General features: G+C 38.1%; 2 protein-coding genes and 1 pseudogene across 3 annotated transcripts; 2 read left to right on the top strand and 1 right to left on the bottom strand.

The window, feature by feature from the left end:
- Positions 1 to 14,262: 14,262 nt before the first annotated feature.
- Positions 14,263 to 272,696, bottom strand: SUCLG2 (succinate-CoA ligase GDP-forming subunit beta). The gene is made up of 11 exons (XM_055344382.1): positions 272,591 to 272,696; positions 219,797 to 219,938; positions 144,571 to 144,670; positions 143,631 to 143,721; positions 138,903 to 139,055; positions 137,049 to 137,138; positions 129,532 to 129,628; positions 117,422 to 117,583; positions 115,055 to 115,197; positions 34,063 to 34,183; positions 14,263 to 15,338 (listed from the first exon to the last, which is right to left on the bottom strand). Exons 1-11 carry the CDS (start codon positions 272,672 to 272,674, stop codon positions 15,223 to 15,225), a joined length of 1,299 nt encoding a protein of 432 aa, XP_055200357.1. The 5' UTR covers positions 272,675 to 272,696; the 3' UTR covers positions 14,263 to 15,222.
- A 123,564-nt stretch (positions 272,697 to 396,260) lies between these two features.
- On the top strand, positions 396,261 to 397,213 carry LOC129521325 (heterogeneous nuclear ribonucleoprotein A1-like; annotated as a pseudogene).
- A 168,604-nt stretch (positions 397,214 to 565,817) lies between these two features.
- On the top strand, positions 565,818 to 1,058,175 carry TAFA1 (TAFA chemokine like family member 1). Of its 2 annotated transcripts, none has more exons than XM_055344118.1 (5): positions 565,818 to 566,073; positions 568,020 to 568,140; positions 941,500 to 941,640; positions 1,049,562 to 1,049,686; positions 1,055,238 to 1,058,175. In XM_055344118.1, the coding sequence occupies exons 2-5, from the start codon at positions 568,023 to 568,025 to the stop codon at positions 1,055,253 to 1,055,255; spliced, it is 402 nt and encodes a 133-aa protein (XP_055200093.1). In that variant the 5' UTR covers positions 565,818 to 566,073; positions 568,020 to 568,022; the 3' UTR covers positions 1,055,256 to 1,058,175. The 2 variants fall into 2 exon arrangements, with proteins under 2 accessions (XP_055200093.1, XP_055200094.1); XM_055344119.1 differs by lacking the exon at positions 565,818 to 566,073 and adding an exon at positions 567,668 to 567,760.
- The last annotated feature ends 95,258 nt before the right edge of the window (positions 1,058,176 to 1,153,433 follow it).

Genomic DNA, 1,153,433 nt, shown 5'->3' with positions numbered 1-1,153,433 from the left:
ATCTTTGCATCACAGTTCCTTCTCTACCTGGATTGGCCTCCTGTGCTTCTCTCTCTAGTCCTTTACCTTAGTCAGTTGCTTAGTTGAGTATATTTATTCATCATTTCTTTTTTTTTTTTTTTTTAATTTTATTTTTATTTTTTTATGATAGTCACAGAGAGAGAGAGAGAGGTAGAGACACAGGCAGAGGGAGAAGCAGGCTCCATGCACCGGGAGCCCGACGTGGGACTCGATCCCGGGTCTCCAGGATCGCGCCCTGGGCCAAAGGCAGGCGCCAAACCGCTGCGCCACCCAGGGATCCCTATTTATTCATCATTTCTAAGCTCAAAAGCCTTTCCTTCTATCCTGGGGTAAGTAAAGTTTCTTTACAGTATATTCACGTTGCTTTATACTGCAGCACTTTCTACTGGTATGTCTCCTGCTAATCATTACATTCTAATTTTTGTGATATTGATGAGTCTGTCACCTACACAAGATTGCAAAGTCCATGAGTTTACCTGGTTCTCCAATGTACACTAATGCAGTGGACAATACCAAATATAGTGACTTGCACTAGTTTTTATTGAATAAAGACAGAAGTAGCAGATGCATCTATCCTCACCTTCTGTGGGTGGTGACAGTTAACAACTTACATCTATATCCTTCCCTAGAGGCATGGCCTTATGTGACAGTTGGTTCACTCAGACAAACCTTAGAGATTACCCAAACTAGACTTCTCCCCCAAGGGAAGCCAGTAACCAATGACTGGCTAATGCAGGTATTGAATAGTCCAGCCTGCTCCCTTCTGGGTAAGACAAACTCTGTGGTATAATTCATGCTCTAGAGCTCCCATGGAACCTTGCTGAGCTAAAACCTCTCCTGAAATCATCTTTGTCTAGTCCGTTCCTTTGTACTACGCCATTCTTCTCAGCCCCTTATGCTTCTCTAGAAAACCTGACCTCAATAAATCACTTGCAAAAGAATCTTTGTGTCAAGTTCTGTTGCCAATGAAACTCAATCAAAGACATGAGTTCAAATTGAACATTTCTTGCTCAGCCAAGAAGGCAAACTAAGTTAGAACTCTGAAATATCATCCACTGGGATAAATCTTTGGATTGAACCAAGTAAGAGCTCATTTTTCTCAAAGGGTCTAGAAATTCACCGATATCTAATTAACGTTAGGGTACACTGGAGTCTCCATTGTCATTAATACTCATTCCTTCAAATACAAGATTTTATTGAGTAATTAAATGTGGGAGCATATATAAAGCTTTCTCCTTCCTGGAAATGTGTATTCCCATTACTGTGCCATTATATAATAATACATTTCTCAACAGACCAGGTAGAGAGCATGCTGCATATCTGACTAATAGTATTTTTGATTTCACTTCTATTATGTGGGTTGCTAGTTTCAAAAGATAATTACAAGAGAGATGCTGGTGGCTACAAAAATGCCTGTGATACAGTGTTAAAAGAAAAATGGGGGCACCTGGGTGGCTCAGTGGTTGAGTGTCTGCCTTTGGCTCAGGCCATTATCCTGGGGCACTGGAATGGAGTCCCACATCAGACTCCTTGCAGGGAGCCTGCTTCTTCTTCTGCCTATCTTTCTGCCTTTCTCACTCCGTGTCTCTCATGAATAAATAAAATCTTAAAAAAAAGGAAAAATGATACAAAACTATGCATAGTAAAATCCTAAACAGTACAACAAATCTGTCTCTCTGTAGGCATTGAAAAATGAAGGAAAGGAAGCATACCAAGATTTGAATATTAGCAGTAATGAAAGACTTTAATTTTTTAAGAAGATTTGTTTATTTTGGGGGCAGGGAAGGGACAGAGAGAATCTTCAGGGAGACTCACTGTTGAACGTGAGTCCCAACACAGGGCTCCATCTCACAAGCCCTGAGATCATGATCTTGTGCTGAAACCAAGAGTCAGACGCTTAACTGACTAAGCCACCCAGGAGTCCCTAAAATATTTAAATTTTTATTTTTTTTACCTTTTCTTAAATGTCTATTTTTTAAAAAGATTTTATTTATTTATTCATGAGAGACACACGGAGAGATAGAGGTAGAGACACAAGCAGAGGGAGAAGCAGAGGGAGCCCGACATGGGACTCCATCCTGGGACTCCAGGATCACGCCCTGGGCCGAAGGCAGGCGCTAAACCACTGAGCCATCCAGGGATCCCCTTAAATGTCTAATTTTTAACACAAAGCACGACTGAAATTTATTTTAGTGGTTAAAAATAATAAGTAACTTAGCAAAAAATAGAGAACTAGGCCATTTTTTTTCTTCCCCTAAATGAACTCAGTTGAAATGGTTAAGAAATGGTTTCCCATCTTCCACTGATGGGAAAATGGAGTAGATAGATGCACTTTTCTCTTTTTCTCCCAGTAATTACAACTATAAATCTTGCACATTATGTATTAAACAAACATAAGATGACTCTTACAGGTGAAGAAGAAAAAGAAACAAAGAAGAAAAAGCAATGAGTTTCCTGTTTTTTTTTTTGTTTGTTTGTTTTTGTGTTTTTTTTACCCCACATATTCCAGACTTGGAGCTGGCAAAGCCAGCAATGTGGAAAAGCCTCAACAGAAGCCTGTTCTTTCTAGACAAAGGACAAGAACAAGAATAGCCTATTAAGTCAGAAAACACTCAGACTGACACTTCTCTACTTTGGCCAAACACTGCAGAAATAACCTGTGGCCCACCCCTAGCCAAGTCAGCAAATGATGAGCAGGGAGTCTAAAATGAATTCCACCTTCACTAGGCTGTAAGGAAGCATCTCACCCTCCTGTGTCCAGGCCAAAGTGCCTAGCTATTATTACAGCTGCAGCTAACCCAGGAAGACTCAGAGTTATGCAGAGAAACGTTTAAGACACTCAAATGTTCAATACATTTGTGTGAAATATGGCGTTTTGTGCACTATTATGTGTAAGAAATGTTAAGGTGAACAGGTTAGCATCATGTTTCCAATCTAACACGTGTGAGTCAACGCTTGATAAAGACAAGATTTTAAATTGAAAACTTACTAAGTACACAAACCATATCAGTACGTTTAAGATAATTTAAGAATGACTATTTTTAACTGTATTCAATTTATGGAAATTACTTAAGTGCTTGGGATGGCCTGTCATAAAATGGAGAATGCTCAAAACTAAAATAGAATTTATTAAATTTGTACAGTTTGAATGTTTAAAAGAATCTCACTAAGTTTAAAAACAGATTGAAGCATGAATCAAAGGCCCATTAAAAGTGATTTGTTAAACTGGATGGATTTATAAATAGAATAAGAAGATCTATAACTTTAGGAAGTAGGCTTTAAAATTTATAACTCGATCAATTATTAACTTTCATATCAATTTAAATCTTTAAAAAATCTTTTGAATCCATGAAATCTTCCCCTAAAGACATAAAATCCCTCACATTGACATAAACATTACAAGAACACGTGGTATACTTATCATCTACAGGAAATTCTTGCCAGGTTTTTCTAGTGTTTCATTTTCCAGCATGTTCTAAAAATCCTGTCAAGTTCCAGGGAGTAGTTCTAAGGACATCTGGATTATCCACTCCTTCAGTAGAGGGTCCCTCTTTATTAATTCTGTCTTCCCCAGCAACTGCCATCTTGCCAGGGAAGAACAGATGTTAGATAAACATTTGTCTGAATTAAATTTAATTAGCTACATTTTTCAAGCTCTATTTTAAAATGGTGTATGCTGGGACAGTGATCCTGAAGAGGTTTCGTGTTCATGGCACACTTTCAAGTACTAGAATTTTAGATTCAGGATGAAAAGCCTCAGAAGAACCTGAAACCCACCAGCCATATTTACAACGAGAACACCAGGGATGACAACGTTGAGCAGCATTTGGTCCCATCCAGCACTCTGTTGCAGTTTGGGAAGAATTGTGATGGCCTTGAACATGCTTCTTTATACACACAGGAGGCAAAGGTCTACCCTGTTTTTTAACAAGTCATATTTCTGAGGTCCTGGCTGGTCCTTATATTACTTTTGTTGATAGTCATAAATTACATCTTAACAGAGGCAAGTACGGTTGACCCCGAACAACACAGGCATTAGGGACAGTGCTTTATTAATAAAAAAATCCAAGAGGGATGAAAAGGGAACCCAAGCAGTTCAAACTCATGTTGTTCAAGGGTCAATTATCCAGTTGTACGTATCAAAATATAATCACTCATTTCTCCACGAATGAACACAAATGCTGAATAACTTCTTACAATCAAGTCAATATGTTTTAAAAGATGCAATTTAGGCCTTAGTCGATTGTTTAGGAGCTGGTCATTCTTAAAGACTGAAGAAATCTGCTTTACACCAGATAACCTCTCATTTAATGAAGGTGACTAGGTATTTTATAATAGAATAAGCTCTTTCTCCTGAGTTCTCATTTTAACTTGGGAAGAATGCTGAATTATTTTCCCCATACCATCTCTCTCAACATTTTTATCCTGAGAGCCCATGTTAAAAATCATCTTTGTGAAGGAATCCTCACACAAGGTGCTTGCAGGTCATGAAGACTCTAAGAAACAGATTAAAATCTCATTCAGGCTTGTCACATTTAGGTTCTGCTTCTTCCTAAACAGCAAGGTTTAGCCCGACTAAATGCCTTGACATAGGTCCATGTACTGCTTGGCATTCATTGACAGAACACTATGTGGCATAATTTCAAATATTAGAATTTTAGACACCACACTTCAAAGATTTAAGGGGTTTCAAACAACATGCAATACATACTGTTAATACATCATGACTCATACTGTAGCAAAAAACAATTTGTGTATTGAACAAAGTTGGGGGGCATATCCATGAAACACGTACTCGTTGAGAATCACTAATTATTCCAATCCCTATTGGAATATTCTAATCCAGGCCTATAACTAAAATCAGCATTTATTCTGAAACACTACAACATAAAGTTAATGAAGAGACTTTTAAATGTTATTTAAATAGACCATTTTCGAAACCAATTTTTACTTACAGTCTGTATTGACCATATTTTCTTTTCTTTCATAATGTAATATATATGCTCCCTGAAGAGAAAGTTATTTAAAAGAACAGTATAACTTACATAAGTTTGCACTCTTATAGAAGATTTGCATTGCAAATTAATCCAAGATCCCTAACTAGAGACTGAATAAATTAATTTATATCCTTTCAGTTGAATACATTCATCTACTAAGCAAACTCTTCTCCATTTGCACTTTAGGTAGTAATTTTCTCTTGGCAACTTCATTTTTATTATACCAGTAACCCATATTTACTACAATAAATTCATAAATACAATTAAATCAGCATTTCTCAATCTTAGCATTATTGATTTTGGGCTGAATACGTTTTTTGTTGTGGAGGGCTGTCCTGTGAGGCTGTTTTGCTGCATTCTTCATGCTATTGGAAGTGACTGGCATTCTCCCAGTGTAACAGACAAAAATGTCTTCAGATATTGCCAGATGTCTTGAGGGGGAGGAGGAGCAAAACTGCCCCCGGCTGAGAACCATTAAGTTAAATTAAAAAAAAAAACCCACAAAAAAACAAGACACCTATTTTTCTAGCAAACGTAGTTTATATCCTTATGATCAGCTTTATATATAAATATATATATTTATATTAACTTTATATATATGTATACACACACACACACACACAGAGAGAGAGAGAGAGAGAGAGAGAGAGAGAGAGAGAGGTACATGGATAATGGATAAATTGTTAAAAAATGATCATATATGATGTTTTGTTACTGTTCCTCTGCAGCATAAACTATGAACACTTTTCCACAAACAAGCCTGTCTACTTCATCATTCTTAATGGCTACATAGCATTCCATTGTTTAGATAGAATATAATTTATTTGTTCAATTCACTACTTTCAGATACTGAAGTTATACCCCAGTCTTTCTCTCACAGACAATAATATGATGAAAGTGCTTATTTCGCTGGTTTAGATATTCTTGGGTAACACTTTCTTTCCCTAAGAATTTTAAAGGTTTTTGTGTTTCACTGTCTTCTGATACTAAAAGAAGCTGGAGAGAAATATAAGTCCAATATGCTTTCCTTTTGTATTTTCTTCTTTGTGCGATCAGATGGGAAGGATTCTCCTTTTATCCTCAAATTGGGAATTTCTGTCTTTAAAATATCAATTTTTGTTATTGATGCTTGCTGAAAAACAGTGGTCTTTTTCAGTATTTAGGCACAATTCCACACTCTTTCCAATAAGATTTTCTCCTATTGTATTTTTAACATGACTCATTTTCAGTTGTGGGTTTTCAGTTGTAGGGCTATCCAAGAGACCTGGATCATCCTTATGTTGGATTATCCCTAACAGTTTCTCATAGTAGCTTTTATTTCTTCATTCCTCCCTGCATTCATTGTGAATCATACAATCTTTCATTTTACGTGTTTCAGTTTGTTTTTCAATTTGGTACCTTCTTTTTTATTGTTTTGATATTTTCATTTTTGTTACACCAATAATCCACTCTTACTATGGTATATTAACAAATGCAGTTAAATCAGGTTTTTCAGCCTTGACATTATTGACATTTGGGGCTGGAAAATTCTTCCCTATAGGGGTAGGGGTCTCCTGTGCATTGCAAGATATTTAAAATTCATTGACCCTTGTGATTTATTAGTTCTTGAATATTGTGCTGGTCCTCAATTGGTTTTTCTCAGCTGTCTTTTCTTCCTCTAAGTCAATCTGAGCATATTTGTGTTTATTAACTGAATTAATATTCTTCTCACATTCTTCTACACCATGAAGGTCTTCCAGGGATTTTTTTTTTCTATTTCTTGAATATACACTTTTCCAAAAAAAAAAAAAAAAGATTATTTGTATGTGTGGTGCTCTTGTCCCTCTATCCCTGTTCCTCTCTCCCTCCTTTACCATGTGGCAAAGACATCCTGCTTTCTTTTAATCTTGCTCAGGATTAACAAAAATCACTACATCTCTCTACTCTTTGTTCTGAAGTTGCAGGTGCAAATTCTCTTTGATTCTCAGCCCACCTTATCAGAGAGCAGTTGTCTACCATTCTGAGGGCTGGGAAGTGATGTTCCAACTCCTTTCCTAAGTCTATGTGCCAGTGGTAGGAATGCTGGGGATGGGTGGTGATGTGTGTACCATAACCAGGCCTATCTGCAGTCTTGGTTAGAAGAATTACAGCATGCTCTCTCCTCTGTGACTTTGTTACGCATCCCAGGACACGGTTACCTTGAGCTAGTTGGGAGTGTATGCTGTCATCACAATGGTGGTTAGGAGAGAGACCCTTTCGTGTAAGATCATTTCTGCTTTCAACACAGAGATTCTAGCTTGTGCTTCAGTGAGACAGATCAGTGCAGGTGTTCTCTCTTCCTGTTTCACCTGATGCCATCCAGCAGAGGTGCAACTATGAACATTTTTAAGTCTGTTAATCTGTACCAAAACTTTGCCCTCCAGAAAAGTTTTACCAATTCCTTAGCGATTGCCAAACTAAAGAGAAATATCTATTCCCCTATGTTCTTGCCAATCTTGCTTATTAGAATGCTTATTGATAACACAACTGGTTTTTTTATAAAAATTAAAAAATAAAACTATGGAAAGATATAGTTTAATGCATTTCAATGCATTCAAATATCTTTAAAAATGTTTTTTTGAAATCCACATGAAATATTCTGAAAGTTTATAAATATCAATGTGTTCACACAAACTGTGTAACACTGTAAACCACAGAAAGCTAGAGTTCTTTCTTAATGTGTATGCCTATGAAAGGCATCTTTCAAAGGCAATCTTTAAAGCAAATATATAAAGCTAGGGATTATTTAAAAAAGAACAATTAAATGAAATATTCCAAGACTTAGTTTCTTAGGTGGGAAATAATGACTTTTTTATAGACAGAGGTTCCGATAATTTTCAAAAGTAATAGATTTTTCATTGAAACCCAGAAAGGAAGGTTACTGCTAGTCTTTCCATGAGCACATATAAAAAAAAAATGAGCACCAACTGGTAGAGTCATCTGACTATAATCATGAGATAACAGATACCAAGAGCTGGAAACAAAACCGAACCTATGCTTTTATTAACACATGAAATCCTAATACAAAGTCTTCCATCTATCCATCCATCATCTATCTAAAATGATTAGAGACATAGTTCATATACTGTAAAATTCACCCTTTAAAAGTATATAGTTCAGTGGTATTTAGGATGGATATTCAAAAAGTTTTGCAACCATCACCGCCATCTAATTTCACCCCAAAAGAGAACCCTAAACCCCTCAGCAGTCACTCCTCACTCTCCTCTCCCCTCCAGTCCTGGAAACTACAATCTACACACTGTCTCTATAGATTGATTTATTACCAGCATTTCCTGCAATGAAATCATACGGTATGTAGCCTTTGTGACAGGATTCCTTCATTTAGGAATGCTTTCAAATTTCACTCATACTGTACCATTTCTGCACCTCATTCCTTTTAATGGCTGAATAGTATTCCCCTGTATGGATATACCCCATTTTATTTATCCACTTATCAGTTGGTAGACATCTGGATTATTTCCACTTTCTGGAAGAGTTTTCTGCAATTTAAAAAGATTTCAATGAAGTACAATTTAGTCTTTGTTGTAATATGTGCTTTTAATACAAGGTCTTTAAAAAACTCATCCCCCCCCCACTCTTTTTTCTTGCTCAGGGCAAATAATTATAAGGATTTGGAGCACACAAATATCCAGCACTAAAAGAAAATGGAAAACAAACTCCAAGTAAGAATCTTCAAAACTTTCTATTTGTCCTGAGCTCAGAATAGATCTCTTGATTGCTACATTAATGACTTGACTTCATTTCTTTCTCCCTGAGCTATAAGAAGAGTTAGATAAAGGAGCTCCCAGTTAAAACATCATGTCTCCATGTACTCCCTCTGCATATATAAGGGAGGAACAAGAAAAAAAAAGACTATTTTTTCCACAGTTGGCATATGAAATCTAATTAATTTTGGACTTATTAAGTTTGACATAAGGTGCCTAAGAATTGCAACTGGCCTATTTCAAATGTCAAAATATGAGACAAGATTTCTGGACCTAATGTTCTCCAGAAGAAAGGTGATATCGCTAACTAAATTTCCTATTGCTGTGATAATACTGTCTCCAGCCTTCATCTCTTCTGCCTTTTGTCTTATTGGGCGATCATGGTTTTGTATATTGGCGGAGGCAATGAATTAATGAAAAGGGACTTGAACTAGTTCCCTAGAAAATAGCTCTTGCCTTATGTACTGTGTGAAACCTGGAAGGTGCCATTCCCATTGTAGTCCATACAACTTGTCCAATTGCATAAGATATCTTTGAGTTTTTAAATTTTGTTTTTCAAAATATGGGGTACACTAAGAAGAAAACTGATTCAAGAACCTAGTTTGCTCAATGTCTTTGCCTCAAACATTCTTTCAAATTATCTGTGATTATAAGCAGCACAACTATTCTGAACTGGGGTCCTTATGGGTTTAAAACCAAGAGCAGTGGTTTTGGATTCAGAAGATCAGAATTTCAATCCTGATCAGTCACATACCACTTGTATGGTCTCGGTCATGTTCTTACCTTCCCTGGGAGACAATGTTCTCATCTGTAAAAGAAGAATGCTAGACTCACAGTGTTGCTAAGGGGATTAATGAAGGCAGCACAGGTAAAGTTCCTGGCAGACAGTCAGCACTGAATCAGCGTGAGGTTCTCTGATGTGAAAGTGATGCGTTCTAAAACTCATTAGATTTAGATTGTAAAGCTGTGCTGTCCAATATAGTAGCTACCGACAACATGTGGCCATGAATTAACTGAAATTAAGACTTCAACAAAATTCAGTGTTCAAAAGTATCATGTGGCTACAGCTACATATTGGCCAGCACCAATACTTATTATTGCCATCACTGAAGAAAGTTCTATTGGGCAGTAATGCCAAAGAAGTGATAGGATCACCAGAATTCCAGAAGCCTGAATTTTTACCACTATGTAACTTTAGCAGAACAACTTTTATCTGATTATGTTACTATTTCCTCACTGGTGAAATGGAATTAATGCCTCTGCAGCAGCTGTGGGCATCAGGTGCACCGAAATCACTTTCTCTCGCTTTCTTATCATCCCAGGACCTCAAGATTAAATTATGCACAATAGTCTCTAGCAAGGATCACTTTGAGGATGACTCAAGAGGTAAACTCTTTGGGAGTTCAATATTCATAGCCATGATTTGATATTATTCCAACACACCTGTAAGTAATTAAGAATAGCATATGTTCAATAGCACACCAAGCTACCTGCAGGCAATTTTGGTGGCGATGAAAAGGCACAAATTAACATAATGGAGTAAGTTTTCATTGGTAAATGGCCTTTTGTACACTGCTAAGTTCTTCCAAGGTTTAAAATGGAAAGATTGGAGATCCTATTTCCTACTTACTCACTGGTTTCTTTTTTTTATAAATTAATTTTTATTGGTGTTCAATTTACCAACATACAGAATAACACCCAGTGCTCATCCCGTCAAGTGTCCCCCTCCGTGCCCGTCACCCATTCACCCCCACCCCCCGCCCTCCTCCCCTTCCACCACCCCTAGTTCATTTCCCAGAGTTAGAAGTCTTTATGTTCTGTGTCCCTTTCTGATATCTCCCACACATTTCTTCTCCCTTCCCTTATATTCCCCTTCACTATTATTCATATTTACTCACTGGTTTCACTTTAATGTCTAAATCTGTCTTTCCCTGGCTTGGAAGTAGTAATGCGTTGCTGTCATTTTTGGAGTAATACTGTATTTTTAAAATTTACCTAGATAGATAGAATTTATCTGTATTTTTCTTTTTTTTATTTTATTTTATTTTTTTTTATTTATTTATGATAGTCACACGGAATGAGAGAGAGAGAGGCAGAGACACAGGCAGAAGGAGAAGCAGGCTCCATGCACCGGGAGCCCGACGTGGAATTCGATCCCGGGTCCCCAGGATCGCGCCCTGGGTCAAAGGCAGGCGCTAAACTGCTGCGCCACCCAGGGATCCCTATCTGTATTTTTCTATAAAAAAACAAGTAATAAGTATTTTAGGGTCATAAAGTCTCTATCACAACCAGTTAACTTCTGCTGTTGCAGCATGAAAGCAGCCATTGACAACAGGAGCATAAATAGGCATGGTTGTGCTCCCAATAAAACTTTATTTACTAAAATAGCCCCTCAGGTCTTAACTTGCCAACTCCAGATCTAGAAGAATATGTAAGAACATATTCTTCCCTGCTTTTCCCCACACTTTTTTTTTAAACAATTACTACATGTTTTTCATTTATTTTAATTTTTTGAACATAGATTGCATCCTACAAATGATTACAGGCTTTTACATGTTTAATTTAGAAATGCTAAAACATAATTTTTCTTCTCAGTTTTATTAAGACCTTGAATAAAAAACCAATATAATTCTTTAGGATAATATCCTCCCCTCAGACAGCAAATTGAGAGAGATGTATATAGTATATAAATCACAAAAGAACTAATTAAAAATGATTCACAGATCTAGTCAGATCCTTTAAAGTTTCCTGGTTATTTTACTAATGTATGGATTGAATTAAAACTTAAATACAAAACCAAAATTGAGCTAAGTGCCATAATGTTATTTCTTATATGGACATTACTGTTCAACTTAGATTAAATATTTAGATGACTCAAGTAACATCTATACAAAAAAACCTAGAAACTTGTATGCCTAGGTAAAAATGTACTTCAAAGAACCAGTAAGAACTTAATAAAATAGAACCATGAAATTCTAGAGTTGGAAGCATCTTTATGGAGTAATTTTTTCAGCCTCATTGCTTCATGGTTGATGAATGTGGTTGTCATCTCTTATTTTTCCTTCCCTGAAAATATTGTACTTATACATCTCCAGTTTTCCTTATGGAACTACTCCTCCTTCCCTCACACTCAGCTCTGGTAGTTTGGTTCAGGGTGGTCTCAAGTCCCAGGCAAAATCTCTGAACACAACTTCATCAGAGCCCTATGAACTCCTGGCCAGAAAGACTGATTCAGGGACTGTTTCCTGGCCAAAAATAGTCGGTCTTCTTAATCCTGCTATGTTCCTTACAATTACCAGGAGAGAGTAGATTCCCTCCTTCATTCCTCTTCCCTCCCTTTTTTCTTTTCTTTGCTATTTCTCTTTTCTTTTTCTTTCTTTCTCTTTCTTTCTTCTTTCTTCTTTCTTTTTTTCTTTTCTTTCTTTCTTTTCTTTCTTTCTTTCTTTCTTCCTTCCTTCCTTTCTTCTTCTTCTTCTTCTTCTTCTTCTTCTTCTTCTTCTTCTTCTTCCTTCCTTCCTTCCTTCCTTCCTTCCTTCCTTCTTTCCTTTCCTTTCCTTTCCTTCCTTTCCTTTCCTTTCCTTTCCTTTCCTTTCCTTTCCTTTCCTTTCCTTTCCTTTCCTTTCCTTTCCTTTCTTTTTTCTTTTCTTTCTCATCCCCTCTCTCTTTTTCTTTCAGGGATGCTAAACTTGAAAAATATATACCAGGGCATGAACAGCTGCCATTTTGTCAGCTTGTGGAAATGGGCTGAGAATGAAGCCAACATCAGACAAGCTGCTCTGAAATGCTAAGTCCAAGTTCTGAGGTTTTGAGTCTCTGGATCCAGCCTTAACTGTAACCAGAACCTCCGTCTTTTATAATCACAAGAGCAAAACAGTTCTCCCCCATTTTTCTTAAGCCTGAGTTAGGTTTTTGTCATTACAAGAGTCTAGACGAATATCATAGGTTAATCAATTCAAAAGAAGTGAATGTTGGTTAAGTGGGAGGGTCAGGACTTTCATCTCTAAATCTGATGCTTGTTTCAGGAGAATGATGCATAGACTAGCAAATCATTAAAATCTCATGTGCAAAGCAGTCCAAGTCAAAAGTGTATACTACTCTGTAAGCTTCTTGCATACTAAGTACTATGTTTAGACTGTCACCTCCTTTCATGGATATTCTTGCTTAGAACAGGGCCAAGTTTAAAAAATACTGATCTGATTTAAAGGAAATTACTGTTCATACTTATATACAGTACAGGAAACAGACTTAAAGGGGATCTGGAAGGTCAGAAATATAGGGAATGCTGGTACAGGGAACATATGGAGGACTTCAGATCCACCAACTCCAATTGTCCCCAATTCTATCCCGTGTCATCAGTCATAATTTTTGGGTCAACACACATATATCAGTGATTCATTCTACAAATACTTATGGAAACTATGCTGTTGCTCAGCACCAAGATACCATGTGAGCAACATAAACTCAGACACTTGGATCTTCCAAGAGATGAAAAAAAAAACAAAACCCACCTCAATTCTGACAAATAACCATGCATTTGGAAATAAAGGGCTGTTTGCTTGTTATTAACCCTTTATTTTATTTTCTTAAGATTTTACTTATTTATTCATGAGAGACACAGAGAGAGCCAGAGACATAGGCAAGGAGAGAAGCAGGTTCCCCTTGGGGAGCCCAATGTGGGACTCGATCTCAGGACTCCATGGTCTCGACTGGAGCCAAAAGCAGATGCTCAACCAATGAGCCACCCAGGTGCCTGTATTAACCCTTTTAGAAAATAATCACATGGGTGACTTGATTCCTTTACCTACTCCTCCTAAGTGGATTCATTAGACAACAGTGTAAATAGCTATGTGAACATAGGCTTTTACAAAGGGCCTGATTTTTGTCTAATTGACAATGTATGTGTTATTTCTTTTACCATACTAATTGGTTATCAAGTGATCAAGAACCAAATAACATCTAAAAAGACACTGTTAATATTTTTCATTCATTGCATAACGATTAAAAAAGGACATACGACTGATCTATCCAATGTTTTTTTTCTCCACAGCAAATATGAAGCTAGAAAAAATGACTTCTTAACTGTTGTCCATAAGTGAAATTTATGAGAACAGTGTAAACTGATAACAACAACAACAAAAACAACAAATAGAAAAGTCTGGTCTGCTAAACATTTGTACACTAGGAGAAAAACCTTTAATGCTGGCAGATGAGCCTCACTAAATAGGATGAGTTTAGGCATATGCATTTCCTTTAGCATTGCACAGACTGAAGTCACATTTTAACCTGTTAGACATCTGTGACACTTACCTGGATTTCTGGTTTACATAAAAATTTTATTCTTTCATTGCATAATCTGCTAACAGAAATGGCTGTTGATAAAGTTAAGTGGAACTAAAATAATCCCAGAATAACTCAAAATCTCCAATTTTGGAGTCATGCCTAAGAGTAAAAGAGAAATTGTCTGAGGAATGAAATTGACCAAAATGAGAAATACACAAACCTTAGAGCTTACAAAACACAGGATTTTATTTAAATTTGTGTACAGATAAAAATTTACCCAAATTTAAACATAGACATAATTCAAATTCTTTCCCACCACAAAAATGGATATTATGAGAAAAAGACACATTTTTCCCAGCTGGTAGATTCTGGAGGCAACAGGGAGGGGAAGAAAAGATACTGATACAACATAATTTGATCTTCAGCACTGTTTCATCTTGAAATGACTTAATTATGGAGATTTCCATAAGAATCAGCATTCTTTGGTTTTGACTTTGAAATAGAATCTTCTCTGACAAAATCACAAATAAGGCTTCTGGCTTTATTTTTAGTGTGAGGTAAACAGTATATTCAATATTAAGGCAAATGGTAGAATGCATGTGTGGGATATTAATGTGCGTTTTCCACTATAAAATAATATGTTTTGGAACATTCATGGATTTTCTAAGCGTGCTGGAATTAGAACTTGTAAAAGCTGTTGCAGTGTGCAACAGTTTTGAATGTCTTAGCTGTGCCTTTTTGATAATCTGCTAAACGTATTTTTTTGAGTTTTTTACAGTATATGATTCTTTTAAGATTAAAAATTATTGTAAAATCGTTGTAAATGAACCAGGGTCTGATCTCAAATTCCATATATACACACTCTGTTTGGCCAAAGAGACTGCTCCCCTAAAGTTGGCAAAACAATGCCTAAGAGCAGGCTTACCATGATGGAAAAGTATGAGAACAGATATTAATAAAGACTCTAATATGTGAAATCAGATTATTTAGGCTGTCTAGCTGTCTTATTCAAGAAAATGCAGATTTAAGATCTTTCATACAGTGATTCATCCCCTGGCTCATCCCCTATCCCTTTTTTCCCAATGGGATAACCATTTCCTTCACACTTCACAGTGATGAGAGAAACATTCCTTTTTTATGGCAAAATGGACTTCTTCCTCTAAGGTGTCAGGACAAAGCTGTCATTTCTTAGCCACGCTGGCCACAGACTTCTTGGCTGCGTCCTCCAGGTCGACGGCTGAAGTAATGGGGAGTCTGCTGTTACTGAGAATGTTCCGGGCCTCGTGGACATTGGTTCCTAGAGGGTGGGGATGGGGTGAGGATGGACAGTCACTGAAAATGAAAGTGGAGGTGGTGCCCTGGGTGGGAAGTTTCATATGATCTGCAATGTCCAGGTCTCATAAACACAATTTAATTACAACTCAGTTTCAGCTTTTTATCTGGATTTGGATAATTAGATATATTTAGATGACAAATTCACTTTCTTTTTCTTTTTTTCACCTCAAATGTCTGGCATTATAAAGATGCTACCTATATTTTTTCTGGCACTTCAAAAATGCAAACAACAGTGTTCTTATAAGACTCTGAACAAAGAAAGATTAGCAACTACTTGGCCAACTGGTTTGATAGAGGAAAATCCTCTGAAATGCTTAAATAATCTGAATACAGAATCTAAAGAAAAAACTATGTATAAAACATGTGCCAGAGAATGACAAATTGTTGTGATGTGATGGTATAGAATACTGACAGTAACACATGGAGATGCACAGACTAACTAATCTCTAGCTTTTCACCAGGAAATGAATTAAATATAAGTTTTAATCAATGTCATTGACAGGGAAGATTATGTGGCAAGATTTCTATCAAGTGGTGGTCTGACTAGAAACCAAGATGAAAGATAGGAATTGGCTGAGACTAAAAGACATTTTATTTTTTAACTGATAAAAGCTGAAATTTCTCCTGACAATCCACAGTCAAGTGGATTTCATGTGGTTCTGGCCCATGCCAGAAGTCATTCATCTTAAAGACTTCTTGAAACTAAGGGTCTGAGTTGTGTCCTAAAGTTCTGTGAACCTGCCTGCCTATGGCCACAAATCCACTGCTTTGGAAACACTGATAGTATTCTACACGTCTGTTTTTGCTTCCTCCCCACTCTGTATGACAGAAAGGGCAGAGGACCTGAAAAGAGCACTGCAGCCTCTGAGGGTACGTCTTGGTGTCCTACTCCTGCTGGATTTACAGCATTTGATGGCCAAGCTACCCCACCCAAAGGTGTGCTTCTGCAACTGACTGCTCAGCATGCAAACTGCTTTTCTGTTCTTTCAGAGCGAACAAGCCTGTAGGAGAAATGTGATAAAATTTAAGAGTCTAATGAAATATCTCATCTTACATCATTTCCTGTGCTTCTATCTAGTTAGCAAGACAGAGCCTATTTATAAACAAAGACCTTGAAATATAGGCCTTGGAGGACTTATGAGTACAAATATAAAGGAGGCACTCAGTCAGCAGGTTTCATACAAAAAGGCAAAGGTAGAATTAAAGAGGAACAGCTGTGCTAACAAGGTGACGCAGCGTTGATTCTCCTGGGACCCTGGAGCCATCACACTGGTGGGGAAGGGGACATTTGGCACGGTGTCTTTAGTTCAGGGTTTACTCACTGCTGTTTTCCATAGCAATCTGCAGAATGGCCTCTGTAAAGCAACTTAAAAGGGAGGGAAGTTGTTACCTAAAATCCCCAGCTTCCTCATCCTGGCTCTCATGTATTAGTTGGATAGTTTGGGGTAAATCATTTAACATATTTTAGCCTCAACTTCTTTATCTTCAGACATGACATGATGATTATCTGCCTCATACCTAATACTCCGTAAGCACTTACATATGCCAGATGTAATGCTAAGTGACTTACAAGCAGCATATGAAATCTTTATGACGACAATGCCTAGATCTTACTGTCCCCATCTCACAGATGAGACAACAGAGGCATGGAGAGCTTAAATCACTTTTCCATAGTCACAGATTGTAAGCGGCAGACAGGAACTTGAACTATGTTCTAATTATACAACCCTAAGTGTTCCCAAGATATGCCAATCTGTTACCCTGTCTATAAAATGAGAATAAGGGGGTGCCTGGGTGGCTCAGCTGTCTAAGGGTTCAACTCTTGATTTCAGCTCAGGTCATGATATCAGGGTTGTGAAATCAAGTCCTGCGTCAGGCTTTGTGCTGGGCATGGAGCCTACTTAGGATCTTAAGATTCTCTCTTTCCCGTTCCCTCTGCCCCCTTGCCTTGCTTCTCCTCCTCTTTAATATGAGAATAATAATGCTGATAGCATAAGCTATGATGAAAAGTAAATGAAATAATGCATGTAAAAGGATTTAATAAATGTCTGCACATCTGTGGCAGACCTGGCTGGCTGTCCACCAAGGATTCATGCTTCTTTTCTACAGGGGACAGCTGTTGTCGGGAGGTAGCTGCCCAACCAGGAACTACATTTCCCAAGGACCCTTGCATCTATGTGGTGTCATGTTACGGAATTCTGTCCAAAGGCCTGTGCGTGGACATGAAACACAGGCCCATAAAAATTGCCAATGTGAGCCTCCAGTCACTTAGATTTCCCTGTCTGCCTTCTGGAACATTGCCAGCCAAGACAACTCTGTAAGTTATCTTTGTGCAGATGGCAATGACTCCTTCAGCATGGATACTAGCATAATTCTGTAGAATAGAGCAGCCCACTCACTCACCCTTTATATGAATGAGGAAGGACCATCTATTACATTAAGGCTCACATTTTAGGATTTATCTGTTGTCACAGGAGCTAGCATTACTTTAACTGACATGTTACTTCCTAAGTGTGGTGGGCTGCTTCCAAAATGGCTCTCAGATGATCAATCCCCACTTCTGGGGTTCATGCCCCTGTGTAATCCCTTTGGCTGTGGGGTAGAGCCATCTACTTGCTTCTAATGAATAATAGGGAAAACATGATGGAATGTCATTCTAAGACTAAGTTACAAAAGCCAATGACTTCTTTCTTGCTTCTTCTGACTCTCTGTTCACTGATGAAGCAAACTGCCATACTGCCCTACAGAGAAGCCCACAAGGCAAGGAACTCAGGGCTGCCTCCAGTCAAAAGCCAAGGAGTAATTGAGGCCTTTAGTCTGACAACCCATGAGGAACTGCATCCTGCCAACAACAATGTGAGTGTGTACGGAAATACCACTTCCTCAGTAGAATCTTGACATGACCTTAGCCCTGGCTGACACTCTGAATGCAGCCTTGAGACCGTAAGCCAAAGGACCCAGCTAAGCCACACCTAGATTCCCTACCAGAGAAACTGAGATCAACAATGTTCCTGGTGTTAAGTTGTTAAATTTTAGGGCAATTTGTTACACGTTGGCTACTTAACTAATGTAGATATAAAGATTTATTATTTCATTAATACAACCTCAGTGTTCATTTTGATTTATTTGGTAAAGTTTCAGACAAAGTCCCAGAGGTTGAAAAGTAGGACAGAGGATCAGACTGTGGCAGGTATTAAATACTGGGCTAAGAATTCTGACACTAATCTGTATGTAGAACCTTCATAGAATCATGACACAATGTGAAGCAAAGTCCTGACTGACACAGAATGGAATTGGTCTTTAGACCAGAAGGTCAATGGAAGTTAAATATGTAAATTTCTATCTCCTTCAACAGAGACATGGACTAGAGTTCTTTGCCAGGGAAGAAATGTGAGGATACAAAAGGTTCTTTTCTCTCTCTTTCCTTTCACTTCAGAGCACCTCCAATCTCAACAGACAGCCCCCAAGAACCCCATGTAACAAGAAGAAGCAGATTCATCTGCCTGAACATTCCTCATCTCTGACTCTGCCTTTCTTTGGTGAGAGTCCTTCCTCCTATGGACACAGATCTTACCCAAGCCTGTCAAGCTCTGTGTAACTGGACTGATGTAAGAATAAGCAGTGCCAGTAGGAGTGATAACAGTAACAAAAGCAATAATAGCAGCTATCACTTAGCAGGTGTCATACATTGTTCCAGGGTCCTAAGCATATTAGTTCATTTGCTCCTCAATGGCAACCCTGAGATAGCTACTATTACTATCTTCCTTTTACAGAAGGGATGACTGAAGCACAAGTTAAACATAAAAGTCTAGCTGACATAGCTAGTAATAGCTAGGAAATAGTGGAATAAACACTGAACTTGATCTTTCACTGGCTTGAATGATTGGCTGAACCATGGATGATCCCTTCTTAACAGGTTTTATAAATACATGATATCATTATCATCATAATCATACTGATAATAATAAAAAAAATCTCTGTTTTTCAGACATCCCACAATACTTTGAGCCTACGAACTTGTGAGTTTGGTGTTTCTAAAAGACCTTGTGAGTTGAGTTTTTGTAAATAAGTTCTTTTTATTCATTTATTTATTTTTTTGGCCAAGAGCACTGAGGCTTAATGATTGGCAGGATTTAGCCTCAAAATCCTTTGTTCTTCCCACTCAGTTGTGATTTCCCAGTGACTCTTGTATGACATTTAAAATCTGTAGCACTTTCCCACGCATGAGATCATCGAAACTTCAACGATGCTATAAATTATTTAAGGGCGAGGATCAGGTACAATTAGGGTGTCTGCTTTTTCCAACCTCCCTGTCTAGCTATACCTATTCTACCCAGTGTCTTCTGCTGGAGGAAGGACCACATTGTGATCTTTGCTCAGAGGCAGATATGGACTGTTTACAAGGCACGACTACACCTGGTCCAAGAGTGATCCAAATACAGACGATGGTCATCAGCTCTTAGCTTCTCTCCTGAGAATCTGAATGGGTAGTATATATGATATAGAACAGAGTAGCATGAATAGGATTTAAATAGCCCTAGGTAAGCAGACAAAGGCAGCACACACATGCAGCGAGGAGTGTTGTCAAGTGCACTGGCTGCTGGAGTCATGCGCTGGAGGATGGCCTCCACGCTCCATCTTCCTCTTCCTGAGGGCCAGCTTCATTCTGGCTTCTGTTCATCTGAGCACTGCTTTCGTTTTTAAAAACTGTATTTATTTATTCATGAGAAACACAAAGAGAGAGGGAGAGACATAGGCAAAAGGAGAAGTAGGCACCCTGCGGGGAGCCTGATGCAGGTACTATCCCAGTACCCCAGGATCATGAGCTGAGCCAAAGGCAGATGCTCAACCACTGAGCCACCCAGGTGTCCCTGATTCTGAGAACTGTTAATGCAGTTTAACTGCATTCCTTTCCATGGGTATAGATGAAATAAGCTCTTAACCATTTTAGGTCCTAGAGACTACTTGTACGAGTCACTCTTTTTTGCAGCTAAGAAGCTTAAATAAATCAGTTCCTTCTTCAGGAACTGACACCTTCTTCAGGACTCAACTTAGCACCAAGTATTCTCCAATGGGGAAAAATGACTGATTTAGATATCTATGAACCTGCAGAAATGCTGGGCCTTTGGCACTGAGTCCTCCCCCAAGAACTCTTGCCTTTTCTCTGCTAGATTGACACGCAAACATTCCGAGATAACTGTTTAAATGGCATTTCTTCAGGGATGCCTTCCTTGTCACCACTCCCCCAACCCCCAAGCTAGAGCAGTGGCTTCTAAATGAGCTTCTAGAGTACCTTGTACTTCCAGAATCATAGCACTACTGGGATTGCTCACTGACATTTCTCTTGTCCCCACCAAACATAAGCTTCCTGAGGGGTGAAATTGTCAGGCCGGCCCACCAGGATCTCTCCAGACTTAGTGTAGTATCTATTATGTAGTATGTACTTGTTTGTGGACTAAATGACGATGGATGCACTCATACATAGCAAGTGTGCTTGAGGAGGTGAGATGTGGGAGGGTGCTTTTCTGATCACTTTGCTGGCCCCACATCCCCAAATAACCCATTTTTTTTTTTTTATAGCATTAAAAGAGAAGTCCCAAACAACCTGAACATAAGGAGTTCCTGAGTTTACTTGGAGTCTTCAGGGGCTTTTCTAGTGGCCTCTTTCTCTAAGAAGGGCCGAACAGCAGCTGGCTGTGTACAGTGCCCCAAGGACTCCAAGCTGCTGCCACTCCTTTGGCCCAGCAGCTCTGCTTGCCACCCTGCCCCAATGCCTTGCTCAAGGTTAACAACTAAGAGGGCGGGGCTGGGAGGGAGAGGGTGGAACAGCCCTCAAGAAAACCGGCCCTTTTCTCCTTCCAGCTGTTCCTGCAGGGCCATATCAAAATGCCTAATTGCTTCACAATTCCAGGATCCATTAAAGTGAATTTTAATTATGCTTGCAGTTACAGTTTAATTACAGCCTTAATTATTAAGCACAGGCTAGGCATACTCAGAACCCCAGGATGAGGGAGGGAGGGAGGGAGGGAGAGAGAAAGGAAGAGAAGGAGAAAAAGGAGAGAGGAGGGGGAGGATGAAAGAGGGGAGAATAAAAAGGAGTTGGGGGGGGGAGAAGAGAGAGAGAGACAGACAGACAGACATGAGGAATAACCCAGAGGGACAGACACATGAAAAGAAAGAGGTATAGACAAGAGTCAAATACAGATAGTGAGGGCAAAAAGTGAGCCTGTCAATTCCCACTGCATCAGCCTCTGCCCTGATCCTGCCAGCACTCTGTGCTGGCATCCAAGGCATCCAAACTGGTTTCTCCCTGGACTGTTCTTCTGTGGACAGACCCTACTTCCTCGTTCCTGTGGAGAGAGAAGCTCCAAGGGAAGTGGGAACACTCAGGGAAGAGGGTCAGAAAGAAAACTAGTAGCCCTGAAAGGAGGTCACTGGAAAAGAAAAGAGAGACAGGGGAAGCCTTGGGCAAATGCTCGCTGGTGTGTGGGTTCCTTTCATTAACCCTACTCTTCGAATATTCAAGGTTGGTTTCTTCTTGATCCAGCAGGTGGCTGACACCTGCTCCCATCCCCTTCCTTGCCTTTATTTCTAAATAGAAACCATCATAGCTGCTTTAAACTCCGACATGGAATTAAGAGTTCCAAAGACAGTGTTTATGCCTGTGTGCTCAATTACAAAGGAAATTGATCTCTTCCCCACATTTAAATAGTGTTGCTGACACGTTATAATATTTATTAAATGCTGCATTGCTGTTTAATGAGGCTGCAGGACAACAGTTTTAATAACCACCTGTATAGATAACTGATTGACTCACGCTGGTTCAACTTCGAGCACTTCTTAATGTCGGCTTGCTGAAAAGCTACTAAGCTAAATGCTTATCTACCCCGATGCATGCCACAAAAATGGCAATGCATAGAGAATCAAAGGGGAATGGTTTGATAATGAAATCTTGCTCTACTGGTAGAGAATATTATAGAAAGAGTAATTACTAAATTTTTAAAGGTCTCCTAAGGTGCCTGTTTTACCAACTGACTTCCTGCCACCAGGTGGAGTGAGAGAGCTGTAAACAGAGATGCAAAGCTAATTTATCAAAATCTGTTTGCTTTCAATACCTGCTAGAGAAGGCAACCGTAGTGGACAGAAATTACTGGGTTTTGTTCAGAAAGTGTGGCCCCTTCCCCCCACCCACTCAGGCCACCCTTGTATCACTCAGGCTGTGAAGAAAATTACTCTCCAGTCTGTGGGAGTATATGGGAGCTGGGCTTTTTTTTTTTTTTTTAAAGGATTATTTTAATAGGAATTCAGGGTTTGTTTTTTTTTTAATGAATGCAATAAATTGGCACTTATTAAATATATACTAGTTGCAATTAATGTCTGTTGGGTACATGAGTTAAGGGGTTCACAATTACAGTATCACTTCAACCTTCATAGCAACCCTAAAGAAGACATAATTTTTATTCCCATTTTACAGATGAGATAATTGAGGAACTGGGGAAGCTTAGGAACTTGCCCAATGTCCCCCAACAAGTCAAAGGCTAAGCCAGGATTAAGAATCCAGGTTTGTCTGACTGCAAAGCCATATGACAACCACACAGCCTGGCCTTTTAGTACTAGAAGGAATCCTAGCAATCTTTTAGGATATGTCTGTTTTCACTAGAGGAAACTGAGGCTCAAAAGTATTAGATGATTTGCTCAGATCAAATAACCAGTGAACCATAACAGGTCTGATTCTCAGTCTGGTGTTCTAAGTCAGAGCTGTTCCAAATCAGCTAAGAATAGTTCTTACATTTTTAAATAGTTGGAGAAAAAAATCAAACGGATAATATTTTGTGATACATGAAAATTACATGAAATTCAAATTTCCGTGTCCATAAATAAAGTTTCACTGGAATACAGCCAAAGTGATTCATTTACAGGTTGTCAAAGGCTGCTTTTGTGCCACAAAGGCAGAGCTATTGTGACAGTCAGTATGGCCCATAAATTCTCAAATACCTTGACCCCTGCTCTAAGAAATGGACTCTCTCCCCCCTCCCCCTGAGGAGAAAGGAGGTCAGTGGAAACAAACTAAATTCTACAAAGCAGCAGATTCCTCCTAAAATGTTCACTGTCCTTTTGCCCTTGATCCTCTTTCATTATTCTCCTTTCAAGTGACAACCAGATAGAAGAGGTCCATTTTCTTGGTGACATGTAAATTTAGATAACTTATCACATCTCTTTTGTCTTGTTATCTTACTGTTAAAATGGAATAATTTATTGAGAATCGGAGGTAAAAGTCCTGCTGCATCAGCAGTCCTCACTTGTTTGAGGCGATATGCATCCAAAACCTCACACCTTGCTCAGCAGGTTGTTGCCAGCCCCCAGAGGCCCCAGGTCAGTGGAGTTAGGAATGAGAGCTCAGGTAATAATGGTAGGTAACATTTACTGAGCCAGGGACCATCCAGGTTATTTTAAAACTCATCTGCTCCTACAACAAACCCATGAGACTGTCATATTTTTATTCCCATTTCACAGATGAGAAAACTGAGCCTTTTCAATAACTGAAGTTATTGTACTTGGAGGAATATCTTACAGAAATGCATTGTACCTCACAGTTTAGAAAAATTAAAAATGACATAAAATATCCTATAGGGTTATATCCTGTGCACACATATTTTCCTCCATAATTTCTTCTCCCATGGTAAGAAGAAACCACTGCTGAGGATGTGAGCATGACAGGTATTCATAAGATGCCAGCTGGAGCCACCACCTGAAGCTGATGGCTAGGATGTTGTGCATGGACTTAGGATCATGCCAGCAAGGCTGAGGACGAAATCTAACACATATCCATTGAGGGATTATGTGAGTTGCTTACACTTTTGCTTTTAACCCTCAAAAAAAGCATCATACATATTATGTTAAACTGGGATGGAATGAATCCTCTGGAATGCAAGACTGTCCTACAATTCTGCACCCACTAGGAATAGGGCTAGTCTTGTAAAGAAAGGATGCTTTATACGCCTAAACATCTGCATAGACTTCATTTTCATGCCTTCCTTCAGTCTATCTCACGGCTTTCAATGTGTGTGTTTTCTAACACATGGGTGATTTCAGGAATTTTTTCAAAGGTAATTTTGGTGATGTGAGACTTTTGTCTGGAATCCTGACTCTGGAACTCTCCTGCTGCCTGAAAAGGGACATCACTGCATCGCTGCTCATGATTCTATACTTCTGTGGGGGATGACTGAGAGATCTCACTGCTAATCTGTTCCTTGAGAAGTTAGACTCTCAGAGCTTAATGTCACCCAAATCTTTTTTGACTTTTATAAAACCTTTTAGAGCTGAGGATTTAGACTCAAATTCCATGGGGAGTTTCCAGAATTCTAGGTCTCTTGCTGCTAGCCCCTTCTCTACTCACACTAGGCTGCAAATTATGCCCCACTGTCTCTCTTTGGAACGAAGATGTATCATGGCACGGCCATGCCCATTCCTTTCTCTATTGTCTATACTGCTTCTGTGCCACAGTGGCACAGGTGAGTGATTACAACAGGGAATACATAGCCCACAAAGCCTAAAATTTGGCCATTTATAGAAAAAGTCTGCAGACCTTTGCTCTATACAATTCACAATTTTGGCCCTGTGGCTGTGGGAGGGTAAGAACTCAACTTCATCTAATGCTTTTTCGGCTTGCAGCCTCCACTTCCTGCTTCTTATACAGCAAGCAGCTGTATTTCCAGGATAACAGTGGCCAGTACTTGGCTCAAGTGCCCCCACTCTCCTTTCCCACATCTGTGGAACACAATGACCACAGAGCTCTTTTCCACTGAGCAGGGATATAGTCTCAACATCTTTCTTAGCACAGCACTGCAGGCAGCCACTGCCAATAAATAGAAGGTGGTAGGAGATGAAAGCTATTTGTCCTGCCCATTCTTGTGGGATCTTTCCTCCTAGTTAGCTCTGTCTTTGGACAGCCTCAAGATGGCACTCTTTGGGAAAGTCTTTTTTTTTTTAAAGATTTTATTTATTTATTTATTCACTCATTCACTTCCCACAGGGAGCCTGATGTGGTACTCCATCCCAGGACCCCGGGGATCACAACCTGAGCCAAAAGCAGATGCTCAACTGCTGAACCACCCAGGTGTCCCTGGGAGAGTCTTATTAACAGGACACAATGGCCACATATAAAGCAGGACAGAGAATCTACCAGTGTGTCCCTTTCCTGATAGCAATGTGTTCTCTTTCTCTTTGGTGGCTGATCAGATAGGACTTCCAAGTGTTATATATGGAAACCGAGACATGAAGAAATGAACTAACTGACCATTCAGAAAACACTCACAAAGCAGACAGTAGTGATGTGATATACCGAACTTATGATATACCAGCCCCAGACTGGCCATGCCCTAAAATGCCTTCCTTATTACAAGTGCCCCAAGGAAACAACTTCAGGCTCCCAGTTTTGAAGAAAGACCACTGCCTAGACTGAGGTGACCACCTGACCAAAAGGCAGCCCATGCCCAGGGCAGACTCATTACAGGGATATGCATCAAGGGGTATTTCCTTCCACACAGAGCAAAACACTCCCAGTCTCACCTTTGACTACCATTGGCTCTATGTGGACAGTGGAGACACTTCACTGACTGGGATGTTTGAAAGAGAAAGATGGCAGGTGTAGCACTGCCCCTTTGGCTGCCTTCCCTTTGGACTGTGCTCTCACAGGGAGCCCCTACTGGCCCTCTGGGTCCCTGGGGACCTGTGACTGGGTGTGTCTGGGGTTCAGAGTAAGAAAGATCACTGCCAGTATATGATCAGGTGTATCCTTCATCTTCTTCATCAGTAGTGCAAGTGATCTTTTGGTCTCTTAGACCTTTGTGCTATTTCTCACCAGATTCCCTGCATGGGGAAGGATCTGCTGGATCCCCTGAAAGACCTCAGCAACATGGACTGGTTAAATGAGTACTTCCCTAAGGTGTGCTGAGTAGCTTTTTCTTTTTCTTCTCTGAGTAGCAGTGGATGTCCATAATGGGAAAAATTTCAGTTACTCACATGAACCATCTAGGAGTAAAATGAAAATTCAAAGTGCCAAATATAGTGGATTATTTGTCTGGAAACTTAAATATTCAACCTAAAAAAGCTTTCACTACCCTAACACTTTAGGTTAGGTCCTGTGAGACATGGGGTAAAGCTTAAGTGCAGCAAAGTTTAAGCATTCAGAAGTGTGTATATCAATTTAGGCAATGAGAAGATTTAAGGGTTGATGACAGAGCAGGATTGTCTCCAGCATGTCCCCTGGTTTAATGTGGGGAGGATGAATTAAACACTAAGGAGGGTCCTCAAGGAGAAGATGCCAGTGATGGAAAGGAGGAGAGGTGACAGACATCAAAGGGAAGTGAAATCAGTCCCAGGAAAGGAGCATCCATGGGCGACAGAGAAGGAAGAAGGAGTAGAAGAGAGGCGAGGGGGCATTCATGAGGCAGAAAGCAAGGGGAGTAGAGGGGTGTGCAGACAGTGGGGGCCAGTAGAATGGGGACAGAAAGGATGATGAGGACCAGGCACCAAGAGGAAAAGAGACTTGCACCGGCACAGAATGTGTGACTCCTCCTCCTGGAGCCACATTTCCAGTGACTGCAAAACAAACTGAGAAGTGGAGAGCGGGGAGAGGAGTGCTCCGAGAGCCCAGGGGTGGAGGTGGCAAATAGGTCCACCTTGTCTTAAAAGGCAACAGGGACTGAGCAAGGAAGAGCTGATGAAAAACGGTACAGAGCAAACGTTGGAAAATGTGCAAAGAGACCAGGGGATGTTAAAGGACACAGAGCCAATCCCCCCCGGTGCCACTGCGCATCCACCTTCACTCCACCCAGGATCACGCCTGCACTCAGCCAGGGGGTCCCTCATTCTCTGTTGACTCCGGGGGTTATCAGTAAACCTGGGGTTCAAATATCCTGAACGAAAGCTTTTTCCAGCCAATCAACCACAATCAGTCTGCCAAGGCTGCCTTTTTGACGGGAGTCAGAGGAGTAACTGCTGCCTTCCTCTTAGTTTCACACCCTCACACAATGGAGGACTCATGGGGCCACCAAGTGTGTGGAGACACAGCTGAAAATTCTGTGGCTGCCTGTGAACACTTTAATCCTCCAGGTTTCTTTTCCCCTTGAGCCGACCAAAGGATCACGTAGCAACTTACTGTGTCTGTGCTAAGAAGGATACTTGATGTGCACTTCTCTGGCTGTGGCTCCGATTCCTCAGTATTGCCGAGAGCAAGAAAAAGGACCTGTCCACACAGAAGAGGCACTAGTGCCTTGGTCAAGACAGTGAGAGAGACAGGATACAATGTTTCTGACTTAGAGACATTTATGTTCTCATCAACTGAAATGAGACTTAAGGGCACATGTTGAGGGATTGACAAGGATAAGGAAGGGAATCGCAGGGATTCTTGTTTTGAAAGATATTTGCCAAAAGAGAAGCAAATGTTTATGTTCCTGAAACAAACCTTTTGGTACAGAAAAATCAAACTGAAAAGATTTGGCTAAGAGAGAAAGGATCAAATCTACCAATCACATAGGCTCAGTGTTATTTATAGCTTAATTTGGAATCACAATGAACACCTGAGAGAAAAGCAAATTCTTTTTTAGACTTGAGATACAGAAGTTTGCTGCAGATTTAAATGGGACAATAAAGAAAAATGAATTCATTTTTAAAAAGCTCTTTCAAGATATTGGCAGGCCCTGATCCAGAGCAGTAAAACTGACCATACAAAACTCGAAGCTTTAGATAAAACATCTTTGCACACTGAATACACAAAGGTGTTAATAAATATCTGTACATTTCTCAACAATTCATGGGTCGAACTTAATTAACCACCTAGGGGACTTTTGTGCCAGGTATGTATACATGTCAAAGAGGAAAAAAAATAAACATCTCAGATAATTTGTTCTTTATTCACACTAGAAACAACTATGTACAAAAACTAAACTCCCTCACCAAAATGCAATTTCCTTGATTTACCTAGGAGTCTTCTAAATAAAAACAATCCTGTGTCTCAGCTAGTGAGTTCTGCTGTGGTAAGGCAAATTAAATGCATTTAATACATTAAATACATTAAAGTTAACCATTTTCAAAGAGGCGAGTAATCCTTTTCTTACCCACTGGTAAAACAGCTAGTACTTATTGTACAGCTGACAACAAAGATTTGTCCACAAATCCTACTAGATCAAGCCTGATTTGATTAAAACTTTCCTCATCAAAATATTTCTAATACACTGTCTATGGCAATGGAGGCTTGAAAATGTGGGTCGCAAATTAGTGAGAATTATGGCATGGATCTTGGATCTTCCAAATGGCCACTTAACAAGCAAGAGAGACTAACTTCTTTATTTATAGGAAGTAGATACTACTAACAAAACCTGTTATTGGCTTTTGAAATGCCTGTTATCTTGGTCATTAAAATCTGACATTTGTTTAGACTATACAGCCCTGTGTCAGAGATCTGAAACTTAGCAAGTTAACAAATGATAGCAATAATAATTATTTATTATTGTAAATCAGACTCCAGTAAAATTTTTCTACCACACTTTGTTTTTACATGTCACTAAGCTTTATCACAGATGCTGGGATGATGGACACCTTTTCCTATCTTCCTTTCACTAGCTGGAAGATGGGGCACATTCTGGGAACATAAATCAGTTTTAATATGAATAAATATAATTTTAAAATTCATCAATTAAAACAGACAGTATATGTTGAATCAAGTTAAATAGTAACTACCACTCAAATTATCCAAAATGTTCCTGCCTCTTCATTCCAATTTGTCTTTCTTTGTCAGCACAGATGAAGAGTTGCTAGTTTAGGAAAAAAAAGGAGCATTTTTAGAAAAAAAGAAGCATTTTGTTCATGCTCTCTGGTTGGATAAAATATGACTGGATGCACAGAGATTTGTGGGAGGAGCAGAATTTGTGTTCTAAACCAGAGAAAGCTAATGAAAGTTAATATTGAGTACAAGAGAAATTCCATAAAAGGTCCTGGTAGTTAGCAACTGTTCCCCATCCGAAGCACTGAGAACCAGACTTTCTGTGACAGGAGATTTTTAGTTTTCATTGGTTTCTCCTTTTAACTGAGCTGTACTGTAAGCAAACAATTTCAAAGGCAGCAAGACCTGAGTGTGGTTTACTGGGGGACTACAAAATGGGCTGACTTACCCATTTTTCTATCACATTACTCCTCGGATCATTTCCTATATTCCTTCATCTCTACCTCCACACGTGTTCTGATGTTAGAGGTTCGTCTCAACCAAGGATGAGTGTTCTCCAATGTAATACTCTCCCATTCTCTCTAGCTAGTTCCCACTGCTGACTTTTTGAAGTCTGCCAACCATGCCATCATTCATTCTCCTGGTCATTAGATTTAAAACCCAGTTTCCCTCTTTTTTCTCTCATTCCTTTCCTATTTCTGCTGTTGTCTACTCTACTTTTACCTCTATGTGGTAATCCTGCCTAGGTTTCTAAAGTCTACCTAATGTTGTAGACTCTGCAGACTGACATGATTTTCCCACTTAGTTTTTTAGCCATAATATGTCGCTGCAAAGCCATTACTCTTTCCATGACAGCCTTCTGATCTACCACAGTCCTAGATTTCAGGTTTTACCATTATTACGGTGCCAGTTCCAACTGCCAAGTATGGAACAGATCTGATGACTTTTTTCTGATCCTTTACCAAATTCCCTCCCCCTTCCTTTCCAATGATTCAAATCTTACATATTTCCATGCTCAACTTGGAAACTCTCCTTTTATAATATTCCTCTGCTAACTCACATCTCTAAATGTACTATAATTATAGTAGTCAATGTTGAGTAAGCTTAAAAAGCAGACTATGCCAAAGAAAGTGGGCTGAGCTACATGGAATTCTGCTTAAGGGACAAATACTTTATAGGAGTCTGCATTCCCTTAGCATAAAGAGCCCTGGCTTGGTTTTTATGTAGTTCCTTTTACAGGGCCTTTATGGGTAATAGCATCACGGATTTTTTTTTTTCATTTTGTTATATAGGATTAGTGCCAAGAGCAGAGTTAAAGCAGAATTCTTCACCCTTCTCTTGTTTATTATGTAGTACCAACACAACACGGGACAGCCCTGATTTGGTGTGGGGCTGCTGCTTCCTAGAAATCACATATGGCTATTAGTATCCTTGGTACAAAACATGTGAGGTAAGACACATTTTTCACACAAGAGACTAATTTCCTACAAGAGCAAGAAAACACTAGCTAGGATCCCAGAAATGTCAAAAAGCTTTCCTGCTTTTTCCTCTCGATAAAAGGCCCTCAATGCTTATTATAGGATAGGAACTATTCCAGTGAAGGTTAAGAGTGGCAAAGAGGTCATCATGGATATTTTTAGTCTACATAAATTTGGGGTACATATCCTTTTTGAGTTCATCTTGAGTCATCACATTCAATTCTCTATGGTACAGTGGACATTGCGAGGTATCCATATTTGGAAAGATTCCATAAGCCATGCTGATGCCTCAATGCCTACTGCTACTAAGACAGAAGCAGAGTCTATCAGGGCAAACACTTGTTAACATTTTGTATATATTATTTTGTATTGTGAATTTTCCTTTTTCTTTTTGTTGTATTTCCCCATTTATCTAGTAACTGACATAGCTTTTTATTTTTCTATACATCCTACTTAATATCTAAAGCTCAAGGACCTGCACATAGTATTTATTATTTTAACTAGTGAATTAAAAAAACCCACAAGCATCTATTTTGGAAGTGCATTAACTTAAAAGATGCAAATCTGATGATCTAACAAACTGAGAAATTCCAAATCTTCTTCCTTGTAGCTCAGGTAGACCTCTGATGCAGCCAACAGAAATTATTATGGGAGAAGACATCAGACATGGTATTTCACATAGTTTAGCATGTGTATTATCCAGATACACATGATAAGGATAAATGAGAGGGATCATTTAACACTTCTGGAACACTAAGTGCAGTGTGAAAACAAGAGAAGTGCTACTTAAAAAAAAAGTGAAGTAAAGAAGTAAAGTGGGTAACTCTCTTTTCCTATGCACGTACTCACAACTAATAATTATGGGCCTCTGCTGACCACTCGGGCACACTGGGATTCACTAGAAACAATGAGCCCTCCATAGTAGACACTCATTTCTAGTCATTTCTAAGGAACAGACATGAGTCTAATCTGCTTATAGAGACTTGCTCCCAATTAAGAACACAAGCAGAGCTGACTTTTAAAACCTGAGGGCCACTGGTCATTTGGGCTCTGAAAATACTGTGACATCCACATTTTAATCAGAATTATACGTATACTGATGAACCCACTAACTTCTTGATCAGTTTTCTTTTCATTGCAGACCTGCCAGTAATTTTCCTTTTATTGAAATTATTTTTATAGGGATCAACTATGTCTCATTTGCATTTTTAAGAAGATTTATTCATTCATAGGTTTTAATGTCCACTTTAACTTTGCCAAGTGCTGCTCCAGCTATTTCCATTTTTCTTTGTGATTATATTTCTTTCAATACGATTTCTTTCAATTTCTGTCCATATGGTGCAGATCTACATTTGTGAGGCAGAGAGTCTCAGGAAGAAAAGACAGTGTCAGAGAGTGAAAGAAAAAAGAAATAGAAAGAGGCAAAGAGAAGAAAAAACAAACAAAGAAAAAAAACAGGCTGCGGCTATTCTGGAATCTTGACCTCAAAGGACAAGGATACACAGCAGAGTCAAAATATCCCTGGACTTTATCTTGAGGAGAAGAAGGTAATTATGGCACCAGCACAGAAGTTGGGGAAATCAAGCTGTCCCAAGAATAGTATGCAGAAATCTAATCATGGGGCTGCTTGGTCACTGTAATCTGAATTTGTGGATCATATGGATGGGCCTTTTGCACAGGTTCTCACACTGAAGTGCCTGTTTTTGCTTCTCTACTAGAGTGGTTTTCAAAGTGTGGTTCACCGAACTCTGGGGGAAGTCCCTGATGTAAAAACTATTTTTATAATAATAACAACAACAAAAACAATAATACTCTGTTGGCATTTGCACTGATGAAGCAAAAATAAGAGTGAATAAAATGACTGACTTGTTACCATAGAATCAAAGCCCTGATCCCAAGCTGTACTAATGGCCACTGTAGTTTCACCACCACACACTTATAATAAAAAGTTGTCACTTGCATGTAAGAATGTCCTTGATGAACAGTAAAAGAATATTAATTTTATTAAATGTCAACCCTTGAGCATATGTTTTTTTAATCCTCTGTGTGACCAAGCGGCAAGTATACATAAAACAAGTCTGCTGCATCCTGAACTGTGATGGTTGTTCTAAAAAAATGTGCTTGTGCAATTGTTTGAGGAGCGAGTTAAACCACCCACTTTTTCATGAAACATTGTATTTTCTTGGAAGAATGATGGACACACTATGGTTACCCTGACTTAGTAACGTGGTACACATTTTCTCTAAAATGAGTGAAGTGAGGCTGTCCTGCCAGCCACTTCACGGAAAACATCTGATCACTGTGTGGCTGATGATAAAATTTATACTTTAAAGTGAAAATTAGATTTCTGGAAAAGTTGCATCTACTACCTTGACAGCATCCCAGTATTTAAACATTTTTCTGATGAGAATGCTGTGATTTGAACAAATGTGAACTTTTTAGTATTGTGTGTTGAAATGTGGCAATCTTTTGAAGATCTGCATAATCCAGTATTTTCCATATGGATCAATGCGTGGCACTGCGAACCATAAATGTATAAAATCCATTTAATGTGCAAGACAGATCAATGGATTTTAATATAACAGTATGAAAAGCCCATTGAAATAGTTTCAGATTTCACATGATACTAATCTTTAAAAAGAAACTACTACTCATTAACTTTAGTGTAGTACAAAGAAAATTTGCAATTATATGAAATGGTTATTAAAAACTCCTCCCTTTTTCAAATAGAGATGTCTATGTGGCCATATTTTCTTCACACATTTCAACCAAAACAGCATATTGCAACACATATAATACAGAAGCAAATATTAAGCTCGATAGTAAAGGGATTTGCAAAAATGTAAAACAGTGCTGCTATTCTTATTAAAATTTTTAAAAGACAGTTCATTTTCATAAAATATACAGCATGTGTATTTATGTGTAAAATATACAACATAAAAATTATTGTTGAAAAGGTATGTTAAAAGTCCCAAGTAGTTATACCTCTTATCAAATTTCATTAATTAATTATGTTATCAATTAATACAGTGATAACTCAAAATAAACCCAAGCTCTTTAGGGTACTCAATTTTATTTTTTTTTATTTTTTATTTTTCTGGTGGGTACTCAATTTTAACAAGTAAAGGAGTCCTAAGACCAAAAGGTTGGACAAGCATTGCTCCCCCCATGATGAATAAATCTTGGAGTAACATTTCTCAGTGTTTTAATAAACTCATCTCACAAAGTGATTCATAATCAAAAGGATCCACTCTGGAATGAGTGTGAAAAATATGGAGAATCATAACAAAGGCCATTCTTAGAGAGTGGTAGTACTTATCAGCCTGTTAGGGACTCAGAGAGGTATTGCTATAGAGCATCTGTTTCATCTTATTTAAAGCCAGTGTTTCTTTATGTTGTCTTAGGAAGTTTGTATGTGCAAAACACGTTGGGCACCTGATCTTAGAGGAGGGGTACTGGCACCGTGGAAATCTATCATAACTCACCTTCCAGCCGGACCACCAGAGGCACCTTGAGTTCCAGCTCTTGACAGGCTTTGGTGATCCCATTGGCAATAATGGCACAGTTGACAATTCCAGCAAAAATATTGACAAGGATGGCTTCCACCTGAAATAAAAAATAGGAAGGTGCCCATCAAAACGCTGTTAGCCGACATTCTCAAAAATAACTGCCTAAGTAATAGAGATGATTAGAATAAGACTCCTTGTTGTTATTGTTTTTAACACAGCATATGAATTACAAAAGGCCCACAAAATGTCAAAAAAGTTAAAATTTAGTACTGAATTACTAAATAGCAATATAAAGCCTTACCATATTAACTCATATTCTCCCATCACTCACTTCTGGGAACTCAAAATGAAATCAATCACTACTCATTTATTACATATTCTATTCTGGCTTTTTATATATAATTGTCTAGAATTGTTCCTCTATGAGTAGTGTCATTTAAAATTTTATGCACTTATTTCTTTCCCTCCCTCATGCTTTACACTGAAATTTTTATCTGTCATAAGTGCCTTATGGAATGTTTCAAAAGTAGGAACTTAGTGAAGTGATTCTTTGTTGTTTTACATTAGTAGTAAAGATTCAAGCTTTTCCATCCTTCCTTAATACCTCTTTGATATGCTAGAGGTAGATTCTCAAAATCCAGAAATAGTTTAATTATCTTAGATAACAACCTTTTTTGATTAAAAAAAAACGAGCCCCAAAAGAATGATATACATGATATACAAGCTCATACCACAAGTAAGGATCTGAGGAAAGTCAAGTCAGTGACTGGAATTTTTCAGAAATGTAAATTTAAACCCATCATCTGAACCTGTTTATATGCATTCCATATTCAAAGGCATGTGGACAAAAAAAAAAAAAAGATTCATCCTGACTTGATAAATGGGTATAAGAAAATCCTGTATAATTAACATGAAGAACAAGATAATGAAGAGAATTCATTACCTAGATTAATTGATAACACCCCCAGAAAATGGCTATTCATCAAGCTAGAGTTATCAAAATTCTAACGATGGCATCACAATTATATTAGGGTACACTAAAGCATGTATGTGTGTGCTGCATGCCATTTTAAAATCCTGTTATTTCACTATGCTAAATGAAATACACAAAACATATGAGGAGGGACACCTGGGTGGATCAGCCAGTTAAGTATCCAACTTTTTGGTTGTTTCAGCTCAGGTTGTGATCTCATGGGTCGTGAGATTGAGCCTTGCATTGGGCTCCATACTCAGTGTGGAGTCTGCTTAGAGAGTCTCTCTGTCTGCTTCTTCCTCTACTCTCTCTCTCAATTAATCTTTAAAAAAATATGAGAAAAGAATGCCTTATATTGTTCTGCACTTCACTGTTTCAGAAAGTACCCATTGCATGAACCCTTATTTTAAATTTTGATTTTTGCCTGAACTCCATTGAGGAAGCACAGTAAAGATTAGCTTTCTGTAGCTGAAACACCTACACAGAGAATTCACATGATGTGCTCTGAGGTTACATAGCTAACATGTTTCAGTGAGGTTCAAAGTCAGTTCTTTAGTCTGCCTGCTGATTCTTCATTCATGTCAGATACTAGCATGGGCATCCTGGGCAAATTATATACCCTGTTCCAAACATGGTTTCCTCATCTAAAAAACAGAGTAACAGGATCTAGTCCATAAAGGTTGCTGAAAGGCCTAAATGAGATAATACACGTGAAATGCTTGTAAAATACTTAATGGTAATTTTATATATGTGTTTATTTCAACAAGCAATGATGAAAGAGGAGAGGTTACCTAGACAGCATGTTAGAAGTAAGAAAACCTCTTTACTACAGCTATATTGAATTAGAACAGAATAGAGGCACAAACTTAGCAAAGCTCAATAGAAAGGTAATGTCTTAAGAATAAAATAAATGAGCAATATTTTTCAAGCCAATTAAAGATTGGGGCCACTCCCCAAACAGAAACCTCCCATTACTATTCACAGCAGGCTGACTGGTAAGCAGAAGCTTGCTTTCTAATGACAGCTATTAAATGCTGTTAGCACTGAGGCTTCGTACAGCAGCAGTTTCCAAATAGCTGTGGGATGGAGAGGAATTTGCCAAAACAATGGAATAAAAAACACTCAAGAGCAATAATGACTCCACGGTGTCCAAGAGAAAAACTCAGGAACTGCTGAGGCTCACTTGGGTTTGTGCAGAGAGCTAAGCTTTTCTGGTAAAGTACACACTGGCACCTGTACACCTTGCCACATTTCAACCTGCACATTCTTTAAGGAAGAATTCAGATGTCAACAATTTCTTGCCTCATCAAGTTAGGGTGAATTGCTTGGTTTCATCTATCTTAAGGTAGTTATATCACACAAAGAAACTTATGTGAATTCACCCAAAAAGGCAGGAGTAAGGGAGCAGGAAGAAGGGAAGATCCCCACGACCCCATGACTCAATCCTGTTTACTGGGTGCCTGCCCTGCAGTGAGTGTCAAATGTGAGCTCTGGATTTGGCAGTACTTAGTTCCCATGAGGCTCTCATATGTCAGTATCTCATACTGTTGAATGAACATCTGGCATTAAAAATACTCTTCATTTAACAACTTGTACCTAAAAGTAAGCCAACCACATGCACGGGTGCAGAACCCAAGGAAAAGCCTTTTTATCCAACAGTGGAGGAATGATTAGTTAGTTGCCTTTGTTAGACTCACTGAGAAATGGACTACTGTTCTTCTATGGAGTTTATTCACCTCTCATCCTGTATCCCCAGCCCCAGTATACAACTCCCCTGTGGGGATCGCTTCTGTGCTCCTCCAAAATAGGGCCATGTAGTTTTTCCATATGCAGCTAGCACAATCCATGACATGGCATAATCATCTAATAAATAGTGGTTTCAAGAGTAAATGAATCAAATTAATTTCAATAGATGCTTAATGACCATCTTCCTTATAGCAGGTACAGACTTAAGAGCTTAGGATATGGAGATGAATAAGATATCACCACTATCCTCAAGGAATTCAAAGACCAGTTTGAAAGCCAGACGAGTAAGCTGGTGGTGACAATTCAAAGTGTACAGATGCCTCACAGAACTAACACCAGGGCAGGACCATCGATGTAGACTGCTATCATGTGAGAGGCTTTTTGGAAGAGGTGATGTTTTAGGTCAACAAAGAAAGGGAAAGAGCAGGAAGTCAGGTAGCAGAGAGCAGCCAGGATGCAGGTAGAGCAGTCACCCAACTTAGTTCATTTGAGACCTACAAACTAAATGTGAAGTAACCCAAGATGGTACGGGTTACAGAGTTGCAGGTGCCAGAAGCCAGGGATGGGACCTTGGCTCTTTTTGCTTATTCCTCCCCTTTCCAGAGCTGGGTAAAGGCAAGTGTTGAAAGCAGCCTCCCTCGGCATGGGCTAGAGGAACAGTAACGGAAGATGCCAGGAGGGACAGAGAAGATGAAGAGGGAGCACTTGAGCAAATGTGAGCTGAGAAATACAGCCCATATGAGAGCATAGAGAGGGAGGGAGGGAGAGAGAAAGTGGGGGAGAATGCAAAAGGGAGAGAAAGAGAAGAAAGAGAGTTTAACCAATACTAACAATACAGTTAGGACTTTTATAACAACAAGGCACATGGGTACTCATAGGCTGCTTAGCTCAGGGAGAGGGGATTGTTTAGAAGCCATGCTGTGCCACAGCGCACTGAGAGGAAAATTACCACCGGGCTGGAAGGCAGACCCCACTCCATCAGAGATGATGCCACACTCTTCCACTATAAAGTAATTTGCTGCAGTCATGCACTTTAGTGGAAATCTGATTTAAGGTTTCACTCTGGGCCAATTTCTATAATTAACAACTGTAATCTGCGATCTCAAACTGAGAATGAAATTAAGATGGTCTGAAAATGAAAGCCTCGTGACATCATTATTATTATTTGGCATTTATAAAGCATGTCCAATTTTCAATGTGTGCCTCACGTGTCCATTTGTTATTACAATCACTAATTGTTGTTTCATGACAATGCCAATAGCAACTTTAAGTAGCCTTCTTGTTTTGTTTGGTTTTCCTGGCAAAAAGAATGTTAAAAAAAAAAAAAAAGTTAGTGGTTAGGTCTATTTAAGTACCAAGAGACTTTCCCGGAAGATTCCTAAGTGCTTTTACGAACAGGCTTTTCCAAATTCTCAGGTGAGAATTGCAAGGGTTGCTATTTACAGTTTCAGAAAAGTTAAAGATCATCTAGTGAGGCAGATCCGGTGCCAGATACACTGCACAGGTCCCCAGGCCCCAGACGGCGACTCCCACGGCGAGGTCTGCGGCGGCTCTTGGCAGCCATACAGGTCGTCGGGCAGGCCAAATGCAGGTTTCTCAAGTGTCTGTGTGTATTTTGCTTTGCAAAATATACTCTGGCTGCAGATTTTAGCCCACAATTAAAAGTAAAGAGTGAAATTCAAAAGAAGAAAAGCTATATAGCCTTTGATATTTATCAAGCTCCTTTCGACCCCAAATAAATCAACCAACAGAATCAGTACTAAAACCCTTTTTGGCAAAATAATCTTTTTGAGTGTCTGAAGAACATAAGGGAAGCCCAGACAGATAAACTCACACACACAATTATATTTTTGGATAATTTTAGGTAAGTCCTACAACCAAACTCTTCTTTGGGATTTGGTCCCAAAGGCAGCTAATGGTAAAGGATAACATATAGCCTATGTCTGTACAGTGAAGAGTAGGAGTTTCAGGGGAATTGTGAGTTCTTTGCAACTATTTACAATATACTGTTTGAAAGTGTATTGAATGTGTACTTTTCTGGGAAAAGTGTCCATAAGAAATTGAGAGTAATAATTACAAACAATAGCTAATGTTTACCAGGCATTCAGTAGATAGGAGATGGGATTCTAATTATTTTACATATTTCAACACGTTTAACAAATGACTAGTATATGAGGTGGGCATAATTATTTTTCCCAGATAAGGACACTGAAGGTACTAAAGATTTGGAGAATCACTGGAGCTATGACTTTATCTACTATCAAGGATCTTTCAGAGCTAGCAAACCTATAGAGGGGCTACAATATACCATGTTTACTATTTCACCCATTCATTGCCACAGCTGACTTCACCACAAGCATGGGAAGTAAGGACTACCTACCCCATTTACAGATAAGAAAAGGCTGGTTCAGAGAGATAAAACAACTTGTATCAATGATGCAGCCAGCATGTCATCAGGATCAAAAGCTCAGTGTTCTTCAACATTATCCTGACTTCTAACAAAATGCAAATATTGCCAGACTGCTCAACGAAAAGTGAGGCATTTATTCAAAATATATTTTTGAGGGTCTACTCTTAGCTGGGCACTCATTCTAATCATTCAGTGGAGCCACTAACTAAGCTGGCAAAAGATATTTAAAAAAATGAAAATGTTCTATATTTATATCTAAAATTGCAAACTGTAGTAGCAGTTATCAAGGGGAGGGAAATAGGGGGTACTCTGAGATCACAGAACAGCATCCATGTTACACTGAGTAGTCAGGTAAGCCCTTCACAGGCAGTGACATTTAACTTCAAATCTGAAGAACAGTCAGGAGGAGACTATGGAAATTGAGAGGGACAAAGAATAAGTATCTCCAGACAAGAGGTTATCATAGGCAAAGATAGCTGGGTGGAAAAGAACTTGATAGATTTGAAGAACTGAATAGAACCCACAATATCATGTGCTTGTAGCTTGAGAAGTGGAGTGGTGGGAAATGAGACAGACTGCTCTGGCTGGGGCCAAATGATGCAGAGTGTTCACTTTGTGAGAAGAAGTTTGAAAAGTCTTTTGGTTTAAAAACACTTGCACAGCCTTCAGGGATACTGGAAGGGAATGATCATTCATTCATATTTATATTAAGTTTGTAAGATAGGTTTAATGAACTTAATTTTATGAATTAACTGATGGAAGCTCACATATATTTAGGGTCTCCTAGCTGTTAAGAAGTCACAGTTCAAACCAAGGTCTGTAATAATAGGTGGGCAATCTTAGGGGTGCCACTGTCATATACCACACATACAGGGCTGGCAAACATTCTCTTAAGGAAACATCAGTAAGTATTTTAGGTTTTGTGGACCAGTCTGTGTCCCAAATACTCAACTGTGCCATTGTGGCATGAAAGTTGTAAATGAATAGGTGTGGCTGTGTTCCAATAAAACTTTTTTTTACAAAAACAACAAATGGGCCAGATTTGGTCCTTAAGCCATAGTTTGCCACCTCCTGATATAGGCATGATTTGATTCATGGCTAGCATCTAGTTCACTGCAACCACCACCCCTTCTTTGCAACATTTGACATCTCTTTCATATAACTTTTCATATTTTAAGTTCTCTTCCTTTGTTGTACCATGTTCTTGGCCATCACTGTAGTAGTGGCTGAATAAATGAATATGTCTATGACAACTTTAATATCATCTCTCTGAATCAAAGTCTGTACCTTTAACAAGTTCATAAGATGTCTTAAATGCCTTTTCTTTATTTTCTTTCTCTCCTTAATGTTGGCTGGAAGCAAACAAATAAGACTTCAACAACAAGCAAGACATTTTATAATGGTTATTGCAAATAGTTAAGGACTGTACTGAGTTTATTTTTTTTTAATTTTTATTTTATGATAGTTACACACACACAGAGAGAGAGAGAGAGGCAGAGACATAGGCAGAGGGAGAAGCAGGCTCCATGCACCGGGAGCCCGACGTGGGATTCGATCTGGAGTCTCCAGATCGTGCCCTGGGCCAAAGGCAGGTGCCAAACCGCTGCGCCACCCAGGGATCCCTGTACTGAGTTTAAAACATAGTGTAGTATATACATTAAGCACAGTCAGTACAACTACTGGTTTTTGCCTCTGCTTATTCTAATTCAGCATGCTAACTTGTCCCATTCCAGGAGGCAATGCTCATAAAAATCAAGCAAGCATGTTTATATTAGGCAAGATAAGGACATTTTTTTAAATCACAAGTTATTTTAATTCTGGATGTTGTTGTTCTTGGTTAAGCATTTGTTTTTGTTAAACTGCTTTTCTCTTTTTTGTTGTTTTTATTTTCCTGTTGAATTCTAATCATGTCTTCTAATCCATTGGCAGCCAACGAAGGAAAATAAATGGTGAAGGAAATTAGATGCAGCTTGGATAATTGATGTTTGTATGCCTGGCTTTAATAAAAATACTCTGCTAAATGAGAGGGGAGTCTAAATGGATTCAGTCAATAAGGAAGTGACTCAGGTGAGGAATTCAATCTTGGGTTTTGTTGTAAACTTACAAATAAGCCAACAGCTCAGTTCAACTGGGATGAGCTGCTCTGGCTTGCTTTTTCTACTTGTGGTTTGTTTTTGAAATTTGAAATTATTTTCTTTTGTGTGAATTCAAGCTCTAGGATTCACTAGGTTAAAGCAAATGACACATCCTCCAAATCGCTAGGAATGACATGAGAACAAGAGTATTTCTTGATAAACCTCACCCTCTCACTCTGCCCTCTTAATTTCTTAGTGAGTTCACAGAATTCAGTCTGAACAATCTCAGAATCAAAATAAGTATCTTAAACATCACCCTTCATATCAAACAATATTTTGGCATTTTAAATTACTCAATCAAAATAAACCCAATCATTTTATTCCAGCTCTGCAATCAGTTATTACAAAACTGATAGCATGGAAATAGCATGTGTGGATGAACAATATTTGGATGGATGGAGAGCCAAGTTTCCACGAGGCATGACCTTTGAAAACAGCCAAAATGAGCTGAGGGAAATGTGTCTAATTTTTTCATTATCTACTTTCTTTTTTCTGAATTCCTTCTCTAGTTATATCCTGCAATCTTTTCCTCACTAAAATAAGTAAAATGGTATTGAGAATCAACATGTAGTGCATGCTAATTTTCCTAGGTGCTAGTAGTTATGTACTACAACTTCTAGTAAGTAACCTGATGCTCAAACAACTTCAGATAACTTATTCTAGGGCACAGAGCTCAGAAGCCAATGGAGCCATGATTTGGACCAAGCTAGTCTGACTTCAAAGGCCATGGTTTTTCTCCTCCATTGACTTTCATGATTAGTCAAAAGCCCCAGCTCTACTTTGTTTCTATTCTAAGTTTCAAGGGCACATTTCTGAGTCCTATATTCTGGTGCCCACATATTTCTTGCTTTCAAATCTCAGTGCCTCATTAAATGGATCTGAGGTAACATACCTTTTATGGTTTTGTGGACCAATGGGTTTCGGGTCTGTAGAACCCCATGTTTCCTGTTTACTGATAAAAGATTTGTCCAGAGCTTGTGGTATGCAATCCCTACTTAGGTTGTAGAGTAGTGATGATGATGGTGTATGAGTGGATCATGACCCTCAAAACCTAGAGCCTGTCCTGAAATAGATGTCTCTGTAAGACTCCTCTCTGCAGACTGATAAGCCCTCTTGCTCATTTCTGACATGTTGAAACTTATCCCTTTGCCACTATTATTATAATAAATATTAATTATTTTTAATCATGATCAGTAAAATTCTAAAGGAGAATTATGTCATTTGAGACATCGTTGTTAATACAGATTTTAAGTATTAGGTGATGGAATGGTCACTGGCAGGAATAGTAACTCTGTGGGGCTATTTGGAGTATGGTGTTGAGAATAAGGTTAGGGCCATGAGGGAGGGATTCAGTGGGAGGGATCTGCCACCTATAAACAACGCCTGCCTTGGTAGTGGAGGAGAGAGTTAAATCAAAGAGTTATAGGTTTGTCTAACTTTGGAGTCATATAATACAAATTTTGATAATTGGAATTGAAAGATTTATCAACATTGCCATTCCTTTACAGAGAAAATATTGGACAGTAATGAAATCTAATTTACACCCAGCATAATCCTAGAATTTCATTAATTATGTATGTTTAAATGTATGAAAACCAAAAAAAAAAAAATGAGCATCAGCTCTCAGCACTAGATAGGACAAAGGTAACTTTCATTACAAAATCTGGTTAATTTAATTTAATTTAATTTAATATTTATTTGAGGCAGAGAGAGAACCTTAAGCAGACTCCATGCCCAGCACAGAGCCTGATGTGGGACTCCATCTCACAACCCTGAAATCATGACCTGAGCCGAAATCAAGAGTCAGACAATTGACTGAGCCACCCAGGTGCCCTGGTTATTTTAACAGGCTAAAAAAATACTATAAATACTGCACCATGGAAATTATAAAAGCTATACTTTCTCCCCAGATGAGTGGCTATTAGAAGGTGAAAGCTTTCCAATGTATGTCCTGAGAAGCTCGAGGCTTACGTAATTTTATGAAAAAACTCATATGATCAGACAGTATGGGTTGTAGCCCATGAGAGCTTTAGCAAACAACCTGTGTTCTAACTTGTAACGTTCTATTTTAGTCGTTTTTTGAAAAAGACAAAGGGATGGAAATTTGATCGCCAGTGAATTCAGGAGCTGGTGCATTGAGTGTTTGGATGGCATGGGGATCTAGGGTCCTTATCCCCAAAGATACCAATCATGTCAGTATTTGGATCATTTTTATAAGTAAGTGTCTGCAAAACTTGAAGGCTTTTGTAATCAAGAACATCAACCATGAATGCCAAGGCCAGTCCAAGGATGAGATACAAATGTTTCCCTACAAACACTGGCTGGAGTGAAATGAGCTATTGACAGGAAGCAGGAAAAAGAAAAAAAAATATCTAAAGATGGAAATACTGGTTGTCATTATAAGCAGGCACAGGAGACAAGAAGTTAAAAGAACTGAAGAACACAGATATTTGAGGGAACAGTCTAGACATGTTTTTTATTCTTTGCGGAGACATTTCCCACATCCTTTTGAACTGAGAAACAGAACCATTGTTAAGATTACAAAAACCACTTGGACACCTAGAATGGCAAATGTAAGGTTCTTTTGAGTGTCATGTGTTCAAAATAGCTCTTGCAAAAACTTCTATGATGTGTAATTTCGCCACAGAATTATCTGAAACTAAGAGAAAAAATAAAAATTAACGAGATTTTGGTTTTACCTGTTCACCAGGAAGCATCAAAAAGCTTAAAAAAAAAAAAAGAAGAGGCATAAAATTCTCACTTAAAAGATCAGCTATTAGAATTGACTGTTAAGAAATATTTTGGTTACAAAACTGCTTTCCAAGCTTAACAGATAATTGCTTTCAAGGTAGGATACTTATTGCTCATAATGTAATATCTATATATTATTTGTAATGGAAGTTACATTGGTGCAGATTAAGAATATTTATTGGCACATTCTTTCTTAGTAGTATTTTGTCCAATCATCTCAGACTAATGTAATGTTGATGAATGTGAATATGTGTACTCCATCATCATTCATTAGAGAGTTAATATAGAGACTACCCATAAAATTGGCAACTTGGTGAAAGACTCATTTATTAATCTATAAACAGGATGTCTATCTATCTATTGTTGCCACAAAAAGTCTTCACAGGGTAGCTCTTCCTACAGGAAAAGGGGAAAATGTTTCCATGGGTGATTTCTTTGCCTGTATTCATGACTGACATCAATTAAAAAAAAATTAGCTAAGCAGACAGAGCCCAAACTTAGGACCACAAAGATTCACACTTCACACCATAGAGAAATGAAGATAAATTTAGTTAATAGCAAAACCCACTGTTTCTGTAAATAACAAGTCTAGTGTAAGATGAAGGTGGCATATAATGATTCTGTGACACTTCATACATCTGTTCAGATAAACCTATTTGATTATTTAGTTTTCTGGAGAAACAAAGGATTGACAAAAATTTATATCAAAACCCCTAATGGATAAAAATGTAACTGGGAAGTCAAAATATAAGCTTCTAACTAAGATCTTAATAAGTTACAAGCTATTTACTATGTACTAAAATTTACATTAAAATTTTTTATAAAAATTGTTAACATTTTTAAGTAAAATAAAACACATTTTAAAAACACATACATATGTTTCTTCTTATAACAGATCTTTCCAATATATTTGTGAAAATAAGTTTACTGCCAAAAATTTTGTCTGCAAGTACATGCTTCCAGTTTATGCTAAATTCTTACCTTTTGTTCAGCCCAGTAAAATGACCTCAACCCCAAACTTCACACCCAGAATCTTAAACACAAAAAAGTCATTGAAGATAATATTTCTTTGCATCAAAAGTTTAAATTCAGGTAAATTACGCAAAACAAAATGAAACAAAAAAATCTCCAAGAAAGTTACCCATTAAAACACCTGTGATTATAAAATCAGCATCCCTTTTGAATTAGGGTTCCTTTAAATTGCCTGGGCAGACCTCGTGCCTTGTAATATTTAATATCAGGAGGAGGGGAATCTACAGAAATCATTCTCCATTTCCTAACAGCATCCGATATCATTGCCACCAAAAAACATCCTGAGCTATAGACAATATTCTAAGATTACTGATATCACTGTCTGACCTTGCTGTAATCTGTTGTGTGGAAGTCTGATTCATTTATTTAGCAGTTCAGCAAATGTCAGAATACCATGTCTGGAGCAGATTATTTCCCACAGCCTGCTAGAAATTAAATTTAACAAAACTCTTTCAACTCAAAGTGGTCTAAATCATTGGTTGGCCACACCCTCTCCCACCTACAGTTAACCTTTTGTGGACTTCAAGGAGTTCTCCAGTTCTTAGACTTTCTTTACTAAAGAAGTCCCAAATATTCTATTCCTTAAGGGGCATGTTTAACCAACTATCAAAAAGATGTTATTTGGGACCTGTGTTACAGATTCCTGTGTCTCTCCTGACCCTGTGTCCACCCCACCCTTTTCCACCTTGCTCCTCTAGGTCCTAGAAGCCTGATTCTAGGCACCACAGGAATGGGCTCCTTTCTCTGTCTGGCATCTGGGAAGCCTCTTCAGGTGCAGGAGGACCTACAGACAGCATATTTACATTCCTCCAGTTCACTCCCAGTGAGGTTGTCTTGAGTGGGTGTATCCTTCCAAAAAAGTCTGTGATCATCATGAGAAAGCCTTCATTACAGACTTTTTATTCTACTTAAGTAAGTAACCACTCCCTTCTCTCTTCTTTTTGTTGTAGGGATCTAAAAGGTCCCAGGCTGCTAGCCCCCAGTCTCTGTACTTTCTCTTATGGTTCTTACTCTGTTCCCATAGCTTCACTATCTATCCCTTTGCAAATAAATTCTCCTTCATATACCATGAGTTGAGTGAATCATCATTTCCTAGTGAAATTGATACCAACATCCTATTTTGACCAATCCAGCTTGAATTTGAGAAAGGTTCATCAGAACCTTCTAGAACTGGAAGGTTGTTTGTCTAGTTTCCCTTTCTCTATAACATATCCATGGTCTTGAGTTAAATAATGAAATAAAAGTAAAAACCAAAATTGTGAACACTCTCAGCTCAAGCCATTTTAATGAGTATTATCAAATACTTCTTTCTCTGGTTCTTTTTGGGAGATGGCTAACACCTAAGAATCTGAAATTATTGCTCATTAACTGTCTGGATCTACACCCAAGGTAAAGGGATAAAAAGGAAAACAAGCCAAATGCTTTATTATCTTGGGTCCTGTCCATTATAAATGACAAATGATAGCTTGTTAGGTGAAAACGACCTTCTCAGCACTGAAATGGCTTCATTTGGTTTATTAGCTACAAACGAAAACTAAGGAAGGACCATCTAGAAAGTGGCTTGCAAACCTTATTTTCAGCATAATGAAAGATAGGCTCAATAAGCCTGAATCCCCATGTGGCCTCCCAGTCTGTCTAAAAGAAGAACGCAAGTAACATGAAGACAAACCTGAAAAGATGGTTAGTAAGTAAAAATGTAGGTCTGCAGCCTTGGAAAAAGATGATGTTTAACTTGCATGAAACTACACTGACCCAGTTGTAAGCAGTGGCCTCACATTTATCTCAAAAGTCACATTATTCTGCTTTATCATGTAAATAAACTGTGTCACTGAACTATTAATAGTCAACAATAAAATGTACCCCAAGGGCATATGTACTGGGTTGCTTAACAACCAAGAAAAAATGTAGGCAAGGAAAGAGAAACTCTCCAACTATGTAATATGTAAGATCTATATAGCTTTGCTGGGAAGTGAGCATCACCTAGTAGGGCCAGACATGCATATCTACTACTGGAATCCATATAATTCAAACAAGTGCTTATTTTCTTGGCAGATTAGAGCTTCCTTTTCTCTTCCCTATACATGTACCTGCCTTTTATACCCTGAAGCATCTGGACAAAAATAAAAAACCCTTTGTTTGCAGAAGCCCATCCTTCCCCCTATATCCCTCAGCATGGACTTATTTCATGAATGTATATTTTCTTATGTGCTAAATCTAAAAGGTAGTCTTGTATCTATTTAAAGTCTGTTCACGTCCTACTAAAGTAGAAACTCCTTGGATTCACAGATGCATTTTTGTAAATGCCTTTAAGTGACTTCTTTTTGCTTCTTTTTAAGAACATCCTGAACATCATGCCAAAGTTTTCACTCTAGAAACCTTGCAATAGTCTTCTAAGTTGCTCAAGACTAGCTCAGGTCAACTCCCATTTCCTGCTAGCCTTGACTAGGTGACAGCTCCCATAATGTCCACTCCTGCCACACATGTGACCTGTCAAGTTTCCTTTCACACCATGCCATCTAGCTACCCTCCAAAGTTCTCATCAGCTAGTTGGTAAGGCAATCTCTGCCCAGTCAGGTCTATCAACAGGAATTCCTGCTTGGTTTCATGCTGTAGTTCTCAATGACCATCTTTATAGTTGGATTGGGTATCATGAAGGTGGAGATCCCTCTTAAGAAGATTATACTGTGTGAATAAACTGGAGAATGCCAGACTTTACCTGGAGAGAGGGGTTGCAAATTCAATGCCCTCCAGGGCCATGGAGGTGAAGAAATGAGTCAGGAGGGCCTGGGTTAAGACAAGACTTATTGGAGAAGACAAGCTTTTTCTAAAGGGGCTGTTGCGACATAATCCATTTGATGCTGCCATGGGAATGTAGGCCTGGTATGCTCAGATCTTTGCAGTTTCAAATGACAGGGATTTGGATTTTTGAAAGACATTGAGCTTACTAGACAAAATGAATGTGAGATTTGCATCTGGCCCCAGCACTTCACCACTGGAGCTGCCTCAGTAGCCAGTCAGTCCAATGTTCTGGAAAGTCCTCCCCACACCATCATGCTTTCTTCCTGCTGTCACAGCCACCCTCTTTGAAGCTTTCTGAGTCTTCCTCTCTCCCAAATGATTTTCACATTTCTGCATGCTAAGAAATATTCTGGGGGACAACTGCTGCTTGTGTGAATGGAGGGATGTAGAATACAGCTATAAAGGGAGAAAAAAATTAAGCAAGTTTGAAGATGAGATCCCAGCAGGATTTCTTTTCTTTTTTAAAAATATTTTATTTATTTATTCATGAGACACACACACACACACACACACACACACAGAGAGAGAGAGAGAGAGAGAGAGAGAGAGAGAGAGAGAGAGAGAGAGACATAGGCAGAGACAGAAGCAGGCTCCATGCAGGGAGCCCAATGTGAGACTTGATCCTGGGACTCCAGGAGCATGCCCTAAGCTGAAGGTAGATGCTCAACTGCTGAGCCACCCAAGTGTCCCCCCACTGCAGGATTTCTTAGACTAACAAAGAGCAGAAAGAAGAGTTACAGTGTGAATCCACATATAGTAACAATACTGCTAATGCCAGAAGCAGTGGCCAATAATTACTGATCACTTTTTAAGATGCCACATGGTTTTCTAAGTGTTTTAATGGGCTAACTTCTATCTTCCTACGATCCTATGAGGGAAGTGATGGTTTTCCTCTTTTACAGATGCTACCTCAGCACAGAGATGTTAGGATCCTCCCCAAAGATCATACATCTGAAGAGTGGCAGGCAGCAGCATGGCTCCAAAGCTACTATGCCATATTCCCTGCCTTACACTCTTTCCTCACAGTACCTCTGTCACCCCACTGCAAAGTCTTGGCTCAAGTGTTTGAACCAAGTGTTTCAAAGCCTGAAACACCTTTTCTACATATACCAATCCAACCCAAAGGGCCAAATCCTCCCATGAAGATTATCTTCTGTGGTGGCTTTAAAATGTGTCCCTAAATTCCTTAATATCCTCCCTTCAACATGTAGAGCTTTACCTCCTCCTGACTGAGAGCTAGCCTAAGTGATTCACTTCAAATAAGAGAATATGGTGGAAAAAGCAGCTTCTGAGATCAGGTTATAAAAAGCACTGGGGTTTCTTTCTCTTTGCTCTCTCTCTTTCCCTCCCTCTTTTTTCTTTTCTTCCTTCCTCTCTCTTTCTTTCCCCCTCCAGCCCTTCCCCCCTCATTTTTTCTTTCTTTGTTTCTTTCCTTCTTTTTTCTTTCGTTCTCCTTGGTTGCTCACTCTGGGGAAAGCCAATGGCCATGTCATAAGGACACTCGAGCAGTCCAATGGAGGGTTCTATATAGGAAGACTCAGGACTCCCTCCTGTCAATGGCCACGTGAGAGTCACAGTGGATCCCTCTGCCTAAATTAATCAAGTGTTCAGATGACAGTAAACTCAGCTTACTTTTTTATTACAATCTCATGAGAGATCCTGAGGCAGAACCACTCTATAAATAAAATTATTTATCAAATAATCACAGGTTTGATTGTTAGTTAGCTCATAGGCAATCAAGGGTAGACTTCAGTAATGGTTTAAGCAGTTTTAAAAAAATATTATGAAACTGAGTTGTTTCGACAGAAAATATTTAACATTTTAATTTATGGCTGATCCCCAAATAAATATGGATGTAATTTTACCACTTACTAACAGTATATTAGAGTGAAGATAGTCATCCTCTGTCATATTGAGATATACTTGCTGATATGCAAGTCTGAGGAAATTACATGGGTTTATATTCAGTAAGAGGATGATTTTCTTAAATTTTATTTGAGGAAAAACTCCACTGTGATGATATTGTTTTAGAATGTATCAGCTATTTTTTGTATTATGGATATAAGATAATTTGATATACCATTAATAACTTATTTATCTGAAAAGAGTATTTGGGTTGTTTTCTAAAAAGCTGTTACAAATGTCTTAAGTACAATGTGTGTTAAATGAGAAGTACTATGGAATTAATATCACAATTCCATCTTAACAAAATTCCAGTAAATCATCTAGATTTGTTAAGAACATTGACAAGTATAGGACTATCCACATAAAGTTTAATCAATTGCATGATGAAATCTACTTTAAAACACTGATAATTCTGATTGTGCTTAGTATAGATTCTCAAAAATGATTAAAATATGTAGTATAGTGTTACATAAGTGAAGTAAGGCAAGATCAGTATGAAACATAATTATGACAGGTATCCACTAGAGGCCAGTATAATTCAGCACAGAGAAGGAATTTATAATCAATCCCTATGGAAAAACTAACATTATTTCTTCCACTTTAAAGTGGAGCTCTTGTGAATTGGAGGAAAAAAATGATGAAGAAAGCTTTTCTGATTCTCTGAAGAGGAAGTTTCAAAGGATAAGAAAGATGAGTTGAGAAAGGATGAGTCATGAAAAATTGGGGAAAAGAGAATTCTTGTCTCAAAAAAAAAAAAACACCAACAAAACAAAACAAAACAGTACTACCATAAAATTTTGATGTTTCACCAATGTAAGCATAAATTTTCAACATACCTGGTTTAACTGTAAACCTTTCCATAAGTGTTTCATTTGGCAATGATTTTAGAAATAATTAAAGACCTAAAATATCTATAAAGTGCCACAGTCATCTTATTTTCAGAGCAACAACCCTTGCTAGCCCCAGACAACGTCAAGAGTTTTGAAGAGGGGTGGAAAAACTATACATTTGCAATTCCTTTCCCTTAAACAATTTTATTCAGAACAAGTACCTCCTCAAACATGGACTTCACATAAATTCATCTAGCACTACATTCATACTATGTAATACTTAGTACTACATCATGCTTATAATACTTTTTAACAAGAAAGTGAACCAGCGTCTCAAAACTAAGAATGGGAGTAGAAATGAAAATGTGCTTCTTTAGTAAAGCTTAGACAATAATAGTGGTAGGGTCTCACGTAGGAGATTTAACTTTAAGACTGAACCATTTAACATATAACCCACAGACATGTTCTCTTCCCCCTCTCCTCCAGCAGAGGAAGGCGTCTTATATATTGTGGACATGCTGAGGAGATTAATGAACCATAAATGAGCCACTAGAGCTGGACTGGACCTGAGAGGTCAGCCAGCGACAGCCTGAACACTTTCAAAGACAAGGAGTTTCTTCCTTTGCATGGTGGCCCATTATACTGTCAAGGCTATAACTGATTCAAAATTATTCTTTGATCCTTATATTGGGGGACCTCACTCAATTTACAAAATGATATTTTGGTTCCTGAGGTTTAAAAGAGGGAGAAGACACAAAGATACATAACACATAATCCTGACTTTGAGGAGATATAAAATTATACTCATGAGAATCTGATTTGGACCTCTAACCCTTAAGCACTGGTCCTACCAGTTATTAGCTGTGTGAATTAGTTAACTTCTGTGGGCCTCACTTTCTTCATCTGTAAATGGGGATTACAATAGTACCTATCTCATATGGTTGGTGGCAGGATTAAATGTGGTAACTCAAGTAAAACATTAAGCTTAGTACCTGGTAAGGTAAGTACTCAGTAATTGTTATAAGCTATTATTGCTAGACACTATTAATAAATAAATTATTTGATCTTTACCAGACTCCTACGATGTATTTGTTACACTATTTTTAGAGACAGGAGAGTTGATTCGTGAAGTGCCCTGCAAGGATCAGCAGCTAGTCAATGGTCACACCAGGGTTTCAACACAGGTCTGTCCCACTAAAAAAAGCTTTATTCTGCTACAAAAGCTTTTAAACTGAGTTGCTTCAATGAAAAGTGAGGTGAACTCCTGTTCTATATGACAGTCCATATTACCCCTTTCTGATCTAAATACAGTTAATGCCAACAGCTAACCACAAGACCCCTACATTCCTATCCACAGTATAGCAAGGGGTCCTGGAATTGGAGATAGTGGCAGACTTTGAAATGTGAAGCCCCCAAGTGGAAACCCCCATCTATCAGTGGACTATCTCTTCTGCTCTCAGACCTCTCTTCCTGGAGTCCCAATTCCCAGTTAATTGCTGCCTCTGTAGAGGCAGGGCATCCCTGTGCCTTCAACTGTACCATAGGGGAAGCCTCAAAGGTCTGCTACAGTGCTACAACATGACCTAGATACACGCTAAAGGGTTCTTTTTATATTTCCAAAAACAACCCTCCTTTAGGCAGGATGATGTAGTAAAAACCAAACAACCACAGAAATAGCCACACATACACACACACAGGCCTGTTGTGTGTTCCAACTGGAGATTAATAAGAATCAAGGCTATTACTGCTTCCTGTTCCACTGCAGTAAGCCATTTTTTATCTTCAGACACCTATGGGTTTGTCAATAACCATAACTGAGATAAACATGTAAGTCAACTTTCTGTTAAAGGCATGATGCTGTGCCGGGTATTACACTGAGCACATCATAGGTATCAGGTCCTTTCATTCTCAGCACAGTTCAGCTGTTGACATTAGAGGGCCTAGAGGTCACTACCTTGCCCAAAGTCCTATGGCTGCTTGACATCTGAGAGTTTCAACCCAGGCCTATGTGACCATAAGGCCCCAACTCTTACTCAACATGGCACACGGCCTATATCCAGAGCCCCACTATTCTTCCACCTTGAGGGTACATGAGACTTCACTACTATAGTACAATGTGACCCCAAACCCATGCTAAAAAAAGGCCTTTTATATTTCCCAAAACAATCCACCTGCAGTAAAAAAAAAAAAAAAAAAAAAAAAAAAAAAAAAAGCAAAGAAATAAGCACATAAAACATTTCACTGGTAGTCAGGAGGCAGACTTGGGTCTTGACTCTGCCCCAAATTAGATATGGGACCTTGGAAATGTCTCTTCATCTGTCATGGCCTCAACTGCGTCATCTGTTTTGGAAACCCTAGAGAAACGTTCTTGCATAGAAGCACTAAATGTATACTTGGGTAACACATGCTAGTCATGGTGGTCACCACCAGCTCCAGGCTTTTGTTCCACTGTGACCTGTTCCTGTAAACTTTGTAGTGTTGCAACAAGGAGAGATGATAGAGCTACATGGAAAAGAATGGGGATTAGAAAGCCAATATTTGGTCATCCACCTCTATGTCAAATTTGGCTTGCATGGATAAATGAAGACTGAGAAAAAGAGTTGCACACTGAAAGAATTTCACTAGGGTAGAGAGACACTGTCAGAACAGAATTGCAACTTTTGGCACAAATAGGACTGAAAAATAATTAAAATTGGCTTTTAAAAAAAGCCTCTTTGGGTTATGTTTAGGGGCTGAATATTTCAGTAAGAAACATTTCCAATTCCTAGAATTAAAGCAGTGAAGATTTGCACATTAATCAGCTTAAATGTATGTACATTTCTCCAAGGTAAGAAGAAAAGTTTACTCAAATGAGGCAAGTATGTGCAAAACAGGAGGGTCTATCAGCTCCACCTGACTCTCTCAGACTAATCTTCAAAACTTTTTTTTTTTTAAATTTTAAATAGTCTTGAGAATAAAGCATGCCAGGGATATCTGAGGAAAGAACATGTGACAGAAATTCACAAAGATCCTACAATGTGTCTAGCACTGGGTTGAGATGTGGGGATAGAGCAGGTTGGTAGCCAGAAAGTCACGCTCTGCTGTTACTCATTTTGTAACCAGTGGTGAACTTGATCTAGAGAATGAGAAAAAGACTTCAAAGGTATAGCTCAACTAAGAATATCTCCTTATAAATGCTAAAAATCCCCATTTAACAGCTACTTCCCCACCGATTTAGAATGATATTTACAGAATGACCATGTACTTTTTATTGTCTGTGCACCTTATTAAAAGGGAGAGTAGCTAACACATAAAGCATCTGCAGTGTTTACAATGAAGAAGCTTCTTCATCTATACTAAGAGGGATGGTCAAAAGTCAGAAGTTCATGAGGACACCCGTGACATCAAGCAGAAGCCTCTAGAACTGAAAACAAGAGATAGGGCAATGTGGCCGTTACCTTTGGAGACAGACTGATTAGGCTGAAGGTAGGTTTCCTTGCACTGGGCTGCCAAGGCTCACTGGGTCTTATTTAAGGATGGTTAACAGGTGTACCCTGAAGAAAGATTTCATATAGTCTCCTTTAAAGGTCAGGCTGAACTGGTAAGGATACCCAAGTCCACACACTAGAATTCTACTAACTTCATCTGGGCCCTTCCTACGCCTGTCCTTTGATTGTCTCTCCTTCACCTCTTGAAGTCCAAATACCCACAAAATAAACTGCCTTTGTCAATATGTCCCTTTACAAGATTTTGTAAAGACTGAGGTGGAACTTCCTTCTTATTTCCTCCACTGTAAGATAGACTCCTTTAGATATTTTAACATCTCTGACATTGGAATCCATCTTGGAGGGGATATCCTCATGTAGTAAAGGTGTTTTGTTCCTGAAACACTGCTATTAAAACAGTACTAACATCTTGCAATAGTTGAGATTCTACAACAGATGAAATGCTGCATTTCTGTCATTTAGGTCTTGACCAACAGCAGGACTAATACTAATACTAACCATATACTAGCACTTCTTTCTCTTCTCCAAATTCTTAAAGACTCTGAAGGATCACTTGTGTTTGGCTCACAATTGAAAGATATCATTTTTTTTTCTCTGTATGCAATCTTCAAGGAATGCTTGAGTGGAATATAAAAGCAAATACTGTCTCATTCAAAAAAGACCATTGAATATCTCTTAGGAACTCTTTTGCCACTGGTAAACACAGTCCCACCTTGGGATAATTTGGGATAATCGTGTAACTTGCCAAAACATTTCTACACAATTCCCCAATCTTTATAATATATAATGGTGAGGGAACTCAGACCACTGGGACCAAAGAAGAAGCAAAGTCGGGTTGAAGGCCAAATTTATCACTTTTTCTCACAAACTTGATTATCTTCTTGATTTCTCTTTTCTCTTCAACAGGGAATTCAGGGATTCATCCCAATTACCCTTCTTTGGATGGACTTACTAAAATGTAGGATGCTGTCTCTGAGTTGCCACTATACAGATATTTATTGGTCAGTGGGATATAGGGAAATATTTAAAAGTATGGCCAATGTGTTAAATTGCCTGGGTTCAAATTCTGGTTTTATAACACACTAGCTCTGTGGTCTTGGGTAAATTATGAACCTCCTCTAAGCCTTCTTTCCTTGGTTGTGAAATGGATTATAAGAACAATGCCTACATGTAAAATAGCCCACAAGAAATGCAAGAGGCTGGCATATAATAAAAGCTCAAATAACTGTTGGGCATTGTTAATATCACCATCCCACCACCTCAGCTCTATCATTGCTCTTGCTGCTTAGTAAAAAAAATTCCAAATAAACCTCACTTCAGTGCAAGAGCAGGTATGAAGGTGATTGGAGTTTTCCTTAGCTTCTTCTTAACTAGATGATCTTAGTTATCACTCTCCTTTTTTCCAATCTGAACAATTTCTTTACCCACTTTTTGCTGGATCATTCAGGCTAAAAGGCCTTTATTCCCTTTCTTCTACCTTTCCCACACTTTCCCTGCCTCCAAGAATATGCTCATTATGCCTATCCAGTCACCTCTCTTTCCTCCTCACTTTTCGTCAGATAATCATTTCACATCTGATTAAGTGCTCGGTTAGTTTTAAATTCAATGCCATATAAGATTACTATGATCTATGGCTTCCTAATTGACTCATGAATTTAACTTGTCTTTCTAATTACCCAGTAAAGAGTTTCCTACTCTTATTTGGTATTGCCTTCTTGCACTGAGCAACATTGTGGGAATCCAGAATAAGTGACTGTCACTGGACTGACTCACACCTATTGCTTAACTGTATTAATTATCCCTAGAATTACTATCAGGAATCTTGAAATGAAGTAAGTCTCCACCATACAGCAGGCCACTACTTGACATTAGGGCTACCATGGGGTTTCATACAGCCTAAAAAAGAACTTTAGTCTCAAAATGAAACCTGTAAAATGGAAATATGTAAGCTCAAATGGAGTTGGATGTATCATCAGAGAGGAATTCTAGTTCAGGAAGACCCTGCCTTCCTGTAATCTAGAACACATCACCTTTACTAACTGACTTACTTAAAATAAGTGACATAGAGCTGCTATGTGAAAAATTTTCAACTATAGGATAGTAGAGAATGTTAAGGAGGTAGACTCCAGAGGGATGGACAAGAATGTAAGACTGCCAGATTAGTATTTAAGCATACATTTTCCCAAGCTAATAAACAAATAACCAAAACAAGCAAGGAAACAAACATTAAAACCCCATCATCACTGATTTCACATGTAAAACCTAGTACCATGTTAGGTACTGATCATCACCTATGATCATTAAGGTTGGTATATATATATATATATAAAGGTTGAATGGAGTGCCAGGGTGGCTCAGTCTAAGTGTCCAACTTTTGGTTTCAGCTCAAGTCATGATCTCAGGATCCCAGATGGGCCCGACAACCAGCATCCTCACTCAGGAGGGAGTCTTCTTCCCTTCCCTCTCCTTTTTCCTCGCCCCTGCCCCTCCCCCTGCTCTCTCACTCTCTCTCTTTCCCTAAAATAAAATCTTAAAAAAAATGTTGACAGCAAATAGACACATAAGAAAGGACGTGTTGGCTGACAGACTGCTGTTGTTATTATTCACAATGCTAATAAAATCTCTGCACACAAACAGCTAAAAGTCATGTCAAACACCATTTGTTCAAAATGTAGATGTGGACTTATCTGAAATTTACTTTTGCATTAACTAAGAAAAAGAATTTGCTAAGTAAAGAAATATTGAAGTAAGATTACAAAGAACATAGTTCATATACTTAGGGAAACAAATTTTTTTCTAGCATCAAAATATCTCATTTATAAATACTTGACTCCTTAATAATAGGACATTCCTTAATGTTAATTATATTGATTGATTGATTGGTTGACTGCTGTTTGGGATGCTTTATTTCACTGCAAAAGATAAACAAAATAGGCTATTAAAGGGAGCATTAGAGATCATTTGTAATAAAAAGGGTTATTAAATCTGACATTGAGAAACACTGTTATAGACAATAAATGCTTTATAATTAGAACTTATTATAGTATAATCAACATATAACATTATATTAGTTTCAGGTGTACATATAATTCAGTATTTTTATATATTACAAAATAATCACCAAAATAAGGTTAGTTAACATTGTCACCATACATAGTGCCCCAATTTTTTTTCTTGTGATGAGAACTTTTAAGATCTATTCACTTAGCAACTTTCCAATATACAATACAGTGTTATTAACTATAGTCACCATGCTGTACATTACATCCCCATGATTTATTTTAACCAGAAATTTGTACCTTGTGACTCAATTTAACCACCCCACCTAGCCAGTTCCAACCTCTGGCAATTACCAATCTGTTCTCTGTATCTACATGCTTAGAATTTTGGTTTTTTGTATTTGTTTTCATTTTTAGATTCTACATATAAGCAAGGTTATGTGGTATTTGTCTTTCTCTGTCTGATTTATTGCATTTAGCATAATACTCTCAAGATCCATCCATGTTGTCACAAATGGCAGGATTTCATTCATTTTTTGGCTGAGTTATATTCCATTGCATATATACACCACAGTTTCTTTACCCATTCATCCACTGATGGACACTTAGGTTGTTTCCATATTTTGGTGAATGTAAACATGTTACAAAGAACACACAAATGCATTTATTTTTTTTGAATTGGTGTTTTTGTCTTCATATAAATACCCAGAAGTGGAATTATGAATCTTATGATAGTTTTATTTTTAATTTTGGAGGGACTCCTCATTACTTTTCCCCAGTGACTGCACCAATTTACAGTGCCACCAACAGCACAAAGGTTCCCTTTTTTCCACATCCTTGCCAGTATTTGTTATTTCTTGTCTTTTTATAAGACCCATTGTAATAGGTGTGAGGTGATATCTCACAATGTTTTTCATCTGCATTTCCCTCATGACTAGTAATGTTGAGCATCTTTTCATGTACCTGTTGGGCATCTGTATATTTTCTTTGGAAAATATCTATTTTGATCCTCTGCCAATTTTTCTAATTGGATTGTTTGGGAGTGTTTCTGCAAATGAGTTGTATGAGTACTTTAAATAATCTCAATATTAACCCCTTATCAGATATATGATTTGCAAACATTTTCTCCCATTAAGTAGGTTGCCTTTTCGTTTTTTTTTTTTTTAAGGTTTCCTTTGTTTTACAGAAGCTTTTTATTTTGACATAGGCCTACTTGTTTATTTTTGTTTTTGGTGTCAGATTACAAAAAAATCATCACCAAGTCCTGCATTAAGGAGCTTAAGACCTATGGTTTCTTCTAGGAAGTTTGTAGTTTCATGTCTTATGTTCAATCTTTAATCCATTTGAGTTCATTGGGTGGAGGGCGGGGTGGACATATGTGTGAAGTGGTTCAAAAGGTAAAAATATATACGTAAATAAATAAAATAAATTTTCCTCTCTATAGTAAGTCAAGACCCAGGATTCTCAGATTACTGCAATCACTCATTTGAACAACAGAAATTGAATATACACTAAATGCTGGTGCTGGTATATATACCAGGATCCCTGTTTACCAGTAGAGATCAGACATTGAGTAAATATATATACAAGTATTGTGTTACTAAGAAAAAGGGTAGGGCACTAAAAGTGTTCATGGGATGGTAATTTATAATTTAGATTGGGCTGGTCAGAGAAGGCAGTGGCAGTGTTTGAGCTCAGTAACAAGTGGGGGAAAATTAGACAAAAATGCATGAATAAATAAATAATAAAATAAATAAAATAAAATAAAATAAAATAAAATAAAATAAAATAAAATAAAATCAGTAGCAGAAGAGTTCTACTTGACCAAAGATCATCTGCCTACCCTAAATAATAAAAAAATAATAGAATGACATTTGGTATGTAATTCACAATAGGATCTCTTCCTGCTTACTGATTTTATTTTATTATTTTATATTATTTTATTTTTAATTTTTTTAAAGATTTTTATTTATTCATGAGAGACACAGAGAAAGAGGCAGAGACACAGGCAGAGGGAGAAGCAGGCTCCATGCAGGGAACCCGACGTGGGACTCGATCCGGATCCCCAGGATCATGCCCTGGGCTGAAGGCGGCGCTAAACCATTAAGCCACTGGGGCTGCCCGCTTACTGATTTTATTATAGTAAGATTGAACAAAAAAGTTTTGTCTTTTATCAGAGAAGACAGGATTATTTTTCTCTAAATAATACTTTGATGACTAGTAAGAGTTGCAGTCACCTAAATCATAGATATGTATTTTATGTTTTTAGTACTCTTCTCTTTCTAGCAAAAATTATTTTCCCTTGGAAGGAGCCTACCAATTCACATGTGAAACTAAATCTATTGCTGTGAGATCAGATTTTAAAATAACTTCAAGGAGGAGAAGCCCTTAACAGGAGAGTTAACAATAGAAACGAGGTCACCAACTTAAGACCTAGACTTTTCTTTATTGTTCATGGACACAAATGCTTGGTTTCCGAAGTGCATTGTTATCAAGGAAGCAACTGGACAGAACTATTTCTTTGGGAAAATTATATCCCTGACACTAATGTAGTCAGTTCAACTTTCAAACTGAAATTACTATAAACAAGTAATAATCACTTAGGGGTCAGCAACTGGCGGCTCGGTTGGGCAGTGGAGACCAAGTCTGCTCTCCCTGGGCGGTATGTTGAGGGCAAGTGACCTTAAGAATAGCAGAAAGGGATGATGGATGGTCAGCTCAGACTCCCTTTGTCCCAATAGCATTTTTCAGCTGTCAAAAAGCGATCTAGCAGGGCCCAGAGTTAACAATGGGAGACCACCTGGGGGGCTAACTACCTATTCAACTATATCCTTTGCAGATGACAGCAGCATCTTTATTTTTATATCTGGCAATACTGAGTTGCTAGTCATTGTTCTGTTAGTTTATTAAACTTTTTAAAATAAACAAGCAGCAAGTAATTGGCTACGTGGTAGAGGAGGCTGAGAATTCCTTATGGACAACAAATGATCTTAATAAATGCTAAATCCCAGGTGCTTGGGTCAGTGCTATAGGTGATAATGCTCATTTTATGATCACCAAAACCTACCCTTAGAGAAAAACTTCTACACTGTGGTAAAACTATGGGCAAACAGTTGTGAAGGGAACTTTCTGTGGTCAGTTGTGAATGTTTAGCTACACAAATGATTTATCTATTCCAAATCCATCTAAGGGCAGAAATAGAACCGTGGTTATTTCTGTAACCCTTCCACCTTGAAGCCCCTTCCCATAATACCAAAGTCAGAGTTTGAAAAGGAATGGTATCTTGATATGCATTTATTGAACTGAATTAACTTACAAGGGATGTCAAATATCTCCTGAGTTTGCTTCATAAATTTTCAAATGGGTAAGAAATAAAATTGAAGTGGTACCTTGTCATGTTGGGCAGTTGTGCTCTGAAGAAGAAGACAGTCTGTGTGTACTGTCTGTCCATTTCACTGTATTTCTAGGGGGAAATTGCTGGTAGCCATTTCCTCAAATAAAGGTTCAGAATAGCATTTCCATAAAAGCCAACCACTTTATAAAATACTGCTCTATAATCATATTAAAAATCCTAAAGTTGACCTCCAAGAAAAGCCACTTCATACCGCTTCCCCAAACCCTTGCTTAATGAGTTCATAAAAATATTTAGCTGAAATGTTACTTGAAGTTTATTTTCTTATTCCACTGACCAGGATGAAAATAACAAATTTCATTCAGTTAAAAGGAATTTTGGATGGAAGGTATGATGCTCAACGATGAAAGGTTGGGGAAGTAGAGGACAGGTGCCAATGGTGAAAATATTTTCTAGGTATAGAAGAGAGGAGAGAATGACCTGAGATGAAGTTATCGAGTGACTTTCTATGTTTAGCCACCGTGTGGGGAAGAAAGACTATTTCTTCCCGAAGAACTGGTAAGTGAGATAGAAACTGAGTAGGGAGGTGAACTGAACTTAACATGTAAGCTGATTAAGCAAACTGCATGAACACCCAGAAGAACAGACAGTTCTTCAGGGAATTAATAATAAATGCAGAGATTGGATAAATTAAATTTAAGGTCTAAAGACTAAAGTAGGGTCTTATTAGCCAGGGATTGTAAGGTACAGGATTTATCGAAAAGGGAACTAATTTGCAGTGAGATGCTGTTAAGTCCAGCTCTATAGAAAACATCTATAACACACACCTTTTTAACTATCTACTTGCTGGTTTCATAATTAGTTTGACCTCTATTCATAAAAAAAAAAAATTGTCATTAAGAAAGCTTTCTAGGGGCACCTGACTGGCTCAGTCAGTAAAGCATCCAACTCTTGGTTTCAACTCAAGTCATGATTCAGGGTCATGGGACTGAGCCCCAAGGTGGGCTCCCCGCTCAGTGGGGAGTCTGCTTGAGACTCTCTTCTCTTTCTCTCTGTTCCTGTCCACATGCATGCATTCTCTGTCTCTAAAATACATAAGTAAACAAATCTTTAAAAAAAAAGAGAAAAAAGCTTTCTATACCTATGGGAAGTCTGTCTAATTGAGCAATAAGAACAAATCCACAAATGCCATTACAGACCCAGAGACTGACAATGTACATGGGAAGACACAGGTCTCAGGAGTGCTGATTTCACATCCTCAAATCATTAAAGAACAAATAATTGCTACACATGCAAATTGGTCACATGAAACAATCAGTTTAAAAATGTCTTTGAAAGGTGACAAAGTACACGCACATACACACGTGTGAAAGATGATCGTAACTGTTGAATTACAGAATCATGAAACTAAAATAAGTTCAATACTGAATACAGGGTACCAAATAAGGAGATATCCAAATTATTTTTGAACACTTGGGTAGGCAGGAGAAAACCAGCAGTGAAATTTTATAATGGTTGGGGAGATGGGTGATGGTGGTGAAATGTGAATACAAAGCAAATACTTCAATTTAAAAAATGCATTTCCTTCTTTACTTATTATTTTTTGCATATATGGGCATATATGCCATGTGTCAGGATGAATGAAATGCAGAGGTTTCCTTTCTTTCCTCTTTCCATTCCAAATAAATGGGTAAGAGAACTATATTCAGGAAGGGCTGGGTCAAGTCCAAGGTCATACATTATATTGTTCTCAAACATGCATTCTTCATGTGTCCCATTCATTGTGGGTCCATCATAACTAACTGATAATAGTTAAATATATAAATGTATGAATAATTCACTTGTGTTTCTAAAATGAAGTACAAAAGATTCAAGGTCAACCCTATAATGGCTATCTTTTCTGTCATTTACCTATAAATTTGCTTGAATGGGGAACTACAATAACCTCTCTCCTCCACTGGGTGGTGTACCTACAGCTAATGCAGGTTGGAGGACCAGCTTCCCTATGATTCTTAGCAAATCACAAGTGTACTTGAATTAGCACAGTTTGCTACCTTGTAATATTGACGTCGACCCAAACAACGTACTTTCAGGAACTTTTAACAATTATTTTCCTTTTGTGCAAAACATTGAGAGAATAAGCTTAAAAGACTATATATACATATATCCTTCAATCCTTTACTTCAAATGCAGGTTGCACTGGGATGAAGCAGAAAATATGTATTATTAACATCAGCAGTTGTTAATGGTAGTAATGATAATACGTTATCTCTATCACACAGCGATAATGGGTTTTTTATTATTAAAGTAAGTTTCAGCCTTTATTTATAGACATCAGTTAAGTGAGAGAAAATGAAAATGCAAAATTACTACACAGCTCAAATTGAAGCAGCTCTTAAGACTCAGTGGGGAAAATGTATATGCATCATCATACAGATTAAAAAGAATACACAGTATTTTAGCCCATTATAATGTCCACACATATGGGCTCTAAGGGTATAGGAATAGAAAGCCTAGTCAAAATAAAGGAAACAGTATTTTATGAGGTGACTTTTTAAAAAGGAAAATGGATTCTAAAAGCAATTGGTTTTTTTAAACTAAGTACAGACAAGAGAATACTATATGCTATTTTCAATTAAATAACTTCACTTCGAAACAAATATGCACATGGCCAAATAGGATTTACACTGACCATTTAATATAGTTTAATATTCTCTTCCTCTTGAATCCTAGAAGCAAAGCTCTACTAATATTGTCTGAAACACGAGTGTATGAAAAATGGTACCCTCCAAAAGTGGCATTTGAAATTGTATTTGCTGTCAGAAAGATGCATATGCTCTACTACAGATGTATTTTTGAAAACTTGGAGTGCTAGTAAATTTGGTACTCTGAAGATTATTCCATTTGGTTTGACCAATTTGGAAAATAAAATAAAATGCAAAGAGTGAAGGTTAGTTTTAAGCATCACAGAAACACATGTAAGTAAACTCCTATCTTAGCAAAGAGTTTCAGGTAAATTTTAAGAACAAAAGGCTCAAAGGTGGGGATTAATCCCTATTTTTCCAAACACAACGCCACTGCTAATAACAAATGAACATGAGAAAAGCAAAACAAAATTAAACCCCAAATCTTGCTTTGTTGTAGTTCTTATAGGAGAAAATGTGTACAGTTCTAACTAGCCTGAAGCAATTTAATGTCTCTGCTCAACAGCCCTTGTCTAGACACCCACACTACAGTGACCAGGAGCAGAGGCCAAAAGAGAGCCTCATAGGAGATAGTATCGACCACCATGGAAGGCATCAACATACTACAGACACGACCAGAAGAGAGAAGGTAAACTGACAGTGAGAAGACAAGACAGCAAAGCAACACTGACTGCATTTATAAAAATCTTATCACCAAATAAGACCAACAACTCAAGTCTTCACTAGTTGAAGTTTAGATCTGGGGGAAATGAACTAGCAGATATATCCTAGTAAAGTCTGTTGCCTAAGTTACAGGACCCATATTAAATTGTTACTAAATTGTCATCAATAATATTACTATGGATTAACATCGTACTTTGCCCCTGCAAGTACCAGGTAAAAATTTATCAGTTTTTATTTTGTTATAATGATATACAATCACTATACAAATTCTAAATATGACATAATTTTAAATCAGATTATTATTTTCCTTGGAAGTTTTTAATTACACACACACTCACAAGTTTTTCTCCTTAAATAAACACTTCTCAAATGCTACGTGTATTTAAACACCTACATATACTTTGTCCTTTTCCTTTGTTTTTTATTTCTCTTGCTCTTTCTACTGGTTTCTCCATTATAAAAAAATACAGAATATCAGCAGGAAATAGAAAAACACATAAAAGTAGACCAAATCATACATACTCCTAACACTCAAAGACAAAGAGTGTCATTATTTTGAATATTTAAAGAGAAGACTGATGTCAGGTGTAGTTAAAATCATACTTACTGTGTGTTAAAAAAAAAAAAAAAAAGAAAGAGAGGGAAAGAATGAGAGTCACCAAGACAGAAGCCATAGCCTTTTCATAACCGAATCTTTCATTTCTCTTTGGTAGAAATGAATCACTGGGTTCAAGGAGGGTATTGCACAAGAGCATGAATATCAGAAGATGGGATCAGTCATTAGAAGCCATCTTGGAGGCTGTCAAAAGCAACACTATCTTGTGCTAAACATCTTTAAAAAAAATTAACTTATTTGTTTTAGAGAGAGAGAGAGAGTGCATGAGTGAATGTGAGTAGGGGGGAGGGGCAGAGGGAGAGAATCTTCAAGCAGATTCCCTGCTGACCCAACGTGGGGCTTGATCTCAGGACCATGAGTTCACAACCTTAGCTGAAACCAAGTTGGACACTCAATTGACTGAGCGACCCAGGTACCCCAACATATTTTTGCATCAAAAATTGGGCACTATTTCTTAAGACCAAATTGTAGAGATGGGTTATGGGGCCAAATGGCATAATAATTTTTAAGGTACTTAACGGAGTCACCATCCTTCTGTGTTAGAGGGATACACTCTACCTGGTAATACAACTTATTCTTTTAACCGTTGTTGAATAGTATTCAATAATAAGTTATTATAGATGTTCTTATCCATAATAATAATGGTATCAGTCTACAACTTCTTTGTATTAAGTCTGGTTTTATATCAGGTGTAGATCCTTCATTCAAAAAAGGAGGGGGATTTTACAAAACGTGACAGTTTGTAAAATACAGATTTGAGCAAGGAAAATTTTACACGTCTGATACTTTGGTTGGGTATAAAGTTTTTAAGGAAGGATGATGATGACATTCAATTATGATTATCATAACTTAATCACTACCATTATTGAGCTCCCAATGAATCCTACTTTTCCATTTTATGGATGAAGAAATGATGCTAATATAGTATGATCATTTTAAGGATATGTCCCAAACTTCTCTGATATTCCCTTGGGGAGATGAAACTTACTTAAGATTGGGCTGGACTTTGTGACTCACTTCCAGTAAGCATAAATGTCCCTTCTGAGATTAGATTATTAAAAAAAAAACAAAAAACTGTGGCCTCTATCCTCTGTGTGCTCTCTTGCCATGTCACAAGCAGCCCTATGGAGAGGGCTGGGAAGGCAAGGAATTAAAGCATCCCACAAATATCCAGATGAGCTTGAAAGTATATGTTCCAAATACTTCAGGGCCTATAATCTCATAAGAGACCCTGAGTTAGAACCATTCGGCTAATTTACTTCCATTTTCCAGCCTGTAGAAAATATAAGTCATAATAAGTGTTATTTTAAGCTGCTAAATTTGTATTGTCACAAAGCAATAAAAAGTAACACATAATGGGATATGCCTAAGGTGACACAGCTGAAAGTGGTAGAGTTCAAGCTCTCAACCACTTGGATACACTTGCTGTTAGGGAAGCTGGACAGAGCATTAAAGGAGTTAAGAGAAGCTTTTAGGAGTCTTCCCCTTGCTCTGAATGAAAAGAAGAGAAATAGAGTGGCAGCCACTGGCATTTTATTACTTAATTGTATCTTGGTCTGAAATATCTGAAATATTTGTCAAACGGAAGTGTCTTTAAAGGTTTGGATACCAAAAAAACAAAAACCATTAGAGATCAATCAAGTTTTTTTTTGTTTTGTTTTGTTTTGTTTTGTTTCAGTTGTCTTCTTTCAAATCCCAACAGAATCTCCTGGTCCAGTGGTTCCCAAAGCATGGTCCTTGGACCAGCAGCCTGAGTATAGGCCTGGTTCTCCTTTGAAAGGCCCCAGAGCAGGCCACTGAACTGGAATTTCCTGAAGGTGGGCTCAAGAATCTGAGTTTTAAACAGGCTTTCCAGGAGATTTTTATGCACCCAGCAGTTTGAGAAGCACCACTCTAGATTTAAGATTTGTGAAAATGGCAATGGCTCCCCTACAGCTTTATGCCTGTTATGGCTCAAAGCATTTTCAAGATGAGAGCAAAGGCTTTGGATGGCCTTCAGCCTAATTAAAATGTTTAAAGAGATTTAATTACTAAATGCCAACCCATACAAATGTAAAGAACTGTCCTACGGAGACTGTATGATGAATTGAATACATTTTTTAATCAAGTGCTTGGCAAGCAGTATGGGTTTTATTTGTAAACAGCTATACTAATGCTAAACATATTTATTCACAACTTGACAAGAAATATTGCCCTGTAATTAATCATTTCCCAGTCCTAATTCAGACTAAATAAAAATACAAATCCAAAATGTGTATCCCCTTCTCAATAGAAGAATCACATACATAAATAATAATTAGATGTATCTGGTATATACATATGTGCAGGTCTTTTTAGGCAAAACAATGTCAGATACTGAAAGCACATTGGTCATGAAAAGGACATTTTGCTTTTTTATAAAAATATATGTAGCTAAGAAAATTACTATTCATTTTAACTATTTTTAGTTGTAAGTTCTTTTTTTTTAAGATATTATTTAAGAGAGAGGGAGGGAGGGAGGGAGGGAGGGAGGGAGGGAGGGAGGGAGGGAGGGAGAGAAAGAGTGCTCACAAGCTGGGGGGAGGGATAGAGGAAGAAGGAGAAACAAACACCCTAAGCAGGGAGCCCTACAGGTGAGTGCCGGGGCCTGAAGGCAGAATCTAACCAACTGAGCCATCTTGGTACCCCTTCAATTGTAAGTTTTTAAAACCCAGATTATCTATTAATTACAGACTTCCATTAGTGGTTTTTTAGTAAGAGGCAAAATTTTAAAGAATCACCTATGTTTGATTAAAGCTAAAGATTAACATTAGTTCTTCAAACAAGTTTTAAAAATCATCATTAGCAATTAGCTACTGAAAATACATTGTACTTTGGTTCACTAGTTTTATTTAATGTATATTCTCAAGATACACATGTTCACAGGAATCGCTCTCAACTGGATAGCATGCTAAAATTCAAGGTCTATAAAACTGAGTTAATTCTTAAAAAATTATTTTACTTACTCCCTTCTAAGGATTTCTACCTCATTTCCCAAGTACAATAATACTAGAAGTACCATAATCACTGCAATTAAATACAAGATGCACCAGAAAACTGAACACCAGCAATGAGGAGAAATGTTATCAAGAAAAACAATTGTTTGAATATAAAAAATAGTATGATTTGGGGGCATCTGGATAGCTCAGTCAGTTAAACGTCTGACTCTTGATTTTGACTCAGGTAATGATCTCAGGGTCCTGGGATCCAGGCCAACATCTGGCTCCTCATTCAGCGGGGAGTCTGCTTAAGATTCTCTCTCTCCCTGCTTACACAGGCTCTCTCTCTCTCTCTCTGTCAGGTAAATAAATAAATCCTTAAAAAAAATTGTATGATTTTGTAAGTATGTATGACTGGGGCTTTCCCCACAATCTTTTCAATAATCACTGAACAGCAAGTATTAATGGCAAGCACTAGGACAGATAGAGTCCACTACAGAAGTAAATAAACTTCTGTTTTGAATGTAGGGGTGGGAGGGTAGTGTGAAGGAATGTGTGTGGGCTGGGAAGGAATACTGACAAAGACAAGCAAAAATAAGCAAGATAGTTGAAGAGGAAATCTGAACTCCCACCACTGGAATATTAGGCCACTAATGGACTATATTACAAATTAACATATTTGCCAATACAGAAGAAAATTCATAAAAACTTGAGACAGTTTGTTTTAAAAAGTAGCTAAAGTTAAAATATTCATATATTCTTTTAGTAATTTTACTTCTAACAACTTGTCAAAAATATATAAATTCATAAAGATGTAAAGTTAGTGATGTTCGCTGGAAAAAGAAACTATGGAAAACTTAATATCCATCAAGATAGGGCTTTGTAATAAATTATCAGATATTCATTTTACGGAATGAAAAAATGCAGGCATAGAAAAGAATGAAGTTGTTTCACATATATTAACATAAAAATATCTCTATTATTAGGTAAAAATGTAAGTCACAGAAGAATATATTTAGGATGGGCCACTTGAGAAGATGTACAACTAAATTCTGCCTATAACTGGTTCAGGGAAACAACATACTTTTAAATTGTTTAAATGGCACATGAGAATACCACATTCCTGCATATGTGTAAAAAAAGTTTCCTCTTTTAGTGGGTAAGCTACAGTCATTCTTATTGCTTGTCTTCGTTCCTGTAGATTCTGGTGGTGAAAAAAACCTCAAATTCTATTGAGCTAGTAATGAACATAAAATCCTCCAATAGACAGATGGAAGTAATATAAAAACACTGTCTAACTTGTTGAATATTTCTTGCTTTTTGTTTTCACAGAAACACATTATTGTATATTTACTTTATAGAAGTGATGTACTTTATAATATATTCCAAATTCTATTAAGAAAATAAAATTCAATGAAGAAAAAGTGACTGTGACAAACAGATTAAAATCTAATCCACAGCTAGGCCTAGGTTGGTGTTATCACTCTATTATGTAGCCCCCTCTTATTTCAGGAAAATATATACATAAGTAGATATAAACATATACATACATATACTTTTCTCCCTCAAGAACTATGTCAGTGTTTTCTGAAAGCAAGTAAAGTGTGCCATATCTTAAGCACTAGATGACCAAAAAGCTCTACCTGAGAAGTTAGCTTTCATAGGCTTTTGAAGAAAATCTGAATGTGGGAGAGGCATATGTGGAAGTTCAATAGTGGCCACAGGAAGCCACAAACTATGTTCATTCTGTGGCCAAAGAGCAGAAGATGAATAATATAATTTCTAGAAAATTAGTTCGGACGCTTAAAATTCTTCACTAACCAACCTTTTCCTAGAGCAGCTCCATGTATAGTACCCCTACAATTTTTTTTTTCTAACATCAGTGCACCATCTGTCTACTCTTTACTCTTTATTGAATATTTTAAAATCTAAATACATTACTCAAAAAGCGAATGGTATCACTATCAATAATTAAAAAGTTGTATGAATTACCATGAATTAAAATAATAAAAGAAATGGAAAAAATACAGTATTTTTGTTAAATTCTAGCCAGATATAACCTGCCACTGGCTCTGAGCCAAAGCAAAGTGTTAGAACCATAGTAGCACAGGAGACCTTCTTGAAATTTTCAAGAATTGAAAGGGAAATAAAGAGTGAATAAACTTTCTCATTTGTTCCAATACAGTACTATGAACATTTTCAAGCATTTAGAGAGGTTGAAAAAGTTGAAAAGAGAACACGCATGTCCCTATCACACCAGAGACCACCAATTGGCATTTGCTCCATTTCCTTTATCATCTGTCTTCTACCCAGGACTTGTGATTATTTAACACTGTTATTTAACCACCCAGATTTTCTCAAGAATCACCACAGGTCCCCACCTACAATTAGGGAAATTCTGGACCATTCCTTAACTCCTTTGCCTACCCAGACAGGCTTGTATCATATATCCAGATGCTTCTTCAGCTTCCTCCCAGTCTCTAACTACTCCCGAACACACAAGTGCACAACTGAACTGAACAAAGGATTGCAGTTGCCAATATTTATAGGCCTTTGTCTGCTAACCAGCATGATAAAAGGTCAATGGTGGCCTGGCTCTAATGCACCCTTTTGGCCTCAGGGTAACTCCAGAAGCTGGATTTTTGAGTACTACTTATATGCTAGGTGTTGTCCCAAGGAACTTCCCTTGCCTATCTCCCTATTTCCCCAAAACAGCTCCAGGAGGAAGGACTTCATATTACTCTCAGTTTATGAGCAAGCAAATGGTAGCAGAGAGAAATTTCTCACGTTCTTTCACTGAACCATTCTACTCTCTGTCTCAGTATGCCAGCAGCCTTGATGAAGCACATGTATGTTTCTTCCAACACCTTTCATGATTGCATGCTTTGCAATCTGTGGTTTCTGCTGCTTTAATACATTCCCTATACCTCTTTTATCCAAGCCTTACTCATTTGTTGAAATACAACTCAATGTCACCTCCTCAGTGACAAGTGCTCAAATATTTTAATAAGTGAGTTAAATAAATGAGTCAATACTTACAAGGTCAAGATTTCTATTTGATAAACTAAGTAAAATGCTAAATCTTTTGGCAAGCATGTCTTTAAACTGCCAAGATGAAAATATTTCTAACATCCAATTTTAGAAAGGAATGATAAAACAAAAATTCAGCAGATTCTAAATAATCTATAAGGGAGTACCTTCAAAAATGTTAAGCTAGGTACTAGCACCTTCATATCATGTTTCCCTCATGGGCAACCCCTTGCTGGTATCCTTGAATTCTGTAGGTTCTTGACACAACAACACAAAGATACTCTATTAAAATGACTCCTCTAATAGATACAAAGTTTTATTCTTTTCCTTATAGTTTTTATTTCTGGGGACAATTATATCATGGAATTAATTTAAAATGGTGGTGAAACCTCTCAGAATGTCTATGATATAAGACTACTTTTTAAGTAATGGATCATAGATTCATAGAGTGTCTGAAAAGACTTTAAAGATAGTATAGTTTGTGGTGTGCTAGTAAACTGGCTCTCTGGAGGGGTGGCAGTAGTAAGCCCTGATATGTAGTGCCTGCCAATTTCCATGGTATAAATAAGCCCATCAGGGCCAATTTCAGGTTACTAATAGTTTAACAATCTGTTCACAAAACTCCTAAATACTTAACACTACTCTTATACTCCAACTCTGTTACTGAAAGGGTGAGGAATCTAAGGAATAAAGAGGAGGGTAACTAAATGAATTGTTCAAGGTCACAGGAAAAAAATGTCAGTTGTCTAGTTTAGAAGCCAGATTAACTGACTCTTGGTCTAGTCTAGTTATTCTCAACTCATTAGAATTATCTTGGAACTTTGGAAAGATACTTTGTTCTGTCTTACTCCAGAACAATAAAAAGAATCTCTAGAGGCCCCTTCTCCTCCATAAAAACCAAAACCTCTCCAGGTGCTTCTGATATAAACAAGTTCAAGAACCCCTATAGTTCATTCCCCTACTTTATGTTGCCTAGGAGGAGATCTCCATTCCTTCCTATGAACTTGGGGAATGATCAAAGTATACATCGATAAATAGCACAAATTATTGTAATACTTTTATTTTTTATATATTTTAATATAATATTTTTAAGCACTGTAAGTTTCAAACCTACACCATATATGACCATGAATTATACCTGCTTGGACATTTTCGAAACTTTTAGGCCTGCTTTCACAAAGATGAGACTGATATGTAACTAATGCATTGATTTTTTAAATTTTTTTATTTTAAAGATTTTATTTATTTATTCATGAGAGAGAGAGAGAGAGAGAGAGAGGAGAGAGAAAGAGGCAGAGACACAGGCAGAGGGAGAAGCAGGCTCCATGCAGGGAGCCTGACATGGAACTTGATCCCGGGTCTCCAGGATCACAACCTGGGATGAAGGCAGCACTAAACCGCTGAGCTACTTGGGCTGCCCCTAATGCATTGATTTTATGTAAATAAGTGCTTCTATGTTGATTAACGGATAGGCAAAAATTAATTCTCTTAACAGATAAAAAATACTTTTTCTTTTGTCAGTTCATGAAACCCTTTCTTACAGGTAGAAAAGAGGTAACCTTCAGTTAGTCATCTAAATTATCACAAGTTCCTTATCAAGCTTCCTAAATAATTCCATATCCAACTGAGTTCCCCCTCCTTCCTTCTTTTCATCCCTTCCCACTATATTCAAATACTTATAGTCTACCAAGTAGAGACTAATACATCCCACCCAAGACATTCCTGTGTATCAGACATAACATCTAATGAATTCATCTAATTGTCATTCAGCAGCTGAAATTCTATTCCAGTCTGTGTTTTTAAATTATAGTTCAATTAGTAGCTTTGTTTACAAGTCATGAACACCATTTTAATTTTGCAGATCTCATGGATATGCTTAAGAGTCTCCTAGCCAAATCTGTGGCAGTTTACAACTGTGTGATCTCATGTTTTAAAGGAAGCATCTGGTATCATTTCCTTTTCAAATGCAAGCAGAGATCAAGGTGTATAGTAGCCCTCCTTTTCCCTTTCCTTTAAGTTCCTTAAACCTATGACAACCTAGAAATCCATCATTTTCTTTCTTCTGTATTGCCCTTCATCCTCACTATGTTTTTTTAGTTACTTCTCAGCTTATCAGCAAGGACTGCAACACTGGATTTCAAATGTTACAATGTTTGAGTTATGTGAGCATTTTCTTCTTCAAAGGAATAATGGGAAGAAAATGTTGAATGTGACAATGTTTGTTTGTTTGTTTTTTTTTCCTTTCTGGTCAGCTGGCTACAAATTAGAAAGCAAGGGAAAAAGAAAAAAAAAACAATCTTTCAACACTGTTATCCTCAGGTAGTGGGAAACTCCTAATATTCTTTGATAGAGGACGTGTATCAACCACTTGCCTCCTCAAAAGGCTCTGCCTATCAAAAATTTGTGTTTGCTGGTCACATGTACATTGGTTACAAATGGTACTTCCCAGTTCAAACACAATTCGTGCTGTGAATGTGAGAAATATGTCTAGACACACCCAGAATGCTGTAATGTACTTAGGCAAACTCCCAGGGTTGTCATGGTTACACTTTTATGTTCAAACATGGTAAGCATGTCCATAACTGCATATTGTTCTTACACAAAACTTATTAAAAAAATAAGATCTTACAGGGCTGACAGCAGCCTTAGAATCAATACACATTGCTTAAACAAAAACCTTAGGCTTAAGCAGATGCAAATTTTTATTTTCATTTCCAAGATTTTATAAGAATTGGCTGAGAACTGAATAAAAATAGCAAAAGAAACATACCATATTATGAGCTCGTGAAGTAAGGAGATAATATCTTACTCACTTACATATCTTTAGCACTTGGAATGGTACCTGGCACATGTAGCAGATAACTTGAAGCCGAGTTTTGTGGATTAAGAGAAAAAAAGGACACTGCAGAAATCTCTGGCTCATCCTTTGAGTAGCCAGAGATCATTTGGTCCATTCCCCTGCCAGTCAGGCACTACTGTGCTTTTGATATATACTTAGGATTTGGGGTATAAATCATTATAAGCATCTTGCATGTCTGCCTAATCAACCTAATTTAAACCCACTGACTAAAAAGGCAGCTTACTTTCCAGAATCAGATTGGAGGAAAAGAGAACATTTTTTATTTCTTCCTGCTCCTAAAAATGGAAAAATACTGTAAGGTGATGTATACTAATAATGTGAAATACTTTGGTGGGGAGAGTTCGAAGAAATTACCTTACCAACGTGAACAATTTCAATGTTATGATTCTCAATGTTAGGATAAGCACTGTAATCAAAATACACTATAATGAGTTCCAGGTATAGGGTGAAGAAAACCACAGATAGGGGAGAGGTCTTGTTATGGAATGTGGCAGGAAAAGCATAGAAAATGAGGATTAAAGATTTCAAATATGGGTATCTGAAAGGGTGGAACTTCCCATTTTTGTTCCAATCCGACTGGAACTTCACAACATTCTAGGACTTCACCATACATCCTTCCCTCTGCCCTGGGCATATATGGGCTACACAGCACAGTTTTGTCCAGTGCTCTTCAAATTTAAGGGGCCATTACCACTGTTAACAGTTTTAGCTATACTTCTATCATTGAAAGTGATAAGACTTCAATCAGGGATGATGATTCACTACCAAGACATCAGTTGGTACGTGGTAGAGCTACTGCAATACCAAGTAGTAATTCCTTGTTTCTTCTTTTGTAGCAGAATCTCAACAGGATCTCAATTTTATGATGTTTTCCACCCTACTTTTCAAGTTGGATTCATGTGACTGCTTTCTGGCCAGTGAGATGTGGGCAATTGTATACTAAGTATGGAGAGGGGCTTCTGGTATCCCTTTGCCCACAGTGTCACTCTTCCCCAATATCTGAGCATAAAACTCATGCTGTGTTACCAATCAAGCAACAATTCAATGGGTCCAAAAATGTATGGCCCATTATATGCAAATGCCATAATACGGGCAGATTTTTAAAGAGGGAATAACAGAACCACAGGAAAACAGGTTCATCTATAGATGAAATCAATGCTCCTCAAATATTACTGAACAAGTATGTGCCTACTCAGTCCCAGCATAAACTCTCATTCAAAGGTCTTTTCTGGAACACTGGATTGTACATGGATAGTAGGGCAAGATAGAGCTGGTAACAGGAACAGGGCTGCGGTGCTGTCCATGGTATGTGAGGGCACAGGAAAAACACTCAACTCAAACAAGAGTATGGTAATTTCAGGCTTCATTAGAAGCACAGGGAGGTGAAATCAATGCAAGCCAGACAGGAAAGAATCAAAATTGGTATGGAAAGAAAATTTAATTTCAAGCTTCTAAGGAGAGACTATAAATAATGCAAAGTTTAAAACATATTAGCAAAAATAGATCATGGTATCTTTCTCTCTCAAGCAAAACAGCTAAACTTAAAAGTTGCTTGAAGACTTTAAGTTGTGAATATTTAAAAGCAAATGCACATATTTGCCAGGGAGGAAAAAGTGTCTGGAGAGAAAATATTAAAAGGAAAAGTCTGTGATGATAGACACCAATATATTAATGCTGACATGAATGGCTACAGGTGATTTTTTTCTTACTTCTTTATACCTCTATGTATTCCTTGAAAATTTAAAATCATGAATATAGAACTTTTAGAATTAGAAAGACAAAGAGCCTTTACAAAAAGAAAAATATTCAACCAATGATACAATAATACTATATAAACCCTGGACATGGAAGGCTCATCAAACTCAAACATTTCCCAAATATCCTCCACAAAACCATCTAATAATTTGCTCTTAATTAAGGATGGTGCCTCCCAGTGAAAACTATTTTTGGAAATTGCTATTGAGACCAGGGCCTCTGAGTTGTAGACTCCAGCCTGGCTTCTCAGAGTGTAGCTCTCTAGATCAGCAGCATGAAGATCACTTGAATACAGGTGAGGACTCACAAAGGAAGAAAAGAGATTTTTAATTTCTTGCTGGACTTAAAAATATAATGTTCTAAAGTGATATACATGGGAACTGTAAAGTACTTTTAGTGGAGAGAATATGCAGAAATAACCTTTTAACTTGAACAATTTCAATTTCATAATTCTCAATGTCATAATGATTAGAAATACAGACTCTCTAGCTCCAACCCAGTCCTTCCTAAATGAGAGGATTAAGGAATTTCCTGGAGAAATACTGAATTAGGGGCATTTCTTCTATGCCCTACTGAAAAAAAAAATGTTTCCAGCTGTTAGCAGATATCCCAGAAGTTGTACATAGTGAGGTCTTTAAACTAAGATATCTAGAAATAAAATTATTTAAACGTTCATAACTTCTATATGAAATATTTTCCATCCATGCCTACTTAGTACAATAACAAGAGAACAATAAAAATTCTTAGAACTACTACTATAACAAAAGAGAGCAGATAACATTCATTGAGCTTTTATGGTGCACTAGGCACAATGGGAGATGTGTGTCTTACTCTGCTATACTGATGTCCCACATTGAACCACATCACCATTTCCTTTTTTTTTTTTTTTTCACATCACCATTTCCTAATGGCCTACTATAGTCCCTCGAGTTCTGGTTGAGTTTGTAACCTGCACAAGAATGTGGTAGAAGAGATGCTACACCAAAGTCCTGGCAGTCTCTGATTTTTCCTTCTTGGATGCCTTGAGGTGTCATGTAATAAGTCAGGGTTTCTCTGTTGGAAAGGCCATAAGAGGAGACCAGTGGAGAGACCACGTGAAGAGGTAGTGGCCCTTAGACAACATGATATAAGCAAGAGTATAGGGGCCCCAGCAATCACAGCTGAATCGAGCCACCAATCAACCTGCTAGCTAAACTACAGTCACAGAGTAAACATCGAGACTAGAAAAAAAATGTTCACCTGATCACAGCTCAAATTGTTGAATTATAAGGAAACAAAAATAGTTACAGTTTTAAGACATTAAGTATTAGGGTGGTTTGTTACACAGCCATAATAACTTAAACAGTGGTTTATAGATACTCATTTCATTTCGATCTCAAAACAACCCTACAAATGAGCTATTAACAATATCCTCCTGTTTATCCTCTAAACAGAAGGGTTTATCTAATGTGAACAAAGCATTTCAACAGTAATTGCAGAAACAGAGGTAGGGCTTCCATGTATAAGAACAATTCTATATATTATGCAACACCCAGCAGCACAGTTTCTGATCTGAGGACAGATTATGATCAGACTCTGACTAGCAGTGTGTCTTCTCACCTGGAAAGTAAGCAAACTCAGTGGATGTCTAAGGTCCTTTTCAGATCTGAAATTTCATGGCTCCACTTTAAGTAGTAGTTCTGTACTTGTAGTTCTGTATTTGCTTACATATAGCATGGACTTCATCACAGCCTATCTCACACATGCATGTGTGTCCTTAGTTGAACAAAGGTCAGAGTGCAGAAAGCATCCTGAGACCATCACATCCCAACTGCCCAGGCAACCAGAATTATAGAAGCAACCCCAGTGAAGGCTAGAAGGGAAGGGTCAATGCATAATAAAACATTCAAAGCACACAGCCTCTCTAGAATGTCTTGAAACCATCCAGTCTGCCATATAGTTCAAGTCCTTTATTTTAAAAAGAAATTGCACATGTAAGTATTACCTACTCCTCTTTAGTCTAATTTGTGTTTAAGAAAGTCTTCCAACATGAAAAACATATGGTTAATCACCTTTGAGACCCAACACAACAAAACAGCCTAGAAAGAGGAAAAGGCTTTTTTTTTTATGATTTAAATTGTTATGTGGTCAATCAAATCTAATCTATTCTAATTTATTCATATGGAAGGTCAATTATCCCAAAACTCTTAATACAGCCTGCACCTGATCTTGGTGGTCAGTGAACCATTCAAAGGGCAGTTGGTGTGTGTGTGTGTGTGTGTGTGTGTGTGTGTGTGTGTCAGGGGAGGGAGTATTAATATGAACTAGTTAGCACATTTTTACCTTTTTCTCTATTTCTACTATTTAAGCTAACATGGTCTGCTTGACAAAGTACATTTAAGTAGAGGGGAAAGACACTAAGCATTATTTGAAAAGATATTCACCATGGCATTTCTCTAGTTAATACATATGAAACCCCCACCAGATTCACTGTATAACCACCTGTTTGAAGGAAAACATCACATCACAATGGCTGTAAGGTAATACTGGTACCACCTTTAGAAAAACCCAATACCGAACAGCAGAGCTCACACCACATACTTATACTGGCACTGAAGTAGCATCAACCACAAGATAAGCAACTGGACCAGAAGTGTATCTGCTGATGGAATGCAGGCAGCAGATCTACTTCACATGCCAATCATTCTTTCCTTTGGAACAATTTCATCTTCAAAATAAGCCTAAAATGTATGTTGAGGAACAAAATACATTTGTTTCTTTGCACTTATTATGAAGGCTTTTGTTTGTGGATTTGCTCAAGGATCCAGTTTAAATTTGAGACAACTTATTTATGTTATACTAGAAGAGGAATTTACCAGAAAAGAACACAAATATTGGAAGTATTCCATGGTAAGTGAGAAGAAGTATGCCAAAGCCTTCAGTGGTAAGATGGGATCAGGCAGGAACAAAGAAATAGAGGAACATGAACATACGAGTATTTATTCTCTCATATAAAAGACAGGTGGTATGTAGGTCAGAACTATATGTCACACTCAGACACTTGGACCTTTCTCCTCTACCATGCAAAGCTACCAGCTAGGGTTATCTCTTCACGGAAGAGGTCTGGTGGAGCTCCTGCCATTACAAAGGCATTCCAAGCAGCAAGAAGGAACAGGGAAAAAGTAAAAGGCTCCCTCCTCAGCTGCTTTAAGCTTTAAAAACAGCCAGAACAGAAGTCCCTGTCTTACTTTGAGGTACTCCTTACTGGCCAGAAGGCAATCACAAGACCCCACCTAGAGGAAAGGGATGGTGAAAAATATCACAGAATTGACATTCTGTTGAGATTCTGCTACTAAAGGAGAAATACGGATTTTATACTGGATATCCCAGTATCAATTAATGTGTCAGTTAACATCTTGGGAGGAAGTCATCCCTAATCGAGGTCTAGTAATTTCCAGTGTTAGAAATACAGCTAAAAACAATGACAGTGTAGTAATAATATCTTAAATCTGAAGAACTTCCTTATAAAAGTTATTATATCTGGTTCACACAATAATCACATGATAGTAACAATAAAAGTGACCATAATAATTAATACCGATATCAGAAATTAGTAGCAGTATTTGTCGTGCATTGAACACAAGATTTTTTATCACATGCTCTAATAGGTTATTTTAACCAATCTTTATATCGACTTTGTGAGGATTCAATGAACTCCATTTCACAGAAATGTCACTGACTTCACAGATAGGAAGTGACTTTTCTAAGGTTCTACTTCACTGGAAAGAGGGAGAAGTGCGATAGCACAAAAGCCCTCTTGATCACACTGGTAATAATCATGATCCTGGTGGGGTCATTAATAATCCCATTTTACAGTTGAGAAAATAAAGGTTGAAATACTGGAGTGCTTCAGTTTACTATAATTGTACTATAATTTTGAACCAATGGTAGGATTGTTTGTAAAAATGATTTTTTTTTTTTTAAACCCACAGGCTCTTAGGAGGCCCAGAGAAGAAGAGAGAAAATCTAGCTTCTCATCCTAGCTCTGTAAGTTAACAGTGATTCTGGTTTGATTGCAAAAATAATACATGTCCACTGAAAAGGAAAAATTCAAACCATATAAAAAAGAAAGAAAGGAAAATCACCCCTGATATACCACCAATCTGAGAAAATGCAACCAGTGTGAACATTTTGGTGAGCATTCTCTAGGGTTTTACTCATCCAGATTCATGGGTGCGGGTGGGAGGGAAGGACTGAGTCATTTGCCTAAAGTCTCTGAGCTAGGAACCTGGGCACAGATTCGTTCTGCCCAAGTCCCCAGGACGTCCTCCAACCTAGGATTGTCATGTGTCTTACCTATCCCACTGAAAGGTGTTCCTTACACATGCATTCCTAAAAATTCGATGACAAACAGACGGTTCTGTTTCAATGGGCTTTTAAGAAAATTCCATTTTATGTTTCTCTTCTAAGGACCAAGTCGAAGACAAGTAAAATGTAATCATTAACAAACTGCCCATGCTGTACATGAGTCTGACACAAAACAAGAAAACAAGACTCAGGGTTTCTGAACACTAACAATGCATGGAAGCGACCTCATTTCTCATTTTCTTTTGCCAGCTCCATGAATCTGCTTGAAATCTGAAGTGGAGAGATTATATATGTAAGTGTCTCTGATATTTTGGCCAGTAAAAACATAAAATGCAATTAGGTTTCCACACAACTATGACAGAAGAAGCACAAAGAAAGATGGCAGTCTGGGAGGAAGGGGTTCATTTCAAAATGTTTTTCATCATATACTATGTATCCGGCACAGAGAAATCAGAGAATAAAAAAGCAAAGACCTTCCTGTAAAACATTTCTCAGTCTTAGCACTGTCATCATTTTGGGGCCGGATAACCCATTATGGGGCCTGTCCTGTGCACTGAAGGGTGTTCAGCAACATTCCTGGCCTCTAATCACTAAATGCCAGTAGCACACCAAACTGATAACCAACAATTTTTTGTCCAAATGTTGCCAAACGTCCCTTGGGGGCCAACATGATCTTCAGTTGAAAACCACTGATTTGGTAGATACCCTCCAGTTCACCCATCTAGGAAGATTTCCAAGCAGGTTAGCAAAATTGGGAAGGGGGAGCACTTCTGGGACAAGCCCACTCCTTGGTAGAGATGGTAACATCATTGTCAGCAGCAGTAAGTAAGGTTTTTGGGGGCCAGATGATATGCACTTTTAAGTCTCTGACTCAGGAGTTCAGAATATAGTCTGCAGCAAATGGGGATCAGCTCCAGTTTATAAGCAAGAACTGAGCTAAGATGCACAAAAAGCAAGTCCTAAGAGGTGAGCTTGAAGGTGTGTTGCTGTGGCTTCTGCCCTTTTATTGCTTTAATTAAACAAAAGTGGGGATGATATAATCACAGTCCCTCTCAAACTGTCTATTTAACAAAGTGGCCAAGCAGCACTGAAAAACTTCTGATTTTTAAGACAAATATTTTAACTCATATGAAGTATTTTGTACATTGCCTCACACATGCAGCACTCTATCAATGTTAATATCAATGTTAATTCCTCATTGCAATCACCATTGTTGCTATGTTTATTAGAAGAAGGCAGGATCATGATAGCCAAAGTCAGCATTTTTCACACGTGTCCCAAGAGATGCTGGTATCCAGAAGTATTAAAAATATCTGTATGGGTATACAGATGTGCACACAGAATTATTTTCTTTCCAAAATTTATTTTATTTTTTTTAAGAAACCATGTAAGAAAAAGGATGTAAAATAGGAGAGATTCTTATCTCCATATATTTTGTTAGAAATGCTTACTTTCCCTAGCTTGTATTTTCCTGTAAAATAAACACATAAATGAATTTTTTAAAAAGAGTTTTAATTTACTTATTTGAGAGAGAGAGCACAAGCAGGGGGAGGAACAGAGAGAAGGAGAAGCCATCCCCCACTGAGCAGGGAACCCAACACAGGGCTCCATCCCAGGACCCTGAGATCATGACCTGAGTCAAAGGCAGATGCTTAACTCACTGAGCCACCCAGACGCCCCCATAAGTGAATTTTTTAATCTTTTCTTGAAGCAATTCATTTGTCTATGAGGCCACTTTTTTCCATCCTTTCTTCATGAGCTCATGTCAGCATTCCCCTATACCTGAGGTATTATGTAAGTCTGGAAAATACTGACCTAATCAAGCTGATGGGGACTGTTTGGAAAAGACTTTGGCTGTGGGAGCCTGCAGTTAGGTGATGAGTGGGGACCATCTTGAAATGAGGAGAAAGAAAAGTATCATCCCTATGAAAAGGTCAAGGAGAAAGCTGCCTTGCCAGCTGTCTGCACACATCACTCCAAAGCAAACAATAGACACAGGGAAATAATCTCAAGCAGATATTAAAATAGCCATCAGTGTTGGCAGGTGGCCAGGAAAATACATCTGCAAATGCCCAATTGGGTGTCATTGGTTAGGAGTTGGAGAGCCATCCGTTCCTGTGCTTTTGAGGCAATTTTCTCCCATGACACACTATGTTTTGTCTTCCCGAACATTTAACCTCGAATTTGGACAGCAGAGACCTGGCCTAGGCCCATTCCTTTAGAGTGTGCTTGAATGGTTACTGAAAGTGACACTTTTCTAATTATTCTGTCAAGCATCCATCTCAGAAGTTCCCAGTTCCTTAGCGCTCTGACTGACAGGGCAATCAGTGCTTTACTTAAAGCATAAGCACTGACTTCCCCTGACCAGCAAGAGCTCCCTACCCGCCGAAAGAACAGAAAAATCCACAACTGGAAGAAGGGGAGATGTTGTCACAGGAGTGAGATTTTACAAGTGTGGGAATAGCACTTTTCTACCTGGCATCTCTTTGAAGTGGGGACATTCCCAGTTCCAGGGGCATATTTCCACATCTCAACTATAAGGGCTAGGATCTATTCTGCATTCACTGTGGCTGCTGCAAATGCAATCAAAAGGCTCAGGAAAAGAACCCCAAAACCAAAAACCAAAAACAGTATTCTAAGGACATCTCCAGCTCCAGGTGGACCAGAATGCTCAGGGGTGGAACAGGAGTCTACACTACCATCCTTCCAACTTCCAGTCAAAACTTGTATTTCTACCTTTCTTACACACTGGGCTTTCTGAGGTGGAGGGTGGTACAAGAACTGTCACTACAGGAGAAGTTATTCTTAATTAAATTTAGCCAAATACCACTCATGTTCTTCTCTAAAAGCCGCCTCCATATATTAACTAGTGTTCTGCTTTGGTTTTGCCCTTGGGAATGTAACTTCTGACACAATATGTAGAATGAGAAGTGAGATTTGTGGATCAGTGTATTTCAGCTGGTTTAAACATGATGGTTTGGTTAAGGTCTGTGGGAGCTGCCTTAAAACATGAGGTTGCATGCACAGCCTGGTGTTCAAAACCAAGGGGACACAAAGTAGGTAAACACATTATGTGACAAGTGAGGGCCACCAGGACAAATCAGAAGATGGACTTTGCGAAAGGACTGCCTGAAATATATTGGTGGGGGCAGGGGCGGGGAATTACCTGTAGTTAATTCCCCTAAATATAAGAAGACTACCCAAGATATTCTCAGGATCCCAAAGGCTTGGAGAAAAAGGAGGTAATTCAAAAAGCAGACAGTTGTATGTTGCCTAGAGTAATACTAACTAGAGTCCTAACTGATCTGTTTTCTTTCTTCCTTTCTCCACAATGTATACTCCCAGCTTTATCGCCAATTCCATCATCCTGGGTCATGCAGAGGCTTCCCATTTCATTGGAATGAAATTCAAATTTCCTAATTTGTCCTACAAATCCTTCTGTAGCCAGTCCCAGCCTACCTTTTACCTCTCACTCAGTTCTCCTCACTGCTCTACTCCTCAAACACTCACTTGTTTCCCACCCTTATCTTATGTGCTTGCTTTCCCTGCTCTTGCCATTTAGCTTCCGATTGCCATAGGTTAATTCCTTCAAATCATTCGGGTCTCAGTTTAAACATCACTTCCTCTGAAAGACCTTCTGTGGTCATCTCATTTAAAGTAATTACTTCCTCGTTGGTGAGATCTACAAATACAGGGAGCCCGACTGGCTGCATCAGCCATACCACTCCTGGTCTGCTCCCAGCCTGTGACTAGGTGTAGAGGAACACTAAGGCAGGCCCATTCTCGGAGGACCTGAGACATCTATCACTGACTGCAGTTCAAGGACCTGACAGGCTTGCCAAACCTTCATTATTCTGCACATCAGCATGGGACATGTCCCCACCCAACCTTCCTTCCTTCTCTCCCTCATGCAGGGTCAGACCTGGATCCAGCTCAATGGCTCTCCAGCCTCTCCTGGTCCTTTGTCCATTCCTTCTCAGGCACCTCCCCTGAGAAAAGCCTTGCATGGTTATCCTCCCCTGGTGGTTCCTAAGGCCCTGACCAACATACTCACTATAAACTCATTCTGTTTTATTGTCTTCTTAGCACTGGCCATTAATGGAAATGGCCTAGAAGGACACCCAACAGTGTGAATCTACCAAGCCCTCCAGGTGGTCCTGGGACATGTTCAAGTTGAGAAACAATGACGTGATATTATACGGCTAATGATAATCAGTGTATGAAGCACAACTCAGCCTTATGAATTACCAATTTCCCAGCAACCAGTAGCCTACATAACACAATCCAGAGATCATAGCTTTGCAGAAGTACTCTGCTTTACCAAATGAATTCAAATCCTTGTCGGCTTCTTACATCTCGTTCTTTAAAAATGTAGACTTAACAAATGGATATTAAGCTGAAGAAATATCCAGGCTACTGTTCTGACCATGGCTGAATGCCTCCATGTATCCAACTAGCTTTGTAGCTTTTAAGCAGTAAAAATAAACTTCTCAATTTGTACTGCACTCCTGCGAGGAAAGCTTAATCTGATGTTCCGCCATTACTAACATGTGCAAACGGCGGCATTATCAAGATGGCATCTGGCAAGATGAAATGGTCCTGAAGTTTGTCGTTATGATTTCTATGTGGTAAAACCCGTGTCTTGCTCATTTTTCTCCTTTTAGATCAAATGCTATGATCTCCAGGAAGAAATGCTAATGTTTTGGTGCACAGTGATGGCAATGGCCCAGGCACCATGCAAGCAAGTGTGATAATGAGGGAATGGATTGATTACAGTCAGGGAACTCATGGACGGCAAGGTATGAAATATTATCTGGCTGAACACCCAAGATAGAAGGATGTAGCGTGCTTTACTGCTGAGGAAGGGGAGGCAGCAGAAAGTTTCCTCTCTAGCATAAATCCGTAAGTATCTCTTTCCCAGGGGAAAAAGTATATTAAATCAAGTCCATTATGACTTTAGGTACAAGTCAGAATTCTGACGAATACTTAATGTGTTTTTAAGAACTGATAAAAGGAATTTCCACAATAAAATGAATTCAGAGACAAGGACCTTGTTTCCTAACTAATGACCTCTGGCCTGCAAGGCCACAAGTAGAATTTCAAAATGTTCTCCACCACTTTGTTTTTCTCTTACCCTCCTGAGGTAGATGGTGTAAATACACTTAACTGTATAATTACCTCTGAAATCTAAGTATTACTATGTTAGCCAGAATCTCTCAAACTCTGCCAATCAAAATAAGAGCTCTGATGTACTTTTCTAATCTAAAAAATGGAGAAATATGAAGTTCTTCAGTTTCTCACACTTTTCTTAACAGGTGCAAGGGGTTTGGTCAAAGCACGTATCATACCTAGTTAAGCTCTAAAGAGAACAACTTTGACAGGTGAAGTGAAGAAAAAAACAGCTCCATTGCCTATGAACACAGGAAAAAAAAAAAAAGAGGAAATGGAAAAGCCCAGGATGATAGATTTTTCAAATGGAGTTTTAGTAAAAGGATTATGTCTTTGGGACTTATACTATTATTTAGTTTGACCAAATATAAGGTAGAATATCTTGGAGAGGGAGTATTTGAAAATTATAGAATGTTTATTCACTCAACAACTGTCTACTGAGTGTTGATTTTGTCAGCAGAGCATAAAAGCCAAGAATTGTTAGAAGTAAAGAAGAACTAACAGTGTGTGGTAAAAGTTTGATGTCTTATCACACCATTCAATACTCTTAACAACCACGTGGAACTGTTTCTATTAATATACACATTTTACTGGCAGGAAAAAAAAAAAAAGAATCCTCGACGAGTTAGGTCACTTGCCAAGGTCACATAGCCAAGAGGGAAAGAACTGGAATTCCATTTGAGGTTGACCAGTAAGGGCCCCCAGGGTTAAGTATCACACTCTATTGTTTAACATTGAGCTAAATATCCTGAAGAATAGGATACATGTTCCTGAGAAACGTTATTAGGGAAAACAGGAGGAGAAATAAGTACACTACCCTTGTTCCGCCGAGTACTACACAAGGGGCAACTGTGTGAGATAAAAGCATGTTGGTTGGTAACAAATTCCAGAAGATAGAGGGTAGAGAAGGTAGGAAATGAGAGTTAAGCCTAAGAAAAAGCAGGAGATCACACTCACTTATATTTGTTTCCTGGCCTGGTCTTTGTCCAAGACTTTTCCCTGGAGTTATTAATTTATTTGCGTAAAAATATTTTGTCAGTACCTACCACATGCTGATACAGTAGAAAATACAGACCCTGACTTTGCGAGGGTCAAAGGCAAACAGGGAAGGTTAAGCATTTTCAGAGATGGTCACACAGTGTCTCCCATCCCACATACTCTTCTGCACTGTGATTCTGCTACTCCCACGTTAAGAGATGGGGTCTGTTTCTCCATCTCCTTCCCCCCTGAATCTGGGTAGGGCCTGGATTGCTCTAATTGAATCAGTGCTGGTCCTGATCCAGAAGCTTCCATTCCCAGACTTCTGGAAGCCAGTCACTATACAGGGTCATTCTGAGACCACCATGCTGTAGAAACCCTATAGAAACAGGAGAAAAGGTATGGGGAGAAAGAGGCAGAGACAGGCCCAGGAGGAATAAGGCACCAGACATGTAAGGAAGTTCCCTTGGATGTCCAGTGACCGATGGCTACAGCTGCATGGCAAACTCCATGCAAGAACCATGAAGTAGAATCCAGGGAACCTGCAGAATACGAGAGAGAAGAATGAATTACTATTTTAACCCACTATGTAGGTTTGAGGGTGGTCTGTTGGGAAGCCAATGAGTAACAGGAACAGAACTGAATACAAAATTACCTATAGGACTACATGATTAAATGAGAAGGAGAGTATATTTTGAGAAGTCCAAACAATGAACATACCTTCAGCTTCAGAGACCAGGTCTGAGGGGTTGTGGAAAGCTCTCCGCATAACTTAATCAGAGTGAGTCCTAAAGAATTGAGGACAAGACGGAAAGACATGAGAGGGAAAGAATCTGGGGCAGAAAGAAGAGGATGGGGGATGTGTTCATAAATTCCAGGAAGGGAGAGAAGATCAGTGACCAACTGAGCCAAATGGATTAAAAAAAAAAAAAAAAAAAAAAGACATGAGGTGGACTGTAGACTTGGCAGGTACTGGCTCATGTGGAGCCTAGTAAATCATGGTGGCTGGTGGCTACTGTGTCCCGAAAGCAATGGGAGCCAAGCAAGAAGAGTGACAAAGATCTGTGATCACTGTAGTTAGCACTGCAGGGTCTCAGGGGAAATCAACACGGGAAATGACTGGACATGAGGCCTTCAAGCTTCAAGAGCAGGGTGAAACTCAATCTTCAGCCTAGGCATCATGTTGCTGTTAGGTTCTTAGCTAAATAGAATAAAAAAATAAATTTTTAAAAATGAGTACAGTGTCCCGGAAATTTAGGGAATTCACTTTCTCAATTCAAACTTTACAATTCACAAAATGAGTTTAAGTGTATAGTCCATACATAAATCTGACCTAATTCAAGGAGCAAAATGCGGCTAAATTTAATAAACTAAAGAAAATAAAAGAAAAAGAATGGCATGGTTTGAAGAAGAAACTTAAATGAATTTTTCACATTTCATGTGGTTTCTTCAGGTCTAAGTTAGCCAAAAATGAGCACATAATGAGCTTCTTATACTTGAACTTCTCTAGCTTTCTGTTTCTTCCCAGTCTATAATTATATTTTCTTATTTCATTTACATGCTTTTCTCAAAACTGCCCATGCTTTCAATGACCACCATTAGAAAGACAGACATGCACTGCCATCATTGCTCTACACACCATCCTCATCTTACACACATAAGACAGGAGAGCTGCTTTCCACGCACAGCTGCTGCCCATCTGAAAAACTCCCTTCCTCTGCCATGAAGAAGCCTGCTGACAGGTGACAGGCTGTGTAAGAAGGAGACCAGCACTTTGCTACCTGAGGCCAGAAACCACAGGAACTTAAAATACTGTGACAAAAAAACAAAAACAAAAACAAAACAAAACTTGGAAAACATTTATGTTGCTTACAGTGTTGAGATGTGACTGGGCTTCATCTGCTTTGCTTGCTTTTGTGTATTTTCTAAAATAAAAAACTGTTCAAGAAATAATGATTAAGAATCACAGTACCGGGGGGCCTGGTGGCTTAGTCAGGTAAATGTCTGCCTCTGGCTCAGGTCATAATCTTGGGGTCCTGGGATCCAGGTCCACATCAGGCTCCCTGCTCAGTGGGGAGTCTGCTTCTCCCTCACTCCCCCCCCCCCAGTTCATGCTCTCTCTCTCAAATAAATAAAATAAAATCTTAAAAAAAATCATAGTACTAGTGTGCTATTATAATGATATTAAAATGATACCTGGCCAGGGCAACCAGGGAAGTCTGAAGTTTCTCAGCTTGGATGCTGAGATGGTCACACAAAGCCAGTAAGGGAAATGATGTGCCATCCAAGCAAGGCAAACCAATGTGACCTCTATAATGAGGTGAGGTCAGAGACCTCAAATCTTATTCAGGCTGAATGACAGGGTTGAGGGCTTCTTTAGCCACATTACATTCAAGACACTGGCACATCATAATTGCTCCTCCTTCTCCCAGGCTTCCACTCCACTCCTCTCAATCCAAGTTGCTTAATGTAATACTCCACTGAAACCAGAAAACCTCATTCTTCTGAAGTCACAGGAAAAGTAGCCAGACGGAAAGACAGAGAACATATAGTATTTACTCCACAAAAGGCTCCAACTGGTCTGGTATATACTGGTCCCTCCTTTTCCGGAGTAGGATACAGATGACAGAATGGTGAAGAAATGAAGAGGAGGAGGTAGAGGAAAAGAAGGAAATTGATGTTACCAGCTTTAGGGGAGAGCCTTGTTATATGTCACACCCAGGGAGGGCCTCTTAGAGGAACCACACCACGTCTGGGCTCCCGATCTTCTGAATGAACAATATGACTCCACCTACCAGGCACTGGCCAACAAAATGTGCTTTAATGAAACAAACCAGATCTGTGAATTTCTTCCTCCTGATAGCACTGTGAAAAAAAAGTAGATGCACAGAACTTGTTCTCCCAGAGGCCACAATGTGATTTAGAAAACATCACACACACATATACACACACACACAATCATCCCAATTACTTCCAAAAAATAGTTCAAAAAACTTCTATGTGTTTAGAATGCCTGATGGTCTTGGTTTAAGACATATAAAATGAGGAAACATAACTTAATGTCATATTATATACTGATACTATTACTGAAAAAATCAAGTCTAGTTTTATCTCAAATACCTTTATCCATGAAAATTCATAAAGTGACTCCTTTAATAACATAGCAAATAAGTTCTTTCTTGGCCTCTAATCTGAGGCAATTTTAATACAGTAATATTTATCTCTTCAATAACTGGAAAAAGTAAAATCTAGAAAATTCACATATTCATCCTTTACTATTGACATATAAAAGATATTTCCTTAATTGCTGCATACAAAGTTTATAGCAACCACAAAGTGTCATGTATTTAGTACCAGATCTAAAATCTGATAACCACACATTTATTACAAAATATTCTAGATTGTTATGTGACTTTTATACTTTATCACAGACTCTGTTTACTGGGTTGTTTTATAATGAAACATCCTTGATGATAATAATTTGTTTTTGCCCAACTGTCATTATTACAGTAAGATTTATTTAGTTTAATTATATACAGACCCTCTGAAGACATCTGTTAATGTCTGAGCATCTATTTGTTAATTGGTTTTATTTAACATTTGGGATCATTTAGCAAAATGCTTTGTTCAGGGAATGATGGAAGCCAACCAAATTCAATTAACTAAATGGTCACCAGAGACCATTTTAGGGAAGGACAGCAAAAATATAAAGTGCTTCCATGCATAGGTATAGGGTGAAAAAATTAATATAATCTCACATCTCCAAGGGGGAAGAAGCCACCAAAGTTCCAATTCCACTTATAAACATATACCACAAAAATATAAAAAACGATCACATTATGGTGGTAACAACAAAAAAGGAAGCCAGCTAAATGTCTTAACAATAAGAAAATAATTAAAAATACAAGGTTGTATTCACATAATGGAACACAACATGGCTATTAAAAATCTTGTTGTAGAAAAATATTTAATGATATGGTAAAATGATTTCAGGATATTGCTAAGTGGAAAAAATAGTATGATCCCAATTTTAATTTTAAACATATATGTTCTTATAGAGAAAGAAAAAGAAAGCACCGAAAGCACACAGTCCAAATTTTAATAATAGTTATCTCTGAGTTAAAAAATTATAGGTGACTTCATTTTATTCTCTATGCTTTTTTTCTATATTCCAAATTTTCCATAACAAACATGTATTAAATTATGGAACTGAATTATTTAGGAAATGAAATAAATCTCATAAGCAATTAATTCTAAAATTTAAAAAAACAGTAATGTAGAAATTATAATTTCAAAAAGAATGAGCATTAAAGAATACATTTTATTTTTTTAAATTTTTATTTACTTATGATAGTCACGGAGAGAGAGAGAGAGAGAGGCAGAGACAGAGGCAGAGGGAGAAGCAGGCTCCATGCACCGGGAGCCTGATGTGGGATTCGATGCCGGGTCCCCAGGATCGCGCCCTGGGCCAAAGGCAGGCGCTAAACCGCTGTGCCACCCAGGGATCCCTAAAGAATACATTTTAGACATTGTTTTTTTAAAAAAAAAGGCCTTTTGCACAAAGTTCCCAGGTAATCATTAAGATTCTTTTCTTTTTTTTTTTATTAATATTTCATTTATTTATTCATGAGAGACACAGAGAGAAGCAGAGACATAGGCAGGAGGAGGAGAAGCAGGCTCCATGCAGGAGTCTGATGAGGGACTCGATCCTGGGTCTCCAGGATCATGACCTGAGCCAAAGGCAGACAACATTCAACCGCTTGAGCCACCCAGGTGTCCCAATCATTAAGATTCTTCACTACAAAGTGCAAAGCATGAAAGGATAGACATTGCACATTTTATTTATTTATTGGGGTAAGTTTTGTTTTGATCCAATTTCATTTTACAAAGACATTTTGTTTGGGGATGGAGCCTGGATAGCTCAGTCAGTTAAGTGTCTGTCTGACTCTTGACCTCAGGGTCATGTGTTCAAGTCCCACGTTGGGCTCTATGCTGGGCATGGAGGCTATTTTGTTTTTAATTAAAAATAAAATAAAATAAAATAAAGTAAAGTAAAATAAAATAATAATACATTTTATTTGTGAAGGACATGAGGTGGTTTTCTTCAGATAATTCTGAGTATTAGCACTACCAGCTCCGAACTCCTCAAGGCTTGCTAAGCACAGCAATAAAGATGCGAACATTGTTTAATTAAAACCATTTCCTTAAACAAAACAAACGAGTTCATACTGACAAGTGCCGCTGAACTTATGAAGCCTATTCTGCTCTTTAAGGGGGCTACTGGTCGTGTCCTTACTGATGGGAAAGGGTAGAGTGTCATCTTGCTGTGTCCATTATGTTTTAAGAACCCACTTCCCAGCAGAAATTATGACAAACTCAAGGAAAGTACTAATATACTAAAATTTTCTAGAATTTGTATGCTGTACACATTGAAGAGAAGAATACTGCTGTGTTCAAATGCCTCAAAATAACACCCACAAATGAAGCTCATTTGCTGTGTTCTTGCTGGTCTCACTCTATGGATTTCCATGGATATATCAAGGAGCTGACAGAGAGGAGACAAGACTTGATTTACTTGGTGACTATAAAGGGTTTGGCCCCCTTTCAGAAGAACATGCCAAATCTTGCTACATTTGCTCAGACTTAACTCATCTTATGATATAGCTTTCTTTCATATTTAGAAGGTCTCACTCAATTCTAAGATACTGTTGCATATGAAGTTTTAAAACTGTTTTTAAAGAAGCTTCACTTAAAATCAGATTTAAAGACATATTTCACTGGCTTAATATAGCTTTCCTTTAATTTATTTTTACTGTTTTTGTTTTTCTGTTTTTTTTTTTTTTTTTTAGTGCTCACACAAGCATCCAGGTCACTCACATCCTTACAGGCTTATATCAGTTCCTTTTCCACCACAGACATCTCAACCTCAGGAAAGCCCCACTCCAGGCCTAGGAAGGGGAAAAGATGCAAGGATGTGGAATGGGAGTTCATCACTTTCTAGCTACTGACAGAGTGGTCCCCACAACCCCACATGACCAGCCTCCACCTTCCCTATCCTCAGAAACTGCTCTCTAATGACAAAATCTAGCTGCAATGGCCAATTTCCTTTCCCAGTATAAAAAGATGAGAGGAGGAAAGGGAGGAAAGGAAATTCATCATACTTATGAATGAATGAATGAATGAATGAATAATAACAACAACAACAATAATAATAAAGTCCTTAAGACTTAATAGTCATGCCTCTTGCATCAATGCTAAGTAAATGTAATCGACAAAATGTCACCGAGCTCATTACTTGAAGCTCCCACGTCACGGCTGGGAATCTCTGACATGGCATGAGCATGTAGCTCCCATGTCACAGCTGGCAATCCCTAACATGGCAAGGACATTTAGTTAAGACCACTTCATATTAGCAAAATAGGAAGAAACATGATATAAACCCTAACTTAATCAAGACAGGGAGACTTCAACGATGAACATGTTCTTTCACTTGTAAAAAAAAAAAAACTTGATTTCTTCTGCATCATTGTAACAATGGCAAGAGAAACTTCCAGTTTCCCCTCCATGTAACAAAAGCTGTGTGGTTTGGAAACTGATTAAAGGTGGAGACATAATTCAGAAAGTACAGCCCTAAAAAAGGGGTGGAAGAGGAAAGCTTCCAGAGAGCAGTGGGAACGAAACAATTTGCAGGAGGTCCTAGAACATGCAGGGTCCCTACAATCTGTCCTGTTATATGTCCTCAGTAAAAAGATAGGCCTTTTAGTCCTTTTTCATTAAATGACTTGTTTAGCATGAAGCATTCAAGTCCTCCCACCACTCAGGCACATGCATTTCCTCCACGTATCCCCTGAAAACTTTTTCTTTTGAAGGTCCATACAATTATAAGCATTAGATATGGCCCAGAAGGATAACTTCATTGGGGCATGATACACAAAAATCTCTTAGAATCACAGAATTTGAACCGGCATTCTTTGTATCTTTCTCTCAACCACCAACCATACAATGGTCCTTCTGGTTGTAAAGTTGTGTATTTAAATTAAAAAAAAAAAAAAGATCCAATATGCAAGACAAAAATTCAATTCCTAAGCCCCTGGTTTTCACTGCTTTCTTTATAATTTCACTAGAGTTTTATTTAGTCTCATCTTATGCATCAAAGTTACATCATACACACATTTAATTTATACAAATCCAAATGTACAGGCATAGGAATAGAATAAGCAAGTAAGTGAGAAAGAGGCAAAATTAACGAGTAAAATATAATGGGTGATCCCAATGCTGATCCATTCAAAGAACACAAGTTCCTAACGGGGATGACAAGGAATGAGTACCTTTTGCACTTAGGACACTGTATAATCTAGTTGCCAAGAAGAGGGACTAGAGCCAGGCTGCCTGGATATGAATCCTTGCTCTACCATCCAAGTGTGGCCTGTGGCAACTTGTACCTCAGTTTCCTCATCTGTAAAATGGGCATGATTTAGTACTTATTTTAGGTTGTGGTGAGGAATCAATGAGTTTGCATTTGTAAAGCCCTTAAACCAGTTCCTGGTATATAGTTAATACCTATTTAAGTGTTATCCGCTGTTATTGATATTTACTTTATTCTTCAACTTTGGTACAGTTCATTTTTTTTAATTCAACAAAATTAATTATTCATTGTGCACCATATTTCTGCCATTCTGGAGGAGTGGAGCTATAGCGGGCCCAACAGAGACCATCCTCCTTGTAAGAAGCTTTACAGTGTCATGGGCCAGACAGACTACAACAAAACGTTCCACCAATTGTCTAACCATAGACCGTGGTGGTGAGGAATTACCATGGAGAAGGCTTAGCATCTCACCACACTACTGGGACTTTGGCTTAAAGATACTACCACAATGTGCTGGTAACTTGAAAGGATTGCCAAAGTTAATTTTGATTATAAATATTTTTTGCCTTCGGAACTTTTTCGAGCCTCACCCACATGTGTGATATGATTCCACTGTGCAGTGGCTGCAGCAAGTAAGAGAAGCATTTACAAAGGGGGGGGGGTGAAATAAGCTTGCGTCCTGTACCTCCTCTGGCCCACTGTCCAAGGAAGATGTGAACACCCAAGAACATGATACAATCCCCAAAGTAGAAGAGACAGCAATGAGGTCTCAGTTTGATACTGAAAATATGAAAGAAAAGCATGCAAAACTCAATTTTTCAGTGGTGGCTGACATAAAGTTGATCCAATAGCTGGAGAAAGATATATGCTGATTCTCTGACCACAGAGCAGTCTGTAAAGAGAGCTTGTACAAAGGGCTATCAAGAGAAAGAAACATCAAATTTTATTTTTTTTAAAAGAAGTGATTTTTCATTCCTCATGTATACCAAAGAGAAATTCAGTGAAGACCTTATGTCACATATCATTATGAATCAATTTTCTTGACCAAACATAAAAGTTGATTCAACATCTCCACCTTGAAACACTCTATTATCATGACATTTGTCAAATACTGAAAGATCTGACCACTTCCCTTTTCCCCAAATAGCACAAGGAACCCAGATAACAAATGAAGGTTGTACTTTGTAACAAGAATAGACAGGAGATTGAATCACAGCAAAACACTTACAAATCAAGAGAGGGGAAGAAACGTACCAAGAGAGATTAAATGCACAGAGAACAATAATAGGAAGGAAATCTCTTGTGAAAAGAAGCAGCTGATGGTAACTTAATCGAGACAAAAATGAATTAGATCTACTTCAGTGACTGAGCTCAAGATGAGGTAATTTCATAAAGTTTATAGAAAGTCGCTTGAAAATTACACAACTTGTTTTTTGTTCTCTACTTTTAGAGAGAAGGGAAATAAAAGTTCTCCATGAGGGAACTGATCTTCAGAAAAAACGAATTTACAAACCCAGTTGATGAATGCTACCTATTAACTAGAAGATTACCCTTAATTCTCATTTGGGTAAAAAATGTCACTTTAGAACTGAAAAAGTCCCTTGCAGTTTCAGGGTGAGATTTTAACACAGAAATAAGGGAATACAAATCTTAAGACACATGGGGGATGGCAAGTGTGTGTAGAAAGAAATTAAAAGCAGAGTTAACAGAATTGAGCTCTGTGCTCCTACTACATGGCACAACAAAGGCAAGCTGGGGCAGATTTTCCGTTTTGCGACAGTAATACACATGGCATATAACACAGGACCTGCTGGGTTGTCAGCGACAGAAAATAAATTCTAACTTAAAGGGTAAAAAAGAATGAAATAGTTCTTAGCTGGGATGGGAGCTGAAGAGGCTACAGAGAGACATTCTCGCAGACATTATCAAACATGAGAATCACCTGAAGGGCTTGGTAACCTGTAGATTGCTGGGCCCCACCCCAGGGTTTCTGAGTCAGTAGTTTCAGCCGGATTTTCAGAATTTGCATTTCTGAAAAGGTTCCAGGTGATGCCAATCCTCCTAGCTCAAGCACACTTGAGGAGGACTTTGCTAGGGAAAGCTAGACTCTAGGAAGCCCTATGACTAGGGGAGTCTCTATCACACAGTTTTGCTCCTGGATCTTACTCCGCTGTCATCAGAGAGGAAGGAATACTTTTATAAGCCTCTTGGGTAAACTTTAGCTCATGATCCCACAGGCAGGTGGCCTTTTTTATATAAGGAGGAGAGCAGCAGCGAGGCCTCTGACTGGATTGAGGGGCTTCTGTCGAGAAAACACCCCTGAAAGCAGCCTTATGCTAGGGATACAGCAGAGCAAGGGGCCTGGACCAGGTATAAGGGTTCTCTGCGGGCAGAAACAGGGCAGAGAGGATCCAAGTGGGGATACAAAGAGCAAAAGAAGGCATCACCAGGATCACAGGGGATCACATGGAGAAGTATCACCAAAGAAATCAGAGTCATGGGAAAGCATGATGAGTAAAGAGCAATATGACAAAATGGTTATCGCAGACCATAAAAAAATCCATTTCAGCATCAAGATGGACCACGTACAAATTCTCTTATGATACTGCTTCTTACACACATACCACCCATCTAAACTCACAGAGCAGTGCTTCTCACATAATCTGTGGTGAGGCAAATTTTTTTTTAAATGCCCTGACAGTCTCTGACTGATGTTTCTGTAAAATACAATCATATGAATTGCTAAAAAATTGATCTTCCACTTACATGTCAGGGCAATGGCAATTTGCAATAAAAGTTTCTACATGCTGATTCTGTTTCTGTACTTATTACAGACCTAAAAAGCCCACGGACCGGTGTTTCTACACAAGCTGGCACTCCTCCAATACCATACTCTGAGCATTCCTACTCTAGACCACAGGGGACCAGGTCTCTGGGACAATTACCCAGCTAATTAAGGAAATGAATGAGCAAAGCTGTGTTCCTATAAAACTTTATGTATAAAAACAGGCATGAGGCAGAAAAACTGTAGAATGCCTACTCCTGCTATATAGATCAGTGCTTCTCAAACCCTAATGTACATAGAATCATCTGGGGATCCTGTGAAAACACAAATTCTGACCCCATGGATCCAAGGTAGGGCAGAGATCATGCATTTCAAATAGACTCCAAGTTGATATCAACATTTGATAGTCCATGGACCACATTATGAGGAGTAAGGCTGCACAGACTCTTCTCTGTGAACCCAGAGACTAGGATGTGACATCAATATTAACAGGTTTTTTACACTGGGTCTTCTTTGAGCTTTAAAGGGATGATCATAATCAAAAGAACTTGATAAGGACAGCCTCATTGGAACCGATGACATCAAACACTGGATGCTTTCCCATTCTCTCAATTGGCTCAGGACCTGACATATAGTAGGTGATCAAGGAACAGTCAATGATTGCTCACTGAATGGAGGAATAACAAGCTGTGTCCACTAAGGCAAAGAAACAAGGATGATGGTGAGGCTCTAATTTCTGTCCTCTTATCTTACCTAAGATGTTTTGCACTGTTTAATGCATTGGTGCAACTTACAGTAGGTGGTGATTTTAAGGTTGTATTTGTATAGGGGCACCTGGGTGGCTCAGTGACTGAGGGTCTGCCTTCAGCTCAAGGCATGATCTCAGGGTCCTGGGATTGAGTCCTGCATCAGGCTCCCCGCAGGGAGTCTGCTTCTTCCTCTGCTTATATCTCTGCCTCTCTCTCTGTGTGTGTGTCTCTCATAAATAAATAAAAGTAAAATCTTTAAACAAAAAAAAAGGTTTTATTTGTATAGAAAAATAGAATCATTAGAATTTATTCTTTCAGTAAAGGTTCTCTTTTCATATTTCTCTTTTATTCACTTTTGCGGCTTTCACTCTTCTTGTTTGATTATCAAACACATCTGTTTGTGAATTTGGTCAGCAGAGTCCACATCTGGATTAACTATTTGGTAGTTCAGTTTAACAGACAAGAAGATCCACTCATAAAAAGTAACCACCAATCACAGGTCATAAAACACAGAAAAATATCAGAAATATCTAAATTTGGGCATTTCCCCTCATACCTGCTACCTAAATTCCACATTCTTGGATTACAATGACACACTAAAGATTCTTCATCACTTATATCTCTAACTCAGAGTAATGTACTACTTGGGATTAACAAGCAAGTGAAATCTAGAAGGTCAAGGGTTAAAGCTCCAAATGGATTTTCTGTTCACTATTTACGATCTGAAGGCCTCCGAGAATTAAAGCAGACACCTAAATGTTTGCTCAAAAATATTCTACTGGAGTTCTAATTGAGAAAAAGGGATGTGTCCAGAATGCTTACAGATAACGATTAATGAAAGAACTCACAGATAAGCTGGAAGAAAAATAATTAACTTGGATTTGAGCCAGCTGCCCCTTGGGAATGCTAACTAATATGTATGTTCAAAGTGCTCCATTTCATAAGACCTCAGAGGTGAAAACAGAGCATCCCCAGGAGAGGGTCCTGGATACAGAGATAAAATATCCATTGATACTCACAAAGGACCTCTAACTGTAAGACAGTTGTCACCCAAATTAAAGTTAAGCCATAAACTATTCAAGTGGGCAAAATTTGTTTTTTTTTTTAAGTCTATAATAAAACAAATGACATGGCTTAGAGCACTTTGGTAAAGAAGTAGTGAGTAGTAAACACAAAGGAGAGAAGGACAGCTCCAGTGGGTACAGATGTTGGACTAATGCCCTTCCTGGGAGCATTCATGTCATTGCCTACAAACCCAGATTCCACATCCAACTCTCCTGACATGACTTTCTCCAGGGTAAACATTTCAGAGAGGTCTTCTTGGACAAACCTATCAAAAATAACACATTTCTGGCATTCTCAGGTCCCCTTTTCAATTTTATTTTTTAACCTCGTAAGTATCGCTACCCAGTATATTAGTTACTTGTTTGATATTATATATTTATTTACTCACTGATTTAACTGTTTATCTTCTCTTCCTCTGAAATGGAAGCTCCAAGAGAACAAGACTTGATTTCACTCACTTGCTCTATGACTCAGCATCTAGATGAATGCCTGGCATGTAGAACATGATATATTATCATTTGGCAGATGTCACTGAATGGGCTTCTGGCCAGTTTAGTCATTCTGTGGTCTGGAGAACTAGTCCTGACCTTGTAAAGGGGTTTGAGGAGTTGACCTTAACAAGCTGGGGGAACCCCCTTCCTCCATAAAGTCAATTCTTACTGTGGGATGAGCTTTGTCAAACTTACGGCTGACACACTGACTTGTAGTATGGCTGAGTTCCTGCTTTAATTTCCTGACTCTAGTCTCCCTAGAACCAAGCTTCCGCTCTAGGATGTTTTGCATGAGTGCAGCCTGGCCTCTGCACTACAGCCTGGAGACTATGGTACTGGCTACCTGTAAAATTCCCTAAAGGCTATTAAGAATTGCTTCCCTGTGTTTGTACTCTTGCTATCTTCAGTTAGCAAGCTACTTTTGGGTAAGAGCCCCTGCCCACTCACACTTCTCCCTGTAGAGATATTACCTGCTGCTGCCTGTGTCTGGCTGCTGGACAGGACCTCACCCCAGCATCTGTAGAGAGGACCTTTCATCCATTGCTTCTCTGACCCTAGGGGATAAGTCCAGTTCTAGACAATGGTCCCTACCAGGCTGCCCCATGCCATTGAAGTCTTGCCAGACACATGGCACTGGCATCCAGCTTGGGAAATTGTTTCACAAGGACAAATCATTAACTTGTTATGCTTTTCTTCGTGGCTGAGAATGTTCAGCTATATGATTTACATGGAAATAAAGAGATGTCAATATAAATTTGCTCTAAAAAGACATTTTTGGAGAACCCACTAGGTCCCTTGAACGATTAGAGTGGCTAGAAAGAATGAAGTATATAATAATAACTGAACAAAACAAAACCAGGGACTGGAAAAATAAACTCAAGGGAAAGCTATACTTTAAGCTATTTTTAAAGAATATGGAGCAAATGAAAAGTTTAATGAAAAAGCAGTAATAAGTGAGGGGGGAAGAAATAACATTTCTAGGCAGTTTTATAGGATTTAAAAAGAGAAATGCAAAATGATTAAGTGGCGAGGACTATCAATTGTAAATACCCTATAGAAAGGAAGAGGGAGATAGGGACAAATTATCACCGAGGTGGCATCTGATGGCTAGAGATTAACAAGACACCTATTTTACAATTTTGCCTGGAGTGTCTTGCTCTTTACAAAGATAGAAGATGCATAGAGAAATCAATGGATTCTTAGGAAGAAGGTTAGCAAGAAAGAGCAAGGAAAAATAAAGGTGAGTTTATTCTCCTACTTCTGGCAAGTCTTGTTCTGGATTCGGTGTCCTCTAATTGAACCGCATATATTAGGAGCATATCAAGAAGACCTTGAACTGAGCTGTCAGGAAGGGACATCAGGCCACATTTGGAATTCTTAGGTATTTCAGAATCTGGGCAATTCAGAATAACTGTGTCAAATACTAAAGAATGACCCATTAATCCTGAGATAATTAAAACAAAGATCAGTAGCCCATTGAGGTAGTAAATGCATAAGACACAAAGGGGTGTCTAGCTTGGCCTTGGAATATGGTGATTTTCTTTTTCTATTGCTGTGAAAGTCTGTTTTGTGCTACAAAGTTTTTCATACTTGTTACTATTACATTTATTTGTTGACTATATTGTACTCTGCTTCAGTAAACCAGACTTACAAAGTTCACACATTTTTCTGAAAGAGATTTTAAATGCCGAGTTTCTTTAAATAACCCTCTAAATAACAAGATGCCTTTAAAACGCTGCCCATTATTAACATGCTGGTAGAACTGATGGTCAGGGAGACCAGCTAACAACACTGGGAGATATGTATCATGTAACACCAGATTTTTATAAAAAGGCCATGGAAAGGAAGGACATTCTAATTATAACTTCCTAAAGAAGATAAGTATAGATAATTTTTGGAAGGAAATTTAACAAAATTATAGTAGTGGTTGTGTTATGGTAACAAAGTTAGGGATAATTTTTTAAAATCTCATACTTTAGTAGGAAATGCAAATTTCTAGAAGTGGAAAAACTAATCAATTCATTTAAAAGTACAGAAAACTTTCAAAAAGCACAAAGTGAAGAACATAAATGTGAACATAAATGTGTAAGGAGATCAAGTTCTTATCTGAAAAGTGGAAAATTAAGTTAAAATTTTCTCAAGGTTTATTCATTTAATCCTTATATATAAAGGCAATATGTCTAAAAAGCCATTACTGACACATTTTGAAGGTTCTCAGAGTCAAAATCCTTCCCCTTAGGAAGCATATAAAAGGGAATTATGAATAGAAAGATTTTTTTCACTTTACATTCAAGCTAACGGCTGCTGACTGTCCTTTCTTAGAAAGATAAAATGGAGTAGGTCTTTCATATAATCTCTGAAGAGCTATCCATAATTATCCAAAACATTATTCAGGCAATTCTCATCATCCACAGTAGTCATGGTCTATAACCTTACAGTGAACATGGAGTTAGCAAATACTGAACCACAGCTCCCAAGGAAATGCAGGGTTAGGTTCCTGCAAGCCTCTGGTCATAACATTTTCTCAAAAGATCAATACATAACCTTGTTTTCTGTGTGTTTCTGCTTAAGGATACCTTATTTAATATATACTGTTAATTAATTAGTATTGGATTTATGGCCAATAGCACTCAAACTCACTCGTGAACAAAGATGATCTCATATATATTTTCTCTGTGAGGTGTATCACACCAGGCATGACCTAGGAAAATCAAACAGCACTATAGCACTACATATGGGGCCATTTTAAACAGCAAAACAGGCACTCTTCTTATTGATGATAGTCTTCTGTGTTCCTTCTACCTAGTGTTGTGATAAATTGGCAAAAGAGTGAAAATCTTAAAATCTGCATACATATTCACCCTCATACATCTAGGAATTCATTGTATATAAATAATCTGAATAGTATGTAAAGTTAAGAACACAATGAGGTTTATAACAGCATTATTTTAAGTTAGAAGCACCCTGAATACCAAATAACAAAGGACTGGTTAAGTAAATTTATATATTCATACAAGTGAATACTATTCAGTTCCTGAAGATACTGTAGAGGAGTGTACAAGGACAGGAAAAAAGGTATATAAAAGCAGGGGAAAGTAGACTATCTAATTGTGTCAATCATATTGATACTAGTAAAAAATACTACACTATGTGTTCATTTAAAACAGTATATGTAAATGTAACTTGACTTATTTCGGTACTTTTCTATATTTTCTGTTTTCCCTAATTTAATAATTAGGAAGAAAGGGGATGCTATTTAATAAAACACCCTAAAAAAAGACAAAACACTATTTATTTTGCAAGCCATGATGAGTCAAGCCGATTTCTTCAGCAAGCCCATATGGACATGTTGTTCATTTACGAAAAACAAGACAATCATTCCTAACTCCTAATTCTCTTGCAGTGGGTGGAGGGTAGCATAGAAGGAAGAAAGAGAATTCACGATGTCTTCATCTCCTGAATGCAGTGGGGCTGAGCTCATCAGCTCTACAGCTCACCCCTGTAGACTAGAAGAATCAGAACCCTTCTCTGTTCAAAGGTCTTCATCTTGTTCTCCTGATTATTTTCCTAAGCTTACTCCCCACATCTAGTGATTCCCCTACCAGGCATTCAAAACAATACCTCAAAAATAATACTAGTAAAACTTCTAGATGCTTTATCACTCTACCATTATAAGATAATTCCTAAGACTCAGAGATACATGACAGTAATCCTGGCCATTATCTGGTCACCCTTTAGAAAATACACTATTTTCTAATTGTTGAATTGAACCACATCTTTTCTCAGTGCAGTAACACTGAGAGAGAGAAAAAAAAAAAATCCTAACTCTTCTAATCATTATCTATTATTTCCAATTTATATGACATTATACTTTTATCAGTGGTTCATTTCTCTTTAACATCTACAAAGGCTTCTCCATGCAGGATTCATAATCAATTACTGAGCATGTTAGGACTAATGATAAAATTTACTAAAATATCCCCAAGTCTGTTAAAATTCTTCATATTACTTACTATGAAACAAAACAAAGTACATTCAAATCTAAATTTTGAGAAGCAGAGAAATGAGTAAAAACCTTTTTTTTATTTCTGAGAATGTGTCAGCAAGGAGTGTGAAAATAGATTAAGAGTGTTTCATTAAGGATGCATGAAAAATGCAGTCACTATCAGAACCAACTGCCTTTTCGGGACCCAGCTCTTACTGGGAAGTGCTGGCAGGTAAAAAGGAATGAGCGTGTGTTGGACAAGGACAGCCAGATATGTATGGAAATTTGGATCAACTGGACATCGGAGAAAGAAGTGCAAGACAAGAGGAAAAGCAGTTTGAGGAGAGGAAGAGCAATGAGTGGGGGCAGCTGGCTTTCCCTTCTCCAGCTTACATACATTGTTACCCTACGTGAAACCAGGCCATAGGTTACCAATCCATAAGCACAAAATCATTTTTATTTTTCTCAAATAGACTTTTAGGTAGCCTGTCACCACAAAGAACGACTGCCTGGACTTTTACTTCTTCCAACTCCGTGCAAACATAAAATTTGTTTTCAAATATGCATGTAAGAACAGGGATGGGGTAGTTATTTCAAAAATAATGTTCATGTTTAAAGGATTGGGCATTATATTTGAAAATCAATCCCCACAAGTACTCCCCAAAATAAATATTCCCTCACAGATAAGGTATTTCAGCAAATATACGTGGTCTGTAATAAAATGAGTTTTGGTTCAAGCCTCTGATATAAACATGTAAATAAGTGAGAAAGAACATACTGTGTTTTTAAAAATATATTCTAAATGTATGATGATCAACAATATGTGTGTGAGGCATTGAGCACATATTAATCCCAAAGCATATTTATTAAAACTGAAGGCATTTGCATGCTGAAAGGCATTTGCTACTGAAAATGTGGGATCCAGTTTTACTACTGCAGACTCAAATTCGAAAGACTTTTCAAGCACACACCACAGAACCAAAATAGCTGGACTCTTCTCAAACTTATACCAAAGGATATTCTGCAGTTCTTGCACACATGAATTTAATCCTTCCTCGATTAAGTTGTGTTTTCTTGGTTGTCTGAACAGAGAATTACTGTAAGCTACTGAATTGATGGCTTACACACTTTATCCACTTGAAAAGAAGACATGCGGTAACACTGATGTCAATTGAACCTCCCATTCTATAGATGACCATTTCCTCCTCCTGTTTCAGTAATTATAAATTTAAGCCTTAGAATGATAATGAAATTGAACATTCAAAAAACAATACAAATTAGAGTTTTCACTGTACTTTAGAAACATCTGCCCAGTATTGACACATATATGATCTCTTTGATATTTAAAGCAATGCTTTGGGGTATCATTTTCATGTCTACTTTACAGACAGAAGTTTAAAGAGTATATCCTAACACCTAATAAATATATAAAAAGGTGTTCAACCTCATCAGCCATGAGAGAAAGGCACCAAGCCACAATGAATACACCATGTATCTATCAGAATGATTAAAACTGTAAAGGCTTGACTGCACCGAGTGTTGGTAAGGATGTGGAGAGACTGGAATGCCCAACAACTCTGGTGTACACCAGACTGCAAACTGGCACACCTAGAGAGCTGCTTGGTAGTATCCATTCAAGCTGAATACGTGTGTACATTATGACCCAGAAATCCTAGGTCCAAGAATATAACCCACAAAAATGTGCTCCAAAGGTCATGTATGAGAACACGTTCATAGCAATATAATAGCCAAAACTGAGTAACACAAATGTCTATCAACATAAAAGGATAAAGTTCTGGCAGAGATAGAATACCATATAGCAACAAGAAAGTGGAAACCACTGCTACATAAAACATGGGCGACTATTACAAATAAAGGTTAAGTGAAAGACAGCAAACACAAAAGAGTGCACACTGTATGATCCTATTTATATTATGGCGAATCAAATCTAAGACATTAGAAGTTGGGATAGCTGTGTTACCCTTGGGGAGTAAGCAGAGAAGGAGAAGCATGGGGTAGGGGTGAACTACTGGTCTCTAAGATGCTGGTTGCCTTAGTCTGTTCAGGCTGCTATAACAAATTACCATAGACTGAGTGGTACAACAGCAAACATTTACTTTTCACAATTCTAGAGGCGAGAAGTCCAAGATGAAAGCACTGGCAGATTTAGTGTCTCATGAGAGCCCACTTCCTGGTACAGAAATGGCCATCATCTAGATCTATCCTCACATGGAGGAAGGGGTGAGGGAGCTCTTTGGGTTTTAATCCCATTCATGAGGCTCCACCCTTATGATGTAATTATCTCCCAAAGGCCCTACCTCCTAATACCATCACATTAGGGGTTAGGATCTCAACGTATCAATTTTGGGGTAACACAAACATTTAATCCATGTTCTATTTTGTGACCTGGCTGCCAGGTACAGGGCTATGTTCACTTTGTGGTAACTCATCAAGCTATATACTTTTTATTTACATACTATTCTATATTTTCATACTTCAATAAAAATTTATTAAGAATTTTAAATGATACTATCATATAAAATTATTCCTCCTTTAAATGGGAAATGGGGCAGCCCAGGTGGCTTAGCAGTTTAGCACCTGCCTTCAGCCCAGGGCATGATCCTGGAGACCCGGGATCGAGTCCCACGTCAGGCTCCCTGCATGGAGCCTGCTTCTCCCTCTGCCTGTCTCTCTGACTGTCTCTTTCTCTCTCTCTCTCTCTCTCTCATGAATAAATAAATAAGATCTTTAAAAAAAATGGGAAATGTATATGTGTATCTCAATTAATATAATAAGCAACTCTCTGATTAAATGGTCTTACCACAAAAAAAGAAATTATAATTACGGAACACAGTGGAAGCTAATGCTATACTACTGGTCATCGTACTGCAACATATAGATATATCAAACACATTATATATCTTAAACTTATATGATGTTATATGTCAATGAAATCTCAATGAAAAAATTTAAAGAAAGTGAAACTCCAAATACTAAAAACAACAAATGAAGCAACCCTTTGCGTTAATAAGTACTATTATTATTTCATTTTATAAAAGAGGAACCTGAGATATATAGAAGTTAAATAACGTACTCAAGTTCCCACAACCAGCAAGTGGTAAAAAATGTGACTGGAATCTGGGCAGTCTGGTACCAAAGCCCCACTAAGAACCCCTTCCTTTTTTTAAACTAATACTTGGTTCTTATGTAGCACATTTCTTCCTGGATATTTAAAGAGCTTTGAAAAACTCTGTATGTTAATTAGACTGAGATCAAAGAATGATAATATTTAAAGGAATACAAATTTAAAAATGAAGCGCTTTGAAAATATGACTTTAAGTTGGATCCAAACCAGGAAGCACAGACACATCAGGTGTGGTGAGTTCACAAATGTCAATCCCACACCACTGGTTTTCGAAATCAGGTCTCCAGAAGCAACAGATTTGTTTAACTTTGGCCAACAAAGTTGGTATGACTGTTGAGATCCTGTCAATGGTCTTTTCCTTTTATTCATTTATGTAGGATATTTTACATACTCCAGATGTCGTTCGTACTCATTTTCTACACCTTTAGAATTCTAAGTTTAGAATAAGAAATAAAAGCCAAAGCATGGGAGGAGGGGCAAGATGGCGGAAGAGTAGGGTCCCCAAATCACCTGTCCCCAACAAATTACCTAGATAACCTTCAAACCATCCTGAAAATCTACGAATTCGGCCTGAGATTTAAAGAGAGACCAGCCGGAATGCTACAGTGAGAAGAGTCCGCGCTTCTATCAAGGTAGGAAGACGGGGAAAAAGAAATAAAGGAACAAAAGGCCTCCGAGGGGGAGGGGCCCCGCGAGGAGCCGGGCTGAGGCCGGGGCGAGTGTCCCCAGGACAGGAGAGCCCCGTCCCGGAGGAGCAGGAGCTGCACCAACCTTCCCGGGCGGGCGGAAAGGGGCTCGCAGGGAGTTGGAGCAGGACCCAGGAGAGCGGGGATGCCCTCGGGCTCCCGGGGACACTAACAGACACCTGCGCCCCGGGAGAGTGCGCCGAGCTCCCTAAGGGCTGCAGCGCGCACGGAGGGACCGACCGGAGCAGCTCGGAGGGGCTCGGGCGGCGGCTCCGCGGAGGGGGCTGCGGGGCGGGAGCGCGAATCCCACAGCGCAGGCCCCAGAGCACAGGGCGCCGGGACACAGCCCAGGATCCGGCCTCCCCCGGGACAGGCAGAGGCCGGGAGGGCCCGAGACAGCGAGGACGCTCCTGCCCCGAGCTGAGCAGATCAGCGGCCCCGCCCCGGAGCCTCCAGGCCCTGCGGACCGAGAGCCCCGAGCCCCGTAGTTCCTGCGGAGGCTGACTCTAGGCTTCCAGAGTTGCCATAGCAACTGCGACTGTTCCTCCTGGGGCCTGACGGGGTAAACAACCCCCGCTGAGCCCTGCAGCAGGCAGGGGCAGAACAGCTCCCCCAAGTGCTAACACCTGAGAATCAGCACAGCAGGCCCCTCCCCCAGAAGACCAGCTGGACGGACCAGTTCCAGGGGAAGTCAAGGGACTTAAAGTCTACAGAAATACTCCCCCGTGTTTTTTTTTTTCTTTTCTTTTTTCTTTTCTTTTTGATTTCTGATTGCTTCCCCCACCCCCCTTTTTTTTTCTTTTTTTTTTCACCTTTCTTTCTTTTTCTTTCCCTTTTTCTTCTCTTCTTTCCTTTTTCTTTTCTTTTTCTTTTTTCTTTTTCTCTTTTCTTTCCTTCTCTCTCTTTCTCTCCTTTTCCCAATACAACTTGTTTTTGGCCACTCCGCACTGAGCAAAATGACTAGAAGGAAAACCTCACCTCAAAAGAAAGAATCAGAAACAGCCCTCTCTCCCACAGAGCTACAAAATCTGGATTACAATTCAATGTCAGAAAGCCAATTCAGAAGCATTATTATACAGCTACTGGTGGCTCTAGAAAAAAGCATTAAGGACTCACGAGACTTCATGACTGCAGAATTTAGATCCAATCAGGCAGAAATTAAAAATCAACTGAATGAGATGCAATCCAAACTAGAAGTCCTAACGACGAGGGTTAACGAGGTGGAAGAACGAGTGAGTGACATAGAAGACAAGTTAATGGCAAAGAGGGAAACTGAGGAAAAAAGAGATAAACAATTAAAGAACCATGAAGACAGATTAAGGGAAATAAATGACACTCTAAGGAAGAAAAACCTACGTTTAATTGGGGTTCCCGAGGGCACCGAAAGGGACAGAGGGCCAGAATATGTATTTGAACAAATCCTAGCTGAAAACTTTCCCAATCTGGGAAGGGAAACAGGCATTCAGATCCAGGAAATAGAGAGATCCCCCCCTAAAATCAATAAAAACCGTTCAACACCTCGACATCTAAGAGTGAAGCTTGCAAATTTCAAAGATAAAGAGAAGATCCTTAAAGCAGCAAGAGACAAGAAGTCCCTGACTTTCATGGGGAGGAATATTAGGGTAACAGCAGACCTCTCCAGAGACGTGGCAGGCCAGAAAGGGCTGGCAGGATATATTCAGGGTCCTAAATGAGAAGAACATGCAACCAAGAATACTTTATCCAGCAAGGCTCTCATTCAAAATGGAAGGAGAGATAAAGAGCTTCCAAGACAGGCAGGAACTGAAAGAATATGTGACCTCCAAACCAGCTCTGCAAGAAATTTTAAGGGGGACTCTTAAAATTCCCCTTTAAGAAGAAGTTCAGTGGAACAATCCACAAAAACAAGGACTAAATAGATATCATGATGACACTAAACTCATATCTGTCAATAGTAACTCTGAACGTGAACGGGCTTAATGACCCCATCAAAAGGCGCAGGGTTTCAGACTGGATAAAAAAGCAGGACCCATCTATTTGCTGTCTACAAGAGACTCATTTTAGACAGAAGGACACCTACAACCTGAAAATAAAAGGTTGGAGAACCATTTACCATTCAAATGGTTCTCAAAAGAAAGCAGGGGTAGCCATCCTTATATCAGATAAACTAAAATTCACTCCGAAGACAGTAGTGAGAGATGAAGAGGGACACTATATCATACTTAAAGGATCTATCCAACAAGAGGACTTAACAATCCTCAATATATATGCCCCGAATGTGGGAGCTGCCAAATACTTAAACGAATTATTAACCAAAGTAAAGAAATACTTAGATAATAATACACTTATACTTGGTGACTTCAATCTAGCTCTCTCTACCCTTGATAGGTCTTCTAAACACAACATCTCCAAAGAAACGAGAGCTTTAAATGATACACTGGACCAGATAGATTTCACAGATATCTACAGAACTTTACATCCAAACTCAACTGAATACACATTCTTCTCAAGTGCACATGGAACTTTTTCCAGAATAGACCACATACTGGGTCAAAAATCGGGTCTGAACCGATACCAAAAGATTGGGATCGTCCCCTGCATATTCTCAGACCATAACGCCTTGAAATTAGAACTCAATCACAAGAAGAAGTTTGGAAGGACCTCAAACACGTGGAGGTTAAGGACCATCCTGCTAAAAGATAAAAGGGTCAACCAGGAAATTAAGGAAGAATTAAAAAGATTCATGGAAACTAATGACAATGAAGATACAACTGTTCAAAATCTTTGGGATGCAGCAAAAGCAGTCCTGAGGGGGAAATACATCGCAATACAAGCATCCATTCAAAAACTGGAAAGAACTCAAATACAAAAGCTAACCTTACACATAAAGGAGCTAGAGAAGAAGCAGCAAATCGACCCGACGCCCAGCAGAAGAAGAGAGTTAATTAAAATTCGAGCAGAACTCAACGAAATTGAGACCAGAAGAACTGTGGAACAGATCAATAGAACCAGGAGTTGGTTCTTTGAAAGAATTAATAAGATAGATAAACCATTAGCCAACCTTATTAAAAAGAAGAGAGAGAAGACTCAAATTAATAAAATCATGAATGAGAAAGGAGATATCACTACCAACACCAAGGAAATACAAACGATTTTAAAAACATATTATGAACAGCTCTACGCCAATAAATTAGGCAATCTAGAAGAAATGGACGCATTCCTGGAAAGCCACAAACTACCAAAACTGGAGCAGGAAGAAATAGAAAACCTGAACAGGCCAATAACCAGGGAGGAAATTGAAGAAGTCATCAAAAACCTCCCAAGACACAAGAGTCCAGGGCCAGATGGCTTCCCAGGGGAATTCTATCAAACGTTTAAAGAAGAAATCATACCTATTCTACTAAAGCTGTTTGGAAAGATAGAAAGAGATGGAGTACTTCCAAATTCATTCTATGAGGCCAGCATCACCTTAATTCCAAAACCAGACAAAGACCCCACCAAAAAGGAGAATTACAGACCAATATCCCTGATGAACATGGATGCAAAAATTCTCAACAAGATACTAGCCAATAGGATCCAACAACACATTAAGAAAATTATTCACCATGACCAAGTAGGATTTATCCCCGGGATGCAAGGCTGGTTCAACACTCGTAAAACAATCAATGTGATTCATCATATCAGCAAGAGAAAAACCAAGAACCATATGATCCTCTCATTAGATGCAGAGAAAGCATTTGACAAAATACAGCATCCATTCCTGATCAAAACTCTTCAGAGTGTAGGGATAGAGGGAACTTTCCTCGATATCTTAAAAGCCATCTACGAAAAGCCCACAGCAAATATCATTCTCAATGGGGAAGCACTGGGAGCCTTCCCCCTAAGATCAGGAACCAGACAGGGATGTCCACTCTCACCACTGCTATTCAAGATAGTATTGGAAGTCCTAGCCTCAGCAATCAGACAACAAAAAGACATTAAAGGCATTCAAATTGGCAAAGAAGAAGTCAAACTCTCCCTCTTCGCCGATGACATGATACTCTACATAGAAAACCCAAAAGCCTCCACCCCAAGATTGCTAGAACTCATACAGCAATTTGGTAGCGTGGCAGGATACAAAATCAATGCCCAGAAATCAATGGCATTCCTATACACTAACAATGAGACTGAAGAAAGAGAAATTAAGGAGTCAATCCCATTTACAATTGCACCCAAAAGCATAAGATACCTAGGAATAAACCTAACCAAAGAGGTAAAGGATCTATACCCTAAAAACTATAGAACACTTCTGAAAGAAATTGAGGAAGACACAAAGAGATGGAAAAATATTCCATGCTCATGGATTGGCAGAATTAATATTGTGAAAATGTCAATGCTACCCAGGGCAATTTACACGTTCAATGCAATCCCTATCAAAATACCATGGACTTTTTTCAGAGACTTAGAACAAATTATTGTAAGATTTGTGTGGAATCAGAAAAGACCCCGAATAGCCAGGGGAATTTTAAAAAAGAAAACCATAGCTGGGGGCATCACAATGCCAGATTTCAGGTTGTACTACAAAGCTGTGGTCATCAAGACAGTGTGGTACTGGCACAAAAACAGACACATAGACCAATGGAACAGAATAGAGAATCCAGAAATGGACCCTGAACTTTACGGTCAACTAATATTCGACAAAGGAGGAAAGACGATCCACTGGAAGAAAGACAGTCTCTTCAATAAATGGTGCTGGGAAAACTGGACATCCACATGCAGAAGAATGAAACTAGACCACTCTCTTGCACCATACACAAAGATAAACTCAAAATGGATGAAAGATTTAAATGTGAGACAAGACTCCATCAAAATCCTAGAGGAGAACACAGGCAACACCCTTTTTGAACTTGGCCACAGTAACTTCTTGCAAGATACATCCACGAAAACAAAAGAAACAAAAGCAAAAATGAACTATTGGGACTTCATCAAGATAAGAAGCTTTTGCACAGCAAAGGATACAGTCATCAAAACTCAAAGACAACCTACAGAATGGGAGAAGATATTTGCAAATAACATATCAGATAAAGGGCTAGTTTCCAAAATCTATAAAGAACTTATTAAACTCAACACCAAAGAAACAAACAATCCAATCATGAAATGGGCAAAAGACATGAAGAGAAATCTCACAGAGGAAGACATAGACATGGCCAACATGCACATGAGAAAATGCTCTGCATCACTTGCCATCAGGGAAATACAAATCAAAACCACAATGAGATACCACCTCACACCAGTGAGAATGGGGAAAATTAATAAGGCAGGAAACAACAAATGTTGGAGAGGATGTGGAGAAAAGGGAACCCTCTTACACTGTTGGTGGGAATGTGAACTGGTGCAGCCACTCTGGAAAACTGTGTGGAGGTTCCTCAAAGAATTAAAAATAGACCTGCCCTACGACCCAGCAATTGCACTGTTAGGGATTTACCCCGAAGATTCAGATGCAATGAAACGCCGGGGCACCTGCACCCCGATGTTTCTAGCAGCCATGTCCACAATAGCCAAACTGTGGAAGGAGCCTCGGTGCCCATCGAAAGATGAATGGATAAAGAAGATGTGGTTTATGTATACAATGGAATATTACTCAGCCATTAGAAACAACAAATACCCACCATTTGCTTCAACGTGGATGGAACTGGAGGGTATTATGCTGAGTGAAGTAAGTCAATCGGAGAAGGACAAACAGTGTATGTTCTCACTCATTTGGGGAATATGAATAATAGTGAAGGGGAATATAAGGGAAGGGAGAAGAAATGTGTGGGAGATATCAGAAAGGGACACAGAACATAAAGACTCCTAACTCTGGGAAACGAACTAGGGGTGGTGGAAGGGGAGGAGGGCGGGGGGTGGGGGTGAATGGGTGACGGGCACGGAGGGGGACACTTGACGGGATGAGCACTGGGTGTTATTCTGTATGTTGGTAAATTGAACACCAATAAAAATTAATTTATAAAATAAAAAAAAAAAAAAAAAAAACAACACAAAAAAAAAAAAAAAAAAGCCAAAGCATGATTCAGGAAAACAAAAACTTAAGGATCATATTCTTTGAAGGGCTACTCCTTTAAGTGTGTCTAAATTCTTTAGAGATTTACACCCTACACATCTACTTCCTATTTTTGTGATTTTTTACTCCTTATGACTTAAAGAATACTAGTGCTTAGAATTCTGTATGTAAAAAATGATAAAGATCAGATCTATTACAGCACCAGAACAAACTCCATTGCCTTTCTCTTGTCTCCAGCCCAACTAGAAAATAAGAGAAGTACAAAATATTTAATGTGAATTCAGTTTTCTAAGTGAGCTATCTTGAAAAGATTCTTGTTCTAGGCAGTTTGGTGGAGGAGCTCTATTTCACATATATTATAAACAAATAAGGAACACACCAGTTATAAAGACATTTGTGTTAGGTACCAGTGAATATCAGCATTTGGGCTAATAGTCAAAGAAAATAAATTTAAGTTTCAGCTCCCTGGCTGACAGTATGTGTAGAAATATAGGTTAACCAATAATATTGTTCTTGAATGATGACATTTATAACATTTATTACTTCATCAATAGAATTAGCTCACACATATGACAAACAAATGGTTGTTACTATCAGTTAATTCAAGTTAAACAACAAGAGGAGTTTTGCAATTTTGAGTTTCAGTGTATTCACCTCACTAATCCTTACATCTAACAAGAAAATCAATACCTTTGTAATAATTAGCTTTGGGTTTTTGGGATTCTCTGCTTCTGGGCAGCTGAATGGGGTTCTACTTGAAATAATTACTGCCAGAACTACAATCAGTTTTCTTGCAAAATCAAATCAACTCATCTATACTATTTTTAAGGCTCTGTTCTCTGAAACCTGTTAAACAATGCCAGGATTGAAAATACCCATTACATTTCTATGCTTTTTATCCGTCTTTGAAATTTCAAGATTTGGAAAATTTACAGTGAGATGAGCTATGCATTCATTTTCCTGATATAGCATAAGAAAAATAAAGTAACTCCCACATATCTTTCTCTACCCAAGATGACAGGCAATCTCAAAAAAAGTTTAAATACTCCAAGCATTTGAAAATATTCCATAGGGTAAAGTCAAAAATTTTTAAGAGGCTGTTTAAAAAAAAAAAAAAAAAAAAAAAAAAAAACGGCTCTGCAAGTGATTTTTCCTTCCCTTCCTGCATTTTTACAAAATTAAAATTCCAGATCAGCCACTAAGAAAAGATATTCCAAAGAAAATGCAATGATTGTCCTGGTAGATTTACTCCCTCGATAGCTCTCTATTATTCTTAGCACTGAATTTCAGTAGACACTAAAAGTTAGTTTTTTATCACAGTTGCGCTGTTCTCTGAATACTTTGTGGTTCAAGCAGTTTAAAGAGCTGTGTGTTAGTTACGTCCATGGTACTTAGAGATTTTTAACTGATAGGAAACTCTCTGGGAGGAAAATGATGCTTCCTTCAGAAAATAAGAAGGGGCACCTGGGTGGCTCAAGCCTGTTAATAATAAGCAGCCCTTGGATCAGGTCATGACCCAAGGGTCATGGGATCAAAACCACATTGGGCTCCCTTGCTCATCATAGAGTCTGCATCTCCTTCTCCCTCTGCCCCTTCCCCCACTCTTGCATGCATTGTCTCAAAAATAGATAAATAAAAATTTTTAAAAAAAGAAAATAAGGGATAACTAAGTTAATAGCTAGAAAGCCATTGATAATATTCCTACTTAAGTAGTGAATAAACAGAAAAACCAACTGCAAACACTTTCTTAATGGCTGGGTGACTTTGGATTTTGATGACTTTGCTCTTCCTAGACAGCACTGGAGAACTAAAAATAAGCAGCTGACAATACCTCACCATTTATTTTGTGAATCAGATGGACAAGAGTTAACAAAAGTGTAAGGTTTGCAACCATCTGAGTCACAATGAAAATAGACAAACATACAACTATTACAAAACAAAATTTTATATATATGAACCAAAAGACTATTGGTGGTCCACTTATTAATGAGAAGCTTCCATATTAAGTTCAGATCACATTTCTTTAAAAAAAGAATCTGGTGTCATTTTCGTTTATGATTTTCTTAGTGATGGTTCACATTTCCCATGTCTTCAGATATATTAAGAACCAAGGGAAAAAAAACAAAAACAAAAACAAAGAGAATGTCTCATATACTCTAACAGTATCAAGATAATGATTCTCAAAGGGTTTTTTTTTTTTTTTAAGATTTCATTTATTTATTCATGAGAGACACACAGAAAAAGAGAGGCAGAGACACAGGCAGAGGGAGAAGCAGGCTCCATGCAGGGAGCCTGATGTGGGACTCGATCCCGGGTCTCCAGGATCAGGCCCTGGGCTGAAGGTGGTGCTAAACTGCTGAGCCACCCGGACTGCCCATGATTCTCAAAATTTAAAGTCAAATTGTTGTGGACAGACACCACCTTACAGAATTGTTATGAGACTTAAATGATATATATCAGATGTCCAGAACGTGTTAGTCTTTTCCATGTAATAAATGTTCACCTAAACCTGTTTGTCACAGACAACTGGGTACCCTACAGCTAAAATAAAGCATATGGGTATTTAACTTGAAAAATGTTTACTGAATCTCTGCTACGCACTAGCATGGGTATGATAGCTATACCTTAGACAAGAAGAAAAGAGGTTCATGAAACAACATTCTATGCTGCCTACCACATGTTATGAACTATGGCACAGATGAAAATTAAAAACATACAGAAGAATATGGGGTCATTTCTTTCTAGTGATACATAGTTTTATAATCCTACAATTTTCTTCTGTCTCCAACTGTATGATAAGACTTGTAGCATGTATATGGAAGGAATCAGAGACTGAGTCCTCTAAGGCAAGTAAGCTAATCGCTTCAATGTAGGTTACTCAAATCATGTTTCAAGCCAACCAGTGTTTCACCATCTGGTACACTCCCTTCTTTTTATTTCCTCACATCTCCCAGGACTTCGGAAGCACAGCATCTGAAATAAAATCCTGGGGGCACTTATCAGCCTTTCAGCTGAAATGAGTAAATCAATGTATACTCCAAGCAGATATAAAGCAGGATTTGCATCTGTGGCTGCAAAATAAATGTGTTGGCGTATTTCCTCTTAACAGAAGGAAAAAGGCAATTCTTAATGGTGAAAAATTAGAACATTATGCAATCTCCCTGCAAAGACAGAGGTTACCTTAGGATCAGCTGTGAGCAGTTTGAAAGCTTGATAGACTTGAGCTTCCTTTACACCACCACCAAGATCCAAGAAGTTGGCTGGCTTCCCACCTTTCAGGAGGATGATGTCACAAGTAGCCATGGCAAGTCCAGCACCATTCACTGGGAAATGTAAATGGCACACAAGACAGGATAAATTTAGCAACATGAAAGGGTGCCTCAACTATTTCCCTCCCCCATAATGGCAAAGAGAACCCTGTCAGTACAAGGTCAATCTGTCCTGCCTGGAACTATGTTCAACCAGGTAAATTCATAGACTTTTAGGGTAAATCAGGAAATATGCATACAAAGAATACCCAACACAACAACAACAAACCCCTGGGAATACGAAGACAGGTTTGTTGAGAAATTAAATCAGTCTGGGAAACAGATAAAAGGGGAGAGTTTACATAATTCATTAATTTGGACTAGTAGTAGAAGAGGGAACTTTGGGTTCTGGAAAAATACAGAACTCAAAAGAACCCAGAAAGAGAGAAGGCGGCTACAAGAATTTGCTTGAGTCTGTGAATTACATTCTTTTTAACATCTTTTAAGAGACCTGGGTAAAAAATGGAATTCGTTTAATTTTTCGCTTGCTGAGAATATGTTCCTTTGAATGTAGCATCCCTCTGGGGTAGAACCACAGGGGTCCCTACTTCAATAGGGCTCCATACTTTTTTACACTCGGTGCAACCAAGCATGTTTATAGGTTATGTGGATAAACTCAGAAAACAAATGAATAAATGAGAGCACCAAAATGATATTCTTATCCCTTTGTTCATTCTTCAATGTAATATAAGAAATGTTCACTAGCAACCTGATCATTAAAACTAGAACCAAAATGTGCTAACATCTTAGGAGCTTTTTTTTTTTTTTTTTTTTTTCTTGTAAGAAGACAGAGTTTTAACACTGCAATTCTTGTTTTTCAGGGCTGAGTTTTATTGACTAATTGTACTTCTTTTGCTTCTTATGCTTAATTACATGAAATTACTTTCCTCAGGTTAGAAAGAAAAAAAAAAAAGCAGACCTCCTGAACACAGCAGAAATTCTCAAGGTAAAATATACTTCACTTTTTCTGACCTTTGAATTCCTCAGGCAAGCCTCTGAACTGTGACTAATTTAATTGAGTCTGGGGCAACTACAATAAAAATGGTTTATATACGATCTTAAAACAATTTGAAATGTGTTAATCGTCGCTTTTGAGGCTGCTAACTTGGTCAAATCATGCATACTCCCACAGAGGCTACAAAGAATCTGTATTTAATTTGTTCTAAACACACCATTGTATCATTCTCCTTTCTAAATGCCTACAAATATTGAGAGCGCATTAGCTTATCAAGATCAGAACAATGTGAGTGATTTGGTAGATTACAGTTATTACTCCGATACAAAGCAAGAGCTCTTGGTATCACTTGTAATTAGATGTCATTTTCTATTGTATTGCTCAGCAGACTACCAGATGAGGTCTGTTCAGTTCTGAATATAATAATCCTGTTGCTTTAATGAGCTACAAATCTTTTTTATTTTAATTCCATTAAGATTAAGACCTCAGTTTCCAGTGCAATGAATTGGTTCCACCAGAAACACAGATGGGTATAAATCTCAGCTCTATAAGCTGTGGACAATAACAGAAATTGTATTGCTTCTATAGACCCATTCTTATCTCAGCTGAATAAGCCATTTCCACAAATTTAGATGAGTATGATAAAATCAATTGTTTTATTAATAAACTGGATAATGGATTAAACATTTTATCATTTGGTTATCATAAAAGCTGAAACTGGAGTATAATGATTCAAGTGTATGTTCTCTTCTACTTCCTCTGAGAAATGTTATCTTAAACCCAACTTTCAGAATAGTTCCTAGCATATTAACAATGACTGGGGCAGCAAAGATTTTGATTTTTATTAAGCAAAATTTAGCTGAGATGCTTTAAAATAGTATTTCTCAGCTGAGGTTATTTTACATACCAGAAGATACTTGCCAGTGTTTGGCGACATATTTGATTGTCACAATGTGGCAGGGCAGGGGGGGAGGGAGGTGACACCTAAAGACCAGAGACACTTCTAAATATCTGACAATGTATAGGGCAGTCTCTTCCCCAGCAAAGAATTATCCCACCCAAAATGTCAATAGTGCCAGACTTGAGAAACCCTGCTTTAAACCAATGATCACTGAGCAAATGAACTTTGGGAGGAAACTGAATTGTTTCCCAACACTTTTGGGCTACAAAAACTCCTAGTTTTACTGGCTACAGGGAAATAACCATTTCAGAAAGGTTCAGAAATAAATTCCTAAATTCTGCAAAAATTCACAAATTATGCTTTTGATAGAACTACTTTCTTACCAAAGCAGGCAATGTTCCCATCCAGTCCTATATATTTTAGATCATATTTGGCAGCTTCATTTTCAATGGGCTCATTCTCCGATTTGTCATCCATAGCAAATATGTCCTTTTGTCGGAATTCTGCATTATCATCAAAGTTTATCTTTGCATCAAAACAGACAACTAAATAAAGGAAAAAAGACACCAAATGAATATCTCTTAAGGATCTATAAATTAGTTCCCCAGGCTGGCAGGCACAGGAGAAAGAAAAATAAGATACTGTCATCTTTTTCATGATATGAGTGGGAGAAGCTATTACAGCTTCCTTGATCTTAAACTTTAGGGCTACACAAATAGAGTGGCATAGTCCCTGTCCTCAAAGGACTTACATTCTAATAAAGAGCACAGTAACTTATGCCTGTTGGTCTCTGTTTAATAAAACAATAATATAAACTGTGGTCATCCATTAAAAGTTATAGACTGCCATATGTACATACAGCTTTGATTTGCCATTTTTATTACATTTTGTATTTTTAGTATATAACCACTCATCATCGCCTTTACCTTCTATGCAAAGAAAAACTAGATTATGACACTTAATCCCACTATCCTCCTTTGTCTTTCTTCTGATGCTGCAAAGTGAAATTTCTATTTAATCAGTATCCTCACTAATAATTCTGAAAGAGTTAGTGGGAAGAACACCCGGTTACAATCAACAGTTTTTTACTTGATCCTTTAACTCTGTAACTTGATTAAAAAAAAAATTAGCCTACTTCCTTTTGGGGCCTGTTTTCTTATTTGGAAAATGGATATAACAATCCCCAATCTGCTGATAAATTTAATTTGGGGTCTGCTCAAACTGGACCATCATCCTGATATGTGCAGGATAGGATTCTTTTGATTCAGGTTATAAAACACTAAGAGACCAAGACTGATCAGATATAATGGAAGGTGGCCAGGCATTATCATTTCTACTGTCTCTATTCTCTGGTGCAGGTAGAAATCTCTAACTCTCTCAACAGCCAAGAGCCCTGGACACAGTTGAAACTCGCTGGGTGATATGAATGGACCATGGAAAGAGAACTTTCCTTGATTTACAGGATATCTTCTATATGAACTGTCAGGGAGAGACTGCAGTGGGGAAGGGGGGCATGCAGGTTTCTGGAATCTTACCCCTTTTATTATATCACTTAGGGTAGAAGTCAGTTGTGTATGATGACATTCCATCCTAACCTCTTGCTTTACTTCAGAATTTGATAGGCAGGGATCTTTGACCTACACTTTGGAGAAATTACCCATTCTCCTCCAGCATTGCTACAAGGTACCTAGTTCTTCAAAGGGAAACAACCTGTAATAATTCTCTCAAAAGCAATGACCATGGTCTGTTAATCCCATTTGTTTACATACTGTTAACATTACAACGTCCTAGAGCTACAGATCCTACCTAAAGGCTCTATACCAGGGTCTCTCTGCCACAAAAAGCAAACACTTTGATATAAATCTATGCAGAACTGGCATATTAATATCTAAGAATGCTTGGCATACATGAAAGCCCAAACCACAAGCTATTTAAAGTAACACTGACTGACAAGAGAGAGCTTATACAGAAGTTAATGTCTGCCAGAGTCCTTGGTCTTGCCACAAAATGTCCAACCACTTTACCCACACACTGTGAATACATGGAACAAATGAGTAATTACTGTCCAGAATGCTGTAATCTTAATGATGGAATCCTACAATTACCAAAGGAATTGGCCAACGTTCTCTGCTTGCTACAAGAGCATTTTGTCAGCAGCTAATGACTGGTATAATAATCAATAGGAAAGCAACTTCATTGTTGGCTTTCCATTAGGCTTATAAATAAATTTTAATTAATTTATTAGTAATTTCAGCTCTTCCATTACTCATTGGCAAGACTGTTTGTAACCGACACCTTCAAAATGAATGGGCGAAGGCTATCAAATTGACTTCCTAACTGAAGAGTTTCAAAAAAAAAAAAAAAAGAATTCTTGGTCAAGATCAATAAACTAGTAAATCAAAATAGATCCTGGCTGATCTTTGCCCCTTACAAAGACTATAGCTCCAAGCTCCTTGAGAGAACATAATTAAGGCATATGTATGCAATGTTCAGAAGGCAGCCCACCCCCCCCCACCCTCTGCAAAGCCAGATTTTCAAAAGATGCTTTTTCCTGAGGTACACTGTATACACCAAGAATAGAAATGAGTTCACTATTTGGAGATCACCCTGAGAGAACTTCAGAGTTAAACCAGAGCTTGAAGATGGTGACTGTGGAATAAAAGGGATACCAACAAGTAGAAATAAAGGTGTACCTACAGGTATTAGATTTGTGGGATAAATGGCCTCTCTGCAATGGCCCCTTGCCAGTTCCCTCTCTGGAGAGAAAACTAAATGACATAACTAGGCCAATGTTCATTATATCTTAGTGCTTTGGGAAGTTACAGGACTATGTAAATAGGAAGTGAGGGGCTCAGGAATTAAGAAGCGTTACCTGACCCAAAAATGAAGTATCACCCTCAAAGCCTTAATCTTTTCTGTGGGTGGAGAGGGCAGGAAGAATAAAGCACTTTAAGGAGGTACATGGACTTTTTTAGATACATATTTGTTATGCCTGCTTAATTTTAAAAGGAGTCCCAAACATACAAAGTGCTCTCCTGCCTCACTATCTCGGTTTATAATGCTGTATTGTCTGGATGTTCTTCCTTGAACTTCACCACTTAGGGTACTCTGGCATCAAACACACCTGGATATGAATTACAACTCAGACACTTTATAGAGTCAGGTAGCCATAATCACCTCTTTTAAGCCCAGTGGCCTTGTCTATAAAATGAAAACCAGAGTATCTTCTACTGCATGGTGTTAGTGCAAGTAGGGACTGTGTGCAAAGCACTCAGGAGCACAGACAGCTGGTACTCACTGGCCATTATACCACCACCATACTCCACCTGCACAGTTCTTTCTTAGACTCAGCTTCCCAATGCCGCACCCCAGGCTATAGGACTCTCCTATACTAAAAATTGCCTGTACGTAGTCCTATTCCCTTATCCTAGACTTCTGTTTACCATGAATCTAAACTAATGCCTTCTGGTTTATAGATGCACAAGTTACCTATGATATTCAGAATACATAAAAATTTTCCACAGGAAACATTTTAATAGTTGGCATTTCAGGCTGTGTACCTAATGGAGCAGGAGATTTTAACCTAATGGTTGAAGGTGGAAGAGATGACTTTGATGACTTTCAAATCACACCATAATTTTCCATAAGGCTGGGGTGGCTAACGATTGGTATAAAATAGCTCCAAATGAGAATCTCAGTCAGGGACTGGCAAAGTATAGTCCTTGGGACAGCGTGCTGCCTGTTTTCATAAATATGGTTGGATTGGAATGCAACCACATTCATTCATTTACATATTTCTATGGCTACTGTCATAGACATATGCAGAGACAACTTGTTATAATAGAGACTATATAGTCCTTTAAAGAAAAAGGCTGCCAATTCCTACTAAGTCATACATCCCATGTTGCAATAGCCACAGGTATCACACTTATTACAGTGAAAGAGAAACTTTGGAAAGTCCATCTAATGGCATGAAAACAAAAAAAGCGTAAGAGACAAAATAAGCAAAAACTTGCAGCTTGCACAAAAGGCGTGGATTAATCCTTGAATACTGATTGACTCTTATACGCTTATTTCCCCCTGTAAGAACCGTCCAAGTACACTTTCAGAATGCGTGTGTTAAAAATGGATTGATGGTATGTCAACAGCAGGGCAATAAAATAAACTTGCTTGCTCAAACCTTAGCTTTTTCCTTTATTAAAACAACAAACTACTCTAAAATGTATTTTTTGAGGTACTGAACTTGGTTCAGACGTAAGATATTCAATGTCACATTAATGAAACTTCAATTCTATAGAAAATTCATCTTGAACAAAGGCCATTCTGTGTACAAAGTGGGTGAAAAAACATACCTATTAATATTTATAAAACAATTTTCACCATCAAAAGCACATTGTTACATGCTTGATAGATTATACAAATGAATTTTCCTTCTGAACAAATATCAAAGAAAGCTGCAGTACTTTTATTCATAGGGTGTTTTGTTTTTTTGTTTGGTGGTGTGAGATTCTGTGAGCTGCTAATTCACCAACCTAGATGAAGAACCTGACTGGCAGTTAACAGCCTCTGACCCTAGAGTTTTAATGGAAGAATGTGCTACAGAATTAAACAAAAGAAAAATACATTTCAGAGGGGAGACTCACACATAAAAGAAACATAAAAACAGCAGGAAATAAGATTGTCATAATTAGTTTGAAGAATAATCTGTCTTCAAGCAATGTACTGCATTTGATTTGTGATAAATAACCATAATATGCTATTGAAATGCGCCCTGCCAAGATGGCCTTAAAATGCTGATACTTTCAAATTAGTTCCACTTTCCATTAAATATTGATGTTCCACGAGTTGTATACTTTTTAGAACTTTTCTTGAGTTGCTATGAAAGAGAAAATAGATACAAGGCGGGAGGGGGATTTGGGTGAAGGTAGAGAACTGAAAATGTTCTTGAAAATAGAGTCTTGTGTATAAAGAGAGAAACACCCACCAACAACATGGGCACTTGCTAACACGAAGCAACAGGGTGGCTATTTAGGGAAATTAATCTGAAGCAAGAAAGGGATCTGATGTGCGAGTTAACTTTGGATCAGTCAGCATTAGTTCTCATGGAATCTTGGCCAGGTAGTCACTGTTTTAAATTGGGTTTCATTCCGTTAACTTGGTGAATGGATCTGGGCTCCAACTTTCAAAATGGCTTAGAGCAGGAATTTTTAATCTTGGGCCTACTGGTAGGTTAAGTAAGATCATTATCTATCAGGGGTGGGAGGTGGAGAGGCTGTAGGACAGTAACAACATCCCTGGCCTCCACCCACGAGAGGCAAGTAATATCGTACATTATCAGTTGTGATAAACAGAAATGGATGTTAACTAGGTGATTACAATGTGGTGATTACATGGAATCATGTTTTATATCTGAAACTAATATAATGTTATATGTCAATTACATCTTAATAAAAAAAAATGTCTCTAGACATTGCCAAACATCCCCTGAGGGGACAATATGCCTGCCCTCCTCACTGAAAAATCTTATTTTAGAGATACCAAAGAAAGGCGTCTGTGTGCAGGTAGATCTGGCTGAAAGTGGAAAGAAATGAAATAGAACATAAAATCTCACAGTGGCTTGTGAAAGAGATGAACGGATAGATAGGGAGATAAGTAAATAATGATAAAGAAAACCTTGCTTTTTTTTTTTTAAGTTTTTAAATTTTTTTTAAGTAATCTCTGCACCCGATGTGGGACTCACACTCACGACCTTGAGATCAACAGTCACATGTTCTTCTGACTGAGTCAGCCACAGGCCCCAAGTCACATGTTCTTCTGACTGAGTCAGCAACAGGCCCCAAGGAAACCTTGCTTCTAACTTGGGTCGCATGTTTAATAAATCAATTCTGGCAATGCAACTGGACAAGCAAGGAAAAGAGTTCATTTCCCTTTGACTAATTCATTAACAGTTTAATATCTGTAAAATTTGGTCATTCTGGTGGACACGGGACTCTATCCCTTTTTCTATTGAGAAGATGCCTTTCTCCCATACATGTGATTCCAGCTCAGTGACTGGTCTAGATATGGATATGGTACCCAAGTAGGGCCAAACAGAATCACTTGAAAAGATTGCTGGGGCTGCTGGAGAAGAATGATGAAAAATGGAAACCATCTTGGCTGCCCCTCCACAGAGTCTGGCTGACAAAGAAGCCAATTCAGAGGTAACTGGGCTGGAAGATCAGAAAATCCCTCATTCCATTCATGCCCTAAATTAGATGGCTCCTTAGACTTCCCTGTTATATGAGGAAAAGAACCTATCCTTCCCTGACCTAGAAGCTTCTTAACAAAAACTAGCCTGATGAAGGTTTCTGTCACTAACAGACCATTATGATTCTGAGTCACTAAATTACATTATAGTCAATAGTGCCAAATTATATTCTTTAAATCAAATTATTAATCACATTGGAAAAAATAATTCTTGGACTGCCGTTCTTTCACCACAGTAAAAACTTCCCATAGGTGACCTAGCAGCATAGATGTTATCAAGATCATTGCTCTTCAATCTGTTTTGCAAATATACAACCAATTACCGAAACTTTTAAAACATGTCCATTAACCAGTGAAAGATGGAAGAAATTATCTTACAAAGAAGCTTTGCAATGGATAAATTTAAAGTAAAATGGTGTGATGCCAGGCTCCTTAAACTTCTAAATTAAGAGTCATTATTAAATCACAATTTTAATGTGAAACATTATATGCTCTGCTATTACTGATCTAAATGGAAAAAAATTATTCACATTATAAATATAGATTATTAATATTTCTAGGATATAAATGTTTTTTTTTTTTTTTTTTTTTTTACATATCCTAAATAGAGAATTGCTTTAGGGGACTGTGACAATGATGAAGATCAATTTATACATTTGTTCATTAATCACCATTTCCTAATTGGGTTTAATTTGACTACTGCTCATTAGAGTTATAAACCAACACACTCATTTAATTGTGATTATAATTCAATAGCTGAACTTTTATGGTACAATGAACAAATTAATAGCTAAAGATAATTTTGCTCTTAAAAATATCACATAAGACTTATGCTTTAATGAACTATATACACGGAACGTGTTTTATGATGATTTCTTCAAGAAAGCTCAAGAATTTTCCTTTCTCTTGATAATTAAAAAGAAAACTTCTGATTTCATGAGGTGTTAGAAATACACCCTAGGAAAAGTTTCTTGCACCCTTATTTCCCGCATCAGACTGCAATCTGTAACTGACAACTTACCAAAGGTTTAAATGAAAGTAGTATTATAGCCTGATTTTTATCCAGTTCCTTGGCCAAATATTCTTTAAAAAAAAAAAATGAAACAATCAGGTTGCTTATGTATAATAGTTTGAAAAGCAAACCATGACCTTGAAGAACTTGTACTCAACCTGTCTTTTGTTTCTCAGATTTAATTAACAGCCATTCAATGCAGCATGAATTTTGACTAATATTCTACTAAACTGAAGACTACATCTGGATCACTCTGATAAAAGTAAATTAATAGTTTAAGAGAAAAAAGGTAAAAATGAAGGCAGTCTGGCATATCAAAATCAACACATACACTAGACTGAGAGAGACATGCGTTCAAATCCCAGCTGCAGGAACAAGCTGCCTATGGAGGAGTCACATTAATTTTTAATCCTCTATAAAATGGGCATAATAACTCCTTACTTTTCAGGTTCCTGTAAGTAATAAAAAAGAATGTATGTAAGAGCTTATCACAGTTCGTGTCATATGAGTTCAAAAAAAGTTTTCTTCCACTTTGTTTCCTTTCTCTAAAAAATACTAATGATATTATAGTCAAACACAATTTTTGAAATATTTATGAATAAAAGGTAGTTTGATTTTAAATAACCTATCACAGATTTTAATCTAGTGGTCACTGTGTAAACTATGAAATATGTTATTTTCTTTTTTTTTAAAGATTTTATTTATTTATTCATGATAGACTCAGAGAGAGAGAGAGAAAGAGAGAGAGAGAGAGAGGCAGAGACACAGGCAGAGGGAGAAGCAGGCTCCATGCAGGGAGCCTGATGTGGGACTCGATCCTGGGTCTCCAGGATCACACCCGGGTTGAAGGTGAAGGCGGTGCTAAACCGGTGGGCCACCGGGGCTGCTCTAAAATTTTTTTAAATTTATTCATTTGAGAAAGAGAACATGCAAGCAAAAGCACAAGGGCAGAAGGAGAGGGAGAAGCAGACTCCCCGTTGAGCAGGGAGCCAGACTACTCAGTACTTGATCCCAGGACGGTGAGATCATGACCTGAGCTGAAGGCAGACACTTAACTGACTGAGCCACCCAGGTACCCCTAACTTTTTTTTTTTTTAATGAAAATGGAGAATTTATTAGAAAACTACAAGGGCCTCCATCAGAAATGCCTAAAGACTCATAGAGGGAGATCAGGACTGCCTCTCATAGAGGGAGATCAGGACTGCCTTTTACTAGTTCAAGTACAATTGGTACAATTAGAATTTTAAACAAGGCCTTAATTTTTGTATGACATTCTACTTTATTTTTTTTATGTTTTACTTTAAATATCCATTACCTTATTTGATTTTCAGAAGAATATGAAATAATACAATAGTAACAGCTAATGCTTTTGTACCTCTTACCATATGCCAAGTGTTGTTTTAAGACATTATCCTCACAACAATCTTGTAAGGTAGGTACTACTACTATTGTCCCCATTTTGTACTTTTGAAAAATTCTAATATAGTTAACAATGTTAGTTTCAGGTGTACAATACAGTGGCTCAAAAATTCTGTATGTTACTCAGTGCTCATAATGAGTGTACTCTCGATCCCCTTCACCTATTTCACATTACTTCCCTCCTCTACACACACACTTATCTCCCCTCTGGCAACTACCAGTTTGTTCTCTGTATTTAAGAGTCTGTTTTGTTTGTGTCTTTTCTGTTGTTGTTCATTTGTTTTCTTTCTTAAGTCCCACATGAGTGAAATCTATGGTATTTGTCTTTTTCAATCTGACTTACTTCACTTAGCATTATTCCCTCTAGATCCATCCATACTATTGCAAATGGCAAAATTTCATTCATTTTCATGACTGAGTAAATAGTTCACTCTGTGTGTGTGTGTGTCTCTGTGTATCACTTCTTTATCCATTCATCTATGGATGGGTACTTGAGTTGCTTCCATATATCTTGATTACTGTCAATAATATTGCAATAAACATAAGGGTGCATATATATTTTTGAATTGGTGTTTTTATTTCCTTTGGGTAAACAAATATCCAATAGTGGAATATCTGGGTCATACAGTAATTCTATTTTTAATTTTTTAAATAACCTCTATACCATTTTCCATGGTGGCAACTGCACTTTGCATTCCCACCAACAGTATACAAGTACTCCTTTTTTTCCATATCCTTACAAACACTCATTTCTTACATTTTCTATTTTAGCCATTCTGATAAGTGTGAAGTGAAATTTCATTGTAGTTTTGATTTGTTTCCCCGATGATGAGTGGTGTTGAACACTTTTTTCATATGTCTGTTGGTCACCTGTATGCCTTCTCTGGAAAAATGTTAATGTCTTCTGCCCATTTTTAATTGGTGTTGAGCTGTAGAAGTTTTTTACATATTTTGGATATTAACTCTCCCATCAGATATATCATTTACAAATATCTTTCCCATTCAGTAGGCTGTCTTTTTGTTTTGTTGATGGTTTTCCTGGCTGTGTAAAAGCTTTTCATTCTGATGTAGTCTAAAGAGTTTATTTTGGCTTTTGTTTCCCTTGTCTCAGGAGACATATCTAGAAGAATGCTGCTATGGCCAATGTCAGAGAAATTACCACATGAACTCTTTTCTAGGATTTTTTTATTTCAGGTATCACATTCAGATTTTTAATCGATTTCAAGCTTATTTTGATGTATGATGTAAGAATGTGGTCCAGTTTCATTTTTTTGCATGTAGTTGTCTGGTTTTCCAACACCATTTGTTAAAGAAACTATCTCTTTCCCATTGTATGCTCTTGCTTTCTTTGCCATTAATCAACTGACTATATAATCATGGATTTAGTTCTGTAATATAGATCTGTGTGTCTATTTTGTGCCAGTACCATACTATGTTGTTTACTATTTTGTGGTATATCTTGAAATCTGGGATTGGGATACCTCCAGGTTTGTTCTTTTTCAAGATTGCTTTGGCTATTCAAGGTCTTTTGTGGTTCCATATAAATTTTAGGAATATTTTTTCTAGTTCTGTGAAAAATGCTGTTGATATTTTAATAGGGATTCCATTAAATCTGTAGATTGCTTTGGGTATATGGACATTTTAACAGTATTTGTTGCCTCAATCCATGAGCATGGGATGAATATCTTTCCATTTGTGTCATCCTCAATTTTCCACAATGTTTCATAGTTTTTTGAGTACAAGACTTTCACCTTGTTTAAATTCATTCCTAGGTATATTACTATTTTTGTTGCACTTATGAGATTGTTTCTTAATTTCTATTTCTGCCACTTCATTATTAGTGTATAGAAATGCAATGGATTTCTATATATTGATCTCATATTCTGCAACTTTACTGAATTCTTTTATCAGTTTTAGTAGTTTTTTGGTGGAGTCTTTTTTGGGTTTTCTATATATAGTATCATGTCATCATACAGTGAAAGTTTTACTTCTTCTTTTCCAATTGGGTTCCTCTTATTTATTTTTGTCTGATTGCTGTGGCTAGGATTTCCAGTACTATGTTGAATAATACTGGTGAGAGTGGACCTCTTGTCTTGTTCCTATGTTAGAAGTAAAGCTTTCAATCTTTCACCACTGAGTATGCTATTAGCTATGAGTTTTTCAGAGATGATCTGTATTTTGTTGAGATATTTCCTTCTAAACCTTGTTTGTTGAGGGCTTTTATTATGAACGGATGTTGTACTTTGTCAAATGCTTCTTCTGCATCTATTGTAATGATCACAGAGTTTTTTATCCTTTCTCTTGTTGATGTGATGTATCATATTAATTGACTTGTAAATATTGAACCACTCTTGCATCCCAAGAATAAATCCCACTTAATCATGGTGAATGATTTTTTTAATATATTGTTGAATTTGGTTTTCCAGTATTTATTGAAGATTTTTGCATTTGTGTTCATCAGAGAAATTGGCCTGTAATTTGATTTTTTTTTTGGTGGTGTCTTCATCTGGTTTTTGTATCAAGGTAATGCTGCCCTCATAGAATAAATCTGGAAGCTTTCCTTCCTTTTCTACCTTTTGGAATAGTTTAAGAAAAATAGGTATTAACTCTTATTTAAATGTTGGGTAGAATTCACCTGTGAAGCCATCTGGTCCTAGACTTTTGCTTGCTGGGTGTTTTTCCTGGACTACCTGAGATGAGGACCTACATTTTAGGAATGTCAGGGACTGGTCTATTTTGTGTCTGACAGTGGATATTCACTGTCACGTTCACCAGTCATATCACTCTACAAGACAGTTATCATTTTTATGATTCTTTTGGATTAAAAAAACAAAACAAAAAAACACAAACCAAACTCCGAGGCTTAGCCCAGGTCTGTGGCCAGAACATGGCAGATCCAGAATTTGAACCCAGTCCCCTTTGTAAAACACTATACTATGTTCACCTTGGTCTACAACTTAGTTGTATTTACACATAACAGATCATCTAATTTACTCAATGCAAATCCCTATTTAGACTGCCCACATCCTGCTAGACAGCATACAGGACAGTGGGAGGTGAAATGTGCTAAAAAAAGGACAAGGTTCATAGGACTTACATTTCTGTATCTCTGTCCTGTCCACCTCATATCCCACTCTCTACCTCCAAATACACGCACACTCATAAGTTTTTGCTATCAAATTAGTAGGAACTTACAGAATCCCAGCTGTATGTAAGGAACAATGCAAAAGGGGTAGGTACTGAGATAGAAAATATTCCTTTACACTTCATAAGCACCTGGTGGATAGAAAACTCTTCTCTACAAAAATGCCTCCTTCTTCCACCTGAATCAGAAGCTGGTAACTAAGTAAGGTGAAAGAGATAGGATGGCGCTAGGGCTTCACTGTAAGGATATAAATTCATCAGGGGGGCACAAAGTGAATTTGCACACATTTATGCAAACTAAAAATTTTCAAGCACTTCCAGCTCCATAAAAGCATGTGCATTCATTACATCCCAATGCAGAGGCTCCAGTTCCTACCCAAGTTTTTACCACAGCATAAGCAAGAATGGTCCTGGAAAAACAAGGGGGTACTGATGGATGGATGTTTCTATATAAAACAAGAAGGAGCTTTCCCTGAGGCCTGGCATTTGGCTGCAAACAAACTCCAGTGCTGAAGTTCAACGTATCACCGGAGCATTTGAAACCATGGCAGAAATTAAATTACTGAATGAAATGAATGCAAAGCTGCTGCTACAGTCTTTTGTACAATTTAATTTATAGTTTGCATAAATAATTATATTCATTTGTTGTTGTTTTTTTACTTTTTTTGTTACCTTGTCCTTCTGGAGTTTCACCAAAGGGATTCACTTCCACCTGAGTAGCATCAATTTTCAGGAAGAGATTGTACAGCTTCTTAATTTGATCTGCAGCCTAAATGGGATTAAGTACAATGAAATTATACCAAAGCAGTAAAAAACCATTTATTTTGCTGGATTAATGAAACCTTAAAAATAATAAGTTATGTCTTTACATTCAGTTAGGTTTTCTGAAGGGAAAAAGAGAAAAGCATAATTATTTTAATTTCCACTGCTATTCATTAGAAGGAATTGTTCAACCTTCCTCCAGACACCAGGAAAAGACTATTATCAGGAAAACAAAATATTTTCAGTATAGCCTAAAAATGTTGTTAATCTTTTTGTACATTATCATGTCCCTATTAGCCGAGTTACGCTGCAGTATGAGCCACAATCATTAATATAAACAAGCTCCATTTAAGTAAAAGGTAAACATGATTTTGAGAGTTTATAATGATTACGTTTTCCTTACTATGCTAGAATAAAACAGTTATTACATTCATCAGTCCAAACCTATAATCTGGGAAATAATTACTGAGTATATAATGGAAACTATGGCCAAAACAGGGAGATGAAAGTCCTACATAGTAAGAGTTAGGGAACAGCACAGTTCAAACTAAACAGTTTGTCCCTAAGGCATAAACCACAAAGAGCAACAATGTCCAGAGTTTCCCTGATGTTATGCCCTGATTTCATTCTTCTCATGCTGCTTGATATTCACTCACTCATTCACTCCTTTCAACCAACTGTTATGAGTGGCCTATGTCACAGCATGCTGGCATTTTGTGAAGTGGGCAAGGGAAAGACATCATGAATGGGGCCTTGACACAACCCTGGTAAGCTCATACCTATAGTGAGTACAGCCTGTGATGCCACACAGCACAACGGTGCAGTCATGGCTGAATGCTGGGTATCAGTCTCATTCTTGGCTCCACCCAAAGCCTAGCCATCATTTTCCCTTGGCAACATTCTCGCTCATTGTTCCAGCCATTCATTTTTGCCCCTCAGATCCAGTCCCAGCTTTTCCCCATCCCGACTCTGAGTATCAGGGGAGCTGACCCTTGTAGGCTGAGTTTCCAAGGCTTCTGCCCTGGATGGCTCTCAGCTCACTTCAGTCAAGGGGAAGCAGTGGTAGGAGACAGGAAGTAGTGGAAAGGAGGGGGACTTCTACCCCCGCTCTTTTTGCCTTGCAAAAGCATCTCCTCCTACGGCTTCAGCAACCACCAAAGAGCCACCAGTGTTCTACTTTCTGTCTCCCAAGGTGCAGGAATTCCACTGGCTCACTTAGTCCTCCAGTGGCAGGGAGCAACAATTTCCTGTTATGCTTTAGCTCTACCTTTCCTCTCTCTCTACCCTGAAATTCCTCAACTCTTGAAGCACCATGTAACCAATCCCCTAGAATAAAGTCCCACTGTGGTGAACACTGAGAGTGTTCTCTTTGTTCTAGTATTGACTGAAGAACTCCTGGAAATGAAATTCACGTTGTCTTAATTTATTTTATGTATATTCATAAACTTTCTTAAATCGTAATTTGAAACCCAGTAGCTACAAATAAACACATAATGAATAAGACTGAATATTCTTAATACTGATTTTTTTCTGGCTTGATAATATATGTATATGATACAAAATTCCTAAGGTACACAGAGTCTCCCTCTAAACTTTCACTCAACTCCCCAGCCACAGAGCTTCTCATGTCTCATCCTGCAGCAGCCACCTTACTTTCTGGCTGGTGCTTCAATGAGAGATAGTCTATGTATATGAAAGCATGCATATTCTCCATTCATCTTTTTCAAAAAAATGAGCTTGGTTCTATACCTTGTCTCTCTCTATAAAGTGTGTATCGGCAACACAAGTAGAGTGATCTTATTCTTATAAGTGGCCACATAATATCTTACATGAATGTATCATAATTCATTTAACCTATCTCTTAAACAATAGCCATTGAGTTTCCAATAGTTTGACATTGTCTAAAATGCTGCCTTATCTATCTCTCTATGTATATCATGCATGTGACTAAACATCTATTGGATAGATTCCCCAGAATGGGTCAAAAAAAGGAGTATGGAGATTTTAAATAGTAAAATTTTATTTTAAATTATCCCTGGTAGAAACTGTCACTAGTTTCTCAGCCCACAAGCCAGTATCATAGAATTTGTTTCCCTATGCACAATCATCTCTACCAATCTTTGCCAGTATACCAGGTAAGAATGGGTATTTCATACAGACATTTAATTGGAACTGCTCTTACCATTTTACTTATTTATTTTTATTATTATTTTTAAAAGATTTTTATTCATGAGAGACACACAGAGAGAGAGAGAGAAAAAGAGAGGCAGAAACACAGGCAGAGGGAGAAGCAGGTTCCAGGCAGGGAGCCCGAGCAGGACTCGATCCTGGATCTCCAGGATCAGACCATGGGCTAAAGGCGGCGCTAAACCACTGAGCCACTCAGGCTGCCCTGAACTGCTCTTACTACTAATGAATTTGAGAATTATTCTATGAGCTTAAGAGACATCTGTATTTCCTTTTCTCTGAATTTTTCTGTTGAGATTTTAATCTTTTTTCTGAGTTATAAAAAGAGGTGTTTGGGTTTTTTTTTTTTTTTTTTTTTTTTTTTTTACATGTAGGAAATTAGCTCTTCATCTCATATAAATTGCAAATATTTTTCTCCTTTAACATTTGACTTTCACCCTTGTGTTTGTTACTTCTGCTACATGGAATCTGGTAGTAGTAATAATAATGTCACTCTCTTCTTTCATGGCTTCTAGCTTCAGGTCAGATTTTAAGAAGGCTGGTCCCACTCAGAGTGTTAAAACAATTCTCCAATTATTTTTTCAAATACTCTAAGATTTCTTTTATTTCATGTTTACTTTTTTTTAATACAAATGGATTTTATTTGAGCTACAGTGCAAAGCTGATAAAAAAAACTCACTGCCAAATAGATTTGTATTTTTAGGGGTTTTCTAGGCCATCAATTTGAGCTTGAAATGTAAGCTGTATGAAACAGGCATGCTATCTAACCTGGATGCTATGGCATCCACTGTACTCCTACTACAGCCTCTGCACAGAGTCAACACTCAATAAGCACTGGTTCAGTTAATGATTAACTTAATAATGAGAGACTACATAATAGAAAATAATGCTGGGTACTTGCAGATATAAGATTTTATCTCAGCTACTTTAAAACTGTCTTCTTTTTTTAAAATATACATTCTATAAAATGCATGATTTCAATCATTTTTTAAGTGTACAGTTTGGCAGTGTCCAGGTATTCACAGTGTCATGCAACCAAGCTCCAGAACGTTTTCATCCTGCAAAGTGGAACTCTGTACCCATTAAATCACAACTCTCCATCCCCCACTCCCCTCATCTGACAACCACCATTCTACTTTCCATCACTATGAAGCTGATGGCTCTAGGTACCTCATATAAACAGAATCATACCCATATTTATCTTTCTGTGACTGGCCAATTTCACTTAGCATAGTGCCCCCAAGGCTCATACATGCCTTGTCACAACCTCCCTCTTTTTCAAAGCTGAACAACTTTCCATTGCATGTATATACCACATTTTGTTTATCACTCATTTGTCAGTAGATACCTGGGTTGCTTCAAAACTTCTTCAGTTTATATCAACCTAGCTTACCATGAAGCCTGAATTTTCTACACATTTATGCCACTTTCACTACACATTAACACAGCATTTGGTTTGTATTCACTGTTATAACTATTTATTACTGTACAAAGACAGACCATAAACACTTTTTTGAGTGGGACTGAAGCATGATTAGATTTGTGTTGTAAGATCTCTAAGGGATATGTGTTATAAAATATGTGCTGTAAGATCTAAAAGGGAGAACCAGCCCAGCTTGGAGACAGAATGTGCCTTATTCCACAGGCCATCCAGTAAATGACTAGAAAGGCTCGGCAGGGAAAATGTGTCAGTCTGAGCAGGTGTAATAATATGAAATGGCAGGCCCTGGGGCAAGTTGAGGTTAGCTCCCCAGCTTTCTAAAACATGTTCAAATTTAAAAAATAAATAAAACACAAGTCAAAGAAAACATTCTGCTGTTTACCTTACAGTCAGCCAGTTTCCTACTGCCACCTACTTCCTCAGCTCAAAACCACACTATATAGAAAATTTGTTTTCTCTTTCTTTTGCCACCAATTAATGCTATTTTAAGGTTGTTTGTTAAGCAATTTTAAAAAATTAAGATCCTAAAATCAAATATCCTTTGAGCCATATGCATAAGACCCTGACAAATTCACAAGTACCTTCAAAAATGTTTTAGCAGGTTGAAAATTTTATTTTATTTTTATTTTTATTTTTTTAGGTTGAAAATTTTAGAAATATTTTCATTTTATTCCAGGAACTATTATCATCAACATTCACATACGGTTCTTGAAGCCAGCCAGAGGGGCAAACCATTCTCAGAGGCATTAATGATCATTTATTAACTGCACCCATCAAATCTTTTCATTAGCTAAAATACTAAATAAAGATGCATGTTGACAATTCATGGTGCTTGTTTTCAGAAATGAACAGTATAGAGGGCAATTAAGACACACTTGAGAGATCTGTGAATTTTTTTAGTCATTTTCAGCTGTTCTGTGGCTTTAGTCTTTTCAACCAATTCTTAATTAAATGAATTTTGTCAGGAACACACACTTAGTAGTTTCTGTGCAAGGTGATAGTTTTGCATTAAGTCTAACATGAAAACCTCACCTTCAGAGACAACAGGCATGAGTTATAGGAAAAATAGTAATAACTTTACAAGGTAATCATTTTATAAGTTGTTCATTCATAAGAGCACTGGCTCCAGATACCTAAACCATGTCCTAGATGAGAATTAAGTGATTTTCAAGGTCATATTGAATCTGAGGTGCCTCAAAGATACTATTTCTTGACCAAAGAATCACTGACTGATATGCATTTAAATGTTTTCTCTTAAAAAAAAAAAAAAAAAGTTTTCTCTTCTAGGGGAGCCTCCTCTGCTTATCGGACACTGGCTTTCTGGAATGTTTCACTGACCTCTGTGGCTTGACGAAGCATCCTAAAGCAGAGGTTCCCAAATTTACCACTCCAGCACACATATAGGATCCTTCTTACTGTGCAAATATAATCAGGTGTCCCTAGATGAACAAATTTGAACACATCTCCGACAGATCACCCTCGCTCTCCTTCAGATCACACTCCCTCTCCCTGTAATCACTGCTAGCAGCTGTTATGTTAGCCCCTGGAGAACAATGGCTATTCCTCTTCATCTCCATTTCCCAGGGTCCAACAGAGTGAGCAGCACCCAGGCAGTGCTCACTTCAACTTTGCCTGCCAAGCAAATGAAGACTGAAAGACTTTCATTTAGTGGGTGACAAAGAAACAAGAAAAAAAAAAAAGAAATAAAAAACTTTTCCTTTCTTCAATACATTGTTAAAAATATTATAGCTACTGATAAAAAAAATACTATAGCTACTGATGATCTCTGAGAACTCACATGTTCATCTTCCTTCCATAGGTAATTCATTTAAAACCTAGAGTGTTTGGGGTACTGAAAAAAAATGTGATTTAACCATTTAAGAGCTATGATTCTTAAAGTTCTCTTATAACATGGAAGAAGGAGGAGGAAATTATCTTCTGGTGTTCACAATGGTATTACTGCCTTCTCTAGAACTCTCTTTTATGTTCACCTCCTGAGCTGTCAAATCAAGGTATCAGCAGATTCACCCACTCTAGATTTATTCTCCTGCCTTTACAGCTGCCTATCACCAACTCTCTAGGAATCTTTTCCAAGTGGACATCCTGGCTATGCTGTTGCACTTACACACAAGTATGACAAATGTTTCTAGGGCACCTAATATATCAGCCAAGCACTTTGCTGGCAACAAAGCAGTAAGCAAGGCTGTCCCCTCTGTGGTGTAGATTAGGATCTGCAAAGGTGAATGAAATAAGTAAAACAAAAAGAGATATGCAGAGGCATATAGATGAGGTGAATAGGGTTATGGAGCACATTCTGGAGCTGACTGCAGGGAAGTGTGGCTAGAACATAGTGACCACATGAAACAGTGGTCTCAGTGACCACCACCCCTACATAAGACACCCCACAATAAATGTCAAATGCATGGCTAAGCCAGTTAGTGACCTCATTCTCAGGGGGAGAATCCAACCACTGAAGTCCTCACTCAAGAATCCACCATAACTTCTTTTTAGCAGGTCACTAACTTGGCAACTCTTTGACAGTCTTGGAAATAACAATTCCTCTACCTGTCCACTGAGTCTTGGCTCTTTCTTCTGCTAATGTTTAGTCCCAGATGTTCCTGCCCCTTCTACTATCTTGAATATTCTGCTATCCGAGGGAGTCGTTCCTCCCATGTTCAAATAAGTGCTGTCTTCTCTTAACTTAAACACATTTGTTCAAGTCTTACTCAACTTTACCCTTCTATGACTGGCCTTATTGCCATCCTTAAATTTCTAGAGACAAATCAATCAAAAGAAAAAGTAAAGGCAGAAAGAGTGTGAATTCTGTTTTCTTAGAGGAATGTTGCCCAAATAAATGCAAGAAAATGCTCTGTAACAATTGGGAGCCCCAGGTGAACACAAACATACTCCCACATACACACTCACACACATATATACATACACATAGGACATAGGGTTATTAAGCTGGTTTCTCTTAGTAGTGGAGGAGTTAAAATAGTTTTGATTTAACTGTGGGACAAAGAAGCTTGCCTATGTAAACGTACAATCAGGGTCTGTGGGCTGGACCAAGGTCAAAGCAGGACTGTGATGCTCAAGACAGATTCTCTCCCTCAACAGCACAGAGGACAATTTCTCTGTCTTTGAAGCCAAAGCATATAATTATTAAATTGGCATAATTTAAGCTGTTTTCAGTGAAATATCACTTTCAGGTCATTAATATTCATCTCAAATCCCATTAGCTATGAAAGAATAGCAATTAGTTAAGTAATGTATATTATTAATAAAAATAACAGCTGACCTTTCTGGAGTTCTGAATGAGCACTTCCTCACATCAGCATACTCGATCCTGACAACATGCCCTGTTTCACAGATGATGATCCTGACATTCAGACGGGTGGAATCACACATGCTGGTGGCACCACAGGATTCAAACTCAGGTCTGCCTGACTTGCTTGACAGCCTGTGCTTCTAACCACTATGCTGCCTAGGATAATTCATGGGCTGGCACTGCAGTGCTACAGAAAAACATTGAGGCTAACATACACAGCAAAATGCACATGTCTGCATGCAACACTCACACCCCCACATACCTACACATATACGAACACATCTCATCAACATCCTATTCTGGAATACAAGGGAAATATTTTTCTTCGTCATAAACAACAGGGGAGCAAAACTGTGACACAATAAATAATCCTGTATCCTGGTATCCTCACAAATATTAGAGGAAAGTAAGCAAGGTAGTAAACATTTTCTGAAACAAGTCATTCACAGTGGCCTCCAAATGCTCAAGTACCTGGTTTTTCAGAGGCCCAAGGAAGCCTAGATTTTCTGCCATCCGCTGAGCTTGGCTGTCCTTTATCCCTTCCATAATGTCGATTTGCTCCTAGTAAAAATGAATTAAATAAGGATAATTCAGACAGGCAAATGAAAAGATTCACAACCTCGAAAGAAAATGCTTAGTATTTATTTGCAAATGAGTAATTAAAGTGTGGCGCCTTTCCAAAGATCTCTGAGCAGGGCTACTGCAGCTGCCTATAGGGTACATTTTAATTAGCAGACCATCTAAAAAACAGCCTTTCCAAAAACTATATAATTCTTCAGGGTGGCATGCTGACAAGACAATCGGATGCCAGTTTTCACTTTTAATTACTATACAGATGGCACTGACGAATATTTAGTCAGTTAATTTTTATGACATCTTTTGGAAAGCTTCCAAAGTAAGGTTTTCCTGTCTAATATTGCTGTTAAGTTTAGAGCCTGTCATACGTAGGTTAAATATTACCATATGATTTAAATAGTCTATTGATGATGATAATCATTAATAATACCTTAGCTCTACAAAGTGCCTTTCTCTCCAAGATACTAAGTGCTGTTCATATACCTTATTTCATATATTCTCTTTCCAAATGAAGTGACTTGTTTCAATCACATTGAAACAAACAATTAATTTTGAAAATGGCTAGATATTACTGGTAAGGCAGCATGTAGTCTCGACTGAACTTCCAAAGTAGTTAACCTAAATAGGTGATATTGGTGAAAACATTCTGAAACCAATCACCAAAGTACGAGTACCTGATTGGAACAAAGAGGTTCAAGAAATAAAATTCTCACTTTCTGAAGGGAAACAAAACCACCTTCTAAAAGAAATAATGAATCCTCCTGCTAAAATTTTTTTCCTTTTCCTTTTTTTTTTTTTTAAAGATTTTATTTATTTATTCATGAGAGTCACAAAGAGAGAGAGAGGCAGAGACACAGGCAGAAGGAGAAGCAGGCTCCATGTAGGGAGCCCGACGTGGGACTCGATCCCGGGACTCCAGGATCACGTCCTGAGCCGAAGGCAGGCACTAAACCGCTGAGCCACCCAGGGATCCCTCTGGTAAAAATTTCTAACTTGATTTTTTTTTTTTTTTATACTAGGAACCCAGAATTAAAGAACTAGAATTACAGTTCCAAAGACTGCAGATTTTTCTTACAGCTGAGGCAGGTTGAGAAGCACTTTATACACGTCACCTCATTCTTTCTCACAATTCTGTGGGGTGGAAATTACACCCACTTCTACTTTAGTGATTGAAAAAATGAGGCTTAGAAACACTGAGACCCTTGCTGGCTGGTTAGGATTTGACCTCAGCCAGATCTATGGCTAGAAACTAAGGATGAGGTTTAAAGGACTGAAACAAACGGATAGAATCTGGATGTTTGAAGGATTCTGTTTTATATTAGCAGTACTGAGAGACATGTAGGCAGTCTCCAGCTTACATCCAGTCTCCCAGGACAGAATTCCTGGATTCTACATATTGTGACATGGGGTACAGTTAGTTAATCCAGAGGAAATGGAAGACTCACAGTCCTCCCCCATTGGTTAATTCTTGGGCTAGGCTGGGTAGAAGAAATGAGAAAAGAAGGAAAAACAGGAAGGAGGAATAAAGGAAGGGAGAGAAAAAAGCAAAGAAAAAGACCTTGGATAGGGAGTACTTTGGTTCTAGCCAAGTTTAACTGAGTGCTCAGAAAAGAGAAAGGACTCAACATCTTTGTGCCATAAATCCCAGAAACTAATGTACTGCAACCAGCCTCAGACTGCACATTAAATCTTTAACAGCTTGTGCAACAATAATCAATGAACACAGCATAGCCAGGAATATAAACATACCTTAAAAATAAGTTCTGGATTCGAAGCTGCCACTTCTTCAATGTCAACACCCCCCTGAGGGCTGCCCACCAGTACAGGGCCATTGCAGGATTGGTCCATCAGAATGGCCAGGTAGGTTTCTCTGGAAATGTCCAAGGCTTCAGCAACCATCACCTACCACATTAGCGAGAAAGTCAAATTAATTCAGTATTGAGCTCAGTCCCACTTGGAAATCTATATAAACTTGCCACACAAAGCAAACAGCTTCATTTTCAGGCTCTTGAAACCCAGTGAGCTAGCTACCAGAGATTTGAGAGTTCTGCTCTCATGATACAGAATGCCCAGTTTCACCTCCTTAATTGATCCTGCTAACTTGCTCAAGTGACAGGTATTTGGTTTGCCTCAAGGAACCTTCCTACTTTAATCTTCTTTTTTTCTTCCTTGAGAAACCCTGACACTTAAGAAAAACTCCAGGGAAGCGGTTGTTATTTTAATTTGACACATTAACAGTACATACATCTTACTACACAGATTCTTCTCAGATTTTGCACTGGTGGAAAACCAGGTTTGTTGCCAAAGAAAGGATTCTTTTTACAGTATGTCTGATGCTTCCCAGGTTTGTATACCTCTATCTCCTGGATCACTGTATTTTTAATTCAATTTCTACTTTATTTTAAATTATAAGTATACTATTTGCTTGTTCAAAAACAATGCAAAAGGTATCAAAAGTACATAAACGAGACAATGATAGCAGCCCCCTCCTCTGCATATTCCACCCTCGGACCTCAGGAATCAGGGTGATCAGGAGCCCAGATGGAACCTTTGTGATCATCAAAAAAAAGCAGCACTTTCCTCTGTGCATGCCAGGATAGTGCCTGGGTAAGAGGCAAGTGGGATGGAAGGATTTTATTCTGTGCTCACTGCCTCAGCCAGCTGTCCTTTTGCTCAGCACAACCTCAACAATTGTGTGTGACAGGCCTACCAGGAAAAACCACTACCAACTTCTTATCTCCTTCCTATGAATCTACAAGCATTATAGTAGTAGAGACATCCTGCATATGGAAGCATATTATATCTACTTGAATGCCTCTTTTTCTTCTTGTTCTTAATATTACAACTTGGAGATCTCTCTAAGGTCTTCTACTTTGTGACTAGATGGCACTTGTATGTCAATATTCATTTAATCATGTCCCTACTGACATTTTTTTTAAAGATTTTATTTATCATGAGAGACACACACAAAGAGAGAGACAGAGACAAAGACAGAGAGACAGAGACAGAGAGAGGCAGAGACAGGCAGAGGGAGAAGCAGGCTCCATGCAGGGAGCCTGGTGTGGGACTTGATCCTGGGTCTCCAGGATCACACCTTGGGCCAAAGGTGGCATTAAACTGCTGAGCCACCGGGACTGCCCTACTGACAGACATTTATGTGGACTCCAAATTTTTTTCTTTAAATGCTACTTCAGTGCTTATTTTTGTACATATACCTTTGCTCATGTGTTTTAGTATCCCTGTAGATAAGGTACCTAAAAGTAAAATGGCTACGCTTTAGACTCTTCATATTTAAAAATTCAGTGAGTACCACCCAATTGCCCTAGAGAGAGATAGGCTATACCAACTGACATTCCCAATAAAAATAGTTAAAAGGTGTCTTGGATGATTTTTTTTAAAGAAAAGAATATTCCTAACTAATTAGTACTAAAAGTGAAATAAAACACACTGCCTTTCCTAAAAGCAGTTCAGTAAAAGATTTGACAAAAAAAGTCAGATTAAACAGCATTACATGTTAACTACCCAGATACCATAAAACCACTAATTTTAAGTCACATGAAATGGGATAAATATATGATGATCTAAAAAGCCATGAAGTAATGAATACAGAACTTCTTTCAAACACATCACCAGTTAAAAATAAAATATCTTATAAGAGCCTTCATATTGATTCTCTTATCATAAATGGTAACTCATGACTATGTAAGAAATACTTCTTGGCACACAGTGTTAGGATTTTCATAGAAGCATGCTGTTTTCTAGTTCACTTTCTAATAAGAGCTAGTCTAGAAAAGGAGATTTAATGATTTTCAGTAGTTATTCTGAGAAGCAACACAACATTATAACTTTTTCGGATGTCATTCAAGAGTCCTATTCTTAATCTTCTAAAATGTTGACAGATGTGCTCTGCATTCTATCAAATTTCTATTTGTAAAGACCAGCTGCTATCTCAAATGGCTTCTGTTTGGTAGAAATAACGTATCACTCTTTAAGAAAACATTCCCAGGAAAATGATGATTATCAATGGATAATTCAAGATATTTTATTTCAAGATCAGTTTTTTTGACATTACCATGCCCTCCATATAGCCCAGGATGTCAGAATATTTTAAGCATCGTTGTAGAGAGAGTCTAAATGGATTCCAAGAACATTCATCCCATGAGGACCTCAGCTAATATATTTCAAAACTGTGACTTCATCTGTGACTGACACAACACTACCTTTTTGTGGAGTCTTCCAGGGTGGAAAGCTTTTGGGAACTACTGGACCACTGAACCTGGTTGGTTGGTTTGTTTTTGTCTTTAGTATCGTGCCATTGAAACTGTAATCTGTAGAGGAGTACCAGTGTACAAACTATTTGTAACAGGACCATGATTAGATAAGATTAAAAGTATACTTGATTTCTGAACTTCTCTCGTTGTAGGGCAGTAACCTTGGCTGGTATTGATTCGTGAAGAACATGATGAGTAGCATAGTCTCATCTACTCTATTATTATTCTAGGGAATACACCAGAAATGCATTGGCACAGACTTAGAAAAAAATATCCAATGTGTACAAATGTATGTATGAGTTTAAGCCACTTCTCAAAAAAACTTAGAAAACTAAAGTTTCTATTCTATAAAGGGAGGAGTTCTGACTGCTGTCCAAGATTTCGTAAGTTAAAAGAAGCATGTTCCTTAAAGTCACATAAAATGGTATTGTTATAGGAATGTGGTGACATAAATTTTACACAGAAAAAGGACTGAAACGATATATGGCATTATTTCAGGGGGGTGAGAAGCCCAGGAACTTTTACTTTCTAATTTTTATATTTCTCTCAGATTGAAATTTTTTACAAGTGTGAATCACTTTTACAATCAGGAAAAAAAAATTACTTAAAAGTAAATCATTCTAGTCGTTTCCTGGCAATGACTCAATGTACAAGCATGCACTTATCTCCAGCCTTTCAGAAACCTATCTACAAACTAATTTTATGCATTACCATACAGCGTGAATCTGCTGTAGGTATTTTTATATGCTTTAAAAAAGTATCACAAACTCTAATCTAAAAACTCATGGAGCCATATAAAACAACAAATTCCTACAAACAAAAGTACTAATTATGTCCTCTGCAGACAAATTTTGAAGAAGTTAACACAGGTAAAGGCTCATAACCAGATTTAAAAGGCAAATAAAAGCACTGTGTTGGGCCAAAAAAAGTCAAAACAAAATACTTTTGTGTTTTAAACAGTTCTTACAACACAGAAGCCCTGGGAAAGACAAACCAGCATAACCAGTTTTGTCAGTGTGCTATCTTGACATCTACAAAAGCTTTATAGATGTCCCTCAGAAGGAGGGAACTAATGACCACCAGTATTTCCAATCTCCTTCTTCCAGATCAAGATAGACCCAAGACAGCCCCTGTCATGGTATACTAAGAACCAACTGGCAATTCTTTTTCTTTTTTTTTTTTTTTTTGGTCATGTCAAAAATTTTCCACACAACCCACTGTGAAAAATAAAAAACACAGAATACTACCTCAGGTCTCCCCTGCACCAAGCACGGCACATGGGTGAGGACCATGATCTAGAATGCTGTGTCAACCAAGCAGACAGACGCTCCCCAAAATGCTGGGCCTCCATTCACTGTTATGACGGAGCCTTCTAACCATCTGTGCCTGACAGGGCCAGAGTGTGTGACCTTGTAATCACATAGGGGCCAACACTCAAAGGTCCCTGTCTTGGTCTCTTGGTGTAATGTTTCGCTATAGCTGACTCGAAATTTGAACAAGGGCTCCTGCATTTGTTTTTGTACTGGGTCCTGCAAATCAGGTAGCCAGTTGTGGTGCTTCTGTGCATGAAAAGGGCACAGCAAAGATGGACAGACTGATGGAAGCAGAGTTAGGTTCTGGCCTCGGCTCCACCACTTAAAATTTTATGACTAAGGCAGGCCACTTTACTTGGGGGTTTGGGTTCTGCGTGTGTGTGTATGTGCATAATGTACACCCTTTGGACACGAGAACCCCAAAAAGATTGCTAAGACACAATACTTGCAGTGATAATAATGGTATTAATCTCAAAGTAGGGGAAAGGGACACTTAGAAAAACAATCATAGCAGGTAATTCTGATACACAGGATGAAGATGTGGTTGTGGAGGAGCAGAGACTGTCCCACCCTGAGTAATAAGAGCTATTGTACAAAGCCCTTTCCAGCTTTAAACAGCACATGCCAGTGTTCTGAAAGGGAAAGCTGTTGATTCCATCACTCACCTGTACCCATTTTTTCTAAACGCTAATGATAATAAACACTAGTACTATTAAAGACCCCTTTTTATTTCTCCTTAAAGAATACCACAACCTAAACAGATTATATGAGGTTTAAAAAACAAAATAGCATATCACCAAAGTGCATTGCTTCATCAGATTGTCAAAACTGCAATATGATTTTCTCTTCTTTCTAACACATTCACAGAAAATGACCCAAAGCATTTGTATTACCTTGTTAACTTTCACACCTTCTTTTGGAGTTTGTTTTGTTGCTAGATTATATCCAATCATCTGTTTAGCCAGCTGTCCTACAACTTGAGGGCTGAGAGAGAGAGAAGAAAAAAAAAAAATCAATGGCTATGCTGAAAATTATTTTAAAGCAGAGTGCATACTATGTCCTCATGTCCACACTGCACAGGGTCCAGCTCCACCCTCACAGAGCCCACAGGCCTTTCTGTTCACATATTAGGTGCCTAGCACTGTACCAGAGGAAGGGAGGGAGGGAGGGAGGGAGGGAGGGAGGGAGGGAGGGGAGAGAGGAGGGGGCAGAGGGAAAGGGAGGTGAGCAGAGGGAAGGGGAGGAAATTTTTGCTTCCCTCTGCTATCCTCTCACCAAAATAAGTTATAGTCACACTGCTGAAATTCATAACAGATTTAGATAAGAAATAAATAACAAAGACCTGACTTGGGCAGTGTGAGAAGTATTGGCCACTAAGAGCATAGGAGGGTAAGATTCAAAGTAAATAATGAAGGTTTGTAACAGGAAAGGAGAGGAAAGTGGGCAGTGCTGGGCCCCTATACAGGAAGGCTCAGATTATTAGACAGGAGGGACAACTGAAACCACTGGTGCTGGGGAGCCACTGCAGGTTCTAGAATAGGGAAGTGACAATATGGAAGCAACATTTGTGTTATAATTCTCAACATTTGCGATGAATCACTGATTGTGACAGAAGAAGTGCTGGGTTTTCACCAATTAGGGAAGAAAAATCCACTTATGAGAGAAAGAACACTAGGGCACTGTAGTGTCCTCTACTTGTAATTCACTCTCTCTATTTGCTACCTCCTGTTCCCACCACATTCCTACCATCTTTCTCATGCTCCCTTCAATCATGAGCAAGATCTGCCATAACTGCTTAGCCCAAAGACACAGAATTAAAATCTCCAGACTTACTCTTTTGTTAAATGAACACCTCCTTTCAAACCGCTACTGAAGACACCTTTTCCTCTTCCTCCAGCTAAGATCTGGGCTTTCAAAACAAATTCTTTTGCATCTGAAAAAGAAAACCCAGAGCCAGTAGTGGAGTTTAATTTTTTTTTTTTTTTAAGCAACAAGCAATGTGGAAATACACATGCTTTCCAAAAGTGGTAAAAGCTCTCTTAAACTAACTTTGAAAATAAAGGCATAAAGAACTTCAAAAAAACATCAGTGCACCTAAAAATGAAGTCTTTATTGAGGATATTAAAATATCTCTTGCCAGTTTAATCTAATACTCAACCATTCCAAGAGAAAGCAAGGCATGTGTTCTCTTGCTCTTTTGAGTGTCAAAAGATGCTAAATAAACCTGGGCTGGAGGTATTAATTTTACTGTGCAACAATACTCTCATGTGGCAGAGGCACCAATCCGCTAGTCAGAAGAGCTAACTACCTGTCAGCCACCAGAGATGTCAAAGGGAAGGCTGGAGTACATGGGGAAAGGTTTAGGACAAGATGCAAAGGGAGTGGTTAATAACTGTATTCTTAGAAACCAATAGATTTCTGAGTGGTTGCTTTAGATATTGATGGGACTGGATAAGGGAGGAGGAAATGGATTAAAACTGAAAGCAAGCAGTATTTCTGAAACGTTGGCAGGGTAACAAAACGTCCTAGGGGAAAGTGGTGGTGGAATTTTCATTTCTCGATACACTCAAGGAAATGGGGGAAGTGTCTGCTTTTGACCTTTGAGACCTGAGTCATAAACTCAAATATCTTATTGGGCCTGGCTCAAAAGTTGCATGTGTAAAGAAGCCCAGTGATGGAAACGAGGCCTTCAGCAAACAGGAGAGCTGCTGTCCCCCTCTGTCCCTCTGCCATGCAACCACCAAAAGAATAATAGGAGAAAAACAAAAAACAAAAGCCTTCTAATAAAACAGATTTCATACACCAAATAGTACACTTCTTCAGGCCACAACTGGCATCCTCTGTTGGTCCTTCATCTTTGTCTAAATTCAGAAAACTAAGTCAATCTTCTATGAGGCTTTAACAGTTTTCTGATTTAACACACCAGGTTTAGAATCTGCAGAGTGAGTTTCAATCAGGCCTTCATCCCTTACCCCGGTGTTGACACCGGTCAAGTTACTTAATGTCTCTGATACTCAGTTTACTCAATTGAGAAAATATGATGTGGATTTTTTTGAGAATTAAGTCATACATGTGAATAATAATTTACCCCAAGAGCCTGAAAACTCCTACGATTGATGAAAAATGACTGTCACAATCAGTTAGTTCATTTTATTACCTTTCTGTATTGTAAAGAATCCAAAGGATTATTTCCACTTGGGCAGATATGAGTAAATAAGAATGTTAATAATAATAACTTTGCTGGTGTCTGCCACCATTCATATAAGGTGAGGGCTCCATAAGTGTTGGCTATTTCAGCTATTTCTATCACTGTTCTTGTGACTCAAGGCAAGCAGGCAAAAGTTTGAAGAGAAGGAGCCACAGATGGTTTTATCATGGGAGCTACAGAAAGATTTGACATTATGACAGCATTGGGTAAGACAGTCACTCTAGCTGATATAGTCAGATTATTAGGGCTCATTTTCTTATTGGTTGGTCCTTCTTTCTCCTATATTTGCGTACACTCAGGAAACCAGGTTTCACCTTCTCTCAGCAGCAAACAGCTCCTTTGCTGCCTTGGACGACCTCCGACACTTGTTGCTGCCAGAGATATGAACCATCATAACATCAGTCAAACCCATGTCTTTTGATAAACTGGCTCACATAGAACTAGGTAAAAAAACAAGATATGATGACAATTTATTATCAGAATCACACCAGGAAAGAAGTCATGCAGAACAAATTTATTTCATTATTAGGCTATTGTATGTGAGGATAGCAGTAAGAGCAAGGACTCTGTAGTCAAACAGACCTAAAATCTCCAACTCTGCCTATCACTTTCTTTGTAGAGAGGAAAAGAAAGAGGCTCAGAAAGCTAAGAGTGATATGCCTGTCTATAAAATGGTTATAATGAAGTAATCTACAGTGTTAGGATGATGTGAAGAATAAATGAGACATGGTAGGTAAAGTGCTTATCCCTATGCCAGGCACATTACAAAGAAGTCAAAGTATGATAGCTATCATCACTAATTATTTTCAGCAATTAACCCAAAAAATGTCATATAGGAAAACATTTCCTATTTCTTTTCTGAAGACATAAGTGGAAAAATACTTCTTGCTGTCTACTCAGTTTTAATTGTGATCACTTCAAATTCCTTAAAAAGGATAACCAGCATTCCATTGCTATTATCAATTTTCATATGCTTGTCATCCAGAAGAAAGAGATGCTTTTCTCTACGAGCTTTCCAGCAGCTAAACTTGAAAGCCAAACAGAATACCTAATTGGGCACTGTTAATTGGCACTGCATAGGCTAAATTAAATCAGCCTTAGGCATGAACCATCAAGATAGAGAAGCAGCTGTAGCCTCAATGAAGTGCTATCAATTACACGTGTCACCATTTGACCACTTGTCAAAAGACTCCATGCCACCAAACTGGTAGACCAAACAACCGCTTGGGTTCTATGCAGCCAAATTGAGACAGGTAGCAAAAGACAAAGGAAAAGACTGTCCAGGGCAGCCCAGGTAGCTCAGCAGTTTAGGGCTGCCTTCAGCACAGGGCCTGATCCTGGAGACCTCGGATCGAGTCTCATGTCAGGATCCCTGCATGGAGCCTGCTTCTCCCTCTGCCTGCGTCTCTGCCTCTCTTTCTCTCTGTGTCTCTCATGAATAAAAAATAATAAAAAAAAAAAGACTGTCCAATCTACGTACATCTCCTGCCACTTAACCTCAGGCCAAAAATAAGTTCACTAAAATCATCTCTTCTTATTAAATCATAAGCGCTAAATCAGTGTAGTATGTCAATACACCAAAGAAAATCAAGTTTTTCTCGTCACTGAAACTCATATGAAGTAATTTAATTCAGTTATTTACTCAAAGAGCTAAAAATTAAGTGGGCAAGTCCTATTGAACAGTATCTAGTCTTTTCATTCAATATTAATCAAGTTGATTTCACACAATGTCACTGTTTCCATTTTATTTAAAAATCTGACTTCTCCAAATACAAAAGTTTCTGGGTTTTTCTGTTTGTTTTTCACATCACCTCCTTATCCCCAAACAAAATTATAAAAGAATATCCCAGACACGAAATCCAATTTTTATCTAACATAAGATGATTTAACCATACTTTAGGATAACAAGCTAAAAAAAAGAGATGGAGAAAAAAAAAAAAACATGTATTGCATGGAAATATATTACCACTTATATATTTTTTAAAGATTTTATTCATTTATTCATGAGAGACAGAGAGAGGGAGAGAGAGAGAAAAGCAGGCACAGGCACAGGCAGAGGGAGAAGTAGGCTCCATGCAGGGAGCCCGATGTGGGACTCGATCCCGGGACTCCAGGATCATACCCTAGGCCGAAGGCAGACGCCAAACCACTGAGCCACCCAGGAATCCCCCATATTGCCACTTATATACTGATAACCATATTACTGGACTTCTAGTTGTTAAAAACCCAGGTAAGTATTAACTCCAACTTCTTTGCCCTTAACAACTATTCTTATATGCAGCAGCCTAAACATGCAATACATTCACTTCAGTTTTTTTTCCTTTCTGGTGAATTTCTGTTAATCCACAGTGATCATGGCTAGGATTCCACTTGGTTAGATGGGAATCAGTTTCTATAATGTGTAAATATTTTATGATAAGAAGGACTATAAGTGACATATTTGATAAGCTTATAAATATGTAAGATTCTCTACCATATCACTTATGAGAATAACATCTGTAGCCATATAGGAAGCCTAAAAAAAACCCATGCCATGGTCTTGTTCTCTATTAGCCACATTAAAATAGTGCTTTCTCAAATGTTTTCCTCTCATTCCTTACCACAAGTGTCATTCTAATTACAGTAACAGTTTTTTTTTTAAAAGATTTTATTTATGGGATCCCTGGGTGGCGCAGCGGTTTGGCGCTTGCCTTTGGCTCAGGGCGCGATCCTGGGGACCCGGGATCGAATCCCATATCGGGCTCCCGGTGCATGGAGCCTGCTTCTCCCTCTGCCTGTGTCTCTGCCTCTCTCTCTCTCTCTGTGTGACTATCATAAATAAATAAATTTAAAAAAATTTAAAAAAAAAAAGATTTTATTTATTTATTCATGATAGTCACAGAGAGAGAGAAAGAGAGGCAGAAACACAGGCAGAGGGAGAAGCAGGCTTCATGCAGGGACCCCGATGTCGGATTTGATCCCGGGTCTCCAGGATCGCGCCCTGGGCCAAAGGCAGGCACCAAACTGCTAAGCCACCCAGGGATCCCCAATAACAGTTTTATATAAATTTTTATAGTTCCCCAATAGTCTCAGGCTGGATAATAAACATTCTTGGAAGCGTTATCAAATCTAAAAGAAAAAAAATTAAATTAATTAAGGAAAGCATAACCTAAAGAGAATAAATAAGAAACGTTTTTAATCAGGCAAGCTTTGTAAAACTGGTTCCCTGTGCTTTTCAGGGACAGCATTCTGAAAATCTATTTATGCAAAATAATGCTTACAAGAAACAGCTCAGAATTGTAATGCAAAAGGACCTAGTAAATGTCTGAAATGTTTTTCAGGAGTATCAATAAGAATGTTATTTTCAACTAACTTTTTAAAACAGTTTAGTGATTCAACATTGCTCTCTTTAAAAATATAACAGTTTTCTAAATACAAATGTATCATTGTATACATCAAGATTATGAAGGTGATCATCTATTTTGAGTCAATAACATTGGAGTTGTTGGGGGGAACTATGAATTCCATGGTTCACCAACCAGAGCAAAATTGGAATATCCAGTTTTCAGCACAATTGCATGGCATAATTTCCAGCATGGAGATCACCTTTCATGAGGTTTGAGAGGATTCTTAATTGAGAAAGTTACAATGTATTTCAGGTTGATCTATCACTAGAAGGTAAGAAGGAGGAGGAGCGTGAGGCAGGAGAAAAGTCTAAGATATTACAGAAAGAGGAGCCTTTATAAAGGACATACAATTACAGGGTGACAAATTAGAGGCCTAAGTGCCAATTTCCCAAAGAAAATGAGTTCATTTCTGTGATTTCATGATGATCCCAGAACCCAAACTTAAAATTGGAGAATTACCTATCTTCAAATATCTCCTGTTGATGGAGTCCTATTTTCCTCAAGTTGTAATGAGGTCACTGGGAATTAGATAATATTCCAAAGACTCTTCCTATGTGCTCTGTGGCATCCCTGAGGCTAAAACAATTACTTCAGCTTTATACATGTCTGACATGGGTTTGCCCAACACTAGAAAAGAGAATTTCAAATACCTAAGACATCAGAATAAACTATTTCATCATTGGTAACATCCCTTGATTGAATTAGGATTAGAGATAATTTAGCTCCCCATCAGATTGTTACTCATCAAAGATTTAAACTGCACATGCCTGAAACAGTCATTTTTAAAGTAAAAGATGGAACTAGGGCCATCTCAAGGACAAGAGTCTTGTGATACAGAATGTAAATTGTTCAGGGAGAGATTATTTTAGTTTTTTTTTTTTTTTTTTTTTTTTTTTGAGAGAGAGAGAGAGTGTGCACAGGGCAGGGGTGCTGAGGGAGAGACAGAATATTAAGCAGGCTCACACCCATCACACCCAGGCTCACCCAAATTGAGCCATGGGGGGCTCAATCTGATGACCCTGAGATTATGACCTGAGATGAAGTCAAGAGTCAGATGCATAACCAACTGAGCCACCCAGGTACCCCAGGAGACATTATTTTACATTAAGAACTCCTTTACTGATAAAGCTTTTATATAAGTTTTAAATCCTAAAGTTCCTATCAAATATACTAGTCAATTAATTCCACATTTTATAAGGTAATTACTTCATCTGGAGAATGTAAGGGCATGATAATACCACTTGGAGTAGTTTATTGATTATAAAGTATGTAATAACATCATCATAAGAAAACATGCTTTTGCTTTCAAGGGAACACTTTTAACTTTAGTTCCTATAAAAATTCCTAAATTAAAGTTTGATAAATCATTGTTTTTCCATATTGCCATACATAAGAAATATTGTATACGTATTACTACATTATAGCTCCCATTAAAATCTATAATGAAAAACTAGCCTACTCTTCTGATCGTGTCACTAATGTTATTAATTGCTTTCATAACCATTAATACAGAATTCATTGGTGAAAAAATTTTTAAAGCTAGACAAAAATTACCTCAGAAAGGCTCAATTCAGTTGTAATATCTTACTCTTTCTATAGTTTAAGACTGATAAAACAATCTTACAATTTGCCTATTAAAAGATATATTTCTTTTTTTAAGATTTTATTTATTTATTTTAGAGAGAGAAAGTGTGGGGAGGGGCAGAGGGAGAAGGAGAGAAAGAATCCTCAAGCAGACTGCACTGAGTGCAGAGCTGACACGGGGCTCCATCCCAGGACCCAGAAATCATGACCTGAACCAAAATCAAGAGTCAAATGTTCAACTGACTCAGCCACCCAGGCAACCCTAGAAAAAATATTTCTATAAAAAAGCTTAAGGACAGAACCTCCTAACACTGATGGCAAAAACACCCATATGATCTTACTTAAAGCAGCTATATCTTATCAAAGGACTTCTAGTACCGTCAGATTGCAACCATAGGACATGAAACAGATCTTCTACAAATGAAGCCACTTGAAAAAAATGAGAATTTTTTAGAAAAAAGAAAGTTTCTTCAGAAAAAGAATTTCCAGAAGAAATCTCTACCGTGTTCTATACAGATTACAGGATAGATTTATGATATACATTGATTAAAAAGTATCTGTGTAACATCTGTGACTCCCAACAGATCCTGGAAATAGTCATGGAAGATGAAAAGCATTTATGAACACCACAGCATTTCCACAGTATTTTGTAGCATATTTAAAGGTAAAGGATAAAGGGAAACTAGCTATAAAAAATAATTTTCTTTCATATTTTCAAAGCAAAGATGTCTTCAATCAGAATTCAATTAGGGAAGCAAAACCACTATGAGTTATGGATAAGGGATTTATCATAGGAACTAAAGCTGACACAACTAGTGGAGATGCTTAGAAACGGAAGGTCAGAAAAAGGGGGTGAGAGGATCACAGAAGTCACCAATCAAGAGAAAGCAGGACATCCAGGATAGGTGAATATGGGACAGGTCTGGGTCCATGTTAATCAGTAGGGTTAGCAGATGGGAGACTAGCTAGCTGGACACAGGGCAGAGAAGAACAAGGACAAGTGGGACCCCCTTGCCAGCATCTCTGTATTTGTCCATCTGTACATCACAGAGAAATGGCTGCATTCCAAATTCTGTGCAAACTCCTCATTTAGCCAACTCTAACTCAAATTTACACATGGAAGGGGATTCTGGGAAATGTAGTTCCAGCTTAACCAAGTCTACACAGTAGAAATTACCACACATGGTAGTAACAAGCCATCTTGAAGGCAGAGTCCACAAGTGTTGCAGGGGCAGAATTAACATCTCTAAACTTCTTGGGTGTGGCTTAAGAACCCATCCTGGGCTAAGAATCCCCTCCTGTGGCAGCAAGCAGACAACCAGAAGCTATCTTTGAATAGAGACAAAAACAGACCTCTTATGGATCTTAACCAGTGATGAACAAGAGGAGGGGAAAGATGGCAACATCCAGAACTGATACAAATATAAATTGATATAACAAAATGAAGGTTTTATTTTCTATAGCAACAGGAATGACTATGAAATTTAAAATGTTATATACACATTGCTTGGCTACACCCATATTTAAAGATGTTTCTTTCTCTTTCACAGAAATATTACTAGTATTGTGAGATCTCCCACTTTCTTGATTGGAAACCTTGTCTTTTCCCTATTTTGTCTTGGTACCTCAATTTCTCTCTGTGGCCCTCCATTTGGTGAGAGGTGCCATATGCTACTGTCTGGACTCCGCTCAGCTATTTGCTATCATTCTGCCAGCCATGGTCACACTACCACCAGGTTCCTCTAGGCTTCTCCCTTGTCACAACCAAGGAAGATCTTTCAGTTTCTAATGAGTGCTCAAGTAGAGTAGTTGAGTCCCTAGTGACACAGCTTTTCCCTTTACAGGACAATATCTATTCCAAATGCACACATGCTCCAGGGGACGATGGCACAGTTAGTCACTGCCACACTCTAACCCTAGGACCTCTGTGCCCTCAAAGCTGCCAGGTCACCTCCTTTCCTCATTCACAGAGATTGTCTCACAGAGCCCCTCCCTCTCTATCCAACTCTGCTCCCTAGAGATCCTTTCTTCAGACAGGCCCATCTGTCTGATTTCCCAGCCAAGGAATGCACTCAAAATCCTTCTCACAGACCTCTGAGCGAATTGCAAATCAAGAAATAGGACTGAGTACCTACCTGATCCATGCTACTGGGAAAGTCACAACAGTTAAGAAGCACCTAGAATGTCTTCAGACAATTAGGAGGTCTACCTACCCAGTCCTCACAGAAAACCTGTTGGTAGAGCAGTCCCACTTCTATGAACATCAACAACGAAATAAGGATTTTTCACTGAAATATAATTAAAATAGTGAAACACTTGAAAACAACCAAAATATCCATCAGCACTGGACATATGGGGTTTGAGAAAAAAATTTTATACAACCATATAAGGAATTAATACAATACTATATGTCCATTAATGATGACTAATATATCTTTATGTGTGAATATGGGGATATATCTACATACCTATATGCTCTGAATAAATCTTAATGATCAATATTTAAAAAAAATACATCTGTGACTAGTTATGCAGTCATAATGAAGTCTAAATGAACACTAAACTATTATAAAGTTACCTTAAGGGGCAAAGGAGTGGTATTAATGGTGGTACATTATATCCTTTCAGTATTGATTTACATTTTTTGGTCCCAATTATCACATGTTGTCCTAAAAACAAATAAAAAATAAGAGTTTAAAATGTGACACAAACATAGGCAGTTATTCATAGTGGTTAGTCTTAAATATTCCAATGTTCCCTTCTGTATCAGCCTTTATAACTTTATCATGTGGGTCAGAGATTGCCTATATTTGCAGAGGCCTCCAAAAGACATCTTCAGGAAACAAGGCTGAACATCTAACAACAGGACCTCCAAAAGTGTCATGCAAGAAAACAGAGTGGCAGGAAAATGTGCTGCCCTTTTCAAATACGTACTGAGCACAAACTCTGTGGAAATACAAAGATTAAAAAAATCAGGGTCCCTGCTTTCAAAAACTTAAAACCTCTTGAAGAAAAGAGAAACAAATAATTCCTGAAAAATATTAGGACAGTAATAATTGTTAAGAACACAGCGCAGAGAAAAGGGGACATGGTTAAGCTAGGCAGGGCCAAGCTAAGCTAGCCATAAAGGAGCGTTGAGTGACATTGCAAGGAAGAGATGGGTTTTCCAATTAGACAGGGCTGGGGAGTAAAGACATGAATGGGTCAGCAATTGAGAAGGGCTACTTTGCTTTTCCATATGTATTTGCTTGGCTTCTTAGTTATCTATTTAAATTAGAAATCATGAGAGCATCACCTGGAATAAACCAGTAAAGCATGTCAAGATTCAGCACTCACATTTGTTATTTCAGATCCTCAGAAAACCTCTCCACATTAAAGTTCATTTACCTATATTTAAGAATAGAAAATAAATAGGAAAACACACTTATGGCCTTTGTTAAATTTAGTTACTTTTGCCCTAAGCGCTTTTAAGATCTCCCATAATTTTATCAGGATGGTCTTAAAAAAATAAAAACATAGCAGGTAAGCTAATTCTCAAACAGAGCCCCTGTGAAAGCCCCCAAGGGGTCAATGAGATTCAAACTGTGCCACGGTTTTAACAGCAGCAATAATAAAGGATATTTCCACCCCTCCCAACCTGCAAATAAACACAACTTTCAGATTTGAAATCTGCTACAATTCCAAATGCCAGAGACACAGAATTCCAAACAACGGCTTGGTGATGTTGCCATAAAAAGAAACCCAGGTTTTTATTTTCCATATTAAGTGGTGTATGACACACTAGAGTTCAACAGAGGCTAGGAATGACTTACCTTAAGAGAGATGAAAGATCTCAGAACCCCTTGTCCATGTAACCTACGGAGGTCCAGCATCATTTGTTATGTTGCTTTCAAATTGTATTGAGTTTTAAATTGCAGTGTCCTGCTCTTTCATTACCTGTCCTGATCCATTCATTGTGTCTGAAATCTCTGTCTATTGCTTGAATGTTAAACACAAAGAAGACTTTAGATTGCATCCTGGAGGGTGAAACTTTGCAGCTTCCATAAGCTGGGAAGAGTTTATATTTGGCTGACTTTCAAGGGTTATGAAGACCTGAGAAATACTTACTGTTTCCTTTTCTCTCTAAGACTGCTCTCTTTGGTTCCCTTCCTTCCTCCTTTTGTCCCTCTAATCCTTGTAAATACATCCAAGTCACTCAAGTGCACATTCGACTATATCTGAGATCACTGACTTTATTTTCAACAGGTCCATTCAACAGCCAAACAGATCAGCATGGACTTCAAATTCCACCTCCTATCACCTCCACCTTAGAGCTACTCTCAAGGGGTGCCTAGGTGGCTCAGATGGTTAAGTGCCTTCAGCTCAGGTCATGATCTCTCAGGGTCCTGGGATCAAGAGCTGCATCAGGCTCCTGGTTCAGTGGAGAGCCTGCTTCTCCCTCTGCCCATTCCCCCTGCTTTTGTGCTCTCTTTCTCTCTCTCAAATAAGTAAAATCTTTAAAAAAAAAAAAAAAAAAGGAAAAAGGAAAAACTACTCTTAAATAAGGACTTATGCACTTATATCCCTGGGAATTGCAGTGCTTGATATATCAACCTTTTCTCTATACCTGACCTCACAAACCACAAACCTAGATCTACTTTCTTGGGCTGTCTTCACAACAATTTTTCTGATTATCTCTGAAGCATTCAAGCTAGAATAGTCTTCTTTGCTAGGACTTCCTGCATCTTAAAAGAAAAAAAAATGCCTGGTTTGAGCAAGAATTCATACTAGAGGGAACCAGGCCAAGTGTTACAAATAGGAAATTAAGGAATTCATGAGCTGCTATGCATTTGACTTCCTGGGGAAAATAATAGAATTTTTTTTAGTCGACTTTGGAATCGCAACACTCACAACAACACAGAAAAAAATGCCCAAGGTCTAGCATCCACATCTGGTAAAATTCAAAGAAAATTCTGGCAGCTTTAAAGTAGTTCTCCAATGGTATCGGTGTGGGCAGAGAAAAATTGAGTCCTGTTTCACACTTGACCAATCAAGCAGTCCAATATGAGGATACCCTCTGAAATCTCAATCATTATAAGATATTTACTCTGAAAATTCACATTTCATTGTTGCAGCTGGAAAACTAACATCTAAGTCTACTCCTCCTACCTACTGACAGCTCATTCTTCTTTCAAAATGTAGCCAATATTTGTTCTATATCCCACACTTACCCTCAACACCATAGTTTTTTACTGTTTTCCACCTCAGTTTCCAGAAGCATGGTATCAGACAACCAGAAGTAAACAGCACACCCACAGAATTACCTGAAATAGTCTCCTTCCGCCCCCCACTGCTGATGTCTTTAAACCAAGCTGCAGCTTTTTCCAGGTTCCTGACCTTTTCTCCTGGCCTCCCAGCATGAGGATGGTACAGGTGTCATAATACATAAACATGATTTGACTGCAGGGAGGGAGGGAGAGCCTGAGAGGAATCTCCCAGGACACAGGTCCATAAACCAAAAACAGGAAAAGCCCCAAATAGGAAAGAGCCTAGCTTTACACCAAGGGAGTAAGTTTTATGATGAACAAAAGTAACATTGACTTAGGAATGCTACAAAGTCTAAAAAAGCAGATGCCACTTCTTCTCTGAAGGGCCTTCTAGTTCAAAGGAGATGCTAGGCCAAGGACAATCAATGGTGCCAGGGAGTGGTTCTGTCAAACTTAATGAAGCCACTCTCAGTTTTGCTAATCATACTCCTCACTCCTTCTCCTGTATGGAAGTCTCTGCTGAAGAGCACACACAGCACGATGCAGAATGAGATCACCTCATTCCCCTGAAAATGACCAAATGACAGTGCCAAGCACACAGTGGGTCCTCAGCATATATATGGTCATTCATTTATCCTCTTCACCCCCTTTGCTCTGTGAACTCACAACCATAGTGTTCGTTAGGACTTTTCTATGGAATGAGGTTTGTGCTAAGTGTATATTCATTATCTACATTTAACAAATAACCCAGCTGAGGTTGAGTTATATGGAGTCACACAGCTAGCAAGAAGCAGTCAGAATTTTTAAGCCAGAAAGATAATTCTAGAGACAGTGCCTTTACCCCCTCACCCAGAGCCTCGATACTGGGTTTGTCTCCCAACATTTTATTATAATGATTTCCAAACACATAAAGAAGTTTCACACCAACAAGTAAACATCCACATACTCAACACTTGGATTCGACAACTGTTCACATCTCACTACATTTGCTTTCTCACTTACCTCTCCATTAGATCTGTGACTTGTCAAAGGTGTGGAAAAAAGGAATCACCTCCCCCTACCACCATCTCCAAATCAGAACCTCGCCCAAAATGTTCCTAAGTCAGAGTCAGTGATATGCAAAAGTAATGATTTCAAAGGGGATTTTTTGTTTTTGTTTTTGTTTTTGCGGGCGGGGGAGAGTAGTCTGAATTGGGTTCCGGAGCCCCGCGGCCCAATGCCCGGCCTGCTTGGGTGCCCCGGCCCAGCCATTGAACTCACCGTGCCGGCCGGCCGTGAGTCTATTCCAAGCCCCGGGGAGGGGGCGCGGCCTCTCCTGCCCGAAGGCCCTCGCCGGGGCCGCTCTCTGGGAACTCACCCCCCCCCCCCCCCCGCGTGGGGAGGGCCCTGCTAGGGCCGCTGCTGGCCCGAGTCTCAGACCTTCCCAGGGGCCGGGAGAGTGACGCGCACTCCGCGCGTGGCCCCACCGCTGGGCTTCCCGCTGTCAAAGGGGATTTTTAAAAAAAAGATGAGCATATATAACTTTTTGAAAATAACTAATTATTACATGAATTTTTACAGCAGCAATGCTTTGTAAGCTCAGAGAAAACTATCCACAATAGCTGGCACTGAAGCTATTTCCCTGCACTAGGCTGTACTGTTATCTTGATGTGGCTATTCCATTTTGAAAGGAGAAATGAATTCTCCTGGGGATACTTGCACCCTCCTGAAAAGCCAGGATGATGCTTGGAGCCTTGGTCTGTGCTTAAGTGATAGAGCAATGAAGACGATGATCTCTAACCCAAAGCTTTTCTGTACTGCCAATGTCACTGTCATTTGCCTAAAGTTTAATGTCGTGGGACTCTAGACTTTTGATAAGCCTGAAGGGTTTTTGAAAGAAAACCACCAGAAAGTATTTAGAGGATAAAATCCAAAACATATCTGTGTCACAAACTAGAGAACATTACACCCTTTCCCAAACTTGAGAAAATGCAGATATAAATGCCTAAAGTCTAAAATGATATAAGGCCCAAATAAACAGCAGTTATCTGATATAAGGCCCAAATAAACAGCAGTTATCTGATTATCTATACGGCATAAAAGTTCAAATGGTTTTTACTTCTTTCTTTATACCTGCACTTCTTATAATGACTACTTATAACACTTATAATCAGAGAAAAACTACTAGCATATTTAAATAAAATATATGTTTATTTGACCTGGTAAGAACAGTACCAATATTACTGCTAGGTTGGACCAGGGCTGAGGAGGAAGCTTGTTCTAACCCAAAATATGTAACTTTAAATATATGTTCATGCGTACACACATAATATATATACAGAGGATAAATGAGGAATGAAATAAAGTATTAACTCTGTTTAGATGGGGGTAGGATTAATGTTAATTTTTCCTTCTTTTGGATTATAAATCTGGTAAAGAGAACATGCATTATTTCTAGAAGTAAGAGAAAGTAACAGCTATTTTGAAAATGCACTTATTATGCACCAGATTGTATCGGTGCCGGAGTTACACACAGAACACTGCCATTCTGCTGTACTGGCCTTGCCACCATTTCATTTCATGGGAGGAGTGACTCACGAAGGAGGGCAGGGCAAAATACTGCTGCTTCTCATTCTGCAGCTACTGCTCTGGTCAGTATCCCTTGGGCCTTGGGGCCACATATAATCTCTGCCTGCCAGAATTAGCTGCACCTGGTCCATACAAGTGACAGGAAGATTCATTTCTCTGAGACCCAGGAAAAGTCACTGTGCCTCAAGTCCCTTGGTTCCAAAGGGACATAAGGTGGTGCGGTACCTTCTGGAGGTGCCCTCCAGCACCTACATTCTAAGACATACATGCAGAATTGTTAAATCATCTCCTTCCACGTGCATAAATGTGCTATCCCCCTTAAGTCCCACCTAAAGAAGACAACACACTGGAGATTATTAGAGTGCAGTGGATAAGTTCATGAGCCATGGGTCAGAAAGTTTTGGATCAGAACTCAGACTTTGCCCCTTACTTGCCAGCTGAGTGACCTGGACCAGAGAAGAGAGCCTCAATTTTCTCATCTTTGAATTAAAGCTGGTAAAATTAGCACTTACCTCAGAGAGTTGCTGTATGAGTATTAAACGAAGAAAAACAACTGCAAAGTTATGTAAAGTATTTAATACAGTGCCTGGCTTAAACTTACTCATAGTATCCTTTCTTATCCTGGCTCATAATTACACTTACCTCTAAACATCAAGTTCATAGCGTGTGATGATCATAATGATGAATATGCTATCCACTGAGCAAAATAATTTTCATAATAATAAATCTACTCGACTTTTACAAGTGTTAAGAACACATTAAGATACCTATGTCTTGTATGTTTTCCAATCATTCAGACACAATTAATAAAATGTGCTCATGGTTGGTAAGAACTGAAGAGATCATATCAAATAAAAGGGATCAGAGGCCTTCAAGAGCAGCCCAAACTCAAGAGACATTTAGCACTGCCCTGTTTACATCCCAGATGCACTATTGCTTTTGTAAGTAAAATGACTATCTTTGGATCCCAGAAAGCATTCACCTGCTACAAACAGGCACCATGTTTTTATTTATGTTTGTATAGTTTGTTTAGTTCCTAGGTCTCCATGGTTTCTTACTTTTTGCCTGTCTCCCCTTTGATATATCCATGGCTGTTGGCTGGCACAAATGGCCCTGGCTACCCACCACGTTTCCTGGCAGAGAAGGCAGCACTTGACTCCATCTGGAGCTGCTCAACTTCAGGTCTCACTGGCAGGCTGAGGCTTGTATCAGCACATGCCTCCTTCCCCCAACACAGATGCTAGGCCCGCTCCAGCCCTGTGGCAGCCTGCAGGGGAGGGAAACTGAGCTGGAAGAAAGCTAGATGCCAAGCATGGCTGGCATTTCGTACATCAGCATTGGGCTATGTGGCTATCTAACTCTAGTGTCCTTCTGGTTATTAAGACTGTAACCATGGTGGTTGGGGTTGTTGTTACGTGTTTTAAAGACATTACAACATTCAACACTACAACAACTGACTTTGTCCCAAAACTGTTGAAAGGACTTTATACACCACATCTCATAGTCTTTCCATTAGCCCTCTGCACAAGATACTATTCCAAGAGATCAGGACACTGAAACTCGAAGTCAATCCCTTGTCTTAGGTGACACCATGTAAACTCCAGAGCCAGATCCAGCCAGGGCTGAAGCTCTACCCCTGCTAGCTGAGCATAACTGTCCATCACCTTCAGCCACTCAAGTCTGGGGGAGTCAAAGAGCTTAAGAGTCAAGAGAGGTGACAGTGGTGAAACAGAAGGCAAACGACCCACTTCCACATTGGACCTGAGGATGACCTCTACGGCAACCGGCTGCCAATTAAAATGGAAAAAGGATAATGGCCCAATAGCAGCATTAACAACAGAAATCTCCTGTTTTGAGCAATGACAGGCCACGCCCATCTGGTAGCTCACAAGGATTAACAGCATTGAGGACAATTTCTTTTACTGTCTACACAACCAAATGTTTCTGTGACTTACTATACCTGATCATCTTGTAATAAAACATAGCCCCCTCCATTAGAGTATACCCTCAAGACTTTTATTATGCATGTTAAAAAAAGACAACAATCTGATGGACTGCAAACATCAGGGGGTAATTCTGTAAAGTCAAAGGCAAAACCGGCCCTGCCTTCTCTGTGGCATGGTTACAGCAGATAGGAATGTTGACGACATAGGAACACAGAAGTGTCTGGACTCCACTGAAGAGCATCAGGGCTCCTGGATCTAAATTCAACTATTTTACATAGCTATGCAGAAGTTTAAAAACCTCTCTAAACCTCTATTTTTTCACCTGCAAAATGAAGAGTGGGGGTGAAGGGCAGAGAGAGAGAATCTCAAGCCAACTCCCTGCTGAGCGTGGAGCCCAAGGAGGGGCTTGACCTCAAGACCAAGGAGATCAGGACCTGAGTCGAAACCAAGAGTTGGGCCCTTAACCAGCTGAACCACCCAAGCCCTCTGTGCATTTCTTTTAACAAACTACCAGTAGCCTGGCCATGAGAAAAAAATATGAAGGAGAGTCACAGAGGTGACAGACAGATACGCTGACAGTGGAAAATGAAGAGACTGACAGATAATAAAGAAATTGAAGGACAGAAGAAAAGAGAGGTAGAGGAGGGGGAAAGACAGAGGAGGAAGCAGTCAAGCTGTTTTACACAGATGACATTTTATCTTGGAATGTTGAACTTTTTTGTAAATTAAGGATTCTTCTTATAAGTTCCCCATGATGCAAACAGTAATTAACTCAGTTACCCTCCAAACCCTACATAAATATTTCACAGGTTACTGGGAGAACCCAAGGATGTGATTGACATACAGACTTTGCCCAATGCCTGGCAACAAAGCAGATGACTAATGAATGTAAACTACTATGGGCTTTTTGTCTTACATCCTTTGATTTGGCCCCAAACACTTTTCCAACAACCCATGAGCCTTCACATCTTCCTCCAATAAATGCCACTGTTGTTTGAGCCCCTGTTAAGGGACAATGTACTGGGTACTTTCTGTCTATATCTCTAAGCCTCCCAATAAACCCACAATTTCGAAATTATTGCCCCAGTTTTCTGAACATTTGAAACTGAATTTATAAATCAAATATATCCATCGTCTCGTCCTTTCTTTAGCATGTCCGTGGTTTGACCTAACAAGCAAAACCTTCCCTAGTACTAAATTGCACTAGTAATTCCCTGCAAGTTAAAATAAAAGATGCAACATTACAACACTGTTAATAATCTTTGTCAAAAACCTTATCTTTCCAGGTGAGACATACAACAGTTATGTCCATCACACAATTTAATACCGGAATTAAACTGGAATCAATGTCGGTTACTTTGTCAAATTCCATTACACATTACAAACATGTCAACTAAGAAAATGTATGCAGATAATTATAAATTGATTAGGATTCACCATATGGGTTTTAGAAATTTTATCTTCTGTTCACTAATTCCAGAACCTTCACAGTCCCTCAACATACCACTTCCACTTCATGGTCAAACTGATTACCAGTGGCCATAACCAAATCACAAGTCTTTAACTTGTGAGGGAGCCTGGGAAGAGAGTCTTTCCTCCATGCAGCCATGTACTTCGTGAAAAACTAAGGAGGCCATAGCACCTGAGAACATAGTGTACTCATGGGATGAAGGGGAAGGTGCATGAAGGTCCTCACAACATGCCTGTCAGAGACCAATACACGGTTACCAAGCTTGGTAGGGAGGTCGCTCACATCAGTGTCTTCTCTGACAGCACCTCAAAACTGAAGATGTTGGGGTGTGTGTGGTATGCAGACAGTATGATTGGGAAATCAGTCACATTGATAGGTTATAGTACACTGATTCAGGAAATAAGTATATAAAATATAAGTGTGAATATATAAGAGGACAATGAGAGGTTTCTCAATGGGGGAGAAAAGTACTTCTGAACATGGAAAGGTGGGTTGCTAGAAAGAACTCTGAGAGATTCAAGGGCAGCCCTGGTGGCTCAGCGGTTTGGCACCACCTTCAGTCCAGGGCCTGATCCTGGAGACCTGGGATCGAGTCCCATGTCGGGCTCCCTGCATGGGGCCTGCTTCTCCCTCTGCCTGTGTCTCTGCCTCTCTCTCTCTCTCTCTCTCTCTCTCTCTCTCTCTGTGTGTGTCTCTCATGAATAAATAAATAAAATCTTTAAAAAAAGAAAGAACTCTTGAGATTCAGGATTAAAAGTATTGATATAAACACAATGGTTTTTGTAGACATTGTGTTTATACACATGCAGACAAAGAAATGTTAAGCAAATGTGTACATGTAGAGTAGAATGCATGGACATTTATGCATTTATATATCTGTATGTGTGTGAACATGTATAAACATATCTATGTATATATACACAACCAACTGTTTCTTCAGATGGCCTAAAAATATAATACCTTAACAATAATGAACACAACCACATGGATATGTGGTTGGCAAATATCAGAGAGGCACCTGATTGAAGCAACATCCATGAAGGTCAAGGTTGATGATTTGATGTTAGATGAACATGATATTGGAGGAACATGATATTGGTATAATCTCAGAATACTTCTCCACAAAATTCTAATTAATTACTAGAGGAAAATGTCAAACCTAAGGTGGAGAAACCTGGCAAACACCACCCTGACCAGTGGAGGGACAGGTCACGCACCTCCTAATGTGACCAACTATGAATAGCTGGCTATCTTTGCTGTAGCATTTTGACCAAGAATGTAGGACCTGAATTTGGTCATGAAGAGACACTGGACAGACCCAGGCTCAGAGTCAATCTATAGAAGGAAAGGACTGGATGCTTCAAGCAAGGACTTGAAAGGCAGGGAAAGACGAAGGAAATGTTCTGGAGTAGAGGAAATTGGATAAATATGACAACTACATGCAACATATATCCCTGATTTAGATTCTGGTTCAGGACAGAAAAAGAGACACTTGTTCGGACAGCTGGTAAAATCTGAATGGGCTTTGTAGATTGGATGGTGAAAGTGCATCAATTCCTGAGTTGGAGGACTAACTGGTGACGATGTAAAAGAGTTTCCTTGGTTTTTTTTTGTTTGTTTGTTTTGTTTTGTTTTTTTTTTTTTTTTGTGAAATGCACACACCACAATGTTTAGGGTGATGAGGCACAAGGTCTATACATTTGCTCTCAAATATTAACAGTTGGGAAACCTGGATAAAAGTGATTTGGGAGTTGTTTTCATGGTAATTGGAATTCTCCATAATTTGAAATTATTTCAAAATAAAGTATCAAAAAAAATTCTGCGATATATCATTAAGGAAGAAAAGCAGCTCTGATAATTGAGAGAGAGAGAGAAAGAGAGAAAGAAAGCTCTTGTTCTCTACTGCTCAGGCAACAAATCATACTACCATATCTGCATGTCATTCTTGGCTTTATTCAACTGTACAGTCATAACCCTTCTTTCTCACTGTCTCTGCCCTAGCTGTTCGCCTTAACAACTTCATTTCCTTTCCTCTGGTCCATCCATGAGATTTCCAACCTGCCTTGTGTCCAAACCAGTCTGAGTTACCACAGGAAACACATTTGAGAATAGATAACAAAGTGTTTCTAACACCACAGTATTCACAAAGCACTTAAGGGTTTCTCCACATAATCCTACCCTGAGGCAGAAATTGAGAAGAAGGAGAATAATGGAAGTAATACACCCAAGAAACCTGGAGAACAAACATAATACCCAGGCAATGTAGGTAGCATGAGACAGCACAAATTGTAGAAGAAGAAAGAGAAATGAGAGCAGGTTTCTGAAATATACACCCTTACGGCACCTTTATAGGATGCACAAAGACCATCCACCTCAAAGACCTATCTGGACTGGTATTTATCCAAAAAGTTTGGTCAATGAGTCTCTCAACTACAATTCTAGACACGGCCCTTACAAGTATCAGTTAGGTTTGCAGACCTATCACATCTAGAAAAAAGAATAAAGACCAGGAAAAAATTTCCTTCCTAGTTTCATATCCATGGATTCTGTCCTGAATGACCTAGTAGCCATTCTAACTCTGCTTTAACATCAAGTCATGCCAAAGAGCAATTGTGCCTGATGCCTATAATGAAGAGAGTATGATTATTAATTTTAAAAATGAGCAGTTTTGTCTTTTTTACATCAAACTTAGAGTCCATGAACATTTATTGAAATCCTATCACTCTGTGCCTTGAACACCAAGATGTTCACTCAGGAACATCTCACTGAGTAAGGAGACAGACAGGTAAACTAACACATTTCATTCAAAAAGCACATATAACATCAAATTGTTCACCATTTCTAGGTTTACCAAATGAAGTATCAGACCTAAAGTTAGATTTTTGCTTTAACTTATTCCGTTTTATTTTTTTTTAAGATTTATCTTAGAAAGAACATAAGCAAGAGAGGCAGAGGAGAGGGAGAGAATCCTAAACAGACCCCATGCTGAGCCCGGAGCTCAATGTGAGGCTTGATCTTACAACCCTGAGATCACAATCTGAGCCAAAACCAAGAGTTGGACACTTAAACTAACTGTCCCAGCCAGGCACCCCAACTTATTCTGTGTTAAAACTGGGAACGAGGGATGCCTGGGTGGCTCAGTGTTGAGCATCTACCTCTGGCTCAGGACATGATCCGAGTTCTCGGATCGAGTCCCACATCAGGCTCTCTGCAGGGAGCCTGCTTTTCCCTCTGCCTGTGTCTTTGTCTCTCTCTCTGTGTGTCTCTCATGAATAAATAAATAAAATATTAAAAAAATAAAATAGGGAACAGAATCAGGGAAACTGCACATAAGCTAGCTGCGGACTGCATCATTTAAATACATTGAGCTGTGTGTGATATGTTACTTAAGTTAGTGGTTCCATGGTTCATGGCTGAGCTTTGTCAGGATCACATGTAATGCTTCTTCATAATTTGGAAATCCACAACTGATGATTCAAAATCCCAGGAATTAGATTCAGAAGTCACTGTTTATAAGAGTTCCTCAGTGAATTTTTTTTTATTTTTATTTTTTTTTTTATGATAGTCACAGAGAGAGAGAGAGAGGCAGAGACACAGAGGGAGAACCAGGCTCCATGCGCAGGGAGCCCGACGTGGGATTCGATCCCGGGTCTCCAGGATCGCGCCCTGGGCCAAAGGCAGTTGCCAAACCGCTGTGCCACCCAGGGATCCCTCCTCAGCGAATTTTGATGGTATAGCCAAGGTTGTGAACTTTTACTTTATTTTTTTTTAAGGTTGAGAACTTCTGATTTAAATTAACTGTCACTGGGATGCCTGGGTAGCTCAGTGGTTGATCATACCTGAGTGGTATGATCCTGGGGGTCCTGGGATCGAATCCCACGTCGGGCTCCCCATGGGGAGCCTGCTCCTCCCTTTGCCTATGTCTCTGCCTCTCTCTCATGAATAAATAAATTAAATATTTAAAATAAAATAAAATAAATTAACTGTCACTAATTCTACCATGAGTGACCTTCGCCTACTACAACATTAGTTGGCAAAATAAAAATCAGTCTCATGGCTGTGAAATTCTAAGACTTCTGATTAATTCATCTGAATATGATTAAACTGCTTCCCTCTACCATGGGTTTGTGGATGTTGAGCAACTGAAATGTTTGCCACCGTATTCATTATTAATGCTATTCCTTTCCCAAGCCTGTCCCTTTGACCTCTCTTTATCCCTCCTGGTCTCCTATACAAGTTTATGGTTACTTGTTATGTGCAATTACATCACGCTGAGTATGAGGACACCCCACAAGCTGCTAGCTATATTAACTTAATAATAGATTTCAGGGTGTGATTTCCAATTAATTTCATTTTCCATATGCACATACAGCTCCATGGGAAGCCAGAATTATAGAGTAGCCATATGGTGCCTCATAAGTAACAATTAAAACTAATTTTCTATTCTTTGACACTAAAATAAAAAAAAAATCACATGGTTTAAATGCCACAGAGAAAATTGAAACTTCAACAGCATCTGATGCTCTCTAGAAAGAAGATGTCCCACTTTTCTTCACATTTTGGTCCTGATACTCCAGCTTCTAGCTTGGCAGCGGTTGGGTGAGAGCTGAGATCCCACCTGGCTTTTAGCATACTCATTTTCCTCGTGGCTGTTAAACTGGTGAAATGTCTTTGAGCGGGTATGAGAAAATGCTGGGCTTTCTCCTTCATAGTGGTGAGCAGGGCTGAAAGAAGAGCTTCCTTTTGCAACAGATGATTTCTGGTAATAGAACTTTTCTACTGACCCATTTCCAAAAGGCAGTGTCTGAAACAACACTACAAGCTGCCCAAGTGAAGAGAGAAAATAAGCAGTCTCATTGAAAGCATGTCATGTTTTTCAAGGACTGAACATAATTGTTCGAGGCTGGGGAGGGCTGTGGGGAAAACCGCTCCCCCGGATTGTCTGACTAGTGGGTTAACTGGACGGATGGTCCTTTTACACTCATCATAGGGTATGAATCTTTCAATTTCCAAGGGTCCAGTTTTGGTAGATTCATCACTTGAAATGTTAAAAAAAAAAAAAAAGCAAAACATATCGATACTCAATTCAGGATAAACAATGTGATGGAAAAAATGCTCCATTTTATTAGATTTTCACAATTTTCAACTCTAAACTTGTCAAGTTTTTATGTGACAGCAAATATCATAGTGTAGATCTACTCTAAAAAACACCTTAACTGTTTTGCTGAAAACATGACTAAATCTCATTATATTTTATGATGAACCCCTTCTATGGCTAATATATGCAGGCAAGAGTCTCAGACACACATGGGGAGTTAAGCAAGAGGTCAGAAATCTCTTCAGATTCTTATATGAGTGAGTGAAAAATAAAAACCTGTATTTTTTTTTTGCCAGGAAAAAGAAAGTGTCAGAGGTAAAACTTGGTGAAATCATTATCAAACATTTCACCAATAAAAACTGTAATGTTGTAATGTCTATTGACAGATGAATGGATAAAGATGTGAGATATATATACATACATATATATACACACACACACATATATACACATACATACACACAGAAGAATAATACTCAGCCATCAAAAAATTAAATCTTGCCATTTACAATGACATGGGAGGAACTAGAGGGTATTATGCTAAGCAAAATAAGTCAATCAGAGAAAGACAATTATTGTAAGATTTCACTCATATGTGGAATTTAAAAAACAAACCAGAGGAACATAGGGGAAGAGTGCAAAAAATAAAACCAGATGAAATCAGAGAGGGAGACAAACTGTAAAAGACTCTTACAGTCTCTGTTTAATTGTAGCAAACAAACTAAGGGTTACTGGAGGGAAGAGCTGGGTAGGGGATGGGGTAGCTGGTGACAGGCATTGAGGAAGGCACCTGATTAATGAGCCCTGGGTGTTATATGCAACTGATGAATCACTGAACTCTATCTCTGAAACTAATAATATACTCTTTGTTAATTAATTGAATTTAAATAAAATAAAATTTTAAAAACTATAATGGCTGTAAAAAAAAATTCTGAGTCTGTGGGTTGAATTGTGTCCCCTAAAAACTCATATATTGAAGTTCTGATCTCCCAGTAACTCAGAAAGTGATCATGGCAGATGTAAGTCATTAAAATAAGCCTTAATGCAATATGAATGGTATTCTTATAAAAAGGGAATGTCTAGAGACAGACACAAACACAGAGGAATGCCAGGTCAAGAGGAAGGCAGGGACTGGGGTGATGGTTGCACAAGCCAAGCAATGCCAGCAAACCACCAGAAGCTAGGAAAGAGGCAGTGTGCAAGGTCTCCTACACAGCCTCAGAGGGAATCAATCCTGCCCATACCAGACTTCTAACCTCTAGGACTGGGATACCACAGATTTCTGTTTTTAAGTCATTTGATCTGTAGTACTATTACAGCAGCCCTAGAAAACTAACACAGTCTATGCAGGGAAGGTAAATAAACAAGACACCTGAGTGAGTTCAGGCCCTAACTCTCAGATCCCTCAGCTTTGTGACCTTGGGCAAGAGATTTCTCTAAGCTAGATTTCCTCTCCCAGACAACAATGTGATAACAATAACCTCCTCACAGCAATGTGGCAAGGACAATAGAGTCTCAGCGTACAGGTTAACTGCCCTGTACCCCCATTCCACCAAACCCTGCCCCTAGAGGAAGCTCAGCCTCTAAAAGTATGCAGAGATCTCAGGTCATTTTTCTAGCACATCCTTTTTAGCAGCTTAATATTAACACAGCTGTATTATTTTGCTCATCTAGAATGTCAGGCTTCTAACCCTGCCAGATGCTTGGAGAACATTTAAAAAAAAATTCTCTTTGATAGCTAACTTCATTTTCTATAGGGAGCAACACAACCCTCCCAGACATTTAGCATTATATTCACTCTTTTATTCCCAGAGCTACTTGCATCTTGTTTTAATGACTCCTACAAACTTACTGAGCAGAAGTACTGTAATAAGCATTTTGTCTGTTATTTTTCTGTAGTGAAGAGTTAATGACCACTAAACATATCAGTAATTTACACTTATGTTTGTGGACACTGATGAACACAAATAAAATGAAGAGGGTTGTTTTGATATCTTTAGCTCTGTTGCACTAATTTTTAATTAAATATTGCCAACACTGAGTATTACGTGCAGTATTCCACGCTAAGCAAATATTAATGCTCTCAACAACTACCAAAAAAAATCCTTTCTTGGGATGCCTGGGTGGTTCAGTCAGCTAAGCATCCGCCTTCAGCTCAGGTCGTGATCTTGGGTTCCTGGGATTGAGCCCCACGTTGTGCTCCCTGCTTAGCAGGGCATCTGCTTCTCCCTCTCCCTCTGTGCCTACTCCCTGCTCCTGCTCTCTCAAATAAATAAAAAATCTTTAACAACAACAACAAAAATTTCCTCTTATCTGAGAAAAGAATAGCAAAAAACTTGGCAGCTGCAACATGCTATCTACACACTAAACAAAAATGAGCTAGAAGATTCTATGCATATTCAAGATTCCAGTGAAAACAAATATTTGGAAAAACAAACATTTGATCACATACTTCTCCCCTCAACATTCAATCATCATCCAATCATTCCCTCTCAGTTTCTCTTTCCCCCTCACACTATTCCCATGCCCTCCATGAAAATGATTAAAAAAACAAAATTCTTAGTTTCACTTTTCAATGGTGCATACTCAAAACTGAGATGAAATGAAACAGCTGTGAGTATGATGTGCATCCTAGATTTCTGTGCTCCTGTCACTATTAGTTTAAAATGCAGACAAATACACATATGATACACATTGTGTAAACAAATCTAATGGTAGTCTGCTACCACATTACATTAGGAGTTTCCAAAACCCAGCCTTTCACTTTTGAAGTTATCAGTCAACCATGAAGCTTGCAGATCACAAAGTTAGACCCAAAGACGAGGCCAGACCAACATTTGGTTTCCCCCAAACTTTTGGCTCCCTTCCCCCTGCTTCCATTCCTTAAAAAAAAAAAATTATCAGAGAAATGAGAGATGAAGAGCTATTGCTCATTTACAGCCACCAACCGCCCCTGCAAAATGCCTCCTGCAGGGCAGATGACTGGAACACATTTTCACTGTGAACTCTTCCTTATGTAATCTGCCCTCGAAGTGGTCTCCCTGCATGCATGCCCTATAAAACACACTCTGAGAGCCCCAAGTTCCCCAATTTACATATTCTTAAGCAAAACAGTACCCTAATTTTATGTACACACAATAAAGAAGTAGTATGATGTTAATGATCAAGAACATGGCAAATTACATATATTTTCTCACTATCAATTTCCTAGTACATAAGACAGAGAAACATCTCTCATCACATATGGTTGTAGAAGAACCAAAATGTGCCTATATAAACTGCCCTAACAAAACATCTGGCACAAAGTAAGTGCTCAGTAGGTAGTGGTTCCTACTATTCCTATTAATAGTATTCTTATTAAGGTTAAAAAGTTTGATTCATGCAAACATTAGTAGGCTGTATATGTATATACATCTATGAAAAGTATATATTTAAATACTATGATTTCTAAAATGTATAAATATATAACTTATACTTTATTATTCTTAAAAAGATTTATTTTTTTTTTTTTTACAGATTTTATTTATTTGAGAGAGACGGTGAGCAAGAGAGATAGCACGAGCCTGGGGAGAAGCAGTGGGAGATGGAGGAGCAGATGCCTCGATGTGGGACTCAATCCTAGGACCCTGGGATCATGATGTGGGACTCAATCCTAGGGCTCTGGGATTATGACCTGAGCTGAAGGCAGATGCTTAAATGACTAAGCCATCCAGTGCCTTATTTATTTGTTTGAGAAAGAGAGAGCCAGAGGGGGAATAAAGTTATTTTTTTAAGATTCATTTATTTATCTGAGGGACAGAGAGAGAACATGAAATGGGTGGGGAACAGAGGGAGACAAAGAGAATATCAAACATACTCCCTGCTGAGCATGAAGCTCCACATGGGGCTTGATCCCACAATCGTGAGATCATGACCTGAGCAGAAATCAAGAGTGGAACACCTAACTGACTGAGTCACCCAGGCACCTCCTATACTTGATTAATTATTAACTGAATTCAAGCAACCTCCACATTCAATATAATTCATAATATATATGATTTATACTTCATTATCTTAAACTTATTTTTATTAGTTTATTATTTATAATCATAATTATACTTCATAATATGTAAAATAAATTTCATCACATGCATTCTCTGATAAATCACTCAATACCACAAAAACAGACTGGAAACGTGTTGGGTATCCCCAGAGCCTAGGTCAGAAATCACTGTATCAGGAACAGTTTTTGGAATTCTGTTGTGAACAGGGAAGAAGACTGCAGTGTTGCAGGGAGAACCGAGATTCTTCTACTTTGAGTGAATTGGGTCATCTGTAAAATGCTCTCTTGTTCCTGACTCCTTGAATTTCAAGTTCTCAGATACCTTAGGACAGTATTTTTGCACCGTTAACAAGAATAGCTGAGGAGATGGGTTCTGCAGAGATGCTTAAGTTAGTATGGTATATCCACAAACTGGGATGAATGAAGTTCCCTATATAATGACCTCTAAGATACTGTTCAGTAGAAAACCACAAGGTATGGAACAGAATGTACAATACATTACTTGCTAAGCTGACCAAGCCTCACCAAAGTTCTTAAGGGACCTATATTTGAACTATTAGCGATTGCTAGAAAAGAAGAAAGGTACTAGATATCCCTGAAGTCCTCTTCTGCCAATTAATTAATGTATATGTGAAAGAATAAAGGGGGAAAAATAAAGTTTAAAAACTTCAAGATGTTTTTCACTCTAGAAAAATTAGCCATATTTGCAATAGCAATGTAATCTGAGCAATCTAACATACTCTTTCTTTTTGTAAATAGAGCAGGCTCCCCACATGGGAAGTAAGCAGTCTCCATTTTGTTGGATAGTTTCTTTCCCTTGGAAGGTTACATCTGAAGAGTTAGATCCTAGCATATACACTTATTTGAGCTGATTTACGGAGCTCACTGAATGATGAGTGGTTTCTTTTTTTCTACAATGTTTATTTCATATGTGAATTTGATTTAGATTTCCAGAAACCTATAAAGCAGTCTACTGAAATAGGGGAGGAAGTAAGCCAGGGCAGCATACTACAATGGTTAAACTGGATGGAAACCGAATGCCACAATTATAATCTCTATGTTCACTATAATGGACAAGAGTTCCTAAAGGAAATACTTTTTCCTGGGTGCTTCACATGCCTGTGTTATTATGTGGTTTAGAATCTATACAAAACACTTGGAGCTTGAAATCCTACTACTCTAGTCTGAGAAAAATCTCATAATTTTGTAAAAAAGTCAGTGACATAAACATACAATGTTATTTGTAATCTTAGAACTGCACTTCTCCTCCACAATAAAATGTACCTTGTGTTGTGACAGCATTTTTATTCTTCCACTGGATTTTTTTAAAATAATGAAGCAGATATGAAATTTTCAATCTGTGGCATACGAAAATCAAACTAGTAGGCAATTCTTGGTCACCTAACAAAATCAATGAATACTTATCTTAAGGATAATTTTGAGGGGAATGCATTATTAAATACATGTGCTATGCATCAGGCACTGTACTAGGTGCTGGGGATACAGAAGTAAATTAACAGGGTCCTTGCCTTCACTGGGCTTATGTCTAGGAAGGGAAAAAGTCATCTACAGATTATTTAATAAACTACTTGATGCAGTCATATATATACTCTAAATAAAATCTTCCTGATTTATGAAGAATAGTAATAAAAACTCTACTAAATATAGCATAGTTTTCTTTTTAATAAATGTATAGTGGCATTACAGGATGGCCTGGAGGTTTCTGTGTAAAATCCAGTTACTTTATGGATTTTAGTCTTATCCCAACTCTGCAATCCATATTAGCTATTAAAATACAAATGTGCCATGTGTTTAAAAATTTAATACCTTTCAACCAGTCACTGTTTTGAATCCAAACCACATAATATTGGCTACAAATAAATTGCTTCCATAATCCATCAGTGTGAGAAATGCCACTGTCCCTGAAAAGCCTTCCTAACTCCCCAGGTAAGGTTTATAAGCTGTCTGTCCCCATAACTTACCTATATTTCTACTACTGTGTTTATCACACTGTACTAGAGTTATTGGTCACCTTCAGTAACCTGTGAACTCTCTGTGTGCATGAACCATGTTTCATTCATGATGTATCATAAACACTCTCCCCAGTGCCTGGCACACTGCAACTGCTCCATACAGCTGAATGCATCTGTGAAATGGGGTGAGCTCAGCACTACAAGGCAGCTGTCTCCCAAAGTCACAGAGTATATTCACTGTTTAAATTGGAAATGCCCAAAAACTCTTGTCCATCTCAGAAGCCTGCCATATCTGAATATCATTCTTTCCTCTTTGATTTACTGTGGTGTACTCTATTCCAGTTACTGTGGTGGCAACCCAGCCTAATCAGAGAGAGCACAGGACAGTGGAAGGGATTGGACCCACATGTCCAATTAAGACAAGATTTAAAAATAAATAAATAAATAAATAAATAAATAAATAAATAAATAATAAATGAATGAATGAATAAATAAATAAATAAGACAAGATTTTATACTCAAAGACAAGCATTTGCAGAAGGATGCTTAAGCATCAGGCAGCTGATAAGCCTTTTCTGTGAACTCTTGGTTCTTTGAAGATGGTGAAAATTCCAGTGTATCTTTGGCCTTATAAAGTTATACCTTTAACTTCTCAGGTTGTAAATTTAGAATAAATATAGAAAAATGGTTAAGTCATTCTTATTCATCAAATAAATTTGTTTTAATACAATTATTGCAATTTTATTTGGGGGAATATTTACATGAGAAAATTTTCATCTACTATATTAATGTAAAACAGCAGACTACAACTATATAAAGTATGATCTCAATTTATAAAGTATGATCTCAATTTTGTGAAATAAAGCTATGTGAAAATAGTCAATATATATATTTTCACATAGGAAAAATCAAATAGATGAGTTTTACTTTCTTCTTTATAATTCCCTCTCATTTCAACTTTTCTACTATGACCACACATTACTTATAGAAGTTCTGAAAACAATGCACTAATTTTCTAAAATTAAAAAGCATATTTTCTTCCCAGATTTAATAGTGGATTTTGCAAAGCAACAATTCCTCCACTATCTTCCACTAATAATACAGTTTCTATTTTTTAATTGAATTGTGTTCATTAAAAACACATATACCAGAAGTAAAGAGAAACCATTATGTTTTTCTCCAAGCAAATAAAATTAACTTCTAAGAAATTTAAAAGATCTAATTATCTAGGATTTTAAAGATTAATGATTACCTTTATAATTATGGATGTGTTCCATTCTCCATTTTTAATGCTTCATAACTGCAGTATGTTTAACCTCCTTTGGAAGGGAGGGGGGAAAATCACTGGAAATTAACACAATATTTTTAAAGGTAAGATATGCTGCATTTTAGTATGGTGGAACTTCTTATATGAAAAATTTCAAGACTAAAACAGGAATTTGAAAACATTTTGGCAATCTTTTTATTCTGTTCACTCTTCTTTCCAATGTCACAGAAGAAAACTCAAGTCTCTGCCAATTTATTCCATTTGGAAAGAGGCTGCTTAAAGTCCACCAGAGAAACAGAGCCTAAATCAGAAGTCCCACCTTGCCCTCTGTTGAGACTGTCAGCTTTTCCTTTTGATCTTTCTTCACACCTGAAGAACACAAAATTGATTTTTTTTCCCCCTAGAAGAACCAAAGTAGAGGAGGGGCAATGTTTTTATTAAAAGGTTCTTCATTCATTCAGCATAAACCGTCTTTTTTATTTATATACAAAGAGAATCTGTCTCTTTGTTCTTCAGAAAATGTTTTCAGGCACTATCACTCTAGAAAGTTAGTTCAATTGTATGTAACCCCAAAAAGATATGGAGAGGAAAGAAAAGGTGGAGATGACAACCCTATTAACTGTCTCAGCAAAGAATAAAGATGGGAGTTGATTAGCTCTCTCAAGAAGCATTGGTAGAAATAAAACACTGCCAAAATGTAAAACACAGGCACTATGGAGGCCAGTCTTACATGACTTTTGTTGCTCCTAAGTGGTAGGCCACAATGGCGAAAGAACTGTGGTATTACAGTCACTGAACATTTTTCAATTTAAGAAAAATTCACTGTTGAGCTTAAATGTGCCAAAGAAAAGGGGATTCACCTTTACACAAAAGGCAACAGAATAAAGAAAATCTGATATCCTGCAAATGAGGAAAGAGTGATGGGTGTGGTTTTCAACCAAATGGTGAGACCCAGCTGGCTCTAACTCTGAAGGAAGAGCATTAAATCAATTTTAAAGTAGAAAGTAAGGAAAGGATGAAAAATAAGTAGAAAACTAAAAAGCAGTATGATTCTTTGATCCCATATAAGCCTGAGATTCCACAGCAACATAGAACAAGACAAATGAGAGAAAATGTGACAAAGCAAAGGCTTTCCATCCTGGTCTTAAAGAAAACTTAAGAGACTTCAAAAAAAAAAAAATAGATTTTATTTTTTGAGACCAGTTTTAGGTGCAGAGCAAAACTGAGCAGAAGGTACATTTTCCATATATCCCAACTCCCATGCACAGCCAGCCTCCCCTGTTTTCAACATCCCCCACCAGAGGGTACCAATGGTATAACTGAGGAACCTACAATGACAAAATAATCACCTAAAGTCCACACTTTACATTACGATTCACTCTTGGTGGTACAGCCTATGGGTTTGGTCATGTATCCATCATTATAGAATCACAGAATAGTTTCACTACCCTAAAAATCCTCTGTCCTCTGCCTACTTATCCCTCCCCTCCCACAAACTCCCAGCAACCAATGATATTCCTACTGTCTCCACAATTTTGCCTTTTCTGTAACGAAAGTTACATAGTTGGAATCAAACAGATTGTAGCCTTTTCAGACTGGTTTCTTTCACTTGCTAATATGGATCTGTTTCTTCCATGTCTTTTCATGGCTTGATATCTTCTTTCTTTTTAGTGCTAAAAAAATATCCCATTGTCTGGATGTTGCAGTTTATTTATCCATTCACCTATTGAAGGATGTCTTGGTTGCTTCCAAGTTTTGTCAAGTATGAGTAAACCTGCTATAAACATCTGTGTGCAAGTTTTTGTGTGGACAAGTGAATTGTTTTTTAAAGAAAACTCACAAATATTTTCTGAACACAAACTATCAATCCTTCAAATTATCTTGCCTCATTCTTCCAGGGGTAGGAAGCTTTTAAAAGTAAATATTAAAAGCCCTCAGAACAAATTTAGAGCTATTTGGAGAAAACATTCCGAAATCTAAGCCAAGATTATTTATGGAGGTTAAAACTACATTAGAAATATATTTTGGGGGATCCCTGGGTGGCTTAGCGGTTTCGCGCCTGCCTTTGGCCCAGGGCGTGATCCTGGAGTCCCGGGATCGAGTCCCACGTTGGGCTCCCGGCATGGAGCCTGTTTCTCCCTCTGCCTGTGTCTCTGCCTCTCTCTCTCTCTCTCTCTCTCTCTTTCATAAATAAATAAAAATAAATCTTTTAAAAAAAAGAAATATATATTGGGATGATGACTACACTGATGAACTTTTCAATTATGACCCCCATTCTATCTGGAACCCTGAAATTCTGAAGCTTACCGAAGCAAATGCATTAATTCTTTCCTTTTAAAATTCATTAATTCAATAATTTCTTACAAGATATGAGGCAACAAAAATTACAAAAAAATCCCCCAGAATATTCCAGATCAAATTTCTAAAATCTTGGAACATAATCTCTCTAGCAATTACAGAATTTACTGTTTATTACAACTATTTGATGATTATACTAGTTTGATGTAACTATTTGCACAGACTTGTTTCCCCAACTTGACTGTAAACTGTAAGAATATGAGGATCAAGCAGGACTTACTATGTCTCTTTCTGGATATACAGATTCAAATCATATTTACTTTGGAAGAGGTGAGGCTGCTACGCAGAGCTGAGGGGGCAACACTGTTGCCCTCCTTGGGGAAAAAAGGAAAGGCTGTCATCCCAGTGGTCTCAGAGGACAGAGTATCATCAAAACAAACAAAACCCATTATTCTTCAGCTTTAAAATCTAACAGAATTTGTTTTAAACTTGCTTGGAACATGTGACCTCTTCCCTCATTCCGATTTCTCCCTTTTGGAATAGAAATTTCTATCCTATGCCTGTCCCCACATTGTACTGTGGTAACAGGTCACTTGTCTGGTTTTGCAGGTTCACGGGTGGAGAGGAATTCTTCTTCAAGATGAATCACACTCAGTCTCACCCATGGCTGATTTAGATATTTAGATAAGATTTTACAATTGGTGCTGGAATGGTTCAATACATTTGGGGCTGTTTGGATGGGATGAGAATAGTTTACATGCAAGAAGGACATAAATTGAAGCAAGGGGAGACTACAAGATGGAATATCATTGGCTAAATTATGTTCCTCCCCTCAATACATATGTTGAAGTCCCAATGAGGTAAATGAAGTAACTGGGGTGGAGCCCTATCCATTTTAATTGGTGTCCTGATAAGAAGACGGAGACACGAGGGATGGGTGGGCACAGAAAAGAGACAATGGGAGGACACAGAGAAAGACCCTCATCTGTAAGCCAAGGAGAGAGGCCTCAGACTGAAATGAACCCTGATGACACCTTGATCTTGGAATTCTAGCCTCTAGAACTGTAAGAAATATATTTCTTTTAAGCCACCATGACTGTTTATATATTTAATTGTATATAGCAAACTGAGATGCCTCCCATATACATTATCCCTGAATTGTTACTAGCTGAGGATACATGCCATGTTCCATCAACTACAAGTGAGCACCTGTTCTTTTCTCAGGAATTGTATAATAAAGAAGGTGGCCATGCCCAAAGAGTAGTCTGGACTTTGCCCTCAACTTCTAAAGTAATTATGTCATTACTGATAAAGAGCATCTTTGTTTAGGGCAGAGAGAAAATACCTCTAATACTTCTTCTACCTACTTGAAACATTTAACCATGATTTTCTTCTCAGTGCACGAGGGCACACAGTCCTAATTTGCCTGGTAATTGCAATGGTTATAAGGTCAGGGCAATATTGTCCCTCACAGAATATATGGCAACGTATGGACACATTTTTTGTGGTCTCAACTAAGCACTGCTCCCAGCATATGGTGAGTAGAGGCCAAGGGTGCTGCTGAGCATTGCATGATGCAAAGGACAGCCCTGTAACAAAAAATTGCTGACCCAAAGTATAAATAGTGTAAAGTTTAAGAAAACCCTGCATTACTTGACCATCGCTGGGTGAGCATCTGGATCTGACATGACGTCTCTAGAAATAGTGAGGAGATAGGACCCTGAATTCTCAGAGGGCAATGTTCAAATGCCACATCTACAAAAAAACACATTTATTTGACACTGAGCAAAAAAAAAAACGGCATCCAAACCTCTGCCCTCAATTTTCCCATTTATAAAATGAAATGAATAATAGAATTTATTCCACAGGACTGTTTACAGGAAAAATAAAATCACACAATAAAATCAGGCAGCAAAACATCTGGACCAAAGTGAGCACTAGCTGAATATTCACTCCATGCCACTTAATTTTCCTTGCATAATGAAAACCATTTTTAAAAAAAATTTTTTGCACTGACTGGAACACTGGTAAAAACAGGTTCACAAATCAGCTTTTCTTGATTTATTGCAGAACAGATATATAACTCCTTGATGTCATAAATCTGAGCTGCCAACGAATTAGATATTTCTTTCTATGAATAATTTGTCTTCTGTACAAATAGGCATTTTCTCTTTTTCCTTATCATCACCACACATGGTTGTTTTTGTGCATGTCCATTTTCTACAAAGAAACAAAGTTTATGTCACACATGAGAGTTATGATAGAAGTAATGACAAAAGACAATAAACCAAGCAATTCAGAGCTGGCACTAATGGGCAGTCCACGGAACAACAAATTCCTCCAGTATGACCCATCTCCGAAAAGATTACAAAGCCCCAGTATTTGAAATTATTCATGTCATAGACCCATCTATGCATGTTATACCTGTGAACAGAAAAGCTTTAATATTTTTCTTTTATATCTGTGTCTTCTACCACTTTCTATCCATATGAATTCCTCATGCAAAGGACATAACTTTCCCTCTCACACCCCAAAATCTATCATATGGCATGCTGTATGTGTTAATTCACATCTCTTAGATGGATGGGAGAACAGATGGACAGATGGCCAAATGGATGAAAAAGTATAACAGCAACTGGAGGAACAAATAAAAGAATGAATAAATGAATAATTAAAATGGTTCTTTCTTTAGCTTATAAATAGCAGTACTACCAATTTTTGCTTGAACTTACACAAAATTAAAATATGAGTGTTCTTACAATATATACACAGGACATAACTGTTCGACAACAGAACTTGGTTTACAGCCATACTCTGAACAAGGAATAAATGTACTCTCCCACTTCCTGTGAATGATACAACCCAGAGCAGTAAAACAGACTTGACTCTTGCTTAAGAATAAGCTACTTTCCATTCTGCAGCACAGGAGTACATACTCTAGATCAAAACATCTAGGAATACAGCAATATTCATACTTAATGGAAATATCCTACTTAATCAATCTCACTGGGCTAAAATCAAAGTGCTAGCACGGCTGTGTGCCTTTCTGAAGGCTGTATACGAGATTCTATGTCCTTTCCCATGTAGGTTATTAACAGAATTCAGTTCCTGGAGTTGTCGTAAATACCTATTTATTTACTGACTATCAGCTGAAAGTTGTTTCCAGGTTCTAGAGACCACATACCTTCCTTGGCTGGTGACTGCCTTCCTTCATCTTCAAAGCCAGGAACAGTGGGTCAAAGTCCCTATCATACTCAAGTGCGTATTTCCTCCTTTCTTCATCTCATATCTCTGACCTACTTCACTTTCAAGTACTTCTATGATTAAACTGAGCCCACCCAAAAGCCCAGAATACTCCCCATCTCAGCATTCATATGTAACTATATCTGCAAAATTCCCTTTGCCATAGAAAGCAAGACAGTCATAGATTCTGGGTCTTAGAACATAGACATCTTTGGGGATTATTTTTCTGTCTACTGCAGGATATAAATATAGATATATAAATGAATGGAACAGAATTGAGAATCCAGAAGTATATCCTTATACTTATAATCAATTGATTTCTGACAAAAGTGACAAGCCAATTCACTGGGGGAAGCATAGCTTGCTTAAAAATGATTCAACAACAAACACAAAAAGATTTAACTTAGACCCTCAAATTATACCATATATTAAAACAGACTCAAAGAGGATCACAGACTTAAATGTAAATGCTAAAAGTAATAAAGTCTTTAGAAGAAAATATAAGAGAAAATCTTTGAGGCCTGATTATGGTGAAAAACTTCTTAGATATGACATCCAAAACACACAGTTCAAAAAAAGAAAAAAAATTGTTAAGTAGAACCTCATTAAAATTCTAAACCTCTGCACTTCAAACAGCAACATTAGAAAAATGAAATGGCCATCAATAGTCTGGGAGAAAAAAAATTGCAAAACACATATCCAGCAAAGGACTTGGCTCCATAATTTATAAATAACACTGACAACTCAATAATAAGACAAAATTCAATAAAAAAAAAAAAAACTGGGCCAAAGATATGACCACTTTACCAAAGAATTTAGATGAATTGCTAATAAGCGCAAGAAAAGATGCACAACATCATGTCAGTAGTAAAATGCAAATGAAAACCACAATGAACTACCATTCCATACTTCCTAGAATAACTATACTATAAAAGACAGAAAATAACAAATACTGGTGTGGATATAAAGAAAATGGAAACCTCCTGCATTGCTGATAGAAATGTAAAATAGTACACACTACTCTGGGAAACAGTCTGGTAGTTTCTCAAAAAGTTAAACACAGTTACCCCTATGATTCAACAGTCCCAATACTAAGTATCTACCCAAGAGTAATGGAAAAATGTCAACACAAAGACCTTAATGTGAATATTCCTAGCAGCGTTATTAACGATGGCTACAAATTGGAAACAATCTATATGTCCACCAACTGGTGAATGGACAGACAAAATGCAGTTACTATGCACTCAATGGAACAAAATAGTGGTATAGAGGACACAACTACTGATAGATGCTGTCAGGGATGAACCTCAAAAACATGCTAACCAAAAGAAGCTAGACATGAAAGGCCACACATCATATGACTCTATGTTTATGAAATGTCCAGAAGAGGCAAACTTAGAGGCAAAAAATAGATTAGGGGTCGCCTATGGCTGGGAGTGGGAATAAGAATTAACCATAAATGGCAGTGGGGATCTTATTGGGGAAGGAAGGATGAAAACTTATGATGATGGTTGCACAACTCAACAAAGTTACTAAAAATCATCAAACTGTACACCTGAAATGAGTAAACAATGTTTGCAAAACATTTCTCCGTAAAGTTGCTTTAATAACAATCTATAAAAACAAAATACAGCCATGAAATCCATGAGAAGTATCCCAGTATGAAGCATCTAATCTTGGAAAATTATCAAAATTATACCACTAACAACAAATTTAAGGATTAAAAAAACACTTAATTTCATCCAGACACATATGAAGGAAATGAACGACATAAAGTCAGCTGTCTAGTGGATTCTGGATAGCTGTTCTCTGTTCTACAATGAACTCAACTACAAAAATAGAGCTTTCCCATCATGGCACTCTACACATGAAATACAGGAATATCCATGAAGAGGGCTTAACTGGGTCTCCACTTCCATGGACATCTGAGCCCTTTTTACTTACCCTGGCTTTCTAGATAACCACACTGATTGGATATACTGGAAAAGACATGTTTCCTTGCTATTTTGACACCAATTTGTATGAATATGTTATAACTATGTAAACATAATTATTCCCCAATCAACAGAGTGGTGAACAGAGGATAGAACTCAACACAGGCTCCCCAAGAAATCTTAACCAAGTCTTATCTGTGAGATAAGTGGCAATGAATTTTCAGAGAAGTTGTTCATTCATAACCCAGAGACCCTCTTTAAAGGCAAAGACAAACTACACTATGATATGATTTGCATAAAGTAAAATACAGTAACATTTCACACGGGCCAGTAAACAATCTGTACAATTTTTACATAAAAAGGTAGACTTAGGAAAGTGTCCTGATTCAGAACCGAACAGTTTTAAGAAGTATTTCCCATTCACAAATGTGTTGAAACATTCTTCTCTTTAAATAGCAAATAGATAGATGAATTTAGATAAACATATTTAAATTCCCAGAGCAATCTTGAGGAGCTGCAACCATTTGGGAAAATGTCAAGAACACCCTCTGCTTGAGAAAACTGCTCTGCTATGCAAGATGGAGATTATTTCAAGGAAAATAGAAACCTTCTCAGAGAACCTTATTGAGTATCACATTTTCCCCAACTGTTGATTTTAGAGAATTTCACTTGAGAGTTATTTCCACTCTGCCAACTAAATATAAATATCTCAGGCCAAATGGATTAGGGAGAAAAAGGAAGTAAGTGGAGAAGACAGAAAATACTACAGGTTCACTTGACTCATATAGCTTGAACACTTCAATTCTCACTGAGAATTGGTAACAAAATTGTTCAAATGAACTTTTACTATCGATACCAAAACAGTGATTAAAAAAAAAAATCTCAAAATGGATTAGCAACCAGAGTGTAAACAACTCTACAGGTTGACCTGACCACGCTGGACAGGATAAGTAGAGAATCAAGTTCAACTACAGCAGTTAAAAATAAAGTTCATTTTGCAATAAAAATAAGCTGTTGAGAAGAGAATCACAAATTCTATGAGAAAATTAAAGAATAGTCATAAAAAAACCCATGCTGAGCTTAAAATAAACAAGCAATACTTCTCGGAGATATCTAAAATCATGTCAGTCATAAATAAAAGGATTTTTAAGAATACAATCCATGCTCTTTAAAAAGTTAAGATTGAGAGAACACAGCTGGGTCAAGTCTTAAGTAGAATTATGAGCTGTTAAAAAAAAAGGGGGGGGGTTCAGAGAAAGTGAAAAAAGATACAGAAAAGCAATGACATATGAGAAGAAAATATGCTTTAAATATTACCGTTTCACAGCTACTAAATGCTAAATGAAAGACATCTGGTTACTATAATGCAGAGACTTAAAATGTGGTGGTATTTTAACCAGTAGAGATCTATCTTACAGAATCATTTTTTATAATGCTCTGAACAAAAATCTGACAGCCTCAGAAGCAATCTCAACTGGATCTTCCTCTTCCAGTAATGGTAGGACTCTTCAATGTCTAATTAAGTATTATACAACCAGGACAGCCAGGTACCGCTCTGTTCCAAAAGCCACCTTACAGTCTAGCCAGCCATTATACTAGATATTTTTATATGTACTCATTCTTTCAATTTTATCTTACTAGGTAATAGAATCAATCTCCATTTGTCCAAAGATCTAAAGGCTAGGAAGAGGGAAGGAGACTCACCTTAGTTTTTAATCTTAAGAACTTTAGGAGGAAGTGGAAGGAGTATCATACACTTTCAACCAATTGAAGAGAGCTTGGTGAAAGTGGCTGGGGTGGGGGAAGGGTAGAGGGTCGTTTTGTATCTTCCTTTTTCTGTATGATTCTCTCTCTGATTTGGTCACAAAATAACATCTTAAAGTCTACCGCTTAAAAAACATCACATGCCTACTTTTCATTGAAATGACTGATTATAGGGTACCTAACTAAGTGGCCCAGTCAGCTAAGCATCTGCCTTCAGCTCAGGTCATGATCTCAGGGTCCTGAGACTGAGCCCTGTGTTGGGCTCCCTGCTCAGCGGGGAGTCTGCTTCTTCCTCTCTATCTCTCTGCTCATTTGCTCGCTCTCTCTCTCTCTCTAATAAAATCTTTAAACAAAAAAAGATGATTGATTATACATTGCATAATAAATAGTATAAGTTGATTAATATAGTCAACACAGTAATACAGATTTCATATATTTCATATGTATATAAATAATTTAAAAGTCTAACTTAAATATATGTAATTTATATATATCTATAAAATATAAAAGGCTATTTTGTACCTAAGAGGTAAAGAAAAGAAGCAGGTTTTTAAAGAAGTATATGCCAAGTATATTCTGTATTTTAGGGTAGAATCTCTAGTAAGCTAGGATGAGTGGGACAGGGCAGAGAGGCAAGCAGGAAGAAAAGGAATACAAAGTAGTATGTTGTTGCCAATGTGGCCAGGGCTTTCGCAGAGAGCACAGCTGGTTTGTTGGTCCTGGAAGATAGGATGTCACCAGAGAGGCCATAGGAACCACTGTGTCTAGGAACAACTGATGAGGTAGGAGGCAGGATGAAGATGGGAAGGAAAGGTACACAAGGAATTTATAGCTTTCAGACTTTCTGTGTTTTGTTTCCTTTTTTCACAGGTCAAAATTTCACAAAAATTGATGACAGAAACCCGCCCCTCAGAAAGTCTGATGTGGTTCAGCTTGGGCCTCAGAGGGGACAGAAGGTACCCCCCATGCTTGCAAGGGAGGGGAGCCACAGAGGAGACCATGGCTCTACAAGAGGGTCCAGAAGCCCCTGGCTAAACTGTGGTTCATTCCAAAGGCTAAAATTTTACATCATGAAATCAAAAATTTTCTCAAAAAAGTAGTAATCATAAATTTCAGTATGTTATAGGTAATATCAGAATTTATATTAAAATAAAGATGACAATAAAATAGTTTCACTTCCTCATTAACAAATCTTTTTACAATTCCATTTTCAGGAGGATAAGGGGTCCAAGTTCACAATTTATAAATCACAGCAAAATGAAGCAATTACAAGATTAAGAGTAAAGAATTTAGAATGTCAAGTGGCATTAATTTAAGTGGGAATAAGTTCTCTACACCTAATTTAATTAATGCCAAGTGTTCATAGAACTTTGTTTTTCTGCAGTGAAACTTGAAATTGGATGAGACTAATATAGTAATCATAGTTTAATACTCTGCCCTTCAGAACTACAGGTTTTATTTCCCACCATTAAAAAAAAAATCGTATCGCTTACATTGAGTGTAATATAAAATCGGATGGGGGAGGCTCCAAATAGATCTTAATAAGCATACTGCAGCTTATTACAAACCATGAAACCTCCAAAAGGTTTGGTTTGGAAACCTCCAAAAACCTCCAAAAAACCCTGGCCTGGCTTCATTCCCACCTGCTGGGAAAGACTATTCTGGGAGCACAATGCTATTCTGTGCTGCTACTATCTTGATAGAGCACTCCAAGGCTTTCAAACAAACCAGGATGTTGTTAGAAAAATAAAATTTGAACACAGTATGGCAAATGGAGTCTACACCAAGTGTCTACCAGATTTCAAAGCCACCCCCTAAAAACCATGTTAGCACTGTAAAAAAAATTGTAGAACACATGACATGGAGTATCAAGTAAAATTGTGCCTAGTATTCTGAGAAAAGCAGATTACAAATATTTACATCATAGGTATCAGCCAATATAACACAAGATTTTGAAAAACCAGGGCAGTAAAAGAGAAAGCATAATGAGGAAGGAAGGCAGGCAGGCAGACAGACAGGCAGATGGACAATGAGACATTGAGAAAGAGATGAAAAACAGAAGGAAGGAAAGAGAAGGAAAGGAGGAAGGGAGGAGGGAAAGAGGAAGGGAGGAAGAAGGGAGGGAGGAAGGAAAGAAGGAGGGAAAACCCATCAAACTAGACTATGCTCTGGCAAATCTCAATATATTGGATGTTCTATAATTATATACAACCTTACTTTATTTAATCCTTATTTAATTCCACTAATGCCATATGCCAGTTGACCTATGAACAACATGTAGATTAGGGATACCAAACCTCTACATAGTCAAAAATTTACACATAACTTTGACTCCCCACAAAACTTAATTACTGAAATCCTACTGTTGACTAGAAGCCTTTTGATCACATACACAATTAATTAATAAATCTTTTGTATGGTGTACCTATTAGGTACTGTATCCTTACAATAAAGTAAGCTAGAGAAAGAAAATATACTTAAGAAAATCATAAGAGAGAGAAAATACATTTACAGGACTGTACCGTATTTATTGATAAAAACCACGTATAAGCGGACCCACTCAGTTGAAACTCAGGCGGTTCAGGGATCAATTGTCTTCAAGAGTTTAAAAAAACAAACATCTAGAATAAAGCATATTGAGGTTGAGAAGCAGCCCAGATCTTTCCCCCTGTCCATGGTAATTTATTCATATCACAGGCAGGCTCTGTAAACTTAAATATGAACCAAATACCAGACTTTTCTAGTAGGATCACTGTGCTCTTATTCTATAGAGCACACTGGCTAAGACCACAGGTTCTGCAGCCAAACAGAACTTTGTTTTTTTTTTTTTTATTTCTTTGTTTGTTTTTATTTGAGTATGGTTGGTTGACACATAATGTTACATTAGTTTCAGATGTACAAATTTCATTTTCAATTAATTTACTTGTTTTTGTTTGAGTATGACACATGTTACATTAGTTTCAGATTTACTAATTTCATTTTCAATTATTTGATGTTTGGTGTAGAGCCAAGGTACTTATTTCCTCATCTGTAAGACGGATTCTGTCGAAATCTGCAGAAAATCACACCTTACAGGGCTCTGTTAAGGGTTAAATGAAATAAGGAATGTGAAAGTATATAGTATCTGATAAGTAGAAAGTATTATGGCTCCGTTGACTAGGATGTGGTCTAAGATTTCCCCCCAGGGTAAATAAGAAAAATACCATTATTTTTATAATCTAAAGAACAAAATTTTTGTTAAAGATTTTATTTATTTATTCATGAGAGACACAGAGAGAGAGGCAGAGAAATAGGCAGAGAGAGAAGCAGGCTCCTTGCAGGGAGCCGGACACAGAACTCAATCCCAGGACCCTGAGCCAAAGGCAGATGTTCAAACACTGAGCCACCCAGGTGTGCCCCTAAAGACCAAGACTTAAATGTCAAATCTGTACATAATCAGAAATTTTTCTTTTATTTACAGTCATTGTCTGTAGTGGGTTGAGTGGTGGTAGCTCCCCAAAAGAAGAAATTGGTAAATGCCAGGTTATTTGGAAAAAGAGTCTTTGTATCACGTTGAAGATCTCCAAATGAGATCATCCTGGATTATGCAAGTGAGCCCCAAATCCAATGACAAATATCCTTATAAGAGAAAGGCAGAGAGAGATTGAGGCACAGAGAAACAGACATGAGAGCAGTGTGAAGAAAGAGAGACTGAAGTGTTGTATTTACAAACCAAGGAATGCCCTGATTGCTGGCAGACACAAGCTAGAAAAGTAGCACGGAAAAGACAAAATTTCCCTCAGAAAACCTCCAGAAGAAACCAATCCTGTCAACACCCTCACTTCAGGCTTCTAGCCTCCAAAATTATGGAAGCACAAATTTCAGTTATTTTAAACTACCCATATTGGCCGTCATGGCCCTAGGAAATCAACAAAGCGTCCAGGTATACTTAAATCCAAAATGAGTTCTCATCTGACCATATGAACTCAAAGGTAGCAATGTTCCAGAAGGTATCTAATATGATGTCTGGCATGGGAAAGACCCTCAATCAAAGTGAGCTTTCCTTCTACTACCATCTCCTTTTACTAGCCATGTACTTCAACTTCAACTTAGGGTACCCAAACCATGTACTGCAGAGAAAACCAACCATTCCTCAAAAGGCAACTATGCAGACTATCCCTGGCCAGGGCAATACAGATCCAGCCCTTTACCTGACCAAAAGACCACTCTGCCTTGTTCCCCACCACCACCACCCCCACACACACACTCACTTTTAGCCTCTTACTGCTTGCAGCACTTCTTCATTAACCACTGCCTGAAACTCAGCCCCCACTGACCCACCCACTGTATCTTCAGCCTTCTGGTTGGCTGCACTCCTGGAATTGGCCCCCTTGGAAGGCAATAAAGCCTTTAACTTTTTCTTTACTTTATAGTTCTTTTCAGGTTTTTATATTCATAAAACTTCATTTAATCTTCACCACACCCTGTGAAGTAGACAGATTATTTTACTAATATTGCATAATGATACAGCTTTGAGCAGTAATGTCACTTTTCCAAGTCACAAAGGCACCAGAATTAGCAGGAATGGAAGAAAAATTGTGATTATCACTCCTAAATCCATGTTTTATTTTGTTTTTAACTATGTTATACAGATGCACCATTTGCTGAAATAAGATTCAATAAATGTCCAATGCAAATAAATTACATCTGGACCCTTAGAGATGGAAAAAAATTTTAAAGAATCAATTCTCCAAAATAGCATAAAATACACTGGAAAAAAACGAGATTACTAGACTCCAACATAAAAGGAATTTGGGTAAAAAGTCTAGAACAGCATGAGGAAGCAAGCAGAATCACACAGAGGAGTGCTAATTCCTGATTTTTGAATACACATTGGAAAAATGCCCTTAAATGAGGGTCAAGGGCATTCTCAAGGAGACCAAATTGTGAAATTTCTTTCACTAAAAAAGAAGCCACTGGAGATTGATCTGTGTACAACTTTGCACCTATTATCTGTGTGTTGGCTACAATATAAAGGAGGCTATTCATATCTTCAAGGAGCCTATAATCCAAACTTGTATGTACAAAGACCTACAATATGCAGCATACAGCTAGGTCTCAAATAATATGATATAAATTCTGCAATATGATACTTCTTGCTATGTCTCTATCAGAATTAGTACTAATCTCCAAAAGACAGTAGACATGCTAGTGAAAACAATTTGAATGACAATACACATCTTCAGAGAAGATGTGGGTAAACAGGTACATGCACACATTCACTACAAGTGATTCAATTATCACTTTGATTAAGAGTGGACACTGATCCAGGATGCCTGAATGGCTTAGTCCATTGAGCAACTGACTCTTGGTTTTGGCTCAGGTCATGATCTCAGGGTCATGAGATCAAGCCCTTTGTCAGGCTCCAAGCTGAGTAGAGAATCTGCTTGAGATTTTCTCCCTCTCCCTCTGCCCCTCCCCCTTGTTCTCCCTCTCTCCCTCTTTCTTTTTTTTTTCTTTTAATTTTTATTTATTTATGATAGTCACACAGAAACAGAGAGAGAGAGGCAGAGACATAGGCAGAGAGAGAAGCAGGCTCCATGCACCGGGCGCCCAACGTGGGATTCGATCCCGGGTCTCCAGGGTCGCGCCCTAGGCCAAAGGCAGGCGCCAAACCGCTGCGCCACCCAGGGATCCCCTCTCCCTCATTCTCTTAAATAAATAAATCGTAAGGAAAAAACAAAACAAAACAGTGTAGATTGATCCAACCTCTCTTAGGCAGTAAGTCTCAAAAGACTCAAAAGTCATATCCTCAGCAACCAGCAATTCTACTCCTATAAGAATAATCACATCAGTGAAGAAGATACATGGACTAAGGATGTTCATTGCAGGGTGGTTCTATTCTATTATATTATAATAGAAGGAAAAATGCAGTCACCTTCAATGTTTAAGAAAACAGGACTGGTTAATAACTAAGAGTGTAGCAAATTAACAATTTTGTATATATTTGTGGTATAGAGAAGGAAAAAATGATCAGTAAAATGGGTAGGTAAGCCACACTTTGTGCTTGTTTGTATGCACTTACACATCTGGAAGACCATAAACCAGACTGACAACAGTGGAAATCTCTGGGTGAGATCATTCTAATTGCTCTTTTGTTAAAAAAAAAAAAAAATGGGGGGAAAGTACTAAATAAGTTAATTAAAATATGAGAGATATGGGGTACCTGGTAGCTCAGTCAGTTAAGTATCTGCCTTTGGTTCAGGTCATGATCTCAGGGTGCTGGAATTGTGCCCTGTGTCTGGCTCCCTGCTCAGTGGGGAGCCTGCTTGTCCCTCTCCCTCTCCCCTCATCCCTGCTCGTGATTGCTCTCTCTCTCACTCAAATAAATAAATCTTAAAACAAAGCACAATAAACATAAATGAGTCACTCTCAAAGTGGCTTTATCTATTCTTTCAGCCACTATGTGCTGAGTGCATCCTCAGAGCACTATAGGAGACATACACAAGCTGGCCAAAGCTCTGAGTCTGAATGAATCCTGAGGCCACCAGTGGAGACATTCCCTTGATTAATTAATATTATCTCAACTTCCAGGATGAGAATGTTATCCTTGGATCACAGAATTTGGAACTGGGTCATCTTCTAAAACCTACCATTGGTCAGTTTTGAACACAATCCAGTTGAACATTATATAGTGTCAATCAGAATTTCACAACTGAGTTGTCAGAAAGAAAAAAAATATCCATTGCACTTGGAAATGTCAAGTGTAACCCAATAAATGTCAAATAAAATTGAATTGTTTGCAGGAACTTATGGGTGTGTGAATGGGAAGCCCCAGCAAGACCCTCTGAAAATAAGATCCCATGTATTTGGTTGAGTTTGTGCTCCTGAAATCCAGGGATTTTTCTCCCTCCGTGTTACCCTGCATAGTCAACTGTGCTACCTTCCTCTGAAGAGAACTTTATCCTTTAAATACTTGGCTGTCCAGCCACTCTTCTGATAAAACACATTTCTCACACACATATCTCAGTGCAGCAATCCAGGGAAGCAATCCATGCAACCAATGCTGGTTAACACATTCTTAAGACTTTCCTATGGCAGTCTTTTCTCAAAAGCAGACTCCAAAGATGGAGCCAAATTAATAGGGCAGAGGGCCAAAAGTGCTTACTTAGTATATGGCTGTTTTCTTTAAGCTGAAAAGGATCTTGATGACCAGATGTGGCACACATATGCCTTCTTAACATAATGTACTCTCTCTTCTGCCACATTTGTTTGTGGACTGGGAAGGACTATCAATCACAAACTTACTTTCCCAGGACTCTTATTTTTTCTCTAAAAGTTTAAATATTCAATATTTCTTTTAAAAGAGAAGGGTATGCAATATAGTGATTCTTTGCATTAATGCAGCCAATATTTACTGAGCACTTCCCTGTGTCAAGTTCTTTGCACCAGGGATGCAATGGCGAATACTGAGCCCTAAGCTTTTGGAGCTCAAAATCAAGTGAAAGAGACAGATGAAAAAGAGACAAAAGACAAAACAGCATACAATAGCTAAAGTGTCTGGAGTGGCAGCATCTCAAAAGGGACACCTAATTTGAATCGGGAAAGTCCAAGAAGTTTCTTGTATAGCCTAAGAAGTGAAGTGAGCACGGATATACCAAAGGAAGAGAAGAATAACGTGTATGCAAAGACCCAAAGGTATTTAAGAGGTTTATGGGTTCAGTCAGGTAAAGATGACTTGTACCAATATGGTTAACCATCACACACACATTTAAGATGTCAAAATGGTGAATGAATGAGTCATCAGTTCACTTAAAGAAAACTCAGAAAGTTAAACATTAACTTACAACACCCAGATTAGGAAACCAATTTAGGAAACCTGCTTATCAAGGTCAGTCAAGCTAAGTATGTCCTTTGAAAGTTATGCACCTAACACCTGATAGTAAGTACTAGAGATATTTTGCAACATGCATGACATATAAAGAGCACACATACTTTTTGTGGAATGGCATTCCACACCCTCAAAACCACCTTTTACATGACACATCATGATTCTCCTGTAAGACAGTTCTCTACATCCATTCATTTTGATGTTCATTCTCCTCTGTCAAACTTCCATCACCTTCACTAGCAACTAGACTATCTCAGAGTGATGAATGGGGGATGTTTACTTATATGCAATGATGAAAGGGAAAATATCTTACAACATCCTTCTTTTACCTCTGAGTCCACTGTACGCCTCCCTCCTTCTCTGAGAACTCAGACTCCATCTGAGACTGACTAGTGGTCCTAGGATATTCAATCGCCAAGCGCTCGTGGATGCTACCATCACTTCCTGCCATGCCACCTCTCGCCATGCCACCCCCAGAAGGTCAAACTGGCTCCAGATGCCTGTCACCCATATCTTTGCCCTAATTCCAACTCAGGCACAGTGACTCTGGTCAGAGCTGCCATCATAGCTTGTCTTGTTCTCCTGACTACTCTCCCTACTTCTGCCCTTGGCTTCCCAACAGGTTTGCTTCAGAAAAAAACAGGGGATCCTTTTGAAATATCAGGATATTCCTCTGCCCAAAACCACTGCAAAGTTTCTTCAAGTGGAAATTTACCATAAAACTCAGTAACTCTACCTTAGGGATCCACTCTATTAGTTTTCTTTTGCTGTAACAGATTATGACAAACTTGCTGGTTTAAACAATACTCATTTATAATCTCACAGTGTTACAGGCCTGAGGTCTGGTATAGTGACTGGATTCTCTGCTCAGAGGCTTGCTGCACTAAAATCAAGGTATTAGCCAGTTCTGTAATACCTATTTGGGGCTCAAGGTCATATTCCCAGCTCATTGGTTACTGGTAGAATTCAGTTCCTTACCCCATTGGACTAAGGTTTCCATTTCCTCCACAAATGGCTCTTCATCCTCAAGTCAAAAGGGTGCATCAAATCCCTTCCATGGTTTAAATCTCTCTGACTTCTGCTATACCTCTCTGAATTCCTCTTCTTTCTTCCCCTTCTGCTTATAAGGGCTCATGTAATCCCATGAGTCTACCACATTAATCCAGAATATTCTCCCTATTTTAGGGTCAACTGATTAGTAATGTTACTTACATTTGCAAAGTCCCTTGTGCCATGTAATGTCACAAAATCACAGGTGCAACACTAGGAATGAAAGTCATTGGGCCAAAATTCTGCCTACAATACTACCCAAGAGCATTAAAGATATATCCCATGCAAAGATTTGCACATGCATGTTTCTAGCAGCTCTCATCACAACAGGTAAAAAATTATGAACAACCTGTATGTCCACTGGCTGGTGAGTGAACAAGACAAAATGTGATACATCCATAAAATGGAACACTATTTAGCAACACAAAAAACAAACCACTAACACATTCAATGACATGAATGAACTCAAAAACATTATACTAAGTGAAAGAAGCAAGAACCAAGAGACTGAATATGTTGTATGATTTAATTTACAGAAAAGGCAAATCTACAAGGATAAAAGGAAATTAATGGACACCTATGGCTGGGAATGGGAACAGGATTAACAGTAAATAGATCTGAAGGATCTGATTGGAGGATGAAAACATTCTAAAACCAGACTGTGGTGAAAGCTGTATAACTTCATAAATTTATTACTCACTGAACTATATACACTTGAAATAGGTGAATTTTATGATATGTAAAATAAGACTCAATAAACTTATTAAAAATATATAAATAAATAAAACCACTGCAAAGCAATGCATGCAAATTGAAAGTTAGCATCCCTCCAATTGCTTACAAGGGTCCTACTTGATCTGTATTTCCCGTACCTCGTTGTGACTTCATCTTCTACTGTGCTCTCTTTCCAGTTAGTCACTTCCTCCTATACTGACCTTACTGATTACTCTACACACATTCCTGCCTCAAGGCCTTTCAATTTATCCTACCACTCAACCTCTGAATTAGCCTGTCAAGGAGGCTTTGGATCCAGCTCTCTCTTGAATCGGTTCTAAATCAACACAGTCTTGACCATGGAAGGAACATGAGGACACTCAGTGCTTCCCTGTTTCTCTTTGCTCTCCTACAGGGCAAAGAAATGTATAATGAAAAATGACCAAACTGTGAAAACCAGTGCACGTTGAGCATTGTGATACTTAGCAAGCAAAGGACATTCTTCAGAAGAGGGCTACTCCATTATCTGTCTCCAGCTGCCACTGGATGCCAATAAGCTGCTGGAATATAATAGCTGACCACATCAAGAATGTACAAATTACTGCCATACTGAAACACTTTCTCCCTACTGCCACTCTTGCTCTCTTGTCCAATGAGTCCTGGTTTATTTCAATTACTTTCATGATACATTATCCTCAACATCTGCAAAATAATGCCAACATCAACCAACCTATATCCTAAACTAACAAAAGGTCATACCCACTTTATCAGAACCACTTGTGCAATGAAATAAATTGCAATGTAATCCCAAAAGAAAACATTATTTCCACTTTTTAAGTCAGGCTTTCTTTTATTTCCTCTCTCTCTTGTTGTAACAAGGATAGAGAGTACTACTTGTACCATTCAAGATTTCCTCAGAGGCTATGACTACTGACCATTAGGAGAAGCTCTTTCCTTCTTACTGTGGCCAAACTCTCAACAGATTCAAAAGACAGAAATAGTACCAGTTAACCTCAGAAAGCTGTTGTACAATTTTTCAACAAGTTACATGGAACAAAATTTCCTTTATGCAAGGGTTTAATTTGCTTTTTTTTAAAGTGATCTATTAATAATGAAATTTACTGATTTCTGAGAAATCAGAAATAAGCAAGCTTTGTATCAGAGTCCAATATACCAACCTCAATCCCTAGGCAATTAATCTACCTTCCTCAACTGGTCTGATTTCCACGATCCCAGTGGGGTATTTAAAAAAATATTTCCAATAAGTATAAAGAAGATAAGGATGGGGCTGCCTGGGCAGCTCAGTAAGTTAGGCACCCGTCTTCGCCTCAGGTCATGATTCCAGGATTCTGGGATCAAGTCCTGCATTAGGCTCCCTGCTCAGCGGGAAGTCTGCTTCTCCCTATGCCCCTGCTTGTGCTCCCTCTCCTTGCTGTCAAATGAGTAAATAAAATCTTAAAAAAAAAAAAAAAAGATAAAAATGTCTCTGGACTCTCCTATTTTTTATTTGCTCTTTAGATGACCTTTTCAGATGCTCTAGAACATTTTCTGGGGCTTTTTTGTTTTTGTTATGATGGCAACACAGTATGATGATTAGGAACACACGCTGAGACAGGCATAGGTTCAGATCCCATATCTGACATAATGATGCTCAGAGATTTAAGTAACTTGCCCAAGGTCACACAACTAGTAAATGAGCAGGAGAGTGGTTTGAATCAACAAAATCTGGCTCCAGGACCTACGGGCTTAGTTACGACTCTAAGCTGTTCTCATTTACTACTATGACTACTGCCCTTCTACCAGCACCACCACCATCATCCTCACGGTCACTATAAGAGAGTCACATGATGGACAGTAATTAATACCATTTTTAAATTAATCAAGTCAAATTCCAAAAAGCCATACTCAGCAAATGCCATCTAATAAAGAGTCACTACATGCATTCATTTTTCTAATGCCATTCTGGTGAAGTAAAGAAGAAAATGTCATAAACCTCGTTTTGCCGACTGGGGAACTGAGCTAAAAATGATTAAGTCTTCTAGCATCAGCTGATGACTGAGAGGCAGAGGGAGACTAATGAAGCTCGACTCTATTCACCTAGTATTATCACTCATCTTAAAAATATTTAAGCTTCCCAAATGAAAATAGGGAGGCCTGTTTCCAGCTGTCTGATCTACCTGGAGAAAAACAAGGCCAGGCTGGCTTGCTAAGCACATTGGAATAAATAAAATATGAAGATATGAGTAAAGGCCTATCATAAAGAATTCCCACATTGTGTCTGCAGTCAGCATAATAACTGTGGCGTTTCTTATCGCTTTGAATTCAGACTGGGTAATTCAGTGACACTTTAAAAGTGACAGATGAACATGAAAAAGAGCTGACATCTCTTGCAAGATTTGAGGAGATGCCAGAAGGACCCTAGCAAAGTACAGTGACAGATGCAAGGGAGGATGACAGAGCTTAAAAAGCAACTAACCATTTATTATTATTTTTTTAGGTTTAATTTTTGCACAAAAAAACCACAACAGAAGCAACATGAGATGGCATTGAAAGAAAAAAAAATTAATACACTCTTTCTTTTTTTCTTTAGAGAAGGAGAAGAACAGGAAAAGGGAGAGAGAGAGACAGAATCTTAAGCAGGCTCCACACCCAGTGGGGAGCCCGATGTGGAGCTCGATCTAACCACCCTGAGATCATTACCTGAGCCGAAATCAAGAGTCCAATGCTTAACTGACTGAGCCACCCAGGTGCTCTAAAGCCCTTCTTAATCAAACAGTTAACATGTCTAAATCTAGCCTAACCAAAATGAATGACAGTCAAATGTGCCAGTGATGTCAGCAGTCTCCATTCTATTGTTCTTTGGCAAATACCTTTAACTATTCAAAACATGTAAGAGAAAAAGATTCTTTAAAGATTCCACTAGACTTTTATTTAGGAAGGCCCTAAAAAGTTCCAGAGCTTTATAGTACTTACCTAAAAGTCTGCTACAAGCTTATTTGCCAACATTTCACTAAAACAAACCTCTTAAAATTAATAAATTACCTGTCAACTCCCATAAAAACAGATGGTCACTTGGAGACAGGAGAAGATGTTATCATTCTGTTTTACACAGCTGTTCAGACTAGGAAAAGATCATTTCATTTTCTATAACACAGAAGAACCCTGCCTAAGATTTCCAATATTATGCATAAAAATGAAAATTTCATGCAGCTGCTTCTATGTTACACATCTGGTTATTGCTGAGGAAACATCTTTAAGAGTAAAATAATGTCATTATAATAAATAAAAACTAAAATTGGTCTGTCTGTTTTCTCTTAACAAACATCAAGTTATTTCTCAATGCTTTGCTATCAAAAGATTTTAAATTACTGGGTATTCCTAAACTGGGACATTCTAATATGCTTGATAACACAATTAAGAACCTATTAGCCATCTATTATCGGTGACAAAGTGTACTAAGACGAATATCTGATACCATAACTGGTTCTTCCTGTTACTCCTTTCAAGAAGGTGCTTTAGAAATTTTATCAGAAATCCAACACATGAAACAATAAGTCAACACAACATTAATGTCACACATCTGAAATGAGATTTTGATTTGTTAGTCTCCAACACATTACTTACATTACTATAAATCGCATGAAGATGAAGACATTTGGCACCTAAGAATAGTTATGAAATAACCAACACCACGAGCATGTCTGTATTTATGCTCCAAGCTCTCTTGGTTCTATATTTTTAGCAAAAGACATGAAATTTGATAGCTAAATATATAGCCACTTTTTCACAATACTTGCCAGGAGCACCAATGCTTAAGTCTTTGAAATGTCCACAAAATATGTCTGTGACACTCACTTATTGTTAGAGAAGGGGGATCTGTATGGCATGGGGATTCATTAAGATTGGCAAAATAATTAAAATGGTGACAGTCCGCTTTAAGTTAACTGTTAGGTAGTGAACTCCATCAGGGAATTTTATTATTATTCCCCATTTAATATATTTCAGAGGATCCTCCTGGAACAAATTCAAACCCCTTACAGGGCCAACAATACCCCAGTAGCCTCCTAGACCCTTCTTTTTCCCCAATCTCAACTAACTTTATCCAAGCCTCCACGGTCATCTTTCTGTGCTTTGAAGCCACCACACTCATGGACATACCTATATGTCCCACCTGCTTGAGACACCCCCCATAAGATCTTCTTTGTAGCTATACAGCCTTCATATCACAAATGTCAACTTCTGGGACACCTAGGTGGCTCAGGGGTTGAGCATCTGCCTTTGGCTTAGGGCATGATTCTGAAGTCCTGGGATCAACCACACCAGGCTCCCCCCAAGGAACCTACTTCTTCCTCTGCCTGTGTCTGCCTCTCATGAATAAATAAAATCTTTTTAAAAAATGTCAACTTCTACTGAGAAGCAAGCCTTCCTTGTCCATCAACCTTGATCTCATCCTTCAATCTCTAGCCTGCTACCCTCTTCTATTTTCTTCACAGCACTGATAACCTTCCAACATTATTTTGTAATTATTTACGCATTTATTTTCTATTTCCTCCCACCAGATCTTAAAGTTCTTCCCAAGAGAGGTCTTATTCACAGCTCTATCTCTGGCACCAAGTACCTACACATAACAAATACATGCTGAATGAAGGAACTAACTTTGTTTTTCACCAAACTGACTAATAATGTGATCAACATGGCTAAACAACCCACTTAAATCCAACTTGTGTCTTGGCCTCATAATTAGATTTAATCATAGGATGGGGTGAGGAATCACTAAACCAAAAGGACATGTCCAGAACCTACTCTATTGCAATTCTGCCCAAATGTTCCCCAGTGTGAGCCTTTTCGCAAGATCTGGTCTTTCAGGAGAACACAGTACCCTCTATGGCGAAGGGATGGCTATTTGCAGGATGGATCTGTACGTGAATGCATATAAGGCACGATACTGAATGGCACTGCAGTGACAAGAAGTACAGGCTAGGGGCACTGGGCTCGCTAGTCAGTTAAGTGTCTGACTTCAGCTCAGGTCATGATCTCAAGAGTCCTGGGATCACACCCCACATCAGGCTCCCCACTTATCCCTCTGCCCCTCCATCTGCTCATGTGCTTTCTCTCAAATAAACAGAATCTTAAAAGAAGAAGCAGCAGCAGCACAAGCCTGGGTTTAGTAACTCCTATACTGCAAATTTTTGCATGGAACTCCATAAAGTCCAGTCATGGGAAATTCAGATTAGGCCTTCCAGGTCATTATGAAGGTATTCTTGTGAAGGTTAAGACATTTTATTCTATTGTGGACATATTTTAGTCCATTTCATAGACTGTTAGACTGATTTATAACTTTGTATTTGAAACATATGGAATGCAGGCCTCTATGTGTACTATTGTCCTATCTGTACTATTGATTCATCCTACAAATGTTGGGGGTGGAGCTATAGGTCCTTGATCCTGTCTCTTGAGTTATCTGAGTCTGTTTCCTCACTAGAAAAAGAGAAGTAATTCCTATCCTGCCAACACCTCCTATTATGTAAAGAACATATGAGATCATACATAAAAAACCTATAGAAAGCATAATTTAAAAATATTTGTATTGTGTTCTTTCCCACATGCCTCACTATATATTCCAGCAAATGAGGACAATGATAACTTCCACTGCCAATCTCAGAGCTACTGTGGCTTTTGAGAAACTTTGGAGCTAGCAAGAGCTTTACTTTTCATTTCTTTTTTTTCATAGTATTAGGTATTCACAAAATTATTTCTCTAACCTGCAAAGTTTCACATCCTTCCAGAAGGAAAAAGATACCAGACTGCCTAAGAGTTTAGACATTAAAAGAGAGAAAGAACTTTCTATATAAAAAAACAACTTCTCAAATTATTCATAGCTATTTATAGCTATAAAAGCATGCCAGCTGAAAAATGCCTCTTCTACTATTCAACCCTCTGAATATAGACCTGTTTTCCAGGAAAAACACATACTATACATGAGTGGTGTGTACTTATTGATCTCTAATCAGTTGCTAAAATGAACTGAACATGAAGTATACCCCTGGAGCTGTTTGATTTCTACCAGGCTGTCTGTCCAGAAGCCTCTCCTCCCATCCCAAAGAAAGGATGATCTCAGAGATTTAATAAATCAAGAGCACAAACAGAACATATAAAGAAGCTAGGATAAATAAAGAGAAACTCAAAAACTTAAAGCACAAAAATAAGCTGGCCAGAGTGCAGTAAAAGTTAAAACAAATTCTAGCCAACACAGGACAAGGAAAAATGGAAAAAGATTTCAGTGGACTAAGGTCCAAAAAGGCTGCATTTTAGATGATCAAAACCATTTTACCAAATGCATTAAACTCATCAAATGGAGTATACTAATCACTATCAGAAAAATCACAAATTGCCCAAAAGTAAATAATGAAAATCTGTATCAAAGTGCCCTTTAGAAGTTTACTACAACATAAATTTTTCAATTCTCTAAATAACCAGGTATTTTTTAGCTCATCAGTCAGGTCTAAAAATCAAGTAAATTCAGCAGAAAATTTGCCTATAAATAATAACAGCAATATTAATTAAGAAAGTTCAAATTCACTGAGGTTACAATTTCCATGCACTGATCCAACTGTGTTAACACAATGAGTTATCACAATTAACATAATGAGGATACTCATAGCAAACCTCTGATGCAAGTAATAGTATTTAGTACCTTTTTAGAAGAGGAAACTATGACACACAGTGGTTAAATAACATGCCCAAGATCTCCTGCCAGCAAATTAGAAGAAAAACCAAGGAGGTCTGGCTTCATAAGACAATCAAGAGTCCAGAGAGGTAAGTGGTAGAATCAAGAACAATCATTAGAAAACTGACTTTTTCTGCCACAACTTCCACAAATATGCATTTATCACCACCACATACAAGAGTGCAAGGCTTGGATGAAAAAAATGAAGCCAACAGAATCCAGGCCTGGAAACTCGCTGTCCTGGTGGAGGAGGAAGAGAACCTCATTGACAGGATCTCCCAGAGCACCATCATGTACATTCTCTCATGTGATGCTTATAACATCCCAGTTATTCCCCATTCATAGAGAAAGAAACTGAGCCCAAATATGCCAAGCAAGTTATTCAATCACAGAAGTATTTAGTGGCACTGTCCACATGTAATTCAATGTTAATTCACCCAGCACCTCCAAATGGTCTGGGGGAACAGGTCCTCCTTGTCATTCAAGATATTAAAATACACAGGTGGGGAAAGGGAGTTGGAGATATATAAAGACAAGCATACATAGTGCTCGCTCCCTTAAAGGGAGGGGAGGGTTGCATATCAAAGCCACTGCTGAAGTTCAGGCTTTCTGAATCTTCAGCTTTCTGAATCTTCTGCCCACCACACCATGTACAATCATCCGAGACACTATATAGGAAACTTAACGACATAAATGGAAAATGTAAGCCATGATGGGTGCAGCCCTTGGCAAATCAAAATGAAGAGAATCAGACCCATTTTCCAATACTAATGGTTTTCACTGTAGAAACCAAGTGCTATGGTGAGCTGAGGTAGCCAATGCTGACTGTTAGGAAGGTTGACTTTGTTAGTGGCAATCATTTTTCTGATAGAACCTGTTTACATTTTTATTTTTTTAAAGACTTTATTTATTTATTCATAGAGAGAGAGAGAGAGAGAGAGAGAGAGAGAGAGAGAGAGGCAGAGACACAGGCAGAGGGAGAAGCAGGCTCCACACAGAGAGCCTGACGTGGGACTCGATCCACGGTCTCCAGATCACGCCCTGGGCTGCAGGCGGCACTAAACCGCTGCGCCACCGGGGCTGCCCACATTTTTATAGGATAGGTCTGTATAGAGTAAACTCCACATTTATCCCACTCACTTCTTTGGCAGGATTTCAAAGAGAAATACCATCTTGGGTGATTATAGTCAGGATGTATTTGCACCTACCGATGTAGTAGAATATTCTTGCAATAATTATTAGAATTTATTATTCTACTTTATAGGATATTCAGATCATCATGCTCCAGCAAATAGCATATTCAACTGGCCTAACACATCCTCAACTCCTTTGTCTACCACATCCCAAACAAGAGCAAATCCCATGAGCTCTACCCACAAAATATATCTCAAAGACATCGTCTTCTCTCTACTTCCTCTGTCACCCTTATCATCCAAACTGCCATCTTTTCTCATGTGCATTATCACAAGAACAGCCTACCTTTTCCAGAAGCCCTGTTAATCCATTCACCCTGGAACAATCCAAAATAGGAAATAGCTCCATTTCCTTGGAAAATCCGGTTTGCCTTGGATTCTCTTGATTTTAGTAATGAAAGTCCTGTATCACAGGAACCCTCTCATTCCCAGGCAATCCAGGATAGCTGGTCACTCTGGTCTATGGTGAACTTTTTATAAAATAAGTAAGAGCAGGGAATTGTTGTGGTTGAATAAATCATGACCCCCATCTTCACCTTTCCCTGGAGCTGCACCCACAGCCATGTGCCCTTACAACTCCTTCCATTAGAGAGGCCCTTGATCATTTGACTTTGGGCTCAGGCAGTGGAATGTTAGCAGATGTGATGCAAGCAGAGGCTTAAAACCTGCTTGGTTAGGCTTGCTCTCATGTACACTGGCCACTTCCTGTGGATATGCCCCACTTAGCCCCTTGGTCCAAGGAAGATAAGAGATACCTAGAATGGACCTAGACCCCATCAGTAACTCGCAGCCACACCAAGTGAGGTCCTGGATGAACCACTATGAAGACGTTTAAGCAAAAACAAATGACTCACTGAGTTTTGTGGTGGCTTGGCATCTGGCATTGCTTAGATGCTTAACTGATAAGGATTTTATAAAATTCTTTCAGCAGCTCTCCATTTCACTTAGAATGAAACCCAAACTACTTAATCTAGGCTTACAAAAACCTGCCTCGCAGATCTCACCCCACTGCCCTTCTCTAAACATCAATCACAGAGGTCTGCTTTCTGTTTTTCAAACTGACAAAGCTGTCCAATTCAGGATCTCAGACCTATCTGTCACCTCTGCTGTAAAACCTTACTCTCCATTCTTCTCATTACTGGTTGTTTGTTCTTACATATCAATTTTAAATCACCTCCTCAGAGATTTCCTTGACCATCCTTAGTCCTCTATGACTTTATCACTCATTGGTTTCTATCACAAAACTCCTCACAATCTACCATTTGCTAATTTGTTTATTCTCTGTATTCCCACTCACTTCATGTATGCAAAATATGTTCTCAGTAAGTAACTGAATATCAATTGAGTGGTGCCCAATGGTCCAGAAAAATCTATTAATTTGATACTCTCCTGGTCTTAAGTATAAAAGATTTTTATTATTGAAAACAGAAAGTGAAAATCGATAGGACAGTAGAGCTGCAGATGATGTTTATCAATCATTGATACAGTTTTAAATTAAAAGTTGAAATGGGATTTAACAGGGGGAAAAAGTTAGCTGAACATAAGTTTATAAAAACTGGAAAGAATTACACCAGCCTTTCAGTTGTACCACTCTTTCCAAATGAATAGCATTGAATATCAAACTCCTATAACATCGTCCTCCACTACTACACCACCAAAACTAATTTGCTTTAATCAAAGGAAGTTGAAAAAATAAAAAGTTGCTTGGTCTGGTATGAAACTACAAGCCTTTTAGCCACAGAAGTTAGAACAGAAACAACGAAAGTATCATTCTCTATCACTAGAGATCCATACTATTAGCCAAGTGGAGATTTTTAGCAATCTACCTTCTTCAGGGACATCAGTGTTCACAAAAGACCCCTTTAAATTCTAACCACTGTGAAGTTCAAAGGCACTGAATCACGACAGTGAATGTTTCTATATTGAGAACATCTTTGTAATGTGAAACACAACAGACCTAGATCCTTGTTCAGCTAATGGGTGCTGCTTATAGTATTCATGGTAGGGTAGGGGAGGACACCAGGACTCTTGAAAGTTTGAACTAACAAAATCAAGATATCTAAGAGACAGGATATCAGACAGGTTTCAAGCAGGTCTCACCACCCTTGACTGGTGGGAGCCTACCCAGTCTAGGGTGTTTTGGACTAAGCTTTAGGAAGCAAGAAGATGTACAGACATGAATCAGAGTCCCTGGGAGAAGGCAAGCAGTTTCTTGAGTAGGGCTACAGATGCTAGAGGCCCTGATTCCTTGGCTTTGGGTTCAGACGTAAAGGCCTCGACTTTGATTTTTTGTCACTCAGAAGGACTCTATTTTTTTTTCTAGAATTTGTAAAGCACACTAATATAGCTACTAAAGGTCCAACTCAGAGTCCAGTTTGCCTGGCCCTCTTAGAGGACTCCTTTATAAACAGGCAATGACTTACTCTGAAATGTCTTAAACAGACAATGACTTACTCTGAAATGTCTATACGGGAAAAAACAGTCAAAGCACTTAACAGCATTTATTAAACATGCATCAAATTCTCAAAACAACATCAGCCAATATATTTCCCACCACCTAACACATGCATCCAATAAATATTTGCTGAGTGTGTGAGTAAATGAGAGCCTCAGCTTCTGCTTAAGTGTGCTTTTCTCCTTGAAAGGGGGGGAAAAACCCTCTATGTATAGGTAAAACAAACCTGTCTTCTAAGACATCAATTAGGATGGTAGATGTGAACATTCCAGTTACAAGAAAAATATTTCATTTTGTAAGTGGGCCCAATGATATTCTGGTTTACACATCTTTCTCATGAGTATGGTTGTTAAGTATCTAAATTCTGCAGCCTGATGAATTCTGATTGGGTACCCAAACGTTTCCCAACCTGCAAAGGCAAATAGTGATTTGGGGTTTATTCCAAGTAGTATGGCTTTGAGGCGTTGTCCGTAGAATCCCATCATGGAAGGTGGCCATGTACACTTCCCATAGGCAGCACGCTTCTCTTTCCCACCAGTAGGTATTTTGCTGATGCCTCTGTTCATGACTTCCCACCTTCCTGCCATGGCCATGGAGCTGCTACTCCCTTAAGTTTTGCCTTCTTCCTAGACCGAGCTTAAGGACACGGCCCAACAGCAGTAGAGAAAACCTAGTGGGTGTGTGCATCAGAAAAGTCTCTCTTGGCCATTATTAAAACTAGATGGAAGGTTCCTAGGGTCGTCTATTCTCTTAATAATTTTTCCAATCTATAACTATTTATGTAATATATGTTTGACGTACTAGGAATGCAAAGATGAATGGGAAACAGCCTTGGGCCTGGAACAGAGATGCAAGCTTTGTTCCACCCAAGTGGAACAATACCCTACTCCCTGTAGTTTAATAGTGTCAGGAAGGCCTGTTCATCATCTGTTCATCCTTCATTTAACAGCTGCAAGAATTAATTATGGGATAATATTCAAAGCTATCATATTCTGTCCTCCTTAACAGGCTTCATATTAAAGACAGTTGTTATCAAAAAGTCTTCCTTAGGGGTGCCTGGGTAGCTCAGTCAATTAAACATCTAACTTTTTTTTTTTTGGAGCAGCTCACTCTTTATTAATGGAAGGCCCTGGGTCACTTGGAGCTGGTGTACTTGGTGACGGCCTTGGTGCCCTCAGATACAGCATGCTTGGCCAGCTCTCCGGGCAGCAGCAGACGCACCGCTGTCTGGACCTCCCGGGATGTCAGTGTGGTCCGGCCCGAGTACTGGGCCAGCTGGGCAGCCTCGCCAGCCAGCCGTTCAAACACTCTTGATTTTCACTCAGATGCATGATCTCAGGTCATGAGATCCAGCTCCGTATCGGGCTCTGTGCTGAGCATGGAGCCTGCTTAAGATTCTACCTCTCCTTCTGCATCCCTCCCCTGCCACTGCTTGTACGTGTTCCCTCTCTAAAAGAAAAAGAAAAAAAGTCATCTTTAAAGTTGTTCTTTGAGTAAGGTGACCACATACTTTACTGTTTAAAAGGAGATATTTTTGAGAGTGGGATTGCTATTAACAGTAGTTCTGGAATAATAGATGTATCTATGTCTGTCCCAGGCAAACCAATAGGGATGGTCCTCTATGCTTAGTGACATGTAAGAAAATTTTAAAAAGATGATTCTTGAAACCTCCTATCCTGATTTAAATACATATAATCTATTTCTTATATGAAAAGTATTTTGTGAGAGATCAGACCACAACTATCTCATAAGGAATTTGCTGCTTCTGGGCTATAGACCCCACAGGTCAAATTACAGCTGTTCCCCCTACCCTATGTACACTGATATGTGGAGCATACTACTTAACATATCAGAAAAAAACAAGAATATGACAACATCTGCACTGGTAGAAGGGACATAAATTTGGTGCAGCCATGATGGAGAACAGTACTGAGGTTCCACAAAAAATTAAAAGTATAACTATCATAGAACAGTACTGAGGTTCCACAAAAAATTAAAAGTAGAACTATCATATGATCCAACAATTCTACTTCTGGATAATTATATGAAGGAAAAGAAAAGGTATCTGTGCTGCCACATTTACTGCAGCATTACTTACAACAGCCAAGATATGAAAACAACCTAAGTGCCCACCAATGGATGAATGGATAATGAAGATGTGTATACACACACACACACACACACACACACACACACACAGAGGAACACTATTCAGTCGTTAACAAGAAGGAAGTCCTGCCATTTGCAATAAAATGGATGGACTTTAAAGGCATTACGCTAAGTGAAAAAAGTCAAGACAGAGAAAGACAAATACTGTACAATCTCACTTATGTGTAGAATCTAAAAAACAAAACAAAGAACTCATAGGACCAGAAAATAGATTAGTGGTTGCCGGAAACAAGAGGTGCTGGGTAAGAGATATAAGTGAAGAAGGTAAAAGGGTACAAATTTCCAGTTATAAAATAATTAAGTCATGCAGATATAATGCACAGCATGGTGACTACAGCTAATTTGAAAGTTGGCAAGAAAGTCAACTTAGAAAGGTCTTAGAGGAGTCTCCTCACAAGAAAATTTTTTAAATTTCTCATTATGTATTGGTAATAGATGTTAACCAGATTTAATGTGATCATTTCCCAATATGTATACATATTAAATCATTATGTGAAACTAACATAATATCGCATGTCCAGTATATCTCAATTCTAATATATAAATGTATATGACAACAATGTCTACCCATGTTTATCATGAGCCAGACACTGTAATAAGATCTAGGTCATTCCATCTACCAAACCCTACTGACATCTCATGTTTTACAAATGTAGAAATGGGAGCTCTACAGAACTTAAAACCCATCTAGTAAGGGGTTAGAGCAAGCTTGAAACCAAGGCTGTCTCCTACAGAGCCCACCTACTTAAACACCACCACCACATGTCTCCTAGAAGATATCACTGAGAGGTAACAGTTAAACTGAACCAAGATGGATAGGTGATAATGATAATGATCCCAGGTACCCATTATTGAGACTCTGCTAATCCTTATACATACATGACTTCATTTCACTTTCTTTCTTTTTTTATAGATTTTATTTATTATTATTTGAGAGAGAGAGAGACCATGCACACATGAGTGAGAGGAGGGGCAGAAGGAGAGAATCTCAAGCAGATTCCACACTAAATATAGAGCCTGACACAGGGTTCTGTCTCACGACCCTGAGATCATTACCTGAGTCAAAATCAAGAGTTGGACACTCAACCAAATGAGCCACCTAGGCTTCCCTTCATTTCACTTTCCTAGCTACCCTAGGAAGCAAGAATTACTATACCCACTTCACAGAGAAACTGAGGATTCTAGAGTTTAGGTTACTTGCCTTAGCCCACACAGCAAGCATGGAGCAGGCTCATGATGTGAATTTAACACCGAATCCAGAGTGATCTCCCCTGGGTTAGAAGGTATTCTGTGAAGGAAAGAACATGGACGAAGGCAGGAGAGAGAGTGGACACGTAACAGAAAACAAGCAGAAAGTGGGGTCTGGTATGGGAAAGACAGGTAGGTCAAGCACAAGGGCCATGTGAGTTTCACCTGAATCCACTGAACAGGGAAGAGCAGTAAGGAATTCTGAGCAAGAGGAAAGTCATCAAGGGATCTAGATTTTCTCATGTTTATGATGCTTGTGTGTAGGTTATTTATAAAGAAAATATATATTTATGTGAAGTTGTTTTTCAGTGCTACATCTAGCACCTGAAGACTGGGAACAGTTTGAGTTTTGCATATCAAATACTTTCAGCACTGTTATTTTTCCCCTGTTATCCACATCCCATCTGCTTCTTTCTCCCCATACTGAAGTGACTGGTATATTCACTCAAAAGCCTGAAGACCAAAATATATTCTAATACTTGGCCCACATTTAATTTGAGAGAACATACTCAACAAATCCCTTAGCTTGTTCCATGTCGAATGAAAGTCAAAAAATCTATATAATTGAGGTAGCTTGTTTACTCATCTGGTTTTCATCCTAAGGTAGATCAAGCAATATATTTTTTTAAACTTTCTCAATTCATTTCCTGACTTTTTTGTAAGTAACCTAGAAAACTCAAGTGGAGCCTTAGTACTATTTATGAACATCTGTTAAACACTGCCAACTCCTGTAACAACTACTTTGGGGAATAGCGTAGCATCTTAAAAGCATAATTCCTTAGGAAATATTTATTCTGTTGCAATATAAAAAAAGAATGGTTTTCATTTTCTTTCAAAATTATACAACTTTTGATTTCACATATACCACCAACTCCCTAGAAAATATCAATCAACAGCATAGAAGTAATATATTCATTATCACATCATCTGACGAGCTGTAAACTAAATATAGTTTAACACTCGGATGTTATTGCAAAATCACTGAGCATTTTTATTTTTTATCTGCTGTTGATGTTTTTAATAACTGTTATTATATTCCTTTTATTATATATCAGAACAGGTGCTTAGTTTGGACCCAAAAAGAAAGAAGGAAGGAAGGAAGGGAGGGAGGAAGGGAGGGAGGGAGGGAGGGAGGGAAATTGTTGAGTGCTTCATTTGTATAAAGCATGTGCTGCATTTGCATGCTTTTTATCTGAGTCATTCCTTGAAGTATGTGTTCTTATCCTCAAGTTTATAGTCAAGTCAGTTATGGCTGAAGTAATCAAAACAGAGCTGGGGGAAGAGGTCTGTCTGTTCTGAGTGTACAGTCCATGCTCAGTCTAAGCCAGAAAGCAAAGGGACAATTTTCCTCCAAATTTTAAATGCTACAGAGAATGCTACATAATCACCAAATCCACTTTGTCCTCCTCCTAAGTGTGCCCTGAGACTCTACCTCCCAGTCTCTCTTGCCATTCACTGTGATCACCTAAGAAGCTTCAGCCAATAGAATATGAACTGATGCAAGGTGGTCCATCCAAAATCCCTACATGTGATCCATCATTCTCTTTCTACCTGTTAAGTGGCTGGAATGATGCACAACTGTCAGCTCATGTTTGGAAACCACGTGTTGAAGAGAGCAGAGTGAAATGACAGAAGTTAAGCACTTAGAGGCAGACCAAGAACACCACATTGAACTTCTACATAATTAAGAAATACCTCTCTATTGTATTAAGCTACTGGGAATTTGGCAGTTTATTGGTTATAGGAGCTAGCATTATCTAACATGCCAAAACAGAAAAAAACAATCAAAGTAAGTCACAATAAGAAATAACACAGCCAATCTGGGAATTACCATACAACCATTAAAACATGTTTTCTGAAAAAAAAAAAAAAAAAACACAAAACTTAAATTTGGGTAATGTTCATGTTATAAAATCTTTAAAGGAAAATTACAAAACTATATGCACTGTTATTTTCCCAAATTTAAAAACACTGTCTCTCAATTATGTTTATGTACACATGTACATAGGAATTAATGTTGCTGGCTGAATGAATGAATCCATAGGAAAAATGTTAACATTAAGGCAGGTTCCCTCAGATAATAGGTTTTGAGGTGGTCTTTACTTCTTTGTACTTTTTTTTATCAAAGTAATTGAGCACGTTATTTTCATAATCAGAAGAGATTTGTCTGTTTACATATAAGATCTCATTAAAAAAGGCGACTATATCCAGACAGATAATACAGAGCTAGTTCCTATGCCCATTTAGCCCATGCAAAATTGTTCTACATTTACAACTCTATAAGCCACCCTCTGGACATTCAGAACTACCAAGCTATATACTGGGTGAGTCAAAGACCCCAGTGAACAATAATTCACAGGAAAAACCTGGAAAAAGAGACCACGTAGCAACATAACTTCTTTGTTCATTCACAATGAAGTAGCTCTAAAAGACAGTTATTAAATAACTCCATTAATGACAGACTGGGAAAAGAGAAAGTGAAATTATGTCAGTTACCGTGGATACACAATCATGGGCATGTGGAGATCTGATGCTATTCAGAACTAAAGGAAAACGTTTCCCTCTGGTTTAAATGAAGATTACATGAGATCATACTTACTGAATGCTTAACATGATGCCAGGCACATGGCAAGGGGCCAAAGGTTAAATGTTATCACTATTATTTTTATTGGTTAAAATGTGAGAATAATTAATCCTTGTTTCACTATACTGCCAAAACTCAAGTTGAGGCATTGACTTTCAAAGTACTGTTCTCATTTATTTCTAAGGAAAATGACATATGCACTTCCATAAAGCCTGCCTGTCCACAACCTGTCTTCTCTTGCCTTGCAATCTATTGGTCTCCTGCTGTTTCTACCCAGTGAACACCACAGGACAATTAGGGAAAAGATGTTCTAGCACAGAGAAATTCTTAGGAAATGACCACAGAAGCCCATTTATATTTGCTCAGAAAAAAGGGAAAGGACCATTTTTTAAAATGGGGGATTTCTTTGGAAAAATATGTACAATAGGAAATAATACTAAAAGCTACAAACTGTTGAATGGTTTCCTTTTCTTAAAGACAGGTAAGGAAAGCCTTTAATGTCAATTAAGGTGTTTCTTTAAGGATCATTTATAAGTAAACATGATCACAAGCAGGTGGAAACTTTTCTGAGTAACAATAATATTTATTGAGCATTTACTAGGTCTCAGGACCTATGCTAAGCACTTTTTTGTCTGGATGAGTTAAGAGTTTTTAGCAGAAATCAACAAAAAATAACTCTAGCTGAAATAAGCATGAAGTAAATTGCAGAAAAGATATTGGGGAGGTATAGCAAGGAGGTGGGAGAATCAGTCTCAGAAAATAGGAAGGCATCAAAGGAGTCTAGCAGGAGGCAGGAACACAGTCAAATCTCACCACAGGAAATCACCTATCTTGTGAGGACACCATCATTATTCCTAGGAAGCAGACACTGCTTCAACCTCTGAAGGACCACACTTGCCTAGATTCTTTGTTCTTTGCATTCCTGATTCCACACTTAAAATAATGAACAGCTGATATGAAGGTAAAATAAAGATTTACTATGCAGAAATCAATGTTATTTTCATCTGCCCTTAAAAGACAATCATGACCATCATCTTAACAAAAAGGACGTGAGATCTTTTTGCAAGATCCTAACCACATAATGTGATATGACAAAACCACAAATCAAGGTTTGCCATAACATTTAATTGCCTGTAGGATTAATAGTACATGTCAATCAGTAGTCAATGATAGTCAGTTTCCTTTTTATGTAAAATACAATTCCTTAATGCTGTAAGTAATTCACCATGCTTTAGGATGTGATTATATAAAACTCAGAGAATAAGTTATCATATTGACAAATGGAAACATGTTGTAGCTAAAAGCAATTCAAAGCTAGCCAAGTCCAATAAAAGCTCCTTATCTCCATTTTAGGATGCATGTCATTAGCTCAGAGAAGATTAATTTTTTCATTCATATTTCAATTTCTTTCCTGGCAAAAAAATAAAACTGAGTTTTTGAATTACAATCTTCTTGCTTAATCAAATGCTGAGAGTCTCATATCAACATGATTGGAATAATTAATAAATTATACATATTCCCAAAACTAAAAAGTAATGGTGCTAGATAAGTTTCAACTATACTTATACACAATTACACCATTAAGACAGGCCTTTGAGTTACATGAGAGATACATTCTTTCATTCATCTTTAAAGAGAAGTGAAAGGCAATGTAGAAATTTGTTATGCATACAGTAGGTATTCTGTAATTATCTATTGATTGTATACATTAAATTGAATCCATTGAGGAGGAAAGCATAATTAATAAACCTTCTGAGAAAAGTGTATGCAAGGGACACAATGCCCTCCTTAAAGTATATTACAAAAGGTAGTTCATACAAACTGCTGCAGAAATATAATAATCCACGTATTAAAAACTTAATTCACCAAACCAGATTTACTGTCTCAATCAGACATAAGTCTATTTTCTATGCAAGAAAATGAGGTCCTCACTCAATATCTTATCGTTATGAACTGTGTTTCACAAAAAGGTTTGCATTACCCATTTCAAACAAATGTTCAAATGAACAAGTTTTCCATAACTATATGGCAAAACGTTCTATTGCCCAAAGAGATACAACAAAATGAATCATTAAGAAAATATCTGCAGATTACACAGTTTCTATAAATTGTGCCTTAGAACCTGCCACATCTAGTTTTAATTCAATCTTCTAATTTTATTAATATGCATTTTCCATCTTCAACATGCTGACTCACACATAAAAATCTCCTAAGAATATCATCATTAAGTTAGCAAAGAGGAAAAATGCCTGGGGAGGAGAGTAAATCTAATCTGGACGAGCAGAAATCCTATCTTTGTCATTTATTAGCTATACAACTTTAGCAAGTTTTTAACTTTACCCCTACCTGCCTCCTTGCTTAGCAAAATAACAATACTACACTAACAATGGCAACATTTAGAGAAGGAAGGGAAGATGATGTCTTAGGAGGAGGTTCCCAGGCTTAGGCTGTCCCATGAATACAACCAGATAATTATTTTATCAACCTAACTATGCCAAGAATCTATCTGAAGACTGGCAAAACAAACTCCACAACTGAGGGTAAAAGGGAAGCCACGTTGAGGAGGGTGGTAAGTGCAGAGAGACACTACCTGGGAGAGAAACAGACTGTGACTGCTGTGGTGGAGGGGAAGCCACAGTTATAGAGACGAGAAACAGACTAGCACACAGGAAAACACACGGGGAAGACGAATCCCTAGGGCAATTACCTTGGAGGGTGAGAGAGCCCAAATTTCATGGATGTTTGCAGCCAGTGGGACTTAAAGCCTAGAATTTTAAAGGTCAACATGCTTGGCTCTCAGAGAGCTCAGAGGACACTGAGACTGCTCTTGGAGAAAAGGCAGAGCAACAGCCGACAGACATATAGCATGGAAACAGCAATCTGAAGAGCACCTGGAATACACTGTAGAGGGATTAATTTCTCATCTTGGAGCATGGCCCAGAGGAGCAGTATTTGTGGAGGGACCCCTCCAGGGACAGGTGAGCTGGCGGGCACCATCTCCCTAACCTCACCCTCAGCAAATGCACAGGGCCATCTGTGGGAACGAGCACAGTGCAGATACTCACTACCAAACTTGCTTGCACCAAGCCCTGACTGCCCCCACTCCCTCCCCACCAGCCCTGCATCCTGGCAGAACTGCTCTTCCCAGTGCAGATGGCCCCGTTCCTAAGAAGACTGGCCCGTACCCCTGCCCACAATACATCTCCCACCCCAGGAAGTTTGCAGAGCCTTGGTTCTGGTGGCAGCAGCAACAGGTATCATTTCACAAACAAACCACAGTACACCTACTTAAAACTCACCACATTCAGACCAAGGACCAAACACCACCCTTCAACAGGCAAAAAGAGCCTCTGCAGACAAGGGGACTGGAAGATAAAGCAGCCAGAGCAAAACAGAAGAGCACATACAGCACACACTGGAGACACTCTCAGAAGCTCCAGACCCTCAGGAACAGGGTATACCACATGGCAAAGCACTACAGGATCTGATCTTCATAAGGCTATTACCCTCAAGAATAGGCAATATAGCTGACTTTCCCTACACAGTAAAAGAGGCACAGAGACTTAGAGGAAATGGGAAGACAGGAAAATGTATCCCAAAAGAAAGAACAAAACAAAGCCGTAGCCAGAGATCTAAGCAAAACAGAGATAAGTAACAGACCTAATAAAGAATTTTACACTCACTCGACTTGAGAAGAGTGGAAGACATAAGTAAGTTCCTTAACACATGAGAAACACACTTGATGGCATGAACAGAGTATGGAAGAAGTAAAGGAACAAATCAGTGACTTAAAAAACAGAGTAATGGAAAGTAATCAAGCTGAACAGAAGAGAGAAAAAAGAAACATGCAAAACAAGAATAGACTTAGGCAACTCAGTGACACCATTAAACATAATAATGTTTGTATTATAGGAGTCCCAGAAGAAGAGAGAGAAAATGCGGCAGAAAATGTATCTGAATAATATCTGAAAACCTCCCTAACCTAAAAACTTCCCTAATCAGTGGCATGACAGATCCAGGAGGCACAGAAAACTCCCATTAAAATCTACAAAAGTGGATCCACACCAGGACACACTGTATAATTCAATAGGCAAAATATATTGATTTAAAAAGAATGAAGTCACATCTACCATGCATGTATCTTTTCCAACTACAATCCTATGAAACTAGAAGTCAACCACAGAAAAAATCTGGAAAGACCACAAATGTATGGAGGTTAAATAACATGCTACAAAAAACAAAACAAAACAAACAACAACAAAAAAAATATACTATTAAACAATGAATGGGTCAACCAAGAAATAAAGAAAAAAAATTTAAAGTACATGGAAACAAATGAAAATGAAAACACAATGGTCCAAAACCTTTAGGATGCAGCAAAAGCAGTTCTAAGAAAGAAGCTTTTAGCAATACAGGCCTACCTCAAGAGGCAAGGAAAATTTCAAATAAACAACCTAACCTTATACCTTAAAGGAGCTAGAAAAAGAACAACAAAACCCAAAACCAGCAGAAGGAGGTAAATGATAATGATTAGAAAAGAAATAAATGATATAGAAACTAAAAAAAAAAAAAAATGATAGATCAAAGAAACCAGGAGCTAGTTCTTTGAAAAGATCAATAAAACTGATAAATCTATAGTTAGATTCATCAAAAATGCAAAAAGAGAAAGAACTCAAACAAAACCACAAACAGAAAAGAAAAATAACAAAAAAATACCACAGAAATACAAATTATAAGGTAATATTATGAAAAATTAAATGCCAACAAATTGGACAACCTAGAAGAAAGGGATAAACTTCAAGAAACATATAACCTACCAAAAATGAAACAGGAAGAAATAGAAAATTTGAACAGACTGATAACCAGCAAAGTAACTGAATGAATAATGAAAAGAACCTCATCAAACAAAAGTCCAATCATGGGTTAATTTCTGAGTTTTCGGTTCTATTGACCTATGTATCTGTTTTTGTGCTAGTTCTATACTATTTTGATCACTACAGTTTTGTACTATAACTTGAAGTCTGGAATTGTGATGCCTCCAATTTTGTTTTCTTTTTTTTAAGATTACTTTGGCTATTTGGGGTCTTTTGTGGTTCCATACAGATCTTAGAATTGTTTGTTCTAGTTCTGTGAAGAATGTTGTTGGTATTTTGATAGCGATTGCATTATCTGTGTAGTTTGCTCTGGGGAGTATAGATACTTTAACAATATTCTTCTAATCTATGAGTATAGAATATCTTTCCGTTTCTTTGTGTTATCTTCAATTTCTTTCATCAGTGTTTTATATTTTTCAGAGCATAGATCTTTCACTTTTTTGGTTAGGTTTATTCCTAGGTATCTTATTGGTACAACTGGTAAATAGGATTCTTTTCTTAATTTATCTTTCTGCTACTTCATTATTGGTATTTGAAATGCAACAGCTTTCTCTACATTGATATTGTGTCCTGCAATTTCACTGAGTTCTTGTGTCAGTTCTAGCAGTTTTTTTGTGGAGTGTTTCAGGTTTTCTATATATGGTATCATGTCATCTGCAAATAGTGGAAGTTTTACTTCTTCCTTACTGATCTGGATGCCTTTTATTTCTTTTTGTTGTCTGATTGCTGTTGCTAGGATTTCCAGTACCATATCGACTAACATTGGTGAGTGTGGACATTGTTTTGTCTAAGGTGTAAGAAAGTAGTCCAGTTTCGTTCTTTCGCATCTTTCTGTCCAGTTTTCCCAACACCATTCATTGAAGAGACTGTTTTTTCTATTGGATGTTCTTTCCTTTTTTGTCAAAGATCAACCATCGAATCCCACGTCGGGCTCCCGGTGCATGGAGCCTGCTTCTCCCTCTGCCTGTGTCTCTGCCTCTCTCTCTCTCTGTGTGACTATCATTAAAAAAAAAAAAAATGGGCAGAGGGATCTCTGAGTGGCTCAGCGGTTTGGTGCCTGCCTTCGGCCCAGGGTGTGATCCTGGAGTCCTGGGATCAAGTCCCACGTCAGGCTTCCTGAATGAAGCCTGCTTCTCCCTCAACCTATGTCTCTGCCTCTCTCTCTCTCTCTCTATCTCTCTCTCTCTCTGTGTGTGTGTCTCTCATGAATAAATAAAATCTTTAAAAAAAATGGGCAGATACGGATACACATTTTTCCAAAGAAGACATGCAGATCACCAAAGGATAGTCAAGAGACACATGACAAGATGTTCATCATCGCTTAGTATCAAGGAAATGCAAATCAAAACCACAATGAGATACCACCTCACACTTGTCAAAATGGCTAAAATCGGGCAGCCCAGGTGGCTCAGCGGTTTAGCACCAGCTTCGGCCCAAGGCGTGATCCTGAAGACCTGGGATCAAGTCCCACATCGGGCTCCCTGCATGGAGCCTGCTTCTCCCTCTGCCTGTGTCTCTGCCTCTCTCTCTGTTTCTCTCATGGATAAATAAATAAGATCTTTTTAAAAAATGGCTAAAATCAACACAAGAAACAACAGGTGCTGGTGAGGATATGGAGAAAAAGGATCCATTGTGCACAGAGGATGGGAATGCAAACTGGAATAGCTACTCTGGAAAACAGTATGGAGGTTCCTCAAAAAGTTAAAAATAAAACTACCATCTGGTCCAGCAGTCACAACACTGGGTATTTACCCAAAGAATACAAAAACACTAATTCAAAGGGATATGTGGACTCCTATGTTTATTGCAGCAGTATTTACAATACCTAAGATATGGAAGCAGCCCAAGTATCCATCAATTGACGAATGGATAAGAAGATGCGGGGTGTGTGTGTTATTATTCAGCCATAAAAAAGAATGAAATCTTGCGATTTATAGTGACATGGATGGAGCCAGAGGGTATCACGCCAAGTGAAATAAGTTAGAGAAAGACAAATACCATATAATCTCACTTATACATGGAATTTAAGAAACAAAACAAATGAGCAAAGGGTGAAAAAAAGAGAGACAAATCAAGAAACAGGGGAAAAAAAAAGATGATTGAGAGGAATCTCAGATGGGTAAGTAGGGGGAGATAAAAAGAGAAGGTTTGGTACAACTGAGAGTTGACAAATATTTTATACATATCATTATATTTTAAACACATCCAAATATGAATAAAGTAGAAAGGTAAATACATTTCAATCATTTACAAACTTCTCAAATTAAAAAATGAACTCTCTTAACACATGATCCAGAAAATGCTGATTATCAAGTGTCCCTGATTTGTCTATGAATTTGAATCATGACAGCAGTGAGTCCCTTGGAATCACATGCTGATAATGATGATGATGATAGCAATAAACTCTTAACGTAACACCTTAAGCATATTATCCTTCTCTGTAACTTTTCTCCTTTAAAATATAATTGTAGGGCAGATTTTCAGGGCAATCACAAAGATACATGTGTGATCCAGCTTTAACCTTAACCTCAAATCTATTTAGTAAAGCTTTTGCTATTGGTTCTTGTCTACCTTGTAGCAATAAGCAAATCAATGCTATGAAGTTTTGCCAAATTCTTCTTGTTTTGCTCTCTAGCCAATCTCACTGACTTTTTTATATTTTCTATCTACTCGTTTCATTTTTAACCAGCTAGACTTGGTACCATCTCTTCTTCCAATACTTTAAATATTCCCTCTGATCAAAACTGTCTATTATACAACAAAAGCCAGAGGACACCTTTCTTCCTCCAAAACTCCTCACTGAGTAAGAGAAGCACTACTCATTCATTCAGGAAATGAGGGGCTTGGATTAGTTCTCTATTATCCCTAAACAGGATCAGAGAGGCACTCCCATGGCCACACTGCCTAAATGAGTATCACAGGTATGCACAGGCCAAGGTACAGGCACAGAGGGGTCAATCTAATCCTTTTATCCACTTTGATTTTCTTAAAACCACTCAAGAACCAAAATGGCTTTCTGAAAAGTTTACTTTAATGTTTTAATTTTACTTTTATTTAAACTTGCTTTATAGTCTGTCTCCCTGCCTTTACTCTGGCGCAGCATATAAATGCAACCTTGTTAATTTCTGCAGAGCAAAAATTATGTCTTACAAACATAGTATATAATGTCCCAACTACAAAGCGGTGGCTAAATAAATGCTTATAAAACAAACCATCAACTAAGAAGCCAATTAGTTCAGTAAGTCCAAATTTCCATTGAAAATCAGAACAATAAGCCCTCTTTGCTGTGCTGTGCCTAAGTGGGGAGGGGCTAGTAATCAGCTGGCTTCCAGAATTCCCTTAAGGATCCTTGGACCTGGAATGTTAGTATGTCAGCACATACTGGAAATAATGGGGAAAATGAAGACCAAAGACCGACTTGAACTTTACATTTCTTTGTTCTCATTACCCATTCCCTAAACCACAGGAGTATAAAACAAAAATGATCTTTTCATGTATTGGAATACTAACCTTTACTGACTCTATTCCCACACTGCAAAGAGGAGCTCCCATTCAGGTCAAGATTGAATTTTACCATTTTTTTTTCCACCATAAAAACCAATCTTGATAGTTTTTGAAAATGAAACCAATTTCCATTTCTTAAACTATAAGTTACTCTCAATTTCTACACTTAGCATCTAAAAATTACAAATTAATTACCTTCTAGAATGTAAATTCTAAAAAGAAAGAGGGCTTGCTTATCTTCCACAGCTGTATCCACAGTGCCTAATACATGTGGCTGACAATCAATAAATATTTGTTGAAGGGAAGAATAAACATATTTTTCAACTGACATAACATAGAAAGGATCTGGCATATAAGCATCTGGGGGAACTCTGTAAGGGAAATAAAAGAACAATAACTAGCTGAAGTACATCATTGCTTACTCTTAAAAGAGCATACAAAATTGGGAAATTGAAATATGGAGCCTGCCTCTATCTTGTACTCTCAAACTTTTGCTATAGTCGCCTGGTAAGGGCAGTTAGCAGACGCTCCATTCTTTACTTCTAGTGGGAAGCAGCTGTCCTCCAAGGCTGCAAGCAAAGAATACATATGTATACCCTTCTAGTGTCTGTATCTATGCTGCCCAATATGGTAGCCACTAGCTCCACATGTCTATCAAGCACCTGAAATGTGGCTAGTGTGAAATGAGATGGGCTGGAAATTTAAAATACAAATCTGACTCCTGAAGAGTAGGACAAAATCTGGATGCACACTATGCCACTGATAATTGTTTTTACATTAATTACATATTGAAATAATAGTTTAGATATACTGGGGTAAACAAAATATATTACTAAAATGAATTTCACCCATTTCTTTTTAGTTCTCTTAAAGTGACCTAGAAAATTGTTAAATACTTACGTGGCTCACATTATATTTCTATTGGACAGTGCTAAACCAGACTGAGCCTGTAAACCACCAGGAGGAATATTGGTGGAAACAAAGTAAGATCTGATTCCTATTTTTTCTATATATAATTGGAAAATTAGATTTTTTACCACATACCAATGTATAGTCTCCCTTAAAGGCCCACAACAGCATTGGGAGATAAGACACTAGCCTTGATTTCTAGATAAGGAAACTGAGGCACAAAAAGGAGAAGGCACTTTTACAAAGTTTTATAGAGCTGGTAAATGGAAGGGCAAAACCCTGACCCAAAGTCAGCCTGGCTTCCAAATGCATGCCCTTCCCCTTCCTCTCCTCCAGTTACTCAGAAAGAACTTTCTAAGTGTTCTAGAGGCTTCAACGAGGATGCCAACCATCTTTCCCACCTTACCTAGCTGTGGACTTCTGTTTGACACTCTATACCCTTTACCCTTATTTCCCCAGCCACTAAACCCACAGATCAAGAGAACTATGTGAAATGATGGTGGAAAAATTTGGAAAAATTACCAGAGTGACATCCATCCCATACACTGCTATCTCATGAAAAAGAATCACATTTTCCTAATTGGGCTTTTTTGCCTTTGCAATTCAAAAGCTCTCCATCGTACCTGTCGCCATTAGTATAACCTGCTACAAAGAAATTTACCTACGAGTTCACTGCTACCTGTGAGGTCACTAATTTGGGCATGTGTTATTTCACCTGTTGTGAATTAGCTTACTTAGTTTCTTAGCAGCCTCCAGAGCTTCATTTGCAGTATCTGCTACAAAGAATCTTTGAACTTTGACTCCATTGTCAGACATCAGTTTCTTGCTCTGGTATTCCTGCAGGTTCAGCCATCTTCGGGGGGTTAACTGAACTGCCTAGAGAAATTGAGAGAGACAGGTAAGAATACTTAAAAATAACAAGAAAAATAACAGTCAATATATGTAGCCAGTCTTACACCCTCAAATAATGATTAGCAACACAGGTATTTTTAAAAGGAGTAAAAGACTATATAAGTTCTTCAAGCTTAATTCTACACACCCAACAAATGAATGCAGGTTTAAAGAAATGGTAAGAACTGAACAGGGTATATTATCTAGTTAACAGGAATGCACCAATGTCAACTTCTTAGTTTTGACACTGAACTGAAACTATATAAGGTGTCAACATGAGGGCAAGAGGAGGAAGGGCACACGAGATTGTTGTACTTCTTTTGCAGTTCTCTATGAATCTAAGTATTTAAGAATAAAAAGTTATTTTTAAAGATGTTAAGAACTTTATTATATAGGATATGTCTCCCCCTATTCCCACCCCAAATAAAGTTCAGAGCACTATTTTAGTGTGTGCACATCGCTAATCATCGTTGGGTATCTCAGAACAATTTTTTTAACCTTGGGATCCCTGGGTGGCGCAGCGGTTTGGCGCCTGCCTTTGGCCCAGGGCGCGATCCTGGAGACCCAGGATCGAATCCCACATGGGGCTCCCGGTGCATGGAGCCTGCTTCTCCCTCTGCCTATGTCTCTGCGCCTCTCTCTGTGACTATCATAAATAAATAAATAATTTTTAAAAAAAAATTTTTTAACCTTTTGAAGTTCAATGGGCCACAGATTAGCCCACTTCTTTACCATAGTTTTTAAGGGAATCTAGGCACAGTCATTATGTACTTAATGATATTCTCTTTCAATCACAAATTTGAGGATTGTAACCTTAAACAATCATTAAACTATTTCCTAAAAATTATACGTTCTGTATTAAAGTAACTTTCCTTAAGCATTATGTAGAAGTGGTTTTCCAATATGTACTATCAGTTTTTAATCTGTGCTGAAAAAAAGTAATCAAAGAGCAGAACATGAACAAATAAACTGTTCTCATTTTATCCAGTAAGACCAACAGCATTCCCAATCAAATCTCTTCACCCCATTTTTAAAAGGAAAAAAAAAAGAAAAAAATGAATATACCAAGTTTAAGCTCATTTCCAATCATGAGTCATGATGCAAAAAACCACTACTTACAGTAGGTAAGATAACAATGCCCTTAATGCACAAACCAAAAAGTCAATCATGCAACTGATCACAAGATTGGTAGAGGAAAATAACCTGACACACTTCCTAGTGGCTTCTGTCTATAGCCTTGATGGATGGCCAAGACAATATCACACAGATCATTAACAGGTCCACAGGACTTTACAACATAGAACCATTAGGTTTCAGGACCTCAAATGTGTCTTAAAATGACCTTTTCTTCTGGAATCTCCAAGCTACAATGCATTCATGGACTTTTTCTGGACGAGAGACATTCTAAGAAGGTTCCAGAACCTTACAAGCTACAATGCATTCATGGACTTTTTCTGGACGAGAGACATTCTAAGAAGGTTCCAGAACCTTGATTTTACTCAAGGGCAGAGCGTATCTTCAACTTCTTTGTATCTTTAAGAAGAATGTAATGGTGTTTGGCATATGGCAGATACTCAAGAAATACAAGTTAGATGGTCAAATGAATAAACCCTGCCTTTTGTCCTTTTGTTCCTAACTACAGGTTAATTTTCATTTCCAGAAAGTGACTTTCCTAAAAATAGAAAAGTACTTCAGACCTTAAAAAAAATTTACACACCACTAGTAAAAAAATTCAAATGTCGACATAATCAAGCTTAACTTAAAGAAATCTCTTTGTTCCAGCCTTCCAAATACTGGTAATGATATTTTAAATGTTGAAGTTGTCTACACTTCTTCTTCAGAAATGAATAATATTGAGACAAAATAAATTACCAGACAAGGTACATTCACATCATACACTGTATGATTTATTAATTGTATATACGATTTGTTAACCTTATTTCTGAATTTTTTTTCTTACTTCTGAATTTTTAAGTCTTGATGAAACATTTGTAAATGGAAAAAAACACAAAATTTCACACATGACCATACTCATTGACTTAAGAGTCTTAACACATCACACAATGGACCAAGAAAAATTCAAGTTTAAGGCATTTAGTAAAAGCTCCCTAATGAAAGAAAAGATTAAACGTTAGATATATACTATATTCTGGGAACACTTTTAAAAGATAGATGGGGAAGGATCAATAGATTAAGTCTATGTTGACACATCAACTTAAAGCCATTAAAGGAAGACGAAAAAAAGAAATACAGTTTGAAAAGAGCATGTGAGAGACTAAAAACAGTGTGGTCTGGTCAATTCCTTTTCATTAGAACACTCACCGTATTAATTTTGGATATGTTAATGCAATCTGCTGCAAACTAATTGCAATTGATCCACAGGCTAGCTTCATAGACCTATAATACATATTGACTGTTTCTGCTTTGACTCAGATGAAAGCCTGCTTAAAGTCTGTTGCTCTTAAACTGAAAACCAACACAGTGAACATAGTTCCAAGCCACTGCAAATACCCAAGCTATCACTTCACAAAGTGATCATCTTACAGAATGATTGCCTCCCTTTGTCAAACCTAAACTCAGAAGAGCAGGGTCCTTGACCGGGTCTAAAGCTCCAACTCAACTGCATTTACTAGGAATCTGTGGAACATCCACAGAGGAAAAAAGTAAAGTCTACCTCTGCATTTTCAGGGGATAGAAAAAAAGGAAGAAAAATTTACTAAGTAAGTGGATGGTGTAATGTATGCTGGAAATATTATCAACTGAATAATAAAAACAATAATAAGAATAGTTTCCTCTCCTATCATGGCACATTGGCCATGTGCTAGGCATGATAATAAGCATTCATACTATCTAATTGTGAAAAGTGAAGTATTCTTTTTCTCCACAGCTGTCACTAATGCAAACCAACATATACTGCTGATCCTCCTCTTTCCAGGTACTTCCTTGCCTTAGATGAAGTTAGGGGTGGCTGTGTAACTAGTTCTGATCAATAACTCATGAATATATATGATGTGTAACTCATCTGGACCAACATTTGATTGTCAACCATTTTCCCCCTAAGTTCTCTCTCTCTTGACATGGGGAATGGAATATTTACCTTGGTACTTATCTACCAGCCAGGAGTCAGTGAAGACAGACACATGAATGTGTAACGAATGTGTAATGAAAAACACTCACAATGAATGTGTAATGAAAAACAAACCTTTGTGGATTTCCTGCCATTGAAATTCTGGAGAATACTTGTTACTGTGGCTGAACCTAGCCTATCTGTAGCATCCTACGAAAACCATCTTACAAATCAGGAAATTCAGGCTGACAGTTAAGTCAATGGCCAAAGATTACAGACAGCTGTCAAGCAGCAAAACTTCTCTAATCCACAATATGGAGCCACTGAGTAATACTGTTGGTTCCCTGTGTTTATATTCTGGTCCCACATTCCCAGGGGCCCCTTGATGATAAAAACTGAGACTGGGATAACTGTGTTCTTCTCTTCAAAAGGCCAAGTCTGCCAGGAATGGAATTCTCACAAAACACTGTCATAGTGCTTGTTAGGAAAAATGTAACTGCTTCAGGCTTTGGGAGGGAGGTTGGGAGGAGAACTATGAGTAGAGGCTATCATAACACACTAGAATGACAGAAGTATTTGAATTCGTATGCAGAGCTACCTGTTAAAATCTTGGACTAATATCTTCCTGGGGAATCCATGTACTCCAGAATATAAACAATGGAAAGGAGTTTAAGGACCACTTGACCCAGTACCTTTCAATTGTTTCTACCAATTATTTGCCTGTTTGCCTTCCAGTCAGTCCCCAAGCTCTTTGCCAACGAGCTTCTTCCTAAATCTGAGACCCCGCTCAGAGACTGGAAAATGAGAAGAAGACATCAGGCTTTGTCTTCATCTTTCTGAGTCGGTCATCAACTCCAGCAGTACTGCCACTCTTCTGACGTTTCAGATCCCCCAAGAAAGCCCTTCCTAATTTCAGCTCCCACCATCTGTCCCACCATGACTCTTGCACCCATTGGCTGGCCCCAGACACTGATAACACCATCTCCTTCCACCCCTCAGGCTCAGAGGATTCCGCTACTGCCAATCTCTAGGCTGCCTTCCCAGCCCCTCTTTGCCTGCCAAGGGTTCTAGAAACTTTGTCAGTAATTGTCTCCTCTGTTAAATCTACTAAACAACCCAGTGCTCCACATGGCCCCTTCAAGGTAGGGGAGTAGAAAGGCAATGGCAGTGGCCCACTCACGAAGGTGACTCTGGGACCCTACTCAGGCAATCATGTTTCATATACTGGGGTTCCAAAGTATGGAAGGGTTAGCAGAATCCAACCTCTTCATTTTATTACAGTCAGGAAACTTGAGACCTAAAGACAGGAAGCAACCTGCCTAGGGATCCTCTAGTGAGCCAAAGGCAGGAAGATGACTAGACTAACCCCAATTTTCTGTCCTCCTTTCATACAGATTTTGGCAAAGGGACCATATTAGGAATAGCATCATGTTTTCAAAACAGCTGGGGTGGGTGGGCACCTGGGGTTAGTTCCATCTGGACTTTCCTGTTAACCTTCCCATGGCTCCCTTCTCTTCCATGTTTCTTTGCCAGAGCAAGCTTGGAAGGGAAGTGGAAAACACAACTTAAAAGAAGAGCACAGCATAAAGATTTAAGGGCCTGTGGGAACAAGGGAGCAGAGGCAGAAGAAAAAGAATGAAAAATGAGGGGAAAGACAAAGAGAACCAAGAGATAAAAAGACAATGACTAATCAGGCAAAAATTCACAAGAAAACTCAAAGCACAAAATTAGACAGCTATATAGAAAAAAAATGACACGACCGAAAAATCTTCCTTCGCCCCATGGTTTTAAAATTAGAGGTGTAGAGACTACTGAAATAGCAACACAGGAGAAAAAAAATCAATAAAGGGAGTAGAGAAAATGTCATTGAGCTGGGTACCCCCCAAAGGGAGACTCGGCAAGTCACATCTGCCCACTGGCTCTTCGCACTCCCTCTGTCTTTCTGCATGCAGCCTGATGTTCCACAGCAACACTTCACTCAGGAAGGCAGCAGAGTTGAGCCTTAGGAAGAGCTGAAAACCCACTAGTAATCAGGAAAATAGAAATTAAAACAAAAATGAAGGTTTGACGATGTCACTGGTGAAAGCAGGGTGAAATGTGCTTCCCCATATTCTACTCACACAAAGACAACACCAGTACAATAACCTTCAAAACCAATTTGATGGCATTTATGAAAAGTACAACAGCTACCTCCTCTGAACTGGAAAGTTTCCTTTGGGTGCCTACCCTAGCGAAACATATACTAGGGATATATATCAGGATCTTCTGTAAAATGTTGTATATAATAAAGGATAAAGTGGAAGGTAATCTAAATGCCTACTAAATAGGATATGGGCTGAATAAATCACAATATATCCAAACAACATGGTGCACTCAAAATATCTGTGGTAACACAATTGCACTCAGTACCCTTGTGGTCCCCCACATCCTCAGTTCTTTTGCAGCTAGGGTACCAAAACTTTTAAGCAACCATAGACAATCCTCCAGGACCCTCTTCCTTGGGTGCAAGGTGCTGAAGCCATGTGTGGGGACAGTGGAGTCACAGGGTTGGAGCAGCCTGGATTACTGACTTACTGTACAGACTGCTGCCTTGGCCCTGGAACCATAAGACCCACATTTGCATGAATGGGAAATAAACCTTTGATGTATTTACCAATGATCTTGGGAATAACTTGTAATCGCCTCATTGACTAGCCTAGACTGATAAGTATGAACATCCTAACATTGATTATTCTCCAAGGCACGTAACAACCAGTTTCTTTCAATATTTAAAGTAGAATAACATTTGTATTTCTGACACACATATCTACACACAAAGCAACATTCTCTTTCTGTTAAGAACAGATGTAGGTAGAAGTAATGTATAGGGAAAAGTCCAGATGAAGTTCACCAACTTAACGCCAGTAAACTGGAGGAGAGCAGACCAGAAAGATGGTAATCAAAGGGAGGTTTACCCTAATCTATAATTTTTTAAACACTTCTTATAGAAAAAATTCATTTATTATTTGTGTAATAAATAAAAATCAATCTACTTAGAGACAACACTGAGAGGAAGGAGTCAAACCTAGGCTTTAACCCAATTGCACAGCCTTGAGCATCTATTAACTTGTCTGGGAAATGAAGGGCTTGTACCCTTACTTCAGTGTAGCAGAATTCTCCAAATGTGGTGTGAAATCCAGGAGTGGGGGTGGGGGGGTGGGGGGACAAAGACTTGCATTCTCTGTTACACAGAACGACCACCCCTAACATAAACTCCTGCTGTGAGATAGGAAGAGGCTCTTAAACCTCATTTCAAGCTCTCAACAGCAATGACGACAGTGGAATACAAACAAGGAATTAGCTGTAAACTCAGAGGAAAATATATTCCCCTTTCGTTGCAAGCATGGCAAGGAAGGCAGATGCTCAGTGGGCTGTGGCAGGCCAAAAGTTGGTATGTGTTTGTTATATTTTAGTTTTTGCCAATGTTGTTCTGTATGTAAATTAGCACCCATAAATCTACCTTAGTCACGTTACCTAGGAAATAGTAGGCTTCAAATAAACGTGTTGGTGCACATGAAAAGACAGATATAACTCAGTGTGTCTCAATATGGGTGTCGCAAAATAAAAGACCTGCTTGCTTAAAACAGGCTCTAATAAAGAAGCCACTTCACTGTCACCCTATATAAGAGGTTCAGTGGAATCCTGTTTATACGAGGAAAATTATAATAATGGCAGCAATAATACTAATAAAAGTAATAGTACTGTTTAACCCTTGATGTGATTATATCCACTCCTCCTTCAGAAAGGCAACATGCTAAAAAAAAACAAGCAAGGAAAAGCAACATTGTAATAGAAGCCTAAGCCTATGGAAAAGAAGAAAATAATATCACAAGTGAAAGAAAGCACAGGAAACCAGGTACCAACACTTTGTTACATTTTACTACATGTTCAGGCTAAAGTGTGGGGCCTTCATTTGGAGTCACCTTTGGAAATACAGCATTCCCTTCTTTCCAGAACTGGAATGATTCTGACCCTTCTCCATTTAGGTTACCCCTACTTTACATAGTGTAAGGAAATGAATTAACTAATTAATTAGTGCCCTGTGGCTGAGTTCTTATGCTCTAGCAGGTGTACAGAGAGACTATGATCACTTACAAAATGGAGGAAATTAACAGGCTCATCCTCATAGGTTGCTCTGAGGATTAAATGAATTATTATGTGCAAATCAACTAGAATAGTGCCTAATATAAGTACTCAAAAGAATGCTCTGCTATTGTTATTTAATGCAGAAACACAAAGGAGGAGAGAAAGTATAACTTGGGAGACACTGAACGCAGAAACACAAAGGAAGACAGAAAGTATAACTTGGAGACACTGAACAATCCCTAAAATAAAAATAGTAGGTGATCCCATAAATGATAAAGAAGTGCCCACAGCGTCCTGCGGTTCCTTTTAAATGCATCTGGGGAAGTATTTTTAAGCTCTAATAATGGAATCTCTACACATAAATCACTCAACAGTCAAAAGAAAGAGAAAAGACAGTAATTTACAAAAGGAAGTACCAGACAAAGCTCACATTTGTTAAGCAAATTAAAATGTGCATTTTTGCTAAATACATTTACTTTCTATCTCATTTGAGCCAGTGTACTCCCACCTCACAGATGAGCAAATGTGAGGGTCAGAGAGATTAAGTAACTTGTCTAAGGCTGCTCAGCGGGGCAAGTAAGTCAGGATTTGAATCCAAGTCTAAACAAACCCATGAGGTTTCTATCATTTCAAATGATTATTTATCTGTCAGTCTGTGAATCCAAATCAATAAAAAGGACTTGGAATGACCACAGACAAAAACCATACTGCCATTCCTGACCTAAAAATAGTTTTCCATGTGAAAGGAGGGAAGACAAAGCAGCAGGCAAACTGAGAACACTAAGAGGTGAGGGGGTACCTAAACAAATGCTGTAGATAGGGATGTGCGGCTTCCCGAGAGCAGGGGGCTAGAGAAGCAAAGTCAAGTTTACTGATGAAGAGGAATAAGGGCTAGGGTCTTTGTAACAGATCAGACAAGGATGGGATGAGGAGGCCACTAAGTGGCCACTAAGGCCACTTTTGTTCTTCTGGCATGGTCTCTTGCAGCACTACCCCTCTCTGACTAAGGACCCCACAGTGAGGAGGGGGGGATCATCTGTAAAGGAAAATAAAAAAAAAAAAAACTAACAACCTATCCTACCAGGAAAGAAAAGGAAGTTCAACTTTCAGACTATCCAGAAATTGGACCATAGCATTTATTATTAAGATTAATGCTTTGCAGGGTATGCTGACAAAATCTTTATTTTTAAACCAAACTGAATCCTAGCTAATACATAGCAGTGCATGAAGTTACAGAAACTCTACTATACACTTAACAAGCACTACTTCATTTAATTCTCACAACAACCCTACAAAGAAGAAACTAACAGAAGTCCATTTTACAGATGCGCAAAAGTAAGGCTCAGAGAAGATAAGTGTTGCTAAGACTAACAGAGATGGTTAATGGAGGGCCATTCTTCAAATGCTGGTGTGCCTGACTCCACAGTCTACTCTTTAGTGAGACAATGATGGTGAATTCCTCCATTGCCCCCAGTCCACAAAAGTGGGTCCTGAGCAATGACTGGGGCAGGAGGAGAAACAGAAGGTGGTGTACAGATTTCACTGCAGGAAGGTACAGAGCTGTCCTGAATATGAGGCCAGAGGGATAAATGGGAAGCTCTGAATGAGAGAAAGGTTCCTGGATGGGTTTCACTAAGTCAAAAGAATTAAGATTCTCAAAGATACCGCCTTGTTCTTTTTATCCTAGGTTCAGCAGAAAAGCAGCATGTTTTTTTTTTTTAAGGAGCAAAGAATGTAAAACTCTTTGTAGTAAGGACAAATGCCCAAAGGAGACCTCATTCCATAACTCTGTACTGCTGCCCTGCCAGCAGCAAGAAAGAAGGGGAGGGAAAAAAATACAACCTTGATAAACATTAGCATATTAACACAACAGCAGAAACAAATGTATAAAAGGCACTAAAAATACTGAATAGCATCGTTTCAAAAAATGCCTGCCTGTCCCCTAGTGGAGAGTGTGCCAGCATGACTATGTTGCTGAGGAAAAGCACCTTCGTTTTATATGGTGAATAGAAGTGGGCAAGATTTATTTATAGGAAGAAAGAAAACAAATTAAGGTAAAGTAAATATATACTTGCGTTTAACTTCTACTAAGGAAACTGGGAGAATCTGTATTTTGTTCGTTCATTCGAACAGTTTTCCACTGGGCACTAATAAGTGGCAGCCACTGTGCTTGGCATCTAAGGTATACTGGTCAACAGCACAGACAAGGTCTTTGCTGTCAGAGAGCTCAGGTCCTGGGCAGGGGGCAGGGATGAAGGACTTGAACACAGAGGTGGAGAATGTACTGACAGAATGGGAAGTGCTCTGGAGGAAATAATATACACATGGCAAATTATGTAGGCAAAAGGCACACTGTATGACCTCAGAGGAAATGTCATCTGTGCAAAGACCTGAAGACAGAAAGGCAACAAGCATGTAAAGAGCCAAGGAGAAACCTAGCAGACATGGTCCGAGGCCCTGAGGCAGGAAAGGGTTAGGAGGGGCAGGAGCTAGGGGGAAATAGGTCAGAGATGAGGGGAGGTAAGGGAGCAGGGACCAGACCATGATAGTATTTGGAATCTGTAGTCCCGAGTTTAGATTTCATTCACTCAGAGTTTTAAGCAGAAGGAGTGAGATCAAGTTCACATTTTGGAAAAGTCACTCTGTTTTCTGTTTAGGCAAGAGAACCAGTTACGAGAGCTGTGTTACACCAGACCAGAGTCAGCTACCTTTTTCTATAAATAGCCAAATAGAAATAGTAAAGAGTAAATAACCAAACAGTAAATCTGCCTTTGAGGCCAGATAGTCTCTGCTGCAACCCCACCTTTGTCACATAAAGCAGGCATAGATAATATTTAAAAGAATGGGCATGGCTGTGTTCCAGCATAGCTTTATTTGCAAAACCAGCTTTAGCTGGGAGGCCACAGTATGCAGACCCTCAACCAAATAACAGAGAAGGGCAGTGGAGGTAGAAACAGAGAGAAATGAAGGAATTCTGGATATAGTTTGCTAATGAAGCAAAGCTTACTCATGAATTAGACTTGGGCTTTAAGATAACAGAGGAATCTAGTATTAGATACAAATATACACATGTACACACACTTGACACAGTTCATATGAATCTAGTAAATGCTATGTATCTGCTAGCTATAAAAAAGCATTTCTTTAGAAACAATCTTAGCCTTGAATTTTTTACCCAAACTGGCCTTTGCATCACGCTTAATTTTTGAGAGTCCCATACATCATTCCACCACACCAGAGCTTCTGGGTCTTTGATCTTATAACAATCTTCCATTATTTACTATTAATCCCAGTGGGCAAAATGCATCCCATTCTGCAGCTTCTTCCCAAGATAAAACACAGGGCCTCTCTTGATTAAAGAAACACCATGTAGGAGGAAAGGAAAGGAAAAAGGAAAGGAAAAAAGAAAAGGAAAGAAGAAGAAAGGAAAGGAAAGGAAAGGAAAGGAAAGGAAAGGAAAGGAAAGGAAAGGAAAGGAAAGGAAAAGGAAAAGGAAAAGGAAAAGGAAAAGGAAAAGGAAAAGGAAAAGGAAAAGGAAAAGGAAAAGGAAAAGGAAAGGAAAAGAAAAGGAAGGGAAGGGAGGAAAGGAAAGGAAAGGAAAGGAAAGGAAAGGAAAGGAAAGGAAAGGAAAGGAAAGGAAAGGAAAGGAAAGGAAAGGAAAGGAAAGGAAAGGAAAAAGGAAGGGGAGGGAAGGGAAGGGAAGTAAGTGGAGGGAGGGGAGGAGGAAGGGTATGGGAGGAGAGGGAAGGAAAGGAGGAATAAATGAAGGAAAGGAGGGAAAGAGGGAGGGAAGCATAGAAGGCGAGCAGGCAAAGAAAGAGGAAGTCATGATATATTCAAAGGAATACTGTAAAATGGCTCAAATCAGGGAGCCCTGTTGACTCAGGTGGTTAAGCATCCAACTCTTGATTTCAGCTCATGTCATGATCTCAGGGTTCTGAGTCTGCACTGGGCAGGGAAACTGCTTAAGTTTCTCTCTCTCCCCCTCTGCCCCCCCAACCCCAACACACACACACTGGCATGCTCTAAAAAAAAAAAAAAAAAAAAAAAAAAAAAGGTTCAAATCAATGAGCCAGTTCTTGAAATATCTCTATGGAGATGTACTTCCAAAGTAAAACACAGGGAAAAAACAAACAAGTGATAGATAAGAGGAATACATAAGAGTATGCTTACTTAAAACAGGAAAAAAAATTAAGCAGTCTTATAGAGACAAGTGAAGGAGTTCAGGGTATGATACCCCAACATATGCCACTCTGGCAGCAGAAGGTTATTTTGAGCTGAAGGTAACTGAAAAGCAGACACAAGAAAAATTCTCTGCTCCCCTTCTCTCTCCACCAGAAAGGGCAGGATGATTCTTAATCATGGGACATAAATCTACAGTCTTAGTCCAGAGACAGCACGATAGGAGTCAACATACCAACTTTACTAATCCTTATCTTCCATGAGTGTCCCTATAGATTTACCTTCCTACAAAGTTCAAAGTTCCTTTCCTCTGCAAATTTACTGTTATTTTGTTAAGATGCGACATAAACCCAAGTTCTGACCACTGTTTTGAGTCATCAATCAGTGAGTGTTCCTGGGGTATGTGTACCTGTTAATAAATTTGTTTTCCTCTAATCTGTCCATTAGTAGACTAATTTGCAGAACCCCAGCCAATGAATATGATATTAGTTTAAAAAAAAAAGTGTTTTCTTCATCTACGTAATAGAAGTTGCCATATCCAAAGTTTGGAAGGTGACATGTCAAGTTTAGGATAGCAATTCTGTTAGAGAGTCACAGAGCCATGGGTTTGAGGAAGGGGTACCAAGGGATTTCAATTTTATGAGTTAAACTTTGTTGTCTTTTACTTAAAAATGACCTGAGCAAATGAGAGAATATAGCAATATTTAAAAATTCTTCATACTGGACACACAGATGACTATGATGTTAATCTCAATATTTTGCATTTTTTCTAAATAAAAATCATTACACACTTAGTGTAATAAATTTAGTAACTACACAACTCCATAATGATGGATTTATTAATAAATAAAATGAAAGAAAGTAAAGTATAAGACACAATTTTAATCAGAAAAAATAAAAAATAAGATCTGGAAAAAAACTGAGATCATTGTGGGCCAGCAGCTCAGGAGGCCTCAAGGCATTACTATACCTGCTACCAAGTTGGCTCTGCCTCAACAAACCACCAAACCAGTGTGAAGTGCCTATCCATGTGTTTAGGTACTGCCCTTGCAGCACAACAATGCTACATCTTTGTAGAAGAGGTGAGCTCAGGGAAGGAGAGTAGACACTAGTTTTCATCTATGGACTGCCTAAGGTTTCTGACAAGTGTCTTGGTCTTATGACAGTTTTATGTTCACACAAAAATCTGGCTTTTGCTCACTTATGGCAAAAGTGAGAACTCTGGAAGTTACATCTTGAAAATTAGGTCACTGTTTCATCCTATAAAAAGGTCTGTGTGTGTGTGTGCGTGCGTGCACACACGCACACACACACACACACACACACACACAAGTATGTGATGTCTTCAACTCTCTCAAATGAGTCTTGCTACCAAAGAGTCTCTCCAGTAGCAAAAGAGGGCTTAAGATTCTAAGAATAGTCTGAAGTAAAGTGCTAACTTGAAATCAAATTCAAAAGAATACAATAATAGAACAGCCATGGCCTTGATCAAACTGAGGTCATTAATTGCTCAACTAACCCCAGCCATCCATTTTACACATTTACACATGTATCACAGCAGACTATTATTCTTACCACTTATGAGAGTCAGAAGGAGGAATACTACATATTTTTCCCCAACTACATTAAACAAAAACATCATCAGTATGAAAAAATCTACAGAGGTGTTTTTCCTGTTCTCCACCTGGAATGAGCTTGTGATACTGAGCAAGTAAACCACAGCTATCAGTAAAACAAAATACCCAACCTTCTAGGGTTGCTGGGAGGAAACATACATATAAGGTACGTGACAGGGCTTTGTCATATGTGTGTTCAGCATAGCCATGACAATGGGTTAAATATGACATCTCAGTGCATCAGATACAGCACCTTGAAAGAGCCCTGCCCCCTTCCTTTCTTCACCCCCTTCAGTTCCCAGTTTGTTAGCCCTTCTTAAATTACTCCCAAAAGTCCCATCCAATAAATTCAGGGAAAGCTTGTATGGGGCAGACTTTATTTCAATCAACCCACTCATGTTCTTTCTAACAATCTAATAGTGCTTAATAGTTCAGGATACATTTGAGTTTAATGGGATTTACCTGATAGAAATAGACTTCTCATTGCTTCTTTATAGTGGCAGTTTTGAGCGACCTAGCTAACTCAATCTCACAGGTTTGCCTGTCACCCTGGCATGCTGAAGAAATGACTCAGAGAGTAGTAAATGAGCGACCTTTGCTGAAGAAATTCCTGAGACTGTCTCTTTGACATTTTGAAGGTTTGCTGTACAGAATGATAATTGGTGTCTGCAAGGTTCCAAGTCCACTATTTGTGTTTAAAAACTGATTCCATTCTTGTTGATGAATAAAATACTGCCAATATGAAAAGCTAGATCTTAAAATTTTCTATTAAGAAAGATGACAACATTATAGAGAATACCCCTTTTCTCACATATCCATTGTCAATCCCCATTTACAGAAGAAATCACAATCTCTTGTATTAAATTCCACTGCCCTCCCCAACACTCAACATACAATGTCTTAGTTATGAAAGAAAAGTGAATACCAAATATTTCAATTCACCTTAGTCATCTCTTCTCTGGCAATAATTTGAGTTTCTTTAGCCACAGTGTGGGGCAGGGAGGGCAGATCTTACTTATATCTGTGCTAATAAATCACAGAAGTTAAATTCAAGTAAAGCTTTCAGAAAACTTGATAACATGAAAATGAAACTTCAAAATAATCCCTGAAAAAGAATTTGTACTATAGTATAGGATATGTGGCATTAACTTTCCTCCAGAAAACTTTTGAAAGAATTACTGTCACTCATTTGAAAAGTCCACTGTAATGACAGAAAAATCTGAAAGGCACACACAGACAAGAGGACAATCTGGTCCTTGCAAAAGAGACAATCTGACACTTTATATCCAAGTAGCAAAAAAATAATAATAATAATAATATTCTAACCATAGCATATCCTCTTAAAATTGGGAGATTCAATAAAAGCAATGAAATTTCCAAAATGTTTAATCCTCATGATTTTTCTTTTAGGAACCTATAACGAAATGCAGTATGACATTACTACAATTTAACAACTGGTCCAAACCAGAAGTTAACAGAGAAAGTGAGACACAAAAGAGCAAAATATGGCATTTGCTCAGTAATGTCCTGATGACAGGTTCAGGAGCCAATAGTGAGTAATGAACCTAAGAGGGAGAGGTAAAGACTTGGGTCATCTTTGCCCTAGCACTTCAGGCACGTGACCTTTTAACCTTGTTTACTTAACATTAAATGAAAGTATCAACCACCAAAATGTTTTAAGGTTGCTGGAAAGTGAAATAAACGATTTCAGTGAAACTCTTTTTCAATGGGGTCTGAGATTATGATGCAAACCCAAGGCAAGAAATGCTACCGCAGTGGAAATATGGCTTTCCATTACTTTCCATATAGCCAAATTCAGCCAGCATCCAAATGGCTACCCAAGGATGAACAGCCTAAGTATCTCGTCTCTTAAGGAATTCCTTCTTTGTTTCTATGAAAGCAGACAGTCATCTAAAAATTGATCTCTAAAGACCCTGCTATCTTTCAGGCACTAGACCTCCCCAGGACAGAGAACACACCCCAAGGAAGGCTGGATGATGTAACTTGAGACCTTGTAACCAATGCCCAAAGCAATCCACTGGACAGAAAAAAATCACCTACTCTACAGGGCCAGGCATAACGCTAAGCAAAGAGGGGATACAGAAAGCAAGAACAAGAGATTGAAACAATATGTCTAAAGAAAATATTCATGGCAGCACTGGGGAAAATAATAAAGAAGATGGTGGGTTCCATGGCAAATCAGAAATTGAGAGGAATCCCTGAAGAATGGCAAGCAAATAAGAAATAAATTGAAGTAGAATCCCACAGCAAGTGTGCAGGACAGGACTGTACCAAAAGTGAAAACAGCTCTGGTTATAATTTAAACCTGAAAGATAGAGACACCAAGGAACCAGAGAGGCACCAAGGAAACCACTAGGATGACAGATGTAGCACAGGGTATGCTCCTAGACAAAAAACAGTAACTGTGGGGTAGGGCCCAAGAAATGACATTGTGCCGCAGGCGACCTCTGATACATGGGGTAAAGCTTAGCTACTGGCACCTACCATGTGGCCGCACCCCTGTACCTCTCCCATGGTTTCTGATGTTAGGCTGCTATAAGCACAGTATCGTGAATAATCAAACAATGGAGGCCCATCAACATCATTGAAGAGAAGCAAACAGAAGAACTAACACCTGAGGAAAAAAAGATCATGGAGGACACAGCACAAAACCACTTTAAAAAGTATAATAAATCACAGAGATAGGAGAAGTTAATATATCCACCAAAAAAACTAACCACAAATCTTAAAAATTTAAAATTAATCACTGAAAGAAAGGGAGAGGCAATATTGAAAGCTTGGGAAATATAATTAGAAAACAGATTAGTGAGCTAGAAATTGAAGAAGGAAGGTTCATGGTCACATATTTGGGAAATATGTAATTTTGCTCTCCTTACTTAGAGATTCTCAATACACATCTTATTAAAGGTTCTGGGAAGTCTAACCATTAAAAAAAAATCAATATAACTGTATTTTATACAGTTTTCCCACACTTGGGCCCTATTAGTGATGTGCCAGTTATTAAGCTATCAAGTTACTTTTTAATCAGCTTCAAAGCCTTTCTTCTAGGTGCTTACTCCTTGGTGGGCTGAAACTGCAAATTACTTTCACCTTTGCCAGCTGGCTTCCCCCTAGGTTCCACTAATACAGGGCACCACTGGGAGACTAACAGGCTAGAGGACAGAGAAAGCTGCTCCTTTTGGTTTGCCTGGTGTTCTATCATCACAGCCCCAGCCACAGCTTTAACCCTAGTGAGTAGCAACTGCTTCCAAGAGCAGTTAGGTGCAGTTTATAGGTTCTGCCAAGACTCTCAGACCAGCCTCAGAGTCATGGAAACCAGTCTCTTCCTCTCTTAATGCTCTAGGTCACCACTCTGCTCTAGGTCACCGCTCTCTGTTTCCAAGCTCTACAAGAGCCCCATTCGCTTCCATTTTTTCCAGGCATGGTAGCTGCTTCCTGCAGTTAAAGTCTCTGCTGGAGTCAGAGCTCTTTTTGCCCTTCCAATATTTCCTTAATCAAGTCTCTAGGTTAAATTATCCCTGTTAAAATAACTAGTACAGTTTCCATATTTCTGACTAAACCCAAAATGATAAAAGGAGGAGTAGAAAGTATGAATACAGAGCAATTTAGTTAATGCTTCTCCTGGTCTCGCACATTCTAACCTGTAACTAATATTATATACTTACAGAGCTAGGACACCACCTCCATCAAGTAAACACCTGTCTTATTCAAGGATGAATCCCCAATACCTAAAGCACTGCAAGACACACAGTAGTAAGTACTCAATTCAGTTTTTTATTGAATAAATGCATGCATGAATGTACAAGATGGACAAAAGTAGATCTACATCCAAAATCTCTCAGGAAGACTGCTGGAATATTGTGGTAAGTTATTTGGGATGAATGGATGAGATGCCCAGAAGGGCATGTTTAAGCAGTCACAGAGGATCACTAAACTTTACTCTAAGAGAAGGAAGTGTAGTTGACTACAGGGCTTTTTGATGAGTGGAAAAACAGAGTTTGGGGACAGAGTTAACTGTTGCATGCAATACAGGAGAAGCTTCTCAGTGTGAGGGGAGAAGGCTGAAAAAGAAAGAGAAAGAGAAAAGAAGAAACATGAGACATACCTCACAAGAAGTGTGAGGTAGGCTGTCATGAGCTTGCCAAGCCTCAACATTTCCCTTCAGCATAATCTCAATCACTGACACTTTGGCTTAAGAATGTTCTTCCTGCCAAATATAAAAAGATACTGAGTTCTACAGCGATTTACACATTAGCACGAGCACATATTATGGTGTTTCCTAACATCAAATACATGTTCTTTCACATCAATTCTCCAATTCTCTTACACCAACTAGATGTCTAGCAATTCAACTCTATCACTAACTCCCAGAGGTAGCGCAGACCAGACAGGTTAAGAGCTCAGCCCCACAAAATGATCCCCATTTCAGACACCAGATGCAAATGGGGTTCTTAGGCTACCCACACTTCTGCCCAGCCAGCTACAAATGCAGGGGTTCTCATGAACCCCTCCTCAAGTTCAGTAACTCATTAGGATAACTCACAAAACTCAGGAAAGCATTCCACATATAATTAACAAAGATACAATTCAGCAACAGCCAAATGTAAGAAATATTTAGGGAAAATTATGGGGTATGGCACAGAGCTTCTCTGCCCTCTCTGGATACACTACCCTCCCAGGCAGCATTGAGATGTGTTCACCAACCTGAAAACTTCCCTAATCTCTTTGTTTCAGAGTCTAAATCAAAGTTTCATTACATAGGAATGACAAATTAAATGACTGTCCACTGCTGAATGAACTCCACCATCTCCAGGCCCCTGCCCATACCCAGAGGCACAGTGAAAGAGGGGATGGAAAGTTCCAACCCTGTAAGTCCCCTCAGCTAATCCCCAAAAACCATCTAAGGTGTTTAGAGAGGGTATGCTCCGGTGTGGCTGAAGGGGCTAGTTACAAATAACAAAAGACACTACTACCACTCAGGAAATGCCAAAGGTTTTAAGAGCTCTGTACCAAAGACCAAATATATATTTTTCTATTATGCCATGCAGCATGTGATAGAAAAGTCAACCTCAGGGGAATTAACAGCATTCCCTTATCCTGTAACCCTGAAGACACAAAACATAAGTGCTGTGATACAGCCATGAAATGTGTATTGTGCTTGTTAAAAAAGGATTCAGAATACTCTAAGTATATAAGGCACAATGTTCTATTTACTATAAAGAAGTGAAACCAATTTTATGAAGCACACATAAAAAAATCACTCCTAATCACCCATTCTAAATATTTCAAAAGAAAGTTAATACAAATTCTAATTGCACTGTATTATTTTACTTGTAAGAAATATAAAGGCCTTAGTTACAAATGCATTAAGAACAGAACTAGAGGGGCGCCTGGGTGGCTCAGTTGGTTAAGTATCTGCCTTTGGCTCAGGCCATTATCCTGGGGTCCTGGGCTCCCTGCTCAGGGGGGAGTCTTCTTGTCCCTTTCCTTCTACCCCATCCCCCCAGCTTGTACACTCTCTCTCTCCTGTCCTCTGCTCTCAAATAAATAAAATCTTTTAAAAAAATAAAAGAATTAGAGAAAATCATGTTGTCAAAAAGAAAGCCAAAGGTCCAAAACGCCATTACTTGGGCTAGCCCAATTCACCAAATCTAGGGCTTAATAACCTAACTACAGTTTCAACCTACCCCACAATAAGTCTTAACCCGTCAATCAGGCATTTTCTGAAAAGCACCAAATATGTAACCTGGACCTTCTTCATCCTCCAAAGGACCATGAGGCATTTTGTATAAACATATCTCCCATCCTTCCCCACTAAGGGAAGGTGATCTTGCCTGAAACAATCCTTTCTTTTCTTTTGCTTATGACTTTCTTGCCCCACCCTCCCATAAAAACCTTCAATTTCGGAGCACCCCTCTACTTGCTAGAGGAGAGGCTGCTCATTCATGGATCGTTTAATTGGATCTTCAAACTTACAGACTTTAGTTTTTTAACAATGTAAAAATGTAGATGTTGGTGATCCTGTTACTTAAAAAGATAAAATACTGATAGTCAAAAATAACAAACATAATGAGATACCACCTCACACCAGTGAGAATGGGGAAAATTAACAAGGCAGGAAACAACAAATGTTGGAGAGGATGCGGAGAAAAGGGAACACTCTTACACTGTTGGTGGGACTGTGAACTGGTGCAGCCACTCTGGAAAACTGTGTGGAGGTTCCTCAAAGAGTTAAAAATAGACCTGCCCTATGACCCAGCAATTGCACTGTTAGGGATTTACCCCAAAGATTCAGATGCAATGAAACGCCGGGACACCTGCACCCCGATGTTTCTAGCAGCAATGTCCACAATAGCCAAACTGTGGAAGGAGCCTCGGTGTCCATCAAAAGATGAATGGATAAAGAAGATGTGGTTTATGTATACAATGGAATATTACTCAGCCATTAGAAACGACAAATACCCACCATTTGCTTCAACGTGGATGGAACTGGAGGGTATTATGCTGAGTGAAGTAAGTCAATCGGAGAAAGACAAACAGTGTATGTTCTCATTCATTTGGGGAATATGAATAATATAAGGGAAGGGAGAAGAAATGTGTGGGAAATATCAGAAAGGGACACAGAACATAAAGACTCCTAACTCTGGGAAACGAACTAGGGGTGGTGGGAAGGGAGGAGGTCAGGGGGTGGGGGTGAATGGGTGACGGGCACTGAGGGGGACACTTGACGGGATGAGCACTGGGTGTTATTCTGTATGTTGGTAAATTGAACACCAATAAAAATTAATTTATTAAAAAAAATAACAAACATAGAATACAATGAATTTCCTTTCTTTGGAAAACCATTAGAGTAAAAAAATATTTACATGATGCTACAAGTATTTATTGACAATGACTGTGCAGGATAAACAGTTTAAACATGGTTTTGTAGGAAGATGTCAGGCTAAATTGTCCATTCATTTGATAAGCCTTTCTTGACTTTTACATATTTTACAGTAAGTATCTGATATGTAAAGATAAATGGCAGTCTTCGTTCCCAAGGCATTCCTAGGGACAAGGATGAAAGATGCACAGCACTTGGATCAGTCTTCCTCGAATCTGAACTTATGACAGAGATCACTAATCAATTGCCTTCACTGACCCAAAGAATAGTCTTGACCTCAAAATCCTCATCTACTGGATACCATCAATAAGAGCTGAAATGCCAGGTAAATAAAACCTACTTGCTTAGTGTCTTCATCATCTCCTGCTGTTATAACATACCACCACAGATTGGGAGACTTAAATAAGAAATATTTTTTTCTCATAGTTCTGAAGGCTAGAAGTCTGAGGTCAGGCTGCCAGCATGATCAGGCTCTGGCAGGAACTCTCTTCCCAGCTTATAGACAACTGCCTTCTTGCTGAGAAAGGGATCCTCTCTCTACTTATAAGGGCACTAATCCCATTCATGATGGCTTTATCCTCATGACTTAATTTCCTCCCAGATGCCTCACCTCCAAAAACCATCATATTGGGGATTAGGGCTTCAACATAAGAATTTGAGGGGAACATAAACACTCAGTCCACAGCACCTAGAACACTAAATCTTAATCAACTCCTTGGAAAATACAATATAAGGCTTTAATATTCTGTCTCCCCACTTATGCATTGTCTGTAGCTGCTTTGTTACTAACAACTGCAGAGCAGGGTAGTCACAACAGAGACCACACGGCTGCAAAACCTAAAATATCTACTATCTGGTCTTATAAGAAAAAGTTTGCTGACCCCTATCCTATATTTGAGAGATAGAGAAAAACTCCTTGGGAGTCCCGAGGGGGAACCTGCATCCTTACGCCTCCTACATCAGCACTGAGAGCCCCATACAGGAGACATTTCCACCTTAGGAGCTAAGTGAAAGCATCCAAGTGTAGATACATTAAGACATTGCTTTAAGTCAAAACAACCTATGGATTTTGATGAGCTTCTTTAACTGTCACCAGCTCACTAGCCCAAATGCCTTTGCTCATCAGCCCACATCATGGGAGAAGAGGATGAAGAACTTGTCTACTTCAAGAGGCACAGGACAAAAGGAAAGAGAGGGGAAGATTCTGGTTATGCTATTTTATTTCCCTACTGAGAAGATGCAAAATAGCCCATGGATTAAATCAGTCTGTGATTCCATGACAGGAAATAAAGATGGAAAATTTCATCCAGGGACTGTCCAACCCAAGTTTTCAGCAGACTGCCACACACACACACGGCTTAAGTGAGAACAGTTCCTTCTCTAAATTACAAAGTGAAAGCAGCATAAGAAGCTCCAGATTATAAATTTCATTTGTCTAAGCCATTCCGTGGCAACTCCAGAAGTGCTCTTTCTCCTCACATTAATATTATTGTTATTATCAGAATATCTCAACCATAGACACCAATTTTCACAAATCCTCATCTATTTTAAGAACCAAAAGACGTGATGGAGAAAGAAAACCAACTATGAGTAGACTTCCCTAGCCCCATCCCATTAATGAACAATAACAGACCCAGAAGCAGCAGCAGCAGTTTTTTTCCCATACAACACTTGCCTAACTCAGCTTACCAGATAAAGGGCATTTAAAAAGTCTATTCACATTTATATGACTTATAAAATAAACTATGCACATACACACTCCACTCAAAACTGGTAGAAGTGTTTCCTTCGAGGAAGGGCATGAGGGTGTGAGAGATGTCATTTTTACTATAATACCCCATGTATCTTTTAGAATTCCGTACCAAGGACATAGATTACGTTTTCTAATAAATAGTTTTCTCTGGAAAACCTGTCCAGATTCCCTAAATCAGGGGTCAGGAAACTATAGTCAATTGGACATATCTGCCCACCTGCCTATTTTTGTAAAGAAAGTTTTTACTGGAACACAGCCATACCTATTCATTTACATTTTGTCCAGGGCTGCTTTCACACTGCAATGACAGAGTGGCTACAACAAAGAATGTAAGGCCTGGAAACCTAAAATATTTTCTGTATGGTCCTTTATACAGTTTGCTGACTCCCACCAAAACCCATACCAGCACTTTCCTCCTAAGCTAAACTTACAGTCCATCATATGCCCTCATAGCATCTCTCAAAGTGCAATTACATATTTATGCAATTCATTAATGTAGCACATCCCATGAGATGATAATGGTCTCCAAGGCAAAAACCGTGCCCGATACCTTCACAAAGCATCCCCATGCCTTTACAATCCTGGCACATAAGAGGTGTTTCCTAAGTATTCGCTGAATGATAGTATACTAATTAGATGTACGGACCACTGATAAAATGACCCTCAATCTAAAACTGGGGCCACTGACTTGCTTTTACAGTAGACGAATAATAGTGCTTCTCATGACAGTAAAATATGTCAAGGCCAGACACTAACAGTGCACTAGTCATGTTTCTAGACTTATACGGATATCAGCCCATCTGCCTGTCATTTATCTCTAAAACTCCAAAGCTGAGAAGTTTCTCTCTGCATTCTGCCACATGTTATCTACAAATGGGCCAACAAACAAGTTCAAAAGCAGACTCTACAGAAGAGTACCTCAAAGCATAAATATCAAGCATCTACTACGTCAGGCAGCATATTGTATGGTGGTTGCAGTCATGGACTCTGGATATACAGACCTGCTTTTAAGCCCTGGCCCCAGTATGATAATGACCGTGGCCATTCTAAAGAAGGGACAGCTCCATCCCAGTGCATTCATTTGGAAATTGCAAGGTAGGAAAAGGATTATCCTCAATTATAAATGGTAAACTGAAGTAAAGTACAAGGAGACTCAGACATTTTTCCAAGAGCTCAAGGATTCAAACAAATCTTGTGGGCCCTCAGACCTTAATTACTATACTGTCAGGTTATCACCTGTCATCAGTGAGATCCATCCTTTGTGGTATATATCACAAAACTACTCACTAAAAGCTTTCATCACTATAACTATTATATCACCATAATCATCTAGACAGTCAAGCAAAGAACCCAACTGGTTCTTCCCAGATTTAAGGAATGGGTACAAAAAATATTTCATGATCTTTCATATTGAGATATAAATCTGTGCTTGTACAATTTTGCTTTTCTACCGCCCTCCTCACTAGAACCTACAAGAATAGAAGGATGAATGTACAGATACTTCATTTTTAAATTAATGTGCTTAAGCCCAAAACCAAAAGCAGGAACGAATTAATAATGAAAAGTAAGATGTTTTTAAGGTTATTCAAAGGGACACAATGATGTTTTTCTGGCTATTTCACAAGCTGATTCAGGTAAAACTTCTCTAATTCCATGCTAGATGAAGTACTTACTAGCAGAATGTATCTATTAAATATTTATTATATCAATATTCAAAAACATTATAATACACTGCAATCAGTTTCAGTAGTAAAGTCATTTTCACAGAGGTCAAACCTTTAAAACATGGAAAAAGCAAATGAATTTTATACATTTTCAAAAACCAATTTCTAAATCAAAACCCTAATGGTTATATACCCTGATTCTTTCATTCTGTTATTTGATTTCCTCATGTCCCATAACGTATCACATAATATAAGTGCCCAAGTCTACTTGAAATTAAATATCCCATAATGAAATGTCAAGAAAATATCCAGTTTTGATAAGTATCAATGAAAGAACAATGCTTCCTATCAGTGTCAATAAGTGTTCCTGGCAATGCTAAGGCTTAAACCTCATTAGGCAAATAAGGACAAATAACATTTCAATGGAGAGTTGTTTGATGCACTGTGTGAGTTGGGAAGGGCTCTCAGAGGAAAAGCTGTATAAATGTGGATCTCATTCAGTACAGTTCCTTTCCTTCAAGGACAGACTCCTCTACAATTTCTATATAATTTTGGTTACTCTCTAATACCCTCAAATATGTCAATATTTTAGAGGTTTTGTTATATTTTGCATAATTTGTCCAGAGGTTATCATTGTGCTTTGTGTTATCTGTTAGTCCAATTTAAGTTACTCCACTGCTGGAATAAAGTGTCCATTTTATAACGTGGTGTTCAGGAGAGGACAAATTCCCACGTGTGGTCTGAAGAATATGGAACAGAGCAGAAAGACCACATCTCCATCCTTGGGACACTCTCTATACATTACTGAAGCCTAACACTGTAAGAGCTTCCTTTTGTACCCACACAGATCCTGTGGCGTCTATCCAGTATACTACAGTGCTCAGTGAATCATTAAAAGTATGCCGGTGCAACAACAGGGAGCAATTTCTTTTTTCTTTGCAAGTTCTTGACTAGGACCACCACCGTCATCAAGATTCTAGTCAAGAGCATGTAGGACTCTGAGTAGATTTAAGAATTCCAGTCCAAATAAAGTAAACTATTAGTTCTCTAATAAGCAAAGTTTATTTTCACCTTTCAATCTCATTGACTAAACTCAGTAATTTGCTCCTCAACATGAATAAAAATTTCAGGAGTATTTTAGCTACAAGAGTCAATAAACAATTGCCTAGACAGAAACATATTCAGCTGGGATAAGCTAACTACTCACTCATACTTTATCCCTTTAACTAAATTAGGATTCGATCTTTGGGCCTACACTAGTACTTCCTAACCTTTTCCCTATAAAGTTTATGCCAGTAAACTTGATAGGACACAGTAGCAAAAAAGGGTATGTTTCACATCCACCTTGCTCAGAAGTCTACTGGAACTCAATGTGGACAACAGCTACTGAGAATGTGCACAGGAGTATATACCATACTAAACTACCCTCCTCTTCCTCTTGGCTCCTGGCTTTACCACTTTATAGCTAGCTGTGCATTCAACCTCTTTGAGCTTTTATTTCCTCAACTGTAAATCAGAAATAATAGAAAAGTTACCATGAGAATAAAATGAGTTAGTACATGCAAAATGCTTACAACAGTGCCTGTCATGTAATAGGAGCCCAGAAAATATTAGCTATCATGTTTATTATTACTGTGATTATTACAATATTCAATACTGCTTGCAGTACCACTCTGAAAAGCAAACAAAGCACATGAGGTAAGTGTGACGTTAGGATACATAAGGAGAATCTTCACAACACACCAGTCATTGTTCTGTTCAAACAGGATCTGTGGCAGAACCATCCTCCTTAAAATCTCCTACTCTTAAAATCTCAAACTCTGTCTTAGATGAGACTTTGCATTAGTTCTAAATATTTTAGATCTCTTGCTGGCTTTCTAGACCCAGTAACTGTGAACAAAGCATATGAAATCCAAACAGGCAACTGAACAGTGGGAAGGCATGTATTTACATTGTACGTATCAGACATAAGTGAAAAGAAGAGTTCTCGATGAGTTATGATTCATGGGTAACACATATTCAGACTCAGTCTCATGGGAAGCACCTCCAGGCTTACTGCTGTTCTTTTTTACTTTGGCTAGGCTGCTTGCAAGTCAGCCTCTTACACATACCCTTCCAAGGATACCTTCTGATTTGGGGCGACTTGACACACCAAGTCCAGACACACTCTCTCTGCCTCTCTCCTTTCCCGAGTACCCCCTCACCTTCCAGCTGCCATGGTTACCCAAAGCTCTGTCCTCTGGTGCTTCAGAGCTAGGTGGTTCAGAAACACTAGGTTTTTCTCTTGGAATTTTAGACATCACCATGGCCTGCTCTCAGAAAACAAAATAAAACTGGAAACCTGCCCTTTCTAATTCTGACTGCCCTCCAGGATCTTATGCTTTTCTTCACTCTCCAAAACCTTCAAATAGTTGGGTTTTGTGTTTCTATCCTGAGCATATGATCACTATGGAAAGTTAAACCTGGTACAAGCTAACATGGTCATACTGAAAATACAGCCTGATGCTAATTAAGGAGGGATTCAAGCAGAGATGTCTTTTCTATTCCAAACAGCCAGGAAACACTCATTCTAGAGACAGTACTGTGAGCATTCATATTGTTAAATGAAAAAAAAAAAAAAAAAAAAGAGTTCTTACCTTAAGATAGAAAGTCACTTCCAAAAACAAATTCCAGAGGAATGAATAAAGACTGGCCAAAGAATAAGTCTAGTTGTTCATTGTGTACACACACTATATTCACAGCTTGAAGAGATCTGAGTACCCATTGGAAGTGAGGTACTATACAGAGGCCCCATAAAGGGAAAGATTTTCATTCAAATAGGAAGGAAAATGGGAATCTGAGGCAGAGATTTAGGAAAAACAACTAGCTGATAATGTAACTTACTCAAGAGGTCAAAAGGAGAAATATGCAAGTCTAGACTTATGACAGACAACATCGGGATCAGGGATGGCAAAGAGCCTATTAACTCTGACCACCTGGGAATGGTTGCTTGAAGGCTACATGAAGAAAGTCCCAGAGGCCTTGTTTGGGCTCACCAGAAGAGTGTCATGATTGATTATTGATTTCTGCCACAGAAAGAGAGAGGAGAGGGGCTGCATGATCCCACACAGAATCCAGAATCAAGAACAAGGTAATGGAATTTGAGAAGAATAAGATGGGACAGATTCCTTAACATCATCATTATTAATAACATTGAGTATCTTCAGTTATGCCCAGATGATGTTTAGAGTAATTCAAATTTAAGTGAAATTAAAAAGGGATATCAGACAGACTAAAATAAAAAAGTGCCTTGAATCTTAATAAGCCCACAGTACATAAACTGCCTCTAATTAGATTCAGGAGTATGACTCCTTTTGAAACCAAGCAAGAGAAAACACTTATTCAGAAGATTTCAATGAAAAATTAATAACCACTTGGTTCCACTTTATCATGCACAGACCTCAACAGTGGATTTTAAAAAACGAAAGTACAGTCTGTCTCAGAGAAATTATACTTGTGAGTCCTTCAAGAGCTAGGACATTTTAATCAATAAGGTGTAAGGGCAATTTACTGACTTACATAATGAACAAAACACTTGGTGTTCAAAATGAATGAAGCCTGTCACTGGAATCATTAAGTTTCTATAACCATACTACCAAATTAACAAAAAAGCAAGCAAAACCTGCCCTCCACTCTGATTTTCATTCTCCAGTTAACCACCTCCTTCTCTGGATAATGGTAGTTGAGGTTTTTAAAAGTTATTTAGTGTTATGTCAGTTTTTTTCAAAGAAATGTGACTTGCCCAAGATAAATACAATGACAGAAGGGGAGTATCTATGCCTCTGATTTCTGGTTCGTATAGGTTTCCCCCTGCACCATATCATGAGGATAATTAAACAGGGTATTTAAGAATATAAATTTCACAACTGAATGAGTACCACAAAAATTAACCTAACAGTAGAGAAATTAAAAATTAACTTAACAGTAGAGAAATTTTCTAGAGTACCGGTAACTTTCTCTTTGGGTTCTGGGGAGTAATGTTCATTTTATGATTACATATTAAACTACACATATGTTGTGGGGATTTCTTTTTAGTATTTTAGGCTATTTCATAATTTTAAAAAGTTTGAAATGAAAATGTTTGAAGTCTCATGGTCTCTCATTTACAAATTGGGTGAATTTAGGCAAACTACATAGCCTCTCTAAGCTTCAGTTTCTTCTTTGGTAAAATGAGAATGATGCCAAATAATAATAATTTTATTATAGACCTCACAGGGTTAATGTGGGTATCAACAAGAAAACATGGCACTTAGTGGGCTCTGTTTGGGCTAGGCTGTCCCTGCAAAAGTTCAAAAACTGGCCCCTGCATCGCACCGTTTACAAGTTGACATACATCAACACATTTCCAGGTTGCAGTTACACTTGACATTGCACCTCTTAGCTGACAGTGTGCCACTGTTCAAACTGCCACAGGGCAGCACACTGCTGAATGCAAATGTCGTCCTTTCACTGTGGCTAGGAGCTCAGGCTTGGTCCATAAAGAAAGCTAGCAAGTAGACACTTAAACATAATTTGGGATTACTGGCCATCAAGAAACCAATAAGGAGAAGTACAAGTGGAAGCCTCTATAGCAAACAGAAAGATATTTAGGGAGGCATATGGTATAGGAGAGATCATGAAGACTCTGGGGTCTACAGAGACAGGGTTCAAATCCTAGCTCTGCTACTCACCAGCAATATTGTGGTAGACACTAAGTGATTGCCCAGTACCTTTTCTAAATCATTCAGCAGTCTCGGCCAAATATGAGAACTCCACCTCTTTGACAAGGACTGTTGCAGCATGAGCATATGATCTAATCTTCCCCAAGTACCAAGTGACAAGAATCCTGATAGGAGGTTTATGGAAAGAACTTTCTCCCTATAGGAGAATAACCCAAAAAAAAAAAAAAATCTTCTTTCTCTAATGTTTTCTCTCTCCCAGAAATGCTAGCCATCTTGCTTCCACAGTGAAAGTAGAACCAATACCAAAGCCTTTATATAGCAGAGAGAAGCAAAAAATCCTGGAATTTCAATCACATACATGAAGTACTGAATCACCTAACCTGGGGCATACCCTACTTCTGGAGTCCCTGATATATGCAATGATTAAGGCTTCATTACATAGGCCAGTTTGAGTCAGAGTTTTTACTCATAGCCGAAAGCATCCTAACTGAAAATAACTTCAGATTCTATGGATTTCAGTTGCCTCACCTAGAAATTAGGTTATTAATGCTGAGCTTTTCCAGTTGTGGAAATTTTAAGAAAAAAAAAAACTATCTTAAGAAACAAAACAGGGCAGCCTGGGTGGCTCAGCGGTTTAGCACCGACTTCAGCCCCGGGTGTGATCCTGGAGACCTGGGATCTAGTCCCATGTTGGGCTCCCTGCATGGAGCCTGCTTCTCCCTCTGCCTGTGTCTCTGTCTGTCTGTCTCTCTCTCTCTCTCTCTCTCTCTCTCTCTCTGTTTCTGTGTCTCTCATGAATAAATAAATAAAATCTTAAAAAAGAAAAAAGAAACAAAACATATGAACATAGGGGAAGGGAAGGAAAAATAAAATAAGATGAAAATGGAGAGGGAGGCAAACCATCAGAGAACCTAAACTCTAGCAACAGAGTTGCTAGAGGGGAGGAGAGTGGGGCGATGGGTAACTGGGTGATGGGCATTAAGGAGGGCACTTGATGTAATGAGCACTGGGTGTTAAATGCAACTGATGAATCACTAAATTTTATCTCTGAAACTAATGAAAAAATTATCAAAAGCAATTAGGATAATGCCTGGTACATATTAAGCATACGATAAACATTCCCTATTTTTTTAAAACATACTCTCAAATGAGTTCTCATGAGAAGGCATTAAAATATTTCTTTTCCCTTAGTCAAAAATTCATAGACCTGAATGTTTCTTTTTCCTATGCCAGAGCCAATCACTAGATCCATGATTCTTAAGAATTAACATGGAAAATTTTGTCAAGATGCAGACTCCTGGGTTTCAGGCACAGATTATACACAAGGGGCCCCAGGAATCTGTATTTAACAAGTATTCCCAAGACCCTGATGAATAAGTCTAAGAAGCATCTTGGATCTTCCCAAAGAAACTTCAAACAGCCTCCTAACTCTGGCGTCACTGCCTTCACTTCTGTGGCTACATTCTACTCAGTCCAGTAACCAAAGTCATCTTCTGGAAACTGAAATCTAATCACATGACCTCTTTGCTACAAACCTTCCATTGGTGAAGCTCAATTAAAAGGCTTACCTGAGCAACACAGCACAAAATAAGCTTCAGTCCTCCTCCCCAATCCCAATTATTTGTAAGACACTAAGACCCTGAGATACATCCATCAGGTTACAAAAAATCAACTTAATGAGGAGTTTCATTTAATAAACCTACTTTGATGTACATGGCATTATCTACATTTACAAGGCTCATTTTGGATACCTCATGCCTTGTGTGCAGCTGACAAGAAACAAGACACATCATGCAAGCAGCCTTATATGTGTACATTTGTTCTGTGTGTGCTCATGACTTGACAGTTCCTAATACTGATGATCTCATATATACTTTGCATTGATTTTTTTTTCTGTACCCTTTATGGTTTTCTTGAGCAGGATTTGTATTAAACTTTCCATTACATAAAATGAGTATCATTTTATGAGTATCAATGAATATGTGGTAAGTCCAATATTAAGTATACTCTATGTAAAGCTAAAAAAAAAAAGCTAAAGGAACATGGTACTAAAAACATGTTACAGAGTAAATAATGAAAGGACACGGTCTTGTTATGTATGCCATGTTATGATGGTTGATTCTAACTCTTGAAGAAAATGTCCATTTTAACAGGATTTAGTGTTGTTTAGCATAAAGTGGTGTTAATTTTGGAGTTCAGCCATGCACTAGAAAATTTCCTATTGAAATTAACAGTAATTAAATATTTTTTCTTTCTCCAAACTTTTATTTAAATTCCCCTTAGTTAAGAGTGTAATATTAGTTTCAAGTATAGAATTTAGTGATGCATCACTTACATACAACACTCAGTGCCCTCTTTAAAGACTTCTTTTTGTTTGTTTATTTATTTAGAAGGTGAGTGCATAAGTGGGGGGAGGGACAGAGGGAGAGAGACTGAGAGAGAGAGAGAGAGAGAGAGAGAGAGAATCTCAAGCCGACTCTGCACTGAGTACAAAGCCCAAGGCGGGGCTCAATCTCACAACCCTGAGATCATGACCTGAGCCAAAATCAAGAGTTGGACGATCAAGTAACTGAGTCATCCATGCACCCCAACAAATACCCTCATAATACTTATCACCTATTTAACCCATCCCCCTGCCCACCTTCCCTAACAGTAACTATATTTTTGACTTATGAGGATTAGAATTTGTCTTAGGAGATTTTCAGGATAAAATTTCTTCCTAAGAGAAAGATAATGCTAGTATCAGAGCAATGCAATATGAAATAATGAGAAGTTATTTCCCATCTAATAAGCAGGAAACTCTTTTAAAATCATATTTGATGCAGATCAGGGTACTACACAACATATATTTTCATATACTGCATGCCAATTTATTTTATCTCTAAAAGAAGACTAGGTTTTTTGAGGAATAAGAGTAAATCCACACAAAGTGCTTAGCTAGGATGTAGCATATAATATATAATAAATTATCAATTAATAAGAGCCACTACTGTTGCTGTTATTGTTAATCACCACAGGGAGTATAAATTTGTACAGCCTTTCTGGAAGGCAATCCAAAAAAACAACTCAAAAATTTGGTTAGTACACAAAAACTTATGTTCAAGAATATTCAACACAACATTAAAACAGTGCAACATGAGAAATAACATAAATGCCTACTAGTAAGCAAATGACAAAATAAATTAGGACATCTATGTGAGTGCAGCCTCCTTTTTCACCAAAGTATCTGCCATCAGAAATAATATCTGCAAAACATTTTAATGCATAGGTTAGTATTCCTGATTTGATGTCAAGTGGGAGGGAAATAAACAAAATTATCTAATTAGTATGATTCTAATTGTGTTTAAAAGAAAACACATACATATACCTGATGCACACGTGTGCCAAAAAATGAAAAGGTCCACACTATTATTTACAATGATGTTCTCTAGGGCGCAGGTGATTGCAGGAAATCTTTATGGCATTTTAATATGTTTCTGTAGTTTCAAAGTTTTTTATAATAAGTGCAAGATAAATTTTCTTATTCAGATATAAATTTAGAAATGGCATATTACCTGTTTAGACCAGACATCCAAAATATTAATACACATAGGCTTTATCCAAGACTATGCTTTTCTATCATTGTATGTTAGCAATTTCATGTCTTCAAAATATTACTTTAGTCGTAAAAATAGTTTTTAAAAAATGTTCTCAAACTTTCAACAGAACTGAAGTTTCGGTATAAAGCCAATTGCTACCTGTCAAGCTAGAAGACATCCTATTTTGAGATAGTTAATAAAAACTTAGCTTAGTGACAGGAAAAGCCAGACTTGGTAGGCAAAGAGACATAAAATATCCAAATGGTAACAAAATACAAAGCATTTTTTTAAATCAAGAGAGTTTCTCCCTAAAATAGTTTTCACACCCAAACAAATGAAATATTTTTTAAAAGACTAAGTTTTGGTTCTGCTACCCCCTCAAACAGTTTATCTCACTGAGTCATTCGTTCTTTCATTTTATACCACAAAATAAATGCAAACATCAGGAGCCACCAAGTAAACCCTGAAAAGTAAATGAAGTTAGGATTAGGACAGCGACATGAACCAAAAGAGGATTCAAATAACTCTGTTCTCTATGAAGCCAATCTCACAGTAGAACCAAAGCCTTTTCCAACTATGCTCATGTTTATCTGCAAGGTTGCCATTCAGCATACTAAACTCAAAAGCATGCTACAGGCTATGAATAATATACAAAAGATGTGTCAACTAAAGGTATAGGACAAAGTTCCCCAGCTCTAAAAATTAAGAACAGATATTAAATATCAACACTTAAGTTCTCCCTTACAATCTATTCCAAATCACACTTACTAAAGGGCTTCTCGGGTAAAAGGATGAAGTAATTGGTTTTTCACATGATGGAGGCAGGGAGAGGCTGGAGGAAAATGTCTGGAAGCAATATCTGATTTTTTTTCTCAATCAAATTTTTATCTGATATTCATGAGCATTTTTTAATTAAATGAGACAGAGAATTATTCTCTCAACTTTTCAAGTTCTGATGATGCCATCAAGGTACCCTAACTTCCTCCTGGATATTTTTTTAAAAGATTGATTGATTGATTGATTGATTGATTGAAGAAAGAGAGAGAGGATGAGTGAGAGCGGCAGAAGAAGAGGAAGAGAGAGTTTCAAGTAGACTCTCTGATGAGCACGGAGCCCAACACAGGGCTTGATCCCACGACCCTGAGATCACGACCTCAGCCAAAATGAAGAGTGGGATGCATAACCTACTGTGCCACCCAGGTGCTCCCCTGTTGGATAATTTAAAGATAATAATTATCCATCAAAAAGCAGCAAAGTCCTTATCTTCAATTAACTATAAACCTCTGTTAACCAGCAACTGGACATACTCATTCTATAGAACTTCCATGTACTAGATGCTAGAGATACAAAGATGAAAGAAAGACACTCAGCTGCTGAAGGGGGTAGGGGAGCAATAATAGTAGTAAATACAGAAGCATTATAAGAAGTACCATTTGGGTTAAATCTCAAAGATAGTAAAGAGAGATGTCAGGAAATGCCCATTTCCAGCTGAGGAAACATAATGTGCAAAAGCATGCAAGCCCAAGGTCTGAGGGGACCTCATAGTCCAGTGCAATCTAAACACAGGAATTTGTATTTGCATGCTGAGGCCACATACAGGAGGAAAAAAAGAGAATGAGGCCATAGTGGGGCGAAAAGGAAACATGAAGGTTGTTAATATACAATATAGTACCTAGTTCACTCTCTTAAGACACACTTTTGATGATCCAGAGACAATACAATCAGAATGATTCTTCCTTGCCAAATTTGTATGTATGTGTTATTTATTGTAAGTTATTTAACTTGCTTTTTGAGGAAAGCAACTTCACAGCATGCCCATATGTAAAATGATAAGAAAATGTCCAACTTATTAAAAAGACAAAATGCATTATTATCATTCCTAACAAAACTAGTACTCCTAATACCATCAACATCACCACCATTTACTGAATGCTTACTATATGCCCAGCAGTCTTTACCTCTGTAAGTCTTCACACCACTCCAGCCCCCCACCTGTTGTGTGGTTCCTTTATCAATTCAGGTAGAAAATAAAATTTGAAGAGTTTAAGTTCACTGCCTAAGAACACACAACTAGTAGGGTCAGTGTCAGGATTAGAACCCAGGTGCCTGAGCCTGTATTTTTTATTTTGTTTTGTTTTGCCTTTTTATTGCTTAATTCTTAATTTTTCCCTAGGTTTACCGAGATCTGACAAAAGTGTAAGATATTTAGAGTATACAGTATAATAATCTGATATATATATATATACATGTGGAAGGATTCCCCCCATCAAGTGAATTATCACATCCATTTCCATCTCCTCTCATATAAACCTTTTTTTTTTTTTTGGTGATAATATTTAAATTCTACCCTCCTAGCAAATTTCAATTATAAAATACATTGGTTATCAACTATAGTCACCATGTTATAATTAGACCCTCAGAACTTATTCACGTTTATTTTTTTTCTTATTCATGTTTAAAACTTAAAAAGTTTATACTCTTATATCAACCTCTCCCTAGGTCCCTCATCCCACAACCCATGGCCTGTGTTCTTCACCCACCAAATTATACATAGAGCTTTGCAGTCTTAGTTACGGTATTTGTTACTAAAGGCAAATGCAAAGTCTTTAAAACACTAATTTGATTCCATGTAACAGCCATAATCTAGCATAAAAGAAAATGCACAGATTTCTGTTCCAGTGACCATAAACAAGTTTTCACTGCCCATATAAAATGGCTCTGCCTTCTGCATTAGGACTGATTCCTTTTCAAAGTTCCTCCAAGATTCTACAAACCACTTATGTGAGATCCTTTGAACAGTCACGAGAAACTTCAGCACCTATTTTTTTTCCTAAGAGAACCACAGAAAAGAAGCTAAGAGAAACAAATCTGTTACCATCAACCACCTGAACCCATTTCAGCAACTTTTATTTGATCAACATGCTATAAATGTTACGGAGACTATGACCAATTGGTATGCCTCCAGGTTCCCGTGGTCCATTACACTTCAAACCTGTAAGAAGAAAGCCTCTGAACAAAAAAATATATAAACTCATATATTCACCAAAATACCAAGTTTTGAGAGAAATATCTTCTTAATGAAGATAGACAGAAAAGCTTAGCCAGGATTTATTAGGCCAAAGACCATGGGAATGTTAAACCAAATGTTCAATATCTCTTTCTTTGCAGAATCTCAAATGGCCCTTAATTCAGAAAAGCTTAAAAACCAAGCAAGGCCATGTAGAAACATAAACCACTGAGCTCACATCAAAAACAAAATATATCCAAAGACCCAAGTACCTTTACCTCGCCTGAAATAGAAGCTCTAAGTGCCCTAGAATAGGAGGCAGAAGACAAGGGTTCAAGTTCCTGCTATGACCAATGCAGCACAAATGGTCTTCCACATTTAACTTCTCTGCAATGCAGTTGCTTTATTGTGTAAGAGATAATGTCAAAGATGCCTAACCATTCTAACATTCTAAAATTTCATCAGAAGAATTAAATTTTCCTACTGTTATTCTAAACCAGACGAGGAAACCAAGACATGAAGGATTAAACTAAATGTCTAGTGCACAAAGCTAACAAGTGGCTTACATGTCACTTGGAACAGACTCAGAGCAGATTCTATCAGGGCTCCACCCACATGACCTCAGATCCCTCTGCACTGTCCCTGTGTGTTCCTATCCCCAGAAGCCAGCCCCTGTGGCCCTTTGTCATGGAGTGCTGACGCCAACTTCCCCTTGAGCTACAGAGAACCAGAAGTACCGGAATTTACATCCTGATGGGAGGGATGATGATGTATAAATAGCTCAACTTCCTTGCCCCTACTGGGCACAACTCCAGTGTGTAATGTACATAGACTATATCCCAATTTGCCCTGTGGAAAAAAAGCAAAATTGCCTTCGTTGAGTCTCAGCTGAATAATACATCCTCCTTATCCTTCTTCTCCGACTGGTTCAACTTCTTGATCCCCTTCCAGATATTTCTGGAAATATCTATCCCACCCAAAAAAAATCACTTTTACATGAATCCTTTTCTCACTATCTGCTACCAGGGAACACAAACTGAGAGAAATTTACAGGTTACTCTGGTTCAAAGTTTTTCAAATGACAATTGCTTATAAACAATTCCTGCTATGTCCACAAAACACTAATATGATTACTAATTTCTTTATGTGGTTGGTTTTAACTTATTAAGGAACTTTATTTTAAACCTATATTGTTTGCCTAAGTAGATGGTAAAATATCAACACAATCTAAAAATAAAAGGGGTTCAGCTCAGGCTAGTCCAGGTAAGAAGTCCTGGCACAGAACCAAAAACTCTCCTTGACGAAATCTTAAGGTTTCAAAGATATTTCAAAGAGACTAACTTCCTCACTATGTGATTCACAGGTATCTGATGCTACCTCTTTGTATCACCTAATCTTGCATAAGGACCAATGGTATGCTCTCTGCACTTTGGGATGCACTGCTTTAGTAGCCACATTTTATATGCACCTTGCACATGGCATAATTCCTGACACACAACCAATGCACAATGTTAAACCATTTAATGAGGAAACTGAGTCTCAGAGAAGTTGAATATCTTACCTGAAGCCACACAGTTGGTCAGTGGGCTACAATCAGATACAACCGAACCCTTTCTCTCCATGCCACCTTTCAGCATCAAGAACAAGATGTGATTCATTCCTAAAACTCACAATGACTTTTCCTAGATGTCTTCATCTATGGCAGTAAGTCTAAACAAGTATATACATTTTTATTCTTATAATCTTTGTTGCTCCGATTTTCCCCAAAACTCTTGGAGAATTCCATGGAACATTGCCACTGACTGATTTTCATCCACTATTTGCCTATTAGCATAACCTCTTTTTATTACTTTCCTTTTTCAACTACTGCTATTACTCTTTTTTTTTCTTTCATTATAACCCTCAGAATTGATTTTACTTTTATGTTCATTATTGTTCACTTATAATCAGCTTTTGATTGCATGCTGATTATTCTTAAATTTCAACTTTATAGTACTGAAGAAAAACAGTGCTTGTGTTATGCTTTTGATTGTAAAATCAGCTGGATTAAGTTATGTAACTGTTTTTAAAAGGCCTGTACATGAGTTTTAAAATGTAGTTTTTTGTTTAACCTTGGATGAGCTGTCTGAATAAAGAGAATGGTTAAGAGCTGGGTGAGAACAAAAAAATAATGAGGTTTGTTTTCCACTTAGGCTAAATGAAAAATACCAGAATTGACATATCTGAGTAAGTAAGGCTCTGTATTTATTTCAATTTCTTGCTGCAGTTCAAAATATTTCTAGAGTTCCTATTTAGGAAGTGGTATCAGCAGCACCCACTTCTCTCAAATTCAACTCTTCTTGCTTTAAATTGATTTCACTTTCAGAAATCGTCAGAGCTTCTCAAACCAAGAGTGGTGAATAACGTAGTGGCAAACAATGTTTGATGCAGAAACAAGTATATGAAGCATAAAGCAAGACAACTTGTATTCATGGTCAATGAGCTGGCTTTCTAAGCCGCTATAAAAGATGTGCATCTTTAGGAAAGCTCAGAGATGCCAAAAGAGTCCAGGTGGAAAAGCTCAAGGTGAATCAAGAAACTTGCATACCACAAAACACCAGAAGGCATTATTACATTCTTTTCCTAAGGCTGCCTGAACAAAGTACCAGTGGAGCTCCAAAAAAATGTATTGTCTCAAAGTTCTGAGAGGGAGGTGTCATCAGGATTGGTTCCCTCTGAGGCTGTCAGGAAGAATCTGTTCCATGCTTCTCCCCTAGCTTCTGGTGGTTTGCTGGCCTTCTTTGGTACTCCACGGCTCATTAAAGCATCACCATTATCTCTTTCTCCATGTTCAGATGTTCTGCCTACCAGCATTTCTGAGTCTAAATTCTCCTTTTTATAAGGACACCAATCTTACTGGTTTAGGGCCCACTGTAACCTCATTTAACTTGATAATCTCTGTAAAGATCCAATCTCGAAATAAGATCACATTTTGAGGTACTACGGGTTAGGCCATGAAGGCATATATCTGTTTTTGGAGGAGATACCACTCAATTCATGAAAGGCACAAATGACTAGACCAATGTGAGTGGCAACCCAAGGAGTGGGACAACAGCTGTGACAACAGCTCTGTGTAAAGTCTCTGAACCAGTTTGCTTCTTTTTAAAATGGGCTTGGTGATAGCAATAAGAATACCTACCTCCCAGGGTCACTATAAGAACTCAAGGAGACAATCTTCTTCAAGTGCACAGCACCAGGCTTGGCCCATGAATGTCCTGAAGAAACGTCAGGAGCCTCCTCCTACTTGTGCTCAACTTCAGGTTATCCAAACAGACACTATGAACAGCCACAGTGTGGGTGAGTTCCAGAGAAATGCTACAGCTGCATTCCAAAGTGCCTGGCAAAGCCCTTGGGACCACCAAACACTTCTCCCTATAATTGCCCATTTCTCAGCAGTCTCCACCAGACTAGACTGTATACATTCCTTAAAGGCAACAACTGCCACATAAGCCCAAGCTTCCTGCTAACCCATCATCTCCAGGGCCTAATAAGCATGCCTATTATGCATTTAACAAATACTCACTGGAAAAATAAAAGAATATGAATATTTAATAGAATATTAACAGTAAAGGTATTTCTTAAACATTTTAACCAGGCATGGGAAACAGGAAATGTAGCTCAAACTACACACCAGACAACATTTCTACTTAGGAGAACGTTAACACAAAATATATATTCATTGTATGCTCATGCTCATAGCAGCATTATTCACAATAGCCAGAAGGTGACAGCAGCCTAAGTGTCCATTGATGAATGAATGGATCAACAAAACATTACACATTCATATAAACATTGCATTTTTATACATAAGATTGAATATAATCCAGCCTTAAAAAGGAAGGAAATTCTGGCACTTGCTATAGCATAGACGTGAGTTAAGGGCATTTTGCTAAGTAGAATAAGCCAGTCACAAAAGACAAATATTGTATGATTTCTCTTACATGAGGTTCCTAGAGTGAAATTCATAGACACAGAAAGTAGAATGGTAGTTTGCAGGGTCTGGTGGAGAAGGAAATGAGTAGTTAGTGTGTAATGGGTACAAAATTTCAGTTAGGGAAGATGAAAAAGTTCTGGAGATGGATGGTGGTGATGGCTACACAACACTGTACTTACTGTGAATGTACTTAATGCCATAAAAATATACACTTAAAAATGGTTAAAATGACAATTTTGTTACATTTTACCACAATAAAAAATTAAATAATAAAAATTCTTAAATAAAAAGTAAAAAGGGTATACATTCATATTTTTAGGACCTTTAGAGACTTGGAAAGCAAAAACAAAGTTTCCAGAGACATAAAAGGCATTTGCAGGGTCGAATTTTGAATCAAAAATGCAGTTCCTTTGCTACTTCCCTAATATCCCAAATTCAATCACAAAAACACTGCTTTGCATTCATAATTAATTTTACTTAAATTATAACAATGTTGCTTATTTAAAACTTCAAAGTTCCTGTAAAGGGATTCTTTTCTGACCTATTAAAAAAGACTTTGAAGTATATTGGGGGGAAATAGATTCATCCTGTAGCAAAGAACAAAATATCTTCAAGAAAGAAATACTGTAACTCATGGATTACTGTAGACATAACATTATTGATATACTGCCAATATAAAGATAAATGAAATGTCATACTCAACTTGCAGCCCTTTAATGAAAAAGGAACTTAATAATTCTCTCATCTGTATCTGAAGTTTAACTCTTTAAGTTTTCCCCCACATTAAAATTATATTTTATATAAAATACAGTTATAAAATCAATTTTATACCACTCATAAAAGCCTCACCATAAACCTTTATTGGATAAAAAAGAAAGCATCCATTACATGCACAATATGCCCTGCTAGGAACTTTGGATCTGGTGCTCCAATCCTAAAAGTACCTTTGATATTGTGATTTGTAATAAGAAACACGTATTTGGTCTTTATCCATGGTCCTAGTATGGAGCTCCTAAAACTCCTGGAAATTCCTAAGTGATGAGAGTGATAAAGGGATCTTCTTGTTATGTGTACAAGGTGACTTCTGGACCCTATCTAGAGATGAGGGCTGGTTGCCAGGGGAACCAAGCAAGTGATCAGAGGGTTCGAGCTTTCAGGCACATCCCTCTTAGGGTAGGTGTGAGGGGCTGGAGATTGAGTTCAATCACCAAGGGCCAAAGATTTAATCAATCATGCCTATGTCATGAGGCCTCATAAAAATCCCTGACCTATGGGATTCTGAGATCTTTGCAGTTGGTGAACTCAGAGAGCATGGAAGCTATACAACTTTACTCACATACCTTGCCCTAGGCATCTCTTCTGCCTGGCTATTCTTGAGTTATATCCTTTATCATAACAAACCAGCAGTAATCTAGTAAGAGAAATGTTTCTGTAAGTTCTATGAGCTGCTCTAGCAAACTGACTAAATCTGAGGAGGAGGAGATCAGGGGAACCTCCAATCTATGGTTGTTCAGAAGCACACCTGACAATCTGGACTTGAGATGGGCAGGGGGAGGCAGGAGCCACAGGTTTTAGTATTTAGTCCTTAACATGTAGGATCTGATGCTATCTCCAGTAAACAGCATCAGAATGGAGTTGAATTATAGGACACCCAATTGGTGTTGGAGAATTGCTTGGTGGTGTTAGAAAGCCTACATCTGATTTGGTATCAGAATCTAAACTCTTAGGCTCAGCCTCTCCCCAAACCCCCAAAGGACCAATCATAAGATTTCTGCCTCCATTCCAAAGGAGCCTATTCAACACTTAGTCATTGAACCCTTCTTCATCATTTTTAAATTAGTGAGGATAATTGGTTTGTAGCTTCACTATAACAAAATTTATCTAATTTTTCTAATTAGCCAAATAGCACATTTATTTTTTCACGCTAATTATAAAAAAGTTAACTGAAAAATTCATTCTTCTTTTCTTTGTATTGTTGGTTTCAAGTTTAATGATATATCACTTTTAAAAGAGTTCTGAACTGTATCAAAGAAACACTCGCCATTAATAGTTTATCACCTTAATCAAAAATAATTAATAACTTTCAGCTTTCTTTATATTACTTATTTAAAGCCTATGTAAGCCCTAAGAGTGGAATGAGAGTACATATTAAACATAGTTTTCCTCCCCTTTCAAAGGTAAGGTAACCCAAAAAAGTCCTTCAAAGTCCAGGTAGTTGTAACTATAGCATCTTGACAGCATTTAGGAGAGGAGGATCAGAAGATGGTGGCAACAAGCAAGATACCAGAGTTTCCTTATACAAATGTGAAGATATTTCCATTGATCAGGCGAAAACTAATACTTTCTGATAAGGCTAAAAATCTGGTCTCCACTCCTACTCAGTATTCAGGGCAGGAAAGTCCTTTTCCCAAGAGATTTCATTTCATTCCTCTACTCCTGAGCACACACAAGGCACCACAAGGAGCCTCTCACTCTCCTTTCATGTTATTGCCTACCTTGATTCTTCTGACTCTCTGCTGTTTCCATGGCTCAACTTCCTTGTAAACTGAGGCACCAAAGATTTAGATGGAAGGTAGGGAAAAGATCTAAGTGGGCTTTTTATGAAAATAAAGCCTCTCTGACTATAGTTAGTGATAATAATACCAAAACCAATCACTGATATTTATTGATAATTTAAGACACAGTGCTAAGATGGTGTGCATGAGCTCAGTGAATGCTCAGTGCAACTCTGACAGGTCAGTATTACTTTCCCATTTTGCAGATGATGATGGAACTCGGGCATAGGGTAATCTCATCAAATTTAACAACCAACAACTTTTTTGTACCACTTTTATGTACCACTGGAAAAAAACCGCCAATCAATATACGACACAAATGTAAAACATATCTGGAATTCAGAGATGTTGAAATGTGGGGGGAGAAAAGTGTCTTACAAGTAAAATACATAAATAATTTTCACAAGACCATGGGGTTGAATGAAATGAATCCTGCTCCCTGAATCCCAGCTGACTATACTAGGGACTGATGTGGGACCCAGCAGCCTCTGCAGGTGGCTTAAAAGATCTGCCCAATAAGGCAGCTCATTATTGAGTGGTGGCAAAAAGACCCAAACAAATTCTCTTTGGGAAGCATAAAATGGAGATAAACCAGGAGAAATTGAGTTATTTCAACTCAGAATAGTGTTTCAAACAAAGCTGAAGAAGTGTTCTGGGCCTGTATGAAGCCTATTGTTCTATGTGTCTTAAAAATACTCATTTGGCTTTTGGATAAATGAGCTGACTTCTCACATCCCATTTTCCCATTTAATTATTCCTTCCTGAGAAATACTTTTCACTTTAATCATAAGAAAACAGCCTAAAAAACAAAGCCCACTGCCATCACCTGCAAGTCTGGTAAATCAGTCCAACACAGATCAAAAAGGTGAATAGTAAGAAAATCTTTAGAAAGTTGGAAATGTGAAAAAGAAAGCAACCATAAACATGTGATCTTAAAGAGAAGATAGGTTAGCAGCAGTTCATGAATGATGGAAAATATCATGATGCTCTAAATGGATCAGGCCACCCCACCAACACTGCGCACTGAGCTCTGCTACTTGGGGAAACCATGGTGCTGTTCCTAAGAGCTCCCCACATCAGCCATGTGCTGTAGGATGGAGGAAGATACCTTATGCAAAACAGCTGATCTTTCAGCTGGCCAGTGATCCAAACCTGAATACAAAAGGATGCACTAGACAAATGAGATTCTCTTAATAGAAGTATAACATTATGGGAGACAGAAACTGGATAATGTTTTGGGGACAGGAGGCTATAGTGGACAAGGAAATGGATAATCAAAATCATGTGCAAGTACATCAATGTTTATAGCAGCAATGTCCACAACAGCCAAATATGAAAAGAGTCCAGATGTTCATTGGTAGATGAATGGGTAAAGATGTGGTATATATACATACACAATGGAATATTACCCAGCCAACAACAACAAAAATCAATCTTACCATTTTCAATGACCTGGATGGAACTAGAGGGTTTCATGCTAAGTGAACTAAGTCAACCGGAGATAGACAATTATATGATTTCATTCATATGTGGAATTTTTTTTAAAGATTTTATCTATTTATTCATGAGAGACAGAGAGAGAGAGGCAGAGACACAGGCAGGGGGAGAAGCAGGATCCTCACAGGGAGCCCAATGTGGGACTCAATCCCAGGACCTGGGGATCACGCCTTGAGTCGAAGGCAGATGCTCAATCACTGAGTCACCCAGGCACCCACTCATATGTGGAATTTAAGAAACATAATAGAGCATAGCAGAAGGGAGGGAAAAATAAAATAAAATGAAATCAGAGAGGGAGACAAACCTTAAGAAACTCTTAACTATAGGAAACTGAGGGTTGCTCAGTTGGAAGGATGGAGTAACTAGGTGATAGGCATTAAGGAGTGCACATGATGTGATGGGCACTGGGTGTTAAATGCAACTGATGAATCACTAAACTCTACCTCTGAAACTAAGAATATACTATATGTTAATTAATTGAATTTAAATAAAAATTTTTAAAAATCATGTGCAGGTAGAAGTTATAAAGAGATGTAACCATGATAAGTGACCAGTTACACTACAGAAAAATCACAAAAGAGCCAACACCAAGGAAGATTAGTATTGAGTTCTAGTACACATCCCTTTCAATAAACTTTTATTTTCCTTGAGATATGTCCAAGCAGTTCTCTTTCAACCAAAGAAGACTTAAGAAGCAACAGCACCCACACAAGACTACTAGCACAGAAGGGAAATAACTAAGCCAAACTGCATCCTTTCAATAGGGGCTGGGATGTCCTTAATATCAGAAAAGGCCTGGGACTTGGAAAAGCCTGTCACTGTCACTGTGTTGAGGTTTAGAAACCTGTGCTCAGTAAAGTGGGCAGATTTATGAGGTTTTCTATTTGTTTTATTTGCATGTTCCTTTTCTGAGACCATAACAAGGTGTCCAGGGAACACTTGGGCATAGGGACAAAGTACATGGTTCTAGAAGCAGAGATAAGCAGAGATATTTTTTAACTAGAGTGGGTCCTCACACCCTCTCCACTCTGGGATGGTAAACAGCTTCTTATCACCTTTTTTGCTTTCAGCACAAGATAAGAAGCCAGCAATGGGGACCCAGCTTGGAAACCATGGCTCCTGCCCAGTCTATTGCCCTAATAATGCCAATCTTTCTGTCCTATCCCCATTACCGACATTTAGTCCAATTCAGTTGAGGTTTTCCAGAGACAGTCTTCGTTTCCGTTACACCTGCTGCCCTAGTGAATTACTCACAAGGCTCACATTCACTCTCAAGTATCTCAATTTGGCAATAAACAATAATTTATGCAGTCAAGCTAATTTTGATTCAAGTGCCCATCTTCTCCCATTTTATGCACCACTGGAAGAAAAAAAAGAAATCTGTCAATCACAAATGTGCAAAAAAGTTCAATTTTCAGAAATACTGTAACATGAAAAAGTTAATCTTATAATAAAATACGTAATTGTCGGGGCACCTGGGTGGTGCAGTCGGCAAGCATCCATCTCTTGATTTCAGCTCAGGTCATGATCTCAGAGTTGTGAAATGTCGGGTTCCACACTCAGAGCTGAATCTGCTCGAGATTCTCTCTCTCCCTCTTCCTCTTCCCCTCCCTCTGCTTGCACTCAAGCTCTCTCTCTCTCTCTCTCTCTCAAATGATAAATAAAATCTTTTAAAAAAATGTATAATTGTTACAGGTCACAAAAATAACCAATGTTGAAGGCAAGACTTAGACTCAGGCAGTCTGATCCCAGTCCTGATTTATGTATAGTCTCCTGACATAATTACTAATGGCACTGAATCAGTGAAACAGTCCCCCAATGATCTCCACGCTTGGATTTCTCAAACCCTCTTCATCTTATTTGCAGAAAGGGTACTCTAAAGCATAAAACTGACCCTGTCGCTTCACTATCTAACTCTTCAATGATTCCCCATTGCCCTCAAGAACAAACCTTAACTCTACTACCAGACTCACCAGAATCAGCAGAATGGTGCCTGTCCCTGCTTAGGTTTCCAGCCTCATCTCTGACTTCTCTCCCACCTCAAAATCCCTCCTGAAATTCCTCAGTGCCCATGAGTCACAACCCTGGGCACAACCCACACCCCCAAAATGGAAATGGATCAAGCACATGGAGAAGTGGAGAAAAGAAACGACAGATCCACATCCCACCCACACTCACAGGTCCCACACTTACACAGACCTACTCCTAATGCTTTACGATGTCTCCAGGATTGATTTATACATTACACCAAATCACTCCAATCTTTTAAAATAAAAATAAATTCTGAAGCTAAACATTAGAAATTTATGCCTTCATGACTGGTGCTTAAAGTGCTTTACTTTTGGAACTATCTCTAGAAAGAGGCAAAAGCTGGCCATGACATCAGCAGACTGACAACCCAAAATACCAGGAAACTCCATCCTCCATTAGCATTCCCCAAAGCCCAGCCTGCAAAGGCAACGCAATTTCACAACTTCTCCAGCATTCCTGAAACCTTACAGCAGTGCTTTGCACTTGGGCAGACAGCGAAGGACATGTGCTAGTTGTTCTTTGGTATATGTTTTGACTACAGTCTATTCTTTAAGTGTCCTCCCACATCAAATCTTTGACGCACATCAGGTCCAGAAGCCATCACTACTAAGTCAGCACCAAGATGTGCAAACATTTCAGGAATAAGCCACATCCAGGATGGTGCAACTGAGCTCCCCATGTGACCTTCCCCACCTTGGGCCTCTACAGACCTTCACTTCATGCCATCGTGCAATAATGAACAACCTGGGGCGCAGGAAGCTGGCTTTGGATTCTCTGAGCTTCAAGTTCCCCAGATAATCATCTCTATCTCACATGATTGTTGCATGGATTAAGTGAAATAAAACATATGGAAACACCAAGCCAGTGCCTAACCCTGAGGTGGCAGCAAACAAGTTTATCAGATCCGAAAATGGAAAATGTCTCTAACTTAATAACGGTTAAAAAAAAAATGAAAGTAAATTTAGCTTCAAATTCACCATAAGAGAAATAAGCATTGTGAGCCAACTATATCACTACAATGTCAAACATACTCTTTGTAACTATCTATGAGAATTATCCCTTTGCAGAGAACAATAGAGTTTCAGCCAAGTTCAATAATTTGCAAAGCAAGAACCTGGCAGACCCAGGATTTCTAGGTCTATCTATTCAGTTCTATCTGAACACAGAACTCATACCCTTTGCTCCTGTTACTGTTTCCCAGACTCTGAAGCCAGGGGAGGAGAGGTAAGAGCCTGGAGAAGACGACCGTGCAGCACTGTTTGGTACACCTGAGTCAGCACAAGCCCAAACGACCAAAGGTGCCTGCCACTCGGGGCAAAGAGATGGGGAAATAAATGTAAGCAATGAGCATAACTGGATGGTTCTGCCCAAACAGGATCCTTTAGCAATACAGTTTAATGTTTTAACAGCCTATGTGGTTTGTCAGCATGAGGCAGGTGACTCTCTGGCACTGTGGTTTAAGTAAGTGACTCTGTGACTCCTTTATGACTGTTCCCTTATATGTATCACAAAGACAGTACACTCTACTCTGCAGTAATTTTGCAAGAGTTAAAGAAATAATGTGTAGAGATCCCTCTGCACAGGTCTCTGCACACATGCAGAATAAAGAGTCCTATTATGAAAACCCTTTCACAAATAGACTTTCCACAGCCCCTTCCTTCCTCTCTTGCCTCAATTATCTGCATCACTGCTCAACCTGTTACTTTCCCTGCCTCTGGCTCTTCTGTCCCCACCCTCTCACTGAGACCACAAAAGCTTACTAACTTAGTAACCTAAGTCAGGCCAGCTGGGGAAACAGTGGTGTGTAAGAAAATCTTTGGCCTCACAGAGCTTACAATCTTATATTTGTAGTCGAGAGAGGAAGACAGACCATAAATAAATACACAAACAACACGGAGTAAATCATCAGGTAAAGTGTTATAAACTACTAAATAAAGCAAGGAAGGAGCAGAGAATAATCCCCGGGGAGAGGGAGAATCAGATAAAATAAAATAAAAAGCCCTGTCTGGAGATTTAACATTGAGTTGGAGAGGTGAATGAAGGAAGGGAACACTGTGTGAGATCAGAGGGAACAGTGTTTCAGGGGGAGGGCACAGCAGGTACCCCAAAGCAGGAACAAGCAGTGTCTTAGAAGACCAACAACACAGCTCTACTGCAGCACTCACAATGTCCTGGTATAATTATTGGTTTAAATGCCAATTTTGCCACCAAATGATGAGGCCCCGAGGAGAACCCCCTGAATCGTCTTTTTTGCATTCACTCAGCCATACAGCATTCATTAATGAAGTGCATCTCTATGCCCAGCACTCTCTTAAGCAAGTGGATTTACACTGAAGAGCTGAATCAATATAGTTTCCACCTTCAGGGAGCTTACACCAAATAACACTGGGCACAGACTAATGCTCAGAAAATGAACTAAATGAACAATATTTGCTTTGTTTTTAGTTACAGAGTTCTATGTGTGCTGAGTTCCAGGCTTTGTACCACTCATCCTCCTTCCTCTTTTCCTAAAAGATCACCATCAGCCCTCCCCTTTGGTTACTCACCTGCCTCTCTCTTCTCTACACCAAACTGGTGGCAATGAGTCCTCTAATCTTCCCGCATTCTCTCTGCCCTCTGCCTTTGCTTGCAGCCCACTACACCTGAAATGCCTCCCCACTTCCATCTTCTTCACCAGACTAACCTGAGTATTATTTCCCAAAATTTCATTAGTATATTGATTTTACCATTTGCTCAAATGTGTACAAATCTCTCCAGTTCTTCAGGCAAAACATTTCCATCGAGTAACAGAAAGCGATAAATCAAGTGACAATTCCACATTGAGTAGTAAAGAGAAGTGAAGGACAAGTGATCTCAGGCTAGTTACATAACTTCTCTTTCTCCCCAAATTATGAGATACTATTTCAGTGACTTTCTGGGCATTGTGCCTGCAGAACTGGGCTAGGATACAGGGGCAGCAAAATTTTCACTACTCTGGGTCTGTGCACTCCATCACTTGCCCATAAAAAGATAAGTTTCATTTACAGTAAACAAAACCAATTTGGAACACTTAAAGGGCTTTCCCTACACAGAAGGTCAATAGTTTAGCATCTAAATTATCTGAGATAGATTTCCTTTTCTAACGGAAGAAATTGCAACTGTACTTCATCTTGAAAAAAATTTTTAAATGTATTTTTTTAAATCCTTATTCTTTTAGGCAAGAAGGCACATAAACGTAAGTCACAACTTCCAATACAGACTCATTTGGCTGATAAGGACTTGCACAGAACCTGTAGTCCTCCACTTCTAAAAGCCATGCACCCATCTTTCTCCAACTACTTCCTGAAAGAGGAGAAAATCAACTGGAGCCACCCATTTTGAAGTATACAACAGCAGGGGCACAGGTTCAAGCAGATTCCTCCAACAGTACGTGTTCCTCTCTCAGTTCCTGGACAGAAGCTCTGAGCTTCACAGAGAACCACACAACAATTCTATAGCTGGGGATCGGACAGGCAGTGTTTCTCACAGTGTCTCTGCTTCTCTTAAAACAGAGCAACTCCATGAACTTCGCCCTGCCGTTAGGAGAGGGAAAATACACAAAAAGGCAACAATACCATGTTTAGAACTATCATTAACTATTTCAACTCTGTCCCCTCAACCAAGATTTCCCCTAAGACGTGACCAATGGAATGGGCTCATCTCTGTGCCTACTGTGGCCATGCCTTGCTACATTACACTGCCATGTAACGCAGCACCCTCTTCTCCTGGCTATTTGGACATGGCAACATGGCCTTTATCTGTGAATAGACCCCTAAAAATGGTTAGATCTTTACTGGAGTGTGAATTCATGGAAGATTCCCTCTAAAAGTTTAAAAGCCAGCCTAGGTCTATAATAAGGAGTAAACCATTTTAAATGCCTTGTCTTTCTTTAGCAGCCAGGATTGAGGTTCAGATCCAACCATTTCTTACAAACTAGGTAACTTTGGGCAAATCACTTAACCAGTCTAGGCTCTCAAAAGCTCCTATTAGAGGGGGGAAAAAAAAGCTATTAGATACTGCAAATCCCCAGATGATCTGGCCCCTGGCTACCTCAGACTATTAGTACTATCACTTTCCCTCTTTAACTACTTGAACACACTGAGCTCACTCCCACCTCAAGGCCCTCGCACTTGCTCTTTTCTCTGCCTAACATACTCTTCCTCAGAGTTTCACCTGGCTGGGTACTTGTCAATACTCAGGTCACTTAGCTGTCAGAAAGTCAAAAAGTTACCTCCAGGATCTCATAATATTCAGAATGCAGGTACACATTGTATAATTCCACTTTTTACATAAAGTACAAAAAGGAACAAAACCATGGAATGGTAGTGTAAGTCTGGAGCCTGTTTACCCTTTCCAGGGTGGAGGTAGCAATAGGTAGGAACACCAGGGGGCCCCTCTGAGTATACTGCAAAATAGTTTTTGATCTGAATCTGGTGAGCTGGGCATGTTCAGTTTGTGAGAATTCATCAAGCTGTTCATTTAGAATATGTACATTTTTAGTACATGTGTTATATTGCAATAAAAAAATTAGGCCAAAACAAAAACAAAAAAAAAAAAAAAAAAACCAAAAACCCACTTTGTCAAATTGGGTTTGCCTTGACCATCTAATCTACACTCCCCTTCTTGGCTAAGCTATTCATTCTCCATCCCATGATCCTGTTTTATTCTCTTCATAGGCTTTGTCCTTGGCTGAACCCATCTTATTATTTATGTATGTACAGTCTAGCCTTTTCCCACCCCCGTGAAAATAAAGTATGATGTGGTCATATACTCTGCCTGCTTTGTTCATGAACCCCAGAGCAGTGGGTTCTAGAACACTTAGAGCAGCCCTGTCCTAGGTACAGGCTGAATAAAAAATATATGTAAAATAAGAAATGGCTAAAGGGGGCCCTCTAAAAATATGAAATCAATCCTAAGTCGAAACACTAAAGCTAAGAGCAGAGTAAATAAAAAATCTCAATGACATTATACCTCAGGAATAGGTGTCAAATGTTAAATTTAACTACGGGGGGGGGGGTAAAGTATCATTTTAGGGGTACCTTTGTGAGTGATTAGAGTTACTTCTCTAAGCAGAAACTGGACCTTTCACCTCCATACACCCAAAAGCTTTACACAAGGTCCAGGACAAAGTAGGTCTGAGTCAAGAATGACAGGAAATTCCTGAGACACTAAGGATTCTTAAGTTTTGTGGGGAAAAGGGGGGGGGGTCATATTCAATTGTAATGTTTGGCACCGCCAAGGGAATATGTAGGCACAATATCAAGAGACTCAGATGGAGCAAATACTACGAAGTATCCAAGAATTGAAAAGTTCCTTACAAGTCATGAGCAATGCTCACCTATTATTGTCAATTCTAAGATGTTTATAAAGAAATAATAAAAGTGTGTCAGTATTTCGAGGACTTGGATGTGATATAGTTGCTACCTGGCATGCAGACTAACCTCTAAATAGTGACATAACACATTTTCATGAGGAAGTCTACACTCACCAAACAACAGCCTCTTGTAATAGAAGCAAACTACTCTGGAATCGGCTCTGCCACAAACTCTCTTTATAACCTTGAACAAGTATTGAACTTCTTGAGGCCTCGAGGTCTCCACCTGTGAAATGAGCTAGTTGGACTAGATGCTTGCTAATGCCAAGCTTGCAAGAGTGTCCTGGACACTATCTACTTATCTCTAACAAAAAACTTCTCATCTTTGAAACCTTGTGTTTCCAGGATAACAGGTCAAACCACAAGTAACGTAAATCAGGGCTCCTAGATGGAGTGACATAACTGATCCTTTCACCTAGTCTTCTTGCCAAACCAAGGCTATCTGTCCCCAACCAGATTCTCTGGAGTGTGGCGTCCAGGCTCTCATCTCTTGGTTAGGCAGAAAGCCCAGCCACACCTCAGCTAAATGCTTGGGTTTCTCTGCACAACTACTTGCTTTGCTTGAGTTTTCACTGCCCTGGGCCCCGTGTTTCTCATCAATTCAAGTCTACACTCATAGTTAGCACCACAGTTCTTGTTTTTTGTAACACTTAAATAATGAATAGGACTTGATCACCCGGAGGTATTCTCCTTACTCTATTACAATAGTTATTAGTGATTTTAATTAGACAAAATTGCCATTCCTTTTCGCTATCCCACCATACTGTCAAGTGCCTATTAAGGATATTACAGTAATACATATTAGCACCTTTTAAATTTACATTAACAAAAACAGAGAAATGAGAAGTCAGGAAATGAAAAGAGAAGGGGGGGGGAACCTTACATATGTTATAATTAGCCAAAGCTTAAAGTAACTCAAAAAATCATTAGTAGCTATCTTTTCATTTTTTTCTAAAAACTATACTATACATATCCTGGTCAAATTTGCATGAGTGGGGAGCCTGGGTGGTTCAGCAGTTGAGTATCTGCCTTTGGCTCAGGGTGTGATCCTGGAGTCCTGGGATCGAGTCCCACGTGGGGCTCCCTGCATGGAGCCTGCTTCTCCCTCTGCCTCTCTCTCTCTGTGTCTCTCATGAATAAATAAAATCTTTAAAAAATAAATAAAATAAAATCTGTTACTAGCATCAATCTCCAGTTTATACAAAACTACAGAATAGCGCCTGCCTTCAGCCCAGGGCATCAGTCTGGTGTCCCAGGATCGAGTCCCATGTCGGGCTCCCTGCATGGAGCCTGCTTCACCTTCTGCCTGTGTCTCTGCCTCTCTCTCTCTCTCTCTCTCTGGGTCTCTCATGAATAAATAACATCTTATAAATAAAACAAATAAATAAATTGCATGAGTGATAATTTGCCTCTCCTAAATCAAAAACGGGAAAACGAACAAGGACGCTTCTGTGTGTGGCTGAGCCCCACACTGCCCTTTCTTTAACAGGGGAAAGAGGGATCCCTGGGTGGCTCAGCGGTTTAGCACCTGCTTTTGGCCCAGGGTGTGATCCTGGAGTCCTGGGATCGAGTCCCACATGGGGATCCCTGCATGAAGCCTGTGTCTCTACCTGTGTCTCTACCTCTCTGTGTGTGTGTCTCTCATGAATAAATAAAATCTTTAAAAAAAAAAGATAAAATAAAATCTGTTACTAGCATCAATCTCCAGTTCATACAAAAAATACAGAATAGTGCCTGCCTTCGGCCCAGGGCGTGATCCTGGAGTCCGGAGATGGAGCCTGCTCCTCCCTCTGCCTGTGTCTCTGCCTCTCTCTATGTCTATCATGAATAAATAAATAAAAATCTTAAAAATAAAAGGGAAAAGAGATTATTTACGGAGAACCAGAAACCGGGCAATTGAGTGACTTCTCCAAGAGTCAACGCCAACTCAAAACTCCCCAAAAGCCTTCTGAATACTCTTGCCATCCTGCAGAAGGTGAGATCCAGCGGAAGGCAAGTTCCAACAGGTACTGAGCATCCATCCAGCCGAGGCCTGCAATCCGGGAGGAGGTGGGGGGAGGGGACGTGCAGGGCTCCGCTCAGCCGCCTCTGTGGCGGGAAGCCCTGCTCCCTGCTCCCTGCTCCCTGCTAGAGGGCGGCGCGTTTCCCACTTTCCTCCCTCAGCCCGTCCGACCCACTGAAGCGCCCTCAAGTCTGAAAAAGCGGGTCACCCTGGAGAGAGCTGCCGGGGGAGGCGAGCTACTGAGCCCAGCCGGGCTGGGGCGGGCCTGCTCGTCACGTGGTCTAACCCGCGCGCCCCGGGGGCGAGGCGTCCCCCGGGCAGAGCCGGCCACGCGGATGCTAGACCCTCCGGGCTCCAACGCGCCCGAGGCCCGAGGCCCGAGGACCTCTCGACGCGCCGCGCCCCGCCAGCTGCCGTGCCAGCGCCCTGGGCAGAGCCGGGGCACCAGGGCACGGCCTCGGCGGGGGGCCGGGCGGCGCTGGGGCAGTCGGCAGAGCGCCCGGGCGCAGCCAGGTGCTGCAGCGCCCGCGCCGCCGGGACGCAGGCGGAGGCGAGGACGGCCGCGGGGCGCCTGCCGCGGGGCGCGCTCACCTGCCACCGGGCCGACAGCAGCGGGGGCCGCAGCACCAGCTCCCGCAGAAGTGTCCGTGCTCGCGCCGCTACGGGGGACGCCATCTTAGACAGGAAGCCCCGCGCCCCTGCGGCCCCGCCCCTCCGCCCCGTGGCCCCGCCCCCGCGCCCCTACGCCACGCCCCCAGCGCCCGCGGCCACGCCCCCTTTGTGATCCGAGGATAAAAGACCCGCGCACGTGCCTTCCCTGCCTCTACGTTACTGCGGGGGGGTGGGGGGGGCCCGGATCTCTCGGGGATGTTGAGAATTTAGTAAAAAAGCACGTCGGGGGTGCCCCTTCCCTGTGGCAGGCGCTACTGAGGACACAGTGAAGGAGGTTGACGGGTTGGTGGGATTGTTTTGCTTTTTGGTTTTTGTTTTGGTTTTTTTGTTTTTTTTTTTTTGCTCTCCGAGAGGTCAGAGTCTAGTAGGAGAGGTTAACTAGTAACAATGAGGCAAATAAGGATTTTTTTTTCTTTTAAGATTTTATTTATTTATTCGTGAGGGACATACAGGGAAGGGCAGAGACACAGGCAGAGGGAGAAGCAGCCCCGCCCCCCTCCCCGCCCTGCAGGGAACCTGATGCAGGACTCGATCCCAGGACCCATGAGTGGAAGGAAGGCAAAGTGCTCAACCGCTGAGCTGACCCAGCTGCCCCGCAAATGAGGACCTAAGCTACCTATCACGAATAGGCAAAGCAAAGAGGAATTTTAGGGCAGTGAAAGTGCACTTTACGGTATGATGATGGGGGATGCATGTCAGCACGTGTTCACCCAAACCCATAGAATATAACGACACCTGGAGGGAATTCGTAATATGAACTAAAGGCTGTCAGTGATAAGGATGTGTCCCTGTACAACCACGACACACAACGTATTCATGTGGCCGTTGGAACAAATATACCACCGCTCTGGGGGAGGCTACTGACCAGCGCAGAGGCTCGGTATTTGAGTTGCAGGGAAAGGAAAGTGAGAAGGGAAATCTCTGTACCTTCTGCTGAATTCTGCTGTGAACCTAAAGCTGTTCTTAAAAATATAAAGTCATAAAAATAGTTTTAAAAGTACTGTCATGGACAATTGCCTACTTGGGAGTATAGCAGTTAAAAGGGAGGAATGTGGGGCTCCTGGGTGGCTCTGCCTTCCACTCAGGCCCCCATCCCACCCCCTGTTTGGCAGGGAGCCACTTCTGCCTCTGCCCCTCTGTTTACTTGTACACTCGCTCTCTCTGCCTCTCTCTCTCTCAAGTAAATAAATAAAATCACTAAAAATAATTAAAAAGGGGGAATGTGGGGTGCTGGGTGGTTCAGTGAGTTAAGCATTTGCCTTCAGCTTAGAACATGCTCTCAAGGTCCTGGGATCAAGCCCCAAATCCTGCTCACTGCACAGCAGGGAGTCTGCTTTGCCCTCTCCCTCTGTGCAACTCACCTGCTTTTGCTCCCTCTCACACACTCTTTCTCTGTCAAATAAATAAATGAAATTTTTTAAAAGGAGGGGAGGATCCCTGGGTGGCTCAGCGGTTTAGCGCCTGCCTTTGGCCCAGGGCACGATCCTGGAGTCCCAGGATCAGGTCCCGCATCAGGCTCCCGGTGCATGGAGCCTGCTTCTCCCTCTGCCTGTGTCTCTGCCCCGCCCCCCCCCATGTCTATCATGAATAAAAATAAATAAATCTTTAAAAATAAAAATAAATAAATAAAAATAAAAAGGAGGGGAGAGGGGATGAAATATTTACCTCTAGTGTTTCCTGCATGAGTTCCATTTTTAAATAAGAAAAGAACCCAAGATGATAATGAAAAGTCCATCTTTATAAAGAACTCTTCTTTTTAAAAAGGAAAAGAGAGGAGTCCAGAAATCACCATTCTATTATACTTAAATAGTAATTAATGCAGGCCACATTCATCAGTGAGCAGAACTATTCAAAGGAGAGTTTGTGTGAGACTTGGCAATGAGGAGATCAGGCTGTTAAATCCCTACATCCCTAAAACTTAGCATTTTGGTATTCTTGACGCTAGAAGTCTGAAACCCAGCAAAGCTGCACTCCATTCCAGGGACTCTAGGAGACAATCCATTCCATGCCTCTTTCAGCTTCTGGATGCTGGCCTCGGGTTCCCGGGCCACATCACTCCAATCTCTGCTCCAACTTCACTAGATTCTGTGAGGCTGTCCCCAAACCCCCTCTGCCTCTCTAAATATACATTTTTGCAAGTAGGCTTGCATTTAGAGTCCACCCAGGTAATCTAGGGTAAGTTCTTCCTCAGGTCCTTAAATTCACTACATCTTTTGCCACTTTATACAAACTAATATTCACAAGTTCTGACATTTTGATATGGACATATCTGTTGGAGACCCACCATTGATTCTACTGCTTGAGTCTTCAGATGGAATGCACTTTGAAGCACATGGCATCGCCTACAATGTTTTCTTGCCATTAAAGTTATTTGAGTTTAATAAACACTGTGGAATTTATGATCATTTACAGGAATACTGGGGATAGAGATATAACATGATCTGACTCTCTAATGAGGGAAAACCAAAATGTGGAACAGTCTTAGGACACCAGCTATAGGATTTTGGGGTGTAAATCAATCGTATTTGAAAAAGTGAAGGAGGATTGTTCTAGAGTAAAAGAGATTTAAGAACATAACCTTAACTAAGGACACAATTTGTGATCCTTATTTGGATTCTAATGAGATCAAAGCAACTCTAAAAAGAGCTCTTTGGGTCAATTGGGAGAATCAGATTTTCGACTGAGTAGTAGATGATCTCAAGGCATTCGAATGAATCTGATTAGCTGTGGCAATGGCATTATAGTTGTGTCAGGCATGTTTTCCTTAGGTCCTGGCTGTGCCCCCTGCCCCCCACCCCGCCCACCCCAGCTCCATGTTCACTCTAGCTGTTGCTGTGGTGCCCAGGGTCCTGCAGGTGAAACCTGATGGCACCTTCCCTAAGCTGCACCACAGATCTCTCACTTTCTGCTCTGGGCTGTTTGGGGCTTCTCTGTTGCCTCCTGCAGGACCCCAGAAACTTTCCACCTATTCTGTCTGCTTCTGAAGCATTCCATTGCAAACCTGGCAGTGTAAAAGTGTTAACACCCCCCCCACCATGGGGCATCCCAGACCATGACATGGGAACCAGTGGACAAACACTCCCCATTTCAGTCACTTAATACACAATTTGAATGAAATCCTGTAGTTCCTCAGAGGTTCACAATCCAGCCCAGGTGCCCACAGGTGCATCCTTGCATTGACTTTGCCTCCTCCTTGCTTCCACTCTTCTCCGTTCCACATTGTTCCTTGGGCTCACTTCCCAAAATAACAATTTGCATGCAAGCCCTTGTTTTAGGCTCTTCTTCCGGGAGGGAACTTAGACTGGGAATGTGGTTATGACAGAGAGTGATCATTTAAAAGGCGTGCATATTGAAGTATTTAGAGGTGACATTTCATGATGCCCAAGCTTTATTTCAACAACATAAAAGCAGGAAGAGAAAGAAAGTGGGAGATGAAGCAAATGTGGTGAAATATTAGATTGTTGAAAGTGTCAGGTCAATAGGAGAATATTCTTGTGACATTTCCTCTGTTAGAACATATCCGTCCTCTTTACTCAACAGACAAAGGAGGATTTCAGTGCTGTGTCTCTGAGTTAGGAGAGTGCATTCAATCTATAATTTCAATAAATAACAGGCCATATCATTTTTTAAAATTTACTTTGCTTTATACTACGTTATTTACAGTAGATCCTTCCATTGATATTGACATTTAATTCCCAAGGATTACTGATATATACCAATACCATGATATGATAGTACCAGGCACACTGAACTTGCTTTACGTTTCTCAATTACACCTCATCACAACCCTGTGACGTTATCTGTCTTTCTTCATTTACACCTCTTACATTTACTTTTTTCCACAATCTTCCCTCCTCTCATACTACCTCCTGGTTTCCCCTTTGCTCCCCCTCCTTTCTCTTTGCATTTATCCTTTCATTTTAAAAATGAAACTGCTAGTTGGTTTACAAGCAAAAATGGGTTTATTCAGAAATAGCAGAGAGTGGCAATACAAGGCAAGAAAACTACAGTAAAAATCATAAGCCAGTCCCCCAGACAAAAGAGAGGAACATTCTTTTATAGAGGAAAGGAGGGGGGAGCTAGGAGACTGATTAAAACAAAACAAAACAAAACATTGGAGTAAACTGGGAGCTGGAAATAGAGTGGCTTCTCATTGGCTGTCTTGTGACTATCTCTCATTGGCTGGGCTGTTGCCAGGAGCAGAGGAAAACCTTTCTTCCCCCTGCTGGGTAGGAAAGTAGTACCTAAAGTAGTATCCTGAGCAAGGTCCATCTCTTCTGATTTGATTTGCAATTGACCAGGAGTGGTGGGCATGACAGGTCCCTTGACAGCCTCCCAACTATATTTTAGTGACATTTCCTTTTATTAACCCTGTCTCTCTCTTTCTTCCCTTCACTTTCCCCCCTCTTCCTACCTTTCTTAATTGCAACATTTTTTTTTCTGCAGATTAGCTTGCAAATTTGATGGCTCAAATTCAAATCCCCATTCAACCACATCTTATCTGAGTGACCTCAGGTAAGTTACTTGAGCTCTAAGCCTAAATTTGCTCATTCATAAAATGAACAAAGCACTTTCATAACAGTGCATTGTAGCAGTGAGGTAAGTACTTGTTTGTTTACTGGGCTCAGTCTCTGGCAGATGGAAAGTAATCAAAATTGTTTTCTACTATTATTATCACTGTTACTTATTACTCTATTTTTTTTAAGATTTCATTTATTTATTCATGAAGACACACAGAGAGGGAGAGAGAGAGGCAGAGACACAGGCAGAGGGAGAAGCAGGCTCCACGAAGGGAGCCTGACATGGGACTGGACCCAGGGTCTCCAGCATCCAGCCCTGGGCTGAAGGTGGTGCTAAACGGCTGAGCCACCCGGCCGCCCTTATTACTCACTTTAAATGTAGCAGTGACTATGACCAATGTGATTGCCACATCCATGGTGTTTATAATGGAGCTATTGAGAAAAATGAAACATGAAGCTAGTAAATGGCATAACCAGGGTTTAAATTGAGACCTGAGGGATCCTTGGGTGGCTCAGCGGTTTAGCACCTGCCTTTGGCCCAGGGTGTGATCCTGGAGTCCCGGAATCGAGTCCCACATTGGGCTCCCTTCATGGAATCTGCTTTTCCCTCTGCCTGTGTCTCTGCCTCTCTCTCTCTCTCTCTCTCTCTCTCTCTCTCTCTCTCTGTGCCTCATGAATGAATAAGTAAAATCTTTAAAAATAAATAAATAAATTGAGACCTGATTGTTTCCAGTTTTTTAAGATTTCTTTCTTCTTTTTTTTTTATGATAGTCACACACACAGAGAGGGAGAGAGAGAGAGAGAGAGGCAGAGACACAGGCCGAGGGAGAAGCAGGCTCCATGCACCGGGAGCCCGATGTGGGATTCGATCCCGGGTCTCCAGGATCACGCCCTGGGCCAAAGGCAGGTGCCAAACTGTTGCGCCACCCAGGGATCCCAAGATTTATTTATCTTTGACAGGGAGTGAGGGAGAGAGTGGGGTTTTGGGTGGGGTCAGAGGGAGAGAGAGAAAGGGAATCTTGAGCAGACTCTCTGCTCAATGAGGAGCCCAACTTAGGGCTTGATCTAACAACCTCAAGATCACAAACCTGCACTGAAATCAGGAGTCAGACACTTAACTGAGTCACCAGATTCCCTTAGACCTGACTGTTTTTAAGTGTCAAATGACAAAACTAAAACTTAGCAATGAGTTTGATGTCTTTTATTCAAGGGGAAGTAATCCATGGATTGGGGGAATACAGTGCTTCACAAGCAGTGGCCCAAATTTCTCGAAGGGTTTAGGGCAAAAGGGAGTAAGATGTGCTGGGACAAATCCATAATTTCACATGGTTTCTACTCCCCTGAGTGGATAGGTGAATTCTTCATGCCTTTGACAGGAAAAGTGAATGATATCATTAAGAATTGCATAATGTCTTGATGATTTTTTGAATAATGGCAACTATTTAGCATGATTTTAGCCAAAATTTATTTTAGCTCAATAACAGGTGTTTCCACCTGTAGCATCTCTTCCTGATCTATGGGTTGTGGTAGGGTATGGTGAATGGGTCGGTGAAAGAATAAAAAAAATATATCATTCTCTCCTTTGATTTCTGACACAAAGCTACAAGAACCCATAGGAGAATCTTTTATTCCCACGAGGCAACTCTCGGTGGGCTCTTGGATAGCCCCAGGATGAGGGCAGATCACCAGAGAGATTAAACCATGATTGGAAGCTTGGAGATTTCAGCCCACCTCCCATCTTTTGTGAAGGGGAGAGCAGCTGGAGATTGAGTGAACAATTGATTGAGTCTACATGATAAATCCCTCCATAGAAATCCATATAGTACTAGGTACAAAGAGTCTCCAGGTTGGTGAACATAACCACATGCTGTAGGGAGACACCCCCAACTCCATGGGGGCAGAAGCTCCTCTGCTCAGGATCCTTCTGGACCTCACCCTATGATTCTCTCCATCTGGCTGTTCATCTGGATTCTTTATCACATCCTTTACTGCATTATATACCAATAAAAGTAAGTAAATATTTCCTTGAGTTCTATGAGCTGTTCTAGCAAATAATCAAACCCACGAAAGGGTTTATGGGAACATCTGATTTATAGCTGGCTGGTCAGAAGTACAGGTGATAACCTGGGATTTATGATTGGCATCTGAGGTGGGGAGCAGGGTCAGTGTTGTGGGACTGAGCCCTTAACCTATGGAGTCTGCACTCTGTTTAGTGTCAGAATTGAATTAAATTGAATTCTAGGACACACCCAGCTGGTTTCAGAAAGAATTACTTGGCATGTGGAAAACCTCAGTCCATTCAAAGGGAGAGTTTGCCATTCTAGGGAAAATCAGATCAAATTACTAAAGACAACTGACATGGAAGTATAATTTATTATTAAAGTATTTGATTATAACTCAAAATACAAATTATATTTCTACACCAGGAAGAAAAAAAGGGAAATCTATTTGAGTTCCGTTTCTGAAAGGCAAAATTTTATGAGTTCAACCTGGGATATTTCCTGTGGCCTAATTGGATAAAAGCAATTCACTGTTTGATCCAATTCGTTGTAACTTGTCCATCTCACTAATTTCAAATGGCAAGGGCAGAAAGGCCTAGTTTGAGTGTATACCAGGGTTTTTAGTCAGGACTCCTTTTGTTGTCAGAGGCAGAAACTGAAGCCAAACCCATGGTATTCACTGGCCAACAGAAAACACCCCAGAAGAAGGGGCATCTGGGTGGCTCAGTGGTTTAGTGCCTGCCTTCGGCCTAGGGCATGTTCCTAGAGTCCCAGAATTAAGTTCCACATTGGGCTCCCTGCATGGAGCCTGCTTCTCCCTCTGCCCATGTCTCTGCCTCTCTCTCTCTCTCTCTCTCTCTCTCTCTCTCCTCCCTTTCATGAATAAAAAAAATAAAATCTTAAAAAAAAATCCCAGAAGCAAAGAGTGCCCATTCTTAAAGATAACTGGTATCATGGACGCAAACATCATGAGAAGTCTGTCTCTCTCTTGGTCTCTGGTCTGAGTTTCTCTCAGCTTGGCTTCTTTCAAACCCCTCCCCCTTTTTTTACATGGTAAGGAACTTAGGTACTTGGGGTTCTAGTATCTAAAAATAGCTAAGATTCTGAGGCAGACCACTGGGGTCTCAGTTCCATTCCTGAATAAATCTCTGGAGCCAAAGAGACTTGCCATACTGCTTTGGGTTGGGTTCAAGTACAAGTGGTTTGATTAAGGAAGTTCTCCCAGTGGGAAATGTTAAGGGAATGGGAGAAAGAAGAAGAGGAAAACAGTCAATCAAAACTAATTTCAAATGAAGTGCTGGCCAACCCCTGATCTCACAGGGAGCTCTGGAGCATATTCACATATCAGAGTTTGTCCCCATCTTGAAAGAAGGGAGCTGGGGTTTTGCCACCATACACTAGTCATTGACCATAGGTTGCCCTGAGGAAATATAATCTTCTAGATATTTTTAGCTCTGGCGCTCTAGAGGTGAGACAGCTCCAGTAACCCAAGGGCAAACCTCTGAAGAAGGTTGCAGGTATTAGCAATTTGTAGCATAGGCCAGGGAAGTTGGGGACTGGGCACACAACATTGACTAGTATTGTCCATATATCCCCATCCCTGAGTGGCCAAAGTGTTGATTTTGTGATTGGCAGCTCCAAGGAGAACCATGTTTTTGAGTGAAGAAACAGCAGTTTACTGAAAGAGGGATGATCCTATTAACTAAATAAGAAAGAGGTGACAGGCAGGCAGAATAATGAATGTCAATTCTGTGTAGCCTCAACTCATTTGGACTCACCAAATTTAATCCCAAACAAGTTGAGTCAAGGTCATATAAACACACATTTGGAGAAGGAATTATTACATTCACTGAGCATGTCACTAATACTATTTTTGTTAACACCTTCATCAAGGTATAATCAGATACAATAAATGGCACATATTTAAAGTGTAAGTTTGATAAAATCTGACATATGTGTACACCCATGAAACCGTCACAACCATCAAGATAATGAGCATCCCCATTGCCCCAGAAGCTTCCCTTTCTTGTCCATCAATGCCACCTCTCCTGATTTCCCCATCCTCAAGCAATCACACATGTGCTTTCTGTCATGATAGATTATTTTGTATTTTCTAGAGTTTTACAAAAATGGAACCCTACAGTATGTGCTGTTTGTTCTTGGTCCAACATAATTGAGATTAATCATGTTGTTTTGTGCATCATTCCTTTTATTGCTGAGAAGCATTCTGTTGTAAAAATACAATTTGTTAATCTATTCAACTATTGATGGAATCAAACACTTTTATATATCATATATATTACATTTATATGTCATATTCTTTCATCAGTGCTGTAAGTTAGATTTAATGCCCATTTTACAAAAGAGGCATTTATGCTCAGAGAGATGAACTAAGTTACCTGATAAATCAGCTCCTAAGTAGTGGAGCTTAGATCTCAGGTTTTGGTGGGTTCTTTTTGTTCTTTGGCAAAGCCTATGCTTTTTTCCACTCTTTCCATTCATCTGAGAACATCGACACCACTTGATTGTTATTCACTTTAATTGGTAAAATGTATATTTCAGAAGTTTTCCAAGTTTATACTCTTGCATAAGAGCCTTACCTTTAGCTTTGATGTTTCTTTATGCCATAACTAGGAAATAACTCTCTTCTCTCTTTCCTCTTAAAATTAATAAAATAAAGTAATTCAGTAGGATGCTCCCTAGAGATTGGCAATGATTGGTCATTTTTACTCTACTATACCAAGTCATTTGTCCATTTCATTATTGAGCTAAACAGCTGATGGTTTAAGAAGTCAGCACTAAGTGCATGCCCCATACAGGTGCCTTGAGATTTCAGAGTAAAATGGGAAATAATACTAGACAAAAGCAATGGGAATTTCAGCAGACCTCCATGACAAAATCTCACATTTCACTTCTTAGAAAACACCACTGCACCTTAAATTTATAAATTTACATTTTGGACTTGTGAATGTCAAATTCCCCAGTTGTAAACTCTTTGAAAGCATCCACCAAACCAACTCTATAAAATCTGGATATCCAAACTCCAAGTTTTAAATTCACTCAACCCAGAGGGTGTACACTCTAACTTGCCAGACCTAAAGTCTTTTGACAAGGAGATGCCTAAGAATACAGTTTAAGAGATTTTACCTATGTTATAATAACCTCATAAAGCAGTGGGAATTGAAGAGCTCAGCAGACAATGAGCCAGAGGGAAGATGAGTAGAGTCTGGGTTATTAAGAATGCAGCAGATTTTGTTAGAGTTCTTCCCACATCCCCTATGTCCTCACCCCTATATTCAGAAGGCTACTTACTGAAATCCCTTCAATTCTCCCTGGCTGAGGTCATTTGTCTGCCTTTAAGAACAGGCTTGGCCAGCATGCAGGATAAGCCAAAAGTGTAGAAAGGTTAATTCCCCTAGAAGCAATCCTCAACAAATAACAGATTATTGATGGATAAATACTCCAGTTCCCTTGTGCTTGGGTGGGATAATTCTAAAGGTATCCTACTTTGTCTCATAGAGTTTCTCACCTGCTTGATAAATCACCATTATTGTCTTCCTTCCCTTCTCTTTCTTACTTCCAACACCTTTATCTGTGCTTCCTGGAATCACTTCCCAAGTAAACTTCTTGCACCAAAATCCTTGTCTAAGAGGCTGCTATTGGGGAAAGCCAAACAAAGGCAGACATTAACTAGAGTAGTAACAGCAACCACTGTAACAAGTCCACAGCATATTGGGTTCAAGGCTTCATATATATTAACCCATCCAATACCCATCGAGAATGTAAAAAATGGTAGGTGTTTTTTATTCCCCTTTGACTGATGAGGAAATCAAGTCTTTGAAAAGTCAAGAACCTTACTCAATTTCATGCATTAAATAGCTGAGTCAGGTCTTCCCCAGGTCTGAGTGACTCCCAACTCTGTTTTATACACTATCAAAACTCACAGGCCAGCCCCCTTGGAGTCGTGGAGTGCACCATAATACAAGCTTACCTTGTGGCTCTCGGAAATGCCAACATCTTTTTCTTATACGGTTGATAGCACCCAGGAAAGGACTAAGTATATTGTAGCTCCCAGCAGAAACTAGTAAAATCAGAAAGATTTTTTTCTTTATTTGTTGTGCCTCTTTTGAAGCCTTGACATGCATTTTAAAATGAGCATTAGCTCTCCTAGCTGTGTTTGCAGAAGTAATATCAAAATAATACCCTATTCACTTTTCTGTCTACCATTTATTTTGGCCTCACTGGTGTGCTGATGAAATTACTATAAGTGAACATTCTCATTCTCTGCTTCTCATTATTGAGGAAGGAAACTCAAGGAGTTCCCAATATATTTTATTTTTTTAATATGATAACACACACACTGTTTTCCTTGTTCTTGTATATATGCAATTTATCTATCAGAGCAGCTTCTATTTCTTATTCATTCTTATTCTTATTTTTCATGCATATGCCAGAGAGAAGGAATTTTAATCACTGAAGTAGCATTTGTATAATAAAAGTGATCTCCGCAATTCCTTCAGTGAAGAGCAGGAATAAATGATCTATAGATTCTTAATGCATTGCTCCAAATATGAGTTTCAATTTGCGCAGAAGTTTCAATAAATTGTTCTGTGTCCCTAAAGACCTGCAGATGCCTCACAGGATATATTGTAAAGGATTCCATTTAGAAAGAATTTTATGAGTAATATATTCTCTGCACTTGTCTCTCCTCTGTTAATGGCTAACGACATTGAATAATATAAGCATGCTGTTTTTCTTTTCCTTTTAAAAAGAGGTCTAGCATAAACGTCACTCTATAGTTTTTTTTTAATTTTTCAGAATTCAGCACAAACTTTTCCCTTTTTTTGTATTTAAATTCAATTTGCCAACATACAGTATAACACTCAGTGCTCATCCCATCAAGTGCCCACCTCAGTGCCTGTCACCCAGTCACCCCATCCCCCGATCCTCCTTCCTTCTTCCCTTTTGTTCGTTTCCCCGAGTTAGGAGTCTCTCATGGTTTGTGTCCCTCTCTAATTTTTCTGGCTCAGTTCCCCTCCTTTCCCTTATAATCCCTCTCACTATTTCTTATATTCCACGTATGAGTGAAACCATATGATGATTGTCCATCTCCGATTGAGTTATTTCATTCAGCATAATTCCCTCCAGTTCCATCCATGTCGAAGCAAATGGTGGGTATTCGTCCTTTCAAATGGCTGAGTAATATTCCAGTGTGTGTATACATGTATGTATACATATATGTATACATACATGTATATATACACACATATACATATATGTATATGTGTGTATATATATATACACCTATATATGTATACACACACACACACACACACACACACCACATCTTCCTTATCCGTTCATCTGTCGAAGGACATCGTGGTTCCTTCCACAGTTTGGCTCTTGTGGACATTGCTGCTAGAAACATCAGGGTGCAGGTGTCCCAGCGTTTCACTACTCAGTATCTTCAGGATAAATCCCCAGCAGTGCAATTGCTGGGCCATAGGGCAGTTCTATTTTTAACTCTTCGAGGAACCTCCACACTGTTTTCCAGAGTGGCTGCACCAGTTCATGTTCCCACCAACAGTGCAAGAGGGTTCCCCTTTCTCCACATCCTCTCCAACATTTGTTGTGTCCTGTCTTGTTAATTTTAGCCATTCTGACTGGTGTGAGGTCATACCTCCTTGTGGTTTTGATTTGTGTTTCCCTGATGGCAAGTGATATGGAGCGTTTTTTTTTTTCATGTAGTGCAGGATTTCAAAGCACAGCACAACAGGAGTTGAGACCAAATGAGAGCTTACACTTGTTCAACAATTAACTTTATACTTAAGAAGTAGCATCACTACACTTAGTTTTTATCTGTGGTACCTTTACAATATGCCTATGGCACAGTATTATTATTATACCCATTTCTTAGGCTATAACCGAGGCTTAGAAAGGGTAAGTAATTTATTGAAGGTCACACAGTTACTACAATGTTTTAATGTTACCCACAAGTTTTGTCATTTTGTACCTTTATAACCCATTCTACTTAGACTTATCATATAGTCACTGCCCTACAGGTTAGTCTAAACATCAAATATTTTGTCTCTAAAACTTGGCACTTGTTCCAAAGACATTATGTGGCTGAAGACTTTTTATTTTATGTTGTTGGATATAAGAAGTGGTAACCCATATTTTTGAGACATCTCAATCAATTTTAACCTATTAAATGATAACATCAAATTTTTCATGTTTTTTGTTGTTTGGGTAGTTAAAAAGATCACAGAATTTACCTACATATGCTCATGATTCATTTCTGGCTTTACTGTGGTCTGATAGTATTGATGGAGGACTGTTTAAAACATAAATTAATTATCATGCATAGAATAAAGAACTGTTTTTCGTCTTAAATTTTAATTTTAGATTTTTTTAGCCTAAGGAGGTTATGAAGCTTCATGTCTGATATCCAAAACCTTCATGCAGCTCTAACATCAGTAGAGTATCCTTTTTGAAATTGTTTTTAAAACTTCATATGAAAAAGGAGAGAGAGGAATTTATCATCCACTTTTACCTTGTTCAGTTTCTAACCTGTGCCACCCATGTCCTGGTATTACTTACTTTCATTGTATTAGTGTAACAGCCATGAGAAGCAGATTCTAATGAACCCTAGATTTTTCACCAAGGCTCTACAAGGTCAGGGAAGTTGCCTAAGCTGATGCCAGTGGGAAGAGGCAGGATGGTAACTGGAATCCTGAACTGCCAAGCTTGATGGCCCAGGGATTTTTCTATTCCAGTGTATTGCAAAGCATGGATGGCCCAGAAAACTAATTTTAAGAATGATGATAAGTATTACATGAAAATAAGGTTTTCATATAGGCCAAATTAATTTGGGAAACAACAAAGTTAGCCAGAGTTCTTCACTCCAGGAGTTTTTCAAAGCCCATTATATGCTAATTCATAAACTCAGTCTGGATGGTGGCAAGCAAAATTCTAAGATAGCCCCCCAACATTACAACCCCTGGGTCCTACATAATCTCCTCCCCTTGAGAAAGTGTGGGATTTGTGAAACTGATGGGACATTACTCCTATAATTAGACTATGGTATATGGCAAATATGAAGAATCCCAAATCAGTTGACTCAGAATTAATTTAAAAAGCTATTTTCCTGGGTGGGCCTGACTTAATCAGGTGAAAGCCTTTTAAAGAGAAACTGGGATCATCCTGCTGACCATGAAAAACAAGTAGGCATGTGTAATTACCTAAAGAGAGGGCTCTCTCTAGTTACTGAGGGCCTGAATCCAAACTCCAAAAGGAACTGAATTCTGGCAGTTAGCACATGAGCTTGGAAGAGGCCTGAGTTCCAGAAAAGAACACAGCTCAACCAATGCTATGATATTGCTCGTGTGAAAATCTGTGCAGAAAACCCAGCTAGGCCAAGCCTGGACTTCTGAGCCATGGAAGCTGTGGGCCTTGTTTTATGCTGCTAAGTTTGTGGCAATGGATTATGCAGCGTTGAAAACTAATGTGGAGAAATAACACTTAATTGTCAAGAAATCTTTTCTTTCTAACATTTTCCCCCTGTGTATCTCGTAAGACTGGTGTTTTTTTAGGGCTTCTAGGTGATTCAGTCTGTTAAGCATCGGACTCTGGATTTCAGCTCAGGTCATGATCTCAGGGTCATGAGATCAAGCCCCAAGCTGGGCTCTGCACTGAGTGGGGAATCTGTTGAGATTCTCTCTCTCCCTCTGCCCTCCCCAAATAAAAATGATAAAAATAAATAAGACTGGTGTTTTGTAAAATTAACTTTTAAGGAAATGCTGCATTTTAAATGACTTTCATCTCTCCATTGGAGAAAGAGTAGTAGTCAGCATACAACATTTGCTTCCAGGAACAGACAGACTTTGTTTCAATTAAGAGAAGGGACACGTGCTCCTTTAGGGGACCAGACTCAGTGCAGGATGAGCACTGAAGCTGATAAAATAACAAGTACAAAGGAAAATGGCAAGGTTTAAGTTTTGCAATGGTTAGTTTTCTACATCAACTTGACTGGGGCACAGGGATTTGAATTTGGTTAGGCATTATTTCTGGGTGTGTCTGCAGGGGTGTTTCTAGATGACATTAACTGAGTCAGTAGACTGAGTAGAGCAGATTGTCCTCCCCAGCATGGGTGGGCCTCGTTTAATCCACTGAAGGACTGAGTAGAACAAAAGCCTGAGTAAGAAAGAATTGTCTGTCTCTACTCGACTGTCTTCAAGCTGAGACATCAGTCTTCTGCCTTTGGCCTCAAACTTACACTAAATTTACACCATTGGCTCTCCTGGTTCTCAGGCCCTTGAACTTGGACTATAATTTTGTCATCAGTTCTCCCACATGGCCAACTGGCCAACTGCAGATCTTTGCCTTCTCAGTCTCTGTAATCTTATGAACCAATACATATACACATATGTATATATTTATATTTGTAAATATAATGTATAAATATAACTATTCTGTTGGTTCTGTTTCTCTGGAGAACTATACTGATGTGGCTGGGTTCATAGTGATAGAGAGTGGTGGGAACCTAGAGCACTGAGTGGCCACTAGGACAGTTCTTCATATGGTGATGTTTATCCTAGGAAATCATTGCAGTTTGAGGCACTCCCCTTTTCAGCCTGACCAGTTCTGAAATCTAAACCATCATTGCCCTAGATTTGATGAGTGATACTTTCCAAAAACACTGTAGGAATCCAAAATGCCAATAATGTACAATAAAAAGCATAAAAGTCAAAAAGACCATTTTGAGTGGGCTTGAATAGGATATATCCCTCTTGTAAAAAAGCCTCATTTGTGATGGTTTGCATATGAAATTAAAGAGAGAGGAATGCCTCGGTGACTCAGTGGTTGAGCATCTGTCTTTGGCTCAGGGCATAATCATGAGGTCCTGGGATTGAGTCCCACATCAGGCTCTTCATAGGGAGCCTACTTCTCTCTGTGAGTGTGTGTGTCTCTCATGAATAAATAAATACAATCTTAAAAAAAGAAAGAAATTAAAGAGAAAGGGCATATCCTAGATGATTCCTAGGTTTCAGGTGGCAAACCAGATGGCTGGTTGGTGGTAGCCAAGACTGAAAAGGGGACAAAGGTTTAGTAGAGAAGGGTCATTGGTTAAGTCATATTGACTTTTAAAATATATATATTTATTTATTCATGAGAGACACAGAGAGAGAGGCCGAGACATAGGCAGAGTGAGAGGCAGGCTCCCTTCAGGGAGCCCAATGCAGACTCAATCCCAGAACCCCAGGATCATGACCTGAGCCAAAGGCAGATGCTCAACCACTGAGCCACCCAGGTGCCCCTAAGCCATACTGATCTCAAGATGCCTTTGAGATATTCAAAAAAAAGATGTCAAAAAAGGCAATTAAATATGTGGTCACTTCTAGGCTAGAAGTATACATATTGTGGACCACCTGCATAAATGTCATCACTGAAGCTATGACCATGGAGGAGATTGTCCAGGGATGGGGGAAAAAAGAAATTCTAAGATTCCAGAGGAATTCCTATAGTTAGTGGGCTGATGGAGGAGGATAAACCTGAAAGGGTGACAAGAATCTTCTGTAAAAGCATAAGATGATGAAGTTTGAGCTCCTACTCGAAGGATAATTAAGCTTCTGACTAGAAATAGTAGGACAGACATTCAGGGATGGAGGGAACGTAATGAACTGAATCACTCAGGACAACGTGAGCACGGCAGATATACGGAAGAGCAAGTTACACAGTTTGATTGTTGAGCCTGAGAGGGAGACAGAATGACAAAGGAAATGGTTGCCATATGTTGAAGAATCTCCAAAGTCGCTGTTAAAGTTTGTATTCACTCAGCAGACATATAGTTTTGAAACTTGGGAGGCTGAGTGTCATGGCTCTGGACATCCTGTCTACACCTTAACTGTAGCACCTTGGCTTTTTCTTTTCATATATGGCTAAGAAAGTACTTTCAGATATAAATCTGTGGGTTTTTTTCCTCTGTATATCGTTCCATTCAAATAGAGATTTGCTTTGTGCTCATTGCCTGTTTTGTTTTTCCATTCATAGAGGCCAGGGGTTGGAAACATAAATTGCCTAGAATCACCAGGCGGGTAATGTAAACAGATGAAGTGGATTGGATGCAGGAAAATCAAGAAACGATGAGGTCTGCGGTCAACTGGAGAGCACTTTTCTCCTTTAAAGGATACGGATTTGAGCTTAAACAGAAATACTGTGCAAGACACACAAAGCTTGTCTGGGCTGTAGTTACCCCAAGTATTATGTGTTTATGACCTCAGAATTAAACTTTGGAAGAAACAGGTAAAGAAGGTAGCAAAAAATTAAAAGGTACAAAATTTACAAGTTTACTAGAATATGCTAAAGAAGCAAACAAGAGATTGCAGCTGCAACACTCTACACCCTAAGATGGGGGAAATTCCTCCAGACTTTTGGGGGACACCAAAAGGAGAGTTTAGAGGGTTCCTGAATTCCTCCTGTCTGGGCTGCCAAGGAAGTAACAAGACCTCAAGGCAGTGGCTGTATATGGGCAGACATGATGTCTGCAGACGAGCAAGCAGAAGAGAGCAGAGAGCCTTTACCCTGGAAGGGTCTAGGTGCACAGGGACAGTGAAGCACTCAACAGCAACTCCTTGGGACCCACACATGAATGCAGACCAGAGAACACCCTCTATCCTTAACTTGTTGGCTCTGTGCTCAACCCTGGAAATATAGAGATGGTCACAGTTTAGGCTGAAGTGGTTTTCTTGCTTCTAGAAAAGTTGAGGGACTATGGTGCCTGGGTGGCTCAGTCGGTTAAGCATCTGCCTTTGGCTCAGGTCATGATCTCAGGGTCCTGGGATTGAGCCCCATGTCAGGCTCCCTGCTCAACAAGGAGTCTACTTCTCCCTCTGCTCCCAACTCCATGCACTGTCTCTCTCTTTCTCTAATCAATAAATAAAATCTTAAAAAGAAAAATGAAGAACAGTCAGAAATTAAGCTAAATTGTTTTTCTATTATAAGAATAGTTATGACAAATTTCACCCACGTGAGCCTGAGCCCAAGATTCATATCTGTTTTGTACATCCCAGAGTTTCAGAAGCATTGTGCCAGTGTGCTTAGATAGCCTTCCACCACAAAGAATTATCCAGCCTAAATGTCAATTGTGCAGAGGTTGAGAAAACCTGGGCTTTGTGGAACAGCCTGAGAAAAATACTCCCATTACCATATGAAACATATATCCTAAGTCTTTGTAATGATACAGACTCTTCTATAAAATATTTGTAAGATTGGACAGTGAACTTTTTCAAGTCAACTGTTTTATAGCTCTGAATTTCTAGAACTCAGCCCATCAAAGATGCTCAATAATTACCCAATGAACAAAAGATGAAACTATAGCTAGCATTTACTGAGCTCTTACCATGTGTCAGGCACTTCTTTAATATCTGACTTCATAACAACTTGAAATTAGATACTATTTTTATCACTTCATTTTACAGATGAAAATAAGAAGCTTGGAGAGGAAAGTCACAAAGGAGCCAGTACTGGAAACCTTATGTATCTGGCTTTAATTTTTGTTTTATTTTCCATCACATGGCACCATATCTCTTTTAACATGGACCCAAATTGTGTTGGCCATAATCAAATTTCCAATTACCCAAATGCTGGAATAAATGCCTTTATAAGCTTCATAAACTACCCTACCCCCCTTTTTTGTTTTGTTTATTGCCACTCTCTAAACTTGCTATTGCTATATGCACATTGAATTTATAAAGTACCATATTAGTCAGGAACATTCTATTTTTTATAGCACAAACATTTCCAGGTGCATTCCTGGGATTTATGCATTAATATCACCAGTTGGATGGTGTGTTTCATATTATTTCAGTAGATAAGAAATCCTTAAAGGGAGGCTTGATGATAACAGTGAACAAAGATTGCCACTCCTCTCCCCATTTAAAAAAATCCATTCTATTATTTGGGGGTGAAATGTAAACCAGCACATTTTCATTTCATTCCCTGCTTATATTGTTCTCTCAGTAACTTTTTTCAGGAGGGAAAAAAAAAGTTAACTGAGATGGGGAAAATTCAATAGCAATGTACAGTAGACTGAAGAATGTATACTGTCACTTACCACCATTTGGCTGTCTGATGGTTGATTGCTTTCTGAAAGCTTTAAGAACAGGAGATCAATATGCTGCAAAAGTCTGTTTTAGCATTGTGAGAACTTTTACCACACTCTAGTGCTATCAGCAGGTGGCTGGAATAGACTAATCCTGCAAATAATTTGTTAAAACAAAACAAAACAACCCTTCCACATTTGCTACCACCTGGCCCCAATTTACCTTTCCCAACTTATCTTTGTCCCCACCTACATGCTGACCTCATCATACCAAATATTATTGAATGAATGTGCCCTAAATATTCACCTTCTAGGATGTTCAGATCTATTGGTCTCGAGTATTCTGCTCTCTTAGGTGAAGACCAATTAGTTCTTCAAAACCAAATTTGAATGCCATGTCATCCGTGAGGCTTCTCCTCAGCTGATTCTCTCTGACCAGCCATCATTCATTCATTCAGTCATTCACTCACTCAACAAAGATTTCCTTAGCTCTGTATCAGGTACTGTTGAGAAAGTAGCAAATAACAGAGATGGTTCCAGCCCTACATGGAGCTTGTATCTTAAGCAAATCCAGGAAAAATTAATTACTGCCTTCCTTGGATTCCCACACTGTTGCTTTTTGTTCTCTACTTGTATTCTATTATGTCATTGTTTTTCACTATGGGCACACCCCTAAACATCATGGGCAATTCAATATCTTATTTGTATTTTTGTTCCCACAGTCACAGTCCCTCCTACACATGTTATACTCAATCAACTTGCGTGTGGGAGAATCAGATTTTTCTATGTGATACCTCAGAAAAACCTAGTAGAGGAATAAAAGACTCCTATGGTTTTAAACAATTTCCTAATGCCAATCTCTCCCTTCTCTTCAACCATTGTTCCAGATTTGTAGTAGAAAAATAAGGAAACAGAATTCTCCATATAAGAGGACTTACAGTTTTAACCATGGTTCCTTCTGGTTTTAACCACCCCAGGATTTAACCTCATTTCATTCTAGACTGGTGCTATCCAATACATCTGGCTGTTGAGCATCCAAAGTATGGCTAGTCTGAGTTGAGATATGCTGCTGGTGAAATCTGTGGATATCTGATACTTTTGTATTTAATACATATCAATATGTAATATTTTAATCATATTGGATTAAATAAACTATATTATTAAAATTAATTTTACTTGTTTCTTTTTACTTTTTAAAATGTAAAAGGTTTGCTATTGGAAAATTTTAACTGCCTTTGTGGCTGGCAGTATACTTCTATTGCTATATATTTCTACTGGACAAGATGTTCTAGATTCTTGCCCCCTACTGAGAGGCAATTCTGACCTAGAACAATTCCTTTTGGGAAGCTCCTATATCCTTCTGGTGTTTGGGGTTAAAGTCCTTCATGCTGGCATACCTTGTTTTACCTGGTACCTTGGTGTCCTAAAGTAGTATCTACTACACAAAATACAAGGGCCTGATTTTTCCCTTTGTTTTCCCCAAGACTCCTCCTGTCAGCTCTGCAAGGGCTTCCTAGTTTTCCTCTTAGAAATATCTGGTTTTACATGATATCTGTGTCTTTCCCTGGGGTAGTCTGTCTGTTTTTTCACTTAACCTTAATGGTAGAAGAGCTGCAAATAGGGGAGACCAACTCCCTCCCAGGAAGTAAAATACAGTTTGGTATTTGAAATAGGTATTTCCTCCACATTTATTGATTGATTAAATGAAAAATTTTAAGACCCTGAGCCATATTGTAATTCATATCATGGGAAATGAAACTTGACTTTATTATCCTTCTCATGGCCCAAAAGCATGGGAGGAAACCATGTTTTGTTACTGTACAGCTCCTACTCTTGCAATGCTACAGGATTTTTCAGAGATAGAATGTTGCAGTAAGCCTCACAAGGATACAGCTTTTTTGAAAAATAAGGAAACACAATTGTCCATACAAGTCCACTCAGTGGGTAAATATTAGTTTTGTGGACCCAGAATGACTTACCCAGTACCCAGTTATTCATAATTTTCCTAGGATTTAAAATCTCAAGCCATGAAAATTCTCCTGCAAAAAGACGAAATGAAGGGCTCTCCTGTAGGATTACTTGTTGCACATATTTCATGCCTCTCAGGGGGTTTCAACTCAATACAGTGACACAGGAAGATCCTGATGATTTCCTCAGAAGAAAACCTAAACCTGGCTGAGTGATGAATATACACTGGGTCAATGCGAAGAAAACCACACTGAAGCAAGTAGGAGAAGCTGGGACACACTTTCTCTATTATAGATCTTCTGGGTATCGTAACCCAAGACAAGGAGAAAACTCAAAACCTGGATTTCCTTTCCAAGGACCAAAGGGTTTGACTTCCACATGAAGAACCTCAGCTTTTAGGACCTGTGCTTGAGACATGACCCTTAAAACATCTAACTTTGGAAATGAATAGAATTTGTGTCTTAAGACCTATAGGATTGTAGTGATCTGAGAGAGGTCCCAAAGGGTCTAGGATCTTGGACTTGCCCTCCCAAGTCATCTCAGTACTCATCTCAGTACCTCAGATTGCACCCAGACTTAAAGTGAAGAAAGCTCATCTACTTATATTGAAGTCTCAGCCAGAAGAGCAGGCATCTAATTTAGCACACACATCTAAGAGCCTTATGCAACACTCTGCAGGAGTGGAGACTGGCATTGTCCAACTTGGCACTCTCCCTCTGCTTTACGCCAGTGTCTCCCAAAAAAGAGAGTATATACTTGTCTGGTGTCCCAGTTTTTGCAACTGCTGCCCAAGGGACACTGCCAGATCACCTGACCAATGGAACTTATGCTAGTGGTCCTACAGGAGTACATATATTTGCATAGTTTTAAAAGTTGCTACCTGAGGATCCTGCTTCAAAACAGCCTGAATGAATCTAAGGGCTGAGATAGTTTCCCTGAGGGACACTAACAGATCTTGGCACATCCAGATAATTAAAAGCTATTAACAATATAATAGGCCACTTGGACAAGCACAAAGATTTGAGAGATGATGAGTGAGGCAGGGTTAAATGATAAGGATCACCTCATATGCAAGGTCATTCCTTCAAGACTGGGAGAGGTGGTGATTTTATTTACTGTATAGAGACCTACAGAGAGTCAAGCAAAATTAAGAAATGGAGAACTATGTTCCAAATGAAAGAACAAAAAAAAATTTTCAAGAAAAAACCTTAATGGAATGGAGACAAGTAATTTATCTGATAAGGAATTCAAAATAATAGTCATAAAGATGATCACTGAACTAGGGAGAAGAATGGGTGAATACAGTAAGAACTCCACAAATAAAAGAAAGTACCAGGTAGAAGCCACAGAGCTAAAGAGTACAATAACTCAACTTAAAAATATACTAGACGGGTTCAACATCAGACTAGATGAAGCAGAAGAAGGAATTAATTGACCTGAAGACAAGGCACTGGAACTCACCCAAAGTAGCAACAAGAAAAAAGAATTTTGCAAAGGTAAAGATAGCTTAAGGGGCTTATGCAACAGCTCAAACAGATTAATCTTCGCCTCATGAGAATCCCAGAAAGAGAGAGGGGGCAGGGATCAGAAATCTTATTTGAAGAAATAATGGATGAAAACTTGTCTGATCTGGGGAAGGAAACAGACATCCAGATCCAGGAATCTCAGAGAGTTCCAAATAAGATGAAACTAAAAAGACTCACACAAAAAGACATTATAATTTTTTGAGAAGATAAACTGCTAATTAAAAAAAAAGATAAACTGCTAATTTTTGTTTAATGTTGACTCTAAAATTTAAAGCATGATAAAGAGTTGGAGACTAAAAAGTAAGGAAAGGTTATATATAATTTTATATACTATATCTATCTATGTATCATTACATTGCAATAAAACAAATAAAAAGAATAGCCTTCCTATTCTATTCTGATAGTGAAATGGGTGGTCAAAAGGTACAAACTTTAATTTATAAAATAAATAAGTCCTGGGACTATAATGTACAACACAGTTTCTATAATTAATAACACTATATTATATATTTGAAAATTGCTAAGAGAGTAGATGTTAAAAATTCTTATAAGAAAAACTTGTAACTATGTGACATGTGATCATTTTACTATATATATATACTATATATATATATACACAGACATATATATGTGACATGTGATCATTTTACTATATATATATACTATATATATGTATCTACAGACATATATATGACATATAATAATTAAAATGTCAAAAAATTAAAGGCAAGGAGAGAAAACTAAAACAAGCAAAAGGCAAACCACTTCTTATGTACAAGGGAACCCCTCAGATTATCAGCAAATTTTTTGGCAGAAACTTTACAAGCCAGAAGAAAGTAGCATGATATAGTCAAGGTGCTTAAAGGAAAACTCCAAACCAAAAATACCTAGAAAAGTTATCATTGAAAATTGAAGGAGAGATAGTTTTCCAGACAAGCAAGAGCTAAAGGAATTCATCACCACTAAATCAGCCTTACAAGAAATGTTAAAGGGTCTTCCTTAAGCAGAAAAGAAGAATTAAAACCAATTACTAATTGGTAATGAGAAAATATATGAAAGAATAAATGTTATTGGAAAGGTAAATATTAGTAAAGGTAGTAGATTAATCTCTTATAAAACTAGAATGAAGGTTAAAAGGCAAAAGTGGCACAAAGAATTATAAATACAAAAACTAGTTAATGGATATATAAGCAAAATGTGACATCAAAAACACAAAGCATGGGAAGGGAAGTAAAAATGTTGAGCTTTACAATGGGATCAAATATAAGTTACAAATTAAAATAGACTATTAGAGATATAAATTGTTATGGATAAGTTTCATGGTAATCACGAAACAGAAACCTATAGCAATATACAAACAACAAATAAAAAGGAATATCAGCATACTACTAAAAAATGTCATCAAACCACAAAGAGATCAAGAGAAAAAGGAATATAAAAGAACTATGGTAACAGCTAGCAAACAATTAACAAAATGGCAATATGTACATACTTATCAATAGTTATGTTAAATATAAATGGATGAAACTATCCAATCAAAAGGCATAGAGTGGCTAAGTAGGGTTTTTTTGGTTGGTTTCTGTTTTGTTTGTTTTCTTAAGGCCCATCTATATGTTGCCTATAGGAGACTAACCTCAGAAGTAAGGATACAGACGTAGAGTGAAGGGATGAAAAAAATATTCCATGCAAATGGAAATCAAAAGAAATCTGGAGTCACTTTACTTTGACAAAATAGACTTTAAAACAAATACTGTGATAAGAAATAAAGATAGGCATTACATAACAATAAAAAGATAATCCAAGAAGATATAACATTTGTCAATATTGATGCACCCAATACAGAAGCACCAAAATATATAAAGCATTTAAATGAAATATTAATAGACTTAAAGGGAGAAATAAACAGCAATAGAATAATTGTAGGATATTTTAATACCCAACTTACATCAAAGGATAGATTATTCAGACAGGAAATCAATAAGGAAACACTAGCCTTATATAACACATTTGGCCAGAAGGAATTAACAGATGTATATATAATGTTTCATCTAACAGCAATAGAATGCACATTCTTCTTAAGTGCACATGGAACATTTTTCAAGATAAATCGTGTGTTAGGCCACAGAAGAAGTCTTAATAAACTTAAGAAGATTTCAGTCATATCAAGAATCTTTTCTGACCACAATGGTATGAAATAGTCAATCATAAGAAAAAAACCCTGAAAAAATCATAAATATATGGATAGCAAGCAACAGGCTGTCAAACAACAAATGGGTCAATGAAGAAATTAAAGGAGAAACAAAATACCTCAACACAAACAAAATGGAAATACAACTTACTCAAATATATAAGATGCAGCAAAAGCAGTTCTAAGAGGGAAGTTCATAGCAACAGGACCACCTCAAAAAACAAGAACATTTTCAAATAAACAATCTAACTGTATACGTCAGGGAACTAGAGAAAGAAAAAACAAAGCCCAAAGTTAGAGAAGGAAAGAAACAATGAAGATTAGAGCAGAAATAAATAAAACAGAAACTAAAAAGACAAGAGAAGATTGATGAGACTAAGAACACATTCTTTAAAAAGATAAATGAAATTGACAAGGTTTTATCTAGACTCCGCCAAGAAAAGAGAGGACTCAATAAATAAAAATCAGAAATGAAAGAGGAGATGTTACAACTGATACTAAAGAAATACAAAGGATTATAACAGACTACTATGAACAATTATACAATTAAACAAATTGGGCAAGCCAGAAAAAGTAGATAAATTCCTAGAAACATACAATCTATCAAGACAGAATCATGATGAAATAGAAAATCTAAACAAACTGATTAGTACTAAGAAGACAGAATCAGTAATCAAAAACCTACCAGCAAACCGACATTCAAGACCAGACAGCTTCATTGATGAATTATACCAAACATTCAAAGGAGAATTAACACCAATCTTTCTCAAACTCTTCCAAAAAATGAAAAAGGAGGAAACTTCTCCAAATTTATTTTATGAGGCCAGCCTAACCCTGATACTAAAAGCAGACAAGGATGCAACAAGAAAAGAAAACTACAGACCAATATATCTGATAAACATAAATGCAAATCTCCCCAGCAAAGTATTAGCAAGCCAAATTCTACAACACAATAAAATGATCATACACTATGATAAAGTGATCTTTTTTAAAATTTATTTTTTATTGGTGTTCAATTTGCCAACATATAGAATAACACCCAATGCTCATCCCATCAAGTGCCCCCCTCAGTGCCCGTCACCCAGTCACACCCCCCCCCCCGCCCACCTCCCTTTCTACCACCCCTTGTTCGTTTCCCAGAGTTGGGAGTCTGTCATGTTCTGTCTCCCTTTCTGATATTTCCCACTCGTTTTTTCTCCTTTCCCCTTTATTCCCCTTCACTATTTTTTATATTCTTCAAATAAATGAGACCATATGTTTGTCCTTCTCCGATTGACTTATTATGCTGAGTGAAATAAGATAAAGTATTCAAGGGATAAAAGTGTGGTTCAACACCTGCAAATCAGTGTCAAGCACCACATTAACAAAACAAAGGACAGCAATTATGATCATCTCAATCGATTCAGAAAAAGCATTTGACAAAATCCAACATTTATTTATGGTAAAAACTATTGACAAAGCGGATATCGAGGGAACATATCTCAGCATAACGAAGACCATATATAACAAGATAACATCACACTCAATGGCAAAAAGGTGAAAGCCTTTCATGTAAGATCAGGAAAAAAACAAGGATGCTCACTCTTGCCACTTCTATTCAACATAGCACTGGAAGTCCTAGCCAGGACAATAAGGCAAGAAAAAGAAATAAAAGTTTCCACATTGAAAAGGAAGAAGTAAAACTGTCTCTATTCACACATGATGTGACGTTATATACAGAAAACCCTAAAGACTCCATGAAAAAACTAAGAGTGATAAATGGAGTCAGCAAATTTTCAGGATACAAAATAACATATAAAAATCCATTGTGTTTTCATGCACTAATAGTGAAGTATCAGAAAGAGAAAGCAAGTAAGCAATCCCATTTGCAAGTGCATTAGAAATGAGGAGAAGATACCAAGGAATAAATTTAACCAAGGAAGTAAAAGACCTGTATATTTAAAACTACAAGAAATTAATGAAAGAATTTCAACACACAAATAAATAGATATTTTATGCTCATGGATTAGAAGAACCAATAACATTAAAATGACCACACTATACAAAGCAATCTACAAATTCAATGAAATCCCTATCAAAATCCAAACTGCATTTTGCAAAGAAATGGAACAAAAGATCCTAAAATTTATATGGAACCACAGAAAAACCCCAAATAGCCAAAGTAATTTTGAGAAAGAAGGGCAAAGATGGAGGCATCATGCTCTCTGATTTCAAACTATACAAAACAATAGTAATTAAAACATTACTGTATTGACATAAAAAACAAAAATATAGAAAAATGGAACAGAATAAGAGGGCCTAAAAATATATTTCAATTAATTTACAACACAGAGGCCAAGAATATGCAATGGGGAAAGAACATTCTCTTCAATAAATTGTACTGGGAAAACTGCACAGCCACATGCAGAAGAAAGACCTGGACCACTGTCTTACATTATATACAAATACTAACTAAAAATAGATTGAGGGCTTACATGTAAGACCTGAAATTCTAAAACTCCCAGAAGAAAACACAGGTGGTAATCTCCTTGATTTAGGTCTTGAAATTTTTTTTGAATCTGACAAAAGCAGAAGCAACAAAAGCAAAAACAAATAAGTGAAACTCCGCATTATTGAAAAGCTTCTGCACACTGAAGGAAACCATCAACAAAATGAAAAGGCAACTTACTTAATGGAAGATAATATTTGCTAATTATATATCTTGTAAGGGGTTAATATCCAAAAACTACAAAGAACTTATATAACACAATAGCAAAAAACAAAAAATCTGACCAAAAAATGGGCAAATTTGAACAGATATTTTCTCAAAGACATACAGATGGCTAACAGACACATGAAAAGATCCTCAACACCATTAATCATCAGGGAAATGCAAATCACAACCACAATGAGATATTACTAGTCAGAATGACTAGTATGAAAAAAAAAAGAGAAAGAAAGAAGTGTTGGCCAGGATGTGGAAAAAAGGGAACCCTTGCACATTGTGGGTGGGAGTGTAAGTTGATGCAGCCACTATGGAAAACTGTATGGAGGTTCCTCAAAAAGTTAAAAATAGAACTGCCATGTGATCCAGCTCTTCCAACTTCAGGATATTTATCTGAAAAAAATTAAAACATAACTCAAAAAGATATATGCACCCCTCTGTTCATTGTAGCTGCATTTCCAATAGCAAGATATGGAAATAACCTAAGTGTTCATAAATGGATGAATGGATAAAGAAAATATTGTATATATAAACAATGGAATATGGTTCTGCCATAAAAAAGAATGAAACCTTGCCATTTCCAACAACATAGAACTTGAAGACATTTTGCTAAATGAAATAAGCCAAAGAGAAATATGTGATCTCTCTTATATGTCGAATCTGAAAAAAGAGAACAAAACAAACAAAACAAAAACAGAAATTAAACTTATAGAGAGCAGAGAACAGATTGGTAGGTGCCAGGGGAAGGGAATGAGGGATGGGAGGAATACATAAAGAGGGTACAAATATATTTTTAAACATTTTAAAAGGAAAAACAAAACACAATTCAATATGAAATATTTCCTTTATTCAATACTCCACTCATCATGAGGTTATACTGCACACAGGCTGTCATTATTAAAGCTTGCTAGATGAATCCTTTTGAAAATATTGCTAAGAAAAATCTTTATTGTATTTCATAAAATGTCAAATGATTGTCCGTAGATGATTGCCTTGCCCTTTTAATTCCTAATGCATAGTACTATCAACAAGCTGGATCCCCCCCACCTCCTCGCCCCTGCATTGTTGTTTATTCCATTTGCCTCCTTGGCAAACATGACTGCTGTTATTTTCCTCAAATGAGTTTAAATTGTGAATTACATCAGTTCATCACAGCCAAACCTCTTCTTGATTGCAGAACTCAAATGTCCCCCCTCTAAATTAAAATGAAATTCATAAAATGCTGCCAACTGTTTTTCCAACTCTTCCAGAATGGAATATATCCAAAATGCTATGGAGCATTCTGATAGATTACACCACATTAAGATACATAAACATTTAAAATCACTTGCATCTTATTTGCTGTTTGGGGGAAACTTTTATATTGAGTCATGGAGGTGGTGGGTGAGGATGAATGTCTATCTGTTGATTGCTGTTTGTGTTCCTTGGAAGGTACGGATGACTTTTGTGAATTTTCAAAGTACCCCACTGAGATTTCTGTTAATTGTGATTAGGTACCAGAAGCTGCGTTGCCTATGAGAGAGGACAGAGGTGTTAGGGATGGCCATTTAAAAATATTAACAGTTTATTTTTTTAGAGCAGTTTTATTCAGAGCAAAATTGAGAGAAAGACACTGAGATTTCCCATATACTCCTTATCCCCACTCTGGAAAACAGTACAGAGTTTCCTCAAAGAGGTAAAAATAGAGCTACCTTAAGACCCAGCAATTGCACTACTAGGTATTTACTCAAAAGACATAAAAACACAGATTTAAAGGGGTACATGCATCCTGATGTTTATAGCAACATTACCAGCAATAGCCAAACTATGGAAAGAGCCCAAATGTTCATCAACTGATGAATGGATAAAGAGGTATATATATATATATATATATATATATATATATAGATAGATAGATAGATATAGATATAGATATAGATATAGATATAGATATATAGATATATATATAGATATATATAGATATATAATGAGTAATATTAGAATATTACTCATCCATCCAAAAAAGTGAAATCTTGCCATTTGCAATGACATGTATTATCTAGATTGATTATGCTAAGTGAAATAAATCAGTCAGAGAAAGATGAATACTATATGATTTCATTCAAATGTGGAATTTGAGAAACAAAACAGATGAACATAGAGGAAGAAAAAAGAGAGAAGGAAGCAAATCATAAAAGACTCAAGTATAGAGAGCAAAGTGAGGGTGATGAAGGAAAGTGGGGTGGAGGATGGGCAAAAGGCAGGATGGGTATTAAGGAGGGCACTTATGATGAGCCCTGGGTGTTGTATGTAAGTGATGAATTACTAAATCCTACTCCTGAAATAAAAAAATAAGTAAATAAATAAAATAAAATTTTAAAAATGACAGTACATGTCTTGCTAGATTTGGAGGGCAGCCTAACAAACGTAAAGCATTCCAACCAGTCTCTCAACAATGAAACCGTTGTGAGGATCCACAAAACAACAGTACCCAAGCATCTCATAAACAAGGTCCATGGTCTTGGATTTCATGAACTAAAAGAAATTTCAGATTTTGTTTTGATGGAGCTGAAAGCAAGCTGACAAACTTTTTATCTTGTTAAGTGAAGACAGTGAGGAAGAATGCCAAGCCAATGATCACTAACTCTTATCATTTCATTCAGAAGAAATAAATTTTGTGACAATAAAAAAGGAAGAGCATAATCTAAGAAACAACACTACCCTTTAAATTAAATGAATCCAGCTTCATGAAAAAAGTCCTCACTTTTTTCATTTCACTTTGAATGGTAAACAAATTCATCTGAAGCAGGCTCTGCTTGAACTGATGAATCTTTAGGGAAGCCTGGAACCCCTTTCCTTGTTGATTATTGTAAGCCATGTTTCTCTCCTGTGGCTGGGCTCTTCTTGTTTTCTGAATGATCGACCTGTCAGTCTTATTAGGGAAATATGATGACAGTGAGGCTTTTTCTTCCTCTATAGAGGTTGAGTTTAAATTCCCCTCTTTCAAATGTGTGCCTGTCAGGCTTTGGTGCTTTTGGATCTATTTTCAGTGGCTTTCCATCTGACCTGAAAACACACATATGGTTGCTTGTTCACTGATGTTCCCATCTGTACAGCTCGGCTTATATTCTCAGATTCAACACACTTTATTTTCTCTTCTCATTTTCAGAATATTGCACATGAACTCCCTGAAAATGTTATCATTTTTGGCTTGTTTATGATTTTTTTTTAGAAATGATGGTGGCTGCAGGAATTAATTTCTGCTCCACATTTTGCAATGATTCTCTCCTTTAATTTTTTGGGTGATAAATCCTACAAAGTTGCACCATTAGTTTAGCATATGTATCAACAGAATACTTCATTCTGTAACCATGGAAAAACACATGGGATTGTCTCCTTAATAGTGGAATACTTGCAGGAAGACTGTCATATTGTTATAGAATTAGAATTCTGTACTAAAAAATAGCCTTCTTGATAATATATAGACTAAGATCCTTAGTGTCAGGTAAGAAAATTAATATCCAAAGATGGGAAAAATTTACCATTGGTCACATAGAGAGTTAGACTTTGGAAAAATGACTCAAAATCATGTTGCAAATGATATTGTTATTGACTGAGCCATTAAAAAATGTTTGTTATTCTAGAATTATTTAACTAGTATCGTACTTACGGTTTTGGGTTATGGCCCATCTACAATATAAGTGTGATTGTCCTGAGACTTAAGGATATTGATTGACATGAATCTGGGTTGACAGTCATAGAACAGAGTCAAGAAGAGAAATAGCCAATGAAACATAAATGTTATATTTGTACCCTGAACCCAGTTCATGGTTAAACATTAAGCACATACTGGCTGTTCACTGCGTAAGGGAGGCAGTATCTGGTAATGGCTAACGTTCTGAACTTTAGTGCTAGAAAAAAACAGAGTTTGAGCCTTAGCTCCAAAACTTATTTGTATGAATTTCAAAAATTTGTTTAATCTCTCTAAGCCTTAGTTTCTAATCTCTGAAATAATAATATTAACTTCAAGGTGTCACAACAGTTAATACTATGAGAGTAAACAAGTAGAATGTGAATTCTTATTGGAGTAAGGTTATATCTAGAAGGCTACTGCTCTGAGAAATTTTTGTACAAGCAGGATTGTAACAGAATTTTGTAAAGTGAAAATTAGGTGATCAGATATGACAAAATTGTAGGGAGAATTGTGTAAGAAGTGTGAACAGGACAAAATGTATCATGGAACCATACAGGTTGATTTATGACATCATACATTACAGTATATGGTATTTGAGGATACATGACAGGGCATGGCAAACTATAACCCATGAGTCTGCTGCCTATTTTTGTGAATAAAGTTATTTTTTTAAGATTCATTTGTTTATTTGAGAAAGAAAGAGAGGGAGAACATGAAGGCAGAGGCGGGGAGCAGAGGGAGAAGAAGAGAGAGAATCTCAAACAGACTCCTTGCTGAGCACAGAGCCCCAAATGAAGCTCTATCTCATGACACGGAGATCATGACCTGAGCCAAAATCAAGAGTCAGACACTTAACTGACTGAGCCATCTAGGCACCCCTTTGTAAATAAAGGGGTTATGTTATTGGAACATAACTATGTCCATTTATTTAATATCATCTATTGTTACACTGCTTTTGTGCTACCAAGGCAGAGTTGAATAGTAATGATAGAGACAATATGACTCACAAAACCTAAAACATTTACTATTTGGGCACTTACAGAAAATGTTTGCCAATTCCTGGTATAAAATGATGCTGATGCTACAGGTTCACTTTCTTTTTTACTGGGAAGGCAGCAAAGCAACCAGCATTTGGTCCTCAGTGTTCTGCATATACTAAACATACTGTAGTGTGTTTATACTTTCAATTTCCTTTAACTTTAGTAAAAATAAATACAGAGAATAGTAAGGTACCAAAGTACCATCTAACATGGGTTATGTAAAGAGCCAATTGCATTCCTAAAACCTGATTTGTGAAATTTCTTTTCCAGCACAAATCTTATTGACTTAGCTCAGTGGTTCTCATCCTTGAGACGGCTGGGCCCCAGCACCCCCAGACTTCTGATTCAATACATCTAGTGTGGGGCCTGAGAATTTGCATTTCTACCAAGTACCCGGGTGATGTTGATGCTGCTTTTGCAAACCACCATTTAAGGAATACACATGTGTGGACTGTGCACAGGTTGATTGGATTGCGATCTCTACAAGGCCCTGGATGTATGCATTTTATTCACTGAAATGTGTTCATCCTCTGTCACAGTGCCTGGCTCATCTTTACCCAGCACTGAATACATGTTTGTCAAATGGATGAATACAAAGGTACTATCTGTTCTACAACCATTAGGAACTGATGAATCCTTAGAAAGGACATCCAGTAGGAACCTGCTCAGGAGGAAGAGCCTTGTTGAGGTATCAGCACAAGACAAAATTTCACCTGGATTACATCTGGACACTCATCTGGTGTGTATCTCCAAGTCCTTCACAGATATATGAACAAATCTATTGCAAAAAAAATGGGCACCCACTTGCAATTTTCCTCTCCATGAATGCTGCTTTGTGAGCTAGACCAGGGGTCAACAAACTTTTTCTTAAAGGACCAGATCATAAGTATTTCAGGCTTTGCAGGCGAAGAGACAAAATTGAGGCCATTATATAGATACTTATACAAGCATTTAAAGTGCAATCCTTTAAAACTATTCTTAGTTTGAGGACCATTGAAAGATGGGCAGCTGGCTGGATTTGGCCTCAGGGGCTGTACTTTGCCAGTCCTTGAGTTAGAAAAGAAGATGGGAGGGAGATTAGGATGGAGAAAAGGTCTGAGGGGTAGGAAAAAAAAAAGTTAGAAAGGCAAAACCTAAATAGAAATTCATTTTATTCTTCTCCTTGGGCCTGCTGTAGACACTGGCATCTAGTGCTGCAATAAACATAACATTATGTAGCCAATTTCGAGTTTAACTCAGCTGAGCTCATTATCTCCGTTACTGGTCTAAGTAATCTGATACAGCCAACAGCTCTGCTTCAAAGCATGGATGAAGAAAATGCATGCTCTACTTCATTATCACAGATATATCCGGTCCTTTGCATCTGTTTGCAGGCTGCCATGGCTGAGAAAGCTGCCTGGTGCACCTCAGAATCCGTTGCGCATGGTGCATCATCCCACCTCAGAGCCTGTCTGTGCCTGGGTGCGTATGCTCACTACTGTTCACACATCCATATTCGCCCTTTTCCCACTCACATCTTTAGTGTCCTGGAAGCACCTGGTGGAGTCCAGCAAAAACACAGGTGGCTGCCAGTCATGGTCAATCGTGTTCAATAGGTGAGAAACTTGGCTCCAAGGCTCTATCACTGGCTATGTCAGTTTCTGCAAAGATTATTGAAAAACACAAATCCTGCTTGGAACCCCTTGTGGTATGCTCTGAAAGACAGACTCTATTACTTTCACTTTGTTTTTATTATTGACATCATTGCCAACCCAGGTTGGTTTCCTGGGTAAGTAGATTCTAAGACAGAGATTAGGACACAGGAAGTTTATTGGGTGCTACCCTTTGGATCAATACCTATTAGGTAGTGAAAGAAGTAGGATTGGTAAGAGAATAACTTCTAGAGGGGCTTGAGGAGTGAACAGTCAGTAGCCAAACTTCTCAGCACCTTAAGGAACAAATATTTCAGTTTTATGTATAGGAAGCACATCACAACCTCCACTAAATATTTTTCTAATTAATTTTTTCCAAAAAATTAAAGTAATATATTTCCATATATATATATATATATATATATATATAATAAGGACATATTTTTAAAAATATGCACATAATACCAAGATCATACTCAAGTTTAATTATTAATAATTCAGGTTTCAATTGTCTTGTATATATCATAACTATATAACTATACACCACTATATATGCCTATATATCATACAACTATATATAATTGTATAAAACATCAGATAACTACATATAGTTACACATAATTAGTTAATTTGCAATTTGTTTGATTTGGGGCTTAAGTAAGGTCCATAAATTATAATCAATTGATATCTCCTAAATCTCTTTTATTTTTTTTTTTAAGATTTTATTATTTATTCGTGAGAGACACAGAGAGAGAGGCAGAGACGTAGGCAGAGGGAGAAGCAGGTTCTCTATGGGGAGCTCGATGTGGAACTCCATCCCAGGACTCTGGGATCATGCCCTAAGCCCAAGGCAGATGCTCAACCACTGAACCACCCAGGCATCCTTCTTAAATCTCTTTTAATCTGTAGGTTTTCTTTCATTTTTTTCTTAAAATTTATTCATGGAATAAACTTGGCAAACCTCTGTCTTACAGAGTTTCCCACAATAAATCTTCATTTAAAATAAGACTTCATGATTATGAAAGTAACAAATGTACATTACAGATAATTTAGAAAATACAGAAAAGTATAAAGAAGAAAAAAAATAACCTTCTTGAAACCTTTCCGATGGATTAGCACTGAAAATATATGGGCACATTTCTTTACAATAGTGTTTCCTAAAGTCCGTTCTGCTCCCATGATATGCCCCTCCAAAACAGGATCATCCGCTGTACTGGTTTTCTATTGCTGCTATAACAAATTTCCACAAACGTAATAGTTTGAGATACCATCTACTTATTATCCCATAGCTCTTTCAAAACTGCTTCTGGTCAGAAGTTTCATGAGCTGAGCTGGGTCCTCTGCTTAGGGACTCACAAGGTTGAAATCAAGGTGCTAGCTGGTTGGGCTCATAGCTGAAGTCTCTGAGGGTATGGGGTGGTGGGTAGAGGGGGTAGGAAATCTCCTTTTTGACTCACTCAGATAGTTGGGAGAATTCAGTTCCATGTGGTTATAGGATGGAGTATCCCATTTCTTTGCTGGCTTTCAGCCAGGGATCATTCTTAGCTTTTGGGGGAAGGAGATAGAAGAGCTATCTTAAAACATCCATTGGAGTGTACCATGGAAGAAGGCTTATGCTGGTTTTGGAGAATCCTTAAACAGCAATCCTTAAACTCTAGCTTTCATTAGCACTACTTGGGAAGATTCTTAATGTAGATAGATCCCTAGGCTCCATCTGGAGGAGATTCCAATTCAGTAGGTGGGAAGTAGGGACATGAAGTTGAATTTTATTTTTTTTTTGAAGATTTTATTTATTTATTCATGAGAGACACACACACAGAGAGAGAGAGACAGAGACAGAGACAGAGACAGAGAGAGATATAGGCAGAGGGAAAAGCAGGCTCCATGCAGGCATCCCAATGCAGGACTCGATCCTGGGACTCCAGGATCATGCCCTGAGCCAAAGGCAGGCACTTAATCGCTGAATCACCCATGAGTCCCATGAAGTTGAATTTTAAACAAACTGCACAGCTGATTCTGATACATGAATTTCAAGGAACTTATTCATATGTTTGTTTATACATTTATTCATTAAAGATTCATTGAATATCCACAATACACCAGGCAGTATAATAAGTTTGGAGATACAGCAGTGAATAAAATGGACCAGTTTCCTGACCTCAAGGGGTTATATTCTAAAGAGGAAAGATAGACTCTGAATAAGTATGTTAGGAAAATATGTAGTATGTCAGGTAGTGAAATAGGGAAAATAAAAAGCAGGAAGAGTGTTGCAGGGAGGGAGATGAAACTGTTTTTCAAATGGGTCATGTTAAAAGAAACAGCTAAATGAAGGGAGAAGGAGAGCAGGCCATGTGGCTTCTGCGGGAAGCAAGCTCCACTCAGATCAGCAAGTGCAAAAAACTTAGAGAAGTGTATGCCTGGAAAACTTAAGAAATAATAAGACACCAGGATGACCTTGGAGACTGAGTTGGGGGGAGAAGAGCTGATGCTTTTGGGTGAGTTGAGATACCCTGTTAATACAACAAGACAAGGAGGGAGGACAGAGTCCTTTGGAAAAGCAATGGGTATGCATCTTCCAAGAAGAAAGCTCTTTGAGTCAATTTGGGGAGGTTATGTTCAAGTATGTTGATATGTCTGTTACAGGGAGAGTTCAAATACCTAACTGGGGATTGAACCAAGCCATTGGTTCTTGAACCTGGCTGCTGAACCTTGGGGAGGTAGAAGTGGACATCTGCTCTCCACCTGTATCCTTGCCCTATTCTCTATTCTTTGTACATGGATTCTTGTCTTTGATAAATTATCACTCTACTATTTGCATTTTTGATGGGATTGATAATTGAATGGTCTGTCCTTCCCTGACCAAAAAGTACGAATGTGACTCGGGTTAGGTCAGTCACACTCTTTCCCAGTGGAGTTTTATCTCAGGTAGAGTGGCACATGCATGGATGACAGTAAGGCCCAATTTGTTCTGTTTCTCAGTGGAGAAACCACCCTTGAGTTGTTGCTACTCAGGCCCTTGGAACTGTCCCTGTTCTTATGGGTTTAAAGGCCTCTGTTGTCAGCTTTTCCTTTGATTCTGTAAGCCACATCATAATATTCCAAAATATTTATTTTTCCTTAAGTAAGCTAGAGTTGGTTTTTGTTGCTTGCACCAAAAGAGATTCAAGAAAATACTTATGCCCAGGCTTCACTCCCATCCCACTGAAGAAGAATATACAAGGAGCAAAATTCTAGGATTCAGTAATTTGAAAAGCCTCTTTAGGTAACACAGATTCAGTATGCTAATGCTGGACTAAGTGGAATTCCAGAGAGGCCTCTGCCCCTGAAACTCTGTGCCTTCCCAAGCTTGATCCTGAAGATGTGGATTTAGTTAGCCTAGGGATTTGTATGATGTATTTAGTTTTATTACCATTATTATTATTACTATAATTATAATAATAATTATTATTATTATAGTGATGGCTGTTTTGAATTGGACTGCAATTTTGAATTGAATTTTGAATTTGAATTTTGAATTGGGAAGACTGGGTGCCTCGGTTGTTGAGAATCCCACTCCTGATTCTGCTCAGGTCATGATTTCAGGGACTTGAAATCCAGCCCTGAGTGGGCCTCTGTGCTGGGCGTGGAGCCTACTTAAGATGTCTCTCCTTCTCCCATTGCCCCTCCCTCCACTTTCCCTCTCTTAAAAAAAATAAATAAAAGCACTTGATGAGATGATTGCTAAAGTACCCTCCCTCCCTGTCCCCTACATCCTAGCTGACAGTTCTGGTTAAAAAAAAAAAAAAAAAAAAAAATCATGCCACAGTTCCAGCTGAGCAACCCTGAGACCGGTTCCTGTCAATGTCTGGTGCTTTTCCCAAGTTCTTGCTGAAATTGCCTAAAATGATTTTGCTTTCTTTCCTTAGGATTGGCAACTCCCCCCCCTCCCAAAAGTCACCCCAAAACACAAAAAAACTCCACAGAAACCTTGAAGTTATTTCACTTCTTTGTGATTGAAGAGAAAGATAGGCAGAAGTGTGTGGGGTGGTTCTACATTCCTCTTGGGACTCTGGGATTTCTTAGGGATAGTAAGAATTTATTAAAACTGCTTGGGGGTGCTCTTTCCCTGTGGCAGGCACTAGGGATTAAGCAGAAGAAGGTTGACGGATTTTCTGTTCTCACAGAGCTTGGAGTCTAATGGGGGAGATAGATATTAATGATGCAAATAAGGATTTAAATTACTATCATGAATAGGCAAAACAGTATTTTTAGGGCAGTGAAACTATTCTTTATTATACTATAATGGTGGATACATGTCACTATATATTTGTCCAAACCTATGCAATATACAATACCTTGAGTGAATCTTAATACAAGTTATGGGATTTCAACTATCATGTGTCAATGTACAAATATGATATACAATTTTTTAAATGTGTCAATTGTAACAAATAAACCACTCTGCTGGAGAATATTAATCGGTGGGCAGGCTAGGCATGTGTTGCATAGGGAGGGTAATAGGGAAATTTTTGTACCTTCTGCTCAATTCTGCCTTGAACCTAAAGCTGTTCTTAGAAAAAAATCTTAAGCTTAAAAATAAAAATACTACCATGGCCAATTCTTTACTTGGGAGTATAGCAATTAAAAGGGAGAAATGAAATACTTATCCTTAGTGTTTCCTGCACGAGTTGCATTTTAGAGTAAGCAAGAGCCCAAGATAATAATGAAAAGTCTATGTTTATAAAGAACTCTTAATAAAGTGGGAAGGAGTAAGAGTCCAGAAATCACGATTCTGTTACCCTGAAATAGTAATTAATGCAGGCCACACTCATCAATGAGTGGAACCATTTAAAGGAAAGTCTGTGAGGAACTTGACAATGAGGCGATCATACCTAAAATTTCCCATCTCAGAATTCTTAAGACCAGAAGTCTGAAACCCAGCAATGCTGCACTCCATTCCAGGGACTCTAGGAGATAATCTATTCCATGCCTCTTCCAGGTTCTGGATGCTGGCCTGGGGTTCCTGAGTGAGTGGCCACATCCAATCTGCTCCATCTTCACTAGATTCTGTGAGGCTGTCCCCAAACCCCCTCTGCCTCTCTAAATATACATATTTGCAAGTATGCTTGCATTTAGTTCACCCAGGTAATCTACGGTAAGTTCTTCCTCAGATCCTTAAATTCACCACATCTTTTGCCACTTTGTACAAACTAATACTCACAGGTTCTGACATTTTAATGTGGACATAACTTTTAGGGACCCACCATTGATTCTACCGCATGAGTCTTCAGATGGAATGCACTTTGAAGCACATGACATTGCTTACAATGTTTTCTTGCCATTAAAGTTATTTGAGTTTAATAAACACTGTGGAATTTATGATCATTTACAGGAATACTGGGGATAGAGATATAACATGAACTGACTCTCTAATGAAGGAAAACCAAAATGTGGAACAGTCTTAGGACACCAGCTTTGGGGGGTTTTTTTGAGTGTAAATCAATCGCATTTGAAAAGGTGAAGGAGGATTGTTCTAGAGTAAAAGAGATTTAAGAACATAACCTTAACTAAGGACATGATTTGTGATCCTTATTTGGATTCTAATGAGATCAATGCAACTCTAAAAGGAGCTCTTTGGATCATTTGGGAGAATCAGATTTTCGACTGAGTAGTAGATGATCTCAAGGCATTCAAATGAATTTGATTAGCTGTGGCAATGGCATTATAGTTGTGTCAGGCATGTTTTCCTTAGGTCCTGGCTGTGCCCCCTGCTCACCCCAGCTCCATGTTCACTCCAGCTGTTGCTGTGGTGCCCAGGGTCCTGCAGGTGAAACCTGATGGCACCTTCCCTAGGCTGTACCACAGATCTCTCACTTTCTGCTCTTGGCTGTTTGGGGCTTCTCTGTTGCCTCCTGCAGGACCCCAGTGGGAAACTTTCTACCTATTCTGTCTGCTTTTGAAGCATTCCATTGCAAACCTGGCAGTGTAAAAGTGTTAACACCTCCCCATGGGGCATCCCAGACCATGACATGGGAACCAGTGGACAAACACTCCCCATTTCAGTCACTTAATACACAAGTTGAATGAAATCCTGTAGTTCTTCAGAGGTTCTCAGGAATACATAGGACCTCATAGGTTCTCTATGTATTTTTAAATGTTAGAACAAAAAGTAAAAAATTAACATTTTTGCAAGAGTTCTGAGACAGAAGAATGGAATGTTCTGAGAGCCTATGCAGAGAACTTGGCCTAGGCAGAGGATCAAAAAGACTTTTCTAATGAAGTTGCTTTTAAGCTGTGACTTAAAGGACAAAATGGATTTTTCAGACTCTTTGTCTCAAGGCACTTAACGTACCTGAGTGTACCTTCCCACAGTTTCAGGATGGCTTCTGGAATCTTACTTAGCACTTTGGATACAAAGCCTGCCACCCATGTCCTTCTAGGGCTGCATTCCTTTTTAGCACTTACTGCTTCCAAATGGCCCATTTTCCCCAGTGTTGAATCTCTGCTGTAGGTGGTAAATCATTTTGTGTGAAATATACTTTCACCTGTGGCCACCTACTGCATCTGTAAGTGACTCTTTGAGACATGATTGTTTCTTTTCTTTCTTGTGAATGGTAGAGAGGAAATGGGAGGGCTATTTCAGGGTGGTCCAACATGGAATGAAGTGCCTGGTAAACCTGACTGAATAAACTGACTTCCTTGGCTATTTTTGTCATTGAAATGCTTAGATCTATTTGATGCCCACAAATCAAGCCAGGTCCTCAGTGCTGTCATTTTGTACTTGTGAATGAAGCTGCGGGGAGAAACACTTCCCCTGTTAGAGCACATCCATCCCCTTTGCTCAACAGACAAAGGAGGATTTCAGTGCTGTGTGTCTGAGTTAGGAGAATGCATTTTGCCTATAATTTCAATAAATAACAGACTAAGTCATTCTTTTTTAAATTTGCTTTGTGTTATACTGCCTTATTTACAGTAGGTTCTTCCATTGATACCGACATTTAATTCCCAAGGATTACTGATATGTAGCAATCCTATGACATAATAGTATCAGGCACATTGAATTTGCTTTATGTGTCTCGATTATACCTTACCACAACCCTGTGATGTTTTCTCTATTCTTTTCCATTTTCATTCACTTTTTCCTTCAATTTTCCTTCCTTCGCATCCTTCCTTCTGGTTGCCCCCTTCCTCCCTCTCCCTTTTCTTTGTGTCCATCCTTTAATTTTAAAAATAAAACTGCTAGTTAGTTTACAAGAAAAAAAAATGGGTTCTGGGAAAGCAGAGAGTGGCAATCCAGGACAAGGAAGCTAGAACAAAAATCATAAGCCAGTCCACAAAACAAAGAGAGGAACTTTTTTTTTTATATATATAGGGTAAAGGAGAGGGGATCTGGGAGACTTAAGCAACAACAAAAACAACATTGGAGTAAACTGGGAGCTGGAAGTAGAGTGGCTTCTCATTGGCTGACCTGTGACTATTTCTCATTGGCTGGGCTGTTGCCAAGAGCAGAGGAAAATCTTTCCCTTGCTGGGTAGTAAAATAGTACCTAAAGTAGTATCCTGAGCAAGGTCCATCTCTTCTGGTTTGATTTGCAATTGACCAGGAGTGGTGGGCATGAGAGCTCCCTTGCCAGCCTCCCTACTATATTTTAGTGAGGTTTTCCTTAATCCTCTCTCTTCCCTTCACTTCACCCTCCTTGCTACCCTTTTTAATTGCAACAATTTTTTTTCAGATTAGCTTACAAATTTGATGACTTGAATTCAAATCCCCATTCAACCACATCCTATCTGAGTGACCGCAAGTAAGTTACCTGAGCTCTAAGCCTAAATTTGCTCATTCATAAAATGAGCTTAGTAACAGTGCATTGTAGTAGTGAGGTAAGTGCTTGTTTGTTTACTGGGCTCAGTCGCTGGCAGATGTAAAGTAATCAAAATTGTTTTCTATTATTGTTATCACTGTTACTTATTACTCTCTTTAAATGTCGCAGTGACTATGGCCAATGTGATTGCCACATCCATGGTGTTTATAATGGAGCTATTGAGAAAAATGAAACATGAAGCTAGTAAATGGCAGAATCAGGGTTTTAACTGAGACTTGATTTTTTAAAAGATTTATTTATTTTTATTTGACAGAGAGTGAGTGGGGTGAGAGTGGGGTATGGGGTGGGAGTCAGAGGGAGAGGGAGAAAGAAAATCTCAGGCAGACTGCTCAGTGAGGAGCCCAACTTGAGATTTGATCTCACAAGTGAGATCACTTGTGATCTAAGATGATGACTTGAGTCACAATCAAGAGTTGGACACGAACCATTGAGCCACCCAGATGCCTCTAGACCTGATTGTTTTTAAGTGTCAAATGACAAAACTAAACTTAGCAATGAGTTTGATGTCTTTTATTCAAGGGAAAATAATCTGTGGATCGGGGAAATACACTGCTTCACAAGCAGTGGCACATTTTTCTGGAAGGGTTTAGGGCAAGAATGAGTTTGACACAGCAACATGGAAATAGGGCTTGGTTGGCTAGGAGATTGGAGATCTCCTTATAAAGCTAGCAGGTCTTACTTTTCCTTATAAAGCTAGTGGGTTCTGTTTTCTTGGGTAAGGTAAGCTAGCTAAAGCTAAGTTGGAGGTTTGTGTTTGGTGTGTTTTGAGCTTCCCTGACTGGAAGATATTTCTCCCAGGAGCTGGCTGCCTTTGGTTTGGATTTATGACATGGGCTGGACCACTGGGGTGGCCTCTGTTTTGTGGGTCCCAATATACAAATGAACTTGATCACAAGGTAAGAGCCTTTTTCATTACTTTGTTTAATGTTTTAGACCCAACTATCAAGATTTCTTTTGAAAGTAGTTTCAGAATTCCCAAGAATTGTGTGTTGTCATAGCTATATTCCTAATTTATGACATAAGTAATGTTCCTGCCCTCCAAGAGTCTGATTCCAATCAGTTATACTTTGATCATTGAATACAATTCTCTTAGCTATATGTCTCTTTTCTGGAAAGTCTAACTCAAAATAATATTTTTCCAAGACCTGAATATTGAATATTTAATACAAAAATGTGCTGAGACAAATCCATAATTTCACATGGTTTCTATTCACCTGAATGGAGAGGTGAATTCCTCATGCCTTTTACAGGAAAAGTGAATGAGACAATTAAGAATTGCAGAATGTCCCAATGATTTCATGAGTAATGGCAACTCATTACTCATGGATGAGTAAAGGATGATTCTGACCCAAATCTCTTTTGGCTCAATAACAGGTAGCATCTCTCCCTGTAGCATCTCTTCCTGATCTATGGATTGTGGGGATGTATGACGTATGGGTCTGTGAAATAATATTATATATATATATATATATATATATATATATATATATATAATATATATATATATCAGTTTCTGCCTCGATTCCTGGCACAGTGCTCCTAAAACCCTTGGAATTTCTTGCTTCCATGTGGTAACTCTTGGTGGGCTCCTGGATAGTCTCAGGATAAGGGCAGGTATCAGAAAGAGTAAGCAATGGTTGGAAGCCTAGAAATTTCAGCCCACCTCCCATCTTTTGGGAAGGGAAGAGTGACTGGAGATTGAGTGAACAGTTGATCAGGTCTACATGATAAATCCATACATAAAGATCCCTATAGTACTGTGTTCGAAGAGTGTCCAGGTTGATGAAAATAACCACATGCTGTAGGGAGCTGCCGCCAACTCCATGGGGACAGAAGTTCCTATGTTAAAGACCCTTCTGGACCTCACTTTATGATTCTCTTCATCTGACTATTCATCTATATCCTTTATCATATCCTTTATTGCATAATAAGTTGATAAAAGTAAGTAAATATTTCCTTCAGTTCTATGAGCTGTTTTAGCAAATAATCAAACCCAGGAAGGGGTTCATGGGAACCTCTGATTTATAGCTGGCTGGTCAGAAGTACAGGTGACAACCTGGGATTTATGATTGGCATCTGAGGTGGGGGGCAGGGCCAGTGTTGTAGGTCTAAGCCCTTAACCAGTGGGGTCTGTACTCTGCTTATTGTTAGAAATGAATTGAGTTGTAGGACATACCGAGCTGGTGTCACAAATAATTGCTTGGTGTTGGGAAAACCTCCACACATCTGATGTCAGACGTATAGTGAGTGTGAGTAGAAGAAAAGCACCCAGACTGTTTTCCTACACAGGTTCCCATGGCCACGTCTACACTGTGTTCACACTGCACAAATAAAGATTCACACACACATGAGTCACTACTCGCTTATACTTTTTATGCATTCATCTAATATAACACAGCAGTTAAGAATGAGGAGCTTAGAGCTACCAAGACCCATTCTTTTTCTTTTACTAGCTGCGTGACCTTTCAAAGCTCATGTTTATCATCTGTAAAATTAACAATGGTAATGCCTTCGTGGTGTGATTGTAAAGAATTAATGAGAAAATTCCCATAAAGTATTTTGTGCAGAGTTCGGTATATAGGAAAAAGTTGTCATTATTCATTTATTTGTTTAATATTTTTTTGAAAACCTAGTATGTACTGGATATAGTCCCAGTAGAGATGCAAAGGCAAGCTCTGTTTAATTTACCCTCAAGGAGTTCACAGAAGATTATAAAAATATTTTTACATAGCAAAGCAGAATTATGGTAAAAATGATTGTTGCTCAAAATCTCCCCATCTATTGAGTTGTACTGATACATGTCAATTGTGTAGTTTGACAAGGCATTTAATTTGGTCTTCTGTAGAACTGTAACTGGTTGCAAATCTGACAGTTTCCTTTTACATTCCATTCCTGATGCTTCCATTCATCCTGAAGGATTATCTTTCAAGCAACACTGTGCAAATTGTATGTTAGAACATTATCAAATAACCTAATGTAATTAGAGCCAATCGTTGCTGATGTGATCAATTTCAAAACCTCTAGCCTTTGAATATAACCCAGAATAATTTATGGTTAAACTCCACTGGATTTTTCAAATTAGATTCTGTGTTATTTTAGCTGAGTAGGAACTTACAGAGCCCCAAGGCACTAGGAAAATGTAAGCAACTGAAAAAGAGAAAGAATGTAGACTGACAGCTTCACTAAAAAGTGATCTAATATGAAATTTCACGGAAACTGGGCAATCACAAAGTGTTATGATACCACATAATTTCAAATCAATATTGACCATAAACTGGGTTTGTTAATTACTACAATCTCTTTCTGCTGTGCAGAGATCAAACAGGGAAGAGAAAGATGGTCATAAACTGAAGACTCAGAGGGGTGTATGCCAACTTTACTAAAAAATATTTGCTGGCTTCAGGGCAAAGCAGTCCATACCCCAGGATTAACAGCATCTTTACTCATCAGCAATGCTAATATGAGAAGCCACACGGCTTTCATTTCTTTATTTGCACAAGAAAGAAAATTGGAAAATTATTCTGTACCTTGGATTTAAATATCAAAACCAAAATGGCTTGGCTAATCTGGGTTGGTGCCTCAGTTTCCTTTTAGTGAACACATAAATTTAAATGAAATACTTCATGAGACATTTGGAAATCCATTCATCTGGAAAGCCAAGTAATTCATAAATATGACCTGTGAAGATGTGGTTTAAAGAGCAGAAACCATATGATGCTGGAAATTTGCTATTTTCAGGGATAAACAATATGTGCATCTTTCCTGAGTCCTGGTTTGTTAAGCCTTCTTCCTTCCTTCCTTCCATTATCTGGGTTACTCAAATCTCCACACCCCACCCCACCATTTTAAAAGAACTGATCCATCTTTATCTAATCTGAGTAGTCTAGCACCAACATACACCAACATTCCAGACTAATTTTGCAGCTATTCCTATTGAACTCATTCTTCTCTCTGGCTCTTTAGGACTGCTTGCTTTCCCCTGATCACATCTTACTGTGATCACGATTTGGTATTCTCTATTTACTTTCTGTTTTTGTTTTGTTTTGATATGTGATAAAGTCCTACTCACCCTCTAAGACCTATTATTTCTTCCTCTCGAAGGCCCTGGCTATATTCCACAGTTACGTTTCCTGTTTATGTTATCCTACAGTTATTCGTTTGGTTCGGTTCTGCCCATAAGGACTGTGGACTTCACAAGGGACAGGACTGTATCTCATTCATTTTCATATCTCCAGAGCCCAGCACAGTCCTGGAACATAGTAGATACCTCATCAATGTTTGCTGTATGCAAGGCTTCTTTATATGGTGATTAGCACCCTACATGGAGATGTCTAGCTAAGAGGCAGTGCACTAAAATCCAGCTTGAAATGGTGTGTACCCTGACATAAGCCTGTAACAGCCCTAAGGAGGGACATCTATTTTGTAATTTATTTACCAAGGAGATCCCATTTTTGCAAGTTCCATAGGGGCATACTATTCGCTAAGAGCAGACCTGGTTGGATAGATGGATAAACAAACAAGTAAATGAAATTTCCCATAATCTTCTAGAGCTATTTAAAAAGAAGAAGCAGAAGCAGAAAAAGAAGCCACCAAAGAAGCTTTTTCACTGGACTAAAACTATCTAGTCTGCTTATGAAAACTGATTAGATTGAATAGGTGATTGCTTATTTCTTTATTCTAGTCAATCTCTAACCAATTCTGTGAAAGATTAATCCTGATGTCTGTGTCTTAGGCTGATTACTCCACTGCCAATGGCATGTGAATGATGTTATTTTGAACACGAGTATTGTTTACAATGATTTTGTGTGCACTGTCCATCTCTCCCCTACAGATTGGTGGCAACTCTTGGACATTCTGCAAGAATGCTGAAACATGTCAACCAAGAGTCCATTGGGTGTCATCTAAGTATCTCCACCCTCAGTAAGACAGAATGGCCCTTAGGTCTAGTTATGTAAGAGCTATTACAAAAAAAAATAATAATTCTAGGCAAATTATTGGCTATTTAGTTGATTTAAAATAAGTACTTTAGAGTGGATTTGTTTCAGCATACTACTCATTTGTATATTGTAATACACCATTATATATTCTAAGTAGACCAGCAGGGAATGTTAGATATGAGTTCATTCTTTCATTCACTCATTCATTTACTAAAAAAATTTACATTTCTGCAATACTTTGTGTATAGTAGGTATTCAGTGAATATGACTTGAACTGAATTTATTCATGTATTCATTCTTGCATTGATATTCATGGGACAGTCACCTCAGGCCAGACACTCTTAAATCCTAGGGATATATTGGTGACCAATATATCCGGATAGAGACCAAATAGAGCAAAGACCGGATAGTCTTTGCTCTCATGGTGCTTAAAATAATCGATCTATTTATAGATTCCCTTCTGAATGATAGTTACCCCTGTTCTTAAATGTTCTAGTGAATGAGGCATTTTATGAATAGTTTTCAATCCTTGCTGCACTTTAGAACCACCTGAGATGCTTTTTTAAGATGCTAATGCCTGGTCCCTGACCCAGGCCAATTATATCAAAATCAGTGAGGGTGGGGTCCAAGCATAGCTACTCTTCAAAGCATTCCAGGAGATTATGTCACACAGCCAAAATTGAGAATGCTTAAGTGTCTCTCTACCTTTTGGCGTTATCACTGTTATGGATTAGACTGTGTCCCTTCTACCTCAAAATTCATGTGTTTTAGTCCTAACCCCTAATTCCTTAGAATGTGATCTCATTGGGAAAGAGGATCTTTAAAGATGTAATCAGGTTAAAATGAGATGATTAGGATGGGCTCTAATTCAGTAACTCCACTGTCCTTATAAAAAGGAGATATTTACAGACAGATACCCATATAGGGGAATACCAAGTGAAGGGAAGGCAGAGATTGGGGGTGATACTTTTTTAAGCCACAGAATGCTAAGGATGTCCAGCATTTTAGAGGCTAGAGGAGAGATATAACCGATTCTCCCTCGAAGCCTCAGAGGGAACTAATCCTGATGACCCCTCGACTTAGGCTTTTAGCCTCCAGAACTGTGAAATAATACATCTCTGTTGTTTAAGCCCCCCAATCTATGGTATGTTGTGACAGTAGCCCTCACAAACAAATACAGTCATTTTGGTAACTGCAATGTTTTCACAGAGCTAACTTAAAATTTCACAGTTGCCTTTTCCTTCCTATCCCCTCCTGAAAATGGGCCAGCTCCAGCCTCTGATCCCAGGCAAGATACATGTGTTGTATCTTCTCTTTCTATGGTAGGTAGGTAGGTTATCTTCCTTAAGAATCAAAGTGTTGAAATGTAAATGACTGACCTGCCTGGAGCCAGAACCCTGTAGCCTGACTCCATGATGAATAATCAATGTGCAATGATTCCACTTGCCAAGAAAAGCTCAGTGGATGGGAACTGCTTCTGGCAGATCGATAAAGCACTTGAAGACACTTGTTTCAGCGGCTCTTTACATTCCACATCATCATTTGATTTGCTCCGACAACATTCAAGTCTTGCCTCTTTAAGTTATTGTTTTAGCAAATTCAATTTACAATTACTTTCAATATAAAAAGCTTAAGAGATCCAGTTTAATGCCTTATTAGCTGTAAAATCAACCACTATTTCAACTGCATGGTATGAGGAGCAGTGAAAAGTCCTCTGTTGCCTAGCTAAGTTTCCTTCTGAATTTGTAACCATGACGGCATCTTCAGTTGCAGAGCTGTCCTGTTAATGCCTGCTTTCAAAGCTCCAAATCACTGGACCCATATTCGAATTCCAGTATCAGGGATTCCTGGGGTAAAAACAAGTTAATTTGAAGATATTACTCCCAGCAGAGAATTTTTGCTCCTCCAGTGTGGATCCATGCAACAGAAACCTTCCAGAGCTCATAATGATGCAGATTTTATTTTTAAATCAAGGGATGAAATGGCCATTGCAGCCTGCTGGCTTTACGGGAGCAGGGCAGAGAGAAGAGTTTATTGCCGCACCACTTGAATTATTTACAACAATGTGTTTTTGTGTTTAGGGATAACTAAATGTTAAAAGTGGAGTAAATCCTCTCTAATGGAAATATAACTGACCTTCTTACTATGATGCACAAGGTCCTTCAAGCTCTTTCAGGCACCTGCCCCTTGGCCATCTTCTTCAGGAACCTATGCCTCGTTCATTGCCCTCCTGCCCCTGAGCTTGCATGGAAAACTTACTTTGTCTGCCTGGCTTCTTTTCTTTTAACATTCAGCTTTCTGATGAAATGTCACCAAACCAGACAAATCTTCTCTACCCATCTTCTCCCAATTCTGCCCACTTAAGTCCCCCTTCATCCCTTTATCTTGCTCTGCTTTTATCACTGCCCTCACCTCTCTGCATGTGAAATTATTATTTTTGACACTGTTTTTAATCTTCGGTCCTTCCCTTCTCTATCTTCAAACAGTAGAATGTAAATTCCATGGAAAAGGGGACCATTTGATGCTTATCTCTGTTTTTCCAATGCCAGTGACACACAGTTGGCACTCAGTAGACCGTTCTTGATGAATAAATAGCTAATGCTGTACTTTACTTATTGCTACATAACAAACTACCCCTACACTAAGCAGCTGAAACCAAAACCTATGGATCCCTGGGAGGTCAGGCAGTTCTGCTTTCTGGTTTGGGTGGATTTGGCAAGCACACCTGATGGGGCTTCTTGCCACATATTCTTTTATTTCATATTCTTTCATTTCTTCAGGCAGGGTGGTCTCAGGGTTTTAAAGATTTTTACTTATTTATTTATTCATGAGAGACAGACAGAGAGGGGCAGAGACATAGGCAGAGGGAGAAGCAGGCTCTCTGCAGGGAGCCTGATGTGGGATTCAGTCAATCCCAGGACCCTGGGATCATGCACTGACCCTAGGGCAGACAGTCAACCACTGAGTCACCCAGGCATCCCAGTGGTCTCAGCATTTTATTTTATTTTTTTTTAAAGATTTATTTATTTATCTATTCATGAGAGACAGAGAGAGAGAGAGAGAGAGAGAGAGAGAGAGGCAGAGACACAGGAGGAGGAAGAAGTAAGCTCCACGCTGGGAGCCCAATGCAGGACTCGATCCCAGGACTCCAAGACTGCGCCCCGGGCCAAAGGCAGGCGCCAAACCGCTGAGCCACCCAGGGATACCCGGTCTCAGCATTTTAAAAGGATGAGAACAGAAGCTTCTAAGTCTGTTAAGCTTTGACTATGGAACATGCACAAAGGGTGCAGAACACAACACACTTTTGCCAGATTCTGTTGGTTAAAGAAAGTTACAAGGCCAGACAAAATTTAAGTGAGTGTAGAGATAGGCTTGATAAGAAGAGTGACAATGGAGTGTGGGCATAGGGAACATCATTCATTATGGGGTCATTATGACAATGAACTGGCCCAAACACCAAAGGGTATTTTTGTGCAAATCCTCCATCTGACCTCTATGTGAGTACAAGTTTTAGGGACGTAGAATTCATGTCAAAGGCATTCTTACCTTAAACATTTTCATTTGACAGCCTCTCATAATACCCCACAAGCCACAGACACTGAATAAAAGCTTCACTGTTTTCACTGCCACAGCTGTATTTATGTTGCTGTATTTAGGATAAGTTTTACTTTTTACACTCATATCAGTCATTCCTCAAAGACCTCAGGTACGTCATTTCAAGAAAATGAGAGTAGATTCTGGAATAAATTATATTGATTTTAATTTGGACATTTTTTAATTGCTTTGGCAATTGAAGAATTGATCTCAACAAGACAGAGCAAAAGTAGATTAGTTGTACTGAATTTATAGTGACCTTATTAAAAGACATAGCTGTTATGAGAAAAATAATTTTACTTCCTATTTCACTACAGATTATTTTTTCTTTCAAAGGTTTTGTGGCATAATATAGTAAGTAAAAGAGATAGTGAATTTTATTTAGCATTGTGCCGAATGGCTTGAGGGCATTTAAAAAACAATTTCTTAGAGTATTTCTCATTCAGATGAATGTGAAGCTTATTCTGATCAAGCAAGTTTGTGACATTATGTGATGATTTTTATGTTGACTAAGCAACAATCCAGTGGCCAGACAACTAACATTGAAATTGACTTAGATCTTTATTTTCTGAAAGAAATGTTGAAATATAAGTCACTGCTCAAATTCTTAAAACAAAACATAACAAAACACTCAAGTGTGATTTAGAAAATTTCTTTAATACATGGCGGGGGGGCGGGGTAGGTAAGAAAAAAAAAAGAAAAAGAAAGTTTCTATAATGCAGAAGGAAATAGAGAAGAAAATAAAAATCACCTGATCTCCTGAAATCTCATCTTGACCGTTTAAGATATAATATCCAATGTTTAATTAAATTTAGATTTTCCATTTTTAATTCAGGAAAGAAATAGACACATATTCTGACAATTCCTTCACTATCCAACTACAGCCATCAAATAGACTTGGGTAATACAGAATCCCTTGTCATCTGAATTTGCTGTGTAAGCTCGCAGTAATCAAGAACAGATTTGAATAGTAAGCGTACTTATATATAGGTTATTTTTCTCTGAAGAAATTGGTATCCTACTGATCTGTGTTGCTTCCAAGTTACTTTTTTTCACTGAAGAATATATTGGGAAAGGAGGATTCCAACTGGGAGCATGATTTACCAATCTAAATTCCCCCCCCCCCCCCCCCGCCAAACACAGAACAATTATATAGCAAAACCAAAGCCCTTGGAGAATACTTAGCACAAAGCCATGCTACATGGTCTCTTTACAAACTTCACGTGCAATCCATAGAAGGAAATGCGTATATGCCAACAAGAACTATGTCATCATAAGTATTCTGTTCTGAGCATTATTAGGTGAGGTTGGGATTCAGGGAGTTCCTATAAATACTTCACAGAGCAGCAAAGAATATATTTAAAAATATCATATCACCTATTTAGGGGCAGCCTTTAGCCATAGCGTTGTCATTCTATATTGCCCACATTCTTTTTAGGTTTAATTTACTAAACTAAAAAAACAAACAACCCCCCCTTGCAAGATTTAGTAATTGTTGAGTAATCTTTTAACAAGAAAATATTTATTTATTTATTTTAGTGTGTGTGTGGGGGGGTGCAAAGGGAAAGGGAAAAAATGTCAAGCAGACTCCCCACTGAGTACAGAGTAGGACATGGGGCTCCATCCCACCACCCCAAGATCATGAGCTGAGCTGAAACCAAGTGTCTGACATTCAACTAACTGAGCCACTCAGATGCCCTCCCTTGTGTTATTTCTTTATAATACAAATGATACATGCTAATTTCAGAAAAATTTAAAATACTTACTAGTAAAGAGATTAAGATTACCCATGCTTCCAGTTTTTGGCAAAAATTGTTATTTAATGTTTTGTTATATATTCCAGATCTTTTCTTTGCAAGTAGATTATTTTTCCAAGCCATATAATGATTTATATATTGTTGGTAATCTGACTTTGTCTTTTAACAATTTTTTAAAAAGTAATTCTCTACAGTTTTATTTTAAATGGTTTTGTAGTATTTTATTATGTGGATGTGCCATAGGAAATTAACAGAATTAGATATTCTGATTATCTTCATTTTTTTTTTACTTTCACAAAAATACTGTAATGGACATCTGCACATTTTTTTTCACTAACTTGCCTAATTGCTTAAGTGAAAGTAATTCATAGACATGGGATTAATGGAAGAAAAATATATAATGTTTTCAATCAAATTACTAGTTGCCATTCAAATTGTCCCATTTTATACTTTATTTGAAACATATAACAATGCCCTAATAATGGATTTTTGGTAAGTAATGGATTTTTCCCATTGTTATTTTAACATTCACTTATCATTAATAAGGCTGAGCATGTTTGCTATTTTATATTTATTGTCTACTAATAGACCAAAGGAAGAGTTAATAGTAAATTAAGAGTAGAGCGCTTATTAAATTAGGATATGAAACACTTATTGACTGGCCCTCAATTGATGATTTACTATATTAACAGAGGAATTTAAAAATAAACTTTAGCTTATCTACGTTGGAATAATGTGCAGCTTTGAAAAGAATACAATTGTCTCCTATGTATTAAACAGAAAAAAATTGTAAGAGACATTGTTAAGTGATAAAAAGCATGTTGCAGAATAATCCATTCAGTAAAGTTCCACTGATGTAAAAAAAAAAAATAAGGCAGAACTTAGGTTTTTTATAATTAAAATTTGTTTATTTAATGATTTAAAATAGAATATATTGTACATTTTATTTACTTATTTAAATTAAAAATGTCCAAAAGATTATCTGTGCTGAAACTCCCTTCTTCCTCTGTCTCAGCCCCTTGATTCCCCTCCCTGGGGATTGTCAAGTTTGTTTTTCCTTTTTAATCTTCTTAGATATGTTTCCCTGCATTTAAAAAAATAAAAATGAAAAAAAATGAATGCATGCAATACACAATGTTCTGTACTTACTTTATAACTTTGATAGTGTATTTGAGACCTGTGATGTTTATATATGAAGAGTCCCTGTCTTGGCTTCAGAGATTTCTATTATATGAATGAATCATTTAGTAGTCTCCTAGTAATAGATACTAAGTTTTTTCCTAATCTTTTGCTAGTACTAAAAATGCTGTACGTATACTATATGTGTGTATATATATTTATATTTATATATATTATATACAATATATAAAATAAATAATAAAGTAGTATACACCATATCATATAATATCATATATATTTTATATATTTATTTATAGAATTTCAAAATGGATTGAAATATCTGGAAGCTTTAAAAAAAATAAGGACTATTGCTGTGGAGAGAGTATAGGGAAGGGAGTATGCCAGGGAGGATTTTACTGCTCATTTCATGCACTTTTCTGATTGCCTCATTTTTTTCTATTTTACTTCTTTGAATTTTAAGATAAATTTAAAAATCATTAGATTAAAGATGGTGATTTAGACTCAGGATCATGATTTGGATTTTAAAAAATTTTTATTTTGTTTTGTTGAGAGGGAGGGAGGAGGGGAGGGGCAGAGAATCTTTATTTATTTTTTAAAGATTTTGTTTATTTGAGAGAGAGAGAGGGAATGAGTGGTTGTGGTGGGGGGAGGACAGAGGGAGAAGGAGATTCCGCGCTGAGTAGAGAGCCTGAGACAGGGCTCAGTCCGAGGACCCTGATATCATGACCTGAGCCAAAGGCAGATGGTCAATCCACTGAGTTGTGCAGGTGTCCCCAGAGAGGATCTTAAACTGTCCCAAGCCCAGCACAGAGCCAACACAGGGATAGATATCACCCTGAGATGATGACCTGAGCTGCAATTAAGAGTCAGTCGCGGGGATCCCAGGGTGGCACAGCGGTTTGGCGCCTGCCTTTGGCCCAGGGCACGATCCTGGAGGCCCAGGATCGAATCCCACGTCAGGCTCCCAGTGCATGGAGCCTGCTTCTCCCTCTGCCTGTGTCTCTGCCTCTCTCTCTCTCTCTCTCTCTCTCTCTCTCTCTGTGACTATCATAAATAAAAAAAAAAAGTTTAAAAAAAAAAAAAAAGAGTCAGTCGCTTAGTCAACTGAACCATCCAGGTGCCCCTGGACAGACAAACTTCTTTGGGAAGTTGGCACTGAAAGGAAATTGTAACGGAAAGTCCTTCATTTCCTTTTTTTTTTCTTCTAAAGATTTTATTTATTTATTCATGAGACAGAGAGAGAGAGAGAGAGGCAGAGACACAGGCAGAGGGAGAAGCAGGCTCCGTGCAGGGAGCCCGATGTGGGATTCGATCCCGGGTCTCCAGGATCATTCCCAGAGCCAAAGGCAGATGCTTAACCACTGAGCCACCCAGCCTTCCTGAAAGTCCTTCATTTCTAAACCAGTTCCTCCTCCTTCTGGGACTATTGGTTAGGCAGATACATAATTAGCACACAGAGTTAAAATAAGTTTTTGCCTTTAGATCCTCAGTTTTGTAAAGAAATCAGGTTTAAAACTTATTTCTTTTCTTTCTGACTGTCAAATTCCTCAGCTGGAGGCCAGGATGAGTAAAGGCTAGTGGGCCAGAATTTCTGTAGTTGAGGGAATTACACACATGTAGGCATTTAATATCTATGTAACACAGGATCTAGAGACACATTTGTAAATCAACAAGTGAGTCCCCATGAACATAAAGATAAATACTTTTAAAATGATTAATCTCTTACATGTTGACACCTAGACTTTTTACTGGATCTTAATATTTCATATTGTAATGCTTGATCAGATTGGATATTGAACACTAGAAAGAGTATGAGCATTTATGAAAAATGACATAATTTGTTTTGTGAAGCCAATTGCAAATACATGAAAATATAGAGCTTGAATCAATTCATCAAGAATATCAATAAGCTGATAAAGTAGGGGCATTTTCACTTCAATCATAATTTTTAAGCCATATTCACAGAAAAATTACTTATTAAAGCAGCCGTATGTGTGATTAATGGGTTGGTAGTGGTACTAATTACTCATTAGAATGCTAAGACTAAAATATCCTAGGACTTGAAAAAATATAGTGATTTTCATTAAAAGTGTTGGCTAGGTCCCAAAGTCTCAATGGGCTCCTATTTTGAGCTGTAAGGACATGATTTTGATCTAAAATGAAAGACAAATTATCTTAAGAAGATTTAAATTGACACTAACATAATGAAATCCTTCTTTTGTGTATTTTTATATGAGAGATGTATCTCAATATAGTTTGAGATAAATAACAAGTTCGCACTGTTTACATACATTTTAAAAGTTAAATCTTTGGAACGTGTATTTTTTTAACCCACCAAATGCTTGATCATCTATAGATAAATGTTTCTTCACTATCTGTTTTACAATGGTGGCCTATCTGGCTATTTAAGCAAGAACCAAACTTTAAAATTCATAAATTCAATTGAGCATCAAATTAATAGCATTAATCATCATTAGAAGACAAATAGTGCATGTAAGAATGACTTTCTCACATACTAAAAATATTTTTTCTGTCGTTACAACTGAACACTGCAGCTCAAAGTGAGTATACAGGTACAGGGAAACCTGCTAAGTAAAGGTAAATGTTCTGAAACAAATTTTACAAATACGATGCAATCCAAAAGAAGCACCTTATTTTATGTTTTGGATGCCATGATCATGTTAAAATTCTAAGTATTAGCTATAATCTTCACACAAGTAACATCATTAATTTTCATGAGTGAACAAAACATCCACCGTACAAACTTTCATTTTAATTAAGCACCATAGTGTTTAATAGTGTGCTGTGAATCACAGTGGTGTTTGCTTTTGACGACGGATACAGAGAAGAAAACTTGGTTCTTGAATTTTCATAAAAAATTTTAAGAAAGATTCAAAATATATTAAAGAATAACTTAAAAAGATTGAAACGCCAAGTTAATGTTTTGAGATGTGAGAGAATTTGATCTTGTGAGTAATGGGTCTGGTGAAATTTTTGCCTGTGTAGGAAAAAAGAGAACTTAGCAATTCTAGCACTTCCCTATTCATAAGATATTAGAGAAAGACATCAAAAGCTCCCACCCACCAATAAAGAATAAGAAATAACAGAATGGGGTGCCCCTGGGTGGCTCAGTGGGTTAAGCAACTGATTCTTGATTTTTGGCTCAGGCCATGATCTCAGGGTCCTGGGACTGAGCCCCACATTAGGGAGTCTGCTTGAGGATCCTCCCTCTTCCTTTGTCCCTTTCTTTGCACACACGCTCTCTCTTTCTCTCTGTCTCTCTCTCTGGAATAAATAAGTAAATCTTAAAAAAAAACCCAGAATGATGTGAAGAAAATGTGGACATTAATTTGGTTCTTTTGCTATAGATAAATCTAATTCAATGTATACTTCAAAGTAAAATGATTTAGTATAAATAGTGAATAACATACACATTTAGTTGAATGTATAACAATGCCCAGTATCTTTTCTTGTGAAGCTTAATTATCATTTTATTTCCTTTATATTTTAGGGAGCATTTGACTAAAATAATTTGCCACTCTATAGTGACAGTAGGTCAAGATTTCATTGGTAATAGAAAATGGCAATAATTATACTTGAGATCATCAACATTTGACCTCTGAAAGACCCACAGAAGAATCTGTTCATCATGCAAGGCTATTATTAAAACTATTGCAGTAAGAAAGAAAAGCACCTTTGCTGCCTGAATATGTGAAGTGGCAGGGAGGACATGTATGGGTTTTAGCATATGGGTCAGGTGATTTTAAGGTGGTTGTGATAGTGAATAACCTATGATGTAATAGCTTTGGATGAGTGGGCATAGTGAACTGAGGCTTTACTATGCCCACTGAGCCTTAATGAGCAAGATGTTAGTCTCTCTAAATAATGTATCTTAGTTTTTACACTCTTATCTTCCAGGGGTAGGTGTTTCCTGGAGCTAGCCTCTAAATAATATTTGTTCTTAGTATTTTTGGATGTAGGGAAACTATGCCCATTCCAGAATTGTTTAACACGGGGTCAGGAAAGAACATAGCGTCAGTACTGTTCAACCTGGGAAGAAGGAATATATTGTGTGACAGGCAGCCTTTAAGATGACCCCAATGATTTCTGCCTGTTAACTGTCCATGCTCAAAAATAATCTTCCCCCTTTGAGTGTGGTCTGGACTTAGTGGCTTCCAATGAACAGAATAGAAGAAAAATGACAGGTTGTTACTTCTGAGATTAGGTTCTAAAACCCCATGATTTCCGTATTCCTACTCATTCTCTCATTCCCTCTTGCAGTGCTTGCTCTGGGGGAAACACACTGATGTGTTACAAATAACCCCAAGGACAGGCCCATGTAGCAAGGAAGGGATGTTTCCAGCCAACAGGTATAAAGGACAGGAGTCCTGCCAGCAGTGTGCATGAGCTTGGCCATGGATCCTTCAATAAGGTGTGAGATTACCACAGCCTGTGAGAGAGGTGTCTGTGCCCAGATTCCTGACCTTCAGAAGCCATGAGATAATGAATATTTGCTGGTCTAGTTTACTATGTTCAGGGGAAATGTATTATGTAGCAATGGATAACTAATGCATGTTGGTTTCACTTTTCAGGATGCAGGAATATACTTTCACCTGAAATTTCCACTTATTTCAAAATAAGCATATTTATTAGCTCAAATGTTGGTTTTGTTCACTAATTATATTCTAAAGCAAGAGACTTAAGAGAGATGCATCACATATTATGTTCATTACAAAGTTTTCTTCATTCTGCTCTGTAGTAACAGGCCATATTTGAAGTGGATAGTAACTATCCTATGGAGGGACAGTTGCAAGAATTAATGCTTTCTTGATGAGCGCTGGGTTAGTGCTTTGTAGAGTCTTGAAGTTTCTGCTTCATCTTTGTCTCTGGCAATTGGTGGGCCTCAAGTCTACTTAAAAAGGCATGTCTGTATGCCCAGGACCTGCTTCAGATGCAGTGTTTCCCAGCCTTCACTTGAAAGCAGCATTGTGATGAGTCCTGACCCCTCCCACTGTCTGTGGTTGCCCTGCACACCACCACACAGACTAGCTGCTTGTAGGGAACAATTTTCTCCTCTGCCCAGGGAAATTCAGATCTTGGGAGGCAGACATTTTTTTCAGAACTTTATCATTGTTTAAATTTAAAAGAAAAACATGTAAAGAGTGTTCTGAGAAATTTACAAAGGGACATATGATCACAAGCTGGGACAAGGAAAACTGGAGTCGAAACCCAGACAAGATAAGACTTCTGGGGCACTTTGTAAAGGGACAGTTGCCAATACTATGCAGAAAATTTTCAAGACCTCAAGTTTATCCTCACCACTTTTTTTTTCTCACCCCTTTTTTTTAATTTTTATTTATTTATGATAGTCACACACAGAGAGAGAGAGAGGCAGAGACATAGGCAGAGGGAGAAGCAGGCTCCATGCACCAGGAGCCCAACGTGGGATTCGATCCCGGGTCTCCAGGATCGCGCCCTGGGCCAAAGGCAGGCGCTAAACTGCTGCGCCACCCAGGGATCCCTATCCTCACCACTTTTAATAAGCTAATGAATCCTACCATTTCTGGTGGGGAAGAGAGGCAGGCAAGAGTAGTCAGAAGACGTTTTGCATGTTTCTCGGTTGACTTTGTCTTAAATTTGGATTTAGACAGAGCAGTATCTAAATTCCATTTCTTCCAAATATTCAACTTATTTTGGGCCATACATACTTATTTTGATTCTTTGCTTTTGGGTTTGTGGGGTTTATAAGCCCTTTTTCATCTTTATTTTTCATTACTCTACCAACATTTGTGCCCATCAATTACCCATCTGTCTCCCTGATTTTGCGATGTCTGTAAACATGTTAAACAAGGAAAAAGAAACTAATAGCCCAAATGACATTGGGCCACTGTCCAAGGATAAATATGTATACAACAGGTACTATGCAATTAGCTTTGCCATGCACTAGCCCATTTGTCCACATAAGAGCTAAAGGACAGGACAATACTGTCGCCCCTTACTAGCTGGGTAACCTTGCTTTTTCTACGTTCTGGGCCTTGTTTTCCTTATGTGCACTGTCTTCTGCCAACATGGGGAGCTTAACTGATATATAATTGACACTGAGAGCCTTTGCAAGTCATTTTTAAGGTCTTTATTTATGAAAGCCAATAGTTCATATGGTGGGAACCCTTTTGATGTTTTCTAATTTGTTATATTCATTTTTCATGAATGGGCTGTTGCTAAGTCTGTTATAAAATTACCTTCAGAAAAGTTTCGAACCCCCAAATGTCTGTATTCCCATATTGCCCTGGGGCTGAGGCCTCAAAGCCTCAGTGTGAATCATTCTATCAAAAGGGAAATAAATGTGTTGAGTCTTCATTAGCTTAAATTCTAGTGTTTTAAGAGTCTCCCGACTAATTCAGAAATTCTAACCAATTTTTTTAGGGGCCAAATTCAGGATGAGGGCATTCCCTGGGGGCAGGATGTATTTAGAAACTCAGCCTTAGAATAGACAGAGTTTTGTGAATGAAGGTTGCTAACCGTAGGCACCTGGGCAGCCAGAGTTTTAATTAAAAGACCGGAACATAGTGCAGTGACTCCCAAATTAGCTGCACATTGGAATTACCTGAAGATCTTTTTAAAAAGACTGAAGTTGGCTTCTACCCCAGACATTCTGATTCCACTGTGTGGCGTGTAATCTGGCATCAAGATTTTTTTTTTTAAAGTCACCATCACTACTAGTATATAGCAAAATTTGAGAACCACCAGAGTAATGGCTCAAGGCTTAAGTTTTGAATTCAAACAGATCTTAGTTCAAATTCCCATTTTACTACTAGACTACATGACTTTGGGAAAATTATTCGACTCTTTTGGTTTTCTTTCTTTTTCTTTTCTTCCCTTTCTCTTCTTTTGTAAATTAGAGATCATAAGAGCACTGGGCACAAACAGGTATTATTAACATTAAATATATACATTAAATATAGCACAGTGTCTAGCACATAGTAAGTACTCAAAAGGTATTATCTAGTATAACTACTTACAGAGTTTCAGTATTAGAAGTAGGCTTGCTAGTGGTCAGAGGGGAAGCACACTTAGGAACCAAGCAAGACAGAGTGAAGTGGGGGGAAATGTCACTTCTCTACTAACCTGGCTTCTCCCTACCCCGGTTTCCAGGAATCAAGCAGTGGGAATATTTGAGAAAGCTGTCTGTCATTCTCCAGGTGTTCCGACTTGTAAGGGCTCAACAATCAACTCATTTGACTTATCACCAGGATGTATGATTTTGAGGTGTGTGTGTCAAAGGAACAGCCTTGTTATGGTTGTTCTAATTAAAAGAAAATTATATAATATATATTTATGCATATATTTTTATGGCAGGTCATTTAGAAAACAGGCTTAGCTCCTAATAACTAAACAAAGGAAGAGTAGTGTAGTCTAATGACTGATTAAATCATTTTAGATGCATGTTTGACTGAAAACTTATGGCTCCAAATTTTTTTTTAAAGATTTTTAACTTATTTATTAGACACACACACAGAGAGAGAAACAGGCAGAAGGAGAAGCAGGCTCCATGCAGGGAGCCTGATGTGGGACTCGATCTCGGGTTTCCAGGATCATGCCCTGGGTGGAAGGCAGTGCTAAACCGCTAAGCCACCGGGGTTGCCCGGCTCCGAATATTTTAAATCTGTGCTTAAAACAGCTGAAAATATACCCAGGACCATCAGGATTTAATTTGCAGATAGATATGTGTATTTTAGATTTATTTCATTTTTAACTAGAACCAAGCATTTTGTAGATACTTTCACACTAATGAAGTGTCTTTTTAAATTAAACTTTTTATTTTGAGACAATTGTGATAATCTCAAAATGTAGGTAGATTCACAGGCAGTTGTAAGAAATATCATATACCCTTTGCCCAGTTTCTCTCAATGGCAAAATATTGCAAAGGTATAGTACAATATCACAGCCAAGATATTGATATTGATAATCAAAAACAAAACATTTGCATGACCACAAATTTATTCATGTCACCCTTGCATAGACATACCAACCTTCCTCCTGCTCCCACTCCCTCCTGAATGCCTGGCAAACATTAACTGCTCTCCATTTCTATAATTTTGTCATTTCCAGCATGTTATATGGATGACATTATATAGCATGTGATATTTTGGAATTTACTTTTTCACTTAACATAGCTTGGTATCCTGGTAATACTAGTTTCACAAAATGAGTTGAGAAATATTTCCTTCTCTTCTATTATCTGGAAGAGACTGTATATAGTTAGTGTTACTTCCTTAAACATTTGATAGAATTCTCCAGTGAAATAATCTGGGCCTGGAGATTTCTGGGAGTTTTAAAATTATAAATTCAATTTCCTCAGTAGCTATAGGGCTATTCAAATGGTCTACTTCATATTGGGTATGCTGTAGCGGCTTGTACTTTTTTTTTTTTTAAGGATTGATCCATTTCATACAAATTGTGAAATTTATGTGTGCACAGTTGTTCATAGCATTCCCTTATTTTGCTTTTGCTGTCTGCAGGATCTGTAGGCTATCCCCTGTTTTGTTCCTGCTATTCGGAATTTGTGCCTTCTGTCTTACTCTTTGTCAGCATTATCAGATATGTGATTTTCAGATATAGTCTTCCATTCTGTGGGTTGTCTTTTCATTTTCTTGTTAATGTCCTTTGAAGCACAAAAGTTTTCAATTTTGGTGCATTCCAACTCATCTATTTTTTTGTTTGACTGTATGTGCTTTAAGTGATGTACCTAAGAAACCACTGCATAATCTTAAGTGGTGAAGATTTACACTTATGTTTTTTTCTAATACTTTTATAGTGTCAGCTCTTGCATTTACATCTTAGTCCATTTGAGTAGTTTCTTATGAGTGGTGTGAGTTATAGGGTTCAATTTTATTTTTTGCATGTGAATACCTTTCTTTTGATAAATATTTCTAGGACATACATTTTTCCATAATTTTAATTTCACTTGTCTGCAGTGTTATATATATATATTTATAAAGATTTTGTTTAACTTATTCATGAGAGAGGGAGAGACACAGGCAGAGGGAGAAGCAGGCTCCACACAGGAACCTGACGTGGGACTCGATCCCATGATCCCGGGATCACGTCCTGGGCCGAAGGCAGGCACTAAACCTCTGAGCCACCCAGGGATCCCAGTAATGTTATATTTAAAGTGAGCTTCTTGTTCAGCCATTATTTTCTCATGTATTTTGTTAGTCCTGCATCTTTTTCCTATCCTTCTGGGATTCCAGTGACATGATCCAATGACTAGATCTTTTGTTGTAGCCCCATGGATTCCCGAGGCTTAATTAATTAATTAATTAATTAATTAATTTAAAAGATTTTATTTATTTATTCATAAGAGACACAGAGAGAGAGAGGTAGAGACACAGTCAGAGGGAGAAGCAGGCTCCCTGCAGGAAGCCTGATGTGGGACTTGATCCCAGGATCATGACCTGAGCTGAAGGCAGTGCTCAACCATTGAACCACCCCTCTATTTATTTTTTAGGTCTATTTTCTTCCTATTAAGGTTGGGTAATTTATGTTGCTTTATTTTCATGTTTAATATTCTTTCATCTATCTTCTTCAAGATCCATCTATTTCACCATCTATTTTCATACCATCCACAGAGGTTTTAAATTTTGATTATTATGTTTTAGGTTTAGATTCCATTTGTTGTTATTGTATTCAGGTTTAAATTTTCCATTCTGTTTTTCTTATATCTTCTATTTCTTCATTAAGATATTTTATTCCTTTGCTGAGGCTTTATGTTTTTTTAAATTTTTTAAAAATATCTTCTTACTTGATCACCAAAACATTTTTATGGTGACTGCTTTAAATGTTTTCTCATGTGATTCTAACATCTATGTCAGCATTGTGTTGGCATTTATTGATTTTTTAATTAAATTCAGGATATTCTTGGCTCTTAGTATGATGAAGGCATTTTTTATTAAAGCCTGGACATTTGGGGTTTTATAAATATTTGAATATTTCCTAATCTTATTTAAACCTTCTGTTTTAGCTGACTTTTCCTGACATTATTAGACAAGGTGGGAGTTCCTGCTGTCCACAAGTGTTTTAGTGTGGATCAGGGATGCTTGTTACTAGTCTTGTGGGGATGAAATCTTGGCTACATACTCTACCTTTTGTTACTGCTTTAGCAGAGTGTTTGGGGTTTTTTGTTCAACCTGGCAGAGGTGATATCTAGGTTCCCACATCCGCTTTTGCTGTTGCAGGCTGGGAAAGATCCATGGTGGGTTTTTTGGTGATGTGTGGCTGGAGTAGAGTAGTTATTTTCTGAAAGCTTTCTGTCTTGCAAGGCTGCCCTTTTGCTGGCCTTTGTCTGGAGAGAGCAGAATTTAGTTGGAATTTCTTTTGTCTGTGCCTCTTAGAATTTCTGGATTGCTGATTTCTTCAGTCTAGAATATATATAGCAAGACAACCTCCCCTCCAAACACACACACATACACACACACATACCAAACTTGAAAATACCCAAACAGAACAAATCCAGAAAACTTATCACTGTGTGTTCCTTGGGTCCAAGAGCCCCCACCCAGCTCATCTGTCTTCTCTTTACCTTTCTGAATTTCCTTATGTTTCCTCCTTATGTAATGCACAGGATTTTTAGTTGTACTTAGCAGGCGGAAATAAGAAAATGTATTTCTACTCCATCTATCCTGTGATGGAAGTCCCTTGAGCTCTGTCATTTTAACAGCTAATAATTTTTTATTCATTATAATGTGCATTTTGGTTTTTTAGAATAGACACGAGACAAACACAAATTTTCTTCTCATGTGTTCATCGCCTAGTCAGGAAAGCCCTCTAGAACATGTATCAAGCAACCTTTGGCAATAAAGTTAGCATCACATTCTTCCAAAAGGAATATGTTGACAGATATGTAACACATACAATTCAAGGCTGGCCTTATACTGCTGCATTTAAATCTGTGCGTATTATGCAGTTTTTATATCTTAAATAGCTTGTTAACATACTACCAGCAATACATTCCATTTGGAATTAAAACCTTTCTGTAGACATTAAGTAGCTATAGAAAAAGCAGAAATCAGCACTTTAAAATTGGTTTATTTTATAACCAAATGTCAACTAATTACTCCAGTAAGTTGAAAATTCTTGCTTATATTAAGCAGGGTTATGTTCATTTTCAGAGAAAAAAAAATCCTGTGTCATAAAATCTCTCTTTCCCTCCCACCTCCTTGTTATAAAAAGTTAAGTGTTTCCTCATCTGGGTTTTACTATAGGAGTCACATAAATGACCAGATTTATTAAGCATAGACTTCTTGAGAGCATTCAGGAAAGTGAAGATTACAGCCTTCAATCAATGAACAACTCCTTATGGATCTGCAAAGCCTGATCTATTAGACCCTGTCCGGGGCCACTGCCAGAAGCCTCCTTCAGGGAATTGTTTGGCTCTGTCTCTTCTCAACCAGTCTTTCCTCTGACTCGGGTTATATCCAAGGCATGCCTAGATTTCCTGTCTTCTGCTCTCGCCTCAATTTGTTACATCACAGGAAATCCCTTTCTTACCTGTCCTCATGCTTTTGTTTAGCACTGGTCCACCATTCTTTTCTCTTCCACCTCTAGTTACTTCAGAACTCCTAGAATCAGTTACTTCTTCACAAATATGGGAGCAAAGATTTCGAGAGACTAAAGTGGTTTTGTTAAGACATACATATTAATAGTGAAACAGAGGATAAGAACTCCCATTCTATAACAAAAAATATTTCTATCTTTGTTACATTTCTATAATTTCCTCTCTCTCTCTCTCTCTCTTTCTCTCTTTAAGATTTTATTTATGTATTCATGGGAGACACACAGAGAGAGAGGCAGGGACACAGGCAGAGGGAGAAGCAGGCTCCATGAAGGGAGCTTGATGTGGGACTTGATCCCGGGACTCCAGGATCACACCGTGGGCCAAAGGCAGGCGCCAAACGGCTGAGCCACCCAGGGATCCCCCCTCTTTCTCTTTTTATTAAATTTCTATAATCTCCCTAAGGGCAGGGAAGGGGGGAATAAAATATCACTAACAATGGGTGATCAATGGTAAGAATTAACCCATATCAAGAAAAAGAAAGCCATACATAGATAAACAAAATATGGCAAAATAGCTAGAGCCTTGTAATTCAAATTCCCTTAGAATTATCTCGAAGCCAATTCACCTGGTGTTGGAATCTGGAGAGAGATTGGATAGGTTCCCCTTGGTATTCCCAAAGAAGTAGTAAAGCATAAGCTACTAGTTGACATTTGTTGTAAAATAAACCAACTCTTTTGCTTGAAAGTGACAGAAAGCCAACTGAAAAATGCTTGAAATAAAGGAAAAATCACTGGCTCATGTATTCAAGAAATAGGTTTCAGACACAGGTTTTTAAAAGTTGTGGTCAGGAATTTATCTTTGTATAGACCTTGGCTTTGCCTTGCTGTGTTGACTTAATTTCCAAGTAAGCTCGACTTTTAACATTTATATTATTTATTTATTTATATTTTTAATAAGCAGCACCAGGCTTGCATTTTACAAGCTCAGACACTCTCGCGGAATGAAGGTCTTTTTTTTCCCAATAGTCCTGGTAAAAATCATGCACATTTTCTGACTGGAAATGCTAAGATCAGATGCTCAACTCTGGACCAATCAGCAGAGGACTGGGATGCTCAGACTAGCTTAAATTCCTAGTGCATTTCTTAACCCCAGAGATGGAGTCCATTCTATTCAAGCTACATAAATTCAGAGAAAGGTAGGAATATTTGCTCCAAAAGTATATTGAGATCCATCAGCAACAAAGGAAGGAAGGGAAGTACTGTGAAGGTAGATCAACATTTATCTATTGCTCATAGAGGAGAAAATAATATAGCTAGAGAATGAGGTCAGGGAAAATTAATCCCATGAACACCAAAACGTTCCTTGCCATCCCTTGTTTAAGTATCCCTTCTGAGTTGGGGATAGGATACTTAAGATTCAGATTTCTCCCAAAATCTGCTTTAGAATCTTCCTAAACTTTTCATCTATCACATCCGTTTTGTTTTAGGATTTTGTGTGTCACCTTTGCCCAGAGGCCATGCTAATTGTCTCAGCCCAATTTTAGTATATGAACTGTTTTGTTTTTTAATTTTTTTTAATATATGCACTGTTGAAGCAAGCACACACACCCTTTTTGTTTTAAACCTATCCTTTTTCAAAGCATGAGCCTTCAAGACACATTTTTTTAAAAAAGAAATTATTATCCAATTTTATTTCTTCCACTTTGGTTAGTCATGTACATCAAAGCAATATAGACCCTTTGTGAATATACTTTATTTTAGCAAAGTTACTGTCTAGGTAAGTTTGAGAGGATAGGCTAGAAATGTAACCATCTCTCACAAGTATTTTTTTAATGGAAAAATGAATTTCATGTTCCACACAACTAATTTACAAATGAACCATTGGAATACAATCCATTTGCAAGCACATACTGCTAAGAAATCTAGCAGATGCATCAATGAACTTTAATTACATAGGATCACTTGATTAACTTAGTCTTCTTCCTCTATTCCAATAACCAGGTATCTTCCTGGAGCAAAGTTAAAGCAGATATGATATTATATATGAGTTGGGGATAGATGACCTAGATATAACCATGCCTTAAACAGAACTCACTTCCTTTCCTGGTGAGTATAGGGAGAGGTTAGGAAGGTAATCTCATGTTAGTGAATTTATCAGAAAATCTTGTTTCCAAACAGATTAAAAGGTTTTAATGACTCTTAACATAAGCATAATTTTTGAGCTGATGGTTTTGGAGGAGCTCTTTAAAGAATATAATTCTCAGAAGAGAACTTCTCAGGGGTTCAGAAAAGCAGTGTTTGTTATTAGTCACCCTCATGTGCTACCTTTGGCTTACAGACTTGCAAGACTGATGGCACTAATGTTAACTACATTTCAACCTTTTGGAGAGACTCCATCCATCCATCTATCCACTGAGTATACACAGGTATAGGATTCTGAAAGATGGGGCCAGGCAGGCCATTGGGCCCCAACCCTTAAGCTTAAAGTAAACTTGAATTTTGACAGATGTGAAAAGCTATACATATTTATGGGAGTAGCATGAGGCCTCATCAAAAATGTTGAGCCCAGCTAAAATCTGAGGGGTCCTAGAATAGCTAAGTAGAAGGTTGAAAGAACACCCTCAACCTGAATCTAAAAGTTTCTTGATTTCAAGGGAAATTCTCAGGAAGTGGTATAGATGTTTTTGTGGGAGAAAATGGAAACAAGTAAGAATGAATCTCAGGACTCTATAGTCTGATGGGGGAGATTGATGTGGAAAAGTTCATTATAATACCAGACAGAGAAAAACAGTTGCTATGCCGAAAGTACAAGCTTTGGGCCAAGGGAGGATTCATGAGAGCTATGCCCTGCATTCTTGACCTTGTCTGTAAGCTTGACGGCCTTTGGCTCCTACCACCTCTGTGGTGAATATCTTATTCTGTATGATTCTAAACAAGGAGAACCCCCTTAGCCCAGAGATTCACAAACTGGTTAATGGTACCTCTAGGCCAAAAAATTGCTCAAGAGTTTTATTAAGTAGTTAGGTCCAAACAATTTAAAATGTATAACATACTTATGACCTAAGAATTTAGTAGTTGTCTGAAAAAATACACATACACTGAACAAAAAAAAATGCCTATTTCATTTTTAAATAGTCACAGCTATTTACTAATAGACGGGTGTGCCTGTTGGGTACTGTACCACTTCTCAAACCTTGGTGCTAAATAGAACACTGCCACCCTTATTTCCTGTTGGATGGTGATTTTTTTCCCCTGGCATTGGCTTTTTATCAGAGAAGCTGCTGAAAACTCAGCTTTGCAAAGGTAGGCTGTCATCAAAAAGAGATGGAACTAATGCTGAAGCTGTGAAATACCACAGCTATAAATTCATGCAATGGTGACAGATCTTGAGGATCTCTGTTTCTTTTACAAATATGAAACACCATGCAGTGCTTTTGTGTTTGCTCTAGTGGCCCGTGCGCAATCTGAGAACTCAGACCTTGCCTATCCTTTCTCTGTTTCTCCTAGTGATATCCTTGTCCTCCAATCCCCAAGTCTTATACTCGTGTTTGAACAAGGAGCATTCTGCTGAGTCAAAAATATGGACTCAGAGTGTTGCCAGTAAACTAAATCAACATCAGTTATGTTAAATTGAACTATACCCATGGTGATGAAATATCAAATCTGAGGAGGATAACAGAATACACTTATTACTTAAATTTATTTTTTTTAAATTTTTTTTTGATTTTTTATTTATTTATGATAGTCACAGAGAGAGAGAGAGAGAGAGAGGCAGAGACACAGGCAGAGGGAGAAGCAGGCTCCATGCACCGGGAGCCCGATGTGGGATTCGATCCCGGGTCTCCAGGATCGCGCCCTGGGCCAAAGGCAGGCGCCAAACCGCTGCGCCACCCAGGGATCCCCCTTATTACTTAAATTTAGAGTCAGCGAAACTTGATGTGTTTGTATTTTTCATGATTCAGAAGCACCTCCAAGTCTTGAGATCCTCACCAAGATTATTCATTAACATGGTTTTAGTGAGTTCAGTGGGGCCCAGTTTATAGATTTATGTTATCAGAATGCCAGTTTTATATTAGCTGTACTATGTGCAATATATTATTTCTCTAATTCCAGTAACGTCAAATTGGTCTAGAGCTGCAGATGACTTTAGAATAACTGTGTTTCCTGGCAGCAGTGAAAGAGAGTGAGACATAGGTTTGTGGGAACAAAAAATTTTCGTGAAAATGGAGACCCAGTAGATTTGCCAAAGTTTGTTTGTTTGTTTGTTTTTTTCAGGACAGGATGCATGAAAAGGGATTAATGTTTCTGAAACATAATGTAGTTTTTTTTTCTCATTTAAGTAAATCTTGCCCGATGATCCCCGTGAAATCCCTAGCATCTGTTGGGTTAGTGGAAGGACAGGTACCAATCAGAGCAAAGACATCATTGCTGGGCTCTGTACCTCAGAGAGAATATTTTGGAGTTCAAACAGTAATTGGAAACTTTAGTAAGCATAAGAAGCAATTGAAGGATTGCTAAGAGATACTGAGTCCTTTTACAGAATCCCATTCAGAGTTTCTGGTTCAGTGGATGTTGGGTGGGCCCCCAGAATTTGCATATCTAATAAGCTCCCAGGTGATATTATCGTTGATTTTCAGACCACAATTTTGAGAACCACTGGCCTAAAGTGACCATAGTTCTTGAAAGTCCAATGTACTGAGAAAGGGGTTTTGTAAATTTCAGAGGCTTCATTTCCATATCAAAAGCAAAGCCTAGAGCTCCAAACCTGGAGTTTTATCACAAATAGATATTAGTAGAAACCACCAGCCATGGTGGTGCTGATGCAGAAAAGTGATAAAGGATTGGGATAGGAGACAAAATGATAATAAAGAGATGGAATATTCTCACCCCCCCTTTCCCAACACCACCTTAGAGTCTAATTTAAATGGCATGAAACAACAATCATTACCTAATATGAGGAAATTGAGTATTATCCAAAGATGGTGTCTACTTTCTTGCCTTGACAGGTGTCAGACTGCTCATAAAAACTCTGCTAGGGTGTTTCAGAGTTCCATTCTATTACTATTAGATTTTTTCCTCTGCATAAAAATATTCTAACTGCAGAATCCCAGGGATAGCCTCATGAACAGTTTTGCATACATGGCAGTGAATTCACTGGAGACTTTGAATAAGATATTCTACTGCTGAATGAATCAATGTTTTCCAAAGCATCAGGCATCTCACCATTTCTTTTTTTTTTTTCTTTCTTTTTTTTTTTTTTTTTTGTGAACACAAGGTTTGGCAGGGCTTTTAATTGTTGACAATCTTCCTTTTGTTTCCCACTGAGGACAAAAGCTATATCCTTTTTGCAATGGGCACAACCCTGTAATGGCATTCTCTCCTATTTGGATATGACAGATACCCTCGCAGGAGCTAAACTCATTTCTGCACAATGTACTTGAGACTTGGAGAAGTAAACCACAATTTATCTCCTCTAAATAGCACTCCCCATTTCAGAGCATAAGGCAGATAACCTCAACGTGAACTTTGCCTATGGATGTTTATCTGCAGCCTCCAAGTAATATGGATTTATTCTGGTAATATACAGACCATTTTGCAGATAATGTCGAGAGCAAACATTTTATTACTGATTTCTTGTAAATTACACATGGCTGTGTTTTAATGGATTTTCCTTCCAAGCCTCAGTCTCATAACATGAGTAGTTATACAGATTTTTATTAAGATCTTGAATATTGACTTTTAATTATGCACTGGTTAACAAAACAAATAAGGCTGTCATTTCCATCAAGGGAGCACTAAGGATAGAGGGTATCTTTTGACATCCCTCCTGCCTTCTCATCCCAGTACTACTCATTTTAACATCACCCACACCAGGCATAAAAATGTAAAAATCTCACATTACTTTAAGAAGACCCTGGAGCAGTTTTTAATTACGTTTATCGCGGAGGATACATGGCTTACAGTAATGATAGTTGAAGGGCACCCTAACAACCATATTCAAGGGTAAAAAAGGCTGTTCCAAGGAGTATATGAGACGTTTCCATCTCAGTGGAAGATTGAGTGGAAAAGAACACATTTAAATTGAAGCCAAGAAAGGTAGACAAAGGAATGAACTTCCTGACCACAAGAATATCTGGGGAAACAAGTCATTAAAAAATCCAAGAACTAAACTCCACTCTTTCTGATACATTTCAGTTCTTAAGATGGCCTTATAGAAGATGCAGCATCTGACAGCAGTGGCCCAAGAGTCTTGCAAATCTGAAGTCAGCATCTAGAAATGGTGACCCCTCTAACACTGCTCCCATTCTAAGACTCAGTGAGCTCATCCTTGGAGATAAGAAGAGGTGATGAGGAACTTCTATCAGATGTGGTATTTTTAGATTCTGTTTCTAAGTATGAAGAGGGTTAAAGGCTTTTGAATTTCTTTCCTGGCTATTCAGGCAAGAAAATAGGTCAAGAGCTCAGTAAGATCAAGGAGATCAGTGGTTTATTTCTGTATGGCAGTTAGCACTCTCTTTAACCCTTTCTCCCAAAAATATCCTGAAATATATCCTGTGAGGAAATATTAGTAGTGAAGATAAAGTCAGGGTATTGAGGTCTAAATGAGTGTTGGTTGTTTAATAAATTGAGGTGAGAGATATGAATGAGAGAATGAAAATGAAATTTTGATAATGGTATAGTTGGGATCAAATCAGGGTAATGTATTTTATTGAGAACTATAGAAAATCAGAGTAAGGAAGGACCTCAGAAATGAAATTTAATCCATTTTTAAAAAGTAAAGGGGCAACTGAATAATGTTTTTTTTTTTTTTTTTTTTTTTTTTTTTTTTTTTTTTTTTTTTGACCATCTGAATAATAGTATCAGAGCTGGGAAGTAAAGCCAGTACAAAAGTGTCTAAATTACATTATACTCTTTTGGGAAGCCAATTCTCTCTGCAATTTGTCTTATGGAAAAATCTAGAGGTTTTCCATTTGTTTGCTTTTCATTTGTATACACAACAATAGCCAAAACCCTAAGCTGGATATTTGGCTTAATCTGGGAAAAATAGAAACTACTCCATTGTTTTACCTTGTATTAAAAATTCTTCCATTACTTCTGTCAACTTGGTAAGTGAAGTAATTAAGATTGTGTTAATTACTTTAAAATTTTTTCACTACAGAAAATAGTTTTATCACTGTTATAAGGTAATACTTTCTCAGACCATAGCTAACAAGAAAAGTTGTTGCTGGAATACATATCAACTACTCTGTGAGTCAATGGGGTTCTTCAATTTTATCAGTTGGCTGTTTCCTGACTTAGTTGAAATGGAATGAAATCTTCACCATATTGAGAAAGATTGGGGGTCCATGGTCACTCTGGATGGAAAGTACATATATTTTCAGAGCAAAGATGAGAGTGGGCCATTTTTCTCAGCATTAAGGTTGTCTTAACACTTTTGGAGAAAGAAGCAACTGCCCCATAAAATTTCATCCACTCTGGCCAATTATCAGAAATTCTTTCTATCCTGATAATAGAATCAACTCTCCATGAATAAAAGAACACAAACAGACTGCAACCTGAGGAAGCTATGAAATAAAGCTCTGAAGCTTTATTTCAGAGTCTCGAGGAGCCATGTGTTGTTAAACAAAATATAAAATGTGCAATAAACTTTAGGTATAAAGGACTTTGTTGGCTATAAAGTTTTCTTTTACCGCTGTCCTCCTATGGCTAACACGTTCAAGATCAGTAAAATATTAAAATATTCAAGATGACAGAACATGAAGCCGAATTCCAGAAATGCAGCAGTGAGAAAGGATGACGAGGGGCAGATCCGTATCTGTGGCTACACTGTCATCTGTATAAAGTCCATCACTTCAGCATGTACCTAGTTAAAAAGGACACAGAGCATAGAGGGAGCATCCTTAATTGATCATCTCCATTACTCTTCACACAGACACCAGTGGAAACTGAGAGTGACAACGTTAAGCCGGAATCTTGTTACAGTGAGTAGAATGCAAGCACTTCCATCTTAAACAGTCAGAATGTTGAAGAATTTTCCTGAGGCCCAAATTGTTGTTTGCATAAGTCTGTGGTAGCTCAGAAAAATGCATACTGTTTTGAATTTCCCTAAATGCTCAGGGAGGCAAGGGTTTTTATTTTTAAATAGAAAACCCCTTACATATTGTCTAAAGAAAGCCTTTGTTACTGAAATAAGTCTCTCTGTGGAAAATTATAGTTTTCACGGGGAGCTATCCCTACTAATCAGACTCACGGCTGCTTTGGACATTGCAAAATTGCATTATATTCCCTGAGGATAGGAATTACTAAGTAAGGGAAGCCAAAGCTTAAAAACAAGATGACGGTGTTTTCCACTGAACCACTAGCAAAATAGGAAAATTAGAAAATTCTTTTGGATCTTTTGTCAGACTTGCGAACATGATTAGGATGGCGTTGCCAAAAGCCACCATTTTCATTTCTGTTGGAGTATCACTGTTATATTTGAATTTGGTTTTTCAAGTTCTAACTTTCTGGTAGGTACATTTGGTTTATTGAGGTTTTCACTGTTCCTTGCGTATATAGGTATAGTGTGTGTGTGTGTGTGTGTGTGTGTGTGTGTGTGTGTGTAGTTCTCATTATTATATCCTCAGCTTCTAGCACAGTGCCTGCCCACAGTAGCTTTTTAATCAATGTATCTTAAGGGAAGACATTTAGACTTCTTACTTTTGTGTCCTATTTATAAAAGTTGTAGTTATTCATTATAGAAAAAAAAATTAAGGGATAATGGAAAAATAGAAAAAAACTCACTCATAATCTTACCATCTAATTTGGATTAATTGGTGTTAATATTTTGGTGTGATTCCAATTACCTAATTAGTATTTGTATACATACACACGCACAAATAGACCCAGAAACACAGAATCACATACATATACCCATACATATATACCAGGCACTCAAATTGGTATCAAACCAAATATTTAGTTACATATTCTCTCTCCCATGTAAGTTTTTTTAAAAGATTTTATTTATTTATTTATTTATTTATTTATTTATTTATTTGAGAAAGGGCACATGAGAGAGAGAAAGAGAGAGAGAGAGAGTACAAGCAAGGAGAGGGGCAGAGGGAGAAGCAGACTCCTTGCTAAGCTGGGAGTCCGATGTGGGACTCCAACCCAGGACCCCGGGATCATGACCTGAGCTGAAGATAGATGCTTAACCAACTAAACCACCCAGAAGCCCCCAATTTAATGAGTTGGGAAAATATTTCTTTTTTTTAAATATTTCATCTAATATAAAATTGTTTATAGAGTTCACAAGATCCACTCACTAAACTCTAAAACCATGAACTTCGCAAACTGGAGTTGAAGAGGCTTCCCTGTTTCTCCTACCGGCTAGTAATAACGTTTACTGAGTACCAAGAGCCAGAAAGTCTGCTAAGCCCTTGATTCACAGTATCCTGTTTTAATCTTTACAACACCTTTTTTTTTTTAAGATTCTATTCATTTATTCATGAGAGACACACAGACAGAGGCAGAGACATAGGCAGAGGGAGAAGCAGGCTCCCCATGGGGAGCCTCATGTAGGACTCGATCCCAGGACCCTGGGTTCATGCCCTGAGCAGAACGCAGATGCTCAACTGCTGAGCCACCCAGGCAGGCGTCCCTCACAACAACTTTTTGAAGCAAATCCTATTTGGATGTACTATCTATTATCTATCTATCATCTATCTATCATCTATTATTTGTCTATGATTTGTATTTTTTGAGATAAAATTAATATATCATTATATAAGTTTCAGATATACAATAATTCTATATTCTTTCCATCTTCATTCATTACACAGTGATTACCTTTAAAAGTTGAGTTACCATCTATTACCCATTGTACCATCCCCATTGCCTTCCCTTTTGGTATCCACCTATCTGTTCTCAATGTCTATAAATTTGCTTTTATTGTTTTGCTTGTTTGTTTGCTTTGTTTAGATTCCACATATGAGTGAAGTCATACTGCTTGTATTTTTCTCCTGATTTATTCCACTTAACATAATAGCCTTGGGGCCATCCATGTTGTCACAAATGACAAAATTTCATTCTTTTTATGGTTGAGGAATTGTATTTCTGTTTCTTGTTTATTGTATTTCTTGTTTATTGTATTTCTGTGCTATTTCTGCTTTATCCATTCTTCCATAGATGGCATTTAGGTTGTTTCCATATCTTGGCTAATGTAAATAATACTGCTATGTATATAGAGGTGCATATATTTTTCCAAATTAGTGTTTACATACTCTTGAGATAAATACCCAGATATAGAATAGCTGGACTGTATGATTGTTCTATTTTTAACTTTTTGATAAATCTTCATATTCTTTTCCATTGTGTCTGCACCAATTTATATTCTTATGAACAGCATACATTTTCTCCACATCCTTACCAATATTTGTTATTTCTTGGTTTTTTTTTTTTATGATAGCCAGTCTAGCCAGTGAGAGGTGCTACCTCATTGTGGTTTTGATTTGCATTTTCCTGATAATTTAGTGATGTTGAGCATCTTTTCATGTGCCTGTTGGCTATTGGTATGTGTCTTCTTTGGGAACATGTTTATTCATATTCTCTCTGCATTTTTAAATTGGGTTGTTGGGTTACTTTGTTGTAAGTTTTATGAATTATTTATATATTTTGAGTATTAACTCTTTGTCAGATATGTAATTTGCTTAGGATCTTCTTTTTAAAACCTGTAGTATAAGTAATTCGCCCAAGTTCACCCAGGGGTACGTGGCACAGCTGGGTTTCAAACCCAAGACTGTGAAATCCAGAACCTGAGCTCTGAAATCCTGAGCCTAGTATTGATTTGACTATTACATGACTGTGTTACACATCTGAACACATGTTTAAGCCTCTCTCCCTTTTGATTACTTGGTCTAGTTGATCATATTTCTGAAATATCCCGTTTTCCATTTTCCCATCAATGTCTTAACTTAATTGTTCTCAATAAGGGACAGTTTGCCCTTCATGAGATCTGGCATGTCTTTTTTTGTTGTTGGAGTTTGAAGGGGGATACTACTGGCATCTATTGAGTAGATGCCAGGGATATTGTTAAATATCCTAAAATATACCCACAGCAAAGAATTCTCCTGCCCAAGATGTTAATAGTAGCAAGGTTGAGGAGTCTGCCTTAGCTCATTTCCACACCTCTTTTGTCTAATGATAAACAGCTTCCTAATTAGTTTCTCTATCTTAAGTTTTGCTCTCACACTGTTGCCACCGTTATCTCTTTGAACACAGATAAGACCATGCCACACCCTTACTCTCTTTGGCTCCGTAGTTCTTGAGGACTGCCTATGCTCAAATATAGATTCAAACAGTTCTAGATTTTATGGCTTCAGGAAACTGATTCAACCTCTCTAAATTTCAAATCCATTACCTAAAATAAAGGAAAAATAGCTACTCCTAACTTTGATAGGGTTCATGTGAGGTTATCAGTATTTCATGGCTGGCACTAGTCCTCAATAACTCTTCAATAACTCTTATCCGTCATTAAGAAAAAACTGTTGAAGGCCCCCCCCCCCCATTCATTCACCTATTCATCGGTTGTAATACATAGTAGTTAAGATAACGAGCTCTGGAATCAGATTTCCTTAGTTTAGAATCAGTTTCCCAAATCAAATTTATGTAACTTCAAACAATTTACTTGGCTTTATGAAGCCTTAATTTCCTTGCCTCTAAAATAAGTATAGTAACATACAATTGATAAAAGTATTGTGAAGATTGAATATGGGTACAGTAGCTACCATGTTTCTGGCTATGTATAGGCCCTAGGTAGGTGTTACTCTCACCTGGCTTGTATTTTCAGAGCATCTACTCTGTGATCGGTCCTCTTCACATTGTGTCTGCCTTCTAATGAGTGGTGCATGTGCCTGAATCTCTCATTAAAGAGCTTGTTTTAGGGCAGCCCGGGGGGGGGGGGGCTCAGCTGTTTAGTGCCACTTTTGGCCCAGGGAGTGATCCTGGAGTCCCGGGATTGGGTCCCATGTCGGACTCCTTGCGTGGAGCCTGCTTCTCCCTCTGCCTGTGTCTCTGCCTCTCTCTCTGTCTGTCTCTCATGAATAAATAAATAAAATCAAAGAGCTTGTTTTAAAAAGGTACTTTTAAAACAAATCTCCACACCAACACTCCAAATATAGATGATAACAATACCATTTCTGTCAACATCTGTCTGTCTTTCATGAAGTTCTGCTGGCCAGTATTTCTTTCAGAAGATACCATGTATGCATCCGCTGATGTGGGGATGTATGGTCAGTCAAAAGGAATCTGATGTTCTTTTGCAGTGGAAGACTCTTCTTCATTTCACCACCTTTCAAGCTGGCTTTCTGGGAATGATACAATAAAAAGAAATCTCTTCAAGATTATGATAATGGCTCTCAACTTTCTCCATTACCCTAGAGCTGAAGAGATGATAGTGACATATTTCTGTTACAGGAGGAACTCAATGACTGCTTAATTTTACATGTGAATTTTGAATGCTTTGTATTTGTTAAAATCCAGATTACATTCTTCTCACTAAGCAAGTGATCCAATGTGATTAGTATAATACATTCTCCTCTGTTGCCCAACATTGCCAGAGGCAAGGTATTACTTAGGGAACCAGCCCCTCCCCCCCAACATATACACCCTTAATGCAAAATAAATAGATCTGTAAAATCATTATGGAGCTAAAACAGCACTTAGAGATGTCTTTTTATTGTGAAAAATGGCCAAATAAAAGTTGTTGACTATTTGTAGCCCTGTAATGTGAGTCAGATAAATTGGTGCCCAGAAGTCTGACATTTCAAAAGCCTGAGAATATGTTGCATTTTTTCTGATATGTCATTTTTGTAATTCCCCCCACTATTTTCCTGTAGCAAGAAGCAATTCTTCTGTGCCCAGGCAGTTCAATTAGAGCATTGTAAAAGTTGTCAGAATGACTTCAACATAAGTGCCCCTGAGCAATAGGTATAATTTTGGAGAGGAACAAGTTCTCTTACTACACTGATGTGGGCACTTGTGTTAACTAATTTGGAAAAAGAATGCACCATCTGATTTTTCTCAATTCAGTTAACCTGCCCAGAGACTTAGAAACATACTGTCTCACCTAGAGTGGGTTCTGTGCTTGGGTCAGCTTAGCATCCTTGTGGACTTCTTTAGCCAATAGCACCCTCACTGTATTCTCAATGCGTATATATTAGGTGGCTCCACCTCTAGGTGGTTGAGAAGATACCCACAAAGATATCCTGCCCAAGCATGGGCAGGCCTTAGAGATTGACCTCTAGTGGATAGAAATGACGCAGTGTAACATTTGAGACCAGGTCAGAAGTCAGTGAACTTCTTCTGTAAACGTCTGCCAGATAGTAAATATTTTTTAATTTTTCAGGCCATATCCATATTGTCTCTGTCACAACTAACATGGAACACAAATGTTTCCATACCCTGCTCATATTGCTTTGTATAGGGATGGATGTGCATCTCACTTTGATTCAATTAGACTCAATTTCTTGATCCTTACAATGAGAAAGGGTGGAGGAGCTGTCTTTTTGCTTTGTTTCTTAAATGGATGACATGTAAGCCTGGGGATATTAGTGTACATTCTGATACTGTACAGGAAGAGTCTCTCCATGACAATAACCAATGAAAAAGACAGCAGGGGAGGGCAGGGAGAGAGTGAATCACAAATGGCATAATTTGAGTACCTGTATGGAACTATTATTGAGGGTTAACCCTGGGAATTTCAGTTATAAGAACCGACTGTTGTTGGTGGTTATCAGAGATGGGGGATGGAGAGTAAGTGAAATGGGTGAAGGGAGTCAAAAGGCACAAACTTCCAGTTATAAAATATGTAAGTTGTGGGAATGTAATATACAGCATGGCAACTATAGCTAATGATATTATGTTGCATATTGAAAAGTTGTTAAAAGAGTAGATCCCAAAAGCTCTCATCACAAGAAAAAAATTCTGTAACTCCATAGGGTAATGGATATGATAATCATTTCTCAATACATATTATATATATAATATATTTATATATATTCACATACCAAATCATTATGTTATACACCTGAAAATAATATAATGGTACATATCAATTATACCTCAATAAAAAGAGCCAATTGTTGTATTATATATATTCATATATCATAAATGTATAGATTGATGAATTTTTAAAGAAATAGATGCAACCATGGGAGCAAGATCAAGAAACCAAAGTTCACAGCTCTCCCAACCCTGACTCTTGCCTACCTTCAACTAGTCCCCAGTCCCCAGGGGTAATCGTTATCTTGAATTTTGACAGCATAGATAGTTTTTCCTTTTTTAGTGCTTTGTACAAATGTAATCAGATGCTATATACTTTTTCATCTGACTTTTTTAAAAAATATTTATTTATTTATTTATTTATTTATTTATTTATTTATTTATTTATTATAGAGAGAGAAAGAGAGAGAGAGGCAGAGACACAGGAGGAGGGAGAAGCAGGCTCCACGCTGGGAGCCCAACGCCGGACTGGATCCCGGGACTCCAGGTTCGCACCCTGGGCCAAAGGCAGGCGCTAAACTGCCGAGCCACCCAGGGATCCCCTCATCTGACTTCTTTTATTCAATATTCTGTCTATGAGATTTCTCCATGCTGTGGTGTATAGATTCAAATTTTCATTTGCATTGCTGTGTAATTTCCAATTGTGTGAATATTAACACAGCTTATTTATTCAGTCTGTGTTTAGTGGGCATTTCCAGTATTTTGTCTATCATGAATAGTGATGCCATGAATATCTTTGAACACGATTTTCAGTGAAAATTTGCACACATCTCTACTATGAATGTACCTCATAATGAAACTGCTTATAGGAAATGCGTATGTTAGGCTTTATTAGAAATGCCAAATAGTTGTGCAAAATAGATATTCTTCCAGCAATGTCGGAGAGTTCTGATTACTCCACTTTCTTGTCAGCATTGAGCATTTTCCATCTTACTCATTTTTATTATTCTGAGGGGGAGGTGTAATATTACATTATGGTTTTTAACCTACATTTCCCAGATGTAAGTTTATAGACCATTTTAATATCTTCTTTGATGAAGAGTTCAAATCTTTTGCCCATATTTCTATTGTGATTTTTCTTTTTCTTATTGATTTATAAGAGCTTTTTATATATTCCAAATTGTGTATTCTTTTTGAGGAAATATAGATATGCCAGTACATTTTAAAATGTAAGTTTGAATTGAGACTTCATTACTTAAAACTGACTTGTTACAGAATATGATGTGGCTGAAACATTGTTCGGATACAAGAACAATAGTCTCTTTTCTGTTCCATGAAAGGAAAAGACCAGACATGATTGCTTGGTTGAATGATAGTTAAGAATTATTCTGACTTTCCTAGGTAGATTTTTATTATTAACTACAACTTCATCACACATGAACATAGAGTGGCAGCCCATGTCTCTTTCTCTGCTAAAATGGGAGAGTCAGAGAGGAAGGGATATTTAATTTAAGATAGACTGCATGGATAAATTCCCTGCTTTTCCTATCTTCTCTATTTGTCTTTTAAAATAATTTGCACAAAAAAAAATTAAAAAAAGAATAATTTGCACTAGAATGCACTGCACTGTTGCTCTTTGCTCCTGTGTCCATCAGAATCTCTGATGACCTTCATGTTGGTTCTTAATGGTCCTTCAGAAGCCCACACGAAAAAAAAAAACTGCATTTCTGATGGAGCAGGCAATGGAGCTTCTAGGCTATAAGATTCTTCAGGGAGTTCCTAATCTTGTCAGAAACTCTCAAGTTCTTCCTTTCTTTCATGATATTAGCAGCAAAATGTAAATCAAGCACAATACTTCTAATCAGTGGGAAAAAAAATCTTTTCTATTCTCTTCAAAAATCTACCTTCATCTCCAGATAGCACATGTATATGTTGGATTTTTGAGGCTTTCTCTCTCTACACAGCCTTATTATTAATTCACCCTTCAAGTTATGCTGGTAGGGGAGTCCATTAACAACTAAAAAAAAAAAGTAGCTAGGATACTGGGAAGAAATGGAAATTGACAAATCAGTTAAAATGGCAAATCTAAAATAAACATTTGTTGATAAATAAGACCACATCCATCACAGGATTATTAATATATTTGGCTTTTTAGAATTCAGATATACTGAAGGTCTAGGAGATTAGATGATGCACAGGAAATATTTTATTAACCACTTTACTGACTTGCAAGTAGATTTTATACCAATCATAAAAACATTAATCTGTGCCTCCAAAGAGTTAAATTTGAATTTTCTGTTTATAAAAGTAAATAATGAGATAACAATTACTTTCAATACATCAAGCATGGGAATCTGGTTTAATTTGCCTTCTCAACATGTTGTCATTAAGTCTTAAGATCTGTTAAAAGTGGGTTTTCGCGTGGGGTATGGCTAGTGTCTTACAGGAAGTGAGGCACAAAGGATTTAGAGATAAATATTAACTCTTCCTTACCCATACTCCCCAGCAGACAGTCTAGTAAAAAAATACAATCTTTTAGGGTTGATGCATCATTCTGAGGAGATCAACTTCATTCATGTAGTTACGCTGATACTGCCTATAGTTTATCAGGCATGGTGAGGTGCCTTGCCTTTACCTTGGTAAAGAAAAACAAGATGATCAGATTGTGAAACCTGTCAACTTTGATATCTGATCATGTCTAGAGAGTTGATGGCCTTGCTTCTTAGGATCATAGTCAACTGCTTTGCATCAATAATTTAATATGGGAGCATTTTTTGGATGCTACACTTTCCTGTCATGGCTTGCTGTGCCAAATATCTATCTTTCCATATTCATTATGACCTAGTAACTCAGTGGGCTTAGTTACACTTGTTTTAATTAAAGTTTCTCAGGAAGGAACTAAGAGTGCTCATCAGCTTAAAATACTATCTATGGGCAAATTAGAGAAATGTTAATTAAAATTTAAGCATCTAAAATAGTTACCTAATTTGGATTCATTGTAATAAAATTTGAAAGGAATTTCCGCATCTGAATTTAGGTACTAGTTTTTAAAAATCTGGTATCATTCAAATTTATATTAAGGGAAGGATTCAAGATGGCATCATTAATACTTATTTGGAGGAATGGGAAAGAAGTAAAGGGACAAAGAGCAACAGAAGAAACAGAGGTTAGTAATACTGACCAAAAGGATAATAATCCTGCCACCTATACATTTGCATAAACGTTGATTTACCTACAGACTAATCCTGTGGCATTAGATTAAGCAAACAGTGTAATACCCATTATAGAAAAAGGGATATTAGATGATTTGGCTAAATTCTTTTTAATAATAGGGCTAGGCCTAGAATTGAGGTCTCTAAATTGTCTATTTGAATAGGTATTGAAAATACATCAAAACAAAAGCAAAACCTCTAGAAAATTAAAATAAACTTTGAGAAGCAAAGTAATTATTATTTGCTTTATTTTTAGTCAATTGATAGTAATATCATGTAGAACTAAAGTTTGTTTTGTTTTTATACCATGCACTGTGCTAATGACTCTCTAAGAAGCAGGAATCATTCCGACTTTCCAGGTAATTTGTCAAAAGTTACATATGGTGACCACCAGAGGAAATATTATCAATATTCTATGAATATTCTATGAACAAACACATAAACTAATAACAATAAAAGCTCCTGTAAAACCTAGTGCCAAGATCTTGGTTTTTAATACCATTCTCCACACAAAAGAACAAGCATTTTTTAGAAAATGGCTGATTCAAGCACGGGGGTAGGAAATAAACAAGATAAGCCTGGAGCATTTTGTGGAGTCAGGTTAAGTAAGTGCCCTGAAAAAAGAAAAAATCCACAATGATAGAGGTATGTCAAAGAGATATAGAAATTAATTAAAAGAGTTCCCAATGGCCCACAATGTACAATTTGAACAGCAAAATAAAGTAATATTGGGTTATAGTCCAAAGTACAAGGCAAATGTCTATGAATCTATACTGATATAAATTAATGATTGAATAAATAAATAAATTGGAGGAAATAGATAAATGTCCTGTACAGAAGATTCTAAATATTTTACACAGATACTTTGCTCTCAGTGAGGTAGGTCATAACTCACCACTCTGATTGTGGGCCATGCACAATGATTTCCTTCCAAAGAGGACAGTGTGGAAAGAGGGAAAGTAACTCTACAGTGGAGAAACCTGACAGGCACTACCTTACGCTAAGTGATCAAGTTTGACATTATCAATAATAAGTCATGTTGCTGGCATGTACCCTTGGTATAATGTGATGAGAATGGCTTTTTACCTCTGTGGTCTTTATTCCAAAAACTCATAGCCCCAGTTTAATCATGAGAAAAACATCAGACAAAACCCAACAGAGGGACAGTCTACAAAACAACTGACCAGAGCTCCTTGAAATACTCAAGGTCACTACAAATTTGGCTGAGAAATTGTCCCACTCACAAGGAGCCTAAAGAGATACAACAATTTCAGGGAATGTGACATCTGAGATGGAATCCCAGCATATAAAAAGGATACTAAGTAAAAACTTAGGAAATCTGAATTAAGTGTAGTATTTAGTTAATAATAATACATCAGTTTTGGTTCATTAATTATGAAAAAAATACCATCCTTATGTAAGATATTAACAATAGAGGAATGATATGAAATACATAGAAATGGCTGTACTATCTTTGTAAATTTTCTTTATATCTAAATCTATTCTATAAAAAGTTTTAAAAGTTTATTTCAAAAATCATATAGCCTTGGAATAAAAAAAAATGAGAAAAGCAAACCAGTCAGAAGAAAATTCACTTATTCACTAGTTAATTCATCCATTTACTGGTTTGCTCATTTATCAATATCTTTCATTATTCAACAAATATTCTTTTAGGTATACTTTTTGGCAGCATAGCCCTTGGTTGTAAAGACTCCTCAGTTCTACAGTGGTCATCTCCTTTTTCCACTTACTGGCACTACTCTAGGAATAAATTGATTCCATGGTAAGTAGTAGCTCTGTAGTACACTGATGCCATTTGGTAGAATTCATGAAAGAGATAAGAGAAGTATTGGAAGTAGGTGGCTACTTGAAGATTATTATGGTTGGAGAATTTCCTATGATTGAGTTCTGAATAAGATTAAATTGCATAGATCAATCCATTGAAAAATGGCTTTAATTATTACCATTATTTTTTGACTACATGTCTTCCAATGCTGTAATATTACTCAAAGCTTACAATGATTACCTGTTACTGGTTGACTACGCCATTATCACATTCTGATAGTGGCAAATAATTAAACCACTTTAGAAAGCTCACCTTTTTGGCCTTCAAAATAACTCAACAGAAGTCGATCTTGTTTCTTAAGTCCCATACTTTAAAAGAAATGATTGAATTATTCTCATGGTCACTTTCCACCAAGAGTATATGCTGATCATCAAACTCATTTTACCACCAAAAAACATATTGAAAACAAAAATGAAGTTCTTGAAGCACATAGACACCCATTAATTTTATAGTGACCACTGCAATGTTGATGAAGGAAAACTAGAAATACATCTTCAACTTGATGATCTAATGGCTATTCTCCAAGTGTGCAGAAAAACCATGTAGCACAAATCTGTGTTTTTTGAAAATATGACATTGTGTTCTTGAGGACTTAACATGGAAATGATCTCCAGTGTAAAATCTGTCTGAGATGTAGGGAACTCTCTACAAGGAATATTGGATTATTGCACCCTGTAGCTTTGAAAACCATCCTTCTTGGATGGCAGCAGAAAGCTTCAATATACTTGCATGAATTATAGATGATACCCAGTACTCTTGTTAAAGTAGCTACAGGATGCTTTTTTTTAAGAAAGACCCTTCAGCCTGTGGATATTGTTATGCATCTGTCACACTAAAGATTTTCCTTTGGAAATACCTTAGTATTCTAGACATTTTGTAATAAATGGAGAATAGTACTCAAAAACTGATTTCCTTTTCTAACTGTTTAGTCTTTTTCTTTTAATTCTCAGAGAGGTACAGACATGCATTTAACCTGAAAATGAAGTCATGGCTTTTAAACAATTAGCCCCAAAGAGGAATTGATTTCAAAGAAAGTCTGTCTATGAAGGAGTGGGAGACAAAATCAACATTGATTCTGGAGTACAGCTTTTTAACAGTTCAGACTTTTAGGTGCCTTAAAATGAACATCTTTATAGTCAGTAGAGAAATGGGGTAACACAGAGATGAGAGGCTCAAAATCAACAGGCTCCTTTTTAAAGACATACTGCTAGCTTAATTCACACTCTTTTCCATACTTTTTTTTATTTTTTAAGATTTTACTTATTTATTCATGAGAGACAGAGAGAGGTAGAGATACAGGAGGAGGGAGAAGCCGGCTCTCTGCAGGGAGCCTGATGTGGGACTTGATCCCAGGATCCCTGGATCATGCCCTGAGCCAAAGGCAGACACTCAACTACTGAGCCACCCAGGTGTCCCTCAATAGCTTTTTTTGATGTTCTAAGTACTACCTACACACATATCCAGCATGGACACTTATACCATGAACTTTTATCATGTTACCTATTTTATTTAGTGACAGACTAAACAAATAAACAGTCAATGGGATTTTAGGAAGTACCTATTATTTAAAAGCCAATGAAATAAAATCAGGGATCCCTGGGTGGCTCAGTGGTTTAGCGCCTGCCTTTGGCCCAGGGCGTGATCCTGGAGACCCTGGATCGAATCCCACATCGGGCTCCCGGTGCATGGAGCCTGCTTCTCCCTCTGCCTATGTCTCTGCCTCTCTCTCTCTCCCTCTCTGTGACTATCATAAATAAATAAAAATTAAAAAATAAATAAAATAAAATCAGACTCCCTGAGTATTTAAAGATAAAATCATTTAATGGAAGAATGGGATTTTATACTGTTAATCATACTCATTTTAACTGTAGTAAAGTTTTACTTTTTAAGGCCTTAAAATGATTTTCCCATTAATTCAAAGTTGATAGCATCTCCAAGGAAGGGGATCGAGTAAATGTGTATGACATTAGATCATGTAGATTTACAATGATGGCTTTTTTTTTAACAAAATAAAGTATAAATAAAAACTACACTAGATTTACAGTCTAATTAAATTATATTATTTTGAAAGGATATTATGGAGCAAAGTTACACATTGGAAGTATGCAGATACAATTAGTTCAGAGGACACTAGAGATTCTAGATTTTTCTTGGGTTAACAAGTTGTGTGACCAAAGGTAAATAACTTAGCTTCTTTAGCCTCAGCATTCTTATTTGTAGTAAGTTTTTCATAGACTTGTGAATGATTGACTTTTAGAATAATGGAGTTAAAAGAAACCTGAGTTTAATTCCATGGCAGTCTCATGAAGCCTTACTATAAATATCAAGAGCTATGTGAATTGGGACCAGAAATATACAAAAAAAAATTCCAAAAAGAATTTAAAAATGAATGCTTTAAGAAGGTAATGTATGGAGTTCTAGTTTCAGCTCTAATATACCAGGTGCTTGACAGTCACTTGCCAACCCTCCCATCTCTACAAAAACAAAAAGATGAACAAAATGAAAATCAATAACTTTTCTTAGATTCATCAGAGTATTGAATTTAAGGCAAATCATCGTCTCAAAATCTGTAGAGATAAAGGAATACAGAGAATCAGAACCAAGATCGACTTACCTGGAACAGAAGACACTGGAGCCATAAACTGGTAGGAATGAATTGCCGAAGGCTGAGTGGGGATTAAATTGAAACTTTAGGAGGCCCAATTCTTTTCATATAAATTTATTTTTTATTGGTGTTCAATTTGTCAACATATAGAATAACACCCAGTGCTCATCCCGTCAAGTGCCCACCTCAGTGCCGGTCACCCAGTAACCCCCACCCCCCACCTCCCCTTCCACCACCACTAGTTCGTTTCCCAGAAGTAGGAGTCTTTCATGTTCTGTCTCCCTTTCTGATATTCCCCACTTATTTTTTCTCCTTTCCCCTTTATTCCCTTTCACTATTTTTATATTCCCCAAATGAATGAGACCATATAATGTTTGTTCTTCTCCGATTGACTTATTTCACTCAGCATAATACCCTCCAGTTCCATCCACGTGGAAGCAAATGGTGGGTATTTGTCGTTTCTAATGGCTGAGTAATATTCCATTGTATACATAAACCACATCTTCTTTATCCATTCATCTTTAGGAGGCCCAATCTTAAGGGAGTTCTCAAACTCTCATGGATTTCACCTTGAGGAAGCTCACCAGATTTTCATGGTGAGGATCCTAGGGAAAAAACCCTCATGTTTTGCTCAGTTGGAAGGGGAAAAGTCCTCTTTTTGAAATACTCCCAGGGCATTCTCCATAACAAAGGTTTAATCTTCAAGAGAAAACAACTTTACCAGAACCTTATTTGACCTGGGGGAAGTGGGATTAGACCACAAAGGTATGAATTAGAAATCAGTAAAAGAAAGCTGGAAAATCCCAAAATATATAGAACCTAAACCACCTACTTTTAAGTAACACATAGGTCAAAGAAGTTTCAAGAAAAATTTATGAATATTTTTTTTATTTTTTATTTATTTATGATAGTCACACACAGAGAGAGAGAGAGGCAGAGACACAGGCAGAGGGAGAAACAGGCTCCATGCACTGGGAGCCTGACGTGGGATTCGATCCCGGGTCTCCAGGATCGCGCCCCGGGCCAAAGGCAGGCGCCAAACCGCTGCGCCACCCAGGGATCCCAATTTATGAATATTTTGAACTAAATGAAATGGAATATATAATTTACCAAATTTGCAGGATACTGTGAAAGCAGTGCTTAGAGCAAAAATTATAGCATCAAAATTATAGCCTATGTTAGAAAGTTAGAAATTATCTAAACTTATACCTTAGGAAAGTAGAGAAAGAAGAGCAATTAAGCATAAAATAAACAGATAAAAAGGCATAAGCAATCAATATAGTTAAAAACAGGAAATAAGTAGAGAAAATAAATGAGACAAAAATCTTATCTTTGGAAAGATCAATAACATTGATAAACCTATAGCTGGACTAACCAAAAAAAAAAAAAAAGAGGGAAGACACAAGTTGCTAATATCATAAAGGAAAGATGGGTCATCACTATCAATACCATGGGCATTAAAAGGATAATAAAGGAATATTGCAAACAAATCTATACTGACAAATTTGGTAATTTAGATAAAACAAACTAATTCCTTGGAAGACACAAACCATCAGCATTCATGGAAAGAATAAGATTATCTAAATCTGTATCTATTAAAGAAATGTATAAATAATTAGTATCTTTCAAAAAAGAAAGCACCAGGTTTAAGTGGCTTCCTAGTGAATTCTGCCAAACAATTAAGGAAGAAATGGTACCAGTTCTCTATAATCTCTTCTAAAAAACAGAACCACAGAGTATACTTCCTAACTTATTTAATGAGGCAAGCCTATCCTAAACATATCCTTGGTATCCTAATACCAAGAGCAGAGAAAGGTGTTACAAGTAATGAAAACTATAACCAACTATACATTATGAACATAGATGCAAAAAGTTCTCAAAAATATATTAGCAAATTATATCCAACAATGTATAAAAATAATTATACATCATGATAAATGGCATTTATTTCAGGTATGCAAGACTGGTCCATCATTCAAAATTCAAAATCAACTAATTTGATTCATCACCTTAACTACTGAAAAACCATAATTATATTGACTCATGCAGAAAGAGCATTTGACAAAATTCAGCATCCATTTATGATAAAATCTCTTAGGAAACTAGGAATAGAGAGGAGCATCTTCTATCTGATGTAGAACATATTAAAAAATACAGCTATCATCAAACTTAATTGTAAGAAACTGGATGCTTTCCTTCTATGATCAGCAGCAATGGAAAAATGTGCCCTCCTGCCACTCATATTCAACAGCCTACTGGAAATCCTATAGCACAAGAAAAGGAAAAGGAAATAAAAGGTATAAAGATTGGGAGGAAAAAAAAGTAACTTTGTCTTTGCAAAATAACATATAAACATGTCTATTTACAAAAGTCCCAAGAGTCACCAACAACAAACCCCACCCTCCAAAACTAATAAGTGATATGGCAAACGTGTAGGACATAAGGTTAATATACAGAGGTCAATTACTATTGTATACACCAGCAATTAACAGTTGAAAATTGAAAATATTATGAAATTTAAAAACTATTTATCAAAATTGAAAAATTATATATCACATAATTCATATTTACACCAAAAGAAAGAAGAAATACTAGATAGAAACCTAACAAAATATGTATGAGGTCTATGCTATATATGGAAAACTATAAAATTCTTAATACAAGAAATTAAGAAAGACCTAAAAAAATGGAAAGATAGTTTATGTTCCTAGATAGGAAGACTCAATATTATTGAGAAGTCAATTCTTCCAAAGTTGTTTGTAGATGCAAGGTAATACCAATCAATGCCCAGCAAGCTATTTTGTGGGTATCGGCAAACTGATTCTATAGTTTATATGGAAATATAAAAGACAGAATAGCCAACACAATACTGAAACAGAAAAGAACATAGTTTGGGGACTGACACTATCTAACTTCAAGTGGTACTATAAAGCTACCATAGTAAAGACAGTGTGATATTGGTAAAAGAGTAGACAAGTAGATCAATGGGACAGAAGAGACCAGGCATAGACCCAAACAAATATAATTAACTAGTCCTGTACCATATGCAAAATTCAATTGAGACATGATAATCTTTTTGATAAATATTCACTGAAAAATTGGACAACTATAAAACTTGGACAACTAAAGAAATTGTAAAAAGAATTTAGACCTTATACTTCTCACAAAAATTAGCTCAAAATGGATCATAAGCCTAAATATAAAACTAAAACTATAAAACTTTTAGAAAATAATATAGGAGAAGATCTGGTTGACCATGGGTTTCACAATGAAGTTTTAGATGTAACATCAGAATCATGATCTAGGAAAGAAAAGTTTGTTAGCTTGCATCTTATCAAATTTAAAAACTACTTCTTTGTAAAATACTTTTTTTTAAGTTAATGAAAAGCCACAGGTTGGGGTAAGATATTTTTAGAACATATATTTATTAAAACATATATCCAAAATATAGAAAGAACTCTATGTGATAGGCAAAAGATCTGAACAGGCAGCTTACCAAATAAGATATACGAATGGCAAATAAGCATATGAAAAAATGCTAATGTCATTAGGGAATAGTAAACTAAGACAATAATGAGATACTCCTTCAATATATGTATTATAATGGTTAAATTCCAAAAGAATGGCAATACCAAATACTATTAAGAATTCAGACCAATAGGAGCTCTCATGCTTTACTGATAATAAGGTAAAAGGATAAAGCCACTTTCTAAGATAAGTTTGTCAGTTTCTTATACAGCTAAACGTAGTCTTGCCATATAATCTGCAATTGTGCTCTTAATTGAGTTGAAATCTAGTTAAGTTGAAAACATATGTACACAAAAACCAGCATACAAATGTTTATAGCATTCTCCCCAAAACTTGTAACCTCGGAATAATTGTGAAAAAATATCTGACAAAACCCAAAAGAGGAAAATTGTGCAAAATACTTCACTAGTACTCTTCAAAACTATCAAGATCATCAAAACAGAGTGTCTGAGAAACTCTCCCCGCCAAGAGGAGCCCACAGAGATAAGAGAACTAACTGTAATGTAGTAGTCTAGATGGGATCCTCAAACTGAAAAGGACATTAGGTAAAATTAAGGAAATCTGAAAAATATATGAGATTTAGTTAATAATGACATATCAGTATTAGTTTTTTAATTATGACAAATGTACCATATTAATGTAAGATATGAATAGTAGGGGTAACTGTGTATAGGACTTGTTGGGGAGAATATAGGAAATTATCTGTACTATCTGCTCAATGTTTCTGTAAATCTGAAGCTGGTTGAAAAATCTATTATTAAAAAGCCCTTTATTATCATTGAGGAAATTTGATATGTAATAATATTAACTTATGGTAGAGCTGAGAAGAGTAATTTACATTTTGGTTGTTATTTTATAAAATTCTTAATTTAAGTACTGCTTCAAAGATGAACTGGTCGACCCAGCTTATTCATAATGTTATTTGATTTACAAATATTTTACTTGCAAATATATAATTCTAAAGCTGTTGGGCAAATTGAGGTATTCCTGAATGGAAATGATTGATGTACACTGAATTTTTCAAGAGAATCCAGCTAAGTACTTTTTGTATGTGATGCTTTAGAGGACACAATTTATTAAAAATTTAAGCATCTCCTCCCAAAATTCTGTACTTGTAGGTTATTGTAATCAGTGATGAGTACATATACATTGAATTCTACACGGTGGTATAATCAAGACATCTTGGATGAATTCTGTTATGAAATAAGTTATTTTTAAGTAGTGTTATAAGTTTAAATCCTGATAGGCTAATGTACTAAAAATGAATTATACAAATTGCTTAATTTCCATATATTTTCTTACCTATAAAGTGGGTTATTAAGAATACTAACCTCTTTTTTTTCTGTATAAATTAGGACAATCGGTGTAAAGCTCTTAGCACCGAGCTTAGCATTTTTTAATATTAGCTGTTGATACTATTATTACCTTGTAGTGCCTAAAACATGTAAGGGATTAAAAACAGCATAGGAGATTTATAATACTTTACATTTGCAGAGACCCGTTGGGCTTTAAATGCTTGATGCATGGGAAAGCACTTTAAAAACCTCTAATGTTCTTTGCAAACGTAAGAAATTAATATTTTCTTAGCCTTTCTGCAGCTCATATCAACTTCACAATGGTTCTGTAAGGTCTTGATCTTGTAGATGAAGCATTGACATTCACAGGATTTGCCAGTGTGGCCCCTCGCCTTGACTCTGCCATCTTGGACAAGTCACTTAGCCTCTTTGTGCATCAGCTTCTTCAATTATAAAATAGAGGTATTGCCATTTACATTTGGGATGGTTATTGAGTGAGCTAATGCACAGTAATTATATATAACAAATATTACCTATATATTATGTAATAATTATATAATGATTAATAATTATTTTTATTATAGTAATCTTAGAAAGTAAGGCATGAAACTAAGTGCTTAATGTGCATTAGCTCACTCAATATTAATATTTATTATATATAATTTATATTATACAATATGTATTATATTTTTGTTGTCTATTTTTCTACAACCACGTTCAGATTCTCAAGGGCAGGCATGAGTGAATGGATAATAGAAAATTACCATCTAATTTTCATCATTCCAGACTGATTTTGAGCAGAAGATTGTGGCTTCTAGATCTCAGATTTTATTTATTTGCTTTTGCATTTATTGAACACCTTCCATAGCAAGACTCTGGATGAGGTAACAGTGACCTACAGAAAGATGAATACAACCAAAACTTTGCCCTCAATGAGATAACACAACTCTAAGAAATAACTTAAAGGACATGTAGGGAGAAGATGTAAAAATGTTGTAGGAGCAGACGGGTTCACTTTATATCTGTAACAGGTAAGAAAGCAGGCTGGAATAGGTGGCCTTTGAATGAAGCTTTGAACAAAGAACAGAATTAGGGTGGCATGAAATTGTGATATCAACTGGGTGACAGACCGTATTTCATTCTTCCAATAATTATCAAAGAAGTCGTTATTTTAATAATAAGGACAAATGAGCTATAGAGTCTATCCTGCTACTACATGTGTTTCCACAATGCTAATTAGTTCAAATGCAGTTGTAAACAGGGAATGAGGTCAGTTTAAACACGAAAGCAATGCTGGAGTCATATGTGCTTTTTCTTTCGTAAGAGGAACTAGAACAATGGGAGGGACAGTCCTTTTCAGCAGCAGGAAAAATCTTCAGTTCTATGCTCTGCATGCAAGAGACCTCAATTCCATTTTATTTTGCCTCACTTATTTTTCTTTTTCTCTTTCTTTTTTTTCAATTCCATTTTAAAGAAAACAAAAAATAAATGCCTACATCCAATGTCCTCCCCTTCGATCTTGCAGAGCTCTTGTCTTGTAACAGGTTGCCGTCCTTCTGTGCCCACCTTAGCAGCAGCCCTACTCTCTGTGGGTACTGATTCTGCCCACGAGCCAGCATCGGTCTCATTGAGCTGCCTTATTAAGTTGTTCAAATTCTCTTCCAAGGTATCAATTGTTGTGGTTGTTGTTTTATTAATTTGGTTATGAAGTTGAATAGATTTGAAGCACCTTTAACTGTTTTTTTCCCACAAGCACATTGCTTTTCATTTCTATTTTATAGAAGACAGAAGTTTTGTTCAGAACTCATATATCATGTTCCACCTAGTACCACCCTTAGGTCCTGGTAAGAGGAAACCTCTGGGCCCCAGGCTTTAGAGGCCTACCTCTGGCTCTCCACAAGGGGAGAGTTCTTGTGGCTAGGGGGATGTGTCTCCATGGAGTCATGCACCCTTCGTCTAGAACAAGCTGTTGGTACCTCACCTAGAACTCCCTGCCCAGATGGTCCTTATTCTATTTACAGAGCCTGCATGAGCTCCTAACTGAATCTCTCTTGCCCGGGATAGACCATGCTACCAGCAGAGCAGACCTAAACCTGCACAGTATTTGAGGGCAATTACTTGCAGGCAGTGCTGATGGGGCGGGGTGTGAAAGGGAACTTCGTGGGTGAGAGAAGGGTGAGTATACTGATTAGGGCTTGAGAGCTGGAGGATGGCCTTCCTCATGCTACCACTTTCTGCTTCTGAACACGAAGGACTTTGAGAATTCTAAAGTCAAATCTGATCTTCTGGGTCTTTACAAGAATATATTTGTCGATGTAAGAAGCAAGAATGCATTTGTTTTACATTTAGTGTGCTAGGTGAGATTTAAATATTTAGCTATATGATCTATGGGCCTTGATTTGTAATCTTACTCTGGACCCTGTCAGTGCTAGGGATGGGCCTTGTTAAAAGCAAAATTACTCTTGCTAGGAAATTGGGCACCAGAGACATGAACTTTCCATCTGGTTTGAATGAACCTCCAACCTGGCTAGTAAAATATAATGGATTTAAAGGAAATGGTAGTGTAAATTAGAATAGTTATTTCCAGTGATTTTCACAGCACTGTTGAGGGCGTTTTATTATCATTCCTGTTATTACGCTGCTGATCAATATCCCTCACCTCCCATTCTGGTGAAAACAGGGCTGCCATTCCCTTACCATAGGTTACCTGCAATACTCACTCTGGACCAATCACTATCCACGACTTTCTTGACTGGGTGTGGCAGGATCACTCTTCCTTTCCCGTGAACATTGAGTTATAAAGCAATGACTCCAGCTCTGTGGGGTTGTGTGCACTCCCAGGTGAATGGCCTGAGAAAATAAGGCCAGCCAGAGAGAAACAAGAAAAGGAGTAAGAGGGAGATCCTAGTTGTCATCTAGTGCCATCCAGCCTAGTACCTGCCTTTTGTGCTTTGTTCTTGTATTATCACATTGTTTAAATTTGTTTCAGATGAAGGTCTCACCAGCCAGAATCTTGACCAGCATGAATACCTATTGGCCATAGAATCTTAGATCATTGCATTGGAAGTAGAAACCTCTCAGTGATCCTCACTCATTGATCATATTCAATAGTGTTTTGACACCACCAATCATTAGTGGGGAAGGGATTTTGCCTCCAGGAAAGGTTTGGCAACTCTGGGACATTTTTAGTTGACAACTAGGGAGGAGGACATAATTGGAAAGAGACTGAGGATGTTGCTACATGTCTTAAAATGCTCAGGAGAGGTCCATATGACAAAGAATTATCTGGCCCCAAATATTAGTAGTGCCAAGGCTGAGAAGCCCTATGTTAAAGAAAATAAACTGGGAGAGAGATAAGGGAGCTGTATTCTAATAACATTTCTGTTCTTAGCCACTGTGCAACCTTGAGCGACTTATTTCACTATTTTGGGCAGACTTCCTTGCCTACATTACTTGAGGAAGGTGAAATGAATGGTTTTTAGGGTTCCTGCATCCCCAGCACTTATTGTGACTTATTATCTTTTACAAAAATGTGGTTTGTTTCTCCTCCCTTGCCCCGTTTTCTATTAGTACAGTCTCCTGTATAAGTTTTCATTCCCTACAGTTCTTACTGCATTCATCCTTTTCTTCAAACTCATTGCTGTACAAACCCAATCTGCAATCTGCAATCTACAGAGTTATCTCGAAGGACTCTACATAAAACAATATTCAAGAGCTTTAAACTCAGAGTGACATTTAAGGATAGGAACAGTCAGATAAAAAGCTAAATTTCCGTTATGCTCTAAAATGAATTCTCTGAATCTGCATTTCTAAAGTCTAGTGGAAATGGTTGCTTCAGTCATTATGCATGCCAAGGTAAATCTCCACAGCCAGGAGGATTTCATTGAAACCTTTTCTTGTTTCTGTAAGCTACAAAATATTTTCCCCTTCTTTGATGATGAGCTTCCCCTTGAAATCTCTTTTTATTTTGTGACAAATATTCTTGGCAACATGCTTTACCTTCCAAATCAACTAATGACAAGGGCGAGGTGATAGAGTCTTCTGCTGGGGAATGTGAATGGGGGGGGGTGTACAAGGTTATATGGTTAATCACATCAGTGGAAAATCTTGAGCCAGCAAGATGGCTATTGGCACTCAATTACATTTGAAAAAAAGACATAATCATTCTAGGATTAAAATGCATTATAAAATAGATAAAGTGAGAACAGTACAGGAGGGATCATGAAATCCAGGGATGGAAATGAGTGGAGAAGTATTTATCTCTGGAATACCTTCAGCGTGCTTTGTTCTCTGCCAGTAATGGGGGAGGATTGAAAAACTAGAACACAGCTCTTACTCTTGAGCTTCTAATTTACTTGAGAACACAAACCATATATGGAGCAATTAGAACAAAAATAATGCAGTGGGTGTTGTGGAGGAGTTTATGAATTTGGTGAGGGAGTTGTACATTATGAAAAGGAACAGGCAGGATGGGGGGGATGTGGTTTAGACCTGAAAGAAGAGAATTTTATCAAAAATTTAACCAATATTTCCTGTTATGAAAATGCTGTATTCATTCACTGCAGATTTTTAGTTAGTTTATTCAATAAATACAGGCTGCCTTCTATATCATAGGCAATATTCCTATTATGTCATGAACAAAATTCACACTTAATGAAGGAGACTGACAAATGAAATAACATAAATAATTTACAGATGACATAAGTTCTGTTGAAAACATAAGTAGGGAAAGGAACAAGGAATTTCTGGTAAGATGATATTTAAGCAAACCCCTAAGTAGTGTGGGAGTTAGTCATGTGGATATCTTAGGGAACAGCATCCCTAAGATAGAAGAAAAGCCAGTGCAGAGGCCCCATGGCATGGGTTTGACTGGCATATTTGAACAGTAGCAAAGAGACCAGCAAGGTTGGAGCTTATGGATGGAGGGAAGGGAAAGTAGCAGACACAAGATCAGAGACGTACAAGGGGAGTCAGATCATGCAGGACATGGAAAGTGTTGTCAAGAGTTTTGACTTCTTCCATGGTTGAGCTCCTTTGTGTTTGGAAGCTGTTGAGAGGTTTTTAAGGAGAGAGATATCATAATCTGACTTATGTCTTAAAGGATCACTCTAGCTGCTGTGTTAAAATAGGCTGTAGAGGAACAGGGAGGCTGTAGAAGCCACTTATGAGGCTATAAGGCTCATACTCCATGTGAGAGATGATGGTAGCAGTAGAGTTGATGAAAGAGTGGTCATGTTATGGAGATATTTTTGAAGGCAAAGGCAACAGAATTTATTGATAGATTGGGCATGAGATGTAAAAGAAAGATTAATCAAGGAAAACACCAAGATTTTTGGCATGTAAATTTTGGAAAGCCAAAGCATGAGATGCTATATTTCTCCAAATGCACACTATAAATATCTGTACTTCTCCAATTATTCAGATACCAGAGGTCATATATTAATTGTTTTCTGGTATACACTATGGGGCCAAGCATAAACCACTTCATTCATATTTGCTCACTGATATTAACATCTTATTGCGACCCACCCAGAGTTGGTTGGAATCTGGTTATTTTTGGTTTGCTTCATTTCATTTTTATGAGAATTCAGTCTTTTTATGAGCACTTAGAAGTTGAGGTAGGTCTGTCCACCCACCTTCTTGTTTTAGATGAACTTTTTATTTTTAGATAACCTTAGATTTACATATAGTTTTAAGAAACAATAGAGAGAGATCTTGTATATCCTTTGCTCTGTTTCTCCAAATAGTGAACTCTTGCAAAACTGTGCAGTATCACAACCGAGATATTAACTTCAATGCAGTCAAGCTACTGCATCCAGCACCATGAAGATCCCTAGTTTTGGTGCCCTTTTAAAACTACACCTATTTCCCTTCTCCTGCTTTCTATCCTCAACCTTGGCATTCATAGTCTCTCTACTGTATGCTGTTTATACCACACTTAGAATACTACAATCACTGTAAGAAAAACCCCATGACATTGGAATGTGCTTAGAGAAGACCTAAATAGAATGGGAAGACCCGCAGAAGCATGATATATGAGAAAAAAAAATGACTGAGAATATTTATCATAAAGAAAATCAAATGCAAACTCTTTCTTTTATAAATTTTGAGGGGTTACCCCATGTTTTGGTGGGGTTTAGAATTTTTCTGTTGGACCAAAGGATACAGCTTCTTTAAAAGAGATTCCATTTTCAATTTTAGGAAGAATTTTTCAAATTGAGGAACACGACTACTGATTACCTCAAAAGGTGGCCAGTTCTCTCTTGGCTCAAGTAAATAGAAGGAAAACAATCACTAGCTAATAATTCAAGATTTTTCTAGGGGTTTGAAATGTATAATTTCCTTTCAACACTGACATTATGTCAAGTTTTTATTTTTTTTTCTTAGAGGCTACATTTAATTTCGTTTTTTTTCACTCATTTTTTTCTAATTAAAAAAATATTTTACCTGTTATTATAGACTAAGACTCAATTGTAAGAAATAATACAGGAAGATTTCATGCACGTGCCATGCACCAATTGTAACAGTTGCAAAATTATAGTATGGTATGATGACTAAGATTTTGGCACTGATACAATTCCGTAACACAAATGTTCATTTGTGTGTTCTATGCAATTTTGTCCTGGGTTTAGGTTCTTGTATTCACCATCACAGTCACCATACTGAAGGTCTCAACACCACAAGGTTCTCTTAGATTACTCTCTTCTAGTCATTTCTGCTCCCTCTTGTTATCCTACCACTCCACTCTCCCCACCACTACCTTCTACCCCTATTGCTGCTCCCAACCCTAGACACCACTAATCTGTCCTCCATTTTAAAAATCTGTCATTTTAAGAATGTTACAAAAATGGAATAACCTGTATGTATCCTTGTTTTACTCAACATAATTCCCTGAGAGTCAGTTGGATTGTTGCTTATATCAGTGGTTTGTCTCTTTTATTGCTGAGTTGTATTCCATGGATGGCATGGATGTGCCACAGTTTGTTTAACCATTCACCTGCTGAGGGCCATCTGGGCTGATTCCAGTACTTAGCTATTACAAATAAAACTACTGTGAATGTTCATGTACAGGTTTTTGTGGGTAAACACAATTTCTCATTTCCCTAGGAAAATTCCACAGGAGTATGGCTGCTGGATGTATGGTAGTTGCATGGATAGCTTTTTAAAGAAACTGCTGAGCTCTTTTCCAGAGTGGCTGTACCATTTTACATTCCTGGTTTCTCTCTCTTTTTCTCTTTTAAATTGTGGTTTACCTTTTGTTTATGGAATTCTAATTGGGCTAAATGAACCACAATGTGGGAAGGATTTTAGAAACCTTGCTGGGACATAAAAAATGTAAAGTATGTTCTGTGCTAATTTGAAGAAAAGAAAATCCTGTTTAACTAAACCCCTCATATAATAAGGTCATAAAAGAGGCTACATAATAGCACAGAGTACAGTTCTTTTGGATTTTCAGAAGGCTTTGTTAAAATTCCACGTGACCCAGCTCTGCTTAAAACCAAAGCCATGGGGATTAAGGGGGAAATATAAAGAATCGGAGGTCTAATTGACTATGAGTTGAACAGCCCACTTTATGCCTGGATTCTTGTGTACTTAGAGCTGCTTATAGCATACTCCACCTAGAGTTACTGAATGCTCTCCTTGAGGTTGTTAGCTTTCCCGGACCTGCCTTGATGTCCTAGGACAGCTAGTGTGAACAGAATGAGATGGGCTGCAAAGGGAGGTGAGGATATTGAGAAAGAAAGTATCACACTTCATTCATCACATCCTATCAGAGGGGCTTTGGGGAATAAAAATAGATTTTAATCATTGTTTTCATCCTGGAAACAGTGAGCATTTATTATTAATTATAATACTTACAATTACAGCCACTATTGTTGAGTGTCTACTACGTGCCAGAAGCTATGCTAGATAAATTATATACATTATGTGCAAAGTTAAACCTGCAAAGGAGTTATTTTATTTCTAATTTATAAATGAGGGAGCTTAGGTCATCATCAGGAGTTAATCACATGCATTTATTAGACTACTCCATGAAACTGATCCAAGAAATATTTCCACATTGCCATTACTCTAAGGACCCTCAACTGCCATTTTCACTTACTCTTAATGACCTTTCTATCCATGGTGACTCATTACTGACTGTAGGGGGCTGGAGAAGAGTTGGGGAATAGGTGGTAGAGGTACAGTGGCTAGGTACACAAAGATAATCATCGTAGTTATAATATTCTTATTATGCTATCATTTATTGAAGTTCTGCTATATGTCCTTTTTGTCATAGTGTTAACATTTTGCAAGTGCAACCATGAAAATTTAACATTTACTCTTAATTTACATAAAATAATGGCATTGGCTAGAGTGCCAATGGTGCTTAATAAACTTTTTTTTTAAAACCTGGCTTTCTGTTATCCTTCCTTTATAATAGGAAACAATGTAATTTTGTGAGGTGTCTGTGGAAATAACCATAGCTTGCACTTATACTTGACAATGTCCTTCTATGGAACAGCAAAGGCACTCAATAATTATACCTCAAATGAAAAAATAAAACGCAGAGTCACATGGCAGGGGCAATAAGAATGAGACTTAAAATGGGGAAAAATGAAGATAAAATTCTTGAGTTGAATTTATCGGGCACACATGAAATATGGGATGGCAAATGGAGCTCCACTGTTTTATTACCACTTCTTGGGGAAGGCCTGTGTAATTCATTTGATGCTTCCCTTCCTGTGACTTATACTGTCATTCTGGAACCATGGTAATGGAGGTTTACAGCACTTTGAATCGACATATATTCTTTCTCCACTATTTGTAATTCTTTCTACCTTTGCTGCTTTTCCAGGGGAGAGGGTTAATCCCCAAAAGGTACCACATAGGGAAATGTTATAAGCGACATCATTCCAGATAAACAATGTTAGAAATACAGTCAACCCAGTGTGCATTGCACAGTGAATTTGTGCGTGCCATTTAGCAGCTGGCCTCCAGGAAAGTATGGTATCCCCGGGACTGGAACCGCATAGACCCAAGCTTTGCAAAATGAACTGTATTTGTTTTCATCAGAGTACCCTCCTTCTACTCTCTTCTAATCAGAAAAAACATTTAGTGAGTACTCACTTTGTGGTCAGATACATGTAACCTCTTTGTCTTCATGATACATTTAATTCCTCCCAGATCCTATTAAGGAACAACTATTATTGTCTCCAGTTTTCATTTGGGGAAAACTGTGTCTTAAGAAACATAAAGAGTTTAAGATTGCATAGCTAGTAAGTGTCGAGGCCTCATTTACACCAAAGACTGTCTGATACCAGCAATTGTACCCTTGTAACCATATAACATGATCTCCTACATGAAACTGTGCTCAACACCTTCTTACTTACCTGGCAGATTTAATAGTCATTCCTAGTAGGCAGGCACCTAGGGAGTAGTGTTGAGCCTATAGAGAAAACGTGGATAATGTAGTTTATAACTTGAACAGGATCTCTACATGTCGGAGCGAGTGCCAGGGAAATAAGACACTGGTTTATTTCTCTGCTTTTTTTCCAGTCTTTTATTCTGGTCTTAAAACAGCTTGGTTGTAACTAATAAATGTTATTGGGTGAATAAATGTTCATCCAATATACCATTTTTGACATAAATAATGTAATGTTCCAACAATGCAGGAAGTGCCTTAAATAAAACATGCGAATGCTGGGTCTTTCTTGTAATAATTTGAAAAATATCAATAATGTTGTCAGTTTAAAAACAGAACATGCTATCTGGCCTTTTTATCTCCTGGCTATGTTAGAAAAGGAAAAATGTCCCCCTTCATCGTATGAAAATGTGTACTTCCCACCACCATTGTCTCAAGAGTTGCTTTAGGAGCACTATATTTGATTTAATTAATTTATTTTTGGCCTATATTTAATTTTAGAAATGAGCATACAAATATCTGCGTCATGTTTCTAAAATCTTAAGGAAGGTGATATATGATTTAGCCAGTAAGAACACTGGCTGTAGAATCAGTAAGATTACTTGAATTTTAATCTCGGCTGACAGACATGGGACCACACACTTATCTCCCTCCTATGAACCCCTGTTTTCTCATCTGTAAAGTGGAAATAATTCCACTTACCTCAGAAAGTTGCTATGAGGATTACATAATACATGGGTATTGATTTATTAAACAACTTATATTTCACAGAGGTACAAGCAGGAAAGAGCTTTATTCTTTTTTCCCCCCAACTACAGTTTTTAATTCCTTGCTACTTAAAGGCTACTGAGTTGGAGCTCATGACCTTAAGTAACAGCCATAAGAATAATTTCACCTTGGTAATTATCTGAGTTCGAGTTTCCCTCACGAAATGACCTTGACACAAGAATTTCGGTGCTGTTAGTCTATCTGGGAAGTGGCTCCAGGTAGTACAAGTGAAAAAATCGGGAAAGAGAGAAGAAAGAAGAGAAAAGAAAAGGGAAAAAAAGAAAAAAAAATGTATATTATGAGCAGGTGGCTCTAATGAGTAACTGGAGTTCAAAGTCTCTGAAATATCTCCTGGCACATACTGAGAACATTCTCTTTGGAGGAAGAGGAGAGTGTTGTGGATACTGCTGCCTCCCTACCTGGATCCCTTTACTGGGGCAGTGAACACACCCTCTAGTTGCTTTGAGCACTGAATGGCCCAGAGCTGCTGCCAAAACCTCATCTCTGTTTCTCCTGAGAAACGTCCTTGGTTAAGCCTGCCTTCTCATTCCATTTGCCAATAGTCATTGACTAATTGATGTAGGGATAAAGAAGGGTAGCCCTCTGCCTCATGAGAGAACAATTCTGCTGGGTAATTTGTGCTACAGAGCTCACCTCCATTGATGGTTTACGCCAAGGTTAGACTTACCTGTCTTGCCTAGCTTGACTCTTTTCCTGTCCCTATTCTCAATTGTTTCCTCCTTTATAGGTTTCTCTTGGGACCTCTCCATCCCTGTATTTGAATTTTTGTCTCAATATCTGCTTTTAGGGAACTGACTTTAAGACAGGGGCATTCAGGGCAATTAGTCAAAATGCTCAATTTCCATTGGTGGAAGATTTGGTGATACTGATGAGCTGCGGCCTCTGTGACCCACATACAGCCTTTGTTTGATGGCTTTCCCTGTTCCACTCATGGAGCAATCTTTGGTGTGGCCCCATCAGGATGGTTTGAGCCAGGTCACCAAGTTATTTGGTGCATGGAAACCTTGCCGTGCTAAATGAGCAGGCTGTTCCCACTGCTACTCTTCCCTCTCCCTATTGTGTGGTTGGGTCCAGCCAGCCTCCTCTCCCATCTTCAGAAAACTTCAAACAAGAATTGAATATCAGCTTCTTGTTTTACATGTGCTACGAAATTTAGGGGTCATATGTGAAACCCCCTTAAAAATCTTGTCAGTGAGCCCTATACTGGGAGGTAGAGGCAGGAAAAGATAGGGTGGTAGGGGAGTGAGTGTCAGAGAACCAGTTCAGCTACTTTTTTTTTTTTTTTTTTTAATAAGGGGTTACCTACTGCCTCTTGGGACTTTGACATTTAGTTGATTTCAGGAAGCCACAGAAAGCATTCTGTGTAATATTCTTTTACATATTTAAATTAATACTTAAATGCTAAATGGTAGCTGTTATTTTAATTATAAAATCAGTTTTTTTAGCATCTTTGAAAAGCCATCACATCTTAGCATTTATTTTAATGATGTGACTCAGAACGTTTGATAAAAAGACCGCAAATCTAAGAATCAGGAGACATGGGTCATTCTGCTCTCAGCCTTGTGACCTTTCCCAAATCATTTCACTTTCCAAGATTTTTTTTAAGATTTTATTTTATTTATTTATTTTTAGATTTTATTTATTTATTCATGACAGATACAGAGAGGGAGAGAGAGCGGGAGAGAGAGAGAGAGAGGCAGAGACACAGCCAGAGGGAGAAGCAGGCTCCATGCAGGCAGTCCGACGTGGGACTCGATCCTGGGTCTCCAGGATCAGGCCCTGGGCTGAAAGCGGTGCTAAACCGCTGAGCTACCTGGGCTGCCCCAAGATTTTATTTTTTTATCATGAAACACACAGAGAGGCAGAGACATAGGCAGAGGGAGAAGCAGGCTCCCTCTGGGGAGCCTGATGTGGGACTCCATCCCAGGACCCTGGGATCACAACCTGAGGTGAAGGCAGACGCTCAACCACTGAGCCACCCAGGTGCCCCACTTTCCAAGATTTTTATTTCACAGTCACCACATTAACCGATTAGGATAATAAAAGATGATTTCCAGGGCTGTCATAAGTCTGAAATGAGGAAGTGAGGAGAAACATGCAAAAACATATTTGAGACTGTGAAATGATGAAATATAAGGTAATAATTAATAAACAACCCACTTTTAAGGGAACCCACCAAAAAGGCAGTTCTGTCTTCCTTTTATATATACCACTCTGACAAGCTGCTGTGGCTGAGACCTGACTCATTTTTGGCAAACAGATGCCATGCTAAATGATGACAAAGTGATAAACATATGTAAATATTTCACATGGAATTGAAGTCAATACGGACAAATGCAAAAGATGTAGCTCCAAGACTGGCAAAGCTGGGCTATGCATAGTTACAGCAGAAAAAGACACGGTTGTCAGAGTGGACCATAACCCAAAATAAGCCTTAGTGTTGTTATTTAAAAGCTTACCAGAATTATTAATAGTCATGGACCATAAATAATTTTGCCATTTGTCTCAGACTCCATGATATAGCTTACTTGGGCCAGTGTATAGTATAGAGGAAAACAGGCTGGTTTCTAATTTCTTCTCCTGGTGACATTGGACGTACCATCCACCTCTTCAGGTTCTCTGTTAGTCAAATTGACATGTTTATATATCTGTTTTATATATATATATATTATATATCTGTATATATATATATTATATATATATATACACACACACAGATGGTTACAAATGATGTGAAATTCTGTATGTGAAGGTGTTTTGAGAAGCATAGTTATGCTGTAGTAGTGTAAGGTAATAGTTAACAAGTGATTAAAAAAGATGGAAAATCCTAGAAAAAACTGAGAAAACAACATGGAAAAGAGAAAATCAGAAGGTATCTTAATTTATGACATCACCATGCACTGTGAAGAAGAACAAATGTCTTTAAATTTCAGAGAGAGACAGACAGAAAGGCAGGGAGGGAGAGAGGGAGAGAAAGTTTGAATGGGCTCAATGAGACAAAAACAAAAAGAAGAGTCCCAGTGTTGGACTAGATGAGCACAGGAGACTTACTTGTCTTGTATAAAGATGTCACTTTTATGACATCTCACAAGTATTACCCTTCTAAATAGCCCATGGGCAACACATGAAATCAGCCACTTAAACAAAAAACAGCAACAAGTCAAACCATTCCTGAAAAATGAAAAATCTCTTTATTATGAAAAATTTCAAACATAGACAAAGTAAACAGAATGGAATACTGAACCTTTTCTTTTTTTAAAAAATTATTTATTTATTTATTTATTTATTTATTTATTTATTTATTTATTTATTTATTTATTTATTTGAGAGAGAGGGGCAGGGAAAGAGGAAGATGGAGAGGGACTAGCAGACTGAGCATGGAGCCTGATGTGGTGGAATGAGGGCTCCCCCCCAACCCTGAGATCATGACCTCAGCAGAAATCAAGAGTCAGACACTTAACCAACTGAACCAGGTGCCTCTCTTTCTTCCTTTTTCTTTAACATTTAACATTTCTTTAACATTTCTTTTTTTTTCTCAATCATTTTAGCATAATTTATACTTGTCATGGACATTTACTTAAAAAATATTTCACCATGTATTTCCTAAAAATAGAAATATCCTCTTATATAACTTTACATAACCTCTTATATAAGTTATCAATTTCATAAATTTATATTGATGTAATTTTATTATATTCCAAGCATATTAGATTACCTTGTATATCACATTTTTCCTTTTTTACACAGGACCCAGTCTAGAGTCAAGTATTGCATTTCATTCTCATGTCTCTTTGCCTCCTTTATTTTTATGTTTTTTAAAAATATTTCATTTATTTATTTGAGAGAAAAAGAGTGTGAGCATGAGTTGGGGGAAGGGGCAGAAGAAACAGCAGACTCCCCTCTGAGCAGGGATCCTGATGGGGGCCTGGATCCCAGCACCCTGAGATCATGACCTGAGCCGAAGTCAGCTATTAAACCAACTGAGCCACCCAGATGCCTTCTTTCCTTGCTTTAATATGGAACATTTCCACAGCCTTTCTTTGTTCTTTTATAATGTTCATAGTATAAGAAAAATCTATAGTCCTGTGATTTTCAATATACAGGACTTTCACCTCCTGGGTTCAAGTTATTACTACATATTTTATTCTTTTTCATTGAAACTATAAATGGAATTTTTAAAATTTTTTGATAATTATTATAATGTATATAAACACAACAGATTTTTATGTGTTGATTTTCTATGCTGCATCTTTACTAAATTCACTTATTAGTCTTAACTTTTTTGGTGGAATCTTTAGGGTTTTCTATATATATACTGACAGTTTTACTTCTTCCTTCCCATATGGATGGTTTTTATTTATTTTACTTACCTAATTGTTCTGCCTAAGACTTCTGATACTATGTTGAATAGAAGTGGTGAAAGTGGGCATCCTTGCCTTGTTCTTCTTCTTAGAAGAAAGGCTTTCAAATTTTCACCACTGAGTGTGCTGTTACCTGCAGGCTTGTCATGTATGGCCTTTATTATGCTGAGATACATTCCCTCTATATCCACTTTGTTGAGTTTTTGTCATGAATAAATGATCAAATGTTTTTCCTACATCTATTGAGATTATCATACGATTTTTATTCTTCATCTTGTTAATGTGGCATATCACACTGACTGATTTACAAGTGTCGAACCATCCTTGCATCCCTGCAATGAATCCTACTTGATTAAGACCCTGATGAAAGAGATTGAAGACGATATAAATAAATGGAAAGATATTACATGCTCATGTGTTGGAAGATTCAGTATTATTAAAATGTCCATACTAGCCAAAGCAATTTACAGATTCACTGCAATTCCTATAAAAACTCCAATGACATTTTTCAAAGAAATAGAACAGGTAATCCTAAAATTTGCATGGAACCACACACACACACACACACACACACACAAAACTCAAATAGTTAAAGTAACATTGAGAAAGAAGAATGAAGAAAGAGGCACCAGGCTTCCTGACTCAAACCATACCACAAGCCTATGGTAATTTAAACAGAATGGTATTGACACAAAAAGACACATGGATTAAGGGAACAAAATAGCCAGAAATAAAACCATGTATATATGATCAATTAATTTACAACAAAGGAGTCAAGAATATACAATGGGGAAAGCAGTCTCTTCAAGAAATGGTGCTGGTAAAACTGTACAGCCACATGCAAAAGAATGAAGCTCTTCTTATGCCATACATAAAAATTAACTCAATATGAGTTAAAGATTTGAATGTAAGACCTGAAAACTAAAAACTCCTAGAAGAAAACATAGGCACTAACCCTCTTGACATAGGTCATAGCAATGAGTTTTGGAATTTGACACCAAAAGGAAAAACAACAAGAGCAAAAATAAACAAATGGGATAATCTCATATTAAAAAGCTTCATCACAACAGAGGAAACCATCAACAAAATAAAAAGACAAGCTACTGAATGAGATAAAGTATTTGCAAGAGGTATATCTGCTAAGACATTAATATGCAAAACATATAATAAAGAATTATACAACTCAATAGCAAAAACAAAAACAAAATCCCAAAAACAATTTGAGTAACATGCATAGAAGATCTGAATAGACATTTTCCCAAAGGAGACATACAGATGGCCAACAGGTACATGAAAAGATGCTTAACATCATAATCATGAGGGAAATGCAAATCAAAACCACAATGAGATAACAGCTCACATCTGTTAGAATGGCTATTATTAAAAAAAACAAGACATAACAAGTGTTGTAAGTATGTGGAGAAAAGGGAACCTTGTGAACTGTTGGTGAGAATGTAAATTGGTGTGGCGACTATGGAAAACAGTATGGAGGTTCCTCAAAAAATTAAAAACAGACCTATCAGAGGATCCAGCAATTTCACTTCTGATTATTTACCTAAAGAAAACTGAAAACATTAACTCAAAAAAGATATACACACCTCCATATTCACTGCATCATTATTTATAGTAGCTAAGATATGGAAGATACTAAATATCCACTGGTGGATAAATGGATAAATTGTGGTATATATATACACACACACACAGTATTATTTAGCCTCCCAAAAGAAAGAACTGCTGTCACTTGCTTCAACATGGATGGAACTTGAGGGTACCATGATGGTAAATGAAATAAGTCAGACAGAGAAATACAAATACTGTATGATCTCTCTTACATATGGAATTTAGAAAGAAAAAGAAAAAACAAGCTCATAGATGCACAGAACAGATTGGTGGTTGTCAGAGCTGGGTGGTGGTGGTGGATATGTATGGGTGAAGGGGGCTCAAAAGGCAAAAAGAAACAAACAACTAAACAACCTCCCCATGGCCTCGTAAACTACAGTCCTCTTCTCTAACGTGTGTGTGTTTTAAAGATTTTATTTATTTATTCATGAAAGACAGAGAGAGAGAGAGAGAGAGAGAGAGACAGAGAGAGAGACAGAGGGGAAGCAGGCTCCATGCACGGAGCCTGATGTGGGATTCGATCCAGGGACTCCAGGATCAAACCCTGGGCTGAAGGCGGCGCTAAAGAACTGAGCCACTCAGGGATCCCATTAATAGAACACTCCTCATTTGGACTTTGTCTAAGGTTTCCTTATCATTAGATTTAAGCTCTACATTCTTGTCCAGAGCACTGCATAGGTGGTGTCTCAGGTATCACAGTGGGAGGCAGGACACTCATCTGCCTGTGTTTGGGAGGGTTAATTTTTATCACTTTGTCAAGGTGCTGTCTGATTTCTCCACTATACAACCGATATTTTTACCCTTGCAGCATGCAAACAATCTGTGGGAGATACTTTAAGAGCATGTATATATTCTTCTCCTCACCACATTATCCCTTTAGATTTTAGTATACATTCATAAATCCAATTTGTAAATGAGTGCAAAAATGCTGGTTTTTCTAACCCAGTGCTGCTTCCAGATTTATTAGCAGCACGTGGCATTATGCTATCAGCAAGAACCTTCTCTTTCCATTCATTCATTCATTCCTATCTGTTATCAATATGGAATAGTAAATTCCTTCTTTTTTCCAAAGTGGTTTTTAATTGATTACTATATTTAATTATTTTGGTCCTGAAATTGTCTCATATTTGGCTAGTGGGGGGATTAAGCTAGCTTCAATGTTCTTAGAAATGCTGCCATCAATTCTTTGAGTACTTACTTTCTCACATAATAAGATGTGCCAGGCTCATCCAAGCCCTGGTATCAGTCATTGCTTTAAGAATTCCTGGTTCCTTTCAGTGGGGAGTTATTTAGCTACCCAGCTCCAAGCACTAGGCGTGCTCATTGCTTCTGGAGTGTGGCATTTGGCCTTCTCAATGTACAGAGCTAGGAATCATATGCATGTAACCACACGTTTATATACCAGTGCTCATATATGTATATATGTATGTGTGTATATATATGTAAACATGTACACGTATACATGCATATACACATATACACATTCATATACATATCTTTGAAATCATGAATTTCCATCAATATTGCCAATTTCCAAACCACAGGGTTCTGTCTTTCCCCATTTCATGTATTTTTTTAAAAAAAAATATTTTATTTATTTATTTTAGGGAGAGATAGAGAGTGCAAATGGTGGGGAGGGCCAGAGGGAGAGGGAGATAGAGAATCTCAAGCAGGCTCCACACTGACATGGGGTTTGATCCGATGACCCTGAGATCATGGAATGAGCTGAAACCAAGAGTCAGAATCTTAACTAACTGAGCCACCCAGGTGCCCCTCATTTCATGTCTTTATGTACCTTCCTCACTGGAACACCTAGCTCCCAAATTTATTCATTTGCTCAATCTTATGATATGTCTAAAAGAGTTTCATAATTGCTTGGCCCCTACCATTACAAAGAACAACATTTATTAAAAACTGCTCAGGATTTGTTTGCAATTCTTGCCCTCACCCCACTCCACCCTACCTATTCTGATACACACTGAAAGTATATAGTTAGTTACTTGGATTAGCCCTTCCTTCCTTCCTTCCTTCCTTCCTTCCTTCCTTCCTTCCTTCCTTCCTTCCTTCCTTCTTCACTCCTTCTCTTCCTTTCTCTCTTTCCATGTTATTTTTTAAAAATTTTAATTCAGTTGCCAACATGTCATATAACACCTAGTGCTCATCTCATCCTGTGCCCTCCTTAATAATTGTAACCCTCTATGTCACTTAAGAGTAGTTATGACATTCATTTCAAATAAAATTGAATTTATGTGGTTAGGTTTGCTTTAAGTTTTAGTCTTCTTCCATCTTCTTTTCTCCTCTTTTCTTTTGTTTCCTTTTCTTTTTCTTTCCTCCTTCCTTTCTTCCTGCCTTCCTTCCTTCTTTCCTTCCTTCCTTCTTTCCTCTTTTTTTTGTAGAAAATTAAAGCTTCAGATAGTCTATATACAAAAAGGAATATTCAGAGGTATTACTTCTTTCCATATCTCTGCCACTCCTTTTCAAGCCCAACATAATAATGTATACGAACAAAAATATGCACACTTAACATGTTGATATGGTTTCATATACAGGAACCAGAAGAGATTGAATGGAGTTAAGTGTGAATCAATCAATTGACCAAGATGGGGCCTTGTACTATGACTTGGTGATGGTGATATACATGACCTGAGGGACCTGTCTGACTGCACAGCCAAGTGCTTAAAGTTAAATTTTTTTTTTCCAAAGCCCCAAAGACATAGAGCAGCAGCATTGCCCAATGTATGTTCTGCAGAACACTAGTCTCATGAGACATCCACTAGGGAAAAAAAAGCTCCTGGTCAATTTAAAAATGGGTAACATTACACATTCTGTTCTCTTGGAATTCTTTCACTCAAGAAACTATATTTCTATGAGTTTGACTTTTTTTTGTTTGGCGCACAGGAACAGAGTAGAAAAGTGGTTGCTGGGATCTGAGGGATGGGGGAACAGGGAGAGCTTGATAAGAGTGAACATTTTCAGATGAATAAGGTCTGAAGAGCTAATGCAAAACATACTGACTATAGTTGGTTATGCTGTACTGTATAATTGAAATTTGCTAAGAAAATAGAAATGTAATATTCTCACACACACACAATAAATATGTCAGGTGATGGATGTGTTAATGAACACATAGGTCAATGACCTATTATTATAGGTCTTTAATAATTAATTATAATTATATAATTATATTATATAATTATAATTATATAATTAATTATAGGTCATTAATGTTTATTAAAATAAACATACATGGGGGATTTTCTTGTGATGTATGTATATATCAAATCATCATTCAGTACACTCATTTATCTTTCAGAGGTAGTCTTCAGGGGAACAAATTTTGGGAAATGTGGGTCTATTCTCATTTATCCTATAAGCATTTACTGAGCACTACCTTTGTTCTGGGTGCTGTTTTTGATGCTGTGGATAGACAGCCAACAAAACAAATGAAGTACCCATCCTTGTAGAATGTATATTTCAGATGAGGCAGACAGAAATACCACATCTGGCAGTGACATCTAGTATCCGCTAATGTATCCACTCAGTAAGGAGAAAAAAAGCCTGCCAATTTCCTTTCTTCCTTTGGGAAGCCTTCAAAATGACTTCAAAATCCTGACCCCAAAGGGAAAAAAAAGTGGAGGAATAAATGCCTCAACCAACCCAGATGCTAAGCATCAGGTCAAGAGGGAACATATCAAGGGACTTTATCCTATGACTTCATCTGCATACATCTGAGCACAAGCCAAAAATTAAGGGTATAAAATTAAAAAAAAATCGAGGGAAAAATTCTTGAGTTTTTAATTATATTCCCATGTTGATAAAATATTTATGAGCTCTCCTTCAATTAATTAGAATAAACTATGTAACACTGCAGGAAACAAATTGAAAATTTAATAAAGTAAGTTCACTTCCAATTTCTTTTGAAGAAAGAAGCTAATTATATTTAGTTCTGTAATTATAACTTTAATTAAAATATAATGCAAAATATTCCATAAAGTGAAAACAGTGCTGAGTAATAAAATGGGGCCTTTAAGACAATTTGCTCTTTAGATGAAAATTTATAATCTAAAATGAAGCCTTTAGTGTACTATTTTCCAAAAATTTCATCCTTTCAGTATAAATGTAATTTAACAACCTTCCTATAAAGATTAATCAGTGTTTATTTACTGTTTTAAATCTGTTGCCTTCTGTTTATTAGGTGCCAAAAATCTTCTTTTCCTTTGTTTTAGCCACTTTCCTTTGTAAGGAGACACTGCTATTGCCCCCCTTGCCTATCATAATTGGCAGCACATCCCTTTTGAGTTCAGACAAGGCTTGAAATTTTCAATGACTTGAAACTTAGAAGTGCAGATGCTCTTAGAAGTGCGCTCACATATCAGTCCCCTTCACCTGGCTGGCACGGAGATGATTTGATTGCTCCAGGCAAAAATCCAGGTAAAAGGAAATTTAGATCTTCTGAAATGAAATTAGGAAAGTGATGAAATAACTTTCTAGTGATGTTTTTAATAATTATTTGCTCTCAAACACCTCTCAGAGGAATACAGTTGACTAATAGTGTGCCCAGACATCAGACTTAAATTGCAAAGTCTCCTGGAATTCAGGGCCATTTGCCATGATGTTTCATATCCATTTCTAAAGGCCTGTTTGACTGCTCCTTAATTTGAAAGCTACTCTGCTTTTACCCAAATCACAGAGGTTTATGGAAAGGAAATGCCAAGCTTGAGAAACTCATACCTTTTCAATTCAACATCTCTTTATACTTTAGCATTCAAAGAAGGATTCACTTGGTTTCATCTGCATCGATTTAAAACTACTAAAAAATATTTATTAAGTGCATACTGTATAAAATTGTTACACTTTCTGTGCAAAAATATCTCCCTGAGGAGTTGTTAAAAGTCAGATTGCTGTGCTACACTGCCTCCCACCCTCATGATCCGTGTCACTCCCAGTGACTTTCATTCAGTTACTTTGAGAAACATTATTGGGTGTTTACTGGCTTCTAGAGTTGAGTAATACATCCTTAACTCAGAGAACTTAGCACTGTAGTGGCTGGTGTTGAGTGAATAAGGGAGCACCAGCAATCAGTAGTTCTCTCTCTTTCTGTTGGGGCAGAGCTTGCTTTGCTCTGCGGGAGGAGAGTAGAGAGCTGAATAAGTAGAGACTGAATAGGTAGAGAGGATCATAGGCAGTTTGCATGTGGAGAATAAAAGACCTGTTGCCTATTGTTGGGGCTACAGGAACTTGCAGGTTGCTCCCTTCATTACCAGATATTCAAGCAAAGATGTTGACTGGGGGCTGCTGTCATGCAGGGCAATGATGCCTTCAGAGTTGTTCTCTCTTGCTGTTCTGTATTAGGGCTTTAAGCACCCATCCAACAGCACTCAAGAACATTCCAGAACACTCTCTTGATCTTTCCAGAGAGGACTGGGGGCTTTGGGCAGGGACTTTATGTCTTTCATCTTGATCTCTTTCACCGTGTCTCGCTTAGGTTCTGCACATACTGCTTGCTCTCATTTTTACTGCCTGTTTAATCGTAATCAATAAAACTATTTTGAAATACTATTTGGAAAAGTTTGACTCATTCTCATAAGTCACACCACAGCAGGAACACATTTAAAAGTGCTCCTCAGCTCTCCTGCTCTTATTCCAACCTACATCCCTGATACAATGAATGTGAACAGGTTGTTGAGCGTCTTTTCATATATTTTGCTGCAGGTAGGTTTTAATGTTTGTAAACCAAATGGTATACTAAAGACAACACTCTGTGTCTTCTTTTTCAGGTTTTGTGAAAGCATGCACTTGCCAGCAGAGCCTGTCTGCTGTTAGCACAGAAACCTAATGAGGGTGTTCTACTGGAGGTGAAATATATGCCCAATACAGCTCCAGAATATTATGGTTGGAAAAGGGGGATGCTTCCAGGGTGTATTTTACCTCTCAGGGGATAGTTGACAATGCCCGGAGGCATTTTTCGTTGTCATAACTGTGGGGGGTGCTTCTGGTGTCTAGTAGGTAGAGGCCAGGGATTGCTGCGAAACATTCTCCAGTGCTCAGGACAGCCTCCTCCTCCCCACAGGCAGAGAATTATCCCACCCAAAATGTAAAAAGTGTCAGGATTGAAAAACTCTGGAATGGAGGAACTTTGAGGACCTTGGACCCAAAAGGAAAAAGGAGGGGTTTGTTCTCATGCTTGTGGGAAACCCTGCTGGGGAAGAATATAGAGCCGTGCATCTTTACTGCACAGTGCTTTTCCATTCATAACATGCTCTCTTATTATTATGGATTATATGTCTGTGTCCCCTCCCATCCCCCAAGTTAATCTCTTGAAATCTTAACACTCAGTGCGATTGTATTAGGAGGTGAGGCTTTGGGAAGTGATTAGGTCAGGAGGGTGGAGCCCTCATGAATGGGATTCATGCCCTCATCAAAGGAACTCCAGAGAGCTCTTGCTCCTGCTCTCTGTCCACCGTGTGAGGACACAATGAGAAGTCAGTGGTCTGCATCTCAGAAGAGTAGCCTCATCAGAATCCGACCATGCTGGCAATTCTGATCTTGGACGTCAGCCTCCAGAACCATGAGAAATACAATTATGTTGTTTGAGCCACCAAGCCTATGGCTCTTTATTATAGCAGCCTGAACTGACAAAACATTTACCTCATCTCCACTCTGGTGCTTATGAATCAAGTACAATTTATCTCTTTAAGCCTCAGTTTCTCGTGGGTTAAAAGGATTTAATAACAGCATCAACCTCACAGGGCCACTGGCCACTGCGGGAACTCGAGGAGATGGTGCACCTGAAAACATAGCTCTTTGCTGGACCAGGACCTGCTCAATAGGCATACGTTGTTTAGGATTCAGGGTTTTAATGGGTAAACAGAAATCATTCCATGTATTCTGGCATAAAAAGACTGAATTCAGAGGAATACAGGTTTGTGTAATTTTTGGCAAGTGTGAGGGAGGAAAGGTCAGGAAAGCCATTTTGTTTAAAATTAAGGTTTTAAAAGATTTTATTTATTTGAGAAACAGAGACAGAGAGTGAGCACACCTGTGTGCATGAACAGGGTTGAGGCCAGCGGGAGAGAGAGAAACAGACTCCCCACTGAGCAGATTCCACCACAGAATCCATCCTAGGACCCTGGGATTATGACCTGAGCCGAAGGCAGACGCTTAATGATCAGAGCCACCCAGGTGCCCCAGACAGCCCCGCTGAGCTGCTCAGCCTGCCATACCAAGGGGGAACCCTGGAGTCCTGCAGCAGTGAAGTAAGTGATGCTGAGAGTTTACTCGGAGGCTGCCACCAACATCACATCTGTCATAAGGCCTCTTCACGGCAATTCACTGCTTTTCCCTTCTGTTCCCCACATCTTCTACAATTGATTCTTCCTGGCAGAAGCCAACTGGAAGGTGTTCTGAGAAACAGATTTGGGCAATTGTTCTGGCTTCTTCTGTGCAATGGAGAAGACATCCCAGAAGGGATGGCAATGACATCAAAGTGACAACAGACAATTTGATGGACTTTGTTAGTGCTCTTATCTCTGTGGATCTTCAAAGTAGGTGTTATCTTCACCTTTTAGATGAGAAAATTGCCACTCAGGGAGGTGATATGATTCTTCTCAAAGTCTAATTTATGGTAGACCTGGACTCCAAATTCAATACTCCTCCTATACCATCCCCTAGATGTAGACCAAAAAAAATTAGCTACCATTTTGGAGTCATAAAAAAATGAAAACCTTATTTTCCAAAATGTTTTCCTCTCATGGGTCTCAATATCTTTATTATTCACTTGGGTTAAAATGTGAAATCCTCTTTTAAAGTAACAATAAAGTAATAGGGGGGAGTAGCCATAAAGACATTATTGATTATTTATACCTTAGACAAAATATCTTCTTCCTTAAATTAGGGTATTATGTCAAAAGACCCTACTGTCCCTGTGGCTGGTTTCACTATAAAGGAATGGCTTGGAAAGAGGATGGATTTTAGATCTTGACCTGGGTTTTGTGATTTCTTTCTAAGTGACTTTGAGCAAACTATTAGACCTCCCATGCTCTGGTATTCTCATAAATAGAATGGAGATGACATCATATATCAGAGATGTGATAGGAGGATTAACTAAATAGGGTAATGTTAAGAGAGCATAGAGAAAGCTCCTTATGTCTTTCCACACTTGTTTGAAAAATATTTGAGGTGCCTCAGTCTGTTAGCATCACAAGGATAGATGAGATCCTGGCTCCCATGGGGTGTGTAATCTAAGGTGTTTGGTAGGACGACATTATACACAAATAAATAACATATTAGTGAGATAGCACAGATCTGTACAATCACATAGAGGAAAAAAAAAAAAAACAGAGTAATAGGCCAGAGAGTAGGAGTGTAGAAGGGCATTTTAGATGAATTAATCCATCCTGAGGAGGTGGGTATTTGATCTATGACCTGAAGCATTAAATTAATTCTTTCTTTAAGTATTTCCTGAAAGGCTTGCTATGTGCTTGGCTGTTTGAGACACGAGAGATAAAGCAATGAAAAAGACTGACAGTCTCTGACCTCAGTTCTAGTGAGGGGAGATAAACAATAGACAAATCACCTAAATAATCAATAATCATATATATAGTATCTCAGAGGGTGCTCCATTCTATCAAAGTAAAGAGATAAGTAAAATAGAGTATATGCCACTGCTAAGAAGACATTTGAGCAGACCCTGAAAGAATCAAAGGTGAACCATGAGAATATTTGGAGGAAGAGCACTCTAAGCAGTTGGAAAAGCAAATGCAAAGGCTATGAGGCAGGGCTATGCCTATTTTGTTCAAGGAAAGCTAGGATGCTAAATGAATGGAGTAGAGGGAGCAAGAGAGAGGGTGGTAGAAGAGAAGCTCTGAGAGGTAAGCAGGGGTTCAGACCATGTGTGGCTTTGTAGTTTATTGTAAAAACACTTTTTCTTTGAGTGAAATGGATGATTCTTCCTATGGAAAATAGACTGTAGGGAGCAAGTGTGAGAGCAGAAACACCCATTCAGATGCTAGAGCAATTATCTAAGTGAGACATGATGGTGACTTGAGCCAGAATGGTAGTAGTGATGGTGGTCATAAGAACTGGGATGCTAGATAAATTTTGAGGGGAAGGCCAACAGGAGGCATATATTGGAAGATTGGATATTGTATAAAAAATAAAGGAAGACTCAAGATTGTCTCCAAGATTTGAGGCCAGGGCAGTTCAGAAGGTGGGGTTGTCATTTATGGAGATGGAGAAGCAAGTTTCAGGGTGAGAATCAGAAGTTCTATTAAGGGACAGCCCGGGTGGCTCAGCGGTTTAGCATGGCCTTCGGCCCAGGGCCTGGTCCTGGAGACCCTGGAGTCAAGTCCCACTTTGGGCTCCCTGCATGGAGCCTGCTTCTCCCTCTGCCTGTGTCTCTGCATCTCTCTCTCTCTCTCTCTCTCTGTCTCTCTGTCTCTCATGAATGGATAAATAAAATCTTAAAAAAAAAGAAGTTCTATTAAGGTCTTGCTACATTTAAGAAGTTTATTAGACATTTATAAGAAAGTGGAATTCTTAGTTTTATGGAAAAAGTCAAAGATAAAAATCTAATTTGGGGAATTGAAAATGTATAGATGCTATTTAAATCCATTAAAAACTAAATGAGATCACTTATGAAAAGGTCCTAGATGTAAGGTCTGAGGTACTGCAATTCATGAGTGGTGTAGATAAAGGGAAGCCAATAGGAAGAATCATTAGTAAGGTAGGGGCCTGCCAAGGGAAGGAAAAGCTTCAAAAAGGAAGATTGGTCAATTGTGTCAAATGCTGTGAATAATTCAGGTAAGACAAAGACTGAAAGTCCTTGGATTTAGCCAAGTGAGGTCATTGTGATGTTGGCATGAGCAGTTTTGGTGCAGTGATATAAATATAAACTTGATTGAAGTAGAATTAAGAAAGGGTATGAGAAAAATAATTAAACTCTCTTTGAAGAGCAAAGAAATGGGAAATAACTTGGAGATGGGGGGCAGTTGTGTGGTGAAGAGAGGGTACACTATTACTTCAGAATCATCAGAAGTTCAAGGTGCAAAGGTGCTGCAGAATCTCCTGGAGGGTTTGTTAAAAATGAGATCACTGGACCCACCCAAATTTCAAGAGTGCATCAGAATCTCTTGGGGGCAGGATGGTGAAAACAAAACACTTGGGCTGACCTCTAGAGTTTCTGATTCATTAGGTCAAGGGTGGGGCCCCAGAACTTGCCTTTCCATCATGATTTCAGATGATGCAGATGCTGCCCATCTAGGGAACACATTTTGAGTATCACTGCTCAGGGGCATTGATTCCTTTGCTTACTCTTCCATTTAAAATAGCACCCTATCCTTCTATGTCTTTTAACCACTCTATCACTATATGATCTGCTTTATTTATTGCTCACTAAATTCCCCTAGGTATAGTCATTGTAGGAGAGGAGATCTCTCTGCCTTGTTCACCATTGTTCTTGCTGTGTATAATGCAGTATCTGGCATACAGTTGAAACTAAAAAAAAAAAAAAAAAAAAAATGTTTTCTTGGAATATATTAATAAATGAAAAAATGAATAAATGAAAAGTTCAGCATTGATAAGCATTGTTTTATAAAAGTTTGGGGATGTTTAATGTTCCCTTGGAATTGTGTGTAAAGAAAAAAGTTTTATTTTTCCAAATGGCAAGTGAAAATATTAAGAGCTAGTTAAATTTCAACCTCTAAGACACCCTGGGGGACCTGAGCTAGTTATTTACATTTCAAAATTCATGGTAACGAGCCCAGAGATCCCTAATGTGGCTATTATGTGACTTTTCAAATATTATCACATAACTTTCAGAGAAAATGCTGCTTGGAAAGCAATGGATCATTTTGTCATTAGCTATTTACATGTAGGTAGCCAACTGTCACCATTTGAGGAACTTGCATAGTATAAGAGAAAACAGTAGAACCCTGTTTGGTCTCCAATGCACTAATTAGCCTGTAAACCAACCCATTTGAAGCAGACCTCCTCTAACAGCTAGGTTTTGCAGGAGAGACATTTAAGCCCTATTCACTTGGAAGAATTTATCTGTCAATCCAAGTCTCTTTAAAACAAAAACAAAGACAAGCAAAACAGGGCAGCCAGGTTCCTGTTAAAGTTTTTCTGAAGAGTGTTAAATGAAAACATCTCTGTTTGATATTCATCATTTTGCAATGACCATTTCATCACTCAGACAACATGAATAAAATATATTACTTTTAGTCATTAGCAACTTGGTCAGGGAAAAGAGAAAAATTGGGCATTTAAGAACACTTTACTTTTCTGTCACTTTAGACTAAATGACATTCTTAAATGATGGCTAGTCAAACCTACAGAATCTGTTAGTAACTTGAAAATAAGTGTGAAGGGATGCCAAAACCCAAAGGAATCTTAAACTTACATTTATCAGGCTTGTCACATCATTGCTACTGGTAATAAAAGCATTTTTGTTTTATGTTGCGATGTCTACTGAGAATAATATTTTTTTGCACCAGAGTAAAAAGTGATATTGCAACATTCATCACATTCTTCGATATAAAATGCCCTTAAAATGTTGAAAATTGACATTCATTATTTTAAGGCTAATTTAAAAGCCTGGTGCATTTATAGAGGTTGTCTTGGTTGCTTTTTATAAAGTTCCAGTATTCAAGAGTCATTCAATTTTCAAAAGCATTTCCTCACACGGATTTCATGGATTTTGCTGGGTTCCAGCCATAAATGCTCAGATTTTAATGGTGGTGGTAGTATCTGATCAATTTAGTGGAGCATTTGTTTTCTTAAAATCACTTAGTGACTGGTCCTGTTGCATTATAAACAACAACAAAAACCCCGCAAAGAATTGTCATTTTTCAAGTTCTATAAGATTTAATCAAAGCTGAAACGACTTTCTTCTATCTGACCCGCCCCCAACTCACGGTCTCTAAGGCACTGATCCAATGAGAGAAAACTCAATCTAAGAGATAAAAGAGAAACCAAACTCTAGGTACAGTTGAAATGGTTTGCCACATTTATATGTACATTGATTTTTACATGACTGCATTCAGAAACAAAATACCATCTTCTGTGATCAATTCATTCAGAGTTCCCTACTCAGATAAATTAAAAATAAAGTATATCCAAAACAGGAGCTCTCTCTTTTAGCTGGTGTTCTGAAGCATCTCTCAAGAAACAAATGTGGATTTATACCTTCTTCTTCTGATGGGCGGTTGGGACAACAGTTGAATTCTCTGAAACTATTGGAAATTTGAATAATAAAGTGGGTGCAAAAAAAATAATAAAGCGGGTGCAATTTCTCATGGAAATTCAGGTTTAAGAAAAATTGCCACATTGAAGAAGGGAAGATTCTAATTCTGCCACTTAGTCATCTTCCAAATGTTAGCAGGAATAGTGAGGTATCAAATCAAATAACTAACATTTTTGAGGGTGCTCTGGGGGTATTCATGTACCTCTCTCCATGATTGTGACCATCACTTGAGCTAGTGTAGTATTTCCCAGAGCATAGCACTGCATATTGATTTAAATGTATATTGACTTAATAATATACAATATGCAAATGTATATTGATTTAAAGAGGTACATGAGGGGCACCTGGGTGGCTCAGTTGGTTAAGTGTCTGCCTTCAGCTCAGATCATGATCTCAGGGTCCTGGGATCAAGCCCTGCATTGGGCTTTCTGCTCAGTGGAGAGTTTCCTTCTTCCTCTCTCTCCATCCCTACCCCAACTCATGCGAGTATGAGCTCTATTTCTATCAAATAAAGTCTTTTAAAAATAAATAAAGAAAGAAATGCCATGGAGGTCTATCTCTGCGAAGCCCCAATTGTTATTATTTTTAATTATTTTTACTCCTAATAATTTTCTATAAAGTTTATTTATTTTATTTAGTAACTTCTACACCCAGCTTGGGGCTCTAACTCATGACCCAGAGACCAAGAGTTGTATGCTCTTTGGACTGAGCCAGGCACCCCACTGCTAATAATTCTTTTTTTTTTTTTTTTTTAAGGGGGAAGAGGAGCAAAGGGAGAGGGAGATAGACAATTGTTTTTCTTTTGAAGATTTTATTTATTTATTTATTTATTTATTTATTTATTTATTTATTTAGAGTGTGAGCAGGGGAGGGGCAGAGGAAGAGGGAGAGAGAGAATCTTAAGACAGCTCCCTATCGGAGCTCAATGTGGGGCTTGATATCATGACCCTGAGATCATGATCTGAGCCAAAATCAAGAGTCATATGCCTAACTGAACCACCAAGCCATCCTGAATAATAATTCTTAATACTGTTTTAGCAAGAATTATTATAAGTAGGTGATATTCATAGTTGTGTGGAACTCTCTGTGTTCTTCCTCTCTCTCTCTCTTTCTCTCACATAAATAAAATCTTTAAAATAATAAAGGGGTACATGAACCAATTTTATTTTACTGGTGTTGGGGAACATGATAAAAAAAAACATAAATGACTGCCACTTTGGAATGTGGGTTCTGCTTGCCTTACCTGCCCAGAAGCTGCTCCAAGGACATAGCCTTGAATTAGTGGTGTGAGGCCAAAAATATCTGCACAGTATACATGACTGAGCCCAATTAGACACTCTAGGAATTCTCAAGATTTGGAGGGTGGGTGCAGAGATCCACTCATCTTACTGTTGAACAAGACAAGCCTCCTATGTAAGTTCCTTTTGCTCTTATTGAGATTGCCACCTACCAGCCTGGAGTGGCTTGCCTCTTTTTGCTCTCTGCATGTGGAGGCAGATTTTAGATTACCCCAGGAAATCTTCCAAGAAGGTTGTGAACCTACAGCAGGTTAAAGATTTATTTTTATGTGCATTAAAATGTTGCTACAAACTCTATCATTTTGATTTCATAGATAATATTCTTAAGGCAAAGTAAAGAAAAACCTGATTTAAGAGAAAATTTTAAGGAGAATAGTAGAATGGTATATTCAAGATAAAGAAATGTAAAGGACCAAAGGTTAGGAAATACTTGTAAGACATATTTATTTTTCTTTCTCTTAGGATATCCATTAGCTGTGTTTAACATTTATAAGGTATTTGGAGAAAAGGATGAGAGGAAAGAAAGGGAGGAAGGGGAAGAAAGGCTTGGCTATTGGAGAGGTGGAGCTAGTGGAATTTCATGGAGTGAAAAAGAGGACACATTAAAAATTGTGAAAAAAAAAAAAGACAGGCATTTGGGTGGCTCAATTGGTTAAGGGTCTGACTCTTGATTTCACATCAAGTCATAATTCCAGGGTCATAGGATTGAGATCCATGTTGAGGTCTGCACTCAGCAGGGAGTCTGCTTGGGATCCTCTCTCCCTCTCCCTCTGCCTCTCCCCTCCTCCATCATGTACATGCTTTCTCTCTCTCTCTCTCTCTCAAATAATAAATAAATAAATCTTTTTTAAAAACTGTGAAAAATTGAAAACATGTACAATAGCATAGAGAATAATATACTGAGCACCAGAGTACGATACCATCACCCAACTCAATGATAATCAACTCATGGCCAATATTGTTTCACCTGCATCCTCTCTCCTCTCAGATCATTTTGAAGCATCCCAGATATTATATCATTCCATCTATAAATAGTTTACAAGTATCTTTAAAATACAGGGACTCATTTTAAAAAGCAAATACACTTCCAGTTTCTAGTCTGGAACTTATAAGTTGCCACTCTGTCCTAAGAAGTAAAAGTCAAATAAACTAAAAAACCAATTATTTTATCTGTGAGAGAAGTGAAGGTACAGGCAAACAACTACCCCAATATTGGAGAGGCAGACAAGCAGATACAGAGAATCATAATTACTGCAGCAGAAACCTACAAGCAAAACTCCTCGGGAACAAGTGCCAGGAATTAAAACCTGAACTATTCTTGATGAATTGCTGGAAGCTCAGTGTGGATGACTCTGAGAATTAAAAAAACTCCAGGATGACTAGTCAAATACCCACATTTGTGTGATTTTGGAATTTGGAATTTTGTGAATTTTACCTCTTCCAATAGCTCTATCAAGTTCTCACAGTAAATATTTGAGAAAAATCCCCCCATACTTTCAGCAACAGAGAGGGAAAAGGAACCATTTTGAAATACACCAGAGCATTCTGTTCTTAACAAAACCTGCCCTCAAGAGCCTTAACAAAGGCTGTATTTTACCAGAGCCTAACTAATCTAGGCAGAGGGAAATACCCAACCTCAACTGGCTCTAGTTTTCCATTTACAGAAAGGGAAATACCCAACTCCAGCACCCTGTAGCCATCCTACATCACTTAAGTAAGGGGAAATACCTGAGATTTACTTGTGAAGTTCACAGTCCAGAAGCACATGCCCAAAAAAGATTGAGACTACTAATAGGATCATAGAATATCTTCCTCTCCTTCCATTATTCGTCCATCAGTAAAGGCCTACTTACTGCAGTCTCTTTTATCCAGTACATCCTGTACACTCTTCAATAAGAAATTACAAGGCATACTAAAAGGAGAAAAAAGACAGTTTGAAGAGACAGAGCAAACATTAGAACCACAATCAGATCTAACAGGAATATTAGAATTGTCATTCCAGGAATTTTAAATCTATGATTAATATGCTAAGTGCCTTAGTGGAAAAAATAGACAACATGAAAGAATAGGTGGCTAATGTAAACAGAGAAATGGAGGTTCTAAGAAAGAATCTAAAAGAAATACTAAATACTGTAACAGAAATAAAAGACACCTTTGATGGCTTCCTTAGTAGTCTGGACATGGTGAAGGAAAGAATCTCTTAACTGGAGGAAATGACAATAGTTACTTCCAAAATTGAAAAGCAAAGAGAAAAAAGATCACTGGAAAGAAAACAGAATATTCAAGAACCATAGAAGAATTATAAAAGGTATAACATACACATAATGGGAATACCAGCAGAAGGAAGAGAAAAAAAGAATAGAAGTGATATTTGAAGCAATGCTGAGTGAGATTTTTCCCCTCAAGTCACATCAGACCACAAATTAGGAAATTCAGAGAAAATCAGCCAAGATAAAAGCCAAAAAAAAAATATACCAAGGCGTGTCATATTCAACCTTCATAAAATGAATGAGAAAAAAAATATCTTGGAAAAACCATAAAAAACAAAAACTTGCCTGCAGAGAGCAAAGAGCAGTTTATATCCTGGCATAAGCCTATGGTTTTGCCGTAGCTTGCTTGTCCAGGATTGCAATTTTGTTATTCTGAATAAACCCATTTTTTTTTTAGTAAAACAAGCAAACAAACAAAATAATTTCATCCTACTTCTCAAAAACCATGCAAAGAGAGAGTAAAATATTTATAATGTTACCAGGAAAAAAACCATCAGCCTAGAATTCTGTACCTTATAAAAGTATCCTTCAAAAGTGAAAGAGAAATAATGATAATAGCAAATGCATTCAAATATAGATACATATATATTTGAACTATATAAATGAGCTATATACATAACAGTAAATGTATTTTGCAAATAAGTCTAGACAACCATTAAACTATGTTTAAAATAAAAAGTATAATTGATATGCTTAGACAGGAGAGAAAATGAAATCATACACAATGCTCCAAGAAAGGACAAATGGCAGGAAAAAAGTTGATAAAAAATAGATAACAAAGAACAAGGGCAACACATAGGAATCAGTAACAAATGTAGTAGATATTACCAACTATCTCAATGCTTGCTTTAAATGTCAATACACCAGTTAGAGATTACTCCTTACTGCCCCTGGACCCCACGGAGTAAGCATCGTTAAAGTTTCCCCTCCCACCGCTGTCATGTCTAAGTCAGAGTCTCCCAAAGAGCCTGAGCAGCTGCAGAAGCTCTTCATCGGAGGTTTGAGCTTCGAAACAACTGACGAGAGTCTGAGGAGCCATTTTGAGCAATGGGGAACACTTACAGACTGTGTGGTAATGAGAGATCCAAATACCAAGTGCTCCAGGGGCTTTGGGTTTGTCACGTATGTCACCGTGGTGGAGGTGGATGCAGCCATGGATGCAAGGCCACACAAGGTGAATGGAAGAGTTGTGGAACCAAAGAGGGCTAGCTCAAGAGAAGATTCTCAAAGACCTGGTGCCCATTTAACTGTGAAAAAGATTTTTGTTGGTGGCATTAAAGAAGACACTGAAGAACATAATCTAAGAGATTATTTTGAACAGTATGGGAAAATTGAAGTGATTGAGATCATGACTGACCGTGGCAGTAGCAAAAAGACAGGTTCTGCTTTTGTGACATTGATGACCATGACTCTGTAGACAAGATTGTCATTCAGAAATACCATACTGTGAATGGCCACAACTGTGAAATAAGGAAAGTCCTATCGAAGCAAGAGATGGCTAGTGCTTCATTCAGCCAAAGAGGCTGAAGTGGTTCTGGAAACTTTGGTGGTGGTTGTGGAGGTGGTTTCGGTGGGAATGACAACTTTGGTTGTGGAGGGAACTTCTGTGGTCGAGGTGGCAGTCTAGATGGTGGTGGATATGGTGGCAGTGTGGATGGCTATAATGGATTTGGTAAAGATGGAAGCAACTTTGGAGGTGGCGGAAGCTATAACGATTTTGGCAGTTACAACAATCAATCCTCAACTTTTGGACCCATGCAAGGAGGAGATTTTGGAGGCAGAAACTCTGGCCCCTATGGTGGTGGAAGCCAATTCTTTGCCAAACCATGAAACCAAGGTGGCTATGGCGGTTCCAGCAGCAGCAGCAGCTATGGCAGTAACAGAAGGTTTTAATTACTGCCAGGAGACAAAGCTTAGCAGGAGAGGAGAGCCAGAGAAGTGACAGGGAAGCTACAGGTTACAACATATTTGTGAACTCAGCCAAGCACAGTGGTGGCAGGGCCTAGCTGCTACAAAGAAGACATGTTTTAGACAATACTCATGTGTATGAGCAAAAAAGCTCAAGGACTGTATTTGTGACTAATTGTATAACAGGTTATTTTAGTTTCTGTTCTGTGGAAAGTGTAAAGCATTCCAACAAAGGATTTTAATGTAGATGTTTTTTGTACCCATGCTGTTGATTGCTAAATGTAATAGTCTGATCATGATGCTGAATAAATGTGTCTTTTAAAAAATAATTAAAAAATAAATGTCAATACATCAATTAGAAGACAGATATTACCAGAATGGTTCAAAAATATTAGACCCAACTTAAATATAGAGACATATATAAATTTAAAGTAAAAGGATGGAGAAAGATGTACCAAGCTAACACTAACTTAAAAAAGTGAGGGTAGCCATGTCAATTTCAGATAAAGTAGACTTCAGAGCAAGGAAAATCAGGAGGGATTAAGTGGGGCATCCTATAATGATAAAAAGGTCAATACTCCAAGAGAATATAAGAATTCTTAATGTGTATGTATCTAAAATCTGAGCATCAAAATACATGAAGCAGACACTCATAGAACTGCAAGAAGAAATGGATAAATCCACTAACATAGTTAGAGACTTTAGCATCCTTATATCATCAATGGATTATCTAGCAGGCAGAAAAAGTTGAAATCAACAGCACAACACAACTGGTTATAGTGGACATTTATAGACAACTTCACATAACAACAGCAGATTACACATTCTTCTTAAGCTCATATGAAACATTCACCAAGGTAGACAACATTCCAGGCCAGAAAAGATAGATGCCTTAACAAATTTTAAAAATAGGAACTATACAATGTCTGCAGAATGGGATTAAACTAGAAATCTGTAGTAGAAAGATAGCTATGAAGCCCCAAATACTTGGTTATTAAATAGTACACTTCTAAATAACACATGGGTCAAAAAGGCAATCTCAAGAGCAATTTTAAAATATTTGAACTAAATGAAAATAAAAATACAATTTTATAAAAATTGGTGAGATGCTATGAAAGCAGGTCTTAGAAGAAAATTTCTAGTATTGAATGCATATACCAGAAATTAAGAAAGCTCTAAAAGCAATAATACAAGCTTCCCTCTTACAAAGTTAGAAGAAAAATAATTAAAGAATAATAAATTCAAAGAAAAAATAATAGAGATATAGGAGTAGAGCAGACATCAATAAAATTAGAAATAGGAAATCAATAGGGAAAATCCAGAAAACCAAAAGCTGATCCTTTGAAAAGATTGATAAAATTGATAGGCCTCTAGCTATGTTAACTGAGAAGGAAATGCAGAAGACACAAATTACTAATATGAGAAATGAAAGCGGGCAGATATCAGTACAGATCTATGAACATTAAAAAGATAATAAAATAGTATTATGGATGACTCTATACCTATAGATTTGATCATCTGGATGAAGTGGACCAATTCCTTGAGAGACTACAATTTTCTAAAACACAAGAGAAACAGACAATCTGAATAGGCCAACATCTGTCAAACGAAGTTGAATTAATAACTAGTAACATTCCAAAATAGAAAGAACTGGGTTCATTGCTGAATTCTACCAAACATTTAACAGAGAAATGATACAAATTCTCTACAATCTTTTCCAGAAGGTAGAAGCAGAGTGGAATACTTCCTAACATCCTATGAGGGTAGCACTAACACCAAACTAAACAAAGATATAACAAGAAAACTATGGATAAATTTCTCTTGTGAACAGATAAGAAATCTTCAACAAAGTATTAGCCAATTGAGTCCAACAACATATAAAAAGAATTATACACCATGACCAAGTAGGATTTATTCCAGGTATACAAGTCTGGTTCTGTATTCAAAAATCAATGAATGTAATCTATCACCTCAACAAGCTAAGGAGAAAAATCATATTATCATATTAATAGATGCAGAAAAACGTTTTATCAAAATCCATCACTTATTCATGATAAAAAATCTCAGTAAGCTAGGACTAGAAGATTGTACTGAAAGTCTTAGCTAATGCAGTAACATGAGAAAAGGAAATAAAAGAAATACAGATTGGGAAGGCAGGAGTAAAACTGTCTTTGCTTGCAGATGACAAAATTGTCTATGGAAAAAATCTGAGGGAATCCGTAAACAGCTCCTGAAACTGGTAAGTAATTATAGCAAATGTTATACAGAGGTCAATCACTTTCCTATATACCAGCAACGAACAAATGGAATTTGAAATTAAACACACCAGCATTTATATTAACAACCCTCCAATAAAATACATATAATCTAGCAGAATATGTACAGAATCATGATGAAGAAAACTATAAAACTTTGATGAAAGATACCAAAGATGAACCAACTGCATGGAGAGAGATTTCATACTCGTGAACAGGAAGATTAAATAGTGTCAAGATGCTAGTTCTTCCCAATTTAATCTATACATTCAATATAATCCCATTCAAAATCCCAGCAAATAATTTTGTGGATTTCAATAGACTCATTTTAAAATTTATAGGGAGAAGGAAAGGATCCAGAATTGCAAACTCAATATTGAAGGAGAAGAGCAAAGTTGGAGGACTGACACTACCTGATTTCATTACTTACTGTAGAGGTGTAGTAATCATGGAAATGTGGTATTGATGAAAGGATGGGCAAATAGATCAATGGAACACAATACAGAGGCTAGGAATAGACCTACATATGTATGGTCAACTGATCTTTGACAAAGGAGCAAAGGGAATGCAGGGAGCAAACATAGTCTTTTCCACAAATGGTGCTTGAGCAGTTGGACATGCACATGCAAATGAATGAATTAATAAATGAATAAATAAATATTTTAAAAATAATCTAAACACAAACCTTACACCCTTCACAGAATTAACTCAAAATGGACCAGAGACCTAAGTGTAAGATGTGAAAGTATGAAACTGACAGAAGATAATAGAAAGTCTAGGTGACCTTGGGCATGGTGGTGTGATGACTTTTGAGATAAATCTCCACCAAAGGCACAATCCATGAAATAAATAATTAGTAAGTTTGATTTCATTAAAATTAAAAACTTCTTCCCTGTGAAATACAGTGCCAAGTGAACAGGAAGACAAGCCACAGACTTGGAGAAAATATTTGCAAAAGATGCACCTGATAAAGGGCTGTTGTCTAAAATAGACCAAGAACCCTTAAAGCTCAAGGATAAGAAAACAGTATGATTAAAAAATGGGTCACAGACCTCAAGAAGATATACAGATGGCAAGTAAACATATGAAAAGATGCTCCATATCACATGGCATTGGGAGAATGCAAATGAAGACAACAATGAGATACTGCTACACGCAGATTAGAATGGCCAAACTCCAAACACTGACAACAAGTGCTGGTGAGGATGTGAGGTATCAGGAACTATCATCTATTGCTGGTGGGAATGCAAAATGGTACAGCCACTTTGGAAGACAGTTTGGCAGTATTTTACAAAGCTAAACATACTCTTACCATATGATCCACAGTGTATTCCTTGGAATTTACCCAAATAACTAAACATTTATGTCCACACAAAAACCTGCACGTGAATATTTATAGCAGCTTTATTCATAATTCTCAATACTTAGAACCAACCAAGATGTCCTTCAGTAAGCAAATAGACAAACTGGCAAATGCTGACCATGGAATATTATTCAGTATTTTAAAGAATGACCTCTCCAGTCATGATGCGACATAAAGGAACCTTAAATTCATACTCCTAAGTCAAAAAAGCAAATCTGAAAAAGCTACATATTGTATGAATCCTACTGTGTGACATTTTGGGGAAGGCAGAATTATTTAGGACACTAAAAAACACTACCAGAGGACAGGTAAGAGGAAGAGATGAATAGGTGGAGCTCAAGGGACTTTTTAGGGTGGTGAAACAATCCTGTGTGATAGTATAATGGTGGATACACAACATTCTACATTTACCAAAACTCAGAGAATGTGCAACAACAAGAGTGAACTCTAATGTAAATTAATGGACTTTGGTGATGATGTGTCAATGTCGGTTCATCAATTATGACAAATGTGCCACTCTGGTGGGGGATGTGGCTAGCAGAGGAAATTGTTCCTGTCTGGGGATCGGAGGGTGGCTGTATTTGAGAACTCTCTACCTTTCTGCTCAATTTTATTGTAAGTCTGAAACTGCTCTAAAGTTCTGCTTCGACATGGATGGAACTGGAGGTTATTATGCTGAGTGAAGTAAGTCAATCGGAGAAGGACAAACATTATATGGTTTCATTCATTTGGGGAATATAAAAAAAATAGTGAAAGGGATTAAAGGGGAAAGGAGAGAAAATGAGTGGGAAATATCAGTGACGGAGACAGAACGTGAGAGATTCCTAACTCTGGGAAATGAACAAGGGGTAGTGGAAGGGGAAGTGGGCGGGGGGTTGGGGTGACTGGGTGACAGGCACTGAAGGGGGCACTTGACGGGATGAGCACTGGGTGTTATGCTATATGTTGGTAAATCAAACTCCAATAAAAATATACATATACAAATATTATTCAAATTTATAATAAATTTATCATAAAAATATTGGTTAAGTTATCCAACTATCTTGAAATAAGACACTTGCATAAAAAGAAAAAATAAAACAGATCTAAAAATAAATTTATTAATAACAAAAGGTGCTACTGTAAGCCTTATGGCAAATAAATGCAGTACTTCTAAATGCCATGAAACATCCACTCAATGCCTCTGACTGCCTTTTGGATTTTTGATTGTTACAGTTTGCTTGAATCGAATTCTAAATGAGTTGCATAATTGCCATTATTCGATTTGTATTGCTTCTTTTTAACTTATGGATAATTCCCTCCCGCTATTACTTTTTCCTTATTATTTATTTTTCTAATTAATGCAAAGTTTCCTTGGTCTGGATAATGTGGACTGTAACCTCATGGTATCATTTGACTGGTTTCTCTGTTCCCTTGTATTTCTGAGTGGGTGATGATATTACTAGAATTATAGATCTGGTTAGATTCAGTTTTTAGTCAAGGGGAAAAAATATTTGAGATGTATCCTGTGCACCCATCAGGAGCCTATAAGGCACAGATCTAGCCTGGTTTTGTGGCATTAGAGACCACTGATGCTTATCGAAATCATTATTTCATCAAATGTTATAAAATGATACTCTAATTCTATCATTCCTTCTGTAATTATTAGCTAAAATACCTCTATAAAAGGAGCTTTCTTGGGGTGTCTGGGCTCATTTGGTTATGTGTCCAACTCTTGGTTTTGGCTCAGGTCATGATCTCAGGTTGTGGAATTGAGCCCTATGTCGGGCTCTGTGCTCAGTGAGGAGTCTGCTTCAGATTCTCTCTACCTCTCCCTCTCATTGACCTCTCTCTCAAATAAGTAAAAACATAATTAAAATCTTTTTTTTAAAAAAAGGATTTCCCCTCATCAATTATTGGTTACCTGGAAAAACAGAAATACAAGAAAAACATACGAGAAAAACAGAATACATCTTTGACTGTTCTCCCCTGATTTATTAGTTTTCAAAATAATGTGACTGCTTCTCTGGCAGTGACTAACAGTGTGAGAGTTATCGCAGCCATTCTGTTTGTGGCAAAATGGTGTCACTGAATTGTTCCTTGAGTCAATTAGTTGTATTATAGCGATGTACTGTTATTATTTATTATTATTTTTATTTTAATGAAAATAAAATTTTTAAGCTATTGCAGAGCCTTTAATATTGGAACTTACAAATGTCTCTAGGAGCCTGGTGTGTAAGATATGAGTGAAGGGGTTCTGGTGAGGGTTGTGGCCCAATGGGAGTGCAGGTTCTCTCTGAGTGTAGCAGCTGTGCTCCAGCCAACAATATACTGTGTAGGAAGTTTTGTGGTGGGGGGAATAGTATAAATCTTCAAAAGAAGCTGATCATCTGAATCTTCAGGTGATGTCCCCTAGCTTCTAAGGGTTGTCAAATAATATAGGATTTAAAAACACCACCACACAAGGTCAAAGAAAACACATCTGCAAATGTATCTAAGCATATGGCCTGCCAACACATTATTTATGCTCTAGGTAATTTTATGTACTGTTTTCATTTCTATTGTCTTCTATACTTTCCTTTTGGAAATTGGGGGAACACATGCCCTGCTCTTTTTTCCCCAGTCTCCCTCCAAATTCTAGATTGTAGTCCTACCTTAAGAAGAGCTGATCTGACCCAAATTAGTCACTTTCCTGAAAGGATACTGGGGCTCAGAGAGGAGAAATGTCCTATATAGAGTCATATAATTTTGCACATGATCTAAACCTTGAATCCAGATCTGACGTTGGCATAGTGCACCTTCCATTGGGCACCACAGTCTTTTAACAAAGCAATAGTCCGTCACCATCACCACCTCTCCCTCTAGAAGTTCATAGGCCTCTCACTGGTCCTGTTGCTTGGAAGCAGAGAAGGAAAAGGACACTAATAGCACTGACCTAGAACCTGCAACACTCTGGACCCTGTCCTACCTATGTTCTATTTGTTACTGTAATAATTAAACATCACATGAAATCCCCAAGACACAAGTACTATTAACTTTTGGCACTGATGAAAAAAACAGAGACTCAGAGTTTTAAGTAACTTTCTCTGGGCTGCAAAAGTACTAAGTCACAGATCCATGTCTGTGTGACCTTCAAACCTGTGTTTATTTCATAACCTCACACTGCCTCCCACCTCCAAGCTCCCAATGACACCCAATGTCATTTGCTTAATTTCTGCAACACCATAACCTAAGCCAGATGGCTTCAGTGGTAGTGCTGCTTTCCTAGAGGACAGCCAAGGACCACAAACAGCATGCTGTCCTGGAGCCTTCTCTCTCATCATTGCTACTAGGCTCTTTCCACCCCTTCAAATTGCCTTCTTGGAACTTGTTTACTCGCCAGAAAAAATTCATGGCCTGAGTTAGTGTCCTGGCAGGAGACAGACAACATTCAAATGGGACATTATCCCCACTGTGTGGTGTATCATGAGGGGATTATTACATGAGTAAGGGCAGTGTTAGGAGAAACCAGAGGAGATGGAGAAGCACCCTGTGGCTAGCAACAGCAAGGAGCAGCTACTGCCATGCAGTAGCACCAGCGGTCTTGGAAGAATCCAGCCCCTGCTGCCTCCTCATAGCCTAGGGGGGAAGAGCTGCAAAATAAATGCAGTGAAGTTTCTCCCTTCCATCCATCTGACCATCCATCCATCTGACCATCCATCGATCCACCCATCCACCCATCAGTACAATACAGGGAAAGGCAGACAGTGGAACTGGAGGGGCGCACAAAGAATATCCAGATTACTCCTCCTGTTTTTCTACAAGCTGCTGCCACTGCAGTAGAGAGGAACCTGGTTCTGAAGGGCACCTCTGTTGCAAAAGATCAGAATGCCTCCATCTCATTCCCAGCTTCACTTCTGTCTCCCTGGCTGGAGTCCCAGCCAGCTTGCATCCAGACACACCTTCAGCTCTCTACTGGCAGACGCGAGAGTCTCTACCATCTGGGTCAGGCAAGCAGGGTTTTCAAGTTCATCCTCTAGTACCTGGGGTAGAGAAGCTCTATTCTTTCCCAGTACATATGCACTGTTAACATCTGTCCATTGCTCTTCTTTCCAGAAACCTGACCTGTGTTTTCCCTCCACTCTCTTATTTTCTCTGGCTCTGCTCTTTCTTGAGCCCCTAGGGATAATTCTTTCCCAAGCCCCTCTGCTTCCAGCCCCAGAGTGCCAGCAAATCAAGTTATTTTCATTTTATGAATATGCATATACAAAACCCAAGATATTTTCCAAAGAAATTGCAAATTCGATCTGCAGAAAATGTGTTGCTATTTCTGCCAGTGGCTAGAAGCATTTCTAAATTACACCAAGGGCAAGCTAGTTTTGTGCTCTCAGAAAGCATTTTGCCTTTTGGGGGCAGAACTACTTTTTCAGGATGCTGCTGTGGCTTGGAAAAATGGCTTTTCACTTTCTGAACCAGAAAAAGTTGGGTTTTAGCCCTCCTTCAAAATACACAGAAAAATGATGTGTGACTTTTTTCAGGTAAATGGGTCAGTTCAGTATTTTGCTTCAGAAATTCCCTCGGTTTCTTGCCTTGACCACATCAGAGCTAGCATTTCCTTCCTCATGTTAAGACCTCTCTCATGCAGTCAGCAAAAATGTTAAAATCGGAAACTCAAAGTTTCTGACAGCTTTTTCTTTCTCCTCTTATACTTGCCGCAGGTACAATCTTAGGCATGCAAAAGAGTATGTAGTTTGTTTCCCCCTCATCTACAGCAAGGTACAGAAAAGAACAAATAAAAAGACAGACTAAGAGCAAAGGGTAGGAGTCTTAGCCATGGAATCACTCCCCAAATTGAAAGCTTATGCCAGTCAGACTTCTCTGGCAGTTAACTAAGCTAGGCCAGTATAAAGTTACGTACGTGGCTGCTCTCCATGCCTTCCATTCCTTTCCAAAGTAGAAGGACACCCGTAATTGCAATTTTTCTCTGCTCTTCCCATTTCTGCCACTGAAGCAGCATGCACAGTGGTTAAGAGCACATGTTCTATCTGAAACACAGATCTGGGTCTGTGCCTTGGCTCTGCCACTTGTTAACAGCATCCTTAACCTCACTGAGTCTTAGATTCGATTCTCCACCTATGAAATCAGGAAAATAATAGTCCCGTTGGAGAAGAATTCTGTGATTATGAAACGAGGCAGTCCACGTAAAGCATTTAGCACCATACCTGAAATACAGTGAGTGTTCCATAAAGGGTTACCTATTACTATGAATTTCCATTTAGCTCCAGAAGTGTGCCACCTATGGGATTTATCATCGCTCCCTCGGATGGACTTTGTTCAAAATTTGATAGACATTTCCACCGAATTTCTGTCTTTAGCGTCCTCTGCACTAATGTTTTGGTTTCATATCCTTCGAAGAATTCTCCAGGCCCTTCCTTTAATGAGTGCCATATTCTAAAACTCTCTTCCTTTTCCTTAAAGCCACTCATACACTGAAGTGCTGGCACGTCTGATAGATGGCCACAGCCTCCTGGGTCCTCTCCATCCAAAATAGTTAAGTCTCCAATCTGCTTTTGAGTGTCGGCAGGTTTTACCTTTCCTCACGGATGTTCTAAGACCCAGCCCAACACCATTCTGTTACATGCCTTTAGAAAGTGCTCGCTTCATTTTAACTAAATTCTGTGTTCTCCTTCCCTCTTTTGTCTCCCGTCCCACTGCTGCTCTGTCTTGAACTACATTCTGATCATTTTTCTGTGTTGGTTGTGCAGAGGCAGAATAGAAATCCTAATCTTAATTGCTAAATGTGCTACTTACTTTTTACTGGAATTATTCAGCATGTATACTGAGGAGTGCGGACTTTTTAATTTCTAGTTTATTGGTGAACTGAAAAAATCCTTTAAAAATAGATCAAAATAAAAAGTTTTTAACTTTGAAAACAACTTTAAGGGCATCTGGGTGGCTCAAGGGTTGAATGTCTGCCTTCGGCTCAGGTCATGATCCCAGGGTCTCAGGATCGAGCCCCGCATTGGGCTCCCCACAGGGAGCCTGCTTCTCCCTCTGCCTATGTCTCTGCCTCTCTCTTTCTGTGTCTCCCATGAATAAATAAACTCTTAAATAAAAGAAAGAAGAAAACAACTTTAAAATTTAAATATTTTCAGTTAATTAACATGTAATGTATTATTAGTTTCAGAGGTAGAGGCCAGTGATTCATCAGTCTTATATAACACCCAGTGCTCATTACATCACATGGCCTCCTTAATGCCCATCTCTCAGTTTCCCCATCCTCCGGCCCCCTCCCCTCCAGTAACCCTCAGTTTGTTTCCTATGTTAAATCTCTTATGGTTTGTCTCTCTCTCTGATTTCATCTTGTTTTATTTTTTCCGCTCTTCCTCTATGACCCTGTCTCTGCTTTGTTTCTCCTTCTCTTTGTTTCTTCTCTTTCTTTCTTTCTTTCTTTTGTTGTTTTTTGGTACCAGAGTTTAGGACTTTTAATTTGTCCCAAAGTTGCTGAAGCAAAAATCATGATAAAACATTCTGCTTTCCTTTACACCCCCCAACGCAAGAAAACAAAAACTATTTGTAGGAAAAAATGATTTTGTACATGGGAAGAAACAATATAAATATAAAACTTACAGATAAGGATTAATTAGCTCTATCACTCATCTCTTTAAAAAGTTTATATGAATATCCAGTCAAAAGCTCTGCTTTGTTTCTTAGGTTCCACATATGTGTGAGATCATATGATAATTGTCTTTCTCTGACTTATTTTACTTAGCATAATACCCCTTAGTTCCATCCATGTCATTGCAAATGGCAAGATTTCATTTTTGATGGCTGAGTAGTATTCCAGTGGTGGTGTGTGTGTGTGTGGTGTGTGTACCACATCTTCTTCATACAGTCATCAGTCAATGGACATCTGGGCTCTTTCCATAGTTTGGCTATTGTGGACATTGCTGTTATAAACATTGGGGTGCAGGTGCCCCTTCAGATAACTACATTTGTATGTTTGGGGTAAATACCCAGTAGTGCAATTGCTGGGTAATAGGGTACCCCTATTTTCAACTTTTTGAGGAACCTCCATTTTGTATTCCCTCTGGAGGGTATTTTTGATAGGGCTTACTTTGAATTTATAGAATGTATAGATTGCTAAATATTTTTTCTCAACTTCTAGTTTGTCTTTTTATCTTCTTAATAGGATCCTTAGGTCCCAGTCATCTCTTCATTGCCCTTAGTTATATAGATTTCCACCTCACCCCTTAGAGTTTTAGTTTCACTTAGTGGGAGAAATAGGAAACTACTCTGCTCTTTCTTCCCAGAAGCATAAATGACACAGTTCTTTTTTTCTTTTTTTTTGTTTTAAATATCTAGGCTTGTGTCATTACATTAGCCTCAGGTACATGTATATATTTCCATTAAAATGAATTAAAATAAAAATTTCACCACTTTTGTCACAGTAGCCACATTTCAAGTGCTCAATAGCCACATGTGGTAAGTGGCTACTCTATTGGACAACCAGGTCATAGAATATTTCCATCAACATTAAAGCTCTACCAGGCAGCACTGGCCTAGAGTACATACCTAAGAGCAGAGTTGCTGAGATGAATAGTATAAGATTCTTAGCATTTATTAGGTAAAGCTAAAGGTGTTTTCCCAAGTATTATATTGATTTATACTTCCATTAGCTGTGGATAAGAATTCCTATTGTTCCACATTTGTGGAATGATGAGGTATCATTTTCACATTTACTAGAGAGAATAGATATATTTTTATGTGTTAATTGGTCATTATGAAAGAAGCTGTTCAGATATGATGCCCATTTTTCTGTTGGGTTGTTTATCCTTTTCTTCTTTATGAGAATTTAAAAAATATATTGGATGCTGATCTTTTGCCACAGAGAGGGACTGAAAGAGTGTTCTCTGCTTTTTAGCTGTCATTTCCTCCGTGATGTTTATTAGTTAGTATAGGATAAGGTCTGCTGGGGTAACAAATAAACCTTGAGTCTCTGTGGAGGAACAAAGTCTAGTGTTAGCAGAGGTCCTCCATCTTGAAGCTGTCCCTTAGAAAATACTTGGCCTTCAGAGTTGCTGAGGTAAGGGAAGTATATTTGGAGGACTGCACAGATTATTTTTGAGTGCTAAGCCTGGAAGTGGCTTATGTCATGATTGTTCAAATTACATCTATCATGAGGCCCCGATGTAATGCAAGGGAAAGTAGGAAGTGTAGAGAAACACGCTGATATTTGAGGGTACTCATAATTTCTGCTCCAGGATGTTTTAAATGAACAGATGATCATCACTTTAAGGTAATGGAACTTAAGTCTCTTTCTTCATGGTTTCTACTTATGTAATGTTTAAGAAATCCTTCCAAGCATGCACGTGTTGGGGAAAGAGAGGAGCAGAGGAAGAAGGAGAGAGAGAATCCCAAGCAAGCTCCCCATCCAGCATGGAGCCTGTCATGAGTGGGTCTCTGGGGGATCCATCTCACGATCCTGAGATCATGACCTAGCTGCAATCAAGAGTTGGACACTTAACTGACTGAGCCACCCAGGCACCCCGCCTTATTCTAAATATTAGGTTTTTATACTTGATACCTGGTAAGGCAGCTACCTCCATTATGTGATGGGCTGTTTTAACTATTCTTAGTCTTTGCCCCAATATTTAAATTTCACAATCTTCTTGTCAAGTTTCAAAGTAAAACCTATTGGGAATAGGAATATATAGATCAATTTGGGAAGAAGTGATATCTTTATAATATTGAGTCTTCCTGTCTATGAACCACGGTACATCTCTACATCATTCTATTTAGCTCTTTAGTATGTTTCAATAAAGTTTCACAGCTTTTTGATGTTGGTAATGTCTTGTACATCTTTGGTTTGATTGATTTGTCGGTATTACTGCAAATGCTATCTTTTAAAAAATTACATATTTCAAGTGCTTTCATGTAAGGGAGTTTAATTTCCTTTCTATATATGTACTCTTTTCTATTTTTAGACATTTCCTCCTGGCTTCCATCCAGAAACAAGGTTTAAATAGATAATTTTATTTTCTGTTCCTAAGAGGTACAGTTTTTATTTCTGGTTTATTTGCTGAGGATGTGATTTTTAAGCTTAGGTATATGTGTAGATCTCTTATTAGGCCTCCCACTCTGAAAGATGGTTCTCAAGTTTTCACTCCCTGTGAGGCATTCTAAAGTGAAGCCCAAAGTTATCTGGGCTTAGAAGATGCCCTTGGGGTAAAAGTGAGCTGTCTATCCTCTGCTTACCATGTTGAACTTTTGTTTTCCCTTAACTGCAGGTCTCTGGAGAATCCTTATCTTCTTGATGATTTGTTAATGCAATAAAATAGATGTTCATGTTTTTGTTTATTTAGTTTCAGTCAAGAGGGTTAGTTTATTTAATCTGCCATGCTGCCAGGAACTGAAATTGAGAAAGATATAGAAATACATATCCCCTATACTTTTTTAAAGGATTTTATTTATTTATTCATGAGAGACACAGAGAGAGAAGCAGAGACATAGGCAGAGGGAGAATCAGATTCCCTGCGGGGAACCTGATATGGGACTTGATCCCAGGACCCCAGGATTACGCTTTAAACCAAAGGCAGACACTCAACCACTGAGCCACCCAGGCATCCCTCCTATAATTTTTTAAAGGATTAATTTAAATGACTTGGTTCAATTGAATCACAAATCTCTGTGGCCAAATTATTGCTATTCAAATTTATTTAACTGATTACTACCCCTCCACCCCCATTTTTCTTTCTTATTTGGCTGTTAAGTTAATATAGTGCTCTAAGAGTTATGGTCAACAAAGTTATCTTATCCTTTTTTGTTAGATAGATTGACATTTTTAAAAATTTCACTCAGCCTCCAAACACTATGGTGTTTGTACTGTACATTTTGAGATAGAGTTGATGCTAACCTTGATAGATCTTGCAAAGTCAAGTTGTCTCTGGTATAAACTCTCCTGCTTTTTCTGCCACTTAATCAACACTTGGCTATTAAGTTTCTACCACAAATCTGTTATGTGGTAATGGAAAGCTTGCTCTGATAGCCACCGGGTATTAAACCAGATTTTCCCTGGAGTGAGAATCTGACTAAACAGATCTCCTATGATTATCCTATTTTTGCCCTCCTTTTCACAGATTCCCTATAAACATTTCTCAGGGAGGGAGACTAAACTGTATAGTTAATTGCTTGAGATTTCTCCTCTGTACATGGTCTAGTCAACACACAAAACAGAGATAATAATTTAAGCTCTTACTAAAGTTCAGCAATTGAATTAAGGAAAATTTAAAATGATCAATATATGTGGTACTGTATCATTATAATTTATATTAAAACACTTAAAGCAATATCCCAGTTTATTAACTTCCTCTTTCTTGATAAGTGAACATTATGGCTCACAGGTATCATATGGGTATATAACCTCATCATTAGCGATCTATTATAAATCTTGTTTTATGATTTCAAAAAAATCTAACAAGTATTTTTCATGAAGTTAGTATCTGCCCAGATCATTAAAACACTTCCCCTTTGAGTGGTTGAAAAAGTTAATTGATATTTTTTTGCATAAGAATATATTTTAACATAATTGATCCCTGTTTGCTGTTGAAAAAGAAAATAAAGACAAAGAGATAGGGAAAAAAATCTGTTATTTCATTATTCAGAGAGAACCACTATAGTACTTTCAAAAATGTTTTATTATAAAATAGTTTCAAATTTACAGAAAGGTTGTAAAAATCACACAGGAAATTCCCATATACTCTCCATCTGAATTATATATAAGTAATAACATGTAGACTATACACAAAAATTCATATTATATAGAGATAATATTAATATTTGTATTATATATTTCTATATTCTGCATGCATATATTTAATATAGATAATCTGTCTTTTATACATATATTTATTATTATTTTCCTGAATCATTTGAGTGTAAGTTGCATCTATCCTATCCCTTTACCTCTGAGTTTTCCCTGATATATTTCCTAAGAAAAAAACCATTCCATTACATAGCCATAATTCAATGATTAAATTTAGAAAGTTTAGCATTAATAAGATACCCTTAATTAAAATACAGTCCATATTCAAATTTTATCAGCTTTTTCAATAATGTTCCTTATAACAATCCCCCCACCCTGATCCAAGATTCCATTTAAAATCATGTATATAATTTACTGGTTATATCTCTTTGGTCTTTAAATTTGAAACATTTCCTTAGCTTTTCTTTATCTTTCATGACATTTATGTTTTTGTGGAGAAGAGGCCAGTTGATTTCTAAATGCATCTCAATTTGTCTGAATTTCTTAATTTTGAAAGGGCTTGGAAAGAGTTGTATAAACTCACTGTCATCCTTGTCTTCCCATTTTCTCCTGAGATCCTAATTTACTCTGACTTTCGTCCCTACTGTTCCTCCAGATTGCTTTTTTTCATGTCATCACTGACCTTCACGTCATGAAATTCAATGGTCAATTCTCAGTTCTCCCCCTATCCAACCTTTTAGCAGAATTTGCTAGAATTGATCTCCTCTTCCTCTTTGAGAGTATCATGCTTTCTGTACTAGGTTTGCTTACATAGCTATTTCCTTCATCTCTTTCCTCAATGATCCCTTTTTCTGAATAAGTTTTACTGGACTCTCCTAATCTTCCAGGACCCTAAATGATGGAATGCCACATGGCTCAGGCCTTAGACCTCTTTGCCTTCTTCATTCAATTTCAAGTTAGTCTCAGCTACATAGAAAATGGATTGAAAAAAATCACTTATATGTCATCCCAAATCTATGATACCAGCCTAGATTTCAGTCCCAAACACCAGATCATATATCCAACTGTTTGCCTCCCATTTGGAGCTCCGATAGGCATGTCACACTCAGCATGTCCTTTACCAAAACTCTTGAGTATTTTTCTAAAATATGCTAAAACCTGCCAATCTTTTTGCTCTACTGAGAATGAAAATCAAAATTCCTAAGCATTACATAACATGATTTCCCACTAATTTGCTTATTTCATATTCTATGACCTCTCCTTTTGCTTGCTGTATCCAACCTAACCAAGTATACTTGTACCTCAGGACCTTTACACCTGTAGTTTCCTTTGTCTGGAATCCACTTTTCCCAAGTAACTGCATGGTTTATTGGCTCACTTTAGGTTTTTGAGGAAACAATCCCTTGTCAGACAGGGGTTTCCTAACCACCTTATACGATGAAATGTTACCCACACTGGCCCTATCACTCTCTATTCAGTTTTCCTGTTTCATTTTTCTTGGTTGCACTTATTATTATCTTAAATATAGTTTTTCTCTCTCCTCTTCCCTCACTGGCAAGTAACTCCATGTTCATAGAGATTTTGCTTTGTTTTATCCTCTATACGCAGCTCTTAGAATAGTCTTTGGCTCACAGTAGGCATTATGTAAATATTTGTGAGGTGAATGAGTTAATATCCTCTCAGATTTTTTTCTACATATAGAACATCTACTTAAAGGTTGTTTGGATAATGCTCTCTCTATGGTTCTAGTAATTGCTTTCTTACTTAGTAATATATCCTGAATATCTTTCATCATCACCAAATACAGATCTAAATAGTTTTTAATAGTTTTTAAGAGCATTCCATATTATGGAGGTGCCATGACTGATTTATTCAAACTCAACTGATGGACAGCTGGATTGTTTTCAATTTTTTGCTATTTCAAACAACTCTGTAATGAATAACCTTATACTGAAGTGTTTTTGTAATCCAATTCGTCAAACAACTATTGAATATCTGCTATGTGCAATTCACTGGTCTGAACAATGGGATGGGAAAACAAAGACAAATACGACGTGGTTCTTGAATTCTGGGAACTCATGACCTATTCAGAGAGACAGATGATGATAAATAAGGATCATATAATTTAGAGAATTATAATTACTGCATATTATTACTGTAAGGCCAGTAAAGAAACATAATGCACTAGTAGATCTCAGGGATGGGAACTACCAGAGATAAAGGATTATGCAGAAAAGCTTTCTGGAAGGTCTATGTATTTTAAACTCTGCTTTGATAAAGGTTTCATTCAATTGCCAGAAGAGTTGGAGTAGAGAGAGAGCACCACATATCAGAAGTTGGTGGGAACTATTCTTAGATAACTGAGCTCTAGTTTGGCTAGAACAGAAGATAGGTGAGTGATAAGGCCAGCCAAGTAGGTGGAGGGAGGAGCACATAGCAGATTAAAAAACAATCATTTGACAAAGGACACAGGGATAGAAAATAATATAGGAATGGATCCATTTGATTTACCTATCAGAATTTTTCCTTTTTGAGAAAAAAGTTTTTCTTACCTTTTGGGAATGCAGGTTCACTTTTTCCAGATGTTCTAGTATTTGAAGAGAAGGTGAAAGGTCTTGCTAAAATATGAAACTTCCTGACTTTAACTGCTAGCCAACAACTCATATTTTTTTTTCTCAAAACTTCTTTTTGTGAACCACAAAAATAAAAACAATGATAATGTAACTTCTAGTCCATCTAATGGGCTGTATCTGTTCTGTCACTTGCCAGTTTGTAAACTCTGTCCAAAGAGACTATGTCTTCTAATTTGGTGAACTTCCTTCTTTTTGGACCTTGAACCATAGCAAAAAGTTCCATTTTATATTGCACCCTAGTATGAACACACATACACATATACAGATGAAGCAAAACTTTTAGAAAACAATACTTAATCCCAATCCTAATCTATTTAACTGAAAGGAAAGCACTCTGATTCTATCTCAGTTTAGTCTATTCTGTTCTAAAAATATTTGTCTTGATTTACTAAATTAAGTCAAGACTTTCTTACAAACCTTATTAAAAACACCATCCAGACTATGATGATTCATTTGCCATCCAAACCTGTGTTATTTTGTAATATCTCTTAAGAGTTGCCTCCTTAGGTGTTTAGGATTTAGAGAGCCAAATAGAATATAAATAGCTGTGGTCAGGATCTACTGTTTTTTCTCAGATTCACAGTCTCAGCAAACATAGCAATTATTCAACAATGGGATGCTAGGGCTGGGAACTCTGCAAGTCTCCATAAATCAGCTTTATATTCTGAATCTCAATGGCTTTGGGTCTGAAACCCTTTACCTTGATTTAGCTGGAGGAGATGGTCAGTGGGTTTCCACAAAGAAACCATTTGTGACTAGCTTGTTTAGTTTTCACCAACAATGTGCCCATGAACCTCACCTCAAAATTAAGATCCTCCTCATCTTGAGGCCACATTAACTCACAGACTAGTCTTGGCTCCTACCCCAACTTCAGTCCAGGCTCCAATTGATGGATTTATTGTGAAGAACAAGTCATAAAAAGCCCTACTATTTTAAACCCTTCTTAGTAACCTAGTTACTAAGAAACACAAATGATTATAGTTACCTTGAAATTAAATGTAGCCTAGAACATTCAATATTTGTCAGATCATGTGCAAATGAGCTACTGTATTCATAATGGATGTGTCACTATCATAAATATGACAAAAGGACATTTTCAAAAAGATGATTATCCACACTGGCGGGAGAGAAATACAAGCTCAAGAAATTAACATTCTTACCACTGCCCTGTCTCTCTTTGCTTTGCATTATTTAGGGAATCTCTGGTGACTTGACTAAAGTCCTCCCTGCCCCCCAAAACCTGCAGTGTGCTGAGCTTTTGGAATATACACCACCCTGATATCAAAGGAAGGACCCCTGTTGGATGAGTTGACATTTCCCCTCTCATCTCTGGGTTAATGGAAAGACCTGTATTCAAAGGCACCTTTGTCTCAGCAGGAGCACCGTAAGACATCTTTGGTATTGATTTATATTGGTTGCAGGTACATGCTGGATCAAAGCAGAGGAGAATGGGAGAAAGAAGCCAGATGCAGAGTAGATCTAAGGGGAGAACTGAAATATAGAACTTTTTACTTTGTATAGCTAAACTATGTTATAATAACTGGCCAGCATTTATTATTTATTATTAAATTCTTTATATTTGTGTTATATTATTTATCATAACATTCATTATTTATTATTATGATTTATTATTGAGTACTTACCACACACAAAACCAGTGGTCTCCAATCCTCGTGCTCATGTGAATCTCCTGGGGAGCTTTATAAAACTACTATTGTGCTGGCCTTACCCCCAGGACTAAACTAATTGGTCATGAGTGTGGCCCAGGTGATGGCATGTTTTCCACAGCTCCCAAGTGATTTTAATGTGAAGCCAAGGTCGAGAACCACTGCGTTAAATATTGCTTAAAAGCTTTTTATTCAATCCTCATAATAGGTCTATAAGGTTGCTATTATCATTATCCTCAATTTTCAGATGAGAGCATAAAAGTAAAGAGAAGTTAAGCATTCTGCCCATGGTCATAGGGACTAGTGAGGGGTGGAATCCAAATGTGAATCCAGGTAGTTGGATTCCAGAATTCAAAGCAAGTTTAATGCAAAGATCAAGGGAGCAAAGAATACTTCTTGCCAGCTATTTGGGGCAAAAGTAGCAGGATGACTATAAAGGAAGACAAGAAGGAGAGAAGTGAGATGTTTAAAGCAACAGCAAGACTGGCCTCACGGGTATGCAATATGTGTTTGTGCTCAGAAGGATCTCATGCTTGGCTGAATCCTCTGCTGCTGCTGTCTTGAAACTCTTAGTACATTTTGAACAAGAAGTCCCATGTTTTCATTTTGCACTAGTCCCCACAAATATGTAGGCTATCTTGAGTAGCAGACTCATGGAAATAGAATAGTGGACATTTTCCCTAGTTTGAATCATGTGTGTAATGAGGTGGGTGACTGCTTCCTGGAGTAATTTCTATAAAGCAGAGACCACCCTCTTCCCTTCTTTGAGAGTGCTGTTCCTAGAGCTGAAAGAGCCACATGTACAATCCTGACCAGGGAGCAGCACAACTCTGAGCTGCATACACCCAGATGCAAGAGGTTAGTGGGCACAAATAAAAAACAGCAATGCTCTAAAAGATAAGTTCTTCTATTTTTCTAAGTAATCATTGATAGCATTCACTGAGTGCTTTCTATGTTCTAAGCAGTGTTTTACATGATCTATATGCATTGTTTCCTTTAATTATTGCCACTCAATGAGATGAATACTACTATTTTGTCCCCTTTTTATGGGTGAAAGAAATGGGATGCAGAAGTTAAATATCAGCCAAGGTCACAGAGCCACATAAGAGGAGGAACAAAAGTTGTAACCAGATCTGTGCTCTTCCCCTCTATTCTGTGTGGATATTTGGAATGTAATGTATCAGTTCATTGTGTGTTCACCTGAGTTTCTGACCACTGCACTCTCCAGAGATGCTCCTTAACCATCTTCTTTCATAATTCCTTTACATGGAATGAGGTGGATACTGTAGGAAAGATTTTTTTAAAAATCAGGAGCTAGGAAGCCCATGTTCTTGTCCATTTCCATCCCTGCAGAGTCTTAGTGTCCCTCTTTGTAAACAGAAGACATATATGAGTTGGGTTGGAAATGAGGGTGAGGGGAGATAACAGCTACTTAAATTATTAATAGGATTGTCAGAGGATGCTATGCAAATATGCTGTTATTAAATTTATATTTTCCAGTTGGATTTTGACATTGACATCAATGTTTTTATATCTACACCATGAAAGACACAATGTGTGGACTATTTATTCATTTTCCAAGTGTGACTTGTGATGACTTGGTCAGCTATCTCCTCTCCTGTTTGAATCCACACTTCCTTTAATACTGAGGACCAAATCTCATCTATTTCACTAACTTCTTTTTCTGGAATTCTATACAACCGAATCAACGAAGATGGTGATTCTAAGAGTAGCTAACTTTACGGAGGGTTTCTGATATGCTGGACACAATGATAGCACTTATTTGCATTAGCTCATTTAATTTAAACTTTACAACAACTCAGTGAGATAGGTAGATTTTACAGGTGAGAAAACTAAAAATAAGGGAGAAGTAATAACTTATTCAGTATCACCCAGATACCAACCCTAGAGCCAGTAAACCCTATATTGTATGGCTGTAATGCCCAGCCTCTTAAACACTGCCAAGGTAACCCATTTGGTTAGTATTTCTATTATTCCATAAATATATTATGTGTACATATTTATGTAATGTACAAATATTAGATTTGACTTATATTGTTATTACATGTTGATATAGCTCTACTTATGTAGTACTTGCCTTACATTGTTATTGTATGTTGATTTAGAATATATTTCATGTTTTAGCTTCCAAGCTCCTAGAGAAAGCTATATTTTAGACTTAAAGTCTTCTATAGCACTTAACATTGTGTCTTTCATGGTGTAGGTACAAAAACATTGATGTCAATGTTAAAATCCAATTGGAAAATATAAAATAATAGCTAATCTCATGTCAACTTAAACATCTACAAAATATTTTGTATGTGACCATGATTTTTCTTGGGTTGACTAAGTTCTTTGTTGCCCATGCTTTTAGAATTTTATTTAGAAAAATAGATTAGGAACAAAAAAAAGAAAAATAGATTATAGTCCCAATAAAAGAACAGTTTATGTTATTAAGCATGTTTTTCCACATCCCAAGTATGGGATGACTTTAAGCCATTTAATATTCATAAATGTAGTGAATATATCACCTCTTCCTGCCTAATTTACCCTTAGGTATTTACATTTCCTCCTTGTAGCACCAATGTTTTAGTGAAAGAGGGGCTTGTCTCCAGCTCCCAGATGGAATCTGATTTGTCTCCCATCTCTTTGATAGTAACTGGTATAGAAACTCAGGCCTAAGATGACCAACCATTCCTGGACAACATAATTGGTTCAGGAAATGGCTAATGACTCAGTGCAAGTAAAGAGGATGGGAGGGGATGTTTGCTGGGGGCATTCATAAAAGAGAAAGCCACTGAAAAGGATGGCCTCCCTTGGCTGTGTACATTGTCCTGGCAGACCATGGCAGCCTTCTCACTACCAGCTTAAGCGTGAAGCCAACAGGGAGAAAAAGAGAGGTAAGAGAATTCAAGGAGCAACCAAGCCTGGGTCCTGATTTGTCTACGCCATCCATAGAAAGTTTCAAATATGTGAGCCTCTAAATTCCCTGTATCACTTAAGATGGGTTTTCTGTTCCTTATCTCCAAAACCATCTTAACTCTCACATGAATATTGGCATGTTATGTATCAATATTAATACAAGAGGCTACACCAAGAATCAAAATATGGTAATAATAAAAATACTTACTTGTGACATTTGCAGAATGCTTAGCATTTAAAAGAGAGCCTATTATGCATTTTAATCTCACTGAGTTTTTAGAAGCCTGATAAATTAAGATACACAGAGATGATCTTCTTATCTAGGTACATCTTACCTAGAAGAGAGGTTCTAAATATACAGGGAGAAAATTGTGCATAGTCAGAATTATTTTTGGGAAACCCATCCTTTGATAAGTACAACCCAGCCAGCCACCTATCCCTTTCTATTCCAGCATTCATTCCAACAGTCAGAATTATTTATTGAGTGCCTTCAGTGTGCTACATACAGGGCACTGAGTGATGAGAAGGTCTCTGATATCATGAAAGTTACTTTATGGTTGGTGAAACAATTTTTAAATGAGTTGAGATAATTATAGACTGAGGTAATTATTAGAAAATTGGGATTCTAGAGATTAACAAAGAGCAAGAGGCTTTTATGAAGGTAGTCAGGAAAAGGTTTTCTGAGGAGCTGACTGAACCCTGAAGGAGCAAGAATGAGCTAATATTTTGAGAAGTAGTCAATGGAGCATTCTAGGTAGAAGGAAGAGTAATAATGGCAAAGACCTCAGTTGGGAAGAAGTTTGATGTGTTTGAGAAACAGAAGAATAGTTTACCTAGATGGTAGTGAGCGATGCAGAAAGGGTAGAAGATGAATTCACAGAAGTAGGCAATCATTAGAATATTATAAAAGTTTTTTTATAGTGCATAGGGTTAGAATTTGGATTTTATACTAACAGAAATAGAGGGAAAACTATGAAAAGGCTTTGAGCAAGGCAGTGGCATTCTCTGATCTGAGGTTTAAAAAGAATCATTATGACAAGGTCTAAGAGAAGAAAACAAATGTGGGGGCTATTGAAAGTTCAGAAAAAGTTATTGTGGTGTATGGTAAGGTGATGGTAGTGAAGGAGAGAAATGGTTTGAAATGAAATGTAGTTTTAAAGAAGAACCTACAGAACTTGGTGATGCTTGGATGTTGGGCATGGGTAAAGGAAAGGAAGGCATCAATTAAGTGTTTGCCTAAATTTCCTGGGGTAGAGAAATTCCATGTACGTGGAGAGGACTATAGCATGAGCACTGGGATGAGAATTAAGAGCTAGTTAGAACCCATCAGGTTTGAGATGCATAGTTGACACGTTGTACAGTTGAGAAAGAAGACACAAAGAACATGAATGCCCTGTCTGCAGTCATATGACAAATAAATAGAGCCTAAACTTGATCCCAGGTATGTCTGAAGATACTAGGTGCAACTATTAACCTACACTATTTTAACAGTGACTGACCAAATGAGTTGTTATTAGGTTGTAAAACACCTTACAAATAGTAATGAATACACGCTTACAAGCTTAACAATAGTAGCAAGAGCTTTTAATTGTTTGTGAGCATCTCTATTGACAAGCTTCACGGAGCCAAGATGGGAATGTCAATAGTGCTACAAGGCTAAGGTGGTTGATGGAATTGAGTAGCAGATATTTCCTTCCTTTGCTACTTTTCCTGTTCTTTGGTTATCATCACTGCCAGTAGTTCAACTGTAGAAATCCTTTGGTCAGGTAACTGCTGAAACTGTACACAGTAGTTGTGTTATGTGACTGAGTTCCCTAGAGAGGATACGACTAGTGGGTGAAGTCAGATAATGACACAGACTCCTTGCGCCTGGCATTTGCAAACTACCACCTTACCATGCAGAATACTATTTGATGTTTTAATCTTATTGAGTTCTGTATGAGCCTCCTGAGTTAAGTTATACAAGTATAGTTACAATTACTTTCACACTAGTACTTGTATACAATTACTATTACAGTCCAGTTGCATCTTACTTGGCAGTTGGGTTTTAAAGCACATAAGCAGAAAATTGTGTCTAGTCAAAATTTACCCCTGAGAATTCTTTCAAAAAGTCCAGCACAGCTAGTTTCCCCCACATATTAGAACTTGTTGCTCTTTCTTCCATTTACACTTAGTAAAGTGGGGTGGCTTCACTTTGGGGCCATGTCATACCAAAAAATAGAGACACACTCAGAATAGCAAGATGCTCATTTCTTCCTTCCTTTTTTTCTTCTTCACCTTCTCCTTCCTTCCTTCCACAAATTTTATGGCCTCCCACATGTCAGGTATTAATGAATACAGTGGAAATACAGTGATGAAACAGAGACATAGATTTTTGACCTCATGAAGCATATAGTGTAGCATCCATTGCAAAAGGCCACAGGATGCAGGAACAATAGTCCAGGGCCTCACCTTACATTTTTTTTTTTTAAAAAAAAGGCTTCTAATGTCTCCATTGCTCAATCTTTTGCTATTGAGACCCTTGATTCCTGGTCAGTATTGCATGGGCATATCTGTTCATAGGAAGGACCTGCCTTTATGTTATTCAGATCTTACCTTTCCAACTTCCTTGGAGATTCTATTATATTCCTATAACTCAGGGAGGGGATTGTCATTGTTACTGAGGATAAACCTATTTAGGTGAATGTCCCCCTGCAGAATCGTTTATCTTCCCTTCCAATTTATAGTGCAGCCGTGGCTCTAGTCCAAAACATAGTGATTTATTAGGGTTTCTATTTAGGACTGTGGTTAAAGACACTATGCCCTACATGGTGGGATTATTAAAGTAAGAAATTCCCATAAAATTAAATTTATTTATTTATTTTATTTTTTTTCCATAAAATTAAATGTAGAGCAGAACAATTGGTGTGGGGGAGGATAGTTGTCTAAAGTACAGATAGTGTTTACTGTGAGATGATGGGACCCTTTGTGCCATGTCAGGCTGCCCTCTCCTATTACTGGATAAAAGTAGAAAGTTTAAGCAATATGACTTCACTTATCTGATTATGCTGTATTATAGAGCGGCCTTAAATATTCTCAAGTGGTTGCCTCTGTAATTTTATAATGACTTGGTTTAATGTCATGGTCATTGAAGTTTTTACATCTAGCTGATATAAACTATGAAAGGAAACCAATGATTACTTGCAAACAAGGACCTTTCACAATTTTTTTTTTCTTAAAAAAGAGACATGAAAAAATGCAGTCTGTATCTAAAGCAGTACCTTTAGGTAGAAAGAGTATAACATTTCTGTGCCCCTAATTCATATGGAATCTGGGACATGCTGTCACGTTTCTGGGCCTCAGTCTCTGTCAGGATTAGTCACACTAGCTGCAATAACAAACAACCTTGAAATCCCAGTGATTTAATACAATAAAAGTTTATTTCTCCCTCACTTCAGTCTAAGGAGTGTGTTTTGTAGGAGTGGGTTCTGGCCTTTCCAGTCTTGTGGATCCACCATCTTTAGGAGATAGTTTTAAATTAATACTATTTAAAAGTTTGTTATTGGCTAACACCATTGCCCTTTTGAGGAGCCTATCTTTGACACTAAACTTGTTCTTTGCTTTTAGGGTTTTTGCATCCTATCTTCCTTCTCCTTCTGTGGCTGACTACAACTTTAACTTGAATAGTATGGAATGAATCTTAACTCTGTTACTAAATTACTAACTTCCCCTCAAAAAATGCTTAGGCGATAACTGACCACTAATTATGTAACTTTTTATGCTTCTTAATTTCTTAAGTATTTGAAATGACAAATGTCATAACTTTTTAATTCAGTGATTCTGGAAGTATTCTTCACAAAACATCAGACACAAAAGCAAAAGTATCTGGTTGTTTCAGAAGAAAAAGTTATTTTTTCCTAAAAGTACCTTCCCCAATTATTTTATAGAATTCCTTTTTTTTTTTAATAGACAGATACAGAGACAGAGCAGGGGGTAAGGGCAGAAGGAGAGGGACAGAGAGAATCTTAAGCAAGCATCATGACCAGCACAGAGCCTGATGAGGGGCTTGATCTCATAACCCCAAGATTAAGACCTGAGCCAAAATGAAGTGTTAGATGCTTAACTGACTGAGTCACTCAGGTGCCCCTAGAATTACAATATTTAAAAACATATATACATTCTTCTTTCTCTTCAAAGGAAAAGAAACTAAAATACAATTTTTTTTTCTTTTGGAATATCTGCCAACATCTCAAGGAACATATTTTGGATGATGCCATTGTAGGTAGTAGGGAGAATTAGAATATTGTAAAATATGGTAAAGAAATGAAGAAAATTGTGTTTGGGGTGGATTAATTTGATAAGTGTATGGGATAGGTCAATAAAGGAAGGGACCAGAGAGACATGCAAATGCACTTGGAATCTTTAATTTAAAAAACAAAAAAAAATAACCAGTAAAATTAAAAAAAATAAATGAAAATCAAGGGACTGTTGCATATACTAAATACAAAGAAAAAATCAAAGGAAAAGAGTGAGAGAGAATGTGGTGGTAGAAAAGGCTTAGCAGTAAACAGTTAATTCCTGAACACCACGGGGGTTAGGGGCACTGACCTTTTCTCCTGCACTCAAATTCACATATAACTTTTGATTCCCCAAAACTTTAGCTATTAATAATCTTCTGTTGACCAGAATCCATACTGAAAACATAAACAGTAGACTAACACATTTAATATGTTATATGTATAGTGTATTCTTACAATAAAATAGGGAAAAGAAAATGTTATTTAGAAAATCATGAGGAAGAGAAAATTATTCATAGTACTGTATTTATTGAAAAAATATTCAGGGATCCCTGGGTGGCTCAGCGGTTTGGCGCCTGCCTTCTCCCCAGGGCATGATCCTGGAGACCCGGGATCCAGTCCTGCGTCGGGCTCCCTGCATGGAGCCTGCTTCTCCCACTGCCTGTTTCTCTGCCTCTGTGTCTCTAATGAATAAATAAAATCTTAAAAAAACAATTCATATAAGTGCACCCATGCAGTTCAAACCCATGTTATTCAAAGGTCAACTGTATAAACTAGAGAGCAGAGTGGTTAAAGGCAACGGTGTTGAGTTACACAGCTTGGGATTTTTTTCTTGTCTCTTCCCTACAGACAGAGACATAGAGAAGGTCACTTTACCTCTGTGACCCTGAACTCATTCACTTGAACACACAGGTGTAGTTGTGGTGTCTACTGATAGATTAAAGAGCAAGTAAGTACTTACAAAAGATCCTTTATTTTTCTTATTGAATTTGAATTACTTTCAGAAATTTAAGATGAAAATGAAATTTTTGTTATAAATAAGACATTTAGTAATTTAAAAACATTTAAAAAATCACAGAACCCCATTCCTCAAGCTACTATGAGTGATTAACATATCATGATTAATAAACTGCTGCATTTGAAGGGAAAAACCCATCCACTTGCTCCTATTCCCTTTCCATCCTGAAATGTTACTCAAAGAAGCTGTGTAGAATGCCAAGAAATCTACAGTTTGTTTTTAGAAAAAAACACTGGATAAAACCAAACCACCAGCGACAAATTTTGAAATAAACTGAAGAAGCTATGGTACAAGCAAAAGATATGATTCCTCACATCTAAATAGAGAAAAATGAATATATCCTAACCAATGTAAATCATCTGGAACTCCAAAAAAGCTGAATTCTATAGCTAGAGGGGTGGAAAAGTGAATGATTTGCCTGTCAATATTAGGATTTAATTATTTTCATTATTCCTAATGAAAATTCAGTTCCATAATATTTATTATCACTCTTCAAGGCAGGTGCTGGGTCTTATTCACTGTCATTCCCCAGTGCGTCACTCAACATGTGCCACTTAATGATGCTCAATAAATACCAGAGGGATGTATGAATGATGGAGTCAGCGAATAAAGGAATGAATGTTTGCATGAAAGGGGGCAGTACTTGGTGGAAGTGGATAAATAGTGTGAAAAAGAAACACAGAGAAAAACAAATACAACTTGGCTACAAATATATGCCTTAAATGAAGGAACAAAACTTCTTGATTTGAAAGAAGCAAGACGGCTGAATTATGTGATTCTCTTTTGGTTTAAGAAGCTAGAATTCTAACGTTTTGTGAGTTCGAACATTCTATAAATCTTTAAGCTTGGTTCCAGACGGCATTAATGGTAGTGCATTTGATAGAAATTTAGAATTCAGGAAGGAAGGCCCACTTGGGAGAATATAAAAATACATGCTTTGGGGCCTATGGTTTTTGAAGATTGGACACTGGAGCAGAACTATCTAATAGAGAGCGGGAGATATGGGATAAACTAGAATAGATAAGGATTAAATGTGTGGTTCTTAAATCCTTTTTCTTTAGGGAAATATAGTTTTATGGCAAGAAGTGATTGACTAGCTGAGCACTTTTGGTATGCCCTCATCATCAGTCATTATGTTATACACAAGGAGTAGAGAGCACTGGTTAATTGAGTAAATTGATCACATGGAAGTCAGTGAATAGAAATTCTAAAATAATGACAATGATAATAGCTCACATTTACTGAGCATTTATAATGTGTCAGGTACATTAGTGTTTTCATGTATTTTTGTATTTAATTCTTCCAGCACTTCTGTGATTCAGATCAAGAATTGGCAAACTTTTTTCTGTAAGGGCCAGATCACAAATATTTTAGGCTTTGTGGACCATATAATCCCCATCATAACTACTCAGCTCTGTGATTGTAGCAGGAAAACAATCATTGACAGTATGTAAATGAATGGGTGTGGCTTTATTCCAATAAATCTTTATTACACAAACAGGCAATGGGCCAGATTTGCTAACCATGGATGTAGATCATAACTCCCATTTAATATCTTCTAATCTGCAGAGCCAAGATTCCAACTCAAGTCTGTGCCAGAGTCTGCTCTCTTAATCACTCCATTATATTGCTTGAAATCAAGCTTCAGAAAATCACTCTCAGCAGAGAAATGATGACTGGATTGGATAGGAAAAATTGGTAGGAGAAGACAGACAGACAAGATAGCAAAAAGTCCAAATATGATCCACCAACCTCCAAAACCAGGGAGGTAAAGGTAGTGATGGATAGAAGAGAATGAGTAGAGGTCCACTTTTAGAATCCCTGTTATTTTGCAATGAATGGCATACAAATTGGTGTGCTAGAATTGGGAATCTGTATATGAAGGTTGCAAAGGATTATGTGAAAGCAGCTCCTGACCTGTGGTTGTACATTGGGGCTAAGAAGAAGAGAAAACATTGCTGCGTCAAGATGAGCCAGCTCTGCTTTTGTGAGTCAAAAGGCTGCTTCTCCCCAGGAATGAAGAAAATACATGTAGTATAACCATCAGTTCAAATTCTTGAACAAACTCTCTGTCTTGCCAGAGCTTCAGCACTGTGTCAATTACAGGGCCATCTTCCCTACACGAGCTAGCCCTGACCTTGCAGTTAATCAGGGACTCACTTGCTTGGCAGTTACCCGCAGGAGCTCCCTGTAAATCTATGACAAACTGTGTCCCTCGCATAAATGCTCTCATAGCTATAGACTGTTTGAAGGGCCTAAACGTACTTTTTACACATTTTTAGATTAGTGCTGAGGCTTTTGCTAGTCACGTCACCTATCACTGAGAGATGCCAGAGTCTGCAAATGGCAAAATGCCCAAGCTTTTTGCTCTCACTGGAAACAAATCCTTTCTTTTTCAGTCTCTTGCCTTTGGTCCCTACATGGTAGCATTAGCCAGGGTCCACCTTGAATCAGAGCTATGTATATATATGATGGCCTCCTTACCTAGACTGCAGGTAAATTGGGAACCAAAGGTGGCAACTCATTTGTTCTTCTGGGCTTAGAGTTAACATAAAGGAAGTCTGCTGGTTGAACCAAACATCAGACTAAAAAGGCCATAGAAATCTCATGAGGACACAAGAAGGAGCTGAAATATGATGAGACTTACAAACATTTTTAGAACCACTGCTGTAAAGATGAAGATGATGTTCACATTTTTACAAGATATTTACATGCCAGAGGAATTATGAAGCTAGGTATACTTTCTTCTGTTGATAAAAGAAATACTGAATTGGAGACATTTGTTAATTTTTTAGTATATGCATCTAAAAAGATTTCACCTGCTTGGAGAGTACAGAAACTAGGGCTGCTACAGAGGCAGAAGGAACATGATTAGTCACAGTAGATGGTGAAAATGAAAGGCAGGTTTCCAGTCTGCCTTACAGTGAAAGCACAAACTAATGACAGGCTTGGTGAATCAGCACACCCACCCCAAAGTTTGTATGGTTTTGTAGTTTGGGGTTTCCCAAGAACACACCTTGAGCCATGGTTTTCGGCTTATTTATTTGAGAAGTAAACCTAGAAGCTCCAGTGAAGTAATGGGGGAAGTGAGAGAGGGCATAGAGGAAAGGCCATTGAAAGGAGTGTTGATGAGCAGTTTACAGATATAAACAGCTGAGTCTCAATATTCCTGACCACTATCTGAGGAATCATCTAGAAAACAGGTTAGAAGTGCTTGGCTTTTATCTACTAGCTTCTATACATCAGTAGTTGAGATGTTCCCCAGGGCACGGACTAAGTAAGCTCCTGGGGCACCGAAGGAAGTCCCACGTGGCAAAGTAAAAAAGACATTCGAGGTGGAAGATGGCCAGCCCTCCAGGAACTGTCCACTGTAGTGGCAGGTAAACTCAGAACTGGGTTGGGGATGAGTTATGGGGCAGGGCGACCCATCAAGAGCTGCTGCTCCATGTTGGAAGCTGGATACAAAAGGAACACAACAGTAGAAGAACTGTCTGTGGTGGTGAAGCCCTTGTTGAGGCACTCACGGTCTAGGGTCAGTTTGGTGTCTAGGGTAGAGTGAGAAAGTCATCAGTGCCACACTCCAAGGTCATTCCACTTAATCCTCACAACTATCCCATCATATCAGCTGGGGAGGAAACAGAGTCATAGGGAGAAAAGCATAACTTGTCTGAGATCATACAGCTACCATTGCAAGTAATGATGCTTTTGTGCAAAGAGAGCACAACAGATTGTCAACACGTGGTTGCTATTCTTCATATATAGGGAGATTAAGAATATTATAATAATAGTAACAATAATGACAGTTCCTTGACTTTGTAGAGCACATGTCAATGTGCTTTCTTACACATCGTTTCTCTTGTTTCATTCATGGGGAGGTATCTCTATTTTCTTTTTACAGATGGGGAAGCTGAGGCTCCGATGAGCAATCATTTGCCCAGGAAGCCATGTAATTGAGTGCGGTCCAAGCGCAAGTTGAGTCTTTACCTAGCGTGCTTTCCCCACCTCCCCGTGGGCGGCAGAAGATGAATGTGTCATGCAAACAGTGCAGCTCATTTTGCTTGTAGGTATGTGCCTCCTCCTATTCAATTCCCAGGAAACATATCTTGAGGTTAAAGGATCTGTATGCAGAAATTTTGGAAAACCTCACTCTTGCAAAGGTAAACACGCAGCCTTAATGCATATTCCAGTCTCCCTAGTTGCAGGATGGAATTAGCAAACAGTTGAGGTAGCCACCTGCTATCCTCTAGGGGGGAAGAAAGATTTAGAGGGCATGCGAGACTCTGGAGAAATGGTTCCATAGAGAATTAAGAACCTTTGTAAAGAAGTCTCTGGTTGTTGCAGCTGGATGTGTATGGATTTTCCCTCAGGGTTTAAAAGAGAACAAAATGAGATTTTACAAAATATTTAGGTAGTGACAGTTTGCTGATCTATGCATTTGAATTTCATGCACTTTCTCTCATTTTGAAAAGACTAATGGTAGAATTCTGAATGGCATTATAGATGAATATTAGAAATTTTGACTCTACATAGTTGTCCCTAAAACCTACAGAAATGTGTAGTTCTGTCAAGGCAGATAATATAAAGCCAGAGGATGGGATGGGTCACAGTCCATGAATGCACTGAAGTGCATTTGGTTTTAAATGCACCGTCAGGTCAATCAGGTCATCACCTTTGTGTATTTGACCATTCGGGGTTTTTTTCTGATATTATGAGAACAGTGAATGAGAAGTTGTTAAATGCCAAGCCTGGATTATTGGACTGTCAGAACGACATAAAAAAGCCAACCCTTCTCGGGGTTCTATCTGATATAAAAATCAACCCAAAAGGGATGAGAACCCAATGGTAAAAGAACCCTGTTATTAGAAACAGGTATCAAATAACGTTACATAATTGCTCTCCTGGATTCGATGTATTTTACAAAGCACCAGAAAAAGATTGTGGGTGATTAAGGCTGCATCACGGTGAATTTTTACACAGTATACACATGCTGAGCAGGGCTGCAGTATTCTTTGAGTTAGCTCTTTTGGTTATCTGTTGTTGCCTAATGAAATATGCCAAACTTGGAGGCTCATACAAAAACTGTTTTACTTATGTGCTCCCAAATCACAGTTCAGCTGCTCCACTGGGGCTGGAGGCTCTACTTTTAAGACGGTGTCATTCCCATGGCTGGCAGGTTGGTGCAGGCTGTCAGCTGGGCACTCTCCTGGGGCTCCTGGCTGGGGCCTTGGTTCTCTTCCACATGTGCCTGTCTACATCACTAGGTTGGACTTCTCACAGCATGGCAGTTTTAGGGTGATCAGATCTAACCAGATAGCAGGCTTCCCCCACTATACAAAAGCAGAAGCCATAGACTTTCTTAAAACTTAAGCACCAAACAGGCACATCACCATTTCTGCTACGTGTTGTTGGTCACAGAGCTGGTCCAGATTCAAGGGGAGAGGCAAGAAATGGGCATGAATACCTGTAGTGTCCTTCATTAGGGGCCAGTAAACTACATTAACTCTGTGTATTATAATTGAGGACCAGGTTTTACACTTTCCTTTGGGAATTCGATTTGTGCGCCAAGATGTGAAATTGATGCCCTGTCGGAGCTATCCGGGACAAGGTGTGTACCCTTCCTTGTAAGTTTGAGGAGGATACAATTTAGAGAGAAGTGTAGGATTAGACATTTAGGAGCTGCTGAACTAGTAGTGTCTGACAAACTGTTTTTAAAAATCCATAGCATTACCTGTTTGCATCCATGTAGTGCCGTGAACAACATGAGCCCTATTAACTGCTTGAAATGAATGTTCAGCATAAATTATTTGAATAATCCCCCCCCCCGCCCCATGCCTTCGAAGGGACAAGCAATGGAGATTATAGGCGATTTGATTTAAATGCGTAATACTAAGTCCTCCATTTCTCTGGAAGGATTGCAGAAACTTGACTAAAAACTTTAGCACACCATTATCATTCAGCATGATGTGCACAGCATCCTTTCTTCTAGGTGGGGAACAACCATAGCCTAGGAACAGAGGAAGATCTCTGTCATTGAAATTCAGAGTTAAGTATTAGGGGAATATACTTCCATCAAACATAGTTATCCTCCCCAGCATCATTAACATTGATAATTTGTTACTTAAGTCTCTGGAAATGTATCAAAGTTAGGGTCTCTACCCTTGCTAATGGGACTTGTAAAGCAAGTCTTGGAAGTTCATATCCTAAAGCAATGTACCCGTTGATCAAAATTTCAGGACCTATGAGTTTAATGGTCATTCTCATAATTAAGATTTCTGCCTGATGTTAATTTCCCTAGGGACTGCCCAACTTCTTAGAAGAGATATTTCCTAATTTATGATACCTTGTTAGTGAGGACTCTGTAGCATCAAGGAAGATTGCTAAGCATATGTAGCCTGAGTAATGACAAAATGAGGGTAGCCAACAATTACTGAGCACTCCCTCTCTACCACCCACTTTTAAAGTTTATCATAATCTCCAGTTTTTCAAGAGAAAACATCGAAATATAAAAGAATTGTATAAATTTGTAGAGCCGGGACTCAAACCCACACAGCTTTACTTCCTGGTCTGAGTGCTTGACTCTAGTAGGACCACCCGTTGTGGCCACCATTCTAGGTGGGTGGTTCTCAAGTGTGGTCCAAGAGCCAGGACTTGTGATATTGCAGAATCCTGATCCCACTCCAGATCGATTAGATCAAAAACTCTGAGGGTGGGGCCCAGCAATGTTTGTTTTCTCCTTCCTGGTGATTCACATGCATGCTCAAGTTTGAGAATCACTTATTTTAACTTTTCCTTCGAGAAAAAATGCTATAAGTCACAGGATTCACTGATGAATGCTATGACACCATGGGCTTCTCAAGGCATCTAGTAGTGAACAAATATCAGTGTACTACAGGGAAATGATCCATATCCAATGAATATTCCAGCTATAGTGTGACAACAATCATGTCTTTCACTGTTGGCTTGGAATCTGGATTGGCTGTGTTTCCCAACTCTCCATACTTTGGTTTCCTCCTCATATTAAAATATAGATAATGATGCTTGCTTTCGTCCCTCACAGAAATAGTCTAAGAATTAATGAGCTATATTAAACTCTTTCAGTTCCTGGAAGAAAGGCAGTATATAAACAGTATATTAATATTTTAAACAGGTTAACTTTTTCTATGTGAATAAAAGTCTTTTTTTCTTTTGATGATCAAACATGTTGCCTTTTCCCAAAAGAATTTTTTGATTTTTAAATTTCTTCTTTAAAGGCACCAGATTTCTTTCTCAATCCCAGAGGAAAGAGTAGCAAGATAAGAAAGCACTTTTTCTGAAAAGAGCTGAAGTTTCTAAATCCAGGTTTTACAAGTGATAAGAGGCAGTATGGTTCTATACAAGGAACAGAGTTAGAGATCCAGTATGCCAAGTTTAAGCCCTCTTCGTTACATTTTAGGGTGCAGCTTAAGGTGGCCTCTTCTTCTTTCTTGGCTTCAGCTTATGGAACTGTAAAAAGTGACAATATAGCACAGAATTAAAGAATACAGGTGCTGAGTTCAGAAAACCGAGTGCACATCCTGACTTGGCCGTTCCCCAACTGTATGACCTTAGGTTAGTTACTTATCCTGTCTGATTTTTCATCTTCTCATATACATAATGAGGACAGTGATAGGATTAAATAAGACAATAAATTTAAAATACTCATTTCTGTGCCTGGCACTCAACAGTAAGTGCCAAGTGTTTTGATCATTAATAAAAATTCAAGTCTAGTTTAGATGATCCCAAAGAGGCTTGCCACTTTGGAATTTTAGGATACCTTCTGGAGGTTTCTTCGGGTCTCCAGTTGTTTTCTTTTCTAAGGATTCAACATTCATTGTGTATTTATTGAATGCCTACTATGTGCTGGGATCATTTGCAGCACTAGGGCTACATGGAACGTAGGTAAATGTCTTTGCCCTTTAGCAGTTTACATGCTAGGAGGCGCTGGTCTTTCTTGAACTATTCCAAGTACAGAGAAGTACTCAATACATTTTGGTTCCATCAAATTGAATTCGTTTTTTGGACTGCAAATTTTCAACACAGACAAGAAACTGTTTCTCTTAGCCATCACCTATTCAAAGAGATAAAGATTTCCCTTTGATGAGTGCTCTGCTTATTTATTTATTTGTTTTTTTATGAAGTGATGGCTTACCAGTCTGTACGTGTATAAAGAATTATGGGAAAGAGGTAGGCATCTCTACTTTATCTTGCCTGACTTGGGGGGAGACTTGAAAAATTAGGGTAGGTTGGGCAGGAGGCCTCAGCAGCTTGTTTAGCAAGAGGCAAAAGGCATTTGGAAATCCATCTCTTCCAGTTGCCAATTCCTGTTTATAGGTTAGGAAGAAAGGGGTTTTGAAATTCAGCTACCTATCTGTGTAAAAAGGTATTTATCTAGAGGTTTCAGGACATCTGAACTGATGCTGCTCCAACCTGCTGGGAGGAGGGTGTTGTTAAACCTTCCTGGACTCAGACAGCATCTTTTCCTGATACTTTGTCTCCATGGCCAAGGAACAAGAGTAGAGATCTCAGTGGATATAAAGATTTTAAGCAGGAAGGAACACACTTCTTTTATTTCTTACAACATAAATTAAACATTACAGCAGACATCAGGCTGGAAAAAGTTACAGGAAACTAAGGTACTTCCAGCACTTTATTAATGCAGTCTGGCCATGGGTTCCGAGGGGTGGTGAGATCACCAGCAGGTATGGAGCCCTGGGTGATTTGCAGCCAGCCCCACAGACAGGCTGGGGCTCAGGGGGGCAATTGTTCTGGCTCCGGATGCTGTATCATATCCAGTCTACTTAGGTCTGGAGATAGAAATCGGAAACATAGACAGAAAGACAGGACCAAAGAGCCTTATCAGCAACTTGCAGCAGTACCAAGCTCTGGTCTAGACAAGCTGGGGAGTGTCAGGACTAGAAGCCAGGCTGGGCTGGAGAGGAAAGTGGCCAAAACTTTGGTTTTGTGTGCAGGCTAGAGTTGCAGGCTGTGCCAGCATGCTTGCCCACATGCAAAAGGGGGTGAGGCCAGCTGGCAAAAGAAGGTCAAGTCCAGATTATTAGGGCAAACTGGAGGCACTTTAGTGTCCAAGGAGATGTTAGTTTCCTGGGTCAGCCATAACAAATGACCTGAATCCTGATAGCTAACAAAAGATATTTAATTTCTCAAAGTCCAGAGCCTAGAAGTCTGAAATCAAGGTGTTTGCAGTGTTGATTTCTTCTGGAGGCTCTGAGGGAGAACATGGTCCATGCCTCTTTCCCAGCTGCTAGTGACTACATGGAAATCCTTAGTGTTCCTTGGCTCATGGATATATCACTCCAATCTCTGCCACCCTCTTCACGTCAATCATCTTTGCCTCTTCAGATAAGTACACCTGTCACTGGATTTAGGGTCCACCCTAAATTCATCATGATCTCATCTTGAGATTCTTAATTATATCTTCAAAGAGGTTTTTACCAAGTAAAGTCACCTTTATAGACTCAGGGGTTAGGACTTTGTCATATCTTTTAAAAGGCCACTATTCAACTCACTATAGTAGATATGGAGTTGGAAAACTTGGGTCTAATCCTAATTAATAATAAGACAATAACTACAGTTTTTTAAAAAAAATTGTAAAGATTTATTTATTTATGATAGACAGAGAGAGAGAGAGAGAGGCAGAGACACAGGAGGAGGGAGAAGCAGGCTCCATGCCGGGAGCCCAACGTGGGTCTTGATCCCAGGACTCCAGGATCGTGCCCTGGGCCAAAGGCAGGTACTAAACCACTGAGCCACCCAGGGATCCCCGACTACACTTTTTTTTAACCATTTGTCAGGCACTCATTCATGAGCAACAAACATTTATTGATCATCTACTGTATGCTGGGGACTCTTCTAGACTCTGGGACCTCAGTAGTAAACCACACTGGCAGAAATCTCTGTCCTCATTGAGGCTATACTCTAGCAGGAGTGGGTGGAGACAGACAAGCCAATAGTAAAGAAACTGAAGTGTATGATATGTCTGATGGTGGCAAGCACTAAAGAGACATTGAATGAGGGAAGGTGAATAGGAAGTTCTAGGGATGTGATAAAAGAAGATGGTCCAGGAAAGCTTTAATACAAGCTACCATGTGAGCAAAATCTTGAAGGAGGGAAGAGAGTTAGCTTGGTAGACACCTGGAGAAAGAGTTTTCCAGGTAGAGGGAACAGTCAAAGGCAAAAGGACTCGGGGCTGCAGGCCAGAGTGTGAGTAAGTAGGCCAGCCAGGCAGAGGGGAGTAGGCAAGACGGAAGGGTTGAAGTAGATGAAGTGGAAGAGATGACAGCAGTCAGCTGGCTCTCCAGTGGAAGGACTTTGGCATTTGCTTGGAGTGGAATGAGGAGCCCCTGGGAATTATGAGAATAGGTGTGACCTGATGTGGTTTGTTGACCAAAGTATCACTTCTGTATTTGTCCTGAAAACAGACTCCTGTGGAAGCAAGGACATAGCTGGGAGGCCCTTGGTGCTACTGTCCTAATCCAGAAGAAGGATAACTGGGGCTTGGGCCAGGGGAGACTGGGAGAATGATGGAGTTCTGCATGTATACTGGAGCTGGGATTGCTAGAATATGCTGGTGGTTGAATCTGAGAAATGAAGGAAAGGAGTCAATGATCCCTCCAAGGTTTGGGGCCCAAGAGCTGGAAGCATTTACTGAGATAGAGTCAGACTAATCACTGCACATGCATTAGACAACCCACTGCTCAACCCCAGTAAGGCTGGTCATCCCATTCTACCCATTTTATAGGTGAAGTAACCAAGTCTTTCAAAACTTTAGTAAACTCTTAAGACCATAAGTACCTGAAAATAGGACTTCGACCCAGATCACTGATAATTATCATCCCAGACTCCTAACTCCCAAAGCCCCAGTTTTAGCTTCTATAAAGAGGTTCTTACTGTCTTAACTACATCCAAAGGTTATAAGGGTTGTATGAAAGTAAATATAAATATGCTTCATAAACTACAATGTTCTATATAATTATTGCATGCTATCACTATATAACAAAATATTCCAAACTTTGTGATATAAAATAACTATTATTATCTCTCATGGTTTGGGAGGTCGACAGAGATCAACTTGGTGGTTCTTGCTTGGATGTGTCATGTACTTGCAGTCAGTAGTGCTGGGCTCAGAGTCATCTCAAAGGCTTTTTGCACATACATGGCTGGTGGGTGATACTAACTGCTGGGTAGCCTCATTTGGGATTGTCGGCTTGAACACTACACATAGCCTCTTCACGTGGCCTGGGCTTCCTCACAGCATGGTGGCTGGATTCTAAGAGCAAACATCCTTAAGAAGAAAAATCAGGTAGAAGCCATACTGTTTTTTTATGATGGAGTCTGGGAGGTCACATAGAATCATTTGTGTCTTACTGTATGGATTAAGGCAGTTACAGGGTTCCACTAGGTTCTAAGGAAGGGATATAGACAACACCTCTTGATTGGGGAGTAGCAGAGTCACATACAAGTCATATATTAAGAGAAGCATGTGGGATGAGAGATATGGTTGTGACCATCTTTAGGAAATATGACCTACAATGAAGTGGAAGATATTGTAAGGGAAGTTCATCAAGGCAAGAGGTTTGACAAAATTAGACACACTGGGCTTAAAGTAGGCACAAATAAATGGAAAGAGAAAATTAGAGCAGATTATTAGAAACAGCCTCCCAGAGTGGCAGCATAGTAAGCAGACAACATCACACAGTCAGATGATGATGGATATCTGGGCCCAGATCAGGAAAATTCTGCTCATTGTTGCATTTTTTCCTATTTTTTTCCTGTATTTTTATATGATTTATTCCTAGATTTATAAAAAAGGGCCCCAAATAATAATGTTGTAGAAAAAAAAAAAGCTATAAGGAAACATATCTGGAGCACAATTACCCACCTTCCCACCCTACAGTCAGTACCAGTGTAAAAGTGCTAGCATTAGGTCCTGTTGTCTGCCTGGATGGGGGCCAGTACAGAAGATAAGGGCTTTGGGCCTGGAAATCCCACAGACTTAGGTTCCAAGTCTTTTAGTTGAATGATCTTGGTCAAGTTACTTAACTTCCTTGTGCATCAACTTCCTAATATGGAAAATGCTGATAATTATGAAATAATCATATAATGTGCCCCAGGGGCTAGAAAACAGTAAGTTCTCAATGTAGACTAGATTGTAAAATCACTATTAAATAAATGTATTATTGTTCTTACAAAAATGGTCTCACAAAACCAGCAAGCACGCTGTTTTGTATCTGCTTTTGTCATATGACAATTTTATTTTGAACATCTTTATGACTCTGGAAATAGAAATCTATATCATTCATTGTCTTTATGAGATGCACACTGCTCTATTTTAGACATGAATTGCAATTTGTTTAGCAGTTTCTAATTGTTGGCTATTCAGCTTTCTAAAAACTTAGTTTTAATGTATCATATATAACACTGTAAAAATCGACTTTAATATTCGCCTAATTATTTTCTTACTTTTTTGGCACATTTGTTTAATAAACAAATGAATGTTGACAAATTTCTAGAAGTAGATTTGATGGAATCAAACTGTCCCATTCAGGATGTCGTAAAATTTATTTATTTATTTATTTATTTATTTATTTATTTATTTATTTATTTATTTTTTAAGGATTTTATTTATTTATTCATGAGAGTACAGAGAGAGAGAGAGGTGGAGACACAGGCAGAGGGAGAAGCAGGCTCCATGCAGGGAGCCCGATGTGGGACTCGATCCCGAGACTCCAAGATCACGCCCCGGGCCGAAGGCAGGCGCCAAACCGCTGAGCCACCCAGGGATCCCCAAATTTATTTTTTATTATGTAAAATATCAAAACAAGAAAAAATTAGAATGGGTTGTGTAATGAATATTAATATACAATTATCATCTATATTTAGTCTATTAACATTTTGTTACATGTATTTGATCTGTATTTTTCTTAAGCATTGAAAAATAAAACACAACCATCATGACATTTTGCCCTAGTACTATAGTATGTTTTCCATAAAATGAGGAAATTTTCCTATATAATCATCATATTATCATACATAACAAAATTAAAATAATAACAAAATTAAGTATCCTATTATCATCTAATTGCAGCTCCAAAGTGAAGTCTTCCTTGGTAGACAGATGCCTCAATTAGAAACATTGGCTTTGGCAGGCCCCACCCACCCTTCTAGTAGGGACCCAAGGGTCTGCTGCTTAGTACAAAGCTTCATTAGGGTAAGGGGGACCACTGTAAATTAGTGCCACAAATGACACTCTGGTTTAATGGAAACAATGGCCTGATGTCCAACATGAGAGATGTTTTGAGAGATTTCATTCCACTCCATTTAGAGGCGGTGAGATTCTCCTGGGCGCATTGTTATTCCTGCTGGTGGGGTGGATGAAACAGCTGCATTGTCACAGATGAGCATTGAATTCTGGTTCTGCCTGTTAGTAGGATGACTTGTTACCTTGAAAAAAATCACTTAAAATCCCATTTTATTTGGCATTCTGATTTATGCCAGGGACTGAGTCCTTTTTGGAGGGCTCACCTGTCTTTCACCTGTTGGGTATGAAGATAACTGCCACTGAGACGTGAGCCGGGCTCTTATTCTCCCAGACAGGGCTTCTCAAATACTTATGTACATTCGAATCACCTGAAGAGCAAGGAGAGCTGATAATAACCAGAAATTCTCTTGAGATTCTGATTCAGTAGCTGAGACCCAGAAATCAAATCTTCTTTTTTTTTTTTTTTTTTTTAACAGCCAGATTTTGAGTCAGACGGTCCAGGGACCATCATCGAAGAAATCTGATCTTGGAGCCTCAGATTACTTGTCAGGGAAAGGTAACACTTTATAGCAATTGCTATGTGCCAGACATACTTTAGACACACCGACTTTAAGCACATTGACTATCAATCCTCATAGCTACCCTATGAACTAGATAGTTTTTGTGCCCTTTGTAAATACTTTTTACAGATGAAGGAATCAAGGCTGAGAATGGTTAAATAACTTGCCCAGTATTCACATTTCCACAAGGCAGCATAGCCTGGATATGATCATACATGTAGAATATGATGGTATAAAACTTAAACTGATGTGTAAATTCAAAAATTCTTAGAGTAAGAGGTTACTACTATCTGGTGGTGTGCAAAGAATATTTTCCATTATGGTTAAAGAAGAATGTCTGAGGTATTCTGTTATTCTATTGAAACAAGTGTCGACTCTCCAGAGAGCGGATGAATACTTAGCAAATAGAGAGCACTCAATACTGGCCTGTTGAATGAATAAATAAGTATGTTCTAATATATTCCAATACCCTGCAAATGTTAGTCCTTGAGCCCTTACACAGATACTTCTATGTGTCCTCTCTTGATTTTTCATCTTGGTCCAGTTCTGCTCTATCTATACAATACTATCAGTTGGAGGTCCAGCTGATCAATCATGGCAGCCATGCATTGCAAAGTGACCTGGCTGCCTTTGTTTCTCCTATCCATCTGCCATGTTGAGATGGTGGGAAAATCTCTGTATTGGAGCTCTTCCATTCAGAATCCTAATACTGATTGAGTCACTGGTCGTTATGAGACCATACACTGATCAATCATGGCAGCCATGCATTGCAAAGTGACCTGGCTGCCTTTGTTTCTCCTATCCATCTGCCATGTTGAGATGGTGGGAAAATCTCTGAATTGGAGCTCTTGCATTCAGAATCCTAATACTGATTGAGTCACTGGTCGTTATGAGACCATACACTGGTCCCTTAGCCACTTACGGCTTTGACTTTGCTCACATAAGAATAGTCTTTAAAATCACAGGTTCGTATTTAAATTTCAGCTCTGACAAAAGAGAAATGGGTTAAGTTGGGTTAAATTCTTTGATTGTGAGTTGCCACCTGTATCAGGTGAGGTCAATGTTGTCAGTAATTAGCAGTGAAAGCTTTAGAGATATTGTGCCTGTGTTTGAGGCTCTGCTCAATTGCTTCTCTGCCAACCTTTCCAGATAAGGAATTACTTACCTTATCTGGAAAATGGGACAAATAATAAAATCTACTTTAGAAGATTAGCATGAGGATAGAAAAAGCAATAGAGTAAAGCATTTTAGCAGAGTTTCCACCATATAATAAGTTAGCACTAACACTAGCCATGTTATTGGTATGAAAATTAGGGCAACATAACTACCCTTTTGGGAATTTGAAAGAATATTTGTAAATAACTGATATTCTCTATCTGCTCCATAAGTAGGGATTGTTAAGACTGCTATCGCTATGCCATGAAGTTAAATTCAGAGATTTACAAGACTTTCCAGCACTAACATTCTGTGATTTTTAAGAAATGAAAAAATTAATGACCTGCCATTTTAACTTTGAGAGATAGGGCACCCACCATAAAAAATATCCAAGTGAAGTTTCTGAGGCTGTTTAGGAACTGAGAGCTGCCTTCCAGAAAACAAGCTGTTGGCTTTAGGGGTGAGGATGGGTATAGATGTTTCTAGTGAAAAATTTCACTATCTGAAGATTAGACAAGATCATTGAGATTTGCTAATCTTTCAACTAATGGAAATATCTGTCCTTTTGAGCACTGTTATATTATTCAATCTGGGGATAAGAAATACAGAATTTTCATAGAGCTTTTAGAAACCAAAGGTGAGTCTTTGTACTATTGTGAACTCATTGTGGTGAGCTGATCCAGCTTCTCCCTTGCACCTTAGGACGGGCTACTGTGGTAGGGTTGCCAGATAAAATAGAAGTTGCCCAGGTAAATTTGAGTTTCAGGTAAACAATGACTTTGCAGTATAAATCTCTCTCTCTCTCTCTTCATATATATATGCATATATATATAGACAAGTATGTCCCACATATTATAAATATTTATTGGCTAAATAGGGCAACCATAGAATGTCCTATAGGACAGTGCTTTTCAATCTTTATTATGCATATAAATCACCTGAGAATTTTATTAAAATGCAGATGCTGGCTCAGGAGTTGAGATGTTGACACTACAATTTTGAGAATCACAGCTGAGTGGCAACAGTGAAGGGTAGAGTCTCTGAAATGCTGAGAGTAGAGGAATCACCACTGGCCATTGATTGAAAATAGACACTGCCATAACAACACACTACAGACTGGGTGATTTAAATAAGGGTTAAATAAGAGCTGGAAATTCAAGATCAAGGTAACAGCAAGGTTTCGTTTCTTCTGAGGCCTTTCTCCTTGACTTGACGATGGCCACCCTCTTTCTGCCTCCTCACATGATTTTTTTCTTCTACCTGTGTGGCCTTGATCTCTGAGTGTCCTAGTCTCTTGTAAGGACACCCAATCAGATTGGACTAGGACCTGCCCTAATAGCCTTGTTTTAACTTAATTATTTCTTTAAAGTACCCATCTCCAAATAAAGTCACATTCTGAGGGAGTAGGGGTTAGGGCTTCAACACAGGAATTTGGGGAGGACACCGTTTAGTCCTTAACTGTATCTCGGACTCCTTGAGACAGAGTTTCTGTGGAAGGGGTTTTCAGAGACTCATCAGTTTCACCAGCTAGAAACTCTGGTTGAAGAATAATATCCTAGGTAAGTTTTACCAGGCAACATTTGAGCATGAATCAGAATCACCTGAAGAACTTGTTAAACCCTCCAAGTTTCTGATTTGAGGGGCAAGGGTGGAGCTCCTGAGTCCACTTTTCTAACAAGCAGCCATTCTTAAGAACTATGACCTTAGACAAATCCCTAAAGCCCTTTGTGAACCAGGGACAGTGGTAATGTACTCCTCATGTGGCTGTAGTGTGGATTTCCTGAGATCAGGAGGCAAAAGCTCTTGAGGATCTAGAGCCCTGGATTAGGTAAAAATGAGTTATAGTGATGAATTTTCTACAACCTGTGAAACACGAAACAAAGTCAACGTATTTTCATAAACAGAAAAAACATTGATTTTAAAACAACAACAACTTTCCTCTGATTCTATACTTGACAGTCAGTGAAGTGTATTTCATTCTTGGCTCCATAGTGGTCTTTATTGAATCACACATTATTAGATCCCACAAGGCCATTTTCCCAGATGTTCTGGAGCTCAGAGACCAAATCTATATATGTCTGGGATGGAAAAGAGTTGAATGGGCCTCAAATTATGTGATTGAACCTTCATTCTCCTAAGAAAGTGCTTTCTTGTTACAGCTAAAATTCCTGAGCCATGAATTACTTCATTGGTTGTGTTAATAAATATGTAAACAAAGTCTTGCACAAAGAGAAATCAATAGCTTTAATTTTTTTTTTTACAAATCCCTAAAGTATTTATGTGGCTCACCCTTTCTGGCATTTTAGAGATCTAGAATTTATCCAATTCAGATAAATAGTGAAGTCTTGAAAAAATGGACTTTTTTTTTAATATGGCAGTTTCATAAGGGTGTCCCATTCAAAACCAATACTTTGTAATTTTCTCTTTTTTCTGAGATGAGATATAAGTGATTGGTTGGCAAGCAATTTTAAAGGTCTTGTTTATAATAATGGGACCGTCAATGATTTTATTGTCATTGGTAGTAGGTTGGTGCATATCTTGGGAGTCCAAGAAATCATCTGAGAGATTATTTCTGCCGTTGTGTGATCTTAAACATGTTATTTTCAGAGTTTCATCTCCTTTTTAGTGCACTGGGTTGAAGAATGCTAGCTACTAGGACTTACATGAGAATTAAATATGTGCAAAGTCACTGCTGTGAATTCAGTGAAGCATAATAGCTTCATATGTGACAGGTGTTTTGTTACTTAGATGTTAACACACTGGAACATGTTGTCATTATTATTTTTTTGTTCATTTTAACATTTCCTCCTCCCTTTTTTCTTCCTACTTGAACAATCAAAACATGAGGTCTGTTTTCAATTAGAGTACTTTGTCCAGAACCATTGTAAGCTTTTTATTTATTTTTAAATTTGAAATGACAAGGAAACTGAGACCCAGAGTTTAAATATCTAGACCAAGATTAACCAGCTGGCTGTGACAGATCAGAATTTAAATTCAGAATTTTGACTGCAAATGCCATTTTCTTGGGTTTATGCCCTTCCAGTTCTTGGATTGGAAATCCTTGGGTTTCAATGTTGAAAACTGATACAGGGAAAATATACAATTCACTGCTACTAATTTAGGAGCAAAGCATCCAGCTGATTAGTAGGTCTCTATGTCTCATTGAAAATAGTCTTTAGGGGATCCCTGGGTGGCTCAGTGGTTTAGTGCCGCCTTCAGCCCAGGGTGTGATCCTGGAGTCCCGGGATTGAGTCCCACATCAAGCTCCCTGCATGGAGCCTGCTTCTCCCTCTGCCTGTGTCTCTGCCTCTCTCTCTGTGTGTCTCCCATGAATACATAAATAAAATCTTTTAAAAAAAGAAAAGAAAATAGTCTTTAGCTATTGAATATATTAATTCTGCCAGAGATTTATCAGTTTTATACATTAAAATTCCTGGTTAAGAGGTAAAGTGTGGTGGAAAAGTAGAAGTCTGTTGAAAACTGAGATATAGTATTCAAAAATCTAATCAGCCTGTATCCTGGGGTGTTAGCCTAAGTATTTACCCTTTAGTTGTTGAATTGAAGTTCTGGACAGCTGGGGTAGAGGTTGGATACTTCAGAGTTTATAACAGTGGCTATTTATCAGCCAGTAAAGTATTTAAACTGTTTAATCACTGGCATAGCAATACCAGTATGAACAGTATGGATATCTACCCAGGTTGAAGGCCTGGGTCCCTAAATAGCCCCTTTCCCTTGGATAGTTCATGAAAATTGATGTTCCTGGTACAAAGACAAATTTGCAGCACCAAATTTTTTGTTTTTCTGGGCTACTAAGAGCTGTGAAATAAAGGTTAAAATTAGGGTTTTAAACTAAAAATACCAGCTATTCTTAATCATAAGTATGCATCATCATTGCCTATGCAGTTTTCCCAAAATTCTTGCCTTTGAATTTTGCTATGATTCTGATTCAGTAAGAGTGGGCTGTGTCCCTGGAATCTGCGGTTTTAAGAGTCTTCCCTAGATGCATCTGCTATATTGGATATCTCCTATTTTACCCTCTAGATGTGCACTCAACTTTTTTTAAGTCATGCTCTAGTCTCAGGAGACCAAGCTCTGTGGACTACCTTGGTGAACTCCCTTGCTTTCTGGCTTCCTGCTGGGAGCAGCCAATGGGAAGCCATGGTGGGATATAGGAGGAGGCAAGCAGAGAGAGACTGGTCTAGTTTATTCCCTTGGCTTCTTCCTTAAGGGATCACTTTGGACTGGCTTTCACTTTGACCAAAGATCACAGCTCCTTCAAAGATGGCTCTCTTTGGATATCTTACTATCCAAGTTCTTATAACTGTTCCCTCTTCCATCAAAGGGGTGTGACAGCTCTGTTGGCACTAAGATCAGGGCACTATCACACCTCTTACAGTTTTCTTACACCCTTCATAAACATTTTCTTTATTAAAACTATCCCGTTTATTCTACTTGACTATGCCATTTATTTTCTGGTGACACCATTATTATTTCTTCTTCTTCTTCTTCTTCTTCTTCTTCTTCTTCTTCTTCTTCTTCTTCTTCTTCTTCTTCTTCTTCTTCTTCTTCTTCCCCTTTAAGATTATTTGTTTATTTTAGAGAGAGAGAAAGAAAAAAAGAAAGAACATGTACAGGTAGAGGGAGACAGAAAGGGAAAGAGAATTTCCAGCAGACTCTCTGCTGAATGCAGAGCTCAAGGAGGGCTCCATCTCACGATCCTGAGAGCATGACCTGAGCCAAAACCGAGTCTGATGCTTAACTGATTGAGCCACCCAGATGCCCCTGTGGGACCTTTCTAATAGGCTTTGCCTTATCTAATTCCCCAACCTTGCATTGAACTTAGATGATCTTTAAGAAACCTACCATTACCAATATTCTGACTCTATCCACATAGCTCAGAGAAGTCAGGGGGAATTCTTCGCTAGTCGATCTCTCTAAGGTACAATGAGAAGTATGGAAAATCAGTTGGAGTTCTAACATTTATCTTCTAGCATCTTGTCCCCCTTTGTGTGAAATGCCTGAAGAAACTCTGGCCAATTCTAGGTGGCAAAGAACAAATAAATTGAGGATAATCCTAGAGACAAAGAACTTAAGTAGCCTTTGTAAGTTTTATTCAAATTGTACAGGCATTTGCTCCCCAAAAGAAATACTTTGAAGAGGCCTTAGCCAGGTCTCTGTTTGGCAGCAGAATTTTATGACTCTCAGTATTTGCATGGTCAATTAATCCCTTAAAGTGATGACTAGTAGGCAATTTATTTGGATGGTATAAGAGGCTAATTGGTAATATTGTTACACAAAATCTTGTGGGCAAAAATTATGCCTGTCTTTTAAAAAATGTGCCTTTGGTATTTGAAGGGAGAGCTCTAGTGCCTTGGGCCTCAGAGGAATTCAGCCTGCTGATGTCAGAATTAATGAAGAGTATGGAAACTTAAATGTAGGATGGATGGAGTGAAAATGCATTAAAGATTAATGACATTAGACTAGTGGGAGAGCCACATTTTCTGGTGATCAAAGACTCTGAGGCTTTCATCTGAAGTGCCTGGAAGAATGTTGAACATCTTGGAGTTTGTCATATAGCCTTTGGTTAAATCTTATCAGCCTGCTATTCAGTAAGATGCTCTGAGAAATATCCCCCTACTCTCAAGCTCTGATCTGTTCATTCATTCAACAAATGTTTTGAGAATCTACTCTGTGCCAGGCACCCTTAAAAAACCTGAACATGGTGATGAACCAAACACATACATTGCCATCCAATGTAGTGACATGGACACATTTTCTTAAATAAGGGAATGAGAACACATTTACATTCTGAGGCTGAGTAATTACATTTCTTGTAATATTCTGTATTAGGGAAACAAGAAATCCTCCAGTTGTAAAATATTCCAAACATTGGATTAAATATAATAAAGAAATATTTGAATGTGGGAAAAAGTCAAGGAAATTCTCAGAAGCTAGAAGAAAAAACCCTGAAAACAAGAGAGGGGTGTATGTGCTGCAGTTCTGGTTGCTCATGTGCAGAGCAAGAGGGGAAGCCTCTCACAGGTAGCACATAAAAGGCAGCAGTTCACCAAGAGTGTGAATCTGCAGACACATAGAACAGTAGAATTTAAGCCCCACAATGAAGGTAATGTTCTGAAGGAAAACAAGATGGTGCTCTGAGAACATCCAGCTCAATAATCTGGCTATAGTTGGCCAGGCATGTGTTATGGAACTTCTCTGGAGACACCGTGCTTGGAGTGGGGTGTGAGGGCTGAGTTGGACTGGTACAATGTAGGCCACAGGTAAGCAGTCCTCACAGAAAGCTGACCCTTTGAAAAGTTGTGTGGGCCAGAGTGGTCATGGTTGTGTGGGAAGAGTGGAAAGCCATACTGTGGCTGCAGGGAGCATAACACAGGGAAATTGGTGCAGTTCCCTGCTGGAAGCTAAGCTCCTAAAGTTTCCATCTTTATAGGCAGGATTTTCATCCACATCTGAAAAGCAGTGGACAACTATTGAGGGTTTTAAACAGTGTCATAACATTAGGATAGTTATTTTAAAACCTCCTTTTGCCACTTTGTATAGTAGGGAGTACAGCAGGGGAAGAGGGGAAAATGATCCTGGCAGAGAATACATGGCTTAAACCCTGGTGGGGGACCAGAGCATCATGAACAGAACATCATGAATTGCAGGGGCGGGGGGGAGAGAGCCCCCAAAGAAGGTTGTAAGACTTTGTCCAGGGCTTTGATTTTATGTCTGGTGTTTTAAAAAAAAGTAGACAGAACACTTCACTCTGGCATGAGCAGGAAACCTGTGCAAGTGCATGGATTTTTCTAGTTGAAGCATTTAGACACAAAACATGAAATACAGAATAATGAAACAAATCACCATGACCATCAAAAATTTCTTTTTACAGGGACACCTGGGTGACCCAGTCAGTTGATCCTCTTGACTCTTTGGTTTTGGCTCTGGTTGTGATCTCAGGGTTTTTGGATCGAGCCCTGTGGGCTCTGTGCTGGGTGTGGTGGCTGCTTGGGATTTTCTCTCTCTCTCTTTTCCTCTGCCCCCCACCCCTAGCTCACAAGCTATCTCTAAAACAAAAATGGTTTTTGTTATCATGGAATGAAGGATAAAAGTTTATTTGCATTAAGTTTGAGAGGAGAAGTGTTTGTAGAATGTAGCTATAAAGTGATATCAGGATGAATGCATAACAATTAAAAAAAATAATTCGTCCACCCTGCCCTAATTTCTCACCATTGCACCACCATGAACCATTTTTCCTCTGGCTGCATCTCTTTCCCTAATGGCTAAAATTCTTCCCCTCCTTCTTGCCATGTTTTTATTTGGAAAACTTTTTTTTCTTTCAGATTTTAACTTAACAACAAAAATTAACACCATTGTCAAGTTATGTCTCATGGCTGTGCTAAGCACTTCTAGGCAGACAATTTTTTTAGTTCTTACAGTGACTGTGCGGTAGGTGCCTACATTCCCATTTGCAGATGAGAAAGCAGACTCGAGTAAGCCAAATTACATGGTAAAAGGTCCAATAGTTAGTAATGGTAGAACAAGGATTTAAACCCAAGCATTCCACATACAGAAACAAAGAGCTGATTCAGACAACTTTAAATTGATTATGTGTCACCTGGGATCTTGTTAAAATGCAAATTCTGATTTTTTGGCTTCCAATTTTGTTGATCTGTGGGGCCCACTTTGAGTAGCACTAGTGTATGAGAGGAATTCTGTGAATATTTATTAAATGAAGCCATGAATGAAATAATTCAAGGAAAGATGTGTATGTTAATGATTTATTTGTTTGGAGATCCAATTTTTGCTTTGCATTTACAGTTGTCTGAGTAGTAATTTTTCAGTTAAATATTGATTGAGCACCTGCTATGGATGAGGCACCATGGAAGATGCACACATGAATGAGATGTGACCTCTCTTCTGGGCTGAAAGCCCGGATGGCACTGTTCGGCAGGCAAGGACTCTGGCTCAGCACTAGGTTCCTGGAGTACACTCACTCCCAGCCAGCTTTCTGTACTGCTAGTCATCACGAAACTAACTACCAGTGCCAATCTTGGTGCTAAGAAGTATTTTACATGTGCCATTTCACTTGTTTCCTTCAACGTCCCTACACTCTAGATACTACTGCTTTTCCCCTTTTGCACATGGAAAAGCTGTGGCAGAGAGCAGTTAAGTAGTTTACCCAGATACACAGCAAGACTGCTGACTGGAATCAAAGTGGTTCTAATTCCAGAGCCCCATTTCTTTATCATTATGTTCTTGGCATCTGGAACCACGAGCAGCAAATATAGAGAGTTAAAATGTAAAATAAAGAATATTCTATAAAAAACACTGGGATTTTCAGATAGATAGAGATTTCCTTTTGTCAGTCTTGCTTCATATTTTTTCAATGTAAAAGAAAGAAAACATTACAGGTAATGTTGACATTCTCTTTACCACTCCATATTCCCATTTCCTCTCCCACCATCTTCTAAGTTAGGGAGGCATACTTCGAGTCATTGTTTTCTATTTCTGGACTTTTTTCTATTTTCTGTTTTATATTTCCTTACAATATATTTGGTATTCAAAATATTCAGAAATTACAATGTGCTGTACTACATTTTTTTCACCTGTCATATTTTTGATAGCTGGGTGTGTTGCATGATAGCCTTTTCATTATAAAATCTACTGCATTCCATCTTAATTATCTATTCCTCTATTGGTGGATGTTTAGGTGTTTTTTACAATACAATTTCTTGAATGCTGGTGTAAACATTCTCAAACAGTCCTCTGGGATACAAGCACAAGAATTTTGTAGGGAATATACCTAGGAATGGAGCTGTTGGGTTGTAGATTATGTCCTTCATAGAAGTTATTGGTATGTTGCTAAATTATACTCAAAAGTGGTTATAGCAGCTCAGTTCCTTCCAGAAGCATACACTGTTATCAACCTTTATGAGGTCAGACATTTTCCCCCTGTTTGAGAGTATGATATGAAATGATATGCTATTACTATTTTAATTTGCAGGACTTTGGTTGCTAGTTGAGCTCTGTGTGTGTGTGTGTGTGTGTGTGTGTGTGTGTGTGTGTGTGTGAGACTACTGGGTTTCTACTTCATCTGCTTATATCATTGGCTTATTTTTTTCTAACTTATTTGTGGAAGATTTTACCTGTTCTGAATACTGTTTCCTATTTATGTATGCATTACAAATAACTCTGTGTATTCCTTTGCTTCTTTATATTAATCTTACACTATAAGTTGATGCTTTTCATTTTAGCAAATTTTGTTTTTTCTTTTGTGAATTGTACTTTTCCTTTATTCAAGTCTTCTTTGGTAGAGGCAGCATAGCAGAATGTGTTTGGGAGCTTTGTTTCTGGAGCCAGCCTGCCTGAAATGGGTTATCACCTCCTATCCTATCCATCCTATCATTCACGAAAACCTTCAATACATTGTTGAACAGTAGAGGTGATTGGAAGAGGTGGGGTCAGTGGAGTTCTTTGTGAAGTAGCAGCACTGTCATGAGTGGGAATTAGAGAATTCGTTTTTAGGTCTGCTCTCTCTAGCAATCACTGAAGTAAGGATAGCTTTTGTTGCTAGTACCATATCCTCATATGGATTTTGGTCAAGTGATAGTTTGCAGGGAGTAGTCATATTATATGTGAGGATAGCAGACTCAAGTCTGAAATGCCATAAACTATTTTAGGTCTACCACTAATCTGCTGTTTGATTTCATATGCTTTTTGTTTTTGTTTTAGTTGTCATTTTATTTATCAGTGTCCCTCACTAGATTCATGAGGATAATGCCCAAGTCAATATTATTGTTCTAAAACCTAAACTAGTATATCTGGCATTTTTAAGGTAGATATTTAGTAGATCCTAGAAAGATTAAATTAATGATCTCACTTTACCACTCTGTTTAATAATATCTGTAAAATGAGGTCAGTGGAACTTGCTCTACCTTCCACAATGAGTTGTGAAGATTAAAGCAAATCATGTGCTTTGAAAAGCTACCCACAGTTCATGCCAGCCACAGTTCATGGTAGATAGTAGCAGGCAAGGAATCACAAGTAGGTGGTATGTTTACCTGTTTCCAGCACTATAATTTGAAATCTATGAGAATAGGAATTTTGTCTGACTTGTTTGTGGCTGTGACCCAGGCCCCTGGGATCCCGCCTGGAACAGATATTTGTTGGATAAATGGAGTATAGTAGACTTTAATCAAGATATCTTTAGTAGACTCAGAGAAAGTAAAGGAAACTCTAAAGTCGAATTTAATAGTCTGCTGTGAGAACGTATATATGAGTGACAGCATATATGGGAAAAGTAGAAAAGAAGAAAGTAGAAGAAAAAAATGGATGTGAAAACTGTAAATGAGAATGAAGGAGACATTGTCTAGGACGTAAGAAAACCCTAGACTGAAAAGGTCAATTCGATGTTTGGGGTTGTCTTTCAAACTGAACAAGATCGATTAAATGACCAATCTGATTGCATAAAATTCGTCGTTAAGATGGTAAGGGAACCACAATTTAACTGTAAATGCTTGATTTAGTATTTGTAAGTCTATGAAGAGAGATGAGAGCCAGAAGTCTGCAGCTCTCTGACCTTTTGCATTCTGCAGAAGTGCTTTAAGAGTTGGATAGTTGCCTATGCTCTGAAAACAAAAATAATGTATCCTGAAGAACTTTGAATTTATACTTGGATTCTGTCTATCGTAACATTCTCTGTATTCTCATAAAAGGGGCTTTAGTGGGCATCTGTTGTTTTGTTTGCCTTGCATCTATTTCTTTTCTTCTCTTCTCTCTTCTCCTTCCTTCTTCTTCTCCTTCCTTATCCTCCTCCTCCTCCTCCTCTCCTCCTCTCCTCTTCTTCTTCTTCTTCTTCTTCTTCTTCTTCTTCTTCTTCTTCTTCTTCTTTTCTCTCTCTCTTCTTTTCTCTCCTAACAGTATCCCAATTTGTTCTGGGAAATAACTTCCTGGTCTCATTCATTTGATTTGTGTTAGGATGGACTACTTTTCTATTTCCAGGCACAGCATTCCTGGGTCCAGGGGTGACACAGGCCAGGGAAGTCAACATAGACCATTTTTCTGGTCACAGTGCTTGACTCAGAGATGGAGCACAAGACCTGAGATAGGCAAAGAACCTCAATGTTGGGACTTTGGATCTAATTGTTATGAAGGGGAAGTCATCCTTCAACTATGGCTGCTGCAGTGACTGTTATTCAAAAGAAAGAAAATGGGACCCCTGGGTGACTCAGTGGTTGAGCATCTGTCTTCAGCTCAGGGCATGGTCCTGGGGTACTGGGATCAAGTCCCACATGGAGTCCCACATCGGGTTCCCACAGGGAGCCTGCTTCTCCCTCTGCCTATGTCTCTGCCTCTGTGTGTCTCTCATTAATAAATAAATAAAATATTTAAAAAAAGAAATAAAGAGAGAGAGAGAGAGAGAGAAGCTGCCCCAAAGAAGAGGACCCAAAGAAAATGAAGAAAATAGAGAAAAACTGAATCCTGATGATGTTGAGCATCTGAATCCTTTCTTACTTGAAGCCCTTCTAGTCATTTCAGTCAGGTCAGCCAGGAAGTTCCTACTTCATTGAGTTTCAGTGGGGGTTCATTTGCAATTCAGAAGAGTCTTGATTAATATATTTTGATTTTTTAAAAAAACTTTTCAATGGAAATGACTATAGAGAGCAAAGTCTTCAGACCTGGGCTAGTTGAAAGTCAGGAGGATAAATCATACACCTTTTTCTAGGTAATCAATTACTGAAAATGCATATTTAGAAATGTAACTTCTCATTGGTGTTTGTGTATCTGTAGCTAGAGGTAAGTGCATATCTATAGCTAGAATTAGATGATCATGAGGTTATTTCCAGGTCAAAAATTTTAAATTCTGAGACAGCTTTTCTTGTAATGACCTCATGATTTCTCTTACATTTGCTGAAAGTTTCTGAGACCAAGGCCATCTCTTATAAAGTTCCAGAATATACCCTGCCATTCATCCTCCCATCTCTTATCTCTGCTTAAGTTTCCTAATGCTGTGATAACAGAAGGAGGCACTGTCACTGTGATGATGATGATGATGGTGATGATGAAAGAAGCTACCATTTTGAATCCTCACAATACCAAGAACTTCACATAAGCCATTTCCCTTAATCTTTCCAATATCCCAGTGAGGGAGTAATAAACATGCAATATGTAATCATTGATCCAGCATAAGAACCTTGGGTTTGTTCAGTTTAACTTTATCCCACCTGTCCTGAAAGCAGAGATAGCCTCTCCATCATTACCCTAATTAGTGTTCAAAGAGGTGCCTAAGAAATTGAGAGATATATTCATGAAGTGTCACTGGGCCAAATGAGTTGAAATCTCCCAAGTCTTTTACCACAGATACGTATCACTCCTCCTGGGTGTTTATAGGTGGTGCTGTGTTCTTTTGGCTTTCAAGGGAAGATCACCTGACAGGTTCTTCCTTCAGTGATGGCTGGGCAATTAGGAATGAAGGTGATAGATTATCTATATGATCCACTAGTCTATGTGACAATGACATTCCAAGTGATCCTTCCATCAATTTGCATATCTAGATCTTCCTGGATATGATATTCAATCTTTTAAGGCAGCTGTCCCTAGGATCAAATTCTAATCTCCCAGAGCTTTTAAAAAAAATTTAAGTAATTCTTCCACTTTCCTTTGATCTCTCTGCTTCCTCCTCCTTCTCCATGTCCTTATTCTTTTCCCAAATGTTCTCTCTTCTTATTCTTTCACATTGACAGGAAAGAGTCAAACTCACAGCACAAATTATTAGCAACCAAAAACCAAGATGTCTTTTCTTCAAAATCAAGAACATAAACTTTAAACCATGTGAGAAGGTGAAAGGACATTCTTAAAATTAATCTTCCAATTTCATAAAAAATGAAAAGAAAAAAGAGTTGACTTTCCTTATTAAAATATTGCACATGTTCCTATTCTAAGACCATTTCAATCCTCATTTTACAGATAAGGAAACTGAGGCTCAGAGAATTTAAGTAATGAGTCAAAGAGTTAAGAAGCTATGGAGTCAAATCTAGATGATACTGAGAATCAAATCCTTCTATTATCCACTGAGCTTTCAGGAAGTGGGATGATATATTTTGAGAGAATGATCTTAGAAAAATGTTACAAATACTGGCTTTTCAAAAAGATTCTCTTTTCCAGAGGTTGTTAGGGAATGAGCCAACACAACATTTAGAAGTCCATGTAAATCTCTAAAATGTATATAGCCAATGCATAATAGTCCTTCATCGTGAACATTGTTCTCTGAAATTTGTAGTTTATAGACAAACCCCCAGGAATTTGTTTCTGTTCTCAGTTTAAAAAGGACTTTGATATGGTCTGTATGTAACTTTACTGATTAAACTTTGCAACGAATACCCATTTATAATGCCTTCATAGCTTTATTTCTCAATAGCTACTAGGCTATGTAATTAACTATTTTAAATAATTTTAGTCCTTATATAATAGACGTGAACATACTACTTTATGATCCTGTAGAAAATGGAAATAATTCTTTACATATAAACTGCTATTGGCTTTTCACATTTCCCATGCAAATTTTTGGTGAATAGAAAATTTCTCCTCATCAGTTCTTGGTATGTCTTTCTGCTTCATTTCTTATGTCAGAATATAGGGGGAAAAGGATGTGTATTTAATATCATAAGAGAATATGGCCACATCCAAAGTAAAATAGTTAATTATTTATGCAAGGTTAAACTTGCAAATGAATGACTTACAAACCTGATAGTGAACCTGCTTTTGATTAGCAATATTTAACTATAGAAACTGGATGTCACTTTGTAGTGAAAGTCTGACTTTCAAAATAAGGAAGTGCCTGATATCTTGTTACATAACTACATGTCTTTGCTAACTGGTATAAATTGTCACTTCTAAGTTACTAATATTTTTTCTGTCATACATTTTCTTTTATGACCTAAAAACTAAGGTATTGGATGGATGGAAGTGCAAATGTTTCATACTGCAGCTTGATGTAAATAGTCTATCAGTTGCTGTACACTGGATGTTAGAAATAGTATGGATATAATGTGTCCGGTTCAACCTGCTGGACTCCAGGTAATACTAGAAATGCTTCTCCATATTCTTTACATAAAGAGTGAGAAGGGTTTTGTTTTGTCTTGTTTTACTTCAAGTTTGTCATAGAAGATCCCTTGTGATATAATGGTTGTACCAAAGTCGAGAGAGAACTAATGTGAAAAATGCCAAAATGAAAATGAAAATCTAATGTGACAAGCCAGAAAGGTGGAGGATTCCCTTAAGATTAATTCTGGTAACAATAGAGGTCAAGAGGAATAAAAACAATCCAATGATGATATCGGGATGATTTGGATTAAAATCTACTCAGGATGGGAGAAAAAGAAATAGAAGTCTTAGGTGACAACAAGCACTGCTATGTAATGTAATTGCTTAAATAGATATCACAATCATAGATACAGGCTTTAAGCCACTACATACAGTATTGTCAGGTTATATTTAGAGCATAAACTCCTTTCCCAAGGCAGTATTGGCAGCTGGGAAGAGTCTAAAATTCTAGGGTGGCTTTATCCAAGGAGGACCTGAGAATGTGGTTCAGAGATGCAAAGACCATGTTTTCTTCTCCTATAGCCTGCTGATATTTCAAACTCAATATGTTATAAATGGAATTGAATATCATTCTCCCTCAAACTTGCCTCTTCTTAGGCATCCTCTTTGAAGTTGTAAAGGGAAACACAGTTGCTGGGATGAAAAGGGATAATGTACCCCTTAGCTTTGAGCCTGGCATATAGTAAGCTCTCTGTAAAGGTAGCTTTGTAGAGAGCTTAAAGGTATAATGATTACTATGTATCACTTCATTTACTCCTTTAATAACTTCTTAGGTAAATACTACTATCACTTCCATCTTCAGATGAGAAAACTGAGTGTCACAGAAGTCAGGTGAGTGAACCAAGACAGTGGTTTGTAGGCTTCAGACTAGGTGGCAAGTTGAGGTCTCTCTGACCTCAGAGAAAGCATGTTGTGTTAACCAATAACCTTCACTTCTTCTCAAGAGTGTCTAATATGATTGGATAAAGACAATGAGTGGGTAGAGGTTGTGATTCTCACATTTTTTCTAGCTGGTCCAACAGACTGCTTTGCTTTGGGTTTTTAAAGCTTCCAACAGCACTCTGTCACACCTTGAATGTTCTTCTCAACTGGAGAGAGAGAGAGAATTGCATTCTCTATTAAGTTGGAAACATGGCCATATTCTATTTTCTGAGTGAACTTTTTAGCACTTCAAAAATGTGAAGTACAGTTTAATGGTGTTCTGGCTGTCACTGGAATTAAAAGTCGAGAGCTATTGTGTGCTGGGTTTTGTCCCCCCTTTGGCTGATATTTAGAGAAGTAATTATTCTACTTGAGGGTTGCAAGGATGTGTGTACCCTGAAACAAACAATAAAGATAGACCTCTTGAGGGGTGCCATGGATTATTTATTTCCCTTTAATATTCTTTACTGAGAACAACTCACTGCCTACGTTTTTTGACCCACTATAACTTTTTCCTTAATAGAAAGGTAAAAAGACCTTAGATCTAACTCTCCCAAATTTATATCATCACTAAATCACACAGTAAACAACAAAAAAATATCTTCTAGTCCTTAAGGTTGCCAACATGAGGGAGGAAAATCAGAGTTAGCTATTGCCTGGCACTGATTAAACACCCTCAAAATGATCATTCTCCAAAGAGGTTCATGAGGTAGACCAAACAGATTCACAATTGCCCAATGAGGAATATACTCAAAGAGTATATATTCTTTGTCCTCTCCTTTGGCCATACCAAGGGGTAGACATCTTTCTCCTGTTAAGATTTTCTAAGCAATTATTGCTTGTATTTTGCCAGTTGAGGTTTGGTGATTGTTGTCATTGTTTCTCTCACTGCTTTCTTCCCTCTTATCACATGGGTTAAACAGTCATTATGTGCTAGGTTCCTGCAGGGGAACGGGGGTGGATAAGAGGCACAGATCCTGGCCTTGAGGTGTGAACCAACTAGTATTCATTCTTCCGTATTAGTAACACAACTCCTGGTTTGAGACATTCAGGAGATGTTTAGGAGACACTGGTTAAATTGATATGCTTAAGAATGAGGCAAGAAGGTGATGAAGCATTTATTTCTGAATTGTCTACACCTGTGGCATATGGAACAGGAGCAGCAGCAGTTTTAACTCCTTCTAAGTTGGGAATACTGTGTTCTGGGAGACATGAGTCATATAGGTAAGAATGGATAATGGGAATTGAGCTATAAGATGGCAAGGAGTTGTGGGACTTGTGGTAACTAAGGACGGCACACTACCTCTAAAAGTATCCAGATTCAAATCTCTGAAAACAAAACAAAACAGTGCCAATAGGCTTGTAGTCTGCTGGTTGATGGGCTCTGATTAAAGAGAAACTGGGGTAAGTTTAGAGGAAAGTATCATGGATATCAGGGGTTTAATCCTATCTAATGGGCAATTCTTGAGCTAGATGCTTTGTCCTATGTAAGTGAGATCTCAAATTCTATACTATAGAATAGTATCTTCTGTCTCAGATATCTCTCTATATTTGAGATAGAAGATACCATTTTCTTCAGACATCTGAAGGACAGACCAGAGTGGCATATGACTTTGTGTCTAAGGCTAGTATCTGGAACTCAGAGGGAGAGAGAGGTTTTGCTTGAATAAATTTGCTTGTGTTTTGCAATGGATTTTGATGAATAATGAATTCCTGTCACTGACAGTGTTAAGACTTAGCATGAAGAACTTACAGCTGGCATGTTGAAGAGGGGTTGAAATAGAGGATATTTATGATCTTTGTCAGTTTTTCTAATCAGTGATTCCATGAAGGTCAAGGTGCAGAGAGACATTCTATGTGCATGGATAAGTGTGAGCATCTTTTTTGCAAACAATTCCTCACAGATGGAGTAGATGAGCACTTTGTCCACCATGTCAGTGGACATGGGTGAGTGTGTACTGGACATGTACTGAGTGAAGGTACAGATGCCATCAATGTTAGGGACCTGTCAAATCTCAAGTTGGACATGTGTAGACCACTGGAAAAGTATTATGTACCTCATAGCTTAACTGTCATCAGTACTGATGAATATTTAGAAAACACATTCACTCTATTATTAAGTAAAGAACACCTTTAAAGTCTAGAGAAAAAGAAATTAATAGGTCATCTGCCTAGTGAATTAGGTATATATCCTAGCACAGCAAATTGCCCTAAACCATTGTGGCTTACAATAATAATGATCATTTATTATTTCATGACTTCTGTGTTTCTAAAACCCTCTGAGTAGCCTGGCTGAGCACTTCTGATTCAAGGCATCTCATGAGGTCATAATCAACATCTCAGCATTGGTAGGCTTGACTGAGTCTGGAGGATTTGCTTCCAAAGTGACTTACTCACATGGCTGGCAAATTGGTGCTAGTTATCAGTGAGAAACCTCGGTTCCTTCTACTTGGCCTTCTACACAGGTCTGTTTCAGTGTTTTCATAATGATTAACTTTCCCTAGACTGACAGATCTAAAAGAAAGCAAGGCAGAAGCCACAACATCTTTATTGACCTCAAAAGTCACACTCCTTTGCTTTGTAATAGCCTATTGGTTTTACAGGCCAGTCCTATTCATTGTGGGAGGGACACAAGGTCATAGATAGAGAAGGCAGGAATCACTAAGGACTATCGTGGAGGCTGGCTGCTACCTCTCATCAGCCCCACTTCTGTGGATTTATGTCTCAAATATTCATCCACATTTGAAATATCTTGGTCAAGGAAAGTTTCATCACAACTCTCTTTTAGGGTTTTGGAGTTTTTTGTTTGTTTGTTTGAGTTTTTCATTCTCAAGTCACTCATAAGGGTGTTTCGAAAGACAGCCTGACAGCTTCCATCTTGGATCTCTTGGAGTGCAATTCCTCATACAGTCTTTTTTCATTAACAAGCAAGAGACAAATGAGTTGGGGAAAAACTCCTAAAAGAAGATATTGAACAATCTATTATTACTGGTATTTTGTTTGAAAATTTTAACTAAGGGTTGAAAGTTTTTCAGTTCTTGTAACTTCTGGTATTTATATATATTTTATATATAGAATAGAGAGATATATTAATGGGTTATCCAACTAGTGAATTATACTTATGTATATGAAACTCATATTGTCCTTTATTGGCTTCTGACATTTAATGTACTGTTCAAATCCTGACCAACTTTACTATTTTCTCAGTAAGAGAGTCATAAAGGGAAGGTTTTATTGAGTCCATACTATCAGCTTTTTGATGGGTTTACTAAACTTATCAAAGAATTGCTGTGTCAGAATATATCACTTTTTAAAAATAGGTGCTTGGATGAGATATTTTTGTTTTCCTGGTTACAATTTTGCAGTACTGTTGGTTGCTAATTTTTTTTTTCTCTTCTACCACAGATTGTTATAGTATTTAACGTTTATGTGTTCTCTCTTAGTACCAACTGGGGCCATGGCCAAAATTCTGATTGAGAGTGGGTGGTGGGGTTGGAAACTATATATATGATGGCTGAACAGCTGTGATAATCTATGTTTTTGAGGCAATAATCATGAATAATGCAAACTTAGCTATTAAAATAGAATGGGGGATGACATCTTGTTGGGTGGGAATTTTAAGGAAAAGTTATAGTTTTAGAGTTATAATGATAATACCTATGGCTAGGTGTCAACATTATTACTCACTGTGCACTCAGCTTGAGGATAAAAATGCAACATCTTTAATTTAACTCCCGAAGAACAAGTGACAGAAAATCCATATGATGTCTTCTTTGAAAGGTCTTCCCTAAATTGGGTCAATGCTCTTGCTGAATGTTCCCATAGCTCCCTGTATTTATCCACTGTTAGCAGTTATGATGACTCATTGACTCCTTGGTATCTCTCACAAGAACATTGACTCAATGAGACAGGGTCACTGTTAAATTCCCAGCAACTTTTTCCTTTTGGGTAGCAACATAGCCAACCAGAAAGCCACAGGCTTACTGAGTAGAGAGTTTCTTTTCCTCAATATTTCCACCACAAGTACCAGGCACCTAAGCACTTCACTTTGACGAGACCACCTGTAGTCACATGTTCTCCAAGCAATTCACTCATTAGGGGTACAGAAATATAGTAATTGGCATGAGCTGTCTAAAAAGACCTGCTAAGGATGTGGAACTTGAAGCCTTTGGCTACTGACTTGGCTTAGATAAGAAGAGAGAAGGGGGGAAAGCATCCCAACCAGGCAAACTGTAGAAGCAAAGAAAAAGAAAGGATATGGAGAAACTAAAGAGGCAAGTAACTGGTGGCAGTAGCATTTGAACCCCATTTTTTAAACATAAATAACTCAACTTACCATCATGCCACATTGCTCTCTTATAAATGCTATTTTATGCCATTCTTTACACCTTTATATACTAAGGCAATTTCAAACACTGGGTAGGGTAAGACATCTCCAACCATCTGGAGAAGGCAGAAGGAGTTGATGTTTTTAGCACTACATATATTGGTTGAGCAGATTTTACCCACCTGGGTGATAAACTTAGGTATAACAATAAAGCTGCTAAAGCAACAAAAGAAAGATAACAAGTGACTTAATGTGATTTCTGAAAATAGAAAGCAGATATATTAATCTATAAAGACAACAATTTTTCTGAAATGAATCTTAACGCAGAAATTAACCTAAGGTTCTTACACAAAAGATATTGAGACAAAGTAGTATGCCATTGCTTAATCCATTGCTGTTCAAAGATTCAAATGTTATTGGTTCATTGGCTATACAGTGTCCACAACAGATATAAGTAACAGGTATCTCACATTTCATTTTCACTAAGTGATCATATGCCTTTCAACCCCTCACTTCCATAATTGCTGGTATTCTTTCTGTCTTTCTCAAACACAAACACATGTGGTGTTCATACATGTGCAAAAGCAGAACACCCAACCTCTCCAGACAAGTGAAATATTACATGATGCCTGATGCATTTAAAAGAACATTCTATGAAAAAAAAAAAAAAAGAACATTCTATGTTGGTGTTTTTGCACTTAGGTCATTTTCCCTGTTGAAATTTTAAATGCATGCAAAAAATCATTAAGTAGTTCAAAATATGATTTATAATTAATTGCCACTAAGATTTACTGTAAGCCTTACTATGTGTCAGCCATGGTGCCAAGCACTTTACAAGTGTAATCTAATTTAACTGACCAGTATTTGTATGAATTAATATTGGTCTGGATAGAGTAGAGGCAATTTATTCACCTTCTTTCTTGGAATCCACATTAGAAGCAAGGTCATTACTTCCTTATCTCCCTGTTGAATTAAACTAAGAGACTAGGACATTGGTTTGTGTTTCCTCCCCAGATCCATATCATTCAGGATCTGTCTGCAACTATGAGCAAGGTGGCTGTGAGTTTCTGTCCCTGCCAGATGTTTCAGGCCATACTCTGAGGCAGAGAAATGTGTCCAGAGGAGCAGTCACACCACTTGTACTTATGCCCTGTCTTTGGCAGATCAAAGTAGCTTTAGTGAGCAGTTGGGAAATGTTGGGTATGTGCTCTTGTTGGGATAGTGGGTAGGGGCCCTCTCTGAACACAATGGTTAAAAAAAAACAATAACAAATAAATTTTGTTTACACTTTAGTCCCAAGATTTAAAAGACCCAAATACTCAAACTTTCTAAATTGTAAATATTTAGGTAATAAGGGGTAAATAAATTCCCTAGAGTAAACTGGCCAAATTGGCCAGTAGACACTGGGTTTCTACTTAGTAAATAATTCTTATGCTGAAACACAAATTCCCATTTCCCAACTGCCAGTGAGACCTCAGAACCATAACCATCCTGAATTTGTTTATGTTTTTGTGGGTTAATTGCAATAAGGTACTGTGGTATGGATTTTGTTTTAATATTGACACGGTAGCCTCAATTGAAATAATCTTCATCATTCTATTTGGTCAGATATATTTCCAGTTATATTACATAAATGTTAGATCTCTGAGTATAGTGATGGTATGCTAAATGTTCATCAAATAAAAGAAGTTAAAAAAAAAAAAAAACAAAGAATTACCAGTCTGGGATTTTCACCTAGAAACATAATAATCCATTTCTATGACTTGGCTTGCTCCACAGGAAGATGGAATCACTTCTGGCCAGCTGTTGCTTCTACAACATCTTGGCTGTCACTGGCAGGAGAAAATGCTTTTCCTTCCCTCAGGCAGAAAAGAATTTGGAATTTGGGGAAGCATTGAGGAAAAGGTCAAGCCTGATGGGAAAGGGCATATGAAGCAGCTGGTGAATGCTACTTTTGCTCCTATGAATAGCTGGCTACTTCGTATTTTAGAAAACATCTTTAAAAATCTCTGAAGTCTCCATACAAGTATTGGGCTTTGTTATTCAAAATTCACATTGTAAGTCATGCGCTGATGGCCTCAAAAGTTCGTAACAGAGAACAACGTTCAACTTTCTCAGATAAGGTGGAAGAATGAGTCACTTAGCTAGTGAATGAACCTAGCTAACTGTCCAGCTTCAAGATCACAATGGGGCTGTGATATTTGACTGTTTCGTATATTTAGTAACACTTACCAACTGGTAAAACCATAACAGCAATGTTGTTTCTTTGGGAAAATGGCTCCCAGGTGAAGGTGAATTGGTGTAAAGATTGAAAAGTGGGTAATTGGTGAAGTGAGGATATTCAGAGGAACCATGTTTCTTGATGTGATTAAAAAGGAAGCAGTCACCCTGTATTCATTAGCTTGAGCATCTGTGATGATCTCATTATGTATTTTGTTCTCATCATCAGGACATGGATGTCATTTAATGTGTGTGCTTTAGTAGACAGTTTTATTTTAGTGTAAATAACAATATGCTTAGTGGAGTCATCACCATTTGGAATGTGACAAAATAAATTAAAAAATGACTTAGCCTTCAATGATCCTCGTCTTTTAAACACTTACCAAAGTTGTCACTGGCGTCTTTACCCAAGTATGACACTTTATATTTTCCAGAATTAAAATTAGAGGGAGAGTTAAAAGGGAAAAAAAGAAGAAAGAATCAACGCAGTGCTGGTTAGAAGCCAACCTTGCACCTACAGACAAAGAAATAAAGACAGAGATGACATCATTGAAAATGAATAAGGACTTTCAAAAAGTCTCTTCTTCATAAAAGCAATGAGAAAATTGGAAAATATTATCCAAATCAACTTTTTCAGAACTGTGGAAATAAACAAAGGCTTGCAGCAATCTAGGGAATGTTCTGAATAGAAAGGTAAATTTTCACAAGAAGAGTGAATTTTGTTACATTTTAACTTGCTCTATTCCCATCTCCCTCTCAATAGCTCCACAATAACATGAAAACCAACAGACCACAATCTTGGTGAAAGAATAAGGGGACAGAATGTGGCTGAAGCTGCTTCAAAGCCACATTCCTGAAGAACTGTCATTGTTTCACCTCTCTGATGGTTCCTAGGATGACCCCAGTTATAAAGCTGTTTTATTTGAACTGACTTACAGCCTTTGCATTGAAGAAAGCCTTAGTGAGGAAAGACTCTTTCCAGGGACATCTGTCAAAAAATGTGTAGGGGCGATTGTTTAACCTTGTGGTTTCCTGAGGCAATGGACAACAGTTGGGGCAAATAATAAACTAACCGAAAAAGCTTAACAGAAAGAGCTGGGAAATGAGAATTTTCTAAAAACTTTGGAAAACTCTCACATATTTCTGGGAATTTGGAAAGCCATACACATATGTAGGGTTGTGCACATTCCCAGGACTGCATGAATGCTCAGAAAAGACCTTAATTACATATCCTAAGCTCTCACCTCTAGCTGACCTTGACATTCTGTGCAAGCATGAAGTAAAGACTATGGTAAAGTTACCATCCATGTGGCTGACTGAGTGTTAAGATAATACTTCAACATGCAGGGGGGTCTGGAGGGCATACTTGATTAAGTGTCTAACTCTTGATTTTGGTTCACGTTGTGATCTCAGGGTCGTGGGATAGAGCCCACTCTCAAGCTCTCTGCTCAATGTGGATTTTGCCTGAGATTCTTTCTCCTTTTACCTCTGCCCCTCTTACTTGTGCACTCTCTCTCTAAAATAAATAAATAAATCTTTAAACAAAGAAAAGATGTACCCCAACATGCACATGGTGCTCCTCAGCAAAGACTAGGTTGCCTATTAGTTTCAAGAGTTTAAAATCTCTGTTTAATAATTAGCAATCACCAAGCTAACTGAGCAGAAATTTCATTGATCAGATAAAGCAAAGAATATAGATTTTACAGAATTAGTTCAGAAACATCACTAGACAAACAATAATAAGCAGCAATAACAAGCCAGGGATGGAGACTATGATTTTCAGAGTTTCCACATTATTTATTTAAATGACCAGTTTTCAACAATAATTGAAAAATTTACACATGCAGAGAAGCCAGAATGTATAGTTCATTGACTCATATATAGCTCAGCTCCATCCCCTGATGGACAGATAAAGAAGATATATATACATATATACAGAAGATATATATACAAAAATAAAGAATATATATATATACAAATAAAGAAGATATACACACAATAGAATATTACATGGCCATAAAAAAGACAAAATCTTGCCATTTGCAACACATAATGGAGCTAGAGAATATTATACTAAGTGAAATAAGTCAGCCAAAGAAAGACAAATACCATGTGATTTCATTTATATGTGCAATTTAAGAAACAACACAAACAATGGGAGAAAAAGAGAGAGGCAAACCAAAAAATAGACTCTTAACTATAGGGAACAAACTGATGACTACCAGAGGGGAGATGGGTGGGGGAATGGGTTAAATTGGTGAAGGTGATTAAGGAGTACATTTGGAAAGAAAGAAAAAGAAGAAGGAAGAAGGCAGGAAGGAAGGCAGGGAGGAAGGAAGGAAGGAAGGAAGGAAGGAAGGAAGGAAGGAAGGAAGGAAGGGCTCAAACACAGGAAAGAAGCAATTGATTAAACTCCCTGAGAAATCCCAGATATTGGACCAAGTAGATAAACATTTTAAAGTGGCTATTTTAAATAAGATCAGAAAACTGAAAGAAACCATGTTTGTGAAGGTAAAGAAAATATGAGAACAACTTCTCACCACATAGACACTACCAATAATGACATAGAGGTTATAAATAAAGAACCAAGTAGAAATCCTGAAGTTGAAAAGTGTAACTGAAATTTAAAAATTCACAAAAAAAAATTCACTGAAAGGACACAATGGAAGAACTGAGTAAGTAGAAGAAAAAAATCATTGAATTTAAAGGTAGGACAACTGAGATTTTCTAGTCTGAGGAACAGAAAGGAAAAGGAAGAAAGAAAAGTCAACAGAGCTTCAGAGACACAATGGACATTCACATATATTGACATACACACAATGGGAGCCCCAGAAGGAAAGAAGTGAGTAAAAGAAAGAGTATCTAAAGAAATAGTGGCTAAAGCTTCCCAAATTTAGTGAAAAGCATTTATTTGCACATCCAAGAAGCTCAATAAGAACCATGTAGGATACCCTCAAAGATTCATACCTAGATAGAACATATTCAAACAGTTGAAGGCAGACACCGACGGGAAATCTTAAAAGCAGCAGGAGAGAAGTGACTGCTTATTTAAAGGGATTATCAATAAGATTAATCACTGATTTCATGCCATTTCATCAGAAGGCATGTGGGCTAGGAACAGTGTGGTGGTATATTCAATGTGTCCAGAGAAAAAGACTGTCAACCAATAAATCCATCAAAACTATCTTTGAAATATTAAGGAGAAATTAAGGCCCTCTGAGATAAACAAAAATTGAATTGCTATATTTAAAAATTCACTAAAAATGAACTAAAAACCTAAGTGTAAGAACTAAAATTTAGAAGAAAACTCAGGCCTAAATCTTTATGACCTTGTACGAGGCAATGTTTTCTTAGTAATGACACCTAAAGCACAAGCAACCAAAGAGATAAACAGATCAAAGGATACCATCAAAAAAACCAAAAACCAAAAACCAACCCCCAGAATAGAATAAAATCTTGTGTACACACACCAGGACACCCAGACACACACACATACACACACCAGATAATATGCTGCTTTCTTTTATGTGTTAACTTTTGTATGTGATATGAAGTGGTGTTAAGCTTCCTTCTTTTGCATGTGGATATTCAGTTGCCCCAGCACCATTTGTTGGAAAGACTATTCTTTACCAATGGAATTATATTGACACCCTTGTTGAAAATCAACTGGCCATAAAGGTATGAGTTCATTTCTGGATTTCTAATTCTATCCCCTTAATTTATATGTATATCCTTATGTCATTAGCACACAGTCTTGATTATTATAATCATTAAGCTTTGATATTGAGCTTCAGAGGTATTTAAGATACGGACTTGGGAGAAGTGATCATCAGTTTAACAGGAAGCTGACACAAAGACACACATTGTATCTTTACGTTTGATGCCCCAACTGGGAAATTTCCCACAATGCATTTTACAAATTGGATCCATATTGAGATGGAAAGCCAGCAATGCAAATTTGTTTGATAGAATAAACAGAGAAACATCATGTGGGAGTGTGTAAAACTTGAATCACCCAAGTACCACTACAGCATTTTTTTACTGTAGACACTTAGAATTTTTGATCATTTTTTAAATGATTTGATTCACTTAAATGCCTAATTATTTTATTTATTTACTTATTTTGATAGCCTTGAGGTTTTTAATCTTTTTTTATACTTATCATGCCATGAATTCATAGGGAATGGGTTCCAGCAGCTCAGGCTCCTTTCCTTTGGTTCTCACAAAGTGTGCTTCTCTGAGTAGAGCAGGCTGGAGCTTCAGCTGAATCCAAGTAACTTTCCCTTCGACTTCCTTCTTTTCCTGATCATTTTCCTTTACACACTTCAGGAAGCTCTTCAAGTGCTTATTATGCTTTGTGTTGGTCATTTGGCAAATTACAGAAGATGGAGGTTCTGGCCTAAAGGCAATTGCCTAATTGTTCTAAATGACTGATCTATATTAAACACATAATGTTATCTGTGAAATCCTGGGTTTTAAGTGTTAGCAATATTTCTCCTAATACATGTTAAATACATAATTATTAAAAATAAAGATTCTACTCTTAACACCTAAAACTTTTTAGGAGTCATAAGGCATATGAATAACCAAGTTTGGGAGACACTGATGTTTACAGAGAGTCTTCTTTGGATTTATTTGGCCATATTTCTAATTCATTATATTAGTTTTGGGATTCTTGATGAACAATGCAAAATTCAGTGACCTTATTTGAAAAATGTGAGCAAAATATGTCACCCACATTAGCTACTGAGGCCTTCATTTACCAAGGGACTTCTGGAAGACTAATCTTAGAATGGCCTACCAGAAATTACATGGCCATGTTCTTGGTTGTCTATTGTAGATTGAATTGTGTCCCCCAAAAAGATATGTTGAAATCCTATCCCATGATACCTATTAATGAGGTCTTATAATAGGGTGTTTCTAAATGTAATAAAGTTAAGATAAGATCATACTGGATTAGAATGGGCCCTAAATCTAATGACTGCTGTCCTTTTAAGATGAGGCAAATTTGGATTCATACACATCATGAGAATGCCATGTGACAATGGAGGCAGAGATTGGAGTGATGGTTCTATAAGCCAAGCAACACAGGTATTGCCAGAGGCTAGAAGCATCAAGGAAGGATTCTTCTTGAGAGCCTTTGGTGAAAGCATGGCCCTATGACACCTTCATTTCAGTCTTCTATTCTCCAGGCTGAAAAAATAAGTTTTGGTTATTTTAAGCCACCTTGTTTATAGAAATTTGTTACATATCTCTAGAGAATTAATACAGCTATCTTTTCTTTTATATGCAAGGTAGATGAAGGTAGGGATCTCTCATTTTTGTTCACTGCTGATTTTCAGCTCCTGGACCAGTTTCTCACATTTGACAAATACAGTTGACCCTAGAACAACCTGAGTTTAAACCGTGCAGGTTCACTTACCCGTGGATTTTTTTTTTTCAAATAGATTCGGGGTAGTAAATGTATTTTCTCTTCTTTTATGATTTCCTTAATAACTCTCTTTCTAGCTTCCTTATGGTAAGAATACAGTATATAATACATAAAACATTAAAAATATGTGTCGATTGACAGTTATCAGTAAGGCTTCCAGTCAGTAGTAGGCTATTAGTACTTAAGTTTTGGAGAAATCAAAAGTTATACAAGAATTTTTAACTTTATGGGGTGTTAGCACCCCTACTGCCTGCATTGTTAGGGTCAGCTGTACTCAGTTCATATTTTTTTAGTGAATGAATCAACAGACTTCTTATCGTATCCTATCTTATTATTGTATAAGCCAAGCCCAAAAGAGTTTAAGAAACATGTCAAAGATTACACGGCTAGTAAATAGTGGACTTGGATTCAAATTTAGGTAATCTAATCCCAAAATATCTGTCCTTTAAACCATACTCTGCCTACTGCAAAATATAGAATGGGAATCAAATGATGTCATAGAGCCCCTTGAAGCTGAGAGCTATGGTTCTCTGATAACATTTAAGCCTTTTAGAGTTCATTGCTAAATATCAAGTCATTGCTTGGAAAAATATTTACTGAGGTTAAGACCCTTAAAGAAAAAAGTAATAACAACTAGTTTTCATTTTTTTGTTCAGTAAATATTTATTAAGCCCTTGCTTTGTACCAGAACCCATACATGTTTTACTTGATAGATCACTTCATATATTTTTATATTATCATAACAAATGGAAATAACTATCATTTCTATTTTACATATGAAGAAACTGAAACCAAGTACAGTCGTACAACTTGTGCTGAATGTCACAACTAGGAAGTAGCCAAAAGTAGATTCAATCCAGACTTTGAGTAAAAATCTCTCTTACCTGAAATGCTTGCACCCTCCCCTGACATACTGCACCCTTTCCACAAGTCATAATTCAGCATCTTGCAGCCTAGAAGGCCTTTCTCTATAGTCATAAATTTTATGGGGTGTTCCTTATATGTACCACTCATCTGGCACTTCTCTCTCCTCAGCAGAGTCCTAGTCCACCTCTAGAGCTACCTCATTAGCCTTCTATGCTTACACATAGCAGGTACTAATCCACATGGCTTGAACTAGTTAATGGTGCCAAGGAAAGTGCTGTGTAGGTACCTGAGCATATTTTCCAAATTTTCCATGATGACCACATTCTGAACTGTTTCAAACTACCATGTTGCTTCCAAACTTCTCAAAAGGTTTTAAATCATTGTACTAGTATTTCTTGGGGGTGCTTGTTAAAAACACATTTTCCTGGATTTCATTGAATCAGAGTATCTCTGAGAGGGTTCTTCCCAAGTTCAGCATATGTTCTTCCCGTTGTCTGCAGTGTCTCCTCCCAATTTAATGACTTCATTGGAAAAATTCTCTTTGTGTTTCATGTGTTAGCTTGGATGTCCCATCTCTAAGAATGTTTATTTTCACCCAAGGCCAAAGGTAAGATGCTCCTCCTTTTCTTTTTAAAAATTTTATTTATTTATTCATGAGAGACACAGAGCAGGAGAGACATATGTAGAGGGAGAAGCAGGTTCCCTGTGGGGAGCCCGACACAGTACTCGATCCCAGGACCCCGGGATCACGACATGAGCCCTGAGCCGAAGGCAGACACTCAACCACTGAGCCACCCAGGCATCCTGATGCTCCTCCTTTGTGTTACTTTTGAGCTCTTTGGTATTTAATACTCTATATGCTCTAATAGTCTTGTGTCTTTACTTATAAGTCTATTTTTCATACCCTGTGAGCTCCTTGTGACCAAGAACTTTTACCATCATATCCCAAGTACTTACACAGTCCCTGGCTGTGTAAGTTGGTCAATAATAGACAAATATACAAATAAAAAGACATAATAAAATTGACGAGCAGTTAGGAACACATAATTTCTACTCAAATTTCTGCCAAGAACACACAGGGACAGAATATTTCTTCTTTAGTGTTAGCATAGAGATCACATTTTGTCCCCCACAGTCAGCTATTTTCTCAGTTGCAGGATTTGAGTTAGAATTAATAGTCATAGAAAAGCAGAAGGAAACCACAAGGGTAGATGGGGTTGTTTGTCTTACTCATCTAGTTTGAAAAGGATACAAGTGCAGTAAATTTAGATGTTAATGGGACAACAAGCATAGCCTCCTAAATAGTTCTGGGCAAGGTTGACATGGCTTCTGTTGAAATGCATGAAGAAACCCAGTAATGACAAACACATAATTTTGCAAATCACAATATTTCAAACAAAACACACCCTTTTGGCAATACAGGCTAACTACAAATTGAGGGAGCTAACATTTTTTTCTTTTAAAATCTAGGATGTTTTCCTTTTCTGATACCACATAGCAGGTGTTCCATTCATTCATAGGCTCTTAAATGCTTATAGATGGGACTTAAGTAACTAGTAGCCTTCACACTCATGTATGTGAAAAAGAAAAAAAATGCCTTTGGATTCTTTTCCTTTATTGTTCACATGTTTACACAAATCTGCCTTTGGAGAGGATGGAAAAATCTGCTTTTTTCATTCACTCCAACAGTGAGTTAGGTGCTTTGGTGAGTTGATGGTTTGTAGAAAGATTCTTGATTCATCATAGAAAATATTCTTAGGTTGGTCTTGAGTTTGTCTCTAGTCAGTTGGCCTTTGATAAGACACCTGATTTCTATTACTTTTTATGTCTTTATTTGAGAGGAACAAAATTCTATCTCCTTTGTTAGCTTATACTTTTTTCCTGAGGATTTAATAAGATAATGTACTAATGAGGGCTTATCTTCTATGTAATAAGAAGACACTTAATAAATACCAAGAATAAATAGATAAGTAAATGAACCAATGTGTATAAAGGAGCCTTGGAGGTATAGAATTACCCAAGAATGTGAAGCCTGCCAAAGGGTCAGAAATCTCCAAAATTATTTCTGCAGGATTCAGGCTTTTTCCTACTTAGCAGAATCTGTAAATCTCATCATCTGAGCACTATATGCTCTGTCAGACTAGTCCTGAGAGAAAAGGGCCATGCATTAGATAAATTTTGATGAAAGGAGAAACAGGAAGGACTTGCCATGGGAAGGAATGATTGGAACCCAGGTGGCATGTTCCAGGATGGGCCCATAGATTGCCATACCTTATGATCTGAGGCAAAATAAAAAAAAAATTAAAAAAAAATTTTAAGGTACTACAAAAGGGGAGGGAGGGCAGAGAGGAACTTAAAATGAAAAGGCAGCTTCTTGCACCAATTGAGAAAATTTCTAACTGATATAGAGGGTTCTGTGCATTGGGCTTTGGGGTCATAACCAGTGGTGTGCTGGTTAATATTTAACAATTCTTCAGGGGAAAAAAAAGCCAAGATTATAGTACTAGCTGATTTCCATGATGTAAACACACCCACTGTGGCTGATTTCCAGCCACTGATGGTTTAACAACGGGCTCATAAAATTTCTGAAAATTTCTGGCTCAGCTCTCATGAGTCAGTATAAGCCAACTTAGGCAAAATAGTGAATAAGGTAACTACGAGGTTATAAAAACTTTTTATAAAAGATTTTAAAGAGAAGAGAGAATTTGCTAACAGACCAGCATGTTCTCATAACCTAGCTTCAGTAATTATCAAACCATACAATTCTTGTTTCATCTGTATCCCACCTGCTCCTTCCATTCCCAAATGGGTTATTTTGAAACTTGTACTTCAAATGTGTCTCTAAAAGATACAGAGTCTTTAAAAGTGCAACCATGGTACAAAAAATACTAACATTAATTCTTTAAAACCACCAACTATACACTTGGCATTCAAATTTGCCCGATTTCATGTATTTTTGGGGGGATAATTTTTTTTGACAATCTCTTAAGTCTCTTTTAACCTATAAGTTCCCTCTTTCTTTCTCGACTCTTTCTCTATAATTGATTTATTGGGGAAACCAGGTCAATGGTCTTATATTTTCCACAGGCTGAATTTTCCTGATTTTACTTCCATAGTGTTGCTAACGTGTTCTCCTATCCCGTCTTTTTTTCTATAAAGCATAATTGAATCTAAAGGCTTGATCTGATTTAGGTTTCTCTGTCTTGCTCTCTTGCTTTATATGTGGAGGTAGGAGAGACTACATGTAGCCACAAGGATCTTTCATGCAGCTGTGTCTGATTGTCTCTCTTTTAGTGATATTAAGATTGATCAGTGGGTTCAGCCTGAAATGGATGACGTTCAATGTTGCCAAACAAACAAACAAAACAAAACAAAACACACCAAAAAAGAAAACCCACCCCAAATCTCAATTACATATTTTCTTTCTCAGTCTTGAAGATGCCTTTTCACCACAAAAACATAAATCAGTATACAAGTATAAACACTTACTAAATCAACCCATCTATTTTATTCATGATCACTTCACATTTGAAAGCTCTTGCTGTGTTTATTTTCTTTGAACTGAATCTGGGGCTTTGACTGGGAAGCTATAAATCCAGTTTTTGATGAAATACGACTTTGCCACTAATGCCAGATTGGAAAGCATTCCTTGCTAATTTTTCTTCTTAACATTGGTTTCCTAAGTAGTGAGCATTCAGTTTCATTCCTTTCTGGATAATGCAACCAGAAGTCTAGTTTCAACCTTCTAAAAACTTTTTCACTTTAATGTTTAATTTTTGATGGACATCGTATTACTGGGATGTTCAAATCTTCCAGGTTGTCCGGGCAGGATTCGAGCGTGCCTGAGGTGTGGGCAGATGAACAAGCTCTATCACCTGGAGTTTGGCTGCTTCTTCTAACTTTCTCCAGCTATTGGTTAGGCCTTAATACACTTAGAAGGTTGCTCTTCTAATTTGAACTGTGTGAGACTTTGGCTGGAGGGTAGTTCTGTGTCCCAGTGATAAAAGAACACATAAAACAACCCAGTGCCTGATAATTCTCCCTGGCTGTCAGTGAATCATGTCTAATAGCATCTCCATGCAGTTTGCGCCAATTTGCTTGCAATGGCATCCTTTTCCGTGGGCTTGCTGCTCAGCAGGCCCTGAAGCAATCTATGAATAACTTCCCAACAGATGCTGTTTATGAATTGAAGCAAATGGCTTCCCTGTTTCTCTTTTTTCTCACTTCAATAATTTTCAGTTACATTACGATGAATATTTATAGTCCTGTAGCAGTGCATAAAAATGGAGAACAAGCAGACCTGGGCATTGTTTCCTACGTGAGTGCTGTTCTAATGGGTTTTGGCTGACTGGTTTTAATAATGTTCTGCTGATGGGCTGAAAAGAGGATGCAAATTGTAGATCAGTCATTTTCATTCAGTGTTTTAGCAGGATGGGCATTGATGGAGCACTGGCTGCATCCTCGCACACATACGACACCCTAACTTGCCACAACATCCTGTCGTGTAGTGTGTGTCTCCTCTTTATACTTCGTTTGAGTAATTTCAAATACTTGACTTCAACAGGGACTCTGACACTAATGTAAGGGCTCATTAGGTTTATTTCACCACTCTCTGCAGGTATTACCATTTGTGACTCGAGTGACTAAGTGCATTAGAAGCTGCAGCCCAACTAATGTAATATTCCTAGGAATTAACACGTGAAATCACAGGGAATATATTGATTTTGATTTGCTGGCTTCTTCTATAGAAAGGGACTGGGACACATTTTTACTCTAAAAAGGCTTTTCCAAAATGTCTCATAATTCCACGTTTTCTTAAATATCACAAAAAGGAGAGGACTTCTATCTAAATATACCTCCTACATTTGATTCTAAGGGAGCTACTCTGTCTTCAGTGGCTCATGTTTAAGTAGCTGATACACCTTACTTGCTTTTTCTATTTACAATAATGAGTTAGTTAACTAGCCTATATTTTCCAAACCATTGGCTGTGTCATATTGGCCCACATACAAATAATTGCCTATTTGGTTATTTGCTTATAAATAAGAATGTTGAAAATGATATGTAAATACGTATATGCATACACAGTGAATATATATTGAAGCCTCCCAAAATATTCAAATTGTCCCATTTTCTACTCTTGCATTATGAAATACTCACCAACTCCTGAGATGAAACCATATTTATTATGCATGCAAACCCACAATATCTTTACCACCTATCATTTGTATGCTATACACAGAAGGTTGTGCTGTAACACAACAATAAAAAATAAAAAAGGCAATTTGAAGAGGAGTGTGTTTCTTGCTCTAACTGCAAAAGATGCCAAGAGTGATTTTCCTCTGAAAAGAAGTATAACCCACAATCCTGAAATATTCTGAAAATTAATGAAAAGCTGAAGAATTTAATATTTGATAGAGCAATGTTATTTTTTAAAGAAAGTAATACATAGCACAATGTCCCAAAATGATATCCTGACAGAAAAATACAAAAATAAGATGCTCTGGAAAGGTTTCCAGGCCTGAAGCAAAGGGACTAAGAATAGATTGAGGTTCCTACTTGTATAGAACAATTCACCATAGTACTTTTTGATTTGTTTTAAATAATAGTAAAACATTGTATAAGTAATAAATGTCAGCAGTACAAGAGGCTAATGTGAAAATTGTTCTCCTTTCTAGGATAACCTCAGTTAATGGAGACTTGTTTATAATCTTAGAGGGCATATTGAGTATGTAGCAGTCATACAGGGACAGCTTTTTTCAAGGGCAATATGTTTCCCTCCACTGTTGGAAATTTCTAGATTTATTTATTTATTTTTTGTCAGTTGCTTTATGGTCAACAACTGTCCTGATTTCTAGGTGGGCAAGCCTCTTATTCAGTTTGTTTCTTCCATAGTATTCTTCACCCAAGAGTAACTTAGAGTCTCCTAGGTATGCCTAGGAGAGAGAGAGAGAGTGAGAGAGAGAGAGAGTGCAGTAGAATAGGTAAGAATTGCCAGTGAAATGTGTAAAAATGATATAAAAATCTTCCAAGCAGGGACCAGGCTGTGTAAGGGCTAAGTAGAAGAAATGATGATGGCCTTGTGAAGAAATGAAAGGTCTGTGTGTCCAGTGTCAGAGTTTAATGGGTCATTGGGAGGACTGAGTGAAGACAGAGACTGATAAAATGTCTTTAAAGAGAAGATGAGAGAGGTAACAAAGTCTGGTGGGGCATGATTTTAAGAGGCTGAGAAAGGCATGGTAAATATCTTCAGGCCCATTATTCTGAAGTAATGACATGAAGTTTTCATTTTGGAGAGATCACTGTGAATATAGCATGGCAGGTACATTGAGGAAATGAGACCATAGGTGGAAGAGTACTTAGGATGCTGTTGTGGTCCATTTGAGAGGTGACAGTGGTCTGAACCATGGGGGTCCAGAGAATTAGACAGACTAGCATGTTTAGTGGGAAACCACTGTATTGCTTACTAGGACTTTCCTGAACTCGGTGTTCAAGACGCTTCCCATTATAGACCTTGCTTCCTTAGTTAAACATTGAGATCCAACAGGGTCAATAGGATTCTTCATTGTCTCCTGAAAAAACTTCCTCTTTTGTTCTTCCTGCCGTTTTATATCGTTCTTGTTTCCTTTGTTTGTCTTATCCATAATATCTGTGAATCTTTTATATAAATTTGTATGAATTTATAAATTTCATATGAATTTGGTATATATTGAAGCACTGTGGGAAATGGTATATATAGGTTTTGATGTTAGACCCACATGGCTTTACATCCTAGCCTTGCTACTAAATATCTAAGTGACTTAGGAAAAGTCTCTTAACTTCCTGGGCTTCAATTTCTTTCTTTCTTTCTTTTTTTTTTTTTTTAAGATTTTATTTATTTATTTGAGAGGGTGAAAGAGAAGGAGCACGAGCAGGGTGAGGGGCAAAGGGAGCAGCAGACTGCCCTGCTGAACGGATATCCTGATGTGAGGCTGGATCCTGGGACTCTGGGATCATGGCCTCAGCCAAAGGCAGATGCTTAACCAACTGAGCCACACCGGAGCCCCAAGTCTCAATTTCTTTACAGTTAAAATGGGCATCATCATATTTACCTTTCAGCTTTAGAGCCAAACACTCACCTACCACAATAACCTTAATGACCTCTGATGGTTCATTAGGCCTGGAAGCAAGTCCATGATTTATAACAAGCACCTTCAGGGAATTCTACATCATATGTGAGAAATGGGGCGTTAATCTGTGTTCCTTTTTAATTCAGTGTAAATATAAATTCAAACACTTTAAGGTAATCTAAACTAAAAATTCCATTGTTGGGAAAATCAGACTTTGTAAAACATTAACACCACTTGGTAAGTAAATTAACACCAAATGGCAATTACATTCAAACCTTATATTATTTTACTAACATAACTCAATAACAAGAGGTTAGATGTAGTTAAAAATGATTATTGTCCCAGTCATCATAAAAGCATGTATTTTTAAAGAGCACATTTTAAACACCACAGAAAGTAACTCACGGCAATTTCTCATGAAATTACTTTTTTGTTTCTGGACAAAGTGTTCAGGGCCAATCAAAAACCAATCAATATAAACACTAATGTAAATCATAATTAAATATCACAAACAGATTCTTGTCCAATGTTAAATGTATTTATAGAAACAAAAATCCAAAGTAACATAAACCAAACCATTGATGTATAGAGGGTATATGCTGGTGACATCCCTACAAACTTCTGTAGAATTTTTTATGGTTACCAGCAACTGACTATAAGTGCCTTAATTGAGGTTGCAAAGGCTGGAAGTGTTAGTTTTGTGATATTTTAAAAGGAGTTTAGGTTTTAATGTACACATGATTCATTTCAGCCAATTCTTGATATTCCTTTGTTATATTGATAGGCTCGTGTGGTTCTGAGATTTTTCTGTAGGACAGGGAGGGAGACCTCTGAGTTTTATGGGGCTGTTAGAACTTGAAGGGCCGGTGGACATCTCTCATGTGTCCTCTGAAGTCAGCACCTGTAAGAACTTAGGCACAACGAGAACATAGATGCTGTCCATTTCAAAGCTAGGGTTTATAGGAAAAACAGGCAACAAAAGCTTGGAATAATTTTAGATAACATGTCTAATAGGAAGCCATCATTTGGGAGGTAAACAGGGATGCCATACTAGATGAGGGATGCCAGTTCTGTTGTGCTCCAATGAACATCATTCACACTGAGAAGTAATTATTCCCATAGTACATAATATAGAAAATAATGGGTAAAACACCAGTGCATTCAGACCTTATAGGGATGTCATGATGATTAATTTGTTGATAAAGGGGCTAAGCATTTGGAAGGAAGATATAAATTTATTGGATCTTTGTACAGGTAGTTATATTTAAATAGGAGCCATGCATTAGAAGTATAGCAACCCTTCTAAGCTTTCAGGATTTCTAACGAGTTATTTAATTTTTTATACTTCTAATGTGCTGATTGATCAATAAAGTACAGATAAAAGGTAGTGTACAAAGTTACAGCTTATATTATTAAAGAACACAAATTTAAGTTGATGACTCTAGATCGTTCTACTTAAAAGCAAATTTGTTTCAAGTCACCAGCTGTTTATTTTGTATTTTGTTCTTTGAAGGTAATTTTCAAAGGGATCTACATATCTAATGGAGGCACACAGAGATCACTGTCTTTAAAATTGAGTCCATAATGTGTCGTCATGTCTCAGTCTGAATTTGACTATGTAAATGATTTGTGAGCTGTGGGCTCTTTGCTTTCAGTAGGCATCTGGGAAGGCTGAGGACATGTGTGAATCCGACCTTCTAAACACAAAGCACGGCTGTACCGAAATCAACTGGCAAGGTTTGCCTGTCAGGAACAACAGTAAAGTGCTTGTCCCTCTCTCCTGCTTAGCAAGTCAAGTGGCAGGATAAACCGATTCATCTGGTTAGTCTTTTGCACTTAGCCAATCCTCAGGCTAATTTTACTTTGTTCCTAGCATTACTTGTGTTGGAAAAAGTCCCCTTAAGTAAACTGTGATTTAAAATTTTGATTTCTTAGGCATACTGGTAATCCTTAGGGGTGTATAGTTCTCTTGGGCTTGGAAGATACACCTGGAAAAAAATGACAAAGTGTTTCAAGATCTAGATTTCTTAGACTTTCTCTTTTTTACTATATATGCAGAAACAACTTGCTATAGTGAACTAGCTATGTGAGTTCTCTCTCTCCCTTTTTTTTTCTTTTTCTTTTTTTTTTTTTTTTTTGGTCCCAGCTCTCCTCAAGCTGTTAAGAACTATTTACTGTATCTACTATGAGTAAAGTGCTATGCCCTAGCAATTTAAATATATCATCTGATTTATTCTATGCAAGAACTCTAGGAGAAAAGACTCTGCAAAGTTTTCCTCCTTTTATAGATGAATAAAGTGAAGCTCCGAATGATTAAATAATTTGCTCAAGACCATAAATTCAATGTTTGAATCGAGGTATGATAGATCTATAGAAAGTTTTTCTAGAACCTATGAACCCTACCTACTAACTCTGTAGACCTGGCAGGTGATGTTATTTCTGTGGGTGCATTTTTGCCATCTATACAGTAAAAAGTTCACAGTAAGTTACTTCCAGGGCTTCCTGCAACAATATAAAATCTTGATTCCATTATTTCAATACTCTTTACAGAATGTAATTTGGTATAATAACTGTAATTTTTTGGTCTCATCACTATTCAAGGGGCTTAGGTAATATATTACTAAGAACTTTATTAGGATCTGTTACAGAGGGGGGTGTTGCCTACTAGTGAAGTTTTCTTGTGGCAAGAGCCTGGGAAACAGCGTTTTTTGAATGTTTCTGATATACTACTCCTGTCCACAAAGGTCAAACAAAAAACTCCTTCCAAACTAAGAAGTTAGCGGCAGATTAATTAATTATAAAACTTTTAATACCCACATTTTATTACAGGAATGGCAATCGCAAATTTTTTTAAGTTGATTGCAAGGACTGATTTGCAGTGAATGTAACAATAAGCTAAAAATTTATTTTTAAATGATACTTGTTGCATTTCTAGGACCTACCCGGGAAGATAAAAAACAGAGCCCTTTCTTAACTCAATTAAGAACACCACAAGTGATATCTCCATTTCTCTGTGTTTTCTCCCAGCATGAGATGACTCAGCCAGAAATAGCGTGATAATATCGCAGATGTTCCTTTGCTCGGATAGCTGGTTATTGCTTATCTCAATGATATTTTAATACAAACACACAACTGTTCACCCTGTTTTATGGCTGTCAGAATTTTGCTTCATATTTAACAAATGGAAGTTTATGAGCAGATGTATCATTGACTCAGATTTACTTTTTCTCTCATTATGTCGCATGGAAAAGCTAACTGCTGGAGAGGGTATTAGCTGCATCTGCACAGAGAGACTATTGAATTCAGGTTGTTCATCTGGTCTGTCAGTTCTCACCAGCTTCCTAGCCCTGTGAGCTTCATCCTCCCTTGTTAAGAGCAAAAGATCAAACTTTGATTCTAAGATCACACAAACATGTTCTCCATTCCCAACGATGAACTATGTTTCATAGCACCACATTCTCCCTTTGCTCTGGGTACAACTTGACAGAAATACCCAGACCTTTTCCTCCACCATCACTGTGCACAGATGATGGCATGTGTATGGCTCGATGCACTTAGCAGGGTTTTGGAACCAGACACACGAGGCTTTGAGTTCTGACTCCCTACTGATTGAGTGATGTGACCTTGGTCAGTTCACTGACACCTTGATCTGGTCACTTTTGGTCCTTCAGCCTCATCTTGAGCTTCTATCTAATCTCACTTCCACCACATTGGTCTTTTAATGATTTTCCTGAAACAAGATGTAGGGATTGTCCCCTAGTGGGCCTGAAGCCTCACTGGGAGGAGGTTGATTCACCTGGGAAATTCATCTTGAGGGGCATTGAGCAAGGTGATGGGCCATTGGCAGTCACTTCCACCTGCCAGAAAGTCAGTCTCCAAATCTATGGAGGTGAGGTAGAAGGTTATTGAAACAAACAAACAAAGCCGACAAGTGAGACTGGCAGTCTGAGAGCCTTCCACAGGCCCTGCTGCAATTCCTATTCCAATCATAGTATGATCAGCAGCTGGGAGACTTCATAGACACAATTTAGGCCAAAAAATTTTATAGCTCTAACTATGAATGTTGAGGAGTCTGGTTCCAGGCCAAAATCCTATTTATGATCTTTGGGACCCACCCAGAGGCAATTTGGGCTTTGCCCAGCAGGCCTGATCATGGGGAGCTGCCCTCCCCACACCAGAGCTGGTGCGCACAGGCAGGGCATTGCACTTTTCAAGGACTCATGAACCTGGATCAGCCACGCTCCAATGCATGTCTGTATTCCTGTCCTAGACACCCCTGCTGAGATCTCCTGATCAGCGCTCATGGCCAAGGCATTTGTCTCTACCCTGACTTGTTACCTTTCCCCTCGGACCCTTTTCTCCTCTCTCTCTTCCTGCCCCAGCCCATGGGCCCATGAGAATTCAGAGCTCCTCAGCCATGAGACGAATCCTCTATCTGCATTGTCCTCCTCCACCCCTTGCCCAGTACACTCCCATGGGGGAAAATGAAACAATAGGGAGACTGCCCCTCTCTTGTGTCTTACTCTGTCACAGTAAGTGTGTAAAGGCTTGATTGTTACTGTCCTATTGCTCATTGTATCCTAATCATCCACCTCGCCACCTGATTGCTGAACACATATGCCACTGTGTTTCCTGTTCTGCACACTTGAAAAATAATACTAAGAAAAGCTAACATTTTCTAAACAATAATTCAGTACCAGACACTGTAATTTAAGAGCTTTACAAAAATTAATTTAACAAAATTTGAAAGTAGTGACCATTTCTATTCCCATTTTGTAATTAATCTGAGATAACAAGGGGTTAAATTGCCTTCTCTTACACAGATAACTGAGAAAACCAGGATTGAATCCAGGTGATGTGGGTTCAGAGCCTGTACTTCTAACTTCTAGGCTAAATGACTTGTCCTTTACTTCCTTTACAAGGATCTGAATCCTCTGTCCATGATTCAGATATAGTCCCATTGATCATGTGACTGTGCTGCTATGATATCAGGGCTGTTATTTCCCTCCTTGGAGCTTTAGGGCATAAAGTCCACCCATACATTCATCTGTTACCTTCTATTCATCTGTCATATTTCAATTTAAGGATCATTTTCTCCAAGAAGCTCTCCTTGACTCCACTCTGCATGTATTCTCATAGCATCCTGTACTTCTTCCCTGAGCACTTATCACAATTGCATTCAAATAATTATGTGTTAACTAGTCTTCTCTGCTAATCTCAGGTTCCCTGCTGTTAAAGGTCATGACTTTCCTGGTCATTATTGTACCTCCGCAGTGAGGTGCAATGCAAAGCTCATCACAGAGCTGAATGCAAAAATCGTGGCTGAATATATCAAAATTGTGTGTGTATAAGTTTGTTCCTTTATAGAGAAAGAAAAGAACTATGTTATAGTGCTTTTGTGAAGATATATCTAGGTATTATTGCGTTATAGATATGATATATCTAAAATGTGTCATAATATGTAGAGCAATGCTTGGCATATAGCAGTTGTTCAATAAATACTAGTTATGTTCCATATGGCAGCAATAGTATTCTTCAAAATGTTTTCTTCCCTTTCTGTGAGATGATTATTTATCCCTGATGGTTTAAAGTCAGGCTAGCCCTAGTGACTTGCTTTGGCAAGTGGAAGTGGTATATGTCACTTTTGAGTAGAAACTTTGAGAATCATTGGTGGTTCTTCAATGCTCTCTTTTTCCCTTTGTCACAAGCCCAGAGGAGTCCCAGACATGGGCTGTTCCTTCAAAGAAGATAGCATGCATGAGATGACATGCAACCTAGCCTCAGCTGACCTAGACGTGAAGCTCAATCAAGAAATAAAACTTTGCGAGCCAATGGGATTTTAGGCTTGTTTTGCACAATAGTAAAAGTTAGCAAGAGCTAACTTATATATTTAGTCCAATGTCAGTGCCAATACAGCCATGTGTATATATAGTAATTCTTTTTAAAATTTATTTTTGAGGGCCCTTACTTCAGTATCAAATGTTCCTGTAACAATTTGAGACACACACCTGAAAGGATATGCAAAATAAAGGTAAGAGCTAGTATTTGTCATTGATAATAATTTAGGAACTTTTATAAGTGTTTTTTAAGTATTAACCCATGTAATCCTCAGAAACTTTGTGAAAACAAGCAGAAACTATGATACCCTTTTCACAGGTGAGGAAACTAGGGAAACTGCTCTATTGCAGTCAGATCACATGTTCCTATGCCACATAATTAATGAAAGAGCCAGGATTTGAGTCCAAGTGTTCTCATTTCAAAGCCTATACTTTATCACTATACTACCTGTATCACATATAAATTTACAAATGTGCATACACAAGTAGAAAGACAGACAGTCTAAAATGCTAAGAAGAATATATATCATTGATTGAATCTGATTTAGTTTCTTAATATAGAAAATGGAAGAATGGGCTGTATTGCGATTCTTGCCAGATGTCAAGTTCTGCCATTTTTTATTTGCTTTTCTTCCATAAGATGAATAGTATGATTCAGCCAAGAAAAGGATCAATCCCCTTTATTGGAATTTTCCACTTGTCCTATAGGAGAGTGTAGTGGACCAACAATTCAAATTTATAGATGCTTGGAAACACACCTTCATAAGAGTTGTTCTCGAAGGGGTTATTCAAACTCCTACTTCGTTTACTGACTTAATGAAGTTTCCAGGTGTCCACAGTAAATACCCAAACAACTACGCTGACATCGGTTAAATGGCCCAGAGTTTCAAGAAAGTCAACACTCAAGTGAGTTTTTTATGATAATTCATGGAAATATTTGGGCTTTCATTTTGTGGAAAGTGTAAAGAAATGAATATAAACACATTTTGAATCATTTAGGAGGTGAATGAAAAGTTGAGGGAAAGCCAAATGTTGGAGTATTTGGAAGCAATGTATTTTGAGTCATCCAGGTCTAGTTTCAAATCCCAGCTCTGCTTCTGGATGATGCTGAAGCATGCCACTTCCAGTCCGCAAGTTCCGGTTTCCTTATCTATAAATTGAGCATGATGAATTCCTAAATTATATGGTTACTAAGAAAACTAAATTTAATTTTGTCTTTATCTAGCATATAATAAATGCCCAATAAATTAATAAAGAACCTATTATTTATAATTAACTATTAAGTAAGGAACAGATTTCTTAAAAGAATAATTCTACATTATGATATACTGGCTAGGTATTTATTAACCCAGATATCTCCCAGTGGACTTTTCCATGGATGGGTAACATCATGAATGCACTTAGAAATACTAGCTCTTTTTAAAAGATTCTAGTGATATTTGGCAAACAGGTAAAGCCCAGTATGCCCCAACTATGATTCAACACAGTTTCTAAGCAAGGCCCAGATATGTGAATATCTCAAGGAAGAAATTATATTAGCATAACAACAGAATCAGGTAAAGCAGAGACAAAAAAATAGAGCAAAACAAATAGATTTTATAAATGTAAAGTGAAAACCAAACCACTCTGGCAATTACAGCTTTAATATGATTTATGCCTTTAATTTGTCTAAATCAGTGACCCATGGAGTATTGGCATAAAAATTTCAAATTCAGCAAAAAACTAAATCACTATAAGGAAACAGTGAATTTTTATTAGTTATCTTTCTTTCATTGACTTCTCCCAAACAAAATGAATTCTTCCTGGAGTGAGGCAAAATGAAGTATTATAGTTTATGAAGATATTATTGATTGGTGATTCTTAGCATCCAATATGTCACGAAAACAGAGAAACACAACTTGTCTGTGAAATCGACAGTGCAGAATTACTATTCAAGAAATTTTCTCCTTTTTTTCTGTTTAACATTAACACTAGATATCGCTTTTATCCAGTAGAAAGCAACAGAAATGGATTCTGGCTAACTTGGGTTAAAAAAAAAAACACCTTCTTGGGGTACCAGGGCGGCTCAGTCAGTTAAGCATCCGACTCTTGATTTCAGCACAGGTCATGATCTCTGGGTTGTAAGATTGAGCCCTGTGTTGTGGTCTGTGCTGGGTGTGGAGTCTGCTCAAGATTCTCTCTCTCCGTCGCCCTTTGCCCCTACCTACCTCCACCCCTTGTTCACCCATGCACCTGCACATTCTCTTTCTTTCTTAAAAAACAAAACAAAACAACAAAACAAAACACCAAACTTCTTGGAAAGATAAGGTGTAATTCAGAGAGTCAAGATAATAATAGATAAATATCCAGTCCTCAGAAAAGGCAAAAATCAATGCCATGGATCGAGGAGGCATGGACATATGATCAGTTATTTCAGGTCCCCTCAGATGTGGTGAAGTAGCTCCAGTGGATTCCAGTCTTGAATTACCCCACTTAAAATTCAATACTTGAGGAAAATTGTCTCATTGTTCATTACTGCCCAGAGGAGGGTGAGTTACCTTAACAGTGTTCTCAGTGAGGAGGTGTTCCCCACGTTAGAGATATCTCCACCAGCTTCCAGAAATGATGACAGCCCTGCCAACTGAAATCTTGATTTTAGCCCATTGAGACCAATGTTGGATTCCTAACCTACAGAGCTGTAAGATAATACATTTGTTGTGGGTTAAGATACTATATTTGTGGTGATTTGTTATGGCATCAATAGAAAATTAACACAGTAATACTTTTATTCATATAAATATGACCCAATTATTACATGTGACATACTTGTATTAAAAAAAGACAAGACATGCTTGTCTTGTCTTGTATCCTCATATCAGAAAGTGGGAAGTGAGATCAGGAAAGCAGAATATACTAAGAGATGGTTGTTCTGTGTTTGTTTTTTAGATTTCATATTTGTTTACTTGAAATTCATTCATCATAGGGCCAATTAAGTTAACTATTTTCTGTATTATTGAGGCTCTAGCATCTAGGGACCCTATAGAACGTGGAAGAGATGTCCCTTCCAAGGCTGGCTAATTCTTAGAGATAGCAGAAGGCTCAAGCAGGAACACATCCCTCGTATGCAAGCCAATCATTCTCAAGTCTATAGCTACAGCCACCTCCTTTTTTTAGCCCTAACACACCAAGCCAATATTTCCCTGCCCTAAATCATCCCAAGGCTAGGTACCAGAGAGCCAGGGACAGTCCCTGTACCTCAACTGTATGCCCGAATTATTCAACCTAGCCAATTCTAAACCATTTATTCTGTCCTACCTTGCCTTTCTTGCAGAAACCCCAATAAAACTGGGGGCTTAGACTTTCCCCTCACTCCTGTCTTCTTCCTCCTGACCATCCTGATGCTTTTCCTATGGCTGTGTGGCATTATGTGTCCCTCTTCTCTTAGGAAATGTAAATAATAAATTCTTCTTTCCATAACTTGACCTTTCCATGTCATCATTTGGCCAGCCCACTATACATTAAATCCTGTGTATAATTTTAGAAGAATGGCAAACATGATGCTGCCAAGTTTTGTGAATACCCACCTCTGGCTTATATAAGCAGTTAAGGTTGGAGGGAAATACAAGGAAAAGTGTTGGTGTTGTGCACCCCTTTGTTTTCACACTATTCCCTCATGGAGGAGGTAAGGACTGTGTGTCTTTTTACCTAAACCCAAGTGGGATGTGATGCAAGAGGACTACTAAGGGGGATGGACAGCTGTCCCTTCTTGCTTAGGCCTGTGGTGGTGGTTGGGGGGAGAATAAAAAATGGTATATGCTTTCACAAAAGCATTGTGAAAGAGATTCCACCCAAGAGAACTCCCAGGATGAGCCATATAACCTGAGAGAGGAATAGATAGCAGTAAGTGCAGGAATAGGATGAAAGTTGCAAGCTGCTAGATGGAAAAGATGCATTGCTAGTATCATGGGACCTACAGTTAGAAGCTCCTCATGGGAGAGTGTCCCCAGCTCGGCCACTAAACCCCAATATATTACTGGGTTAAATTCTTCATGCTTCAGAGGCCTATCTGGGGAGGATGCTGTGGATGATGGGCAGGGGAACAAGAGAAGCCAACTGCAGTCCTTTAATCACTAGAGACTTCTCTCTTAGAAGTAGATTGAACTGGAGAAGGAGAGTTACTTTCCCTTTTACCTTCATTTTTTAGTGCACTTTGTGAAAGTAAAGCCTTCCTTTCCCAGCATCCCTGGATATAGACTGTGCCAACTGGATGCTCCAGAGGAAGGTTTCAGAAAGCAGAAATAAGGTATATAGGTGCACTTGGCTTCTGGCTCCATCTGCATGCACCCCCTGTCTGGAAGCCTTGAGTTTTCCATTGATGTGCTCCAGTGAGTAATCCTGAGATTATGGTTTCAGGCTTGGGTGAAGGGCATGCCATCTGTCTTCTTGGCACAATGTGGATCTAGGAAGCAGGATGTTGGCTGTGAAAACCAGTAGTTGTAATGGCAGTGTTTTTCCTAGTATCTGTGTTGGTTCTGGCCTGGAGTTGGCCCTCTAGGTAGTTTCCCAATGCCCCACCTTCCTGATAGTGGTGGAGGCCAAAGTCTTATTTTGAACCCATTCTTTTCTCTTCTAAAGTAGTGTTTCTCAACCTTCAAGAATAATGCAAAATTAAAGTTAGAATGTCCTTTAGAAATGAACTTTTTAGTTACTGTAATGAGCCTGTTCTTGTAACTAGAAGGGATAAGAGAAGCTATGATGCTTCTCCAACTCTTTGAAGAACAAGAAAGGGTGAGCACACAGTACAGGTCCACAGATATAGTGAGAGGAAATATTTCACCATTATATCCTGTTTAGTCCAGCTTTTCCCTGGTATCAGTTACACAAACAACAGAGTAATTTGTAGACCCAACGAAACAAATCTAGTACTAAAACAATGTCATTACAGAGCAGATACCCTAATTAGAAACACTAAGTAAGAGAATCAACATTGAAAATTGAATTATTGACATAGAGGGATGACTACATATAATCATTGTGAATCCTGATGAGATTAAAACAAGAAAAATGCTAACAGATAAAAAAGAAGACTACAACAACCAGCTACAAATAACTGATCTCTCTGAGGGGGATATGCCCCTCAAAACAAAAACAAAACAAAGCACACGCACAAAAAAAAATGTATTCAAAGATATAACACAAAAGAATTTCCCTGACATGAAGAAAGAACTGTATCTGCAGATCAATAAGCACATGTTGATCCAGGAACACATTCAGTGTTTCAGGTTTCTAAGGAGAAAAAGAAAATCACACATTAGAAGAAATTTGGCTGTCCTCAGACTTTCCCATAGTAATATCCAATGCTAGAAGACCAAAAGAATGTCTGCAGATTTTGACAGAGAGAGAGAGAGTACCACCCAAGGAATTATTACCCACCAGACTGCTCTTATTTCCAATGGTTACAGACAGACATTATGAAACATAAAAGAAATTGGAGAAAGTAGAATCTATAAGCCCTTGTTGGGGAAAAAAAAAATGTCTTGAAAACCAAAGCCAGCCAGTTGAGAGGCCAATCAGACTAGGAATTCAGGCATGATAATGCTGGAAATGATCAAATGTCCAGAGGGTGGTCTTGATTGGATTTAAATATAAATTTAATCTTGTCATAGATATGGAAGAGGAACTCTGTCAACATCCCTGCTATCCTTGTTTTATGGTATAGTTTGTAAAAATGATGCCTTCCTTTCCTAGCATCCCTTGATTTAGACTGTGGCAACTGGATGATCCAGAGGAAGGTTTCAGAAACCAGAAATAAGCTATAGATGCACTAATGGCTCTAGCTTCATCTACATGCATCCCCTTGACAGGAAACTTTGAGTTTTCTGCTGACATGCTCCAATGAGTAATCCCAGATTATGGTTTCAGGCTAGTGCCAAGGACATGTCATTTGTCTTCTTGGCACAATGTGGATCTAGGAAGCAGGGTGTTGACTGTGAAACCAACAGTTGTAATGGCAGTGTTTTTTCTGGTATCTGTGTTGGTTCTGGCCTGGAGTTGACCCTTCCAGGTAATTACCTAATTCCCCATCTTCCTGACAGTGATGGAGGCCATAAGTCTCATTTTGAACCCATTCTTTTCTCTTCTAAAGTAGTGTCTAAAGTCGTGTTTCGTGTTTCAATAGTGTTGAGTAACCTTCAGTAATGTTGACATTTTGGGTCAAATAATTTTGTTCTGCAGGCTGTACCTTACATTGTGAGGAGATGAACCTCTATCTATGAGGTGCCCATAGCACTTGCCGTCCTCCTCCCCAGTAATAATAACCCAGAATGTCTCCAGACATTGCCAAATGTTCACTGGTCACCCAAATCACCTCCTGTTGGAACCACTCACCTAAAATCATGCATCCTGTTTTTCTATAGCCCTTTTGATTCTCTTGTTCCATTCTATATTGTATAAGATTTGAAAAAAAGGAAAAAAAAAAAGGAGGTTTCAAATAGTTTCAGAGAACAAGAATTTGGAGCCAGGAGCATGGCATGGCTTCCTGTCCCTGGAAGAGTAGGGGTCTGTTTAGGGAGACTGAATTACTTTCTACCTGGGTATGTAGCATGAGCAGTGGCTGGACACACTATTACCTCAAATCCTTATTCTGTGATTCTTTGAGGATTCTTCAATCCCTATAAATCTTGAGGTACTGGTCTTGGGATGTTAGAAAGTCATGTAGCAGAAGCATATTCTATGTAGGGAATTTACTTGCCTCCCCCTGATGTTCAACGCATTATTTTGTAAAGTTTATTTGTATGATTAGTAACACTCTAATAAGTACAGTTGTTATCTTATATTTTGATAAATTATAAGATGATTATCCTTTATTCTAATTTACTCTCTTTCCTCTATTGAATTTTCAGTAAGATTTTTATAGCATCATTTTTCAAATTATAAATTATAATACAAATTCATTTCAGAAAATCTTAAAAGATAGAAGCAATACAGCAAATATTACCTATAATCCAAATGGACACAAGGGCCAATTATTTGTGTTTTTTGGGATTTTATTTAAATATTTTCATTTACATTATTTTTTTATATGTGCATGCATATGTTTGTGATCATATGCTTTTCAAACAAAATTGCCATGTTACCATGGATGATACAGTTTCTATCCTGCATATTTACATAACATCATCATGAAAAGTCATAAATTTTCTTCCCACCAAGTTTGTGCTTTTCAGAGCCAATCTTCTTCATCTTGTCTGTGCCTTTCATTTCTTCAATAGGTATTTATCAAGCAGTTCCAATGTGGCAGATTCTAGGCAGGAAATAGTTCCTGCCCTCAAGGAGCTTTTCAACATAAGACACATGAAGAAACAATGTCGGTGTCATTTTCATTGCTGCCATTGCCACTGAAGCAGCTTCTTTGCAATTATATAAAAATAGATATTGAGCTCCTAATCACACAAAGGACTGATTTAGGCAGGAAGCTAGAATTCTTAGGCAGACATGCCAATACAGATACACATCTCTAAGTAGTGAGCATTCACATTAATCAGAGATTAAGGACAGTACAATTTAGCAGAAGAAGGCAGGGATTGATAACTAATTGGGAGGAGGAGAGCTGGGAAAGTGATCAGAGGCCCTGCTTAATCAGTTATTTGCTTAGCCAAACCCCAGGGAAATTTTGAAGCAAAAAATTTGTAAGAGAAAAGGACCAACTAGTGGTACCAGCTGGTGGAACATATTTTATGCAGAATGTTACCTGTTGCTTTAAATTTCAGTGTCTATAATATTTCTTAAAAATAGAATAGTAACCCAAAGGGGAGTTAGGTGCGGGATGGGTGACATAGGTGATGGGAATGAAGGCATGCACTTGTGATGAGCGCTGAGCGACATATGGAAGTGTGGAATCACTGTATTGTACACCTGAAACTAATATAACACTGTATGTTAACTATACTAGAATTAAAACTTTAAAAAATATTTTAAAAAAACCAGAACAAAAAAAGAGAATAGTAACTGATGTCATTTGCATCCATGCCCTACTTTCAAGCAGCCACACTCTTCCACAATCACAGACATGTTTGGCTTGGACTCCGCAGATGGGTGGAAAAGTGCTGAGAGTTAAAATACTGAAAGTTAAGAAGACTTGAAATCTCACTGCAATTCTCTATATCCAAGATTTAAATGAGCTAAACAATAGTGCAGTTGGCTTTTGCTGACATATAATCATGAAATTGTGCTGCACAAAGATACATAAGAAAGAAGCCTTGACCAGAGTCCTCTCTGTGAGAAAGAACCGTGCATACTTCGTGTGGATCCATGGGGGTGATCTGAGATCCAGGTTAGGTCTCCTTGTTCCTGCTCAACCTACATGTACTCTCACTGTGGGCGTCAGTTGCTTGCTTAGCTTCCTGTTAGAATGGCCCCAGTGGAGGCTCCTGTTCTTATGATCCTGAAGTTTTATGAACTTCCCTCCTCTGGGGATAGAAACCAGGTTACTGTGTGAAAATCATTGTGCTCGCTATGGTAGAAGCCATAGCAGTTCCAGCCCTAGCTCTGTACCCACAGACCTCTGGCTTTCCCAGCAGCCACCCAGAAGGTTCAGGGAAGATAATAACCCATAAACCAAAGTTACAGGAAAGACAATAGGCCATGGGGGAAAACTTCGGCCAATAAGTGATGGTAGAGGGAGACATGCCAGCAGATAAAATGCTGCTACTCATCCCCTTGAGGGAGGGGGCATAGCACTGTGGCATGGTTTCTGAGTGACTTGAGTGGCTGTGCTGTATTGATGGGAGGCTGAGGCTGTCTTTGAACACTCCACCCACCTTCCCTTACTCTTTCCTAGAATTAAACAGCCCTCCATAATGTGTGGACACATTTTCAAAAAATATGTCCTACTGGGCAGCCCAGGTAGCTCAGCCCTTTAGCGCCACCTTCAGCCCAGGGCATGACCCTGGAGACCCAGGATCAAGTCCCACGATCAAGTCCCATGTCCGGCTCCCTGCATGGAGCCTGCTTCTCCCTCTGCCTGTGTCTCTGCCTCTCTCTCTCTCTCTCTCTGTGTCTCTCATGAATAAATAAATAAATAAAAATCTCAAAAAAATGTCCTACTGATCATGATTGGATAGTTACAGATAATTCTTACTTTTGAACTTTATTTAATTTTGAAAACATAACTAAGAAATTTGTAGACCATCTCCTTGAACGTTATTGCAAAAACAACAGATTTCACCTCAAACTAGCAGTGATCCCATAGCAGACTTTAGTGGTAGCAATTTTCATACAAGTTCACTATGCCAGTGGGGTAGAAAGGGTGGAATTCAAGACCATCCATCTGTGGTTGAAGTCTCTTAGAGTACTGTGTTATAGATGCTAGTGTTAGGTCAGTAGGCATCACTGTTGGGGGAAAAACATAAATGTTTTTATGAGAGAGCTCAAGACACCAAAACATAAATTCTCTGATGGAAGTGGGCTTTGGGCATTCCCAGTCCTTAGCATCTGACCCTGCAAAATACATTATGGGAAAAAAAAGAAAAGAACAATGCATCATACTGTGGCATACCACCTTCCAAGAAGTCAACTGGATATTTCTATCAAGGTATAACATTTACCTGTTCCACCACATTTTCCAAGATGGGAATGGCACCAAGAGGGAAAACTCCTCAGGTATAAATTCATCATACATGCTTGATACTCAGTGGGATGTTTTCACATTAAAATAAGATCCCTCAAGCAAACACTAACATTGTACTTCATGAAGTAAATTGAGGATATTGGCTGCTGAGAAATCTTTGAAAGACTATCTTGAGGTATGTAATATCAGTATAACTATATTGCCAATTTCATTCCTGCCGAATAGCTTAAAATGCCTTTCAGAAGCAGTAAGTTAAATCCCTAAATCTTATCCCCTGTGGATTTAGGAAGCAAACCAGAGCTCCCACGTCCAGACCACTGCTTTGTCGGTTGGGACAGAAATTTCAGCACCAATAAAAAATTTTCTTATTCCCTGCTATAGTCCCAGCCCTCAGATTACTTCACTGTAACTTTTCTTTGGCAGCTTATTTCCTTTGAGTGGTTGTTTATTATAAAAACCAAAGGGAAATAAAAAAATATATAATCTTTTTAAACTACCCCTTTTCAACTCCCTCATTATGGTCCACTGAGTTTTTAGAAGCATGTGCATTCGTGGAGTGTTTGCAGTATTCATGACTTGAACTTCTAATTTATGAGCTCTTAAATGTACACTAATCATCAGCACACTAACTATTAATATTGTACTCTGAGGATTTTCCCTCTACTATTCCAGGCAAAAGGAATATTCTTAAAAACAATATTCATTGACTTCCATAAATAGGCAGGTCAAGTTGGAACATGGGCCACTGGCATTGATGTGTGGATGGTAGTATTATTGGAAGTTATTTACTACATGAAATGCCAACCTTGCCAATTTTTAAATGTTAATGGCCTTCTGGTGAAAAAGAAAGGTTTATGTGCTCCACTGAGGGATTTCAGAATTTTGTAATCTTGGTGTAGAAATGGCTTGATTGTCCAATAAGTCATTTTTACTTCTCTCTTAATTATACGTGTCTATAAACTTTTCTAAATTTGAAAGCAAAACTTTCTGGGATGTTGAATATAATAATTAAGTCTAAAAGACTGAACGTAATATGCTGGGTTTACTGATTTTGGGGAAGACAGATTTCTCTGTTGATCCTGGGGGAAAAATGAACCAAAATAAATTTTAAATGGATTATGCGGATTTGTCTAAGCAAATCCAGAATGTTGAGCTGCATTTATAGGAAATTCTAATGGACTCACTGTAACTTGAATGTATCATCTTTAGCAAATTAGAAAGAGTTGCCCAGGGCCCAGCTTATCCTAAGAGACTTTGCCAAAATGTCCATAAAAGTTCTAGTTCATTACTTAATTTTTTATTTATTGTATGTGAAACTACTTTTAAAAATGTTTGACTCCAAATGCATCCCATCTTTGGATAATATGCATTAGATGTATGTTACCTTAATTGTTGGCATACTAATTTCAATATTTCAGGAAGCTAGCCTTGAAGTCTTTATTTTAAAATATGGTTAAAACTTGCTTAAATTATTCATAGATGCTACTATATAGTTAATAATATGTTATATGCATTTTATTTGTATGGATGATCATCAATTCGAAATCATTACCTAATCACTTGCTTGATAATAGAAAAGCTATATGCTTTCCTTATCACAAACTACTTATGGTTTTAGGAGATTTAGGGGAGTATATTACCATCACAAAGTGTAGAAATTCCTGTGTCTATGCATAATATTCCATTTGTAATTTTCATTCACCTCTTGGAGAAACACATTTTCAGTGATGATTAAGTTGTAAGCTAATAAAAATGCTGAAATAACTTAGTAATTATAGAAGATGACTAACCACCCACTAGTACAAAGAAATGGAAAATAGACAAAAATTACTCATGTTAGTATTATCAAAGATAATCATTGTAACTTTGGTATATCTATTTTTAGTCTTTTATCTACAAAGGCCCTGTTTTTGTATTTAATAGTGCTATGTTCAAATATATAAAAATTCCATTCTATGTTGTACTAATTTATAGGTGTTTTTCTATGTAATTTAAATTCCAAAATGGTAGCATGAAGATGTCAGGTAATTCCTCCTACAGAAAACAGTTTAAAAAATTCATATATAGAATTTGTCATTTGTATATCTTCTTCAGTGAAATGTTTTTTTATGGTTTTTGCCCATTTTCTGATCAATTATTTAAGGTTACCTATATATTCTAGATTTGAGTTCATTGGGAAAATTCAAGCAAAACCACAATGAAATAGCCCTGCACACCAATTAGCATGGCTAAAATAAAGGATAGTATCAATACCAAATGTTGGTGAGAATGGAAAAACTGATGCTGATGGGAATGAGAAGTGGTATAGTCACTCTGGAAAACACTTTGGTAACTAATATGCCAAATAAATAAATAAATAAATAAATAAATAAATAAATAAATAAATAAATCTAATATGCACTCTAAAAAACTAATATGTGATTACCCTATGACCTAACAATTATACTCTTTAGTATTTATCCCAGATAAATGAAAACTTATATTCACACACATGCATACACACATATACACAAACCCAACGAGTCATACACAAATATTCATAGCAGCTTGATTCATAATAGCTGGAAACATCCCAGATGTCCTGCCACAAGTGACTGACTAAACACACTGGGTATGAATTTATTCTAATGAATACAACTCAACAATAAGAAGGAAATAACTATTGGTAAATGCCACAAACTGGGTGAATCTCTGGGAAATTTTGCTAAGTGAAAAAAGTCAATCCCAGAAGACTACATATTGTATGATATCATTCATCTAACATTTTGAAATGACAGTGTTCTGGAAATGGAGTACAGGTTAGTGGTTGCCAGGTATTAAGAAGGGATGAAGGCGGGAGGGAAGTCGATGTGGTCATAAAAGGGCAACACAAGAGATCCTTCTGATAGAACCATTGATATATTGCTTATGGTGATGAATACACAAACCTACACATATGATAACATTTTCTAGAATAAAATATATATACACACAAACAAAACTGAGGAGATATGAGTAATATCAGTGTATTTATCAGTGTCAATATCCTGGTTATGATATTGTATTGTAGTCTTCCAAAATATTACCATAGAGGGAAATTAGGTAATGGATGCTTGCGATATCTCTTTATTATTCTTTATAGCTTCATACTAATTATAACTATCTTAATAAAAATTACCCCAACCTTCCTTACCAGTTGGAAGGAGCAGATGGTAGAGTTCAGAACATGGGTAAGTTTGACCTTTAAAGAAAAAATTCTGAAAGTGGAAGAGGTGCAGAGGTACTGAAATCCAAAATCTGAGTATAAACTCTCCCTAAATCCCTAGCTTACCACAAAACTACATATGCTTGAAATAAAGGAGACCAAAAAGAACTGAAATAGAAACTAGAGGGTCAGTTACCATTGCAATTCAAAACTGCTGCTGGTGAGGTTTTGAGTTTGCTGCAATTTTGACCAAAGGTATTTTCTAAATCACATACAACTTAAGTGGCACAAAGTAGAATCCTTCCTGATCTTAGATATCAGAGGTATGAAGTTTAGTTTGGAAAAACAACTGTAAACTTAGAAGAAAGCCCCCAGCAAAAGGGAACCACAGAGAGAATGAACCCTAAAATCTGAGTGAAAAAGATATCCCAAATCTTTGGCTGACAGCTAAACTATGTATGCACAGGGGACTCCCAGGGGTCAAGCCAAACAAGCAGCATCTGGAAGCCAAAGAAAATTGATCAAATGCCAGCTGCTGGACATAGCAGGGAGGACCATTTCACAGTTTGATCTGGGAAAGTAAATGACCCACTAGAACAAAAAAATAAAACAAACAAATCAGTAATCTTCAGTGTATCCCAGAGACACTACAAGACGTGATCCACATCACATAGCTTCAAACCAAAAATTAAACTGTAGTTTTAAGCAACATGTAGTTTTGAACCAAAATGTTTTCTTGCCTATGAATGACAGTTAGTAGATACTGACTCTGAGTAAGCCCTGATGATATACTGAGCAAAGATTTCAAAGAGGCAATATTAAATATATTCAAATAATTAAAGGAAAAATAATATTAATGAGTAAACAAATAGGAGATCCCTCAACAGAGAAGTGTAAGCAATAAGAAAAAACATAAATTCTAAGACTATAAAGTATGATATTAGATATGAACACATCATTATATGAGCAAAATAGAAAATTAGAAATACCAGTAGAAAATCAGTGAAATTAAAGTTAGATTATTGAAAATAACCCAATATTAACAGATAAAGAAAATTATTTAGTAAAAATGAACAAAATTCCAAAGAACTATGGTGCTGTATCAGTCTAATGTATGTGCTAGTGGGATCCCACAAGGCCAAGAGAGTGAGAAAGTGATAGAAAAAAAATTTGAAAAAAAAAAGGTAAACTTTTCTGAAATTTGTGAAACAAACTCTTTAATTTAGAGATCCAAGAAGCTCAAATAAGATAAACACACACACACACACACAGAGCTATCCAGTCTCAGTATACCACAGTGAAACACCTGAAAACCAAGGATATAGACAAAATCTTGAAAGCAGCAAGAGAAAAAAAGACACATTATATGCAGCGAACCAGTCATATGATCAACAACTGACATTACCAGAACTGATGCAGGCCAGAAGACATTAGAGTTATATGTTTTATTCCTGAATAGTTTTTTTTTTTTTAGGACTCATTTATTTATTCATGAGAGACACACGGAGAGAGGCAGAGAGAGAGGCAGAGGAAGAAGCAGGCTCCTTGCAGGGAGCCCGATGTGGGAATCGATCCTGGATCCTGGGATCACGCCCTGAGCCAAAGGCAGATGCTCAACCCCTGAGCCACCCGGGCATCCCTTATTTCTGAATAGTTAAAGTAAAACCGAAAACTGGAGGCCAAGAAAACCTATAGCTAATGCAAATATTCTGCAAATATAAACATGAAATAGAGTTTCTTGACAAAAACCTAGAAAATGTATTGCTAGGAAACTGGCACTACAAGAAATACTAAAGGAGCCTCTTTAGACTAAGGGAAATGACACCCGATGATAACATGGATATTCAGGAAGAAGTAAGAAGCACTGGAAAAGATACATATGTAGTAGAATATAAAATATTATACCAGTAACTTTTTTCTCTTCTTAATTTTTTAAAAAAGGCAATGTGGAGTTGATGTAACATATATGAAAACGATAGCATGAAAGAGAGTAAACGGAATTACACTGTTTCAAGATTCTGATATTCTAATAAAAAAGTAATAATTCAATATTAAATACAATAGTCTTGAGTTAACCAAGCATGTTGTTACTGCCAAGCATCTGAGAAAAATAAATGCCAAGAAATATAGCTAAAAGGTAACAGAGATTATAATGACATACTAAAATATTTCCAAAAAGCCAAAGAAGATTGCAGGGGAAGAAGAGAGGAACAAAAGCAGATGAGACAAATAGGAACTAAGTAGCACAAAGGCAGACTAAAGTCCTGTTAGTCACATTAAATAAAAGTAGATTAGCTATTCTAATTAAAAGACAAAGCTTGTTCGATTGGATTTAAAAAGATCAACTATATGCTATCTATAAGAGATGTGCTTTAAATACAGAGACAAAAATTAGAAGTAAAAGAATGGGAAATAATGCAATATTCAAATAATAAGCACAGGAAGAGGATGAATATATTCATATATATTAGACTTTAAGAAAAGGAATAGTAGTAGAGACAGTGATATTTAATTTAAAAAAGATCATGGGCAGCCCGGGTGGCTCAGCGGCTTAGTGCCACCTTCAGCCCAGAGTGTGATCCTGGAGACCCAGAATCGAGTCCCACGTCAGGCTCCCTGCATGGAGCCTGCTTCTCCCTCTGCCTGTATCTCTGCTTCTCTCTCTCTCTCTCTCTCTCTCTCTCTCTCTCTGTGTGTCTCATGAATAAATAAATCTTTAAAAAATTTAAAAAATATCAATACAATAGGAAGATAAAACAGGTATAGAAGTCTATGTACCTAATAAGATAATTTCACAATACACAAAGCAAAAATGACAGAACTGAAAAAATAATTTAATAATTATTAGTAAGTATAGTTAGAAGCTCCAATACTCCTCTCTCAGTAATTGACAAGACAAATAGAACATCAGTAAGGATATAAAAGACTTGAATAATATGAACCAATTTGACCAAACTGATATTTTTTAAAAATATTATACTGTGACAGCAGAATATACAGTATTCTCTTGAACACCTGGAACATTGACCAAGACACACCAAATGCAAGGCCATAAAAGAAGTCTCAGTAAGTACAAAAATATTGAAATCATACATAGGATGTTCTCTATAACAGAATAAACAGAAAAGAACAAATATTATGATTCCACTTATATGTGGTATCTAGAGTAGTGAAATTCACAGGGACAGAGAGTAGTAGAATGGTGGTGTCCAGGGTCTGAGTGAAAAGGGAGAATGGAGAGGTTTTATACAACGGTACAGAATATCAGTTTGGGGAGATAAAAAAGCCTTAGAGGTGAATAAGAGTAATAGTTATACAACATGTGAACATATTTAATGCCACTGAACTGTACATATAAAATGGCAAAATTTGTTATGTGTTTTTTTACCACAGTTAAAAAATAAATTATAAGAAGAAATGGAAATTATTTTGCAGGTAATAAAAGTGAAAATAAATCACATTCAACTTTGTGGAATGTAGCTGAAACAATGCTCAGCAGCACTTTTATAGATTTAAAAGTGCTTATATTTAAAAGAAGAAACATGTCAACTCAAACTCTAAACTTGCACCATAGGAAACTAGCAAAAAAGAGCAAATTAAATTCAGTAAGAAGTAATTAAAAAATAGAAATAAGAGCAAAAATCAATGTAAGGAAATATTGTGAACACTTTTATGCCAATAAAATTTTCATACTTTCTATGAAATGAAGAAATACCTTGAAAAATACAATTTACTAAAAAAAAGTCTCAAGAAGAAATAGAACATCTGAATAACTCTATATCCATTAAAGACATTGAATTCATAATTTTAAAATGTTCAAGAAAGAAAAGTGTAGAACCATGTGGCTTCAATAGTGAAGTCTACATTTAATGAAGGAAGCGTACCAGTCTTTCACAAGCTTTTTAAAAAAATAGGAGAGTCCACTTGCCACATATCTTGAGAGGCCAGTATTACACTGATACCAAAACCAGATTAATATATCCAAGGAAAAGAAACTACGTACATAAAATGCAAAAATTCTTAACATAACCTTAGCAAATCAAATTCGGCATTATATAAAAGAAAAGATAATCACAAAGAAGAGAGTATAATACCAGGAATTCAGGATTTGTTTAACATTCAAGTATTAATGAATATAATGTATCACATTAACCAAATAAAGGAAAAAAAGACTATTTGATCATCTCCATAGTAGTAGAAAAAAGTTAACATACATTCATGTTACCAAAAACTCATAAAACCAGGATTAGAAAAGTGCTTTTTCACCTTGGTAAAGAACATCTACAAATATTCACAGCAAGCATTATACTTAAAGACTGAGCATGATTTACCTAAAATCTGGAATGACTCACTAATATTTGCTTTTACCTCTTCTATACAATGCTGTTACTGGTGGTCCAATCAGTGCAACAAGACAAGAAAAAAAAAAAAAAAAAAACAAGAGGCATCTATATTGAAAAGGAAGAAAGAAAATGATCTTTATTTGCAGATGACACTATCATGTATGTAAGGATCCTAAGAAATATATTTTTAGAGCTATTAGACTAATAAATTAAGTAACTTTATGAAGCATGGCAGGAATATACAAATATGAACTCTATTTCTAATACAAATAATGAACAGTTGGAAAAAGAAATTAAAAGTACAGTTGCATTGACAATGACACTTAAAATAAGTAGAGTTATTGGGAATTATTTTAGCAAAGATTGATGTGTAAGATCTGTTTACCAAATATCACGGAGCGTTGCTCAGGTAAGTTAAAGATGAACTAAATAAATGGAGAGAGATACCATATTCTCAGATTGAAGACTCAATGTTATTAAGATGTCAATTCTCCAGTGTAGATCCAATTCCATTTTTACCAAAATTCTATCAAAATTTTCGTAGAAAGTGACGAACTGTTTCCGAATTTATGTGGAAATAAAAAGGGGCTGGAATTGCTTACATAATTTGGAAAAGGATAAAGTTGAAGGACTTGTACTACTTGATTATAAGCCCTAGTATAATTCTTAGTATAAATCTACAATGAACAAAACATGCTATGGTCATGGTTAAAAAATAGATAAATCGGAAGAACAGAATAGCTTCTAAAAATGAATCCATACCTACATGGTCAACTGATTTTGTTTTACAAAGGTGCCAAGTTAATTCAATGAGGGAAAGAAGAATGTTTTCAATGAATGTTCCTGTTACAGTTGGGTGGTAGGCAAAATAATATTCCCCACCCCATGGTTGTCCACATCCCAATCCTCAGAACCTGTGAATATGCTTGAATACAGAGTAGAGAGGAATGGAGATTACAGAAGGAATTAAATTTGTTAATCAGCTGACATTAACATAGGAGGAGTATTATCCAGGTGGGCCCAATAATATTATAAGCATCCTTAAAAGAGGAAGAGGGAAGAAGAGAGAGCCAGAGAGATGTCGGGGTGAGAGAGACTGGGCCCGATGTTGCTGGCTAATTTAAAGATGGAGGAAGAGAGCCATGAGTCAAAGAATGTGGGCAATCCCTGTAAAGGACAAGGAAATGGATTTTTCCCTTAAAGCCCCCAGAAAGGGACACAGATCTGCTGACGACTTGATTTTGACTCAGTGAGATTTATGTTGGACTGTGAGATAATAAATTTGTATTGTTTTTAAACCAGTGCATTTGTGTCAGTGTGCTGCAACCATAGAAAGATAATATAATTGGATATCTGTATGGGGGAGGAGGAGAATCTCAATCCTTACTTTATACTTAAATTAAATTAAATCTCAACCCTTACTTTATTCATAAATTAAATGGTAATGAATCATAAACCTAAATGCAGGACCTGAAATGATAAGACCTATGGACAAAAACAAGGGAAATATTTTTATTTTTGCATTCTTAGTTTTTTTTTTTTTAAGATTTTATTTATTTATTAATGAGAGAGAGACAGAGACAGAGACACAGGAGGAGGGAGAAGCAGGCTCCATGCAGGGAGCCTGCTGCGGGACTCGATCCCGGGTCTCCAGGATCAGGCCCTGGGCTGAAGGTTGTGCTAAACTGCTGAGCCACCTGGGCTGCCCTGCATTCTTAGTTTAACCAAAGATTTCTCAAGTATGATGCAAAAAGCATAAACCATATAAGAGGAAAAACTGATAAATTGGATTTCATCAAAATTTAAAAACAATTTCTTTTTGAAAGACTTTAAAAAAAGAAAGGTAATTGACAGATTGGTAGAAATATTTGCAAAGTCATATATTTGACCAGGAACTTGTATCCTATATAATGAACTTAGAAAGCATACAATCCAATGATAAATGGGCAAAACTTTGGACAGACCCTTTAGTGAGGAAGAGACATGATGACCAACAAGCACATTGGAGATGCTCCATGTCATCGGGCATTTGAAAATTAAATTAACAACAACAACAACAAAAACCACTGGACACCCATTAGAATGGTCAAAATTAAAGACTGATATTAAGTCTTTGTAAGGAAGTAGAGCTAATGAAACTCTAATTCACTGCTGATAGAAATGCAAAAATATTATAGCCACTTTGGAAAACAGGTTGTTAGTTCCCTCTAAAGTGAGGTGTATACTTATTTTTATGACCTACTGGCTTTTCCTCTGGTTATTTAACCCCCTACCAAATGAAAAAATAGGTCTATCCTAGGATTTGTAGTGCTCCTATGAATATTTATAGCAGCATTATTTGTAACAACTAAAAATGAGAGTAAAGTAAAATTTCCATCACCTGGTGAATGGATAAACAAAATATGGTATCTCCAAACAAGAGAATAATATTTAGCAAGAAGAAGGAGCAAACTGATAGATACAATGATGTAGATGACTCTCCAAGTTATGTGCTAAATGAAAGAACTCAGATGCCATTCATATGAAATTCTAGAAAAGGAAAACCTATAGTGACAAAACAGAGTTTGAATTGGTGGTTGCCAGGGGTGAGGGGAGTAGATTGACTGGCAAGGGGCAAAAAGAAAGTTACTGAAATGGGGAAAATGTACTCTGTGTTAGGTAGGTGGTAGTTACAAGGCGGTATTTTGGGGTGAACTTGTCAGACTATACACTGAAAATGTGCATTTTATTATATGTAAATTATACCCCAGTGAACTCTTAAGCAATTAAAGTATAATGAATTTATAGTATTTATCATATTTAAGCTCTAATATAATTAATACTAATCAATAATAATGAATAACACTTGCTGACTTTACTCAGGGTTCACACTTCCTGATTTTACTTTTCTTAATTATCAGACTCTGTTTCCTTATGGCAGTGTTGGAAATAACCGAGATTGGTCCTTTAAAACACATCACCTGATGTGCATGGGAACCAATCAACTGAAAGGGGCATAGGCCAGTGATGGAGAGTCCTGGTGTAAACAGCAGACACAGGTGAATTGGCGAGTAAATTATATACTGTTCCTGGAAATAATAACAGTAATGTCTACCTCAAGATTGTTGCAAGAATTAAATGAAGTGAGGCATATGAAATGTTGAGTAGAGTGCTTGACCCACAACTCATCCTCAATACAAAGTAGTTGCTAGCTTCGTAAAACCTGTGCTTTTTCCATGGAGAAATAGGCATCAAGATGGTAGCAGTCAGTGTTGTTTCTGCCTGTCGGGCGTATCTTCCCTCTCTTCAGGTATTTTCTTTTGGGTAACTGCCCTTTTCTCTGTGAAAGAGGCCTTGGTTAGGCAGTTAATTCTAGGCAGGCACTCAGGCAGAGCTAGTCATGATATTTGATCTCTGTGCTTCAGTGATTAGATTGGGAGGAGCCCTTGATCCAAGCCAGGCTAATTAGAAACTTATCTAAGACCTAATAACTCAGGGATGAAAGTCAGTGTTAGGGTTGCTCATTGCTGTTTTTTGTGCCTTTTCTGTGGAAAAGTTAGCTAGAAACAGCAGCCTTCCCCATGGCAGAAGAGTAGAAAGTAAGTACAGCAGAGCCCTAAAGACATTATGCTCCTGGAGTCAGCTGAATATTTAACTTTCCAGTTCTGTGAGTGAATAAAATATTTCCTACACATCCCTTTTGCCTACACTGGTTTGATGTGAGTTTACAACCATTTACAACCAAAAGAGTCCAGTCTTTCAAAGTTTGGTTTTAGCAAGAATATTTTTTCATGCATACAATCGTTTTCATCTTTTTGGGTTTTTTTGTCTTATTTATTTGAAATGTTAATTTTTATAATCTGTTAGTGAGGAATGATGAATTTTGTATGTTGCACGATAAACCAGATTTTAAAAAAATATTCTTAGTTCATTGTGTACGAGGCTATGTGATATTTCAGGCATTCAGGCCCACTGAGACAGTTTGCATTTGAACTGGATATTAGCAATGCATACATACATCCTTGGCCAGTCTTTTGGAACAAACGATGACAAATTTTGGAGAATTTTATTTTATTTTATTTTATTTATTTATTTGGAGAATTTTATTTTATTTTATTTTTTAATAAATTAATTTTTATTGGTGTTCAATTTACCAACATACAGAATAACACCCAGTGCTCATTCCGTCAAGTGTCCCCCTCAGTGTCCGTCACCCATTCACCCCCACCCCCCGCCCTCCTCCCCTTCCACCACCCCCAGTTCATTTCCCAGAGTTAGGAGTCTCTCATGTTCTGTCTCCCTTTCTGATATTTCCCACACATTTCTTCTCCCTTCCCTTATATTCCCTTTCACTATTATTCATATTCCCCAAATGAATGAGAACATACACTGTTTGTCCTTCTCCGATTGACTTACTTCACTCAGCATAATACCCTCCAGTTCCATCCACGTTGAAGCAAATGGTGGGTATTTGTCGTTTCTAATGGCTGAGTAATATTCCATTGTATACATAAACCACATCTTCTTTATCCATTCATCTTTCGATGGACACCGAGGCTCCTTCCACAGTTTGGCTATTGTGACATGGCTGCTAGAAACATCGGGGTGCAGGTGTCCCGGCATTTCATTGCATCTGAATCTTTGGGGTAAATCCCTAACAGTGCAATTGCTGGGTCATAGGGCAGGTCTATTTTTAATTCTTTGAGGAACCTCCACACAGTTTTCCAGAGTGGCTGCACCAGTTCACATTCCCACCAACAGTGTAAGTGGGTTCCCTTTTCTCCGCATCCTCTCCAACATTTGTTGTTTCCTGCCTTGTTAATTTTCCCCATTCTCATTGGGGTGAGGTGGTATCTCATTGCGGTTTTGATTTGTATTTCCCTGATGGCAAGTGATGCAGAGCATTTTCTCATGTGCATGTTGGCCATGTCTATGTCTTCCTCTGTGAGATTTCTCTTCATGTCTTTTGCCCATTTCATGATTGGATTGTTTGTTTCTTTGCTGTTGAGTTTAATAAGTTCTTTATAGATTTTGGAAACTAGCCCTTTATCTGATATGTTATTTGCAAATATCTTCTCCCATTCTGTAGGTTGTCTTTGAGTTTTGTTGACTGTATCCTTTGCTGTGCAAAAGCTTCTTTTCTTGATAAAGTCCCAATAGTTCATTCTTGCTTTTGTTTCTTTTGCCTTCGTGGATGTATCTTGCAAGAAGTTACTGTGGCCAAGTTCACAAGGGGTGTTGCCTGTGTTCTTCTCTAGGATTTTGATGGAATCTTGTCTCACATTTAGATCTTTCATCCATTTTGAGTTTATCTTTGTGTATGGTGCAAGAGAGTGGTCTAGTTTCATTCTTCTGCATGTGGATGTCCAATTTTCCCAGTACCATTTATTGAAGAGACTGTCTTTCTTCCAGTGGATCGTCTTTCCTCCTTTATCGAATATTAGTTGACCATAAAGTTCAGGGTCCACTTCTGGGTTCTCTATTCTGTTCCATTGATCTATGTGTCTGTTTTTGTGCCAGTACCACACTGTCTTGATGACCACAGCTTTGTAGTACAACCTGAAATCTGGCATTGCGATGCCCCCAGATATGGTTTTCTTTTTCAAAATTCCCCTGGCTGTTCGGGGTCTTTTCTGATTCCACACAAATCTTAAAATAATTTGTTCTAAGTCTCTGAAGAAAGTCCATGGTATTTTGATAGGGGTTGCATTAAACGTGTAAATTGCCCTGGGTAACATTGACATTTTCACAATATTAATTCTGCCAATCCATGAGCATGGAATATTTTTCCATCTCTTTGTGTCTTCCTCAATTTCTTTCAGAAGTGTTCTATAGTTTTTAGGGTATAGATCCTTTACCTCTTTAGTTAGGTTGATTCCTAGGTATCTTATGCTTTTGGGTGCAATTGTAAATGGGATTGACTCCTTAATTTCTCTTTCTTCAGTCTCATTGTTAGTGTATAGGAATGCCATTGATTTCTGGGCATTGATTTTGTATCCTGCCACGCTACCAAATTGCTGTATGAGTTCTAGCAATCTTGGGGTGGAGGCTTTTGGGTTTTCTATGTAGAGTATCATGTCATCGGCGAAGAGGGAGAGTTTGACTTCTTCTTTGCCAATTTGAATGCCTTTAATGTCTTTTTGTTGTCAGATTGTTGAGGCTAGGACTTCCAATACTATGTTGAATAGCAGTGGTGAGAGTGGACATCCCTGTCTTGTTCCTGATCTTAGGGGAAAGGCTCCCAGTGCTTCCCCATTGAGAATGATATTTGCTGTGGGCTTTTCGTAGATGGCTTTTAAGATGTCGAGGAAAGTTCCCTCTATCCCTACACTCTGAAGAGTTTTGATCAGGAATGGATGCTGTATTTTGTCAAATGCTTTCTCTGCATCTAATGAGAGGATCATATGGTTCTTGGTTTTTCTCTTGCTGATATGATGAATCACATTGATTGTTTTACGAGTGTTGAACCAGCCTTGTGTCCCGGGGATAAATCCTACTTGGTCATGGTGAATAATTTTCTTAATGTGTTGTTGGATCCTATTGGCTAGTATCTTGTTGAGAATTTTTGCATCCATGTTCATCAGGGATATTGGTCTGTAATTCCCCTTTTTGGTATTTGTCTGGTTTTGGAATTAAGGTGATGCTGGCCTCATAGAATGAATTTGGAAGTACTCCATCTCTTTCTATCTTAAACTTTGATGTGTTGATAGCTCTGAATCTGATAATTGGCCTTTATCACATTTAATATACTTCACTTATGTTCTATAAAAAATCCTTATTGGTGGGTGTGCTGATAATTTCCTTTTCCTAGGAAATGATGGCATTTGAATCCTGCTTCTGCTGCTTACTGGCTGTGAGACCCTGAGCATGTTTCCTAACCTCTCTGTGTCTATTTCCTCATCTCTAAATGCTGGGTGATAATTATCCCTATTTTGCAGGAAGTTTGTAAGGATTAAATGAAGTAGTCTCTGTAAAGGGCTTAGAAGAATGCCTGAAACTTAGCAAGGGTGGCCCAATTGTTTGCTGTCACCATTGTCACAATTATTTTCCTTATTGAAGTTGTTTTGATAGGGTGAGGGGGGCATTTAAAACATAGGCTCTAAAAGTTGCTCAGAGCTATTGTGAGTGACTGGAATAATGAATTAATTAGATGAGAAATTTAACTAGTATATACCATAAATTTATTCATTCCCAGTGCATCTTCCTTAGCATGAATCTTGCCTTGGATGTAGGTCAAATGAAATTGATTCTCAGTTGCACATACCAAAGCACACATAGTAACCTTATTTACCTTATGATATTGGGAAGTCTGGGTCCTCATAGGGGTCTTGCTTAGGTAATTATAGTTATCTCTTCTGTGAGTAAAATGTTGACAACAACAACAAAATCTTAGCCATAAAATGAAAGCGTTTCTACAATGAATTATAGCTTTCTCTGCCATCTTAAATAGTATTTTGAACACAATTTTGTGTTTTGTGTAAGATATCTTAGTGTTATCTTTTGCTATTACTGAATGGTGGTATCTTGAGATGCCCTTACTAATCCTAGCAAGCTGTGCTTTTTGAATACTTATATCAGGTGCTATATTATTTTCTGACTTCCTGAAAGTGTGTTTTAGCTTTCCTTTTCTTTCTTGTTTTTTTTTATAGTAACTTATGTACCAAGAAATGAAATAACTAAAATTATCCCAAGTATGTCTAAAATAGGAGTAAAATATAGGGCATGTGGGCGGCTCAGTTGGTTAAGCATCCAACTCTTGATTTTGGCTCAGGTCGTGATCTTAGGATTGTGGGATGGAGCTCTGTGTCAGGTTCTTTGCTCAGCTGGAAGTCGGCTTGATATTCTCTCCCTCTGTTCCTCCCCCTGCTTGCTCACTCTCTCTCAAATAAATTTATCTTTCAAAAAATAAGAGTAAATAAGTAAGTCATAGTGAGTATACTTTTCTAAGGTAAAACACATTAGTTGGTTTATATTATACATTTTAGTGCCTCAGGGATCTGTTTGGCGTCTCATTTATCCCAATCTCCTCACCTTTCCCATTGAATTCCACATATGGGTTTGTTTAAAAAAATGTTCTCGATCTGAATGAACTAATTGTCATGAGGCATCTGATTATTCCATGAGCCCAACTAGGGGTACCATATTTATTATTAGTTTCTAAAATAGGTGACATGGATAATTTTTCTTTTATTTGAATATATAGTACATTAACAGGAAAGCATTAGGATTTAAGGTTAACAAATTACTAAATACTGTCTATAATATGCCACTTGAATATACCATGGGTTTTTCAATATCGTAAAAAATTAGTTTTTGATATAGATTGACTTGGTGTTATCGTCTTTGCTAAACATTCAATATGCCCAAATTTGCATTTAATTCTTATTAAATGTGCAATAGAGTCTGCTTTTATAGTGACTTAAACATAAGGCAGAATTGGGGGTAAAGGCTTCACCAGGACCTTTTGTAATCAGAAATTAGTGATAATGAGAAAAAAAAATGGATCTATCACTTGTGGTCAACTATATACTAGCAGAGTGAATTTCCTTTGCTTTGAAATGCAAGCCATTATTTAAAATAAAGGATGAGAGAAGTGACACCAACAATATAAAGACTTAATGTAGAGCTTTGAATTTTTTTTTTCTCACCATTTAGGTTATAGGAAACATCAATGATGGTAATTGCTAGTATGCTTCAGAGGAGTCTTTCAAAATATGGAGAAGTCATAACTTTCAACATTAGTTTATACAAAGGGGTCCTATCTTGCCACTTGTAAGTCACATATTTCTCATTTTATATTAATAGAAGTTATACCTAATTATCAAGGGTAGAGTAGATTTCTAAATTATGGTCTCTTCTAAAAGAGTTATGAGTGTAACCTCTATTAGCACTGGGGAATGTTAAGAAGGCAACTCCGAATATTGATATAAAAATACGTCCCTCTAGCGGAGGGTTCTATTTTATCCATAACTGAGTAATTTTGACTCACATGACCTATATTGAGAAATAGATTTAATAGTAGAAAGATTGTAGATTGATGGCTCCCTGCCAGGCAAGAACAGAAAGTTCAGAGCATTAACAGTAACTGGAGGAATAGAGGACATGATGTTATTCCCAAAATTATCAGGAAGAGAAAATACAATAGAGGGGGGAAATAGTGTGAACTGTTTCCGTCCCTTAGCTCTCTGGATGTACAAGTTAATGTTTTCTTGAATGGAGTTTCCATATCAGATTTCTTTTTTGAAACATCCGGTGTTTTATAGGCTCTCATCTAATGTGAAATAAACCAAAGTTCTTATTTATTTTTGTTAGCAGTCACTGTGTCTTCAGCATATAATTCTCTGAAGCCTATTTGTTGGTGTTCTAAGAGAATGGGCCACTTCAGCCATGATAAAGCTAGAGTACACAGTAATCTTCCTATTTAAAGTCCAAATAAGAGTGTCTTCCAGTCCTTAGAAGTCAGCTAAGGGTCTTTCTCTAATAAAATTACTCCTTTGTGTAACTGCTGCTTTAGGGAGTAAGGGATCTTTGTTCTCTTCCTTCTTCCTTTTCCTCTTTTCCCTCCTACCTGTGTGCTGTCCCACACACTTCCTCTTTCTGTTTCCTTCCCCATCCTTCCCTCTCCCCCTCTTCCTCCATCTTTGCTTTACTTCTACCTTCTCTCCCCTTCTTCCACCCACGTTAGTTCCTGTAACATTGCTAAAAAAGTTTCCCAAGTTTTAAGCACTTTGAAATTTTTATGATAGAAAATGCATCTGAAATTTAATCTGATTCTTTAAAAAAGAATTGCAGATTCAACTTCTCGTAATAAGTTGCTATTATTTTATCGACTTTATATTTTTAGGACTTAGCGTCATTTGAATTAGGTGGTAATATGAAAATCAACGGACTGGCAGACAAAAGAAAACACCAAACAACCTATATGTCTTCAATATGTCATGCAATACAGAGAGAAAGGTTTAAAAGCTTTTAGGAACTGGATCACTGATGATCACATATTTAGATGTGTTTGTGGTGCATTACAGTATTTTTAAGAGGAATTTTAAAAATGGCAATCAAGCCACAGACATTCTTTTGAAAAAATGCAGAGTTCTCAATTGTATAAACTTGGCTTCTGAGTAAATATGGCCTTTATCTCTGAACTCAGGACTTGTATCTGTGCCATCACCTCCTGTATGATCTAATCATTTCTAGGCTTTGGGTGTATAAATCACACATTCTGACATTTGGTAGCATAGATGCTTTCCTTAGCTTCTGATTTTCTTTTAAGGATATAGACTGATTTCCAATGAAGGCATTCTTAGAAAATATAAGACTCACAATATCATTAAGTCAATAAAATGGTTTTTAAAAAAGGAATTATACATGTAAAAGAACTTGATTCAAGTTGAAGCTGAATCTTCTCTGCCCTTTCAAATTCTGGGGCTGGTTTTATTTAAATCAGTGACTACTGGCAGAGCTAAACATGTGCCATGAGTTCATCAAATGTTGGTTTAAAGAGAAGAGTAAACAGTCTCCAATGGTCTCTAATTTCCTGGCACTCATACCCAGTCTCTCTCTTCAATGAAAGGAATAAAAAAGTTGAGGCAGTGCCTGGGTAGCTCAGCTGATTGAGCACCTGACTTCTTGATTTTGGCTCAGGTCATGATCTCAGGGTCATGAGATCCAGCCTTGCCTCAGGCTTCACGCTCAGTATGGAGTCTGCTTGATATTCTCCCTCTGCCCCCCATGTCAAGTAACTAAATAGCTCTTTTAAAGAATTGGAATTTGAATATAAACTTGGAAGCTATAGCAGTCTTCTAGACACCAGTACACTTGCCTTCCCAATTACTCCATAGCAATAACCTCTGTGTACCTTGAGTGGGCTTGTCTTGTTTCAGGTTTGTCTTAAAATCTGTATTTAGTGATATGAAGTGATTTCCAAAATAAACTGTAAAATGCAAAGGAGCAAGGAGGGAGCAAGTATACATACATACACACAAATGCACTCATGTATAATTTTGTGTATACATATACATTATGTATACAAACAGATTCAGTGTCTCTGAAAAGATGCATAAGAAATTGGCAATGAGATTGCCTTTAGAATGAGACAGGGGAAGAAGATGAATTTAATTTTCACTGTATGTACTTATTTAAATTTAAAAAGAAGTTTAAAAGTGCCTTCCTTCATACAACTATACTAAGCTGGTCTTAAAGCCGATCTTCTCAATTAGATGTCTCCTAATTATACAGCAAGTCTGAGATAAATTGCTTATACTTTGATGAGAATCTCATATATACATAACAGATTAAGTAATTTATTTATAATGTGACATAGAGAAAATGACCAAAGTATATTGGTAATTAGGGTCTAAGTATTGGCTTTGTCACTGTAGGTCTACTGGGGCTGCACTGAAAAAGAAATCTAGAGGATTCTGAAGTCAATAAGACATTTTTATAAAACCAACTATACGTTTGTGTATATGTATGGCTCATAGAAATCTTAAGGAATGTCTGAGCATATAAAATAATATACAAGAATACTCTACTCTTACTTGAACCTCCAACGGCAACTCATGCTCTCAGTTTAAAGGAAAATTTTGAAGAACTGATGAGAAAACATATGGTCTTTAGCAGTTAGATATGGTTGAGTAAAAACCACCCATAACAATGACTTAAAATAACAAGCATTTATTTGGCTCCTAATTCAGCTAGACAGTGCTAATGTGCTGGTGTGTTTGTGGTCCTTTGGGAGTGGCCACAAGAAAACTGCAAGCTGACTGCTCATGAGTTTGGGGTCTTGCACATATCTGGGACCTCAAGTGATTAGAATTAGCTGGACCGATCCCTTACTTATATGGTCTGTCTTCCTCCCGAAGTTGTTTTCATGGCCAAGATGTAGTCCCCAAAGACAAAGTGATAGCTTGCATGACCTCGTGAGGCCCAAACCTAGAGATAGCATTCTGCCTCTGTTGCTGCACCTTGTTGGCCAAGCATGCCACAAGTCAGCTCAGGTGCATGAGACTGGGGTACAGACTCCACTCCTTGGTGGAGGGCCTTCAAAGCCACTTTGCCAGGGGTATGGGTCCTAAAAAGGAAACCACTGTAGCCACATAGTTTTGAGCTTTGGGCCAAGGGCCTGAGTTGGGTGAAATGTATATATTTTTAAAGTAAAAAAAAAAAAAAAAGTTTCTCCTGTTTATAAAAGGGTAACATTAAAATTTGCTTTGGAAATGTATCATAGTAATTCCATATCATTTATTTACTTTCACCTCCTTATACCACAGCAGTAATAGATGTCATTTACTGAACACTCATTATGTGCCAAATACTCCACTACTCATAAGGTACTTTACATACATTTACCTTTCCTTTTTAACACTACAATATAATAAGATAGATATCATTCCCATTTTCCAGACAAGTACGCTCATATTCATCAGTTGACAGTAAGTGGCAAATCCAGCCAGATTCCAGATTTGTGTGACTATAAAATTCAGATCTTTCCATAGTACAGTGCAGTCCCGTATCTGGGATTAGTTTTTGTGAATTCCAGTATTGGCATACTGCATTGGGGTCAGGGATGGGAGATAAGAGAGAATGAAAGAGAAAATAATTTAAATAATATGAGTAATCCAACCGGCCATTTTATCCTGTAAGAATGCATTCTACAGGAACCCTGAAGTGGGCATCATAAATCTTTTATCACCTCAGGTCATTAAGAGCTCCCAGTTGCATGTGAGGCTGATGTGTTTCTGATACTTTTGTCTCCTCTTAGTAATATGGCTGTAAATGCAAGCTAGTTTCTTTAACTCATGTTAAATCAGAGGAAAAACGACTGAATTAGTGATAGAGGAAAAACCGTATATCCTGTACAGACTGTGGGTTATAATTCCATCTTTGGTGTGATACACTACTCAGGACCTTTCAAAGATAATTCTGAGTTTACATACTTTTCATTCTAAGAACAAAGTTCTGACATTAAACCTCAAATGGTTGCAAATTCAGTTTACTTTGTTTTATTATCTGGAGGAGTGGATTTTCATGTTTCTGTAATAAGATGGATTTCTAAAGTGGAATATAGAATATTTATTCTGCAATTTTAGTTGTGTTAATCCAGTTAAGTCTATCCCCAAAATAAATGACAGAACTATCATATTGCTATGGCTATGAAAATGCTATGAAAATCTTACTAACTCATTTTGTAGAGAACTAGATTTTGCTTTGTGTTTTAAGACTGAGTCACTAGTTAATTTACAAAAAAAAAAGTATTCTGCAGGGAAGGTGATAGTTCTGTTATTAATTATGCTTAGCTAAAGTTAATATGAAAAACATTATATAAATTGAAGTAAGCAAACACACCTCTATGTTCATTTCAGCTTTATCATGGAAAATATAATATAAAGTTAACATGAAAAACATTATATAAATTGAAATGAGGAAATACAATTATCACAGCATTTTATTTTTTATTACTAAATTTTTATTGAAATTCAGTTTACATAGAGAAATATACATGCATATGAAATGTACAGCTCAATATATTTTCACGAATTGAACAAACCTGTGTGAAGGGCATTCATAACAAGCACATTACATGATCCTTGGGCTTCTTTTCCAGCCATGACTCCTCCCACCTCTCAGAGTGACCACAATTCTGACTTTTGAACAGTATAGATACATTTTTTCTACATTGTACTTTTTTTTTTAACTTGCACTTTATATAATGGAATCATATGGTTTGTAATTTTTGTAGCCTGACTTCTTAATTATTTTTTGATGTATAGTTGGCATGTAATAATGTATTAATTTCAGGTATTTTGCATCTGATTTGACATTTATATACATTAGACAATGATCACCATGATATATATAGTGACCATCTGTTGCCATACAAAGCTATTACACAGTACTATTGACAATATTCCTTAAATTTGACATCCCCATGACTTATTTTGTAACATGGAGATTGTACCTCTTAATCCCCCTGAACTATTTTGCCCATCTCCCCATCCTAGCAACCACCAGTTTGTTTCTATACTTATATTTGTTTTATTTGTTTATTCATTTGTTTTGATTTTTATATTCCACATTTAAGTGAGGCCATATGGTATCTTTCTCTGACATATTTTACTTTGCAAAATATCCTCAAAATCCAACTATATTGTCACAAATGGCAAGATCTCACTCTTTTTATGGCTGAGTAATATTCCATTACATATATATATGTATGTATATATATATATACATATATATATACTGTATCTTCATCTATTTATCTAGTAACAAATAAATATTGCTTTTATATCTTAGCTATTGTGAATAATGCTGAAAGGAATGTAAAGGTATATATGTCTTTTCAAATGAGTGTTTTTTTTTTCCCTTTGGATAAATGCCTAGAAATTGAATTGCTGGATTGTATGATCTTTTTATTTTATTATTAATTTTTTGAACAATCTCTATACTGTTTTCCATAGTGGCTGCATTAATATACAGTCCCACCAACAGTGTACCACGATTCTCTTTTCTCCATATCCTCACAAAAACTTGTTTTTTCTTGTTCTTTTGATTTTAGTCATTCTGACAGGTATGAGATAGTGTCTCATTGTAGCTTTGATAATCCCCTATGATTAGTGATATTGAACATCTCTTCATGTGTCTGTTGACCCATCTGTATGTCTTCTTCAGAGAATTATCTATTTAGATCCTCTGCCCATTTTTACATCATATTGTTTTGTTGTTGTTGTTGAATTTTGAGTTCTTTACATATTTTAGAAATGAACTCCTTATTGAATAGATCATTTGCAAATATCTTCTCTATTCACTAGGTTGCCTTTTCATTTTGTTGATTTTTTCCTGTGCAGAATTTTTTTAGTTTGATATAGTCTCAATAGTTTATTTTTGCTTTTGTTTCTCTTATGAGAGGAGGCAGATTCAGAAAAAGATTGCTAATGCCTATGTCCAAGAATACTCTTTGTGTTCTTTTAGGAATTTTATGGCTTTAGGTCTTATATTTAAGTCTTTTTTAGAAGTTTTTATTTAAATTCCTGTTAATTAACATGCAGTATAATATTAGTTTTAGACGTACAATATAGTGATTCAATACTTCTTAATCCCCATTGCCTATTTAACACATTTCCTCCCCTCTAATAACCACCAATTTGTTCTCTAGAGTAGGAAACAAAATGAATGAGCATAGGGGAAAAGAGGGTGAGAGAGGCAAACCAAGAAATAGACTCTAAACTATAGTTAGATCTTTAATGCATGTTGAGTTTACTTTTGTGTGTAGTGTAAGAGTCCAATTTCTTCCTTTACATGCAGTTGTCCAGTTTCTCCAATATCATATACTGAAGAGACTCTTTTGTCCATTGGATATTCCTGGTTCCTTTGTCAGAGATTAATTGACCATATTCTGGGCTCTCTGTTTTATTTCATTAATCCATGTACCTATTTTTGTGCCAGTATCATATACTGTTTTGATTATTATAGGTTTGTTAGTATAGTTTAAAATCTAGTATTATGCTCCTTCCAGCTTTATTCCTCCTCAAGATTGCTTTGGCTATTCTCTGGTTTCATACAAATTTTAGGATTATTTGTCCTATATGACTTCTACTCAGCACTGACTTTGTAAGTTGATCCATGAAAGTTCATGTCATTGCAGATGGCCCATTCTCATTGCTGATGAATAAATACTTCATTATTAATCAATTCCACTAGGATGAACTTGTGCATAGTGTCCATGTTGGCGCTATGAGAAATAATGCTATTAATACTTAAATACATGTTGTTTTATAAACATGTGCCTATTTCTGTTGTGAATACACCTAGGAATGGAACTTTTGGGACATAGATTTAGCATGTTTTCAACTTTGGCAGAAAATGTCAGTTTTCAAAAGTGGTTGCTTCTTCATATACATCAGAAATATATGACAGTTCCTAACACTTGGTATTTTCCACCTCTTTCTTTTTAGTCACTGTGATTACCTCTTACCTACAATATTGTACTAATTGAAGTTTCCTATGATCAATATGTGTAAGCAATTGCAAAGTTTTAAGTTAATAATTCCAAGACCATAATTATCAACAACAACAACAACAACAACCACCCTCTGATTATTACAGGGAAGATGTTGTTCTTAACAGAGTTACACTGCAACTCACCTTTATGGAAACAGAACACAAAAACGTTAGGGACTCCTGGGTGGCTCAGTGGCTGAGTGCCTGCCTTCAGCTCAGGGCATGATCCTGGGGTTTGGGGATGGAGTCCCGCATCGGGCTTCCTGCAGGGAGCCTGCTTCTCCCTCTGCCTGTGTCTCTGCCTCTTTCTCTGTGTCTCTCTAAAACAAATAAATAAAATCTTAAACACACACACACACACACACACACACACACAGTCATAGATTTAACTTAAAAGTGAAGGCAGCTTGTTTGTGTTCATTTTTTTTGGCCTTCTTCCTCATCTTATCCAAGGGTTAGTAATGACTACCCCACGCTTTATATTCATTAAAAAAAAAACCTTTTTAGTGCAATAATCTTTCCTTTTTATCAATGTATCCAGTGACTTTTAGTTTTCTTTCCTAAATATGATCACGGTCTGATGAAAGTTAGAAAACAATCCTTTCAAAGAGTCTGTACACGACAATACTAACACCAGTTCTATGTAGAAGAAACACCTGTTGTTTCCTTTCCTTAGCATATGCTCAAGTTTCCCTATGTATTCAAGTTCCCCTTTTGCAACTCAAGAAATAAAGCATTTCTCAAATAACAAGCCTCTAGAGAGTGTAAGATTTTTGAAGAAGTAAAATTTTCATCAATATTTGATTAGGGAGTTATGATTTATAAAGTCAATAGTCGCATTTTTGTGAATTGCTCAATAAATTATAAATAGATAGGAAAAAAGTTAAAATAACACAAGTTATAGGAAGACAGTATTTATTATTCTACATAAACAATGGTGGTAAGGCTTTAAAAGTTGGTGTTTCTCAGTTGTTAGTATTGTGTTGCAAAGAGCTTTATAAATCAAGAATATAGCCATTTTCAGATTATATTCGTAATTTTGTTTTGATTGTATGAGTTGGTTCATTTCTATAACCTTAATCGGAAGGTGACAAGAAATATTGTACCTTGTACAGTTTAACCATTCATTATTTTAATTATTCCTTTAAATAGCCATGTAAGAGGAGACTATTCATATTCATATACAGGTCATGACTTTTCTGAACAGTGTATTTTAATCTTATGGGTGAAGAGCAATGAGTATGAGTAGAATGTCTTTTAAACGTGTTGTGGGGCAGCCTGGGTATCTCAGTGGTTTAGCGCTGCCTTCAGTCCAGGGTGTGATCCTGGAGACCCGGGATCAAGTCCCACGTCAGGCTCCCTGCCTGGAGCCTGTTTCTCCCTCTGCCTGTGTCTCTGCCTCTGTCTGTCTGTCTCTCTCTCTCTCTCTGTGTGTGTGTGTGTCTCATGAATAAATAAATAAAATCTTTAAGAATAAATAAATAAACATGTAAGCCATCTTTGGGGGAAGACCAAAAAAAATCACCTAAAATAAATACCAAACAATATGGAAAACATTAAAATTTCTAAAGAGAAGGAAACAGTAAATGTAACTTTTCTTAGGTATTACCATATTAACATGTTTAGCATCCCATGTGGCATTTAGGTTCCCAATAAATGATAACCAAAAGAGAAAAAAACAGTTAAGTGTTGTTATTAGTTCTGTTTTACAAAAGAAGATATTGAAATGCAAAGGAGTTAGAAAAAATAATTTACCAAATCACACAGGTAATGGTTTTCAGATGGAGGATTCAAATTATTAAACAATAGAAATGCCACCTTTTAACTGACCTAGATATGCAGAGTAACTCAGTGAAGGCAAAGTGATCAACATAAAAGAAGAAAGGGATTGTGACAAAAGCAGGAAGAGGTCCTAGAGGACATGACCTCAACAAACAAACTTTGCATTAAAGGGACTCTGAGATATCTCATGACATTGAAAGCTTAAGGTTCAAATGTTGGAAGGTGATTCATACTTAGAAAGGAGTATGAGAATTTGCTAGGACAGAAGAGATGTTGGCTCAGGATTCTAAGTTCTGTGATGAGATAAGGATGATAAGCACTACTTAAATTACTCTTGATATAATTTTTTTATAAATAAATAAAACATCTTGTCTTACTCAGCTTGGGCTACCAAAACAAAATACAATAAAATGGGTGATTTAAACAACAGAAATTTATTCTTCATGTTCTGGATGCTGGAAGGTAATACCAAAGTGCTGGCAAGGCAGGCTTACTTCTGATGCCTCTTTTCTTGTTTTGTAAGTGACCATCATATCCTGTGTGATCACATGGATTCTTATTTGTGAGATTGCACACAAGGAGAGAGATAGCTCTCTTCCTCTTCTTAAGAGACAATCCTAATCAACACTAACAGATTAAGGCCTCACCTAAGTTATTCATTTTAAAGGTAGAGACACATTTGTCCATCCATTCCCAGCCTCTCATTGTCAGAAGTAGTCCTATAGACATTAACTGCTTTACCCTTCCAGAAATTAAGTAGCTTCTTATAGGAATTTTATGCTATGATGTCTCATCATAAGTTTTCAAGAAGGAAGCAAGAGGGATATGAAGTGTGGCAAAAAAAAAAATCATATTGAAAGAATTCCTGAAGCTATTTAATGACATTGAAAGAGGAAAGGATAAAATGTTAGAAAGGGACCAACCCTTAGAAAGGAGTGAGTCACTGAGTTTGCATCATCAAAACTTGGAAGAAACCAGCATCATATCAGGCACTGGAGTGAAAGATGGGAGAAGGGGAATTTATTTATTTATTTTTAAATGTTTTATTTATTTATTCATGAGAGAGAGAGAGAGAGAGGCTGAGACATAGGCAGAGGGAGAAGCAGGCTCCATGCAGGAAGCCCGATGTGGAAATCCAACCCAGGACTCCAGGATCATGCCCTGAGCCAAAGGCAGAAGCTCAACCAATGAGCCATCCAGGAGTCCCAACAAGGAAGATTTAAAGTGCTGTAAAATAGGTATCTCATATATATATATATAGTTTTTTTTGAGACTATATATATATATATATATAGTTTTTTGAGACTATATATATATATATATAATTTATCTCTAGATTTCTTAAGAATATGACTATCAACAGTGATTAGATGAGCAGAACCTGAAATTCCTAGATTAAATTTGTGGCCCCTGAAAGGTCTAAAGTCATCCCAGATTTGTCACAGCCCCTGGCTCTCAGCAAAAGCAAAAGCAGATTCTCCATGATGCAGTTTCCTCGGGGTAGCCACCCACATTCCCATTTGCTTAAGGTCAATCCACAGGAACTGATAAACCACCATAAGCAAGTCAGCAAAAGGAAGTAAGCAAATTTAAATATCTAATTATTTGATATAGGAATATCAGACATAGAGTATAAATTACTGCATGAAAACTTTAAAGAAATGAAAGATATAATAAAATGAGCAAGCAACTTTTGAAGTTATTAAAAATAGCCAGATATTTGATAAGTTAAAGTCTACTTTTGCATCCAGTATGGCCAGCTTTTTAACATTGATACTGTTGTATAAAACAAAGAAATATGGTTCCTATATATAAATACATACAGAAAAAAATTAATTGGAAAACTATTAGGGAAATGATATCACTAAGATGGCAATGTTGTTCCTGACTTTGCTTCTCCTTACCAGAACGGCAACTAACAACTATTAAAAAAATCCAAAAAAATCCTGGAATACAGGGGGTGAGGCTAAAGCAACTTGCATCACAGAGAATAAGACAGACTGCATTAGAAAGTTAAGAGAAGCAGCTACATGTTGACCCTATTGTCCCTTTCACAGGACAGCACAACACCATGTGGAGAGATCTTCCCTGAGCTGTCAGTGTCTCAAATGCAACTCAAAAAGAGAACCTGGAGGTACAACCAATAACCAGCATCATGGGTTGGTTTGCAATAGTCCCTACTCTGATCTTGCACCACAGGAATTGCAAGGGTATCTGCAGGAAATCTGATTGTGACAGAGAAGATGGGCAGGGCTTGCAAGAAACTGTACATGGATCTTGGCAGACCAAGTTCATACTTGCAGTGCCCAAGTTATATCCTAGCCAACAACTTTGTTCACCTGTAGAACCGAATTGGGAGCTTAATCTAACCAGGGAAGACAGCAGAGTACAGATGTGTATGATTTGGACCCACTACCAAGGAGGCTTGCCAGCCCTAGAGGGGCTGAGTAAAGACAGCTTTAGAGAAAACATGCCTCAATATAATGAAGGCCCCTCTAAGATCAGGAGCAAAACAAGTGTGCCTCCTCTCACCACTCTTATTTAACATAGTACTAGAAGTCCTAGCTACAGCAATAAGGCAAGAAAAAGAAATAAACTTGTCAGAATTGGAAAGGAAATAGTAAAATTTTCTCTATTTGCAGATGCCATGATTTTATAAACAGAAAAATCATAAAGAATCAACCAGAAAACTGTTAGATCTAGTCAATGAATTCTGTCAAGTTGTAAATACAAAAATCAGTAGTGTTTCCATGCATTAGCAACAAATTTTCTGAAAAAGAAATTAAGAAATCAATTTTGCCTGCAATAGCATCAAAAACAATAAAATGTTTAGGAATAAAATTAATTTAGGAGCTGAAAGATTTCTACTCTGAAAACAGTAAGACATTGTTGAAAAAACTGAAGAAGATACAAATAAATGGAAAGGGATCTTGTGTTCATGGATTAGAAGAATTAATATTGTTAAAATGTTAATAATACCCAAAGCCATCTAGAGATTCAATGCAAACCCTAGTAGGATTCCAATGACACTTTTTACAGAAATAGAAAAAATATATTAAAATTTATATAGCACCACAAATGACCCTGAATAGCCAAAGGAATCCTGAGAAAGAAGAACCAAACAAGAGGCATCATACTTTCTGATTTCAGGCTATACTATAAAGCTATAGTCATCAAAAGAGTATGGTATTATCACAAAAACAAATAGACCAATGGAACAGAATTGAGAACCCAGAAATAAACTCAAGCATATACAGTCAACTACTATTTGACAAGGGAGCCAAGAATACTGAATGGAGAAAAGACAGTCTTTTCAATAGATGGTGCTGGAATAATTGGATATTCATAAGTAAAAGAATTAAATAGTACCCACATCTTATACCATTCACAAAAATTAACTAAACATTGATTAAAGACTTAACTATAAGACTTGAAACCATGAAATTTCTAGAAGGAAACTCAGGAATAAAGCTCCTTGACGTGGGTCTTGGTAATGATTTTTTAAGATAAGTCAGCACAAGTAACAGAATGAAAAAGAAACTACATCAAACTAAAAAGCTTCTGCATAACAAAAGAAAACATCAGTAAAGTGAAAAGACAAATTATGGGATGGGAAAAATATATACAAACCATATATCTAATAAGAAGTTAATATTCAAAATACATAAAGAACTCAAACAAGTAACAGTAAAAACCCCCAAATAACCCAATTAAAACATGTGCAAAGAAACTGAATAGACATTTCTTCAAAGGAGACATACCAATGGCCAAAAAATACATGAAAAGGTGTTCAACATCATTAATCATCAGGGAAATGCAAATCAAAGCCATAATAGATATCACCTCACACTTGTTAGGATGGCTATTATTAAAAAAAAAAAAAGGCAAGTATTGGCAAGGATGAGGAGAAAGGAAACCTTTCTATAGTGTTGGTGAGGAGGTAAATTGATGCAACTGCTATGTAAAACAATATAGAAGTTACTAAAAATATTAAATATAATTGCCATATGATACAGCAATTCCACTTCTGGATATACATCTGAAGGAGTTAAAATTGGGATTTTCAAAAAATATTCACACTCCCACATTCATGCAGCATTATTTGCCATAGCCAAGAAATGAGAGCAACCTAAATGTCTTAACAAATAAATGGGTAAAGAAAATGTGATATGTTCATACAGTGGAGTACTATTCAGCCTTAGAAAGAAATCCTGCCATTTGTGACAGCATGGATGAACCTGGAGGGCATCATGCTAAGTGAAATAAGTCAGACATAGAAGGCCAAATACTACATAATACCACTTACAAAAGGAATTTAAAATAGTCAAATGCATAAAAGCATAGAGTGACATGGTGGTTGTCAGGACCTGGAGGAAGGAGGAAACAGGGAGGTATTAGACAAAAGATATGAAATTTCAGTTATAGCAACTATTAATAGAAATAAATTTCTTTAATCTCTTAAAGAGTACCAAAAAACCCCTACAAAACCTTAGAGCAAACATAATTCTTATTGTAAAACAGTAAAAGCCTTAACTTTAAAACTAGGAAACAGCCAAAGATGCTACTTTTACTGAAACTATACAACCTTATCCTGGAGGTCCCAGACTAAGCAGCAAGGAGAGAGAGAGAGATACAAAGAGTATAAGGACTGCAAAGGAAAAAAAAGTACATTCATCGTTTTTGGCATGTAAATATAATAATAGAATTTAGTAAGGTGGGTAAAATACCAACAATAAAAATTTGCATTTATATACATGACCAAAAACTCATAAAGCATAACTTTGAAAGGAAAACATTATATTAGCAACAAAGAATATATGGTATCTAGGAATAAATTCAATAATAAATGTTCAAGACTTATGTGGAGAAAATTGCAACACTTTATTAATTTAATTTAAAATATAAACTAAAATATATAATTATTTTTATAGAAAGTTAATGCTGTAAAAATGTTAATTCTTCCAAGTTTATCGATAGACTAGATGAAATTTTAGTCTGAATCTCAACAGACTTTTAAGAAGAGCTTCACAAACTTGTTTTAAATTTTAATGGAAGATCATCTGCCCAAGAATAACCAAGAGATTTGTAAAGAAAATGGTGAAAGTATTAACTGTACCAGATAGGAAGAATGATAATAAATTTATGGTGATTAGCCTAGAATAGTATGATAGGCAAATTGACCAATGGCACAGACTCAGAAGAGATCTAAAAGAAACCCAAACTTTTATGCCCTTTCATATATGGTAGAGCCTTGCAAATTAATGGAGAAAAGATGAAATTTTCAATAAAAGGTGCTGGAACAATTAATTATCCAAACAGAAAAACAAATAAACAAACAAAAAAACAATTCAACAAGATGGGATTCCTACACATGCCCATAAACAAAATCAGTACTTGATGAATTAAAGACTTAAGTGTAAAGGTAGTATTTAAAATTTTAGAATATGGGGATCCCTGGGTGGCTCAGTGGTTTAGCGCCTGCCTTTGGCCCAGGGCATGATCCTGGAGTCCTGGGATCGAATCCTGCATTGGGCTCCCTGCATGGCTCTCTCTCTCTCTCTCTCTCTCTCTCTCTCAATCTCTCTCTCTCTCAGTGTCTATCATGAATAAATAAATAAAATCTTAAAAAATTTAGAATATAACAAAGTATCTTCATAGATTTAGGGGTTAAAAATTTTTCTTAACACAAAAACTGTTAACCATGTATTAGCCTCTCATGGCTACTGTAACAAATTACCACAAACTGGGTGGCTTAAAACACAGAAATTTATTCTCTTGCAGTTCTGGAAACTCAATTCTGAAATCAATTGTGTCTGCAGGGCCGTGTACCTTCTGAAGCCCCCAGGGAAGAATCCTTTCTCATCCCTTTCAGCTTCTGGTGGTTACTGGCAATCCTTGATGTTCTTTGACTTGCACCTCCTGCCTCTGTTGTCATGTTGTCTCCTCTCTCTCTGTGTCTAATTTTTCCTCCTATAAGAATGCCAGTGATTGGCTCAGGGCCCACCCTAATTGAGTGTGACCTCATCTTAATTTGGTCATATCCACAAAGACCCTATTTCCAAAAAAGGTCACATTCACAGGTTCTGAGTGGACATGATTTGGGCGAACACTATTTAATTCAGTAAAACCATGAAGGAAATTACCGATAAGTCTTTTGGCTATTTAGTGTAAAAATAATGAAAAGATAACATAAAAACTGAGAGAAGATGTTAGTAATATAAATAATGGACAACTTTATATAAATATTCTGTGTATAACATATAAATACCTGGTATGAATCAATAAGAAAGATAAATAACCTAATAGGAAAATTGACTAGGATCATGAATATGTAGTTCACAGAAGAGAAAATATAAACGGTAGACTGTCTAATGAATATGTGCCAAACCTTCTTAGTAAGCAGGGAAATTCAAATTAACATCACAATAAAATATTATTTTACTTGTGAGATCTGACGATACCAAGTGTTGGTGAGAATGTAGCATAATATATCTAGGAATAAACTTAACCAAAGAGGTGAAAGACCTGTACTCTGAAAACTATAAAACATTGATGAAAGAATCTGAAGACAACACAAAGAAATGGAAAGACATTTCATGCTTATGGTTTGGAAGAACAAATATTGTTAAAATATCTGTACTACCCAAAGCAATCTACAGATTTAATGCAATCCCTATCAAAATACCAACAGAATTTTTTAGAGAACTAGAACAAACAATCCTAAAACTTGTATGGAAGTGCAAAAGACCCCAAGTAGAGAACAATCTTGAAAAAGAAAAACAAAGCTGGAGGTATCACAATTTCAGACTTCAAGTTATATTGCAAAGCTATAGTGATCAAAACAGTATGGTACTGGCACAAAAATGTAGACACATAGATTGATGGAATGAAAAAAAAATGGAAAAAAAACCGCACACAATTATATGATCAATTAATCTTCCATAAAGCAGAAAAGACTATCCAATGGGAAATGGATAGTCTTTCAACAAATATTGTTGGAAAAAAATTTGACAGCAGCATGCAAAAGAATAAAGTGAACCACTTTCTTATGCCATACACAAAAGTGAGGATTAAAGACCTAAATGTGAAACCTGAAACCATAAAAATATTGGAAGAGAATACAGTCAGTAATGTTGCTAATATAGGTTATAGCAACACTTTTCTAGATATATCTCATGAGGCAAGGGAAATAAAAGCAAAAATAAACATTTTGGATTACATCAAAATATAAAAGCTTCTGCACAGTGAAGTAAACAATCAACAAAAGTAAAAGGCAACCTACCAAATAGGAGAAGATATGTACACCTGACATATCTGATAAAGGATTAGTATAAATATATAAAGGACTGATGAAAACTCTTCATGTAAAAAGCAAATAATCCAATTATAAATGGGAAGAAGACATGAAGAGACAGTTTTCCAAAGAAGACATACAGATGGCCAAGAAATACTTAAAAAGATGCTCAATAGCACTAATCATCAAGGAAATACAAATCAAGACAGCAATGAGAAATCACACTATTCTGATGAACGACTAAAATAAAAAACATAAGAGAGTAAGTATTGGATAGGATGTGGAAAAATAGGAACTCTCTTGCGCTGTTGGTAGGATTATAGACTGGTGCAGCCACTTTGAAAAACAGTAGGGAGTTTCCTTAAAACGTTATAAATAGAACTACCCTATGATCTAGCAATTGAACTACTGGATATTTACCCCCAAAATACAAAAACATTAATTCAAAGGGATACATGCACCGCTATGTTTATTGCAGCGTTGTTTATAATAGCCAAACTATAGCTATTATAGTTAACAGCCTGTGTCTATCAATAGATGAGTAGATAAGGACACTATGATATGTGTGTGTGTGTGTGTATGAAATATATATAATGGAAAATTATTCTGCCATAAAAAAAGAATGAAATCTTGCCATTAGTAACAATATGGATGGAGCTAGAGAGCATTATCCTATATAAAATAAGTCAGTCAAAGAAAGACAAATACCATGATATCACTCATATATGGAATTTAAGAAAAAAAAAAGAAATGGCAAAGGGAAAAAAAAGAGAGAGAGAGAAACACATAAACCAAGAAATAGACTCTTAATTATAGAGAGCAAACTGATGGTTACCAGAAGGAAGGTAGGTGGAGGGGTGGATGAGATGGGTGACAGAGATAAGGAGTGCATTTGCTGGGATAGGCACTGGGTGATGCATGGAATTCTTGAATCACTAAATTGTACACCTAAAATTAATATAACACTGAATGTTTAAAAATAAAATATAGGGTCACCTGTGTGGCTCAGTCAGTTAAGTGTCTGCCTTCGACTCAGGTCATTATCCCAAGGTCCTGGAATCCAGCCCCCATCCGGCTCCCTGCTTGGCGGGGAGTCTGCTTCTCCCTCTTCCTCTGCCGCTCCCCCTGCTTGTGCTCTCTCTCTCTCTCTGTGTCAAATATAAACAAACATAAAATAAAATAACGTAGCATAATAAAAAGTCTCATACTTTATGTGTGAGATTGTTCATAAAAGCATTATTTTTAATAGAATAACATTATAAGTAGCCCAATATTCTTCAGTGGGATAATAGCTATATAGTGATATATTCATTAAATGCACTATTGTACAACAGTTTAAAAAGTGAATTAACGGGATCCCTGGGTGGCGCAGTGGTGTGGTGCCTGCCTTTGGCCCAGGGCGCGATCCTGGAGACCCAGGATCGAATCCCACATCGGGCTCCCGGTGCATGGAGCCTGCTTCTCCCTCTGCCTGTGTCTCTGCCTCTCTCTCTCTCTCTCTCTCTCTCTCTGTGACTATCATAAATAAATTTAAAAAAATGAATTAACTATAGGTACACATGACAGCACAGTTGAGTGTTCAACCAAGCAAAACTATTTGACATCTTATATAAATATCAATATAATTTTTTAAAAACAAGGGAATGATAAATATAAAATTCAAAATAATGGTAACCTTCAGGAAAGAGGAAGAATGTTAACAGAGAAAAGGAACATACAAAGTTTGGTAATATTCTAGTCTTGGGGTGGTAGGTTCATACGTGTTCATCATATTAGGCGCTCTATAGCAGATGCCTGTTACATATGATTTGTGCATAGCAAATGGTTCATGATATAAATAAAAAAATTCATATATTTTTTAAGTGTTATGGTATGGGAACCCAGATACATTCAACACTTTGAAACTAGCCCCATATTCACTGCAGTGTTGATGAGCCAGGCTTTAAGCAGTGTTTGGAATGTACTGGCATGGCAAATCTTGAAATTCCTGGAGTCCCACTGCCTATGGTGGAAACCTGACCCTGTCATTTATAAGCTATAGGATTGGGGGAAATTTTCTTTTTTTTTTAAATTTTTATTTATTTACGATAGTCACAGAGAGAGAGAGAGAGAGAGAGAGAGGCAGAGACACAGGCAGAGGGAGAAGCAGGCTCCATGCTGGGAGCCCGACGTGGGACTCGATCCCGGGTCTCCAGGATCGCGCCCTGGGCCAAAGGCAGGCGCTAAACCACTGCGCCACCCAGGAATTCCCTGGGGGAAATTTTCTTAAGTTCTCTTTACCTCCATGTCCTTGTCTTTAGAATGAGAATCAAAAAAAGCTCTGCTTCACAAAGTTGTTGTGAAGATTACGTGAAAGAATGAGGCAAAGCTCTTAGTACACAATTGCTTGAACACATAGTAAGTGCCTAGTGAATAGGGCCTACGGAGATTACATCCGAGGTCTAAAATGTGGTCACCCGTGTGCTCTCTTGCACTTCTGCCGTCACCCTGAGTTAGGCCTGGCCTGTCAGTAGCTGCTTTTCTCTTTGCCTGGACTCCAGAATAACACACCTGAGCCCAACCCACAATGAGGAGACAGGTCAAATGGGTCTGCAGAGTTGCCTGTCAGAGCCCAACTTGGATGGGCCAATGCCCACTCAATATGCAGTTAAAGAACTGAGAATAAATGTTTTTAAGACTAAGAGTCTTGGAGTATTTTGTTTGCAGAAGTAGTTGACCGGGGGCTCCTGTGTGGCTCAGTCAGTTAAGCATCTGACTTTGGCTCAGGTCATAATTTCAGGGTCCTGGGATCGAGCCCCATTTCGGGCTGCCCCACTCAGTGAGGAGTCTGCTGCTTCCTCTCTCTCTGCTCTTCCCTGTGCTCATGCACTCTCTCTCTTTCTCTCTAACAAAAAAGTAGTTGATTGATACAGGAGATGCTATTATTGTTTTTTGTTTTTTAAAGTCTTTTTTAAGATTATTTATTTATTTATTCATGAGAGACACAGAGACACAGACAGAGGGAGAAGCAGGCTCCTTGCAGGGAGCCCAATGTGGGATCATGCCCTGGGCCAAAAGTAGGTGCTCAACCGCTGAGCCACCAGCTATTATTGTTATAGTAAAAATTATTAAAGTAGTTCCCGGATACCGGAGATACTACTGCTATAATAATAATTATTATTGGTATTGAACATTTTAAAATGTTCCTATTTCTACAGGGTTTACCTCACTCAAGTTTTACCTAGACAGGTTAGATTTAGTACCTTAAAACACTGGGAATTTTTAGTTTCTCTCTTGAGCAGCTGCCTTGAGCATTGACCTCATCCCTCCCATAGCTCCAGAACACTAGACTTGGATTGGCTTTGCTTCGGCATGCTATCGTTGTCAAAAAGACCTGACAAGAGAGGAGATACACCATCCCTAGTTCAGTAAACGGTCAGCCTTGTAACTAGCTATTTGACATCTCTCTTACGAATGTCTGTTTATTGTTAGAGCGTCACATAGATCATAAAACACCCATACACAATTTGTCTTATTGATCTGCATTGCAACCTGTCTGGTAGCCAGGGTCAGGATTATATTGCCTCCTGTGTAATAAAGGGTCCTAATCTCAGAGCAGTTATAGTGACTTGCCCAAGGTCACAGAGCTTTTAAATGGCACAACTGAATTCTAATCTACAACTTCTGATGCCAAATACTGGCTTTCTTTTACTGCATCATAGATGCCTTCTAATGCCTGCAATTTTCTTGCTTGAGAATATATACTTTTCAATACATTGGGTCACCAGCAGATGGGTCATTTTCTTATGTCATACTGGTGCCATGAAAAGTGTGCTAAGGCAGAGGTAGCAGCAGCCTGGCATTCCTACATCAGCCATGGGAAGCCAGACAAACAAACAGATTCCAAAAAGTACCTTCTGGGACTGTAGGTCTTTGTTGATTTCTCAAAATGTGTTTGGTTAGAAGATCTGAAGGTAGGGGGTGCAAGATAGGTTTAGGGACAGTTCCTCACCTATAATCACTTAGAAATAACTGAACTCATTCACTATCCTAGGCATGAAAGACTGCAGAATCAATGCACCAAGCCCTCTTTTCATAAACTTATTTGTAAATTAAGGTATCACATGAAATGAGTTCATAAATGAATTTAACATTTTTTTCTTTAAAACTTCTATACAAAGAGGAGAAAAAAAAGTAATGGAGGCTTTCCATGGGATTGCCTCAGAGCATTATCAGATGTTCTTGTCTGTGAAATTCTTTTAAGTAATGTTGCATGACTGCACACGCCTTATTTTTACTAAGTAAGATTGTAAGAGTTTCTGAAGTAGTTTCTTGTGGGAAGAGAACTGGCTTCTATGATTCAGTGTTAGGGGTAAAGGCTCACCTAAGTTGCTGTCTTTTTTCCCCTATTTGCTGGTTGGGTGATTTTGGCCAAGTGACAAGATCTCTAGACATAGGTTTATCACCTACAACATGAGGCAACTAATAAGACCTTCCTTGTAGTTTCTATGAAGATTAAACAAGATGATTCATACACAGTGCTTAGAAAAGTAACTGGAACTAGTAGGTGCTCAAATGCTAGCAATTTATTGTCAGTTGCTTCTCAAACAGACATTAATTGGGTGTGACCTTTGGCAAGTGACTTCATTTGTGTCAATTGCTTAATTTGATCAGAATATGATACAGATTGTTTTAACTGGGTGAGATGTGGTGGGTAAGGGATTGGATTTGAGTCAGATTGCTTAGGTTTCAGATTCCATGGGAAAGTACCAGAACATCTCTAGGCTCATGATGCCCTTTTTTGTTAAATGCTAAAAACAAGAGAATCTATCTTAGAGGGTTGTTCAGGAGATTGAATAATAAAATGAATGGAAAACACTTAGAACAGTGCCTTACATGTGCCAATACTTAAAAAATGGAGTGATAATATAACAGTGAGGGAGTTGGAATAAAGAGCTAATGTTTATTATGCTTTTCTCCCTTGGTTTGAAAAAATTGACTCTCTAAACCTCTAATGAGAATATTTTAGAAGCAAGCCATTGACATCTTTGTACTATTAGCTGCCTGTCTCTGGGTTGTCAGTCTCTGGCTCCTGCTGAGTAGCTTGGCCTGCCCTTGGCTTTGGGTCCTTGCTCCCTAAAGGGGCATGTTTGGGACTGAGCCAGAGTCCACACATACACAGTGGGTCCCACAGCTCACAGCTGCTGCCAATATGTTGCTTAGAACACATTCTCCTTCAGAGTTCCTCTTAGCTGTCATTCCAGAGGTGTTTGGATGGAAGATGCCTCTCAAAAGTTTGTTCCTCCTGCATTAGATTCTACATTTCTGACAATTATGGAATCCCATTTCCGTGCATCCCTTGCCTGAGCCCAGAAACATATTATCATGCCTGATTCCTTATCTGTACCTGGAATACTTTTGTCTTTCATCCCAGCCTGTAAAAATCCAGGCCTATCTTTAATGGTCTAACTAGAAACATTTCTTTCTTCACAATTAATCATAAATTCTCTCCTGCATCTAAACATCTCATAATCCTTCAAAAAAAAAATCCAGACTCTATCATAGCCTGTACGATTCTATATGATCTTGTGATCTGATCTTGTCTGCATCTCTGAATTACCATCTCCTGCTTCCGTGCTTTAGTCACACAAGTCTTCTATCTGTTCCTTTAGGATTAAAAGTTCATTTACTGCCTTCGTACTTATTGTTCAAATCTGCCTGGAAAACTTTCCTCCAAAATCATTTTCTGCTCTTTCTCTGCACCGCGCCCCCCCCCCCTTAATTTTAAGCCCTCAAAGAGGACTTTCCTGGCCATCCAATAAAAAACAAAACAAAACAAAAAGCCCACTTTCATCCTGGTCACTCTTGCACAGTGGTTCAGCTGGAGGTGATTTTGCACCCCCAGGAGATTGGCAATGCCTGCAGGTATTGCTGGTTGTCATACCTGAGAAGATGCTATTGGTACTTAGAAGCCAGGGATGCTGCTAAATACCCCACAACAAATAATTATCTGGCACAATATACCAGTAATGCTAAAGTTGCAAAACTGCATCTAGCATGTAGCCTTGTTTTATTTTCTTTAAGGAATTTGACCTTCTTTGAAACTGTCTCAGAAAACTGTCTTTTCTGGTTTTACCTATCTCCTGATTTAAGCTGCAAGCTCCAGGAGAGCAGAAATCTTGTCTGTCTTGGTCATTGTTGCATCTCCAGTGTCTGCTATGATGCTATGATGCCTGACGCTTGATAGAAGCTTTAAAAGTTTTGGTTGAATTATTAAAACAATCTGAATAAATTTTGACAGAAATTTACCATGTGTATTCCTTAACCACACTGGGCCATGTGTGTTGTGTGTCTGTGTGTTGGTTGGTTGTGCTTGTTCTTGGATTAGTTTGTGGCAGGGATATAACTCCACAGTGACAAGCATGATGAATAAACATAGGTTGGCTGAAATGAACTCATTAAAAGAAAATGCCTATAGTAAGTGTATTTTCCTTTTCCTGTGTATCAAAGTTTCCATGTAGCAATCCTTTGTATCATGGGCTTCTGGTTTTCTTTTTCTGCTCTGCTGAGCTTGCCTCAGTGTTCTTAGTACATTTAATGCTGATTTTATTCACAACGTGTTTTTAGCTACCTAAAAAATGAATAAAACCCAACATATATTCTCATAATTTCTGGGAATACATTAAAATTCCCAACACCAGACTTTTGTACCCCAAGTTAGCCAACTACTTTTTTTCAGGCTTTGGAATGTCACCCCCACCCTCTGACCTACACATCCTACTTCTGTGTGTATGCAGTGTTCAGAATCCTGAGAACATGTTAATGATTTGAGATTAAGTCTAAAGTGTCATTGTATTAAAATTTGAAAGTGCAGTTTTCTGCTCTTTTAAAAACCAGACAGGTAAGAGCAAGCTCAATGAAATGCCACTGATGTCTCTGTGGTATAGTTCTCCTAAGAACAGAATAGGCCACAGTGCAGTGACAACAATGTGTGTAATATGCATTGGCACTGTCCTGTTTGGGATAGTTTCAACAATTATTTTAAGCTATAAGAGAATGCAGAATTGGGCCTTACTTGTCTTGGAATTGGGCACTATGCACCCCTTTGTTTGAAAGAGAGCCAGCCAACTGTATCCATGTGAGGCTTGTTAAGCCTACTGAGCCTTCATCATTCTACACTTCTCCTGCAGTATCTGTAAGCAGAAGACTAGATGCCTTCCTGATTCATGAAAACAGGGAGCTGTGCTGTGGATTTTTCCCCCTTCCTCTGGAAAGGAGGGTAAGGAATTCCAGATCATGTAAGATACTGGGTCTATGAAATCAAGCTTGCTGTGTTAACTTTTCTATATTCCTACTAAGTCTTTTTCTGCTTGTAAAAAATGTACATTATCCATCTTCTCTGATGGTGAACTTGCCTATTTTTCATCTTGCAGTTGTCATTTTCTACTTTATGTATTTTGAAGTTACATTGTTAGGTTTTACGAGTTTAGTTTACCATATACCTTCTTAGCGAATCAAGTTGTTATTATGCTTAGTATTGAATGATTACTATTTGTATGAAATTATTTTTTTTTGTTCTAAAGTCTATTGTGTATATTATGATTACTTCTATACCCACTGTCTTTCAGTTAATGTCTACCTCATATAACCTCTATCTTTTTACCCCTCTGAGTCTTTAAGTTTAGATTTGTCACCTATAAAGGCAGATAACTGCTGCAGTTTTTAAAAACAGGCAATTTTGAATAACTAGACCAGAGAATTTCCTAGAACATTAAGCCTATTTACATTCATACGATTTCTAATATATTTGTACTTATTGATGTCATGTTATTTATGTACTGTAAGTCTTGCTTTTCTTTCTTTTTTCCCCCTTCTTTCTTATTTTAGATTGATGAAATTTTGTTTCCTTTACTCCATTTTATCCCTTGATTGTTTTTGGAACTTCTATGTCATATATCGATTATTGTAGTAATGACCCAAGCTATTGTAACTTGCCTGCCTATCTTAATGACATCTGAAGTCAATCAGTATCTTTATCACACTACTGAATAATAAGAACTTAGATCAGTTTACTCAGTTCATCTTCCTCTAGACTTACATACTACCATTTTTTATGTTTTAGTTTTAATTCCTCTTAAATTAGACATTATTATTACATTCTTCACTGTTAGTGATTTTTTATTTACCCACATATGTACCAGTATCTTTTCTCATATTTCTTTTTGCAACTCAGTCCTTCCAATGTGTAATAATTTTCCTTCTGCTTGGTACACTCTGTTCGAGTTTCTTTTAGAGTCAGAATCTTCAATAAATAACTAAGCTTTTTTTAGTGATACAACTCTTACTCTCAGACTAGTGTATGTGAACAAAGTCTCGATATTATTTGTGATTATACCTTGAAGTAAACCTGACTGTTTTTCTATTTGAAGTTTCTGGATTCTGTTAATTAAAGGGAAAGGAAACAACACAAGTGGAGACATTTAAGAAACAGAAGCACAATTATCACCACTAGGTTGATATGGTGTCATTTTTGCTGATTAAAATTGGTCAATAGCAAGAAGTTTTATGGTTTATTCTAATATTATAGTTATTCATATATGAACATACAAATGCAGAGAAAATGAAACCCCAAGAATGGAAATAATCTTACTTATGTTGCTATATTTTAATTGATCCAAACTGCCTTTTTATTGGTGAAACTTTATAAGAAAATATAAATTTGAACATAAAATTAACTTAAGCTAATAAAATATCACCTTTAGTTTATTTTGCATATTGAGGTTCTACAAAATATTTCCTTTGAATATTGAATTTGAATATTGGTTTAACTAAACCAAACCGAAGAATGAAAGATTTTATCATAACACATGTGTTTCTTTATCTATTTATTGTTCTTTGCTGTAGAACTTTATACTGTTGTTGTTTTGTAAATAAAGAGTAGATATTCTCTGCTTTATCTTAACTAACGAACACAAAGTTCTTGAAAAACCATCTACAAAAATGTGAGTTAATGCAGACTTTTCTCTCATGGATCTATGTCTGACGTTTCTCTCACCAAAAGTGAGGACTATGTACAATTTACATTTTTAACTGCATCTGAAATTCTGTAACTCCTTTAATGATACAGTCATGTACTCTTACTTACAAGAGGATTTGATGTTTGCAGTAAACCATTCTAGAATAGATGAATTGTTATCAATCTGGCTAACAATAATAATTAACTGTTAAATTAATTGTTAAGCTGTTACTTCTTAAAATTTCCTGTTTCCTAGTAAAACACAATCTCTTTCTTTTACCTCTTTTATTGACACAAAGTGTTGGCATAATGATGTATTATGATAATATAATCAAAATGGCTTTTTTTCTTGCCTATAATATATTTCCATTTCATATAGCTCCTGGAAATATAAATCAATCCCCATTATGTTTTTATGCTACTTCCTTGATCTTTTCATGTATTTTTTAGAACTAAAGATTTAATTTTGATGAATAAATAAAGTAAGGGCAACTGTTAAGCAAATTCAATCATTATGTAACTGGTCCATAATTCTATTTTTAATAATTTTATAGTTTAATGATTCAACTAAAGCTCATTTTGTTAGAATTATTATTCTATGAAAGGATTATTTAATATAGATTTTAGTTTAAAAAGAATAATAATGCCATTATCATCATTATCACCAATGTTATTTCAACAACAATCATAGTCATTATTCTTTATATCATATTCTTCTCTACCAATTCACTTTAATTATTTCATTTAATCCTCAAAATGTGATGCAGAGAAGTAAATAGAACATGTAATATTCACCATCTTAGAGATGAGAACAATGCATTATAGGCATTTTAAGTGACTTAATCAAGCTAATACTGGGTTCTTGGCTTTCTGTCTCTGCCTAGTGTTCTCCCTCCCCCATGCAATCCCAATACTTTTGAAACCCAAACCAATCACCTGGAAAAAGCAGTGAATTCTATGTAACTTACAGATAACTTATTGACACAAATCTTGAATCTCAAAATAGAAATGAATACATGATTTTCATGGATTCATCTCTTGTCACATCTTGCAATTAGCTACACTTTGGATAGACTTACCTAGATAATCTGACTTGATAGTCACTACTTACACATCACTGTTGAGCACTTGAAATGTAGAGAGTCTCAATGGTTGTTAAGTATCAAAAACACTAGATTTCAAAGAACTGGTGCGACAAAAAGAAAGTAAAATATCTCAGTAATTTTTAGTATTGATTATATGTCAAAATGAAAATATTTTGTATTTACTATGATTAACATATTAAAAGTAATCTCACTTACTTAAAAAATTCTTACAATGTGGTTATTGGAAAATATACAATAATATATATGGTTCTTTTGCATATTTCACATTATATTTTTATTAGACAATTCTATTGTAGAGTTTTCATTTTTCTTGGGTATATTCCCTTGATTTTATTCTTTATTTAGTATGTTTTCCCTTTTAAAATGATTGAGACTTTTATGTATATTTAAGCCTCATATTAACATAGTCATCCATTTATTTCCTATATTTGGCACTCTACACTCTAATCTCAACCCTGTTATGCTATTTAAAAATGTATTAAATCTTTCTAAATATTTGAAAGGACTTTCAAATTAGAATTTCAGTTGTGTTTTAAAAGTCTAATGTGTTCTAAAAAAAAGTATGAAGGGAGAGGGAGAGGGTTAGATTACAAATCAATTTTATCCCATAAACATAGGATAAAACTGATTAATAAAGTAAAATTAATGATAAAGTAAACTTAATGATAAAGTGAAATTTTACTGAGTAATTACAATGGCAAGTTCTGCCTGAATTTCTTCTCTACTGTAAATGTAATATATATATTTTCCCTATGTGTATATATATTATGTATAATACATAGAAAGTTGTTATATTAATTATAATTATGATATATATATATAACATGTACAATTTATATTAAATATATATAGTATATATTAGAATCTTATATTAGGGAGAATATATGCATATATATAAAACAAAGATATATATGTATATATATATAACTTTGTCAATGTGTGTGCTTGTGTATATATATGCACATATACATGGTTTTCAAGGAACAAATGAATTAGTGAACATACAACACTTAAAACGGTGCATGCCATAAATAATAAATATTAGCTTTTATTTTCTTACAAATTTTATTTTAAAAAAATCCACAGATCAATACATTCCCAAATTATCCATGGCATTAAAGAAATTCCTAGGGAGTATGGTAGAAATCATTAATAAAAGAGAGTTGGAGAAACATATTGAAATACCTTATTGTCCTTCCACACCATTTAACCTAAATATCCTTTTAGAACTGTACTCTTTTTTATCCTTTGGAACTGTACTCTTTATATTTCTATTGTTCTTAGAATTTCACTACTGAAGGGGTGCCTGGGTGGCTGAATTAAGTGTCCACCTTTGGCACAGGTCATGACCTCAGGGTCCTGGGATTGAGCTCGACATTGGGGCTCCCTGCTCAGGAGGGAGTCTGCTTCTCTCTCTCTCTCTCTCTGCCCCTCTCCCTGCTCATGCTCTCTCTCGAGCACACACATTCTCTGTCTCAAATAAATAAATAAAATCTTAAAAAAAAAAGAATTTCACCACTAAAGAGGAAATGATTATTATTTAGTCAAACTCCCTTACCTGACAAATGAAGAAGATGCCACCAAAAGAAGTTAAGACATTTGTTTTGCACTCAAATAGTCATTTAAGAGATGCAAGAGGCATTTGCCAGAGGCCAGGGCTATGTAAAAGTTTTGAAGACAGTGTCTTATTTAATCCTCGTAAATGGCAAGCAAAATAAATATTGTTACTTGTTCCATTGCATGAGTTTGAAAATGAGAGCTGGAAAGAAATTGAGTCAGTTGTCTAAGGTCACACATCAGAAAGATTGACAGTGAACAAACCCCAGTTTGATTCCAAAACTTATGAACTTGACCTTGTGTTGTGTTGCTTTCCTTGTTAGTTTTTTCTTTGGTCGTTTTTAAAGCAAAGTGGCAAAATGGGGGATTACAAACTAAATATCCCTGGTCAGTCTTGGGTGAAGGTGAATTTAGGGCATGTGTCCCCTCTGGACTCTCACTGGCAACAAATGACAACAGGGAAAGCAGGAAGCCCAAATTTCACAGTTATGGAACCCCAAGCAGACACCTCCATGGAACCCCTTGATCTGTTCACTTCAGTGGGAATGAACACAGTAGACAAGGAGATAACAGTTATGATGGACAAAATATATAGACACACTTCCTTGAGGGACATGTAAGTTGATTTAAGGAGAAAACAGAGACAGAATGTGAAATGGGTTGTGAAAAATGACTTTTTGTGTCTTCCCTGTCTAGAGACAAAAGAGCTTAACTTTAATTTTTCAGCAGAATGAGGAAGTTATAAAACAAATCTCTGGATCTTTAGTGTGACAGATTCAGCGTTAATGGATTAAAAATAATTTTAAAATTGGGTAAGATCAATCAAATGAATTAACTACTTATTAAGTGAAAACATCAACTTTTCCCTTTATTATTACACTGTTGTAAAATTTTTCTTGAGTAATTTATCTGAAGTAGTATGAGGTCTACTGGGCTTAATGATTTCAACAAATTTGATTTTGGAGTGGACATGAATTATTCGGGTCCTTCCAGCTACCACAAATTCTCCACAAATAAATCATTCAAACCTAAACTGAGGGAGTGGAAGAAAGAATGGAAGATGAAATTTATTCAACCAAAAGTATTCTTCTGCTTTACTAGAAACAATGAGTACAAAATAAGATAGGTCTAAAAAATAGTCACATGAGAAGTGGCGACTCCTGGTAAGAGTAAGTCTATTAGTTTCCTATTGCTCTTATACCAAATTACCACAAACTTAGTGATTCTAAAAGGTAAAGATTCTTTTATCTTACATACGGTTCTGTATACCAGAATTCTTACTGGACTAAAGGTCAAGGTGTCTGCTGAACTGGGGTGTTTCAGAGTGCTTTAGAGCAGAAACCATCTCCTTGCCTACTCAGCTTCTAGAGACGATCTGCATTTCTTGGCTTGTGCATCTGTTCCTTTATCTTGAAGGCCAGTGGTGTAGCATCTTCAAATCTGTCACTATCTGTCTGTCTGTCTGTCTCTCTCTCTCTCCTGCCTCCTTTTGCCATTCATCAGGACCCTAATGCTCCAGTCTTCACCACAGAGACACAATTGCCTTGTGCTGTCCATTTCTCCCCTGTGACCAACCATTCGCCATCCCTCTCTTCCTATATCCCTTACGATCAAATATTGGTAGCCACAAATTCTGCTTTAAATTAGTGTTATTCTCTTCAGAGAACTTACCATTTTATTGTACTCCATTATCTCCCAAGAAACTTTACCTACCAGGAAACATTTTTCTGAGATACAATTTATTTGGTCATCTGTCCTCTTGGATCTTTTGGCTAACCTACATTCTTGCAACAATCCCTTTGGATTCTTTCTTTTTATGATGGTTATGTGTCACCATTGGTGGTGTTCATTCCACCCATACCATATATTTTTTATTATTCATAGAGCTACCTGGGTGAATCCTACTTCCTCTTTTCCATTTTGCCATATGTACAGTTGCTCACAATGTCTGTATGTATACCAACACATACATTAAATATGTGGATGTATACATATGCTAACAATATCTGGGTATGTGGACAGACATCACAGTTTCTGAATGTGTATACAAATACACATATATAATTATATGTAGTGTATGGAGATAAGTATTTGACAAGGATACACACACTTAAGGGAAGAATTGTACTGTCTGTTTAGACAGTCTGGAAGATGAATTATATGGAACCAGTTGTGGTGAAATTACATGGATAACTGTTTCAAAAGACATTAGTTGACAGAGACCAGTCTCTAAATACTAAACCTTGGTCTCTGAGAACCAGACAAGCCTCACTAACAGAACTAAATCTTATCACAAGATCTGAAGAATATTTAATCACCAGTGAGTTAGTTCATAGAAGCAATGTAGCTTTATATTAAAATGAATCACTACTGGTGAATTAATGGTACTTATACCATGTACTTAATCACTTAATATAAATCACATTGTGAATAAATAAACCTTATAAGCATTATAGTCAGATTCAATAAATGGTAATTTTCTTATGTTGAAATTTGGTAAATAATTTGATAAATCTCCTACCAGAATCCCATGGAATTCCAAATAAATCAGTAGATTTTTCAGTTTAGCTGTTTAGTACTCGTAATGAATTCTTAATGTCTAACAGCATCTACTGTTTACATTTGCCTGGGGTCTCTAAAACTTTATGAGATGAAATGATTTTTCTGGTCCGTGGTGTATGGTTGTCATAGAATTAAAGTGTTTCATGAATTTCATATTGAGTAAATGACTTCCATTCTCCAGTCTCTTGTGGGAAAGGAGAAATAGGTGGAGCTGCATTTAATAGTATGCTGTCTTGTCTAGATTGAATTTGTTATGAATTACATGGGTCGCAATTGTACTCTCATGTGTCCTTAAAACAAGCCACAAATTCTATGGGACACATATTTTGTTCTTTGCTGAACACTGAGTATATAAATGATGATTTAAGGGCCCAAACTGAAGTCGGTATAAGGCTACAAACATTATGTTAATTTTGCTTTGAAACATAAAAGAAAGCTTGTTTTGAATATCCTTAAAAGTTTAATAAGAGTGCCTTTCAAGGCATTATAGAAAAGCAGCTCACAGGAAAACAAATATGGATCCATTAGCTTTTGCTAAAATGTACCCAGATATCCAATTATGAAATTCTTGTAAAGTCAATGATTTTCTCCTTTTAGGATCACTTGAAACAAGTGATAAGAATTATATTGTTATTTAAATAGGGAACATTCATGTATCTCAAATGGATTTCTGTCTAAACTTGGGAGATTGCAAAACTTAAGTATGATTCTATTTGAACACTTTGGAGAATTCATCAGGAGAAATCAAACAGCAGAGGAGTGAGTTGGCTGGCTGGCCTCTAGAGAACAATCAGTCACTAACCTTTTCTATGAATTCGGATAACTAAGTTCCTTCAGCAAATCTCTACCAATGTCTTATCTGGACTATACTTTGTTCTGGGTACTGGGGATACAGTGCTGGACATGGTAGGCAATGTCTCTGCCTGCTGGCATTTGTCTTCTTTGGGGTGACAAACAAAAAACTCACTTACAAATTGATATGTAATATGTTGTCATGGAGTTATCTATAAGTGCTATGAGGAAAAGCCAGCCAAGGTCACGGCCCCAAATGATAGAAATAAAAATGTCACCTAATTGCCCCAGGTTTCACTTTTCTCGCAAGGAATGTTACAAGTTCTGTTTGCACAGGAATTTAAAACAGCTTATAAATATACACAAGGCACAGAATAATTACATAAATATTTGAGGATCTGGGGCATAAGGTTAAGAAAACTATTACGTCCTGGGGTTAAATTAGATTGGGGAAATGTAGATCTTATAGTCGGTACAACGGCTGCACAGGAGCCACGAACTTGGCGCTAAATCTTTTTTTTAAAGCAAAGAGAAATATTCAAACATTTTATTAGATTGCGTATCACCAAAACGTGAATACTATCCAGGGATTTGTGAAAACATTTTTCTGACTCAGGAAGATTTCTGAAACGGAATGGATGCTGTACCATAGAGTGGATGACTCTTTGATATGGCTCAGAGAAGGCCAGTAGTGATGACGTGAGACCAGTTTAACAAAAGTAATTAAAGATCAAATTATCTCAGCCTGAGTGTTCTTTTTTTTTTGGACTTGGGGTATGTGTGTATGTGTGTGTGTGTGTGTGTGTGTGTGTGTGTGTGTGTGAGAGAGTGATGTGGGGAAATGTCTTAGACCTCTTTGAGAATTTAATGACAGCTGTAGACTCCATTGCCTGAGTATGCCCACCCATAATTTGGCACACAGTATCAGGGTGTCAAGGAGTTTCTGAAGACCAAGCAAAAATCCCAAGATACCCATTTTCCCTTTATTATAATATTAGAAAAAAAGGAGAAAAATAGTGTTTTAGGCCCTGGTTTAAGAAAAAATTTCATGTGCAAATATTTTTTGGCCAGTTATTAATAGAATCATGTGTTTTGAAAATTAAGATCTTCTAAGAAAAGTTAAGGAAGCAAGACACTGGCATCTCTGCCAGTCTGTTAACAGGTTGGACAAGTCAACTCTCACATTGCACCTAAGTCCATTGCCATTTATGTCTACACTGTATAGGTGTCTATTTTTTCTTTCTATTTTATTCACTTTTATATTTTTAAGCAACATGGAAAGGATTTCTGTGACAGTGTGATATCTGCTTGTCAGTATGATTTCATGTCCCAGGAAATTGAATTAACTAGCTAACTAATAGAATAGAATGGAATATACTTTAACAAAATCCCTCTAGTTTAGCCAAAATTGAAACTCAAATCACAGAAAGATCTGTCATAACAGTGAAGAAAAGAGGACCAATCCAGATGGATAAATCTCTTAATTGCAAAGCATTGGTTTTTAACACTTTAGTTGGGCATCATTAAGAGGATTTCAAATAATTTTAAATGAATCTGAAAAAAATGCTCATTGTGACATGATGGAAATTTACCCATTATTTTTCAGCAGATCATTTTCTATTGCTTTTGTTTTTCCATTTTCTTCCCCTTGGTATTCAAAACCTGTATTGGAAGCCAAAAAAGCAGAGCGTGGAGGAGTCATTAGTTACCATGGAAGAGAAGTAAGGTCTCTGCATGGGGCACACAAATCTTTGGTACTCAAGTGGTGGTACTAGTTAACAAATTGTAAATGCCTACTTCTGTTTTAGAGCCCACCACGGTAATACTCAGTAGGAGAGAAAAATGCTTTTTTTTAAAAGAACATAATTTCCTTTAGTGTAAATTCCTCTTCAGGTACATTACATAAGCCTTTGTTTTATGTAAGTGGATCTTTTGATATACAGTGGGAGTGTTTCTCGAAAGTTCAGTACCCATGAGACATTTCTAACTTGAGCTCTGTTTTCACAGAGGATTTGACTACATGTTCAAAAAACTTTTAATTTGTGACTTGCTAGTGTGCTGATCATTGCTTAAGATAACCCATAAAGTATATCAAATAAATATATCATTAAAAGCTCCTAGCTTGGGAATATTCTCTGAGGTTGCCCACATGTGAAGCAGCTTGCAGCAACAGTGCCTGAGATTCAAGGTGCCTTCCCTTATGACTGTTCATTTAAGCATGCAGTCAAGCCACAGTTAATGCTCTGTTCCCTGATATATTGACATGTTGTGACTTCGTCTTCCCAATCTTTCATTTTCATAGTATAACATGTGGTAAAAATAGTGTGTGTGGCAGAGTTGTGATAAGGATTAAATCAGTTGATGTATGTATCAGCTAATTCGTATGTAGACTGCTCTCAACAGAGCTAGCAATAATGAGGCTCATACACTTTCTCTCTTGATTGGCAAACTCATATTTCTCTCTGTACCTCAGTTCAGTTCTAGTTGCTCTGAAGGATAGCATCCTATCTTTCTGATGAGTCCCAATTTTGCACATATGCTTCCATGAGGTTTTTGTTTTTGTTCTTTGGTAGTCTACATTGTAATTGCAAATGTGATGGGTGGTTCCTATGATGCTATGGCATCCTACCTAAAATGCCTCCAGGATCTCTCTACTCTTCTGCCTCAAGGCTTTTTCCAGAACTATGACCAGTTTTTAGTACTCAGGGAAGGTAACACCCATGGCAAATCGCAACGACTGTAGGATGAGAGTCTATATATAAATGTCCCAATCTCTATGGTCTTGAAGACACCCATTCTGAGACACATTCCACATGGTTCTCAGGTGGTCCCGGGTAGGAATGAGCCTAGTTTCTTATAGTCATATCCACTTCAATAATTCTGCTTAATTGGCTTTTTCTGCTCCCATTCTTCCTGCTTCCTGGGATCATCTCTCAAATAAATTAACCAAGACTTTGTCTCAGGCTCTCCTATAGCAGAATCCAACTTGACATGCAAAATGTAGCTTATATTTTCACTCAGGCTATCTCAATTGTAGTCTCCAAAATTGGTAAAAATTCATCCTGTTATTTTTTTGTGTGCTGCAGTGACAAGGAGACAAACTGAGAAATCTAATTTTATTTATACAGAAAATCCATAAACCTAAGTACCTTTTCTTGAATATTTTTATGAATCTCCACATACTAAGTAAATAAATACTTAGGTATCCAAAAGAGGCTTACTTTTTAATCTTATTAATCACTCAATCAAAGAAAAAACTACTTATAATTACATCCTCACTTGTCTATTTTCTAGATTTGGGTATTGAGGCAGTTGTGATTTATGACCAATGAGTAATTTCATGTAGAAGCTGTGAATGAACGGAATCTATGGGAGAAATATAAATTGAAGGAAAGGAAAAGAAGATAAATATTTGTCCTATGGCCTGGTTGATTGCTCGGCAAGTCCAACCATGACTTCTGCAGTTCACCATTTGGCCAATTGAACTGGCCAGTAACAGAGCATGCCTTGATTTAGGGCTACATAGTTCAAATCTCAGTTAGCTACGCCTCCTCTGCAAAATCAGTTTGTGTTGCTCTGTAGGTATTTCTACATAGCCTGTGTCTGTCTTTCCATCTCTCCTTGGCATTGTGAATGCTTTATTTAATTTTTTCCTTGGCGGGGGCATGCATGAGATTAGTAGTTATTTTTCAATGAGAAAATTAATTAAGATAAGACTCTTGCAACCTGATCCTCCCTTTATAGAAACTTTGTTGGAACAATAATCCCCATAGGGATGAATCTTAACCAATATGGCTTTCTTTGTACAAACTGATAGCTTTCGACTGGATTTTGCTGGAAGATATGGTGGTTTGGCCTACACAGTGATGATGATGATTTTAATTTTAATTACTTGTCATTTAAAGATCAAAGCGGGGGTTCTTATGCCTATTTTACTTGATTTTTTTATTTTAATTTCAGTGTGGTTAACATACAGTGTTGTATAGTTTCAAGTCTACAACACAGTGATTCAACATTTCCATAATGTTGCTCATTATGTCCAACATTTCCACTCAGTGCTCATCCAGATAACTGTACTCTTACTCCCCTTCACTTATTTCACCCATCTCCCCCCATGAACCTCCTGTCTGTTAACCATCAGTTTAAAAATCAAGATGCTTTAAACACAATAAATATTCTGAGCTTCTGAAACACTGGAAACTAATAAACCCATGTCTCTATTTCTAGGATGCAACATAGGCTGGAGCTTAGTATCAGATGTCCTTTAGTTTGAAGTCTCCATGGTCCCTGCATACCCAGAAACTTCTTGTTCCTTAACTTCTGTTTCCCTTGTTCATCTGCTTCATTCATTGATGAAGCCTACCCCCTGAAAGATTTGAATTTGGGTCAAAGTTGTAACATCAGGGAGAACACAAATTAAAAAACACCTTTTTGAAAGCCAAAATAAGTCTAGGATACAATGGTGTTCTTTAAATCAGCTAATTCTAGAGTTCACTGGGACCATCATGATTTGGTCCAAGCTCCCTTAACTTACTAATATGAGAATTGAGAAACAGAGAGTTTAATTTCTACCTTAGGGTTATACAGCTCATGATACAGAATGTCCGCACTCAATTGGTCTAGATAAGACTCGGAAGATGCTTCCTTTTTTTCTCTTGCAATAGAAAGACCATAGACTATGTCTTTCTCCAGGATTTTGGTTATTTTAAAAAACTATAATTTTTAAAATCAAGGTATTTTTTAAAAACCCAATTACAAACCTGAGAATGTCTTTCAAACAGCCAAGAAATGAAACCATTATGTTTTGAAGCAGTCTGGGTAGATGTTATGAGTGTCTTGTCAAGATGATAGATCAATAGGAAGGTGAGAGCACACATTGAGCGAAAAAAAGAATGTGTTAATAGAAATCAAATGCTTTAAAAAGGCTGGCTGTATTATTCTCTTCTAAATATTACTTTTTTTGGTCATTATTAACCCTAGTATTTTTTTTTATCCTTCACATTTGAAATTTCTTCCACTAGAAGATGTAGGCTTTATATAAAAAGATAATATATATTCTAATCTATTTTAGAACCTTCTTAAAGGTCACTCTGGGAATGATCTGAGAGCTTTAACAGGACATATGTACTACAGTCCTCATTAGCTACTCAAGCAAAAACTCTTAAAATTCAAAGAATTCTGAGTTGGTATTAGGATGGAGGAAAGGGACCCTTTTCTCTTTCAAAAGCAATCCAAGAATTCAAAACTCCAGTGGATGGCCTGTAGAGCCCATTAAAAATTTCAAGATGTGACATGGCCTTGATTGCTGAATTGGCTGTGCATGGAGGTGAGAGGAGGGGAAGCTAGTGCTGCTCAGAGGTAATATAATCCATATTAAATAAAAGCTGTTCTCTAAGAATGCCAAGCTTTCAAGGAACCAGGTAACCTAGGTCACTTTTTTATGTGTTTGTTTTTTTGTGAACTAACCCATATGCTTCTCCTACCTTAAAAAAAAAATCCCTTGGGTCATATGTAACATATACTAGTTTATACCTACTTTCAAATACAAATACTTTCAAATACTTTCAAATAGGTATTTCATGTTCTTCCAGTACTCTCATAACTGGTCTCTCTGCTTCCACCTGTCACTCTTTATAATCTATTCTCAACTCATGAGCACAGTGTCCTGCTAAAACAGAGGTCATATTGTGTCACCCTATGGCTCTAACCTTGTATTAGCTTGTATCTTACTCAGAACAAAGATCTAAGTCACTGTGATGCCCTACAAACCTGATTCACAAAGGGTGGGCCCTGGACCAACATTATCAGCTTCAAAAACTTGTTAGACATGCATATTATTAAGCCTGACTCCAGATCTACTGAATCAGAAAGTCTGGGGGGCTGGGGATGGGCCCAGCAATCTGTGCTTTAACAAGTCCTTCAGGTAATTATGATAACCAACTAAAGTTTGAGCACTATTGTGCTACAAGATTCCATGGTACATAGATCTCATTACCCCTGGACTACATTGATTATACTCCCTCTCCTCACCCTACCTCAGCAACTCTGGCTTCCTTGTAGCCACACAAATATAGTAAAACCACTCCTACTTCAGTGCCTTCGTACTTGTTGTTCCCGTTGGCCTGGATAGACAGAGGTGGCTCTATCATCAACCTCAGTTCTTTTCTTAGATGCCATCCTCATAGTTGAGGCACCCTTTTAGCACCCCACTATGTTAGTTTCCTGCCATTACAAAATGTCACAAACTAGGTGTCTTAGGACAGATATTTATTCTCCCGTGGCTCTGGAGGCTAGAGGTTCCAAGTCAAGGTGTCAGCAGGGTAATGTCACCTCAGAGACTTTGGGTAGAATCCTTTCTCGCCCCTTGCTAGCTTCTGGTGGTGGTCATAAATTTTTGCTGCTCTATTGGCTTGTGACTGCATCACTCCAGCCTCTACCTCTGTCATCACATGACACTCTCCCTGTGTGTCTTCACATTATCTTCGTAGAAGGACACCAGTCCTATTGGATTGTGAGCCCCACCCTACTCCTGCATAACCTCACCTTAACTCATGACATTTGCAAAGACTATTTTTTTTAAGATTTTATTTATTTATTCATGAGAGACACAGAGAGATGAAGAAGGAGAAGCAGGCTCCCTGTGGGGAGCTTGATACCCAACTGTATTCCAGGACCCTGGGATCACGACCTGAGTTAAAGGCAGATAGATGCTCAGCCACTAAGCCATCCAGATGTCCCTGCAAAGACTATTTCTAAATAAGGTCACATTCTGGGCCTTATTATTAATGTCATTGCCAGAGAATCCCCTTGAGTAATGGAATTAAGTGAAGGAAACGATTAGTGAAGTAAGTTAAAATGTGAGGCTTTCACCTTACACCTAGGTTTGCATTTCTGCTCTGCTACTTTTGAGTCATGTAACTTCAGAAGAGGTATCTAACCTGTCTGAGTCTCTGTTTTCTCATCTAGGAGCTAGCATTAATCTTCCAGAGTTGTGAGATTAATATAGATAAAGAATATAAACATTTGACACAGTGGCTGATCCACAACAGACGTTCAATATTAAAGGAAAACACAAATGCAGATGTGGAATATTTAAGTTTGGTGGATCTCTGCTTTTTCTTTGGCATCTGGGAATAAAAGAGATGGATCCATAAAAACACACTGATCCAGAGATCTGAAAATGGGAAGCAACTACACCAATCAAGAGATGGTCAAAGGTGTCAGGAATGACAGAGAAAAGTACAAACTTCTCTTTCATTTCGCTTTTAGGGGAGTGTCTCAATTTGATCAGTTACATGAGATTGGGATGACAAATTTAAGACAAGTTTCATGACACACCACAGGGAAGTGAACCATAATATTAAAGCACAATGTTTCATCCTGGTATTGTTAAAATTAAGCAGAATGGCTTTGGAGCCTTTCTCCTTAGCAGCTTGCTTAACCATGTTGCTTACAAAAGACAGCAGTGAATTGAAACTGAACAGTAAACTGTGCTCTCACCATCTGTCTTGAAAGAAGTATGACATAGGAATGGCTGTCATTCTGACTGTTTATGAAGCAAAACCACTTAAACATTTTTCCAGCCTTGGGTTGAGCCCTCCATGAGGACTGGGAACCAAACAATTAAAATGGCTCCGGAAGTTATTTCCAGGGATTGCATTTCCACAGTGATGTTTAAGCTGTTCAATGATAATTCACGTTACTTAACTAGATTGGGCTAATTGAAACACTGAAGATAAGTTACCCTCTTCCATTCTCTCCTGTCCTGTTTTTCCTTCAAGTTTCCTTCAATTGATCATTGAAATTGGGATAGACTGTAGAGGTGACCCTATCAGCCAGTAAGTAACTACTCTGGTGTTTGCTTTGCTAACCTGGTGACTTTTAAAAAAGCCACATTGGAAGCCACAGTCCAGTTTGAAGCTAAGAATAATAGCATTGTTTTTAAAATTCTGGACCTAGACAAGCAAAGTGTCCTTTTTTTTTTTTTAGAGCAATTATGTCGTTGATATTTTAGAGATGGAGACAGGGAATGAATGAAAAGCCCAAGGACCCTCCATCCTCCTTTGCTAAATTCTCTAGCCTTCTGTCAGGATAGTTTGCTGGCCCATTTCTGACTAAACATAGGGATCTTTTCTTACAGGTAAAGCATTTGATATACATTTTTCCTTTCTGGAAACATGAGCAGTGGCCTTTTTAGGTCAGATATATAGGTCTACATTATGGATGGCACACAGTGCCTGCTTTTATAAACTGATTGCTGTTCTGTCCTTGCTTACCCTAGAGCACAGAAGATGTTCAATCCAAACAGGCATATTTCTGCTAAATGACCTTTGCTCAGCCTTACATTTGTTATAAGTTTATAACATGTCTACAGCATTGGATTAAACTAGGTTTGGCATCTATTTGGTAATTCTTTGAGCAGATTTTTTTTTTAATTTAAAGCAATAAAGAAGAATTCTGCTTTACTGCCAGTACCAGGGGGACTGTTTTATGAGGAGACGTAATTTGACTTAGAATATTCCCCCTTCTTCTAACAGTGTGCTGTATTTTAATAGCGTTCCCATATATTATGCAAACGAAATGTTTTACAGACTTGTCACAGATGGCAGTTGGAAGTGACTATTGGACGATCACTCCATACCACCCTCTTCTTAAAAACAACAAGCTTGATTTGCCTCCCCGTGGTCCCTAAGTTGAAGAGCATAAGCCACAGAATTAAGAAAAAACTTCTGAAGAGTTAAGCAGGGGTGGAAAACAGAGTGTTCTTTAAAGAATGACTAGGAAAAATTGCCTTCCGGTGTGGTTCCTGAAGAAAAGAATTTCATGCCTCCACTAATAAGAATGATGATTTTTCACAATAGATTATGCATTGTGCTCCCAGGAAGATAGGAGGATGGGAAGCCAAGTGTTTGCAAGCTTTGGGAGCTATTTATTTCCTACAAAGTTGAGTGCTTCTCATTAGCAAAATTGTGGGTCACACATTCCTGTTCTAGTCTTCTCTTTTAGGCCTCCCCAGAGCCATTTTAGAGCACCTCCAAAAGGCATGTTTCCCAGCATCCATTTCTGGCTGCAGTTGCTTTTTACAACACCCCATGCGGGTAGCTCATGACCCTCTGACCTCAATTTCCTGAAAGCAGAGCCTTTCCTCCATTTGAAAATATTACTCCTATTTCTAAACCTGGTCACCATGATCATTTCCATGGAGTTCAGCTTATCTATTGAATGAGTCATGCCTTGTTTTAGTGAATGCAGTGTGGCTGAACAAAATCCAGTTAAGCTAGTTCAAGTAGAAATGGGAACGGTTGATAGGGCATGGAAATTTCATAGACCTAGGGGACAGGAAATAGTATAATGTCAGGGCCTCATGGGAGATAAAACTGGAGAGTGAGTCTGGATCTAAACAGCTTCGGGAGACTCAGCAGTCACATCGTTGACAGACTTCATTCAAGTTTTTTGTCATTATTATGCTTTGGCAGCCTTTCCTGTGTTCTTGATTTTGGGCCCTGCCACCAACCCATATCATGTTTCACAGCTCCAAATCCAAGTTCCTTGGAAGCAAATCTGTTGGCCTGCTCACCTTTTCTCTTTATTTCCCACATTAGTGGCCAGCCTATGGTTGATCCTTCTTTGAATGAGGTGTTGTATTTATTTCTGGTCCAGTCAGATGCAGCCAGATTGAGGTACACTGAGAATATGGAAGAAGAGTCACATACTCTTGGAATATCAGAGGCTATGGGCAGTGACAGGTAGTTTGGGAGAAGCGTGTGTGTATATTTTTTAAGGTAAGGTAGTCATATTTATTCCCAGAGACCTTTATGGAATAGACTAATGTGGTATATCAGAAAAAGTAGAGTTTTTTGAAGAGGCTAACGGTGAACAGGGTGTTTTCATTTATACTGAAAGCATACAGAGTAACCACTTTTTATTTTGCTGGGAGTCTATGCCTTACAGCAATTAGAAAATAAGAGACTTAATACACATGTCCAGTGTGTATGTGTGTGTGCACACATATGCTTATATCACACACATACAGTAGGGACAGAAGAGGAAGTAGTAAAAACTTTTAGTGCCCAGAGAGACCTTACAGATTCTCTGACCCAACCCACACATTTCATAGATGAAGAAATCCAGACTCATAAAGTCTATATCACTAGCTTAAGGGCACACAGCTATTAAATGACAGAAAAGAAACTCAGATCTCTTGAGTCCTCATTCAATGAGCTTTATAATCCAGTTCTATTATATTTTTGTCTCCACAAAGAAAGTCTTTATTAATTTAAACAGGCCTAACTATATATCATACCATGTTATTGCATGGTTTGCTTATTACCTTTCTGGTTCTAGCTCAAAGGTCCCACCACAATAGTCTACTTGACCACTGCCTAAAGTCAGTCCCACTCTGTCACCCAGGGTTTCTAGTGTTATTATTTTCATAGCTTTATTTTATTTGCCCTAGTCTTTTTTTATGTTTATTTATTTATTTGAGAGAAAGAGAGAGAGAGAGAAAGCACAAGCAGGGGAAGGGGCAGAGGCAGAGGGTAAAGCAGATTCCCCACTGAGCAGAGAGTCCGACTCAGAGCTCAATCCTGGGACCCTGGGATGGTGACCTGAGCCCAAGGCAGGTGCCTAATCAACTGACCCACCCAGGGTCACCTGCCCCAGTCCTTAATAATCTCATTGATTTGTTTCCTCATTTTTCTTCTTCACTAAAATAGAGGTTTCCATGAAGAGAAAGATCATTTCTCTTCTTCACCCCAGGTCCTGCAATCCTGCCCAGCATAGTGAACACACATAAATAATGAGCCACACCTGTATATATTAAATAAACAGAAATAATTAAAAAGATAAATATTTGAGTAAAACACATAGACTCTTTTCTGGTCACATGTTCCTAATTATTGAGGTCATGAAAAGTTTAATAACCTTATGATATTAAGTTTTTCTAAAGGTCTGCATATTCTTGTATGCCCCATCACAATTTCAAAGTGAAACAAAACCTGGAATTCATAGCAAAGGGAGCCAGCAACATCTGAGTCAGATGTGACTTTACCTGTGTGGGTGTATTCCACATAAACTGTGAGTGTGTTCATGACAGAGTAACTTGGCTTCGAAATGCTGCACCCCAAATACTCTCTTTGTTTGTGAATGTTCCTGTGACTCTCTGACAGCAAGAACTGTTCATTCTTATTTCTGGCTCTTGGCAGCCTACAGATGCTTCCTGTTAGTGCTCCTGGCAGGTTACTGGTGGGGCCTGTTGTTTATTGCCCTATCTATCAAGTCCTATTTATTTTTAAAATAAACTTTAAGTATACTGTAAACTCCCTTCACAAACAGATTTTTCCTCCTCTTTTACACTTGACAAGCCTCTAAAAGGAATAGTAACTCTGTCTCATAAATATTTGAACCTGAGCCTTTTAGGAAAGAATTATACTTCAGGTACTCAAGAACAGGAATGGTCTCTGTCTAAAATCTCCCTTATGACTACTCATTCTCTCTTTCTCTTTTTCCCTTGGTCCCTTGTTCATTTTTAATTGTATTATCTCATTCCTGCTTCTCTGTCGCCCTTCCCTCCCCTCAACCATCCCATCCTGAGTCCAATTCTCTAGTCAAAACCACCATCCATATCTTGCTTAAACACTGGTTATTGTAAATGTCCTTATCAAAAGAGTTCAAGTGATTTCTGTTTCCAAGCTCATCAAGGCCTAGATATCTTTCTTGGTCCTCCATCGTGCAACCTACTATTCCTTTCATTGCCAAACTAATATTTTCCACCTCAAAGCTGATGAGTAAAGATACGGACAAAGTGCAATATAAAAGAACGTGGAATTTGGAGTCATACTGACTCAGGTTCAATTCAAACACTATTATTTGTTAGCTGTGGCTTGAGAAAGTCTCCCAAGTTCTCTCATTGCAAAGGTGAAGACTCATAATACCTATCTGGGTAAACATTCCCAGCATTCTCTAAATATTTCCAGATCTTTTCCCTCTGAACACATTTCACCATTTTTTTTTCAATTACGCATAGTTATGGCTTGTGGTAGCTAACAAAATCTGAGTGGAAGTGATGTGTTTCATTTGTGAATATTTTTTAGTCAGTGTATCATTTGCTATGGTCTCCTTAAGTGAATCAAATATGGAAATGTGTTGAGAAGGAACCTTTATCACCTGGGGTCTTGGCTGTCAATAATAAGCAGGGTCGGAGGGGGACACTTGACGGGATGAGCACTGGGTGTTATTCTGTATGTTGGTAAATTGAACACCAATAAAAATTAATTTATTAAAAAAAATAATAATAAGCAGAGTCTTTTCCTGATCCACCATGGATATGTGGCATGAGATGTTGGGCTTGTTTATTACTGCAGCAAAACTTACCCTATCCTGACTGATATATTCACTTTGCAGAGTTGTCTGGAGGATGAGTGAATATACATTAAGTAACAAGGCAATAGTCAGTCAATAAATGGTAGTTGTCCTCATCATTAATATTATCCTCACTGTTGCCATTGGTATTGTGGTTAGATTGTATGTGTTCCTTCTAATTCTGTATTTTTAGTTTTCCCATTATCTTACTTTGCTTTAAATATATACTCGCATTTCTGGCCATTCAGTAAATTATAAAATCTTTGAAAAGATCAAGATCTTTTATGTGTCCTTGTTTGGGCATTCTCAGGTATGGTATCTGCTTCAACCATACTATAATATAGTAGCCTAAAAGCAGCTATAGATAATACATTTTTTAAAAATGGGTGTATTGGTCTTGAGATAAAATTTAATTTACAAAAACAGGAGACAGACTTCAGTCTGCTGACCCCTGATTTAGACTATTCCTATTCTCCTCCTTCCTTCTGCTTTTCCATCTTTTGCTCCTCATTTGTCTCTTTCTCATCTGAGTGGGCCTGTACTTCCTGCTGCCACAGGCAGACTTTTTCCTTATTTCAGACAGAAATGGCCACCAGGAGCCACAAGTTTATGTCATATGGGAAGTAAACCTCTTTCTCCCTAGTGTTCTTCTTGGGTAATATGCCCACATTTAGACCAATTTCTGTTGACAGATTCTGGGAATTCCTGATTGGGCAGGCCTGAGTCATGTGATTACCCCTGTGATCAGAGAATACTTGGGACACTGTGGCTGATGAAGCTTTCAGTACCACCAAGGTTAGGGATGGGAGAAAGAGGGGTGCTGGGCAGACATGGCAGGATGCTCCTTACAAGCCTCTTTTCTCCTACATATGCAGAGAAGCAGGAAAGAACCAAGTTCAGAGGGCCATCCCTAACTGTTCCTCATTGTGCAGTACACTTGATACTTTATAGCCAGTCTCCATGTTATTCCTGAAAGACCTTGTGTGTGGTCTGGAAACAAAAGCACTGGTTGGGGTTTCTGAAGGATTGTAAGTGAGAAGCAGAAAAGAGAGCAACCAAAGAAGACTCTTAAGTCTCTGTTGTAAGCACTTGGGTGAGTAGAAGTACCCTGTATTTAGATGGTTAAAAATCATTTCTCAAACTGTGGGGGGAGGGGGGCAGGATATGGGGAAGCCGTGATACGGATAAACCCCAATTGACTTATAAGTATTTTTCTAATCTGAGAGAACTCACAAAACTTTATAGAAGGTAATAAACAAAGCAATAGGATGGTATATGAGTCAGGATTCTCTGGAAGCTCTCCAAATTCCTCTCTGCAACATGGGGAACATCTGCAAATTCCTAATATGAGATGTCATAATAAGGGGAAAAAAAAACCTTATTATTCCTGGCCACATAAATTCTGCTTAAAGGCATCACTGGCTACCACAGATATGTGTTGGGCTCTCAAAAACTGAGTCAGTTTGATATACCAATACTTCCTCTATTTTTACTTGGCTCAGAAAATTTAATGAAATTATACAAATCCCTGAAATCTAATATTTTTATGTGATAAGATTGTGTAAGAGGAGGGGGTGGAAGCGAAGTTTGGAAAATGTGGTGACAGATGGCAAGTGGGCTCAGGCACATAGTGTTCCTATATATAGGGGAGGGGACAATCTGGTTAATCAAGGGGAGGGGGGGAGCATTTTTAAATTTAGATTCAAGTATTTTATATATTCAGCAACATAATTTACTGAGGCAGCCTAGCTGGATAGAACTTTTAAATATTTTTTTGGTTGGGGGTGGGTTGTGTGATACATATTTTCAACAGTTTTACATATTTTTTATGACGTCTACATTTAAAACTCAGATGATATCTACATGCATTGAGTATGCCTTTTAAGAGAGTGCTGAGAATATCTATTTCTAGAGAGAGTTCCTTCTGAGGAAATCAGATGACATTTTAAAAATTAGGGTCATCATAACTAATTTAGCAACACTAGAAAATTAAAGTGAATGTTCACAATGAAGATAACTTTCTAGTTCAGTAGAATGAACAACAGATTGGCAATGAGGACACTGGTGATTGAGACCCAATTCTAAGTAACATAAGGCAAGGTAGATTCTGTCATCTTGCAGAAGTCATTTCGGTGCTTTGGGTCTTAATCTTCTTATTTTTAAAATATGAGTTTGGGAGCACCTGGGTGGCTCAATAAGTTAAGTGTCTGCTTTCAGCTTGGGTCATGATCTCAAGCTCCAGGGATCAAGCCCTGCATCAGGCTCCCTGATCAGCAGGGAGACTGGTTTTCCTTCTCCCTCTGCCCTTCCCCCTCCCCCCACTGCTTGTACCCTCTCTGTCTCTCAGGTAAATAAATAAAATCTTTAAAATATGAGATTGGATTAAATAATCTTTGGGATATTTTTAGTTTTATATCTCCAATATTGTAGGAATGCTCTGTTAATTGGGATCCTTTTGGTTGTAAGTAACGAAAGCCCTACTCAAAGTGCCTGAAACTAATCACATGGTAAGTCTAATATTGTATGGACTTTAAGGGTGGTTTGATTAAGTAAAGGACATTTCTTACCATGTGCACACTTGGCTCTCTATGGTATCAGCCTCGTGCTAGGCTGGCAACCCTTTAGGATCTCCAAGTGCCTGTTAATGACTTTGAGTCAATGACCTGCTTCATGGTTCAGGTCTGAACAAAAAGACAAAATCATTTCCTGAATCTGTCTTAGAGGAATGGAGAAGTGTCTTTACAAATCTCTTCTCACATATCATTGGCACAAATTAACATTTGTGCTCATCTCTGATCATGGCCAGGGAATGGGGCTGCCCTGAGCCATATGGGAGATTCCTCAAACCACCAGTTAGCCCAAGGGATTGTGTCTCAATGATTGAAAATTAGTAATGGGTGATATATATAAGGGAGGCAACCATGAAGTTACTAACCATTTCTTGCTTAGAAAACCTAAGTTTCACATAATCTATACAGTTAAATAAGAACTAGGAATAAAATCCAAATTAATAAAATAGAGGTTTACATGGTAACTATGATCATATCAAGCACTTAGTAAGCATTCAATAAAGATGCATGTATTGGGCTAACCTTAAATTGGTTAAACACAGAGAACATGCCTTGTAGTTGGCAACTAATTAACAGAAATCATATTTCTGGAGTTGCTATAGTGACCAGAGGCCCACTGCAGTAAGTTTTTGTTTTAGTACAGTCATTTTCAAAGTTGGCTGCAAATTGGAACACACAAGAAGCTTTGAAAAATACTGTTGCCTGGGTCTCAGCTCCAGCAATCCTGGTGTGATTGATTTGGAGTGGAGGTCTTGACATTTAGAGATTTAAAAACTCCCCAGTTTATTGTAGTTCACAGTCAAGACTGGAATCTCTGGTTTGGGGCATCCAAGTGGGGGCATGCTCAAATACATTCTACCCCTTAGAGTCACATCCAAGTTTCCCTTCAACTCCTTTTTCTTATTCCCTTCTCTTCTACTCTAAACTAGTAACTGCTAGATTCTCCTCTCTAAGCTGGGACTCCCAGAGATATCACATGGTCCCCATTACAGTATGAAAAAGCCTGAATGTGAGGGTGGAAACCAAGAGTGGGGAAGGCCTACTGTCAATATGGTGTGTTAGGAGAAAAGGACAAAAGGGTAGATGAGAGAAAACAAGAAGCAGTGCAAAAAGCCTTTCTCTCTGGCACTGGGATGTGGTTGGTGATGCACATTTAGGCATTCTCAGACTCAGATTCCCACACAAACACCCATACACACACAGACACATCATCTGAAATTCTTCCCTGCCTCCTCCCTGCTCAGCCCACTGCCAACCGCTTGCTCAGAATATTGCTGCAAATTCATAAAACACCTAAAACATGAATAAATGAGAAATGGCTATGTTTATTCATTCACTCACATTTTCATTTACTCATCTATTCTATAAATATTGATTGAGCACCTACTATGTGCTAGGTACACTGCCAGATGGTGAGTGAGTAGTGATAAATAAAACAGGAGGCTATAGCATGTACAAAGGCCCTGCATCTGGAAGGTATTTGAAGGATGCAAGATGGCGTAATGATTATCTTGTTCAATTCTTGAGCTCTGTTCTTTGAACCTTGTTCATTGAATGAATACTTGTTGGATGAATGAATATCTGAATGTGTTACTGAAAGAAGATCAGAACGACTGGAGTATGGAGAGTGTAAGAGTGGGTAGGGAAGACTAGAATGATACCTAGGTTGGAAATGTGGGGTATAAATTGGCTATGTTGGGCATATAGTCTATGGTTCCAAAACAAAATCAGACATTATATCCTATGTGTTGGAAAACTATTGTGTATTTTCAAACAGAAAATGAGAAGGACAGGGGAAATTAAAGGAATTAAAAAGAGCCATTTGGACAGAGAATAGGATTGTAAGAATGTTCCAGAATGAGGGAATAGGATGTACAAAAGCTGGGAGCCAAAAAAAGGCATAATATGTTTGATAAACAGCAAGGCAAAATGCTTTATGTAAAGATAAAGAGATGAAAGATAGTCTAGTGGCGAGACAAATGAATAGACAACTATGAAACAAATATATGAATAGACAAATATGCTGGAGCAAATGCACTTGACATTGAATCTTATAGGACTGCAGAGGAAGAGTGTCCAGTCTAGAATTGGGAAGCCAATCGCTTCTTGGCCTTTTGGCTAAGATCAAGTGTAGACTTGGGAAGCCAAGAAATACTCCATGGAGAATGAAATATCAAAACCAAATCTAAAAAAGTGAGTTGATTTAGGAGATGGAAGGGGAAGAAGAAAGGCAGGGAGAATTGGAAGGAGGAACAGAATATTTCACACAGAAAACATTGAATCTCCAAAAGCATAGAGAAACATTTAGAAATATAGATCTAGGGGCATCTGGGTGGCTCAGTTGGTTAAGCATCCAGCTCTTGATTTCAGCTCAGGTCATGATCTCAGGGTCATGAGATTGAGCCCCACACTGGGCTCTTCCCTCAGCACTGGGTGTGGAGTCTACTTGAGATTCTCTTTCCTCTCCCTTTGCCCTTTCCCCACTTCCGTTCATGTTCTCTCCCTCTCTCTCAAAATAAAATCTTTTAAAAATTTAGAGCTAAATCTTAGTGATACAGATTACTCGAGGTTAATTTTAAGAGTTTATAGACTTAGAATGTCAGGCACTCTAGTACACACCCTAATAATAATCTTTTGCGTTAGGTATCAATGAGGCAATTTAAGGGAAGTTATTTGCATAGGATCTAACAATTAGTAAGTGATGTGGCTGAAATCCAGAGTCCATTCCCTTAGCATTTCTATTATGTTGTTTTACTGACAAAGTCAAAAAATAAAGAAGTCGAAGGAAGGAGGCTCAAGGATATTCGGATTATTTTTATATGTAGATATAGAAATACACATATACACTTCTATTTTTCTGTATTTTTTTCCTATCTCTGGAAGATATCTTTTCCCCATAATTAAAATTCAAACCAGAAAAAAGAGATCATCAGTCATATTGATACTAAGACAAAGACGAGAAAAGAAATTTAGTTGAAGACAAATTAGATACAGACTTAGCGTGTCAAGAAAACTTAATGGAATTTAAGCCCACACCAGGCAAAGGGGATTTATGTTTGTCTGTTGTAGTTAACCATTGGTATCAGGTGGGATCCTTTAGAAAAAGAAAAACATTCCTACAGTTAATTCTTTGTCTTGCATAGCAGGAAATTTACTGGCACAAAAGTAAATTCAACCACAGTTTACAAGCAACAAAGAGATGTGGAATATTTAGAGAAAGGAAAGTACTTTACATTGGTTATGTAGATTGAGGTCATCTTTAAAGGGATAATTACTGACATCAGAAAATGTGATATTTTCAAAGAAAAAAGCAAATCATAAAATGTATAATATATTAAAGTACAATTTTTAGAAAAACAACAAAATGAAATGAGGATGTTTGGAAAAGGATTTATGTACACTTAAATGTGAATACTGGCAACTTTTGTAATAGATTATAGATGACTTTAAAATTTTTCTATTTAGATCTTGAGTTTTCTGCCTTTTAAAAATATGAACGTAGGGATGTGTGTGTGGCTCAGTGGTTGAGCATCTGCCTTTGGCTCAGGTGATGGTCCCAGGGAGTCCCCCATTGGGCTCCCTGCAGAGAGCCTGCTTCTCCCTCTGCCTATGTCTCTGCCTATCTTTCTCTCTCTCATAAATAAATGAATAAAAAAAATCTTTAAAAAAATGAACGTATTGTGTTCATTTAAAAAACAAAACAGGGATCCCTGGGTGGCGCAGCGGTTTAGCGCCTGCCTTTGGCCCAGGACGCAATCCTGGAGACCCGGGATCGAATCCCACGTCAGGCTCCCGGTGCATGGAGCCTGCTTCTCCCTCTGCCTGTGTCTCTGCCTCTCTCTCTCTCTGTGACTATCATAAATAAATAAAAATTAAAAAAAAAAAAACCATAGACCCAGGATGGAGTCATTTTGCTAGACCAAATCATCAAACCAGGGCTTAATACCTAATCTAATTGCAGTTTCAACCTTTCCCAGAAATGCAGTCTTAACGGAGTCAGGAATCAATGGTCAGCATTAACAGCATCAATGAGGTAATCTGTCAGAGGCCTTCTCCATCCCACCCGGTAGGAAGATGAGTTAATCTACCTAAAAAGACCCCCTTGCCCTTCCCCTAAGGGAAAGTGATTGTTGCTTGATATAATCTTTCCTTTTCTTTTGCTGGTAAATTCTTTTGCCCCACCCTCCTTTTTATAAAACCTTCCATTTTGGACATCTTGGAGTTCCCCTCCACTTGTTAGATGAGATGCTGCCAGATTCATGAATCATTTAATGAAGTAAATTTACTTGGTTGAATTTTGCTCTTTAAAACTTTATAAGTAGGAAAAAAAATCAAAGTACTTCAGTCCAAAAAAAACACATATGAAAACATCATTAGCTTTAGTCAACACTATAGTTATAATCTTCAATATTCACTCCCTTTTTCTAATTATTATCCTAATTTTTCTTTAAGGACCACACCTGCCTTTCTGCATGCATCTCCTCTGGGGGAAGCTGATCTCTTTCTCTATTTGGGCATATGCTATGTGGTATGGCTCTAAGCCTAACGATGTGGTCTTTTCTCCCTGCCAAGGTAATTGGCTCAGTTGGTAACAAGGAACAGCAAGTGACCCAAGTTAAACTAAAGAGCTAGGAGAAGTAGTTTGCTTGGGGAAGCTCAGAAAGACTCTTCCTTGCTCACCTGACAGAACTCAAAACACTCCTTTCTGTTGCCCTTACGTTGGTGAAGAAGCTCATAGCCCAGACAGCTGTTGGCAGCTACGTTTGATCCATGGAGAGGAGCCTGCCTTAGAATGGACAGCTTAAAAGGCAGAGAGAGAGAGTTGAAAATGAGCTAGGTCCTTGAAGGCTTAGTGAAGTTCCTGAATCAAACCCATGGAGTTTGGGAGGTGAACCCTACTTGCGAACTCTCAACCTGTAAGAAATCATACATCTTCTTTATTATTGTTTTTGTGTTAGTTTCTGTTAACTGAAACCAAGCTTATTCTGCGTCCTTGTTTCTATGTTATCCTTGACCTGGAAGGTTACTGTCAGGTAATTTAAGATCTTTCTTCCGGCTTACAGAAAATTATTTGATGTCACTGGTCCTAGCTGGCATATTTTCTGACTGTGCTATCCAATACAGTTTCTACAAATCATATGTGTCTACTTAAATTGAAATTAATTAAGATTAAATTAAATTAAAATTTCATTGCCTCGGTTGTACTGACCACATTTCAAATGCTTAATACTTACATGTGGATAGTGGCTACCATCTTGGCTGACATAGACATAGAACATTTCCAGAATTACAGAAAGTGCTACTGGATAGTGCTGACTGAGAGAGAGAGAGAGAGAGAGAGGCAGAGAGACAGAGAGACAGAGAGCCATTAAATGAGGAGACTTGTGTTCTAATGTCCCCCAGGCCACTAAACTCAACATATTCCCTTGGGTAAGCTTCTTCCCTTTCTTAAGTCTTTTTTATTTCCTCTAGAGGAGAGAGGTTGAACTAGCAGGTTTTGGTGGAGGGTCTCTTCTAGGTTCAATGTAATGAAATTCTAAGTGCTTTCTTTTGATTTTTAACATTTGTAGACTTTATTCTTCAGGGATCAGTTGTGAGTTCTATCATCAGACCACATTCAGATATCAAATACTGAGAACCAGGGCTGAAAATTTAAGACAGTTTCATTTCTTCTCTTTTAGAGAAAAAAAAAAAGTCCGACAGAAATTTAGATGTAGGTATGTATTAGTTTAAACAATGTATGGGCCAATTTCCTTGACTTAGTTTCACACTAATTGACTACACAGAACGAGGTAGTCATCCTGAGTATGTCACCACTTTATAAAAACATGCTATTGGTTACCAAAAGAACTAGCTTAAAAGGTACTGGGGAAGGCACACCATCTACTTATTTCTAGAGAAAAACAGCTATTGTACATGCCATGTTGATAGTGAACTCATATTTTACTTTAGATTGATCTATTATCATTCACTTATTTATGCAAACATTTGAGTGTGTGCTGTATGCCAGGTACTGTATATACCCAATTCTGAAGATACAGTAGTAAATAGGATACTAGTTTTCCTTGTTCTCATGATAACTCTAGTAAGGAGATGAAGCAGGTATCAAGCAAACAATTCCAGAAATAGTTATTTAGAGTGCTGGTTAAGACTGCATAGATGATATCCTGAGGGCTGCAAGAGCATGTACCAGGGGGACTTGATCTCTTTTGAGGCAGAAGACTACCTGGAAAAATTTCCCTGTCCCATTCAATGACCCAAGAGAAGACTGCAGTGGGAGTCAAGAGTAAAAATATTGTAAAAGATGAGGCCAGAGGAGTAGACAGGGGCCAGCTGATGCAGAACCCTCTCAACCATGGTCATAAATTTGGGCTTTATTTTAAGCACAATGGAGAACCACAAAGAGGTTTTTAAATACAGGCGTGGCATGATCAACATGCATGTCAAACACACATTCCCTGTTGCTACAGAGGGGGGACAGATGGGTGGGCGGTGCACATTTGAAGGCATAGGAAAGTATTATCATAGTTTAGATGGAAGATGATGGCAGCCTAAACAAGGTGTTTGAATAAAGAGGGAGAGAATGGTCAGATTTCAGGCATAGACAGGAAGTCAAATTAATAGAAAGTGATAGGATGTGAGATTTTTTGGAAAGGGAGAGGGGAAAGACAGTCTTCATTTCTGGCTTGAACCATTGGGATTAGGCAACAGTGATGATGAAAACAACTATGGATGTACGAGTTTTATGAACCCTAGAACTCATATTATCGTTTTTATAATTATCATCAAAGCACTCATTCTCATGACCTTTATGTGCTTATACTATATGTTCATTTTCTTGTAATAAAGAGACAACTTGGTCTCTAACATAACAGTTTGTTTATTACTTTGATTACAGAGAAGAAAAAGAAGCTGTTGTTTCAAATTTCTCTTTGTTCTAAAGGAAGAATAAAGAGATGAGAAGTGGAAGAACAAAAGAAATGACCTTATTCTTTCTTTTTCTTCTGCCTGGAAGACAGACAAGATAAGCAATGAGGAATTATAATTGATAAAGTAATTGTGAAGATAGGCTGCTAGAGGTGAAAAATGGGGTAGCCTTCTGCATGAAGGTTATCTTTCCTTCCAGCCTGAGAAAAATTTTGTCTTCCATTTCCCTTTTCTTTCAGTTCCTGAAAATTCTGCTTTATGTATCCAGATCCAAATATAGAACTAAGCATCACTAGTTTTACAGAAAATGATTTAGCCTCTGTTCATTCTCTGTTACTATTAATGATTCTTATTCTCTATTGAGCAGTAGCTTGGCTTTTTTATTTGTTTCTTTGCTGTTGTTTTGTTTTTTACCTTATGGATGATATGGATTTTTAAGAAATAACTTTTCTCTTCTTAACTTTACTAGATAGTAAAAGGAAGTTTAGAGTCAAAATAGTGCCTCCTCTGTATGACTTAATGATTTACAATTCATGTTCAAACTTGACATCAGGCTCAACTTTGTTTACTTGGTCTTTTCTCTTTATTATGTAAATTATATTGTTTCTTGCTAATATTGCTTACCTATATTTGTTTGATTAGAGCTTAGGTTCTGGGAATCAAAAAGATAAGTATGAATCATAGTCCTTCAACCTTATTAGAAGTGTGAGATTAGTTCAAATATTTCTCTGAAATTTGAATTTCTATCCATAAAGTAGAGATCACTGAAATATAGATCTGTTAGCACTTTTGTAAGTATTAAATGAGGCACTGAATGTAAAGGCTCAGCCAGGGATTGGTATATAGAAAGAGTCCCCCCAAAATGGGTATTAATACAATAGCATCATTATTATATATTATATATATTATATATTACATCATTTATATATATTATCATATATTATATATTATTATATATTATATTATTATTATATTATTATATATTATATGGTATATTAATATATATTATATATATCCTCAATCGTTGATATTTATCTATTATTATAACTCCTGTTTTCTTATTGTACCTCATCTGCTTTCTCTTCATCATGCTTTTCTTCTTCTTAGCTTAAATATATTTTGAAGCAATGCAGATATAGAACAGAGAAATAAGGCAAGTATATACACATCATTTAGGCCCCAAAAATAAGACTGACAAGCTAGGCATATTGCTGTCTATCTGGTATAGGGCACATAGGACTGCTTGGTAGATTGGAAAATTTCAGGTGAGTCCTAGAAAAAAATTGTAAAATAACACAAATGATTTACATACACAAATGGGAGAAAGATAGGGTAACATTATTACTTAGCCAAGGGAAAAGGCATATTGCCTTCTCATCATCATGATTTAAAATAGATGTTTTCAGCCAACTGATAGGTAGCCTCAATGACTACAGAAAAAAAGAAATTGGGCTTCAGTGCTACAGAAGGCATATAGAGAGAAGGTGCTCTGACAATGATCCTTTCATCCATGCCTCCATTTTCATTAGCCAATTGAAATGAAACAAGAAAAAACATCAGGGTTGGGAGATCACAACCAAAATGTGTTATTTCAAGAAATGTGATTTAAATGGTGTACATGTAAACCACTTTAATTTGGATCAGATTGAAACTTGGCATGTTTCTTAGTCCAGATGTAATATATTTATATTCCTTTAGTTGTTTTTCAATTTAGAAATATGCATAGACAAAGTGTTGCATGCCTCAAATTTTTGTTCTGTATATTTGTGAATTAAAATTAGCCAAATCATTATTAAGTGGACTGTTCTTAAGCTGAAGTAAGATGTCTTTTCTTTTCTTTTTTTTTTAAAAAAGGATTTTATTCATTTATTTGAGAGAGAGTGAGAGAGAGCATGAGTAGGGGGAAAGGCAGAGGGAAAAGTAGACTCCCTGCTGAGCCCCTAGTAGTGATTCATCTCAGGACCATGGTCAGGACCATAACCTAAGCCAAAGTCAGATGTTTAACCAACTGGGCCACCCAGGCACCCCGGAGAGCTTTTATTTCTAATGCTAAGAAATGAGAAATGTGGTAATCAGGAAAATGAGGGATTTTCTCCTGGTACTTTATGCCTGGATAGGAGAGTTGACTCATTCAGTGGGTTTCCCTGGTAACTTAATAACACAAAGTAGGGATCCCTAGGTGGCGCAGCGGTTTAGCGCCTGCCTTTGGCCCAGGGCGCGATCCTGGAGACCCGGGATCGAATCCCACGTCGGGCTCCCGGTGCATGGAGCCTGCTTCTCCCTCTGCCTATGTCTCTGCCTCTCTCTCTCTCTCTCTGTGACTATCATAAATAAAATAAATAATAATAATAATAACACAAAGTATAGGGCAGCCTGGGTGGCTCAGCGGTTTGGCACCACCTTTGGCCCAGGGCATGATCCTAGGGACCTGGGATCAAGTCCCACGTTGGGCTCCCTGCATGGAGCCTGCTTCTCTCTCTGCCTGTGTCTCTGCCTCTCATGAAAAAATAAATAATAAAAATATTAAAAAGAAACCCACAAAATATATGTCAGGTTTTTTTTTAATTTTTAAGAAAACTTTTACGATCATTTAGAGAGACAATAAGGAGTCTCACTCCATAGGATATAGTTTTCTACCAAGAAATCCCCTTTGGACGTTTGTTCTCAGTCCTCTTCCTGAACCTCTAATATATAGGTGTCTCTGCCTCTCTGTCCCCCACCACTTTCTTTCTCCCTCCTGGTTTTCTCCTTGTTATATCCTCTATCTCTCTATCTCACTTTCTATTATAGAGGGTGATTTGCTGAAAATTCTTGGCTATTTAAGCATTCTGAGGGTTTTGACTTTTACCTCCAGTTATTTTCATTGGGCTTTTCTTTGGAATAAATGTGGGTTCCTCCACGGGGCAGAGTTCTAATGAATAGACTTTTCTCTGTTTCACATAAACAAATGTGCATATACATAGATACTGTATTTGAAACGTGTATCTTTAGGAGTATTGCCTGAATCATGGTTTGAACACCCAGTTGCTTAGTTATCTTGAATTAATGCAACTGGATGAGCCAAAAACAATAGTGCTATAGTCCTTTGTCTTTTGCAACATTGTGCCTGCATGACAAAATAGTTGAGCAGGATACAGCCACATGAGTGATCAATTTGTAACTCTTGGTTTATAAAAGTCCTAAGGGATTCCAGCAGCAATAATCTAATGCTTTGGGTTTATTACTGTTCTATTAAAAAAAAAAAAACTCCAATGTATTTCTATTACAAGGGACTCTAAGAAAGCAGCAACTTGGTTTGATGTGCAGACTGCTGTCTCCTCAGAGCTTAGGGCAGCTAATAGAACATAAAAATTGAATTCATACATTCAATGTAAGTTTGAATCCTTGTCAGAATACACTAGGTTATGCTACAATAACAAATAGGTTCTAAATCACAATTGCTTAAAGAACAAAATACTTCTTATTCACTGTGTATATCCAATATGGGCTGGTAAAGAAAAGGAGGGCTTGTGCCCTTTGTGGACACTCAAGGATCCAAGCTGACATCCAGTCAGTTAGTCCCTGTTCTGGAGGCAAAGGGGGGTGTTCAGCAATTCAATGCTCCAGCCTCAAAAAGACACCGTCAATTCTGCTGATACTTCATTGGCCAGAACTTTATGACTTGCTCAACTGTAAAGGAATCAGGAGACACAATCGTACTATGGCCAGATGGTGGAAAGGCCCAACTTCTTTGAAAGGTGTGATGGTAGTTTTGCTTTCATAAAATAGTTTGGGGGCACCTGGGTGGCTTAGTGGTTGAGCATCTACCTTTGGCTCAGGTCATGATCTCGAGGTCCTAGGATCGAGTCCCACATCAGGCTCCCTGCAAGGACCCTGCTTCTCCCTCTGCCCATGTCTCTCTCTCTCTCTCTCTCTGTGTCTCTCATAAATAAAGAAAAAACAAACAAAAAATAGTTTGGAGGATAAACTTAATTGCCTTAGATAACAATATTTGTTGATGCTTATATTATTTAGGACAAAGGGTCATTGGCTGCAATACAATGAACTACAAGTCATTTGGAAGAAAAAAAATGGAACTATGTTAATATTCTTGTTCCATCATATATATATATATATATATATATATATATATATATATGGAGAAAGTCACTTAAGCCTGAAAGAGCCAAACTGTCTTCTAGTCTTTTTTTAAAAAAATATTTATTTATCTATTCATGAGAGACTCAGAGAGAGAAAGAGAAGCAGAAACATAAGTAGAGGGAGAAGCAGGCTCCCCGCAGGGAGCCCAATGTGGGACTTGATCCTGGATCCTGGAATTATGCCCTGAGCCACCCAGGTGTCCTTTCTTCTAGTCTTTAAAAAAAAAAAATTAACAATGCTTATCTGAGTGCCTTGAACATAATCCTTTAGTACATCTTTCAAATTTATTAGATTGAATTAATTTGTAGATAAGTAAATATGTTTAGCCTTAATTTAATTCATAGAAAGGAAAAATATAATGGTTAGTTTTTTTAAATGGTAGCCTTTATTAGTAAATGTGAACTTCCTTTTAATTTGACTGCATTAGCATAGCAAAAACAACCCCCCCCCCAGAAAAAAATGTCATGGGGTGAAGACTATCTTCTGCACTTCTATGTTTCAAAAGCCTGGAATGTACTCAATATATACCTGAATGAATAATACTTTTTTTGAGATTATCTTAATGGTAAAAAATGAGAAAATGTAATGGTTAATTTTGAGGAATTATTTTAACCATGAAGTATTTCTTTTAAAGATTTTATTTATTTATTTATTTATTTATTTATTTATTTATTTGAGAAAGAGAGCATAAGCAGGGGGAAGTACAGAAGGAGAAGGAGAAGAACACTCCTCACTGAGCAGGGAGCCCCTCATGGGGCTCAATCCTAGGACCCTGGGATCATGACCTAAGCCAAAAACAGATGATTAACCAACTGAGCCACCCAAGGGCCCCAAAGTATTTTATATGAGTGTCTAAGACATGGGGTCTTGCATCAGATCATTGGGGTTTGAAACCTGCTCTATCACTTACTAGCTATATTATCCTGAACAAGTTTCTTAATCTTCCTGTTCTTCTTGGGGTTCTTCATCCATGAAATGGAGATAAGAATAATAATACTTATGGGGTTAGGAAAAAAGATTAAAATATACCTTGTAAAAACATACTATAGAGTAGCACTACTCACAGTAAAGGTCTAATAAACATTAGCTGCCACACTGCTGCTATTTGTGTCTTGATACTGCACAGCTGGTGTATAATTTCTGTATATATCACCAACACAGCAATAATGAACCACAGAAATGAAACATGCACAACTAACTAGATCTTTGGTGTTGTTAACGTGTGTGTTGTGCAGTATGAAAGACTAGTAGGGAAGACTGATACATCTGTAGGATCTCTCACTCTTTCACTCTATGTAACATGAGAAAGGTGATGGTTTCCAAAGTCACATGGTAGCATCAACTATTCTTTCCTTTTTTTTTTTTTAAGATTTATTTTTTTGAGAGAGAGAGGAAGAGAGTGGGGGAGGTGCAGAGGGAGAGAATCTTCAAGCAGACTCCTCATTGAGTGCGTAGCCTGACGTGGACCTGGATCCCATGACCTATGAGATCATGACCTGAGTCAAAACCAAGAGCCAGAGGTTCAACCGACTGAGCCACCCGGTTGCCCATTCAACCTTTCTTTATAACACTTGTGCAAGGCAGGGATAGGTAATCTGAGGTATTTCAAAAGGTTTGTGAGAAAGGAAAGTTATGAGAACTACTATAAAGTACCAAAAAGTATGAAAGACTAGACAGTATGATCTATGACAATGGAGATCACATCGATCTTGTTCTCTGCCTTGTCCTCATGCATCTAACACATCGTAGGTACTTTATAAGCCATTCATAAAGTAACTGAATGAGTACCTCAAGAATTAGTGCTCATGGAGTCTATAAGTGAAAACTAGGTCACCTTATGTGCATCGTTAATGTTTAGATACAATCACACTTTTGTTTCTGAGGAAGAGAGTGTCCTAACCATAGTACTAGGAACAAAATGCTCAATTTCTAAGTGTATCCTCTCCACACCCCAGCATGTTATTGGAGGGAGAGGGAAATTTTTAAAAAATGCTTTGAACATATTTCTTTGTCAAAACCCAGTCTTCGATGCTGAAAATGACATGTTTCTATTTATCAAACATGTTCAAAAACCTCAGAAGGTTTTTATTGGGCTTATGCATATAAGCATCTATATTGTATTCCAAGTATGCCATATTCCCACATATAGCTGCCAAAACAATCGACAGACTTAAATTTGTATAAGCCTGACAATATCTTTGGTTAAAGTACTGGTTCAAAGAACACGAAGAGGTAAGAAATGGCCTGTAGTTCACTTTTGCATTTACTATTGGAAGCCTAACACCCATGAACACTATCACAATTTTGCAGTATGCCTTTTCTTTTGTTTCTCCTTCCCTCTTTACTCTTTTGGCAAATGAACGGTATCAGGAAAAGCTCTAATACAACATACCAGGCAATATAGTGTTAAAGTGCTGCTTGAGTTGCTGAAGAGTTAGTGGGCAGGCATTACAATTCACTGTAGCTGTAATAGAGGGTAATGTCACTTTAAGACATGTGATACTTTACAGAGGAGGGATGTATTGAAACAGACTACTGCTACTTACAGCACCGTATAGCAGCCCTGCTCCTACATTTTGCTGCCTTACTCTGCCCCGAATGCATGGGACTGGGGATGTTCCGTCATTAACTATAAACTGATTCTCACCAGGATCACTTCAAAGGTCTCATCAAGCAGAGGTGACGCCAGGAGATGATTTAAAGGTGAAAATGACAAGGTTTCCACCCCTCAAACCTTGGCTCCTTTTCTGACAATACAGCCTGAATGAACCTGATGTCTTCTTTACTGTGGAAATAGCATTGGAAGAGAAAAACATATATATTTTTTAAATCCTGATAAAGAAGATTATTGGGAAGCTCTTAAAAAAAAATCTCCAGTTGTGCACAGATGGATTTTAGAAAGTGTTAGAGCTTTCCAATGAACACTAATAGAGTACTCTGCTCTTGGCTGGATCTTTCAGGTAAGAAGCCTCTTTAAGGATTTAAGATTCAGAAAGCAGATTTGTAACCTATTCAGTCATATCTAGAGAACTATGTAAGGCTGGATGCATTATTTAGTGGAAAACACCTATTAACATAGAGACAACCTCTTGGTGAGAGAGTGAGCAAGGAGAGTGATATGCAGGAACCTTGCTTGGAAGTGATACTGAGAATTGAAGAAAGTTAAATAAAAAGAGGGAAAAGAAGGAAAATACTGCAAACGTGAAGTCACAGCAATCTTTTTAGGTGCTAAAAGCTATGAAGGTGAAGAAATGAGCAAGAGAAAGCAGAGTCATTGAAAAACTGTTAAGTTTTGATTGTGGTAGGCTTTTTTTTTTTTTTAAAGTTTAGATGAATTCCTAGTGCATTTTAACTGAAATTCGCAAGTAGTCAATGCATGCCACAGTCACCTCTATTTTGTCTTTCTATCATTTGGAGGGTATTTTGAAAAGGCCCCTAAACGCATTCCTAAGATTCACAGAAGGGGTGTTGCTATTTATCTCTTTTGAAGAGAATGCATCTATGTTATACTGATTGTTCTGAAGACAATGAGGCTAAATCTGTTGTGTACAAAAGTAAACAGCGGGCAGCGAAACTAATTATAAAGTGAATGGTCCATCTGAAACACAGAGTGAGGCATGAAAGGCACCATGCTGTTGCAAATAATGTTTTCCTACTTTGCACTTAATTATGGTTGTCACCATTTGTCTATTATAGTCCTTAACCCCCTTTTAAAGACTGCATCTCTCTCCTAAAGCCCAGAAATTATCTTGTATTATGTCTGTATACACACACATACATACAATGTATATTTCTGCTTTCTGAACATCACAGTTTTTGAAAGAGTGCCAATTTCCATGGATAAAGAAACCACGCTGGGAGGTCACTAGCAGATTTTGAATGTATAGTTGAAATACTTATAGTGCATAATTTAACAGTGGAAAAATTCTTAAAAGGAACAATCCGGTTTGCAAAGCTCTCTAAGAGAAAAAGAATATACTTAACTGGATTCTCGTGTAGAAAATGCTTCCATATCACTGGCTGAGTAAGGACGATGCTTCAAGTTTGATTAATTTGGCAATATGAAATGCAGCATAAGGTGTTGTTTGAGAAATTGGACAATATGCAGCGCAGTTGAGCCTCTGTAGCTCTAAGATCTTTATAGGTGCAGATAAGACTGTCAAAGTTTCAGCGCCTGAGAAAAGGTATATGTTCATCCATAAATACATACACCACCTGTGTATGCATATTCATCAACACTATACAACACATGCCACAATGGGATCTTGGGAGGCAAAGTAATATTGTAAATTATGGCTCGCTCTAGGATAGAAGCATAGATCTTGCATTTGAAACTCATTCTGGCTGAAGACAATTCCTTCTGATTTTAAGTCCAGCCAAAAGACCGGCTCTATCAGGAGATTACAACATGCCTCTGAGAAATGATTACTTAGTTTAGAAGACAGCAGAATGATTAAAAATTCATGACTGTAGAATTAAAAAAAAAAAAGAATCCACTCTTTCCTTTCAGGCTTATGTCAGACTTACAATGAAGTTAGAACGAACAGGAGTATGCAGCTTTTCAATGCCTGGAATAACTATAGTTTAAAGATCATCGTGTAAAACAGGATGCACAGTCAGGATACTGTGTTTCAAACCGCCTAACCGGTAGTCAAAAACTTTATTTATGTGTTTTGGCAGTCCTTGGAGTTTGGTTTTGCAGAATTTCAAAAAGAATTCGTGATCTATTGGAGAGGGCTTTCCTTCAAGCCCACTTCATGGCATGACCTCTGCTGGGTTATTAATTCCAGCCGGCAAAGTAGCAAAGGGGGCATGACGTCTGAGACCCTCCTTCCTCATCAGTGGGACTGACTGAGCTGGGGGCTTGAAGCTGGGGGTAATCATTGCTGTCTCATGTTCTCTTTAGAGAATGGCAATGGTCTCTGCGATGTCCTGGGTCCTGTATTTGTGGATAAGTGCTTGTGCAGTGCTCCTCTGCCATGGATCCCTTCAGCACACTTTCCAGCAGCACCACCTGCACAGACCAGGTAAGTGCCTGGCTAGCTCCACTGCAGCCTCCAGTCTCAGCGCTGTCACCTTAACAGATGGTTGAATGTAAGTGACAGAAAGTGCTAGAGTGCGGGCAGCTTGCCTCTGAATTCCAAGACATATTGTTGGCTGGATGCTTTGGGGAAAGGTGAGGGGGAAACTAAAATGCCTTAGAAGTATTTCTTACAAATTTCTCAGAAAAAAAAAAAAAAGATTTCCTCTAAGAGCCTCCCTACACTCTTCCTCACACCTTAAAAAAGTCTAAGTCATTGGTTTTTGGATACTTTGGCCAATAGCAAAATACTCTGCTGACGGTGGGATAACTTGCAAGGCGGCTTTTTAGAGAGGCTATATATGATGTTTGCAACCAGTACAATAATGTGTCTATACTCCCGGGATATCCTATCCAGTGTCCATACTATAATAATGTCGGTGTGTACATGGCTAAGAATTTTTTGGGAACGTTATTGCCAAAACTAACCTTGGAAGTAGTTTGTTGATGAAAAAAGAAATGTAAAAATAACTTACTATTTCTTGTGTGGTTTAATTTGTCTCCTTTCCTTTCTCCCTTCCTTCACTTTCAGTTCTTCCAGTTTGTTCGGTGGCTTTTTTTTTTTTCTCTCTCTCTCTCTCTTTCTTGGCACTTTCAGGAACAAGTTCCCTTTAGCCTGACTGCCCCCCACCCCCCACCCCAGGCCAATATTGAATTTTGATTTCCGGACGCATTTGGCTTTCTTCGTCTTTCTGTTTAAAGTGTGTTTCTTACCCTTCCATGGCCTCACTCTTCAGTCTGGATTTTATTCTCTTTCTTTTTGCCTTTCTCAGCCCTCCAGCTCGAAGGTCCTTACCCTCACTGGTTCTCTGAAAAGGTTTCCTTCCATATTCTGTTTGGCGTCAGCCTTGGGATTCGTTCACCCCCCCCCACCTGCGCCCCCCTCCACCTGCGCCCCCCTGCACCTGCGCCCATCCCCCCCCCCCCCCCCCGCCCCAAATCGCCGAGTCCGGGCTCTGGGGACTGGTTGCACCGCCAAGCTCCTGATCTTCAGGTCTGAACTACTGCCAGCCCTCCATCCCCTCTCCGATGCCCTCCGGGCCTCCTCCCAGTCCTAGGGCCGGCTCCCGCAGCGCCGTGCGGCGTCCACGCCTTCGCCTTCCCGGTGCGCAACCGGCCCGGGCAGCGGTGCAGGGCTGGTCGGCGTCGTGGTCCAGCCACACCTCCCGGGGATCCGCGGGTGGTCCCGGGGGCCTCCCCGGGGCTCTGCTTCCAGGCTCCCGGCAGGACGGAGAGAGCGAGGGTGCAGCCCGGGGTCCTCCCGCGCGCCCGCACGGGGCTGCAGGGAGCGCGCCAGCTGGTTAGCTGCGGGAGCCCGGGCACCCTCCCCCCAGGAGGGGGAGGGGGAGGAGGAGGAGGAGGAGGTGGAAGGATCAAGGGGACGGAGGGGGAGGGTCTGCACGGCCGGAGCCCCGGCAGCATCAGGCCCGCGGCCACCCTCCCTCCCCGCGCCCCGGGTCCCCGAGGGATGGCGAGGGGGCGCTGCCGGCCCCGCAGGTGGGCGTGGACCCCGCTGGGCCGCCCCCGCCGGCGGGTGCAGTTCTGCCTCTGGGGTCCTCAGCCCCGAGTCCCAGGCTTCCGTGCCCAGGTGGGGGGCAGGGCGAACGTGGGCTCGGGAATCTCCGGCTCAACCTCCAATCGGTTAGTCCCCCAGCCTGGGCTGGCGACAATGTCTGATCCGTTTCAGTCCTGCAAGGAACGCGGGAAATCTGCCTTCATTGTAATACTTAACAGTAAAGAATTCCTAACAAAAAACAACGATTGGGAGTGTTTTAGGCACCTCTCACGTGGTTCCTCTTCCTGCGCACAGAAGGAGGTGTAATGCCCCACCCTGCACCCCCAGCAGGCGCCGCCCCCCACCCCCACCCCGTGCACCGCCCCCAATCTTTCTGTTGCTCGGGAGACTGAAGTTCTGAGGGATCGGGTGCCTTGTGTGAGCCCGCACAGCCAATAACTGCCATTGGAGGTCAGGTCGGCCTGATGGCACCTCCCTGGCCTGTTTTGCAAGGAGGGCATCCTGTCTTCCAGGGTACCAAATAATCATACCAAGTAGCCTCTTTGGGGGCGGTGCGAACCGTTTCCGTAATTTGTGAAGACTCCCCAGTCATGTCAATCCATGGACTCGCTTGAACTGCAAACCCCTTCTGAAAGGTGGGCACTGCAGACCTGGTGAGAGGTGGCACGTGGTGACAGGTGACAGCAGAGCTCGGGACTGGCCCTCATCCCTGTTGCTTACCATACAGTGGCATGACCTTGGGGAAGTCAACTTTTCTCCTCTGGGCCTGATTTCCCATTTAGGGATATTGTGCGGGTGTAAATAAAATAATCTCCTGACAGTGCTTTGTAGACTGGGAGGTTCTTCATAAATAGCGGTAGCTCCTGACATCTCCACTTAATAGACTACAAAGGTACGTGTCAGAGATGCTGAATGAGTCAAGGTTTGCTGTTCATAGAGCTAATAGTCCATATAGGACAAAAATTTTGTTTTCGTCTCATGATTTTTTTTTTTTTAAATCTGTGCTACGGGGCTAGAGTATATCACCAAATGCTGCATGTCTTTTAAGCTCGAGGTGTGTAGTTGTGAAACAGAGTACACTTTGCATTGGGCTTTCACTTAGACGATCTCTGTTCATCAGTTAATACAGGAGATTTTTTTTTTGATCTGAGGTTATGGCTCAGCTACTTGTAATAAGTAAACTCAAACTTTATGGAGCTGGTTACCAAAATATTATAACTTTCAACTGAGAAACGAATTATTAAGCTCTGACAAAAATTGAATTCAATATTTGTTTTTTCCACTGTCTACTGGTAGAAGTTGCTTTTTATCACCAAGGCCTGTTTGATTTGTATGCCAGATACCCCCAGAAATTGTAGCACAGAACCCAGTTTCAGCCCCAAGTGCTTATACATTTGAGGTCTATTTCAGATTCATTGATTAAATTAAGAAACTACACACACACACACACACATACACACACACACACTCTTTTCTAGATACAGAAAGATTAAAATGATATCAAACTGAAAGTCCAACGATTCTATGTAATAGGCTTATTCAACTTTCTTGGGTTTTCAACAATAGCTGCAAAGATTAAAGCGATAGATCTTGGACGCAGCAATATCCTAGATTATTTCAGTCAGAAATGCAATCTCCTTTAATACAATCTGTTTTGATTTTAAGAGCAAACGTATGCTTTTTTTGATGAGAGTTGTGATGTTTCCCTTTGTGGGGTCTTCAATCTTCAGGGACACTAATGAAATGTGTATGAAAACAAGAGAGAAATCAGGGCCAGTTATCTGTGACAATCCACCCCTAAATGAGCAAATAAATAAATAAATAGCTGGATAAATGAGCAAAAAGGAAAAACATAATCTCATTTTCTCAAATCAGTTAAAACAAGTGACATGATGAGAAAAAATGAGACACGGGGCAGACCCTGAGCTTTGCCACATTTGCCTAAGCTTGAAAAATCGCCTCTTTCATAAAGCAGGAGCCGCCGGACACTGTATGCATACCAAGTATCCGGGAAATGTGAAAAATGACAAATCTTTCCCTGAGAGCCCTGAATGGGGCGAGAGTGAAGGCTTTACAGCTGCCTCCTCCCCTGCTTAGGAACGGCTGGCCCCCCTCTTGCCAGCCTCTTACGGGCAGCCTCGCCATCCCCTACACAGTAAGATTGATGGTGTTCCCGGCCCAAGCAGCCAATTTCAGTCTCTCAAGAAATAATCCACTACACTGACAGATGAGTGGAATTTGATGCGATGTTCCCCTCACCAGACTATGCTGCACCTGGATGGCACCAGCCAGTCAGGGTCCTGTAGGGGAAATGGTGAGAGATTTGGGCCAATTTCTGCTGTCAAAACATGAAACTGGGACCATGTTTCTGTGAGGCCGTGAATTTGAGATCCGTCTTCTCAATGCAGTGGGTTAGTACACAAACAGAATGAGAATATGTTAACTAGAAAACGAGCTGATTTTAATAGATTCCCCTCTAGTCCCTAAGTACTTTCTATTTTTCATATTTATGGTATTAGGAATGCATCATTTATTTTCACCTACTCACTAGTTAAGAAGGATTAAAACAGTCGATCAAATGGCAGTGAAATTCCAGATTACACAAATGAGTAAAATGTGCCGTAGATTAACAGATTTGTAATTTCAATAATTTCATATTCGGCTAAATCAAGTTTTTATTTTGGGGATGATACAGGAAATTAACAACTTGAAGAATACCCGGGACTTATATATTATTATTAGTAATATATATGTTAAAGCTAGAAGGGGACACGTAATTTTAAAAAGACAGACAAAACAACGAAAACCCAAAAGTGGTGTGTTCCCTTGTTTCAGGTTATTTAAACAGACAGCTTCAACTCTTTATAAGCATCAGTTGTTGCATAACAGGTGAAAAAGGGTGAATGGTTTGCTGGTTGTAACTTTCTGATTTAGAATTAGTTTTTCCCCCTTATGGATATATGAATTATGACAGTAATTTTAATGGTTACTTAATTTCGAGTGTGTGGGTATGTGTGTGCGTGGGGGGTTGTTCTTGAAACTTAATAAAATATGGATCATTTCAAAATACTTTAGTAAGAAAAGATCCTTGGGATTCCTTAGTAATTTAAAATTATAAAGATAAATTACATGAGACAAGAAGTTATAAGTGCCTAATGAATCATTTATTCTCGAGTCACTGCTATTGTATTGACAGGTGTGTATGGAAATGATATATGGAAAGATGACTCTGAATAGAATTGTCTATGTAAGTTATACTTGGCTTGATTTAAAACTACATTAAGCAAACTATGTATTTAGAAGTATTCATTTATGACTTAATTATTACATAGTGAATATCATCATCCATTTAAAGGTGTGATTTTTTGTTAAAATATTAAAAAGCATTCTTGTATATCTTATACTGATTTCTACATTACTATTCAATATTTATTGAAAGCTGCTTAAGGAATATGCGTTGAAATACAAAGACACATTACAATAAAGGATTGTTTTACGATTGTAGTATAAAAGAAATCATCAGAACAACGGTGGTTGCATATTGGCTTTTTAAGAATTCTTACCAGTACTGGATTGCTAAGTGTAGTGAATTGACCTAAGGATTAGAGCAGACAGGTTGTTATTTGGTGTAAGCTGGTGCTAGTGATAATCCATTGATCATCTGATTGATGTTATTGACCTTGTCTCAGAGTCAGAGTGCAGCTATGGACATTTGCTAAGACCTCAAAGTATCAAAACCAAGTAGAGATATAAGTGAATATTTCCTGTCAATCCCCTGAATTTATAAGAAAATTATTATAGTGCTACGTAAATCTTGTTACTTATGTGAGCTCAAGCCTATGGTCTCAATTCATAGTTAAGGAAAACAGATTTTATACCACCCTGAAAACAAATATTTGGAAGTGGCACATGTGAACAGTAGTCTTCACTTGTTAATTTCTTAAAGTTCATTTAAGATGACAACTTGAACTTTTTGAAAAACTCTTCCAGTTTTAAACTGTGTGAAAATCTCAAAGCTTGAGTATGCAAATCGGTGCACCATTTTTTGAAAACAATTTGGCAGTGTCTCCCAAAATGTAAAATGTGCAAATCCTACACAATTCCATTTCGAGATGCTTATCCTAAGAAAATGATTGGACAGGTGTGAAAAGAATGTATGTAAAGATTTAATTTAATGGCATATAATTAGGGGAGGGGTTTATCTCCATCAAAAAGAGATTGGTAAAATAAATCATTGTGCACTGGGCAATGAAATTCAATGTAGCCACTGCAAAGAACTAGATGTGCTTATAAGTACTCTTAGCGAAAGATAACCCATGATATACTACTGAGTGAAACAAACAAAAACAAACACCCAAAACAAAACCATGGAACAGAATACCCAATTTCAAAATAATTTCAGAAAAAAATATTAGCACAGGCATAAAAAGATGTCGGAAAGGCTATAAAACGTTCAATGTACTTATTCCTTAAGCCTGGTGGTAGGATTAGGATGATTTTGTATTGCTTATAAATTATGTGGTTTTTGTTTATATTTTTTATTTTCCTAAGATTTATTTATTTGAGGGGCATCTGGGTGTCTCAGCCGGTTAAGTGTCTGCCTTTGGCTCAGGTTGTGATCCTAGGGTCCTAGGATCAAGCACCCTATCAGGCTTTCTGCTCAGCAGGGGGCTTGCTTCTCCCTCTCCTTCTGCCTGCTGCTCCCCCTGCTTGTGCGCTCTCTCTTTTTCAAACTAAATAAATAAAATTTTAAAATATTAGCTATAGAGAGTTTTATGATAAAATTAGAAATGTATCAATGTTCTCAGTTTAAGAAGAAAGAAGAAGGAATGGGTAGGAAAGTGTCATGAAGTCCTTTTCCTTTTAAGAGCCTTAATCCAATAAAATGTCTAGGCCAGCATTTTCCAGTTCACAAAATACTGTACCCTCAAGATGTTCCTTGGAAAAAAGCTATTAAGTGTCAGTGTCTGATATGTTCGACTCTTGGAGATTTGCAGTGCATATAAGTGTATACAAGTTCTGGTAAGATTTGCCGACAGAAAACCTGATTGTGTTTAACTAAAATTTTCCAGACATTTTTTTCTTTATTTGGGTAATATCTAAAGTTCCTATTCTTATCACATGCATTGAGAAGTGTGAGCCACTGCACTATCCATCTTCTTATCTCTCACTTTTAGTAAGGAACTTGACAGGGAATAGGTACTCAAAAAATATTTGTTACATTAAGGAAAGAAAGAATGAATGTTCTGGTAAAATCTTAAACTCTCCCTCGTTTATTACTGCTTGTGTGTGGGTGCGTGGGATAGATGCATATGTACCTGTGTGTGTGTTTATGTTTTAGGGACACCTCAAGTGTAGAGAGTTATGAATATTCAAATGTTAGTATAATATACGTATGATGTGTGTATTTGTGCAATATCTTTGTGTAGTTACTAACTCTATATACTATTTGACAGCAGTTCTGTTAACCAAAGTAACCCAAAGAACATGCTTACAAATGTAGTAAAAAATTAAATCCCTGAAGTTTTCAATCACAGCATGAGTTTTTTTTTTCTATAGATTTAAAAAATATTATAAGCGTGGTCTTAAGGGACTGAAGAGAAACTTCTCTTAGCAAATAGGAAAAGGCCTTCTGCTTTCAAATTCTTTGACATCAAGAGAAAAATTCACTTCATCCTTGTAGCAGGGAGAAATAACAGCAATTTTTCCTTCCTTTGGGGTAAAAAGAAAATGAATTATTTTGTTAACTATTCGTGTAAACTAATTAGATTCTCTAAAGTTAGTGTCCTCAAAGCACTTAGAGAGAACCCTGTTATCCTACTATTTCTTTCTCCTTCCGCTTCTTTATATAATAAGGGTCCAGAGAAAGAAAATAGAATTGATGTAATCAACAGGGATTTTCTCTCAGAAGATGGATAGATACCCTGAGTGATGTGACCATTCATTAAGCAGGTTCTTCCTCCACGAAGGGAAGGAGTTAATCCAAACCTCACCCTGAGTCTGGAGGGGAGGAAGACCTAGATCTTCAGCCAAGGTCATTATTCTACTGAGGTGATATTACCTGCATTTCCCTTTGCTGTGCCCTTAATAGGCCTTCTCTTTAAGGCATGCTGCCATTTCACCCAAGAATAAATGCAAGCTAACTGAGCTTGCCTACACCCAAAGGATTTTTTGTTTTCCCCTCATGTGGGTGAAGAATGGATGGATTGAGTCATAGGCTTTGAAGTGAATACAGAATGCCAGCTCCCAGGTTTAGTTGAGCTGCCACACAGTGAGAGGAAAAAGGACTTCAGTGCTCTTGAAATTGATGATGTATCTTAGATCTGGGTCAGCAGGCCAGTAGGTCATAGTTCCCACTGAATAAATGTTGTGTAAGTATTCAATAAATATTTTCTCAACAATAGGGCAAGAACTTCACATCCTTTGAAAATGCAAACACTGGCAGGAAAGTGGGGCATTAAGCCTTTTTTTATATTGAATGATAATGAGGAAGGAGCACCACAGCAGGGGTAGGACACTTGGAGCATTCAGGATCTCACAATGGTCAACTGCAAGACTCCAGTAAAAGGGTAGAAGGAAGCAGTGGTTTTCTTTCTTTCTTTCTTTTTCTTTTTTTCTTTTCTTTTATTTACTTATTTATGAGAGATGCAGAGAGAGGCAGAGACATAAGCAGATCCCAGGACCCTGGATCAAAACCTGAGTCCCTGAACCGAAGGCAGATGCTCAACTGCTCAGCCACACAGGTGTCCCAGCAATGGTTTTCATACTGTGCAGAGAAGGTCCAAAGAGGCCATCTATGAATCCCGCGAACACGAAGTATATTCTTGTCCATCACTGATGGAGAAGGCAAATACCTTCGTACACCAGCCAGTTAACAAAAGGATTGGACCAGCCTGGGAACGACTGTAGCAACTGAAGAGCATGTGCGCTTTGGGAGCACATCCCATGCTTAGCTATGCCCGAGATGGGCTCAGTGTAACCAGATCATCCCATGGTTTGGAGCAAGCTGGAGACTTAGAATTTTAGGTGTAGTTTCCTTATCTTTTAAATAAATGTCAGGTGGGCCAAACAAAACTCGACTCATGGCTATATCCCACCCGCGGGCTTTTAGTGTGTGACCTTAGACAAGATTATCTCCAGCTCCAAAATTTTTTGATTTCCAATGAATTTATCAAATCCTTTTATGCAAGCAGGGTAGAGAGAGGTGAAGGCAGTGGGGCTAAAAGGAGAATTTTATGCACGTCTGTCTTGATTTGCTTTAAAATTGTGCCTGTGTTTTTGTCCTACCCTGACTTATACCCGATATGCTAAAGTGCTGAGTCCCTAGGCATTTTGTATACAGCTACTAACTATAAACAGAGCTACTAAGGGAGTCTGATAAACAAAGAGCATTTATATAATAAAGCCAATGACCTGAACAGAGGTCTCATTTGAATCTTAGCTAAAAACAAATTAATTTTCCTTTAAAGTTTGGCAGAAAGAGTAAACTATAAATGTAATGAAACAGAGGGAAGCATCAGGCAGCGTAATGTTGCTTGTATAAAACCCTTAATTTAATACTTTATTAAAGTTCTCAAAATCTAGTCTGCAGTCCATTAGTGGGTTATAAATTTACCTTGAAACTCGACATTGGTTTTTTTTTTCTGTTTTTGTTCTTTTAAGATTTCATGTGCATTTATTTTGTATATGAATACAATCTACTTATTAGTATACCAACTGAATTACCATTCTATTAGAATGACATGTAACTAAGGTTTACTGAGCTTCTTTAATTCAGTATTCTATTAATAAAATTGGCTGCCAGCTCTTGGAAACATTGCAAAGAGCCTGCATGCAAATAATTAGAATTCATGCAATTTTGGGAAGGATAATTTGTTACCAGTGTATCTTGAGTGTTGTTCGAGTTGTTAGTGATTTTGAATTGCTGTGGTCTTTGCCTTTTAATTATAAATTAGTGTTGGTTTGGTTTCATCATTATCAATTAAATTTGCTGTGGGCTGTTTCATTAACCCTATAGTCTGTAATGATGCATATTTGCATATTTTGGATTTTAGATTTACCAAAGAATAGACTTTAAAACATTCCTGAATTATGGTTCAGAAATTATTTAGCTATATCCATATTGGAAAACCTGTATATGTAATCATTCTCAAACTTATTTCTATGGTGACACTTACATAGTGACATTGTTTATATACTGCCTGTAAATGTATGTAACATTGTTCTCAAGGTAAATGACATTTTTGGTTTATTTTTATATCCATAGGGCATCATTTTATAATATGTGAACATGTTAATAGGCTCATCTTATTTTATAAAAAAATTAATAGTTCATGAGTGTATCTTTCCAAGTATTTATTTAACCTAGTATTTTTCCACTGGGAAGTAGAAACAGATAGGAATTGTGTATTTCATCTCCTTGATATGCTATAGACAGGAAAGTTTGAATACCACTATTTTATGAAATTGTAACAAAAGAGTACATATAACTCTGGATTAAAGAATATGTGGCATGGCAAAAAATAAAAATAAAACCTTTTTTCTGAAATAAAATGATAAGATGTAAGACAGGAGAAGGTGCTTTTTGGAAGCTACTCTGATGAGGTCTTATTAGGTGAATTGTTTTTGTAGCTTCTTATATCTCTTTATCTGATGAAAATGCAAGACGCCATGTACTGGACATGTGCTTGAGAAACTAGGTCACTGGGTGAACATTTGTAGGGCAACATTTTTGACAGCTACTCCCAGGATTGTTTGGAAGTAAGAGCAGATTTATGGCATACAAGCTGCCAATCTCCAGCCCTCCATCTATCACAGGCTGAGGTAATCAATCACAGTGACTTTTCCCATAGAGCTAGGATGTGATTTCAGAATCTTTCTCAATCCTTCTTCAGTCACCGCCTATCAGTCGATTGACATTGGCATGCAAGTTGGGAGTCTTTGACCATCTCCGTCATGGATTCATTGACTGCCCATCTCCAGAGTCTGTTTCCTCTCCAAAAAAAAGTACATGCCATAAAGTATTTTGTTAAAAAATAAGAAAAATAACCAATTGCAATTAAATCAAAATTTAAATAGCCACATGTGTCTTGTAAATACTGTTTAAGATAGTGAAGCTTTAGACAATTCTGTCTACTTGAGAGAGTTCTAAAACTCTTTATTTCCTCTAGAAGTGTTTTATTCCTTTCTCCATTCTTCTGTATTTCTGTCTAAGATGCAGAGTGGCTTCTAATATGAACTCTAACCAAACGGTGCTCTGTGATCATAAAGCATGAAGCCACTTGTTCTGAGCAGAGTGGATTTGGGAAGCCCTCATGAAGGGAGTGATTTTGTGTTGGGCTTGGAATGTTGGATAGGAAGTCAGCTAGCAGGAGAAGATGGAGGGTGGCTGGTTCAACCAAAGGGAACAAAACAAGTAAACCTAGAGGCAGGTAGTCTTGTGACTTGGATGGCTCTTGGCCCTAAACCAAGTGGAGAAACTTTGTGTTATTACAATTAAAGGGAAGGCAAGATTTATTTTTTCTTTGTTACAGTTTTGTAATCTAAGGATCACCTTATCATTGTACACTGATGGTCACAGGTGGAGAGCTAGGTAAGGTAGAAGGAAAGAGTCCCAGTATCTACTATTAAAGTCTCTATGGAAAGCAAGTCAGTTAATTAACAAAAATCCAGCAACTGTACTCTGGCTAGATTCTCTGAGTCCCATAAGGCCTTTCACACCTTTGAATTGTTATTACCTTTATGTAAAAAAAGACAAAATATGTTACTACCATTGATTTTAAAAATCTGGTTATTATGTTAAAGAAAACTAAATATCTCAAAATCAAAAACTGAGGATAATCATTTTTATTTATCACATACAACAAATTTAAAATTCGTTATTTGACAAATGTGTGTTGACTTACTAGGTGCAGAGAACTACACTTCCACACTAATGAATAGTGATGCCATTTTATTATAATCATTGTTTTAACCCTGATCTTACCACTAGATTGTCAGCTCAGAGAGGGTAGGGAGCCCAGCAGTCTTGGCAATGTGTGACACAGTCTGCCACATGGTGAGGGCCAAATAAATACCTGCTGAGTGAATGAATGAATGAAGGATCCTAAGCATTTGATCTTTCATTGAATCCTCACGATAAACCTGTGAGATAGAACATCTTTCCCTTTTGCCAATAAAAAATATCTTAAAAAAAAAAACAAGTTTATTAATTTGTTCAAAGTCATCTACCTTAGGAGGGCAAACAGAATTTTTCCAGCACTTGACGCTTGTTTACCGAGTATCAGCTGTGGGTATGCCCTAATGGGAGCTGATTCTTATAATATGGCATATGATTAATAACACAACCCTACATGGGTGGTACTATTATCTCCATTTACAAAACACTGCAAGATTGTGAATAATAGTAATAGAGCTGAAAGGAAAACTTAGGTTTGGCCTTGACTCTTACTCATGTGCTCTTGCCATCACAACCAAGTACTACTTTAGCACTTAGGAATATCAGCAAGGTGCTCCTGGTTAATTTAAATTACAAAACAAATTTCTCTGTTGAGGGGCAATGTTCTGAGTTAGCAGGCAACCGTGTCTTGGGCATTCAGCTTGGCTATATTATGCAATAATTTTGAGTCTTGTGGCTAGCTGAGTACTGCTTTGGTCTTAATTTTACTGTGCAATAGGACTGGCTGAAAACATTCTTTCCTTACTGGAGTAATAGCACCTCATATTCAAATATTTTTTACAGTTTCCTGGTATTTTTTTTTTTTTTTTTAGATTTTGGAGACTCTTTTTGTGCTTCATGTGACAAAGGAACAACCAACATAGGATAAATCTACATTTATTAGATTCAGTTTTAGTGTAGATTTTCTGTTTTACTTCAAACGAAGTTATAAATCATTCACACTGGAAAAGAATTCTCCCTAACTGCAATTTAACTTTTTGATAAGATTTTTTTGACATTTATCGTGTTGAGACTTTATAAATTATCTAGAATATTGTAAAGTGGGCTGACCTTTCTAGTAAGTGGTTTGATCATTTACAGTAGTGTCTTTTTGCTAAAATACAGAATTTGCTGTCTTTCACATTAAACTTGCTAGATCCATGGCTCAGTAATATGCTAGGTAGAAATAGCTTATATTGTCAGATCTGAAGTCTCCCCTTGAGTTCCTCTCATCATCAAAATAAATCTCTTTCTGTTTCCCCAAAATATCCCTGTGTCTAGTGATGGCAAATTCCTGACACATAGTCCATTCTTTCTATGGTTATACCACTGCAGACATTGCTAATTAACCCAGATTCAACCTCTGAATCTTTCTGGATATAATACAATCATTGAGTTGTTAAAAGAGATAGAGATGATTTCAAAAACAACCACAACCACCCCTCAAACAAACATCATTTAGCATCTGTTATGTTGCATACTGTGCAAAGTGACTTACATGGACTTATCTGTTTAATTTTGTGATGAAACATATTGTCCATTAAGTGTCTAGGCTGCTTTTATATGTAATTTAATTCACCTCTCAAGGTAGGCCATGTTCTTCATTTAAAAATAATGATTTAAATAATTAAGCAAGTTAATACGTATAGAGTACATGAAACGGTTCCTGCAACAGGGTAAGTACCCTTTAACTCAGAGTAAGTGTGGTATATCTCTTTTTTATCTTTGAGAATTGGGTAGAGTTGACATGCCTGCAGATGTTTTACCTGATGTCACCCTCTTTGCCACCAGTTACTTTTGGCACAAGGAACCTATAGAGATAGGAGCATCTTTGTGTATAAGGTAAACCAGGAGCTTACCTCCTACCTCTATCATTATTACACTATTAGCTCTAAATGTGGATGAATAGTGTAGTTCTCTCTGCCTCACCCATAAAATGGGGATTCATGTTTATAAAATCCTCACTTTGCAGGTTGGCATGAAAAGTAGAGCTGATGTCTGTTCTATACCTGCCATACAATAGGTATCCAGCCTAGGGTATCTCATTATATCATGTATGTATAGGAATGTCAAAATAAAGATGGTAGAGAAGTGCTTGATACTAACACATGCATCTAGAATATTTTATTCTATAAAAAAGGATGCACATCGAAATTTTACAAATTGAATTTATTTACTAATTTTATGATCACAACTGAGTCTTTTGTTTAATAAAATCCAGGTACTTAGTACAGATTAAAGATACAGATTTTTAAAATTAAACTGGGGCAGCCTGGGTGGCTCAGTGGTTTAGCACCATCTTCAGTCCAGGGCAGGATCCTGGAAACCCGGGATCGAGTCCCATGTCAGGCTCTCTGCATGGAGCCTGCTTCTCCCACTGCCTGTGTCTCTGCCTCTCTTGCTCTCTCTGTGTCTCTCATGAATAAATAAATAAATAGATTTTTAAAAATTACTAAAATTAAACTGAATTTTATTTAAATTCATTGAATTAACATATAATGTATTATTAGTTTCAGAGGTAAAGCTCAGTGATTCATCAGTTGTATATAACACTCAGTGCTCATTACATCACATGCTCTCCTTAATGCCCATCACCAGGTTATCTCATAACCCACCAATCTCCCCTCCAGCAACCTTCAGTTTGTTTCCTAGAGTTAAAAGAGTCTCTTATTTCATCTTATTTTATTTTCCCTCCCTTCCCCTATGATCCTCTGTTTTGTTTCCTAAATTCCACATGTGAGTGAAATCATACAATGATTTTCTTTCTCTGATTGACTTATTTCATTTAGCATAATACCCTATAGTTCCATCCACATCATTGCAAATGGCAAGATTTCATTTTTTGATGGCTAAGTAATATTCCATTGTGTGTGTATGTGTGTCTTTATCCATTCATCTGTCGATGGACACCTGGGCTCTTTCCATAGTTTGGCTATTGTGGACATTGCTGCTATAAATATTGGGGTGCGGGATCCCTGGGTGGCGCAGCGGTTTGGCGCCTGCCTTTGGCCCAGGGCGCGATCCTGGAGACCCAGGATCGAATCCCACGTCAGGCTCCCGGTGCATGGAGCCTGCTTCTCCCTCCGCCTGTGTCTCTGCCTCTCTCTCTCTCTGTATGACTATCGTAAATAAAAAAAAAAATAAAAAAAAATATTGGGGTGCAGGTGCCCCTTTGGATCACTACATTTGTATCCTTTGTGTAAATACTTAGTGCAGTTGCTGGGTTGTAGGGTAGCTCTATTTTAAACTGAGGAACTTCCATACAGTTTCTCAGACTGGCTGCCCTAACTTGCATCCCCACCAACAGTGTATGAGAGTTCTCCTTTCTCTGAATCCTCACCAACATCTGTCATTTCCTGACTTGTTCATTTTAGCCATTCTGACTGGTGTGAGGTGGTATCTCATTGTGGTTTTATTTGTATTTCCTGATGCTAAATGATATTGAGCATTTTTTCATGTGTCTGTTGGCCATTTGTGTCTTCTTTGGAGAAATGTCTGTTCGTGTCTTCCACCCATTTCTTGACTGGATTATTTGTTCTTTGAGTGTGGAGTTTGATAAGTACCTTATAGATTTTAGATTTTAGTATGTAGTGCTTGGCCATGTGTTCTAAGTTGGTACAAATAGATCCTTCCTTCTAACGGCATTTTCATATGTAATTACTGATGAGGGTGCTATAATCAATAAGTTTGGTAGAGTCTGTGTGATACAAAAAATGGTGAGGTTTGGTTAATTAATTTAAACATCTGGCCAATAACTCATTAATGGGAAATATTCCAAAAGTCAGCATTGATGTTCTGTGTTTCTCAGAATGGATTATATCCTTATAACTGTATTAAAAGAGCCACCAGTCTACTGAAATCTGATAGTATTTATCTGTATTTCCTCAGGTGTTTTTTTCTTTCCATTAACGCTGTTCTTATGGTAACCTATGCACTCTTTATCATAGGGCCCATCAACTACAGAAAGAAACCCAGGTAAACACATTAATAAACACATTAATACGTAAATGTTCATGGGCTTTATCGGTACCATTTATGTGTACTCATATGTGTACCCCATATTTTCTACTATGAATACAAATCTATATCTATGTATATTAAGGTTTGCCTAAGTATCACAGGGTCTAATATTTTGAGACTTAACAAAACAAACCAAAAAAAAAAAAAAAAACAAAAACAAAAACAAGTACCATGGTTAGTTTCTTATGTTTTAAGACACTAGGGAATTCAAGTTATCATGAGAGAAGAGCCTATACGGTTAGAAACATGGATTAAAGATATTGTAAGATGGTGATAGATTTGCAATTAGTGTTTCATACTCTCTTAAGAACTATACCCAATAGGCAAGAGCTCTCTTCTGAAGAGGTCAAAGCCTCACAGAAGCCTTGCTCAGTTATTTGATAAAACTTTATTATCTCTTTTTTACTGTCCTCATTAACATACTTCAAAACCGCCGTTAAGTATTTCTGGCAAGCAGAGCATTGAAGTAATTTTACAGTAGTGTAAAGGATTTATTAATTTTAATCTTTTCATGAGTCTATTTATATTCAATTGTGACATTAATAGGTTGCCAAAACAAACTAGAGTTAATTGTATTTAATTAAATTGTTGAAAACAAGTAAGGGTAGTTTATTATTATTGTAAGCAGAAAGCTCTATTGATGTACTTGTTTGTGTGAATAAGATCTGGTGTAAAGTTCTTTCTTCTGGGTATGGTATTATTCATCAACAGAAAGCAGTATAAAAATGCTAATTAAAGAGACTTGTCATTATAATAGAACATTTGGAAGGGAAGATTCACATAATGTTTATAATCTTAAACCTGGTGTTGGGTAAGTGTCCTGGGGTTCTGACCAAGGGAAACATCCCTGTCTTTTTACTGTGTTGCCTGAGGAGCTCCAAGACCCTCTTTCCACCTCCCCTTCCTTCCTTGGGGGAATTGTTTCTTGGTGGGAAGAATCTAAGATATGGGTCAAGGCTTTGGTTAAAAAAAAAAAAAAAAAAAAAAAAAGCCTTAGATGAGACCAGAAGAAATAGGAATACCAAGAATTAGGGGTGGAGTTTGGACGCGAAGAGTCCAAGATAGCAGCGTTATAAAGGCAGATGCATAATCTTAGGAAGATCACAATATCAGGGAAATGGCAGTCCTTTGTCATGGATTAATGCACGTAAATATTCTGAAGATGGCAGAAGATCCAGTTGAAACCGACTTTGGGAGAAAAAAATATAATTTATCCTTAAAAAATTAACTCCTTAATTGTGTCTGATGTACTTACACATTAAATATAGATTTTTATTTAGTAGCTACTAGGTGCCTGGTATTGCTAAGATTTCCATATTCTTTCATTAATCCTTGCACTTCCCACTGGGAGGTGGCTACTCTTATTCTCTTTTTTCCACTGATGAGGGAAATAACATTCAGAGAATTTAAATAACTTGCCCGAAGTGTGCAGGTAATCAGTGTGAGGCCAGGATTTGCACTGGGGTAATCTGATTCCAGATCCCAAGCTCTAAGTGACTATACTACTAAAATTCTTTACTTCTGCCAGTATTGTTTTCATTGTGATGAACAATATTAAGATGGACATAAATGCCCCTCACAATAGGTCAGGTGATACATCGCAACCAATCAGCTCCAAATCTCCATTGCTCAAGGCAATCTTGTATTTTAGCAAAGTTTATGTCTGACTCATGCTCTGTTCCCTGAGGTTTGTTAGAAGCTATGTTTCATGTTATCTTCAATCCAGAATTAAGAGCAATACCTATTTGAAATAGTATACTGTTATCATGGCAGAAAAAAACAGCGTTTGGGAGGTAGGACCAGCAAATACATCCTTTAGCCCGAAAGTGATGCATGTCACTTCTGCTCACAACTCATTGGCCAGCCCTTGGCCAGATGGCTCAACTCAATGGTAAGGCCCCATAAAATGTGTTCTTATCACGAGCCCAGAAGGCCAAGAGTGGGCAATGTTGGCTGTGCAGCATTCATGGCAATCGAAAAATGCTTAAGTGGTTAGGAAATGGTATCTTCTTTGTCATAGTACTTTTCCACTCTCAGATATCCAAGTTTATTTATTTCTTTTACAGATTTTATTTATTTATTCGTGAGAGACACAGAAAGGGAGAGGCAGAGACATAGGCAGAGGGAGAAGCAGACTCCATTCAGGGAGGCTGATGTGGAATTTGATCCTGGAACTCCAGGATCACTCCCTGAGCTGAAGTCAGGTGCTCAACCGCTGAGCCACCCAGGCAGCCACAGATATCCAAGTTTAGATAGCTTAGCTTATTTCAGTATTTGGGGAAGGGTCCAGAGATTTGAGTCTCTTGTTCTAAAAGCTAGAGGATAATTTAGCTAATGAGTCAAAAAGAAAAAACTCAGAACACAATGTGACACCAAGCACCCAGTTTTGTTTGTTTCTTCGCACGTAGCTGACTTTTGAATAACTGGATGTTACCAGGCCCAGCTCCACAGCTGAGTGAATGTGAAGCAAACCTTTGAGACATTGGGAGTTTCTGACCTTTTCTTCCTCTGAGTCTCCTTCCCCCAGCAAACACCTAAAGCTCATGCTTTGCTCCATCTCTCTCTTTCCCTCCCTCCACCCTCTCGTTTGTATGAATCTAATCTGTGAACTGATTTTCACTGTTAAGAAGGGTCGCCTGTGAATAAAAGGTCAAAGCATTCACTACTACACTATCTGGGATGCTGCTGTTTTCTTCAGATAAAACTTTTATAGGGCACATTGAGTAAGTAGGTGATGTTTTTACATTATCCTCGGTATTTTTTATTCTTATTTTCATTTTAATACTGTATCTGTTTCTAGTTGTCGGGCAGAGAAATCAGTTATGGATCAAATGCACCCATTTGTCAAGGATTAATGCATATAAATGCTTTTATGACAGCAAAAGACAAAGGCTTGTAAAGGTGGATGCTGACTTTGGAAGAAAAAAAATTAATGAAGCTAGGAAAAAGTGATAGCAGGGAACATTGCAGTTCTAGGTGCTAAATGACTTCTTTTCAAACCCTAGGAATACAGTAATATTATTCCTCTTCCCCTTCCTTTAATAAAGCATTCTCATAATCCATAGTGACCTCAGCTGAAGAAACATTATTTTAGGGTGAGCTAGGCTTCCTGAGAGCTGTTTTTGAAGGTACAGGGTTTCTCCTTATTAGCTAAAAGAAAGGGGGAAAAAGACTGTGTTGATGGGAAGAAAAAGCTGTGATTCACTATTGTGAATCTAGAGGAGGAAAAGAAAGAAAAAGGAAGACCAGCTTAATCCATCACCACTTTATCTGTCACAAATGCCATTAACAAGTGTTGCTTTCCCATGGATGGTTCAGGAAGACAACAGTCACATAGCGGGGTTAGTTTTGTGAAATGTGGTTTCAATGCCTGACCTTCCACCTCTCGGAAGTGGGATAAGGCTAAAGCAATTATTTTGTCAAGATTTTAAAGGACTTTCTAGATTATCTCTTTGCCATACACATGCGCGCGCACACACACATGCGTGCACGCACACACACTCCTTCATATGTTGTTATTTTAATATCATACTTAAGTATCTTAAGAGTTGGAAATTACCCGAGCAGTCATCCAAACCAAATTGTCATCGGACACTTTATTTGCCTCAGGATACTCCCTGCCGAGTGGTGATTGATCCACTGGTTGAATCTTACCACCATATTGATTTGGGGCATGCTGAACTTGGGCAGGGCCTAGTCTGGTCGCTGGCCTAGGTGAAATTCTTTTAATTATAAACCTGATCTACCCCTGGCCCCAAAACTCTTCCTTTCATAGTTTTCTTGATCTCAGTGCATAGCCATTCCTTTCTTCTGTTCTTTACATCAAAAATCTTGGAATGTGTCTCAACTCCCTTGCTTCAGATTTCACACTTAATCTATCACCAGAACTATGTCTCCTAACTTCAGAATATATCTAGACACCAACTTCTCACCATCTCCACTGCTGTTCCTGGGCCAAGGCAGTGTTTTCCTGATGTGGATTATTACAGAAACCTACCCTGGTGTCACCTAATCCGAGTTCATTCAGCTACCTGTCACCTGAAAGATCATCAATCAAGAGATGAGTTTTGACTGGAAAGAAGTTTGGGCTTTATTCAGGGGGGCTGGTAACCTGGGGAGAAGGGGGACTCTTGTCCAAAAGCCAACTGTTAGGTTTCTGCCTGGCCCAGTTTTTAAAGAGGTTTAGGGCAGTTAATCAACAAAGGAATGTGGTGGCCTGCAACATTTCAGGATTGTGTGCAGACCCCATGATACCAGCTACAAACATTATCTCATTGCCTCCAGGTTGTGCGAGGGTTTCTTGTTCTTGTTTTGCGATGTGCAGGAGGACTGTGTTCTGCCCGCAAAGGAGGGCAAGGTCTACAGACACACAAAGGGAGGTCTGTAAAATCATTTGTATCATCTAAAAGAAAGGAAAAAAAAAAATGCTGGGCTAATCAGAAGGCCTAGACTGCTTCAAACAGACTTATTGGCCTGGGAAAGTTCTGGTCCTTCACTCCTCAAGGACAGTGGTCTACAAATCTCAAAGAAAGCAAATTCATTCTATTATACATCAACAGCCTTAGGTCAGCAAGAAAGGAGGGTGTTAGCTTGGAGCAAGTTAACCCTTAAAATGGGCTGGAGTGCTGTCCTGCTCTCCTGCTTTCACCTTTGCCCCCTCTAGTATATTCTCCACAGGAAAGCAGAATAGTAAGGTTGACAAGGCAATCAGATTTTGTCACTCATCTGTCCAAAACTCTCAGTGGTTTCATATTTCTCTCAGGGCAAGCCGATGGCCCTACACAATGTGTCCTCACGCTTCCTGCAATATCTTGGTGACATCTACTATTTTCTTTGCCTCCTCTCCTGCATCCACACTGGCCTCTCTGCTATCCCTTTAAAGACACAGATTTCTATGTTCTTTGGCTCTTGTCTGCCTGTTGTGTGCTTCCTCGGATATCTGCAAGGTCCACATCCTTGCTCCCTTCACGTGTCTACTCAAATATCACCTCTCTCATCTGACCACTTAATATATTTTAATTTCACCCCTCTCTCAGATCTTGAGAGCCCCCTCACCACATTCTACTTTCTGCAAAAGCATTTGTTGACTTTTAACAAACTGTATCATTTGCTTCCCTATTAAGTGTCATGTTTGTCTTTCCCCATTAGGATGTGGATTCCATAACGGCAGAGATTTTCATCAGGTCTGTTACCTGATGCATCACATGGCACAAGAAGGCTCGTAAGAAATATTCATTGACTGACTGAATGAATGAATGAATAAAAGAGAAATTTTAGGACCTCATGAAATGGAGACCATTTTCTCTACTCCTCATCAAATGCTATATAATAAATATTCATTTATTGCCCTCACAGCCTTCAGGTCTCCACCAAAAATTAAATTCTTTTTTAGTTTCAGTGGCCTGGCCTGATGAATTGGCATGACTCTCTTGGCCATGGCAGTGAGCCTGGGGATTGGCCTGAAGCTCACAGCCCATGGTTATACCTTGTGACAATAACCTGAGAAAGTAGGAACTTCCATTATCTTCATTTTTCAGATCAGGGAAAGGAAGTTCAGAGAGATTATGGAAATTGCCCAATGTCACACATCTAGTAAATGACAGAGCCGGGATTCAAACCCAGGCAGTCTGAATCTACAGTCTGTGTCCCTAACCACTGTTCTATACACACTGTTCTTGCACATGTGTGTACCTCGTTTCTGGAAAGAGGTACACAGTTAACTTGTGATGTCACTCATAAGGAAAATTAATAACATTCTCAGACCCCGTGAAAGGCAATTTCCTGAATTTCCCCTAAGATGTGGGAAGTTTCTTGCCTTTTGTGGTAGCATATTTCAATACTGGATAAGCTAAAATTATTAGCTAGAGTTCTGTCCCCTGATACTCAGTAGAATATTTAGGAAATTGGGGTTAGGGTAGTATACCTGGATTGTTTTAAATTTTATTATAGGAGGGATCCCTAAGTGGCTTAGTGGTTGAGCATCTGCTTAGGGCGTGACCCCTGGGTCCTGGGATCAAGTTCCGCATCAGGCTCCCTTAAGGGGGCCTGCCTCTCTCTCTGCTTGTGTCTCTGCCTCTCTTTCTATGTCTCTCATGAATAAATAAATAAAATCTTTAAAAAATTTGTATGATGGAAACAGCAAGCTCACTGTGTCTTCTACAGAAGAGCTTTTCAGAAGTAAAGATATCTTTTCATCTCTTATGTTATCTTATATCTATTATTATAGTTCTCTTTGGTCATTCTCTTTCCAGGCTAATTGATTGTCATATGAAATGATGTAGCTGTGGGTTGGGACAGGACGATCAGTTCTGGAACCCCGTTTTATTTAAACAGCCCAAGGTCACAATAGCTCTTTCAGCAGTTCTACTACCCTGCCAACTCAGATTGAATTTATCATCAGTAAGAACCCCTAGGTGTCTTTCACACATGCCACAGTGAAGACACATCTTGTTCAAGTCTCTGTTTTCACAGCTGGCTACTTGGACTCAAGTGTGGCCTTTAAATTTGTCCCTGTTACTTTCCATCTTGTTAGATTTCAACCTTCATTTCACGTAATTGGAAACTTAAAAAATTCCAGTTCTCTCATCGGATATATTAATTGGACTTACCAGCTTAATGTTTTTGAATGAATAGAGAAAGCTACAAGTTAGATATGAAAAAAATAATTTCTAAGCATGAATTGAGCACTGTCACATTCCAGGAATGGAGATAGTGTGATAACATGTCATCATTTTGTGAATTTAAGAAGGTTTTTAAGCTGCTTCTTCCACACGTGAGCTGGAAGATGGAAATTTGAGGGAAAATATGATTTAGAGAGATAGTCAAGCTCTGATAGTTTGTTTTAGAGCAGTGGAGTGTCATAGGAATATAATGAGAGCCATGTATATAATTTAAAATGTTCTAGTAGCCACATTTTAAAATGTTTATAAAAAAACAGGTAAAACTAACTCTAATAATATGTTTTAACACAACATATCCAGAATATTATTTCGTTGGTTTCCTGTGGTTGCTGTAACAAGTTACTGCAAATTGGGTGGCTTAAAACAATTGAAATTCATTCATACATGTTTCTGGAAACCAGATGTTCAAAACCCAGGCATGGATGCTCTGGGGGCTCTTGGAGAGAATTCCTTCTTTGCCTCTTACAGCTTCTGGCTGTTCGTGTCTCTTGGCTAGTGGCCACATCACTACAATCTTTGTTTCCTTACTCACATTGTCCCCTTTTCCATCTATTAAGTCTCTCTTGTCCTCACTCTTAAAAGGGTGCATGTCATTGGAATAAGGCCTACCAGGATAATCCAAGATACGTGACTCCTCTTGAGATCCCCCTTTCCCCTTATTTTTTTCCTCTCAAGGTTCTCAATCATGTTTGTTTTGCCAATAAGGTAATAGTTACAGAGTCTGTGTACGAGGACAAGGGCATATCATTTGTAGGGCCACCATCCAACCCACTCCAATGATCATGCCCATGTATAATCAATATAAGGACTTGTTAATTAAATGTTTTTCTTTCTTTTTTTCTGTACTAAGTTTCTGAAATTTGGTATGTGTTTTATACTTGTAGCGCATCCCAATTTAGACACAAAATTTTCATTGGACACAATTGATCTCTATTTAGATTTTATAAAATTTAACAGTGAAAAAAATCACTGGCATACTTGAGTTCTTCCAGGCATATTTAAGTTGGCATACTTGAGTTCTTCCAGGCATATTTAAGTTTTCCAGTAAGGGGCACCTAGGTGACTCAATCAATTAAGCATCAGGCTCTTGGTTTCAGCTCAGGTCATGATCTCATGGATCGTGAGATAGAGCACCTGGGTAGGGATTTGTACTCAGCAGGGAGTCTGCTTGTAGATTTTTCTCCCTCTGCTTATCCCCACACTCTCTCTCTACCTCTCAAATAAAAAAATGATCTTTTTTTTTTTTAAAGATTTTTCTTATTTATTTGACAGAAAGAGAGGCAGAGCACAAGCAAAGTGATCAGCAGAGGGAGAGGGAGAAGCAGGCTCCCTGCCCAGGAGACAGCCAGACATGAGGTTCTATCCCAAGATCCCAGGATTATGACCTGAGCTGAAGGCATGTGCTTAACTGACTGAGCCACCCAGGAGCCCCTAAATAAGTCTTTTTTAAAAAAGTTTTCCAGTAAGAAATCAAATATTAGTTTTAAATTTTAAATAAAATAAATTAAGTTAAAAATTTATTTCCATGGTCTCACTAGTTACATTTCAAGCTCAGTAGCCAAATGTAGCTAGTGGCTACTGTGTTATACAATGTAGGGCTAGAGCTTACTTCAATCATTAAGACTTGATGATAATATATAATAGCTGCTGTACTCTGTTGGGTAATGCTGACTTAGCCTTAAGTGGCATTAAATGTTGTCATTTATGGTGCAAGTATTTTTTTTAAGATTTTATTTATTTATTCATGAGAGACACACAGAGAGAGAAGCAGACACAGGTAGAGGGAGAAGCAGACTCCATGCATGGAGCCCGATGTGGTACTCAATCCCAGGTCCCCAGGATCATGCCCTGGGCCGAAGGTGGCGCTCAATTGCTCAGCCACCTGGGCTGCCCCTGGTGCAAGTATTTTTGAGCACCTAAACTATGTCAGGACTTGGGAATATGGTAATAAATAAGATAGACAGGACCCTCTGTTCACCCCCTGCAAGTTTCTGTAGGAACTCACATTGGTTTTCTTGCCTTGCCTATGCTCCACAGGTCAGATGTTTGTTTGTATGGGATGATAGATATGGAAACCGATGGGAAAATACATCTGAAGACAGTTGGCTAAGAAGCCAGTTTACTTGAAAGTTTAGTGTTCAGAACCTCAGCAGAACTTTGATTTCAGCTTGATCTGAATGCCCTTCTAAGTTCCTCTAATTAACTTCTTTTTAGGACGTTACTTGGTGTTTTGTAAGATGAAGAAATAAGAGAATATATTTAAAATGTCAAGACAGTGAGTATAACTGGAAATAAAATGGATACCATTATTAATAATGGCAAACAGTAATGTCACATCAGTAAAACAAGTTATAAAGATAAAACAAGTTCATGCTCTCTTTTTTTTTTTTTGACCAGCATGCAACTTAATGGAGTTTTAAACCATATATCTTTTATATAGTGCATTTTGCCTGAGAGGTTTCCCAAATAAGATGCTGATTGTTTGCTCTTAATGGCAATCCTACGCTGAAATGCACCCTTCTTAGGAAGGGAAAGGATGTCCCCTTTTTAGTGGTTTTAAAAAGACCGCAAGTCAGCTCATATATTACATTATAACAGTTTAGATTCAATACCAGAAAGAACTGTACCAACATAAAATACTGTGGCTGTTGAGATGGTCAGGCTACTAAAACATGTTGCTGATATTTGGCCAGCAAGTGTCAATTCAAATCTTTGAAACTACTTTCTCACCCACTTCAGAAGTTCCCATCCAGAATCAAGTCTCCGGAAATTTTTAAGAAAAAAAAAATCCTGATGCAGGAATATAAACTAGAAGGTCTCCATTAGGAATATTTTAATACAATCTTTTCTTTGGGGGAAAAAGATAAATATTCAGTACAGATTATAGCCTGGGATTATCCATATTGAGAAATTGATGTCAAAGTCATTTTCCAATGGGATGTCTGGTAAGCCTGTGTCTTGTCCTACTTGAATTCTGCTTTCATTCCTCCAACATTTGCATGGTACTGAGCTAGACAGAGTTTTAGGAATAAAAAGGAAGATGAACACAAGTAAACCTACTCACCAAAGGTCTTATGATGTAATGTCTAAAGACCTATGTTAAAAGGCCTATGTCTAAAGAATAAATGATAATGTCAGGCAAGGAGAAGTAGGTGCTGAATAAAGGAATGAGGAAGAGAAAAGAGTAATCACACTACCTTGTTTTAGGGGGAGAGCCCAATTGTGGAGTAGATGGCAAGGGAGTGAGCCCAGAAGAAAAATAATAATAATAATAATTCCATGTGTCAAGTTGTTCCTGTTTGGATGAGCTTGCTATAAATCCCGAAGCCTTGCAATGGGTGGCCAATAATTTAAAAGAGTAGTGAATACATGAGATGTGTGATTTCAAGTCTTATTTAACAAAACACTTTAGGGGGCATCTGGGTAGCAGTTGATTAAACCTCCAACTCTTGGTTTCAGCTCAGGTCCTGATCTCAGGGTCATGAGATTGAACCTTGCATCAGGCCCTGAGTGGAGTCTGCTTGAGATTCTCTCTCCCTCTCGTTCTGCCCCTCCCACTCCTGCTCTCTCTCTCAAATAAAGAAATAAATCTTTTTAAAAAAAGATTCATTTTAGGATTCATTGTGTAAACATCCATTCCAAATAATGCCAGGCTATGCTACTTTTGTCAGAGGGTTAGTTTAGATGACTTGTGTTTTCTGTTAGATTTCCCATGGCCTCTATTTTCAGTCCTGATATAAATACTGCTTGAGTTATATATCCCATTGTGATAAACTGCACCAGAATCCAGGAGCCATGGTTTTCATACCTAATCTCTAAATTATACCTATTTGTATTGTCTTATAGATTTTCCTTCCCTAAGCTGTAGAGTTTATTTACTCATTGTACACACTAAAAATTGAGTCTTGGTATTTTTTTCCTTCCTCTGAGATTTCACTGTGTTTCTAATCTTAAGCCTCATGCAGGTACCCTTATATCTTGTCAGATTGTTTTTGGGTTTGGGTAGGCTCGCCTTCGAAAACAACCCAAGAGCTTGTTTGGTCTGTATCTGAAGTTCATTAGTTGAAGCTCCCAAAATACTTTTGAGTTTTTACAGTGCTTTAGAGGGTAGACAAGTGCTCTCTCCACGTGAGCAAGTTCACTAAAATACTGACAGGAGATATGCAGGAAGATGTGCTAAAATTATCAAATGATGGCAGATTTAGTCTACTGTTGTTTTGACCTCTTATTCTTCATCTTTTCCTCTCCCTGTGTGAGTTGTCGATATCTAGCTCCCACCCAAAAGCCGGTCTCATCCCATGAGCACGTCCAAAAGAAACACCAGCTGGATGACAAAAGTGTTAGAAGGTAACATAGGCCTTTGCTGACATAGCTTCGTAGAGATAATACAAAGGTAATTACACTTGTAACATAGAGGGAGACTTTGCTAAAATCCTCCTAATTTTTTTCCACTTGTGTATTTTTTAAGGCGTTCACAATGCAAGTATTTAGCTTCTGACATGAGTATTGACTTTGCATAATATGTTAGATATTTTTTTTAAACAATCTCCAAAGCCACCTGTGTCCTTATCCATGTTTTTCTAAACCCCAGACCACTCCTCTCCTAGTCACTTGGCCTGCTCCCCTCCCCACACCCCCTGGCCCTCTCTTGGCCTCAGCTTCTTCCATCCCAGACTCCTCTGCTGTTTTCTTCGGGGGAACCCTAAGCCATTTCTCAGGCATAGAAGTCTGTTCCTCTGGAGCTTAACCCTCATACCCTCCCGCCCATGTAGCAAAAGGATCATCCTCAGGACCCACATATTCAAGAACTTGAAGAATGTTAACACTTGTTAGTTAATCATTGGTTCTGTTGCCCTTCCTTCCTTATTTCTTCACATTATTCCATCTGTCTTCCCCTCCCAATTCTTTATTCTATCCCTTCCCCTTCCTGTGTGTGATACCTTTTCATTTTTCCCAAAACTTAGAGGAAAATACATTTATATGTATGCTTTATATGGTCAGTAAAAATATAGATTTAATATAAAAATATATACTTAATATATACTAATATGTATAATTATATATGTGTAATTATATAAAATACTAAATACATATGTATATAATACTAAGTATATATACTTAACAGTCATTTAGGAAGGTAATGCCTAGTTGTGAAATACTTTTATGATAATGAGAAAGTGACTAAATTGCCTTCAATTTTCAGCAAAAATAGATAACATCTCTTGTAATTTTCCACATTTTTCCATTGACCTAGTTGCTGTTTGATTGTATGAAATTGGGGACTCATACATTTTTCTATGTCTGAGCTTTCATACTCACTTCCTTTTCTGCCAACTTGCTCAGCTGTTCCAATCTTCACCTTCTCCCTGTCCTCACAGTTGGGGACTCTACTTTTACTTTCAACACCTGACATATCTGGAACAATCTATCCCGAAGTCATTCATCTTTATATCTCTCTTTTAGGAGCATTGGATTACTAGTGGCTTATTTTTAAATTTTTTTTCCGCTTGTGTATTTTTTTAAGGCGTTCACAATGCAAGTATTTAGCTTCTGACATGAGTATTGACTTTGCATAATATGTTAGATATTTTTCTTTTAAACAAGGATAGTCTCTATTCAATTTTAATACTCCTGATGGCATGGTACTTTTTTATGCATATAAGCCAATATAAAGAATTTTTTGGATATAGACCACATTTATTCTTTTCTAGAGAAAGTAACTAGAATATGTTTCCTTGTCAAAAAATCTTTATTAGAGGACATCTTTATTAGTGTATAAGTGCTGGAAATACAATTGATAATCTCCATGGTGTTAGAATAGACATTATATTTGGGTTTCCAATAGCTCCTTTAGGTTTGGAGTTTTGTGTGTTTTCCATATCAGTCCTTTGATAGCAGGCTGGGCAGGTAACAGTATGACTGTGAAACAAATAAGAACATGACCAGATGAAAGAGGAGCAAAGCGATGTAGTCAGGAGCAAACAGTCCTTGGGATCCCCCACCTTTGACCTATAAACTAGAGACAGCAATGATTTTTGTAGGTAACACACTGCCTACTTGCTAACCCATACCTAACTCTATTGCTCATGACTTAATTTATAAATTGAGCCAAGTAAATAATACCTTGAACTTACAGCAAAAATGAGGCCATGTGATTTTAACATAAAAAAAGACTTAAATGCCCTAAAATACTTCCATCACTTGATATATAACGATGGTAATTGTAATGATAATGATAATCAACTTAAGAGTAGTAATAGCTAGCAAACAACACTGATCATGTTCCAGTGTTAGTCTAATCTCCTTACTTGTGTACATTCATTTAATCCTCACTGTGCACATACAAGATCTGACGGTTATTAATCCCATTTGACATAAGAGGATCCCGCAACACAATTCTTCAGATCTCACCCAGCAATATCACATGCCTAGTATGTAGCAAACAGTGGCATCAGAGACCAAGCAGTCTGATCCCAGAGCCCAGGCTTTTAAAGATGACCTTGAATTGAGTCTATTCCAGCCTGGCCTAAAAGAGTTTCTTGACAGAAGTTGCTCCTTTCAGCCTTTGGTTCTTGTGTTCCTGGGACCAGAGAATGAGAAAGTCACTATTATCTTTTCATGTCTCTGGTGAGTAAGGACAGTTTTTGTGTTAGGATGTAAGTAAGGTCCAAAGCCCTTCTGTCCCTGTGCACATGACGGTTTAGAAGAGAGAAAGACTATGGACACTTATAGGTTGAAGAGGAAGAGAATGCTGGGATGAATGCTTAATTGAACACATGGGCAGGCAAATATCTGATACTATCTCAGAAAGAAAATATAAAAAAAAAATCTACACTCCAAAGCAAGCATGGTAGCTCTGTTCGTTATTGAGTACATATCCATCTGTATGGTGGCCCCAAGGTTGGAGGCATCTTAGGGCTTATTCATAAAGTCTCTTTATTTCTACCTGAAGATTATGCTTCTGGGTCACCCATCCAACAGTCACAGGTAAGCCTTCTGATACAGTGGACTTTCCACAATGACATTAACTTGACTTGTTCTTTTTTTTTTTTTTAAGTCTTTTAAGTATAATTCCCTTCCTAGCTCTTGTCACATCTCACACAAGATTTTCAGAAAACAAGCATCCCTTGGATTTGTCATCTGAAATCAGACCTTTCTTTCCAGAGATGTGTAATCCAGTCTAGCCTGTGGTCTTATCAGCCCAATGACTGCAGTTTCTTACATGCAATATGAGGGCATTTCTCACTTAACATAAAGCTTCTATTTCCTTTATAATCACATAGTCTTGTTTTTAAACCCCAGCCTCTCTCTATATATATAATTTCCTCACATTTTTCCTTAAGTTGACTAAGTATTTAACATATTTGCTAAAAAGAACGCAATCCATTGCAACTACATCATTACTACTACTAAATTATTTTATCATACTAGACATAGTTTTTGTTTATCCATTTAAAATCCCACCTTCACTTTCTAAGCATCCCATACCAAGATTCTCTAACTAGAATGACCAAATCCAAAAAAACAAAACAAAACAAAACAAAAACAAAACCTGGCAATACTCAATGCTGGTAAGGATGTGGAGCAACTACATGGAAATGAAAAAGTGGCACAATTTCTTCAGAAGACAGTTTAGCAGTTTCTTATAAAATTAAACATTTGCTTTCTATATGACTCAGGATTCCGACTTCTAGGTATTTGCCCAAGAGAAATGAAACTTATGTTCACACAAAAGCCATACATGAATATTTATAGAAATTCTCTTCACAACCATTAACAAGGGAGAAATACTCTAAATGCCTAGTAATGAATGAGAGCACATTAACAACACTGTGGTACATCTACACAATGGTAACAGCATGATGCATCATGCCAAGTGAAATAAATCAGACACAATAGGCACCATCTTGTGTGATTCCATTTATAGGACATCCTGGAAAAGACAAAATTACAGAGACCAAAAACTAGTCAGTAATGTCTAGGGCTAGGGTTGGGAATAGGGCTGGACTGCAAAGGAAATTTGGGGGACTGATGGAAATGCTCTATTGATAGTGGTAGTATTTATTTGACTGTATAGATTTGTCAAAACTCATAGAAGAGTTCACTCAAAAGGATGACTTTTACTGCAAGTAAATTTAAAAATAATGAATAAAATATAAAACCGGAAGATGTCCTGGCATATTTATAAATTGATTGGATGTTCTGTATAAAGTCATGGAGACTGCCACCTCTTCACTTGGACCTTCTCTCTTTTGAATTAGGTAAAAGTCTGTGAGTCTACCAATTTGAGGGTGTGACACTCTTTGAATGTGGTTGACATTCAGGTGGGGAGGGCCTGGTAAATTTCTGCAAGGTTAAGCTAGTTGTACCAGTATTGGTGAAGACAGATCACTTACCTTTATTCTCCTCATCTATCTGTTCTTCCCCTCAAATCTTAGCCCTTTCCTCCCAACTAAATGTTAGAGCATGAAGTCTGCTTTGTGGAGTCCTCCAAAAGGTATTAACTTCTAGGGCAATGCCTCCCATTCCTTTGCTGGTATGGTTTCCAGAAATCCTGAAAATTTTATAACAAAACCATTTCCTTAAATGAGAAGAAGCTAGTCTTTTGTCATTCCAACATCAGGAGGATTTTGAATACTCATCTGTCACATTGAATTTCCTTTTTATTTTTTTTTATTTATACAATTATTCATTTATTGAACACTTCTCTAGCACTAGCACCACTAGATGCCAAGTCCTGGGTCAGGAACTTAGGAAGTAGAACTAAATAAGCCCGGCCCTCTGGAGTCCCTAGTCAGATGGAGCATATAGATGTGTAACTATTTGATGCAGCAGAGTGATTACAGCCATTGCAGAGAGCTGCAAGGGGCAGCGATTAATTTCTTGCTGGGGGAGGTCAGGGAAGAATTAATAGAAATCATGGTAGCTGCACTAAGTTTTAAAAGATAAGTATATATTGTTTTTCTGAGCAGAGAAAGGTAGGAGAAGGACACTCCAGGCAGAGGGGAGAACAAGTAGAAAGCAGTGAGGCATGAACAAGCAGAGTGTGTTCCGGGAAATGCAAGTAGCACAAAATTGCTAGAAGGTGACATCTAAAGGCACTTGTGTCTGGAGATGATGCCGAAGACTTGAGGACCAGGTTTGCAGTCTTTTACATCATGCTGAAAAATTCAGACTTTCATCTTACAAGTCTGTGATGGGTAACCCACAAGCCATGGGTCCCATCCGACTCTACTGAAGCCCACAATCTAGTTTCAGTTTGAAAGATCAGGGAGCTGCCCTCTTGCTTCTGCTTTTCAAAAATGTCTAGGTATTAACTTTTTATGTGTAAACAGCTTTACTCTTTCCCAATGACATTCTTCTATTCAATAAAGGAGGTAACCCATTTTTGGAAGAATATATAGTACATGCATGGGATTTGGTAAAAACTATTTTCAGTGTTAGTGGGAAAAAAATTCAGCCTGTAAATATTCTAATCTTTTCCTCCAGTAGGTGGAAGGGATCCTTTTAAATGATTTTCAGAGAAGAGACTCAGTGAGATTTGCATTTTAGAAAGATCACCCTAGAGGCAATGTGGAGAGGGAAGGTCTCTAGCAAGATATATTTTACAGCTCCAGAGTCTCAATTTAAGCAAATCCTTTTTTAAACATCTTATGGCCAGACAGGACAGAGGAAGAAAACATATCGTCACTGTATGCCATTCTATGCAAGTGGGAATGCAATCCCCACAAAATTGTGTGGTCTCTCTCCTTCTCTATGACACAGACGAATAAGGAAAAGAAACACAAAGAAAACCGCAAAGAATCTTTCCATATAATTGCATAAAATCCTGATGTCATTTGAATTATTATATTATACATGACTGTCAACTGATTGTGCCATTAACAGACCACGGAAGCAGCATTAGGAAATTCCAGAGCAACGCTAAATTTTGCCTACAGTATATTTAGCTTAATGTACTCTTGTTTTGCCTTGTGGAATACTTTACCATATTTTATCATAATTTTAAGGACCATCATTGTCACATTTAAGAACAATAGATCATGGAGTCTGAAAAGTCTTCCTTATGACTTTTTAATGAGTCACTTTGGGAAGGTGATGGGAAAGAATGGATTTAGAAAATTGAGGCAAATAATTAAAAGCTTTTGAAAACCAAAGTTTTGTGTCACAGGGATCTTCAGTCAATGTTGGGAAGATCTAGTTTCAGTAAAATCAATGTAAAGTCCTCTGTTGAGCTCAGTGTGACAATTTCTATAACGCTTTGCTTTATCAGCCCTCTGTTCTGGACTAGAAGCTGCAGGAGGCTAGGGGGCATGTCTCTCTCCACTTAGCTGAATCCACAGCATTTGGCAAAGAGTATGGACTGTAGCAGAAATCCAGTAAGTGGCCATTGGAGGAATGAATGATGCCAGGATGGCTGCAGTATTGACCTAACCACTGAGTGGTTCAGAACACTGATGGGATGAAGGAAGGGCCTGCTAGAAACTGCCCTGGGTCAGGTGGAAATTGTGCAAACCTTCTGAATTACAAGTCGTTTAAACTAGAGGCTGTCTCTTAAAAAAAATTTAAAACTACACAAGGGTCGATCCTTGCAGGAAAACATTTACGTTAAAATGGAAAAATAAATAACTATAATATAACTATAAAATAACTGTAAAATAACTATAATTCCTTGTAGATGTTTAGCCAAGATGGTTTGGAATGAATCTCACTACCCAGAGATTATTATTGCCATTTCGTTATGTAACTTCCCATCTTCCATCTTCTTTACAGTGAGTCGGTATGTTTGTTTTTGCATTTATTCTAATAAAAATGAGATGCTATGGTATCTCCTGGTACTTGGTCTATTTTTAAATTCTGATTTATCACAAATATCTGTCTTATAACTCACATATAACTTGAAGTGCACGGGAGTTCGCGTTAGTGTCTTCCTTCTTCACCAGATGATAAACTCTAGGTGGGCAGGAACTATGCCTCGTGGTCCTCAGTTCTGTAACCACAGCCTGCATCAGCAATGGTTGATCGATGACTACTGTTTTGTTTGTATTATTTGCATGGTTTCTTATCTTCTGAATATACCATCATTCATTTGTTTAATCTTCTACTGTTATTCTTATGTTAATTCCAGTATAGTTAACATACAGCGTAATATTAGCTTCTGGTGTACAATACACTGATTCAAAGCTTCCATATGTCACCTGGTGCTCATCATAAATGCCTTACTTCATCCCTATCACCTATTTCACCCATCCCCCACCTCCACACCCTGCTTTTCAGAAATGTCTGGGTATTAACTTTCTATGTGTTAACAGCTTTACTCTTTCCCAATGACATTCTTCTATTTAATAAAGGAGGTAATCCATTTTTGGAAGAATATATAGTACATGCATGGGATTTAGTAAAAACTATTTTCAGTGTTAGTGGGGGAAAAAATTCAGCCTGTAAATATTCTAATCTTTTCCTCTGGTAGGTAGAAGAGATCCTTTTAAATGGTTTTCAGAGGAGAAGAGACACAGTGAGATTTGCATTTTAGAAAGATCACCCTACAGGCAGTTTGTTCTCCGTAGTTAAGAGTCTGTTTCTTGGGACACCTGGGTGGCTCAGCGGTAGAGCATCTGCCTTTGGCCCAGGGCGTGATCCCAGGATGCTGGAATCGAGTCCCACATCGGGCTCCTTGTGGGGAGCCTGCTTCTCCATCTGCCTATGTCTTTGCCTCTCTCTCTCTGTGTCTCTCATGAATAAATAAATAAAATCCTTAAAAAAAAAAAAAAAGAGTCTTTCTTGATTGATGTCTCTCTGTATTTTTTTCCCTTTTCTTGTTCATTTTGTTTCTTAAATGCCATAAATGAGTGAAATCATATGGTATTTGTCTTTCTTTGTAGAGTTTTAAACTTTTTTTGAGCCTTTTAACTTTCATTGTGTTTCACAAGAACATATGTGAGTGATTTCACTCATATTAGTAGTAGGAATTGTGCATACAGTATAATACATAAATATATTTACCATGTAAAACTGAAAATGTTATAAATAAGGCCCAAGTACTCTTTGCCAACCACATTTCCTTGCAGGGAGAGTCACAGTGATCAGTGGATTTGAATCTTTCTAGTTCACTCTCTCAGCCTTTCCATAACATATATGCATTCATAAAAGTATATACTATCATTTTATTAATGTATTTTACATATAACTGATGTAATCTTACTATTTTATACATTTTTGCCTACCCAATGATTATATTGGATTTCATCTTTTTTAAAAAAGTTTTTTTTTTAGTTTTTTTGAGAGAGAAAGAGCACAAGTTGGGGGAAGGAGCAAAAGGAGAGGGACAAGCCGACTCCTCACTGAGCAGGGAGTCCTATGTGAGTTTTGATTCTAGGATCCTGAAATCATGATCTGAACCAAAGGCAGACACTTAACCCACTGAGCCATTCAGGCACCCTTGGATTTCATCTTACACAATGATGGACAATTCATTTTTCTTCCTTCGTCTTACTTTTAAAAAAATAATCTCTATACTCAATGTGGGGTTTGAACTCATGACCCCAAGATTGAGAGTCACATGCTCCTGACTGAGCCAGCCAGTGACCCCCCCTTTCTTATTATTTTAAACAAGTTTTCAATGGACAGCTGGATTTCTCCAGACGCACACCTTGAAATAAGGATTGGGAGGCAAATAGTTTACTTGGAGGTGATTGGTGATCTCATCTCAGAAAAGACAAGTAGAGGAGTGGAGTAATAAGACAGGAAAGAGAGGGAAGCTAACGGTGTTGCTTCCATAGCAGATCACTGCTCGGGACAAGTGGGACTCAATCCCACTGTGGCCTTCTGGGGGCTTATGTAGAACATGCCTCAGAGAAGTCATATTTTGGGGTATAACTCTACCAACTCCAAGTTATTATTGGCTGTGGGTTATTTCTGGGGTACTGACTATATAGCACTTCCAACATGTCCTGTGATTGGGCTGAGCATGCCCCTGCATTCATGTCCTTAGGAAGCTCACAGAAGGAAGCTGCGGGTGTGCAGGAACATTGACTGCTGAGAGGGTGTAGACAGTACGTGGAAAACATCTGCTACAACATCCATGTACCACCTACTTGTGCATTTGTGTCCATGTTTTAATAAAGATTTTGGGGAAAAAGTTTCAAGTTATTCTTTTAGCACTTTTACTTGGACCTTGTGTCGAGGTTCCTCCCTTTTTTTAATGAAAAATCTTCAAGGCAATCTTACTCACCTGCTCTGTTGTTTGGTTCCATGCATAATTATTTTTATTCCTTTTTAGCTTCCTCTCCTGCTGAGTCAGCCATTCACTTTAATTGTCTTGAAACACTCTCTGGCTTTCCTGATAAACAACCCAACTCTGTAACATTCTCCCAAGGGAGCTTCATTGCTCCTTTGGTGGCTTTCAAGTGAATTGAGTCAAGAAACCCAGTCACTGCTTTTAAGACTCTGAAGCTGAATGCAACCTGTGTGCCCAAGAAAACGTCTCTTTTTAGCACTAAGCAGGGTGTATTTTTGCTGGTGCTCCAATGGTGGATTAACGATTTATCCATAGCTACTACAACTTCATCTTGAAAGGGTGTGATGGTTTCCTCTAGTCCAGTAGCTCAAAAAGCATGGACATCAAACCTACAGCCTCAGTATCACCTGGGAATTTGTTCAAGGTGCACATTCTCAGACTCTCCCTCCTCCACATCTACCAAGTTGGAATCTCTGGGGTGGGACTTAGCGATCTGTGCGACAAGCCCTCCTGGAGATTTTGATGAGCACTAAACTGGGTCTGCAGTTGTAGTTATTTACAATTTACATTTGTCCAAGTGTTTGTGGCCAATTAATTTATATCAAATAAAATTTCTTTTTTTGAAGAAGATAGCAAATTCCTACCCTTTTAAACAACTCTTTCCTTCTTTAATAACACATCATTAATGAAGATGCCAGTGCCCTCAATCTCTGCACATTTATGGCTTATGCAACTCAGGAAATACAGAATATTATTTTGAAAGTCATATTAAGTCAATGCTTCTGCTTCTGCCAATACATCAAGGATTGCTGCAACCATACATATTGATTATTTCATGATTATATCTTTTAAATTATTTTCACAAAACGGCATGATAATATTTGCAAGTATTATGGCTAGTAATTATAAAAGCATGTGCTTCACTATGAAGAAATCTGTAATTCAAAACCACAAAATTTATCCCAATACCTCTTCTTCCCCTCCAGCCTGTGTCGTTGTTCATATTACCAATAGTACCTTATTGAAGTTCTTTGACATAAAGCATATCTTTCTTGCTTGTGAAATAATCTGGTTAAAAAATAATGAGCTAGTTTATTTGGTTTACCAAAATCCAGTTGATTTCATTCATTATTTTTTAGCCAAATTATTATAATTCATACAGATTATTTCATGCATCTTTGTTCTATCCCTGTGAAGGACACATTTTTTTGGTCTCCCATTTTCCCAACAGAAATAATCTAAATGTGGAGAAGTTTAGAAAATGAACCTGGATTGAAAAGCTTTGGACGGGATGAGCACTGGGTGTTATTCTGTATGTTGGTAAATTGAACACCAATAAAAAATAAATTTATAAAAATAAATAAATAAATAGATAGATAAATAATAAAAAAAGAAAAAAAGAAAAGCTTTGGAAGCTAACATTTTGCTTGTTTTATCATTTGGTCTTTGAAAAATATATATCGAGTGTCTACTGTGTTAGGCATTATGATAGGTGCCGAGGCTGTGTGTGCACATAGGACAGACACAGGGCAAACTTCCAGTCCATGGGCAAAAACTCCTTGGTACTCTCTTCTGTACAGAGCAGCATATTTCCGTGTTTTATAAAAGTTGAACCTGTTTCTTGTAAAATGTTTTTTATCTAGAAGTTCAATATCTAGAAGATAAAATTTCAGTTACTTTAGTGAAAGGGAGTTTAACAAACCCAAGAATGTATGGTCCATTGAATATAGACATGATTCTGAATCTTCCAACCTAGCTCTGGGTCTTTCACATGGTTTAACTAGTGGTTGCAATCATATATCACAGAGAGCTTTTGCTAGGTATCATCAGTGTTGTCATCATATTCACAGATTTTGAATTATTGCCAGTATTCTAAAAATTCAGAAAAACCTAGAATTCCAGCCTTTCCAGAAAGATTGGCAGATCTGGTTACAGGGAGCCTTCATTTTCCCATAATTGGCTGAAATTTACCATAGATCCCACATCTGCCAGTTTTATGAGAGCTCTTCTCTTATTCCAATTTATGCCACCTGCCTTGAGTTTGTAGGATGTTCTGTTCATAGTCTTAACTTCCTGTCTGAGAACCTAAACAACACATGCTATTCACACTTGTGTGAGATCATAATAATCCTTTACATTTGTCTAGTGATTATATTCCTCTGGGTTATGCCTAGCAAATACTGTTTTCAACTTTGATTTATGGAAACATTTATTTTACATATTTATATTTAAATGGCTAAACTTGTGCATAACCTAGATATTTGTGTATATTCATTTAATCCTCACAACACATCTCTAAGAAGAAAACTATTTTTTCTCCTGTTTTACAGATGAGAGATACAGAGGCTGGTGGCTCTGGTTCAACTCCCCAAAACTTTAGGTGTACATTAATTTCCATTTCAACCACCACTTTTTGTGCATTCTGAGTTTATGTGTTAAATTTTTTTTAAATTTTTATTTATTTATGATAGTCACACAGAGAGAAAGAGAGGCAGAGACACAGGCAGAGGGAGAAGCAGGCTCCATGCACCGGGAGCCCGACGTGGGATTCGATCCCGGGTCTCCAGGATCGTGCCCTGGGCCAAAGGCAGGCGCTAAACCGCTGCACCACCCAGGGTTCCCGAGTTTATGTGTTAATAGGAGAGTGCAGTGTTTCTGTAAAAACACCTAACAGGTTCTGACTTTGACCACCATTCACTCTATGACTCTGGTACTACTTGCTGAAAGGGAAGGCCATAATGGTGGAGGGAAAGAAGGGATTGCAAAAATTTTCTTCTCAAAAATCTCTCATTTATGTTCACTTTAAATATTCCAAATTTACCTCCCCTGAGTCTCTGAATTCTTCTACTTGAGGTGGGCAAAGGAGAGGTTTTTTTTTTAAAATTTTTTAAAGATTTATTTATTTATTTATTCATTAGAGAGAGGGAGAAGCAGGCTCCATGCCAGGAGCCCGACGCAGGACTCGATCCCGGGACTCCAGGATCGCGCCCTGGGCCAAAGGCAGATGCTAAACCACTGAGCCACCCAGGGATCCCCTCAAAGGAGAGTTTTTAAGAATTGATTGGAAGATTAATTTTCTGAAAGAATTTCCTTCAAAAGTTAAGAACTATCCAGATAGAATAGTCAATAATATTGATTTTCTAAGAAATTACTCATAAATTTTTATTTTTGGTGAAATATGCATATACTTATTTTAATGTGTGTTTTTATGAAAGATAATGAAATGATGAACCAAGCCAAAATACACAAGCATTAGTCTATCTTAGAAACCTACTCATTTTCTTTAATAAATATCAGAATTCTTCAAAGTAAGTTGATTTTTCTTTTGCTACTGAAGTAAAAGCTGAATCCACAACATGAAAAATAAAAATGCAAGTTCATTATTCATAGAATTTTCCATGAGTTCTTTTTCACTGGACTCTAAAAGTAAGGCTAGAGTTTTACTTCCCCCCTCTCTGCCCAGAATCCTAAAAAGAGGCCAGGGCTGCTTGTAGGATTTAAACATTTCTTTTTCTCTCCTAGATTTCTTTCTTCTTGGGTCATTCTAATATATAGGCTCTTTGATGCTACTTGCTAGAGTCAAAAGCTGCCCACATTGTTGCTGATGGCATTTATTTTGGAGTATGTTATTTCTAAGGGATGCACATGGGGATTCTTCAAGGAAAACTTATTTCTCTTTTCTAATCTAGAACCCCTTCCCCATCTTTCCAGCCACCCTTTTCACCCTTTTCCTTTTCAGCCCTGCATTTTGGGATTCAACCCTTTGAACATCATGTATTACAAGCATGTCATGCCTTTAGATTTGGATGGGAATCCTTTCTATCAGTTTTCTCATACATTCATTTAATCATTCATTCTATTTATTTCTACTTCAGGTGCTCAAAGAATTATGTACTCCTCCCTTGTAGCACTAATGCCTATTATATTTTTTTACCTTTGTTTTTGTTCTTCAATTACCATTTCATTCTTGAACCCTGCACTGTAAAGTCAACAATAGTAAGGACTTTTGTCCTTTCATTGTTCACAATTGAAACCCTAGCATCTAGTGAACTACTTCTTAAATATTTACTGAGTGAATACATGGATGAGCACATTCTGTGCTCCCCACTTCATGGCCATCCATTTTGCTCAGAATAAAATCTGAACTTTCTAGAGTGAGCTGGGAGGCCCTGGATAGCACACCCTTTAGTTTTTTCCTTGACAAGTCCTATTATTTTCCCTCTGCAAACTTTCCTCCAAATTTTGAGCCATGTTCTTTTATGGTTAAAGAAACATATATATTCTCTTCAGAGAAATTTCATTATTTTACGTTGATATATTGATATTGCTAGCTACATAGGAGACAAAAAGAGAAAGTAAGTATGGTGTTTAAGAAAGAACATGGAGTTTTGGAATTCAGAAGTTCAAACCATAGACCAGTCACTTACTAGGTGTTAGACCTTGGTAAGTCTTTAAAACTTTCTGGATCTCATTTCTGAGTCTCTAAAATAGGAATAAATACTGTTGTTGCAGAAATGTTGTGAGAATTCAACATAAAATGGCAAAGTACTTGGCATATAGAAGTCTTTGAGATAGTAATCATCATTATCATGTGCATAATCTTATCAGTCAGCTATTGCTGTGTAACAAATACCACATAATCACAGGGTATAAAATATTGGCTTTTTTCCCCCCTCATGTTTCTGTGGATTGACTGAGGGCACCTTACAGCTGATCTTAGCTGGCTCACTTATGCAACTAAGAGTCAGCTGATCTTGGCTAGGAGACTTTGCTCTGAGTTGTGGGACCAGCCAGCTCAGACTTATTATGTGTAATATGAGCACAAGAGAGGGGAATGATGGCACATATGATTTGTATTTATTATGTATCATATATTATTTATTATTCAGCTCCTTGATGATCTCTTAAGTCTTTTTCAAGTCTATAGTTTTTCATTTTATTATTTTTCCAGGATTTATTCCATTTCAAAAATGAAGTGCATAATTAACAAAGGGGGACATTTTTGCAGTGAGAACACCTTGTGTCCTAGAGAAGATTTCATTCATAGATGATTATAAGCTGTAAATAGTCTGAGGTAGTGTTCCAGTGGTATTGTCATAAATTAATTACTAAAGTTTTGGGAATTAGTTCAGTGACAGGTTTTAATTAACTTGCCCTACTGGCAGCAAATTTTCCCTAATAAGTTTATAGTTCCTCTTAGATTTACAGTAATTCTTTCATTTTTCTCTTCTCTCTATTATTTATGTAAGCTATATTCCCATGGAAGATACTCACTTTTGCAACCACAGTGTTGGATGGCATACAGTTATTTTGGCAGTGGTTTTCAGGATTTGAAACAAATCCATATCCTCAGTTAGTTTCTGTTCTACATGAAAAATGGAAACACAGGTCTAGATAATTTTTTGGAATTCTCGCCTATGATAAATAAGTTTATATTTAAGTGACTGATTGCAAAGTGTAAAATAATTCATCCTCAAAACAAAGACATGTTAAATAGACTCTTGAAAGTATTGTAGCTTCCTTAATCCCAGAACTTAATTCTTCAGATAACTCTAGGGTGTGACATAGGTACTATCACCTTTTTCAGTATAGGAAGGAAGCTTGTGTACAGATTCAAGATGACCCTCATCAGATGGCGACATAAGTTCACATATCTGAACCTAGGTATAAAATAATTCTGAAACAATCTGCCAGTTGAAATAAAGCACACAGAAAATATGAGGAAAAAAATAAATTCAAGAAGGGACTCAACACAAAGAAACAACACAGTAGTCTACTGAATTTTCATGGAAGGCCACAAGGGAGAGTTTCTTTTATATCGGTAGCAGGTACTTTTTAATGAGGCCTGAAAACCCTCATCTCTGGAATGCATTAGAATTAACAGATTCTGTTCTTTCTTTTGGAATGCCATGTAATTTCACTGGATTCAAACTGTAGTGGGAGAAACATCCCTTTCTAGTAGCAGCCAACTGAGTTGTTTAAATAATTTGGTTACAAGGAACAGAAACTCACTCAAGTTATATTAAGTAATGGCGATAGGGATGTATTAGAAAAATTTACATATAAGGAACCAAGGAATAAAACAACCAGGCTTCAGGAAGATACCAGTTATTGGTTGATTCTAGATTTGTAATGGCACTGCAAACTTCAGAAACCTAAACTCCAATACCTTATTTCAAGAGAGGGGGACTCAGTTACTGTCAGGGCCACTCAGATTATGTGAATGCATAAATTGGCCAGGTGTTTATGAGGGATGATTTTTATAGCTGCAGCATGGTCTTTTGACCATGAGGCAGAAGCCAAGGTGATGGCAGAGAAATTAACCCAGAGCCTAGATATCATAAAATCACTAAGGTAACAAACCTTTGAATGCTTAGTTTCTTTTCTTTCCACTTTATGAAGTATACCTGCTGTTTTTTGAATACTCTGTTACTGCCAAATAAATGCATTCTGGTAGTCTCTCTGAAAATCATTAATACTGAATAATATTATGTTATGATTGTAAGAATATATTGGGCAAGACAGATACATATGGGATTTATGAACCTTGAAGATGGGCTTAAGGCAGAGCTGCCACTTACAGTTGCACAGCTTTTTCCCTGTGCAGTTCTAGAAAGCACCAATCACATGGTCCACGATCTATAACTCTACATACTGGTTCTGGCTTAGGTCCTCATTTTCTCTTTCTAACCACTTGTATTCCCAGAAATGTACTTTTTATAATACATAGATTATTAAAAGGAAATAAATTCCAAACCTGTGCCTAAAGTGCCTAAGGTAGGGGCAGGTGGGTGTCTCTACTGAAGTCTCTACTTCTGGAGTCTCTACTGCTTTCCATGGGAGCAGCCTTTACTGCCACTAGACAGGATGTATGCATGACATGCAGTGTGATTCCAATGCCTCTCATTATTTGAGGACTGTAGGCTGTGGATGAGGAATTTTGGTAGTGGTAGATCAATCAAATGTGTGGGGTTTTTCTAATCCCTAAGAGAAAAGAGAATGGTAGTCTGTTTTTACACTGAAAAGGAATAGAAATATGATTTGTGTTGGTGGACACATAAGGATTCTGCATCTCAGTAAATGGAATCTGGACAGAGCTTTCATATCCATTAAAAGGCCTGGGGAAATGATAATTCTGATTGTTTACTTGGAGCTTGAAGGAATATTTTGGGTAAGGGCTAGTAATGGAGCACAAGCAAAGGGAGTATATAGATGTTACTTTTTAAGACTAGAGGGAGGAAAGTTTGCCTCTGTCCCTCTCTTTTGCGTATTGGCACAGAAATTGACTGTCCCTCGTAGATAAAGAGGGGAAGAAGCTGAGAGAAGTCATTCCTCCTGAAATGACTTTTATTTCTCTCCAAATGAACTCTGAGACAGTGTTCATGAATCTTTATTTCTCCTGCTAGAGAAAATAGAACAGAAATATTAAGATGCTCCAAAAATGGCTATTTCTTGGGAGTGTTTTGTTTAAGAGTGTGGGCTCTGGAGTCAGATGGCCTGGTTCAAATCCTGACACCGCCAATCACCGGCTGCGTGAATTTAGGGTAGTCACATAACCTCTCTGGGCCTTAGTTTTCTGCTAAGAATAAAATGACATATCTTAATTTTAATTCCCCCAAACACAGATTCTGACATAGGAATTCAAATGCAAATAGCTTATTTGGGAAATGTTTCCAGGAAACATGGGTTGGAAAATGGGGAGGTAAGAGAAGGAAAGGAGAAAGTCAATAAAGGATGCTTTATGAAACCACTATGGGGAGCTGGGAATTTGGAGTGAGTGTAGAAAAGACCTCAGATTTATCCCAGTCTAGGGAAAGGACTCTGAGAAATTTATGACTAAGCTTTGATGGTTGCTTATGTGTCATTTATTTCCTGGCACTTCCCACTCTCCCTGTGCTTGGGCCAAAAGTGATCCCAAAGCAAGGAAAGAAAAGTCCTCAGTGTGTGGGTGTGAAAGCCCAGAGGATATGGATATGGCCTGGACACTAACAACATCTGTGGTGGCACATCCTCATACCTCATAGATGAGTTTACATGTGTGTGCTGAGAGGTGTGCCTGGCACACGGGAAGCTCTCGCTCTGTACTGGTGCCATTCCTATTGTTGTGCTCCAAAGAGCCCTATGGGAAAGAGCCAGGGCATGGAATTGGGCTGGATTCAAGTTCTGGCTTTATCACTCACCACTTGGGAACCCATATTCTCAGACTCTAAAGCAGGGATGGGCATCAACAAATTTGTTGTGTGAAGTCTAGGTGATAAATTTTTTCACTTGGCGAGCCCTATGGTGTCTGCCTTGACTACTCAGCTTGCCTTTCTAAAGTGAAAGCAGCCTTAAAGAAGACATAAATGGATGAGTATGGCTGTGTTCCAATGAAACTATACTTACTAACCCAATGAAACTGTACTTACTAAAACAGGTGATGAGTTGGATTTGACCCATAGACCATTGTTTCTGCCATGAACCAAAGTATCTTTTGCCACAGCTGTCTCATGTGAGATAAAGAACAGACCTCACTTTATCAGAGATAGAGCATGGACATTAAAAGTAAAGTCTGTGTCAGTCTGCCTGGTTTTGGACCTCAGCTGGTGTACTTTCTGCTTTGGCGACTTTATGCAAAGCGTTTATTCTTTCCAATCCTTGGTTTTCTTGTCTGCATAATGGATATGATAATATCTACCTCATAGGGTTTTTGTGGGGAAGAGATGAATTAATCCATATACTATTTTTGGCATAATGTGTGACATATAACCAGAACTTAATAAATGTTTCCATTAGGGATCCCTGGGTGGCGCAGCGGTTTGGCGCCTGCCTTTGGCCCAGGGCGCGATCCTGGAGACCCGGGATCGAATCCCACGTCGGGCTCCCGGTACATGGAGCCTGCTTCTCCCTCTGCCTGTGTCTCTGCCTCTCTCTCTCTCTGTGTGACTATCATAAATAAATAAAAATTAAAAAAAATAAATGTTTCCATTACATTCATTTGGATTTCTACTACTACTCTGCTTTTTCATTGGAAGAATCCACTGGAATTCTATTGGGGAAAGATATCAGCGTATTTCCTAAGATTCTTGCTACGATTTGGATCTGGCACAAACATTTACTTGTTACATTTGAATAAACTATTAGAACTGCATGAGCTTAAATCAGTAGTTTTTAATTAGGGGTGATTTGTCTCTCAGGGGTAATTTGGCAATATGTAGAGATTTTTTATTTGTCCTAACTAGGGAAGAGGGGCCTCCTGGCATCTTGTAGGTAGAGGCAGGTATACTGCTAAACATTCTACAGGATAGTTCTGCACAACAAAGATTTATCTGGCCCCAAATGTCACTAGTGCTGAGATTGAAAAAAAAAAAAAAAACTGGTTTAAACTGGATATGTCACTTCTGAACTTTTACCCTCTAACATTTGGTACTGTGTATGTCACAATATTTCAGATGATTTTTAAATTGTCATCATGATTTGTCAGGTTCATAGGCTTCAAAAAGATGCATGGAAATATTTTGTCAAGATAAATAGATTTAGGTACGGAGTGTTATTTTTTTGAATGACACTATCATTTAAAAAAAAATACACCAGGTGACTGGTTGACAAAACCACATACTTCATTTTCTTCTAAAACAATTTTAACTGTTGAAGAATCTTTTTAACAATACAAATGATGTTCTTTATATTCTATATCTTTCTATCAATCTAGGACAGCATTTGAGATGATAAAGGACAGCCTCCCAAATCCATCGTCTTTGTTGTGATTTAAGGAAGACTTTTCTCCATAAATTACCGAGGTATCTGGCAATGAGAAGTATACAAGGCTATTATTTATACCTGTTTAATTCTCAATATTATGACAGCATGATTTTTGAAATGGACTAACCCAATTCAAAATGCTTTCTGTTCTGAATTTCACCACATTGGAGTGATTGTTAATAGCTCTTCACTGTCTAGAAATCACCATGAACTCTTCTTTTTAAGTGTTGAGATCTTCTCTCAACTTGACAGATGAATTTGCTACAGAATTTTTATTTTAAAGAATCCACAGCTCTAAATAGGCCATCTCCATCAATACATCCCTTCTCAATGACAGCCTCTTGTTTGGGGGCTCAGCTTGTACTTGAATATCCCCATATTTCCATGACCCCTTGTGTCTTCCAAAGTCCTTACACTTTTCTTGCATTCTTCCCTAGTCTGTGCATGTGGAACCTTTGGGTTATAAAGAAAGGCATCTTTTACTTTGAGGAAATAATCTCCATAAAGCGGGACACAGAGCCTTAACTGGGAGCTCTTAAACTGTGCACAACTGGGATCCCTGGGTGGTGCAGCGGTTTGGCGCCTGCCTTTGGCCCAGGGCACGATCCTGGAGACCTGGGATCGAATCCCACGTCGGGCTCCCTGCATGGAGCCTGCTTCTCCCTCTGCCTGTGTCTCTGCCTCTCTCTCTCTCTCTCTCTCTCTCTCTATCATAAATAAATAAAAAAATTAAAAAAAAAAACAAAACTGTGCACAACTTATACGCTTTTACAGGGCATTCCTAAGTTATATTCAAATCAGGCTTGTCCCCTGGCTTTCTATCTTGTGAGATTATCTCCATTTATTTTATATGTTCATTTATTTGATCATTTATTCAACAAATATTTATTGATTTCCTCCTACGTGCCTGGTACATCATTGAACAAGACAAAGTCTCCAATCAGGTTCTGAGTTGTGTGTAGCATTACACAATTTTCAAAAAGGTAAAACCATGACTTCCACACACAAGATGAGTACACACAAAAGATTTTACTTAACTTATTAATTAACGAGGGAACTAGTAATATTTAACAACTGGTTAAAATGAGAATAGGATTTATAAAGATGTATCACCTCTATTGCCTCAGATTCATTTGCACTGCCACAAGCAGGACTCCTTTGCCTTGCTCTGCAAAGAAAACACTGAGTTCACTATCACCATCCATAATTTAGCTTTTTCTTCTCAGAGTTGCAAAAGGGACTGGTGCGAGACAATGAAAGATATATAATCCACACAATCAGATTATCCCTGGAGGATCCATTAAACATCATCTATCCTTCCACAGCAGTTAGTTTTGGTTCATTTCAAAGTCTTCACAATTTCCCCTAACCCTAGCCCAGACAACTTTCAAATATACAAACATTACAGATAATGAGGACAGAAATGAATGACAGAAATAAAGTGTATAGTGAAAGAGGATGTTTGGGTGGGAGTTGGGACCTTTTTTAGACCACAGAGCCAAGGAAAATTTCAGTGAGAATTGTTTCAAGTAGTACTCCCAGTAGATTGCCTATTTAAACTTAAACAGATTCCATAAAGATCTTATTCTACAGGTGATAATGTCCACATTTAAGGCCTGAGTGTAAGCTGCTAGTAGAGCCTCCTGGTACTTTTTCCAATAGCAATAAAAACAAAATTCTATCTACCTACTAGACTCGTCCATCTCTTTGCATTCCTCCTTCCAAAACTTGGTGTCCATATTTTAAAGTATGTATTTATCTCATTTTTATCCAAAGGAATCTGTCTCTTTTCTTCATTTTGCACAATTTCATTTTACAATAATTTATGTGGCATAGAATTACCTAGAGGGCAAATTAAACTTTCAGCAACACAGGGCCACCAAAAATGAGAAATTTAAATAATATATTTATTTAAAAAGTAGCCATTAGATAAATCAGAACTTTTTCTGGACTTTACCTATTTGACATTTTGGTGTGCCTTTAACTCTGATTTACACCAGGGTTTGCAAACTCTGGCTTGTATGGTTTACAAACATGGGCCAAATACAGCCTGGTGCCTTTTTTGTAAATAAAATGTGTTTAGGTCACAGCTACTCTCATTTGTTTACATATAACCTGTGACTACTTTCACATCACAACAGAGGTAACCAATTGTGATGGAGACTGTGTGACCTGCAAAGCCTAAAATACTCATTATCCAGCCCTTTATGGGCAGAGTTTTGCCAGCTCCTGAGTTACATACTTGGCGGGAGTTAATCTTTTCATCCATTCATTTGTTTATTTATTTATTTAACAAATATATGTAGTTACTATATGCCAGACAGTATTCTAAGATCTGTAATCACAGCATAATGGGAAACACAGTTTTATGATTTAGAAGCTTTTAATCTGTTACTAGATGCATTTTTTTCTTTTAATTTTTAGGATAATCATTTAAAGAATGTGCTGCAAAATTTTAGTAATGAGGTATTTGCCTCCATGTTTTGGTTTGAATTCTCCCAAAAGCAGACTCTCAGATAAGGATTTGGGTGTGAACATTTTATTTGAGTGGTTGAGGACACACCCCCAGAAAAGGAAGAGAAAGCAATCCATAGAAGGTGTATTACTAAACCACCTGCCACATTGGGTGACTAGAGCTTAATCCCGAGGGGAAACTCTGGGAAATGTGCAAAACACACACCCCAGAAATGGCCCACCCAAGAGACAAGAGAGTGGGAGTATTTGTACACCAACTCTCAAGAGTCATTAATAGAAGTCTACTTGTGTGTGTGTGTGTGTGTGTTTGCAGATGTGTGAAGTGTGTGTGAGGTAGGATAAGGGAATTTTAATTTCTTAGCATTTGTGGTTTTTCTCTTGTGGAATGTGCCTTTATATCTATAAACTCTCTCTCATCCAAGGTTTTATTTTGCTCCCCTCCCTTATCTCACAGTGTAGCACTCTTAAGAGCCATTACCAAGCATGTTTACCCAGTTTCTACAAATCTCTATCAGCCAGATTCTAAAACTCTGTTGCTGAGTAATTCTTCTCTTCCTGAAGCAAAGTTAGTACTCTTCAGTGAAGCTTAGCACTCAATATTGACATATATGAGAAGGTAGGGGCAGGTCTCAAAGAAAAAAGTATCATCTTGCAAGGCCTTTTCCTATGAGAGGCCTCTGCTTGGTCTCCAGGCAAGGAGAGAATATTATCTTCTAAGCAAGGGATGTGGATGACTTCTACATCCCAGAGGTCCAGAAGAATCTGAGAGTTCAAGTGTCTAGGGCACATTTACTCAGATCAGCCTATCCTATATCTCATGGTCCCCCCCTTTGCTCCATCAGTGCCTGCTTGTAAATGTTCAGAGCAAACTTGGCTGTGACTTAAACATTCCCTATAATGATTCTTTCACATCAGACCCTGGCCCTGATTTTCAGTGTGATCTTCCCTTAGCCTGCAGAAGATGAGTTTCTTTAAATGGTTTTGGAGAGATATGCTATCTTTCCCCCTGTGCCCTGGCTTGGTGTTCAGCTCTCTTGAGCTCTACCACTTTCTTTTTTTAGCTCGCTCATGGTACCTGATACAACCACCCAATCCCATGGTCCTTCATTAGTCATTACCATCATATCTCTCAAGTGTTTGAGAGGTTGCACAAACCGGTGCCACCTCTTCCATCTGTCCCATCCCAATTCAACCTCAAGGGAGAGTTTTAATAATTATGATATCATAGCACACCACTCCACTTACTACCAGCAATGGTGATTGTGTTGCCATTTTGCCAGTGTAGCAGTAGAACCCGATTCAAAAGACTTGTTTCCTAGAATGACTTTGTATTACAATGAGGGTGACAAGTCCATCCCGGTTTGCCTAGCACTGTCCCTGGTTGTAGCACCAAGAATTCCATGTCCCGAAAAAGTCCTCTGTTTCAGGCAAATGTAGGATTTTTTTTTTTTTTTTTTTAGCACTGCCTTAGTTTTAAAATTTGAAATCCCATCTAGGAAACTCCTAAATCCTGAGCAAACCAGGATGGTTGGTCACCCTATTTCCAACTGTCTTATTACTCCAGAGGCAGATCCTGAGGTCGATTCAGGTTTGATTCAGAGGTATAGGAAATAATATGATATGTTGAAGGGAAGACAGCCAATCACAACAACCTTGTTAATCCAGGTACCACAGTGAGAAGTCAGATCTTACTTTCATAGGAAACTGAGAAATAGGGCAAAACACACACATCAGAAATTTCCCAGGAGAGAAGTAAGGACACTGGGAGGATTACATACCAATTCCTCAGAGTTTTGGGGAAGGGCTGCTCCTGGAACATGTTAAATTCTGGGCACTTCTAGTCTGCTGACCAGGCTCATGGTATTCTTACCATAGTTTCAGAAACAAACCAACAAAAAAACGTTCAGGCCCAGGAATGCAGCGGTGGGTAGCTTGTATTTGACTGGAGACCCTGAACGACCTGGAAGATACGTGAGGCAATTCCACATTTGGTCTTCCTACTCCTGGCAGTACTTGGATCCATTTATGACTCATGTTATGTTGACTTTGTTATAGTGAGGGGGTGGCTGGACAAGACTCACAACAGGAGGTTTAATGAAAAAAAACTACAGTCCTGGCTGTTAGACCTGAGCCACAATTGCAATTGCAGTCTGTCATCTCTTCTGTCATCTATTTTAGATCGCCTCACCCTTGGCCAGCAATCCTGTCAGTCTTTATTGTTCCCCCAGGGAAGGTAGGGCATCATTTCCTGGATCAGAGTCAGTGTATAGTCTACAACCGTAATTTGGGAACCAGGGATGGAAGTCCATAGTTTGCAGATTTGCCACTGTGATTACTCAAATAGTGTCTAATGTTTTATAGCTAGAGATGTTACAGTTAGTTATATCATGCGGCCAGATACCATCCCTTGAAAGAGCTCCTATATCCACCCAAAGCCAGCCCTCTGTCATTAGTGTTGGAGGAGGTGATACCATGTATATTCCTCACTCATTCTGTTGCTGACCACACATCATTTTACTAGCTTGATGAAAACAGCATCAATTTTACCACCTCACTTAAACATGGATCTTTGTCACAGAAAAGATGGTAGGGATGGAGTCAATTTGCTTCCTTGCCATTTTTATGTATTAGAAACAGTTCTTTAGTTGTGATGCTATAACTTAGCCATTGCGAGGTGTGGAAGGCAAAATAATTGCTTTCCCGAAGATGTTCACATCCTAATCCCCGTAACATATGAATATGTTTCCTTACATGGCAAAGGGAATGTTGCAGATATGATTAAATTAAGAGTCTTGACATGGAGAGATTATCCTGGATTTTTGGTCAGGCTCAGTGTAATCACAAGTGTCCTTATAAGTGAAAGAGATAAGCTCCAGTTAGAGTTAAGGAAGGAGATGAGAGGAGGGACAGAAGCAGTGGTCAGAATTATGTGATTGTGGTTTCAAAGATGGAGAAAGGAGCCATGAGCCCAACAGTGGGGACCATTGCCTTCAGCAGGAGAAGGCAAAGAATGAATTTTTCCCAAGAATGTCCAGAGGGAACACGACCTCACTAACACCTTGATGTTAGCCTTCTAAGACCTGCTTCAGACATCTGACCTCCAGAACTATAAGGTAATAAATGTATGTTGTTTGAAACCACTAAGTTTGTAGGAGTTTATTACCACCACAATAGGAAACTAATAAACAGGGTATAAGAGATTGAAGTTATGGAGCTAAATAGAGTAGAGGCACTTATATTTGGAGCTCAAATGGAGGCACTGGTGTGTCTTTTTCAAGTGGAAGTCTAGTGTAAATGTTAAAAATCCAGTAACTGAATTCACATTCCACGGCCCTATCACTTAATTGCAATATGACCTTCAGAAAGTTATGTAACAACTTTGTGCCTGGTTCCCTCATCTGTAAAATGGGTGTTGTAATGATATGTCACTTATGTTGAACAAGATAATTTATATAATGAATTTAAAAGAGTTCCTGGAATGTGGTTAAGAGCTCAAAAACATTGACTAACAGTGCTGGTGATGATCTCACAGTTTACAGAGCGTTCCATATGTATTATAAGACTTCAGTCAAGGGCAACCCGGGTGGCTCAGCGGTTTAGCGCCGCCTTTAGCCCAGGGCCTGATCCTAGAGACCGGGGATCGAGTCCCACGTCGGGCTCCCCACAGGGAGCCTGCTTCTCCCTCTGCCTGTGTCTCTGCCTCTCTCTCTATGTCTCTCATGAATAAATAAAATCTTTAGAAAAAAAAAAAGACTTCAGTCAATCCTGTGAGATTATTTACTGCTTCTCTCCCTCACCCATTTCCACATAGACCGGAGTATCTGGGGAGGAAAAATGGATATGCACAAGGTCTCTGAGGCATTAATAGGTGCAGTTAACAATGTCTCCTAGCCCAGTGCTCTTTTTCACTTTGGATTTGTTGTTGGAAGTATAATGAAATTGGTGCTGAACTCCAGAGGTACAGGATGAACAGGTGTGCCTGAAAAGTGGCGTGAGTGCAACTCCACATGTTTAGTGTCTCAGAATACAATTAGCTTCTGTTTGTTGAAAAATACCTAGCTTTTAGACTTTTAGGAACTTTAGAGTTTGATTACTTTCAAATGAATAGGCCATGGTGGGGGGGGGGGAGAAAAGGCTCATATAATATTCTCTGCTGCTTTCTCTCTTTTTTTTTTATTTATTTATGATAGTCACAGAGAAAGAGAGAGAGAGGCAGAGACACAGGCAGAGGGAGAAGCAGGCTCCATGCACCGGGAGCCTGATGTGGGATTCGATCCCGGGTCTCCAGGATCGCGCCCTGGGCCAAAGGCAGGCGCCAAACCGCTGCGTCACCCAGGGATCCCTGCTGCTTTCTCTCTGAGTTTAGTCACTGCCTAGAGAGCTAAGGTCTGGTGGTAGAAAAACATCCCCAACTGAGAAGTTTCAGGATCAGAGGCCACCCAGTGATTGCCAAAGATGGAACCAAATTGTGGAACTGTTCACTATTATATACAAAATCCACACATGTTAAATGAGTAATACATGATTGTTTCTGTCACTTTCGGGGCATGAATTGTATCGAAGCACCTCTTCTTGCAACTTCATATTTACTGCAGGAGCTGAGAAAAAGTATTGGAGAAAATCCATGCTAATGGCTTGAAGCATAAGACCATGTGATAAGGAATATTGTACTCGATGCCCTTTATAATAATAGCAGTAACAGCTAATGCTCACTGAGTGTTTGGAAAGTGCCAGGCACTGATATAATCCTGCTATATATAAAAATACATTTACTCCTCACAGCAACCCTGCAAAGAGGAGACTAGTAGTTGTCTGATTTTGTACATGAAGAGATGGAGACAGAGAGGCTAAATAACTTGCTTAAGGTCACAGAGTTAGTAAGTGGCGGAAGTGAGATTTGAACCCAAGTGGCCTAGTACCAGAGCCTACATTCTTACTACCTTGGAATGTAGAGAACAAACCTCAGAGACCTCAGAGAGCAGCACAGAGAAGAGATGGGGGTTTTGTTTGTTTTGTTTTAGAGAGAGAGAAAGCATGAGCAGGAGTGGGGGAGGGGCCGAGGGTGAGGGCAAGAGAGAGAATCTCAAGTAGGCTCCACACCCAGCACAGAGCCCCCCCACATGGGGCTTGATCTCAGAACCCTGGGATCATGACCTGAGCTAAAACCAGGAGTCAGACACTTAACCAACTGAGCCACCCAAGTGCCCTGAGGATAGATGAGTTTTGAAAGCAAGAAGAGAGGATGCAGCATAGAGATTACAGACCTAGTTAAGGTACCATCAGAGTGTCCCTAATGACTCTGGAAATAAGGGGCACTCAATATATGTTTGTGCAATGACAGAAGGGGGCTGGGACGTAGGGAAACAAATTGAAAGAAAATACCCCCCCCCCCGGATAATCTTTAGCTATGCCACAATTTAGCCAAGGGCCAGCCCTAACTAAATAAATTGAGATTCTGGGGAAATAAGGTCTTTGAAAAAAGAGAAAAGTGCTTGTTTGATTTACTGACTCAGTTGGGAATTATTAACTCAAGTGCCATGGTGGAGTGAGTGTAATTGTTTTTACTCATAAGAGCACCTGAGCCTAAATTACTGGGTGCAGATAAATCTATTTCTGTGCGGCAGTGGGGTCTCTGTGGACTTCGTTCCTGGCTTCCTCATCTGGGCACCAGATGAACCAGCTATTCACATCCTATTCAGGAGACTAAAGTGAGAGAATTTGTTCAGTATTCTTAAGAATACTTAAGAGGGTGTGCTCCTCTGATTATCAGGGTTTGCTCAAGAAAAACTGGGAAGGAAAATTTTGTCTTTGATGCCTTCGTATTGTCCTGTAACCAATGTGTGTGTGTGTGTGGGGGGGGAGGTGTACAACAGATCAGATTACCTCAGCCTGCCTTCAGCAGGCCTCTTACACCAGCTGGTTGGACTGACTATGTGTTGGCATTGGGGGTACAGAAGACCAATGGAGTTCATCTTGTTACCCCCAGAATGAGTATTTTTATTTCAAAAGATATTATTTGAGGCCATGACACCTTACCTTGAAGGGCTAAAGCTGGAATAGTAGGTAGAATTTCATACAGAGAAGCGGGAGGGTGGGGGGGATATTCTGGACCAGCAGGTGAACTTATGGGCCTTTCATAGAAATTGGAAATCGAGGGATTGTATTTTTGTAGTAAACTCCCATCTGGCATATGAATAGCGTTCCCCTGGCCCCTGTAAATGTGGAGAAAGGTTTTCACCAGGACTGCTCCTGCGCCAGCTCTCTCTGGAGAGGCGGGTCTTTGTCATGGATGTCAGACACATATGCCTTAGAGGAAAGATGAAAGACTTGGGGGGGCAGGCTGGAGAGAGACTGTATAATTTTATTGAGCAATATTTCTTCTTTAAATGGGCTCATGGATAATTCAATTAGCTGACTTTTGATTGCTCTTCTTAGCAGGAAAGCTCCATATAATGAAAATGTGGATTCTTCAGGTCCCACTGTCACAGACCATCTTGTCAGGATGGCTGATTCAACTTGATCCCTTAGTGCGTTTTGACACAGGTTCAAATTTGTACTGACTACATGTTTCTCTTCTCTGTTTGTGTGTGTGTGTGTGTGTGCTCATGCGTGTGGGCTCTCTCTCTTCCTCTCTATGGATGTTTTCTTCAGCTTTGTTTGGACAGGGAGCTAATGGTTGTAGAAAGTAAATATCTGTTTCAACTCAGTGGACAGTAGCCAGTGAAGAGACAGGGAAATTTCCCAGCAAGAAGCTCTGTGACATAGTACGTGTGACTCCATCATCCTTATCACTGTTCTGTGCAGATGGCATATATCCAGGAGCAGAATTTGAGGACATTTATTTAGTCTCAGGTTGAAAGAGGTTTTGCAACCTGATCATCAAAATGGCATAAATAAACTTAAAAAAAAAGATGGTGCTTGATAAATTTCTCTGTTCATACGGACTTTCCATAGCAAGAATTCTACGCTTAATTTAATTTGTGTGCCTCAAGGAGGGTAGAAAAAGCAAGATAAATCCTGAGAAAGGAGACTGAATAAGTTCAATGTGATGGGGCTGTTTCTTTAGGAGCAGAATCTAAACAGGCATAGTGGGAATCAGCATAGGGATACTCATTCTGAGTAGAAATGGTATAGCCATGCACAAAATTAGAAGGGGGCTAGGCATGATAAATGTGCACTTGTTTATCACATCCTTGAAAACTGAGGGTTTTGCTCAAAGCTTGAAAGTGGTGATTTAAGACTAAATAACGGATGCATTTTGCACAGGTCATAAGCACTATTGATCATGTGCAGCTTGAAAGAGAAGTAGATTCCAAAGAAGAGCAGATAAATAAGTGAAGAGTAAAACTGTAGTTGATGATTAAAGGTACATTAAGAACATTCAGGAAACATCTCTATTTTTGAGGATGAGGTCATCTTTCTCCACAAAACACCCTTTGGGGAAGAAGCGGGAAGTTGAAGCACTGGTATAAGATTTTTTTCTTTTTATGTTCCCTGGACCTACTACATTTATCTCTCATCTTGCCATTTTCCTCTTTATGGAGAAAGGTAAAAATGATATCGTAGGCAATAGAGTTTCTCTTCTCAAACTCATGGTAGGGGTTCCAGTGCTTCCAGCAAACACATAGTAGGCACAAGAAAGTGGTATTTTACTTTGGAAGCTGTCAATTTATCTTTTGTTACTACCTGTTAAGTCAAAACCCCTTGGTTGATGGTCATTTTCTTTCTTTCTTTCTTTTCTTTTTTTTTTTTTTTTTTAATACTTTTGTCCTTGGTAGATTGAGCAATCTCAAACCAAGATGCTTCAGAAGGGGCCAGGTAGACAAGTCATACGGAATATTGAGAAGAATCAAGGGTACTAACTAGGGGGATGGTGGGGACTGTGGCAACCTGGAGGTCATATTCCTTTGTGAACAGAGGCTGCTGCTATTCACTTTCAGCCAATAGTTGCCATGTGGGGCTTTAGACCGTAAGTTGTGATTTTACACAAATATTTTCAAGATGCCAGAAATATGGTCAAAGAAAAAAAAATTTACCATTTGAAATAATGTTCAGTCCCTGAAATACAACACTGTGCTGTGATTTCTAGAGAATAATATGTTGGGGGTGGGGGTGGTTTATGCCAAATAAATAAACAGCAACGGCAAAGCATCAACAAAACAAAAAGCAGATTCTTAACCAATTCAAATAAAATCAACGAGTAATTAACATCTTTCTGTACATGTAGTACCATAGGGTTTGTCCACTGAAAAATCTAAACCAGAAAGCAAAACATGTACTCTCTGCTAGGTACGCATTGAGAATATTTCAGTTTAGAGTAGAAAAGGATGATTCATAGTGGAGGTAATATTTGACTTATGATTTGAAATATGAGTTAAGAGTGTGTGTGTATATATATATATATATATATATATGAGTCCTAATGAGTGGTATGAAGGGAGGGGAAACTCCATCATATGAAAATTTTCCAACTGTCTTTCTTGGACAATGGCAGCATCACTTTGATTTGAGTAAAAAGCTCATGAAAATAATTAGTCGAAGGCACTAGTTGTTGAGAGTCTTAAATGGGAGGCAAAGGAGTAAGAGCTTTATCTTCTAGTAGGTGGTTGCTAACTCAAATATCCACAGAAGCCACGCAGGTAATTGAAAAAGAAAAAATTATTTTGGAGGTGGGGAGGGCACTGTATCTAGATAAGAAACAGACTCAGGTCCAGTGGATTGCTGCCATGTAGAAATGTAATGCCAGACTTGCCCATGAGAAGTCTGAAATCTAGGTTTTTATTTGAAAGTTATGGTTTTTAAATGTTGGCAGCAAATTCCCATTAAAAAAAAGTGTGAATCAAAGCTTATTTGGAAGCTCATATATAAAATAAACCTAAAGCTACTAGGTGTGGGAGTGAGGGGGGTAAAGGTTACTTATGTCCCCATCTGAGTTGACATTCTTTCCCTTTTTGAGCCAAGGGTGGGTCTCTCACCTAGAGCATTTTTTTTTAATATAAGTGCTGTCTGTAATGGGAGACCACTGAAGATATAATAAACTTGGCATGCCCTATAATTACAAATATGTAAAAAAATGCACATGGATAAGAAGTACAAAATGAAAATAGTTTTTGCGAGTAGAAAAGATGATTTCATTTCAAATGCTTCCTAATTATAGCATAAAATTTAAATTAGGAAAACATTAATTAAAAAATCTTTTTAGAAGTTTAGAAATTTTTTTCCTCCAAATCAGTAGTTTAAACCTAAGAGCATTCAGAGTATATGTGAACTTGAAAACAAAGGCATAATTACATCTTTACTTCTATTATCCTCTAGTTGAAGTGCAGCATTTCCTTCCATTAGGAAATGTTTAGCAACCTACAGAAGCATAAGCCGTACCTCTATGACTTTGTCACCAATCCAGATCCCAGATATTTTCATAGTGTTGAAATGCAAGTGGCTTGAAATGAAGCTTATTACTACAGATACATAGAAATCACAGTTGCTAGCAGACCCTTGGTTGGATCATGTTCTTCAATGCAGTCATAAAGAAGCATATATACAAACTACAAAGTCACATGTTTAAAATTTAATATTTCACTATAATTAATTCCATTTTTAAAAATATTTTATTTTGTTTATTCATGAGAGACATAGAGAGAGAGAGGCAGAGACACAGGCAGAGGGAGAAGCAGGCTCCTTGTAAGGAGCCCTAAGTGGGACTCAATCCTGGGTCTCCAGGATCCTGCCCTGGGCTGAAGGCGGCGCTAAACCGCGGAGCCACTGGGGCTGCCCTAATTAATTCCATTTTTAATCCCATATTTTATTTTAAAGTTTAAAAGCTTTACTCCGAGCAGTAGTTCATTGGCTTCACCAAGGTGTCCACAGAGGCTCTTGACATGAGAAAAGTTGAGAAGCTCTGAACAGTGGTATCAGGAGATAAAGAGGTGACTCACCCTAGGATGAGTCACTCTAGGATGGCTTTTCTTGCTACAAGCTTTCTTACTTGGGATAAGGACAACCCTTCCAATCATAGTTTCCTAATGCTTATAGGAATTCAGGAGTAGTTGGGATCATTCATCGCTATGACACAGAACAAAAATTGAATTAAAAATAAATTTTTTGAAAACATTATGATACTGAATCAGGCCCTTGGGTTAATGGAAATTGACAAGAGGACATAATGGGAGTCCCAGGCAAGGCTTTGCTGGGACTTGTGCTTGAGCACAGGGGAGGCAGCACAAAGGGAAAAGCCCTCAGGTTGCCTCTCCATAGCAGGTCTGGAGAGGTCCTCAGAGGTCGGAGAGTCTAAGGCAGGAAAATGGTGCTGTCTAAACAGGTAGCGATGGGGATTTCTTTTGTGCTGGTGCACTTAAAAGGCCAAGCTTCTTCATGCATCATACAGTCTAATTAACATGTTGAATCCCTACCCTTGTGTGTGATTTTTAGTGTTCTACTGAGTGAGAAAGTAGGCAAAAGGTCAGCCCTGGGGTCCATCTTGGCCAGATTGGTTTGGTCCAGCTGTCTCAGGTTACCTTTTATGTGAATATCCTATTTCCACATTCCATGAGATCTATTAGGAGGCGGGTGGCTCAGCAAATTCTTCTGTAGACCTAGCCAAGGAACGCTGGATTCTGTGCTTGGGGGGACCTTAGTCCAGTCTCTACTCTGTTTCAATTACATTACAATGCAGTATGTAAAAACAGAGTCAGGGACAAGTAACAGAATGTTGCTGTGTGGTTGCCTGTAGTCAATGAAAGTGAAGAGAGAGAAGCACGGTGACATTAGACCTAAAGATGGTCAAGCTCGATCATGTAAAAACTGTTTAAGAGCACATTTTCTCCAAAAAGGAAGTAAAGCATCAGAATTCTGGATAGTTGCTGGGGGGCAGGGAGGACTCTCAGCTCTTTTAGAAAAACTGTCTTTGGAAGCGTGTTTTTTCACCTGTGTGGTGATTAAAGGACAGAGTTTCCATCTCCCATGGAAATGTACTGACTGTGACCAAATTAGCTTTGAATTTGCTATTATTTAAATGCAGTTTCTTGTATTTATTAAAATGAAGTGACTGTCATATTAAAATTGAAAAGGAGCAGTTGCACATGCAAATTATTTCTAAAGTTCAACTGCTGCTAAATGAGACACGGTGCTCCTAAACTTAGAAATGCTTAACATAAATTATGACCTAATTAACATTTGCATGGTAATCCGGACTTCCTACAGCTTATTCTGCTAATTAACACATGACAAATGAGCACACATTAATATTTTATTGTAACATAACTTGTCCAAGAAAGCTTCTTAACTCCTTGGAAAACATTTTCTGTGGATTTTTTTTTTCCCGTTTTTTTGCCTGAGAAGTATCCTATTGTGGCTTATGCCATTATATAATTTTGATGTTAAATTGTTTCATGTTGTAAGTTTAGTAAGAGACAAAGATGCAAGCTCTGATTGTCTTTTTTTTTTCTTTGTTTAAATTCTTTTTTTCTAAAAAATTGCCTTGTTATGTACCTCTTAGCTAGTTACCTCTTGCCATGATAAGTGTTCATTATATACTCATGATGTCTCCTAGAGCTGTGGGGTCATGAGTAAAACCAGATCCATCACTAGTGCAAACGGATTATAAGGTCATGGATTTAGCACTTTACAAGTGGCTTCCTGTTGGTCATATATTCAATTAGTTTTTGTTGTCATTTATGTCAATTGCAACAGCCCTGAAATTAGTTAGGGGAAGTGCTTTCACCTCCAAGTATCCGTGTCTGTTGCAACTTTGATTGTTGTTGGGTTGCGGTTTTTGTTTTGATGTGTTTTCCTGGCATATTATAGAGGTTTTGGTTTGTTGTAGTTTGTTTTACTTATGATTTTCTAAGAATGATTGCAAAATGTCTTCTTACCTGATCATATACATTTGAATATGTGCTCTTTGGGCTCTGAGTGGATTTCTCAAATAGAATGAGAGCAATGGCTATGATGGGCAATGTCCTGAGTGTTCGGGAAGCACATTAGAAGGGTGCATAGTGTTTGTTTAAAGATATCATTATGGTAATTGAATAATCTTTCCTGCTTAATGCTTGAATTATAGTCATGGTCTCCCAAATCTATTGCTTTTGAAAGGACATTTTTAAGACTTGTTTATTTTAGAAAGAGAGCATGAGTGGGGGTGGAAGAGAGGGAGGGGGAGAGGATGAATCCTCAAGCGGAGGCTCCACTGAGTGCAGGGCCTGACGTAGGGCTCAATTCCAGGACCCTGAGATCATGACCTGAGCCAAAACTAAGAGTCAGACTCCCAACTGACTAAGCCACCCAGGTGCCTCTACTTTTGAAAATGTTTTACCCACCCTTTTGTGTTGGATATTTTCCCTCACACCAACTAATTCTTCAAATTTTGGGGTGTCCTACAGTTTAATCCACTTCCAGGGATAATTACTTGGAGTTAACACTGACCCTACAAGTTAAGGACTCAGTCTCATAGGACTACCCCCACATCACATAGTAGTCACAAGTTCCAGGCCTCCTGTACTTCTGATGAATAGACTACAAATCAAAGTTTCCTACAACCCCCTTCCCAGGCTCCACAGTCTGTTAGAATGGCTCATAGAACTCAGTGAAATACTTTATTTCCTATTACCAGTTTATTATAAAGTATACAAATGAACAACCAGAAAAATAGTAATATAGGGTGAGGTACACAAGCTTCACAAACACAGGAGCTTCTATCCCCATGAGAGTTGGGGTGCTCCATGCTTGTGGCACAAGAAGGGATTTTTATAGAGGTTTCATTTACCTAGGCATGATTAATGAAATTGTTGGTCATTGGTGATTGAATTCAATCTCCAGCACCTCTCCCCAACTTGTAATAAAGACTTGAGGCTAAAAGTTCCAGCCCTCTAAACATGTCTTGGTCTTTCTGGTATCCAGCTTCTATCCTAAAGATAACTAGGGGCCCTGAGCCATCACAAAAAGACACTCATCACTCTGGATATTTCAAGGGTCCAAGGAGCTCTTGTGCCAGGAACCAGGGATGAAGACCAAATGTGTATCTGTTGTTATACCACAATATCATGACTGTTGACTTCCTTTTACTTAGAAGTCATAAAAGAGCCAATTAAAGTGCTGGAGAATGCAAATTGTGAGTGGAGACATGTACGTCTTCCATCTAATCTATTAATAATATGTACGTGTGGGTGTATTTCTTTTTGTGTGTAAGGGGATAGCTATAGAGATATATACATATATAAATATGTAAATATATAGATATACATGTATCTGTGCATCTATCTCTCTAAACTGGAAACAACCCAAATGTCCCTCAACAGGGAGATGGAGAAATCAATGGTTTAATATACATACAATGGGGTACTACTTGGCAATGAAAAGGGATGAACTATTGATACATGCACCAAACAACATGGCTGAATCTTAAATTAATTGCGCTAGACAAAAATGAGCACATATTTTATGATTTCATTTATATAAACTTCTAGAAAATATAAACAAATCTAAAGTGATAGAAAGTGGATCAGTGGTTACTTGGGAGGGAGTTATAAGGAGAGATTTTAAAGGGGTAAGAGGAAACTATCTTGATTGTGGTAATGGTTTCACAGGCACATATGTGTATTTGTGTGTGTGTGTGTGTGTGTGTGTGTGTTAAAATCTATCAAATTGTACACTATTTACAATTCGTTTTATGTCAGTGAAACCATATATATGTCTATGCATTTGCATGTGTGTGTACATGTGTTCCCATTTCTGCAGATAAAAAATATTAGCTCCATGAAGACAAAGGATTTTCTTTTACCAACTGGTATATTCCCATCACCTAGAATTGTCTCTGGCACTTAGTAAGTGCTCAGTAAATATTTGTTTAAAAAAATACAAAAAATGGGTATATACCTCTCAGCAGATATAAATATTCTGTTCCTTCTTTTGAATGTGTATTGTCTAAATATTATCATCATCTTTTTCTTTCTCTCAATAGAGTAGGAACATTTCCAGATGACTCTGGAAAAGGTAAAACAAACAAACAAGCAAAAAACCCCAGATGACAAAGAACTGAGCAGCACCCCAATGACACAAAATAAACAGGTAGAAGGAGAATCCAGCTGTAGGTTAAAAGACGAGATTAGGTAAATATTTCAAGAGAGGAGCTGACCACAGAGGGTTAACTTCTATGTTTCAGAAGAGGAAACATCTGATGATTCTCAGAACTATAGTAAGATTATAGAAAGGCATAACGAGATAATACTAAAGGCAGGATATCCTGGGACCAAAATTTGATGGCTTTAGAGCAGAGAAGAAAAGAAGCAAAATACTAGGGAAAGAACTGAAGCTAGAAGAGGAGAACTCTGGGGGTGTTTACAAGCTATATGACTTTCATGATTGTGGATTTCTGTCAGTGAACGAGTAACAGGTTTCTTGGAGGCACATGGTCTTAACTGAAATCTATAGAAAAATAGTACTGGTACAGAGTCTTTAATATGGTACCAGGCAAAGATGGTCAATACCACATAGAATTACTAGGAAATAAACTTTCTGGTTAGATTTGACTTGGAATGAATGGCATAGAACTTTATAATAAAATCAAATTGCTTTCATTGTACTGTCCAGGATTCAGGTTTGAGCATCAAGAGTGAGAATATTTTTCCTCAAATTTACCCCAAATCTACTTTCTTGTGATATCTACATTTAGGTCCTTGTTTTACAGTCTGTAACCACTCTAAATATGTCTAGGATTTACATGTTCAATTGGTGTAGACCATTTTAATGATCCTCCGAATTTTCTCTAGGTTCAACACCCCCTTATCCATTCTTTGTAACATAATTCATATTCTCTCACCAACATTGCTGTTTTTTACCCCATCATCGTCACACACTGCTCCCTTTGTCATAAAAAATTGACTTTCATTGAAGAGTTACATGTCTTTCCCTCTCCCAAACTGTCGGCTCTATGAGCATAAGGAGTATGGTCATCCTGTTCTTCGTTGACAACATTGATCAAAATGTCTTTCATCGCTGAGTACTCAGAAAATATTCACCAAAAGAATGAATTAACAAGTTGTCACTGTCTTCTGGACACAAAATTGGATCCAGTTCTTTAGATACGGCCTGCCTTTTGAAAAATACGAACATTTTACATTTGGGATTTTATAGTTCTGTCAATACAGCCCAGTATTTGCTATTTTTTAATATCATCTTTTCAAATTTATGGCCAACTTACCATTCACTAGTTATTGCCAATTTATACTTGAATTTGTGGTGAAACTATGTTCTTAAGTATCTTTTAAATGGGCTGCTCTGAGCCATGTTTCTTGTTTCATTCTTGTGCGGCTAAATTTGGATACTAAAGTGCATGACTTGGAGCGCCTGGGTGGCTCAGGGGCTAAGAGTTTGCTTTTGGCTCAGGTATTGATCATGGGGTCCTGGGATGGGGTTCTGCATCAGGCTGACTGCAGGGAGCCTGCTTCTCCGTCTGCCTATGTCTCTGCTTCTCTTTGTGTCTCTCATGAATAAATAAAAATCTTTAAAATAAAAAAAATAAAGTACATGGCTTGACAGGTAATACAATTACTTAGGTTTAGAAACTAGCACATTGCCCAGCACATGTTAGGAATTTACATTATTTGCAGACACAATGGTTTTATAAAATTGTTTTTATTGTGTTATTAGAGCAAGTTTGGAATTTGCATCAATATTAATTATAAATTGCTAAGCATTGTGTTTATCCATTAATGAACTTTCCTTCCTTCCTTTCTTCTTGTCTTCCTCCCACTTATTCAACAAGCATTTATTGATTGACAGTTCTGTGCTACATATAGTGACACGAAGTTGAATGAGACTCTGGCTCTGCTGTTGAAGAACTGGCAGAAAGATGCATAAACAATTTTAATATAATTAGGAACATAATCCTTCTAATAAAGGAATTGGGAAATGGTTAAACAAAGGTATGAAGATAGATGTGATTATGTTTGTGACCAGCATCATACTTCCTGTTGCTTCTTCTTTTAGTGGCCATCCTCTCGATTTTTCAGATGGCACCAACGCCTTTGATAGCTGGGAGATACAACTCATTGCAGGTCTCCTGGCTCTGGTCACTGGCTACTAGAGATTGAGAACTAAACCATACTAGGCCAACACTTCTGAATAAAAGATAGTTTTAGGGGCACCTGCATGGCTCAGTCAGTTGAGTGTCTGACTCTTGGTTTCAGCTCAGGTCATGATCTCAGGGTCACGGGTTTGAGCCCTGTGTTGTGCTCCTCGCTGAGTGTGGAGCCTACTTGGGATTCTCTCTTTCTCTTTCCCTCTATCTTTGCCCCTCCCCTCCTTGTGCTTGCTATCTCTCTCTTGTTCTCTCTCACTCTCTCTAAAAAAAAGGAGGGGGGTGTTTAAATTGACTACTGGATGTCGGGTAAGTTAAATAACTGGTTTCCCTATGTGATGCAATATAAAGTAACATGATCCGGAATGAGAATCAAGGTTATGCAATCTCATGCTCAAGATGTCATTTTGTCCATCATGAACTTTAATGTACTCCTCACGGGGTTAACTTTATTGTAGATCTTCTTTTCTAGAATCAGACACCTACTTCTAGCACAGACAGACTCCTCTTGTTTATAGTAGCTGGCTAGTTCTGCTGTTCTGAGTCTTGAGACATCACAGTATGACAATGCTGATGGCTCTAAGCTTTTAAATGCTTAATCACTCCAATTCCTGTACTTGGGGTCATGTTACTTAAGAAGGCGCCACTATTCTCAGGAATAGAGCTGCTAAAATAAAAATTATCTGTGTCTTTTCTTCCCCTGTGGTTTACCTAAAACAAACCCCAAAGAACATGGAACTAGAAACCACAAACTTCTTATTTCCTCCAAAAGTATTCTTTTGTCTGCTCATGAAAGACCCCATGTGTTATAGTTTTAGTAACATGCTTGATGTCTCCCTTTTTCCATCTTATTTCATAGTAAGTAGAAAAGTTATTCTTGTGTATTCTCTTTGGATCAAACAATAACAAACGATAATGATAATAGTAGCTAACACTTTGAGCATTTACCATATGAGAATCCACAAGCTAAGTATCTTACACATATTATCTGATTTAATCCCCCACATTATTTCACCTAAGAATAAACTATGGAGGTTGTCTGTAATGCAGATTCCTGGCTCTACCCTTAGAGATTTTAGATCAGTAGGTCTGGGGTTAGGGGCAAGACTGCATTTTTTGGATGATTTTAAGAAAAGGAGTAACTTGGGGACGCCTGTGTGGCTCAGTGGTTTGGTGTCTGCCTTTGGCCCAGGGCATGATCCTGGAGTCCCAGGATCAAGTCCCACGTCGGGATCCCTCATGGGCCCTGCTTCTCCCCGACTGCCTGTGTCTCTGCCTCTCTCTCTCTCTCTCTCTGTATCGCTAATAAATAAATAAAATCTTTAAAAAAGAAAAAAGCAAAGGAGTAACTTGAACGCTGCAGTTTTTAACACACATGCTGGATCATCTGATGAAGATGTTAGTAGGTCTGCCCTTTGGTGTATATGTAATATAATAGATAAGTTACTAGGATGGAAAATAAGAGCCTGGGTCTGCCAGTAACCATATCTTATTAGTGGGATAGGTAGGGTAATAACTGGTAAATCAGGGAAAGCTTTCTGGAAGAGGTAAAAGTGAAGTGATAAGGAGTGGAACTCTGGAGTCAGGCAGCCTGAGTTCCCATCCCAGCTCTGCCATTTGCTAGTTATGTTACCTTAAATAAATTACTTTGTTTTTCTGTGTCTCAGTTCCCCAGCAAAATGGGCATAAAAATCATACTTGACTCATGTGGTCTTTGGATGAATTGAAAGTGTTAAGACCTGGCACAATGTGCCTGGCACATTGTAAGTGATATTTAATTATTTCCTCTCATTATAGTTTTGTTATACAAGGGTATAATCCTTGAGCTGAGGCTTAAAGGATGAGGGAAAGTCTACCACGTGAATTACCAGATGTGCATTAGCAGGTAGCATTCCCAGCAGAGCAGGCATTATGCACAAAAGCATAGAGATGAGAAACAACCTCATGTCGCTAGAGGAGAAAATCTGGAATATGAGGCTAGCGAAGTAGGCAGGGAGTCAGATCCTAGAGGCCCTCGGTTTATATTGTGGATTTTGAAGTGATAGAGAAGTTTCACAGGAGCATCACAGAACGGTATTTTTAATACCACTCTGATGGATCTGCAGAGCTTGGGTTTGAGGGAAATAAGATGACAGGCAGGGTGACTAGTTAGGAAGACCTACAGGGATCCAGGTGACAGATGGGAAGAGATGAACACACATACTAAGGAAAAGATGAAGGGAGAACATTTTAAAAATATTTTTAAATATTTTTAAAATATTTGGGAGATAATATTGTTCTTGATTTTATAGCGACAGATTAACAAGAGAGGGACAAAAGTCCAGTTTCTGTCTTGGGAATTGGGTGAACGGCAATGCCACTAACTGAGATAAAGCATAAGCAAGTATCTGCAGATGTAGAGTTCCATTTTGGACTGTGGAGTTTGTGGTACCCATGTGATGTCCTCATAAAGACATGCATTATCATATAGCACATAGCATATAGCAGGTGGACATTAAGAGTCTAAAGTTTAAGTCACTGGTTTGGTCTGAAGCTTGGAAAACATGGCCTAATATATGCAGAAACTCTGGTAAAGTGAAAAAAAAAACCCCACTACAAATATAAGGCATTCAGAGCAGTGCTATCCTATTGTTGCCATTTTCAGCAATAATTAGTTTATGTTAGAATACAAAGAAGTCCAATGAAATTTTTCTGAAAAGAAACAATATGCTCTTTCCCCAGTTCATTAGAAGGATTTCTGAAGAAAAAGCACTGTGTTCAGTGACATGCATCTAAATTCAAGACCTCCAAAGGAAATTTTCAGACAGGCCATCCTGGTTCTTGGTTAATTAGAAAATAAGCAGATAAACCAACAGAAGCAGTCTTTGGGTAGACTTTTCCATCTGTTGTGGGCTTCTGGGAGGATCGTTTATACCTATGGCTTTATTATCAGAAGATGGCATGTTTATGGATTTACAGAATATTAGAGTTAGAAGCAGCCTGATACTGTATTATATGTGAAAAAAAAAAGAGGTCCCTGTTTTGCTCCAGATTTCATAGCAAATACATGTAGGACCAGGCACTAGGAGTAAAGTCCCCTGGACTGGGGCAGTGTTCCCTTACAGACTCTTATTTTTCCATATTGAAATGCATATATCTTTATACTCCTTAATTCTGTTCTTCCCTTTTTCCTATTTACCTTACAGCTGAGGAGAACATAAATTATGAAAAAATATAGCACTGTTGGAGTCGATATGTTGGCTTGGGAAGTTCTTCTCAGTAAAACATAGTACACTGCTTTTTAAGCTGTCCCATAAGGTTTGGATAGAAAATTCTGTTGGGGCAGTGCCTGTGTAGCTAAGTCGGTTAAGCATCTGACTCTTCATTTCAGCTCAGGTCATGATCTCAGGGTTGTGAGATGGAGTTCCGTGTTGGGCTTTGTGCTTGGCATGGAGTCTGCTTGCAATTCTTTCTCTCTCCCTCTCCCTCTGCCCCTCCCATTGCTCACTCTCACTGTCTCCCTCTCACTCTCTTTAATAAATAAATAAACAACCAAATAAATAAATAAAATATTAAAAAAGAAAGTTCTGTTGGATTAAAATGTTTCCATATGTAAAAGACAAATGTCACATCCTCATGCTCATTCTTTTCCCTAGCGTGTATTAATTATAGTAATAGTAGTAGCAGGAGTGGTTGTAGTAAAGACAGTTGAATGGTCATAGGGAAATTAATAATGATGGTGAGGATGATGATATTACATTTATTAAGTGCTTTCTGTAGGCCAGGTACTATATGCATAAGAGGCTATACAGAAGTGTAATTGAAAACTTAAACATTCAAGTTCAAATTCCTAGGATCGTATCCTAGTGCAACCATTTCCTAGCTATATGACTTTGAGCAAATACTTCAACTCTTGACATCTCAATTTCCACATCAGAAAGATAAGGAAAATAAAAGTGCCTGCATGAAAGGGATATAGTAGACTAAAATGAAAAAAAAAGTATATAAAGCATCTGGCAAGGCTACAATCTTAACTCTATCAGGGAGGCTTTATTATTATCCCCATCATATGTATAAGCTAACTGAGGCTCAGAGAAGTGAAATAATACACAAGTCTGACTTATGGAAGAGCTAGAATTCAAGTCCAGGTTTACCTGACTCCCAAACATATTCATAAGTGTAATTTACATTTTTAAAAAAGGATTTTGATTTATTTGAGAGAGAGAGAAAGAGCAAGTATGCATGCATGAGATGGGGGAGGGGCAGAGGGAGAAGGAAAAGCAGATCGCCGCTGAGCAGGGAGCCTGATGTGGAGCTCAGTCCCAGGATGCCGGGATCACAACCTGAGCCGAAGGCAGATGCTCAACCACTGAGCCACCCAGGTGCCCCTGAGCTCTTGAAGTCTTGTTTCCACATCTGTAAGCTAGGGCCAGTGATTGTGCCTAAACTCTTTTGGTTGCTTGAGGACGGAGGGATGGAATTCAAATGAAGAATATGAAACAATCTTAAAGCATACTCAACATTGTTGATGATGGTGACAATGACGATGACAATGATCATGATGTGTAGTGTGATGTGCTAATTTGTTGCTGTCTGCCTTTCCCACTACTCAGCGAACACCTTGAAGGTAGGACTGAATTATATCCACGTGTGTCATCAGGGACAGTTTTGGCTATCTTGAAGGCATTTAATAAATACAGGACCAAGTTGAATGAATTAGTTTAAGAGCAACCAAGGTCCAGCTTGCCATTACTGATTATGTATGCTGCTGTTTGACACTGAGGCCATCACTGCCCCTCTTGGCTTATCCATTTTTTCCATGTATAAAAAAGGGGTGTCCTACCTGCCCTTCAGAGATACTGTAATAATACATTTAGCATTTAATGCCAAATTGTACCTTAATTTGTGAGGGATTAATATTTAACATAATGGTATTCATCATCTACCATTTCACTATTTTTTTTGTAGTTGCAAAATGCCGCAGCATAAAAGAACCCAAGTGAAAGAGGTTTGAAAGTGATACCTTATGTTATGCTCATACCAAATGAGAGTGCCTCTCGAATCAGAGGAGGGCTCTATCTAGCAAGAAAAAAGCATTGCAAGCAGTAAGAAAATTAATTGAGGCACTTTTTTAAAAAAAATATTTATTTATTTATTCATTCATGATAGACATAGAGAGGTAGAGACACAGGCAAAGGGAGAAGCAGGCTCCATGCCGGGAGCCTGACGTGGGACTCGATCCCGGGACTCCAGGATCATGCCCTAGGCCAAAGGCAGGCGCTAAACCACTGAGCCACCCAGGCATCCCTTAATTGAGGCACTTAACTGCACCAAGCTCCCAAACTTCACCTATTAATTTCAAAGCAGTTACATATTTTAGGTGATACCTTTGTCTTTTTTTTTTGACTTATCTGGGCTTTAATTGTCTGTTTTCTAGAGTTTTTACGTGAAAATCATTTAAAATAAAATTATATGTCAAAAGGACTGGTGGTGAATACCCTAAAATGATCATGCTGTGTGAGGGAGTGAGATGATAAGTGTTTTCTCTGTCTCTAATTCCAAACTTGCTTTAATTTAGTCTCTTTCGGTGGCATGGAACAGACTTACTCAGACCGGTACAATTGTGTCAGTGCTCGTGGGCAGTAGGTCAGTGGGACTCCCTAGAGCACCTGTGATCAGACATCATTACACCACAGAGGCTCATGGGAAGTGGAAATGAAGGAATAGTGTCCCGCAAACCTCATTAAATAGCTCCCTCTTCCTTCTGGCAACTACAGGCCTCAACGACTGTTGGTTTGGGCTTGGTGTATTTTCTTGCACCTGGTCCTTTCTCAGCTAGCCTTCATTCAATCTTTGCTCAATATTTTCCTTCTCAGCTTTTGCTCTCTCATGGTCTCTGCTTTTTCAAAGTCAGCTCACTCACCAAAACAGAGTACCTCAGTAAGTTGTCCTATAAGCCCCTGGAAGGTTATCACCACGGCCGACCCTTGTAAGAGACTAAGGATCAAAATACTACTTTCTGCAGAGCTTCCAAGTGAAATTGACTTGTTTTTAGCTTTTATTATCTATTATCAAGAGTATATCCATCTATTCTAATCATGTGTATCTCCGTCACATATTTAGAATTCACTGGAACTCGTTAGTCCCTCAGGGATGAAGAAAAAGGTTTAATAGAACTTTAGATATTCTGTAGTTTTAGTAGGTTTTTTTTTTTTTTTAGAATTTATTTATTTATTCATTCATGAAAGAGAGAGAGAGAGAGAGAGAGAAACAGAGGGAGAAGCGGCTCCACACAGGGAGCCGGATGTGGGACTCGATCCCAGGTCTCCAGGATCACGCCCTGGGCTGAAGGCAGGTGTCAAACCTGCTGAGCCACCCAGGGATCCCCAGTTTTCGTAGGTTTTGAATGAACTCCCCCAATATGAAGACTTTGATATTCTTATGGGATATAAGCATTCTCCTGGGTGCTGTGCTTCCCCCCAAATCTCTTTCCACACTTCCTGGGGATGAAGCTGCAGCACACCATACATCCCTGCCTGAACAGATGTGCCCAACGTGGAAAGCTCTAGCCGCAGGTCTTGATCTTTATTGCAGAAGCTAGCAATAATTCTGGTATTTGAGAAAACCAACATCTGATACTTGATGAAATTCACAATTCTCCCTACTGCCCTGAAGCCATTTTCTCTCTTCACAAGAGGCACATCCCATTTATTTGCAAAAACGAAAATGGCCAGTCATTAACCAAGACATCTGGAAGCAGAGGATTACCTGATGTTCTGATTTGGTTAGTAGTCCAGGATGAAAACCTCTGAAGGTCACAAGGTCGTTTCCTCTCCTACCCCAAAATGTTTTTTGCTCACAGATACTTCCAGAATATGACCCAGGTTTTTGAGGGCACTAGTCAGTGACTTCATCTAGAGGAGGGGATTGACTCCCTCTTCAGGATGCCCATTATTGCTTAGAGTTCCAGGTCTGCTTGGAAGTTCTTGGAGATGTGAATTATTTTTGCTGGGGGGGTGGGGAGTGGCAGTGTTCATCACAATCGGCAGAGCTTCCTGTCTTTCTCTCTCTCTTTTTTTCTAATCTTTTTTTTTTTAAATTTATTTATTTATTTATGATAGTCACACAGAGAGAGAGAGAGGCAGAGACACAGGCAGAGGGAGAAGCAGGCTCCATGCACCGGGAGCCCGATGTGGGATTCGATCCCGGGTCTCCAGGACCGCGCCCTGGGCCAAAGGCAGGCGCTAAACCGCTGCGCCACCCAGGGATCCCCTGTCTTTCTCTTTGCCTTTTCATTTCAGCAATGTGAGCTGTGTATTTTATGTCTCCATGGCCTGATTGTTGTAGGTGTCTGATCATTGCCTGCTAAAACAGCATTCTTGCTTCTCATTTTCACTTATTCTTTAGGAGCTGCATAAAAAAGCATTCTGGCTATAATTTCCCCTTCTGATTTCAAAATTTATATCTGACCTGGTGGCTTTTAAAAAAATTCTATTATGAGAATGTGGAGAAGGGAAGATAACATATCATTATTTACTTCTCATTTAGTCTTACTAAAGAGCAGTGGCAGCTTGATGCCAATAATAATGATTTTGAAGTTGTCAGATTTGTGGTCACATAGCCTATTGTGATGTAAACCCATTTTCCCAGACAGTAGCCCAGTGGAGAGAATTCTTAAATGTTATCAGATAACAAAAGGCTTTAGGTAGTATTCTCGTAAATGATTTACAAAAAAAAGAATCTTTCCCCTTGATCAGGACCATTGAGGTTAACATGAGATGTTAGAGCATTATTTTGCTTACAAGATCATCGTTTTATCAAAATAAAAAGGGTTTTCAACAAGATACCCCACAAATCCCAAGACAATAATTACATCCTTCGAACTGGAAATCTTGCATGTTTGCAGACATTTTAGAGTTTGGCATTTGTGGCTTTTCGCACACTATGAAATATTTATGCATTGTTCAAATAACCCTGCTTAGTTACCATTGGATACCTACTGTTGTACAGAAATTGCATTTAGAAAGGAATTCAATCTGATTTGCAAAATCCATAAAGCTTTCATACCCAGATACTTCAGTAGAAATCCTTTTGAGACAATAGTTGAAAATGCTGGGAAATAGATGTTCATTTGGTTTGGAGGGCTTTTTGTTATTGTGGTAATAAAGGAAAATAATTACCCTCACTATTTTGCATTTCATTTAGAGGATATGACGTTGCCAATAAAATTTAACTCGCTGTGCTAGACATTTTTTAAAACAAGGATTGATGTTCATTTAAGCAATGCATTTTATTAACACAAAGACATAAAAAAATAAATTATTTATGACTTTCACCTAGAGAAAACATTTTAGAAAATACCCTTTCGGATCTTTTTGTCTTGTTTTTCTTTCTTTACTTATCACCTTTTCATCCTTGCTTCCTTCCTTTTCTTCCTCTTTCATTCCTCCCCCTCTTCCTCCTGTTCTCCCTCCCTTTCTCCTCTACAACCAACCATTTTTGTATTTAAAACATAATAGTATATTAAACTTTTTATAATTTGCTTTTGTAATGAAGCCGCATCTTTTGAATGTCTTCCAAGCTAGTAAATACATTTCTACTTCATGGGTGTTTTATTTCACTGTATAAACGTTCCATAAATTATATGTCAAATCTCTTACTACTGGGCATTGATACTTGTTTCTAAGTTTTGTCTATTATAAACATTTCTGTGATAAATGGCATTCATTCAATCATTTATTCAATAAATGCCATTCATTCAATCATGTATTCAATGAGTATTTATTGTGCTAATACTATGTGCCAGATTTTAGAACTACAATGATATTAGACACAGCTCATGTTTCTGTCTCCCTACCTATGCTTCTGTGATAAATAAAATTGTTTAATTTAGTTTGGAGTAACAATATTTATTTTGACAAGAACAGTTTTTATTATCAATTAGAAGGTCAATACTTTTGGTTATTATTTTCCAAGGTCATTAAAAGATTTTATATAGGGCACCTGGGTAGCTCAGTGGTTGAGCATCTGCCTTTGGCTCAGGTTATGATCCCAGGGTCCTGAGATCAAGTCCTGTAGAGGGTGGGGGGTTGGTCCTTGCTCAGCAGACAGATTGTTTCTTCCTCTGCCCTTCCCCCATGCTTGTGATCTCTCTCTCTCTGTCTCAAATAAATACGATCTTTAAAAAAAAAAAGATTTTATGTAAATAACGTTGTAATACAGGTTTTGAAATACTATATACCCAGATCATTATAGCCTACACTAATTTAACTAAAAACAATATAGCAAATGTATTATCTGACTGTCTCCACAGCCTGAGTCAAATGGTAATATCAGGCAAATACACAGAATTTATTTTTCCATTGATTTTGGTTTTATTGATCACTTGTGGTTTTGACACATACAGAGGTTTCCACTCCTAGGCACCAGGTAGGTGGAGACAGTGTGACATCATGTATATAAAGCACTGGCCAGGAGCCGAGAATTTCCAGTTGATATTGAGCTCAACTGCTTATTAGCTACTTAACCTTTGGAGGTCATCAGATATTCCTGAGCTTCAGTTTCCTGCTCTGTAAAATAAGAATATATCACTAAATAATTTCTCAGTTTCTATCAATCTAGCAATCTTTAGCCTGTGGGTTTTTCAGTATTTCTGCTGGAAGTTACCACTGAAATGGTCTGAGATCCTAATACAAGTACTGGTTCCATCAATCTGAGCTATGCTGAGAGATAGGGGTGACAAAATAATAAATACAATGAGAGCTTTGAGCCAACAAGTGATTTAATATTTAAAGTTTTGGAAGTTTATTATCACTATGGGTGTTTGAATAGACAATAAAAAGTCACACATGGAAGTGGAAAGACCAATTGGAAAAAGCAATTCTGGTTGACAAGGTGAGAGATAACAATGATATCACTGGAGATGGTGAGAAATAGTCACATTCTTGCTCTGCTTTGGAGGTTGATCTATTTGGATATGAGGATGGCTGGCATGTAGGGTGAGAGGAAGGAGATGTTCTGGATGACTTAAAGTTTTTGGCATGAGCAACGAGAGGGATGTTAGTTGTCAGTCACTGAAACGTAGGATATTGAGGAAGAAAAGGTTTTCATGGAGGTGGAGGGGAGGGTTTTGTACATACTGTGTTTGAGGTGCTTACTAGACATATAGCTGGAGATGCTCAAGTGAGGACCTGGTTATGTGTGTCTAAAACTCAAGAGAGAGGCCAGAGCTGGCAATTTAAATTTGGGGATTATGAGCATTGGCTAAATGATCTTAATCAAGGCAATGAACCTTGCCATGCTTCAATTTAATCATTTGTAAGATGGGTATCATGTTTTTTAATAAAGATTAAATGAGGTAATATGAATTTTATAAAATTTTCAGCACACTGCCTGTTGTATAGTAAGTAGATGATAATATTAACTCTTCCTCTTCACTATGATGTTACAAGGATGGATAGATTGGTGATGTATTTATTAACCAATATTAACACCTTTAAAACCCAAGTCAGAGACTTGGCCCATCTTGGAGAAGATGGAGAAAATGTATATTCACGTATCTTCAGTGTAGAGTATGGAGGATAGAGGAGAAAAAGCAGATCCTAAAATTTATTAAGATTAGAGGTTGAATAAATATGTGCTATTAATTACACTTTTCAGGGAAATCAAGCCATGAATCCCAGGGTCCTTATTATCATGGTTGACTGTGCCAACTCTAATCTCTGTGGTTGAAGTGTGGTCTTGACCCTCCTTTGCCTAGATGGAAATGTTAACTAGAAAAGCCTTGTATAGTCCTTGACATGCTCAGAGAGAATCATTTTAATAATTTAGCCAACTGTATTTACATGGTCCCTCGATGTCTGGGCTAGGCCTTGTTAGGAATAAGGGATAAAATATTAAAGAGAGAAATATAAACAATCCTGGCTTGAATTACAATTTCTAGTTAAAAAACATGTTCATGATTCACAGAAGCTATTATATGTGTGATGTCTGAAAATGAAATTGGCTGGCTGACCTCTCAAGAACCCCTCATAAACACTAAGTGAATATTTCACCACAATGACCAAGACTTTGCAGTTGAGATTAGCAGGCTGGGCCCATCTACTCACTAAGAATTCCCTCGATCATTGAATCACCAAAGCTATGAAGAGCAATTATTGTGAACCAGACATCCTACTAGCTGAGAATTTTACTATTTTTGGAGTTGTGATGGTAGAGTTATCTGTCATTGGTTGATAACTCAATAGTCCTCTTTAACACATGAGACAAACAAATCCCTGCATGACAGATGTTTCATTTCTTTTTTAAATTAAACATTTATTTTGAGGTAGTTGTAGATTCACATACAGAGAGATCCTGTGTACCCTTTACCCAGTTTCCTCCAGTGGTACTATCTTGCAAAACTGTAGTTAGTATCATAGCCAGGATATTGAAAATTCATTTTTACATGAAGATTTGAAATCTTAAGAATACATTGAGATTTGAGTCATTGGAATTATAAATATAAGATATGAAACTATGACTCTGAGACATGCAAAGACATCTTAGCTAATGCTGTTTTCCTTTTTTTTTTTTTTTTTTTTTACTCTATGCTATTTCCCCCAGTTGTGACCCTATGGATCTGGATAGGGCTCCTGTATGTGCTCTGGTAGTAATGTGTACCTCTTCTTTTGTAACACTCAACTCACTAGTAATCCTTGTTCAGTATCAGCTTTCCTTTGTGACTATAGCCTCCCAGGGCAAAATTACATCTTCTATTCACTACTGTTTCTATGGCACCTGGCAAAGTGACACCAAGAGAGGCTGGATGAATTTTATTTGGATGAGATAATCAATTAATCTAATCAGCAACAGGTCATAGGAAACTAGGACATTAATGGTGATGCTACTAAAAATCAATGTGAGGAAGACCTTTGTTTCTCTGAGCCCAAATCTGTTTTGATAAGTTTTCCATCCACCAAATAACCAAAATACATATGTGTTCTAACACATGGGACAAATTATTATTCTGTGGAAGAATCCAGTCTGAGTTAAATATCAATGAGCCAAATTCCTGAAATGTCTTAAAATCAAGTCTGAAATGACAATCTGTTCCAGATTAGCTTTCCTGATGAACACTTCTTTGGTTCTCTAATATTGTTCTGATCAGCTGGACACTTGTAGCTGAATGACTTTCCTTCCTAAATGGCAATATAAGTTAATGCTTCTTTAAACCTTCTCTGTGATCACCCAGGACACCCACAGACTTCTCTCTAGGGATGATGGAACATTGATAATCGGGCATTTTAATTAATTAATTAATTAATTAATTAATTTGATAATCGGGCATTTTAAATAGCTTGGCAGATTATCTGAAACAGAGTCTGATTTAAAAAAAAAAAGTATACCCTAATGGCTAGATCTATGGACACGAGGTATATCTTAAAAACTTCTTGATGAAAAGTTTTGCTTTTTGGAGTCTGGACTCATTGACTGACTTTTTATACATTCTTGTGTCTTCAGTGTTGTGAGCTATTAAGATGTAATGTAATTATCAGCATCTGATTTAAGTGAAACCTTCCAAGATTTCTCAGTCTGCTGGGTGCTTTGTTCCTTGGCACTGAATAGTCACTTGGGATAAAATGATGAACCAGCTAGACATGGTATCTTTCTTTACAGAGCTTATTTGTAATATAAGGAACAGATGAAATATCAAGCAAGCAGACCAATTAATTAATAATTATCAATTTGATAAACTACTACAAAGGAGAGAATAAATGACCAAACTGAGAAAGGGAAAAGCAGCCCTGAGAACTGGATTTTCTGTATTGGACATAAAGAATTTCACAGATCATCACCATCAGGAAGGCCTTTCTGTGACTGTAATTGATCAAGACAATGACTGTAATTATTTTTGAACACAGACAAAAAACATGAACAAACCACCAAAATGACTAAGTTAATATGAGTGATTGTTACTGCTTTACCAATTAGTTTTAGGCTTGCACTGTGTTCTCATTGTCTAGCTAAGAATTATTCACATACCCATATCATAAAATTGTCCCAGCTTCCTGCCGTCCAATGCAGAGCAAAGTCCCATTTCTTTGAACTGTATCTAAATCACCTAATCCACAATTCTTTTTTGTTTTTTGTTTTTGTTGTTGTTGTTGTTTTTTTAATCCGCAATTCTTTAACAAGCCTTCCTAACACCCTCCTTCCCCAACCCACTTACCCATGGTGTGCACCATGGAGCTCTCCCTCTTTGCAATAAGTCAATAAACTCAACATTGTTCAATTAAAAGTGTGTTCCTCTTGTTTTTTGGCTTGAAGGCATTGGCAAATGAATGAAAGAACATTTTTCTGATGCCTAAAGATTTCATCACTAATTGCATGGCTGAGTCAAGATTTGGAATAAGACCTACTAAAATGTAAATAATCATGAAAAGAGAAATAGCTTAGTATAAGTAACTTGTGACAGAGAAAAAAAAAAGTTCCAGAGGCCCAAATGATAATCAGAAAGGAAGGCACTGGACAGAGGGAGATAAGCATATGATTTGGGAAGAGGACTGCGTGTATCTAGGTAGACACTGTGAAGACTAGGATCCTGCATGGGGAGAGATTTCAACTTATTCAAAGGAGAGTTTTAGACAGATGAGTGATCTCTTGTAATGGGCAAAAAAGGAAGAAAGAAATTGAGCCATGTTCTGCCAGTAAATTCTTCCATCTCAGGTATATCTTTCTTAGGGGCTTATTAAGCAGTTTTCCTCAAAGAGCTTGTAGGTATATTAACAGGGAGAAGAACACTTCATGCTCCTCCCCACCCAAAACAAACAAAAGACCAAAACAAACAAACAAAACAACAGCTGTCAGAAACCATAAATGGAAACTCTTAGTATCTGGACCCCTACTAGAACAGCAATTGCACTCCCCAAATTTGCCGATATGAAATCAACTGGCTCCATGTGCATATAGGATAAAGCAGGATAAATCATAATTGCTGAGCCAGTAGCCCTTTTACCCAGGGATCAAGATTTATGCACTACAACTCAGCATTATTGTCTCTAGCTGAAAAAGTTGCCTGGGAATAGCTTAAGTTTAGGTAATTCATTCACTGCTAGTTTGAAATAGTCTTTTTCAAATTAGCTCTGTCTCTTTTGGATAGATATTCACAAATTAATGGTTGAAAGTCACTTTCATATATGTTTGTTTTCTCTCAAAAGTTTTCCCTGTCTTTCGTCAAAACCCAAGATGGCACTAGGTATAGAAAAAAGCTTTTCTGTACTCATGGTAATGAAGAAAGGAAATCTGGTGTAAGTATGAGTGTCAGATCTGTCACCTGGGTTCTTATGTAGCTCCCTCAAGATCATTTTTGTCCAGCCTAGTGCCTAAACATCTTTCTTTTTGTGTCTTTTCAAGTTCACAGCTGGTGATTAGTGTTCTTTTCCCCTGGTGGGTCATAGCGGCTGTCCTTTCTGCCTCGCATTTCCCATGCTATAAATTGGTCTCATCTGGCTCCTGATGGCTCAGGAGATCCTTTTGCATCAATCCCCCTCATTTCAACTATGAGAAAGACCTTACAAATTACCCTGGTGTTTCTGTGGAAGGTTCTTGATTCTCAAATTCAGCAACCATTTGTTGTACCCAAGAGATACTTTCAGATTTTTTTTTTAATCATAAGGGATCCATGAAGCACCATGGTGGATTCTGGGGTGATGGGTCAGTGTGAGGGAGTCACTTTCTAACTATGTCATGTGGCCATTTATATTGTATGGCAGCTGCCCCATATTAGAAGGGTACACGCTGGTAGCAGCACTTTGCTGAGTTACACGTGAAAGGCTACTTACAACATCCTATGTTGATATATTTTATGTTTTTATAACTTCCTCTGAGGATTGATCTCCAAAGGTGGAAAGGGCTTGATGAGAAATAAGAACCCTAGTTTCTGACCTCCCTGGGAGGCATTCCTTATTCCCTACTTAGATGTGAACTTAAACTATGTTCTATTCTGAGTTTTGTCTTCCTTGGCAAATAGGAAAGCCCTGTGCATATGGTCATCAAACTTGTCTCCTGATGTGGAAAGGGAGTATTGAGAATTTTTTTTTCTCTTTTGACAAGGCCTGACTGTCAAGACTATTATCTTGTTATGGACTCAACATAAATCTAATTTGACAGTCAACATGAAGCATGGATTTTGTTATTCTAGATGATGCCTGCCCTTTCTCGGAGGTACTGAAACCCATTAGGGAAGAGGAGAGAGACCAAAATATGGTGATTTAAGATGAATGAAAAAATATATCAGTTTAATATTTTCAAAAGTATTATACTTATCAAAACTCTAATTCCATTCAGTCATGATTTCCAAATTTGTTGGTTTAGGGGTGTTCAGATTATTCATCTCTTCTGGAGCAACGAATCTTTCTTGAACATCCTAAAATTTGTTTATTTATTCAGTTTATTACTTATTATCTCACTTCCTCCTTTAGAATATAAAATCCACAAGGGCAGGAAATCAATGTTTCTTCTGTGCCGGGCACTTAGTAGGGTCTCATAACTGTTTGTGGAATAGATAAATAATGAATGAATGAAAGAAACAGACTCCCTTTTGCCAAATTAGCAACAAATATTAAAAAGAGTCAGGTCCTGTGCATAAGTGAGAAAGTATGTTGCCTTAATACTACTCATTGAAGAATGCTTTGAAAATGTCAGATACTGGGATCCCTGGGTGGCACAGCGGTTTAGCGCCTGCCTTTGGCCCAGGGCACGATCCTGGAGACCCGGGATCGAATCCCACATCGGGCTCCCGGTGCATGGAGCCTGCTTCTCCCTCTGCCTATGTCTCTGCCTCTCTCTCTCTCTCTCTCTCTCTCTCTCTCTATCATAAATAAATAAAAATTAAAAAAATTAAAAAAAAATAAAATGTCAGATACTGAGGTTACAATGTGGAACAAACAGACGTGTGTCAGTTGTCATGGAAGGAGAAAGAGGAAGATTGATTTTAATCCTGTGTCTGGCAGTTACTAGCTATGCCCCTTGTTTAACTGCCATGAACCTCAGTGACTCTTAGGTTCCTTCTGTTTCACTTTCTCAGGTGTCAACCTATAGGATGATATGAAAAATCAGAGAAAAGAAGGGAGGAAAAAAGAAATTGAACCCTGGTCTTCAACAGTAATTGGAAGTTGCTTTAGTTCTTGCTGGCCATTTTTCTCTGGTTAATGAGGAGTCATCTGATAGAATAACTGTCGATAGTCCCAGAGAATTACTCCTACAGCAGAGTGTGCAAGGCCACCTATCACAAGAAATGGGCTGTGACCCTCTCAAGAGGCCCTTTTCCCTTCTGTAGCTTGGCCTCAGGCAAGTGGCATTCTGGTCCCTCGTCATCAAGCCAGGAGATCCGGACTGGCTGTTTTTCAACATGTGTTTACAGCTCCCTGGATACTCCTGCCCGCATTTGATAGAGCTTTTAGGTTCTAAACTCTGCTGCTTACACATTCTCTCATTTCTCACTTCCCATGAGAAAAAATTCCTGGATCTTGATACCAGTTCCAATGGAAACCTGCCTGAGTTTAAGTGACCTTACCATTAATAACAGTTTTTACTATTCACAAACATTTTTGCAATGAGATAACTTTGCCTGGTGCCATCCAAGCTTTTGAACACTCACACTTGAAGAGCTTTTTTATATTAGTCTTGGAATTCACTGGCTTTTCCTATCAGTGGGTTTAATGTCTTACTATGTAATATCAAACCCCTCCTTCCCTAGTGGTTTGTCTTTACTCTGTAGAATCCCCCCCGCTCAAATTGCCATGATAGCTATCCACAAATATTAAGAATTTTTAGCTCCCCAACATCTGGGCTGAGGAAACATTTGTAAACCGTGGTCCCTGACCTACAACAGATTATCGGGTGATGACAATGATGACAATGACAATGATGATGATGATGATGATGATGAGATAGTTACAACAGTACTAAACAGATAGCATTTATTGAGCACTTACTAAGTCTTAGACATGAAGTTAAATACTTTCTGTACATTAATTAATTTAATCCTGGCAAAATTGCCTATGAATTAAGTACTATTAGTATCCCCATTCTATGGATGAAGAAACTGGGCTCAAAGAGGCTAAATGACTTCCAAAGGACTAGAGCAGATTTCAGAGAATTCCCTGCCTCTCACTGTGATTAACATGTTTTGGATACATTATCTTTTTCAGTTCTTCCAGCAACTCTGTGAGGTAGGCACACTAGCTATATTTTCCAGCTTTGGAAACTAAAGCTCAGAGAGGTTAGGTTACTTCCCTAAGGCCACCCAGTTTGTAAATGGCAGAGCAGGGATTTGGAACAACAAAGCCTCTACTCTTAAATTCCAGACTAAACTATTTAGGAGTCTGATATTTAACAAGGAAGACACTCTCATTAACATGCCTGAATAATCCACAAGTGTATGTATATACCTTACACCTTCAGAGAATTATAATCACAAAACACTTTTCTATAGCTTAGAAGTGAGAGTTTGGAAAAGTTACCCTGAGAGATAATGGTGAAGAGCAATCAGATGGATTGGTGGGTTTTGAAGACACCTCATTACCATCTAGCAGGTGTCTGCCCCCAGGCATACTCAGCAGGTAAAATGGTGTCTGGGGAACCAAGTGAATGCTTCTTTCACTAAATGTGCCTTTCTGTCTACACTGTGCTTGTGTGAACTGAGGGATTCAAAAACAGATGCTCTGAGATTATTCTTATTAAAGCAGAAGCATTGTCTTTTGTTGCCATAGATGCGTTTCCCATTCTTGTGTTCATCATGAGCACATCCTAAGACAAATGATCATCTGATACGCAAGCACAGTAGAGATCATAATGGGGGTATAACCCAGGGTTGGGTTTCTCATGATTATAATTACAGAATCTCAGCCCCATTAACATAGGTTTTTACATATGATGCTTCATTCCCATAATAAACCTCATTTGAAATGAACACCTTTAAGCCTCAGGGCCACAACAATCATGTGCAGGTTGAAGAGCAATTAGTTCCTACTTATGTTTGAGTAAACAAAATAAATTATTGCCTCTGTTTGTTTTCCCTCACAATCCACGTTTGATCCTGTGTTCACTGCACGGCATACCAAAACTAAGTATTTCTCATTTGTCCTAAAATAAGCATTGAGTGAAATCTCTCTTTGTGTATAGTTAGAGCTTGTATTCTGTTGTCTCACAACAATTATTCAGTGCCTTGAATTCAAGTAGTTTTAATTATCTCATTGATTCAGTAAGGACAGGAGAGGGAGGAAGGCAAATGTGTTTCCTGCCTTTATGTGGCTTACATTCCAACCAAAAGCTAGGGTTGGCTATTTTTGTCTTTTTTGGTGTGATGCCCAGTGTCTAGGACTTAGTAAGTGCTCAGTAAATACTTGTTCTGTGGATACATTCACAGGGAAGTGTAGTAAGGGCTATGATAGAGGGGTTACCAGAGAGTGGTGGAAATGGATGGCACTAGACCAGTTTCTCCTGAGGAGGGGAATAGAAAGCTGAAGTGCAACCTCTCTCCGCCATTCTTGACAGCTTCCCTGAGAATAAACCCTCACAGCATGATGGTCTAGAACATGTCCCCGCTGTCAGGTAAGTATGGGTGTATATCCTGTTTCCTTACTTTTTATGCATGGAAATGTTGACAGGTGTCTCTCTCAAACCTCAATTTTTTTTTTTTTTTTGTAAAATGGCAAATGAGTCACATGATGCTCTTAGTGACCAGTGCATGTTAAGCAGTCAAGAGCTGTAATTGCCATTGACCATGAAAGACCAGTTGGGTTCTCACTGCACAGAAATATGTTATTCCTATCAAAGGAAACTTTGCAGTATCTTAACAGAATCATGAGGAATTTCAATAACTGAATGTATCAAGTAGAAAAAGGAAGAAGAAAATATCACAACCTGCCAACTTTAAACATTTTAAAGTGTTGACTGTATTTTAAATGTTTCTCTTACATTCATCCAAATGGCTAGTGTTACCTTACAAAGAGTAGAATTTCCTCACTCGTGACTTGGAAGTAGCTACTGGAACTCCATGAGTTTCAGTTCCCAAGGCTATAAAATGAAAAGTATAAAAATAAATTTATAAAGGCATTAACTTCTATATTTCAGTGCATTTTTAGGAGACCTATGTCTGCCTAGGGCATGGTTAGACTGCATTAAGTTCAATTCATTGCTAAGCATTCCCTTGTAGGGCTTCGTTCATGATTCCAGCTATCTGTTTACCAACATCAATCTATTACTCTGTAAAGGGATATTTCTTGATATCCCTTTCAATGAATCAATAAGGGGATATTTCCTGAACGTGTACTGTGTTTCCGGTACTGAAATCAGTAATGAGGGAGATTTCATCCCTCTTTTTAAGATACTTCCAGTTTAGGAAATGATGTAGGAAAATGCATATCACTGTAGCCTAAGTCAGAATATGGTAAAATCATAAACATGAAATAAGGCTGGGAAACAATGTCTGCCTGAATTTTCACACCTTACCCCTACCGTGTGTTTAGTTACCTGCCTAATCAGACACTGGATGTTTAGGTACTGTTTTGGCTAAGGGAGAGGAGGCAGGTGAGTTACTGAAGGGTGGTAAGATCTCCAAGGCCTTGGATGCCAGATTAGAGAAGTGATCCAGTAGGAAGAGCTCTCCCTGTATATTTTTGGAGCAGGGAGATAAGGGGAACATAAACAGAACTACACAGCAGCACTGCCCAAGTCTTGAGAGAAGGTGGAGACTGAGAAACACCACTGAGAAGTAATGTTACTGCTGTTTTCCTGGGGGTGGTTTCTCTTAGGGGATTCCAGAAGTTTCAGAGAAGAGCCATTTGAGACACTGGCAGCTCCTCCTAACATCCAAGCTCCGAACAGCTCATGTGGCTCTGCCTATGTTGCCAGTTACTCCTAAAGTATCCCTCCAGAAACCCAAGTAACACAGATCTCAAAGTGGATGACTCTGAAGTGGAGAAATTTGCATGAAGAGTGCTAAGTGGGCCTACAGTTTTTTCTTTGTCGTGGGAGGGGTAGGGTCAGACTAACTTTAAAATCAAGTGCTTTGTCAAAGACAAAGATGCATCACAGACTCTGTTCTACTTTCTAGAGATAAAAGTGTTACCTAGTAGCCAGTAACCTTTTCTCTTCTTTCGACTATATTCTCTATGCTGTACCTTTTATTCCCCTGACTTATTCATTGCCATACCTGGAAGCCTGTATCTCCCCTCACCTTCATCCACTTGCTCCTTACTCCATCTCTCCACTCTGGCGACCATCAATTTGTTCTTTCTATTTACAGATCTTATTCTGCTTTCTGTTTATTCCTTACTTTTAAATTTATTTTTAGATTCTGTATATATAGGTGAAATCTTATGGGTTTTGTCTTTCTCACTCTTATTTCACTTAGCATAATACCCTCTAGGTCCATCCATGTTGTTGCAAATGGCGAGATCTCATCCTTTTTATGGCTGAGTAGTATTATGTATACATATGTGTACACATATAAACATACTGCATCCTATTCATTCATCTATCAATAAACACTTGGGTTGCTTCCATATTTTGGCTATTGCGAATTGTCCTGCAATAAACATAGAGGTGTATATATTTTTTCAGATTAATGTCTTAATTTTCTTTGAGTAAATGTCCAGTAGTAAAATTACTGGTTCATGTCGTATTTCTACTTTTAATATCTTGAGGAACTTCCATCCTGTTTTTCACAGTGGCTGCACCAATTTGTATTCCCACAAAAAAGTGTGCAAGGGTTCCTTTTTCTTCACATTGTCACCAACACTTGATATTTTTTGTCTTTTTTATTCTAGCCATTCTGATAGGTGTGATATCTCATTCTGATAGGTAATGTGATATCTCATTATGGTTTTGATTTGCATTTCTCTCATGATGAGTGATGTTGACCATCTTTTCACATGTCTGTTGGCCATCTGTATGTCTTCTTTGGAAAAATGTCTATTCAGGTCCTCTGCCCGATTTTTAATTGTATTATTTGGTAGTATTTTTTTTTTTGGTGTTGAGTTGTATAAGTTAAATATTTTGAATATTAACCCTTTATCAGATATATCATTTGCAAATATCTTCTCCCATTCAGTATACTGCTGGATTTTTGTTTTGTTGATAGTTTCCTTTGCTGTCCAAAACTTTTTATTTTGATGGAGTCTCAATAGTTTATTTTTGCTTTTGTTTCCCTTGCATTAGAGCTAGTAACTTTGTGACATTTTGAGTCTGGAAGTTGTCATAGCTTTAGATGGAAATGCTTCCTTTTTTTCCCACTGTCTAATTCATTCTGAGTACAGACATCAAAATTGGCTTGAACTGTGAGGCTGATGGGATCTCTTAAAGTTTAGAAAGCTATAAACTCTCCCATAATGAACCTTCTAAAACCACTTTCCAATTCTTTAAGTACCCTTTGCTTAGGATTTAAAAGCCTGCTGTTTTACTCACTTAATTATCTGCTTCTCAGGTGACTGTGATATTACAATTTTGCAACATCCTGTATCTCTGTCCAATCATTCAATTATGTGTAAAGCAGGATTTTTACACAACCCTAATTACTAGGAAAAGTAGGTAGAGGCATTAATGTTAGTTAACTAATAATACATATAGAAATCTCTTAAAATATTTTTCCCATATGAAATTGCTATATATACATGTAAAACTTTAGGTGGCACTGACTCTTGGGTCAGTACTCATTAAAAAACAAGACAGTCAACTTGTTGTTATGTATTATGATCATTACAAGTTTACTGATCAGTTTCTGGAAACACAGGAGAAAGATGCCTGGACTTAAAGATACTCTCAATTATTAATCTACTTCAACCACTTGCCTGGAATGAAGTCACATTATTCCTCTGATTCTTAGATCAGGTTCATCATTTATAGTCAATACAACTCTGAGACCCAGGCCAACTGGTCTCACTCTAGGCCTTGGGCTTTTTGGTCCAGCTCTAGCTTCTTCTGGATGTGTCCTTCCCTATGAGAATCTTTGAGCTAAAGGATGTGTCAAGCAGAACCCATGGTCCCTCCACCCCCAACACACATATACATACCTTGCTCTGGTATGTGAGACCTTCAGATTCTCAGCACAAGTGACCCTGAATCTGTTTTCAGTTTCCTTCTCCCATGACTTCATTATCCCAAGGTCTGAAAAGGATGCTAGGGGTGTGCATATATGGAGGCACCAAGGAGTGGATATTTCTAAGGTGGCGAAGGAGGGCTTTGGTGTCCAGAATCATGTGCTTGACTATTTATAGTGCAGACTGGAGTCTGGCAAGGAGAGGCAGGTGGGCTGGGAAGGAGGTCTCCATTTGTTCTCTTGACTAAAGCCCTGCAGGTTGAGGCAGGTTTTGTTAGACCTGTCAATGCCCACTCTTTAAAAAGAAGGTCAAGGAAATTAGCTGCAGGAGGACAGCATAACATTTTTGAGAAAAAAATCCGGGGAGGAAGGGGTAAGTATATTTAAAAGTTTTCTCTTTTCTCAGATCTGTTTATTAACTACCTATCACAGTGATTGCACACCTAACAATTCATTCCTTGAGTTTAGACATTGAATATTAGTCACAACATGAATAATTATTGGGAGGGTCCTAATAATCTATATTTTTCATAGTGGCAATTGATATCTTTGTATGCATTCATATGATTAGCCAGTCACCTAGCAAGGCTCAGAGAACTCAGTAGCCACCATTATACCATTAAGAGGCTTAGGAGGTTGCCAGGATTCATATTCATATGGGTCTACTTTTCATTTAGATAACTACAAATATGATAAACTTGCATCAAACAATTCCAAGGATAATTCCTAAGAATTATTACCTCAGTCAATTTGGTCTTTACTTTTTTAATGTATGGCAAAATACAGAATTTTTTAATGAGAAAAAATAGATATAAAAATTGTGAAACATATTAACAGGAAAAATTCATCACTTTTATACTATGGTTAAAAATGTCACATTCCTAGAAATCACTTTAAAGAAAATGAATTACCTTTAAATTTCAGTTACTTTTACACAAATTGCACTGAATTCTTAAAGAGTTGGAGTAAAGAAACTTAACACTAAATCTGGGGTATACAAGCCATGGCCTGCAGGCCAAATCTGGCCCACAGCTTGTTTTTGTAAATAAAGTTTTATTGAAAGACAGTGAAGTTCATTTGTTTGCAAATTTCTATGGTTGCTTTTGTGCTACAACAGCACAGTTGAGTACTGGTGATAGAGATCCTCTGGCATGCAAAAAGTAAAATATTTACTATTTGGTCCTTTATAGAAAAATGTTTGAGGACTCCTGCTCTAAACAATTTGTACAGACTGGAATGTTGGCTAATATACAGTTCGATAATACATTAGAGTTCCCTAATATTGGAGACTTTCCAAAATGGATGAAAGCACAGCTATGTCAAAACAATATTTGGACTCCAAAATGTTCAGCCAATTAAAGAAACATATTTTATCTTATTTCCACCTGAATTGTTTTGAAAATGTTTATAAAAATCAAGGTAAGGTTATTTCAATCCTATGGTTGCTCTTTAAGCAAAAATGTTTATCAAATGAACTTTCTAATTGGAAATGAAAGGCTGAGAAAACCATGAGGGGTTTTGTGATAAAACCCAGAATCAAGTGTTTACTTTTTTCTCTACAATAGAACTAAAATGGGAAAAAATAAATACCAAAGTGCATGTGAGAAATATACTTTTCTAAGTAAACTTATTTTAAGTAAATGAACAAACAAACAAACCTACTCACACTTGTTCTCCACTAACAAAGGTCCATTTGCAGAAGCCCATCTCTTGTTCATAAGGGGACAAAGTGATGTTTTTCTACCTTGATTAGATTGTTGGGTAGTGTCTTTGCAAGAGGTAGAATTTCCCTTGTGTTTGAGCTGCCTCCCTATGTAACCCAGGCCTAATCTACCTGGCGTTCACAGATTAATTCCCTAAAGCCTACTGGACAGGATGTCAGTTCAGGAGGCAAAGGGCAGTAGGGAATGCAATTGTCACCTGATAAATTTGGTGGGCCTAACTCAATCACAAGTTTGGTATGTAATATTTTATCACAAGGCATGCCTTTTTTAAAAGGAATTTATTCATTTATTTTAAAAAAGATATTCATTCATTCATTCATTCATTCATGAGAGACACACAGAGAGAGGCAGAGACATAGGCAGAGGGAGAAGCAGGCTCCCTGCAGGGAGCCCCGTGTGGGACTTGACTTGGGACCCTGGATCAGGCCCTGAGCCACCAGGCGTCCCTTGAAAGGAATTTTAAAATGGCAAAAAGGGATGCCTTTGTGATTAACTTTCACATGCAGAAATTACAAGGTAATAAAAATGAAAGCATATTTTTTAAATGTGTTGCTAGAACAATTTGAAATTCTCGTGCCAAAAGAAACCAAAAACTCTACTCATGCCTCACATTATATACAAAAATTTACTTGAAATATATCAGAGACTAAAAGTAAAGCCTATAACTATAAAACTTCTAAGAAAGTGCTGTCCAAAAGGAACAGTGTGCACTGGTGAGAATGCCCAGTAGCTGCCCTAGTGGATAGGATAGTCACTAGTCAATGGAGTTATTGAGCATTTAAAATGTTCATGTGAATGAGGAACAGAAGTTTTAACTTTACTTAATGTGAATTCACTCAAACTTAAATTTAAATAGTCATATCTGGCTGGTGGCTATTGGACATCTGAGTTTTAGAAGAGATTACAGGAACAAATATTTGTAACTGGGGTTAGGCAAAGGTATCTTAGATAGGATGCAAAAGCACAAACACTAAAAGAATAACATGACAAATTGGACTTTATAAAATTTTTTTTAATTCTTGCTTTTTAAAAGACAGGGGGCAGAAAAAAAATAAAAGACAGGGGGCAGAGAATGAAAAGACAATACACTGGGAGAAAATATTTACAGCCAAATACCCAATAAAGGACTTGTATCCAGAATATGGAAAAAAATCCTCAAAATGCAATAGTAAGAAAACAAAATGGGCAAATCATTTGGACAAATACTTCAACAAAGAGATTCAAAAGGCAAATAAACACAAGAGATGTTCAACATTATTAACCATTAGAAACTCAAAACCACAATGATATATAATATCACACACCTAATATAATGGCTAAAGTGTTTTTTTTTATAAATTTATTTTTTATTGGTGTTCAATTTGCCAACATATAGAATAACACCCAGTGGTCATCCCATCAAGTGCCCCCCTCAGTGCCCATCACCGAGTCACCCCCACCCCCCCGTCCACCTCCCCTTCCACCACCTCTAGTTCATTTCCCAGAGTTAGGAGTCTCTCATGTTCTGTCTCCCTTTCTGATATTTTCCACTAATTTTTTCTCCTTTCTCCTTTATTCCCTTTCACTATTTTTTATATTCCCCAAATGAATAAAGTTTTTTTATATATATATAAACTGAACAATACCAAATTCTGGACATGTCACATGTATGTCCACCCCCATGTTACCAATACCATGTTGGAAACTTGAAATAAGCCAGAGTGAAAGTATTAGGTTAAATGAGAGCAGCTTGACATAAAAGATGACACTGTAGATGATTCTACTCATGTAACATTCTGGAATGGGCAAAATTATAAGAACACAAATCAAATTAAAAGTTTTAGTGGCTGGGAGTGGGAGAAGAGGATTAACTACAGAGGGATGCAAGGACAGTTTGGGGGTGAGGAAACTATACTATGTATACCTCTATCAAAATATATAGAACTATACACTTAAAACAGAGGAATTTTATTGTACCTAATTACACCTCACTGAGCCTCACTTTGAAAAAGCTATTTCCTGTGGGGAAGTATCTGTGCTGTACTTTTGATTTCTTCCAGAGAGATTGTTCTGAAAACTTAAATGAGAGGACAGCTGTAACAGATAAGAGAAGCTGAGTGGTTGATAAAGGGTTCTCTTTCTTGTCTCTGTCTCATTTAAAAATGAAACTATAGGGAGGCCTGGGTGGCTCAGCAGTTGAGTGTCTGCCTTCAGCTCGGGCAGTTCCGTATCAGGCTCCCTGCAAGGAGCCTGCTTCTCCCTCTGCCTATGTCTTGGCCTCTCTCTGTGTGTCTTTCATGAATAAATAAAATAAAATGTTAAAAAAAATAATAAAACTACAAACATGAATTAAACTAAATATTTCCCTTGGGATCCAAATTCACAGTGTTTTATTCCAATAGACTTCACATTGCCTCAATTCTTTGAGCATGAGACTTCCTTCTGAATTACCAGGCATGCTATAATTGCTATTAACCCATCAAATGGGTTTTCAGGGACATGTCATATCTTATATCATACTAAACTTGGGATTTTCCCTCCTGATCAAGTTCCCAGGAGTGGCTTGTTTTCATATAATTTCTAATACTCAGACAATAGCATCAAATAAAACAGTCTAGTTTAAAATCCAAGTTCAAAGGCCTAAAGTCTTTTAGCACATAATTTAATGTCTATTGCAATTTACTTCTTGTGTTTTTATTGATTTTATAGCAGCCCTTGGATGATTCCGTCCTAGCCATTAGGGTACTAATTCTGTTAAACACTTATTAAGAACTAAATTACCTATTCGTGCCTCACTTTGGAGATGCAATGCTAAAATGTATGGGTGAAGAAATACAGAGATTAACAAGCTGGTAGGATTTTTTCTAATCATATTATGTTCCAATATTTCTGGGCAAGTTTTTCAAGGTTTTTGTGCCACTGAAAGTAAAATCAGCTTTAGTAGATGATTATTGTATAACTGTAGAGGATACATGTGTCAAATAGTGTATGATAGCTTATTATTTCTGTCCTCTGAAATGTTTGTTTTATATTATAAAAAGTAAACTTGCTTGAACAAGGGCTGTGAGAGCTGTTTTTGAGTGCGGTATACCAATTGAGCTGACTTGTAATGAGCAATATTTTTTAAATGCATCAATAGGTCCTAGACCAAACAAAACAAAACAAAACAAAACAAAACAAAAAACAAAAAACACCAGACCAGAATATCTTCAAATTAGGTAACTTTGCTCTCTGGAATGTTCAGTGTAATAAAGCCAAGGAAAGGTAATAGGAAAAATGTCTGATTTGAAGATTTTTTTATGCAGTACAGCTAAGCATTACAATATGCTCTAGCTTCTGGCTGCCATGCCTATCTATTGGCCTTCGGATATCACAGCATTGCTTGGTAAGTGGTACTTTCCTGACAGAGCTTGCCAGACTAGACTTGAAGTGAGAAGAACAAATTAATCTAGACAGCATAAAGCTTTACAAGTACCTTAGTAATTTTTGACACCTTGAGAATAATGTCATTGCTGATTAGATGAAGATGTAAAAATACAGCTAAATGAAATGATCAAAATTAAATAGGATATGATTTTTTAAACCTGAGTAGCTTTGTTGGGCTTTTCTTATTATTTAAACAATATAATACTTAAGTATTAGAACATAGCTATTAGAACATAGCAGGGATTAGAAATAGGAAATAAAAGTCTTTTCCCAATGCCAATTTCACTCTGTAGACACAACTTCTGTATATATGTGTATATTTAAAGAGATATTTTAAAAATGAAAACTTTATTGTATTTATTTATTTAAAAATGTATTTGTATTTATTTATATAAAATGTATTTGTATTATGTATTTATTTAAAAATGGAAACTTTATTCTATTTCTACATTTTTAATAGATGATCTGTCATGAACTTTTTCCATAAAATACCTCCAGCTCTTCCTCAGGGCAGCATATAATTAGGCTTTAAGATACATTATAATGTACTTAGCCAAATCTCTCTTAAAGAATATTTAGGTTTTCTATTTTTTTTTTTTTTTACCTATGATAGTGCACATGTTTGTACCCAACTATTTGCTCACTTAAGTGACTGACTATTTCTTTGGATACGTTGCTAGAAACAGAATTTTTTTAGTTGAAAAAAAATGCTGTTTTCTTGTGAAGGAACCTGGATGATATCATGAGAGGTTTCTAATGAAACATAAAAGGATACAAAATCAGATTGCTCTCTGAAGGGTGAATTCATAAGACCATGACTAGATTAATGATTTATGTGTGACATCCAGGGCTTTGTGTTTTCAGTTTCAGCAAACATATTTAAAATACCTTCTAAGTCCCAGTATTGTGCCACATGCTTTTATGTGTAATTTCTTTTTGTTGACTTAGTGTTGTTGTTTTTTTTATGGATTGTGACATTCAAGCAGTCTCCTCTATTAAATAAAAAAAAGAAGCCTTTTCACATTACCTTTGACTGACTGAAATTTGTTGCATGAAATAAAAAGAATACTTTCCAAGAGTGGTAAATGCTATGAGCAAAATTAATGTAGTAATGCAGAAGGGAGTCACTGAGGGAGGGGAACTTTAGTTGGAATAATAAAGACTTCATGGAAGGGAGAACGTTCAGGGAGAGACTGAATGACCAAGCCATGAGATATACCAAGGAAATTGTTTTTGTTTGTTAGTTTGTTTCTGATAAAGGAAACTATGACTACAAAGAAACTAAGGAAGGAACAAATTTGGATTATTCATAGACTAAAAATTAATCTAGTATGCCTAGAGAGAAAGGCAGGGGCCAGACCATGGAATACCTTGGAGTTTGAATGTTAGAGAAACAAGATAGTTCAAGTTCAGTGGGAAAGCTACTGGAGAATTAAACTGGGGGCATCATAATCTGATTTATGTAATTATGTGGCTTATTTTTAAGTAAACTCTACCCCAAATATGGGGCTTGAACTCACAACCCCAAGATTAAGAGTCACATACTCTACCTACTGAGCCAGCCAGGTGCCCATATGTGGCTGATTTCAAATGTTTGGTGAAATGGCAAAGAAAGCATAGCTGGAAACAAGGAGACAAGATGGGGTTATAATTGAGGTCATGCCAGTAAGAGGTGATGGTGCCAGAGAGCAATCATGAATTAAGTATATATTTTGAAGGTGAAATACAGGACTCACCAATAAACTGAATGTGGAGTGTGACACAAAGAGATAGATTGTGACCACCTTTCAGTCTAGAAGAGATGATTCTCAGACAGAGAAGGACTTTCAACACCTCCTGGAGAGATAGAAAAAGTTGGAGTCCAGAACCTACCAGGGGTGGAGTCCATTACAGACCTTTTTGCTTGGTCCGGAATCTTGATAAGTGGCATCCTGAGAAGATATAGGACAGGACAAATTTAAAGATTGTAACACATTTAAAAACTGTAGATTATTTTAACAGAAATATATCAATAATTGGAATAGGTACCCCAATTAAAAGCCAATTATTTTTCAGGTGGTTATTTTTCTAAAAAAAAAAAAAAAGGCAAATAAACTCCATGAAACACTAATCAAACATATCTGATATGTTAATATCAGATAAAACTGCTATCAGGCAACATTACCAGAGACAGAAAGTGAAATGGCATCATAAGAAAACATTTAATTCACCAAGAGGATCTAACAATTCTAAATTTGTGTGCACCTAGGAACATGGCTCAAAATATAGAAAGGAAAATGGGGACACCTGGGTGGCTCAGTAGGTTAAACGTCTGCCTTCAGCTTAGGTCATAATCTCAGGGTCCTGGGGTGGACCTCTTCCCCTCCCCCTGCTAGTGCTCTCTCTCTCTCAAATAAATATTAATCTTTACAAAAAAAGAAAAAATGGTTACAAGTCATGAGCAGAAATAATTATACAATTGTAGTGAGTGATTAGGAAATTGTGGCAAATGTATTTTATTTTTTTCATAATACATGTCCTTTTCACTTATTTTTCATACCATTGTTCTGGTAAATAAAGACATCATTATGTGGCATGCCTATATTCTGTACTTGACTCATTGCTTCTTCATAATTTTGTTTACATTGTTTTTCTATCCCTCTTTACCCAGTAAGTTAGTAGGTAGTTCTGGAGACTTGGTTTAACTCAGATTCAATTTGTTTTAGACTATATTTCTTCCTGGATGGTGCTATCTACTTTTTATTGCAACTTTTCCTGAGGCATATGATTGATCAGTGGCTTCTGGTGAATAGTAGAAAATTTCAACACTTCTTGCTCAGTAATTAATATAACAATCTGACCAAAGATGGAAAATCCAGTGTATATATTTACTGCTATATCCAATACCTGCAGGAAACATTTAAGCACAAGAACTATTTTCAAGCACATATATTGTATTTACAAAAATTTACATTATTTTAGAATAAGTCTCAACAAGTTTCAAAAAATTAAACTTACAGAGCATGTATCCTCTGACAAGAGTTTAATTAGAGTTTAGTTAATGTAGAAATTGAGAACACAAAGGTAACAAGAAATGCCCGAATGTTTGAAAATTAGGCAGTACACTCTTGAATAGTCCATAGATATAGAAAAAATCATAATAGAAATTAGAAAATATTTTCACTTGAATGATAATGAAACTAGCATCAGAAGTTGTGAGATGCAGGTATAGTGATGCTTATAGGAAAGAAATAGTCTTCAATGAATGTGTTTGAAGAGAAAGTCTCTTCAAATATATTTTTTATTGCAACTTTTCCTGAGGCATATGATCGATTGGTGGCTTCTGGTGAATAGAAAATTTCAAAATTTCAGAAGTTTTAAAAAAAGAGAGAGAAAACAGAATAAATTCAAAGAAAGTAGAAGGAAAGAAACAGTAAAGGTAAGAACTGACATTAATAAAATACAAAACAAAATAATGAACATTTGTGTAATCAACAGTTTTTTGGAAAGATTAATAAAATTAATAAACCTCCAGTGGGCTTAATTTTTAAAGGGAGAAGTAATATCAGTAATAAAAATGGGGGACCTCTAATACATCCTATATAGATTTAAGGAATGTATTATGAGCTTTATGCCAATAAATAAATGCAAATAAAAAGGAAAAATTTCTATAGAAATACAGTTACTAAAAACTGACACAAAATATTCATACTAAGTATGAATGGCCCTACAGCAAAGAATGACATTCAATCTGTAAAAAAATAAATCTTCCCAAAAGGAAACCTGATGATTGGATTGTTTTGTTAATTCAATTTAAGGAAGAAGTAACAATAATCTTAAACAAATAATCTTAAAACATACAAAGTTGCAACAATCCCAGCTCATTTTAGGAAGTATGCATAATCAGGCAAAGCCCAAAAAGGGAATTAAAGAAAAGGAAAATTATAGGGCAGTCTCATGTATAAGTATAGATGCAGAAATCTGAAACAGATGTTAGAGACTGATTCCAGCCAAATGTCATGCCATGTAGAGTGTATTCAGAAATTTAGAGTTGCTTAATAATGATTGATTTTAAGTATAAAATACCACATTAATAGAATAACTGTATTTCAGTTAATGCAAAGGAATGACAAAATTCTTTCATAGTTTAAAAAAACTCTTAGGAAACAACATAAAGAGAGTGTCTGCAATGCATTACACTCACCAAAAACACTGGTAGATATTATACTTAATAATTAAATGCTGAAAATTTCCTCTTTGTGTTTAAGTTACTAAGGTATGGAATAATTTGTCAGTCAGCAACAATTGACTTATACAGGTAGGCAATAGATAAACAGGTACTGCGGAACAGCACATATAAATGGCCAATAAGCATGTGAGAAGGAGCTCAATCTTGTTATTCATTAGAGAAATATATGACTACAATAAGACTCTTACCAGAATGGCTAAAATTAAAATTAACAATGCCAAGTGTTGATAAAGATATGGAGCAACTGTAATATTCCTATGATTCTGGTAGAAATGTAAAATGATACATACACTTTGATAAACAGATTGACATCAGCTAATACAACTAAAAGTATAAGTACTTTATGGATTAGGAATTTCAGTTTTAGACATATATTTTAAAAAAACATATGCATCTATATACTATGAGACATATATAAGACTTTTCATATCAGCATGATTTATAATAGTCAAAGTGAAAACAACCAATATCCATCAATTTATAAATGGGTAAAGAGTGATATATTCAGACAATGGAATACTATACAATTATTAAAAAGAAAATTACAGTTAGAACAAGCAACATGATGAATCACATATATTGATTACACAAAAAAGACATAAATAATATATATTATTATATAGTAATATTATAAAGCTCAGAAATAGACAAAGATAAACTATAGTATAACTTATAGTTCACCAGAAATAAAAATATTAAAAAAAAGCAAGGAATCCAAAACTATAAAAGTCAGGATCGTGGTCACATTTATCAGAGATGGAGGAGATTGTAAATGCCAGAGGGCAGCCAGGAGCTTTCTGGAATGCTTGGCAAAATCTTATTTCTTGGCTTCAGTGAAGGTTATATGAAGGTTTGCTATATTTATTATTACAAATATGCTTTATGCACTTTCTATAAGCATATTATATTTCACAATGAATATGTTAAGGAGACAGGCATTATGAAGAAAAAGGCTGGTTGACCAGATGGCTATAAGTACCGCCTTTTGGCATTTTAAAATTTTAAGTGTTAAAGTAGAATATCAGTGCAGCAATGTTGACAATCCAAATAATGAGCCCCAGAATTAGTGAGAAACGACATTTGATGGACCAGGTTGAAGTTTTGATGTGCTCTGAGTAGCAACTCACATTAGCCAAAGCACCCCTTTGAGTGCTTTGCTCCTTGTTCCTGGGTGGCTTCAGCTATGCTGAAGGTATATACCTGTCCCTCAGTTTTACAGACTTGTCAACAGAAAACACAGCAGGATGCAAATCAGGAGGTCCTATACTTTATCAGTTTATTCTTATGTGCTGTTCCCATATCTCATATTTTATGACAAGAAGATTATTAATGTAATTCAAAGCCTGTCGAGTATATCTGAGGATGATTTAGAATTGCTTGTAATACAGTGTAACATGTGTCCTATTGTTACCACAAAATATTTCTGGTGAAGACAATATTTGGGGACAAATTACCCTCTGGTATTGATAATATAAAACTATCCTCTGGTGAAAATATATCAGTTTGAGAAATTCTTAAAGAATAACACGGGATTTATATCATACATATAATGCAAACATACTTAGCTCTCTTTTATAAAAGGCGTGTAAGCATCCCAATTAGCTGTGCTACTTATGAACATGTGTTGGCCTTTGTGTGTTGAAGAGCCTAGTTCATTACGAGAACACTGATTCAGCTTAGTTATTTCTCTCTTTTTCTCTCAATGATATTAACAATAATTTAATTATTATCAATCATACTTACAGAAACAAAGGTTGTTTGGTTGGGGTCACATCTGAAGAACTTTTTAAAAAGTAATGCTCCTCAATCTCTATCCTAGAGGTCTATGGAACTAAAATTTTCCCAAATGAAGCCCGGTAGTTTGAATTTTTGACAAGTTTTTCTGATAGTCTATTGAATTGCCAGATCTGAAAACCTTTAGTTTGGAAGATGTTGGAACAATCTGTCATTAAAAGAACATAACTTCCTGTCACTCTAATATGATCTGAAACGTATATATGTATGTGTGTGTGTGTGTGTGTGTGTGTGTGCATGTGAATAGGTATGTATACTTTCCCCTTGCTTCTCTACTGGAATATAAGATTCATGAAAACAAGTCCTCTGAGCTTACTTCAATATTATCTTTCAACATATGGAACAGAATTTAGCAACTATGTGTATGGGTTAAACCCAACCCACCTGTGTATTTTACAAATAAAGTTTCACTGGAACACAGCATTGCCCATTAATTTACATATTATCCATAGCTGCTTCATGCTATAGTAACAGGGTTGAAGGGTTGGAGACAGAGATAGGGTTTTAAAACCTGAAATATTTACTATCTGGTCCTTTACAGAAACAGTGGCTGTTCCCTGATCTAGAATGATGGCTACAATATACTGTGTTCTCCATAATTGTTGATTACTGAATGAATGAAATAATCACTTATTAGTGTCTCTAAGCATCTCTCTTTTGCCCAGATAAGTTTCTTTTTACATGTTATTTGTAATTGTTTTATTATACTGTGGTCTGTCTTTGGAAACTTCCCTCATTGCATTATTAAGTGACTTTCATTGTCTCTTGGAGCCAGTCTGGGGTTTGGGTTATGCTAAAGTACAATGAGATATGAGAATATATGAATCAACTTAAACATAACTTCTCAGGAGCACATTAATTACATATATGAGATTTGTTCCAACTCTCTCATTCTTAGAAAAGTGGCAATAATATATCAGATTATGAGTTAAATGAGAAGCCAAGTTAATAAGGATAGAATGTGGTGTGTTAGAGTGGATAATATTATTTGTTTAACCCCCAGTTGGATTTAATGATAGGTTATCAGCATTCAAGTATGGAAGTACACTACCTTTGAACAGATAGTTTACAGAAAGTACAGTGGACTGGTTTCTAAGTTTGTAATTCCATTAGCTATTTATAAACTTGGGCAGTGGGCTTCTTCTCCAAGTTAATATTCCTCAGTTTCTTCTTTAGTAACTCAAAAAAGCTAGGTTACTTGATGTTCATTGTTCCTTATTGTTATATTGCTTTATAAATAATAAAACTTGAGAACAGGAATTATAGCAGAATCACTGTTTAGTGTAAGGGTTTGGTTTTAATGGTTTTCATTACTTTATAATGAAAATTTAATACAGTCAGAACTAACTTTGATTTTTTTCTTTAAGTTACTTGTCAGTTTTTTTTTACTAGTGTTAAAATGCATATCACATAAAATGTACTGTCAACCATTTTTAAGTGTGCAATTCAGCCAAGTTAAGTATATTCATACTGTCATGCAACCAACCTCCAGAACTTTTTCATCTTTCCAAACCGAAATCCATACTGTCAAAAACAATTCAGTATTTCCCTTGCTCCCCCTGCATCATCTACAAACCATCATCTACTTTCTGTTTCTATGAACTATTTGTTCTAAGTACTTCATATCAGTAAAATCATGAGGTGTCTTTTTGCCAATGACTTATTTCACGTAGCATAATGTCTTCAACGTTCATTTGTGTTGTGGCATGTATCAGAAATTCCTTTCTTTTTAAGCTGGATAATATTCCATTGTGGGTATATAGCACATTTGTTTATGCATTCATCTGTCAATGGATCCTTGGGTTGCTTCCACCTTCTGCTATTATGAAAAATGCTGGTATGAACATGTGTGTACAAATATCTCTTTTGAGACCCTGCTTTCAATTCTTCTCGGTATATTATACTCAAAAAGTGGAATTGCTGGATAATATGGTATTCTGTTTTTAATTTTACAAAGAACAGCCATGTCATTTTCCATAATTATTATACCACTTTGCCTTCCCAGCAACAGTACACGAAGGTTATAATTTCTCTTGCCAATACGTGCTATATTCTGTCTTTAAAAAAGATAGTAACCCTTCTAATGGGTATGAAATCATATCTCATTGTGGTTTTGATTTGCATTTTCCTAATGAATAGTAACTGATGTTGAGCATTTTTTCATGTGTTATTGGTGCACCTTCTCCTGAATAGATGATATGTATTCAAGTCTTTTGCCCATTCTTTAAATCAAGTTGTTTTCCTGTTGTTGAGTAGTAGGAATTCTTTATATATTTTGGATATTAATCCCTTGTTTGATATAGAATTTGTAAATATTTTCTCCCATTCTGTTGGTTGTCTTTTCATTCTGTTGACTGTGTCCTTTAGTGCACTATTTATATTTTTATGGAGTCTAATTTATCTATTTTTACTTTTATTTCCTGTGCTTTTGGTGCCATATCCAAGAAATGATTGCCAAATACAATGTCAAGAAGACTTTCCTTTATGTTTTTTTCTAAGAATTTGTATTTTTAGCTTGTATATTTAGGTTTGATACACTTTGAGTTAATTTTTATATATGCTTTATGGTTAGTATCAAACTTCATTATTTTGCATGTGGATATTTAGTTTTCCCAACATTGTTTGCTGAAAAGACTGTCCTTTGTGCCTTGCAAAATCTTGGCAACATTGTCCAAAATCAATTGACAATGTATGCAAGAGTATTTCTAGGCTCTGTATTTTATTCCGTTGGTCTATGTGTCTGACTTCATGCCAGTACCAAACTCGTTTGATTGCTGTAGCTTTGTAATAGATTTTGAAATCAGTAAGTTTTAGACATCAGCTTTGTCCTTCTTTTTCAACATTGTTTTGCCTATTCAGGGTCACCCATATAGTTTAATATGCACAGTTTCTTGCAATTCTATAAAATACATTTATGAATACTATAGTTAGAGGTTAAAAGAAAGAAAAAAAAGGAGATCTAGATGTAAATGTCTGATAGGAGTTTTCAATCCATTCTTCTTTTAAGAAAACTATGATATCCTTAACCCTGGGGGGTGAGTGAAGAACACTCAAATGGCCCCTTTTGCTTGCAAATTTTGCCAGCCAGTTTTCATAATGCCTCCACAGCCGTAATATTTGTGTCTAGATCTGTTTACCCTACTGAGAGTTACAGAGATGATATTGGTCTCATTGTACCTGAGGCTAGTTTTATAACTTTTGGTTAATAGGACATTTGAAGATACCACTGTCCATCTTCATGTTTCTGTGTGGCAGGTATTTATTGTGGGCTTGCTCTTTTGTGAAAATTCATGGAAGAAACTTGTTTTTCCATGACTCTTTGGGGGTGATTATTCTAAAATGTATGATAAGAGATATCCTCAGGGAACTCATTTCCCTTAAGAGGATAAAAAGGATTATATGGAGTGCTAAAAAGGCTAATACACTTCTCTCAAGTACCTATCAACTTTAGGAATGTGAGGATTTGGCTCTATTTTTTTATTGACAAATACCTGAAAAGTTATTTTGTTTTTTCTTTCTTAGAAATAAAGAGTGAATGTGAGCCGTGGGGGAGGGGGGGAAAAATGCATGCTCAGCGGGGAGCCCAAGACGGAGTTTGGTCCCATGACATTGAGATCATGAACCAAGCCAAAAGCAAAAGTGGATGCTCAACCTACTGAGCCACCCAGAAACTCTGAAACCCAATTAACTCTGAAAAGTTAATTAAAAGCCCTTTAAAAACTTTATATGTGGCTTGGATTGACAGCTAAATTGCTAATTCAAACCCTGCGTGGAGTCAATAGTGTCTTCTTTCTTCCACTAGTTTTTTTTTTTGTCTTAGCTATTTCCCATTACTGAGTCAGCAGTATTGGGATGACAAGCCAGAGTGTAAATTTCTCCAAGTCTTAAAAAAAAAAGTATATTTTAGTTCCTTTGCTAATAATGTTTCAATATGGGCTGAAAAATGCTTTTTATAATGCATTTCATCCTAATTATTCATAGGACACAATTTGATTTAGAATTTTCAAATGTACTGAATATATGTACAGAATGTGAATAATGATTATATATATATACATATATATATATATATATATATATATATCCCTCACTTAGGACATTCTAGCTAAATAATTATTAAATGATAGAGAGGAAATAAGAATATTTTCTTCTGTCTTCTGTTTTTTAAAACCCTACCAGAACTCATTATTCTGTGTCAGTGGATCTTTCACATATTCAAGCTTATTTTTGGTGTTCCAAGAAATCTGAAGTTCACTAACAAGGTTTTTGAAGAACACTATTGAACTGAATGTACAGGCTGTAATTGAATAGGAACAGTATGTGTCTGGAGTGTGAATGAACCAGCTGGGATACTAAGTTCTCCATGGTGTTCCTAATTCAATAATCATTTGTTTTCCAATTCTCCAGAATGAAGCAGTGCTCATGGTTGAATATAAAAATCCTAACATAAATGGACATAATGTATTACTTTGTTCAATATCATACCTTTGTTGTCTAGATCAGTTAAAATACATACACAGTGATTTCTAACAACAAACAACAATGATTTTAAAATGGAGTGTCCTTCCTTCCCTTCAGAAGCTTCAGTATGATCCTTGATATGAATTTTGTAGGCAGTCATCATTTGGAAGCATAGAGGAAAATTAATTGCAGGATGCTTACCACTATATTTGAGTCCTTTGTATCTACAATACCAGCTAATGTTATAGAGTACTCAACATGTGCAAGCACTCTGCTAAGCCCTTAGGTATACAGTCCCTTTGTATTCACCTCTGTCTCATGAAGTAGATGTGCTTTGTATCTCCATTTTATAGAGAAGAAAGCAGAAGTCTACTAATAAGTCATGTCTCTGGGCTTCAAAGTTCATTTCGTCCTATTCCAGAGTCAAATTTTTATGATGCTTTTACTCTATTTGGGGCTCCCATACAACTATTCTTTATATTATTTAGTTCTAAGGCTTTCTGTATAATTTAACTTCCCTAATGGTTTTGAAAATTTCTCTTTCAATTATGCAGCCAGTCTTTCATCTCCTCCAAAGCAATGACACCAATAACTGGAGGTAGGGAGGAGGTTGTCCTTATAATGTATAGATTTCATCATATTTATAAACACACTGACCCAGAGGGAGTTCTGTCTTCTATGCAATATAAGTTATAAAAGATTAAATAATCACATATGTCCCAGGAGAAGTGCTGGTTGGAATGGAATCATAAACGAGATGACAATAATAGAATGAAAAGATTATATGGAGCTAAACATAATGTGCAGCTTAAGCAAGCCACATGACAGGAACACTTAGTCCTGTTTGAGGAGAGAAAATGAGTTAAATATGAATTTAGGACCATGTTCTGATGGAAACCAATGTCAAGATAAACCTAGTAGTTTGCCATTGACATATTTTATGTGTCCATTGTAAAATGCAAAGCCTGGAAAAAAGCAAGTTGCTTAAAGTTCCATAAGCAGAACTTGAAATAAATGAGAAAATAAATGAGAAAGTTATTTATTTTTATATTAAGACTTCGTTGCTTTTATTCACCTTAACTTACTTCGTGGCATTCATATATATATATATATATATATATATATATATATATATATATGTGTGTGTGTGTGTGTATTTTCATGACTCATTGAAATTTCATGATTCACTGGGTAGTGGGGGCTGACCCACTGAAAATAGCAGGAAAGAAAATAAAAAGGTTTAGAAGATTCTTTTTCTAAAATACTTCTGTATATTCCTTCCTTCCTCTGTTCCTCCCCTCCTTCCTTCTCTCCCCACCCCAGACAGCTCTCACACAAGAATTTCCTCTTGCCATAGGAAAATATGTTATTTCTTTCCCTTGGCAACTCTCCATCATGCTCATTTTCAGGTTCACCTCCTCAGATGCTAAGATGCATTTTAAGTACAGAAAAGTTAAGAAGGTAAGAGGTACTCACCAGGGAATAAGGTTGACAGGAAGCAAAGAAAGAGTGGGCTGCTGCCTTTAGTATATCATTTAAAGGTTTGCCAAAGGCTCTACTTCGTTTAAATATTTCCCCCGAGTGCCTGAGGGGAATGATGTCTAATAGGAAGAGATGGATGAAGGACTCTAAAGGTGAAAAGGGAAAACAATTTGCTTAGGACCCCTCTAGAGGGGTCCTGACTAAGATAATACAGAACTCTTCCTATTGTATCCCCAAGACAACATGGTGGATGATCAAGTCTGCAGTGGGACCTCCAGGTCTGGTAAGACTACTTCACTTGTCTGAAATATCAGAGGTCTGTTCTTGATAACAGTTTTAATTAAATAGTTGAACTTATTTCATTCAGTATGAATTCATCCCTTCACAATTAGCACAGTGGCTTGGTCTGAAGTTGGTTTAATAACCAACTGGTATAATTGTGTTTCCACTAGAATTATCTCTAAATCCACATAGTTGTTCACCTGAAATTTGGTTGTAGATTTAATAATAAAGAGTGGTTATCTGTATTGATACTATGGGTTACCCTTGCTTTCTTAACCAGCTGTGCTATGAGAATATTTATACAACTTTTACACTATGATAAAGAACAATACTTTGTGTTTGATTCACTAGAAACTTTAGGGATCGCTATCCTTGAGCTCTCTTGGGCTTTGACACAATTTCCTTACATCAGACCATTGGACAAGTCAAGTGTGAGAGTCAGGATTCTTGAATGCTTACAATATTTGCTGATTTGCTGGCCTATGCTAATCACCATGCATAGAGGTTTTTTTGTTTTTTTTTTCTTACAAGTTAATGTTGCCTTTGGCTTAATTAATTAAAATTTTAATTGTACTGGCTATAAGCTTTACCACTCAATGGTAATAGGGGTTTTATAATTAGTATGGGCTGAAAAGGGAGTCATGTTTCTTCATTTTTTTTTCTTTCTGTTCCTATGCTCTTAGCAGTTGATACAGCCTCCGACCATCTTTGCTTTCTGAAACATTTCCTTGGGTAAGATTTCCTGTGGACTGGCTAACATGGAAGATGCCTTCACAGGGTCTGCTTAGAGATATCCCTATGTGGCCCATGGGGATACTTAGTAGGTTGTGACGTCTCTGAGACTGTCTATAAAATTATATGTGCATGTGCATTTGAGAGGGAAATCTGTTCATAGGCTCATGAACTTTTAAATGGAGCCACAACTCTCTAAGTTAAGAACATGGGCTCCTTTCATAAAGGGTATATGGCAGCGGAGGAAATACTGGTAATAGCCAATGCTCTCCATGTTTAAGAGACTGTGCTACAGAATTTACAAATATTATCTAGTACATTAGGCACCGTTATCATGCCCATATTGTAGGTAAGAAAAACCAATGCTTTGGAGAACTTACGAGAGTCAAGATTCAAAGTCAGCAGGTCTGAATTCAGAGCCTGAGCTCCTTGCAACTTCACTAAACAGGGGTTCTGGAATCTACTCTATAATCAATCTGCTATGTAATCTATAGTATATCAATACCCAAAGGAATGAGACTTTTGCTCCCTTGGAGAATTGGTAAATATGAGTAAGGTGATAAGGACAAGGGGTTAGGTGGGTTGAGGTTGAGGTCTTAGTGGATGAACTCTGTATTTCTTTTCAGTTCTAGAATAGAAACAAAGCCTGCATCCAACAGGCATTGACTGAGGCTCTTATGATCTGAATGCACTTGACTGTATAGAAGAAATAGATATGAAAAGGGTGTAAATGATTGATTGGAATGAGGGGGAAATGCTCAGGTTTTCCATTAGGCTTAGAGGGATAGAATGATGTAGTGAGAACAAACTGATATCTGACTGTGGATTTTAATCTTTACATTGTATCTCACTGGCTGTATCACCCTGGGCATACCTTATAAATTCTTCTAACTTGAGTCACCTCATCTATATAATGTGGATAATAATTATAATAATCCCATGTCATGGAGTTAGTGTGAAGATCGAAAGAGATGATATATGTAAAGCATTTAGAGCCTGGCACCTAGAGAGAGTCATCTGTGCTGCTATTAGTTTTTTGGTTTTTACGTTTGTTTGTTTTTTTTTCCTGCTATTATTACTACTACCATTTTTTGTTACTGTTTTGGAAATGACCGTTTAAAATGCTTTAAAAAGGAATGGTGAATCTCATCACCAAAACAGTTTATTTGGTCTTGACTGTGGTCTTAAAGATGTTCTAAATGTGCTAGAGAGACATGGTCCCTGCCTGAAGATGTGTATAATTTGAGATATGGAAGCCATATGGCTTTTTAAGCTCACAGACAGGATCCCAACAAAGAGCCAGTCAGTGAAGCGGGCCCTCATTGAAAGCCTCTTAAATAAATGGCAGTCATTTGGTTTGGGTGTCCCATGTTGCACTTCCCCAGATTACCTGTCATTTTAGCCATGGCTCTAGTGGGCGGTGCCTTTGGGGCTCAGATTCCCTTCACGTATGGCAGCCCATGCCTCTGGTGCATTCGATTGTCTTCCTGCTTTCTGATTTATGGTTTTCTACCAACACTGAGGGAGCCCACTCAGCCTGTGGTAAGGGTAGCAAATGAGGATAGGGACTGGTAGGTAAACACTGCAGCCTTCCATCCCTCCTCGTGGACAATTCTACAAAGCGCTCTGTGTGCTTCTCAAAGGCCCCAGTGGATTCTCAGCAGCCCTTATGGCCTACAACAGAGACCTTCAGAACACACTCTTATAACTGACCTGCTCTTTTATTCTACTACTCTCTCTGTTCCCTTGTTCTTGTCTTGCAGAATTACTTTCACAATAAACTACCTACAAATAAGTCCTTGTCTCAGGCTCTGATTTCTAGGACCCAAACTAAGACACATATGCTGTTCTAAAACCCTAATGCCAAAGCCAGTGTCATTGTGCAAATGTCCCATAAATTCCATTTATTCTATTCACTGTCAAGCTCTCAGTGCCTAGTACACCATAGGCACTCAGCCAATCCTATTGAATGATTCAATCAATGACCAAATAAATAAATATGCTTCTTAGACCTTGATAATGAGCAGACCAGTTGTTCAATGCTCAATTTTCTTTATTAAATGCTGTACAGCAGCATGGCAACAGGTTGTCAGAACCTTCCTTGGAGGGCTCTCATGTCTCGCCTGGTTACTTCCATGTTTATTAGTCTTGGAAAATATTCAGTTCTCCTCTGTAATCCTGAAGGAAAACAAGTGATAAAGTTGATGGTGATCTCTGTTTTCAAAAAAATATATATTTTCAAAGATAAATATGTTTTACATATCAGGAAATATTCATTGATTTTTCTGTTACAGGCCTTGCCCCTGGCTGGGATAGTAGAGAAAGATGAATTCCAAGAGGGAGCTCACAGACCAAATGCGTAGTCAACAATAACAATACATCATGAGTTGATATTTAGACACTAGGAGTTTATAATCTGAGGCACACCATGTTAGACAGGGGGTTCATTTGACTCACACACCTCACTCACTAACAATAGTGACCCAGCAGTCCTCCCAAACTGACTTGAGAATGTGGAATGCTCTTCACTGTGTGGCATGTTCCTTCCTGTTTCACCACAGAAAAGCATTTTTTGTGAACTCTTCAGTCTGATAGACTCATAATTTCTGGCTTTCTAAAAGGGGAATATTTGAATGTTAGGGATTTAATCTGCAGAATCTGATGAACTGAATGTTTTTGGATATTGGTTTAGAATAAGGATATTGCTACCTAGCCTGAAAATATAAAATGTATACAACAGGGCTTCACTGCAAGAACAATTAATATAAACTGAAAATTCATGAGTGAGCTTTATTAACTGATTTTTATGGGATTAGACCACAAGCAAAATTCAGCAATCAGATTTCTGGAGGTCCTGAGTAGACCTGTAAACCTGGTCACTAAAGAGAAGGATGCCTTTACAGATAACCTTTTAAAAGTCAATGAGTCTTATTTAGTGATTAATTAGAAAATATTAAGGCCATTGACAGCATATGAGGGACAGAAAATGGATAAAGGGCAGAACATTGGAATTAAACTATGTAAAAGAGGCAAAACTGAGAGGTGTTAAAGACCTCACCTAGCTGTCACAATGGCTTTTGCTTAACTTCTTGTTAGGTTTAAAACTGCTTTACTTGTAGTATAGACAACATAAACAAAGGGAAAATGGACTTGGAAGAAATGAAAGATGTCTGGATTAAGAAGATAAAGAGATATTAAGTGGATCTTGAAGAATTGGGCTAATGTCTTTGGGTGGACTATGACATTGTTGCTGCTGCTGCTACTGATACTGGTGATGGTGATGATGGTGGTGGTGCTGATGTAATGATGATGGTGCTGCTGATAGTGATAGTAATGGGGGTGATGATTATGGTCATGATGATGGTGGTGATTGATGATGGTGTTAATGTTGAGGGTGGTGGTGATGATCATGTTGGTGCCGCTAGTAGTGCTGATGGTGATGATGATGGTGCTGCTGATAGTGGTGGTGTTAATAATATAATAATAGTGATGATGGTGGTGATTGAAAGTGGTGGTGATTGTGATGGTGATGGTGGTGATAATAATAATAGCTAGTGTTTGTGGTCCAGGTACTCTATTTTTCCTTAATGCTCATAATCACTTACTAATGTGTATAGATATGATGATGATGGTGATACAGGTATTTTTTTTAAATCTTTTTTTTAAATTTTTTTTTATTTATTTATGATAGTCACATGGAGAGAGAGAGAGAGAGAGAGAGAGAGACAGAGACACAGGCAGAGGGAGAAGCAGGCTCCATGCACCGGGAGCCCAACGTGGGATTCGATCCTGGGTCTCCAGGATCGTGCCCTGGGCCAAAGGCAGGCGCTAAACCGCTGCGCCACCCAGGGATCCCTGATACAGGTATTAAAGCTGAAGAAACAGGCTTAGAGAATTCACAAAAAGTAGTAGAATCAAGAATACACAAACTCAGACAGGCTGACTTCAGAGGCCAAACACTTTATTCCACATAGTCATTATGCTAATCTGACATCCTGTGGCCCAATTTAAATTCCTCAGGATCTGAGACCATCCAAATTCAATTCTAAGCAAGACCCTATATCTTACTGCTAAGATGTAATGAATAGAAAACTGTGCCCAGACTCTAAAGTTAATGGCTAAGACTTTAGCCACAACTTTATCAGCCAGACAACAATTTTATTAAGTAGACAAGCAACTCACAGAGGGACTGTGAACAAGATGATATGGTATTTTAAAGGTCAAAAACTGGTTTCTTATAGATTTAACTAAGGCAAGAATAGGCATGATTTTAGATCAGTAGCTTTATCCATATTAGAACACACCCCCTCCACACACATGCATCAAAATCATTCCTGATCATCTACCATGGTCTCATGATCTGTTTTCCCCATGCTTGTTCCGCACCTGTTACTATGTGGGCATGCTCCATGGAAAGGAAATCTGTGATACTTAGAGCAATATCTTGGGAATCATTTAGACATCCAGAGTTAAGTCTTTATGTCTCACTAGGATTCCAATTTTCCTCATATTGCTCAGGCTCAGTGAGTTAAGTCCAATTTGAGTACTCCCAGAAAAAAAAAATAATAAAGTCTTTTACTGTAACCTGACTTATAAAAAAAAAAAAGATAGTCTCCCTAGGTTAAGTGAAAACGTGCAGTTCTTGTGCTTTGTTACTTAAACCTTGACTTTGACATCAGAATAAATCATGCTTATCAAAACTCTGAAAAGAGTGAAGATTTTCCTTATCTTTTGGTACCCAGCATCTCCTCAGGAGGTCTTTGCTCCCTTAAAGATCCCAAATGATACGTACCACACTGTACAAAATAATAAGCAAGGACAAACATTTAATAAGGACTCCCAAAGTGCCAGGAGCTGAACTAAGTGCTTGTATTGTCCCATTTCATCTTCATAAAAAACCTAAGAGTGGGTGGGGGGTTTTATTATCTGTCTAATGCAGGTGAGTTAGCCAGGGCTCAGAGAGGTTAAGTGACTTGCCTAACATAACACTGTTGGTAATTGGGAAAGCCAGAATTGAAACCCCTGGACTCTCCTGCCCTGCTCTCTGCTGCTCCTTGTGGTTAGAATTATAACAACCTACAAATAAGTCCTTGCAACTAGCCAGTTGTGGAATGAATAAACCAACCACAGGGAATAAGAGGCACAGCATGGGAAATACAGTCAATGATGTTGTAATAAAGGTATATGATGACAGATGGCAGCTCTACTTGTGGTGAGCACAGCATAAACTGTAGAGAAGTTGAATCACTATGTTGTACACCTGAAACTACTGTAACGTGTCAACTATATGTGATTTTTTTGTTTTTTAATGAGCAGTTGGTATAATGGTTAGTTAGAAGTGCACAGATAGGTTACACATTGGTTGGGTGCAGGTTACATCAGTTGGATGCAGGTCACTCAATTTCTTCAGGACCAGTTAAATAGGGATCAAAATGGCTACTTCACAGGTCTCTTCTATGGATTAGGGGAAACTGCATTTCTAAAATGTCTTACCTAAGCATCTTTTTTCTTTTTATTGTGTGATCAGTGCCTTTTATTTTTGGTACCTGGGTAGGATGCTAGGTAAGATTCTTCTCCAAAGCACTGATAATTATAAGTGTGCAATATATTCTCCTTGCTATAAGATTCTGAGTTTTAAAAGGTCTCCTAATGTTTTAGTAATAGTCTTTCAGATCTTGGTAATAGTGTTTGCCAGACTGGGCTCCATGGCAGTTGCAACCAGGTGGTCCGAAAGGAAAAAAAAAAATCCTTCTTGAAATAATTTTGAGAGATAAAGTATAATATTGGCAGCTAACATACCCCTTAATCACTAAAGGCTCTGATAAGTCCTGCTATATAGATGCCTATACCTGTATTTGACTATGCAATGCTTATTTTCATATTTCCTAGAACAAATATGTTTTGGCTTGGGAAACATTGGCATGGGGACTTAAGGACTTTTGCTTTATTTATTATTCATTAGTCAGTTAATTTCTCACAAAAACTTTGCCAGGTAGCCAGGGCAGACATTTCCCTGGGATGCATCTCTGGTTAAAGATTTGGCCTATAGCAAAGCAGCTGCATATTTAGGAAGCTGGAGCTAGAAGCAAAACTACCTAAAAGCTCTATCTTGAATTAGTTTTGAATATAACCAATTATCTTTTTAAATTATTTAATTCCAGAAATTTCAGGCACTTGAACAGCTTGCTGCTGACATTTGGGGCATTGAAGCCTTTGAGCAAAAAGTACAAGTGTTTCTTTCTCCAAGATAGCTCAAATCCTCCCATCTATTTCCATTTCTGGTTTTGCCACATTCATTTGAACCATGTAGGCCTCCACAGCAGCCTCTTAACTATTCTCCTTGTTTCTCTTGTTCCATCAAATACAAGCCACAGCAGAGCATGGTGCTCTCCCTTACAATGCTCTAAAACCTTCCCTTTGCTTAGAGCAAGACCCTGAGTTTGTATTCTGGTCTCCAAAGCTCTTCTTATTTGGCTCCTGTCCACTTCAACCTCTCCTATCTCAGTTTCTCTGTCTAGTCATAGTTTTCTTCCTCAAGCACATCAAGTTCTTTTCTGCCTCAGAGCCTTTTCATCTGTTTCTTTTGCCTAAAATGCTCTCTACACTAGATCTTTGCAGAAATGGTTTTTCTCATTCTGAATATCTCAGCCCAAATATTACCTCCCTATGAAAACTTCCCTGTCAACTGGTCTCCAGACCAGTTTTAGCCCATTTCACTGTCTTTTTCCTTCGTAACACAGTAATTTTCTTGTTCATCCACTGGTTGACTTATTTGATGTCAACCTCTCCCAATAAAAAGCAAGCTCCATGAAGGATAGAGACCTTTTCGAATTGCTCATCATTTTCTCCTTAGTATCTGCATTATGCATGGCACATAATGGGCTCTTAATAAATATTTTAGGAAAAGGCGCCTGGGTGGTGCAATTGGTTAAGCCTCCAACTCTAGTTTCAGCTCAGATCCTGATCTCAGGCTCATGAGATCAAGCCCCACATCAGTCTCCACACTCAGCAGGGAGTCTGCTTGGGATTCTCCCTCTCTCTCTCTCTGACCCCCTTCCATGTGCTCTCTCTCTCTCTCTCAAGTAAATAAATATTTTCAAAAAATCAATATTTTAGGAAATCACTGCATGTGGAATGAATGAATTGGTGAATTATGATCGCTCAAGATGATTATTTGCAACATATGTGACTGGTCACACATGTGATCTTTGAAATTATCATGAGGTAGTGTTTTTTCTTTCTTTCTTTCTTTCTTTCTTTCTTTCTTTCTTTCTTTCTTTCTTTCTTTTTTTTTTTTTTCTCATCAGTGACTGTTCTAGTTCCTCTTGGGAGATCCCACATTCTCCCACATTCTGGATGATGTGTAATGTCACCTCTCTATAATCATCCCTGGACACACACTCATCCCAAAAAGGAGAGTCTGCCTCGAAGGTGACTGTCAGAACTGTTTGAGCTGGCCAATTAGTTGCCTCTGTTCTCCCTGGAGGAAGAGCGTAGGTTAATTGCCTTCACGTCTCACCCTTCTTGCATTTTTATTTTTATTTTTAGACTTCTCACCATCACCATGCGGCTGCCCTTCTTCAATCTGCTGCTGTACTTATTAGTGCTGCTCTGAGGTAGATTAAGCAAACTTTTTAGCTGTTACTGTGGGCTGTTAAATCCATAAAGAGTGAATACAGGGATCCCTGGGTGGCGCAGCGGTTTGGCGCCTGCCTTTGGCTCAGGGCGCGATCCTGGACACCCGGGATCGAATCCCATATCGGGCTCCCGGTGCATGGAGCCTGCTTCTCCCTCTGCCTATGTCTCTGCCTCTCTCTCTCTCTCTCTCTCTCTCTCTCTGACTATCATAAATAAATAAATTTAAAAAAAATTAAAAAAAAAAAAGAGTGAATACAGTTTTCAGCTATTGAGCAGGCTGAGTTGAGTGGTTTGGGAGTCTTTCTGCATGGGCCTGGGCTGCAGAAAACCTTCAGCATTCAACCTCATGCTTTAGTATCACTGCAGTGTTGTGGTTCCGGTTCGAGATGGAATGACAAGGGAGACATTTCTGGTGTCACTGTGGTAGGCCTGGACCTTTGGAGAGATTAGTATTGGGACTGAACCTCAGAATAGGAATGGAAATGTATTGAAATGACCAGAGCAATGATGATGACTAGAAAGGAAACACTGATTGATTGATTGATTGATTGATTGGAGTAAAGGGAGAGCTAAAATGACTGTTCCTGTGGAACTGACTTCTGATTGAGTCATACAACCAAAGCCACCAATATTTGCTGATTGAGTACATCTTATGAAGCTGATAATATGCTAAGCTTTTAATCTATAACCTCATAGAATCTACCCAACAACCAGATGAGATTTATTTTTTTTTTTTTTACTCACTTACCAATAGAGGTACTGTGGCTTTAGAGAAGATTATACTGCTGTAAAGGAATGACTTCTAGAATGGCATGTATAAGAGGAAAAAGTAAGTATGCAAACTAGGCACTGGGGTAGAGGAGAATTTGGAGATTTCAAAAGCAAATAGAGCCAATGGTCTAAAAGTGAGTGCTTTAGAGGAAGGAGGGAGTTAAATCAGAAGATCAACAGTCAAGTTGCATTCAGACTCTAAATGGAATGAGTTTCTGCAAGGACCTCTGACATGTGTGTGTTTGTGTGTGTGTGTGTATGCATGTATGTGTAAAAAGTGATTTCTTTGCCAACTGTAATTTAAATATCTACATAACTCCTTTGTTAGCCACTATCATTTAGAGTGATACATTTAGAGTGATACATTTAATTCTGGGTGTTGTTTTTTCAGGTTGAGGAACAGATGGTACTTGTTGTCAGTCAGTGTCAGTGGCCTGCTGGAATCTATCCAAAGGGTATTTTCCTATAATTAAAGTATTGAAATTGGGTTTAACTTAAAAAAAATGGCATCCAAAAAGTTAGACCTTCCTTGGCTCTTCTAAAATATCTATGGTTTAAGTAAGCAACAGACTTCACTGTTTTCCTGGAAAAGTTCTGGGTGTCCAGGGAGTTAAAAAAGGAGATGTAAAAGAGGCAAGGTCTCTAACCTCCAGGAGATTATTATCTTATTGGGAAGACAAGAGCACGAATTCTGACTCCTTTTTCTTTCTTATTCTAACACCATGGAGGTTTTAATTGGGGCCAGTTTTGACTCTGTATAACAGAAGCCCTAAATGCAAGTGGCTGGAATAAGATATAAGGTAATTTTCTTTTACATAACAGGAAACTAGGACTTAAAGAATCGTTGTTTCCAGGTATGTGAAGTTTCTTAGCCCATGGTTTCTATCTTCTAAGCTGCTTTGTGCTTATGACTTGTCACTCACCTTTCAGCCATCTGATGAGTGTCTAGTCATTAAGTCAAAGCTGGCGAAAAGCAAAAAGACACATGCCAGCCAAATAAGACCCTTTTAAAAAGCTTTGTGGAAAGCCCTATCTAAAGCTTTTGATTACATCTCACTGGCCACACATATCTATACAGGAGCCTGGCAAGTGCTGTTGTTTAGCTGGGCATGTTGCCACTTGTTAGTAAAGAGGCAGGGAGAATGGATTTGTCTAGTCATTGAGCGATGTCTGCCATAATACATCTCCGGGGTACCTAGCCCTGGCCAAACAAATCCTATCATTTCTTCTCTGATATTGTCCCAGTATTCCATGATGGGGCACATGGTTTGCAGGGCTGAGGTCCTGCATTTGAATTTTGGCATTTCCTGAATTTTGGGCAGCATGGAGGAAGAAACAGAGTCTACAAGAGTCTGTAAGACCCAGGTTCAAACCGTCAGCTTGGCTATGGTATAGAAGAATAGGCTTTGGCAAGTGGCTTAACCACTCTAAAGTACTATTTTCTTGTTTGTAAACCACCATGAAATTACTCCGAAGATCAAACACAGTTATGAATATAAAGGATCTAGCCTTATGCTTGGAACATAATAGATACTTAAGAAATGTCAGTGGTATTTGTTGCATGCTCAAAGCTGGAAGCTGATTCTTGAAGGATAGACCATGTGGGCTTGCTGAATAACAGCATTTATTTATTTAAACAAGTCTTATTGAATCACAACCACTGCTTCTTTGTTCCTTTCAAAATATCAAGATTTTCTTTCCACTTTACATTTACATAACTGTAGGTATGATGACAGATGCATGTTTCATGCATATTTAGGGTATGTGTGTATTTCTCATGTGCACATAAATATATTTCCTTTCATTGAAACCTGGGCTGTTATGTTGAAGTCTAAGGAACCTAAATTTACTTACATATTCCTTAAGTAATTTTTAATCAGCAGAGAAAAAGCCTGGACTTCAGAAAGAAGAACTGCTACATATTCCTCTGATTTGGGCCAATGCTTTTTTTCAAGAATGAGAGAAGATATAAAACTAAGGCAGCTCATGATGGACGTTTATTTTCTTCACAGTGGGAGAGGTCAGGCATTAGAATTCTATGGGTCTACCCAGCTATAAGTAAATCCAATACATTGAAACTTCACTTATGAGAGCAAAAGGCTTTAAACAAAGGATTTTCATTAGGGTTCTCTTAAATGTGACAGTGTTACATGCTTTTGAAGTGTGCTTTCATTTGAATCCAAATAGCCAGGACTCAACTCTTCTGTAAAGCAAGGCATACCCACAAAAGAACAGAGCCTTTCCTGGAGGCCAGCAGAATCCTGCTGTATTTAAATTAGTGGGGGCAGAAATTATGATTGCTCTGGGGCTGCTGTAGCATTTCTGCTGACAAGCTGCATGCCACTTTTCTGTAGTGACTATTCTTTACCTGGAACAGCTTCTCCATGGCAACCCCATTCACAGAGTGCATTTGTTACTTCTTTCTTTTTAAAATGAGCATGTTGGGAAGGAAATGAAATATATATGTTTTGAGTTCCTAAATGGAGAAAGGGTTTGGGGCAAAAGCAGAAGATTTTTTTTTTCTTTTTCTCAATTTGTCTCCTTGGATGGATACAAATCAAAAAGGAGTAATTAAAAATCACCTGGTATGTTGGATTCTTTCTTCCATCAATGAGCATCCTGATGAGCTATGGTTTGGATCAATTAATTTGTACCTCAGTTGATACTAAGTTCTGGCCCAGTGGTTTGCTGAAATTTCACAGGGTACTTTCATTCTGCTTTTCACCTGTTCATTAAGGACTGCCATCAGCCACTCAGGCCCTGAGGATTTGGCTGAGGGGAAAAATCTCATAATAGTGTTTTCAAGGATAGTAGTTTTCAAAAGAGAAGAGTGAAAGCACCAGAATGATTTTTCCACTATGTCAGGAATTTATTGTTTTCTAAACTTGTTTCTCAAGGTCTAGAAATAAGAGTCCTTTGTAGGACTCTTTCTTTTCACATGGAATATGTTAAGAGACTCCTATAAGCAGAAAGAAACAACAAAATAAACAAAAATCCTTAAACAGCCACTTCAAAGGATTTCATATAAATATCTTGCTTATTTTCTTCCAAATCTTGTTTTTCATTGTTCCTTCAACTTTATGATTAAATGAAGTAGCAAATGTCCCATCAGATTACATTCAGCCAGAGAAGAGTTTGATTTTAAATCAAGAAAGCATATCCTACATTGCAGCATGTGTATAAGCAACAATAGCAATAGGACATAGGACTGTGCAATCCTGCCCAGTAGAAAGTCCACACTACAAACTCCATGGTGTACAATCAGTAGTATTAGTAATTGATCTACTGCTATTACCAATAGTTGGTTTCCATAATAATGAAGTTGCATTTAGTCAGGAACTGAATCATTGCAAATTTTTTCAGGTGCAATTAGGATAGATTTGACATTACTGGAAATTGCTAGGATTGGTAGGATTGAAGCTCTAAATGCTATCATCCAAGGGAGAAATTCTGAATGAACCAGGATGTGAAAACTCCTCTGCTCTGTGAAATACTGCCCTAGAGTGTAGCCACATAGAATCGGGTTATATTTGTCCTATATTTTAGATATGCACTGGTGTACCTTTAGAATTCTGGAAACCACCAATGTATTTTAATTGTTAATGAGTTCCATTGGGAAATGAATTTCTACCATGTTGTTACATCTATCATTATACATACTTATTTATGTTAACACAGGCAAACATTGACATACCAAATACCAGGTCAATTAACCTTAGAAATTAATTGTGCATTTAAATAGCAGTAAGAGGAGAAATACACACCATTGGAAATTAGAGTTGGGGATTGGTTCTGTAAAGTGAACACTGTTTCAATAATATGTGGGGATGAATAATTCCCCCTGAAACACCAAAGCAATAATGTACTGTAAGCATTGCTTTTCTCTGTAGAATTTGCCAGGAATTCAGTGGAAGACAAGTAACATTATGGGGAAATATTGATTCACTGTAAGCACAATGAGTCTTGTTATGATAAGACAGAGCTTGTGGTCTTTTCTCAGCTTTTTTTTTTTAACTAAATCTATGGAATTGCTAATTGTAATTGGGACATTTAGATTGCTTTTTTTTAAATAGGATGAACTAGAAAGTTTCTCGGACCTCAACAATTTTTTTCATGACTAGGATACCCTAAAAAAAAAAAAAAAAAAAAAAAGTTGCGCTCCTACAGTTATGCCAGACCTAACTTCTACATTTTGATAGTGCCTGGAATCTGGTATAGGAATCCCTCCCAATCAATAACAAGCCTCATCTTATCTCCACTCACCTCCTCTTCTATCTCAACTCATGTCCACACGGGAAACTCAACATGTAGTAGTTAAGAGTGGCTGGCTCATCAGTGGCTGGCTCTTCTGCTTACTAGCTGTATGCGATCTTGGACATACAGCTCATGTTTTCTTATCTGCAAATGGGGAAAACAATGGTACTCAACCCGTGGGGTGATTGTCAGGCCTAAATGACGTAATGCATGTAAAATTCTAAAGAAGTCCTCCCTAAATACTAGGTGTCAACCAACACTATTTTCCTGTGGTACCTTGGACTCAGTTTCACTCTTGCATCTTAAATTGCAGTGACAAACACATAGCAGATATGAGTGAAAGCAGTCTCAGTTTCCAGCATATCACATCATGTCTATTCACATCTTACATGAGCGGGTAATTTGGAGATAATAGCACTTGACATTAATCATCAGAATTGATTCAAAAGATAGCAGCTGATCTGGTGCCCAGTGCTCTTCTTTGCTCATTATATAGAAAGGTGATGTGATCCTAAAGCTTTGAAGGAAGAGGACAGGGTCTTTTTCAGAGGTGGTTGAGTATGATGTTCTTTTGCTAGAATATCAAAATAAACTTTCTTTTCCAGAAACTCCTTTCAGATTAAACTATTGCCTTTTCCAGTCAAGAATCATACCCTTTCCTCTTCACCCATTGTGAATGCTCTCCACTACTTTTGGATTGCCCATTTCTTACTTGGGGAAGGACATATATCACCAACTCCCTCCCCACCCACCCCAACTCATGAACATGTTTTGATTGCCTGTTACTTGTGAGGCCCTGTGCTGAATTATCTTTCTGCCACTTTCTAGAATTATCACCTTGGTTGTTTCTGAACCTTTCGTGCCACCATCTGAAAAATGAAGATTATAATGATGTTTACCTCATGGAGTTCCATACAAAGGAATATACATGCATTAAGGTACATATTTAAAATAGTGAGGGGCATATTGAAAGTGCACAGGGGGCAGTAGCCAGTTTTGCTATGATCTCTATTTTATAGAAGAGGAAATAGTGTCTGGACAGTAAGATACTTTGCATAGGGTTTTAGACCCCATTCTGCCTACCTTTAAAATCTTAGCCTTTATTCTCTTATTGCTCTGCTTTCTAGCATCCACCCTATACAACTGTAAGTCCAAGTCCTATCATCCTTAAAAGCTTTTTATTGTCAAAACCTCTTTCAGTCTAGCTGTACATAATTAACTCTCACTTAACCCTTGCTTAACTCAATTTCATGACCACCAATAACATAATAGGAGGGAAGAAGAGAAGTAAACCCTTTCTGAAGAAAGATAACCTAGGTGATCAGCAAGTGCAGTGGATGCTTCTGTTTTTGCCTGACCAGCATCTATCTTGCCTTTTCCTGATTATTCTTCAGCCCTGTCAGTCTACCTGGTTCAGCTGTGGTGCCAACCATAGGGGAAGGCAACCAACCAGCCTGACAAAAACAAATTTAATCCTAAGCCTTTTACCAGAATGATGGGAAAGATACATTTTGGTCTCTTAGCCTTGATAGTGAGAGGATATATGTTTGGAGCTCCTGGGAGTCACCCCTGCAGAAGGCCTTGCTGACAGCAAAGCCAACATGAAAGGAAACAAAGCCATGAAATGGAAAGACAGATTTCCTATGGCCTCTTTTGATCAGCTGGAGATCACCTGGCCTGAAGTTTTCCACGAGGCTTCTTATCTGTAATGACAGTCCATAGATGTCTTCCTGTTCCTTCTTTTAGGCAGTTCTAGTTGACTTTCAATCACCTGCCATTGAAAGAAACTAGTTGGGTGATGTTTATCTTCATTATGAATTATTTGCCTTCCTAGGTCACTGTTACTTTCTTGTGAGCACTTGGCATTATATGAGATTCCATCAGTTGTTCCTGAAGAATCCGAGGTCACTGATCTTACTAACTTTTGGGTTCTGTCTTTCTACCTCTAGATTAATTGAATCCCCTACATCTTGCATATCATATTGGGAAAAGGTGAAAAGTTTTCTAAGACAAGGAGAACAGAGATTATTTCCAAGACAGTCCTGTTTTATACATGAGGAAATACTAATAATTAATAGAAAATGTCTTTATATCTCATTCAAGCTTCTCAAAATCTAAAAAGGGAGATATTATATCAATCTCCACTGCTTATGGGGACAAGTAAAGCTTGGAGAAGTTAAATAAGTTTCCCAAGGTCACACGGTTAATGGCTAGTATATATGGAATTCAAAACTAGATGATCTTATTTGCATGTGACAGAAATATGAGCTGGAACCTTGTAACCTTCTTCATCAGACCCTTATGCTTTGATGTGCAGCCCAGAGCTCTTTCCTCAATTCTGTTTCCATGGTGCATCCTGCATCTATACTTCTTGAATGTTCTTGCATTTACTGGGGGTGGGAAGTCTTTCTCCAGACCTCAGCTTCAAATGCTGCCCACCCAACCATCTGTGGCAACAGATTTGTGTGTTATCAATTAAAGTCTAAAGGAAGTTGGTGAAACCTCCTACTCTAACAGGATGGGCTAAAGCAGTTCCTGTTAAAACAGAAATGGGTTGTGTCTGTGATATTGGTAGTTGGTAGCTATCCAAGAGCACTTTAAATACACCCCGTGCCATGAATTGCTCAGCTCTGATACTCTTTAAGACTTTCCTTTCAGTGGTGGCTCATTTCCAAGAAGTGGACTGCTACATAACTAAATAGGGTTGCCCTTGTGGAAAGCAATGCAACATCTACAATTTGGAGAATCTGCCCCTATGATTTTCACTTTGGGATTCACTTTGGAAATCACGGTTACTTTTTATTCTACAAAATCTTCACACATATGGATGCCATGCCCCAATTACAGTCACAAAGATTCCTTGGTTTCAACTATTCTGGAAGACTATCCATATTTTTGATAGGCCTCACCCAGGGAATGCCAAAATATCAAGTATACAAAATAACCTACAACTTCAAGATAGACTATCTCTAGCACATGCCCTTAATCTTATGAAAATCCATCTAGCAGTTTTTATAAAACTAAATAATTTAAATTTTGTGAAAATCCATCTAGCAATTTTTATAAAACTAAATTATTTAAATTTTTATATAGAGATTTTCAAAACATATATTAAGCATCTACTACATGTCATTTTCTGTGGTAGATGCTGGGAGAATAGAGATTAACCATAAATGGTTTCTGCCCTCATGGAATTTTCTGTCTAATAGCTAAGCCTAGCTAGTCAGTAAAGGGTTAGGTCACTCTGACTTTAAAAAAAAGAAAAAAGAGCTCTACATATCCTTTATATGTCTTATGAAGAAATGTGTTTCTGAAGCACAGACCTTTAGTCCCACAATGCATAGGTACTGTAATGAGAAATATCATGTTATCTACCTTCCCATCAACACTCTGACAGCAGTATGCAGAAAATGATTCCTTCACCTTCTCTATTCTATAAAGTTTCTCAACTTCAGCATATTCAATTTGAGGGCAGATAATTTTTTGTTCTGAGACTGTCATGGGCATTGTAGGGTGCTCAGCAGCATCCTGGGGCTCGCCATTCTAGATGCCCCTAGTAAACTCTCCGGTTTCTTTTTTTTTTTAAGATTTTATTTATTTATTCATGAGAGACAGAGAGAGAGAGGCAGAGACATAGGCAGAGGGAGAAGCAGGCTCCATGCAGGGAGCCCGACATGGGACTCGATCCCAGGACTCCAGGATCATGCCCTGGGCTGAAGGCAGGCACTAAACCACTAAGTCACCCCGGGGATCCCCTCCAGTTTCAACAAACAAAAAAGGCTTCAGAAATTGTTACCATGTCCCCTGGGTGAATCGGTGGTTAGGGAGGAGGAAGAGTAAAACACTTTCAGCTGAGAACCAAAACCAACAGAAGGTATGTAAAAGTGGGGAGATGTTTTCAAGTGTTGATCCACAGAAATACCCGTTTTCCAATATTCCCTAAAACAGAATGAACTTATTCAATCTTGGTCCATATTAATGGAGAAAGGGGAGTCATTCCTGGAGACAGAGGAGTGAACTAACTGACCTCTCAAAATCTCTGCTGACCCTAGAATTCTAGGACGGTGTTCATCTATGACCTGGCCTGATGCCTCTCTTTCCCTGTCCCTTTGCCTGTACTAATGATAGTGCTTGTTAAGCAGCCCCACTATCCACCATGCCCTTTATGTCAGCAGGGAGCCTGGAGGAGACTTTCTCTTCTTTCTTTCTATTTTTTTTCTGAGAAAACTTGGCAGAAACATTTTTTTTTAAAGAGAGAGGGAAAAACATCAAATTTAAGGATTGTGAAAAAATAACTTTCTGTACTCTTAGGTACCAGAATCAACCATTTGTTAGAATCAAACGTCTGCTAAAGTGTGAAAAATTGTTGGAAGGCATTTTCTAAATTTTGTTATTGTTGTTTTATCAATTCATTTTTGTGAGCCCTCTCATTTGCTGTCTATTGGCTGTCCAGGCCAGGCTGGACAACTGAGAAGTGTACCTACCAACTTTTATTCGTAAGGTCCTGACATTTACCTGATGATTGGAAGGTGGCTATGCTACAGTGAAAGGAGCTCAGGCTTTGAAATTGTTAAGACCTCGTTTTGAATCTTACCACTATCACTTCTAGGCATCAAGATCTCAGGAAAAGTTCTTGAATTTCTGGGACCTACCTTGTCCCTAAACATGTAGGTGGTAAAACTCTCCACTGGACTACCATGAGGATAAAACAAGAGAGTAGCTATTTGCAGACTGTATAATGCCCCTGGAAATTATGTGTTACTATGATCAGACATTGTAATCATGTAGCAAATCATTGTCTACATGGGCAGTGTTCCTAATTTCAAATTGGGCAAAACTAGCCCATGTCCCCTAAGAACACATTTTAGCCATACTTTTTATATTAATCTCTCCTTTCATGTATGATCCCTGAACTCTCCTGTAATCTCCCAACTCAGTAGTCTACCCTAGAGATTTTTTTTAAACCCAGTTTTTCTGTAGTAAGAGCATGGTCTTGGAATTAGATCTAGAGTCCAATCCTAATGCTATTATTTTCAACTCCTTGACCTTGAGCATGATATTTTTTATAAACCCATAGCAACCGCTATTTCATCAAAAAGTGAGGATAATAATAGATTATATCTTAGAGTGTTGTCATATTGGTAATATAAAATAATGACTGTAAAGTGACATCAAGTTGCTAGACCCCATTAAGTTCTCAAAAAGTATTAACTGGTATTGATGAGCTTGAATCAATTAGAGCTCTTTGACAGAGTTGATGTATGAAGTCTCTATATTGCACATGGTATAGTGTCAGTTTTGAAAATATTTCTTTGGTTGACACAACCCAAAGGGACAGCATCTCCTCTATGTTCTTCATGACTGATGTCTCCTGGGGATATACAGCCACAGTCTGAGCTTTCCCTGTCTGCCAGTGGAGCGCTGCAACAAGACCCACTGTTGACAGACTGGTGAAGTTTTCCGCCACGCCAGAATGATGCAACCCAGAAAGGCATTGGGAAAAATAGTGGAATAGACCAAGACTTCTTAAGTTTTAATGTGCATATGACTCCCCTGCGAGTATTGTAAAAAAAAAATGCAGATTCTCTTTCCTTAGGTCTGGGATGGGCCCTGTGAGTCTGTCTTTTCTTTCTTTCTTTCTTTCTTTCTTTCTTTCTTTCTTTCTTTCTTTCTTTCTTTCTTTTTCTTTCTTTCTTTCTTTTTCTTTCTTTCTTTCTTTCTTTCTTTCTTTCTTTCTTTCTTTCTCTCTCTCTCTCTCTCTCTTTCTTTCTTTCTTTCTTTCTTTCTTTAAGATTTTATTTATCTGAGAGAGAGTGAGAGCAAGAGGGATCACAGAGAGGAAGAGGGAGAAGAAGACTCATCTGCTGAGCAGGGAGCCCGATGCAGGGCCCCTTCCCAGGACCCTGAGACTATGACCTGAGCTGAAGGCAGACACTTCACCAACTGAGCTACCCAGGACCCTGAGATTCCGCATTTCTAACAAGCTCCCCAGGATGCAGCCAAGGCTGGTGCAGGGACCACACTGTGCAGCGAGGCTCTCGACTAGGAAGTTTGTCTTAATCAAATCTTTCTTTAAATGCAGTCCTTTTCCTTTGTAGGTGCCTATGGCTCCTGCTAGATTCACTTCTCTCTCAGAATTCATTAGATCAGTGTGAAATAAGCGTCCTAGGGAACATTCAACACCGAAAGCATTCCGGAGTAAGATAAATTAGCTAAACACGATCAACTATAGCTCCCCATCTTGGAGAACCACATGATGCATGGATGCATTAAAAATCCTGAGAAACCCTACTATAAGAACAAACAAACAACTTTTACGTGGTTAAATGTAGAATTTCCCTTACCTATTTTCCAAGTGTCTTTAGATCAGATCAGTTACATCAGAAAGTTGGGAGTACAACCTGAGCATCAATAGTTTTTAAACTCTCTCCAGGAGATTTTGATGTAGAGTGGACACTTGGACAGCAGTGTAGGAGGAAGGAAATTCTGCCAACAGGGCACACTTGGCCACAAAGTCAGCAGAGGAAATAGTCCATCACTTTGTGATCAGATACTACACATGGTCATTCCTGAAGTTTTAGGCCTACATTCATATAATAGATTTCCTGTTGAAACAGACCTTATGTGGCTTAAATCAGGCTAGGAACATGGGGACACTGGAGCTGACACACTGGGTGGGGATAGAGCACAAGGTCTTTTAAACACTTCCCAAATGCCTCCCTGCTATTGAATGCATGTCTGTAGATACATTCTGTGTCTGTGTCTACTTTAGCTCAGACCTAAGAATTTCCTTGCAGCCCTTGAAATATTTGAGAGAGAAATGTTTTTCACAGCCACATCGGACATAAGTTCCACTGCTGGATCTTTTTTCCACTTAAAGATAGACTATTAGCAAAGACAGTGAGCTCCTCTGGGTGTCGTGTTCCTTGGGTATCAAATGGGGCTCGCACCTGCACAACACCTGTTGTGCAAATTAAATGTGAACTTGTGGAGAGAAAATGCTTGGTAAACTATTATACCAACTGCAGATAAAAGATTACAAAATATTCTTACTGTGAAAGAAAAATGTCATCTCCCTTTCTGAGAGTTAGGTAAACTGTTTGGTATCTTTGATTATGTGCTGCAGAAATCCATTTGGGGAAAAGCAGGACTCGGCACTTTTGCCGGTTTTCTTGTATTTGACTTCTGCTGAGTGCCTGGGTGCAAATTGGCTCTCTGCGGAAGAATCAGGAGAAACTTTATTATCTGGTATGTCTAAATAATCGCTACAAAGCAATTTGCTAATCTTCCTTCTCTTATAGATTACTTATTATTTCTGATGAACGGATCATCCCCAAAGATGGCCCCATATTGTGCTACAAATTTACTCAACTGATAAAAATATGACCTTTTTATGACCATTTGAAGTAACACAGCAGTCTGTACCTTGCTGGAAGCCTAACGTACTTAATCTCCCTCCTCCATGTTGTTCCAACGAGCATTTTCTACCTGCTGGGTTCCTCGTTAATGGGCAATAAACTTCGACACAAGTTCAGATGAGTTTGTCTAAGAAATTTTATGTGGTCATTACTGTGTATTTGCATTGTCCTATCTTCCTAAATTTCAGAGATAGGAACCCACACCAAGGCAGACCCACGACTTCTCATGTGTGAAATGATGGGTACCCGAGAAAGTTGGTCTGGGGAATGTTACAGAGATTTCAGATAAGCATTTGGTCTGTATCCCTGTAGCCTGACAGCTAGGTCTCTGTCACATCTCCTGCTGTGTCCCTCCCAACTCTGGTAGCCTTTAAAGCAGCCTCCTTATTCATCCTCAGCAAGTGGCAGAGAATTCCATGTGCCTTCTGGGTAGCCCTCTTTGGGGAGGAAGAGCTAGAGCAATGCACAGGACATCTCTTTATAGGAAGGGTTTTTATCAAGATTACATTTATTTGAGTCCAAGATGCCTTGTAAAAATCTCATCCTCAATAGCATCTGAACCCGACTATCCAAATGAGAGAAAAAAATTCTCCTAAGCAAGTGAAAAGCCCAAGATGGGATCTTTACACAGAATATATTTTAAAATTAGCAATATTAATTAATTTTGTCCATTTGAGGTCAAGTTGCTGTTATGACTATGTCTACTACTGGCTTGAATGTTGTGCGTTCATGTGTATCTGGAAGTAAACTAGGCATTTTCACATGCACTATCTCATTGTCCTACCAACCTTGTGTGATAAGTGATGTTTTCAACTCCATTTTATGGTTCCGGAAACTGGGGCTTGGAGAAGTTAATAATTAAGCATTCACTAAGCTCTTCATGCCAGCCATTACTCTATGCACTATACATATATTAACTCAATCTTTTCTTTTTACTTCTATTTGCATTTATTTCATGCAGAATTTACTTTGGGGCCTTATGTTTATGTTTCTTCAATTTCTTCTGGGATATCTCTTTCTTCTGTGCAACTTCCTCTTCTGGTTTAGGAACAATCTGCTCTTTTTCAGTAAGGATCATCTCAGTGTGGCTGCAAGAGCTCATGTCTGGGTGAGTCTGACCATGAGCCCTGTAATTTCCACACTGCATCTCGGAGGCCTTGTGCACCTGGATGTGATCAATGACCAGAGAATCTCACATCTAAACTTTTCAGTTCAGGGGTGCCTCAGTGGCTCATTGGCTTAAGCATCCGACTTGATTTTGGCTCAGGTCCTGAGATCGAGCCCTACCCCCCACAGCTCAGCAAGGAGTCTGCTTGGGATTCTCTCTCTCCCTTTTGCTCTGCCTTCCCCCCTTCCCCCAGTTTTCTCTTTCTCTCAATAGATAGATAAACTCTTTAAACCCTTAAGTTCAGCATTACTGTCTGCATTTTTAAGCATGTGCAATAAAAAATTTAGCACTCTTTTGGGGCCACCCACCCAGGCCCACTGTTTCGTTTGAGCACACCTACCAACTCCACCATTGAGTAACAACAGAATGGTATCCATTGTTTCTGCAAAGTGACATCCTTCAGATACTTGGTGGCTTTTCAAATATGCATATCCCCGATGGCCTGGGCAGTTTCATGTGTGTTCTTAAAGTGAACACGAAGATTTGAACCCCTTGATTTGCATGATTTTGTAGGGTTTTCTGGGTTAAGTGAATAGCAAACTATTTTCAGGGATCACCTATGGGAAGTGCTATGTTTACTCAATCTTAATGAACTCAATTAAACAGAATGACTTTGTGAGGGTGGCACTTTTGTTATCCCATTAGTGGATGAAGAAACTGAGGCAGTGTTTCTAAAAACTTAGCTCCTGTTTCTAGATTTAGGTAGCAGTGTCAAAATTGGACTCAAAGCTTGTGTGTAAGCACACTTCCTTATTAACAAGGAGCCAGCAGTTGGAGACATGACAGGTAGAACTGGCGGCTAGGTTGTCTGCAATACCTTGGTTCTTTACCCTGATGTCCAGCTCCACCGAAAAACTGTAATTTATTTCACTTGCAATGCTATATTAAAAGTGAAGCAAAATCTCTAGTGCTGAGAGGCAAATGCTGTAATCATCTGCATGACTTGATTCTCTATTCCAGTAATATGAAAATTGTCAATTATGGATGAATTATGGATGCTACAGATACCTGTAATTTGCGGCTGCAGTTTTGTAAACACGTGCAGCTGCCTTTAATTTTATTTTACCAGTCGTGTAATTCATTAACACACACCTGTAGTTACTTAAGATACAGAAACTAATGAAGCCGGGTTCCAGTTTCCACTGTTTATATTTTGTATACCTCTCTGTTTAATTACCACACTCAGAGTTGAGAAATTGGTTAAAAACAGATGCATCACAAGAAGGAGCCTAGTGATTATCCTTTAAGGACGTACTCGAATTCCCACCTCAGCCATTGACTTAAATCATTGCTTTATCAGCTGAAACCCAGGCATTTTAGAAAAGGAAAAAAATTGTAGAATTGATTTTTCTGCAACTGTTATGGCAGGAAAGTCTGATCATTAAAACATGGATTTTGGAGATAGCCAGTGGAGATGCTTCAAATCAGAGCCTTGGTTGGTACTGGTGGATACTTGTTGCTCCACCATGTTCTTGGGCAAAGGCCAACCAAGTCCTCACCTGTGAAATGAGGGCGTGCAATATTGGCTGATGAGAAGTACTTGTTTTAAACCTTCCCCTTGTTTTGTTTTTTCCCCCACTGTATTAAAATGGATAGGTTGAGTTGTATATGATTTTTACTTCTCCTCACTGTCACATTTGTGGAAATTTCAAATGTTTTGTATGTTTTTTTTTTTTTTCTGCAAAAACGTCCTCATCTTGCCAGGTTTGTTTTTTTTTTTTTTTTTTTTTTTTTTTTAAATCAGGATCTCCAGTAAGACAACAGTAGTAATAATAATAGTACAATAAATAAAAACAATAATGGCTACATTTTATTACATAGATCATTCGTCAAGAATTCTACTAGACATTTTATGGCAGTTATTTCATTGGGCCCTCAACATAATCAAAAAAGATTGGTTTCATTTTTTCTCAACTTATACACTAGGAACAAAAGTTCAGTGACTCATGACATGATGGCTCATCTAATAAATAGGGTCCCTGTAATTTAAACCCAGGATAGTTGGCCCTTCTTCAAAGCCTGTCCTCCACATCAGGATGCCATACAGACTTATACCTTATATGGATATCCTCTGTATTTCTTCTGCCATGTTCACTACTAACATCTCTCCTTCTATAGCTATACCTGTTATACGAGGTACAAAATGTTTTGAGATTCTCTACTAGTTCCATTGCCTTACTCAGGTCTGTGTTTGGGTAGTTGTTATTTAAGGTACAAAATACCTTTCAGTGTGGAGACTACAGCTATATTGGCAAACTTAACGTCCTTAGTGGTTTTTGGCAAGATAATAGGTAGGATAGACATTTTTTTCCCATTTTCTTGGTAGTTTCCTGCTCTTTTGTACACCAGAACATTTATCAAGCTGAAAATTAGAACCTGCTTCCACTTTTCCACACCAAAATTTATATGCCCTATGTCTCATTACTACAAGGTCTTATACGCTGTTGGATTCTAAGTAGTAATAAATGGTTTATCTGAGAAGCTAATCCATGTAAATGAATTACCAACAGATACCATTTATAGGAGCCTTACTGATATGATAGACTCTGAGCTAAATTCTTTACAAACATTATCTTTCAAAACCCTCTGTGTTGGCTTTATTATCTTCATTTGTAAATTAGGAAGCTGAAGCAAAGGAAGCGTTAGCCATTGTCCAAGTATAGTTGGTAGGCAGCAAAAACAGGATTTGAAATTCATTTGTATATTATTTTAATCCCTCAGTTCTGATCCAGTTGTCATAATAATATTTCTTAAAACGTATCAGAACCTGTATCAGAATCATCTAGGCTGCTGGTTGAAAATGCTGAATTGTGGAATGTTTGAAAGACTTCTTAAAACAGAATCTAACCATACATGGCTTAGGAATCTGTAATTTTTAAAAATGTTCCCAAATCTCCCTGGAATTCATATAAATTTTACACAAGTAAAAAGATCATACATTTTGGAAGTTCCCTTAAGAAGTAACTGCTACTACAGTTACACAGGTACAAGTTAGTGAGACAATTTTGGATGACCAAAAGTAGATCACTGAATACTACATCTGTGAAAATCTGACCCTGATGCTATTGGTTTAATTCAGTCTCATGATTTTAGACTTGATTTTAGAGAAACCTAGTTCAAATAGGATGAAGCATAAAAGGAGATTCACTTGATTATGTGCAATACAGTTAGATCCAGGTACTCAAGTACGATCACCATGAATCCCCTTCTCTCCATGTTTTGAGGCTCCTCTCCTCGTTTTGGCTTTATTCTTAAGTAGCCATTTCCAAGTAGTGATGAGGTGGCCCCCACCACCTGCAGGCTTATATATTCCACCAGGTTAGAACTTCTAGTGGGAGTAATACATCTTTGAATATAATCCCTCCAAAAACCCTACGAATTGGGTACAGATACTACCATAACCTCCCTAAACCAAACAGAAGCTAGAAGCATGGCAGGCTCCCCAGATTTGGTCAAAATGGGTCCTTTCTACAGTCCTGAACCTGAGAAGAAGAGGCAGGGAGAGGGGGAATCAGCCACTCATGAACCCCATGAACTGAGAGTGAAGAAGGATTGGTTCTTAAAGGAACATTGGGTCTTGATACTACAGGAAAGAGGAATAAGTGGTGAGACAGAAAATCTATGGATATCCTTCTCACCCCTAAATGGATAAAATGAGCTATACTCTAGTCACAGCTCAGCTGTCATTTCCTCCCAGGTGATTAGATGTAGCATAATTTTCTTAGCAAATATTTTTAAATGTCACCAAATCTAACGTGATCCAGTGCTCAAGTATGTCTCTATACAGATCAATAGTGAACTATTCACATCAAAATCAATTAGCGTTCTAATGAATTTATCTCCCAGATGCTTCAAATCACTGAAATGGATAAAGTGGTATCCATTTATTACAGGTCACAGGACACTTTCAAGCACCAATTAGAAACCACTGCAGGTTGGGGAGAACAGGAGGGTCGTGACGAGAAACTGAAAAAGTGGGAAGATAGAGGCTGGAGAGAATGAAAACTTTGTTGGGAAAGCTGAAAGATACAGATAGAAATGAGGATTTTTTAAGATATATTTGAAAATCTTGTTTACAGCTTTGATGGTTTTTGAAACTGAGCTCTCAAAGACAAGTTTGTTTTGCTTGTTCATATTCTATTTATTTTAAGCCTCCAGGTATTAGCATCATTCATATTTGCAGTGAGGACCTCATGGAGGTGGTTAAGAGTCAGATGGTGGTTTGACCAATCTGTGGGTGAGATCAATTCTCATGGTGAGATGGCTAAGGGACAGTCACTCCAACCGTGGCATGCTTCTTGAGGAACCCTGTCATATGACTTTTTGAGTTACTTAGCAGAACAACCATGGTGTAAAGTATTTGCCTTTTAGTAACTCCTTTTGCCCACCTACTACCTAGGTTGCTGCATGGAAATTCTGGCTTTTTGTAGCAGTAAAGCCATGCACGAATTCAGGTATGAGCTGCATTATATCCTTTGTCTCAAATCATGAAATCTCTTTTTCTATCCTCTGCCTTTTAGAGCTGATGAAAAACTCTATGTCAAGCATTTTATTAATGAGAGTAATTAATATTAGCCATTCTAATAAACAGCATTCAATTCTTAGTGGGTTAATATCATATAAATTTATTTCTCAGTCTTTTCATACTCTGATTACATATTTGGCAAATGACTTCTCATGTGGTGGTTCAGGGATCCTGTATCCTTCCATCCATTCTCAGATTCCCCTATGCATGGGGTCAGCAAAGAGAAAGACCATGACACATCACCTGAAGGATTTTAGAGGCCTAGGAGCTGTGTACATCATGTCTGCTCATTTTCCATTGGCTAGACTGAGCTGCAAAGGATCCACTTTAACTGTAAGGAAGGCTAGTGAAGGTAATTTCCCTGTGTGTCCAAGAAAAAGAAATAGATTTTATGGTACTCAGCCACTTCCTACTATATAATCTTTACTGGCGCCTCTTTTGCTTCTAGATTATAGTAAAATCTAGGTAACTGATTGCAAAATGGGGCTCCATTAACTTATTATGATTGCAGCTACCAACCTTCCCATCCTCTTACCCAAACTCTTGCCATTTCTTCGAGGTTCATGTTTTTCCTCTCGCATGCCCATATGGGGAAATATGGAAATCATGATGTCCTGGGTTCATCTCTCTCAGGGGAGCATATAGCTATCTATCCAATGTTCGCACTAGCATTCTAGGCTTTGCCAGAGAACACATACAGATTTCCATACAAAAGTCTGGAGACTTGCAGACATCCTTTCTTTTTCCTGGTCTGGGGGTGGTTCTCCTCTCTCTTGCCTTGGACTTATGCCATTCTCATATAACTTCTCTTCACCAGCCTTCATCTTCTTCCTCTCCCCATATTAGCTCTCCAAAGCACTTGGGACATTTAGTTTGACTTACATTTTCAGCACTATTAAGATTCTGAAGCAAGAATCATGGAAGTGCTTGGCTACCACTGTGGAATGCAGATAGGGGAAAATACCAAGTGAAAAAATATAAATTAGGGGCATCTAGGTGGCTCAGTGGTTGAGCGCCTGCCTTTGGCTCAGGTGGTGATCCCAGGTCCTGGGATCAAGTACCACATCAGTCTCCCCTCGGGGAGCCTGCTTAGCCTGCTTCTCCCTCTGCCTTCTTCTGTGTGTCTCTCATGAATAAATAAATAAATAAAATCGTTAAAAAAGAAAAAAATATATAAATTATAATTCCACTAAATGATTTTTGCCATAAATACATGTTAAAATGTCTTGCTAATAGTGTTCATCAGAGCCACGCCTTATTGCATTTAATCATCAAAGCAACCCTATGAAATAAATGACATTTCTCTTTATTTGAAGATGTGGAAACTGAGATTTGAAGAAGCTACATTATTATGTTACTGGTTACCGGACACGCATTTCATTAGGTATAGCACATGACAAGAACACAGACTCCAAATGCTTTAACAACTATAGCACACTATAGTTAACTGGTCCACAGAGGAGCTCTGTGATAGAGCCTCAGTCGAAGCTTAGCCAGTTTCCTGAACTTTGTCAAGGTTAGCAGACAGCGGTAGCACATTAGCATTTATCAAGGATCAACTTTGTGCCAGGGACAGTGCATCAGTCAATTCATATACTCTGTTTTGCTTCCTTTCTCCAGTGTTAATATGATCCCCGTTTTACAGATGAGGACATGGAGGTAGAGATTGTCACTTGTCCTATTAATTAAGGTTGGAGCCAGAACTCAAACCCTCATCCCCACAGTCCCATTGTCCACTATCTACCACACTGTCCTGTACCTCACTGAAGACCCATCACACCATGACCCCAGGAGGAGGTCCCCTCCCTCGTGAGCCAGGAGAGGGAGAGCCACACTTTTCAGTCTTAGGCCGCAAGTTAGAAATTAACAAATTCTTTCATTAATAATGGGTAAATAGAACAAGTTGGCCATGCACACGATACATGAGGATTAAGTATGATCCAAACCTGAAGAAAATATTTACAGGAACCTTATTCATAGCTATCTTTCTTTATTTGCTGCAATCCACCACATCCCAGTTTCATGAAATAATTTTGGGGGGTATTAAGCTTGAACAGCTTAAAGTTATATAATTAACTGCAGTCAGCTTCAGATACAATTACTAATTGATCCAAGCCTGCCAGCCTAGCACCTGGCAGCAGTCAGGAACACAAAAGCGATGGCAGGCAGGTGGTTGCAATAGTTTTTTTTTTTTTTTTTTTTTTTTTGCCCCCTGCCAAGCACTTGTTTGGTCCAAACCCTAGGGTCAAGCAGGCTGCGTTTGGGCCAAGACTATCATTTCAAATGCTGAGTTCTTTTGAAGGAACTAAGCTGTGGTGGAATAAGGTAGTAGCTGAGGATGGGGTGCATAAAGCTCAAGCACCGGACTGGTGTTACTAACACAGAATCAAAGAAGAACATCCGGGATCCTCAGATGAAGTCTCGAGAAAGGGAAAGACTGTCAGACCAGCAGCCATGTATCTTTGAGGTTTTTGACTGTCTGGCTCGCTCTTTCTAACCAGAGTTCCTGGCAAGCAAGGAGCAAGATCCAAAGGTAGGCATGCATTCTGCATTTATAAACAATGTCCAGTGGTCATAATCACTGGATTTGAAATCAGATGGAGTGTCTTGTTTGCTTGCTTGCTTGTTTATTTTCCTCTGGATTTCTTATTGTGAGGCTTCAGGGAAATTACATGATTTTCTAGGCCTCAGTTTCCTTATCTGCAAAATGGATAATATGACTGTCATGTCCACCAAATGAGAAAATGCGTAAACATTGTTTATTACAGTGTCTGCTGTACACTGAGTTGATTCATTAATGTTAACTTGTTTTATCTGTATTGCATCCAAAAGAGAAAACAGTTCAGTACATTTTGAATCAGAATGACTGACCATGAATAAGCTTTGAATTGATAAACATTATCCTCATTTTCATTTCCATAATAATAGTAGCTATAATCTTTTGAGTGTGAATAATGTGCCAGGGAAAACATTACATCTAGTGCTAGCTTTGATTTATGTCCTCCTTCACCTTGAGATAGATACTAACCCATTTTATGGATGAAAAACTGAGGCACAAAGAGATTATGTGACTTTCCGGAGATTTATGCCTATTTTAGCGAGTAAGTGAGGAAGATGAGTTAGAACTCAAATATACAATTCTATCACCATTAACAACTGTTTTTTTCTGGCTTTATAAACCCTGAGGGAAATGTTCTCAGGTTCTTTTTTACAATGTTAACAAACTTTTATGTTGCAGTGTTAGGTTAGCCTCGCCCTTGCATTTTAACTCAACTTTATCTCAGAAGCAATCAGTATGGTATGGAAAACATACACTCAAAGCGTATTCAGAAAGGGCCTGGGAAAGCTATTATTTGTTCATTGCATTTATCTTTTATTTGCTGGCTTTTTTCTATTTTTGTTTGTGGTCTTTGTGCTTTAAAACCTCTTCTTGAGCATCCTGTCAAAACCATGCAGAGGTCAGTGGCAGGTAGGAAACTTTCCTAGGTCCATGATCTTAAGTGAGAAAGTAGAACATTGTCAAGAGGTATTAAAAATAACTGCAATAATAATGTTCACTTTCGCAAAAACATCTGATAAACCTTTTTTTTTTTAAACTAATTTCTGCCAACTGCGATAGAGTGGAGGGGAAAAGTCTGGCTTAGAAGGCGCCCTAACGGGAGAAAAATATAGTTTGTTTATTTTAAAACAGTTTCGAGTCCTTTGGGACCTTTTTTCCAATCAATGGAAATAACAAAGAAATCCTGTGGTCTCATCTCCCAGGTTTTATGTTTCCCATTTATTTAACCAAGATAATAAAAACTCTTATGTGCTCTCTTTAGTCATTTCCAAATAGAGCTGGTATTTTTAGTTTATCTCCTCTCTAGAATACCTCTGGCTGCAAATTTCATTTTAGAGCTGTCTTTAGCATCAGCCACTGCTAGGTGGATAGCTGGGCATTACCTTTGGTTTCCTTATTAACAAAAATAAGGCTCTTTAGTTTGAAAGTCGTGGCTTATAATCATGAAGAATTGTGTTTTTGGCTCACAGAGAGCCACTGAGAGCCAGGCAGCTTTCACATTGGGTCTCTCCACCGTGAGATCCATTCTCTCCACCCTAGACTTAACAAGTTCCAGAGATCAATCAATACCTTTCAGTGAGAATCAGCTGAAATTGAAATCTGTGATGAACCTTCCCCGAACCCCCCTTAAAAATCTGCCCCCAAGAACCACCTGAATATCGAAATCTCAGACAAACAGCTTTGCTGAATCTTTAGTCTCCTGACAGCCCGAGATTGACAGGAAATAGGCTTCAGGTTTCAGTGAATCTTTACATTGGCACGCGTCCTCCTGAAGCCACTCTGCAGCAGTTGCCAGCTCAGAAGTGCCTGCCCACTTTATTGTGTGATCCAAGAGGCTGGCTCCCCAGCATTCCATGGGAGTCCCTACTTTTTATTGCTAACTCTGCGGTCATTGAACATGTAATGTGTACAGTATGGTGGTATGGCATCTAATGCTAGGGTTGATTTCAAATTCCACCTGTAACACTGTGTAAATCATATAAATAGCTCATCAAGATGATGCAAATTTATCTTCAGTGAATCTTGACGATATGGACACTAGATACTTTGTGGCCATAATTATGCCAGTTGGAAATGGCTATGAGGGCTCATCAATCAGAAAGTCCTACCCAGCCGAGTTTTCAGGATTGAAGTTTGTTTACTCTTTTCTTCCATTCAGTATAAGATGAGGTCATTGGCTTGCATAAATGGTCATGTTGTGTGGAAACTATAGTGTTTAACACTGGACTCGTACGCTGTGATGAGATAGCTTACATTTGAGACAACCTCCAGGATTTACAATCACATTAAATTATTCTTTTCCTTTTTCTCTTCCATTTGCACACTCTTTTTTTTCTTTTTTTTCCCCCAAAATAAGCACTGTTGATTTTATATAATTTAAATAAATATGCTAAAACTGCACGTATGGATTTTGTATCAGGACAGGGCATTTTGCATATAGAGAGGTAAGGAGAGAATCCTGCAGTTACTGGAATGGGGAATACCTGCACCTGCAGAAATCAGCCAAGCCGAATGGTGACTGAAGGAACCAAACACCGGGAAAGGGCTTTACTTTTTGGTTCAATCGCCTATTCATTCAATGAGCAATTACTGAGTGCATCCCATACAAAAAGCATTATTCAGTTTATTAGGAACAGAGATGAGACAGATACAGACTGGTACGAAAGAGCTCCCAGTCTTGTCTGCAGGAGGAAAGGGGTGGTAGACAGCATGGAAGCCACATGACTAGAAGGAATCTGGAGCAGTACTAAATAGAGGATGAGAGTAGGCAGCCTGGGGGTGTTGGAAGAGCCCCTTGAGACCAGTGTGGTTTTAATCCTCTAGGGTAGAAGTCAGCCAACAACAGCCCTGGAGACCATATCTGGCCCACCACTTGTTCTTGTAAATAAAGATTTATTGGCACATAGCCACACTCATTTGCATAAGTGTTGCCTTTGAGCAGCTGCTTTTACACTATAACAGAAGAGCTGAAGAGTTGCTGCAGAGGTCAGATAGCCCATAGGACAGAAATTCTTTACAATTTGGACTTTTATAAAAAATGTTTCTTAATCACTGATCTGGAGGTAACAGATATCTCACATTACTTTTGATTGATAAAGTAGCTGAAGAAAGAGCCATTACTTTGGTTTCATAAATTTAATACCAAGGATTCCCCAACTCTTGTCTGCCTGTGTTTCTTAGTGAACTAGATCAGTCTTTTCACATTAGGACTGTCATTTTTCCCCACCTGAATCAGTACAAGCTAAGTTTATTTTCTCCTTCCCCTATGGCTGAAAAGTGTGGATGCTATCAGTATTCTGGTTATTAAATTACTTCATTTAAGTATTTTTCTGGTCATTCTCTGAAAGTTCCATTAACTGTGTACATACCAATCTGACATAGTGAAATTCTGAAAACACTCCAAGTGGAATATTTTGAGACTAGGCAAGAATCAAAAAAGGAAATATAATATACTCTTGCCTGAATGATTATGTTATCTGGAAAACCTAAAGTGCTTTATAGTGAGCTCTGTGTCCAGACTCAGAATGAGGAATGACAAAATTTTTAGATAAATTGGTTTGTAAAATATTTATGTGCACTTTAGTGGCACAGACAGGAGGTAATCTGTTTTGTATTGAATCAGCTTGGGACAGAAAAAAAAAAGCACAATGTTAATGAGATTTTTTAAAGCCACTTTTAAATTCATGTTGGCAAAAGACAAATAGTCAAGACTTTTAATTTCTATAAACTTAACAGCTAGAGAACAAATAAAGCTTTATTAACTTAAATAAAAGTAGCTTTTCTTTCAAGGGCATAGCAACTTATTTTTCTTTCTGTGTAATCTTCTGAAGGATTGCTCTCGTCTATGTATTGATCAGCCTTTTCCAGTGTGTTCAGTTGGATTTTAACTAAGTACTGTTGATTTTGGAGGGGAAAAAAGCATAGGATGCCTGTAGGTTGATAGAGTGGGTAAACATTTGATGTGGGAGTTAACCAATAAGCATCCTCATACCAGTTATGTTATGGTCTTGCTGTACAACGTTGGGTAGACAACATAACCATGTGGACTCACTTTCTTAATTACTAAAGTAAAAGTAATTAAGTCACCAGTGATGTAAAACAATTCTTCTGCCACTTCTGTTGCTTTCATTATGGCAGACATCACTAGTCGATCCCTGTACATTCTTTCTCAAAAGAGCCAGTCTCAATGTTTCTCAATGCAGTATTCTGGACAGTGTCAAGAAATAGGAGCTTCTATATAAATTTAAATGATTTGCCAGTAACAAGTGGATGATCTCTGTGTTCTACGATGGTGTGTAGAATTATGTTTTTTCTTATATATTTTCTGTAGTTTCAAGCTTCTGGTAATAAACCTACATTTTATATATAGAATCCAGAAGAGTGAATAGTCATTGGTGGTTCTTTGGGGGGGGGGGACAATAAAATTACAAAGAAAGCTTTAACTTTGCCATATCCTGAAAAAAAACTTGGGAGGTATGGGTGATAGAGCCATTATAATTGTTCAAATACATTTAACATTGATCACTGTCAAAGTATGAGTCCTATAAGCAGCTCTACTTAAACACTATATACTCTTCTTGAAACCCAGTGCATAATAGATGACCTTGTATAATGTTCAAAAGATTGTGGAGATAAAGAAATAAATCCCCAGGTATATTAGTGTCTTGGTAGAATTGTTTTTATTTTATAAACTATATTTTGAGATAAATATTTTTGTTTGTATTAGAAAAGAAAACATTTTTTTTTTACCTGGGATCTTTATAGATCTTGCTTTTCTCTGGTCCCAGTTTTTTTTTATAATAGGGAGTAGGTGTGTGTGTGTGTGTGTGTGTGTGTGTGTGTGTGTGGAAATCCCTCGATATTAAACAATGGAAACCACAGCAGATGTTGACATATCAGCAGGTGTCCCTGGAACTTCCTGAACTCACCATTATGACCCAGAGGTGAAAGGCCCAGTCTCCATTTTTAATGAATCAATAAAATTTGTCACTTCAGTGCAAAAGCTTGTACTGGGCTATGATGTCAGCACTATTACAGGAGTATTGCATTGCTTTTCTTCGCTGTTACATGCTTTTTTTTTTTTTTTTATACTGGTGACCTAAATTAAAGAGCATATTTGTGAACCAAAGAAAGAAAAGTCTCTTTACCTGAAATGGTTCTTTGCCATGGCTCTTGAGGCACATACTTGCTACTTTTCTTGATTGCCTCATTATTTAGTGCCTATCTTGGAAGATTGTCAGGAAAATTCTGTGAATCATGAATGTAAGATCCTACATCTTGTACATCAGGTACAAGAGTACCTGGCAGTAGTAAGTACCCAGCAAATGATACCTGTTACTTTTGCTTGTGATTTTATCATTTCCAGTTTCTTGTGTGTTTTAAATATATCTTCTGCAATGAATATTAGATGAGTATTTCAATTCAGCTCAATTAAAATCTAATGGCTTCCTTTGGCCCCTAGATCTATGATTTTCTCTGGCCCACATTGACACTACTTACTAGTCAAACTCCATGATCTTGATAAAGTTACTTAGTTTCCTTAGATGTGAAATGAGAGTGATAGTAGTTTCTACCCTTAAAGTCGTGGGAAAAATTAAATAACATGGTACAGGTAAAATGTCTCAGCATAAACTAAGTACTCAGTATTATTACATATTCTCCCCCCTTTTTTTTAGATGAGAAAATGAAGGTTGTTAGTAGAATTCCAGTGGTCTACCAGTTTTCATTCTAACCACTCTCACTCTTGTTCTTATAGTTTGTTTCCACACTTTCTTCCTTTTGATGGTTTCCTGGAAACTCCATCACAGTGATCCTTTTCTCACAACCTCTTTAGTGTAAATTACTCTTTCACCTACTTTAAAAATAGCTTTTTTCCCTAATTGCTATGTATGTCTTAATGAGGCTACAAAATATCACAATTTGTTTAAAATAGGAAACAGACTTTATACTTAGATTCTGTTCAATGGCTGGGGCCTTGCAAAGAGATACCCTCCAAGAAAATATATTTTATTTAATTAATACCTCAGGGCCTTCCTGCAAACACATAGCCATAAAATCAAAGCCACTCAGAGGAATAGAGCAGTGGTTCTCAACATCTGCATTCATAAGAATCATATGTTATTTTTCATATCAGTGCAAATTCTTATCATTCATCCTGATTAACTGGGCCTGCAGTGAGACCTAGGCAACTTTATGTTTAACAGTTACCCTAGAGCCACTAATCCAGTGGCCACTAGTCACACACGATTTGTGTTAGTCTATTCAGGCTGGTATGCCAAAATATCACAAACTGAATGGCTGAGAAATGTTATTTTTTAGAGTTCTGGAGGCTGGAAGTCTGACAAGCATGGTCAGGCGAGGGCCCTCTCCTGGGTCACAGACATCTTGTGGCTTCACATAACAGAAGGGAGCTAACCAATCTCCCTGGAGCTCTTTTCTAAGGCAGTAATTCCATTTCCTAAGGCTCCACCCTCATGCCTTCAGAACCTCCCAAAGGCCCCACCTCCTAGTAACATCATCTTTAGGGATTAGGATTTCACTATATGAATTTGGGAGGAACATAAACTTGCAGACCACAAGTTATTTAAATATTTAAATTAATTAAAATGAAATAAAAACTAAACTTCAATTCTTCACACTAGACAGATCTCAAGTGTTGAACAGCCGCATGTGGCTAGTGACTATATAAATATTTTCATCACAGTAGAAAGTTTATTAGAAAGCTCTTCCTAGGACTATTTTGATGAACAAGAATTCTTCAATAATACATTAAGAAATGTAGGAATAAACGCAGAGCCACTAAAATTTTGTGCTTGGTGAATGCAACTTGAAAAATTATAATTATTTATGTCTTAATAATATTGGTAATCATAGCAGCTACAACAGCAGAAGAAATACTGCAGCTCCCATTGTCTTGGGAACATTTTGGTGCTCTCTATCAGATGCATTACATACATTATTGCCTTCAAACCTCAGAGTTCATATGAACTGGTATTATTATTCCTGTTTCATAGGAACTGAAGACAAAATAACTTACAGAAAGCCACTCAACTAGTAAATAGCGAGGTTGAAGTCTGGCTCTGCTTCTAAAACCATATCTCCCTGTACTTCCTCAGCTGGTTCTGCCTATATATAGGCATTATGCTGGTTTTAATGTCTGAAATTGATGCTGTACTTTGAATGTGTTAACCATTCTAAAAAAGTATGCTAAAGGCTGAGTCAACCTGATGATCCTTAAACTGAGGCTTAAATCTTTCAATTCATTGACCTCCCCCAACCTAGGTGGAGTATCGCATACCTGCATTCCCATAGTCCTCTCTGCTTACTTATCTCTATCTTGCATAATTCACTCTGGGCTGGCATCGCTTGCTGTGTTGACTGTATTTCCCTTGTAAACACTGACATTCTTGAGTATAGAAGCTGGATCTTGATCCTCAGGGTATTTCAGCTGGTATAGGGTGGATGCTAAATAAATTTCTGATGGATGAGCTAATTAAAGAGACTTAACTCTTGCCAATAAACTGGAAGATCTACTAGAAGGATGGGAATGACCATGTAACCAGTGTCTAAATCTGCCAGGTACTGTACTAAAGAAAATCCTTCTGGAACAAGTTAGGTGTAAAGAGACTAAATCCAATCTAAAATTCCATAGCTCAAATTCTTAGGTCTATAAACTGTATAATCCCTTTTAAATCTTCTGACCTTATCTCCCAATCTTCCATGTTTGCAAAAATCTCCTTTCTGCTGACCGCTGGTGAAATGTTTTAGCCAGATTGCTGAATGTTCTTCTTTTTTATTTTTTAACAGAAATGCTAATCTCAGGAATGATGCATTTCAGCTCTAGCATCATTAAATTAGTATCCCATTGCCTTTCTGCAATTTACTGCTGAGTCAGCACTGCCAGTACAATCTCTCTTTTCCAGGGCTTCTAATTTGGTCATAAAAATTCACTCAGAGTAGAAACTTGTCATAGGAAGTCCTGCTTCTGAATGCCACTTTTTTCAAACAGAATCTTAAAATACATTGTTTGATGTATGTGAACTATTGTGGAGTTTACAGATACTCAAATGGAATTCTGCAAAGGGCCTTTGAGGCATTGTAACTTAAATTGTTACTCGGAATGTTGACACTTCATCATGGAGGTGTCATCAGGCAAGTTTTGAATAGATCCCTTTGTCCTGCCTTGAGTAATTGCCCTGGGTATATCCTGTAGAATATTTCCAATTTTTGTAAACTCCTCAAATTCTTCTTCTTGTAGCACTTCTTTATTGTTACATTCTCTTTCCCCTTTCCATTTCTTTTTGCTCTTAGTTTTTCACACCACAATCTCCTCTACCACATTCATTGTTCTGCAGTGTGTGTGTGTGTGTGTGTGTGGTGCAAGGGTCTACATGGGGAAATTAATATCTAGTGTTTATGGTTAGCTCTCAAATGTTCACATAGACTTATCCACTTTGAAGATTGTCTATATTTCTCTTGCAATTCTACTTTTCCCATTCAATTGAACTATAACAGATTGGTTCCTCTCCCTGACTCCAATGCACAGTTAATGATTGTAAAGGCCTTTGTAGATTCTCTGAGGTATATCATTTTGGGAATGTATTTTATTCTCCAAACTCCATAAAATAGCTTTAAAGTGAATTATTTAAATACTGCTCTACACATGCCCCTATTTTGAAATATATGGGTCCTTTTCCTTTCATTCTGTGAATAAACAAAGACTAGTTGTTCATACATGAACTCTTCATACACTCGTTCACAATGGGTAGTGAAAAGGATTAAGTTCAGGCCGTAGTGCTGCAGCCTGAAAGAGAATTTGAACATGGTCGAGATCCCAGAAGTCTCTGTTATTTTGTACATGGAGAACTATCAACTGCTGGGATTTTAGAAGTTCACCTTCTACTTGATGATGACTCTCTGAATCAACCAACACTGCTAACAGTGGAAAATAATGGTAAATTTGCAGCAACCTCTCTGGCATAAGGTGGGAGCCCCCAACACCCTTTCTGTTATTAGCAAAACTACATAATCAGTAGCAATGAGACTCCCACACACAGATTCTGTCCCTTCCAAGTCTGTCTAAAAGTCCTAGATTTAGAAAAAGACCTTTTAAGGCAACACTTTGATCTTAAGCTATCTCAGGATAAATAATTATACAAGTTGGCCAACTAGCTTTTGAATATAAAAATGTATGGATGTAGCTAAAACAATAAGCTTAGATAGTTTTATTTATTCAACAGTGTCTGTTCTATGCCAGTTACATCGCTCTGTTCTATAGATGCAAAAGGTGAAGAGGCTGTGTCTTCTACTCTCCAATTACCTACAGTCTGTTATGCAAAACATATTTCTTACTGGCATCCTCTAGTACATTTTAGTATTAAAATAAGGTCTATTTACTCAGTGAATTAAGTGTTTTCTTCGTGCCAGGCACTATTCTAGGCAAAGGGAATAGACTGATGAACTAAAAAGACAAGATCCCACCCTCCCATCTCCCAGGAAAGAGAGAGTGCACCAGTAGTCACACTTTGAGGGCAAGTGGCTTTGTATTGCTCACTGCCATATCCCCAGTATCTAGTACAGTGCCTGGTGCATAGTTTGTACTCAGGAAATATTTGGGAACTTGAATAAAAATAACCATGAGTAAAATGAGGCTATGAGTGCCACTTTGCATGGCAAAGTGATCACAAAGGACTAAGAAGGGACTAGTTCATTCTGTCCGCAGCAGCAAGAGAAGTCTAGACTGACTTGGAGTTGTTTGTACAAGGTGGAAGAGTAGAGAGAAGGGAAGCAGCAATACCGGAAGGAGGAGGGAAAACCCCAAGCAGAGGCAGGTGTAAGAGACCATTATGCATTCCAGACCCTGAAATTTAATGTGACCCAAGCTGAGAGACTAGACAAGTGGATTGGAACTTGACTGAGAAGGTCTTACTTGCAAGGAACAAGGTTTGGCTATCTTATGGATTAGTGACATCTACAGGTTTTTAAGCAGAGTAGATCTTGAACCCATGTGCATTTCAGAGTTCTTCCTTTCCTGAGCCACCTCTACCACCATCACCGGTAGTATTTTTTTCCTTTCTGTTAGTGTATTTTGCCCCTTACCTGTCAGCCAATCAGATGAATTATCATTCCTTTGAGGTTTTGTCAGACCAGTCCTGTATAATGAACAGAGTTAGATCCTGTGTCTCCTTATTTAGATAGTAATTAAACAACTTGGCATCTTGAGACCACAAGTAAGGAAGCGCCACCTTTCTGGAGCAGCTAAAGAGATGCATTGCCCAGGGGTGAGAGACTCACAACACAATCCGACACATAAAGAAAGCCAACAGAATCTGACTTCCCACATTAAAAATTAACAATGTGCAATATACAGCAAAGCCTGCCACAGTCTTCCCTTGTGAAGCTCATAATGGGAGAAAGCACCCTCCCCAGAGGATTAGAAGGGAACATTTTTATACAGAGGTGCCAGTTTAATCATCAGAGGAAAGTTCTGTGTATCAACGCAAGGGCAGAACTCTCAGGAAGAGGCTGGAGGTTTAATTGCCCATTTGTGAGTCCTGAAATCCCGTTATAGGCTTGTATAAAGGCCAGGGGAAGTACATCCGCCACGAAGCCTTATGCAGAGTAGACATGCAGTAAATATCTTCTGAATGATAAATAAGATCAAGGATGTAAACTAGCCACCTCTGGCAGATGCCTCAGCAGTAAGAATATTCTCGATATCCTTTGCAGAGGTTTGACAGTTTATAAGGGCTTTCACCAATGCTGCCAGTTTTGTCTTTAGCACTGTCCAGCACAAGACAACAATTTTCACCCCAATTCACGGGGATCCTAGCAATGTAAAGGAAACCATTCAAGGTCACATGGCTAGGTAGTGTTGTAATTGGGATTTGAACTCAGGTCTACTGAATCAAAATGTAGAATGTTCCTTCTATGCTCTGAGCACATAAAACCCATACAATAACACTCTCCTTCTCAAGGTGTAGTCTTAGATGACTGCTTCAAAGTCACCTATTAGGAGTTAAAATGCAAATTTGAGGGCCTTCCCCAATCAACCTCTTGAAGTAGGATCCCAGGAATCTGTGTTTTTCACAATAATGCTTCAGATTTTGAGAACTACTGCCCCAAAGAACACCTAACCTAGGCTGAGAAACTTAATGAAAGTTCCAGAAGTCTAAATGATTCCTCAGATAAAGCTTAAAAACAAAGGAGAATCCACATAAATATTTCTAAAGAAACTGCAAAATCAAAGTTGGAGATAGGTCTAAAGGTCACTTTCAGTGTCGTTGTTCAGGAGACAGAGTCCTCTATCTCTCAGTTTTTAACTGCAAATGTTTTCATCTTAGGGAAAATTGATGACTGTTATAAATTTAGAAATTTTTGTGTATTTATTGATCATAATCTTCATTTTTTCCCCAGTTTTATTTCTTTTCAAGTACAAAAGAAAATAGGTTTGATTTGTTTAGTTCAGTGGGAATCACTACACATTGTTTTAGGTTCTGTTCCTCTTAGCCTGGGGGCATTTACTGTAACTATAACTTCCTTAATCTCAAAATTTGGTGAATAAGTGTGTGCCTATGAATCAATTTAGCATTGTTAGAGCAAATCATTGACTGAAGTTTCATAATGTTCAAGCAAATAATGTAGTAAACCACATAATCATTCCCAGTTGTATTTTTTTTTTTTTTGAGGAAGAGAGAAAGAGAGTGTGCATGAGTGGGGGAGGGGCAGAGAGAAAGGGGAGAGAATCCTCAAGACAGACTCCATACTGCATGCACAACCCAACAAGGGGATCAATCCTAGGACCCCAAGATCATGATCTGAGCAGAAATCAAGAGTCAGAAGCTCAACCAACTAAGTTACCTGGAGCCCCTCTGTTGTATATTTATGTATTTGCCAACTTTCAAAACAAATAGTTAAAAACTGTATAACTTTACATTTCCAGAAAGACTTATAATTTATTAAGCAATGTTTCTTTCAAACATTTTTAAGTTTTAATTCCAGTATAGTTAACAGTGTTGTATTAGTTTCAGGCATACAATATAGTGATTCAACACTTCATACAACACCTGGTGCTTATCACAAGAGCACTCCTTAATCCCCTTTATCTATTTAACCTATGCCATACCCACCTCCCCTCTGGTAACCATCAGTTTGTTCTCTGTAGTTAAGAATTTATTTCTCAGTTTGTCTCTTTATTTCTTTGTTCATTTGTTTTGTTTTATAAATTCTACATATGAATGAAATCATATGCTATTTGTCTCTCTCTGACTGACTTACATTGTCAAGCATTATACTCTCCAGTTCCCTCCATGTCTTGCAAATGGCAAAATTTCATTCTTTCTTTATGGCTGAATAATATTCATATATATATTATATAGAATATATGTAATAATATTCAATACATATTATATTGGATGAATATATATATCCCCCCCCCCATATCTTCTATATTCATTCATCTATCAGTGGACGCTTGGGCTGCTTCCTTATCTTGGCTATTGTAAATAATGCACTATAAACATTAGGGTAAATTAACACTAATTGAATTAGTGTTTTTGTATTTTTTAGGTAAATAGCCAGTAGTACAATTGGTGGCTTTTAGGATAGTTCTATTTTTAACTTTTTGAGAAACCTCCAAACCTCCACAGTGGATGTACCAGTTTGCATTCTTTCCAACAATGCATGGGGATTCCGTTTTTCTCCACACTCTTGCCAATACCTGTTGTTTCTTGTGTTTTTTATTTTAGCCATTCTGACAGGTGGGCAATGCTATCTCATTGAAGTTTTGATTTGCATTTCCCTGACGATGAGTGACGTTTAGTATCTTTTCATGTGTCTATTTGCAATTTGGATGCCTTCCTTAGAGAAATGTTCATGTCTTCTCGTTTTTTAATTGGATTATGTTTTTTGGCCATTAAGATGTGTTAAGTTCTTTATATATTTTGGATACTAACCCTTTATTGGACATGTCCTTTGTGAATATCTCCTCCCATTCAGTAGGTTGCCGTTAGTTTGTTGATTGTTTCCTTTGCTGTGTAGAAACTTTTTATTTTGATGTCCTAAATATTTAGTTTTGCTTTTATTTCCCTTGGCTCAGGAGATCTAGCTAGAAAAAAGTTGCTATGGCCAATGTCAGAGAAATTACTGTGTGCTCTTCTAGAATTTTTTTATAGTTTCATGTCTCACATTCAGGTTTTTAATCCATCTTGACTTTATTTTTGTGTATCATAGAAGTGGTCCAGTTTCATTCTTCATGTAGCTGTCCAGTTTTCTCAACACCATTTGTTAAAGAGATTGTCTTTGTCCCATTGCATATTATTTCTCCCTTTGTTGAAGGTTAATTGACTGTATAATTGTGGGTTTATCACTGGGTTTTCTTTTCTGTTCCATTTATCTATGTGTCTGTCTATTTGTTGTACCAGTACCATACTGTTTTGATTACTATAGCTTTGTAGTGTACCTTAAAGTCTGGAATTGTGATGTTTCTAGCTTTACTTTTCTTTTTCAAGATTACTCCGGCTATTTGGAGTCTTTTGAGGTTCCATACAAATTTTACTAATATTTGTTCTAGTTCTGTAAAAAATGCTGTTGGTATTTTGATATGGATTGTATTGAATCTGTCAATTGCTTTGGTAGTATAGACATTTTAACAATATTTGGTCCTCTAATCTATGAGCATGAAATATCTTTCTATTTCTTTGTGTCATCTTCAATTTATTTCATTAGTGATTTGTAATCTTTCACCTCTTTGGTGAGGTTTATCCCCAGGGATCTTATGATTTTTGGTGCAATTGTAAATTGTTTTCTTAATTTCTCTTTGTGCTGCTTCATCATTAGTGGATAGAAATTCAACAGACTTCTGCACATTGATTTTTATCCTGTAACTTTACTGAACGTCTTTATTAGTTTTAGTAGTTTTTAATCAGGTTTTATACAGTATCACGTCATTTGCAAATGGTGTAAGTTTTACTTTTACCTTAGCAATTTGGATGCCTTTATTTGTTTTTGTTGTCTGATTGCTGTGGCTAGGACTTCATACTATGTTGAGTAAAAATGCTGAGATCCAATATCCTTGTCTTGTTCCCAACCTTAAGGGTAAAACAAAGCTGTCATTTTTCCCCATTGAGTTTGATGTTTTCTTGGGGTTTTTCATCTATGGCCTATTATGTTGAGGTTTGTTCCTTCTAAACCTACTTTGTTGAAAGTTTTTATCATGAATAGATGTTGTACTTTGTCAAATGCTTTTTCTGCATGTATGGAAATGATCATAGGGTTTTTGTCCTTTCTCTTATTGATATGATATATCACATTGATTTTTCACGTCGAATAAATCCCATTTGATTGTGGCGAATGATTTTTTTTTGACATATTGCTGGAGTTGGGTTGCTAGCATTTTGTTGAGTATTTTTGCATCTGTGCTCATCAGAGGTATTGTCTGTAGTTCTCCTTTTTTTGTAATGTCTTTATCTGGTTTTGGTATCAGGATGATGCTGGCCTCATTAAAATTTGGAAATTTTCCTTCCTTTTATGTATTTTGGAATACCTTGAGAAGACTATGTATTAACTCTTTTAAAAATACTTGGTAGAATTTGCCTGTAAAGCCATCTGGTCTTGGACTTTAGTAGGTTGGGAGTGTTTTGATTACTGATTCACTTTTCTTGCTAGTTGTCAGTCTATTTAAATTATTTTGATTAGTTATAAGTGCTATCTGGCTAATCTCTATTCTAGTATAAGAATTAAATTCAAAAGACACTAGTTTTTCTTCAAATCCTGGTAACAGATTATGATTATGGCCAATAAATTCTGGTATCAAGGATTTAACAACATTTATGGTATTTAAAATTATTTTGTCTACCATGAAGTTGAAAGTCTTTTTTAAAAAAACTTAATTCAAGGAATCTAAATATGCTTCTGACCTAAGCAATTGAAATAAGCATATTTCCCTTAATATGAGAGAAGGAATTTATTGGGACTAATAAGTGGACAATTGTGTTCTAATTTCTCAGACATAGGCAAGAGTCCCTGTCAGTTCAGATTCCCTGTTGGAGAAGTTGGATATAATCTCTACCTTTTCTTAATTCCCAGAATACATAATCTTTCTTTCATTTATTACGTATCACTTGCAGTAGTATTGTTACTGGAATGCCTACCTTTTCCTCTATAATACATTTGTACTTCTTTAAGGGAAGGGTCATATTTTTTTAACACTTTATATCTTGTACAGGGTCTTAAGTAAAATATGTATTATTACAGCAGTGTTCTCAAACGATTCATGTCTCTGAGTATTTGTGTTCTTCCTATGTTGAATCAGAGTTGGCATTGAGTGGCCAACAGAATGTGTCAAATTTTGGTGATGTGTGACTTGCAAAGCTGGGTCATAAAAGGCACTGGAGTTTCTTCCTTATTTTCTTGGATCATTCACTCTGGAGGACACCAGCTGTCATGTCATGATGACACTCAAACAACTCTTTCCCCATTTGGAGTGCAACTGAAGCCCCTGAATAAAACCCAACACAAAGCTACTAGCTTTATGATTGAATCACCTTGCAAAGGACTCTTTAGACCTAGTCAATATCTCACTATAACATAATGGAATCCAAGCTAGAATCACCCACCCAAGCAGTTCCAATTTTCTTTACCAGAGAAATCACATGGCAATTGTTGCTTGATCACATAGCCCTGAACAGCTGTTTAATAGGTAGGATTTTTATGACTAATACATAATAATCATTGCCTTAAGCCAATAACTTTTGAGTAATTTGTCACTCAACAATAGAAAATAAATACAAAATTTTATGACCAAAGGCAAGAGCATGACATGAAAGATTCAAATTATTGGATGTATGCCAGATGTCATAATGATCATAATCTTTATCTCATTCTGTTGGTTATATGAACATTTTAAGGGAGAAATTAGTTTTTAACTAGATTTTAGAAGAATAGGGTATAGTGATAAGGTGAGAAAAACAACTCACAGTTGTGGTAAATTCTCAAAAGACTAAAGGCTGGCTACCCTCAGTTGTTGGTCAGAAGTTTTGATATCCTGATAATGAGAAAATATATTAGTTGCAGAAAAGGCAAATTTTGAAGTTTAAGAAAGACCTGTCAGGGAGCCCTTCCAAAATGGTGGAATAAGTAACCTCTAAAAATCTTCTCCATAAAAGCAATAACAACTGTTTAATTCTCTAAATCAACCTCTATAAAAATTTGAAATAAATTAAAGGCTTCTAACAATTTCAGTAGCACCTTTTCAAAGAAAGCAGCTGAATACCAGGAAGAAAGTCAAGCTTTGCAACATCTTAAATTGCTTTATTCCCACTTCCCTGTCCCAGATAGGCAGTAGCTGTGGAAACCAATAACATCACAACCATGGTATTTATGAAAACCAATAGTCTGTCAGGCATTGGATGGGGCAAAACAGTTTGGGTTCTCTCAATAACACTATCCCCAGACAGAGTATTTTCATTATTTTTCTTATCCAGGAGCTCTTAACAAAAAAAAAAAAAAAAAAAAAAAAAAAAGAAGAAGAAGGCCTCAGGGCCTTCTTTTACATAGTCTAATGCAGATTTGTCTGTGAAAACAGCCTTATCCCCAGAGTATTTGTCAAAACAATCAGCTGTGATTGTTTAATCCTGAGGCAGGGATATGAGTGACTGAACAAAAACTTGAAAGGAAGAAATGAGATTTCCATAGGGGCATTTTAAATGTCCCCAAATATTTAAATGTTCCAACAAAGCCCCAGATGATGACACACAGGTTCAGGGCTGTACTAATGTCGAAATAAACTGAGAAGGCCCTAAACTCTGTTTAATCTCTGGCTCATGTTGAGACTCAGCACAGAGCAAGAGGGGGAAACTAATTTGGAGTTATAAAATGCCAAAACACTGCAGGTATGTCCCAAAACATACACAGATACTCAGCAAAGACTGGAAGACTTGCTGGTTCAAGTTATTTAAGGAAATCTCCATCTTGTTGCTAGCTGACAACTAAATTAATCAGGCAGAGATGTGAATGGCTACATACACACACAGAATTCAGACTTTACATAATTATCCAGGAAATTTATTAATCCATCACTAATAACAATAGCAAATGCTGTGAATGTGTGATAGAATAATGCCCGCTCCGCAAAGATGTAGATGTTCTCATCATCAGAAGTTGTGAGATCTGGCAAGGAGGTGTTAAATTAGCCAACAGCTGGCTTTGAAGAGATTATCTTGAATTATCTAGGTGGTCTCAATTTAAAGGTTCTTTGAATGTGGAAGAGGGAGGAAGAAGAATTAGTGTCAGAGGGATAAAATGTGGAAAAGATTCAAAGAGCTACTAATAATCTTGAAGAGGGTATAGGGCTATGAGTAAAAGAATGTAGGCAGTTCTAGAAGCTGGAAAAAAAATGAAAGAAAACCGTCTATCACAAAGCCTCCGGAAAGGAATGTAGTCCTTCTAACACCTTGGTTTTAGCCTGGTGAGACCCATTTTGGACTTATGACCTGCACGCTGTAAAATAATAAATCTGCGTAGTTTTGAACCACTAAACTTGTGGTAATTTGTTTCAGTAGCAAAAGGAAAGTAATATGGGGTCAGGGAGGACATGCTTTTCAGAGTTGCCAAATTATATATTTAAAATGACAAGTTACAAAAAATAGGAAGTTGTAACCCATACCCTGGAAGAGAGCCAGTCAATAGAAACTACCTCAGAGGAAGCACAAATGTTGGGCTTCGTAGACAGATTGTAAATAAGCCATTAGAAACACTTAATGAACTAAATTAGGAGTGTTTAATGAAATCATGTCTAAAGAATTAGTGAAAAGTATGAGAAAAATGTTTCACTGAATTGTCAAAGAGACCTTATAAAAGAAAGATACAATTAGAAATTGTTCATTTGAAAAGTAGAACAAGTGAAATTAAAAATTCACTGGGAGGGGGGAACGTTCCTGGGTGGCTCAGATGGTTGAGTGACTCTTAATTTTGACTCAGGTCATGATCTCAGGATTGTGAGCTAGAGCCCCTTGTTGGGCTCCACTCTGGACATGGAGTTTGCTTAAGATGCTCTCTCTCTCTCTCTCTCTCTCTCCTTCTGTCCCTCCCTCTCTCTCCTTCTGTCCTTCCCTCCCTCCCTCCCTCCCTCCTTCTGTCCCTCCCCTCTCCAAAAAAAAAAAAAATTCATTAGAGAGAATCAACAACATAACTGATATGGCAGAAGAAAGAACAAACAAAACTTGAATATTCAATTTAAATAGTCCAGTCTGAACAGCTTAAAAAAGAATGAAGAAAAGGGAACAGAGCCTCAGTCTGTGGGTACCCCATCATATGTACGAATATACAGATAAATGAGTCAAGAAAAAGGAAAGGAAAAAAAAGTATTTGAAAAAAATGATGCCCTAAAGATTTTTAAATTTGGTTAAAAAACATCAATTAGTACGTTCAAGTTCTTCAATGAATTCCAAGGAGGATAAATTAAAAAAGACACATACCTACACATGTGGTCAAATTATCCAAAGACAGAATAAATCTTGAAAGCAGCAAAGAAAACAACTCATCATGTACAAGCCTTCTTATAATGTTTAACATCACTTTGCAGAAACCATGAAACCTAGGGGTTCCTGGGTAGCTCAGTTGGTTGAGAATCTGACTATTGATTTTGGCTCAAATTATGATCTCAAGGATGTGAGATCAAGGCCCTCATCAGGGTTCGCACTCAGCAGGGAGTCTGCTTGAGATTCTCTCATTCCCTCTGCCCCTCACCCCCCACCCCAGGCAAAATAAATTAATGACAAAAGAAATCACAAAGCCTAGGAAGTGGTAGGATGATGTACTCAAAGGAAGAAATGGATAATTCAATAATAGAGACTTCAATCTTCAATACCACTTTATTAATAATGGATAGAACAAAAAGGAAATAGAAAACTTAAAACATGCTGTAAACCAAGTAGATTTAATGAGCATTCCAACCAACAAATAAAATGTACATTCTTCTCCCAAGTACATGTGATACATTCTCCAGGATAAACTATACATAAGTCCATAAAACAAACCTTGATAAACTTGAAAGGATCAGATTCCTAAGTTTATTCTCCAACCATAAGATGATAAAGTTAGAAATCAGTAACAGAAAGAAATTTGGCAAATCCACAAATATATGAAAATTAAGCAACATATTCATGAGTAGTTAGAGGTCAAGGGAAAAAAAACACTGATACTAAATCACATATACTAGATTAGAATACAGCACATATATTAGAATGATACAGAGATGGGCTTGACCCCTACACTAGAACGACATGCAAATTTGTGAAGCATCCCATATTAAAAAAAAAAACAATAGGAGTGAAAGTTAAACCTTAAGTAAGTAGAAGAAAGAAAGATTACAGTAGAAATAAATGAAGTGGAAAATAGACATGGGAGAAAATCAACAAAACTTTGTTCTTTGAAAACTCAACAAAGTGACAAAATTTTACCTAGATTTTCCAAGAGAAAAGAGAAGACTCAAATCTCAAATTGCTACAATCATGAAACAGGGAGGGAGGAGATATCACTAATGATATTATAGAAATGAAAAGAATAATGAGAAAATAATATGAATAATTGTAAGCAAATTAGATAATTTACATAATATGAACAAATTTCTAGAAAGACACAAACTACTGAAACTGACTGAAGAATGATAAAATATGAATATCCCTATAACAAGTAAATGTTTTAAATTAGTACTCAAATAATTTTCCCCAAAGAAAAGCCCAGGCGTACATGGTTTCACTGGTGATCTACCAAATCTTAAAAATAAATATATTAAAAAAAGCGATTCGTGAAGGCTTCTAAAAAGTAGATAATGTTTCTCAGCTTATTGTAAGAATCCAGTAGCATTCTGATACCCGAACCACACATATCTCAATATCCCTTACGAATATAGACATATCCTCATATAAAATACTAGTAAGCAGAATCCAGAAATATATGGGAAGAATTATACTCCATCACAAAGTAGAATGTTTCCCTAGGATGCAAAGTTGATTTAACATATGAAATATACCATATTAATAGATTAAAGGACAACCTATGATCATCTCAGTAGATGCAGAAAAAATAAATGACAAAAGTCAATACCCTTTCTAAAACCAGACAACAAAATAGGAACATAAAGCAACCTTCTAAACCTAATAAAGTATGTCTGCAAAAATCCCACAGCCAATAGCACACATAATGGTCAAAGACTGAATGCTTTCTCCTCTAAGATCAGGAATAAGAGAAGGATGTCTATTCTTACTACTTCTATTCAACAATTGTCTTGGAGGTTCTAGACAGGTTAATTACGCAAGGAAAGGAAATACAAGTATCCAGATTGGGCATGAAGAGGTAAAACTATCTCTATTTGCTGATGCCATGATCTTGATATAGAAAATCCTATGGAGTACAATAAAAATCTATTAGAACTAATAAAATATTGTTAGAACTAATAAGTGTATTTGGCAAAATTCTGGCACACAAGGTCAATATTTTAAAAAGTCTAATGTATTTTTATATACTAGCAATGAACTCTCAAAATTAAGAAAGCAATTAAATTTACATTAGCAACAAAAATAATTATTTTACTTCGGAATAAACTTGAAGTGCAAGACTTGTACACTGAAAATTATAAAACTGTTGAAAAAAGTTAAGTGTCAAAGTTAATTTAAAAAATCATATGGTCATGATTGAGCTAATGTGAAGATGAAAATACTTTCCAAATTGATCTACAGAGTCATTGTAGTTGATCAAAATTCCAGCTACATTTTTTACATTTTGAAAAGCTGATTCTAAAATTCATATGGAAGTGCAAAGGACCCAGAATAGCCAAAACAGGATCGTGTGTTTCTGGCATAAGGATGGAAATTATTATATATATATATATATATATATATATATATATATATATACACACACACATATATATATAGTTATATATATATTAATAATATACACATATATATTAATAATACACATATAAATAATATATATATACATATATATATGTATATATAAATAATATATATATATATACATATATATATATACATACATATATATCAGATATAATTTTAATTCTTAAGCTATATGTATAGCTTGTGTGTGTGTGTCTGTTATATATATATTAATAATATACACATATATATTAATAATACACATATAAATAATATATATATACATACATATATATCAGATATAATTTTAATTCTTAAGCTATATATCTATCTTGTGTGTGTGTGTATGCAATAGTAATGAGAATCCAGAAATAACTCTTAGATTACAGTTAATTGATTTTAGTTGACACATGGGTGCCAACCCAATTCATTGATGAAACAATGGTCTTTTCACCATCTGGATAGCTTCACACAAAAAATGAAGTCAGACCCCTACCTCACAACATATGAAAAAATAATTTATAATGGATTACAGAACTAAATATAATAGCTAAAACTATAAAATAGTTTGAAGAATATGGAAGTAAATATTTGTGATCTTGTATCAGGCAATAGTTTAATAGATATGACACAAAATGCAGAAATAATGAAAGAAGAAAAGTTGAATTTGATTTTATCAAGTGTCACTGTTATCAATAAGCTTGTGTTTCAAGGGACACCATCAAGAAGTGAAAATATAAATCTGGAGTGGGTGAAAGTATTTTCAAATTGCATACTTGATAAATGTCTAGTGTCTAGATTATATAAAAACAACTCTCATAACTCAACATTTTTTTAAATGGGCAAAGAATTTGAATAAACATTTCTCCAAAGAAGATTTACAAATGGAAAATAAGCACATAGAAAGACATTCAAAATAATTAGTAATTTGGGGATCCCTGGGTGGCTCAATGGTTTAGCCCTTGCCTTTGGCCCAGGGTATGATCCTGGAGTCCCAGGATCGAGTCCCACATCAGGCTTCCTGCATGGAGCCTCCTTCTCCCTCTGCCTGTGTCTCTGCCTCTCTCTCTTTCTCTATGTCTCTCATGAATAAATAAATAAGATCTTTTTTAAAAATTTCAGTTGCCAAAATAATTAGTAATCCAAGAAATAGAAATGATTGTAAATAATGAAATGCCATTTCACACCCATTAGGTTGATTAAAATAAAAAGAATGACAATAGCAATGGGGAGCCTGGATGGCTTAGTTGGTTAAGTATTTGACTCTTGGTTTCTGCTCAGGTCATGATCTCAGGATCATAGGATCAAGCCCTGCATCAGGGTCCATCCTCAGCATGGAGTCTGCTTGTCTTTCTTCCTCTGCTTCTCCCCTTGCTCTCTCTCTCTCTCTCTCTCTCTCTCTCTCTCTCTCAAATAAATGAGCTCTTTACAAAAATGAGAAAAGAATTGGAAAGGATATGGGCAGCCCTAGTGGTGCAGCGGTTTGGTGCCGCCTGCAGCGTGGGGTGTGATCCTGGAGACCCAGGATCGAGTCCCACATTGGTCTCCCTGCGTGGAGCCTGCTTCTCCCTCTGTCTGTGTCTCTGCCCCTCTCTCTCTGTGTCTATGAATAAATAAATAAAATCTTAAAAAAAAAGAATTGGAAAGGATATGGAGAAACAGGAACCCTTATACACCTATACATTGCTGGTTGAATTGTAAAATGGTACAGACACTTAGGACAATAATTGGGCAATTCCTTGGAAAAAGTTATCATTATTGAAGTATTTTTGACATACAATATTCTTTCCAGTGTACATCAAAATAATTTGATATTTTTATACATTATAAAATGATCACCAAAATGACTCTAATTACTACCTGTCACCATACAAAGCTATGACAATATTACTGACTATATTCCCTGTGTTGTACATTAACATCCCCATGACTTATTTATTTTATAACTCTGAGAATGTACCTCTTAATTCTCTTCACCTATTTTGCCCGCCTCCCCAACCCCTCCCCACTCTGGTCACTAAGTTTGTATCTTGCACTTATGAGTCTATTTCTGTTAGATTCCATACATAAGTGAAATCATATAGTATTTTTGTCTGACTTATTTCACTTAGGATAATACACTCTAGGTTCATCCATTTTGTTGCATATAACAAGATCACATTTTTTAAAAGATTCTATTTATTTCAGAAAGAGAAAGAGAGAGAATGAACATGAGCATGAGTAAGGGGAGGGGCAGAGGAAGAAGAAGACTCCCAGATGAGCAGGGAGCCCAATGCAGGGCTCAATCCCAGGATCCTAGGATCATGACTTGAGCTGAACACAGATGCTTAACTGACTGAGTCACCCAGGTGCCCTGCAAGGTTGCATTTTTTTACGGCTGAGTAATATTTCCTTGCATATATGTATACTGCACCTTCTTTATCCATCCATCTTTTGATGGACATTCAGGTTGTTACCATATTTTGGTTATTATAAGTAATGCTGTAATGAACATAGGGGTGCATATATCTCTCTAAATTAATATTTTTGTTTTCTTTGAGTAAAAAACCCACAATTGGAACTGCTGAATCATACTGTAGTTCTATTTTTAATTTTTTAAAGGCAATCCCTATTTTTTTCCATAGTGCCTGCACCAATTTGCATTCCCACAGTGGATGAGAATTCCCTTTTCTCTACATCATCACCAACATGTTATTTGTCTTTTTGATAATAGGCCATCTGATGGGTATGAGCTAATATCACATCATAGCTTTGATTTGCATTTCCTTGATAATTAGTTATGTTGAGCATATCCTGACATACGTGTCAGCCATCCGCATGTCTTTGGAAAAATGTGTATTCAAGTCCTCTGTCCATATTGTAATCCAGGTTGTGGTTTTGATAAGTTGTGTAATTTCTTTATGTATTTTGGACATTAACCTCTTATTATATATATGATTTGCAAATATCTTTCCTGTTTAGTATGTTTTTGTTGGTTTTCTTTTGTGTGCAGTAGCCTTTTAGTTAGATATAATCCCACTTGTTTACATTAGCTTTTGTTGCCACTGCCTGAGGAAAGGTCCAAAAAAATACTGCTAAGGCTAATGTCAAAGAGCTTACTACATATGTTTTCTTTAAGGAGTTTATGGTTTCAGGTTGTATATTCAAGTTTTTATCCCCTTTTGAATTTATTTTTGTATACAGTGTATGATAGTAGTCCAGTTTCATTCTTTTTGCATGTAGCTATCTAGTGTGTTTATTTCTGGGCTCTCTATTCCTTTGATCTTTGTGTTTGTTTTCATATCAGTATGGTACCATTTTGATTGCTTTAGCTTGTAGTATAGTTTGAAATCAAGGGGCATGATGCTTCCCCCTTTGTTCTTCTTTCTCAAGATTGATTTGGCTTGCTCAGGGACTTTTGTGATTCCATACAAATTTTATAATTATTTGTTCTAGGTTTGTTAAATATGTCACTGGTATTTTGATAAGAGTTGCATTGAATATATAGATTGTTTGGGGTAGTATCTACACTTTAAAAATATTCTTCCAGAGGCACCTGGGTGGTTTAGGCCAGTTAAATGTCTCCCCTCAGCTCAGGTCATGATATCAGAGCCCTGGATTGAGCCCCACTTTGGGTTCTCTGCTCAGTGAGGAGTCTGCTTCTCCCTCAGACTTTCCCTCTGTGCTCTCCCTCTCTCAAATAAATAAATAAAATCTTAAAAAAATATTCTTCCAGTTCATGAGCATGGTTTATTTTTCCATTTGTGTTGTTTTTAATTTCTTTCATCAAAGTCTTAAGTTTTCAGAATGCTGCATCCTGCAGATTTTGGAAAGTTGTGTTTTCATTTTTATTTGTCTTAAAGTATTTTGTGATTTACTCTGTGATTTATTCATTCACCCTTGGTTGTTTAGTAGTGTGTTATTTCATCTCCACACATTTGCGGGTTTTTTTTTTCTAATTTTCTTCTTGTGATTGATGTCTATTTTCAAACCATTGTGGTTGGACAAGATGCTTGATGAGATTTCAGTCTTCTTGAATTTATTGAGATTTTTAAAAGATTTTATTTACTTATTCATGAGAGACAGAGAGAGAGGCACAGGCACAGGCAGGCATGGAGCAGGCTCCCTGCAGGGAGCCCAACGTGGGACTCAATCCCAGATCTCCTGGATCACGCCCTGGGCTAAAGGTGCTACTAAACCTCTGAGCCCCCCGGGCTGCCCTTGAGATTTGTTTTGTAGCCTAACGTGATCTATTCTGGAGAAAGTTCCATGTGTACCTGAAAGAAATGAGTATTCTGCAGTTTTGGAATAAAATGTTCTGTATATATTAAGTCCATCTGGTCTAATGTGTAAAGGTTAGTGTGTGTGTGTGTGTGTGTGTTTTCTTACTGGATAATCTATCCACTGATATTAAGTGGGGTATTAAAATCCAATAGTATCCTTGTCTTACTGTAATTTTTTTCCTTAATGTCTGTTAATATTTTCTTATATGTTTAGGTGCTTATATATTGGATATAAAAATATTTACAAGTGTGTTCTCTTTTTCTTGAACTTGTCCTTTTATTATTTGTAATGTTCTCTTTTGTCTTGTGTCCCCCATCTTTGTTTCAAAGTCTATTTCATCTGATACAAGTATTACAACTGTAGCTTTCCTTTTATTTTTGTTTGCATGGAATATACTTATCCATCTGTACTCTCAGGCGGTATATTCTTTAGATCTGGAATGAGTCTCTTTTAAACAGCAGACAGTATATAGTTGGAACTTGTTTGTTTGTTGATCCATTCAGCCAAACTTTTTTTTTCCATCTGTCTTTATTGAAGTTTGATTTGCCAACGTATAGTATAACACTCAGTGCTCATCCCATCAAGTGCCCTCCTCAGTGCTGTCTTCCAGTTACCCCAACCTCCCACTCACCTCCCCTTCTACAACCTTTGTTTCCCAGAGTTAGCAGTCTCTCATAGTTTGTCTCCCTAATTTTTCCCACTTGGTCCCCCCTCCTTTCCCTTATAATCCCTTTCACTATTTCTTATATTCTCCATGTGAGTGAAACCATATGATGATTGTCCTTCTCCGATTAGCCAAACTTTCAACTAGGGCATTTTTTCCTTTTCCATTGAAAGTAACTATTAATAGGTATGTACTTATTGCTGTTTTGTTACTTGTTTTCTGGTTGTTTTTGGAGTTTTCAGCTCTTTCTTCTGTTGATCTCTTCGTCTGTGGTTTGATGGTTTTCTTTAGTGTTATGTTTAAGTTCCTTTCTCTTTACTTTTTGTGTATCTGTTGTAGATTTTTGGTTTGTGGTTACCATGAGGTTCATATATATTGACCTGTATATATAGCAATCTATTTTAAGCTTATAGCCACTTAAGTTCAAATACATTCTAAAAATACTACACTTTTACTGTTTACACACACATACACACACAAGCAAACATACACATCTTTATGCTATTGATCTTATATTTTGCATCTTTGTATTTCGTATATCCACATATTACTTAATGTAAATAGAGTTGTTTTTACTATTTTTGTCTTTTAACCTTCATATCAGCTTTTACAGTGGCTAATTCACTGCATTTACTATATATAGACCCTTAGTATTGAGATTTTTTTTCTTTAATATATTTTCTTATTTCTAATTTTGGCCTTTTCTTTTTCACTTCAGGAAGACCCTTTAACATTCCTGGCCATGCCTGTTTAGTGGTGATGAGCTCCTTTAGTTTTTGCCTGGGAAACTCTTTATCTGTCCTTCAGTTGTGAATGATTATATATTGCTGTGTAAAATATTCTTGGATATAAGTTTTTCTCTTTTAGCACTTTAAATATATCCTGCCACTCTCTTTTAATCTACAAAATTTTGCTAAAAAAATCAGCTGATAATCTTACAGGGTGTCCCTTGTATATAACTCTGTTTTTCTCTTGCTGCTTTTCAGATTCTCCTTTAACTTTTGCCATTTTTATTTATTTATTTTTTTGAAGATTTTATTTATTTATTTTTGAGAGACACACACAGAGAGAGAGGCAGAGGGAGAAGGCTCCATGTAGGGAGCCTGATGCAGGACTCTATCCTGGGACTCCAGGATCACACCCTGGGTGGAAGGCAGGTACTAAACCTCTGAGCCACCCAGGGATCTCAAGCCATTTTTATTATACCTTGGTATGAATCTCTTTGGGTTCATCTTATTTGAGATATTCTGAGCTTTCTGGACCTGGATGACTGTTTCCTTCCCAAGGTTAGGGACATGTCAGTAACTTTTAAAATAAATTTTCTGCCCCTTTTACTTTCTCTTCTCTTTCTAGAACCTTTACAATGCGAATGTTCGTATGCTAGATGTTGTCTTGGAGGTTTTTTAAAAATTTCCTCAGTTTTAATATTTTTGCTCCTTTTGTGGTCCTGACTGAGAAAATTCCACTGTTTTGTCTTCCAGATTACCAATACATTTTTATGTGTCATCTAATCTGTTGATTCCCTCTGGTGTATTTTTCATTGCAGTTACTGTTTTCTGGTTGGTTCATTTTTATATTTTCTAACTCTTTGTTGGAGTTCTCACTCACTGTGTTCCTCTAATTCTTTTGCAAGTACAGTGAGCATCTTTATGACCATTACTTTGAACTCTTAACTGGATTTCATTAATTTTCCCACACTCCTGGGCTTTTATCTTGTTTCTGGAGAACATATTCCTCTCCTCTCCCAGTCTACCTCTCCCAGTCTAGAAGGAGAGATCTTGTTTAGGAGTATCCTTGCATAAACCATGTTCATTGGGGTTTTAAGGGCAAGCCAGAGCTAGAGCGTGTGTAGGCTGGGGAAATCCCAGGATGCATTGCATTGAGGACAACCTAGTGGGTCAGCTGGAGCTTATTCTGGCAGGATAGCAAGAGCTGAAATGGGCCAAGGCTGGGGTTCCTGGATCTCCTTTTGCTGGATCCACCCTCATGAGATAGGTGGAACTGGAATGGACAGGGGCTGGGTGAACCTGAAACATACTTCCCTGGGGTCAAGTTGTCTTACAAGACAAGCTAGAGCTAAAGTGGGTACAAGTTGATGTGGTCTCTTGGCATGCTGCACTGGGGCTGCCCTGGTGGGTGACTGGATCACACTGTGCCAGGGCTTTCTTAATTGGTGGCTGAAGCTCTAGTGGTCATTGACCTCAGGAGGCCTTGGGATGTCCATACCAGGGCTACCTTTGCAGGATGGCTGGGCCTAGAGGTGGACATGAAAGAGGAGTTTCCTGAGGTATGTCTTCTGTGGCTGCCCTAGTTAGACAGTTGGAACTGGTTTAGGCATGAATGAGAGGGTCCCAGGGTGTGGCATACCAGGCTACTTTGGAGGGACAGCTGAGAGGGCTGTAAAATGGTGCTTTTCAGTGCCTCTGACTCCAAAGAGAGTTCCAACAGTTAGCTAGTCTCTGTCACATTCTCTAGGGTGAGTAAATAGATTTCCTTTTCTTATAGTCTAGTTGCCCTTTAACCTGCCTTTTTTTCCACCTGTCCCCCAGGGTGGGTAAGTCTGTATTCAGGCCTCTCAGGGATATCCCTCCCTATTGCAGGTTGTGGCACTGGGGATGGAATTCCAATTATCATGTCTCACTCTGTCCTACCCTTCACTATGTGGACTCTCTATCACTCATTGTGCAGAAGCTGTTGAAATAGCTCTCAGTTGTGCTTCAGGGGGAATCACTCTATATGTAGGTTCAAATCAGCTGTTTGTGGGAGCAAGTGAGTTCAGGTCTTCCTATGCAACCCTCTTGGACTGCCCTCTGAAATGCTACACGTAATGTTACCATGTAACCCAACTCCTAGTTAATGCCCAAGAAGATTGAGACCACATCCACTCCAAATCCAGTACACAACTATTTATAGCACCATTACTCATAGTAGCCAAGAGCCACACAAATGTCCATCAACTGGACAATTAAATATAATGTGGTTGATACATTAAAAAGAAATATTATTTGACCATAAAAAGGAATGGAGGGCTGCCACATGCTTGAACATTGAAAACATTATGTTAAATGAGCATAGCTTGTCAAAAATGCCATATAATGTATGTTTCAATTTTATGAAATGTCTAGAATAGGCAAACCCATAGAGAAAGAAAATAGATTAGTAATTTCCAGGACTTGGAGGTAGGGAAAAATAAAGGATGACTGCTACACTAATTTTTATGGGGCTTTTTATCAAGTTGGCGATATGTTCTAGGATTAGGTAGCAGTGATGTTTGTACAACTCTGTGAATATACTAAATGCTACTGAATTTTAAAATTAAAAGTGTGAATTTATGGTATTATATTTTAATAAAGCTATAATATACTTAAAAAGAAAAATCTTTTGAATTCTTAAGTAATATGTCATTAAAACTATAGTAATTTGGGTTAAAGGAAGCAGTCTTAAATCATGAACCAGCACAAAACTAGGAAATCATTGCCCAGATGTGTGCATTGAGATACATATTCACCTTAAACTCTCAGTAGGGAGGGGCACCTGGGGGCTCAGTGGTTGAGCTTCTGCCTTTGACTTGGATCATGGTCCCAGGGTCCTGGGATGGAGTCCTGCATCGGGTTCCCCATGGGGAACCTGTTTCTTCCTCTGCCTACATCTCTGCCTCTCTCTCTCTCTCTCTCTCTCTCTCTCTCTCTCTCTCTCTGTCTCTCTCTCTGTGTGTGTGTCTCATAAATAAATAAAATCTTTTTTAAAATTATCAGTAGAGATATCTAACAGCCCTATCAATTGGGGCAATACAATATCATGGTAGCACACTGCTGTGGACCAAGAATAAGGAGAACCTAGCCAAATTCTAGTTCAGGTTCTAACTGCAAGTGTATGTGTGCTATTTGACAATTTTATAGTTCTGGAGTAATATATAGGGTTCGAATTAGAGCATAGGCTGAACAGGCTACCTCAGGGCAATGTCTTCAGGAATGTAAAATATAGCTCATGCTGGAAGAAATATGAGAGTCCAAGAGAGTAGAGGGACCCCAACAAGATCAAATATATTGTATAATGTTTTGCTTGGCTAAAAAGTTTAAAATTCCGCAGACTAAATGTTTCAGAAATGTTTTTAGCTGTATCACCCTAAAGGCTCTATATAGGAATTTCCATTTAAATACAGTTCTCTGTGTCTTTTAAATATTTTCCTTGAAACCCCTGCATTCCTCCTTTCCCCAATAAAATTACACTGAATCTGAGGGTAGACAATATTCTATCCGAGGTGCCACAAACATTGAGTGCATATATTTCCAGTTAGGCTATATGTTGCTGTATTATTTGTTTTATTCAAGTATAGTTAAGATGCAGGGTTATATTAGTTTAATTATAATGATTCAACAATTCTGTACATTTCTCATCAATGTAAATTTTAAGTTTTTCATATATTTTGGATATCAATCCTTTATAGAATATATCATTTATAAATACCTTCTCCCATTCAATAGATTGCCTTTTGAGTTTTTTGGTGGTTTTCTTCACTGTGCAAAATCTTTTTATTTTAATATAGTCCCAATAGTTCAATTTTTCTTTTGTTTCCCTTGTCAAAGGAGACATACCTAAAAAAAAGTTTCTATGGCTGATGTCAAAGAGATCACTCCTTATGTGTTCTTCTAAGAATTACGTGGTTTCAGGTCTCATTTTTAATCGATTTTGAGTTTATTTCTGTGTCCAGTGTCCTTTTTTTTGCATACAACAATCAGTTTTCCCAGCACCATTTGTTGAAGAGATTGTCTTTTTCCTATTCTCTTTCTTCCTTAATTGACCATAGCATGTAGGCTCATTTCTGGACTCTATTCTGTTCCATTGATGTATGTGCCCATTTTTGTAACAGTACCATACCATTTTGATCATTAGAGTTTTGTAGTATGTCTTGAAATCTGGGATTGTAATACCTCCAGCTTTGTTCTTAAGATTATTTTGATTATCTGTGATCTTTTGTGGTTCCATACCAATTTTGGGATTATTTGTTCTGGTTCTGTGGAAAATGTTGGCATTTGGGTAGAGATACTACATTAAATCTGCACATTGCTTTTGGTAGCATGGGTGTTTTAACAAAACCAGTTCTTCCAATCCCTGAACATGGAGTATCTTTCCATTTGTTTGCATCATCTTCAATTTCGTTCACCAACATTTTGTAGATTTGAGAGTATAGACCTTTCCTTGGTTAAATTTATTCCTGGTACATTATTTTTGGTTCAATTATAAATCTAGGACTTCTAGTGCTATGTTGAATAAAAGCAGCGAGAGTGGACATCCTTATCTTGTACCTGATCTTATAGGAAGACTCTCAGTTATTCGCCATTGAGTGTTATGTTAGCTGTGGGTTTTTCATATATGGCCTATATTATATTGATGTATGTTCTCTCTAACCCCACATCATTGAGAGTTTTTTTTATCATGAATGAATGTACTTTATCAAATTCATTTTTTAAAAAATCTACTGAAATGATCATAAATCTTTTATCCTTTCTCTAGTTAATGTGATGAATAACATTGATAGATTTGTGGATATTGAACCACCCTTCCATTCCTGGAATAAATCCTGTTTGTAGTAAGTGATTTTTTAACATATTGTTGGATTTGTCTTGCTGATATTTTGTTGAGGATTTTTATATCTATGTTCATCAGAGATACTGGCCTGTAGTTCTCTTTTTCACAGTATCTTTTTCTGGTTTTGGTATCAGGGTAATGCTCACCTTATAGAATGAATTTGAGAGTTTCCTTCCTCTTTTTCTTTTAGAATAGTTGAATGAGTATTAACTCTTCCTTAAATGTTTGATAGAATTCACCTGGGAAGTCATCTAGTCTTATAGTCTTGTTTGTTGGGAGTTATTTTATTACTAATTCAATGTCATTGCTAGCAATCAGTTTGTTCAAATTTTCAATTTCTTCCTCATTTAGTTTTATAAGGTTATATGTTATAGGAATTTATTCATTTCTTCTAGGTTGTCTATATTATAATTTTTTATAATCTCATAATTCTAAATAATTTCTGTGGTGTTGGTTGTTTCTTGTCCTCCTTCACTTCTGATTTTTTTTTTCACTTCTGATTTTGAGTTCTTTATCTTCTTTTCTGATGAGTTTGGCTAATGGCTTATCAGTTTTGTTGATATTTCAAGGAACCAGGTCCTGGTTTCATTAATCTGTTTTTTCTTTTCTTTTCTTTTCTTTTCTTTTCTTTTCTTTTCTTTTCTTTTCCTTTCTTTTCTTTCTTTCTTTCTTTTCTTTCTTCCTTTTTTGTCTCTATTTCATTTATTTCTACCATAGACTTTACTTCTACTGGTTTGAGCTTTGTTGGTTCTTTTTCCAGCTTCTTTGTATATAAGATTGGGTTTTATTTGAGATTTTTCTTCTTGAGTTAAGCCTATCTTGCTATAATCTCACCTTTCAGAACCACTTTTGCTGTATTCCAAAGATTTTGGACTGTTGTATTTTCATTTACATTTGTTTCTATGATTTCTCAATTGATCAGTTCATCATGTTATTTGACCCCCATGTGTTTGTGTGTTTTCCAGATTTTTTTCTGGTGATTGAATTTCTAGTTTTATAATGTTGGAGTCAAAAACAATATGTGCTATGATTTCAGTCTTAATATATCAAGACTTGTGTTGTATTCTAACATGTGGTCTATTCTAGAGAATGTTCAATGTACACTTGAATATGTATTTTGCTGTTTTAGGATGGAATGTTCTGAATATATCTGTTAGGTCCATCTGCTCCTATGTGTCATTCAAAACCACTGTTTTCTTGTTCACTTTCTGTCTGGATGATCTATCCATGGATGTAAGTAGAGTGTGTAAAGGTCCCTACTATTATTATATTATGTCAATCTCTTCCTTTATGTCTCTTAATAGTTGGCTTATGTATTCGGTGCTCCCATTTTGGGTGCATGAATATCTGCAGTTGTTATATTCTCTTGTTTGTTGCCTTTTTCATTAGGTAGTGTCCTTCTTTGTTTTTTGCTACAGTCTTTGCTTTAAAATCTATTTTGTTTAATAAAAGTATTGCTACATCAGCTTCCTTGCTACATCAGCTTCCTTTTTTCTTCCATTTGCATGATAAATGTTTTTCCATTATTTCACTTTCAATCTGCATGTATCTTTAGCTCTTATGTGAGTCCCTTGTAGGCAGCATATAGATAGGTCATGCATTTTTATCCATTCAGCCACCCTATGTGTTTTGATTGGAGCATTTAGTCCAGTAACTTTAAAAGTAATGACTAGTAGATATGTAATTATTGCCATTGTGTTATTTGCTTATGGTGGTTTTTATAGTTATTCTCTGCTCCTTTCTTCTTTTGCTCTCTTGTAGTTTGTTTGCTTTCTTTAGTGATATGCTTGGATTCCTTACTCTTTATTTTTTGCATATCTCTTACAGATTTTTGATTTGTGGATATCATCAGATACCATGTATAATATTTTATGCATATAGCAGTCTATATTAAGTTGATAATCACTTAAGTTTGAGCCCTATATGAAAGTAATATTTTTTATTCCCCTCCCACATTTTATGTATATTATACCGTATTTTACATACTTTTGTGACTCCCTTAACTGATTTTTATAGATATAATTGATTTTACTGCTTTGGTGCTTTAACCTCTGTAATAGTTTTATAAATGATTAACACTTTAATTATGTTTGTATGTAGCTGTAATTTTTTTCTCTTTCCTTTTTAGGAAAGATTATTTTGAGAGAGAGAGAGCATGGAGGAGGAGCAGAGGGAGAGGGAGAGAGAAACCCAAGCAGACTCTATGCTCAGGGCAGAGCCCATTGTGGGGCTCCATCTCAGGACCCTGAGATCACTACCTGAGCTGAAACCAAGAGTCAGTTGCTTCACTGACTGCACCACCTGGGTGCCTCTTTTTTCCCCTTTCCTAATGTTCTTACTCTGTCTTATGGCCTTTTCTCTTAACTGAAAGAATTTTTTTTGAACATTTCTTATAAGATTGGTTTGATGGTGATAAACTCCTTTAACTTCTGTTTTCCTGAAAAACTTTTTATCTCTACACCTATCCTGAATGATAGCATTGCTGAGTAGAGTATTCTTGGGTGCAGTTTTTTTTTTTTTCTTTTAGCACTTTGAATATATTATGCCACTCTCTTCTGGCCTGCAAAGTTGTTGCTGAAAAATCAGCTGAGAGCCTTATGGGGTTTCCTTTGTGTTCTTTTGCTTTTTTAAAAATATTCTATCATCACTTTTTGCCATTTTAATTATTGTGTGTCTTGGTGTGGACTGATTTTGTTGGGAAATCTCTGGGCCTCCTGGATCTGGATATCTGTTTCCTTCCCAGATTAGAGAAGTTTTCAGTTATTATTCCTTCAAATTAATTTTTGTCCCTTTGTTCCCCTCTTCTTCTTCTTCTGCAATCCCTATAATAATAATGTCATGCTTGATGATGTTACTGAGTTTCCTTATCTATTCTCATTTTTGTCCTTTATCTCCCTTTTTTGCTTTTTGGTTTGATTGCTTTCCATTAATCTATCATCCATCTTGCTGATCTGTTTTTGTGCCTCTTCTAATTTACTATTGATTCCCCTTGTGCATTTTTAATTTTTCTTATTGAGTTCCTCATTTCCGATTGGTTGTTTTATATTTTCTATCACTTTGTTGCAGGTCTGAGATAGTCCACTCTTTTCTCAAGTCCAGTAGGTATCTATGATCATTACTTTGAATCCTTTATGAGGTATATCACTTATCTCCATTTCATTAGGTCTTTTGCTGTAGTTTTGTCCTGTTCATTTGGGACATATTCCTCTGTCTCCTCATCTTGTCCAAATAACTCTCCATGTTTGTTTTTATGTATTAGGATAGTAATTGATGTCTCCTGATATGAAAACTAGCGGCCTTATGAAGAAAAGATCCTGTGGTGCAGCACAATGTCTGCTGTTTAGCAGGGACAAGTGCTTCAGGGATGTCTCCTTTGTGGGTTGCATGTGCCCTGCTCTTTAGGCAGAGCCACATTTGCCTTCAGTCTAGTTGAATGCAATGCACCTTTGCCTTTTCTAGGTTAGGTTTGGTCTCTCTGTTGTTAAAGGGCCACTCTGGGGTCATCATAAACTGATAGTGGAGTGGTGTCAATAGTCGGACCAGATGCCTACTCTCAGCCTGTTTCCTGATGTTCCAGTTGCACTGAACTGCAGGGTGCCCTCCCTGTATTATTCCCTGAGAGGCTTCTGTTGGTGGGGACCACAGAGAAACTAGATGTCCATTAGGGCTACAGTTACACTGACCAACAGGGTGCTTTTCCTGCCTTGTCCCGAGAGGCTTCTGTTGGTGGGGAGAGACAACAATCAGGCCAGATGCCTGCTGGAGCTGCAACTGTTCTGATTGGAAGGCACACTCTCTGTAGTGCCAGTTATAATTTTTAGCTGCTGGGACTATAAGTATAGTGGGATGTGTGGTTATATTATCTTCTCCTCAGGGCAGGACTCACTTTGGAGTGGTGGCAGTCCCTGCCAGGGCTACTTGCACGATGAGACTAGGTAGGAGCCAGTTGGGATGGATTCCCACCAAACAGAATGGATTGGTTGGGACGGTCCACTGGAGAACACAGGGGCTGGGCACGTGGTATTAGCAAGCGAGGTGTTTGAGGATCTAGGCCGGGAAGCTGGGCAGAGAAATGGTTCCTCCAGCTCTTTTGTTCTTGGACAAGTCTCATAAAGATCCCTGCTCCTCCAGAATATATTCTAAGATGAGTAAATAAATCTTTCTGTAAACCCCAAATACTTTCCAAACTATTTCTGTGCTATATCTTGGTGGGATTGCTATGTATGTTTAAGGTGGTGGCTCCATTTTCTGTTGCCCTTCAGCTCTCCCAGAGCCAAGCTCACCAATTTTTAAACTACTTAGAGTTAAGCCCCACTGACTATAAAAACTCATGAAGTTAAACTCTACTGGCTTTCCAAACCAAATATTAGAAGAACTTGTCTTTTCAGTACAGGACCCCTGTGTCTACTCCTCTCCCTTCTCTGTGAATGTGATGTCCCTTCCATCAGTCCTTAGTTACCCTGGAAGTTTTGTGCCCAACTGCATCTCTGCCCTTCCTACTCTTTTTGATATGTCCTCCTTCCTATGATTAGCAGAGGAAAGTCTCTTCCATGATTCCAGGGGTTATTTTCTGAGTTGGTTGCACTGAAGTGGCATCAGTATGTCCAAAAGATGAGGTAAGTTTAGGATTTCCTACTCTGCCATCTTCCCCATCCCTCTGTGTTGCTGTATTATGAATATTTCATTTGATATCATGTCAAAGTTATAAATAACACAAGTCATTCAAGAGCCACTTTTCAAATACTTGAGTGGCAGTCCACACATAGAAATATATGTATTTTCTCAAGTTAGAGATGTAATTCATCTAATAAATATGACAGAATGTATATTCATTTCTACAGGGCACTTAAGTGGCCTCTTCACTTTCCTGTGCCAAATGACATTTAAGTTTCCCAGTACAATGGAATAAAGATACATATTTTGAGTAAATCCTGTAAGTTTAATAGTGGTCTTATGTGTCTATTGGTTTTCTTTTGTTTTCAGAGTAGAAATTGGTATCTGTAGTCACAGGATGTGGCCTAATATCTCCTATATGATACTTCTTAAAATGGACTTTTAGAATTATTGCTTCTGAGCCAACTGTACTCCTAAGGTTTTCCTGAAAGGGGATGCAATATCCTCATGTTACAAAAGAGCATAGTTAGTCATCTTAAGACATCAAGTTTACAAAAAGAACCAGAGAAATAGCATATTGTGAGGTTCCTTGTTTTATTTTTACCTAGATTTTAAACATAGTAGGGTTTGTGTATTTAGGCAGAGAGTATACTTTGAAATCCTCAAACATTTAAGAAACTTTAGGATTCAAGTCTCCTTTTCCTATGAGAGAACATTTAAAGAATGGTATATGTAAATCTACCAATGTTGGTTTTCATGCTGCTTTTTGTCTTCTCAGCATTAACTACTTCTGAGTATACTTTGCCTAAGTTAACAATATGGTATGTCCTATTGGTTGTTTGCCTTTCTTCATGGTATTTTTAAGCTACCCATTCAGTGCCAAAGTCATTGATTTTTTTTCAGAGGCATTTTGTTTTGTTTTGTTTCATTTTGTTTTGTTTTGTTTTGTTTTTAAACAGCACTAGAATGAATAGTTAAAGGATGTTTAGATAACAAGTTACAAGATTTTTAATTTTTTAAAAATCCTATCTCCAACTTGTAAGAAAACACATATTTCTGGGTGTGAATCTGTTACCCAACATATTTTCAAAGTGATTTTGAATGTTATAAAAACAGTACAGTGGTAACCCAAATCTCTTTTAGAAATTCCATTCCGAATAAATAGTGATATGGACCACCAGCTTGTGAGAAATGCATAATCCAAGGCCCTACTCCAGATATACCAAATCAAAATCTAAATTTTAACTGGATTGTACTTCATAAGCACATTACATTTTGAGAAGCACTGGTTTTCACAGAACTGAAAAGTGGTGGCTAGTATTTCAGTTTGAAAGTCAAATTATTGCTGTGGATGACAATAGAGGAAATAATGTAAACATAAATACAGTTTATAAGTGTTTTTTTTTCTCCTTTTTAATCTTGATAGGTTTTTAAATTGGGAAGATTTATATTATTTCAAGTGTCCTTTGTAATGGCAAATGTTATTGCCGTTGTGATTTCATATACATTAAAATTTACATAATTCATATTTGCACTAAAAGCTACACACACACACACACACACACACACATAAATACACATCTACTAATAATCCATTCCAAAAATATCCCACTAAGCCCTGACCACTGTGTTTGTACATTTAGACAATGCTCCTTCTGGGATTCCCAGGCCACATAAAATAGCAAAGAGTTCATTAGAACGATGTCACCGGCGTAGCAATAATTAAGGCTGTATCAGCAATTTAGAGGTTTATAACTGCTGTAAAGTTGTGTTCTGGGATGAAAGTCAGCACAAAAGCTCAACCTGGGAGTAGATTGTTTGCCGGGTCTGGGAGGAATGTGGAGGAAAATTGATTTCATTGTTTGTGATTCACTATACTGCTCATCTGATTCTTGGTGGCATTTGAATTAAGATGTTTTATGGACTAGTGATCATGGAGAACTGGTGTTTTCACTGATGTCTTCATAGACCTTACTCCAACTGTAACGATTACAGTAACTAAGATGGTACTACTGTTTATATTACATAAATGGGGACAAATATGCATAGGAAAGCTATTAAAACGGAGAAGGAGTAATTCTAATTAGGCAGAAATGGTAACATATTACATCGAAGGAGGATATAGTGAATTCCCAGGTTGCTTGTATATTCTGCCAGGGAGACACCAAGGCACGCTCCTGTGAGCTGCTCTGGATTACCTAATTGGTAAATCAACGTTAATGCTCAGAAAAGTTTGGATCTAGCTCTTTTAGAAAACTGATACTGACATTTGATTTCTCTTAGATGTAGCTGCAGAGCTAGTGGCTAAAGGGAAGCCTCACTAAGTAAAACAACCCTGGAGCTCTCTGCTCTTTCAGCTCCTTTACTGTCACTTTGCTCTTTGGAAGAGAGAAACTTGCCATCCTGAGACTTCTAGCTGTAGTAATCAAGAATATAATAGGAGTGAGCTCCTATTATAGTCAATTTGTGACTAGATACATTGTCATCTTGGGTACCAGTTTAAAGTGGTTTTAGGCAGTTATCTAAAATGTAGTCCTCATATAAATAATTAGGAACTCCTGATTTTCAACAAGGGATTTAATATTAATGGTGTGTGTAATAGTTACAAGCTGGAACTCCTGAGTAAGATAGAACTGGGTTCAGATACTGTTACTGCTCCCTTTACTATATGTCTGGGCTTTGGGCAAATAACTTCATACTCTGAAGCTTCTGTTTCTCTTTCTAAAATGTGGTAGTGATTATAGTAGTGACTTCAGAGGATTGTTACAAAATTCAAAAAGATAATCCTGCAAAGCACAGGATCTGGTACATGGTAGTTATTACTGTGTTAAGTAATACAGAGGCCTAACCAAAAAAGCTTTTCAGTTTGTCATTTATTTATTGATCCACTTGCTCATATTCCACATATTTATTAATTGTTTTTGCGTGCCAGATAATCTAATTAGATACTGGGTACAGTGGTGAACAGGGTAGGTAGAGTCCCTTTCTCATTTAGCTAATAATCTAATGGAAAGGACGCAATCGGGTAAATGATCGTTAATTATGACAGATGTTAGGAAAGAAGCAAGTGAAAGTTTGAGATGGAGATTAGCAATGGGAAGAGGGGCACGATCATTAATTTAGAGTATTCAGAGAAGGTTTCCAGCAAACAGGGTCTATAAAGCTGATAACTGGGGGGCAAAGAGTGTGTGGAAGATGAGCTCAGGGAAAAGCATTCCTATTGAAGAGTCAGTCGCTGTGTATGCCTTGAGGTAAAAAAAGTTTGGTAGGTATAAAGAAGGCCAATGGCTAGACCATAAGGAAGATGTGGTATAATGATGAAATTAGTTTGGAGAAGAAAACAAGGGCTAGGTAGCACTGGGCTTTGTCACCAGGTGAGAACTGTAGATTTAGTATGTAGAGAGGAGCCCTAGAAGAGATCCTGTTGTAAGGCTTACATTTAAGAAGGGGTTTCAAGCTGCCCTCTGGAGAATGGCTTGAAGAAATCAAGTGTCTCCCCGAGCTTCCTCCTTACTGATCGAAGGGAAAATCTCCAAACTTCCATATCTGGAGCTATTTTGTAGCTGATGAACTCTGGGACGTTAGATGTTTTCGTTGTCCGTGCATCAGGGACTGGGGAAGATGATGCTCAGAAGGCACTTACTTGGTAAGTAAAAGCAGCTTTTTATAGTAGAACCACTCAACATTGCATTTACTGCTGTTTTAAAAATCACCTCATCATTCATAATTTCATTAGGTCATAACTTACTCACTTCCAGGAAAACCATATTTTATATCTCACAACCCTCTTTGCACAAAAACACCACTTTGGGTATTTTTTAAATTTAAAATTCAAGGACATGTACCAGATCAGCAGATTTCTCTTGATTTTTCTCCTCTCTAGGTGGAAAATATTTTTAGGCATGTTACAACAGAGTAATACTAAATGACCTTCAGAACTTAATTTGAGTGCATAAGTATCACAGAGTGAATGTGGGAGTCTCATTAGGATTTTTGTTTTATACCGTGCATTTTCTGCTTATTTGGTCCATCTTTTTGCTCATTTTACTTTGGCATGTATTTCTAGAGAAACTGAAGTTGTAAAACTTGAATTGAGGGTTTTCTTTTTTTGCATTCCATGTGTTGCTGAATTATTAAATAATAATGTAATAACAAGCACTTATCTAGTGCTCTATTCAAGGACTTATTTGCAACTCTGCCCCTGGAGAACACTGGAAATGTTTCCTCTGTAAAGTTTCCAAAGTAACATCATCTAATCTGTCTCTTCTTGATGTGCCCAAACAATGCTGGAGTTTTCATTTATTAGTTGTCAACTAAATGAGTTGGATGATAAACATCTGTGAAGTAGAAAATTGTTTCTCCTGCACTGAGTTTGAAGTCTAATAAGGCAACTTTGCTTAAATGCATGCTCTTCAAATGTAGAAGGACAGCTTTCTGCATGTTCTTTGTCTACCTCACCCATTCATTTGTGTGTTTATATGAATGCAAATAAATTATCAACCATGGGTAAACACTATAGACAAGTCAACCAGTACACATCGAATTTTGGCACCTGATTAAGATGCCAAAGAACTGAGAACATAAATATTTTAATTATCACTGTGAGACTCCTATTGAGTTAGGCAAATTGTAAGCAGAAATGGCAGAGGAGTTTGTAGTAAATAAAAGATGAAGGATACCAAACAAGAACCTATAAGGGAGTTTTGTTTGGCCAATCTGTGTTGTCCCAATATTTGAAATTCAGATGGTTTTTAGAGAGAAACTGGGATTCACAGTATCCCTCAAAAAATTGGTCATTTGGCAAAAGTAGTCCCTCATTCCTGCTTGGCCTAAATCAGCAGGAACTAAGTAGTACTTGCCCTTTCAAAGAGGAGGCATATTCCCCTCATTATTTCTCTTAGCATCTCACATGCTTTAGGTTTTTGCAGTCCTTGCTATACCTCTGCAGCCTTTTAAGTGTATGATCATTAGAACACTAACATCACTTATGTGGTAGGCAGCTTCTAAATGACCCCCCAACCATTGGCTGCTCCTAGTTGGCATGCCCTTGTGTGATCCCCTCCCTTTTTATGTGGGCTGGAACTTGTGACTGTCTTCCAAAAAAAAAAAAAAAGTCGACAAAAGGGATAGGATCTTCTGAAATTAGGTTATAAGAGGATGTGACTTCCATCTTGCTGGCATTCTCTGTTTTGTCTTTTTAGCCTGCTTGCTTTCATGAAGCAAGCTGCCACAGTGACAAGGCAAACTAAGTAAGGAAGCAAGGGTGACCTGGGGACAAGAGCCAGTCAAGAACTAAGGCCCTCACTCCAACATCCCACAAGGAATTGAATCCTGACAACAACCAGGAGTGAGTGTGGAAGCAAATCGTTTGCTGGTTGAGCCTTCAGATAAAACCACCATCCTGGCTGATCCCTTGGTTGTAGCCTGAGAGACCCTGAAGCAGAGAACCAGATAAGCTGTATCCAGATTCCTGACCTAAAGAAACTGTATTGTGTTAAGCTGCTAACCTCAGAATAATGGATTAAGCAGCAATAGATAAATAATATATCTTACTACTTCAGAGAAAGATGGTGCTTTGAGAGCCCGTATAAAAAAAACTTTCCTTGGGATTATAGAAATCAAAGCACCGAATTTTTCTATTCCCATGACTGTAGTTTTAGCATAATGACTGAGGTTGGAGGTGTACTCAGTTGCTATGAAATAAAAGGTTGCCAATGGCGAATTAAGTGTCACAAGAGACTTATACTGAAATGTTGTTCATATAATATTACTTTCTCATGTAGATCTTCTTTTAAACCCTTTTAGATGTGCTTCCAAATATTCTGACTATCAAAAGTATGTTTCACATTCAAAAAGTCTGGACACTATTAACCACACCAAGTTCTCAGAATAACAGACCCCTACAGGAGACTATTAGCAACTGCCGATTTGTGGGACAGGTTCCCCTTAGTAAGCATCAGGTGAAGAGCAGAGGTTGCAATTCCTTCATCTGTGAAGTAGGGTGAAATCTAAGTTATGAAAGAAGCAGGGCAGGGCTAAGACACAGTCTTCACTCATCGGGCTGTGATTCTTTGCTGAAAAGGTATAGAATCCTTAGTGCGTTACTCAGTATCACTTTCTTAGTTGGAAAACAGGGTACTGTGCATTTCTTTATTCAGGAAGCTTTATAAAAGCCCCCACATGGCACCTGTTATTGTGTTCAGTTTAGATATAAAAATTAATAAGACATAGAGTGCTATGCATGGTATCTTTAGCTTCTGAGATTGTGATATTTAGGTTTTAAGGTGCTTTAAACAGTGCAGTAGTATTTTATTCGAAACTACTTTGACAGGTTAATGTATTCAAATACTGAAGTGGAAATTAGGAATGATGAGTGCTAGGTTGTCGCTTCAACTTATACCTCAGTTATGTCTTAATTTTTCTGCTTCTATATAATACTGAATTTTTCAGACTAACCTGAACTTTTTAAATTGATTAATAATATTCACATACACATAATTCAATGTGTGTTTTATGTAATATCTTTCAGTCCTCAAACCATTTCTTTTTATAAACTTTGAATTCCTGTATACCTTATGTAAAACATAGTGCTTTATGCTTTAAATACACTTATTAGTAATGTTGGTGAACTTAATTTCTTGTTGGATAATAATATCATGTTTTATAAATGTTTCCTCTTCATGCATATGATGGTGATAAATATCAATTGGATTTAGTTGAAAATAAAAAGAAATATAATTTGCATCCAAGTTCATGCAGTTGATAGATAAAATGTTAAAAACATAAATCATCAAAATCATGTTTCTCTATCATCTCTTGTTTCAATAAACTCTCCCAAATAATTATCCCTTTACAAAATCCTTGCAGTATTCAATACATTTGACCTAAGGGATAAGTATATAGTTTTATTATCAATCAGTAGCATCACCTGGCCCTTGCTTCTGGTGAAAATGGTGGTTTGAGACAGCTTTCACTCTTCAAAAAATTCATTGACTAATCTTGCCCAAGTTCACCTTTTAAAGTTTTCCCAGACCCACTCATTGTCCGTTAAGCATGCAAAGTAGATCAAAGGTTAATGATTCTTAATTGGGCTTCATTAAGTGATAATATAAGATCTCGAGCTGCTCATTATGCTCCAGAATTGGACAGCAATGTCATAACATCAGGAAATAATGAACTAGAAGACATGCATTATCATGCATTAGAACACTCCAGCAACTGATTATGTTTCAGATACATTGTCTCAAGTGAGGTATAAAGTGAGGTGCATATTAATAGCTTGGTCAAGTTCCCATTTTGAGAGTGAACTATAGTTTCGATATAATGAAGACTTTCAGATGTGAACTGTTATGATTTGGGAAGACTCTATTGGATCCTGTTTATGTTTTGTTCCTATATGTTAGCTGCCCTCAACCGTGAGAGACAAGGTTATTTGATCATTCCACCACTTGTGCAGCCCACTTGAAGCATAGCTTTTTAATCATGCATCACTTTTAAATTTAAGTACTGTCCATTCCTTCATTCGGTGTGGCAATTTCAAACCCACTTTGGTAATACAAGGGATTAAGATAGCATATTTGCTCCTAAGCACATTTTATTTAGATCAGAGTCAGTTCTGTAGTTTTCATTTTGCTCAGAGAATGGGAATCCATGCATACTGAACGGTCATACTGTAGTTAACATGTCAGGGAAAATGAATGCACAAATGTGTAGTGTAATTCCATGTGCTTCAGAGATAACCACAATGAGGGATAATGAGCTAACCTTGGTCTTTGGTAATGCAGAGCTAATATACTCAAAAAGATATTGCCCTTCATCACAGTTTAATGTAATTGCTCCTAATCCGTAACCTGAACAATAAACTCAAACATCTTATCCAAACACTAACATTAAGCTCCTTGTCTCCAGGATGTCAATATGACATTTTACATTCATATGCCTCAGAGACGAGCTGGACAGACAGCAAAAGTGCCTCATATATACAGTGTTCTCCCTGAACTTTGCTATGAATTTCTGTGAATAAGGAATCAAATGAGTTGATGCTAACATTTATAACTCAGATGATTGACAGAAGATGGATATGGTGATGAAATAAATCACTTCTACCAGGCACATGACAGTAATCTAATCCTAAATCCTATACAAAAGCAAGTAACAGATTTGATGGGCATTGCAGGGCTGGAGGCTTAGAAAAAAATGTTAGAGTTCATATTTTGAAAACATTGCATTTAGAAGCTGTATCAACATATCTTTCACATTTAAGACAATAAGTTCTGTTGTCTGCACACATGGGTGTATGTGTGTGTGTAAAAGAAAAACAGAATGAGAGTGATTTTATTTTTGTAGGTATAAAAATTATCTTTTACCTTAATAAAATAACCTGAATGTTGCAAGTATATTTTGGGGGATGTCATTCCTTCTATCTCCAAATGAGTACTATTGATTAGCTCCTATGTGTACTGGGAAACTGGAAGCTCCCATTTGTTAACAAAGCAGGTGCTGAATAAATATTGGATTTGAGTAAATGAGCAAAGATTAACTACTCACTCATGTGGAATTGTTCTAGCAAAAGAAAGATAATAGGTCCAAAGGATATTGACTGGCATGTGTATACACTTAATCTTTCTCAAAGTAACATGTGGACCACTCTTTCACTTAAAAAAAAAAAAATGTTGGCTCCTGAATCCAGTGTGATAGAACAGATTTTCAAGGGTGAAAGCCTGGGGAAGTGTGTTTTATACAGGCACCCAGGAAATCATCGTTCTGCATTCTTCATTTGAATAACCAGTGGTATAAATTCAATTTCCTGTTTTCCCCCCCATTAATCAACTTCTTAAATATTTAACTCGGGTATGTGACAGAAACTTTGCCCAAACACTTTTGTATGAAGCTGCCAGACTGGTAGGGTGACAGATAACAGAACACACAGCACACAGGCACATAAACTAATCCATGTTGGGGCAGCAGGAAGGGAAGCCCTGAAGATGTGGAATTTGAAGGGACTTGACGGATGTATAGGAGCCAGTTGAGAGAAGGCAAAGAAGAGAAGAGACAGAGAAAGGACATTTACAAATAAAGAAAATTCTGTTTGTGGGCCCAGAGTCAATAAAACAGGGTGGATTTGAAACACAGAAAGATTTAAGGGCCAGAAAAGGGACTGAAGGCTTGTGGCACGGAAGGGGCAGGATGGAGGTGGGAACTACCTGTGTTCATCAGTCTTCTGTACTTTCATACCACATTCATGGTTTAGCCCTACCTGAGTACACTTATACTGTTATTTCCTTAATATGTTGCTCTGAATCTAATCATTTCTTGAATGCATCTATTTTAAAGAAAGACTTCATATCACTATATGAGTGCAGCACCAGCATCATCTAACATAATTAGAAGAACGTCACTTTTTAAATGAATTAAACTGAAACAAAGTTAGGTTGTTAAATGCTAAGTCAGTGTTGTTGCCATCTGAAGATAGTAAGCATGAAGCCTGTTCTTTGTCAAGAAGAGGGAGGAACCGGTATTAGGAAGAAGATAAAGCTAGCCTAGCACAAATATGAGACTCTCTCCTTGTAAGAAAATGTAAAAACAAAGTTTCTCATCATGCAGTCCATGGCTATTTAGTGCCTGAGCCATGGACCACCCCTTTCTTTTTTTTTTTTTTTAATTTATTTATAATAGTCACAGAGAGAGAGAGAGAGAGAGAGAGAGAGAGAGAGAGGCAGAGGGAGAAGCAGGCTCCATGCACCGGGAGCCCGATGTGGGATTCGATCCCGGGTCTCCAGGATCACGCCCTGGGCCAAAGGCAGGCACTAAATCGCTGCGCCACCCAGGGATTCCGGACCACCCCTTTCAAGTAGGATCTACTATCATCTTGAAGGTCTTCTATAATATATTTCCTGCTCTCTGGGAATAATTATTTTAAATCACAAATATTTCAAATTTTGTCCTAAGGGCAATTAGAAACTGTTGGAGGACTTTTAAACAGCTCATGGTATGCTTCCCTAACTTGTCCACTGAATACCCAGAACAGCCTGAAGCCAAAGCAGCAAGTTGAAAATACCTTTGAGTTTTCATGCTCTGTTTTCAACATTCAAGTGTGATTTTGTGCTCTATAGCCTAATACAGCTGTCTCTCATAATAATAATGGGCCATTGGGTAAAGTCTGTTGCAGTAAGAGTAAGAGCAGATACTAGGCTTTTCTTTACTTTCTTTACTTACTTTCCATCCTACCTTCACCACTCCCATAGTAGTGCACAATAAACGTATTGTGCAGCCAAATTCACTGTGTTTATAGTATGGCTTTTAGTGGTCTCTAACACATGCACTTTTAGGGTTGAAAATCATAGATTTCATGCATTTAATTCTTTCTCATACTGAAGGAAAATATTCTTTGGAATTACCAAAAGATATTTCTTTTTTTTTAAGATTTTATTTATTCATGAGAGTCAGAGAGGCAGAGACATAGGCAGAGGGAGAAGCAGGCTCCCCATGGGAGCCTGATGTGGGACTCGATCCCAGGACCCCAGGATCCTGCCCTGAGCCTAAGGCAGACCCTCAACCACTGAGCCATCCAGGCCTTCCTAGATTGATATTTCTACATTTCAAATATGATTCTAAGGGATCCCTGGGTGGCGCAGCGGTTTGGCGCCTGCCTTTGGCCCAGGGCGCGATCCTGGAGACCTGGGATCGAATCCCACGTCGGGCTCCCGGTGCATGGGGCCTGCTTCTCCCTCTGCCTGTGTCTCTGCCTCTCTGCCTCTCTCTCTCTCTGTGACTGTCATAAATAAATAAAAAAAATTAAAAAAAAACAAATATGATTCTAAGAAGTCTTTGGTGGCATCAATTACTAAGGGAGCAGGGCTCTGCATTCCCATTACTCCATTTAACCAATGCAATTCAGGTTTTGTATTTTACATGTTGGACTCTGCGTCAGATTTCCATTGCTGAGAAGAATCCTTGTCTCATCCCCACTTGGAGCTAGAAAGAGTGTTGCTTCTTCCATAGATGTCTCCAACCTCCTATTAACCCTTCTTTATGCAGACAATCTGCCTGGGCTATTTCCTTCCATCTTTACTTTTTTTAATCCTTCCCTGTCTCCCTCTCTTTCCCTTCCCTTTTCTCCTGCTTCCCTCCCTTTCTCCCTGTTTCCTATTCATTCATTCATCAAATGTAGTATATGTCAGACTTTTTACTAAATGCTCAGGATGTATTGAATTTCTTTAGGCTGCCGAGAAGCTCAAAATTTTGAAGACGGCACATCAATTTCCCATCTTGCTAAAAACACACCACTATGTCTAGTCCATAAAATGCGCTCCTAAAAATCATCTGTCCTTCTCTCCTCTGGGTAATTAGCAGATTTCTGAAAACATGGGAAACTTGTTCAGACAATGAATCATGCCAGTTTCCTAGATAACCACCACATCTTCAGGTCTGCATTCCATTTCAGGCCAAACTTTTATGGAAATTAGGAATATCTGTGCAATAATGAAGCGTTGAATCCCATGCTAAATTCATCTTGCTTATCATTATTTGGTGTGGGTAAAGAATAAAACATGAGCATTGCTTCTTTGTCTACTCCCCACATAATTTTAAATCATTTTATGTATATAAGCAGCCTTTCAAAGTATCTTTAAAATTTTTATTTATGCAAGTATTACACACAAAGAAGTGTGCAAATTATACATGTAGAGCTTAATGTGTCATCACAAAGTGAACACACCAGATCCTTAAGGAAGATATGATCAGTGACTCAGAAGCCTTTCTCATGCACCTCCTGTTTGCCTCCACTCCCAGCCAAAGGTATGATCATAACCTAACGCCCTACAGATTGGTTTTGTCTATTCGTGAACTTTTGATGATAGGCTAATGCACTGTGGTCCCATTTGTTCTGTGGTCTGTTTATGAAATGAATTATGTTAACTGGTATGGTTCATTACTGCATGGGATAATTGTATGACCATTTCTAGAAATCCTCTGTAATACTGAATTTCATTTTGGGGCTATTATAAATAATGATGCCGTGAACTTTATTGTATGTGTTCTGGAAACATGTATTACTCTTGGAAACATACTTAGTTGTGGGATTTGGGAGTATGATATGCAGAGCTTTAGTTTAGTTTTAATAGAAACGGCCAGGCAGTTTTTCAACATGTTTTACACATTTATATTTATGCTCAGAGCAGTATATGATACTTCTCTGAGCTTGACATTCTTGGTAGCACTTGATTGTGCCAGTATTTTTATTTTTTATTTTTGTTTTTACCATTGGTGAGTATCACAGTGGCATTTTGCCTTTAATTTGCATTTTATTAATCACTAATGAAGTTAGTTGAACAAGTTGAACACTTGTTCATGAGTTCTTGGCCTTTGGAATATTCTGTTTTGTGAGGTTTCTGTTTTAATTAATTGCCCAGTTTCTACTGTGTTGTGTACCTTTATCTCTCTAAGTTATAAAATAACTTATATGTAAGTTAACTTCTATATAAAATATATATAATATATATTTACATATAAAATATATTTTATATTTGAATTTATATATTTATATACATTTAAATTTATATATATAATATATAAAATTTATATAACTTATAAAATAACTTATATATGTTATTTTATATTCGGGATATAAGACCTTTGCTATCTGTGTTGTCTATTCCATTCTATACATTGCAACTTAGTTGTCTTATGGGTGTTTGCTTCCTTGTTTTACACCTAACAAATTTTTAACTTGAACACACTCAAGTTTCCAAGTACTTTTTTGCATCCTGTTTAAGAAATTCTCAATTAGCACACCAAATTTCATGTTGACTAACTTTTTTGAACATTGAGCAAGTTTTTAATGTGATTTCCCATATCAGAGCTTGGTCAATTATTTTAGTCATTTGGCTTTCATATGGAGTTTTTAAATGGATTGAAATCTCTCTAGATATTTTTTGTAAAGTCTTTTGAAACTAGTGTCTGTTAAATCTGTACTAATATTTACAGAAGCAATGCTGGCTCTTGCAGTGCAGTCTTTGTGTTACCATTAAGCATTAAGTGGTTTAAAAAGAAAGGACAGTAGATTTTCTTAGTTCTGAATTCCATGCTTCTTTGCACTGAGAATAGAGCCATAGTAAGAAAAGTTGATATTTTGACACTGACCACTATTTTATATGATGGTTCTTTTAATTAATTTTTATTAATACATATATTCTTTGTGGACTGTCATTTCTATTTCCTTAATAGATAAGGGGCCAGGTGGCATAAGGAGGGCTTATGAGCATGCTCAGGATTTTTTATATCTAGATAGTAGTTATCAATTTTCGACAGACTCTCAAGTTGGAGCACCACTCACTAGTGATTATATTCTCAGGGGCTTATTAATACCAATTGAAATCCATGAAGAGTGATCTAAAATCTTGGAATGTAAAATTGTAGAATGGAAGTTGTATATGAAGGTGGGATCTATGTCTTATTCATCATCATATTCACAATGGTTAGGCTCATAGTAGGTGCTCAACAAAAGTTGCTTCAATAAAAGGAAAGAGAGAAAGAGAAAGAAAAAAGAGAAAGAAATGAGGAAAGGAAGAAAGGAAGTGAGAAAGGAAGAAAGAGAGGAATAAGGAAAAAGAGACCGAGAAAGCAAGAAAAAGGAAGATAGATGTAGTAGACACAGTAATTAGCACTGTCTGTCCCATCCTTGACTCTTTCAATTTAGCATACTCACTCACATGCCACTGTTTTCTGGCACAAAAAATCTTGCCCCAGAGAGCAAATTTGTTTTTAAGTGTTACTTCATATTGAACTTCAACCCTCCACTTGTTCTAACTACTCTATTTATGAAATAAACAGCTCTATATGCCTAGTTTAAATATCAACTCTGGGTTGGCAACCCATTTCAGTTGACCCTTTTGCATATTTAAAGATGGCTGCCCACTCACAGCCCTGTCCAAAACTCTGATTTCCTGGCCTCATTGAGAGCTTATCATTTCTACCCTGGCCCTTTAGAAATCCACAAACTGAGCCAACAACAGGTACTCTATTAAGAGAAAGAAAATAAAATTATAGGAGCTATATTTTATATTCAGATGAACATAGCCTGAATGAGGACTGATCCACTTTATTATGTGACTATCCCCTTCATTCAAATTATTTAATCTCTCTGAGCCTCAGTTTTCTCATCTCTAAAATGAGGATAATAATTTATACCTCCCTCATAGGGAGGTCTTGAATATGAAATGAGACAGTGCAGGACAAGGGTCTGGAACAAAGGGAGCTTCCATTGCTATTGCTCTTGTCACTTCTGTAATTTTTATTGACATCATTGGTGTTCTTGGTCATCTACACTGGGAATTTCTCCTGGCATGTGAGTGAATTTTGGAGACCCATTTACAGAGCAGAAGGTTGCTTGGTGAGAATGAATTCGAACAAAGGAAGCTGGTGAGCTTCATAGATGTTTATATCAGGTTCCAGGGGCTGGATGGATTCTTTCTTCACTTGAAGGAGATTCTATCAAAAGAACTGCTATTGTGTGGAAATGGCCTGCTCTTTCCTTTGAATAATGTCAGAAGGAGAGATACTAACAAATTCTAACATTTTGTCATTCTTTTTTTCTCTCTTAGTATTCATTGTCAGCCACCAAAAGCTTCTTTTATGGCTACATTATACTGTAGTGAAAGAAATGATTAATTAGATCACAGCTTATCTGGGATTCACTACATTACAGCTTGGCAGTCTTTCTGATACGGGGAGGCTGGCCACACTTTTGGATAAGCTTTAAGTGCTACCAGCATGTCATTAGGAGAGCATTTGCAAATATTTCCTGAAGATGCTGCCACTCATCCATCTAAACCTGATTTTTATGAGTTTTGTTTTCTGAAGACAAAGTATTGAGCTGGGAATAGTGCCCTCGTAAAGTCTGTCACCCTAAATGAGTTGGAAGGGGTTGGTGAGAGCAGAATAGGAATTCACCACAGGAGCTGTTAATATATATTTTTAATATATCTTTTGGAGCCAGGAAAATATAAATTTTTCATTGATTCCTAATTTAGTACGTATCTGGGGCTTCCTCAAACAAAGTAATATGAACTTTGAGTGAGACCAGAGTTCAAATACAATAAATAAAGTATCTATCCCAAGACACGGTTTTAACAAATACCTCTCACTTCACATTGACATCCTAGTTCTTTCAGGTCCTGCCCATATTGCAGTACTTGTGTTTTAGAGACTTTAAAAACATATCAGCATAGTGGGTTGAATTCAAAAACTTGGTTTCAGCCAGTGTGAGGTGTGGACTTCAAACATGCCCTAGGGAAAGTCCCATATGAGTGGTCCTCACACTGCATTTAGAGAAGGGACTAGTAAATGTTGTTTTATGATTAGTGTATAGTGTGTCTATCTTGTTTTTTAGTTTGTTTTGTTCTGTCGTTTGTTTAATTCAGTGGCAAACACATTATGATACTTTTTTCTTTATCCACATGGTGTACTTTCTCTTCTAATAACCCTCCTAAGGAATCCCCAACAACCAGGCAAAGAGCAGAGTATATACTCAGGGTAGCATGTGTCATTACCTTAGACCTTAGAAGTGTTTCCCCCAAGACACATAGGATTATTATATTGGAAACATTTTTTAGTCTGTTCAAGCAGTGCAAAACCCTGATAATCATCAAAATAAAGTGAATCACCTGCACAGGTAAGTTGAAATTTAAACTTGTGGCTTCACTAAAGACGTTAAGCCAAAATTGTACTCACTTATTTTCGTCTTTGTATCTCTATTCATTTGGCTTTAGTGTTGTTACCTCTAGAACTGATAAGAGTGAAGTCTCTGAGGAAATCCTATAGATAGGTCAAGTTTCCCTATTAGTAAATTGACCCGTCAGCTCAGCCTAATTCTGTAGTTGCCACAGGTATTATTATTATTATTATTATTATTATTATTATTATTACAGCAAAGACAGTAGAATCAAAGAGAAGACTTTTTTTTTTTTTTTTTTTTTTTAAGCAGTGGGGATACTACTTGGCTTAAGGTCCCAACATGACAGGGAAACTTTATATTATGCAGGTTAGAGGCAAATACTCATAGGACCCCAAGCCAAATGACAATGGGCACTTTGTTTTCACCATGGCCAATTCAGGGACCCTGATTGCTGTAGCATTATCCAGGACCTGATTTGATGGTATTGGAATAATCTCCTCAGTCATAATAGTCAATGAATTAATTACTTGCTTCCTTTTCATTCAACCATTAGGTGAATTCTCATTGGAAGGCTTCTTTCAATGTTCTTGGTTTCTCTCCTTTGCTTTGATCTCCACTTTGTTCCAAAGCCCTGCCTAAATTTATCATTAGCTTTAATTACTAAATAATTGTTTTCTGAGCTATGAGAATTGTGTCACTCTAGCCCAACAACTATTTACTGAGCGACTACTATATGCCAGACACAGGGGCTTTAAGGGATTAAGCAACAGCTTAACATTCTCAACACCTTCTATTCTCATGAAGATCACTACAATTAAAAGTAAACAAATGTCTTTTAGGTATAAGATGTGTAAAATCTGAGGGTCCAATATATAACACAATGACTATCACTAATAATATACTTGAAATTTGCCAGAAGAGTCTATCTTAAGCATTCTTACAAAAAGAAAAATAACTTTGTGAGGTGATGGATGCATTAAATAACTTGATTGTGGGAATCATTTTACAATACACACACATCAAATCATCATACTGTACACTTTAAATATATTAGTTTTATTTATCAATTACACTTTGATAAAGCTGAAAAAAGTAAACTAATGTGATTAATATTATAATGAATATTTTAGTAAGGAATCAAAGGAGGCTCTAAAAGCATATAGCCAGGGGCTTCGTCTAGTCTAAGGAAATAAAAGATTTCGTCCGGGAGGGCATGATGGATCATTTGAGACCTCATGCTTGAGAAGGAATTAATTCAGGGACAGAAGGGCCTGTGATATAGTTGAACAGAAGGAACAGAGTGTAGAAATATGCCCAGAGAGGCCCAGGATGGCTGAAAAACAAATAGTACAAAATATAGTAGAAAATATCTTTCAGATCAGATGATAGGTGGCAACAGACCATTCAGGGCTTCTTGAGCCTCCTTAAAGATACTGAGCTTTATCCTACAGGGAATGAGAAGCCATTGAAGTGTTTTAAGTATGAGAAATCAGCCATAGGACCTACCTCTTGCTCCTGAATAAAAAATAAACATTAGTATGTGTCAGGATAAACGAGGATTCAGAAAATTCTTTTTTTTTTTTTTAAAGGTTTTATTTATTTATTCATGAGAGACACAGACAGAGGTAGAGACACAGGGAGGGAGAAGCAGGCTCCATGCAGGGAGCCCGATGTGGGACTCGATCCCAGGACTCCAGGATCATGCCCCAAGCTGAGGCAGAGGCACTTAACTGCTGAGTCACTCAGGCGTCCCAGAACATCCTTAACTCTACATATCATGCTATTAACTATGATGCTTAGGGGGTGGGATCTGCTAGGAGAGATATACCTCATTTTTATTTAAGGTACTTCCCTGTCATTTAAATATAAATTACTTTCATATTAAAAAGGGTTTTTTCTAAGATGTCAAGTTAAAGAGATGATAAAGCATTGTGTCTTAGCTTCTACATTTTCAACAAAAATGTCAAGAAAAGGAGCAGCAAGTTAAATAGAATTAAGTAAAGAAAACATGCCCAAAACAGTTACCTTTGAAATATAACCAAACAGCAAGAAAACCACAAAACAGACTATGTCTTCTTGCAATGAGACTTCTTTCCTCAGCATGAATTGATACTCAATAGTTACTTGCATTGTCAAGGACAAGGACTTAGGCAGAGTTAGGTTTGTTGAGTCTGCTGCATTCTTGAGAATGTGGCTTTCCTTATGATTTCGAAGACAACATTTTTTCCCCAGGCAAAAACATCTCTGAAATGATTATGTGAGTCAATAGGAAAATATGATTTTATTTACAAAATATATTTTTCCCAAGTTTCTCAGGTTGCCCTTAGGCTTTAGAGCTGGGTTGCAAAAAGAGGAATAGATCTTCTCTGTATCTATTGTATAGGGTAGCTGTATTAGCCAGGTTTTTGTTCTAACACTGTGTAACAAGCAACCCTCTGAATCCCAGTTTCTTATGACTGTAAATATTTATTTATAGGTTCATTGGTTTGCCTTTTTCATGAAAAAAAATTCACCCATGCCGAATTTGGTTGTGATAAATTGTATTTCAGTCTTTGTGTCAGGTTAACTTTGGCTTTGTGTGTAATCATTCTGAGACTCAGGAAATATTGTTGTCTCTGGGGTGTGTTCTTCCTGTGGCAAAGGCTAAAGCTCAGGAGAATTGGTGGTTCTTGCAATACCTCTTAAAAGCATGGCGTAGAATTGAAATACTATCACTTCTGCCCACTGTAAGGCAAGTTAAGTAGTCAAGCTCAAAGTCAGTAGGATAGAGATGCCTCTAATAAAGGGACTCACTATGAAGTTACATGACAAAGGGTATGTACAATTCTATGACAGGGAGAAAGTGAGGCATTGGGAATAATAATCTAGTTTACCTTAGTGGCTAAAGTATCATTAAATTGGAATCACCTTTGCTTTCTCCAGTTAGACTATGCCATTATACAAATTTCAATCACTATGGGAAAAAAAAGACTAACTAGAGAATTATCTCTACTGATACACTAATGGCAGACATGATGTCAGTTGATTAAACAGTAAATCCTTTGCTATCATTATCAAAGATACATTGCACTCAAAAAAATTAAATCCTATGATCAAGCAGTATGATTTTTTTTCCCACATAATATCCACTTAAGGTGTTCTTTAGGGATAAAGAATATTTGTATGCAGTAAATCAGTAAGCAATTATAAAATTAGAAATGAATAATTTCCAGAGATGGTACAACATCAAGAGCCTGTTTCAAGAAACAAGCTTGTCATTTTTAGTAACACAGCTTATTTTTTTTAACCAGGATTGAGGTTGAGTTAGAAATAGTAAAGTAATAAAAACAAAGAAATAAAACAGAATAATAAACAAGTTAGGAGTATTATTTTTAAATGGGAAAACATGGGGGTAGACTCTAATAGTACTCAATACATTTACTCTTCAAGTTCCCTTTGATAAAGGGATACTGCTTTAAGAAATGGTAATGAGGTGGTCAGGACTAACAGTCATCTTATGGTTAACTAAGCTAAAAAAAAACCCAGAATGGATGTTTTGTTGGGTGTTAGCTATGTATCCCATGTACGTAGATGCTCTTTTATTACATTTTGCAGATCTATTACTTACCTGCATTGACCTCCAGTTATGTTCCAGAGGTTTTGATATTAATAATTTACAATTCATTGTGCAAATGGGGAAGAGTGGGTAAGAGCCAGACTTGGGAGACTTTACTTAAGTTTTGTAATTCTCTATGCCTCGGATACTTTTTATGTAAAGATGGAGGTAATAATAGCACTTAGTCTCAGGGCTGTTAGGAGAATTAAAGAATGAATACTTAGATACCTAGGAGATTGTCTAGCACATGGTTAGTGTTTTTTTAATAAATAAGTGCTTGTTAAATAAGTGAGCTTAAAGGTAGAGGGTGCAGGTGGATCCTGAGTGGGAGACCTGCTTACATCTTTTACTTGCTGTCCTCTCAAAAGCTACACTGAAGTCCTAACCCCCAGTATCTGTGAGTGAGATTTTATTAGGAAACCAAGTCTTTGCAGATGCAATTGGATTAAGATGAGGTCACATTGGATTAGACGTGGCTCCTAAATCCATTGACTAAAAGAAAAGTTGGAGTTATAACACACACACACACAAACACACAGGAGGAGGAAGGCCTTGTAAAGATAGAGGCAGCCATTGGAGTGATGCAGCTCCAAGCCAAGGAATGACAAGGATTGTCAGTAACCACCAGAAGCTAGAAAGAGGTGATACAGGTGGGAGCCTGTATCATGGAGGGAGCATGATCCTACCAACTACCTGATTCAGACTTCTAGCTTCCAGAACTATGAGAGAATAAATGTGTTGTGTTAAGTCACCCAGTTTGTGGTCATTTGTTATGGCAACCCCAGGAAACAAATATGCTAGCTGTGCAACCAGAGGCAAAACACTTCAATGTATGAAAACTTCATGTCCTCTGCTTTAAAATGACAGTGACAGCAGTAGCTGTCCCATAGGGCATGAGGTCTTAAATATAAAGTGCATATTACAGAGACTTCAATATATCAAGTATTCATTACAGGTGTGGCTTTGTCATCGACATCATCACCACCACCACCACGATCATCATCGAGAGTGGTAATTGTCTTCTCCCAGATTTCTCTGTCATACACACTCTTTGAGTCCAGCCACTTCATTTCCTATAATTCTGTTTAAAGTGGATGTGTTCCCTGTGTGCTAATCTGTGTCTGGGTCCTTGTGTGGTTTTCCAATGTGTCTTTTTTTTTAATATTTTATTTATTTATTCATGAGAGACACAGAGAGGCAGAGGCATAGGTGGAGGGAGAAGCAGGCTCCTCACAGGCAGCCGGATGCAGGACTGGATCCCCAGACTGGGATCACACCTTGAGCTGAAGGCAGATGCTTAACCACTGAGCCACCCAAACATCCCTCCAATGTTCTCTTGATGGCAGAGGAGGACAAGGGTGTGTTTGAAGGGGTTGGGATTATAGCCTGAAATAGCCCAAAGCATTTGGAAATGCTCTTTCGAGATTCTACTAAATTTGGGTTTACCCTGTAATTTATGTGCATTTGATTACATATAAATACGGGTGCTCTGAATTACTACCTAAATTGCTTAATTTCCTTCTAAATCCTCAAGGGGAAAGTTTATGCCCTAGGAGGATATAACATAAGGCTTCTTGTTCCTATTTATTCCTCTAGTCTCAGTACACTGCCACAAACATCTGGGCTTGTTAACATTTTAGTTAAATAATTAGAGTTTGAGATGCTTATTACTGTGTCTTAGCTGGAATTCCAGATATGATCTTTCCATCTTTAAACATTAGTACCTAGAGACCAGCAGTTCTCAACCAGAGGTGATTTGCTCCCCACCCCCTAGGGGAGATTTGACAACAACTAGAGACATTGTTGATTGTCATAACCGAAGATGCTACTGGCCCTTGTGGGTAGCCAGAGATGCTGTACAACATCCTCCAATATACAAGACAGCCCCACACAGCAATAAATTATCTGGTCCCAGATGTCAGTAGTGCCAAGTTTGAGAAACTGTGCTCCAAGCCATGCCTATGATGGTCATGTTGTGTTTGTATCAGGCCACAGAGATTTCTACTTTGCATTGAGGTCATTATCGCATAATACTTGATTTTTTTTCCAGCTCTGTCTCTCCACACAGGTCCATATTGTATGTGTTTTTCAGTTCCCTTTAACTCTTAGCACTGATCTTGGGAAGTAGTAGATGCTCAATAAATGTTTATAGATGGAATCTATTGCTATGAAAATGTTTTGCACCCAAGTCACTCCACCACTCAAAGATATGTGTGTATGTGTGTGTGTGTGTATATATATATATAATCTCAACCCCACAAATAGATAGGATTTCAGAAACATTGTAGTTCTTAGAAGGTGGGTTATACATCAGAGAGCTGAGGTTTGGGGGAAAAAATGATCCTCCAACCAAGGACAAGGTGGAAGCTGGTCAAGAATAGGGACCTGGTTCTGACCTTCTCACCTGTGTGTGAACAGCTCTCACCAGGCCCAGACATTCCTCTGTTCTGCATAACCTAGTACTTTTCCCCCAGGCCCTCAAAAGGGGTAGAATGGTAATGAATTCCCCATATTAGTGGGTAACTTGAGTTTAGTTCATTGTTCTGCACTCCTTTCCTTCTGGAACCACTCTGTAATTGCGTCCATCTCCAAGAATACTCTCATCAGACCCTCAGTTCTCACACTGCAATTAAAGCTGTCATCACACAATATTAGAATAGCTTTTTGGTATGTCTGCCTTCCCCTCTCAAGAGTGAACTCCTGGAGGGCTTGCGTCTTACTTATCTTAATTCTCCCAAGTGCCTGGAACATGGTATGTTCTTGGCATGTGTTTGAATGGGTGAATGAATCTTACAGATAGTCAATGTATAAATCAGTCATTCAGTTTGGACGATACTTCTGTGGGTCTGTAATTGTACTGACCGATCTGTTTCCCAACGTGTAGTCACTGTTATTTTAGCTCAAGAAATGCAGGTCATGTTAATTTAAGGAAAAAACAGGGGGAAATTTATTACCTCAAATATTTTCAAAGACCCTAAGTGTAGTTGCATGTGGGGAGCAAAAATCATGCGGTGAAATTTCTTTCATTCCTCCTCCTCCTCCTGTTTTCCTATGTTACATTTCCTGTATGATTGGAACCAGGTGTTCCACCTGCTGTTTTCAGCACTTCGTGTCTCTGTCCATCTCACAGATGGGCTTTCTCAATCTGGTGGGCAAGACAGCCACCATCAATCCCCGCGGAGTAATCATGTCCTGTACTTTCTTTAGGACCTTTCTAGGAAGAACTTTAACTGCTTCACTTTGGGTCGTTTATCAGTAACTGAACCGATCACTCTGGCCACATGGGTTGGATCATTTGATCAGAGCCAACCATAGGACCAGATCGCTAGCTGAGAGAGTTAGGGAGAACTTCAGCTAACTGTATAGAATGGATTTCAGAGAAGAAAGGGTATTTCATCACTAAGAGTAAGTGCAGAAAGAACTGCTAGACAAGAAAGCATAGTGGATGCCCAATATATCAGATATCCTATCACTGATTCACCATGTGTTGCTTCTCTCTTCTACAAGGCCTAGAGTCAAGCTTTATACCCCAGCAGTAATTGGTGAATATATATAGTCACCAACTGAATAAAATGTGTGATAATTTACTATGTTAGGTATTGCCAACACTCTAGTTTATTTAGAATGATTTGCCAGCACAGTACATGAAAAATTCCATAACCCATAAATAGGATATTTATGCACTGCTAGAATGTTTCCCGTAGCATACTGTTTTGCTTTTCTTAACAATAAAATGATAAAATTTAGGAGAACTAAGTGGGCATGGTGTGGATTATATGCTTTCATCAGATCAGGTATATCTTTTGAAATTACCTGACTTTTACCTAAGTACAATTTATGACAGTTAAATCAGAAGGACAAGCTCCTTGAGGTTGGGGGGAATGCAATGAGCATTCAATCGAAATTCAGGACCATGGTGTCTTTATTCTCCACATAAGTGGCAACATCTAATTATAAAGAAGGAATTGTCAGTACCTTTTAAAAAATAATTGCTGGCAGGATAGTTGTATTAAATCTAACTTTAGTTGACAGGGACTACTTAAAATTATTTTACAGAAATGTGCAATCAGACAAGGCTTAAATATATCTTTGTCAAAACAGCAAGCCAGAGCTCTTGTTTAAAAACTTAACAAATATTGTGCCTTCAGGCTTTGGTGGTAAACTTGGTTCCAAATTCATTGGTTAAAGAAAAGTATTTGGAAAACTAAGATCTATAAGTTACATATTGTCATTTTGCATGCTGGCTTTAATTGTTCCTGAATATAGTGGATTGAATGCTTCCAAAACTTGAATTGCATGTAATTAAATATAATGTAACTTCAGTTTTTCTATACTGTTAGCTCAGTGGGTGCAGGGATTTTTGTCTCCTTTGTTCAGTACTACATCCTCAGGGTTTAGCATGTAGAAATGGTCCAATAAATATTCAGTGAATGAACAGTCTTTTAAAATCCTCATGTTTCTTAACAATGTAGACTTAAATATTGGACATATGTTTCCTAGAACCATTGATAACACAAATTCAATTTATCAACACATATTTAATAAGCACCTACTGAATTTTAGTATAGTATTCTGTTCTAGAGATTAAATAACATAATTTCTGGAGATTGAATCTAAATTCAATCAATAGCTATTGAAATTATCTTCATTGAGAAAGGGAGCTTACTGGATTATGTTTTTGGAAGTCCAGGAAAGTAAATATGTCCTCAGGTACAGCTGGATCCAGAGATCCAAATGATATAAGCTGGATTTTGTCTCTCTCTTTACATTTTTCATCTCTACTTTTCTCTGGGTTGGCTTAATTCTTATATGGAGTCTCTTCACCTGGTTTCAAAGAAGGTCATGGGAAAGCCCAGTTTCACCTGGCATTTCAGGTAGCAATTCCAGAAAAATCAGTTGATTTCTCCATTCATTTCTCCCACATCCACATGAATTCCAAGAGTGACTCTGGTTATCTCTCTTTCATGACATAACTCATTTCTGAACAAACACTTGTGTCTAGAAGGAGAGACTCTCTGATAGATGAGCTTGAATCATGTGCCATCACTGGGGCTGGGAATGTGTAATTGGGACGGGCAGCCTGTGGGACTAACATGAAGTGACAAAGAGGTAGATCCCAGAAAGAAGGACAAAATAAAAGCAACAACCACAGGACAGGACAAGACAGATGTCCAGATGTCCACTGCATTCCCTCTAACAAACTCTCTGTATAGAGGTTGATTTCAGCAGTAAACTTTTCCAACTCCCTTATGAGCAAACTGAAATGCTCAGGATGAAGTGATTTGCTCAAGGTCATCCAGTGAGTTAATGACTAATCTATGAGATAACTAAGATCTACAGTTTCCTGGTTGAGAGCCTGTTTCCACTATATCATTTGGGCTCCCAGATGCCCTATAAACCCACTTCCTTTTTTTCCCTTCACTTCAAGCATAACTATTCCCATTTAGTAAATCATATCCTATTACAGAATTATAAAATAGATTGGCCAATTGCACTTCCACATACAGGATAAAACTGACCTTGTATGTTATGAGTGGGGATTCCATAACTTGGGTAAGCCCAAGAAAATGAGCCATGACTTAATAACATTGCAATGCAAGGATTGTGTGACGGAGGACTTCTTTTAACTTATTCTGTAAGATACGGGTGATTTTTAGACATCACCCTCTTCCTGAGATGATTAAAATCAGTTCAGTAACAGGGGTTTGTGCTTTATGAGCTGAAACTCTTAGTCGATAAACCCAATGGAAATTGTTCCAAGGATCGGGGCTCTTGCTGTGTTCATTTCACAGCCCCTCTTCACACAGCTAGTATCTGCTGTGATATTCTAGACTTGTCCTCAAAGCTTGTGAAGAGGTAAATGACTGTGAAGGAGGATAGGAAATGGAAAAGAATATCCGACTGGGAGTCCATCAGGGCTCTGTGACTCTGGGCAAGGCACATCATCTCTGAGTCCCACTTGCTACATCTGTAAGAAGTAGATACTTAAAGCACACATGCTGGGCAGTTCCATCAGTAACTGGTAGTTTATATTGCTATCATCAGGCAAACGTGAACTTAGCCCTGCATTAGATTCACGGAGCCTGGAAAGTATCCCGAGATAATCTTTTCTTCAAACCACTATATTTGTTGGTAATTGATGTGAATTTCCAAAGGAACAGATTATAAGCGAAATACAAATTATTACAAGCTGTGCCCCAGAAAAAAAATAAAATTACTGTTTATCTAAGCATGAGTAAAGAAAAAAAGAGCAATTATTCCTAGAATTGGTCCCGCTCACACGAATAAGAAAATATTAGGTGGCAAAACACTAACCCGGAGAAAGGGGGAAAATTAAACCCTGCTCAGATTTGTCTTCAGTGAAGTAGAACTTTCTGGAAACATGCAGTAACATTCTGTGGTTACAGTGCTTTGGAATCCTTTGCAGTGGAAGTGAGAAGGTGGTCACCTTGACACAGCAACCATATGATTAAGGGCATGGTCTAAAATTTCCCTTTCATTCCACATGGCACATGGAGGTTGGAATGATTTTACATGTTTTCATTTTTTGTTCTATGTTTTATTTTAAAACTATATAATCAGCCATCTTTGGTAAGTAGTAAAGAAATTTGGGGTAGGTTTTAAACTATGTCTTACATAATGAGATAAGAAAGAGATGCACTGTGTTTGTTAAAGGAGTAGGATAATGGCTGATTTGAATTTACTTCTCTGTCAACATAAAGAATATGATACTTTCCTGGAAAAAAATGTAATATGACAGCCAATGACAGATAATAGCTAGTTGACAGCCTTACCATAAAATAAATGTTAAGGTTTCTTCTCTTTACTGTGCCTCTGATCATGAAAGGCTATAAAATATGTGTTGATGATAAGTTACTCATGTTTTATAAAAATATAACAATTTCCAAATGATATTATTCAGGGCTCTTACAGTCTCAGATAGAAAAATCAGCTTAAATTGGTTTAAGCAAAAAAACAAAGAGGATTTATTAATTTATATATGAAAAAAATGTCTTCAGGCATAGTTGGATCCATCACCATTAATCATGCTCCAATTTCTAAGCTCTGCTGTCCTCTGAGTTGGTCTGTTGTCTGGCAAGGTCTTCCTGTGTGAAGACAAAAGAGCTACCCCACCCTCTACTCCCAGTTCCTGATTTACATTTTATCACCTTAATTGCTTTGAGCGCAGAAGAACTTTTTTTTTTTTTTTCCAAGTGGTTCCAAACACAGTGCTGGCTTTGTATCTTATTGGGCCAACTTGGCTACATCAATACTAATTTAACATCAATAAAATCCATAAATTTTGTGTACAAAGTATACAATAAATTAAAGGTTTAAGGCCAAAGTTAATATGAAAGTACATGATAAAGACCACCCGAGTCTTACCAACCTGCATGATTAATTGTTGTTTTTTTTAAAAAAACAGGTACTTTTAAGCCCCATATTAGCAAAAAATTGAGGATACTGACCACTCATGATTAATACGAGGTGACTCCTTGGTAAAGAGCCATAAATTTACTGTTGTCTAAAATGTTCCTATTCTTCAAGGAAGGGTCCAAGATCCTACACATTACACTTTCTTTGTGTTTTCCAAATTAAATGACATTAAAATGTCACAGTTAATTAAAACCAGTTCTGTTTCTATAAACCATCAGATAAGCTCATAAAAGTGAAAAACAGGATCACATTTTACAGGGTAGCCTGCCTGTGCAGTAGAATGCCATTGCCACTTGCACTGCCTACTGAAGTGACAACTGCACAGAGTAGACCGTGATCGTGAGTGTGTCATGCTAATTCTCGGGGCCCTACCCCAGACTTGCTGAATCCAAAACCGTGGAAGTAGGCTCCTAGCAGTCTATATGTAGTCAAGCCATCTAGGTGATTCTGATACACACTAAGCTTTAAGAACTGTGGCACCAGTTATGGGGTGCCTAGTTGGCTCATTCAGTTAAGCATCTGTCTTTAGCTCGGGTCATGATCCTAGGGTCCTGGGATCGAGCCCTGTGAGTGGGGAACCTAACTCCACCTTCTCCCTGTGCCCCTCCCCACCCTCCACCTCTGCTTGTGTTGGCTCACTGGCTCAAATAAAAAATTAAATCTTAAAAAAAAAAAAGAACTACCAATTGGGAACCAATAAGCAATTTGTTGTCATAGTTTTATAACAATAACAATTCCATAAAAAATTTTATCCTGGGGCAGCCCGGGTGGCTCAGTGGTTTAGCACTGCCTTCAGCCCAGGGTGTGATCCTGGAGACCCAGAATGAGTCCCCGGTTGGGCTCCCTGCATGGAGCCTGCTTCTCCCTCTCCATTTCCCTCTCCCTCTCCCTCTCTCTCTCCCTCTGCCTCTCTCTCTTTCTGTCTCTCATGAATAAATAAATAAGATCTTTTAAAAAAATTTTTATTCTGCTAGTATTAGCACTAGCAGTAGTAGTAGTAATTATTAATCTCTTACTGTATGCCAGGCATAATGCAAATTTCATTCGGTGATCACAACTCTCAAGTTAGGTACTCTTATTAGTACCATTTTATAGAAAAGGAGATTAAGAGAAAAAAGGTGCTTATTCAAAGTCATACAGCAAATAAATAGCAACACTTCATTTTATCACCCATTCCGTTCTCTGATTTTGGCACTTGGAGAGGTACTCTCTCCAGGTAGCAATGGAATAACAACTGACTTCATATTCACTTTAACATAAACCCTGCCCATTTTTATTTTGAGTTGTATGGGAAAAGAAAATACGTGATTATTATTATTTTTATCATCTTAAAACATTTTCCATAGTAAGATACAAATTGCCAGTCACCACTGGGTAGGAAACATAAAGGTTGGGAGATATCCCTTCTATCTGTTTGGGACCTGTGCACCTCTACAAAGCTGGTCATTTTATTTCAGTAACTTGAGCATCAGCAGAGCCCATCATGTATTTAAAACGTTAGAGCCCACCATGTTGCTTGGCTAAATGGTGTAGCTGGCAAGGTGGTAACAGCAAGCTGGATCAGTGCAGTATATCTAAGCACGCTTTTTCTCTTGGCCCTGAGTCCTTTCTGGATACACAGTTTGAGAAAACATTTTCAGTGCAGGTGGGGGCCTGCCAGATTTGAGGAAAGATCTGAATTCTTCTTGCACCCTGCCCTTCATTGTCCTGCTTAAGTCACTGATCAGATGAACCTACTCAAATAATTTGAATCCTTTCATTTAGGGAATGGCTTGTTCTTGAGCTGAGCTCTGCCCCAGCAAGGCCACATTCTTGTTTTGACACTATAAAGCAGTGTCAGTACTTCCCAAACAATATCATAACTCCTATCTTTCAGTGTCCCAGGAAGCTCACCTCCCTGTGGAAAAAAAGAACCAAGGCAGCTCTCCTGGTTGCAGGCACATGCCTGTACCTGTGCTGCCCTTCTCTGCAAAACTCCCTCCAACCTATATGCCTGTGTTGTAACTGCAGTTGAAAGATGGCTTCCAAGATCCCCAGTCCCTGGTGTGCATGTCCTGAAGAATCCCCTGCACTTGAATATGCCTGGGACTTACCTCATCGGGTGAGCCTCTTAAAAGAGGGTCTAATGGTCAGAGACAGAAAAATCAGAGAAATTCAAAACTGCAGAGACATCTACTTTTTATGCTGTTTATTAGATAGGGCCTGAGAGAGATCTCTGAGTGCTGAGGCCTCAACCAGCGTGTAGGAAAAAAAAAATCCTACAGCTTAAGGAAATGAATTCTGTCAACAACTTGAAGGTGCTTGGCAGCAGGTCTTTGCTAGCAAGGCTTCCAAATAAGGACCCCGATAGCCTTGATTTCAGCTGTGGGAGACCTGAGTGGAGGGCCCAGCCAAAACACGCCAGCTTCACGGAAATAGCAAGATGATAAAGTTGTGTTTTAAACCACCATGTTTGTGGTGATTTGTTATGCAGCAAGAGAAAACGAATACAGCCTGGAACATGCTTAGCCCTCCATCCAGAATATTCCATCATGTAGCGGCAATTTCCAAGACAATTACACAAAAACTAGATAATGTGGCTTCATAGCAAAGGGAAAGCAACACAGAAATGCTGAGATTCTCATAGACAAGGGGTAACACATCATATTGTCACTGTCCCTTCTTGCTTCTTAACTGGTTTATTTGCCATCTCCCCAGTGCGGTAGTATGTCATACATCTGCTCTCTACAGTCTCAGTGCTGAGTTCCCGGTTTCCAGTGTGTTTACACATTGATTCAGAATTGCGGTAGTATGTTTTCTTTCTGGAATTGTAGAAATATTTTCATTGTATCAATAAGTACCACAACATCCAGAAGATGAAGGCTTTTTTTTAAATCTATATCATTCATCCCAAAGATGAAGATCCTTTTTTTTTTTTTTTTGTCTGTATCATTCACATTTGCTTTGTGGTGTTGGAGAACCAAATATTTTTGTTTTGTAATACAGAAACAACTATAGCAAAAAGTTTAAAAGCCAATATGATTTACATCTAATTTATTGTCTCAGATTGAAATTCAGGAATACATAGTCCAAAGTAATGGACATGAAACCTCTAGTAAGTGAAATTCTGGGCCTGTCCTTTAAACTCACATATATCAGTTTTAATTATTTCCCTATGTATTGACTTAAAGATGACTTGAAAGCAGGAAAGTTCATCATCACAAAGATCTTTTTTTTTTTTTTTTCATTTTGCTGCCCTGGTTCTGTAAAGAGCTTGCATTTGAGAGAAAAGGAAAGGAAGAAAATAATTGGAATTATCTCTCCTATTACCACCACATCTTATTTTTAAAGAATTGCCTATTATTTAACACTTTCCATTTGTTTTACCTTAGAAGATTGATTCTGTTTTCAGAACCTGAAGAAACTGAAACTAACTTAGAAGGCTTTGTCACGAGTATCTTGACTTAAGTCAGGAAAACCAGGCTTGTCACAGACCTTCAATTTTAGGGTCTTTCCTCTAAAATGAAAGGTGATCCAAATAGATGTCAAGTCAAGGGGCCATCCTGAGGGTTCAGGTATAATCAGCAAGATTATCAGCATTAATACACACTAATGACATACTTTAGTGATCAGCAGCTTTGCTAGCTGTTCATCCATTAGTGAAATCTAGTGGGTCTAGTCTTTGACTTGCTCCCAAGGTGATTGTGCGTTTTGAGATTACCTAATAAAATGAACCATCTTGAAGTTCTACTATGTCAACTATCTACCCTTTGACCTGGCATAAGGAAAAAAAAGACATTTTTAATGTCCAGTATATAATGTTACAGCTTCCCAGGGCTCAGCAGGAAATAAATACCCAAAACTTCCTCTCTGTGCACAGGTACCTATTCTTCTCTAATCCCATTCAGGTACCCACCCTGCTATTCATGCTGCTAGTTATCATTTCTATATTTATTAGGTTCCAGACTCTATGAGACAGTATATTGGTTAGCTATTGCAGCATAATACATCACCCTGAAACTTAGATGCTAAAGCAACAACAAACATTAGTTATTTCTCCATTTCCATGGGTTAGTTGGAATAAATTGTATATTTCTAGATCAGGGTGTCTCATGAGGTTGTAGACAAAGTAACGCTTGGGGCTATAGTCATCTGAAGGCTTGACTGGGGCTGGAGGCTCTCATTGTGAGATAACACACACACCTGACCAGCAAGTTGATGCTGGCTATTTGAAGACAGTCTTAGTTTGTTACCACTTGGCCCTCTCCATGGGACTGCTGGGGTCTTTTCACAACCCTGCAGCTAGCTTCCCTTAAAGCACAGGGTCCAAGGGAGTGCAAGACACTAATAGCTTTACACTTTATAAAATAGCCTTGGAAATCATGCATACCATTTCTGCAATATTATACTGATTGTACAGGTTAGATTTACTCAGTGTAGGAGAGGATTTACAAGAACATGAATACCAGGTCATAAGAATCAATGTGGCCATCTTGGAATATGACTATGAGATGCAGGTATACCACACAATTTTTGCTTCCAAACTATACTTTGTGTATGTTATTCTCAACTATTAAGTAATTTTCCTGACTTCCAAGATGTGACAGAGAGCAGATTCTGAACATATTGACTAATGCCTTCACTTTTATTATGCTTATATCTGAATCTGCCTGAATCTCAGTATTTAAAAATATTTACTTCCATATTACTATTTGCTAGTCATTATCCTGAGCACCAAGAATGCTGTGGAATTTGAGGTAGACAGAATGCCAGCCATCATGGAGCTTATATTCTAGGCAGGACAGACTCTCAACTAGTAAATAGATATTACAGTGAGCATTATAATGAAAATGAATAAGCACTGAGATAGGAAATAACTGGAGAGTGGTGGCTATATGGAATATGGTAGCCATAGATGAAGAGAGAATATTTAATCCAAGACCAAAAGCATGATCAAGGAAACTGTGATGTCAAGAGAGGGAACTGTGAGGGGTGGGGGAACAAGACCAAGGAAAGGGCAAAGGCAGGAGCTGTTAGGGAAAGAGCTTGGCTGGTTAAGGAACTGGAAAAAAGATTGGAGTAGGTAAAGCACAGTAAGTGGGGAGGAGAGGGACAAGAGATGAGATTGGAGAGAGAGAGAAAAAAAAAAAAGTCGCATGAGCCTTGTGGGTCACTTCTAAATGCAATGGCAGCCATTCAGACATTGACAAGTTTTTAGTAGAGAAGCTGCAGGATGTTCTTTATGTCTTGGTTTGATCAGTCTTGGCAGTAGGTAGTAAATGGATGGTCCATCTCATCTGTTGTCACTTTCATTCTTCCTTTTGTTTTCTTTCCTTGGTTCTGCATGTGTGTGCTCAGCCTTGTGGCTCAAGGTAAACATGGAGCTGCAGGACCGGCTGGCTGCATGCCATTCCAGCCACAGGGGGAGCTGTCATCTTCAGGATCTCCCGGGATATCCCACATTCTCTTTCAATTACCTTCCTTATTGTTTAACAAACATAACTTTCTAATGGTGGTACTTATAAAAAAAGACATTTTAGACAGAGGAAAAATTTAACATAAACCTAGTGAGGTTACCAGTTTCTTTGCATTTCAATAGACATTGGTACCTGATTCTTTTGGGTGATATGATCAGTTTTAGTATTTTGTCAGCTAATATTAAAAAGGCAGGGCAGCCCAGGTGGCTCAGCAGTTTAGTGCTGCCTTCAGCCCAGGGTGTGATCCTGGAGACCCGGGATCAAGTCCCACGTCGGGCTCCCCGCATGGAGCCTGCTTCTCCCTCTGCCTGTATCTCTGCCTCTCTCTCTCTCTCTCTCTCTCTCTGTATCTCCAATGAATGAATGAATGAATGAATGAATGAATGAAATCTTTAAAAAGGCAAATCGAGCTATTATAAGTAAAACATGAATTTGCTAGATGACCTCCAGGAGACTTGGAAAATTGAAGGGGATGTTGGAAAAACTGCTTTTAGAAAGAAACCACACAGATATCAGTACCTGGCTATGATTTAAGATCTAGGATCTAGTTCACAATTTCTTCAAGTTGTCACTTCTTGAATGAATTGTCTCTGCCACTTATTGCTGTTTTCCTTTTTGCATCATTCTCCTTAACAGTAGAAATCTTGAGATCTCATTAAAGTAGCTTGAAGCTACGTAGTTCAGAGGAGAAGTAATATTCCAGAAGGAAATCAGGGTGTCCTTACCAAAAGTGATACCTTGCCTTTACTTTCCTTTCTCCTACCTCCAAATTCCCTACAGGGTGAGGCACAGGAGAACATTGACCGTATGGGAGATATTAAATCATAGGGGAAATTAATGCTGATTCTATCAATCTCACACCCAGCCAAGAAGATGCCCAACTTATATGTTCAGGGTTATTTGATCAGTAAATTGTGAAAAGTCATACACCACATCTTTCTGTGTAATATCTCCAGTTTAAGAATTATACCCATGGTAAATGTTTGAGACCAGAGGGTATGTCTGATAGCTTAAATATTCTTACTATTGGAGCCATCAGAAAGTTTTGCTTAAATCTAGAAGAGCCTTTAGCACATTCTTCCAATATTGAATCAATTCAACCTTGACTTTAATAAAAAACTTTTTGACTTTTGTCCACTCTTACCTCAGATGAGTATTATTATACAGAAAACATATGGCATATAAAATGAGTTAACTTCAAAGTAGGTCATATTGTTACCATCAGCTGTATATGTATGTGTCTACTGCACTATACCATTGGGATATATTGAAGCTGTTTCTCAGTGGATTCTGACTCTCTCATACAAACATATTAGTATTGATTTATTGGATTAGTTGTTAGAAAGAACAGATCTGCTAGGCTACTGGTTCTTTCCTTAGCATACATTGGCAACTCAGCATTCAACTTGGTCCAGATGCTTTTGTCTTTCCTTCTCATTCCTTCTAGTTATTTGTAGAATACAGTCAAACATTCTGGGAGCAATATAGCTTAGTGAATCAAACTCTATGAATAGAAGCTGTGATGTTTTGTCACTCTCCTGGCCATGTGGAATAAGTACAACTTTTTGGGTAGTCTTCCAAAATCCTCCCATCCAATGCCTTTGGTGCTATGAGGTCTTTGCAAGAAATATAGCATGATGAAGTTCTTGCCTTCTAACTACATGATATCCATTGAGTAGAAGGGCTGTGGGCTTCAGAGCAAAGCCTCTGGATTCAGAGAGTCCAGAACTCAAATCCTTAGGTCATTCTTCCCCACTGTGTGACTCCAGACAATTTAGTTAATATTTCTGGGCCTCTGGTTTCTGGTTTTCAAATATAATAAGAATAACTGAGGTTAAGTGATATAACATGTGTTAAATTCTTGTTACCATGTCTAACACACAGCAAGAGATCAAAAAATGTTTTAAATTATTAGCAACAGCTTCACTTTTTCCTTACAACATGCCTTACAGGATGTTCATAGTCTCCTCATACACAAGCCATCTTTAGGTGATTTACTGCACTCATAAGAGAATCCATTGCACCTGCCTTTTAAATAATAAATGCCAAATGTTTTCTTTTGAAGATGGTAAGGAAAAAGAGACACAGAGAGTAAGTGGGGACTTCTCTATGATCTTAACTCGTGTCCTAATAAAGAAGAAAATTATAGTTTTGCTTAGAAGTTACATTTATCATTGCTGATCTGTGAAATGAAGGGCACTCAGATTTCTGCATTATTTAATCACATCAATATAAAGCTCCATAAAACTACTTTACATTCAGCCCCACATCTTTAGTCCAGTATGCCAGGGAGGTTTCACTATGAATTAGTGTGCTTATAACTGAAATCAAAGCCTGAGGTAGTAAGCATCCCTAAGAAGAATATTAAAAACAGCAAAACCAAAACAATAACAATAATAGAAAGATAGACTATACTTAACATGCCCAGAATACTTTCCATGCATTATCTCATTTAATCTTGACATTAAATGACATAGTACTCAAAAATTGGGGGAAAAATATGCTTAGAACATAGGGCCTGAGGATCAGACAAACAGCTGAAATTCAGGCTTTGTGAACTTGGCCTAGTTATTTTTCACCTCCCACTTTTGCCATTTAGAAAAAATGAGTATATTATTTTTGAAAAATGGATGGTTAGATAAAGTCCAGGTTGAGTTGGGTTTGATGCTAAGTTTTTAGATACAACACCAAAAGCATGATCCTCCAAAGAAAATAATAATAAACCAGACTTTGTTAAAAGTAGAACTTTTGCTCTGTGACAGACTTTAAGAGGATAGAAAGACAAACCAAAGACTGGGTGAAAATAGATACAAAACAAACACCCAGCAAAGGACAGCAAGCCATTAGAATGGCTTAAATCCTAAGATCTGATAACAATTGCTAGGGAGGATGTGGAGCAAGTAGAGGTCTCATCTGTTGCTGGTGGGAATAAAAACTGGTACAACCGCTTTGGAAGACAGTTTGACAATATCTTACAAAGCTAAACATAATCTTATCATATGATCCAGCAATCATGCTCCTAGATATTTACCCAACAGATTTGAAATTTTATATCCACACAGAAGCCCGCAGGTAAATGTTTATAACAGCTTCAATATGTCAATGCATAAACAAACTGTGGTATATCCATACAGTGGAATATTACTTGGCATAAAAAGAAGTGAGCTTTCTAGTCATGAAAAGACAGGGAGGAAATTTAAATGCATATAACTAAGTGAATGAAACCATTATGGAAAGGCTACAGTGATGCATGGTTCCAACTGTAAGGCATTCTGGAAAAAGTAAAAACTTAGAGTGAAGGGATCTTTAGTGGCCAGAGATTCAGGATAAGGCACAGTTGAATAAATCAAGCATAGGGGATTTTTTTAACGCAGTAAAACTATTGTGTCTGATACTATGCATTTGTAAAAACCCGTTGAAATTGATAGAACAAAGAATAAACTTGAATATATGCAAATATAAAAAAATAGTTCAGAGTTCAAAGGAATCCCAGATAAATGTAGACTGTGACAACAACAAAACTAATCATATTAAAATATATGAAACAACCTAATTGAGACAGGTAGAGAAAAATAACACTGACAAATAGTCTTGGAAATACGTAGAGTTTGTAAAAAAAAAAAAAAGATGGTAAAAGAAATTGTACATAAACACGTACTACAGTTGATAAAGGTGTATCCCAAAGGACCATGGGCTAAATGTGTATGTATGTGGGTTGATAAACACATAAAAATGTCCTTGCAGTAGCAATGAGCACACTTAGCATCCAGATCTTGATTTCTAATAGTATTATCTAATAAAAGGACCCAGGGCTCCTTGCAAAAGGGGCTAATTCAAGGACTGGGGCAGAAAATAGACAAGATGAGCCTCGGGCATCTTATAGTGCCAGAATGCAAGGAAGTGCACACACCAAAGGTAAACCCCGCACTGATGAGGTCAGAGGGACACAGGTATTCACTGAAAGAGCTCACAGTGAGCAAAACTGGGAAAACAAAATAAAATGGCAGTGGATTATAACCCAAAGATTTAAAAAGTTCATACTGATATAAACAAATGAGTTTACTGATATAAATAATTAAACACAGAGATAAATGGAAATAGACAAATCTATGTAGAGTTCCAAGTAATTTATTTAGATGCTCTACCTTCAAGGAGCTAAGGCATGACTCCCCCACTCTTTAAGGGTAGGTAGTGCACAGTGACTTCCTTCTAAAGTGAACAGTGTGAAAATGGGACAGGAGGAAAAAGTAACTTTATGGTGGTAAATCTGGGAAAACAGTACCTCAGCCAGGTGATTAAGGTTAATATCATCAGTGATACCACGTTGATAGTATGTGCCTTGGATGTAATAAGAAAATGATACTTGGGCTCTGTGGTCTTCCTTTTTGAAACCCATAATTGCAGTCTAATCAGGAGAAAGACATCAGATAAATCTAAACTGAGTGATGGTCTACGAAATACATGACCAGTACTCCTCAAAACTGTCAAGGTCATCAAAGACAAGGAAAGTCTGACAAATTGTCACAGCCAAGAGGATAAGGAGTTAAGATGATTAAATGTAATGTATCCTGGATCGTATTGCAGAACAGAAAAAAGGACATTAGGAAGAAAAACGAAAGAAATGTAAATGAAGTGTGGGCTTTAGTTGATAATAATGTGGAATCATTAATTAGAACAAGTGTACCATACTCGTGTAAGATATTCATAGTAGGGGAGACTGGGTGTGGAGTCTTAGGAGGTCTGGACTATTGTCATAGTTTTTCTGTAAGTCTAATACTGCTCAAAAAAAGGAATTTGTTTTAAAACTGGAGAAGTGGTGTGATTGTTAAGATAATGTATAGTTCAAACATTTTATTTTCATTCTTACAACTCTTGACATAAGTGCACTTATCTCTTGTCATCTTCACAATAACCCTTTGCAATGCCTATTATGTGTTAACCTCTTTTTTTTTAAGATTTTATTTATTTATTCATGAGAGACACACAGAGAGAGAGAGAGAGAGAGAGAGACAGAGACACAGGCAGAGGGAGAAGCAGGCTCCATGCAAGGAGCCCGATGTGGGACTCGATCCTGGATCTCCAGGATCACACCCCAGGCTGCAGGCGGCGCTAAACCGCTGCGCCACCGGGGCTGCCCTGTGTTAACCTTTATTAACATTATCGTTTTTATTTTGAAGGATATTTGGACTCAAAGATATCATCCCCCCCCTCAAGGGGATGTAGGGTAGGTGGTGCAAAAGGTGAGGGTGAACCTCAGAAATGATATGCCGAATGCTACATAGTTGCATTGCATGGCTTTCTGGGAAGAGTGTCCAAAGGGCTCACCATGTCTTCAGGTCTGCTTAGGGGCAGAAGGATCTTTATACAATATGTTCCCTGGAGATGTAATCTGCAACCCTCACGATTTGTTGTTTCAATTTTCTGGCATTAATTCAATGTAAAACATTCTAGCCTTTCAGGCTCCAACTGTAGAAACTCAATGAGGGTCTTAAGATTTCCATTTCTATTTAATTACATACATGTAGACTTCAGATGATCTTCTCCACATTGAATGGCAAATAGCTTTAAAATATTAACTGAGTTCTAAAGTCTCAGCTTAAAAGAGAATCAAATGCGATGTCTTAATATACAGGTCAATTCATGCCTTTTTTTTAGGGCGGAAGATTTCATTCTCCATGACCTAGATCTCTGGTTAGTTGTGATTAATTTCCAAATTACCACAAGTGGGTGGGGAATGAGTAGCAGCTGCTCCTGTCAGTGGGGGCATTGATCTTAAAGTTTGCTGCGTGCTTATGACCCCATTGTCCTGAAGTTTTACATCTTCTATCTTTATGTCTTTGTCTAAATTTCCAGCCTGACCCTATAGGTATCCAATCTGTGAAAATTAGTAATAGTAGCAGCTACTGTCAAATATTGTAAGCACATCCAGATAGACGACAGAGAACTCATTCTCTGGAGTGCCAGAGAGTAAAACTTCTATAAGATTAACATTTACACTGAGCTAAATTTCTCCTTAATTAACCTGAGGAATATTTTGACTTGTGAGGTGCTTAGATCTCTGCCTGCAATCCTTTGCTGGAGTATCTGAATTTGGGGTGGATGGAATGAATGGCCCCTGGATTTCTGTCACACTTTGAGAGTGTACAGTTGTGTTCCTCTGGTACCCTGAGTTTCTTATTGCCCATGACCATCACAAAAACAACTTCATTTCATCTTCTCAGCTCTGAATGTGAAATCCTTTTGAGTGTCCTTGATATCACTCAAGGATTTCTAAAGAGTACTATTCAATTCCTAAGCATCCTTTTTTTTTTTTTGAAATTATTTTAAACCAAGATGTTCTCTAAAAGGATTTATAACTTACCATTAGAAATCCTCTTCATTGTATTTTAGCCCTTTAGGATTTTGTAGGGATTACTAAGGGGATTTCTTTTTATCACTAGGGAAATATGGCTGCAGCTATTATGTCTTAAAAAAAATAAATCTTAGGCATAGCCTGATAGTGAGAAATGAATTTATATTCCTCTCTAGAACAGGTTTCCTTATAACCCAAAGACATCTTAAAAAGTATTTTAATTTGACAAGAACTACAGAAAAAATAAAACCCAGAGGAGTTAAATCCACCTGGGAATGCAGTTTACAAATGTCGACATTATTGAACATCAAAACATAGTTTGGAATGCACCGTACTTAGGAAGTAGTGACTTTGCAGCATTGTTACTCTCCTTTTTCAGCTCTACCAATAGCAACTGTGCACAAATACAGGTGTCTTCCTAACATCTCACTCTAATCCCTCACTCTAGCCCTGCCTCTACCATGGGTCTGTTTCATTAGCTTTCTTGCTGGCTGTCCACCAAGGGGTCCCTCTCAGGAGCCCCTCTCTTCTCACACATAGCTGTTGGCTTTCTCCAGGCCTTCTAGACAGCACATCTCTTATGCTTCACCTTTTAAATGGCTCACCTGATTTGGGCAGGTTCATGCAGGATAAGCTCCCTTTGGATTAACTCAAAGCCTAGTGATAGGTAACCTAATCACGGGAATGCTCACGGATCCTGCTCACACTGAAAGGAGGAGATCCACAGGGTGCCTGTATCAGAGCATGGGCAACTGGGAGGCCATCTCCAATACTGCCTGTCGTAGATGGGTACCGGTTTTGGCTTCACATCAGTTATGAGTCTGGGGATTATAGCTGGTTACCAGACAGATAGGAGACCTTGTACGTGTGAAGCAAACAGATACAAGAGCTATCAAGGTCATCAAAGCCTGAAAAGTGTTTGTCCTCCTCCATCATTTGTGGGTTTTATATCATCATTTACAAGTTTTACAGAGCCCCACTTAATTATGCAAGTCACAATAGGAACTATAGTAGAGCACAAACCAGACCCTAGCAGCAAAATATTCTTAATTAGAAAAAAATGCTATTTAGTTTCTAAATTCAGTTAATCTGTTTACTCTGTAAGACAAAATATTACATGATCACAGAAATAGGTGCCCTCAAAGAGCTCATATGCTTGTGACACAGTTATACAAATATTGTCTGCAATACCAGGCTGAATCAAGTCCATGGTCAACGTGAGATCTGATGGAGGTAGATGAAGAAGTGATTAATTCAAACCAGGTTAATTCTCACAGGAATGGGGGCATTTGCACTGAGACTGGGAGCAGAGTAGGGTAAGACGTTTAACACTCGGTACAACTTGAAGGTGCAGAGAGGATGTCATTTCTTTAAATAATGTATAAACACAAGTCCTTTACCTTGTCAGTAGTGAAGGAAAAAAAAAAAAAACAACAACAACTGTGGGTGAATCTCTGGTTGAGATAACCGGTCTGTCTCATCTTTTAGTTCATACAGTCTCTTTGGGACAAGTTCAGTCTCTTGTACAAGAATGATCTGGGGAGGGATCTCTGGGTGGCCCAGCGGTTTGGCGCCTGCCTTTGGCCCAGGGCGTGATCCTGGAGACCCGGGATCGAATCCCACATCGGGGTCCCGGTGCATGGAGCCTGCTTCTCCCTCTGCCTGTGTCTCTGCCTCTCTCTCTCTCTCTCTCTCTCTCTCTCTCTCTCTGTGACTATCATAAATGAATAAAAAAAAAATTAAAAAAAAAACCTTTAATAAAAAAAAAAAAAAGAATGATCTGGGGGCACCCAGGTGGCTCAGTGGTTGAGCATCTGCCTTGGGCTCAGGTCATGATCCCGAGGTCCTGGGATCAAGTCCCACATCAGGCTTCCCACAGGGATCCTGCTTCTCCCCCTGGCTATGTCTCTGCCTCTCTCTGTGTGTCTCTCATGAATAAATCAATAAAATCTTTTAAATAAAATCTAGAAAAAAAAAAGCATTCAGTTCTCATTTTCACGACCACATCTGAAATATTCTCCAAGATGGCACCTGGGTATATGAGTGAAGAGGTATGGCTTTCTCAGTCTCTTAGTAGAGAAGAGGTTGAGGTCCTTGAGTCATGGAGTCCTCTGGCTCCTATCTACTGAATAAGGTCCCTTCATCTCTCTTTAGCTTGTACACTTTGGGAATAACTGCCAGTATTGTTGACTTGCTCTCTTTTGGTATGACTGGAGCTGGTGGCGCTCCCAGCTGACTCAGCCTTATGCCATCTCCACTGGTACCATGGATGCCTCTGCAGAATGCCTGTGACCTCCATCTAGACCCAAGTTCAGCCCTAGCGACAGAGCTGCCTTTCTCTTGCTGTAGCACCCCTGTTGGAAGCTCCTGAGCAGCTTCTAGTCTGATCTCTATCACACCAGAGTCAGGAGTGGATCAAGAAGGATAAGCCTCAGGACTTCCATCTATGTGTCCTTGTGACACACTGTGTCCACAAATTGACATGGGAAATGGCTCAGAAGACCATCTTGTTCCAGCAACAAATGTCTTTTTTCATTTGCCTATCTAGGTAACTCCTCATTGGGCTTTGGCCTAGATTTAAGAAAATCAGGACCCAACTTTGTTCTCCTTCTCTTGTCTTTCCTCCTTCTCATTATTTCCTTGGGCCTTAAAAAAAAAAAGGTGGATTTATCTCTCTTTTTTTTTTTTCTTGTATGGATCTTCCTTATATAGGGGATCCCTGGGTGGCTCAGCGGTTTAGCGCCTGCCTTTGGCCCAGGACGTGATCCTGGAGTCCTGAAATCGAGTCCCACATCAGGCTCCCTGCATGGAGCCTGCTTCTCCCTCTGCCTGTATCTCTGCCGCCGCCCCCCCCCCCCCCCCGTCTCTCTATGTCTAGACATAGAGAAAAAGAAAAACCTTAACAACAACAACAAAAACAAACAAATAACCCCATAACACAGAGAGACTAGATTGCCTTTTGATTGTTAAATGAGAAACAAAATAATTTTGATTATATTTTTCTCAAGAAAATAGCCTGGCTTGTGAGGCTGTTGTTTTGCAACAATGTTGATTTTTTTTTTTTTTTTTAATCAGAAGCAAGAATTACCTTTCTCCTTGTCTTGCTTCTGTTCCTACATTCCTAATACCCATCCTCTTCTACTTCCCAAACAGGTGGATGCTCTGGAACAATGGGGTAGAAGTAAATAAAAGTCAGTGAAAAGAAGAAAAGCATCTTAATGTTTTTGAAAATCATATTTCAAAAAAGGTTAAGTGGTAGTTCAACCAGCAGAGTAGGTAGGTAGAAGGGAATGAGCAAATCTACAGTGGGGAGATTCTCAATGAATATAATACACAAAAACAGGACATGATTGTGCTGTTTTGATTCTTTTAATCCCTTCAGATACACCATTAAAAATCATAGCATTTGCAACATAATTGAAATGCAAAAAAAGTTACCTATTTATGTAGTTGGAGGAAAATTCATGGTGTATTTATTGAACTTTGAAATATAATAGAGAACAACACCTGGAAGGTGCTTTGGGGCCAACTCTGGAGAGTCTGTTCCCTCAAGATGAATAACTGCTGGTCTTGAGTAAATCCAAAATCCTCTAACTTTTTCATTTTAACTTTTAGGATTTTATTGAGAGTGAGAGGAATGTGGAAGAAAGTCTGACTCATTGAAAGTGTGTGGTTCTGATTTGCAGGTTGAAAGTGAACACATGCAGGCCCCTGTGTTTTTAGAACTACCACAGGCCTCAGGAATAAAGGCTGAGGTGGGTTATCTCGCCCTTTAAAGCAAACTTTATCTGATGTCATTGAGAAAGAAGTCTGCCTTGAGATAATTGTTCTTTTCACAAGATAAATTTCACACCAGATAGGAAAGCACTATATTGTCCTTTGCATCTCCTTTTCTGACGTATCTTTATTTGCGGGGTTTAAGGCAATTAGAGTTGGTCTCTTACCTAATTGTCTCTCTCTCTCTCTCTCTCTCTGACACATTCTGAGTTCTATGAAAAGTAGGGCCATTTTCTTCTTTTTTTTTTTCTATACTTTTCACCTTCCCAGTGCCTTGCCTAGCTTTTGTTTTTTGGTTTTTTTTCCACCTGGAGGGTATTCAATATCTTTGATCCATTAATTTGGTTGAATTAACTTCCCAGAGTTGATTTGTGTAGAATCTTTGTTCCCTCTCAGGGTGGCAGATTAAACACTCATTCTAATGGAGGAATCATTGTTCTAAGTCACGCCTTAAGAATTCTTTTTTACTTTTTTTTTTTTTTTGGAGGGGTAGGGAGTATCATTTTTTAAAATACGAATTACGTTCTATTGAACACCCTTGATTATGCTATTTTTTCACCCTTCAGATCTTCATTTCCCTTTTGAAAGGAAGCAAGTCTTTCAAACCCAAGTTTGGTGACCGAAGTAGGGGATCAGGATGGATGGTTCTCTTTCTGGCCAAGATAATCAGTGTGATTTCCTTGAGGGCCTATTAAATGATTTTTTAAGGCAATTTCCAAGTACTTAAGGGAGAGATCACTTACCAAGCCTCTCAATATTTCCACATGCACTTGCAAGGAAATCTCTGCCAATAAGCAATCTGGAGTATCCACCCAAAGTTTATCGTTTATTTATTTTTTCAATAAATGACCACGTATTATGTCCTAGAAACCATGTTATTTTATATATATTGTGTTATTCAGTAGTATCATCTGGTATTTATGACCGAGGTATAACTTAGCCCTAGAAATAAAGCACTCAAGACCATTGCTAATTTTCCTTGGTGAGTGGGCTCATGTACGCACTTCCATGCACATGAATCTCTTATACATTTTTCTTATCGTTGCCATGGCTCTGTAATATAAATCTGTCTTTGCAGAATTTTACCTACAAAGGGGTAGATGCATGCAACTCTTGAGAGACCCTCCAGGTTCCCTAGGGGATGCCCCAAATATTTAGCCATTTAAGAGTTTTCCTTGCCTGTTGATGGGATGAAGAAGTTTAGACAAATGGCCATATTTTATCAGTAATGGTTATTTACCCAGAGCCCTGACAAATGTTGGGCAGGTCAAATGTAATTCATGACATACCTGAAGTTGTTAGTGGTTTTAGACTGAAATCGGTGATTGGTCAAAGCTGACTGGCTTCACCCTGCTTTATTTTAACTTAGGCATTTAAAATGGAATGCAAGGCCATACGACCATGTTTATGGGAATGCCCCAACATCAAATATATTAATTTGACTAAACCTTAATCCATTGTTTTCTTTGTCCAGAATGCAGTTAATGAGAATAAAATTTATTGAGCACAAATTTTATCACCATCAACCATGCAAGCCTTGGCAAACTGCTAGTATTTTAGGGTATTTTATGTCTCCCTCCCTGGCCAATGTTTTCTGGTTTGCTGCTCACATTCAGCATAAAATCTAAAGTATTTTAGAAAGGCTTAAATGCATGTCTGAAGCACCTTCAGTAAATGAAGGTAGATGTAGACAAATTGAAGACTAGCTTTTACTTAAGGGTGAAGACTAACACTGGCTCTGACCTCCTTTGGGTAGGTGTCTGTCCTCATGGCAGTCAGAACCCCCAGCTAATTTACCTCTCCTTCAAACCTCAGAAGTTATATGATCACCCACTCTTTAGGGTCCAGGCTCTGAAAGAGGGGATCCCCAAAAGCCAAATAAATTTTAATCCTCTTGTTTTAAAAATATTTGTAATCTAAGCTGAAGGACTACTAATTTAACTTTAGTTTCTGTGGCAAATCCTTTGGGATTCTACAAATCCAGGAACTAGACAGGTGTTAAACTTAAGATGAGAGCTTTTTTCTTGAAAACTCTGTAGCTTTTATTTAAAATATTTTATTTATGTATTCATGAAAGACAGAGAGAGAGAGGCAGAAACACAGGCAGAGGGAGAAGCAGGCTCCATGCAGGGAGCCCGACGTGGGACTCAATGCCGGGTCTCCAGGATCAGGCCCCAGACTGAAGGTGGCACTGAGCCACCCGGGCTGCCCCTCTGTAGCTTTTAATAGGTGGGACAGTGACAGCGTAGTAAAACAAACAATATTGGATAGAATGGTCATCAGAGTCACCCTTCTGAATGAGGTTTACAGGCTTTTGTTTCTGGCAATTCCCTTCATTGTTCTGGTCCTCAGTTTGTCCTTCTTTGAAATGAGGCATTTCACCCAGTGATTTCTGCAAGATTTTCAGCTTCTATGAGTAGTTAATAATAGAAAGAGGGAATTCCAGATTGGTAGTGGGTAGGGGAGTGTAAGACATTGCTGGGGTGGGGGTGGGGCTGTGATGATTTCCTTGGTATTTTGCATTTCAGAAACCCTTGGCTTCTGGCACTATATTCATTGTTTGGGTGGAATTTATTTCTCTGGGTTTAACCTACTGTAGTCTCACATGTAAGAGGAGGCACAAGTGGGAAGTTTCTTGACAAACTTTAATGTCTAAGTGGGATCCTGTGTCCATATATACATAGCAACTAATACAGGGTCATTTAAAATAAATTTACCCACACCAAAGGAACCATTGAGAGCAACAGTTAAAATTTAGATGGCCTTACAGTTCTTGCCTGTGGTAGCAATATGGTGCCACAGAAGGAGGGCCAGCTAGTGGCAACCTTGAGGAGGTCACATCTTCTTTAAATGTGTCTGCCCTCTGTGCCTTGGGGCATGGACACCAAGAGTGACAGGACACACATAACTCCTAAGCACTTACTGTGTGCCCAGCTCTGCACCAAGCATCCAGCATGCAGAGTACACGGCAGCAGGGTAAGAGAAGTAGGGTGTGGACTCAGTCTCTCGAGGTTCAAGTCCTGCCTCTATTCTTCCTAATGGGAGAACTTGAGCAATCTAGTTAACAGTTCTAAGCCTGATTTTCCACATCTTGAAGTCTTCCTTGTCTTTATTCTCACTGACAACTTGTAGAATCTTGAGCAAGTTTTTAGAATGTCTCTGAGCCTCAGATAACCCATGTGTGAAAGGGAGGCACCATTTCTCTGTCTCAGAATTGCCGTGAGCATCGCATAAACACAATCCATATGAAAACCATACAACAATATGGCAGGATAAGATATTGTTTGTTATGTAAAAATTTATGGCGTAAAGTTGAGACATGACTGAAAAAGTAGTTTTACAGAAAGTATATCACAGTGCTCATTGGGCATGCAGTCATTAGGAGAATTGAGATTCAGGTCCCACTTTCAGAGTTCAATTTACTTAGGTTCAAAGAAAGACCGAGTGTTAGGAAAATGTGATTTTTTTTTTTCCTTTTGGTCTCAAGAGATGTACATTTTCCCACTACTTTTTATTACTTTGTGATCAGACAATTAAAAACAAAGGGTCAGGTTATAGCTCAAAACGAAATGATTTTGCATCGTGTACAAATGCTTTTTGCTCAGAGGCAGGCTGAGGTGTTCAGAAGTGTTTGACACGCTTTCATGCCCATTAACAAAGGGAGAGGAAAAACCCTATTATCACAACCACAGGGTTTCTGACCCTCTGCTTCATGTTCAGATAAATAATGTTCATGCTTCTGAGGGACATTATTTTATATGGGCATATGAATTATCATTTCAAAATGTTTATTTGGCCTCTGTGTGTGTACCCCCACCATGTATTGCCATCTCTCTCATGCCCTTCTGTGAGGATCTAACATAGGGGACACCAGTTTTACTTAACAAAAATAAAACCTATGATATATAATCTCTGACCTCAAGGAGCTTGTAATTTAAACGAGAGAGGAGTTTTAACCATCTCTTCCCCTCCCCCTTGCCTTCTTCTTCTTCCGATGAAGTTCCATTGTATAGTACGTTTTATAGGAGGTGTTTAGGAGTATTGTTATTTATGACTCTCAACTGTCCTGAGATGTAAACATAGCATGAAGCATTATCTTTCTTTTGGAAATCTGAGAAACTGAAGCTTAAAAATGCTTTACACCAAGTCACGGAACCAGTAATTCTCAGACTGGTCCCTTCCAGCTCAGCCACTCCTGATAGCAGAGCTTCTTCATTCCAGCACACCTGCCCTGCACACACTTAGGAAAACAGTCCCTGGGAAAGGCAGTGACTGCTAACAAGTGTCCCCAGGAAGCAGGCTAGACATTTGGAGGAGCGAACAGTACCCAACTTTGTCCATAGGTACTGCGGGACACATAAAAGAAGCTGATCTGGTCTCTGTTGCTTAGAGAACATTTATTGTGATGGGAGAACCAACATACACACATAGGGAACAAGAGGCGGTATGCCTGGAGTCAAGCAGCTCTCACTACTCGTGAAACTCAGCCTTTAAATATTTAACCAGAATTTTTTTTTTAACAGGAGGCAAATATTTCCAGTAGGTCTAGCTTATACACAAACATTGCATGTTTCATATGGCTTCATGTAATATATCTGACATATGCAAATTTTGTATATTTCATATAGAAAATAGATACTTTTTAAGATGTAGATTAGCTTATATCCTGGCAATCTCTGTTTAGGTATCATCTAACTGGAGTAGAACTAAAAATAAATCACATGTTATTAGATAATCTTACAATACATCCATTAATTTCCCTTCCTGCTAGAAAGCAATGAAATTGTGGTTTGAGCTGTGTTAAGAACATTACATGAAAAATGAGGAGAGGGAATAAAGACAGATTAGAACATAATTACGGGGGCTGGAATTCAGCCAACAAGCTTTGCCAAGTTGGAGACCACCTATCTCCAGGTGAACTTGAAACATGAGTACTTCAAACTCAGAATGCCACCTCCCAGATAGCAGGACTCCACACCATGGTATTGGGGGAGATATTGCATCAAAGAAGACCACTATGTACAAGGTGGGGGGGAAATTAAGTGAAAGGCTGAATGGAAATGGAAAATGGAAAATACAGTGGTCTATTCTGTATTATAGAAGAGAGTGTTGTGGTTTTGTTCCAACTTCGGTCAGAGATATTAACTTTCTCTCTGCAGGTCTGGCTTAAATCCTTAGTGAATTCCCAAACAGGGTGTGAATTTATCACTCAATATTGGGAGCATCTGGGGCTCTTCATTTTATTAAAATGATTCTTTTTTTCCCACCACAGATGCTCCACGGAGCAAGGTCTGTACATTATAAGTGAAAAGTGATTCCCCAAAAGGAAATCTTTTATCACTAGCTGTAACTTGGGGTTGAACACATACTTTATTTTGGATGCTGCCTTGTGGAGAAAGCAGCAAAGGGTTGAGCGTGGGGACAGGTTGACAAGTGAGCAAGCATCCAGCTTGCAGCTGGACCTCCTGGATGGGGAGATAGAACACAACCTAATCTAGCAGGTATATTTGAGGTTGGCTTGTCTGTAGAAAGGGAGAAAAAAAAAAGTAATCACCTGACTGGATAATTGTGAAGATAAAAGAAGATCATGATGTAAAGTATAATCATATCACCTAATAGGTTGTAAGCCCTCCCTAAGTATTAACTAGTACTATATCGAGGTTGCCTGATAACTCAACTCAAAATGTTTTATAGAAAATACATTTTTATATATTTTCTGACCTATACAGCAGGACCATATGGCTCTATACTTCATTTTTCTCTGGCTCCAGTAGTAACTGTATCAGTTTACACAAGTTTACTTAATTTGAAAGCAACAATTCTTTGCTTCTTAGTAAAACTCGCTGGAAATAAGCCAAAACTTGAATAAAACCATCTGATCTGATGTCAGACTTGAAAGGAAACAGACCTGGATGGCACCTCTCCTCCACCCACACTGAGTCTTACTCACAGATCTAAGGTTAAGTGAAGGTTGAAAAAAGGAGGAGAATTGGAGAAAAGAGGAAGGAAAAGGGACACTGTGAGGATAAAGGTAAACGGATTCCCCCAAAAGAATAAATTTTGAACAAGACACTCTCCCTCCTCTACTCCCATGCCCACCCACTCCTGGGGCCTTCAAATATAGCATCTGATACAACTTTTCAAAAACAGGTGACTCGATATTCACCACATTCTAGAGATCTTGGCTACTGGTTTTAGATTTTTGAACCAAATAAAGCACAATCATCTTGGCAACACTTTGTGTTAGAGTAGATTTGAAAGTCATACTGAATATTTCCTCACTGGTTTTCTTCATTGGCAGTGAAGCACATATTTAAGATTTCCTATTGCTCTTTCTGATTTGTTTTCAGTGTTCAAAAGCAACAGTTTGACCTATGCAAAATAAACGTATCTAAGAAATTCTTATATGTTAGCTGAAGAAATGTAAGTTCTTGCTGGAATATCTCACTCTAGAACAGGAAAAGTGCCTGCTGCTCTATAGTCTGAAATAGATCTTAGCCATTCTCAATGGTTTATGGTTGAGTTGGGGCAAATACCCCACAGTCACCAAAGCAGTAGCACAAAATAATACCCTCCCCCCCCCAAATGATACCAAATACTTTCCTATTGTAGGAAATGTAGAAACATAGGCTAGAACTACTGCATGGCCAAACTAATTGTCACGTAGGCAGTTAAGTTTTTTTTTTCCCCCATAGGAGGAAGTAGACTAATAAAATTATGATCACTGTCATGTGACTTGCTCCCAAGGTAGATTCATTAGACCAGAATAAATGTCCATTCTTGCAAGTTGGATCTAACTGTGTCTTGTTTGAACTCCTCTACTTACATGTGCATTTTAAAACATGTTAGGGCTCAGCTTCTTCATCTGTATAATAGAGCTACTTATAGTACATGCCTCAAACAGCTATTTATGAAAACTAAATGTGATAATAAATGTAAAGGGCTTAGCACAGGAGAGAAGGCAGCGACTTCACAAGTAATTGTTTAAATATAATTCATTCATTATTTACAGAGTGCCATATCTAACCACAAGAATCTTACCATATTTAGTGTATTTTACTCAAAGACCATAAGGGGTTGTTTGTTTATATTTTTAACTGAAATATGTGTGTGTGTGTGTGTGCGTTTGTATATTTTACGCAGAAAGACGCTAAGTGGAAGCTTTGGTGCTTTCCACCAAACCCAAAGATAACAACTTTTGTACACGTATATTTTACCTGACATTTTATTATGAGCATTTCAATATCCAGAAAAGCAGGAAAATTTAATGATAAACACTTGTTACCAACACACAGCTTGCACAATTAACATTTTATTATATTTGCTTTATCATATATCAACAAATTCATTTGTCCTTCAAACCATTTTATTTTCGCTGAGTTTTATTGAGATATAATTCATATACCATAAAGTACACTTGTTTTAAACACACAATTGATTTTTAGTATATTGACAGAGTGCACAACCATCATCATACTCCAATTTCAGAACATTTCCACTTCTTCAGGAAGATTTCTCCATACCCATTGACCTTCACCCCCTCTCCTAACCCTCAGCCCCACACAACTACCAGTCTGCTTTCTGTCTCAATGAATTTGAAAGGCCACAGGTTTTAGCCAACGGAGCTTGGATTCATGGGGTGCTCCTATACTATGGTTCCCAGGATTACAAAGATATTTGAATAAACTGTCCAACACCAGAGTGCCCTTATTTTATTTTTCATGAAGCAGAGGCTATACGATACACAAAACTATTTCCCTGTAATTTTTTGTTATCTTTCTTCTGATTCCTCATACCTAGAGGAAGAAATCGTTCCCATTTTATGGATACAAAAAAAAAAAAATGAAGCAAGAAAGAGGAAGGGAAAAGACAGAAAATGGCCCAAAGATAGGACTCGTGCTGTTCATCCCTTTGCTGACTGCTCTGAGGCTGGCTTTCTTGAATATCTCTGTACCTGCATGGAACGTCACCGGTGGGGGAATAGACACAGATTAGCCAGCAGCTGATATTTCTGGGGGTTATCAGCTGGGGTGGTAATTGCTTGAACAGATTCCCCACTATGGCATTTGAGAGCACAGTCAAAGAACAGCAGTGGCAGGTGTTTGGAAACTGCATTTGGAATTGGCCTCCTACAAAAAGGAGCTAGATGCTGACTTCGTGGGTGATGAGGGAAGTCGAAGGCGTTCGCAGAGGGAAGTTGCTTCTGTGGCAGGTTTCCAAGCAAACAGATTTAGGTTTCTTTGACATTAAAAATCCCCTAAAGATATATAAGGATGGGGAGCAGGCAATTGGAATGCCACCCTCACATGTTGAGAATCTTCTCTTTTGGAGATAAAATTGTCAATGCTCACCCAACAGAGAGTATTTGGGAGTTGTCAACTCTGAGTGCAATTAAGGTATAAAAAAGCACCAGTGCTTCCAACAGGCTGTACCGTCACAGTTGCCATTTTTCTATTTCCAAAAAGATTGGCTCCTGACTCATTCACAAGTGACACTGTTCTGGGTTCCTTTTTCATGGTTTTCACCTGGCCCACCAAAGTTCTGCTTGGCCTTCCAAAATCGAGTCTTCTTGGCTTAGCTTCTTCACCAATAGGTTAATTTCTCCCACATTTTCTATTTTCTGGAAGCTAAACACACACACACACACACAACAAACAAAACCAGTGTAATTGGTGTTTGAAATGCACTTAGAAATCCTCTGATGATTCAGTACCTGTAAAGCAAATGGTCAAGGGCAAAGTGTCAGAACAGGTCACTTTTATTTCAAGCAGTGTAGTTTGAGTGTCTGATAACTTTTCTTTGGTAACTTGTTTTGAATTTCAGACGCAATATCCATGCTCAGTAGACCCCCTTGAATGAATGAATGAATGAATGAAGAGCACAGGTGAATACTCTATTGTCTTTGATAAATAACTAAGTCATTTCTCTCTGCCCCACTGTGCATATTTGCCTTCCTCAGAAATTTGAACGTTTTGCTCTCAAATGGCAATATGCATTTCATTTCAGTTCAAGGTGAAGGGGCTGTTTGCTATTGCTATGAGGATCATAAGTATCCTGCTTCTAATATTGCTATTTTGGAGAGAGACTTTGAGTTCCACTATTTAGGTAGAAATCTTACTCAAATCCAAATAAGTGAATTCTTTTGAGGTAAACACTTCCCCCTCCTACATCTTGCCACATTAGTCATGGAAAGCATCTTAGAGATCATGCCCTTAGAGACTGGGGTTCTTTAGAAATAATTACTTTATCTCCATTATATTGATAGCAACTCTAACATCTACCACCTATGAAATCCTGGGCATGTTAATTAATTTCTTTGAGCACCAACTGTCCCATCTATAAATCACATATAATGACTTAAATAGGTGTATCATGAGATTAAATATTGGCTTAAAGGTTAGTACTTATGCAAAATAAGTAGCTCCTGCTGGGAATGGAGAACTTTTGTTTCTCTCTATCCCATACCTATTCCCATTTTTCCGAGAGTCTAGGGAGTCCTTATGATTTTGTTGGTGCTGATCACACCTGTGTTTTGTGGATCAAGCATTCCTGACCAATAAATGCTTCCTGTGATCCATAGTAGTCCAGTGAGACTCAGTCCTGGGATGTTCATACCTATATTGGTAAAGAGAAATTGCCTTTCAGCTGCAATTAAAGCTGGAAGTATAAATCTGGAGCTCCCAAGAACCACCACATGCATTGAAACTTCTTAAGAAGTTCAGAGCAGAGAAAAGCAGAGCTGAGATGTGGCAAAGAGAAAGATGGAGTTCTTACCACATGGGTTGACTATCTTCTAGCTACATCTGAAACTAGAACCATTCTAGAACTTTTCTATGAAAGGAACTATAAATTTCCCTCATTTGTTTAAATTGGCATGAGTTGGGTTCTTTACACCCGCAATTGGAAGTCTTGATTAATGTACTGCTGTGTTTATGAATAGTAAAACTACCATAATATCACTCTCTTCTGCCAATCTGGTATATAAGGTTGATGCTCAATAAAGGCTGAATATCTGAAAGCTCATAGTTAAGTACAGTAGAACCAAGGGAAAGGATCACTTCATAAAAGAAATGGGAATTTTGAACCATCTAATTATTCACATCTCATTCCTCAAGGCATGCTGAGTAATATTCTAAGCTTTTTGTCACATACATACTGGTAAGATTGTCTTGATTATAGGCTGATTTCAATAATTCATAATTCAAAAATATATTTCCATGAACTGGATCATTCAGAATGCAATTATGAATGACTATCCTTCCTGGAATCAAGAAATGGCATTCTTATATAGGCCAAAGTGTGAGGCTAAGACCAGTTAAATACATTCCCTTTCATTATTGATAATGCACTCTGTAACCATGACCATAAAAACAAGATGTGCTGACAGGAGATATTCATGGACCCAACTTTGGAGGTTCTGATTTACTGGGTATACAATAGGGTAAAAAATAACAGAGTAGCATTGTTTAAAGCATCTCTTACATCATATTTCAGTTGCAGCCTCTCATATTCAGAGTGAGTTAATATTATTCATGGGAAATTGTTCATCTTACAGTGAATTTTAATTATTTCTGAAACTAAGTGTCAATTAGACCATTCCTATCTGGTCACATAAATACAGCTTCATGAAACGACATCACCATTGAAACCACTTCCTTGGACTCCCCAGCTGAGTTGTGTTGAGAGAGGTAGCACCTTCTCATGAGCTCATGATCATGGAATTGTTTGTGGAGGAAAATTGGCAGCACATCAATAGGAGCTCCTAAAACGTGTGCTGGAATTAATGTGGCCTCAACAGGAATCTCAGAGATGAATTAGCTACTCTAATAAAAATTAGCTTGTGCTCACTAAACAGTAAACCATCGAATAATATCACAAGCATATGTTACCATTGTGAGACAGTAATATAGACTATTGATCCTCAAGTAGCTAAGAGACTGCCGGTTGGTTTATTTCAAATACTACCCACACAAGTGTAAATAGATAACTGGGCATGTATATAGGAATTCCGGTATTCATGAATGTAAGTCATGACTTTCTGGGAATGCTACATCCTTGAGGCAGATTATATCATAATAATAAACATATCATTGAAATCTTTTTCTTTTTTTAATTTAAAATTTCTCTTTGTTGGTTTTTATTCAATTACAAATGTATTCCTAACTCATCTAAAAAAGTAAAAGCATACCCAAAGATGCTGAATTAGTAGGGGTCCAATCAGAAAAGAGAAACTACACAGTAACTGGAATAAGAGGTTTAATATAAAGATTTACAACCTATAATATGAGATTGGAGTATCAAGGGATTGGCTACCAAGATTTAAAGAGAACCCTAGCTAATAATGGAATAGAGGGGTAATGAGCATTCACTACCTTTAGTGCTCTCACCCTAGGAGAACCTTCCTCCAGCAGGCTGAGATCCAGACCTTGTTGGGTTTCATGGACCTTCTTAATTTTACCAGCTAATTTTCCCTGTTGGTTAAATGCACTGGATAGAGGAGAAATTCAGGATTCCCTAAGAAGAGGTATTGGCAACTTGATGCCAAATGTCAGGTCATGTGTTTCCTTCAGGTGAATTGTCCAGGAATAAAGCCTTAATTTCCATATGCATAATACATTTCTGTGATCCATTAATGCAGCTAATTTTTGAAAATTTCATTTTTCTGACAATGACAACTTGGTAGGGGGTTAAATGAGACTTTAATCAAATGCTGGCAGAAAGTGACTAAATACCAAAGGGAAGAGTGGAATTGTTTTGTTAATTCTTTCCTTTGCCAAATTGATGGCTGATGATTAAATATTTTGTAATATCTTAACAGAAACACGGACACTGAAGGTAGCGATGATATTGAATCCATTTTTTTTTTTGGTCTCTCTTCTCTCCATGGCCCCAATCAATGCTTACCTAATTTTATGAGAGAAATCTCACTCTGAAAGAAAATATTACTTTATTAATGAGTATTTAAATTCATAGATAAAGGCTATTTTGCCTCAATAGATACTTTAGTTTGAAACATGTGATAAATATATGGAGTTCTTTTGGGGTCAAACTTTAAATCATATCCCACTTTTAAAATTGTGTCGTTTATTTAGGCTCATTTCCAAGGTTTTCCCAAATGGAAATACTGTAGCTAAATATTGCCTTTTGCATATTAAATTTTACTGGAGCCTGATTCCATGAGGCACAGACTAGAATCATGGTAAGAGTGTGTATTTATACTTCTTTGGGCCAAAATAAACTTTTATGGCTACCTCAGTTACATGGGAAGTAAGGAAATGCTCTTCAGGTTCCATTCTCCCCTTTACCCCACTTTTGTCAAGAATATGGTATTAGTAAGTGTAATGAAGAAAAACAAAAATAGGGACCAAAAAATTAGCACAGTGTCAGCAAATTTTATAAAGCTTATGAGTAACTTATTGGAACTCAGGAGTCCTCAATCTAAACTCCAGTAGTTGCTTAGAATTAAGGTGCTTGGGTTTCTATTCTTCAGTTAGCTGTGCTGAATTTCCAATTTATGGTAAAACAGTTAACCATTTGTTCTTCCCTAATGTTTGGTAAGAGGATATTTTTTTCCTATTTGTTGCTCTTTACCCAGGAGAGGCACCTGAAATTCTGTATGAATTATACCTCCCACCTCACCCTAGCTCCAAATAAAAACATTCACCTTGATGATGGTATTCCTGTTATTTGGAGTTGGGTCCAAGCCTTTCAGAGTTCTCAAGGCACACACAGAAGGGTTCAAGTAGTGTTGAGTGTAACTTCTAATCTCTCAGAGGCTTAGTTGCCAAAACAATTAGCAGGTTTAGTCAGGGGGAAGGAAGCAGTCCATCTGCTTCTTTTGTGCCATTTAGAGCAAACAGCCAACTGATCACCAAATCCCTCAGACAATTAGAACCATTTGCGGCCCCCATGTCCCCATGACAACCTCATTGACACATTCATAGATGAGAAGACAGATGGTTTTGTTGGAAATGAACTTGCCTTTTAAATATATAATAGCACCTTATAAATAAATAGTGCTTTACCACTAAAAGGCTTTCTCATGCATTCTGAAATCTGATGCTCACAGCAGCTCTTTTGTAAAATGAGTGATTTTACAAATGAGACAACAGAGAATTAAAGAGGTGAAATGATTGCCCAAGTTCGTATATGGGCCAGGATCAGAACTTTCCTATCTTTTGACTGCCAACCCAGTGCTCACTCTGCTACGCTTTTAGAAATAATAGAAGAAATGGGTTGCTCTGGGATATTTTATGCCAAATGATCTAAGAATACTCCCGATTTTCTCCTCAACTAGTCCAACCTACTTTCTGGTGTCCCTGTAAGAGACAGAAGAATAGGGAAGTTGCTGAAGAACACAAAAGCATATCATGTGCAGCTAAGCATGTGCAAAATAGTAAGTCAGAAGTCTTATCATTTCAGGGACACCTCAGGGGTTTTTCCCTCTCTCTTGAACACAAAAGCAATTCTCAGGCAATTGTCATTGGTCAACTACATGGGACACGGGAAAGAGAAACAAAGAGAGTGACAGAAGATAAATGATTAAGAACATCACAAAGTTCTTTCTTTGTTATCACTCCAGCTCCACAGAGAGATGTAATATACTCACATTGTGTCACATCGGTGTGACCTTTTACTACACAGCAACCCTGCCCACTGGTAAACAGGGATCATTCTGGGACATAGACATAATATATCCTGAAATTAGACCCCATCAAGTGTGTATCATTCTCCTCTAGTAGGGAGCGAGGTAGTCTGGGAATAAGGAGAGGCAAAACCTTGGTTGTATCACTCCTTTACAGGTGAACATGCCTTCTGAACCCGATTTGCATTTTATAAAGAACTCTTTCCAAAGAATTCATAGACCATCTCTTATAGGTTTGAACTGCCATGGGGAAAAAAAAAAAAAAAACTGCCATAGGCTTTGTTGCATGAAGACAGAAAGCAACATAGCCATAAGTAGAAAATTGTAAAAAGTATTAAGGACTTCTGAGTTTTGGCCATACTTACCCACCAAAGAAAGCTTTGAGGCTCTGCTGTGGATATTCTCATATCTTTCTTTCAGAGGCAGAAAAAGATCTCCACAGATATAAACCATCACAGAATATTTTTGGCTTGCCTTCTGGAAATTATTGTATAAAATTCTATGTCTTCCCAATGGTTAGGTCAGTTATGACAGGTGTAAGGAAAATGTTGGGGTTGAAAGCAATAATTGTATTTTTCATAAAATAGACTATCAGTTCATATAAAAAGTTTTGCTGCTGCTTGACCCTATTAGAACACAAAGTTGGTCAATTCTCTTTACTATAGATTTAAGCAGAAGGAAGAGAATACAGTGATTACTAGGTGATCTTCTGTGTTATTTTTTTTTGTGTACCCTGAGATGACACAATTATCTTCCATGATTATTTTTGGGCAAATATTGTGATTTCCATGGAATTCTTTTATGGCTCTCTAGATTCAATGCAAGAAACTATAAGTCCATTTCTCAATGACTTCTAAAGAATATTTTTAAGCTTACAAATGAAGTAGAGAGAAATAAAGAGTAAAGAGAAATAGAACTTTAGAAAAAGACCCAGAACACAACCCTAACTCCAAATAGATGTGCTTTCCAAGGATATAATAATTCTTTTCCCATCATGGGTTGGGTGGGAACTTCCTCTGTGTCTTCATTTCCTCTGAGCTGATTATTAAATGTCCCTATTGACTCTATTCAGGAGCCCCAGCCAACGTTATGCCTCTTTGGGGGGCAAGTGAATAAATGAGCAAAGGAAAGGGTATGGCAGGCACATGTGCATTACATGCAATTTAATGCTTGATACAAACATTTTATTTTTTTCCTCCCCAGCAGAACCCAGATTCCAAAAGGTGAATTAATTTTGGAGCCAAAGCCAAAAGCAAGACCAACAGGAAGCCTAGGGTGTGAGAAAAGCATTTTTAAAAACTGGTAATTGGAAAATCATGCAGCTTTGCAAATTATCTGAGTAGTGAAAATCTGGATAACACTTTTAAATTTTAGAAATAAAAATTTGGATCCAGGGGTTTTGTTTTGCCACTCTATCATTTAATTGTGTTTTAAATTTAAAAAAATTACTACACAGCAGTAATTTTGTCAGTAGATTGGCAAGCTGGATGCCTTTTAGGGTAGCAACTGGAGGATGGCAGGAGATCCCTTTGTCATGAATGATTTTGAGGAATCTCTTGTTAAGGTCTAGTCCCTGTCTGTACTCTATGTTAAGTGTCCCTCTAAAGCAATGAGTGGATAAGAAGCATTTCTGTTTGTATGTTTTTAGAGAGAGAGAGAGAGAGAGGAGGGGGACAAAAAGGTGGTAAAGGAGGGAGAAAATCTTAAGCAAACCCCATACCCAGTGCAGAGCCCTATGTGGGGCTCAATCTCAAGACCCTGAGATCATGACTTGAGCTAAAATCGAGTCAAAGGCTTACCTGACTGTTAAGCCTTAGCAGGCACCCTGATAAGAAGGGTTTCTAATAAACCCCTTCATTCCTGCATATACACAAGAATTTCTAAAGTCCTCACTGGTACTTTAAAAAGTTTGCTCTGTTCAAATATTCTTCTTAGACACTTCTTTGCACAATTTGTTTATATAGCAAGTCCCTTTTTTCTTAAATATTAAAATAGAGATATGTAAAGCAACACTGTTATTACAGGTTCTAAATTATTGGAATCTAAATTGATGAGGTTTTACTGTACATTAAGTATAGTTACATCTCTAGCACTTGTGCCTAATGAATTTTTGCTTCTAGTAATTAGGTGTTATTTAATTATAGTTAGAATCTTTAATATCACCTAGTTTAATCACCATATTAAAAACTATTTAGAGAGTTGAAGTGCTTTGCTAACATCACAAATTTAGTTATAGAACCAAAAATGTGATTTCTTTCTCCTATTTCAGTGTTACTGGTGAGAATTAAGTGCAGGCATATATTGTTATATAAACTGTAATTCTGATGTGGACTACATGACATATATCGCTGTATGTGTTGTATGTAACACTTAGCATATGGTAACTCTTGAGGAACTATGGGAGAAGTGTGCGCATGAGCAGTGGAACAAGTGTGATGAAATAAACTCCATTCTACATGTCCTATCTCTTATTTTAAATTACTCTCCCAAACAGCATGGGTACCCATGAGCTTCAGGTGTCACTGTAACTTTACATAAGACCCCTCTGAATTTAGTGCTGTTTCTAAACTGATAATATAGAACGTTACTTGGAAAAAGTCTGGAATATGTGGTGCACACAAGCAGTGCTTCATGAATGCGTTTCTGTTTTTAAAATCCACCATGTTCCTCAAAGTTTGTGTTTTTGTTAATAAAAGATCTTATAATGTAAAAAAGAAATGGCAGTATGAAAATGCTTACCTAAAATGCAAAAAACCAACATAGCTTTTGTAACTTTTGATTTTCAAATAATTACAGATTCACAGGGGATTGTAACAAATTTTATGGGGAACCTTCACCCAGCAGCTTCCCCAGTGTTAACCTTGTGCATGATTATAGTACAGTAGCAATACCAGGGAACTGATACTGATGCAAATCATGGAGCTCATTCAGCTTTCACCAATTACACATGCACTCATTTGTGTGTGTGCATATGTACATGCATGTGTGAGCATGCACCCATATGTGAGCATGCGTGTATAGCTCTATCCAGTTTTATCAGATGTGTAGCTTCATTTTACTGTCATCACAAGGCTGCCTTGTGTTACTCCTTTATTGCCACACCCACTTCTTCCTCCCATTCCTAGTTGCTCACAACTGCTAATCTGTTCTCTATTCTGTAGTTATGTTATTCCACAGATGCTATATAAATGGAATTATGCAGTATGCAACTTTTCAAGAGAAATTATTTCCATTCAGTAAAATTTCCTTGAGGTTTATTCAGAGTATTAGGTGTGTCCATAGTTCATTCCTTTTTATTTCCAGGTAATCTTCCATGATAGAGATATGCCACAGGGTAACCATTTACCTGTTGAAGAACATTCTGGGTAGTTTTAAGTTATTGGTTACTGGGAGTAAAGATGCTATGCATGTTCTGAGGAGAATAATTTTTCATTTCTCTGGAAAAAAAAACAACCAATAGTGCAATTTTTGGATCATGGGGTAATTCCTTTTTTTTAGCTTTTAAAGGAGCTGCGAAGCCATTTCCTAGTGTGGCTATACCATTTTGCATTCCCAATAGTTATGTAGAAGTGATCCAGTATGTCTGGATTCTGACCAGCATTTGATCTGATTACTATTTTTTATTTTAGCCATTCTGATTAGTGTTCAGTCATACCTCGTTGTGGTTTCAATTTGCATTTCCCTAATGGCTAATGATGGTAAGTATCTTTTCATGTGCTTCTTTGCCTGAGGTATATCCTCTCCAGTGAAATATCTGTCATTCACTCATCTCTAGTTAGAGTGTTTGTTTTCTAATGTTGAGTTTGGGGAGAACATCATCTATTGTAGATAAGTCTATTATATGTGATTTGCAAATATTTTCTTTCAGCCTTATCTCCTTAATATTCTTTTGCAGAGCAAAACCCTCTCTTTGCTGAACAAAAGTTTTTAATTTTGACAAGGCCTAATTTCACAGTTTTTCTTTTCAGTTATTGTTCCTTTGACATCCAGTTTAAGCACTTTTTGCCTACTCTTAGACTTCCCTTATTTACTGAGTCTCTAATTCCTTTTCTAAATCTTGATAGGCTATTTTCCTGGACATTAACCTATAGTAATGATTTCCTTGTGGTTTACATGTTACACCCTCAATTTACATATATTTCTAAGATCCTACTTTTCATTTCATGGAGGCTTGCTTAAATGTTGCCTATTAGAGCAAAGTGAATGAGAGGGTCACCTAGTGCCATATGGTGCTCGGGAGGAAATTGGTAGGAGTTTGTTTTTTGTTTTTGTTTTGTTTTATCGTAGTTCTACTTTTTTTTTTCCATAAACATTTGGTACTTGGTCACCTTTTGTAAATAGGAAATTTTGTGTGTAGAGCAAAAATCAGAAGATGAATTGTTTTGCTTCCTCTACCGATTACTTACCAAATGACCTTGAGCAGCCTCTAATTCTAAACCTGCCCATCTTGGTGGATGCAGATCACAAAGGAAATAAATGCTTGTCCTTGAGAATTAGCTTTCATTGTTTTACTGTTTTGTACGATGTATCTGCTGTTTTTTTGGAAACAAAAATAAGTATGTCAGTCTTTTACAAGAGCCAAAGTAGGCCCAGCTAGGGCAGTAGGCAAGACACAGACATGGGTAATAGTTAACGTGGCACAGTTTCCAGAAATGGAAGCTCTTTGAGGACAAAGGATCTGTGTGTCTCATTCCCTGCCGTATCTCCAGGGTCAGCAACAGTCTGGCATTCTCCTCTGTCTGCTATTTGAGTTCCTGCTTCCGTACCTCTGTGTGGAGGTGGTAGGGTAGTGAAATTATTTGAGGTGACTTGGAACCTCACACATTCATACTAAGGCAACCACCCAAACCCCAGCCATCTGTTGCCTTCATTGTGCCCAAACAAACCTCCCAAATAGTCTCAACCTTCCTGGGGAAACGAAATTGGAACAAGATAAAAAGAGTTTGGGATAATCTTGGTCAATCTGTTTTCCCTCTCTTGTTCTCAATGTTCTCTGTAGAATGAGGTAATAACTCCAGATCTCACTGTTGTAAATATGTAATGAGATTATACAGTGAAAGGACTTTCCAAATGATAGAGCACTGTTCCTTACCTAAGGATTGTTGTTGCATAACAGGGAGTGGTACATGGTTCTCCTTCTGTACAAATTGGTTCAAATCTTAATGATAATGCCAAGATTAAAATACTTGGAAAATGGGCAAGTCTTTATTTTTTCTAATGAGGGAAAAGAACAAGAGCAATAATGGGTAAATCTGGGGATTCTGAAGGATAATAAAGATTAAAACATGGAATTAGAAAACAGGAAACCATGGAATTAGGGCGCTTGAGTTCAAATACCCATTGAGCTCAAATGCCCATTGCATTTCTTGTTGCCTCGGTTTCTCTGTCGGCTAACTGCCATAGGACAATGATTCTTACCTCATGGGGTTGATGTAAGAATGAAATGGAATTACATAAAATTATTAGCGAAATGCCTGGCACATAATGAACTTCATTGCATATGAGCTATTATTAAAATTTCCAACTACCCTATGTACCTCTTACCTGGTTCTCCTTCCTTCCTCTTCTGAATTGTGAAAGACAAGTATAATTAAAAACAGAAAATTTTGTTGTGTATCATCTTAAAGAAAGTCCACCTGGAATATCCCCTTAGATACTAATGAAATCTCTTACATTAGTATCTCACATGCATCCTCTGGGGGAGATTGTCTAATTCCTTCTCCTCCTGCTTTAAGGACAAAAAAAAAAAAAAAAAAAAAAAAGCCCCCAAAACAAAAAACCTGAAAAATAAAAGCTAAAACATGGGAGGATTATTTTTTTCTTGTCTCACATGTCACCAGAGCTAACACCTGTCCTAATTCCAGCCCTGGTGAACTCCAGCAGGCCTCCTCATGCCTCTGCATTTGGAGCCTTGTCAATTTCAGGGTGATTTTTGCCTGAAGCCACTTCAAGTTGATCCGGCTACAGGTTTTGCTGAGGGGCCTGGAGGTGACAGGCTGGGCAGGATCCTTGCACACTGGGACTCAGGGTTCTGTAGGGCTGCCAGCATGGTGTGGGTAGTAGTTAACTCTCTCCCCAAGCCCCGCCTCCACCATGTTAATTTGCATTTTCTGAATATTACCTCCCCTCCCCCCTGCAAGTTCCTTTTAGCCAGTGACCCAAATGCAGCCCTGCATGGGAGAAAGGAATATCACCATGTCTGATTTAAAAAAAAAAAAAAAAAAAAAAAAGCAAAAAGCCCCTGCTGCTTGGCTTCGGACTCTGCCCCAGGATGTGAAGGGGAAATTCTTGCCACTAGATGACCGAATCAAGCTCAGGTGGACAGCTTGGACTCAGTTCGCTGCAGTGTTTCTGCACTGAGCCCGAATCAATTAGCGTGATCACTCTTTCCCTTCATTTGTGTGGAAAGGTGTGGAAATTGTGTCGTGGTGAATTATGTAGTGTAACTTTGGAAAGGTGCCTTAAATTCTCAGGCTGTGGTTTGTAGTCTTTAAAAACTGAAGATAATTTGAATATCAAACTAGTCTTGGCTGAAGGGCAGAGTTAAGGGTGACCCCATCTGGAGTACAGAGTTGGAAAACTGTTGGGGACAAAAACATGTGATTTTAAGATCCTTTTAAGACCGGGACATTCAAAATCGGATGAACATGAGCCTTGAAAACATAACTGACTTTCAATGCATGCTTGTCAAAAGAATATCTAAACTCCTTGTGGGGCACTGGGTGGCTCAGTGGTTGAGCATCTGCCTCCAGCCCAGGTCGTGATCTCTGGATCCTGGGATCAAATCTCACATACTGCTCCCGGCAGGGAGCCTGCTTTTCCCTCTGCCTCTCTCTGTGTCTCTCATGAATAAATAACTAAAATGTTAAAAAATAAAATAAAATAAAGTCTTTGTGAAACACTAAAAATATTCATTGTCATAATTTCTAATACCTTTATACAGTGCTAATATCACACAAAGCTTTATTTGTAAAGTCTGAGGGTGGGGCTACTTGTTTTAGGAATCCAAGAAATTCTCAGTTTGGTTAATACAAAACCCTAACAAGAACCACTAAGTGCAAACACTTGATAAAGCTATGTAATTGCAGATCATTAGTGGGGAGAAGATTTCAATTCGCCTTCAGGCTTGACGTTTCCAGGAATAAAATTAAATTATTGAGAAAAGATTAAGAATGAGATAAATCACTTGGAGAGAAAAAAGTTTGTAAAATGACGGAAACCAGACATCAAAGTAAACACCTTATTAAAGTTGGCATGCCTAGTTAGAAGATAGCCCACACACAAGCCAGCTGCCTTCTGAAACCCAATTCAAATTGGTTTAAGCACCAAAATAAAATAAAATAAAAATATAGTAGCTCAAGTGAGTACAGTAATCCAGAAGTAAAACCAGATCCAGGAACTCAATGATGTCATTGGAACTTGGCCTCCCCCAGTCCCTGATTCTGCCTTTCTTACTCAAGTTTCACTTACGGGACAGAACCTTCCTGTCAAGTCAAGATATTTCAGAAGCTCCAGGCTTCATGTCCACCAGGTCAGCACTTCCACTTGGGGGACAATGTCTTTCCCAGGTGTCTCAGCAATAGCTCTGAGACTGAGTCTGCATTAACCTGGTTTGGGTCACATGACCATCCCTGAGCGATTCAACAATTGCCAGGGCTCGCTTCCAATGTTGCTTGTCCCTTGTATCAAACAGCAGAAGAATAAAATAAAGGTGTTTCTCCAGGGGAAGTTGAGCTTCTGTTAGGGGAAACGGTAGAATGGCTGCTCAGGAAAGAAAAACAACATGGTGTCCCCTATCATCCAAAGCAGGATCTGAAAGGCATGGGATGGGAGAAGGTAAAACTGAACAACTCGAGCCCAGAAAGGAAAACAAAGCTGAAAAAAAAAAAATTAGAAAGCCACCCCAGCCCCTGAGATCCACTACACTACTAGACATAAAGAGTCGAATTAAATTAAGGCTGCGCAAGGTAGGGAATGCACACCATTGCCCTGACATGAAGCCCTATCTAGGAGATATGCTGGTGTTCTGGGAGTACTCTCTATGGCCAGACGCAGAATGTCCACTCCACTGTGGGCCACTTGAAAATGATACATGTGTTTCAGTCACATGTCCTCCAAAGACATATAGCCGAATTAACACCAAACAATGAAAAATGGCCCTCTAAATATTTTTTCAGGTTTTTCATCTCCCAAACATATAGTGAGACCATTAATACAAAAGTATATAATAAATTCATTCTGGAGAAAAAGTATTTCAGTGAACAACCATGCCCGGCCTTTACATATAGTCCTATCCCTGCTTCATTGTTCAGTATAACGATTCTAATTCAAACTTCTCTGCCTGCTGTGTAACCCCGAGTGAAAGTGGCTCTAAGTTTGCTTATCTGTCTCGTGGGGATAATAATAATAATACCCCTTGCAGAGGTTTATTATCTCAATACGTAACAGACAGTAAACATACCTTGTGATTATTATTCAGGCATTTTGGCCTCATTTGGAAATGGCCTCAAAAATTTTTTTTTGCCTCGAAATTAATTGGACATCTTTGCTTATAATGTTCCAAGAAGGTATAACACACCAGTGCTCAGTATTAGGGATCTGGAAAGTAGATCAAGAGTTACACTACTCCTAGCTCAACCTGGTCTCTGACACAGATTTTATCCAGAGGGTGGCCCCTACTTTGTCTATCTAGGCTCCCTAGGAATAACCCCTAATACTTCCTATTGTCAAGAGACTAGCTCTGTTTCCAAGTTATCTTGTTTACTTTAAAATTCCCACCTATTATTTCTTTTTTAGGTGCCCAGCCCCAAAGGCAAAATGAAAATTACTTGAGTGGGGAGTGAGACAGGGATTCAGAGAAGAAAAGGAATTTTCTAGCCAAATTGGGCAAGCTTAAGTGATCCTTTAGTCATTTTTCTAGCAATTTTCTTCTTCCCTGAAGCCTGACCATGCAGGACAAGGATCTATTTTCAAGTCAATTACTATTCATAAAGGGCATAATTACACAAAAATCAGAAAAAGAACCCTATTTCTTTTATTATGGTAATGGAATGGTGATTTATGAAAGAGCCACAATACATAAGATAGAAATGGCATTTGCTTTCTTTTGACTCCTCGTTGCTTTTTGTTTAATACCATACCATCTGCAAATCTCCAATTTATCAGCAAATCAATAAGTGGCGGTCTATAGATTATCTTTAAGCAAGAAAACAAAATATTATTTTATAACACACCACTATGGCCAATCAGCTTCTCACTGAATTCAGGTGATAAACCCTCAAGAGTTTGGGTAGTGATGGTGGATACAGATTGAGCTGCACAGAGGCCTGTTCACAATCTCAGACTCAATCCAGGGCTCACCCCTGTTTCTTGCCCATCTTGATATGTACTATCTTTTTCAGCTACCTTTTTTTTTAAATAGTGCTTTACACATATCGTCTCATTTTATCTACATACTACTTCTCTGTTCACAGTTCTGCTATTCTCTTCTTTTTTTTTTCACTCCATTCATTCACTGAATGCCCACTCTAGACCAGGCCATATCCTAAGTACTGTGGATGTAGTGATGAAGAAAAGAAGGGCTTTCATGCTGTGGGGGAGAAAGATATTAAGTGAAACGAGAAGAGCTGGTAGTGGAAGAGAAGGAGTCAAGAAGATGAAATCTGAGCAGAGACCTAAGTGAAGCAATGTATGAGTGAGCTCAGGGGAAAGTGTTCCATGTGCAGAAAACATCATGAGCAAAGGTCCTGAGGAAGAAACAGTGTTTGTGAAGAATGGCACATGGCCTCTATGAATGGAATGTGCTGAGAGAGGTAGGAATGCCAGGGCCTCATAGGCCAGACAAAGACCCTGGATTTCTTTCTGAGATTAATGAGAAGCGATATGTGGGTGAAGCAGAGGAGTGACATGCTTTACCTGTGAGTAAACTGAAACCAAAGGGATGATATATAACTAACTAATGGGACACATAACTCACTGATGGAACACATCTGGGAAGCCCATAGCCAGGGCAGGGGTTATATGCAATTCCAAAGTCTTAATCATTTTTAACCACAGCATAGATTTTTAGTTGTTCAAAAGATAATTTCATATATACGTACACATATATATATATTGACTTTATTGATAAGCCTAACTTTTGAATCTAACTTGCTTCTTCTATAGACATGCCCTCACTCAAAATTTCAGCTGGCTTGTTTCTTATCTTGTTCCTTCACCTAACTTACCTCTGATCCTCCCCTCCAGTCACAGATCCAGGGAATTATCCCCTATAAAATTAACAGGCTATAGCCCTACTTTTCTATTGGTGCTGCCATTCTACCAGCTTCCAGCTCTGTATACTCTCTTCTCAGGACTCCTGGCCCCTCAGTAATCTAGTATGGGCCTATCGTTTCAATCTCATCCCTCCTTATTCCTCAACATCTCAGCTTTTTCATCTATGGGTGATATGTTGACCATAGCTCTTTTTAAAAATGTTTTTACTTACAAATTAAATTACTAGATTCTCTTCTAGAAAAATCAAAACTCAAAACACTAGATCCATGTTCCCACATGTTGAAGCAGAACAGTGGCTGTCCATTTGGTGGCAGGGAATGACCTCTCCAGTTCTCCATAGTCTGCACTGCTCTCTATAGTCACACAACCACAGACATCACACATAACCTGTCTGGTCCTTACAGACATTGAGATAAATTTTGGCAATAGATAAGAATAGTAGCTCTAAATACTTTCTGGAGACAAAATACTGGGTTGAAATTCCAGCTCCTCTACTTACTAAACTTAAAATGTCCACTGGTTATTTAACATTTCTTTGGCTGTTCTACAAAATGTAGGTAATTGTGATACCTAGCTTACATCCCTGGTGTGATGATTAAAAGAATTAACACATCTAGAAACATTTAGCTCAATGGCTGGACACAGAAAGCACTCAATAAAGGTTGACTTTTGATATTGCTATTTATAGCAATCTATGTCAGTTAAGTTGGTATAGTTGTCACTTTGAACATGCCTTGTAGAGTCTCATCTCCCTGCTCTTGTGTACCTTATTACTCATTTCCAAATGGCCTATCCAGTCTACTGGGATCACTGATGCCTATCCATCTCTTAAGGTCTACTTCAAATCTTACCCCTTTGTGAAGCCTTCACTGGCCACCCTTGCTGGGTTTCTTTTCTTACTACCTCCTATTTCTCTAGCTCTGATTTTGTGTGCTACCCATTGTACCTTCATATATTCCTTTGCATTGCTTTTTAACTGTCTTGTGTTGATATTTTCTCTAACCAGATTGGAGAATCCTAATGGAGATGTATGGCAGGTGAGGATTGGGTCATGTTTCAACCTGGTGATGGATAGTTGGCACCAATGCTTATAGAATAACATTTATCTACTGAAATCTCATGAGGGAAATTTTATCAAGATACTTTTCTTGACCAACAATACCAAGTTAGAAGGTCATGTTTCTCTTTAATCAGTGGAACGTTGAAATAGGTAGCCAGGTACAAATAACACAAATGTGGCATTGAAATAGTTTTTTTCACCCCTTCTAATAGAGGTTGATTTGGATTGAAGGTCATTACTGTGTGACAGTAGGTCCAAATTGAAGCTACAAACCAAATGGTCAAGTTTGTAAAAAATGACCAGGGAGTCTGTTTCTTTGGAGTTCTGAAAGGAAACTATATATATATATGACATAGAGAAGTGAGAGTGGTTTGTATCAGGCCTTGGTCTTCAACACGGATAAAAGATACAATATGAGAATTCAAGTAATAACAGGTTATGTGATAGAGATAATGAAAATAATTACTAAGAAAGTGTGAAAATCAATTATACCACGATTGAATTATTGAAATAGGTGGAAGATGCAAAGTGTACTTTTTCATAAATGTCAGTGAATTCCTGCCTAAAATACAGTAAAATCTCAGAAGAATTTTTTTAAACCTGGAAGGAGGATACTTGTGCCATCATTTGCATAAGTCTCTGAAATAAAACACTATTCCATATGCCATCATGGTGGGGAGTAGGGCTATAATTACCGAAGCCACATTCTAAATACTACTGCTGAAATCCATCCATATGGGAACCAAAGAGGTCTTTTGATGGATAGTTATTACTGCTGTGAAGGAAAACTAAAGATAAGTAGGAATATTACAAATCATCCCGGGTTTTAGTTGTGGGTCTACCACAATTAAGTCCTAGTTTTCTGAATGTAATGACCTTCTAGAACGTTCATGTCTGATTCTCCCAAGGACCATGGTGCCTGTCAGGCAGGCAGAAGGGAGTAGTGAGATCATTTGATCGATCACAGAATACCAAATTAATTCTGCTGGCAGCAAGCCAAACCCACAATGCCAGCCTACACAGTGAGATGAACAGAAAATGTAATTTGATCCCCTGACCAAAACTCGCCCTGGAAGTGGCAACTACTTGGCCCCACTGAGAAGGTGAGAAGGAAATGAATTTTGTAATGAATTACTCGTCACTCAAAGATATTTGATTTTACAATAGGAAATAATAACTTCTCAAAAAAGCAGACATTTTGCCAAAACAAGGAAGCAATAGATCAAATAAGCTCCAGTAAAAAAAAAAAAAATAGTTGAAGAATATTCATGGATCTTTAGGTCATCTATAATTCCAAACTATTAGATCAAAGTAAAGCGATTCAATCTGAGAAATGTGACGAGTGAAGAAGGAATAAGGAAACCATGTGGTTTTCAAGTAGCCTATTAAATATTATTTTTGTTCTATGAGCTTTGTCTTACAAATCTAATTATAATTCTGGCTTGTGTCCAATTTAGAAGAATGTAATCCATTTACATTTATTGGTTTGGTTCTGATTGCAAGTAATCATTAAGTCTGGGTCACGCAAGACATTGACCAACTCTTCGTTGTACCAAAGAACTATTGAGAATTGAGGACCTTTTTAAAAGGCTTAATGTACAATTAGCCATAACCAATATTTTTCCTTAAGTATGACATTTATTGTGAAGGAACCTTTATACTCCACTTTATTTCTGGTAGTGTGAGGTAATTATTGTCTGTAAGTCCATTCATAGGATGCCATGATCAATGGCTGCAACATAAGGAATGGTTAAAGGAAAACTGAAGCCCATTCTAGAGATCTGTACATTTTTTTACTTGTTTACTTACCTGTTTTGTCAGAAATTATAATTTACTTGCTTAAGGGACCCAGAGCTGCTTGGGATTTTCTGTTGTCATACATGTCTACAGCAGGGATGATTGGAGGCAGGCTGATAGAAAGTGAAAGGCTACTCCAGCTTCTCTGGCTAACAGACAGTTAAATCTGTCACAACTGAGATGTCTGCCTTAACAAACATATTTTTATTAAGAAAAATGGGGTTAATGAATCTATTTACTGATGATTCATTCTGCTAGTGAATCTATTTACCAATAATTCTTTCCTTTGGAACAGTAACTTTAATTGCTACAATATGAACTATCTATCAAAGCTAGAAAATTGAATTAAAACATTTACAGAATATTAGATTCTAGTATCAGGCCAGATGGCTACTCCAGCTACCTTTAAGTTGGGACATAACTACTCTTTCAGTTATGGAGTAGAATACAAGAATTTTTATTCTCACTTGGTCACAGATGATTTCTGGCAGCAGTTGTTAGTGCTTGGTTGCTAAAGGGTTTCCACATTTTTAAATATACTTCTTTACTTCTTCCTTTAGCCCTGAGGGAAATGCCAAGTGTTTTCTCAAACCAAAACTCCCTTGGTCCTGAGGTATGTCATACTGGTTCAGAGCATGTAGATTAGCTGTGAGACCAAGATATGATTAAGTACTTAAAATATTTGTACCTCAGTTATCATATCTATAAAGTGGGGAACATAATTGTACCTATCTCCTTGCATTGTAGTAAAAAGTTATTTTATTTTTTAAATATTTATTCATGAGAGACACAGAGGAAGAGGCAGAGACATAGGCAGAGGGAGAAGCAGGCTCCCCAAAGGGAGCCTGATGTGGGACTCGATCCTGGAACTCGATCCTAGGACTCCAGGATCATACCCTGAGCTGAAGGCAAATGCTCAACCACTGAGCCACCCAGGCGTCCCTAAAGTCACATTTTAAATAATGCTTGACATGTGATGTTTTTTATGTGCTGTTACTGTCTCTTTAAGAGAATATTGTCTCTTTCTGTTAATTAGCAACACTTGCTGATAAAAGTCTGCAGTGTCTGAGAGCACCTGGGTGGCTTAGTGAGTTGAGCAGAAACTCTTGATTTCAGCTCAGGTCATGACCTTGGGTTTTGAGATCAAGCCCGCGCATCAGGCTCTGCACTCAGCATGGAATCTGCTTGAGATTCTCTCTCTTTCCCTCTCTCCCCAACCCCACTCATATTCATATGCGTGCTCTCTCTCTCTCTCAAATAAATAAATAAATCTTTTAAAAACAAAGTCTCTGTATCTATCATAAGAGATAACGATGACATTGAAAGCATTTGTATAATGTTTTGAATGTTTTAACGTAGATAGTCTTACATATAATTTAATGTACCAGGCCTTAGTGTTGTGAAGAATGTTTTTTTGCAGACTTTGGGACAGAAGGACAGTAAATTCAGCTGGAGGGTTAGTTATAATATAAATCAAGCTGGGTAATATGGGAAAAGAAGACTGGAGGAGTTTTGATGTTTGTTTATACGTTTATCGAGTGGGTACAATGACTCCTCTCTCTCCTGGCTGCCACCATCTCTCTTCTCAATTTTTGCACAAGCCACACTGGTCACATCTCCTGAATGATTGCATTTTTCCTCCACCAGTCTGTTTTCCACACCTCAGCCTGCAGGACGATTTAGGATTATCCACCACCTCATGTCACTCCAATGCTTAGCATACTCGCTGGTTGGTCTTTAGGTAAATAGGAAGTATCAAGCTCCTGTCTGCCTCTCTAGCTTCATCAACTATCCCCTCCTCACTCCATGTCTCTGACCATGCCATCCTTCTCCTGGTCCTTGAACACATGAAGTATTTCTAGCCATGGCACGTGTGCACATGCTGTTCTACTATGTGGGATACCTTCCATTCACACTTCCTACCTCTCATTCCTGTTCATCTTTCAAATCTCAGCTAAATAGAACTTTCCTAGAGAGCATTTCTTTGAAGCCCAGCCACCCTAACTCAGAATTTAAATTAGTCTTCCCTATCATTAATCTGTTTTTTCTGACAAAGCATACTGACCTTTTCCTTGGAATAATTTACTTCAATTTGTAGTGTCACGTTTTTCTATGTATTTGTTTAAAGCATCTGTCTTCCCCACTAGACAATTAACTCCATAAGGGCAGGGACTGTGTCTGTTTTTCTTTTCTTCCTTTTTTTTTCTAAACACTGTATCTGGATACCCAGGATAATGCCTCAAGCACAGTTGGTGCTTAATGAATAGTTGTTGAATCAGTGAATGCATGAGCAAATTGACACCCATTGTGTGTCAAGCAGTGAGTTAAGTGCACAATACTCATGATTTTATTTCCTCCTCACAATAACTTCTTGTGTTGATTACCATTAGAATTGCCATTTTGCAAATAAGGAAATGATCTATCTTCATAGAATGGGCAAAGAAGGGAATGTTTGGTTCCTCTGAAAATCAGCTACCCTTCCCTAGAATATGGGACTTGCTTCCAAGGAAGAGTATAAATGGAAGAAAAACAGGTAAAAAATGATAACTGTATTTCCAGTACATAGATCTGGAAGGCAACATCTTAACCAAGTGATCACGGTTCATATAACAAATAGCAAGGCATTGATATCATGTACCCCTGACACGATGAGATAAGAAAGACACCTCACCTGGTTGATATCCTTCCCCAAAACTCATAATCCCAACTCAATCATGAGAAAACATCACACAAATTCAATTTTAGGAACATTCTACAAAATACCTCTTCCCAACTCTGAAGATCATGAAAAACAAGGAAAGGTGGAGAAATAGGTATCAGAGGAGACAAAGGAGACATAGATACTAAATACAATGTGTGATGCTGGAGAAGGAAAGGGAAAAAAGTGAAAAAAAAAAAACTGGTGACATTCAAACAAAGTTCTAGTTTAGTTAATAGTAATGTGCCAATGTTAATCTTGCAGTTCTAACAAATGAATTGTGGTTACATAACATGTTAATAATAGGCCAAACTTAGTAAAGCTTACGTGAAAGCTCTCTCGAGTAGTTTTGAAACTTTCTGTTAACTAATATAATTCTAAAATTAAAAGGTTAAGTAGTCTGAGTTAGAAATCAGGACTGATGTTTTGCTAGTATACCCTGGTTGTTTATGGCTGCCAAGATTGAAGTTGATGTGGTGTGTTGGTCCTGATTGGTCAGAGCTCCTGTATCGCATGTTGTTGACTATTTTGAATATTAAGGGTATGTTATACTGTCTCTATTCAAAACAAAACAAACCAAGCTTTCTGTTTTAGAGTACTTTTTTAAAAATATTTTGTTTCAGAACAGTAAGAAACTGTTTTGTGACTAGTCATTTGTTTAATGGAACGCTTGTCATGGTGAATCTAGTGTTCAGTGAGTATTTCTACATCAAAATTTCTGATAATGCTAATTCCACAGAACAAGAAAGACCACCTACTGATGGTGTGACTATGGAGTCTTATAATAACTTGATGCATTGATGCCTAATAATGGAAGCCTTCTAGTCCAACATCATTTAGGGCATATTTTGCTTCAGATATCATCAAAGATACCCCAGCACGATTCCAGGCAAAATGCAATCGATACCAGCAGCACCTGGGTGGGAGCTTTTTAGAAATTAAGGATCCCAGATCCTACCCCATACTCAGAGTCAGAAACTGCAGGTTATCAATAAGATCTGAGGATCTAAGGTATAGCACATTGATGACAGTTGATAACACTGCCATGTATAATTGCACCAAGAACAAAATAAAGGTAGATATGTGAGGGGATGGTTACGTTAACCTGGTGTGGGGAGTCCTTTCAAAGTGTATATATACACCAAATCATTATGTTGGGCATTTTAAATATCTTACAATTTTGTCAGTTATGCCTCAATATAGCTAAAAAAAGGACATGAAGATTTTTTTCAATAATTATTAAGATATGCTATAACATATGTCTCTTGTATAAAATTAGCATGTGTTGTGAAAATGGACATAAAAATTAGGGTCATTTTTATATAATATGGAAGTTAGAGACTCACAGGCTGTTTAGCTGGCAATGCAAGAAACAGGTTCAATTTAGTATAATTTCCCTCACTCCAATTTTTATTTTCACCTCATCATGGTTCCGTTTAATTTGAAAGCTTTTTTAAAAAGGATCTCATCAAAAACCCTTTCTGAGGCTCTGTTCACTTAGATCTCAATATCCTATTTAATTTTTCTTGGCCATTATTAACATGTGTTGATTTCATTCTCTTTGTCTTAATCATGTCTTGCTAGGAAATCTAACCACAGCATTCTCACTGTGTATTCCAAAGGGGCCCTGGTCCTGCTGCTTCCAGCATCAACCTAATTTAAGAGGCCTTTTCATGTGAAAATGACTCCCCATCATCAAGGGCAACTGGTTCGTTAATTAAAGATGGTTTAGCGCACTCACCCAGCATCCCACCAAGACCAGCCTATTGACTCCTGGCAAGGTTTGGCCACGTCACACTTGATGTTCCCAGTGGGAATTTCTATGAATTCTAAAATCTCGGAAAGGTGTTTTGATCCATTCCTCTAGGGAGAGAAACTTTTCTGGGGCACAGATGCAATGTGAAGCCTGAACTAACTGAGTTCATCTCCAGGCCTTGGAAAGATCACATGAACATGAAAACCACAGCTTTGCAGCCAGTTTGAAGTCCGTGTGAGGTTTGCTACAGAACTGGCCCAAGACAGCCAAGTCCCTTCACTCCTGTGGTCTGTGAGTGCCACTGAGGGGCAAAGAAACTAAACAGGCCCCCTCGAAAGTTCTGGACTGTAGGGTTGTGACGTGGCTAATGAAAGCCCTGGGTCTGAGTAGCAGTGGGCCATTTGTCCAGGACACTTCACACCTCTCACTCCTCTAGTATATCATCTTAAAGGGTTTAAACCTGCAAGTCAAAGTTATGAATATTCAGAAGAAAAAAGATTAGACAGTCAAGTGGAAGGAATGCTAATGTCCTGAGTTTCTAAATTGACCAGCACTGTTCCATGAGTCTCCCCAGACGCAGTCAGCAAGTTCCTATTCCTCTTGCACATGCCAGACTGCTGCACTTAAGAACATTTCCTTTGTGAGGAAGAGAAAGCATCTGTGATAAGGATAATGTTAAGGGAAAGTGGTCACTGTTGGGGCTGAATTGAGACAGAAGTAGGACGTCATCTTTTTCATGTGGCGCAATTTCATTTACAGCCAGGAGGGCCATTTACACCTTTACAGCACGTAGTAAAGGTGTCCCTGCAGGTGGAAGAGAGTGAAGTTTGATTTGGGGCCTAACCGAATGAGATGGAGATCGAAAAAGCCTTTAATTGGAGAGATCTGTATCACATGTGTTACGAAATTGAAGGTTTTCTAAAAAATGTAATTCATGTCCTCACCTCAACGAGGAGGCACGGATAGGCTGACCCTAAGTAAATCTCTGCCTCCCGCCAATATCACTGTTCGTGATCCCGACATTTGGCTTGTTTTTTAGGGTTTAACAAAGAGGTTTCGCAAACAGCAACGTATTTAATCTTCATATCTCTGTGGTGTACACAGGATTGTCATTCTCCTTTACCAAATTTGTTCTAGGTGTGAAATTCTACATTTCAAGAACACAGGGCTGCCAACTATTGGGTATGGATGGGGAGCACAGGGCATCACAGGGGACACAGTAAGCGACTGTGCCCAGAGCTGGGAATGCAATTTCTAGATGCTTCCAGACGTGCAGAGAGTGAGAAAGGAATGCCAAAGAATCTGACCACCTCTGGCCAGCACCTTTCTGTCTTCTGCAACCATCCTCCTCAAGGGGTGCTGCCCAGCTCCCAGGGACAGGCGTGTGGTTTTAACTGGCATATTGCCATTATCTGAAGGTCCTCATCCCGCTTGACTGGTTTTTAGTGGGGCACATCCACTCTTGGGCTTGGTCAAGCAAAGGAGGCATCTGTGGATTAATAGCCATAGGCTTCTCCTGTAAATATTGCCAAAGATGCAGGGAGCATTGCGTGCTGGTAAAGGCAGATTTCCCAGTGATAGTCATCCCCTGTGCAAATGATCCTCCTTCCCAGGGGATGCAGAAACACAAGGGAAAACTGAGTCTCCCCTCACAGTAAACATCTGTTCCCACCCATTTGTGTACACCAGGCATTGGGACACACAGATTAAGATTTACCACACCCATATTTACATGTGTTACTTCATTCAAACAAAGCAGTCCTGTGTCAGGGTGCCAGTGGGTATACAGTTGTTCTAAAAGCTGAAGTGACTCCAACCAGTTTTACGAAAAAAAAATCGAATCTGAAGGCAGAACTTCAAGTACAGCCATGGCATCCCAAAGCCTGTGTGCCTGGCTGTCTCAAGACCTGTCCTACCCTAGAGATGGAAAGCTTTCTCTCGCCGCCTTGATCTAAGCGAATTTGTATAGCAAAATCGTGGGAACTTTTCTTCATGAAGGGCTCATTGATTATGGCAAGATTTCTCTGATAACTCCTGGAAATTTCGTTCTACGCTGATCAGGTTATTTGAAGAATTTCCTTTTTTTTTTTTTTTTTTTTTTTTTTTTAGGACTGAAGGGGTGGGGTTGGGGAGATCCAAGCCTTACATTACTCTTTCGGTACCTACCTTTTCCATTGTGCCTTTTCTTTTCCTCTGAGTGCTATTTCCAAGTCTCCTCTTATTTCTTCAAATAAGTAGTCTGCAATAGGAAGGCTACAAGCATGTGATAAATCTCTCCTAGACAATTGTCAGCTGTTATTAAGGCTGCTAGATGCTACTGTGAATATGAACTGGCAGAGATAACTCAGTTCTGGAGTTTTTCATAGTCATGAACTCATTAGAAGGGCTATAGTCCCTTGCCACTGGCAGTCCAGACAATGCATTTTACTTGTTCTTTGTGTTGAAATTTTCTGACGCTGTTTAAGAGGTAGGAGGTGAGACATATTTTCAGAATCATTTTGTTGCTCTCTTTTATGATACCAGCTCCAAAAATAAAGTTCTAAAGTATTTGACGGCCATTACATGGCCGCCTTCTTCTGAGAAGATGCCCCAAGTTTGGGCTCCAAAAGGTAATGTTCTAAAAAAAGGACAGCCAGGTCAGGATATAAGAAACTGAGAGGGGAGAGAGCAACGTTTCCATTTCAACAAGGAGAGATATATTTTAAGGTGTTGTCTCAACGTTGACATTTTGAGGTTTAGCAGATCCAAACCAGAGACCAAAACCGCCTGGCCCCAGTGACTCATGCACCGTGGGCGCCAAGAAGTGGAGGGCAGTAGGGGGGGCAGCTCAATTGTCAGCTCAATATTAGAGTCCCTGAGATATTTTCTTCCTGTGCTACTTGACCTGGCTTTGATGGACATTATCATCATTCCTCCCCTCCATCCCCCCCACCCCCACTGGGAGAAAATACGGTGAAGAAAATAAAAGGTGAAACTGATAGAAAGGAAAAGAATGAATGAATAGTAGGTAGAGGCTAGACACCCTGACAGTGAGAGAAGAGGGTCAAAGGAAGCCCTTTGGTTTTCTTCCAGAAACTAAAAATACGCACCTCTTGCCTAGTTGACATTTCTCCTCTGTTTTCCTTATGCATATGCTGTAGGGGATGCTAATGTTGCTTAACTGGCTTGCACCCTGCACTTTCCTGCTGTTAGAAAGAAACCAGTCAGTTGGGTAATCATGATAATTAAAAAAGATGTAAACTTTCAGAGTGGCTGACACTAACTCATTACCCTAAGCTGTCTTGCCTGACTGAACTAACATTAATTCTAATACCCCATTACATCAGGCACATAAAAGTTTCCAGCTAATGCGAATATTTCTTCCTCTCTTGCTTTTCTCACCTTAGACTTTCCTCCCTCTCTCCTACTCTCCCCCATTCCTTTCTTCTTTTCCTTCCACTTCAATCAGGCTAGCTCCCACTGATGCTCATGTTACCAGTCTGAGGACCACACTTGGATAACCTGTTCCAGACCAGTCTATTGCAAATCTGGGTGTACATATGCACCACTTGGTTGGGGGGGGGGGCGTGGTTGCTTACTGAAATGCAGATTCTGATTCAGTAAATCTAGAGTGAGGCCTGGGATTCCACTTTTCTATCAGTGTTCCTGGAGATGATTATGATGCAGACTCCAGGATTACGCCCCGGGGAAGTTTCAAGACAAGGGTCCACTGCTTGCTAATGCTATTAGAGATAACTGATTTTTTCCCAAGCCAACGGTTCTATCAGAACCTGTTGCTGTTCAGATCTTTCTTGGGTGAAATAGTCTTGTGTCAACCCTGGGAAGCCGAGGCCTTTCCCTGGTGCTGGAAGGCAGTCTGTGGGGAGCCACATCTCAATCTCTTCTTCCCCTCGGATATGATGCAGAATTGAAGTGACTCCAACCCCTTGTGGTTCCAGCAGAAGTAGATTTGAATCTAATGGCTATGGTTTTCTAAGGTAACCTCTCTAAGCCCCCGGCTTAAAGTAAGGATGAAACTAATCATAGCCTAAATGGTTTTGTGGGTGGCCTCAGCGAAGGGTTAGCAAGCATCAGAACACGGGAGTTTAGGCATGTGACCTGTTAATATTTTGAGGTGATTCTTGTCACATTTGGTGTGTTTGTGTTCAGTAAGTAAGATGAGAGAACATTCCAAAATTGCTTAGCATTGTCTGTACTCGGAGTTAGGAAATAGTGCGATCTTACATGGAAAGTTGGACAATTCTCAGGGTTTATACATGTGTCTTGTACTTATGAAGCACTGATTGCCCTGTCAATACAATCATTTGGAACTTGATTCCTGTAGGTACGAAGGATTTTTCAAGTGGTCCAGGTTATCTGTGGGCCAAGTATGAAAATAAAATCTGGAACTACTAAAAGATCCAGCCAAAAGTACACTCTCACTTGGCTTGGCGTTTCTAACATTAGTGTTGATCCCTAGAGGAGAGGTAAAAGGTAACTATTTCCTGGGAGGTGTGATAGCTCCACCCACCAGCAGATACAGGACATATTATGGATTAAACAGCAGAGGAAAGTCAACCTTCAGTTCAAAATTAATTAGGGAAACACATGACAGCCATTTGGCCAATATGAGCTATTTAGAAAATGAGTTCAGAATGATAAGAAAAGACAGTATTTATTGTCTTTATTGAAGATTTATTAAAAACATTGATTTTTGATCTATATTAATCAAGAGCCTGTTGAAAATAACAGAAACCTAAGCAAAACAACTTCACACCCCCCTCCCCCCCAAAAAAGAGGTAGAATCTTTTGGATTGAATTGCTGCAGTTCACAAGGACACAGCTGGTTTGAGAGATGGCAGGATGCCGGAGATCAAACAGTTCCCTCTTCATCTCTTGGTGTTGCTTTTTTTCTGGACTGGTTTAAATCTTAGGAAAGAACCCTCCACGGGTAGCAAGGATGGCCACTAGCCATTCCAGGTATACTTTCCACAAGGGCATAAAATTCCAATGAAACAGAAGTCCTGCTTCCCAAGCAGACCCATGGAAGTCCTGAGATTGAATTTTGTAGGTAGAGCTTTGTCGCACACTCGTCCAGGAACCAATTATGTAGCCCCGAGAATGGAACTGTGCCCTTCTAATTGGTCAGGCCTGGGCCATGCACCCCACATCTCTAAGAATGTGATAAAGATAATGTTTCTAGTAAAATCAGGGTGTTATTGTATGAAGAAGAATCAATGAATTGTGGGCTGGAAAAGGAATTGATTTCGAAGATCTGAGAAAGAATAAAGGTGATATATTCCTTTAAAGAACTTGGAAAATAGAGAGTCCAAGCCTTTGCAAAAAAGAGGATGAGCATTCCCTGGTGTCTATCAGAAACAAGGTGTTCTTGGCAAATACTCGACAGCTTCCAAAGGGTTAAGAGTTCAGAACTTAGGGATGGGGGAATTATACCTACCTGTATTTACTCCCGTGTTTATGTGTGTTTTTGTGTTTTGTGTGTGTATAAATGTATACAATGACCTTATTCACCTCAGAAATGCGGATATGATGCCAGAGAGTTTTACTCAAATGATTGAGATGTGGCTAAGTGATTTTCAAGTATATAGCTATTTGCACTCTGTAACTATAAGTAGATGCTCAGGGGAAAATTCTCTTTCCCCGATCCTATTGACTTATGGAGATGTATGAGGAGATCCAAGCTCTGAGCACAGTGAAATATGGCTTTGTATTGCATTTGCTTTCTGCCAAAGATAAAAATCACTTTACATAAAAAGAGCCTTATTCTCACCAGGTGATAAGCTCCTTTTTTTTTTTTTTTTTTTTTTTTTTGTAATAAAGCACATCACTCTGGAAACCACATTCAGCTCCTGTGGGCCCCTGGAGTGCCCTTCAAGGAGAGATGGAATAGGGGGCTTCACACCATCTACTTGGCACCAATATGCCCTCAGGTCATTCTCCTGCTTGAGCACATGCTTTGTGTAGGAAGCCTCGGCTTCCTCATGTCTTTAGTGACTACAATAAAGTAAACTAAAGCAGGAGAGTTGTGAGGGCAAAATAAGATTAAACCTGTTATGAGGCACCTGGGTGGCTCAGTTGGCAAAGAATCTACCTTCAGCTCCCAGGGTCCTGGGATCAAACCCCTCATCGGGCTCCCTGCTCAGCAGGAAATCAGCTTCTCCTTCTTCCTCTACCCCTCCACCACTCATGCACTTTCTCTCTCTCTCTCCCTCAAATCTTTAAAAGAATAAAATAAACCTGTTAAAAATATAACACAGTCTTGGCATATTATAAGGGCACAAACAATTGGTGATAGGTGAATATGTGACCCTTTGGTGTACAGGAATATAGTAAATGGAATATAATTTCCTGCAAGTCAGGCAAATGGCACCTTCTTTCTGTTTTTGTAGAAACTAAATTAAAAACCAAAATATATGCTGGGTTAAGAGAATAAGCAGGTTTTTTTGGTGACACTTATGGTAACTCATCTGTTTTGGCTGTAGATGCCTCATCTATGAAATACAAGATTCCAAGTAGACTCTTTAGGATCCTCTCAGACTTAAAACTCAAGAGATTCTCAGTAAAAAAAAAAAAAAAATGTTGGTAGCTTCAGTTTTTGTGTACTTTCAAAACACAGTGAATGTTTTGAAACAGAACTAAACTTTACATCAGGCTAAGCAATGATTTGGTAGTGACTGAAACTGCTAACATTAAAATTGCATTTATTTTAATATCTTCATCCTACTATGTTGGATATGCATTTGGGTGGAGGTCAGATTCAAGTCACATTCATGCTTTGGATTCAAGTCACATTCATGCTTTTGTCCTACAAGGATGAACTGAATGCCTGCTCTGTCCCTTGCTCTGTGATCAGCATGGGGTTATATTTTAATTGGGGGAAGGGGGTAAAGATAACAAATTATTATGACAGGAAATAATAACAAATTATGCTACATATTATGAAGGAAAGAAAGAGAGCAAGAGGAACAGAAATAGTACTAATAGTGGCAGCCTCATTTTCATATAACAAGGCTTCTAATAAAAGGAAATAAGACCTAAGCTAAGTTACAGAATAAAAAGAATACAACCATACAAAGGAGGGAAAGAACATTCTGAACTGGGGGAAAAGCAAGTGGCCCTGGGTTAAGTAAGGTCTGGATATATTTGAAGAACTGAACAAGTATGGCTGAAGCAAGGTGAGTCAGGGAGAGAAAGTAATATATGATTGCAGAAAGGAAGGGATCAGGTCATATGTGGTTTGTAGTGTTGACAAGAGCTTGTATGTTTTGTGCATTGTTTTGTTGTTACAAGCGACTAGAACGATCTAAGTCATTGTTTAAAACCACTCTTACTGGGATCCCTGGGTGGCGCAGCGGTTTGGCGCCTGCCTTTGGCCCAGGGCGCGATCCTGGAGACCCGGGATCGAATCCCACATCGGGCTCCCGGTGCATGGAGCCTGCTTCTCCCTCTGCCTGTGTCTCTGCCTCTCTCTCTCTCTCTCTCTCTCTCTCTCTCTTTGACTATCATAAATAAATAAAAATTAAAAAAAAAAACCACTCTTACTACTGTAGGGAAAGAGATTGGAGGATGCAAGGGTAGGTTTAGGCAGTAAGAAGGCTGTTAGAGAAATCCAGGGAAGACACAATGGGAGACTAACTGGAATGTCGGGGGAGTAAGGGTTATGACATATCATGCACAGGAAGAAACACTTCAGCCTTATGAGTGTCTAGGTAATTTGTTTGCATTGCTTTCCATCTCTGGAACTCAGTTTCACTATAACAAGGGCATGCAGAATGCAATCTCTAAGGATTCTCATAGATCAACATTTTATTCTAGTTTATAAATATCTCTAAGCCAGATGAACTCTTCCATCAAATCTGTTGGCTTAGGTCAGATGCGGTGATTTGCTCTGACCAGCTTTCCAGACATTCCCCAAGGCAAAGATGTGGGAATATTGATGTACCAAAGAATAAGAAATTGGTGAAGATCTTATTGAGAATTGTGGGGGTGGGCTGGCCTTGACACAGTGCTATTTTCTTCCTTTTACAGTGGGAATGGCTTCAAAATCGTCCACTCAGGTGCACAGATGAATTTCCAATTCCAAATTCAAACTATAAATTTCCTAAGTCCAGCTTATACATTAATTAAGTTTCACTCCACAGTGTTTAGGATGATGGTTTTCTTGGAGAAGTGCAAAAGACTTAAAAAAAAAAAAAAAAGCCGTGATGAAAGTGTTATTAAATGAGGATTTAGAAAGAGAAAATTCTCCAAACCTCCTCCGACATTTTTTCTTTCTGGCATTCAGATAAAAATGGTAAATTAATAGAAGAACAAAACAGTGTGGGATGCCAATACATTCAAGAAAAGCCAAAGTTCATTTCTGCTTGCAGATTCAAATGCTGCCGGCAGATCAATGTGAGCTTCATGGTGTGATTTGCAAAAATCATTCTGCAACTTATATCGTCAAGGACAAGACACAGCCTGCTTTGGCTACTCCAGGAGTTTGTCTGGATTGCTGCAGGAGGCAATATTTTGTACTGGGAGGACTTTGGGGGACTACACAGTTATGCTATCCATAAATCATATCATCATGGACCTCACAAAAGTAGAGTTTTAGCATTTGCATTTTTTCCCCACATATAACTGTGTTGTGTGTGTGTCAACAACCTTAGTCAGAAGTTTGATTATGTGCTTCTGCTTCAATTTAATGAGATTATGATCATGTGTACATGCTCACTTTCTCTTTTCTTTCTTTCCTTTTTTTTTTTCCTCTTTCATTCCTCTTGAGTTCCATCCTCTAGAAGTGATTCTGTTATCAAGGGACCTGTTTTACATTTTTGTTTTTGTTGTAGAATTAATATTTAGTCCACTTGCAATTTGTAGAAATGCAGTAGAGGTGGGATCCTAAAGTTAGTATTTCTTGAGAAAAGCAGACCAGGTAAGTGTTATTAAATATTTTATTAGATTTAATTTTTCAAAACCAATTTTAGGATGCAGGATGGAGTAAGTTAATCAATATATATTCACTGAACACATAACATAAGGAAGGAATTATGACAAGCCCTGGGGTGACAGCAGTGAATCGGAAGCCAAGGGTCCTTCCTTCATAGGGCTCACCATCAAAAGAGAAAGCAAGTGAAGGATGCCAGTAATTCAAATGTAGTTAAGTGGGGAGAAACGTGGAGGGCCAGCTTGCTGGATAGTGGAAGAAGTCATGCTTAAAGACAACTGCTCAAGAATGAATAGCTGTTAGCTAAGAAGAGATGGGAAGAACTTTAGAGAAAAGAGAATCCAAACGTTGGAAGACAAGCCTGTTCTTTTTTTTCAATTTATTTGTTTGAGTACAGTTGACACACAATGTTAGATCAGTTTCAGATGTACAACATAGTGATTGAGCATCTCTGTACTCCACGCTATGCCCCCCACAAGTGTAATTATCGTCAGTCACCGTAAGATACTACTACAGTATCATTTGACTCTACTCTCTATGCTGTGCCTTTTATTCCTATGGGAGGCAGCATGTTCTGATGAAGGAGCAGAGCTATAACAGTGTGCTTAGAAAGGAGAAAGAAGGAAAACAGGAGGGTTTCAAGACATCTGAGGCCTTGAAGAATTGTGGGACGCTTTTCCAAAAGTCATAAAAAGTCACTGTTGGGAGAGGTGAACGCTACACAAGGAAGCAAGACCCTTTCAGAGGAAGAATATGAAGCAGGGTGATGAGACACAGAAAGCTTAGAGGACACAGTAGCTCAGATAATCAGGAATGTCTCTAGGAAGGGGCAACATTGGAACAAAGACCTCAGTGGCACAAAAGATCCAGAGATTTGAACAAAGGATATTTGTCCTGCAGAGGAGTTAAGAGTGCAAAGACCAGGAAGCAGGACTGCACTGTTAGTTTACTGAATAGGTAGAAGGGAATGGTTAACTGGAATTTGGAACCGAGTCCGTATTAATTTCACTGTTCCCCAGTGCAATCATCTGTCTCGACTCCCTGCTTCCTGAGGTGGAGCGGCATTTTCCATTTTCTCTTTCACTACATTTTAAATACCTGGGCATGGGGATCATATCTGCTCATTCATTTCTGTGCACTCAGTGCCTGGGAAAATTTCTAGGACTTGTTAGGCACTCATAAAAATTTAAGAATCTCTAAGATAAAATGGCCATATATCTAGTATTACAATTCTAGGACTAGAAAGTAACAGTTCACATGTTGAAAATCAGCCAGTTAGTAATCTAATAACCCAATTTTTAGGAATCTAGAAGTCAGAACAATCAAATTACTTGTAGGGGTAGATACAACCCAAGTAAGAAGGCAGGGAAAAAATAATATAAATCAGGGTTTCTCAACCTCAGTACTGTTAACATTTTGGACTGAACAATTCTGTTCTGTGCATTGCTTAGCAACATTGCTAACCCCTGCCCACTAGATACTGGTAGCACCCCTTCATTGGTGACAACCCAAACTGTCTCTATATAATGCTGCACGGCCTGGTTAAGACCACTGGTGTAAAAGTATTAATGCCATGACACTTTCTAAAATGTTGTAGAAGTTGTACACCCAGAGAAGTGTCAGTTGATTTGTGTGCAAAGTTTTCTCAAGAGGTGTAAATGCGTCCCCTGAATTGAAATACGGTACATCAAACATGCATTCTTAGCAGCAGCTAAACAAAGATGCTTAATTTTTTATTATTTTTTATGGTTAGTGTTCAGACATCCATCAATGTAAAAGAAACCACTTTCAAAATTTTTCTTTATAAATATGTAATATAATTGTAGAGTAAACCTCCTTTATCATTCTGATGGGGGATCAGACTAATACTCATCTTGTATATTGAGTTTTATCAGGATTTTATTCTATTTTTTTAAGTAGTTTGTAGAGGGAGAGAGAGAGGAGAAAAAGTTGATTTGCAATGTATTGTAATCTGTGAAATAACAAAGTTCCACTTTATCATTAAGCTGTACCATACAGTTTTCCTATATAGTTTTAAGAATTTTTAAAAAGTGCTTTTTTACTGATCTTAAATATTCAGAGAATATAGGCAAGTATACAAAAGAAAATTAAAATCATCTATAATCCAACAATCTAGAGGCAATTATATATATTACTCTTTAATAGATTCATTTATTCCCTCATTAAATTATGTGCCAGACACTGTGCTAAGGCTAGAGATTCATGGTGGACCAGATGTACAAGGTACCTCTTTAGGGGAAGCCTATTTGCATATATATTAGTATGTATATTCTCCCTCTACTCGTACCAGATGTACCTGGACACCTGGCTTTGGCCAGGAGCTGTTTAAGTGACAGAAACCTGAAAAATATGAACTTAACCAAATTAATAACTTTATCTTATTTGCCTAAGAAATTTGAAAGAGAACCACTCTGGGCTCATTCAGTGAGTCCACACTTCTGCTGGGAACCCAGACTCCTTTGGTTTTCCATTGTGCTATTGCTAAGCATGGATCCATTGGTGCAGAACTTACAAAACAGCTGCTCCTCATTCTAGCTATTCATCTGGGTTTTGAACTGGAAGAGGGTGAAAGGCAAAAAGCCAAAGGAAGGGCCATGTGAATCTGATCCCATAAACAAGCTGTCTTGGAACTTAAGAATTTTCCCATGGATGCCTCTCTATCTCCTGGCCAGAACTGTGTCACATGGATCAAGATGCAAAAGGTGAAAAGAACTGTACAAAAGTGTACAAAGTTAAAAGTGATACCCATCTTTCCAAAAGTAGACATTCCCTCTTTCCCTGAGGTAAGCGTTAACTGTTTAGAATTAGACTTCCACATACTAGCATATGTATACAAGGAGAGTCACACACTTAAAGGCCGATTTTTCTTCCCATTGGCAACCTTCCAGATCAATATGTTTAGACTTTAGCCATTGAGAAATAATAATTGTACCATAGTCCATAGAGTGAACATTACAACTATTAAACTGTCCTTAGTAGATAGACTTACTCCAAATTGTTAATAAATAAAGCCACAGTGTGTATCTTTGTACTGTATCTATACACAAATGGATGACTTTTTTTGTAAATAAGCTTTCTAGAGATAGAATTACTGGGTCAGTATGTATGAAACATTTTTAAACATTGTAATATTTACTATCCTATCAAATCGCCTCCCAAAAGGTCATAATTGTTTATACTCCCACCAACAACATAGGAAAGTTTCCTTTTCCACATTTGCATCAACAGTGCATGTTATCAATATTATTAGTGTTTTCTAACTACATAGGCAACAATGAATCACAGGATGAATTTACTTTGAAACTTTTTATTATAAAGAATTTCACATACACTCAAAAGTGGAATGAATGGTAAAATAAATTCTCATTACCCATCATTCAGATTGAACAGTTACCAGTATATGGCCACACTTGTTTTATCTGCATAGAGTTTAATCCCTTTCTTGTTGTTCCTCCCATTTCACTCCTCCCACTTTTTTTCCCTTCTCTCTCTCTCTCTCTTTGTTTTCTTGCTTCTTCATCTTTTCGTTCTTACCCTAGTATCAGCTTTGACTTCTTCAGTCTTATGTATTTGTTCTTACAGCATCATATCCATGAGTCAATTTTTCTATCTATAGAAATAATGAGATAGATAATAGAGATAATAAATATGTGGCATGAATCTCCTTACTTTTCCCCTTCTGTACCTTGGTAGATATTATTAATTGAGCAATACATCTTTTTGCGGTAAGCCCAAGTGTATCCTTACAACTCTTCAGCACAGTACTTTAGATTAGTGGTTCTCAAACGTTAGTATGCATAACATTACCTGGAGAGCTTGTTAAAAACACATTGCTAGATTGCTCCTCCATAGATTTTCATTCAGTAGGTTTGAGGCAGCACCTATGATTCTGCATTTCTAATAACCTGCTAGGCGATGCTGATGATGCCTGTCTATATATTACACTTGAACATTTTTCTAGACCAAGCACTTCCATTGCTGTGCATATGAATCACTGGAGATCACATTCAAATGCAGATGTTTATTCAGTAGGTCTGCTGCATAGCCTGAGATTCAACTTTTCTACAAGCTTCCAGGTGTATTGCTGGACCACGGACCAAATTTCAGTATGTAGATCTTCAATGGCCACACTGCCAGAGATGGTTTGTAAAGTGAATTGATTGTCTATGCCTGACCTAGAAATAAGGGCTTTCTTAACCTCAGAGAGTCCTAAATATCACTGTGTAGAGTAACCCAAGACTGGCTACAAAATAATCAACTGGGAAAGTTTTCTTAAAACTTAGATTCCCCCAGTGAGAAATTGATTCATTGAATTTGGAGTGGGGTTTGGGAATTAATTTTTCAGATAACTCTTTTGTTAATTTGGGGGCACAGGTACGTTTTGGAGACACTACTTTGTATGCCATAGATGATGCACAGGTGTTCTTTCTGGGATTCATCTGGTTTTTTTCCCCAACCATCCATCTTATCAAGACACGTGTATTTGCATTGACCTTTTACATGATGATGCTGCATGCTTTGGGCCATGCAGAGATGAATCAGGTGTTGAACGAGAGATGATCCTATCTCTCTAGATCTGAAAACCTGGTCAAAGATACAGATATAATAACACACAATCAGCCCCTATAGGAAGTCAGAGGGGAAAAAAAAGGTTGCTTTCCTTTCTCTGTTACTCCTTTTTAGAAGTTAAATTTAAACATTTACTCAATAGAAAACTCCCCTTTCAAAAAGAAATCTCACAAAAGCATAAAAATGCCAAGGTGATGGTTTTCCATGTAACACTAAGTCATAATACGGGTTTTACACAGGGATTGTAGTGCAGATTATTAGCTAGGTCGGTAAGTATCACACAACATGTTGTTCATTGCACAGTATATACGACAGTAGGAAATGAACACCACCTAGAGAACCATAACTTTGTTCATTCTTTGACTTGGGGGAATTTCAATTTGTAGCCTTAATGATATACAACTGTAGTTTCTGCATTTTAAGTAATGTGCCAATTGCAGTCTTGTTTTCCTAAATTCTCATTCTATATGGCTTTCTATACAGGGTGTAAAAATTACAAAATGCTAATAATGTAAGTGATATGTTTACCATCTGCTGGATGGTGCTATTCACTGTCATTAAGATTCTGAAAGAACCGCTTGAGAAAACAGAATAATGAAGAGGAAAAAGAACTGTAATCAAGCATAAAAGGACTTTTCAAAGAGGGGAACAGAGACATCTTTCAGCAGTGACCTTTCTAACACTGATGTCGGACTGGGACTGTAATTGTCCATCATTCTTTTCAATGGTCAATACTCTGCTCACCACAACTCATTCTTTCAATACCATCGATCCCTTTAACAACCTTGGCTGGCAATCGCTCTTTGTAAGTTACAAAGTTAGTGGCATTCTTTCTGCCCTGTTTTGTGGTTCACTGTTAGACAGTCTTAACAATCTGTGTGTTGATGAATGCAGCCGGATAAGTGAGTTAGGATATTCCACAGGTGGTAAAGAATGGTTTTGAGGCAGGATATCATAGTGGTTAAAAGGATGTGTGGATATAAACTGGCAGCCTCCTATCACTGTTAGAGAGTCTGACCTCTGCTTATAAAGGAGTTGCCCATGCAGGTACTCTGGATTTGGTCATCTATCCCCTGCTGCATGGTAGGATGGTTAGAACTATTCCAATGCTGCTGTGGAACTTACTTCTTATTCATTTGGAGTATTCTTAAGGAATAAGAAACCCATACAGTTTTTTTCTTTTTTTTTTTTTAATTTATGATAGTCACACAGAGAGAGAGAGACAGAGAGGCAGAGACACAGGCAGAGGGAGAAGCAGGCTCCATGCACCAGGAGCCTGACGTGGGATTCGATCCCAGGTCTCCAGGATCGCGCCCTGGGCCAAAGGCAGGCGCTAAACCACTGCGCCACCCAGGGATCCCCCCATACAGTTTCTAATAAAATATTTTATAAGATGTTAGAATTTTCAAGTTTATGTACATTGTCCCCTCCAATTCTTACAACAGGTCTATATGATAGGCACAATAAATGTTTTATTTGAGGTTTTACAGATGAGTAAATTGAGTCTTGGGAAGGTTAAAGACAAGAATGGTGACAGCCTGGCTGCCATATGCATAACAAAGCAACTTAAAGTGCCACAAAAGGAAATGATGTTAGGACACTAAGACCTTCATTTTCTGACTCAGTTCTTTTCCTATTATGCCATTTTGTCCTTGACATTATCTTTATATGACATTAAGATTTGATTTTTCATGTTTTTCTAAATCAAAAATCCTGAAAACATGCTGTGACATCAAGCCCTAGAACCATGTTATCTACAATGTTTTGATTTGTGAGGGGGGCACCAATTACCACATTAGCCATTCTAATGGAGCATTTAGCTGCTGCTCCAAAAGAAAGACCAGGACAATGCAATTATACTTAATTCTATTTATTTACAGCACAATAGTGAATATAGGTGAATTGCAACCAATTTAGAGTTCATATTCAGATTTTTCAATCATCTGGGCCATTGTTTACACAGAATCTGTCATGAGCTCAAAAATTCAATTAAAGGTGTAGAGGCCTTATGTTTCATGAGATGGTTCTGTTGGAGCAAATGAATTTCAATTTTTTTTTTTTATTCCATGAGAAGTTTTTACTTGGGATACTTAAAAGAGTGGATGCATGTGTGACATCATTATTTTACGTGTTTGATTTCCATTAAAATAAATTATCAGTACTTCTGGTCGATCCAAGTGAGTGACTTCACTTTGCTTTCTATTCCTGATGGTGATGATCATGGACAGGTACTGAGAATTTCCTGTGCATCAGACAGTATTCTGAGTACTGTGTGTATACCTATGCATAACCTTCCTGACTACCTTGTTGGGTAGTTCCAGTTATTATTCCCATTTTACAGATGAAGAAATCGAGAATCAGGATAATTCAGTGACTTTCCCATGTTTGCACAGCAGGTAAATGGTAGAACTGGAATTCATACACTGGTTCTCCAGTTCCAGCGCCCACTCTCCTGGAGACCAGATTATGCTGCCTTTCCTGGTGTTATGAAGCAAAGCTGTGGGCAGCTCCATGCACTGACCAAAGAAATCTCTTCTGACCTTCTATACTGTGTTAATTTAAAATAATACACCTGACATTACTTGGATTCCTTCTCATCAGAATCATTCAAACCAGCCCTTTGGGCACCAGGATAATGAAAACTATTTCAAGGGCATTTCCAATGTGTAAGCTACCTCTTTAAGGCTGAAGATAGCTGTTTCTTAATAAGATGGCAGATCGTGTCCATCTTTCCTACTTCCTTTCCTAAATGTTTTGTCTGCATCATATCGAATACTTCTGTGTGCTAAACACTCTAAGCATCTTATGTATATTACCTGATTCAACCTTCAGCACAGACTTATGAAGTAGACACGACTGTGTCCTCATTTTACAACTGACGAAACTGACTTAAACATGGTTGTCCCAGCTCTAACACGTGGTTCAAAATAAAGCTGGGGTTTAACTTAAGAAATCTGACTCTATTTTTTCTTCTTTAGCTTATCCTCAAAGGAATCATTCATGTTTACCCATTTAAACATAATGGGTCCATAATGGAGTACCACTGTCACAGAAATTGGTGCCACGTTTTTTAAGGATTTTATTTATCCATGAGAGACACAGAGAGAGGCAGAGACACAGGCAGAGGGAGAAGCAGGCTCCATGTGGGAGCCCGATGTGGGACTTTATTCCAAGATCATGCTGAGCCAAAGGCAAATGCTCAACCACTGAGCCACCCAGGCACCCTCAGCGCCACATTTTATAAAGCTAGAGGTTCTCAGTGTCCTATTAGATTATGAATGCCATAAGACAAATAAAAAATTCTAATAGTATTTAAAAGACAGCCATTAGTGGATGAGTCACTTAGTACAAAATCGAGAACTTTCTACATTCATTCCCTAAGTCATGACATTTTAACTACCTTGCATTCTGATGTGTTATTTTGAGTGTGAGAGAAAGGAATGTAGTTAGAGCAAACTCATGGAATCCACAACCGAGTACACATATAGGGAGCACAGTCTGCTCCCTGGAGAAACCATCCGTTAGTATCACAGCCGCATCATGACTGGAAGGAACTGTCCCAAAGCATTTCACCTTTGAAGAGGAGGACTGTTGGCCTTCATTCCCTAGTGAGTGAAGTATTTGCTCTATATACACAATTTCCCCACCTTTTCTTTCACTGATTCAATCTGAAGTACACCAAGTTCCAGGTTAGCTGATTCTAGGTCTACTGTGCCTAAACCATTGGTCAGCTCTGGAAGAGCCTTCAACTGTGAGCTTGCAAGTAGATCAATGGGTTCAGTTTGTTGTCTGGCATATACTAGACCTTTGGGCATATGTATGTCAAATTTCTCTGAACCTCAGTTTTACTCATAATCCAATAGGAATTTTAAAAAGTCATATTGTATATACATTTTAGCTTTTGGTCAATTTTGGAAGATCATCTCCTTCCTTATAGCTGTGATTCCACTGTATCGTAAAATCCTCAGGACAATAGACAGATATAATCTATTTTATGATGACAGAGGAGTAATACTCAAATGCACAAACCCTGCACATAAGCAGGAATGCTTGAGACTGTTGTGCCATACCCATTTACCTCTAGAGATTTTACAACTAAAGCAAAAGGTCAGAGAGCCCTGAATCTGTATATGATATCTTATGTTCTTTCTTTTAGTCTAACATACTGATTCTTAAGCTTTAGTATACTCAAGTATTACCATTTAGGGTTATAGACACCAAGCCACTTCGCTCTACTATGTGGGAAATGCAAAGGATTTTTTATTGTAATTTATGCATATAACTTTAATCTCTATCCTCCTTGTAAGATAAAACTCCATGACATTACTGTATCCCTAGGTGCATTCTGGCTCAGGCATTTACAGTGAAAGCTTCTAAATGCTCCTGAGCCTCAGTTTTATTTTCAGTAAGATGGAGTAACAAAACCCAGCTTGATCTATTTTAATGACTGAATTCGATTCAAGACTATATCTACATTAAAGGTCTTGCATGATACCTGACACATTGTAAGTACTTGACCAGTGTTACTTTCCTTTCCAGAAAACCCCTCCCTACCACCATTTTATACCATAAAACAGAAATGACTGTTCTTCCCTGGGTTCAAAGGCATACGACTGTTTTCATTTGCCACTAACTTACCTTTACACATTGTATAGCTGCCCAATTTGCAAAAAACTCATTCATTAGTTGAATCCTCTTGGATGAATGGTTGTACATTTTCACACATCTTGTTAGCAAATACCGTAAGTTAAAGGTTGGATATATCAACTGTAACCAAAAGCCAAGATGGAGATTTCCCTGGGAGAACAACTGTTGCCCCATGTGATATTATCTGTAGCTGGCCATGTTGACATTAGTCTTTTGATATGGGGTTTTTATAGATGAACATATCAGCCAAAGAATTTTGAAAGAGGGAAGAATTTGATGAGATTTTTGAGTCTTTCCCTTTCTATGTTTCTCAGCCCACCAACCTTATTTACTGATTTCAGAAGACATCACTTGAAAGACTGTGTTCCTACTAAAGTCTAAACACTTATGAAAGTTATTGGATTGTTAATTTTTTTCAGCACTTGAGAATTGAAAATAAGTGCTAGCACTGTACATTCATCAAGCACTGCCCCCAAATTTTCAGAATGGCCAAAATTTTAAAAATTGATGTGTTGATGAAGATGTGGAATAACTGGAAATTTCATATTTTGCTGGTGAGAACATCCAATGGTAAACCACTTTAGAAAACTGGCAGTTAGGCACCTGGGTGGCTCAGTGGTTGAGTGTCTGCCTTTGGATCATGATCCTGGGCTCCTGGGATCAAGTCCCACATTGGACTCCCCTTGGGGAGCCTGCCTCTCTCTGCCTATGTTTCTGCCTCTCTCTCTTGGTGTCTCTCATGAATAAACAAACAAAATCTTAAAAAAAAAAAAAAACAAAAAAACCTGACAATCACACTGGGTGTTATACTATATATTGGCAAATTGAATTTAAATAAAATGTTAAGGGATGCCTGGTGGGGGGGGGGGTCAGCAGTTCAGTACCTGCCTTCAGCCCAGGGCGTGATCCTCAAGTCCCAGGGTCGAGTCCCACATCAGGCTCCCCGCATGGATCCTGCTTCTCTCTCTGCATGTGTCTCTTCCTCTCACTATATATATATATGTCTCTCATGAATAAATAAATAAAATCATAAAATCATAAATAGATAAATAAAATGGTAAAAAAAAAACTGACAATCATTAACAGAACCTATGCCTGCTCTATGACTCAGCATAAGTTCATATGATACGGATGCTTATGTCCTCAAAAAGATCATGCACGTTTATCGTATCTTTATTTAAAATAGCTGATTCTGAAAACCATTCAAATGTCTATCAACAGGAGAATGGGTAATCATGATATGTTCATACGATAGAAGACTACACAGTAATAAAAAAGAATGAACTACAAATACATTTGAAAGCATAGATGAAACTCAAAATCATTAGGATTTATGAAAGAAGTGAGGTACAAAATAGTCTATAATGTATAAATTCATTAACATGAAGCACAAGGATGGGCAAAACCAATCTATGCTGATGGCAAAATAGTGTTAGCTTCTGGGGGGAGAAGGTAGCCAATAACTGGAAGGGACACAAGGAAATGTTCAGGGGGATAAACATGTTCTAAATATGGATTCAGATGGCACCAATATTTGACATATGTGTGTTTGCAAAAACTTATTAATATGTGCTTTAAAGATTTGTAGATCTTGTTATGTTCACAGTATGCATAAAAAGCTCCAAATAACCTATATATTATCTTAGAAGAGATTTATTAACATATGTCACAGGAAATTAGTGATTTATATGAAAAACTTTCTGAATACCCAGTTTCTTCAACAACATGTGACATGACAAAAGTGGGTAAAGAGGCAACTATTGCAGATTTAAAATTATTTAATAGACCCATCAGACAAATGTAATTTATGTGGATGTTGTTTAAGTCCTGGTTTTAAAAAAAAAAAAAAAAACAACTGAAGGCATGTTTTGAGACATCAGGGGGAAAATTGAAAAGGAGCTGTTTGTTAAATGATATTAAGGGTTTATATAATTTAGTTGGGTGGGATAATGGTATGACTCAAGATAAAATGATAGGGTGTCTGGGATTGGGATTAAATATTTCACACAATAAAGTAAGAGCAAACAGTTATGAAACAAGAATAACGCCTAAATGTTGAATTTTAGGAAACAAAATCTACTTTCATGACTTAGTTGACTGAAACAAGTAGTACAAAAATAATAAAGTATCAGGATGGGATGAGGGCTGAGTTAATGAGTCTGTTTTTTTGAACCACAACTTGATGTACCAGTGACGCTTTCAAAGAGGAGATTGCCAACTATGTGGGCCGCCAAGAGCTCATCACTGAGGTCTGGACTGGAGAGAAAGATGTAAGGATCTACACTCCTTCCATTTGCAGCTCTGGATTTGAAAGAAATCAGATAAAGGGAATATTTTGAGTGAACCAAATTGCTGGCAGAAGCTGAAGACCCTTAATATACCAAGAATAGAGAAAGGGAATGGAGAACCTAGACCAGGCTAACAAGGATGATGGAGGGTGAATTGAGAGGGGGGAGAAAGCAGAAAGCCCAGGAAAATGGAGGAATTGAAAAAAGCATCTTTTGAATTTCATTCAGCAAATACTTTCAGAGCACCTCCTATCCAACCACTGGAATTGAACCTTTGAGAGGTCATTGTTGACATCTTCTTGGGTCTGTCCCCTGGACAGGGGACTAGGAGACAAACACGAGGTTGCAGTAATGCGAGCAATCAAGATGCTGAGTATTAACTCTTACCAGAAGGGTAGGTAGGAGAGAAAGCATGGTAAGCCCATGAGGGAAAGTGGAAGCACTCTGGCCTTGTGCCAATGGACCAAGAGGACACCATCTTACTGGGAGAGCCAGGCACCCGGGCATCACACTTTTTAACAGCTCTGCCCTCCATGCTCTGCTGCATTTCAAGCAGGGAAACTCAGCAGTGACAGGGTCCTGCAGTCAACCACACTACAAAGAAAAATGCCAGGAAACAGCCATTTCTCTGGCTTAGAATTAAAAGTGACCTGCTTTCATATTTCCTTGGGCTCTGCATGCCCAAGTGGAGACCCTAATTTGCCATGTCTCAGCCCAGAGTTAATTTACTCTCCTTTTATTTTTCCTTATTCCTTGAATTATCGCTCTCCTGAAAAACCATGTGCATAATGGAAAAGCTGACACCAGCCAAAGTGGAGTGTAGCGGCCCAAATGAGGCTCCTATTATTGCCCTATTACACGGGGAACAGGCTTCCCTTTGCCCTTCATTCATCACCTGCAAACTATGAAAAGCTAATCGAGCCGCTTTGTTTTAATGGCAGCTGTTCTGCCCTGACCCACACTGGTCTCCCACTCGGCTCCATGAGCAAACAGATGAGTTCCATTTGGAGTTGAGGTTATTGTGCATGAAAATCACAGTTAGGGGCAACAAGATTTTTTTCTTTGCCTTCATGGGACAGGGAGCATTGAGCGCTGCTCTCTTTCCCTTGAAGTCCAGAGCAGGAACACCTGGCTAATAACGGGTGAGACCTGCAGGACCACCTCACCACACTTTGCAGACTGAAGGGCCTCAGCTGCGCATTGTCCCCGCTGCTAAAGCTTTAAAGGTCCCTCTTAATGTTCCTATGTGCATTTTAAGTGTGTTGATATATACCCAAGGAAATGATTGCAATAGTGGATGCCTCCTAACCCACATCACACACTATATACACTTCCAATTAGAACTATTTATTATCCGCCCCTCCACTGTGCCCTGAAGCAAGGCCCATTTGTGAAATCTAATTATGCCTGCGTATTTCCTTAGATAAAGGACACTTTTAGATCTTTTAACAGGCACATTTCTCATGTCTGTAGGATTTTTGTTTGGTGGTGGGTTTGGTTGGGTTTTCTTTGGGCACGGGGGTATTTTCCTGAGAGCCTCCAGATGATGAGAGTCCTTTGATTCATTTCCTTTTTTTAAATACCAACTTTCAGAGGACACTGTGGGAGACAGTGTAGACTCCCGTTAGTGAAGCCCTGTCCTTGGGTCCTGAAAGCTTTTGCTCTCATTTCCCATTACTTTTCTCTCTGGTCATGGATGATCTACCCTCTCCTTGCAGGGCTGAGAGTTCATGGCTGTTTCTAATTCAGAATTAGCAAATAGAGAAAAATATGCTCCTTGAGGTAATAATTCTCCCACATTTGCTGCTGCTCACCTGTCACAGAGTAAAACAGAACGTGGCTCTAGGTCCGCGTGTGATGCCTGACATTGCCACGGGCACAAAAAGAACTTTTTTTTTTTTTTTTTTTTAAGCAGCTTTGCTAAGATGGAGCTATCCTTGGGCTCATATTTGTGTTGAATCTAAAGGAGTTGGTGAAAGCAGAAATGAGGCAAATAAAATGCAGATCGGCTCAGCTTAGTGGAGAATTGGCCCATGGAAGATTATGTCACCATTTGCAGAGTTAGCGTGGCTGTTTGTCAAGTGAGACTGGAATTCTTTGTATTTTGTATTCTTACCTAGCTCCCATTTTTAATGATGTCTTTTCTCATTTCTCATCCAGGCGTTTTTCCCTCTCTGCTCTCAATGCTAATGTCTCCCTGTCCTGTTTTTCAAATTAAATATCGTATTTAAAATATTAATACTGCTTGCTCTTTGATTCTTTGTTTATTCGTCTTATGCAAAACACAACAGTGAGGTCTCCATCTGTATTAAATGCTACTGTATGGGTAGATACAATGAGTTATTAATGCCTGTTCCATGATATGGAGAGCAGGGCTTTATATAATCATGCAATTCTTATTCAGAAATGCTCTGCTGGTACTACCCTGTAGGGGAAAAAAAAATGAAATATGTCTATCTTTTCAAAGAAAAAATGACTTGCTTTGTGAAGACCATTGTAGAGAGAACGAGGCATTTAAACTAGGCCAAGTTATTTGAGTCCCCAAGGAAGTTAGCTCATGTCTTAAAAGTATTTGGGTATGTAAATTTTTGTAACATTTATTGAAATGGAAACCACATACCATAAACATATAGCTCAGTAAATTATCACTAAGTATATAACCACTACTGTGGTCACAAAATAGTATATTTTTAAGGTGTGACGTTCATGTCTCTAGTCCATATTCTTTGGATTATTTCCAGTTTTTGTGTGATTTATAGCTGTTGTTTATATACATTCTTTGTAAGGACTAGGTATGAATTCTCTGTGTACTGTATGTGCTAATAAAAGCCCACCATGTAGGCTGAATTTTCAACTGTTTGATTAGTCTTTTGATGAACAGAAGTTCTTAATTGTATTGTGGTCCAATTTATCAAGATTTTTTGCTATGGCTAGTGCTTTTTTGTATACTATTTAAAAAATCTCTCCCTATCTATAAAATCATGGTCTATACATGAAGGTAGTCTCTACTTCTACTTCCTAGAAGATTTACTGCTTGTCCTTCATAGTCAGATCTATATTCACCCCAAAATTTATTTTGGGTGTTAGCATGAGAACTATGGGAAACCACTAGAACAATCTTAGGAGAGGCTTGGCATGTCTAGTTTATATTTGATAAAGGCCTTTCTGGCTGCCCTAGGGAAGATGGACAAGAGTGGAAGCAGGGAGAACATTTTGAATATTCTGCTTCAATAGTTCAGTCAAGCAATGATTATGTCTTGGATTTGGGTGGTAGCCGTGAACATGGAGAGTAGTGGTTGGATCTGAATTATATTTCAGAAGGTGAGCCTTCAAATTTCACAGGTGGCAATGAGGGGAAAAAAAGGAAGTTAAGGATGCCTGCTTGGTTCTTCACTTGAGCTACTGGGTAAGTGATGGTATTATTGATTATGACTGTGTAGACAAAAAAGAAGAAGAAAAGATCTGTAGGGCAAACTAAGAAAAATATGTTTTATTCAGATTAAGTTTGAGATGATTCATCTTAGTGGAAATGAGTGAATGAATGAGTGAACCAGTATACTTATACATGGTAAGTAAGATCGTGGTAGAACTAGAACACCCAAGTGTTTCGACCCTACATCTAGGACTCTTCTCCATTATAGGAACATAAACCACAAAACACTCTGTTGAACTTATTACAAAATATTATAGGAAAACAAAGTAATATCTGGTCAAGTAATTATACTAATTCCTTTGATAACTTATTATACACATTACTTAAATCTCAAGATTTAATCCTCAAGGAAATTCTGCAAGAAAACAATACTAATTTAACCTTATTTAACCTGGTATTTTTCAAATTTATTTTTCTACAAAAGTATTTTTTTGAGGAAGACCTGTTAGTCTTCCTCAAAACTAGTATTAGTATTCTGTGAAATAATCTTCAGGAAAAGCTATTCATCAGTCTGCTATCATGTTAACACACATCTACACACAACTGAAGACTTACCGCAATACTCAAAAAATAAGCAACCGGTAAACATTATGCTTGATCAAATTTGTCTATTTCTGCAATCTTATACAAGTGGTAAAATGTCTTTTAACTGCCCTTTGTGAAGGGCAGCTCCCTTGTGTCATAATAATTGAAAATTAAGAAGTTACAGAGTCATAATTAAATTGTCCCCTTTCAACCTTTGTTGACTGAAGCTGCATATTAACCACATCCCTTACAGACAGCAGTAGCAAGAAATATTCTGAACACCAACTGCTACAAGATAACATAACAAGCTTTGACAGCTTCCTAATTACCTGACTACCCAGTAGTTACAAACACTTAAATACTGTAGCAATTCTTCTCTTTGCACATAAGTCAAAAGGTATATCTAATTTGCTTTTTAATTGATATCTATATTGCTGCTTTTAAAAGAATGTATACTCCCCAGTATGTTTAACTATTAATTTGTACCCTTTGATCTCCATGTAAGAAATAATTATAAAAAGAAATTACTCGTTATCAAGCACATGGATGTCAAGCACAGATAAATCTAAAATTGCAAATCAAAATGAATTGAAGCTTTTTAAAAACAAACTCTCCTTTCTTCTTGCAGATCTAACTCACTTTCAATTTAATTTCAATTTCCATTACATGTTGTATTTCATCCTAAGCTTTGTTTTTCTCACCTGTAGAATGGGGAAAATAGTGAGTTGAGGGTCCTCAAATACAAATGATGCATGTAAAGGGGTTAGCACAGAATCTGGCCCATATAAAATGTTAGAGGAACAGTAGCTCTGTCCATCTCACTTCTAAAGACTTTTGGGTTTGACAACAATATGAGCTCAACATATATTTGTTCAATTGAAATAACATTAAACTCAAATTGAAGTTTCCTGTTTTAAAATTTTATTTATTTACTTTTTTTTTCATTTAAATTCAATTTGCCAACATATAACACCCAGTATTCATCCCATCAAGTGCCCTCCTCGGTGCCCATCACCCAGTTACCCCATCTTCCCATCCACCTCCTCCTCCACAACCCTTTGTCTGTTTCCCAGAGTTAGGAGTTTCTCCGGTTTGTCTCCCTCTCTAATTTTTCCCTTTATTACATTAGTATACTAAGAGAAATTTAGAACCAGAGTCATAGACCTTAAGATACCATCTCATCTTAGACACAATTGGCAATGTAATTATGAAGTCAATGGACCTACAGACTTCTTGAGACCAATGTGATAGCTTCCATGTATATACAGTACTCCTAACCTGCCTACTGCTGTGTTTAGCCCTTTATAGGCATGATCTCAGCTAATCTCCATAACAGCCCTATAAGGTAGGCAGTATTTTTGATCCCATTTTAGAAGAAAAACAAAATTAGGCCCTGGGACTCCAAGACAAAGAGCTAGTAAGTGATGGAGGTAGATTTTTGACCCAACTTTTTTTGGCTTCAGAACCCACACTCTTAACCACTCTAAGTATTACTGTACAAAGGAAGGAGCGGAAGCAGAGGAGGATCATTGTACAAAGGAAGGAGCGGAAGCAGAGGAGGATCTACATGTAGGTAGTGAGTATCAACAGAATATATCCATTCCCTACAGAAAGAAGCTGGATCATCTTTTAAAGAATTTTCAAAGTATTATAACCCAAAATGATGTTTTGTGTTCCTAAAACCACAAATGCCACTAGATCGAATACTTCCTTCCAAATAAACATATTTATTTAGAGAATCCTGGGTCAGCTGCTAGATAAGGAACAACAGAATTAAAATGCATTCCCTGCCTTTAAAAAGCTTATAGTCTAGTGAGGAGATAATATGGTGGCAGGTGTATAATATTTTTTCCATAAATATATGGGTGGTGGCTGCATGAACCAGGGCATTTCAAACTAGAAAAGAATATAACCACTGGTAGACCATGAGGTAGCAAAACCATTCTCAAGGGAAATGAACAAGGAGAATATGAACATTTGTGGAAGTGTTTTAGAAGAGATGGCTCTTCATCTGGATAGGATTAAAATAGATTAATTGGACAGTTTAGCTACTTTTGTACACAAGAAGATGAGAATGGCATGCACTCATCATTTGTTCTGAGGAAACTCAAGGCAGTCAGCCTTTCTGGAAGTAGACTGACTAGGATGTGAGTGAAAAAGCAAGCTCCCAGGACAGGAGTTTACATTTGATGGAAAGGAAGCTTTCCAAGATTCTTTAATAAGCTGCAGAATTCCTTTGGCTTGTAGCTTTGTAAAGATCCTAACAATGATTTCAGTGAAATTTCAGAGAAATTTACCTTTTAAGGTCTTCAGAACATTATTTGTGGAATTCCGCAAATAGGGTTTCAATTTAAATTGACAGCAGGCCCTCTTTCCTCGTCATTTTCTTTCCCAGCCACAGTCAACCTGGACATCTGTTTTAGTTCCTTTCTATACTAATTACATCCAATGTGGTATATTCTTACAGTTGAGTTAAGCATATTTAGATCACAGTTAGCTTATCTAGAGATTTGAAGAAGGACCAGATGTCTGTCCACACTTCCCATACCATCTTCTCTGGCTTTTCTTATTGGTCTTCTTTTGCTTGTTTACCAAACATCTTCCCAGAAATGTTTCAAAACTGTTAAGGTTTGCATATGTGTGTAGTTTAGGTTTCATGTATTCACAGTCTTTTTCTCCTCTCTTTTTTCCCCATCTTGTGAAAAACAATGATCACATCCCCTTTCTCATCCACAGTTTATAGTAAGAGGCATTTCATTGATTAATTCCCTTCTCTTCCTTCATGAGTTCCAAAAGCTACGTGTTCAATCTCATACCTTCTTTAAACTGTTAGTATAAAAGAGTAGCTTTCTTTTAAAAAAATACCTTAGGTTTACATTAACAGCTGTAAACTGATAGCTAAAAAACTGGAAGATTCAATTCTTAATAGTCCAAAGGTGCTTTCCTTGGTATCGACTAGAATACAGGTTCACAGTATTTACTTAGTATTGATGGATAAGGCCTCAAACCTCAACCTTGTATTTTTCTAATATACAATCACAGGCAAACTGTCCACCCCTAGTCTATGGTTAATGTAAGCATCTACCTCTTTGGGTTTCCATAAAGGATTAAGTGAGATATTACATAGAACAGGACACAGCTTGTTGCCTGGAACATGGGCTCAATCAATGTTAGCAATTATTTTCTTCATAAAACTTTTGTATCACTTAGTGTCTAAAGCTTTTCAGTGGAAATGGAAGGTAGGGCAAAGAACCTGGTCTTTGGAGACCATTGGGGAAACTAAAGAGCAATTTCCAGGTTGAGAACTGGGGTGAGAAAGTAACCTTTCATTTCATTTTTGAGGCCTGCCAAGGGATGTTCCCTCTAGCCCTCTTATGAAGGAGGTCAGGGAGAAAAGCGAACCTTGTCAAAAACACAAAGAAACAGAACTTGATCAAAGCAGAGAAACTCTCTGCAACACTATCGATTGAGATTTAAGATTTTTTTGTTCGTTTGCAGTGAGATTTTTTTTCAGAGAAACATTACCAAAATGTACTCTCAGCAGTTAAGAAAATCGTGTCTAATTTGATTCTTGCTCGGGTCTTCGCTTCTTTTAGAGACTACCTTACAAATCTGTAATTGTCAAAGTATGCGATAAACAACAAAAGAAACCCTCAAATTTTTATCTTCTACACACAGTTCTCCCAGTGATTAAGGGATTGATAGGACAATGTAATCCAGAGCAACATTACCTACAATCGGTAAAATGTGAGTCATTTTAAATTTGTGAGTCATTAAATGTGAGTATAATTTTAAATTTTCATGTAGCCACATCTTAAAATAGTAAAGTGAAATTTGGTATATTTTATTTCATCCAGTACATCCATAATATCATTTCAACATATAGTTAATATAAAAATTTGTTAATGAGGTATCTTGCATTTTTATTTTTACACCATGTCTTGAAATCCAGTGTGTCTATTATAATACCTCCATATTCTGATATTAAATTTTCAGTGATAAAAGTAAAATCCAGTTCTGCCAAAACATATTGGTTGTGTGTATTTTTATTTTTTTTAAATTAGGTTGTGTTTAGAGGAAAAACATTTTGCATTATTTTTATTTTTTAAGTTATATAGAATTACAGCTCCTTTTCCTGAGTGACACAACCACATTTCAAGTGCATCCTGGCCACATGTGGCTAGGGGCTGCCATATTAGAAAGCACAGGCTTATAGGGAAGAATATGAATTGAGAGTCAGAAGTTCTAGATTCAAATTCTGTCTCCCATTTATTCACTTTGTGTCTTTGTGCAACTTGCTTACCTTCTCCAAACCTCAGCTTTTTGGCTTTACACAGCCCCTTAAGTTGTTTAATTTGTTCTGAGAGTTGAACGAGATCATGTAAGAGAAAGAGATATAAAACAAAATGTAAATATAAGGTATTTTAAATTTGATGGCATGGAGGGAGTTAATTATTTAGGCATTTCAAGTCAGATTCTACATTTGTGAGGGTGAAACAAATATCTTCTTTATTACTAAGATTGATTATAAATCCTAAAGTTAGGATTCTGTGGGTTGGTGCCTTTTGAAAGCAATTCTTTTTCCTGCTTTTTTGTTAGAAAAATCAATGCTTTCATCTTGATTTTAAGTTCTCAAGATATAGTTTTTAAATATAAAAGAAGACTTGAGGTTTTTGAAGAAGAGTTTAAGTGGTGACGTGGTCACAGTGCTATCTGTGTGTGTGTGTGTGTGTGTGTGTGTGTGTGTGTGTCTGTTTCTGTGTTTGGAAAAGATACACATCACATTATTAAAGCTACCCCAGAGAGAGAAAATAAAAAAGAGAGAGAGAGGCTTTTCTGTTTTATTTCAGAGGCTTCTCTAGTATTTCAGTTTTAAACAAAGAACATATATTATTTCTGTAATAAGAATCAGGACAGATGAAAAAACTCATCTGATAAAAAGTAGAGGGCTCTGATTCTACATTCATAAGAGATCAAATTAATTATCTTTGGAGAATGAACCCTATTAACACTTATGGGAATTGATATGGAGAAATCAATAAATTGTAGCTGCTTTACATAGTGAAACCAAGTGCCATAGAGTCTGTATGAGCCGCCTCCCCACTATACAATCAGTGCTGGCAATTGGGATCACTTGCCCTCATAACTTTTTCCTTGATTACATATTTGGCATCCATGTTTGTTGTTCCTATCTTAAGCATTGTAAAACATGTGTATGTCTCTCTGTATATCCTCTTGAATTTCAGTCTTAGCATCTCTGGGGGATTATTGTCTATTTGGTTGAATTGTTCCCAAAAGCCCCCTAAATAAATTTCTGTCACCATGTACCTTGAAATGTCTACGTAGACCACAGAATCCCAAACATTACCTTGGATTTGATGAAAATCCATCTAGATGTTTCCATGCTAAGAAGCCACAGAAAGAATCAGCTTTATGTATTCAGATTACTCTTGAAGAGAATACAGGTAACAAGTGATTTTTAAGGGTTCAAAATATATCTACTCAAAAATAGGCTCCTTGGTTAGCTTTTAGTCAACTGCTCTTAGGTCTCCGTGGAACAAGACTTGTCCAGATGGAAGCACATTCTGCTTTAACATATGAGTTTTCCACCTGTCGTCTTTATATTAATATACTTCTATTAATTAGATTAATAATTATTGAATGCTGGGCAGCCCCCGTGGTGCAGCGGTTTAGTGCCGCCTGCAGCCTGGGGTGTGATCCTGGAGACCCGGGATCGAGTCCCAGGTCAGGCTCCCTGCATGGAGCCTGCTTCTCCCTCTGCCTGTGTCTCTGACTCTCTCTCTCTCTCTTTCTCTCTCTGTGTCTCTATGAATAAATAAGTAAATAAATCTTTAAAAAAATAATAATTATTGAATGCTTACTTTATTTGTTCGGGTGGCTATAACAGCATACCAGACTAGATGCCTTAAACAACAAAATTTTATCTCTCACAGTTCTGGAGGCTGGAAATCTGAGGACAGGGTACAAGCACAGTAGGGTCCCCGATGAAGGCCTTCTCTCTGTTTGTAGATAGCTGTGTTCTCATTGTATCCTCTTATGGCAGAGAGCAGAGAGGGCAGTCCTCTCTCTCACATCTGTTCCTACAAGGGCACAAATCCTATTAGTGAGGGCTCTATCCTCATGACTTAATTACCTCTTAAAGGTCCTACCTCTGATTGTACCACAGTGGGGATTTAGGCTTCAACGTGTAAATACAAACATACTGTCTACAGCACTTACCATGTGTAGACACCGTGTTAGAAGGTCAGGATAATGGTGAACAGACATGGCTGCTGCCCTTAGGAGGCTTGTTATCACTGGGGAGACCTGTTCATCAAATAACCAAATGGGAAAATTTAACCATAGCAAATAGCATACACAGGTGGAAGAAATGGTGAAATTAGAGGATTTAGGGAGGAAGTAACCTAAGTGGAGAAGTCAGGAAAGTTTCTATGATTGAACTAAGACCCAAAGCATGGTAAAGTGCTAACTTGACCATGGGAGAGAAGAAGAAGGTAGATCTCCCAAGTCAGTGGAACAGCATGTGCTAAAGCCCTGAGGTAGAAGGTAGCAGGGCACTTTCAAAGAAGCCAAAGAAAGCCCATATTGCTGGAGCTTAGAGAACAAGCATGATATAACACAAAAGGAGTTAGGTGGGGGGCCAGACCCTGCCGGACTTTGTAGGCTCTATCACAAGTGTTGATGTTTATGCTAAGCCTTTAAATCTAATCTGATCTTTTTTCTAATACCAATTGTAATAGGGTATTCCTTTTCATTCAAGAGACTGTTGGGACTACTTAGACTGTCACTAGCCTATCTTCAATTTTTTTTAGCAAGCCAAGAATTAGGATGGAACCTTCCTCTTAGGTCTTGAGAACAGCGACACTCAATTCTTCATCTTTCCCTGGAGCCACTGGTGAGATTTACAGCAAATTAGATCGTAAGATCCCTTTACCCCATTCCTGGACATTCTGATCCCACAGATCTAGGATGGGCATAGCCATCTTTATCTTTTAAACTTTCCATTAGCCATTCTGATGGACAATAATGTCTGGGAAAAATTCAGTTTTGTGTATCACCCTTTTATTTATGGAGAATATCAACCTCCATAAACCTCCATGGAACAGATGAGATTACCAGTCACTTTTGGAAATTAGCTAACAGAGGAGAAAGTTTCCAGCAAGATTTTCCTCTACTGATACCAATGAGCTTTGTGATATTTTAGTTTTTGAGTTTTCTAAGGCCTTCTATATTAAGAATATTTCTATTCATTCATTTCCCTTCTTTCACTTGCGTTGGAAAATGTTGATTCTTTTTAAGTTTGCATTTACTTTGTAACCAAAATAAATCCATTCTTACAATAAACTCAGTAAGTCTACCTTTTCAGGTTGTGCTATTTTTATTTTTTTCTCATTCAGTAAGAATTTACTATCATTCAAATACTTTTAAAAATATTTTATTTATTTATTCATGAGACACACACACACACACACAGAGAGAGAGAGAGAGAGAGAGAGAGAGAGAGAGAGAGAGAGAGGCAGAGACACAGGCAGAGGGAGCAGCAGGCTCCATGCTGGAAGCCCGATGTGGGACTTGAGGACTCCAAGATCACACCCTGAGCCAAAGGCAGATGCTCAACCACTGAGCCACCCAGGCGTCCCTCATTCAAATACTTTCTTGCAGTCAGTATCATTTATACTTTCTGAATACTTCAGAAGTAAGGTAAAGATGTTTCCTCTCATACCAAATTAGTTCATTGAATCTGGAATTTCTTTTGTTCTGTTTTTTGTTTTGTTTTGGTTTTTGCCTGTCCTTAGCCGTTGATGCTTTTCCATCTGTGATGTAGACCGAGGTATCTGCTCTTGCTATAGCCTTCCCTGGACAGCCTGTGCCCACAGTCACTGATAAACAAATATTGAGCCAATAATACAGCTACTGTGGCAGTGGCTGGAGATGGACAGCAGTCCTGGCAGAGCCACTTAAGTGCTTCTTGTAGAAATTTGAAACTGGGGTCCAATGTATCTAATTAGTTTGGACTACTTGGAATAAGAGGCCATGTAAGAATGGGACTGGATGTGGCTATTAATAGCAATGAATAAATAGTGGCATGTCATCTGCTGAGAAGCTGTTGGACAAGGGAAGTCAGGGGAATGGGATGAAATGGAAAGAACAGGAAGGCACAGAAGACAGGAAATTGAGATTGCAGCAGCGGTGGACAGTCTAGGAGCTAATGTGAAATGGATAGAAAGAAGGAAAAAACACAGAATGGATGGAAAATAGAAAAAAGAGACTAAAGGAAAAAAGAATGTAGACGGGATATTGAAGCAGAGAGACACAAGGAGGGAGAAGTGACGATACAGAGACAAGTGGGCTAGAGAGAAGACGGGCAGGAAGATGGGGATACAGAGCAGTTGCTTTTACTCTGAAGAGTTTTATCCTGCCCTGAGTCCATCCACCTCTCTTTCCTACCCCTGAATTCACTATCTGGTTGATAGTTAGACCCACCACCACCCTTGTTCTTCCAAATGTTGTTTATATTATTTATCTTTTCTCCTCTAGTTCATTAGAAGTTTATTTAGAAGTTTTATTTTATATCTCTTTTTCAAAATGCTGATTCTTTGAAATGCTCCAGTGACTGCAATTTGTTTTGTTTTCTTAACTTTGTTTTGAATGAATTTTAGACTCACATAGTTGCAGAAACAGGACAGAGAGTTCCCATGACCCCTTGCCCAACTTCTCCCAGTGATAACCTCTTCTGGAATCATAGCACAATTAACGAAACCAGGAAATTGACATTGGTGCAATACTAGTAACTATAGATTTTATTTAGATTTCACCAGTTTTTACATGTACTGGTTGGTTTGATTTGGTTTGGTTTGGTTTGAGATGTATAGGTCAATGGAACTTTATCACATGTATAGATTTGTGTAACAACTACTGAAATTTGTCACATCTTTTTCAAAGGCGATAAATTCATGTGATTAAAAAATCAAAATAATGTTAAAATATATTCAGTGAAACATTTAAATCCCAACTCCACCCCCGTTTCAGGTTATTCCCTGCCTTATAAATGGTTGCCTTCGCTATTTCGTGTTTGCCTTCCATTCACCCTTCTTCAAAATACAAGCAAAATATACATAGTATGTGTATCTTCCTTATGTAAAAGTTAGGTCACTCATGTAAAGACTTCTGCCCTTTGCTCTTTTTACTTAATGTGTGTTGGAGATCAGTTTATATCCTCCCAGGAAGACTTCCTCATTCTTTTATAAGTGCACAGTATTGCACCGTATAAAGATTGCACCTTTCATTCACTTAAGCATTGTTTGAGTGGCTTTCTTTGCCAAAAAAAAAAAAAAAAAAAGCCACAATATATATCACAAAATAAGAGTCTCAGAAAAGCTCAAGGGAAGCCTTCCAAATGTGTACAGCAGATTGGGACACCTCTCTCAAGAGTTGAGGGGCAAAGTAGCCACCTGACTGGGGACAGGAGAAGTACAGCAGAATTAAGGGCAGGAGTACACCTCTGTAAGACTGAAAAGATGGATTTTTTTTTAATCAAAGAGAACATCACCTGCGTTATTTGAGATAACAGGGTCATAACTGAATTAAAAGCTGGCATTGGAGACTCAACAGCTCTGTACAAACTGTCAAAAGTCTATCAGATGACTGGCAGTTGGTGCTTATGTGGGAAAGCAAGAAAGAACATCACTTACACTTACCTGTCTAGGCCAAGTTGAAAGAATGATGGCTTCAGAATGATAGGATTAATTAAATATACATATTTCTGAGATCCAACTTCTTTTGGTATGTTTATTCAACATTGTATTCTTAGGTCAGTGTAGTCTGCTTCAGTTTTCATTATTTTTGTATCTTTTGTGATAATCACAAAGTATTCAGAATTTGTTCTAGAATTTCTCTTAAGCATATGTCTCTGTGTGTGTAAACACAAAGATACATCCATTTAAGATACATTCAGGGATCACCACCAGACATCAGCTGTTTTTTTTTTTTTTGTTTGTTTTTGTTTTTGTTTTGTTTTGTTTTTTTTTTTTTTTTTTTTACCATAATTGAAAAGAAAGGAGAAGTACCCTTGGTAGGAGTTTGAGTAGTCAAGGTACTGATTACATTAGACTTCCACTTGTCAGTAAAAATACTAAAATAGAGAAGTATTTATTTCTCTGCCTGCCCGGTGATCTTTTACTGCTTTAGAGATTCCGAGAGTTCCCTAGAAAGACCATTAAATTCACTGAAGAATTTTTGAGCATCTCTTTTGTGTCAGGCACTATACACATGTCCAAGAGAGACCTCCTCCTTAAAGAATCCCCTGGTCTCTCACATCAAAATATACCATGACTTAGGGGCCAGGCTGGTTCAGTTGGTAGAGCACTGTGACTCTTGATCTCAGGGTCATGAGTTCAGACCCCACAATGGGCAAAGAGCTTAGCTGAAAAAAAAAAAAATATATATATATATATATATTTATATGTCATATAAACACAGACACCTTTATCATGATATCCTCATGCAGAACCTTTCCAAATAACAGCTAACCACTCTGGAAAATGAGTGGCATTTATGTGCTGGGGGGAATGCTCATTGTCACTTATATCTCCCTTTCTCATTTTCTTCTTAGTTTTTTTTTTTTTTTTTTCCTTTGGTTTACTTACCACTTACCCACATAGGAAAAGGAAGTTCTAAGAGCACAGAGTCCTTGTCTGTCTTGTTCACTCTTGTATCCCCGCATCTAGGACAAAGTCAGGCACAGAGGAATTACTCTCTAAACCCTCTTTTTTTCTTTACTTTTTTTTTTAAAGATTTTATTTATTTATTCATGAGAGACACAGAGAGAGAGGCCAGAGACACAGGCAGAGGGAGAAGCAGGCTCCTTGCAAGGAGCCTGATGCGGCACTCAATCCCAGGACCCCGGAATCACGACCTGAGCGGAAGGCAGATGCTCAACCGCTGAGCCACCCGGGTGCCCCTAAACCCTTTTCAATGACTAGGAACAGAGAGAGCAATAAAGACCAGCTGACCAAACATCAGGAGACCTGGATTCCCATCCCTGCCTTGATATCGCCTCCCTGCAGAAGACAACAGGGAAAATCGTCTTCTCTAAGTTTTGGTTTCTTCATTTATAAACTGGGAATAACAATTCAGGCCCAAAATTCAGATTATGGAGTTAGAGTGCTGAAGTTCTATCCCAGCTCTACTCCTTATGAGCCATGTATGCTTTTGACAAGCTACTTAAGCCTTTGTACTGCAGATTTCTTATTTTTATTTTTATTTTTTAATTTACTTTTTATTGGAGTTCAATTTGCCAACATATAGCATAACACCCAGTGCTCATCCCGCGAAGTGCCCCCCTCAGTGCCCATCACCCAGTCACCTCAACCCCCCGCCCACCTCCCTTTCCACGACCCCTTGTTCATTTCCCAGAGTTAGGTGTCCCTCATGTTTTTTCATCCTCACTGATATTTTCACTCATTTTCTCTTATTTTTAAAATAGAGAAAATATGAGTGATCTATTTCATCAGATTTTTGGGAGGACTATGCATTCCCTTCACAGTATATAGCAAGGTACCTGGTATGTGATAAATGCTCAGTAAATATTAGCCTCCACTGTTACCAGCATTATTGTGATAATCAAGTAAGATAGTGAAGGAAAGGAATTTCTCCCCACAGGGAGCCTGCTTCTCCCTCTGCCTGTGTCTCTGCCTCTCTCTCTCTGTCTCTCATGAATAAATAAATAAAATCTTCAAAAAAAAAAAAAAAAAACCCTGCAGGTGTAGATTTCCAAATTACCAAGTTACCTCCTTCAGAGACACACAGCTCCTAGAGCCACAGTGTTTTTAACCAAGTTTGTAGATATAATGAAAATCCTTCCAAGTGCTGGCACAGACACATGACACCTTTGGGGAAACGGAGCTTTTGATCTACCCTAATGTGACGCTTGAAAGTTTGCCCTTACTCTGTATAACGAGATGGCAAAGAAAATGCCTTTTGGTCTGACTCTTCTGGTTATGAATATTCTTTGGAAGAATTTAAAAATAAATAAATAAATAAATAAATAAATAAATAAATAAATAAATTTAATTTAATTTTATTTTATTTTATTTTATTTTTTATTTTTTTTTTGGTGCTTTTTTTTTTTTTATAAATTAATTTTTATTGGTGTTCAATTTACCAACATACAGAATAACACCCAGTGCTCATCCCGTCAAGTGTACCCCTCAGTGCCCGTCACCCATTCACCCCCACCCCCCACCCTCCTCCCCCTCCACCACCCCCAGTTCATTTCCCAGAGTTAGGAGTCTCTATGTTCCGTCTCCCTTTCTGATATTTCTCACACATTTCTTCTCCCTTCCCTTATATTCCCTTTTGCTATTATTCATATTCCCCAAATGAATGAGAACATACACTGTTTGTCCTTCTCCGGTTACTGTGGCCAAGTTAAAAAAGGGTGTTGCCTGAGTTCTTCTCTGGGATTTTGATGGAATCTTGTCTCACATTTAGATCTTTCATCTATTTTGAGTTTATCTTTGTGTATGGTGCAAGAGAGTGGTCCAGTTTCATTCTTCTGCATGTGGATGTCCAATTTTCCCAGCACCATTTATTGAAGAGACTGTCTTTCTTCTAGTGGATCGTCTTTCCTCCTTTATCGTATATTAGTTGAGCATAAAGTTCAGGGTCCACTTCTGGGTTCTCTGTTCTGTTCCATTGATCTATGTGTCTGTTTTTGTGCCAGTACCACACTGTCTTGATGAACACAGCTTTGTAGTACAACCTAATTTAATTTTAAAAAAAAACAGGCAAAATTTTTAGAGGAAGCTACCAGTTTGCTGACATGTATTTGAAAAACAGTTTAAAAACCACCATCCTTCCCTTTATTAAAACTTTATTTAAGAAAAAAATTAGGGGCACCTGAGTGGCTCATTTCATTAAGCATCTGCCTTTGGCTCAGGTCTTGCTCTGACCTGAGTCCTAGGATCCCTGGGTCCTGGGATCAAGCCCTGAATCAGGCTCCCTGCTCAGTGGGGAGTCTCCCTCTCCCTCTGCCTCCCACCCCCGTTCATGTTCTCTTTCCTTTCTCTCAAATAAATAATTTTTTTAAATCCTTCAAAAGAAAACAATTTAAAACTTTTTAATTTCCCTGTTGCCTTGGGTATATACTCACTAAAATTTCAAATATTCAGTCTGTATCTGCAATATAGTGCTTGTTTAACAAAGGTAGACATTGTATTAGTGGAAAATTGAAGTGCACAGTAATAGTTTTACCCAGAAAAAGTAAGCAGAGCCATTTTAAAATGATAGAAATCTGAACTTGAATACTTAAATATGGTAAAATGAAGGTGTATAAAAGCATGTGAAAGCATGCTGCCATATTTTTATCCTGTCACGTATTAAAGTAGAAAATATCCAATATCTGTGTGATTTAAGTGATATATGCTTGATGTATTTGTAGAAGAGAAGGTTGCATTTAGAATAAATGATACAAAACTCAAATACTGCTGTTTTATTTCTAAACTCCCAAGTCAATATAAGCAAGTATCTAACCACAGTGAGAAACCTTTTGAAGTTTCTTTATAGGTGGAGTGAGCTAAAAGGTCTTCCTGGTTATCATCCTATTTTTCTGTTAATGCTGGTTTTTTCCATATGTAATTTTTTCCTAAATAATAAGAATGAGAGGTGGGACTTGGATCTGCAACATGTCCTATGCCCCCTCCATATGCTGGGATGCCCATAAAGTCTGAGGAATAATGCCTTATTCCCAGGATCTGTACTAATAAGGGAGTGATAACCATTCCTGTAGTACCCAGGAAGGAAGATAAAACTTGTGAAGCACTGTTTCAATTTATTCTTTTCAAACAGCCATTGAAATGTAGTAAGAAAAAAAATTCTTGTTACGTACAGAAGTTGAAGAGAAACCTGCCAAGCCCACAGTGTTAAAATAGAGATCCAAGAAGATACAATTCCTCTCCATGTTAATGAGTCATTTGCTTAGTCCTAAGAGGAAGTAAAAGTGAAGTTACTGGGGGAAAAGTTGGCTAAGGAAAGTTTAGTTGGTTGGTTGGTTGGGTATTTTCATTCGCATTGTGTATTTCGGCTGGCCAAGAAAAGAGTCAGTGGAGTGGATCACATAACTAGTAGTAGCTCATCTCTATCAGGGTGTGTCCATTTTGCACCCCTACCCACCCCCCACCCCCCACTGCTAGGAGGGCTAAAATAAAATAGGAAAGACTCCATGAGTTCCCTAGGACTGCCAAAACAAAGTATCATAAACTAGGTGGTTTAGCGCAACAGAAATTCATTCTCCCACCGTTCTGAAAGCTAGAAATATAAACTCATTGTGTTGGCAGGGCCAGGGCCATGCTCCCTCTGAGACTGTGGGTAGAATTCTTGTCTCTCTCTGGCTTCTAGTTGTAGCCATCAATTTCTGGCATTGCTTGGCATGCAGCAGCATGTCATTTCTCTGCCTCTGTCATCACATGGTGTTTTTCCTGTCTGCCTATTTCTTTTGGCCCTTTCCTTTTTTTGTAAGGACACCAGTCACATTGGATTAGAGCTCACTCTAATGACCGCATCTTAATTTGATTATATCTGCCAAAGTACTATTTCCAATTTCCAAATAAAGTCACCTTCACAAACTCACCACCTGCATCAAGGTAGGCCTTTAGCATATCTTTTTTTGGAGGGAAGGGGGGATGCATAACAGTCAACACATAACAAAGACTTAGGGAAAAGGGAAATTCCTTGAGAGCATATTTTTCTAAAAGAGAAGTAGTAGGCACTTTAGATCCCTGGGAAATGTAGGAATATACTAATAAATTCTCTAGCTAGAGCACGTAATTACAATGATTCTAGAGAGGGGGTGTGGTAAGAGGGTGGAAAGAAGATGCCTCATACTTCTACAGAGTTTAGAAATATCACCAGGAGAAGAACATATGTAATATTATGGGCATTGACAGGTGGGAGTGGAGTGATTAAGAACACAAGTAAAGAGGCAGAAAGGCTGCTTCACATCTTGCACCACCACGTACAAGCTGTGCGAACTGGGGCATGTTATAGAATGTCTCTGTGCCTCAGTTTCCTCATGCAAAATGAGAATAATAATAGCACAAGGCAGTTGTATTAAGTTAGTAAATAGAACACCTAGGGTCATACCTTGTATGAGGCATGGTTTTAATACGTTTGGCAACAGTGGATTAGGGTAGCTACTAAATAAAGCCCTTTGATGGTTGAGGAAGGAAAGGGAGGAAAGCAGAAACAGGGTGATTTCATATAAGGACTAGAGGCCTGAAGTTGCTCTTGCAGAGAAAATATAAACTAGTGAACTTCAGATTCCAAAAAAAGATCCAACTGTTGGATCATGGCTTATACCTGGTGGTTGCATTTCTTTGAAGATATATTACATTGTATGTCATTCTTCCTGGGTGTTTTTCCCCCAGGAGGCTTAGTGGCCAAAGGGAAATAACTAACTATTGGGTTTGACTTTGGAAAAAAAAAAAAGGTAATTAAATTACAATATCAGGTGCTATAACTTTGAAACATGCAAGACTTAAATACCATCCAAGTTTGCCTGAGTTTAGTTTTCATACTTGTAGAAACATTCTTTAACTCAAACGTCTACTTGGTGTGTGTGTGTGTGTGTGTGTGTGTATGTATGTATGTATATGCAAATGTGTAAAATGTATTTTGACTGAACAAGTTTAAATTTGGTGTCATGTAAACCAATTGAGTCTCCCCACTGAATAGACCTAGACCTCAGAGGAGCTACAGCTAGTGTCTGGGACTATTCTTATGGGAAAATCTGTCCCAACTGCAGTTGTTTGTGTTCAGCGTCTCAATAGAGGAGCAGGCTCCCCTGGACCAGGTGCCCAAGATAGCGGCTACACCAGCTGGGTTGCTATCACTAGTGCTGAACCTTCAGGGTCTAAGAGAAGGGATCGCCACTGGAGTGACCACATTCCAGCACCGGCCTCACCTCCATGTTTCCCCAAGAGACAAATTATGGCTTAATTTGCATATGTTCCACCAATTTCTGCCAAATATTTGCATGCCTTTTTCTGTAAATGTTTGGTGACATTTCAAGGCAGTGTTATGTAACTATTAAGAACATGATCTTTAGACCAGCAAGGACTGGTCAAATGCCAGTACTATCGTATGACATGGGAAAGCTATTTGACTGATATGGGCTTCTATTTCTTCATATGTAAAGTGCTAATAACAATAGTATAATTAAGATAGTGTATGTTAAACGTTTAATACAGTCCCCAGCATATAGCAATGTGCCTAATGAACATTGCCAACTGGAGCTATTATTTCTCATCCCACATATGCCAAAGCCAGAGTACATTTTATAATATAGTGATGCAAGCAAATTTTTAGAATATTTATTTATACCTCATTATTCAAAAGTTGGGAATTATTTGGGTTAGTGTGAGTAAGAAATAACTGTCTCATCTTGGAACTCACAATGAAAAAGGAAATGCCCAGTTTGAATAATTTTTCTAGTACTCCATTGCCAATTTACGGTGGTTTTGTAGGTAAGACAATGACCAGGTATATATAAATACAGAATAGCTGCAAATCCCACAGTTCTAGAAATATGATATTTAGAAAAGTAATACCTACCACATTCAGCAGTAACATTCAACTACACATATAAATAATATGCCATTCTAATTGTCTCGGATTTACTGGATGTATGATTTTTGCCCTGTTCTCATTTGTGGCTTGTATTGGGAATTTACCTCTACTTTTCCTTGGAACAATTTTCATATTTTATCCTTATTATCTGATAGTTACTTTGTTTCGCTGAGCAGGGCAAAACATTTGAAAGGGCTGGAGATTTGAAGCCTATCCCAGACTCCTTTCTTGATTTGGCATGTTCATTTTATCGGGGAATTGAAGAATTCATGAGAGAATGGCTTCCCTGAGACTGGAAAGAAATTGTCAGTGGTGAATTCCATGCAAGAAGGTGAGCATGAGGTCAGGGTTAGAAATATGTAAAGATGCATTAGAAATGGATAATCATTGCACCAGAGACTCATAATTGCTCATCACTTCATTGGTTTCTAATATGACTGTTAGCCTTCTTAACTGTTCCAAAATAATTATCTTCCTTCAAAAGAAAGTGCTCACTTTGAATATTGCCCCCTTTTGATAAATACGTGAAATCACTCCCTGAAATAGCAAGTATAGTAGGAAGTTAGGTGATCTGAATGGAAATTTCACTTCCTAAATGGGAAATAAGCCTCAAAATTTTGGAACATTCAGCTACTGAAAACCTAGGGGGCGCCTGGGTGGTTCAGCCAGTTGAATATCTGACTCTTGATTTCAGCTCAGATCATGATCTCAGGGTTATAAGATCAAGCACTGCATGCGCTCTGTGCTCAGTGGGGAGACTGCTTGAGATCTCTCTCTACCTCTCTGCCCCTCTTTCCTCCTCTCTCTCTCTCTCTCTCTCTCTCAAAACAAACATACAAACAAAAAAACAACCCTAAGATATACACACCAGTCATATTGTGTGAATTCAGAGGCCCCAGGAAGGCTTCATACCTCAGGTGATTCTCACATACACTTCTTGATATTCAAAATTGTGCCTACTTTGCTGTCGTCATGAAAATGCTCCCACTCCATAGGTGGTCAGACTCCAAAGTTACTGGTTTTTGTTTGTTGATTTATTTTGTATAGAAGTACTTGTATTCATTTTGTAATAAAAATAAATACATTTTTACTTTTATTTTTTCTCTGTACTCCCTCCTACCTTCCCAGTGAATTTGCTATCTCCTACACAGGCTGCATAAAATGGATGGAGTAGTAAGTAGATTCTTTCATGACAACGCAGAAAAGATAAGCTTCTCCTAAGCTTCTCCTTTGCCAGCTTGTTCATAAAAACCCCGTCAACACACTAAAATTAAAAAATGGGGGGGTTGTTTCCATCACTCCCCACATTAGCATGGGAAACAAATGATTCCATCAAGAGGATAATGCTCATTTATTTTGAGCATATGCTCATCAATGACACACAAATTCACACAAAAAAATGCTATCAGAAAATACTAAGTAGCCCAAACCATCACACACACACACACACACACACACACACACACTTCTGAATGTAGCAGGTGGTTAAAAAGCATTGGTTTTACTAAAATAAAATCTGAATTAGTAACAATACCCTAGCCTACATGGCTCTAATGATCTTCTTCCTGCCTACAACTCTAATTTTTATCACCTTGATTCCTCAGTATGTTAACTGTCATACCAGTTTTTTTCCTATCCCTGAAATGCTCAGCCTGCTTCAGAGCCTTTGACCTTGACCTGGAATTCTCTTGTCACGGATCTTCACATGGCTAATTCTTCATCACTTATACCTAAGCTCAAAGTCTTAACCAATTTAAGTTAACCCTTACTCCAGCCACTCTAAATCTCATAATTTCATTTTACTGTCTTCATACAGCTTATCATACCTTGGAGCTTTATTTGTTAATTTGCTTTTTTTATTCGGGACGCCTGGGTGGCTCAGTGGTTGAGCGTCTGCCTTTGGCTGAGGGTGTGATCCCTGGTCCGGGGATGTCTCTGCCCCTCTCTCTCTGTGTCTCTCATGAATAAATAAATAAATTTTTTTAAGTATTTGCTTTTTTTATTCATTTTTTCCACTCTACCATAGCTCTGTGAAAGGGGAAAAATATACCATGTCTATCATATCCTCAGTCCATATGATACCAAGAATATAGGTGGTATACAAAAAATTATTTGTCAAATATAATAATGTGTAATTCAGTAGTAAAGTAAATAATCATAGTGCATGCAAAGATACCTAGTACCTTGAAGAGGAAAGGAAGAAAGATTAACACTTACTAAGCACCTACTAAAGCTAAGGTATCATCCTTAAATTATCCCACTTAACTCTATCATATAATGAGGATTTCACAGCACTAATAGCCAAGATGGATCTGAACCCATATCTATCTTATAACAAAGAAGTGTCATTTACCATTATGCACAAATGTTGAAAGAGACCCAGCATATGTAAAATGAGGGACTCAAAGACAAATTTACCCAACACTTTTCTCTCTGGCCACCAGAAATGATTATCTGTGGCTGATTACTCCATGAGATTTATATCCTTTAGACTTTTGTTAGCAGTGGGAGAAATCTCCACTTAAATCTGCTTGAGAAAAATATACAAAATAAGATAAATAAATGTATCAGCCCACAAAATTGAACAGATTGGAGGGATGGCTTTAAAAGAGGCTTGACCTAGTGCTCATATTATGTCAGTAGCAGCCAGTTTTTTCTTCTTGATTTCCACACTCTACTTCCTTGGTGTTAACATGGCAGGTGGGTAGTTCTGGCAGCACCAGACATTATGTATTCTCTTTCATGTCAGTGGGAAGAAGGAAGTTTGTTCCCCAGAAGGCAAGGCTGCTGCTAGCCCATATGGCACATTTGTACAAATTAGAAAAAGGGTACCCCTTTCTTGAGGAAATTTCCCAAGTTTGTGTATGATTTATCAATCATTATCAGAACATATATGAGACACTCTAAAAAACAATGTAAATTATATTATTGAAAATAATAGAAAGGTACTTTTTATCACAAAAATGGAGAATCCAAAGGCACTGTGATACATTAATTGGTAGAAAACAATTACATGTCTTCCTTTCAAAAGAACAGATAGTTTCAAAGATGATCTGCGCCAACAACAAAAAAAAACATGACTTCACCGTCTTTGTGGTGAAGGTGGAGACTGCAAGTAGTTTTCATTTTAATTTTGAGAGACACCCAGTTCTTGACTAAAGACCAGTACTAAGTCAAATGATCTTATAAGTTTTAAAATGAAAGCCTATGGAAATATTTCTGGTGAATTACTACCACGAGTATCTTGGTACTACAACAAGAGTCATTCTGAATGTTAGAAACCTATGTGTAAGTTTAGCTCCTCATCCTCTGATGTCCCCTCAGTATCATATGCCTTACTATGTTCCTCAGCCAATTTCAAGTTTATATTTTACACTCTTGGAATAGTTCTTGTTCACATTGCAATTTTTCAAATTTACATCTCAACTAGCAGTCTCATAAATGATTATAAACTTGCATTTTAAGGCTGATTATGTTAATGTAAAATACAGTGTAAAAAGAACTGTATTTTAAAATTTAGTTCTGGATCACAGAAAGTGAACAAGAATGGTTCTCATATTTGGAATTAGTCTAATATCTTCTATGCTGGACAACTCTGTTAATGCTAAAATATTTTACATTTATGTATCTTTAATTGTATATATTTTTAAAACATCATTTTATTTTTCCTCAAATATTCTTTTTCTTTTAGGACTTTCAAGTGCTTTATGCTGAATTTTGGTTGCTTATGTTGCTTATAATATTAATTTTGTTTATAACATCATACCAAATTAATACTAGTCAAATACATTTGAAAGTAAATAGTTTGGGGATTATTGTATTGTTTTGCATTCCAGAATATGTCTACTTTTTAAGCTCCTTGCTTAGAATCGCAAATTATTTTTGATTATGCTGGACTGGCTGAGTCTCTCAATTCTCCGACTTGCTTATCTTTCACCAGTCAAAGCATAAGGATCTATGTATACCCTCTCAAAATAACAGTCTTTACTTTGACTTGCTGGAAAATTGTCCTAATAGGATGCTTTTCTTAGAACAAAACATCTTAGCACCATCTTCCCCCAATATTGTTAAAATAAAAATATAAATCATCTATGCTGAAGTTAACAAAGTTATAAAAGAAGAAACGAAATGTCACAATAAAGGTGTATCGATATGAATGGTGGCCCCTCAGATCTAATGTCCTTCCCCAGGGTACAACCTGGATGACTGTATCTAACCATCTTGGAAAGAGTTGGGATATAGGGGAGCAGTACTCACTCTATTTGACCCTAGTAGCCAGGCTTGGGTTATCACTCCACACGTGTGCCTTGTGCACAGACTGTTCTGGTGGCTGGTACATGGATTATTCTGAAGTGCTTTGCTTTTATTCTTAGGGACTAGGTTTAAAATCATTCTTAGTGGAAGCCCATAGGCTAGGGGTGGAGGGATGGTTTTGCTTTAAGAAATGGCATGAGCATCAGCCTGCAGAAATAACAAATGTGCTTTGCATGTTTGACTGCAAAAATAAGTAGAAATGTAAAAGGAATCCATTTTTCAACATTAAGCAAAACCACAATTTCCACTCCATTATAAGTGAGTATCCCTGCATAGGATTAAAATGACTGCAGTCCTTCTTGTCTATTTTTGTAGGCTTTAGAGTCCTGTTCAGTTTGGTATTTGATGGTTGCTTTTCTTGTGATAGCCCATGAACTATCTTTTTGGAAAAACTACCTTGCATATTGAACACCTGGTCCAATTAAATAGTGATAGTTGACATGTGGGTAAGTAGGCAAGTGTACACTTCTTTATAAAATTCAAATAGGAACACCTGTTCCTGTTCATAGTGGAGCTGATCATATGTTCAGAGCTAAGCTTTATTTGGATACTTCTCCACAAAGGAAATTAATATCTGCCTTTTGCAGCCGAGGTACAGCAAAGTCACACTGCTGACACATAATCCTTCCTGTCAGTTCTCTAGTTCCCTATGCTCTGATTCTCCTGCTATTAATGTTCCACAAATTGGTGTCTACAAATAATTCTTCCTCCATCAAAACCACATATCATGGGACAAAATTAAGACGATTGACAAATTCTTCTTTTGATGAGATTGATTCTTGAAGGACAGAGCATTACTCTTCAGTCTGCATGAGTGTGGGCCTATACGTGCACACACACGCACACTCACACACATGCGTACACACACAGTCACACACATGCACATGCACACACGCACACACACAAATGGCCACAAAATGTCCTAGAGGCATTTTTCTGCTGGTATCAGTACTTCATTTGTGAATTCATTTAGCAAGCACTTTTATATTCAGAATCTTAAAAGTTCTTTTTAAATGCATGACCTATAATGAGAGAAGCGCAGCCTGACCCCTTCAGGTTAACGAAACAGAGGAAGCCCCAGCACAGAAACTATCCCAGTAATACGTGAAGGAGTACTCGGGTCCACAATTTGGAAGAGTTGGCTAAAACTCGACTTACTCTGGTTATTTTTGGTTCTCAGGAAAGTTATATAGATAGTGATTGTATTAGTGCCATATATATATATAATATATAATATATATAAAATAGTATATTAGTTATAATATATATTATATATAATATTATATAATATATATATTAGTGCCATATATATGTGTGTATATACATATCTTCTTTATTTATAGGATTTCAGTAAATAAGACACCATGGAATGTTCTTCTCTGGATATCATGAAAACTAGATTTTGCAACTATTTTTCTCAAATGGGTTAGTTCCACTCTTCCTGGAGGAAGAAATGGCTAACCGACATGTCCTTAATCAGTTCCACTGAGCGATTAGATTTTATGATTTCTGATTAGAAAGTGATAGAGTTGTAGAATTACAGAATTAAGTCAATTCCACACAAAAGTGTCAGAAACAAGTTAAATGCTTACCAGACTGGTGGACACATCTTAATTCTGTCATGTTCAGTTGCTGCCATGGAAGACCATGGAGCTGCGAATGGTATAACTGGGCCATCCTATTCCACTGAGCTGTGCATGGAAGGGGCATGAGCTTTGCGAGGACAGGAAACTTGATTTTCCCCTGGAGCCCTTTGGAATTGAGTTAATGATGACTTCTTGTGTCTTAAAACCCTAGTGATTTCTCTCTGAAGATACATTACTCAATTCACTTTATTCTTCTTATGCCATATGGGCACAGCTCTAAAAATCAAAAATTTCCTGAAACTTCCTTAAATAGTTTTACATACAAACTTTCAACTATCCTAGAATCTGACAAATCAAATCATTTTAATGAACCACAGCAAACAGCTCATGTTGAAACAGCTGTAAGCACAATATGCAAATCGTGTTTACTGGTAGCTTATGCTCCAGAGAAATAATCTTTATATGACTGCTTTATTATTTACAGTAGTTTCGAAATTTAATTTTTGTCAACATTGACAGATGCCATCCATGTTAATACTTGGACTGCTATATATGGAAAAGGCTAAACATATGCGGAGATCTCATGTTTGTGAGCTGATAATGTGGTTGACAAATGGGTTTAACAATATCCAGTCATTTCTGAGCAGTCCACGAAATTCACCTGAGGTCTGCAGGAACAGTGAGGAAGAAGGTCAGAGGAATGTGAATGAAGAAGGAAGAAAGCAGTGGCTCTGGAGAGCAGAGCATATAATGAAAGCATGACAGAGGATGAGTAATTATATTTCAGAGCCAGATAATTCCCAGAGAATATGTGTGTATGATAAAAAAAAAGTTTCTAACCTTTGCAGTTGTAATTAAATGAGGGATTCACTCATCTAAGCTGAGTAAAGACTATTTTGTGCCATCACCAGGCTAATGCACATATTGAAATGATGTATTTTAAATATGCATTTTACTGCTTGGCTTGTAGAGTTGACAAAACCGAACAATACCTTGGGGGTCAGGAGGAGGCTCAAACCTCACTAAATAGTTAAATAAATTACAGAGGCCTGGAAAATTCCCCTGCCCTGGACTAACTCAGAATTTACCCTCTAGTGAAAAGGGAACAGAACTAATTCTTTACCAGTACTGTTTCATGTTGCTTTAGATTTAAATCTCTGGCTGATTAATGTGTTTATAATGTTTGCGTTTTTCATAATGTTCTCCTTTGAGGTTGCTAACTTGCAGTGGCCTGGTCTTTTCTCTCTACTCCTGCTGGCATTTTCTTTCAGACAAGGCAAAATATCAGGTACAGAAAACATTGAAAAGCCTTATAGTTTTGGTGAGGTGATTAGAGTACAACTAAATTAATTCAATTCCCATTTTTTTCAGTGAATTATTTAATGCCTATTGTACATGCCTGATGCTCCCCTAGGCACTGGGTGGAGTCCATACCTACAAGTGTCTGGCACATAGTAGGTCTCAGTAAATACATGTAGAATGAACCCAGGAAGTAAAACTATAGGCCAGTATTTGAATTTGTTGGCTTCAGTCAGTTCTTGTTATGCTTTTCTAAGATATGGAGAAAAAGGAGAGAGGACACAGTTAATGAATGAAAGTTTCTCAACTGCTGTGATAAATGGAAAAATAGCCTAATGCCTCCACTACATCCTTCTATGTGTTTTTATTGCATTGTGATGGTAGCATGTGAACACCTGAGAGCATTTTAAATAGGTGGCACTAGATAAGGCAACAAATTAATCGAAGTTAAACAGAGTAATAGAAGAGTCAGTAATTTGGTGATGAGTTGTGGAAGGGGACAGCTAAAAATTGGATAGATCGCGAGTTGATTATTAGGAAAAAGGACTCCAGTGCTCTGTTTCAAAATTGTTATTTTCTGGAAATAGTAGAGACAAAGGTGTTTAAAGGTCTCATCTCTCATGCTAAATCTCTGGGAATTTTATAGAGGTTCTTCTCAAGTGAAATGGCATAAATTGATGGATTCATGAGAATGGGGTAGATTAAGCCATGTTAACAAACAACTCCCCTGTCCATTAACCTCCACAACCAAAGTTTATTTCTTAATTAGGCTACATGTCAGCTGCAACTTTATGTTGCTTCTCTCCCAGGACCCAGAGTAAAGAAAGAACCATCTTTTTAGAATGTTGCCAGTCACCGAACAAGAAGAAGAGACCTGGTGAGCTATGTGCTGGCTCTTTAAAGCCCCTGTCTGCAAGGGACCAAACACTTTGACCCACCATTCATTGGTTGCCACAAGTTGCATGGCCACTCCTGAGTTCACCAGGGAGAGGAGGTATGTTCCTGCCCCTGGGAAGGATACCTAGGAACGGGAATTAGAATATTTGATAAGCTATAATCCAATCTATCATATTGATTTTGCTAATTTCTCACCAGCATACAGAATGTCATCACAAAGAATGTCAGGGGTGGAAAGGTAGAGTAATAATGATGAGGTCACTGAAAACTCCCCAAGAGCTAGAATGTGCTTTGTTTTGCTCATCCAGTCCCTTGTACCTAGCATAGTGTCTGGAACATGCCAGATTCTCAGTGTTTTGTTGATTATAGGGGCAGCTATATTATTTCTACGGACCAGTGCAAAATGAAAATGCAGGGCCCTTTATCCAAAAAAATAAGAGAAATATACCAGTAGAATTATGAAAATACATTTTTCCTTCTTCCTGTATCTCTTTTGGTATCTAATTTCAAGCTTGCTCAGGCATAGACACTTGCTGGGGTGTGAGACATACACATGCTTCAAAGCTACCCCATGGCCCATTGGCTGCCTGGTTCCCCTCCCTGCAATCCTTTTACCTGACCTTCTTATCTTCTTGCTGATTAGCTGAAACCCACAGAAACAGGACACATCTGTGGTCGTCTATAGTGTATTGGTACAGGCTTGACAGGAAATCAACTGTCATAACCATCTATCTAATGTCATATTGTTTTAATTTCTGGTTATGTTTTTCTTCCTCCTTGAGCATTTCAATTGCTTTTTGTTTCCAGGTTCTGTTTGAAGTTATGGGAGAGGTTAAATATTTTTCTTAAACTGTTTGATAAATCTGTTTTATGTGAAACCTAGTTCTTTTGGCATCTAAAGAATATTTGTTTCCTTATGATTACTTAAGAGATTCTAAGGTAGGGCACCTGGGTGGTCGGTCAGTCGGTTAAGCATCTGCTTTCAGCTCAGATCATGATCCCAGGGTCCTGGGATTGAGTCTCACATCAGGCTCCTTGCTCAGCAGGAAGCCTGCTTCTCTCTCTCTCTCTCTCTCTCTCTCTCTCTCTCTCTCTCTCTGCCACTCCCCCTGCTTGTGTGCTCACGTTCCCTCTCTCTCTCTCTCTCTCTCTCTCTCTCTCTGTGTGTCAAGTAAATAAATAAAATCTTTAAAAAAAGATTCTTAGGTAATCTGGTCTAAGCAGGTTTATATACCTAAGAATTCATTGAATTTAAGCCTTTGAATGATGCCCTCTTCCGTAAAGATGCACCATGTAATGTACCCACTAATAGAAGGCATGGATCACAGTGTTTAAATTCATAGGTAGAAAATAGAATTCACAACATGAATAAATGTCCACTTGCTAAAGGAATTACTCTAATGCAAATTTCTCAGCAGAGAGCATTTTATTTGAAGACCTCCTCCACCTCCCCCTCTTCCCTCCCTACCTATGCACATTCAGTAAACATTTATTTTGAGGTGTCTTGGGTCCCATTAGGCCAGCTGAAACTGAAGTTTAGGTTCACTTTAAGGACATATGAGAGATAAGTTATAAAAAGATTTAATCCCACAAAGAGATTTGATCCTTGGGTATTGCTTCTACGCTAGTAGAATCCATTTCAACGTGCGTGGTTTTTAAAGCTAGAAGTTGAGCTAACTTAACAAAAGTGGCGACAGTCACAACCAGCAACAGCATAAGTGAGATAACTGTAAATCTCTAGAGCAGAAATTTTCAGCCAGTGTTTGTTTTGCCCTCTCCCCCAGGGGACATTTGAAAATGTCTGGAGACATGATTGTCACGACCAAAGGGGGATAATGTTGCATCTAGTGGGTAGAGGCGAGAGATGCTTTGAAGCTTTTGGTATTACAAAGGACAGCCATCTCTTCAACACATCACCTGGCCCCAAATGTGAATTCTCTGAAGTTGAGAAGTCCTGACCTAGCTGCTCTATCCAAAGCATCAAGGAGGGTGGGTGGCTTATAAAAAAGTGGTAATTTTGTCTAATATTATCACATAGATACACACTAGTAATGTCTGTCACTGTTACAAGTAAGGATTTTGATGAAGTTAAACTCATTCTGGGCTTTGTCCCTCAGGTAAAATCATTTTTTTTTTCACATTCCCATCTCAAAATTAATTCATCATCCTTGAAATAGAGAAGTATCTTTTTTTCTTTATAGTTCAGAAGAGACGTTTCCATATGAGAAGGATTAAATCCTTCATTCTAGTTTAGTATTCCTAAGATGGAAGGAACCAGCTAAGCCATGGTTTGGATCTAATTTATCCTACTGAGCTATTTAAAGTCTTCATTATCATAAAAATAATTGGTATTTTCATAGTAACATTAGAATGGTTGTTAGCTTTGATAAAGCAAGTAATGAGAATACTACTAGAGCAGAGTTTCTTCAAAAATAATGATTTCACCTGAATTTCACCTGAATACCTCATGTCCATTTTGACAAAATATATATATATCTTATATATGTTATCAAATATATATATTTGATATATATATCAATTTGATATATATATCAAAATATAATATATATTTTACATATATATACATATGTAAAAAAAACAAAACAAAACCCAAATCCTTTGGTGCTTACAATTCAACCATCAGTTTTGCTGTTTGGGTTGGGGATGGAGGGAAATAATTAAGCTCTTTCTCTTCCTCTTCATATTCCACATCAGTTGAGAGATAATATAAGAGATTTAAGTGAAGAATATAATAACACTTTAGCTTTATTAATGATAAAGCCAGGTTGGGAACAAGGCTTAGATAAGTGGCCACCATCTGGCTTCTATTTTTCCCTGTGTGGGCCTGGGGCTTTCTGCCCTCACATCCACCCTTCACCCCTGCCTGGCTCTGCTATGTGCAGTGAGGCTGGCTGCATGTCCTTGGCCCCTGTGCCAGCTGGATTCAGACGGTGGGAGTGTTGATGGGAAGTTGGAAGGGATTAGGAAAGGAGAACCAAGTATTTTTACCCCTTTCCCTCTTGTCCTCAGTCTCCTCCGTGGTTCCATATCCTGCCAGAGACTGCCATGGATCCACATCTCACTGAGAGACTCTGGGAATTAAATCCTAATAAATGCTTCTGAGCTGGGACCGCAGGTGGCTCTCTGATACTGCCAAGCCCTATCTCCTCTTTGGCTCCTCACCTTTTCTCTCACTTCTTGTATGCAGTTTTCTGACAAAAGCAATTTCCAAAGACTAAAACAGTTGGGCTCACTTAGAACTCCATGCTTATCTCCCACCCAGAACTCAAGGTTGGACCCCAAGGCAGGAAACTGAGGAGAGAAAGTACATACCCTGAGAGTAGGTTCTTCCCTGGTGGGAACTACAAGTGTTCCTGCTCAGTTTCTTCCTCCAGTCTCTCTGGTCAGATAAGAACCTCTTTCCCACAGAGACAGAGAAGGTACTCAGAAGGAGCTGAAGAAGGTCTACCCCACTTATCTCCCCCTGGAGAATGGAACAGAGGTTTCCAAGTTTGTTCCACACTGGGGACAATACAGATCAGAGTCACAAGAATGGGCTTCAAAACCTGTCTGGGATCAAGCTTCTGACCTGCCTCTTGCTGCCTGTTTGATGCAGGGAAGCCAATTAATCTCTTTACTTGGTGTCTGCATATAAAAGGAGATAAGGGCTTCATAGGATTATCATGAACCCTATTTTGTCTAATACACAGAAGTTATTAGAACATTGGTTGGCACATGGAAAACCCCTTACACAATTGGCTACTAGTACTATCCCTCTTGGTCTGCCCATGAAATGGAGATACAAAGAGCCCCTACTTTATAGGTTAGTTGTAAGATTTAATGGGATTAATGCCTGTGCCTGGCCCATAATGAGTGTTTAGTAACTTTACTATTGTTATCTCATTTGGGGGTGTCTTTAATCAATATTCCCCTTGGTGGTGGAGCGAAAAAAGAGGGAAGTAAAAGTATGTTAGTAAATTAAACATTTGAATATATAAGAACCAAATCCTGAAGATGTTTCTTTTTACTTGTTTTACTTGGAAGGTAAGAATATACCTCAAATTTGTATAAGAATTAGGTAAGACTGGCATGTAAAAATAAAGATTGCAATTTTAAAAATGCTAGGGATTTTCCAGAAGCTGCGTGCTCTCTAAATATTTGAGTGATAGGAAGCCATTGTTGCTTTTAATTATCTATCATGTCCTGCCTGCCTACCAGGGCCATTCCTTCCCAGAGCCTCCCCTCCTCTGTCCTCTCCTCTCCCCCACCCCCCCTCTATTTATGCATCCCCATCACCTCCTCCCACCTGGCCTTCTATGTATATAACCTCTGTCAGCCCACTCCACAATCCATCTGGACTTAGAAGCCATAAAAACCACAGGGAGACATTGTCTACCATTTTAATTTTTTTTATTAATTTTTATTTATTTATGATAGTCACAGAGAGAGAGAGAGAGAGGCAGGGACACAGGCAGAGGGAGACGCAGGCTCCATGCACCGGGAGCCCGACGTGGGACTCGATCCCAGGTCTCCAGGATCATGCCCTGGGCCAAAGGCAGGCGCCAAACCACTGCGCCACCCAGGGATCCCCTGTCTACCATTTTTTTTTTTTTTTTTTGTGTTGTTTTTTTTTTTTTTATTTTATTTTATAAATTAATTTTTATTGGTGTTCAATTTACCAACATACAGAATAACACCCAGTGCTCATCCCGTCAAGTGTCCCCCTCCGTGCCCGTCACCCATTCACCCCCACCCCCCGCCCTCCTCCCCTTCCACCACCCCTAGTTCGTTTCCCAGAGTTAGGAGTCTTTATGTTCTGTGTCCCTTTCTGATATCTCCCACACATTTCTTCTCCCTTCCCTTATATTCCCCTTCACTATTATTCATATTCCCCAAATGAGTGAGAACATACACTGTTTGTCCTTCTCCGATTGACTTACTTCACTCAGCATAATACCCTCCAGTTCCATCCACGTTGAAGCAAATGGTGGGTATTTGTTGTTTCTAATGGCTGAGTAATATTCCATTGTATACATAAACCACATCTTCTTTATCCATTCATCTTTCGATGGACACCGAGGCTCCTTCCACAGTTTGGCTATTGTGGACATGGCTGCTAGAAACATCGGGGTGCAGGTGCCCCGGCGTTTCATTGCATCTGAATCTTCGGGGTAAATCCCTAACAGTGCAATTGCTGGGTCGTAGGGCAGGTCTATTTTTAATTCTTTGAGGAACCTCCACACAGTTTTCCAGAGTGGCTGCACCAGTTCACATTCCCACCAACAGTGTAAGAGGGTTCCCTTTTCTCCACATCCTCTCCAACATTTGTTGTTTCCTGCCTTATTAATTTTCCCCATTCTCACTGGTGTGAGGTGGTATCTCATTGTGGTTTTGATTTGTATTTCCCTGATGGCAAGTGATGCAGAGCATTTTCTCATGTGCATGTTGGCCATGTCTATGTCTTCCTCTGTGAGATTTCTCTTCATGTCTTTTGCCCATTTCATGATTGGATTGTTTGTTTCTTTGGTGTTGAGTTTAATAAGTTCTTTATAGATTTTGGAAACTAGCCCTTTATCTGATATGTTATTTGCAAATATCTTCTCCCATTCTGTAGGTTGTCTTTGAGTTTTGATGACTGTATCCTTTGCTGTGCAAAAGCTTCTTATCTTGATGAAGTCCCAATAGTTCATTTTTGCTTTTGTTTCTTTTGTTTTCGTGGATGTATCTTGCAAGAAGTTACTGTGGCCAAGTTCAAAAAGGGTGTTGCCTGTGTTCTCCTCTAGGATTTTGATGGAGTCTTGTCTCACATTTAAATCTTTCATCCATTTTGAGTTTATCTTTGTGTATGGTGCAAGAGAGTGGTCCAGTTTCATTCTTCTGCATGTGGATGTCCAGTTTTCCCAGCACCATTTATTGAAGAGACTGTCTTTCTTCCAGTGGATCGTCTTTCCTCCTTTGTCGAATATTAGTTGACCGTAAAGTTCAGGGTCCATTTCTGGATTCTCTATTCTGTTCCATTGGTCTATGTGTCTGTTTTTGTGCCAGTACCACACTGTCTTGATGACCACAGCTTCGTAGTACAACCTGAAATCTGGCATTGTGATGCCCCCAGCTATGGTTTTCTTTTTTAAAATTCCCCTGGCTATTCGGGGTCTTTTCTGATTCCACACAAATCTTACAATAATTTGTTCTAAGTCTCTGAAAAAAGTCCATGGTATTTTGATAGGGATTGCATTGAACGTGTAAATTGCCCTGGGTAGCATTGACATTTTCACAATATTAATTCTGCCAATCCATGAGCATGGAATATTTTTCCATCTCTTTGTGTCTTCCTCAATTTCTTTCAGAAGTGTTCTATAGTTTTTAGGGTATAGATCCTTTACCTCTTTGGTTAGGTTTATTCCTAGGTATCTTATGCTTTTGGGTGCAATTGTAAATGGGATTGACTCCTTAATTTCTCTTTCTTCAGTCTCATTGTTAGTGTATAGGAATGCCATTGATTTCTGGGCATTGATTTTGTATCCTGCCACGCTACCAAATGGCTGTATGAGTTCTAGCAATCTTGGGGTGGAGGCTTTTGGGTTTTCTATGTAGAGTATCATGTCATCGGCGAAGAGGGAGAGTTTGACTTCTTCTTTGCCAATTTGAATGCCTTTAATGTCTTTTTGTTGTCTGATTGCTGAGGCTAGGACTTCCAATACTATGTTGAATAGCAGTGGTGAGAGTGGACATCCCTGTCTGGTTCCTGATCTTAGGGGGAAGGCTCCCAGTGCTTCCCCATTGAGAATGATATTTGCTGTGGGCTTTTCGTAGATGGCTTTTAAGATATCGAGGAAAGTTCCCTCTATCCCTACACTCTGAAGAGTTTTGATCAGGAATGGATGCTGTATTTTGTCAAATGCTTTCTCTGCATCTAATGAGAGGATCATATGGTTCTTGGTTTTTCTCTTGCTGATATGATGAATCACATTGATTGTTTTACGAGTGTTGAACCAGCCTTGCATCCCGGGGATAAATCCTACTTGGTCATGGTGAATAATTTTCTTAATGTGTTGTTGGATCCTATTGGCTAGTATCTTGTTGAGAATTTTTGCATCCATGTTCATCAGGGATATTGGTCTGTAATTCTCCTTTTTGGTGGGGTCTTTGTCTGGTTTTCCTGTCTACCATTTTAAAGGGAATAGCCAACTGCAACTCCAGGGTTTTCTGCAGGACCCTAAATAGGAATAATCATTTTCTTCTCTCTGTGGCTAATGTCATTCATAACAGACATATTTCCATCCTAAAATAAATTCCCATGCATTTCAACTATATCCATTCCTGAAGGCAGAGAGATCTTTTTCCACAGCCATGTGTACAATTGTTCCAGAACCTCACAGAGTACTTTAGAAATACAAAGGACCTTTACTAATTATTCCTATGGACAGAGGAGGCTACTTTTCTAATTTCATGCACATGGTGCCAATATGCCAAAATCACCTACATAAGGGAAATTTTTCTGTGATTTTGTATTATAGCTAAGTTTATGGAATGCGTTCATGTTTTGCTTCACACACTATAATTGTTATAATGTAAAAATAGTAGTTTAACATACTAATTGAATTACTTAAAGGTTAATCTTTAAGTAAAATTAATACTTCAGTAATATGTGCTGAGTTTGTGTCCTTCCTCTTCCTCTCAGTGCTGTCATATATTCTTAGACACACACGTTATTCAAGAAACCCAGAGAATCCTTATTAATTTCCACAATCCTAAGACATCAGTGTAATTGTCTCTAGTTTATTCAGATCCACAGGCTTGGAGCAGTGTTACAGCTTCCCCAGTCAGGTTTATATAGAGACTAAGTTCAGACAAGAGTTAAGTGAGTTAGGTTAAGTCTAAGTTTCTGCTATTACATCACACAGCTTCACTGCTTCTAGGACAATCAGGGCCAGTTGGGCTCTAGGATCATAAACATTATCTCTGCAAAGTGGTGCCATTGCTTATCTTAAAAGATGTTTTGAAAAATAAATAGCACATCAAATCCTCACTTAATTTTGCCAAGCATTGTCTCATCTTCGACACTGGCCTCCGTGTGACCAGGGCTGTCTGTTCTGTCCGGGATCCAGGTGAACTAACTGTATGTTGGGGAGAGGAACTACCTCCTTCAGATGAAGGGAATTAGGATTTATTTAGCCACCTGTATAATGTCATAGCTGCCACCTGCAGACCTACCCAGCTGTGCAAAATTCACTGAAATGAGTAGATTAAGTAGCCAGAACTTGGAAAACGCCTGAAGATTCAGGAAATAGGAGCCAACACAACTGCAAAGAGAAACTGGGGAGAGCTAGAAGTCAAACCAAACAAAATCAAATGCTGAGTTTTATAAAGAAAGGAAGTGAGAAAATCTGACTTAATCACAGGTCAGTGGTTGACAATTTTCTGGGCCAAAATTTATTGAACTGCCCATCTTTGTATGTGTAAATAGGTAATTGGGGCCACCAAAATTATCATTTTTGGGGCACCTGGGTAGCTCAGTGGTTTAGCTTCTGCTTTTGGCTCAGGGTGATATCGGGGTCCTGGGATCGAGTTCCGCATGGGGCTTTCTGCAGAGAGCCTGCTTCTCCCTCTGCCTATATTTCTGCCTCTCTCTGTGTGTCTCTCATGAATAAATAAATAAAATCTTTTAAAAAATTATCATTTTTCAAGGCTGCAATGCCCATAGTTATCTTAACTTGAAAGGGAAGAAATGCCAACCGTCAGAGAATGAAGGTGAGCCAAGTGATACAGTGTGCTTATTCCTTTAGCCTGGGAGAAGATTTGGAATTCATTTCTTGAGAAATGATTCTCAGAAGCAGCATGACATAAGGCATTGTTTACCAAATGCCAGCCCTTGGTGGATTTACTATGAAGCAAATGAAACTTTAGCTTTGGAACCCTCCACAGGCGCTGAACCCTATATTGTGTTTGGAGTGGGATGGGGAAGGCAGATTGCAATCACAAGTAATTTCTGTCGAAGCATCTCTGATAAAGCCCCTAAAGGGATATCAGAAGAAAGGCACCTACATCTCTTAGGTCTCCAGGGATTCTTGTATTTCTTTTCTCGTTCTCAGTAGACAACAGCTTGTCTGCCTAATTTTGTCTCCCTAATTTTGTGTTCTTCTTACCTCCAAGTTGTATAAGCTTTCAGCTCCCCAAAACTTAGATCTCTTCCTGGCAGTGCTGTTCCATGACAAAGGTGTTGCTAGCCAAGGGATCCCTGGGTGGCTCAGCAGTTTTAGTGCCTGCCTTTGGCCCAGGGCGTGATCCTGGAGTCCAGGGATCGAGTCCCACATCGGGCTCCCTGCATGGAGCCTGCTTCTCTCTCTGCCTGTGTTTTTGTCTCTCTCTCTCTCTCTCTCTCTCTCTCTCTCTCTCTGGCTCTCATGAATAAATAAAATCTTTAAAAAAGAAAGAAAGAGAAAGGTGTTGCTAGCCAAAATAGGAAAAATTATACTGCAGAGGTTTTTCATAAAGCCAAACTAATTCTATTAATCATTCTTTTGTGAGATGTTTTGTTTTTGTTTTTTGTTTGTTTTTCATGCAGGGAGAGGGAGAAAGTATTTTCTTATGATGTTTTGCTGATAAAGGCACCTTGTTTTGGGAATTTTGGCCATAGAGAGTAAATGGTCATTTTTTTTAAAACTACCTTCAGGTAATAAAAAATATATATATTTGAAAATTCTATGTCTGTACAGCCCAAGGGCGTTAAAGAATATCAGGAACACAACAAGAATACCAGGAACAGCCACAAGGCAATAAAAGCAGGGCTGTTTACTGGGAATGGCCCATGATCAAGAAGTGTAGGGAGCTGTAGCAAAACTGTGAGGAAGGGCTTGGCATTAGATTTGGCTTGTTAGGTATTCGCGGGAAGCTTCATGGTTTTGCTGTGGAGGGGGTGCTTTCAGAAAACGGGAACATTTCTGTGATTGGGTATCATGACAACTCTTGTAGGTAGGTGGGAGGAACAAAGTGGAGCTAAAGCAGTAATTAGCAAAGAAAGGGCAGTCACTATGAGGCAAAGGGGAGGTTTGGTTATTTGTTGTGGCTTGGCTCATGTTCTTGATTTTTTTCTGTTCTCAGATATGATGAGAAAATGATCTTTTTTTCTTACTCTTCATCACAGTCACAGAGTAGCCTTACCTGATATTGGTTGGTGTTCTGAGAAATTGTTTGTATTTAACAGGAAAATACCATGGCCTCACTGTTAGAGCCAGGTCTGCTCCATGCTGACACGAGTATACCAGTCAGTGTGTCCATCTGTGTCTACTTTTCCCAATCTCTGTCTCATTTCTCAATATCACAACTGTTCATGAAATCTGAGTTTGCGAACCATTGCAACAGATAGAAGACTGGTCTTGAAAAACATGGGCTTGAGTTTCTAGATGTATGACCCTAGAAAAATAATGGCACTAAGCACATCAGTGTCATGAGTTATAAAAGGAAGGTGGACTTAAATATTCATTATTCAATATCAGGTCCCCTGGTTAACAGTGTGTGAGGAAAGCCACATGGTTTAGTTTGAATCTTGACCCCCACATATTATGTGACCTTTTGGGATACCCAACTGCTTCCTCATCTCTAAACTGATGAAGATATTAGTATCTATTTCTAAGGATTGTTTTGATAATTTCGGCAACATATGTGAAGATTTAGAGCCGTGCCTAGCACTGAATAAGTGCTCAGTATTTATATCTACCAATATGATGGTGATGAGAAAGACCACTCTCATTGTGAACCTGTAATGTTCCAGATGCTGAGTCGGGCATGCTAGTGAATTCCTCACTGGGAGCTTTGAGATGAACCAGTTGAGGTTTTAAGATCTCTTGTTATATTAATCACATGTAGTATTTGACTTTTATTGACTTCTCCACCACTTTGTCTGCTTCTCATAATTCTGTGAAGATCCTAAAGTTGGGTAAGTCATCTGAGCCTTAAGAGGCTAAATAATGTGCCCAATGACACATACCTTGATGGTGATGAAGCTATCTTGAACACAGATCCCAAACTCTCAACCACTCCTCTCTCATGGTGGTACTGTAACACAGACACAAAAAATTGATTATGGAGCAGTAGATATAATGATTTTTTTTTTGGTCTTAGTTGTTGAAGGGGGTCATTTCAGATAAACTTAGGACAAGTTAAAGTGTTGAGAATCCAAGAAGATGGCTATTCCTAAATATATATATTTATATACCATATATATATGAAGGACCTAGCAGAGTTTACTGAACTTTCAAATCCCAAATGCTGTTTTCCTGAAGCTCCTTTTTTGTTTTTTTTTTTTCTTCAAATTTTTACAAGACCAAAAAGGAGCTGAAGTTTCCAGGCTGGTAAAGAATATTGAGTTTCCTATTTGCTGATGAAAAGTGCTGAACAAAACCAACTTATGCAGTATTCCTTGTATCGCATGTTTGTATAAGCATCTGCCATTGTTTTCAGTGAGTTTTGACTGTTGCAACCTTTGGCTTATGTCACTGACACTGATCGTGGGAAATTAAACCTGGGAAAGGGAAGGGATTGTAACAGAATAGAATAAGAACCATTGGGAAATTGTTGGGTTTACTAATCATATGTGTAACACGTATTTCCCATTCAAATTATCCATTTATTCACATCAGTCTTGGGTATGATTACCTGATTATTTACATTCACCACATCCTTGCTGCTGCCCTGAATAACCGTCCTCTATCTGTGCCACCTTTAGCTAACTGCCCCCTCTACATGGCCAGTGGATCATGAGAATCTGATATTTGAAAAGATATATGAACTCTCACCATGAAGAATAAAAGAGTAATCATGGCAGAATGAAAGAAAATTAGAATTTAAATAGCTGTTATTACTGGATATAACAATTCAGAGGTATTTACATATGGTCTCATTTAATCCTGCTTTGGGAAGGAGGAATTAACATCTTTGAAAAGGTAAAGAAATGGGACTGAGAGGTGTTATGTGACAAACCCTAAACTGTAAAACAAAGTTGGGACATCTTACATCAAATACAGGTGTCCATCTTCTGGACACTATGTTGCCAAAACTGATACCTTTCCCAAGGGTATTTGGATACAAACAGGGAAACTATTTTAGGAATTTTAGGCCTTAAACTTAGAGTTTCAATATGAAATAAATTTTAAAAAAGCTTGAAATTAAAATGGATGTACAACCAAGGAGAGGCAATTTGAGTTAAGTATTGGCTATGATACTAAACCAACTTGAGTTCAAGTACTGGCTTCACCACTAATTAGCTGCATGAAATTCTGGCCAAAGTATTTAACATCACTAAACTTTAATTCTCTTATTAGTAAAATTGGTATACCTACACTAACTTGATAAGTTTATTGAGAATATGAAATGGGTTCATTCTTATAAATCCTTGGCACAGTGCTAGGCCCAAAATAAGTAGTCATAAAAGGGTACTTTTGTGTTAGGGTGTTGCTTTGTCTAAAGGTCAGTGTCGTTTCTTTGTATTTAACTAAAATGTGTGAAAATCTTCAGCCTCTCATTAATGATAGGACTTTTCATTGAAGAAATTTTTTTTTAAAGATTTTTTTATTCATGAGACACACACAGAGCGAAAGACAGGCAGAGACACAGGCAGAGGGAGAAGCAGGCTCCATGCAGGGAGCCCGACGTGGGACTCGATCCAGGGTCTCCAGTATCACACCCTGGGCCAAAGACGGCGCTAAACCACTGAGCCACCCAGGCTGCCCTGAAGAAATATTTTTAAATGGATGATATCATTCAAAGCAAGATGTAGGGTTGCATTACTTCATCATCAGTCTCCATCAGGAGAAATGCATGGACCAAGGCAATCTACAATCTAGACATCCTCCAAATTCTTGAGAAGTAGTACTATAATTTTTTATTATATGAAGAAAGTTTTGAATGGAGGCATCTGGATATTGAAACAACAAATTGATTACTGGGTATTAACTCTTAAAATGTGCCTTCAAGGGCAGTTACTTAATATAGGTTATCGGCCTGTGAATCTGTTGTTATAAAAAGATACTCCCCTTTGCTGCTGCCTAGGATTACATTTTCCTCATCTGGCTCAACTGGAGAGGTGTCTTCAACTTCTCTATTTTATACATGTCTAGTTTTCATGAATCAGCTTGTTGGTGATCGAGAGATTTTGTGCTGCTCTCACAAATGCATTCCCCAGTGTCTGTCCAGGGCTGTGTAGAGTGTTGAAATTACCAATTTCATAAAATTGCTTTTGATGTTGGGTAAGATGCTATTTTTATTGAACACAGCAATTGCCGCCCCAGTTTCAGAAGGATAGTCTCTTCTTCTTGATGATCCTATTTAGTTTCAGATTTGTGTTTGGGGAAAGTAGTTATTACCCAGCTTTGAAGCCCCTTGAGCTGAAATTGCTGGGGATAGTGTCTGCTGGGCCAGGAAGCTAGTCTAAGCATTTCAGCTATTTCCTGCGAGGTATTAACAAGACCATGTGGTCGTCCCACAAACATTTCAACTTCTGTGGATTATCACAAATTGTTCAGGGCATTTTCCAGGGACTTATATAAACCAGAAGGCTAATATGTGGCATGGATACATTACCCAGTTTTTATTGTGTACTTTACTTTGGAATTCACTCTGTCTGAACATCAACACACAGATTACACTGATTCTTGTACACTCTTTATTTCTTCATTTCAGAAAATAAGCTCTTTATATATAATGAATGTGTACTTAGCATTACAGCTCCAAAGAGGAGAGAAATTGAACTAGAAATCAGAGCTTAATGGTAGGGAACAGTGGCATGGAAGTGAAGAAGAGAGAGTTACTGGTAAACAAAGAGGGGAGACTGAATGTAATGAAATAGAAACCATGTAAGAAGGCAAGCATGGAATGGTAGGTTGGTCCCAAGCTATGTGAAAAATAGGGAAAAAATAATGTCATGATGTGCTTAAGTACTCTGATGCTATGTCTTTTCGTCATGTCTCCCAAACCTCCTTGGAGAAATAGAACATCATCTTGTGGCCATTCTTTTTTTAAGGACTTTTTAAATTTTATTTGAGAGAGACAGTGGAAGGGAGAGGGAGAGAGAATCTGAAGCAGACTCCATGCTGAGCTCGGAGCGGGACATGGGGCTGAATCCTGTGACCATAAGATCATAACCTAAGCTGAAACAAAGAGGCAGACACTTAACTGACTGTGACACCCAGGTGCCCCTTGTGGCCACTCTTAATGATTAATCTACTATGTTTGGTGTCTCAGCTTCCAAAGTCTGTCCATCTTGGGTTATCTGTGCCAGCACACCCACTCAAAGTAAGTTCTGTCACAGGATAAATCTGTACTAGGTGCTGATGGTTAATGACACTTTCCAGACTGGCTTTAAAGCTCAGAGGCCATAGTTGTTGACTACCAGAGTCTTTCTGCTTTGCTTGAACAAAACTCCCATGTGGTTACTGATTTGCTTTGGTTTAAATGCCCTCATCTCACATGATGGCCATTGGTTTTCTATAAGCCCCAGGCACACATCTTCAGTACTAACTAGCCGCTGGGAAACTCTTCTATACTTTGGAAGCATTTTATATATATAAAATGAAAACAGGACAACCAGAGACAGCTTGTGCCAGTATAAGTAACCTCCAACCTACTGTGTTTACGATAATGCTCCATGCAGAGAGATGGAGATATTTCCATGCCCCATAAATTTAGAATACGTAAACAAGTTAATTTACCTAGTCTGTGTTAAATTTCCATTAGTCTTGGCTTCTTAAGTTAAAAGTGACAGGACCCCAATTCAAGCTTGCTTAAGCAAAATAAATAAGTAAATACATACATATATAAATTCATGTAAATAAAGTATCCATTAGTACCTAATTGCCAATAGAGCTTGATCCAGAGGCTCAAAATGTGTCAATGGATTTTCTCACTCCGTCAGTACCACTTATATGTGTCAGACTAATTCTTTCTTCTTACCACTGGCTTTGTCCTTGTAGTGTGATCAAATGGCTGAAATAAATTACAGGTTATACCCTTGTTATGAGTCTAGATGCTAGATGCGTTTCATTTTATTTTGTTTCTGCCAGAGTCCTCATTAAAAAAACAACAAAAAAAAAAAAAAAAAAAAAAACTGGAGCCTTAGACTCCAGTTCAGTTTTGGTCACCTGCCATTCCTTGAAGTGATAGAGTCCTTGGACTGGCCAAACTGGGTCAGGTGCTCATTTCTGTGATTGGAGAGTTCAGGTCAGGCTCACTGCACCACAAAAAATGCATTACGTAGTATGTAGAGAATTTTGGTAACCAAGTAAAGAAGGGACTCTGGAAAGAGAAATATGCCAGGCCCCCTCTATGTGTTTTCATTTTGCCTTGAATAAGCCCCATTTTTATTTCAAACGCATGTAACAGTAATGATCACTTATTGAGTTCTTATACTGCTTTACATGGGTTATCACATTTAATCCCCAAAGCAACCTTATGAAATAAGATATGTTATCAATTTACAAAAGAGGAAACTAAAGCTTGGAGAAATTAAGTAAATTGTCCAGGGTCATACAAACAGCAAGTAGTAGAAATGGGATTGAAATCAAGTGTAACTAAGGTAACTAAGTGTAACCTTCTAATCTTGTTTATTTGTTTTATTTAACTTTGGAGATTTTTTAGCCCTGAGATATTTAACTGAAAGCCAATCTTAATGATCTTAGTCTAAGAGGTTCTGACATTTTCTACTTTCAATAGTTAAATGTCTTTTTCCCTTACTAGATTTAAATCCCTTGGCTATAGAGAATTTCATTCATGGATTTTTTTTTTTTTTGTGGTTTTTTTTTTTTTTTTCAGTTTAAAAATGAGAATTGAGAACAGGTATTCAGGGGGCACCTGGGTGGCTCACTCAGGCATCCACTCTTGGTTTTGGCACAGTTGTGGGATCGAACCCCAAGTCGGGCTCTGCTCTTGGTGTGGAGCTGGTTTCAGATTCTCTCTTCTTCTCCCTCTACAACCTCTCTGCTCACATGTTCTCTCTCTCTCTCAAGTAAATACAATCTTAAAAAAAAAAAAAAACGGGTATTCAAACACTTGTACAGAATGTTCATAGCAGCACTGTTCACAATAGCCAAAAGGTAGAAAAAATCTGAAGGCCCATCAACTGAGGAGTGTATAAACACAATATGGTGTATCTATGCAATGAAACCATAAAATGAATGAAGTCCACATGACAAAGGACATACCTTAAAAACATTGTGCTAAATGAAAGAAGCTAAACACAAAGGCCACAGGTTGTATGATTACATATCTAAAAAACAATCACAACAGGCAAATTCATATAGAAAGTAGCTTAGTGGTTGCCAGGGGCTACAGAGACAAAGGAAAAGAGAGTGACTACTTGGGATATGGGGTTTTCTTTTGGGTTGATGAATATGTTCTTGAACTAGATTGTGTTGATGGTTGCACAGCACTGTAAATGTGTGAAATGCCATTAAATTGTGCACTTTAAAATGGTTGAACTAGTGAATTTTTGCTACATGAATTTTACCACAAAAAAAGTCCAAGCATGCACATAGTAGGTCCTCCAAAAATACTTGTTGAATAAACAAATGAGTGGATACTAATGTGTTATTAGACCTTTAACAAAATTATGGAGTAACTTGATCATGAAGACTCTGCTCACATCTTGCAGAGAAATATGCTCTTTTTGATACACTGAAGCCATCTTCAAGGATGCCATTAAGAAATTTATATGAGGGATCCCTGGGTGGCGCAGCGGTTTGGCGCCTGCCTTTGACCCAGGGCGCGATCCTGGAGACCCGGGATCAAATCCCACATCGGGCTTCCGGTGCATGGAGCCTACTTCTCCCTCTGCCTGTGTCTCTGCCCCTCTCTCTCTCTCTCTCTCTCTCTGTGACTATCATAAATAAATAAAAATTAAAAAAATAAAAATTAAAGAAATTTATATGAGTAAAACCATTCATATGTGTTTCAGCTCTTGATTCTTTAAGTTAGGCGGCATATTAAGTATATTTTGATGCAATGTTGACGTGCTATATTTCAGTGACTTCTTTGTTGCATTTGTAGGATTTGTGAGACAGCTTTAGAACATTCTGAGGAAGATCCTTAATCAGAAGGTCATGAATGCAGAATGCTAGCTCTTTCAAATGCATCTATATTGGACAAAATTCCATAAGCATTGTATATTGTATAAATCAGGATACACTGACAGTGCTTGTGCATACAGATCACCTGGTGATTTTATAAAAATGCAGCCTCTGATTCAGTAGTTTTGGGTGGAGCCAGAGATTCTGTATTTTTAATCTCCCAACCACTTCTGCTAGATCATATACCACACTTTGATTTTTGCTGTGGGAATAAATTAATTCTGAAATCCCAGGGTTTTGACGCTTATGCTATGAAACTTCTATGTCTTACTCATGTTATATATCTGATGAAGTTTTAGTGAGAAACTTAGCTCTATGGAGTCACACAGGCTCTTCTATCAAAGGAAAATCTGCCATCTTGTAGTTGAACCATCATGGATGGGAAAGGAGAGGGTTGGAAAATTGAACTCCAGCAATTAAGCACTTGGACCTCAAGGTGTCCTGTGTCACTTTTTTTTTAAATATTTTATTTATTTATTCATGATAGAATGAGAGAGAGAGAGAGAGAGAGACGCAGAGACACAGGCCGAGGGAGAAGCAGGCTCCATGCAGGGAGCCCGAAGTGGGATTCCATCCCAGGTCTCCAGGATCGCGTCCTGGGCCAAAGGCAGGCGCCAAACCGCTGTGCCACCCAGGGATCCCCTGTGTCACTTTTGATCATAGTTGGTTAGCTAGAACTCATCCCATGCACATGCCGAAGTTCAAGGGAGCAGAGAAATGTAACCTTCTGTGTACTCAGAAGTAAAGCAGAACCATGTATTAGTGAATCTTAGTAACTTGTCATGTTGAGGGACTGTGCATGGGATTTCATCACGTGAACATACTAGTTATTCACAAGTTTCAGAGGAAATACATTTGCCTTGAGGCTTTAGTTACATGCTTTCTATTTTGGAGTGATTTTTCTTTCTCCTCATAGGATAGGCTGATATAATAATTTTTCTAGACTTGATAGAGTTTTGGAGCCAAAAAGAATTATAGAAGTTATTTCTAATCCTTTTATTTGTAGAAGCATAGAAAAGAAGGGTAATCACTTTTCTTTCCAGAAAAGGAATAGTAAGCCTAGAATTCAGTTGTTCTGGCATATGCTTTGTGAGTTTTTTATGGCACCACTGCTCATTTCTTACTCTGATAAATGGCAAGTGATGGATGGGTTATCCAGAGAGCAACTTTTCCAAATCCAGGGGTAGTACACACGATCTTATAAAGCATTTGGTACCTTTTTACATTTTAAAATAGTTGAATTAAAATGGAACTTAGATGCTAAGTAACTAAAATTTCCAGGCCATCCCAGTGGTTTTTAGGCACAACGAGACCAATATTTTTTAAATTGGAGAATATCCTACAAAATTTAAGGACATATAGTTTTACATACACAAATACAGATAGTGGCACCAAAAGACACATAATCACATTCCAAATTTGGTAGGTCATTGAGTCCACTTACTGTAAGAATTTCCATTAATTCTAAAAATTACAGGATAAATAATAGATGATGTCAGTAGTCAGAACAAACACCAGGTTGTCTTTGAATTATTTGCTCAACAAAAATGCCCTTAGAAAGGAAGAAAGTCACATGATATGTTGCTGGCAACATGGAAGGTTTAGTTCTGGAAAACATTTCATAGTTGCTTTGTCAAGTTTTGATTTGTAACCCTCCTTGGCCATTCTTGAATCCTAGTCCACTGCTTTCAGCATTTGTTGCAGGTTCCCCTTTCTCCTTAATATACTAAGTTGGAAAAGCAGTAGGTCGTTCAGGAAGGAGAGCTTGCAGCCAGGCAGACCTGGGCTTGAATCCCAGCACCATTCTTTGCCAGCTGTGTGGCCTTAGGTAAAACAGTTTATCTCTCTGATCATTGGTTTTCTAATCTTACAATAAAGAACATAATATCTACTTTGCAGGGTAATTATGAGGATTAGAAACAATATATGTAAAGCATCTAGCAGAAGAAGGCCCAGCTCATTATATGTATGCTTAAAATGTTGGGTATGATTGTTAGAATGCCATGTGAACTGGGCTCTCAGCCTGAGAGCCTCAGCTCTGACATCCTGCCTTCCAGAACAACACATGTGAGCTCTTGTCCTCATACTTTCAGGATCCTCCAGACAGACCTCCCTGTTACTACTCCTATCCCATGTATTTTTGTCATGCAGAAACCTGGCTTTGCCAGAAACCTAGGAATTGCTATGTCCCCTTATTTTTTCATGAAAATCCAGAAATCTGTTTATGTGAAATTTCCTCCTTTTTGGCAACTACCAAGTAAAACAAATCTATGAGCCAAAGAAAACACATGTTTGGCTCATGAACTACTAGTTTGTGACCTCCTATTAAGTTAATTCAGTATTCTTCGAGGTACAGTCCTCACCATATCTGCTTGCCTATTACCTGGTACAAATGCAGAAAGAAGGAAAGTCCCAGATGTCGATCCAGACCACTGAATTCTATAGACCACTGAGTCAGGATTTGAGTGCTGCGCACAATAGACTTTATAAAGTTTTCCACACAATTCTGTGCCCTGTAATGTTTGACACCATAGATTAGTTTAACTGCTTCCCTTTATAAGTAATTATGAGACAGTATCTGGGAGGCACAAGGGCTGGAGATATTGTGGCTTCTGTGAGGAATCACTACCATATGAAGTGATATATGCACCCACCTAAGCTTTACATTCTTTATTATTTATCTATTTTCTCTCTTGCACCTGAAAAAGAACATTAGAGTATGGCTGAGACACTAAGTCCCCAAACAATTTCATTAATTCACTGAAGACCATATGGTTGAATTTTCTAACCACTTAGTGGTTTTCTGTCAAATTAGATTAGCCTGTGTTTCAGTACAAAGCTTAAGGTCCTTTGGCTTGGAGTTCATTTAATGATGTGAGTAATTGTTTTTGCTGTATAAGCTTATGTTGAAAACTCTCCTCCCTGGTGAGCTCTGGGCTACCTGGTATGGATCTTTAGTGCTTGTTGTTAACAACACTGGGATAAGGCCATTCCTTAATTTTTACTCACATAATGGAACTCATCCATCAAATTTTACAGAGACTTTTTGATGTGGTCAGTGCTTAGCAGTGCTCAAAAAATAAATTCCTGTTCCAAACCTGTGTTTAATTCTCAAGCAATTACCTTTGGCTGTGTTCTACAGTCAATATTAAATATGTTGTCTTGCAGGTGATTTTGTTTTATTAGTGATTTCTGACTCTAAACCAAAAATGCTTTTCATTTCTCTTCCAGACTTCAGTTATTATTTTTGTCAACAGTAAATGTTCAATAAATGCTGTTAAATAAAAATGATACTTAGACCTATCAATCTTTTAGCTTTTATTATATAACAGATTCTATGTCTAGCCCTTTATAATGGATCATGTTATGGTGAGGATTCCCAGTTCATCTTCACCAAAACAGAGGCTAGAGGGGTTGTAAATAATTGAACCATGATTCAAAACTTTGCTTCTTCATCCCCAAACCTGTACATGGCTGATTTATACAAACCATCATAACCAAAGTTTCACATAATTTCTTCCCCTGCCTAATGTCTGGTAAGTATATTAGTCAGCTATTGCTACCACACTACCGCATACTGTGTTATTTCAGAATTCATCAGCTTATGGGGTGCTTGGGTGGCTCAGTCAGTAAGCATTTGACTCTTGATTTCACCTCAGGTCATGATCTTAGAGTCATGAGATTGAGCCCTGAATTGGGCTATGCACTAAAGGTGGAACCTGCTTAAGACTCTCTCTCCTCTCACTCCACCTCTCCCTCTGCTTATGTTTTTTTTCTCTCTCTCAAAAACAAAAACAAAACCAAAAAAAAAAACAACAAAATCTCATCAGCTTAAAGTAAGCACTATTGTTCACTCATGGGTCAATGACTTGCCTGGAGTTTGGTTGATCTCAGCCAGTCTTGTCTGAGCGTGGATCAGTCCATACGTTGGGTACAATTCTGTGCTATGTTTCTCATTCTGGGGGTCAGGCTAAGGGATAGCAGCTTCCTAGGGTTTCTCATGGTCAGTGGCAGGAACAAAAGAGAAATCAACAATGATTCTTGAGGACTTGGGATAAGAAGAGACACACTGTGGGTTCTACCCACATTCTGTATGTACAATACCATTAGCAGTGCCATGGGAAGTATAGGAAAATGAGTGTGAATACTGGAAGAGGAGCAGATACATAAAGAATTACAGTAATGATTGGATATATCAGAACAACTCTTTTCTTCTCACTGTTAAAGATATGGAATTGGATTCTAATGAACACAGCATTAAAATAATTGTACTCATCTACAAAGTGTAACATGATTTTATTTTTGACTCTTAATAAAGCTATTCTATCATTTTACAGTGTTTTTATCACAGAAAACTTAGTCATAAATATGTGGAGAATTGTATTCTTAGAAACCGGGGCTTAGCGTATGTCATGATTACTGCATAAAGATGATTATGGCAATATGGAGGATAATAGCTAACTACATTTGACAAAGAAAGTAATTTAAGGTCTAATCATTATTGAATATATTATATATACATGAGAAATAGGAAATTTGTGTATTAAAAAGACATCTTATTAAAAGCTCTTTTGATTTTGGTGAAGCTAGTATTTATAATCCTCTTGTTCTAAATAGAATCATAGTTTTGCTGAGCACAGCTCTACTTAGACATCGCCAGTATTTTTGAATATGTAGTTACTGATATTGCTCTTAATGTGGATTTTCAAGGAAACAAAACATCAACAAGAATACCTCAATCAGGGCAGCCCCAGTGGCGCAGTGGTTTAGCACTGCCTGCGGCCCAGGGCCTGATCCTGGAGACCTGGGATCGAGTCCCACGTCGGGCTCCCTGCATGGGGCCTGCTTCTCCCTCTGCCTGTATCTCTGCCTCTCTCTCTCACTCTCTGGGTCTCTGTGAATAAGTAAATAAATTCTTTAAAAATAAAATGAATATCTCAATCTACTTTTTTATTCTTCTTTGCAAACTACGACTACCCTAGTGTCTACTCTCTGGTATGTTGAAAAACCAGTTCTAAAAAAAAAAAAGTTTTGATTTCTCATATTTGCTAATTTCTGTGATGTAAATATCCCTACCATGGCTCCTTTCAATATGCCAGTGGCTTAAGAACCAGCTCACAAAATGCTACTCTTAGCCAACTCCCATGAGCCTCTTTCAAAGTAAATTATACTACTTATTCCATTAAGGAATTTCTTATCTCTCTTATTTTTCTCTGATTATTCTTTCCAATTGCCTGAGTTTATTTTCTGACACCATCAATGCAATGCATCATGTGTAAGTGATGATCAGTATGAAAATATTGTGCTCAAAGCCTTGAAAATAGGCCTCTGTGTTTTTTATGCACATGCCAATTACATATTCTACATAGAGAATTACATGATTTTGTAGCATGTCATCTGCTACATGTTCCTTATGGCTGAAGAAAGAAAATAATGTTTTCTTTGAACTTAAATTGTCAAAGTTTCAGTGGATCAAAGAAAACCCCTCCTTTTCCATCTGCCATTTCGATCTGCAATGGGCTACATGAAATCCAAATCAGTAACTCTGCAGATTACGACCACACCATGGCAGGAGAATGTGGTCAATATGTGAGATACCTGTGCCTTCTTGCCTCTTTCATGTGAACGGACATGGACTTGAATGGGGAAAAGTAGTCCCTCCCTTGCCAGGTACTAAGCAAAATAATTAAACTAAGTGAAGACCTTTAAAGTGTCTCCCTAAAAAATAATAAAAAATAAATAAATAAAGTGTCTCCCTGTGATATCCTCTTTTTATAGCCCCTGACCCTGGATTCTCACAGAATATGAAACTACACCTCATATTCTGTGTACTCTCCTTGTCTTCTCTTCACATGAATAGGAAAGTACAGTCACTTATACCTTAGATAGAGTAGAGTCTTTGAAGAAATTCTAGGGGAAACTAAATATCCATTATTTTCTCTAATTCACTAATTCATTTATTACTCATCAATGGCAGACTATATGCCCTACTTCTATGCCAGGAAACATGCAAAGGTGAATTAAATCTTTTAACAAGTTGTAATGTAATGAGTAAAACACGGATCTGACCTATACCTGCATTTCTATACTATCAGGAGGAGAGTGCTGGGCACATGGAGATCAGTGCTATAGGTCCAGATCCAGTAAAACAGAGATTTTGTCAGCAGGGGTGCTGGGAGACAGAGAAGCCTTTCTAGAAAAGGTAGCATCAGTAATGGGTAAGATTTTACCATATGTGTTAACTAATTAATTTTATTATTTTTTTTTTAGATTTTTTTTATTGATTTATTTAAGAGAGAGAGAGTATGTACATGAGCAGGGGGAGGGGCAGAGAAAGAAGGAGAAGCAGACTCCACACTGAGCAGGTAGTCAAACCCAGGGCTTGATTCCAGGACCCTGAGATCATGACCTGAGCTGAAGACAGATGCTTAACCAACTAAGCCACCCAGGCACCCAACTAACTAGATTTTAAATAAAAAATTGAAATTAAAAAAAAATTGAAGAGTTGCTAACATATAGAAGTTGAGAAAGAGTTAGATAATGTTCCATAATAGGAAGGGTTGCAGAGATAGAGGAAAAGAGATTATACACCAAGAGATCCTGGTTATTCAGTTTGCCTGGAACCTAAAAATAAGAAAAGAAAAGAAAGAAAAGGAAAAGAAAAGAAAGGAAAAGAAAGAAAAGAAAAGAAAAGAAAAGAAAAGAAAAGAAAAGAAAAGAAAAGACATGCAATAGGAGTGTAGCCTTGATAAAAAGGCCTCCGATACCAAGGTGGTTTGGGAATTAATTTCATTGAGAGTGGATAATTGAGTGAGGGCCTATTATGGGAACGGGAACTTGCTAGAGAAATCATCCAGTGGTTACCACCTTCCATGTGTTGATGGATGGATGGAATGTTTCCACCCTTCTAACCAGGGCTTCCTGAAGCTGGGTGGCCTCCAAAAGACATGACAACTGGCAAAAACAAGATAAAGGGAATAAACCTACAACGTAAATGCTGCCCCTGTGCACCCACACTTTGATAATCTATCAGAGAAATTTGAGATCCAAGCCAGCTTGGAAGTTGACCTAAGAAGGTGCTGGAAAACCTAAGGTTTGCCACCTCGATGCAGAACCACAAAACAGTCTCCCTGTTGCCTTTTGTTTCTTTTCTCTGACCTGCTTAGAACTGATGAGAGCTTCAGCAGAGGGTCTTTACTCAGCTCCCAAAGGCTGCCAATTTGTTTATTCCCATACACCATGGCAGGAAGATGGAGCAAATAAAATGCAACTAAAACATTAGGTACCATTCAAATATTTTTTTTCTCTTTTCTTAACTATACAAATCCCGTAGAAAATAAGATTTTCATGTCTTAATTGTGATACCGAAAGTGTCTTTTATTCTCAGCATGCTTGAGATAGCAAAGTAATTTTCGAGCTGACTGTGATTGTCTCAGTCATGATTCAAATATTTAATCTAAAGAGAATATTCCCAGAGTGCTTCTCTCATCATTTCTCAGTTCTGTTGAGAATAAAAGCCTCAACTTTATGTGATCTGATATTATTTCCATTATTGGTATTATGCTGTAGGCAAATATCCTTCAAGAGACAAAGTCTACTTCCCTTGTGCTTAGAGCATTACACATCACAAAGGCCCAATCTGGCCTTTACAATATGAGCTGCTGCTACCTTGTAATCTGTGGAGAATTTAATAACAATAATTTCACTTTATGCAGTGCAGCCTTTAAGACTCAATCGCAGATTCTTCACATAGTCCAAATATCTTTTATCCTTTCTGGGCCTTTTTTTTAAATGCATGGATCAAATTTCCTATAGGTTAGTTGTTTTAACAAAGTGCTATCAGGTGGCTAATGTAGGGGGGTTGGAGGGAGAATCTATAGATTGATTACCCAGGGAATTGGATGAAAGAAACTTACTTAGCAAGCTGCTGGCATCATTCTGAGCTTGCTCATTACCCATAATGAAGAAAATGTCATGGGTTAACTCTGTGCACTAAATGGCTGGCATTTTCATGCATCCCAAATAAATAAATGTTACCTCTGGAACAATTTTTTTTTTTTTCCCGCAAGTAGAGACTTTAGACACCTGTATCTAAGTCTCTTGGAGAGAAAAAGAATGCAGATTCCTGAGGAATGCCTAATGAATCAGCATTTCTGGGGATAATGAACCAATAATTCATATTCAGAACAAAAGAACCCATGCAATTCTCATGCACTCTAAAGCCTGGGACCCACTGGTTTCTGTGCTTGGTGGTTGCACTACTGAATCTTATCCCCACAAACCTTACTGTATATATTAGCCTCCCCAGATTTATAGGTAAGGATAATGTCCCTGAGTCAGATTGTTATCCCTGTTGAACAGATGTCCACACTGAGATACAGGGAGGTGAGTTGACACAGGCTTTTCACTACCCAAACTTGCACTCTTAATCACTGACTATAAGAGAGATAAATAAATTGATTTTAAGTTCCATTATAGTCTTTAAAATATGAAATTATAAATTGAATGCCTCATTCATATGTATATTTTAGGAGACTGATAATACAGGGTGTCTCATAAAATAGTAGCCTTCACTAACAATCTACACCGAGTCTGGAAGAGAGCTTCATTTCAGACCCCACCCAACTGGTGACCTCTCTGGACACTCTGTGTGCTGTTAAATCTCCACAGGCCCTTCATCAAGGCAAGTGACCACAAGGAATTGAAACAAAGTGTACAACCAGGGCCAGAAGTGATCTCCATGGAAGTCCAGGCAAATAGGCCTAGAATGAACCTGAACCTGGGACCAGGCAGCAGCTGCTTTTTCCTTCCCATCTGCCCTTAGTCTGCTCACTACAGCCTTTCTTTATACACCAGGACAAATACAGAAAGCTGCTCTTTATTCATGAGAGAGAAAGAGAGACAGAGACAGAGACAGAGAGAGAGACAGGCAGAGGAAGAAGCAGGCTCCATGCGGGGAGCCTGAGGTGGGACTCGATCCCAGGTCTTCAAGATTAGACCCTGGGGTGAAGGTGGCACCAAACCACTAAACCACCTGAGCTGCTAGAAAGTTGCTCTTTTACATAGTAAAATCCTCAGATTCAAGGAAAATAGAAAAGGGATTAGCAGTACTCAGAGTGTAAGAAGTCAGAGAAGAAGGTGAGAAAGAGGCAATGTATTGACATAAATCATAAAGTGATGTTTCAGCTTGACGAGGAGACCCAGGAGATCATGTTTAAGTATTTCGTTAAGGCAGTGAATACAATCTTGTTCAAGTTTTGGCTCTTGCCTAGAAAATACTACTCTGAGAGCTAGAAATTCAAAAAGAAAAACAAAACTAAAAATCAGGCCTCAGCAAAAAGTGTTGTGTTTATCAGATGATAGCTTTTGAATTTTTTTCAATGAAACTTCTGGAAAGCCAACGGTATCCCACTGGAAATTCATACAGTATTTTGGGGGAGGGGAGGTAGAGGTGAAAAGGGTGAGTCAGCAGATACACTGAAGAGAGTTGACAAAGTAATGGCTGGCTTTTTAGTTGCTTTTGTTGATTCAGTTTCCTTGGGACCTTACTACCTGAATATAGATTGAATTTGTCTCATTGAAAAGCAAAAATATTTAAAAGTGCTTAAAGATGGGGCATCTACCAAAATGCAATGAGGCTTTGTATGTAGATATTCAGCAGGAGCTTCTGTTTACCCAGCATTTTCCTTCTCTGAGTCTGGAATTACCACCATCCTACTCACAAAGGGACCTCCCATCATAAATAGCTCCAAACAGCAGTACTTGAATGGACTCCTTAACTTATTTTTATCAAGTCAGCAGAAGAGTTGATTGCAAATGATCAAACATTTTTCAAACCTCTATTGTCTGACCGTTGTTATACACAGTACTTGATAGATGTTTTTTCATTTAAATGGCAAAGCCATGGTTAGAGGTTTCAGTCCACAAAGTAACGACCCCAAATTTAAATCAATTTTATTATAAACATAATATAGTTCTATATTTATTATGTTTATGTTTTTATTATATATGATTCAATATTTATGTTTATTATATAAAATTATTGTATATACTATTTATGTATAAACAATGTATATAAAATATACAGATGAAATACTATATAAATATTAAAATGTATAAATATGTATAAATATATAAACACAAAACACATACAGGTGCATCACACACAAATTACAGGCAAATATTCCTGATGAATATGGATGCAGAAATCCTGAACAAAGTATTAGCAAACCAAATTCATCAATATGTTAAAAGGATCATACACCAGGAGCAAGTAGAGGCAAGGATGGTCAACATCTACAAATCAACCATGAGATACACCACATTAACGAAATGAAACATAAAAATCATCATCCCAATAGATGCACAGGATGCATTTGACAAAGTTCATCATCCATTTATGATAAAAAAGTGGTTATAGAAGGAGAGTACCTCACATAATAAAGGCCATATATGACAAGCTGACATCTAATATCATACTTAACAGTTAAAAGCTGAAAGCTTTTTATGAGATCAGGAACAAGACATGGATGACACTTTTATTCAACACAGTATCAGAAGTCTTAGCCAGAGCAATTAGGCAGGAAAAAGAAAAGTCATTCAAACTGGAAAGGAAGAAATAAAACTATCACTATTTGCAGATGATGTAATTTTATATAAAAAAAATTCTAAGGACTCCACAAAAAAAACTTTTAGAAATAATAAGCGAATTTAGTAAATTTGCAAGGTGCACAATCAATATAAAAAAAAACAATGCACTTTTATTCATTAACATTGAAGTATCAGGGTAATTAAGAAAAAATCTCATTTATAATTCTATCAAAAAGAATAAAATATCTAGAAATAAATTTAACCAAAATGTAAAAGACTTGCACATAAAAAACTATGACATTGATGAAAGAAATTGAACTAATTGAAAATCAGTTATTCTCTCTTCATTGATTCAAAGAATTAATGTTGTTAAAGTGTCCATATTACTCAAAGCAATCTATAGATTCACTGCAGTCCCTATCAAAACTCCAGTGGCATTTTTCACAGAAATGGAAAAAACAATCAGAGAATTTGTACGGAACAACAAAAGATCTCAAAACTATCTCTGTTTCTGTTACTGAGAAAGAACAAAGCTGGACGCTGTTCACACTCCCTGATTTCAAACTACTACAAACTTACAGTAATCAAAACAGTATGATATTGGCATAAAAACAGACACATAAATCAATAGAAAAGAATAGAGAGTCCACAAGTAAAGCCATGTACATTTGGCCATATGTATATTAATTGATTCCAAAGGAGACAAGAATATACAATGCAGACAAGAGCATTTCTTCAATCGGTGATTGGGAAAACTGGATCACTATTGTATACCATACACACAAAGTAACTCAAAATTGATTTAAGAATGTGAGAACAGAAACCATAAAATTCCTAGAAGAAAACACAGGTGGTAAGCTCCTTGATACTGATCATAGTCACATGTTTTCAGATGTGATTAGAGAAGCAATGGCAAAAAAAAAAAAAAAAAAAAAAAAAGAAAGGCAAAAAGAAACAAATGGAACTATACCAAAATGAAAAGCTTCTGCACAGTGAAAGCAACCATCAACAAAAAGCTAACCTGCTTAATGAAAGAAGATATTTGCAAATTATATATTCAATAAGAAGTTAATACCCAAAATATATAAAGAACTCATATAATTCAATAATAAGCAAAAATGGAGAAAAGTAAATACTCTTGCACTGTTGCTGGTGGTATATGCTGGTGCAGCCACTATGGAAAGCAGTATGGAGGCTCCTGAAAAAATAACCACAAGGACCATATGATCAAGCAATTCCACTCCAAGTATTTATCCTTTAAAAGCAAAACTACTGAAGAAACCTCCCCCCTTGTAAGTAGGGCCAGCCCTAACCCAGAGGCAGCCCATCCAGGCGTCTTCCTGAAATTTTAGCATTCTGTTTACAATAAGAAAACCGTTTCCCCCCCCACACACACACCCTGATTGGAATGTCCCTGAATAGGTTCATGTTGACCCTCCCCGAAATCAACCTGGATGCCATGCGACTCCCGCGGTTCTTTTGTCTTTAGGCAGTTTCTTTCCTTTTGCCTTTTAAAAGATCCCTGTAATTGCTAATCGGGGCTCTTTTCCTCCTCGGAGGCGGAGAGCCTGTTTGCGCAAACGTTCAATAAACCCTCTTGCTAATTGCATCTGCCTGTCTGGGGTCTGGGTCTCTGGGGCGTCCACCGGGCCACGTTGGCACCCGTGAGCCAGGGTCCAACACTACCAATTCAAAAAGATAGAGACACTCCAACCCTCTTTGTGGCATTATGTACAACCATTGAGATATGGAGGTAATCCAAGTGCCCACCAATAGATGAATGGATAAAGAAAATGTGATATATATGAAATAATACTGAAATAATAATAATACTAAATAATAATAATTAAAAAGAATGAAATCTTGCCATTTGCAACAATGTGGACAGATCTTGAGAGAATTATGCCAAATGAAATGACTCAGAAAAAGACAAATCCTGTATGATTTCACTTTTAGAATCCCAAAACCAAACAAATGAACAAATTTGGGGATAGATTTGGCCAATAGGACCAGAGTTGGCTGATTTCTACTTTAAGATCACTAGCTTTGGTGTTATTGTATGTGTGTGTGTGTAAGAGCCTTAGCTTTTATTCACAGTATATATTCTAGCAACTGTCACCTGTGATCTGCCTTTTGAAAGGGTCCATTTTGAAGTAGCTACTTTTATCCTCTGCACCTTGTTCACTGGTAACATCTCTGAATAGCTCCACTCCTGTTGAGATTCTTTCTCTGTATTTCTCTCTACTAGGAATGGTGGGCTAGAAGATTTTCAGGTGCGGAATGGTGTGGACTATGGAAAGGGCACCAAAGTCAGGAGATCCGGGTTCTATCCTGATGCGACCATTTACCAACTCCATGGTGTTCATTTCTCAGAACATTTATATATACTCTCTCTATAAAACAAACACACCCCACAGTGTTACTGGAAAACTGAAAGTAGAAAAAAACAAAAGTTTTTTATTCTAGCCTGTACTTCTTGCAAGCTTTGTATCATCTAGAATGAGTTACTTTACCCCTCTAGATCTCAGGGTCTTTGCATACAAGGTAGGATGATACCCTATAAGAATTAAAGAGATAATGTATGTTAAGTGCTCATTATAGAGCGTTGTGCACAGTAAGTCTATGCTGACCAGTGTTTTTATCTGTCCATATTATTACGATGGAATGCCTCATGAGTTCTAAGCCCGAACACAGATTTAAACACCATTAGGTCTGTGTTTCTTGATAGTATATTTGAAGTTGCTTGTCTTCTACCATCAAATGTATTTGACTACTTGAATAACAGTTTTATTTCATTACACACATGCTTTTTTGAGCTAGAAATTGGGGGGATGGAGCACCATTTGCAAGCTATTTAAGACCTGTCTTTGGGGATCCCTGGGTGGCTCAGCGGTTTAGCGCTGTCCTTTGGCCAGGGGTGTGTTCCTGGAGTCCCAGGATCGAGTCCCACATCGGGCTTCTGCGTGGAGCCTGCTTCTCCCTCTGCCTGTGTCTCTGCCTCTCTCTCTCTCTCTCTCTCTCTCTCTCTCTTTCTCTCTGTCTCTCATGAATAAATAAATAAAAATCTTAAAAAAAAAAAAAAAAAAGACCTGTCTTCCACATTTTATTCCTTGGCTGCATCTGAGAGGGTGGAGGAAGAGAATTTAGGCTGTAAGACCCAACTCAGGTCTTTTGTCTGAGCTGTTATTTAAGTTTGGCTCCTAAAACACCAGTGAATTGTAGAGGATTTCCATCTTGCTACACTTCTGAAATATTTCAACCCAAGCTTCTTTATGACCCTTGTTTTCTTCCTTCTCTCTTCTACCCCCAATACCTCTGAAAGCAATTTTTAAAACTCAACATGAAATGTAAGAATGAATTACTGCAATCCTCCAACAGCCACAGGGATCACGTTCCTGCATGAAAACTATAATGGTTGGAAAAAGTGCAGTGGAAAAGATCAAGGACTCATATAAAATAGAGGGTTAGGGGAAAGCAATAGGAACAGCTTTTGATAATTTTAAAACACTGTTCATAAAAGTTCTAGAAGGCTCTGCTTCTGAAACAAACTGGATTTCTGATGTTAAGACCTTCCTAGAAGGCTGATACCAACCTGCTTCTTGCTCATTACAAGAAACTGATGAATTTATCTTTTTGGAAACTTCTCCTGAATCACATTCTCCATGTACTCAGGAAATTTTGCTGGAATTTTGCTGTGATGGGCATCACAAAATTTGAGGTAGAATTTCCCCCACTGTACCTTTTCTCTGAGGCCTTTTTATTTCTTAAATCTGGCTCTATTATCTTCAAAATCCTCTGGGCTTGTTTATTATTTTGTTGCCACAAGCAAAATGTTTTCTAATTGCCAAAATTCTCCATCAAATATCAGAGTTCGTACATGCTCATTTCTTTGGACATAATACTGTTTTATGAAAAGGCCTTACAGAAATGACTGCCCTATCTCTCTGTCTGCCCTATCAAATCATATTCTCACCCATACAGGCAAGAAGAAGGGCAGGGTGAACAATAATGACTGTTCAGCTCGTCCACATATCTGTTCTATTTGGACGTGCAGTGTTTTTAAGAGTTTGAACTGGCATTTTAAAATTTCACGCATAACAAATCTAGATCAGGGATCAGGAAATTTAAACTGTAAAGGGCCAGAGAGTCAATATTTTAAGGCTTTGAGGGCCATAGATCTCAGTCACAAATATTTAATTGCCAGGGTAGGGAGAAGGCAGCCACAGGCGATACTTAAATAAGAGTGTGGCTATGTTCCATTGCAAAGGCAGATGGGTGCGGGGGGTCGGATTTGGCTCTCAGATCTTAGTTTGTAGAATCTTGATCTCGATTCTCATCTTCTCTTGGGGGCCAGAATGGGGGAGCAAGACCAAAATAACAACTATTCTTTCTAGACACAAAATGAGCTATAAATTAGCCACAGTCCCACTACCTCCTATGAAACTCCCAACCCAGTTGGTTTGATTCATCAGTGATACTTCTCTGATCTCTGTAGGATCTAGTCTATGAGTGGTTTAAGGGATATAAACTGAATTATTCGCAGGTAAGTATATTGGCATATATGCCAATTGGTATATATTTAGCATGCATTATTTTCAAACTCTGGTGAGCCAAACTATGGATGGTAAGACTGCAGGTAGGCAGAAATTTGTATGTATTCAGTCAGTGATTAAATGGGCTTTGTTTGATAGAGCATTACTTTAGAAGCTGTGAATATAATCTCTGATCTAGAAGAGCTGAGAGCTTAATGTTCTGCACAAATTTGGAAAAACAAAATGTCAAGTATAGTGTTATATATGATGAAAGCTAGATGCTGTTCTCATTTAAATATTTTATTCCACTGTTTAGAATCTAATGACAGGACAGGGCTGCACCAAGTCTGGCCCCTGGACTTTCAGCATCAGAATCACAGGGAGTAGGAAGGATGTACATTAATAATTAGGTAGGAACTGCAGATTCTTAGGCCAGCCACAGATCACCTCAATCAGCCTCTCAGGATCTGCGTATTTAAAAGGTCCCAGTGTGTTTCTTTTGTGTGTGGTGGAATTTGTAGGACTGCTGCAGGAGGAGGTAAGTACTGATCTAGTACTTCCTGTTTGTTTTTTGAATGTAATTTAAACCCCCTTTTAACAGAAAAGCAGCAGGGTGCCTCTTCAGATCAGAGTCAATTATATGGAAGAACATTTATTCCAGGCACAATTAAGCATTGATGAAAGATTGCTTATGTGTGGCAAAAAGAGCTCTATGCAGGGTCTTCTAATAACTAGCTGTGTGGCCTTGAACCAGCCACTTAACCTCTCTGGCCACAGTGTCCTAACCTAAGGGCAGAATTGAGGGCATTGCTAAATGACCACTGACCCCTTCTCGCTGGAACACTGACTTTAAAATTCTATAAAAGAATTCTTTGGCTGGCGCATATATGGTCCTATCATATTTTGCTAGTGAGTTAGAAGAAAATTATTCCTTCTTATTAGGTGACTCACCTTTATTCCCCCAGAGCAGGGCTTCTCACCCTTGGCGGCACGTGGCATGTGGGCATCCCATAGAAGCTTTGAAATCCTGATGTCCAGGCTGTGCTCAGATCAACGAAATCCAAATCTCTGGACGTGGGACCCTGGCATCAGTATTTCTTACTAAAGCTCCCCAGGTGGTTCTATTGTCCAATCTAAGTTACCAACTGTGTAGCCAAAAATTACTCGATTTCAAGAGTGACCTGAAAGTGTGGGTTCTTGGGCCACTGCTGTCCCAAATATTCTGATTAATTAAGTTTGAGATAGGTCCTAGGAATCTGTGGGTGTTTTTTTTTTTAAGATTTTATTTATTTATTCATGAGAGACAAAGAGAAAGAGAGAGAGAGAGAGAGAGAGAGATACACAGGCAGAGGGAGAAGCAGGCTCCATGCAGTGAACCTGACATGGGACTCGATCCTGGGTCCCCAGGATCAGGCCCTGGGCTGAAGGCAGCGTTAAACTGCTGAGCCACCCAGGCTGCCTGGAATCTGTGCTTTTAATAAGCAACCAAGGTAATTGTTGTGATCTGGTAAACTTGAGAAAATACCACCCAGAGAACTGCTTTAGTACATGAAGCAGAGGTCAGTGTAAGGGCAGGATTTCTAAGAGTATTAAGGAGTAAGGGTTGTAAAATAGGAATAAGGATACATGCTTGTGGGAGAAGCTGGAGAAGTGAGGGTCTGAAGGCACTAGAAGATGTGAGGAAAGTTCCTAACCAGCCCTCACAAAGCTCTGGTGAAGGTGGACCAGTAGTAGCTTGCATGGGAATATGGAAAAACAGGTACCCTAACCACTGGTGGAGAGGCCCATGGAAGGCTCTAGTCCCAGAATCTCATTAGTTCTGAGGTCACTCGTGGTCTGCAGGGTCAGCAGCCTAGGAGAGAGGAGGGCAACCAGGAGTCTGCAGCTTTCCTTGACACCTCTAACTGTGACAGACTTCGGAATCTCAGACTTCTGTTGTGTTCAAGATTGACTCAGAGTCACAAAGCAAAGAATCTGGAAAGCTTAGCTCCATGTTAGCCAAATTGATGCAGTAGTAAACCACAACACTTAGAAAATGGCTTCTTTGTGGTTGCCTGGGTGACTCAGTTGGTTAAGCATCTAACTCTTGATTTTGGCTCCGGTCATGATCTCAGGGTTGCGGGATGGAGCCCCACATCAGGCTCCACGCTGGACATGAAAACTGCTTAAGATTCTCTCTCTCTCTCTCCTTCCATCTCTTAAAAGGGGGGGGCGGTTTCCTCTTAAAATTGTAACTTTTCTCACAAAGGTTACTCCCTTATTCATCAGTCCTTGAATTATACCCAGTGCAGAAAAGAGTACACTCTATAAGTTTGTTATCCTCTTTTGCTGGAATGATCCTTTATCCCAGGCTCTGATTTTTCACTCATCTCTCACCTGCTTTTATGCAACTCACCTAAACCTTTTGGTCCACTTTTGGACAAACAAGTCTGTAGTCTACTTTCTTAAATCCTCTCTATTCCCTACAAGTCACATGGTCAAGCTAGACTATGCAAGCATCTCTTTGTTTCTTTACTGAAGTCATGTTTATCCTGTTGGCCACTTACAGGTGATCCCAGCCTTATCGTTTTCTGCTTGGCTGCACAAGTATAGAAGGTGACTGGTGTGGCACCAGCTCTCTAGCCATAATTCTTACTTGGTGGTGTGAAATTTTCTTGATGCTTTAATGGAAGGGTGTTTCTAAACTCGGTTTATGGGTAAGCACATTGTTTTGTATTCATGGCCACTGTTTGCTGCATAATCTGGCTTTTCATGCAACAGTGGCTACAGGGAGGTAGGGAACAATAGGAGGAAAGCTCTAAATATTCAGGAAAAGGCAATGAAGAGAAAAATCAAGCCTGAGGCACAGAGCCGGGGAAGAAGGCCAGTGGGGAAGGAAGAAGAGGAAGCATCTCCATCACTAGCAAGGTGGCACATTTCTGTCGCATGTCTTGCCACATGTGATGAACTTCACAAGTAAAATCAGTAAGGCTTGCTTTATTCCAAGTGTGGACTAAAAAATGGAAAGTTCTATTACAATTCAAGAATTAATCAACCCCGGCCTGAGCAATATGAAATAGGGTTTCTAGCCAAAACACTGTAACTGATTCATATGACTTTGAGCAATGTGTTTTTGAGCTTTGGGCCTCTGCTTCCGTATCATTAAATGTCGAAATCAGAGGGATTAGAGATGACATGTTAGCAGCCCATGGGCTACATACATATTAACTGACCCTCTAGTTTTGGCCATGGGTTTTTTTAAAAAAAACTAAACTGCGATTTTTTAAAAAATTAAACTCCAGACTTTATTCAGATTTCATTTGTTTTTCTTTTAATGTCCTTTCTCTATCTCAAGATCCAGTTTAGGGTACCACTGTGCCTTTAGTACATAATTTTTTTTTATTTGAATTATCAATACTTAAAAATTATAAAATATTTCACATAAAAAATTTGGATTTCACACCTCCCTTGAAAGCTCAGGGGGATCTGATGACGAAAGTACTGTGTGCAGAGCTTTATACGCTTGACCATGGCAGTGATAAGCAGCAGAGTCACCACTGCCCCCTGTAGAGAGGACATTTGCCCCTCAGTTTGCATCAGTGTCCCCTCCTCTCTCCACTTCTTCCCAGACAATAGAACTGGGCGACAAGCTATGCTCACCTGGCACCTTCAGTGGTAGTAGGGTTGATCAAGAGGCTATGAATTATTCAACTGTACTCAAATCTCTGTGAAGAGTGAGAAACTAAAAGACAACCTGAGAGCACAGCATCTCAAAACAAAACAAAACAAAAAGGCAAGAACAAATTTGAGGAAATCAAGACACATTAAAATAACCAATCCACTTCACTCATTTACATGAGCTTCCGGGCCTCTGTACCTGGGGTTGAAACCCTGGGCAAGAGCAGCTTTTCGGGTCCCTTTCATTGTAGCCACTTGAGGAAGTGGTGTTTGCAGCCTGGCAAGAATTTTAGGGGAAGTAAAAGGTTCCTGCAAACTGGGTCCATAATGTTTTCCTTTTAAAGCCTGTCTTCCTGAATGCAGGACTCCTGAGCCATGATGAGCCCTCAGTCATGTGGTGTGATTTTCATGCTCTCTCAGTTCCTTGAATTTGGGTCTTGTGAAGTCAGATTGCAGTGTGGTTAAGAACATGGGCTTTGAATTCAGGCTACCCTGTTTCAAAATCTGGCTCCACCACTTCCAAGGGGTCTGGCTTGCACTTAACTTCCCTTTGTCTCAGTTTCCTTTTCCTTAAATTGCACTAATAAATAGGACCTAACCTCTAAAGTGGTTGTAACAGATAAATGAGATAACTTACATAAAGGGATCAAAACAATACCTGCCATGTAGTATGTGCTTAGTACACGGTAATGATTATTATTACCATCGTTCTATTATCATCATCCCAGTATGCTGACTCCACACAGTAGCCTCATAAAAAAACCCTGACCCCAGAATGCTTTGCAATTATGAAGATTTGTGCATGGTGAAGAGTATTAGAGAATACTATTTTGTGTAATTGATTAAGCATACTTTATATAACTCCAGGGAAAAATTAGGAAAGTAAGTAAAAGTTAGAGGGCAACAGATGTTAGTCCAGAAGAATGAAGGCCTATCTCTTATGTTCAGAGACAGAAAGCAATTGACTAGATGACACTTAGGTCATTCAAGCAAAGACAAGATGATTATCTGCCAGGGATACTGTAGATCTGTTGTCCAAATTCATAGCCATGAGGTATGGGTGAGTATTTAAATTTTTTACTTAAAATTAAATGAAATTTGGGGCACCTGGGTGGCTCAGTGGTTGAGCATCTACTTTTGGCCCAGGTCATGATCCTGGGGTCCTGGGATCAAGTCCCACATTGGGCTCCCTTCATGGAGCCTGCTTCTCCCTCTGCCTATGTCTCTGCCTCTGTGTGTGTGTGTCTCTCATGAATAAATAAAAGATCTTTTTTAAAAAAATTAAATGAAATTTAAGAAACAGCTCCAGTATCACACTATCCGCATTTCAAGGGCTAATAACTAAGGCCACAAGGGGCCAACGGCTCTCTTATTGGATAGCACAGCCTTAGAACATTTCCATCATCACAGAGAGTTCTGGTGAGCAGTATATTGTAGAGAGAGAGCTTGCACTGGAGTTCTGAATCTGATTACTTGGAAAAGGTTAATTCAGGAAGCATGGAACACGTATAAGAAAAGAACTGAGATACTGAATAGAATGAAGCTTACTTACCCAACAACTCCTGGATTTCAGACTCATGCATAGTCCCAGGCAAACCACCATTCCTGAGCCTCAGTTTCCCTAGCTCTATAATTAAAACTTGCCTCAGAGGGTGATTATTAGTAGAAATAGATAAAATTCAGGCTTAGCACCTGGCAGAAAGCAGAATGACATACATACGCTTGGGTTCTTTTTATTATTATTATTGGAGTTCAATTTGCCAACATATAGCATAACACCCAGTGCTCATCCCATCAAGTGCCCCCCTCAGTGCCCGTCACCCATTCACCCCCACCCGCCACCCCCCTCCCTTTCCACCACCCCTTGTTCGTTTCCCAGAGTTAGGAGTCTCTCATGTTCTGTCTCCCTTTCTGATATTTTTCCCACTCAATTTTTCTCCTTTCCCCTTTATTCCCTTTAACTATTTTTTATATTCCCCAAATGAATGAGACCATATAATCATATGCTTGGGTTCTTAAGCTGAAGGGAAGGACCCATGTAAAGACAGCAATCTCAATTATGGCAAAGCATCTACTTTGTGTCAGCCTCCCCCCCAAAAAAAACAATAGCACAGAATCATGTGCCAGGCTTCAAGTCAGACACCTTGCATATAATACCTCATTTAATTCCCACCATCATCCTGGGAGGTAAGTACTCATACTATCGTCATATTGAGGAATCTGAAGTTTAGAGAGATTATGTGATCTGCCCATGGTAGTAAAGGGGGTGGATACAGAATTCAAATGCAGAGTCTTTTGACTCAGAATAATTCTAATTAATAGTGATTAATATATATAATATATATTATTATATTTGACAGTACTGTGCCAAGAACATGAATGCATCATCTCATTTAATTCCAATAGCTATTTTATAGGTGAAAAGTTTTTGAAGAATTAAATGCCTTGTTTTTAACAATTCACCCAAAGGAATGAACACAGCCTATTTGGACTCAAGTCTCTCTAATTTTAGATGTTTGTTGTGCTCCCAGCCTAGCCTCCTCCTTTATAAGACAGATGAGCAGAATCTTTAAGGGCGATGTCACTGTGGCCTTGGTCATGCAAAGAAAGATACCAAATATTTCTGTCCCATTCCCAATGATACTATAATCCCTCAATAGACAAGAATTTTATCTGTAACATTTGTTTCTTCTATGTTTCTCAGAACTGAACAGAACACACAAGGATTAAATAAGTATTTGCCCAATTACATGGAGCTAAATCTTCTAAAAGGACAAGATTGACCAAGAAATGTTTCTTATTTAGCAACTTACTTCAATGAAAACTTGTCCATCTTCATGAAACAAAACATATGCCCATTATGTACATATTTGTTATCGCTCAAATGATGGATAGATGGCTGTTGTCATGGTGAAAAGACCTTCTTTTCTCAGAAAGGTAACTAGGACCATATGGGAGGCAAAAAGCATTTGGCTGATCTAGGACTCATCAGTAATTTGTTTTGTTTTGTTTTATTGTTGTTTAATTCTTAAAATGCTATGATGGCATTTATTTTTTAAGACAGTTTTCACCTCTTCTATTTTAAGAGATCTCCCCACTCTTGTCAGTTTCTCTGCAAGTTTCTCTGCTAGGCCAGCCATGGAGAAAAGGCCAGTGAAATAACTAGTTAAACAAGTGTTCCTGAGACTGAGGCAGAGGGAGAAAGCAGCTGTTGGCAATTGCATAGTTTCCTAGCTTTCTGAATCTCCACTGTGCAAAAGAAAGCTTGAGGGTAGAATGACCAGGCAGTTTTATGTCCCTGTGGGAGATGTCAATGATCCTTGAGTTTGTGGATTTCCAATTACATTTGGTCTGGTTCCCAAGAAATTATGAGGCAGATGTTCCATTTTACTTTAGATTTTTGAATCTTGGGCATTGGAGACAGGGTTATTCTTTGAGAGATGATGGAATGATTTCAAATTATGAAAGTCTTCAAAGTTTATGTGCAAGTGCTTAGATTTACTTTACATGTTGCTTTTTGTGCTTCGTTGCTGTTTTTACAAAAGTATTACCCATTTATTAAGGAGACAGTCTTATCAGCAGGTTGTTTTGGTGATATTTTCAGGGAGCCAGCATTCAACAAAGTTGCTTATTCTTATCATGGTAATAATGCTGGAAGTTAAAGATATCTGTATCCAGTCCTATTCCCAGTATTATTATTAACAGGTGTATTTTCAGACATTTTTCTCTTTTTTTAAGATTTTATTTATTTATTCATGAGAGACACAGAGAGAGGAGAGACACCGGCACAGGGAGAAGCAGGCTCCCCGTGGGGAACATGATGTGGGATTCGATTCCAGGACCCCAGTACCCCAGGATCATGCTCTGAGCCGAAGGCAGATGCTCAACCACTGAGCCACCCAGATATTCTGATGCTTTTCTATACTTATATGAGCTCTCTATATACATAATTTTGAGTTGCTTTTACCAAAAAAAAGGGAATCTTTCTACTTCTATATCTTAATTGTCCTTACTTTTATGTCCCAGATACTGTTCCATGTTTTCTTAGTGAGTTAATAATAATATTCATAATTAAATTGCCAAGAACAGCCAATAATTATAAGGGACGTGCTATATATATCAGATTCTGTACTAATATATTTACATTTACCATCTCATTAACATTTCAATTAACCTGAGGCATTATCCCAGTTTTAGCATTATTTCCATTTTACGAGAAGGGAACCTGGAACTTAGAGAGGGCCAGTAACTAGTTCAAGGATACAGAGCTGGTGACTGATGGACCCTCTCAAACACAATGAAAATATGGCTCACTTCCTAAATGGTTGAATATTATTCCATCATATGGTTGTCTCATTACTCCATCACAACTTCAACTCACCCAATTCCTGTTGAGATTGCCCTCATTCCCACCCCACATCCTTAGATAATCCTCTGTCCCTATCACTGCACTCCCCACAGCCCTCAGCTACAGTGAGTGCTGATGAATGAATGCACACTGTCCCTCTTTGTATAGCCTTCAAATATAAAGCCCCTCTGGCATATATTAGTGATACTGTTAGGGTTTCTCCATATAGTTGTAGAAAACTCACCATAGCATTATGGAGAAGACAATAATCCTTGCACAACTTATTATTTTAAGTTCTTGACCCCCATTGAGTGATCTGAATTGATTTTCTATTTCAAACCTAAAACTATCTTTAGTCCTGCCTACAGCAGAAGCTACTTTAATAGGGGTACCTGGATGGTACAGTCAGTTGGGTGTCTGACTTTTGATTTCAGATTGGGTCATGATCTCGGGATTGTGAGATGGAGCCCTGTATCAGGCTCTGTGCTGGGCACAGAATCTGCTTGAGGTTCTCTCTTACCCTCTGCCCCTGATTTCTCTCTAAATAAATAAATACATAAATAAAATATTTATTTATCTTTTTAAAGATTTTATTTATTTATTCATGAGAGAAATGGAGAGAGAGTCAGAGACCTAGGCAGAAGGAGAAGCAGACTCCATGCAGGGAGCCTGATGTGGGGCTTGATCCTGGGACTCCAGGATCATGTCCTGAGCCAAAGGCAGATGCTTAACCACTGAGCCACCCAGGCATCCCAATAAAATCTTTTTTAAAAAGTTATTTTATTGAGTATTCTCTTCTCTTTAGGTTATGGCTAATCCACCACTAAAATATTCCTGGGTCTTGCCACTTTAACAGAAAGTCTTTTTCTTGCATAAGTCTGGTTGGCAAATCAATCAATCAGGTTGGCAGCTAAACTTTGTGCCCAATGCACAATTTCCCTACTCTTGAACCAGATACATATCAATTATAAGACCCTTCTCCTGAAGATACCTCCTTTTTTATTGTTCATACATGATGCATGCATGAAATTCTTCTTATATGTTCTGTGGCAGAAGGCAAATCTTTTTGGAATCATGTTTTTCAGAAATTGCCAAACAGATTCCAGTAATTCTTGGATTAGCCACCATAGTAAACAGAATAGTGGTCCCCCCCAAATTTCTACCTCCTAATCCCTGGAACCTGTGAATATGTTGCCTTAAATGAAAAAGGGAGACTAAGGTTGCAGATAGAATTAAGGTTGTTAATCTGCTGACTTTATGGAGATTGTCCTGGATTACCTGGGGGGCCCAATGTAATCACAGAAGTTTAAAAATGGAAAAGGCAGGTAGAAAAGAAGACTGAAGTTGTAGGATGTGACACGGACTCAATCTGACATTGTTGATTTTGACATCAGAAGAAGGGAGTTAATGTGGCTTGAGAAGCTGCAAAAGACAAGGACATGGATTCTCCCCTAGAGGTTCCAGGAAGTAACACAGCCCAGCCAGCTCCTTGATTTTAGCCCAGAGAGACCCATGTTGTACTTCTGAATGATAGAATGTAAGATAAGAAATTTGTGTAGTTTTAACCCTGCACATTTGTGGTAATTTGCTACCACAGTCTTTCCTAAGACATATAGCCCCTAAATACCCTTTCCTAGATTACCAAATCATGGCTGGAGCTGAATTTTATTTCATTGTCAAAGTAGAGGGTTTTTTTCCATCAAAGGAACCACCTATTTTAATAATGAGCCATTTTGTAGATTCTGTTAATGGGGACCTTGATATAATACACATTAACAAAACATGGATAAACATGGAGAAAATTCGAGTCTTCACTCCCTTATAAAGTTTTACATCAAGAGGGCTCATGGGTTTACCATTCCTGTTGGTAGTTGTATATGTTTTTGGACCCCAATTTATATTTATCAGAATTCAGTCCATGCCCCCATAGTATTTACAGCCATGCAATATTGGTAAAGATTCCGCCCCTCCTTGAACAATATGATTAAATAACCAACTTCAGTGGCTCTTCCATTCCATGCCCCCTAATGCTAAATGACATGGTGATTTGGCAGAGACTATTTATTCATCACATCCTCTTGGAGGTGAGCAACATCCAGAGAATTCTGACTGCACCACTAATAGCTGTTTTGAGCAACTGCTTTAACAAATGCAAAGCATTTATGGTTAACAATTTAAATGCTTAGGAGAGCATAGGTGCTTATTCTCTGTGCAAGGTTGTTTGCCTAGTTATGGCCGTAATATGTGACATGATATACATCATGGGGTCCCAGCACTGTTGTTGGCATAACTAATTCAAGTTTTCCTCCCAGAGCAGGATGCCAACTCCACTTGTCACCCAACACACATTTACAAACAAAAAGGCCGTGGGTGGATGGAAAAGGGCAAAATTCACATTATTAGTTACTCAGCAGCTATGTCACTTAGTGTAGATTTTTCAGATCACAAATGTTCACTCAGCAGGCTGAAAATTTCAAATCAGTATCACTAATATTGTCATAGTTAGTCATTTAAAATACTGCCTGTATATATAAGTATGACATATGCTACTATTTAAATTCACAGCTTGGTCTCATATGAAGACACAACAATGCTAAAATCACTGACTCATATGGAAATGCTTACATTTTATGCTAAAACAGAAGTCACTGTACTATACATTAGCACGTTGACAACATATCGCAGCCATGAAAAAGACTTTATAGTACTCTAATGAAAACTAAAATTTATTAATATCAGTTATTATTCATTGAACATTAGAGCTGGCGAGAGTCTTTTAAATCAATAAGTTTAATGTTCACAAGAAATAATGTTTCCAGTCTTTTCTGTTATGATGATGGATAAAAGTTTGGTACAGTTTTATGCTAAAGAAGTAATTTTTAAAAGGAGAAGTAATTAGATAAGATACAATTGTGTTGAAAACTCAATTACCAATATCTGAAGAATGACCTCATGTTAGTCTTCTTCAAGAATTTGAATAATTGTAGGTGGGTAGTCCATCTCCACTGGCTGCCTCCAATAAGTGTTGAGCAAAACAATAAATAGGTTAAATTGTAGCACATCTGTCTTGGGCAAGACCTAAGAAAGAAAGATTCAACATGTCTGAACAGGCACTATCTGTAACCTTTAATGTTGGGTGATTTTGTATTTTACTTCATTTATTTGTGATGAAAAAAAAAATCTGTGAGGTATGTATTATTATTCTGTTTTACACATGAAACTTGGTTTCCAAGAAGGTTACAGACTTACCTGAGTTACAAAGTTGATGAGGAGAAATGGATAAATTCCAAATCAATTTGGATTAAATATTATGAAGTAGCTAGTATTACCCTACTCGGTACTGAGAAAACCAATCCTCAGAGAAGCTGAGTGACTTTTCAAAGGTCTTATAGCTAGTACATGGAAGTGTGGCATACTCTTGACTTCTAAGCTATATTTATATTGTCCTACCCACAGTAAGGTGAAGAAATCTTATGTCTTCTAAACATTTCCTGAGAAATAATAATTTGAAGGAAACATAAACAAGAAAAAATGTTGTAATTTTAGAAATGCCTGATTTTCTTTAGAAGATCTATCCTGGTTCTTTTTTTTATTTTAAGATTTTATTTATTTATTTTAGAGAATGTGCGTGCACAGGTGAGAAGTGAAGGGAGTGGGGAGCAGAGGCAGAAGGAGACAAGGGGAAAGCATCTCAAACAGATTCAAGTTTTGTGCTGAGTGAGAGCTCATTGTAGGATTCTATCTCATGACCCTGAGATCATGACCTGAAAGAAACCAAGAGTTAGACACTTAACTGACTGACCCACCCAGGCGCCCTTACCTTGGTTCTTTTTAACATTCACTCATTTTATTGCCTGGAACAGCCAATGAAATTCTCCAGTGCATCCCAAAAGAAAGCCAATAGTTATAATTTTTTTCATATGGGTACCCAAATGAAGGCATTACTGTATTTTTTTAAGGTACAAAAATGCCAACATAAGGTTTTTACCTATTTCCTCCACTCCACAGAGTCTTGGGGATGGAATGGTCTCTGTCTTGTTCAACATGCCATGAAAACTGTCTCCAGCTGATGGATTTAGGTGCTCAAAAGCATGACTTACCAGAAGTTAGGAGTCCTGTAAATGAATATTACACAGCGCGCTTGAAAAAATTGCTCATAGGAACAAGCTGAGAATTGTACCTAAAGGGGATGGGAGGGGTAACAACAGAAAGTGAAATAAGAAATGTAACTGGAGGTCTCGTTACTATTTCTTACCTCAGCTTTAGGTAAGTTAGCTGTTAAGACAGAAGGACCTGGCAATAAGCATATCCTATAGTGTTTGTTTAAAATACAGATTCCTGGACTCCAACCCAGAGTTGCTGAGTTTAGATATCCCAGGGAGTGGCCAGGTAATCTTGCTACTTCACAAGCACTTTGAGTGGATCCTAACAAATTTAAGAAACAATGACTCATGGCAATTGATACCCATCTCATAGCCTAGATAATGTGTGTGAGTCATGAGTCAGAAGGCCCATCTCTAAACGTGAAGAAAATACAAAATGGTAAGAGCACCTAAACGGGATTTGGGCAAAGAAGTCAAGGATAATTAAGAGAAGGATGAATGTTAAGGGATGCCTATTTCTAGAAAAATATATTTATCTTATAAACTTACAGGCATATAACATTATAACATCTAAGCAGGTTTCCCTAGAAACCTAGACATACACCTAAGAATATCATAAGACCACACATTCTTCAATTCTGTTTTGCCATTGTGAATTTGGGGTGAACTCAACTGAAATAATAACAAAAATAGCTAACCCTGACATATTGCTTACTATGTGCAAGGAGCTATTCTAAAGACCTCCTCCTACATGATAATTTTCATGTTAACTTTTGAATCTTTGCAACAGCCCTCTTCTCATTTATTAGATGAAGAAACTGAATCACAGATAATTTAAGGAACTTATTAAACTTAACACAGAAAGAGCCAGGCAGGGATTTGAACCCAGATTTCTAGCTGTGGAAAGTCTGCTACAGAAAACTTTTTTGGGGGTGGGGTGGGGTGGGGTACATGACAACCATCTTGTCTAAAAAGAAACTTGTGCCCTTGATCTTGATCATAAAGCTGAAAGACATTTTTGTTGAGCCATAGGGTAGAAGAGTAATGATTATTATACTTGTTTTTGGTGTAGCAACTGACAGATACTAAGCAGGTGCTGTGCTTAGCTGTTCATATGCACCATCTTATGAATGGCCCAATGGAGTAAGTATGCTTTGATCCTTTTTGCAGATAGAGAAACTGAAGTTCTTTCCTGAGATCCTCAGTAACTGGTAAAATTACACAGACAGTGAAAGATTAAGTTTTGAACGTAGGTCTCTCTGACTGGAAAGCCCATTTTCTGGGCACTGTATTGCTGCTTCTTGTGGAATCAATATTGGTACTCACATGAGTTCAGACCCAAGAGTTATACATGATTTCTAACACAAGGACCATGTCTACTAAAGTCACTTGAAAGTATTTGTGGAACTACCCAATTATAGAGGAAGGCAAGGCAGTTTGGATGCTCCAAAGATGCAATGAATGTAGGAAACTTTTTGGCCAAGGGAGAGGTACAGAGGGGCAAGAGGGAACACAGATGCAGAATGTCAAGGATGTGAATTATCATGTAGGACATTTCCAGTAAAGATGGGTAAGTATCCTTTCCCATCTCCCTCGTGAGGTAGTAGGTGAACCAGGGAACTACTGCAGGATGAGTGAGTATAATGGTTTGAATCCTGACTTCCAGAAAGGGCAAGAGGCACTGACATTGCTATGAACACAGAAGCTCAGAGACTTCTTTTAACCTCCTTATGGGGAGCCCCTGTTTTCAAATCATTACACAATGTAATGTTGATTGTTCTTAAGTGGAAAGATTTAAAATGGAGAAATGTAAGGACAAATGTAAATTGGGCAGAAATGTAAGGACACAGGAAGTAGTGTAATATAATGAATACAAATGTGTTTAATACCTTCCTTATAGCAAGGCAGTAGGGACAGAGTTTCAAAATGTTTAAGCAAGATAGTGCAAACTCAACTTTGGGTTTCAGACGAGTTCCTTAACATCTCTAAGCCTAGATTTTCTCTTTTATAAATTGAGGAGATGAGTACTTATCTAGGATTGTGGGGATTAGATGAAATAATTAATATGAACTGCTTAACATAGTGCCAATGAATAGTATATGCTCAATAAATAGGACCTGTTATTATTAGAAGCAAGATACAGAATGAAAAGCCAGGAGACCTACCTATGCCTCTAAAGCCAGATCATATTCAAAGACGTTTATAATCTGACCTCTCTTGTCAAACTATACCCTGGACATTGACCATTACTCATTCAAAGCATTCAGAATTTACAGTTTCCATTTCTTCTAAGTTAATCTTAGTTTCCTTACCTCTTAAACAAGGATAATGATACGGGTAATTTACCTCCCAGGTTACTTTAAGTGCTGAATGAAGTTCGATGTTAAAGTGCTTCAGGCAATGCCAACGCATAAATGGTCAGGTTGTCTATTTTTTAAGTCACATCTGAAGCTTTAAGAGAGACGTTTCTGGCACAGAAGTCTCCCAGCGTCTAATGTCCTCTCCTTCCCCCTTCAGAAATTATAATTCTTGTAAACATCCTGTGCCACTCTTGAGCAGCAGCCCCTTGGATTTAAGTTGATACTGTTGTCTTAGAAAGTATGCAAGATCTCTTTGGGTTTTAATAATGTTGTAATGGTGGGATAAAACAGAGCATAAGGATACAAAAATTAGATCAAATGACCCCTTATCCTCTGGTCTAGTAGCAACTAGGTCACATGCCATGATTTTTCCCCCATCAGATGGTAAAGGATAAACAAGTTAAGAACACTGCAAGTCACCTGTAAGGGACGAGCCAAGGATGGAATAGCTGGGTTCTCCAGGTGATGCCCCTAAAAATCTGAAGAAACTCAGGCTAGGATTCCTTGGTCTGCTGTCTCAGACACACATTAGTATCACCTGAGAAGCTTCTTTAAAAATCACTGTAGCCCAGCCATACCCCAGACAAAATATAAGTCTCCCTGCTGTGGGAAGCATGCAGTTTCTTTGTTTGTTTTAAAGCTCTCCAAGCAGTTCCAATGTTAAGGCTGGGTTATGAAATGAGGTATAAAGTTCTAATAAGGCAGATTCTAGAATAGCGACAGAAAAGGGGCAACTGCCTAGATGAAGGGAGTGGCTCTATTGTCTGCAAAACTAATGTTCAACATTAATGGCTCACTTAGCTGCTGCCTGTTCCTGGTGACGAAGCAAATTAATTCAAATCCAAACAGTTTATTTATATGAACACAGTCCCATACATTTATTTGAATCCCAAGTGATACTCCAAAAGCTAATTACAAAGAAAAATACACCATCCTATGTATAAATATACATGCAGTTTTGCCAGTTAGCTGCCTGGATTTTCATTTTGTTCACATTTCCAAGTGAAAAAGCTAGGAATTCCACTCACCCCTCTCCTCTCTCCATTCCCTTCCCCCACCCTCCTGTCTTCCCCTCCCCCCCCACTCAAGTACCAGACAACCTGGTGGCCTTTGAAAAATGTGCCTAACCTCACTGTTTTCTCTTATAATCTCTTAAACTAAATTTATTGTATGAAACAAACCTAATAGATTAACATTAGTTTAATATAGGTTTTCTTGGCAATCCAACCTTCTGTCTTGAATTTTGTAAACAAGAATAGCACTGAGCATCATAGAATTTGGTTCAAGAAGAATAGCTGTTTCCCAGGTCCCACTGAGAAATAATGTGGGAAGCCACAAGTACCAGTGATTTCATTACGATACCATAAAATTATTTCTGATGGACCATAGGGCCCTGACATCTCTCTGTCCCAGTAAGGTAACACAATCAAAAGAAAGAAAACCCCATTATACAGAACATTGACAGAAGTGTCTCATAAAGACAGCTGGCTTGTCCATCTGACAAGTAACTTATGAGATTTTTAGTGTTCTCTGTGATGAAAAATTGAGAGTCTAAACTGTTTCCTCTATTCCCTCCTTCAGTTCCTCAGCAACATTTTTAGGTTTCCTTCTTTGACCAGGTCAAAGAGAGAAAGGTAACACAAACCCTTCTCATCTGTGCCACCTGTCTCCCCCTACAGTCCCTTCGCCTGGACCCAAGGGAAATTGGGGACTACAGATCCTTGAAATCGGCTACAATTTAGGAGCAGTACCTCACCACACATGAATGCATTCTGAATTCCTGGTTTATGCCTATTCTCTCTTGCTCTTCTCCTTTATTTCCTCTGTGAGTAACTTCATATTAGGACCAGGACAAATGTGTGGTGGAGAGTTAAGAAATCATTTAAAGAAAACATTGAATGAAAATAAAGCTTACTGTGTAGGAGTTACTATATATTTGGTGTAACTATAGCTATTTTACTACTTGGTATAAACTTCTGATATTATCAGAATATATAGCATGTGTTTGGTTATGGCAGAGGCTTTTCCAAAACAGTTTTTGTAGCTCCAATACTGTCTAATCAAGAGGAAAGCATTCTGGGCCATCAGTCTAGTGTGTGTATGTGCATACAACCTACACACGCAACATACCCCCCAAACAAAACTAGAACTGAAGAATCTAATATGTAAATTGTTTAGTAATGGATGCATTGGCTTGCGTTACATGTCAATACATTAATGGTGAAGTTCAATGAAATTGGAAGAAAAATAAAGTGCATTTTTAAATTTTGTATTCTTTGCAAAGAAATCATGCCTGTAGTGAAGGTATATGTATTTAAACAAGTAATTTAAATCAGCGGAAACTTTATGAGAGCCAAATACAAAACTAGTTCTGTCGACCACTTTACCCAATTGGTTATGAGGCATCAGCAGTCCCAGTTCAAAGACAATATTGTCCGATCTGGTTTCTGAGTGATTTTTCTTCCTTTGCCGATTCTATTTTTATAGCGCGTTCCATTTAAATCCTCAATTTCTTAGGGATTTGCCATCACTCACTCTCACATTGTTTTCAATCTCAATATAAATTGGCTCTGCCTCTTGCGTTGTTCCTACAAATATTCTTCTTGTTAAACAAGAGCTTCTCTTTCTAGGATTCTTATTAAGAACAAACCCATGTCCTTCTCAAAATATTTGCAAGTGCTATACCTTCAAAAGACAGGAGAAATCCTCCCTTAAGACCATACAAAAGAAAATAAGACCACCCATAGGCTTTTAAAACACACAAAAGATTTAATGGTTGAATAAATATTTGTTTTAAGTTGCAGAACATTCATGGAAAAGAAGAAAAAAGTTTTGTAGCCTGAATTTAACCAAAGTGAAAGAAAGAGGTGAGCTTTAATTGCAAAAAAATCTAAATGACTTGTTGACTACTCAAGGAAATAGGTGTTACAAATGTGATAGTAATTTTCTTTAAGTGTGTGTGGGAAGGAAAGTGATGTCAGAAACCTTATAGGGAGGACGCCTGGGAGGCTCAGTGGTTGAGCGTCTGCCTTCAGCCCAGGGCATGATCCCAGGATCCCTGGATAGAGTCCCACATTGGGCTCCCCACAGGGAGCCTGCTTCTCCCTCTGCCTATGTCTCTGCGTCTCTTTCTCTCTGTGTCTCTCATAAATGAATAAATAGAACCTTAAAAAAAAGAGAACCTGATAGAGATTAGAAGTTGTCTTCATGAAACCATGTGGAAGAGCCACAGAAAAACTCTTAGGAAATTGGCGAGTAGCTGATAATCCTTGCTACACCTCCTTCTTTTTTGTTTGTTTGTTTTTGTTTTTTAATTGTCTGGACTCCATAACCACCGGGTAATTTGTGGAGTGTGAGGGAGAAGGCTGAGAGCAGTCAGAAGTGATGCTCACACATTTCCCCTTACTTAGCATGTTAAGACACTTGCCAGTCAGTTCCAATTTCTAGCCAATGAGTGAACAAACGGGGTAGCCTGGTCCAGTGGAGGGAGACCAAAAAAAATCTATCAACTTAATTGACTGTCACCATGTGATTGAATCTTCTGGTTTCAAGAAAGTATTTGGGGGTATAGACTTTCTAGAACACTGATTTTTTTTTCCTCCCCTCTCCCACTCCTTAGTTATTTTTTTCCTTTATTTTTTTTAAATTTTTAAAAATTTATTTATGATAGTCACACAGAGAGAGCGAGAGAGAGAGAGAGAGAGAGAGAGGCAGAGACACAGGCAGAGGGAGAAGCAGGCTCCATGCACCGGGAGCCCGACGTGAGATTCGACACTGGGTCTCCAGGATCACGCCCTGGGCCAAAGGCAGACGCTAAACTGCTGCGCCACCCAGGGATCCCTATTTTTTTCCTTTAACTATAACAGTAAACTAGTATAATCATCTAGAAATCAGTGAAGAAAAGGCATGAACAGGTCAAGCAAGCCAGAAATATTTTATTTGACTTTTTGACTCTTCTGTTAAGGGAAGAGCATCATTTTTTTCATCTCCTCATCAGATACCTCTCTGGGCCTTTGTTTCTTCATCACTAAACTACAGATAATAATTATTTCTCAAGGGTTTTATGAAGCTAAAATGCTTGTAGTCACCTAATGCAGGTGTTGCAACTTCAACTGCATACATGATGTAGAATATTTAAAAGTAATCCAAATGTCCAATTTGGAGACAGAGGGAGTGGTGAGGAGTATAGCAAATAGATGAGCACATGACACTTTTAATTGAAATGGGGGTTACTGGTCAGCCTGAGCACCAGATAATTATTCCCATGGCAGCACAGAAGCCCAATGTTGTCAAACATTCTGCTACTTTGCAGAGACTGGAAACCTGGATTCTTACATGAAATCTGATGGTGACTCATTCAAGCATTTGAAAAACTTGAGGTAGGCCAACACTTAATGGGGAATGCTTTGTAGGCTGTTGGAGACCTACAGTCTAACACATAGGAGGTATTTAACAAAAAGAACCTCCTTATGTTTCATACTTTTATCTAAATTATAGGATAAATATTTCAGTTATTTAAGATGTCCCCATAGGTTGAAAAGAAGTGATCAAAGAAACACAGAAATTAGGTATCATTTGTTTGTTTTTGCAATACAACAGTAACAGTGCTGATAGTTTTGTGGTCTGGCCAACCCCAGAAGAGCAGAACTTTGCACTATTTGGAGCTCCTCTAGAGCCTCTTAGAACACAAAAATTTGTTATCATCTAAGATGTACTTGCAGGTAAAGAGTAAGACTGCTAGGAGGCTAATCCAGACCCTAATGGAGAAGGCTCAGTTCCAGACACTAACAGCATGGAAGCCCAAACTCTGAGTTCATGACCACTTTGGTGAAGACAGCAGGTGGCTTTGGATGTGGAATTTCCCCCACCCCCCAATCTTTGGTGCTGCTGTGGGTGTGTCCTTGAATGACATTTTTTTCTAATTGCTAAGCATGTGACAAATACAAATACACCTTATGGACCTGGCAGGTGATATTAAAATGCGGGGTAAAGGAATTTCAGGGTGTAATACAGCACAGCCTATTGTCATACAGAGGAAAATGAAAGCTAAACTGGAAAAATACAATTTGGAGAAGGAACCACCAACATCTGATTCAGCAAAGGTTGAATTAATACAATGAAATAGCACAGCTAATCAGATGGGGGAAAAAAATCCAGCACTGGAGAAATCAGTGAATAGAAAAAAACAGAACTAAAAGATACAAAGGAATAGCCTCAGCAAGAAAGTAAACCCAGGGCTTTGTCGGAAAATACGGAAGTTATTTGCAAAACTGTCGAGGTTTATAAAGGAAGCCAATGTGCAAGACTCCTGATCTGTCTGCAGGCAAATCTCACACTGGAGATGGAAATGGATTTATGTGGCTTCCCCCTTTAATTGGGGGGGGGGGGAGATTGGTCCCTCCATATGTAAAGTGCGGAGTTACTATAACCTTGTCGTTTTAAATTGCAAGTTTCCACTACCATTTATGGAGTACTAGGATGCTGGTTTTGAAGAAGGTACAGATAATGGCCTTGCAAATTGACACCACCAGAAAATTGCCCAAATGGCCAACCCCTCTTACAGGTGGTTGAAGAATGAGCATGAGGGGGAAAAGCATGTCTATGGACATTGCATTTAAAATGATGGCAAATAGTGACCACTGCAGGACTGGTTAGGGTAGCTCACCCTCAATGGGGTCTCCACATACCAAGAAGTTTGTTTAATGTCTCTAATGCTCTCTCAATTTAAGCCCTATAAAGACATGGCCGTCACTTTCTTCACTGACTGGGGCAGTTGTCCCCCTTAACACGGTGTCTGGAACAGAGTAGCGTCAGAAAAAAAAATACTTGTAGAATGAATGTATAAGTATAATAGAGTAAAAAAATGAATTCAGTAGTTCGAGCTGGTAACTACTATGTGATGAATCACTACCGTGTACCTGACTTTTACAGTGTTAGTGGTTAGGATTCTATAAGGGCAGGAGATAGTCTGGTTTTCATTTCACAGATGAGAAAACTGAGATTGACAAAGAGAGAGTAACTGAATTAAAGTCATGTGACTGCTAAGTGGCAGAAGCAAGATTTGAACCTGTAGCCAGTTCATTCTCAAAGCAAACTCTTCTCTCTGTAAGCCTTCTGTTAGTTTGATACAGATAGGCTTAGGGGAAGTGTTCAAGCTACACAAGGAAATAGAAGACTTAAATCCAGGTTATCTCCTCTAACCCGGCTGCTCTTTCTATTATACCACAGTACCTGTACCTGCTTTGTTTTCCTCAGCGAAGCCAACAATACGTCTTGAGTGTGTTTTGCTCAGCAGCCACCAGCACACTCTGGTTGTGTAATAAATGTTGATGTCAGAGCTACCATAAGAGACAGAAGTCTTTTCATTTCACATCAAGACGCGAGTCACCAACTGGAAGACCAGATATGCCAATCTTAATTTCAGGCCAGATTTTTAAATCTAACTCCAGTGTGAGGGAAATGCTTATCAGCATTCAAACTGAAAACTTGGGTCATTCTGCCTAGCAAACATTCATTTTGTTAGGACCCTTTTCCATAAGTAAAAGCAAATGGATTCTGCAAACAGCTAGAGCCCATTTCTGTATTAGTTCAGACTCTTGTCTGACAGGAATAGAAACCCACTTGAGCAAGAATAAAACACGGGGAAGGAAATTTATTATAAGGATATACAGTGTCTCCTCAAACCTGAAGGCAGGAATGCATCTAAGATGCAGAAATAGACCAAAGTCAAGGCCTTTCTGTGTCTCTCTATTCTGTAAACTAGCTTTTTCTGCTTCTCCCACCAATCAACTGAAACTAGGGAAACACAAGCTCTATTTTATGAATATGGTTGCATGCACTGTAAGTATATGGATAGAACAGAGCTGGTAAGGGGCTGGTCTCTATAAAAAAGAAGGGCTTTGTTCTTAGCAAATCAGTAACTTTTAATTGTCCTCCATACTATTATCTCTATATACATATAAAAAGAAAAATGTCCCTACTGTGTACAATCTCCTACAGAGTAGAATTTGGACTGAGAGTGTACTGATGGTAAAGGTTTTAATAGATTAGTATTACTTTTGATAAATTGGCTCTTTGAATACTCTAGAATTCAGTTATGCCTTGATGTGTAAAATGACTACTGAAAGCTCCACAACCATTCTGTATTATATAACCAAACCCTGACTATTTCTAAAGATCACCACGACATGCCAACATCATGTTAAACATTCACCTTATGATTTGTACTGATGAAAGTCATTTACTTCCAGGTCTCCTAGTTGTTAAGTCACTTATTATGCTTTCTTGTGAGATAAATGTCTCCATCCCTGCTAGGAACTCCAGCTTAGCCTTTTCATATTATCTCAATGATCTCAGGAGCTCTGTCTCTATACATTCTTTATGGATTACATTACTTTCAACGCCTCTTATCTCCCTGCCTGCAAAATCGTCCTCCAGTGGAAAAGTAAAAGAAAAGCATTATCTCCAACCACCTTTCTGTATTGGCGATGGCATCATAGACTCTCCATAGGCTAATCACATTTCAAAATGATTGTATTTGGGGATGAGTTTATCTGGTGCTGATCTTATCAAACCCAAATCTTTGTAGAAGAAGGTCCTCTTTTGACATGACTGTACCAGACTTTTTTTCAGGGCTCCTACCTGAATGCTGATCCTCTTACACATAAATAGCCCTCTGGTCTCCTGTTTTTCAATCTGTTTGCTGATCAGCCATTGTCATCAAAGGCGAGAGCGTCCTTTTTTTTTTTTTCCAAATAGGCTTGGTTTCTATTGTGCATCCTACTCCAGACAGTGATGTTATCATTTGAAAATGTCTATCAGGACTTTCTATTTACCCAGCAAATAACTTCTAAACCTGTATCGATTAAAATATAGTTCATTAAAATCAAAGGATGTGGCTTATCTACATAAGGTATAATTGAAATTAACTCAGTGAGTATGTATTGCATATGATACGTACAACTCACTTGAGCAAAAGGAATGGAGATGAATCAAATGCCATCCCTGACCTTAAGTTAGTTATGGTCTATACATTCTGTATATAAATAAGCCCAATCAACTCTCACATCTGGGAAAAGTCGATATCAGATTAATTCTTAGATGATTTCCAAGGACCACTATGAATCATTTTTCCCTGTGTAACTCAATTCAATAAAACAGACATAAGATCTGCTCCTTCATTTTTAACATTCTTAGCTAACAGTAGTGAATTTTTTTGAGTGTTCTCTATATATCAGGCCGTGTACTAAGTAGTTTACATACACAAGTGATTCATATATGTGGCCAGGTTTGAGACCCTTAGTGTAGCCCAATATATATATACCAGATTATTCCAGTATATACTTGAGGATAAGCCTTTGTGTTTAGCTCCACCCCAGTCCAAAATTAATGAGAATCTCCAAACAAGCAGCCCAGGCAACTCTATATTTTTAAAGACCACTAGATACGTTCACCAATGAGAGTTCAAGTACCAGTATCTTTTTTTAAAAGATTTATTTATTTTAGAGAGAGAGAGCTCATACATGTATGTGGGGGGTAGAAAGAGAGAGAGAAATCATGTGCATGCAGGGGGAAGGGAGAGAGAATCTTAAACAGACTCCACACTGAGCATGGAGCCCCAAATGGGGCTTAATCTCACAACTCTGAGATCAGGACCTGATCCGAGTTGTATGCTTAATCAACTGCACCACTCAGGCACCTCGAGTACCAGTATCTTAATTAGTTGATATTTCCCATTGACCTTTCACTGCATTTCAAATTTTATCTTTTGTTTGTCTTCTGGTCTTAAGCAGGATATAGACCTTTGAGCCCCAAGTCATCAGTCTCCATCAATTGTGTGACAGTACTGAGCTGAAAAAGGACATTTCAGTGTAGAGTTTAATTGCCTCAGTATTTTACCTTGGAATCTAATATCTTGGGGTTATATCATGGCACTAGAATTTACTAACTAGGTGAGCTTGGACAAGATAACCTCTATGAACCTCAACTTTCTCATCGATGGTAATAAGAGAGCCTACCTTACTGGACTAAATGAGATAATGCATACTTCTGATGTGTTACAAAGAACCAGGAAAGAACTGCCTTTCCCATTGTCCCCTGTAGAAGGGAAAATCCTTGGCTTGTTATTTTTAAAACATTTCCAATGACTGTTCCTTAGGATAAATCCTGGTCAAAGAGTAAAGTTCTTGATAAATCAAGTTATTATGTGTTTTTATTTATTTTTTGGATTTTTAAAAGATTTTATTTATCTATTTGAGAGAGAGTTTGAGAGAGAAAGAGAGCACGAGAGAGCGCACTTGAGTGGGAGGAGAAGCAGAGGGAAAGGGACAAGCAGATTCCACACTGAGCCCAACTCAGGACTGCACCAGGACCCAGAGCTTATGTATGACCTGAGCTGAGATCGAGAGTCTGGTCTCAACCAAATCAGCCATCTAGATGCCCCAAGTTATTATATGTTTTTAAATGAATTCTTGACTATGATATGTAGATTTGTAAGTGGGTACACTCCATAATAAACCATTCTTAATTTAAAAAAATCATTCTTAAGGTTCTCTTTGACCTAAATAATTTAGATCAGCCCTATCCATCTTCATCAGTTATCACCATTAGTTCATTTTCCTTCCAATAATTTAATAGCATTGATTTACCTGCAACTCATAGGAAGAACATGTCTCCAAGAAAACTACATAGTGATGGTAAAAATCAAAGATAAAGCCAATTGAAATTCCTCTAAATTCATGACCTGCCCAATCTAGACCATAATTATGGTTGATGTATTTCCTCAAAATTCAAATATATTAGTTTTGTTTGAACTTTAGTTATAGAATGGCTTACACCTGGTATATATAGTTGAATTCTAACAGGAGTGAGTAGGTAATAGTACCATAATGAGTGGCTAACAGAAAAGACTCAAAGGCCTAAGGACCTGGATTTGAATCCTAACTTTTCAGCTTATTAGCTAAGTAACTTTGATTGGGTTATTTAACATCTCTGGGCCTATATAATTTTGTCAAAATGGACATAATAGTTTCTACGTTATGACAACTTGAGCAAGTTAATACATGTGATGCACTTAGCACAATGGGTAGCATATTTTAAACAATCTCAAATACTTGATATCATTAGGTTTATTTATAATATTGAGATTAAGCATATCCATAAACCACTGCAAATTACAGCCTACAAATCGACTTGAGCTCCCCTGTTTTTGTAGATAAAGTTCTCTTAGAACACAGTCATACTCATTCATTTACATATTGCCAGGCTACTTTTGTGCTACCGTGACAGTCTGAGTGGTGGTGAGAGAGACTGCTTGGCCCCTGAGTCCTAAAATATTTACTGTCTGACCCTTGACAGAAGAAGGTTGCTGATCTCTGCGATAAACAAGGCACTGTACTAAATTTAATCCCCATAGCATGAAAAATATTTTCTGCCAGTAACACTAGGTAGGTACTATTATTATTCTATTTTGTCTAAGGAGAAGCAAAAATTCAGTTAGTATGTAAACTGCCTACAGTCACACAACTAGTAAATGGTAAAGATGATATAACTTGAACCACTTTTTTCTGTGACTTGCATTTCGCATTTCTGACCATATTTCTCAGATCAAGGTAGGCCATTCTTTGATGATAAACAGTGCTGTGGTGGCTACTATTCTTTTACTCTGTCTCTAATGTCATACATGGATGGTGTATATTTGAAAAGTCCATGTTCAAGCCAGTCAGTTGCATTTCACCTGCATGGAGAACTCATGCAGGATCATATGCACTTGATCTAGGTAGACAAGCCTGAACAAAGCCAGCCTGGTGACAGGTATGTCTCCCTACCCTCACCTTTGTTGAAGACAATCCTCCCCTTTTGGGAGAGGACGCTTTGCCTTCACCAACAGTGTTGCCTCCACAGGCCAGCTGTGTAACTGATGAATTAATGTTACAGACAGTGGCTTTCTTTCTCCTATTAGCCTCTTGTATATCTGCTCTGTAACCAATAGGTGTGGAGCCAGTGGAAATGCTGGGTGTCTGAAGCTTTGCCTGCTAGAAGCTTATTTTGTTTAAGAAGATACCACTTTTCTTTCATTCATTTTTGAAATATATGCATAAGAATTAGGTCCTCGGAAAAATTTCCCAGGAGATCAATTTGCAGGAACCTTTAGTTTAGAAAGAAAGATCATTCTCTAGTGTGTATGTTGGTTTGATATGGAAATACATACACTTGCCCTACATCTAGATTACTAGCATGCTTAGAATTTTCTTTGTAAATTCGGAAGTTAAATCTATACACCCTGTGCCTTAATGTTCCTTTTTTTGGTGCCTGCATATAGATACTTTCCTAAGGGCGAAGCCCTTAAGCCAAAGAAGACTGTGATGGAATGAATCTTAAATCTAAACCTTCAAAAAGCTGTCTTTCTTGTTGGCTGAAGGCAGGATTAAGAATTCTGGTGGCTGTAAATCCAGACATTGTACTTCCAGTGATAATTAGTTTCTTACAGATTTAATATCCTCTGTGCAAGACTCCACATGGAAGTCTGTAGTTCACTTTGTGATGGGCATCTATTCCAAAATATTAAGGAAGACTTTGTTAGATTGTCAAGTGATTTTTTTTTTTTGGAATTTTCCAGTTACATAGAAACATCTTCTTAGGATCATTTATTAAATAAAAATTAGGTTGGAAGAGCCTAATTTGTACTTAGTTCTGATTTTTTACATTAAATAGTCACATCCAGATAACTTTTATGTTTGGTAATTTATGCTAGTATACCATGGAAATTTTATGTTTCAGTGAAGAGTCCTGGTATGATTTTACCTTGTGTCCAATCTTCAATAAACATTTACTTAGAAATAACTCTGCGCCTGACGCTATACTGATGCTGGACAAACAAAAGAATAAGGGTGTATTAGGTCAATCTATTTTCTCAGATTTTCTATTTCTTTTGTGAGCCTTCTTTCTTCTCTCACCCAGGACGTCATTTCTCTGCCATATAGTTAAGGATCCCCATACAAGGTCATCAGTAGTACATGCTGCTTCCAACAGTGACATGAAAATTTTCTCTCTTTCATTCTCTCTCTCTTAAGCAGAGTAACTCATGGTTGCTTTCTGTGACCACAGCCTTGGGAGGTTATTTCTAATATGCACTTCAGTCAGCTCTATGTTTTCATACAAAACAATAATTGTATTCCTTTTGGTATCTAAATCCTTTCTGACCATATCATTAAAAATAATTCTTGAGATTCAAGGTAACATTTCCCTATCCCACTAAAGGAATTTGTGTTATTTTGTAAAAGAATATTAATCATTTGTCACATAATAAGCATACTTGATATAGTTTGAAGAGGCATATTCAGTATTTCAGTATGTTATTATTTTTAACTTTACATTACCTAAAGTTAGAGCAAAAGGAATATTGACTGGAAGAGATATGGTATGGGGAAGGTGGGAGATTCTTAGAAGGGGCTTAGAGGAGGATATGCCACCATTAATACATATTACAATCACATTTAAATCTCAGCTTTGTAAAGAGGTAGTATGGATTTAAAGAAAAAATGGTTGGAATCATTAAACTAGGTACTGAACTTTTATTAATAAAATCCAAAAACACATTAGTAATTTTAGTAGCCATATCACACAGAGGCCTCATTCTAAATTCACTATCAATTTAAACCTCTCTTTCTTTTTGAAACCACTGCTGTTGCTAAACCTCTTTTCCATCTATATTTATGGACTTCTTTCTTATATGTCATACCTAAAGTTTATTACTTCCTTCTTCTGTATTCAGCTCATTATCTCACCTATGAATTTCTTTTTGGATCTTCCCACCAGTATCTTAACTTGCTCCCCTTAATAAGTCCCCATCACCTTCAGATTTAGATAGCATGCCACCTAGATCTTCATTGTACCACGTTGCTCTGGACCCCTTGGGTCCCGTATTCCAACACTGGCAAACAACTCCACTAGACCAAATCTATCTTAATAAAGACATGCTCCTTTTCAAAAAGTTTATGGCCATTTGATTTTTTGAAAAAATATAAACTTAAGCAGCAAAAAGAAGCCTTTTGAATGGGCTTTCTAAAGCTTAATAATTAGCCAACAATTCTATCACAATGGGATATAGATCTCCATGTGATTAGCCACTGATGCTCTAGCTTTGCTTCAAAAATCTGTTTTGTAGAAAATTAGGTTGTAATTGTTTGCATTGTTAAGTGATATTTATCTGGGAAACCAGCCCAAGAGAATCATTGTACATTGGTGGTTTGGCAAAAGGCTTTTTATTATGTGAGTTAATAAGCCATAATACAAGTCACTTTATTCGTACTTTTTGCATGACCTTTTTCTACAAGGAAAATAAGAAAACTATTTCTGACCATGGACCAAAAGGTTCAAGTAACTTTTTAATTAAAAATAAAATTGTTGGGGTACCTGGCTGGCTCAGTGTTGAGCATCTGCCTTTGGCTCAGGTCCTAATCCTGGGGTCTGGGATCAAGTCCCACATCGGGCCCCCTGTGGGCAGCCTGCTTCTCCCTCTAAAGGCCTATGTCTCTGCCTCTCTCTCTCTCTGTGTCTCTCATGAATAAATAAATAAATAAAATCTTTAATAAATAAATAAAATTGTCTATTCTCCCAACTAACACCTCACCTGTGTGGATAAGGACTATTCTGTATTTTCAAAGTTCATGATCATAATTAATGCAAGGGAGGAGACAGTTTCCTTTCTTCCCTTTCTGGGTATTTTTGTCTAATCTATTAATTAACTTACATAATTAACAGAGAAAAACAAGTTGAATTCTGTTTCTATAGGAACCCCACAAAGATGGGAGAGACAGACAATGGAGGCTTGCATGCATCCTGAGCTAAGGAGATAGGAGTCTGGGGCTGTAAGGAGAGGAAGATACTTCACAGGAAGATGAGAAGAGCAGATGTTTGGTAAAAAAAAAAAAAATGCTTGTCTAAAATATCAGCTCAAAATAATCCACATGCCAAAGTGGCACATTTTGGCAAGGCTCATTATGAACCCCTTCAGTAGCCATCCTTGAAAATATACCTGAACAATCTCTCCTTGATGATCAAGGAGATCTTATGCATAGTTGTAAGGCTGTGATATGCTTTGCCTTGACTTTTCAATTATTCTTTCTAAACCTAACTATAGTAGATATTTGACTGGGCTTTCTAAGCTCATGTTTGTTTGGGGTTTTTTGGTGGTATTTGTTTTAACCAGCAAAAACATATAGAAAGCTTTCATCAGCTTGGCCTCTTTGAAGCTAAAAATATTTTATTCATTTTTATATCATCTTCAATAACTACCATATTTTTTCTATCATGAATAAGACTGCACTGAGTATCTTTGTGCATAGAACTTTGTAAACTTTTGCAAAGATACTGGTAGAAAAGACTTCTAGAATTGGTATCACTAGGTCAAAAGGTATGTTCATTTAAATAGTGATAAATACCACCAAATTCTATTCTTTAAAAACAAAGTATCTGTTGATATTTCCTTTTTTTTTTCTGTTGATATTTCCTAATTGCTTTTCAGGAGTGTCTGTTTCTATATGCCCTCATCACTTTGGATATCTGTCATCATCATTTTTACCAGATTTTTTAGGAAAAACTATTTCTAGATTAACTAGTTTTCTTGTTTTAAGAGAAAGCCTTTCTTTTGTTAATTTATTTCTTTGTTTACTTTAGAGTGAAAAATCTTACTGAGATGAAGATTTTATAAAGTGGGAAAGTCAAAGTTCCAGAATTTGCTTCTCTCTTTTTTTAAAGATTTTATTTATTTATTTATTTATTTATTTATTTATTTATTTATTTATTTATTATGAGAAAGCACATATGTGCATGAATAGAGGGGAGGGGCAGACAGAGAGGGAGAAACAGACTCCAAGCTCAGCATAGATCCTGACATGGAAATCCAGGACCCTGAGATCATGACCTGACCTGAAGTCAGATGCTTAACCAACAGAATCACCCAGGTGCCCTCAGTGTTTGATTCTTTTAAAATAATTTTTACAATAGAAATGTACATTGAAAAAAAGCAGACAAATCATGAGTGAATAGCTCAATGAGTTTTCCTTACCTGAACTCATCCATGATACTACAGTATACATCAAGGAAGAGAACATTACAAGCCATCAAGAAGTATCCCTAGAGACTGCTTCTACTCACTGCTCCCTCTCCCAAGGTAACCACTCCTCTGACTTCTAACACCACAGGTTAGTCTGGCCTAAAACATGTAAATAAAAAAACTTTCATTTAAATTCATGCATATACCATATCCTCTTTGATGTCTGGCTACTTTCATTGACCGTTGCATGCAATATAGGTGGCTCCTTCTCATTGCCATGTGGTATTCCACAGCAGAATCACACCACAGTCTGTCTGGTTCTGCTGTTGATGAACATCTGAGTTCTTTCCAGTTTGGAGCTATTAAGAATAAAGCTGCTTTGAGCATTCTTGGATGTTTCTTGAATGAATGCACTCATTATGCTTGGGTATATAGCTAGAAGAAGGGTGACAATGTTCTATACAAGTTTAAACATCCTTTTAAAACACAGCTTCGACCATGTCATTGTGCTCCATGTCCCTAAGACCAACTGAGAACTTTTAAAATGGGTTTTTAAAAATTTTACACCAGGTTATCTTCTGACCATTTCCCTTATCCTCCTCTCTAAAGCACCTTCCCCCAAGGTGACCTCAGGAATCTTCAGCCATGCCAGCTGCATGCCATTTTGCTTACCTTTTTGAATGATACACCTGGAAATTTTTCAGCTCTCCTTTGCACTGTTGGCTAAGAATATCTTGCATATCTTTCAGGTCTTAAGACATTTAGAAACCTTCCCCTTCCCACCAAATTTGGTGGGTTTTCCCACCAAAACCTTCCTCTTTCAGGTGTTTATCACAATCATAGCATTTATATCTCTGTGTTGATTTTTTTTATTTGTCTGTCTTTCCCACTGAACTGTAAATACATTGAGGATATTTACGTTGCTGTATACTCCTGCCTAGCATGATGGTGGCAAACAGTAGGTAGTCATCAAAATATTTGTTGAATGAACTAATGATTGTGTAAAGGAACAGGTGAAAGTCACTCAGATGCCTCAGCACCTGAAACTGCTGGCTAAAATCAGGACCCTGAAATCTTAATCCTTCTACTTGAATTTCTAGAAACTCTTCCATACATGTCTTTTCCGTACTTACTCTCCACTCCATCATGGCTTACTTCCCAAACATACACTGCACAAAATAAGTGCTAACAATTTTAGACCATAGAACAATAACTTTGCATCACTTCCCTACCACAAATATCTGTACATGGAAAACTGGGTGAGAGGCTCCGTTCCTAACCTTACTAACTGCCCTGGAATAAGTCTCCCGGAGTTTCAGTTTTCCTATTTACAAAATGGGTAATCATAGAGACTAATTCTTAAGTGTATTGTAGGATCAAAAACAAAACAAAACAAAACAAAACCAAAAACAACCCTAAAGTCTGGAAGGTAAGCCACTGTGATCTACCAGTGTTCATGGTCACTATTACTCTTACAACTTCAGGCACACTCTTGGAGATGAAGAGTGAGACAGATCAGCCTCTCCACTTAGCAGCAAAAATGTTAATTTCTCTCTGTCCCTCACTCCACTTATCAGATGCCTAAGAAAAGAGTTGGAGTTTAAAGTCAGCTGCAACAGGGATTGGCAAACCTTTTCTCTAAAAGGCAAGAGAGAAATAGTTTATACTTTGTGGACCAGAGGGCAAAATTGAGGGTTTTATGCAGATACTTAAATGGTTGAGAGAAAATAAAGTTCCAAAAAAATTTTTATTGCCGAAATTAAGATAAAATGATAACAGAGTGAAATGGATTTTTCTCTCTCATCTTCTAAGACCTAGAGCCCGAGCACCCTTACGCATGCTTTGAACTTCCTAGATACAGCTTCCTGTGCTTGAGAAGGGGAGAGTGAACTAGTAAAAGTTTACATGGTTCTAATGCTCACTCTTCTTCTTAGGTTTGCCCGGAGTGAGTGGACAGAGCTGGGAGTCCTGCATTTCCTTTTCTCTACTTCCTCTTAAATCTTCTTGCCTCCTACACTGTAGGCATCTCTCCAGTTTGATGGAGGAGTTAATGATTTTTTCTAAGGTCAATTTGACCCAATGTGGTTTCTGACTATTACTCTTTATGGTTTTTAAAAACCTTTAACAACCATATCCTTTAACAGATATGGAAACTGAAGGTGGGAGTGATTGAACAAGAATTCCACAGTCAAATACCAGAGCTAGGAATAAAACTGCACCCTGAGTGATCTGAATCTGTTCTCTTGGCTGCTGGGTTGTTTTGTTTTGCTTTGTTTGTTTGTTTGTTTATTGATTGATTGCATGCAAGCAGTGGGAGGAACAGGGGAAGAGAGGGAGAGAATCCCAAGTAGACTCCACACTGAGTGCAGAGCCTGACATGAGGCTCCATCTCACAACCCTGAGATCATGACCTGAACTGAAATCAAGAGTCAGAGCCTCAACCACTTGAGCCACCCAGGCAGCCCTTGGCTACCCCCTTGCTTCTCTAAGCTTTCAAAAATGGTGTGCTGAAAGAAAAGAAAAAAAAAATGGTGGGTTCAAGGTGAGAGATTAGAAGGTGAAGGACAGGATGGAAACCATTCTAAGTGGACACAAATGTCTAAACAAAACTATAGATAAAAAGAGGAGGTGGGCATTCTCTCTGTAAGGCTCTTCCCACAGACTTTGTATGTTCACAAGTATCATCCGGAAATCGCTTTCTTCCAAATGTCTCTATACATTATTGACTCTAGCAGAAACTTGGTATGAGCAAACTAGGCCTTCCCAGGATCTGCAATCCCCATGTCGACCCCATTAAACTGAATATAATTTGCTGTGAAGAAGAAAACTTTAGCCTTAGGTTGAAATGTATGTACTTTTTGGCCAGCTTTTCCCTAATATTATTTCATTATAATCATTAACTCACATGACTATTTTTTAGAAGGAACTTGAAACTTTAGTAACCATATTCTGCTTTTTCAAATTATCACTCATAAAATCTTTGCTGGAAAAACTGACACCTAACCAAAGAAGAATGGTCAATTTTTACAGGCTTCTCACTGTATTCTTTATGTATGACTTACCTAAAAGAATGGTTTATTATATTATTTTATAGACTGCATTCTTAGGTGGGAAAATGTCTCTCTCATGTATATATAACTTAAAAGTATAAATTAATCTATTTCTACATATTTCTTCTACATTGCTCAAATGACAGTCAATAGTTTGGCCATAAAAGTGGCCAAAAGTGTTATTGGTCAAAAGTGTTAGGTTCACTTCGCATTTCTTTAGATTAATTTTTTTATTCATATCAGCCAACATAATTAAAACAGTGGAAGTGCTGATGACTATGGTGTTGTACAGTTGGAGTCAGGCTGTACTGAGCCCTTCATATTTATTACTCCATTTATTACTCACAGTTACCTTATAAAGAAGGTGTTCTTATGACCCCACTTTACAAAGCTCAGAGTGGTTAAGAAATGGATCTGTTTTATATGATGTATAAGCAGCAGAGTTGGGATTTGAACCCATGCTTGGCAGTTACTGAGCCCAGGACACTTCACTGTAGTATTTTGCCAATCATTTCATGGCTCTGCTATTTGGGATTTCCTAAGGACAGAGCCTTAACCAACCAGTTGACTATGAGTCAGTTCAATTGATTGTTGAACTATCAGTTGAGTTATTTGGACTCCATCTACAGTAGAAGTTATAGAAAATCAGTATCAAATTGATTCTTGGGGCACCTGAGTGGCTCAGTTGGGTATGCATCTGTCTTTGGCTCAAGTCATGATCTCAGGATCCTGGAATGGAGCCTACACTGGGCTCCCAGCTCCAGAAGGCTGGTTCCCAAAAGGACTGAATGCCTGATTAGAGGGTTGGGACTTTCAGCCTTATGCCTCTACTTCTGGGGGAAGAGGGACTGGAGGTAGAGTTATCACCAATGGCCAATGACTTAGTCAGTCGTGTATATAATGAAAATTATACATAAACCCCTAAATGGCAGGGTTTGGAGAACTGGGCTGCTGAACACATCAAGATTCTGGGCAGATGGGTGAAAGATCCAATCAAGACACTCCACCCCACTCCCATACCTTGTCCTATGCATCTCTTCCATTGGGCTATTCTTGAGTTGTACCCTTTATAATAAGTCAATAAATGTAAGTAAACTGCTTTCTTGAGTTCTGTGAGCCATTCTTGCAAATTATTGAACATGACACAGGGTCTTAGGAATCTCTGAATTTACCACCAAGTCAGACAGAAGTGCAGGTGATTTGGGCACCGCATTTGTGACTGGTGCCTGAGGTGAGTTCATTCTTGTGGGACTGAGCCCTTCAATCTGTGGGTCTGTGCAAACTCCAAGTAGTTACTGTCAGAGCTTCATTGAATTGTTGGATATCAGTTTCTGTCGGAGAGTTGGAGACATGGCAAGAGAAAGAAACCATAGAATCCCCAATGGCCTTAGCACATACAATAAAAGGTAGAGGATTTATTGGCACATGTAAAAAGTTCAAATTCAACACTGGCCACTCAAACGTGTCATGAGGGCTGGGTCCCTTGCTATCACTTCTCTCCACTTTTCTCCCTGTTGACTTGGTCTCACCCTGAATCCCCCCAAAGGTCAGCTCACATCTTCAGGCCCAGCATAAAGAATTCTGCTTTGCACCCAGTACTTCCACACAGCCCTGAGGTTTAGTCTGACTGAACCAACTTGGATCACAGGCTCACCCTCAAACCAATCTTTGTGGCTGGGATGGACTATGCCATTTGGCCTATGTTAGGTCACAGTCCTACCTTTCGAGGCTTTGTTCACCTGTACTGCATGAACTGAAATTAAGGTGGGGTGGTCACTCCCCAAAGGATTTATTGCTGTTAATCAGCAGAAGGGGAAGTGAGTCATAGGCAAGCAAGAACAGAGGGTTTCAGCTACAGAAAGTGATAGTCACCATTATTCCCATTTTGCAGATAAGTAAATTAAGGTTTAGGAAGTTCAGAGTGACATATCAATATTTGCCTGTTAATAAAATATAAAGTTAGTGTTCCAGCCAAGAATTCTCAGGGTAGTCACAAAACCACAGTGCATTTCTAGAAACTAAGTCTCTATAAGTAACAATTTTCAAGAGGAGTTTGTTGCCTCTGCTTATTATTCCAACTCTGATAAGAAACCAGGAAAAATTATCCTGGTCATTTGACATCCTTTTATCCAATCCTCACAACTTAAAATAGAACAAAGAGATATAGTTAGATAGTAAAGTAAAATTACTAAAATTCTTTAAAGCTAGCGATAGTCTCCCTAATGTAATAGTAACAATATTCTATATAGAGATAACCATGGTGTGACATCATGTCATCCTTGCCACATAACGTAGCCTAATTACAGGAGTAACATCCTATCAGATTTGCTGTATTCTGTTTTAAAGTCTGTATTTTAAAAGTTCCACCCTCATTGGGGTGTCTGGGTGGCTCAGTCCATTAAATGTCGGCTCTTGATTTCTGCTCAGGTCATGATCTCGAGGTCCTGGGATCAAGCCCCACGTGAGGCTCTGTGCTCAGTGGGGAGTCTGCTTGAGTATTCTCTCTCTCTTCATCTGTCCCTTGCTCTGCTCAATATCTTTCTCTCTCTCTCTCTTTCTCAAATAAATAAGTCTTTTTAAAAATTTAAAAGTTCCACCCTCGCTGAACAGGAAGAGAATCTATAGGGCATGAACACAGCCACTCTGGAATCTGTCACTGACTCCATCATTAGGCCTTCATTCAACTTGTCCTACCAAAAATATGTTTCCCAATCACTGCAAAAACAAGTCATCCTTGTAGCACCAACAACCTGTATCAAATAGTTCTACTCCAACAAGACTTACCTAGCTCATTAGGACAAAGGTAGTATTTCCTGGTTCCTTAGAAACATCCAGTAATGATCCATACACTCTCATGACATTTATTACTTTCCATTTTGAAATACTGATTATTTTCTATGTCTAAACTCTTCAACTAGATCTCTGAAGCCAAGGACTATTACTTCCTTTCATTATTTATACATCTTACAAATAGTTATTCAACTCCTAACATATACCAATGTATTAGAACTATATTTTGTGTCAGGTAACAGAAAACCCCAACTGATGGGTGGATTAAACAGATTGGTGGGTGGTTTATTTTTTCTCATGCAACAAATCATTTGAAAGTAGAGTTTTGGTGACATTGTTTTGGTTTTATGTTGTTGTTTTAGCCTTCCTTTCTCTCACTGGCACATGATGGCTACTGTAATATCAGCCCACAAGCCCGCATTTCAGGGAGGAAGAAGTAGAAGATGGTAAATAGGGAGGGGTAGTTGATATGTTAGGAAAGCCAGGTTTCCTAGATAGCCTCACTAGACTTTAATTTGTAACCCATTGATAACAACTATGTCATGTTTCCACCCATAAATAAAAGGAGAACAGAAAAATATTCTTGAATGTGTGGTCATTTGGCCACTCTGATCAAAATACTTGTTCTAGTTCTATGAAAAAGAAGTACTGAGTTGGCGATGTGGTTTTCCAGTTAGGCATTATGCTGGGCATTCAGGACACCGTGATCAATGAAAACATTTTTGGCCCCTTTTCATACAGTTTTTTACTAATTAGAGGACACAGTCATGAAAAGTATTTGTTGAACAGATGTAAAATTCAGTTGTAAATGTGCTGAAGTGAAAAAGGTTACAGTGCTGTGAATGTTAGGAATGGAAGGGAAGAGATATGAGTCACCTAATTAGGGAAGTTAGGAAGGCTTCCCTGAGGAAGTGGCACTTCAGGTAGTTCAGTTTTAGCATCTAACAGAGTCCTCCATATATAAGTTGATAGAAAAGAAGAAAAGATGATTGCTGACAATCTTTTGATGCCTATATTGTAACAGTATTTCATGAATCTGTTTATTGCAAGTAGCAGAAAATCTAAGTTAAACTCAATTTTCATTTTTTTTTATTAAAAAAAGGCATATACTGACTAAAGTTCGGCTTCACCTTCAGGCACAGTTGCATCAAATATCACCACCAATGGTGTAGGAACACTGCAGTTTTCCACTTGGCTTCCCTCTGTGTTGGCTCCATTCATTTGAGGCCTTTCTATCATGATACTAGTGGCAAGCTCCTGATTTATATTGTTTTATCAGAAGCTGCTGTAGAAAAAAAATTACTTTCCAAGAATAAATGTTTTGCATTTGGCTCTCATTGTATATGGTTTAGGCCAGGTACCAGCCCTTATAGCAATCCTTCAGTCTCTAGAGAACACAATCCTTCAGTCTCTAGAGATACACATTGCCTAAATCTCATGCCTTCTCCTGAAGTGGAGATAGAACCAGCATCCCCAAAACTCCATGATCTGGCAATGGGGAAGAAGACCATTGACTTCTCATGGAAAACCAGGAAACATTCACCAGTAGAGGTGGGAATGTTTGCTGGGCAGGCAGAAAGAACAGGGCCCTACCACAGAGGAGAAATGACTTATGGCTTTAATGACTGCCTCAGCTGTCAAAAATAATAGTAGTAACACTAAGAAAAACACTTATTTTCTAAGCATTAATTATACCTACTCATACAAATTCGTTCTACACTGCTGACATGTGGAAACCTGCTTTACCCAACCCAGAAGCCAAAGCTCGCTCACTCTGTGGTTTGAAATCTCTTAAGAATGAGATTCCCAGAGAGTGGGTTTTTAGTAGGAGTAACACCCTTCCCTCAGCCCTCAGGTCTACACTGCATGCCCCACTGCTCATGCGTTCATACCTCCCTTAGTGCACTGACCTGCTTAGAGAAGGTACGCTAAGTGAAGCTTGTTTCAAGTGCAGATGGTCCCAAGTAGGTTAACCTGTGCCCAGTGGCCAGACTAAGTGGTTTTCGGATGGCCTTAGCCTTCTGATCACATCCACACAGCCAGGGACAAAAATGAAACCTTGTTTATCATCTTGATAAACAGTCCCTTTCAGTGCCTCTGGACGCTGTATGTAACTTGGTAGAGTCAAATACTATTAAATTGTCATCACTGTCAAAAAGAGAAGTAGTAAGTTTTTCTACCTGAATCATAGTTAATGACTTCTACAATGTGTAACACAAATCAGAGTTTCTGTTTGTCTTCTTTGCCCCTAAATGTGTGTTTTCTGCTCTCTCTGGCTGTGAATGTGAGACACAATCTCATGATATAAATAAATATATCCTTGTATTATTACCTCTCAGCTAACCCAATAAAATATAAAGATGACAGGGCTCAGATTCTTGGCTCAGATGAGGTTTATGCATGGAGGAGGCTTAAGCAGCTATATCTCGTCCTAGTTCTCCAAGGAAGACACAGATTTGAAAGACTGTATTTCACAGATGAAAGCCTTAGAGATACTGCCATCCTCATTACCATTAAACATATTTATGGAAGTTATTTAAACACTTTTATGGGGGCAAAATACTTCTTTTACTTTAATCATCTGGAAGAATAATTTATTAGGTAGATGAGGCTAGCAAACAGATTGACCAACAAATCACCCTCAAATCTTGTTGGCTTAAGACAATTTTATTTCTTGAATGGGCAACATGCCTATTGTGGCTTAACAGTGGAGCTGTGTTTCCAGAAGTCCCTCGCAATTAGAATTGCTAGAGCAGCCACCATCTAAAACAAGGGAAAATGGGTGGACAAACTGTGGTCCAGAGGTCCTATCTGGCCCACCATCTAGTTGTACCACCAATGAGCTAAGAATGGCCTTTACCTCTTTAAATGCCTTTTAAAAACCCTAAAAGAATATTTTGGGACACATAAAAATGACGTGAAACTCAAGTTTCAGTTTCTATAAGTGAAATTTTATTAGCAGACAGCCACACTCACTTGTCTAAGTATTGTTCATGGCTACTTTTGGAATAAAATTGCAGAGTTTGGTAGTTAACCACAGGGACCAGATGGCCCATAAAGCCAAAAATATTTACTATCTGAACCTTGTTAGGAAAAGTTTGCCAACCCCTGTCTAAAATATTTCTGGGTTGTCACACCAGCAGGAAGAGAGCCTGGGAGAACCTAGCATAGAGAATTAAAAACTCCACATGGAAGTGATAAGTCACTTCAGGAACACAGAAATAGTCACACGGCCCCACCTCCCACAACGGGACCAAGAATACCAGTAAGCCCAGGAAGAAGAGAGCCAGAGACAGTCAATTAGCAGTTCTGATGGGTGCCATGGCTAAAACTAATAATAGCAAGAATATTAATAGCAGGAAATTGCATTATTCTTATACTTCAGGCACTGTTCTAAGTGCTTTGCCAGTGTTCTCTCATAGAGCCTCACAAGCTCATCCTGACTGCACTATTACCTTCCCCATTTTACAGGTGATAAAACTAAGAATGAAAAGCTTAAATGATTTTCCTGAGGTAAATACAGCTAATAAAGAGAGAAAGGCGGTATTACAGCTCAGGCAACAGAGCTCCAAAATCCAACCTGAACTTTGTACTCTTAACCATGGTACCACACGTGAACCCTCTGGGACTCACAGAAATCCCACCTCTTGCTACTCTAGAGACCACTTCCTGACAAAACCCTTAATTATAAAATTTGGTAGATGCAAAATGCTAATTTTAATGTTTGTAGAACAGATTTCCATAATGCTTAACAGTTCAATTAGGAATTTGGGAGTAATTAGCTCGCGGATGGATATGGATGTTCATGTGGTTTGCCTGCAGATACCGAAGGAAGAGCCTGCAATTTAAGATCAGTTCCTGACTCAGCAGGACGACCTACTGGTGGGCCTCAGACCCTAAAGTGAGAATGCTTCTTTCAAAGGAGAGTATTTGATGGCCACTTTTTTCCTTGATTATCTCAAAGGGTATCTTAGTCTTTTTGTCTTTGCTTCTCAGCCAAGTCAGAAATGTTGTTCCAAGGGCATTTTCGTTGTTGTTGTTTAGCTTGAGGAAAAAATGTCAAAGAACAGTTATGGTTTAGAGGTGATGGATTTGGAGTCATCACATTGCCTGCTTTATTCGGTTGGCTGTACTTTTATGTTTTCCTAACGGAGGAATTATTTTGTTTTCCTAATAGTGTTATGTTTCTATTAACATCCATTATACTCACCTGCAAAGGATAATAGGAGAATCTCATTTTAAGAGAATAAAACAAGTCTATAATTGTTATTGGACTTCCATCTCAGAGAGTATTTCTGCTTGTACGCTATTAAATAAATGCTGTGAAGAAACAGAGAAAAATGAATAAAGACATAGGAGCAGATAGGCAGGGATTCAATAAAGAGAGCACATTAGACCCACCATTGCATGAATGGTCCAGACCTTTGACAGGAGGTTCTGGAGACTGAAAGGTAAATTCTTCCATCTCTCAGCCTTTCACAATTCTATCTTTCTATCAAAATCCGTGCGAGTGGGGCAGCCCTGGTGACTCAGCGGTTTAGCGCCTGCCTTTGGCTCAGGCCCTGATCCTGGAGACCCAAGATCGAGTCCCACATCAGGCTCCCTGCATGGAGCCTGCTTCTCCCTCTGCCTGTGTCTCTGCCTCTCTCTCTCACACACACTCTCTCTCGGTCTCTCAAGAATAAATAAAAAAATAAAATATTTTTTAAAAAAGAAAAAAAAAATTCATGCAAGAAGTAACTGCCTTTAGTGTTGTCCTTATTTTTTTAAAAAAACTTTTTAAAAAAGATTTTATTTATTTGTCCATGAGAGGCACAGAGAGGCAGAAACATAAGCAGAGGAAGAAGCAGGTTCCCCATGGTGGGCATGGTGCAGGACTTAATCCCAAGACTCTGGGATCATGCCCTGAGCCAAAGGCAGATCAACCAGTAAGCCACCCAGGCATCCCTAGTATCATCTTTAAAATGGGGTTTAATTTTTTATCTTAATCATAAGAAAGTTAGCTTTTATTTATAGTATGCCTACTGTGTGCTATTTGGTGTATTAACACACAATTTTCTAATTCTCCTAAAATCTTGTAGAGTTGGGCATTTTCCTTATGAGGGACCAGAGTTTATAAATTACAACTTGTTCTCAGTCACCCAACCAGTAACCCAAATTAGGTTATGTGAAATATAATTTCAAAATTATCATATTCAACCTTTAAGGTCAGTGTTTCATGTAATTTTAGGGAAATTACCATAGCCAGAGAAATTGCTGATGTAAAATAGGATTGCCTGCCTCTTTGATAAAAATTGTTTTTGTATCATTCCCAGCCTGGAAGGCTAGCAATGGAGAAGGAAATCCTGATAACTTATCACCCAGCTGGACCAGTGATTTTGGTTTAGGCAAAAAGTTGGGGGAGATCCAAGTGGGATTTAGGTGAAGAACTTTGTACATTAGAGGGGGAAAATGGACATAGCTATTCCTCTAAAAGCTTCATTTCATTCTAACCCTTGCCTTCATCAAAATAGTAGAATACAACTTCTTTATTCCAGATCATTTGATATCCAAATCATCACTTGGGTTATCCTCCCTAATGCTATCCAAGTCATCCTTGTTGGAAAAGAGTCAAAGTTCTATAGTATTTAAAGAATACTAAAGAATCAAAGATGTTCTTATGAGCTTATTGGTGTTATCTTTGGGGAAAATTTATTTGCATGTTGTTAGAGCAGTTTTTAAAAGTGATTTCTACAGTAGAGTTTCAGCGTATCCAATGTGTAAGCCATTTTCTTCCTTAAAAAAAAAAAAAAGTCTGGGGGACAGGTGATATGTTTATTGTGGTAATATGTTACTTTTAGCAATCTTGTTCTAGGGGAATGGGGGCTTAAATGTTTCCAGTCATTGGCCTGGACTGAGAGTAGGGATATAGCTATGAGGAATGGTCCATGTTAGTGAAATGAGGGAAAAATGGAAAGGATCATTTTTTCTCCGTAATAATTCTAATTCCAAAAGTATTACTAACAGCAGAATGCCTTTCAGAGCTTACACTGAATGAGATATTATTAAAACTGCCTATACTTACTTAATTCTTATACTCTCTCCATCCTCTGAACAACTGAAATTAATGCTATTTTATTATCCACATTTTATAGGTGAGAACCTTGAGGCACAGCATGAAAAATGATCAGAAGCAACAGATCCAGAACTTGAATCTTGGCAGCCTAACTCTAGAATCTTCATTATGCTATATTGCCTCAAACAGGGATGTCCAGCCCAGAATTTGTTCTTTTTTCCTACATTCATCTGTCTTCTACATACCCCAGAGCCCTAGGAAGGAGGAGATGGTAATTTGTTTAATCTGAAGCATAAACAATTCAAGCAGCCATTTTGTCCTCCTTGACCAAAACATGCTTAAGGATCCATTAGTGTCTCTCTTGTCAGTGATTTACAGACTGAGACGCTTGGAGCTTCCTTCCAGTCTACTGGGTCAATAAAGCATTTTTAACAGTCTTAAATATGCATTTCTGACATCTACTACAATACATTCCAAAAGAACTATTTATAAGGCGTTGATCAAGACATCCTATGGGAGTGAATAAAAAAAAACAACAACTGTACTTTGTCTTAGACATAACAGCTTTTAAAGAAAGGGACCATTTGCCCTGAAGTGAATATGGAAGGATCCAAATAATGATGTCAGTCTTAACATTCCTTGATTACGTTTTATTCATTTCCTCTAAAAGTTGCCCTCAACTATAAGCAGATATATCCTGGCTTAACTATTAGTGAGGACTGAAGTTTCCTTATGATTACTCTTAATTGCTATTTCATGTTCTAGTCATTTCACACGAAATAAAAAACTTGCCTTTGTACATTTTGGCTCTACCCCAAACCAAAGTTCCAAGACAATTTTTCTAGAAGGTGTATTAGAAGGTCACTTTTTGGCAAAAGCTACATCTATCTTTCAAGTTCATTTTCTTAAAAGAGCACATATGAATATTTGAATAGGAAAAGTTCCCCCAAAGAGGATTATTTTATATTCCATCTTTCTTCTTTTCCCTTCTTTTATTTCCTCTTTGTTAACTCTTTCTCCCCCTCACTTCTTTCTTTACTTCTTTCTTCCTCTGATTCCTTCCTTCCTTCTTTCCTTCCTTTGATCATTCAGTCATTTAGCAAATGTGTCAATTCCTACCCTTATGCCAGGCACTAGGGATAAAGAAATAAACAAGATGTGGTCCCTCCTATCAGAAAGTGTCCAGCCCAACAGCATAGACAAACATTGCTATTGGGAGATGCACTGCAAAAGAGAAGTTTGGCTTGCAAAGAGATCATACCATGGGAATCCAAAGCTAGTCTTTGGGAAAGGTTCATTCAACAAATATTTACAGACCAAACATAAATCAGATTCAAAGCTGAGCACTAGGAATAGAGTGATAATAAAAAGAAAAATTACTGCCTTTACCCTTTACAGGAAAAGCAAGACATTATTTGAAAATGTCAAAATAATACATTGTGAATATTATTGTGGGAGAATGTGAGATTGTGGAATCACATAGCAGGGGAATCTAACTGCCAGTATAGTTCAAGGACACTTAAGGAAGACCTGAATGATGAGTACAGGGATCAAAAATAAATAAATAAAATAAAAATAAAGTATAGGGTTTAGACTTCTATCATCTCCCTTTTTATTTTTAAGATTATTCTCTTCTATTCCAACTTTATACTCTCCCCTAGCATTTCCTTTCCCAGAAAACCTGGTGTTGCGATAATTTCGAATTGCTTGGCTATGCTTCAGCATTGACATGAAGCCATCAACACGAAACTATATGACTGAATGTCAAATTCCTTGGCAGACAAAAAGGATCGGACATTAGCAGTTTCCCATAAGTGCCCATTCTTAAATGGCTGACCCAGTTTGTAGCCCAGAGCAATCCAGTGGCTTGGTAGGAGCTCTATTAGATGACCATTTGGGGAGCAAGCAGGGTTTTTATGATGCCAACCTTCAAGTTTTTAGCCATCTGCTTGCCAGTCATTTCTAACCTCATCATCTCTTTCTATCTTGACATATAATTGTCATCAATGGGGACTCTTTTTAAGAGAAACATTACCCTTAGCAATTTATCTCTGTGTTTCCTCACTTGTGCAGGGCAAGACAGTGATGCATTGAGCTGGGAAGGAGGGATCATTGCTTGGAGCATATTGGGCTTGGCATTTTTTTTTTTTATTCTCCAGCTCAGAGAGAGTTGCTGCTGCCAGAAATAATCTTGAAATGCTGTCTCCCCCCCCCCCTTTGGATATTAGAAACTTTCTCTTCCTGTTAAAAATAGGTTTTGATAATGTGCTCAGAGGTCTGACAAACACAAGAAAAAAGCAGGAAAGAAAGTAGAGAGCTGTTCATGGAGGTTCCCTGCAGGGGACTTTGCTGTTGCCACTAGGGTGAACATGGACAAAAGGGAGTGAGAAGCAAGGCCACCATTTAGAAAATTTATGGTAGAGGGGGACTGAGAAATTGATGTTCATCTAACATATATAACATTTTTAGACTGACCTATGTTAGTTGGGTAATTATTGCATTTACCTTCTACTCTAAAAGAACCTCTTATAAAATGAGATTTAGGATATGAGTCTAATTTCTTTTTTTACCTCAGATGTTTCCCATAGACAAAGTCAAATAATGATATGAGAGCAATAATCTGGAAAATCTGAGTAGTACAGACAGCATTTATACTGGCCTGTTCTTTATGCCACACTCTTCGCCTTTAGCTAATAGGTCACCTCACCATCTTACTTGCCTTACTTACTACAAATGCTGCGTGAAGTCCAGAAAAGAAGCTATTTTCCAGATAATCCATAAGCAAAAAAGGGAAGCTCAATTTTCTCAGCACTTAAATGACTGCTTTGAGAGGCCATAGCTCATCTTGAAATCATTTTGACTTGGATTGAGATAAAATTTAGGACTGGATTGGTACTGGCGCCAAAGCAAAGTCTGAAAGACATTTACATGACAAATATTATCATTATGCTTTTGCAATAACCTTGGCAGTTAGGTTTGAAAGGACAGTTCGATTTAAAATGCAGATAAAAAAATTTGAAGGAAAAATTTTCTAGTTTCTAGGAATGGTTATGACAAAACTTACCCTTCCCTTTCATCAGCAGGACAAAGCTGGGGAATGTTTTAGTTTTCAGTCCCCTTTTTCAAGCAACCAGCTGACAAAGACAATAGATAATTAAGACTATAGTTACAGAACATCTTGAAAAATTCTCTCCCTGTTGTTATAAGAGAACTGAGCTATTTCCTGTCAATGACCTAATATTTTTATCTCATCAGTACAAGTCAGGGACCAGATTAACTTGCTCTGGTTGTCTATGGCTAGGTCAGTCACAAATATAAACTTTTGGATTCAGATTTGGCTATGACAGGTCCAATCAGGCTTTCTAAATTTTAGGGTCCTCTGGGTTCCAGGACCTACTTGCATATTCCACATTGACATACCTAAGCAGTTGGTATAAAATGAAGCTGTAGCTGAACCTGTCAAGACCAAATGAGGTTGTTATGTAGAGCAACGTTTCTCTGGCTTCCTGTGTGCAAATCCATGAGCCCATGGAAGACCTGGTCTGGGGTCACTGACTTTACACACAAAGTATGAATGAAAATGGAGCACTTGTCAATTTCTAGCCACTGAGTTATCCTCCCTTTTTCAGAGAAATTACAACATATATGCCAGGATGGGACTGGGGAAAGAGCACTGTGTATGGGATCAGAAGATCTGGCCTCTGGTCCACATGCTGCCAGAGAATAGGTACCTGGGTTCTTAACACATGGGCTAGCTTTTTACTACTCTCGATCTCAGTTCTCTCCCCTGTAAAATGGGAATAATCATAACTTCATTGGGCTTTAGTAGCCATAAAATGAATTAAAAGTTTATAATGTATCTATCATGGTGCCAGGAACATAGTAAGTAAGTAGTCAAGAAATGGCTAACTCCTGTATTACTAGAGTTATTACCACTAGTAATATAGCTGTGTCACTTGCTAAACACTTATCAAATACTAATAATATTATGCCAGACAGTGTTTAATAAATACACAGTAGGAGTATCTGTCCTTGAGGAGGTTATATTGGGGGGAGAGGGTACATAAAAACAATAAGATAATAAATAAATTACATGTAGTAATTGAAAATTACAAATATTCTGCAGGTGACACAGGCAAGGACATGGAACAAAATAAGGGAGATCATTAAAGCTTTCTAAGAGAATTATGATTTAAATAGGGTAGTCAGGTGAGGCTGAAAAAAATGATATCTGGGCAAAGGTGTAGAGGAAGCAAGGGAGGGAGCCAGAGATTTGCCATGTCCCATGTAGGGCATACTTTAACTTGTCAAGAAGGCCAGAGAAGCCTCATATTTAGAGCAACCTTCTGGTTTTACAGTAACCCTCAAGAGGGACCACACCTGCCATGTTCAGGAAATAGCTTACAAGGAGACCAGTGTCCCTAGAGCAGAGCAATGGAAGGAAAGGTGGTAGCAAATGGGGTCAGAATGTAATTGGGGGAAGAAGTGTGAGTTGGATATTTAACTCTGATAATCTTTGTAGTAAAGTGTTGACTTCCTCTTGGAAGTTCTTCATCAATAAAGAATGACTACTTGTGGCAAGATGCACAAAAGCAAAGCTCTGGAGTCTAGCAGACTGATTCACACTTGTGTAATTTGGGGAATGTTATTCAATCTCTCTGAATCTCAGCTTTTCATCTGTAAAGTAGGGACAAAAGCCTTTACAGTTGCTGAGAGGTTTATAAATAATGTAGGTAAAGTGCCATGTACTGTGCCCAGCATCCAATCGAAGTTCAGTAAATGTCAGTGAGCACTGAGCTGACACAGAGCAGTTGCTTTGGCTTATCTACAAGGATGCTAGGAGAGACTGGCTTTGGGCCTCCAGTGCCCACCTCATTGTCCACATTATTTAACTCAGAGCAGGAATTTGGATGACTGGCATATCTGTCACTGATGTAACTGTAAATCAAATGAGACTCAAGATGTATCCTAGAAGATTTTCTATAGCTTGTGCCATTTTCGCTCATAAATGTTGCTCTAGTCTTGTATTAAAGCCAAGTGGTAACTTTAGAATTGGTGGTATTTTCATGAAGTATAAAACCAGCAATTACTGAATTGACTAAGGGTAGTCAGAGATGACAATTATAAGTTAAAGCAACCTGATTGCCAGTATCTGGGTTGAGGAGAATAATGTGATTAGCCCTATTATTTCACTAACTCTAATCCCAATAAAGGCAACAATGTAATACTCTTCCCATGATCCAAGGTCAGGCCCCTTACTTCTTGCTCATAATTTTGCGTTGGCTTTTTGTTTCTTCTGATTTGCCACCTTGCACTTCTCCAACCCCTCCCTAACAGAGCGGCCAGGGTAGTCACTTCTGAACCATATCTAGTTCCTGTCAGTTCTTGGCTTCAAAATCCCTATTAGTGCCTTACTGAAACAGAATCACACTGAGTACTCTTTCTGGAGAAGGAAGCTTTCTCCAGTTGAATCCCATTTCAGGTCTTTAGTTCCATCTACTAGAGCATATTTTTTTAAATGCCCTGACCAGCTTCTTAGAGAAATCTGGTTCTAGGACTGGGGGTAGGAAATATTCAGGATGAGCCTGGGGCAACTTGTAGAGTAAGAAAGGAAGGAAGTGCTCAAAAAAGGTGAGGAGGGGGCAGTGCAGGGGGATAGGACACAGAAACCAACTGAAAGAGCTCACAGTGGCCAGAACTAGACCATTCTAAGCAACAAAATAAATAATGTAGTATTGGATTATAACCCAATATGTGAAATAAACATCTGTGCGTCCATACTGATATAAATGATAGAAGGTGGATGGGAGGGAGGAGACACATCTGTCATGCAGACAAATTCCCAGTAATTTTAGTAGATGTTATAACCTCAGAGAGGTGAAGCATAACTGTCTACTCCCTAAGTGTAGGCTGCACATAGTGACTTTGTCACACAGTTACAAAGAGGACCATATAGAAGAACACGGAGGAGAGTGATGTTACAATGGGGTAATCTGACGAGCAGTACCTTAGCCAAGTGATCAAGATCAACTTCAGTAGTGGCAAGTCACTATTAGTGTGTACTGATATGATATGATGTGATGAAAATGGCACTTTACCTCTGTAGTCTTCCTCTAGAAATACATAACCTCAGTCTAATCATAAGAAAAGCATCAGATAAATCCGTCTTGAGGAACATTTTACAAAATAACCTGAGCAACGCTTCTCAAAGGTCATCAAAAAGGAAAATATGTCTGGGAAACTATCATAACCAAGAGAAGCATAAAGAGATAAAACAACTAAGTGTAATATGGGATCCTGGATGGTACCCTGAAACACAAAAAGACATTAGGTACAAACTAAGAAAATCTGAATATAGCATAGACTTTAATTAATAATAATGCATAGATGTTGGCTCATTAATTGTAACAAACCTAGCATACTCATATAAGATGTTAATATTAGCTGAATAAAAATAGGAAATAATAGGGTGTGGCATGTGGGAACTCACAGTACTATCCTCACAAATTTTCTATAAACCTAAGACTATTCTATAATTAATTACAAAGTTGTGTTTTAAAAAATACCCCAATCTTTCATGTTAGTGAAATGGTTTTCCTGCATCATGACCTGTTGAAGTTCTACCTTTCAACTCACAACTTAAGAAGCCTTTTGAGTTCCTCAGAAACAAATGGGTGTCCCCTTCGACCTATGTCTACAGAACTTGGTACTTGCCTTATGGTGTTCATTTTAAGTTAATTTACTTATTTCTTCATTCATTTAACTAACAATTATAGTGTGCCTACAGCAGTTATTGACAATAAGGCTAACGTTGACCCTGACCAAGCTTTCAACTTGCTTGTGGTCATAGACTTGTAGAAATAGTTGTGTAAGGAAATGTGTGGAGTGCCAAGAAAACCAGCAGTGGTAAAAGCGAGGAGATGTTCTCAAAGGAACTGACCTTTGCATTGAGTTCAAAGAAGAGTTAATGGAGTGAACACATTTGAGTTGTGGGTGGGGGGTGGAAGGATGGGAAGTAGGAAGGAATATTCTAGGGCAAACCATATATGCACAGTTACTGAGGCAGAAAGGAGGGTGACATTCCCAAGGAAATATATCAACATGCTCAGATATGATCATAGGTAGCACATGCGGACTCTCCAGTATGTGTCAGGCTCAGTGCTAACCCCTATACATGTGTTGTCTTGGTTTAAACTCCTGTGAAGCAGGTGTTAATATTATTCCCATTTTACAGATGAGGAAACTAAAGTCCTCAGTAAGTGGCAGAGCTGAGATTCAGGGTAAAACAGGCTGGCTAGAAAGCCCAAGCTCTCCTCTCCCACTGAGGGGAGGCCGAATTAGTTCACCTTGAAGCAGAGACTCTTGTGTTTCTTTCACACTAAACTGGGATTTCTCAACCTGGACACAGAGGACATTCTGGACAAGACAATCCTTTGCTGCACTGTGGGATGTTTAGCAGCATCCATGGCCTTCACTTGCTAGATGCCAGTGGCCCCTACCCTCCACCAGTAATGACAACTGAAAATGTCTCCAGACTTTTCCAACTATCACAGACGGAGAGGGTGACTAGCAAAATCGGCCCATCCCCACCCCTGCCTTGAGAATCACTGCATTCTATTGTGGGTTCTCAGGATAGGATGGAGCTAGGTCTTAGGTCTTTCCTATCTCCTCTCTTCCTTTTCCTCCTCACCTTTTTCCCAGTGTTTCCTAAGGGCCTACCATGTATGGACTGAACACATGTCCCTAACAATTTATAACATAGTAACTTAATATATAATGGTTGCTTGACAAATGCTTGCTGAATTTATGCCAACTCAGTCCTAAATGTTCTGGATCCATTCTTGTCAAATAAAATACATTCTTCCCGAACATAAAACTTGGTATTGGGAAAGTTAATCCCTGGTTTCTAGTCACTTGGAGTATCTTTTTGTCCCTGCAGAACTGTCCTACAACCTGGCAAGAGCCACCTGAATGCTCACCAACATTCGACAGATCCAGCAGTGCACCTGTTAAGAACTAGTGGAGAGTGACATACATTAGGTTGCCAATAAATGTTGAATGCATGGCTGACCTGTAACAATTAAGTGAAGCCATATGCCTAGCTCTGTAATTTGAGATGCCATTTAAAGCACATACCTATTTTCTCCAGCAATTCCTTCTATCATTTTTGGATGAGATCTGGATTTGGGAAATGACTCCCGATTTAGATTTTTTTTTTTTTCAGCCTCCTTGAGAGTGGGCAGGCAGTGGGAGGGAGAGCTAATTTCTGGGCAGTTTTCCTGCCACTGTAGGTCCTGTATCGCTGGAGTGTCAGTTGCTTGCTATTAGTAGGAGGGAGCTCAGAGAATTCTAAATGGAAAGTTAGCACAGGAGTGAGCTCTCAAAATATAACGCATTTAAATCAGGTAGGCTCTTTATTTTGCGTTAGCTCCAGGCATGGCATCGCTTCACTGCTTCTCAGTATATACAACCTAGAATCATCGCCTCTTGAGGGATTTTCATTGGTGTTCTTTGTTGCATTTGAAACATAGCGCTGTGACACCTGTCTTCTCCAGGACTGTGCAACCCTAGCATAGAGTCTTGTGTACATGTGTAAATAGATGTTACACAGAGTGGGTGGGAGAGAATCCCACAGTAATTATACTTCTCAGAAACGATTTCTATAATTTCTCTCCCTTTCCCCAACCCCTCCACACATACCCCCACAGGGCTTACTGGCCACTGAATTATTTCTAATCAGTGTCCCTGTTCTTTCCCTCTTGCCAGAAGGAGGGACATGTGAAGTGATAGCCGCGCACAGATGTTGTAATAAGAATCGCATTGAGGAGCGGTCACAAACAGTAAAGTGTTCCTGTCTACCTGGAAAAGTGGCTGGAACGACAAGAAACAGACCTTCCTGTGTCGATGGTAAGTAGCTGGTTTTACATCCCTCTTTAGGTGTTTATCTAGGTGTTTGCTGTCTGTAATAGATTTCATTGTTTGTTTGTGTCACCCATATATGGTTTAGCATAACGAACAAGGTACATCCAGAGCACGAGAAGGTTGTACAAATGCCAGTCCTCAGCATAGTGAGAAATCTTGTTTCTCTGGTTTTGTAACATACACATAGCTTATCTTAATGTTTTTCTAGAGAAGAGTAAGGTAAAAGAGCTTTCCAAGTCGAGAAATTTGAGGGTTCAGCTCATTTGGGAAGTGATTTTGGATTGAGGTTTTATATAATGATGATGGAAATAGTGGTACTAAGGATAACAATACCTAACATTTATTCAGTTCATATTTAATGAGCATTTACTCTATGGCAGGCACTGCTCTGGATGCTTCATATACATTTGTAAGTTAGCAGAGGCACTCTCAATGTCCAGTGCCAAGCACTGTCCTAAACACTTTTCATGCATTATTTTTTTTTTTGCTCCTCCCAACGATCTGATAACAGTTACCTATTACTTTGTAATGAATTACCCCCAACAACCATGCAGCTCGAAACAGCGAACATTACCTCATAGCTTCTGTGGGTCAAGAATTCCACTTAGCTGAGTGTGTCTGGCTCCAGGTCTCTCATGCAGTGGCAGTCAAGATCTAAGGGCTTGACTGGTGCTGGAGGATGGTTTCAAGATGGCTCACTCACGTGGCTATTGGCAGGTGGACTCAATTCCTTGCTGTGGTGACATCTCCATAGTTGCTCAGTGTCCTCACAGTGTGACATCTGGCTTCCCTCAGAGTGAATAATCCAAGAGAATAACATAAGAGCCACAGTGACCTTTTTTATAATCTAGCCTCAGAAGTTACACTTCACTGGTTCCACAATATCCTGTTGGTTATTTAAGTCATCCCCATTCAGTATGGGAGTGAGCTAGAAGGTCTTTCAGGCCAGAGGACAGGGATCATTGAGGCAGATACACTTTTGCTCCCATTTTATTTTTTTATTTTTTTTTGAATTTTTATTTATTTATGATAGTCACAGAGAGAGAGAGAGAGAGAGGCAGAGACACAGGCAGAGGGAGAAGCAGGCTCCATGCACCGGGAGCCTGACGTGGGATTCGATCCTGGGTCTCCAGGATCGCGCCCTGGGCCAAAGGCAGGCGCTAAACCGCTGCGCCACCCAGGGATCCCTTCCTCCCATTTTAAACATGAAGAAACCGCAGCTTAGATGGGTTATGGAATTGGTCTCACTACTGACAAGTTGTAGCTTGGCTGGCTCTTAAGCCCACAGTAACTGACTAGAATACCAAGTCTTGACCACCATCTTTAAAACAACTTTATGGGCAGCCCATGTGGCTCAGCGGTTTAGTGCCGCCTTCAGCCCAGGGCCTGATCCTGGAGACCCGGAATCGAGTCCCACGTCAGGCTCCCTCCGCTTGTGTCTCTGCCTCTCTCTGTGTTTCTCTCATGAATAAATAAATAAAATCTTAAAAAAATAAAAATAAATAAATAAAACAACTTTATATGTTCAAATAGTGAATCCAAGTTTCAAAAGGACCAATATCCCTCCCCATCTTTATCTTTCATAATTTTAGAGCCAGGTATGAGATGATGTTCAAATTCTTCAGTAAGAAGATCAAGACTCTGTTTTTAAGTAAGGAAATCAGTACTCAAGTGAATCACTTGCTCAGAGTCACACAGTAGCAAGGAGAACTTGAATCTCTTTGCTTAGAGTCCATCATTCTACCTCTAGAACCAGATGGAGCAGGACATCTTCTAGATTGGCTTGTGTTACATATTTTCATTAAGGTGGTTAGAAAGAGAAACACACTCAAGCTAGACCAAGTAAAAATTTTTTTAAGAAAATAGAAGAATCCTGGGGAGTCCAGTTACCAGAAACCTCAGGAGATCCATTAATTCTTCCAGCAGCATCCATCATATTTTCTTTGTTTGTGGGACACACTATATCTGATCTCTGTTGCCCTCATTCTCCTCCATGTGGCCTGGCTCCCTCTTCCAAGATTTTAGTTTTTGAATCCCCATAACTTAGTGGCAGGTGAGAAGCTTTTATTTCTGTGATGTCAACTCTGATCTGATATGGCATCACAATATAGCCCAAATATATTTGACTCACTTTCTGTATTTTAAATGTATTCTCCAAAAAGACCAAATATAACTGGCCCAGCTTGAGTCACAGTTAACCTTTGCCCAAACAACCATAGCCAGAGAACTGTACATGTGGCTTGTACAGCAGCCCCTGTGTACCATGTCAGGTCAAGTTTTCTTTCTTTTCTTTCTTTTTTTTTTCCTTAAAGAACGTGAAAAGGCCAAGTTTGGGAATATACTATGACCAGTACATTCTCAACTAACACATTTTCAGGGGTCATTTGGCACTATCTCGAGATATTTTTAGTCTAGACATCTCTTGCAATTAGGGGGATGTTATTCACACTGGTGGGTAGAAGCCAGGGATGCTGCTAAATACCCTATAATGCACAAGACAACACGCACAACAAAGTATCATCCAACACCAAATATCAATAAAGCTGAGGCTGCAAACTTGCACTATGGGATTATTTCTTTTGTTCTAGATTATAGTCAACATGGTAAGACACCTCCAATGCAGGAAAGGCAAGCAGTTAGACTAGAAATGCCACTTCGTTCACTTGCAAGAAGAAACTCCTGGCCTTTGAAGCCAATAAACATTATGAAACCATGATAGTTTCTCAAGTTGTCTGCCAAAGAAAGCATTGAGACTGTTAATTATGAATCTCCATTTTGTTTCCAGTTCATTTTTATCTCTAATGATCTAGAAATAGAACTGCCTTCAGGATTTGGATGTAAGACACGAAGTTTATGCTGGCAGAGGGGGGAAATGGCATTTGGCCCTAAGTTTCTATGAGAAGTCAAGCCACATAATGGTAATATTCTATCTCTCAGAACAAGCTTGTTTGACTTTGGAAACTGTGAATCCTTTAGTGCAGTAGATTCAATCAACAGGGCTCTGGGTCCCTATCTTCCAAGCAAAAGTGAATAAATTATAGAGTATTCTACAGTGTCATGTTGATGGTTTATAGATTCTGTAGCATTCCACTCTTCCGAAATCCTTGAATCCATTGGTATGCATGAGAAAAGTCTGTGTGTTGCTATGATCAAAATTGTTTTTATGCCCCAAATCTCTACATGCAAATGAAAAATGAAGCATAGATATAAATTAATAATTCCAGTGTAGTTATCAAGATCACGAACTGTGCAATTAGACAGACATGAACGAAACTCGGCTATACCAGTTACTAATAGAATTACCTTGGGCAAGTCACATATGCTTTTTAATTTGTTCCTTGGCTGTGAAATGAAGATGATAATTATTTCTACCTGTGGTGGGGATTAAGGAAGTCATGTGTACAGTGTGTTTTGTGTAATATCTCTTTAAGTAAGTGAGTACCATTAAGTATTCACTAAATGTTGATGTGTATTTCCTATCCTACTAGTAAGTGTGGGTAATGCTTAGAAAGACACAGTGTGGGCAGCCCGGGTTGCTGAGCGGTTTAGCGCCACCTTCAGCCCAGGGCATGATCCTGGAGACCTGGGATCTAGTCCCATGTTGGGATCCCTGCATGGAGCCTGCTTCTCCCTCTGCCTGTGTCTCTGCCTCTCTCTCTCTCTCTCTCTCTCTCTCTCTCTCTCTCTGTAATGAATAAATAAATTTTAAAAATCTTTAAAAAACAGAAATACACATTGTTTTACAAAGTTTTTTGCATTTTAATTTAACACAGTGACATTTTACCCACCATCTTTTCCTGGAACTGCTTCTAACTAATTATCCTGGATGTCACTAATGCTGGTAAATCATCCTCAGGAATGCATGTTTCTTAGAAGAATTTTGAAAACTACAGAAATAATTTATACATTAAAATTGCACATGATATAATTGCTTAGAGATTATCATTACTTTGTTAGAAAACATGTACACGTCTATTTAGGCTTAACCCATCATTAAAAAGAAATTCACATGGTAGGTATTTTATTGAACTAAAATGTTATAACACTGTTTCATCAACAACTTGTTTCACTTAACATATGGTAAACATTCCCCAAATTAAAACATATTCTTCAAAAACATTTTTGTTGATAGCTATATAGGTTTTCAGGTGTGGATACATTTCCATTTATCTAACCATTTCCTCCACTTGAGCACATATACAGTGTTTTGCACATTTCCCTTTCTAAGCCTAAAAATGGATAGAAACCGGTTTCTCTCCATGATAGCAGTTGCCAGTCCATGCACCATATTTGTCCTGAACATATTCTGTTGTGCGTAGTGCATTTCCCATGTAAAGTGCTCCAACTGCTGTTACTGACCTGCCTCTGAAATTACAGTTCACTTGCCTTCCATGGTGTTTTAAAACCCGGAGAACATCCATGATTTTAAAATAAGCATATATTCTATCATTTTAAGATTCAAAATCAGAGACCAGATGATTTAAAATGGGACATCCATTTTGCAGTATAATCTTAGCAACTTATTCAAAAGTAGAATACAGGATATTGGGAGACATTTTTAAAGAATGGGCTTTGAGTTTAAAAATGATATTCTGGGCAGCCCCTGTGGCTCAGCGGTTTAGCACCTCCTGCAGCCCAGGGCGTGATCCTGGAGACCCTGGATTGAGTCCCACGTCGGGCTCTCTGCATGGATGGAGCCTGCTTCTCCCTCTGCCTGTGTCTCTGCCTCTCTCTCTCTCTCTCTCTCTCTCTCTCTCTCTGTGTGTGTGTGTGTCTATGAATAAATAAATAAAATCTTAAAACATAAATAAATAAAAATGATATTCTATTGCCTAATAAGTGAAAATACCAGTCAATAGCTTAAATTTTGCACTAGTTATTTATACATATTTTGAAAAGTGTTATACCCTTGCACTTGTGCCTAGTACTGTTCTGACCAGATATTAAGTCATTACACTGATGTTTTGTTAAATGTTCTCTAACCCAAAAGGAGGGCATCTTCCTTACTATCTTTGTTAACAATAATCAAAATTATGGCCAAAATCTTTTTGAAGGCTTACCCTGTAACCACTATTTGAAGTCTGTACATTCATTTGATTTGAATCCCAACTCTCAAAGGTGTCTATTATTCCATTTTGCCAGCCAGAAAATTGAGGCACGGAAATTTTGTGACTTGCACAAAAACATGAAGCCAGTAGCGGTCATGGCCACTAAGTAATCAGAAGCATTTCTATAAATAATGGTTTCTGTTATACTGAATAACTGAAGCATCATTGTTTAAGGCTTGAGGCGATAAAACAACTGTTTTATGGAGACATTTTCATGCAGTTTTCTCTATTTAGGATTCTATTCTCATTTAATTTATGTCTATTTGTAACTTAGGCAAATATGTGAAAAACATCATTATAAGTACTGGTTTATAGAGAAGATCTTTTAATTCTCTGTGGATTTTAGCACCAATCTAATTAAGAAAAGTCTACATGATAAGTTCATAGGCCTTTCCTTTTCATTCAGTGTAAATTCTGATCATTTCTCTGACTGATTGCTACAAACATTACCTTGTGTTCTCGTCTTTTTATACTGGATACCAGCCAAAAGTGAACAGCTTACATCACAGAATTTAACTTTCACAGCTATGGAAATCCCACATTTTTTGTTCATCATTAGGATTAGCATATAGTTGTGTTAATACAATGAAAACATCATCATACTCCTGCCAATTTCTGTAAAGACAAAAACTCATGGCATAAGAAAATGTTTTGCTCTTGATTCATCATACATAGCGAGCAAGCAAGATACACAATGATGTAAGAGCGAGCAAGCAAGATACACAAGGACTCAGACCCAGAAAAAGAGACAGTTACAGGGAAGGAGACAGATAGCGAGGTAGGACATACAAAGAGGGACAAAGAGGGGATCCCTGGGTGGCTCAGCAGTTTAATGCCTGCCTTTGGCCCAGGGCACGATCCTGGAGTCCTGTGATCGAGTCCCGCATCAGGCTTCCGGCATGGAGCCTGATTCTCCCTCTGCCTGTGTCTCTGCCTCTGTCTCTCTGTCTATCATGAATAAATAAATAAAATCTTTAAAAAAAAAAAAGAGGGACAAAGAAAAGAGAGGTCAGAGAAAAGAGTGATCAAAGGGAGATGAGAGACAATGAATGCTTAAAAGGTATATTAAAACATCTCTCTATAAAATGGCTTCATTCATTTTTTTCCCCAAACAATCATTCGTATTCACCCCCATAGTTTATAACTAATTTAAACAAAATAAGATTTCTTTGGTAGATTGAGACTTTGAATTTTTTTTCAAGTTGCATTATATGAGATTCCAGAACCAGAATATCTATAAGAATTGGTTCTGGAGATTGCTCCTTTGGAAAATCCATGATAAAATTTTCTTGACCACATACCATCATATTCCCTAGAGACAGCCACAGTGGAGAAAAATGTCTGAAAAAAACAAAAAGAAAAATGTCTGAACTGAAGGAAATTTGAAATTCAGCAATAGTTTTCTATAGAGTAGTATGAGATATATGTGAGAAATACTGTATATAATAGCCCCTTCTTAGCCATCCAAAATATGATAGCATATTAAAGGCTCTAAGAAATTCTGCAGATGAAAAACTTGTTGCACTTTGACCCATCACGTCCCAGACTACTTGGACTAGAGAATCTTTTTCTCTGTAACTCTTATTTGTGCCCTGTAGACCCAATGTTCCATGAAATGGACTCTGGGCCATGCTGGAATAGACTATCTAGACTGTGTTTTCATTTTTGTTTCCAGGAATGCATTTGAGGTCTTTTGAGACTGGCTGATAATTCTTATGCCAATAGCTCAGTGTTTTTCCTAAGACGGGCTAACCAAACATTGCACAACGGGTCTTGGTAGTAATGTGATTTATAATATCTCTGTGACATGTCAGGCTCAACTACAGTTTGGAAATCATCTAGGGACCTTCCAGAGCAAACATTGTATGAAAAAGCTTAAGCCCTTATTTTTATTCACAAATATTAAATGTTTTAGAGGACAGGGAAGATGACCTATTTTGGTTTCACCATTTGTTACCTGTCGTCCATACACAAGGAAATATCAAGATAATGAATTGCTGTGGTGGATCAGGGATACACGACCCAGCAGCAGTCCGTGGTCCCTTCATTACCATCTCTGTTTGAAGCCTGCCTTGTTCTTTCAAGGCAGACTCCAGCTTGTTTAATAGACGAGATGGTGAGCCCAGTTGACTTGATCAGGAGGCATTTCTGGAGGGAGATTCTGCTCTTGAAGAGGGTCTACTTGAGCATCATTAGTAAAATTGTGGTACATTCAGGCATAATTTCTGAAGTATATGAATGTTCTTTTGCTCTCTTACTGGGCACCTGATCCTGCCCAGGTATGTGAGAGATCCAAGTCTCCATTAGCAAGGAGGAAGGAGAGGAAGGATGTAAAAGCACTGACAAAGCTTTTTGTACCATCTAATAAAAGGTCTGTCTCTGTGTTTCTTCCTTTGCATAATAAAGAGAACAGGAATTCAGTCTTCAGATAGTCCCATACTTTTGAAACTAGGAGTGGATGTCATTTTTTTTTTTTAAAGCAGCAGTTGCAGCAGTTGCCAACTCATAGCCCACCGGCAGAAAGTACCTTCAGACCTATTCCATAGGTTGGTAGAGTCGTGAAAAAAATTGACTGTGTGCCTTTGGGTGGGATATTCCAGTTTGTACAGGCCTCGCCCCTTTCTATTACACACCGGGCTCTGGCCCGTTCATGTGACCTGTCTGATCCTTAACGTTCAAGAAACCCCTGCTCCTGCTCAGTCACTTTCCTATTATGCTCAAGTTAAAAAAAAAAAAAAAACTTTCTGGAAAAAAACCTTACTCTTTGGTATAATATACATAACCTGACATAAATAGAAATGTGTGTACCCAAAAACAGCAAGAAAGGAAAATAAGAGTGATTCTTCTCCCCCCTTTCCCACTGATTCTTTCACATCTTCATCGCCAGAAGCAACCACTGTCATCAGATTTATGCGAATCCTTATAGAAAATATCCATGGGATGCCTGGGTGGCTCAGTGGTTGAGTGTCTGCCTTCAGCTCAGGTCATGATCCCGGGGTCCTGAGATCGAGTCCTGAATCAGGCTTCCCACAGGGAGCCTGCTTCTCCCTCTACCTATGTCTCTGTCTCTCTCTCTGTGTCTCTCACGAATAAATAAAATCTTTGGGGAAAAAAGTCCATGCACATGCAAGATACACACATATACAACCTGATAAAATGGTGTTATATAATTTAATGTTGTTTTTTAGCATAATAAAATGGCTGGTAAACATGGAAAAAATGTTCAACACCACTCAATTGAAGAAATGTAAATTAAACACTGAAATGTAATGTTTCATCAATCAAATAGGCAGAGATAAAAAGTTTGGTAATAACCAATATTAAGGAAGAAAGAGAGAAAAATTACATATAAATCATACTCGGTGATAAACGACTTACAAACTCAATTAGTTAGCCACTTTTCTTTATTTGTTCACCAAAAGAAAAGAAGATAAATAGGAAATTTTGGAATGAGACTGAATGTTTGGGGAACATAATACAAATTACATGCATTATAACTGCACACAGTGACTTTATTTAGCAACCATTCTTGTATACATAATGCCCTCCATTTCTTCAATAGGATCGGGTTCGTGCATCAGGATATCATGTGAGAAATCTTCTGAGGATCTTGATCTCATTTCTGTGGGAGAACTATATGTGAAAGTATACTTAGTGCATATACTTGGGCATAAATACCATATTTCCCATTTTAAAGTCCATTAATATAGTGACTTGGGAGGTACAAAATTCTCTGCACAAATATTTGTAGTGGTGTGCATGTCATGTGTGTGTGTGATCATGGTACAACACACCCCGAATTCCTGTCCGTTACTTAGTTGGACTGTACTTAGTTACACAGAATTCCAAATTCATCAAGAAAATTTCCCAAAAGTAGTTCCAAAGCCATTGTTTTCCATTATTTCCAAGAAGGCTTCGGTGTTTTCAAACACCTGTTCTTGTCTGATATGAGAGCACTTTTAATCAATTCTTATTTTTTTCAGAAAGGGGAAAAAATGTTGTTCTAAATCTAAGGAGTCAGCTCCTCATCCCCCTAGCTGGGTTTCAGCCTAGATAAGGCAAGATTTCAGGGTCCTGTGTTATTAATGCGCTGTCCATATGAATAACGAGCAAGCGTTGTGAATTATTTCACACTTCTAGGAAAATCTATAGCCCTGTCCTTCTTCAACAGCACTGGAAGCTGCTGAGGATATTGGTACATTTCTTTGTGGAAGGTTCTGATAACTTCATCTAAGGATGTGGTAAAACTTATGTCTCCTTCTGAAGCCTGTGTAAAAATTTATACAGATGAATAATATTTTGAAAAATTAATTCCTCAGTCCACCCAAGCTACTGGAATTTTTGAGGACCTACCCCCAACCCAAACAACAAAGCATAAAACACACAGAAACCAGAGAATAGATGCCCAGATATTTGGTGTTTAAGTTCAAAAGCCATTCCAAAGACTCAAATATATAATAGAAAAGTTCATTTATTCCTGCCCCCAAAGTAAAATGATGAGTCACCTTAGGGAGGGAGAAAGGAGGGAACACTTGGGTAAGAAAAATGTGGTCCACTGGAGGAGCAAAAGATATCTGTCACTCACTACCACCAGGACATATGTCACCACCTATGGATCTACCTATCCAACCACCAGCCAAGAGAGCGCTGTACTTGATAGCTCAAGACATCCACAAACAGCAGCTAACATATTGCACTCTGAATGTCCAGCAGAGTCATAACCACCAATGTTCTAAGTCCTCCTTAGGCCTTCATGCTATATAGGTGACCTCCAGGATGCTTATGAATTCCAGGAAGTGAGAGGAGAGACTTGGGCTCCTTAATGGGTGGACTAGACAAAAGAAGGAAATTTCATGCACCAACTACATAAGACTAGATTTCTAACTGAGCTAGGACATTGGTGGAACACTCTCACCTTCCTCAACCTACCTATTTCACTTTTAATCCTTGATATTATTTGGTTCTTTCATTATGGCACCCTTTATTTATTTATTTTAATGTTTTTTAAAGTAATGTCTATACCCAACATGGGGATCAAACTCACAATCCAGAGATTGAGAGTTGCATGCTCCACCAACCGAGCCAGCCAGGTGCCCCTCATTATTACATCACTTAAAGAATTCGATGGACTCACATTCAATACCAGCTAATATTACTTGGGGTTGTAAAATGATTGCATGGTTTACCAGGCATGCATTGAAAGGAAGGTCCCATTTCTTCAAATTTAGAATGACCTGTATGTGCCTGCTCAGAAGTTATCATTCATCATCTCCTTTGGTGCTTACACATCAATTTTGCTTCGTGCTGGGCATCTGTTCTCATCCATAGGGGCTCCAGGGAAAAGTGAAGTTATTGTGAGAGTAGACAGGAATCCAGGAGCAGAGATTGCCAGGCCATGCGTGTTTATCATAGCTGTGTCTCACAGATGATGTCACCTTTCCTCTTGGGCTCTCTCTGGATATCGGCCTCATTCTCTTTCCTCTGGTCATTAGGGAGGTTCAGTCTGTCAGTGTAAGCTAGGAATGGTCTTGTCAGCTATATGGAACATTAGTTAGTGTACTAGTTTAAAACTGCTAATTGCACCAGCTTAAAAGTATTAAGTTCTTTCTCTAGGCCAGACCCTGTGTACTGACAGGCATGTCTCACTTTATTGCACTCCACAGTAACTGTGTTTCTTACAAATTGAAGGTTTGTGGCAACCCTGCCTTGAGCAAGTCTATCAGTAACATTTCTCCCATAGCATTTGATCACTTTATGTCTCTGTGTCGTGTTTTAGTAATTTTTGCAGAATTTCAATCTTTTTCATTATTGTTCATATTTGATATGGTGCTCTGGGACAAGTGATCTTAGATGTTACTATTGTAAGTTTTGGGGGGCAGCATGAACCATGCTCCTCTAAGATGGTGAACTTAATCTATAAATGTGTGTGTTTTGACTGTTCTACAGACCAATTCCATTCCCCTAATCCTCTCCCTCTTCTTGGACCTCCCTATACCCTGAAACACAACAATATTGAAATTAGACCAATTAATGACCCCTAAATAAGTGAAAGGAAAAAGTCATATACCTCTCACTTTAAATCAAAAGATAGAAATGATTAAGCTTAATGAGGAAGACATGTCAAAAGCCAAGATAGGCAGAAAGCTAGGCCTCTTTCATGAAATTGTTAGCCAAGTTGTGAATGCAAAGGAAAAGGTCTTGAAGGAAATTAAAGGTGCTATTCCAGTGAACATATGAATGATAATAAAGGGAAACAGCCTTATTGCTGACCTGGAGAAAGTTTCAGTGGTCTGGGTAAAAGATCAAACCAGCTCTAACATTCCCTTAAGCCAAAGTCCAATCTAGAGCCAGGCCTTAACTCTTCAATTCTATGAAGGCTGAGAGAGATATGAGGAAGCCACAGAAGAATAATTTGAAGCTAACGGAGGCTGGTTCATGACAGTTAATGAAAGAAGCCACCTCCATAATATAAAAATTCAAGGTGGAGCAGGAAGTGCTAATGTAAAAGCTGCAGCAAGTTATCCAGAAGTTCTAGCTAGGATAATTAATGAAGGTGGCTACACTAAACAACAGATTTCCAATGAAGATGAAACAGCCTTCTAGTAAAAGAAGATGCTATCTATGGCTGTCATAGCTAGAGAGCGAAGTCAATACCTGCTTTCAGTACTTCAAAAGACAGGCTGATGGTCTTGTTAGGAGCTAATGTAGCTGGTGACTTCAATTTGAAGCCAATGCTCATTTACCATTTTGAAAATCCTAGGGCCTTTAACAATTATGATAAATCTCCCTACAATCCAGTAATTCTAAACTGGGTATTTACCCAAAGAATACAAAAACACTGATTCAAAAAGATAAATGCACCCCAATGTTCATTGCAGCATTTACAATCAGCCAAACTATGGAAGCAGCTCAAATGTCCATTAATAGGTGAATGGATAAAGAAGGTGTGTGTGTGTGTGTGTGTGTGTGAGTGTGTGAGATATGGAATATTATTCAGCCATAAAAAATAATAAAATCTTGCTATTTGCAATGACATGAATAGAGCTAGAGAGATTAATGCTAAGTGAAATAAATAAGTCAGAGAAAGACAAAATACCATTTGATTTCACTCATATGTAAAACATAAGAAACAAAACAAAGGGGAAGAAAAAGAGATAAAACAAGAAACAAACTCTTTAACTATAGAGAACAAACTGATGGTTATCAGAAGGGAGGTGGGTCAGGGGATGGGTGACATAGGTGAAGGAGATGAAGAGTACGCTTACCATGATGAGCACTGAGTAATGTATAGAATTGCTAAGTCACTATATTGTATGCCTGCAACTAACATAACACTGTATGTTAACTGTACTGGAATTAAAATAAAAAACTTAAAAAAAAACTATGCTAAATCTACTCTCTGCTCTAGAAATAGAACAACAGAGCTTGGATGTTAGCACATCTGTTTACCACCTAGTTTGTTGAATTTCTTAAGCCCACTGTTGAGACCTGCTCTTCATAATAAAATATTTTTTTCAATATACAGCTCACTGTCATTGCTTCTGATCATCCGAGCTCTGATGGAAGTGTAGAATGAGATTAATGTTGGTTTTGTACCTGCTAACACAATATCCATTCTGCAGCCCATGGGTCAAGGAGTAATTTTGACTTCGCAATCTTATTTAAGAAATATATGGCTGTGGCTGCCATAGGTAGTGATTCCTCAGATAGATCTGGGCAAAGTAAACTGAAAACCTTCTGGAAATGATTTAGCACTTAAAATGCCAATAAGAGCAGTTGTGGGGCACTTAGGTGGCTTAGTGGTTGAGTGTCTGCCAGTTGGCTCAGGGCACGATCCCGGGGTCCTGGGACTGAGTCCTGCATCAGGCTCCCTGCAGGGAGCCTGCTTCTCCCTCTGCCTATGTCTCAGCCTCAATCTCTCTCTGTGTCTCTCATGAATAAATAAATAAAATCTTTAAAAAAAGAACATTTGTGATTCATGGGAAGAGGTCATAATACCAACATTAACAGGACTTTGGAAGAGTTTGATCCCAATCTTCATGGAAGACTTTGAGGTGTTCAAGGCTTCATAAGAAAGTAATTATAGATGTGGTAGAAATAGTAAGAAAGCTAGAATTAGAAGGAGAGCCCTAAGGTGGGACTGAATTCCTACAATCCCATGAGAATACTTGAATTGATGAGGAGTTGCTTCTTATGGATGAGCAAAAAAAAAAAAAAGAAAGAAAAAGAAAATAGGCCTCTTGAGGTGGAATCTACTCCTGGTGAAGACGCTGTGAAGATTGTTGACATGATGCAAAGGATTTAAAATATTACCTAAACTTAGAGGCAGATTTTGAGAGAATTGAGTCTAATTTTGAAAAAAAGTTCTACTGTCATCAAACAGCATCACATGCTATGGAGAAATCTTGTGAAAGGAAGAGTCAATCCATGCAGCAAATTTCTTGTCATTTTATTTGGAGAAATTGATACAATCACCCCAGCCTTCAGTCCTCACCCATCAACATGGAGCCAAGACCCTCCACTCACAACAAAATTACAACTCATGGAAACTCTGGTGATGGTTAACTTTTCTTTAGCAATAAAGTATTTTTTTAATTAAGGCGTGCACATTGTTTTTAGACAAAATGCTATTCCACATTTAATAGACTACAGTATAATATAAACTTAACTTTTATATACACTGGGAAACCAAAAAAAATTATTTGACCTGCTTTATTGCAATATTTGTTTTATTGTGGTGGTCTGGAACTGCACCTGCAATATTTCTGAAGTATGCCTGTATTAATTCATGTAACTCTTACAACAGCTGCCTTATGAGCCAGTTGCTATTATAATCCTCAATTTATTGAGAAGACACCTGATGCCTTAAAGAAGTTAAATCATTTCTTCCAAGACATGTTAACAGGAGATCTGGGACCCCAAATGAGGAAGTGCTAGAAATGACAGATAGAAGATCTACTACTGAGAAGCATGGGGAGGAAAGGTTCAGAGTACCTGCTTACTTCTGTATTCCCTTCCTCAGAGAATGACCCCCCCATTCGGGCATGCTAGGTGCTGACTTAAGCAACCCCTCCAGCACATATGTCAATATTTTTCACATCCCATGTATCTCAGATCCTTCCATCTCTCACCATTCCCTAATTTCATAACTGCCATAATTGAGACTCTTGCATTGACCATAACTAATGTCCCCTGAACACCCATATCCTGTGTTGTCCAACGCTGACTTTGTTATCCAATTTGAACTACCAACTCCACAGGTCCTCCCTTAAACCACCACACCCAAAATTAATACATAGCTTCCTCTGCATCCCTGAAGCATCCTGTAAACAACATTTACTGTAACTTACCATATTGTACTATATGCTTTTGTTGACTTGTGACCTTCTCTGGTAGAGAGACTCAGGCATTCACTCAACAATTAGTTTTAGAACATTGAATGTCAAACACTTGGTCATATAATGATGAACAAAGCCCTTGTTCTTATGGAGCCTACAGTCCAGCAGGAGAACATACCTCAATCTAATCATATGTAAAGACGTTCAAGTAGAAACTGCATGTTCAGAAGGAAATGAATTCAGTCTTTGGAGAGGATATTGTAACAAAGAATGTAAAGGAGACCAGGAAGCTGAGACTTCTGTGAAGAAGTGACAGGAATTTGGTGATGTGAGGTATAACTCAAGTTAGCTGGGTGAAGAGCTTTCCAGGCAGAGAGCCAGCATGGGCAAAAGGCTTGGGTTTTGATCAAGAACTTCAGAGAAAGCCATTGTGGCTGAAACCCAAAGAACAATAAGATCATATGCGAGAGGAGGCAGAAAAGATAGATGAGGCTAAGCAGTAGTGTTAAAATTGAGCTGTGCATCTCCAGTTCCTAATATAGTTCTTTTTTGTTTAATTTGAGTGCAGTTGACACACACTGTTACATCAGTTTCAGGTATACAATGTAGTGATTCAACAAGTTTACGCATTATCCTAATAGAATTCTTAAAACTGATTGGTACTAATCAAATTCTCAGAGAAGGCAGCGATGCAGTGACTATTGTGGGAAATTGGATGGTAAGTCAACCTGGAATTTTGTGCATGAGGAGATGGCACCGAGAGGCCTCTACTGAGATAGAAAAAAAAAACCCTCCTGCAGTGTCTGACATCAGATTGCAAAACCTCGATACTCACACTTCAAACAATAGCAAAGCAAAGCAAATCAAATAGCCTTTTTGATATTGCCGCCTTCCTCACATGCTGACAGTGTCGCTATCACCCGAATGTCTGACACTCTCTCTGTTCCCAACCACTCACACTGCTGAAAGAATCCTCATAATCACCACCAAATCGAGTCACTGCTTTTCAATTCTATTGTCTGACATGAGATAACATTTTAACTAGTCGGTTCTTTATACCAGGAGGGGCATTAGGGCAAAAGGTTTATTATTTGGAACATATTTAAACATGGTGGCTAACTATAGACTGATGTCAGTTTATTTTCTTCCTGACTAACTTGTATCTTCTTTGACTCCATTTCTGAATTGATAATGCCATATTCTATGTAGGAAAAAAAAAAAGGCTCTAAAATACCTGCACCAAAGGAGGCCTGACCACTCCGGTCCTGAAATTTGGGATAGTGTGAAAAATGTAAATGAGCTTGCAGGCATTAATGAATCTATTTTGTGAAGAATGTTATGGAGAAATGGCTGTTTCTCATGTGACCAAGTTCTGCTCCCTTCAAAAGAGCCAAGCCTATGTTTTTGAGAAACAATGTAATAAAGCCATATGTATACTATAAAAATTCTTTACTTAACAGCCCTTGTAGAAAAATTGTAATAATAACTATGCAACTTGAAAGTTGTTGGGGCACCTGGGTGGCTCAATGTTTGAGCATCTGCCTTTGGCTCAGTTGGTGATCCTGGGGTCCTGGAATGAAGTCCTGCAACCTCTCCCACAGGGAGCCTGCTTCTCCCTCTGCCTCTGTGTGTGTGTGTGTCTCTCATGAATAAATAAATAAAATATTTTTTTAAAAAGCGTGCAATGTCAAAGAGTTGTTGAGAATATCAAATGAGATAATTCACAGAAATCACAAATTTGTAATACATTGTCCAGGCATTTCATGAGTCCTCAGTGATATTAACCTTAATAAATTTATAATTTAAAAAAAAGGTTTATTTAATCATTATTTATTTTAGAGAGAGAGAGAGAGAGCACACAGAGGGAGAAAGAGACGCAGACTCCCCACTGAGCCAGGAGCCCGATGTGGTGCTCGATCCCAGGATTCGGGAATCGTGACCCAAGCCAAAGGCTGATGCTAAACCAACTGAGCCACCCAGGTGCCCCATTCATGATTATTTTAAGAACACAATATTAAATTTAGATTTTCATGTATGAGTGTGTATCTAGATTTTGAGATAAGAAGCTGAGATAAAAGTTGAGTCAGAACTACAGTTTTGATTGAAATACCAATAGTTATTGTTTGATTACCTCCTTGTTTGATTACCTCCAACTATAAAACAAGGCTTTTGAGCTTCTAAAAAATGTGAAAAGCAGGTCAGATAATGATATAGAAGTCTGTCTCCAGAGGAACATATAGAGAAGGTTGAATGTGATGCTTGTTTTCCATTCAGAAAGGAAGATACTGAGAAATCCTCTTCTAATCCCAGTCCAAGTAAGAGAAAAACATCATTTTCCAAGTTCCTGTTGGTACACATAAGCACCTCTGACATGAAAGGTCTCAATATGCATGATCAATTTTGGAAAGGAGCAAGAAGTATGCATTCCCTCAAAGACAAGGCTCCTTAGAAGTAGATGGACTTAACCATGGCCTTTGGTCTTTTCTCAGTATTCACAGGAGAGCTGCCTTTTCTCTTCTCATTATAGACACCCTCTCTAGGTGACTTCATTCACTCTCATGGCTTCAAAGAATTAGATAGTTGCTATCTAACCTAATCCATTCTTCCAAACTCCAGGCCCTTTGTTAAGGCAATTATTAGACATCACCATTTGAATTTCTCAAAGACACCCAAATTCAATATGCTCAAAATGGAACACACATTTCTACCAGCCTAGTAACAAGCATAATCCCTACATCAGTGAACAGCACCTGCACTGAAATGGACTGAATGTTTACATCCCCCCCAAATTCATATGTTGAAATTTTAAGCCCCAACCTATGGAATGAGAGAACATATTTGCAAATGACATATCAGATAAAGGGCTAGTATCCAAGATCTATAAAGAACTTATCAAACTCAACACCAAAAAACAAATAATCCAGTCAAGATATGGGCAGAAGACATGAACAGACATTTCTCCAGAGAAGGCATACAAATTGCCAACAGACACATGAAAAAAAATGCTCCACATCACTTGGCATCAGAGAAATACAAATCAAAAATACAATGGAATACCACCTTATACTGGTCAGAATGGCTAAAATTAACAAGGCAGGAAACAACAAATGTTGGTGAGGTTGTGGAGAAAGGGGAACTCTCTTATACTTTTGGTGGGAATGCAAGCTGGTGCAGCCACTCCGGAAAACAGTGTGGAGGTTCCTCAAGAAGTTAAAAATAGGGCTACCCTATGACCCAGCAATTGGACTAATGGGGTATTTACCCCAGAGATACACATATAGTGATCCAAAGGGGCACCTGAACCCCAATGCTTATAGCAGCAATGTCCACAATAGCCAAACTATGAAAAGAGCCAAGATGTCAATCAACAGGTGAATGGATAAAGAAGATGTCATATTACATATAATGGAATATTACTTAGCCATCAAAAAGGATGAAATCTCACCATTTACATCAGTGTGGGTGGAACTGGAGGGTATTATGCTGAGTGAAATAAGTCAATTGGAGAAAGACAATTCTCATATGGTTTCCCTCATATGAAGAATATATGAAACAGCACAGGGAAAGGGAGGGGAAATGTAATGGGAAGAAATCAGAGAGGGAGGCAAACAATGAGAGACTCTTAACTATGGGAAAGAAACTCAGAGTTGCTGGACAGGAGGTAGGTGGGGGGACGGGTTGACCGGGTGATAGACATTAAGGAGGGCGTGTGATGTGACGAGCACTGGGTATTATATGCAATTGATGAATTACTGAACTCTGTAACACTAATGATGTACCATATATATTGACTAATTGAATTTAAATGTAAAAAAAAAGAATTTATAAGCCACAAGGTGATGGTACTAGGAGGTAGGGCTTTGGGGATGTAATTAGGTCATAAGCGTAGAGGCTTCACAGTGGGATTAATGTCCTTATAAAAGAGGCCCCAGAGAGATCCTCAACTCCTTCTACCATGTAAGGATACAAGTTGACCATCTGCAACCTGGAAGAGGACCTTCACCAGAACGTGACCATGCTGGCACTCTGATCTTTGACTTCTGGCCTCCAGAACTGTGAGAAATCAATTTCTGGTTATAAGTTATCCAGTATATGGTATTTTATTATAGCAGCCTGTAAGAAGTAGGATATGCATCTGCTGCTTATTCAAGCCAGCCTCTTGGGAAACATGTTTGCCTTTTCTTACTTCCTCATGGCCCATTTCCATTCCACCCGACTTCCTTGACTCTACTGCCTAAACATCTCTCCATTATTTTCTCTTTTTTCCATCTGGACTTCTTTTTTGAAAAGGTTTTATTTATTTATTCATGAGACACACACACACACACACAGAGAGAGAGAGAGGCAGAGACATAGGCAGAAAGAGAAGCAGGCTCCATGCAGGGAGCCCAATGTTGGACTTGGTCCCGGGACTCCAGGATCAGGCCCTGGGCGGAAGGCAGGCACTCAACCCCTGAGTCACCCAGGCGTCCCTCCATCCACACTTCTAACAAACAAGCTCAAGCCATTGTCCTCCCTTGCCCTGGTTACTGAAAGGTATTCTTTCTTATTGCCTGAAGGCTCTATTATATATGGCCTTCAGTAACTAATATAATTCTTCCTGATGCATGCTACCAATGTGTTCTATTCTTCACCTTTTGTAACAGAATTCCCACTTTAAATTACATTTCAAGGGACGCCTGGGTGGCTCAGAGGTTGAGTGTCTGCCTTCGACTCGGGCATGATTCTGGGGTCTGGGATTGAGTCCAACATTGGGCTCCTGAGGAGAGCCTGCTTCTCCCTCTACCTGTGTCTCTGCCTCTCTCTCTCTCTCTCTCTCACTCTCTTTCTCTCTCTCTCTCATGAATAAATAAATAAAATCTTTTAAAAACTTATATTTCAATATATCTTCACTGCTATCCAATAGACACTACAGGAAGGTCTTGTTCAAGTTCTACTGCAGTGCCTAGCACAATGCCTGGAGTGGATACTCAAATAATTTGTGCCTTTTGCACCCAGGTATAGTGAGGTCAGACATATTTGTGTTCCAATCCCAGCTCTGCTATGATTCTAAACCTCAGTTTCCACATTCCTGAAAACAGGAATTATAGGAAGACAACTTCATGGTGTGATCATGAGGATGAATATAGGAAATGCATGTACAGCACTTAACAGAGAAGTAGTTCTCAATAGTTATTGGTTCTAAGAGTCAAGAAGATTGGTATAGATTAAAGATCCCCCCCCACCTCTGCTGGACCATCTGTGGGGTTTTCTACTGTTGATATGAAGAAATAAAGCCAACACAGTGGCTTTCAGACTTATTCTTGAGTATGTATAGTTTATACATAACAGGACATTCTTCTGGCCTCCATATTCTACAAATTCAACTGAAGTATTATACTCCTTTAATTTTTCTCCATGGTAAAAGCAGAGGAAAGATGAATCCTTGTACTTTGTTGGGGGGGGGGATGGCAATCAAAAGTCAGGTAGTTTTTAACTTCATGGAAGAGATAATCACTATCAACAAAACTAAATTGACAACTAGTTCTTTTAAATGTTTACTCAACCCGAAATAAACTTGAGTTTGTGTGCTCTGTTACTATTACATTGCCTGTGTTGTGTGCTGTGTTGACTTGGGATGCTTTGCACTGTTTGCTTTTGCAGCAATTAAAGGACTATGTTCTGTGGAAAGTTAGAACCCCATCCCTTGCTTCTGCACTTCTGTCTAACTGCTGCCTCTTTTAGCTATGCACTTGTTATAAGCAACACTCCTCAGAAGACGGTGTAAATATTCTCTGCTACTTATAGGGGCTTGTGTATAAACAGATTCATCCATAGAGACTCATCAGATTCTGCACTTACAATGATTGTTTTAAAGTCAATTAAAGAGCTTGACATTACTTACCCCTTTCCTTGTGTTTATATGATGAGAACTTTTCAATCCATTTTAATGCAAACAAAAAAGACCTCAAGCAGAAATATATTCCATCTTTGACTCCCTCTATGTTCCAGTGGAGACAAAACATATATAAGGATTAAGTTTACACAGAACTTTTGATCAAAGGTAGAATTATTCTGTATTCAATGATTATTCAGACAGGTAAACTCTACAAATGACCTTGCAGCCTCCTGGCTGACTGACTGACACACAGAATTTTGGTATATCTTTTAGATTTAACACAATTTGTCTAAAACCTGTCATTTTTGATGATTTCATCTTGCAGGATCAGTAGAATTCAAGAGAAAAGTGTTTAATACTACCTCCTGTGTAAACCAAAAATGATACATAAAATGACCCAAGAAAATGCCCAAATTGGAAAACTCATTCCACAAAAACTGACTCATCCTCTCTGATCTTAAGCATAAGAGATAGAATAACTGAGAGGACATGGACTCTGCTTTAATGACTGTGAGATCCAGGGGAGACAAGAGTAAAGAGGCGATTTCAAAATTGTGTGATTTGTGCTGTGATGGGGATTAGCCCAGCATACCCTGAGAGCAGAGGTGAACGTGTTAACCCATGGTGGGAGGGCTCTGGATAGTTTCCCAGAAAAATTGACATTCATCCTGAGACCCTGATTATCTAGGTACGATGATGTGAAAGAATGCTTAAGGTAGAAAGAACTGCACATGCACAAGTCTGGAGTCAAGAAAGGGATCTGATGAATCCAAGGACCTGAAAGCAGTTTGGTGTGCCTGGGGAGAGAAGAACATAGGACAGGTATGAAAAGATGTGAGACCAGACTGGTCACCAGGGTGAGCTCATGCAGCACCCTGGTAGCCATACTGAAGTGTTGGAACTCCATCCCAAACAGAGAAAGTCAGGCACTAAAGGATTTTGTGCCCATAAATAACATGGCTAGATTTATCCTAGAGTGTATCATTAGGTACCAAAGGAACTAAAGTTGTTTCTACTATAATGTCTCTTCATAGGACTTGGGCTCATATTTTTAACTGATAGAATAAACCAAGAAAGGAATGCCAGAAAGGATGCAGGTCAATTCTGATATTTGGGTCAAAGTTCAGTCAGCAAAGGTGCATCACAATTTTGCCGGCAAAAACTCAGAGTGGAGATTATGCAAGTGGAAGTGACTTGCAGAGGAAATCCTAGCATTCAATTAGACATATGGCTGGAAAGCCCTGCATTGTGCATATTGAGAAGGTCCAAGGTGGGACATTCTTCAGGAAAACTTTTGGTGTGCATCAGGATCTCTATGGCAAGGTGAGAGTTGATTCCACTGTGGGAGAAAAAGTGAAAAGGACTGAGATTATGCTATCTTAACTATGTAAGGGATACCCCATACTAGGAAGGTTGAAGAATACTATGCATTGCAACTTTGCTGCACATTAGAATCACCTACACAGGTTCTTAAAAATACCAATGTCTTGACCACACCCTTAGTCATTTGTATTTAATTGGGCTGGGGGTGGGGGTGAGGGTGGGGGGCACTGGGCATTTGTATTTTCTTAAAGCTCCACAAGGGATACTAAATCGTAACCGAGTTCAAGAACCAAAGGTGTAGTGGCCAAGAGCATGGGCTGGAGAATAAGGTAGTGTGAGTTAGGATTCCAGCTCTTTTTGGAAATGGAATTATTTTTGCACTTTCAATTTCTCATTTATTAGCTTTCTATAATGCACTAAAGGTGGCTTATGTAGATATAACTAGCAGGGAAAGAAAAAAAAAGAACATCAACATGAAAGAAATTTAGCTCTTCCTCCTCTGCTGTTTCCTTATCTGTAAAATGGAAAAATAATAGTGTCTACCTGATAGGATCAGTGCAAGGATTAAATGAATTAACAGGTAAGGTGATCTACAAATACCTGGCAATTAAGTGCTCAATGAATGTGACCTACTGTTCTTCACCCAAATGCAGTTAATAGGAGAAACAGGGACAGAGAGACAAAAATCACAAGGCATGTTCCAAGGGCACCAATTAGTTTGGCTGGTGCCTTGGGGAGTAATAAGAAAAAACATTTAGAAAGGCAAGTTGGGGCCAAATTGCTTTCTAGAGTTCCAGGCTAATGTTCACATTTGAGCAAGTGTTCATTAATTGATCATCTAATAACGTGGTCCCCAAATGTGAGGCAAGCAGGTGTATATTGTACAAAATAGAATTAATTAAAGGTTGCTCAGGGTCCATTCCAGAACTTGGGCTCTGATGTGAGTTTAACACAAATGTGGAACCAACAGATGTCTCTGTGAAATGCTGAGATTAAATCAGCATAGAGCTTCAAAAATAAGCAACAAATTACTGGGTATTAATAATCCCTGGTGCTCAGGGAGACAGATGCTCATTTTTGTGACACCTTGGCTCTCATTCACAGATAGAGCCAACTCCACTTCTGTTGTCCAGATTCAGCCCACTTTATTAGGAACCTCTAAATGGTGCTGAAAATGGTTTCTGTTCTTTTCACTTTTCATTTATAAATATTCTGAAAAGATTAAAGGTAACTTACGGGGATGCAGCCAAAACAGTATGGGAAGATAAAATGTAATGTACATATGAAAGAATCTAGGATCCAGGGAAAGCAAGTGTAGGAGACTTGAAAGGAGGCCAAGAGGATAGTGAACACATGGAGAGAAGGTCATAGGGACCTATAAATATGCCAGCAGTGGGCTACTAATTGGCCTTAAGCCTTCTAAGCCTTGTAGGCAATGCAAAGAGGGAAATGAGATTGGTTACAAGATCGCAGAGGCTCCCAGCTTGCTCCAGGCAATTACTTAGGGGAGGAAGAGCTATCCCTGACACAACAACAGAGAGAAGCATCTCTAGGTTTAAATAAAGAGGGTACCATATAAAATAATAGTATATACTGCATACCCCAACACCCCAATAAAGTCTGTGCCATATAGTGGCTGCTAATACATATTTAGTGAGTGAATGGAAGAAAGAAGAAAGGATGAGGGAGGTGTGTACTATATATCCCAAAATTCAGGAATGCTTTGCCAACATTCCTGAGTGTGGGCTGATGGCCTCCCACAATTCAATAAAAGTAGTTCTAGTGGTTGTGTAATGCACAGTGACCCGGATCAGGCCTCAGTACTCAGCTAGCCTGATTTTAGTACCCAGCACAGAGAACAGATTAACTGTCCCACAGGCAAACTCTTCTAATGACTACTCTCCACCAGGCATCTCATAACAATCGAGGGGCAGAAATGTCATGTTATACTCCTGTGCGACTCCAGCTGCTTGATTCAGTGGCTTAACGTGACAGAAATTTACTTCTTACTCACATGAAAACTGTTTCATGGATACCTGAATGGCAGGTAGCTCTCCTCCATGTGGTGATACAGGAAACCTTGAGTCTTCCTTGTAGCTCTATCATGTATGGCTACTGGAAGCATCAAGTGACAGACAGTAGAGAAGGCCCACCTACTTCTTATCCCCTTGGCCCAGAGATGGGGCCCATCATCTCAATCATCTCTACTCACATTGTGAGTGGTCCCACTTTGTTGTAAGGAACCTGAAAAATAGAGTTTCTAGCCAGGCAAAGCAACCTCTTCTTGGTCACGTCTTTCCTCCATGAAAGAAGAACATGGAGCTCTGGAACGCAGCTAAGTGTCTCCTCCACAATACCTATCTCCAGCCACCAAATATCTCCCCATACACAGAATACACCCTTCCCCTCATCGGAAGAGTTAGCCCAAAGTCCAGAGTCTCCAGGTTATGAGTGGTTTCTTCAGGTCTGGAGGAGACTAGTCATTGTCTGGCCTCCTAGAAACCATAACATGCCACCCCACCTCACATACCAAATATATAGGTGTTGAAGCAGGGATAGAAACAATGAAAAACTCCCTTTCAGAGGAGGAAAGAGCAGGCACCATTTCCTAACAATCTGAAATCCTGCCCTACAGGTATTGTAAGGACACCTGTTCTGGCATTATGTGAAGTACACCCTGGTCCAAGTCTTTCCATGGCCCTGCTCTGCCCCAGGTTTTCCTTGTCCATTATCCTCCATGGCCTCATCTGAATGGAGTGCCAGGCAGTGCTTCCTCTTTGGGGCTCCACAGCATTCACAGCATACATCTTATTCATAGTCATTTGGGAACCCAAGGGTTGTTTCAAGATCAGATGGCTAAATACTTTAAGTCTTAGCTTCTTTTTAGGGTAACATAGTTCTTTCAAATATTCAAAAGGCTACTGACCTATTTTCCCCCATAACCTCTAGCTACCAGTAATCATTTCCAGTGTTCTTTCTTAGAAACAATTTTCAAAACTTTTCTTTCTTTCTTTCTTTCTCTTCTTCCTTCCTTCCTTCTTTTTTTTTTTTTTTAGAGAGACAGAGAGAGAGTATACAAGTTGTAGGGATGGGGAAGGGAGCAGAAGGAGAGAGAGAATCTCAAGCAGACTCCATGCTGAGTGGGGAGCTCTGAACATAGCTCAATCTCATGACCCTGTCACCATGACCTGAGCTAAAAGCAAGAGTCAGACATGGAGTCACTCTGAGCCACTCAGGTGCCCCTCAAGTCTGTTTTATGTCTTTGCTCTCTCACCCTTGTGTGATGCATTATTTCCACCAGAAATGGCCACAAGACCCTTTCTAAATGAAGGGAATCTGGGAAATACAGTCCTTGTTTGGGCTTTCCAGTGATGCTGTGACACCATGGCAAGATACAATTCCTCAGTAAAGAGCTGACCATTGAACTGTATCTCCCCAAGAATATTTGCAGGAATATGAGCACTCTGTATGTGAAATGTAAATTGATGCTGCTGCTGGTTCTTTAAGATGAATTTGTGTTCATGTCCCACCTTTACCATTTATAATCCTTATAATCTCAAACATTACTACTTTTGAGTCTCCTGTTTCATTATCTATAAAGAACAAAGTTGTTATTGAAAAATAAATTTATCTAATCTTACCAATAACTCCCCAATAATTTAAAATGTGTAATAAAAAGGGACTCCTGGGGGGCTCAGTGGTTGAGCATCTGCCTTCCACTCAGGACATGATCCCAGCATCCTGGGATCAAGTCCCACATCAGGCTCCCCACAGAGAGCCTGCTTCTCCCCCTGCCTATGTCTCTGCCTCTCTCTGTGTGTCTCTCATGAATAAATAAATAAAATCTTTAAAAAATAAAATAAAAGTGTGTAAAAGTTATCTTGATAATTATAGTTATTATCTTTGTTTTAGTTTTTGTCATAATACAATGGTAATTAGACAAGATTTGGACATACGGATATATACATCCTTAAAGCATTTCATACTATATATATATATATTATTTTTTTACTTGGAGCATTTAATTTCCTTTACTGTAAAACTTGCTGATTTACAATACTCCTGCTTACCAAATTATGTATAGTACATTATCTATTTCTGCCATCTTTAATTTTGCATTTTGGGTAAATGATATCAACCACTTCAGTCCGGTTGGAAGAAAGTCTTCTGATTGCACCAAACAGTGCATGATTTGATCCCAGTTTGCATGGTGGTTGGATGTGCACCTTTGTAGAATTTAGCACTGAAGGATTATCTGCTTTACAAGATTATTGTTTTAATCAGTCAGCAAATGAACAAATGATCTATGCAGTGAAGTATGGGCAAACTAATTTTCTCAGAGGAATTCTCCATGGATAATTTATATTGAACAAATATGTAAATACTGATGCAGTTCCAAACATTAAAATTAGCATTCAGCATAAAAATTTCTTGAAATGAGTTCTAGCTGTTAACTGGGTAGGAGGGAATTCTATCTGGATCAGACATATGGTCCCTTAGGCTAAAGTAGTGGTTCTCATGCATCAGAATTACCTACAGGGCTTTTTAAAAGACAGATTTTTGGACCTCATCTTCAATATTTCTGAATCCGTACATCTAGACTCAGAAATGTGCATTTCTAAAAAATCTTCAAGTGATGTTGCTGCTCTGACTCTTGAGATCTCACTCTGGGACCCACTAGCCCAAAGCAGAGCTCAGCAAACTACATCTTGCACCTTCAATCTGACCTACCATCTGTTTTTGTAAATAAAGTTTTATTGGAACACAGCCATGATCACTTGTTTCCTCATTGTTTGTGGCTGCTTTCACACTACAAGGGAAGAGATGAATAGTGGTAAAGAGACCATATGGCATGCAGAGTAAAAAAAAAATATTTAATATTTGATCCTTTATGTAAGAATTCACTAACTCCTGGCTGAAGAATAGGTAAGTGAGTGTATAAGAGAACGGCCCCTTCCCTTCCATCTGTACCTCATGTAAGTTCCCTTTATTGCCTTGGAGTTCAGGATTATTCTGTGCTCACCAAAAGCACAGTCAATTATAAAGACAAATCATTTATATATGCTTGTCATTAAAGAGCGAAAATTAAAAGGAATTGAATTACACACTTCAGTACCCAATTTCTGCCAGATGGATAGAAGACTTACATCTAAAAGGTATCACAAAGTCAACTTTCATCTTAAACCCTTCACTCTTAGAAAAGACACAGTGGAAGCTTAATCTTTTGAGATGACAAAGAGGTTCAATGAGTGTGATGAATGGTTCACTGCCATGTCCATTTAATTTGACAGACCTGCTCGTCTGGGCCCAAGGCATAAGTAGTGAAACAAGGTGTCTGTTGGACAGAAGTACATCATCTCAATGTTATTGCCACTAGATGAGGTCTTCAGTGGAATAGTCAGAAGGGAAGGTTTGTGTCATTTTGCTGACCCCTTGGATCTGATCACTGTGCTTTACTTAGGGCCATCATTTATCTGTCTGTTGCATTTTTCAGTTTATTCAACAGTAAAGGGTAAGCTGTCAGATTCTCTTGGGTGGTACTGGTCATTTCTAGCCATTTGGATAAGAAACTTTAAGAGGATTTATATGATATTGGCATGACATTGTATACATAAACAGTGAGGTCAAAAAAAAAAAAAAAAAAAAGAAAAAAGAAACTTGCATTTGTGGAGTCTCCCTAACTATGTCATGTAGTATTCTTATATTGATGCTTATAAGCTTCCAAGACACATCATGGCAGCCTCATGTTACTCATGGTAACATTATTCTATCCTATAGATGAAAAACAGCCTTCAGGGACAAAAAGGACTTTCTCAAGTTTATTCTACTAGTGAACGCCATAGTCTGGGTTCAATTGTGGACTAACAACCAAATTGTTGCTATTTCACTCTGCCCACCGTAAATTCCCTCCCTTAACTTTTCTGGATGTGATAATCACATTCATCCATAAGCATCATTTACTTTGGTTTCACCTGTTCCACTAGCAAGTCTCTGGTCTACTCTATAGAAAACACTCTTGCAGCAAATTCCTGTGGCCATAGCTCCCATACTCTCCAGCTTCTGGTCTGATCGTGGGCAAGTAAAAAGAGTTCATTCCAAAGACACAGCCAATATGTAGATAAGGTAGCTGATAGTTGAAATTTTTTTAAGTATATGTTTTTCATAGAGTAGTATAACTCAAAAACCTGGGGAAATATGCCCAGGCCCATAAACTGAATAATTCCATGGCTGGCAATTTCCACTTCTTGAGTCACTTCCAATTAATTGTTAGTGGATAACTGCAGTGCTATATTAAGAAGAATTTTGAGACTGTGTTCTGCTATAGAAGGAAAGACTATTATAAATAGTAATCATAAGAATTAGCACATATTGCATGACTTGCCAGATACAGAACTGAACACTTTAAAAATATTAACTTGGTTACTCCCACAACAATCCTATAAAATTGGTACACATGAAAGAACAAAAGCACCAAGGTTAATGATTTATATAATTCACGTTCAATGTTATTAAGTAGCAGAGTCCGGATATGAGCCCAAGAAGGCTATCAGAGTCTGTGAATGGTGTGATCATTTCTGCTAGAGAGAGCAGGAGTGTATATGACAGACCTCGCGTCCTAAGGTACTCTCCTAGTGAGGGACAACATAAGAAGATAGTCTCAGAGCTTTTTAATCTGTTTTGTGCCTTGGAGATTTTAAGAGTCTTGTAAGATCCACAGACCTCTTCTCAGAATAATGCTTTAAATGCATAATAAAAAAATGCATGAGATAACTAAGAAAGTCAAATATACTGAAATCTACTTGTTAAAATATTTTTAGAAGTGAATTTGTGAAAGAATAATACATATGCTTCTTTATTAATGCAGTAAATAACAAGATACACCCGTGAGTCTAATAGCAGCTGTAGTTTGAAATAATGAAGAACATAAACAATATTTCAAATAATCTGCAACAACTGTACTGTGATATGAAAATCTTGGTTTCCATTTGTGACAAAGTCGCAGGTCCTTCTGAGTCTAGTGTGGTTTGTTACCTTCTTCCATAATTGAAGGAGATGCTAAGTTTCAGTTAAAGGTTAATGAAAGTAAGGATGTCATTTTTATTCTGCTGAAGGTCACAGACCTTCCTATTTCCATACACTGAAACTTGGAACTACATTAAGACTAGTTCTGATGTTGTAAAGGGAAAACTGGATATGAGAGGCTGAAGAAGTAGAATTTAATAACTTCTTTGTAATTATATAACCTGAATAAGTCTCCCAACCTCTCTGAATTTCATTTTCTGACTGAAAAATGGGAATAAACCTCTGTCATACAAATGACGTAAAGAAAAAACAGTAACTTGGTTGGAAATGACTCTGTAAGGTGGGAAGGCCTCTACTAGTAAATTCTGAGAGATCCTGATTATTCTTTGGGCAGCCACTGCCAGGGTAGTATAAGAATTTGAGATGCCTGTTACTCAGCTTTCATTCATACTGGGAAAAACAAACAAACAAATAAACAACCTTTATTGACTGCCTCTTGTGTGTCCACACTAGGATAGGGCTCATGCTGCTAAGGTTTGAACATGAATGAGACAGGCACCTTCCTTCAAGGAAAGACAGTCACATCTCCACAAAACAGTGAGGGAGGTGCAGTAAGAGTGTGGTGCAGGGAGAAGATCCAGGTTAGACTCTACCACTGTGGGCAATGATGACCAAGTCTTAAGGGTTGACTAGAAGTTGAATAGAAAGAGGTATTGATGTCACAGCTCTAGGGGGCAGCATAACAGGTAGTACAGAATAAAATAAGAGCTTGTGAATGCAGGAAATGAGACTCATTTTACCATCTCCAGTGCATGAAGAACTAGAGAGGAGGGAGCTTTTGGATAGATAAGAGGCAAGAAGGAGGGACCAGAACATGGACACTCTTACCTGCTGTGCTAAGGCTCTTGGAGAGTATTCTGTAGGAGATGGGAGACTCTAATGTCTTCTGAATAAGTGATTTACATGATCTAATTAATGTTTTAGAATGAGATTGCAAATCCATGACCCTCTGGAGAAATCTAGCCAACATACTTGTTTGGCCAGTATATTGAATTTTAAAAATTCTTCCTATATTTAAAAGTCAGGAGACTACCCTGCCTCCAAAAAATTAAAAGATACAGTATCTCTGAGTTCATATTGTGCATGGTATCTATTGGCCACAGCTGACTAGCAACTGTCCCATTTAGATTGGACAGGGCTTCTTCAGGTGGCCTTGATTCCACCACTCTTTGTTTCTTTAAGGAGCTAACACTGACCCCAAATAAGTGAAGTCATTTATCATCAGGAGCATAGAATTTTTTCCTATAGTAAAGAAGTATTTCTCTGTACCCATATCTCTGTTGAAAGGGAAAAAGTAAAAGACCAAGAGGACCACATGTTTCAAGAAAAATGAGAAAAACTATATTTTCTTTCTTATTCTAGCATGCTTTCCACTTTCACAATACCTGCCCAAGCTTGACATTTGAATTTGCAGCCTCTCTTACTAGAGACGACATGGATTGATGGATTCCTGGGAGATGGATTTCATGGAGCAAACTGGAGGTAGAGAGAACAGTTGGGAGGTTTACATGATCCAGGGATGGCAGGATGAGTGGGAGTTAAAACTATGGTGCTGAGGTTGGAAAAGACGGGTGGAATCACGCAATCCATAGGTGATATAATCACAGGGTTCACAATTATTGTCTTGGAGGCTAAGAGAGGAGAAGAGTGATTTCTCTTATTTCTACCTTATATATGGAGGCTGGTTGTGGTTCAGTCAACTAAGGGAATAAGAAAGAAAAAGACTGATGTAGGGGGAGGATGAGATCAGCTTAGAACATCTTGAGTTGGAGGTAAAGTTGGGACACACAGCAGCAATGTTGAGCAGAAAGTTGGATATGTGAGCATGAAATCAGCAGAGAGATCTGGGTGAAAAGTTTGATTTAACTAGTCAGCAGCAGATGGTTGGTAGGTGAAGCCATGAGAGTAAATTCCATCACTCAGGGAAAGCCTGAGGCTCAAGAATGGCTCACGGGCAGATGCCCAGGGAACAGAATATTTAAGGAATATATCCCACAAAATCAACCTAAGGGGAAACAAATAAGATAAAACACAACCAGACAAGAATAAAAAGAATCAAGACATAAGGGTATTATGGAGGCCAAAGGGATAGATTTTTGTTTGTTTGTTGTTTGTTTTTTGTTTTTTTAGAGAGAAGGAGTCCAGAGGGAGAGAATCTTAAGCAGGCTCCACATCCAGAGCAGAGGCAAACATGGGCCTCGGTCCGACAATCCTGAGATTTTGACCTAAGCCAAAATCAGGAGTCAGACACTGAACCAATTGAGCCACCCAGGCATCCAAAAGGAATAGATTTTTAAGAAGTGTCAAATGCAATAAGAAGTGAAGAGAGGATGGCCCATTCATTGTGGAAATTCAGAGTTCATTGTCCATCTTAGTGAAAGCAACTTCAGTGAAATTGTAAGGACAATACCAGATAACAATAATAATTACAAAGTACTTAATACATTGTAGGCAGAGTCCTAAGTGTTTTAATTTTAACTTATTCAAAACAATAACCTTATAGGGTACTGTGGCTTTCCCAATGTTCCAGTGAGGAAAATGAGGGACTGAGAGGTCACAAAATTTTCACGAGATAACACAGCAAGTAACAGATAGAGGTCAAGTTTCAAACTCTGGTAGTATAGCTCCAGAGTCTAGGCTCTTGATTTTATTACTATTAGGCTCTTTTTTTCACACTGCAATGGGTAATGAATAGAGTGACCCAGTTTATGCCTATTGTCGCAACATCCTGTCCAAAAAGAAGTGCTCTCTAGATAGAGATGATATCTGATCACCCCATTCATGCAGTGAATGAGCTGCCAGAAATACTGTAAGCCTAGACATCTCTTTGAACCACAGTGTGTGTTACAGTTCACATAAGCTCTTAAGAAATATTTGTTAAATGAAGGCATGAGAAATGTTGAATGTGAGTGGTAAAGGGAAATTATTACCAAAAATGGTAAAAACTCAAACATGTTAATAAGATTTAAAGGGATTTGTCAATAGAGGACAAAGTTGTAGGAATACAGATGACTGATCCTCCAGTCATGTCTCAAAAGCAGCAGAAAGAGATGGTGTTAAAGGTACTCCTATGGGCAGCCCTGGTGGCTCAGCGGTTTAGTGCCACCTTCAGTCTAGGGCATGATCCTGGAGACCCGAGATCAAGTCCCAGGTTGGGCTCCCTGCATGGAGCCTGCTTCTCCCTCTGCCTGTGTCTCTGCCTCTCTCTCTCTCTCTCTCTCTGTGTGTGTCTCTCTCATGAATTAATAAATAAAATCTTTAAAATAAAAAAAAATAAAGGTACTCCTACATCACAAAGAAAATAAAGGCTATTACTATCATTTCTCTCTCTCCATCTGTATATTCATCTGTAAATTCGGCACATGTTTATTGACTCCTAATAATGTTCTAAGCACAGAGAGGTTGACCTTGTTTTATTGCTTATTTTGTTTTTTGAGTATAGTTGACAAACAATGTTACATTAGTTTCAGGTAAAAAACATAGCAATTTCACAAGTAAGTTATACATTATGCTTCTTTCACCACAAGTTAGCTGCCATCTACTACCATACAACGCTATTATAATACCATTGACTATAGTCTTTATGCTGTGCCTTTTATTCTTGTGACTCATTCGTTGAATTACTGGAAGCCTTAACCCATTTTGCCCAATCCCCCATGCCCCTTCTTTCTGGCAACCATCAGTTTGTTCTCTGTATTTATGTCTGATTCTGCTTTTTCCTTATTCATTTGATTTTTTTTCAGATTCCACATATGAGTGAAAGCATAGAGTATTTGTCTTTTTCACTCTGCCTTACTTAGCATTATACGCTTTAGGTCCATCCATGTTGTCACAAATGGCACAATCTCATCTTTTTTTATCATTACATAATATTCCACTGTGTGTATCTATATAGAATATATGTATATATGTGTGTATCTACGTATGTAGACAGTTGTATATTTTTTATGAAATGTATATGTATTTTTAAGAAATGTGTGTATATACACACACATACACGTCCATCACATCTTCCTTATCCATTCATCTATTCATGGCATGTAGGTAGCTTTCATATCTTGACTACTATAAATAATGTTGCAATCAATATAGGGGTTCATATGTTTTTTTGAATTAGTGTTTTTATTTTCTTTGGGTAAATACCCAGTAGCAGAATTATTGGATCATATGGTATTTCTATTTTTAATATTTTGAGAGGCCACATACTGTTTTCCACCATGACTATACATAGCAACATTTTTCTAAATATGTCTTGTAAGGCAAGGAAAACAAAAACAAAAATAAACTATTTGGACTATATCAAAATAAAAAAGCATTTGCATGGAGAAGGAAACCATCAACAAAGCAAAAAGGCAATATATTGGATGGGAGAAGATACTTGCACATGATATACTTGATAAGGGGTTAATATCCAAAATATATAAAAAAAACTTACACAGCACCAAAAAACCAATCTGATTTAAAAACAGGCAGAGGCTTGAATAGACTTTTTTTTTTTTTTACAAAGTAAACAGAAAGGTTGACCACACACACACACACACACACACACACACACACACACACAAAGAGAGTAAAATTCAGCCTCTAAGATGGGGGAAATAGAGGTGCAGATGTAAACAGATGTAAAATGAATAAAGACACAGGATGGAAAGTTGAGAAAGACCAAAGTGATGAATTAGACTTGCTGTCTGAGGCAAGGTCAGAGCCATTTGCTAAGAGAGAGTTGTGCAAGCTGGAGGAGAGGGGTGAAGGTTTAAAACAGTCAATAACCATGAGGCAGACGGTCAGCTGGTAACAAATAAAAGGATTAAAGGGCAGTTCTGATGGCCTTACTGAGGTTGGAGACCAACCATTGTATGGGGAGAATACACATTTAGTGCTGTGTCTGCATCGAAGTTTTTCTGGACCCGTATGATGGAGGCATGCAACTGTGAAGGAATCCAGATGGCTTATAAGAAAGTGGTGCAGATAATCACCCAGAAAGGAGCATCAGAGGGAGGGGATGATGGGCTGGGAGAAAATAAAAGGACCAAGTGTGTGAGTGCCTTGATGTTGGTGAAGAGTATGGATGGTGGGAGGAAGAGCCTGAGAAAGTGTAAAGGACAACAGGGTGTGGTCAGAGAATCAGAGTTTAACTTTGAGGAGCCAAGTACTCTCTTTTATACCTTACTTTTCATCGGAATGTAGCTGCTGCTATCAGCCACTTACTTAGTCACTAAACACAGAACTTGTATTCCGCTCCAAAGCAGAGATTTTACTCTCAAGACAATGCCCCACCTTATGTGTTAATCAGCCTTGTGAGTTTATTATGTCCTGTACCAAAATGAAGACTTGGGATTGGTGTGCCCCAGTCAGAGAAGATGTTGTTGTCTTCCATCAGGGAGACATTCGTGGGCATGTGTGAAATTGATTGTAAATCACTTGTGCTGTTTTCTACATACTGAACATGCCCATTTAACATATTTAATGTGTTTCTGACATTTACAAAGTGTCTAGCGAGCTTTGGACCATCATTATTTAAAGCATTTTACTGAAAGTACCCCTGAGTAGTTCCTAAACACTAACATTCTTTTTCAATCGATTCTGAATATCCCTGAAGAGGGAATTGTAAATGTTGAATACTGTAGTTGTCAATCACAGGCTCATCTACTCTCCTCTTTGAATGATAATGTAAATTCATTTGAAACACTATGTGTAGCTAGATACTCATTTTCCCCCCTCACTGCTATTGGCATTGCTTTATTTCACTAAGATTGAAAAACCGGATTAATCTCTAGAGACATAAGCACTCGCTAACCTTGAGTTACCCGCTCAAGATTTTCGAATTCTTCTTAAGAAGGATGGGGTTTGAGTGGGTCAGAGGTGGTGCCCAAAACCCTCTGTCTTGACAAGAAAGCCATTGCAGACTCCTCTCACCCTCATGTAACTTGTGCTGGGGAGTGACAGGTCTTATATTAGGATGTGAAAATGTCTCCAATCAGAAAATACAGCATGTTTCAAAAATGACAGAAATAGCGCATGTTATAAATGCAACTCTTCTTCAAGCCACTTTTCACTCCCATTCTGATAAAAATGCAAGCTGTAGTCCTGTCCTCAGTGGCTGGCGCATGCTAGGTGCCCCAAATGAGAGGATGAGGAGTAGGCTAAACCAGCAGGTGAGTGCATGTATGGAGAGCGGCAACAGGCACTGTCCCTGCAGAACACACGTACAAATCTCTTTGTCTTCAATTATATTTTGATACATTCTCTGCACAGAATATCAATGCTATCTAATGAGAAAATGTGCAGCTAGGCCATTTGGCAATGGGCAACAGATTTTGTGTAAGCATCTGGCATAGGAATAATTTGACAAACAGCAATATGCCAAAATTGTGTTAGATAATTTTTAAGGAACTATTTGTCAAGCCGAATACTCATTATTCCTGGGATGTTATTCATCAACCCCATGATTTAAATGACAATTAGATACAAGTCTTTCATTGTAGGCGAGGCATTCACGTTCCCTATAATCTCCTACATACTTACTCTTTATCGATAAAGATGCAGCAACTTCTGTGGCTTCTCACCTTGGCACTCTGCTGGAAATCTGAACTTAAGTTCTGGGCACATCTGAGTAAATAAAGCTTAAGGAGAAAGACTGAAATGAAAAATTAATTCTTTGCACACTCTCTGGAAGTAGAAGCAGGTTAACAGATGTTTGTTATCAATGGGGCACCTAGGGCAATTTGTAAATTTATAGCAGTTCCTGCAATTGTGTTGTTACAGGAGCCTGAGCATTCTGCAGCTTCACATATGAGCTCTACCATATTCGACCCAATTGCAAAACTATGTGGCAGCTTTTCCAGGCTTCCAGCATTTTCTTTATAAGAAATAGGGTCACCATATGTATTTCATCTCTTAAATGTTCTCTGCTTTAAACCTTTGTGTGCTTCATCCACTCTGTTGCTTCTACTGAACTTGATTCTATGTGCCCCTAGTGGAACCCCTTGGTCCCTCCTTATTTCCCCAGTCTGTCATCCCCTAGTTGGTCCTGGTGTTCTTTCTCCCCAGTGTTAGATCTCAGTGTCAGGTATTTCAAGCAGCCTTGCACCAGAACTGTGAACTTGGCAGCCTAGAGCTGCATTCCCTCACTGATCCTATTTGATACAGCCCTTGGCTCTGGTTTGGTGGAGGAGTCCATTACCTTCAAGCCCATTCCTAAACTTCTGAGAGGTATTAATAAAAGTCTTGTGCTGTTTGAACATTACATAAAACTATTTCATCCATCCACACCTGAGCTCTCAGTGGCAATTCTTTGTGACTGTTGTGGCTAATCCATAACAGCTGTTGGTTCAGGCTTTTTTTTTTTTTTCTTCTTCCCTGATCCCCCACACCCACCCCTGTCCTACAACTCTTCAGGTTGCATAACAGTTAGCGAGAATGTCTACTTAAAATGCTATCTCCCTAACACCACCCCCAGAGATTGTGATTCAGTAGATGGGGGTGGGGATCCAAAAATCTGCATTTTTAGCAAGCCTCCTGGGTCATTCTGATGAAGTTTTCCTGTGAATCATGCTGACCATATCATCTTGGGTAAAGCAATGAATCCATGAAACATTTTAATCTCTGGTTTTATTGTAAGAATTAGTATGTAGATATTTGATAATCCATGGTTACAGCTTTGGTTTTCACCAGGATCACTTGTTCACTGTTATATCACTTCCAGGAGGACCTCAAGAAAGGTTAAATGGTCTACCAAGAAACATTGACTCAATTCAATACTGGGACATAGGGTTTTAATTCTAAGTTTATCATTCACCCCAGTCTTCCAAAAAGGCTCTATAGGTTCTCAACAGGGAGTAAATCACATAATGGTAACTACCATTGACATCCCCAGAAATCTTATGTGAAAATACTCCACATGTAGGTCACTAAGAGTTGCTTTGATGAGAATCTTACATGGTTGGAATAGATATTTTTGGAGAGGTTCTATTTTTTAAAAAGTGTATCACTACTCCTATAGGAAAGGGCAAATCATGTTATATTTAGTAATATCTTAGATACGTTCCCTGGAACATAGATTCTAAGACAGATTTGCTTGCAAAAGGTATACTGAGTAAGGGCCTCAGCATCTGCACCTGTGGGAAGGGTAACAGGGATGACAGAGGCAGGAGCTGGGCTGTGATCCAGTCACAGGTCTCCAGCCATCCCATCGGAATAATTCTTCAGAATTTTGTCCCTTAGGCAGGGAAGTAGACCTTTCTCTCCCAACATCATTGAATGCAGGGTAACCCCTGGGAGATCATATGACTTTGGGCAAGGAGGCTCTCTTCGGCTGAGGGCACTTCTCAGTGAGCCATCAGCTACCTCAGGAGTTGGGAGAATGAGCATCTTGGTCCAAAATGGGGATCCTCTGCAAGCAATAAATTCCTAATCTTTAAGATAATAAGCTTCAGTAGCATTTAAAAAGAAAAATAATAGACAAGATTTAGAATACTAAGGACACCTAATGCTATTTAAAAATCCACATACTAAAAATAAATAAATAAATAAATAAATAAATAAATAAATAAATAAATAAAAATGAATAAATAAAAATCCATATACTTTGATCTTGAATTCAGAATCTGTATCTTAGAAATAAATTCTTTAAAGCAGGGACTAATTTCAGACATGGTTTTTTGTCCTCTTTCTTTTAATGCACTAGGAGAAGTAAGCAATGATTCAGAGTTGAATGTTCATTTTTGCAAAATACAAGTTCTGAGAATTGAATAAATATAACTAAATCCTGGTTCTGAGGACAAAATAAATGGAACTAATACTAGTTTTATGGGAGCTAAATGAAAGTGTTTGCAGTTGATAGAAGGTATTATCTCATCTTTGAAATGAGTGATAAGATCAATACAAAGAAATCTCATTGCTGCTTTTTCCCTAATTCCCTATTTGCCCATATAAGACTTTCATTTTAAGATGCCCCAGTCAAATGTCCATGAAGTAATATCATCCCCAGTGAAATAAAAGAAAACGATAAATAAAGGTAAACTTCTCATGTGTAATCCAAGATTCCTGAAGCTTTGGGAAACAGAGTGAGGCTATGTTGCGATTATTCTCTCTAACATGGAGCTATATTATCAATATTAATTTGTTCACATTCACACAATACTTAATCACTGTTTTGTGGTAAACAAATGCACGTAAGGCCCTTTACTAGGGCTAGAGAGAAGACTAATTACTCCCTCATCTCTGAAACAATGACTTTAGGGTCTCTCCCCCAGTCTCCAAGTGGGTTTAAAAAATAACCTTCTTAGATATCAGAAGGAAAGGGGGAATTAAGCTGTTTTTTGTTGTTGTTATTATTGTTTGTTTTGTTATTTTAGTGCTTCTTTCTACAACAATAGTGTATTTATTTATTTTTATTGGAGTTCGATTTGCCAACATATAGCATATCACCCAGTACTCATCCCGTCAAGTGCCCCCCCTCATTGCCCATCACCCAGTCACCCCAACCCCCTGCCCACCTCCCTTTCCACCACCCCTTATTCATTTCCCAGATTTAGGAGTCTCTCATGTCCTGTCACCCTCAATGATATTTCCCACTCATTTTCTCTCCTTTCCCCTTTAATCCCTTTCACCATTTTTTATATTCCCCATATGAGTGAAACCATATAATGTTTGTCCTTCTCCGATTGACTTACTTCACTCAGCATAATACCCTCCAGTTCCATCCACATCGAAGCAAATGGTGGGTATTTGTCGTTTCTAATGGCTGAGTAATATTCCATTGTATACATAAGCCACATCTTCTTTATCCAGTCATCTTTCGATGGACACCGAGGCTCCTTCCACAGTTTAGCTATTGTGGACATTGCCGCTATAAACATCAGGGTGCAGGTGTCCAGGCATTTCACTGCATCTGTATCTTTGGGGTAAATCCCCAGTAGTGCAATTCTACAGCAAAAATTTAGCTGGAAAGTGGTTAGGGTGGTATTAGTTAAAATGAAAAAGGGAAGAAACAAAGTGTATGTTTTCAAATGTCAGAATTCCAAATTTGGAAGGAGATTTTAGCTCATTCTGCCCATCCCAGCCCATCTGATGCATCAAGTTTTTCTCTTCTTACATCGTGGAAGGAATCCATGGAAGGATGATTTTATTTTCCCACTCACCACTCACTTGTTGCAGTCTGGTTCCTCCACGAATAAAGGATTTTTATTTTTCAATACCATGACTTAGATCCAGGGGAAAGACAGACTTTTAGCCTAACAAGGTACAGGGTAGATGCCAGCAGGAACATAACCATCCAGTAAAAGAAGGTGAGCTATATTTTTAGATACTGCATTCAGAAGCAAGGTCTCTGTGAGAGTATCTTTCTCTTCTCTACATTCTAAGATCAAAGCATCCCTTGCCCCTTCCCAGAAGTGGGGCCTAAAAACACAGAGAATGAATACACACCCACGTAGATGCCAGGGAAAGAAGAGGCAGGACTTTGTGTGGCTTGCTAACACATAGGTTGCTGAGTCCCACTGCCAGAGTTTCTGATTCTGTCAAGCTGGGCCAGGGCCTGAGAAATTCTATTTCTAACAAGTTTCCAGGCGATGTTGATGCTGCTGGTCTGAGGACCACACACTGAACAGCACTATACTAAAAACTTAAAGATATATACTTTAAAATATTTTTTTAAAAAGGAAGATACCTTAAAGTGAAATCTTTCTCCTAAACCCAAGAGGTAAAACATAAAAGGATCTGCCCTCAGAGCCCAAGACAGAGTACAAATAAACTGGCCAGGGTATCCTGAAGGGGTCCATACCAATTACACCACACATGTATATGCATGTACAGATTTTTAGCTAGTTGGAACTGGCTACATGACCCAGTTATTTTTTCCTAGCAGTATCTAATCTGCTCTCGGCTTCCCTGGCTATTTTCACTGAGTCCTGGATCCTGGTAAGAGTACCAGCCTGAAGAGGGATGGAAGCCTTGATCCATACACCTCCCCTACTTTATTTCCATACTCCTTCTATAACAATGGTCTCTGTGGTTTTTGTGGATAGTCCAGTGTTAGTTAGTGCACAAGCTTGCCACAACATATCATCATCATGTCATTGAGAATGAAAACCTATCTCATGTATTATGTTCATCTATTCTCAAGCAGAATACAGTTACTCTTGAGGTCTCATTTGCCTTTCTTCCACTGGAATCATGGGTAATTTTAGCAGTGCTGTCCTGGGACTCAGGGCAGGACAGTAGATGCATCCTTCTCTACCGGTTTTCTTTTTCTTTTCTTTTTTTAATTTATTTATGATAGTCACAGAGAGAGAGAGAGAGAGAGGCAGAGACACAGGCAGAGGGAGAAGCAGGCTCCATGCACCGGGAGCCCGACGTGGGACTCGATCCCTGGTCTCCAGGATCGCGCCCTGGGCCAAAGGCAGGCTCCAAACCGCTGCACCACCCAGGGATCCCTCTACCGGTTTTCTGGTTACTCCTCCCATGACAGAGTTCTGGGGGCAGTTTTGGTTATAATACACAATGGGTTAATAACTTTGGAGAAAAGAACTAATGGCTCCTAGATCCGTTTTCTGGATTGCCATGAGGATCCATGATAGCAAAAGAAATCATACTATGTAGAAGTAAGAAAGTCAGTGGTTGTGAGGCATCGATAGGATATATTTTAGCCGTTAAAGATACACATTTGAAGTCTTTGGGAAAATTCTCATTACAATGGTAGATAAAGAGGAACTTAGCAAAATAAAAGATATTTTTCTTTATATTTTTGTGTATTTTGAAGTATTCATGAATGCATACATGTATATATATATATATATACAAAAACAATTTTTAATAAAATATAATTTAAAAAGAAATAATAGTTGGGTTAACCTGATAGATAAAAGATCACTGATATGTCTTGTGGAAAGTAAGATATTCTAGTTATCTGTATCTTATTTTCACTAGTTTATCTTAAATTGTATCATGAGGCAAGTCCATTGTTATAGAGTGATTGTTTAAGCTTTGGGCTCATCCAATATGCTAATATCTTACAATAAATGGAATAATCTCCTTTGAAAGTAACCATGCATTTTTTTCAGACTTAATCATGACATATGCCCAGAACTTCTTTCCATTTTCCGACAAGCAAATTAAAATTCCATCACACACACACACACACACACACACACACACACACACACACACAAAGAGGCTCTTATAGGTAGGGAAAAATTTACCTTTTGTTATGGGTGTGGCTTATATTCCATTTCCAGAGTTCCAAAATTGACAAGCACTAAGGTAAACAAAACAACTCAAAAGGTTTGTTATTTTCAATTTCAGCAGCCTCTATAAAAATATGGATTAAACTGTTGTAAGCAACTGTTGTCACTCTCTCACTTCTTTGTATGGTACCTGCTTCTAACTTCTTTGGTTTCTTGTGATTACTATAATTTTGGCTGAAAAGGCATCAAAGAGTTTTCTAGCACATGGGAGGAGGGCATAGATTTCCATCCAGAGTGACACATTGATTGAGTCAGCCAGTAAATTAACAGCATCAGAACACCATTAGATTTTAAACTTAATTGGCTTCTTCTCTTAATTTCTATGCATATAATCAATAGATGCCAGAAAAAGTTAAAGGAGTTATTCAGCAAGCATCTATTTCCTGGAGCATAATGGAAATACCAGTTTCATTTCAAGTTAATACAAACAACTTGTATTTCAAATGCAGTCAAAGATTTTTATCAAAAGGTTTCATTTTAGTTTGTTTTTTTATTAGCCCTCTTTCTTGACAAGCAAATGGGAGTTTTAGTTGTGTAATCAGTTTAGCTTTTTCCCTGGATCTCCCCCCAAGTACCCCTGCCTGCTTAATTGTCTTACTTATTGTCTTTATATTTGTCACTTGTAAACTCTCTTTCTATTCCAACATTGAATGTGTATCCTGTGTTCCAGATTTACACAGAAAAGAACACCTCAATACACAATGCTAAGCATGTCTTCATATCCAAGAACAAGCACTGCCATTTGATATTGGAAGTCATATTGGGCCGGGTTAAAATCTGATGACATGTTTTTTGGTGAGATTGGCATTTAGTTTATTTTCCTTGAGCTATTTCTGCTGAATTATGAACCATAGCTTAACGGCAATTTCATAGCCTCTGGAATAGCCCTGATGAATAAAATACATATGTTACTGTGTACACACACACACACACACACACACACACACACACACTGGGTTTAAGACAAGTTCAGTGAGCTACATGGATTAAAAGCAATGCTATTTATTAAGTGAGTGGATAGTCTTATGCTTTCCATTCATTTCATAAATAACAACTGTGCTTTGCCTTGCCCTTCATAGATTTGAGTCAGTACTCCCTTGATAAGGTAGGATGTTATTTCACTTTTATAGGCAAAGGAAACTTGATTTCGTGACATTTCTATTAGCCAGGTGGGGATGATCTCAAATACAACTACCATCACCCAACTTTTTGTTCATTTGTTGAACACCCACCATGTACCAGGTTGTGGTCTATGTATGTAAACAAAATGGATAACAATCTGGCTCACATTCACCTTGCAGTCTAGTGGGAGTAAAATGGTAAATGAAAATGGAAAATATATAAATGTATTAATGAGATAATTTCTGATTGGGAAAATACTAAGATGAAATCAAAAGCAAGTAAAGGTACAGAAAGTTGAAGGGGAGGGAGCTCCTTTCCACTGAATGGCCAGAGAAAGTCTCTCAGGGGAGTACATTTGAAGTGAGACCTGAATGAACAAGAAGGAGCCAGTCAAGTAAAATCTCATGGGGAACCATGACAGTGGCTTCATAACCTCCAGGATAAGAATGAGTTTATAACATTTGGAGAGTACTCCAAAGTCTCTTCTGACTGAACACTGGGAGGAGAGAGTGACATGAGATGTTGGACTGTGAAAAGCAGGATCACACAGCACAGGACCTTGTAGGACACAGTCAGAGGTGTGGATGTTTTCATCCCCGAAGTGGGAAGTTTTGGTGAGTTTTAAGCAAGGGCAGTAACATATTCTTTGTTTTAAAAAACAAACAAACAAACAATGTTGCCAGCACCTGCTGTCCTACTGTTTAAGAATAAGTTGAGTTGGGGTCCCTGGGTGGCTCAGCGGTTCGGCGCCTGCCTTTGGCCCAGGGCGTGATCCTGGAGTCCTGAGATCAAGCCCTGCATCGGACTCCCGGCATGGAGCCTGCTTCTCCCTCTGCCTGTGTCTCTGCCTCTCTCTCTCTCTCTCTCTCTCTCTCTCTCTTTCTCTCTCTCTCTCTCTCTCATGAATAAATAAATAAAATCTTAAAAAAATGAGTTGAAAGTAGAGGGATGGATGAAGGGTAGAGCAGTGATGACATATCTTTTCTCTCTACCTCCTCAGGTTGTAGTTCTGTATATTTAGAATAAATATGGAGCTACGTGACTTGCTAAGTATAAAAGTAAAGGACAAACTAGACAGATCCTTTAACTGCTGAGGCAGGCACTGTTTTTACCCTTCTTCCTTAATCTATAGAATCCTGATTTGGGGCAGCAATCTGCTCAGGGAAGGGCAGTTCATCCCCCAGTCCCAGGAGATGAGTTATGATGTCCTAAGCCATATGTAGTAATCCCAGAACCCTTTTGCTAATGATTGGTTTAAAGAAGGGCATGTGGGCTTATTCTAGAAAATGGATGAGAAGATTTTTTGTGGGGTGGGGTGGGACAGGAGAGAACTAGAGATCTTCTCAAACTTCTGTAAGTATTATTGCTTCCTGATACAAATAGAGATAATGGGAAGCCCCTGCCTCTTTATGTCTTAAGTACTGTTAGGGATAACTGACATTATACTATGTAGAGACCAAATCTAACATGCAGGGGATCACAAATCAAAAACAGCCTCAGAACTGTATGGAGCATCAGAACTATAGGACCATCCATGTCGAGATACTTCTTGTTGTCTTTTATGCTTAAACTGCTTTTGATCTGGGTGTTCTATTTATAGCCAAATGCATTCTAGTTGACACACTTGTGTATAAATTTGCCAAGTCCTGCCCAGTTCTTCATAATTGACATAATTAAAATCAGGAATGGAGCCCAAAATAGCAATGATTTAAACAATATAGAAGTCCATTCTCAGTTAAAGTCTAGATGTAGGTATTCCAGGACTAGAATGGGTCTTTTATCTTGTTTTGTTACCATTGGTGAACTCATTACAAAGTTACCTTGTAGGACAAGTACATGTTCCAACTCCAGCTCTTAATTCCATTTTCTACCAGAAGAAAAGAGAAAAGAGAGAAGGGTAAGGCTTTTCCTTTTAAGGATAATCATTTTCACCTCCATCACATTGCCTTTCGTCCCATGAATACTCCTAGCTGTAAAGGAGGCTGGAAAATCTCTTTTGGCTTAAGAAGGTCTGAATCTAGCCAAGACTTGGAGAACCAGTTGCCAAAGGAAGAAGATAACTTATGGAGGAAGGCATGTATCTAAAGACAAGAAATAACATGTGGAGGAAGACAGCTGTATCTAAAGACGAGAAATTATAACTGTATTGAGAACTGATCATATCGTGTATTCCTATCATCATAGCTACCATTTATTGAGTATGTCAAGCTCTGCATTTGAACTAGTTGCCAAATATTCCACTTTTTGCTCTATGTCTGGTCACATGGTAGAGTCACACACTACCTGGTACTCTAGAGATTGGGAAAGGCATGAGTGTAGTCACATACTTCACTTCTCAACAAAGCATTACCTACTGATGCAAAACTACACAGAATTTCTCCTCTGCCACAGTAGTTGGCCATGTCTCAGAGAGTGGCTGCTCTGTTGGTCTAATTCCCACACTATGAAAAACAATGAGATAGAGCAGACACATTAGACAACCTGCAGGGGGGGACACATAGATGGGAAAATAAGCCTTTGTTTTAAGCCCTGAGACTTGGATATTATTTTCATGGTGTAACCCAGGAATCTTGACTGACATATGTATGTTCTCTTCAATTATAAGATCCCGGAAATGTAAGCATTACCCTTTCTATTTTTCATATGCCCAGAGAAGGTCGATAACATACCAATCTCGAAACACTGGATCTTGCTTAGGTATAATTTGAGTCTTTCTCGTTCTTCATGCTCCATTACAAATGTTAAAATGTTCATCCTAATGATAAATACTGTTGAACAAACTATGTTTATATTTTTCAAGGCCTTCTGGACCCTCACAGTCCTTGATTTCACTAGTTTCACTAGCTCATTGACCACTGAACAGTCATACTAAGAACGTGTTTATGAGTAGGCAAATAGGCCAAAAATTAAAGAGGTTCATAAACCTTATATATAATATAGTAAAGATTTAATAAATAGTCTCTGTCTTTTGAAAAGTAAAGATAACTATATACCTTACTGCAATGTCAAGAAAGGATTAAATAGTGCCTCTTAAATGCTTCTAAATTTTCTTCCAGTGTCACAGGACATTTCCAATTTTGATACCCTAACATATAAATAAGACAAGGAGTATTAAAACAGGGTCTCAAAAATTATAAAACATTTGAAGATTTGTATTTAAGAAGTTTTAGCTTTTAATGCAAGATGAAAGAAAAATAATATAATTGTGTTATTCACACCTTAATAATAGAAAATATAAAAATTATTAATTCATGGTACCTAAACCAGGGAGATAATGATTTAGAAATGGCATAAAAGTTTAACTATATATGACAGATACATTTTTCTTCAGTCCTACATTGTGCCTCTGTGACTATGTATAAAAAACCTCTCTGGAGATATTTTCATAAGTCTAAATTGGGGTTCTTTGTATTTATAAGACATGAGCCAAAATCCACCCCCAGTCCCTCAATGACAAGCTTTGCTTCCTGTATTTTGCATTTCCAAGGCTGAGCACCTCTGCTGCTAGATTGTGCCAAGACAGGAAGAAGGAGATGAAACTCAAATCAGTCACATTGACCACTTGTTATCCATTCCTGTCAAGGATTTGGCCCAAGAGGGCACTGAAACTATTGGATAAAATGAAGTTTTTAGATTATCAGTGGATTTCAATTACAGTATTTGTACTCTCCGAGACCCCTATTACCATCAATAGTTGAGAGTTGGCAATATTGTTGAGATTTATGATGCTTCTTCACTGGTTAGCTACATCCAGTGTGGAGCTCACATTAGCGCTTTTCCATTATCTTCAAATCTGGTTTCTAAGAAAGACATATGCTTGCTGCCTGCATGACTTTAAAAACTGCCAACTCATCAATAGCTATATCATTTTTAGTAAGAAATGAATTCCACAGTGTCAAATTATTTCTTGTCAAAGTGGTTGATCCACTGGAAAGTCATAGGAGAAAAAAAAAAAGAGGGAGAGATAAGATGAGCAATGTGCCACAATGGCTCAAATTGAAGTTCTTTTCCAATCAGGTGTTTAGAGCAGAGCTGGAAAAGGCTTAAAAAGTTGGAGAGAAGAATGCATATAGAATATTTTGTTTTAGTTTTCTTGGATGTTTAAAGAAAGAATTTGACAAAAACAGGAGACTTAATTACTCTTTAAATGGAAAAGATGCATGTTAACAATGGAAAACCATAATTCATTCATCATTTCTTGCTACTGGTTCTCTTATTTTCTCTTTTGAAAAGTCAGAGGGAAGTTCAGTCAGACATTGGGAACTTCACTGGTTGACTTCCAGAGGCATTTTCACTTTCTTTCTGGGCCAGATGTTAAATAACTTGGACTCAAATTCTGGTTCTGATACTTATTAGTTGCATACTTTGGACCATTGACTTACAATTGTGTAAGCTTCAGTTTTCTTACCTGGGAAATAGAACTAATAACATCACCTGTAAATAACAATAGCATTTATGGGATTGAACTTTAAAAATATGTATAAAGTTCTTGTGGTAATGGAACGTACTGTTCAGTACCTTGACTGTGGTGGTGGACACATGAGCCTGTAACTTGTGCTGAAGTTGTTTAGAACTACACACACACACACACACACACACACACACACACAAGTGAAACTGGGAAATTCTGAATATGATCAGTAGATTGTATCAATAGCCATATCCTGGTTGTGATACTGTACCACAGTTTGGTGAAATGTTACTATCAGAGGAAACCAGTAATGGGATCTCTGTATATTATTTTTTATAACTGCATGTGACTCTACAATTACCTCAATTTAGAAATAATAAAATACGTATAAAGCAATTAGCTCAATGCCTGAGACATCCTAAGTCCCCAATGAATAATAGCTACTTTTAAGCTAAGTGCCCATTTATCTAATAAATTACTTTGACTAATAACATTGGCTTCTTGTATGGAACACAATGTAAAAAATGAGGAATGGTCAAGAAAGCTTTCAACAGAAAAATAAAAGCCACTCTAGAGATTTTGAAGCCACTCTAGATGTTTAATGCAGGAGCTACAGGCTTAAACAACGAATAAGAGGGATAGGTAGGAGTAGTAAAGAAATGGCGGGGAGACCACTTTGAAGAAATCTCAAAGTAATCACAAACAAGGCAGAACCAATGAGTCCAGCTGCTTTTGAGACCAATATTTTTTATTTTCAGGAGATCCCACAGACAATAAAGTAAGCCACTGTCCATTATGTCAGCTACCTGAGAATTCTCAGTAGCCCTGAAAAATTGTTGATCTGAACTGGCTAAAACTTCCATCAGAGATCAATGTTTTTTATTTCTTGTCTACCTTCCAAAACTCACTCAAAAGCCTCTCATTGACTGTATCTAGCCAGAAAACATATGGGGAATGGAATTCTAATTCTCAGCTTCTTCCCTGTGACAAAAAGGGAATAGAGAGGGGATGATGAAGGTTAATGATGATGATCATGACGCTCATGGTGATGATGATTGTAATGATCGTGAGTCTATGACAGACAATCCAGGACAGATAGAAAATGAATTTTCCGTCTTCTCTGAATGTATAAATTGCAAAATGGATTTTTTCCTTAACTTTCTCATCTGTTTTCATGTTTAACATATATCACCAGACACAAAAGATCTAGTGGTCTTATTTGTGGGTGACATTATTTCGACCATGAAACTTGCCAGGTAGCAATAGGCTCACCTATTTGGTTTGCCTCCTTCTCAACTATAATTGACCAAAGACCATGAGGGTCTTTATCTCAAGTAAAGAGATAAAGACCCTCATGCCTGCAGTCTGTCTGCTGTGATAGGCTACCTGAGAAAGTAGCCCCAGGCAAAGAAAACATTAATCTAAGACTTGGCCACTGACTTCCAGTTTCCTACAAGCACAGAAAAGACTCTACAGAGACCTTCCAGACTTTAAGGTAGCATAGTCCTTCCCTGACCCCAGTCACTCTATCAGATAGGTTGTAATGTTGTTGTTTATCTTCCTTGAATTTATCATAATCTTTGATCATTACATTACTCATGTGCTTGTTTGTTTTTTATCTCCTCTCCATTAGTATGTAAACTCCACAAGGGCTATAACCTTTTCTAATTTGTTCTGCTTTAAATCACCAGTGAATAAGAGCACTAAAAATGGAACGTGGAAGATATTTCTTGAATGAAGAAAGGCTTCATGGAGAAGGTCATCAAGGGCAAGTAGATTAGCTTACAAGTTAGTATGATATGGTGCATTTGCATCTAAATAAGTAAAATGCTAAGCTCTCATTGTAAGTCTTGACTACAATTTAGATGCCAAATCATTTCCTAGGCACATTTCATAGATGTTTTCTAATATAATGCTATTATTGTTCCCATATATAGATAGCAAAACAAAGGGTAGAGAGATTAAGTAACTAAACTAAGGTTGCTAAAATTATTCAAAACATAAGTCTGCATGTTTCTAGAACTTGTATTTTCACCACTGTTCCAGGCTAAATAAAATCTTAAAAAAAAAAAAAAGAAAGAAAAAGAAAGAAATGTCTACTCATCCATATGAGAATCTGAGGCTTTACCTTAAGGTTGATTTGCCATTACTCAGAACCGTGATGAGTTGGCTGTACCATCCATAGGAGCAAGCCAGAGCTACCTAGCTAACAGAATTTATCTATATCCAGAAGCTTTAGAACTTGTTTGATAAAAGGCACCAGAGTCAAGCTCAGTAAGGTATGGACTCACCAGGCAGCCCTTGGTCTCTAGTGATCAAATAGTTAAATGCAGCTTTCAGAGCAAGGTTGTCAAGAGAACCAAGTTTACATAGATGTATCATGGGCTTGGCATCTTCGCTTCAGAAATCCTTGAAAATTATTTCCCTAACTATATCCCCAATCATTTCTGTCACTCTTCCACAGAAAGAAAATTCAGACAGGGGTCATAAATAGAAAGGCATAAAAGAGATTAAGACAAAGGGACCCAAATAAATCATCACTAGGATATGGTCTCTAGCAGAGGGGGAAAAAATAGTATAAGAAGAAGAAGTGATGAAAGTGGCAAAGATAACTTTGACTCCTGGGACAAAGTTCTTGCCTATCACATTAGAGTAGCTTTGTTTCTTCACTATGACTATATTTTTCCTCTTGAATATTAGAAATGTGGAGAATCTCTCATAGCTGAGATGAGATCTGTTGAACCGATTAGCTAAGGTCCTACTTCCTTATCAAAGAAGCTCTGTTCCTTTGAGTTTGCCATCGATGTTAAAATCGAAAACCCATCTTGCTCAAGGTCAGATGGGAAAAGGTACTGTCCCCAACTTGTAGAGAAACTTTTTAAATGTTGGCTTCTCATTTGAAGAGCTTGACCTTCAGCTGTTGAGTCTGAGATAGCCACAGTCTTCAGAAACTGGCAGCCATTTGACACACTGAGAAAGCGGTTGGAACCTGTCTTATCTTGCACAAAGGCTACGAAAGAGAAGCATGGAACTCCCAACTGATCTTTAAAAATACAGGTACCAGGCACTGAAGAATTTGAGATGACATACAATCTGGAGAATTCAGGTTTAATCATTTAAATTTACAGTATTCTCCATTCACTGCAGATTTGAAAATATAGAGTTAGAATGAATATTTCACATGATTAAGGAAACTCAATATAGCATTTTTCCAAATTGGCTTAGGCTGGCTTTATAGCTAGACACCTGTTGATTATTCAATAGTTGAGGCTATAATACATGGTGTCATCTAGGATCTCACCTAAATTAACCTCAAGTGGATTATTTTCTAATATCTGTCTTTTCAAGTTCATAGGCATTTTCCCCCAGGACCAAATATTTTAAAATAAGAAGATATCAAACACAATAACCTGAAAAAAGTGACACCAATGTTACAGTTATTAGAATTTTTAATATTGGTGATATAGTGAAATAAGTGAATTCTATCACAATAGCATTGTTTTTGTTGTTGTTGCCTTTTTGTTATATAACAAAGATACTGAAAAGTTGTTGGAATATATACTAAGTTGAACATACCCATGAATCTAACATGAGATGAAGGAACAGAACATTCAGCATTCCAGAAGCCACCTTTTACCTCCTACTTTCCCTCACAGATATTAACTATTCTGATTTCTAACACCATATATTGGTTTTAACTTGTTTTGAATGAATGGAAAAGTTTGAACTTTTTTTGAAAGAAAATTATATACTATTTCCTCTTTTATGTCTGCTTTTTAAACTGAATTTGTGGGTGAAATTAATTCATATCCTTGTGTACAGTAATTGCTTCTTTTATCTCATTGCTATGTAGTATTTCACAGAATGAACATACCATATTTTATTGATTTCTTCTACTTTTGATGTATATTTAAGTAGCTTCCAGTTTGGGACTATTTCCAATAGCACATTTATAGACATTCATATACACCTTTTTTTTGTCAAACCATGTGACTATCTCTGTTGGATATAAACCTAAGAGTAGAATTTCTGAGTAAAAGAATATACATGTTTTCAGCTTTAGAAGATGCTATCAGATGATTTTCCAAAAATGTTGTACCAACTTAGACTCTTACCAACAGTATATGAGAGTTCAAATCGTTCCACGTGTTTGCTAACAATTGGTATTATCAAGTTTTGGGGGAAAGGGGAGTTAAATCATATTGTTTATGTATCTCACTTCATTTTAATTCGAGTTTTAGAATTTAGCTTAGAATGAGGAGTATGGACCATCAGTAACATGGAAACAGTTCTACTAATGGCTTGGGGATCATTCATCTATTCACAGGAGACTTGGATCTTGTGTTTTATTCATCAGAAAAGGGGGGCAATTTTTAAATCACAGAACTTCAGAGATAGGAGGAATCTTGGGGATCAAGACTGAGGTTGGTCCTTGGAGGTATGAACAGACATATTCCCTGTGACTCTGAATTCTCACAGGTTACAACAGCAGCATCTGTTGTCCTATTAGGTACTTCTAACTTTGCTGCTTTTTTTGTTTAACAAATCAGAACATGGTATGACAAGCTGTCAGAAGAACTGAGGAGGATTCTCAGCGATGCTTATCCTGTGCTCGGGACACTTGTATATATAAGTGGTCTGCTCATGCTCCTCAGCAAGAAAGTCAATGGGTTCTTCCTAAATGAGAGATCAGCAAGGCTTTCAGAGATCCATTTGAAAAAACAACATCTAGTGACTTCTATGACAGAGAAGTAAGAATTATTTTCAGTAAGCCTTAGAGTCTAAGAGACATGAAACTCTTTTTCAATGAATATTTATCTACCTCTCATAAGAAGCTAAGAGCTGAAAGAATCATTCTCCCCTCAAATTCTGGAATCATATCATTGCCATGGTAGTTTATAAGCTATGAGAAATGATGAATAAATAAGTTTATGTAGATTGAACCTATCAATTCTAAGATATTATTTCAAATGGTCCTCAACTTCTGTTCCACTTTGAAGCAACCAGCACTTTTTTTTTCATTTACACAAGGACAGCCTGAGCTCTAACATGTAACTGCACAGTGATTAAAAAGTTTTATTTAAATTATGAATATTTTCCTGAAAAATGCATAAAAGTGTCATATATGCAAATACCCAGCTCTGCAGTTCTACATTATAAGAGAAAAAGAAAATTCTAAAAACAAAATTAATTTTATGAAACATTTAAAAACATTTTCTCAGAGCACTCACCTATGCATTAATATGTGGTATATGAATGTATATATGTATATAAACATATTTAAGAATATATATTGCTATATGCTAAAAATGAGAGTTCCCTACACACATATACTCTTGTGTACTGATACATATGGATATGAATACGTTTATATTCCTTATAAAAATGGTAACTCTAAGCACTATGTTATATCTTTTTCTCACTTCTTAGATTTTACAGTTTTTCAATGTCTTCAATGAGAGTTCTACAAGGCTTTTAGGAACCAGTGTCAGTACATTTCTCTTATTTGGGAAATGGCTACATAAGATACCAATATAGGCATATACCGTAATTCAGCTGAACACTCTCTTCTTAATGGACCTTTTGGTTCTTTGCTGCTTTTTTCCCTTTAATACAATGCTGGAATGAACATCCATATTTAATATCTTTATTTAACATGAGATCATATTTGTAGAATAGATTCTGAAAAATCTACATGAGAGGTTACATAAATTCTGAAAATAATTCCAGGCAATTTTCACATGCTTGTCTCTGCAGGTAAGCATGATAAAAATTCCACCCAAATAATAGAAACCAAGAGCAGAGGAGGCATTGTCATGACCAGAAGGAGTAAAGGATGCTTCATAGGCCAACAGCCACAACAACAAACAGCATATGCATCTGCACATGCTTATATTGACATTCACACACAGGCACATACACAAACTCATAGACACATATCTCCACTTTAGAGAGGGGATAACAAATTATCATTTGCCCCATTTTCCGCAGTGACATAGCTAACATGGTGTGGAACAAGCCTTTCATTTCTCTGGTCTTAGATTATCTCAAAATTATATCAGAATAAGATACATGGCTTTCAAAGTGTGTTTTGATGCATCAGCATCATCTGGAAAGTTGTTAGAAATGTAAATTCTCAGGGTCTGCTCAGGACCAACTGAGTCAACTCTGGAGGTGGGTCCACTAACCTGTTTTAACAAAATCCTCCAGGTCATTCTGAAGTACACTGAGGTTTCAGAACCAGTGACCTCATACGTTCTATGAAACTTTCAGATTCTCATGACTCTATATATCTCATTCCTTCCTGTTATATTGTGAGCTTTTTGAGAGCAAGTAGTCCAGTAATCCAACTATTGGTCAATAATTGTTGATTCTCTTAACAAATACTGAGGGCATGTTTTTATAAGAATATCTTGTACACTTGGCCACCTTATCAGTAATCATCTTTTGAACCTAAATGGCTGAATTCTAATATCTCTTTGATTACTAGATTTGATTTTTACTCTCAGGTCCTGTAACAACAGAGCCATGAGCTCTTTATTCAACTCAGGAGCATTATCTGAATTCTGACTTTATTGGGTGCTGTCAGAGAAATCTGAAACATTACTGTAATGATAGACCTTTGAGAGTCTATAGACAGTGGATGTTTTAACATATTAGTTTTCTGAAGAATTTTACAATAAATGAGTGATGGCTTGCTCAAATTATTAAAACTAAAATAAACCCTCTATCCCAAAGTCACTTATTTGGGGACATAAAAGAGTTTTAGAAGAATTGGGTCACTTCACATACCACTTACTCTACCAGTAATGCAACCTTTAAAGGTAGGTATTATTCAGATCTAGATTCTGTTTTAACATGCTGCTTAACTTGGACAGCTTACTTAACATTGCTGAAACTCTTTCTTTAGCCCTAAAAATAGAATATCACTTACCTTTAGGGGTGTTGAGAGGCTGCAATTTGTTAATTCCTATAAAAGCAGATAGCAAGTTTTTAAACACATAAGCAAGTACCAATAAACAGTAGCATTTTAAATTGGCCTAAGTTTTGGATCAATAATTTAGAAATTTGTTTTTAGATGAGTGATTCAGAGAACGGGGGAAGAATTTCTAGACATCAAGTTCCTTTATCTCTTTCCCTACTGCCACGGTCCCACCCCTCCTGTAATCCCTCTTCATTTCACTCCAGAACACAGTAAGGGCTTTCTGTTTCCATGCAATGTTTCCAAATTTACTCTACAAGTCACTACCAGAGTAATCCCCCTAAAATACAACCTTTGTATTTTACTTAATATTTTACTTTTTACTTGCCTTACTCAAGAAAACAGTGAATAGAGCACATATTCATGAACATTTGTTCAGCACGTGTTGGGCTCCTCCTGTATGCCAAACACTGTGTTTGGATACTGTGCATACAAAGAGCAGGGTCCTGTTTCAATAAGCTGGAAGCCTCTGCAGAAGAGAGGCCAGTTAACCACTTATTACTAGATGGTGTGAACACTGCTGATACAGAAGAAACCCCCGGATCATGGAAGACCAGAATAGGTATAGGACTCAGCAGGAACAGTGGTGAAAAGATCAGTGAGGACTCCCAAAAGAAGATGTTGGCATTTTCACCAAGACATAAAGGACTGGACAGCAGACATCCATGATTTCTATCACAGTTCTCATTTTTTTATTCTCCTGGTAATAGGTCTTGATTTTCTTCAGAAGATCACCTTCCCTGCTTTCTATCTTCTGGTAGAACTGTCTGCAGACCTCAGTCAGTAGGCTGACAATTAGCCTAGTTCTGAGCCAATTACAACAACACATTCTTTAGCCAATGTGAACATTTTAGGCATGAACATATGGCCCAAGTAGAACCAATTTGGTAACAGTCTCCCTTGGACCTCTGGAACCTTACAGTTTGGGGAGCTCTTGGAAGCCTTCTTGTAATCTACATGGAAAATCCACCTGTAACTACAGCCAAAACAGAGAAGGAAGAACAGAACAATGAAGAAAAAGGAACCAGATCCTTGAACATCATTTAAACCCCTGGATCTGGTGGTGACTAAAGTTAATTCTATTCCAGATTATTTAGTTAATGGAATCACTGAAATCAACTTCTTTCTTAAACTAGGTGTCTCCTGCAACCAAGATAGGGTTTTGCCAGATGTAGGGAAGAAAGATATTTCCAGTCAAGGAAACAAGTACAAAAATATACCCCTGAGAGAAGGTGGTGGGAGCAGTCCTCAGCATGTAGTCTTGCTTGGCTGCAGTATAGAATAGGACAGAGGAAGTGACTTGAGAAGATACTGGTGAGACAGATAAGGTCCAACTCATAAAAGATCTTGCATAACTTTTGAAAAATTATGTAAGAGGTTGACAAACTTTTTTATAAAGACCAGATAGCATATATTTTCTTTGTGGACCAGGAGGCCACCTATGGTCTCTTTCAAAAATATTCAACTCCACACTTGTAGCATGGAAGCAGCCAATAAACAATATGTAAACAAATTACCATGGCTGTGTTTGTGGGCTATACAAAATGGGAGGCATAGAGAGGCATGGCAGGAAGGTTAATCTGTTGGCCTTGGTTTACCGACACCTGATGTATATAATGCTTCATGGGTACAAAACACATTCAAGAATTGTCCGTTGATCTATTCAATGAATATTTATTGAGCACCTGCTATACAAAATAGGCTCTGTTGAACCTCTATTTGTAAAGCTACATTTAGTGCACACCCTACCCTGTTTTTGTCCCAGTTGAGGTGAGTCAAGATATGGTGGGGAAAGAAAACAGAAAACAAATGACCAACAAGATAATTTGAGAGATAATGGTTTGGAAAATATCTCTCTGAAAAAAACAAAAAACAAAAAACAATTCTTTGGGGCTGAGACAAGTGAATGCCCAGGAGAGAAGCCTTCCAAGAAGAAACAACAGCAAGAGTGAAGACTTTAAGGGATAAATGTCCTTCACATATTTTAAAAACACCCAAAAGATCAGTGTGCCTGGAACCTAAAGTTTATAGAGGAGCACAAGAAGAGGTCAGAGGGCTGGTCCCCTAGGGCTTTATAGATCCTGGTATAAAGCTTGGATTTTATGTCACGGGAAATCATTAAAGGATTTTAAAGGACCACAATCTGATATTTTACAATAGTGCTGTTCAGTAGAAATATGTAAATCACACATGTCATTTTAAATTGTCTAGTAGCTACAGCAAAAAAATGTAGAACGAAACAGGTGAAATTAACTTCAGTAATATTTTCTCTTTAATCCAAATGCATCCAGGATATTATAACTTTAAATGTAATCAATATTAAGAATATTAATGAGATATTTTAATTCTTTTTTCTTTGTATTAAATCTCTGAAATGTAGAATATATTTCACATTTAGAGTACATCTCAATCAGAAGTAGCCACATTTCTAGGGTTTGATAGCCACTTCTGTTTTATGGCTTCCATATTGGATATTGTTGTTCTAGAGCTCACTCTGCTGTGTAGGGAATGGATTCTCCAGAGTAAGAATGGAAGCTAGGGGACAAGCTAAGAGGCCACAGCAGTGTTCTAGGTAAGAGGGGCTGGTCCAGGCTAAGAGTAGCAGAAAGAGATTAATTTAGAATGTGTTATGGAGATAAGACCCAATGAATTGGATTTGAGAAGAGATGTGAAGAGATGAATCAAAGAGGATTTCTATGGGTGGGCATAAACAACTAGGTTGTTGGTTCCATTTTCTGAGTAAACAAAGCCTAGGAGAGAACTAACCTAGGCAGAAGCAGAATGAGAAATTGGGTTTAGATATATTAAGTTCAAGATGCCTATTAGGCATCCAGGAAAGCAGTTAAACAGCATGTTTCTGTCCCAGGGATCCATCATTAATCTTATAGGCAGAGGTATTTTCTCATATTTCAAATTCTTTGGAAAAGCAAGTTTTAATCTACATATGCTTGGCCCACATTCTCCCCTTTTTCCTTTTCCTCCTCCTATTTCTGAAGAGATTGATTTCACTTTGCATGAGATGCTACAGTATTTTCCATTTAAATAGAAACCTCAAATAAATTGGATTTAAAATTTTCTCAGGGAAAAAAAAAACAATTTGCTTGCTGGGGTTTAATTTCAAGGCAAAAATCATAACCAGGGATATTTTAACCTATATCTTGATTACCTTCTATGGCGGCTCATGCTCTTGCAAAGGTAGAGGGATTATTGGAATTTCAAAGAGGTGGATGTGACTGTATCTACACAGGTGAAGAAGTCATGAAAGGGCTCATTGCTTGCAGTCCCCAGCCCTCAAGCCTTTAGGGCTTCTAATCCACCCAGAACAAATGACTGTCTTTTCTCTTCTTAATGATTTCCGCAGCTACAGGCTACCAAATCTCTCCAGTAGTCAGTGCCAATACTTTATCATCCACAAGCCAGCTGGGAGGAAAAGGGGAATGCTGTCAACTCGCCAGCCAGCTGGCTTTACCAGATGTTTAACTGATTCCAGCCAGTTGTTTTTGAAGTAACCACTTGTTTGAATTAAGTTGCTCTACCCCAAACCACACTACACACAGAAGAGTGGCCTAAATAAATCTGAATGTTTTTCTACTTTGCCACTGGCTTCCTTAGAGAAATGGGAAAAGTCAATCCTTTTTCCCCCCTACTGACAAAGTCAAGATTTAGATAAGACTGGCGCACCTGATAGAAATTTGCTGAACCACTCTTGGTACAATATTGAAACCCAATGTATCCTAAACATATTTATGGGGACCCTCTAAGATATTTTCACTCTTCTCCTTTTCTTGACACTCCAATAAATACATAAATTATAGTCCTCGTGACAGGCTTTGTGTCTACCTAATAAAGAATTTTATTCAGTGTGCATTTATTTATTCAGATGATGCAGTCCCCTCCCTGGACACTTGCCCAAGGGCAGTTCACCACTGGTTAGCATGTTGAACTAAGATTTTTAGGAAATTTTCATGCTGAAATGAGCATTTTGCTACAGTAAAGAGTTACTGTAAGCTTGTAATCACTGACTTCGTTCCAGGCACTGCTTGAAAAAGTTTAACCTATAATCTCATCAAATTTGGTAATGTGAAAACCCTTCCTTCATCACTATGTTATTAAAACGGATTTCAGCTGCCTAACAACTAGTTGCTAAATAAGAAAATAGAAACTAGTATTTGGGAGATTGTTGCTTTGTTTTGTCTACATCAGAACTAAGGTATTGGGAAGACTGACCAGGTGATTGTTTTGTTTTGCCTCCAAACTCGTTTTTCAAATTTTAGATTTACAAGCTATCAGGCAGGGCATACAATTTCTAGTTCATTATGGGTCTGGCCACTCCCTGTGATCTGAAACATGACACTGTTCACAAATTCAGGCCATTTGCCCACCCCTCGGAGCATTTCCTTTTGCAGTTCCAAATCTACACTGTGCTTTTGCTATAAGCAGATCCAGGGCTTTGAAATCAGACATGGATTCAAATCTCACTCTTGCTATTTACTAGATCAGCAATTTGCAAAAAGTGTCTTAATCTTTCCAGGTCTCAGTTTTCATCTATACAATGAACATAACAGCTCATCCTCTTAGTAGGGTAGTAGTGCAGTAGTTAGTGTAAGAGATGATGCGTTATACTCACCCACAACATAGCAAAGCATTCAGCAATGGTGACCTCTCAAATCTGTGACAGGAACCTTTGTTTGATGTTGTCAGCATACCAATCATCCTTATAAAAAGGCAATGGTTATGTTAATTACCCAGATGTCTTGATAGCTAGGCATTTGGACAACTGAGTTACCTATTTCTCATCTGTCTGCTTGGCATCTCATCATCAGAACCTGTGCTTACACTGCTTTTCAGAGGCACTCTGGCATCACCCTGTGGGTTGTTGATGTGCTTGTTTTGGAAACCATTTAACACTAAATGTGAGTTTATTGTGATCCTTTATTTCCAGTAAATTTTGACAATATGCCAAGGACAAAATGAAATAAAATACAATAAATTATAGCCCTTTGGGATCAATTAACCCAAGCAAGGTCATTCTTAAAGTTAGGAAAAGATGAAAATGTTATGAGGGGTCAGAAAATGTTTGAAAACTTCAAATTTAATTGCAAATAAGATAGAATGTCAATTGCCCAGAAATGTGACCAAAATCCAAAGTATTATAATATCAGGAAAGGTTTGAGGAAATTGGGTGGTACTTTACAGCAAAGTTCAGGTGGTTCTAATTACAGTCAGAAACCAGCAACATTTTGTTAAGCATCATATGAATTTCTTTCATTGTTTGAAATCTCTTGGTTTGACAAAAGAAAAAATAACCATGTTTGCAGTTTTAATTTTTCACAGCCAGTTAATTATGCTTTGTTAGATGAGCCACAAATTGTGGCATATTTGTGAAGGTGGAAGTGTACATTTATCACTATAAGTGTTGAAACTTCTGTCAGGGTAAAACTGTTCTCTCTACCAAAAAGGGTAATGTAATATATTATAAATTAATCTCATTGAAACATTTAGATGTTGTGGATGTTTCTGCTTTTTCTCTTCATGGGCGTGTATTTGAGAATTTCCATAGAAAGGAAAATGTGCTTTAGCATTCACAAGTGTGAGGAAGCAGTACAGATGTCCTCTTTGTGGAACCCGCCCTCCCCCCAGTGATAATCAGTGACCAGTGGTGATGGATATGAGCATATTTCAGCACATACCAGTATTATAGATGGAAGCCATTATTTGTGGCTTTTAAACATAAAAACTTTAGAGTCCATCCAGCCCCAAATCCAAGTACTATAGTTACTCTTGAGCAAATTCCTTGAATTCCCTGAGCCTCATTTTTCCCCATCTGTATAATGGCAATAAAATACCTCCATCAAAGGGTTTTGTAAAGATTAAATGAGATGTTCTTTATTCATTCATTCACTCATTCATAAACACTTTGGTTATTTCTGTGTCTTGGTTATTGCTGCAATGAACGTAAAAGGGCAGATACCTTCTTAATATCCTGTTTTCATTTCCTTTGGATATATTCCCAGAAGTAGAATTGCTGGTTTATATGGTAACTTTATTTTTATTTTCTTGAGGAAACTTCATAATGTTTTTCATAGTCACTGTACCAACTTGGGCTCTATACTACCAACCGTGCACAGAGGTTCCCTTTTCTCCACATCTTCACCCACTGTTGTTATGTTTTTGTCTTTTCGATAATAGCTATTCTAATGGGTATAAAGTGATGTTTCATTGTGGTTTAGATTTTCATTTTCCTGATGATGAGTGATAGTGAGCATCTTTTCATGTGTCTGTTGGCCATCTGTATGTCTTCTTTGGAAAAATGTCTATTCAGTTCCTCTGCCCATTTCTTAAATCAGAATATTATTCAGCCATGAGAAAGGAGGAAATTCTGTCATTTGCCCTCAAGGGCATTATGCTAAATGAGATAAGTTAGAGTAAGACAAATATTGTATGATTTCATTTATATGTGGATCTTAAAAAGCTGAATTCACAGAAACAGAAAATAGAAAGGTAGTTACCAGGGACTAGAAGGTGGAGGAAATGGGAAGATGTTGGTCAGTGGGTACAAACTTGCAGTTAGAAGATAAATAAGTTCTGAGGATCTAATGTACCACATCGTGATTATGGTTAATAATACTGGATTGTATATTTGAAAGCTACTAAGAGATTTCTCATCACAAAAAATAAATGAATGAAAATAATGAAATAAGTGATGTGATGGAGGTACTAACTAACCCTATGGTAGAGACCATATTGCAATACATAAAGATATTAATTCAGCACATTGTACACTTTAAATTTACATAATATTCATGTCAATTATGGTTCAATAAAAAAGATTAAATGAGAAGGTACATATAAGATAATTAGCATGATACCTACAATATGGTAATGCTCAGTATGTGCCATTTGTTGTCTCACTGTTGTTAGTGCTGGCATCAGAGCTGTTGCTATTTATTGATTGTCTTTCTTTGCCTTATTTTCTTCATCTCTAAAATGGGATCACATACCTTGTGGCATCATTGCGAAGATTAAGTGAAATCATGGCTCTGTTCCAATTAACACCACCAACAGAACTAACATATATTGTGCGCTTAGGGATTTGACAGATGCAGAACATGATCCTTTACTTTCATAACGTCATGTAAGTCTCATACCTTTCAGATTATTACCCCCATTTGGAAGATAAGGAAACTGAAATTAAAAAAAGATTGAGCTAACTTCACAAGTCACATCACTAGCAGAAAGGTTGAGATTTTGACTCCCACATATCCAGCTTCAAAATCTTTTCTTTTTTTTTAATATTTTTTTAAAATTTTTATTTATTTATGATAGTCACAGAGAGAGAGAGAGAGAGAGAGAGAGAGAGAGAGAGGCAGAGACACAGGCAGAGGGAGAAGCAGGCTCCATGCACCAGGAGCCTGATGTGGGATTCGATCCTGGGTCTCCAGGATCGGGCCCTGGGCCAAAGGCAGGCGCCAAACCGCTGCGCCACCCAGGGATCCCTCAAAATCTTTTCGATATTTTATCATAATACCAGAATTTACAAACTCTAATTGCTTTGAACCTAGGAAGGTAAATGGAATGAATGAAGTAAGCTGAGTGGAGACTATGCTACTAGGGAAGAGCCTGGCTCATGTAAATGGGTAAACAACACTTATTACTATGAACAATTGAGAATCCATTGCCTATCAGGTCTGTGATCCATCAGGAAAAGTCTGAAACCTGGATCTTGATATGAAATCTCCTAATTATTAAATAGTTAGAGATAATTCAATTTAATATATGTTTAATATATTAAACATATATATATGCACACATCTGTAAGCCAAGTTCAATTTGCAATGCTGACTCTTTATTATTCCCTAGAATAGTGGTTTTCAAAGTATAATCCATAGACCTCTGATGGTACCTAAGATACCTTTCAGGAGGCTGCATGTTCAAAAGTATTTTCACAATAATAACCAAACATTTTTCTTTCCATTATGCTGACATTTGCATTGATGATGCAAAGGCAATGGTACGTAAAACTATTATTGCCTTACTATGAATTAAGGCAGTTTCACCAAAATGTACCAGTTTTATTCACTGCCACACACTAACACTAACATTAACAATGTCAATTTTACCTAAGAATGTCACTAATACAGCAGGAAAATTTATTCATTTATTTCATCCAAACCTTTGAACATACATCATTTTCATAGTCCATGTAACAAAATGGTAAACTCACGTGAAAGCCTTTCCTGTAAGAGAAGGGCTTATGTAATTGATCAAATGGTAGGCTGAACTAGCCACCATTTTTATGGAGCATCATTTTTATTTAAACAAAAAGTTGATCAACTATGTTCATTCAGAATTGGTATTTGGCACACATTTTCTTAAAAAAAAATGAGCCTGTCACTTCCAAAGTAAAACAATTGATAATATTTGTTTCTAGTGATAAACCTTTAGCTTTCAAGTGAAAAATTAAATTTTGGAAAACTTTAACTTGATGGATTCCCCAATACTTAAAGACTTTCTGATGTGATTGGGAGTTATCTTAACAAATACAATTTTTTTATATAGTGTAATGACATATGTCAACATTTGGAAAGTTTATTTAACTCAGTGAGCCAATATTTTCCAGTGAACAATTCATGATATTACAGAATCTTGCTTGGAGATAAGATCATTCAAAGTGAAGGATAGATCAATGAATTCTTCTGTAATTGAAAATGAAAAGTTCATTGATATGGTTTCAGAGCTACACTGATGTTAAACTTAAGAAATGACTACTTTTTAGTTTTGGTATCAAAATATCTACAATTACCGAAAGAGGGTCTAATGATTCTATAATATCATCATATAATATAATCTCCTTTCCTACCACATACCAATGAAAGGCTGGATTTTTTTCATATACTTCAAGAGAAAACATATAGCAAGAGATTGAAAACAGAAACAAATATGAAGTTCTAACTTCCTTCTATTAATCCAGACATTAAAGATATTTACAAACTGTATAATACGTGACACTTCTTAATTATTTTGTGTTGCAAAATAGTTATTTTCTGTTAAACTGTGCTACTTACGTTAGAGTAAGTCTTTTATTGTTGGGTTTAAATGAGTTAATTTTTTTCAATTTCTCAGTTTAATTTCTAATTCTGTAAGTATCAATAGATATCAACAGATAAAATTATTTGATATTCTCAACCATTTTTTTTCTCAACCATTTTTAAGGGTATAAAAGGATCCTGGGACTAATAAGTATGTTAACCACTGCTCTGGAATAGTACTACTCAAAGTGTTGTTTATGAATGAGTTATGTTAGCATCACCTAGGAAATTGTTTAAAAATGCATTTTATTGGGCCGTATCTAGACCTACCAAATCAGGATCTCTGAATGTGGATACTAGGAATCTGCATTTCAACAAGACTTCCAGATGATTATAAAGTTCACTAAAGATAAAGCATTGTTCTATATCAAACTGTGTTCATCATCCACTTCATTAGAAAAGAAAGAAAAGAAAAGAAAAGAAAAGAAAAAGAAAGAAAAAAGAAAGAAAGAAAGAAAGAAAGAAAGAAAGAAAGAAAGAAAGAAAGAAAGAAAGAAATTAAGAGCATACCCTCAGGTTATGTATAATTATTTATTAGTCATATATAATAAGCACCTCTGTGCTAATATACTGTGAACACTAGACAAAAAACTGAAACATGCAAACACACACACATATGCAAATGCTATTAGAGGATGAGATGTTTTCTATTCTATATTTTGCACCCATAGAGACTGGTCCACATGAGTCCCCAGTTATAATTGTGTTGCTCTAGAAAAAGGCTAAAGGCTTTGTAAAAACTCACTTTGCTCCTGTGATTGAGCCTTGATAAATTAAGAACTATTGTCTCTTTCTGGCCCTATTCTATTTCAAACAATGGCCATTTCTGCATCAAGCCTTTTCCAGAACACTCAGTGCAGGTTTCTATGTCACTGAGACTTTCTTTTGTGAAAGTTAAGGCAGCAAAGCCTGGGAAAACCAGACTATATAGAGAATTTCTGAGTGAGTTGCTTCTCTGAGTCTGTATGGCCTCTTTTCTCCTTTAGTTCATCTGATCTCTCCATGAATGAAAGAAGAAACCAATGAATGAATCAGAAAAGAGTATTTGTTCAAGTTCTCTGTTGTTTCACTGTGGACTTTCATTCTTGACTTTTTTTGTGGATGACTTTTTAATCGTGATGCTTCAAGATAAGTGACTTTGGAATTTGAACCATAGTTTCATCAGGATTGTTTCCTTATTTATTTTGTAGAAAACACAGACGATCAGAGAGGAAAGGCAACATTTTGGGGTTTTGGTTGTTGTTAGAGGGAAAGCCTTAAAATAACACTATTGTGAGAATGTATTTCCACCTTCAAGCTCTGTGTGAACTCAGCCTTAAAAAAGGAAAAGCTCTTGATTCAACATGTAAAAGGTGTCATTTTAATATTAGCCTATTCATAGGGATGAGCTGGGGTAGTTTTTGAACATAGATTTCTTGGTTTTATCCCAGACCCACTCAAAATAATTTCTAAAGAAGACTGAGAATTTGTTCTTTGGGTTTTGTTTTGTTTTTGTTTTTGACAAATATATCAGGTAATCGGGCAAGTTTGGATACTGAGTGATTGAAAAGCTTGAAGACAGATTTAAGGACAATGAACCATATTTCTAATTGCATATTGTAAAGCATGATACTTTCCTAAACTGAGTGACATTCTCTGGGGGTATCATGCGCAGGGGGATGAGACAATATCTGAAATTTATGTTGAGACTTTTCGCAAAAGCACCCAATCAAGTTAAGTATGGTGTCATGGTTTAGAGCTCCCACTTGGGAATCTGATGAACCAACATACTTGCCATGTAAGTATTTGTGGGTTTAGCCTCTCTAAGATTGAGTTTCCTGAAAATTAGGAATATTATAAACCTTTTAGGATTGGTGGTAAGGATTCACTCTAACACCACATCTAGTATAAATTTCAGACCTATAACTTACTGCCTTGGTGATCAAGACGTTGATCTTGATAATTTTCAGTTCCCTCCTCTGTGAAACAGAGACAGTACGAAGAATTACCTGAGTCCTGGTCTGCTAGTTCATGACCGGTATCCATTCTCTTCTTCATTCATAGAAGTCACATTTTATGCTAAGTATCAAATTTCACAACTAGAAAATATATATCCCAACCTCCCTCATAGACAAATGTGGTCTTTGCAATGTAAGTTCTATGTCTTAGAAAAGTCTTCCAGAGAACCTTTCTCCCTTCCACCATTTGCTGCCAGAAAACAGATGTGAAGGCACCAGTGGTCATCCTGGATCATGCAATGATCTTGAAAATAGGAGTTATTCCCAATGAATGAATTCCTACCTTTCTAGTCATTTTCCCTACAAGAAGCCTAAAATTTTTAAGTCCTATTGCAACCACATTAGCACTTTAAGGCCATCCCTAATTGATCCTTTGCCTCATAGGGTCACTGTAAGGATTAAAATTAGATAGAGCACATGAAACACTTTAACCAGTGCCTGGCACATAGAATATGCTTTTTTTAAATGATAATTTTTATTTAAACTGGGCTTGGAATCCATAGGACTTTCCAAAAGGATCATGCTGATTTTCCTCTGGACTGTGGACAATGTGGTTTTCAGTGAGGTTAAGTGATAGCCAGTGTGAAAAACAAAGGAACACAGCAGAAACTCCCTTAACTGACCTCTAACCAGCACACTGGTGAACTCATACTCTCCATTCTCTCTGTAAAAATCCCAGTGGAGGGCAACAACAGATTTTTGGATAGATGGTAGGCCATTTTTTCATTTGAATACTATGGTCTCACCACTTAGCAAGATTCAGTGTTTCCAAAACTTGTTCATGCATATTGTATTTTCTATTGAAATGTGTAACTTAATTAAATATTATATAAAACTAATGAAATATGAGATGGAAAAGAAGAGTTAAATGCCTTAAAAAGTTTACATGAAAAAGTAAAATTACGCTTCACAGGTGGGAAAAATCACCTAAAAAGTATTCTTGGGAAATATTCTGTGCTCTGCCTTAAGTTCTCACTTTAAATAAAACAAAACCTGGTATTAAAGATGATGCAGGGCAGCCCTGATGGCCCAGTGGTTTAGCATCGCCTTCAGCCCAGCGCATGATCCTGGAGACCCAGGATCGAGTCCTACATTGGGCTCCCTGCATGGAGCCTGTTTCTCCCTCTCCCTGTGTCTCTGCTTCTGTGTGTGTGTGTGTGTGTGTGTGTGTGTGCCTCATGAATAAATAAATGAAATCTTTAAAAAAAATAAAGATGCATAATAAATATAGTTTATGCAAGGGTAACTACTTAGAACTTCAAAATCTGGACTCTAAGAAAAGTCCTTGGCCTTAAATTTTTAAATTGGCAAATAAGTATACATTTAACCATTTTTAATTACACTGAAATGTATATAAAGTATATGTATCAACTTGTCATTTATTGTTGGAGGTTTCTTGTTCATTTATTTTTTTAACTGAAATTTTCCACTAATTTACAAACTACCATTCTCCATCATTTTGGATTAGGGGGCACATTTTCCCATCTACAGTCTACACTGCTGCAGGCATAGCCCGAGGACAAATATCTAAAGCAACTCAGGGTTGATTGTGAGGGAACAGAAAGATACATGCTCCCCTGGCTCCCATGTGGATCAAGAAAGAAAAGAAACCGAGGAAGGAATTTACATCAAAGTAAGTTAGGCAACTCCAAACTTCCCTCACAGGCTTAAAGGGAAAAGTGATCTCTATGGACAGTGATTTAAGAGGCATTCTTTGAAGTGCTCCTGTTTGTTCTGTAGGATTTTCCCACTTGCCTCTTGAAATAGAATGATAGTGAACCTTCTTTCCTCAAGCAAAAAAATAAAAAATAAATAAAGACAAACAGCAGATCTTCTCAAATCAGATATCACTGTGTCTGTGTTTTGTCTAAAAGGCACTTGAAGTTGTTCTCCTGTGAGAATTGGGATGAATATATATAGCAAGGCCTAGCTTCTTAGTCCACATGTTCAAGGTTAAGAGTACCAGGTATGAATAAATTAAGGGAAAAGACAGCATGTTAAGATAGATAGTTTCCAAGATGGCCTCCATCAGTTTCTTCTTTGTGTGTGCATATTTGCTTCTCTCCATGTTGAGTGAGTCTAATCTCTTTTCCCTTCAACCCTGAGTATTCTTAGTTTGCTTGACCAAATAGAATGTGAGAAGTCAGGTTCTGAAATTCCAGGTCCTTGAAGTTTTGCAACTTCCCCTGGTATCATGAAATGCCCCTCCTGGGATGATCCTATCAAAATTCAGCTTTAGGGCTGTGAAACACCCAAGGCTCATGGATTGCTCCTCCAGTTAACAGTCTCAAAAAGCTCCTAGCCATCAGCAGCCTCAGTTGTTGGTCCCACAAGTATGCCATCTTGGATATTCAAACCAATCAAAATTGTAGATGACTAAAGACCCCAGTTGATAACTGATTGCAACTTCATGAAAGATCCCAAACAAGAACCTGACATCTGAGCCCATTCAACCCACAAAGTTGAGATCGCATATTGCTGTTTTTAGCTACTAAATTTTAAGTAATAGATAAATGTAAGAGATGTTGTCAAGCACAGTGGTCGAGAGCATGCATTCTGAGTGCTAGGACTGGGTTGATCTGTATCCTGACTTTGCCCTTATTATCTATGTAAATGTAGAGAATTATTTATTGCTTCTGTGATTCAATTTCTTCATCTCTGTGGTATGGGTAGTAATATTACCTATCTCATGCAGTGGTCCTGAAGTCCACGTATGATTATGCTGCATATCAAGAACATGGCATAGAGTAACGCACAGACATAATCATCATTATCACCATAATTATCTTTACTGTTACCAACATCAACACTATCACAACTCTTAATATTATTGTTGTTTCTCGCCAGCTTTTGGGAGGAAAGAGAGAGAGATTTCCAACTTGGTATTCATGAAAAACCCAATGGAAGACCAAAACCAAAATGGCCTTTGTACAGTGCCTTTTACATAATAAATACTTGGCATATATTAGCTATTATTATAATACCTCTTTTTTTTTCTGATTGTCAGTGTTCTTAAGTAAACTATTATCTATCAGCTACTCAAACTTTCAAGATATGTCTTAGACCCTTTGTCTCCAAGGCAGTGGTTCCAAGAAGTAACAATATTTTAATGATTTAACATATGTCCATTAATTCATTCAACAACTATTTATGGAGTGTCACAATATCACAGACCTTATGATGGGTACAGGCAGTTTGGCAAGGAAGACAGACAGATATTAAACAAGTAATTATAAGGGTATAATGAGAGCTTAAAAAGAAAGGCAAGATAAGGCAATGCTTGCATAAATTAGAGGGATCAAATGTGATCTGGGATTAGGAGGTATCAAAAAAGTCCTTTCTGAACAAGATGACACCATAAAGGGTGAGTGGAGATGCATGAGCAAGTCTAAGTGACACTGTTGGGTGGGTGGAAGTGTGAGGTGGTAGTATGTCCAGCAGAAGGACCAGCCTGAGGAAGTGTCCTGAGCTAGGAAAGAGCACAGTTCCCCCCAGAAATAGAAGACAGAGTGTGGCTGGATATAGTGAAAGCTTGAGACGAGCCTGGAAAAAAGGCAGGCCACTCACTAATTCACACTCAGATGAGGATTTTGACTTTTTTTCCTAGAAGTAAGTGGAATTGCAGTGAAGGTTTTAAAAAGGGAAATGATAGAATCAGTTTGGTGTGTTTATTTATTTGTTTGTTTGTTTAGATAGCTGCAACTGCTGCATATGGAAAGGATGGGAGGGGTATGTGTGTTAGAGAAAATAACTAGCCCAGGAGATTTGGACTATGGAGGAGTGACTTGGATGTAAAGAAATACTCTGTAGTCATCTGCCATTAGATAATTATCCCCAGCTGGTGGTGAACGAATTGCATTTTTCCAAAGGATCCACTTAGGTCTGATGATACTTTAGGAAACATCACCTATTAGTGACTATGATTACTAATTTCTTGCTTGGCACTTAAGTATGTTCTTCACCAACCATGGCTTAAAATGTAGCCCTAGGTATTGTGAAATACTTCAGAGATTCTGAATCAGAGTTTAAATCCTGGCTCAACACTTCCTGGTTGTTGTATAACCTTGGGAAAAAAAAATCACTTCTCTGTGCCTCTTTTTCTCATTTGTAAAATGGGGATGAGAGTACTGTCTACTTCATGGGATTATAGTGAGGATTGGAACTAGGGAATGTATTCGTGATAGCACCTGGAATGAAAGAGTCCTTATGAAGAATAATAATTATTATTTTATAGTCATCCATTCCACACTTACATACTGAACTAGGCACTGGGATTCAAAGACAAATTAGCTAATGTCTCCAAACTCATAAATCTTATAATCTGCAAGTGTTGGTTTATAAATCACATGGGTAGATGGGTGCTGTGAGCCAACAACATGGTGCTGCATCCGTGCGAAATGAGAATACCAAATTAGAAAAGCACATTGTGGCTAGGTGGGACCAAGTAGCTGCATCTCCCTGTAGCAGAGTTTATTATTTTAAGAAAATGGACCAAGGTGACCCCTGATTGAAAATGTGGTACTTAAAAGCCCAAGATGTCACTGGAAATGCAAGACAGCTTGAAGATGCAAAGATCGTTTTCTTTTGAAAGCTGATTCAGCTGGAGGATTTTAAAAAGCCTATTTTGGATCATAAAAATGTCTCCAGAAGTTTTTTGGTGGCATTTTTTTTTTCTGAGAGAGAACTATTTTAGTGACCACCATGTAGAAGGAGACATTTGAAGTAGAGCCTATGTCTGGAGGATCGGCTGCCAGGGTGATTGACTTTCAAACGGTCTTTAGGGACTTTCATGGATACAGGAGATATTTTTTAACACTTACTTGGAAATAGAGCCTTGAAAGCCTGTCTTCAGCAAACGGGATTTTTGACATGTATTGGCTAGGGCCTAGAAGCAAATTTTCCCTCTCCTACTTTTGCAACAGACTTTTCCCCTTATCCTGATAGAAGTCAAAATAGTCAACTTCTTGTCATTAAAATGGAACTGTAGAAATTATTGAAGAGATACATTATCTCTCAACTCTCATAAAGCAGTCTGGGTATTAAAATACCTTTTGAGATCCATGCAGAATTTTTATTTGTACTAAGCAACTCATTTTATTTGTCAGGGCCAAACTGATAGGAATAACAATTATCTGAGGCAGTATTTTCCATGAAAACTCTTTATATGTTAATTCATAAAACCCTACTGTTTATTGAAGCATTCAGATGATTTTAAATATGTTTTGGCAATAACATGACTTAACTGAAACTTGAATTCTTAGGAGGGAGGCTATTTTTGCTTTTTGTTTTTGTTTATTGTTTGAAAGTTCTTTTTTTTTCTTAGAATACACTACAAACTAAATTCTTGGATTCATATTTTAAATTTAGAACATAAATACTTTTAATTTACCATAAAAATGTCAGTGTGGTAATAATACACTTTAAAGTTTTCATAGAACTAAAGTAGTATTTGGTAAAACCCCATTATTTTCATAGTTGGAGAAATGAATATATGAATAAGGGACGTGATTATGTCACAGTTAGTTAATGGAAGTGAAAGATTAGAAAATTTATATTTGTCAGGATTCTTTTGGTGACAAGTGACAGAAAACCTCATTTTAACTGGCTTTGTTTCTTTGAAGGAGCAGAAGGGATTTCCTGGCTCACATACAAGTAAAGTCATGTGATAAAAACCACTAGCTGGGAGGGACAGACAAAACACAAGGACACAGTAACAAGTAAACTTCAGGTTTCAACAAGGTATAGTCTCAAATGATGTCATCATGCTCTATTTCTGTCCACCTCTTGGTTGTGTCTTCCAGTGTGTTGCCTTCTTTCCTAGGCTCTTTGAGGTGACCCCAGATATCTCCACCCTCACATTTTTCCAGGTTTAAGTGTCAAGGGAGAAATGAGTCCCTTCATAAAAATCTTGAGATCAGCGTGGTTTGAGCTGATGAATTTGGCTTAAGTCATGTTGTGTTCTAAGACAATGCTTCTCAAACTTTCCATCATGAAGGACTTTTTAATTGTTCTTTTTTTTTTTTAAATCCAATCTGTCATGGTTCAATAATTTTGTGACATACAATTAAAAATGAATTAACATAAAAGCGAAAGCAAAAAAATAGACATATAGACCACAAGCCCAAATTATTATTAGATTTCACAGACATAAGATCATTCTGTTAAATTGGTATAAAATTTTCTAAACACTTACTCTTATTCCTGTACTTACCTTGTTGCAGACCCATGACAAGTGCTCTAAGCCAGGGGTCAGGAAACTATAATCCACATACCAATCCACATTCCTCTTCCAGTTGTTAATAAAGTTTTATTAGAACGTAGCCATGCCCATTTGTTTATATATTGTCTAGGTTGCTTTCATCATTTAATAACAGAGTTCAGTAGTTGGACAGAGACTATTGCCTACAAGGACAAAGTATTTACTATCTTGCCCTTTACAGAATAAAGTTTGCCAGTTCCTACAGCAAACACTCACTGTGACCAAAAGACCATGGTTTATGATTGGACAAGAAAAAGTAACATGCTCAACTCATGAAGCACATGCATGGACAATAGGAATGGGATGGTTCTCCAAAGAAAATTGAAATTGAAATCCAGCTACCAAAAGAAAGAGAAAATTATCTGTGGAAGCTAAGGACCCTCAAGTACAGAATTTAGCTCTTTCAACTTTTCATTTCCTCTTTCCTTGATCCTACTTAAAATGGAATTACTATATAAAATGAATGCAAAATCAAAATATGCCTTAGGTGAAGTCAGGCCATAACCAGGACTGGATAGAATTTGTCATCTCAAATCCTTTGAGGAATGAACAGGAATAAAATATGCAAAGGAATAAATAAATAATTTTAAAATGGTACTATAATAAGAGAATTGATCATACCAACCATGATAGTTTATAAAATGATCATACTTATAAAATACCTATTTAACTCTAATTTCCAGAAATGGAAATGATAACAATTTGGAGATTATATTTATTTGGAAAATATTTAATAAGTATATACCACAAATATCTAAACACTGTGCTAGAGATTGATCTTTTCAAGTGACTTGCAGGGAGGAACAAATGTAGTCAGTGGGTAATTAAATAAAATAACTTAAGGTTTTACCTAAGCTATCATTTGACCTTATCAAAAGGAGCGGAGATAGAGATCAATAATGGTGAATCTCCTTTGGCAAGGAAGACATCTGTGAGAAAGTAGCACTGAAGCAAAGTTCCACAAATGAGGAACAACCAACTGAAAGAAATAAATGTACAAACATTCCCAGCTAAGGGAAAAGCAGGTGCCAACTGCAGCAGGGAAGTCTTGATCTCTTCTAGGGAAGAAAGTGTGGTTGACATGGAACAAGCAAGAATAAAAATAGTCCAAAAACTTTTGGAAAGTTTGAGACTACGTCATTCAGGCAGGGCCTTAGTACATAGAAATTCTCTACTGAGTAATAAAGTGAGAGATATTGAAGGGTAGTAAGCAGGTGGATGGCATGGTTTATTTTTTTTAATATCACTTTTGCTGATATATATTGAATGAGTAATAATAATGATGGTGATAGTTGACTCACATTAAGGGCAATGTTCTAAGCAATTAAATATGTTAAGTTACTTAATCCTTACAGCAAGCCTGTTATTAATTTCATTTTACAGAGAATGATGATAATTACTTTTTTTACTGTCTGGTGGGAAAAATAAATTTGAGTCTCCTTGTGCTTTAAAATATACAGAAACAAAGATTGTCATCAAGTACTAAATACCTGGGCTACAGTGCCTAAACATACGGATTTGTGATAATTAGTCCTAATCATTTCAGACAGTTGATGGATTACCAACCATTGAGTAGCTGGATAGAAACTGAACATATTCCTGGAAACACAGATGAATATAGACTGTCAGACTAATAATCATAGACAAGTAGATATAATCTCTACCACTACCAATACATGGAAGATAATGGAAAATTATATTTACTTCAGAGAGGACCCAGTTTCCTTTGCCTGCATACTTCTCCTTCCCTGACTTTTTTTTCCTTCCCTGACTTTGACACTTGTACTTGCATTTGCCTTATTCACCTTCATCCTTGCAAACCAAACAGCTCCTTCTCGGCGCTGTCAGAAACAGAACATGAAGAAAGCTATAGTGTTGTTAGAACCAGTCTTGACGAGAGCAAAAGACTAAAAATCAAGCCTTAAAATCATTCTAAGACCCAAAAGAATTGAAGATTTATATTCAAACCCAATCACTTATAAATGTTTATAGTAACAAATTTATATTAGTCAAGAGGTCAAAATAATCAGATGGCCAACGATGGATGAGTAAGTAAAAGAAATGTGATATACCTATATAGTGGAATATTACTCAGCCATTAAAAAGGAATGAAGTGCTAATCCATCCTACAACATAGATGAACTTTGAAAACATTATACTACATGAAAAATCCAGATATAAAAGGCCACATATTGTATTGTCCATTTGTATGAAATGTCTGGAATAGGCAAATCCTTAGAAACAGAAAACATTCTTGTGGTTGCCAGGGGCTGTGGAGAGAAGGGAATGAGGAGTGATGCTTAGTGGGCATAAGGTTTCCTTTTAGGATCATAAAATGTTTTGGAACTGGATAGTGGTTATGGTTATACATTGTGAATGCACTAAAATCTGCTGAATTCTACTCTTTACAATGGTTAAAATGATGTGGTTTATTTATCTGAATTTTGGCTCAATCACTTTTTAAAAACTATTCCAAAAATCATTCTTGATAGGAAGGCCTTTCTGGCAAAAATCAAGTATGTGTGCATTTCCCCAGAACGAGGCCTCGTTTTCTGATAACACATATTTTGGAAACGAAGCCAGGGAAACAGCCCTGATGAATTTATTTCTGTGTTTGAATTAAGTGCTCACTGCTGACAGAACAATAAATAGTTCATGGTGATGATGATCCATGGCCATGGCAATCATCATCATTATACCATCATCATCATATAATCTGGATAAATTTGGTAATAACAGGAGAATATTTAATCCCGTGTATAGAAAACTCATTTTTTGTGCATACTTGACTTTTTTTTTAAATAAAAGGTTATATATTTAAAGTATAAACTCAAGATGAAGGGACAAGGGAAAGATAAACACGTTAGTCTCACTTGTATACAACAAAATAAAAAGAAAAAAGTAGATCTTTCTAGCTGTGGAGTTTGTACATTCCCTTAGTCTACCATAGGCATTTTTCTGTAAAGATCTATCCTATACAACCAAGCTTCTCTTGCCCAGCTCACCAGGCGGAGCTAGAGGGAAACTGCTTTGCAGGCCTTTGTTGTGATAACCAGCAGACTCCTTTGCTGCCATCCTAACCTGAGTTGCTCTAAGCACAAACTGTTCTCAGAGCAGAGAGTATAGATTTTCCTGCCACCACCCTGTGAGGGACCTCCTGTGACTCAGGTTGTGTTCCTAGAACATCTTACCTATGACTTAACTAGGATCCAAGAATGCCAGCCATGTGGTTCCTGTGGTTTCTGCCACTGGGTCTTTGAGCTGACTTGATTAGTTTCACTTGAGCCATAGAAGAGCACAATCCCCAAAGTCCTGTAGCAATCCCGGCCATGTCAACATATTCCAACTGTCCTCACATCTGACTCCATCTCTTTAAAAGAAAAAAGAAATCCTCTATTAAATCTATGTTGTGGTTATCAATCCTTTTCTTTTCCCTCTACTATAAATTTACCACCCAACCTCTTAACATTTGAGGTAATGAGCTATAAAATGTTCCCCATCTGCATTAATAAAAATATCAATGACCATAAAATCTCTCCAATGATAGAAAAGCCAAAGGACAGTAGTTTCACCCTTGTGCTGTGGTACACAGCTCTCCCACAGTCCTTTCAAGGAATTTATATATGGTCAAGAAATAGATATTATTCCTACTGAAATGGAGGTAATCTGCTCAAAAGCAAAGGTTATGAGAAAAGACTCAGATTATAAAATTTGTGGATTCTGTGGAATGATAAGAACAGAGTAATACATCTTGCTGCAAGTAAAAGTAAGAAGTTCCGAATTCTGTTAAGCCAGACACCAAAGGCCAAGCATGTTTACTGAAATATGGGAGGACACCTGCCCAGCAGAGTCATAGCAGCAAATGCTTCTACTCAAAAGTGAAGGCTTTGGAGGGTGCCCTGGTACATAACAAGATAACTGCAGAGGCAGAATCAGTTTAATCCCTTCCTGGGTTTAACCACTGTGTTTAAGAGTGTTTAGCACACACAACAAGCTAAGAACCACAATACAGGGTATAGTCATACAGATGCAAGCTGTATTCTTCCAATGTCTGCTTTTGTCTTTTAACAGGTTTTCTCACACTCATGACATTGGGAAAACCTTATAATCATGTTAATAATCTTATAATCACACTATTCAAGTTTAAGGTTCTTGTTATAAATTCTCTGCTACTTTATATTATTTTTCTATTTCTGCATAACAAATTACAAATCTAGCAACCAAACACACATATATTAACTCAGAGTTTTTGTATGTTGGAAGTTTAGGCATGGTTTAGCTGGGTCGTCTGTTCAGTGTGTGCCAGATTACAATTAAAATCTGCTGGGCTGTGTTCTCATCCAGAGGCTCTGGTTTGTTTTTGTTTTTTTGTTTTTTTTTTCATTTTATTTATTTATTCATGAGAGGCATAAAGAGAGAGTCAGAGACACAGGCAGAGTGTCCCTGAGGGAAACCCAATGTGGGACTGCAGGATCATGACCTGAGCCAAAGGCAGACGCTCAAACACTGAGCCACCCAGGTGCACTCATCTGGAGGCTCAATTGGAGAAGCATCCAGTTTCAAGCTTATTAAGTTATTTCCTTGCAACTGTCTGATTGAGAGACCTAGCTTATTATTGGATGACAGATGGAAGTCATTTTCAGGTCCTAGAAGCTGCTTATCATGCCCTATCACATGGTCCTCTCCATTGGCATTCACACATGATGGCTTCTTCAAGGCCAATAAAAGAATCTCTCTCTGGTCTACCAAGTTAGAGTTTTATGTAATGAAACATAATCATGGGAATGGCAACCCCATCCCTTTTTGTCATATTCTAGATTTTAAAACCAAGTTATACATCTTTCTCACATACAAGCAGAAAAGATTGCACAAGGGCATGAATAATTAGCAGTCACCTTATGGTATGTCCCCTATACACCATATTTATGAAAAATCCACCTTATCAATTTATACTCCAGGGTAGTTTCCAGTATCTGAGAGCTGGTATAAATACAGGCATAATAAGGGCAATATTGAGCTCCATTGCTCTGTGTTTGGTCATGGTCTGATTGGTTCACTGGTGCCCATTAATTCAGTGTGAAATAACTGTCCTAGCATTGACACAATGTTTTAAAATTTAAAATATTTGTCATGGAAGTTAATTTTTCAGGTTACTCTAATTTAATACCTAATGGTGACCATTTCAGTGAGTTTGACAGATGAAATACTCCTGAAAAATGTCTTTCATTCTGGAATGATTGAAATTTACTCTTTCATTTCATTTGAATCATTCCCAAAAGCAGCCATCTTGCAAAAAAAATCAGAAGCATGTGTTCCTATGACATTAAAGTATCCTACATTGGTTTTTTTTTTTTTTCTGGGCTAGAAGGGTATTTATAATGGCCGCATGCAAGGCCTGTGTTCCAGGAGGGATTTTGGATATTTGAAGTTCTAGCCCACACATAGCAAATCCACAGCTTTCATGCTTCCATTCTGCCACCCATGGGAGATACTGATAATCGATCAGAGAACTCTTTCTCCTCAAGTCTAGACCCTGCTTTAGAATCTTAAACATCGTACCCTAGGCAGCCACTATCAATAACTGGATTGGAACGAGTTAAAATCTATTGGCCATCCTTGGTCTGGATAGCCACCTGACTTACCTTACCATAGAGCCACATTTGGGCCCCCAAAATGAGTTAAAGATGAGATAATCTGTTTAAAAGCAAGTACCAACCATAGACTTACGAAAAACAACGATGTTATGGGGTGGGGGAAGAGATACCTGTTCTTGGCACTAAATAGAAAGGAGGTGTTGTTGAAATATTATTTATATGGAAAAAATGAGATACGTCAGTATGCTTTGCAAATTATAATCTCTAATTACTAGGTAGTCAGATCATAGCAAACAAGTTCAGTTCAAACTAGTAGCTAGAATTCTTTAGCTCTTCTGCCCTTCAATATACCCTCTATACTTAAAATTCAGTTGAGCTGTACTGAGAAATCCAACATCCATAAGAAACATAGCTGCCCTACTAAATGACTATGGAGCTTACAAGGTTTTTAAATTCGACATACATGTATGAAAGGTAACAGCATACGTTTTCCCATGAGAAAACGCTGTCCAGAAGCATTGTGATATGGTAAAGATACCTGTAGATCAAATACCACACTCTTAGTGTATCTTACTATGTGACCTTCATAGGAACCTCTTAACTCCCTGAACCCATTTATCCCTATGCAAAATGGCAAAAATACTCAGACTGGGCAGCTTAAAAGCAACAACAAAAATTTCTCACTGTTCTGCAGGCTGGAAGTCCAAGAAGAAGGTTTATATTTCTGATAACATCTCTCTTCTTGACTTGTGGATGGTTGCCTTCTCATTATGTCTTCACATGGCCTTTTTTTGCTATGTGAACATAGAAGTAGAGGGTGGGGGCAGAGAGTAAGCTCTCTGGTGTCACTTTTTTTTTATAGACATTTATTTATTGGGTGGGGAGGGGCAAAGAGAGAAGGAGAAAGAGAATTCCAAGCAGACTCCTTGCTCATCGTGGAGCCTGATGTGGAGCCTGATGCAGGACTTGATCCCAGGACCCTGAGATCATAACCTGAGCCAAAATCAAGAGTCAGATGCTCAACCAACTGAGCCACCCAGGCACGCTTGGTGTCACTTTTTATAAAGACATTAATCCTATCATATCAGGGCACCATCCTTATGACCTCATTTAGCCTTACTTCAAATACAGCCACATCAGGGCTCCCACTAATAAATTTGGGATTACACCAACACTGAGCATAAAACAACATGAAAAAAATCTGAATTGTCCAGAAAGACATCTTGGATTTGCTTTTATATTTTTAAATAGCATTTCATGAGCTTTCACTAGGTGTCTACCTCTTCACTATCTCAGTTAATCTTCATAGCAACCCTATGTGGTAGGTACAGCCATTATCTTCACTTTTGAAATGCTTCAAAAAGTCAAGAATCTGGTCCAGTGATACATGACTAATGAGAGTACCATTCATTCAAGAATATTTTTGTTCTTTTGTGCCAGGAATAATCCTAAACACCTGAGATGCACACATGAATGAAACAGAAAAAGATCTCTGCCTTTGTAAAGTTTGCAATACAGTGGTGGGGATTAGACAAAAAAGAGGGAAAAAAGGAAAAAGAAAACAAAAAGAAAGAAAGAAAAGCAGTAATTATTAAATTAAGAAATTATATGTTCATGAAAAAACAGGCTAGCTGATATGGGATCCAGAGTGCTGGGGGAAAGGGAGGTATTTAGTAACATTAAATATAATGGTACAGATAGAGCTCACAGAGCAAGTTAGAGTTGAGCAAGCACTAGAAGGAGCTGTCAGAGTTGGCCAAGCAAAGCCATGGGATGGGGATGAGAGGCAGCAGAAAGAGCAAGAGCAGAGGTGGGAAGGCAGGAGCATGGTAGGTGTGTCTGAGTATCAGCATTGAGGTCAAGAATCAAACAGCCTACCCTCCGAATCACTGTCATAGAGGCCTCTAGGTATTGATGTGTCCCTATAAATCTCTACGTACAAAAGAGAACTACTATTTATTGAATATATTTATACATATATATATTCTTCTGTATAACTGTCACAAACAAATTACCAAAGGAATCTAGGGACAATCTGTATTGTATGGTCTGCCGGGAAAAGAAAGAACACAAGTTAATATAAGTGGCCTTGCTAGAGTTCATTTCATGTTCATTGTACCCTTCACAAAGTAGAGAGAAAGACACTTGTACATTTAACTGAAGGACACTGGGCAGATTTCCTTCAAGATCCTATGCAGGTTTATCTGGCAACCCTGTCTCTTGAATTCCACATACCATTCTTCCTCTAAGTAAAGCAATTATCAAGACAAAATGAATATATTCTCAGTTTCATATGAACAAAAAAGGATTCAGAGAATTAACTGAATTTCAATTTAAATCATGTAAAATTTAGATATGCTTGTGGGCAAGGAGTAATAGAGATCATGAAAACTGGGAGACTTTAAAAAAACAATTTTAATACTAATTGTTTTTAAAACCCAAAGCCCCTTGAAAGGATAACACCGCATCGAGTCATTTTCAGCCATTAACCACGTCCAAGTAATTTATTGGTTCAATCCTTTTCAGAGAATGACAGACAAGTAACAAGAAAAAGCAAAGGAAGTTTCCCAGGATATGAACACTGCCAACGAGGCAGACGATAGAAGATAAACTGGAGGGAAATAAGATCTTAAAGGGAGAATAAAATAAGGCTGAAGGGAATTGGACCATTTTACCAGGGCACCTAGCTTCACAGGGCTGTTACAACTCATTTATGCCCTTTCTGGACTTAAGGGGGAAAGACCCATATTATATGTAACTTCAAGTCCCCATTATCTAGGATCAAGTCCAAATGCCATTATCAGGTCTTAGAAGATTTGTAATCCTCTCCCCATCTTTTAATTTCATGCTTCCTATCATGTTCAGGCATTTGCAAGATTTGATCCCTCTGCCCCCAGTGCTCTTTCCTTCCCTACTTTGCATCACTGTCTCCTAACAAAAATCTTCTTTAATTACCCCCTCAGGCTGAGTCTGACCTGACCTGAGTCTCTCACCTGTACTGCCTTAGTATCCACTGCTTGCTCTACAATAGGGCTCATTACACTAAACCATAATCTCCTGTTAACTTGATTGTCAGCTCTACTACATTCTGAGCAACAAGAGAGGAGAACAGTGCTTTGGCCACTTCTGTCTCCCCAGTGCTTAGCATTTTGCCCAGTACTAGTAGACTACCACGTGCTCAAAGGATCACCTACCCTGCCTTGCCCCCCACACGCTCATATACAAGATACACACATATATCACTCTCTTTGATATTTTCCCTTCCACTCAAGGATTCCCAAGTGAAAGCTGACATCCAGTCATACCACCTTGAGCTACAGGCAGCACAGTTTAACCCTCCTGTCTTCTGAAGAATAACTTGCTTACTTGTTAACCCAGAGAGCCACCCCTGGTTGACTGGTCCAACATCACATTTCCTTGTTATATACATCTCAGGGCAAAAGCCCTCAGCTATCTATGCCCCAACTGTCCATAAGATATCCGATTTTATATTATGTCTAAAATTTAGATTTTTGTACTTCTTAGAGTAAGGAAATGGAGACCCAACAAAAGTTGAGTAAGACAAAAAAGGTGATGCAGCTTATTAATGACAGAGTAAAGGTGTACACTAGGGAATTCTGACTCCCAAGGCAATGTCCCTTCCACTGTATCATTTTGCATAAATAGAGAAAAAAATGAATAAAACAAAAATAAAAATGCAGGAAAGCGACAGATTTATTGGGTTCTACAAAAGAGTAAAAGGCAGTAATAGGTAAGTTATCACTCTTCTTTGCCTGTCGGGTAAATATTAGTTACAAATTTGCTCCCTAATGTAAATCAGCTCATTAGGATACTTAAGATTTTATACCTTTTGATTTTAAATATGGACTTGCTTATTCAGAAGAACAAGAAGAAGGTCAAGTATCTATTGTATTGATTTTCCAGAGCACATATTAAGAAGATCCAGATGCAAATGCATCTCTCCACTGTGTTAGCTATTTCCTGAAGGCGGGGTGGGGGGGGACCTCATTATAACTTCCGTAATCATATTTCACTTGCTTTGCACATTCGAGATTACAGCCATTACTGTTTTTTAAATAAACATATAGTATAAATATCTGGCTAGCAATAAATATGGAAATCAGGCTCTGCCTCTTGCTACGATGAATTTAAACATGAAGGAATAGGTATGAAAACAAATGTGAAAATAATACTATTAGCAAATGCAGTTGCCATAAATGTTATTAACATAATTATCTTTGTAGCTTCAGTAGGTTGCTAATCACATATTTCTACTGGCAGACAGGTTGAAATAACTTATTCCTTCCAGAACTTAGGAATATACTTAAAGGTAACCATTGTTCTTATATCAAAACAATAAAACCTGAGTTAACTGAATAGAGGAAATGGGTGTGAACTGAATAAATTTCATGAGTTTTTCATGCTACAAAATGATTCTGAAGAATCCTTTACTTACTCTAAGAAAGTAAATCTTAGTATCAAAGGCTATTTAGTAAAAAGAAATACCTACTTTCAAATTTTAAAAGAATACTAATAGTTAAATTCAGATTAATATTCACCAAACTTAGAACCACTTAACCTTTTCCTGGTAGTCTTAGTTGCCGTAGATAATTTGTTGAAATGTCTTTACTATGATTCTCAATATAGTTTACTTATTCAAATTAAAACCAAATATAGAATTATAGTAGACAACAATAAATATATAAATGATTTCCAATATTTGACTGAGCACTTGTTATATACCAGGAATATTTGCAAGGGATATAAGTGATGATGGTGTCTATCATCATCATCATTAATAACACATATTGCCCTTATAGATGGCATGCCCTCTTCTAAGTTCTTTCTATATTAACTGTTTAATACATAATCATCCCAACAATGCTACCAGAAGGGAACACTCTCTGGGAGTGACCTCTGGTAATGTATATAATAAAAAATAATAATGTGTAATAAAATGATTATTGTCTTAAACTGCTTAGTTTTGGGGTTATTACACAGCCATGAAAAAGGAGAACAATCTCTTTGGCCATGATGATTGGTTCAGAGATGAGCTTGGGTCCTGAGTCAACCAATGACATTCAGTGGCTTAAGACAATAATCATTTTATTACACGTTATTATTTTATTGGTCAGTAATTTGTATAAATGTCCACAGGGTGATTCTTCTGTCCTGTGTGACATTATCAGAGATCACTCCATGGCGTTCACTTGGTAACTGGGCTGGGCTGGTCTGGAAGGTAAAAAATGGCTCATTTACCCAGGCTTCAAGTGGTTGGCTGGAAGGACTTAGCTGACATTAGCAATGTGCTATCTATATCCTTTTCTGCATGGTAGTCTCAGAGTAGTTGATCTTCTAGCAAGATGGGTCAGCATTCCCAGAGAGAGGATTTTAAGAAGCCTGGGTGAAAGCTACAAGGCTTTTCGTGACCTCTTTATGAAATCCTAGAAAACTACTTCTGCTATTTTCTGTTGCTCAAGCAAGTTACTAGGGCCAAGCCAGTATCAGCAGAAGGGAAATGATAGTTTACTTTCCAGTGAGAAGAGCAACTGATTTTTTTGCAGCAGTCATTCATCTACATAGATCTGGAGTGATCTGCTTAGACAAGCCTGGTCATATGGTTGCTCTCTTTCTAAAGGTTAGAGTCAGCTCCATCCAAAGCATCTGACTGACAGCTTGAGAAGAGTAGTTCCCCAAAGGAAAAATAGGGTATTATGGCCAGGAGACAAGAAAGCTGATGCTAGGTATATGGAAAGAACACACTATGTTACAAACTGATGTTGGCATCACCAAATCTGTGATTTAAATAGCATTGTGGAATAAAAAAAATATGCCAAAATTTAAAAAAATACATCAGTCTCATAAAAGTTTGAGTTGTATCCTAACTCAGCCATTGATTAGCTTGGGCTAATTATTTAAAATGTGAACCTTCCTGATCTATAAAATGTGGAGAATAATAACCCATCCCAGGGTTGCCATGAGCATTAAGGGAGTACTCTATATAAAGTATTTGAGGTTTGTTCAGAAATATTTTCCCTTCTTTTTCTTCCCTGATGAAACCTCTTACACTGTAGCCATGAGCTCCTCTTGAAATTAATACCCACTTTGAGAGTGGCATAGAATGTAGTAGCCTATGGAGTTCGGAATGTGCAGAAACCAAGCATTGTTTACAAGCTGCTCTGGCCATCAGTTCACCAAATCCAATTCACATTGTTCACTTTGATCAATACAAGCAGATACAGTTTGGTCTCTGTTCATGTGAGTGAGTGCCTCTATTCATCTTTTTCCTGTTTTATCTTCAAAATTCATTTCTCTCACAATCCTAAGCATTCAAGGCCATTGGTCTTGTAAGGAATGTTGGAGGTTGCTCAACCAATCTTAATAATGAAATTTAGGACTGAATTTACCTTTTCTCTTTTATTGGTCATCACTGATAAAACTTGATTGCTTAATATTTTTTCCAGACATTCAGGTCCTGGAAACTGTCTTCCAAATCCAGTGATTAAATGTGTCTTAAAATACCAGACCGATGACTTTTCAGTCTGGTGCTTTTCATCATGAAGACACAGCTGAAACTGAACTGTCCTTCAAGAAATGTTAGCCTTGATTTATACATTATTTTTTAGTGCAAACATCAGCTGAAAATCGTAAGCTACTTATGTTGCAGATTTTTTTCATATTTTATGGTTTCATTTACTTATCTCTTCAATTAATGTGTCTAGTTCTTGTATTTGATCTCAATTAAAAGTGGTCTTAGATTCAAAGCAAACAGGGTATTGTGTGATATCTAAGGTTAGAACTAGTTCTTATTACCTCCTGCTATTATATGAGGCAAAAAAAAAATCAAGAAAGAGAGAGATTGTTTTATTGTGTTTGTCTGACATCTTTAAAGTGAAGATCTCAGTTTGGTACTATCCTGTCTTTAACACCACTCTAAAATTTACTTGTCACCAAATTTTTTAAAACAAACTGAGAATTTCACCTTAAGACAGCAGTATCCAACTAGATTTGGTAAACTTACTTTGTTTTGTTTTATTTAGACCTCACAGCAAATACCAGTTTTCCATTTATAACAAGGAAATAACGTTCCCTTTTTATATAAATTTGTTTAAGTAAAAGAAAATATTCCTAGAAGTGACACCCTGTGATTTAAAACTCAGGCGAAGCTCTTTACTTGGCTCATGGCCTCATATAGCTACTTTTGCCCTGGCTCCTGTTTATAACCCAAGGATACCAGCTTGTCTTGCAGCCTGGGTGCAGGGAAAGCTGTGCAAGCCTGTAGTCAAGTGGTCTGCACGAGAGAGACAAATGCTGAACAAGCATCCTGCAGGCTACCTCTGATGGAGATCTGAACAGAAGGGAATATTCAGTGAGGCCAGACTGCTTGCTTCTATCAAATGAATCAATTCATCCCCAGAACCATCTACTAAATTGTACTTTCCAAATGCAGAAAAAGGGCCCAGGAGGGCAAATCCATCTGATGGAGATATAGTATCACCTGAAATGAGAGAGCTGGTGCTAGATCCAAAGTGATTGTTTCCATTATCCTCGTGGCATCTTTGATTTGTCACATCAATTGCATTTGTGTAAAGCTTAGTTAATTAAGAAGACTGTGATCAAATTTCACAATACCTAAAATACCAGCCTCACCTGTCCTCATTCACAAACATGCACTTGTGCTCTAGAGATGCTGAATCGCCAATAGTTCTGGGAATATAGCATTCTAGCTCATACCTCTGGGTTGTGCACAGTGTGACCTCCACTGAGATTACTCATCTCCACTTTGCTTACTTTGCAAATTACTGTTCATCCTTCAGCACTTATCTCTGGTATCACTTTCCTGACCTCTAACCAGCTCTGAAGAAAGTTGCTTTGGCTAATTCATGCTTCTGCCTCTTACTGTGTGAGCATGGACAAGTTATGTAACCTTCCTTTGCTTTGACTTCTTCCTCCCTATAATGGGCTAATAATGGTGCTCACTTTTCAGAATTGTTATAAGGATTAAATTATAGAATCAATACAATTCAATGAGCTCACTGCCTGGCCTACAGTAAGTGTTCAATAGGTGTTTTGATTTCAAAGCATTACTTATTTTATCACTGCATTGACCACATTGATTGATTACATTTTATTAAACTGAGAGCTCCTTAGGCTTAGGTTATGGGCTGAAATTTATTCAGTTTGTCCTTAGCCCCAATATAGTACAGAAATGCAGTACATTTACGTTTAATTGAACTACATCTGGAGGGGGTCAGCTGATGCTGTTTTGCAAAATAATAATTAAAAGCTAAAGTTTGTATCAGGCATTAAGCTGAGGCTTTATGTGTATTAATCTCTTTAATTCTACAATCTTTTAAGCTAGGTCCTATTATTTCTAGTTTAGAGATTAAAAAACTGAGGCAGAAAGAAGTTCATGCTTTTCCTAAGATCATACAGTAGAGTTAGGATTTAAAGCAAGGGAGTCAGACTCCAAAGATTTCTCTTTTAACAACTGCACTTTAATGATTTGCTACTCAGAAAATTTACATAATAGGTATTAGTCTACATGGGTATGTGTAATAGATTGTTGTTAATTTATTTCAAATGATAAACTTTTCAGTATAAGTCATAATATCACCACCATTTGCATTAGCCCACGAACTAATTATATGAATCTGGTTCGTGCCATTTGTCAGTTACAAAAGCACCAAACTGACTTGAGCAAAACAAGGAATTCAGTGGTTTGCTACTGAAAAGTCCAAATACCAAATTAGGCATATCTGGACTCAGACCATCAAGTAGTACTCAAGACTGTCTCTTGGTCACCATCTTTGGCTATTATTTCCTATGTGTTATTGTCTTTTTTCTTAAACAGAACCACTTTATGTGGGAGTCCTGAACACTTCAGATTTATGATTTACCAGTTTAGCGAGCTCATGACAAAAAATACCTTTAAGAGCCAAAGTCTCACAACTGAGTTATTGGGTAGTTTCATTCACATCTGAACCAATCATAGGGCACAGGGGGAGGAATATGCCAGGAGATGTGACTAGGTCCCATGATCACATGGATTGAGAGAATGTGAGAAGCTTGTTTCCCCAAAGGTAAACTCAATTGGTAAATTTAGGGGGGAAATGAAATTATTTCTGGAGAGGCCAAAATAACATACAAGAACAATATTAGTTTCAGATTCATTTTTATTTTCCATGAGACCTGCTTCTTGAGTCTTTATAGGACAACAGTTTTAGCAGTGAGTATAAATCAAACTAAATTTAATTTTTTAATTCTAATTTCTGAATATCAGTAATTTTTCTTCAACTACCAAATAGTATGAGTTGACACGTGTCTACATTTTTCAAGCTGCTTAGGTTCTTGGTCTAAATTACAATCTAGAAAGGGGCTAATGAGAAGATTACTGATGATGGCCTTTCAGTTTTCTATCAACTACATTCTATAGCATGATGCATCTCAGAATTAATTGATATTAGGATGTGTGTGTATTTTGGATTTACGTACTTTGTGTACTTTAACTTTCTGAATCTAAGAGGAACATTATTCAAGAAAGCTTGCATAGTGAGACTCATAATTGAAAAGAAGTAGTTTGGGTATATTCCTTCCCATAGAAGGAGGCTCTTGCAACCTAACAAAATTCTATGATACGAAGCAGTATGCCTTTACTGAGAATTTCATGTGAAGCCATGTTGCACTGGTGATTGTTTTTTCCTTGAGAAAAGTTGTCATCTCAGAAAGTGAAATGAAAATGGTTTTTGAGCTTGGCACTTGGGCTAGATCCAACTTAAAAAAACTCAGAACATAAAATAAAAAAAAATTTCTTTAGACCTGTCTTCTCCTCAAATCATATCAATTCAAAAATATTTTCAAGCTCTGTCCCCATGGCTCAGACTCAGGTAGAGATAGATTTCAGTTTGCTGCAGATAAGACAGAAAGTGATTTTAAACCAACAAATAAATAAATATTAGAAGTTTTTTAGGTGCTATTTTCCCCATTTTTCTGATGGCTGATTTTTAGCCCTCTCCCGGTTCCTTTCTTGTGCTACAGCAAGCTTCAGAAAAAAACTCCACGATGAAAGCAATTTCTAAATGCTCTCTTCTTCTTGCCCAAATAGTGGCAGAGACATCTAAATGAATCTCAATAGTTTAGTAAAATTGAATATAGCTTCTCTAGACCATCATAGTTAGTATTACTCCATTGTGAGTGTATCTGGATTGTAATTAAGAAAACTCAACATTGCCACGGACACTGAAGTGCTCTGGGAAAATGCCTAATTTACATAAAGCTATGCCAGCTCTCTATCTTCTGCATCTGGTGCATTGTGAAGGATGATGTGATTGTACAGACAAAATAGGGAAATACATAATGAGGACAGAGAACCACTCTCAGGATTGTCTATAGGTCAATTGAATATCTGAATTTTAATGCCAAAAAAAATCATTCAGCTGTTGTAAATATCTAGTACTATATGGATAGAAGTGTCAGTGATCTGGCATTGGTGCAAAGAAACTACCAGATTTATCCATCCATCCATCCATCCATCCATCCATCCATCCATTCATTTACCCATCCATCCATTCGATTCATTCATTCAGTTAGTCCACAAATATTTATTGAGTACCTTCAGTGTTACTTAGGTTTATGTTAGGAAGCAAGTAACAGATACCCAATTGGAATAGCTTGAATAATGCGCATGAATTTTTCTTGTATAGCAAGAAATCCAGAGGCATTGGTTGGTGATATTGGTTCTTTGGTGGCATAAGTGCCAGCATTGCAGCAGTTTTCCTGATATGATAGCCACTGAAGTTGCAACTGCCAGGAAGTGAGAGGATTGAGGACAGCCAGCAGTGATTTTGTGGAGCTGGAGTCAAGAATGACCTGATGGTCAGCAGAGTAATTAATCCTGGAATAGTTGCTCTCTACTCCATGTGACCTTTCATCATTTTCAGCAGCCCCAAGCACAAGTACTTTCAAGCCTCTTCATTTGTCATATTGGCTAATCTTTAACTGGCCAAACAAATTAAATGACCAAACTCAGGTAGAAGGGCTGGGGACTAACCATAAGAGACTCTTAACTCTAGGAAACAAACGGAGGTCACCAGAAGAGAGGCGGGTGGGGTATAAGGTAACTCGATGGGCGTTACAGAGGGCACTTGATGTGGTAAGCCCTGGGTGTTATATGCGATTGATGAATCACTAAACTCTATCTCTGAAACCAATAATACACTACATGTTAATTAAATGAATTTAAATTTAAGAAAAAAAGAAGGGTTGGGGAAATAGATACCACTTCATAAAAAAAACTTGTATTCAAATTCCAGTTACTTAGCATATAGTGTTATATCAGTTTCATGTGTACAATATAGTGATTTAACACTTCCATACCCAATGCTCATCATGATGAGTGCACTCCTTAATCTCCATCATCTAGTTCACCCATCCCTCCACCCTTGATGGGAGGAGAGGAAATGTCACATTGCAAAGGTCTGCACAACGAGAGAAAGATTCTTTGGCCATTTCTACAGTCAGAAAAGGGGATATTAGTATCACTTGACATAAAGAGATGATCAATACAAAAATTAAAAATGAACCAGCATCACTACATCAAGATCGCTATTACATTAAGATTTTCAAACCACGACAACCAATAAAACCATCCCTACCCCCTTCCCAGATTCTCAGCCCTCAGACTGAACTTTGGGTTTACATTACATCCTACTTCCAATTTAACTAAACTTAAAGCTTTTCAAGTCAGAAGAGGAGGGGCCATGTGGCTCAAGGCAGTACAACTATAAGGCTGAACTTTTTGCACATGGCTGCATCTGAAACATTGCTGTATTTATATTACTGGTTTCCTTTGATTTTATAGCTTTCTGGATGCTATCACTGACATGAATAAAATAAATTGTGAAGTGACAGTATTGTGAGTTTCTTTCCCCGTGTATGTTGGCAGTTTCTAAAAGCTTATTCTAAAAGTTTAAATAAAGTATCTGATTTTTAAAATCGAAATATAATTGACATACAACACCTTATTAGACTCAGGTGTACATCATAGTGATTCAGTATTGTTCTACATTATAAAATGATCCCCATAATTAAGTTTAGTTACCATCTGTCACCATACAAAATTGTGACAGTATTACTGACTACATTTCATATGCTGTACATTACATCTCCATGGCTTATTTATTCTATAACTAGAAGTTTATACCGCTTAATTCCCTCATTTTGCACTGCCCCCCGCTCTTCTCCTCTCTGGTAATGAGCAGTGTGTTTCCTGTTTCTAGGAGTCTGTTTCTGTTTTGTGTTGTTGGTTGATTCATTCTTTTTTTTAGATTTTAGATGTAAGTGAAATCATATAGTGTTTGTCTTTGTCTGTCTGACTTATTTCCCTTAGCATAGTACCCTCTCTGTCCATCCATGTAATTGTCAACGGCAAGATTTCATTCTTCTTTATGACTAATATTCCATAGTGTATATACCACATCTTCTTTGTTCATTTAACTATCAATGCACATGTAGGTTGCTTTTATATCTTGGCTATTGTAAACTGCTGCAATGAACATGGGGGAGCATATCTCTGTTCAGACTGGTGTATTCTTCTTTTTCTTTTTGAATAAACACCCAGAAGTAGGACTGTGGAATCACATGGTAGTTCAAATTTTTATTTTTTTGAGGAATCTCTGTACTGTTTTTCATAATGGCTACACCAATTTATATTCTCACCAACAGTATACTAGGGTACTTTTTCTCCACATCCTTGCCAATACTTGTTATTTCTTATCTTTTGAGACTGGTCATTCTTACTGATGTAAGGTGATATCTTACTGTGGTTTCGATTTGCCTTTCCTTGATGGTTAATGATGTTGAGCTTCTTTCCATGTGCCTGTGGGCTTTTGAAGTCTTCTTTGGAAAAATGTCTATTCAGGCCCTCTGCCTATTTTTTGTTTTGTATGTGTGTGTGCGTCGGGGGGGGGGTGGTTATAGTAGGTTGTGCACATTCTTTATTTTATGTGTTTTGGATATTAACTCCTATTGGGTGTATAATTTGCAAATATCTTTTCCCATTCAGTAGATTACCTTTTGGTTTTGCTGATGGTTTTCCTTGCCATGCAAAAACAGTTTAGTGTAATCCCATTTGTTTATTTTAATTTGTGTTGCCTTTGCCTGAGGAGACTGGTCCAAAAAAAATATTGCTCAGAATCTTGTCAAAGGGGAGAGGGGGAGGGGCAAGATGGCGGAAGAGCAGGGTCCCCAAATCACCTGTCCCCACCAAGTTACCTAGATAACCTTCAAACCATCCTGAAAATCTACGAATTCAGCCTGAGATGTAAAGAGAGACCAGCTGGAATGCTACAGTGAGAAGAGTCCGCGCTTCTATCAAGGTAGGAAGACGGGGAAAAAGAAATAAAGGAACAAAAGGCCTCCGAGGGGGAGGGGCCCCGCGAGGAGCCGGGCTGAGGCCGGGGCGAGTGTCCCCAGGACAGGAGAGCCCCGTCCCGGAGGAGCAGGAGCTGCACCAACCTTCCCGGGCGGGCGGAAAGGGGCCGCAGGGAGTTGGAGCAGGACCCAGGAGAGCGGGGATGCCCTCGGGCTCCCGGGGACACTAACAGACACCTGCGAGCGCAGGAGAGTGCTCCGAGCTCCCAAAGGGCTGCAGCGCGCACGGCGGGACCGACCGGAGCAGTTCGGAGGGGCTCGGGAGCGGCTCCAGGGAGGGAGCTGCGGGGCGGGAGCGCGAATCCACCAGCGCAGGCCCCGGAGCACAGGGCGCAGGGACATAGCCCAGGATCCGGCCTCCCCCGGGACAGGCAGAGGCCGGGAGGGCCCGAGACAGCGAGGACGCTCCTGCCCCGAGCTGAGCAGATCAGCGGCCCCGCCCCGGAGCCTCCAGGCCCTGCGGACGGAGAGCCGAGAGCCCCGAGCCCCATAGTTCCTGCGGAGGCTAAATCCAGGCTTCCAGAGTTGCCATAGCAACTGCTGCTGTTCCTCCTGGGGCCTCACGGGGTAAACAACCCCCGCTGAGCCCTGCAGCAGGCAGGGGCAGAGCAGCTCCCCCAAGTGCTAACACCTGGAAATCAGCACAGCAGGCCCCTCCCCCAGAAGACCAGCTGGACGGACCAGTGATACTCCCCCGTGTTCCAATACAACTTGTTTTTGGCCACTCTGCACTGAGCAAAATGACTAGAAGGAAAACCTCACCTCAAAAGAAAGAATCAGAAACAGCCCTCTCTCCCGCAGAGTTACAAAATCTGGATTACACTTCAATGTCAGAAAGCCAATTCAGAAGCACCATTATACAGCTACTGGTGGCTCTAGAAAAAAGCATTAAGGCCTCACGAGACTTCATGACTGCAGAATTTAGATCCAATCAGGCAGAAATTAAAAATCAATTGAATGAGATGCAATCCAAACTAGAAGTCCTAACGACGAGGGTTAACGAGGTGGAAGAACGAGTGAGTGACATAGAAGACAAGTTAATGGCAAAGAGGGAAACTGAGGAAAAAAGAGACAGTCAATTAAGGGACCATGAAGACAGATTAAGGCAAATAAATGACACTCTGAGGAAGAAAAACCTACGTTTAATTGGGGTTCCCGAGGGCGCCGAAAGGGACAGAGGGCCAGAATATGTATTTGAACAAATCCTAGCTGAAAACTTTCCCAATCTGGGAAGGGAAACAGGCATTCAGATCCAGGAAATAGAGAGATTCCCCCCCTAAAATCAATAAAAACCGTTCAACACCTCGACATCTAATAGTGAAGCTTGCAAATTCCAAAGATAAAGAGAAGATCCTTAAAGCAGCAAGAGACAAGAAGTCCCTGACTTTCATGGGGAGGAATATTAGGGTAACAGCAGACCTCTCCACAGAGACCTGGCAGGCCAGAAAGGGCTGGCAGGATGTATTCAGGGTCCTAAATGAGAAGAACATGCAACCAAGAATACTTTATCCAGCAAGGCTCTCATTCAAAATGGAAGGAGAGATAAAGAGCTTCCAAGACAGGCAGGAACTGAAAGAATATGTGACCTCCAAACCAGCTCTGCAAGAAATTTTAAGGGGGACTCTTAAAACTCCCCTTTAAGAAGAAGTTCAAGTAACTCTGAACGTGAATGGGCTTAATGACCCCATCAAAAGGCGCAGAGTTTCAGACTGGATAAAAAAACAGGACCCATCTATTTGCTGTCTACAAGAGACTCATTTTAGACAGAATACCATGGACTTTCTTCAGAGACTTAGAACAAATTATTTTAAGATTTGTGTGGAATCAGAAAAGACCCCAAACAGCCAGGGGAATTTTAAAAAAAGAAAACCATATCTAGGGGCATCACAATGCCAGATTTCAGGTTGTACTACAAAGCTGTGTTCATCAAGACAGTGTGGTACTGGCACAAAAACAGACATATAGATCAATGGAACAGAACAGAGAACCCAGAAGTGGACCCTGAACTTTATGCTCAACTAATATACGATAAAGGAGGAAAGACGATCCACTAGAAGAAAGACAGTCTCTTCAATAAATGGTGCTGGGAAAATTGGACATCCACATGCAGAAGAATGAAACTGGACCACTCTCTTGCACCATACACAAAGATAAACTCAAAATAGATGAAAGATCTAAATGTGAGACAAGATTCCATCAAAATCCCAGAGGAGAACTCAGGCAACACCCTTTTTGAACTTGGCCACAGTAACCGGAGAAGGACAAACGGTGTATGTTCTCATTCATTTGGGGAATATGAATAATAGCGAAAGGGAATATAAGGGAAGGGAGAAGAAATGTGTGAGAAATATCAGAAAGGGAGACAGAACATAAAGACTTCTAACTCTGGGAAATGAACTAGGGGTGGTGGAGGGGGAGGAGGGTGGGGGGTGGGGGTGAATGGGTGACGGGCACTGAGGGGTACACTTGACGGGATGAGCACTGGGTGTTATTCTGTATGTTGGTAAATTGAACACCAATAAAAATTAATTTATAATAAAAAAAAAATAAAGTTTATACTTTATTTGGAAAAAAAAAAGAATCTTGTCAAAGGATTTACTGCCTGATATCTTCCAGGATGTTTGTGGTTTTAGATCTTAATTCAAGGCTTTAAATCCTTTTAAATTATTTTTAAAATATTTTATTTATTCATTCCTGAGACACACACACACACACAGAGAGAAGCAGAGACACAGGCAGAGGGAGAAGCAGGCTCCATACAGGAAGCCCAACATGAGACTCTAACCTGGGACCCCGGGATCATGCCCTGAGCCAAAGGCAGACGCTCAACCACTGAGCCACCCAGGAGTCCCCCTTTTAAATAATTTTTATGTGTGGTATAAGATAGTGGTCCAGTTTCATTCTTTTTCATGTAGCTGTCCAGGTTTTTTCAACATCAGTTGTTGAAGAGACTGCCTTTTCCCCATTATATATTCTTTCCTCCTTGGCCATAGATGAATTGACCATGTATTTGTGAGTTTCTGTATGGGTTCTCTATTCTATTGACCTATGTATCTACTTGCATGCTAGTACCATACTGTTTTGATTACTATTACTTCATAGTATAGTTTGAAATCAGGGTGCATGATGCCTCCAGCTGTATTCTTCTTTTTAAAGATGACTTTGGCTATTCTGGGCTTTTTGTGGTTCCATAGAAATTTTAGGATTCTTTGTTCTAGTTCTATGAAAAATAATGCCATTGGTATTTTTTATGGGAATAGCATTAAGTCTGTAGAATGCTTTGGTTAGTGTGGACCTTTTAACAATATTAATTCTTCCCATCTGTGACCATGGTAGTATTCTTTGCCAGGTAGTATCTCAATTCTAAGCTTTTCCCTTTCAGCTCTTTAAATATACCATGCCAGTCTCTTCTGGTCTGCAAATTTCTGCTGAAAACTCAGCTAATGGTCTTGTAGAGTTTCCCTTTTATGTGACTATTCATTTTTCTCTTGTTGTATTTAAGATTCTTTCTTTATCTTTAGCTATGTCATTTTTATTATAATGTGTCATGGTATGGATCTACTTGGGTTTTCTTGTTTGGAACTCTGTACTTCTTGAAGCTGGATGTCTGTTTCCTTCCCCAGGTTAGAGAAATTTCAATGAACATTTCTTCAAATAAGTTTTCTACCCCCTTTCTCTTTTTCTTTTCATCCGGGATCTCTATAAGGTGGATATTAATTTTATAAACTCTTTTTTTTCTTTTTGCTGTTCTGATTGGACAGTTTTCATTGTCCTGTTTTCCAGATTGCTGACCCATTCTTCTCTGTCATCTAATCTGCTGTTGATTCTCTGTGGTATATTTTTTTTAATTTCAGTTATTGTATTCTTCAATTCTGACAGATTCCATAATATTTTTTAACTCTTTCTTGAAGTTCTCACTGCATCACCCCCATTCTTTGGTGAGTTCAGTGAGCATCTCTATGACCATTACTTTGAACTCTATCAGGCAAATTTTTACCTCTGCTTAATTATGGTTTTCTTCTGTAGTTCTATCTTGTCCTTTCATTTAAAACATACCTCTGTCTCATCATTTTGTTTGACTTGTATCTGTTCCTATGAATTAGGTGGAACAACTGCCTCTCCCTATCTTGAAGGAGTCGCCTTGTGTAGGAACCTCCCCAGTGTTGACTTCATGTGCTGGCAGCTTTGACAGACCTGCTGGAGCAAGAGCAGGTATAGGCCAAGGAAGTTCCAAGGTGTACCACACCAGGGCCATCCTGGTAGGACAGCTGAAGCTGATGTGGTCATGGACCAGGGCGTGTTATAACAGGGCCACTTTGGTGGGACATTTGGAGCCAGAACAGGTGTAGGTCAGGGGAATTCCTGAAACTGGCCATATCAGTGCCACCTTGCTGGAATGGCTGGAGCTGGAGTGAACTGATGGCTTAGGGCTCTTTGGGTTGCCCTAGAAGCCTGGCTAGGGTGCCAGGACTCCTGTTATCAAGGTTGGGGGCGGGCCCGGGGAATGGTGCTTGCTAGTGCCTCCCCCTCCTAAGAAAGTTTTAGCAGGTCCTCACCTTTTAGTAATCTAAGCTTAGTAAATGTATTTCCTTTACTTATAGTCTAGTCGCCCTTTAAGATACTGTTTTTTTTTTTTTCCACTGTATCCCAGGACAGGCAAGCCAGTGAACTGGCCCCTCAGTGATGTACTTTCCTACTACACATCATCACACTGGAGATGGGATTCCCATCATTTACATCTTTCTGTCTACCCTACTCTTCTTTTTTTTATATAAAAATTTTATTTATTTATTCATGAGAGACAGGGAGAGACAGAGAGAGACAGAGAGAGAGAGAGAGGCAGGGACACAGGCAGAGGGAGAAGCAGGCTCCATGCAGGGAGCCCAATGTGGGACTCGATCCCCGTCTCTAGGGTCACACCCTGGGCTGATGGCGGCGCTAAACCACTAAGCCACCGGGGCTGCCCTACCCTACTCTTCTTTCTGTTGTCCCCCTATCATTTGTTGTGTAGAAACTGCTCCTAATTGTTCTATGTGTATGTATAGAGTTGGTGTACCCATGGGAAGAAGTGAGTTCAGGGTCTTCCTACATTGCTACCTTGAACATAATTTCTAAATGTTCCATACTATTGAAAGTAAATATTTAGAAATGAGGACTTTATAACATTTCTTCAACTTTAAAATTCATGTGAAAGCTCTGGCATGTTTTTATGTAACTCAGACTGCCTATATTAAGTGATGCTAAGCATAGAGCAAATAGTCTATAAATATTTTCTGATAAGGGAAGCTAAACCCTTCCAAACCATTCAGGCATTTCCACAAAAATAGCCATGCTAGTTGTGTGGTATTCTGTAGGGGAAAGTAAAACAGTTGATTATTATTTTACACTTCTCAGGGGGCTGGTGAAAGAATGCATATGCTAAAGAGGTTTTGGGCAGTTCTTCCAAATTACAGAAATAGCCAGTTATCAAATTATTTTGCCATTTCAAACACATACGCAAGAATCAGATTAGATCCAAGAGTGTTCTATGATCAAGGTTTACACATTTCATCCTTACATGAAAATCAGGTTATTTTTTCTGAAGTTAAATTAATTATAATAAACCTGAAGGTATCAAAGTCTCCCACAGAGACTGTCTGAGCATAATCGCATTAGAGCATAATGTTCTCTTATTTTATCATACATCTATGAGACAGGCATATAAAGCATTGAGAGCCACAGGCTTTTCATCCAGGACTCACCCCTCCCAAGATTTCCATGCTCTCAGTTGTAATTTACTCAACCACCATGACATCCTAATAAAATAAGAGAAACAGTGTGTCTTGTTCAATTCCCCAGGATTTGGCTTCTGAGGTAATAGGTGAGTTCAGGGATAGAGACACCTCTCTTTTGCTTGCTATCAATTTTATAGATCTGAAGACGCCTAAGAGGTTTTATGTGCCCTGTTCTTTCTCTCTTGTCTAAAGTCTCCATCAGTGCCAAGAGCATCTCACTGGGAGTCTGAACTTTCCTTTAATCTAATCCATTTAGAAAATGACTCACAATTTATTGAATAAAGTAGAGAAAATTGATACCTTTTCATTAGGCTGACAAAGTCTTTTTCACTGTTGGCATCTGAAATGTGTTTTCTATTTAAATTTTATTTATATCAATCTTCTCTAGTGGGAGCAAGATTAAAATGAAAGATCATACAATCAGTGTACAACTTTCCCATTACTGCCAAGATTGTAAGCCCTCGTTTTGCAAAGGAACTTGATGCCAAGAATTTTCTGGGAATAATTTAATATTTGGGATTAGTTGTAAAGTGGAATCAACCAAAAGTGATATTTTAATGTATCAATAACAGTAAAAGTGATTAGTTAACATATGAAAGGAAGAAAATGTACACAACTGACATTATGTACATAATGGTAAATCTGTAGCAATTTTAGCAAAATTTTAGCAAAAACTGTATTATAGAATGTAATAACCTCACAAAGTACTTTTTCAAATTGGGAAAATACTTGTATACAAATATATCCCTCCAGTGAGTCATTTCTAAACTGTAAGAACACAGAGAGCTAGCACTCAAAAGATATATATGTGCACGTGGCTTAAAAGTTTCTTATAAAGGGTGCCTGAGTTGTGCAGTAGGTTTAACGTCCAACTCTTGATTTCAGCTCAGGTCATGATGTCAGGGTCATGAGATTGAGCCCCACATCAGGCTCCATGCTCAGCATGGAGTCTCTATGAGATACTCTCTCCCTCTCCCTTTTTCGCCTCCACCCCCACTTCTCTCTCTCTCTCTTTCTCTTTCTCTCAAATAAAGGAACAAATCCTTATTTTTCAAAGTGCCTATAAATATCTTTTTAAATCTGATTTTCCCTTTGATTTAAAATATAGAGACATTTTGGAGATTTTCTCTATACCCACATCCAGGTAACAGTCCCTCCATTCTGTTTCCATGAATGTAAATGGACCAAATAGAAGGGACAACCACCAGGAAGCCAAATTTCAAAGGGACAAACATAAAAGCACATTTAATTCTGAAATAGCAAGATTCTCCATGCTGAGTATGCTAAACCTACAATGTATGTGTGTAGTAAGTACATCCCATTCATCAAGGACTTCCAAGAAGTATCAATTTACACTAAGGAATGTAATATTCTTCTTGTCCTCATTTTTGTTTTGGCTTAGAGCCTTTGTTCTGTCTGATCTCATGATTCTCTCCTCAGGTGTTACAACCCTCTGGGTTAGATTTCCTTGAGGAGGAATTATTCACAAAGAAATTGAGGTTTTGCTGTTGTTGTTTTTGTTGTTGTTTTACTATGTCAGGTCTACTCCACAGATAGTCGCCATGGACTATGAAGACTGACGGTTCACTAGGTTTACTAGCTGGCTAAGAACAGGTTTCTGCACCCCCAAAAGACAAACAAAATCCATGCTCTACTAAAATCATTAAGAATTCTAACCAGGGTTTTTGAAGCTGTGCAGAGAAATGAGTACTTCTGGTGAGAAATAGCATTATTACAGTTTCTTGACAGTTTATATATCACAAATGCTAAACATTTTTTTAACCTTTTGACTCAAAAACACCACTTATTGGAATTTACCCTGAGGAAATAATTAAATACTTTTGCAAAGGCATATGTGCAAAGGTGTTAATATAAGCATCCTTACTCATAGCAAATGACTAGCAACAAAAAAGACAAATTTCCAATCATTAGGGGGCTGGTTAAATAAGATGTACCCTAAAAAGGCATATTATATATGCCTTAAAGTAATAATGCATTTCTTATATTTATAGACATGGAAAAATATTTATGATTCCATGGTTAGATTTTATTTTATTTTTTAAAGATTTTTTATTTATTTATTCATAGAGACACAGAGAGAGAGAGAGAGAGGCAGAGACACAGGCAGAGGGAGAAGCAGGCTCCATGCAGGGAGCCCGACGGGGACTCCATCCTGGGTCTCCAGGATCAGGCCCTGGGCTGCAGGCGGCGCTAAACCACTGCGCCACCAGGGCTACCCCACAGATTTTAAAGAAGAGTAACAGACAATATGTGTGGAATGATCTTACTTTTAGAAAAAAAAAATTGTATATGTTGGTGTATACATCTTTTCAACTGTTTAAAAAAATGTATATTGATGACCTGTTATATGACAGCACACTTGGGAATTCCTGCCACTTGGGAATATAAATCCAATCTTTATGGAACTTATAGTCTAATGGGAGGAAAGGACAAACATCCAGAAAACTACAAATGTGAGAATTCAGGGAATAACACATACTATAAGGAAAATAAAGCAGGCTATAAAAAGGAAAGTGTTAGGGTCAGGTGGGTGTGGATTTATTTTAGATAAATTATCAAGAGAGGCCACTCTGACAAAACAGAACAAAACAGGTGAATTGAGGCTCAGGTGATGTCAATTCTGGGCAAACATGCCCTGGACAGAGAGTGAGCCAAATCGGAAAAAAGACTTGTAAGTTTGCAGAAGAGTTAGAAAGGTAGAGAGATTGATCCAAAGTGGGAAGGTGGAGGTGGGGCTGATAGAAAAACATGGACGGAGAAATGGGAAGAGCCAAGTGATAAGAACCATTGAAGGCTATAGTAAGGAGTACAGAATTTATTCTGTGTGCTGGAACCATTGGAGAGTTTTAAGCAAAGGAATGATATGAAATTACTTACATTTTGAAAGATCACTCTGGACCCTGTGTTAAGAATAATCAGAGACAAAGTCTGGAAAACACATAACCAAATGTAGCAGCTTATTTCTTCTTAATGTCATTATTTTTTCAAGATTTTATTTATTTATTTGAGAGAGTGAGTGGGAGAGAGAGAGAAAGAGAGTATGAACTGAAGGAGAGGCAGAGGAAGAGAGAGAGAAGCAGGCTCCCCTGAACAGGGAGCCCGATGTGGCGCTTGATCCCAGGATTTGGGGATCATGACCTAGAGCTGAAGGCAGACTGAGCCACCCAGATGCCCCCTGTTTAATGTCACTATGTTTACTTTCCTTTTGCTAATTACCTGCATGCTTTGAATTTTAGAGAATAATATATATTACTTTTAAAATAAATAACGAATGTTTCTATGGATGGCAAAAATAACATCATAAGGCATGTGTTTGGACAAAATTACAAATCACACTCATAAACTTCAGGGTTGCTCTTAAGTGTTTTATTTTTTTTAAGATTATTTATTTATTTATTCATGAGAGACACAGAGAGAAAGAGAGAGAGGCAGAGACACAGGCAGAGGGAAAAGCAGGCCCCATGTAGGGAACCTGAAATGGGACTCGATCCCGGGTCTCCAGGATCACACCCTGGTCTGAAGGCAGGTGCTAAACTGCTAAGCCACCCGGCCTGCCCAACTCTTAAGTGTTTTAAACATAGAATGTTAAAGTTGAGAATATGTAATGTTCAGTAGAAAATTTATTTAATAACCATTATTTTTTGTGTTTCTTCCTAAACATATATTTAAAATTACATATGCAAACAAATGAAAAACTATAGCTGAATTTAATTCTAAAATAAAAGCACTGATTTAGTGAAAGCAAGACTAACATGCAGTGTTTATAAATGGGCACAGGGACAGAGTTATCATGGACTGAGAGTGCAGGATAAGCCAGGGACTCCAGCTTTGATGTAGAACACACAAAGAGGAATATTAGTATTGGCAGGAATAGGGAGCACTCCCTTGAGTTGACAAAAAGTCTGAATATTCCCGTCACCAGAGCAGACAGCTTTTTTCAAAGCAGTAGACACTGTAACCCTGCATTCTGATAAGAAAGCTTGGAACAGCCTATGGCAAGCAAAAGAGTTGTTTTGTGTTTTAACTTAAAGCTCATGTGAAGTTAGACTCTACCACATAATATGTATACTTATTTGCTTTACTATGAAAACAATTTTGTTGGTTAAGTAGCTATTAAATTACCTCAGCAATGAAGACTTTTTTATTTTTTCAGTGTAGGTGACTCACAATGTTGCATTAGTTTTAAGTGTACAACATAGTGATTCAACTTGTACATACTTTATGCTATACTCACCACAAGTGTGGCTGCCACCTGTCCTCATACACTGCTATTACAATATCATTGACTATATTCCCTATGTGTCTTTTATTCCCATAGCATTCATTCCATAACTGGAAGCCCATGTCACCCACACTTTGCTTCACCCATTTTTGCTCATCTCCCACCTCTTTTCTCTTTGGCAACCATCAGTTTGTTTTCTGTATTTATAGGTCTGCTTTTGCCTTCTTCTTTTTTTTTATTCATTTGTTTTGTTTTTTAGATGCCACATATGAGTGGAATCAAATGGTATTTGTGTTTCATAGTCTGGCTTATTTCACTTAGGTGAATGCCCTCTAGGTCCATCCATGTTGTTGCAAATGTCAAGATCTTACTCTTTTGTGGCTGTATTATATCCTGTATTTGTGTGTGTGTGTGTGTGTGTACATACCACATCTTTTTTTTTTTTAAAGATTTTATTCATTTATTCATGAGAGACACGGAGAGAGAGGCAGAGACATAGGCAGAGGGAGAAGCAGACTTACTGCTGGGAGCCCAATATGGGACTCAATCCCAGGATCCCTGGATCACAAACTGAACCAAAGGCAGATGCTCAAACACTGAGCTATCCAGGTGCCCCCATACCACATATTCTTTATTCATTCATCTATTGATGGACACTTGAGTTGCCCCTATATCTTGGCCATTGTAAATAATGATGCCACCAACAAAATGAAAAGGCAACCTATTAAATGAGAGAAGATATTTGCAAATGATATATCTCATAAAGGGTTAATATCCAAGATGTATTAAAAATGTATACAACTCAACATCAAAAAAAATCTAATTAAAAAATGTGCAGAGCAGTGAGGGTGACAGAACATGAGAAACACCTAACTCTGGGAAACGAACAAGGGGTAGTGGAAAGGGAGGTGGGCAGGGGGTTGGGGTGACTAGGTGACAAGCACTGAGGGGGGCACTTGTCGGGATGAGGACTAGGTGATATGCTATATGTTGGCAAATTGAACTCCAATTAAAAAAAAAAAAGCTCAAAAAATAAAAAAAAATAAATTTAAAAAATGTGCAGAGGATCTAAATAGACATTTTTCCAAAAAAGATATAACGATGGCCAACAGACACATGAAAAGATCCTCAACATCACTCATCATCAAGGAAATGCAAATCAAAACCAAAATGAGATATCACCTCATACCTGTCAGAATGGTTTAAACACACACACACACACTCAAGAAATAACAAGTGTTGATGGGAATGTGGAGAAAAACAAACCATTATGCGTTATTGGTAGGAATATAAACTGGTACAGCCGCTATGGCAAATATGGAGGTTCCTCAAAAAATTAAAAATAGAAATACCAATAATTCTACTATTGGGTATCTTCCCCCCAAAAAATGAAAACACTAATTTGAAAAGGTATAAGTGGGGATCCCTGGGTGGCTCAGTGGTTTAGCACCTGCCTTTGGCGTGATCCTGCAGTCCCAGGATAGAGTCCCGCATCGGGCTCCCTGCATGGAGCCTGCTTCTCCCTTTGCCTATGCCTCTGCCCCCCGCCCCCGCTGTGTCTTTCATGAATAAATAAAAATAAAATCTTTAAAAAAAAAAAGGTATAAGCACTCCTATGTTTAATGAGGGCTCTTCTTGCTGCCATCACCCTGACAATCCAAATCAGATCCACTCATTGGTTTCCCTAGTATCTTGTTCATAATTTATCTGTATGTATTATCACATCATTACACTTAGTGTATACCTCCCACAATAGACTATAAGCCACTTTATGGTAGAAACCATGTCTGTTTTATATTTATTTAGGTCATTAACAGCAGTTAATGAGTACCTTTGAATAAATAAAAGATAACTTTTGTCTTCAAATACCTTCAAGGGAGATAAATTCCTCCAGTTTGAGAAGCACTGGAATAGAATTTGTAGAAGGAAAGCAATACTAAGCAATCACACCATTAGTTTCACTTTTGTCTCTGAGATATATTGTAGGTTCTACAAATAAATACAGTCTAGTTAGCAAAAACTGAATATATGCATCCCACAATTAGTATAAACTTCCATTAATTATAGGCATTAACTCTCTATGAAAGTAATTGGTTGGATGCATACATAGCTGGCTAGAGGACACATGGACAAAGAAGAGAATAATTGCCACGCGTTGAGTATAAAGTTTATTATGTATTACACTAAGGTGTTGAGCTCATCTGAACTTTACTATAACCAGTTGTGATTTTTATTGACTGCCTTTATAACTCAAGAATCTGAAACTTGACATAAACAACTTCTGAAGCCATTCTACCAGTGAGTGGTGGACTTAAAGATTCAAACCCAGGTCCCTCTATCCCATATCAAAGAGCTTAGAGTCATAACCATTACTTAATGCCTCTATACCCTGGACCCTATCCTTAAATGAGAGCTCACAGGAAAGATGGAATTTGGAATGACCACAGGCCACAGTATTCTATGCCTTTAACTTTCTGTTTACTTTGATAAAGACAATAACACAGAGTGAGTCATGGCAGGTCTTTTGGAGGAAAGCATTGTAACAACAGTTCCAACAACCTGTGCATAAAGGAAGGCAGGAGCTGTCCCAGTTATGTCCCCAACTCTCCTGGAGTTCCAGCCATTGCCTAAACTGCATGACAGTTTGCACAAAAACGAGCCTGGAAATTTGTCTTGATTGATGTACTCATAACCTACTTCTGGGAACATGAATGAAATCATATGTCCCACCATTTAATTTATGCTTAAACTCTCATAAGTCATAGAAACAAGCTGAGACTTTGGCATAATATTGAAGAACAATGGTTCACTCTCTCACTTTGTGAACAATTGCCTTTTCTGTTTTGGAGTGATTTTATTCTTTGGAGTAATAAAAGTGATGATGCCAATGATAATAATAGCTAATATTCATTGAACATTTATTGAATGCCAGACACTCTGCTAAGTGCTCTGAATGCACTTTCTCATGAAATCCTCCCAATCCTTTGATTTAAGCACTATTCTTTTTTTCTTTTTCTCTGTTTTTTTTCCTATTCATTCATTCATAAACTATAAACCTGTCTTGAGTTAGTCTGTGCCATTTGAGGATAAATGCAGCAGGATCCCTGCCCTCCAGGAGCATACTGCCTGGTGAATAGGCAGTCATATGAGCTAATAATTTGAGTTCAGTGTGGTTAGGGTTACAGTTGATGTAGTTGAGTTATTGACCATATGGTTTCCTCAGTTGTTCCTAACATCACTTTCAGCTCTGCCCTTCTTCACAATTCTGGAGTAGGCATCCAAAATCAAGACCTATCCCTTCTGTGTGAATGTAGCCGTGCTTATGTGGCATTTCAGCTGTTTGCTTCTTCTTTCTTCCATCTTGTACATCCCTGCCAAATCCATCTTCCCCAACCACCTTGTTAATCACATCTTCCCTTTGCACACAGAATCTAGAATATTCAGTGCCTTATTCCTTTAAGGGGAGAAGAAAAAAAGCCTGAGCTTCATGCTTTCAAGAACTTCCACAATCTTATCAAGATTTTCTCTTCCCACTCCCCAGTGGGAGCCTGCTCTTCCAGCACAATAATGTACTACCAAGGAAGCACTTCGCTTATTTATACCCCCTTACCATAATGTATGCCAAAATGCCAAAATAGTGCTGATATTAAGAAAGTCTGAGCTACATTAGGGCAGGGACTATGTCATGTTCATTATTTTATCCATCTTACTAAATCAGGTAGTCCTTTGACTACAGAAAGTGCTCAAAGAAAGTTTACTGAGTTGAAAACCAAATATTATCCATTGAAATGATAAACAAGGACTGAACTTCTTCAACAAGATAATGTGTACTTGCTGTATTTATTAAGCTCCTTTCTTAGCAGTACCTAAGTTCTGTTTACATGGAAAAAATGCCTCAATAATAACTAATAGGACTTCTGGTCTATTTAAGGTTTAACACTGAAAGATGGATTGATTCTCCTTTGACAGTCTCCCTTTTGCTCTGTAGCAACATGACCTGGTATAAGGGTGAAATCAAAACTCATGATTAAAGTAGCTTTAGTGCTTTTAAGAACCTCTCAAAGAACGGTGAACATTCTTGAAAAAGTTGAAGATCAGATATTTTCCTGAATATGGCACATTCATAGAGCGAATTCTCTGCCTATGTCTCTGTCTCTGTCTCTCTCTCTGTCTCTCATGAATAAATAAAAATAAAATCTTTAAAAAAAGGTGTAAGCACTCCTGTGTTTAATGAGGGCTCTTCCTGCTGCCATCACCCTGACAATCCAAATCAGATCCACTGATCTGAACCCCAGGGTTAAAAGGGAGACTCTTTCATAATCACCACATATAGGAAAGAGTTAGGTTTTGCAGCTGATATTTAATTAACTCAGTTATTCTAGGGGATAAAAAGTTGTCATAGAACTTAGGCATCTACCTCACAAGTTTCTTGTGGCTTCAAAAATTGTTCACTACTGGGGTTTTCTACTAAAATGTTAGAAGTAATAAAATCAAGCAATATCTATATAGCCCTTCAGTCTAGGAAGAAACAAACGTCATGTTAACTGGCTCTTACCCACAATATTTTTTTAAGTTAATTTTATAAGAAACTGGATGCTTTGTGTTTTCAAGTGTTTTGTGTTTACATGAAATTTATTTTCAACAATAATACATGAGAGATAATGGATTCATTCACTCAGCAGTCAGTAAATGCTTTTTGAGAGTTCTGTGAATCCTGAACACAAAACTAGAATGAGTTAGGATTATTATGATGCAAACCAAGGATTCTATCATGAAGCAGGTCTGTATTTTAGTGTTAATATCCCTATGCTTCCTACCTAGGTAAGCTTGGCAAAGTGACTTAACCCCTCTGGCCTTCAGTATTTTCTTTTTTTTTTTTTTTTTTTTTTAGTTTTTTAGTATTTTCATCCATACAATTGGTTCAAAGTAATACCCACCTTTAGGATTGCTATGAAGATTAAGATAATACTTTTAAAGTTTCTGTCTAACACAGACACAGAGGAGGCCATCAAAAACCTCCGTTATCATTTTTGTTACTGCACTGACCATTATAATTCAAGATATTTAGAATTATTTGTGTCTAAATTTTTCTTATTATAAGTATCTCTGTAAGAAAAATTATAAAAGCAGTTAAGTAGCATTCATATTAGCTCACTGTATTAAATCTAATCAATCATTCCTCCTGCAATAATCTGAAGGTTTTAGGTAGCTTCCTCTATGGGAGAAGAGGGAGCAATTTATAAATCCTCTCTGTGATTTTCTTAAAGTTATTGCAGGAAATATGAGTATATGAAAAAAATTAGGAAACAAGACTGTAGCTTGACCTAGGACATGAAGTGATATATATTAAAATAACCCACATAATGCATAAATCAGAAGCAAAATCAGTCTAATAGCATCTTTAGAAAAGCAACACCAGAAGAATGTACTAGATTCTAATAAGTCAGAGGGTAATATCGAAGCATCAAACTCTGTTTAGAAGAAGCAAGTGAAATATGAATTTTTAGAGATTACAGGCCAGTCTGGGGGACTTTTCCATTCTTAGAAAGCCTTTTGTTTTTCCTTGTGAGCCAGTGGACTTTTACTACCTGGAATTAAAGGTGATCTGTGGGTTTTGAGATGCCTTCTTTTTCGTATTGTCTACATTCTCATTTAGAAGATATGAATGCCTAAGAGAAAGAGAAACTGCTTTGTTACCTCGCAACAAAGTAGGTCAGCTCTGAGAGGGCAGAGAGCAGCCTAAAGAAGAAGGAACAGGGTCCTTCCGAAGGAAGTAAAGATGCTAAAGCTGACCTTACTGGCGGTTGTTCATTATTTGTGTGCCTCTGGGAAAAAAAAAAAGTCACAAACGCTAAATGGAAGACTTTTGGGAAAGGCAGTTTCCCCTCAGAGCTAAGATCAGAGGGTTTCCATTTGTGGTGTCGATTCAGGGCAGCAATAGTGAGATATTAGGAGGGATTTTAGGGGACAAGTGTGGGAAATGCCACCAGCCTTTTGCTGACTGAGTACTAGCCGAAAGGAAGCTTCAGATTGTAGGCTCTCAATAAACGCTGCCAAGTCCTGACTTTTATCTCATGTTACCGGAAACCTTGCAATTTATTTTTGTTCCCTTTCGACACTGCATGTGTCTTTCTTGCTGCCAAAATACACGCGTCTCTTATTTACTGTTGTCACTTGTTAATTCACATAAATGAGGTCTCTTTTACCTGTGAATGGAATCTTGCCCTATTCCACATCCTTGTACAGAGCCCTGCCACTGAAAGGGAAGACATTCTTGGGGCACCTGGGTGGCTCAGTCAGTTAAGTGTCAGACTTTCGGTTTAGGCTCAGATCATGGTCTCATAGGTTATGAGATCAAGCTCCGCATCAGGTTCCACACTCAGCAGGGTCCGCTTGAGATTCTCTCCCACTGTCCGTCCCCCCATTTGCACTTTCTCTAGCTCTCTCTCTCTCTCTCAAATAAATAAATAAATCTTAAAAAGAAAAGAAAAACACTCTTAGCTCTCATAGTCATTTTGTACCCTACAGAGGATTTGCGTCTTCTGTTACTACTCCCTGTTTTGCCAAAATATCACATTGTCTTGCATACGGATAGGCTATTTACAAGATTTTACTTCCTATACTTGTGTGCTATATTCCAATGAAGACACATTTTATGTCATTCAGTCTGGTCCACACATAAGGTATGAATCAAACAGAGGCAAAATTACCCTTGAAAAATTCCTTAAATTGGCTGTATAATAGAGTAGACATGATTTTGCATATAAAATCAAATCTTTGCAATTCATACACTGGATCCCAAAGGAGGGAAAGTCCAAAGTAAGGGTAATATAGAAAGAGGAAATCTTGAATGCAGGCAGATGGCTGGACGTTTAAACCATTCTGCTTTTAAGTTAGCAAGCTAATCCTTTTATGAAATGCCTAATTCCTGATGAGTGGAGAATTTCAATGTGCTCCTGCTTCATTGGTGGGGGGCAGTATTAATCCATTTCATTTTAATATGAATCTTCTCTGATGTTAACAGATATCATCTGACCTCTTTGTCATTGTGAAGAGGAAGCATTATGATGGGAATTCTTCTCTGGGAGGTGAAATGCTGGTAATTATCAATAGAACTAAGGTTCCAGTCCAGTATGAAAATAGCCAATTGAAAAGTGCCGTAAAGAAACACTGGTAGACATTTTGAGAATTTTGGATGGCAGAAATAATTCTTCACTCGTTAAGGAATTAAAGAATATGTGGAGCTTCTTGATTTGTGCAGAAAGTGCGTCCAGTCATTTTTTTTATAAAATCTTAATATCAAAACCCAAAACAAATGTGTGCTATAAACACATCCACTAAATTCACTGCCAGCTTCCTATTGTGCTCATCTTTGATATTACCCTGAAAAGTAGGGCTTTTTTATCAGAAGCTTAACTTTCAAAAGTTTCACCCACATCATATAAACATCATATAAACATCAAAAGGAAACCCAACCCATATCACATACCTTTGATTGTAAACAGATACTTTTATTTATTATTACTCATGGTTTTTATTTTACAGGTTTTGTTTATACTTTCAATCACTTTGGTTTTCTTCTCAAAGCACTATAGTGGGGATAAACCCTAATGCTGGGTACATAAACTGGCTTGTCTGAAGGAATAGCTCTGTCATTCTGAAAAGCAGTTAACACTTTTGTCTCCTTCACTGAAAAGAAATAGTACAGGTCATGGGTTTGTGAAAACTAACACAAAAGTTCCCCCAAAAAGTATGTCTCCCCACTCCATATGTTTTCATCCTTTATCATATGAGGAGATTTTTGACAAAATGTTGCTTGATCAAAACAGTCTGCATAAAATTTTATTTGCGATGTAAAACTGGTACGTGAAAATATTACTCTTCTTCATAGAGAATTCTTAGCCAGTCATAGAAAGTTAAAGAGAAGCTAGCGGGCTTTGGAGAAAATTGACACTTCGGGAGGGTCACAGCCCCCATGCCCAAGTTGCTTGGATGAATGCAAACAAATTTGTTTCCTGTTTTCGTGCAGCTTCCATAGTGATTGGTAAATGGTGGTGTGAGATGGAGCCTTGTCTAGAAGGAGAAGAATGTAAGACACTACCCGATAATTCCGGATGGATGTGCGCTACGGGCAATAAAATTAAGACCACAAGAGTAAGTTTATTACTTTCAAATGTCTCATGCACGTGACCAACTGTACTGTTTGCCTTTGTGTTCTACAAACAGCCCCCAGAGAAACTTTGAACAGGAGACAAGAAAGCCTTTTTCCTGACAGAAAACATTCTTAACCACTCATATCCATGTCCATCCATCAACAAGAAGATAGAGATTGAGCTTGACTTTTCCATACTGGCCAGTTCATCGTTTCTGTGACTGGCTCATAAATAAAGCTAGGTTGCCATGGCCAAAGGGAAGAGGAACAGTAATTATTCAAATAATTCCAGCCAACAGCAATGGCTTTCAAAATAGATTATAAAATAAGGGTCTTGCCTAATTCATCCACATGGTTTTCTGAAAAGGACTGTATTTAATACAAATAATTTAAAGAATTATTTGATGATCTTTTAAAGAAGTGAAAGGTTTTGGTGATGTGGATTGTCATTCCTTGGTTTCTGTGGTAAAATAATGAGTTATCTTCAAAATATATAACAACCTGCATAGTGAGGCCATCCAACCCATCAGAATTGATGTTGCAATGCTGCAACAGGTTGGAGAGGACTGGCTAGGCCACCATTGACCTAGTAGATACTAAACAATAGGAAAGTATAGAAGTTCTAAAGGGGGCATGGTGGAAGGGTTGCTCAGAGCACTCAAGAAAGTATTTATTCAAATATACTACAAAACTATGTCAATATTTGAACAACCAGTATGGTTACACATATGTATATCATGCAACTGTGAGCCCTATTATGCGTGTTTGTATTTTAGTGCATTGACTGTTGTTGACAGCTAGCTTGACCAGTTATGAATTCCAACATGTTGAACTTGTAGCCTTCCAAAAGGGTGACTCAAATTTAAAAGAGCATCTCTGATTCCCACCCTTGTATAATGAGTCTTAAGTTGATCTTTCTTCTCAGCATTATCTTCTTTAGTAATAAAATTGGTACTTGCAGCCTTGTGATGCAGAAAACCTGATACCTTATAAAACATATTTCATATATAAATAAGTGGAGACTCTTTGTATATCAAATTTAGTTGCCCACATTGACCACAATAAGTGGTAAATGGCTCTACCTCCTTGGCTCAAGGCCAGGAGAGGTTCCTCAACATCTTAGCTTGTTAACATGCATTTTCATGCACCGGAGATGCTCAGCATGGATTGTCATATTTCAATTCAAAGAAACACCCTCAGAAGATATTATTCAATAATGAACCCAGCTCATGCCATTTACCCTCCAGAAACCATCGTCATTAACTGATGGTGAGTGGATTTCATGTTTCCCTTTGGTTATATTTTGCCTGAAATTAATTTTAACAAACAATACTGAAGATGCCCTCACAAGTCAGTTTTAAGCTACTCTGAATCATGGCTAGTATTATTGGAGTTCAGTCACCCTTATTTCAAGCAGGTTGCTGATATACTTTCTGCCAAATCTCCATTTCCTCTTCCAAATGATAACTGATCTCCCTTATTGAATGTAAGTCCTGCTCTTATGGTTCCTCCAGACCTGAAACTCAGTAAAGAACAATAACACAAGTCAAATTATTTCAGGATTTGAATATGTGAAATTCCAAGGGTACCAACTGGGAAACTCTTTGGAAGACAGAATGTAAATAAACAAAACACAGAAAATGTTAATGCTATTCTTTATGACTGTGTAACTTCCTTTGATTTGGTCTCTATAGAGTATATTTTAAAACATGTTGTAAATACTTCCTAGACATTTTCTGTCCTTGCAGAAGTACAGCACAGATCTGATCACAGTAATAGAGGTTGGAACACACTGAGTTTGCTACTGTTCTGGGTGGGCTGAATTCAACAAGACAGTTGAGTATACAAGCGAAATAAATCGCCCATGCGGTTGGTTTGAAAGCAGAGGATGTACCTGTTCTGATGTGTGTATCCATTTCAAGGACGGAAATAAGAGATTGCTCTACAGCCTTGTGAGCAACACATCACTCAACTAATAAATCTCAACTCTGTCTTTAGAGAAGAAAAAAGGAAACATTAAAAAGCTGCACGTTTTACACCTTGAGAAGACTCAGACACTACTACTGACTTACATTTTCTCCTCACTTTCTTACAAAGAAATTCACAGTGAAACACACACTTAAGTGAGAGTTAAGTCCCACTGATACATACAGGAGCTTCCATTCTGTATAAATGGCATGCTAATATCAATCCTTATGTAATATCCTCCAAAATAGGTTTTATATTAATTTTTCTAGTATGCTCTATGTGTTTTTCCCTATCAGAGTATAAATACGTCTACATACTTCAAATATTGCCTCTGGCAGTTTAACTTTTAAGACAGTTTAATAGACAGATGTACTTTAATTTTGAGTTATAGGTTTTCATTGTTCTGTTCTTATCTAGGAGGTAATCCTTAGGGTAAAAAGTTCGAGTTCTTAAAGGAAAAGGAAAAATAAAGAAAATCATCTCTTTGGTTCTCATGTATAAGACTGATTTATGAAGAGTGCTCTCAGAAAAAAAAAAACAACATAAAAGCAAAAAAAAAAAAAACCTAGATTGTTAGTGACAACTGAGAGTTTCCTTCATCCTGCTAATTTTTTAAAGTGACTCTAATATGAAGAGATTTGCAAAATAGTCTTGAGGTATCGTTTTTCTTTCCCCAAAAACCTTGCTATTATGCATTACTTCCTAAATAATCATCCCGAGTCAAAATTCTCAGCAGTCTGTGAAATGTAGATAAACAAAAGATATTTCAAAGTGTGATCTAATTCAAAGTTTCATGATGCTCATTTTTTAAGAAGGGTAGAGAGTAGAAATTCATTGCTTCATTTAAAAGACCAGACATCACAGAATGGGAACGAGTCAGGGTAACAGGCCAGTCTGAAAGAAAACCTTGGGAAAATTATATCTAGGTGACAATATGACCTACAGAAGGAAGGAGAAAAGATAAGTAGAATCAGGCACAGGCTTCCCTTTCAGGAGATTAGAGAAAATAAATCTTAGGAAAAGAGAAAGCTTCCTGTATGTCATTTTACAGAGAAAAAAAATAGTCACCCTTGAGAAATTTTCCAAACCCAGCATGGGGAACAAGAAAGCTGGTGATAGAAGTCCTCCTGGGAGAAGCCTGGCACATTTAGGTGAAGTCTCATGGCTAAACTTTAACCCTATTCCTCCTGCTTGACCATTGCTTCAGTTATTCCATTAAACTACTGTCTTGGCAGTCTGTGGCAAGACTCACCAATCCAGATTTCGACAGGAAAACTTTTCCTATAGTTTTAGAAACCTATTGGTTTATTTCTTTTCTTTAAACTTATTTATCCAAAATATAAGTTTGAAAGCTGGGGATAGTATTGGGAAATTGGCTCTGTAGACTCTGGATTTGCCAATCTCCATAATCAGGTAAGCTAACTCCCTATAGTAAATATTATACTTAATATATATGAAATACTAATGTATTATATGGCATAATATGTATTTGAAAAAAAGAAAGTTGGGGACTATATCCAATGCATTTGGGAATACTCTGTGTATTCAGGAATGATGCCTTAATTTAGAAAGACTGACCTCTCCCTGGAGAAAATAAGTGTTTGACAGTACTGTAATAATTCACATGTAAAAAGTGAACATTCGTTGTTTGGGAACATAATGAGGAAGGGAATAAAGTGAGGAGAAAACCAGTCAATTGGAAGGAAAAATCAGCACGTTAAAATAGTAGAACGTTATCATACCAGATATGATACCAAATACCTGGGGACATATCAAGCAACTTTGGATCTCCTTCAACTCAATATGTTAGTGTCTTTTGGACTAATGAGAAAATGAACAGTTAGATTTATGCAACATAGAGTCAAGTTCCCTTCCCTAAAAGGGCAAATTAGCAAGCTTTAGACTGCACACCTAACTAAAATGGCTATCTTGTCAAATTGATATTTCATGCAAATCCACTATGGTCATTTGTCCACACCCTCTGAGACCCATCCTCCTAATGGTGACTCTGAACTTGCATATCTCCATCCATCTCATGGATGATGACTGATTCTCATCAGTCAATGTTTTTTATATTGTGAGGGGTAAAGAACCAGCTTTGACATAACCCAACTTTATCACTCAGAATTCCACCAGGTCTGAAGTGTTACGAAAGCCTTTACAATCCTGATTTCCAGACTACTTTGCATAAACTACCTTTTAGAGAGAAGGGTAGGAAGATGGAGCCAGGTTAGTGGGTGCAGGGGAGATGGATTTGGAAGTTGCAGGAGGAAAATAAATCAATTTATGCTGTCACAATTGCCCCTGGGTTAGAGTGAACTCATTCATTTCTTTAACCCATAAATATATTTAAGCCTCTTCCATTTAAAGTTAGGGTATTAAAGTTTGGTGGATGTGATAGTAAATAGGACTGAACTCCTGTTCTTCCATGAAGGATAGGGCCTAAGGTTGGGGATGTGAAGGGGTGAGAATGGCAAGTCAATAGAGACGAAAGAAAGGCAGTTACAATTCAGTTTTGTGAATGTCACTTTCCCCTCCTTTTGGTGAGAAGACAATGGAAACAGGAAGTGACAAACACTATTGGAATGTAGAAAACCAAAGTTTGGAAGAATCTGTTATTTATATGGAGATGATAAAAAAATAAATATGTGAAGATTTCTCACACATGCTGCCCCTGGCACAACCAACTTTTGAAATCAAACTTTTACTACTGTTCCTACCCAACCTTGAAAGCTTTTCATGGACTCCACCCCTAGACTCAGGACACTCAATTCCTGAGACTATATATGATGAAGAAAAATACCTAAGTCCTAGAACTCTAAAGTAGAACCTTCAACTCTATTACAATCATCATTTCTGCCCCAAACCAGTGACTCTCCTTTTTAACATTAGAGTCTTTGGGACCATATTCACATATATTAAATGGCATCAATAATGGTGGGAGCATGCTCTTGGTTGCCCTTGAGTACTGTGTCATTGAGGGGAAGAGTTCCTCACCCAGAAAAGGTCTCCTATGTTCCTAAGAAAATGTGTTCTAACCTTGGCAGTGACTTTACCTTATGCCACCCCTCTACATGTTACAGCAGGCCAACTTGACAAGGTCACAGAATGACCCACCCAGTTCAAATTCAAATCAAACAGACACAGGACTAACTACATAATCTAAAGAGCCCAGTGCAAAAATGAAAACAGAGGCCTCTTGTTCAAAAATCAGTAATAATTTCAAGACTGCAATAGCGGGTCATTAAGTGAAGTGTAGGGCCCTTCTCAGCACAGGGCTCTGTGTAACTGCATAGGTCACATGCCCATGAAGCCAGCCATGGTTATTCGTTGCTCCAAGAGTCTATCTCCTCAGCTGTGGCAAAAAAAAATGTAAGGAATTGATAAAAATATGATTGTCTGTCAGTGTGCTTTTTGATCACCATTTGAGAACTACGGCTCTAGACTAACATTTTTGGCTAAAGATCACTTGAAAGAAGCAACATACTAAAAATTCAAGATGTCTTCATTTTCTGCCTATTCACCTTTCTTTATGCCTTCATTTTGTTCTTTCTCCCTGAAATTTCTTTCTTTCTTTGGTTTCAGATTCACCCAAGAACCTAATGGAGCATTTGTTATAGTAGCAAAGGAAAACCACCTCTGCGGAAAATACATTTTAAGAATTTAAAACATCTTACACATTACAAGCCAAATGGATTTCTTATTTGCACTTTGACTGGTTACCAGATAATCACAGTGCTTTTACTGTGTGTCACGAAGTACCCGATAGTGAGAAGACCTGTGCTTTTGGCAACACCATGGAAAGTGGGTTTAAAAAATAGGGTTTTCTCAACGAAAATTTTTGGGATTATGAAGAATGATCAACTATCTTCTAATTTGGATCTATAGTTACTTTGTACCATTTTAAATATATGTATATATATAATATTTTGAAATATTATATATTCTCTTCAAGAAATGAACAATACCACAGTTTGAGGCGGCTGGTGTACCTCTTTGAGTTTGGATGTTTTGTTTGTTTTGTCGCGATTTCCTTTTTTTATTGGCAAGGAAGAAGACATGTGCTCTTTTGAAATTTCAACATGGCACTCACACTGGAAGGTCAGCTACAGGTGGACTTCTGGAATCTGAGGCATCATAACAATACTGAATCAAGAGCTTCCTTCTGTTACTACTAGATGGCCCAAGGAAGAACATCGTCCTGTTTTATTGCTTTCTACCCTGTGCAATATTAGCATGCAAGCCTGGCTTACATAACCATACTTTATATTCGATTGATATATAATAACCATTCTAACCTCTTCCAGGAAAGTATTTTTAGAACTACTAGCTTTTCCACAGATAAGACAATGAGGAATTCTTGAGGGAGCTACTCCACCATGCTATTAAGACTCTGGCAAAATTATGGTATAATACGGATCCCTGTATTAATAAGTTCTGTAAATACAATGTCTTAAGGCTTTGTATAGCTGTCCTAGACTGCAGAAATGTCCTCTGATTAAATCCAAAGTCTGGCATCATTAAGTACATAGTGCTGTAGCAACAAGTCTTATCATGGCACCTCTTTCTATGTTTGATTTGCTTTTTCCAAGAGTATTCAGATCTCCTCTGGTGAGACAGGAAGACCATTAAAGCAGTTAGGTTTCAGAATGATCTATGTGACCAAATGCTAGACAGCCCTATTAAAGTGGTAAACAACTTCTTTCTAAACCTACTTGTCCTATTTATTTGCCATTTATTTTTTGAGTTAGTTTTATCCAAATCCAGAGAACACCCTGCTTAGAGACTTGTAGTCAGCCAGATTTTTTTCCATGAGGTCTTTGCTGCCATCACAGCCAATATTTCTAATCACAGTATTTTGAATATCAGAGATTCATTTCTATAACTCCTGTGTTCTTAGCCTTCAAGATGAAATGTCAAATCCCATTATTGGGCTTCTGTACTGGTCATTTGGATGATACACATGGGGCTCACTTCCCCCCCAAAAAAGAAATTTTTGTCCATCTTCTCTTTTTAAAATTTACTCCGATGATGATTATAGAAAGGAAGTATCTCTTTATTATCTACCTGGGGTAGTATAATAGTACTATAAATTCCTGTTACCTAACCTGTCATATTGCAAGTATATCTATTTTTTCTCCAAAGCTTTCTCTCTAGAATATATGTTGTTAGGGCCTCTTATTAGATCACCAGCACAATTGGTCCCCTAGTGTGGATTTTTAAAGTTAAACCTCAGGTAAAATCCAGAGGTTCCTTCATGTCTACCAACATAGTTCGAAGTCTGATCGAATATGTAAATAGTCTAATCAGATAGATTGATTCTGTACCTTGAATGCCTATAAAAGCATCCAGAAATGGACATGGAATCCTAATTGCAAAATCTAGGCTTTCCAAATACTTTCACAAATATTTGCCAGTAGATAACCATAAAATTCATACAAATAAATCAGAATCTCTTGAATTTATGGTCCATATTCATGTACTAAGTAATATATTAGCAATTGACTTTCACCTGTAAACTTCAGAGTAAAACCTGAAGTCATAAATGCAAAGAATTATCTGGAACACTACTTCCCAAAATGGGGAGGAAAAAAAAAACCTCCATAATCAAATATATCGGGGAAAAGATTTTAAATAAAATAAAAAAGAAGTAATTACTGAGAAAATTTTCAGAGCCTTTAATACACCAAAAGTGATGTATGTCTTCAAGAAAGACTAAAGCATGGGTTGCCAAGTAAAGAGCTTCCAGAATTCAGACATGTACGATGGTTACTTGACTCATGGATAGTACATCCTTGGCTAATGAAAAGCTACAAGGAATTTTTTCTGTGAGATATATTCACTGCCCTGTCACATCTTTGATTTTTTTCAACAGAACCAGAAATCTGAATTTTTATATAAAATCTAACACTTTTAAATAATATTAACTAATATGAGATGTTTGCCATTAAAAACTCTACAAGCATTATTATTGCCCCCAAATTCCCTGATCATGTGGCCTTTGCTAGGAAGTGAAGGTCTTCCGGAATAATACCCTTTTAAAAGCATTGGCCCTGAATGAAAATCTAATGTGAAGAAAAAAAGAATATTCATTCTTTGTCCTTATGTATACAGACCCTTCTCATGATTTATAATATGTGGAGCCCACAGTTTCTCCGATTCTGTAACCAGAGCCTGTAAGTCAATGAAAGAGTTAGTCTAGAGGTCAGTCAGTTCATTTCCTAGTGGTCACTTGATGCAATAATCTCCCTTGGAAAGACGTAGAACAGAAAAAGGAGGGAAAAGACCACATCAGAATCAGGCAACTATTCAATAAAACTGCAAATATTTGTAAATGTCATAAAATTCAATTTGGATTTATCATGCTCTTTCTACAAATATGTGAACCATCAAGTTGTATTTAAACTGGACCCACCCCAGTTAGGGGGACTCGGTAGCTACCCCATGCCTACATCTATCTGTTGTTCAAAATTTTTATCATGTATTGCTGGTAATAAAGAGCTCAGTGTGGTATAACTAATAATGATTTTGAGCTTGTACATCAAGTATGGTAAATAATGTTGTAGCATAACTAAAGCAAATGGAAAGGGTTTCATCCAGAACCTGTCTCTTGGTAAGAAGGAAAACATGACTCATTTTGTAAGACAGATTTTTGAGTCAGGTAAAGCTTATTTGTTGGCTTTTTTTCTTTTCTTTTTTTGCGTGATTAGATTTATCTGTTAATGGATTTGGCAAGGACAGTGAGAAGTTTTACTACTAGGCTTTTTTCCATTATGAAATGATGAAGAATGTCTTCACCAACACACAATTCAACATCTTTTTCTGCTTAAATCCAGTGTAACGTTCACAAAGCAATACAGTGATTTTATAGTGCGGTATATTATGCCACCTTGCCATTGTCACTGATATAAGTTATGAAGGATATAAAAATTGTTTATTTGAGGAGATCCACACATTCCTCACCTACATAGGATTTGCACTCTGTCCTGGAAGGTTAAATGACATGTCATAATATGAGTTTTTCTTTTAATTAAGTTTGACACTTCCATTTCAAAATCTATTAAGGTTTGCCTGACAAAGAAGTGTACCATTTCCCTTTTCGTGAACTGTCTGTTTTCCAAATAAAAGATTTAGTGGCTAGTAAATTTTAGGTCTCAATCCACCTCCATCCAGTGTATAAATATAAGAGAGCAAGATATAAGACGTACTAAGGAAAATGAGGACTCTGGTCTAGTGACAGCAGTGAGAGAATCAGATGTCCTAGTGCCCATGAGCATCATACAAAGTGATAAAATAGAATCATGTTCACACTTCAAAGTAAATTAAAAAGAAAGGCATTAACTACACACACACACACACACACACACACACACGTACATACACACATGCACACCTCCTGTTAAAGATTTAAAACTTTTAGGTTGAATAGGTGGGGTTTTTTCCTTGTAGAGATCTTAGGGGCATATCAGTGGATGTTGTGGCATGCTCTTATGTCATTGGTCTACAAATGGCTCTTATTTATTTATTTATTTATTTCACTTTTAACAAAGTGTTAAGCTCACATGTATTTGTTTTTGCGTTATTTTAAATAATAATAATAACCAATCATCAAACATGAAAACCAGGACCCCAGCTATAACTGACTGCATGTATAGACCAGATAGTATATATCCAGCCCTAACTCCCACCTGTTCAGAAAAGCTGTAATGCAAGATTAGACTCACATCTGGCATGTGCTGAGGAAAATCTGAAGCCAGACTTGCCTTAAGACAGTGGTTGTCAACCATTTAGCCATGGTACATGGACATGTGCTCATACATCATGGAGTGAGCAGAAATGGCTTCTTACTATTAATAAAGTCTGCAAATACATCTTAAAAGGAATTATAATTGGCTCAAGGGTAGTTCTCAAACAAGGCCTAAGAGGACTATGTGCCAATAGGAACTTGACAGGTAGCACAAGTTAGTTAGCCAGGATCACTTGTTAAAGCCTAAGCATATAGTGGTGAGCCTGGAAACCTACAAGACAAGGTTCCAGGAGCCAGCATTTGGTCACAGATTACTGTTGTCCTGCAGCATTAGGGAGCCAGGGTGGCCCAGTTCTTCTGTTTTGTTTGTTGTTGTTCTTGTTATTGTTGTTTTGAGAAAATCCAGAAACTCAGAGGCTTATATGAATTCTCCAAATTTTAGATATTTATAACCCATTGAATTTGCATTATAATGAAAGGGCTAAAGACTCTGTTTTGTCCTATGAAATACCAATTTACACGTCTGGTGTAAATTACATTATTCTCATGCATTTGCATGTGCATATTCTCCAGTGGTAGAAAAAGCAATGGAGATAGAGCTTGTTTGAAATTCATTGCACTTAACCTGCAGACTGTCTTACTTTCCACTGAGAATACCGTGGGTACAGCAATAGACCTCAAGTGTCCTCAACTGGGGGCATGTCACAGTTGCAAAAAGGGGTCAACCACTACTAGAATGGAGTTAATTGATTGAACTTCTGTAAATTCCAACTTCTTGGTCACAAGCTGGTATGGAAGCAAAATTTAGGGACTGAAAGGAGGCAGCGTAGGGTCAGCAGATCCCACCATTTGGTGCTAAGAGATATGAGAAGTGTATACTTTTAGTATGAAGAATATTATGAACTGGCTGCCCGATCGCAATGGCCTCTTCTCTCTGCTTCCATGTTCCACACACACCTTCCCACACATGCGGATTCTTGATTTCTTTGTCTCCTGATCTGGGTTCTCCTCCAGATTTAGAACTTCTCAAGGTTTCTCACCCCTTCCCCCACTGCCATTTACTTGCCCATTGACACATTTCTTCTTCTCTCTTTCACATTTCAGGACGATAAAGCACTGTATCCATTGAAAAGAGCCCTAAAATTGTAAGCCAGAAAAGCCCCCCCCCCATTTTCTCCACTTATAACCTAGAAAAGCCTGTACCCTCTCTATCTGAATTTTTATGTCTATAAAATAGAGATTATACACAAAGTTTAAAGGTTATGGGAGGACTAGGGAAATAGAGAAAGTGGAAATGTTTTAAAAATAGAAAGCAGCAGGTAAGCTATGGTTATTATACTCTTCTCAGATTCCTATGATTGTGTGTCACCTAGATGCTAGCCCCACTCAAGGCAAACAAAAAGACAAAGGTAACTAACAACCAAAATATGATTTCATACTCTCTTCCTAGAAAACTCAAGGACTAGACTGATCTTGTTCAACTTTATAGGATTTACCATTACCACTGTTAATGTTTTTAAGCCACTGGAAAATGTCAATATAATTTACATTCAAGCATTGTCATTGGCACAAGCAAGCAATTGTATGTCGGGGAAGGCACCTTGCTGGTGTCCAGAATGTTCATCCAGAACTTGAATTGCTAATGACCTGAGCCATCTGCTGTGTAAGACAATTTTCAGCAACTACACACAGTGTCATTACCTGGCTATTTTTTCCCCACATCTGGCCTCTTGTCATTCAGGCTATAGTCTTAGCAGATTCACATATGACCCTTGTTACTGCAGAAGGATGACATTTCCTTGTCTACTCTTATAGCTACCACACTAGTAAAAACTGCTTTCATTCATTCATTCACTCGTTCATTCAATTACCAAGTATCTGTTGAGTAGTTACTATGTGTCAGGCATAGTACTAGGTATTGGAGATAACCTCAGATTTTACATTATTCTAAGGGAAACAGACAAAAATAGTGAACAAATAATCATAAATCATGATAAAAGAAATGCAAAAGAAGCCAAGAAAGTAAATAACGTGAGGGAAACATGAGCTTGCCAAAGGATAAGAACTAAAGGGTAGCAGGAAACAGCTACACAGAGAGCCAAATGGGAAGTGAGCATGAGTAGGGTGGATGTTGCAGGTAGACAGATTAGTGTATGCCAAGACCTTAGCCAACAGAGACTTCTATTTGTTTGCAAGACTGAGGGAAAGTCTCTTTTAGTTTGCTGTCAAAGCTGAGTAGTTCAAGCAGTGGCATGAATTTGAGGAAATAAACTTAGAATCAGATCATGGGGGTACACAAAGAGTTTGAGTTTTACCTAAATTGTGGCAGGAAGAGATGGAAAAGGTTTTTAACCAAGGAATGACACAATCTAATTTATACTTACACCAGACACTATTGCTGTCCATCCATATCCTCTCCTTGGTCCTATACATGAGCAGGGCAGACCAGATATCTCAGGGAATTAGAAGAGCAACCATCAAACACTGGCATACAGAACCTGATGTAAAAATTTCCCATCTTTCTCATTCCTAAGTGGGACAAATCTGAGGCATGTTCTATATCATGGTTTTCCAGTAGAACTTTAAACAGTGTGCAAATGTTCTTCATTTGCAGGCAGAGGAAAGCAGTTTTGATGGTTAGAAACAGTTGAAGGACATGCCGTTTAGATTTGTGAGAGAATAAGCAGATCAAGAATGAAAAGCTGTATTTAAATATTGGAAGTTCTTTCTGTCATTTAGGGAAGGGATTAAATTAGTTTCTAAAGAGTGTTCCTAAAGAGAATTTATGTTTTTAAAGATTTTATGTATTTATTTGAGAGTGAGAGTGCACACAAATAGGGGGGAGGGTAGGGACAAGCAGAGTCCTTGCCCAGGGGCACACAATTCCAGGACCCTGTGATCATGACCTGAGCTGAACTCAGATACTTAACCAACTGAGCCACCCAGGTGCCCAGAGTGTGTGGAATTTATAACTACATATATTTCAGTTAAAATAAGAACAATTTACCCAATAGATCTTTCACAGTAGGTAGTGATTTTCTTGTTGTGAAGGGTGTTCAAACAGGTGAGAACACTTAGGAGTTCTATAGGAGGATTTATGCTAAAACAATCTTGTACTTCTCAGAATTTGTGATGATCTGAGTCTGATTTCTTATAAGGAGAGTAGAAATAGAATTAGAACTTTTAATATTACATTCTTATGATGCAAGAATTCATAAATTCTCAAGAGCAGCTCTGCCTGTGTACAGATTACTTGGTTTGGATGTCCAGGTGTCCCTTAACTGCCCCTGAAGTATTGCTCACCAGCAAAAACAGGTCCTCCTTTCCAGTTTCAGGGACATCTGTTTCTTCAAAGCAAGTTGGTCAACAAGCAAGTCCACTCTATCGCTAACCTGCCAGTTAAAACAATAATGAGGTGACGATGGAAGTGACTTGGAGTCATAGGAATTTTCTAAGAAACCAGCATCCCTTTGTTAAGGAGCTGTGCCAAAAGTTCATTCAGGTATAACCTCAACCGAGAGGATGAACCAGTCAGAAGTTTGATAGCAGGGAAGCAGACCAAAAACAAATCAGTCAAAACCAAAATAGTCCAAGGCAGGAATAGGTTCAAATATGTAAAACTAAGCAAGTCATTCAATATTTTAGCCAGAGATGTCTCCACCACCTTTACAATGGTTTATCAGATTATAGTTTATCATCTCATTAGATATGAGATTTTTAGAGGCTATTAACATGTATGAGAAGTGGGATATTCAATAAATGAAAATTCGTCTGGACAAAAATCTCTCAACTCTATTTTACTTTCCCATTTCAACATGATACTTATGATCTCAGTGCTCTTTCTGAGATTGTCTAAATAAAAGACCCATCAGATATTCCTTTGCTCTGGGAGAAAGTTGTGTTTTGGGAGAAAATTGTTAAATGGGAACAGTCAGTGCCAACTCAGAGGTGCCACATCCATGTTAATTAATTTTTCCTTCTAGTACATTTACCCAGAGTCCAAGAACAAAATGTTCCAAATACTCCAAGTGCTGAACAATGCTCCATGCATGCAACTGTCATCAAATAAATGTGGGGCCTATGTCAGAGGGACATCACCCTACAAAATACTCTCTTTATAATCCTGTCCTAACACAGTGATTGTCAACCCCAAAAGGTCCAATGCCCCCTTCAGACATCATCTAAGCCTCCTGAAATGAAATTCATGGATAATATAACTTCCCTATACATGTAACTCCAAAAAGTTAATGTAATTCACGGTATAATATAAAAGATAAATGCAAGAAAACTGACTTATAATAAAATATTTATTTTAATCTGTATATACTCTGGCACAAACTGTCAGAAGACATAATGAAATAAGGATTGGAGCACAGGTATGAAGACTAAGTTTAGATTTAAAGTATTAGATACTGTCTAATATTTTAAAGGAAGTATTCAGATACTGTCGACATATTATATTTTAAATTATAGACAAAGTGAAAGTGTATGTGTACAAATATTTTAAAATACAGACGAAGTAGCAGAAAAGGTGTATTTACATAAAGCCAAGAATGCAACATCTATAAATAAAAACTGAAACAAATAGGTTTATTGCTGACTCAAATCCACAATCCATGTTCCTATTGCTAATGTGATTTTTCTAAAAGAATGATTAATTATTGGTCAAATCAGGGCAATCTTTCCCCATGTACATGTTAGTTACATTCCTGAGTAATTTTAGTATATATCAAAATCATGCCCACACAAACGTCCATCAATTGATGAATGGATTAGACCAAATGTGATTCATCCATACAATGGAATATCATTGAGCCATAAAAAGGAATGCCATACTGATCCATGCTCCAACATGGATGAACTTCAAAAACACTGTGCTGAGTGAACGAAACCAGACACCAAAAATCACATATTGTATGATTCTGCTTATATGAAATGCCCAGAATAGACAAGTGTCTTGAGACAGAAAGGAGATTGGCTGTTTTCCAGGGGCAATAGGGAGGTTCATTGGTTGTTTGGAAGTGATAAAAATTGTCTGGAATTAGTGGCAATTTAAAATCTTTTTCTTTTCTTTTCTTTCTTTCTTTTTTTTTTTTTTTGCCCATTTCTGTTTTTCTTTTTAAGGTATAGTGGACACAGAGTGTTACATTAGTTGTAGTTGTACAGTATAGTGATTCAACATTTCCATACATTATGCTTCATTCATTCACCCTAAGTGTAGCTGCCATTTAGATATACAACCTTTTGACTATACTCAAAGCCATTTGACCATACACTGCTTTAAAAGGATGAATTTTAGGGCTTTGGTGACTCAATTGGTTAACCATCTGCCTTTGGCTCAGGTCATGATCCTGGGGTCCTTGGGAATGAGCCCTGCATTGGGCTCCCTGCTCTTCCAGAAACCTGCTTCTCCCTCTGCCACGTCCCCTGCTTGTGTTTTCTCACTCTTTCCTCTCTCTTTCTGTCAAATGTGTTAATTAATTAATTTTAAAAATCTTATGCCTCAGTTTTCCAAAAGTATGCAAAAATTTCTCTTTTTGAGTCTGAGTTCACTTCAGGCTCAGATCATCACAGAGTTTTCACTTACATGAATGTTCACTGCAACATTAATAATTCTTTGGAACAATAATTCTGCCTTGAGCAGAAATATCTCATGCATTTGAACATATAGCATCTCTCCCTGCTCACCACATAGTAGATGCAGCCCACAACCCCTGTAACAACCAAGAAATCACTGCACACATCTCCACATGGCCCAGGAGGGTAAGGTATTGCTCTTGTTGAGAACAACAGTTGAAATAGCATGTAAAAATAATTAAGATGCATAAATACTTGGCATCACACTTTGCTGGATTTCCATCTGACAGCCAGCACTTACCACCACTTAGAGACCACTTCAAGGCCTGTTCTAGCCGTATCTGTTGGTCCTTTCACTTGCCTCTCCCTCCTACTCCACCCAACTTTTGAGACAGCAGTGCAGAATATACTCCTATCCAGTGACCCCTGAAATATCTGTGGGTTTCGGATTGGATTTTTTCTTAAATACAAGTTATTCAGATGTATCTTATTTCTCAGAATTATGCAGTGTCTCTTAAGATTCAGTAACGATGCGTTTCTCAGAAGGACTTTAACAACTTTATAGTTCAGTGGTGCTTTGAGGTAGAGGGTGAAAAGCAAAAAAAAAAAAAAAAAACCAAACAAACAAACAAAAAACCAAAAAACAAACAAAAAAAACAGCTTCCAAGGTATTTAGGAGTTTTTTCATGTTTCTCAAAGTTTTCTTTATTCTTGCTTGCTTTTCTCCATTTAACAGCAGTTAAGAGGGCCTCGAGGCCTGGGAAAGGCTTCAAATGTGCAACTGAGTAGCTGACTGCTTGCAGAGATGAAGCAGTATCGTGGGCCGCTGGCATCACAACAAGCAGCCAAGAATTTTTTCAGTTGTTCTTTTCATAAACTGTTTTTCTTTTCATGGCCCCTTCCAAGTGCTGAAGGCTTAAAACCAGGATCTAAGTCAGTAATTCCTAAACCAAGTTTTGGAACACGCAAGGATATCTCTGATGGTTTTGAGGAGAGTCAAAAATTCTCAAAAGACTATTTTTTATTTACAGTCTTTTTCAAAATTAAGATATGCCCCCCGAGTAACATAGAAAAGGTGGGCAAACGCAACCCATACTGTCTGAAAAATAGTATCCCAGTCAGCTGGTCCCTGGCCAGTATCACCTTGAGTGTGCTTTCTGCAGACTCCCGTGAACCATTGCGTCACGTGGGTTGGAATTTTGATGAAATAATTATTCAGCTCGAACATTGACTATAGTCCCAAAGTGAGGGGAAATGAAGGCATTTTATTCAAAAATGTCATTCTCTTCCTAAATGCCATAGTGGATTTTTCAATCCCAGAGTAGGATGTAGAGACATATCTTGTATTTTTTTAGGATCATTCCTTTTGGCCTCCTAACATAAACTCTGCAAATTCTACAACTGGAAATAAAAACTCTTTTTGTCAAATATTTTATCTGAAAGTAAAATTAATTATCTCTTTGAATAAAGTGAAATCTATCTTTATGCTCAGCATTTCACATTTATTCAAGATTATCTCTAAAAATCATAATAGATTTGGGTCAGATTAACCATATTATTAGAAAAACTCAAGACAGGCTAGAAGTCTTAGAGATCACCTTCCAATTAGCAAGGAAATAATGGTCATTATGTTGGTTTTATAACATCTGAGATATTTCACAGATTTCAGTAGCATTTGAGACGTGTGTGAATGTAAGACTTGGATTGTACAGAGGGGGCTTTGAAGTTCTATGGATTTCGGAGTTGGCAACTCAGAAATCTAATTTAAGCATTAGATAGATAAGTGAGTCTTTGAGGCCCTTTCCCTACCCTCTCTGCTTTGAGAATTGCCAGTTCTAAAGCCAACATCCCTGAACATGTATAAAGATGTGAAGGTCCATTACTTGTTCCATCCTGGAACTATTGTTTTTTTCTTTTTTAACTGTGCATTATAGAAAATTTCAAGTAAAAACAAAAGTATATAGAATAGTATATTGAAAACTTGTTTACCGATAACCTAGCTTTAACAAATACTACTATGTAGTCCATCTTTTTCTTAATCACATGCCCACCAACACCCCCACCTCAGATTATTTTGAAGCAACTCATATCATCTCAACTATAAATACATCAGACTATAAAAGATAAGGCATCTTTTAAAAAGCATAATCACAATATGCTTTATATCAAATATCAAAGCTAATAACAATTAACAATGAATCATTAATAGCACCAAATACCAAATCAGTGCTCTCTGTGTTCTTCTGTCTTATAATTTTCAGTAAATTTCTTGAGTCAAGATCCAAATATGGCTGCAAATTCCATAACTAACAGATTAATATATTTCCTAAGTCTTGCAGGTTTCCCTTTGTCTTGCTTTTTTTTACTGAAAAAAAAATTGAAACAGTGGATTGCCTCTATCCTGTAGAATTTTCCCAAAGTCTTTACTTTATGGATTACATCTTCATAGGCTGTTTATTTTTTTGTATATTTTTTTTGGAGTTTTATTTGCCAACATAGAGCATAACACCCAGTGCTCATCCCGTCAAGTGCCCCCCTCAGTGTCCATCAACCCAGTTACCCCATCCCCCACCCACCTCCCCTTCCACTATCCCTGGTTTGTTTCCCAGAGTTAGGAGTCTCTCATGTTCTGTCTCCCTCTCTGATATTTCCCACTCATTTTCTCTCCTTTCCCCTTTATTCCCTTTCACTATTTTTTATATTCCCCAAATGAATGAGACCATACGTTTGTCCTTCTCCAATTGACTTACTTCACTCAGCATAATACCCTCCAGTTCCATCCACGTCAAAGCAAATGGTGGGTATTTATTGTTTCTGATGGCTGAGTAATATTCTCTCTCTCTCTCTCTCTCTCTCTCTCTCTCTCTCTATATATATATATATATATATATATATATATATATACCACAGCTTCTTTATCCATTCATCTGTTGATGGACATCGAGGCTCCTTCCACAGTTTGGCTATTGTGGACATTGCTGCTATAAATATTGGGGGCAGGTGTCCTGCTGTTTCACTGCATCTGCATCTTTGGGGTAAATCTCCAGTAGTGCAATTGCTGGGTCGTAGGGCAGTTCTATTTTTAACTCTTTGAGGAACCCCCACACAGTTTTCCAGAATGGCTGCACCAGTTCACATTGCCACCAACAGTGCAAGAGGGTTCCCCTTTCTCCGCATCCTCTCCAACATTTGTTGTTTCCCATCGTGTTAATTTTCCCCATTCTCACTGGTGTGAGGTGGTGTCTCATTGTGGTTTTGATCTGTATTTTCCTGATGGCAAGTAAATGACCATGTCCCTTGAATTTCCTATAAGTTAGTAATTAGATCAAGAGGCTGGATCAGGTTCACATTGTATTTTTATATTCTTTCTTTGCTCAGGTAAGACATCTTCAGTAAGAGGCACATAATGTCTGGTTGCCTCTTTTTGTGATGTCATTGATCATCAGTGATTGACTTCCAGTTGTTGATGATCACCATTCATTAATTTATTAACAGTTAAAAATAGTGATATTTTTAACTCTATCATTCCTTCTTTATTAGCTGGAATACTTGTCCTAAAAGGAATTTTTTTCTCAGCATAATCTAGAGGTACAGACTTTATAAGAAAGCATGATAAATGGTTGATTCTCTTTGTTTGTCAGCTTTCAAAATATTGAGATGTTTTACCACCATCCTCTAAGGTGACCAGTGCATTTTTTTGGTATCATTATGACTTTCTGGAAGTCAATATATTTGCTATGTTTTAATTCTTTGCATGCATTATCCATAGTGAAGCTCAAAGTGCCCCCTCTTCTGCCATCTGAAACTTACTGACGTCTTTTCAGGGACTTGAAAAGGCAAACCAGAAAGGAATTTTAGTAGGAATTCCAAGGGCTTCCTAAGCAGCAGATTAAGAGCTCCTTCTCTTTGTAGAGTGCTTTACAAAGTATAGAGTGCTTTACACTCTTTCTCTCATTTGGACTCATCCACAGTCATAGTAATGTTGGGGGTGGTATCTCAGATAGTACCTGGGGTAACTATGTTGAATAGTAGAGGTCACACAGCCCAGATAATTGAAGCAGCTCTGCCAGGTCACCAGGGCTTCTTGATCGTAGAGCTATGATGAGATATCAGATGTTCTGATTTCAGGGCTCTTAACATATATATTAATAAAGCTAACCGCATTATCCTTATTAGGATTAATCCTGTCACAGTCTTAAGAACAATCTTAGACAACTTCTAAGATACTTAAAGATGCAAACGTATGATTAAACCAACAGTTACCCTTTCCCACAGAACATTTTCATGCTATGGGCCAACATGGTGGATGATAGCATATTTTCTTGATGAGAATCACAATCCATGAGATCCATCAGAAAGTTCATATCCCAGGATGAAGGAAGATTGAGAAAGTGTTGCCAAGTAAGCATTTTGTAGAGAATGGATCTTATTTTAACAAGTCCTTCTTAGTCAAGCATGGGTAGGGAGAATCTGGAGTTAAAAAGAGGAAACAAAAAAAAAAAAAAGAATTTCAGGTTGGACTAGCTTTTTCTAGGAAAGGATAAAACCTTGTGATAGGTATCTTACTACTGTGCATTGTGCTCTAACCCAGTAAACTGGATCGTTTTCCTGCATTTCCTGCCAATTGGAGACCTAACTAACATAAGCATAGTATCTTAAACATGTTTCAAGTAGATTAGCGCAATCATGGTGTTTGAAATGGTCTAATGATCCCCAACCATTAGTGTTTTCCTCCATCACAGGTTGGAAGTAAATGGGAATTTGCTGAAAAGTCAGGCAATGATTTCGTTCTCCTAGACAATAAGATGAAATACAATTTTCTTAATGACTCTTTAAACAGTTGACTGGGAAAGAAAAAAGTGACCATGACTCAAATTAATTTGAAGGCAAGTCTTTCAGTGAAAGAACAACCATAGATGCTAGTAACATCTCTCCATGTTTGTTCTCTGTTACTCAAACTGCTGTGTTCTAAATAGATAGGCAGGGCTCTCCAGGTTGTTTAGTGGGCTACGTGGAAGTAAGTAGATGCCACAATAATATGAAACCTCTGAATGAAAAGTGAAAAGTAAAATCAGTCTGGTTTTAAAAGATGTCTATGTATGTAAGTTTCTTATGCCAAATAGCTAAATCATGGGTTGGCATGCTTCTTTTTCTGTAGAGGGTTAGAAAGTAATTGTTTTAGACTTTGCAGGCAACTACTGAACTCTCTCTTCATCACTTGAAAGAAAGTACAGACAATACATAAACAAATGAACAGGGCTGTATTCTCATATATTTTATTTACAAAATTATTCAAAAGAGTAAGCAGCAGGCTAGATTTGGTGAGTGAGCCATAGTTTTCATACCTCTGATATAGATGGGGAAAGAATATTTTGTTTTCTTTCTTTCTTTTTATTTATTTATTTTTTTATTATTAATTTATGAGAGACACAGAGAGAGAGAGAGAGAGAGAGTCAGACACAGGCAGAGGGAGAAGCAGGCTCCATGCAGGGAGCCTGACATGGGACTCGATCCCGGGTCTCCAGGATCACACCCTGGGCTGAAGACGGCGCTAAACCACTGAGCCACCTGGGCTGCCCAATATTTTGTTTTCATGTGAGATTTTAACACTTAGTAGCAGATGTGAGAACAAAGGTATAGATTATGGAATATTTTTCTAGAACACTAGCTCCAGTAGATCACAGCTCAAATGTCTGCAGAGTGAAAACTTTCAGTTACATGAGAGGTATACATGTGTACAAGATATTTGGAAGTGGTGAGATTATATAGTTTGGCAGGAAGAGCCTGTTACCCTCTACCCCCACCCCCTGGTACTCAGCCATACTTGACCGTCTCCATGTGGAAATGCCCAGTGTCTCTATCTCCTCTAATGATTTGGTGAAATCTCCCTGTTTTAAAGTGTTGGAAAATAATAGAAAAATCTTAAGACCATGCATGGGAAAACAAAAACAAATCTCAGGGTGTCCAGAAAAATACCCATCAGATATGTAGTAGGTTCTCAATAAATATATGTTAGAAGGGAAGAGGTAAGGTAGTGAGGGAAAGAAAGAAGAATAGAGGCAGAGAAGTAGAGAGAAAACAAGAAAATGTAAAAGTCGGAAAAATATAAAAAAGAACCATGTGACCAAAACAATTCCTTAAACCACCAATTTTCAAATTCCAAGCAAAAGGCTAGGTCCATTCAATCATATTTGGCACCAGCACTGCTCTGATGACAAGGTATGTACTAGAAGACAGCAGATGTTCTGTATTTATGTAGCCAAAATGATATGTGCTGTTTTCAACCTAGCAGAAATGAAACAAAGTGAAAACCAAGACCCTGGAGAAAGAAATCCTGATTTTCATTCAAGCCCCCCATTGTGGAAGGCAGGCAACACTCCTCTCCAGCTTCAGTGCCATAGCAGTGTTTCCTCCCTTGCTGCATATGAAATAATCTGGGAGTTTTATAAGAATGCTGGTGCACACTCTCAGAACCCAGAGATTCTAACTTAATGGGTCCAGTGTGAAGCCCAAGGTCTTGATGGTTTTTATTTTTTAATCCTCTCCATGCTATTCTAGAGCACAGCCAGGCTGAGGAACCACTAGTCTTGACATTAAGGATATTCTGTAGTATTAGGATGACATTTAAGTCTACAAAGAGTGGACAATGAAGAATTGCTTCAGATGACCATTGAGTGATGTCTCCAATAAGGGATACATGTTGCATTGAGTCATCCAGCAAGTTGAACGGTTAACATGATTACCCTACCCCATCCTTCCAAAAGTACCACTTGACCTGTGTCTTAGATCAGTGGTGGCAAACTTAGTTCACTATCTGCTTTTGTATATAGCCTGTGAACTAAGAATGATTTTTACATAAATAGTTGAGAATTTTAAAGAAGAATATTAATGATATATCAAAATGATAAGAAATTCAAATTTGAGTACCTATAAATAAAGTTTTATTGAAACCTACCCATGCCTGTTCATTCATATATAGCTTATGGTTGCTTTTACCCTACTATGGCAGAGTTAAATACTTGCAAAGGGACTGTGTGGCCTACAAAGCCCAAAATATTTACTGTCTCACCCTTTACAGAAAACCTTTGCTAACCCATGTCTTAGAGGTATAGACCCTTTTATTTGCAAAGAGTAACAAATATAACAAGCAATCTCAAAATCTCAATGGGTTAACCCAACAAATGTTTATTTCTTCCTTGTGTCACAGGCTCCTTCCATGGGGTACTGAGATTCTTAACCTTTTTGTTCCCCGGACCCTTTGGGCAATCTGGTGAAGTCTGTTAATCCTTTCTCAGGATCATAGTTTTCAAATGCATAAAATAAAATATGTAGGATTGAAAGAAAATTATATTGAAATTCAGTAATCAAAATATTCTTCAATGTGATATAGTAATATATATGCCTCTTTATTAAAGCATTCAATAAATAAATCTAGTAACAGGTTTAATAACTATCATAATTTTAAAGCAGTGTTAAGTGTAAATATTTTGAAATATGTGCAGTTGTAGTAGTGTGACCTGAAATATCTGGGATTTCCTTAGGTGAATAAAGTCATAGGAAGGTCTTCAACCACTGTGATTATTTGCCTACATTCGTAATAGAAGAAAATGCTACATTTAAGTGAAATAGAGTTGCAATGCTTTTCTAATCAAGCAGTTTCATGAAACTAGAGATAGTGTTTTTCTTTTTTTTTAAGATTTTATTTATTCATTCATGAGAGACAGAGAGAGAGAGAGAGAGAGAGAGGCAGAAACACAGGCAGAGGGAGAAGCAGACTCCATGCAGATAGCCCGATGCAGTACTCAATCCTGGAACTCCAGGACCACATCCCGGGCAGAAGGCAGGCGCTAAACCACTGAGCCACCCAGGGATCTCCGAGATACAGTGTTTTTCTAACCAACCTCATGGACTCTGAATTTATCCATAAGTCACAGTTCATGGACTCAAGGCTAAAAATGCCTGAAAGTCTCTGTCACTTCTGGGCCCATTGAAAATTCCATTTGAGCCTCCACTTCCCATCAGCAGACAGGGAAGGGAGCAAGCACAGAGGACCATGCTGGAGTTGTTACGGGACAGGTTTGGATGTGGTATAAAATACAATAGCCCAGGATCCATTAGGTAGAAACCCAGTTTATGGCCCTACCTACCTGTAAGGGAAGCTGGGAAATGTAATCCAGCTATATGCCCAGGAAGGAGAGGAGACCCACCTGTGAACCCCTAGCTGTTCTTCACCACAGCCTCCTCTCCAGACCCCTTCACAGAATACCTGGAAGCTACATTGCTCTGCTTCAGCTGCCATAACAAAGCACCACAGACTAAGTGGTCTAAATAAGAGAAATGTATTTTCTTATAGCTTTGGTGGCTAGAAGTCTAATATCAAGCTGCTACCAATTTGATTCCTGGTGAGAGCCCACCTCATAGCTAGTAGATGGCCACCTTCTGACTGTATTCTCACACGGTAAAGAGAGAGAGTGAGCTGTCTGTCTGGTGTCTTTTCTTATAAGGATGCTAATCCCATGGGATCAGGGCCCAACTCTTATGACCTTATATAAACTTAATTATTCTTTATAGGTGTTGTCTGCAAATGTAGTCACACTGGGAGGGTAGTCCTTTAACAAATGAATTTGGGGAGAACACGTTTCAATCCATAGCAGAAGTCATGTGTAGAGTTCTTCTCTAAGACTTGGAAAGAGGAGGATGTTTTTTTCAGAGCCTTCCTGGTTGCTTGATCTTAATACGGTAAACAGCTCCACATTTTTCCATTTTCATGTTTTATCCCAAAGCAACAGAGCATTACATTAATTGACTTGTCTTATTAATTCAATAAGCCGCTTCTAGGATGAAATGCTTAGCTATGCTTGTTTGTTTCGGGTCCTTTTTGGTAGTTGGGAGAAAGCTTCAAGGCTCAAATCATTCTGCTGTTCTTCGCAGTCACTGAAAATTTTTATGCACTGGTGAAGATTTGCCGCATTTGGAATTACTACAAACCACTAGTTTCTCATTATATTATAATTTAATTCACACTTTTTAGGATGATAAGAAAATATTAGAGAGTTCACATATTGTAGTAGGATATTTGCTCACAGACAGCTAATACTGTATTTTAGTGATTATTTTAAATGGCATTCAGTGCAGTAAATTTGATAGCATCAGTTATAGCTGAAGGAAACTCTTGTATGACAGTGGTAACTCTAAGCCTAAAACAGTGAAATGTTGACTTCAGTCAAATATCTTTTTGAACATAAAATTAGGCAATCAACTGAGTAGTGAAAACTTCCTACAAACAAGGGGGGGGGGAACTAGATACTTGATTATCAAATCCACATTAAACTAACATAATGTTATATGTCAATTGTCTCTAAATATTTAAGAGACAGAAAGCTTACAGGATTAAAATCAATCTCGATAGTGACTTTTAAAGGACTCCCAGATTTACACTGTTGGTTTTCTTTTTCCCAAAATCCTTTGATATGGCACCAGCATGGTACAGATGGGTGCCTAATGTTTGTTTTTAATGAGATTTATGTTGATAATGATAAATATGCCAGTTTGTGAAACCACATGGGATAGGTACTAAAGTGTGGTGAGATGTTTTAAACAATTGTGAGCAAATTAGACACTAATCTCGAGGGCAATTTGAAATTTCCATTATTATCATAAAAGTAGCATTTTAAAGCAAAAGACAGTCTCCTTTCTCCACAAGGACACAGACATGCAAGTTTTATTTGGCTTCTTTGCAAAGAGGCCATTGAACAACAGGTTTTTGCAAAAATCCAAGAAGGTTTAAAGTGTTTATTCTAAAAAACTGTTTGATATGTTGAGCCTGCAAAACATCTCATACCTAGACAAGTGGGTTTAACATGAATAAATATTCATGGCCCAATGCCCACTTAAGCCTGGAATAAAATGTGAAATAACTAAATATTATTTTAAGCTTTCCTCTCGTGTATTGTAGCAGAACCTGATACAAATTAAAGATTACTGCATTAGGTAAAAGGGTTTTTATTGCAAAGAACTGACTTTTTAACAGGTTTTCCTGTACTAATATCATGAAATTGATAATGATGGAAAATATAAAATTAGTAGCTATGTGATCTTTCTTAGGACATGCTCTGTTAGCCCTAGGAAATCACAAGCAACTTCCTTGCTTCCATGCAAACAATAGCAAAAGGACTGGAAGCACATGAATCCATGGATTCGTTCATTTGAATATTTAGTTATTCATTCATTTAAAATTCATTCAGTTGTTCATTTGAATATTTAGTTATTCATTCATTTAAAATTCATTCAGTTATTCAGCAGATAACCTTGAACACCTACTATGTGCCAAGCTTTTTCCCATTCATTTATTTTATCACACATTATTTTTTTGCCCATACATTTCAGGAATACATTTCCTGAAAACAAAAAATTCAAACAATAGAAAGTGTATAAAGGAAAAAAACTCCTAAAATCTCAACTTCACTCTTCTCAATGCCAGTGCCTACACCATAACTAACCAAGCTCTAGATTAGGAGTCAACAGCCAGTGAGCCCACAGGCTAGATTTTATTTTTGTACATTCAATGAGCTAAGAATCTTTTTACATTTTGAAAGGGTTATTTAAAAATAAAAACATGAATAATATGCAGCAGCAACTGTTATAGATCCTGCAAAGCCTAAAATGTTTCCAGTCTGGTCTTTTACAGAAAAAAAGTTTCACTACTGGCATAGACTTCAGACACTTTCCTAGGTATGCATCTATGTTTGTACATACATAAACACACAGATAGAGTAATCTGTAGTTTTGTGTATTTTTACTTTTTCATTGCTCTATAACTTGATTTTTTACTGAATAGTATATCTTGAAGATTGTTCTATATCAATATATTTACCTCAACTTTTTTTTATAACTCCTAACAGCATTTCATACATGTTGTATGTTCCCTGCCTCTGTAAAGACATTGCCTCTCTTCAATTAGGAGCAACCCTTCTCTGAAAAATCTCCCCCACACATCCTCACTTTAGCCTTCAACCATATGTCCCCATCTTCCATTTTAAATATCCATCCATTCATCTATTTATTCTACAAATCTTTTTTCTTCTTTTTTTAAAATTTAAATTCAATTAGCTAACATAGAGTACATCATTAATTTCAGATGTAATGTTCAATAATTTATCAGTTGCATATAATACCCAGTGCTCATCATACACATGCCCTCCTTAATGCCCATCACCCAAGTACCCCATCCTCCCACCCAAGTCCCCTCTAGCAACCCTACAGCATGTATTGGGTACTTGTCCAGTCCCTGATGATTCAGTAGTGAAATAAACAGACCAAACTTCCTGCCTCATAGAGCTTGCATTCTACGAGAAGGAATGGAGCCAATTAGTAAAATATAATATGAAACAAGGAAGGACAATATGAAATGAGGCTTGAAATTGGGCCTGAAATTGAAATTGAAATCAGAGGTCATAGATGGCCTCAGTGAGAAAGTGATTCTTGAGAACAAACCCTTAGGAAATGAGGGTGCTAGCCATGAGAATATCTGAAAGGAAGCATTATGGACAGAAGAGCAGCAAGTGGAAAGGCCCTGAGGTGGAAACATACCTGGTGAATCTGAAAAAGCTCAAAAATGTCAGGAAGATCAGTATGGCAGAAGCAAAGTGAATGAGGAAGAGAGTGGTGGGAATGAGATCAGAAAGGTAAGGAGGACCTGCATCATGTAGAAACCTATGGGCTACAATGAGAAAGGTAAGGAGGACCTACATTATGTAGGAACCTATGGGCTACAATGTAGAACCAATGGTTCTACAATGTACAACCTATGGGCTACAAAAGCCAAAATGAGAATTTTGGCTTTTAATCTAAGTGAGATGGGAGCCATGGTAGGATATTGAGCACAAGAGTGATGTGCTCTAATCTTCTTTTAATAAAATAATTCTGGTAGCTGCTTTGAAAACAGATTATAGAGGCAGAAGTACAAAACTAGAATCAGTGAGACCAGTTAGGAGACTTTGATCATAATCTAGGTGAGATATGATAGCAGCCCAGAATAGGGGGTGGAACTGCGGATGTGTTATGGAGTGAATGTTTGTGTCCTCCCAAAGTCATATGTTGAAATCTTAACCCCCAACGCAATGTTATTTGGCAGTAGGGCCTTTGGGAGATAATTAGAGTTAAATGAGATCATAGGGTGAGGGGCTTATGATGGGATAATGTCCATGTAGAAAGAGAAGGAGATTCAGGATCTTTCTCTGCTCTCCACCATCAGAGATTCAATGAAAAGATGGCCATCTGCAAATTAGAAAAAGGATCTTCCTCAAGCATCAGATCTTCTGGCACCTTGATCTTGGACTTCCTAGCCTCCAGAACTGTGAGAAATAAATGTTTGTTGTTTAAGATCCCTAGTCTATGACGAGTTGTTATAGCAGCCCGAACTAATTAAGACAGAGTAGTAAGAAATGGATGGTATAGAAAGCCAGAGGAAGGGAAAACCAGTTTTGAGACTCCAGTATATTGATCAATAGGTAACAATCCCTCATTCCAAAAATGATGACACTGCATTACAGGATAGATCTTCAGACCTCAGGGAAAGGCCAGTCAGCCTAGAAAATATATCTTAACTTCTGGGATCGTGTCTTATGTGGGCTAAACACCCTTAAGGGAAGGGTTTATTAGTTACTTTAAGATCAAGGCCATGTTGTCACTGTCACCTTAGGAGGTTAGTTGGTGGCCATGTTGTGAAACCAGTCAAACTGAGAGAAGGAAGCAATGTTTCTCTTTGCAACTATTCTAAGAGAGAATGTAATAACATGTGCAATTTCTTTAAAACAGACATATAAAAAGAGTCTGACTATAAACCAAAGCACAAGGAAGTTCCCAGAAAGTAGGTAGATGAGAGCAGAGCTAAGGAAGCAACCAACTGTGATCCCACAGGCTCTTAGCTAGCTTCCAGGGGTCAGTTTTCAGCAGACTGGGATGCTCTGCTGGTCACTCAGTCTTCTCTTCTTGGGGGCTTGACTATCTCAAGCTCTCAGTGGAGGCAACACACCAGCATTCCTCTGTTTCTCCAGCTGAAGGGGTGTTGCCTTTCTCTTTCTCCTTACAAATCCCAGTAAGTTGAGGTGAGTTCTACTGAGTTGAAATACTTTCTCAGAAATGTAGACTCGGGGGCATGTTCCAAGTCAAGAGTCTCAAGATCACTGTGTGGGGGGAATCTAAAATTCAGAAGTTTCTATGATTTTGTTAGGGCTTTATCTACTTCTTAAAAAAATAATAATCCTTGGATATGGAAATTGAGTTTAATGTATGCTGATGTATATAAGACCATTTCCCCCTTAATGTGAAGCTCAATTAAATTGGAAAGTTTCAGGAAAATTAATTAATTTCTGTTTCCAAGGGAGAAGCCCATAATATGTTTCAACCTCTGGAAGAAAAGAAATCTAATAATAATTTGAAATACAGCCACACTACTAACACCATTATATTGATTGAATTCTTTTGGTTACAAATGACAGAAACATAGGGTGCCTGGGTGGCTCACTGGATTGTCTGACTTTGGTTCAGGTCATGATCTCAGGATCCTGAGATCATGCCCCATGTCAAGCTGCATGTTGAGCTCCATGCTCAGCATGGAGTCTGCTTGTCCCCTTCCCTCTGCCCCTCCCCTCTGCTTGTGCTTTCTCTCTCTCCCTCTCAAATAAATAAATAAAAATCTTTAAAAAATAAATAAAACAAATGGCAGGAACATGACCCAAACTAGCAAAAAAGAGAATATATTGGCTCATCGAGCTGTGAAATTCAGGATGGAGTCAAGCATAGATGATATTGACATGCCAGGCATAGAAAATTCCAGGGGCTTAGATATGTCTGGCTGCCTTTCTTCCCCATATCTAATTTCACTTCCAATAATGCATTGGCCTCATTTTCATTCTCCTGTCATGCAATTGGATAGATGACAGCCAGCAGTCCCATGTATAGGCAGCCTTTCTTATGATTTATTATCTAAGCAAAGGGGATGCATCATCTTCAGATTTCCAGCAGAGATGTCCAAGGTGGACTATGATTGGCCTCCTTAAGTTGAGTATCCATCCTCACATTAGTTATGCAGCCAGAAGAAGGGAGTACATTGCCCAAGAGTGAATTACATGAGCATCTGTAGGCTCAGGGAACAGAGGCAGCCATACACAAAGTCATATAGATAGTAGGAGAAATTATTCCCCAAAGAAAGTGGAGTAGAGAAGACAAAGATATATGTGTCCACTAAAAATGTATTTTCTACAGAAACATATATTCTGTATATTCTAATATTCTAACTGAAACATACTTTCTGATTACCTATATTAAAATAACCACATTTGAATGTTTGAAGATAATGGGTACATACATTTTATGCAGAAATATCACTTTTTCAAGCTAACAAATTTTAACTTTTTATTGAAGTATAACATACATATATATATATATATAAAAGTAAGCCTTTTGTGAATGTCCAGCTTAAAGAATTATATGGGAGTATTTCATTTCTTCTCATAAGGTTGAGGAGTGTTTCCCATGTTCAAAAACAGCTGTACAGTTTAGTCTAAGGAATGAATAGTATGGTAGAAATGTGCTGGGGAAATATTCAAGAAGGTAGGGCCGAGAGGAGACAGGGATGAGGATTGACAACTGTTGAAGGCAAGCAGACTCTGTAACTTATACAGCATGTTTTCCCCCCAGCTGGGTCTGACTTTGGGTCTAGCTCATGCACAACAGTAAAATCTTTGTCACCAAGTATTTATTAGGATGAACTATTGGCTCAAGAAGAGATAAGAGAGACTCATTACGTCTTTTCATAAGATATCACTGCCTGATTCTCTACAGGTAGAGGAAGATGCCACCAAGGAGCTATGTATCTGTCCTGGTGTGATATGCAGGTCATCAGATGACTTCATCCAGCACTGTTATTACACTAGGGACTTATGATTCCTTTCTAATTGTTAGACTAAGATTAATTTTTCCCCAAAGTGTTGTAGATGTCTCACATTTGCCTTCTTTTTATTTTTTAAATTTTTAAAAGATTTTATTTATTTATTTGAGAGAGAGTGTGTGCACATGAGAGAGGGACAGGGAGAAGCAGCCTCTGCTGAGCAGGGAGCCCAATGCAGGGCTCAATCCCAGGACCCCAAGAGCATAACCTGAGAGAAAGGCAGACGCTTAACTGACTGAGCCACCCAGGCACACCTACTTGTGCCCTTTTTTATCTACTTTCACTATGTTTTTTTCTCCAGGCTAACTTATATGCATGACATCACAGGTTTCCATATTTCCTGGCTGTCATTTTGGTTCAACCAACCAAGAACACAAGCAGGGAATTGGAAGGAGGGAAGAAAACTGAAATCAAGGATTCATCCCCAGATCCCGCCCTGCAGGGTTGCATGGGATATAATGGACGAAATGTCACCTGTTTGCTAACCCGAACTAGATAAGCTACAACTTCCTCTCTCTTAAAATCCATAATTCTGTATTTTTCCTTTCACTTTTTCTTTTCCCATTTCTCCTTTTTCAATTTACCTTACTTGTTTCAGTATAGGAACCACAAGTTTCCTTTGCCTTTGAAGCTACTCTTCAATTTCTTTCAGACTTAAGTTTGCAATCTCAGATTCTCAATAGATGATATTGACATGCCAGGCATAGCAAGAACAGATTCCATACTGTTCTTTCTGGATCTCACTAGCTGGGGTTTGGGAGTATTCTGTGTTTAAGGCTATCTGACTCAAGTAGGGCAAGTTCTCCCTTATAAGGCCTCACAAAGGACATCTCATATGACTCCTATAACCTGAGTTCCTTCCATCCATCTCCTTCTCAACCATTCCACATAAGGAAAGATACCAAGATGCTATCACAGCATCTTCTGCACCCAGAAGGGCAGATACTGTCCCTGATACACTTTTAGAAAGCAAAAGCAGATTATATTTATTTCCCCTACCAAGACAAACAACAGTCTCTGTCACCGGCAACAATTACTCTAGGGTTCATTTCTACACAATGAATTTTATCGGCCATATTTCGAGAGTGGCAGTATCAGCAGGGCTTCACTGAATCATCAATGGCTGTTATTTCATCTACTGAACACAGAGAAGGGCATAAATCCACAGCCATAAAGACGTTCAGTGGTTAAACAGTCTCTAGCATATAGGAGTGCTAGTTTGAAGAATGAGCTTGTTGAGAAACTATTATATTGGAAACTGGCTCTTGTATGGATCACAGAAGAATGAGATTGGATAGACAGATTGGGCCTTCATGGGCCCTAAGTTAGTTTTTAAGGATCCAAGGACTTCATCAAATGATGGCTTCCCTTATGAGATGGCCCCAGAGAGGTAGAAGTGAAAAACTACACAGCAGGTAAAACAATAACCTTTGGTGTCTTAGTAGCTTGGACTGGAATCCTCTTTGTCTACCTTACGCCTTGGGTAAACTTGGGCAAGTCACTTAACTTTCTAAGTATACACATTTCTTTCTGTATATTGAGGTTAATGATGTGCCAAGTTGTAGGTTTGTTGGGCTCATTAAATTAGAAAACCTCTGGAAAGTAATTAGCATAGTGCCTGGCATAAAGTAAGTACTCAAGAAATTGCATTTTAATGATGAAGATGATGATGACAATGACAGTAATAATCATCATTATTGGTAAGACTGCAGGGCATTTTACATTTCCCTCAAACAAATCTTCTCTATTAATATTATATACATATATATAATATTTATTTATTTAGTTAGTTAGTTATTCATTTACTGTGCCAATGAAAGAGCTACCTTTCTAAATACCCAAGCTCTTCATGACCCTCCCCCTCTTAAAGAGCACTCCTAGTCAACCAGGTAAAGCTGAAACTCTCTAAGGTATCATGCAAGGCATTCACAATCTGTTTCTCTCATACCCCTTCCACCTCGTGTCTGGCTTCTTCACACTTTTCATTTTTTATTGAAGCCATAAAAAGCTTTCACTATATCCCAACTGCTCATGATGCCCATATGAGCTTGCATATTCTCTTCCCATTGCCTGTAATGTTTTTATGGAGGTCTTAAGGCTTTAATCAAGGATCTCCCTGCTCATATTTGTTCAGTGCATCTTGCATACCCAGCACCATGATGGTCAACATCCTATGATGTGGTATCATTATCAGGCATAAGAAGGAATATGGGGAGCAAAGCGGAGCTCGGCAAAGTGACACCATTTCAAGGATGTATGTCCATCAGCGAAGTGACACCCATCCAAGGAAGGATACATATCTTGGAAATGAAAGAGTGAGAATTCAAATCAGGACATTCTGACTCCAAAGTAACTGTATCAGTCTTCTATTACTGCTGTAACAGATCAACAAAAATTATTATCATATATTTATAGAGGTCAGAGGATTAAAATGAGTTTTACTGGGTTAAAATTAAGTTGTCAGCAAGCTACAGCCCTTCTGGAAGCTCTAGAAGAGAATCTGCTTCCTTGACATTTTCAGGGTCTAGAGGCTGCCTGCATTCCTTGGTTCATGGCCCCCTCTTCTATCTTCCGAGCCAACAATGTTTGTACCTTGAAATCACTCTTTATCTCTGTCTCCTTGTCTCTTTCTCTATCTGTCTCTCTCTCTCTCTCTCTCCCTTTTCTCCTTCCCACCCTCCTTCTTTCTCTCTCTCTCTTCCCCTCTCTTTGGGGAACTCTGCTTCCACATTCACATCTCCTCTAACTTTTACCTTCTTGTCTTTCTCTTAAAAGGACTCTTGTTATTCCTTTGGGCTCACCAGGATAATCTCTCCATCTCCGTTCTTAACCCATCACATCCTCAAAGTCCTCCCTGCCACAACATAGTCTGCCACAACACAGACCAGTTTCTGGTCGTTAGAAATAGGTATCTTTGTGAAGGCTACCACAGTAGTGCTCTTAATTTCTATATTATCTAGTCAACCTTTCTGAAAAGTTGCTCTCTTTAACTTTTCCATGAACATTTCCATGGATCAGAAGCTACTCCTTTCTTGGGTTCCCACAGCTTTCTATCCGTACTTCTCATTTTGTACTTATCATATTGCATTAAAATTAGCTCTTTACCTTTCTGGCTTCCTTAGTTGAATGAGAGCTTCTCAAGAGCTTTATGTACCCAGAATGTAGCCCAGAATCATGAATATTTCAGGCCTTTACTAAAAGTTGGTGGATGGATGAAGGGTGAAATTTTTGATAATCATTGATGTCCCTATTCATATATAATGGCATCCATGGCCATTTTAAACAAACACATTAATTAATATGACTAAAGGGATGTATCCAAGGTTTACATATACCAAAAGTGAACACTATTCTGGGAGAGTTGAGGATGCCTTCAGTTCATAGAACCTCTTCCTCTTGATGCTTGATTTCTTTAGCCATGTAGCACTAGAGTGCTACCTACCTCTTAAATGCCAGGCCCAGGGATATGAAGGTAACTTACATTCTTGCCATTGTGGAACTAACAGTTTTAAAGGCAGACATATATGAACCCAACAGTGGATCGATGCTGATAGGTGTTCTTCTCACATATGAATGAGTCATTTGTCAGATCTTACTGGACTGTTTGCAAAGCCATGTTTCCATAAAAGACTGTTTGCAAAGCCATGTTTCCATAAAAAAATAGAAATATGGGTGTTAACATCGCTGAAGAGGTAGTATCATTTAAGAGTTAAGGACACTGGTTAAAAAGCCAGAGACTTGGGATTAAGCCTTATCTTTGCTGCATAGTGGTCATGTGATCTTATTTAAATGATCTCATTTAATTTTCTCAAACTTCTACCCCCTTATCCAAAGCAAATGAAATCAGTATCTCAAGGAGATATGAACATGCACTCCCATGCTCATGTGAGCATTATTCACAATAGCTAAGATACGGAAACAACATAAATGTTCATCACCAGATGAATGGATAAAAAATATGAGATATATAAACATATGTACCCACATTGGAACACTATTCAACCTTACAAAAGGAGGAAATTCTGGTATTGTAACAACATGAATGCACCTGGAAAACATCATGCTAAGTGAAATAAGTCAGGCACAGAAAGACAAATATTCTCACTTATATGTGAAATCTAAAACAGTCAAACTCAGAAATAGAGAGAAATGGTGTTTCCCAGGAACTGGGAGAAGAAATGAGGACACGCTGGTTAAGAGAACAAAGTTTCATTTACACAGAATGAATAAATTCTGGAGATTTAATACACAGCATTTTGACTATAGTTAACAATAATATATTGTATACTTGTAATTTGCTGAAAGAGAGGATCTTATGTGCTGTCACTGGAAAGAAAGAAAGGAAAGAAGGAAAGAAAAAAAAAGAAAAGAAAAGAAAAGAAAAGAAAAGAAAAAAGACGGGGGGAAGAAGGAAAGAGAAAGAAATAAAGGGAAAGAGAGAGAGAGGGAGAAACAGGAGAGGGGAAAAAAAGAAAATCCAAGAGATAGGTGTGTTAATTAGCTAGATTGTGGTGATTGTTTCACAATATATACATACATCAAAACATCAAGTTGTACACCTTAAATATATATAATTTTTTGTCGATTATATCTTGTTACAGCTGGAAAAGAAAGAAAATTTCCATTTTGTAAACAAGCACTAATTATTTCTGTGATGGAGAGGAAAACAAAAATCATATTAATATAGATTATTTTCGTCTGCATTGTATCTGTCTATGAATAATCTGTTTACTTATTAAGCTACAAATATATTTTTATAAATCTAGTTAACATGTACATATTTTATTAAGCACAATAAATGCCAGAGAAAATTGAATTTTAAAAAAGTCATCCCCCTAAAAATGGGGATTATGAGCCACCTATTTCATAGGGATTTTTGAGAATTAGGTGAGCTTTATGAAGAGCTTTGCTTAAGGTCTAGCATATTCTTTGCTTCCAAGAAAGGCTAACTTTAATTATCACTTAGAATAATCCTTTATCTTTTTTTGAATGTCAAAAACAACCTATTATTCAGTGTAGCAAAATAAAAGTGTTAATTGAAGTCCTACTTACTACTTCCCAGTGTAGCAGCTGACCATCTATTCCTCAATGAATGAACACCACTTGCAGAGGACAATCCACTGCTGAGAACAAAGATGACATCCTTAGCCCCCAAATGGAAGAGTGAGCAGGAAAAGATGTTTTCTTCTTGTCCCCAGATTCTAAGCTGTAGCTGGAGTAAGGGATTTGAATGAGAAGACAGAAGACATGTTGCAGGAGCCATTTACTCTGTCTCTTTTTCCTGGAATCAACCCCAGGTGATGGAGAAAGGAAACCGCCTCACAACAGATTTTAATTTGAAGATCTAGAAATAGAAAGGATTGGCACCCTGCCAATTTATTCTCAAACTCTAGTCATAGTAGTCTCAAAGAGTTGAAAATAAGGTGTTAGGGAAAAGAGTAATTCTTTATTTCCTATGGATCCTGAAAAGATAAAGGATAACACTCAGATCTATAGAAGAGACCTGAAGGACTCAGGTTGGTCCAAAAAATCTGAATGACATTGGGAGCAAGAACATGAAGGATGAAGAATAACCTAAAGGCCTCAGGATCAAAGTTAAAGCAAAATTTTAATCATCTCAATGGACAGAGTAGCAGGGGCCAATGACCCTAAGTCATGAAGGGTAAAGTGCTCCATATTGGATAATACACTCAAGACTCAGTCAAGACAAGTTGTACAGTTATTAAAAAATCCATATCCCACTCCAAAATATTTCCCCGCATGAAGTTAGAATAAGACCAAAATCTATACTTATCTCCCCAGTGGCATCTTGCAGCAGTTGTCTTAACCCTGGAGCATTTAAAATCAGAAATGAATTAGGAGGAAGAAGCAAACCTCAAGATGATTGTGTGAGATCTTATGAATGAGCCTGAGTTTGAACCTAGAAGTAACAAGTAAAAATCTCGGGACTGGGCTGAGACATTCTTAGAAAAGATAGGTTAATTTTCCTTTCTAAGGGATTCTTGAGTCATAAAATCAAAAGGCTCCATAGAAATAAAGTTAATTTTTACACACCTGAGACTGTCACCTTAGGCTCATAACCCACCAACATTTGCCTTTCAATAACTCATTCGTTTAGGCTGAATCTGGGGAATGTCACTGAATTAATCATACTCGTGACAACTGTGTTTAGAAGAGCTCAGGTTGTATTATATATTAAGTGTATTCCATTAGCAGTACCGTGGGCATGGAACTACTGACAAGATTTGCTGGAGGATTGTGTGATTTAATACCAAATTCTTGCTTAAGGAAGTATGACAAGTTGAATCTCTAAGTTAATCACAATTTGTTCAGGTGCTCCTCCTTACGTGGAGGTCTCTGTGAAAGAACAGAAAAGAACCAGAAGGGTTGAAAATAATATTTCTTCACATGCTATCTTGAAACCTAAGAGACAACATCTTGAAGTCCAAGTGGTTACTGTGTAGCACTATGTGAGCCAATGAGTTGCTGAAAGGGTTGGCAAATTCTTTTCTGCAAAGGTCATGCCTTAGTTAGCTTGGGCTGCTATAACAAAATGCCATAGACTGGTGGCTTGTAAACAACAGAGATTTATTTGTCACAGTTTTTGAGGCAGGAAGTCTAAGATTAGGGTGCCAGCATGGTGGAATAAGGGCTCTCTTCAAGGTGACAGATATCTTCTTCTATACTCTGGAGTTCTCTGGGACCTCTTTTATAAGGGAATTAAGACTTCAACATATGAGTTTTGAGGAAACACAAACATTGAAACCATAGCAGGCCAGATAGCACATGTTTTAGGCCTTGCGCGCCCATAAGATCTCTGTTGCAACTACTCAACCCCACTGTCACAACATGAAATCAGCCATAGGAAATACATAAGTAGAGGAATATAGCCAGGTTTAAATAAAACTTTATCTGTATACAACAGTGAGCAGCTGGATTTAGCCCAACCTCTAATCTAGCACCAAAGAAAGTTGATCTGGCTACCTGGGGCCTCAAATGTGAACGTACTAATGGCCTGTTGTATATAGCAAACAGAAATAATAGTGATGATGGTTGATTTTATTTTCTCAGTTACTTAGGATTTATTTCCCTTGGTGTCATTTGGGAACCACCCTCACCCCTATCCTCCATCCACATGCATTTGCTTTGGCTGGGTTTTGGGCTCCATGAGGAGAGAGCATGATCCAAATCTAACCAATGAGGATACCAATCCTCCAAGCCACAGGGACTGATGCGGGGATGGGGTGTGGTTGCAAATTGTCTAGTCAGGACAAGGTTTGTGATACGTTCAACCAGAAGGAATCTCCCAGAAGTAGATCTAAAGATAAAGATCTGTGTGTAAATGGTTTATCTGAGAAGTGATCTCAGGGAATATTGGTTGATGTTATCAAGCAAGTTACAATGGAGGGGAACTGGACCTACCTCGTGATGGACAGAGTCAGTGTAGAACAGGAACCTTCACATGAGCCACCAGAGGGGTACATATCAATCCCTGTCAGTCGCTGGTAGAGGGCTCTTCCTTGATGTGTTCATCCCTGTTACCCCTGGCCTGTCCTGAGCACCAGCAGAGTGGATGTTCCAGTCACAAAAGGATATGTCAAGCAAAGAGGTACAAATGTTAGAATTTGGAAGTCAGATTCTGGTGGTCTGAAACAAGACCTGAGGACAGGGCACCTATAGCTTTTGCTACTGCAGAATTGGGTTAGTCTCCCCATTAGGGTTCTGGAGAAAGCGGGGGCTTCTTTGACTCAGTATGAGCCTGAATCATACTGTGCCTGAAATCACACCATAGATATTTTAGTTATGTGAGCCAATAAATTTCCTTTTTGCTCAAACCAGTTTGAGTCAAGTTTCTTACCATGTGAATCAACAAGGACTAAATAAAGCATGTGGAAAGATGGATTTTATTTTCTACTGATACTGATTCATCACAAAATCTGAAAAATATTTTGAGGTATATAGAATTCTAAAAATATGATAGATATAGATATATAGACATAAATCCTATACTATAAATCCTCTATTATAGATCGCGTATATCATATGATATCATCTATATCTGTGTCTCTACCTATATGCAGTGGTGTGGTAGTGCAGTCAGGAAAGAGGTACATAAATATGTTGGTTTTTAAATAGTACACAAAAGGTTAAATAAAAACATAATGAGGGTTCTCAGAGAAAGGTCACCAGATCCTCACAACCCTTCCATCCACCCACAACATGTAAGCCCAGGAATATCTGCTTCCATGAAGAGAAGCTAATGTGCAAATTGCCCCACAGACTCTTAGGAGTTATATAATAAGAGACAAATGTCTATTCCTCATAATAACTTACTTTTGTGCACAATCTCTGTGCTGGAGGTTTAGCTCTCTTTTTCATTTTTTTTTCCACCCATATTTGCTAAATGGAATTAAAGGATTAGAATTGAGATGGTCTGGACAAATAGAAGAGGATAAGAAGATAATATGACAAGGAAAATCAAATGTAGTCATTTCTGGGAAAGTCAAAGAGTCAAGGGAGTAAGCAAAGGACAACACATGCTTATGAGTGCATAAGAATGGTCAGAAAAAAAGATTAAAAGAAATTATTTGTAATGCCTAACGCATACACTCACCATTTTAGTGTGTGTTCTCGAAGGAAATAGAATATTACATATTTTTTTAGATAGCTATTTCATTCAATGTGATTTTGGGCCGATCCACACTTACACAAGCTAAATAAGTGTGTGAGACCCTATTGAATCTGTGACCCACGTGGTCAGTCTCTGGTATCTTTTTCAGGAGGGACAGTTCAACAGCCCAGAAATGAATTAAGATGGATTCCATTAGTTTATTTACCATTTCTGTGGGATATATTCCATGCCAGCCACTATTCATGCCACTAGTGATTCAACAGTTAACAAACTAAGCAAAAAGTATACTCTCATTGATTTTACAGTGAGTGGAGAAAAACAGATGATAACCCAAAATAAAATGTGTAACGGGTTAAATGATGATAAGTGATATACAGAAAACACAAGAGGACTGGGAGCATTGGGAGGGGAAGGCCACTTTGAGATAATGACTTCTGTCTAAAAGTGTGAAGGAGGTAAGGGGAGAGGCAGTTGTCTGAGGGAAGAGAACAGCAAGTGCAAAGGCCCTGAGGTGGAAGTGTACTGACTGGGCCTTTCGTAGAACTATAAGGAGGCCAGTATGAAACTAGAGCAAGGGTCAGCCAGCTTTTTCTGTGAAGGACAATATAGTAAAAGATTTCACTTTTGAGGGCCATACGGTGTCCATAACAACTGCTCAGCTCTGCCATTGTGGTATGAAAGCTGCTACAGACCACAGGCCATAGTTTGCTGATCCCTGGTCTAAAAAAGTGAGCAGGTATAGTGATATCTGAATGTGTAGGGTCTTATACATCATTGCAACAAGTTTGGATTTTACTTTATACATTAGTCAGGGTTTTCCCAGAGAAACAGAACCAATAGGGTGTGTGTATGTTTGGGGGGGGAGGTAGAGGGGGAGAAAGAGAGACTATAAGGAATTGGCTCATAAGATTATAGAGGCTGACAAGTACTAAGATGTGCAGTTGCCAAGCTAGAGACCCAGAAGAGTTGATGGTATAGTCCATTCTGAAGACCAGCAGACTCAAAACTCCAGGAAAAGCCAATATTTCAGTTCGAGTTTGGAGGCAAGGGAAAAACAGGATGTCTCGTTCGATTTGAAGGTAATCAGGTGGGAAGCATTCCCTCCTATTGAGGAGGATCAGCCCTTTTGGTCAATTCTGCTTTTCAACTGATTAGATGAACCCCCCACCCCCGCCGCCAGGAAAGGAGATCTGCTTTACCCAGTCTATCAATTTAAGCATTAAACCCATCCACAAATACCCTCACAGAAACACTCAGAATTATGTTTGACCAGATATCTTGGTACCCTGTGGCCCAGTCAAGTTGACACATAGAATTAACCATCACTACCACATTTAATATGGAATAAAGAGCTACAGAAGGATTTGGAGCAGTGATATGGTATGACCTGATTACACCTTAGCTATATCACTCTAGCTGGTGCGCTGGGCAGACATAGGGCGACCAACTATTTCAATATTCTAGGCAAGAGATAATAGTGGTTTGAACAAGGTGGTATCAGTGTAGGTGGTGAGAAATAATCAGATTAGTTTTTGACAGTGGCACTGACTGAATTTTCTGATCATGTAATATTAGTGAGGGAGAAAGACTACAGTAGGGGGGACTCTAAGACTTTGCCCTGAGCAATTTAAAGGATCAAATGGTCCCCAACTGAGATAAGAAAGATGATAAGAAAATCTGGTTTGGGGAAAAGATTAAGAATTCAGTTCTAAACAGGTGATGTTTAAATGCTTATTAGGTATGCAAGTGTCAAAGTAGATCCAATGGTCTGAATGTATGTCCCACCTGCTCCCACCCCTACCAAACTCATGTGTTGAAATTCTAATCCCAAATTTGATGGTATTAGGAGGTAGGATTTCTAGGAGGTGCTTAGGTCATAAGGGTAGAGTCCTCATGAATGGGATTAGTGCCTTATAAGAGACCCACAGAGATCCTTCACTACTTCTGCCATGTGAGGATTCAGCAAGAAAACACCAGCTATGAACCAGGAAGAGGGATCTTAGGAGAAAGTGACCATGCTGGCACCTTGATCTTGGACTTCTAGCCTCAAGAACTGTAAGAACTATTGCTTTCATGAGAAACCTGGTCTGTAGTATCTTGTTAGAGCAGTCTGAATGAATGAGGACAGTAGGGTAGGCAATTGTATGTATTTGTCAGAAGATCAAAGGGAAAAGTCCATCCTTGCCTGAATTCATGAGATAATTTGAAAGATCCAATTCAAAAGTTTCAACATTTACTCTATCCCCTTTCCTCTTCTCTTTACGTGCTTAGAAATCTTTGGAGCTCTCATTTGCCCACTGTCTGCCCCGACCTGCCCTGTACATGCTCAGCCTCCCCTCTTCTCCATGGCCTCATTGTGGAGATTTACTGACTTCTCACCAGGTCTTACTCCACCAGTGCCCCTCGGGTCTGCCTTTCTCAGCCCTTTATCAGATCTGCATCCTCAGGTCTCCTGGCTGGCGAAAGGCAAGGAATGGATTACAAAGTGGGTGGAGAAAGAGAGTCTTTGGGTTGGAAATTATCCATCCTTTTTGGAGTCTATGAAAATAAAGTCTATGGACATCCTATGGTAAATAATAGCAATAACGATTATGTATGTATGTATGTATGTATGTATGTATGTATGTATTATCGGCCATAAGCGACTAATTTTCATTATTTCAATGCTAATTTAATAGAATCATAGAATTTTAGAATTTTATCAGATCCGGAAGTTCAAAGATCATTTTGTCCCATCCTATCTTTTATAAAAGAAGGAACCAAGATCAATAGCAGTGAACTAATTTGTCTGAGCTTCACTTTTTCTCAGAAAGCTATTCCTGTATTAATCACCATATCAGTATAGTGTGTATCTGGAGATATGTATAATTAGCATAATTTATGGAACATCTGTAACATGTAGCTTTATGGAAAAGCATTATGAGAAGGTCTTTATATTCACCATTTCATTGAATCTTCACAACTCTATGAGTAGTTAAATGAGCCTAGTTTTACAAATGAGTATCCAGAAGGCTCAAAGAAGTTCAATGACTGGCTCTTCACCCAGCTAGGCAGTGATGGAGTTAGGGCTAGAAACTTATCTGAGTTCTGGGCCTTTCTGTGCACCTTTCAAACATGAATCATTGCATGTGTTGGGGTGAGAGTGAGGGGTAAGGATGTTCCACAGTAAATGGTAATTTGTTCTCTCTCATTCTGTTTCAATCTGCTAAGGACACATTTGGGTGTCCCAGAGATTGACCTGGCTTGCTTCATAAGCTCTGACTTTCTCTGAATGACCCAGCTTTGTCTTCCCGCACAGTGTTGTTCTTTGACTGGTTTGTTTGCAAGAATTTGCATGTCCTATAAGTGGGAATGGCGGTAAGAAGAAGGAACTATCCTGTTCTAAAGAGAGAGAGGAAGAGTGTGCATAAGAGAGAATATACAACCCCTATGCTCCAGTATTAAAAATATAAAAATCAATTAAAAACATGAATTTGAGGTGAACAAGTATGTGACCAAGTATTAGGAACTTGTGAAAACCAAACATAAGGCAGTAATTGTTGCCCACACCAAACTAACTGTACTTAAATCAACAGAAGGCACAAACAAGCCACGGGTCTGCTCCTACCATGTACTGTGCTATATTTTCCAGCCATATAATTTCTTCCAGGGTGAATTCTAAATCCCCCAATAGCAGAGGCTAGAAAATTCTTCTTCTTACTAAGGAGAATTTGCTAGTAGGGAAGAAGGAAAAGTAATGGAGCTTTCTCCAAGGACACAAACTTTTATTTTTAATTTAGCAGATGCTAAATTCATGTTTTCACTTATTACTCCTTCTGTTTTATGTGCCCTACTTTAAAAATTCTTCCTCCTTTTGTCAAATATATCTCATTCTTCAAGGCAAGCATAAAGGCAAGGAAAATTTGGGCAAATACAAAAGGACTCTGAATCAGCCTGATGTTTTCATTCTTATTGGAACAGTGTATGGCATCCACAGATCCTGTCCCTACCTTTCCTATATTTTCCCTCAGAAGGTTTGGATAAAGGGAAGGCAGTAATTGTCAAGGAAACACAATTTTACTTCTGTAAACATCGACCAGGGTTTCTAGCTTTGACACTCATGTCATTTTCAACCAGATAATTCTTTGTTGTGGAGTTTGTCCTGTGTATTGCAAGATGTTTAGCAGCATCTCTGGCCTCTGCATAGTACATACCAGTAGCACCCTCCCTCCAAGTGTTTCTGGAGACTGATTCCGTGGCTGGGGGAAGGATATATAAGATGAGTCTAGTGTGTCTTGTAGTACCAGGATAAAAGGAAGTTATCAAAACATACACATACAAAATTAGTGGCGGGGGTATGTCAAAGGGACACAGTAACCAAACAAAGAGCTCTGGACAGCCAAAGCTGAAACAATGTGAGCAACAGAATAAAGTAACACTGGGTTATTGCTCAAACTACAAAATATATATTCATGAGTTTGTATTGGTATAAATAAATTATTGAACAATTAAATAAATGAGGATAATAAAGTCTCCTCTGCAGAAGAATTCGAAGTAATTATATAGATACTCAGCCTCCAAGGAGGTGGTATGTAGCTCCACACTCATTAAGTAGTGACTTCCTTTTGAAGATTACAGTATGGAAAGGGTGATTTAAAAAGCAGCTTTATAGGAAAGAAACCTGACAAACACTACTCAGCCAGGTGATCAAGGTGAACATCAATAGTGATAAGTCATGTTGACACTACATACCCTTGACATGATGAAAATCACCCTTTACTTCGTGTTCTTCCTTCCAAAACCTATAACCCTGCTCTAATCATGAGACAGGCACAGACTCATCCAAACAGCAGGATGTTCTACAAAATATCTAACCAGCACTCCTCAAAATTGTCAAGGTCATCAAAAACAAGGAAAGTCCAAGAAAATGTCACAGCCAAGAGGAGCCCAAGGAGTCAGGTGACTAAACATAGTATAGTATCCTGGATGGGACCCTGGACCAGGAAAGGGGCATCAGATAAAAGCACATGAAATCTGAATAAGTTATAGATTTTATTTGATAGTGATGCATTGATATTGGTTATTAATTACTGCAAATGTACCATATAAATTATTAGCATGAGAGATGTTTTTAATAGGAAAAGCTGGATGTGAGGTATGTGGAAACTCTCTTGGTACTTTCAAATCTTTTCTGTAAACCTAAAACTATTGTAAAATAAAGAGCTAATCTAAAACAGTGTCTCCTGATCTTGGCAAATATCCCCTTGGATGCAAAATCACCTTCAATGGAGAACCATTGCTATAGAGTACCTGGGTTCAGGTCCCACCTCTACTACCTTCTAGCTGTGTGGCCTGAGGAAAAATCCTTAGCATCTCTGAGTGTCTAGAAAATGAGAATTATCATAGTACCCACCTCAGAAGATTGATAGGAGGATCAAGTGCAGTAATGTAACATGCAGACTGACACTTAATAAATACTTGATAAATGTCTGCAATCATAACGCTAAGGACAATCATTATTATCAATTCACCTTGTGTGAGTGATGCACTACTAACATGTTCCTATTTGTTTCTAGCCTATCAGCCTCCAGGAAAAAAAAATGAGTTTGAGGGTAATTTGGGTTTAGACAAATCTCCTTTCTTGCCTTGAGGAACAGAATGTGCCTTTTGGAAAATGACAGATTTCCTTGAACCTGCAGGCTTTCTCAGGAAAGGCCCAAACGATGATGGACAGCAGCATTTCCTGCCCTAATACTGAGGCAGCCCACGCAGCCTGCATGAGATTTACTTTGGTTAGACTCATTTATTGAATCCCAGGGTGAGAAACGCAGCATGATGGCAGGAAGATGAAGCCGTCTGTCTGGCTGGAGACCAAGGGTAGGAGAAGTGAGAAGAGAAGGCAACACTGCATAAGGAGCCAGCCCCAGATTCTGGATCTGTTTAGGTGAATTATCCCTGTGGAATGTTTCCAAACTATCCTTTGATTGCTCAATACTGGGGATTTTTAAGTCATCTAAGCCTTACTTTGCATGTCCTGGCCTCAAAACTAGTTAGATGTCATGACTTCAGCTATTAGGGAGCTTAAGGCTAAAGCAAAAAGGAGAAATACATACAACTATACTTTTGATAGGACACCTGTGGAAGGAGACCGAAGGCTACCATTCCAGCCCCTTGTCACTGGAGCTAAAATGGGAAGTTCAGCGTTAGACAGCCATGCAGCTTTCTATATACATGTTGATGTAGAAAAGTATAATCCTTAAAGTCAGATTAACTTGTATTCAAATTTCTCCAGCACCACTTTCCAGGTGGGTGACTGTGGGCCAGGCTACTCTACCTCTCTAAGCCTCCATTTCTTCCTCTATAATATGGGGATAAATGGGAGGCATAAATGGGAGGATTTTTATAAAAGAAAATCAAAAGGTCCAGATGGTAACAATGGTCATAGAGAAGATGAAAATCCTGGATGAACTGATCCTAGAGAATGATACTTCCCTGGAGTTCAGGGACACAGGGACGACATAACTGTACTGCCTAAGAGATTCTTAGTTCTCTCTAGCCTGGGACTAGTTAGACCCGTATGCCCTTTGAAATGAGGTCAAGAAATATATAGAATGGAATCTGTTCTATCACTGAACCCCTGTGTTCAGTTAACAAGGAATAATATTTGAAAGGCCAAGATATGGAAATAGTTCAGTCCAAGTGGTCTTTATGGGGAAGATATCCTGGGGATGAGTAGCTCCAAAAGGGACAATATTTAGGTCTTTGGGGGATCAGCTATGTACTGTTGGATTAAATAATATCCAGTTTCTTGGAACATGACCCTTCTCTTGGACCTTGACCTTTGAGATCCTGATTTGAGCCCATTTTCCAGGATTTGGTTTCATTCATTCAGAAATAAGTATAAAGGGCCTGCTGTATGCCTAGGCACTGGGAATATAGTCCTGAAAACAAGCATGGCATCACCTGGTATTGTAAAGACAGGAAGCAAACAATAAATACACGAGGAAACAAACAAATAAACAAGTGAATAATTAAGACAGCCTCCATCATGAGTTCTACAAAAGAAAGCAATCAGGATCAGGGAATAAGAAGTGACAAAATTTGAGGTAAACTCCAACCAGGGTTGAGGAAAGCCATCTCTGAGGAGATGATACTGGAGGGAGATGAGCTCTAAAAGAAAAGAATGAGCCAGACGCATAAAAATTTGTAGAATTATTCAGGCAGAGATGGTAGCCCAAACTAAGGGTACTCTTCAAGGCTTCTTGCTATTGATCACGTGTGTCTTACCCAGATCCAATAACCTAATCTCTTTCCACTTAGGAAAGTATCTTAGACTCCTCTCGTGCGTGCCATTTGTTTACTTCTTTCAGTCCCTTGTGCATCTAATTACTTATTAAGCGCCTACTACTTGCCAGACACTAGGAATAACTAATGAATGCAACAGACATAATCTCCATCCTTATGGAAATTGAGTGTACAGATATAATCCTTAAAGTATTTCAGTGCCCAACTCAGCAGAGAGTAGTACTAGTTCAGAAGAATCCTTCAGAACCCCTACCTCCGAAATAGCTTATCTCATCAGGGAGTCAGCCTATTGCTGGTAAACCTCAAAACCTGATAGCAAATGGATTGGGGAAACACTGGTCTTTAGAGCAGAAAAGAACTTGGCTATGAATCCTAGGGCTGCCACTAACTAGCTGCGGGACCTTGGCAAAAGCACTCCACCTCCCTGAGCCTTAATTTTCTCTCTCTAAAATAACATCACTTTGTGAAACTCGGCAGTAATATCTAGCACATAGTAGACTCTTCATAAATGAGTAAGGTGTTCTTTTGACCCATTTTGTTGTCTTTTTGAGTATGTGAGCTGTAGTTGTTTTCCTGAAGAGTAAAACTATGTAATCGTATAAAGAGAATAAATATCATATTCCCTTACAGCCCAAAGGAGTATTTTGCCCAAAGTTACCCATTCCATTTTCTAGACTAACACATTCATCCTCAACCGAGCTTACATAAGCATCCCCTTCCCTGACACCTGGATTCTCCAGTTGCCTATACAATAATGTTAGTTAAATACTTATCGATTATTTGCTTGGATGGCGTGTAGAAAAAGGCTATTCTTTTCACACTGTAGACAGGGACTATAATGGGTTGTTGAAGTAGAATCCATGCAAATATCCTGAAAACATAAATACCAGATCTTCTCCTTTGGCAGTAACCAGCTCACATAGGAAAATGGAATTGATCAGTGTTGAATTATGCCAAACTGACTGTTCTCTACCAAATATAGAAACTAGCAGCTACTGCATAATATTACCCCATCAAATTACTGCTCAAAGTAGTTTAGCTCTAATTATGAAAAACAACAACAACAACAAAAACAAAAACAGATGTTCCCATCTCTCACACATCCTGCATCTGCCAAGGTTCTCAAACAGCTAGTCAGGGGAGACCCTTGGGCCAGCCATTGGGTTTCACAGTCACCTCCTGGAATCAGAATCAGTGGTGGAAATAGAGAGGTGTTGTATGAAGGTCAGTTTCTAGCTACGTCATGCCGCAGCCCATAACTGGCAGCAGGAGCAACTGCTGATTTGTACCGAGGCCCCAGGAGTTACTCAGCTGTATTAAACTATTAGGGGGAAGAATGAAAATCGAAATAGATCGCATCCATTTGACATGGGCTGCTCAAAATGCGTTCACTGGGAGTGTTAAATTCAATATAGATGACAAGGTCGGATGAGATCCACTGCCTTATTCCAAGCAGACTAACGTTCAAGTGCTCACCACAGGATATTACTGCACACTTCATTAGATTATACTTCTAACTTGAAACAATAACTGTTAAATTCCAAACTATATCTGAGTCTTGCCGATCAGGCCTCAGAGATACCTTAACCTTGGGAAGGGTAAATGAATGGGAATTGATTTGTCACCTTCTAAAACTTGCTATAGCTAAGAGTTCACAAATTGACACTCAGACGACATACTCTGAATTTCTGCAGTGCTTTAAACTTAGCTAGAGACTTGGACTGTGCAGTGCCCGGCCAAAATTGCTGCAGCCCTTTACAATATCACATTGGAATCTCACTCACAAATAGGACACTGCCCTCGCTCCAGAGGTGGTTTACGTTAAAATTATGTCTGCTTTGTGACGCTGAGGCCAAATTTGTCATCAGCTAACTTTGGCCAAAATTCATTTTTACCTGGACCATTTTGAGGTCGTAAAGTTTTACCTAACCAGTGAGACTATAACCACAAATTTTCAACCCTTCCAATTCTGTGTTTCACCTTCACCTTTTTGTTGCCTTGTTCTTATAGGCTGGGGGGTTATGGCCCTTGATCAATCTTGTGCTTTCTTTAAGTGACAACATTTTACCCAGACATTATTTTTCACCTCCCTAATTCTACAAGGTATTATATGTCTTCCAGACAAGGGAAATGTTTTCGTGATTGCAAGCAGCACTCAGTCTTTGCTTCAGAGAATGAATTCATGCATTCACTTAATAACATTAGCTGAGTAACTGCTGCTTTCAGGCATTAATTTAGGGCCTAAGGCTATGTTGATAATACTGAGGGGATCTTTGGAGCTTACATACTACTGGGAATGAGAGACAATAAGTAAGTAAACAAAATAACTAATTTCAGATCATGATTTAAACAGAAAGGTCAAGAAATAGAGCATCTGAGTAGACAGGATGACCACTGAATGGCTTTCTAAGAGGTGGCATTTGTGCAGAGATCTAAAAAGATTTTGGGGAAGAATATTCCAGACAGATGAAACAGTAAAGCCAGGGACCTGGACACAGGAACAAGTCTGGTTGATTAGAACAACAGGAAGAAGCCCAGTGCAAAAGAGATGAGGGCCCGTAGGTGGGCAGGGGCCAGATGATGTGGGACCTTCCTGACCTGGGTCATGAGTTTGGGTTTTATTCTCTGAGTGTTGGAGAACTATCATAGGATTTTAATAAGAGAAATATATGATCACATTTAACCTTTATATGATTAAATTTGAGCTGATCTGTAGTGAATCAATCTATGGCTTTTTGCTTAGTAATAATAGCTTACCAATAGGTTTTGGTAGGGGCACCTGGGTGGCTTATTTGGTTAAGCATCTGTCTCTTGATCTTGGCTCAGGTCATGGTTTTAGTGTTGTGAAATCAAGCCCCAAGCTGGGCTCTGCTCTCAATGCCAGAGTCTGCTGGGATTCCCCTCCCCTCTCCCTCTGCCCCTCCCCCCCATCTGAATGAATGAATGAATGAATGAATAAATAAATAATTTTAAAAAGTGGAATAGGTTTTGGTAATTAGATAGTTCTGAGTTCAAATCCCACTTCTATCATTTACTACCTCATCATGGATAAGTTATTAAATTTCTCACATTAAAGCCTTAAAGGCAAAATAGGCATAATAATAGCTTCCTTCTTGCATAAGATCATATACATGTATAATACACAGAAAATCTGGCAAAGGTCACTTTTTTGTTGACTAATTTATTCATTTGTTTGTCTAGTCAACCAATATGCATGTAATCACTAGTATTCTCCTTCAAAGCCCTGCAATTTTTTATCAGCTACATTTTATTATTTATTAATTTTAGAGCATTTGATTCCCCATCATCACTCTCTCTTTTTTTAAAGATTTTATTTATTCATAAGAGACATACAGAGAAAGGCAGAAACATAGGGAAAGGGAGAAGGAGACTCCCTGTGGGGAATCCGATATGGGACTCTATCCCAGAACCCCAGGATCATGACCTGAGCCAAAGGCAGATGCTCAACCACTGAGTCACTCAAGTGCCCCTCCAATTACACATCTATTAGGCTATCTGATGTTGTCCCATAGCTCACTATGCTAGTCTTCTTCTAAAAAAAAAAAATTCTCTTTTTCTCATGGGTTTCATTTTGAATAGTTTCTATTGTTGCATTTTCAAGTGCATTTTTTAATGTGCAGAGGTTCCAAACTGGCCATTCCTCAGATATTGTTGTGCTTCCTCAAATCCCAAAGCCCTACTGAGAACTTAGAACATGAGGTCCCAGATTTCCATTCACTGGGTAGATATTGAGCTTCTCTCACTACAGCATTTAAAAGATAAGGCTTCCTACTGGTAAATTCATGATTCTCTATAGAGAACAGAAATTCTGGGCACACATGAAAGCATTTAAGAGACTGAAAGCAACAATAAATCAGTCTATAGTAATTATAGTCCAATTCTGTTACAACGGGATGCTGCTATGGGTGCTGGTGAAAATAACCATTGCTTTATACTCTGTTGATTGTCCTTCAATGTAGACTGTTTGAGAAGAACAATGTACTTCCCTAAGTTCCCCTTATATACCCACAAGGCAGAGTTCTTGAATATTCCAAGAAACCCAAGACTCTTTCTTCATGCCGACTTAATAGCATGATTCGCCTCTTTTTTTGGCCTCTTCTTCTTTCTTTCTTTCTTTATTTTTTTTTTTTTTTAAGATTCTGTATTCATGAGAGACACAAGAAGAGGGAGAAGCAGGTTCCCCATAAGGAGCCCAATGTGGGACTTGATCCCAGACCCCAGGATCATGCCCTGAGCCAAAGGCAGACACTCAGCCACTGAGCCACCTAGGCGCCCCTATTTGGCTCTTAAAGTCGGCTTTTCTGGACTCTACAAGGCTTCCAAAGTCTCACTCAGCACAACTTGGTATCTGACAGAAATTATAATAGTATGTACCCTCAGATGAAACATAAAATTAATTGGACACAGTGCTCAAAATTAGAAGACAAACATGCAAAGGATTCATGGCACACTAGTAATGTTGTGATATTCTTTTTTGAGAATCGCTAAAATAAGGATTGTCACTGGACTCCTGATTTTTATTTCAAACAGCAATAACCACTCCTGGGATAATATCACACAGACCGTGATATTGTCAGTACACAAAACTCCCTGCCTAGCATTTGATCAAAATTTTGCAAAGTCAAATAAAGCTCCGTGATTTCCTGAAAGCTGTCCGTGTCCTAAGCCATTGTATCTAGTCAAGTTTGTGAGTTATGAAAAGATTTCTCAGAATGATACTTCTTACAAATTCAGACTAATGAACACATTTCAAGGTCCTCGTGCCCAGAGAAGGACAAATAAAGTATGAGGTTGAGAGGCCCTATGAACAGTGCTTCCAGACACCACTTTGTTCTTCCAATGAAAACCCTGACAGTATGTTCAGCAAATGTTTCCTGAAGTGACCACGAAACCAGTGTGTAAGATAACAAGGCGGTGCAGAAATGAGGAACTGCTGGTTTTTAGCAGTCACATTGATCAGAGCTCTCATATTGTGATATCCATTTTTGTTCTGTCGTCAGACGATGTCACTTAAAAGTGCCATTAAAGTATTTCTTCCCTTTCCCTTTCCAGTCATCTCGAGAAGAATTTAATATAACATGTTTCAAGACATCCTTCTTTGTCCATCTGTAGGACGTGCTTCCTGAGAGTTGTTTTCATATAAGGAACAAGGAAAGCATTTATTGAGATATTATTATAACAAGTACTTCATCTGCATTGTCTTATATTTCTCCTCAATAGTCCTATGAAGTAGGTACCATTATTTGATCTGTTTTATCAACAAAGAAACTAAAACTGGTAGAGGTTAAGTAACTTGTCTTGAGTTATTACTGCTATATTTTGGAGCTAGAAAGTAGATCACAGAAACCAAGGACTGGGTTTTTCTACAGTTTCACTGATGAAGCTTTATTCCATAGTCACTGGTGTGCCATATACTAGCACTGGGGAAATCAATCATGGCCATAAGAGCCTGAATCTGGCAACAAAAATAAAACCTAATAGAAAAAAATCAAGTCTCTGCCTTGGGAAGGGAGGGCTTACATAGCAGGTTGAAGGAGAACTTAACTCACCAAGCAAGGTTTTGTCCTTTTAGCCTCCAAAAGCCCTCCTTCCATGGTGTAGGTGGACTTCTTCACTTGGGGTAGCATTAATTACTGATTGCAAATCATGTGACCTGTTTTGATAATAGGCAGTTAATGATGATACAAGCATACACTTGAACTATCCTTTCAAGGTTGAAAAGACTATGCTTTAAGTAGTTCCTGGCCTTTCTGCCTGGACTACAGAACAAACTGAGCCCAACCCCCAGCCTAGAGCCAGGTCCAGCTGACCAAAAGCAGGAGGCAGAGCTGCCCAGATGAACACAGCCTGGAGCCTGAGGCACTGACCCAGGTGCATGGGGAATATGTAATTGTTATTTTTAATTACTGAGCTTGGGAGTAATTTTTTACGTGACATGATTGTGGTCATAGCTGACTGATAAAACATCACAAACATAAAGTAGGGGTTCTTTTTCAGTTTCTATGCAAATTCTTTGGCAGCGTCTCAGTATTCTCCTTCCGAACTTGTTGGGCTACTTAACCACGGTGCAACCAGTTCTTCTACTTGCATCAAGTTCCAAGTTCTGTGCTGTTGAGCCCAGTGATTCATGGTATGGACCCATCATTCAGTTCAAAGGGAACAGCAAAGCATTATAGTCATGGCCTTAAGGGAGAAATTGTGACTGATCAAAACAAATCTTGAAAAGGTTACAGATTATCCCCAAAGTTCAGGCCCGTGATTTGTGTACACATTTCCAAATTATATGCCCATCAGAGTTTGAGAAGCCTGGAAGGAAGAAACAAAAGAGAAGTCTCTATGTAGATACCTGGACATTTAAACATTTCAGCATTTGACATAATGAGAAAATCGTTAGCAATAAATGAGGTATGTGGGAAAACTATAAAATGTCCCTTCTTGCTCAGAGTTGATGCCACTTTCCCACTAAGACTCGCCAATATTAACCTGTTTGAGGAGATGATAGAGTAGAATCTGGATGTGAGGGACACGTAGGTCTGGGAAACTGTTAGGTGTATTTTCAGTTTGTAGATTAAATGCTCCAACTGCAGCATAATTTCTATTTTACTTGATAAACTCATAGAAATGTCAAAATAATAAAAGAATTATCTTTCCTATCCCCTATGCCCCTGTAGGGTCTTCAAGTAGTGCTCCATCTCCGGTACTGCACAGGAGCTAGGAATGTAGATACCCTAAAAGGATACTTTGAGAGTCTTAAACTTCATCTCAACCTACAGAAGAACAATACCTAGAAATCCTATCCTCAAGTCTATGGACTGACTATAAAAAAATTAATCAATAAATAAATTAAACTGCTCCCTAGCAAACATCTGGCAAATTTGAAGGGGGGCCCAAATGTGATTTGATATCATCACAAAATGATGCTTTTACCTTCTGCAGCAGAGGGACGCTGCAGTGAATTTCTCATAAAGCTACACTTATTCCATTTAAAGAGCATTTTACTGAGGTTCTATCCTTCCTACATTTTTGGCATCTGATTGTCTTTCTTCAGTAGAAGGCTGGTAAGGACAGATGGTAGTGTGTGCACCTATATATGTGCTCTGTGTGCAAATGTGATGGATTTCTTTATGACCTACTCAGACGTGTATGAAGTTGTGTCAAAAATGTATCTTGATCATTTATTTGTTTGAGAAATTGAAGCACCTTGTAAGCTTTGACTTAGATGATTAAATGGTGTGGGCAAGTCATTTAGCCAATAAAACTCAAAAGAACTTTCTAATGGAAGCCACTATCCCCAGAAATATCCAGAATGTACTGGGGGGGGGGGAATCTTCCAAAGGAAATGATCATTCTTTTCACTTGCAACCCTTCATCTACTTTATCGTATTTGAACCTTTCCAAAAGCTGGGAGAAAGGGAGGCAGAGGCTATTACAGCTTTCCAGCTGAAGGAATTGAGTCTCAGAGTGGTTACCTCCTACCTCGGTCCCAGAATTAGAACTTGAAATCAGACTTCTGTCCAAGTAAATGCTTTCTACTTGAGTATACTCATATCCACTCTAGCAAACTGCTGGGGTCAACATTTTTATTGGCCAGAAGATGTTGCCTTCACGGTGTGAGTTTCTCCTACCTCAAATCACATTTTTGTCTGGGATGCAATTAATAAGGGTTCTATTTTTAATTTTGGAATATACCCATTTCTGCCTGCCACCATTCTTCCTCTCTTCCAAAGCGCAGCTCAGAAGTCACCTCCTTTATGAGGTCTTTTGGGAGTCTATCACTTCCACCCAACTAGATATACTTTACCTCTGCTTTCATGCCCTGTTGGGTTTTGTTTCCCCTTTGGGCATATATGCACCTGCTACTTGTTTGCAAACATCACCAGGATGCCCTTTACCTTTTGTACCACGCCTCTTTCCTTTTGCCAACATCTCACAATTCAGATTATTGTCAGCTTTAAATGGGGGTATGGGGGCTGAGACATCAAAGCTCTCATCTTAGCGGAAAGGAATCACTCTGTTAGCCCTGAGCCAACTCCATGTCCCTCATATAAGCTCTGGGAATCAGGAGAGCCAGAAAGAAAAGACCACCATTCAAAATTCCCTAAGACCCTCTCTGGTAATCCATAGCGTGACAAAATGTACAGACCCTGGGCTGCAGACCGTGGAATGGAACTGGCTTTGAATCTCAGCTCTGCATCACTCCAATTAGGTAACTTTGGGTAAATCACTTAATCTCTTTGCCTCCATTTTCCATGTGTGAAAATCTCACATAGTTTTTGTAAGGAATAAACAAGTCAGTGTATATGATGGACCTGGTATGCTATCTGACACGTAGTAGGGATTCAATAAAACAGTAGTTGTTTGTGTTGCTTCTCTTTTTTGCTGCAGTTCTTACTTACTAATAGCTAACCCCTATTACCTCTGAGGAAACATTAGCTCTTATATCTCACACCCTTTATCCCCACAGCCATCCCTGCCTTCTCCCCTTCCCAGATCACTCAAGGAGGCTACCAGCAGGCTTCACGGTGCCATGTATCACTAGTGAATGTTGGAATCAGCATGTTAATTTACACTTGCCTTTGTTCCAGCCTTCCCACCGGTCTGCCTTCTAGATGGATGAACTGGAACAGAAATAAGGAGGCAATGTTTTTTCTTTACAACACATACCAAAGGGAATTTTTTTAGTCTTTTGTGAACATTGAACTCTACTTCAAACTCAACGTGAGTCTCAATGAGAGAAATCATTCATGGGAAAGATGGGGAGGTTCCTGAACATCAAAGCCAAACCAAACTACAGCGGGTGCCCCTACAACTCTTTCCAGAATGAGAAAGCAGCAGTAGACAAACTGAAGTGGTGGGAGACGGAGTGGGGACCAGGGGTGACAAACACCCTGGCATTTAAATGACATCGAGAGGTTGAAACCAAAGAAATTCCAACCTAAGACAAAAATTCTGGAGCAGAGGTAACTTTTCACACTTTAAACTCTTTGTCATTCTCATATGAAACCTGCAAGCCCATGTTAAGAGAAAGTCGCCTGGAAATTGGAAGTGCTAAAGATGATGAATAAAGTTACCTTACAGAGAAGTCTTTGAGCCAAAGCTGCCCCCCCCCCATTTAGTTTATCTTGTAGGCGTGTTAAGAATGGATTGCTGGCTCTTAAATGTAGCTTATTATTTGGCTGGTTATGCAGAGTTGCTATTTTGGACTGCCTCTGAGTTTCTGGCTTTCTGATGGGAAATTTAATAGCTCATTAAATGCATACCTACTCATTTCTCCCAGCCTTACTTTCTGCTATTTTAATGTGCACTGAAGAGTTTGGAGATGTACCCTCAATTTAACAAATAATGCTAGATAAAGATCATGCTCCACCAACCACAGCAAAGGGTTTTTTAAAAAAAGAAAACACAAATTGAGTTCATAATAAGTATATGAACTATTATTGAAACAGTGCCAAATAGTTTCCAAACCTCTTTCATATGCCTGATCTCATTTAATTTTTACAAGGTAGAAAGTATTCATCATCCACTGAAAAATAGCTTTTTAGTTTCTACTAAAGTGCCAGGCATTGTGTTAAAATGTTGGGTTGAAATTTAAAGTTTCATCATTTATCTCTTCATTTCAGATGAGGAATCTGGCTTCGGGAATATCAAGTGACATTGCCAAGGTCACAAGTTAATGAGCAGAAGTATTAGGTCCTCTGATTCCAAATCCCATGTTGATTTTCACAGAAGAAACTTATAGCTGAGGGGGCCTTGGAGATTATACAATTCAATCTTTTTACGTTGTACATGAGGAAAATAAGTGTTCTTCCCAAGGTTACAATTTACAAATAGTTGAATGGGAATGAGAACAAGTGTCCCCCAATGCCTAAGACATTGCTCTTATGCAAAAGGGTAATTTAAGATTTACTGTGTATTTTTAGGTCATTTCTAAAACCCTTGCTCTTCACTGAAGTATATAATCAAAATTCTTTCTCCAATTCACACCCCCTCAAAGGGCCTAATCTTAGGATAGAGAGGAAGGCAAGGGAATAGATGATAATTAATAGTAATGACAAACATTTATAGGAAGTACTTTCTTATTATATACCAATGTAGATGTTAATAACTAACGGATTTGATCCACCCAAGGGTATAAGTAGTTAAAGGACCTCCGTGCAAAGAATTATTCACAAGGTTGTTATAAAGTGCCTGGCACACTGAAGCTTAATTGACATTTTAGGAAGAGAAGAAAGGAAGGAAGGAAGGAAGGAAGGAAGGAAGGAAGGAAGGAAGGAAGGAAGGAAGGAAGGAAGGAGATAGGGAGGGAGGGAGAGACGGAGGGAGGGAGGGAAAGAAGGAAAGACAGAGGGAGGAAGGAGGAAGGGGAGAAGCTAGGAATTTTTTTTCTGTTTCACTAAGTTCTTTGCCCCCAGTGCTCAGCATATAAGAGATGCTTAGTAAATAATTATCAAATGAGGGATGCCTGGGTACTCAATGGTTGAGCATCTGCCTTTAGCTCAGGGTGTGATCTTGGGGTCCTGGGATCGAGTCCCACATCAGGCTCCTCAGAGGAAGCCTGCTTCTCCCTCTGCCTATGTCTCTGCCTCCCTCTCTGTGTCTCTCATGAATAAACAAATAAAATCTTTAATAATGAATAAATAAATAAATAAACAAACAAACAAACACCAAATGAATGAATGAAATATTGTGACCAAACTTGTATCCAAGTTGACTTGAGGTACTTGAGTCAATGTTGAAGCTTCTTGAAGAAGGTGATGAGCATGACCCAGTTGGCAGCTCCCTCTGGTCCCTCAGCATTGCCTTTTGCCTCTCTCCTCTCTATGGGCAGAGTCAGCTGGAATCCAAAGTACAGATTGGATTCTGAGGTGTCCCAGTGCATATAGAAGAAAATGTGGACTACGTAAAAGGTCCTACAGGTGCCATAACGTGAGCCTCCTCTGCTTATTTGTCCTGCAGTAACAGATGTTACTCTCCCCTTCTCCCTTACAGCCATCTGGCCACACTGGCCTGCTTTTAGTTCTGGAATGCACCAGTTCATTCCTGCCTCCAAGCTTCAGGGCCTCAGGACACACCTTTTTTTCTTCCTGGAATGGGTCTTGCTCTCTCTACCTAGCAGATAACTCCTCATCCTTCAGTCTCTGGAGAAATGAGCAGAGCAGCTCACTTTCCTCAGAGCAGTTCTCTGATTCTGTGCTCACCCAAGTCCCTCTTTTCTCTTCTTTAAGGCCTATGTACCCTTCATGACACATATCAATTTGCCATCACACATTTACTTGTGATTGGCTATTTAATAAGCTCCACTGACTGAGAGACTGTACGTATTCTTTTCACCACGATGTCCTGGCACATGGTAGTGGCCCAATAAATATCTATCAGATGAATACATTAATGGCCTACTAAATCCTTTAAAATCTCATGCTATTAATGTGTTCTCTTAGCCTGCATTCAGATCTCTGAACAGCAGGCACTTGTCTTATTTATCTTTGTTTCTCCCACAGTACCTCACACGGTCCCTGACACAAAGCAAATGTTCAGTAATGTTTATAGAAGAACCATCCCATAAAGGAATAGAATTCAGTATTATTACTGATACTCATGAACAGCTATTCTACAGAGGCTGCTAACATCCTTGATCCAATGAGAATAATTCTCCGTCTCCCTGCCTGCCTCGTTAAGCAGGCTAATGTGCCTCTGTAGCTTTGCTGAGTCTTCATTTATGTGTAAAGCTGTGTTTGTGAATGTTATTTTAATTCAGGTGTCATTAGTTTAGAAAAGCTCTAACTAGCCCCTGAGCAGGAGTCTCCAAAAATATCAGCAATCTAACTGATGACAGCTTCCATGGAGACTAGATGTCTTAAGAAACTTGAACATAAATTGAGGCAAAAGGATACAAGTGGCAATGACATTCTTCTGGCCACCGGCCATCATCCTCTGGATAGCAAATACTTTAACTACTACAGTTTTAAATCTAGACTTTACAATGGGATAGTGGAATACAGGAATAATGGTGATATCCTGGAGATTATCAGCATAGTATTTGCACCAGGAGACCCTACCTACCTTCGCAATCATCCCTCCACATAGAGAGTTTAAGGGCATTGCACCTACAAGGGACAGAAGGAGGAAAGAGCAAAATACTGAATGACTGTTAGGTGGATCTGTACCTGCTACCCAACCCTTGGCAACCCTCTGGCAAGCTGAGGTGGAGTTTAGGGATATCCTTGTGTGTGGTCTGCAAACAAGCAGCATCTGCATCACTGGAGAACCTGTTAGAAATGCAGAATCTCTGTCCTCCCCCCAAAATTACTGAATCAGAATCAGAATTTTAGCAAGTTCCCTCCAATGACTGTGTGCACCTTTATCTCAGAAGTAAGCTAGAGAAGAGAGAAAAGCAGAGAAAGAGAGCTACATCCAACTGCTGTGTCTAATGTGTGTGCATATGCCACCAGCTCCTGTCTAGCCAACATCCCTTCGAAAGAGACAATTAGGCTGGCAAAACTTGAAATTTGTTCTTCCAGTGTGGTATATCATGTGTCATGAGAGTCAAAGTCCTGACTCAGGACTGACTCAGAGAGACTAGCTTTCGCAAGGCTTTTATGAACTTCCAAATGATAACCAGTAGGAAACTTGCTCCCACTAATTCCTTCAGCCAAGGCCATAAAGGCCCACGTCCCTGAGACAGAATGGGGGGAGGTAGAGGTGGGAGAAAGCTTGTCACTTAATATTTCAAAGATACAAAAATAAACTCCTTAGAACCCAATAATAGAACTGCAAAAATTTAAATCCCTAGGCAGGAAAACTTACTTTTACTTGCCTTTCACACCTATACCCTTCCTTACACTAGGCTGTAACTGGTTCTCAGAACTGAAAGTCAGAGTGAGGAAGAAAATTACACTAACTTATTGGGAGGGAAAGAAAGACAAAAAAAACTCATTATGCCTTTTTCCGACTATCCACAGGGATCTAGTTTTGTAGATGTGAGATAGACATTAGGGGTAGAATTTTAGATATAAAATGTGCTTTAGTTCATTCAATATCTATTTAATACTGAACTTTCTTAAAAGTTTTGATTCTATCCCTAAATTCCATATGTATAACCTCTTAACTTGTAGTGACTCTATCCACTAGTAAATTTTTCCTAAAGTACCCTAGAATCTGACCAATAAAATTAGTATTCCCTTTTCTTGGGAGAGGCAACAAAAAAGATGATAAAGAGAGCTAATAATTTCTGGATGCCATGCCAGGGTATCATCATAAAGGCAGGCTTAAAGGGGAAAATGAGTTCCAAAGGGCATTGCATAGGTGTGTGTGTGTGTGTGTGTGTGTGTGTGTGTGTAAAAGAAGAATTACACAAGAGACTGAGGCATGGAGAAGTATCTATCGATTTCAGACACTGGAGAATTCCTTCTGTGTCTTTGTCACACAGTTAAATCTGCCCTAAGCAGAGAGGAAGATAGTGTCTTCTAAATATATTTTCATACAGTAGTACATATTTATCACTTTTCCAATGTGTTTTCTTCACTCCCATCTGAATGAGGAGCTGCCCCAAAGGATGCTTGCACTTAGATACATAAATTCCCATTATCCTGATTAGCATGGTTTTACCTTCTCTTAAAATTTTCAAGAGGGGGTCTTAAATGCTGACTTGGAATCTTGAGGGGCAGTAACCACATTAAACATGAAGTTGTTTTTCCTCTCAATTAACCAGTGAAACATTTAAACCCTAAAAAAGAAGCTTTGTAACTTTTAATCTCATAGTATTGCTAATACATAGGTGACATATGAAATAAGAAAATAGCTTATTTAAAAGAAATATGATTAGTAATAGATTTAAATTTCCTCTACCTACACATTCCTCATCACCTAATGGCCTAGCTGGTCAGTCCATATGGGGTCAAGATTGCCTTAACAAGAGCTGTGGGCCTTTGTTACTTAGAAAAAATACAATAATTCTTAAATAGTGATCAGCCAAAATATTTTCTTATTAGGTTGCTAGAATCTCCCTCCAAAGTAGGCATAGAAAACATGATTAATTTTGCTTGCAAATGAAGAGATTGAGTTTAGTGAGATTAAGTGATCGCCCAAAGTCACATATATGAGTATAACCCAGATCTCCTGACTCTTACACCTGTGTTATTTTCCTTCTAAAAAATTGCCTCATCTGCTTCTAGTAGAAGAGCATTTCTCTGAATCCCCTATCATGTGTTGATGTGAGCCATGACAACCAAAACATTGCTCAATGTGTGAGGGGTTTTGCAGTGGATAAAAAATTCCAGTTTATCTTCTACATTTTACCTGTACCTCCTTAATAATAAGTGGGAGAGTTTTTAGAAGGGCATGCATAGATATCAAAAGGGACCATTGGCAGCCAGATTTTCAGGAGGCCTGGCTGCTCTTCAGGATACTAATCTGTGATGCTTGGTGATGTCTGCAAAAGGAGCTCTGACTTACATTTCTTACAGAGTATGGAGCTATAATCTATTTTCATTTCATCTATTCATTTTATAAATATGTTCTGAGTGTCAACTATGCATCATAGCAAAAAATCAGGAACAACCTGGCTCCCAATGGGCTATATAAAGAGGCAAGTACCTAAGTTCCAAAGATGGAGGCTCCAAAGAAAGGAGGCATCTCAATGAAACGCCAGGACACCTGCACCCCGATGTTTCTAGCAGCCATGTCCACAATAGCCAAACTGTGGAAGGAGCCTCGGTGTCCATCGAAAGATGAATGGATAAAGAAGATGTGGTTTATGTATACAATGAAATATTACTCCGCCATTAGAAACGACAAATACCCACCATTTGCTTCGACGTGGATGGAACTGGAGGGTATTATGCTGAGTGAAGTAAGTCAATCAGAGAAGGACAAACATTATATGTTCTCATTCATTTGGGGAATATAAATAATAGTGAAAGGGAATATAAGGGAAGGGAGAAGAAATGTGTGGGAAATATCAGAAAGGGAGACAGAACATAAAGACTCCTAACTCTGGGAAATGAACTAGGGGTGGTGGAAGGGGAGGAGGGCGGGGGGTGGGGGTGAATGGGTGACGGGCACTGAGGGGGACACTTGATGGGATGAGCACTGGGTGTTATTCTGTATGTTGGTAAATTGAACACCAGTAAAAATTAATTCATTAAAAAAAATAAACAGTTAACTGGAAAAAAAAAGAAAGGAGGCATCTTACGTAGGTTTTGGAAAATATGTGGCATTTATATTGAAGTTCAAAGCATCCTGTGTGAAAGAACAATGTTCATGTAAAGACATGGAGATGAGAAATCTTGTATGGGATCATGTTAGGCTGAAGAATTAAATAAGATACAAAGTCAAAAATGTGGGTAAAAGCTGAATTTATCCAAAGCCCTTTTGAAACTTTGAACTTTCTAAGAATGCCATTTGGAGAATCTAGTTTTATGCCGAGCTATTTCCTATGTAATATTTTACTTCTTTGAAGTGCTGTCAGTCCAATCCTCTCATGCTTCTGGTGAAATAGTGGGGTATACACCTCACACCTGTCAGAATGGCTAAAATTAACAACGCAGGAAACTACATATGTGGAAAAGATGTGTAAAAAGGGGAACCCTCTTGCACTGTTGAGGGGGAAGCAAACTGTTGCAACCACTCTAGAGAACAGTAAAAAGTTAAAAATAGACTATGCTACAATACAGCAATTGCTCTAATACCCAAAGGAGACAAAAACACAGATTTGAAGGGGCACATGCACCTCAATGTTTATAGCAGCATTATCAACAATAGCCAAACTATGGACATGTCCATTGACTGATGAATGGGTAAAGAAGATGTGATATATGTACGCAACGCAATATTATTCAGCCATCAAAAAGAATGAAATATTGCTATTTGCAATGACATAGAGGGAACTAGAGAGTATTAGGCTAAGTGAAAGAAGTCAGTCAGAGAAAGACAAATGGCATATGATTTCACTGATATGTGGAATATAAGAAACAAACCATAAGAGACTCTTAAAAATAGAGAATAAGGGGTGATGGAGGGAGGTGGGTGGGGGATGGGCTAGATGGATGATGGGTTTTAAGAAGAGCACTTGATATGATGAGCACTGGATGTTATATGTAAGTGATGAATCACTAAATCCTACTCCTGAAACCAATGTTGCACTGTACATTAACTAACTAGAATTTAGATACAAATCTGAAAGAAAGAAATGAAAGAAATAATGGGGTATAATGATGAGGACTTGGGAAGAGAAAGACCCAGCTTCATATCATGACTGCTGCTTCTAACTCTTTGACTCCAGACAAGTCACCTAACTTCATTACAACTGTTGCCTCTTTGTTAAAGAAGAAGAAAGAAGAAAGCAGAAGGATACGGAGAAGAAAGGGGGAGGGGGAGGGAGAAAGAAGGGAAGGAGAGAAGATTATATTATTTAGTCAAGTTGTAGTAATTTTCTGGTGCTTAACAAAAATCAGGATGATATTACCAGCTTAATAAGATTGATTAATTATTTAATATTAACTATTAATAGTTAATATTAATTAATAAGATTAATAAGATGGCTAATGGGCATTGCCTATACATTGCCAACATTCAAGGTATTCACTTCCCTGGATTCCAGAGCAGCCTTCTATCTATGCCCTAGGATCTGATAGATCCATAGTACAGCCTTATTCATTTTTACACCATCATTTGGATTATTTAAAAAGTAGGTTGGAGTGTATTTGAGTTCTCTTTAGCCTACTCATTTGATTTATCAGATTTAAACATTCTTTAATCCCAGTATTCAAGAAAGTCTACTCAAGAGATGCGTATATGTGTGTATAGCAGGATAAGCTAAAGTTGAAATGGGTATCTCAGTTCCCTCCTCGCTTCTCCTACCCTGGCCCCAAGATAGAACACACTCAAGTAAACAAAGTCTGGGGTTCCTTCACCTAGGAATTGGTTTGGCTTATGAAAAATGCTGTGTTAATGACACTTTCTGAACCATTGACTTGGGCCCCCATTGTCTCCACCCAGGCAAAGCCAGAAAGGTAGCATTGGTTTTTAGAGCCCCACCCTAATGGATGGTTATAATGGCAAAGATGCAGCCACAATCTTTTTCAGAGCTCACAACTTTTAGGGTGCTCTTCCCTATTTCTTTGCATCAGAAAAAAACACAGTTTTTCACAAGTCCCTCCCCCAAGGCAATTTATCAGGTTCTTTTTTTTTTAATTTATCAGGTTCTGAGGGGCTTATCTCTTCCTGGATTTCTACCTCCTAAGACTCAGGCAGCAGACAAGGAAAATACTAATGCATCAACTATTTTAGTTTAATTAGGGAGACACATTTAATAAATGACAACACTCATCTGGCTGTTTCCTGTTGACCAGAACAAAGCTGTAGACTGATTTGTAATACTAAACTGAAGCATACTTGCTGCCACAACATGGCACATTAGCACTAAGTTGGCTTATTATTCCAGCTGTCAAGGTTAGATAATCACAAACAACTTGAAGAATTACCTCCTACACGCCTTCCACCTGTTTGAAGACTAGCATTCCTTTCAAGTGAGTTCTGCAAAGACAGTTGTGGTCCTAAGCTAGGGCAACAGCATTCATTGCCAAGGTATATTTCTTTGGTCTTGGAATCACCCACTGTGCAGCACAAACTGCCACTCTGTCACTCATTTAACAAATTATTTGTGACTACTCTGTGCCAAGCAAAATTTTAGGATATTGCAATAAACAAAAAATATATTAAAAATCTCATCATTTGGGAGAGTTTATAGCCTCGCTAGAGGAAGAAATAAATATATCAGTATCCACTGTTATGTTAAGAACAAAGAAAAAATTAAATGAGTAGGGCAGGAAGTGTCGAGGAGTAAGGCTGGGAGTTGCAGTTATATATGTGGGGGTCATAGAAGGCCCGGTGGAGAGGGAAATATTTGAATAATGACTTCAAGGAAGTAGGGAGGTGAGACACGCAGATATCCAGGAAAGAACAACACAGGTAGAACAGTTGGGAAATGCGAAACTCCTGAAGTAGAAGTGTGCTGGTGGTGTTCAAAAAACAGGGGGAGGAGTGTCTTGCTGAGGAAGAATGAGTGAATTGTAGAGAATGAGGAGGCAGATGAGGGTAGACTGGGCATCCAGGGTCAGACCATGCAGGGCTTCAAAAGTCATCAAGGGGACTTTGAGGTTATTCCTGGGTGAGACGGAAGCCACTGAAAGGTTTTGAGCAAAGGAGTAACACAATGGGTGTTATATTTTATAAAGTTCAGTCTGGCTCCTGCGTGTTCATTTAACAAATACTTAGCATATGCTTAGTATCAGGCTTGGAGCCAGGTATTGGGGACACAAGACTGAGCCAAATTTGGTCCCTTCTTTTAATTCACAGACTCTGCAGCAGCTATTTATACAGGTTGCTATGAAAATGAATAAATGTCTTATTTAATTCTGTTCATGGGCAAGGACCATAGGTTGTAAGTGAGGCTGTAATTTTATTCCACTGCTGAGTACCTCCCCCATTCTGATATATTGCCTTCTGTTTGCTTGGCGGCAAACACATTTTTCACCGTCTCATCCATTACTTTTTTAATCTGACTAATAACTCCTTTCTTAAAGCTGACCAAAGACTGGTATATATCCCGCAAAAGTATGCTGTAGTAAGATCCATTTCATCAGATTTCAAAAAGCTAGTTTCCTTCTGTAAGGAAAAATGCAAATTACCCAAAGGAGCCTCATCACTATTTGCAACTGTGGGTTGCGTTCTTGAGAGGTAAGCAAGTGAGAAATGCTGAAATAATTTCCTCTCCTCACTCTCCATATCGGCATTTATATCATTATATGTGAGTCCCAACACAGAGTGAATATTTCCAGTCCAACATGGGGGTAAACTACAAGAACCACGTACAAGAACCACGTACCAGCTTCTCTAATGGCTTCCACCTCACAAAGTCACTTCTTACTATTGCTTACTCTTGCTGTGTCTCTGACATAACTTAAAAATTCTCATTAACCAGGAGAGAAATAAATGAGTATATGCTTCATACCTGGTGTATTAGTCAGCTTTTGCCACATTACAAGCTACCAAAATGTCTCAGTGGCACACGGTAATCAGCAATTATTCAAATTTTGGTGAATAAGCTGGTATGCTCTACTTCAGGCAGTGGGTTGGGTTTAATTCTGTCAAGGGCCAGACTGAAGAACTAAGGCATGTTCTACTGTAGACATCAGAAGTTCCCAGAGTGTATTTAGTTGAATGGTGGCCTCCAAAATGACATGTCCATGTCTTAACCCCATGAACCTATGAATGTGAACTTACTCGAAAAAGGGGTCTTTGCTGATATAATTAAGGTACTCAAGATAAATTCATGATTCATAATCCTGGTGGAACTTCAATCCAAAAACCAAACATCCTTATAAGAGACAGAAGAGGAGAAGACACAGACATAGAGGAGAAGGCAATGCGAAGATGTGAGAGTAGAGTTTATTTTTGTGCATGGTGTAAGAAAATGGTCTGGTTCCATTCTTCTTATACCATACACAAAAAATAAACTCAAAATGGATGAAAGATCTAAATGTGAGACAGGAATCCATCAAAATCCTAGAGGAGAACACAGCCAGAAACCTCTTTGACCTCAGCCACAGCAACTTCTTGCTAGACATGTCTCCAAAGGCAAGAGAAACAAAAGCAAAAATGAACTATTGGGACCTCATCAAAATAAAAAGTTTCTGCACATCAAAAGAAATAATCAACAAAACTAAGAGGCAACCTACAGAATGGGAGGAGATATTTGCAAATGTCTTATCAGATAAAGGGCTGGTATCCAAAATCTATAAAGAACTTATCAAATTCAGCCCCCAAAAGCAAAAACTTCAGTTAAGAATTGTGCAGAAGACAGCAGAGTGAAGTAAGTCAATCAGAGAAGGCCAAACAGTGTATGTTCTCATTCATTTGGGGAATATAAATAATAGTGAAAGAGAATATAAGGGAAGGGAGAAGAAATGTGTGGGAAATATCAGAAAGGGAGACAGAACAGAAAGACTCCTAACTCTGGGAAACGAACTAGGGGTGGTGGAAGGGGAGGAGGGTGGGGGGTGGGGGTGAATGGGTGACGGGCACTGAGGGGGACACTTGACGGGATGAGCACTGGGTATTATTCTGTATGTTGGTAAATTGAACACCAATAAAAAATTAATTTATTAAAAAAATAAACTACTATAATAAATAAATAAATAAATAAATTTTAAAAAAAGATTTAAAAAAAAGAATTGTGCAGAAGACATAAGCAGATATTTCCCCAAAGAAGACATACAAATGGCCAACAGGCACCTGAAAAAATATTCAACATCACTCCACATCAGGGAAATAGAAATCAAAACCACCTCAGGTAGATGAGAATGGCTATAATTAACAACTCAAGAAAAAAGAGATGTTGGCAAGGATATAAGGGTAACCCTCTATGTTATTGGTGGGAATGCAAACTGGCACAGCCACTCTGGAAAACAGTACGGAGTTTTCTCAAAAAGTTAAAAAGAGAGCTACTCTACATGTGACCTAGCAATTGCACTACTACATATTTACCCCAAAGATACAAATATGGTGATCCAAAGGGGCCCATGCTCCCCAATGTTTATAATGTCCACAATAGCCAAACTACGGAAAGAGCCCAGATGTCCATTGAGTGATGGAAGAAGATGTGGTATATATACATGAGAGAATATTACTCAGCCATCAAAAAGAATGAAATCTTGCCATTTGCAACATGGATGAACTAGAGAATATTATGCTAAGCAAAGTAAGTCAGTCAGAGAATGACAAATACCATATAATTTCACTCATATGTGAGATTTAAGAAACAAAGCAGATGAACATAGAGGAAGGAAAGGAAAAATAAAATAAGCTGAAAATTGGGAGGGAGGCAAACCATAAGAGATTCTTAACTCTAGGAAACAAACTGAGAGTTGCTAGAGGGGAGGTGGCTGGGGGGATGGGCTAATTGGGTGATGGGCATTAAGGAGGGCTCTTGATATAATGAGCACTGAGTATTATATGCAACTGATGAATCCTACCCCTGAAACTAATAATACACTCTATGGTAACTAAACTGAATTTAAATAATTTTTTTAAAAAGAGAAGAGAGAGGAGTGATGCAAGCACAAATTAAGAAGTGCCTAGGGCTGGAAGAGGTAAGGAAGGATTTTCCCTTAGCATCTTGAGAGAGTCTATAGCCATGCTAACCCCTTGACTGCAGACTTCTGGCCTCCAGAACAGTGGGGAAAATTTTTTATTTTAAGCCACTCAGTTTGCGGTAATTTGTTACAGCAACCACAAAAAACTAAGCCATAGAACAATGAGTAGAAACATACAGAATCTTATGGGGTAGGCTTGGAATTCATATACCATCATATCTACTCACTTTCCATTAGTCAAAGCAAGTCACCATACCAAATCCAAAATTAACAGGGCTGGGAAGTATACTGCTCCCATGGAGTTCAGGAAGGAGTGGAAGCAACTGATTTTCTTTCTGAATAATAACCTAATTTGCTGTACTTTGGTTTCTTTGGTAGTGTTTGCACACTAGATCTTCCTTCTAAATCTAGGATTCTGGAAGAGAACTGAGAACTTACCTCCAGACTTCTGAACAGACTAAAAGGTATTCCAGGATAAAGAAAACTATGAATGAATCATAGAAAATGCAGTGAATATGAACTAGGTCCTCAAGGAGGAGATGGTAAAGATCTCTCAGCCTCAATTAGCCCCAATCACCACCACACAGATTTCCAACACTCTAGATACAAAAGACCCTCCATACAAATGCATCCTTTAATAGTTACCAATAGAGTTTTCCCTAAAGCATTATGCTCTCTGATCCTGGGGGGGTGGGATATACTGAAAAGCCTCCTTTTTAACTTCTTTCCTTTTGATACATCTTTTTTTAGAGTGGGTCTTGGACCACATGTATCAAAATTCCTTCGTGTGCTAATGACAAATGCGTATCCTTGGGTCTCACCGCTCAGCCACTGAATCAGAATCTAGGGCATTTTGATGCGTGTTGCAGAGAATTTTGATTCACAGTAAAATGTAAGCACTACTGTTTCTTCTCCCACTCCTCTACCCTCAGCCGTGAGTGGTCCTCTACCCTCAGGGGGTACGGGAGCAACATCCTAACCCTCCATGGTAGAAATGTCTTCGAACTGTAGTATTTTCTCTCTGAAGTTCATGAAAATTTAGTCTTCTGTACTCCAATATATTTGACCCAATGAACACAAATATTTTCCTCTAGTCTTTTAGATAAATTGACAGTCATATGCTATGAAGAACAGGCAGCTTTTGTGCATCCCTTCCCATGCCATTTCTTACGTCCTTCTTTGGCTGAACCCCTCTGATGCTGAACTCCTCTGATGGTTGTGAGGGGAAAAGTGGGGAAAGAGTTTCATCATGCTCTCTTTTCTAGGGAAATCTAGATGTGTGCATGCCAAAAATATTTGGTGTTTACAACCCCCTGTGAAGCCTTTTTCATGCTCCCAGGTGAAGAAGACTTGATCTAAATCCTAAACAGAGTAGATAGATGGTTCATTTCTATACAACAAAAATGGCAACAACTAACCTTTCTCTGAACACTGGCCTCAACTGAAAAGGCAGTGGGATAAACTTACCTGCCTGATCTCATTTTACTCTAGAACTTCCCTGGGAATTAAGGAATGTTATCCCCCTTTTACAGTTGAGGAACAAGGATTTTGGAGAGGTTATATTGCGCATCCCAGTTCATGAATTTTAGGCCTTTTTCTCCCAGACCACATGCTTATTTTGCTTGGATTTTCCAGAATTCCCTTTGCTGAGGACCAAGGTAAAATTACCTGGCCTTTTGTCAACCATGAAGACCACCTGAATTATCCCCCTTACAGGGGAACTCTGGAGAAATAGGGAGACTCTTTGGCTTGGCCCTTGGGCATCCCATTGCTTTGTCTCACCTGCACAATACCTACCTGTTCATTTTCCCTACATTATTTACCTGTCTGTTGTTTTGACACAGACTTGAGCATGTGGGGGAGCAACCAGTACATAATATGTTAGGGATAATCAAACAATGAGAAAAGAGAGTGGTGGGGTTGAGGATGCTTTAATGAAGTAGTTAGGGAAGGCTGTTTTGTGTGTGTGTGTGTGTGTGTGTGTGTGTGTGTGTTTTATGAAGAGATACATTTGCACAGAATCCTGAAGAAGTAAGGAGGGAGCCATGAGGATAAGGATAAGGTTTCCAGCCAGAGGGATGAGTAAGTGCAAAAGAAGAGCAAAGCCAGGGTGGAGATCTCAAGTGGAGTGATTAGTGAGGGCAAGAGACAGAGCAGATGGGACCTGAGTAGATGGAGAAGGTGGTGGGTAGGTAACATCAGGTTCTATATAGACCATGGCAGGAATTCTAGATTTCACCCTGTATTGGGAATCCATTGGAGGGAAAAGAAGGTCAGAGACATGATAGTGCTAACCTCTGGCAGGAGTTAGTGAGATTGCAACATTGAAAATAAACTACAAATGAAAACAGGAAAGCCAGTAAGAATGAGGGTATACACTTTCTGTGGCCCTTCAGCATCTCACCCCTTCTCAGAAAAAAAGAGTTTTCAAATTTTTGTAAAATACATAGAATTACAAAAGAAATTGTTCTACAAAATAAAGTCAGCAAAATATTAAAGGAAAACTGTCATTGAGGAATATACATGTCTCTTTATTAAGACATTAAATAATGGAATCTGGTGATGAATCTACCATTATCTCAAAGATATGATAATACAAAGCTTATTTCAAGATTTTTTCAACATCTGTAACATGAAAATTCCTATGATTTTTATTCCTGACAAGTCACAGATTCTACCTATAGCAACTGTGATTTCTACATGTAGACATAATTGAAGGAAATGCTCAATGTCACTTAGAGGTGAATGAAAATGAGGCTTTTTTTTCCATCGTAGTTCAGGGACAGTCACCCCCTCCTCCTGCCCCCCCCCACCGCCAAACTGTGCATGAACTCAGGTTAGGAATCAAGGCTTTACAATGCTTTTGCATTATTCCAAATAGGAGATGATGATGGCTTAAATTATAGTAAACTTGATGGGATTGATGGGAGGGAGGGTGGGAACATTCATTCTAATGTGTAGTGACTATTTTTTTTTTTTTAACCAAACAACCAGGGCATGGCCTGTCTGTGCAAATCCTTTTCATTCCTATTATTCATTGAATATCTGTGGCTTTAAGGTCATGAACATGACCTGCATTGGAGTAACGTCTGATTCTTCTCTCATTATCATCACAGTGCTTACAACAGTTTTAAACTGATTGGAAACAAGATCTAGATCTTTAAAAAACTTGCTTGCTCTTCCTATAGAATGGGAGTAGTACAGTGCATTCTCAGTGGAGAATAGTGCATAGCTAGCAAAGATTAAATATGTTTTGGCCAAGCCAGGTTCAGCAGCAAAGAGGGCTCTAACAGCGCTGCAGTTGATTAGTGATGTCTGTCATGACCATGAGTGCCACATTTCCTCCATCCTAATGACAGGCAGTGTAAGATGTTAGGAAATTCTGCCTTGAGAGAACGTAAGGGATAGGTCTAATTGTGACAGGGGGACAATGATCCCCATAAATCTGGAATGGATAGTGCGAATTTGCCCAGTATTTTATTTGTATATTTACCGTACCTTAAATCTTATATAAAAACATATTGTATCATTTTCCTTGATAATAAACCACCTTGGTTTTATTTTGAGAAAGATGCATGCTTATTCCAACTCCCTTAGCTCAACAGTTGGTGTGCATCGGGGTTTAAATGTGACTGAGGAACAGGTAATTTTCCCCGCTATCTACTGAGCCATTGGTGATTTTTGTTATAAAGTATCATTCTCTCCACCAAGTCTCCACTTACTACAATTTAAAATGGGCAAGTGATCCATAATCAGGGAGAAAAAAAGACCAAGATCTATTGGAAAGGCTGGCAGAGCTCTAACAATAGCATTTCTACCAAACGTCAGTACTGTAGTTTATAAATAATTCATCGATCAAATGGCTTTGAATAGTTCTATCAAACTCCAGTAGAAGAGATGGCAAATTATTCTTCAAAACAATCATTTGTTTTCACCCATGAAAAATAGTATGCATTAATACCATGGCAAACACGAATTGAAACTCTAGCTAGGAATCTGTTAGAAGAGTTCTGTAGATCAAAATCTGTGCCATCCTTTATGAAGTTACTACCCCTGCATGGAGTCACTGTTCTTGTTAATTTTATTAATCTGTAGGTTTGGCATGCAGCTCAGAAATAGTTCTGAAATTCTTCATCAGGCTCAATGAAATGTTTTTGCAAAATCCTAGCAAAACCGTAGTTTAATCAGAGTGCATAGAAAATCAAGTATCAACTCTATGAGCAGTTCTATTATCATAGTTGGTTGGTTGGTTTGGTGTGCGTATCTGTTTTCTCATCTGACTGCTCAAGAAATGAAAATATAATTACAAGTAAAGTAGATAGATAGATAGATAGATAGATAGATAGATAGATAGATAGAATAATAGATTAGATAGAATAATAGATGCAGGACAGAGAAGTGATAAATCTTGGAGGTAGAAAATGTTCTATATATTCTTTAAAAACTATCCTTAAAAAGACAGAGCATGTGAAATATCTCAAAAATTCATTTTAGTGAATATATTGATCTCACTTTCTAAACAAGCATAATGAGTAAAGTTAAAGCAAAGTCCTAGAAAGTCAGATGAGCAAAAATGGTTTCCTGTCAGTCATACCCAAACATCCACACAGATAGACACCCAATCAGTGTGAGTACTTTATATTGGTATCACTGCAGGGTGACAATTTAGCATGATGACCACAGATTAAAAAGAGGCTGAAAAGTAACTGTAACTAAAGAGTCAATACTTTCTCTCCTAAGCGTTTGCCCTTACATAACTCTATTACAATTTCAAGTCCATTTCCTTTGAGCCAAAACCTGTGTGAGTAATGAGACCCTTATTTCCTAGAATCGTAATCATGTTGGAGGCAGCACCATATTGTACCTGGACCATGGGATTTGAATGAAAAAGATCCAGGCTATAATCTGGGTTAGCTGTTGTGTAATTTCAAATGAGTCATTCTACCATCCTAAAAATGAGGTGACAGGAATGGAGAATTTACTGGATGTGTTTCAGCTCTGAGCACAGGGAAATACACAGAGGTTAAGAGCATAAGTTCTGGGGATCCCTGGGTGGCTCACTGGCTTAGCACTTGCCTTCAGCCCAGAGTGTGATTCTGGAGTCCCAGGATCAAGTCCCGCGTCGGGCTACCTGCATGGGCCCTGCTTCTCCCTTTGCCTGTGTCTCTACCTCTCTCTCTCTCTTTCTCTCTCTTTGTGTCTCTCATGAATAAAGAAATAAAATCTTAAAAAAAAAAAAAGAGCATAAGTTCTAGCAGTTAGGCCAAACCTCCCTTGCACTTAATTACCTTTGTCTCTGAAGCTTCTTAACTTCTCTAAGTCTCACTTGTCTTATCTAGAAAATGGACTTAATAACATTCACTTCAAAAGGAGATAGTTTAGAGGAAGCACTCCGAAACATACAGTCAATAACCAATAGCTGTTTTCTTTGGGTGGTTTTATAATAAGGCCTGGGGTTAATTTTTTTTTTAAGCCAAAAGATGCTGTGGGAGAGAAATAAAGGAGGAGTCTGGGGAGGTCATGGAATATAGTTAAAACATATTACCAAGTAATGTTACTCTTTAGGTTTTTAGTAATAGCAGGCAGAGTGAAGTTGGGGATACAGCAAACAGTAACATCTCTTTTGATTATGGGCTTTAAAAAGTAGAGAATGGCATAGAAGTTCTTTATTTGTGGAACTTTTTGAAAATAAAATGTATTAATCGGGAACATGTCTACTCTCTGTTTTGTTTCTCAATTCTTTATTCATCCGTGTCTGAGGTTTTGACAAATTGTGATGTGGCAGGATGAGGGGGGCAGAAATATCCATAAATTTCTTTGGAACACCAGCATGCTAAGTGTGGGCTTCGGGGACCTGTCCCTACAGGCATTCTCATTATTATTTCTTGACTCTAGAAGACAACAGGAATGTCCAGGATGGGGAAACCAACCTCAGAAGTGAAGAGGACAGGCCAAGTTTTCTAAAAGCAGATTATAGAATATGAAATTGGTTTCTTGGGTCCATGTGTTGTGGAATTCTAAAGTCGGTGCCTTGAGTTAAGGGCCTGTCCCTTGTTCTATGAAGTGCTTGTGTTTTCAAGAGGAGCTCTATGTAGAAAATTGAATAGAGGTGAAACAGGAATGCAGGATTTTTGCAAGATGTGTTGCTTTGAAGAAAAGTCATTTTGTTTGGGTCTGTGAGGAATTTACTTCAGTATATAGATTAAGGTTTACTTTAACCACTGTGACAGACTTATCTATCTGGTTTTTATGTAACCTTAAATAACATCTGTGCCTGAATATAAGGCAAGGTGTTTTCCTCAAAATTCATCATTCAGAAAATAGGGAATCACCTTACACCCAAGCCTTTACAACGTTTCTAATTCTTTTCCACAACTAAGTAGAGTTTGGAAAAAAATCCTCACCTGAAAGTCCCTCAATCCTTTCTAGTTTAAGATATTCTTACAGAGACTCCTGTGCCGAATTAATTTCTTACATTTAGCTTCTGCTTGTCTTTATACACAGATTATTTCTGGAGGTATTACCCTCATAATTCCAAAACTTCGTTGTTGTAAATGTTCCTTTTAAAAATCTCTTTAAAATAAAAAAGTAGGGGTGCCTGGGTGGCTCAGTCAGTTAAGTACCTGCTTTGGGCTCAGGCATGATCCCATGGCCCTGGGGTAGAACCCTGAGCCCTGCATAGGGCTCCTCACTCAGCGGGGATCCTGCTTCTCCCTCCTCACCCTCTGCCCTTTCCCACTCCCTCATGTTCTCCCTCTTTCACACATGCTCTCTGTCTCTCACTCTCAAATAAATAAATAAAATATTTTAAAAATAAGTAAAATAAAATAAAGTAGATAGTGGTGTAGGGAGATCACCATTGTAATCATTATAGAATGAGTAGGGAAAACAATGCCCTGATGTTACGCAAAGCATACTTACAGCTTGGGACAAAATGTCAACAATTAGCAAAATACCTGCATTCACAATGGTTGTTTGAATGCAGGTGCTTCAAAACTTGTTTAAAACTGCTTGTTTAGGGATCCCTGGGTGGCTCAGCAGTTTAGTGGCTGCCTTCGGCCCAGGGCATGATCCTGAAGACCCAGGATCGAGTCCCACGTCGGGCTCCCTGAGTGGAGCCTGCTTCTCCCTCTGCCTGTGTCTCTGCCTCTCTCTCTCTCTCTCTCTCTCTCTCTGTGTGTGTGTGTGTGTGTGTCTCATGAATAAGTAAATAAATCTTAATAAATAAATAAATAAATAAATAACTGCTTGTTTAAAACTCAGAGGTGATCTGCTCTAGAAAATGGTTAGGTAACCCCAATGTGGTTCTAGTGATGATAAAGACTCCCAGTCAGAGAGAGATACATACCTCCAATGGTCAGTGCCTTCATGGTTTGCTCAGCTGCACAGAGATCCCCCATCCCAGAGTCCACCGTTCTGAGAGAAGCCCACATTCAGTGATTGGTGAAGTGGGAGTATAAATACCTGGTTTAACCAGGGACAACCCTAATGGGTCATAAGTATTCCAGAACTCTCCATGGGGTAAGCCAAGGCTTTGTTAAGTCTGCCTCGCAACAAAACTTCTTTCTTTTCTCAATCTTGCTACTCATCCCCTCTCCTCTTCCCATCGCAGAAGGTTGATCCCTACTACATATCTACTCACCAAATTCCATCTCAACATTTTCTTCCAGAGATCCCAACCTGAATGCCTGAGGGCAGAAAGGGAAGAAAATTAGGGATTCTGTTTTAAACAGGGTGTGTGCAAGTTATCTATTAGATGCCTCAGAGAAGATGTCAGGGAAGCCATTCTATATATGATCCTAGAGCTCAGAGGGAATGTCAGGGATGGAGATGCAAACTTGGGAGACAACCACTCATAGACAATATTTAAAGCCATGGGATTAAATGAGAACCCTGCTGAGCAGGCTTAAATGGAGAAGAGATCCAAGGACTGGGTCCTAATTAGAGGTCAGAAAGAAGAGAATCCAACAAAAAAAGATTGAAAAGAAGGAGGCAGTGAGATAGAAGAAACCCCAGGTGAGTTTGGTACTCTGGAAACCCAACAAAGAAAGGGTTTTTAAAAAGAAGTGATTAGCCATGTCAGTTGTGCTGAGAGACTGAGTAAGATGAGAACAGAGAGGCAACTGTTCGATTTGGCAACACAGCGTCATTGCCAATTTAACAAGAATGATTCAGTGGAGTGTTCCAGATAAAGAGCCTGATTGGGGTGTTTTCAAGACAGATTGAGTGTAAAGCGGTAGACAAAAGGATTATGAAGAATTCTTAGTTTTCTATGAAGGAGAAGGGAAGAAAGGTGGTAATGGCTGGAGGGAGAAATAGGGCTGGGGAAAGGAAGGAAGTAACTCCAGTACGGCTATAAACCGATTGATTTGATCCTATAGAGAGTGAACAAATAATGACACAAAAGAGAAGGAGGAAGATTGAAGTTGAAAGTCTCAGAGTGGGGAAGAAGGAATGGCGTTCAGCACATGGTGGCAGGTCCAGAAGAGATGGATTATGCCATGTATCAGGAGCGAAAGGAAAGAAAAGAGTACAGATGAGGGTGGGTGGTAGACTAGGTGATGGAAACATGGGAAAATGATTTTCTGGTGGCTCCTGTGTTCCCAATGAAATAAGAAGGAAGGCTGTTATCTGACGGTGGGAAAACCTATCTGGACACCAATAGCATGATCTACACCTTTGTGGTCATCCCTCAACTTCACTCCTCTCTCAGTGTGTGCACTTTGAAATGTCTGTGACTGGCCACTTCTCACTCCAATAGCCACATCCCGCTGGTTCTGTGTCAGGGCCTTCTTGATTCCTTTTCTGGTGTTCTTTTTTTTTTTTTTTTTTTTTTTAATGAACTCACCCTCTTGGCAACGTGGTGTGACTCACAAGTCACACCTGAGTCAGTTTCCCTTCAATTCTTACAGCCCCTTCATTGATTTGGCTCCTTCTTCCACTGGCCGGCGTGGGTTTTCTCTTTTGCTTTTGTCAGGCTGTATTTGTCACTAACTAAGTTGCGCTTCCCTGTCCAAATCTCAAATCCTGTGGAAGAAAAAGAAGAAGTTGATTCCAAATGGGAATATTTAGATATAAAAATAATGTGTTCAGCTCTTTGAAAATGTCTGCATCACTGGAAGCCCTGGATATTCACTTCAGTTAGCTTCTCAGAGATTTTAAATTCCCTGGATCCTGAGAGAATCTCAGCACTAGAACAGGCCCATGGTCATTGTGCATTGGGCCTTCCTCCTGCGAATCCTCTGCATCAAAAAATAAGGGAAAAGAGGGAAACTGGGGAAAAATTAGAGAGGAAGACAAACCATGAGAGACTCCTAACTCTGGAAAACAAACAAAGGGTTGCAGGAGGGGAGGTGAGTGGGAGTTGGGGTAACTGGGTGACAGGCACTGAGAAGGGCACTGGAGGGGATGAGCCCTAGGTGTTATACTGTATGTTGGCAAATTGAGTTTAAATAATTTTTTTTTTTTTTTTTGAAAAAAAGGAACCTGCTGTCATCATGGAGACCTTAGAGATCCCTGTTGCTCCTACATGCTGGGGAGAGCACAGGCTGGAGACTCCGACTTCCAGGCTTTGAATCTTGGCTCCACCCCCTCCTCACCAGTTATGTAAGGTCATGCTAGCATTCTGTGCCTCCCTTCCATCATCTCTAAAATGGAAAGACCAACAGTTCCCAACTTCATAGAGTTGTTGTGTCAATCGAATACATTAATGTGCCTAACATTTTTGATACCTCTGCCGGGCAGTGTTTAGTCAACAGGAGCTGCTGATTTTATGTCAAAGCCCTGAGAAATGTTATAGAGATTAAATCTTCAGCTTTGTTTGACTTTCTTCTTGTTAAACTTATTTTGCCACAAAAACCTTTTTTCAACCTAATGAACCTATTAATATGTTTTCCCACAGAATTCACTACTGGTGAGGGTATTCATCTGCTAGAGCTGTGGTAACAAAAGCACAAACTGGGTATGAAAAAAACTCAGAAATTTGCACTTCTATTGTTCTGGAAGCTAGAAGTCCAAAATCTAGGTGTCAGCAGGACTATCTCTCTCTCTGAAGGCAGTGGATAAAGAGTTCCCCTTGCCTCTTCCAGTCCTCTAGAAGCTGCCAGTGATCCTTCATGTCCTTTGACCGGTGGACACATAATTTATCTCGCCTCATTCTTCACATGGCTTCTTTCTGTGGCTTCCCTGGTCTTCAGCTGGCTCTCTCTTTGTAAGGACACCAAGTCATTGCATTTCAAGCTCACCCTAATCTAGTATGACTTCATCTGAACTCGACTACACCCTCTGCAAAGATCATTTCCAAATAAGGTCATATTCATTGGCGCCTGGGGCTAGGACTTGAGCATATCATTTCAAGAAACTCAATTCAACCCACAACAGTGTATAGGAGACTAACACGTCCAACTATACTTTACTGGCCCAAATCATCTCCCATCCGTAAACAGTGATATAGCTCAGTATCGTTTAATGTCTAGCCCGGTGATTGATCCCTTTCATGAACTGTCTGACTAGGTCTGGGACACAGTAAATATAGAAATAGAGAGTAAGTTTCAGATGCTTCACCAGCAATTTTACATCACTGTGACATTCGAGCATGTACTCACTGAACTTAGCTTTTTTTTGTTTTGTTTTGATTTGTTTTGTTTTGTTTTGTTTTGTTTTTAAAGGAAATAGGCCAGTTTGAATGCTGTCTAACTTGTCTGGTAAGTCACACATGGCATGAGCTATATATTGGTCATACCATGGACTGGAAGGTTTTAAAAATGTTGCTCACTACAAGTCCTTTGATATCCACTGATGTGGTTAACAGGCTGTGAATGGTCACGAAAGAAAAACAAGATTTCACTTTTCCACAGTTATTTACGCAAACCTCATTCACCGTCCCAACCCTTGGGTCCTAAACAAAAGATTGTTATTATTTCTGCCAACTTATTGTTCTAGCTAATTCAAAAATCTCCCTTTTCCTTTAGAGAACACAATCTAAAATAAACATTCTGGAATGCCTTCCAGGGGACAGAGTTTGTTCATTGTTTGCAAATAACTTTGCAATTCTATATAGACATGGGCTGCTTTGTTTCAAGACATAAACCATATCAATTAGGAGCACTTTAAATGCCTTTGGTGACATAAAAGAAGTTGTTCTTCTAAAAGTGAAATATGAAGTTCATTATGGTTCTTTGTTATTTCTGCCTACTGAACACATTTGCTATTGAGGATGCTTTGTGTTTTTCGGCACTTCCAACTTCACCTTCCAAATATTTGTGTATTATAGCAAAGATACCAACTGCAAAAAAAAATATTTTGGAAAACTGCTTTTTACATAGGAAAACATACTCTTTAGATAATAATGAGTCATTAATCTGAGGGAGAAAAGGAACAACATCAAATTCTAACCCTAGCTTGCTTTCGAAAGAAATGATTGTATATTAGAATCAAGTTTGGATTACAATTTTTGTTTGCTTTGTTTTCTCTTTTTCTGGTTTGGCTTTTTAACAAAAAGTGTTTTCACTAAACATGGGCTACAAATAAGTATATAAATCCAACTGTACAAAATGACATATCACAAAAGATATTATTATTCTACTCTATACCCCTAGTCCCCTAACTCCCACTCCAGAGGCAATCTCTCTTAGGAGTTTGTTAGGGGTCCTCTAAAAGAATCTCTAGGCACATACGTGTGTGTGAGTACAGGTATTATGTATGTCCATAAAAATCAAAACAAATGGCAGCATACTGTGCCTACCTTTCATTCCCTACTCAGATATAGTTTCATACCATATGGTGGAACACTTCTAAGATGACCCCAGTGATCCCTTCCTCTGATACAGTCCTCTCCCATATTGAATAGGGCTGACATGTGCAAATAAGATACTGCAGAAAGAATGAAGCATGATTTGCAAAACTAGGTCATGAAAAGCGTTGTGGTTTCCTCCTTGTTCGTTCTTGGATCACTCACCCTAGAGGAAGCCAAGGGCACTCAAGAAGCTCTTTGGGGAGTCAAGGAACCAAGGCATCCTGCCAAAACAATGTAAGTCACTTTGGAAGTGAATCTTCCAGTCCAAGTAAGGCTTTCATTCAACATCCTATCTCCAACTTCATGAGAGACTGAGAACGATCTAGCTAACCAGTTCCAAAATTCCTGACCAACAGATACTGTGAGATAATAAACACTTGTTTCTTTAAGCCACTCAATTTGAGGATAATATATACCATCATATGTCATTTTTCCTAGTTACTGCAAAGGCTAATAAAGAAACCACAATCCTAAAATACATTGACTTAAATAAGCATAAAACCGTTTCCTTGCCATAAAATAGTTTGGAGATGTCAGGCTCAGGCTGATAGGGAAGTTCTGCTCAACGTAGTCTTTCAGGAACCCAGTTTCCTCCTATCTTGTTGTTCTGTTATTCCTTAGGGTACTTTCATCATCTATAAGATCAAAGCCATATTTCTATCCTGTCTATATTCCACCTTGCAGAAAGGAGAAAACAAGAAAAAGCAAATTTCCCATAAAGAAATAAAATGAGAGCTGCATCCATCTCATCTGGGGACCTCTTAATTACATGGCTGCCTCTAACTGCAAGGGAATCTGGGAAATTATTTCTCTATGAGACCAGCCACAGAGCCAGGAAAAAGCAGGAAATGGATGCTAGGAGGACCACCATTCTTTTCCAGCTTGGCAATATTCCTTTGTTTAATGTATTTACTTTTATTCAGTTAATCACTAAATGATGGCCACCAGACTTGGGGCCACTCAAGCCAGTGTAGCAGGTTACTCTGAGAATCAGCAGAAGGAAAGTCAACCTTGCACTACCGCAGTGGGAACCCTCCACAAAGGGCTTGGGTAGGGCACATTGTGAATGCTTGTGGTCCTGGACATGAGAGAGGCATGACCCATACTTGAGCGTAAAAATGAGATCCCATGCCAGGAATGTAGAGTGAAAAAGACAAAGGAACAAGTGTCACATTCATTCTTTAATGAATGTCCTTTTCACCCCAAATTTGTAAAGTGTGTAAACTCCAGAACCTGTCTACCTACAATCATGGTTCTCAAAGTGTGGCCCTTGGAAAACACCATCAGCACCACCTGTGAACTTAGAAATATACATTCTTAGGCCCCACCCCAGACCTATACCATCAGGGACTCTAGGGATGTGGGCTAGCCACCTGTGTTTAACAAATGATCCAGGGGGATTTGCTGCTTACTAATATTTGAGAATCAGAAATCTAAGACCAGAAGCAGCATATGCCACTTACTAGCTACATGACTTTGGGCAAATAACCTAACCTCTTTGACTTAATTTCTCCATATGGGAAATGGTGTTAGGAATAGTATTTACATGGTTATGATGAACACACTGAAATAGCTAAAACATGTAAAGTGCCTTTAAAAAAGCACTCAAAAATATACTAAATATTATTGTGGTTATTGTTATCTTTATTTTACTGACTTGTGATTTTACTAGTTTGTGGTCCAATATGAGGTCATGACTTTTAATATGTGAGTGAAATGATTCAATCATAAGACTTCCTACTGAGAGAATTTTTTCCCCTCCCTGTGGCTATTCTCTTCCACAATCCTTTTAAGGTCCGAGGAATACTTTCTAAGATCTGGTGGTCACTGACCCTGGCAGCAGCAAAACAGAAGGACTGAACACTTTATGTACAGAAATGAATGAAAAATAAGATTTTAAGTCCAGTCAAAATGGCCAAATACTTTGAGCTGTCATTTTTATCAAGCAATATGTTAGGGGCTGGGGAATTAGGGACAGTGTCAAGACTTCCACGTACTGGTCTAGGTCAGCCTAGGTTAGCCTGAGACACCTAAAGCCTGGGTGAAGTAATGAACAGGAACCTGACCCTCTATAAGAAGCCATATGTATATGGCTTTCCTCACCTGAGCTATTGCTACCCAGGCCCCCTTCCAAGTGGCTAACCTCAGGTATAATGAACAAAGACTACAATCCTTTCCTTTACCAAAACATTGTTGAAAGTGGAGCATTCTTCCTCATTGGTTAGACAGTGAATTAGATGTCTGTGGAGCCCCCCAAGCTACATGGTAAGGATGCTTATTGCCTAAATAATTACCAAGGATTGAGAAATGAGTTCTCTTGAGACCCCAGTCATCATCAGGGCTGATGGTGATTTGAGAATTTTTTTTTTTTGCAGGCTTAAAAATTGGTCACACTGTCAGTTTTTAGGGTCTCTATTTTTTATTCCAATATAATATTGTATTAGTTTTAGGTGTACAACAGAATGAGTTGATACATGTGTATCACATGTATCACAATATGCATGTGTATATTGTGAAATCTAAGTATAATTAACATCTACCACCACATAGTTTTGATTTTTTTTTTTATTTCTTGTGATAAGAACTTTCAAGATCTCTCTCGGTAACTTTCAAATGTGCAATATAGTACTATTAGCAGTCACCACGTTGTGCGTTACATCCCCCAGACTTACTTACCTTACAACTGGAAGTTGGTATCTTTTGACCATAAGATCTCTTTCTTAGTGCTATGAAAGCCATGAAAGCAGAAAGAGATAACATTTATCCTGAACACCTAATACCTACTTAGTAAGAGACAATGGAGCAGAACCCCACATGAGCACAGCTAAGGATTCTGAGGAGTCAGGCTGTCTCCTGAAGAAATTCAGAATAGGAATGGCAAGAGCTAGCACTCACCTCAGTGCTGGCTTCATCAAGGGATCGCATCTGATTATAAAATTGTGGGAATATGTTGCTTATCTCCCCAGTATCTACCTCCACTCCAACTCACGAAAATTTAGGTCTTTGATTTTTCTTTGGGGGATTTATCCATCAGTCATTCTCAGCCATGTGTTTCAGTTGGAGTTCACCTGACACTTCTTTCCAGGGTCTCTGATTGGCCTAAATCAACCCCAGTCCTCAAGGGATTGGCTGTTCAGGATGAGCACCTGAACAGACGAGAGCCCATAAGATACATGGAACATTTTGGACAAAGAGATGGTGTCTCCAGGAAAGAGGCACTCTTGCTCTCTCACCCCTATAAAGTGAGGTATGAAGAAAGAGAATCGAGCACTGCTATAGAAATACTGCTGCATTATTTACAGCGAGGAATTGCTAAAGGCAAATGCAGAGACTAAGATAAAGGAAATCCTGCAGGTGACAGAAGAGAGGAGAGCGGTTGGGTGTTGGTGATATTGTGTGTACCTGTGAATGAAGCATCCTGTGAAATATACTACTGTCTCTAGATCAGTGGTTTCCCCTGTGTAATCCCTGGACCAGCAGAGTCAGCATTAGCTTGGAACTTAGCAACACAAACTGTCTGGGTGGCCCTGGGTAGCTCCATGACCTGAGTGGAAACCAAGAGCAGGTCATGATCTCAGGGTACTGGGGCCCAGTTCAGGCTCAGAGCTCAGCAGGGGGCAGGGGGAGGGGAGAATCCACTGGGTTTATCTCCCCCTCTCCCTCTGCCCCTCCCTGCATGCAGGTGCATACAAGCCCTCTCAAATAAATAAATAAATCTTTAGTGGGGGAAGAAAAAGAAATGCTGACTGCTGTGTTCCCAGTGCAGACTTCCTGAATCGGAATTCTGTGTATGGAGCCCTACAATTCACATTTTCATAAGTCCTCTGGGTGATTCCATGAACACTAAAGTTTGAGAAGCAATGCTGTTGAGTGATCCAGAAAGCTGATAGAAAATCAGCCAGTGTCCACAAGTACAATTATGCTAGAGTTGTCAACACCACAAATGAGTCCTTCTTAATAAAGTCTCTATAAATTTGGCTTTTTTCATCCCAGCTTTAATTGTTTTGTTTTAACAGTGGAAAATCACAAGCTGCCTTAATCAGAATCCTTCCTTACCTTTTTGAAACATATTGAAGTTACATGATATTTGTTCTTCAGGTTATCTTTCCAAAGGACAAAGAGACTCACCAAGGATGTTTTGTATACAAACTCCTCATTGTAAGGCTGAAAAAACAACATGCAAATCAATGCACAATCCTTATACTTCCTGCTAACTAAAATTCTTCTGATCTGGTTCTTTCTACCATTTTTAGGGACTTGTGTGGCTGAGTAACTAGACTAGTAGGTGATGGAGTCAGCCCAACCTGGCTTTGAATTTTGATTCTGCCACATGAGAGAATTCAAGCTTTTGTGTCTAAGTTTCCTCACCTGTGAAATGGTAAAAAAAACAAAAAAAAAAAAAAAAAAAAACAAAAACAAAAACAAAAAAACAGTTGTACTTGCTTCAGGTGGCTGGTGTGAGAATTCAGTGAGAATTAGTATGGGGAGGGCCAAGCCCTTGGTCAACGCTCACTTAATGGTGGCCGCTAAGAATAATATTGTCAAATCCATCATTGCTACTGCACTGTAAAATGCAGTGGCTATATGCACAGCAGATTGCCCTGAGCCAAGGAGGGTTATCTCAGAGAAGCAGCATCTCTGTTGTGCACTGAGTAATCCAACCCACTGATTTCCCAGAACCCTCTGAATTCTCTCAGCCAATCGCCCTAACAGAATAGGCTCCGGTCAGCATTATAATGTAATCTCCCCCTTCAGCTTCATATCAGAAGCAGCGTTCCTAAACCACATCCCCTGGAAGACCTTCTTTCTTCTTAAGGGAGCAAGGCAGCTGCTGATTAGAAGTTGTTTCAATTGCCATCAAAACAATTAAAAGGTTTATTTATTCTTGCTAAAGAGCCAGTCTGCTTGAATCAGAGACTAAGATAAAGGAAATTCTCACATGCTGTCATGGGTGTCTCACATGCTGTCATGGGTGCTGAATTCATGGCTGTTCCACACTGAGGGAGCCAGTTTATTAATGATTTTGACTTCCTACCTTCTCTAGGCCATCCAGATGGTGTGCTGCCCTGGAAGGGAGGGGAAACCACACTAAGCCCAGTAATATTTTTATAGTCTCATTTATCTTGCCTAGCGCTAGATAATTTAACTGGCCTTTCAGCATGGCCATGACTTTAATGACATACAAGGGGCATTTTGGTGACAGATTCTAGATGGAGCAGAGTCTTACAGCCAAACAAATAAAATGGAGCTTTGTTTAATAACTGCTGGGTTCAAATCCCAGCTTTACCACTTAATGTCTCTGTGGCTTTGAGGAAGATTTTTAGCCATTTGGACCTCAGTTTGGCTGTCTTTGAAATGGGCATAATGGAAATTAGGACTATGATTAAGTATGTTATTGTTTATAAAAATCCTTCTGTAAGTAAAAATAAATAATAATGAATAATATTTGCCTTTTACTAAGAACTTAAGATATGCCAGACTTTATAAGTATTTATATCTAATATCTAAATTTATCCCAACCATAAATCAATGAAATATAATAGTATGATGGTAATAATAAATCATAAATAATAGTAATGACAACAAAAATAATGTATGCATTAGACACTATAGTACCCTGTCTAATCTCACCAAACTTTTCTCTTTTAAAAAAAAAAAGATTTTTTTAAAAAGATTTTATTTATTTATTTATGAGAGACACAGAGACACAGGCAGAGGGAGAAGCAAGCTCCATGCAGGGAGCCCGACGTGGGACTCGATTTTGGGTCTCTAGGATCAGGCCCTGGGCTGAAGGCTGCGCTACACCACTAGGCCACCCAGGCTGTCCTCACCAAACCTTTCTAATGAGGTTCTATTATAGTCACTGTTCTGCAGATGGGTAAACTGAAACACAGAAAGGTAAGTATCTTTCCCAAAGCCATATAACTAGTAAGTAGCAGAGTTGGAATTGAAATTACATCCACCCTGACTCCACATCCCAAGCTCTCAATCGCTCACCAATTCAAAACCACAAAAATATTGCATCATAAAATGAAGATGTCAATGTTCAAATTTTCTAGAAGCATGGGATAGATCAAAAATGTCAATACCATTTTTTTCTCCAGGCAAAATATACCAAATAGGAGATGGATGAATGGAATGGAGAGTTGTAAAAGTTCCCAGTTGGCTGTGTGGCCAGCCCTGTGTGCTCCATGAAAATGAGGGATTGTTTCCAAAGTGAGAAATGACTCCATTAGTAACTGGTTTTAAAAAGTGTAAAGTCAGCACCTTCTAGAAGATACTCAGTTGTGTAATAAAAAAAAAAAGAGTGCAGGTTTTTATAGCATCCAATTATGTGACAAGTGAGTTACATTTAAAGATATTGAAAAAATGTGAACTTAGAGAATGTGAGCAATTGTAACTGGTCTGCATATTAAGTTCTTCCCAAGCCCATGAGGGAAGTCAAGGAGCCATAAAGGATGAATGTGCAACCTGACTTCAACTTGGTAAGACTGCATGTAAGCAGTGGGTCCAAGGACCAGAGACAGAAAAGGAGAGTGAGGAGGGTAGCCAGCACTCATCTACCACCCACTATGCTCCTGTGTAAGGTCCTTCCAGCATTTTTGTGGTCCTTCCTACAGTGTTTTAGTTGGAACCCTCATTTGCCCAATTTTACAAATGAAGAAACCAAAACTGAGACATAGTAAGTGACTTGCACAGAGTCCTACTGCCTGGTAAGGGACCAAACTGGGGTCATACTGATGTCTGTGTACTTGAGAGCTAGTGCTTTTGACCATGTAATGTTGCCTTTCTAAAAAGAGACCCTAAGAGAAATTCTAGGATTTGAATGCTTAGTTATGGGAGGAAATGACTTGATTTTCTTTGCACAGTGTCACTTTTATTTAGAGATTTTTTAGAGGTAGAGACAAATTGAAGCCTTGCTATTATAGAAATACCTTTGATAACACAGCCTAATGAGAAAGATTGGGATACATTCCTTTTGAGTCCTAAGTTCAAGAGCAGCATTTGTGTATTTATCTTTATATCTTAGCATTCTATGCCAAGCTAGTGTTAGAGTACATGCTCCATAAATGTTTACTAGGTTGGCTTGAATTTTGTTCTTCTAGTTCCCAAACCCTTTAAGTGGAGCCAAAAATGTTTTAAGTTCCTTGAACCCTGGAAGAATATTTTGCATTTCCCCAGTTCCATTTTTGCCCTCTAAAGCACGTGCTAAGTATATAGGTGCAGGGCAGCCCGGGTGGCGCAGCGGTTTGGCGCTGCCTGCAGCCTGGGGTGTGATCCTGGGGACCCTGGATCGAGTCCCACATTGGGCTCCCTGCATGGAGCCTGCTTCTCCCTCTGCCTGTGTCTCTGCCTCTCTCTCTGTGTGCCTATGAATAAATAAAAAATAAATAAAATCTTAAAAAAAAAGTATATAGGTGCAGTTAATACAGACCCCATGGGGAATTCTGTTATGGCGAGTTTCAAGTTCAGAATCTGCATTTTGGGAGGCCAGGATGACTGAGTTGAATATTGACTCTCACCTGGATCAAAATAGTAGCTGTATTCTTGGAAATTTGGATTGAGCAAGACCGAGATAATTAAAAATTCTCTAGAGATTAAAATGTTAAAAAGGAGACTCTGTTTATTGCAAATCTCTATATGGAAAGAGGAAATGATGGAAGACCAAAAGAATGGTTCACCTCTCCCACCTTCTTGAAATTAGAATTATTGTATTCAACCTTAGGTGGAATTAGCTTCATAGCTTGAACAAGTGGCCAGAAACTTTTTAAAGAGAATTGTCTTTTTAGGGGGTGTCTGGGTGGCTCAGTCAGGTAAGTCACCCGACCTCAGTTCAGGTCTTGATCTCGGGGTTGTGAGTTCAAGACTTGCACTGAGCTCAAAAAAAAAAAAAAAAAAAAAAAAAGAATTGTCTTTGTGTGTGTGTGTGTGTGTGTGGTTAGGGATGTTGTTGTTTTGAATTGTTTGTCTAGAACTTCTTTTTAATTTTCCTATAGTCTCAGGAGCCTAATAATGTACAGGAGTTTAAGGCAGAGATGTCTCAGAAATCAGGGGTCATCTACAGATTCTTGTAGTAGAGGAAGGGGACCATGATAGGCAAAAAAAAGGCTCTGCAAAGATACCCATATTCTAATCCCCTCAAACCTGTGAATATGCTACCTTTATATCGCAAAGGAGGCTTTGAGGATGTGGTTAAGGCTCTTGAGATGGAAACATTTTTCTGGATTATTCGGTGACCTCGACGTAATCACAAGGATCCTTCCAAGATGGAGACAGGGTATTTTAGGGAGTCAGAGGAGATGTGGTGTTGGAGCAGGGGGTCAGAGTGATAAGATGGCTTGCCTTGAAGATGGAAAGAGCCACAAACCAAGGAATGTGGGCATCCTCTAGAAGTTGAGACAGGCAAGGAACTAATTCTCCCCTAGAGCCTCCAGAAGGGACATACTGAGACTGCTGGCCTCCATAATGTGTAACAAAATACATTTGTATTGTTCAAGGCCTCTCACTTGTAGTCTTTTGTTATATTAGCCATTGGACACTAATATAAAGATTAAGTTCCTTATCAGCAGCATCTGCAAAAAAGAAAGATGTTTCCTCTTTGAGCTTAAGAAAATATTCTATCTAATAAGAAATTCAAGTATTATCTTTAGCTACATGAATATTTTGGCTGGATAATCTCTTGTTGTGGGGAATGTCCTAAGTATTATAGGATGCTTAGCAACATCCCTAGCTTCTACCTGTGAGTTGCCAATAGTACCTCTTCTCAATTGTGACCATAAAAAAATGTCTCCATACGTTACCAAATGTCTGCTGGGTGGGGGTGGGGGAGTAGGTGGCAGGAAGAGTGGCAAAATTGTCCCCAGGCTGAGAACCACTGTTGTAGCTTAATCATATGCTCTTTGACTATAAAATTGCTGATGACAGTGAGCAAACCGTCTTTCTCCCATGATCCTAGTTCATAAATTAGCCAAACCCTGAGACACACAAAATATGCTTTAGTCAGAGTCATTTTGCTGCTCAATTACAAGGCAAGAAATCCTTGCCTCTGGACTAGATGGAATAATCTCATGGCTTGTACCAAGAGATCAGACAGGATTTATTTGTGGATAAAACTCAGCTGATAACCCAAGGCAAGTTATTAATCTACTCAGCCCAGCCAGCTAACACCTTAAGGCTGTTACTCTCAGTAGGTGCCAAATAACTGTTTTATCAAAATGAATGGGGTGGTATGGTGCCCCTCCTTTTTATTTGGGAAAGCTAATTGGGAATCCAACTCATAACTATCACTGGTTCAAAAATCCCAAGATGTATTGGGATGAAATACGGTAAAGCCTGAGTGAAAGAGTAAAAGTGATTCCTTCAGCTCTAAGATGTGGGCATTATTGAACATAGAAGCAAAAGTGACCTCTACAAAGCCAGTTCTCCCTTCTCTGAGTTAAGATGCCTGCTGAAGGATGCCTGGTATCAGATGAAGAAGAGAGAGAGAAAGAGAGACTCCAGCTCATTTTCCAAAAGAAATTTTTATTGCGGTATAGATAGGTTTAGCAGAGAGATACAGCAGGCAGTCAGAACTGGGAAAAGAAATACCAGAATAAATGACTATGAGTTAAGTTCAGCTGTGATGGAAGGTAGGATGATGTTACAGACTGAATATTTGTGCCCCCCCCCCACCAAATTCATATGTTGAAGCCCTAACCCCCAGTGTGATGGTTTTTAGAGATGAGGACTTTGGGAGGTAATTAAGCTCAGATGGAATCATGAGAGCAGGGCACCATGATGGGATTAGTGTCTTTATGAGAAGAACAGAGCAGAGCTTTCTCTCTCACTTTCTCTCTCTCTCTCTCTCTCTCTCTCTCTCTCTCTCTCTCTCTCCAAAAGCAAGGACACAGTAATGAGGTGACTATCTGTAAGCTAAGAAGAAAGCCCTTACCAAGAACCCAATTATGCTGTCACACTGATCTTGAACTTCTCAGACTCCAGACTATGAGAAATAAATGTCTATTGTGTAAGCCACCCGCTCTAGGGTATCTTGTTACAGCACTGTGAGTAATTTCATCAAGAGCTAGAAAAATAACAACACATTGAGGCTCTGGGAGTGATCCCCATCATCAAAAGTGACCCCCATCAATAAGACCTCTGGCTTATTAGTTTTCTGAATTATGTAAACATAAAAATAATGTTCTAGGTTGAAAACAAGAGCTAGATTCTCACTAGCTGTATGATTGTGGACAGGCTCCTTTGTTGCTTTACTTTTTTGGTTTCCATATTAAAGTGCGGCTAATAAAACCCACCTCGAAAGAGCATAAGAAGAGAATTAAATCATATATATGACAGTGCTCAGTATATGGCAGGTACTCAGTAAAGGTAAGTGGGCTCCCCTCCCATCTAGGCTCATCCCAGTCAATTTAAAACAGGTCAAACCTAACTGAAACAGGGTTAACTAGCCTGTGTGAATGAAGGTATGTGAGCATTTATGCCTGGTCTGGATAATCAGCAAACTTTGTGTAGTTAGGGGTGAAGGGCAGTCCTTGTAGGGCTTTCCTTAGGGGAGATATCTGCAAATGCTGGTTTTATGAACCCATTTTCTAGCCTCCATTCTTCTGGCAATTGCACCCTGGTTCTCTTTGGGAAGTCACCTTTTTCTCACTCTTTATCTATGGGTTTTAGTGGGAGCTGACAATACCCTCTCCCACACACACACACACACACACACACACACATACACCTGACTCCAGAAAGGAACACTTCTTTGGTCTGGTCAGGGGGCTTCATTACCCACACCAGATCAGAGTGAACCATCTCAGGAATACTCTTTGAATGATGAGGGGTGGGGAGGGGAGAACTATTAAGGAGGATGATGTCTTTCTGCTGGAATTTTTGGATTTCTCCTGGCTTTAAGTATAGTATAAGCATGGAGCTATCAGGGGCCACCTTGCTGAGAAGGCCTGTGTGAAACTAAAAACCAAAACAGAAGAAAGCAGAGCTGAAATATGGGGAGAGATTGATCACAATGGTCCCCTGGATCTAGCTGTTCCTGAAGCTCTTGGTTCCCTTGACTTCCCAGGGATTTGAGCCAATTGAGAATTTGGTATCCCTACAGAGAAACTCCTGATAAATATGCTCTCCCAGAAGGATTTCATCTTGGGGTGAAATTACCCATGTTCATGAGTTAGCTTTCTCAGCCAGAGAGTCTAGCTGCAGTTCAAATGCTCTTGAGACCACCCCAGGAATAATTAGTCGGGAATACGAACTGATAGCCAAGCTGCCAGCACCACTTCCATATGCTTAGCCAGCTGACCCCAGCCAGAGTCGGAATATTTGGTGCTAGTTATGGAGACACTTCAATGTCTGTCTATACCGCCCCAATCCTCTGGAGACTATGAAAGCTAAGCCATTCATCTCTAAGAGACCTGGAGAATTCTCCTTATAACCCTCGCTGAGAAGGGATGCAGGGCTAACATAGTTTGACCCGGCAACAAATGTTCCAACTGTGACTTGCTGCCCAAAGTCCCCCAAACACGAACCATTTAGGAGCTACTTTTCTTTCTACCCCAACCCTGTTCTCTTCCAGCTGGCACTTGTCCTAAAATAGCATTTGCGAGGTTTTTCTAATCAGGAAGGTAAAAGAGACAGATAACAATAGGTAAGTAAAGAAAGCAAGGAAATCTGAAACACAGATAGTGTAAGGTTCGAGTGATGGGCTGTCAGGATGTGCGATAAGTATGGCAACGTAGCCTTTAGAAAGGAGAGTCGCTAACGAGAGGGTTCATCTTATTTGCAAATTTTTCCTGATGAGAAAAATATAACTTTTTCTTGCTACTGAACTGCCAACTAAACCTTGAAAAACATATCCAGAGGAATAATGAATCACTTGGATGCTGACCCAGCCCATGACATTAAGATGAGTCCAGATACTTAGGAATTGGCAATATTTGGGTACGTGAGCGACATACCCACGCAGCCTTTTTGTATCTGCAATCAGTGTCTCCCTTTTCGTGAGCAGATATCCTTCTCCAAATTGCCTTGGGTGACTCCTCCTGTGCCGTTCTGGCAATGTTCCTTCCTTCGGTATAAAATTTGTTAACGTCTGTACATTTCAAGTCAAAAATGTGTACCAAACCGGTGACTATCATTTGAAAAGGTGAAGACTACAAGAAGGAGAGAATTTAAAGATGGGTAAGCACAAGATGCCTCAATAATTCTGGGCTTACGTAACTCCAGCGACATTATTACTCTCACTTCTGTAGCAGCAGAAATGCAAAGAGTTTGAGATGCCACTTTTGAAATGACAATTATAAAGTGGTCTTGATCATTAAATACTCTCTTTTCTCTTAATACTTACTAGCCTTAAAATCACTATCCTGGTAAGGAATCTGTCCTGTGTCTGGAAACTAGATGGCAGGTTCTAAGTGCACTGGATCTTGCTCTTGTTCTAGATCCCTCTGCTTTTTCTAGGGCTTCCTCCAAAGGCTTCAAAGCTAAGTCTCTTCCTTCCGGCAAGCTAAATGGAAATTGAGGCCTCCATCAGCCTATCCCTCTTAAAATGTACACGTCCCATGTTCCAGAAAACAAAGTTCTTCAAAAACAGATTAGACTACTTCTGCGTCTCATTTCCGAATCCCAAGAGGATATGACGGCCTAAACTGGGCCAGGTGTCCACCTCTGGCCCAGTCACCTCATCCAGAGAGGTGACACCATGAAATGCAAACATCATCATGAATAACCACAGGGGTTTTTTTGGGAAGTGAGAATCACAGATGGTAGCTTTAAAAAAAAAACTTTGTCTGTCATTCCAAATTCAAGCCAAAGCCCCCACCACCCCCTTCCTTTCTCTGCTAGGCTTCTTTGCCATCATTAGCTAATTACAGCTGTGGAACCGGCCTCCGAAATCCTAGCCTGGAGAAAGCTTCTTGCCCTTTAAGTGGAGCTCAGCCAACAGTTGCTTTCTCCAATGCAAATTTCCTACAAACAGGCCCTGAAACTTAAAAGGAATCTTTAAACCCCATTAAATAACACAGTTCCTTAGCCGGAATATCTCCTGGGAAGGGATGTCTTCTATTCAAATGCCGTGTTATGACAAGCATGACAGACTTGATGGGGATCTGTTCTGACTCATGACATTGCTTAAATTAGGTTATGTTGAATATGTGTAGGCATTCTAAGAAAAGCTCCTTGGGGCCCCAGCCCTATTATTTTTGTTAATAACTCTGAATTATGACTGTCTTTTCCTAGGGACGATAAACCCTGTTTCCACACTAGGTACATCATGGGATGTATGTAATACATGACGACTTAGCAGCAAAGCCACGTGGCCTGCACACGTTAAAATACTAATTTACTGTTGTATTTCTTCTCCTCTCTCTTGTCTTCCACGAGGCCAGAGCTGGCTTGCCGTACTCCTTGAACTTTAATACCTCACAAATGCTACCAGACCTTCTCCTGGTTCCAATTTAAACTTCATCCCAGAGAGGAGTCCCATGATCTTCTAATCCCGACCTTATTCCTCAAACTTGATTTACGATTCACACTTGAAGGGCTGGGGTGGTGTCAAAGCTCACCTTGTAGGTAACTATTGTTGGTAATTACCAAAGTTGTACCAAATTGGCTCTTCAGTCTGATTTACTGCAGCTTATCATTTTTTAGCTATAAGGCAAATCCACCTTCTTAATTTTATATTCAAGGCAATTTGAGGCAGGACCTAATTGGTTGTAAGTCATTAGTAACTTGCTTTCTCTCTGTTTCTTGGTTCTGCTTTCCCAGCAGGCAGCCTTGCAAGGATACCTGGAAGCTGCAGTATCCCATATTCCTAGCTTCAAGCCAGCAGAAGGCAAGATCCGATTTTCCAATAAATCCAACGAAAATCCGAGACTTTCTATTGGCTTCGTTTCAGTCGCTGTGGTCAAGAGATCAAATGCTCCAAATAGCCAAGCCTAGTTCATGGGTCGGCCCTGGGAACCAGAGGGTGAGCTCAACCCTACTTGAACTATGGAGAGTGATATAAAAGTCGAGGGATTTCTCTAAGGGAAAATCAAGATACTGGGGAGTGTATGCAAGGTAACATAAACTGCTTATCTGCAATCAGCATTTGTCATCTTGAGCTGCCATGCAAAATACCACAGACCAGGTGCCTGAAACAACAGATACTTACTTTTTTTTTTTTTTTTTTTTTTTTCAGATACTTACTTTTATGTTCTCCTAGTTCTAGAGGCTGGAAGGCCAAGATCAAAGTGCTGGCATGGTTGCTTTCTGATAGTCCTCTCCTCCTGGCTGGCAAAAGGCCACTTTCTCCCTATGTCCACACAAGGCCTTTCCTTGGGGTTCACACACTTTTGGTGTCTCTTCCTCTTTGTATAAGGGCACCAGCCCTATGGGATTAGAGCCCCACCCTTCCAACCTCATTTAACCTGAATTACCTCTGGACAGCCCCATCTGCAAATGCAACCACATTAAAAGTTAGGATATTAACATATGATATTTGAGGGGGACACAATTCAGTCCCTAACATGATCCAAATAGAATGAATAGGTGAGACCATTAAGATCATGTACTTAAAAGCAGGCTGAGACTGGAAGGCAGGATAACTACTCCTAAAGCAATGTTCCCTTTGCCTGATTGCCTTTTGGTCTCTCTGTAAATCTCTGCCAAGCTTCTTATTTAGAGCCAGGGATCAGAAACTGTGCAAGTGAACAGACCAGGATATGAAACTAGCTTAGTCCAAGATTAACCTCGCCACCATTACCTTTTTGGCTCAGATAATTATTGATTGTTGAGAGCCTTCCTGTACATTGCAGGATGTCTAGCAGGATCCCTGGCCTCTATCCACTAGATACGAGTAGTGTTCCTTCTCCCTCCCCCTCAGTATGGACACATAAAAATGTCTCTAGACATTGTCCAATGGGAAGCACAACCACCCCTGGTTCAGAATCATGGGCCTAATCAAGCCACTTGAGTGACCACCTCTCCCTGATTTACTACCAAAGGACCATTCAGAATTCTCTAAGTCTAGCTTCTTAACCTAAGAAAATGATCAAAACATCCTCTTCTCTGGTGTGTTGGGGGGCGGAGGAGACAGGACAACATCTCCAGCACTGGGCATTATTTTGAGAAACGCATTCGGGATAAACCAAGGAATTCACTGAGTCTTGGCAGCCCAAGAAAATGCTGGAGAGGCAAACCCTAACAGTTGGAATGGGAGGTGGGAGGCACCTGAGAAAAATGTCTGGCTGTGCTCCTTAGTGTAAATTTGATATCGGCCTTGGGCTAGTTCTAAATCCTCTGGTAAATCAGGTTTCCTTCTTTCCTTCACCCTACCAAGGGGTTTTGAGGGGGCAGGGAGCACAGTGGAAACTGTGAGAATGTATTTAAAAGCCCTGAACCTTTTTGGAGAATAGCTGCTATAAATCACCATGGTGTTCTAGCATTCATTCCAGCAGGGTTGGGGAAATGTGTCTTTTAAAGTGAGGATGCTTGTAATCTAGTGGTCAATATGCGTTGAATAATAGATAGGTGACTATCCTTTCAGCAAGTAAAATTAGACAGAAATGCATTTTTCCCATGTTAAAATTTTCAGAAGAGAACCGAGCCAGCAGCTCCTCACCATCCTTGCATAAACAAAGGCCCAACAGGATCAATTAAGCTCATTTGTTGACTCATCCTATTAAAATGCCTCCAGGCCTCGAGGAAAAGATGAGCCCAAAATGCACTGTACTCAAAGAGAAAATTGACGGATGAAAATAGATCAGCAAACCAAACTGGGTCTGGGAAGCAAGACTGGAGATTGAAAAGGCTTAATTTGAAAATCATATAAAACTTAGGCTAAGGGGAACTGACTGTCTTTCTATGTGTTCACTTACATGCTTAAAAAAAGGGGGAGGGCTTTTCTTACCTCACACCTTATAATGTATATGTTCAAATAAGCATTGTTTCCTTCCCTGTAGTTGACTTTGAAGCTTCGTATTTTTTCCAATGATGTTCACATGAGCTGCGATCACAATAAGGCATTCTTTTGCACCTGCCGTATTAGTCCATCTCCTGGAGGGATTTGACTTTTGTGAGAAGCTACCAGTTGTTCAGAATCAAAGCTAACAAATAACATGACTGATCAGATAGGAGATTTGGATTTTTAAAGAGAAGAGGTCTGAGTTCCTAATACAGTATGTAAATTAAGTCTACAGACAATTTGCATGCAAAGTGGAGATGAGATAGAAAACCGTCACTAGAATATAATTGTAGCCTCCTACATCTAGATTTTCCCTCATTAGAAATAGCATTATATCTTTTCTTCTGCCTATTATTTCAAATTTATACAGACAAAAATAAAGATCAAGTTTAATCCGCTGCCAAGAAGTACTGGTGATTTATATTTTTGTGTATGTATATTTTTAACTTTCCTTGTTCATATAGAGTTTGAGATGAGGAATTATTTTTTGTAAATGGGATTATGATGATAATTTATCCTGTCACTTACATGAAATGTGTATCATTCTGTGTCATATGTAGAATTAGGCGTCATTTTTAATGGCTTCACAGCATTGTGCTGTAGGGAGATCTCGTAATTTTTGTGGCCAGACCCCTCCTGATGGGTGTGTAAGTGGTATCCAATTTTTTGGTATTATAAACAACACTACTAGGAACATTACTGCCATTGACGATTCTGTTATTTACAAACAGGCCTGAACTTGTTCTTCCTACTCTCAAATCCTCTCTCAGGTTTTCTTCTTGAAGGAATGTGTTTTTAAAGGATGTCTAAAGACGCCTGGGTGGCTCAGTAGTTGAGTGTCTGCCTTCATCTCAGATCGTGATCCCCAGGTCCTGGGATTGAGAACCACATCACGCTCCCCATGGAGAGCCTGCTTCTCCCTCTGCCTATGTCTCTGCCTCTCTGTCATGAATAAATAAATAAAATCTTTTTAAAAAAAATGAATGTCTAACTTTTGGGGTTTCCATAGTCATCATTTTTTGGACCTCAAAGTTCAAATAAAAATGGCTTGATGGCCAGCCTTGGTGTGGACATGGGGGAGGGGAGGGCCAGGTGATTCTGATCTCAACATTGTCATGTTGGCCAGGAGAGGACAAATTCACTTAACACCTGTTGGCTCGAGTCACAGCTCTAGCCAGCTGTCCCCATGGGCGGAGAGGGGGGAGGACACATTTGAACATTCAGTCCCATGTCACTGTGTGGTGCCACGCTGCTCTGGGCTTATATAATACAGTGATAGTGTAAGTCTGAGAAGAAATGAAGGAAACTGCTTATACGTTATCCAATCCATTCTCGGAGGCATCCCATAAACAAGGTGGCCCAGTTCTAGGAAGGTGGAGCCATCTGGCTGGGGTGTGTGGCCTCAGTGAACTGAAGGCAAGGACTCATAGCTTGACTGCTTTACCTGGAGCCCTTATCTAAAGCCTTTAGTGAGCACAGGAGATAAACTCGAAGACTCGATTTGGGAAATGGAGTTAAATACCTACCTAATAGGATGGTTTGAAATTTATGGAATATAGGGAGTTGTCAATACAGTTATTTTCTGGCAGGGGTGGAGGAGTGGTAGTGGCAGTAGCACTCATGGTTGTCATCACAGCTGTTCCCAGCGCAGACATGCAGTAGGAATCATGTTTGCCATGATTGTGGTAGCAGCAGCTGTCAAGCAGAAGTTTGTAGTACTGGTAGTAATTCTTGTAGTAAAGGTGTGTGCGGCCTTGTGGTCTGTGTCTGTTGTCAGTGTTGTTGTTATAGCTGCTGTCATGGAGAAGTCTGAGCAGCATTCGGGCTGGATTTCTCTATTATTTCCTTCATTTTAGCTGTCTCACTAAAGTTCCCGATTCATGATTTTGAACCCCAAGTGAAACACACCTGAGATATGTATCCATGTGTGCTTTCTATAAAGCTATTAATCCTCACTTTTTCCTTTGATGGAGGAGAGCACAAAGTCTCACCTGCTTGTACTTCAAATTGTAACTGTCAGTTGCCCGAGGGAAACTCAAAAGTTTGGTTGAAGCTATACGAGTGGCCATGTGTTAAAAGAATAAAGTGAAAATGATGTTTAGGACACTAATCTTTTATATTTCATTTTTCTTTTTGCTTTCTTGACAAAATGAATTCCTTTTACAAAGTGTATATGGCTTTAAATTTTTAAAGGTCAAAGGGAATAGGAAAAAAGTGTCCATATATAGGCAATCGATTATAATTCTCATGAATATAACAAGTGGATCACACCCAAGGTTACATTTTCAAGTCTTGTATATGGATTTATTCATTGACTCCCCACTGACTTAATAGGAATCACATTGATAAATTACAACACATAACATTTTTCTTTAAGTTAAGGGACTGACATTCAGTAGAGATGCTCAAAATCAAATTAATTTTTTTTCTTATGACCATATTCAACCATTCTGAAGGAGAAAGTAATTATCTAATCTTACATCAAGGCACATATAACCATCATGCAACCCTTTCATTTGGAACTTCCTCCAATTCATCTGCAGTGATTTACCATCCCAAGTCGTTTTAAGCAATAGCACCCACGTTTGTTCAGTGCATATTGTGTGCCACACAGTGTGCTAGGGCTTTCCCCTTATACTGTTGCCTCAGCCTAGGACACCAGCTTTAGCTGGACATGGTTTGGCCCCCATGAGATAAACGTCTAGTGACATTTTGGGCTGTCACAACTGGCAGGAGAGCTACTGGCATCTAGTAGGTATGGGTCAGGGATGTTCCTAAACATCCTACCATGCTCTGGACAGTGCCTGTGACAAATAATTACTTGGCCCAAAATGTCAACACTGGGACTGGGAAACTCAGGATTAGTATTCCTTTTCATCCAACAGTTCACTCCTTTACTCATTCATCAAATGTCTATTGAGTAGCTACTCTGTCATGCTCTGTACTGGCTGCTGAAGATACCCAGAAAAGTGACCTACAATCTTCCCAACAAGACATTTGGAGTTTATGCACTGATTTTCAAAAGGTAGCTCAAGCATCGTCTGTGTTATAAATACCTGGATTGACTTCCAAAATGCAGGGTTCTTGGGACCACGCTGCAGATCTTGCTCTTTTAGGATAAGATGCAAGAAATTCTACTCATTTCTACCCTCATTTTAAAATTTAAAAGCTTCAGCTATTAAAAATGTAACACATGGGGATGGCTGGGTGGCCCAGTGGTTGAGCATCTGCCTTCAGCTCAGGGTGTGATCCCAGGTCCTAGGATCGAGTTCTGCATCGGGTTCCCTGCATCGGGTTCCCTGCCTGCGTCTCCCTCTGCCTGTGTCTCTGCCTCTCTCTCTGTGTCTCTCATGAATAAATAAAATCTTTTTTAAAAATGTAATGCATGTATTGCATGCCTATAAACATTTTTACTGGTACAATGAAATGTAAACAATGATATGGCACATTTAAAAATTTAAAAATAAAATACACGAGATAAATCTAATTTACTTTCATCCCACCAAGCTTCCTAGGTGTTAAATTATTTAACACCCACAACAACCCTTTTGAGTAAATGTTTCTCATATTAATACCAATTTCAAATAAGCAGCACCGAGATCCACTTATCGAAGGAACTGACATCCGGTAAGCTGAGAAATTTGAGCACAGTCACTTGGCTGGGACGTGGCAAAGCCAGGATTCAAACCCCTAGGGACTAGAATAATCACACTTCACAGCATAAATTTGTCCCACCAGAGTCCCCTGTCTCCTCCCTTTTCTCTTAATCCACCTGCCAGCAGCATCCCATCCACAGACCCCTCGCTAGCCCTGTGCCAGGTACCCAAGAAGAACAACCCAAAGTCAGGATCTTTATCTGAATAATAGATTTCTAATCCAGTTGTAAGTGTAGAAAAATTAATACCTCTAAATGTTTGTAAGAGGAGAAATTGTTATTACATATAATTTTTGACTATCTTTAACCCAAGGAGAGGCTCAGAGCCACTTCTGAATGTGAGAAGGCACAGACGTAGCTGAGAAAGTGCCCAAAACTGTACATGATTCTCATACTCACAAAGTTTGAAACTCACTTTTCCTGGACGAGAGAGGATCATGCAACCAAGTAAATTGCGGTGTAACCAGCCAAATGCTAAAATAGGTGGATAAGTAAAATGCCTATCTAAATTCTATTTAGCTTTCAAAGCTCAATTTCTTTCACTCTATAAAACATCTTTGGCTGCCCCAGAATGTAATGATCTTCTAAAATTTTCATAAAATACAACTGTTCTCTAATTGTTTCTGAGTATAAGGGTTTTGGTTTTGTTTTGTTTTTGCATCAGATAAAATCCTTTTGAGGATCATGGTTTTATATTTCCCAGAGTAACTATACTAGTCTACTGACTAGTCAACCAGTAATTGTGGGCCAGTTGACTATTGACTAGAGTAAGTTTTCTGCTTTTGTCAAGGTACAAGGTGGAAGAAATGAAGATAGAATTTTAAAAAATTATATATTTTCTAAACACCAGAATAAATGGTAGATTGGTGTCTATCTAAAACATGAGTCCACTTTGCCCAATCTCCTCAAGGCAATTAACCCAATTCTAGCACTTACATTCTTTTTTTTTAAAGATTTTATTTTTAAGTAATCTCTATACCCAATGTGGGGATTGAACTCACAACCCTGAGGTCAAGAATCACATGCTCCACTGACTGAGCCAGCCAGCACCCAACAAGTCCCGTTATTAGGGTGGATTTTTCTTCTTTTTTTTTTTTTAATTTTTTTTATTTATTTACGATAGTCATACAGAGAGAGAGAGAGGCAGAGACACAGGCAGAGGGAGAAGCAGGCTCCATGCACCGGGAGCCTGACGTGGGATTCGATCCCGGGTCTCCAGGATCGCGCCCTGGGCCAAAGGCAGGCGCCAAACCGCTGCGCCACCCAGGGATCCCTGGATTTTTCTTCTTTTGAGGGTTTTCCAATACAAAAATAGAACCAATCACCAGTTCTTCAGTGGAAGATTTATTACCACCTGTCAATCTTATCTTCACCTGTCATAGTGAAGATCCCAGCTGCTCAGAGCTCCTTCTCTGTCACTGTCATCTGCAGTCCAATAGTGAACAATCCTGAACTGCCCCTGAGAAGCAGGGGCACCTGCCTACAGGGGATACATTCCTGCCTGTGCCTGTCCCAGTAACTGCAATCTGTTTCATAGCATAAGTCAAGTTTGGAGAATTAGTTTTGGTCTTCAAAATGGCTCCTTAGCTGGCAGAGCTACCTTTCCCGCAACCTGCTCCAATGGGTTGGACTGGGAGTTGACAATGCACTGTCTTCATCACTCAGCTTTTTTTTTTTTTAATTTTTATTTATTTATGATAGTTACACACAGAGAGAGAGAGAGGCAGAGACACAGGCAGAGGGAGAAGCAGGCTCCATGCACCAGGATCCCAATGTGGGATTCGATCCCGGGTCTCCAGGATCACGCCCTGGGCCAAAGGCAGGTGCTAAACTGCTGCGCCACCCAGGGATCCCCATCACTCAGCTTTTAAGCGACATTAACTGCAAGGAGAGCATGAGAGATTGGCAGCAGCTGAACCTGACTGCAGCCCTTGCAAGCTTGGCCCACATGACAATCAATAAAGATCCTCAGGAGGTGCCCTGAGTTTGAAGTCAAGGAACAGAAACATATCCAAGTACTGAAACCTTGCTCCAAATTACCACATATCGTACTAGTTACAGGTCCACTTATTAGGGCATAAGTCAGGGTGAACACTCACTCCACCATGCGACTTCAGAACAGCAATGCCAAAGCTCATGCTTGGATATGTGCATGCGTGTGACAGTAACAATCTAAAGCCTGTGGCACATGGGGGATAGTGAGGATCTACCATCGTACAGAAAAATGCCAAGAAAATACCTCGTGTTAAGAGAGACAAAGGCAGGTCCTCCTGGCCCCTACCTGTCTGGTTAGAGCTTTGACACAGAAGAAAAAAATTAAAACAACAACAACAACAACTGAGTTGTTGGGAGTTGCCAGGGTGATCTGCGCAGATCAATGTCACCTTGATCAATTCACATCTCATACAAAAGGCTTCAAAAGACAGGCACTGATTCTGTTATCTGATCCACACAGGGGCATACTCCACTCGGTGCAGCCCTAGAATAACTTTGAGAAGATAAAATATAAATACCAGTGATGTCAGAAGAGAATATGTGGGGCACCTGGGTGGCTCAGTGGTTGAGTGGTTGCCTTTGGCTCAGATCCTGAGGTCTTGGGATCGAGCCTCACATGGGGCTCCCTGCATGGAGCCTGCTTCTCCCTCTGCTGATGTCTCTGCCTCTCTCTGTCTCTCATGAATAAATAAATAAACTCTTTTTAAAAAAAAAGAGAGGGAGAGAGAGGATATGTGCATCACATGAAAAAAAAGTGTTTTGTGACTAGGTATGGTGACAGACATTAACTAGACTTCCTGTGGTGATCATTTGCAACGTATGCAAATTCCGAACCACTGTGTTGCATACATGACACTAATATAATGCTTTATGTCAATTACACCTCAATTTAAAAAAAGAGGACATGTAATGTATCATTTCGGAATAATAGAATATTTTACAATGTTTTAGTTTCTTACCTACTGCACAAGCAAGCAACCCTAAATTGTCTCTCAAACTCTATTAGAGCAACTTCTTTCACCATCATCAACCAATAACCCCACTCCCAGCGCAAGTGCAGTACACATGTACATGATTTGAGCCCAAAGGATACACATTCATTGCAAATTAAACAATTGTGAATGTGGTACATATGCAAATAAGAATCCAACCAGTTACCAATTTCCATTTTATGAACTGCCTACTGCTACAGGTCTCAGAACCGATGAGATGTTCGGTCACTAATACACTTTTTCCTCATGGTAATGAGGTAAAAAATAGGATGTGATACAAAAGGTAAGTATTTATTACAAAATTTTTTCTCACAGTTTGGTCAAGTTTTAAAATGTTTTATCAAAAGACTGACATGGTCTGGGATTTGGAAAAGGGCAGATAATTTTCCAAAGTAAATATTTCCCTTGCTTGGCCACCATAGCATCCAAACACCAAGACTGTCATCAGGATGTGGCTGGTGAATCCAGAAGGAATGACAAACAGAAAATAACTCCACTCGGGATCTTGTTATTGATAGTGAGCCATGAAATCAGATGCATGAGTGGTGTTAAGAGTAATTCTTTAGAAGGCTAACGTAGATGTTAACTCCCAGTTCGTAAGTCGGGAGAGGGCATGATGCATGACTCATCAGGCAAAGCCACGAGAGAGAAATCAACTTGGACTTTGTCTAGACATGGTCCCAATGTAGAGGCTTTGCTAAAAATGAGACAATACTTTTTTTTAAAAAAGTCCTTTAAGGCAAACTTGGGGCTCTGTTGACAAATGCTTATTTCAATTTCCCAAGCACTGCTCAGATGTCAATGTTGCTATATTGGGTAAAACCTTGCTCGAAACTGTCAGGCAGGCATAAATATCTTGAGGTTCCTTCTTGGCTGGTGAGGGCTCAAGCTGACATAACCCAGCCACAGGAGAAGGGCTTCAGAGTGGCTCCTGGTCTTCCAACAAGGAGAATTGAGGTATTTCTCCCAAGCTTAGAAAGTACAATTGCCTCCCTTCGTCTTTAACTTCCTGATGTTTCTCACTTTTACCATTTTTTTTTATTTACTGTTTATACCCAAAAGGTTCCAAGCAATCACTGAATAACTGTCACACAAGAGGAGAGGAAGCCATGCAAATTACCATCCAGGGGCAAAATATAAAAATGTGAAAAACTTTTGTACAGATGGAATATTACTTTTCATGCATTGAGATGTCAAGCAAATCAGGATTGAGTGAAAGGAAATGTCTTTGAAATAACAGTATTCTCACCTCCCATATTTCAAGCTGATTATCTTTGAGGTAAAAACCTGAAAAGACTTAATCTGCCTTTGAAGGTCAGCCCCATCAAATTAGTCAGAATATATATGTAGCTTTTTGCTGATGGAACTAGGATCCAGCAATAATTGAAAAATTAATAGCAACTGCCTTTGTAATAATTTACTTTTTGACAAACTTCACCATTTACTGATTCCTGAGGGGCTTAGAATTGCTCTAACTCTCTAAGGAACCAGCTTGCATGCCACCAAATGAGTCACCTCAATTCAAGATCAGGAAAGGAAAATGGATACTTGATCTTAATTGAGTCATTTTTAGGTAAAATGTGTAATGTATGCAAAATGTCTTACATATATAGGTAATTATTCAGGCATTAAATGGTGTTGGCTAAAAGTTGAGCTCTGGAAGGAGTTTGGCCTGAAATATACTAGAAGCTCTGTGCTTCTGTTTATTATTTGAGCAAGTTTCTGATCCCTGTCAATCTGTTCTCTGATCAGTAAAATGAGAATAATAAAACCTTTCTTCTGGAAGGTTGTAGGTAGCAATTAAGTGTCTGGCAAAGAAGAAGCAAGCTTTGATTACCAGCATTCTCTTAGTTCAAGAATATTCTCCTTCTGATAAAGGAATTACTGAACACTTTCAGACTGTGTAAGGCATAATATATATCTGTTTAGTCTATATGTACCTATAAAATTAGGAGTTGTGGCCCTCTTTGCAGATGAGAACAATTAAAAGCAAGACTACCCATGGTATCACCATGATTGTGTAGTCAAATCAGGATTTGAAC

Source organism: Nyctereutes procyonoides, unplaced genomic scaffold (genome assembly GCF_905146905.1).
Source record: "Nyctereutes procyonoides isolate TBG_1078 unplaced genomic scaffold, NYPRO_anot_genome, whole genome shotgun sequence".
NCBI classification, from domain to species: domain Eukaryota; kingdom Metazoa; phylum Chordata; class Mammalia; order Carnivora; family Canidae; genus Nyctereutes; species Nyctereutes procyonoides.
The sequence above is the reverse complement of the archived record's forward strand: the minus strand, read 5'-3'. Positions and strand labels throughout refer to the sequence as shown.

Coding starts and splice junctions, on each gene's coding strand:
- SUCLG2 (XM_055344382.1), bottom strand. CDS start 272,674: ATGGCGTCCCCCGTAGCGGCGCGAGCACGGACACTTCTGCGGGAGCTG. Junction 144,671..219,796: donor GGAGGCTGCTAAGAAACTAA/GTAAGCTAATTC, acceptor TTTCTTTTTCAG/ATGCAAAAGAATTTGTTTTG. Junction 15,339..34,062: donor TCTGGTGGTCCGGCTGGAAG/GTGAGTTATGAT, acceptor CCCACCCTCTAG/GAACCAATGTCCACGAGGCC.
- TAFA1 (XM_055344118.1), top strand. CDS start 568,023: ATGGCAATGGTCTCTGCGATGTCCTGGGTCCTGTATTTGTGGATAAGT. Junction 568,141..941,499: donor GCACCACCTGCACAGACCAG/GTAAGTGCCTGG, acceptor CCCTCTTGCCAG/AAGGAGGGACATGTGAAGTG. Junction 941,641..1,049,561: donor CAGACCTTCCTGTGTCGATG/GTAAGTAGCTGG, acceptor GTTTTCGTGCAG/CTTCCATAGTGATTGGTAAA.